The 931,021-nt window shown below is 34.7% G+C and overlaps 33 protein-coding genes and 6 long non-coding RNA genes across 49 annotated transcripts; 20 read left to right on the top strand and 19 right to left on the bottom strand.

Annotated features, from left to right (window-relative positions):
- The first annotated feature begins 1,508 nt into the window (after window positions 1-1,508).
- LOC135841935 (uncharacterized) lies at window positions 1,509-2,629 on the top strand. Its single transcript, XR_010558026.1, has 2 exons — window positions 1,509-1,789; window positions 1,872-2,629. It is a non-coding gene; the product is annotated as an uncharacterized LOC135841935 (long non-coding RNA).
- A 6,629-nt stretch (window positions 2,630-9,258) lies between these two features.
- On the top strand, window positions 9,259-54,109 carry LOC135846311 (uncharacterized). Its single transcript, XR_010558947.1, has 3 exons — window positions 9,259-9,559; window positions 10,448-10,640; window positions 42,539-54,109. It is a non-coding gene; the product is annotated as an uncharacterized LOC135846311 (long non-coding RNA).
- A 461-nt stretch (window positions 54,110-54,570) lies between these two features.
- Window positions 54,571-65,234, bottom strand: LOC135846303 (prolyl endopeptidase-like). Its single transcript, XM_065365311.1, has 16 exons — window positions 65,002-65,234; window positions 64,792-64,860; window positions 64,322-64,542; window positions 64,006-64,199; window positions 63,840-63,922; window positions 63,593-63,735; window positions 60,289-60,451; window positions 59,977-60,177; window positions 59,678-59,872; window positions 59,473-59,586; window positions 59,222-59,370; window positions 55,811-56,023; window positions 55,554-55,704; window positions 55,345-55,455; window positions 55,149-55,217; window positions 54,571-54,800 (listed from the first exon to the last, which is right to left on the bottom strand). Exons 1-16 carry the CDS (start codon window positions 65,107-65,109, stop codon window positions 54,732-54,734), a joined length of 2,253 nt encoding a protein of 750 aa, XP_065221383.1. The 5' UTR covers window positions 65,110-65,234; the 3' UTR covers window positions 54,571-54,731.
- A 6,248-nt stretch (window positions 65,235-71,482) lies between these two features.
- Window positions 71,483-119,033, bottom strand: LOC135846290 (uncharacterized). 3 transcript variants are annotated; one of them, XR_010558941.1, is made up of 8 exons: window positions 118,694-119,032; window positions 117,763-118,087; window positions 117,422-117,503; window positions 117,266-117,327; window positions 99,496-102,355; window positions 93,613-94,932; window positions 93,374-93,465; window positions 71,483-82,017 (listed from the first exon to the last, which is right to left on the bottom strand). XR_010558941.1 is itself a non-coding variant. In XM_065365299.1 (7 exons), the coding sequence occupies exons 5-7, from the start codon at window positions 102,053-102,055 to the stop codon at window positions 81,986-81,988; spliced, it is 3,912 nt and encodes a 1,303-aa protein (XP_065221371.1). In that variant the 5' UTR covers window positions 102,056-102,355; window positions 117,266-117,327; window positions 117,422-117,503; window positions 117,763-118,087; window positions 118,694-119,033; the 3' UTR covers window positions 71,483-81,985. The 3 variants fall into 3 exon arrangements, 1 of the variants encoding a protein (XP_065221371.1); XR_010558943.1 differs by lacking the exon at window positions 118,694-119,032 and adding an exon at window positions 118,163-118,594; XM_065365299.1 differs by lacking the exon at window positions 93,374-93,465 and having other exon boundaries at window positions 118,694-119,033.
- On the bottom strand, window positions 88,145-93,367 carry LOC135842727 (uncharacterized). Its single transcript, XM_065360324.1, has 2 exons — window positions 88,314-93,367; window positions 88,145-88,207 (listed from the first exon to the last, which is right to left on the bottom strand). The coding sequence occupies exons 1-2, from the start codon at window positions 89,778-89,780 to the stop codon at window positions 88,145-88,147; spliced, it is 1,530 nt and encodes a 509-aa protein (XP_065216396.1). The 5' UTR covers window positions 89,781-93,367.
- A 6,793-nt stretch (window positions 119,034-125,826) lies between the features above and the next one.
- Window positions 125,827-137,914, top strand: LOC135846275 (uncharacterized). 2 transcript variants are annotated; one of them, XM_065365281.1, is made up of 2 exons: window positions 125,827-126,064; window positions 135,601-137,914. In XM_065365281.1, the coding sequence occupies exon 2, from the start codon at window positions 136,116-136,118 to the stop codon at window positions 137,724-137,726; it is 1,611 nt and encodes a 536-aa protein (XP_065221353.1). In that variant the 5' UTR covers window positions 125,827-126,064; window positions 135,601-136,115; the 3' UTR covers window positions 137,727-137,914. The 2 variants fall into 2 exon arrangements, with proteins under 2 accessions (XP_065221353.1, XP_065221345.1); XM_065365273.1 differs by lacking the exon at window positions 125,827-126,064 and adding an exon at window positions 127,374-127,789.
- Window positions 137,915-140,981: 3,067 nt separating this feature from the next.
- LOC135846269 (uncharacterized) lies at window positions 140,982-146,019 on the top strand. The gene is made up of 2 exons (XR_010558935.1): window positions 140,982-141,400; window positions 144,628-146,019. It is a non-coding gene; the product is annotated as an uncharacterized LOC135846269 (long non-coding RNA).
- A 35,653-nt stretch (window positions 146,020-181,672) lies between these two features.
- Window positions 181,673-187,679, top strand: LOC135846225 (uncharacterized). 2 transcript variants are annotated; one of them, XM_065365205.1, is made up of 4 exons: window positions 181,673-181,970; window positions 186,654-187,199; window positions 187,282-187,444; window positions 187,518-187,679. In XM_065365205.1, the coding sequence occupies exons 2-4, from the start codon at window positions 186,674-186,676 to the stop codon at window positions 187,600-187,602; spliced, it is 774 nt and encodes a 257-aa protein (XP_065221277.1). In that variant the 5' UTR covers window positions 181,673-181,970; window positions 186,654-186,673; the 3' UTR covers window positions 187,603-187,679. The 2 variants fall into 2 exon arrangements, with proteins under 2 accessions (XP_065221277.1, XP_065221284.1); XM_065365212.1 differs by lacking the exon at window positions 181,673-181,970 and having other exon boundaries at window positions 186,602-187,199.
- On the bottom strand, window positions 187,626-188,656 carry mRpS26 (mitochondrial ribosomal protein S26). Its single transcript, XM_065365224.1, has 3 exons — window positions 188,333-188,656; window positions 187,997-188,258; window positions 187,626-187,915 (listed from the first exon to the last, which is right to left on the bottom strand). Exons 1-3 carry the CDS (start codon window positions 188,545-188,547, stop codon window positions 187,712-187,714), a joined length of 681 nt encoding a protein of 226 aa, XP_065221296.1. The 5' UTR covers window positions 188,548-188,656; the 3' UTR covers window positions 187,626-187,711.
- Window positions 188,657-192,874: 4,218 nt separating this feature from the next.
- On the bottom strand, window positions 192,875-248,515 carry LOC135846217 (forkhead box protein J1-A-like). The gene is made up of 5 exons (XM_065365192.1): window positions 248,009-248,515; window positions 203,170-203,429; window positions 198,926-199,101; window positions 197,852-197,990; window positions 192,875-193,997 (listed from the first exon to the last, which is right to left on the bottom strand). The coding sequence occupies exons 2-5, from the start codon at window positions 203,375-203,377 to the stop codon at window positions 193,645-193,647; spliced, it is 876 nt and encodes a 291-aa protein (XP_065221264.1). The 5' UTR covers window positions 203,378-203,429; window positions 248,009-248,515; the 3' UTR covers window positions 192,875-193,644.
- Window positions 248,516-254,760: 6,245 nt separating this feature from the next.
- On the bottom strand, window positions 254,761-255,547 carry LOC135846210 (uncharacterized). Its single transcript, XM_065365181.1, has 2 exons — window positions 255,368-255,547; window positions 254,761-255,248 (listed from the first exon to the last, which is right to left on the bottom strand). The coding sequence occupies exons 1-2, from the start codon at window positions 255,419-255,421 to the stop codon at window positions 254,880-254,882; spliced, it is 423 nt and encodes a 140-aa protein (XP_065221253.1). The 5' UTR covers window positions 255,422-255,547; the 3' UTR covers window positions 254,761-254,879.
- A 6,328-nt stretch (window positions 255,548-261,875) lies between these two features.
- Window positions 261,876-270,544, bottom strand: LOC135846192 (transducin beta-like protein 3). The gene is made up of 15 exons (XM_065365158.1): window positions 270,121-270,544; window positions 269,997-270,048; window positions 269,693-269,924; window positions 269,440-269,617; window positions 269,186-269,365; window positions 268,934-269,106; window positions 268,676-268,866; window positions 268,405-268,605; window positions 268,140-268,323; window positions 267,930-268,051; window positions 267,689-267,847; window positions 262,793-262,958; window positions 262,490-262,714; window positions 262,277-262,404; window positions 261,876-262,155 (listed from the first exon to the last, which is right to left on the bottom strand). Exons 1-15 carry the CDS (start codon window positions 270,147-270,149, stop codon window positions 261,976-261,978), a joined length of 2,400 nt encoding a protein of 799 aa, XP_065221230.1. The 5' UTR covers window positions 270,150-270,544; the 3' UTR covers window positions 261,876-261,975.
- A 747-nt stretch (window positions 270,545-271,291) lies between these two features.
- On the top strand, window positions 271,292-274,007 carry Ns4 (Nucleostemin 4). Its single transcript, XM_065365170.1, has 12 exons — window positions 271,292-271,490; window positions 271,556-271,649; window positions 271,724-271,934; window positions 272,011-272,151; window positions 272,221-272,422; window positions 272,491-272,586; window positions 272,659-272,747; window positions 272,821-272,946; window positions 273,029-273,154; window positions 273,239-273,386; window positions 273,458-273,598; window positions 273,689-274,007. The coding sequence occupies exons 1-12, from the start codon at window positions 271,400-271,402 to the stop codon at window positions 273,931-273,933; spliced, it is 1,710 nt and encodes a 569-aa protein (XP_065221242.1). The 5' UTR covers window positions 271,292-271,399; the 3' UTR covers window positions 273,934-274,007.
- Window positions 274,008-278,291: 4,284 nt separating this feature from the next.
- rogdi (rogdi atypical leucine zipper) lies at window positions 278,292-287,668 on the bottom strand. 2 transcript variants are annotated; one of them, XM_065365256.1, is made up of 7 exons: window positions 287,361-287,668; window positions 286,879-286,947; window positions 286,627-286,767; window positions 286,383-286,546; window positions 286,167-286,287; window positions 285,552-285,764; window positions 278,292-279,728 (listed from the first exon to the last, which is right to left on the bottom strand). In XM_065365256.1, exons 1-7 carry the CDS (start codon window positions 287,409-287,411, stop codon window positions 279,636-279,638), a joined length of 852 nt encoding a protein of 283 aa, XP_065221328.1. In that variant the 5' UTR covers window positions 287,412-287,668; the 3' UTR covers window positions 278,292-279,635. The 2 variants fall into 2 exon arrangements, with proteins under 2 accessions (XP_065221328.1, XP_065221320.1); XM_065365248.1 differs by having other exon boundaries at window positions 286,879-286,950; window positions 287,361-287,667.
- Window positions 287,669-287,888: 220 nt separating this feature from the next.
- LOC135846248 (protein phosphatase PTC7 homolog) lies at window positions 287,889-289,791 on the top strand. The gene is made up of 5 exons (XM_065365236.1): window positions 287,889-288,499; window positions 288,609-288,788; window positions 288,867-289,065; window positions 289,142-289,398; window positions 289,511-289,791. Exons 1-5 carry the CDS (start codon window positions 288,280-288,282, stop codon window positions 289,561-289,563), a joined length of 909 nt encoding a protein of 302 aa, XP_065221308.1. The 5' UTR covers window positions 287,889-288,279; the 3' UTR covers window positions 289,564-289,791.
- A 3,772-nt stretch (window positions 289,792-293,563) lies between these two features.
- Window positions 293,564-295,395, top strand: Der-2 (Derlin-2). The gene is made up of 6 exons (XM_065365146.1): window positions 293,564-293,906; window positions 293,997-294,062; window positions 294,143-294,310; window positions 294,428-294,550; window positions 294,626-294,789; window positions 294,870-295,395. Exons 1-6 carry the CDS (start codon window positions 293,814-293,816, stop codon window positions 294,970-294,972), a joined length of 717 nt encoding a protein of 238 aa, XP_065221218.1. The 5' UTR covers window positions 293,564-293,813; the 3' UTR covers window positions 294,973-295,395.
- A 144-nt stretch (window positions 295,396-295,539) lies between these two features.
- LOC135846177 (NAD-dependent protein deacylase-like) lies at window positions 295,540-297,403 on the top strand. The gene is made up of 6 exons (XM_065365133.1): window positions 295,540-296,017; window positions 296,097-296,349; window positions 296,434-296,648; window positions 296,727-296,863; window positions 296,968-297,118; window positions 297,190-297,403. Exons 1-6 carry the CDS (start codon window positions 295,929-295,931, stop codon window positions 297,242-297,244), a joined length of 900 nt encoding a protein of 299 aa, XP_065221205.1. The 5' UTR covers window positions 295,540-295,928; the 3' UTR covers window positions 297,245-297,403.
- A 4,471-nt stretch (window positions 297,404-301,874) lies between these two features.
- On the top strand, window positions 301,875-453,532 carry Gdap2 (ganglioside induced differentiation associated protein 2). The gene is made up of 12 exons (XM_065365114.1): window positions 301,875-302,098; window positions 302,323-302,503; window positions 302,601-302,743; window positions 303,076-303,208; window positions 321,188-321,297; window positions 326,935-327,171; window positions 374,392-374,536; window positions 399,019-399,172; window positions 416,858-416,997; window positions 438,786-438,840; window positions 439,842-439,985; window positions 444,714-453,532. The coding sequence occupies exons 2-12, from the start codon at window positions 302,343-302,345 to the stop codon at window positions 444,759-444,761; spliced, it is 1,470 nt and encodes a 489-aa protein (XP_065221186.1). The 5' UTR covers window positions 301,875-302,098; window positions 302,323-302,342; the 3' UTR covers window positions 444,762-453,532.
- Window positions 419,505-424,993, bottom strand: LOC135846145 (uncharacterized). The gene is made up of 5 exons (XM_065365113.1): window positions 422,005-424,993; window positions 421,773-421,898; window positions 421,590-421,655; window positions 421,248-421,494; window positions 419,505-421,145 (listed from the first exon to the last, which is right to left on the bottom strand). Exon 1 carries the CDS (start codon window positions 424,806-424,808, stop codon window positions 422,838-422,840), a length of 1,971 nt encoding a protein of 656 aa, XP_065221185.1. The 5' UTR covers window positions 424,809-424,993; the 3' UTR covers window positions 419,505-421,145; window positions 421,248-421,494; window positions 421,590-421,655; window positions 421,773-421,898; window positions 422,005-422,837.
- Window positions 453,533-453,575: 43 nt separating the features above from the next.
- LOC135846175 (uncharacterized) lies at window positions 453,576-455,433 on the top strand. The gene is made up of 3 exons (XR_010558916.1): window positions 453,576-453,832; window positions 454,397-454,525; window positions 454,637-455,433. It is a non-coding gene; the product is annotated as an uncharacterized LOC135846175 (long non-coding RNA).
- Window positions 455,434-462,896: 7,463 nt separating this feature from the next.
- Window positions 462,897-465,268, top strand: LOC135846129 (uncharacterized). The gene is made up of 2 exons (XM_065365112.1): window positions 462,897-463,167; window positions 463,581-465,268. Exons 1-2 carry the CDS (start codon window positions 463,124-463,126, stop codon window positions 464,905-464,907), a joined length of 1,371 nt encoding a protein of 456 aa, XP_065221184.1. The 5' UTR covers window positions 462,897-463,123; the 3' UTR covers window positions 464,908-465,268.
- A 1,419-nt stretch (window positions 465,269-466,687) lies between these two features.
- On the top strand, window positions 466,688-468,004 carry LOC135843286 (uncharacterized protein in vnfD 5'region-like). Its single transcript, XM_065361118.1, has one exon. It carries the CDS (start codon window positions 466,688-466,690, stop codon window positions 468,002-468,004), a length of 1,317 nt encoding a protein of 438 aa, XP_065217190.1.
- Window positions 468,005-478,860: 10,856 nt separating this feature from the next.
- LOC135841928 (uncharacterized) lies at window positions 478,861-483,842 on the top strand. Its single transcript, XM_065359153.1, has 3 exons — window positions 478,861-479,021; window positions 479,135-479,250; window positions 482,655-483,842. Exons 1-3 carry the CDS (start codon window positions 478,919-478,921, stop codon window positions 483,384-483,386), a joined length of 951 nt encoding a protein of 316 aa, XP_065215225.1. The 5' UTR covers window positions 478,861-478,918; the 3' UTR covers window positions 483,387-483,842.
- Window positions 483,843-487,995: 4,153 nt separating this feature from the next.
- On the top strand, window positions 487,996-796,091 carry krz (kurtz). Of its 4 annotated transcripts, XM_065365000.1 has the most exons (15): window positions 487,996-488,316; window positions 558,495-558,557; window positions 622,905-623,077; window positions 680,177-680,207; window positions 697,583-697,643; window positions 741,647-741,837; window positions 754,861-755,039; window positions 759,488-759,541; window positions 771,757-771,892; window positions 772,259-772,343; window positions 772,466-772,538; window positions 782,632-782,775; window positions 783,903-783,989; window positions 786,160-786,321; window positions 794,745-796,091. In XM_065365000.1, exons 3-15 carry the CDS (start codon window positions 623,043-623,045, stop codon window positions 794,836-794,838), a joined length of 1,332 nt encoding a protein of 443 aa, XP_065221072.1. In that variant the 5' UTR covers window positions 487,996-488,316; window positions 558,495-558,557; window positions 622,905-623,042; the 3' UTR covers window positions 794,839-796,091. The 4 variants fall into 4 exon arrangements, with proteins under 4 accessions (XP_065221072.1, XP_065221062.1, XP_065221088.1 ...); XM_065364990.1 differs by lacking the exon at window positions 558,495-558,557 and having other exon boundaries at window positions 487,997-488,316; XM_065365009.1 differs by lacking the exons at window positions 487,996-488,316; window positions 558,495-558,557 and adding an exon at window positions 604,712-604,771.
- LOC135846026 (uncharacterized) lies at window positions 587,721-589,910 on the bottom strand. The gene is made up of 7 exons (XM_065364979.1): window positions 589,740-589,910; window positions 589,459-589,641; window positions 588,785-588,892; window positions 588,662-588,706; window positions 588,551-588,580; window positions 588,423-588,455; window positions 587,721-588,320 (listed from the first exon to the last, which is right to left on the bottom strand). The coding sequence occupies exons 1-7, from the start codon at window positions 589,822-589,824 to the stop codon at window positions 588,253-588,255; spliced, it is 552 nt and encodes a 183-aa protein (XP_065221051.1). The 5' UTR covers window positions 589,825-589,910; the 3' UTR covers window positions 587,721-588,252.
- On the bottom strand, window positions 680,387-681,824 carry LOC135846073 (uncharacterized). The gene is made up of 8 exons (XM_065365068.1): window positions 681,679-681,824; window positions 681,572-681,598; window positions 681,376-681,477; window positions 681,136-681,237; window positions 680,984-681,028; window positions 680,882-680,914; window positions 680,763-680,795; window positions 680,387-680,660 (listed from the first exon to the last, which is right to left on the bottom strand). The coding sequence occupies exons 1-8, from the start codon at window positions 681,713-681,715 to the stop codon at window positions 680,584-680,586; spliced, it is 456 nt and encodes a 151-aa protein (XP_065221140.1). The 5' UTR covers window positions 681,716-681,824; the 3' UTR covers window positions 680,387-680,583.
- LOC135846019 (uncharacterized) lies at window positions 689,038-690,277 on the bottom strand. Its single transcript, XM_065364967.1, has 8 exons — window positions 690,108-690,277; window positions 689,968-689,994; window positions 689,790-689,894; window positions 689,598-689,705; window positions 689,465-689,509; window positions 689,355-689,387; window positions 689,249-689,281; window positions 689,038-689,156 (listed from the first exon to the last, which is right to left on the bottom strand). The coding sequence occupies exons 1-8, from the start codon at window positions 690,142-690,144 to the stop codon at window positions 689,086-689,088; spliced, it is 459 nt and encodes a 152-aa protein (XP_065221039.1). The 5' UTR covers window positions 690,145-690,277; the 3' UTR covers window positions 689,038-689,085.
- On the bottom strand, window positions 702,927-703,923 carry LOC135846107 (uncharacterized). The gene is made up of 2 exons (XR_010558889.1): window positions 703,459-703,923; window positions 702,927-703,353 (listed from the first exon to the last, which is right to left on the bottom strand). It is a non-coding gene; the product is annotated as an uncharacterized LOC135846107 (long non-coding RNA).
- On the bottom strand, window positions 723,650-724,482 carry LOC135846118 (uncharacterized). Its single transcript, XR_010558900.1, has 3 exons — window positions 724,357-724,482; window positions 723,938-724,021; window positions 723,650-723,840 (listed from the first exon to the last, which is right to left on the bottom strand). It is a non-coding gene; the product is annotated as an uncharacterized LOC135846118 (long non-coding RNA).
- Window positions 734,709-735,693, top strand: LOC135846068 (uncharacterized). Its single transcript, XM_065365055.1, has one exon. It carries the CDS (start codon window positions 734,873-734,875, stop codon window positions 735,593-735,595), a length of 723 nt encoding a protein of 240 aa, XP_065221127.1. The 5' UTR covers window positions 734,709-734,872; the 3' UTR covers window positions 735,596-735,693.
- An 11,614-nt stretch (window positions 796,092-807,705) lies between the features above and the next one.
- LOC135846054 (dual specificity mitogen-activated protein kinase kinase 4-like) lies at window positions 807,706-840,794 on the bottom strand. Of its 3 annotated transcripts, XR_010558877.1 has the most exons (13): window positions 840,687-840,794; window positions 840,405-840,618; window positions 840,242-840,326; window positions 840,076-840,165; window positions 839,933-839,965; window positions 839,669-839,732; window positions 839,471-839,584; window positions 839,227-839,346; window positions 838,964-839,083; window positions 838,708-838,887; window positions 831,247-831,476; window positions 830,467-831,135; window positions 807,706-808,261 (listed from the first exon to the last, which is right to left on the bottom strand). XR_010558877.1 is itself a non-coding variant. In XM_065365029.1 (12 exons), exons 2-12 carry the CDS (start codon window positions 840,409-840,411, stop codon window positions 830,970-830,972), a joined length of 1,209 nt encoding a protein of 402 aa, XP_065221101.1. In that variant the 5' UTR covers window positions 840,412-840,618; window positions 840,687-840,794; the 3' UTR covers window positions 807,706-830,969. The 3 variants fall into 3 exon arrangements, 2 of the variants coding, with proteins under 2 accessions (XP_065221101.1, XP_065221114.1); XM_065365029.1 differs by having other exon boundaries at window positions 807,706-831,135; XM_065365042.1 differs by lacking the exon at window positions 839,933-839,965 and having other exon boundaries at window positions 807,706-831,135.
- A 4,460-nt stretch (window positions 840,795-845,254) lies between these two features.
- LOC135846003 (transmembrane protein 65) lies at window positions 845,255-847,257 on the top strand. Its single transcript, XM_065364927.1, has 6 exons — window positions 845,255-845,675; window positions 845,764-845,889; window positions 846,065-846,106; window positions 846,188-846,255; window positions 846,331-846,534; window positions 846,596-847,257. The coding sequence occupies exons 1-6, from the start codon at window positions 845,450-845,452 to the stop codon at window positions 846,698-846,700; spliced, it is 771 nt and encodes a 256-aa protein (XP_065220999.1). The 5' UTR covers window positions 845,255-845,449; the 3' UTR covers window positions 846,701-847,257.
- LOC135846014 (probable nuclear transport factor 2) lies at window positions 847,013-848,587 on the bottom strand. Its single transcript, XM_065364956.1, has 4 exons — window positions 848,272-848,587; window positions 847,716-847,787; window positions 847,534-847,632; window positions 847,013-847,449 (listed from the first exon to the last, which is right to left on the bottom strand). Exons 1-4 carry the CDS (start codon window positions 848,377-848,379, stop codon window positions 847,336-847,338), a joined length of 393 nt encoding a protein of 130 aa, XP_065221028.1. The 5' UTR covers window positions 848,380-848,587; the 3' UTR covers window positions 847,013-847,335.
- Window positions 848,588-848,761: 174 nt separating this feature from the next.
- Window positions 848,762-849,989, top strand: Gas41 (YEATS domain-containing protein 4 Gas41). The gene is made up of 4 exons (XM_065364941.1): window positions 848,762-848,979; window positions 849,051-849,329; window positions 849,403-849,595; window positions 849,675-849,989. The coding sequence occupies exons 1-4, from the start codon at window positions 848,875-848,877 to the stop codon at window positions 849,854-849,856; spliced, it is 759 nt and encodes a 252-aa protein (XP_065221013.1). The 5' UTR covers window positions 848,762-848,874; the 3' UTR covers window positions 849,857-849,989.
- Window positions 849,990-859,458: 9,469 nt separating this feature from the next.
- LOC135845977 (probable tRNA (uracil-O(2)-)-methyltransferase) lies at window positions 859,459-861,770 on the bottom strand. The gene is made up of 5 exons (XM_065364891.1): window positions 861,534-861,770; window positions 861,084-861,456; window positions 860,688-861,010; window positions 860,391-860,615; window positions 859,459-860,301 (listed from the first exon to the last, which is right to left on the bottom strand). Exons 1-5 carry the CDS (start codon window positions 861,540-861,542, stop codon window positions 859,477-859,479), a joined length of 1,755 nt encoding a protein of 584 aa, XP_065220963.1. The 5' UTR covers window positions 861,543-861,770; the 3' UTR covers window positions 859,459-859,476.
- A 150-nt stretch (window positions 861,771-861,920) lies between these two features.
- Window positions 861,921-863,157, top strand: Sbds (SBDS ribosome maturation factor). The gene is made up of 5 exons (XM_065364903.1): window positions 861,921-862,143; window positions 862,222-862,442; window positions 862,523-862,632; window positions 862,716-862,883; window positions 862,962-863,157. The coding sequence occupies exons 1-5, from the start codon at window positions 862,013-862,015 to the stop codon at window positions 863,088-863,090; spliced, it is 759 nt and encodes a 252-aa protein (XP_065220975.1). The 5' UTR covers window positions 861,921-862,012; the 3' UTR covers window positions 863,091-863,157.
- LOC135845995 (uncharacterized) lies at window positions 863,083-863,962 on the bottom strand. Its single transcript, XM_065364915.1, has 3 exons — window positions 863,778-863,962; window positions 863,583-863,688; window positions 863,083-863,459 (listed from the first exon to the last, which is right to left on the bottom strand). Exons 1-3 carry the CDS (start codon window positions 863,839-863,841, stop codon window positions 863,228-863,230), a joined length of 402 nt encoding a protein of 133 aa, XP_065220987.1. The 5' UTR covers window positions 863,842-863,962; the 3' UTR covers window positions 863,083-863,227.
- A 174-nt stretch (window positions 863,963-864,136) lies between these two features.
- On the top strand, window positions 864,137-869,339 carry LOC135845971 (nucleolin-like). Its single transcript, XM_065364879.1, has 7 exons — window positions 864,137-865,598; window positions 865,680-865,818; window positions 865,895-866,013; window positions 866,089-866,230; window positions 867,914-868,032; window positions 868,107-868,236; window positions 868,320-869,339. Exons 1-7 carry the CDS (start codon window positions 864,262-864,264, stop codon window positions 869,049-869,051), a joined length of 2,718 nt encoding a protein of 905 aa, XP_065220951.1. The 5' UTR covers window positions 864,137-864,261; the 3' UTR covers window positions 869,052-869,339.
- A 2,939-nt stretch (window positions 869,340-872,278) lies between these two features.
- LOC135845961 (oxysterol-binding protein-related protein 1) lies at window positions 872,279-906,618 on the bottom strand. The gene is made up of 11 exons (XM_065364866.1): window positions 906,238-906,618; window positions 898,438-898,547; window positions 891,343-891,501; window positions 891,100-891,212; window positions 890,537-890,621; window positions 883,992-884,096; window positions 883,786-883,909; window positions 883,560-883,703; window positions 883,351-883,433; window positions 878,660-878,794; window positions 872,279-878,456 (listed from the first exon to the last, which is right to left on the bottom strand). Exons 1-11 carry the CDS (start codon window positions 906,352-906,354, stop codon window positions 878,354-878,356), a joined length of 1,278 nt encoding a protein of 425 aa, XP_065220938.1. The 5' UTR covers window positions 906,355-906,618; the 3' UTR covers window positions 872,279-878,353.
- Between the last annotated feature and the right edge of the window lie 24,403 nt (window positions 906,619-931,021).

The raw sequence follows: 931,021 nt of genomic DNA, 5'->3' as shown, positions 1-931,021 counted from the left end.
TTTCAACGATATATTTCAATTTTTCGAGAAATTTTCAACCCATTTTGACGGGTTGTAAAGAAACTTTTGCAAAAATAAATAAAATGATGGCGCCATTTTATAGCTAAAAATTCTACAAAACTGCTCTAAAATTTTTGATAGGAATTTTTTTATTTCCTGCCGAAATTTGGACCCATTTTGATACGTCAAAATACATCTTTTTCAAAAAAAAAAAAAAAAAAAGTCACGATCCTAGATTTTATACTTAGTTCAAAATTCTTCAAACTGGATTTGACAGTCGCAAGAGCTTTAAAAAAAAAACAAAAATCACGATCCAATTTTGGAGTTTGAAAGTCTTCAAAACTGCATAAAAAATGTAATAAGAATTTTTGATTTTTCGCCAAAATTTTAATCCACTTTGATGGGACTTTTTTTCCCTTACCGATCTTTAGATATTTTTGTTAGAAATACTGTTAAATTGTATTTCTGACACTCTGATGATGGGACTTTTTTCCCCTTGCCGATCTTTAGATATTTTTGTTGGAAATACTGTTAAATTGTATTTCTGACACTCTGAATGATGAAAAAAGTGAAAACTGTTTCTTTTCTTGAAATAAATAAATGTGTATAGATCTTTACGTTTTTTCAAACATTTTAATCCTTGGATTTGATCTACTCAAAAAAGCACTAGGTATCCTCCACTTCCATGATGAAAAAATGGAACTTGCACCCTCTTTGATTTATTGAAAAATCATTTTCGTAGGTATTACTTATGTACATAGACATACCTATAGTTACGTTAATCTTTCAAGATTGCTAGGAGGACGATTAGGTATTGATTTCAGTAATTTATCACTTTCGGTGTAATTTTGTCAATTTGCCACAGTGAAAATGAAACATCCAACAAGTAAGTAGGTACTCGAAGAGAACTCATTTTAAAGAACTTCGAAAGGAGATTGAATTTTTAAAAAATACTAATTTGATTAATTTTTTAAACTTTCCAACATCGTTGAGAAGACGACTGGAGAAAAATTTTTATTGAAAAAAGAATTATTCTAAAGTATTCTGCTCAGAGATGACAAATTTTCAAATAATTTGTAGGTACTTATACCTGCAGACATCAATTTTCATCTTTTTCAATATTTTTCAACTGCGGGTGGCTTATACAAGTGGACCAACATGTAAAGGCCAGGGGGGAGGGGTTCCTGAAAATGTAATCATTCAAACGTACCTACCTATTCTGCCTAGAGATGAAAAAGACGATTTATAAGTTATGAATAAATGAAGCCCTTTGGAAAAAAAAACGAAGGGGAAATAATCTATCGTAGAAAAAAATCAATTTCGAATTCTTGTAAGTGATACTTGCATACCTATAAGTACAGATATTGAATCATTTTCAATATTGAAACGATCAATTTTTAATAATTTTTGTGCTGATAATTTTCATCTTCGATAAGAAAACGATATGATGAAATTTTTCAATTGGAATGTTCAAAAATTTGCAATCATTTGCCTACATCCACGTGTTCAGCAACGTTCGAATATCAATTTGTAGTACATTATTACAATGTCACCGCTACCGTGCAAATTTTCTTACATATTGTATACTGTCTTCTCGATATCTGGGTTTTCATCGCAAAATAACGTCCCCTTCCGTGCATTAACTTCATTCGAAGAAGATATAGATATCCGAATCCCGGAATCTGCTAAGGCTGATTGGATCCGCGAACTTTTGGCGAAGAAGTTGATGGATATGAATTCAAAGCTGAGGAACACAAAGAATGAATTGAAAACAGAGAGGGCAAGAAATGTAAGTGTTATTTAACCATCCTTCTGTCTCAAACTTAGATAAAGTATGTAGGTACTCGTATTTATAGTTTGTTTTTTCACAGATCTTTTCCAAATTCATGTGTGGCATGAATGTGTATAGAATGGAGCTCGATGGTGTCATATCTACGGCCACCGATGGTAAAAAGACCCGTATTACAGACGTTCAACAACCTTCTGAACCTTCAAAACAGATACCCGACACTAAAATACGTCAAATGAAGACCGAAATTCAACGCATTTTAGTCACGGATAATACCGAAAAAATTAAAGATGCGTTCAAGTTAGCACAAGCATTTTATTGGGTGATCGATGACTGCACTTCTGAAGCGTGCAAGTACCTCTACCTATCTTAAAGGTAACCTGACTCAGAAAAAGGTTGAGCTTTGGAAAGTTGCAGCAATCACCGCCGGATTCCGTAAGTTATGCGACGATTATATGCATCGAGATGGGTCTTTGGCGGTGAAAATTTACATGTCGTATGAACAAGCCAATATTACCAAGGATTTTTTCCAAATAATTCAGCAATATAGTACTTGCTGGAGCGTCGAGAAAAGAGACCTTGATATCGTAAACATCGTGGTACGATCCCTCCTGAATGAAACTAGTATTGCATACTGCGAAGTGTTATCGTCGAAAAAGAAAACAAAAAGGTAATACTAGCTTTGCCTGTGCGAGATCCAGGTACCTCTGTCGCTTGCTAACCTACGATGTAAATAAAACAATTTAAAGAGCACCTATAGATATGCCTTAAGTATATAATAAGTAAATGTAGGTACCTACATATATGTATTTTGCACAATTAATAAACTTGATAATTATAGATATGTAAGTATATTATTCGTTTTCGTTTGATGCAGGTACCTACGTAGGTACGAGTATCTATATGAGTATCACAAAAGGGCGAAGTCGAAACTGTTTTGGTAGTTTTCACTTTTTGTAAATGTCCTTATTGTAAGTTTTTGATGCAGTTTTAAAGACTTTCCAATTCCAAAATTGGATCATGATTTTTTTTTTTTTAAGCTCTTTTTGCGACTGTTAAATTCAGTTTGAAGAATTTTGAACTATGAAATCTAGGATCGTGACTTTTTTTTTTGAAAAAGATGTATTTTGACCTATCAAATTGGGTCCAAATTCTGGCAGGAGGGGGATTCCATGTCAACTCAACCAAAAAAAGGCGATTTTGAAAGTCATGTCTTTCGATTTCGCTCAAATTTTTTTTACAATATCTACCCACCCAGTAAGTAAGAAAGCCGCAATCAGTTTGGTCCCAGCCCCCTCAGGGGGCGGGTGGGGGGGCTTCCATTATTTTCACATCGTCTCGAGGTATTCAACTTCAGCAGCCTATTCCTCCAAAACTATGATACTTTGATCAAAACTGATTTCACAGTTCGAAAGGCCATTAAATTTTAAACTTTTTAAGTATTTTGAAATTTTCAAAAATTGTAAGTTGAACTTTCAACAAATTTCAAAATGGCGCTGTAAATGGGAGCTACCATTTAAAATTTTGAAAAAATTTCCATAGATGAACCTTTTGATTCTTTTTCGAAATATTCAAGTTTCGAGATGGGATCTCCCAATGGAAGGGGGAGAACCCCCCACCCCCCATTTTGGGTGAAACTTTCGAAAGAAAATCTGGGGCATGTGATATATCGAATTGTATGTTTTCGGCGACGCTGAACACGAATATGACGTTAGATTTTTGATAGGACCCCATTCACGGCCCCAGCACCTCCCCAAAATGGGTAAAAGTTCAAAAAAGTGTTTTGTTTGTGCCACACATGGAATAGTATGTTTTTGGTGACGCTGAACACGAATATGACGTCAGATTTTTGATTGGACCTCATCCACGGCCCCCAACAATTTTTTTGGCTTTTTACCTATTGGGGGAGGTTCTGGGGGCCATGGGTGAGGTCGATTTAAGAAACTATGGCTATATTCGTGTTCAGCGATATCGAAAACATACTAAGTATTTCATGTGTCACACGAATATTACCATTTTTTTTGGGTTACCCGATGAGATTGAAAAAATGAAAAAAGACTTTCTTACAATAATCGGAGTATATGCACCAGAAGAGGGAAGAGAGGAACAAAGCGAAGAGTTCTACGAGCAACTACAGAGGGCAGTACAAGTAGTAAATCCAGAAGATGAATTGATAATAGCAGGAGACTTGAATGCTCAGGTAGGAGATAGGCGTGTAAAGACAGTAACTGGTATGTATGGAACAGAAGGAATGAATTACAAATGGGAAGAGACTGATAGATTTTTGCACTTTCAACGGACTGAGAATCATGAATACATTCTACCAACACAAAAAAGATCACAAGATGACATGCAGCAATACAAGAGGACAAAGCTCAATGATCGACCATTTTATAGCCAACGAAAACGCCGCAAAGAAATTCTTGGATGTAAGAACATACAGGGGTCTAGAAATAGGCACTGACCATCATTTTGTCCAAGGAGTAATGAGAATTGGAAACAACAAGAATACCAGCCAGGAAAAATGAAAAGAAAATCAACACAAGAGCCCTGGATGACCCAACCAACCAATGGCTGTACCAAAAACAGATGAACATCATAAGTGAAGAAATACAAAAAAGCCAGGACATAGAAGAAGAATGGAAAAATATCAAATCCATTGTGTCAAAAGTGGCAAAAGAAAGCTTAGGAATGGTTCCATGTAGAATCGGAGCAAACTGCAAAGCGAATAAAAAATTGGGACAACGAAATCCAAGAACTCATTCAAAAGAAAAGACAGGCATTTAGAAAATTCATGAGCTCAAAAAGTGAGGTTGATGGTGAAGAATATCGAAAACAGTCGGCAAAAGTCAAGAGAAAGTCCAGGAAATTACAGAGAGAGAGCTGGGAAAATTTCATCACATTCCTGGAGCATGACACATACAAGTTACGGCCAAAGGTGTATAAGATCATAAGGAGAATTGATACAAATTTTAATGAAAGAGTGGGTTTGCCAAAAATAAAAATCAATGATGCAAAGGAATATTTTGAAGAACTCTGGAGTGATGAAAACGCACAAGACATAAAGATAGAAGAGGAAATTGGAGAACCAGAAGACCAAATTTCATTTAAAGAGCTACAAGAAGCTTTGATGAAAACGGCAAAAAATGCAAAAGCTCCAGGAGAAGATGGCATACCAACAGAATTATACAAATATGCAAGTGGTGAATTCAAAAGAAGACTGCTGGAATTCCTAAATATGTAGGATGTACCAAGAAGAAAAGGTACCTGAAAAATTCAAAACAGCAATTGTAATACCACTGTTCAAAAAAGGTGATATGTCAAACCTGAAAAACTACCGAGGAATAAGTCTACTCAACACCTGCTACAAGATATATGCAAAAATACTGGCAAAACGACTGGCAGACCATGCAGAAGAAAAGATGTCAGAAAGTCAAAACGGATTCAGAAAAGGAAGATCATGCACTGATGCAAGTTTTACAGTAAAACTACTGATGGAAAAAAGGATCGAATACAACCTAGAAACACACATGTGCTTTATAGACCTGGAAAAAGCATATGATAGGGTCAATAGAAAAAAACTGTTTGAAGTGCTAAAAGATGAAGAGATAACATATAAAATGCGAAGGGTAATAAACAGCATTTATAAGAACACCAGAATAAGAGTACGAATTGGAAATCAACTCTCAGAACAAGCAGAAATAAACAGGGGAGTTCGCCAGGGATGCCCACTGTCTTGTGTTTTATTCAACATGTACATGGATCACATGGTGAAAGAATGGCAGAAAATGAAGCCAAAAGGAATCAAGACGGACAGAAGGCAAGAAATATCAACAGTAGTTTTCGCAGATGATCAAGCAGTACTAGCCGAAACAGAAGATGACCTACAGAGATCAATGTACAATCTAACAAAGACATCAGAAAAGTATGATATGAGAATATCATCAGAGAAAACAAAAACAATGGCCTTCAAAGGAAAGGAGCCAGTAAGAAGCAAGATTGTAATAAATGGAAAAATCATTGAACAGGTCAATAATTTCAAATACCTGGGAAACACGATATCATACCAGGGAGAAGTAGATGTTGGTGGAAAGATTGCAAAGTTCCTGAGAGTCACAGGACTGATAAATAGGACCCTGAGAAGCAGTAAGGTGCGAAAAGAAACAAGATTGAAGGTGTACAATACCCTAGCAATACCAATGATGATGTATGGAAGCGAGGTTTGGGCACTGAAGAGATCTGATAAAAGAAGAATAACGGCAGCTGAGATGAAATTCATGAGGAGAACGGCAGGGGTGACTCTCAGAGACAGAGTCCCATCTGAGAAAATAACAGCAGATCTCGGAGTGATGCCAGTCATGAAAAAGATAAAAAAGTATAGGAAAGATTGGAGAAATCATGTCAAAAGGATGGAGGAAACAAGATCACCAAAACAGGTCCTCCAATATACACCAACGGGGAAAAGAAGCAGAGGGAGACCAAGGAGGAAACTCACTGATACCTCAGGCTCATCCTCAACAGGTTCCACACCACAGCAGACAGGCCAATAGGCCTACCGCTTATAAGGAAACGACGACGACGACCCTTTGGGAAGGTGCAGGGGGCTGTGGACGGGTCCAATAAAAAATCTGACGTCATATTCGTGTTCAGCGTCACCAAAAACATACTATTCTATGTGTCGCACGAACAAAACACTTTTTTAAACTTTTACCCCCTTTGGGGATGTGCTGGGGGCCGTGGATGGGGTCCAATCAAAAATCTAACGTCATATTCGTGTTCAGCGTCGCCGAAAACATACAATTCGATATATCACATGCCCCAGATTTTCTTTCGAAAGTTTCACCCAAAATTGGTGATGGGGGTGCTCCCCCTCCATCAAGAGATCCCATCTCGAAACTTGAATATTTCAAAAAAGCATCAAAAGGTTCATCTATGGAAATTTTTTCAAAATTTTAAATGGTAGCCCCCACCTACAGCGCCATTTTGAAATTTGAACTTTCAATTTGAAAGTTCAACTTTCAACTTTTGAAACTTTCAAAAAGCTTAAAAAGTTTTTAATACAATGCCCTTTCGAACTGTGAAATCAGTTTTGATCAAAGTATCATAGTTTTGGAGGAATGGGCTGCTGAAGTTGAGTACCTCGGGACAATGTGAAAATAATGGAAGCCCCCCCACCCGCCCCCTGAGAAGCCGGACCAAACTGATTGCGGGGTTATTACTTACTGGGTGGGTAAGGGTATATTGTAAAAAAAATTTGAGCGAAATCGAAAGACATGACACAATTACAAAAACGTTGGTTGAGTTGACATGGAATGACCCTCCACTCAAATGGGTTAAAATTCCGAAATAACTTCAAGAAGAATTCTTTTCGAAATTTTTTACAGCGGTTTTGAAAATTTTTTGAGTCCTGAAATGTGTTCGTGATTTTTGCGATTTTTGAGGTGTCATTTGACCTATAAAAAAGGGTTAAAAATACGGAAAATTATCAAAAAATTCCTATCAAAATTTTTTTCATAATTTTTGAAGAAATTTAAGCCGGCTGAAATCTGGTTACGATTTTTGGGATTTTTGAAATAGGTGTCATTCGACCGATCAAAGTGGATTAAAATTTTCGCGAAAATTTCAAAATTCCCACTAAATTTTTTTACGCAGTTGTGAAGACTTTTAAGGTCCAATTTTTTTTCATAAATTTTGGAATTTTTTTAAAAGCCCTTGCGATTGTCACATCAAATTGGAATTTTGAGTTAAATTCAAATAAGTATTTCGAAAAGAATTTTGAGCTATAAAATCTGAAATCGTGGCATTTTTTTTGTTTTTTTTTTGAAAAAGATGTATTTTGAACTATCAAAATTGGTTCAAATTCCGGCAGAAAATCAAAAATTCTCATAAAAATGTTTAGATCAGTTTTGAAGACTTTTTAGCTTCAAAATGACGTCATCATTTTATTTATTTTCGTAAAAGTTTCCTTACAACCCGTCAAAATGGATTGAAAATTTCTCGAAAAATTAAAATATTATATCGTTGAAAATGTACAATTTTGATTATTTTCCAAACAATGTTAAATCCCAAAATCTGGTCATGATTTTTGAGATTTTGGAATAAGGGTAGCGCGACCTATCATAAAATGTGATGCGAAATATTGAAATCTTTTGTCGAAAGTTCGTTGATTTTCTGCTGTTTTAACACAGCTTGATTGGTCACATGATACGTTTTTCAACGGTTTGAAACCGTCATCAATTGACTTCGAGGTCGAAAATAGGATTTAAACCATTCAGCTTTTTACTGATGCCTTTATTCAGAATCAATAGGCAACTCGTGAGCGTAGAAAGTGAGACTGGTATACGGGCTCTGCTGTGGTACTGGCAGAATAGTTGAAAAAGTTATGCAAGCAATGGTCCGTATGATCTGGCAAATGGTTTCCTCAGTAGGAGGTACGAGTAGTACCCTACGTACATAGTGTAGGTAATTTATAGATCGCTCTGTGTGGCCGATTCTGTGTAACTTAGAGAATTGAAAATTTTAAATAAAAAGAAAAAAAAATAGACTTCGAAGTTATAAATGGAGCTAGAATAATTCAGAAATAAAAATAATCTTCCAAGTGGTCGCATTTTTATTTTGGGGGTTTATTACAACCAACGTGAAGATGTACCTAACATGAGTGATTTGCATACCTAAATCAAAGGGGGGAAAATCAATAATAAAATCAACGACGAAAGTAAAAACCATAGAAAAAAAGTGATAATAAAATGATTTTTTTTTTATAAGTGCAGTCCTTCATAAAAAAATATCATCATTTTTATTTTTTCATATTATTCGTACACCTATTCAAATTTCAAGTATGATTTTTTTATTAAAAAATTTATGATCAAATCTAGAATCTAGAAAGAATTAAATTTCACAATTTGGTTCATCTGTTTACGTAAAAAGAAATCCAAACAAAACGTGTAAAAAAAATTAAAATTGAAAAATTAAGAAGTAACTGAATACTTTTTAGATTTCAACCATAAACTTTCAAAACCTCAAGGTTTTCAGGTGAGAGGAAGTGCATATATTGAAGCATTTTTGAAAATGTCATGATTGGCATCTATTAGGTAAAAAGATTTTCAGAAAATGAAAGCAAAATAATTGTGAAAACACAATATTTCGAATAAAAAACGTGTTTTAAAAACTAAGAATTGTTAGTTTGGTAATTTTAATGGAATTTTAGGTGCATCGGGAGATGGCAATCGTCGCTTTGGTCACGCCTTCGCTATGCCACTGAATGCACACGAAAAATTGCCGTAGGTAGTGATAAAAGTGGTTCTTTTTTCAAGATAAAAAATTTCTATTTGAAAATATCATTTGGCAGCCATCCGGTGAATCGACGTAATCATCTTTCCCCTCGGTGTACCGAATTGTCTACTAGAGTTGGATGTGACTGATCTATTTTTGGACCAGAGCATACGACGCATAGACTTTACCCCTCGATATTCGCGATTCTCCGACGCACTAGTTATTTTCAACGACAGCAAATGCATTGTAATGTCCCATCGATGCCGCTATCATTGAATACGTGATGGTGATGAAATTTATGCCATTGAACGATTGACTTTCTGAATGTGTCCAGATATTTTTCCAGACAATTTCTACTGTAGTGTTTTCCTCATTAGACTGGAACGTGGAACCCGTTCACATTGGTGGTTAAAATAGATATGAAGTTTTTGTCAATGATAGATTGTGATTGGATGCATCAAATATGAAGTTGAAGTCATCAATACTCACTCGTTCAAGGTAAGAATATATTAAGTAATATTAAAAATAGTGTAGTTGTTATTTTGTTTCATTCTTCTTTTTGCTAAAACTGTCAAAATCCTGCTGTTTGCCAAAAATTGTAAAAAAAATTCTCGCTTTTTAACAAAGTTTATCTACTTTTTTTTTTTTAATTCTCCAAATGTCTCGCTTGTTTGCCAGACACTGTCAGAAAACCATAGCTTTTGTTATTAATTACCAAGTCTCGTTTTGTTTTTCCAAGAATTGCCTTTCTCGTCAAAAATTTGCCAAAACTCTTACTTCGCTAGATAGGTACCAAAAAATTGTCAAAAAGTCTCGATTTTTCATAAAAAAGTTTCAAAGCATGTAGTTCAACTTTTCAAAATTAAATTCATTTTAATTCGCAGTATGTACTTATTCTGTTTTTTTTTTTTTTTTTTTTTTTTTTTTTGGTGATTTTTCTCTGCATTAAAACGTTTTGCTCGCATTTTTCAATTACTTCTTGGTCAATTTTTCGAGCTTTTTTGTTTACTAAATTACTTTTTCAGGGAATAATTGACTACGAGCCCTGCCCTCGCTTCATTCGGGTCTGTTTATTTTTCATACCTATTCAAAATTATCAAATTCTAAAATTTTTGATAGAAATAAACAAATTTTTTCAAACATTGTTTTTACCTACCTATGGAAACCCGAATTTTTAAAAGCTTTTGCCCATGCTTCGCTGGGGTCAATTCTTATCTCTAAACTAAAAATAATCTCAGCTTGAAACTTCCATAAATCCAAAAATTAAAATACCAATTTTTTTAACGAACCTAACTTAATTCATGATCTGTTTTTATTTTCAACTACATACATACAAAATACAATACACATGGCACTAATATTTTTGTGTTATTCATTTTCTTTCAGATTGATTACCATAATCACATCAACCACCCACCAAGTTTTCACCATCAAACTATATCCTATCTCATTAGTCAGATGGCTCGGTAGTCAACTATCTGTGCTTGTTTTCGGAGGATTCCAACAGTTGCACCTGGACGTTGAATTGACCATGATGTGAACAATTTATACAGAGAATCTTGTGCTTCAGTTGTAGCAGGTACATACTACGCATAATCCTGATTCTGTTGCGAGTCTTTGCATGAATTGATAGGTATTATATTGTATACCTAATAACGACATTATATGTATACTACATTGAGTTTTTCACGCCATTGTGTTCTATAGGTCGTATCTCACCTATTTAATGCCTAACCTATCCAAAATACCTATTTATCTACGCATAATCCAGCTTTTCTGTAAGTTGCGGATTGCAATTGTTTTTCCAAAACGCAATAAGTCATGATTACTTCGTTTTTGTTACTTTTATAGCCAAAATAGAGCTGCGAATATGGTTTTTTCAATAGATAGTACTGTAATATGTACTTAATTTTCGATTTTATTTTATTGCCAAAATGCAGACGAATTTTTTTTTAATGATAGTGCTGTAGATAAATACTTAATTTTTGTCAATTTTATCACCAAAATGGAGGTAAAAAATTTTTTTTTCAATCAAAAATTATTTTTCGTAAATTTTTTGCCGAAATAGTGGTAAGATTTTTTCTAAATCAAAAATCTTTTTTTTCAATTTATATGGTGTTGTAATAGGTACTTAATTTTTGTTTAAAGTACAGGTAAAATTTTTTGTGATCAATTTTTTTGGTCATATACTTTTGTATTGTGAATTAGAGTTGACTTACATCGATTTGCAACACTGGTTCTATCATATAAATGAAAACGTGAAAAATCGTTTTTCCAAAAGGCGATAAGTCAGTTTACTTTTTCTGCCGCAGAAGCGCTGCAAACTTGAGTTACACCACAAAACCAACAGGTAGGTGTTGAGTTATATCCAATACAACAGGCAGGGTAGGTGGCATACTTCAAGTGCATCGCACCTTGGAATGGGCACTAAAAACATCATTTATCTCGAAATCATAATTTTTGACTTATCGCTTTTTGGAAAACCGCCCTTCATTTTAAGGTATGTCGTGTCTTGACTTAAAAAAAACTAGACATGCGCAGCTGTAACAGTGTGCGTAGCCTATTTCCTTGGAAAAGCACAACGCAATTTCAAAAAAAAAACAACAATGCAATTGAAGACGTCATAACAAAAAGGGGTATATATGACACATATGTCCTTTTTGAGACGAATCCATATTGTTATTCTTCAGACCTTCCTCTATCATATGAGACCACCCCCACTTCACAAAGTCGAAAAACCAGTGAGATATCGCCATTTTAAAACTGTGAAGTCGATTAAAAATTTACTTTTTCAGAGATAATGGGTTACTCATGGTCGATTTTGTGTTGTCAACCATTATTTACCTGGTTTAAATCCAAAAATTTGCTCAAAAACATTTTTAAATCAATAAAAAAAATTGGCCAAAAAAACTTGTCTTTTTTGTTGTTTTTTTTTACTCAACATAGCGATCTTTTTTCAGAGATAATGGGTTACTTATGGTCGATTTTGTGTTATCAACCATTATTTACCTGGTTTAAATCCAAAAACTTGCTCAAAAACATTTTTAAATCAAAAAAAAAATTGGCCCATTTTTCGCTTCAAAAAGGACATATATAGGTATAATTCGAAATGTTTGAGCGCTTACCGCTAACACACGGTTTCCTCCAGACTGATTGTGCATAGCATTTCATATAGTTAGATAGTGGGAAAATAAGATGAAATCGTCACCATGTTCAAATATGCACATTTCTAAACTTCACAAGCACTCAAACTTTCAAACAGTTTTTTCTCAAAATACAACTTTCAGACATATGTCCTTTTTGCTATGACGTCTTCAATTTTTGAAAAAAAAAACAATGCAATTTAAAAAAAAAACAACGGGATTTTGAAAGAAAGCACAACACAATTTCGAAAACAACACAATTTGGATTTCAAAAGGAGAACAAGATTTCAAAATAAAAGCACAACTTCGAAAAAAACGCGATTTTGAAAAAATAAGCACAATGCGACCTTGAAAAAAAGCACAACACAATATCAAAAAATAAGCACAACGCGATTTCAAAAAAAAGCACAATGCAAATTCAAAAAAAAGCCCTACGCGATTTTGAAAAAAAAACACTATGCAATTATGAAAAAAGCAAAACAGGATTTTGAAAAAAAAGCACATCACGAATTCGAAAAAAAACACAACGCAAAATTCAAAAAACAGCACAACGCGATTTCAACAGACAAGCACAACGCAATTTCGAAAAAAAACACTACGCAAGTTCGAAAAAAAAGCACAATGCAATTTCCAAAAAAGGCAACTTGATATCGAAAAAAAAGGACTAAGCAATTTCAAAAAAAGCACAACATGAATTCGAAAAAAAGCACAACGAAAATTAAAAAAAAGCACAACGCAAGATTTTGAAAAAAAGGCACAACGCGATATTGACAAAAAAGCACAACGCAATTTCGAAAAAAAGCACAACGCAAATTCGAAAAAAAGCACAACCCAAATTCAACAAAGAGCACAACACGAGATTTTGAAAAAAAAGCACAACGCAATTTCCAAAAAAAAACGCACAACTTGATTTTGAAAAAAAGCACAACGCGATTTCAAAAAAAAAGCACAACACGATTTCGAAAAAAAGCACTACATGATTTCAAAAAAAACACGACACGATTTTGAAAAAAAAACAACGCAATTTTGAAAAAAGAAGCACAAGAGATTTTGAAACAAATAGCACAACGCAAGATTTTGAAACAAAACGCACAACGCGAGATTTTGAAAAAAAAGCACCACGCGATTTCAAAAAAAAAAGTACATCGCGATTTTGAAAAAAGAAGCACTACACGATTTTTAAAAAAAGCACTAAGTAAGCGATTTCAAAAAAAAAGCAAACGCAATTTTGAAAAAAAGCACTACGCGAGATTTTGAAAAAAAAAACAACGCGATTTCAAAAAAAAAGCACCAGGCAATTTCAAAAAAGCACTACGGAAAAAAAAGCACAACGCGATTTCAAATAAAAAAGCACTATGCGATTTCAAAAAAAAAACACTATGGGGTATGCGATTTTGAAAAAAAGCATTTCATGATTTTGAAAAAAAGCATTTCATGATTTTGAAAAAAAAACACTATGCGATTTTGAAAAAAAAGTGAATACACTAGTCGATTCCGAATACACTATGCTATTCTGAAAGCTCCAAAGCACAATGCCAAAAGCACTACAGTACTGCAAGAACCTCTTGGGAGCACTGCAAAATCAGAAATGACTGGTGGGATTTGATTTAGCAAGGGTAACCGCCTGCTTTCATTGTCTAGGTACTGAACTTATGTAAATGAAACACCTGCAGGAATTATAAAAACATTTCTCAAAATTGAACAATAGAGAAAATTTTATAACCCCCGTGGTGTTACATTTAGGTACTGATAAAAGATACCGATCGGCAAACACAATAGGCCATAGAAACCTTTTACATAAAATTTGAAAATTTGTTACGAGACCCCTGTGGAGCGGTAGATCGGCAAACCCAAAGGGCAATGGAAATCTAATTTCTTATCTAGTAAATCAAATAAAATTTGAAAATTTGTTACGTGACCCCTGTGGAGCAGTAGATCGGCAAACACAAAGGGTAATGGAAATCTAATTTCTTATCTAGTAAATCAATCAAACTGACGTCGGCTTCACTTTTGATATGACCCTTTCCCTCTTTAAAATTTTTGAAAATGAACAATGCGAAAGATAACACTGCAGATAAGAAATTAGATTTCTATTGCCCTTTGTGTTTGCCGATCTACCGCTTTTATAAGTGTAACATCACAGAGGTCACGTAACAAATTTTCAAATTTTATGTAAAAGGTTTCTATGGCCTATTGTGTTTGCCGATCGGCATCTTTTATAAATATAACACCACGGGGGTCATATTTTTAAATTTTTGAAATTCACTGCGGTATAACATTTTTATAAAAGGGGCAATGAGAGAACACAATAACACCGTTTCCCTGGCGGCAAATCACTTTGATTGATTTACAACTTTAAGAAAATACCAAAATTTGAAATTTTTGAAACTGAACAATGGGAAAGATAACACTGCAGATAAGAAATTTTCAAATTTTAATTTTCTAAAGGTCATAAATCAATAAACATGATGTCGGCATCTCTTTTGATATGGCCCTTTTCCTCTTTTTTATTGTTTCTTAAGCACAAATTTCCGTAATTAATTGCAATTACTCAAGAAGCTACTTGAGTAATTACATTTTTAATTATGACATTCCCTGCCTCAAGTTAAGCCTCACCTACGTACGAAAGTTTGAAAAAAATCGGCCCATTCCTCTAAGAGAACATTCGAGCCAAAGAATTTTTCAACTTTCGGAACAAAAGTAATAGTGTGCTACACACACTAAAAAAAAAAATTACCATGCCTACTGAAATAGGTATTGATTGAATATATGAATTGAATATTTAGATTGTAGTCCTGAACACTCGCAGATCTCCCAAATTTCTTTTTAGAGGATCGGGTAAGGGTATCGGGTATGGTATTCCAAAATTTTTGGGTATGGGTATTGTAGTTTCTTCGTTTTTTTCTATTTTCGATACAATTTTGGTGGAATACCCGAATGTAGTACATGACCTATCTGGTATTCGGGTTCAAAACAGTTTTATTGAATAAGGATACTGGTACATATACATATAGGTATTCCTTGTTTTATTTTTTCGGGTATGGGTACAGGTTCAGGTACCTACAGAAATTTATGGATTTTTAAACGGGTATTTGGGTATGGGTTTGAAGCCCTGCTTGTAAGATACATAATATTATTACATTACTTATCACACTCAGGCGCGTTTTTTTAAAACTACATACAAATAGTACATACTTACATCAAAAATGTTGTTTGGTTTCTTTCCTTTATTCTTTTGTCATGAAGATATGATTAAACCAAAGAAAAATTTAAAAATAATGAAACAATTAAACCTCAAGGGAAGGGTGTATCCTTCATACACTTCCATCTCAAAATGATGAATTTTTTCAAATTTCACTCTTATTTATAGATTCCAAATATTGTTTTTTTGCAATTCTTCCTCGTAGAATGCGCTAGAAATTGTTTCACCTTTCTAAGAATTTCAAAATTAAATAAAACTGGATAGAAATGCCAATAGTTATATGTATTTATTTTTCAACAATAAAACAATAGGAGTAGTTGGTATATAATTATACAGTATAACACCTCCCCCAGGTGTTGAATCCACCACGTAAGAGACAGACATCCAATAGGGACTCTGTGACTCATCCCGATACAACTGCAAAGCAAAAAAAAGAAGGGATGAGTCACTGGTGGAGTGGGGGGGGGGTAAGTATGGGTTAGTGAAATAATACATTTTAAAATTAACAAATAACATCTCAAAGATTATTGAGTATTTATCATGGGTTAGTTATTTTCTTATTTAATAAAATTTACTTTTTAAGAAAATGAAGAATGATGTTATTTTATTACGTTTAAAAATGATGCAGGTACATTATGCTCTTTCATTAGAGTTGAAAACTTTTCGAAGTTGTTTACAATAATACGATTGTAACACTCACATATCTTCAAAATAAAATAATGAATTAAAATTCAGCACTATAAAAAGTAAGAAAATCATAGTTTTGACCTTTTGACTTTCTAATTGTTGTGGGTTGTGGGGTAATTATAGATAAGTTAGAAGTTAGAACTACTGGCATAGGTACGGTACTAATGCAATTGAATTTACAAAGAGGAATTTTAATGCGATTTGGCATGTAGGAATCGGATAGGTAAAACAAAATAGGAATAAGCACATGGGAATTTCAGGGAAACAGGATCGTTACAGGAATTTAAAAAGGGAAGAACCTGTCTATCCACATAATATTAATTATTAAAAAGAACTCGTTTCTCATGATTGAAAATGAAATGGGGAATATGTACAAAGACAGTATAGACACTGGACCTGCGGAATAACACAACCAACTGGCAGCCATCTTGCCAAAAAAACCTGTGTAGAGCCAATTTCTCCCGCTGAGTGCTCTTGGCTGCGCTGCTGTCGATTTCTTGAACAAACTACATGCAAAATAAAAGGAATTTAGAAAAACATTGATAAAAAATAATGTACTACTTACTCAGGTATCTTGGGAACTTTGAGTTGAATCACAGGTAATTTGAAATGAGCCCTCCCTGTGTTTTTACTTACAGACTGAAACAGGGATGAGTATTCCAAACTGTCTCTTAGTACGCGCACACTTTTCTGAGAAAAAGACAGTTTGGAATACTCATCCCTGTTTCAGTCTGTAAGTAAAAACACAGTGAGGGCTAATTTCAAATTACCTGTGATTCAACTCAAAGTGTGCGCGTACTAAGAGACAGTGTGGAATACTCATCCCTGTTTCAGTCTGTAAAGTTTTCTGCTGTGAAACAGTAGAAATTATATTTAGAATAAAGATTATGCTTATCAAAAGCGCTGTTTTGAACATTTTAATATTTTCATGTATTTCTGGTGCTGCAAACCTTTTTTTATAATCGCCAAGTTTCAAGTTTTACCATGAATAATTGTGATGAGTCTCACAAATGGTACCAGAAACTAAAGTTGTAACTATTCGGTTTAACAAAGATCCAATAGTTGACAGCTTCAAGTTACACTGCCAGCTCTGAAACAAAACAGCAACATGACCATTATGTACATTTCACTGAATATCAAAATGAAAGTGCCCTGGGGGGAAGTCAGAATTCGGGGTAAGTTAGAAAACTTGCTCTAGCTCCTAGAGTTTTACTTTGATGCATTTCAGTAGAACCATAGTGAATGATAGTTTAAATAGAAGGAAAAGGTGTAGGGCTATTTATGATACCATTGATACCTACTAAATGCAAACACTATGAAATGCCAATATATTTATTTATTTTTCACACAATAAATAGGAGTAGTTAGTACATTATATAACTAAAAGGGAACATATTTCCCAGCTTAAGGTCTAATTTTTTCTTAGGTTTTAAATTTTTCTTACAAGGGAACCCTCCCACATGATAATCTCCGATTTGAATGAAACTTGGACAGGTGGAAAGAGGACCTCAAAAAACCCCCATCCCTAAATTTTCAGCTGCTGAAGTTGATTTTTCTATTTTTGGCGAGCGTGTGAAGTTTTGTGTATTTTTTATACTTTTTCTCATGTTATGTGTCAAAAAATTCGATTTCTGATGATAATTCCAGATTTGACCGACGGTAGTACTTATCGATTAGGTATCAAGCAGAGACCCTTTGGCCAAAATTTCAGCTGCTGAAGTTCATGTGGTGGGGAGAAACGGCCATTTTTTGAATTCATTCATAACATGGGAAAAAACAGTAAAAAATCTTGTTTCCTGAACGGATGGCCGGATCCGGCCAATGATGGCATGAGTCGATTTAGTATTCGGCAGAGACTGTTTGACCAAAATTTGAGCCCTTGAAGTTCATTAGAAGAGCTTAATTGACTCATTTTTCAAATTTTTCAATGGCATTTAAAAACCAGCAATTGGGCAAAAAATTCGATTTCTGATGATAATTCCAGATCCGGCCGGCGGTAGTATTAGTCAATTAGGTATCAAGCATAGACCCTTTGACCAAAATTTCAGCTGCTGAAGTTCATGCAGTGGGGAGAAACGGCCATTTTTCGAATTTACAGAACAACTTTACCTGTGTACACAAAACTTCAAACGCTCGTCAAAAATCGAAAAATCAACTTCAGCAGCTGAAAATTGGGGGATGGGGGTTTTTTGAGGTCCTCTTTCCACCTGTCCAAGTTTCATTCAAATCGGAGATTATCATGTGGGAGGGTTCCCTTGTTAGGTGTATAACTATCTAAATTATCCATATAATTCCCCAAACCTGGCTTTTGCCACCCCCCAGGTGATTAAATCCACCACGTAAGAGAATTCAGACATCCAATGGGGACTGTGACTCATCTTGATAAGACTGCAAAGCAAAAAAAAAAAAGGGATGAGTCACTAGTGGAGTGGGGGGGGGGGGTAAGTATGGGTTAGTGAAATGATATAAATTTTTAATACTTAACAAATAACATCCAATTTTTTTATAAATTAGAATGTTAGTGTACCAATAGGTTTATAATTATTAAATTAAAAATTGAGCCATTTTACAATCTTCTTATTCATTTGCTGGTTCTTATCATGGTTCTCATGTCTTCAAAAAAATCATCTTTTTTCTTGGAGAAGATGGTTTTTCAACAAGTTTATGAAGATCTCCTTATTGTTTATAATGTGTTTATCATAGCATTCACACTTTTGTGATCTGAAAGTAAAACAAAATTGAATTAATTATGTCACTTGGTTTAATGAGTACTGAGGTGCTTCTTTTATTAAAACTGATTTTTTATTGTAAAATTAGGTGCGGTTTATTTACCAAATTGTACTTACTCATTATAAGCAAACTCTGCACACTGGCATGTGCAGGTCTCTTCACAAATACAGGCATTCATCTTTATCTTAGGAACTTTGAACACAGCCATGGTTTTCCCATTGCCTAGTTCTTTTGTTCCATTAAAAGTAAATAGTTTAGTAGACTTCTTGAACACTTCATAGTGTTCCAAATTGCCCAGAAGATGGTCTTCCATCGTCCGTTCTGAAAATAAAATAAATGGTATCAGTATACAAAAGTCAGCTGTTTGCATAACAGAGGTTACCCAGGAACTCATCTACACAATAAAATGCCTCCTTAATAAGCCATTTTTGTAGAATTTTTTGAAATAATTTGGTATTATGCACATCTCTGATTTGTGGAGGGAGACTATTGAATATTCTGACTGCCATAGTATCTATTCCTTCCCTGTTGACTTAACCCGCACAACAATGGTCAACGTTGACATTTACATTGACTACGTTTTTTCCAACATAATATGATGGAAAAGTGATCAATTAATTGTTTAGTAGGAATCTTTTGTCCATACAAACGTAATAATCTACTTAATTGAACTTGATGACTGATGACTGTTTTTTCATATTTTCTTTCTCAGTTCACAATGATTACCTATGCAATAATCTTCGCCTCTACAGTGACAACATAAGTACATTTGAGAACAGAATGAACAGATAATTAAAATTCAACTTTTAATTAATGAATTCAAAATAACAGTAAGCTACAGAATGAACAGATCATCGTATGTTACAATAATCTAATTAATAGTATTACACTAAAGAAAAAAAGAAAAAGTGAATAACAAAACTTATACATCCAATAGCTAACATAATACCTAGACCTACTGTTTGCAAAGGTACTTCTTTGGTCTTAGTTGTTACCCTTGCCTTATTGTTTATTTTCCGACTTTGAGTGATACTGGCATTGAAGGCAACGGAGCGAACGCCGCGAACGGTGGGTTCCATCTTAGCCTATAAAAAAAGAACAAATTAAAAACTAAGTACATAATATAATTGAACATGTGATAACAAACACTTGGTTGTATATTGTTACCTTATCGTTAGGTTTTTTTCCTTTTGTTTTATTACTTTCTTTCTTTTGACTAATGTGACTTATGCTGGCATTAACGGCGCCTGACCGGATGGTTGGTCCCATCTATAGACTTTAATCTAATTTACCAACTCAATAATGCAATTTATAAATCCGAAAGTACAAAATATAAGTGTAATATTGAAAAGTCATAGTCAGTCAAAGTTAACCTATAGTCTGTCTCATTTAACTTCTGCCATTAATTTTAGCAACTGACGCTTCGTCAGTTGGTTTAGGTGCAGTGCTATCTCATAAACTCCCTGATGGATCTGAAAGACCCATCGCTTTTGCTTCAAAAAGTTTAAATAGCACACAGCGTAAATATAGTACGATTGATAAGGAGACCCTTGCAATTGTTTGGGCAGTAAAGAAATTTTTCATTTATCTTTATGGTAAACTTTTTACGTTAATTACTGACCATAAACCTCCCACTCGGATTTTTAATCCGATGAAATCTCTTCCCCCTTTATCTACTACTCGAATGCAACATTATGCATTAAGTACATTATGCTCTTTCATTAGAGTTGAAAACTTTTCGAAGTTGTTTACATTTATACAATTGTAACACTCACATATCTTCAATCTGTAAAAGAATTAAACATTATAAATAAACAGTCAAAGAAAGATTTTTTACATTAAATTATCAACTTACTCATTAGAAGCAAACTCTGCACACTGGCATGTGCAGCTCTCTTCACAGATACACCCATTTCTTTTTATTTTTGGAAGTTTGAAAATAGCCATTATCTTGCCATTGGACAGTTCTTTCGTTCCGTTGAATGAAAACAATTTCGTAGTCTTTTTGAAGACTTTGTAATGCTCCAAATTCCCCAAGAGGTGGTCTTCCATCCATTCTGAAAATAAAATAAAGGGTATTAGTATACAAGTGAGAATAATGCAATCTATAAATTGATTTGATATATTCTTACTAGGTAAACTGGTGCGGAATTCATTATCTAGTGCCAGATGGACACTGTTAAAAGGGGAATTTTCGAACCCTTTGAAACGTTTCTGAATCTGAACTGCTGTAACACAGAAAACCACCTCCGCTGGTAATCTGGTTATGGAAACAAAGGGTAGGTATTTACTACCTCCTTTCCAAATTGAATCTAATTGCTTTATAATGGTCTCTATTCTAGTTGAATCAATCTCTAAACCATCTAATTCCAAATCAATAGAGGAGCTTGCAGCAACAGCCATTGTCATCTCCTTTGTCTTCTTCGATGACGCAGCCTGAGCCTCTCCACTCGTAGAAGCTCCTCCAGCTGGCGGAGCCTCCGGTGAAGGTGGCGGAGTAAGCATGCATTCGTGGTCAACAAGTGGCAGATACATCTCCTCTGCCGCATCATCCGAAGACATTGAGGACACCGATGCTGATAATGATATAGAGTCAGCATTATTATCCACAGTCACGGCAAATGAAAAAATTAATAAAAAAAAGAAGTACGTCGTGAATGAAAATAATAAAGTCTTTACGTAACAAGTTTTTAACACAAATGAAAATACTAAGTCTTTATACTGTTTTAGTTTTACTTTAAACAAGAGTAGTTGTTGTTGAGTACTGAAGAATGCACAGTGCATTTCGAGTTTATATACTCGTACAAGAGATGTCATCTTGTACAAATATGGAAATGACTATTTTCTTAGCATCAAGAAAATTATGCATTCTATGCTCAAATTCCTTGGTGTGCAAAAAAAATTATTGTTTTTAAACTTAACTGCACTAGGTAAGTAAAAAATATAAAATATAGTTTTATAAAACTTGACTGCAGATTTGCAGCACAACATTTTCTTTGCATCTCTCTCTCTCTCTCTCTCTCTCTCTCTCACACACACCTCCTTACACCTCACAGAGAAACAACATGCATAATATTTCAAAGACAGATTTGTCAACAAGACACATTGTAATGGCTCATTCATATGCATTGTCCAAAAAATAATATCTTTTCTCCTTGCAGCTGCATACCCTGCCCCCCCCGAGTCATAGATTATTTCCAAAAAAAATATTTCAGTTGTGCTGCAAATCTGCAGTCAAGTTTTATAATAATCATTATTATTATTATAAAACTTGACTGCAGATTTGCAGCACAACATTTTCTTCGCATCTCTCTCTTTATCTCGCACACACCTTCGTACACCTCACAGAGAATAGTGAAACAACAAAAGTATATATATTTGATAAGCTGCCATGCATAATATTTCAAGACAGATTTGTCAACTAGACACATTGTAACTGCACATTCATATGCATTGTTGAAAAATATTTTTTCTCTTCGCAGCTGCATACCCAGAGACATAAATTAACTATGGTGTGGTATACCTAGGTTTTCAAAGTAGGAATTTACAAAGGGGAATTTTAATGAGATTTGGCTTGTAGGAATTGGATAGGTAAAACAAAATAGGAAGCACATGAGAATTTCAGGGAAACAGGATCGTTACAGGAATTTAAAAAGGAAGAACCTGCCTATCCGCATAATATTAATTGTAATCAAAAAGAACTCGTTTCTCATGATCGAAAATGAAATGGGAAATATGTACAAAGACAGGTTGATACCTATCTAATCAAAAAACACAAATGTTTGAGAATATATCACTTTTTGAGAGTTTACGAAATTCTAATTGATTACTTACAAAGAGAAACACCACTTAATTAATAAATTAAGATGGTAGTTATTTCAATATTATTATTCTGAATCATTTCGACTCGTTTCTCGTGATCAAAAATGAAATGGGAAATACATGTACAAAGACAAGTTGATGTCATCTTGTTTATGGCAACGGAGATTTTTTTGCATCAAGGAAATCATTCATACCCATAAGTAAGAACTTACCTATCTCAAATTGTCTAAATTTGAGTAAATTAAAATGCTTTAAAAATGACTAATATGCGAGAAATAAAACCATTAACTGCCTTTTTACCATTTTTTAATGACGTCTAAAAAACATCGCTCTTTCTTAAAACTACTGTAAAATTAGTGTAATTTTACTGGCTTTATTCATGACGTTTGTGACAGAACTCCCTGAAGTAGATCCTCCACCTGCCTCTAGAGTTGGCAAAGGCGGCGGAGTAAACACACGTTGGGAATCAAAAATTGACATAAGTATACATCGTCGGTGACCCCTCAAGCGAGGACACTGACGACAACAAAGTGGGCAATTGAGACCTCGAATTTCCCCAAGAGTTACCCATTTTGTTTACTTTAGAAAAACAGCACAACACTCAATAAAACATCCAATTTCATGATCCAAACTCAGATGCAGTCCAGTAAAGGTTGCATGGTAGATCACTTCAAACCTTCTCTGTATTTCAGTTACAGTAGGTATATATTCTGTCCTTGGTGAGCTTAGTGGTGCTTACAAAATGGTAAAAATTTGACATCACAACATTTATGGAATCAAAATCATTGATGATCTCAATCATTCTTTATTTGTTATCGTCAACGTCAATATCAACAGAGTTGAATTGCTCTCATAATGTCAACAATTGCTTAAATTATGTTGGTTGAAGGAAGGGGGTTTCAAATTCAATAGCTGATAGTGCCCAAAGTCCTTCAATTATTTAAATCATTATTAAAAACATTATCTTCCTTTTTACTAATATTTTACATTTTTACTAGTTCAATTTTTTCTGTAATGACTTAATGAATGATGTTTCAAAGTGAGATTGACTATTAAGTGTTAACTACGTATTTTGGTAACAAACTATTTTATCAACATAGTACGAGTATGATAAGGATTTTGTGATTTATTTCATTATTTTCATTTCATGTGGAATTGAACAGTCTTCTACATCTATTTTTTTGATTGATTGATTGATCATTAGGTATTCATTATACATTCAAAATAGTTCGAATTGAAATGATGATGAAAAACACATACCTATGTACCTACTTACTTTTTTTAAAGGGACACAAAAAAAAAACCAAATCAATTGAAGATAATAAATTATCGTGGGTAGGAATTAATATAAAAGATACCTAAATGAATACAAGTATTCTAAAAGTGTGCATAAGCACCACCTAGGGAGGTAGGGCATGATAGACTAGCAGGGCAGATTCATCTCTCATGACTCTGAATTGAGCTTTGTAATAAGGACTATTGTATATGGATCACCCAAGCCACTCGAATGTGATGTATTTGAATTAATTATCATTACCTATGTAACAGATCACCTTTGTTGACAGTTCATGTTATGTAAAAGACAAGGCTCCAAACCTCAACTTGTCTATACCTATTCACAATAGGAAGCCTAACTTAGACCTATCTGGTTGGAATGATCAAATACCCATGCTGACATATGGTGAGTCTGTGGATGACTGACTAGAGGGCTCAGTATTCTACTAGCTACTCCGCTAGATAGCGTGTTTACATAATGATACTGAACTAAAAAGGCATTCAGTTAAATAAAGAAAGCATTTTCTATCAGCTGCGTAGGACCCGGGTGCCAATAATTGATCCGTGGTCCACCCACCAGTGTCAGTGTAACAGAATGATCCTTAATAGCCAACTAGCAGTGTCGTACCACAGACACCCTAGGCACCGAACCCAGATTTATCCGCGAGGACCACATCATCACCTGTATGGCTCGTCACGCATATTGCTTAGTGGTACCTCTATGAGTCCCACAGGGTCCTGACTCACTGACAAGATGTACAACGCGTGTATCAAATGGCAACCACTGTACTATTCATAATCACATAACCATTATACCAATCACAAGCATTGCCCTAATGCAATAAAACGTATCTACATATGTACATTTCGAGTACAATGTATTAAGATATTGATCAAATATTTAAAGCAAGGCATAATCTAAATAAGCATTCATGTATCATAGTACTCAGTAAGAAAACTTACGTATTTGGAAAAATTGTAAAGGTACATCCAAGTAAAGATGGAAAAGTCAGACTAGTAAGTCTAAAAACTAAAAAAGGAAGTGTTATCTCAGGTTTCATCAATATTTGATCCCTCAGGTATTATTGGACCTATAACTTTGAAAGGTAAACTTTATATGAAAGAACTCTGGAATGTAACAATTGATGATAAAAAACGGAGACATTGTTTTAATTAAAGAATATAATATGCCACCTACTAGATGGGCAATTGGATTCTTTAATTAAAACAATGTCTCCAGTATTTAATAATTTGAAATTTTGTGCAAACAAGTGCTGATTTTAGCTTATTACAAAATGTTATACATCAAATAATTATGTAAAATGATATCATCTTAAATTTTAAAATAAATTAAAAATTACTTAATAAAAAGCGGATTGGAAGTGCCAGAAACTTGTTTTAAACATGACTTTTTTACCGACTAACAATGACTTGATAAAAACAGTACGTACAACCAGCATAATTTCAGAGAAGCTACTACTTACAGTGGTTATATTTCTACTTTTAACAAGATTCCATAAGAGCATAAAAATGGTCTGAGATTGATGAAATAAAGTGATCAAAATTTGTGCCGCGTTTGATTCAACCACACAGTCTAGTTGTTTCTCATCCAGGTTACACAATGCATATGATAGAAAGTTTTTTAAAAAACAGCATCTTTCAATTATTATCTGCATTCGTTCATCATCATTAAAAATTACACCTGAAAAAATTAAAATTAAATAAATATAAATGTATAAGGGCTCCTTTATAATATTAGTTCCCTAATTAAAAAAAACTAAGTACCTAACTCAACATTTTATAATTTTTTATTTCACTTGCACTTATTCGCAATTTATCTTGATATATTTTTTAATCATATTTTAATATTGGTGTTTATGTTTTAATTAAATGAAAAATATACATGTAGACTTATAAGAGTCATAGCTCCTTTATACTGCACATTCAACACTCATTGTCATTGGTTGTACTCTGTGAACCAATCTAAAAACAACTGACAAACAAAAGTAGAATGGTTCACTACCAGTGTAAAGCAGCTTTAAAATCTCATGTTTTTTAAAAAAATTACCATTTGAAATGAGCCTTAAGAGTCATATCTGAGTCAGGGAACATTTTCAAAAAGGAAAAACAAAGGAAAATAATTATAATGTCCCATTTTCCTTTGATGAAAAAACACCCAATATATGAAAACTTTACCTTAAGCAAGCACACACCTTCTTACACCTCACAGAGAATAGTGAAACAACAAAAGTATATTTGATAAGCTGCCATGCATAATATTTTAAGACAGATTTGTCAACTAGACACATTGTAACTGCACATTCATATGCATAAATTTTATAAATTGATTTTACTTATTCATGTTACATCTTACTTGGTAAGCTGGTGCGCACCATGTTGTCTAGCATGAGGTGAATGCTAGTGAAAGGAGCGTTCTCAATGCCCTTATATATCTTTTTTGTATGGATGTCACAGTGAAAACTACTTCGGGGGGTAGTTTAGTGATGGAGATGAATGGCAAATATTTTGTCCCTTTACAAATTGAATCCACCTCTTTGATTATATTTTCCATTCTATGTCCATCAATCATTAAAGATGTTAATGAGGATTCCAGTTCCTCCATCGCGGTTGCTAGTGTAATAGCAGTAGACGTTCCTGATACAACAGATCTTCTAATCAGCGACAAAGCTCCCTCTGGTCTCTGCAGTGTGATGGCCTGCAAAAACATCTCCTCCTCCTCCTCCTCCTTCTCGTCAGGACTCAGGTCGATGAACATTTTGCAACACGTTACTAATAAATTTAAAACTCTCAATACAATTTTCGTCTAAAAGTTCATTGTCTATTTATCAAGGCAGTGATATATTTCTTCGAAATATTTGGCAATAGATCAATAATAACTTTCTTCATCTTATCCCCATCGTTTACTTTGAGTGTCTTGAAACACTCACACATGACTGATCTATTTAAAAAAATATTCAATTAATCAATGAAAAAAGAAACAACATTTAAAAAATGATATTCTTACTCATTATAGTTCCTTGATAAGCAGTTACAGGTTTGACAGTTCTCCTCACAAAGACATCCGTTAGGGTAATGAACATACTGGTACTGGAATTTAATTATTGCCATGTTCTTTTTATTTGCCAGCTCCCTAACTCCTTTATATTCAAATATGTTGGCAGTTCTGGTAAAAATGTTATAATGTTCTAAGTTGTTTAACAATTGTTCTTCTATACGCTCTGTAAAAAATTACATTAGATATTATTATTTTTTAGTCAATCATTTAGAAGTTAAATAATTGATAAACAACTGGCTTCTTACTAAGTAGGCAAGCTGGTCCTTATTTGATTGTCAAGCGAGATGTGGATTCCAGTAAATGGGGCATTATCTTTGCCCTTGTATCATTCCGTAGCATCGCTCACTGTAAATAGAATGTTTTCCGGGAGTCTGGTTAAACTCAAGAAGGGGGAGTATTTCACCCCCTGGCAGGCAAAATATTTCATTTTACTGTTTTAACAATTAAATTTTCACTGTTATGAAACAGTAATTTTTTTTAAACTGATTCAAACAGTAATACACTGGTTGAATTAGTTGAACTCATTTAACTGATTCACCCAGTACCTACTGTTTCATTGATTCAACAGTATAGCGCAAGCATTGCCAAGCAAAAATATTCGGCTCCCTGGTTCCAACAATCCGATACAACGCGTCGTTCAGCTGATAAAACGATCGCAAACATTTCCCTTGCCGAATAATCTCACACAACATTGAAAATCACTGGCTGCCAAGATCATCAGATTTGTGTGCTTGTGATTTCTTTTTATGCGGCTTACTCAAATCCTAAGTGCATAAAATTAATCCAGGGACCCTAAATGACCTTCAGAACAATTATTATTCGTGAATGCTGCAGTATTGGTCAAGAAATTTTGACGAACGTGTTCAATAATTTGAAAAAATGTCTGGTCAAATGTGTGAAAAAGATGGAAAACATCTTGATGTCAAAATTTTTAAACTCAGACCTGTAAAGTTGAATCGAATATAAGGTTTGTAACTGGCATGTTTCTACTTTATTTTAGTTCCTGAATCATTTCAGTAGATGTTTTTCTCTTTGAATAATTAACAAAACAAGTTTGAAAGGTTTTTCTTGGTCACCCATAGCAAAATAGCAAATTATTGTTTTCTCACAGGGGATGGGGTAAAAAATTTCTGGGGGCTGTTTTGGTTCAAAGGTGGAATAATGGTGTGCGATAGATTGAAAACAATCAAAAATTTTAAAAAATTGCATCATTTTCCATTTTTCAATTTTTTGAAAAATTGGGGGGCATTCTGGCACCACTTTTTTTTTACACAGGGGTTTAAACTTCGTAGGATTTATTTATTCATCAAATGGAACAACTTTGGGGGGGTGGGAGCAAAAAAATTCCAACTTCGAAAATAAGGACCACCCTAGACTGCAGGTGCCATAATACCTCATCTCTTGACTTTGCTGCAAAGAGGCGGCGTGTGCTCGCGGGTAGCTCAGTAGATGAGCGTTTTGACAACCTTGTGAACACATTTTCTAGGGTAAAATTTGACGCTAAACATTTTTGTTCCATGTATTTTTCGCATATTCCACATTATTTTGCGAAAAAACGCGAAAAACGCGTATTTTCCAGGGTTTTTCGCAAATATGACCATTTTTCAGACAAAATTTCGATTTTATGGATTGGTAGTTAGTAAGAAAGTACTAGTAAAAAGACACATTTTGGCGAAAACAGTTTTTTCGATTACCCATTTATACTCCGGTGCTGTGGCGGTTCAAAGTTTTCTTTTGTCAATTTCACCCCCACCACTATGGTAAAAATTTTTGAAAAAAATCGTGTTAAAAGACCCATGCTTCCCCTACACATTCCACTCGGTACCAAAATTTTCTCCCCACAACTCATGGATACAGAATTTTTCTCGTAAAAAACGTGTTTTTTGGCTATACAGACCAAGGGGGGTGGGTTGGGGGGGCGGAAATTCCGCTCAAAAATTTTCATTGGAGGTACCCAACAATAATCCATCATAATTTTCCAAATCTGGGAACAGGGCCATTTCGCTTATCTTACCGTGGAATACCCTTTCACATTATCTCGTGCGATGCACATGATAAAAATGATGATTTAGATGCTGAGTTTGATAGTACGTTCATCAAGCAGAAGCAAGGTCCAGTTATGCTACACACAGTGTTGGGCTACACTGTTGTCACCCCATCTTACACTCAAACTATACTTTTTGTGTACAGTGAAAATAACACATTACCCAGTTCTCCCACTCTATTTTCCAAATAATTGGATCCGTTGCTGAAAGGGGCCCAGAACTTCCATAAATCCTGATGCTGTTGGAATTTTTTATCATCCATTTTTCTTCAGCTTTTATATAGGAGATTTTAGTTTCTCCACTCTCTTCCAATGAACTATCCTAAAAGGTGAATACATGAACATCATCTGTGGAATTCTCGGCTTCCCAAACTAATTTCATCGGCACATTATCAGCAATGACATAGTAACTCCTCAATCCTGATGATGTACTCTCATCATACATAGTGATCAGGTTATGAGGTATGTTCCAGGTAATCCCTACATTACCCTTATCCTGATTGTTTCCATCATGAACCAAATACCATGTGGTATCCCCAGGAGACCAAACTGAAACTTGAATCACAGGTAATTTGAAATTAGCTCTCCCTGTGTTTCTACTTACAGACTGAAACACGGATGAGTATTCCAAAATGTCTCTTAGTAGGCGCACACTTTTCTGCTGTGAAACAGTAGAAATTATAATTAGAATAAAGCAGGGTTGCGGAACGATACCGATACCGAAAAACCAATACCGGCAAAACCGCCTAATTTTTGAAAAAAATTGAAAAAACCGAAAACCGATACCAATAAGTTGACAAATGAAAAACCGATTTAGAAAATACCAATATTATTTCAAAATCGGTACAAAATACCAAAAACCAATACCGAAATTATTTTAAAATCTGTATTTTGGTACTCATTTTTGCATATTTCTGCAAATTAAACAATTCCAACATCAAACAAAATGAGTTTATTCATTTCAATGATGACTTTTCTTTGTTGATTTTCCTCTCATTTCATTCTCAATTCAACTTTTATACTACTACTCTCTCAATTTCTGAATTTTAAGCCAAAGTGTTCTGTAATTAGCTTGATTTTTGGGTCATAAAATACCAATACCAAAACCGAAAACCGAAATAAAATTCACAAAAATTGGAAAAACCGATACCGAAAACCGAAATTTTGAGGTAGAAATTGATGAAAACCGAAAAACCAATACCGTTTTAGCCACCACATTTGAAATACCAATACCACGTACCGATACCGTTTTGTTTTATCGTTCCGCAACCCTGGAATAAAGATTATGACTTACCAAAATCGCTGTTTTGAACATTTTAATATTTTCTTGTATTTCTGGTGCTGCAAACCTTCTCACAAATGGTACCAGAAACTAAAGTTGTAACTATTCGGTTTAACAAAGATCCAATAGTTGACTGCTTCAAGTTACACTGCCAGCTCTGAAACAAAACAGCAACATGACCATTATGTACATTTCACTGAATATCAAAATAAAAGTGCACTGGGGGAAGTCAGAATTCGGGGTAAGTTAGAAAACTTGCTCTAGCTCCTAGAGGTTTATATCTGAGGTAATGAGAAAATGCAGCCTCCCAGCTTATAAAGCTTTGGCGCTCTAGCTTCTCTAAGAGAAGTAAAAAGGAGCAGTTTAGCCAGTCATGAGTCATATCCTGACATGGGTGACATGACATGGCAGATTTATACGGGAGTAGTGCCATCTTATAGCTCTCATCACGGGGAACAAGGGGCACTATCTACAAGCCCCTCTATTTATTCATGGGAAGAAACTACGGGCGTCTAAAGTCTAGAAAATGAGCAAAACCAAAAAATGAAAATTTGTCCAAATGAAAAATTTGACCTAGGGAACTTGTAGAACATTTTTTTAGACGAAAATTGCAATTTTTGGGATTAGCCTACCTTCATTTTTTAAGTATCCATGCGATCTTGAAGTTTTGAAACAGATCGATTTGAGTAAATTTGAAATTTTTCAGAAATTGATCTGTTTCAAAACTTCAAAATTGCATGGATCCTTCAAAAATGAAAGTAGGCTAATCCCAAAAATTGCAATTTTCATCTAAAAAAATGTTCTACAAGTTCCCTAGGTCAAATTTTTCATTTTGGAAAATTTTCATTTTTTGGTTTTGCTCATTTTCTAGACTTTAGATGCCCGTAGTTTCTTCCCATGAATAGACAGAGGGGCTTGTAGGTAGTGTGCTGTGTTCGCCTCGACAAGAGCTACAAAATGGTACTACTCCGTTTTCAGGAGAGCCACAACATCGAATTATCGAAAAAATCGACTTTGCATTTTCTGGCTGGTTGAAGTCACTTGTGGTGAAACAATAAAAAAGAAAAGGTACCTTGTGGTGAAAGATGAAGAAACCTGCCAATAACTCAAATTTTAGTACTTCCAACAAATTTTTCTGTTATCACTAAAGAATAATTAGAAATTATTGAGTTTTTATAAACGTAATTTTGATGAAAATAAATAGTGAAGAATGGATGAAGTTGATAATTTAATTGTTTTGAGAATTTTTTGGGGCTGTTTGCTATTCTTTTTAATTGGACTTTTCAAGAAAAATCATCATTTCAAATTTCATTGTTTTATGCCTTTTGGAACACTTATCAAGAGCTTTTGCTTTTCAATGTCAAATTTTTCAGAAAAAAAATTGCGTTTCCTTTCAGATGATAATTATTTTATACGTTTTTAAAAAAAAAATCATCACAAGGTCCCTTATTATTTTTCAAAAATTACCCCAAGATGCTTTACTATTTTTCATCAGTTCGGTATCAAGAACATTAAAAAAAAACAACAACAACAACAACAACAGCATCGGATTCAGCATTAAATTTCATGCCAGAATCCATGCTCCCACAACTAAAAATTTGTTTTTTTAATTTTTTGATTAAAAGTTCAAACTTTGGAGGAGTTTTTCTCAAAAGTTTACTAAAGCTGTTACTCACATTTGCATAACTTTAGAGCGGTGTACAGGCGTTATTTGACTACTTAGGTGAAAACTGATTGCACCAGTGGATTCCTCGTTGCAAAAAAAACATCGAATCACCACAAGGTCCCTAATCACAAAACGCATCACATATAAGGAAACCTGAAATTGCGGGAATGAGCCTATTGTGATCCCAGACCCTCAAAACATAAAGAAAAGTCAGTAAAAAAAAAATGAAAATTAAAAAAATGACTTACTACTTGTACTATAATATGCTGATTCATGATGAAGTACAATGCCACACCATAATGTCTTCTATAAATATTACCACTCACACTTCATATCATTTGGTCCCTCATTACTATGAGGGTACCTACTGGTAATAAACTCTTTGTACCTTAGTGCAGCCTCACACTAGGTTGGAATTGGAATGCAACTCTTAAGTAACTCATGTCGACTTGGACCCTTGCAAAAATTATACAGAAAAGCTTTCTGGTTATGATGCCTACATATTGTAATGTAGGTATCTAGCCTGAAGGTCAAGGTGTGCAGAACAAAGGTAGCTAAATAATGTAAGGTACCTAATGACCTATGGGCATGATAATGACAATGAGTAACATGTGTATTAGACATTAGTATAATAATTGACTAATTGTATTCGTTTCCATTCTACTAATAAACACACAAAACATTACATAAGTACTCTTAATACTGGCAAATGAGGTGAAGTCCAATGTTTTTCAAATTTCAAATCAAAATTTTTTGGCTCTTACTTTACTTTTTAACTTATTATGATAGTATTATGATAGAACTTGTGGTGTGGGCTGTGGGGGATGGCTCATTTTGATGACCTAGACCTAGGACCCAGGACTTGTCTACAAGTAGTGATTTTCAAACAAATTTTCAATGAAGTTTTTGAACTTATGAGCTATTTAATATTAATTTTTTCCTAGTTAAAAAATGAAATTTGTCTGAATCACCCTGAAAATGAGGTGAGGTCGGACAACCATTGTATTTACCCATATCATTATTTATTTTCTATTATTTTGGCCAACTTTAACTGCATCTGAGGTGAACTGGGACAACATCATGTGGTTTTTTTTTTGAAAAGTAAAAGTATTGAGCGTTGAAATACTTTTCTTTTATCAACACATAAAAAAAAAACAGAAATAACCAAAAACCAGCAAGGATTATTTCTGGTTTAGAGTTTTGGTTCACAACTGTTTCTTATTTTATATTTTGGTTTTTTGGTTAATTGTTTTGACCAAATATTTTTTATTTTTGGTTTTGAGTTTTGCACAAAACAGATTTATATTTAGTTTTTTAATAGAACATTTCAACCTCTGCTACTCCCGTATAAATCCCCCATGTCACCCATGGCAGGATATAGGCACACCTGACATCCCCACTTCAAGGGTGGACAGAAATTTTGTGAACCCCAGTGAATGTTTTTCATTAAAAATATGGGTTGGCAATGTGAAGTAGATGAATAAGTATGGTTGGTGGAATGTCATCATCTTCATCTAACAACCAATCATATTCATATGCTATCATTATTATCATTCACTGTGACCAACTAAAATATTTGGCAGAAAACTTTTCTAGGGGTTCACAATAGGAATGTTAGTAAGAACTTCGTATCCGTATTGCATCTTGCTGACAATTTGCTTCTCAGGTACTGTTTTCTGAGACTGAATGTGCTCCTTTGCATTGGCTACCAGTGCGCTGTTGGCGGCATTGATGTTGTCTAGTAAAATTTTATCATTTTCACAAGGTATAAACACCCAGGAATAAATTTGCTTACTTTTCTTTTCTCCGTGTGAAAGCTGATTCGTAGTGATTCGTTTATTTTAAGATTTTACAGCATTTCAAAATCGGTTCACGGTTGTACATAATGGTAAAATTCTACAACTAAGATAACAGGCAATAAGGTCGTAAAAATGGTCTATCCCACAAAAAAATCTTCAAAAAGAATTCCTACCCCCATCCACCCACTTAAGGAATATTCATCCAATAAGAAAATTTAAAAAAATTGAAAAAATAAATAAGTATAAGTAACAAAACATGTACCTATTTGAAAAAATTTAAAAATTTCAATATAAAAAGTTATTAATATAAAGACAATGTAATACCGCCATTTAAGACATCACAAATTATTTATTTCATTATGAAAATACTAATAATACAATTGAGCAAATAACAAGTAGGTAAGTAACGGAATAATAGACTGTAAAAAAAATAATAATAAATTTTATATTTTGATTGATTCATACTTACATAACTGAAGCATGTGTTTCCAAAACGCGCCATTTAAGACATTACAAATTATTTATTTCATTATGAAAATACTAATACTTAATACAATCGAGTAAATAACAAGTAAGTACCTAACTGAATAATAGACTATAAAAAAAATAATGAATTTTATATTTTGATTGATTCATACTTACACAACTGAAGCATGTGTTTCCAAAACGCACTAAGTACAAAAAAATGTTGATACGAAATTCATGGCACTTAGTAGAATTTGGAAATGTAGAAATGACCCAAATTGGCTGATTTTTTATATGTTGTAGCCAAGACTCTTGGTCACAACATATCAAAAAATCAGCTATTTTGGGGCGCAACATTATGCTGATGGCCTTACAACCTCATCCGAGAACGGAAATTCGTCTTACGAGGTTGTTTACAGTAATTATTATTCATTCATCAAGATAAATGAATTAGCACTTGATTAAAAATTCAAATATTTCATAAAAAATGCAGGAGTGTGCCTAGATGCCGGATTAAGAACAAAGATGGATAACTAAATTTCCAACTAAATTCAGGTACATTTTTCAAGAATTACATAAACTATTTACAACATTTTAAAATTGCATGAAAATAAATTATTGGGATAAAAGGATCGGAGAAATTCACATTTGGGCGCCAGGATAAGAACGTTATCCAATTTTGGCGGCAATAATAAATTTTCACAAATTATTTATCTGAATACTAAAAACTAATGCTAAATTGTTTCTTCTTTTTTCGATTACCATCTCGAACTGATAACAGATTGATCATTTCATCTTCGAGTATCATCTTGGAACAATGATAATTAACTTCAGATGACCACATCTCGATGTATTTTCTTCATTGGATGTTGAATTAATTAACTGGATCTCGAATTATTCGAATTAATTACAATTGAAAAATATCTGATAAGCAACAGATGGAAAAGTTGCATATTGTACTTGAGGTAGGCGTTTCTATTCTCATTATTTAAGGTGCACTGGGGGAAGTTGGAATTCGGGGTAAGTTAGAAAACTTGCTCTAGCGCCTGGAGGTTTATATCTGGCGAAGTGCCACTAAAGGTGACTTGAGGGTACTACCCCTACTTCATCACGGCATAAAAATTTTGGCGATTCAGTTTCATTTTAGATATCTTTGGTTCAATTGTATTTTGTTGTTGTTTTGAACTTGTTTTGAATTTGTTCTAAAATACAGACTTTCTATTTCTTAGTTTTTCGCATATAGCGGACGAACCGTGCGTCCTAGTGAAAATCTGATGAGAGTGATCTCAAAGAGAATTAAATTCTCTACAATTTTGTTTCAATGCAATTTTTCTAGGACGCTCCGTTTGTGATCTACACCTCTGCAAAGTTTAGCCTGTTCTGACTTCCCCCAATTGGGGGAAATCAGAACAGTTTATATTTTATTCCACTGAGCGAAAGCTACTGTGTCAATCGCGCTCAAATTTTCACCATAGGTTAAGAACCCTTATGGGAACCTACATAATAAATTTGATCCATATTGGTTCATTAGAAGGGAAGTAACAGCTGGTCAAAGTTGAAATTGCGAAAAATCATTCTGACTTGCCCCAGTGCACCTTACATATTTGGTACGAATCAATGTTACCACATTCTCAATTTCTTAATGGTAACCTTTTTTTTCGTATTTTTTTCATTTTGAGAATTCATTCCCTATTATAATCTTAAGGAATAAAAATAATTAATCGAATAGTTAAGCTACTAGGAAACAAACTAAAACTAGAGGGGAAAGAGATAATTTTGCTGGCCTTTATCTGATAATTATCTATGTAGCATTGGTGGTCTGTTCTACAACTACACAATGTACAGAGCAATGAAAAAATTCCTTGAACTACGACTAAATAGTTAGAGAAAGAGGAGAGCGGATACCAAGACAGTTCAAGTCAAGTAAATTTATGCACAGAAATAAATCAAGTTACTACTAGCTGTAAGAATAAAACTACCTATTTATCACTACTAGCTCTAGGATAAAACTACAATGAAAAATATTACTACCTATTCTCAAATGTAGGTAACAATTATATCGCGATTCACTAGAAAAAAATTCTCTTTACAATAAACCCTTTGAGGAGAGGAAATCACATTGATCTGCAGCCTCCTCAGCTGCTGCAATGCACTCCTTATTAGACCACTGAGAGAATTTCACAATGAATAGGTGATATCCTAAGATAGGAAAGGTAAATTATACTGGCCACAATGAAAGTAATTTTTCTAATCACATTGGCTTACAAATCAAAGCATAATTTTGAACGCAAACAAGTCAAAAATTTGGAATTTTGTAATGTTACAAAAACAAAAATACTTAAATGAAATTTCTTGAGTGGGTTACTCACTTCAAAAAAACCTCCTTTGTGCCCCACGTTGGGCGCCAAATTTCAATAATATGTGGTATAGGTTCATAAATAGGAAGGAAATTATGTGGGGAATTTTACTGTGAAGCACAATTTTATTTGAGGAAGGTAACAGAGCTAAGAGAGACATGGGAAAAGTAGGTAGAACCGGAAATATGGACAGGTATAGGAAAAGAGCACATGGAGGGGATTGTAGGTAGGTATAGGAGTAGTTAGTACAATATTATATAACTAAAAGGGAAAATATTTCCCAGCTTAAGGTCTAATTTTTTCTTAGGTTTTAAATTTTTCTTAGGTGAGGTGTATAACTATCTAAATTATCCATTTAATTCCCCAAACCTGGCTTTTGCCACTCCCCAGGTGATTAAATCCACCACGTAAGAGAATTCAGACATCCAATAGGGACTTTGTGACTCATCCTGATACGACCGCAAAGCAAAAAAAAAGAAGGGATGAGTCACTAGTGGTGTGGGGGGGGGGGTAAGTATGGGTTAGTGAAATGATATTAATTTTTAATAACAAAATATAACATCTGGCCTAGTGACCAATTTTTTTTATAAATTAGAATGTTAGTGTACCAATAGGTTTATCATTATTAAATTAAAAAATGAGCCATTTTACAATCTTCTTATTCATTTGCTGGTTCATATCGTGGTTCTCATGTCTTCAAAAAAATCATTTTTTTTTTTGGAGAAGATGGTTTTTCTACAAGTTTATGAAGATCTCCTTATTGTTTATAATATGTATGTTTATCATAGCATTCACACTTTTGTGATCTGAAAATAAAACAAAATTGAATTAATTATGTCACTTGGTTTAATGAGTACCTACTGAGGTGCTTCTTTTATAAAACTGATTTTTTTTATTGGAAAATTAGGTGCGATTTATTTACCAAATTGTACTTACTCATTATAAGCAGACTCTGCACACTGGCATGCTGTGCAGGTTTCTTCACAGATACAGGCATCTATCTTTATTTTAGGAACTTTGAACACAGCCATTATCTTGCCATTGGATAGTTCTTTTGTTCCATTAAAAATAAGTAGTTTGGTAGACTTTTTAAACACTTCTTAGTGTTCTAAATTCCCCAGAAGATGGTCTTCCATCCGTTCTGAAAATAAAATAAATGGTATCAGAATACAAAAGTCAGCTGTTTGCATAACACAGTGTTCAAGTGAGAATAATTCAATCTATAAATTGATTTTATATATTTATGTTACTTCTTACTTGGTAATCCGTTCTGAAAATAAAATAAATGGTATCAGTATACAAAAGTCAGCTGTTTGCATAACACTGTGTACAAGTGAGAATAATTCAATTATGTTACTTCTTACTTGGTAAACTGGTCCGCACCTGGTTATCCAGCATCAGGTGGATACTTGTAAAAGGGGAAAGAAAAGAAAGAAGCAAAAAAGATAACTTACTCCAATTTTTTGTTGGTCTAGTCACAGTTGCTCATTTGGCTAATGACCATCTGTTTCATTCGTTTTATGCAAATTTGTTTGCGAATCTATAGTCTAGTTGCTTCAATTTTTCTTATCCAGCTTACACAATGCATACGAATACGATAGAAAGTTTTTTAAAAAACAGCATCTTAAAATTATTAACTGCATTCGTTCATCATCATTAAAAGTTACACTAGAAAAAAATAAAATAAAATGAATGTAAATGTATAGAAGGCTCCTTTATAATATTAAATCCCTAATTTAAAAAAATAAGCATAAGAGTCATAGCTCTGCTTCTTTATACTGCACATTCAACACTCATTGTCATTGGTGGTACTCTGCGAACCATTCAAAAACAAATGACCAAATAAAATGGTATTAGTATACAAGTGAGAATAATTCAATCTATAAATTGATTTTATATATTCTTACTTGGTAAACTGGTCCGCACCTGGTTATCCAACGTCAGGTGGATACTTGTAAAAGGGGCGTTTTCAAACCCTTTGAATCTTTTTTGTACAGCTGTTACGCAGAAAACTACCTCGGGTGGTAGCTTGGTTATGGAAATGAAGGGTAGGTATTTGCTACCTTTACAAATCGAATCCAATTGTTTTATAATATTATCCATTCTGTCTGTATCAATCACTAACTTTAATTTTGACGATATAGATATACAATCATTTTTTTTAAATGCACTATAGTTATGTATGTACCTATAAGGGTGCAATAAATAGTTTTCAAATGTATCGAATCATTTTACATTAAGAAAAGAAAAAAAAAGTTCACGTCTCAGTGTGTACCACGCCGCCGAGTACACTGTGAGACATTTTTGAAAATTTTTACTTTGGCCATGGAAAAAAAATTTCCTAGTCGAATTTACAAGAAAATATTCTCTAATGCAGAAAAAAGCTCTTTCGAATGATATACTTACGAAAAAATTGGTCCAGTGACTCATCCTGATACGACCGCAAAGCAAACAAAAAGAAGGGATGAGTCACTAGCGGAGTGGGGGGGGGGTAAGTATGGGTTAGTGAAATGATATAAATTTTTAATAACAAATAACATCTGGCCTGGTGACCAATTTTTTTATAAATTAGAATGTTAGTGTGCCAATAGGTTTATCATTATTACCTAAATTAAAAATTGAGCCATTTTACAATCTTCTTATTCATTTGCTGGTTCTTATCATGGTTCTCATGTCTTCAAAAAAATCATATTTTTTGTTGGAGAAGATGGTTTTTCAACAAGTTTATGAAGATCTCCTTATTGTTTATAATGTGTTTATCATAGCATTCACACTTTTGTGATCTGAAAATAAAACAAAATTGAATTAATTATGTCACTTGGTTTAATGAGTACTGAGGTGCTTCTTTTATTAAAACTGATTTTCTATTGTAAAATTAGGTGCAATTTATTTACCAAATTGGAAAATGACACTAACTTTACCTTTTTTTTCACAGTTTTTAGGGTCAAAAAATAACATTTAAAGTAACAGGAAAAAAACGTTGTGGTATTGGTTTTGGTATTGTTAGGTTTTTCTCAGAGGAAGCGGTATTGGTATTGGTATTTAGCAATGGTATTTCAGTGTTGTGGTATTGGTATTGGTTTTGGTACTGTTTTTTTTGCATATTTTAACGTTTTTTTGCGTTATTGTTAAAAAATGTTATAACGTTACCAGTCCCTGGATGAGTATTTACAACCTACATGGACTCTACCAACATGGACTCTGTGACTCACCCCTACATGACTGCAACGAAAAAAGGGGGATGAGTCACCAGCACAGTGGGGGGGGGGGTTATTTCTAAGTAACATACTTTGATATGTGTTAGTAAAAAATACATATTTTTTAAAAAGTACATCTACATATACCACCCTCCTCTGTTGATAAAATCTGCAACAACATAACCCTACTCAATGAGTCACCAGCGGATCGTGAGTGATTACATACTGAGAATTACTTTTCAAAGCATCGATGTATTTTCTGGGAATATTGGGCGGAAGGTCGATAACTACTTTTTCTATCTTCTGTCCATCATTTATTTTCAGTATGTTGAAGCACTCACACATGACTGATCTATTTAAAAAAATATTCAATTAATCAATGAAAAAAGAAAGAACATTTAAAAAATGATATTCTTACTCATTATAGTTCCTTGATAAGCAGTTACAGGTTTGACAGTTCTCCTCACAAAGACATCCGTTAGGGTAATGAACATACCGGAATTTAATTATCGCCATGTTCTTTTTATTTGCCAGCTCCCTAACTCCTTTATATTCAAATATCTTGGCGGTTCTGCTAAAAATGTTTATAATATTCCAAGTTGTTCAACAATTGTTCTTCTATACACTCTGTAAAAAATTACATTAGATATTATTATTTTTTAGTCGATCAATTAGAAGTTAAATAATTGATAAACAACTGGCTTCTTACCAAGTAGGCAAGCTGGTCCTTATTTGATTGGAGCGAGATGTGAATTCCAGTAAATGGGGCGTTATCTTTGCCATTGTATCATTTTATAACATCGCTCACTGTAAATAGAATGTTTTCCGGAAGTCTGGTTAAACTCAAGAAGGGGAGGTATTTCACCCCCTGGCAGATACTGTCTATGTCCTTCATTATTATTTTCATCGGTTTCTCGTCATCAAGGTTCAAAAATGCCAGCTCACGAAGCAATGGTGCAGGAGGAGCAACTTGTTGTTTTTCATCAATGTCTTCGCATAATAATGCTGAGTCTAGTTGCCTATATGTAGTGTCTGTTGATCAGCCATCTCTCTTGACGTAGAAGGTCAGGTATAGGTTTCTATAATTTTTATTACCATGAGTATTTCATGCATATCATTAAATAATTAAGCCATGAGATTTTACTGATACTTTTTCAAAAAAAATAGTTTTTCTGCTTAATAAATAGGTACTGAAATTTACCATATTTCGAAGACCAAAGGTGATTTCTTTTCTCCAACGTACGGAAAATCCTCATTTCTATGGAAATTTTAATCTGTAAACTTATGAACTGATCGAGTGGACTTATACCTTTACCAGAACTTGAAATTTTGTCCACTGTGATATATTCCATTGTGAAATACATGGAATTATCGGGTTTTTGAAATGACTTTTTTTAAAAACCTGAAAAGTGACATGCAGGTAATGCTAGAAAATCCCGTAACTCCAATACCCAAAATCAGCATTGTGAAAACGTTATTTTATTGAAAACAAAAAAGGAAAAAAAAAGTTTGTAACAAAATATAGGTACTAATTTAATAATAATAATTCTGAAACAAACAATAATATTAGGTATTACATAATATGAAGTTTGGCATTTGTATAGATTAGAAAAAGGAACACTTGTCAATTTTTGTAAAAAAGTGACTTATTTGGAACTTTTTGTAAAAAAGCAACTTTTTTCAAAAAATGTTGGGCAATTTTTGATAAAAAAATTACACACTTAAAATTTTGTGCTGGGGAGTGATAATTCAACTTTATCAAGAATTTTAAAAGAAATTGAAAATTGCTTATTTTTTTATCTTCTGTCCATCATTTACTTTCAGTAAATTGAAGCACTTACGCATGATTGCTCTATAAAAAAAAACATTCTATTAATCAAATTATGAAAAAAAAGAAACAACTTAAAAGAAATCATATTCTTACTCATTATAGTTGAGGAGGTGGATAGCAAAACGCAATAACTCCAAAATTACGAAAATTGAGTTTGATATCTATCCTTATGTAAAATTCAACGGGGAATCCATTCCCAGTGTCAGATTTTGTCCATCAGTTGATTATCATAGCGCAATCGAGGAAAACAAGTCTGATTTTAGAGCTAAATGCATTGAAAAATGAGATTTTGTTTGCAAAACGCAATAACTCCACTACTTTTTATACATTTCAGTTGCGCAGATGTGGTAACACTGTTTTTTTTCATCGGGTGGGTACTGAAAATCGTTGGGTAGGAGTTACTTAAAAAAATGGTGCTTTCGTTGCCACTCTCTGAATGCCATATCACACACAGGAATTGTTTGAATTTGACATTCCAGTTTTTTAATTGTGTTTTATCGAAAATTCTCGATTAAACATCAATTTTTTCAAATAAAAAATACGTTTTTTTGCAGAAAAACACCAAAAAAAAAATTTTGCGTTCAAAACGCAATAACTTTTTTTTCTTTTCCTCACTGTGCTTACCCAGGTGACTGAAATTTTGAAATTGAGTGGAAATTTTATTTGTGGCACCTTCCCCTTTCATTTGACACCAATTTCGGAACTCGACCCCCCACCCTTCCCCTCCTGACAATTTTTCCTAATTTCCCAAAAAAACCAAAAATGGAGTTATTGCGTTTTGCTATCCACCTCCTCAGTTGTGAGATGCGCATTTGCATGTTTCACAGTTCTCACACAGGCATCCATTAGATGTGTGCACATATCGAAATTCAATTATTGCCATGCTCTTATTGTTGGATAGCTCACAAACCCCTTTGAATTCAACTATCTTCAACGTTCTGAGTGAAATGAACAAAAACTTTTCCTATGGATCAACTACCCACTGGTAACCTTTAGTCACCAAGAATCCAATTGCACGCCATCTCCGCGGGATTGATGTGGATGAAATTGTTTTCTCAACGTTGTGGTAGAGGAGCATGAACCATTGCACTTTTTTTCATTTCTATAATTCTTAGGTGTGGGTACAATTATGGTGAGCAACAACGTTTCACACAATATGTATTAATTTCTTATGTAGGTATACATGAAAAAGAACACTTACACATGAAGTTTGTATTACTGGTAACACTAAAATTGTGGAAACTTAACTTTAGGGTTTGTGTGGGCCTGAGTTCCAATAATGAAAGAAGTAACACATAAAGTGCCATATGAGTAATATTAGAATTGTGGTATTGTCACTGTGGGGGTTGAGTGGCCCTGAGTGCTGTTTGATATCCATCATCAGTGGTGGATGAGTAGAATAACCACTGCCTTTTCCTTCATTTCTGTAAACAAACTAGTGAATTTTGGTGAACACATGAAGTGGCTATGTAGGACATTCTGCACAATATTATGTACTTTTCAAGAGAATACATACTTACAAAAATATTTACACTATTGACTGGGAACATGAATGCAGCTGACTGTGTTTTTGACAGTATTGGTAGATTGTTTAGTTGACCACTTCACCATTGAAACGAGAATAATACATACTTATATGGAAATTAAACAATTTTGTTCTTGTTGAACTTTGATTCATATTTACCTACCTACCTAACAAAAAGAAAAAAATTTTCATTTGTCAATGAAATGGTTTGTGAATCAATATCTGAATTAAACACTCTTTCTCTGCAAAAAATAAGTATGCATTCCAGACAAAAAGTATCCACATTGACATGACCAGGAATTGACAATTTTTTTTTTTTTACAAAATAATATAGTTACTTACATCTTGTTATGAAAGTTCTGACGAATACGATGTGTTACTGCAAATTATTTAATAATTGTTCCTCCATACTCTCTAAAAAAAACATTAAATTATTATTTTTCAGTCAATCAATTCAACTTGATTTATAAATAACTGGCTTACTGGGTAAACTGGTCCTGATTTGATCGTTCAAGGAGTTGGTAAACTAGTTCATATCTCAGCATCTAGACTCAAATGCACCCCTGTTGAGTGTAAAGGGTGCATAGTCTATAGGTACCTTATCTTTTTTGTATGTAGGTTACCATGTATATTATTTAATTTTTGTCCAGTTTAGTAATGCTCACAAATGGTAAACATTTCTCCCCTCTGCAAATAACGTCTAAATCTTCAATGATACAGATCATTTGTTGTTTTTCATCGATGTCTACTGATTCCAATAATTGTTCACATAATAATGTTGAGTGGGCACTAGCAAAATTCCAAATAAATCTGCAGTGCCCAAAGTCCATATAAAAATTGTCATTTGTAAATGTTGACAATCAATAACCACATTAAATGAAAAAAAAAAATCAAAATTTATTTCAGTCAATTATATTAGTTCACTGTTCCAAATCAGTAATACAAAAATATTTCATTTTACTGCTTTTACAATTAAATTTTCACTGTTATGAAACAGTAATTTTTTTTAACTGATTCAAACAGAGTATTAATGAATACACTGGTTGAATTAGTTGGAACTCATTCAACTGATTCACCCAGTACTGTTTCACTGATTCAACAGTAGCAAAGTTCTGCCTTTTTGAATCAGTGAAATTTGACTGTGAATCAGTAGAAAATGACTGATTCAAATTTAGAGAGAGGGTCTTCAGTGGTGTACATACGTAGATGAACAAGGGTCGAGATAGACATGTGATTACTATGACTAATAATCATTCATTGACCTTGGTCTCTGAGGTATCTAAGCCTACTTCACCTTCATATTGTGGCCTCTTGAGTTGTTTCCCTAGGATTGGATGGTTTGTGTTTTGACTTAAATGATTAGGAATGTTATTATCGACTTTGTATCCATCTTACATCTTATTGACAATGGTTTCATGACACCTGACAGAAAGAAAAAATTACATGTAAGTGTTACCTACTTTGATGAACATAAAATTGCATATAGTCCAGTCATTAAAGACATTTTTACAGGAAAAATTATCATCAAACAGATCTTTTATATTGACCATATTATTCAAAGAAACACATGTTTTAAAACTTTTAAATTCGTACCTAAATTATATCATACATTATCTATTACTTACTTGTTTAATGAACCATTTGATTGGTTATATATCTTGACACTTCGTTTTGGAGCTGTGGTATTGGCATTTCTTGCTGATCGATTAACTAAGCCGGTATGTTTCCTAGGTGTTGTTAAAAAGTCTGTTGTGTTTTCACTCAAGTAGCGGCAACTGCTGTTTCCCATTCATTGGGCACTTTTACTAACAAATTATTAATTTTTACTTTGAAATTAGGGAAGTCCGATTCGACATCATATACATTTTGGTCTACTGTTTCACAACTTTCACATACACCATACAATTGGTACGGAGCCATCACATGATTTGTCAACTAGACACATTACAACTGCACATTCATATGCATAAAGTTTATAAATTGATTTTACTTATTTATGTTACTTCTTACTTGGTAAGCTAGTGCGCACCATGTTGTCTAGCGTGAGGTGAATGCTAGTGAAAGGAGCGTTCTCAATGCCCTTATAACTTTTTTGTATGGATGTCACAGTGAAAACTACTTTTGGGGGGGGGGAGTAGTTCAGTGATGGAGATGAATGGCAAATATTTTGTCCCCTTACAAATTGAATCCAACTCTTTTATTATATTTTCCATTCTATGTCCGTCAATCATTAAAGATTTTAATGAGGATTTCAGTTCCTCTGTCGCTGTCCCTGGTGTAATAGCAGTAAGTAGACTTTTTGGGTTGAGGTGCATCTGCATTGATAATTTTCATAGCGGCAGAGGTGCACTAGGTGGTAGCAGTGGAGGTTTCTTTCATCATCATGGAATGAGACCACTGCGAATTTGTTTTGCAAAGACTTTTCAGGTTGTTCCTGAGCAGGCTGATAAGGGCATGCCCCAGGGGCTGACACAATGTCATGTAGCCATGTTTGCTTCCGATCATGGTGATATATAGTCTTTCAAGAAAAGTTGCGGGCCCCTTTGTACACCTCACATAGAATAGTGAAACAACAAAAGTATATTTGATAAGCTGTCATGCATAATATTTTTATGACAGGTTTGTCAACTAGACACATTGTAACTGCACATTCATAAGCATTGTTGAAAAATGATAATTATCTTTTCTCTTTGCAGCTGCATACCCTGAGACATGAATTAACTCCAAAAAAATGTTTTAACGTATAATTGTTTAATCTATTAAAAAAATTGAACATTATAAAACAAATGGTTAAAGAAAAGATTTTTACATTAAATTATCAACTTACTCATTATTGATGACTCCAGAACAACCTGCATCCACCGCATTCCTTTTTGCAGATACATCCATTTGGTAATATCTTAGGGAGCTTGTGGTTTTTTTAAACACATTATAGAACTACAAGTTTTGAAGTAATTTTCCTGTCATTCTCTCTAAAAAAACAATACTTATTAAATTTAAAAAAAAAAAAAAAAACAAAACATTTAATAAACAGTATTATAAATCAGTAATACAAAAATATTTCATTTTACTGGTTTTACAATCAAATTTTTACTGTTATGAAACAGTAATTTTTTTAAACTGATTAAAACAGCGTATTAATGGATACACTAGTTGAATTAGTTGAACTCATTCAACTGATTCACCCAGTACTGTTTCACTGATTCAACAGTAGCAAAATTCTACCTTTTTGAATCAGTGAAATTTGACTGTGAATCAGTACAAAATGACCAATTCTTTAGAGAGAGGGTCTTCACTCTTCAGTGATCTACATAGATGAACAAGGGTCGAGAAAGACATGTGATCACTATGACGAATAATTATTCATTGATCTTGGTCTCTGAGGTACCTGAGCCTGGTTCACCTTCATATTGTAGCCTCTTGAGTTGTTTCCCTGGGATTGGACAGTTTGTGTTTTGACTTGAGTGATTAGGAATGTTATTATCGACTTTGTATCCATCTTACATGTCGCACCTCGGGAGTTATAAGGTCACATCTCAAAAAAGTGAAATTTTACAGGAGAGTGATTTTCTTTTTTTTAAAAACTTGATTCATTATTTTCATCAACTTATAATCAATTGTGAGGAATGAATAGCATGTCATTTTGAAGATTGGGTATCCTACCTTCATTTAGCATAAGAATATTTTGAAAAATAAACTCTTAAAGAGGAAATATTTCAATGTTTGGAAAACATTTTGAGTTATAACCTTTCATAAAAAGTGATCTGGAGGCGAAAAAAAGCGTCCAAAAAAAATTTCGTGATAACAAAATTGTAGAGAATTAAATTTCCAATCGACATAATGTCGTTAGTTTTTTTCTGGAGTGCTTAGTTTTTGAGTTTTTCTCAAAAAACTAAAATTTCAATATATATGCAAATTAATTTTTCTGAAAAATGTTCTATTTTAAAAAATTTTTGTTTTGGAACAAACCTACAAAAAATACACTCCTTGTGATTATTTTACATCTTAAAAACGTTCAAAACTATCGAAACTGTTTTCTGACACTTTGTATGTGCGAATTTTACTCAAAGAAAGAGGAGTTTTTTGAGATGTGACCTTATAACTCCAAACAACTTGCAATGTTGTAGAAATTTTGAGTTAGGCCCTTTGCATTTTTTACATGATCTAAGCAGCATACCCGACTCAAAGTGTTTTTTTTGGTTGCTGGGGGTCATGCAAACCCCAAAAATGCAAAAACATCAAAATCGTTTTTTTTTGAGATGTGACCTTATAACTCCCGAGGTGCGATGTTATTGACAATTCCATTGTATCTGCTACCATTGCGCTGTTGGTGACATTGATGTGGTCTATTTGAAATTTTATTGTTTTCACCAGGTATAAGCACCCAAGAATAAATTTGCTTGCTTTTCTCCTCTTGAAAGTTGATTAAGAGATTCATTTTGCCCTCAAATTTTACAGCATTTCGAAATTGGTTGTAATGGTAGATGAAATATCTTAAGAGCTGTTTGTAGCCCTTCATTAATTCATTACTCACTTTAACTTCTACAACTAATTCAACAGGCAAGGTGGTTGTAGAAAGGTCTACATCACTGTTGATCTTACCAGTACCATTGAGTTTATTTCTACTTGTAGCCGGTTTCATTCTCGGATGTGTAGTTCTCAGAATATTTTTCCTGTGTACTATCCCAATTGACAAAAGAGCGCTAAAAAAGTTTGGCGAAAAGGATGGCAACATTTTGACACTGTTTTTGAGCACGTATGAGGGCGCTCCAATTTTACACCAATGGAGCGCGCATCAAAATGTCGCCATCGTTTTCGCCCTGTTGTTTTTGAAGGAGTTTGTCGCCTATTTTTCTGTTACAGATTCACTTTGAATATTTGCCTGGATTTTGATCGATGTTTTGAGCAATACAAACGAACTTTTAACAATGTTACATGTAAACCTGACTAGTTGATCACACAAATAGCACGCAAAAATAAAAAATTAATACACACTTACAATAAATTAATGACTTTTAAAACAATTTCCAATTTATTTGTTCTTTTTTTTTTACTTTTGAATTTTAAACTGAGAAACTACTGCACATTAACTCTGCGATCTCTCACACACTCAACACACTAATCTCACTCGCAATTTTCCCACCCAAACTAAAGATTTTCAAAATTCTAACCCCACCAGAGAACTAAAAAAATAAAAACCAATTTAATAAAATCTGGGAGAGTCTCACACAAGGAAGCATCCACCAGCCCAGGGAGGATGCCGGGGCCAAAACGTTTATTTAATTTTGGTTAAAAATATTCATCTCTAGACAAATCGAAAAACCACTTTAAACTGCACGTTTCACTGTTCCATTCAAAAAATCACATAACACTGCACTTTAAACACTTTCAAACAAAAAATTACGTTACACTGTACCTTTAATAAAAATCACTTCTATACAAACGGATTCAAAAACACACCATTTACATTTTCAATAATCATTTTTACATAGGTAATATAAGACGCATTCAAACTGTTTGTAACGGACAACTGGATGTTTCTCTCAGCCACTGAGTGTTTCTTAGGTAGTTAATCAGTTGAAAAATGCGAAGCGATAGAGTTATTAATAGACTATCAGCAATTTACCAGACCAACCGGATGTCAACGTCACAACTCGTTTCAAATTATTAGCGAAAATTTTTATCATAGCGCCAAGTGTAGGGCGATATTTTCTTCAAGCGCCATGAAGAGGGCGAACTATCTCTACTTATGTCTATGTGTTGGGTGAAATTTCATTTGAGTGCCAAGTGTGGGGCAAATTTTTGCCATTCGCCCTCATATGTTAACTGAAAGTTTATTTTAGCGCCGTCATGAGGGCGAATTTGTAAAATTTTCAGGGCTTCAAACCCGAATGTTTTCGGGTACGGGTATCGGGTACGGGTACAGAAAATTTTTCGGGTATGGGTATCGGGTACGGGTATGGGATTTTCTTCAATTTTCGCCATTTTTGATACAATTTTGATGAAATACCTGAAAAAATACCCGTTCTATCGGGTATTCGGGTTCAAAATAGTTTAATCGGGTACTGGTTCGGGTACAGGTAGGTATTCCTTGTTTTATTTTTTTGGGTACGGGTACGGGTTCGGGTACAGAAATTTATGGATTTTTGTTCGGGTATTCGGGTACGGGTACGGGTACGGGTACGGGTTTGAAGCCCTGAAAATTTTGCGCGGATTTTCATTAAAACGGACTTAGGAGAGCAACCATTTTGTCAATTGGGATGTGTAGGTGTAGGGGTGGTAGCAACAGTGCTTTCTGTTGTCTTAGATTTAGAATCACACAAATAATTGAAGTAATTAATCTGGAGGATTTAAACAAACGCAGGGGCGGATTGATTTAATCAATCAAACAGGTATTTATATTTCAATTAATGTCACACTTCAGTAATTAACAAAGGAGAACACACACAATATACATTATAAGCATCAAATAAATAAGCATCTGCAAAACGAATGATTAAATTATTAATCTGTAAGATTAAAGATTAAACAAACAAAGCAATAACAGATTGATTTAATCAATCAAACAGTTATTTATATTTCAATTAATATCACACTTCCGTAATCAACAAAGAGAACACATGCATGATGCAATACACATTATAATATGCATCAAACAAACATGAGTCAGGTCATGCTGGTGCGACAACCCCAAGGTACACTAGGATCACGAAAATGGATCCACTCATAAGGGTAATGGTATACCGTGAGTGGATGAGTAGCTGTACACTAACACTCCCTCTCTATGAGTTTACCAATCGAGACATGTCAATTTTTCAATGTACCTTCAGAGTTCATTAATACAAATAAATATTTTAGATATTCACAAAATTCAAGTACAAAACAATAACGTTGAATAACAAAACATATTTACATAGGAACTTTATCTTTGTTCAATTCACAATCCCAGTATTGCATTGCCACACTTGATACCAGTTTTGTTGAAAATCATAAAAATGCATTAAGTAACGCCTTACTTGCAGGCTTTTTTGCATGGTTAAAGTTGGGAAAACCCAGCTTATTTAAAATCTCGATTGCCTTTTGAATATTTGGCGGGCCTTTATGCAAACTTGTCCTTATAACAGGGTGGACAGAAGTTATGTGAACCCCAGAGAAAGATTTTCATTGAAAATAATGGTTGGCAACGTGAAATAGATGCATATGGTTGGTGGAAAGTCATCATCTTGGTCTAATAACCAATCATATGCTATCATTATTATCATTCACTGTGACCAACCAAAATATTTAGCAAAAAACTTTTCTAGGGGTTCACAATATTTCTGTACACCCTGTATGGTATAAACAATATTAAACATTGCCTAATTTTAAATCTAATAAATTAGAATTCACCTTAAAAAGTAAGAAAATCATAGTTTGACTTTCAAATCGTTGTGGGGTAATTGAAGATGTCACTTCAGAAAGGACATCAGTGGGAAAGTTGTGTTTTGAGAAAGAGCGTTTTGAAAGTTTGAATACTTGCCAAATCATACCTCAAATTCTCAATGAACAATGATGCCTTGATTGCATTGCAGTGCAAATATTTGGCTGCAAACAGAAACTTATCTGTTCAGCTTGGTACCTTCTTTCACTGGACAGACTATAGAGAAGAGAACAAAGATACTCAGTAATTATATTTGGTTACTTTGAAACAAACATTACATTTTTAAGTAAAATATCAATAAATAAGGTTAAATTACTCGTATTATAATACAGAAGTGAACAAATTATTCCCCCCTAGCCCGTGACTAAGTATCAGGGGGACACAGTAACCCAATCCTAAATGACCACCATAAAAAATTGAATGGGTCACCAGCAGTGGAAATGGGGTTAGATTAGAGGACCATTTTTCACTGTATACTGTACCTAAACAATCAATCATTTTCTGCTTCTTATATCTTCCAAGTAACTTTCTTGTATCTTTGGGAGATGATCCTTCAATAGCTTCACAAACATCTCCTTATTATTCACTCCATGTTTCTTGAAACATTTGCATTGCACATTTGCGATCTGAGAACAAAATTTGAATTAATTATAAAAGAAATTGAGAAAAACAATTGAAAAAAATTATACTGCTTACCTACTCATTATAATCAACCTGTACACACTGGCATGCACATTGCACATATGGGATCACAAATGCAACCATTCTCCTAGAAGCTCCCTCCAGCTGGCGGAGTCTCCGGTGAAAGTGGCGGAGTAAACATGCATTGGTCATAAGTAGGTGACATGTACATCTCCTCTGTCGACCCATCAGCCGATGACATTGAGGACATCGATGATACAGAGTCAGCATTATCCATAGTTGGCACCTCGATTGAAAAAATCATATTCTTACTCATTATAGTTGCGCAATGCGCATTTGCATGTTTCACTGTTCTCACACAGGCATCCATTGAATGAGTGCACTTATCTAAATTTAATTATAGCCGTGCTTTTATTGTTGGATAGCTCATGAACCCCTTTGAATTCAAATATCTTGGACGTTCTGTCCAATACATACGATGTAACACTCCAAATTATTTAATAATTGTTTTTCCATACGCTCTGAAAAAACATTAAATTACCTACACAAGAAAAATTGTATTTTCTTTCAGTGTATTTACATAAATACTGTGACAATGTTAAACAGTTATTAAATCATTTATTCTTTTTCACATCTTTGGTTGTATCGAAACAGGACTGACTAAGTTGCTTGTACTTGCAGGCTTGTTTTGCACATCCCATTGTACATCTCATGTACTCGTATGATTTGTGATTAGTTTTCTGTGTTGTCTTATAAGTGTTGAAACTGACAAAACATTGAATATAGATTCATTCTTACATCTTGTATCTTCTGTACAGGGGACAAGAAACATATAAAATGGCAGGGCTGTATACCGATATATATAGGGGAGAGACGCCAAATATGGAAGGCCATCTTTAAAATTGAGATTGCTCAGCCCCAAATCAACTTAAGGGCGATCTCAAACAACCAATGGGTAGCTGCAACCCTCTAGTTTCACCCCCTAAAAGCTCAGTTCTCAAAACCAAAAACTTTTCCCCCCACTTCCAATTTTGTAGAAAGTGTCATTTTCAGACTTTGAAAAAATGGTCTCCAAATATGGAATGGTTTTTTTTTTCAAAAAATATTGGTAAAAATGATGTGGTTAACCAAATGTATTCGATTTGAAATGCAATAATAAAGTAAAGCTATGTTCACTGTTGATAAAACTAACATTTTAATCGATTTAAAACGTAAAATTATCTGACTTAGAAAGGAAAATTTTTTTTCAAAAATTAATGGATAAAATTACGTATTTAATCGAATTTATTCGACTTGAGACCTAAAATACGTGTAAGATGCATAATTACTAACGTTTTGAACATGTGTGATCGGAAGAATACTTAAAAAATAAGAAACACAACATATTCCATAATAGGCTACCCAAAGAATCTGAATAAAAAACGATCATAACTTCATTATTTGCAGCTTTCGAGAAAAACTGATAAAATATTCTGAAAGTACCCACTTTTCACTTCTAGAAGCTATCTTCATACAAATGTTTTCGCACAATTTTTTGCTAAAATTTTTGAATTCAAAATTTTTCATGGAAATTTTTTTTTTTTATCAAATCACATTTTTGTCAATTAAACACAGATAACTTTACGGACCACCACCAAAATTTGTATAGCCTGGTTATTTCACTAGCTTAATCGATTCTGACCATCGCCAGTAGATTTCGATGGTAAACATTCGAGATATTGTCGCATTCCATATTAGGCAACATTCCATATTTGGCGTCTCTCCCCTACCAAAAAACCAGTAAATTGAAGCACTCACACATGATTGCTCTATAAAATAACATCCAATTAATCAATTATGAAAAAAAAGAAACAACATTTTAAAAAATCATATATTCATATTCTTACTCATTGTAGTTGCGCAATGCGCATTTGCATGTTTCACAGTTCTCATACAGGCATCCATTAAATGATTGAACATATCGAAATTTAATTATAGTCATGCTTTTATTGTTGGATAGCTCACAAACCCCTTTGAATTCAAATATCTTCGGCATTCTGACGAATACGATGTGACACTCCAAATTATTAAATAATTGTTCTTCCATACACTCTGAAAAAACATTAAATTACTTACACAAAAAAAATTGTATTTTCTTTCAGTGTACCTAGATAAATACTGTGACAATGTTATACAATTGAATCATTTCTGCTTTGTATTTGCACATCCTGTTGGGCTTCTAGCATCTTTTTACGATTTTTCTTACGTCTTGTATTTCCTGTACAGGGGACAAAAAACATATATAATGGCGAGCCTGTATACCGCTAGATATATAAAATAATTAATCTTGTGAGGGACACTTGCAGAATTCCAAAGAAGTCTGCAGTGCCCAAACTCACGCTCATATAAGAATTTTCATTATTGGCTGCCAGAAGATGAAGTTTTCAGGTGAGAGTAAAACTAAACAGCATTATAAAAAATTTTATTTGTGAATGTCAACAATCAATAACCACACACAATAAAAAAAATCATAAAATGTATTAGGTAAACTAGGTACTTCATTGATCATTTACCAACACAGGAATCAAAATCTATTATACCTATATATAAACATTACAATATAATTTTAAATATACCTAATAAATTAAAATTCACCACTATAAAAAATTGACTTTCCAAATTATTGTGGGGTAATTATAGATACCTAAGTTAGAACACTACATATAGGTATACTAATGCAATTAAGAAGTATTATATGTAAGTGTGTTTAGGTATGGCAAATATGGTGTAATTTTCAATTCTGCTGGGATGTCATTTTTATAGCTACCTGTGTATTATTCACTTGTTAATTTCATGTTTTTTTTATATGTACATACATACAAATACATAATTATTCTTCTCTGAAATGATTTTTTTTTTTTGTTGAATAATTAGGTTTATCTATTTTGCATAATACATACCCAACTACCAACAAGGGAGGTGCCCCAGGTGACATTTGCTGATTTCAAAGATTCTTGCACCATTGAATAGAGGACATCGAACTTTAGACAATACAGGCAATACAAATTGCCAACTTTTTTTCACAAATTGGTATACCTAGTGGCAATCTACTTAAACTCAATGGGAGATTAAAATTGATATATATGGGTTGATTTTATTCAAGCAGGGATCAAACAGTGATGTGGGAACAGAAAAGCTTTCAATTTCAAAAACGTTGTCCACCAATGTTTCCATTTTTTCACATATTTTATGAACTGAGAAGGGGATCACTAGCATCACTTATTTTCTCCATGGGGGCAGAAAACTATTCATAATGTGATTTTCTTGCAAGAGATAACAACTTTATGGAATGGGAGTAAAAAAAAAGTCATAATAAAATTTTTAATTGAGTATGAATATGCTCCACAAACAACAGAAAATTATAAGTACTCATTAGTCATTAGTTATACAAAGTGAACATGATGATTAATAATATAACTATGCCAACATTGCCAACCAAGTGAATATATTTTTCTGATATCTCATATACTATGTGGTATGAAACTTGATGCCAGTATTCATTATTATGAAACAGTATTCATCCACAAGTCGAGCAATCTATACCAACATAAACATAAAACATTGAATCAAAATTGACATAAAAATTCAATTGTATAAATTTTGTGCTATGTAAATATAGTTGATACCTATCTACAATTAGGTAGGTACAGGTAGGTACAGGGTGCCCAGAAATATTGAGTACCTCTAAAAAAGTTTTCTACTAAAATACTTTGGTTATGTTTATGTTCACAGTGAATGATAATAATGATAGCACATGATTGGTTGTTGGACTGGAGAGATAACATTCCACCAATCATATGCATCTATTTCACGTTGCCAACCTATATTTTCAATGAAAAACTTTCTTTGGGGTACTCGATATTTCTGGGCACCCTGTATACTTACAGTTTTCTCTGTCGGTTCACCTTCGGAATGACCTGCATTAGCTTCAATTCTGATTATGAAAGGATTTTTCTGAAATTGAAACATTTCAGTGACTTACACAAATTTACATTTACCTTTTTTATGAAAAAAAAATGAGATTTGAATTAACCCGTGTGAAAATGTACACATGGATTCGGATTTATTTCATTCTTTTTACCTGGTTGGGATGACTCTTGGCTTCATGCCGCAGTGTGGATATGAATTTCAACGCATGTAAAGGTGGAACACGATCATCATGATCTGAAGTTGTGAGCATCGTAGCAGGATACTACAGAAAACATTGAATAATTTTAGAAAAATTAATTTCAAAACACAATGGGTGGTCTCCCTGCCCCTCCTCCCCCTCCCTCAAATAAAAATACCAACTTGTTTATTAGGATCATCCGGTATTCTGACATTATGCAAGGGAGAGTATTTAAACAAATATTTGAAATCACTCTCATTAGAAGGCGCGCCATATTCAGGTATCCAGTTGTAACCGATTGTGAATTTATCATATCTCAGCATATCAAACACACTGCAACAAAATGTGGTAAGTACATATATTTTATTCAATGTGATGCGTGACAGTGTGAGACCATCTTTCCATTGTTTTTCTAATTTTCTTCTTTTATAATGCTAACCCTGCTTCTGAGATTACTACACCGAATAAATCTGGCCTTTGGTTGAGACAGGCACCCATTAAAAGTCCTCCGTTGGATAATCCATTTATAGTCAGCAGTGGAGTTTTAGTGTAGTTTTCAGCGATTAAATATTCAGCAGCTGATTGAAAGTCGTCAAAAGAGTTTTGTTTCTTGTCCAGTTTTCCTGCATTGTGCCATTTTTCTCCGTATTCCCTGAAAATGCACCAATCAAGTTGTAGGTATGTAGGTGCTATTCATTAAGTCAACCAAACAGTTGAGTAAGGTAAACTAGGAAACTACCAGTTATGGACCGGGGACCAATTACGGATCTTTTTTTTGCGATGGCCTGGCTAGTTTGTAACTTGTCCGATAGAAGTGTGAATTGCGGCATTGTGTTGCCTTGAGTGTAGCCAACCTAGAAATGCATGGTCTTTGGATGTGGGGTGTTATCAGTGTGCTCCATGTGTTTGTAATCAGAAAGAAAACATTTTTACAGCAAAAATGTTGTTAAATTTGTACAAAGGTTTTTAATTAATTCAATTACATCGATCCAAAGAGTATATTCAATGAACATTTGGTTTCTATGTGTGAAGCTAAGTACCAAGAACTACTTTTTTGCATGTTCAAACTTTTTTGTGGATTTCATTTCAAGTTTATGTTGAGTGCTTTTTGGTAGAATGACAACCTGTTGCACAATGACCATGCTAATCTCGATGTGAATGTCGACCCATCCACATCTCTCACTTTCGGATGCTACATGTCGATGTGAATTTCGACCCTGTGTCAAGCTAATTGTTGATGTAATGTAATTGTCGATTGATGTTGATCTGCATTCGTGTCGACAATAGGCTCAACACGGGATCAAAATTCACATTCACATGGGGCATCCAAAAGTGACGGATGTGGATGGATCGACATTCACATCAAAATTTATGTCGACCTCCTGCTTCGTAAAGTTATAAAATTTGAGTTTAAAAATTTTAAATTTTTTCCCCAAAAAATGTATTTCTTCTGATGTGGCTATTGCTTGTGCTGAAAACAGCATCGATTCAAAGTCCACTTCCAAAGAAGTAAGTACAGATGAAAAGTCTGTATAATCAAAAAGTTGAACAGAAATTCCTTATATCAAAGATGGTGCAATACTTTATCTAAGAGTACCAAACTAATACATTTTCATGACAACATGTCAAGTCAATGTTAATGTTGATGTGAAATTCGACATCAACAAATACATCCACAATATCAACATCATATCATCTACAACTGCAAACTGTGGAAAAGTGAATAATTTCATCAATGCCCTAAAAAATTTGTTTTCCTCATTGAACAAAGATCATATTTTTGAATGTTTACTAAACTTTTAAACACTAGAACAGAAATTTTAATTCTGAGAAATTGGTTGACATACTCGTAGTTGTGTAGATGTAAATTTCGAGCATCAAAGTTTACATCTTACATGTCAATCTCAATCTGGCATGTCAAGGTATCAGAAAAAATGAGCAAATTTCTAAAATTTTCATTTACCTGGCTTTTGTATGGACAGAGACAGAAGATTCCTACTAAATAATTAATTGATCACTTTTCCATCATTATGTTGGAAAAAAACGTAGTTGCTGTAAATGTCGACGTCGACAATTGTTGTGTGGGAATGTTGAAACATGAATCGCTGTAATGTTTTCAAAATTGATGATTATAAGCCAAGTCTTATGTATTTATGTTGCATACCTACCACATATAATTCCATGTTCCAGTTAATAAACATGCAAATTGTGCAGGGCTTGAAAACCGGATAGATATCACTCTTGGTTTTGGTTTCGGTTTTATGTTTTTTGAAAAAGTAAAGGTTTTGGTTTCGGTTTTGGTTTAGGTTTTTTAAAATATTACCTCTCTTGTTCCAGTTTTGCTTAAAGGGTTTCATTTCAAAGGAATTGGTTTTGGTTTCGGTTTTTTCCTTTTTTCTCCATTTTTTAGAGGGAAGAAGGCCAGAAAAGTGGTCACTTTTTCAAATACTTTGTGTACGTGACTAGACAAGTAGACAGCAGGGTTGGCCGTAAACTAAATATTTTACATAGTTTACTGTAAAATGTAATGTAAAATTGTAAAGTAAAATATTTTTATTTTACTGTAAAGTAAATTAAAAGGTAAACTTTGTAAATTTTCGTGTTTTTGGTCAGTTTTTGCACTGTTTTGACGTTTTGAGTTACTAAAAACACATTTTGAATATCTCTGTGTTCATATTCAATGAAAAATGAAATGAATTTGCACAAAAGACGAAACAAATGAAAATTTGGTAAAAAATAATGTAAACAAAGTACAAAACCCTAGGGTTTTGAATGCCAGATTTCGCTTTTGACCCACTGACACTCGATTTAGAGTTAAAATAATAGTAATCACACAAAATAGGTAATTATGCCATCATTAGAACCGAAACAAAGCAAAGAAAAAAGCTGAGAACGCGAAAACAAAGAGAAATTGATCCAAATTTTGATTTTCCAACGAAAAAAAACAAAGAATAGTTTACTTTACATATTCAATTTACATTACATTTTACTTTACGTGTAAAGTAAACTATGTAAAAAATAATACTTTACGGTAAAGGCACATCCCTGGTAGACAGTGGCACTTTGGCAGTGCCAAATTTATCAACTTTTTTAGTTTTCAGGCCTTTTCACCTTTAGCATCAGTTTTTACTTTATTTTTACCAAAAATGCAGAATTAATTAGGCTATAATTACCAGAAAAATTGCAAAACCAAAACTGATTTAGTTTTCAATTGGTTTCGCTCTTGGTTTCAGTTTTGAAGTTTTGGTTTTGGTTGTGGGAAAATAATGCTCCTGGTTTCGGTTTTGGTTTCGGTTTTGAGCAATTTTAATCAGTTTTTGGGGGTTTCGGTTTTGGTTTTGGTTTCGGTTTGCAAGCTCTGAAATTGTGAAATTCAGTTTCGGTCCTTGATTGGTTTGACCCACAATTGGTAACTAATTTTTTTTCTATGAATTTTTCAATTTCAAAAGGGTCGTCAGGTACCAATTATGGACTGGTCCACAAATGGTAGTTTTTCAACTTCAATATTTGTGAACTTTGATGATGAAAATTTTCTATTGTGGTTCTCAGGGTACTATAACTGGTCTCAGAGTGAAAAAAAATGAAACGCTTCCTTTCATATTTGCATAATCCGTTATTGGTACCTCCTCAAAAACTGTCTTTTTTAAGGTCTTATTTCAAATAGGAATTAGGAAAATAAAAATTACTTTTTTTCAAAACTGAACACCTTGAAGTGAAAGAGGAAGCTTCAAGGATTATTAAAAAAAAATATATATATATCAACAGTGGGTCATAAATGATGTCTTGGCGATTAATTGTAAAAAAGTGGTCCATAATAACTGTTAGTTTACCTAAGCGAAAAAATAATTACCCTCCGCCTCTGATATTAGCCACAGCAAATATGCCATCAAAATTACTCATAAATGCTATCGAATCGATACGGAAATTAGGCAACGAACTAGATCCATATCCTCCATAAGCGTGAAGAAAAGTAGGATTATTTCCGTTCTTTTGCAAACCCTGGAGAAAAAATTGAAAATGGCGATCAACATAATGCAATTCTCCAGTTTCATTGCAGCAGTAAGTAAGTAAGTAGGTAAGTAATAAAATTGGAAGGTATACTTTTTTGTAAGTAAGATACATGGGCACTGTGGTTCCATCTTTGCTTTTGTAAAATACCTGTTCTGTGATGTATTTTGTACGGTCAAAATTTTTCAATTTGTTTTCTTTGAAAACCTGTATCGAAAAAATTTGGAATTCACAGTCAGACACTACATGAAAACTTTGAAATTATGTACCTAGCATACTCAGGTAATTAGAGAGGTACCTCGAGGGTGAATGATGATGGTGAAGATAGATTGCAACGATAAATGATACCAGGTGTAAGGAAGGATTCAAATCGGAAATATATCGTCTGAGATTGTTCTTCGCTGAAAAAACTATAATAATCGACCTCGCCGATTTCTAAATCGAATTTCTTCACTAGGTTGCCTGTTTTGATGTCATGTAATTGGAGAACAGTCTAAAAAAAAGAGCATCTGTTTAAAAAAATATCGTGTGAGATGTGAAATTTTACTATGGCTTTGTTTTCGGTACCTATAGTACATCTACATACCTAGTACCTACCTTAACATTTTGGGTATAACTTAAGACCATGAATTTATTAAATACTGGCGCTGCCCACTCTAATACATCTGTTTTATTTTCCGGTACCAAATCTGTCCACGTTTTAGGATCCGGGTTGTCGATATCAATTTTAATTAATTTAAAGTTACCAGCGTCTTTATTGGTATTGAAAATGAAGGTTCTATTATGATTATTAACATACTGCAAATGCAAAATGAAAAGACCTTTTTGAATTTGTATACATGAAAATTGAAAAAATAAATTCTAAGCGCAACCCTTTTTTTTTATGTAAGTACTGGTGGCATCACTTACTCTGTAACTTGCTTCCAATTTTGGGACGATTGGTATAAGTTGTAATTTACCCTTTATTTCGTAATTAATTTTTTCCAAATCCGCGATGTGTATCATATTTTCATCACCGAGATGGGCACACACAATTAGATACTTTCCGCATTTGCTGACTTTATTACCAAATCTGAAAATCATTTTTGAAAAGTGGGTTAATTCCTGTTGGTTTTTTAAAATGAAGCCGGTCAGCCGAAATCGTAGATTTTGTTTTCCAACATAGGACTCGCAAGAAATTTTTTGAACTGGACAAAAATAGATCGACAGAGCATGCAAAGGTTTACCACCGGCCAAAATCTCAAGTTCTAAAGTTCATTTTTCGATTTTTGGTGAATTTTTAAAAATCAAATTTGATCCAAAAATGAGGAAAAAAATCAAAATTTTACTTAACTGACCTGGAAAGCTGAATAAACGATATACCCTGTTTCGACCATGCCAAATAGATTGTAAACGGTTTCAAATCGTTCGGAGCAGTTCTGGAGCCTCCAGCAGATTTTTGAAACTTGAAATTTCAACAAAAATTCATCAAATGACGTTTGAAATCCGAAATGCGAGTTGCACTCCGATTTGAACACTCTAAAGTCAACTGCAGGTGGATTTCAAGACATTTTGGAGCCTCCAGCGACATTTTGAAAATTACTGGAGCCTCCAGCAGAATTTCAATACTTGAAATTTCCATAAAATTTCAACAAGGAGAGCTGGCAATCCAAAATTTACTCCGCAAACATATTTCAAATCGCCATTTTGGAGCCTCCAGTAACATTTTAAAAATTACTGGAGCCCCCAGCAGATTGTCAATGCTTGAATTTCTATAAAGTTTTAACAAAAAGAGTTGGCAATCAAAAATTCACTCTGAAAACTAATTTTAAATCGTTGTTCTGGAGCCTCCAGCGACATTTTAAAAATTACTGGAGACTCCAGGAGATTGTCAATGCTTGAATTTCTGTAAAGTTTTAACAAAAAGAGTTGGCAATCAAAAATTCACTCCGAAAACTAATTTTAAATCGTTGTTTTGGAGCCTCCAGCGACATTTTAAAAATTACTGGAGCCTAGCTCCAGCAGATTTTCAATGCTGGAAATTTCAATAAAATTTTAACAAAGAGAGCTGGCAATCCAACATTTACTCTGCAAACTAATTTCAAATCGTTATTTTGGAGCCTCCAGCGACATTTTGAAAATGGCTGGAGCCTCCAGCCGATTTTCGATGGTCACAATTTCTATAGAATTTCAACAAACAGAGTTGGAAATCAAAAATTCACTATAAACTAATTTCGAATTGCTATTTTGGAGCCTTCAGCCACTTTTTGAAAGTTACTGGAGCCTCCAAGAGGTTTTTCAATGCTCGAAACTTCCATAAAATTTTAACAAACAGAGTTGGAAATCAAAAATTCACTGCAAACTAATTTCAAATCGCTATTTTGGATCCAAATTTCAACAATAAAGAGTTGGCATTGCAAAATTCTCTTCGAAAACTAATTTTAAATCGGTTTTTTAGAGCTTCCATCAACATTTTGAAAGTTACTGGAGCCTCCAGCAGATTTTCGATGCTCGAAATTTTCATAAAATTTTAACAGAGTTGGCAATCAAAAATTCACTCTAAAAATGAATTTTAAATCGATGTTTTGGAGCCTCCAGCGACATTTTGAAAATTACTGGAACCTCCAGCAGATTTTCAATGCTCGAAATTTCCATAAAATATCAAAAAAAGAGTTGGCAATCAAAAATTTACACTGCAAACTTATTTCAAATCGCTATCAAGCCAACGCAGGCGTGTTCAAGTCAATTTGGAACCTCCAGCAACTTTTTGAAATTCGAAATTTCAACGGAATCTCAATAGTTGGAAAGCACAAATTCACTCTTTCAGCCTATTTCAATACTCCTTGAAGTCGACTGCAGGTGGATTTCAAGTCATTGTTAGAGCCTCCAGCGATTTTTTGAAAATTACTGGAGCCTCCAGAAGATTTTTCAACGCTCGAAATTTCTATAAAATTTTAACAAAAAGAGTTGGCAATCGAAAATTCACACCGAAAACTAATTACAAATCGGCGTTTTGGATCCTCCAGCAACATTTTGAAAATTACTGGAGCCTCCAGCAGATTTTCAGTTCTCGAAATTTCGTAAAATTGTTACAAAGAGAGCTGGAAATCCAAAATTCATTATCTGTAAACGAATTTTAAATCACTATCAAGCCAACTGCAGGTGGGTTCAAGTCAATCTGGAAGCTCCAGCTCCAGCAATTTTTTGAAATTCGAAATTTCCTCAAATGCAGTTGGAAGCACAAATTCATTCTGACAACTAATTTCAATACTCTTTGAAATCGACTGCAGATAGATTTCAAGTGATTTTTGGAGCCTCCAGGGAACTTTTGAAAATTACTGGAGCCTCCAGCAGATTTTTCAGTGTTCGAAGTTTCCATAAAATTTTACCAAGCAGAGCTGTTAATCCAAAATTCACCCTGCACTCCAATTAAAAATCAGTCACAAGCCACAAATTTCAAGTGCCAAAATGCATTTTTCGATTTTTGGTGAATTTTCGAAAATCAGAAGGCCAAAAATGTGATAAAAATCAAAATCTTGCCAAATCGACCTGGAATGCTGAAATTTGGGATATATCCTATTTTCGAACTGCCAAATCGATTGGAAAACGGTTTCAAACCGTTTTGAGCAGTTCTGGAGACTCCAGCAAAGTTTTAAACTTGAAATTAAATTAACACAGAAGTTCATAGAAAATCTAAGTTTAAAAAATATACTAGAGGCCTCAGTGGTTTCCAAAAAGTTGCTGGAGGCTCCAAAACGACTTGAAAGTTCACCAGCAGTCAACTTTACAGTGTAATGAAATTAGTTGACAGAATAAATTTTCTCATTCCAACATCATTTGATGAAATTTTGTGGAAATTTCAAGTTTCAAAAATCTGCTGGAGGCTCCAGAACTACTCAAAACGGTTTGAAACAGTTTCCAATCTATTTGGCACGATTGAAAATAGGGTATATCGCTCTTATCAGCTTTCCAGGTCAATTTGGTAAAATTTTGATTTTTTTCCACTCATTTTTGGTTCAAATTTGATTTTCGAAAATTCACCAAAAATCAAAAAATGAACTTCAAGCACCTGAAATGTTGTCTGGTGATAAATTTTTGCTCGCTCTTTCGATCTAACTTTGTCCAGTTCAAAAAATTTCGTATGTTCCTTAGGAAGAGGATCGGAGCCTCGAAGGGGGGGGGGTGCAATTATTTCTATTGTCAACTGATGAATATGACGTATAGCTACACTTACAGCCAGTAATCTGGATGTTCTGGAAATTCTGCTACAACCACATCTTGAGACTGTTCAGTTCCAACCACGTGGTAATATAACCTATGATTTCCATCCCTGTTAATGTTTAATCCTTCCGTTTTATTTTTTTGATCAAGATATGCCTGAAACATTACAACAGGTAAAAGCAGGCTACGTGTAAAAAAGCAGACATATTTGAAACCCAGATTTAGTCATGTCCATCCTTAAAATCAATTTGATTCTATACCGAATAGAATACGCCTTTATTATCATGCGTCCACGCTAACGATGAAAGTTTCACGTTTTCCAGTGTTTCTTTATAAATATCACCTAAAGTACACAAATAAAAATTCAAAAAACATCATCCATTTAAAACTTGAAAGTATTTTGATTATCATTTCGATAATTGTAACCTTGTTCCACGTGTTTGAATCGCACTGTTCTCCAGTCTGAACCATTTGCAATTAATATATAGGCGAAAATTTGTCCATCCTCGGAGAAAGCAGAAAAATATTGATCAAATGCGATAGTTCCATCTTTACTGAGAGTATTCGGATCCAATAACACTCTACCTTCGCTGGTTAATGAATCATGCACGAAAACCACGCTGAAATATAGGAAAATGAAAATTGAATTTTAATAAACGGTATGATCTATTTAATTACAAGTTTGAAAAACGTTTTTGTAAAAAAAATGCCCCTTCCCCTCCAATACAATAATACACCTTACTCTTGATTTTGTAATCCAGTATTCTGATATGAGAAAAAACGTTTGCCTTTTTGAAAAAACTTGCTGTATCTTTGGTTATACAATTCCTTCAAACGAGCCTCAAATTCAGCACGAAATGGACTTTTGTCTAAATATGATCTCGTTAAAGCGTTTTCCGCTTCGATTAATTTCTTCGTTTCGTCACTATTCAAGTTTTCCATCCATCTGTACGGGTCTTTAACCTGGAAACAATCCAATCAGTTTTTTTTTTTTTTATTGAAAAATAGGCAAAATTCGAATTTTTAAAAATGGTCACTCTGTAGGTAAATTATGGTTTAAGTTTTCAGTTTCATCAAGTTATTATTAAGTAATAATAGGTAAGTACTTTTATACTTTGTTTTTTTTTTTTAATTTTTTGAAACATTAAAAAAAATTGAATTATAGCTTTGAATACACTCAACAATATTTTCATAAAGTATACTCGTACTTACTATCGTATTATTATGATATATGTCTGATACGTTCTCATCTCTTCTAGGATTTGGATAATTGATGACAATCTATAAAATAGATAGCAAAACTGTAGGTAACTCGATTACGTCTAATTCAAGTGTAAAACCCCTTTTTATTTTTCAACTTCGAATCGTTTTTTTTTTTTTTTCAAAAAATGTCAGTAATGTCGTTATGATAATTTTACTTACCGTGTTAGTTTCACTGCCAAGTCGCCCCTCATGACTGAATGTATAATCGATCACCGTAATCGTAAAAATTGAAATTAATAATGATGAACTTCGAATCATGATGCGCATGAATACAAAACTGATGCCGAATAATGTTACATTCACAATCACTTCTACATAGGTACGGTTAACGTTGTTCTTTAATATTTCGGACGCTGACAAAAATTTGGATTCGAATTCGCTTTCAATCAAGTCCAAGGATGTATCAATTTATAAATACACAACCACTTATAGTGCAATTAGTGGCATTATGTCCAACACACGAGACTATCGACATTATTTTACTTTTTGACTCGATGCATGTGTACATATAATAATAATTATGTGCAGTGCGATTCGTGTATGAAATTTTGTAGAAATTTCAAGGTTCAAAAACCTGCTGGAGGCTTAAAAACGACTCAAAACGGTTTGAAACTTTTTCCAATCGATTTGGCAGGTCAAAAATAAGGTATATTCCAAATTTCAGCGTTCTTGGTTAATCTGGTAAAATTTTGATTTTTTTTCGTATCTTCAACATAAATTTGATTTTTAAAACATTACCAAAAATCGAAAAATTCACTTCAGCGCTTAAAATTTTGGCTGGTGATAAATTTGCCAAAATTTTACAGAAATTTTTATTTTGAAAAAATTATGAAAAAATCACAACTTTTGTCAAAATTGCCAAAAAAAGTCCTGTTTTTTGCCAAAATTGTCAAAAAATGCATTTTTTGAGACGTTATTAAGAAAGTTTTAATATTTTTTGCAAAAATGACCAAAAAATTTCGCAAGTAACCAAAATTTTGAAAATTCCTGCTTTTGCCAAAATTATCCTAGGAAGTCATTGTTATGTTTATTGCCAGAATTATCTGCAAAGTTCTGTTTTTGCCTAAAATTGTCAAAAAAAATCTCGTTCAGGTCAAAATTGTAAAGAAGTTCATTTTTTTGTCACAATAATAAAAAGCTCTCAAGTTTTGCAAACATTTCCAAAAAAAACCTCCCGCTTTTTGCCAAAATTGGCAAAAATTCAATCGTCAAAATTTATTTTTTTCATAGGTAATTATCGAAAAAAAAACTCTTTTTTTGCATAAATAAATAAATTAAGTATTGTAAAAAAAACTTCTGCTTTTAGCCAAAATTTTCAAAACTGTTGCTTGATTGTCAAATTGTCAGCAAGTTCTACTTTTTTTACGAAATATTGTAAGCAAAGACTTTTTTTTGATTAGTTATCCAAAAAATTCTGTTTTATGCCGAAATAGTCAATAAAATCCTGTTGTTAGTCGAAATATTCTGAAAGTACAGCTTTTGCAAAAATTGTCAAAAAGGACTAACGTTTGTCAGAATTTATCTAAAAAAAGTGCTGCCTTTTCCTTTTTTAAAGTCGAACTTCGTAATTTTATATTTTTCCTCTCGATTTCCTTTTTTATTCATTTTTTTGTAGTTCTCTTTAAAAATAGAAAAATTCTAACCCCAAAAAAATGCTATTTATTATACTTGTAAATAAAATGATACTTACCTATGGTTATTAAATCTTTTTTTCAGAATATATTTTAGTATGAGTAAAGGATATTCAAAATCAGTAATGCTAAAAAATTGATTTTTCAAACGATTTGTCCCTCTTGATGGGTCAATTTTGGTCGAAAAAATTTTTCCTCTCACTGTCGAGCCAAATTTGGATCAAGTTGGTCAATTTTTTATGGTTTGTAATTTCTATTGAAAAATATACTTTTTTTCATTCACTTTCACGAGACGTACTGACCTGATTTTTCTATTATCGCGTAAATTACTTGTTGATTTTGGGACATTAATTTGATTTCAAACCAATCCATGATCTAGGACGAATTTCAGATGACATTTTAGTACAATTTTGGGATTTTTTTCAAAGTTTTTGAATTCTGGTAAGATTTGTTGAACATGTGTGTATTGTACTTTTTGGATTTGAAAAAGATTTTGTTAAAATTTTTGAAAATTGAAATTAAAATCAAAATTTGTATTTTCAGCAATTATTACTGATTTTGAGTTGGAGTTCTGAACAATTGTTGGGTAATTTTACTCACTCTTGGTACCTTTTTGTAATTTTCACTGGCAATATTTTCATTTTGAAGAATCTTTTTTCACCGAGCATTGAAGAAACGTGTTTAAATTGAAAAGAATGTGAGAATTGTAACAGAATTGCTTTGACCTCAATTTGAACTTTTTTTTAGTATTTTTTCATTCACAGAGCTCATGATTACAATCTTTGCTAATATCGCTAGGTGAGCTTTTTTACAACTTTTTGAACGTGACTTGTCAAAAAAAGGTCTTATTTGCTTACAAATATTTCGTCAAAAAGTAGAACTTGCTGACAATTTTGACAAAAAGCAGGGGTTTTGAAAATTTTGGCTCAAAGCAGAAGTTTTTTTACAATTATTTAATTTTGGCAACAAAATAGTTTTTTTAAATAGGTAACTACAAAAAAAAGTTTTTGACAATGTTTTGGCAAAAAACAGGATTTTTTAGGATAATTTTGGCAAAATCGAGAATTTTTGCCAATTTTGACATCGGATTTCTTGAACAATTCGGAAAAAGGCAGAAGTTTTTTTTTTGGCAATTTTTACAAAAGTTAGGAGTGTTTTATAATTTTGATAAAAAAGGAACTTCTTCACAGTTTTGACATAAACGAGATTTTTTCAACAATTTAGACAAAAACAGAACTTCCCAGACGATAATTCTGGCAAAAAAAACATAACGAGGATTTCTTAGCATAATTTTGGCAAAAGCAGGAATTTTCAAAATGTTGGCTACAAAAGAAATGTATTTTGGTCATTTCTGCAAAACATATTGAGACTTCTTTAATACTGTCAAAAAAAAGGTGTTTTTCGACAATTTTTGCAAGAAAACCAACACTTTTTTGGCAATTTTGACAAAAGTTAGGATTTTTAAATAATTTTTTCAAAAAAGAAACTTTTGTTCAATTTTGACAAAAATGAGACTTTTATGACAATTAGGTATTCTAATCAGGTCATTTTTGATCTCAAAAAAGGCTGTTTCCGAGAGAATGGAGTGCTGTGGTGAAAATCTGACGCCGGAAATGAATTCGCCGTCCCAAAAAAACCCTACAGCCACATTTTCAGCTCGACTGGCGACAAAAAGTTTTTTTCCAAAAAAAAATGTATGAACGTACCCCTTAGGATTTTTTGGATTTTTTTTATTTTCAAAAAAGGCGAGTAAAGTGTCGTTTTCGACTAATTTGAGCAAGCACAGTCCGAATCTGGTATCCATTTTAGTCGTACGCCTTTTCTTCAGCGAGAAATCGCGAATATTATGCCGAATACGAGTCTGATCGCAAAACAAAGTTAATTTTTGGAATCAGCGTGCTGAAATTAGTCAGAAAACGATATTAAAATAGCGAAATTTGACAACTTTTTTTAAAGTCAATTTTGATGACAAAAAGAGCAATTTTTGAGAGAATGGAAGGCTCTGGTGAAAATCTGACCCCGGAAATGAATTCGCCGTCCCAAAAAACTCCCCGCACCCGATTTTCAACTCGATTGGCGACAGAAAGTTTTTTTTCCAAAAAAATGTGTGAACATACCCTTAGGATTTTTTGGATTTTTTTGATTTTCAAAAAAGTCGAACAAAGGGTCGTTTTCGACTAATTCAAGCAAGCCCAGTTCGAATCTTATGTCCATTTTTGTCGAGGCACGCTGCTTCAGTAAGAAATGGCGACAAGTTCGTCGAATACGAGTCGGATCGCAAAACAAACGTCATTTTTGGATTCAGCGTGTTCAAATTAGTCAGAGAAACGCCATTAAAAATGCAAAATTCGACAACTTTTTTCGGGTCATTTTTGACCTCAAAAAAGGCTGTTTCCGAGAGAATGGAGGGCTCTGGTGAAAATCTGACGCCGGAAATGAATTCGCCGTCCCGATAAACCCCCATAGCCCAATTTTCAGATCGATTGGCGACTAAAAGTTTTTTTTTCCAAAAAAATGTATGAACGTACCCCTTGGCATTTTTTTGATTTTCAAAAAAATCGAGTGAAGGGTCGTTTTCGATTAATTCGAGGTCACTGAGTCCGAATCTGTTGTCCATTTTTGTCGCGAGACGCTGCTTCAGTGAGAAATTGCAGCTATTTCGCCAAATACGAGTCCGATTGCAAAACAAACGTCATTTTTGGATTCAGCGTGTTCAAATTAGTCAGAAAACGTCATTAAAAATGCAAAATTCGACAACTTTTTTCCCGCTCATTTTTAGTCCAAAAAATGGCCAATTTCCAGCAGAAGAAGACGTCGCGCGTCGTGGCGACATTCTGACACCGGAAATGAATTCGCCGCCCCAAAAAACCCCCCGAACGAGATTTTCAGCTCGATTGGCGACAAAAAGTTTTTTTTTCCCAAAAAAATGTATGAACATACCCCTTAGGATTTTTTGGATTTTTTTGATTTTCAAAAAAATCGAGTAAAGGGTCGTTTTCGACTAATTCGAGGACGCCGAGTCCGAATCTGGTGTCCATTTTTGTCGTAAGCATTTTCTTCAGTGAGAAATTGCGACTAGTTCGCCAAATACAAGTCCGATTGCAAAACAAATGTCATTTTTGGATTCAGCGTGCTCGAATTAGTCGGGAAACGCGATTAAAAATGCAAAATTTGACAACTTTTTTCCAGCTCATTTTGAGTCCAAAAAATGGCAAATTTCCAGTAGAAGTGAGCGCTCTGATGTGAATCTGACACCGGAAATGAATTCGCCGTCCCAAAAAACCCATCAAACCAGAGTTTCAGCTCGATTGGCGACAAAAAGTTTTTTTGCCCAAAAAAATGTATGAACGTACCCCTTGGCATTTTTTGGGTTTTTTTGATTTTCAAAAAAATCGAGTAAAGGGACGTTTTTGACTAATTTGAGGACGCTGAGTCCGAATTTGGTGTCCATTTTTGTCGAGGGACGCTGCTTCAGTAAGAAATTGCGACTAGTTCGTCGAATACGAGTCGGATCGCAAAACAAACGTCATTTTTGGATTCAGCGTGTTCAAATTAGTCAGAAAACGCCATTAAAAATGCAACATTTGACAACTTTTTTCCAGCTCATTTTGAGTCCAAATAATGGCAAATTTCCAGTAGAAGTGAGCGTCGTGGCGATGATCTGACACTGGAAATGAGTTCGCCGTCCCAAAAAACCCCCCGAACCAGATTTTTAGCTCGATTGGCTACAAAAAGTTTCTTAGTCCAAAAAAATGCATGAACATACCCCTTAGGATTTTTTGGATTTTTTTGATTTTCAAAAAAATCGAGTAAAGGGTCGTTTTTGACTAATTCGAGGTAACCGAGTCCGAATCTGGTGTCCATTTTTGTCGAGGGACGCTGCTTCATTAGGAAATGGGGACTAGTTCGTCGAATACGAGTCCGATCGCAAAACAAACGTCATTTTTGGATTCAGCGTGCTCAAATTAGTCAAAAAACGTCATTAAAAATGTAAAATTTAACAACTTTTTTTCGAGTCATTTTTGATGTCAAAAAAAGGCTGTTTCAGAGAGAATGGAGGGCTCTGGTGAAAATTTGACGCCGGAAATGAATTTGCCGTCCCAAAAAAAAACCCTAACCAGATTTTCAGCTCAATTGGCGACAAAAAGTTTTTTTTCCCAAAAAAATGTAGGTATGAAGTATGAACGTACCCCTTGGCTTTTTTTGGATTTTTTTGATTTTCAAAAAAATCGAGTTAAGGGTCGTTTTTGACTAATTCGAGCAAGCCGAGTCCGAATCTGGTGTCCATTTTTGTCAAGGGACGTTGCTTCAGTGAGAAATTGCGAATATTTCCCAGAATACGAGTCCGATTGCAAAACAAACGTCATTTTTGGATTCAGCGTGTTCAAATTAGTCAGAAAACGCCATTAAAAGTGCAAAATTCGACAACTTGTTTTCAGGTTATTTTTGGCCTCAAAAAAGACTGTTTCCGAGAAAATGGAGGGCTCGGGTGAAAATCTGACACCGGAAATGAATTCGCCGTCCCAAAAAACCCCCCGAACCAGAGTTTCAGCTCGATTGGCGACAAAAAGGTTTTTTGCCCAATAAAATGTATGAACGTACCCCTTGGCATTTTTTGGATATTCAAAAAATCGAGTGAACGGTCGTTTTCGACTAATTCGAGGTCGCCGAGTCCAAATCTGAAGTCCATTTTTGTCTAGAGACGCTGCTTCAGTGAGCAATTGCGACCATTTCCCCAAATACGAGTCCCACTACTCATGCGGATACAGGATTTTTCTCTATACTGTCCAAGTGTCCAAGGAGAGTGAGTCGAGGACCGAAAATTCCGCTCGACAATTTTTATTGGAAGTACCCAACAATAATCCATCATAATTTTCCAAATCTGGAACTACATGGGCATTTCACCTATTTTACCTGAGAATATCCTTTACTGGAATTCCATCACTTCTTGGCGATATCAGAGAGGAGACATAAATTCAACACACCCTATAAAATAATCCACTACACAATCAGTCGCTATAATTTTATTTTAAATTTAATAGTTACAATTTTTTTCCATTTTTTTTTTCGTTTTGTGTTCAATTAAACATAACTACATTACATAATCTCAATAAGCGATACAACAGTCCTCCGCGCAAAATACAGCAATCATTTAATAAAATTTTTCATTTTTTTCTATTTTAAAATTTTGTTATATTATTACGTACTCCATTAATACACATTATATATGCAAGAACAAGAAAAACCACCGCACCTTTATACGCCAATACAACAATACACGAGTACTTTACTTCATACTCCGTTCGAAATCAGAAATCAGAATTTTTCAACGCATCCGGAATTTACACAAGAAACCGATTGGTAATAGTAGGTAATTAAATTCTAAAATACATTATACCCTAGAAAATAATAAAAATGATAAGATGAACGTTATATAAATTATAATAGTAATTGGGGTGCTGAAACAAGGGCAAAAGGGCGGGCGGGGGAAAGGAGGGGCGATCCATACGGAATAAAAAGGAGTAGTGAACGAATGAATTTATAAAGATAGTAAATCTAGATCACTTTCCAATTTCCGGCAATATTTATAACTACCTATAACCACGATTCTTTCCTTATATAGAGAAAAAAAAGAAACCCTGGTAACTGTTTTTTTCTTCTTTTTCATAAAATTCTGAACCAACAAACCAACCAGTCAACAAACAAACAAAATAGAGAAACAACAATAGAACATCCATATTCGGGGGTAGGAAACACTCTACCTCGATGTAAAATTCTACTAAAACCACAATCATCTATCATCATAATCAATAATCATCTTATAAATTCGTTGAAACAAGTTACCAAAATCCAATATTAAGCGAAAGAACAAATGAAAAACTTGGATTTGGATTTGGCATCGATCATATTAATATTCTTGAAACTGCTGCGGGGTAATAACGACTCGAAATTTCACGCGAATTCATAATTCACGTCTACTCTACACTCATCCTTGATTGTATAAATTCTCTCGATCGAGTCGATACTCTTCAACAGATTTCAATCGTTCATCGATCCGTCGTCGCGAATACGATGAACGCCCATAAAAAAAAGCCATAGAAGTCCGCATTTGCAGACCGATATAAAATGAAAAGAAAACGAAAAAATAATAACAAAACAAAACACAAACCATAAGAGAAGGTAAAATTAAAAACGTACATGTACATTAATCATCTTAATACCCTGAAATTTAAATTACACGAGATACGTAAACGGAAATCATTATTTATAGTACAATCAGTGTTGGCAGTGAACTTGATAATGTGTCGATGGAGAAGCAGAATTCAGCTGCGGAATTTATTCATTTTTCCCGAAACAATTGGCCAATTTTTTCAACACCAGAGGTGCGAATAAACTGATCCGAGTAATATCAGTGGTGCTTTTCTGAGAAAAAATTTCCAAAGATGGGACTTATTCATCGATGGTAGTTCATATCCTAAAATTACAGATTGGGATCAAGGCGATAAAAATAGCTGACACGTCTTCATAAGAACAAAAATGTTCAAAACTTGCCAAAATTCGATTCAAAATCGAAAACAAACGCCAGATTTGAAATCAGCGCCTTCGAAAACCATGAAATCGATATACATGACGATATCTTATCACTAGATGTGATTCTCACCCCCTCCCCTCCCCGCACCCTCCACTCAACTCAACTCGACTCCAACAGATTCGAACTATCGAAGAGTTTAATTTCGAATTTAAAAAAATAGATCATCAAAGCAACGTGCTTCACGACTTGAATTGACCGTTGAAAAAAACCCACTTGTACTTAGGGAAGGGGTTGACGAAAAAAAATATGGAGGGGGTTACTCGGAGCACAAAATAAACGTTGGATTTGAAATCAGCGCCATCGAAAACCATGAAATCGATATACAGGACGATATTTTATCACTAGATGGAATTCTCACCCCCTCCCCCTCTCCTCGCCCCACCCACCACTCTACTCAATTCTGACACATTCGAACTATCGAAGAGGTCAATTTAGACAACAAAATTTGGATCATCAAAGCAACATGTTTCACAGCTTGAATAATATTATTGACTGTTGAAAAACAATTCAAGTTGAGGAAATGGGGAGGGGATAACCCGGAGATTAAAATGGACACCGGATTTGAAATCAGCGCCATCGAAAACCATGAAATCGATATACATGACGATATTTTATCACTAGATGGAATTCTCACCCCCTCCCCTCCCCTCACCCCACTCTAATCAATTCTGACACATTCGAACTATCGAAGAGTTCGATTTAGACAACAAAATTTGGATCATCAAAGCACCATGTTTCACAGCTTGAATAATTGACCGTTAGAAAACAATTCAAGTCAAGGAAATGGGGAGGGGGTTGATTTAAAAAAATGGGGAGGGGGTAACCCGGAGATTGAAATGGACACCGGATTTGAAATCAGCGCCATCGAAAACCATGAAATCGATATACTTACATGACGATATTTTATCACTAGATGGAATTTTCACCCCCCCCCACTTACCCCCTCTCCTTCCACCCAAATAAAGAAAATATGACCCACCCCCAGGTTCAGTTTGGGAAAAAATTTGTACCATAAGAACATCACAGTTTACGACTCAAATTGGCCGATAAAAACCAATTACGATTAAGAGAGAGGTTGAAGAGGATAATGGGGAGGGGGGGTGGAGGGGGTTATGCTCGAGATATTCGAAATTCAGCTTCCTCGCTAAAATTCAATCCAAACTAAAAATGAACGTTGGATTCGAAATCAGCGCCATTGAAAACTATGAAATTGATATACATGACGATATTTTATCACTGGATGGAATTTCCACCCCCTCCCCTTCACCCTTTCCACAACATACACCCCCTCCCTATTCAAATAACGGGATTGACTCAAGTTCAGTTCTGAAACATTTTTCAATCATCAAGCAAAGTTCTTCAAGATTTCAATCAGATGTTTAAGGAACTACCCAAGGGGACAAAACTATAAAAGAGGGTGTTGGTGGGGGAAATGGGGTGGAGGGGGCAAAATGATAAAAAACCTTCATGGGTATCGATTTCAACATTTTCGAGGGTGCTGAGTTCGAAAATGGCGTCCATTTGACGATTAGAAACACGGTTTTCGAGAAAATGGCATTTGTAAGACATTTGCACAAAAAAAATGAGCTTCAGTAAACTAAGGTTAACATTTTGCATCCCCCACAGATTTATCTTTACTTTTATAATAAAAACCAATCTAAATCGACAAAAATCATGCAATCCATTCACGTGACCTCATTTTAATCGCTGTAAGAAACATTCCCCCCCTCCCCCTACATTTCATCCCCCGTTTTAGACAATTTTCATCAATTTAGGAATTACATTTTGAACATTCTTTCAACTTGAAAAAAAAAACATTCTTCACGATTCTAATCAGCTGTTGAAAACACTCTGGAGATTAGAGAAGGGGGTTGGAGTGAGGATCAGGGGGTGGAAGGGGCAAAATGATAAAAAACCTTCATGGGTATCGATTTCAACATTTTCGAGGGCGCTGAGTTCGAAAATGTCGTCCGTTTGACGATTGGGAACATCTTAGGCGAGAAAATGCCAATCAAGATACATTTATACTGAATTTTAGTCAACTGAACGGCTGAGAGAGTTCAAATTCATGGCCGTATCAACAAATTGATAGAATTTGCCACTTTCCAAGATCAAAACCATGCGACAGGGACGATCTAAACTTATCTAAACAAATGCACCACTGATACAGATGGCATAATAATAACAAAACCCAAGAATGCAAATCACTAATACAAACAACAACAACAAAATAAAGAAACTACCTAGCCTATAATAAAGTTCGATCGAATACACAAATCTTCCCAAGGAAAACATCCAGGCGCAATCATCAGGTCACATTATCGATCTCCATAAATTTGCCAACACTGCTTTTTTAAAAAAATAAAAATATCCTCACCCATGCAAGGGAGAAGGAAAAAAACCGCAAGACAAAGAGACGTATATAGAACGGGAGGGGAAAACGTTCGCAGTGCAAAATTCCTCATACTCTTGTACTACATATTCACATTATACATACTAACAAAAAAATTTCCACTAAAATTGCGACTAGTACACATTTTTAACTCTTCAAAAGACTCTTTGTTTACATACAAGATTTTTTTCTCAAAAAACAAAAAAAGAAGAAGAAGAAGAAGAAATGAGGTAAATAAACCTAAAACAAAAATACAGTTTATACACCTAATACTCGATCCCTTCGCGTAAAAACGTTTATTCTACATTTTGTACACTTTTTCATAACATAAAGTCCGTGAATAAATCATTTTTACCAAACCAGAAACAAACAAATAAAAACACCTTTCAACCAATCAACCATCGAAAAAAAAAAGCTAAGAACAATATTCCCTCACACACAAAAAAATCTCTCTAGATATTACCATTTACCTTCATCATCATCGTTATCAAATTTTCATCTAGTATCACACTCGCGCGCTCCATATTATATAAAATAAATCCGTAATTAGAAAAGAAAAAAAAATTAATTCAAATCAAGAGGTGCGAAAAGAAAAAAAACTCAAAACTGGGCGCTTTCATAATAAAAATAAGGGCCTCAGTATTAATACTGAATTCTAAATAAAATCCCAAGTTTGATAAGTTCGGTATTTCATGCGTTTTAATAACAAAAAAAAATATAATTATTCGATGAACCCGACACGTTATTAGAAGAACTTTATTCGCCAGTTTTGTTGTTGGAATGCTTATACTTATTCGAAATGCAACCCTTTCGCGATGATTAAAATCGCTCTTTTTTAGGCGTTATTTCGTACAAAATGAAAATAATTATTCGTAAGCGAGTTGACCTCTTTTATACTTTTTTTAAAAATCGTATCGTAATCTCTTTTTTTTTCTTCATTTTTAGAACGTCTCATTTTTTTTTTTCATAAGGTATTTAGCAAACAATTACGTTATTATACAAAAATTTCTTCATTTACGCGATGCAATTTTCATATTTTTTTTTTCTCAGCAAAATAACGTTCTAAATATTATTCTGATAGGTATAAAAAAATTATCGTAAAATTAAGAAAATAATATAAACAAAAAAATAATAAAAAGTAACGACGGTTTTACATTTTTGATAGAATAATAAAATTATTGTATGTACTTAATCTTTGTTTCAGGATTATAGGTCGTGTTCTGATGGACTTAATTTTTTATTTTGCAAATTTAATTGAAGGGAGAGGAGGTGGGAGGGAGGGAGGGGGCTTTGAACGATTAATTAGAATCAAAATCACAATTATTTGTTCCATTACGTTATTTGAGACCAAGTTGGATTTTTTAGAGATTTTTTTTTGAAACATTTTTTTGTTTTTTAAATGTTCTCAAAATTCAATTTCACCCCCCCCCCCCCTCTGCAAAAACCTCATTTTCAATGGTCCAAAGATTTTATAGGTAGCTGAGGTCACCAAGGGTGGTCCTGATCTTGAAGTTACGCTATTTTAAGCTCCCTACCTCCTAAATTGTTGGATTTCATGTGAAAATAATGCTCCAATTTTTGATGTTTTGCTTTCCAAAAAAAAAAAAAAATGCCACTAGGAATCCTCAAATTTGAAAAAAAAAAAAATTAAAACAGTGACCAAGAATGAGACACAGAGAACTGAGAGAGGGGATGGAGGGGGAGGTTCCTTGAAAAAAAAAACAATAAACATTGAAAAACTGCGACGCATGAATGTAACATTTTTGAAATTTTTCAATTTTATGAAGAGGGGGAGGCTTCGTACACGAGAATCAACTTTGTAGAGAGGGAGAAATGTTCTTGAAAAATTGGACCTTTCAGAGCGATTTTTAGCCCAAAATCAAACGCTTGATAAAAAATTTTCATCATAGCATTTTTTAGTTTTTTCCACAGCTTTGAAAAAACATTTTTGGGGGGGGGGAATTTTTTCTCAAAAAGGAAATCATTTGCAAAAATTGAGATGGGTGAAATGGCAATTTTTGAAAAATGTTCCCAGAGGCCCAGAATAAGTATTTTTACTATTTTTATGAATTAAAATTTTTTTCGATGTGGAGGGGGAGGGGGCTCTTGGGGAGAGGAGGAGAATTTTTTCTCAAAAAGGAAATCATTTGCAAAAATTGAGATGGGTCAAATAACAATTTTTGAAAAAAATGTTCCCAGAGCTCCAGATTTTCATTTTTATGGATTGAAAATTATTTTGATATGAGGGAGGGGGAGGGGGAGGGGGCTCTGGGCTCTGTACAAAAAGACCAACACTCCTTGAGACGGACCAGAAGAAGCCCTCTCTGGAAAAAAGGGCTTTCAGAAGAATTTTGAGACAGGAATTGCATCTGATTTTTTCAATTTTTTTAAAATTGTGGGGGGGGGGCCCAAAGGGGAGGGGGGTTTCTTTCTCAAAGAGGATTTTTTTTTAGAAAAATTACGATTCCTAAAATTAAATTTTGGACAAATTATTTGACAATTTTTGATAAATTTAAGGCCCAGACTTTCACTGTTTTTATGAACTTCAAACATTTTTTGAGGGGGGGGGGGAGTTCTATATAAACAGCCAACATTCCTTGAGATGGACCAGGAGAAGCCTTTTCTAGAAAAAAGGGCTATTCAGAAAAATTTAGAGATAAGAATTTCATCAAAATTTTTCAATTCTTTTTAAATGGTGGGGGGGTGAGGGAGGGGGTCTATTTCTAAAAAGGGACTTAATTATAAAAATTACGATAAAAATAACAACTTTAGAAAAATGCCCCTTGACTTCGACTGTTTTAAAGAATTTCAAACTTTTTTGGGGGAGGGGGGAGGGGGAGGGAAGGACTCTGCACAAAGAGGCCAACATTCCTTGAGATGGACCAAAAGAAGCCTTTTGTAGAAAAAAGGGCTACTCAAAAGAATTTCAAGACAGCAAGTTCATCAGATTTTTTCAATTTTTTGAAATTGCGGTGGGAGGGGGGGGGATTGGGGTCGAATGACAACGAAATTTTCAGGAAATTTTTCCTCATAGAAATTAACAACTTTTAGAGGATTAGAGCAGAAAACAGGTCACCAAAAAAGGTAATTTTAAAAAATTAAATGACCTCATTTTTTAAAAATTTTATTTCAAAAATTCGAATGGCCCCCCCCCTCACAATCAAAATGTTGACAATTTTCTGTTCTCTACTCCACGATCTCCCTCCCTCCTCATATCTTCTGCTACTTCCATTCTCAGCCAAAAAGTACAAATTGAACTGGCTCAATGTGAAAATTTCTCAGACAGTGAATTCCAAAATCATCAAATATGTACCTAAAAATAGGTAATTTTTTGCCAGATTTCTCCAAAGAACTTCATTTTCTCTTCACTTCAGTCTCCTTCCAATCAATAATTTTTTCCTGTCTCAAAAATATCAAAATTTTCCAACAGGATTTTTTTTCAATTTTTTTTATTAAACTTGCTCAAAATTCAATATTCCTAGCTTTGAAAAAATTCAAAAATTTGCATCATTTTCCTGCATTATTTTTCTTGGTCCCAATATTTAGCATTTTCAAAAATATCAAAAAATTACCCATCGACAAAGGGGATAAAAAAATTCACCTGAACTTGAACACGACCAGAAAAAAAAATCCATCGTTACTAAAAAAAATCAAAAATCCATAAGAAAAATCCTACTGCATACACGCGAAAAAAAACTAGGGTGTATGCGACCATATTATTACTAAAATAAAACTCTTAAACTACTAAAAAAAAAAAAAAAAAAAAAAATACATTTTTAAACGTTAACAAAAATATTTGACAAAACGTAAAATATAAATCCCAGAATAAGAAGCCATAATAAATTCGCACAAAAGTTTAAAACTCAACGATACACGTTTTTAAATTTAATTAAATAATCTAAAATCATTAATTTGATGAAAGAGAGGAAGAGAGAAAGGGCAGGTTTAACGAGACAAAAAAAAATCCAATTTCGAAATTCGAATCACTCGCCACTAAATATTCAGTTTGAGATCAACGTATACAGTAATTTTTATGCTGCCCTGAAGTAAAAATCTCAAAAGATATGCCATTCGCTAGGTATAATAATTAGTATAAGTGATACAAAAAAAAAAACACTGTTTTAATAGCTTCAAAAAAAAAAAAAAAAACACCTATCTAAGCGCTTTCATCTCTCACTTCATCATCAGAATCTCAAGTACTCAATTTCACATCCACTTCCACATTATTAATAATGTTGCCGAATAAAAGTTATTTTTTTTTCAACGATACAAAAACAATTACCAAATTTAAAATATCACAGTCGATTTAACCATTAATGCTTACGTTTTACAATATCTCTTACATCTTAATCGCAATTACCAAGACGTCTTCTCACACACGAGGACCATCACAACAAAAAAATTCAACAAAAAATCAGCATTAGACGACTCGAGAAGGGGCACCCAGGTCCCCGATGATGGAAAAACAAAAATCAGACGTACCTATGAGACCATCATTGTAACAAAATCTCGATAAACTCTCGCATTTTAATCCTACCAATCCAACGAATAATGATCACGTTAAACGTAGAAGTAAAAGGAGATTTCCATTGAAATTGAAATCGAATTGCAAACATCGAAATTTTGTTACGCGAGTAAAAAGACTCGGTAATAAATTCGCTTTTTAAACTCGCAGCAAGATCTATAATATTCTCAGCGTCATTGTGGCCAACTCGAGTCAACATATTGGATATAGCGGGTAATAATACAGCTTTTAGAAGGGGAACTGGTAAGAAACAGGTGATTTTGGAACTGTACAACGTATTCGACTATTTACACGAGGTCTCGTATTTTTTTAAAGAAACATTTTTTTTCAAACACTCGACTCTCAAATTACGATGATCCGAAAATCTCAACATGATGAAAACACTACGTTTTTCTCCAGTTCCAAAAATCACCCAAAATTCCTTACTTTGCAAACATCATAATTGAAAAAAAAAAAAAAAAAAAAAAAAATTACAAAAAAAACAATCCAACAATCGTACAATAAAATAACAAAAATTATTTATAGTCGAAGCACCTAGTAACTCGAACAAAAAAAACTCGACGTAAAATTACTAGAAATACTAGAAAAAAATCAACTCGACGAAAAAAGAAGGTGATGTGCGAAGAAACTCGAATCATTCGTTGAAAAAATATCTACCAAGTTTCATCTCTTGAGAGAAAAAAAATTACCAAAAATCAACCTTCTTTCCTCCGGTAAATGTACACCTTTTCTTTTTTTAAAAGTACTTTTTCGCGTAAATTTATACTTTATGTACAATTAGAAAAAAAAAATAAACAAAAAAATATTATCTTCTGTCATTCGTTGGAGAAAAAAAATTCAAAAATAATATTCGAAACGAGGCAATAATTCACCCTTTGTTGCTTTAATATATCAAAGATTTTTGATAAAAAAAAAAAAAAAATCAATATACGTAATATATCGATCAAATAATCCATCCTCTTTACCATTTCGTAATTTACAAAATGAGAAGATATTCTTCGGTATTTACAATTACATATTTGATATAAAAAGTAAATTTACGTTATTTCCTAGCTTTTTTTTTTTTTTGTTTGGTCATTTGTGTACCAGATACTTTGGATTTTACATCCTAAACACATCTTATATGCATAAAATTTCACGCGGCAGAATAAAAAATAAAAATTCACACATCGTACATCGTTAATATACAAAATTTCATTTCGAAATATTTATAAAATATCGATAATTAAAATAATATTATAGCGGAAATAATAAACGACAGAAACGCGAAGCTGTAGGAAAAAACAAACATGGACGTCGTAGTACGATGACCCAAAAGTAATGACATTTCGATTGAAAAGACACAAAAAACAGGAAATTTTTATATTCGTGGATGATTTGAAAATTGAAAAAAAAAAAAATAATAATCGTGTTTATAGTATTACTTAATTAATTAATCAATCATTATATCGTTTATTTTCATAAATTTTGTCTTTTTTTTTTTTGGTTTTTATAGTATTATATTTGTATAGTTTGTTTTTATCAATTTTATCACAATATTTTCTCCATATTAATGAATATATAGGCTCTATAAAGGAAACGAATCGAAAACATGAAACGTAAACTGACGACAGGTTATTTGAAAATAAAAAGAAACCGTCGTGTCGTGAATCTCGATCATCGTTATTTTTTTTTTTTCAAACGTCTCATTTATATAAAAATATTTTACACGTAAAAAAAAAGAGAGAAAAAAGACACGGAAATAATATACATTATTATCAGCTAATAGAAAGAAAAAGTCGCGTAAGAAATATTTTGAAAATAATTTCCTTTGCTACATAGTTCGTACAATAATAAACATAATTATATTCCTGATTATTAAACTCGGTGTGTGTGTAGTTTTTTTTTAAATTTACCATTTTCGACGATTTTTCCAAGTTACCATTGTGTAAGTACATTTATGATGAAGCAGAAGACGTTTTTTCTTCTATTCGAATCCATTAGATTGATTTAAAGAGACCTGATTATACATTGAATTGGAATTTTTCACAAGCTCCTGTAAAATGAAACAGAAACATTGTAAGTATTTATTCGCGTAACATATTTTTCAATATTTTGAAAATTTTAAATAAGTATAGGTTTAGATCACGTCCTCGAGTTTAAAAAAAATGAAACACTTAAATAGAGGGTTTAGACTCTCAAATAATTATTTTCTCTGACTTTTTCCAAGTCAATTTTCCCAAATTTTAAGATCTCGTGGGGCCCAGGAGCTTCAACATTTTTCAAACCTCATTATCGTTGATAAATTTCATCAAATTAAACTTTGAGTTTAGGAAGGTATGATTAGGAGAGCGGGGGGGGGGGAGGGTGCGGGGCCTACTCTAAAATTTTGAATCCCATCAACTACCCTAGCTAAATAATTCAATTCTAATAATTTTTTTTCAAACTCATTCCAAACAACTTGAATTATTACAAAAGCTCACAAAGTTCAACTTTCATCGTGAAAGCTCAATTTTTCATTTAGATTGTAACAACTGAACGTAATCGTTCAAAAAATTTGAATGTTTCATCCCTTCTTTTGAACAAACTGATTTTCAAAACGAGATTTCAATACTTCTGAGGAGCGCCAAAGCCCCAGAAATTAGATAGAAATTCAAGAAAATTTATAAAAGTGATACATTATACAAAAATTGGAGAAAAAGTGAGACTTTCACTTCAGGCAACTTTTCCAAAAAGCGAGAATTTTTGTCAAAAAAGGAGTTTTTTATTGCAACTTTTCGGTTGAAAAAAAAAGAAAATTTTTGGCATAATTTTCCCGATGAAAAAGCAAGACTAAATGCGAAAAAAATTTCAATTTATCTCACAAAAAATAGACTTTGAGAATTGCAGCCCTTGACAAAAATTAACAAAACAATTATTTTCGTAATTTTTGTTCAAAAAAAGATGTTTTCCAATTTTTTGATTGAAAAAATGGTCTTTTTTGTTTTTTTTTCCGAAAATTTTGCGGTGAAAAAGCCATACTTTTCAATTTTACTAAAAGACGAGAATTTTTTCAATTTTGTGACAAAAAACAATATTCTGAAAATTTTATTCAAAAACGCAGTTTTTTTGGCAACTATTGACGATTTTTTTTTTGTAATTTCTGTCAAAAAAAGAGATTTTTTGGAAACTTTTTGGACAAGAAAAATGAGAATTTTGGTACAATTTTGCTACTTGTAATTTTTGTCATTTTCTCTGGCAATTTTTGTCAAAACTGAAGTTTTTTTTTACAATTTTTTGGTCGAAAAAGAACGAGAATTTTTGGTATAATTTTCCTGATTAAAAAACAATACTAAAAAGCGAAACTAAATTTTGACATTTGCAGCAAAAAGCAGGGATTTTTGGCAAAAATTGACACAAAAATTATTTTGATAATTTACTGCCAAAAAAAGATTTTGTCCAATTTTTTGGTTGAAAAAATGATAGTTTTTGGTAATTTTCGAAAATTTTCTGTTGAAAAAACAAGACCTTTCAATTTCTTTAAAAAGAAAGATTTTTCAATTTCGTGGAGAAAAACAATATTCTGAAAATTTTATTTGGCAACTATTGGCGAATTTATTTTTTGAAATTTCTGACAAAAAAGACACTTTTTGACTCGTAATTTTTCTCATTTTCTAATAAACTGTAAAATTTTGGCAATGTTTGCAAAAAGCAGGACTTTTTGGCAATGAAGCTTTTGTGAAGAAAAAAAACACAAAGATTGGAGAAAAAAATAAAAATGAGACTCTCCGGCAATTTTTCCAAAAAGCGAGAATTTTAGTCAAAAATAAGTTTTTTTTTTTACAATTTTTTGGATGAAAAAAACGAGCATTTTTGGTATAATTTTCCTGATAAGAAAACAAGACTAGAAAGCGAAAAAATGTCCAATTTCTTTTCCAAAAAACTGAACTTTGACATTAGCAGCAAAAAATTATTTTCGAAATTTTTTGCCACAAAAAGATTTTTTTCCAATTTTTTGGTTGAAAATAAAAATGATAATTTTTGTTAAATTTCGAAAATTTTCTGGTAAAAAGTCAAGACATTTCAATTTTGCTAAAAAGCGAGCATTTTTTTCAATTTTGTGGCGAAAAATAAGATTCTGAAAAGTTTATCAAAGAACCATCTCGCAAACTCCTACTTCACTTGTATAAATCGCTAATTCGCAGTAAAATTGAGTATGGAAGCCCATGCTTTGCAAATATCTCAAATAAAACTTCAAATATCCTAAAAACAATTCAAAATTCAGCCCTAAGGATCTGTTTAGGAGCCCTCTATTCCTCTCCAATAGATAGCCTATATTGTGAAGCAGCAGAATTACCCCCAGATTTCAGAAGAACTCTCATAACAAACAAATTCATCTCAAATGCATCCACCAACCCTTTCCATCCACTCCAAAACTCAATTAACCCACCCAACCCCCAACATTTTGATCATATAGAAGGACCCATTTCTAATTTCATCACAATGTTGAATGATCTTCAAATCAATCCCAAAACTCTCATCCAAAAACCAATATTATACCCCCTAACGAAAAAGGAATTCAACAATAAGGGCGATTGATTTAATCGCTTCAATACGAACCCTTTTCGTACTCTATTTATTTTCGAATAAAAACAATAACAAAAACTTTTGAATCTTCAAGATAACAAACCTAGCAGCCGAATATTATCGAGATCGCGAACTTTAAATATAACAAAAACATAGCCAAATATAATTAATAACCGCGAATCCGCGACACTCCCGACGAAAAAAAAAAAAAAAAAAACGAATTTTTAAATTTAAAATAATAAGTATAAACGAGAAAAATTACGATGTTTCCAAGGGATACAATTTGTTAATGGGACGGGTAAGTTTAGAATTTTTAGTTTCAACGATTGCTGATCTAACATTACTGTCTGAGCTAACATTAACATTAATTACTTTACCAACTTTCCACTCTCCTCTAGGACAAAATTTTTTATCACCTTCGATTAATACGATATCTCCTACTTTAGGAACTAAATCTACTACATTTTTCTTTTGTTTTATACTAATATTACGTTCGCGAAGACTAGTTAAATATTGGAATTTCCAAACGTTCCAAAATTGATTAATAATATTGTTAGATCTTTTCCATAAATTTACGATTACATCGCGTTTAATATTTTTAACATTATCGATATCCGGAATAAAATCGAATTTGCTATTCATCAAATCATTAGGTGTTAATACATTACTATCATTTTCACCGACATAAACGATAGGACGCGAATTAATTACAGAAGTTACTTCGTACAACACGGTTCTTAATTGATTTTCTGTTATTATACAATTAAAAATTGTTTTCTTTAGCGACATTTTCACTATACCGATTAACCTTTCGTAAAAACCGCCATGCCACGGGGCATATTCAGGTAACAGTTTCCATTCTATCGAATTATTTTTACAAAAATCTATTACATCATTATCAGAAATTATTTGTTTCCAAAGATTTTCAAAAACCGATTTAGTTATTTTAAATTGCGGCGCGTTGTCACTTATTACAAATTTTGGAATTGTGCGTAATGCTATAAAATTACGAAAAGCGAGTAGGAATTCTTGAGTGGTCATATTCTCTAAAAGTTCTAAGTGAATCGCACGCGTAATCATACAAACAAAAATACTAACAAATACTTTTTTCTGGACTGAGTTATCACTGACGTATAAAGGACCAAATGTGTCGATACCACAACAGGAAAACGGACTGCTTTGATTTACACGAAATTCAGGTAACGGAGGAATTGCAGGATATTTATATGGACCACCATCGTAGTATTTGCAGTTAGCACATTTTTTTAGAACGTAGTACACCGTCGATCTGCCTTTTGGAATCCAGAAATTTTTTCTCAATTCAGAGAGAGTATGCGAAACGCCAACATGATAGTTATCGATATGAATTTTTTCAATTAATAAGTGAGTGAAGTATTCTTTCTCAGGTAGAAGTATTGGAAACTTTGCATTATCGTCGAGACATGATTCAACCAGGCGTCCATGACAACGTATAATATTTTGAGAATCACGTTTTAAACCAAGCGGATTAGGTTGCGAAATATCAGGATAATTTTTGTTTTGGATATACATAATCCACTGGTTGAAAGCTTCTTCGGTTTTCTGAACAATATTATTCGGATTGACATTTTTCATGTAGCTTAACGTTGCATCAAGTAGATAGTTGAGGGTTTTAAATTGAGTACAATCGATTTTAAAAGGAGGCTGAATTACAGCTGTATTATTGGAGATAAGTACTGGTTCTGGTTCAGGTTCAGGTTCGGATTCAAATTGTAAATTCATTGCCTTTGGCCAAGCAACTTCCATCTCTTTCAACCATGTGGGGCCTTCCCACCAGAACGAATTCAAATCTTGCACTTCTGCACCGCGACTGGCTATATCAGCAGGATTTTCAGCAGATGGAACGTAGCGATAATTGAACGATTTATCAATTTTCTTCACAATTCTTTCTACAAATTTGGGCAAAACTTTTTTCGAACATAACCATGATAATACACATTTGGAATCAGACCATACATAAATATTTTTGATATTAACATCAGAAAATTCATTCTTAACGAAATTCACGATTTGACTACCGATATATAAAGCTAACAATTCTAACTTCGGAATAGTTAAATTATTGCGAGGAGCAAGACGAGATTTAGCAAAAACGAGACGAGTTAAATTATTTTTCTTAACGTAAACGGTTGCAGCATAAGCTTTTTGAGACGCGTCAACAAAACAATGTAAATCAAAATCATTACAAGCATTACCGCCACGAAATATGTACCGATCTATTTCTACATTCGAAATACAATTCAAGTTATTTAATAATTCTTTCCACGACTTTTGATCTTTCTCATCTAAAACATCATCCCAATCTAAGTTTTTGCCCCATAAATATCGAATAAATAATTTAGCTGGTAAAACAACAGGACACAAAAAACCTAATGGATCAAAAATCGAGGATACCTTTTTTACAACTTCACGTTTTGTAATAATAATAGCCGAATTAGCGAGTTTATGATTAATCACGAAAGTATCATTTTTAACATTCCATTTTAACCCTAAAATACTAATTTCAGATACATCTAAACGATCTTCCGGTTTTAAAACATTTTTAAGTTCATTACAATTCGTAACCCAATTACGTAAATTCATCGAAGCATCATTAAAACAAGATTTTGAAAAATTATAAAGATCAATAGCTTCATCTACCGAATCGACACTCAAGATAAGATTATCCACATAAAAACTTCTTAGTAATAGCGGAACGAACTTCGAATCATATTGATTTAAATGAAAAATTATTGTTAAAGTTAACAAAAACGGACTAGCGATAACACCGAACGGAATTTTAGTAAATCGAAATATAATCAAATTATCGAAGGTCAGCGGTTTTTTAAAATCTTTTATCCAAATAAATCTAACGAAATCGCGATCACGTAATTTCAAACCGATTTGCAAAAATGCTTTTTCAATATCAGAAGTTAATACAAAACATCTCAACATTAAGCGCAAAATCAAACCGCATAACGTTTCCAAAAGAACACGACCACGAAAAATACAATCGTTTAAGCTTTTATCGTTTTTTCGAGATTTTGCAGAACCATCATAAACAACTCGTAAACTGGTACTTTTACCTGGTGTCAGAACTTCGTGATGCGGAAGATAATGAACTAAATCTTCTTTATCGTTGATAGATTCGTCGACTCGTTCGATAATACCTTGAGACTCTTGGTATTTGATCACTTTGTCATATTCGTCGAATAATTCTTTGTTCTTTTCGAATTTTCTCATCTGAGATTTCAAACGACCGTAGGCGAGCCCTTTGTTCGATTTTAAATCAGGAGGGTACTCTTTCCAGGGCCAAGCTACTTCATAACGATTATCTATCAATTCTATATTATCATAAAAACTTTTTACCGCAAGTTCATCGCCGATATCCTCCACTGAGGTTGAATCATCTATCCCAATCGCATCTAATTTCCATAGGTTTTCTACCATTTCAATCTCGGAGAAGAAAACTGGAGTTTCGTGGCTTTTATCGATTCGACCAACAACAAGCCATCCGAATTTCGAATTGATTAACGAAGTTGAATCATCAATAATTACTTTTTCCATGACCATAAAATCGAACATGTAGTCATTTCCAATCAGGAGTTCAGGTACAAGATTTTTATCAACTTCAGCGAGCTTGAATTTCTCGAATCTGGAATCTAACTTAATATCGTGGTGATTTATTCGATTAATAATTTTAGGTATCGTATTTGCAGTGATTTTTATTTTTTCACCATCATTTGTAAAAATATCTAAACTAACGACCTTGGTTGAAATTTCTCTAGGAGCTTCGGAACAAATCGTAGAAATTCTAATTGTTTCATAATGAAGAGGCTTCAATTTTAATTTATCGGCCAACCTTGTAGTAATGTACGATCTTCTTGAACCGCTATCCAAAATTGAGGTAACTTTCTGAACACGACTTTCATTACCAACGTTGATTGTGGCTGCTAACAGGTTACCTTCTTGATCTTTCATTAGTAAAGATTCAGTTGGTTCAGGATTACTAACTTCTTTCGAAAATAATTTAATACATAAACTACGATGATGACTACAACGTTTTTTACAATGTACACATGGTTTGTTTACCGTACAGTCTTTAGCGAGATGACCAGGATTCAAACAAATGATGCAACGACCATTTAATTTCTTTCTTCTGTCTTCCAATGTCGTTATTTTGCTGCATTCATCGGAATAATGTGACGTTTCACCGCAATAGATACATTTTTTACTTGGTTTTCTATCACCAGTTATCAAGCTCTCTGTAGTACCTTTGAAAAAATCTTTTTTATTAGAATTATTATCGGATGACTCACTCCAATTAGTACCACAATACTGCTCTTGTTTCCATATCAATTCGCCAACTTTCTGCCTCAATTCGGATAAATCGTTACTTGCAACATCCAAATCGGCTTTCATAATTATATCAAACGGAAACTTCTTCATAATCATCGAATACAGTATGGTGTTGTTTTGAATATTTTCACCTACACCTTCTAAAGCATGCAAATTCGATTCAATATTATCGTAAGTATTTCGCAAATTTTTAGTCCATTTGTTACTTTTTGGAATTTTCGTTAAATTATCGTATAATAAATCAATTAATTTCTTTTTATTACCAAACTTCTTTTTTACCATTTCGTATGCGATTGGATAGTTTGCAGCAGTGGTACCCATACCTTTCAACAATAATTCAGCTTCGCCTACCAGGTTATTTCTCAAGTACGTAAATTTATCAGTTGCTTCTAAATCAGTATTATGTACAGCTGAGTTGAACGAAGACCAAAACGATTCGAATTCAAGTAGATTACCACCATATTTCTTCAACTCCAACTTTGGTAACTTAATCGTAGCTTTTGAAGAAGAACAACAACTACCGCTACCACCAGATTCAGTTGTACACTGTCTTTTAAAACCTGGAACTGCACTGCTATTAGAGAATTTTTCGATACTGTTTTCTAATTTACCTTTAATGGCGATGTAGTCATCTTCGAATTTTTCTATGAAAGGGTCCAGATCCGGAACTTCGAAGTTGTCAAATTCGTCAAGTAAAGCAAGATAATTTTTATATATATCTTCGACCATTGTCAATTTCACTTTAACTTCGTTAAAATCTGCCGTCGCCAGCTTTTCACTTACGTATGACATACTTCTAGTCAGTGAAGAACGAAGTCTGGACTTTCGGGTGGATAACGCTTTTAGCTTTTCTGCATTTTCGCTGGTTTCCGGCATTTTTGGAATTTACCAACGAATTCGGAGGACGAAACGAACGATTATTTAGGATCAGCCTGCTACCATAACGAAAAAGGAATTCAACAATAAGGGCGATTGATTTAATCGCTTCAATACGAACCCTTTTCGTACTCTATTTATTTTCGAATAAAAACAATAACAAAAACTTTTGAATCTTCAAGATAACAAACCTAGCAGCCGAATATTATCGAGATCGCGAACTTTAAATATAACAAAAACATAGCCAAATATAATTAATAACCGCGAATCCGCGACACCCCCCTTGGCTTCTAAAACCTCCTCAAGTCAACCTACAGCTTATTAACTACCCAAAAAATAGCCACTCTCCATTAGTAATAAAACAGAACTATCTTGAACTTTTATCAGAATACAAAAAATTCAATCTTTGCTTTACAGATGGATCAAAAATACCAACACTTCACACAGGATATGCATACTCTATAAATGATAGAATTTCAAATTTTAAAATCCATAACTGTTCTTCAATCTACACTGCCGAACTCACAGCTATTTTCCACTGTCTCTGTGACATACTCACTTATGAATCAGAAAATAAGTCCTTCTTAATTCAAAGTGATTCCCTCAGCTCACTAACTGCTATCCAAAATCTTTTTTCCGATCACCTTCTAATTCAAAATATTCATAAAACTCTATTTGACTTACAAAATTCAAACTTCTTCATACAGTTTATGTATGTACCCAGCCACGTTGGAATCTTAGGAAATGAAATTGTAGACATTAATGCAAAATCTGCCACCATCCTTTCTCCCCTTATATTTATCACAGCTGACGACCTCAAATCTATCTTCACCCAAAGCACACTTAAGAAATGGCAAAACTTTTGGTCCCTCCAAACCACAAACAAGCTCTTTCAACATAAAAAATTAGTCCATCCTTGGAAAAACCTCTCCCACTTAAACAGACTTGAAGAAATCATTACAACCAGACTGAGAATTGGCCACACAAAAATCACACATAATCACCTCTATGAAAAGGCCCCAAAACCCACATGTCAGTTCTGCCTCTCAGAACTTATATCTGTCCAACACTTACTATTTCAATGTCCCTCCTTACACCAGCACAGACTATCCCCACAAATAGATGAAAGATCCCTATTCATACCAGACGACCCTTCCGAAATTAAAAAATTCTTAGACCTAATTAAAAAACTTGACCTTACCAACTCGATTTAAATCTCATACGACGGGTGTAATAATCAAGTAATTACAAACACCCAAAAAAAAAAAAAAAAAAAAAAAAAAACAGTTTTTTTTGACAACTATTGGCGAATTTTTTACTAATTTTTTCGTAATTTCTGTTAAAAAGGGAGATTTTTTGCAACTTTTCGCACAAAAAAAGATAATTTTCGGAACAATTTTGCTACTCGTACTTTTTGTCATTTTCTAAACAACTGTAAAATTTTGACAATTTTAGCAAAAAGCAGGACTTTTTGGCAATGAAGTTTTCGTACTTAATAAGTACATATCGATGGTGTTGTGGAAGAAGGGCCAAACTGAATTTTTAAAGATTTTTTTCTCTCGGAGAAACACTGCTCTAACAACCGGAGATGGAAAGGTAAAAGGGCCAAACTATCTCACAGCTAAACTGAATGATGCAGCTTGGCTCTGAAACAGTTTGGCCCTTTTTATCTGTCCAACTCTGGCTGTTATAGCACTGTTCCCCTGAGCGAAAAAAATCTTGAAAAATGCAGTTTGGCCCTTCTTCCACAACACCATCGATATATGGGAGACTTTTTCTCAATTTTTGTTAAAAAAAGATTTTTTCCAATTTTTGGTTGAAAAATAAAACGATAATTTTTGATAATTTTCGAAAATTTCTGATGAAAAAGCAAGACTTTTAAATTTTGTTAAAAAGCGAGAATTTTTTCAATTTTGTGACGAAAACGAGATTCTGAAAAGTTTATCAAAAAACAGTTTTTTTTTTGTTTTTTTTTTTTTGGCAACTATTGACGATTTTTTTTGTTGTAATTTCAGTCAAAAAGGGAGATTTTTTGCAACATTTTGCACAAAAAAATTAGAATTTTAGGAACAATTTTGCAACTTGTAATTTTTGTTATTTTCTAGCAACTTGTAAAATTTTGACAATTTTAACAAAAAGCAAGACTTTGGCAATGAAGTTTTCGTAATAAACGGAGACTTTTTTATTCAATTTTTTCCAAAAAAAAGTACTTTTTAACAATTTTCAAACAATAGAGACTTTTTTGTCAATTTTTAAAATACCGAGGATCTATTTGTATGTCAAAAAGTAAGAACCTTTTGGGAACTATGAAAATGAAAAAAAACGAGCTTTTTGGGTAATTTTTGGCAAAAAAGTGAGACTTTGAAATTTTTCGCGAAAAATCCATTATTTTGGGCAATTTTGGCAAGAAGCAAGATTATTTGGCAACGTTTACAAAAAGCAAGATTGTTTACTATTTTTAGCAGAAAGCGAGACTTACACCATTAGCAGGGTGTCTTTCAAAATTTCAAAATGCTACAAAGTAGGACTGTAGCAGATTTTTTTTTTTTTTACGAAGTTCACGAATTTTTTTGGTGAGGGGAGGGGAGAAGAGGGGGTTAACATTCGTTATTTCAATTTTTCGTTTTTCAAATGTTTTTTGATATTTTAATAATTTTGTGAGACGGGGCAAAACAAAAAACTTTTCCAGTCATGAAGGCCAAATATTTCAAATACTGAAGTACATTTTCGATTCCTGGTGAATTTTTGAAAATCAAATTGGCCACGTTCGCTATTTTCAACTCTCCGAAAAATCGATTGGAAACAGTTTTGAACCATTTTAAGCAGTTCTGGATTCTGGAGCCTCCAGCAAATTTATGAAAATTTTATCCAATCAAGGTGAAACGCTAAAATCCACTTCAAGCTTTATTTCTGACAAGCCATGATGACTGGAGATTGTTTCAAGCCGATCGTATAATCACATTTTGAAAATTCCAGATTTTCAAAAAGAGCCACAAAATCATCCAAATTTATTTTCTTTTGGAAAATCTGAAATTTTCAACACGACTGGAGGCTCCAGAACGGCTAAAATCACCTTCAATCGACTCAGGGATGTTAAAATCAACTTCATTGGGTAAAATTTTATGGAAATTTCTATTTTCAAAAATCTGCTGGAAGCTCCAGAATTGCTCAAAACGGTTGGAAATCGTTTCCAATCGATTCCAGTATCAAAAATAGACCTGCTTTCTAAGTCGATTAGAACAAATTTTCGATTAGGAGAATGTTGGGGGATTCCAAAAATTCTGAGACACGTGACCTTCACTTCAAATGAGTTTCTCTCTCCAGTTTTAGATTTCAAGTGACATGAAATGAATTCGCGAAAATTATTTTCCAGCGCTGCATTCATTTGTCAATAATTTTACTTGTTTTTTTTTTTTTAAATCGCCTTTCGTAAAAGAATTTTCGAAAGATCTGCCCAAACACTCCGGAGAGAAAGTACACCCAAAATGGATCAAATTTCACAACAATTTCTCTAAATAACCAAAACAAACCAACGACTACAAAAAGAATTGCAAGCTTAAGCTACAGTAAGCTACAGTAGCATCGTTACTCACATTCTTAAGCGTAATTATTGGGCACGACAAATAGACAGATATAGGTGAACGGGGTTAGAAAAAACAGCTGAAGTCCAGGTGCGCCTTCACATCTGCAATTTCAAAAAAAAGGGGGCAAAAATTTAGAGCAAAAAAAAAAAAACAAAAACAGCAAAACCAATCACATAAGTACAGTATCCTACGAGTAAGTGCCAGTTTTTCCATCAAAAAAATATCGAAATACTAATTATTATACTAACCAATATTTCCGAGGCCGGGTTTATTCAAAAAATTAAAAACTTCGTCCCAAGCGTAAAAAAACATGGCGCCGGACGCGTAAGGCGGATCTTGGCTAGTTTTCTTCTCGTTAGCGGACCCAGCTGCGGCGAAAAAAGACGAAGCTGTGTCCATCGACATCGACGATAGCCTTTCGAACGGGTTCAATTCGATCCATTCGGTCTGACACGCCACGTCGTTCGCATTCACGACGAATTTCGGCTGAAACGAATCCAACTCGTGGACCGATGCGCGGCTTCGGCTTCGAGGCTGAGGTCTTTGTTGTTGTTGTTGCTGCTGCATCGAAACCTCGTCTAACTCGTGTTTGAACACCATCAGCCTCTGATTATTACACCACAGCGTTCCGGAGGCGCTACGTTCGATCAGAGCTGGCGTATCGGTGGGTACTTTGAACGCCGGCTGGATCGGTTTAAAGTGAAACTGAGTCTCGTAATCGGATCTCGGTACGATGTTGCTCACTTCGACGTCGTCGGAAGCATCCGCTGTCGTTGTGGACGCATCCGATACACTCCGGCCACCGTCGCTCTGCCTGCTGCTGTTGCTGCTTCGTAAAGCTAACGTGATCATAGTCGTCGATGTCGCTTTAGTGGCGCCGGGTGCTGCTGTTGCTGGTTTCTTGTAGTACTGGAACGCTCCACGATCGGTGAACGATACGAATCCGTTGATGATCGGTTTCAAATTCAAGAATTTACCGCCGCGTACGCTGAACTGATGCTGATACTGGTGATGGTAGTTGAAAGCGTCGCGACCTTTATGCCCAGCCGTCGTTCTAAGAACTTCGAACGTATCGGACGCGTATTCGTCGCATTCCATCGAAGACGATTCCGCTTCCGAGATGGACGACGACGACATCGTGCCACGAGACGACGAATACGATCCTTCGTTCGGATGAATGCTACTACTGCTGCTGCTGGTGCCGCTGCCGTTCGACGATGGACCGACTCCTGGCAGGAAATCGATTATCTTCGGCGATCCCCATAAAGTATAGGTTGACTGATGATGGTGAGCAGCGGCTGAACTCTCTTTGGCAGCAGCGCCGCCAAACGGTGGTCTTCTGCCGGACGGTGGTGCTTTGGAAGTTTTCGTTGCTGCTGCTGCTGCTCCTCCGGCCGTTGGTCTGCGATGGGTGCGTTGGCTAGCCCCGAAACTCGGTATTAAATCATCTTCCGGTCCGAACGAAGATTCCCATAAACGATACGGCTTGAAGGATGCCGCCACCGCTGGAGCGGGCGCTGTAGCTGCCGGCTTGGCGTACTTGAATATTCGACCAGTTTCACTTCCACCTGTTTTAAAACAAACAAACGAACGAGCGAACATTAATTTTGAGGAAAAATTCGTCGAAGAGTATTCTGATTGGTGCAGGTTCTTCAGATTTAAAAACACAACCCCCCCCCCCCCCACCCCATCGCCAAAAAAACACACGAAAATGGGAATTTTTCATAGACAAAGGTACTAGACCCCCCCCCCTCCCGAAAAAACAGTAACTTGGGTAACCAAAAAAGTTACAAAACATCTGAAAAAACATCACCAAAAAAAAAAAACCGAAGTGATAATGAATCAAAAAGCAAAACTTGTAGGCAAATACTGCCAAAAAAAAGGGACATCCTTCCGCAGTTATTGTCAAAAAATTGGATTGGAATATTTTGCAACGTTTTATTGATGAAAAATTCAAGATCTTTTGCTATAATTTTTGGCAAATCGGCAATAAAAGTGATGGCCAAAAAAATCACGTTTTATTTAGCAAAATTGTCAAAAAAATTACCTTTTTCAAAAACTAACATAAAGTCTCACTTGTTTGTAAAAAGCAACACTTTCATAATTTCAACAAAAAGTAGGGCCAAGACTTTTTGATAATAACTGAAAAAAGTGATATTTTTTTGCAATTTTTGGTTGAAAAACGAGTGCTTTTTGGGTAATTTAGGTTAATTTGATAATTCGGACATAAAAGCAAAACTTTTGAGTATTTTTTGTAAAACAATGTAATCATTTCTAAAATTTTGCGAAAAAGCAAAAAATTTGGTGAATTGCTGGCAACAATTTTTTTTCGTAATTTTTGTTGAAAAAACTAAATTTTTTTTTGCGATTTTGGCAAAACGTAAAACACAAGACTTTGGGGAAATTCTGATGAAGAAAAGTAGAACTTTTGAACCAATTTTGCAAAATAACAGTACCTAGGTACTTTTTTTCATTTTTTTTTTTTTTTGGAAACTTTGACTAAAATTGAGATTATTTTCAAAAATGTTGACAAAAAGTTCAAGGTTTTGGTAACTTGAGCAAAAAAATGGCAATTTTGCTAGAACAAAAATTTTTGTCAAAAAGCCACACTTCGCCACAATTTTAACAGAGCAGGTTTTTTGTGATAATTGGCAAACAAGTGATTATTTTTTTAAACAATTTTAGTAAGAAAAGCGAGACTTGGAGTAATTTTTGGAAACGATCAAGAAGTTTTTTTTTCAGAAATACTTAATGCAAAAAAGCAGAATTTTTTGCCAAATTATTGTCAAAGAGTGATATAAAATTTTTTTAAATGTTGTCAAAATTATGATCATTTCCAGAAATTTTGGCAAAAATGTTGAAATTTTTGGCAAACTCAAGCGGAACAAAACAGGTTTTTTTTTTAGAAATAATGCAAAAATTAAATCGAGAGTTCTTCGCCAATTTTTGTCAACGAGTGATGTTTTTTTTTTGCAATTTTTGTGGGAAAAGTGTGACTTTTTTTCATCGGCAATTTTGGCACAAAACACAGAATTTTTCAAAATGATGACCATTTTCAAGAATTTTGGCAAAATATCTGTGCTTTTTGGCAATTCAAGCGAGACAAGACAAGACTTTTTGGCGACAATTTTGACAAAAATTGCAATCTTTTTCATGAATTTTGGTAAAGGATGAAATTTTTTGCTAATTTTGGTAACAAAAAGAACTTTTTGACAACTCTCAAAAAGAAACCTTTTTATGAAAATTTTGTGACTTTTTCGAGAATTTTTCCAAAAATTATCGACAGCGAAGGCAAAACAATTTTGCAAAAAACAGTACTTTGGGGCAACTCTGACAAAAAAATTAAACTTTTCGACCACTTTGACAAAATAAGACACAGGACTCTTTTCATTTTTGAAAATGTATGACTTCCTTTCAATTCAGAAAAAAAAATCTTGACCACTTTGGCAAAAAAGCAGAAGATTTTTTCCTTTTTGAAAGTTTCGACCAAAATTGTAGAAAAAATTCACAATTTTTAGCAAAAAAAAAGTAAAATTATTTCTAAAATTTGGCGAAAAAGCAAAAAATTTGGTCAATTTTGGGCAACAATGAATTATTTTTTCATCATTTTTGCCGAAGAAACGCTATTTTTTTTTTTTAACTTTTGGACCAATTTGATACAAAAAACAGTGCTACTTTTTCCATTTCTATTCTTTTTTTTTTTTTTTTTTTGGAAATTCTGACTAAAATTAAAATTATGTATTTTCAAAAATTTTGACAAAAAGTTCAATTTTTTGGCAAAAGTTAACTTGAGCAAAAATAAAAAAAATGGCCATTTAGCTAAAAACAAAATTTTTGTCAAAAAGCAACACTTCATTTTAACAGGACAGGATCTTTTGCAATAATTGGCCAACAAGTGATTATTTTTTTAAAAAAATTTTAGTAAAATAAAAAAAAACGAGACTCAGGAGTAATTGTTGGAAAAACTTGACAGAAATTATTCAAATAATATACAAGAATTTTTCGCCAATTTTCATCAACGAGTGATATTCTTGGCAAAACAATTTTGTAAAAATCACAACAGTTTGATTTTTTTGAAAATTTTATGAAAAAAAGTTGAAATTTTTGGTAATTTGTGCGGAATAAATCAAGACTTTTTGGGATAATTTTGACAGAAATTGCGATTTTTTTATGTTTAATTTGGCAAAAAAGTTGTGCTTTTCCGCAATTTTGGTGCAGCTTCTTTTTTTTAGAAATTATGCAAAAAAGTAAGAATTTTTCGCCAATTTTAGAAGCGTGACTCTCTTATTAACAATTTTGGCAAAACAATTTTGTAAAAAATGAAAATTAATGTTCGGAGGCAACTTTGGCACAAAAACACAGAACTTCATAAATTTCCTGGAAATTTTTAATTGAAATAATGACAATTTTTAGGAATTTTGGCAAATTTTGAGAAATTCAAGCGAAATAAAACAGGACTTCTTGGGGCAATTTTGGCCGAAAATTAATATTTTTTTCATGAAGTTTAAAAAAAAAAAAACTACAAAAATCTGCTAATTTTGGCAACACAAAAAAAACAGGACTTTTTGGGAACTTCGGCAAAAAAAAATACATCACTTTTTAAGGATATTTTGCGACTTTTTCAAGAGGGTATTTTGGGGCAATTTTGGCAAACAAGTAGAACGTTTGACCACTTAGACGGAAGAAGACAAGATTTCTTCCATTTTTGGAAATGTTGACTACAATACGAATAATTTTGGCAAAAGTTATTCTTTTTAATAATTTTAGAGGAAACAAAGTTTTGAGCAATGTGGGCCAAAATTGTAACCTTTTTCAGAAATTGTTGGTAAAAAGTTCAACTTTTTGTCAATTTTACACACGCAACAAAAAAATTATAAAACATAACTTTTTTATCACTTTGGCAAAGAATTACGAGATTTCTTCCATTTTTGAAAATTTTCACTAAAAATGACAATTTTATGTTATTTTTGAGAAAAATTTACAGTTTTAGGAAATGTCAGCAAAGAAAACAAGTTTTTTTTTGGGGGGGGGGGGGAGGGGGTTGTAAGAATAGCGACGATTTTCGGAATTTTTTGACAAAAAAATTACTTGTCGATTTTCTTTCAATTTTGAAATCAATCAAAAAGTTTCGATAAAATCCTGTCTCGCGCTCATAGATCAAAAAATCAGGTTCGAGCAAGTGTTTCGTGAAGAACCTTTGATCGTTCGGAGAGATTTTTATTCGGAAGTTTTGCTTCTCTGTATTCTCTACGGCTCAAAGTTCGTTGAATTTTATAAGAGATAACAATTCCACATTAATTTATAATTTTCCTCGAAGTCGAAAAAAATCATGTCAAGAGGTCCCTCTTCCAAGTCAAAAAGAAAAAATTCCAGTTTTTTTTAAAAATTTACCATTTCTGCGTCAAATTTTTCTAAATAATCCATTTCTCAAAAAAAAAAAAAAAAAACTCCCTCGGATTCAAAACCATTTTGGTTCCCTTGAAGAAGCCTCCAAAGTAGGAAATAATCAAGAAAAATGGAGTAAGTAAGTCGATAGGTAGTTTTTTTATAAATAATTTCCTATTTACATCTCAAATTTCTTCAAAGCAACCCCTCCTCTCTTTACATGAAAAAATCATCCTCGGTCCCCAAAATAACGACGGCCTCTCAGAATAGATCCTCCAAAATTGAAAAAAAAATTGTTAATTTGAGGTCTGCATTTTTCAATTTTTTAATTTTTGAAAATTCGTTATTTCTAATTAAAAACTTTTCAAATACATCAAAACTCTTATTCTAGAAAATACCTCTTTGAGCTCTCAAAAAGTACATTTCTCTCAATTTTTCCTCCAACTTTGGAGTACTCCACACAAAATCAGAGGCCTTGAATTTTTTTGGAAAAAGGGATTATTCAGTAGCATTTTGACACAGAAATGGAAAATTTTTCAAAAAATTCTCACCGACTTCGTCGATGTGTTTTATTTTTCTTGATTTTTTTTTCACACGAAGTTAATGGCTGGAAATTCGAAAATGTGTGCCTTTATGTAGACCAAACACGTGAAGTTTTTAGGGGGTCAATCAAAAATGATGAAACATCATCAAGCCAGGGTGGCGTTTTTCGCAACCAAATCAACTTCAAAAGCACGACAAATTACCTGTATTAGCGGTCTGATTCCTGGAAGACAACGAAGCGCGCATTGGAGCAGGTTCCGGCACCGACGACGACGACGACGGTATAACTTTCTCCATCAGTAAAGGCGAACACCACAGATCGTACTTGGGGTACTTCTGGTTAACCGAATGATATCGTCCATCGGGTAAAAAATACGACGACTTGTCCGCCACCCTCACTTCCCTTTCCAGCTCCAACAACAACGACGAATTCGTCGATCCGGTGCCGCTCAATTCATCCTCGGTGCTGCTTTCAAAAATACGAGTACCAGACACTGCGGCGCCGCCACCGCATTTCGACGACGACGGTTCCATGATCTTGATAACCGGCAGTTCGGCATCCTGCATCGAAAGCTGTCTACGTTTACGCTGCTGTCTTAGGGTCACTTCGCGTTTCAGGTTTTCGGCGTAGTTATCGAAATCGATGATATCGTCGTCTTCTACGATAATGGCTCGAGTCTTCGCCATCGGCGGCGTTGGCGATCCTGTCTGCATATCCGATGCACCGATTACCTCTTCGTATCCGTCGTTGATCACGTAATCAGTTCTGAAACCTTGTCCGCCTCCGACGCCGCTACCGTTTGCTGCAGCTGATTCGTAACATTCGATGATGATCTGCTGCACTCGTCGGTGTTGATCTCCGGCTGCTATGGAGGCGGCCAATTTACGCTTAGATTTCTGTTTATTTTTCACCGCTCGTTTCTTCCAAATTATACGATTGACTACGGCCGTATTGGGAGTTTTTCTAGCACCGCGACGAAGTCGAGATTTGCCTTTGGTCGCGGCGTAGATTCTGCCAGCGGCGTATTCTTCTTCTTCTTGTTCGGCATCGTGGTCGTCGTCGTCGTCCTCGTGATCGCGATCTTCGTCGTAATAATAATCCATCACGTCGATAATATATTTACGTCTGACGCCGATTACCTTTTTGGCGTATTTCTTCGCAGGTTTACTCGGCGAAGTCGACGAAGGAGGGGTCGGAGGCAGTAAAGTATGGTCTTCAGTCAGGCAGTTTCGATTCTCCATCTTTACACGAGTTAGCAGGTCTTCGTCTTCGGTCTTGCGGCGGAATCTGTGCTTGTTGGACGACGTTTCGATGATAGGTGGTTTGGCTGCCGTGAAAATACCGCAATTATTGGCCAAATTGCGTAAGACTTTTTCGAACAAATCGTTGAATAATTTCGTTCTCGAGTGATCAGCCCAACTCAACAAATCGCCACCGCCGGAATGATTTTCATCCGTTTCTGATGCTTTCTTCGTGGTCGTCGTCGTCGTCAAATTCCATAAAAAGTTCTCGCTATTCAACTGGTCGACTCCGGTCACCGCCAGCACCACATCGGGACAGCAAATCTGCAACTGGAGGTTACCTTGCGAAGATGACAGACTACAGCTGGTGATTCCGGTGTTGGTGTGTTGTAGTAATAGTTGCTCGTTCAGACCGTCGTTCATCAAAGGCGAGACAGCGTTCGAGGTTAATTTACGCTTGAATACGTGATCGCCTTTGGCCAGCACCGTGTTCAGGCAGAAAAACCAATACAGCGCGACACTGCGAAACAATCCGACCAAACGTTTATCCGTCAACAGAATCGAAGAGTTCAGACACACAGACTGATTCGGCTGCTGCTGCTGGGTAATCACGTTACAGCCTTTGCCACCACCTCCACCACCAACAACGATACTAGCACTGCTGCTATCGACGACACCACCTCGAGTACTCGTAGTGGTAGTAAAACTCGAAGATGTAGACCAACCACCACTATTGTTAGCGTTACGATTGTTTTCAACGACCAGGCCGGCGGAGGTGGCGCTGCGATTATTATTGCTGGTAGTTTTCTTCACGAGACAACCGTTGGACTGCGACTGATGAGACAATGATGCAGCTTCAGAGACAAACCGGTTTACAAAGGTCGTCCTCGTCATATCGTAACGCTGCTGTTGAACGACGCTAGACGGCGACCTTTCCTCTTCGGCAACAACGGCGTTCAACTCCAGCAACTCGTTCAGCATCAACGTCTTCTTCGTAGCGTAAACAGTAGCCGCCGCTGCCGCCGCCGCCGCCACGCAATCTATATTCGCGTCCAAAATACTGTCGATTTCACGATGGTAAATGTTGGTACTATTATTATTCTTGACCAGCAAAGGCGACGAAGATTTCTTTAGGTTTCCAGCGCCGACGACGACGCCGTTGCCGCAATTGCAATAATATTTAGTCGTACGGCCGAAGTAACGATAATCGTCGTTGAAGGCGGCGGCGGCGTTATTGTACCGGTTGTTTTTATTATTACGATGATACACGATATCGATATTGTTGCTGTTGTTGTTGTTGTTCGATAATCGTTTACCGGCGGCGGCGCGTTTCAATTTCGATACGAGTACGTCGTCTTCGTCGTCGTCATCTTCGGCGGCGACGACGCCGTATTTTACCGAAGAAATGACCAAAGTTGCGGTGGTCATTAATTCTTGGTCGTTTTTACTACGTTCGTCGACGACGTCCATATGATCGCTGCTGGAGGATTTATCGGTGATAATTATCTCTTTAGTTTTCATGTCGAAAAGTTTTTTTAGTCTTGATTATTAATTCGAAGGACAAAAGTCAGGTTATAGTTCGATGAGTAGCTAGCTGATTATTTATAGGTAGATGAATTTTTTTAGACGCCTTCAACGGTGCATTTGGTTGAATAAACAATTTCGAAGTGTTTCGATCGCATAATGATATCGATATTAATCGCAGTTGGGTCGGTAGACAATTCGGTTGATGTGGTTGCCGATGCTGCTGCTGCTGCTGATGATGATGATGATGCCACCGCCGCTGCAATCAAAGGGTTAATGTGAACGATCTTAGTTTTCCTGCAACAGAAAAGAAAACGAAAGGAAAAATTAGATTAATTTCATCAGAAGCACGTCATCTCAAAGTGTTATTTTACGATATACATACCCCCCTCCCTCTGTCAATTCGGAGGGGAAGAGGGGTAGCTGGGGAAGGTCAAACTTTTTCAAATCCTAAATTCGAGAAAGGAGGGAGAGGGGGAGATCAAAATTTCTCCGAGTCGTAATTTTTAAAACTGATGAAAAAATTGTAAATTCGGGGAGGGGAGGAGGGGGGAGAGATCACACTTTATTCAAGTCGTGATTTTTTTGGGTCAAAAATGATGGGAAAAAATCTCAAATTTGAGGGGGGAAGATCACACTCAATTCAAATCGTAATTTTTTGGGTCAAAGAAACAACCCAAAATGGGGGGGGGAGAGGGAAAATCAAACATTCAAGTACTAATTTTTTGGGTCAAAAATGATGGGAAAAAATTTTAAATTCGGGTGGAGGGGGAAGGGGGGGAGATCACACTTTATTCAAATCATGAATTTTTGGGTAAAAAATTAAGAAAAAATCTCAAATTTGAGGGGGGAAGATCACACTCAATTCAAATCGTAATTTTTTGGGTCAAAGAAAAAACCCAAAATGGGGGGGAGAGGGAAAATCAAACTTTCAAGTACTAATTTTTGGGTCAAAAATGATGGGAAAAATTTTTTAATTCGGGTGGAGGGGGAAGAGGGGGGGAGAGATCACACTTTATTCAAGTCATGCTTTTTTGGGTAAAAAATTAAGAAAAAAATTTCAAATTTGAGGGGGGAAGATCACACTCAACTCAAATCGTAATTTTTTGGGTCAAAGAAACAACCCAAAATGGGGGGGGGGAGAGGGAAAATCAAACTTTCAAGTACTAATTTTTTGGGTCAAAAATGATGGGAAAAAATTTTAAATTCGGGTAGAGGGGGAAGGGGGGGGAGATCACACTTTATTCAAGTCATGCTTTTTTGGGTAAAAAATTAAGAAAAAAATCTCAAATTTGAGGGGGGAAGATCACACTCAATTCAAATCGTAATTTTTTGGGTCAAAAATTTCAAATTCGAGTGAAGGAAGAGGGGGAGGGGATATCACACTTTATTCAAATCATGATTTTTTGGGTAAAAAATTAAGAAAAAAATCTCAAATTTGAGGGAGGAAGCACTCAATTCAAGTCGTAATTTTTTGGGCCAAAAATTAGGAAAAAATTCAAAATTGGGGGGGGGGACGAGGGAAAATCAAACTTTCAAGTACTAATTTTTTGGGTCAAAAATGATGGGAAAAAATTTCAAATTCGGGTGGAGGGGGAAGGGGGGAGGGAGATCACACTTTATTCAAGTCGTGATTTTTTTGGGTAAAAAATTAAGAAAAAAAAACTAAATTTGGAGGGCGGGGAGGGGGAGCGAGGGAAAATCAAACTTTCAAGTACTAAAAAAGATGAAAAAAATTCCCAAATTCGAAAAAAGAATTTTCAAAATTTGACTGAAAAAGTAAAATTGCAATTTCGGAACAAAAACCAAGACTTTTTTTTGACAATTTTATCCAAAATCGTGATTTTTTTTTTTTGGAAATTTCGGCTAAAAGCAAAAATTTTGTTGGCAGTTTGTGCAAAAAAACACGATTTTTTTTGAAAAATTTGACAACCAGGCGATCTTTTGGTAATTTTTGCAAAACCCAGGTTTTTCTTGGAAAATTCGGCAGACCTTTTTCAAAAATCTTGACAACAATTGGGATCACTTTCGAGCAATTTTGGAAAAATTTGGAACTTTTTGGGAATTCTAACAAAAAATCAAGATCATTTTTTTCGAGAAATTTTTCGCCAAAAACTGCCACAATTTGACAGAAAAAAAAGGGCTTTTATTGACATATCAGCAAAAATTGTGATATTTTCCAAGAATATGGACAATAATCAGGACATTTCTGTCGATATTTGAGAAAAAGGACCTTTTTATGGAAATTTAGCCAAAAAAGTAGGACCTTTGAACCAAATTTGACAAGAAATTGACTTTTCTGGCAACTGTGCAAAAATGTTTTCTTTCAGGCTGTAAAACAGGACTTCTGGAAGACCTTAGCAAAAAACACTACCTACTTTTTTAGGCAATTTTGGAATCCGGATAGTGAAAAGTTTTAGGCAAATTTGACAACAAAAAAATGGCATTTTCAGTGACTGAAATATTTATTGCAAAAAATGAGTCTTTTTTGGCAGAAAATTGTGGCTTTTCGGCAAAAGTTCGATTTTTGTTGGCAAAAATAGGAATTCTTCAACAAAAAATGTAATTTTCTGGAAAAAGTTGAAATTTTTGTGCAAAAAAAATGAAAGAATTTTTGGCAAATTTTGCTAATAACCGACCTTTTTGAAAACTTTGGCCAAAAAAATATCACTGACCTCTGGGTCACTTGAATAATCAGGACTTTTTTTTTCACAATTTTGACAAAAACAGAACTTTTTTGGCAACTTTATTTGCGATAAATTGATAACAATTTCTTCGCCATTTCCAATAAATTTCTAGTCAATTTCACTAATTTCTGATAAATTCTGCAAATTTTCAGCAAAACTAAAGTTTTTTTCTCGCGAAACTCGGATCTTAACAACGACCAAAAATTAGGACTTTTTTGGCACAATTTCGGTTTTTTTTTTTTTTTTTTTTTTTTAAAAAAACAGCACTTTTCAGCAACTTTGATCAACTAAGCAATGTATTCTGAAAATTTTTGACAAAAAAGCAATACTTGATGACAGTTTGCTTTTGGCGAATGTGGTCAAAAAACTGACCTTTGGTTCACTTGAAACAAAACGATTTTTTGGCAAATTTTGATAAAAATCGTGTCTGCTTCTTTTAGAAATTCTTTTGAAAAATCAGGACTTTTTTTGACAATTTGGCAAAAATATGGGTTTTCAAGTTCTCAGGAGCAACTTTGGCACAGAAAGAAATTTTTTTGAAACTTGATTTGCGAGTTTTCTTTTTCGCAAAAATTTGGATCATAATGGCCAAAAATGTGGTTAAAAAACTGATCTTTGGGTCTTTTTTTTTTGTTTTGGCAAATTTTAATGAAAATCGTGTCTGCTTTTTTTTAGAAATTATTTTTAAAAATCATCCGGACTTTTTCTGGCAAAAACAGGGGTTTCAAGTTCTCTGAGCAACTTTGGCACAGAAGGAAATTTTTTTGAAACTTGATTAGCGATAAATTGATGACAATTTTCTTCACAATTTCAGAAAATTTCTTCGTCAGTTTCACTAATTTCTGATGAATTTTGTTTTTGTTTTTTTTATTATTATTATTATTATTATTATTATTATTTATTCATTTTTATTTGAAGTGATCTTAGTCACATTTTGACTACTTTTACATGATTTTAATCGGTTTTCTGAATCAATTTTTGGAAATTCTTAGTGCACCGTCAACAATTTTTACAATGGCTTGGGAAATTTCACCCCCGTTGCTATTCTACTTCAATGACATTTTTCAATTCAAATGTCGAATAATTTTGAAACTATTTTCAATTACACTAGGCAATCGATTTAGGAGTTTTGAAAAAAATTTGAGCAACTGACGACCGTGATTTTTTCCCCGAAAAACTCTGGTAAAGTTAAATGAATCAAACCATTTCTATGTAATCAATTTTTCAAACTCGTGACTCATAAAATCTCGAAGCGTTCATCAAAATACCGAATAACCGAATACATGATTACAAAACCACCTCGCAGCCCTCACAGTGAGAGACACCCCATCCTGCCGCTCATTCTAGTTCTGAATGAGATTTCAACAACTTCATACATTCAATAGCTTGCTCCAATTTGTATTTCTATACATCGCACACAATCACGTGTCAATTCAACACAACCACACAAAAGAAAACGTTTCAACGCCTCAACGGTACCAAAGTTCAAATGATACTTCGTCGTAGGTATTTCCATCCCAACCCGAATACTCGTGAAAGGCCTCAAAAATCCGAATCATTAAAAAGACAAACAGGGAGATCCATTTTCTCGTTACATGATCTATTCTCGAGTCAATTCAATTCATAATATTCATCTCCACCTATCCTATACTAACACACAGGCGAACTGAGCAAATAACTTACGAGATAATTTTCAATATACTCGTATACCCTAACACGAGCGAGCAAAAGAACTTCGTATCCGCTCATTTTTATCTTATCGTTTTTCGTTCTGGCATATCGCAGCATTCTGGTATTTTTCCACGAAGGACTATGTGTATGTAAATGTATATTTCTATTTACTATTTATTTTTAGCATCATATGGCAGAAGTGCACACTCGTATCGTGTATCGTATATTCATTACCAACAATACTACATAGTATTCTGAACTCGATGTGAGGAAGAAAGGACGAAAATAGTAACCAGTTTCAAACAATACGGAACCATTCTCGTAGTAAATTTTACTTTCACGCACGATTGCACTCGCCATCCAGAGAGCTACATTTTTGGTAAAATAAATGAATTCGCAGCCCTCTCGAAAAAACATACATATTTTTACAATTTCCAAAAATCTGCGATTGTTTTCACAAACAATCAACGAGACATAGTGTTATCAGGTTTTTAAAATACATTAGAACGTAGTACTACGCAGAAGGGGAGGTCAACACAATATTTGTACTAGGCAGACGTGTCCTCGACAGCGTCACTACCAGGTAAACCAAATGCGATATACCTATTCGACGAACAATTAGACAGCACCAGAACACAGAGCAGCGTGCGGTGATAAATGATGAAAAAGATGTCATGACAGGTGAAGAGTGATGAAGGAAGCAATCGACTATCCAAAGAGCATTCTGCATGCTGTACGTATTTTGTATTATTTTCGTCTACATACATATGTAGATGTACGAGTATATTAAAATCTCATTTTTGTACACTGTGTACTCTCGAACTTGGAATACACTTCACCGAACCAGACGTTTATCGCTAATTTGTTTCGACGAAAATGAAAGCCGCGCGATTAGGTATGGTGATTCATAAAAATACATTACATACGAGTACATACACACACAGCCAGTTATAATGTTTCAATACTCCCATATTATTATCGCGAATACTCGCCACATGTATCGGTGTAAATAATTAGGTATGTAAATATATGTAGGTATAGTATAATGATACCAAGGGTGTCCCAAAACGAACACACAACAACGAATCGAGACATCATTTTGCCACATTTTTCCTGATTTTTGAAATAAATTGACCTCTAATACACATGAAATAGAGGGTGAGGAGGAGGAGGGTTGCATTTTTTCAAACGATACCAGAAACAAAGAGCCTTTTGTGATGAGATAGTGAAATTGAAATTTTCTCCGATTTTGACGAAAATCGCTCAAAACGTTACCAGTCCAAAAAAATTTGTGTAAAATTTTTTTCAATATATTTTTTTTACATTTGGTTTTTTGAGGGGGAGGGGGAGGGTTGAAAATTGGAAAATTATTGTTTCCGTGTAAATTAAATTTTTTCCAAAATTTGGTTGATCTTGAAAGTCCAATGTTATATACCTTAGGATGTAACTTTTCTGAAAAAATTTCGCAGATGGCCCCCTCTCCGTTTTTTTACGAATTTTTAAATTTTTCAAGCTTTTGAAAAACCTCACAATAATATGAATTTTCGTTGAAAAAAATATTAAGTAGTGACTATTTTCTACGAAAGTTTCAAAACTTTTGAACCACCTCCCCCCCCCCAAGAAATGAGAATTTAGAATTTCTAGCTGATATAGGCATATTTCTCATGTGAGGGAGAGAGGGTCGACTCAAAAATTTTTTGGAATGATTTTACATCAAAAATACCCAACATTTTGGGTGAGTTTTATCAAAATTGGAGAAAGTGACAATTTCACCATCTTATTCTGAAATGTTCTTTTTCTAATTGATCCACAAATTCGGCCCAAGTGTTTCTGAATCTAATTGTGAGGCGAAGGGCTCTTTCGCTGTTGTTACAAAAGTTTGAAATTCAGACCTTTGCTGACTAAAAATTGACATTTCTGCGTTTACCATTGAAAAGGAGACGACAAGAGAACCTCGTAATTTTCACGCATTGGCAATTTTTTGCCAAACTACTGAACTTCGATGACTCATACCTCGAGTCTAAACTTGGAGATAATCCATTAGAGGAAATCGATCTTGAAAACTAGTAAAGCTCAAAACTTCCCCCTAAAAGCTCAACTTCGGAATCTCAACACATCCAGGGGCTCAAAGAGTCCACAATTTTGATCAAAATTCCAAAAAAAATAAAATAAAACTGAAAATTGAAGTCACATTTATTGATTGCTACTAATTTGAAAGTGCTAAGTTCGAATATTTACTAATTTTTTCAATCTTACTCTCTTGAACTTCGCCTCTCCCTCGATATCAAAGTATGTTCAAAATTTCAAAAAAATTGAATAAGAAAAAGGTACGACAAAAAATTGCAAAAATGTGACGTACAAATCATATTGATTATTACTAGCAAGGAGGGGGGGGGAATGTTTGAGACTGAATGAAAGTAGCGTGTCCGAAAAATTCAATCGATTTGGAGACTTCAGGCTTCAGGGCTCGAAACATTACATTTCAGCAATTTTTCACCTCGATTGTAAAAATACAAAATTTCAGTAACGACCCCTCTCCCCCCCCCCTCATCCAGATGGAAAATTAAGCCCGAACATACCCTTAATTTTGCACAGTTTTATACTAAAAAGTTAGAGGATTTTTGAGGCTGTCGATTTCATAAGCTCCATGACGAGGGGGGGGGGGGTAAAAAAATCTGAAAGTTTTCAAAAAAACAAGCTGGCTATCAATGTAGGGGTTTTTAAACGATTTAATACAAGATTTATTTAGAAATATAATGTAAAATTTGTAAAAGTACTAGAATATGCACTGAAACAAAAAATGAATACTTTTATTTGATTGGCTTTTGAACATTATTTGACCCCAAACCCCAAAATAGGCCCCAAAAGAAAACGAAAAATTGAACATTTTGAATTTTGGTACCCCCCCCTTACCTCGTGAATTTATTTTTGGTTGGATGCAGCAAACGGTCAATGAACTTGAAATCAACATCCTCAAAATCCTCTAATTTGATACACATAATAACCTTATATTTTTCCAGATTTTCAAATTTTGAAACCTCATCCACCCCCCTCCTCGCATCCTTGTACAGTTATTTTCGGCCAGAGGGCCAAATGGTCGATGAAATTGAAGTCAGCATCCTCAAAAACGTATAACGTGATACCCATACTGGGTTTTTCTACAATTTTATTTTTTCATCGACTGTCCGTAGTCAACTTTTAGGGTACCCCCTCCCATTTATGCTTGACACTGAACATTTACGGTGTTCTTTTTTTGAAACATGTTGAAGAACTTTTTTGTGGCTACATTTCTCATGTAGAATGTTCTCCCCTTATTCACTCTTCGAATTAAGTCTCAACAACTACTAATTTAATGTATGTAAAAATGTTCAAAAAAAACATGAAAATTTTCAATTTATGGATGCAACTTTTAGGACGAAACCAAGCTAGGTTCACAAGAGTATGTTCAAAAAAATCCTCATTCGAAATTCAAAACTTAGAAGTTTTGGGTTTAAAAAAAGAAAAAATAATTTCGGAATTTTTTCAATATACAACGTCGAAAATTTGAAGCAAAATAGTTGATTTTTGTTAACTTTATTCATTTATTTTTATAATTTTCTATCGAAAAAAATAATAAGACGTTCGCATCTCTGTTTAACCTTCAATACGCCAAAATAAAATCTCAACGAATTTTCAAAATTTTCGAATTTTTTTCAAAAACAACCCCCCCCCCCCTCTTTTGCCAAGTTTATTCCACTTCGGTCGTGATGCAAAAAATTTTCCCAGGGAGCTGTAGGAAAATGTTCACGTAATGAAAATATCAAAGCAAACAGTCAATTTGGCCGTTTATTGTTTCGGTCTGCAACCTGAAATTCAGCTTTGGAAATCAACATCAGGAAATTGAGGGTATCTTCTCGATTGGAAAATTCGAAAGAGCCTTAAAAAATACATCACAATCTAAAATTTCACGCATTCGAGTGTACTTTTCGATTCTGGGTGAATTTTATAGAATCCAATTTGGGCTCGAAAAAATAGGAAAAAAATCAAAATTTCACCAAACTGACTTTGAAGCAGAATTTGAGCCTTTATTTTTGACCATCCCCTTCCCCTTCCCCCCTCAACAACCATTTTAAACGTTTTTCGAACAGTTTTGAATATATTCAATTCATGCTTCGTTTTTGACATTGATACCGAGTCAACTTTTTTGAAAGTCCCAGTTCCCAAAAAAATGCCGTAATATCTGTCGAAATCTGTTTAAAGCACCTATAAACGTGTTTGTGGCGAGTTAGTGCCCCTTTATTTCAAGTTTCAAAAATCTGCTGAAGGCTCCAGAACTGCTCAAAATTGTTTGAAACCGTTTCCAATCGATTTGGTAGGTCGAAAACAGCGTATATCCCTAATTTCACCTTTCTACTTTAGGTCATAAAAACTCACCAAAAATCAAAAAATGCACATGAGCACTTGAAATTTTAGTTGGTTTAAATTTTGGTATTCTCTTTCGATCTAGGATCGCCCAGTTCCAAAAATTTTGGACGAGTCCTGCGTTGCAACCCAAATTATTGAGAAAAAAAGTTGTCCATATGGATCGCGGGGGGGGAGGGGGTGCAATCATTCCTATCATCATATGCCGGACTACTGCCAATTCCAAATACTTCATCACATTCAGATCTTCAATTACCACAACTCTAACGTCTCTAACTAACTAAATATCACTAATCAATTTCACTATCGATACACTCGCAACCCACAATCGAATCAATCAATCAGATGCTACATTCGAGTTTCAATAGTACATATGTTTCAACGTTATAGGCGTCACTTCAAGGCCACCCAACTTCCTGCCATTCAATATTAGGCTAATCGTATACACACAACAGAACTCGAAGCTCGAACGCGAGCCATACACGTGCCTTCCACACAACGGGACGGGACACCCTGTATACACGTAGCACATGAACTACACTCTTCGACTTTGACATTTATACCATCCCATACATACATATTTAACAAACACACGAGCTCGAGAGAGAAATAACCTCTATACAAAAAAGAGTGGGACAATAATAAATACAGTAAGAATAGCGAGAGCTCAACGACGACCAAGTTATTCATCTCATTGCATATACAATATACATACATAGTAACAACAATAATTCGCCGAATAACGATGGCGAAGAAAAAACCCACCATAAACTCGTCTTAATCTTAATTGGTGTGTATGTATTTCTGTACAGTATTTTTGATAGAATGCCAGACGAGATAAAAAAAAATCTCTGGTGGACAATATAAATACCTAATAATAATATTCGGTGGTTTTTATTTAATTCGTCGACTCGTTTAAAAATAATTCGCTACTACAACTGAAAACGAAACCTAACACAATGTACGAGTACGAGTTCGAGTAGTATCGAATGCATCGTAACAACAACATCGACGACCGACACAATAAACATACCAGGTATAGGTAACCTTGTAATTGTGTGATTTTCTTGCAACAAATTCCCGCCCACCGAAATTCATACACAATCATACGTACCCTCGATATGCACTTTTTTTTCCAATAACCATAAATTAAAATTTTTTGAAAGAAAATTCCGCGCAGACTGTGTACACTGAACAGCAGATGTTGCTTTGACGTAAGCCACGTACTAGATCTATCAGGTAGGTAGTACGATACCTGGCTGCAAAAAATTTTCTGTCTCAAATTTTATCAAAATCAACAAAACATTAAGCTATCGATAGGTGCGTTTTTTTCGAGATTACAAAAACACACATTAAAAAAATTATTGGTGATTTCGTAACGCATCGTTAATACTCGTATAACGAATGAATTTCCATTACATACCCGCATACCGATACTTATATCCATACTGTATGATTTCGTTCTCGCGTCGAGATTTTTCTTCAATCGTACGTAATATTTATACGATGCTTGGAAAATGTTGCAAGTTTTCGAGAACGAGAGTAGTACTTTATCGATGTACTATGTTGAAATATGACACATTCGGTCCTACACTTAATATGTAAAAGTACCTACATAAGTATAGTACTGCGTATTCGTACTCGTACTTTGTAATCAGCCAATATTAAAATTCGCTGCAGAAACAGAACAGATAACGAACAGATAAAGTCGGTTTGTTTGAGTGGATTCGATTCGATTCGACGACGACGACGGTGAATTTCAAGAGAGCCAGAGTGTTCTTGTCTTATACTTTGCGAAAATGGGGAAAAAAATCAAGTCATCGAAATATGTAGGATTGTACGACGAATCGAGAGAATCAAGATGCCAAATTGATCTCGTGCTGGAAGTTGAAGGGAAAAAATTGGGGAGAGGGGAGAGGGGGGAGGTACGCGAAAAATTCGATCAGATTCGAGATTTTGAACAAGATCCACAAAAAAGTATGTCTAGTTCTTTCTACAGGCGATTTCAGTAAAATTAGCAGGAAAAATTACGCTAGAAAGCTGAAATTTGGTACATTGGTTCATTTTCATGCCCTAATCAAGGATCTGAGGAAAGTTTACTTCGAAAGAGAAACAACCGAGCGAGGAAAAAAATTCGAGTCTATTAAAACGTACAGAAAGCTGAGGCAGGGGTCCTCCTCAAAATGCGGTCATTTTTTTAAAAGGAATTTTTCACTCTCGTATTTTTCAAAACGTGTTTGAAAAAAAATTGGACGAAAAATGGCAAATTTGAACAACTCGATCGAAATGATCGTTCGAAGGGTTAAATCAGGAGAATTCGACTAGTTGAACACGAATCCAGAATTAGTATTTTCTAAGAGGAAGTTGCAATTGTTGAAAATTACCACGAAGATGATGAAAATCGAAATTTTCCGTCATTCGTCAACATTCAAGTCAAACAGTGATAGATACTAAATAATTGCATTTTTTCAACAGGACGGGCATGGGGGGTGGGGGGGAGTGAATGGGGCTTTGCCAGGGCTCATACTCAATTTCTTCCAAAAAAAAAAATTAGGTAACTTCGGTATTAATCAAAAAATCTAGGGAAAAAAAAGTAATCAAAAAAGTGGCAATGTGAGTAAAACATTTTAGAGCAGAGAAAAATTACAACAAAAAACAGCATATTTTAAAGTTAAGTGTTCTGGTTTTCAATTTCATAAAGTTTGGTATATTTTTCAGCTTTTTGATTCGAAAAAACGAGGCTTTTTGGCAAATTTTGACAGCAAAGTGAGAATTTTTGCAATTTCTGGCAAAAAACGAGACTTTTGAACAGAAAATTGGGATTTTTTGAAATTTTTTCACATATTTAAAAAAACAAATTTTCAGCTATTTTGCTAAAAGTAAAAATTCTTGTTATTTTAGAAAAAGCGAGAATTAAAACAATTTTTGACAAAAACCATGTCTTTCTTGGCAAAAAAATGATAAGTTTATGGAAATTTCTGGCAAAAAACCATAGGAAATTTGGGGGGGGGGGGAAGGAGACATTGTTTGGAATTGTTTGCCAAAAAAAAAGAAGAAAAATAAATTTTCAACTATTTAAACTAAAAACAAAAATGTTTGTCAATTTTGAAAAAACGAGATCAGAATCAGAACAATTTTTGGCAAAAAGCAAGAAGTTGACAATTTTAGCAACCATTGGATCTTTGATGCCAAAAAAGTGACAGTTTTCGTAAATTTCTGGCAAAAAAACTAACATTTAAACAATTTTTCAAAAAAGTGAGATTTTTTGGAAATTTTTGTAAAAAAAAAAACCTTAAATTTTCAGCTATTTTGATGAAAGCAAAAATTTTTGTCATTTTTTAAAAAGTGAAAATTGAAACAAATTTTGAAAAAGAGTAAGAAATTGGCAAGTTTAGCAAAAAGCTGGACTTCGTTGTCAAAAGTGATGGTTTTCAAAAATTTCTGGCAAAAAACTGACTTTTGAACAAATTTTGGAAAACGTGAGATTTCTTGGAATTTTTTATAAAAAAAAAACCTGAAATTTCCAGCTATTTTCATGAAAGCAAAAATTCATGCCATTTTTTAAAAAGTGAAAACTAAAACAAACTATGGAAAAGAGTAAGAAGTTGGCAATTTTAGCAAAAAGCTGGACTTTGTTGGCAAGTGCGATAGTTTTCGAAAATTTCTGGCAAAAAAGCTAGACTTTTTGCATTTTGAAAAATTACGAGACTATTTTTGGAGTTTTATGCAAAAAAAAAAAAGAAACTTTTTAGTCATTTTATTAATGAGCAAAAACTTTTGTTTTTTTTTTGAAAAATCTTGAATTTTTTTTACAATTTTTGGCGAAAAGCAACACTTTGACAATTTTAATAGCAATAGAAAGAGCTTTTTGAGAATTGTTGGACAATTTTTGAAAAACAGTAGTTCTGGAGCCTCCGGAAGATTTTTGAAACTCGAAATTCCCACAAAATTTTTTCAGATTTAGTTGGAATGCCGAAATTTGCTCTGCAACTAATGTTTTTTGGAGCTTCCAGCAACTTTTTGAAAATTACTGGAGCCTCCAGTAGTAGATTTTTGAAACTCGAAATTCCCACAACATTTTTTCAAATTTAGTTGGAATGCCGAAATTTACTCTGCAACTAATGTCTTTCGGAGCCTCCAGCAACTTTTGGAAAATTACTGGAGCCTCCAGTAGATTTTCGAAACTTTAAATTTCCCAAAATTCCATCGAACGGAGATGGACAGCCGAAATTTTAACACCCTCTGAGGACGATTTCAGGTGGGTTCAAGTCATTTTGGAGCCTCCAGCGACTTTTTGAAAATTACTGGAGTCTCCACCAGATTCTTGAAACTTGAAATTCCCACAATATTTTATCAAATGGAGTTAGCAAGCTGAAATTTACTTCGCATACTAATTTCAATACGGTTCGTCGACTGCATGGTGGTTTTAATGGTTTTGAAGCTTCCAGCTACCTTTTGGAAATTTCAATTTTCCAAAAAACGCCATACAACCTTTCAACAGTTGCTGGATGCTCCAAAACGACTTTAAATCCACCAGAAGTCGACTTCGTAGCGTATTGAAATTAGTTTGCAGAATGAGTTTCGGCTTTCCAACTCCATTCGATGAAATTTTCGGTAATTTTCAAGCTTCAAAAATCTACTGGAGGCTCCAGTAATTTTCAAAAAGTCGCTGGAGGCTCCAAAACCACTTGAAATCCAACTGCAGTCGACTTCGTAGCGTATTGAAATTAGTTTGCAGAATGAATTTCGGCTTTCCAACTCCATTTCATGAAATTTTGGGGAATTTCGAGTTTCAAAAATCTGCTGGAGGCTCCAGAACTACCCAAAACGGTTGGAAACAGTTCCCAATCGATTTGGCATGTCGAAAATAGGCTATATCCCAAATTTCAGCTTTCTTGGTCAATTTGGTGAAATTTTGATTTTTCCCTCATTTTTGGCCTAAATTTGATTTTCAAAAATTCGCCAAAAATCGAAAAAAGCATCTTAGCACTTGAAATTTTGACAGGTGATAAATTTTTTGTCGAATAAGAGAATATCATTTTTGGAAGTTATAATATGAGCAAGCACAGAACTTTTTGACAACTTTGACAGAAAGCGAAATTTATGGGAACTTTTGGGCAAGAAACGGGGCATATTCACTTATTGTTGATACTTATTACTTATCAACATTTTTTTTCTTCAAAATATAAAAAAATGAATTTATGAAAAATGTGTAAAAAAAAAGGTACCATAACTTAATTGACAAGGGAAGTTTTTGAACTGACGACACCCTCGAGTCTCAAATTGCCAATATTTAGGTCATTCTGGAGCCAACATAAATATTTCCATTTTATCCAGATAGGTACAGCACTCCTGGAATTTTACACAGCGACCAGTTCAAACGGTCGAAAGAATGTCCAATAAACACCAATCGAAGTTGCAGGTCCAAAAGTTCATTTTTCACCTTTCCAGAGCGATTTGAAATTCATGAAGAAAATTCAAAAATCGCTAGAGGCTCCAGAACGGTCCAAAAATAGTAGATGATGACGTCTGGGAGTTGAAATTGAAGAAATTATTCGCATCGGTTCACTTAGCTTAGCTCTCAAAAAAATTTATAAATTGCAAAAAAAATTCAAATTCGTCCTCGAAACAGCTTTTTCAAATATTTTTTAAATTTCCAAAAAATTCAAAAATGAACTATAGCATTTGAAATCTTGATCCTTGGGGTTTGATAAACGTGCTCTCTAAATCTACCTAGAGTTCGTTCAAATCGTAGAGGGCCAATTCGAAAGGTCCCCTCGTGAGATATTTTTTTTCAATTATGTCTACTGATAAGTAAATCTGAATGAATTGGAGTAAAAAAATAATACAGGGGGTCAGAGATCCTCAAAGGGGGAGGTTCGGTGAAATTGCAAGCCAACTGGAGTTCAGCACACATCATTACGACCCCCCTCTGATCGGACGATAATCGATTTCATAGCACTATGGGAAGAGGGGGAGAGAAGGAGCAATGTGGAGCCTCATTCACTAGCAGTAAAAAAAGTCGATATTCATTGCTGCGAATATATCTAACGGATTCAACATCCAGATTTCAACTCTAGAATCAATATTTCAGCAGATACGAGCCAAACACTGAATGAGCTGGAGGCTAAGATCCACAACAGGGGAGAACGCTCACCCTGGACAGTACTGGACTTGACTGGACACCTCAGATCCTCGATTAGGGCATCAAGATAGACCAGTGTATCAAATTTTAGCTTCCTGGTTCAATTTACCAAATGCATGGTCAAATTTTACAAAATTAATCATCATTCATCAAACATACGAAGGCAAAGATACCCTTTCTGATAATTTTCCATGTCAAAAAATCCAACGAACTGGCTTCCACAACGATTCATTCAACATATACGGTCTCAACATACAGACAAATAATACAATACGAGCATTTAAAGGTTGAGAAGAAACTCACATGAGTGTAAAACGTAGCAACGGTCGAATAATCTGAACGGTGTGCACTTGATTTCAAAGCCACTGAAAAACACCAGCAAGTAAATTAGAATACTACATAATAATTTTACAAGTACATAACTGGATAACAGTGCAGATCGAGGATCGAACCACTCACTTAATTCGTTCGCTTCGAAGTTATTTCGCAAAAGTGTGCAACTGTTGAGTTCATAATAAAAATACGTCACGTTGAGAGGAACCTGTAACAACCAAAACACCAAATTACTGAGAGAAAAATACTCATCGAAGACGACTAAGAAAGCTAAACACTAAACCACAACCAAAGAATTACGTATAATAATAGGAAATTTATCACCATCTGCGAATCTCTTCCTTCGTATTTACACAGTTTATCTATCGTTGTTGAGTCATTTTCCGTATATTGCGGTCTATACAGCGATGTGCTTTGTTTACATACTACAATAGTAGATAAGAAGAATATGGCGAAGAATCACTTACAAAAATATTACGATGACTGAGTGGCCTACGAGCGACTAAATTCGATGAACGTTGCGATCATTACGACGTTACGTGTGTTGATTGAGTGATTCTCGAAGTGTGTATGTGGAGTGAAATTTACAATAAGAAAATAACAAAACGGTTTTTTTTTGGTAACTTGGCGAAAATAATAAAAGAAAAGAAAAAACGGAACAAAGAAGAGTAAACTTAAACAGAAAAATAAACAATAGGAATTTCAACAAGAATAATCAGATTAAGACGTCAGAAATATGAGGATGGATATCGAGTCAAAAGTGTCGTGTGGTAGCAAGAAGTACAGAAAATCCTGAAACAGAAACGAAATTCGAGTAAATTACTACTGCAATATGATCGACATGCAACATATAATGCAAGTTTTTACATATTCATTGTTACGTTCGTGCATCATTTAGTGTAACTGCGCATTAACCGAACAAAAAACAAAATAAATAAACGAAGCTTCGTCTCAAAAACGTTGTCTAGATTTCGATATTCCATCGAGTTGAAAGTTTCAACGATGATAAACGATCAGAAATGGATAAAAGTTCGATTTTCACCAATGTGATAATTTTGGCGGTTAAAAAGGCTTCATCTCGTACAGATGTAGTAAAATTGGAGCATTCGAATTTCGGGAACAGTTTCGATGAAAATACCAACGACGAAAGTGAAGCAATTTCACGTACACGAAGAAGATGACGAAAAGTGCACCCAGAATTGAGATATATTCCCGTTAATTGAAATTATTTATCGGTATCTGCTTCGTTCGATAGTAGAGTAGAATTTTTATAACAGAATTTCAAAACACCTTGACATGCCAACGGAAAAAGGTGCGAATCGGTTTTACATAAACAAAACAGAAGATTGATTGTATTCGACGGCACAATTACCAACAATAACGCACAATAATATTTACCTGTAAAACTCGACTGCAACATTTCGTCTATAATGATGCAATAGAGATATGGGCGACCTTCCGTTTTTGGTAAATTTAGCGGGTAAGCGGATTATTCATTTTGAAAACGTTGAGTGGTTTTTGAGCGTTGATTTGGGACGTATTTAAACGCCAACTACGGACGACGTGATGAAGCGCGATTTCATTTTAATAAAGCGGATTTCGAATAAACGATTAATTTACAACCAAAATAACGAATAATGTAACTACTTGATACCACAAACCACGTTTCACACTCATCCACTAGACCATTAGGCCATTGAAAATATAAGGAAGAAGGTTACTACTAAAAACAAAACATACAGAAATTCACAACACGACGACGCGTACGCGTTGCAAAAAAGATAACGTCACAGATGAAATGTGGCGAAGGGGCAAAGTATTCCAATAAAAAATAGTCGATTGCGGAAATCAGTGTTGACAGTTGGGGAGCGTGAATAACTTTTTCTATGTTTTTCTTTTTTTTTCGGTGTTCGAGACTCGAGTTCATTTGAATTTTAAATTATTTAATTATTTAATTATTCAACATTTTTGAATTTTGATTAAATATTCTGGTTTTTTAACAGAATGAAGGTGAAGCCCGTTTCCTTTTTGACATGGTTTGGTTGATGAGTAATGAGTAATAAAATAATTAATAAAGGTAGAATTACGTAGAAGACAAGACAACTGACAAGAGAAGAAAACCAGTGATGGCAAAACTTTTTCATTTCAGTTCAAGTTTTTAGTTTTTAGTTTCAGTTTTATTTTTTTCAGTTCAAGTTTTCAGTTTTTAGTTTCAGTTTTATTTTTTTCAGTTCAAGTTTTCAGTTTTAAGTTTCAGTTTTACTTTTTTCAGTTCAAGTTTTTAGTTTCAGTTTTCAGTTTTGCTTTTTTCAGTTCAAGTTTTCATTTCAGTTTTCTATTTCAGTTTCAGTTTTCAAAATTTTTCTTGAAGTTCAAAAGGAAATGAAAAAAAAAATTATTTTTTTTCATGAATTTTTTCATGCACTAATCTAATTTGTTACTTGGGAACAAAAACCTCAAATTTCAAATTCAAACATTTCAAACTCAAAAATTATGAATAAATATCAGGGCTGTGCAGAGAAAATCCGGGCCTGGGGGGGGGCGGAAGAAAAGACAAGTTATGCTATACTTGGGAGGAAGATTGCATCGTCTTTTTGCCGACAAAAAATTGTTATTTTGCCACAATAATCAAAATTTTAATTAACATGCTGAGCAGTGAGCACTGTATAGTATCAAAAAACTTTGAAAATCCAGTGGTTTTGTTCTGTTCAGAAAAACTCAAAAACGTGAAAAATTTGCATTTTTTGTACACCTACTTACACGTGTGGGTCATTCCATGTCAACTCAACCAAAAAAAGGCGATTTTGAAAGTCATGTCTTTCGATTTCGCTCAATTTTAGTTTTACAATATCTACCCAGTACCCACCCAGTAAGTAAGAAAGCCGCAATCAGTTTGGCACCAGGCCCCACAGGGGTGGGTGGGGGGGCTTCCATTATTTTAACATTGTCTCAAGGTACTTAACTTCAGCAGTCCATTCCTCCAAAACTATGATACTTTGATCAAAACTGATTTCACAGTTCGAAAGGGCATTGAATTTTGATTTTGAACTTTTCAAGTATTTTGAAATTTTCAAAAGTTGGAAGTTGAACTTTCAATTTGAAAGTTCAAATTTCAAAATGGCGCTGTAAGTGGGAGCAACCATTTAAAATGTTGAAAAAATTTCCATAGATGTACATTTTGATACTTTTTCGAAATATTTAGGTTTCGAGATGGCACTCGTTGACGGGAAGGGAGCACCCTCACCCTCAATTTTGGGTGAAACGTTCAAAAGAAAATCTGGGGCATGTGATATATCGAATTGTATGTTTTCGGCGACGCTGAACACGAATATGACGTTAGATTTTTGATAGGACCCCATCCACGGCCCCCAGCAGGCAGCACCTCCCCAAAGGGGGTAAAAGTTCAAAAAAGTGTTTTGTTCATGCGACACATGGAATAATATGTTTTTGGTGACGCTGAACACGAATATGACGTCAGATTTTTGATTGGGCCTCATCCACGGCCCCCAATAATTATTTTGGACTTTAACCTACTGGGGGAGGTTCTGGGGGCCATAGGTGAGGTCGATTTAAAAAACTATGGCTATATTCGTGTTCAGCAATATTGAAAACATACTATTTCATGTGTCACACGAATGTTACCATTTTTTTTGGGTTACCCGCTTTGGGGAGGTGCAGGGGGCCGTGGACGGGTCAAATCAAAAATCTGACGTCATATTCGTGTTCAGCGTCACCGAAAACATACAATTCGATATATCACATGCCCCAGATTTTCTTTCGAACGTTTCACCCAAAATTGGGGGTGGGGATGCTCCCCCTCTGTCAAAGAGTGCCATCTCGAAACCTAAATATTTCGAAAAAGTATCAAAATGTACATCTATAGAAATTTTTTCAAAATTTTAAATGGTAGCTCCCACTTACAGCGCCATTTTGAAATTTGAACTTTCAATTTGAAAGTTCAACTTTCAACTTTTGAAAATTTTAACATACTTTAAAAAGTTTAAAATTCAATGTCCTTTCGAACTGTGAAATCAGTTTTGATCAAAGTATCATAGTTTTGGAGGAATGGGCTGCTGAAGTTGAGTTCCTCGAGACAATGTGAAAATAATAGAAGCCCCTCCATCCGCCCTCTGAGGAGGCTGGGACCAAACTGATTGCGGCTTTCTTACTTACCGGGTGGGGTGGGTAGATATTGTAAAAAAAAAATTGAGCGAAATCGAAGGACATGACCCAAAAACGTTGGTTGAGTTGACATGGAATGACTCAAGTAGCATCTTGAATGGCCCCAGCGAAGCGAGGGCAAAAGTTTTCAGCTTTGGAAAATTTGTGATTTAAAAAGTAGAACGACATCAATCGATTTTAATGAAAAAAAAATAGGTTGTTCTTTTTGGTTTTTCTGATCTCAACATTTTTCAAATTCAATAGGTTTCTTGAAATTGTAACTCTGAGAAGAGTATCAAATTGACCCATGCAAAGCGAGGGCAAAAGATCGGATAATTTGTACTTGTAGTTCAAAAAGTAGAACAATATCAATTTTAATAAGAGAATTCGGCATTCTGTTTTTCTGATTTCAACTTTTTCTAAATTTCATTTTCATCAATGTTTTTTTTTTTTAAACTCTGACTCTTAGTGGAAACTTGGAAAGAAAAGATTCAAATTAGCGCGAGCGAAGCGAGGGCAAAAATTTTTGAAAAAAATAAGAATTTCGAGAATAGATTGATGATTTTGTCGACAAAATTCAGTGAATGGCAAAACTTTTACATTTCAGTTCAAGTTTTTAGTTTTTAGTTTCAGTTTCATTTTTTTCAGTTCAAGTTTTCAGTTTTTAGTTTCAGTTTTATTTTTTTCAGTTCAAGTTTTCAGTTTTCAGTTTAAGTTTTTCTCATTTCAGTTCTAGTTTCAGTTTTAGTTTCAGTTTCTCCATTTCAGTTCAAGTTTTTAACCAGTTTCAGTTTTAGTTTCAGTTTCAGTTTTCCATCACTGAAGAAAACAGACATAATATTTTCACGAACGTTACAAATTACAATAATAGGGATCTTCTTGCCGCCTCTTGGCAAGTGGTGAATTTTGAAGCAATTTTTTTCAGATGAGATTTGAGATTGGTGATTGAATTTTTGACAATATTTTCATTATTATATTAATTAGGAGATTGGACCAGGGATGAGGCCCGGAGTGATTTCTTTTTCGGGTTCCGGGTTCCGGAGCTCGAGCTTTCAATCAAAAATTTATTAGGTCTTGGGCTTGGATTATGGCCCAGGAAACTTTGAGTTTGGGTTTCAGCCTTCAGGGCTCAGTGTCCCGGGCTTGAATGAAGTGTCCAGGGCTTTCCGGAGCTTTTTGTGGCTTGAAATTGCAATTTTAATGAAGAATAAAGTAAAATCTTATTTGATTTTCAGTTGAAAAAAAAAAATTTCAGGGGCAGATTCCGAATGCTTTTTTCAAAATTATTTGAATTTGAATGGAACTGTTTTTTTTAAAAATCAGAATTGATTTTTTTTGGAATTTTTAATTATTGTCCAAAAGTATCATTTTTCAAAGAACAATGAACTATCCACAGAATATAAATAAAATACTGTACCAAAAAACCCTTGAAATATTAAACTTTTTGCTGAAGTTCTGAATTTTTTTTTTGAAAATCGTCTTTTTTGACCATTGAGATGCACTGAACGATAATTACAATAAAAATTTATAAAATTCACACGAGCCCCGAAAAGCCGTGATCACAGTTTGGGTTTTGAGGCTCACGTTCTGGGCTTGGGAATATAAATAATGTACCAGAAACCCGGTGAAAGTTGAAATACATATTAAAATTTTTGCTGAAATTGTAATTTTTTTTTTTGAAAATCATCTTTTTTGACTTTTGAGATGCACTACCTAAACGGTAATTACAATAGAAATTTACAAAATATACAAGCCCCGAAAAGCCCTGATCACAGTTTGGGTATCAGGGCTCACGTTCTGGGCTTGGTTTTCAGAGGAAAAGGTTTCGGGCTTTGGGCCAGGGATTTGTAGGTTAATTTTTTGAAAATTACTGGAGCCTCCAGTGAATTTTTGAAATTTGAAATTTCCCCAAAATTTCCTCAAAATGGAGATGGAAAGCTGAAATTAACTATGCACTCAATTTTAACAACCTCTGAAGACGACTTCAGGTGGGTTCAAGTAATTTTGGATCCTCCAGTGACTTTTTTAAAGGTTTCATGGCATTTTTAGCAGATTTAACCGAAAGGTAGCTGGAACCTTCAAAACCACTCGAAACCACCATGCAGTCGACTTGATATCATTGTATTGAAATCAGTTTGCAGAGTAAATTTCAGCTTGCTAACCCCATTTGATTAAATTTTGGTGAAATTTCAAGTTTCAAAAATCTACTGGAGGCTACAGTAATTTTCAAAAAATCGGCGGAGGCTTCAGACCGACTTGAAATTTACCTGCAGTCGACTTCATGGCGGATTGAAATTAGTTTGCAGAATTAATTTCGGCTTTCCAACTCCAGTTGACGAAATTTTGTGGGAATTTCAAGTTTCAAAAATCTACTGGAGGATCCAGTAATTTTCAAAAAATTTCTGGAGGCTCCAAAACGACTTGAAATTAACCTGCAGTCAACTTGATAGAGTATTGAAATTAGTTTGCAGAATTAATTTTGGCTTTACAACTCCAGTTGATGAAATTTTGTGGGAGTTTCGAGTTTCAAAAATCTACTGGAGGCTTCCAAAAAATTGCTGGGGGCTCCAAAACGACTTGAAATTCATCTGAAGTCGTCTTCAGAGGGTGTTAAAATTAGTGCATAGGTAATTTCAGCATAACATCTCCATTTTGAGAAAATTTTGGGGAAATTCCCAAGTTTCAAAAATCTACTGGAGGCTCCAGTAATTTTCAAAGAATCGGTGGAGGCTTCTAAACGACTTGAAATTCACCTGCAGTCGACTTCATAGCGTATTGAAATTAGTTTGCAGAATTAATTTCAGCTTTCCAACTCCATTTGATAAAATTTTGTGAGAATTTCAAGTTTCAAAAATCTGCTGAAGGCTCCAGAACTGCTCTAAACGGTTTGAAACAGTTTCCAATCGATCTGGCAGGCCAAAAATAAGATATATCCCAAATTTCAGCCTTCTAGGTCAATTTGGTAAACTGTTGATTTTTTCTCACATTTTGGCCAAAATTTGGTTTTTGAAAATTCACCAAAAATCGAAAAAGGCACTTTAGCACTTGAAATTTTGACAGATGATGAATTTTTGCCTGCTATTTCGATCTACCTTTGTACGGTTTGAAAAATTTTATGCTAGTCCTATGTTGGAACGCAAAATCTGCGATTTCGGCTGACCTTTCAATATACAGTCCCCAAAAAAATCATTCTGTATGTACCTATATAAAATAATTCAATTATGCACATTACTTTATTCTCTCGAGTTCAGTGACCTCTGAGCCCTGTCTCGTCTCCATTTCCTCGTTATATTTTTCTCAAAGTTGAGGATTTTTGAATCGGACATTGAAAAACAAAATACTGCGATGAGCAGATGACAAACTGATCAAGTTCTGATTCCAGTGTTTGAAATATATGTAGATCACGTATGCGTATCTGATTGGAGTGGACTTTAACTAAATGACAATAAAATTGCGATTTCTTCTGCTCCAAAGCCTCAAAATGGTGGCCTATCTCTGATAAGAAAATAATTCCCTATTTTTTTTTATTATTTCCATTTTTACAAAACTCGGGCCGCGGTGGGCCTTTCAATTTTCAAAACTTGAAAAAAATCCAACTTCGAAGAAAAATTTTGAAAATTCAAAAATTCCAAGTTCTAACACCTCTCTGAAAAGTTTCTTATTTAAGTAAAATGAACTCTCAGGACGATATTAGCCCCTTTTCCTAGACAACCAAGTTGGCCCCCTATACAATACCTAGCTGAAATTCGTTATTTATATTAAAACGTCTACCTAATATTGCTCATTTTGTGTATTTGGGTAACTGCTTGAATTGCAATACACATACTTAGCGTTTAGGCACGTTTTAGGTATAGAATCGAACCATGTTGTTAATCAGTTATCATGATCATGATGATGAAATATTATACTCGAATTAAAATAGTTTTATTTTCGTAATAATTCGTGAATTTAATTATTTTCTTTGGGTTTATTTGAACCCAAAGACAGGTTCACTGGTGGATGCTGATGGAGGATCAGCCAAGGAAATTAGAAGAAGAATAGCTCTTGGGAAAGCAAAAGCAGCGATGTCTCGGTTGAGAAAAGTCACCCCAACTGGAAAATCTCCATAAAAACAAGAAAGAAAGAGACTAATTAGGACTCTAGTTTTCCTGGTTTTCTTGTATGGAGCGGAGACCTGGACATTGAAATGCCCGAAGTGTATGCGCGTTTGTGACATCATAGTGCTCAAGTAGGATAACATACCTAGGCACCTAAAAATATTTTTTCCATGGAAATTACCTTTCATTTCAAGTATTTACGATCATTTTCTAATCTGCCGATTCCACAGATTGCATAGTTCACAGATACGATTTTTTTTCTTCACATTATTAGTTGAATTAGTGAGGTTTGATAATTCAATGCGTTTTTCGATAATGTCTAATGAGGACGATGGAACATATTTCAGCCCTAATTTCACCCAGAAATACCTTAAAACATGACGCCAATGCATTTTTTTATATTAGTTATTAGGTGTCATATATACCACTCCGCGCAGTGAAGGGAAGAGGACATAGTTTCGCATATTTTGCTTTATTAAAACAACTGGATCGTGCTCGCCGGAAATTTCAAGTAAGTAATTTTTTATTCCGCATCACTGGTTTTTACAACTGAGACCACTAGTAGTCTACAGTCCAAACACCAAAAAGTGCTCTAGAAACCGAAAACAGTTCAATTTTTTGGGGGCCAAAAAAAAGAGTTGGCATTTCGTTAGTATCTTATTAACATTCACGAAAATGGACATTTCGGATTTTTTGGCTGGCACAATAGGGAGCTGGAGCCTCAAAACCCCCATTTTTCGAAGTTGGCGGGGGGGGCAAAAAAATTTTTTTTAATTTGGTAGAGGACACTCTCCCGAGTATAGATATATACTTTTTTTGAGTTGGATTCCGGCACAGTTGCGTTCCAGAGCTGCATAAAGGCAATTTTTTGCCAATTTTGGCACTTTTTCACATAAAAACGACTCTGTAGAAGCAATACGGCCTGGGGGGCAAAAAATACGCACCTACATGATTGCATCCATTCATCCCACGCTGACAGAGACCAACTTTGTGAAAAACGGCCGGCACAATGACCCGCAGTGAATTTTCAAAGTTACGCATCCGGGCCATTTCATTAAAAAAAATGGATGTATGACATTTTGACAACGTGACCGTGCGACCTATCAAAGTGGGTTAAAATTTCGCGAGAAAACCGAAAATCTCGATGAAAATTTTTTTGAGCGTCTCATGAAAATTTTGAGCTGAAAAATTGTATGAATCATTTCTCAAGTAGGTACTTCTAGTCTGTTGTAACATGTGACCTATACAAAATGGTTAAAATTTCGCGAGGAACCCGAAAATCTCAATGAAATTTTTTTTTTGAGTGTCTCATGAAAATTTTGAGCTAAAACAATTGTATGCATCATTTCTAAAGTACTTTCAATGAAGTGTTAAAAGTTTGTGTGAAGTATAAAGATTTGGACGGTTCTTTCTTATTTATAGAAAGCACGGCTTAACAATTTTGAGCCCCATGAGTCGCATTAATTTTTCACTAATTTTAATGAAGTAGGTACCTACGTAATCCGACTTCTAATGTAGGGTTGGAAATTCCATGTAAAACAACAAGATGTTGATGAAATTTGATTTTACTGCTTTTCATAGGTACCTACCTAATATTTTTACTTTTATATCATATTCCAAAAAATACCTACCAATTGTAGGAAAATGCAGACATGAAGTCAAAAGGTTGGCGATGAGGAATAATCGGAGTAACGGATGATGCAATACGTGCATTTCTTGAGTGATTCATGTTCGTCAACGTTTTCGAGATACGTCATCCGTTTTTTTTATTGTTTTTAAGCTGTAGATCGTCGGCCTAAGTGCAATTCCTTGGAAGTGCCACATGTAAATAGAGACTTGTGTAAGAAGCGCCTCATCGCATGTATCGCTTTCTATGGGACAAAACCTTCAACTCAAAGGTAGGTAGTGTTGTCCACACCAAAACACAGTACCTACCCAAGATTTGAAGGTTTTTACCCAATAGAAAGCGCTACAGGCGATTAAGCGCTTCTTACACAAGTATCTATTTACATGTGGCACTTACAAGGAATTGCACTTAGGCCGACGAGATGCTGTAGATTTTAGTTCAGTGTAAACAAATCTACAGAAGCATGTGTAACTGTGATGATGAAATGACCTATTACTTTCGCGTTTAAACTGTTCATCGAGATAGTACTCAAGCGTGTGTATGAAATAAGTTGGTTTGATATTTTCATGAATTCTGATATTAGATCAACGGAAAGTGACTACAGAATTGGTACGTACTCGTTATAAGCTTACAATATTCAATAAAACTATTTTTGTATGTACCTATCATGATTATATGAATAGTGAGAATTATTGTGTCTGTTTTGTGTTGGGTTTACCAAACTGAAGCGACCTTGAGGGTATATCATTGGAAATACTGAACAATGCATACGATTTTTGAGGCTCAAGATTGTTGAGATAAGCCTTTTATAAAAATCTATCCAAATCTTTACTTAGGTATATTTTATTCAAAACTTCAACCATTTAACATAGGTTGCTTGTTACAACAGACTAAAAATACTTGAGAAATGGTTAATACAATTTTTTTACTGCAAAATTTTCATTAACAGATCAAGAGATTTTTTTACTGAGATTTTTGATCCTCTCGCAAAATTTTAAGCCATTTGCATAGGTCGCATGTTACAACAGACTGATAGTATGTTTTATGTACTTGAAAAATGATTCATACAATTGTTTTAGCTCAAAATTTTCATGAGACGCTCAAAAAAAATTTTCATCGAGATTTTCGGTTTTCTCGCGAAATTTTAACCCACTTTGATAGGTCGCACGGTCACGTTGTCAAAATGTCATACATCCATTTTTTTAAATGAAATGGCCCGGATGCGTAAAACTTTGAAAATTCACTGCGGGTCATTGTGCCGGCCGTTTTTCACAAAGTTGGTCTCTGTCAGCGTGGGATGAATGGATGCAATCATGTAGGTGCGTATTTTTTGCCCCCCAGGCCGTATTGCTTCTACAGAGTCGTTTTTATGTGAAAAAGTGCCAAAATTGGCAAAAAATTGCCTTTATGCAGCTCTGGAACGCAACTGTGCCGGAATCCAACTCAAAAAAAGTATATATCTATACTCGGGAGAGTGTCCTCTACCAAATTAAAAACAATTTTTTTGCCCCCCCCGCCAACTTCGAAAAATGGGGGTTTTGAGGCTCATAACAAAAGAACTTACCACTTACCAGACATAAAATTTTTTTTCAGTACTCACGTAGAAAAAGTACACTGGTGTCAGTGGTGTCTATTGGAAAATCAGCAGTGTTTCTTAGTAAGGAATTGCCACTAGTGATTTACTTCTCCTACTCAAAATTATGAGTGATGATTTACTGCTGATTTCTCAGTAGAGTAGCACTACTGATCCACCTATACACAAATCAATGATATTTCACTACTGTCTAGTTTGTGTGTAGTAAATCACCACTGACAATTCCTTACTAGGAGACACTACTCATTTCCAAGTGTGTGTCAGAAGTGTTTCACTACATGTTATCAGTATCAGTGGGGTGCAATAATTTTCAAAAATCAAAAAAATAGGGTTGGGGGATTTTATTTTGAATTTCCCTATCATCGTTGTGATGCTCACATCATGTATGATTTTTCCTGCCTATAGCATTTTTAGAAAATGCCTACACCTGTACCTTGTGGGGATTCAAACCAGGAATCTACGGATGTCTGACTATACAACCCTAACCACCTGACTACTAGTGCACTACAGTAGATAGGGCATTTACAGAATATATTTGTTTGCAAACACTCAATTTCAACAGTTTGTGAATTTGATTTGAATGTTAAAACTTGAAACTATGAATAATTGGTGAAGTTCTCAAGAGTGTCGATTTCATTTTTGAAAACTATTTGATCCCAAACCCAAAATGAGCTCCAAAGAGGGGGGGAGGCACAAAATTGCAAATTTTTTAAGGAAGTGCACTGTTGATATCAAAATTTGAAATTTCAATGGCGATGGCGCTGAATCAATTTTTGAAGACCATTTAACCCCAAACCCCAAACCCCAAAATGGGCTCCAAAAGGGGAGGTATACAAAAGTACAAAACCAAAAATTATCTAAAAAAATATATATGGGTATCAAAATCTCAAATTTATGGGTTCAGAATTCATTTTTTAAGACAACCAGAAATTTTTTACCTTTTGAGTGCTATCCGTTTTCGGAAATAATGGCTATTGGTAAGTACTTTTAAATTCAAAAAAACGTTTCCCCAAAAATGGCCCCACTTTGGGGTGGGGCACAGTTTCACCGCAGGGGCACGTAGGGGGCTGAACTTTTTTTTGGGGTAATTTTAACGCACAATCTCCAACATACTTCAATTTCAGCGAAATTGAAACCATAAATTTTTCCGCTCCACCGGTAGGTATAGCAAAATAGCAATAAATTATTGTTTTCTCACAGGGGAGGGGGTAAAAAATTTCTGGGGGCTGTTTTGGTTCAAAGGGGGAATATAGGGGTGCGATAGATTGAAAACAATCAAAAATTTAAAAAAATTGCATCATTTTCCATTTTTCAATTTTTTGAAAAATTGGGGGGCATTCTGGCACCACTTTTTTTTTACATAGGGGGTTGAAACTTCGTAGGATTTATTTTTTCATCAAATGGAACAACTTTGGGGGTGGCAGCATAAAAATTCCAACTTCGAAAATAAGGACCACCCTAGGGCAGGTGCCATAGTACCTCATCTCTTGACTTTGCTGCAAAGAGGCGGCGTGTGCGGGCGGGTAGCTCAGTAGATGAGCGTTTTGACAACCTTGTGAACACATTTTCTAGGGTAAAATTTGACGCTAAACATTTTTGTTCCATGTATTTTTCGCATATTCCACATTATTTTGCCAAAAAACGCGAAAAACGCGTATTTTCCAGGGTTTTTTGCAAATATGACCATGTTGCAGGCAGAATTTCGATTTTATGGGTTGGTAGTAAGAAAGTACTAGTAAAAAGACACATTTTGGCGAAAACAGTTTTTTGGATTACCCATATACTCCGGAGCTGTGGCGGTTCAAAGTTTTCTTTTGTCAATTTCACCCCCACCACTATGGTAAAAAATTTTGAAAAAAATTGTGTTGAAAGACCCATGCTTCCCCTACACATTCCACGCGGTACCAAAATTTTCTCCCCACAACTCATGGATACAGAATTTTTCTCGTAAAAAACGCGTTTTTTGGCTATACAGACCAAGGGGGGTGGGTTGGGGGGCGGAAATTTCGCTCAAAAATTTTCATTGGAGGTACCCAACAATAATCCATCATAATTTTCCAAATCTGGGAACAGGGCCATTTCGCCTATCTTACCGTGGAATACCCTTTCTCAACATTTTCAGTGAATAAATGCGTATTTTATTGAACTAAAATTTAAAAATTTCATCTTCTTTCAGATGGTTTTTTACCCAAAACAATAGCGTTTACTGTTCAAAAGTTACTAAGACTCAGAGTGGTGAAAAGTAGCCATGTGTGGTAAAAATCACAACTCAATACTCATTGAAGTAGAATTACTATACTTAGTGAAGTTAGTACCTAGCAAAGCTTTAGTAAGTATTATTTGAATGGTAAACACTAGCGAAATGGATGAAAACCCATTTTGAAGAGGATACAATCCTGAACATTGTGGTTTTATTAAAATACGACGCATTCACTGAAAATTTTGTGCAATTTTAGTTTGAAGTTGAATTTTTACTGCGCATGGCACTTTTTCACAACTTTGGGCTTGGATAACACTCTGAAAATTTTGGTTCATTAAAATACCCATTCATTCACTCAAAATTTTGCGTAATCTTGATTCAAATTCAGCCTACAAAAAATCTAATTTATTCGTTTCATGATTTCATTAAATACAATTAATTTCCTGTAAAATTGTTTGAGTAATATCCAGCGAATTTTTAAACATTCTTGGAGCTTCCAGCATATTTTTTAAACTAAAAAATACAGTTGGAAAGCCGAAATTTCTTCTGCAAGCCAATTTGAAATACTCTATGAAGTTGACTGCAGTTGGATTTCGAGTCGTTTTGGACCCTCCAGCGACTTCTTGAAAATTACTGAAGCCCCCAGCAGATTTTTGAAACTTTAAATTCCCTCTATAGATTTCATCAAGTGGAGTTTGAAAGTCGAAATTAAATCTGCACTCCTCTATCAAGTCGGCTTCAGGTGGATTCAAGTGATTTTGGAGCCTCTAGCGACTTTTTGAAAATACCTGGAGCCTCCAGGAGATTTTTGAAACATAAATTTTTATAACACTCTATTGAATGGAATGAGAAAGGTGGAATTCTGTTGCAATTTCTTGTTTTAAAAATCTGCTGGAGGCTCCAAGAATTTTCAAAAAGTCCCTGGAGGCTTCAAAATAACTTGAACCCACTATCGCCAACTTAATGTCGTGCTGAAGTTGGAATTGAGCCTGAATTTCAAATTTCCTACTCTTAATTGATAAAATTTTATGAAAATTTCGAGCATTGAAAATGCGTGGATGGCTCCAGTAATTTTCAATAAGTCGCTTGAGGCTCCAAAACGGCTTGAAATCCACCAGCAGTCGACTTGATAGTGTGCTCAAATTAGTTTGCAGAATCAATTTCGGCTTTCCAACTAGCTGCATTTGTTGAAAAGTTGAAAGAATTTCAAGTTTCAGTACCTATCTGAGTGTTTGAAAATTGGATGATTTTTTTGATGAAAATTTAAACTAAGTACCTGCACTACAGCAACATTTTCATTCTGAAGTGTGTATTTTAAAGTTTAATGAATTTGAAATTTGAAATTTTTCAATACCTATTGCCAATATTTTGTCCAACTTTTATGAATTAAGAAAAACATGTAGGTAACTAATTTCTAACATGTCAAAATTTTGAAAAAAATGACAACTTCTTGGTATTTCGAGATATTGAACTTGTCTGTCTTTTGGAAACAAACAAAATCATAAATTGTCAAAATTCTCTCGGTAACGACAAAACTACCGAGGCCCTGGTCGACCTATGTGGTCGTAGATTATATGGCAGAGTATTTTCCGCAATGTCCGTGAATTGGACGCGACCTATCGTGTACTTAGCCACCGAAAATAATACCTATGATTTCCCTAAGTTGTAAGGAGACCCGTACCGTACCTTTAGGCCCGGTCTGGATACTTAGGAAGAGGCAATTTGTCCGTACTACTAGGCCCGTTCGAATTGCAAAGAGAGAGCGTAATATCTGTATGTACCACTAGGCCCATTCAGATATTGAATGAGTGCGATAAGTCCGTACCACGGGGCCCGTTCAAATCACAAGAGATTGAGGAAAATATCCGTCCGTACCACGTGGCCCGTTCGGATATGTAACTGAGAAAAAGGAGAACTCAGCAGCAGCTATACCTAGGCCAGCAGGCCCGTGTATAGGTAAGCAAAGTCCGGAGAGAGAAGGAATAAAGGCAACACGCCTGTACAACTATACACGTACCAGGAGGCCCGTGAGTAGTTGAATGGGTGTGAGAGAGAAGAGAGAGAAGTGAGAGAGAGAAAGAATGCGAGTCAAGAAAGCAACACCAAGTTAACAAGAGAGATGTTATTTGGTTGTAAATATTTACAAGACTGACTTCTAAGCTGAATACAGCTTATCTCTATACTATAAAGCTGCAAGAAAAATAAATACCCAAAAAATTCCCAGCCCGATCTATGGCACCTAGAGAGCTAATTTTTTTTTTAATCGACAGCTTAACTTCTCCAGAATATAGGAAAAATACGCGAGGGCAAAATTTTTGGAATTAAAGGGCCCAAATTTTGAGTTGAAATGGGCTGTTTTTGCCATTTTTTCAATTATTCTCAAATTTATCAAGAATGAAAAAAGCTAGAAAGGCGGTTAATATCTCATTTTAAAGAGCATTAAATCCTGAACATTTCCCTCGATTACATTACCCCTCTGGGGTTTTTAGTTTTTGAGCTATTTTGAATCCAAATTTGAATTAAATTTGAATTAAATTATCTCGAAAACTAAATATGCTAGATGGGTACTGTGAACGAGGGAAATGTTCGAAATCTCATGCTCTGTAAAATGGTGAAAACAGATTGGCAAAAAGTTGCTCAGATTGTGCGATTTTGATCGTTTTTTATGGCATCTTAAAACAAAAAACCGTTGAGACGATGTGTGTACTTATACACCCACACAAGCATACACACAACCACCAACGTAAATGTACGGACAACGCGATGCCATGTCGTTGTTATTCCAGACGGGATCACGCGACATGCGCGCGCATAAAAATCTCCCACTCCTCCAACAACGGAATTCATACAATGCGAGAATTATGATTATGATTTTTTCAAATCAAAATCGAATGGATGAAGCGTGAAATTGTCAACAGATATTATTGTTATTGTTAATGTTAATCCGTCTGTCTTCGTGCTTTGTTTTTGCATCTATCATCTATCATTTTTTTATAAGGTAATTCAAATCGTCTGTCTGACTGTCCATTTTAAGTACCTAACATTTTTAAAAATTGTTGCTTGAAAAATTAAAATTCATTAAAAGTATTGGAGGTTGAAAAAAATTGTTCAGAGTGCTGAAAGTCGTTGAAAGTGGTGTAAAAATGAATGAAATGATTCCACAATGGCCTTTTAAACCCCAAGTTCTTAAGGAAAGGTACTTGGGAGCAAATCTCTTCTGAGAGTGAGTGAAGGGGGGTTTGGGGGCGCAGCCCCCAAAAGCGAGTTCCAAGGGCGAAGCCCGAGGAACGAGTATGGGGGTTGGGCCGCGAAGCGGCCAGGGGGCGTAGCCCCCTAGTATTTATATAAAAACCCATAATTCTATTAACCAATAGAAAAGAAGCTAGCCTGTAACCTTTTTTTTGATAACGTTGTTTTGTAATGTAGATTGTTTAACCAATCACATTACAGAAAACAGTATAAGAAAAAAGGTTCATTTTAGGTATACTGGCCAGTATTCTTCACTACGATGCATCGGACTCGCGAGGACCGCTTTTAGATACCTGGAATGCCGTTAGGTAGAGTCGAACATAATACAAAGGCATCTCGCGTTGTCCAATGCAATCACAGATACCCCTACAATTCTGTCAACCTTTTTAAAAGTTGAAAAAAAAGTTTGTACACACTACGTGAGAAAAACAACTGATATCCCCCAAAAAATTCTCCGAAAAAGAATCATACACCCCGCCCTTATCAGGGGAAAGAATGTAAGTAAATATTTTAGCAATAAAATGTTGTGATATCATTTTGAAAACCGCCCCCTAAAGTTCAACCAAATTTTTAAGGCTTCTCCTCCGAAGTCAAGATTATAAGTTAATTCTGAAACACCTTCTTTTTAACATAATTTTTAATCAAAATAAGCTTTCAATTATCAATATAAAACTATTAAGTGTGTAGGTTCAACAACAAAAATTAAAAAAAAAAAAAAAAAAATAGGACAGACACAGAGTTTGAAGAAGCTGGTTAATCTAACCTGAACGTTGAACGGTGTCCGCCCAAATTTTTTGTAGACCAATTATTAGTACAAAATTATCAATTGTGTGGGTTCAACAACAAAAAAATTTCTAAAAAAATTGGGGTAGACACAGTTCAACATTCAGATTAGATTACCAAGCTTCTTCAAACTCTGTGTCTGTCCTATTTTTTTTTTTTTTTTTTTTAATTTTTGTTGTTGAACCTACACACTTAATAGTTTTATATTGATAATTGAAAGCTTATTTTGATTAAAAATTATGTTAAAAAGAAGGTGTTTCAGAATTAACTTATAATCTTGACTTCGGAGGAGAAGCCTTAAAAATTTGGTTGAACTTTAGGGGGCGGTTTTCAAAATGATATCACAACATTTTATTACTAAAATATTTACTTACATTCTTTCCCCTGATAAGGGCGGGGTGTATGATTCTTTTTCGGAGAATTTTTTGGGGGATACTGAGTTTTGAAACAAATTTTAACATAGGTATTTTTGAATGGGATCGGGTTATTATGCTGAAATAATGCAAATTATCCATACTTGAACCTACTTTCTTCTTTCATTGTATGTACCTATGGGAAAAGTTGAAAAAATATAAATAATTGTTTTGATTACAGATTTCTCCACCTCCTCATTCTGACTATCTGGGATGGCTACTGGGTACAGCAGTCGTGCGGTTTTCTATTCGAAACCTGTCCAATTGCAAGATTTGGCTTGTGTTAACGTGGCATCGTATTTGTGGTACTATGAAAAAAAAGACAAATATTATGGAACAAAAACAATCATTCAACTCAGCCAGCTGCCAACCGTAATTCAGAATATGATCTACGAGAATGTTGATGCAGTATCTCAAAGTCTAAATCGATGGTGTTCATTAAATAGTTACCTTTTTGTGGAGTCTGCAGAGAATGCAAACATATGTGATTTTGAATTGGTTGATCTAATTTCATGGAGCGCAGCTGATGTCATCAATTACCGCGAAACAGCTTGAAAATTGATTCGAAGTGATAAATTGAGCGGCAAGCAAAAGTACAAAGTGGCGTGTGTCTACTGTTTCCCGGAGGATATCGAGGCATTTGTGTCTGAAAAGCACGAAGATTCGCATCCTTTGGTGGAGTACTGGAATTGTAGGATGGAAAACAAAGCAAATAGCTCGATTGCAGAGAATAACGAGTACAGTTCCCCTGAAGCCGCAATATTATGGAACTGCGAAGCTAACGATGGGTGGATTACTTTACCAGCATTTCAGTTCCTTTGGCAGTATCTCACTGATGATGAACGAATGCAGATAATAATCAAAAGATGCCGTGTTTTAAAAAACTTTCTATCGTATGCGTTGTGTAACCTGGATGAGAAACAACTAGACTGTGTGGTTGAATCAAACGCGGCGCAAATTTTGATCATTTTGTTTCATGAATCTCAAACCGTTTTCATGCTTTTATGGAATCACGTCAAAAGTAGAAATATAATCACTGTAAGCAGCTTCTTTGAAATTATGCTCCATTTAGTGCAAAATGGTGCGCCTCTTGGGTATACAGCAGCTTTTGACGTTTGGATCAGCGCTTCTGATGAGTTGAGGAAAGAAACGGTGATTAGTCAGAACGCAGATATTTTACTGAAACGTTTATTAAAAACCCATAGTTTATTAGATATTCGAAATGTTCCCGGTGAAACCAGATTGCTGATGGAGTTGTTATCTGCATATCCTTCTGAAAAACGAGAAACAATTTGGAACGAACTATGGGAAAATATCATCTTTGGTACACCAGTCGAGTATATGCAAATGGTAATGAAACGATGTCTGGGTTGTGACGATAAGATCTGTAAGTTTAAGAAGATGTATCTGTGTAAATACTCTGAAATTGGGCGTTACCTGCGATATTTGTTGTATTGCAATGGCTTTCAAACATTAAACATGTTTTTGTCGTTTAAGTCGTTTATCACAGATGACACTGAGATTATTCGTGACTTGAGAATCAATCTCATGAAATCTGTTCATTTTTTCGATGGTTACTTTTCGGCATTCAAATCTGGGTCTGCTAAAGAAATAGCAACATTTGACAAATTTATCGACGAAACGCTTTCTGATGCGAGCCAATTGGAGGATTTCAAAAAATATCTGATTATCCGTGAGGATCCTTCGCACCATGTTTTTAAAAGAACGATGATGGATGGAGAATTCAATTCGAATATCCCAGGCTTCTGTGATCATGTTCTCTCTTCAATGCCACATTTATTAAACCAAGTCAAAAATATGTTATTGGAATATTGTTATGATGCGGTAGACTACGCTTGTTTTGGCCACGAATCAACGTCACATTTTACAGATTGGGAGAAGACTGTAATGTGGTGTTTGAACGAAGATATCCATTTATTGGAAAAATTCAAGCGAAGGTTTGATGTTAATTCTGTGTTCTGGATGTGGATAAATAAATGTATGCGGGAATTGAAAACAATGAACTTGGAACTGTGTGTAGATGAAAACGGAGTGTTTCGTAATTGTTATTTTGAGGCGTTGCAATGTCTTCTTCGTTGGTTACTCGAGGACAGTGGTAAAATTCTAGATTTAAAAAGGGATGAATTTGAGACTGTGAGGCTGAGTAAAAAATACAAGTTCTTGCTAAAATCAAATAAACAACCGCAGATAGACGCATTAAGAAAGTGGTTTTTCCATATTGACGATGTGAATGTGTATTACTCTGATAATTTTGAAGCTTCATTGTTTGAAGAATGTGTTGATTAACTTAAGATATTTAGAGGCTACCATTGTTTATAACTAACCATTTTCATTGTAAGTACTAATGTGCATAACATACTATTCGCATAGTTAGTATTACAACTATTTTGTGTACTTATATGAGAAATTCATTTCTATGTGTCTATCTAAGTATGTACCTACCTATTGATAGAAAATATAATTTTTGTATTCAACATTTGATCAGATTCTTCAAAACGCATTGGCATGTGTAAGTATGAGAGAATTTAAAAAACCAAAAAACGCAAGCTGAAAAACCACTTGACCAATGTGATGACATCGCACATTCAGAGTAGATAATAAGGTTACAAATTTCAAGTTTCAAAAATCTACTGGAGGCTCTAGTAATTTTAAAAAAATCTCTGAAGGCTCCAAAACGACTTGAAATTTACCGGAAGCCGACTTCATAGCGTATTGAAATTAGTTTGCAGAATTAATTTCAGCTTTCCAACTCCATTTGATGAAATTTTGTGAGAATTTCGAGTTTCAAAAATCTGCTGGAGACTCCAGAACTGCTCTAAATGATTTGAAACAGTTTCCAATCGATTTGGCAGGTCGAAAATAGGATATATCCAAAATTTCAGCTTTCTAGATCAATTTGGTAAAATTTTGATTTTTTTTCTCACATTTTGGCCAAAATTTAATTTTTGAAAATTCACCAAAAATCGAAAAAGGCACTTTAGCACTTGAAATTTTGACAGATGATGAATTTTTGCCTGCTCTTTCGATCTACCTTTGTACGGTTTAAAAAATGTTATGCTAGTCCTATGTTGGAACGCAAAATCTGCGATTTCGGCTGACCTGTCAATCAAAATGGCCGCCATTTTGTAAGTAGGGCCACTTTTTTTTGAAGACAAGGGCTACAAATGTTCCTTAGGACTCTCCCTTTAAGAAAAAAGTTGTCCCGGAGGATCGGCAGGGGGTGCAAGTGATCCTTCTGCGGGCCCCCTGACTATGAACTCTGACGTTTCGATTTATCAATTTGAAAAAATTCATATGAAATTTTTATTTCGTTTAATTTGAAAAATTGAATGAATCGAAATTCATTGCTTAACCAATTGTTTCCTTCCCTAATCCTAAGTAACGTCTAGTGTGTGAATCCTGTCTCGTCTCCATTTCCTCGTTGTATTTCGCTGAAAATTGGAGATTTTTGAATTGGACATTAAAAAAGAAAATACTGCGATGAACAGTGATGACAAACAGATCAAGTTTTACAGCATGTTATGCTATGAAGAAATCTGATTCCAGTGTTTGAAATACTGATCATGTAAGTATGTGTACTGGATTGGAGTGGCCTTTAATTACATGAAAAAAAAGGCGTTTTCTTGTTCTCCTAACCCTCAAAATGGTGACTTCTGATCAGAAAATAACTTCCTATTTTTTTTATTTCCATTTTTGAAAAAATTGGACTGCAGTGGACCTCTCAACTTTCAAAAATTGAAAAAACTTCAACTTCAAAGAAAAATTTCAAGTTCTAACACCTTTCTGAAAAGTCTCTTTCGAGTAAAATGAACTCTCATGACGATAATAGCCCCCTTCCTAGACAACCAAGTTGGTCCTCTAGAATACCTAGCTGAAATTCGTACTTTACATTTAAACGTCTAATGTTGCTCATTTTGTGTATTTTTGGGTATAACTGCTTGAATTAAAATACATTTATTCATTTCCGATGAATTATAGTTAAGACACGTGGTTCTCTCCCCCCCCCCCCCATTGTCCTTATTACGAGATATTGATTATTGATTTGGAGTTAAATTTGATATGATAATTATGCTAATTTCCTGCAAATGCATACCTAGGTACCTAATAAAATATAATTTCTTATGAAAAAAATGGTAAAAATTTGATGAACCAGGATTCAAAAATTCATGTTAACTACTTAAGGTGAATCTATTTCTTATTGATAAGGGAGCGAAATCGATGAGGCGAATTAGGTTGAAGGAGATGAAAAGGGTTGCTTACAAATAAATACCTAATTATGTGAATTACTCATGAAAGTGATGATGGTGGGGTAAGAAGGGGGAGGGATGGCTGCAGTATTGGGTACTATGTTTTTTCGAATAATTTTGTTTTTGAACATTTAATTATCGTTAATGTAGAATATTTCAAGTTGTCTACTTCTGAATTTCTGCATATTAAGAACATATCAGCTGTTTCATAACTTGTAAAAATGTCGAAGGTAGAAAAATTGACCAAACAAGGGAACCTCTTGAGGTGTCACACTCCGATTTAAACGGGACCGTGATTTTTGGAAAGAGTATAGTCTAAAACTCCCAAAACCAAATTTTCAGCTGCCCGAGTTCATTTTTCGATTTTTGGCGAATTTTTAAAAATTTAAAATTGACTGTTTTTGGCGATTCATGTTTTTTTTTAAAAGTACGTACTTGATCAATAAAAATGGTCAAAATAAGTCCCAAAACTGATATTAGTTACCCACATCCAAATTTCACCATTTCCAGCCATTCTGGAGCCTCCAGCGCAATTTTCAATTTCTCCAGAATTTTGAATTTGCTCCAGAAGGCGTGAATATGAAGTTGGGCAGCCAAAAATCGAGTTGTATATTACACTCGACCGGTTTAACGAGTTTATCAACATTTGAGCCTATTTTGAGAGTGACACCTCATAAGTGGCTTTTTGACCAGCTTTTTTACAAAATTAAAAAATCCAAAAAATCAAAAGGTTACCGTTTGTGAGGAAATTTTTGAAATTTGCGCGAATCGCTGTATTTTGTCCAAAACTAACTCTCCAAATCCAAATTTCACAATTTCCAGACATTCTGAAGCCTCCAACGCAATTTTCAATTTCTCCAGAATTTTGAATTTGCTCCAGAAGGCGTGAATATGAAGTTGCGCAGCTAAAAATCGAGTTGTATTTATTACACTCGACCTATTTAACGAGTTTATCCACATTTGAGCCGATTTTGAGAGTGACACCTCAAGAGTGGGTTTTTGAGGTTTAAAGCTTTAGAAAATTCGAAATAGAAAATAAGAATTTTTAAAAGTAGAAATAAAGTGAAAATTTTAAAACCTAAAACATGACATTTTTATCGCTTATGTCACTTTAAAAATTCATCGTTTTGTTCCACGAAAACGGTTATTGCTTCCTCCTCCTCATCCTCCTCCCAAAAGTTATGGGACATTGCCACTATATGGTAGTCCATTTTCACTCATTATCTTATCTTTTATGTAATGTCATTTCGCAGGAAATGAAGTTGTGAACCCACCAATCAAAGTTCGTCGTGGTTCGGTTCAGTTGCTATGGTTAAACTGTAGCTATAACCTGGCTGGTAACGTGTTACCTAAATGTAAATTTACGTACTTCAAGGTGGGAATGTTCGTTAATTTTTAAATTTTAAATGAACATTGAACATCAGCGCATGTACTTTATGCTATTATTTGTCTGCTTATTCGAACCGAGTTGTGTTTCGAAGACGAACTTATTGTTGTATTCAGTTTTAAAGTGTAGTTTGGTCAAGCACATAGTGTACCTATTACCTACCTAAGTGTTGATAGAGGCACAAACTGTAAACCGTCAAATTTTGTTTTTGGTTGATGAAATATCGCAACTTGTTGAAAAATACATGCTTACGTGTCGTGTGTAAGATAGAAGTGCAAGATGAAACGAAATACTGATTCATATTTCATCATACCCTCTCGTTCAAGGTAAGAATATACCTACCTACCTACCTATTTAATTAAGAAAGTGTATAAGCTCTCCTATCGTGGCGTCTTCTGCTTGATAGGCTTCTCAATCTGGTAATTAATTATACATTGAAAGATAAAAATAATGAAGCAGTCTCCAACTTTCAAAACGACTCCGGCTTCAAAATTGGTTTTCTTTTTACGAAAATGTTCTTCGAACAGTTTTATAGAAATTTTGAGCTCAAAATTATTGGGTCATGATTTTGTGAGATTTTTTTAAAAAGTAACAATGAGACCGATTAAAATGCTCAGATTAAGATTTTCGCGAGAAATTAAAATACTTCAACGACACGACAATGTTTATTGACTATTTTTGAATAACTTCGAGTACTACGTACCTACGATTGCCAGAATTGGGTTAGAATTTTCGGATTTTCCTAAAAAGTCTCACGCAAATTATCAAAGTAAGTTGAGAATTTCCATCAGAACTATTTTTGAACAGTTTTGAAGAAGTTTGGGCTCAAAACTGAGTCAGTTGTTGAAGTGGTAATTTTTTTCAAAATTGATCTTCATTTTTCTGAACATGTTCCAATACTAACTCATTTTATTGATTACCTCCGTATTATTTACGTTTTTCATAGAAACTTTAATGAGATCATAAAACATTTTAAATATGTAATTCATTTTCTCGTATAATTTCAACCATCTTTGATCGGTCACACATTCCTTTTCTATTGTTTCCAAAAGTCAGCAAAATTCAAAGCTGCACTTTTTCTTAAACGTTCAAATAACTCAAGTACCTAATAGAAATTTTCGAGGTTCTCTTGATATTATTATACTTACACATTTTAATAGGTAGCAAAGGATTCTTCGAATATCACATAAATCATGATCAAACTCTGGGCTCAACATTCGTCAAAATTGCCCAAAATACATTTTGGTGGAAATATTTGAATTTTTCGCGAAATTTTAATCTATTTTGATAGGTCGCATGGCACTTTTTCAAAAATTCAAAAATCGTGATCCAATTTTGGACTTGAAATGAAATTCTTCAAAAATGCTCAAAAAATATTTTGGTGGAAATATTCGAATTTTTTGCGAAATTTTAACCCATTTTCTTAGGTCGCATGGCACTTTTTCAAAAATTTCAAAAATCTTGATCCAATTTTGGACTTGAAATAAAATTCTTCAAAAATGCTCAAAAAATATTTTGGTGGAAATATTCGAATTTCTCGCGAAATTTCAGCCCATTTTGTTAGGTCGCATGACACTTTCAGAAATTTCAAAAATCGTGACCCAATTTTGGACTTGAAATAATTCTTCAAAAATGCTCAAAAAACATTCTGGAGGAAATATTCGAATTTTTCGCGAAATTTCAACCCATTTTGATAGGTCGCATGACACGTTTTCAGAAATTTCAAAAATCGTGACCCAATTTTGGACTTGAAATTCTTCAAAAATGCTCAAACAATATTTTCGTTAAAATATTTGAATTTTTTGCAAAATTTGAATTATTCAATTTTTGGCTCAAAATGCTTCAAAACTGCTCAAAATATGTAGTATTTGAATTTGTTGAAATCAGAGGCCAGGGGTCCTCAAACTTTGAGTCTATGTAAAATAATACCAACAGAGTCTCATACAGCGAGTCTGTGAATCATTTGCAAGCAGGCAGATCACATCTGATGAAAATGAGAAGGTAAAAAAATCGTAGTAATCCAATTTTACCCCTTTTGAAGGGCCTTGTTGAACGAATGAATATTATTCACAATGTGTAGGGTACATATGTAAATTCTTCTGGCCTTATGGAAACTTGTATGTACTTGTAAAAATTCAAATTGTTGCCTAATCTTCTGCTTATCATGTCTGGGACATTCAGACTTCATCATACTCTTCCCTTCCATCTCTGCACCAGGTCTTCAGTGTGGCTGTTCACTTCTCTCCAAAGCTCCTCTCTAGTATACGCAGTGCTAGTGCCACATACTAGAAGGTGGCCATCATTTTATGTCTGTCTGCAGTCCGGACACTTCACATCATCCTGAATGCCCCATCTGGTAAGGTTTACTGCCATCATGCTGCCTGCTGCCATCCTGGCGCATCCAGCTCGGATTCTGTTTAGCGTGAACCACTCTGCATATGGCAATTTGTGTCCCTTTGCCAAGTTCTCGCTACATGTGGCCCCCTCAAGGTGGGGCCATCTGCAGTCTCTTTCTCCTCCACAGGATCTACATCCATTATGTGTGTCTTCCTCATGAAACTCTTCCTAGACTTCAGTCTTGGGGGTCACCTGTCTTTGGCTGAACATGACATGGCAGAGGTCCCATTCATTCTTTGATCTCTCTGTTTCTACCTATATCAGCAACTACACACCACCTTATCCCAGGAGGTGCAATAACACATATTCTTGGTAGGCGTTTAACACTAGTTGGTCGAAGGCATCAGGACACAATTCTCATGGTGGTGTTGAGGGTGATGTCTACCTAATTGGCATGTGCAGATCAGCCCCAGGTAGCACATCCATGCTCTGCTGTAGAGAAATACAGTGCCATGGCTGTTGTCCTCAATGTCTTTTGTTTTGCTCACCATCTAGTTGATACAAAGTTTCCTCAGTAAGTTGTTTCTAGCTTCTACCTTCATTTTTGTGTTCCCACAATAAGAATAGATAATGCCATTTTCTTTAAAAAAAAAAAAAAAAAAAAAAACCTTCATAAAAATTTCAGTCGGGTAGGGACATATTATTATAATGTTCAGTTTCTTTCTGCAAAAATTACATAGTAGTTAATTTAATTCTTTTTAGAGTCTGAACTGGAATGTTGAATTTTTTGGTATAAAAACCTGAGAAAAATATTAATCACAAACTAATTTTCAACTTCAATTTCTGTGCATTTTAAAATAAAAGGCAAACGTGGGAGGAGTATGATTGCAACTGATCGGTCTCCCTTATTGTTTTTTTTTTAAATCAAATTTTAACAGATTCAGGATCTAAGCAGTGAATGCTCAAATCTGTTCTGTCCAGATTTGCCAATCAATCCTACCTATCTGATTTGATCTGTTCAGATCTGCGGTCACATCTTATCAATGCGGTCTGGGCAGATCTACTTACTCTGATCAAAACTCCCATCTCAGATCTGATCAGATCTAATTGGATCCAGGCTTGATTTGATCAGATCCAATCATTTTCCGCTTAAAAGATAAATTCAACCAGGGTAAGTAGGTCTAGATACTGATACTTCTGTGATATCTGATTTCAGGTTGATTCTGCTGCTACCAACAGGAGAAACAGAACTTTCAGTAATCCAACTCATCAAGGTGAAGAATATCAAAACACAGTTTTTGTCAAGAATTGATTTCCTAACAATAATGACAGCAGCAGGTTGACAACCATTGCCAATCACTCATCTACAAGATCCACTATTTATACAGATCATTCAACACAGTAACAGTAACAATTTTTGTTTACTTTCACCATTCAAATGGCTATACTTAGGTAACCATTTTGTAAACATGATTTTTTTGGACAATTGCATCAGTTTGACACTAAACGACCATAATGGCAACAAGTTTTGAAAGAGAATATTGGGCTCTTTACACTCCTTGCCTATGTGTGAGCATGATTTTTGCAGTTGAGTCAATCCTTAGAATTTTTACAAATGAAACACGCAAAACAAACTTACAATACATAAAAACACCATGTTGGTAATGAACGTATCTCAATTTGGTGTTGAATCGGCACCCATTCCCAGAATGGATTTGGACTTGTGGAAACTATTTATATGTAAAAGAAGCATATTCATCGTTTATTTCTTAAAAATCGATGTCCTCTGCAGCCACCTGGACAAGTTCCCCGTTCTTCATTAATGCAAATTCAGTAGGGTCTTGTCTGTATATCGACGAGATGTTGCCTTTGGAGTGAACTAACAAAGTAAAGTTAAGTACTTATTCTGATTGATCGATTTACCAAAGTGCTACAGTAATGCTCGTTTTGCTAGCTGAAAATGAAATAGACGGGCAATTTAGATTATTATGAAAGTAGAAGGGGTGTTCAATAGGTATGTACCTACTTACATTATACTGTATGTGTTTCTGCCAGTATCAATACTTCACACTACAATTCTACAAGTATGAAACATTAAAAATTACCTACTTACTGTGCAACAATTCACAAATTTATTACATTATTACTTCCGATTCCTTGAAGTATTATAGTAAGTATGTAATGTACATAATTATCCTCCTACTGTTGTAATTTGGCATAAGGTGAGAAAATAGGAATAAGGTGTTGAAACATTTTTTGACTCGATGTCATCTCCTGGGTACATACAAGAGGTCGTGAATTCAATATGCCTCAATTTCTGTTAAAATTATCATCAACTGAATCAGATACATGTAAACAGTGATGACACTGATGACCAAACATTTTCTTCGGGAAATTTTTCACCATACCTATATAATCTATCATAGAAACTAGGGCCCTTGTGGTGATTTCAATGTTTTTTTTATTGGCGTTTTGGGTTCTTTTCTCAATGAGGAATCCAGTGGTGCAATCAGTTTTTCACCTTTGTTGGTATAGAGGGGCATTTACTTTATCTATAAAAAATTGTTTATACTTAATTGAAGCTGAAAATATAAATATTCTGTAAATATTCTGTATTCTGTAAGTGGTCAAACATCAGCGGTACACTGCTCCAAACTTATGCGAATGTGAGTAAGGCCTCAGTAAAGTTTTGAGAAAAATGCCTCTGCAGATTGAAGTTTTAATAAAAATATGATTTTTTTTTTTAAAAACTCATGAAAGTATGGATTTTAGCCTAAAATTTAACGCTGAATCCGATGCCGTTGTTGTTTTTTTTAAAAAAAAAAAAAAAACTTCTTGATGCTGAACAGATGAAAAATAATAATTGATTTTGTAGCGATTTTTTTTTAAAACATATAAAATGAGTTATACAGTTTCATTAAAATTGACCTGGAGACGAGAGGAAGTGTCCAAAAAAAATTTCATGTGAACAAGGTTATAGAGAATTAAATTTCCAAATCGATCAAATGCCGTTAGTTTTTTTCTAGAATGCGTAGATTTTGAGTTATTCTCAAAAAAAACTGAAATTCTTGTGACATTACTGAGACATCCCAGGAATACTGTTTCTACCGGACAATTAAGTGATCACAGGGATATTCCAAGCATTATCACAGCAATATCACTGCGATATTGCAGTGACATTTCTTGAAACATTATAAGAACAAAACAAATAAATTGTGGCAAAATAACTTCCAAGACAATAAAAATTTATTAAAAATTCAAAATATTGAAAAAATTAAAATTTTTTATTAAATGTTTTGAAAAAAAAACATCAAAAATTACCCACTAACCAGTACACCAAGTACTCATATGTAATTGAAAGTAGTGGAGGGTCGGAAGCTCTGCTTGCATTGCTGCTAGCTAGCAAAGTGAAAGACATAAGTACTATTTAGATACAGACTTCAACTGTGTAGTATGGAGTGGTATTCATTGTTTATTTTTTAAAAATCGATGTCATCTGCAGCCACCTGGACAAGTTTCCCCTTCTTCATTAACACAAATTCAGTAGGCTCTTTTCTGCATATCGACGAGATGTTGCCCTTGGAGTGAACTAACAAAGTAAAGTTACTTATTCTGATTGATCGATTTCCATAGTGCTGCAATAGTGCTTGTTTTGCTAGCTGAAATACACAGGCAATTTATATTAATATTAAAATAGAAGGGGGTTTCAATAGGTATGTACCTACCTACAGTACCTACATTATATGTATTTTTGCCAGTATCAATACTTCACACTACAATTCTACGAGTATGAAACATTAAAAATTACATACTTACAGTGCAACAATTCACAAATTTATTACTTCTGATTCCTTGAGGTGTTTTAGTGTGTACCTATTTTAAAGTATGTACTTAGTACAAACTTATGTACAAGTACAGTAGTATTGAAGAATACTTACCCAGGCCTGCATTCACACAGTAATTTCTCAAGAACGTCCGGAGTTGTGATTTCCTCAGAAAAAGTCCTCGAAAGAAATTCCACCAAAATCAACATTGGGTACAACATTGCACCTCGGAAGTAATAAGGTGACATCTCAAAACAGTGAAATTTTACAGGAGAGTGATTTTCTTTTTTTTAAAAACTTGATTCATTATTTTTATCAACTTATAATTAATTGTGAGGAATGAATAGCACCTCATTTTAAAGATCTGGTATCCTACCTTCATTTAGCATAAGAACACTTTGAAAAATAAAATCTTGAAGAGGAAATATTTCAATGTTTGGAAAACATTTTGAGTTAGAACCTTTCATTAAAGTTGATGTGGAGGCGAAAGGAAGTGTCCAAAAAAAAATCCACAACAACAAAGTAGTAGAGAATTAAATTTCCAATCGACATAATGTCATTAGTTTTTTTCTAGAGTGCTTAGTTTTTGAGTTTTTCTCAAAAAACTAAAATTTCATTATACGTGCAAATTCATTTTTCTTAAAAGTGATCAATTTAAAAAAAATTTCCATTTGGTACAAACCAATAAAAAATGCACTCCTTGTGACTATTTCTAACAGACAAACATTCAAAACAATCAAAACTGTTTGTTTACACTTTGTATGTATGAAATTTGCTCAAAAAGGTGGAGTTTTTTGAGATGTACCCTTTAAACTCCAAACAACTTGCAATGTTGTTGAGATTTTGAGTTAGGCCATTTGCGTTTTTTACAAGATCTAAATAATGTACCCAACTCAAAGTGTTATTTTTGGTTGAGGGGGTCATATAAACCCCAAAAATGCAAAAACATTAAAATCAATTTTTTTTGAGATGTGACCTTATTTCTCCCAAGGTGCGATATAAGGAAACCTGAAATTGCGGGAATGAGCCTTTCGTGATCCCAGACCCTCAAAACGTAAAGATAAGTCGGTAAAAAAATAAAAATTAAAAAAATTACTTACTATGGACTTGTACTAACTATAATATGCTGATTCATAATATCATTCTATTTGTCATTATAACGAGGGTACCAGTAATAAACTGTTCATACCTTAGTGCAGCCTCACACTAGGTTGGAATTGGAATGCAACTTTTAAGTAACTCATGTCGACTGGGACTGTCGCAAAAATTATACAGAAAAGCTTTCTGGTTATGATGCCTACATATTGTAATGTATCTAGCCTGAAGGTCAAGGTGTGTGAAACAAAGATACCTAAATAATATACCTAACGTAGGTACCTAATGACCTATGGGCATGATAATGACAATGAGTAACATAAATACTCATATATGTACATGTTTTATTGATAAGATTTTGAGGTTAGTGACTGAAATCACTTTTCTGAGAAATTATTTTTCAATGTTTTTGTGGCAGGTTTATTATATCTGGAAATTTAATTTGACTTATTTTTGGATAAATAAATTTTTTTCTGCGCAAATATTTTCCATTAATTACGCCAATACATTGAAACATATTGCTTACCTACTCCCAAAACTGGAAAATATTTTTGAAATGCAGTGGTGCAAATCCTTGTGCCATACTCAGTCAAATATTTTTTCTCAAAATATTCAATATTATATTACAAGAAAAAAGTTTTATGACAAATAATTTGTTAACTGTAAAATAAAGATTCAACTCGAAAAGGCAATAAAAAAATTATGAATTTTTACTATTAAATACGCCTTGGTAAAAATGGTCCCTAGACAACCCTATTTAAAACAATGTAAAATTAATCTCGATATTTGTACCTATAGGATTTTTTTCATTCTGATTTTATATAAAAAACTGTCAACTTTGAACATCAGTGGTATAAGAAAACATTGAGATAAATACCTAAAAACCAAATTTGGAATTTTTTACTTTCCTCATTCTACCAAAAAACCAACGCCAGATTCGAACTCTACAATCCCGAAAATATCAATCTACGTATTACACCATAATATAAGCCAGTTAAAAACTTAAATTATGCCAATGTTTGTCTCTAAAACATAGGTATCTTTATTATATGTACATAGATATAATTGAGAATTTCAGTCAAGACAAAATTTTTGGAACTTGTTCTTGTGAATCATTCAAATTTTGTTGATGTAGTTATAGTTAAGGTACCTACTTAAGTAAGTATCTTAAATAAAAATCAAAGTTTTCAGACTTACCTACTTGTAGGTCTTCAGTTAACTAAAGAAGTGCATCTTTACTTTTAATTCATGGTAGTCGACAGGTGACAACAAATTTCAAAAACACAAAAATCAAGAAAAAGAAAAACATTGTTATGCTTCTCATGAATTTTTTTACATTTCTCATCTTTATCATCATAACAATGAAATTAATTACCTGAAAGAAAAATCAGTAAGAAATACTTGGGAAAAAAAGTTGAAATGAAGAGATTCTTTCTGATGTTATATTATACCTAAGTACAATTTTCATGTTTACTTACTATCGCTAAAAGTTGCTGATGCAGGGCTTGACTCCTCAGAAGTCAGAATGGCTCTATTACCCTTTTCATCTTCCTTCTCATATTTTTTCCTTCTTAAGGATCTGAGCCAGTTTTCTCAATCAACTTTGAAATTTTCCACTCTATCAGTGGGTCTGGGTAGCCTACTGGAATGTTTTGTCAAAATAGGTTTCTACCTTTGAAAAGAAGGAATCAGTGAAATATTGTAAGGCGTTGAAGGGTGTATTGGTTTGTTTTGTATCATTTAAATGCTTTAAAATCAGAAAAAGATGAAACTAATTAAAGAAATTACTTACTATTTGAATATTATGCTGGATATAATCAAAGAAATTACTTAGCATTTCAATATTATGCTGGTTGATCAATACCACCTCTACATAAGGCCTCAGCGCAGAAAAACTTGGCAACATGGTGTGGGCTGAACGTTATCATTTTGTGTATAGGAGTTTATATGGAGTTTGGTGAGAATTGAGAACAAAATGATTTTTAATTTGAATTATTCTCGCGTAATTTGATTGAATTTATTCTTTAAAATCGTTCTAAATGCTTTTCAAGGGCTGTGCTCTCAATTGTAAAGAAAATTATAATAAAGGGTGGCCGAAATTTTCAATTTTCAAGTTCCCATAAGATGAAATATGCCGGTATCTCGTTAGTGTTTCTTGCAATTAATAATTAAATAAATAATTTCGAGTAATTGTTTCGGTATCTTATTCATCAACTAAACTAATTAATACATCGACAACCTTGTTTGGTTCAGTAGGTAACTCTTCGTACAAGGAATCTCTATCATTGGGCTTCTACTTCTACCAGTTCACGCACCGGAAACTAGATTAAGACATACTTAAGTAAGCTCGAAAAAGATTGAAATATTTCATAAATTGGTTCTAATATCATTAGTTGAACAATATGTTTATGGTTTCAATTTCCCATAGACATTAATTCAGCTGTGATCGGTCTTTGCCTGTTATGATCTTATTTTCTATCAAAGTTCAAACTGATCTGAATCTGTTCGTTATGTTTTGTAATTCGGTCATAATATCACTGAATATGCTTATGGTTTCGATTCATCTTATGCATTAATTCAGCTGTGATCTGTGATCGATCTTCGAGTGTAATGATCATTTCTATCAAACTTTCGAACTGATTCGAATCTGTTTGTTGAATTTCTGCATTCTGTGTTCTTCGTAGCTTTGTGAGCTTCAGCAAATATGATCTAAAATGTTGCAGTACGGTCTTCCAATAATCAAATATCAGCATTACTCGATCAATCAGTTTGATTATTGTTTCATTTTCAATATATTATCATTATCAAGCATTGTATTGTGTCATTTGAATCAACACTCGATCGGATCTTGTCAAAGTACAGTCTGTTGTGGTGTTTTTCATTTTTCAAGTCATAGTTAGAAATTCGCCGATTCCGGTTATGTGTTATTCCATTCCATATTCAATAATGAAGTATGTAGATGGATTTCGATTTTCGATCACTGATCCTGTTATTGTGAATAGTTTTGAAATAAATCCATGCAAGATTGGTAAAAAAGCAACGTAAGTAGTAAGTACCCATAGTAAGTTCTGAAATAACAAAATATTTTCCATAGATTTCAATTTATTATAATATTTCTTCGAGAAATTCTTCGAAAAACAAATTCTGCGGGTTACATTTATGTAAATTATGCCGAAAAAGTATGAAAAATATCAAAAATATCTTAGAAAATGATTTTGGTGATAAGATCCTCAGCCTACTGGAGAATTGTCAACGTCGCAATCAAGTTTTGCGCTGAGGCCTGGGTTGATCCAAATCAATTCTGATAACAGTATTTTGTATTCTGAATTAAGTATACCAAGAACTGTTATGATAATGCTGTTCCTCATAAAAAAGAGGGTACTGCTAAATACAGAACCATACCTTAGTGCGAGGCACTAGGTTGGTACTGGAAGTGGAGCGACACTTTTACAGTACCTACTGATTTTCATTGCTGCTCTTGAAATTCTTGAATACATATATCAAAAAATTGCCATAAAAACTAAAAAATTAAAAAAATTGCAAAAAATAAATGAGTTTTGGTAACTTTTTCAAACACATTTTGAATTATCAAAATAGTGAAGTGTGAAAACAAGATCAGAATTATGATGAAAATTGGATAAAATTTTGAAAATTGGTCAAGGATGAACCAAAACTAAGGAGTCCAGCAATATTCTGGAAATTGCTCTAAATCTAAAATTTAGCATTCAAGTTTGTACCTTAGTCCTTAGTACTTAGCTTGAACCAACTTGAATTAAAACAAAAGTTACTTTTTATACATATTTCCAAAAACATTTGTTTGAACAATGAATAAATAATTTAGGTACTTTGATTTTTTTCTTGAAATACAGTTGGGGATGGGAAGGTATGAAAATTAGGGACCAGCAACTTCAATTTAGCGCCCCCCTTAGGAAGGAAATATAAAAAAAGGCCTGCATACAAATACAATATATAGCCTATTTTTGCGTCAGTTAGACACTAAATGACCATAATGGCAAGAATTTTAAAAGAGAATATTGAACTCATTACTCTCGTTGCCTACGTGTGAGCATCATTTCTGCAATTGAGAGACAATCCTTAGAATTTTTAATGAAACACGTAAAACAAACTTACAATATTATTCAAATAAATAAAAACACCATATTGGGAATGTTATTTATCTCAATTTGCTGATAAATTGGTGACCATCCCCACGTTGGATTTGGACTTGTGGAAACTACATATCTTACAAAAGAAAAATATTCATTGTTTATTTCTTAAAAATCGATGTCCTCGGCAGCTACCTGCCGCAGTTTACCATTGAATTCGGACTTGTGGAAACTACATATCTTACAAAAGAAAATATCCATTGTTTATTTCTTAAAAATTGATGCCCTCGGCAGCCACCTGTACAAGTTCCCCATTCTTCATTAACAGGTACAAATTCAGTAGGGTCTTCTCTGCATATCGAAGAGATGTTGCCTTTGGAGTTTGGAGTGATACTAACAAAGTAAAGGTTACTTATTCTGATTAATCGTTAATGGTCGATTTACTTAGTGCTGCAGTAGTGCTTGTTTTGCTAGCTGAAATAGACAGGAAATTTAGATTAATACTAAAGTAGAAGGGGCTATATTACATTTGAGGAGCTGGATATCAAAACGCCGTAAGTCCATTTTTATGAAAATTGAGATAAGAGTGTTTTCCTATGTAAAATTCAACAGGGAATCGATTGCAGCCATCGTCGTAAATCCATCTGCCATGCTTCACCTCGAAAATCCCACTCAAAGTTGAGATTTACTTCAAAACGCAGTAAAAACCAGCAATTTTACTTCAAAACGCAGTAACTACACTATTTTTAGCGTTTTTTGTGTTTTAAGGTTGGTAAACATTGATTTCAGAAGGTGGTTACTGTTAGTAATGAAACTACAGACATTTAAAAAATTTCCAACATATTGTTCAATCATAATCACACTTGGCCTGAACATAAAAAACAAAATCTTGTGTCATGACTCAGTCACTATGGCAAACGGCGCTTTAATTTTGAATATTTTTTTTACTATTTAATAGATAATAATCATTAAAATCGTTCTCTACCCATGTGTTTTTATTTCAGTAAGAGAGTGCCGGTGTATTTACTGCGTTTTGATATAAAATGTGCGTGATTTTTGCAGCAAGTTTCAGATCAAAACGCAGTAACTGTCTTTTTTAGTTTTTTCAGATCAAAACGCAGTAACTTTTTTTCTCCCTCTTCCCACATTCCCCCCGGTTCTCAAAAATTTGGGCACTTTCATGTTTTGAGGTCATGGTGACTTCCCCTTTCCTCTGATACCACATTTGACCCCCTTCGACTCCCCCCGACCCCCCCCCCACAGTTTTTCCTCATTTCTGAATTTTTTGCAAAATGGACTTACGGCGTTTTGATATCCAGCTCCTCATTTGTGGTGTTTTTGCCAGTATCAATACTTCACACTACAATTCTATGAAACATTAAAAATTAGGTACTTACTGTGGGACAATTCACAGATTTATTATTTCCTCATTCCTTTTTTCAAGTGTTTTACCCTTTGATTTTATATATGAATACACGTACCTAGTACCTTGTGGTGCCCGGGTCTTTTATGGTAATTGTGGTGCCCGCGTACATAGAGGATCATATATATATGTATGATGAAGGTGTTTTGGAGCAGTTTATTTTTTTTGTGGTTTTTAGTCATAGTGGTGCCCGTTATATAAACTTGGTATGTGTGGTGCCCACCTCAAAAATTTTTTTTTCACCTTGAAGTGCATTTCATCAAATTCTACATCGTTTTATATAAAAAGACCTTGTGGTGCCCGATTTGGGCGCCACAAGCCCAAAACCGGGCACCACAATGACTACATATACTTAAAACGGGCACCACAATGACTAAGTTTAAATCTATATACAGGGGTCGGCGTAAGTTAGTATTCGCATTCGAAAACTGATGAGTTTTCTTTAACACCCTGTTGTGTGTAATTAGTAGATAGAGGGTCATGTAAGTAGTGCGTTGTGTTCGTAGAAGTCCCACCAACACCTTGGTAATAATAATTTCGTTCCCCACTATGTCACTACAGAAAAAAAATTACTTTTTGTGTTAAAAAATTTTTGTTTGTGCAAATCGGAATACTAACTTACGCCGACCCCTGTATATATTTATAGTACGTACCTTTATAATCAAAGTTTTTACCTAGCATATATTTTAATATAGTGCAAACTTTTGTACAAGTACAAAATATATTGAAAAATACTTTATTAACCAGGCCTAAATTCAGGGTGTGTTTGATTTAAATTGAACAAAAATAGTAATTTCTTAAGAATGTCTTAAGAGTTGTGATTTCCCCAGAAAATGTCCTCGAAAGAAATTCCATCAAAATCGACATTGGGTATAGATACATTATATTGCTTTCTAAATTAAAAAAATTCATTTGAAAAACTGTGATAATTTTTTCAACAACCTGAAAAGAAATTTCTAGCGCTTTTCGAATACTGGAACCAGAATTTTAAACTTTGGGTAATTGACCTGTAACCATTAACTGGAACCTTTGACCAGAATTTTTTCGAGCTTGCGTCCCTGGTGGGGGGTATTGTCAGGGGTACGCTCACACAGACCCATAGGCGTAGGAGAGACATCCCACAATTGGAAATAGTTCATAATATTATGTTTACAATGTGTGAAACAAGTCAAATCATAACTTCCATCTTAATTAGATAATTTTTGAAATTGACCTACTGGTGTGATTTGACATAAGGTGAGAAAATGGTAAGGCACTAAAATATATTATTTGGGATAAAATTCCAGCTGTAAGTTTGATGATGAAGCTAGGCGCATTTTGTGATCAGCCCTCATGTGACGAAAGTTGAAATCCATCTCTGAAACAAAAGTTAATAGATACCAGGTAATCAAACCTAGCAAAAGTAATTCAACTTTTCAGAGAAATATAAACTGTTCCATTGAAAAAACGACAAACATTAACAAAATTACTTACTATATTGTATATATGTACTGTAGTTGGTAACATACAGCCAGTTGTAAAATAGAAGTCCATTGATATTCATTGTTGTGGTGGTTGCACACTTGCACTCCTTTACAGGTGATAGCGCATAGGTACTTCTATCTATATCAGCCAGTTTCTAGTGTATCTGATAGTTTCGTTCAGGGTTTTACAGGGAGAGTTGGCCGGTGAGTTTGTTGTTAACATCTCCAATTTTTTCCTCCCTCTTGTCGCTCTTCCTTGAATTTTTCCCTGTACTACTAGCATGAAAATACTGTTTTCTCATATTTTATGAGCTAAATACTTTAGCTTTCTATTCTTTATATCGTCTACCACAACTTTCCACTCCTCTCCTAAGTCCTGTCCATGAGATGTGTATTAGCAGCCTTCAATAGCACCACATCTCAAACGCTGTTATTTTCTTCTTGCATTCTACACTCATGGTCCATGTTTCGCAGGAATACTTCAGAACAGTCCATACGTAGCATCGCATAATTCTCTTTCACAGAGCTAGACTCATTGTTGGATTTCCCAGCACATTGGCTAGGTTCTTAAAGGCACTTTTTGCCATTCCAATCCGTGATTTAATTTCTTTATGATCTCTACCATCATTATTTATCAGCGCTCCAAGGTATCTGAATTGATTTACATTTTCAATTTCTTGGGTACCAATGTTGATTTTGATTTTGACCTCTCTGGCATCTCCTTTTGTAAATCTCATCACCTTGGTCTTGCCTGCATTTATATTCATTCCATATTTTAATCCAGCACTGTTGATTTGGTTGATCATTTTCTGCATCTGCGCTTCTGTTTCAGCAAGGATCACTTTGTTGTCTGCATAACTTATTTCATTTATTCTCTTGCCATTGATCTTGAATCCCATTTGTTCAATTTGCGCTTCTCTCATTATTTCTTCTGTGTACATGTTGAACAGCCTAGGTGAGAGGGGGCATCCTTGTCTCACACCTCTCTTTATACCACATCCATTCTCCAAATACTCAGTTCCAAACTTGATATTTCCGCTCTGCTCCCAGTACAGGTTCTTGATTATCCGCAGGTCTTTGTCATCAATATTGTATTTCTTCAGGATCTCCAACATCCTCTCATGGTTGACACAATCAAATGCTTTCTCATAATCGACAAAGCAAGCAATGATTTCCCTGTTTGCATTCAGTGCTCTTTGGATGATCACTTTCAGCAGGGCAATTGCATCTCTCATCCCCTTTTTTGCTACAAAGCCATATTGTGTTTCTCTTAGATTTTCATCTATCTTCTTTTCAATTCTGGCATTTATGATGGATAGTAGTAGCTTCAGAGCGTGGCTCATTAATGCGATGGTTCTATATTCAGAGCATTTTTGCGAGTTGTTCTTCTTTGGTATTAGTACAAAATTTACTGCTTTAAAATCCTTAGGTAGCATTCCTTCGTCATATATTTCATTTATAATCTTCAGCAGCTCCATTTTGTACTCGGGTGTTATATGTTTAATCAAGTCTACTCGTATGAGATCTTCTCCCACTGCTTTGTGGTCTCTGGCTCTCTTCACCGCCTTTCTCAGCTCCCACATTTCAATTTGTGGTGCCTCCTCCATGGATGAAACTTCCATTTGAGCCGGATGTGTGTCATCTCCATACAGTTCCTGATATTATGTACCTATATATATGTAGAGAAATAATTATTGCTATCCCAGCAGGAGGTTAAGCCTCCCACTAGGGTGATTTAAATTTATACATAGTTGATTTTTTTTTCATTTGTATTGGCGGAGGGGTTAGCCTGAAGTAGCCTAGCCTGAACCCTGACGGCCAAGTGTGTAGAACAAGGATGAGGAAAGTAATAGAAGGAAGAGAGGGTAACCTTTGATAAGCTGAAGTACATGGGTCAAGGTTAGAAACATAAAAATTAATGATAATAATATTTAATTCAAGTACAGGTTATAATATGAGTGTTCTTTGGTACCTCTGATATTTTATTAATTAGGTCTAGGTACCTGTAAATTTTAGTTAATTTTGATGTCATTGATTGTTAAGTAGGTATATTTTGAGTGAGTAAATTGTTCGAAAAATGGGTCCACATGGCATAAGGTGGAAATATAATATTGCCCTTTTTATACCAGTCATCTAATAGGAGTTCTGTAGCTGTTTTGGTTTTGTAAATTTTCTCATCAATACGAATTGTGAGGATTTACTTTGTAGATGGGGACAGTATCTGAGTACTGAGTATCCTGGGTAAAATGAACTTTTTGAACAAAAATATCTATGGTCAAGGTGATACTTCGTTGTTAGGTAGGCACCAACCTGCCTGTGTAACCACACTGCATCTTATCTTATTTCATACTATAGGTTTGAAAATGCATGCGTATTTGGCTTAAAATTCCAATCAATTCAAAAACACGCACTCCAACCTAAATCATCAACAAACCATTTGGCAATTGAAAACTAGCAAAGCAAAAGTGTACCAGAATCATAATTTTGAAGAATATTCCATTATTTAAAAATCATTCAAGTATGTAGTTACATAGACTTACTTACTTCGCACCTTTTATAAGGTAATTTTTCTTGGATAAGTATCCTTTGTAAAATTGTTTTCGAGATTTTTCATTTTTAGTTTGTTTGATAAGCCTATATATATTTCATTTTTAAATTCAAAATTTTAGAAATTTTCCAATTTAAAAATGTTTAATGAACAAACTCTTCTAACCCAAGCACTACAAATTGCAAGCATCGTTCTCTCTCATGATAATACATTTCTATTTACTTTTCTTCTCTAAGACAAGGTATGTACATATCTATACCTACCTACCATCAATTTGAATATAAGCTCAAGACAGTTTCCAATAATGTGAGCAGAGTAAAATTGACCAACTATTCACTCTACTTATGCTAGCTCAAGATGCTAGTACTTTGCTAGTGTTGTAGTCCAGTGGCCTAATGGGTCTTTACAGAAAAAAAATTAACAAAATTACTTACTATAATTTTGATAAGCCGAAATAAGTACTTGGGTTAAGGTTAAAAACATGAATTATGTCAATAAATGAATGTCCGGGCTAATATTTAGGAGTAAGTACATGTTATATACAAAGGAATACATTATATACAAGCAGTGTACCCGTATCTAAGTAATTGAGAATTTTAGTTAAGACAAGACAAAATTTTTGGTACCTCCTTACGTAAGTACCTTAAACAAAAAATGAAAGTTTTCAGACTTACCTATACTAGCAGGTCTTTAGTTAACTATGGAATTCATGTTTACTTTGAATTCATGACTGGTGACAATGAATTTCAAAAACATAAAAATCGAGAAAAGGAAAAACATTATTGTGGTTCTCATCAATTTTTTTACATTTCTCATCTTTATTATCACAACAATGAAATTAATTACCTGAAAGAAAAATCAGTAAGAAATACTTGGAAAAAGGGTTGAAATGAAGAGATTCTTTCTGATGTTATATTATATGTAGTATCTAAGTACAATTTTCATGTTTACTTACTATCTTAAAGTTGCTGATGCAGGGTTTGACTCCGCAGAAGACAGAATGGCTCTATTATCCTTTTCATCTTCCTCATCATATTTTGTCCTTCTTAAGGATCTGAGCCAGATTTCTTTCCTTGGGAATGGAACAATCATCATTGAAATTTTCAACTCTATCAGTGAGAAGCCTACTGGAATGATTTGTCAAAATAAGTGTCTACCTTTGAAAAGAAGGAATCAGCAAAATATTGTAAGACGTGTCCCCCCAAAGGAAATATCAAATATATCAAAAAATTGCCATAAAAACTAAAAAATTAAAAAAATTGCAATAAAATGAAAAAATAAAAGAGTTTTGGTAACTTTTTCAAAAAAATTTTGAATTATCAAAATACATAAAGTCGGAAAACGAGAGTAGAGTGATGATGAAAATTGCATACAATTTTGGAAATTGCTCTAAATCTAAAATTTAGCATTCAAGTTTGTACCTTAGTTAGTCCTTAGTACTTAGCTTGTACCTACTTAAAAATTAAAACAAAGGTTACAAAATTACTTACTTTATGTATTTGGTTATTGGAATACATTCAGTTCTTTGCTTTCCAGCCATACTAATACAGAATGAGTACCTATAGAGCGGGAAAATAACGTAAAAAAGCGAGGGCGAAAAGGAAAAAATTGGCACATTAATTTTTTCTTCGGAAATGTGTTCAGATGAACCCCCTGAACTACCAAAAAAAAATCGACCCTCCTACACCTGGAGCTAATTTTTTTAGGGGGTTAAAACCGGTTGCGATTCATGTTTTTTGCGTTTTACTCCGCAAATATTAGGTTTACGATAAAAAGTACCATAACAAAAAATGTTCCCCTTCAAATTCTCTACAATTTGATACTACGCTCGATACCCACCCCTCAAGAGGGGTGTCTAAAAAATGGGGTGGAAAGAGTAGGTGTTTCAAAAAAGGTCAGTCTAATAAATTGATTAAAGTTACCACTTAATATCATTCGTTTTCGCTCAAATTTGTTTTACAGAGTCAACTCACCCAACTATTAGTCACACCACCATTGATTGGTCGTCATCCCTCCCTGGGGGTTGGTGGGGGATGCTTGATTTTTCTAGTAACACACAACTGAATCATATACCTATTTGAAAAACGAATCTCGACATGCGATATATCGAAAAGTATGTTTTCGAGGTCGCTGAATGCGAATATGAACTTATTTTTTGGGTCCAACTCCTCAAAGCCCCTCTGTGCCCCAAAAAGGGGGTTGAAATTTTGAAAAATCGTGAAAAATCGAGTGATATATCGAGTTGTATGTTTTCGAGGTCGCTGAGTACGAATATGAACTTATTTTTTGGGCCCCACCCCCCAATTGACCCTCTGTGCCCCAACATTAGCCTAGCCTGAAATTCAAGAGTGTAGAGCAAGGATAAGGAAAACACTAAAAGGGTGGGTAAGCTTTGATAGGGTGTATGCTGGTCCGCCATTTTCTTGCAAAAATGAATTTTCTGTCAGTCGAAAACTATGATAATTATTTACCTACAGAAATTTTACAAAGTCCTTTTTTTTGTAGAGAATAAAAAAATATGACCAACTGTGCAAAAATCTTGAAATTCCATGCAGGTACCTATCTCTTTCCCCATTCCTAAAAAGAAAACATACTTGCCAGTTGCCTGTCTTCATTTTTTGATGGGATTTTTCAAACAGATAAATACCTACCTAAATTGGCCTATAATTTTTCGTTTCTTAATGATTTTTTATTTTCGTTTTCAAATTTTTTCAATGCTTTTTATTCTAATAGATATTTTTTCTTTCCATTTTGGCTACTTTTCAACTTTGAAAAATAACTTTGAAGAATATTCCATTATTTAAAAATCATTCAAGTAGTTACTTAGACTTACTTACTTCGCACCTTTTATAAGGTAATTTTTCTTGGAATAAGGTTTGTAAATTGTTTTCGAGATTTTTTATTTTCAGTTTGTTTGATAAGCCTATATACGAGGTTCATTTTTAAATTCAAAATTTTGGAAATTTTCCAATTTAAAAATGTTTAATGAAGAGACTTCTAACCCAAGCAAATTTCTCTGATTTAAACTTTGAATATTTCATGAATTATTTGAACAATAAGTTTTTTATTTGGAAGCAAATAGCCCTAGCAAAACGCGGGCATAAGATCTCAAAAAATGTGTAATTCCATTTGGGGGGGGGGGGGTACTTGACTGAAATTAGTCTGAAGTCAGATGGAAGTCGAGTGTAGCATCGACATTTTGGTATTTTGGGGGGGGGGGAGGGGAAACTCGTACGATTCTGATGTTAATTTAATTGTTCAGACATCAGGGTCTCCAAAAGGGAAGGGGTGAGTGAAGGTTTATTACCTATTCTGGGAGAGCCAGCTCAAGAGTGGATAGGTCATCAACTCACCGAAATGAAAACTTTTTTCCCTTAAGCGTCTGCGACGGTGAACTTTTCACTAGATTTCGAAAATATTAGTCTGAATCGATCGAAATAGTCACAAAGACAGAGTACCACAGCGGATTTGAAAAAACGTGGGCACAATAGCTGAAAAGTGAGACTCTTCTTAAGGATCTGAGCCAGTTTTCTTAATCAACTTTGAGATTTTCCACTGTATCAGTGAGTAGCCTACTGGAATGTTTTGTCAAAATAGGTTTCTACCTTTGAAAAGAAGGAATCAGCGAAATATTGTAAGGCGTTGAAGGGTGCATTGGTTTGTATCATTTAAATGGTTTAAAATCAGAAAGAGATAAAAATAATTAAAGAAATTATTTACTATTTATTATGCTGGATATAATTAAAGAAATTACTTACTATATTAAAATGATGTTGGTTTTTTGTTCACACAATATCTCAGTGTGTACTCAACCAATTTTCATGAAAGACCCCTCAAAAAGCTCAAAAAATCATTTCGGCCAATCTCAACGCAGCATTCGGCATATTATAGGTATAATTTCCACGAGATCTCAGTGAGTACTCAACCGATTTCCATAAAAGACCCCTCAATAGAAAGCTTGTGAAGTGTAGATTTGCATGCTGTTTTTGAAAGTTTGAATAGTTTGGTTAAAAGCTCAAAAACTTTGAGAAACCATTTCGGCCCATCACAACGCAGCATTCAGTAAAGTTTTTTTGATTCCACGAGACCAGAGATGGGGTGATTAACAAAAAAAATGAATTGGGTTCAATAGAGGGGCGATTCTCCCGAAAAATTGAATCTGATTCAAAATCTGCGATTCAGTTTTCAAATGAATCCGGACTGATTCGAAAATTGTGATTCGCGATTCAATTTTTGTTATTTTTGCTACCTACTGCTGACTAGAAAAAAATGAAGTTTTGATGCAAAATAAAATCAAAAAATATTTCGGACAGATTTTGCGACATTTTAAAAAAAAACAAAAGCAAATCGGATCCAAATGACCTGCAATTCACTTTGGGATAATGTAAAAAATGGAATGTTAACTGAATTTTTGTATTTCCTCGAGCAGAGGCTGAAGGATAATTTTTCAAATTTTCAAAGAAGTATGAAATCGATGGACAAAAATATTTGAGACTGGAATACACCAATTTTGAAACAAATAACTGGAACCTTATCTGCCACGAAGGTCCAAAAAAGTATCTGAAAGTTTCAAAATGACATCACTACTTTTTTCACCGCCTTTTTGCAACCAAATTTTCGAAAAGCTATCCACTCGAACCCCCCCCCCCCTCAACACACAAAAAATCAAAAAAATGGAATTGGAAGAAAATTGGTATACAACATATTTTTTAATTTCAATCAAAATCATTTAAAAAATAATATGTACATACAAATGAACACATGTTATGAGACAAGGTGTCTGACAAAATTTCAAAATAAAAAAGCAGGACATTTTTTAAATACTTACTCACGATTTTATAAGAAAAGGGAGCCGAGGGGGGGAAAAATTTTACATTAAAATTTTTTACTTTTCCAATGTCTTTAAACATCCCAAGATTTTTCGCAAGCGAGCGGATGTCAGAAATATAATTTTATCATTTCAATTTATGATTTTATTTCCTGCTAATGTAATGAAACGAGGCGAAAAAATTTTTTTTTAACGTAAAAATTTTTTAAACCAAAAATTGATGGAAAACTTGAACGACATTTGGGGGAAAAATATACCAATTTTTCGAACTGAAACGGCAAGTTTTAAAGTAAAATAAGTAGGAGATAAAATAACAATTTTGTCATTTGAAAGGTACAATTTTGCCTAACATTCATACAGGGTGCTCAGAAAATAAAAATTTGTGATCAAAAAATTACAAAAAAGCCATTCAAAAAATTTTGTGTTCAAAAAGTTACAAGTAACTGAATTTTGAAATTTTTTGAAAATATTCCCTAAAAACAGGGAAAAGCAGCAAAAATTGATTAAACACCTATATGCTGAAATATGCGCTGAAACAGGTAAAAATATGCTAAAACATGTATTTATGGTCGAAATATGCTAAAATATGCAAAATAACATTGGCTTATTCGACTCTTAATCTGTTGATTCGCAAAGATGTGTTGGATATTTCCTACCTAATAGTAATAGCACAATAGAAAAATATGCTGAAGAATATGTTCTTCTGAGACTTCTGCCCTAGTAATGATGAGTGGAGATAGGTGCACCCTGAAATCCATTTCTGTGAAATTTCAATTATGTACTTACATGGTAGGTATAATTAAGTATTAATGGGAAAAATGATTATTAAAACGGATTTGAATGACAGGACATTTGAACGACAAAATAGGCTATTTCAACGATGATTTTTAATGACAGTTCAGCATGACATGTTAGGTAATACAAACAACCAGGGCTGTTAAATTACCGTAATTTATTCGTTGGTAAAATACGGCGGTAAAATACGGTATTTTACTGTATTTATGGTATTTTACTAATTTGGATGAAGAGTTATTTTTTGTAGTTTGACTTCAAAGTTCTGAACTTCTGACCTGCCTCTGAAGTAAATTTTCATCTGTTTTAGGTGTTATTAAAGATTATAGAAAATTTTCCATGGACATTTTTTGGAAATTTATGGGGAAAATTTTTGGTAACTTTCAAATCATAAATTTCCATGAAAATTTGGAAATTTATGAAGGATAGATGGAAAAAAAGTGTTAATTTGGCTTTTTGGTAAATTATGGTAAAATACGGTAATAAACTTTTGGTAAAATACGGTAAAATACCGCCGTAATTTACCAACATAAATTACCTTACAGCCCTGGTTGGCACACCTCCCGACTATAAATTAGCGCATTTGTTCATGTGCCAAAGTTCTTCCCTGAGGAGTAAAAAAATAATATTCAAACTGGGGTAACTTTGAAAGCTATAAAAAAAATCATGGAATTTCAAAAATTGGTCAAAAATGCACGAAAATGCTTGAAAACTTGTTAAAAACTATGTGAAAACTAGAAAAACAGTTCTAAAATCATTGAAAAATCATGAAATTTGAAAATGCATGAAAAACGCCTGAAAACTAGAAAAATTTCAAATTATCATTTTGGAGAACTCTTCAGTAATTCAATTGTGGATATTGATCATTTTGTGACTGCTTGACGCTTATAAAGTAACCAAGAAGTGAATATTCATGTTTTTGATAATTTTTGACCTTGAGCAAAGCGCATTTCAAGGGGTCTTCAAAGTTACCCCAAATGCTGGGTTACTTTGAAGGGCACTTCTTTTGACTCTTGCGCTTGACAGGAAATAGGTAGGCAACATCTGTAACCGCTAAAACGTAGTGCTGACATAGGACATAGCTTTATCAAAAGCACCACACACATTTCCCCTACCTCCGCCATTCATACCTCTAAACATGAAAAATACTGAAAAATCCTTCAATGTTACCCCAGTTTACGGTATTAATTTAAATGCCTAAATGGTTTAAAATCAGAAAACACTCATGCATTTAACGTGAGAAGACAGACTTTTCTGTAATTAAAAATTTTTTACGAATCAATTGACTCACTTACTTTGAAACATTTGTACAGTAATTGATCTGTTTACAATCAAATTGAAAAAAATTATATATCTTATATAAATCTTATATAAGGAAACCTGAAATTGTGGGAATGAGCCTATTGTGATCCCAGACCCTCAAAACGTAAAGAAAAGTAGGTAAATGCTAAAAAATAAAAATTAAAAAAATCACTTACTACTTGTAATATATGGTTATGTTGATTCATTATGAAGTACATTGTGACGCCATAACATTTTCTATAAATGATAGCACTTCCACTTGATAATACGAGTATATGGTCCCTCATGATCATGAGGGTACCTGTTGAAATTCAAGCAGCACCTGTAAGTAACTCATGTCGAATGGGACTGCCGCAAAAATTATACAGAAAAGCTTTCTGGTTATGATACCTACATACTTGTATTGGGTAATTCTCAAAAAAAGTTTAAATTTCAACACTAAAATTTTTCAAAAATGAAAACCTTTTTTTGATTTTTTTTCAAAAGGGACTTGACTTGATTCTAGGCATACCCAGGACCCCTAAAATGACTTCAGGCCCAAGTCATTATCAATAGGGGCGGGGGCAGGGGCTTCAAAAAAATCGGTGTCACATGTTGGAAAAAAAGGCTGTTCACTACTTTTGGATAGGTATAGGTATAATTGGAGCAGTTATTGGTAGCTTTAGCTCACAAAAAGGTCATCAAGTAGGTACCAGGTACCTTTTGATGGGAGCATTCGAACATGATAGGGTAGGTGTTTTCCTACGCCGTGGACAAAAAATCACGATAGCCACGACGCAATACCAAATTGTACTATCCACTACGCAAGAAAAAAAACTAAAATCAGTTTTATTGGCAATTGAATCATTAATTTTTCAATATTCAAAATTGTAGTCATTAAATACTTACCATTCAAAACATATTTCCTTTTTATTCAGCAAAAAATATCTCATTGGAACCGAGGAATGATAAGGCACGGCGTTGGATCCGAAAAAAGGAAATCAGTACAATTTTCACAGATTATAATTTGCAGACTGGTTCACTGCATTTGCTTGATGGATTTGAAATGGGCGCAGCACTACTATCACTAAAACGATACAGTGTAGCCATTTCACTGCAAAAAAAAATCGAATAGGAGTGCCAGAAAAAAATTAACAAAAAATGGCCACGGCGCTGGACACAAAACTGGTTACATCACTTTATGACCTCGGTTTCAGGGTATAAAGTATCATTCCAAAAATTTATATCAGTTCTGTCATTTACTCTCATATCATATAATAATATGTACCATTTTTTTTTTCAGAAAAAAAGATGGTGTACTTCATTTTTGAAGATGAAGTTGAAAAATTTAAGTGGTTACAGGCCACGACGTTGGAATTTTCAGGGTTTGGGGGGACTTGACCCATAGTGGAGGGGGGGTTGGGGGCTGTTAAACTACATGCACGTGATGCCCGAGTTGGTATCTACACAATACCACCCAAAAAAATTTCAATTGTCAATAGTATTCAAGTTAACCACCGGTTACATGATTTTTAAACTTTTTTTGAGAATTACCCTATTGTAATGTATCTAGCCTGAAGGTCAAGGTGTGCCGAACAATGATAGCTAAATAATGTAAGGTATCTAATGACCTATGGGCATGATAATGACAATGACTAACATGTACTCGTATGTACATGTTTTATTGATACGATTTTGAAGTTAGTGACTGAAATCACTTTTCTAAGAAATTATTTTTCAATGTTTTTGTGGCGGGCTTATTTTATCATGAAATTTAATTTGACTTATTTTTGGATAAATAAACTTTTTTCTTTGCAAATATTTTCCATTAATTATGCCAATACATTGAAAGATATTGCTTACCTATTAATTATTAAATGAAGAAAGTCACTGTTACAAAGAAACACTGCATATATTATTGTTAAAAATGTGACAGCCGTTTCAGTACAACGTACCATCATCAGACATTACCTACTACCAAAACTGGGGGAATATTTCTGAAATGCAGTGGTGCAAATCCTTGTGCCATACTCAGTTGAATATTTTTTATCAAAATATTCAATATCTATTATATTACAAGAAAAATGTTTTATAAAAAATAACTATGCACTTACATATAAAATAAATATATTTAACTTGAAAAGACTTTTTGAAAAATTGATATACACTAGATGGTAGATAGGTATTAGGTAAGTATTTATTGCAATAAATTATTGTGGGTGTACATAATTTTTACTACCTACACATTTACATGTTGTAAATTGTCACTATTAAGGGCTGGTATTACGACACTTTGTCAACGTTCAGTCAAATGTTGACCAACTGATGAACAATAGTTACCTGGAGCTTCAACCTCAGTTAACGCCTTGTCAACATTTGATGGACTGTCGTAATCCCAGCCCTTAATATGCCTTGGTACAAATTACACATTTGTAAGTTGCTGATGCAGGGCTTGACTCCGCAGAAGACAGAACAGCTCTATTATCCTTTTCATCTTCATTGTAATATTTTTTCCTTCTTAAGGATCTGAGCCAGATTTCTTTCCTTGGGAATGGAACAATAAACTTTGAAAATTTTCCACTCCATCAGTGGGTAGGTATACTGGGTAGCCTACTGGAATGTTTTGTTGAAAAGAAGGAATCAACGAAACATTGTAAGATGTTGAAGGGCATATTGGTTTGTATCATTCAAATGATTTAAATTCAGAAAAATATGAAAATTAAAGAAATTACTATTAGAATATGCTGGTTGATGCAAATTAACTGTTACTTTTACTTATGATACTGCGGTTCCTCTTAGAAAACTGGGTATGAGAGTACCAGTAAATACTTCTCTGTACCTTAGTGCAAGGCACTGGGTTGGTACTGGAAGTGGAGTGACATTTTCACACTACCTACTCATTTTCATCACTGCTCTTGTCCAATGCAAAAATAATACAGAAAAGGTTTCTGGTTATGATACCTAGATTCAATTCAATTCAATTATTTATTGCGTACGTTGTCACCTTTCGGCGTTGTACAAGTTAATGTGGGTAGGTACACATATGCATCTTAAACTTATAATCTTAGTGTTAACAAAGTTCAAGAAATTCCTGCACTGTGTAGAAAGCCTTCGTCTCTAGCCATGATTTCAGATATTTTTTAAATGTTTTTGTAGAATTGATGGTTTTTAGGTCAGGCGGTAAAGCATTGAAGATTTTTGCTGCCATGGTGTCAATGTTGGATTGTAAAGTTGTTGTTTTGAAGTAATTTACTGTAAGGTTGTTTCTATTTCGTGTGGGGTACTGATGGGATGTTGTGGATGTTTTTATTGTTTTTTTCTTCACCATGACTCCCATTTCAAGGATGTATAACGAGGGAAGGGTTAAGATTTTCTCTAACAAAAATAGATCTTTGCATGTTTCAGTACAAGTTAGGCCATAAATATTACGTAGAATTCGTTTTTGTATTAGGAATATTCTGTTCAACAGGTTAGGACAACCCCCCCCAAAACACCAAATTGTAAGTTACAACGGATTGGAATAGTCCAAAATAAGCAATTTTTCTTGTTTCAGTTGATGTGATATAGCGCAGTTGGGTCATGGTATATGATATTGTGGAGAGGCGACTTGCTAGCTTGTCAGTTTGTACTGTCCACCTTAGGTTATTAGAAACTACAGTGCCAAGGAATGTGGTATTTTCTGAAGTATGGGTGTGACCAAGATAATTTAAGATGTCTGGGGAGATAAAAGTTGAGGGTTGGGTGTTAGTTGAACAAAATGGCATAATTGTTGTTTTATTTAGATTTAGTTCCATGCTGTTGACTGTAAACCAAGTTTGCATTTCTAGGAGGGTTTTTTCAGCTTCCTCAAATGCTAGGGTCCAAGTTATTCCTTTTATTATTGCTGTGGTGTCATCTGCAAATTGTATAGTTTTATTTTTTGTGCAGTGGGGAAAATCATTTACATATATGAGAAAAAAGTATGGCCCTAGATTTGATCCTTGTGGTACTCCCATTGTAACGTATTCTGGGTCAGATATTACGATCCCTTCTTTTGAAACAAGTTTTACCCTTTGAGTCCTTTGGGATAGGTAAGATTTTATAAGTTTTTTGGCAACACCCCGAATACCATAATGTTCCAATTTAGCCACAAGGACATTATGTATTATTCTGTCAAAAGCTTTGGAGAGATCACAAAATATGCCAATAGGTTTTTCATTATTTTGTAGCATGTCAGAAATTGTGTTGACTAGTTCATAGATGGCATTTGAAGTGCCAAGTTTTGGTCTGAATCCAAATTGATTTGGGTTTAGAATATTTTTGGAGTTGACAAAAGATGAAATTCGTGTATAGATGATTTTTTCAAAAACTTTGGCAAAGACTGGTATTATAGATATTGGCCGAAAATTTGAGATATCATTTTTTGACCTTTGTTCTTGTATACTGGGGTTGTTATGCTATGTTTCAAGCAGTCTGGAAAGACCCCTTGCGCTAAACAATCATTGAATAGTGAAGAAAGAACCTCAGAAATAGCATATCTGGCATCCCTTACCAGCTTTACATCTATGTTGTATATATCTTTTGCTTTTGAGTTGTTCAAATTTTCTATTGTTTTACACACCTCAATAGGTGTGGTGGGGTGGAGGAATATGGAGCCTTGCACCTTTTCAGGTAGGTATGAAAGAGGGGTACATGGAGAGTTTAGTTTTTTAGAGGTGTCTTGGGGAAGGTGGGTAAAGTACCTATTGAAATCATTGGCTAATTTCTCATCAGTTGTCCTATTCATTAGCTCGCCAATCAAGGGTTTATTTTTGGTACCATTAATTATATTCCATATGGTTCTATTTTTATTGGATGAGTTTTGTATCTTATTGGCATTATATGTTTTTTTTGCATTAGTAATGGCAATTGAATATTCCTTCTTTTTTTGTTTGTACTTGTCCTTAAAGTATATGGAAGTTGGAAATGTTTTACAGAAGTCCCATAGGTTTCGAAGTTCCCCTTTGAGTTTTGAGATTTTTGTATTGAGGAGAGCAAACGGTGTTTTCCTTCCAGCATAAGTTTTTGGTTTGGATAGAGGGAATATACTGGTATATAAGTTTAAGAAAATTGTTAGGAAGTACTGAAATTTTAGGTTTGCATCTTTGCTACATAGTAGCATATCCCATTCCTGTGATTGTAAGGAATTAATAAACATTAACATGCTATTTGGGGTAATTTTGCGGTGTAAATGGGATGTAGGGGGAGTAGTTTTGTGTTGGTCAAGTTTTAGATGTAGGATGACACCATCATGGTCTGATATATGCGTTCTACACAGTGCAGGAGTACAGGAGAGATTTGTTGTACAGAAAAAATTATCTAAACAACTATTAAAGCGAGTGGCATCGTAATTTTTCACAGTAAGGTTATAAGAAGAAGTTAAATCTAGTAATAAGTTTAAATTGGTTGAATCCTTTAGAAAATTTACATTAAAATCACCACCAATAATGACTCCATGGCCAATGAGTAAGCTAGAAAGAACCAAATCCAATTTTTCTAAAAAAATTGTGAAAGTACCTTGAGGAGGTCGGTATATGGAAATTACATAGAGATTTAGTTTGTTAGATTTTATCCCACATACCTCAATATGCCCTTCTAGTGAACAAGAGTTGATGCCTTCAATTTCTACAAACTTTGATGTCATTTGTTGGTGAGTGAGAATTAGCGATCCCCCTCCTTTACTCTGTTCCCTACAGTATGACGTTATTATCGAATAATGTTCAATGAAAGTTTTATTCAACTTGGTTTGATCAAGCCAATGTTCTGTAATGCAAGCAATATCTACTTGATTATCTAGTAAGAGATGGAACAATAAAGGTTGTTTTTTATTTATTGACCTAAAGTTCTGAGTCAATAAGGTCAACTTTTCTGCATCTTTTGTATTTAGGGCCACCCCATTTATAGAAAATTTTGACTACTTATCATTGGCCACTGAGTCATTGGGCTAAACATGGGGTAAGTTGGAGTATGAGGTTGGAATAATGGAATACCAATTGTGGTAGGATGTGCTGAAGGCCACATAGTACTATGAAGGGACGAGGTAGTTGACGTTGATGGATGAAGGGGTGGGAGGGTGTGAGATGGAAAAGGCTTTGCATTTTCGGAACGACAAAGACTAGAATGTTGGGTATAGGGGTTGCCAGTGGGAATGGGTTCTAATGGAGTAATATCTGGGATGTCAGATCCTGTAGGGAGGGATAGATTGGTGTTGGGGTTTTGTTGAGGAAAGGTAACATTTGAGTTAGCACTGTTTGTAGGAGGGGAGGAGACAGTGATGCTCATTAGGGATGGTATTTTGGATTTCTTTGATAAGTTTTTGGTTTTCTCAGGTGTAGAGGATTTTAACTGGGATAGGCTTGATAGGTGGTGAGAGGATTGGTCATATGACCTAGACTTTGAGGATTTGGTAGGTGCAGAGTGTACTTCTGAGCTATTAATACGTAAAGGTAAATACTCTAGATTAAATAGTTTACATAACAAAGAATAAATATTATTACAAAGGGCCAATTTACCAGTTGTATTGAAATGGATGTTATTTCGCGTATAATATCCATACTGTGGCTTGAAGCAGCGAAAAATTACGTTCGGATTATTAACCACTGATATTATTGATCTGATATGGGTGTTGATAGCTCGGATATTTAAATCTCTAAACTCGTTCCCAGTTGGAGGTATTTCATACTGCACTACGTGAGTTTTACTGGCAGCAGATATGACGTTTTGAAGGTGCTCGCTAATATTCCTTATTGTAGGCGAATTTGTGCCTCCAAATATAATTACTACGTCATTATAACTGTAATCTCGTACTCGGTCTGCGATACCTGTGCTGCATTGTACTAGAGGCTCCCCTGGGACAAAGTAGGACTCGATAGTGAAGTCTCCGTTGAGATAACGATTGAGTATGGCTGGTAAATTACGTATGTGACTATCACCAATTAGCAAGATTTTACGGCGTTTTTTATTGATAACATCATTGCAACGTTTGTTTGTGGATGTTGTATTAGCCATTGGTGTGTTAGAACTGTCTGTTGTGTCATTATTGCTGATTGTTACAGTTGGTAGTAAGCTACGGAGATATGTATTTGATCTCTCCAATCGTGCAATTTTATCAGTCAACAGTTGTATTTCCCGATCCCGCTCTTCCAGTCCTGACGTGTCTGTAGCCGAAACAACAGCCGAAGTAGTAGGTAACCTCTGTAACACAGTGTCCAACTTTTTCTCTAGTTTGGTGAGCCGACTTGAAAACGATAATTCTTGCGGTAACATATCAGTAGTATTTACACCTGGCGAGCCTGATAAACTAACGAAATCGCTATCATCTATAGACGAGGCGGTGGGAGAGTGAGGAGGGTTATTTGATATCACATTAGTCGTATTATTATGGATATGTTCACGTGAATTCGTCCGTACTACAGATGATCTGCTGTGGTCTAAGTAGATTAAAGATGGACAACTGGAAACAGAACATCGATAGGAAAAGGTACCATCTTTTAGCTGCGCTTTTTCTTGGTATGAGTTTCCATCATGTGCAAATGTGTTCATTCTGAGAACATATACGAACCACAGTTATCACGATAATCCCAACAAAGTATGTATAACGAACGAACGAACGCAGAAACGCACAACCGAACACCACCAAAGCAGGCATGTATAATGTGTATCTAGCCTGACAGTCAAGGTGTGTGGAACAAAGATAGCTGAATAATGTACAGTACCTAATGACCTATGGGGGCAATGGACATTATAACAGGGCTTTTTTGTGGGAAAGTGCAGGGGGTCCAGTCTCCCCTATGGAAATATCAAATATGTCAGAAGATTTTCATAAAAAAAAACTAAGTAACAAGCTTTTACTGTATTCAGTAATATATTACAAGAAAAAAGTTGTATAAAAAATAATTACCTATATATAAAATAAATATTTAACTTGAAAAGGCAATAACAGAATTGATATACACTAGACAGTAGGTATTATCTAATGCAATAAATTATTGTGGATGTAATTTTTACTACACATTCACATGTTGTGAATTTTCACTATATTAGATATGCCTTGGTAAAAATTACACAATTATATCAAGTATCATGCATCAAGTAGAAAATTATGCAATTGTGAAGGTTATTATGCAAATGAAAAAGTGTAAGTATGTATATGAGTAAATGGCAAATATGGTTCAATTTTTTATTCTATCGATATTATATGTAGGTATCTGTGTATTGTATTCAAGGAATATTACTTACCTAGGTACTACAATATGTAATATACCTATCATAATTATATCATTGTATTATTGAAAATGAAAACCTTGAAAGGAAAATGTAAGTTTTTGATGATATTTTTGTAACTGTCAAGTACCTACCTAATATTATGTATTATTCATTCGTCATATTCTTTATACTTACCAATACAAAATTACAAATACATATTGTTCTGTAGAATGACAATTTTTTGTTGAATATTTGTATGTACTTATATCTGTTTTGCAACAATCAGTTTCCATCAGTTTAAATTCAACTGGTTTCTAGCATATACTATACTTATTTGATTTCAGGGTTTTGCAGGGAGAGTTAGCTGGCAAGTCTGTTGTCAGCAGTTCCAATTGTCTTCTCCCTCTTGTCATTTCTCCTTGAATTTTTCCCTGTACTGCTAGCATGAAGATACCATTTTCTCATATGTTGTGTGCAATATACTTTATTTTCCTGTTTTTGATATCCTCTGCTAGTATTTTCCATTCTTCACCTACTCTTGCTAGGACATCTGCAGGTGATAAGGTCCTTCCATGAGATCTTCAGTAGCCTTTGGTAGCACCACATCTCAAAAGCGGATATTTCATTTTCACATTCTGCGCTCATGGTCCATGTTTCACAGGAATACTTCAGAACAGTCCATACGTACCATTACATAATTCTCTTCCTCAGATTTTCCATTTCAGGGCATCCTAGAGTCTTATCAGTGACGCACAAAGAAGATTGATGAGATTATTGTACACGCTTCTTGCCATTCCAATCCTTAAGATTTGATCTTCTTTTGATCTCTACCATTGTTATTTATTAGAGCTCCAAGATATCTAAACTGATTTACACTTTCGTCACCTTAAAGGCAACGGCGAGCATGTCCATTAAAAAAAGTACGATTTATGCACCACTGATAAGGTTTGGATATGCTCAGAAGGGTTCGTTGAGTCCTGATTGAACATCGGTTAGCTTTGTGGATCTTCCATGGTTCACTTTTACTGCACACAGATGCAAATTTTCCATTTCAGGGCATCCCAGAGTCTTATCAGTAACGCACAAAGACAATTTTTTAAAAATGGACATACACGCCATTGCCTTTAAGGAGATGCTTTCAAATTTCAATTTCTAATGTTCCAATGTTGATTTTCACCTCTTCATCTTCTCTCTTGGTGAATTTCATAACCTTGGTCTTGCCTGCGTTTATCTTCATTCCATATTTTTTAATCCAGTGCTGTTTATGCGGTGTTGAACATTACCTGCATTTGCGTGTAACCTCATATTTCATTGATTCTTTTGCCATTGATCTTGAGTCCCATTCTCCCAATAGACCGGTTCATGGTGAGATATTCGGTTTTAATAAGCGTACGGGTACAGTGTGAATTTAACTAATATTTCATAGTCGAAGGGTTTTTTCTTTTGTTGTGTGAGGGTTCACCGGGTTCACCGGGACAACTTTTGCATAAGAAAAACAATGCTTAGACACCCACTATATTCACATAACACTCGTACGCGAACGGGTCTCTGCATACAAGTTGAACAGCCTAGGTGATAGCGGGCATCCCCACCTCAAATTTCTTTTTATGGCACATCCATTTTTCTCCATGTATAAGGGTAAGGTACCCCTATTCCGCCCAGTGCCTAATCCTAACCACATGTATATCTCGTCTGATATCAGTGCTACATATTGAAAAGTGATATAAACGTGTTCCTCTATCACAGACAATTAATTTGAGACATTCCCAGCCACTGTAAAGCCAAAACTCGCAAAATAAATTGAATTTGAAGAAATTCCATGATCAAAAAATGTTCACCATTTTTTATCACAAAAATTTTCAACTTGTTATAACTCATTTTGTGGTGTTAAATATGATTTATGATCGTGATTAAAGTGAGATTTTGATGGTATTGCCATTTTTGTAATCAATCGCAGGTAGATATGTATAGAAATTTTTTACAAAAGTGTAAAACAATGGGTCTCCTAATCCCAACCACCCATAAGATCATGTAAATTCAGGGTGGTCGGGATTAGGGTACCAAATTCAAGCAGTCATTTTTGAGGTGCCTCGGAAGAAAATTCCAAAAAGCCATAACAAATTATTCTATAACCCCAAAATTTTAATATGAGTTGGGGGAAGGTTCAATCTATCTTTTAACCCATTTACTGTATTTTCATGTGAGATAGTATTTTATTGGTTGCTGCACTTTCAAATGTGGTCGAGATTAGGATACCAAATTTTGAAAAATTGTTTTTGAGTTGTTTTGGTAAAAAATTTAAAAAACATATAACGGATTATTCATTTGTGCCAAAATTTTGATATGAGTTAGGGGACGGTTCAATCTACATTTTAAGCCATTTACCACGTTTTGAAGTGAAATAGTCTTTGATTGGTGGCGGTCTTACAAAAAGTGGTCGGTTTTGGGCACCCTGACCCTTACACTTCCAATTTTGATGTTTGCACTCTGTTCCCAGTACAGATTCCTTATTATTCGCAGGTCTTTGTCATCGACGTTGTACTTCTTTAGGATCTTCAACATCCTCTTATGGTTAACAAGATCAAATGCCTTTTCATAATCAATAAAACATGCAATTATTTCCCTGTTAGCATTCAGTGATCTATGAATGATCACTTTCAGTAGGGCTGTTGCATCTCTGGTCCCTTTCTTTACTACAAAGCCATATTGAGTTTCACTGAAGTGCCATTAAAATCCAAGACCACTTTCAGGGTTCCATACTTATTGAGTGGTTAAAAATTTGCAAAATTCAATACAAATATTTCGCATTCATCTACAGCAAATAATATGGAAAATAAATAACTTCTAGTGGTGCAAATTTTTTGATCAGTATTGCGTTTGAACTTCTTCCTGGATTTTTTGAAATAGGAAATAGTTAATGACATAATGACCAAATAAGGGCTAAAGTAAAAAATCCCGTTTACGACTTGTACCTATACTGTCGAATGAGTAAAAACTTCGTCAAGCAAAGACAAGAATAAATACCCACTTCATCAATAATTCCAACGCAAACACAACAACAACTCAGTTTATACATTAAAATTAAAGCTATAGTTATTTGCAAATTGAAATGAAATCAACGTAGATTGTATTTTGATCACGTATAGCATTATCCAGACAACAATAATCTGGTAAAATTCTTTAAATTCTAACTCCGCCTATACCAAACTCCCAAACCCAAATTTGCATTTGGAATACCAGCAAATCTATAGGATCTTTATGGTTGAGGTGAAAAGTGCTACTCCGATGATGATCTATTTGTTATTGTGTTTTAAATCTCGAACATTGAAACAATGAACTTTTATCGTGTCACGTTCTCGATGACAGAATAATTATTCTGAGCACCAAACTACCTATAGGTACCTAACAGTATAAGAAATTGGGAATACATTCTAAAATTTTATTTTGCTATCTTCTTTGGAATTTTTTCATTATTTATGTATCTGAATTCAGATTTTCAGAAAAATACAGTCTTCTATTCTAATAAACATGTAGGTAGGTAGTCGAATTGTAGATCTATAAGAAGTGTGTGAAAGTTTCTTAAGTAGATTTATTTTTTTGAAGCATTTATAGGTGTCAGAATTTGGTACATTTTTATATGTACATATGCCCTTTTTTTTACAGCACATACTTCAAAATGAACTCATACTTCGTATTACAAACGAAAGTGCACGAATACCAAAGTGTTAGGTTCTCAAAAGGTCTCATAAATCATACCCGAATCTAGGTATATTCGACAGCAAAGTTACACAGGTATTCGTAGTGTAGTCTACGAGTATACTTGAAATCGAGACCCTTTGAAATAGCCTACAGAAATTTCTCTTTCGTTGTTACACGAACATATTAACTTATGCTTGTACTAGGTAGGCAGTAGGTAGGTATGTTGTACGAGTACTAAACTGGAATTACAATTTTTCCTATCACGTAAGTAATAAACGTATAGTGTGTCTCATAAGTTCTTACAGTGCCAAAATACGTACCTATAGAATGTAATAACTTTTCACAATATTGTACATAGAGATAGGTATCTAATGGAGCAGTTTCAACTGCCAGTCTGTTGTAAATTTCTCATAATATTATCAGTTTTTGGAATCTCGATTCTATTCAGCCATAGGGTGTCCAAAAAACTACGAAGTAGAAGTATTTTATGTTTCTGATAAATTCAAAATGAGTCGATGAGACTGTTCACCATACTTTAAGCTAACTAAGTAGGTATAGGTAGGTCTACTGAATTTCATAATTTTTGAGGCAAGTATCTCAACTTGCATAAAAATACATCATTGTCCAAAATTTCAGCTGCTGAAACGTATTTTTCGATTTTTGACGAATTTTTGAAAATCAAAGTACCAAAAAATGAGAAAAAAATCAAAATTTTACCAAATTGACCCAGAAAGCTGAAATTTGATTCATACTCTATTTTCGACCTGAAAAATTGATTAGACACTATTTCGAACCGTTTTGAGTAGTTCTGGAGCCTCCAGCATATTTTTGAAACTTGACGTAACAATGTAACATGCTGAGTCGATTGGAAGATATCAACAACAGCAGGTATTTTTTTCTTCAAAATTTGACAAATCAACTCACTAAAATATGAAACATGAAATAGGAAGCCAAAGGTTGATATTTCAACCCACCATAATGTAAAATCGTAAAAAAAATTACAATTTTCTCAGGAATAATACCACAAAATATGGCTCGTTTGTTATCAGAACACATGCAAAAAAGAGGACGAGGTGATAAGAAAGCGCAGGTGTCCAGAGCAGTGCATGATACGAGTTATTTCGACCACATTTACCTACAGTATTTCTTCGAAAACAGGGAAAATGGTCAAGTAGGTATTCTAGGTCACTTTTTTTTTTTAAATACAAAGATGATTTTTTTCCTCGATGAACACTTATATATTTTATTGAAGACCAGAAGTGTTGTGTAAATATTCATTAATTGGTTCGACAAAATACATTATGAATAATCCAAGATCGAGCCTTGAACGTTGAATTATCTCTTTAGAATTTTAGTATGACTACAGGGGGCCTAAAAAGAATCTCTACTTTTGTTTTTTTTTTTTGCTTACAACCTCTCCAAAATTGTTTGGAATCAAAAGCATCATCAGCGCAAATTTTATCTCCTGAAATTTATTTCTTGATTTATTGAAAATTCAAATTTAGCTTATCTTCCTTCCCCCTCCCCAAATCAAAATGTCATCAAATTAGCTGAATTTTGGTTCATCGTGCCTTATTTTCGACCTCTCAAGTCGATCGTTGATGGTTTCAAGCTGTTATGGAGCTTCCAGCATGATTTTGGGTTAGGATCATTCCAAAAGTCAAATCTGCAGCCACAAGCCACAGCGGCTCCCCAACCTTCTCCCTCCTTGGGATAGAAAATTGAGTCAATATTCGTACTCAGTGCTCTCAGAAACATATAACAAACCACATGTCACACAATTTTTTCAATTTTCAGGACATTTTCGGCACCCAAAGTGACGTTGGAGAGGGTCAAAGGAAATTTCGAATTTTAAAACTCTGCTGGAGGCTCCAGGAATTTTCAAACGGTCGCTGGAGGCTCCAAAATCACTTGAACCCACCTACAGTCGACAAGATGAAAAATTTTGGATTTCCAACTTCGTTTTGGTAAAATTTAATGAAATTTCGAGCATTGAAAAATCGGCTGGAGGCTCCAGTGATATCCGATAATTTGCTGGAGGCTCCAAAACAACTTTAAGTTTATCTGTAGTCGACTTCGCAGCGTATTGAAATAGTTCGCCGAGTAAGTGTCAGTTTCCTGAATCAATTTGATGAAATTTTGAGGAAATTTCATGTTTCAAAACTCTGCTGGAGGCTCCAGGAATTTTCAAACGGTTCCTGGAGGCTCCAAAATCACTTGAACCCACCTGCAGTCGACTTGATAGTAAGTTTTGGATTTCCCACTCGGTCTGGTAAAATTTTATGAAATTTCGAGCATTGAAAGATGGGCTGGAGGCTCCAGTTATACCCAATAATTTGCTGGAGGCTCCAAAACAACTTGAAATTTATCTGTAGTCGACTTCTTAGCGTATTGAAATTAGTTCGCCGAGTAAATTTCAGTTTTCTGACTCAATTCGATTAAATTTTGAGGAAATTTCATGTTTCAAAACTCTGCTGGAGGCTCCAAGAATTTTCAAACAGTCGCTGGAGGCTACACAATCACTTGAACCTCCTTGCAGTCAACTTGACAGTAAGTTTTGGATTTCCAACTTGGTCTGGTAAAATTTTTATGGAATTTTGAGCATTGAAATATCTGCTGGAGGCTCCAATGATTTCCAAAAATTTGCTGGAGGCTCCAAAACAACTTGAAATTTATCTGTAGTCGACTTCTTAGCGTATTGAAATTAGTTCGCCGAGTAAATGTCAGTTTCCTGACTCAATTCGATGAAATTTTGAGGAAATTTCATGTTTCAAAACTCCGCTGGAGGCTCCAGGAATTTTCAAACAGTCGCTGGAGGCAACAAAATCACATGAACCGCTTTGCAGTCGACTTGACAGCAAGTTTTGGATTTCCAACTCGGTCTGGTAAAATTTTATGGAATTTTGAGCATTGAAAGATCGGCTGGAGGCTCCAGTTATACCCAATAAATTGCTGGAGGCTCCAAAACAACTTGAAATTTATCTGTAGTCGACTTCATACCGTATTGAAATTAGTTGGCCGAGTAAATTTTAGTTTTCTGACTCAATCCGATGAAATTTTGAGGAAATTTCATGTTTCAAAACTCCGCTGGAGGCTCCAGGAATTTTCAAACAGTCGCTGGAGGCAACAAAATCACATGAACCGCTTTGCAGTCGACTTGATAGCAAGTTTTGGATTTCCAACTCGGTCTGGTAAAATTTTATGGAACTTTGAGCATTGAAAGATCGGCTGGAGGCTCCAGTTATACCCAATAAATTGCTGGAGGCTCCAAAACAACTTGAAATTTATCTGTAGTCGACTTCATACCGTATTGAAATTGGTTCACCGAGTAAATTTCAGTTTTCTGACTCAATCCGATGAAATTTTCATGTTTCAAAATTCTGCTGGAGGCTCTAGGAATTTTCAAACAGTCGCTGAAGGCTACAAAATCACTTGAACCTCCTTGCAGTCAACTTGACAGTAAGTTTTGGATTTCCAACTCGGTCTGGTAAAATTTTATGGAATTTCGAGCATTGAAAAATCTGCTGGAGGCTCCAATGATTTCCAAAAATTTGCTGGAGGGTCCAAAACGACTTGAAATCTATCTGCAGCCGACCAATTCGATGAAATTTTGAGGAAATTTCAAGTTTCAAAACCCCGCTGGAGGCTCCAGGAATTTTCAAACAGTTGCTGGAGGCTCCAAAATGACTTGAACCCGCCTGCAGTTTACTTGATAGTGAATTTTGGATTTCAATCTCTGTTTGGTAAAATTCTATGGAATTTCGAGCATTGAAAAATCTGCTGGAGGCTCCAGGAATTTTCAAACGGTTGCTGGAGGCTCCAAAATCACTTGAACTCACCTGCAGTCGGCATGAAAAAAAATTTCGGATTTCCAACTTCGTTTGGTAAAATTTAATGAAATTTCGACCATTGAAAAATCGGCTGGAGGCTCCAGTTATACCCAATAATTTGCTGGAAGCTCCAAAACAATTTGAAATTTATCTGTAGTCGACTTCATAGCGTATTGAAATTAGTTCACCGAGTAAATTTCAGTTTTCTGACTCAATCCGATCATGTTTCAAAACTCTGCTGGAGCCTCCAAGAATTTTCAAGCAGTCGCTGGAGGCTACAAAATCACTTGAAATATATCTGTAGTCGGCTTCATAGCGTATTTAAATTAGTTCGCCGAGTAAATTTCAGTTTTCTGACTCGATTTGATGAAATTTTGAGGAAATCTCAAGTCTCAAAAATCTACTGGAGGCTTCAAAAATTTTCTAAAAGTCGCCGTAGGCTACAAAATGATTTGAACCCACCAGCAGTCGAATTTCAATTGATGAAATTTTGTGGTAATTTCAAGTTTCAAAAACCTGCTGGAGCCTCCAGAACTGCTCAAAACGGTTTGAAGCAGTTTCCAATCGATTTCGCATGTCAAAAATAGGATGTTTGAACTTTGATCGCCCAAAAAAAAAATTCCAGATGAAATACCTTCGTTCTGAGCAGAAAAAAAAACTGTAGTGATTTTTGGGCTCCCTGTAGTGAAAAAAAACATTACAAGGATCGATCTCAAAATCGCTCATAATAAAACACTGACTTTTGAGCCATAATATTTATACGATATCTCCTGATTCCAAAAAGTGTAAGTTTTCATCGATAAGAAAAATTTAACTTTTTATAAAAGAACAAAAAAGTAACGTAAAAAAAAAAACGCAATAAACCATCGAAAATGAAACCAACTGCACAAAAAGTGATTTGAAAATGAGAAGAAAAAAAATGAATCCAACACACATATTTGAAAGTCGGCCAACGCAATGAGCATTAGAAATACATTACAATAGGCGGGTCACCATCATATTATAAGCAATAAGATTCGTTTTGAATATTAATATCGCATATAGGATGATGACTCGAATGCTCGAATTAAAACAACACTCGATGGTTAGTATTTTGAGCACGAGGTGACATATATATTTCAAAATATGAGGTAGGATATACTCGTAGGTACCTTATAATTTTGATGGGATATTTTCACCGTTGATGGGTTCAAAGCCAAGGCCGTCGCAGTTCAGTTTAAGATACAATGACATCCGTTAATACGTTTCGTAGGTATTCGTGAATTATTATTATCGGCGTGTTTTAATTCGCGTACAGATTTTTAGCATCAGTGGTCCAGTTTAGTCAGAGGTGCTGAAGTGATTGGTTTTTTTAGTGTTGTGATGTAAATGATATTATAGTTTCAAGTGAATATTAAAAAAAAAAAAAAAAAAAAAAAGTACAATATAAAAGGATCAAATTAAAAATGTGAGTTGTTTTTAAAATATACTTAGTTAAATACATTTTTATAGTTGGTATTGTTGTTTTCATATTTTTTAATAAAAATGGAAAATTTTCAAATGATGCGTTGAAAAAATAATAATTTAATTTTTTTGAGAAATATTGATACTCACCTTATTTTTTATATTGAAGTACTTACCTTTTCTGGCGATTAATTCAGATTACAAAATTGAAACTTGAAAAGTAAACACAGAATTCCACATTTTTTTAATACATTTATACTAAGAAATAGATTAAAAATAAGCACAATAATTTTTTTAAAAAGAAAAAATGGCTCTAAAATGTTGGAAAAGACGTATAGTGCCCCCTTAAGTATGATTTTTGGAAAAATTTACCACTGAAATGGTTACATAGGTTCAAGTTGAGACTCAAAAAATAATAATAAAATCATATTCACAGCACATGAAATACAAATATGTGGACAAAAATATTTTTTGAACATTTTCGAAGGATTTTGAGCTTAAAAATGGGTCATGATTTTTGAGATTTTTGAAAAAGAAATCATGCGATTCATCAAAATGGATCGTATAAAGAGAAAGTTCAGGGTTTTAATTCAATTAATGTTATCGTATAATTTCAGCATAATATACATTGAAAAGCCACAATAATATACCTATTCCGTCCCTTCTTCGATGGTTTGTAAGAATTGACCTTTAAAGCTGTAATTTTTCAAAATTGCTCAAATAAAGTTTTCATGGAAAATTTTGATTTTCTTCCAAAATTTTAATCCACTTCGAAAAGTGATTTTTTTTTTTAGATATTCTAAAACCAATGACCATAAATGACTCAATTTTAGTCTTGAAAATTTTCAAAATCACTCAAAAATCATTTTCATTGGAACTATTTGAATTTTTGACCACATTTTAACTCGTTTTGATAGAAAATAATCTTAATTTTTTAGGTACCCCAAAGATCATGATTCTATTTTTGGAACAAAACTTTTCAAAATCATTCAAAAATGATTTTAGTCGGAATACTCGAATTATGGGTCACAATTGGTTACTTTTTCAAAAAAACGTCAAAAAGTGACTTGATTTTGGGCTGAAAAATCTTCAAAATTGTTTCAAAATCATTTCAGTTGGAATATTCAAATTTCTCGCAAAACTTTAACCCATTTCCAAAATTCTTCATGATCTAATTTTGTGCTAAAAATTGTTCAAAATCTATCGAAAATTATTTTTGTTGGAATACCGGAATTTTTCGCAAAAATTTTAACCAATTTTGATGAGTCACAACTCACAAGTTACTTTTCCAAAAAAAATTACTCAATTTTGAGCTCAAAATTCTTTAAACTCTTTCAAAATCATTTCAGTTGAAATATTCTGATTTCTAAAAAAAACTTTACAAATACTTCAAAAAGTATTTCCCAATTTTTGGCAATTGGAATATTCGAATTTCTCTCGTTTCAACTTATTTTGATGGACCACAAGAATACCTACCTTCTCAAATTACCTCAAAATCATGATTCAATATTTCTACACAATCACTTTTTTTCCAAATAAGTATATTATTCTACTTTCTCAATAAATTTTAAAGCATTTTGTTTAGTATTGCAAAGTCATCATTTCAAAAATGCCTAAAATCATAACCCAATTTTTTGAGACTCGATATTTTCAAAACTGCGCAAAAATCTTTTTTTGGACAATTTTTTGAAAAAAATCCAGAAAAATCATGATCCAAATTTTGGCTCAAAATTCTTCAAAATTGCTCAGAAAAGGTTTTCATAGAAATTTTTGATTTTTTGCCAAAATTTAACCCATTTTGTGTAGTTTTAAAAGCACTTTTTTAAATACGCCTAAAATCGTGATCCAATTTCGGGATCCAATTTATTCCAAAAATCACAAAAAATTGAACTAAATTTTTTTAAATATTATTTTATGAGAAAATACTGAAAAATCATGATCCAATTCTGGCTCAAAATTCTTCGAAACTGCTCAGAAAAAGTTGTGATAGAAATTTCTGATATTTTTGTCAAGTTTCAAAATTAGATTTTTAATTAAGGTATAGAATCGTGATCCAATTTTGGGACCCAATACTTTTAAAATCACACAAAAATCAAAATACATTTTTTTTTTCAAATTGGGTATTTTTTGAGAAAAATCCTAAAAATAATGATCCAATTTTGGCTCAAAATTCTTCAAAAGTGCTTAGAAAAAGTTTTGATAGAAATTTTTGATTTTTGGCCAAATTTCAAAATTATTTTTTTAATGTCTAAAATCGTGATCCAAAAAATCACACAAAAATCTTGTCAACGCTTGATCCAATTTTGGCTAAAAATTCTTCAAAACTGCTCAGAAAAAGTTTTGATAGAAATTTTTGATTTTTTGTCAAGTTTCAAAATTATCTAATTTTTTTAATTACAATGTATAAAATCGTGATTCAATTTCGGGACCCAATACAATTTTTAAAATCACACAAATCAAAATATATCTTTTTAAAAAGATTTTGAGTATTTTTTGAGAAAAATCCTAAAAATAATGATCCAATTTTGGCTCAAAATTCTTCCAAACTGCTCAGAAAAAGTTTTGATAGAAATTTTTGATTTTGTGCCAAATTTTTTGTCAAGTTTCAAAATCAGTTTTTTAAAATAATGTCTAAAATTGTAAGTAATCCAATTTTGGGACCCAATATTTTTAAAATCACACAAAAATCAAAATTATGAGATTTTTTAAAAAGATTTTGAGTATTTTTTGAGAAAAATCTTGAAAATAATGATCCAATTTTGACTCAAAATTCTTCAAAACTGCTCAGAAAAAATGTTGATAGAAATTTTTGATTTTTTGTCAAATTTTAAAATTAGTTTTTTTAAAGTCAAAAATCGTGATCCAAAAAATCACACGAAAATCTTGTCAACGCATGATCTAATTTTGGCTCAAAGGTCTACAAAACTGCTCAGAAAAATTATTTATAGAAATATTTGATTTTTTTGCCAGAAATTTTTGCCAAGTCTCAAAATTAGTTTTTTAAATTATGTATAAAATCGTGATTCAATTTTGGCACACAATAATTTTAAAATCACATAACAATCAAAAAAAAATATTTTTTAAAAGATTTCGAGTATTTTTTGAGAAAAATCCTAAAAATAATGATCTAATTTTGGCTCAAAATTCTTCAAAACTGCTCAGAAAAAATGTTCATAAAAATTTTTGATAAATTTCAAAAAATTTTTTATTACGTCTAAAATTGTAATCCAAAAAATCACACAAAAATCTTGTCAACGGATGATCCAATTTTGGCTCTCAAAATTATGCCTAAAATTGTGATCTAATTTCGCGACCAAAAGTTCTCAAAGTCATAGAAAAGTCGATACTTTTTCCAAAACCCTGAAAAATCATCTCAAAATTCTTCAAAAGTGCTGAGAAAAAGTTTTTACAGAAATTTTGGATTTTCTGCCTGAAATTTCAATCGAAGTATTTTTATGTGTCACGTGACACTTTTTCAAAAATTCCAAAAATCATGGCACAATTTTGAGTTTTAACTTCTTCAAAGTATGCTGCAAAAATATTTTCGTTGAAATTTTTCGATTTCACTCGAAATTTTAACCTATTTTAATACTCGTAAGTCGCTTTATATCTCAAAATTTCAAAAACCATGATCCAATTTCGAGCTCAAAATTCTTCAAAAATCACTCAAAAATAATTTTTGTTGAAATGTGGCCAAAATTTCCACCAATTTCGATGCATAACAATTTTATTTTCTCAAAATATTCCAAAGATCGATCGAAATTTGGGTTCACAATTCTTCAAAATAACTCAAAAATCATTTTTGTCGAAATATTTAAATTGCTCTCAAAATTTTAACCAGTTTTGATGGGTCATAAGGTCACTTTTTCAAATATCACGAACATCGTGAGCCAATTTTGAGCTCAAAAATAATTCAAAAGTACTCGAAAATTATTTATTTCGAAATATTCGAATTTCTCACAAAATTTCAACCATACCTTCTTTTAGTCTCAAAATTCTTCAAAAACACCCAAAAATCTCGACATTCAAAAAATCACCACCCAATTTTGGACTCAAAATTTTTTGAAATTATTCAGAATTTTTTCAGTTGGGTATTTTAATATCTCGAGAAATTTAAATCTTTTGGCTAGATCAACAACGTCACTTTTTAAAATACTTCTAAAATCTTTCGCCAATTTTTGGCCCAGAACCCTTGAAAATTACCAAAAAATACACTCTAGTTTCTCTCGAAATTTTCATCAATTTCAACATGTCACAAGAATTCTTTTTTCAAATTTTCCTGAAATCGTAACACAATTTTTAACACAAAAAATCACTCAAAAACTTTTTTTTTTTAAATATTCCTAAAAAAATTATAATCCATTTTTGAGGCCAAAAGTTCTCAAAATTACAGAGATTTAAATCCAGCTTGTCGAAGACACTCATTTTTTGGAAATCTGTAAAATCATGATCCAATTTTGGGTTAAAATTCTTCAGCACGACACTTCAATTGAAAATTCCAAAAACCATGATCTATTTGTACTTTTGAACTCAAAAAATATTTTAATTATCTACGTACAATGGGAATTTCAACTAATTTTAATATGTTATAAGGTCACTGTAGACTACTCCAAATATCACAGACCTCCGAAAAAAAAAATAAAAATACAACCAATCTAATAATTCCACCGAAAAAATCTGATTTCAGAAACCCAACGAAGAAAAAAAATGGCATTCACCTCAACCACACTAATTCTAATATCCTGTCTGAGCCCAATTTTGTGCATAACAAACGACAAAACCATCAGAGATTCGTACCTATCAGCTTACATGGACTCTCAAGGAACCAACGACTCGCCAGTCGGAGTAGTTTACCCGGAGCCTTCACGTCCTTACGGACCACCTCAACCCAAACCCATGTACGGTCCTCCCAGCATACCCTCCGGAGGCCATGTCATGGAAATCGCAGGCCCTACGTTCTCAATAATGGATATTCTATCTCAACTACCAGAGAAATTGGAATTTTTACCCAAGGCAGCTTCTGTACTTCTGACAGTGACGAAAATCTTACTCAAAGTGGTCGTTTTGAAAATAATACTCAAATTCGTATTCATCTTCTGCTTGTATTTCTTCTTACCCAAGTTGGAGATGTTGGATATGATGACGAGTATGACTGGTATGGAGATGAGCGAACCTACTACGGTGAAGACTCCTCTAAATGCTACTACGACTGCGGCTGCTCCAGAAACAGAAGGTAAAGAATTAAGTATTTCAAATTAAGTACGAAAAAAAAAAATACTTACAGAATTAATTAAATTTAAAATTTACGTTGATAGATCAAGAAGAAGAAATGCGTTTAAATAAAATGGCTGATTTCGTGATGGATTCGATAGAAGCTCGGAAATTCCTCGATAAATTCTGTAACTCGGACGAATCACACTACAAATGTAAAATTTTGAAAAATATTTTAAAAGTGGATAACACGATGTCGATACAAAAGTAATTACGAACGTTTTAACCAATCGCAAACAAAATAGAATACATTTGATACAGTTTTCGATTCTAATTTCAGATTATTCTCTTCGATTTGGATCCCTCATCGAGATAAATACTCCACCAGAGAAAAAGAATCGACCAAAGTGAACTATTTAAGGTGATACGTAGATAGATACTCAAATCGTAACAAATAATTATTTATTTATTGAACAAATATATTATACAACTCTGTACTCTATGATTTTACACGTGGAATTACTCGAACCCTTATTACTCGTTCACGCTAGACGATACTTTACTACTATCTTCAGACAACGATTCGATTTCTGCATCGATATCTGGCGTTTTACTGAACCCTGAATACTTACGACCATCACGATCGATAGCAAAACTGAAAGAATGCGGTGGAGAGTTTAAAACTCTTTCGATAGCTTCGTCGATATTCTCTTCGGTGACGAAATGAGCCGAAGCTTCCTGTAAAAAAATGAAAAAATTCGAGTCAAAAACACACCTATAATTATTCCAAAAAGCACATATTGGCGATATAAAGATTACTTTTTCTAGTCGAACAACTTCTTCTAGAGCTTCCAATCGTTTCCTATCAGCTTCGTCTTCCTTTCTCTTGAATTCGTGCGCAGCTTGAATTTCCTGTTCCATGAACTCGGCGTCTCGTTGAGCTCTTTCGATAGCTATTTGCTGATTCCATCGATCGTTCAGTTCCATACATTTTTGCCAATGATCTTCTTTATCTTGTTCGAATTTTTGGATAACTTCTTCGCTGGTTGCATTGGCTCGGTAAGCTTCTCTAAATAAGTGTCTGCGGATTGATGCTTCGATTAGAGAGAGAAGTACGTTAGTAGGGAGTGATGTGTTCGGAGGAGGTATGCTTACTTGATGGATTTCATTCGAGTATGGAATACTTTAGTCAGCCTTTTCATTTCTTCGGCTTCGTCTGGAGGTATTGGTTTAGGTTGAGGGACTCGAAATACTTTTGTTTTTCCTATCGGCACCCATCTAGGTTTCGTTTTCCAGCGAACGCTCAAGTGGTACAAGGAAGGAAGATACTGGATGTTGCATTGTTTCAGGGAGTGTATCAGAACTGACATTTTGTTTTAGTAAGCGAATTAATCATTAATTGTACGAGTTTCGATGCTAAATTTCCGGATAAAATAGCGAAAAATTGATCTACGATAACATGGTGGTGATAATTTGAATTTTTTGATAACAACAGTGTGACCGGTTACGGTAACGGTTCGGGTAGCGTTATCGATTTGTAAACAGTGTGACGTCAGCAACGTCGAACCAATCAGAAAGCGGAATGTAATGAACGAAATTTTTATTTTTTTTTAGCTGCCAGCTGCCAGCTCAAGAGTTGAGTAATTATTTATTTTTAATTAAAATTTTATGAGTTCTGTACTGTCGTAATCGTTTATTTTTTTAATCAGAATCATCGTCTTTGATTAGATTTATCTTCATTTTTTTCACCACTTCAGCAATCAACATCGAAAGTGATTTCAGATTTTGTGACTTGGATTGTTGTTATATGTAGAGAAACCTTTTTTGAGATGTTCGTCTTCGATTTTAATAAGACCATAATTTTTGAAATGAGCATGATCTGAAACGCCCACAGTTGAATTTCTGTGAACTTATGCATAGTTTTTTTTTTTTTTTAATACTTAAAACTTTACCTTACCAAATTTCACCTTTTTCGATCATTCTGGAGCCTCCGGCGTGGTTTCTGAATTCTTCAAAATTTTTCAATTTTTCCAGAAAATGTAGAAATTAATAATTGGACATTGGACTACTAAAAATGGACATGTCGTTTATTCTTGTTCTAAATTACCACGCCTTTTTGGAGAAACTTTTAGAATATTTGACCAGAATTGAAAATTTCTGACAATTTTCATCACAAATTGGAAATTTTTGATAGTTTTGACCAAAATTAGACATTTTTGAGAATTTTGACCAAAATTGGAAATTTTTGATAATTTTGACCAAGATTGGAAATTTTTGACAATTTTGACTAGGTACTGTACTGACAATTTGGAATTTTTGGACCAAAATTAGAAACTTTGGACAATGTTGACCATAATTAGAAATTTTTGACAACTTTGACCAGAATAAGACATTTTTGACATTTTTAACCAGAATTGCATATTTCTGACAATTTTAACCAAAATTAGAAATTTTTGATAGCATTGACCAAAATTGAACAATGTTGACAGATTTGACCAAAAATGAGACATTTTTCTTGACAATTTTGATCAAAATTAGAAATTAATGGCAATTTTATTTTTGACCAAAATTGGACATTTTTGATAATCTTGACCAGAATTGGCAATTTTTGACAATTTGGACCAAAATTAGAATCTTTGGATAATTTTGACCAGAATTATAAATTTTTGACAACTTTGACCAGATGACCAGAATAAGACATTTTTGTCAATTTTAACCAAAATTAGAAATTCTTGATAGCTTTCACCAAAATTGAACAATGTTGACAGATTTAACCAAAAATGAGACATTTTTCTTGACAATTTTGATCGAAATTAGAAATTAATGGCAATTTTGACCAAACTTGAACATTTTTGACAATCTTGACCAGAATTGGCAGTTTTTGACAATTTTGACCAGAATTAGAAATTTTTGACAATATGGACCAAAATTAGAATCTTTGGACAATTTTGACCATAATTATGCGTAAATTTTTGACAACTTTGAACAGAATAAGACATTTTTGTCAATTTTAACCAGAATTGGATATTTTTGACAGTTTTATCCAAAATTAGAAATTTTTGATGGCTTTGACCAAAATTGAACAATGTTGGCAGATTTGACCAAAATGAGACATTTTTTTGGCAATTTGAACCAGAATTAGAAATTTTTGACAATATTGACCACAACTGGATGTTTTTTTACAATTTTGTCCAAAATTAGAAATTTTTGATAGTTTTAACCAAAAACAATGTTGACAAATTTGACCAAAATGAGACATTTTTTGACAACTTTGACCAAAATTGGAAATTTTTGACAATTTTGACCAAAATTGGAAATTTTTGACAATTTTGACCAGAATAAGAAATTTTTGTCAATTTTAACCATAATTGGATGTTTTTGACAATTTTATCCAAAATTAGGCATTTTTGATGACTTTGACCAAAATTAAACAATGCATGACAGATTTGACCAAAATGAGACATTTTTTGGCAATTTGGACCAGAATTATAAATTTTTTACAATTTTGTTGAGAACTGGAAGTTTTTGACAATTTTGTCCAAAATTAGAAATTTTTGACAATTTTGACCAGAACTGGATGTTTTTGACAATTTTAACCAAAATTACAAATTTTTGATAGGTTTGACCAAAATTAAACAATGTTGACAATTTTTACCAAAAATGAGACATTTTTTGACAATTTTGACCTAAATTAGAAAATATTGGCAGTTTTGAACAAAATTGAAAGTTGTTCACAATTTTGACCAGAATTGGAAATTTTTGACAATTTTTACCAAAGTTGAAAATTATTGACAATTTGGACCAAAATTAGAAACGTTTGCCAGTTTTGACCAGAATTAGAAATTTTTGTCAATTTTGACCATAATTGGATATATTTTAAACAATTTTGACCAAAATTATAAATTTTTGATAGTTTTGACCAAAAATGAAACGTTTTTTTACAATTTTGACCAAAATTGGAAATTTTTGGCAGTTTTGACCAAAATTAGCAATTTTTGACAATCATTACCAAAAGTAGATAATTTTGACGTTTTGACCAAAATTACAAATTTTTTGACAGTTTTAACCAAATAAATGGAAAATTACGCTGGAGGCTTTTGAATGGCTCGAAATGATGAAATTAGAATTCAAGGGGTTAGTTTTAGGCAAACTAACAACCATTTGTGCAAATTTCCAAAATTTCTCCAACAAAGTAAAGATTTTATCGATTTTTTTATTTTTAATTTTTATTTGATGAGGGTATTCTGGAAAAAAAATGAGGTCAAACTGTGGAGTCTACTCCGCAAGTAAAGTATAATAAAACATTATCGATATCATCCAATCAAAAGCTGTCCTGTTCAGGTCCGGTCTGGTTTGGTCATCCTGACCAGGTTTTCAACCAATTGACTCGTTTGTTTGACTTCTCAAGATCATCTGTGTACCTCTGGCCTCCGCAAAAATCATTGACCCCCGCCCAACTTTTCAAGGTCGTCTGTCTACGTCCCAAGGTCATGGACCCTTATGTCTGACTTCTCAAAGTCATTTGTATACCTGCCTTACTGCATAGGGTCATTGACCTCATTGATCTGGCTTTTCAAGGTCGTATGTCTTCCGGTCACGTTTCCTAGGGTCATTGACCCCCTGTGTCCAGCTTGTTAAGGTCGTTTGCCTACCTGTCTGACCTCCTAGGGTCATTGATCCATCTGCCTGGCTTCTCAAGGTCGACTGTCTGTCTGTCTACCTACCAGCTCGGCATACAAAAGTCACTGACCCCTCCGTCCCAGGGAAAGACGAAAGTAATCGTAACCGTAAACATAACCATAACCAAAATTATAAACCTCAACTCAATTTTCAACTACTGAAATCAATTCACACCCTTCCTGAAAAAATTTTAAAGTTCTGGAAGAATCGAAAATCATACCGAAAGCTCCAGAATGCCTCGAAATGATGAATTTCGGATTCGAAAAAATCAATTTTGTAAAAAATGAAACCATTATTCGAGGAATTGAAGTTTTTTAATTTTTTTAAATTACCTACTTGGTCAAAAAAACATACTTACTCGAAAAGTTCGCCCGGAATTTGGCCCAAATGTGGATTAAAATGTTAAAATACGGGTTGATAATGAGTTAAAACTTGATTTCTAGCTTCCCAAATCAATTTTCAGCTTCACGTCTGTTGAAAAAATTTTTAAGTTTTGGAGGAATCGAAAATCAAGCTGTAAGCTCCAAAATAGTTTGAAATGGTGAAGTTCGGATTCGAGGGCCTAGATTCAGACTAAACATAGTCATTCTTTCAAATTTCAAAAATTTCCCAACAAACATAAGATTTTTTGATTTTTCTTCCTTACAAAATTTGCATTGTGAAAAAAATACACTCGAGGTACCTATCTGTCTGAAAATCCGATCAAAAATTTGCTAAACTCGTTGAATAGATCGAGACTGAGACAAAATCGGGTTTTTACCTGCCCGAATTAATTTCCAACATTTTTGAAGAAATTTTAAAATTCTCAGCGAATCGAAAATCAAGCTAGAATGTAAAATTCGAATTCGAGGTCCTACATTCGGACTAAGCACAGTCATTTGTGCAAATTATGTACAAAATTTTTCAAATAAAAATTTGAACTAAAGATTTTTGATTTTTTGAATTTTTTCCCCCCAGAATTACTAAAAATGGTAAAATTTGGTTCGAGGGAGTTGATAGTAAATGAAACAATTCAAATCGAACTTTACATCAATATTTTATTGCTTTTCCTAATTGCTTACTTTTGTTTCAATTCTTCTCGCTTCAAATCAGACGAACATCGAATTAAACTTACACATCGAATCCTAGCATTCTCACAAAATATTAAATTAATAGTACATAATAAAAACAATGGACGGAATAGTTTTTCGTTGCATGTACAAATAGCAACATTTATCACTACAATCTATATAGTAAAATTTTTTATACAATAAGTAACAAAATCATATTAAGTATAAGTAAAAGTCCGTCATCGAAATGATACGCCATTCTTCAAAAATATAGAAACAGTGGACAATATGTTTTCGAAGTTCAAATATTAAACGTAGGTATAAAAGCTCGACGATTTATGTATATAGTACATAGAAGTATTATTAATAATAATACATAGAAAGAGAAAAAAAACATATCTTATCTACACATAAATAGGAATACATTACGTAAATATGTAGTTACGTATTAGACTAGAGAAATAAACAAAAATAAAGGCACAATTAACACACGATTTACGAAGCTCATGAATTCCAACCTTTTTTTTCATTTTGTATTCTTTGCTACCTACGAATTTTACGTATTCTGAGAGAAAAAATTTCATCGTTTTATTCTCATAAAAATCTAATGGTAACAATAACGACTAGTTTTATGAGCAGATATTGTAGTAAAACAATCGCAGTTCGATGGAATTACTGGTTTTTTTTACGAGTATATAGTTAGGTACCTATAGGTAGGTTTAAATACAAATAAGATTTTTATAAAGATTCCAATAACGAATCTAAAATATCGAACTGACTATCATCCCAGCCGATATTGGATAATATGTAATTCGATATATCATCCTCGGGCAAAGGTATGCTAATTTGAGACAATGTCGCGTTATTTATTGGAGAAGACAATTCAGAACTAATTGAGTTTAGATCAGGTTCGATGACTGGTAGGTCGGCAATGATGTTGAAATTCTTGTCGTCGATTATTTCGATTTGTGCTGAATCGACAAAAGAAGCCAGATCCGCAGGTTTGTATATTTCTTCGGGAGATGACTTGGCTGGTTCGACGGTTACTTTGCGTCGGTTTCGGTTTCTTTTGTTGTTTGCGTTGTGGTGGCCTGAAACGAAGAATAACGTAGATTAATTGAAGAGCAATTTGAATTTTGCAATACTGTAACTATTTATTTATTGAAAAAATTACGTTGAGAAAATACCTATTCATCAACCTCATAGGAATTCATGATTTTTGGATTTTCAGAAGTGTTTTTAACAAATTGTTAATAGGGGAGTAGACAGTTGAGCCTCTCAAAAAAAAAATGGGTCTTTTTGGTGAAATGAAGCGATTCTAATATAATTATTATTATTTTGAAAGTTTTAAAATAATGACAATTAAATTTAATTAGGAAAATTGAGGAATTATTGAATTAAAAATCGATTTTCATTTTTAGGTAGGTATTCCACTTTCTTTAAAAAAAAACACATTTTCATCAAAAAATGATGAAAAAATTAAAATTTTGGATATTTTATTTTATATATTTTTTTAGAGCACACAAACTTTTCAAGATAAAAACACCATCAAAGCGAATCATCTGAATCATTATGATATGATATATGATTCAGATGATTCGTTTAGGAACGATTCGGCTGATTGGTTTGGAGATGATTGGAAGATTCGTTTACGAACGATTCCAATGATTCGTTCACGAACGATTCGAATGACTGGTTTCGTTCACGAACGGTTTGAATGATTCTTTCACAAACACTTCGAATGATTCCTTCACGAACAATTCGAATGATTCGTTCACGAACGATTCGAATGACTCGTACACGAACGATTCGAATGACTCATTCACGAACGATTCGAATGACTCGTTTTGTTCACAAACGATTCGAATGACTCGTTCACGAACGATTCCAATGATTCGTTTACGAACGATTCCAATGATTCGTTTACGAACGATTCCAATGATTCGTTTACGAACGATTCCAATGATTCGTTTACGAACGATTCCAATGAATGATTCGTTTACGAACGATTCCAATGATTCGTTCACGAACGATTCGAATGACTCGTTCACGAACGATTCAAATGAAATGACTCGTTTCGTTCACAAACGGCTTGGACGATTCTTTCACAAACACTTCGAATGATTCCTTCACGAACGATTCAAATGATTTGTTCACGAACGATTCGAATGATTCGTTCACGAACGATTCGAATGACTCGTTCACGAACAATTCGCATGACTCGTTCAAGAATGATTCGAATGACTCGTTCACGAACAATTCGCATGACTCGTTCAAGAATGATTCGAATGACTTGTTCACGAACGATTTGAATGACTCATTCACGAACGATTTGAATGACTCGTTTCGTTCACGAACAGTTTGGATGATTCTTTCACGAACGATTCCAATGATTCGTTCACGAACGATTCAAATGAAATGACTCGTTTCGTTCACAAACGGCTTGGACAATTCTTTCACAAACACTTCGAATGATTCCTTCACGAACGATTTGAATGATTTGTTCACGAACGATTCGAATGATTCGTTTACGAACGATTCGAATGACTCGTTCATGAACAATTCGAATGACTCGTTCAAGAATGATTCGAATGACTCGTTCACAAACAATTCGAATGACTCGTTCACGAACGATTTGAATGACTCGTTCACGAAAGATTCGAATGACTCGTTTCGTTCACGAACGGTTTGGATGATTCTTTCACAAACACTTCAAATGATTCGTTCACGAACGATTTCAATAATTCGTTCAAAAGCGATTCGAATGATTCGTTTTGTTCACGAACGATTTGATTGATTCGTTTTGTTCACGAATGATTCGAACAATTCTTTCACGAACACTTCGAACGATTCGTTCACAAACGATTCCAATGATTCGTTCACGAACGATTCGAACGACTCGTTTCGTTCACAAACGGTTTGGATGATTCTTTCACAAACACTTCAATTTCAAATGATTCGGTCATGAACGCTTTCAATGATTCGTTCACTAACGATACAGATAATTCGTTTCATTCACGAACGATTCCAATAATTCATTCAAAAGCGATTCGAATGATTCGTTTCGTTCACAAACAATTCGAAAGATTCGTTTTGCTCACGAATGATTCGAACGATTCTTTCACGAACACTTCGAATGATTCGTTCACGAACGATTTTGATGATTCATCATTCACGAACAATTCCAATCATCCAATGAGTCTTTCGTTCACGAACGATTCGGATGATTCGAACGATTCCTTCACAAACGATTCGAATGATTCTTTCACAAATTCACAATCAAAAATTCGTTGACAAACGATTTCAATGATTCGTTTACGAATGATACTAATGATTCGTTTCGTTCACGAATGATTCAAATGATTCGTTTCGTTCACAATCGATTCAAAATTTTCAAATGATTTGTTTTGTTCACGATCGATTCAAATGATTCGTTTCGTTCGCGAACGATTCAAATGATTCGTTTCGTTCACGAACGATCCAAATGAATCGTTTCAGTCACGATTCATTCATGAACGGTTCCAATGATTCGTTTCATTCACGAACGATTTGGACGATTCGAACGATTCCTTCACGAACGATTCGAATGATTCTTTCACAGTGAAAAATATTCCATCTTTCTAGATACCTATGTCTTAAATTATTATGACAAAATTTCTGATTTTTAACCATTAAAAATGTCATTTCATTTTATAAATCAAAAATTTAGGTTTAAAATGTGTAAAAATGATGAAAAAACTGTAATTTATTATAATATGAGAACACCAAAAAAATTCATTAAAATTATTAAAAATTGCGAAACGGTGAAGGATTTTAGTGAAATTTGCCAAAAAAATAGACAAAAAGTGTTTTAAAAAACGTTGAAATAATATTAAGTAAAAATTACGTTTAAAAAAAAACAAAAAAAATCATAAAAAATCTGCCAGAGGTCAAAACGCATGAAAAATGATGAAAAAAAATCTAAAAAAGCATCAAAATTAAAAATCCCCTCCCCCTTAAAATGAAATTTCAGTAAAATTTGCCAACAGTTATAAAAACATCGTTGAAACGATGTAGAAACACTCAAAACGACAATAAAATCACAACAAAATGATCTCAAAAAATCGGAATTTTTGGTTCCTGACAAAAATGCGTTACAAAGTGTCAAAATCATGAAAAAAAATCATCAAAAATGTATCAAAATCGCTGAAAATTGATCAAAATTTCCCGAAAATGCACGAAAAGTGTTGAAAACGCCATGAAAGGAGGAAAAAACTTTAGAATCGCTGAATTAATTACAAAAAAATTTCACTCAAATTTGCCGAAAATACACGAAAAAGTGTTCAGAACGAGTTAAAATGATGTAAAAACTGTCAAAACATCATTTAAATCAATGTAAATCACCGAAAACTGCTAAAACTTTCATGAAACTTGCCGAAAATGCATAAAAAAAAGTGTTGAAAATGCGTCAAAGTGGTCTAAAGACAATATTGAAAAAAAACATTGATGAAATTTTTGCACAAATGTTGTTCAAGTGCTAAAAATTACATTAAAATGATGAGAAAACGATCAGAAATGCTTTAAAATCACTAAAAATTAGGCAAGTACTTGAAACTAATGAAATAATTTTTTCCTCAATTTTCAGTAAATTTTGGCATTACCTAGGTAAGTACTTATTAAAACATTAATTTTGTTGATTTTTACTTTTTTTTTGAATTTCAAAATTCTCACTGAAATTCTATCATTTTTTAAAAACTTTTTCGTATTGTATTTTATACAAATTTAGACCTGTTTTAAATATAGAAAACATCAAATTTTTAAAAATTGAAAGCGAGGAGGAAGAGATTAAGAATTGCAACTTTGAAATGGAGCCTTCTGACTAATGTGAGGTGTTTTACCGAGTAGATGTCTTTTGCCCTAGATCCACCACTGAATGATTTGGTCATTGTCAAGCACTTCTACTCACCTAAACGTCGTCTAGTTCGTTGACCTTCCTCGAGTCGATCTAAATCTAATTTCCAAAATCCGCCTTTTCCCGGCTCATCCTTCGACCGTGGTACTTTGACGAAGCATTTATTTAACGATAAATTGTGCCGAATTGAATTCTGTTCAAACAAATTACGAAAAACAAATACCTATTAATCAAATTTCATACAATTTGGATCACGATAAAATTCATCAAGACAAGTGCAAAGTACGAAAACGAATACAATAAACAAACACGTGCGTTAGTTCGAGTGATTAGAATATTAGATGGTGTGATTATAGTAACTATTATTAGTACATAGATATAGATGATGTCGACGTTAGTTTCATCTCCATCAAATCTGCATGACTAAAAGTTTAACAAATATATTCAATTATTATTAAACCTCTAGTTCACACAGATCTGATCAAAGATAGTAACCGGATTGATCTTCAGCATTGATTCCAAGGAATTTGAACATCTCCATTAATCTTCCTGATTTTTAATTTTTTTTTCTAAGCAGGTAACATTTGCAACAAATACTCTTGAACGTTTTCGAATTGAATAAAATTGAAGAGCTACAAGTAGGTATACGTAATACATATACATTATAAATTCGTATCTAAGCATAGTGCATATTTTTTAACCAATAAATTCTAAACTAATTATAAAAGTTATTTTCAATAATTCACATTGTTTTCAAAACAGTGCACACACACAAAATAATCGCGTGATTTAACGTAATAAAACGGTATAAATTTCATAAAAGTCTATTCAATTTACAAGTATAGGTACTTCGAACAATATTATATACGAGTAGGTAGGTACTAAGTTATTTTTAATTGATGATCTTATAACTTACAAACGTACATACATGTTAATAATATCGTTGATTAAATATTTGAACGTTATTTTATAATAATAGTAAAAATTATCAATTTATTTTGTGAATTATTTTTATGCAGGTGCTCGTGGTAAAAGTGACGATTTTTTTTTTTTTGAATCAGTGCTATAATATTGTGCAGTACGTTCTGTGGTCACTTTACATATGGCCATTTATAAGATGTGGCTAACCTGCCAGCTTGGATCTGCGTTTCGATAAAACATAAAATTGTCTTTGATCCAATTGTAAATAGCATTCAGTGTCATTTTATTATTGTTAGCTCTCATAGCCATACATATTAGAGTGGAATACGAAAAAGGAGGTTTCTTATCTCCGTTTATTTTATATTCTTCGGCTGCGGAGGGAGCTGCAAGTAAAATTGTTATTAAATTACATCCAGCTAGGTAGCTAGGTTATTATAGGTTACAAGTGCGAAAGAGTATGTGACAATAATCATTTTCACTGGCACGTTTTGGAAAATTATACAAACAATGTATGCATTTGGTACATAGAGATTATATGTATTTATGTAATGCATTTTTCCCTACAATATAAGCACATAATTTATGAAATGAGCTAGGTTTTTGTGGTCCTTAAATTGACTAAGTACATACTAATAAAATAATTTCTTAAATTTTCACGCAGGTCAGGGTGTCTCTTTGATACTTCTTGCATTTTTATACTAATTTGTTTCACTCCCATCCCCTTAATCTGCTGGTTCTTATAAGCGAAAAATTATCTAAGAAATATAGCCCCCCTCCCCCCATTAAATAACAACTTGAACATGAGTCGTATTGAAAAGCTTTCCATGTTCTCAAAAAAAAAAAATTAAATAAAATTTTTGACGGTTTTACATCTTAATCTTTGAATTTGATGAATTTTTATCAGAAAAAGCACAATATTCCGGTACTTCTGAACTTCCAATACGATAAAAAAGTGACACATGAACCCACCCCCCTCAAAAAATTGAAAATATTCACCATGTTACATTCTTAGTAACCTACTTGGATTTTATTAATTTTCATTGGAGTTGAAAAAATGTTATCGAGATGAATTTCAAATTTACTGTTATTTTACAAAAAAAAAGTCTATAATTTACGAAAAATATCACCTGTAATCGGTGGCGTTCCAGAGGGGGAGATCTCACCCTCTTCTCCCCTCCCCACAGAAAAATTTAAACCAAAAGTGGGAAATTATTGAGAAAAATTAGGTGAGTTGGAAAAAGTATTTCAAATTTACTGTAATTACACCCCCCCCCCAATCCAAATGCCAGCAAAATTAAAACAAAAAGTTGGGAATTTTTGGGGAAAATTGGATGAGTTAAAAAAATTTGGGAAAGAGAAAGTTAAGAAGAAATTGCGTAAGTAGGAAAAATCAAAGAATTACCAAATCCGTGGGATTGTACTTCTTGAATTTTGAAATTTTCAAAAGTTTTTGTCCGCAATTGTTGGGGTATCAAGGAATAGAAATTTTTGCTAAATTACAGACAATATTGGGTAAATTCAGGTAATTTCTGGTAAATTACAGGTAATTTCTGGTAAATTACAGGTAATTTCTGGTAAATTACAGGTAATTTCTGGTAAATTACCTGTAATTTCTGGTAAATTACAGGTAATTTCTGGTAGATTACAGGTAGTTTCTGGTAAACTACCAATAATTTCTGGTAAATTACAGGTAATTTCTGGTAAATTACAGGCAATTTTTAGTAAATTAAAGGAAGAGTCATTTTTGGAAAATTACAGGAAATTTTAGGTAAATTACAGGTAATTTTTGGTAAATTACAGTTATTTCTGGGTAAATTACTGAGAATTTCTGGTAAATTACTAGGAATTTTTGGTAAATTACTGAAAATTTCTGGTAAATTACTGAGGGTTTCTGGTAATTTACAGGTATTTTTTGGTAATTTACAGGTAATTTTAGGTAAATTGCAGGTGGGGTAATTTTTGGTAAATTATAAGTAGGGTAATTTTTGGGAAATTACAGGTAAATTCTGGTAAAGAACACGTAATTTTTGGTAAATTATAAGTAATTTTTGGTGAATTGAGGTACCTAACTTTTTGGTAAATTACAGGTAGGTTCATTTTTGGCAAATTACAAGTAGGGTAATTTTTGGTATATTACAGAAAAACCTTGGGTAAATTACAGGTAATTTTGGGTAAAAACGGGTAATTTTGGGTAAATTACAAATAATTTTGAGTTAGATAAATTACAGGTAATTTTGGGTAAATTACAGATACAGGGTGCCCAGAAATATCTAGCACCCCTAAGAAAGTTTTTCATAAAAAACATAGGTTGGCAACGTGAAATAGATGCATAAGCATAATTATGATTGGTGGAATGTTATCTCTCCAGTCCAACAACCAATCATATGCTATCATTATTATCATTCTCTGTGACCAACCAAAGTATTTTAGTAGAAAACTTTTTTATGGGTGCTCGATATTTCTGGGCACCCTGTAGGGTAATTTTTGATTAATAACATGTAACTTTGGGTAAATCGCCGGTAAATTCTGGTAAATTACAGGTAAATTCTGGTAAATAACAGATGATTTCTGGTAAATTACAAGTAATTTCTGGTAAATAACAGGTAATTTCTGGTAAATTACAGAAAAACTTTGGGTAAGTTACAGGTAATTTTGGGTAAATTACAAATAATTTTGGGTAAATTACAGATAGGGTAATTTTGGGTGAATTGCCGGTAAATTCTGGTAAATAACAGGTAATTTTTGGTAAATTACAAGTAATTTTTGGTAAATTACAAGTAATTTTTGGTAAATTACAAGTAATTTCTGGTAATTACCAGGTAATTTCTGGTAAATTACAGAAAAACTTTGGGTAGGTTACAGGTAATTTTGGGTAAAAACGGGTAATTTTGGTTAATTTACAGATAATTTTGAGTTGGGTACATTACAAGTAATTTTGAGTTAGGTAAATTACAGGTAATTGTGGGTAAATTACAGATAGGGTAATTTTTGATTGATAACATGTAACTTTGGGTAAATTTTTGGTAAATTCTGGTGAATTACAGGTAAATTCTGGTAAATGACAGGTAATTTCTGGTAAATTACAGAAAAACTTTTGGTAAATTACAGCTAATTTTGAGTTGAGTGAATTACAGGTAATTTTGAGTTAGGTAAATTACAGGTAATTTCGAGTAAATAACAGATAATTCTGAGTTGGGTTGATTACAGGTAAGTTTGAGATGGGTAAATTACAGGAAATTTCAAGTTTGGTAAATTATTTGTAATAGTAATTTTGAGTTGGGTAAATTGCTGGTAAATTACTGATACTTATGAGTAAATTACTGGTAATAATGCGTAAATTACAGGTAATTTTTGGTAAATCGCTGATTAATGTTTCAATAGTGAATTAGTGGTGATTTTAGCTGATTTTCTGGTCATTTTGATAACTTTTCTGGGCTTTTTATTTAATTATGCATACTCACAATTTTTGAAGATCATAATGGTAATTCTCGATAAATTACAAATACATTTTGGTAAATTACTGGAAATTTTTTGGTAAACTGTAGGCAATTTTGCGTAAATTACTGGTAAATTCGTTGTAAATTACAGGTACTTTTTGGTAAATTGAGAAAATTTACAGTCAATTTTTGCCTTGAGTAAATTTACACCATGAACTATTTTTTCAAAACTTCGCCTGCACTTTTAGCCAGTGAATTGTCGATTCAACAGCTTTTTGTGCTGGGGGTAGGGGAGGAAGGGGAAGTGGAGGGATGTCTGTCTGTAATTTTAGTGACGCTTGATATTATATGTTAGACTTTCAGTTTTTTGAAAACATGAGAAAAACTTGAGGGTTATCTAAAATTTCAAAAGGATTCTGACCAGAAATAGGTATGCTACCTAACATTCAATTTTTTTTATAGACTTCAATTTTTAAATTATTTTTTATTTTACTCAACTTTGGGTGGAGGAGGCTCTGGAAGGATCTGCAATATCTACGTTGTTTGGAGATCCCAGAAGAATGTTTTCTGGATGAGGGAGGTTATTCAGAAAAAATCTGATTAACTTACGTACTTGAATAGGAATAAATTTTCAACAAAAAAAATGACCACATTTGATTCGTTTTATTTGATTTTTTTGATTTTCCAGTTTTCATAACTTTTGGTGGATGCATATAAGGGGACCAATGTGTAGCTCAAGGGAAACGATTTTTGAAAAAAAAGGATCAATAATTAGAAAACATTTAATAATTAACTTCTGCTTGAATTGATTTTTTTTAATTTTCACGAGGGAAGAGACTTCCAACAGACAAATAGAAAAAAAAGGAATTTATTTTCTCATACGAGTAAAATCCAATAACTTCAGAGAGAGAGGGAGCTCAAAAGAGCGATATTTTAAAATAAGAGCCACCCTAACACGGTTGCGGTGATTATTTTTGAAATTATAATACGTATATTTGTTCTAATTGAACTTACATAATTGAAATCGAAGCATTGGCAAAGTTTTCTTGATGGATTTATTGGTATGAGGAGGTGGCGCAATATTACGAGGTGAATTTGGCGGCGTTGGTAACGACGGTACGCTCATTATGTTTAAATTCTGCAGCCAATTTAAACTCGTCAGGTCAACGTCCACCGGCGGAGAAGTATCCATTTTCATTTGTTTAGCGTCCAGCATCATCATTAACGCGAAGTCTTCGAGATGGTGCGGTGGAGGGTGTATTTTTCATGTGAATCTGTAACATTATTAAATTCCAAAATATTCGTCGTTATTAATCTAGAATTTTGATAGGTACCTACTTACAATCATCTAAAATACGAATACTTATTCATCATTTCAATTAATCTATATCTTTAAAAAATTTAGGTATTTTTTGAAGGCCCAAAAATATTTTGAGGTCCTAAAACGTACTTTCAGCCTTCAAGGGTCTTGGAGAATTCCCATTTAAGGGTTTAATTGACCAGAATTCCAGAGACTCGATCGACTTTTTAAAGAATGATAAAAAATTAGAATTTTTTGCACCCTTTTTCCATTCATGCTGAGAAGGGGTCTCAAAATATCTATTTTTCAAACTATTCGTGAATTTATAAAAACTCAGATTTGACCAATTTAAGACATGAAAACTGATCTCGTCTACCTCAGAAGAGTTTTCTCTGCTCTTCAGCTCCATCATATAACCAGAGAAGCACCCAAAACCAATTTTAAATTGATAAATGGTAAATCAAAACGCATCGTATACCCTAAAAAAGAATGCAAGTTAGCGTGCCAATGTTGAAAAATATTCCTACAGATGGGTAAAATCAATTCATCCCCTTCTGTCTGCGGATTTACCTACTCAGGTATAATATTACTTTCATATCGTACAGGCAGGGTTTAATTAAAGCATAAAAATTAAAACTCGATGTTGGTTACTCGTATCTGATCGACGAATGTAGAAAGCTAAATGAACAAAACACGAAAAAGCTTTCGATAGACGAATCGACGACGACGTCGATGGGAAAAAAAGAGTATATCGTACGTAGGTACTACGAAAGCATTTAAATCTATAAACGAAGCGCTTTTCCGAACAACATTAAGCGTATTACGCAATGGTGCGAACTTGGACGAACAATCGATACCGCAGGTGAAAAGGGACGTAGGTCGAGTGACGTGGACCAACGAACAGATCTATGTTTTTCTTTTTGAATAATTAATGGCGAAAGGCTCAGGAGCAAACAACCTCTTATGGCTTATTCATCGTCGTATTGCAACCTCTGCGCAGTAAACTGAATATCCAGTCACGCCAAGCTATACACTATACCGTAGTAGGTAATAATCGGATACCCTAAAAACCCCTATATTCTCGTACCGTTTTTATCATTTTCAACAATCAAGGTTCTAATGTACCTATATAACTCTCGAGGAAAAGTTTCTCTTCACGTGCGGATGCAGGTTCGTCTACCAAATTCAAAAAAATAAAGGGGGTGGAAGACTAACATTATAATAATATCAACCTAGCTAAGTATAGCTCTGTGCTTTTGGATTCGATATTGCTCTCTGGTGCCAGAGTCAGAGCCAGAGACCAGCAGAGAACTACCAATATTTGTCTTCAACAGGCAACCACATAGATCGATGACGAATACGAAATTCTTGTTCAATTTTAAACTCATCATTATACTCGTACCTCAATGGAGTCGACTCTTTTAGGTACCTATACAAAGTACGCGTGGAAATTGTGAGAGGAGCCGGCAACGCTGCATTATTTTTCTTTATTCGCCTTTAAGATTAATATTTCATCATAAAAGATTACGTTGGGAACTTAATTATGCGCGCGTTTCGTGCAACTTTTCCCTTATAGCTGTTTTTTTTCTGCTATAAAATGAGTCAACGTGGTGGTAGTTTTTTCAAGAGCTGATTAGCGATTCGATTCCTTTGACCTTTTTCAAGTCTCGAGTCATTCTCTTATTCGTAGATAGGTAGCTATTTTTTTATTTTGGTGCTCTTTCTCTCTAATATAAAAATTCCGTGTTTGTGTGGCCTGCGAATATACTCGTACCTTTACCTACTATGCCTACTGCGAGTACCTATTCGAATGTTGGTTCCTAATAAAACGTTGAATTATTTAAATCACGATTAAATAATGATGAGCGAATCGATGCCAAAAATTTCCATTGTCTGAAAATCCGGCGTTGGGGAAACATTTAGGTTGGTTTCGTCTCCCCCCCCCCACCCCTCTCCCTCGATATTGAATTGATGAAGTTTTTAAAAATCACACAGCTCACATAACTGGCTATTTGTTGTGTAATTTATTTGAAATAACACGAAGTTATCCTGGAATTTTAATTAAAATGCTATCAATTTTGATCACATCGAAAAAGTAGCTATGCAAGAATTTTGAGAATTCTCCACTTTTTGTGACCCTCATCCCATCTTCATAAGAGAAAAAAGTAACTTTTACGACTTGAAAATTTCTACATTTCCTAAAAAGTTGGTTAAACAACTTTAAAATTTTTTTGAATTCTACATACCTATTTTTTTAAAGTCAGTTTCAGGATGGGGATACTTTGACGCATAAAAATTACAATTTTTCTAATTCTCGAATTCAGCTCAATGCTCAAATCTGAATTTTGGTAACATTTTTCCAAAATTGATCTTTTTCAAAACACCAAAATCAGAGTGAAGATAATCAAAAAGCAAATTTAATAATAATGAGCTAATTTTCTATAAATACTACGAGTAATTCGTACAATTTATGAGAATTTCACAAAAATTACTGGTAATTACATGTACTTTTAGGGTAATTACAGGTATTTTACAGTAATTACCGATATTTTACGGTAATTACAGGTAATTTAACAGAAATTAGAAGTAAATGTAATTTTACTAAAATTACAAGTTGGTAGAATTTCACAAAAAATTACCGGTAATTACGTGTAACTTTACGGTATTTACAGATATTTTTACGGTAATTACCGACATTTTACGGTAATTACAGGTAATTTAACAGAAATCAGAAGTAAATGTAATTTTACTAAAATCACAAGTTAGTAAAATTTTACAAAAAATAACCGGTAATTACATGTAACTTTACGGTATTTACTGGTATTTTTACGGTAATTACCAATATTTTACAGTAATTACAGGTAATTTAACAGAAATTAAAAGTAAATGTAATTTTACTAAAATTGCAAGTTGATAGAATTTCACCAAAAATTACCGGTAATTACGTGTAACTACGGTATTTACAGATATTTTTACGGTAATTACCGACATTTTACGGTAATTACAGGTAATTTAACAGAAATTAAAAGTAAATGCAATTTTACTAAAATTACAAGTTGGTAAAATTTTACAAAAAATTACCAGTAATTACATGTATATTTGCAGTATTTACTGGTATTTTTACGGTAATTACCAATATTTTACAGTAATTACAGGTAATTTAACAGAAATTAAAAGTAAATGTAATTTTACTAAAATTGCAAGCTGGTAAAATTTCACAAAAAATTACCGGTAATTACATGTCACTTTACGGTATTTACTGGTATTTTTCAGTAATTACCAATATTTTACAGTAATTACAGGTAATTTAACAGAAATTAAAAGTAAATGTAATTTTTTTAAAATTACAAACAGGTACCTTGAAAGCAATTCAAGGATATTTTTAAGTAAATTTACGGTAATTACGGATAATTTTACCAAATTTACGCGTAATCTGATGGTAATTACAAGTAATCTGGTTGGTAATTTCAAGTGAGTAGTTTGACGACAATTATGGAAAATTTGACCGTTAATTAGTGGTAATTTGACTTGTAATCACAGGTAATTTAGTCGGTAATTAGAGGTAAATACCTAAATTTTTAAAAATTTGGTTTTTCAATCTGTAAGTACAGGTAAGTAATTTTACCAGTAATTTCAATTTTGGTAGAAATTGAAGACATTTTGACGGTAATTACAGCCTACAGGTAAATTACGCTGCAATTTCAAGTAAATATTTTGGCAGTAATTACGCGTGATTTGACCAATAATTGAAGGCAATTTGATTGGTAATTGCAGGTAATTCAACTACATCACTCAAAACTCGGAAGTAGTTCGGCGAGAATTACTATAAGTTTTACACAAATTTCAGATAATTTTACAGTAATTACAGGTAATTTTACGATGATTACAGGTAATTTTACGGTAATTACAGGTAATTTTACGGTAATTACAGGTAATTTTACGGTAATTACAGGTAATTTTACGGTAATTACACGGTAATTACAGGTCACTTTACAGTAATTACAGGTAATTTTACGGTAATTACAGGTAATTTTACAATAATTACAGGTAATTAAGGTAACTTTACAGTAATTACAGGTCATTTTACAGTAATTACAGGTAATTTTACAATAATTACAGGTAATTTTACAATAATTACAGGTAATTACAGGTAATTACAGGTACCTTTACGGTAATTACAGGTAATTTTTACGGTAATTACAGGTAATTTTACGGTAATTACAGGTAATTTTACAATAATTACAGGTAATTACAGGTAACTTTACGGTAATTACAGGTCATTTTACAGTAATTACCGGTAATTTTACGGTAATTACAGGTAATTTTACAATAATTAAAGGTAATTACAGGTAACTTTATGGTAATTACAGGTAATTTTACGACAATTACAAGTATTTATACGGCAATTACAAGCATTTATACAAAAATTACAGCCGACGGGTTTTTTGACAGTAATTACGAATAATTTGACTGGTAATTTTAAGCAATTTTGTGGTAATTACGGGTAATTTGACCAATAATGAGGTAATCTTTTGGTAATTACAGGTAATTTACCAAACAAGTATTCTAAAGTAATTAGACGGCAATTACAATCAACTTGGCAGTAAATATGGGTAATTACTTGTAACTTGTAACAGCTTTAGTACGTAACTAAAAAAGCTTGAAAAAGTAACCAAAATTGTGACAAAAAGTAAGCAAAACATTTTACTGCAGAAAAAAATGACCAAAAAAAAAAATATTGAAAATTGAAAAGATTTTGTTTCCAATTTTGAAAAGTTGTACTATATTTTACAACTTTTTGATAAGTTTTGACAACAAATCGAGATTCTTACAATTTCTCGCAAAAATCAAAATTTTGATCATTTTAGCCGAAAGAAGTGCTTTTTGAAAATTTTGGTAAGATTATTGAAAAAAATGATAGGGTACTAAAAAATCAAGATTTTTGGACAATTTTTGAAAAAAAATCAAATTTTTTGGAATTTTCTGCACAAAAACGAAAAGTTGCGGTTATTTTGATGCTGCAAAAATTTGTCAATTTTTGAGAAAAAGCGAGAATTTAGGACATGTTTTTGACAAAAGCAAGACTTTTTGATAATTATTGGCAAAAATAATGATTTTTTGAGATTTTTGTAAAAGAAAAATCAATTTTTGAAAAAGTTTTGAAAAACATGAGACATTTTGGATTTTTTTTGTTGCAAAAACCAGACAATTTTTAGCAATTTTGATCTATCAAAAATTTGATGTCAATGAATTAATTTTTGAAAAAACAAAAATTATTGATAATTTTGGAAAATTGGTACGTAAGGCGACTTTTTGGTCATTATTGAGAGAGGGGGGGTGGTACCTTTTTTGGTTGCAATTTTTGATAAAAAAAGCGAGATTTGCAATTTTTTGTTTTGGGAAAAAATGAGATTTTCTGATATTTTTACTCGATTTTTCTTCAGAGCTCTTGTTTTCACAACCCCCCCCCCCCCCCCGCCACAACTCCACAAGATTTTGGAAAAAAACTCGAAAAATTTCAAAATATGTGTGACATGTCGTGTCCTGATAATTTAAGGTTGCTGAATTCGAATATCTACTTAATTTTTGGATTCAGACCTCGGTGTCTCTGTGGTCATCACCCCTCCCCTCCCCCCCCCCCCCGAAATTTTGGGATAAAGTTTCAAAAATGTTCAAATTTCGTGTGACCTGTCGATTTCTAATGATTCGAGGTCGCCGAGTTCCATTCTCTATTTACTTTTTGGATCCGAGCCCTCAGTGCACCCAAATCCCCCCTCCTTCATAAAAAAATAGAATTAAAAATGTTTATTTTCGAAAATGAAATTTTGATTTGAAAAAAAAACACGTTAAATTAGGTACTTCCTCTGAGAGGTATGTGATGTGAGAGGGGGGGTGAAGTCCAGGAATCTGGAATTTCACTCATTCTGACTGGGAAAAAAAGCTCCCAACTTTTCGTCTAATTTATTTGTTCGGTGGGGGAGGAGGTGGGCGGGGGTACACCCCTCAAACCTTCTCTCTCATGCCCGCTTCCTGTCTCGATTTCTTCTCAGCTCCATTCCTTTCCTCTCTAAAAACATTTCGTAAATTTTTAGTCGATAGAAAAAAAAAATTAACACCACGATAAAATGAACCCTCTTTATCAGAACACATCCTCGTTTTCAAAGCATTCACACGTGATTCTATCATCGCCTATCGGCTGCACAATATTACCTACCAAAGCGAGAGATATTTACTCGGACACAAGTGACAAGGTGGAAGACTAAAAGTATACCTATCGCGGTGGCGGATAACACGAGACCGAAAAAAGAAAAAAAGAACGCGGGTAGTTATGTAAATATCAATCGATAGAGTCTGTTAACGTATGAAATATCGGCATCAAGGGGATAATGATACGACCAATCGAGCAGATAACTTTACAAACACGTATAACATAAAAATACATATAGCCAGCACGTAGGTGAAGGTACATATATACGATACACACACACTATAGGTATATAGGTACCTTCTACTACGTCGAATATAATGAGCAAAATGACAAACATTACTAATGACACTGACTCAAATTGACGCCCCGATAACATCGCGCAAAAAGGGCTTTTCTCTGTATTCCCATCTCTCTCTTACTCGTTCGCTTTCAGTTTCGTCAATGGTTCACAAATAATGACGTCACCTTGGCTGATGCGATGCTTGTGTACAGAGGACCTACCTTCCTACAGGTACATACTACAGAGGTACAGGTACACGCAAACGCGAAAAAAAAAGCTCACCGGCGATGCGATGGGATGTGATATAGGTAAAGGTATAAATAAAAAGCAAATATGTACCTCGTACTACATACGAAGTGGTCAATGTGAAGTGCTACGTAATTTCTGCTTTCGACGTCGTCGTCGTCTGTGCTTGTGTACAATGTAAAACGATAGAATGAAAAGAAGAATGGGTGAAAGCTCCATTTTGGCTTCTCGAATAGAGCAATAAAGGTGTCGCTTATTTCAATAGCGTTGGGATTGGTTTTTTTCGAGAAAAAAATGGGGTGAATTGTACATTATAGATGGTACGTACGACTACGTGTAACCCTCGTGGCTCGTATAGAAGTTCTTGGGAATAGGTGAGAAGAAAAAATAGAGGAAAATGGTTATTAATAGTTATAAGGATTGAGCAGTGGAAACATTTAACAAGTTTAATAATTTACGTTTTTATTTGCAAAAATATTTTATAAAAGATTGCAACATGAATGCGTTGCAGAAAACGGATAAACAAGGAATCACTTATAATGGTATTGTAATTGAAAAACATAAAATAAAATGATGGAAAAGTTCATCTGTCGTTTTTCAATGAAACCATTTATAATCAGTAATTGAAATTTCTGTGATTTTTCATTGAAAAGTTGGAATTTCCAACTTTTCAATTACTTTTGCTAGTTTTTCAATTGCTGAATATTTCTATCTACACATTCACGTCGAATTGTAAGGAAAGCGCTGAAGGCAGAACCTTGGAAAGCAGGTGCAATATGAGAGGAAGAACAGAGAGGTCAGGAGAAGAGGCAGAGAAGACAGGAACAAATACATCAACGAAATATGCGCCGAAATTGAACAACATGAGAACAAAAATGAAACCAGAGATATGTTCCAGAAAATCAAAATTATCACGAGAACGTTTGAAGCAAGATCATTCCCTTTACAAAATGAAGAGGGAGCTGTGCTGGCAAATAAAGAAGAGGTAAAGCAGAGATGGCGAAAATACTGTGAAAAACTGATGTCAGATGACACACTTGGAGGTGAACCAGATGCCGCAGAACCTCGTGATGATGATGATGAGCCGGATATACTGAGGGCAGAAGTGGAGGCAGCCATAAAGAAGCTCAGGAAAAACAAATCAGCCGGAGCAGATGGCATAGTTACAGAGATGATAATAGTGGTGTTGATTAAAAATCGATTTTATCAAACATCGATAAAATCGGTCCCAAATAATCAATTTTTTTCCAATTTTTTGATCCGCTGATTTTTTTGATTCCGATTTTATTTTTACAACAATCGATTATTTCGATTTTTTCAAAAAATAAGAGAGAATTAGTTGAAAATGATCTGAAAAAAGACGGAAATTCCAAAATATTGTCAATAATTCTGCAAAAATTGAAAAATCGATAAAATTTACACCGGAAATTGCAGTTTTTCAATTGTTGTAAATTTGCTGTTGAAAACTCCAGAAATTTCAAAACACAATCATTCAAAAAATCATTTAAAAAATACGAAAAAAAATGAAAATCGGAAAAAATCAATTATATGGAATCGATTATTTTTGGGCCGATTTTTTTGAAAATGATTTTTTGAAAAAATCGAAAATGGATTTTCAAAATCGATGTTTTTTTCAAACAATTGACACCACTAATGATAACAGCAGCATCAAATGAGAGTACCACAATATTACACCACATATGAAGCAAAATATGGAGAGATCAAAAATGGCCATAGGACTGGACCACATCCATTGTACATACCCCTGCACAAAAAAGGGTCAAAGCTCAAATGTTCAAACTACACTACAGAACTATCTCCCTGATATCTCATGCCAGCAAGGTACTCCTAAACATCATACATGAACGCATCAAGGCATTTATACTTCCTCAAATACCCCCAGAACAGGCAGGTTTTGTGCCAAGAAGAGGAACGAGAGAACAAATCCTCAACATGCATCCTCAGCCCAATACTGTTCAACACATGTGGAGAATGGATAATGAGGGAAGCTCTAGAGGGATGGAAGAAAGCAGTTACTCTATGAGGCAAGATAATATTGAATCTGAGGTATGCAGATGACACGACGACACGTGACACCACAATACTGGCTGAAAACATTGACAACATGAAGAAGATCATGGGCAAAATTCAAGCCAGGGGTCTGAAGGTGAACAAATCAAAGACCAAGACGGTGATAATAGATAGGGCAAATGGCAACCGACCTGAGCTGCTGGAGATAGATGGAATAGAAGTTGTACAGAGCTTTGTATGTATATTTGGGCTCCTTGATAACCAACAATGGAGGTTCAGAAGATGAGATAAGAAGGCACGCATCAATTGCAAAGACAGCTGTAGGAAAACTCTGCTGAATTTGGAAAAGCCACAGAATCACCAAGAGAACAAAATTAAAGGTTGTAAAAACGCTTGTATTCTCAATATTCCTGTATGCTTCGGAGATGTGGACAGTGAAAAAAACAGATCAGAGCTGGATAGATGCATTCGAAATGTACTTTTGGATCCCATGGACCAAGAAAAGAACAAACAGGTCAATACTGGAAGAGCTAGGTGTGAAGGATAGACTCAGCACCATTATAAGAAGGAGGATCCTGAGGTATTTTGGACATATAGTGCGGCAAGACAACCTGGAGAAGCTGACTGTACAGGGACAAGTGGAAGGAAAGAGGTTGCGTGGGAGATCACCTACAAGGTACACAGATCTTATCAAAAAGGCTACAGGGCTCACCCTCATGGAGTGCACCAGACAGGCCTGAGACAGAGAAGGTTGGAGGCAGCTGATTGGGGAGGTTCCATAGTCATCATGATGCTCGGATACGAGTGAACGATAAAGAAGAATATTTAAAATAAGAATTTGCGAAATTCGCAACTACTCAGGTCGCAACAAATAGATATATCTTAACTCAAAATCGACCTATGCAGAGCACGGACTCGGGCACCAACTCTCTTCTGTAGGTTCGATTTTGATTTGGAGGGAAAACTCAAGATTTTTACACACGTATATTTTATTTTTCAACATTTTTGCCTCCTCAAAGAGATATCCAACCATCACCAAAAGTTTTCAACTGGATGAAACGACCCTAAGATAACACCTCCGGAACAATTTTCAGCAGCTTTTGAATCGCGATGAATTTAATTTTGACTATTTCAAGAATTTTTTTTTTGAGAGAGAGAGAGAAATATGTATTTATTTGGCTCAGTGCCTAAATGCTTGATCAATTTTTATACAATAATAACGCGATACTTAAGAGGATAGGCAAAAAATTTTATAAAAACCTACAAATATAACCATTTGACAGAATTATTGTTTTATTGCATCAAAAAAGATCTTGAGGATTTTTATGTGTTTTAAGACGATTCATAAGATTTTTGCCAAGTAGGAATTCGAAGTCATCAAGCAATTCCAGCGTGAATAGGTATTTTTCAGTAAGTCTATCAGAGAAGGCGTCGATTGATTCTATTTGCAATTCATTATGTAACTGATTGTTTCGGAGAAACCATGGTGCGTTTGTAATGATGTGCAGAACTTTGTTTTATATAATTTGTAGCTTATGTTTGTTAGTTTTTGAAGCTGTTATCCATATTGGTGCTGCATATGTGAATGAGCTACGGATGAGACTTTTGTAAAGAAGTAGACTACAAGATGTAGACAATCTGGAAGGACAATTCAATAAGGGGTAAAGTTTACGTAGTTTGAGGTAGGCATCACGTGATTTGAGAACGATATGGTTTTTGAGAGATAGTTTCTGGTCCAAGTGTACGCCGAGATATTCAACTACTGATGTATTATCGATTAAGATTTTGAGTCGGTGAGATTTTGCAAAGTGAGAAGATTTTTGTTTCACTTTTAAGAGGATTTAGCTCAAGTTTCCAGCATTCAAACCATGGTTCCAATTCATCAATACTAGCTTGAAGTTGATTACGAGCAATTAGAAGATCATTATTTTGGCTGAGTAAACACGTATTATCAGCAAACATTGCTATTTCATTATCAGCTGGTTTAGGAATATTATAGCAGTATAAGATGAACAATGTTGGACTCAACACAGTGCCTTGCAGTACACCTTGGCTGATTCTTCAAAGCAAAGAGCTTCCATCGTCGATTTGAACATAAAATTTCCTATTTTGAAGGATGGAAGAAATGATTTTACGTAGAAAGGTGGGTGTTTCGGGCCAAAATTATCACTTTTTGGAAATTGTAAGAAACCCCCTAAATTTTTCAGTAATCTCGACTAGAGTTGGGACTTTATGATGGTTTTGGCCAAAAGTGGGACTTTTGAATTTTGGTATGAAATATGACTGGAAAAAAATCAATATTTTCGAATGTTTGGGCAAAAAAATCATTAGAAATTTATTTAAGTAAAAATTTACAGATAATTTTCCAAAAAATCTGAACTTTTTGGTATTTTTGTCAAAAAACAAGACCTTTTTTGCGTTTTTGAAAATGAAGAGATTTTTTTCAAGCAATATAAGACCAAAATTATCCCTTTTTGGAAATTTCGAGAAAAACCCGAAATTTTTCTACAATCTTGACTTAAGTTAGGACTTTCTGATAATTTTGGCAAAACTGACAATTTTGACCGATAAACAGAATTTTAATGACAATTTTGACCGAAAATTTGTCTACAATTTAAAAAAAATATGTGAGGGGAGGGGGGACATTTTTTTGATATTTTTGTCAGAAAACTAGATCCTTTCGAAAATTTTGAAGAAATAAAATCATTTTTTCGAGTTTTTTTTTTGAAAATGCCTCCTTTTTGAAGAACTTGGTCAAAATCCTCCAACATTTTCACAAACTTGAATCCTGAATGCAAATTTATACGTATACTGCCTACGCGACGATTTTAATATGTTTCTGTCTCAGTTGTCTCCAGACATTGATATGATTATTTTTTTCAAATTTTTTCAAGTGAAAGTAATCAAAAAACAATCTCTGCCAATGACACTCGAGTTGAAAAAATAAAGAATACGAAGATAGGTACCTACGTAGTTTTATTTTTTACCTCGGCTAATATAAGTATATCTATTCGAACATAAATGATTCGATGAAGGAAAAAAATACCTACCTACAGCCTCTACCTGTTCTGTGTAGCATAATAGATGTAAAATTTCAATACCTGTTCGACTATAAGACGTAATAAATTGTTCAGCAAAGTAGAATAGTCGAATTACGGCGTTCATCCAAAATTGTACCTACGCTTAAATAATGAGTGGATTTAATAATTTAAGTTTTATCGAATATAAATTATTTCTAGCGAATTGGTTCTCATATACGAGTAGGTATTGGGCACGTAATAAGTAGAAGAGTGTGCTCACTCGGCTACAAAACGACTGCTTTGAACAGTCTGTCATATAAAATAAAACTAAGAGACAGGATGTACTCGTATATTTTACATCTGTAACTGATACGTGAACTCGTTTTCGAACATCTGTCAAAAAAATCCTACCCTTTTTGGATGTGTGTATGTTAACGTATGTAATGTACTCACTATAAGAGTAACTAAGTGTATAACAATGATAATTTCATATCCCCTTGTTTTTTATCGTGGAAAAAATACACTAAAGGTTTTTTGGCACGTGGAATATAAGACCGAGACTGCATGACTGCGTAAGTTGTATTATGGTCAATAATTTTACGTGCTCGTGTCAGGATTTTAATCAGCTGGATCAATTTGCATATCAGATTCATCGTGTGCTGGGCTTTTGGAAGTCGTCTGTGATCAGCTGATCAGTCTTCGGGTCGATGAATGATATTTTATAAAGTACTAAATTGAATGAGACCAGGGTCAATGTACCTCGCGAGATGGGGTTTCTTTTATACATATAAGAACAGCTGCGAAAGATCTATTTGATTCATTAGTTTTATTGAAATTTCAGCACGAAGAAGACATAAAGAGAGAAGAGGGGTTCTAAACCCCCCCTCCGTTACCAAACAGAAAAATTTAGGGGAGAATTCGGGAAAATTGAGAAGAAATTGTGCAAACAGGGAAAATTAAAGAATTACCAAAACCTATGAATTTATTTATGTACTTCTTGAATTATAAATTTATAATCTGGCGAAAAAGGTTGGGAAAATTTCAGTCTCACCTCTTCTCCCCCTCGCCCCTCAATTACTTCATCACACTTCTGTTCAGCAGCCATGGGAATGAGATGTTTGACTTTGAAAAAGATACCCTATGGTACTAAATGTGTGGGAATTTCATCGCGTCATTTTCACTCTACTATAATGAATCTCAATGGTACAATTGACCTGTTGCTTTTTCACATCATCTGATTCGAAGTGCGCAACTTGTGCTCCTGCTTATCGCCATATGTTGAACGATTCAACACAAATGTGTGACAACATGACAACATTATTTTAAAGTACTATACTGTGGCATGGCTTAAAACGACAACCTTGTTTTATACTGCGCGTATAATATTATGCAGATGATGTCCACGTTTATAGTACATATAATCACCTAGCAGGATATTCGTATAAGTATAACCAACAAAAACCTCACACTTCAGCTGTTTAAATTTTGTTTCTCGCCCTTTTTTGTGCCGAATTTTATTTCAGAAGACTAAGAACGCCAAGTGGGCCTACGAATGTCTCAAAAAATCTCTATTATGAAAATTTTGAAAATAAATACTTTTCTACTGAAATTGATTTTCAGCTGAAGTTTGATTTTCCCTAATTTTGTTCGATTCATTCGTTCTTTTTTTCTTTTTTTTCATTCTATTCTTTTCAATTGAGAAGAAAAGAACCGAAGTGATGGGGGGGGGGGGGGTGCAGCATCCAATGCGAATATCGTTGTTTTTGACACAACCTCTGCTCTACTTTCAGGGCTGAAAATATTGATATTCGAAAAAAAAACAAATTCCAGCTCCTCAAATAAATTTCAGAATGCTTCAGCGATGCCATAAAATAAAACCCCATAAAAATGGTGCGAAAATCCACTTTTTGGAAATTGAAAAACGGGTGGGGAAAGAGTTGGAATGTCTAAACCCTCCCAAACTGGTCATCTAGGTCACCTTATGGTAAATGCCAAATTTCAGCCTCTTAGGTCAATTTGGAGGGGTGAGGGCATGACACGAGATTTTTCAAGGTCAAAAAAACACGAATTTCTCGCCTCCAAATCACTGTAGGACTCGATTTTTGGATATGTTATACAATTATTGATCTTTTGACCTTTTTCACTCCTCTCCATTTTTTCACAAAAATTTGGACATCTGCGAATTTTGACTCAAAGTCATCCACACTGAACAGTGAACACCTTTCAATCTAACGCCCAACCAAGCCTGAAAACCGAATTTGAGTGAATTTTGTCAAAACCCCTCCGACTGAGATATAATAATAAGCCCGCAGACCAGTCTGCATCAAAAACGTAAGTTGAAATTCAAAATCAACGCCAATTATGTGAAGAGGAGGAGGAGGATGAGGAGGAGGAGGAGGAGGGAGGGTTAGGAAGATGCTGAGGCAATCTTGCTCCCACGACCACAGGTTGTTTGTTTTTATGAAAAAAATTCCTGAAAATTTTCACCTCTCCCTCTTCCCCTTCTTCCTTATTGGAATCCTACAAAAATTGCCCCTTTCGAGAAAGAACCTCCACCGGTATTGTTAGTCATTTTGGGCCCCTCATAGCCTTTTTCCTCAATCTCTAAAAATATGGGAGAGTCAAGAGAAAAGTCAATATAAAATTTGTGGAGGATCTCGTGGGCATGCAGTGCCCCCCCCCCCCAAACAAACAAAAATATCGAATAATTGCTTTAAAAACTGAAAAAATTGGGGGGGAGAGAGAAATGAAATTTTCGCTTTTTAAGCAATTTTGTATTTTTTTAAAAAAACAGTACTATTGTTTGACAAACTTTTGAAACAAAAACAGGACTTTTTAGGCAGGCAAGGCAAAAATCAATGTTTTTAGAACAATTTGGCGAAAGGCAAAAATTGTTCATCAATTTTGACAAAAATTAAGGCTTTTTGACTATTTTATCAAAAAATTACTTCCTGCGAATTTTGACAAAAAAAAAAAAAGAAAAAAAAACATTGCAACTTTTCAGAAAACTCATTCAAAACTGACCTGTGACAATTCTGACAAAAAGTGGAATTTTTTGACAATTTTGGCAAAAAGGGTGGTTTTTTGGGCAATGTTGGCAATAACAGGACTGTTTAATAATTGTGGCACAAATTGGCCTCTTTCCCTCTTTGACAATTTCACCAGAAATGGACATTTATTGGCAACTGCCAGAAAAATGGCCAAAAATTAACACATTTTGACTTGGGGAAATCTGGCAAAAAACAGTACTTTTGGAACAAAAAGAGGATTTTAAATAGATAAGGCAAAAATCAATTCTTTTTGGAGGTTTTAGGATGGGGAGGGGGTAAAAAAAAAGTATGGACTTACAACTTTTGAGAATTAGCATGCCTCCAAAAAATAAGATGAAAAAAGACCTGTTCAGAAGGTATTCTGCACAGAGATGAAAAATATTCAAATAATTTGTACCTGCGTCTAGACATCAATTTTACATCTTTTTTGATATTTTTCAGTTTTGGGGGCTTTTGTACGTACAAGGTGACCAACGTCATTTGGAAGACCAAGGGAGCATTTTATTTTGAAAATGTGCTCATTTAGAAAGATTCTTTCCACTAAAAAGTTTAAAAAATTCCTACAGACATTAATTTTTCATACTTTTAAATCTTCCCAGATTTGAGGGGAGGAGGCTCCATACAAGAGAGCAAACATCATTTGGGGAAAGGTTTTTTCTAGAAAAGAGGGTTATTTAGAACAGTTTTAGTGTGGAAATGAGTTATTTTCAAAAAAAAATCCCGTATCGAGCCCAATAATATTACATTTTCTCTACACAGGTGACATCCCTTTGACAAGCGACGGCATGATGGCGACATTTGCTGACAACATTGCAATTACCACACATGATTTTGATCCAGATGTTGGGATGTTGCAATGGACAGAGTACAAAACAACTTAAACGCATCGATAAACAAATGGTGTCAAACTTGGAGAATCAAAATCAATAGTGAAAAATTGAGCTAAGTACGTCCTTTTTACCAGAAGAAAAGTCCAAACAACTCGCTCACTAATGTTTAATAAAATAATGATGAAATACTTGGAACAAACGTCGTCAAATATCTGGGATTACACCTTGATAACTATCTCACATGGAGAGATCATATTCTGAAGAAGAGACCTCAACTCGACAAACAACTTGAATTGCTTTATTGGCTTCTTGGAACTAATACGCTGCACCAACAAAACAAAATCTTAATACAGTGGAGTCTCGATAACTTGAAGCTGAAGGGAGAAAGAGTTGACTTCAAGTTATCAGAGTTTTCGAGTTATCGAAGTTCGAGTTATGGAAGTTCGTTTTTGGTATATTTCAAGTTAGCGAAGTTTGAATTAGATGAATGTTTTTTTTTTACCATGGAATGAAATGGAAACACGTATTATACCTGTTGTATTTGAGTGAAACGCACATGTTTATGGACAAAAAAATGTACTTATAAGTAACTCCGATGAGATTGTAAAATAGGTTTGCATCAATGAGATTTGCATTTAAGGTGCACCGGGGCAAGTCAGAATGATTTTTCGCAATTTCAACTTTGACCAGCTGTTACTCCCCTTCTAATGAACCAATATGGATCAAATTTATTATGTAGGTTCCCATAAGGGTTCTTAACCTATGGTAAAAATTTGAGCGCGATTGACACAGTAGCTTTCGCTCAGTGGAATAAAATATAAACTGTCCTGACTTACCCCAATTGGGGGAAGTCAGAACAGGCTAAACTTTGCAGAGGCGTTGATCACAAACCGAGCGTCCTAGAAAAATTGCACAGTAACAAAATTGTAGAGAATTTAATTCTCTTTGAGATAACTCTCATCAGATTTTCACTAGGACGCACGGTTCTTCCGCTATATGCGAAAAACTAAGAAATAGAAAGTCTGTATTTTAGACCGAATTCAAAATAAGTTCAAAACGACAACAAAATACAATTGAACCAAAGACATCTAAAATGAAACTGAATCGCGAAAATTTTTATGCCGTGATGAAGTAGGGGTAGTACCCTAAAGTCACCTTTAGTGGCACTTCGCCAGATATAAACCTCTAGGTGCTAGAGCAAGTTTTCTAACTTACCCCGAATTCCAACTTCCCCCGGTGCACCTTACAAGATTTTTCAACAAGAAATTCAAGTTATAGAGACAAAATGTTACCAATGTTCGACTTACTTTTTTCAAAAAATTTACTTCAAGTTATTGGAGGTTTTAGATTTTAGTCTTATGGGGAGCATGGAGGTAACAATTTTTTTTCAATTGAAATTTTTTTTTGGTAATTTTATTGCTGAAATAGTGGTAAGATTTTTTTAAAATCAAAAATCTTTTTTTTTCAATTGATACTATTGTAATACTTAATTTTTGTTAAAAATACAGGTATTTTTTGTATTCAATTTTTTTGGTCATATACTTTTGTATTGCGATAAGTCAGTTTACTTTTTCTGCCGCAGTAGCGCTGCAAACTTGAGTTACACCACGAAACCAACATGTATGTGAGTGCATCACACCTTAAAATGGGCACTAAAAACATCATTTATCTCAAAATCATAATTTTTGACTTATTACATTTTGGAAAACCGCCCTTCAATAATGTTTATTCAAACCAATTTGGTCATATGGTATTGAACTACGGGATTTAGCTATTTAATCCAATATCCTGATTATCAAAAGATTCCAGAACAAAATTCTAAGAAAACTTATAAACACACTGTGGTGGGGCACATTGTTTGGGAGAACGAGGGATGGTTTTTCTTGAAAAAGTGCTTGCGTAGAAAAATTATGCCTTGAATGAAAAACCTTCAAAAAATGTCTACCAACATTAATTTTTCATATTTTTCATTTTTATCAGACAGGGGGGGGGCTCCATACAAGAGAGCAAACATCATCTAGGGGTCCAACAAAGATTTTTTCTTGAAAAATGGATTATGCAGAACAATTTTAATGTGGAAATGAGATATTGTCAAAAAATTTTCCTTGATTTTGATTTAGGAATTCTCATTTTTTGTGATTTTTTTTCAACTTTGGGAGGCTCTTTACTAGGATGCCAATACGGTTTAAAGGGGTGGGGAAATTTTTTTCTTGAAAAGGGGATTATTTAGTTAAAATTACATTTCTCCACAATACGAAAAAAAATTCGCGCGATAGATATTGAAAGAATAAAATACTGCAGTTGATACGTTCCATAAACCTCTTTTTAAATTTCAAATTGATAAAACCTCATTCGAGTAAGTTACATACTCGTAGTACGAAAACAATATTAAAGGTCACTTTGTAAGACAAACGACTACGCAACGAAGAAGAAATACCTTTAGAGAGGAAAACTTTTCCGATAAAATTTTCTTCGAATATTTTCACCAAACAAGAATACTATAACGTGGTAGGTTAAAAAGAAAACGAGAGAGAGCGAGAAAGAGAGAGATAGAAAAAAAAGGAAACAACGAACAAAAGGAGAAAAAAAACTACACGAGTTGAAGAGAGGGTTTCGAGCTTCGAGCTTGAAGCATTTGTACAACATTCGTACACACAGAAGATAGCCAGAGCGGGGGTGGCGGTAGCAAAGGCAGAAAACTCGCATAAATATTTAAAAAGACAGCGTCGAATTTTCAATTTACCGATTGATCGCGAATAACCTAGATTTTAGGCGATAATAAGATAAGAGTGAGAATACCTACATACGAAGGTTTTTTTTCCCTGACACATCAAATTAAAGACGAAGAAACTCGCTTAAATAAACAAAACAGAAAAAAAAGGCAAGAAAATCCTAAAATGTTGCGACGAAGTAAAAAAAAGATTAACAGAGAGCTTCGGACGAGGTGATGGAGGTAGGGTGAGGGGTGAATAAGCGAAGGGAGATTTTTCAACATTATAGCGTGCGTAAGTATTTACGGTTAGGACGAGAGTGCGAGTGGGAGGGGGAGGGAGGACAACGAAGGTACAAGTACATACAGCAAAGCGCAACAACCTCTCGTACGCGAAAAAATTATGCTTTTCATTTTCCTAGAATTGGATATACCTACGTAAAAGAAAAGCTCGCGTATAACAGAAGGAACATGATTCGACGTGATGAATTTTCCTTAATACTTATACCTGCGAGTTTTCCTTTTTTTTTCTGCGGCGATTGGTGAAGGGCAGAAGAGCCCGAGTCGGCGCCTATATACTCGTATAGTTAGTCGAGAGAGAGAGTTTTTCATTTCGTCAATTATATTCTCTTTCGGCAAACACAAGTTTCCCTTCGCTTCGTTTTTCACCCTCTTGTCCGACCGAGAACGAGAAGCGCGTAGTTTTCTTTCTTTCTTTGCCATCGCATGGTTTTTTAGTACGTACGTACGTTTTGTACAGTATTCGCTTTCAATCGAGTTTTCTAGCACTTCAATACATATTTTATTAAGAGCCGAACCCCTTTCGCTGTGTAAGAGAAGAGCAAACCATGCCTTCGATCCCCTCTACGAACGCCATCAAACGATGACAGCCGTTTTGAGGCTTAAACTAACAACGTCGGGGATAACGAGAAAGCGATTTTAATAGCGTATTAATGTGTCATTGATTTTTACCGCGTGGTTTCATCGATAGCCATATTCTTCTCGTTGCGAAAATAGTATGTACCACACAGTTGGCTGTTCCTCTAAATCTCAAAAAAAAAAAAATTCCTCCAAATCTCAAAAAAAAAAAAAGTTTCAAAATTAGGTACCTGAAATATTGAACTAGTTCTCGAGCATCCTATTTCTATTTCATCTCATCTCATCGTTCCCTTTATTTATCTTTTTTAGCTCAAATTCGATCGTAAAATAAAATAGTGTCATACCAGCGTTTTTTTTTTTTTTTTTTTTTTTTAGTAAACCTTCAATACTGAACAAAACAAGGAAAAAAATCCTTTGAAATATCAAATCAGCTGTAAAACATTTATTTATGTGTTCTTTATTTTCTGCCTTTTGTTGATTTATAGTCTCGTCATATCTTCGTGTTTTCAAGCACACGTTCTCCTATGAAAGAAAAATTATTCAACTCAATTTCAGCTAATATAATTTTTTTTCTTTCAACTGCTGAAAAATAGGGCGTACCTCCACTTTATTTATGTATGGTGGAAAAAAATTTTTTCGTCTCCCTAATCAGACAAAATCTTTGAAATTGTGAATTTTCTGTTTCCAACACACCTCTGTCAAGTCCATACTTGGGAAAAATAAACATAGGGTAAGGTTGCCCAAATCGTAACACTTTTTAGTTTTTTCAACTTATGCAAGTGGCGAATTTAAAAGAAGACTACTGGAATTCCTAAATAGGATGTACCAAGAAGAAAAGGTACCTGAAGATTTCAAAACAGCAATTGTAATACCACTGTTCAAGAAAGGCGATATTCAAACCTGAAAAACTACCGAGGAATAAGTCTACTCAACACCTGCTACAAGATATATGCGAAAATACTGGCAAAACGACTGGCAGAGCATGCAGAAGAAAAGCTGTCAGAAAGTCAAAACGGATTTAGAAAAGGAAGATCATGCACTGACGCAAGTTATACAGTAAAACTACTGATGGAAAAAAGGATCAAATACAACCTAGAAACACACATGTGCTTTATAGACCTGGAAAAAGCATATGATAGGGTTAATAGAAAAAAACTGTTTGAAGTCCTAAAAGATGAAGAGATAACATATAAAATGCTAAAGGTGATAAACAGCATATATAAGAACACTAGAATAAGAGTACGAATTGGAAATAAACTCTCAGAACAAGCAGAAATAAACAGAGGAGTTCGCCAGGGATGTCCACTGTCTTGTGTTTTATTAACATGTATCGTCACCCTAATATGTAAAATATCTAACTCCATTTTTGTAAATTGTTCAGGAAATGCGAAAAACAGCATTATCAACTATTGATGGGTGTTACATAGTTAAGGTTATTTATTATAGTAAAAAAAAAATTCTGGTAAAAATTTTTTTCACTTGACACCTTTTAAGCCACTTTGAGTGGAGTTAGATAGTTTTCTCGAATTCAAACGTGGGTGGTGCACCAATGAATTCACCTGAAGTAATTTTCAACATCGGAAGTTCCATATGAAGTGTTCACCTTTCAAATGGTGTTCATAACTCATTTTCATGTAACGTAAAAATGAAACAGTTTCACGTAGCTAAATAAACAGTGCGTTATCCTTTAGTGGAGTTAGATAATTTTCCTGACTTCGAACGCGAATTGTACACCAATGAATTCACCTAAAGTAGTTTTTAAGGTCGGAAGTTCCATATGAAGTGTTCACCATTCAGATGGTGCTCATAACTCATTTTTGAGAAAAATGGAGTTAGATACTTTACGTATTAGGGTGACGGTATATGGATCACATGGTAAAAGAATGGCAGAAAACGAAGCCAAAAGGAATCAAGACAGACAGAAGGCAAGAAATATCAACAGTATTATTCGCAGATGATCAAGCAGTACTAGCCGAAACAGAAGATGACCTACAGAGATCAATGTATAATTTAACAAAGACATCAGAAAAGTATGATATGAGAATATCATCAGAGAAAACAAAAACAATGGCCTTCAAAGGAAAGGAGCCAGTAAGAAGCAAGGAAAAATCATTGAACAGGTCAATAATTTCAAATACCTGGGAAACACGATATCATACCAGGGAGAAGTAGATGTTGGTGGAAAGATTGCAAAGTTCCTGAGAGTCACAGGACTGATAAATAGGACCCTGAGAAGCAGTAAGGTGCGAAAAGAAACAAGATTGAAGGTGTACAATACCCTAGCAATACCAATGATGACTTATGGAAGCGAGGTATGGGCACTGAAGAAATCTAATAAAAGAAGAATAACGGCAGCAGAGATGAAGTTCATGAGGAGAACGGCAGGGGTGACTCTCAGAGACAGAGTTCCATCTGAGAAAATAACAGCAGATCTCGGAGTGAAGCCAGTCATGAAGAAGATAAAACAGTATAGGAAAGATTGAAGAAATTATGTCAAAAGGATGGAGGAAACAAGATCACCAAAACAGGTCCTTCAATATACACCAACGGGGAAGAGAAGCAGAGGGAGACCAAGGAGGAAACTCACGGATACCTCAGGCTCATCCTCAACAGGTTCCACACTGCAGCAGACAGGCCAACAGGCCTACCGCTTATAAGGAAACGACAACGACGACAACAACCTGGACCGCGCTCTAATTATTTTTTGGAAACCATTCATGCACCGAATTGTACCTTGGTCTTTTGCCTACCTTTGAGTACAAAAACTAAAATTACATCTCAAATAGCAAAGGCGCTATTTGAATCCGCGCAAATATCTCAAAAAGGTACGATATAGGGACCTAGTTGCTCAAATCGTACCCATGAATGAAATCGATAGAAATAAAGCTCATGACCTCCCACCACCTCAAAATCAAATTTTAATTCTCCCTATAAGGCCAAATAATGTTTTGCCCCGCCTTTTGACCTTCATTCCTTCATCTGATCCACTTTTTACAATGGTTCTAAATTGTCAAAAAAAAGGTGTGCTTGGGTATTTCATAAGTATTTACAGCAGCACTCGTTCAAATCAATTTTATTTTCACCATATTCCTCCAAAGAGCCCTTCCATATCTTCCACAGACCATTTTCCATATTTTTTCTTCTCAACGTTTGATGACATTACATTATCTGTAGGTATTGAAATCATGGTACAATTTGAGCAACCATCAACAAGTACGATTTGAGCAACTCACATTTTTTAACATCAATCTTCTCTCACTTAGGTTGATGTTGATGAAATTTTTTCATAAATATCTCTAAATGTAGGTAATATTACACACTTTTGCGAGGATTAAATGTAACTTAGCTTTTCAAAATTGTTTTGTCGCAATTACCTTACATAACAGGTCAGTTTTTTAACGGAAGATGCAATTTTTCTATAAAAAAAACAGGATAAAAAAACCACTAATGATTCAATGTGCCTAATATTGGTATCAGGGGCCTCAAAATGCAAGCTAGTAACATATTTTATTGTATTGGTAGAAAGTGCTATTTGCGGATAGTTTTTGCGAAAGAGGGGGTGGTACGATTTCGGCAACCTTACCCTATACGAGTATATGTACCAATTTTAGCCCCCTATCCCGACCCATGACTAAGGAGTGGATTAGAAATTAGAATTGTTTAGAATTGCTATCAATGAGATTTCATTTTTAGGTTTAAAGCAAAAAACATAACTATGACTTGAAACTCTCCTCGCAGCGAAGACTTAAACCTTAGTTTTTGTTCATTTTTTCAACTTTGGAGGTCTCTATGAGGGTGGCCAACGTTGTAGGGGGAAGGGGGGCTGATGATAGGTGATTCTTAGAAAAAAAATTATCTAAAAGTATTTTGCCCCAGAGAAGAACAATTTTCAAATAATTTTTACCTATACCTACAGATATTGTCATCTATGACATAGTTGCGCACTCTTCAAGAACATTTGGCATTTCCCAGCTAATAGCTTGTGGTCAGAGTTACAGTCAGCACCAGGATATGTATGACAGTTCTTTACTATGTTCTTAAATATTTCTTTTACAAGTATGTAGTCTATCTGCTTTCTGGCTTGATCTCCAGGACTGACCCACACCCACGTGTATAATCTTCTTTCATGCTGTTTAAACCAGGTATTGCATATTACTAGATCATGTCTTCCTGCAATCTCTATGAGCATTTCACCTGTTTCGTTCTGCTTTCCAAAGTATGCATTACTTCTTCTAGTTTGTTGTAGAAGTTGTTAATTTCTACTGTATTGCTTTCCCCAGTTCCCCTGTTGGTGGATAAACCAGAGCTGTGGGCAGAGCTATGGGACCAAAATGATTTCGGGATTGGATTTTGGATTTGAGTTTGAAATTTTTTCATTTTGGGATTGGATTCGTTTCAGGATACGCTCTTCTGAATTTTCATTCTGGTTTTGGGATTTGTTTTGGTATTGAAAAAATTGTTTCGGTTCTGGGTAGAATCAGTTTCAGATTCGGGATTTTCATTTCAACCAGTGGTGGCAAAACTTTTACATTTTAGTTCAAGTTTTCAGTTTTTAGTTTCAGTTTTATTTTTTTCAGTTAGAGTTTTTAGTTTCAGTTTTCAGGTTTGCTTTTTTCAGTTCAAGTTTTCCGTTTCAGTTTCAGTTTTAAATTTTCATCATTTCTTGAGGTTAAAAAAGAAAGGGAAAATATGAATTTTTCTTTTCTGTCATGAATTTTTAGACACTCCTTGACTCAAGGTTAAACTGGAAACATCATGCGCACCAAAAGAGAAAAGAACTAGACCTTCAAGTTAGAAGTCTCTACTGGCTGATTAGTAAGAAGTCCAAACTCAGCATGGAAAACAAGAAACTTATTTATACAATGGTGATTGGGCCTATTTGGGCATATGGAGCCCAACTATGGGGTTGTACCAAAAAGTCGAATTATGACGTTATTCAGCGTTTCCAAGATAAAACACTTTGTCTAATGGCGAATGCACCCTGGTATGTGAGTAATAAATCACTCAGAGCTGACTGGAAGATTTCTTCTGTTGACGAAACCATCAAAAAAGTAGAAAAAGCTCATGAAGAGCATCTATATAAGGTGCACCGGGGGAAGTCAGAACGTTTTTTCACAATTTCAACTTTGATCAGCTGTTACTCTCGTACTAATGAACCAATATGGCTGAAATTTGGTATGTAGGTTCCCATAAGGGTTCTTAACCTATGGTAAAAATTTCAGCGCGATTGTCACAGTAGCTTTCGCACAATCGAATAAAATGTAACTTGTTCTGACTTACCCCGCTTTGGGGTAAGTCAGAAAATCTACAAAATTAATTGGTGGCTTTAGGATTCGACCCTGATCGATGCGCAATATGTCGAATAATATGTTTTCGAAGTCGTAGAATCCGAATCTGGAGTTATTTATCTTGTAGGAGTGGGGGGTGAGGCGTGGGGAGAGGGGAAATTTCAAAATTTTCCTACATTATCATGTAATATGTCGAATAGTATGTTTTCGAGGTCGTAGAATCGGAATCTGGAGTTATTTTTCTAGTAGGAGTGGAGGGTGAGGCGTGGGGAGAGGGAAAATTTCAAAATTTTCCTACATTATCATGTGATATGTCCAGTAATGTGTTTTCGAGGTCGTAGAATCCGAATCTGGAGTTATTTTTTTGTAGGGGTGGGAGGTGAGTCAAGGGGTGAGAGAGTAAATTACAAATTTTGCCTATATTATTGTGTAATATGTCGATTGATATGTTTTTGAGGTCGTATAATTCGAATCTGGGGTTATTTTTTTGCAGGGGTATGAGGCGAGACAAGAGGAGAGGATAAATTTCAAATTTTGCCTATAATATTGTGTAACATGTTGATTGATATGTGTTCAAGGTCGCAGAATTCAAATCTTGAGCTAGTTTTTAGGGTTGAGTGCTATTCAAGTACGTTTGGGGAGAGGGGGGTTGTGGCCTACTGTGCCCCGTGCAAGTTGGAACAGTAATGAAATGAGCTAACTAATGATTATTTGAAATAACTTCCGCTCAAATACACGGATGTGTATGAAAATGGCGATTTGTAGAAATCTCCCCCTCCTGCCTATTATGGCATTTTGGCTGTCATTGTGGTAACTTCAGAAAAACAATTCATCTGACAATTTATTGTAGAGTACGTACAAAAATGTATTTGTAAAAAATTGAAAAACTCATGTTAGGAGAAAAAATAATCATATTCTGAGAAAACAAAACAAAAAATCCCCAAAACATAGTAACAACACTCCAAAATACACATCTGACATCATCCTGCAGAAAAGAACACATGATATTGCCTGATTGTATAGCATTTTTTTTTCAAAACATGTTCTGAATTCTGATTTTACATAAAAAAAACTGTCAACTTTGAACATCAGTGGTACCTATAAGAAAACATTGAGATAAATAAAAACCAAATTTGGAATTTTTTACAAGCAAAATTTGAAATCCCCCACCCATACGAACCTACGACTCACCTTCCACCTTCACCACAAAAAATGACTCCGGATTCAAATTCTAGGACCTCGAAAACATATTATTTGACATATTACACAATAATGTAGGGAAAATTTGAAATATTCCCTCTCCCCATGCCTCACCCCCCACTCCTACCAAAAAAATAACTCTAAATTCGGATTCTACGACCTCGAAAACATATCAATCGACATATTACACAATAATGTAGGAAAAATTTGGAATTGCCCCCTCCCCACACCTCACCCCCCACTCCTACAAAAAAATTAACTCCAGATTCGGATTCTACGACCTCGAAAACATATCATTCTACGTATTACACATCGATGAAGTCAAATCCTAATTATCAATGTTCACTTTTCTGACTTACCCCATAGCACTAATTTAGGGGGTAAGTCAGAAAAAGCGATATAAATAATGAATAATTGAAAATTTAAAAAAATTGAATACTTGGGGTTTTACATTATTGTTTTAGGAATACTTTCACTTATAATATCACTTCTACTGATCATTTCTTCGGAGGTAAAAAGCAGTTTGAAAAACACTGGTTACAATTTGAAATCAAATTCAAAACAGCAACTAAAAAAAAACCAATCAAAAGCCTGTAAAATGAAACTGGGTCGCGAAATTTTTTATGCTGTGATGAAGTAGGGGTAGTACCCTCAAGTTACCCCTGGGTAGCGCTTCGGCAGATATAAGCCTCCAAGAGCTAGAGCAGTTTTTCTGACTTACCCCGAATTCGGACTTCCCCCGGTGCACCTTACTTAAACATCTGAACACTGAGGCAATTCAGCTTCTGGATAATATTTTAGTAGTCAAGAGAAGATTGGACTGTACCAAGCCAATGGATCTAATTTGAAGTACTTCCTGTTGGGATGATGGTACAGACCTGACTGCCCATCACGTTACACTTGATATCTTTATTTTATTTTATTTTAATATTAAGTTCATTGTTAAATGTTGTGTAGGAGAATGCCTATCGGCACTGCCTAATATGTAAATTTTTTTTTTTTTAATTTCTATCCTACATAGAAGGAATATTTCACTGGTTTATTAATTGAAAAGATTCATGCCGATAACTATCATGTTGGTGTTTCCCATATCAGCATAAGAATTTTTGAACCAGACAAATCTGAATCATTTTTGAAGAATTTTTAAAGGTCGAAGTTGGGGCAAAAATGAGGGGAAAAATCAAAATTCCACCAAATTGGATTCTATGACGTTTTCTCTAACGCAAATTTTCTAATAACAAATTTGTCTAATGTCATTTTTTCAAAAACTGTGTTCACTAATGATGAATTTCCTAACATTAGGTACTTTCTCTAACGCATGTTCTCTCTAAAAGAAAAAATTTGCAATAAGTATAGGTAACTTATGTATTGCCTAGTGGAGAGGAATTTTAATTTTTTAAACATGTTTTTCAACTTTGGGGATCTTTACACTAGGTGACCAATATTACGGGGAAGGGGGTCGAAGGAGGCTGTTTATTGAAAGTGTGAAAGGGGGGAGGGGGGTATTCAGAAATGTTTCGACCAGAAAATGAAAAATTTTCAAAATTTTTTCACAACAAAATCTGAATTTTTTCATATTTTTAGGTACCTTAAGTACATTTATTTTGTTTTTGTGGGGGGGGGGGGTGTTTGGGATTGGGATTATTACACACACGCAGAGATGGTTTCTGATTTGATTTATCAGGTTGATATTTTGTATTTCAAAAGGGTTGTCTGATATTTTTTTCAACTTTGGAGACCTTTGTAAGAGACCAAAGTGGGGGGGTGGGGCTTTCCCTTGAAAAAAGAAATTATATTCAGAAAAATTCAGTCACAAAAATGGTACCTACCATACTTTTGAAATATGTTTTAGAGGAGAAATAATGTTATAGCAAAATTTTTAGAAGAAAATATGTATTTTAGAGAAATTGACGTTGGATAAATTTTCAAAATTGTTTTATTAGAGAAAATGTGTTGGAGAGAAAAAGTCGCAGTATCACCAAAAATTGACATAGAAAGCTAGAATCTGAGATAAAGCCTACTTCTGATCCACCAAATCGATTGGAAACGGGCTAAAATCGTTTGGTGTATTTTGGAGCCTCCAGCAGATATTTGGAACTTGCAATTTTCACAAAATTCTCCAAACTACAAATAAGTTAGAAAGCTGAAATCCATTCTGCACCTTAATTTCAACATGCTGAGTCGACTGGAGATGATTTTAAGTTATGTTGGAGCCTTCAGCGACTATTTGGATTTCAAAATCGTTAGTTCCAGTTCTGAACCATACTTACTTTTGGTATTTCAAATCGATTGCAAGTGGTTTTAGACCTGTACGACGCTCCAAAAGAGCTTGAAAGTTGAACTCACCTGCAGTCGACTTGGCATGTTGAAATTAAGGTAGGTACAGAGTAAATTTTCGCTTTCCAATTTCATTTGGTGAAATTTTGTGATAATTTTGAATGTCAAAAATCTGCTCGAGGCTCCATAACTGTCCAAAAAGGTCTAAAACCGTTCCGATAATCGATTGTGGGAGGGGGGGGGGTCGAAAATGAAGTACATATATCCCGAAATTCAGCTTAATTTCAAACATGTTTAATGCAATTTTCATTTTTACTCTTTTTTGGTCCAAATTTAATTTTCAAAAATTCATTAAAAATTGAAAAAACTAAGCTGGGTCATTTCATGTCAACCCAACCAACGTTTTTGGGTCATGTCCTTCGATTTTGCTCAAATTTTTTTTACAATATCTACTCACCCAGTAAGTGAGAAAGCCGCAATCAGCTTGGTCCCAGCCCCCTCAGGGGGTGGGTGGGGGGACTTTCATTATTTTCACATTGTCTCAAGGTACTCAACTTCAGCAGCCCATTCCTCCAAAACTATGATACTTTGATCAAAACTGATTTCACAGTTCGAAAGGGCATTGAATTTTGTACTTTATAAGTATTTTGAAATTTTCAAAAGTTGAAAGTTGAACTTTCAATTTGAAAGTTCAAATTTCAAAATGGCGCTGTAAGTGAGAGCTACCATTTAAAATTTTGAAAAATTTCCATACATGTACATTTTGATGCTTTTTCGAAATATTTAGGTTTCGAGATGGCACTCGTTGACGGAGGGGGCGCACCCCCACCCCCAATTTTGGGTGAAACTTTCAAAAGAAAATCTGGGGCATGTGATATATCGAATTGTATGTTTTCAGCGACGCTGAACACGAATATGATGCCAGATTTTTGATAGAACCCCATCCACGGCCCCCAGCACCTCCTCAAAGGGGGTAAAAGTTCAAAAACGCGTTTTGTTCGTGTGACACATGGAATAGTATGTTTTTGGTGACGCTGAACACAAATATGACGTCAGATTTGTGATTGGACCCCTCCACGGTCCCCAGCACCTTCCTAAAGGGGGTGACCACCCCCAAAAATGGTTACATTCGTGTGACACATGCAATAGTATGTTTTCGATGTCGCTGAACACGAATATTGCCTTAGTTTTTCGAATCGACTTCACCCATGGCCCCTAGAACCTCCCCCAATAGGTAAAAGTCAGAAAAAATTGTTGGGGGCCGTGGATGGGGTCCAATCACAAGTCTGACGTCATATTCGTGTTCAACGTCACCAAAAACATGCTACTCCATGTGTCACACGAACAAAACGCGTTTTTAAACTTTTACCCCCTTTGAGGAGGTGCTGGGGGCCGTGGATGGGGTTCTATCAAAAATCTGACGTCATATTCGTGTTCAGCGTCGCTGAAAACATACAATTCGATATATCACATGCCCCAGATTTTCTTTTGAAAGTTTCACCCAAAATTGGGGGTGGGGGTGCGCCCCTTCCGTCAACGCGCGCCATCTCGAAACCTAAATATTTCGAAAAAGCATCAAAATGTACATCTATGGAAATTTTTTCAAAATTTTAAATGGTAGCTCCCACTTACAGCGCCATTTTGAAATTTGAACTTTCAAATTGAAAGTTCAACTCTCAACTTTTGAAAATTTCAAAATACTTATAAAGTTCAAAATTCAATGCCCTTTCGAACTGTGAAATCAGTTTTGATCAAAGTATCATAGTTTTGGAGGAATGGGCTGCTGAAGTTGAGTACCTCGAGACAATGTGAAAGTAATGGAAGCCCCCCCCCCCACTTGCCCCCTGAGGGGGTTGGGACCAAACTGATTGCGGCTTTCTTACTTACTGGGTGGGTTAGATATTGTAAAAAAAATTTGAGCGAAATCGAAAGACATGACTTTCAAAATCACCTTTTTTTGGTTGAGTTGACATGGAATGACCCTAACTTTAACACTTGAAATTTTGGCTGGTGGTATATTTTTTCACGCTCTTTCGATCTAGCTTTGCCGGGTTAAAAATTTTTGGGTGAATTGGGATACCTTTGTCGTCAGTCTAACTTCTATCCACTGAATTAAGTATTACTCTGGAACGTTAAAGGATGAATCTAAAACTGAACCAATTTATGCCTTTTCTGAGGCCCTGAGGGAAAAAATGAATAGAAAATGTAATTTTACCAATTCGAGTAATTTTTTTCAAAATATTATTTTATAATTTAAAAATGCATAAATCTGCATGTAAAATGAGCTATGTTTCAAACATATCTCATTAAAATGAAAATAACTGAAATTCTACAACCTGTTCATAAAATTGCAAATTTTGAATTAGAAAAGCAAGCAGGTATTTCTCATAAGAATAAAATCATATTATTATCTATCACTCACATACGACTTCATTAGACTTAATTTACCAATCCTTTCGGGATTGGCTGCAAAATAAGCTACAAAATTTGAAGCAAACAAATTACAATTTTTCTAATTCCGAATCCAACATCGACCCAAACCACACATACAATTATTCTCATTCGATTACCAAGAGAAATATTCTCTGAAATAAAATGATCCTTATACGTCATCATTCTCACACAACTACTCATCTCCATTATTCGAGCTATTAAAAAATATAATACACGAGTTCGAAATCGAAAAGCCAAAAAAAATCAAATCCCCGAATACATTTGCCACCCTCCTCGAGGTATACGTCAAAACTCATTTGATTTCTGCGTTAATTCATGAATAAATCTGAATAACAATTTCGCACATATCGAATTCAAACCACCAACCACCGCATATACCAGGTTGAATGCACTTGGTATTTTGAATTTTTTTTTTTTTTTTCAACACATCTACCAGCCAAAATCCCATTGTACATCGTACAGCATAAACACGTTTTTCTCATTACAGCCTCATTTCGTGAACCTTTTTTCAACCACACAACGCACAGCACTTGAATGGCGAAACGAATAAGCAAAAAGGTAGCACGTACCGTGATAATTTAGCATAACAAAACAAAACGAGCCACACTGGTTGGTAATTTTTGGTGTTCCGAAATGTTGAAAATATGAATTTTTTTACTCTTGTAAGTGTTGTAATGTGCATAAAGAGAGACTAGAGAGACTACGTAAGTAAAGTGAGAAAGAAGAGCATGCGGCTATTACAAGTTTTACCCTGCATTGGCACTTGTGTAGTGCCCAAAGTTGCGCTGCCTTCGCCCTTCACCCCTTTTACGAGCTGCTTCTCCTTCTCTCTGCACTCTGCAGCCAGCTGCTACAATATATCGATTTTCCGCCTGTTCTTATACTACACATACTATAGACACACTCCACTTCTAACCCTCTCGTCCCTGTATAATATTCTTCTGAAACAGATGATTTGCATTAATTCTGTCCCTGCCTGTCTGAGTGTGTGTGTGTGCGCTGTGTGTACCTTTAGTATGTATGTAGCTTTCAATTCAGCTCGCGAGGTATTCGTCGAGCCGAGCAGCGGAGCAGCCGGTGGGGTGATGGTATTTATTTGAAAAAACGAGTACAGATTCATTTAATATTAATGACTTCATCAAGGTAATTCCCATTTCGCGTGTGTTGCGTATTTCTATGTATATATCCATGTGAAAAACCTATCTATGGTGGTTTTTCAATTTTTTTTCCTCCTCCCAAATAGGCAACCAGATTGTACTCAAATTTTTCTCAAAAAAAAGTAACTTTAGTAGCCGAAAAAGCTGGAAAAAGTAATTGGAAAAAAATCATCGAAATTCGAATGAAACCAATCTTTAAAAAATTCATAAACCAAAAATGTGTTGAAGTACTGAAAAAAATTGCAAAATTGAAAAAAGAGGGGGGAGTTCATCGAAATAAGGAGGAACGAAATTTAATCTAATTCAAAATCATTTCAAAAAATTAAATAATATAAGAATACCAATTGTAAAATTGCAGAAATTTTGACATGAGCGAGCATTTGATGCAAAAAATTATTCGAGTATTATGAAAAAATAAGCAATAATTGTAAAAAATTCCATAAACATGAGAAGAATCATTTTTAGAACGAAAAACTTATTTAGATCAAAGGTAAAGGGCGAAGGGGGCTAGCTTTTAATCCAAATTTGGGAAAATAGTGATTTGTGAAAATCATTTTGAAAATTCGAAGTATGAAAAAATGTACCACGTTTCAAAAAGAATAAAAATCCTCAAATTCGCGAGAAACATACATCAAAACCTGGAGAAAATTGACACTCATTTCAAAAAAGAAAAAAAAGGAAAAATTGCGATAAAATTATTGAAATTGAGAGAAAATGACCAAAACGAGAAGCAGAGAAAAGATCAAGATCTGGAGAGTTGAAAAACATCCTGAGAATAAAACTCAAGAACGAAATTCAAAATGAAAAAAATTCTCCAAAAGTTCAGAAGTTCTGCCAAAATTAAAAAAGTTGAAAAATATAACGAGGATTACAGAATAAAAATTCGATTAAAAGTAGAAAATAAAAATTAAAACAAAGAAAACTAACGAAAATTTACGATAAAATTGGGGAAAATTCACAAAAGTTTGGGCTTAAAAGAAAACATGAAAATTCGAGGAAAATTGTCAAAAAATTGAGAAATAGAATCAACGCGAATTCTAAAGAACGAAACGTGAAAAAAAATTAAGAGAGCTCCAAAAAAATTCAAAATAAAATCATCGAGACTCGAAGACCCAAAAAAATCTGTAAAAAGGATCACGATAAAATTGCGGAAACTTCACAAAAAATTAGGCTAAAAAAACACGAAAATTCGGGAAAAATCGTCGAAAAATTGGGAAACAGAATCTAAGAAAAAAAAATCAAGAAAGCTATAGAAAATTCAAAATAAAAATAACCAAGTCTTGTAGACCAAAAAAAATCTTTAAAAATTGTCGGGCATAAATATGACAATAGGAGTAACTGCCCCCCCCCCCCCGTCGATCCTCCGGGACAACTTTTTTCTTAAAAGGGACATCCTAAGGAACATTTTAAAGCAAACTTGTCCAAAAAAAGTTTGCCTTACTCACAAAATGGCGGCCATTTTGATTGACAGGTCAGCCGAAGTCGCAGATTTTGCGTTTTAACATAGGACTTGCACGAACTTTTTCAAACTTGACAAAGGTAGATCGAAAGATCATGCAAAAATTTATCAGCTGTCAAAATTTCAAGTGCTAAAGTGCATTTTTCGATTTTTGGTGAATTTTTGAAAATTGAATTTAGGCCAAGAATGAGGGAAAAAATCAAAATTTTACCAAATTGACCAAGAAAGCTGAAATTTGGGATATACCCTATTTTCGACATGCCAAATCGATTGGAAACGGTTTCAACTCGTTTTGAGCAGTTCTTGAGCCTCCAGCAGATTTTTGAAACTCGAAATTCCCACAAAATTCCATCAAATTGGAGTTGTAAAGCTAAAATTTATTCTAAGAACTAATTTCAATACGCTACGAAGTACTGCAGGTGAATTTCAAGTCGTTTTGGAGCCTCCAGCAGATTTTTGAAACTTTAAATTTTCACAAAATTTCATCGAATGGAGATGGAAAGCTGAAATTTACTCAACACTCTAATTTTAACACCCTCTGAAGACGACTTCAGGTGGGTTCAAGTCATTTTAAGGCCTCCAGCGACTTTTTCGAAAATTACTGGAGCCTCCAGTAGGTTTTCGAAACTTGAAATTTCTCCAACATTCATTTATCAAATGGAGTTGGCAAGCTGAAATTTACTTCGCAGACTACATGGTGGTTTCAAATGGTTTTGAAGCTTCCAGCTACTTTTAGGAAATTTCAATTTTCCAAAAAAAACGTCATACAACCTTTCAAAAAGTTGCTGGAGGCTCCAAAACGTCTTGAAATTCACCAGCAGTCAACTTCGAACCGTATTGAAATTAGTTTGCAGAATGAATTTCGACTCTCCATCTCAGTTTGATAAAATTTTGGGGAAATTTCAAGTTTCGAAAATCTACTGGAGGCTCCAGTTCAAAAAAGTCGTTGGAGGCTCTAAAATGACTTGAAACCCACCAAAAGTCGTTTTCAAATGGTGTTGAAATTGGAGTGTAAATTTCAGCTTTCCATCTCCATTCGATGAAATTTTGTAAAAATTTAAAGATTCAAAAATCTGCTGGAGGCTTCAGGAATTTTCAAAAAGTCGCTGGAGGCTCCAAAACGACTTAAAATTCACCTGCAGTACTTCGTAGCGTATTGAAATTAGTTTTTAGAATAAATTTTAGCTTTACAACTCTGATTTGATGGAATTTTGTGGGAATTTCGAGTTTCAAAAATCTGCTGGAGGCTCCAGAACTGCTCAAAACGGGTTGAAACCGTTTCCAATCGACTTAGCATGTCGAAAATAGGGTATATCCCAAATTTCAGCTTTCTTGGTCAATTTGGTAAGATTTTGATTTTTTCCCTCATTTTTGGCCTAAAAATTCGATTTTCAAAAATTCACCAAAAATCGAAAAACGCACTTTAGCACTTGAAATTTTGACAGGTGGTGAATTTTTGCATGATCTTTCGATCTGCATTTGTAAAGTTTGAAAAAGTTCGTGCAAGTTCTATGTTGAAACGCAAAATCTGCGATTTCGGCTGACCTGCCAATCAAAATGGCCGCCATTTTGTAAGTAAGGCCAACTTTTTTTTGGGAAGGGAAAATAGTCGAAAAATTGGGAACCAGAATCTACGAGAATTCAAAAGAACAAAACGTGGAAAAAAAATCAGGAAAGCTCCAAAAAATTTCGAAATAAAACCATCGAACCTTGAACTCCCCTCCCCCCCCCAAAAAAAAACTCAAAAAGTAAAAAGTCTGTAAAAAAGGGAATTCCACAAAAATCTGAGCAAAAAAAAATACTAAAATTTGACGCAAAATTAGAAGAAAATCTTATCAAAATCACGAAAATTCGAGAAAAAAGGTTTCACTAAAATTAAGAACAAAAATTTTAGCCAGAAAAACCAATGGATAAAATTCAAAATAAAATCATGTTAGAGATGAAAATGGAAAACTCTCGAAAATTCACTTCAGAAAAGAACCCTGAAAATTCAGTATCGAGAACTCACGAGAACTAAAAGTATAAATTGGGGAAAAAATTAAAAAATAGAAAAAAAAACTTGAGAAAAACCATCGAAAAATTTCCAGAAAAATTCGAGACGATTCCAGAGAGAAAAAGTATATTTTAACTTGAAGAAAAAAGGGGAGAGAGGGGAGAGGAGGGGAAATGAATGAGGAATCAACGAATAAAAGATATCAAGATGCAGAAAAAAATCCACCCCAGAAGGTGAAAATGAAAAAAAAATACAAATTCATCAAATCTTGAAGAAGCTCCCTTCCCTTTCTAAAAAAAAAGGTCAAAATTTAAAGGAGATTGTACTTAACTAAATATAGAAAGAAGAAAAATTACGATTTCACAAAGAATGTAAGCGAAAAAATCACTGGCTTTTCTAAAGCACGAGACTCAAAAAAAAATGACTGTTAAAATAAAAAATAATTCAGTCAAAATTAAGGCAAAAAAATGACCATAATTTAGAATAATCAATCAATCAGTATATATTATTTATTTCCAAAAATATTTCGAAATTACAAAATATCCCCCCCCCCCCCCCAATAACTAGGTGAATCGTAAAAATTTAAAGTTTAAAATCTATCAAAACTGGAAAAACTTTGCCATAATTTGAAGATTAAAAAAATGGAAATTTTGGGAAAATCGTCGAAAACTAAAAAAAGTGAACTCGCTAAAATTCAAAAGAATAGACCCCTCAAAATTGGGAAACATCTTTAAAAAATTCAAAAGAAAAATCACCAAATCGAGGGAAAAGAAAACTCACAAAATTTTTAAAAAGTCGTCGAAAAAAATAAGGAGAAATTCCGACTAAAATTTGTTCAATAAAATCGGACAAGCTTAAGGGGAAATTTTTATGAGAAAATCTCCAGAACTCGAGGTGATAAAATTCAGCAAAAATTCAGGCGAAAAAAAATTACTAAAATTCAAGATGTAAAAATCGATCAAAACAGGAACAAATCCACTAAAAACTATCGAGAAATTTGAAAAAAACACTTGTTAAAGTTGGGAAAAATCTAAGAAAATTTTAAAAGAAAAAAATCATCAAATCTGGAAAAATAAAATCAATTGTAAGAACCAAAGCAATCATCTTTGATTCCATCACAGCCTCGTTCTCACAGCTCCCTTCATCTCTCGATAAATCAAAAAATACGAATACGAGAACACGACGAGGATAAGGAAGACGTGACGAATGTTTCTATAAATTAATCACCGTACGTGTTTTCTTTTCTACATTGCAGTCATATGGTGCACTCTCTCAATCTCTCATATTCTCATCATCACATCCCCATCATACGTAATAATGATACAAATAACACAACAAATAGTTATACATCTGTAACACAATCTTAATGATTTCGTTTGTTTCGTCATCATCGTCGACTAATTTACCAAGTTTTTTCCCCCGTTTTATCTTTATCGTCTCTGTTCGCCTGTTCGCCTGTTCGGTATGCCCATGCCCTGAAGATAAACACATCCAACCAAACCATCTTTATACCATAGTGCTTCTTTATAGCCAGCAGGTTGCTAAGTTTAAATAGCGAAATTGCTTTTTGTCATTATGAGAGACGAGATGAGAGAGTTTTTTTTTCAGCTCGTGTATTTTTTTTTTTCAAAAAAGATGTTCTTTTCTTCTCCGCTTATTCGAATGCGTTTACATTACCGAGTGAATAAAAACGGGGTAATTTAGTTTAACTCTAAAAGGATTCCTCCCCTTTTTGCTGCTTTTTCTTCTGCACAGTTTATACTCGCAAAATCAATTAAAAACTTTCGAATTAATCCCAGCTTTGTTGCGACGACGACGATAAAGAATGGCAACCTGAAGGCTGAAGGGCCGCTATAATAAGGAGATGTTCGAGTTGAAAATGTATTTCATCGATGGAAACATTTACTTAGTTGCGAGTTGTCATATTTTGCAAATAGGTACCTATTTTACGTATGAAAAATAAACATTCGAATTCGAATCGATGAAATGAAAGTGATTAATTGGGGATTAAGTATGATTTTAATGACGTGAAGAAGATGAAATAAAATAAGATCAAGACCAAGACCAAGACCAAGGAGGGGGAAAGAGACTTCTAAAAAATTCAGTTTCCTGAAATTATCACTCCAAAAAATTGTTCAGGTAAAGTGGCAGAGAAAAAAAAATTTCTAAACCGCAAAACGATAAATTGAAAGAGCATACAAAATACATCACGAGACAAAATTTCAAACGTTGAAGTGAATTTTTCGATTTTTGGTGAATTTTTAAAAATCAAATTTAGGCCAAAAATGAGAAAAAAATCTAAATTTCACTAAATTGACTTGGAAATCTGAAATTTGATTTTTACCCTATTTTCGACCCCTCGACTCGATTAGAAACGATTTCAACCCCTTTTGAGTAGTTCTGAAGCCTCCAGTAGATTTTTAAAAACAGAAATTCTCTAAAAATTTTACTCAACGAAGTTGGAAGGCTAAATTTGATTTATACCTGATAATTGCAAACTGCTGAGTCGATTGGAGGTGGTTTCAAATCGTTCTGGAGCCTCCAGCCATATTTTGGGGATTCTAGATTTTCAAAAAGTGTCGTAGAAATAGTCTAAATTGAATAAATTGATACGTAGAAGGAGGTTAGAGAGTCTCTTATGGCGAAAATTCAAATTTTATTCCCCCTCTCCCCCCCCCCCCATTAAGCTGAATTGTTCCGTCGGATGAGTTTTTAGGACTAAAAAATTAATGTAGCTGTATATGTATAACGAGAGAACTTTCTGAGCTCACAAACTCGAATCTTCGAATTGAACGAAACCAAGGTACATCAATAGGACATGTCCAATTGTCCACCCCCCCCCCCCCAGACCCAAAATTTCATGTCTTCAAACTCGCTTTTGGATTTTTGGACGAATTTGTCAAAAAATCTGTTTCAGGGACCATTTTCAAACTTTTTCATGAAATTTAAAGTCAAACTTTTCTGATTAAAGGAACTAATGAGAATGATTTTTTTAACATCAAGACTTCCATCCTTCGTTTGGGTCATTCTGAAGTGTCCAAATTTTTTTAAATTTTCTACAGAAATATTGAATATAACTTCGAAGGAGTCAAAAATCAACTTTAGCACCTCCTGTAACTTTGGATGGTGCTCATTGGGCACCCTCTCGACCCCTCCAGGTGGTCATCGTGAAGTTCCTGGAGTGTGAGCTCAAAAGTGAATTTTTGTCCAATTTTTACAATTTCAAAATGAATGAAAAAAAATTTGAAAACTCGCTGGAAGCTTTGAAAAAGTCAAATTGCGATTATTTTCGAGTCGAGTGATCTTGTCGACACATCAGAAAATGTACGAGTATTTTCAAAAAAACTACTCATTATGCTTAAATTTTTTTCGAAAATTTGATTTCTCTTAATTTTTTTGGAGTTTATAAATTGGTGAAAACTTCACTTTTATTTCGCTTGAACCACTTAAAATGGTCGAGAGGTTGTTCAATAAGCATGGAGCAAAGTTATAGATGCTGAAGTTCATTTTTTGACCCTTTCAGAGCGATTCGAAATTTCTGGAAGAAATTAAAAAATCGCTGGAGGCTCCAGAATGGGTTAAAATTAATAGATACTTGTTAATGTATGAGAGTTGTAAAAATATTCACATTAGTTCACTTTGCTCCATGAATAAGTTCAAAAATCCGTACTCAAAACAGTTTTTTTCAAATTTTTTTCAATTTTCAAAAACTCGCCAAAAATCAAAAAATAAACTTTTGGACTTGATATTTCAGTGACGAGAGCTTTGGAACATAAATTGGAGCCTTCAGACAAACTGAGGGGGAGAAGAGGTTCGACGCCCAGAACATTTTGACTTAAAAACTGAGATTTGCTCGAAAAGCTAATCATACAGAATAATTCTGACCTCAAAGAACCCATTTGAAGGGATTTATGCACATAAAATTTGTTTAAGAACAGCGAAAATTCGTCTGGTTTGATGATTTTTTCGACTGAGAAATGGAAAATCTGACGAAAGTGAAGATATTTGAAACCCTCAAAAAAAAGAGGAGCGGAAGTAAAGGTTTAAAATGCTTCAAAATCTCAAAAAGAGACATCGAAACTCTCCTATTCTGTCAAAACTCAAATTAGAGTATTTAGATGAGGGGGGGGCAGGGTCAGAGATGATGAAAATTTCCAAAATTAAGCACATCGATGAGGCTCTTATTCTGAAGTTTTACTTTCTGGAGTTTCCAACCCTCTAAAGTTATTGGATTTTATTGGAAAATAATTTTTTTTTCTTTTTTTCTCTTCCCTCAACATCCCCAAATCCAAAAAAAGTTGCATCAAGAACACCTAAAACTTAAAAAAAAATCTAATTTACCCAAAAAAATGTTATTATAGAGTCAGAATTCTTCTAAAATGATACGTTTCTCAAGAAAAGACCGAACACATCCACAAGCTATTTAAATCCTCGATATATGAATCTCCCCCCCCCCTCCCACCTCCTATGAAAAGAATTGAAAAGGCTTTTTAAAAAACGAGAACACGAATTCATAAATTTTATCATAAAAAAATTAGTTTTTGGTTGAAATGAGCCAATTTAGCAATTAAGAGCAATGAAATTCTAAAAAATTCTCCTATCGAGAGTAATTTTTCACCATCGCTTTCATTTTTGAATTTTGACAAATAAGTGAAAAAATCGATAAAAAAATTTTTCGAGCATTTTAAACGAAAAATTAATTTTTGAAAATTTGTGGGTTTTTGTTCATAGTCACGATAACAGTGACCCTCCATCCCTTCCTCTTCATAAATTAGGGATTAGTGTTTATGATTTTTCAAATATTTCTTCGGTATCATGAAGAAGAAGAAAAAACTAAAAAATGAAAATAATGCTTAAAATTGAGTACCTAAGTATCTCAATAGAAAAAAAAAACATAATTTTTGATTATTTTGTTTTGATGGTCTTGTTTAGTTATAATGGCAGTGACCAGCCTCCCTCCTCACCTCACCTTTGGGATTCGTTAATGACTTTTTCACATTTATTTGAAAATGTGAAGAAGAAAAAAATTAAAAAATTAAAATAAAAATAAAATGCCTAAAAAATTTCGAAATTTGGACTTGTAATAAAAACTTTGCATTTTAGAAGCATGATTTTTATTATCATTTTTTTTAATTCAGGAAATTCCAATCGAATCAAAAAATTAATAAAATTTACATCGAACAATTTTTTTAAAATCAGAAAAAATTGGAAATCAAACTTGGACTACTACTTTTGAGGGTGACGGGGGGGGGGGGGGGTGAAAATCCTGAAATTTGAAACTTCTCAAATCGAAAATAAAAAAATTTAAAAATTTTGGTGAATTTGAGCAAATTTGTTTTTGTTAATCATTATTTTTCTACTTTAAGTAAATTCATTTGCATCATTTTTTTTGGAAACTTCAATTTTACTTTGAATATTGAGAACATTTTTATAAATAAACCAATCAAAAAGCTCCAAAAGTAAAGTTTTCAAGTGATTTTCTACTTGAAATAGTGGAATGCTTCGAGATTTTCATCGCAGCTTTGGCTCAGTGCTAAAATTTATCCAGCCCCTCTCCCAAGTTGACAATACACTCGAAAAATTAAAGAATAATTTTAGAAATTCATCTTCCTCGCTCTCTTCCCCCTCAAAAAGGTATTTTCAAAATTTTAGAATCCCTTCCTCCCTCCTACAAAATTTCTCAAGTAGTTTTTAAGGAAACACGAGAACGATACACAATTTCAAATCGTCACAATTGACTCAGTTTCACTGAAATGAGCCTTTTTACAGTTTTTTGAAACCACGTTCGAATTAATTTTCAATTTTATGAAGTAAAACGATTTTTCAACAAAAAATGCAGCTTTTTTGAACCAAAATGCCTAATTTTTTCGATTCTCAACGTCCTCCTTTGTTAAACTTAGAACTATGTACTTAATCACTCGAACGACTTGCAGAAGTTTCGAAATACTTTGTAGGAAATTCAAGAATTTTACACATGGGTTTGTTTTAATGAGCTTCAAAAGGTGGGTGGAAGGGTGGGAAGCAGGAGGGCCAAGGGGTCCAAAAATGGACTCGAATGATTAAAATTTATGTATTTTACCAGCTGATAATTCAAAAACATTACAGACAAAGTAGCGACAGGTAGAATAGTCTGAAACTTTCGAAAAAGTGCCCTCCGAACATTCTCAGCATTTAAGACTTCCTTTATGAATTTCATGCAGCACCCCCCCCCTCCATTTTTCTAATTTGTTCCCAAAAAACTCATCGTATTGGTTTCAGAGTTTCGAGCAAAATTAAATAAATTTATTCACCATTTTGAATACTTTTTCGAAAACCTGACTCGTACAAAAATTCAAAAACAATTTCAATTCTGCCTCATTATTTTCGAAACATAAAAATCGACGAATCTGATAGTCCGCATATGACAATAGGAGTAATTGCACCCCCCCCCCCATCCTCCTGGACAATATTTCTCTTAAAGGGGACATCCTAAGGAACATTTTAAAGCAAACTTGCCAAAAAAAAAGTTGGCCTTACTTACAAAATGGCGGCCATTTTGATTGACAGGTCAGCCGAAATCGCAGATTTTGCGTTTTAATATAGGACTTGCACGAACTTTTTCAAACTTTACAGAGGTAGATCGAAAGATCATGCAAAAATTTATCACCTGCCAAAATTTCAAGTGCTAAAGTGCGTTTTTCGATTTTTGGTGAATTTTTGAAAATCGAATTTAGACCAAAAATGAGGAAAAAAATCAAAATTTTACCAAATTGACCAAAAAAACTGAAATTTGGGATACACCCTATTTTCGACATGCCAAATCGATTGGAAACGGTTTCAACTAGTTTTGAGCAGTTCTGGAGCCTCCAGCAGATTTTTGAAACTCGAAATTCCCACAAAATTCCATCAAATTGGAGTTGTAAAGCTAACATTTATTCTAAAAACTAATTTCAATACGCTACGAAATACTGCAGGTGGATTTCAAGTCGTTTCGGATCCTCCAGCGACTTTTTGAAAATTCCTGAAGCCTCCAGCAGATTTTTGAAACTTGAAATTTTCACAACAAATGGAGATGGAAAGCTGAAATTTACTCTACACTCCAATTTTAACACCTTCTGAAAACGACTTCTGGTGGATTTCAAGTCATTTTAGAGTATCCAACGACTTTTTTGAAAATTACTGGAGCCTCCAGTAGATTTTTGAAACTTGAAATTTCCCCAAAATGTCATCAAACTAAGATGGAGAGTCGAAATTCATTCATGCAAACTATGATAATTTCAATACGCTACGAAGTTGACTGCTGGTGAATTTCAAGTCGTTTTGGAGCCTCCAGCGACTTTTTGAAAGGTTATATGACGTTTTTTTGGAAAATTGAAATTTCCTAAAAGTAGCTGGAAGCTTCAAAACCATTTGAAACCACCATGTAGTCTGCGAAGTAAATTTCAGCTGGCCAACTCCATTTGATAAATTAATGTTGGGGAAATTTCAAGTTTCAAAAATCTACTGGAGGCTCCAGTAATTTTCAAAAAGACGCTGGAGGATCCAAAACGACTTGAAATTCACCTGCAATACTTCGTAGCGTATTGAAATTGGTTTTTAGAATAAATTTTAGCTTTTCAACTCCAATTTGATGGAATTTTGTGGGAATTTCGAGTTTCAAAAATCTGCTGGAGGCTCCAGAACTGCTCAAAACGAGTTGAAACCGTTTCCAATCGATTTGGCATGTCGAAAATAGGGTGTATCCCAAATTTCAGCTTTTTTGGTCAATTTGGTAAAATTTTGATTTTTTTCCTCATTTTTGGCCTAAATTCGATTTTCAAAAATTCACCAAAAATCGAAAAACGCACTTTAGCACTTGAAATTTTGGCAGGTGATAAATTTTTGCATCATCTTTCGATCTACCTCTGTAAAGTTTGAAAAAATTCGTGCAAGTCCTATATTAAAACGCAAAATCTGCGATTTCGGCTGACCTGTCAATCAAAATGGCCGCCATTTTGTAAGTAAGGCCAACTTTTTTTTTTGGCAAGTTTGCTTTAAAATGTTCCTTAGGATGCCCCCTTTAAGAAAAATATTGTCCCGGAGGATCGTCGGGGGGGGGGTGCAATTACTCCTATTGTCATGTGCCGGACTATGAAGGGGAAAAAATCCAACCACCAAAATAAAAAACACCACGAAATTACACCTTCTATTACTTCGACAATTTTCGAGGAAAACACCGCAGAAAAATGACTCATTATAAAGCCTCATTTCATTTCAAAAAACAATACATCCGCATTGTTTACATTACGCTACACTATAAGTATGTACATCGATTATTGATTTTTTTCTCATCCCATAAAACAACAATAACAACCCATTTCACCATTTTAACCCCCTCGGATGATGTAATAAAATTAAAAAATTATAAAATCCGATGAAAATCCGACCATAGGAAAAAAAAACCAAACGATCGCATCATCCTGAGAAAATTTCACTACACGAATATGACTCATTACGAAAAGAAACCAAAACCACCCTCACCCCTCTGTGTGAATTTCTTAGAACCGAAGCTCTCTTGGTACGATAACACATTCACATTACATTGGTACCTATAGGTGTATTAAAAGAAGCTATATTCGAATCATCCCTATTTCTTTCTCGGGGATAAACGACTAAAAAATATATACCTAAGCAGGAAAAGAGCAAGAAAGTTTCCTCGTTCGTTTTATTATTAGGTTGCCTTTACAGAGTTTGCTTCCTTTATAATACATATAAAATGCGAATAATAAAAGCATAGGTAAAATATAATAAATTGAAAGACATTTTATACAGATAGGTAGGTATTCTGATAAATGCAACGCGTAAAAGCGAGTGATTTTTCCCTTTCTTTTTTTTTCTTTTTCTTTTTTGGTTTATCGACGAATTGAATTGAATTTCTTCTAGTTCCTTGTTCCTTATTTCTTTTATGTAAGTAGGTAGCTTGCGAAAGAGAATATTAAATATTCTCAGCTCGATCCGAATGTAAAATAGTTCAAGGGGAAAATTTGAGAAATTTTGGGCTCATTTTAAGACGTATTTGGTACGAAAGAACTAATTATTCGTGGTGATAAATTTTTTACACAACTTGAAAACGAACGATGAGGCATCGAACACGTCATGCTTCGTGAAACTTTCAACCGCACATGTCATATCGAGTGACTTTGAATTCTTCTTTAATAAGCAAATTATTTATAACTCGAGTTAGTTAGTTTCGAACAAAAATGCCAATTAATAATGAAAATCTAAAGAATACAATGGTGCAAATTGGGTAAGTATTTTTTACATTCATTATCGCCGGAATTTTTTCATTTTCGAACCAAAATTGAAATTTTCATCGATAATGATTTTTTTCTCAAAAAAATGGCCCAATTTTGATTAAAAAAATTGAGACAAAAAATGAACTCAAGAAACACTCGACATATCAAGCAATCAAAATACCCATCATAAGAGTAAAAAAATAATACCCAAACTTACCGAAATATTATACGAAGACGAAAGAGTTGAAAAATGGTTTTAAAAAAAATGAAAAACAACAAAACTATCTTCTAGCACAATATACAACAAATCGAATACAACGAACGCGTGGTGAATTATGTTTCGAGTGCGGGAGAGAAACCGCGTGCTGATTCGAAAAACTTGCGAGAGACTGTGTACTCGTAACGTATACGAGTAAGTAAAAAAAAAAGGGGTAAACCGGCAAAAGGCGGCTCGGATGGGATGCTCTGATTTGCGCTGGCTTCAGTTCGGTTGAGTTGAGTCGAGTCAGAAATACGGGAAAAGTTTCTACTACAGCGAGGACGGCGACCGTAGCCGAGTAGAATCGAGCGCGGGAGACCGAGATGTGCTCGTGGAGTTGTGCAAGTCGATCGATCTCCGGCAAACGACGATGGTATGGTAAAGGAAAGAAGGCAAAGGCGAGCTCTTCGACGAACGAGCCGCAGAACAAGGTGGGTAGGAGTAGTACTACGGAAAAACGGCGGCGGTTGGACCGGACAGGTGAAAATTACCCAGCATCACATTCGCCGTTGGCGCGTTCGAGTCGTAATGTTCTTCCCCTTTGGAGAGAGCTCGAGCGCGCGCAACCGCATCGTCAAAAAACCATAGACCCTTTGGAGTTTAGCTCTCACACTCTATGTATATACGATACAACCTTACGAGTATAGGTACCTAGTCGCTCGTCGTAGTAGTATAATTTCGGACAGATTTTCCCATTGCTTTTCCTTTCTTTTCCTTTCCTTTCCTTTCCTTTCAATTTCTATACGTGGTTTTTTCCCATTCCTGCCTCTCTCTCGCAACTCTATAGCCAGGTAGGTAGGCAGGTAGGCAGTTATAGGCAATGAGCAGGTAGGTAGGTTTTTTTAAAGGTCGACGTCGACTCGATTTTATGATCATTACGCGTAATTTACGTCTTATATACTAGTTCTTATGCCTCTAGAGCTGTACGAGTGTACGAGTGACGATGGTAGCGGAGCAACAATTTTCGTACTCGTATATTCGTGCAATGGGGAGTGAATACGTTTTTGGGTGAGGTTTGGTCGCGTGAATGGGTAGCGAACACGAGAATGAGTTTGATGATTTTGGAACGAGAGTATGGTGGGTCCGAGTCAGCTCAAAGGGTACAGGTAGCAGGTAGCAGGTAGCTGGATAATGAATACCTCTCTTCTGCGGCTTGGTATTGGATTTGTTCCAACATGATAATGATTTTGGTTGCTTGAGTCCTAAAACACGATGACCCAAAAGCATTATCAATAGAGATTGCATTCTCTTTCATGTAGGTATACGAAAGATAAGATTAGAGTATGATTATAATTAAGTACAACATGAAAAAAGTGTCCAATTTTCCAGAAAAATGGTTTTTACCAATTTTTTCCACTTTTGGTCTTTTGCAGACCCTTTTCTTTTTGCTACTTCAGGTAAATGACTAAATAATTTGGTAAATTTGAAAAATTATTAATAAGTACCTAATTTACTTAATAAGTTGTCACAATTCTCCAAAATTACCAAAAATTTACTAAAATTATCGTAATTTACCAACATTACCATAATTTACCAAAATTATCGTAGAATTACTGCAAAAACTAAAACTTCCCGAAATTTGCTTAAAATAACCATAATTTACCATAAATCCTGTTAATTACCAAAAATTACTGTAATTTACTAAAATGATTAACAAAATTACCAGTAATTTACTAAAATTATTACAGTATAATTAATCATAATTAACACATTTTATCAAAAACGCTGTAAATTTCAAAATTCCTGTAATTTACCAAAAATTGCAGTGAATAATCAAAATTACTGTAATTGACCAAAAATTACTGTAGTTTACCAAAATTTACAGTACTTTCCAGAACTGTCATAATTTACCAAAAAATGGGGCAATTTTCCAAAATTACTGTAAATTACTAATATATACTGTAATTTACACAAAATTACTGTAATTATTTACACAAAATTACTGTAATTTACACAAGATTACTGTAATTTACACAAGATTACTGTAATTTACACAAGATTACTGTAATTTACACAAAATTACTGTAATTTACACAAAATTACTGTAATTTACACAAAATTACTGTAATTTACACAAAATTACTGTAATTTACACAAAATTACTGTAATTTACACAAAATTACTGTAATTTACACAAAATTACTCTAATATACTGAAATTAACATAATTTTTCATAATTGCTAAAAAATTCAAAATTTCTATAATTTACCAAAAATTGCGGCAATTTACAAAGATTACTGTAAATTACTAAAAATTACTAAAAATTACCATAATTTACCAAAGTTATCAAAAATTTACTAAAATAACTGTAATTTACCTTGATTGCCGTAATTCACTAAAAATACCATAATTCACCAAAATTACCGTACCTAACCCGAAATTACTGTAATTTACCTAAATTACCATAATTTACCAAAATTTTTGTAATTCACCAACTTAACCATAATTTACCAAAATCACGGTAATTCGCCAAAATTGCTGTATCTAATTCACCAAAATTACCGTAATTTACTAAAATTTTTTATAAAATTACTGCAAAATAAAAAGCCCTAACTTGCCAACATTTGCTTAAAATACCCATAATTTACCAATACACCATAAATACTGTTAATTACCAAAAATTACTGTAATTTACCAAAATGAATACCAAAATTACCAGTAATTTACTAAAATTACCGTGTTTGATAAAATTATCTTTACATGATAACAAAATCACTGTAATTTAACAAGATCACCATAATAATTTAATTACCAAAATTACCATAGTTCATAATTTACTAAAAATGAATATTGCAATTTACAGTATAAACTATAGTAATATACCAAAATGACCAAAATTATTCACCAAAGTTGCCGTAATTCTCCAAAATGACTGTTTTTTTTTTAAAACTAAAATTACAATAAATTACCATAATTAACATAGTCAACCAAAGTCCACTGTAAAATCCCAAGATTACCCTAATTTGTGAAAAATTGCAATAATTTACCAAAATTTCTGTAAATTACCAAAAAATTGTATAATTTACCAAGAATTGTTGTATGTGAGCAAAAACACCATTATTTACTGAAGTTGCCATAAATTTCTCCAAAATTACAAATATTACCGTAAATTACCAAAACTGCAGTATTTATTCAAAATTACTGTAATAAATTGCCAAAAAAAATTACAATTTGCCAAATTGTAATTTACCAAAATTACCATTATTTACCAAGGTTGCCATAAATTTCTCCAAAATTACCAATATTACCATAAATTATCAAATCTGCAGTAATTTACCAATAATTACAGTAATTTACCCAAACTACCCAACATTACAGTTTTTCCCCAGAATCAGAATAATTGACCCAAGACAAGGGAATTCTACTCAAAATTACAGTAATTTACCCAAAATTACATTACCTTATCAAAATTGCTGTAAATTTCAAAATTCCTGTAATTTACCAAAAATTGCAGTAAATAATCAGAATAATAACTAATCGACCAAAAATTACTGCGAATGTACCAAAGTTTACAGTTGTTTCTAAAGCTGTCATAATTTATCAAAAAAACACAGTAAGTAAATTGACAAAAAAATTTACAATTTACCAAATTGTAATTTACCCAAAATACCCAAACATACAGTTTTTTCCCCTAGATTAAAATAAAATTTACCCAAAACAACGGAATTCTACTCAAAATTACAGTAATTTACCCAAAATTACGTTACTCAATCAAAATTGCCATAAATTTCAAAATTCCTGTAATTTACCAAAAATTGCAGTGAATAATCAAAATAACTAATTGACCAAAAATTACTGTAATTTATCAAAGTTTACAGTTATTTCTGAAGCTGTCATAATTTATCAAAAAAACGCAGCAATTTTCCAAAATTACTGTAAATTACTAAAAATATGGTAGTTTACCAAAAATTGCGGTGAAAGATCAAAATAACTGTATTGACCAAAAATTACTGTAATTTTCCAAAAATAGGAGTGATTTTCCAAAATTACAGCAATTTACCCAAAATTACAGTTATTTACCCAAAATTGCGTTACCCCATCAAAATTGCTGTAAATTTTAAAATTCCGTAATTTACCAAAAATTGCGGTGAATAATCAAACTAACTGTAATTGACCAAAAATTACTGTAATTGACCAAGAATTACTGTAATTGACCAATAATTACTGTAATTTTCTAAAAATAGGAGTGATTTTCCAAAATTACTGTAAATTAATCAAACATGCTTTAGTTTACCCGGAATTACAGTAATTTTCCCGAAAAATATTACAGTTCCTTATCATAATTAACACAATTTATCAGAATCTCCATAAATTTCCAAATTCCAGTAATTTACCAAAATTGACAATAATGTCCAGAAATGTCATAATTTACCAAAAGGCAGTAATTTTTCAAAATTACTAAAAAATTCTGTTATTTACTCAAAATTACAGCAATTTATCCGAAATAAAATTCCATAATTTACCCTAAAATTCCATAATTTACCCAAAATTACCGTAATTTACCCTAAAAATTACCGTAATTTAACAAAAAAAAACGTTCTGTAATTTATCCAAAAAAAAACTTACCATAATTTAACCAAATAAAAATTACCGTAAGTTGACCAAAAAAAAAATTACCGTAATTTAACCAAAAAAAATACCGTAATTCAACCAAAATTACCATAATTTACCCAAAATTACCGTAATTTACCCAAAATTACCGTAATTTACCCAAAATTACCGTAATTTACCCAAAATTACCGTAATTTACCCCAAATTACCGTAATTCACCAAAAATTACCATACTTTACCCAGAATTACAGTAATTTACATGATTTTTTAAAATTAATAAAAATTTTGAAATTTATATAATTTATCAAAAATTGCAGTGATTTACCAAACTTACTGTAAATTACCTGAAATTATCGTAATTTACCAAAATTGACAATAATGTCCAGAAATGTCATAATTTACCAAAAAGCAGTAATTTTTCAAAATTACTAAAAAATTCTGTAATTCACTCAAAATTACAGCAATTTATCCAAAATTAAATTACCATAATTTACCCAAAATTACCGTAATTTACCCCAAAATTACCGTAATTTACCCAAAATTACCGTAATTTACCCAAAATTACTGTAACTTATCCTAAATAATGTAATTTACCCAAAATTGCCGTAATTTAACAAAAAAAAAACGTTCTGTAATTTAACCAAAAAAAACTTACTGTAATTTAACCAAAATTACCGTAATTTATCCAAAATTACCGTAATTTACCCAAAATTACTGTAATTTAACCAAAATTACCGTAATTTACCTAAAATTACCGTAATTTACCCAGAATTACCGTAATTTACATGATTTTTTAAAATTGTTGAAAATTTTGAAGTTTCTATAATTTATCATAAATTGCAGTGATCCACCAAAATTACTGTAAATTACCCGAAATTACCGTAATTTACCAAAATTATTATGCATTATACAAAATTATTGTAAACTGTTATCAATTATTACAATTTATCAAATAAGTATTACCCCAAAATAACTAAAAATGTCTGTAATTCAATAAACATTACCGTAATTTACCAAATCTTACTGTAATTTACCATAAAAAAACCAGTAATTTACTGAAAATGACTCGTATTTTACTTAAAGTTAACGGTAATTCGCCAAAAATTGCCAGGAATTTAGGTATTTAATTTAAATCTGGTAAATTTTAAATTTTTTCCCCAAGTTTTGATCTTTTATACCATAAGGTCGAACCATGGAAGCAAAATTTCTTTTTGATGTTCCCAATTTAAATTAATTTTTCAATAATTTTCAATTGGAAAATAAGTATACTTTTTCAAAGTGAAATTCAAAATGAACCTATTTGGTAATAGGGAACAACAAAATTCTAAAACATCTTCCCATCGAGTACAAATATCAGTGTTGAGAAGAGGCGGGATAAATGTTGGTATTTAATGGAGACCTCTTCTTGTTATAATTTTAACAAACCAAATTTCGAAATCTTATTTCAACATCTGTGCAGGTGGGTACAAGAGCTTTCAGTTATGATCAAAATTTGAAAATTGGGTCCCACGATTTTGATCAGTTCGTGGTTTCCTTCTCACATTCGGATAGAAGGAAAATTGCTATAAGTGGACATCCAAGGGCCCTTTGAGACAAATGAGATGGTTTTTTTCAGCAACCACAGTTTTTTATCACAATGCCCAACTTTAGAGTCTGATTGCTCTGTACTGCTGAAACTTGAAGAAAATATGTTTGCCATGTTTTAAATGTAATTGAGAGTAGTTTTGAAAACATTTTTTCCAAGTTGATTTTTGAAATCATGCCAAATTTCGTCGTTGTAAATTAAAACTTTGAAAAAAATCTATGTATGAGTGGAAATTTTAAAGATATTTACAGATTACACTCATTAAGTTTTCGTTATTGGATTTACAAAATCATGAGGGTTGAGAGGGAGGCGAGCAAAGCTGCACATTGCACAAGTATTGTGTGACATATCACTTCATACAATTTTTATTCGTTTTTGGAAAAGGAAGTCGATATTCAAACTCGCTTGAGAACCACTTCAACTTTTCGTTTCGGATTTGAAAAAATTATGTCAAAGTGGCCCAAAAATTGATGAAAAAATACAATTTTTTCTCTTCAAGAATCTCATCATAATATGAATGACCAATTGTCTATTCAATAAAGTCTCAGAATTCAATGAAATAAAATAAAAAGTATAAGGTAAAAAGTGCACTGTATTTATTTTCATATCAAGTACAAGAAGTACATAAAGTAATTTTTGCAGAACAAATATTGTAGGTTGTAGGTATTCATTTACAGTAGCTTACTCGTACATTTACAAGCATCCACATCTTTCACCACCAATGGGGAACGGGAAAGGTTGAGGCAAAGGAAGAACTACCGGAGGTGGACGGATTATTGGTCTGGGAGCAATATGCGATTTTTGATTGGGCGGCAGAAGAGCCAAGATGATATTCGGGATGGTCACCGATTGTCTTTGAGGTTCCCGGACTCGAATGGGCACTGGTTGAGGTACTGGTAAGAATGAAATAGGAGGCGAAATGGGACCGCAGCCGCCACCGAATCCACCAACAAATTCTCGGCCAAATCCACCGCCGACGAATTCTCGGCCAAATCCACCTTCGAAGCCTTCACAGCCGCATCCACCACCAGGGGATGGTTTAGCCGAAGCTAAGTTCAATGTCTGTAAAACCAATATAGAAATGTGTAATATTAAGTACATATTTCTTTAGAACACCGGTATTAATTTTGACTATGAAAATATAATGTATTAAAATATGTATATTTTGTTCTTGTTCTTACCTGTAGGCAGAAAACGGTGGCGAAGACGAAAGCAATATTCATTTTGAAAGCCATTGTTATTAGGTAGGTACGTTAGAAGAGGTTTTCTTAGAATTGAAAACGGTTCAACAAGTAACAATATTCAACTAATAGTAGTGAAACTGGAAGACCGAGAGAACTGAATGATTTTTTCCACTCTGCGGAGCCTATTTATATGAAAAAAACCGACCAATTGTATCTTTAATACGTGATGTTTCGGGTGATTGAACTACCCTATCGGAGACTATACGTCAATATTATTTTTTTTCTTTATCAAGGTATACTGCTTGAAGATATACACGGAATTGATTCGATTAATTTGGATTTCAAGTCGAGTACATGTAACTATAATTATTACCTATGGACTGAAGAACATTTTTCGATTTTTGGCGAATTTTTGAAAATCAAATTTAGGCCAAAAATGAGGAAAAAAACAAAATTTTACCAAATGGACGAAGAAAGCTGTAATGTGAGATGAGCTCTATTTTCAGTCTGCCAAATCAATCGAAAACGATTTCAAACCATTTTGAGCATCTTCTGGAGCCTCCAGCAGGGTTTTGAAACTTTGAATAATTACCACAAAATTTCATCAAATCGACTGCTGGTGGGTTCAAGTCATTTTGTAGCTTCCAGCGGCTTTTTGAAAGTTCTTGGAGCCTCCAGTAGATTTTTGAAAATTGAAATTACCACAAAATTTCACCAAATGTAGCCAAGTATGCACTTTTGGGCAGTTACAACTGAATCAAAAAATCACTCAAAATTAAAAATAAATTTCCAGTCAAAATTTTAAATGCTTTGTGAATTTCAAGAAGAATTGTTGAAAATCAAAATTGAAAAAAAAAGATCAAAAATTTACCAAACTGACCTAGGAGGTTGAAAAATGGTATAAATCCTATTTTCGACACCCCAAATCGATTGGAAACAGTTTAGAACCACTTTGAGCAGTTCTGAAGCCTTCAGTAGATTTTTGAGAGTTGAAATTTTCACAAAATTTTATTCCAATAAGTTGAAGAGTTCAAATTTACTTTATACTGTATTTTCAACATGCTGACGAATCGATTTGAGGTGGTTTCCAGTTGTTCTGCAGTATCCAGTCATATTATGGAAATTCCAAGTTTTAAAAAAGTATGGTAACAAAAATCGTCCAAATTGGTAAGTAACAAGCACTAATCACATTGATACGTGCACAGTTAATTTGAACGACTTTTAAGACACATTTTTTAAAAATCTGGAATTTCCAAAAATTCTCCGGAGACTCCAAAACAACTCAAAATCACCTCCAATGGAATCAAAACGTTGAAATCAGGAGAATAATGTAAATGTTAGCTGTTATTCAACTTCATTGGGTAACATTTTGTAGAAATTCCAACATTCAAATATCTGCTGGAGGCTCCAGAGCTGCTCAAAATCGTTCGAAATCGTTTGTAAACGATTCCACTGGTCAAAAATAAGATACATACCAAATTTAGGCTTTCTAAATCAATTTGGTAACATTTTGATTTTTTCCTATTTTCGACCCAAATTTTTTGATTTCCAAAATTTCATCAAAAATCAAAAACGTTGCTTTAACAACTTAAAATTTTAGCAAGTGATGCAGCTTTTCAAGTAAAATTGGTAGAAATTTTGTTTTTTCGCCATTTTTGGTTCAAATTTGATTTTTAAAAATTTACTAAAAATTTAAAACGTTGTTTGAACATCTTAAAATTTTAACAAGTGATGCAGCTTTCTTATAGTAAAATAGGTAAAATTTTGATTTTTTACCATTTTTGACCCAAATTTGATTTTTAAAAATTCATTAGAAATCAAAAAATTCAATTAAACACCTAAACTTTTAGCAGGTGCTGCTGCTTCCCAAGTCAAATTGGTAAAATTTTAATAAGCAGGTATTTTCCCATTTTTGGCCCAAATTTTTTGATTTTCAAAAATTTATCAAAAATCCAAAAATTTAGTTTAACAACCGAAATTTTAGAGGGTGATGCTCCCTTCTATGTGAAATTGATAAAATTTTGGTTTTTTTCCATTTTGGGCCCAAATTTAAAGTTCAAAAATTTATCAAAAATCAAAAAATTTACTCCAACTTCTGAAATTTTAGAAGGTGAAGCAGCATTTCGAGTCAATTTGGTGAAATTTAGATTTTTTCACTATTTTGACCCAAATTTGATTTTCAAAAATTCATCAAAAATCAAAAAATGTAATCAAAACCAGAAATATTAGCAGGTCACGCAGCTTTCCAAGCCAATTAGGTAAAAATTTCAATTTTTCCCATTTTTGACCAAAACTTGATCAAAAAATTCACTCCAACGTCAGAAATTCTGGCAGATGAAGCGCAGCATTCCAAGTCAATTTGGTGGAATTTAGATTTTTTCTCAATTTTGACCCAAAGATTTTCAAAAATTCATCAAAATTCAAAAAATTCACTCCAACGTCTGGAGTTTTAGCAGGTGATGCTCCCTTCTATGTCAAGTTGATAAAATTTTGATTTTTACTATTTTTGACCAAAACTTGATTTTCAAAAATTTATCAAAAATCAAAAAATTCACTCAAATACCTAAAATTTTAGCAGGTGCTGCTGCTTCCTAAGTCAAATTGGTAAAATTTTGATAGGTAGGTACTTTCCTATTTTTGACTCAAATTTTTTGATCTTCAAAAATTCATCAAAAATCAAAAAAATTTAATTAAACAACCGAAATTTTAGCGGGTGATGCTCCCTTCAATGTCAAATTGAAAAAATGTTGATTTTTTTCCATTTTGGGCCCAAATTTAATTTTCAAAAATCAAAAAATTCACTCCAACGCCAGAAATTTTAGCAGATGAAGGAACGTATAAAGTCAATTTGGTGGAATTTAGATTTTTTTCCTATTTTGACCCAAATTTGATTTTCAAAAATTCATCAAAAATCAAAAAGTTCACTCCAACGTCTGAAATTTTATCAGGTGATGCTCCCTTCTATGTCAAATCGATAAGATTTTGATTTTTTTCCCCATTTTGAGCCAAAATTTGATTTTCAAAAATTTATCAAAAATCAAAAAATTCACTCCAACGTCTGAAATTTTAGCAGTTGGAGGAGCATTCCAAGTCAATTTGATGGAATTTGGAATTTTTTTTACCATTTTGACCAAAATTTGATTTTCAAAAATTCATCAAAAATAAAAAAATTTAATCAAACCCTGAAATATTAGCAAGTCAAGCAGTTTTCCAAGTAAATTTGGTAAAATTTTTGATTTTTTCCCATTTTTGACCAAAACTTGATTTTTAAGAATTTATCAAAAATCAAAAAGTTCACTCCAACGCCAGAAATTCTAGCAGATGAAGTAGCATTCCTAGTCAATTTGGTGGAATTTGGATTTTTTTCCCTATTTTGACCCAAGTTTGATTTTCAAAAATTCATCAAAATCAAAAAATTTAGTTCAACGACCGAAATTTTAGCGAGTGATGTTCCCTTCTATGTCAAATTGATAAAATTTTGATTTTTTTTCTATTTTGAACCCAACTTTAATTTTTAAAAATGTATCAAAAATAAAAAAAATCACTCCAACGTCTGAAATTTCAGCAGGTGAAGGAGCATTCCAAGTCATTTTGATGGAATTTGGAATTTTTTTCCTATTTTGGCCCAAATTTGATTTTCAAAAATTCATCAAAAATCAAAAAATTCACTCCAACGTCTGAAATTTTAGCAGGTGATGCTCCCTTCTATGACAAATTGATAAAATTTTGATTTTTTTTTTTCATTTTGAGCCCAAATTTAATTTTTAAAAATTTATCAAAAATCAAAAAAATCCTTATTCACTTCAATCACACTGAATTTCAGCAGATGATGCAGCTTTTCAAGTCAATTTGGCGAAACTGAGATTCCCCCCCCCCAATTTTTAACCCACAATTTGAAAGTCAAATTGGTGAAATTTTGATTTTTCCCATTTCTGACCCATAATTTGATTTTCAAAAATTCATCAAAAATTCAAAAATTCGGTATTCACTTCAAACACCTAGAATTTCACATGGTGCAGCTTTCCAAGTCAATTTGGTAAAGTTTTGATTTTTCCCATTTTTGACCCAAATTTGATTCTCAAAAATTCACCAAAAATCAAAAATTTCACTTTAAAACCTCAAAATTTTAGCACAAGATGCAGTTTTTTGAGTCAAATTGGTAAAATTTTGATATTTTCCTATTTTTGGCCCAAATTTGATTTTCAAAAATTCATCAAAAATAATAAAATTCAATCAACACCTAAAATTTCAGCAGGTCATGCAGCTTTCAAAGTCGAATTGGTAAAATTTTGATATTTTCCCATTTTTGGCTCAAATTTTGATTTTCAAAAATTCACCAAAAATCAAAAAAATTACTTCAACACCTAAAATATTAGCAGGTCATACAGCTTTCTATGTAAATATGGTAAAAATGTTGATTTTTACTATTTTTGACCAAAACTTGATTTTCAAAAATTCATCAAAAATCAAAAAAAATCCGTATTCATTTCAATCACACTGAATTTTAGCAGAAATTGAGATTTTCCCCCCATTTTGAAAATCAAGTTGGTGAAAATTTCGATTTTTCCCCTTTTCAGCCCACAATTTAATTTTCAAAAATTCATCAAAAATTCAAAAATTTGATAAATTCACTTCAGTTACCTGGAATTTTAGCAGATGATGCTGCTTTCCAAGTCACTTTGGTAAAATTTGGATTTCTTCCCATTTTTGGCACAAATTTGAAAGTCAGAGTGGTAAAATTTCAATTTTTTCCATTCTTGACCCAAATTTCAAATTTGATTTTCAAAAATTCATCAAAAATCAAAAAATTTAATCAACACCTGAATTAGCAGATGATGCAGCTTTCCAAATCAATTTGGTAAAAATTTTTATTTTTCCCATTTTTGACCAAAACTTGATTTTCAAAAATTTATCAAAAATCGAAAAATTCACTCCAACGCCAGAAATTTAGCAGATGAAGCAGCATTCCAAGGCAATTTGGTGGAATTTAGATTTTTTCCCCCCATTTTTGGCCCACAATTTGAAAGTCAAATTGGTGAAATTTTGATTTTTCTCACTTTTGACCCATAATTTAATTTTCAAAAATTCATCAAAAATTCAAAAATTCGGAATTCACTTCAATCACCTGGAATTTCCGCACATGATGCAGCTTTCCAAGTCAATTTGGTGAAATTTAAATTTCTTCCCCATTTTTGACCCAAATTTGAAAGTCAAAGTGGTAAAATTTTAATTTTTTCCATTTTTGACCCAAATTTGATTTTTAAAAATTCACCAAAAATCAAAAATTTAACTTTGAAACCTCAAAATTTTAGCAGAAGATGTCATTTTTTGAGTCAAATTGGTAAAATTTTGATATTTTCCCATTTTTGACTCAAATTTTGATTTTTAAAAATTCACCAACAATCAAAAAAAAAAAAACTTTAACACCTGAAATTTTAGCAGGTGATGCAGCTTTTCCAAGGTAATTTAGTTCATTCAGAAAATTTCCCCTTCCAGCACCCGCCCACCCCCTCCACACTGGCTTTTCTTGTATAATTAAGGTACACGAAGTCAAAAAATAAACATAAAAGAAATTAGAGGCGGTGAACATTTTTTTTTGAATTTGAAATGAATTTTTTGATTTTTGATGAATTTATAAAAACCATATTTGAGTTAAAAAATGCAAAATAATTAAAATTTTACCAATTTGACTTTAAAAATTTGAGCCAAAAATGGGAAAATATCTGAATTTTTTTATTTTTTTTTTATAACCGGGAGGGAAGAATTTTGGCACATTTTTTTCATAGACTAGATCGAGAATTTTTCTCGAAATACATAAATAAACTTTCGGACCAAAAGCTGATCAAACTCAATACAATTATACCCACACCAGCTCAAACCCCTTCAATATAAATTCCGAATTCCGATATAACCTTTAAATACAAATGAAAACAATTCTACTGAAAAAAAACTCAATTTTCAAAACTGCAGCATTCAACAAAATCCCAAACTCCCTCTCTGCTTGACAAAAAAAAATCCACCAGGCAAAGCATACGGTACAGTAGCACTCCCCAAACCTCCGACTACACATATGTATATAATTTCGCGAATAAAAAAACACACACGCGTGATCCATTCCACATCACTCAACCCTTTCGCTAGCGCACGCTGTCAGATCAGCAATTACTCGAGGAAAGATTGCCATGGTCGATCACACCAGCAACGCGAACGTTTCATTTGCATTAAAAAAGGTACGTACTACGTACGAGAAGGAGACCGTTCTGCGAGGTAGAGTCCGAACCACCCCTCAATGCAGGTGTTTTTTTCCAACCAACGCGCGTTTTCATTTTTCTAAATTAGTTTCCTTTCAAATCAACCGACCGGTATAATGCTTTGTTCTTAAATAACAATATTCCAGTGTCCAGCTTTATGGTCCAGTGAATTTAATCATATTGGGAAAAAAAGGGGTGCTCTCGTCTCGAGTTCGAGTCTCTCTCTAAAGATGAAATGAAATTTATTAGAAAAATACGAGACGAAAATTTATTCGTAAAAAAAAGCAGAAGAAAAATAATACAAAAAAATATAGAAGAAAAAGAAACAAATCAACAAGAGAGAAGAATAATAAATTATTGAGATGCTGCCGGTTGCATCATTTTCAATGTGTAATTGACTAAGTGAAGATCTTCCATGAGGGTGTTTAAACGTTGATTGTGTCTGATTGTATAGGCTATTAACCCGTCTAGATTTTTATCAGGTATTTTGAGTTTTTTCTCCGCTATATCTTCGAGCATGAGAGAAATGACGAGCTGAAAATACGAACATAGTTCAAATTACTGTTCAGCAATAATAGGAGATTTAGGATAGCAAATCTGGTCGAAACGTGAGAGGATAAGTTAACGTAAACGAGTAATGTTCACGTTTGCGTACCTGAGCGATAAAACAATGTTTACTGTTAGTATTCCAAGTAACCGCGTAATTCAGCAGCGTTTCTTTATGATCATCTCGAAGCTGATCGATTAAATTCTTCAACGCGTCCGTTTTACCGGAAGATAAACCTGTTTGAAAAATTCCACATATTAGTCCATACATTTCTCTCTCGAAAGCGAAATTGATAAAAAATTAGATGAAGGGATCGCGTACTGTCTAAAATCTTGAAAGCTTGCTTAGGTCGGTCCAATTTAATGGCTAATTGCAACGCCGGAAGAAGTTCGTTGGCTTTGATTAGATTAGCTAACTGTTGTTCTTGTTCGAGTTTTTCTTGACTTTGTTGTAAATTCTCCAAACGACTTTCTTCGGTTTGATCGTGCCAAAATACTATTCTAGAATCGGCTCCTCCGGTCAAGATTTTCGATTCGTCTTTGCTAACTACAGAAAGAAAATGGGTACTTTAGGTAAGTATCGATCTAGGAGAAATAATTTTCACACAATGGTGAGCATATTTACTGGCTATGGCCCAAACTCGGGCAGCGTGGTGGTCTAAGGTGGTCAAACATTCTCCACTTTTTATCAGCCATACTTTCAGAAGTCCGTCACTACCGCTGCTGATGATTTGGATACCGTTATTGAGGAAATCGCAGTTCAAAATGGCGCAATCTTGACCCTCCAAAGTCTATAGGAAGAGAATACCGGGTTAATTTTCAATTTTTAAGATAATTTGTAAAATTATCGAATAATTACGCGGTTAAATTTCAATTGTATGATTTTTATTAGCGTTTATACTTACCTGAGATAGCATATTAACAATAAAGCTAGGATTATTTTGGGGAAATTACCAAAAACCAGGAAAATTCCACTGTTTACGACTTCATTGCTATAGATTTGACGTAAAAAACCTACACTTGACGCAAATGCTATTGTTATTTCGTAAATGTCGAGCACAGACTCGGCTCAGCTGTCATCTACCTACTCGCCGAATTTCAGGCTTCAATAAACAATATTGTGCCACTCGATTCATTAAAAAAATTCCATCGCCCGAAATCCTTATTCCCAAAAACCAACTTCTAATAATCTCTTTACTGGATTTTTTTAAGCAACACTCTTGGCGAAGACTGAAATCCCAGGGATCTACATGTGAGAGCCTTCCCAGGGCCATTCTGTATCAACTCGACCAAAAATAATGAAATTTTCGAAGTCACGTCTTTCGAATTCACTCAAAACTTGAAAACTCTCAGTTTGGAAGTAGTCGAATCGAAAAAATATCATTATATTCGTGTTCAGCGCCGTAAAAGACGTACAATTTGATATGTTGCACGACGTGAGGTCTTTTTTGGAGCGTTAACCCGAATTGAGGGGGCAGGAGGGGCCTTAAAAGGGGTCAGATCAAAAAACTGAGGCCATATTCTTATTCAGCGCCTTCGAAAACATACTACTCGATATGTCGCACGACCATATCAGAATTTTTAGGTTTTGGCCCCTAAAAGGGGGCCTGGGGCCTCAAAATGGGGGAAAATTTTTGAAAATCGTAAAAATCGTGTGATATATTGAATAGTATGTTTTCGAGGACGCTGAATACGAATATGACCTTATTTTCACGATCTGACCCCATCCAAGCTCTACAGCACACATTTATTGGCGCCAAAATGTGAAAATATTCACGGAAGTCGTGTGAAATATAAAAAAGCAATAAGCATATTTTTGAAGGTGCTGAATACAAATATACTCTCGGTTTTTCGATTCGAGTGACCATAATGCCTTTGATGGAGCTCTCTAACAAAAATTCAGGGATTGGGAATAATTGAAACACAAAAATGAGTTCATATTCGTATTCAGCACATTAAAAAACATACAATTTGACATACTGCATGACTTGAGACATTCTTTTGGAGCGTTAGCCCGAATTGAGGGGGGCACGGGGGGTCTTAAAAGGGGCCAAATCGAAAAACCAATGCCATATTCGCATTCAGCGCCTTCGAAAACATACTATTTGATATGTCGCACGACCATATCAAAATTTCCAGGTTTTGGCCCAAAAAAAAGGGGCCTAAGGCCTCAAAATTAGGGGAAAATTTTTGAAAATTGTAAAAATCGTGTGATGTATCGAATAGTATGTTTTCGAGGACGCTAAATACGAATATGACCTTATTTTTTCGATCTGACCTCTTCCAAGTCCTACAGAGCTCCTTTACTGGTGCCAAAATGTGAGAATATTCACATGAAGTCGTGTAAAATATCTAAAAGCATATTTCTGAGGGTTCTGAATACAAATATACTTTTAGTTGTTCAATTCGAGTGACCCTAATACTTTCATTTGGAGCGCTGTAAGTCTAAAACAGAAATTCCAGAATTGGGAATGATCGAATCACAAAAATAAGTTCATATTCGAATTCGGAGCATTAAAAAACATACAATTTGACATTCTGCACGACTTGAGGCATGTTTTTGGAGCGTTAATTCGAATTGAGGGGGGACGAGGGGCATTAAAAGGGGCCAGATCAAAAAACTAAGGCCATATTCGTATTCAGCGCCTTTGAAAACATACTATTCGATATGTCGGACGACTACATCAGAATTTCTAAGTTTTGCCCCCCAAAAAGGGGGTCACGGCCTCAAAAAGGGGGGTAAATTTTGAAAAATGGTAAAAGTCGTGTGATATACCGAATAGTATGTTTTCGAAGACGCTGAATACGAATATGCCCTTATTTTTTCGATCTGACCTCTTGCAAGCTCTACAGAGCTCCTTTATTGGCACAATAATGTGAAAATACAGACAAAAGTCGTGTGAAATATCAAAAAGGATATTCTTGAGGGTGCTGAATATAAATATACCCTTGGGTTTTCGATTTGAGTGACCCTAATATCTTCATTTGGAGCCCTATAAGTCTATAACAGGAATTTTAGGATTGGAAACGATCAAATCACAAAAATGAGTTCATATACAAGATCAGCGCATTAAAAAACATACAATTAGACATGCTGCACGACTTTAGTCTTTTTTTTTGGAGCGTTAACCCGAATTGAGGGAGCACGAGGGGCTCTAAAAAGGGTCGGATCAAAAAACCAAGACCATATTCGTATTCAGCGCCTTTGAAAACATACCATTCCATATGTCGCACGACTACATCAGAATTTTTAGGTTTTGCCCCCAAAAAAGGGGGCCAGAGCCTCAAAATGGGGGTAAAATTCTGAAAAATGGCCAAAATCGTGTCATATATCGAATAATATGTTTTCGAGGACGCTGAATACGAATATGAGCTTATTTTTTCGATCTGACTTCTTGCAAGCCTTACAGAGCTCTTTTATTGGCGCCAAAATGTGAAAATATTCACAAAAGTCGTGTGAAATATCAAAAAGGATATTTTTTATGGTGCTGAATATAAATATACTGTTGATTTTTTCGATTCGAGTGACCATAATGTCTTTATTAGAGCCTTTTAACAAAAATTTAGGGATTGGGAATAATTGAATCACAAAAATGAGTTCATATTCGGATTCAGCACATTAAAAAACATATAATTTGACATGCTGCACGACTTTAGTCATTTTTCTGGAGCGTTAACCCGGATTGAGGGAGCATGAGGGGCCTTGAAAGGGGCCAGGTCACAAATCTAAGGCCATATTCGTATTCAGCGTCTTTGAAAACATACTATTCGATATGTCGCACGATCATATCAGAATTTCTAGGTTTGGGCCCAAAAAAGGGGTCTAGGGCCTCAAAATGGGGGGAAGGGGGATTTTTGAAAATGGTAAAAGTCGTGTGATATATCAAATAATATGTTTTTGAAGTCGCTGAACACGAATATGGCCTTATTTTAATGATTTGACCTTTCCCACGCCCTCCATGGCCCTCTTTTTCATGGAGTAAAAATCTAAAAATATCAACAAAATCAGAAATTGGATGACTCGAAGTATGGTAATCGAGAAAATAGGATTATATTCGTCTCCAGCGCAATCCAAAATATACAATTTGACTTACTGTATAATTTAAGTAATTTTTTTTGGAGCGTTGAACCGATTGGAGGGGGCATTGGGGGCGTTCAAGAGTTCAGATCAAAAAAATGAGATCATAATCGTAATCAGCACCCTTGAAAACATACTATTTGATATATCGCATGACGTTATCAAAATTTTCAAGTTTTGACCCCAAAAAAGGCCTTGAAAACCCTTAAATGGGGGTCAAATATGAAAAAAAAACTTCGTATCATGCGATATATCGAATAGTATGTTTTCGAGGACGCTAAATACGAATATGGCCTTATTTTGATGATTTGAACCTCCCAACACGCTCCTGGCCCTTTTTCTTGTGGTCAAAATGCAGACCAAGCCATGCAAATATGTTGAATAATCAACTTTTGAAGATCCTACACACGAATATGGACCCATTTTCTCACTCTGACCCCTTCACTCCCTCTAGGTCGCTCTTTATAGGTGAAAAAATGTGAAAGTATCGACTTATAGTCATTCAATATGTCGGATTGAATATTTTTGAACGTGCTGAAGACAAATATGATTTAATTTTTTTGATCCGGTCCCTTTCAAGTCGAAAGTTTTTATTCAGGAACATCCACTGGAGGCATTAGAATTACGATGAGAAGTGAATCAAAAAACTAAGAACATGTCAATTGTTTTCAGGAATATCAACATCGGGGGGGGGGGTTCTAATTTATGCTTGTAAAAAAAAAACAGTCTGAAAATTTCAGTTCACCAATTGAAAGTCAAGTGGTGCTGGAAGCCTCCAAAAGTTGTAAAAAAAAACAACAAAAAATCCTAATAAATGATGAAAAATTTTTTGTAAAAATTTGAAATTTATACATCCAAATCTTTTTAAATCCTCTCATTTTTGAAAAAAGAACACTCCAATCTCTCAAATCAAAATTGGCCTCTCAGTGGAAAATCCTCCAAAACTAAAAAAAAAAGTCAAAATAAAGTCAGTGAATTTTTTTTGAATTTTGCTTCCTTGCCTCAGAATTCTTCTTGATAGGCAACAATCATTTCCTTTAAAATCCTTCTCCGATCTCTTGAGAGATTTTGCTCATTGCACAATCCCTCCCTCCCCCCCCCCAGTCGAAAAAATGAAAAAAATCTTGTTCAGAGCAAAAAATTATTTTTAATGAAATGTTGAAAATTTTTCAAAAAATTTCGGGTGTTATTTTTTTAAAAATCTGGCAGAAATTAGTTCTTTTTTTGATTTTTTTCGATTTTGAGGCCTTTGCACAAGGGAGCTTTCTCTAGGAAAGTAGCTCATTTGGAAGAAAACTGACGCAGGAACTGAGAATTTTTTGGAGAAATATCTTTGGCCGGTCTACCATTAATTTTTTTTTCAGAGGGCTGTTCTGTACAAAGGGACTAATAGCAAAATTCGATAGAATCAAAACTTAGAATACATTTCGAGGCAAAATTTACCTTCAAGCAGCTGAAATCGGAGATAGCCCAAAGTCTCAACGTAGCATCGGCCGACGAAGTCAATAATACTTGATCAACGGGAGAAAATTTAGCACACCAGACACCTCTTCGGTGACCTCGTAATATTCCAACGATGGATAAATCTTTGGCGGACCAGATCTGTAAAATGATACAATTTCAGTAACGATTGATTCATTCAACACAATATCAAAAATACATAATCCAATTTCATTCTTCTCACTTTAGCTGTCTTATCTTGAGAAGCAGTAGCAATGAGGGCATCGTTGGGAGAAATACAAACGCTATTGATGGCTTTCTCGTGAGCAATTTCAGTTTTCGATACGTTCAGAGTAAGACACGTTTCTGAAATCAAAATCAAACCGATTCAATCTTCTACATATTCGAGTACCTAACTTTTGATCATTAAATCAGGCACAAAAAAAAATCGTACTGTATTTTAAATTCGGTAACTTCCACAGCTTCAAAGTGTTATCTTCACTGCCACTGACGACGAAAGGACTCAGCGACGAATTAAACGAGATAGCTACAGCACCTACGGAAGCTGTATGACGAGATCCGACAGCGACACAGTTCAATATATCGTCTTTCATCATCCAGACTCGAATAGCGTTATCCTATAAGAGTAATAAATGAAAATAACAATTCAAATGGACCAATTTAGGGAGGAAAAGTTATTGAAAAATATAAAAACGTACTTTAGAACCGGATACTAGTAAGTTAGGGAAGCCACGAGACGTAGCCAAAGAAACGACTAAATCTGTATGGCCTTTCAATAGGGAACAATTCATATTCTGATTATAAACGTGAATATCACAACTGTTGGCTGCTACAGCGAAGTAATTATCGTGATCGCCGAAGAAAGCGATGTCTAGAATTTCATCCAAATATCCAGTCATCTGAAAAAAAAAAATCTGTCATGAAATTTGCAATACGATTATACAATAAGAATAAATTCGAGTAACTTACTTGTTTACATTGGGGGAATTTTTCACTTATTATATACGAGGTAATATTATGATTAGAATTCACTTTATATAAGCATCGTAGTTCGCTATCATAAAGTAAATGATCGATCGAAGGATTATTTTTCTCAGAATCACCCTCGAAACTGGAATATAATTCGGTTCCTTTTTCTACGTCGAAAATTCGTAATTTTCCTAACAAAATAAAACTCGTTATGAACTGAATTCATCGACAGGTTGATCTTGAGAACGTTAAAATTACCAGTATCGCCTCCTACGGCCAAAAATGTGCCAATAATTGGTTTCTCGTATCCGGGTAATTCGATACAGTTTGGTAACAAGACTGCAGCTTCGATGCTTTCGTAGACTGGAATAGTTCGTATCTTTTTTTCTTCTTTTAAATCCCAATATATTACAGCTTTATCTCGACCACAGCTGAAAAAATAATTCGAGAATGAAAACATAATCGTTCGAGAGCAATCTAAAATCCAGATCGGGATCGAAGATCGATTACCTGATCAGATGAGAATTATCATCGTCGAACAAGATGCTCGTAACGGGGCTAAAATGACCTTTTAAATGGTATTTCTGAGTTTGCTTGGAATTACTTTGCAGCAGCCAACCACGTATCGAAGATTCATCACTGGATACGAAAATGTACTGTTTATCTTTGATTTGACGAAATACTATCACGCTGCGGATATCAAAACATAATGAATAAACAGCTAATTCGAAGAGATCGGTTCGGAATGGTTCGATTAGAGGTACCTGATTACTCCTCGTAAGCTTCCTGCCAATCTGTAAGAGCAAGAATGGCCTTCTATGTTCCATACTTTAACACAGGAATCCGTACCACCGCTGGCAATAAGGGTGTTATCTTTATTAAAACACAACTGGGCTAATACTCCTTTGTGACCAGATTTCCAGCAAGTGATCATCTGAGACTCTGTGAAAATACAAAACAACGTGAATATCAACGTCAGATCAGTTCTAGAAGTAAATTTATCGTTGGATGGTTTACCTTTCCAATTCCATATACTAATAATACCGCTTTTATGACCGGTGGCGAGTAACGTGTTATCTTCGGATAATGCAAAAGTCAAAATGTAATCGTCTGTGTAATCGCTTTCTTCGAAAGAGTTATAAGTGGTTAAACCATCCGGTATAGTACGACTTATGGATACTTGATCGATATCGACAACTGTAACGTGATTTCTGCACTGACACAGAAGATTTTTACCATCGTTGGTGAGCTGAAAACATACAAAAATCGTGAGCTCGATTCGAAGAATTGGTCATGTGAAGAGATGCCGATGATAACTTACTGCGATGGAGCCTCCGGTATAGAATTCTTTATGGACCGAGACCGGTTTAAAGCTGGAAATGAGCAAAAAATGATATAAAATCGTATTATTCAAACTACAACGATGATAAATAGACTGTACTTACACATCTTTGATTTTTACTTGACGTTCCATCGTGACTGACTGACGGTTTCACTATTTCTATAGCATATTCTACGTTCTTCGCGAGTTTTATTATACTTTTTTAATTTAAAACAAATTGTAAAAATTCGCGGATTTTATTGTTAAAATACACGCGAAAATCCAATTTCCTTATCTTACCCAGGATCGCTGGTCTTTTATTGCCAAAATTTCGGTAGGGTCGAAACGGTGGGAAAATACCGGGTATGATTTACATTCGGACTTGTTAAAATTCAAATTAGATCGAGTATTTTATCGCGAACGAGGAAATTAGCCCATTTTATACGAAATTAACTTCATATTTCGCTATTTTCTTCGTAAATTCACGTTTTTTAGTTTTTTTTACGAACAGCACGTGTTGATTTCATGATTACAGTCAGTGATGCAGCGATACGAGCGAAAAAACTGGAAAAAAAGTCGGTTGGTAAGATTGCGAGATTCTGACGTCACCGGAAATTAAGGATGGATGAATCGATTCGTTACGATTATTTCGATTCAGGGTTGTGCGTGATTCGAATCATTTGTGATTCGAATCACGATTCGAATCATCATTTTCTGGATTCGACTCATGATTCGAATCATTTTCTGGAAAACGATTCGTGATTCGAGATTCGCTCGAATCTTGGCCCATGATTCGTGATTCATGATTCGATTCATATTTTCTGTGATTCGGCAAAACCCTGCTCAAAATTTAATTGAAAAACTGCTTGTTTTTCTTCTTTTTTGGAGAAAATTTCAAGTTTAAAAACAGAATTTCTTAAATTTCACACGAATATTTGTGAAATTTTATTTTAAACTTGAAATTTCCTTCAGAAAAGAAGAAAACAAGCTGAATTTTTGAGAAAAATGCAATAAAGAATGATGAATTGATGATTCGAAAAATGATTCGAGATTTACGAATCACGAATCATTTTGAAAGGAAAGTATTCGAATCATGATTCGAATCACTTTTTTGAAAGCGATTCGTGATTCGAGATTCGCTCGAATCGTGGCCCATGATTCGTGATTCGGGATTCGATTCATATTTTCCGTGATTCGGCACAACCCTGTTTCGATTCTTTTCTGCGTTTTTTTGCGTCTGTGACCCGATGACGTCACGTTTGACGTCATTTTCGCGGTCATCTGTTTCTTATCAGAGTTTTCCAACGTTTTTTGGTGATTTTGGTGTAGTAAAAATTTTTAAAATTAATATTTCTAAGTCTCTAGAACGATTTTGCGAAGGAGTTTTTTTCAAAGAAGTGAGAATGCCTCAAGGTCGACGTAAAGTCCCTTTCAGTGCGAAGCAGAAGAAGCTACAACTGCAAGCTAAACGACATAAGAAACAAGGGCTGTTGGGTAAGTTGATATAAAATGGTATTATTTTACAAATCCTTTGCTAATTTTTCACTCGACTGTTGCAGAACACCAGAGTGATGATTCGGAGCGATCACGAGACCAACCTCGAGTCCAAAAAATCAACCAACAACCGACTACAGCTGCTGGTAAATCGAACAGGTCAGTAAAAGGAACACTCTGAAACACTTGCAAACGAATTGAAATCATAAATGTATTATTTTGTCGTTTTGTAGATACGCTTTGCAATTCTTCAAAGAAACCAATGAAGAAATCCAACAACGTAAGGAGCAAGCTAGACAGGCCATTGTTCCTGTAACCGAAGAAGAACTTGAAATCGATATCGATAATTATTTCCTTCCCGAGTTAGATTTCCCTAAAAGGCCATTATGGGATTACGAGATGACTAAAGAAGAGATCGATTTGCAGGAGAATCGTTACTTTAGGGTATTGATTGTTATTGATGATTTTTATTCATTTATTCGATGAGAATATCATTTCGAGTTTGTTGTGTGTTTTGTAGGAGTATTTGGCCGGAATTGAGAAACAGTTTCCGTTGAAAGACTTGAGTTACTTTGAATTGAATTTGGAAACGTGGAGACAATTATGGAGAGTCATCGAGATGTCCGATATTATATTAATTATAGTCGATATTAGATTTTCTGTACGTATAAAATAATCAATGCTCCATTGAAATAGTTCCATGGTTTTAATAATTTATGTTATTTTTTAGGCCCTTATGTTTCCTCCATCTTTATACAAGTTCGTAGTGGAGGATTTGAAAAAAGAAATGATCCTGGTTCTGAATAAAATCGATTTAGCTCCAGCTGAATTAGTCGTAGCTTGGAAGTATTACTTTTTATCGAAATTTCCATCCATTCATATTCTTACATTCACTTCGGTTCCCGGTTACAATCTTCATGGAAATGTTGAAAGTAAGGTATCTCAATGGGTATATTTTCACCTCGTTTATAAGTTCCTATTTCATGCTGTCTGATTTCAGGTAAAATGAATGCGAAACGAAAAGCTCGTATGAGGATGTCTTTCGAAGGTGCTCAAAAGCTTCAAGAACTGTGCGATAAAATCGTTGGAAGTGAAGGTATAATAAAATTATTTACTCGATTTAGGGTTTTTATCGAATAAATGTAACTGTTTGATGGTATGATTTCAGTCGATTTGAGTTCTTGGAAGAAGAAAATAATCGAAGAGAAAAGTAAAGAATACGATAACGAAGAACTAGAAGTTGAACAGAGCACTGAAGTGGGTGAAATATCGAATATGCTACGACTCGATGACCTGTTTGATGATAAAATTGAATTTTTACGTTTTATAGATCACCTCTATCGATACCAGTTACCATAAACATCAAAAATTTCGCGATGGTGTTCTAACTATCGGATGTATTGGGCAACCGAACGTTGGAAAGTCTTCATTGATGAATGCGATCATCGGAAAAAAGGTGACGTTTATTTTATGCAGGCTTTAAAAACATTATGATTGAAAAATTCTAACATTTGGATGTAATTTTATCTCGATTTAAGGTTGTCAGTGTATCAAAAACTCCAGGCCATACGAAGCATTTCCAGACTATATTTTTAACACCCACTGTTAAAGTTTGTGATTGCCCCGGATTAGTTTTTCCATCAAAAGTTCCTAAAGTTTTACAAGTACTGTAAATCATTTCATCGATGATAAAATCATAATGTTCAATGATCGACCTCTTTGTTAATTCGATAAATCTGAATTATCAGGTGCTCATGGGAAGTTTCCCAATTGCTCAACTTCGAGAACCGTACACATCTGTGAAGTATATCGCTGAGAGAATAGACTTGGTTAAATTATTACATCTGCAACATCCAAACGATGACGAAGAATGGTCTTCGATGGATATTTGCGATGGTACATCACATTTTCATCTTATTGGTGTATTTTCAATTATCTTATTGCCTTGTTTTTTCTTTTCTTTTTAGGCTGGGCCAAAAAACGAGGCTTTCTAACTGCCAGAGCTGCTCGATTGGACAGTTACAGAGCAGCAAATCATTTACTCAGATTAGCTCTGGATGGTAAAATCTGCCTATGCTTACGACCTGCCGGATACTCGACTAAAATTGGTACTTGAAACGATTTTTTTTTTCACGTGTAGGTAATTTTTTTTTAATTTGTGGACCTGATTATTGAACGTATACTCGTATGTATTTCAGAGCACTGGAAAACCCATCCAGAAATCCAAGAAGTATTATGGATTCAAGCTAAAAATAAATCCGAAGAAAGCCAACTCCGAGGTAATATCGAGTCCGACGAAGACGAAAGTGATAGTTGTCGATCAAGTGGCGATAGTGGAGAAACAGACAGTGGAGAAGATAGTGATGAAAGCGATGTCGAATCTACCGGCGACTTCTCATCAGCGTCTACGAATAAATTCGCAGCTTTGGGCGAAGTAGAATAAATTGCATTTTTAATTCCGTACTCTATACGCTTATTTAATTTATTACTTACGAATAAAAAATTATCGCTTTTGAATGTTTTGTTTTACGAGTATCCGAATCGTAAACCGTGTTTAATATTTTCGTTTACGGTTGGCCATTAATTCTGAGCGATTAAGTACGACGTGGAAATATTTTTAAAATTATTTTCCGTTAGTAATAATGTTGATTTATTTCGATTTTTTGTGTGTGTGAAATGAAGACATGGAGACTCGAATGTCTTTAAAGATGAAAAAATAAGAACACGATGGAAAAGGCTCGAAAGTCAAGAGTTCGACATTTTTGTAGATGAGAAGTGGTGAGAACAGTTTGAAAAGTCTGAACCTCTACAAAAAGTGTATCTAGGGTCTCCTTCGAACGTATATTATAACAAACTTCAGGGCCCTGGGTCAATTTAAGGAGGCTTCAACGTCTTAAAAGATAACAAATTCAGGAGCTGATTTTCAAAAAGCTCAAAAATCAAACATTTTTTGTTTTTATTGGTGAAAAATCAGGGGACAAAGTTGAAAAGTCTGTAAACTACCACAAAAGGCACATTTGCCTACTTAATTGTTTGAATGCATATCACCAAAATTTGTTCTGATCAGGTCTAGTGAGATCTGATCATCCAAACTAGGTATTCAGCCTATTGACTTGTCTGTTTTGTTTTTTGTTTGGCTTCACGAGGTCGAATGTGTGCCTGCCTGGCCTATTAAAGTCATTGACCCTTCTGTCTGGCCTTCCAAAGCTGTCTCTGTCTGGCTTCTGGAGGTCGTTGGACTAGTATGTCTCGACTCTAAAGGTCACTGACCTACCCTTTTGGCCTCCCAAAATCGTCTGTCTGTTCTCTCAAAGTCATTGACTCGTCTGTTTGGCTTCCCAAGGTCGTCTGTCTTTGTGTATATTCTCTCAAGGTGATTTAGCTACCAGTCTAGCCTGCCGAAGTTGCCTGTCTGGCTTCCTAAGGTCGTCTGTATGTACTGTCAAGGTCATTGACCTGGCTGACTGACATTTTAAGGTGATCTCGTTTTGTTTTATATCCTCCAAAGGTCATTGACCTTCCTGTCTATCATACCAAAGTCATCTGTCTGCTTGTCGTCTCATCTCTTCAAGTTATTAATACACCTGGCTGGCTTCCCAAAGTCATATCTCTCTACCTGCCTCGTCTTTTTAGTTCATTGACGTGTCTGTCTCTCAAGGACATTGACCCATAAGTCAAGTCTCTCGTGGTCTTATGTCTGCCACATCAAGGTCATTGACCCATCTGTCCAGGCGTTTAGTTTCTTGAGGTCATTGACCCATGTGTGCGGACTTTCAAGGTCACTCACATACCTGTCAAGCCTTTCAAAGTCGCCTGTTTACATATTTCGGCCTCTGAAGGTCATTGACCTCGAGTATCTGACCTCTCAAGGTCGCTGACCTATCTTTCTGGCCTCCCAAAGTCATATGTCTGCTTGTCTGAACTCTTGAAATTATTAACTCATTTGTCTGGCTTCCCAAGGTCATCTTTTTAGCTGCCTGGTCTCTTTAGTTCATTGACCTGTATGCATGTCTGGCTCTCAAGGTCATTGACCCATCAGTCTAGTCTCACGTGGTCGGATGTCTGTCACTGCAAGGTCATTGACCCATATGTCCAACTTCTCAAAGCTGTTTGTCTTGGCGTTTAGTCTCTTAAGGTCGTTGACCCATGTGTGTGGACTCTCAAGTCTCAAGGTCACTCACATACTGGTCAAGCCTTCCAAAGTTGTCTGTCTACCGTGGTCTCTTAAGGTCATTGACCTCGAGTACTTCAACTCTCACGATTGCTGACTCATCCGTCTATCCTCTCAAAGGTCGTCCGTCTCCTTGTCTGACCGCTTAAGGTTATTAACACATCTGTCTGGCTTCCCAAGGTCATCTTTCTACTGGTCTGGTGTCTTTACTTCATTGACCTGTCTCTGGCTCTCAAGGTCATTGACCCATAAGTCTATTTTCTCTCGTGATTGTCTGTCTGTCACCTCAAGGTGATTGACCCTGCTTTTCATCCTCTGAAAGTCATATGTCTGGTCGTTTAGTCTCTTGAGGTCATTACACATTACATTGACCCACATGTGTGGAGTGTGGACTCTCAAGGTCACTCACATACTGGTCAAGCCTTCCAAAGTCGTCTGTCTACCGTGGTCTCTTAAGGTCATTGACCTCGAGTACTTCAACTTTCACGATTGCTGACTCATCCTTCTATCCTCTCAAAGATCGTCTGGCTTCTTGTCTGACCTCTTAAGGTTATTAACACATCTGTCTGGCTTCCCAAGGTCATCTTTCCACCAGACTGGTCTCTTTAGTTCATTGACCTATCTGCCTGTATGGCTCTCAAGGTGATTGGCACATTAGTCATAGTCTCTCTGCCGCCTCAAGGTCATTCACCCATCTGTCCACTTTCTTAAATCCATAATTATGGCTTGGCGTTTGGTCTCTTAAGGTCATTGACCCATGTGTGTGGACTCTAGAGGTCACTAACATACTTTGTCAACCCTTTCAAAGTTGGATGTCACAGGATTTCGGCATCTAAAGGTCATTGACCTCGAGTATCTAGACACTCAAGGTCACTGATATATCCTTCTGACCTCCCAAAGTAGTCTGTCTGCCTAGTGTGACCTCTTAAGGTCATTGACTTTGATTATTTCAACTCTCACAGTTGCTGACTCATCCTTCTATCCTCTCAAAGGCATATGTCTCCTTGTCTGACCTCTTAAGATTATCAACACACCCGTCTGACTTCCCAAGGTCATCTTTCTACCTGCCTGGTCTCTTTAGTTCATTGACCTGCCTGTCTGTATGGCTCTCAAAGTCATGGACACAATAGTCTAGTCTAGTCTCTTTGCCACCTCAAGGTCATTGACCCATCTGTTTAGCTTCTCAAGGTTTGGCATTTTGTCTCTTAAGGCCATTGACCCACAAATGTGGACTCTCAAGTTTCAAGGTCACTAACATACTTGTCAAGCCGTTCAAAGTAGTCTGTCAACCTATTTTGGCATCTCAAGGTCATTGACCTCGAGTTTATGGACGATCAAGATCACTGACCTATCCTTCCGATCTCTCAAAGTCGTCTGTTTGCTTTGACTGGCCTCTTAAGGTCACTGACCCATTTATCTGGCTTTCCAAGGTCGTCTACCTGCCTTCTTCTGAGTTCCTTAGGTCATTGACCCGTCTGCCCCCTTCCCATGCCCCCTCTCAAACACTAATTCGGACATCTGCAAATTTTTAGTCAAAGCCCGAGAATAATTTCCCCTCCCAACCTTACTCAAGGTCAAATCCAACGCTTAACCAACCCTTTTGGGGATCTGAGTTCGGATATTCACTCATTTTCTGGATAGCACTTCTGAATGACACATGCCCCTCTCCAATTTATAAAAAAAAAACATATTTTAACAATGTAACCTTGTGACCAATCAAAATGGGTTAAAATTTCGCGAGAAATTCAAATATGTCAACGAAAATAATTTTTAAGCACTTTTGAAAATTTTTGAGTCCAATTTGAGCATTTTGAGCCATGATTTTTGGAACTTCTGCTGAAAATTCTTTTTTGAGAAATTCTGAATCATTTCAAACTCAAAATAGGGTCAAAATTTTGCAAAAACTCAAATGCTACAACAAACATGATTTTATTATCAATTTTGAAAAATTTTCAGTTCTAAGTTGAATAATGATTTTTCACCTATTTGATAAAATACGACTTTGTGACTTATAAAAATAGGTTAAAATTTTGCAATCAATTCAAATACTGCAACAAAAACATTTTTTTTTTTTGAGTATGTTTGGAGCCCAAAACACTTATGATTTTTAGGATTTATTGTCATTAACATTTAAAAATGAGATAAAATTTTGCAAGGTAATCAAATATTTTTCGAGCACAATTTTGTTGAATTTTTGGCTCAAAATTAGGTCATGATTTTCAAACTTGAAATAAAATCCTCCCCTGTCGAAATCAGCATAATTATCGTACTACATTTTTGTAGCTTTTTTCGTATTTTTTTTTCCAAATTAAGCGTCTGAGAAACCTGTGAAATTTTTTTTGAAAAAATACTACCAAGATCGTGGGCTCGACTCCATTTTAGGTTCGAATAAACCACAGTAACAAAAGCACGCCAATTCCATCAACAACTATAAATTCATATTCACGTCAAACCTGCCAACAAAATTCACACTCGTTTAACCCATATTTTTCAACACTCATCCTACTCGTAATAACACTCGCATTCGAGTACATACTAACTAAATGATAAATTACATTCAATTTTCATCTTACCGGATTGAACCGGCTCGTCTGGAAATACTCGACACTTGAGAAATAAAACTCGAGTCGTTGACAATAATAATTTTTATACTCAATCAGTACATTCGTGCTGATACATGAACGAAAAAAAAAAAAAAACGTAAAATGGGGAAGGGAGAGCGAAAGATGGTACATAAGTAAAATATATAAATAAAAGAAGAGAAAAAAAAATCAAAAATACAAGGCGTGATCTACAAATAACAAATTTTTTTTTTCAAAAACATTAAAAATTTCTTACTTTATTGCTTTTCTATTTATCACTTAAAAACTATATAATATTATGCGTAGGTAAATCTAACTCGTTAAAAAATTGAGTCAACAGCGTTGAAAATATTGCAAATTGGGATAAATTCACAGCTACTTTCCACACACACACACACACATTCACACAAATACACACTACTTCCTCACACAGATGTAGTAGACGATACGATAGGATACCGACACGCCATCGCCTCCAAAAGCCACTTCAAATGGGCTAAATTTCTCACCTCGGTTGTGGAAAAGTCGCGTTACATAATAATCACAAAATTATACAAACAAATAAATATCCGAGAAAAATAAAAGGTGGTAACAAATTTCAACAACGACTAGCACGTAACTTACATACATGTTCTAAGACTAGCCAAGGTTAAACAAGTTAACGTGCTCTACTCATACGAAAAAAAAAACAACAACACAATCCTCCTCTCTGAATAACTTAGAGCTTATTAACAATATGTAAATTAAAAATATATGCATCACTGGTGAAAGTACAAATTACAACTGGAACGTTGTTGTATATTAATTTATAATGAATTCTGCGTTCTATAGGATGAATTTTTTTTTATTTTTGCAAAGTATACTTTATACTTAAAATTATCGTAGAGCTGTCTCCGTATAAATATAATTTTTTTCTCGACTATTTCAAAGCAATACGGAGAAATATTAAATACGAGGAAATAGCGTAATATTTCCACATGAAAAAAAAAACAAGAAGAAGAAGAAGAAGAAGAAGAATATAAACTGTCTTAAAATATATAAGTTTAAAATGCATAATACTATTCCATATAGTAAGTTGATTCTCGTGATTTATTTATTCATTTTTTCTCATATGTAAGTGGATCACTTGGCGTGAAAAAAAAACTTACAAAGGCGGTTAAAAGACTCACGTACTCGAATAAAATTCCATAATCGTTAAGTAAAATTTATAGTAGATATAAATTGATTCTGGAATCTAGACTGTAGGTATTTTTTTTTCTCATTTTGCATTTTTTTCTTTACTTTTTACTTTTTACGTAGTAGAAATAACAGTGATAGCAACAATAACAATCAACAACAACAACAATAGTAATAATAATAATTATAATAAAACATTACGTGGAAAATAGGTTTTTAGAATTTATCTACCATTCGAACTGATACGGAGGACCGCCTGCGAGGTCGCGATTCGATGGTAAAATCTTTATACTGAGCAAAAACGCAGATCTACGAAAAAAATAAACAAGAATGAGGTTACGTAAATTATAACGAGATAAGAAAAAGAGGAAGGTCGTCTCGTGTCAACTCGACCATCAAAAAATTGAAATTTTCGAAATACTGAACTTTGATCTGGATCATATTTTGTTTTCTACGTTGACCCATAGGACATTCTGTGAGGGGCGAGTGGGGGGGAGAGACTTCATTCATTTTTTTCCAACATTCTGGAAGCAAATATGACCTTATTTTTTTGACTCAATCGTTTCGAAATTTATTATTGGGGTCAATACTTGAAAAAAAAACTCAAGATTTCAATCGAATTTCTAGTACTTTTTGGTGACGAAAGAGGGGGGGGGGGTGATCCATACAATTTTTATCGAGAGCAATTTTTTCGTGAAAATTATTCAAATAAAAAGTAACCTTGCGACTTGTAAAAGTAGGTTGAAATTTCGCGAGAAATTCAAATATTTCAACGAAAATTTTTTTAGAGAAAATTTGAAGAGTTTTGAGCTCCAAATTTGATGACAAAAACTGGCTTTATGTATTTGAAAAAGTGACTTCGTAACTTATCGAAATGGGCTAAAATTTCGCGAAATATTCAAATATTTTGACAAATACGATTTTTGAGCAATTTTTAAGAATTCTGAGCTCGAAAGTGAGTCACGATTTGTATAGGAAATTTTTGTGAGAAATTGAAATATTTCGACAAAATGATTTGTAAATGAATTTTGGTAACTAAATTTCAATTCCAAAATGGGGGGGGGGGGTCATGATTTTAGAAGATTTTGAAAAAGGTATCATATAACTCATTAAAGTGGGCCAAAATACTGCGAGGAAATCAAAAATCTAGATCAAAACTTTTGTTTGGGAATTTTTGAAAAATTTTCGACCAAAATTACTATACAATTATCCGAAAAACTGACTCAATTTCGGGCTCAAAATTCGTCAAGTGTTCGAAAAAAAATTCAGATAGAAATTTTCGATTTTTTTGTCAAAATTACAGTCAATTTTGATAGGCGACATGGCAACTTTTTCTAACTTTTATAAATAATGACCCCCCCCCCCGCAATCAAGCCTTGAAATTTTTAAAAATTTCGGTAGAAAACTTTTTTGTTGAAATTTTTGAATTTCTCACGAAAAGTATTCAGGTTTTGCGACCGTTTTTTATAAATACCAAAAATCATACTCCAATTTTTGGGCACAAAATTTTTCAAAACATTTCCAAGAAACATTATAGTCGCATATTTGAAATTTTCGCCAAATTTTAACTCATTTTGATAGATTATGAGGTTTTTTTTTCAAGTATCTCAAAAGTAATGATTCAGTTTTCAGCTCAAAAATCTTCAAAAAACTTTTTTTGTCGAAATATTAAAATTTTTGACGAAACTTATTTTTGATCGAAATAAGAGAGTTTTAAAGAGCATGGAAGTGAGCTGATCAAAAGAACAAAGTCATATGCAACCTTTTAAAATGGAATACAATTTTCCAAGAAATTCAAATATTTCAAAAAAAATGTTTCTTGATAGTCCGGCATATGACAATAGGAGTAATTGCACCCCCCCCCCCCCGCGCGATCCTCCGGGACAACGTTTTTCTTAAAGGGGACATCCTAAGGAACATTTTAAAGCAAACTTGCCAAAAAAAAGTTGGTCTTACTTACAAAATGGCGGCCATTATGATTGACAGGTCAGCAGAAATCGCAGATTTTGCGTTCCAACATAGGACTAGCACGAACTTTTTCAAACTGTACAAAGGTAGATCGAAAGATCAAGCAAAAATTTATCACCTGTCAAAATTTCAAGTGCTAAAGTTCGTTTTTCGATTTTTGGTGAATTTTTGAAAATCGAATTTTGGTCAAAAATGAGGGAAAAAATCAAAATTTTACCAAAGTGACCAAGAAAGCTGAAATTTGGGATATACCCAATTTTCGACATGCCAAATCGATTGGAAACGGTTTCAACCTGTTTTGAGCAGTTCTGGAGTCTCCAGCAGATTTTTGAAACTCGAAATTCCCACCAAATTCCATCAAATTGGAGTTGTAAAGCTAAAATTTATTCTAAAAACTAATTTCAATACGCTACGAAGTACTGCAGGTAAATTTCAAGTCGTTTCGGAGCCTCCAGCGACTTTTTGAAAATTTGTGAAGCCTCCAGCAGATTTTTGAAACTTTAAATTTTCACAAAATTACATCAGAAGATGGAGATGGAAAGCTGGAATTTACTCTACACTCCAATTTTAACACTCCCTGAAAACGACTTCTGGTGGATTTCAAGTCATTTTAGAGCCTCCAACGACTTTTTTAAAAATTACTGGAGTCTCCAGTAGATTTTTGAAACTTTCCCAAAATTTCATCAAACCAAGATGGAGAATCGAAATTTATTCTGCAAACTAATTTCAATACGTTACGATGTTGACTGCTGGTGAATTTCAAGTCGTTTTGGAGCTTCCAGCAACTTTTTGAAAGGTTGCATGACTTTTTTTGTATAATTGAAATTTCTTAAAAGTAGCTGGAAGCTTCAAAACCATTTGAAACCACCAAGTAGTCTGCGAAGTAAATTTCAGCTTGCCAACTCCATTTGATAAATTAATGTTGGGGAACATTCAAATTAAAAAAATCTACTGGAGGCTCCAGTGATTTTCAAAAAAGTCGCTGGAGGCCCTGAAATGACTTGAACCCACCTGAAGTCGTCTTCAGAGGGTATTAAAATTGGAGTGTAGAGTAAATTTAAGCTTTCAATCTCCATTTGATGAAATTTTGTGAAAATCTAAAGTTTCAAAAATCTACTGGAGGCTCCAGTAATATTCAAAAAAGTCGTTGGAGGCCCTAAAATGACTTGAAATCCACCAGAAGTCGTTTTCAGAGGGTGTTAAAATTGGAGTGTAGAGTAAATTTTCAGCTTTCCATCTCTATTAGATAAAATTTTGTGAAAATTTAAAGTTTCAAAAATCTGCTGGAGGCTTCAGGAATTTTCAAAAAGTGGCTGGAGGATCCAGAACGACTTGAAATTCACCTGCAGTACTTCGTAGCGTATTGAAATTAGTTTTTCGAATAAATTTCAGCTTTACAACTCCAATTTGATGGAATTTTGTGGGAATTTCGAGTTTTAAAAATCTGCTGGAGGCTCCAGAACTGCTCAAAACGGGTTGAAACCGTTTCCAATCGATTTGTCATGTCGAAAATAGGGTATCTCCCAAATTTCAGCTTTCTTGGTCAATTTGGTGAAATTTTGATTTTTCCCCTCATTTTTGGCCGAAATTCGAATTTCAAAAATTCACCAAAAATCGAAAAACGCACTTTAGCACTTGAAATTTTGACAGGTGATAAATTTTTGCATGATCTTTCGATCTACCTTTGTAAAGTTTGAAAAAGTTCGTGCAAGTCCTATGTTAAAACGCAAAATCTGCGATTTCGGCTAACCTGTCAATCAAAATGGCCGCCATTTTGTAAGTAAGGCCAACTTTTTTTGGCAAGTTTGCTTTAAAATGTTCCTTAGGATGTCCCCTTTAAGAAAAAAGTTGTCCCGGAGGATCGAGGGGGGGGGGGTGCAATTACTCCTATTGTCATATGCCAGACTATAAAGAGTTCTAAAGAGCATGAGAGTGAGCTGATCAAAAAAACAAAGTCATATGTGACCGTCCGCGATAAAACCGACCATCCGTCGCAAAAAATCGACAATTTTTTTTTCGCGAATTTTTGTTCCCCAAACCATTTAAGGCCCAAAAATAGGCGAAAAAACATTTTTGATTTTTTGCGACGGATGGTCGGTTTTATCGCGGACGGTCACATATGCAACCTTTCAAAATGGAATAAAATTTTTCAAAATTTTGAAAAAGTTGTCACATCACATAGACAACCAAAATAAGCTAAAATTTGGGCATAAATCAAAATTCTCAATTCAAATTTTTTTTCAAGTATTTTTGAAAATTTTTTCGGATATTCAGAAAATTTTCAAAAATACTTAAACAAAAAAAGTTTGGGTAAAGATTTTCAAATTTTTTGAAAAATTTTAACCTACTCATTTTGATAAATTGTATGACGTATTTTTCTAAAATAGCAAAACCATGACCCAATTTTCAATTTTCAATTTTTTAAAAAGTGCTCCGCTCGAAAACTATTTTTGTTGAAATATTTGAATTTTTTGCCAGGTTTTAACCTAAATAAATAGGTTACATGACACCTTTTTCAACAATTCAGAAAATCATTCATGACCTACTTTTTGGGTTCAAATTTTTTTGAAATAGCTCAAAAATTATTTTCGTGAAAATATTTGAAATTCTTACAAAATGTTATTTTATTTATTTGAAAGGTCGTAAAAGCTTTTTCAGCATTCCCAAAATCATGGCTTGACTTTGACCTTCAAAGTTCAAATTTTTCAATATTACTCAAAAATAATTTTTGTCGGATATTTGAATTTTTTGCAAAATTTTAATCCCATTTTGATTGGCCACAAAAGGTCACTTTTTTCAAACATCTCAAAAATTGTCAACCACTTTGAAGCTCAGAACTATTCAAAATCGCTAAAATAATTTGATGGGTCACAAGACCAATCTTTCTGAAATCGAAAAATCACTTGAAAAACATTTTCGTCGAAATATTCGAATTTTTCGCGAAATTTTAACCTATTCTGCTAGGTTACAAGGTCACTTTTTCAAAATGAAGAAAATTACTCATCATCCAATTTTGGGCTAAAATTTTTCAAAAATGCTCAGAACTAATTTTAATCGAAATATTCGAATTTTTCGCGAAATTTTAACTTATTTTGATACGTCACATGATGCAATTTCAAAAATGTCAAAAATCATAACCCCACTCGGTGTTCAAAATGGTTCAAAATTGCACAAAAATAATTTTCGTCGAGATATTCAAATTTTTCGTGAAATTTTAACCTATTTTGATAGGTCGCAAGGTCACTGTTGAAAAATCACGCAACAGTGGATTTTTACTCGAAATGTAGGGGGGAGGAGGAGGGGGTGCGACTTTGAAATTCGACTACGCCTTATTTCGCGACTCACATTTTTTTTAGGGACTTTTGGTCAATGGTCGAGGAATGAACTGCTTCGTGTTATGGTTATGGACGTGATTCGTTTCGCATCGCTGACTCAAGGACATCTCTGCCTGGTCATTTTTGCGCTAGATGTGCTCAAAAATCATACTCATAAGGGGCAATATATCAGGACTTGGGGGCGGGGGGGGGGGGTAACTCGAAAAAAGAATTATAGCGCTCGGGCATTCTCAGCATTTTGAATTGGAGGTTTAGGCTTCACATGAAGGCATCAGGGGCACGGTAGGAATCAAATTGAAAGGCCAAGGCTGAATTTGATTCCGAACCACAAAAAGCACACGATTCGATCGACTTCGACGAAATTTTCAGGTTTTGACCTCAATAAAGGCAGTCGTGCGGCCAGATCCAAAAAATAAGGTCATATTCGTATTTAGAACCCTCGAAAACATACAATTCGATATATCGCACGACTTCGACATTTTCCCCCCAAATTTGACTCGGGGGGGGGGGGGGTGCCTCTAACTATAAAAATTCTCAATTTTGAAAGTTATAATATTTTCAAATCAGCATTAAATTTACATCGATGATAATTTTTAGATCGCATTTAGAGGGCCATACTACCTATAAAAATCAACGAAGCCCCTTCCCACTGCCCCCCCCCCCCCTTCGTAAAGGATTGAGACCATCCAAGGACAATTTTCTCGGTTACTCGAAGGGCTGTGAAGGGCATCGGCGTAACAACAATTTGACCCACATCACGTGACTTCGCGAGTTTTGTGGTCGAATTGACATACGAAGCCTATATACAGAACAGATACCGATACTTTACCTTATCTTTTAATTGTTGACATAATTGTAAAGCTACGGTAAATAAGACCAAGACTTCGTTAAGCCACGGTATCGTACATTCGGCCTGATATGCGTCGCATTTCGTCGTCGAGCCACGCATCGTACTCGACTGGTAAACGGCTAATATCAATTTATGACTTTGCACGTAGAATGTAATCGCTACATCATCAGGTAACGTAGGAAACAGGCACTTCTACATGAAACAACACACAAGCAGAGAGGAGAGAATAGAGAACTCAGTACGGGCCGAATTAAACGCATCTACTCGTAAATTATAATATTGTTTGGGCAAGAGAAAGGTCACACGGTGACCTTATCACATCAACTACAGTATGTCCCGCAAGTCCATCCGATCAGTGACAGAAGATGTGCGTTAATTTCAAGGCAACGATTTCAGTTTCAATTTAACGTTCTTCGTATTTGGAATGCATATCGTTGCTGAGATCAAAATAAGAGTGATAGACAGTCGTATAAAAACGATTTGATACGCTGAATTGGTCAATTCGTCGATCTGGAAGGACTTACGGGGCATACGGTACGGTTACGAGAGAATTAAAATAATCAGCGACAATATAAATGCACAGATAGGGTTTACCATATTTCCACTTTTAATTATTTCTTCCATGGGTTTCTTTCGGGGAACTATTAAGCACGTTCGACCACGCTGAAGACATCCTAATATTTTAGCTAATATATGCAATACTTCTTCAGACGAGCTGTAAGGTCATAGAAAACAAACACAGCTTCAGTACACACAATCGTACAAATACGAGAGCTAAATAACACATCTGTGTGAGAATATTCGTATTACCAAAACGAGCATCTTTTTTCGATGTTATCAATATGTAGCAACGCCTCTTGAACATGATTGCCAGCATCTTGTAATTGCTGTAATTTCCACGGATGCTCGTTTTGTATATAAGTTCTATAAACGATCGGCTGCTGATGAGGTCTCTGCACTCGAAACTGAATATCCTGTTCAACAGATTAAAAAAAATTCAATTACTGGGAGGCTAGAGATAAAAATTGGATCGAATTGAGCGAACCGAACGTACAGCATGAGCGATACTGTCACCGTTGACAGATATAACAGTTTTCAACTGATCCGGCGGCGAAGTGAGCACGTACTTTTCTTGCTTGAAGCTATTTGCCGAATCATTACCGTATAATGGCAATGGGAATCTTCTAACACATTCCTACAGATAAGTTTTCGATTAATCAAACACGTGAAAACGATACAAGGACGTTTGTGTAATGTGTTTTGCTTCACCGAGTCGTCGTTGGCAGTGTACATGTACAATACTTACTACTAAAATGATGTGTAGTTGATTCAGTACTGCGTGCACTTCTTCAGTTAATATCCATTCGAATTCTTTCTGCTGTAATTAAAAAAACCGTGTAATTAATATTAGGAAACGCCCATACAAAAGTGAGGATAGTTTAAAGAACGAAGAATTATTCATCGGTCGTGGTTAATGCGAAGATGATATTTCACAGGAATGAAATAGGTTACTGGGAATCGACTTGACTCATATTATAGCTTGAATATGTTTCTCAGATACTTCAGAACGTTATTGAGTGCTTCAAAATACGACTTATTCGATCAATTTGGAACCGAATCAGATAACACACGAAGTAATTCGGTAATAGGAGTTCACGAAGAAGAACATTGGGTTACGGTCAAAATATCATCGAGGCGTTAACCATCTCCAACTCGAGTACTCTTCGTACAGAATCTCAGGTATTGAGAGATCATCTCGAGACGAATGAATTTCACTATAAAACTCACCAAACAAACGGCTTCTTCGTTCTCCAAATCGACTATTTTGCTGGTTTGCATTGTAGTTATTAGGAGTAGGCCAAGCTCGAGAGGATGACGATAGCGGCGGAAAGTTGATCTGAAAGCGGATGTTTAGACGATGAACGGTAGCGTGGATTTTTCACCAAGTTGTCTCGATTGATCCATTATACAACATGTAATAATAATTAATTCATCGCACTAAACTTCACCGTTCTAGTGTAATTAATGTATCGTCGTAGCTCGATACGCGCGTACAGAAGAAGCCACAGTCACAGTCGAAATAATTTAGATGAAAAATTTTCAATCATTCAATTTTCGAACCAAACTCGACGACCAGACTGACATCTGTTGGATAAAAGTGTAACTGGCAGCACTGATCGAGTTAACCAATCAGAATTCGTTTCGCAAATTTTTAGCCAATCAGATCGCTCGATTTATTTGCGCGCCTTTGAAAAATCGAGCTTCTCCGATTCGAACGAATCAGTGGCGAACGACTCGAAGATTTCCGATTCACTCGAATGTGGTGATTTTTGCAATGGGTGGTGAAAAGCTCGACGATCGATCTGGTTCGAGATGCATTTTGCGAAAGTTTCCAAGCTTTGGTAAAGCTCTATAAATGAAGATAAAGTTTACATCTCGTAGTGTAAGTTCGTGCGGTAGATTTGAAAAGTTTCTAAGAATGAAATTCGCATCTTCGAGATCGTGGAGTTGAATGTGTTTCTGCGTCCTGTGGTCCAAAGTATAATAGTCATATTCGAATGTCCTTTGTGTTCATTGAAATCTCTTTAATTTGGTGTTTTTCGTCAACTCGTCGTTAATTCGTGTAGTTATCGGGTAATTGGATCGTGTGTAAAATGGGTTTATCAATAAGATGTACAATATTGTGAATAGTTAAGTTGTAAAAATTATGCAGTCATTATTTTGGACGGGCAGGCTAGTAAGTCATGCGTTATGGAACCGTGTTACCAATTTTTCCACATCTCCTGAGCCATTAGCGAGTAAGAAACCTCATTTACTATCTGCTGTCTGCGGATTCCCCAAGGATTTCCACGAGAGTAAGCTACCCAAAGGGAAATTCGGCGATGATGCTTGGTTCGCTGCTAAATGGAAGTCAGCTGATGTTCTAGGTATCGTATAAAAAGTGTTTCGGTTCTGTAACCGAATTCGGAATCACCTTCGAGTCGAAATGAACCCATTAATGACGGTATTTTAATGCAATGATGTGATATTTTATAGGTGTGGCTGATGGAGTCGGTGGCTGGAAGGATTATGGAATCGATCCTGGTGAATTCTCGAAGTTTCTAATGCAGACATGCGAACGATTCGTAACTACTGGTAAATTCAATCGAAAAGATCCTCGTAGACTGTTGGCTTCGAGTTACTACGAAATATTTGAAAATAAACAACATATATTAGGTAATTATTACGAAAATGCTGGTATTCGTGATGGTTTAGATGATAAATTAACTAATCTTTGTCGATTTCGATTCGCAGGCAGTAGCACAGCATGCGTAGTAATACTGAATCGAGACACTTGTTCAATCTATACAGCCAATATCGGCGATAGTGGTTTTGTAATTGTAAGACATGGTAAAGTAGTCCATAAGTCTGACGAACAACAGCACTACTTTAACACACCCTATCAACTTGGAATACCTCCTGAATCATGCAGGTCAACTGTGATCGCTGACAGGTAACCTAAAACACGTCCTTCTGAGAACCATTTTGCCATTTTCTACGATCACTGATCATATTGTTTAATATTATAGCCCAGAGTCAGCTGATACGTCTAATTTCCAAGTCGAAGACGGAGATGTAATTCTGCTAGCTACCGACGGAGTTTTCGATAACGTACCCCAACACATGTTGTTAACCGAACTCGAAGGCTTGCAAGGAGAACGGGATCTAGTCCGGATCCAAAAAGTAGCTAATAGTATAGCTTTAATGGCGCGTTGTTTAGCTTTTGATCGTAATCATAATTCGCCCTTTACAACAGCCGCTTGGAAACACGGTATTCGTACCCAAGGTAAATACTACTAGATTCTCTTTGTATACGGTTTTATCTTATCTCATCGCGTTAAACAAATTCTAAAAGTCATCGATTCGCGCACTGATGTGAAAATTTTGTTTGATTTTAGGAGGCAAACCCGATGATATAACAGTATTGTTGGCTACAGTCGCTTTTTCGTAACAGCTAACAGTCTGCAGTTCGTCGTTTCGTAGAGTGTATGGTTGATTGGACGTACTACATTATTGTTGATTTTTTTTTTTCATTTTTCTATACAACTACTACGGTGCCACCAGTCTTCTGTAATAATTTTGTACATCGTTTTATTATTTTTTTTCTCCTATTTTTAGTCGGATTTATATATGATTATTGTCTTTATTATGTAATAAAAAATTTGTTTTGTATGTATAATATTATGATATGATGTTTTGTTGAATGATCGAGTGTGTTTTGTTTTTTGTACAGTTCAAGGTGATTTGAAGCCGAGGTTCGAGCTTTCTATCTTCGGCTGTCGTATCGATTCGGATTTCAAATTAACCCCTGGGGCTGGTATTTTGGTCTACGTTTTACTTCATTTCTGTGCAATTGGAGTTGAATTGGATCGTGATTACTTTTTTCGAGTAATTTTGAAGTTCCAAGTCGCATCTTTTTACATGAAAATTGAAACTAGGCATTCGTTTCGATCTTCGTTACATTTCGTACGTCTTCGTACATTTTCGTGCGACTTGGTTATTTACGTTTTAATTAAATTCTCGAATTTCATTTCAAAAATTGTTTCAATGGAACTGAAAAGATCAGAAATGGTTCAATCTCTGTCACATATTGAATCCTTCGATTTCAACGTTGAAAAATTCGCTTCCAGGGCTAGGGGTACCCAAAACGTACAATATTTCTCAATTTCTGTAAACTCTTTGAACAGTTTGAATGTTTGATAATCCTATACAGTATGACACAGAAGTAGTAGTCTGGCATATGACAATAGGAGTAATTGCACCCCCCCCCCCGATCCTCCGGGACAACTTTTTTCTCAAAGGGGACATCCTAAGGAACATTTTAAAGTAAACTCGCCAAAAAAAAAGTTGACCTTACTTACAAAATGGCGGCCATTTTGATTGACAGGTCAGCCGAAATCGCAGATTTTGCGTTCCAACATAATACTTGCACAAAATTTTTTAAACCTTACAACGGTAGATCGAAAGATCATGCAAAAATTCATCACCTGTCAAAATTTCAAGTGCTAAAGTGCGTTTTTCGATTTTTGGTGAATTTTTAAAAATCGAATTTAGGCCAAAAATGAGGGGAAAAAATCAAAATTTTACCAAATTGACCAAGAAAGCTGAAATTTGGGATATACCCTATTTTCGACATGCTAAGTCGATTGGAAACGGTTTCAACCCGTTTTGAGCAATTCTGGAGCCTCCAGCAAATTTTTGAAACTCGAAAGTCCCACAAAATCCCATCAAATTGGCGTTGTAAAGCTTAAATTTATTCTAAAAACTAAATTCAATACGCTACGAAGTACTGCAGGTGAATTTCAAGTCGTTTTGGAGCCTCCAGCGACTTTTTAAAAATTCCTGAAGCCTCCAGCAGATTATTGAAACTTTAAATTTCACATAATTTCATCAAATGCATTTAGATGGAAAGCTGAAATTTACTCTACAGTCCAATTTTAACACCCTCTGAAGACGACTTTAGGTGAGTTCAAGTCATTTTAGGGCCTCCAGCGACTTTTTTGAAAATCACTGGAGCCTCCAGCAGATTTTTGAAATTTTAAATTTACACAAAATTTCATCAAATGGAGATGGAAAGCTGAAATTTACTCTACACTCCAATTTTAACACCTTCTGAAGACGACTTCAGGTGGGTTCGAGTCATTTTAATGCCTCCAGTGACTTTTTTGAAAATTACTGGAGCCTCCAGCAGATTTTTGAAACTTCTAATTTTCACAAAATTTCATCAAATGGAGATGGCAAGATGAAATTTACTCTACACTCCAATTTTAACACCCTCTGAAGACGACTTCAGGTGGGTTCATGTCATTTTAGGGCCCCCAGCGACTTTTTTGAAAATTTCTGGAGCCTCCAGCAGATTTTTGAAACTTTAAATATTCACAAAATTTCATTTTTAACACCCTCTGAAGACGACATCAGGTGGGTTCAAGTCATTTTAGAGCCTCCAGTGACTTTTTTGAAAATTACTGGAGTCTCCAGTAGATTTTTGAAATTTGAAATTTCCCAAAACCTCATCATACTGAGGATGAGAATCGCAATTCATTCTGAAAAATAATTTCAATACGCTACGAAGTTGACTGCAGGTGAATTTCAAGTCGTTTTAGAGCCTCCATCGACTTTTTGAAAATTCCTATAGTCTCCAGCAGATTTTTGAAACCTTAAATTTTCACAAAATTTCATCAAATGGAGATGGAAAGCTGAAATTTACTTTACACTCCAATTTTAACACCCTCTGAAGATGACTTCAGGTGGGTTCAAGTCATTTTAGGGCCTCCAGCGACTTTTTTGAAAATCACTGGAGCCTCCAGCAGATTTTTGAAACTTCTAATTTTCACAAAATTTCATCAAATGGAGATGGCAAGATGAAATTTACTCTACACGCCAATTTTAACACCCTCTGAAGACGACTTCAGGTGGGTTCAAGTCATTTTGGAGCCTCCAGAGACTTTTTTGAAAATTACTGGAGCCTTCAGTAGATTTTTGTAACATTAATTTATCAAATGGAGTTGGCAAGATGAAATTTACTTCGCAGACTACATGGTGGTTTCAGATGATTTTAAAGCTTCCAGCTACTTTTAGAAAATTTGAATTTTCCAAAAAACGTCATACAACCTTTCAAAAAGTTGCTGGAGGCTCCAAAACGACTTGAAATTCACCAGCAGTCAACTTCATAGCGTATTGAAATTAGTTTTCAGAATGAATTTCGACTATCCTCCTCAGTTTGATGAAAGTTTGGGAAATTTAAAGTTTCAAAAATCTACTGGAGGCTCCAGTATTTTTCAAAAAAGTCGCTGGAGGCTCTAAAACGACTTGAACCCACCTGATGTTGTCTTTAGAGGGTGTTAAAAATGAAATTGTGTGAAAATTTAAAGTTTCAAAAATCTGCTGGAGGCTCCAGTAATTTTCAAAAAAGGCCCTGGAGGCTCTAAATTAACTTGAACCCACCTGAAGTCGTTTCAGAGGGTGTTAAAATTGGAGTGTACAGTGTAGAGTAAATTTCAGCTTTCCATCTGCATTTGATTAAATTTTGTGAAAATTTAAAGTTCCAAAAATCTGCTGGAGGCTTCAGGAATTTTCAAAAAGTCGCTGGAGGCTCCAAAACGACTCGAAATAAACCTGCAGTACTTCGTAGCGTATTGAAATTAGTTTTTATAATAAATTTCAGCTTTACAACTTCAATTTGATGGGATTTTGTGGGACTTTCGAGTTTCAAAAATTTGCTGGAGGCTCCAGAATTGCTCAAAACGGGTTGAAACCGTTTCTAATGGATTTTGCATGTCGAAAATAGGGTATATCCCAAATTTTAGCTTTCTTGGTCATTTTGGTAAAATTTTGATTTTTTCCCTCATTTTTGGCCTAAATTCGATTTTCAAAAATTCACTAAAAATCGAAAAACGCACTTTCGCACTTGAAATTTTGACAGGTGATGAATTTTTGCATGATCTTTCGATTTACCCTTGTAAAATTTGAAAAATTTCGTGCAAGTCCTATGTTGGAACGCAAAATCTGCGATTTCGGCTGACCTGGACCTGTCAATCAAAATGGCCGCCATTTTGTAAGTAAGGTCAACTTTTTTTCGGGAAAGTTTGCTTTAAAATGTTCCTTAGGATGTCCCCTTTAAGAAAAAAGTTGTCCCGGAGGATCGGGGGGGGGGGGGTGCAATTACTCTTATTGTTAATGTTATATGCCGGACTAATAGGATAATCGAGCTGTTCGAAGATTGGGTACCCCTGGAAGTGAATTTTTCAATATTTCAACGTTGAAATCGAAGGATTAAATTGTGAAGGAGATTGAAACATTTTCCTGGTCTTTTTACTCTTGTTTCATTTCATTGAAACAATTTTTTGAAAATGAAATTCGAGAATTTATTTAAAACGTAAATAACCAAGTCCCACGAACTTGTCCGAAGACGTACGAAATAAACCGAAGATTTACTTTCCCATTACTTGGAACATTAGACGAATGTTTTCGTGCAAAAGTGGTTGAGTTGTGAGTTGTGATTAAACTATTGGTACTCTGATAATAGAGAATTTTCTGAGCAAAATATTATCTATTTCGATGCAATATGAAACTTAAAATGGTGTTTAATTCGTTGCTGTGTTTAAATCAAAGATCGGACATCGGTATGAAATAATTACGTCATTCGGAAGTCACCCTTTTACAAGTACACGTATTGGTATTCGTCGGAATCGGTGGGAAAAAATGGCATATCAAACGCTTCTTCAAGAATATTTGCAGATGCCCGTCGTCACCAGGGCATATACGACTGCCTGTGTTATAACTACGACAGCTGTGGTAAAATAATCCATCATTAATCTTATATATTATACCTTGGGAGATTTAAGTCATTACGTAACTGATCCGAAATTGTGTGCTATTTTACAGCAATTAGATCTAGTATCTCCATTTCAACTGTATTTCAATCCAACTTTGATCATAAAACACTTCCACGTAAGTAGAATAAGTCTACAGTATTTGTACCGGATCCTTCGGTTACGTTGATGGTATTTGATTTGTTTCTCTTTCTGTAGGTATGGAGATTAATAACGACGTTTTTATACTTCGGCACGATCGGTTTCAATTTCTTTTTCAATATGGTATTCACGTATAGGTATTGCAAAATGCTGGAAGAAGGTTCGTTCAGAGGAAGGACCGCAGATTTCGTTGTTATGTTTATATTTGGAGGTGTTTGCATGATTGTATCCTTTTTACTGCTTCGAGGAAAATAACCTCGTCATGATTTACGAGTACTTAGTGTATTACGAATTACCTACGATGACTAAAGAAGATAATTTCCTTAACTGTGAGAATTTCAGTGTTGTGCATTTTTTACTAATTTATTATTCTTAGGACAAGCCTTCACTATAATGTTAGTTTACGTTTGGGCTAGAAGAAATCCTTACTTGAGGATGAACTTTTTTGGATTATTGAATTTTCAAGTAAATTTCAACGAAGACACCTATTTATGTGTACGAATTATCACGACGATGCTAATTGAAGTTGGTTTGTTTCAGGCACCGTATTTACCTTGGGTTTTATTGATATTTTCCGTATTATTAGGCAACACAGTGATCGTTGATTTCTTAGGAATGGGTGTAGGTCATTTGTACTTTTATCTCGAAGACGTGTTCCCAAATCTACAAGGCGGTTTTCGTGTTCTCCGCACTCCGAATTTTTTGTAAATATATTTCATTTCTACATTTTTAGAAATATTCGAGTATAAAATAATTATATTTTATCGAATTTTATCTCACTTAGGAAAGAAATCTTCGATGGTCGTCCGACTGATCCCGACTATCATCCTTTACCAGAAGATGACCGTCCAGGTGGTTTCAATTGGGGCGCCGCTGATCCTCAATGAAAATCGTGGATTACTTCGTCATAACAGTGGCGATTTCATTTCCTATCTAGTGATTTTGATTTGCTAATGCGAGTACAACATTTTTAAGTATAAAGGTTACCACGATCATTTGTTGAGATTAGAAGCTGATGAAATGTCAGCAGCTGCTGATGAACGCATTTATGTATTATTGTACAGCAATAGTCGTCGTCGTTTATTGTTCAACAGTTTTATACCTACTAATTTAATCGATATTTTCAACGTGTTTTCATATTGTGATTTGAAAGCTTACTCGTGTGTGTGGATTGTTTTTCTTTTTCTCTCTTTTTCTTCCTTATTCTTTCTTCCTTTTTTTTTGTTTTCGAGAAATAAGAGACGAGAGATTTATTGTGTCAAAGAGTGCTTTATTTGTATTTTAAAATAGATTCATTTACAACATGTTAATAGTTTGGTTTCATTTTTTCGTTACTCGATTGGAAATACTCGTACCTATACTTTAGTATGTGATGTAATATCGACTAGTATCATCTTCGAGAATTTTATAATATCGATAAAAAAAAAAAGAGTGAAATTTGCAGTCGTAGATTATTAAGTTCTCAGTATCAGAGATGACCTTAAACGAACCGAATAAAGTTAAGGATCTGACAGATGTAAATGATAGCTGGGTCATGTAAGTCTGAACACTGGTCTACGATTTTACGAAATATCGTATTAAATTTGTAATCGAGGAATTGAAAATTATCAGGATAATTTTCAGACGTTAACCTCTTATACGAGCTTGATTGAAATATTTGCGATAATAGATTAACATTGGCTGATTGAATTCACTCATTTAGCCTTTAACTTTCATGGTTCAACGTCAAGTTTAAAGGTTGGTGTCACGTAATACCGAACTCATCAAAGTTACTACCTTTTATATTACTGAAATTACTTATTCGTGAGATTAATTTCTAAAATCAATCGTATTTTCAGTCACAATGATCTTTTTAAACCGTTATAGTATTCCAGTCTCGTTTTTATACTTTTGTATTCTATTTGTTGTAAAATTTAATTTATTTACATGCAGGTAAGCTCATCGTAAATACTTTTCAAAGATATTCGAACTGTTGGAAGGAATTTTCATCGTGCGATTATACCTATTTCAGTATGGATCAATTAAGGATATTGCTATCGAAAGTTGAAAGAGCGGTGATTATTACCGGTGCTGGTATCTCGATAGAATCAGGACTTCCATCGTTTTTAATTAAAACAGGACCTGCACGTCTGCAAGAACCGATATGGAGGAATTACTCGTATATGTATTTAGCTAGCGACGAAACGTTTACAAGAGATCCGGATATAGTGTGGGAATTTTATCACTACTTGAGAGATGTGTATTTAAATGCCATACCGAACAAGGTAAAGTATTTATAATCTGCTATAAAAGTCATCCTATATACTTAGTCCAAATTTACAGTGCTAATTTTATTTACTTATGCATAGGCTCATTATGCCATTACCAAAGCTCAAGAACAGTTTGCTCAGCAAGGTCGTCAGCTTTCTGTGATCACAACGAATTTTGATCGATTGCATACAAGAGCTGGTAGCAAGAATGTTCAAGAAATGTACGGTTCGATTTTCAGAACACAGTGCAGTTTATGTGAAGATGTATTGGTCAATTACAAACAGCCTATTTGCGAAGCTTTAAAGGATCGAGGGTTCGTACCAATATTTCCTTATATTTCGTTGAGTTTTTTTTTTTTTTTTTATTGATTATTAATTATGATTGTACGCAGATCACCGGATGAGGATCAAGCAGGAGATCGAATACCACGCGAACAGCTACCACGTTGTAGAAGATGTGGTGGCTTATTGAGACCTGATGTGATATGGATGGATGAATTCGTCAATAGAACAGTAATAACGGATGTTGGTTAGTATATACCTATACCTATTTTAAAGATGAATTTTACGATTGTGAATTCCATGAAGTAATCTAATACTCATTGTATATATATCTGTATCTGTATCTAATAGAGGATATCATGGATAATACGCAGCTCTGTTTAGTGGTAGGATTCTCTTGTATAGTGCATCCTATAGCGTCTTTAATAGTGAGACTTCTAAATGCCAAGATTCCTGTAGCTGAGTTCAATATCGCTGAAACTGAATTGACTCCAGAAGCTCAGTAAGTTAATAGAAATTAAATCTTAATAATATTCTTCATCGTCGCAGATTTATTAAGCTGTTCTGTTTTAGATTCTATTTCAACGGTTCTTGCACTGAAACTCTCCCTGAAGCTTTAAAACTGTGATTTATATTATGCTGAGTCGTGATTGCAAATTATCAAATTCTGCATCAGTTTACAAAATTCCAAGATGAGTTGATTAATTATTCATCTTATCAATTATCATTCTGCCTAAATGAGGTATTTTTTTTGGAAAAAAGACAAATATATTTATTAGTACCTATAGGAATGTTTATTATATTTTCTTAATGGAGTATTCATATCATATTTTGGATGATCGTTATTCCTGAGCTTTTATGTTAGGCATAGGTTTGTGCTGCAGATTTGCTGAGTAGGTCTTGGTCTATCTATAGCCTATAGGTATCTAGTAAGATAGCTGAAGTTCAACTAGTTGATTTAAATTTCATGAATTAACCACTTACTCAGGATGCATATATATAAATAATTTATTCTGTTGAATACAATATTTAATTTATCTAATGGATAAAAAAACGTAAAAGCTAAAGAATAATCATTCCATTAAACTTTCAAATGGAGTTAGATTGTTAGAATGACTGAATGACATTCAACTGATGAGTTGAATAATGATAAGATGTTTCTCATTTTTGAATTATTCCAAGATTGTTGGGCTTCAACATTGATTAAGTACTTATCATGATTTTAGAGTAATCATCCTAATTTCAACTTTCCAATTGAATTAAAATGACGGTCAAAGAATGATCCAACTTTTCTTTTTCCCATTTTTGATTTAAATGTCCCATTTCAAAGATCTGTAAAGTTCAACTTCAATTGATTGATTGATTAATACATATCTTGATTTTATAGTTTAAATAATTCAATTCATTCGTCGTTCAATTCAATGGATCAAAAAAAGTAAAAACTTGATAATCATCCCACTCTGAACTTTCAAATCGATCAAAAAAAGCTGCCAAAAAATGATCCAATTTTTCCCTTTTCCCTTTCCCCTTCTTAAAATGATTCCAAAAATGAAATCATACTTTAAAAACTCCAGGGTTGGCAAAAAAAAGACATGTTTAAAACAGTGTTTAAAACCAGGGATGAGGCCCCAAACGATTTTTTTTTCAGGTTCCGGGTTTCGGGGCTTGGGCTTTTAATCAAAGATTTATTAGGTCTTGGGCTTGGATTGGGGCACAGGAAACTTTGGGTTTGGGTTTCAGGGCTCAGTGTTCAGGGCTTTCCGGGGCTTAAAATAGAGGGCTTCCATGAAAAAGAGGCCTTGGTGATTTGTACGGTTTTTTTTTTCGTTTACAATTTTGAATTTTTAAATATAATTATATTCAATTTTTTTTAAAAATTAATTTCACCATACCTATTGTCCATATTCAGTGATATTGAACTGTTCTTCCACGGGGGAAAAACGAATTGGAAAATGTTAGCTGGAAGAAAAAATTTTCAAGTCCATTTGAACTTACAAAAATGTCTAATCAGTGAAAAAAAATTAACTAAGGCCCCTTTTCCATGAATCCCCTCAATTGCAATTCTAATGAAGAATAAAGTGAAATCTGATTCGATTTTCTGTTGAAAAAAAAACATCTTGCGCAGTTCGCACTTCGCAAGATCAACCGACTTTGCTCTAAATATACCCCAGTAATTTATCAACATTTACCTCAGTAATTTAGCAGACATTACTTAAAAATTTACCAATTTATCAAAATGCGCGGAAGTACCCAAATTTACCGATTTACCAAAATTTACCAATTTACCAAAATTTACCAATTTACCAAAATTTACCAATTTACCAAAATTTACCAATTTACCAAAATTTACCAATTTACCCAAATTTATCAAAATTTGCCAATTTATCAAAATTTATTAACCAACTTTATTTAAAAACTGAAAATTACCTCAGCAATTTACGAAAATTTACCAATTGGAATACCAATTTACCAAACAAAAATGACGCCATTAATTTACCAAAATTTACCAATTTACCAAAATGTACCAAAATTTACCAATTTACCAAAATTTACCAATTTACCAAAATTTACCAAAATTTACCAATTTATTGAAATTTACCGATTTACCAAAATTTACCAATTTACCGAAATGACGAAATTTACCAATTTACCAAAATTTACGGATTTACCAAAATTTACCAATTTACCGAAATTTAGTAATTTACTAATTTACCAAAATTTAGCTATTTACCGAAATTTACCAATTTACCAAAATTTACCAATTTACTGAAACTTACCGATTTACCAAAATTTACCAATTTACCAAAATTTACCAATTTACCAAAATTTACCAATTTACCAAAATTTACCAATTTACCAAAATTTACCAGTTTACCAAAATTTACCAATTGACCAAAATTTACCCATTGACCAAAATTTACCAATTTACCAACATTTATGAATTTACCAAAAATTACCCCAGCAATTTATCAACATTTACCTCAGTAATTTACCAGACATTACCCACTAATTTACCAATTTTCCAATTTACCAAAAATTACCCCAGCAATTTACCAGACATTTCCCCACTAATTTAGATTTACCAATTTTATACCGAATTTTTACCGACTTTTTAAATTACCTCAGTAATTTACTGCCAAATGTTTTTACCAATTTACCAAAAATAACCCCAGCAATTTACGAAAATTTACCAATTGGAATAGGTACCAATTTACCAATAAAAATTACACCATTAATTTACCAAAACAAAAATTACCTAAGCAATTTACCTTCGATCAACTTTAATTACGAGTAATTCACCAAAAATAACTAATCATTTTATTTACTAAAAATTACTATTAATTCACCAAAAAAAAAAAAAAAAAAAACTCGTATTCTTTATCATCACAGATTTATTAAGCTGTTCTGTTTTAGATTCTATTTCAACGGTTCTTACACTGAATGACTGAAACTCTCCCTGAAGCTTTAAAATGGTGATTTAAACGCTGAGTCGTGATTACATTATCAAATTCTGCATCAGTTTATTACAAAATTCTAAGATGAGTTGATTAATTATTCATCGGCAATATTCTGTCTAAAAAAGGTATTTTTAAGACAAATACATATATTTGTAGGAATGTTTATTATATTTTCTTAAAGGAGCATTCATATTCTGGGTGATCGTTATTGTATATTCCTGAGCTCTCATGCTAGAAAAAGATCCAATAGGTAATATAGGTTATTTGTGCTGCAAATTTGCTGAGTAGGTCTAGTAAGATTGCTGAAGTCTGAAGTTTAACTAGGTAGTTGATTTCATTTTCATGACTTACTTATTCAGTTTCAGACTTCAGTATATAGATATATGAATAATTTAATATTCTGTTGAATACAATATTCAATTCAATGGATAATAAAAACGTTAAAGCTAACGATGAATAATCATTCAACTAGACTTTCAACGTTTCAACTTTTAAATTGAATTGAAATGACATTCGATGACTTCAATGAGTTGAATAATGATAAGATTTTTCTCGTTTTTTTTTTTTTTTTTTAATTATTCCAAGAATGTTGGAGTTCAACTGATTGATTATCATGCTTTTAGAATAAATCATACCAATTTCGACTTTCAAATTCTGCATCAGTTTACAAAATTCTAAGATGAGAGTTGACTAATTATTCATTCTTATCATTTATATTATCATTCTGCCTAAATGAGATATTATTTTTGGAAAAAAGACAAATAGGTACATATATTATTTATTATAGTAAGAAGCTATTAGCTAGGAATGATTATTAATTTATTATATTTTATTTTCTTAATGGAGTATTCATATTTTGGATGATCGTTATATTCCTGAGCTCTCATGCTAGAAAAAGATCAAATAATATAGGTTTGTGCTGCAGATTTGCTGAGTAGGTCTAGTAAAAGATTGCTGAAGTTCAACTAATGTAGTGGATTTCACTTTCATGATTTACTTATTCAGTATGCAGATTGCAGATAAATGAATAGCCTAATTTATTCTGTTAAATACAATATTTAATTCAATGGATAAAAAATCGTAAAAGCTAAAGAATAATCATTCCACTAAACTTTCAACTTTCAAATTGAGTTAAAATGACATTCAATAAGTCGAATAAGGTGATAAGATTTTTCTCATTTTTGAATTATTCCAAGATCATCGGAGTTCAACTGACTGATTAATGATTATCATAATTTTAGAATAATTAGGTTTACCAATTTCAACTTAAAAAATGATCCAACTTTTCCTTTTTCCATTTTTGATTTGAATATTCCATTCCAAAGATCTTTTTAAAGTTCAATTTCAATTGATCGATTGATTACCTATCTTGATTTTAGTTTAAATATAATTCAATTCATTCGCATCGTTCAATTCAACGGATCAAAAAAGTAAAAGCTTAATAACAATCATCCCACTTTGAACTTTCAAATTGATCAAAAAAGCTGCCATGATCCAGTTTTCCATTTCCCCCTTCTGAAAATGATTCCAAAAATCGAAACCGTACTTCATTTCGAAGTAAAGCTCATCCAAAAAAATGAAAAAAACACTTTTCGCCCATGTTCTAAAATTCCACAAGTCCAAAATTCTTCTCCAGAGCTTTCACTGTTGACACGTTGGAAAGTTGAAAACAAAACGCGGTCGTAGCGCTACTTTAGCTTTAAAAGCTCGTCGCTGAACTACGTTTCGAAAAGCTGGTACGTGGTAACACTGGTATTTATTGATAAAAGTTGGAATGTCATAAATGATTTTGGAATTTACGAATTCTTATTTGAGATTGAGACCAGTCGTTGTGTCTCTACTGCGTTATGTACGTGTTTATAGTCGAAGTTTTAGTTTATATGGGTCGTGTTTCGATAAAATAATGTTTTAAATAATATTTTTTTACGAATCGTTTTCGTCTTTCTCGAATCGTAGTGGTGTGTTTTTTTTTTTTAGTTCCGTACAGTTACCCAGATATATACAGTTTAGTTTTAGTATGCGGAGTAAGTGTTCAGCAAGGTCGTCAATAATAAATTTCCAACCTGATTTTTTGGCGAGCTTTTTTCCAACGAAAATGATCCTTCGATATTTTAGTATTTTTATCAACCCTAAGAGTTCGTTTTCGATCGTATAAATTAATCCCAGATAGTTTATAACTCGATAGATTTATCACTGTTATGGTTGAATCGAAGATATTACTCATCGTGTCACTAATCGATATTTACAGGCTAGTGTAAGCTGTTTAAAATGGAAGTACAAATAGATATTGAAAACGAACCGGTTACCATTGATCAGCTGCAACGTTGGAGTGAGACTTCTACCATACTCGACTCGATATACCCGATCAACGAAGCTCACAGAAGCCCTTACCGTCATCATCAGAAGCTCAATCATAGAATAATCTTATGGTAAATCATACATCAACACACAATCTTGAATCTATAAAATGAAATTTATTCATTCACTGTTCCATATTCATCGTTTATTTGTTCGTTCATCCTGCAGGGAAGGAGATATTACGAATATTAGAGTCGATGCCATCGTACATTCGTCGAATCGTGTTTATAGTGATAAAAGCAGTATTACCAGAAGATTGCTTTCAAAAGCTGGATTAGAACATAGACACGAAATATCTCAAGTTATCAAAGGTAATATAATCATATGAAATTATACGCTGCTCTTCCTTCGCTCATCAGCTGATACATGCACAAGCACAAACACACCTGTCCAAGTGTTTCACGCGATTCGTATTCGTCATCGTTAAAAAATTACACCTGTTTTTATGAATTTTATCGCTGGTGTAATTCTCTCACGACTTGTATTCGTGGGTTTTCATCGCACGTTGCCGGTATCATATTTTTTCCAGTCGCGTGTTTGTCTAATCATTTTGAAGTGTAGAATCGTTGACACGCTCATCGTCGTTTGATTTCTATTCTCTTCTGTTTCAATTTGTCTAATTTTACCTATCCTTAATTTGCAGGTTGTCCCACAGGAGAAGTTAGAGTCACTCATGGATATAATTTACCTTGTAAATATATCATTCATACAGCTAGTCCTCACTATAATGCTAAGTACAGAACTGCCGCTGAAACCTCGTTAGCATCGTGTTACAGGTTCGATTTAATTACCTATTAATTATTGCATCTTGCATCGCTTTTCTTTCATATGTGTTTGGATTAACGTTTACTTTAACTCGATCGGTTTACGATTTACGAAGGAATCCTTAAAATGAAATTGGAGGGTTTGCAAAGTCGCTGGTTTTCGTCGTTATCGTTACAAGCTACTTACTTTATCAAACTTTTATATGTACCTACCTATTTTGGCTACCTTGAATAATTATTCTAAATATCTGCAGAGATATGTACTTTTATTGGAAATTTGCTGAGCACCCTCATCAGTTCATTTATCCACTATTCAATAATTCATAATTTGTAATTGAACTTCAATGTGGTGAAAAAATTATTCAACGAAGTCCAAATTTAAACTTAAAGTTGAAAATTTCAAACTTTGAAGCCATTACAGTGTTGCCGAGTCGAAGTAATCTTATTTGCATCGTCGAAAATATCGTTATTGCTCTCTCTTCTCCAGCTTTGAACCTCCCACTTGTGTTCTCTCATTCACATCACATCTCTCATTCACATTCTGTTCTCGAGCAAGCATCTTACGCTTTCTCCAGTCTACAACTTCGAAAAACTAAGAGTTGAAACAGGGACTGCTCATTTTCAAATTTAAAAGCTCGTGTTTCGAAGCCAGTGTTAACCTGTGCACCGAGCCAAAACATGTTTGGGGTTTGGAATCATCAGAAATGCAACAGATGGATCTTTTTGTACCCTTCAGCAAACATTATTGATGAAGATAGTTAATTTTTTGGTTTTGGAATCGGATTTCCTCCATCGAGAAATTCTCTTCATTGATCTGTAAACTGTTTAAATTCATTTCAGAAAAATCAAGTTCGAATTTGAGCCTCGACTCTGGTTCCTGAATTTGGTTTTCTAGATTGAAAATTTCAATTTGCGTTTTGAAATCGAAGATCAAAAACAAACTGTCTCGGAAAGTTGATCGCTTAAAACAAGATCCATCAAATCAATCGTTTCTGTTTTTTTTTTAAATTTTTTTCAAAATTATGATTTTTTGTGACTTTATAGGGTGTCGATACTTTTCAAGTTTTTTCACTTGAGGAAGGAAAATACGAAAAGTTCAAGATTTTAGCCTTCTGAGAGAACAAATTGCTTATAAATATCCGCTTCCTAGATTGATTCGAGCCATTTTAGAGACATGGCAAACTGGTTTTCAAGGTCAAAAAGTATGGAAACCCAGTTTTTTCGTTCACAAATCCTTTGAGGTGCCATTTTTTTGGGGGGGAGGGGGGATGTTACAATTTTATTTTCAATCAATCTGTTTTGGCTTTGACATTACCTATTTTTGCAATTTTCACAGATTTCAAATTCGAAAAATGTATCCCCCTCACCTGACACCTCTTATTCCTTTCCCATTTGAATATTTCATACCTCTGGAGAACGAGCAGTGCACAGATCAAGGTATCTATGTTGCAGAGGTACAATGAATCTTGTTAGTCAACAATGAACTTCTTTCCTCCCACCCACCCCCTCCCCCCTCCATCACCAAAAATAGAATATTTGCATTTTGCAGTGTGATTTCTTATCTGAGATATGTTTTTTTTTGTTTTTGAAATTTTTCGAGTAAAATTCAGAAAGCTCGAGCTGATTTTTTTTAACCTAATTTATGGACCACCCTGTATTTCCATAACCACAATTCTTATCAATACCCTACAGCTACGTACTAATTAAAATTTAAAAAAATTGAAAATAAACCTGGAAACGTACATTTTTATGATACTTACAACTTACGAAATTCTTATCTAGGGATTTGCAAAACCACTGACGAAGGAAGGTACAAACTACAAAGTCCCAATTGAATTTCCAAAAAAGAGAAATTGTAAGATTTTCAACATTTTCATGGTGCCATATCACCCCTCTGGGGGTATTGTATTATGATGCACTGGTCGCTGTTTCCGTGACCCGATACACCAGCTCCCTCCAACTGTCTCTGTTTAGGGCGCTCCTGACGCATGCTGGGAAGCTGCACCCACCACCCAATATGGCCTTACAAATCGCACCTCATGCGTAATAAGGTGACATCTCAAGAAAGTGAAATTTTACAGGAGAGCGATTTTCTTTTTTTTAAAAACTTGATTCATTATTTTTATCAACTTATAATTAATTGTGAGGAATGAATAACACCTCATTTTAAAGATCTGGTATCCTACCTTCATTTAGCATAAGAACACTTTGAAAAATAAAATCTTAAAGAGGAAATATTTCAATGTTTGGAAAACATTTTGAGTTAGAACCTTTCATTAAAGTTGATGTGAAGGCGGAAGGAAGCGTCCAAAAAAATTTCATGTTGACAAAGTTGTAGAGAATTCAATTTCCAATCGACGTAATGTCGTTAGTTTTTTTCTAGAATGCTTAGTTTTTGAGTTTTTCTCAAAAAACTAAAATTTCATTATTTGTGCAAATTCATTTTTCTGAAAAGTGATCGATTTAAAATTTTTTTTCCATTTGGTACAAACTAATAAAAAATGCACTCCTTGTGACTATTTCTAACTGACAAACATTCAAAACAATCAAAACTGTTTGTTAACACTTTGTATGTACAAAATTTGCTCAAAAAGGTGGAGTTTTTTGAGATGTCACCATAACTCCAAACAACTTGCAATGTTGTTGGGATTTTGAGTTAGGCCATTTGGGTTTTTTACATGATTTAGATAATGTACCCAACTCAAAGTGTTATTTTTGGTTGAGGGGGGTCATACAAGCCCCAAAAATGCAAAAACATCAAAATCAATTTTTTTTTGAATGTCACCTTATTACTCCCGAGGTGCGAAATGGAGTCTATCCATCTCATGGGGGAGCATCCACACCCCCTTGTTCCCTCTACCTTGCCTTGGATGAACAGGGACTCCATCGCATCAGCCCTTGTGACATGCCCAAAGTATTTGAGGATTCGGCTGAGAAACACTGCCAACTGCCCTTTTAGGACACCAATTTCCCCCAAGACAGACATATTGGTCCTTTTCTCCATCCATGGGATCCGAAGCATTCTTCTCCAACACCACACCTCAAGTGCCTCAATTTTTCTTCTGTTTCCCTCGCAAGGGTACTGTACACTGTACAGGTTTCTGACACATAGAGAAACACTGAGAAAACCAGAGAGTTTACAAGCCTTATCTTTGGGGTCTTGCTCACCATTGCATCTGACCAAATCTTCTTTAGGAGATAGTAATGTTAATTGTGTATTTGAAAAAAAAAATCAATTTTCAATTCTTTGAAAAAATCGTTTTCAAAAAAATTTGCCCAAAAATAATCGATTCTGTATAATTGATTTTTTCCAATTTCCAATTTTTTTCATATTTTATTAATGATTTCTCAAAAGATCATGTTTTGAAATTTCTAGACTTTTCAACAGTGAATTTACTACATTAATGAAAAACCTGCAATTTTTAGTGTAAATCATCAATTTTTCAATTTTTACAGAATTTTTGACAGCAGCAGTAGTTCAAAGTTTTTGTCTTTTTTCAGATCATTTTCAATTGAAAAAAATCGAAATAATCGATTCTTGTAAAAATAAAATTAGAATCGAAAAAATCAGCTGATCAAAAAATTGGCAAGAAATTGAATATTTGAGGCAGATATTATCAATGTTAGATTAAATCGATTTTTAATTGACACCACTATTAGGTGAGACATGGGACATGGCGCTTCTCATGATTTGCAATTTGGGTCTTATCTCGGCTTCACTGCCTCCTTTATTATCCACAATGGATCCAACCAAGGTATACAAATTGGTTCACCACTTCGATTCCCTTAATATCAGTGTTGCAAGAGTGGAGTAAGAGTAGGAGTTAGGAGTGCAAGGAGTAAGATTTTTTGAGGAGTATATTCTCGGAGTAAGAGCACTCCATGCTGTAGTGTGGAGCCATACTCCTATGCTGGAGTACTCCCACTGTTTCAAAAAGGAGTAGGAGTGGAGTTGGAGTGTTGCCAAATCAAAACTCCTTACTCCTCTTTTTTTCTTAATTTTGTGACTAATTACATCAAAATGTTGCTGTTACTCACGTATTTTTAATTCTTTTATTTATTTTACTATTTTTCTCATTCGCTATCACTAATGATATTATTTTATCAATTTATTATTGATATACTTTTACCATCTTACACCTTTAATTCATGGATATAATCAATCACCATCTTACACCTTTAATTCATGGATATAATCAATCACTCAATATCTGTAGAGTCAAAATTCCTGAAAAATAATGAAAAATGATAGTAGTAAGGAGTGGAGTGGGAGTGGAGTAAGAGTGTTGACAGTTCCTTTGGAGTGAGTAAGGACTGGAGTGAGTATAACGAGTAAATTCCAAAAGTAGGCATGGAGAGTGGAGTTTGGAGTATGATGAAAAATGCTTGGAGTAAAAAGCACTCCTCTGGAGTGCTGAAACCAGCACTCTTGCAACACTACTTAATATCCTGGATCTCAGCCTGTACAACAATGACCATGCTAATTTTGATGTGAATGTTTACAGTTGACCCATCCGCATCCGTCACTTTTGGATGCCACATGTTGATGTGAATTTTGGCCCTGTGTCGAGCTAATTGTTGATGTAATTGTCAACTGATGTTGATCTGCATTCGTGTCGACAATTGGCTCAACACAGGGTCGAAATTCACATCAACATGGGGCATCCAAAAGTGGCAGATGTGTATGGATCGACATTCACATAAATTTGAGTTTAAAAACTTTGAATTTTTTTACCAAAAATGATTTCCTCTGATGTGGTTATTGCTCATGCTGAAAACAGCATCGATGCAAAGTCCACTTCTGAAGAAGTAGGTACAGATAAAAAGTCTGCATAATCAAAAAGTTGAACAGAAATTCCTTATATCAGAGATGGTGCAATACTTTATCTAAAAGTACTAAACTATAATCCATTTTCATGTCAACATGTCGATGTTGATGTGAAATTTGACATCAACAACAAATACATCCACAATCCACAATATCAACATCATATCGCACCTCGGGAGTAATAAGGTCACATCTCAAAAAAAATCGATTTTGATGTTTTTGCATTTTTGGGGTTTGCATGACCCCCTGCAACCAAAAATAACACTTTGAGGCGGGTATGCTGCTTAGATCATGTAAAAAGTGCAAAGGGCCTAACTCAAAATTTCTACAACATTGCAAGTTGTTTGGAGTTATAAGGTCACATCTCAAAAAACTCCTCTTTCTTTGAGTAAAATTCGCACATACAAAGTGTCAGAAAACAGTTTCGATAGTTTTGAACGTTTTTAAGATGTAAAATGATCACAAGGAGTGTATTTTTGGTAGGTTTGTTCCAAAACAAAAAAATTTTAAAATAGAACATTTTTCAGGAAAATTAATTTGCATATATATTGAAATTTTAGTTTTTTGAGAAAAACTCAAAAACTAAGCACTCTAGAAAAAAACTAACGACATTATGTCGATTGGAAATTTAATTCTCTACAATTTCGTTCCCATGAAATTTTTTTTGGACGCTTTTTTCTGCCTCCAGATCACTTTTTATGAAAGGTTATAACTCAAAATATTTTCCAAACATTGAAATATTTCCTCTTTAAGAGTTTATTTTTCAAAATATTCTTATGCTAAATGAAGGTAGGATACCCAATCTTCAAAATGACATGCTATTCATTCCTCACAATTGATTATAAGTTGATGAAAATAATTAATCAAGTTTAAAAAAAAAAGAAAATCGCTCTCCTGTAAAATTTCACTTTTTTGAGATGTGACCTTATTACTCCCGAGGTGCGATATTATCTATAACTCCAAACTGTGGAAAAGTGAATAATTTCATCAATGCCCTAAAAAATTTGTATTCTTCATTGAACAAGATCATATTTCTGAATGTTTACTAAACTTTTAAACACTAAAACAGAAATTTTAATTCTGAAAAATTGGTCGACATAGTGTTGTAGATGTAAATTTTGAGCATCAAATTTTACATCTACATGTCAAGATGGCATGTCGAGGTTTCAGAAATAACGAAAAAATTTCAAACTTTTCATTTACCAGGCTTTTGTACGGACAGAAGATTCCTAGTTTCCTACTAAATAATCAATTGATCACTTTTCCATCATTATGTTGGAAAAAAACGTAGTTGATGTAAATGTTGACGTCGACAATTGTTGTGTGGGAGGCAAGTTGTTCTCAGGCCGATTCACAATCATAATCTTCGTTCTTTGTCTTTACTTTATTCATCAGCAGGTCATATTTTGCACTAAACTCTTCCAGGCATTTCAGAAAACTGGTCATATTTTTGACACTTGAGGCAATGAGGGTTGTGTCATCAGTGTAACAAAGGTTTGACATTCGAATAGTTCGAACACCTCCGATCAACACTCCTCCCTGCCGTTTGCCTGAGCCATCATCATTGGTGCTTTCTGATACAAGTAGCTGCAGAGTCTCACAAATTAACTCTCAGTATAGATTAAACAGGAGTGGGGACAGAATGCAGCCCTGCCATACTCCTCTCTCTAAGTGGAATTTCTCCGACATTGTTTCTCTGTTAATTTGAACATTTGCCATGCTCCCCTCGTACAGTTGTTTCATCAGCCACACCAGATGTATTGGGGCACCCATCTTAAGTAGAATTTTCCACAGTTTTTGCCAATATATGCAGTCAAACGCTTTCTTGTAATCTACAAAACACGTGTGTCAGTGAGTATAACGTGTCATACCCCTTAAGCGATGAATTAATTTTATGCTGACATCGCTGAGGAAACCTCCGGGTGCTGACATGGACCCAGAGGTTTCCTCAGTGATGTCAGCTCTCAAGGGATACACACTATATTCAATAGTACTTTGGTAGCGTGACATATCAGAGAGATTGTTCTGTAGTTCTCACCGTTCTCAGGAGATCCTTTTTTGTACAGTGTGACATATGTTATTGAATAGTAAAAGGGTTAATTTTTAAATGACCTTATATTTTTTTTAAAAAAATGATATTTTTCATTATGGACTTTGGAACAACCTTGAAACTCAATTTCCAAAATGATTTTTTATTTTTTTTCAAATGAAAATTCCTGCTGTCAATTTTTCTATTTTTGACCAAACGTTTTTTTGTTTTTTTTTTTTAAAATTTGAAAATGATGTCATTCCCACATTTGTAATTGACACAACTTATGCAAAAAATTGTTTTTTTCTCAAAATTTTGGATTTTGGCTTCAAAAATTTTTGACCTAAGTAATGTATTATTCAAAATTTTCTAATTTTCATGTTGGTATTACTCGTATCCCTATACATCAAAAATTTATTTTAGAAATGGAGATAGAAACAAAAATGTCCATTTTGGAGCATTTCCCTCAAAGTAGATGAATTTCATTTTTTAAACACCTATCTGTCAGATGCTTCTCCAGTCTCAGTCAAAGGGTTAATGAATGAGTAGACTATTTTTCATTATTCAAAGTTTAATGAATGTACATTTATGTTATCTCTTGCGATAAAAAGAAATAATGGAAGTTCATCCGACTCGAAACATGGCCATATCTACTAAAATCAACCTATAAGAATGAAACGACGTATCAAGGTATAGGTAATTGACTTAGTTCTAAGAAAAAGATCCGATACACGATACGTGGTGTGTATTGCTCGTTGATGGGAAATAACGATGGCACCTTTGCCATCGCTTGTCTAATCAGTCTGACTCGGGTTAAAATTAAAATTACTTTCTTTTTTTCGCGGAAATAATTGGAAATTGTATCGAAAGGCGAAGGGTGGAGGAGGGGAGAGGAGGGAAAGACCGAGAGGCAGGAAAAAGACAGCAGGAAAAGGAAGAGAGTATGAGTAGAAAGAGCAGAGAGCGGAGTATATTGTGTAATGAAAAACGCTGCTCGTAATTCGCGATACGACTTGTACGTATTATCGGAGCATCTGATTAGCTTGTTTACGTGTATAAACATCAGCGACACGATAAAAAGGAAATTTCTTTACGAAAATAAACGCCAAATTGACTATCGACTGACGACTGGCGGCGCTGGCGTGTGCTCGCTTCGCTTTCATATTCCTTGACTTGGTTTTTTCTTCAGCTTTCCTTATTCACTGTGTACTGTGTGGATATGGGACATGGGTAAGAAAGTGTCGATTTAGCCAGCACACAACGCAAGCAACCCAGCGCCAATCTAAATAAAGAAAACGCATCAAAGGATTAAAGCTATTCTGTTAATTTTATCGAACCGTCTTGGCGATGTTACATTTATATAGGCGAAGTTATTTACTTTGTATTTATTATTAAAGTAACATGGCTCAATTTTAACTTTTGACCTTCTCTTTTTTTTATTATTTTCACATATATCGAGTTACTGGCTCGTTGATGGTTTTGCGGATAGAACACAGCACACGCCTTCACACGACGATGGCCGGATCGTATAAAAATTTCTCTATCGGCTCCACAAGACCGAACAGCTCTGCCGCTCTGCGTAATTTACTCGTTTATTTTTTTATTTCAACGTAGTGTTGTAAAAAAAAAAAGGAAAAAAGGCGCTCAAAAAAGGTGTAGATAAATTTTTAATCAAAACGATAACACGACAAAAATTTAATTATGTTTTGAGTCGGGCTAAGCAACGAATCGTTGAAAAAAAATTACTATATAGGGAATAGACTTATTAGCTTTCCACGTTCGGCCCCCTCTCTTTGTCTCGCGCTTCTCTAATCGAGCACCGTGTAGCGGGATGTCTCCCCTTTTTCTACACCGTGTAGGATACATCGTTCAAGCATTTTTGCTAAATGACACAGATGAACCTTTTTTTTTTTTTTTTTTTTTTTAGCCACGTTTACTCGCCTTTCGCCACCACAACCTATACGACGACGATACGATACATAAGGAGGAACAAGTAGCAGGAAATTCTCGCAGCAGCATAATTTGTTTCTACTCGATGATTTATCGTCGCGAAAAATTACCGAAAAAATATCAAATTCGCGATGCTGCTGGTCGTTGGCAAAACGTCTGCCATTTAATTGGCGAAAGGTAAAATATTAACGGCTCTAAAAAGGTTTCGTTTCGTTTCGCGTTCTCGAACTTGCGTAATTAAATTTCAACCTGTGCCAGGCAAAGGGGTGAAAAACATTTCGACCACGTACATATCACACCACGATAGTGTAATTCTAGCTTTAAAACTGCTAAAAAAAAAAAAACTGAATGAAGCAAAACACCACCCCCCCCCCCATCACCTCTCCTTGAAGACTTTTGCAATGTCCAAAATCTCACCATACATTCTCACTTTACAAAAACGTGCAATAAGAACAATTATTTATAAAATATCATTCTCTAACTTATAAGTAGGTAGTGTAGGTACCTATCTAAAATTTGTATGGAATGTAACGTAACGTGACATGTTGCCGCATATGTCATGAAAATAAAATATTTGAATTTGAATTCTCTCACTCTGAACCCACCCTTGGCAGAGGTACTGACAATGACGTCATCACTTGTACACGGTAAATTACTTGGCAGTGTCATGTATCGAAGTTCATTCGATTGACGGAAAATTATTACGTCAAAGCTGCTCCTCATCTCTCCCCCACCCCCGTGTGTGCGTCCGAAACGCTCGTATTTTATTACGCTTTTTAATCAAAGAAGGGTGCGGTGGGAAAATTTACGTACGCGTACTACTCGTACAGTCGATGATTTCGACGAAATCGAGAAAATTCTCCATTTTTCGAGGGTAATAACATGAAGTACACTATGGCGAAGGAGAGGCGAAGGGGTGACCTGCTGAAAATCGAATAATCAATTAATCATGCCGCATTTGATGTCTAATTTCATTCATACGAGTATAAGAGTTTGAAGTTGACAAATTGGTGAGAATGTAGGTATATTTGTGTGTCCCTTCGTCTTACCCCCCTGTGCTATGGGTTTGCCCAATGAATGTGAAAACAAATGTTTGTTTTTTTACGAGCTGGACTCTGTTGAGTTGTTGATGATTTTAACTTTGGCCGGCGCGGCGTCAGGGTTGAGTGATGATTTTGTAAAATTTTGATGTTTTTCGAAATGGGGATCCTTAAGGACTTCAGAGATGTTTTATTGCAAAAATGAGTTACAAGAAAGCGTTTGATTGTGTACAATGGCAAAAGCTGTGGAGAATTCTACTCGAGATGGGTGCGCCAATACATCTGGTGTGGCTGATAAAACAATTGTATGAGGAGAGCATGGCAAATGTCCGAATCAACAGAGAAACAACGTCGGAGAAATTCCACCCAGAGAGAGGAGTATGACAGGGCTGCATTCTATATCCACTCCTGTTTATTCTATTTGGAGAATATATAATATTTTGTGAGACGCTGCAGTTAATCGTATCAGAAAGTGCCAATGGCAATGGCTCAGATGAGTGACAGGGAGGTGTAACGATTGGGAGGTGTACAAATGTCAAACTTTCAACTACGCTGCAGAGCTGTGCGACTGAAACAATTTTTGGATTGGATTTTGAATTCGGGATCGAAATTTATTCATTTTGGGATTGGAATTGTTTCGGGATTTGTTCTTCTAAATTTTTGTTTTGGTTTTGGGATTTTCATTTCAACTAATTTTAAGTCCAAATTGACCAATGGATCCTGCAAGGGGTCTAAGAAATGGGACGTTTCGACATTGGGAATCCGATAGTGTAATTACGTCGAGTAATTTTTATTATAATCTGAGTCTGAGTAAAATTTCAGCTTTTTAACATGCCGTATACTTACGCAATTTGGGTAGAATTTTGTGATAGTTTCACTTTTCGAAAGTCTGTATGGAGGCTTCGGGGTTGCTCGAAACCATTTACAATTGATGGTGGGGGAATATTAATGCTCACAAATTGTTATTTTTACTCAAAAACTGTTATAATATTGTACTTTTGGTCAAAATTGACTTCTGTTCCAAAATTGACCTTTTGCTCAAAACTTGACACGTTTGCTCAAAAGTTGACTTTTTGTTCCAAAATTGACCTTTTGCTCAAAACTTGACACGTTTGCTCAAAAATTGACATTTTGTTCCAAAAATTGACCTTTTGCTCAAAAATTGATATGGTTGCTCAAAAGTTGACATTTATTGTTGTTCAAAAATTGATGTTTTGTTCAAAAAATGAATTTTTTGTCCTAAAATTAAAAAATTGTCTTTTTGTTCAAAAATTGGCCCTTTTTTCAAAAATCGTCTTTTTGTTCAAGAATTGACCTTTTTGTTCAAAAATTGGCATTTTTTTTTCAAAAATTGATCTTTTTGTTCAAAAATTGACTTTTTGCTAAAAAAAATTGACATGTTTGCTGGAAAGTTGACATTTATTTTTGTTCAAAAATTGACATTTTTCTTCAAAAATTGACCGTTTGCACAAAAGTTGTCATTTATTTTTGTTCAAAAATTGACGTTTTGTTCAAAAATGGACTTTTTGCTGAAAAATTGACATGTTTGCACAAAAGTTGACATTTATTGTTGTTCAAAAATTGATGTTTTGTTCAAAAAATGACTTTTTTGTCCTAAAATTGAAAAAAATTGTCTTTTTGTTCAAAAATTGTCCCTTTTTTCAAAAATCGTCTTTTTGTTCAAAAATTGACATTTTGTTCCAAAAATTGACCTTTTGCTCAAAAATTGACATGTTTGCTCAAAAGTTGACATTTATATTGTTGTTCAAAAATTGATGTTTTGTTCAAAAAATGACTTTTTTGTTCTAAAATTAAACTAGACAGCTAAGCACAGCTTAGCTGCAAAGTGTGCGTAGCTGTATACAGTTGTACAGTTTTAACTGATAGTTTACAAAAAATAATCATATTGGTACTTGTAAACACTGAATAAGATGTGAAAACAAAACTGAGAATAATTATTTAATGCTAAATGTAAACAAAAGTAAATACATATATTATTTGTGAAAACTGAATAAAATATGAAAAACAAAAATTATAAACAGAAAAAAACAACCTTTGTATTCTAAACACAAACAAAAATTTAGTAAAATATATTAGCAAAGAAGCTAGTACTAGGAACAATAATTTCATCTTCATTCTTCAGTATAAGAATTAAATTTTAGCAAAAAACAGAAAATAATAAGATTTTTGAACAATAATTTTTAAAGAAAATGAGGTTTTTTGGAATTTATAGCAAAACAAGCCATCAGCTATTCGCTGATTACAAGAGAGTTTTTGCCAATCAATTAAAAAAAAAAAAATTACCATATTTCTTTTATTTATTTTGTATTGTTAATATAATAATGTTCATGAAGAAAACAGTTTACTTGAGTGCCATAAACATGAAAATATTCTCCAGCTCTTTTTTTCCCCCAATTTTAATAACTAATTTTTTTTTCAAGTTTTTAACTTTACTTTTAATACAGGTCAGATGATGGGGAATACTCCCACTATAGACACTGGAACTACAAGATGAACAACTGGTGGGCACAGACGTTAGGGGATCCGGTAAAAAGTTATTTCATTCCCCTTACCGCGCCAACACCCGCGTCGTCCATTAGGGAAACGACGATCAGCGCCTCTAGCGAGTAAACCACTGAAACTATTACTTCCCCTTGCCGCGCCAACACCCGCGTCGTCTAGTAGCCGCCAGTTGGAAAACGACGATCAGCGCTTCTACAGGTACCGTTTGGAAAAACTTTTCACGAAATTTTACGTGATTCCCCTTACCGCTGTGACCTGCAGTTGTTCATCTTGTAGTTCCAGTGTCTATAACTCCCACTCATGGAGGGCGTCATCCATACGCCACGTACCATGTAGGTACAGCAGGATTTCTTCATTTTTCTGAAAATTAATAGTTGTAATTATTTTATCTGTAAATTCTTTTACCTGTTTAACTGTTTCAAAAAAAAAAGTATAATTTCTGCGTAATAAATATCAAATTCGATGTTATAATTTCGAAAAAGTTTGTTTATTTTTCATCAACATAATATACCAATTCAAAGAATATTTCACCGATGCATACAGGGGTGCTAACCATAACCGCAAAAAAACAAAAACTGTAACCGAAATCCAAACAAGATCCATAATTTTAGCCATTTTCAAATCCTAACTGAAAACAAAAACCGAAATTTCATAGGTTTTTTCAAAAACCGTAAAAAACCATAACAAAATTTGTGCCTATGTATTGACTTTAATTTTGCCTCTACATTGCCACTACTTATTGGCTTCAATTAGGTATGCCACTACTTGTTGGCTTCATTTGTCCCTATGTATTGACTTTAATTTTGCCTCAACATTGCCACTACTTATTGGCTTCAATTAGGTATGCCACTACTTGTTGGCTTCATTTATCCCTATGTATTGACTTTAATTTTGCCTCAACATTGCCACTACTTATTGGCTTCAATTAGGTATGCCACTACTTGTTGGCTTCATTTGTCCCTATGTATTGACTTTAATTTTGCCTCAACATTGCCACTACTTATTGGCTTCAATTAGGTATGCCACTACTTGTTGGCTTCATTTATCCCTATGTATTGACTTTAATTTTGCCTCAACATTGCCGCTACTTATTAGCTTCAATTAGGTATGCCACTACTTGTTGGCTTCATTTGTCCCTATGTATTGACTTTAATTTTACCTCAACATTGCCACTACTTATTGGCTTCAATTAGGTATGCCACTACTTGTTGGCTTCATTTGTCCCTATGTATTAAAAAAAAGCACCAGATTAGAAACTCAATTTGAACTAGTCTAAAAAAAAAAACAAAAACAAAAATTAAAAAAAAATAAATAAATAATAACACCAGATTAGATTAGAAACTCAATTTAAACTAGCCTGAAAAAAACTAAAATTAAAATTTCAAAAAAAAAAATTATAGATTTGAATTAAAAAAGCACCAGATTAGAAACTCAATTTGAACTAGTCTGAAAAAAACAAAAATTGAAATTTCAAAAAAAAAATAATAGATTTGAATTAAAAAAGCACCAAATTAGAAAGTCAATTTGAACTAGTCTAAACAAAAACAAAAACAAAAAAATTACAAAAAAAAAATAAATAATAACACCAGATTAGATTAGAAACTTAATTTAAACTAGCCTGAAAAAAACAAAAATTAAAATTTCAAAAAAAAATTATAGATTTAAAATAGAAAAGCACCAGATTAGAAACTCAATTTAAACTAGTCTGAAAAAAACAAAAATTGAAATTAAAAAAAAAATAATAGATTTGAATTAAAAAAGCACCAAATTAGAAAGTCAATTTGAACTAGTCTAAACAAAAACAAAAACAAAAAAATTACAAAAAAATAAATAAATAATAACACCAGATTAGATTAGAAACTTGATTTAAACTAGCCTGAAAAAAACAAAAATTAAAATTTCAAAAAAAAAATTATAGATTCACCAAATTAGAAATTTGAACTAGTCTAAACAAAAACAAAAACAAAAAAATTACAAAAAAAAATAATAGATTTGAATTAAAAAAGCACCAAATTAGAAAGTCAATTTGAACTAGTCTAAACAAAAACAAAAACAAAAAAATTACAAAAAAAAAATAAATAATAACACCAGATTAGATTAGAAACTTAATTTAAACTATAGCCTGAAAAAAACAAAAATTAAAATTTCAAAAAAAAAATTATAGATTTAAAATAGAAAAGCACCAGATTAGAAACTCAATTTAAACTAGTCTGAAAAAAACAAAAATTGAAATTAAAAAAAAAAATAATAGATTTGAATTAAAAAAACACCAAATTAGAAACTCAACTTAAACTAGTCTAAAAAAAACAAAAATCAAAAATTTCAAAAAAAAAAAAAAATAATAACACCAGATTAGGAATTTGAACTAGCCTAAAAAAACAGAAATTAAAAAAATGATAATAATAAAAACAATAATGATGATGTAATAATTACCTGTTTATTTTAACTGCAAAGCTGCAACCATTAAATCAACACAAGAACAATATAGGTAACACTATTCTTAACAGAAGCAAACCATAAACTAGAATGATGTATACTTCACAAGAGTTTCACATAAAATGAACTGCCAATTTGTTTTACTGCCAGAGGTAACCAAATACATTGGAGGGAAACGCCCCACCAAGCCACTCCCACTTGAAATACACAGCTGGCAGACTGGGGGTGTAACAGGGTACAATGCAACGCAGCTGTTTATAAAGTGATGATGGCTGGTGGTATAGCAGGGTACAATGAGCGGCAGGTGGTTTATAAGTCCCCTTTACCATTTTTTAGGAATTTATGCATTAAAATAATGAACTAAAATTGCAATTACTCAGCAATTACCCATCCGAATTGAATGAAAATACATCTATACCCTCCGTCTTAATGATTCTCAAATGGTGTCCAATAGGTACAAAAAATGGTTGGATAGCTTAAGAGAACATTCAGTTACAATGAAATTTCATTTCTCAAAGCGAAACCAATAGTGTGCTACGCACACTAAAAATTGTCTTTTTGTCCAAAAATTGGCCCTTTTTTCAAAAATCGTCTTTTTGTTCAAGAATTGACCTTTTTGTTCAAAAATTGGAATTTTTTTTTCAAAAATTGATTTTTTTGTTCAAAAATTGACTTTTTGCTAAAAAAAATTGACATGTTTGCTGGAAAGTTGACATTTATTTTTGTTCAAAAATTGACATTTTTCCACAAAAGTTGACTGTTTGCACAAAAGTTGTCATTTATTTTTGTACAAAAATTGATGTTTTGTTCAAAAATGGACTTTTTGCTGAAAAATTGACATGTTTGCACAAAAGTTGACATTTATTGTTGTTCAAAAATTGATGTTTTGTTCAAAAAATGACTTTTTTGTCCTAAAATTGAAAAAAATTGTCTTTTTGTTCAAAAATTGTCCCTTTTTTCAAAAATCGTCTTTTTGTTCAAGAATTGACCTTTTTGTTCAAAAATTGACATTTTTTTTTCAAAAATTGATCTTTCTGTTTAAAAATTAATTTTTTTGTTCAAAAATTGACATGTTTGCTGGAAAGTTGACATCTATTTTTGTTCAAAAATTGACATTTTTCTTCAAAAATTGACCATTTGCACAAAAGTTGACATTTATTGTTCTTCAAAAATTGATGTTTTGTTCAAAAATTGACCCTTTTTGTACAAAAATCGTATTTTTGTTCAAGAATTGACCTTTTTGTTCAAAAATTGGCGTTTTGTTTTCAAAAATTGATCTTTCTGTTCAAAAATTGACTTTTTGCTCAAAAATTGACTTTCTGCTCAAAAATTGACATGTTTGCTGGAAAGTTGACATTTATTTATGTTCAAAAATTGACATTTTTCCACAAAAGTTGACTGTTTGCACAAAAGTTGACATTTATTCTTGTTCAAAAATTGAAAAATCATCTTTTTGTTCAAAAATTGACCTTTCTGTTCAAAAATTGACTTTCTGCTCGAAAATTGGCTTTTTGCTGAATAATTGATATGTTTGCTCAAAAGTTGACATTTATTTTTGTTCAAAAATTGAAAAACATATTTTTGCTCCAAAATTGTAAAGTCATATTTTTGACCTTTTTGTTCAAAAACCATCTTTTTGTTCAAGAATGGACCTTTTTCTTCAAAAATTGACATTTTTTTCTAAAATCGATTTTTTTGTTTAAAAATTGATTTTCTGTTCAAAAATTGACTTTTTGCTCAAAAATTGACATTCATTTTTTTGAAAAAATTGACGTTCTGTTCAAAAATGGGCATTTTTTTTTCAAGGGTTGACCTCTTTGTTCAAAAATTGACCTTTTTGTTTTGACTTTTTTGTTCAAAAATTGACCTTTTTGTTTGGACTTTTTTGTTCAAAAATTGACCTTTTTGTTTGGACTAATTGTTATTTGTTGTCAAAAATTGACACTTTGCCCCAAAATTAACACGCTGGGTCAAAAATTTACCTTTTGCTCAAAAAAGAAACTTTCTTTGCTAAGAAATCAAAACTGCTTAAAAATTGACATTTTGGTTCAAAAATTCACTTTTCACCCAGAAATTGACTTTTTTTTTTGTTCTTCAGCTTTCATTAGATCAAATTGGTGAAATATTGACGTTTTCTCATTTTTTAACCCAATTTTGGTTGTCAAAAATTCACCAAGGTTTTGAAAAATGCACTTTATAGAAACTGAAATTTTACTTGATGGTGTAATTTTTGCATCCTCCTTATATTTTGCTTTTTCAGATTCAAAAATTTGTCTGTTAGAAATATAACTCCTTTGTCAGGTGTAGTTAGGAAATGAATTTTTTAAAAAATGGAATTAAAGTTTCTCCTTCGAGGAAAATTTCAAATCATTAATACCTAATGTCTCTTGGTCAAGCTGACTTGACGCTTAGATTTCCATATAGGCTTGCTTTTTTTTCTTCAAAATTGCCTCCATTTGAGTGCGTATATCTCTTCACCAGGGTCACCTCCGGAACTAAAATTTTTTCTGGATGACTTTCAACACAAAATGAAGGTTTTCGCTGAATCTTACCAAAATCCTCTGGCATTTTTTCCTCACAATCCATTCTAATACGATTAAAAAATTAAATAACATTGTTAATCTCCCCCTCCCCCCTCCCAGCCCCATTCCACAACCTGAAACAATGCATTAAACATCTCCAGCTCCAAAATAAAGCCTCTTTTTCACGAAATCCCGTCACATATACTATTTTCCCCCAAACCAGCTCAATTTCACTGTCGAAAAGCATGAACTTTTTCGGAAGCTCGTTGATCGTTACCCTATACTTTTCTCTAACACGTGTGCGCCGCTCTGTTACAAAGGCGGTCGATTCATCGGTATAGGAATTTCAAACATCCATAATTTCCTAAATTACTCGGCGCGACGCGACGTTCTACTTTTCCATATATTATCAATCAGATATGAGCTAAGGCTAAAAAAAAAGAAAATTACTTACCACGCGACGAAAATCAGCGAAAAAAACCTACCCAATAATTTACCTATTTACCTACCTACCAACGAAAAAAAATTGAAATAAAGGCTCGTTTATGTGCGAATTTCCATGCCCTTGTTATTTTACATTTTTTTTCTTTACTTATTCTTTAACCATAATACTAACGTTTGTGTTTTTTTTTTGTTTTTTGCGTGAATTTTTTTTTCACTTAGGAATGTATTGCAAAAAGCTTACGACATGCGATTGGAGACCCTGGCTTTATGTGTGATTAACTGCGTACGTTATAATTACCCTCCGGACGAAGGAGCTCATACCGCTTTACGTAAGTACAAATAATATACCACATATTTCAATAATATGGCCATTGCAAGTACCAAGTACACGATATAACATTCCATTTGACCAATTTTCGCTGATATTCGTATAATAATACTTATCGTACGTATATAGACCTACCAGGTGAACTTTTTGATCAATAATCGAGGTTTTTGAGTATACCTAGACCTACCTCGTTACTTCCGCGTAGCTATTACAGGCCTACAGGGTGTATTTTTAAATATCAAATACGTACCTAGACGTACGTCGCGTCGTCGATATCTATCGTCGTCGTCGTATGTCTTTTCACGTGACGTATAGCGACGTGTAGGTATATAGGTGCGAGAATACGAGTATTTGACGCGAGGGTGTTAAAAAATTGGGTCATGTGCATATTCTCCGCATGGTACTCGAAGGATGTTACGTCGAGAAACGCGCTATAGCTCGTCGAACAATAATAGATAAGTTATTAAAATGCTTAAACGCCCAAAATGAAAAAAAATTACAGTACTCGACTCCTAATACCTACGTGCACGAAAAAACGAAAAAAAAACAAACGTTTTTCATTTCCAACTAGCTGCTGAAAAAAAAGACCATTCGGAGAGTGGGGATTGGATTGTGCATGAATAGTGATAAAGATGTGTACCATTTGTCTATGTACATATAAGAAAAGAGCGAACCAATGCAAAGGTGTAGGTAGATACGAGAGTACCATACTCGTATCTCGTATGTGCACGATGGAAAGAAGGGAATTTTTGAATGGGGTACTTTGAAGCGCAACTCTTTTCTATATGTACCTGAAACTAGGTCAGTATCGGTTTTCATGTTTTCATAATATAGAAAATGACTCGCCTATTGTATATATTTGATGGCGAGATGAAGGTACTGGCAATGGCGCTGGCGACGGCAACCAAGCGAGAGTAAATATTAATGAAAACCACTCGACGACGACGATGAGTCGAAGTGAGGTAAACGCGAAACGGAGACTTTTCAAGAAATAAAAAGAACGAGTCGAGATACAATATCAAGCGTTTTGTCGATGTAAAACTACGTAGATTTTTTTTCATCGTCTTTTTTTTTGTTTTTTTTTGTTCTCGTGATGTCTTTATATCTGCTGCATAGTATGAGTAGCTTATTCCAAGTTTTTAACTCGAAGAACAGCTTACGATTAAGTGTGAACTTGAACGCGTTAAAATAATGTACTCGTCTGGCTGGGTTTGTGTTTGTATCCGAGTACCGATGGTCTTTTCTCACAATGAAGGATTTATCCGGTTAGAAATTTCTACCTTTGTTTTATAGCATCCTCGTGTCTGTATATAATATGGGAAAAAATCACGAAAAACAGCCCTCTGTTGTTGGTTTTGTGTGATATGGTACTTTTGATCGACAAACGGTCCCTATTTTTGAATTCAGCGTACCCAGAAACCTAGAAATCGATATGTGTGAACGATTTTTATCGTGTTTTCACCCCCCCCCCCACTCATCTCATATGGTCCTGTTGAGGTATTGTGGGACGATCAATCTGTATCGTGGAGAGTTTAGTTGTACGATTTTTCAAAATGAACATTGAACACTTTTGAAATCGGTACGAAGTTTTTTTCGTTCAAATATGTACAGGGTGTCCTCAAAATTACGATTTTTTCCCAATAAATTGCAACTCAAAATGCAATGTTTTGATTTTTGTGTCTGAATAGCAGAGTTTAAAACATTTTGAACAAAATCAGAGTTTTAAAAATCCGTCAGAGAAAGTCACCCAAAAGTATCGAACTTTCCTCGTACTCGAAATTTTAGACTTTAACCTCCTACACCCTTCCACCTCCCTCCCTTTTTAATCAAAAAAATAACGTCAACTCATTAGATCCAAATTTTAGGTGTTAACATCACTCCCCCCCCCCCACCTTTCAAAACACACTAAGTAGTGTCAGAGTCGTGATAGTCGTGATCTACCGCCTTGAAACAATTGGATTATCATCCCTCTCCAACCTTCACCCCTCTCCCCTCCATCAAATTGTAAAAATAACATCGGATTCGAAATGTGCGGGGTCGAAAACATATTTTGTCACGACTGTTTTTTGGGAGCACGCTGATTCTCGAAAGTTGTAAGTCCATAATTTTTTGTACCCTCTCTCCACTCCAAACATCCAAAAAGAATTGATTTTTGCCTCATATGTTTGAAAAGTCCTCTTTTTGATCCAAAACTGCCAAACAAAAGTCCGGTTTTTTTTTCAAACTTGCTTATAAAGTTCTGATTTTTTTGTTGCCAAATTTGAAGTCTAAAAGTGTCAATTTTTGACAAAATAGTCGAGAAGTTTCCATTTTTGGTACAATTGTGAAAAAAATGTTCGTTTTTGGTAAAATTAAAAAAAAAAAGTTCAATTTTTGCCAAAATTGTCAAAACAGTTCTGTTTTTGTCAAGATTGCCCAAAAAAATCCCATTTTTTCAACACTGTCAAAAATCTCAATTTTTTGTTAAAATTGTGAGAGAGTTTCAAATTTTGGCGAATTCACAAAAATTTAATTTTCGGCCCCCAAAATCCATTAAATAATTTTTTAATATTTTTGAGGGCACTGCATGGCCAAATTTTAGATTCTCATCCCCCCTCCTACCCTCCTCCCACCCCTCCTAATAAAAAAAATAGAAACTTGTGGAGTAAAAAATTTATGCATATACATATAGGTAAATGTTGGAAATTTTCAATTTTTCTAAAACAGATTTTGCAGAGCTCGTATTTTGTTTTGTATCTACTACTAAAATTACCAACAGTGAGTTTTTGGTTATTTTTTTAAATTTCAAGTTTTCTTTTTCTGCCAAAAACTTTACCTACCTACCTATGAATTTTGTTTTTTTACAAAAAGTTGTGATAAAGTCTCGCTTTTCTGACAAAAATTGCCAAAAAGCGCCACTTTTTTGCCAGTATTTGTCAAAAAATCCTGTTTTTCCCAAAAATTTGAAATTGCTCAAAAGTTTCGCTATTTTGCCAAAAATTTGCTAAAAAATCTTGCCTTTTTTGCTAAAGTTGTCAAAGTCTTGCATTTGGCCAAAAATAGCTGAAAAGCCTCACCATTTGTCAAAATTGCCATAAAGTCTCATTTTTCGTTAGAAGTTTTGGGTTTTTTGCAAAAAAAAAATCGAAAAAGTCAACTTGATCCATAAAAAGGCAAAAATTTCCAAAAAATTGCGAAATAATTTCACTTTTTTGACAAAAGTAATAGAAATGCATTAAGTATCCAAACCAATCTGATCAGATCAAAACAAACCAGTTTCAAAAAACCTGAGTCTGAGCAGATGTATGTAATAATTATGATATTATGTATAATAATATACAATGTGATCTGTTCAAATTAACATGCACAAAATCAAATCTGATCAGGAATGGTTAACTTTCTGACTTCATCAGAATAAATTTGAATTCAGAAAATGTTCTGATCTGATGTAATCTGATTCCATGTGATCAAGCGCAGGTCTGATCAGATATAAGCAAACTGGTTTCAACATCTGCTAAGGTATTGTGAAATTTCTGATTTGATCAGATCAAAAATTGGATGCAGAAAAATGTTCTGATCTGATGTAATCTGATTAGATCTGATCCAAATACAGGTCTAATCAGATACATATAATCAAACTGGCTTCAACATCTGCTAAGGTATTGTAAAATTTCTGATTTGATCAGATCAAAAGTTGGATTCAGAAAAATGTTCTGATCTGATGTAATCTGATTAGATCTGATCAAATACAGGTCTGATCAGATATGTATAATCAAACTGGTTTCAACATCTGTTAAGGTATTGTAAAATTTCTGATTTGATCAGATCAAAAATCGGATTCAGAAAAATGTTCTGATCTGATGTTATCTGATTAGATCTGATCAAATACAGGCCTGATCAGATAAAATCAAACTGGTTTCAACAGGCCTGCTAAGGTAATGTAAACATTCTGATATGATCAGATCTGGTTAGATTTAAAGAATATTCTCATCTGATGTGACCTGATCAGATGTGATCAAATGCTGGCCTGACCTTATCCACTCAGACTGTCTGGTCTGATCAAAATGCAGGCCTGATTAGGTGCACTCGAACTAGTCCAGTGAGGTCTGAGCAGATATAATCAGATCTGATTGTTTTTCTTCAGAGTAGTATCATTCGATTTTCTTTGCTCAGATTGGAAGAAATCTAATCTGATCTGCTGAAGTATTGTAAACTTTCTGACCTGATCAGATCAAGTTAGATTTAGAGAATGTTGGTTTCTGATCTCATTTCATCGATTCTGATCAAAATACATGCTTCATCTGACCCAATCAAACTAATCTAAACATGCCTGAGTAGATCTAATTAGATCTGATCGTTTCCCCCTGAGTTAGTAGATGTGATTCTGTCTAATCAGATCGGCGTACACTAAATTGGATCTGGTCAAATAAATTTATCATTTGATTTCATTTGTTCAGATTGGAGGAGATCTAATCTGATCTGCTGAGGTATTGTAAACTTTCTGACCTGACCTGATCAGATCAGATCAGATCAGATCAGAATCAGATCAAATTAGATTTAGAGAATGTTGGTTTCTGGTCTCATTTCATCAACTCTGATCAAATACATGTTTCATGTGACCCAATCAAACTAATCTAAACATGCCTCAGTAGATATAATAAGATCTGATCGCTTTCCCCTGAGATGTGATTTTGTCTAATCAGATCAGCGTACACTAAATTCGATCTGATCCAATAAATCTATACAGGTCTAATCAGAGCCAATCAAAGTGGTCTGAAGTAGCCTGAACAGATCCAATCAGAACTGATCACTTTCTCCTGAGTAGATATTAGCGCGCATCAAATGATCTGATCAAATACATAAATCTACTGTATAGCCCATCAGATTATCTGAACGGGTTTGATCAGATCAAATTGCATTTGATTGCTTTCTGGTGGGTAGATATGATTCTGACTCTGTCTGTCAGATCAGTGCTGAAATCAGATAGAATCAGATACGTTCAATTTCCTGATCTCTGATCAGATCGACCCCCCCCCCCCGAATTACACTTTTATAGGGCGGTTTTGTGTATGTAAATATTTATTGGGGGGGAGGTAATTTTTTTTTGGACAACTTTAGATGCCAGAAGAATTATTTATAACCCTCAAAGTGATCTCGTTTGAAAGGGGAAGGGATGGAAATTGATTCGTTTTTGGTGATTGATTATTGGGTTTCTTGACAGTCTTCTCTGAAGAATAGAAAATACGTTGATTTGAAGTTTGAACTGGTTGTCGAAATCAGCAAATATCTATTTTGAAAGTAGAGACTGGACGAGGTGTGGGGGGGGGTTGCTGTTGAGGAGGGGTCATCCCCCTCCCCCAATGATAAAATATCTTCATGTATATCGATTCCATGGTTTTTGGTGGTACTGATTTCAAATCCAATGTTCATTTTTGATTTTAATAATAATTTTCAAAAAAAGAAAAGAATAGAGCTGTGATGAGAGCATTTTATATCTAAGTGCTAAATATTGTAATCGATTTTGAAATTTCAACAGTAACGATTTTTTATGATGTTTTTTTTTAGGGAAAATTAGCATGTACTTTGTTTACGTTTCATCATTTTTCTGTCCACCGTTGAAAATTTTCCGAATTCTAACCAATTTTTCAACATTTTTTAGGAACAGTAAGAAAATTCTTGGAGATGCAAGAAGAATTGGGATGCGTTATCGTTAATACCATCGTGTTGGTTGTGGAAAGCTGCGACGCTGGTATTTACGAGGTCTTGTTACCATTGTATTTTCCGCGATCTTTGCAAGAAGAACGTACGGCCGTGTTGCGTTTACCATTGGACAACGACTACGTGCATAATGATCGAAGAATACGCATTATTGATAATCCTCAGCATTACACTTACGGTAAGTTATACTTACTGAAAGATTGTACGTATAGTTTTATTAGTCATCTATAGGCAATAGCATCGACGAGTATTTTCGTGGGGGTTTCTCAGCTCTAATTTAACCCCTTCCATGCCAACTCGACCTGCCACATGAGGATAGATTTGCTTCATATTTTACTCTAAAACTGTCACTCATATGTGAGAAAATCCGTCTTGCTTCGATTATGTATGCCTCGCTATAGTTACTTCCAAGTAAAACTGATACCTCTACCCAATGCCCAAGGCTGGTCGCCACAATCTCTTGATTCACATCTCGTATTTACTTACTCGTCTAATATCTGAAACCATATAGCAATACCAAGGCTTCGAATGAAGCAACAGATACTACAAATTGGTGATCCGAATCGAGAGTGATAATCAAACGCGATATTTCTGTTGTGAAATCCACGAAACATACACACATTGACTGAGAGTTAATTAGATAACCCAAAATAGACTTTACTCTGAAAAAAGATACCGTACAAGTGATTGAGAGTTGCTCGTGATGAAGATTGCAGGCACACGTGTGTTTCATTTGTAGTTGAAAGTGCCATTCGTTTGTTGCTAGTTCATAATTTTTGTCAAATTAGTTTTTGGAATTTTTTCACAAGTGATGCCATTTTTTTTGGTCATTTTTGCCAATTTGAAAAAAATCCGGTCAAAAAGTAGCTAAAAAGGTATAAAAATTCGATTTTTTTGAAATTGACAATAATACCTAAAAAAATTGGCATCAATTTCAAAATATTCCTCCAGTTTTAGAAATTATATTTTTCGAAATTTTAACAAAATTAATGCAAAATATTCGAGTAGAAAAAACTTTTCAAACACAAATTTATCTAAAAATGAGCGATTTAGCCAACTCAAAAAAATCGAAAATATTTCCTAAATTATTGGAAATTTTTCTCGAATTTTCGAAGTTTAAAAAATTGGCACTACTGCATTTTAAAATATTTCCCCAGTTTTAGGAATGATATCTTTCAATATTTTGGCCTTTTTTTTGGCAATATTTTGAACGATTTCCCATGCAATACACTCCTATTATTGACTCCACTGGTATTTTAATACTCGAGTATTTTTCAAAAAAGGACCAAAAAAATGAATTTTCTACACTGATTTATGTATCTCTACTCCGATCGTATATTAAAATACGCGAACATTCGCGAAGAAAAATTCTCTTTTTAAATCATCATACCCTTTCCAAGTAGGTACCTATACATAGCTTCCCCTAATACAGGTATTCGTAGATACGTCGAAAAAATTATACAAAAAACGCGACGTTTTCAACGAAATGCAATTTCTGAATTTACGCAAAGGTATAGTGTACTTTTTTAGGTACATACACACGTCAAGAAATCGGAATTTATGTAATACACGTATTGATTGCAAACGACCTTATTTCGTATCAAGATAAACGTTGTGCGATTTTGACGTCAAAGAGTGAAATGAAAATGATAATTTTATCGTCGAATATTATTTATGGTTAAGAAAAAATTACCATTACATAGAATTTCCAATCGTCAGGTTTTTTTTTTTTGGTAAGTATAGAGTATAGATGTAGGTACGTGTGGGTTGTTTTCTTTTTCCTCCTAGAAATACCAGAACCACCTACATTATTTATTTTCTGAAATAGAAAAATAGAAGACGTAAATAGAATGGTTTATCAATATACCTACGTCAAAATGTCCAGTAATGTGGTTGATTTTAATTAGCACGAGGGGGAGAGGGAGGGTATTTTTGAGGGTGGCGTTTGAAATATTTACGAGTTTGGTGAGAAGAATGTCAGTATAATTTTTGGAGAATCGTGTGGTTGAAAAGAGAATCTGTTAGATTTCGTATTTCTTTTTTCTGTTAAAAAAAACAGTTGCTTAATTTTTTAATGAATTTTGACATTTTGTTGGCAAAGTAAATAATTTTCTGTTGTCATATGATAAATAAATAATCCAAAAACCTTAACAATAATCTTATCAAGTATGATATAATTGTTAAAGAGTTTATTTTAGATTTTATCAAGGCACAGTGTAGCCAACTTTGTGTACAGATGTGTGAAATAAGTTGTCTATTCGTTCTTATGCAGGCAATCCGTTAAAAAAATTTTAAAATACGAATTTCTGAAGCCTATAGGGACCCTTTGCTATTGCTTTGAACTTCTCAGGGTGAGAAGAGAGAAGCAGAATATTATTGTATCTGTGCTTCAAATGAAAACTGCTGGAAATGCTTCTGTTTGTGGGTCGAGACTCCATGTGCAATAAAACAGCACTCAATTAAAAAGTGAATTTATTTTTTCAACTTTTGAATTATCTTTGAGCATTTTTCACTCATTGAAGTCTTCAATGATGAGCTCGTGTCATTATAACTGTATTATTTGAATTTCTGGACGCGAGACGTACGAGAGTTGTTTCTCTTCTGTATGAATCCGCAATGAGAGTGAATTTTACCACAACCAACTGTCCAAATACCATAATACGAGAGTAAACCAGCGTAACCTAGAAAAAATAAACAATTTCCTCTTACAAAATTTGACCACTAATTGCTACACGTAACACTAATGGTTTTGGTGATTTATATATCATTCTAGTCTTATTTAATTTGCAAATAAAAGTGTACTGTTGTGTAACCTTGACCACTTTTTGTTTGGAATTTGTTAAATTCCATGTTTTTTTGTAGCATAAAGTTGGTATAGATCCTACGAGAGACCTTGAACATTTCTTGTGCGAATTTCGGATTTTTTTTAATCCCAAAAATACTGTGTATTTTATTACTGGTGAACAAAATTCAGGGAATTTTCATTCGACCCCCAATCAAATATTTCTTTTAAACCAAAAGCTCTCGAAAAGTGCTTGATAGAAAAATAATAGCAAAGAATTGATTTTGATTCTGAAAATTTCAAGTTTTTAAATTTATGGGGGGGGAAGGGGTTCTAACATCAATATAATTTTTTTCTTTGAAAATCGTTTTTTTCTTAATCGAATTTTAAATGTAAATCTGATTTAAAACCACATTTTGAGCCCCCTCCCCCAAAATTTTGAAAAAAAAAACAAAATTAAATGAACAATATTAAGTATTATAACATATTTTCTGATTTATAAAAAAATAAAATCATCTTATTTTTTGACTGAAAAAATACACCTGCTACAACGCAAACTCATTTTAAAATTTATTTTGAATAAAATTGTGGGGTCGAGATGAGAAGGAGAGGTGAAGGGAAATAGATAAAAATTATTTGAATATTCTATATTTTCATGTGTAAAATTAAACCATTTGAAGCAAATGTCGATCTTGGTGGGAGAAGAGGCGGACTAGAGCTCGATTATCGATAAAATTTCTCCATCAATTCAGGGTTTTTGGAGCTTATTGAGTTTTGAAAGGATAAGGATGAGTAGGAAGAGGGAGGGGAGGGGGAGGGTGTAATATAATATTAAATGAGTGTTAAAAATAATTTCAGGGTTTCCGGGAATGTTCAGTTTGAAAATAGTGTCCATTCGACAATTTGACATGTATCATGACATGAAGACGGAAGGGGAAGAGAAATGGGTGAAAAATGTCTCAGTGAGGAAAAATTGATGACTGATGAAGTGATGAATATCTTGCATATGTTAGAGTACGGTGGATTTTTTTCAGAATTTTATTTACCGCTTGTATCGAGGCTAAAATTTGATTCTGCAGAGACCCATTTGTGATGGTGGGAGGGGAGGAAGGAATTTTGCTCTTTCACATTGTTAAAAAATTCGCTACGTTGTTGGAGAAAGTTTAAGCCTGAAAGACCTGATTTTAATTGGAGAGGGGGGGGTCGATGACGATATTTCATTAATTTTCAAAAATTTTATTGTGTTAAATTTTGAGCTGTAGGAATACTTAGATATCGTAGAGAACGAAATTTTAATCTTACAAAGTGCTATATGAAGAGAGAGGGGTAAGGAGGGCTTATGCCCCAAAATTCTGGAAAATCAAGAAAAAATGCCTGTTTTGATGATATTTGGGGAAATATGAGACACTTGTAGAGTGGAAAGAATGTAAAAGGGGTTCAAATGTTTCCAAAATTGTTATCAGAGTTTACGTTTCCATGTTTTTTTTTCTGAATTTAGGGTCAAAAAATTCTCAAAATGTGTAAAAATAATAATGTATCTGAAGTATTGGTTTTCTTTAGGATCAAATAATTCAACGTATGACAAAATGTGTAGAGATGTCCAAAATGTGATTTTCGAAAAATTTTGAATATTCCAACCCTCCTCTTTCTTTGGATCGTCTTTCAAAACCCTCATACCTCAAACGCAATAAAGTATACGTATTTTCTTAATTTTTTTGTCGATATAAAATTTTAAAAAGTTGAATTAGGTTTTCATGATGAAAAATTTTTTGTTTGAAGCTCGTCGACCCCCTTGTCTCTCTCCTTTCCTAAAATGGACTCCTATGAGGTCAAAATGAGACTGAAAATGACGGGACCAAAAATGTTCATGTTTTAGCCCCAAGGGAGGGATGGGGGGGGGGGTGGTATTCGTTTCGAAAACATCTCCAGCTGCAAAATTTATCATGAGTGATAAGTTTTTGGGGCGTATTGAGTTTGAAAATCACGTGTATTTGACAAGTGCATTCAAATGTATATTTGAGGTGGGTAAAAAAAAACGTGCCTTGAATTTTGGCCTTTAGATTCTCGGATCCAAGGGAGTGAGTCAGACCATTTTCAGAATTTTGATCCCTTAAAACAAAAAAATTCAGTCTAAAGTTTCCATATTCGTATTCAGCGAGTCGGGTTACCCAAATGTAGACTCATTTGTTGATCATTTTATTAAAATTTTCAGGTTTCAAATTTTGTAAAAATTTCCCTCAATTATTAAAAATCTAGGAAAAAATTTGAAGAAAACTTAAATCTGAAAATGTTAACAAAATAATCATCCAATGAGTCTAAATTGGATAATTTAACTCGCTAAATTCAAATCTGGAATCGATAGATTGGATTTTCGAAGTTGAAAACAAATTTTCTCATTTTTCTGAAGGCTGGAAAAATTTGATTTTGGTCAACTGGGATTTTTCAACCCTCGCTTCTCATCCTGAAAATGGTCATGGATTTGGATTAGGTACTTTCGTATCAGGGAAGTGCACAAAAATTGAAATACAAACCTCTTATGTATTTTTTTTTGGGAGGAGGGGGAGGGAGGCATTTTCTACATAAACAAGGTTGCATGGGATAAAATTGCATAAAACTGCATTTTCCCTTCAAAAATAACCCCACTTTGAGAATCCACAGCTTCACCCTTTCTTGACCGACGGGTTTTCAATTTTTTTATGAATGAGTATCTAACAGGTAGGTATAGTGAAAGTAGTGAAAGTAGTGAAAAAGTAGTGATTTTTAAAATGGGTAGTAAAAGTAGTGAATTTAGTCAAAAAGGTAGTGAAAAAATATAAAAATTCAAACGCGCGACAAAAACCTTCAAATCATTGAAAAAAAGTTGTTTTTTTGATGAAATTAAAAAAATACTTTGTATACAAATTCTCTTCCAATTTCAATTTTTTTGAAAACTTTCTCGTAAAGAATCGTTAATTTTTTTGTGTGTTTTCTGAAAATTAGGTTGAAAAAAGTAGTAATTTTTTCAACGAAAAAAATTCGATCAAGAAGTTTAATTTTTTCTATTTTCAAACAGAACTTGAAAAACACGAATAAAAATCAAAACTCAGAAGAAAAACAAATCGTGAAAATGAATTGATTGAGAGAAATATATATGTACAAGACGAAATTTTTTCCAGGTTTCATAAAAAAAATCAAGACTTTTTTTGGAAATTTTGACAAAAAATCAAGACAAAAAGTTCAGCTATACCTACACTTTGCTCCTCATGTTTCAATTTGTTTATTCGGAAATAAATTGTGACGGTGGAGGGGGTGAGGAGGGGGTAGAATTCGAAAAATGATAAAAAATGCTTCATGCATATCGATTTAGAGGTTATCGAGTACTCTGAGTTTAAAAATGGAGCTTATTTGACAATCAGAGGAACTGGTGTTTGACTTTTTTTTTTAGAAAATTTTGACTCAATTTAGCAAATGTAGGGTTGATAAAATATCGACATGCATATCGATTTTCAGGTAAATGCTGCTGGTGATTTCAAATCTGACATTACTTTTCGGCTCAAATCAAATTTTCGACCACGAAACAGGAATACGTAGAATCCTCCCATATAAGCTATAAGCCAAATCAAGTCAATATTTTCTAAAAAGTCAAATACCAGTCACTCTGATAGCCAAATGGTCTCCATTTTCAAACTCAGGGTATATACCTGATGACTTCGAAATCGATATACATGAAGCATTTTTATCATTTTTCGAATTCTACCCCTCTCCTCCCCCCTCCACAACCATAATTTATTCCTAAATGAACAAGTTGAAACAAAATGAACAATTATTCGATCATTACAATACCTACATTAAAATCGTTAATTCCAAACATTTCACAGTTCATAGGAATATGACGGTCAAATTTTTCTGGAAGAGGGGTAAGAGGGAGTCGAATCTGAAAAATGATAAAATATCGACATGCATATCGATTTCAAGGTACACGATGCTGCTGATTTCAAATCTGGCACCAATTTTCGGCTTGAGACAAATTTTCATAAGCTATCGATATCAGATTAATGCCTATTCAAGATGATCCACTCGGAGAATCTCGAAATGTACCTCGACTTCATTATACTTGTGAAATCGAGCAAAAATTTTCCACAAACTCGGATGAAAATTCAAAATAAGAGCTCACTTTCGAACTACAGAGCTTCTGGTCATCATAAAGGCTCCATTTTCGAACTTGGGGTACCCAAAAAAACTTGAAATCGATATGCATGATGCATTTTTATCAATTTTTGAACTTCACCTCCACCTTCACCCTACACAACCCCCTCCAACATTAGAATTTCTTCTTGACCGAGCAATTTTTGTCAGTTAGAATGGATAGGTACATTGAAATCACCCGTTCAAAATTCTAGTCGTGAATCAGTTTCAGTGTAGTGGAAGTATTGAAAAAGTAGTGAATTTAGTCAAAAAGGTAATGAAAAAATGAAAAAATTCAGTAATGCGTTCAGTTGTATTTTTAAAATTTTTTTTTCATAATTTTGATTGAAATTGAAAATACTTTGCATTCGAATTTTCTTCCAATTTTAATTTTTTGTTGAAAATTTTCCTGAGAGAAACGTGACTTTGTTAATTTTTTCGTGTGGGGGGGGGAGGAGGGACTAGGAGGCCGTTTAGTTAGGAGCTTTCTGAAAATTTGGTTGAAAAAAAGCATTGAAAAAAGAAGTGAAAAAGTAGTGATTTTTTAAAAAATCCCCTTAGATACCATGGAAAAAATCGAACTTCAACGAGTTTTGAATAGGTTCATCCAAAATATAAGTATAGATAAGACATGAGTCTTGCCATGTGATTTTTTTCAAAAATTTTTAGCCCTTCGGGGGGGGGAGGGGTATTGACAAAAAAAATTGAAACCACCGTATCTCCAAACCTAATTCAAGCACATGAATTTTGTTTTCTTTCAGAAATTTATCTGCAATTCTGCATGTGTATTGAGTATACTTGATTGGATTTTTTTTCAAATTTTTTCTCCAGGTGGGTCATCTTCAAAAACTCAAAAAACACTTAAAAATGAAGAGTGATATTCCAAAACTCGCTTTGTCCATTTTCACAACTTTTCAGGAAAGAGGAAAAACAGTTTCCCTTTAAACGGGCAAATTGGCTTTTTAGGCGAGTTTAACACTTAATTTGGGTGGATTTATGAGGTAGGAGTGTAAGTATACACTTCATCCACTAGATACTGCTGAAAAAAATTTCAATAAAAATGGACAAAGCGCGTTTTGGAACATTAATTTTTTAAAATTTTTATTGAATTGGCTATTTAGGTGAGTTTAACACCTCATTTTGGTAGGTTGATGATGTAGGAATGTGAGTTAATGCTTCATCTACCAGATACCGCTGAAAAACGCACTTCAATAAAAATGGACAAAGCGAGTTTTGGAATATCACTCTTCAAATGTGTTTTTTGTGTCACGGCATTACCAAAAAAAGTGACATTGCCAGTGATATAATTCTGCAATTTTGCATCCCAGCTTCCAAAAATCATAGAAAACCAAATAACTTCGTGATGACCCAATTTTGGGGCCAATAGGCACCCCCCCCCCATTTTGGGGCTGAAGAAAATTGACAATATGGGTATCGTTATCATATGAATCGAACCCGCTGAACACGAATATGAAGTTAGATTTGGAGTTTGACCCTCCTGAGGGTCACATTGGGGAGAGGGGTGTTTCAAAAATTGGGCTTTTAATGAAAAATGATTCATTGTAGCACATATTTTCGAGTGTTTTTTGATTTCATCCCTTCGAAGGTATAAAATGGAATTTTCAGGAGTGATAGAAATACTTCAACAGTTCACACCCTTAGAAAATTATTCTATAGATGTTATCGCCTTTTTTAAAAGCTATTTCTAGTATCATTACACTCATTACCATCGACACATTCCGAGTCTTTCTCTCCCAAAGGGCAATCCTGCCTGCGTCATTGTCCATTTAATAAATTTTTCAACGAAATTACGCCGGTATTTATAGATATTGTCAATATCCGGTATAACTATACACGATCGTATACCTACGTATAAATAATATTATACATACCTACGTGCATTTGTTTACCCGTAAACACCCCCAAAAAAATAAGGTATATAAATAGTATTCACGAAAGGCAGCTTTTTCACGTCACACAGTCACACACAGTCACACACACCACACTATACACAGACGCACTGAAATAATAATACCAAAAAAAAAAGTCACATCGACGGCATCGTGGTGATGATGATGATGAGGCGAGCGCCGAGCAGGAGCATGGGAGACACGAAATGGAAAGTGAAATCGATAAATGCTTGAATAGATAATGCGTTTATATATACGAAATATACTATACTGGTCGCTCGAACATACATGTACACACGAGCTAAATAATGTAAAAAAATTTCCTTCGATTAGGATTTCACTGGTATTAAATTTATTTGGGTCGTTGACGAGCGACATGCTGCGGCTCGCATCGCAAACCTACCTACCTACGAGTATATGGAATGGAAGGAAAAAGAAAAACTCGTAGGCAGGTAAGGTTTAGTGTCCTCTCTCTGCGCGATGACGTTGACATGGCTATAGGTCAAGCTTCGATTCGATAATACCATTAATATGTAAGAAGACGACAAAAAAAGCTCGATGAAGGTATATTTATGGGGCTTCGAGACGCCACATCGCCATACCGCGATCGCGGTGTAATAATTATACTCCCTACACAGAGCTATATAGGTACAATTTCGTACATATACAACACACTATCATAGGTACTTTTTGGCAGAAATGATGCGCGATCTAGGGCCCTAACCTAACGACGATGACGAGGAAAACACGATGCGCGGTGTAGGGTGTAGGTACTCGTACTTGTACAGTACTTACTCCTTATGACTCGAGTATTAAGTGACGAGCAAAGAAACACGAACAATGTACTATGGTTGCGTTTTTTATCGGGCTAATTACCAACGTGATGTGTTCTAAACGCAATTACGAGTGTAGTTTCGAAATTTATGGATTGTAATATCTCACTATCTGTTGCATATGTGTGTATTTTATTATACGTACGGTTATAGAGTGGGGAACCCACATCACTGTCCCATAGACAAAGAGATTCCGAGCTCGCCGAAATGGGATGTTTATAGCGTTTTGTCGGTGATTACGATGGTGCTTTTTGCCTAGCCTGTCTGCTGTTTACCTGAGCTGAGCGTTCGCGATTGAGTAAATAGCATTGCCGGTTACAGTCGCCGATAAGATAAGCGAAATTCGTTTTAAATTGGCGTGTAATTTTTGTACGTACGATACCTACAATGCCAATACGAATGTCGAAGTTTTACCTTAAAATAATATCAGGTTTTTGTGTCTCGTATTTGTAGTGTGTGCTATACAATTTTGTTATGAAGGCGAATGGCACCGGTAAGTTTCACTTTTTTACAATCCAAAGGGTTACGTAGCTAGGTTTTTTTTACCAACTCCACGTCACTCGTATTTTTTTCCACCTTTTTTTTTAGGTAAACACACGAGTAGGATTTTTTTTACCTCGCGTAATTTTGTTTCGCGTGATGTACAACCTAGACCGACTTGTACGTACATATTACACGAAGTCGAAATTAAAACCTCTGAGAAGAGGGGAAGACACGAGGAACCGATAATTTATATTTTCGATGAAAATGAAAAACCACCGGCGTTAGATATCGATTGATCCGCAAATGATAAATAATTCCTCGTGGTTCGACAATCGCGTCGTGTAGTCCTTAAACCGTGTAATTTTATGCGGAAATTGGTGCGAAATTGGACATAGAAACACGTGACTGGTGTGAGAATCGATTTGGGCACACGTGACAATAGGATTTTCCTATACGAGTTGCAATGTTTGGTAGTTTCGAAGGTGAAGTCGGTGAGGTGATGATCAGTGATACGGTAGCAGAGCTCAAGTTGACTAGAAGTGACATTTAGAGTGATTTGCTATTGTATTTCCATGTTTAGAGTAGTGAAAATGCATTTAATTTGACCCTATTCGCGTTTCCTGGCTCAAAATTTGATCCTAGTCAAAAATTGATGTCAGATTCGAAATCAGCGCTATCGTAAACCTTGAAATCGATATGCATGTCGATATTTTATCATTTTTTGAAGTTACCCCCTCCACTGCACCACACTGCCCCCCACCCTTGAAAAAAATCGATCGTTTCATTTTTATATAAAATTTTGAACAGATGATTTCAATGTATCCATTCTAAATGACGAAAAATTGCTCAGTCAAGAAGTAATGCTAATGTTGGAGGGGGTTGGGTAGGATGGAGGTGGGGGTGAGGTTCAAAAATTGATAAAAATGCATCATGCATATCGATTTCGAGGTTTTCGGGTGTCCTAAGTTCGAAAACGGAGCCTATTTGACAATCAGAGGTACTGGTATTCAAATTTTTAGAAAATATTGACTCGATTTTGGCTAATGAGAGGATTCTACCTACCGGCTACCATACGTATTCCTGTTTCTGGGCTGAACATTTGATTTGAGACGACAAGTAATGCCAGATTTGAAATCAGCAGCATCATGTACCTTGAAATCGATATGCATGTCGATATTTTATCATTTTTCAAAGTCACCCTCCCTCTCCCTCTCTTACCCCCTCCCATTGAGAAAAGTTGACCGTTATGTTCCTATGAACCATAAAATGTTTGGAATGAATGATTTTTTATGTATTCTAATGATTAAAGAATTTTGTTTATCATGTTCCAATTCATTTGTTTGGGAATAAATTGTGGTGGGTGGGGGGGGGCAGGAGAGGGGTAGAATTCAAAAAATGATAAAAATACATCATGCATATCGATTTTGAGGTTTTTAGCCTTTTAGGTATCCTGAGTTTGAAAACGCAGCTTAGTTGACTGTCGGAGAGACTGGTATTCAACTTTTTGGAGAATATTGACTCGATTTTGGCTAGTGTGAGGATTCTACATACTCATATTCACGTTTCTCGGCTGAAAATTTGATTTTAGAAGAAAACTAATGCCAAATTTGAAATCAGCAGCATCTTATACCTTGAAATCGATATGCATGTCGATATTTTATCATTTTTCAAAATCACCCTCCCCCCCTTGCCCCCTCCATGAAAAAATTTGACCATTATGTTCCTAGGAACCACAAAATGTTTAGAATGAATGATTTTTATGCATTATAATGATTGAAAAATTTTGTTTATCATGCTCCTATTTATTTGTTTGGGAATAAATTGTGAAAGTGGAGGGGGTGAGGGGGTAGAATTCGAAAAATGATAAATATGCTTCATGTATATCGATGTCGAGGTCATCAGGTGCCCTGAGTTTGAAAATGGAGCTTATTTGGCAATCGGAGGGACTGGTTTTTGACTGTTTAGAAAATATTGACTCGATTTTGGTGAGTGAGAGAATTCTACATTACTCATATTCTTGTTTCTCGGCTGAAAATTTGATTTGAGACGAAAAGTAATGTCAGATTTGAAATCATCAGCAGCATATACCTTGAAATCGATATCCATGTCGATATTTTATCATTTTTCAAACTTACCCCCCCCCCCCCTCCTACCACCTTCCCCACTCCTTTAAAAATTGGACACCGCACTTCTATGAACAATGTAGTGTTTAAACTGAATGATTATTTTTAGTTATTTTAATGATCGAAGAATTGTTCATCACGTTCCAATTTGTTTATTCGGAAATAAATTGTGAAGGTGGTGGGGGTGAGGAGGGGGTAGAATTCGAAAAACGATAAAAATGCTTCATGCATATCGATTTAGAGGTTATCGAGTACTCTGAGTTTGAAAATGGAGCTTATTTGACAATCAGAGGGACTGGTGTTTGACTTTTTTTAAAAGAAAATTTTGACTCAATCTAGCAAATGGGAGGGTTCTACTTATTCATGTTTCTTGGCCAAAAATTTGATTTGAGTCAAAAAGTATTGCCAGATTTGAAATCAGCAGCATATGGTACCTTGAACTCGATATGCAAGTTGATATGTTATCATTTTTTTAATTGGCCCCCGCCCCTCTCCTCTGCATCTCCTACTACCACCTCCATTCAAAAATTTGATGATCGTTTCGTGGCCGAAAATTTGATTTGAGTCAAAAAGTACTGCCAGATTTGAAATCAGCAGCATATGGTACCTTGAACTCGATATGCATGTCGATATGTTATCTTTTTTTGAATTCACCCCCCCCTCCCCTTCATCTCCGACTACCACCTCCATTCAAAAATTTGATCATCAAATCTTTATGAATTGGGTAGTGTCTTGAATAAATAATTTAGGTAGGTACCTATATTATAATCGTAAAAAAATTAGTTCATCATGTTCCACTTTGTTGATTGAAGAATAAAATGTTGGAGGGGATGATAATGAGAGGGGTTGGGGGGGGTGTGATTCAAAAAATGATAAAAATGCATCTGGCATATCGATTTCTAGGTTTTCGAGTACGCTGAGTTCAAAAACAAAGTCCATTTTAACGATTGGAGGTACCAGTACGAGATAATCATTGACACTCACGTCAACATAGTTTTTTTTTTCAATTCTCCAATTTTGATTTTTTTTTAAAATTAGTCTTTTGTTGAAATCTTTGCTCGATTTGAGTGCGGGAAATAATCAAAGTGGATTTCAAGGTTCTTCCAGAGGACCCATTTACTCCAAAGTAGCTTTCATCTTCGCTAATTAGTAATTACTCGTAAAATTGATGATGAATATTGATGAATGTAAATGGTGAAGCTTTTTGTGCTCCTGTTTACCTGTGGCCTCCTGTAATACGTACCTACTACCTAGATAGGAAATACCTCTTAATACCTAATCTTAAATTAGCTGTTCTGGATCGATTAGAATTGCTGCCAGTTTATCCTCCGTGTACAACTGTACACTCATTTGGAACAAGAACATATCATTACACTGCCCTTTTTACGCAGTATTACAATTATTATAAATGATTTAACGTTTAATCGAGAATTAGTTACGCTTACGATCTAGTACGCGATGAAAAAAAAAAACGACTAGACAATTGATATAAACGATAGGACGGTATAATATACCGGTGTAGAAGTAATGGCAAAACATTGCCAAGTGCAGATGTCGAGGAGGAGTGCGAAGTGGGAGAGGCAAATACCAAATGTGTGACCTTGATCCTTGTTATTGTACCTGTATTATACCTACCTGTATAGAAAATGAACAGCTTAATAGTTTTTTTTTTTTTGAATCGAATGCTCAGGTGTGATAGTATATAGATAGAAATATAGGTATTAGGTATCTGTTTCATACCATACGTTTGTAAACTTCACAATATGTTCATGGTGAATGGATTATGTAACAGGATCTGAACGTGGAAAGATGGAGATTTAACAGTGAACTTGCATCCATCCGTAGTATGTGATCTAAGGTTATGAAGAAATTATTGGGTGCGAGAATTTTCTTACAAGTCGTATTTTTTCATGCGGAACTTGTAGAATGGAAATTCAAAAAAGCTGAAGATTTTGAAAGTTTATGGAATAATAGAGTAAAATTTCAGCCCTGATAGTTTGCTGAAGGAAAATTTTTCAAAAAACGAAAAAACACCCATTTTTATATGTTTTATTGCAAATTTTCATCTACAGTGGAGGCAATCGCCCCAGCTGCCCCAATTGGCTATACCACTAGTCCCTCATTGTTTTTTCTTTGGGTATCTACGATTCCGAATTTTAGTGATTTTTTTCGATAGTTTCAAAAATATTTATTCATACAATTTTAATTACAATTAGACAATTACGAGTCATCTTAACTTAAGCAATTTTAATGCAATTTACTGATCGATTGTTCATTTTTTTTGTTTCAGGTGAGTACACATTTTTGTCAAAAAAATTAGAGAACGTCATAATAAGTAAGTAGATAATTGAGTTGTTTATGATTTATACAAGATGCCTTCTGAGGCAACTCTAAATTTGCTCGAGACTACTGCGTTTATTTTGAAAAATTCTAGACTACTTTGATAGAGGACCGTCTGATCATGAAGAGGGGGGGGGGGTCAAAGAATCTCGCTATTTTTGAAAGGTCAGCGAGATGTCAGGGAATATCCCAATTCTTACTCACAAGGGAACCTCTTGAGGTGTCCGCCTCCGATTTGAACGGGACCGCAATTTTTGTAAAGAGCATGTTCTAAAACCCCCAAATCCAAATTTTCAGCTGCCCAAGTTCATTTTTCGAATTTTGGCGAATTTTTAAAAATTCAAAATTGACTGTTTTTGTCGATTTATGCATTTTTTAAAAAAAGTAGGTACGTACTTGACCAATAAAAATGGTCAAAATAAGTCCCAACACTAATATTAATTCCCCAAATCCAAATTTCCTCATTTCCAGCCATTCTGGAGCCTCCAGCGCTATTTTTAAATTTCTCCAGAATTTTGAATTTGCTCCAGAAGGCGTGAATATGAAATTGGGCAGCTAAAAATCGAGTTGTGTGTTATACTCGATCTGTTTAACGAGTTTATCCACATTTGAGTCGGTTTTGGGGCGAACACCTCAAGAGTGGTTTTTTGACCAGGTTTTTTCAAATAGAAAATCCAAAAAAATCAAAAGTTTTCCATTTGCGAGGAAACTTTTGAAATTTGCACGAATCGCTGTATTTTGTCCACAACTAACCTCCCGAGAACGAATTCCATCATTTCCCACCGATCTGGAGCCTCCAGCGCGATTTTTAAATTTCTCCAGAATTTTGAATTTGCTCCAGAAGGCGTGAATATGCAATTGGGCAGCTACAAATCGAGTTGTGTGTTATAGTCGATCGGTTTAACGAGTATATCCACATTTGAGTTGCCCAATTGCATATTCATGCCTTCTGGAACAAATTCAAAATTCTGGAGAAATTGAAAAATAGCGCTGGAGGCTCCAGAATGGCTGGAAATGGTGGAATTTGGATTCGGGGAATTAATATTAGCTTTGGGACTTATTTTGAACATTTTTATCGGTCAAGTACGTACTTTTTTTAAAAAAAGCATAAATCGCCAAAAACAGTAAATTTTGAATTTTCAAAAATTCGCCAAAATTCGAAAAATGAGCTTGGGCAGCTGAAAATTCGGATTTGGGGATTTTAGAACATGTTCTTTTTAAAAATCGCGGTCCCGTTCAAATCGGAGGCGGACACCTCAAGAAGTTTCCTTGTCAGTCATTATAATCGCCTAATTCAAGAATCTTCAAGATGTATGATGCGACATGATGCGTAAAGTTTTTGAGTCGAAGTGGTCACCTTGAGGTTGAAAATATTTAATTCTTTCTGTCTCAATTTTCTGAACCTTACAAAAGTAGTATTTAATGTGCTAAAACAGAGCATTTTTTCATTCCTTGTTTTTTTTTTCAAAAACTTTTTCGTTGCAAGAGTTTTTGATTTTTAAAAAAATGAATTATTTTGGAATTGAAACTTCAAAAAGTTCAAAAGTCCATTCATTTGTCTCAAGTCCTGAAATTTTAGAAAACTGAGAAATTTTTCCAAATAACTGGGATTTGAGCTCAAATTTCTCAAAAATATTCTTTCGGAAATTCAATATCAGGTATGGAAAACTGCAACTTCAAAATTTTCCCTCAATAGAAAAAAGAATTGCTGAGGCGAGTACAAATTTTTAAGTGAGACTTTAAAATTAAATTTCAATCAATTTTCAAATTTTTTGCATTTTTTCAACAAGGAAATGATATTTAATTCAATTCAAAACGAGTTAAGAATCTAAAGAAAACAAAAATTTTGTCGATTCTCAAAAATATTATTTTTTAATCAAATTTTTCTCAAGCATTGATTCCAGAGTAAATTTTTTTTTCAAAATCGAAAACTTCTGTAATATTTTGCCTCGTTTTTTCTGGAATTTCTTTTTACAGTATTGAATTTTCACTAAAAATATTTACTCTGTGGACGTTTTTTATCCGTTTTCAAATTTGCTTTGGAGTTTTTTTTGGGGTGATTATTAATTCTTATTTTGAGAAAATCTTCAATTTTCAAAGTGAGTTCTAACTCAAGCTTCGAAATTTAAGAGTTTGTGGATTACTTGGTAAAATCCTCCGCCGCTTGACGAAGTCTCGAAAAATCTGCCCCCCCCCCTCTCCACTAACGTTATTTCGGCTATTTCTTGTGTAATTCGAATTTGAAAGACCTGAAAAAATGAAAATTTCACAACGAAAGAGAATCGAAGTAAGACCCTAGAATACGTCACTACCTCAAATTTCAGCTGCTAAAATTCATTTCTCGATTTTCGGCGAATTTTTAAAATTTGAAATTTGGCCCATTTCTCGTGAAAAAATCACAATTTTTGATCAAATTATCGTAAAAGTCGCAGACATTTGGTTCAAGTGTAGGTAGGTACCTTATTTTCGACCTCTCGAGTCGATTGGTGATAGTTTCGAGCAATCTAGGAATCTTTAGCAGTTTTTTTCTTCAGATTTTCTAGTTTTTGAAAAAATACCATCATGATTTATTTTTGAGATATTTTGACGCCAATTTGAAAAGTTCAACCTGAATCAGTTCGTTACAAAAAATATAAATCTCCATCAATTTTTCATCACGAAAATCGATAGTTTTACCTTTACAGTGTGGTTAGTATTTTTTTTTTAAATTTTGAGCGAAAATCACAAAGCTGAACTTTATTGAACAATTTTTCATCAGAACCACCCTATGAAATTATGCTCCCAAGATGAAGACCCCCTCTCTTCTCACCTCCTACGCTGTTGTAAATTTTCCATGCCCACATTCGATGCTATAATTGAAAAAATTGTTAATTACTCCCCATCAAATGTAAGTTTACTCAATTAGGGATTTCTTTCAGTGACCTCGACTCGACTCGTTCAGTTCGATGGGAAAATTCGGCTTATTAAGTGCATCGATTATATAGTATTTTTTCCCCTGCCAATCATCGTGGGTCGTGGGTTTGAAAATTTATATGTATCCATATTGCATACAGGCGAAATATATTAGTTACGTCGAATGTAGTTGTAATTTAACGATACTACTGATAAAAATTACCACGATATCAAGTTTAAATTAGGTATAATTTTGTGGTTGCCGCCGTCTATCTGTCTCCTCCCACGCACAGCTGACTATGGCACACGATATATGTATTGTATACTAAAATGTACGTCTAAAAAGTATACAATACCATACATTGTATGTAGTTCGTGGTATTACGACGAGTGCGGTATGAAATGAGTAATAAGTAGTGTAATATTATGGTAATACGAGCAGCTCGGAATTTTCTAAAAGTATTTAATTTCATCGTATATATACCTACATATTACGTATTCGCGAGATGCTATAGATGCTTGTTTATAAAAGAGCGAATAAACAAATACCTAACTTGAGGTATTTCTCAATTATTATTACACGTTAAGAGTCGACGAATCACACTCGCTCACAATTTACCTACTAATATTAGGTACGACAAAAGATTGAAATTTTTTTTCGCTTTTATTGCGGTGGAAAAAAATTATGTATCGGGAAATAGTACGAGTAGGATAGGAGGTGTGGAGGTGAGCTGGCTGCGTCGCAAATTAAGTATTCAAGAGCTAATTTTAGATAAATTATCAATCCGCTGGTATTGTCTATTTTACAGATAGACTTGAGCGATTACAACGTTAATGGAGTTTTTTACTTAACGTTAAAATTATTTTACTGTTGTGAAGGTCCATTAGTCATTATCGCGTCAATTAATCGCTCGCCATAATGAACGCGCAACTCGAGTTCTTAGGTTTGAAAAATTTTTTTCCAATACTCGAGGGAAAGCAGGTATAGTTAGGTTAGTTATTTTTTGGTTAGGTTTCGTGTCACGAATGAGTAAAATTCTATAGGGCTGGAGGGCCGGAATGTAGTCCGGAATATGACAATAGGAGTAATTGTACCCCTCTCCCATAATTCTTCTGAGACTCTTTTTTCTTGAAAGAGACATTTTAGGGAATATTTTGAAGCAAACTTGCCCCAAAAAAGTTGGCCTTAATAACAAAATGGCGGCCATTTTGATTGCCATGTCAGACGAGCTTTCCAATATAGGAATCACGTAGAATTTTTTGAACTGGACAAATTTAGATCGAAAGAGCATGCAAAAATCTATCACTAGCCAAAATTTCAAGTGCTGAAATGCATTTTTTGATTTTTAGTGAATTTTTGAAAATCTGTTAAACCAAAAATGAGAAAAAAAAATCAAAATTTTACCAAATTGACCTAGAAAGCTGAAATTTGGGAAATACCCTATTTTCGACCTGCCAAATCGATTGGAAACGGTTTCAAACCGTTTTGAGCTGTTCTGGAGCCTCCAGCAAATTTTTGAACATTGAGATTTCCACAAAATTTCATCAGATGATGTTGAAAATCCGAAATTTACACTGCACTCAAACTTAAACACGTTATTACGTCAACTGCTGGCGAGTTCAAGTCATTTTGAAGCCTCCAGCGACTTTTTGAAAATTCCTGGAGCCTCCAGCAGATTTATAAATCCTCGAAATTTCCATAAAATTTTACCAAGCAGCGTTGGAAATCCCAAATTCACTCTGCTCTCCAATTTCAAGACATCATCAAGTCGACTGCAGGCAAGTTCGTGTCATTTTGGAGCCTCCAGCGACTTTTTGAAAATTCTTGGAGTCAGCTCTTTCGATTTAAAAAATTTTATATTTCAAGAAAAAGCTTTAAAATTGTCCCTGAAACAATTTTTTTTGAATTTTTGAATTTTCAAAATTCTGTCAAAAATGCAAAAATGAGTTTCAGCAGCTGAAATTTTGGCTATGGGTTTTTTTTAGGAGATGCTCTTTCGAGGGGCGGGGGAGGAATGAAAATACTTTTTCTGAGCAGGAAAAACGTATCTGGGATAGGCTGAATTGATCTAGCTGGTGTGAGGAGTGATTTCATACCTTCGTTTGACGACAGAAAAGTTGAATGAAATTCGAAAGAAGTCGCTGCGAGATTTTCAAATACTTCGTCTTGGTAACACTGGTTGGTCTCGAGTGTTGACGTAATCATTCAGACGGACGGACGTATCAGTAGACAAAAATTTGCTAATTTTGCATTTCAATCGTTGAAACCGGTTTCTCTTCCTTGTGGTCAGTTTTATGTCGCTAACTTGGAACTTTTTTCTCTTCTATGACTATATCCCTTCCCCTTCATCAAAATGAGTCCAAGTTGGCACCTAAAACGAGTACGAAGGGGTCACCAATGTGTAGGGGTAAGGATGAGTTGGTAATGATAATCTTATTGATTGAATACTAAATTCCTCTCGTAGAAACGAAACAAGCATGACAAGAGTTTTGAAATCCTAATTTTTTAAATTCTCACCTTCTCGGTTCTCTGTCCCTTTCCCTTAGAAAAAGAAACTTAAATTTGACGTATCACGATACAACTTCCTCATTTTACTTAAATGTTTATAAATTAACGTCTTTAGTTATCGAAACTATTGAACTGTGCTCATATCCAAGGTCAACTAGTAGGTACCTTATTTCGTACCACCTATAAATATGTGCCATAGGTATAATAATTCCAACGCAGTTATTCCAAGATGAATAAGTTTTATCGAATCGAAAAATTCTTCGAGTCTGGAAAGTCATTTTTGTTCACTTACCTATACAGACGAACTGCTACGATCTTGAAAACATATTGTAGAGTGGATGTGGATCAAAAATAAACCTACTCGTACGTTGAATGTTCTCGTTTCGTGAATGGAATTTTTTCGATTTTAAAGTTTACGAGAAATCGTTTCTGATAAAAAATAATCTGGGTCATTCAACATTCAGTATTTAAGTGATTAGTGATTGATGACCTAACTATACATATTTGTAACATGTCTCATAGAATTATATTTGTGTATTATTATCTGTTGATTGAGATAATTTAGATTTTCAGTGTTACGGTGTTCTAGTTTTGATAAGATGAATTAATATTTGTGCAATATGAAGAAAAACAAACTCACTGATATGCGTGATATTACCTGAAGTTTACCCATCACCCTCACCCCCCCCCCCCATAAAAATTCATCTTCAATTTACAAAAAAAATATTGAAATATAATCCAATTCAAACAGGGTGGAAAACTGAAGTTTTCATGCTGAATTTTCGACAATTGGAAAGGGTCTCTATTTATTCTGCTCTCAGGTCTCCGATGACAAACGAATTTTTCATTTTCTCAAAAATATAGTTGCCAGAAAAAAATTGAGGATTAGAATATTGGCAGTAACAATTTTTGAAAAATCTAGCTTCATTGTGTTGGTTTTCTTGTAAGTATAGAGCCCCCCCCCCCTCCCACGGTTATAGAAAATAGAACAGACAAATGCTGGAAAAACTGTTGTGTCGAAATTTTTCCAAATTTACTCCCCCTCCCCCCTCTCAAAAAGCAACTTTTTTGGCCTCTTTTCATGAAAGTTCCCAAAGTTGGCGTAAATGCAAAATCCAATTTTGGGGCGGAGCCGGGGGGTTGTACGTAATTGCATGATTATTACACCCGTCGTGTGAGAGTTTACATCGAGTTCATTTTTACAATAATTTATTACTTTAAAAAAAATGATCGGTGATTTATTTTCAGCAATAATATCTCATAATAAGGCACAAATTTGGAGTAAAATTGTTTGGGACTGCTGAAACTTGAAAAAAAAATCTGTTTCCAGTGTTTTGTAGTTCGATTTTTACAACTGATTTATCAATTATTTGATCGGAAAGGTGATTTTGAAAAAAAATGAATTTTTTTGGAATTCGATTAATCGATTCTTGATTGAGAAGTGAATTTTTGAGGACAAAATTAATTTTTCATTTCTAACATAATTGATCATAATGAGATCGAAAATCGAAAATGACTCGATTAATGGAATTCGATTAATCGATTTTCGATTATCGACTTTTGATCGGGAAATTAAGTTTTGAAGAGAACCTCAATTTTTCATTTCCAACCTGATTGATCATACAAGATCAAAGATAAAAAATGATTCGATTATTGGAATTCGATTAATCGATTTTCGATGTTCGATTTTTGATCAAAAAATGAAATTTCGAGGAGAAAATGAAAAAAAATTCTAGATGATTAGTCATTATGAAATCAAAAATCGATTATTGGGATTGGATTAATCGATTATCGATAATCAATTTTGACTGGGAAATGCATGTTTGAGGAGAAAATCAATTTTTCATTTCCAACATGATTGATCATACAAGATCAAAAATAAGAAATGATTCGATTATTGAAATTCGATTAATCGATTTTCACGATCAGTGATTGGGAAATGAATTTTTGAGGTAAAAACTAATTTTTCATGATCCGATTATTGGAATTTGATTAATCGATTTTCGTTCGGAAAATGACGTTTTGAGGAGGAAAAAAATTTCAACATGAGTACTACATGAAATCAGAAATCGATTATTGTAATTCGATTAATCGATTTTTTATATTATGTAATCGATTTTTGGTTGGGAAGTTCATTTTCGAAGATGAAATTTGATTTTTCATGTTTCATTCCGAACATGACTGATCATATCAGTTTGAAAATTGAAAATTAATCGATTTTTTAGGAGTCGATTGATCGATTTCAACACGAATAGTCATTATGAAATCAAAAATCGGTTATTGGAATTCGATTAATAATCGTTTTTCGATAGTCGATTCTTTATCGAAAAATGAAGTTTTGAGGAGTAATCAAATTTCAACATGATAAGTCGTATGAAATCAAAAATCGATTATTGGAATTCGATTAATCGATTATCGATAATCGATCTTTAATTGGGACATGAATTTTTGTGGAGAAAACCAATTTTTATTTCTAACATGCTAACATGATGGATAATACAAGATCATTAATCGATTTTCGATCGGAAAATGAAGTTTTGAGGAAGAAAAAAAATTTCAAGTTGATTAGTCATATGAAATCAAAAATCGATTATTTTCTGGTAATTTTGGTAAATTAGTGGTAGTTACCAATACATTTTTGATAATTTTGGTGATATACTGATAATTTTTAGTAAACTTTTGGTAATTTCTGATGAATTTCTGGTAATTTTTAATAATAATGTTTTAAATATTACTGGTAATTTTGTTTTGGTAAATTGCTGGTGATTTTGGTAAATTTCTGGTAATTTTGGTAAATTACTGGTATTTTTTGGTAAATTACTGGTACTTTTTGGTGAATTACTGGTACTTTTTGGTTAATTACTGGTAATTACCAATCCATTTTTGATATTTTTGGTAATATACCTACTGGTAATTTTTTGGTAATTTTTAATGACAATGTTTTAAATATTGCTGGTAAATTTGGTAAATTTCTGGTAATTTTGGTAAATTACCGGTAATTTTGGTATTTAATGTGATTTTTAGTAATTTTTTGGTAATTTTTTATAACAATGTTTTAAATATGTATTACTGGTAATTTTGGTAAATTTATGGTAATTGTGGGTAAATTCGTGGTAATATTGGTAAAATTGGTAAATTACTAGCAATTTTGGTAAAATACCGGTAATTTCTTTTAGTAAATTTATGGTAATTTTTATGACAATGTTTTGAATATTGCTGGTAATTTTGGTAAATATCTGGTAATCTTGGTAAATTTTTGGTAATTTTTGTAAATAACTGGTAATTTTGGTAAAATTGCCTGTAATATTGGTAAATTACCTTTACTATCGGTAATTTAATGGAAATTTTATTAATGGACTAGTAATTTTGGTAAATTGTTGTTAATTTTTGCCGAATTATCTACTGCTATTTTTTTGATAACTATTGACAATTTATCATTAGGTATTATTTCAGCAAAATTTCCAAAAACTTCTTGTTGATTACTTATAAGTTATATGTAACAAAAACTTTGACAAAATCTTGTCTGGCTTGAATTTTGGAAAAAATTATCAAAAATTCTGAATATTTTGTCAAACTTTTAAAAACTTTGCAAAAAAATTCAATCAATTTCCAATATTTTTTGAGTTTATCTGATTTTTCAACAATATTTTGTAAAATTTTTGACAATTTGGAAAAATTTGCAGCAAATTTTTAAAATTATGAGTGATTTTTGAAAACTGAAAAAATGACCAAGTTTGAGTGAGTAACATTGAAATAACATTTTCAGATCTTTACTCTGGTTTTTAGGCAAATGGAAAAATAACTTTTACATTGGTATAGGTGCCTACCTATACTCGTACCCTATGTCACATTTCCAAAAATGACTTCCCAAGTTCTGGGACACTTTCGAAATTTTTTTTGGAAAAATCATGTAGAGTTATCACAATGACATTTAATCTTCTAGTTTAGTTCAAAATACTTCTCTAGATATGTCTATGATTTAAAACTTTGCTCGCAGAGGGAACTTTACTCCAATTATTTTGGATTTTCACCATTTTTTTAAACTGTGGGGGGGAGGGTATAGCTTCGAATGACTGAATTTTAAATTTTAATGGAGGGAGGTGGAATTTCATGGATTTTTCCCCCTGAAAATCAACAACTGTAAAGGAATACGAGTAGAAAAAACACTCCCAATTTTTTCCCCACATTTACGAATTAGACCCATTGTTGTAAACTCCCCCCCCCCACTCCTAATTTGGGGACAAAATTTGAAAAAATGTCTAAATCATGCGACATATCGAATAATATGTTTTAAAAGGTGCTGAACACGAATATGGACTCATTTTTTTGATTTGGGCGTTTCCACCCCCCCCCCTAGTGCTCCTCTTGGGCTAAAATATTCGATTTTCGGAAGTGCTGAATACAATGTGTGATTTTATTTATTTTTTATTCAATTTGTACATTGTCACCTTATTGGGGGGGGGGGGGGGTGGAAAGGATTGAATGAGATACGCAGATATCCTCAACGTTTCCAACCTTTTTTCCAACGCAAAAGAGAGAATCTCTTAATGTGGCGTCAACTCGATGTCCAAATTTTCAGATCTCTTTCTCGAGCACCATCCCACGTATATATTTCTAACAATAGTCGAATCTCATCAAAAATGTTAGTATAATCCTGGGTGGGCAATATGAGAAAAAAAAATCATACTGAAAAATGACTACGCTTCATTGATCGAAGTCAATTAATTGAAATAAATGGGGCCACAGGGAGTGGAAGAGCGAAGGAAGCGGATAATTATACACGGATTGCAGCCATACATGAAAATTATCGCCTATGGAACGGATTTGTAATTTATGACAACGCTGTCGCTGTGTCGTCTCGCTCATTAAGTAAATCCGCGTCGTTCGACTGTGTGATAACTGGATTTACTTTGCGACTACGACTACTACGACGACTACGACGATGCACGTACGATATGTCGTCTTCGTCGTCGTCGTATGCCTATCGTCGTCGATGATACCATAACAAACAAAGCTCATTAGCGAATATCGGTTTCTACATTAGTATATAGTGAGTTGACGAATCTGTCGAAGAAGTAATGTCTTGATTAAAGAGATTACGATTACCTCAGCCAGGTATTCTCTTCTTATGTACGTACATATATGCTCCAAAATTTCGTCAAAGTCAATATCACACGTACGAGGGAGGTACATACGAGTATATAGCCTACAATTGAAGAACAGATGAATAAATCGAACTGTGGAAAGGGTAGGGGGGGGGTCGATATAGCCGTCAAAACGGGTAGTTTTTATTGACCCATATTATGAATGTACTCGTACAAACCAAGCCATTAACCCCTTTGCTTTGATAAACCAAACGCAGCAGCATACAGGCTGAAAAGTGCGAAAGTTGCGTAAAACTTTACGTCTAATACGAAGGCGACGACGACGATGGCTGGCGTCGTGTGTATACTAAACCGAAACTGAAATTGGAAAAGCCCGATGCAAGTTGCCGTCTAATGGACGCCAAACTAACTCGACTCGGCTGCTGCAAAGGCCACCTACATTTTCGCAGCATCCTCTCGCGTCTGTATCTGTAACAGTTTGGCTGTGCAAGTTTCGGCAACTGGGACGTGAATCGTGTTCGCGGTCTGCGATCTCGATCTGCGATTATGAACGTGGTGATGGTGACCGGTGGCCAGGGCCATGAACTCGGGTCTTCCGCGATGATGACGATGACGATACTGGCGAGTCGCTGTGGTGGGAATGGGAATGGGATTGGGAAGAATGGTCGCATCCTGTTGGCTACACTGACGGGACCGGCTGTGGCTGTAGGCGAGTTATTTTCAATTGCTGCGTGTATAAGTATATGCAGCGTCGCTCTCGTCATTAACGATGATATTTTTTTTTTCTTTACAACTTTATCGCAATGTCTTGAAGTCTTAGTAGTGACATAAATATTTTTTTCTGTGCGATATTTACGCGCGATAAGCGAGCTTTTTTTGCTGCGAATTGTGTCCCTGTTCCTGTTGTGATTGTGGTTTTTTTTCTCTCGTTTCGGGGTGTCTTGTCGTAGTGAAGTGGTGGTGAAGTTTTGCAGTGTATTAGTGATTCGGTGTAGTTATCAATTTTTTGCAGAATGGATGATGAAGGTAATTTACGTACATATTTTGTGTCTATGATGATGATGATGATGATGCGTCATATAAGTATTCATCGTCATGTACGTGTTGTATGATTTCAATGTAGATTCGTGGGTTTCCTCCTAAAACATGTGATAACGTACGTAGTCTAGGTACCTATACTAATGGCAACTTGTTTGATTTAACGAGATGTTTCCATAAAAAGTCGTTCGCCGGGTATTTATAAATTCGAGATATTTTTAGTTTCTTGTCGCATTGACCAAGGATTTATTTTGGTTGAGACCCAATCGCTATAAAATTATTGGGTTAGTTAATAGTTTTTGCCATAAATACTTGGTTTTTCGACTCGAGATTTCATCATGATTGGATACGGAGGAGAGAAGGGTTCGGGAGCAGCAACTTAAATAATTTCAAATTGATGAAATTCTTGCTCGAAATAAAAATTCTGTTCTAATTGAGAAATTTTTAAAAATTATGCGCCCTTTTTAGAGAAAAAAGAACCAAAAACAGAATGTCATTGTCGAATTGGAAAATTTTTGAAAAATTTGCATTTTTGGTTTGAAAAATTGAGTTTTTTTTTTTGTTTTGGATGCAAAGCGTTATAAGAAAATTCAAACCACCTTTCACTCGATGAAATGAAGTCCTCACAAAAAAATCAAAATTCGAAAAAATCACAAATTTTCAATTTCAAACATTAAAAAAAGTTTAAATTTATTCAGTTGTCTTGTTTCGACCTCTTTCTGATGTATTTCATGAAAAAGTTGATAAAAATTACACTCGCGACAAAAAAATGAAAATTCGTTCATTTTTTGAATTTTTTCGAATTTTGATTTTTTTGTTAAGAGTTCATTTCATCGAGTAAAAGAGGGTTTTCAACTTTTTCAGCGAATACGTAAAAATAGGGGTAAAATGGGTCAACTTCACTACATTCGAAACTTTTTTTCACGTTTCAAATGAAAAAATTGCATTTTTTTGCAAAATTTAAATTTTTTAAATTCTACTTTGCAACATGTTACCATTCCAATTTTTTAATATGTTGTTCGGCATGAAAAGTTGTCCATAATATATTTTTTTCAGAATTTTTGAGCGTCGGAACGATATGAAAACTACGTTTTGAAACTTTCTGAGCTAATTTTTTGTACAGGGTGTTTACCGTAAGGGTATCACATTTTATTTCTTAATTGCGTGGCAACTCAGACACCTACAACGCTCAAACCTGAACCATTCAAAAGTCAAAACGTCACACTTTTTGGTGATGAGAATTTTTACATGAAATGATCAAGCCTTAAAGATGTCGAAGTGGAATGAAATTCATAGCATACAGAGTGGCGCAATAGTCAGTATTCCAATTTTCACGTTTAGTTTTTTGTAAATAAATCAAAAACTAAGCATCCTAGAAAAAAACTAATGACATTATGTCGATTGGAAATTCAATTCTCTACAATTTTCTTCGACTTCATTTTTCCGTAGAGTGCTTTTTTCCGCCTCCAGACCGATTTTTATGAAACGCAGTTTGTAAATTTTTGAAATTTTTGAAAAATTTGCAAACTGCGTTTCATAAAAATCGGTCTGGAGGCGGAAAAAAGCACTCTACGGAAAAATGAAGTCGAGGAAAATTGTAGAGAATTAAATTTCCAATCGACATAATGTCATTAGTTTTTTTCTAGGATGCTTAGTTTTTGATTTATTCACGAAAAACTTTGGAATACTGACATTTGCACCACTCTGTATTGTAAAAAGTTTGGTATTGGCACACATGAAGATGTTCCTACGCAAGTTACAGTGAGAAAGTGGATCGGAAATTTTCGAAGTGGTCATAGCCAAACTCCTTCAAAGAAACGAAACAGGAAGAATAGTGTAAGAACAGCAGAAAACATCGAACAGGTGAAAAAAGTCGATGTGTTTTCGAAAACTTTAAAGAACGGTTGGAATCTTGTAGCGATAATAATGGCTCTCAGATGTTTGATATTATTTTTTTTAAGCATAAGAATAAAAATGTGTAGTTTTTAGAATATTTTGCCGAAAACCGCGATTAAATAAACAATAATTTGTAGGAGTAGTTATTAATTGAAATGTGATACCCTTAGGGTAAACACCCTGTACGAAAAAAAGTGGCAACATTGATTTTTATGATATCACCAAACAGCCTTTCAAAACCCCTAACTATGGGAAAATGTTCCATTTTGGTAGGTATCGCGGTTATCGAGTAATCCACTGCTGAAATGGATGATATTTTAGGTTCACTGAAAACTTTGACACCCCCTGGCTGCCTTTGAAAATGGGTTAGAGGGCTGCGATTTGCGCCATTGGTCATCCCTTCGGAAGGTCTTTACACAGGAAAAATTTCAAAAAAAATCGCCGAACCCCCTACCACATCTTGGTCCAATTGACGTGGAATGATCCAGTTGCAAAACGTTCAAAAAAATTCAAATGTTTAAATCTGTTTTTTTTTTAAGAAAAAGTTGACTCTAATTTTTTCAGGAGACAATTTTCTCAACTAGGACCAAAATGGCATTTACTGTAGGTTAATTTTGGCACTTGCGGTGGCTCTGATCTGTGAAGTTCGATCTCACCCTCAAAGTTATAACTTTGAGGGTGAGATCGAACTCCCCAAAATACTTGGTCAAAAAATTTCAATTTTTGCAAAATCAGTCAAAAAGTGTCAATTTTTGCCAAAATATATAGTCGAAAAGTGTCAATTTTTTCTAAATTAGCCAAAAAGTGTCCATTTGAAAATGAATTGTCAAAAAGTGTCAGTTTTTGAAAAAAATATCTGTATAAAATGTGTCAATTTTTTCCAAAATATGTGCAATAATCAATCTTCCCAGAAAAAAAAAGAACAAAAAAAACTTTAAAAACAAAACTTTGAAATTTTAATTTAAAAAATGTGGCATGATGAGAATTCTCAATTTCGTTGTTCGAATCTACCGAAGTCCCCCCCCCCTCCCCTCGGTCTACAGAAATCAAAAAATAAAAAATGAAGCCAAATTCGGTGATTTTTTTTCAATTTTTAATTCAAACTTCCTCACGAAGCTAAGGGTGTAATAGTCTAGTAATTACGCTTTCTACGAGAAAATCTCTTCCTCGGTTTTCTTCAGGTTATGTTGGCCCTCTCTGTAAGCCCTAAAACATTGGAAAAATCAAAAAAAGTGAAATAAATGACGGAAATTTTTTTACAAATTTTATTTCTGCGTCAAAATTGCTTTAAATAATTCACTTTTTAGATGAAAAAAACTTATCTGGCCCCTTGGACACTAGTCAGGTCCTGGATGATCGAGACTGAGAGTTGAAAAAAAAGTGAAAAAAATAATAATGAAATACGTTAAAGAAAATGGTTTGAAAATTAGGGAGCTGGGGCAAATTTATGTTTCTCAAAGAAGGGAAAATTCTGTTCAAGAAATTTGAAATTCTTCAATTTTCGTTTTACATATTTCCATTTTTTTTTTGTTTTTTTTTCAACATGGGGGACTCTGATCTGAGAGATTAACATTGTTTGGGGACCTGATGTGTGGTGTTCTTGAAATGGGATCATTTAGACGATTTTTTTTCTTCAGAGTTCCTTGATTTTCATCATTTTTTTTGGAGGGGGGGGGGCTTCAAGTGATTTTTTTTTTGGGCTCAGGGAGAATAAAATGATGCGAGGAATTATCGATTGAAATTGAAAATTCGCAATTTCAGATTCAGATTTTATTGTTTATTTCTGATGATTTTTGTTGTCCTCATGATCGAGCCTGAGAGTTGAAAAAAAAAAATGAAAAAAAAAACATGAAATATGTGAAAGAAAATTGATTGAAAATTAGGCAGCTGAGGCAAATTTATATTTCTCAAAGAAGAGAAAATTCTGTTCGAGAATTTCAAAATTCTTCAAATTTCGTTTTACATATTTCATTTTTTGTTTTTTTTTCAACATGGGGGACTCTGATCTGAGAGATCAATATTGCTTGGGGACCTGATGTGTGGTGTGCTTGAAATGGGATCATTTAGACGAATTGTTCTTCATCACAGTTCCCTGATTTTTATCATTTTTTGGGGGAAGGGGGGGAGACTTCTGGTGATATTTTTTTGGGCTTAGGGAGAATAAAAAGATGCGAAGAATCGATTTGCAATTTCAGATTCAGATTTTATTGTTTATTATTTCTGATGATTTTTGTTGTCCTCAGGATCGAGCCTGAGAGTTGAAAAAAATGAAAAAAACGTGAAATATGTAAAAGAAAATTGTTTGAAAATTAGCGAGCTGGGGCAATTTTATATTTCTTGAAGAAGAGAAAATTCTGCTCAGGAAATTCGAAATTCTTCAACTTCCGTTTTAGATACCTACATATTTCATTTTTATTTTTCAACATGTGGGACTCTGATCTGAGAGATCAATACTGTTTGGGGACCTGATGTGTGCTTTTCTTGAATGTGGGATCATTTAGATGATTTTTTTTTCATCACAGTTCCTTGATTTGTATCATTTTTTTGGAGGGGGGGGGGGCTTCAAGTGAATTTTTTTGTGCTCAGGGAGAATAAAATGATGCGAGGAATTATCGATTGAAAATTAAAAATTTGCGATTTATTCAGATTCAGACTTTATTGTTTATTTCTGATGAGTTTTGTTGTCCTTATGATCGGCCTGAGAGTTGAAAAAAAAACATGAAATATGTAAAAGAAAATTGTTTGAAAATTAGCGAGCTGGGGCAATTTTGTATTTCTTGAAGAAGAGAAAATTCTGTTCAAGAAATTCTTCAACTTTCGTTTTATATATTTCATTTTTTTGGTTTATTTTTTCAACATGGGGACTCTGATTTGAAAGATCAGCATTGTTTGGGGACCTGATGTGTGGTGTGCTTTTCTTGAAATGGGATCATTTAGACGCGGGGGGGGGGGCTTCTGGTGATATTTTTTTGGGCTTGGGAAAATGAAAAGATGCGAGAAATTACGATTAAAATTTAAAAATTCGCAATTTTAGATTCAGATTTTATTGTTTATTTCTGATCATTTTTGTTGCTGCGGATATATAGGGGTTGGGTTGGGGATTTGGAGGGGTGAGGGGGTGTATTTGAAGAAATTGCACATTTAAAAAAAATGATATAGACAAATGAATAGATTGTTCGATGGCCTCAATTCCTCAATTTATTGGACGTCTGTGAATATTTTGAAAATTTGCAAAAAGACTCCCAAAAGTTTTTTCGCGATTCGTTTCTAAATTTTAATTTCAAAATGTTTGACTTTGCATGATTTCGAGTATTTTTTTTCCAAAACGAAGTCAAAATTTATCACAGAGCAACTATACCTATACTTATACATATTTGAAGCTTCCATGAAAAATTGGAAAATAAGCTTATTAATTTTTCTTTTACTTGAAACAAAAATTTCCTGATATACAATTTTTTCCTTTTGAGGCCCTTCGTGGTCTTCGTTTTTCTGAAGACTCGATTTTTTGGAATTGGAAAATTAAAGAAACTCGAGTCTTTTTGGATTGATGTTTTTTGAAAAATTCTTTGCATCGTGAAAAATAAGTTTGTGAGAAGAACCAAGATTGTTATGAAAATTGTTGAGTATGAAATTTTTCATCAGTAATAAGTGATTACTTAATCTTGTCCTAAAATGTTTTTTTGATGCATTCGTATTTTAAGCGAAAACCAGAATTTAAGCTTCATATTGGACGATTTCTTCTTCAGAAGAAAGATCATTGAAAAAGTATTCAAGTTGGGAGGGAAAGACTCATATTTCAAGATCTTCGGACGTATAATTTTTTTCTAAGGCTGACTGCAATTTCGCTCAATTTTTATGTCTGAAATTTTTTAAATTCATTTTCGAACTTGACGTTCTGAAATTAGAATAAATTAACATGTTAAATACACGTCTCATCATATTTTTCCAACTTTGAAAAAAAATTCGGACACTATACCTACATTTTCGTAATTTTTGAACTATTTTTCAAAATAAGAAAGGTCAAGGGGGTATTGAGCGGTCTTATTCAAAAATAAGCGAATATTCGAACTCAGCATTCTCAAAAACGTCGCAAAACAAACCCCTATTTTTTTTTTGAAATTTTCGTCACATTTGAGGATTTGATAGAGGGCTGCTTAGAGAGATCGAATTGAAAAATTAAGCAAATATTTAAACCTCTGCGTCTTTTAATTAGTTACAATGGACAGTACTACTTTACTTTTGATGTTTTTTTGAGGTTTGATCGAAATTTTGCTCCTTCATCCCCCTTCCCCCTCTCCAGTGGCTTTGAAATCCAATTTTGAAAATTAGTTCGTGGTAAGTAAATGAAATAAAACTTTTTTTTGTAATTTTTACAAATTTTTAAAAAAGCAGTCTTCAGCTAGCTTCTCTACTCGTTCTGAAAAATTGAGCTATCACAGAAAAGGTTCAACTAGGCCTATTATTTTTTTAAAAAATTTTTATGACTAGTTTCGAATCTTAAATTTATTCCTTTTACAATCTGGTAACAAGATTCGTTCTGAATTCGGCCATTCCCTAAATAAATATGAGCTGTCAAAGTTGAGAAATTCCGCTCAAAATCGCTGATTACGTCACGTTTTGATGTTTGAAAAATGCTGTCGTCATGGGGAAATCATTTTATCATTAAATTCGATTAGATTATAGAACGAAGTTAGCATTTAATGAGTAAGAATGAGATAGGAAAAAAATTCAAAAAATGATTACGTATGTAGTTACTGATTGTCATGAATATGAATAGATTTCGAAGTATTTTTTTTTTCAACTTGAGGAAATACTCAAAATGGAAATTTTTTCTATCACGATTTCCGAAGGTAATTTTCGATGTAGGGATACGAAAATTTTCCAAAAAGTTTCTCCAGGAAATACCAACTTAAAAATCAGAAAATTTTCAATAATATATTACGTCAAGAATTATTTTTGAATCCAAAATCCAAAATTTTGAGAAAAAATAAAAAATGATTTTATGCTCAAGTTGTGACAGTTGAAAATGTGGAAGTGTTAGTGACGTAATTTTTAAATCAAAAAAATATTTGGTCAAAATAAAGGAATTGACGATGGGGATTTTTATTTATTTTTTAATTCACCCCCTCCCCCTCCCCCTCTCCTCCCCTCCCCACCAAGAATTGCAAACTGTCTATCGCTTTCTGCATAAAGTGGGTGGCTTTGCAAAAAAAAATCTGAAATAGAAGCTATTCCTATTTCCTTTATTCAGTTTTCCAACAATTTTAGCTCTTACCAAAAAAAAAATCAGCTTAGAGCCATCTTTGATCCATGAAACTCAAAAACATCGTCAAAATATCTTTTCATCACCTGTCGTGATTTAAAAAAAAAACACATCAGGCACGTCTGAAATTTGATATTCAGCCAAATGGCCCACCTCCATTCAGCAGGCATTCATTATTTTGTTATTGAGAATAGTCCGGCATATGACAATAGGAGTAATTGAACCCCCCCCCCCCCGCCGATCCTCCGGGACAGCTTTTTTCTTAAAGGGGACATCCTAAGGAACATTTTAAAGCAAACTTGCCAAAAAAAAAGTTGGCCTTACTTACAAAATGGCGGCCATTTTGATTGACAGGTCAGCCGACATCGCAGATTTTGCGTTTTAACACAGGACTTGCACGAACTTTTTCAAACTTTACAAAGGTAGATCGAAAGATCATGCAAAAATTTATCATCTGTCAAAATTTCAAGTGCTACTGTGCGTTTTTCGATTTTTGGTGAATTTTTGAAAATCGAATTTAGGCCAAAAATGAGGGAAAAAATCAAAATGTTACCAAATTGACCAAGAAAGCTGAAATTTGGGATATACCCTATTTTCGACATGCCAAATCGATTGGAAACGGTTTCAACCCGTTTAGAGCAGTTCTGGAGCCTCCGGCAGATTTTTGAAACTCGAAATTCCCACAAAATTCCATCAAATTGGAGTTGAAAGCTAAAATTTATTCTAAAAACTGATTTCAGTACGCTACGAAGTACTGCAGGTGAATTTCAAGTCGTTTTGAAGCCTCCAGCGACTTTTTGAAAATTCCTGATGCCTCCAGCAGATTTTTGAAACTTTAAATTTTCACAAAATTTCATCAAATGGAGATGGAAAGTTGAAATTTACTCTACACTCCAATTTTAACACCCTCTGAAAACGACTTCTGGTGGATTTCAAGTTATTTTAGAGCCTCCAACGACTTTTTTGAAAATTACTGGAGCCTCCAGTACATTTTTGAAACTTGAAATTTCCCCAAAATTCCATCAAACCAAGATGGAGAGTTGAACTTAATTCTGCAAACTAAATTCAATACGCTACGAAGTTGACTCCTGATGAATTTCAAGTCGTTTTGGAGCCTCCAGCAACTTTTTGAAAGGTTGAATGACGTTTTTTTGGAAAATTGAAATTTCCTAAAAGTAGCTGGAAACTTCAAAACCATTTGAAACCACCATGTAGTCTGCGAAGTAAATTTAAGCTTTCTATCTCCATTTGATGAAATTTTGTGAAAATTTAAAGTTTCAAAAATCTGCTGGGGGCTCCAGTAATTTTCAAAAAAATTCGCTGGTGGCCCTAAAATTACTTGAATCCACCTGAAGTCGTCTTCAGAGGGTGTTGAAATTGGAGTGTAGAGTAAATTTCAACTTTCCATCTCTATTTGATGAAATTTTGTGAAAATTTAAAGTTTCAAAAATCTGCTGGAGGCATCAGGGATTTTCAAAAGGTCGCTGGAGGCTCCAAAGCGACTTGAATTCCACCTGCAGTACTTCGTAGCGTATTGAAATTAGTTTTTAGAATAAATTTTAGCTTTACAACTCCAATTTGATGGAATTTTGTGAGAATTTCGAGTTTCAAAAATCTGCTGGAGGTTCCAGAACTGCTCTAAACGGGTTGAAACCGTTTCCAATCGATTTGGCATGTCGAAAATAGGGTATATCCCAAATTTCAGCTTTCTTGGTCAATTTGGTAAAATTTTGATTTTCCCCCCTTTTTTGGCTTAAATTAGATTTTCAAAAATTCACAAAAAATCAAAAAACGCACTTTAGCACTTGAAATTTTGACAGGTGATAAATTTTTGCATGATCTTTCGATCTACCTTTGTAAAGTTTGAAAACGTTCGTGCCAGTCCTATGTTAAAACTCTAAATCTACGATTTCGGTTGACCTGCCAATCAAAATGGCCACCATTTTGTAAGTAAGGCCAACTTTTTTTTTGGCAAGTTTGCTTTAAAATGTTCCTTAGGACGTCCCCTTTAAGAAAAAAGCTGTCCCGGAGGATCGGCGGGGGGGGGGGTGCAATTACTCCTATTGTCATATGCCGGACTAGAAGGTGTCCAATGAAAATTTCCAAACCAACCTAACCCATTCGAGTTTCGACACACGAGTATTCGGTTTTAATTTCAATTTAAATTTGAAATTAATACCTCGTACGATGTTCTCTATTACCTTATTTGTAAAAAAAAAAAATAAAACATCTCGAGCTCCTCTCGGGTGATTCGGTCTCAAAAGGAGAACCGATTCGCGTGACACAGCAGCTACCTACCTCGTACCTCGTACAGATGATCTGCGATCTGCGCAGAACAAAGAGATCAATCAAATCGATTACCTGTTCTAGACATTTGACACCTGCCGGTAATGCTTTATCATGGCATCGCTACTGCTGCGTTTTAATGCAATTCTCATACCGTTAATTTTTTTTTTTTGAAATTCTCAACACAATTTGTGGAGAAAGCGAGCTTGGGCAAACAGTAAACAAAATTTAACCATTGTGTTGCTCGAAGGAGAAAAAAAAACCTTACACCGTTGTTTTTTCGGTGAAATTTACTCGTACATCGCTCGGTTGTTGTTTTCGAATTATTACTCATTCACAAAGACATTTCAATACTGTGACGTGTCTTCAGTACGTGGTTTTTATCAGCTCATTAATACTAAACAAAACAACATGGTATACGTGTTGAAACATCTTTATTCCATTAATACGTAATTACGTAGGTACTATGTAGTTTTGTGTTTAAAATAAAAATACAAATGGATTATTCATTCGCACAAAGGCCAGCTTACTATAAGTGTACAGTTTATTTGGGTTTTAAAAATGAACTATGGGCATAATATACGATAATGCAAACGTCCATCCAATACGGTGGGTATAATGCTAATTGAGATGCGCAGATCTCATTGTGAGTCATAATAGTCGTGTGAACCGGTTTTATCTCATCGTCAGTTATTCTCTATGGATAGATTTTTTTTTTTCATTTTATATCGTTCGATAGAATAGATCAAACTTACGTAAGATTTTGTAAACTGAACTGAAGCTGATTGTGAGTTTTGTTTCGCGAACACGAGCGTCGAGCACGATTATAATTTTGTTATGGTTTTCGATTTGGAGCTGTTTTTATAATACCTACTCGTATCTACTCGCGTCGTGTTATTTTCTACATGTAGAATCGCAGATTGTTCCAAGTACTGTATACGAATACAAGTCACGAAGCTGTGATTTTTTTTTTTTCATAGAACCTGATAAAGCCATCGTGTAGGATGAAACGAGGTGGGTTGATTTGTCGATTACCGGTTTTAGTTTTTTGTGTTTTTGCGATACTCGTACCCACCTTATACCTAAAAAAACGTGTGGACTGTGGTCATGAGTGTTGAACAGAGATACTGGGTTTTAAAAGTTGAGAGTTGTGCCTTGTTGTGCCAAGTTAGAGATACTCGGATAGGTAAGGTATGTATAGCTGGTGGAGGAAGTGCGTTGGCAGTAAGCTATATCCCTCGAGAACTGACATCACTGAGGAAACCTCCGGGTCCATGTCAGCACCCGGAGGTTTCCTCAGTGATGTCAGTATTTTAATTAAACTTGTTAACTTAACATAACCCGGAGGTTTCCTCAGTGATGTCAGTACATTAATTTTACGTGCTGACATAACTGAGGAAACCTCCGGGTTTGACCCGGAGGTTTCCTCAGCGATGTCAGTATAAAAATAAGTCATCGCTTAAGGGAGTAGAGGCGAAGCTGAATGCAAATTGTGTGGATGTCGTTCTTATGGACAATGAGCACCGTGTAGAATCACTGGATGAGAAAATTACTTTCCAAGTTCGGTTGAGTGTTACCTGTTGCTTTGGAATATGGTTTAGTACCAGGTATGCCAATGATTAGCATCTTGATGGTGCTTTGAATTCATGGTACATCATCGCTGTGGCCTGTGTAGCGTACCCTGGAATTAGAGTGACGAAATATAATGCCAGCGTTGAGAGTACATTTTTATGAATGATGAGAACGTAGGAGTAGGTGTAGGATGTTGTTAGTGTTAATACGTATTATGGTGTTATTTGTAATGTTTTTCCGCATCAGAAAGTGTTTGTATTCTCGAATGTGGTTTGTGATGGTTGGATTTGTCGATTGGCAGGAGTATGAAGCAAAAATCGGTGGCAATTTTGGGATATCGTGGAGATCTTTTTCTCGAAATAATTGAGAAAATATTGTAAAAAATATTGAAATTTGAATTTAATTTTATGGGCTGCTCGAAAAACCGTAGAAATTGTTTAAAAGAGTAGATAAATGGAGAAATTAATGTAAAAATTGATAGAAGTATGACGAAATTTTCAAAAAATGCTGAAAAATTTATCAGAATGATATTAAAATTTTTAAAGTTTGAAAATTTTTTTAAAAACGTGAAAGTTGGGTAAAATACTGCAAACAGTGAAGTATTGGAAAAAAAGATCAAAAATGAATGCTTCCACCTTGAAGTTTCAGTTTTGAGCTTATTCACCTTGAACGTTGAGTTTTCGAGAATTGGTCTCAAAAGTTCAATTTTTGATTTTATGTTTCAATGTATTGCAATTTTGAAAAAGTTCAAACGTGAGCTTTCATCTTGAAAGTTCCATTGTGGCATTTTGTATTGAAGAATAAATTTTGAGATTCCGTTTCGAAAGTTCAAATTTATTTAAGAATTCGTATCAAAAGTTCGATTACGATGTTTCATTTTCAAAAAATCAATTTTTGTTCTTTCTTTATCAAGTTCAAATTTGGGCTTTCGTCTGAAAAATTGAAGTTCGAGATTTTGTTGTTTTGAAAGCCCAATTTAGAGCTAATGCATCGAAAAATGGATAATTTCGAGTTTTTATTTTGAAAGTTGGATGTTAAGCCATCGTCTTGAAAGTTCAATTTTGGCTTTTCGCCTAAAAATCTCAACTTTTATCTTTCTCTAGAGTGTTCAAGTTTCAGCTTCTGTCTCTAGAGTTCAATTCTGAGCTTTCGTTTTATAAGTTCGATTTTGAGTTTTTGTCCCCAAGTTTGAATTCTGAGCTTTTTGTTTCAAAAAATTCAAGTTTGAGCTTTTATTTCAAAAGTTAAAATTTGAGCTTTCGTCTCAATAATTCAATTTTGACCTTTTGTCTTGAAAAATCAATTGTGAGATTATCCACTTCTAAAGATTGTAAGTCTTCTCCTCGAAAGGTCGATTACAGTCTTCCATCTTGGAATTTCAATTTTGATCTTTATTATTCGCAATTGTTCAAGTTTGAGCTTTCGTCTCAAAAATTCAATTTTGAACTTCTGTCTTGGAAGAAAATTTTGAGATTTCTTTTTGAAAGTTCAGTTTCAAGAATTCGCTTCAAAAGATCGATTACAGTCTTTAGTCTTGAAATTTTAATTTTGATCCTACTACTCGAGTGTATAAGTTTGAGCTTTTGTCTCTTCACCTCTGAAGTTCAATTTAAATTTTTTCAAAAATGTTCAAGTTTGAGCTTTTGCCGCAAAATTTTAGTTTGGAGCTTTCATTTCAGAAGTTTGATTTGGAGCTTTTGTCCCCAAGTTCAATTCTGAACTTTCGTCTCAAAAATTCAAGTTTGAGCTTTTGTCCCAAAACTGTACTGTGGATCTTTCATTTAAGAAGTCCGATTTTGAGCTTTCGTCACCAAGTTCAATTTTGAACTAAGCTTTCGTCTCAAAAGTTTAATTTTGAATTAAGCTTTCGTCTCAAAAGTTCAATTCTGAACATTCATCCCAAAAGTTCAATTCTGAACTGTGATCCCAAAAATTCAATTCTGAACTTTCGTCTCAAACGTTCAATTCTGAACTTTTGTTTCAAAAGTTTAATTCTGAACTTTTGTTTCAAAAGTTTAATTCTGAACTTTCATCACAAAAGTTCAAGTCTGATCTTTTGTCTCAAAAGTTCAATTCTGATCATTCGTCCCAAAAGTTCAATTCGGAACTTTCATCCCAAAAATTCGATTCCAAACTTTTGTTTCAAAAGTTCAATTCTGAACTTTCATCTCAAACATTCAATTCTGAACTTTTGTTTCAAAAGTTTAATTCTGAACTTTTGTCTCAAATGTTCAAGTCCGATCTTTTGTCCCAAAAGTTCAATTCCGAACTTTCATCCCAAAAATTCGATTCCAAACTTTCGTCTCAAAAGTTCAATCCTGAACTTTCGTCTCAAACATTCAATTCTGAACTTCTGTTTCAAAAGTTTAATTCCCAATTTTCATCCCAAAAATTCAATTCTGATCTTTTGTCTGAAATGTTCAATTCTGAACTTTCACTTCAAAAGTTCAATCCTGAAATTTCATCTCAAAAGTTCAATTATGAACTTTCGTCTCAAATGTCTCAAGTGTTCAATTCTGAACTTCCCATCTCAAAAGTTCATGTTTGAGCTTTTGTCTCAAAATTTTACTTCAGATATTTCATTTCAGATGTTTGATTTAGAGCTTTTGTCCCCACATTCAATTTTGAATTAAGCTTTTGTCTTAAAAGTTCAATTGCGAACTTTCATCTTAAAAGTTCAATTCTGGGCTTCTGTCTTGAAAATTCAATTTTGACCTTTTGTTTTGAAAAACGAATGTTGAAGTCTTTTTTGAAAGTTTAATTTCAAGCTTTTGTCTCGAAAGTCCAATTTTGGTGTTTTATCTCAAAATTTCAGTTTTGATCTTTCTCTTCATGTGTTCAAGTTTGAGCTTTCATTGTAAACATTAATCGGTTCTAAGTCTCCGCCTCTCAAGTTCAATTTTGATTTTTTACCTCGAAATTTCAATTTTGATTTTCTCATCTCAAAACATTCAATTTTGATTTTCATCTGAAATTATTTTAATTTCGATTTTTCAAATCAAAGTTTCAATTTCAATTATCTTCAAATTCTAATTTTTAATTTTTTTCATTTAAAAATTTTAATTTGGTTATTTTATTTCAAACTTTCAATTTTGATTTTTCATCTCAAAATTTAAATATTGATTTTCAAGTCAAAGTTTCAATTTCAATTTTGATTTTTCTATCTTAAAATTTCAATTTTGATTTTTTATCTCAAAATTTCAATTGTGATTTTTTATCTCAAAATTTCAATTTTGATTTTATTTGCACATTTCTAAATTTTAATTATGATCCGTCTCTCAAATTGTCATGTTTGAGCTTCAGTCTCAAAAGTTCAATTCTGAGCTTTCGTTCTACAAGTCCAATTTTTAGCTCTCATTTTGAAAATAACTTTGAGCTTTCTTTTGCTACCTAGTTCAATTCTGAGCCTTCATCTCAAAAGGGTCAATGATTATGGTCTTTCATATCAAAATTTCAATTTTAAAATTTCATCTCAAAGCTCAACTTCGAGCTTCTGTGCTGAAAGTTCAATTCTAAGCGTCGCTTGATAAGTTCAGTGTTGAGTTCTTGTTTTTTTATCCAAAATGAATCTTCAATTTTCACGTTCAAAGTTCAATTTGTAACCTTTTTTCTCAGAAGTTTATGTTTGAGCTGTGATATCAAAAATTCAGATTTGAGCATTTATCTGAGCAGTTCAATTTTGAGTTCTTGTTGTAGAAAAGTAATCTGAAGCTCTCACTTTGAAGTTTCAATTTTGTGTTCCAACAAAGAAGCATTTCAATTTTGAGCTGTCAAGTTATCTCAATTTCGAGGTTTTTGCATTCGAATTTCAATTTCGAGTACCTGCTAATTTTGTAAGTTCAATTCTGATCGCCCTGAATGGCCAATTTCATAGGGTTCAACTTATAGTTTTGATTTTGATCTTTCATCACTTAGGAAGTTTGGTTTTGAGCTTTCGGTGTGAAAGTTCATTTTTGAGCTTTTATTTTGAAAGTTCATTTTGAGCTTTTATTTTGACAGTTAGATTTCGAGCTTTTACTCGGCCTTCACATTGAAAGATCATTTAAGGTTATATTTTGAGCTTTCATTTTGGAACTTTGGTTGTTAGCTTATAGAGTGAAAGTTTGCTTTTGAGCTTTCACTCTGATTGTAAGTTTTACTATGAACTTTCGCTTTGAAAATCCTATTTTGAGAACCTTACAGCGTCCAGCGTCTTATACTGTTTTTTTTTGTCTTCTTCAACTGTACAGACCTACACGTTTCGCATAGGTGAAGAAATTAGGTTAAGCGTGGAATTACTGGCGTGTGTGTATAAGTTATGGCACACGAATACTAATCTAACCGCGATTACGGTTTTGTGTTTATTGTCACCAATACACGATTTGTATAGCAGTACAAACGGCGCGGCGTGTACATAATTGGATTAGTATATCTTGTACTACACATATCTTGCGAGTACTTATACTTACATATACATGTACCATACACACATGCACAATATGGTGACACAGAGCAAACTAAAATACTGGCAGAATTGCGTATATTTCATGTGTACGAGTGTATACGAGTATGTGCGTCAGTCAGTGTCGTCGCCTCATCGGTTGGTCGTCAGTCTTCGCGAAGAAACCCCACGTTTCCTGCCCTTATACTCGTACAAATACTTGTAAATGTTAATCGCTGTATTCTGGAGTAAAATGGGACGAGCTAATATGCTGATGGATTTATTATTCCTTCAAGTTTTGCATGTATGAGCAGAGAAGAGGATACTCCTCTAATATAGGACCTTCGTCATAACTTACCTATTATACCTATACTGCTTGGTAAAAGAATCACGATTAGGTTGAGGATTGGCGTTTAATTAACGCCCATTCGATATTTAATCGTATAATACCAACAGTGTAACTCTTTTTAAACACGTGGTCTCGGGTACATCTATTTTTAGATGAAGTTTAACGTAACTACGTGTGTCGATTTTTAACGGAAGAATTTTCAAGTTAGGTACTAGTTTGTGTGCGTTTATGAGAGGTGTACTTACAATATGTACGTAGAGTAAGTACACAAATTACTGAGTAATTGTGTACTAAAGTTTTCTAATCAATGGAAATACGTAATACACTATCAGTTTACTTGATGCGATTGGAATGTGAGTAAATAAATGTCAGCTTTTAAAAATAGGCAGTACGATTCTTTTATCGGAATTTCATTCATAGTTAAACTCTATACCTACCTACACATGACCTGAAAATTTATGAAAATTAGATTCCAAAAAATCTCATTTTTTTCGCTTAAATTGTAAAAAATTCTACCTCTTTGTAAAAACTCTAAAAAAACACGCGTTTTTATCAAAATTGTCAAATTTTTGTTTTCTGCCAAAATTGCCTAAAAACGTTTTTTTTGTTTTTTGTTTTTGCCAACGTTGGAAAAAAGCCTACTTTTTTGAAAACTGTGAAAAAGGATAGTTTTTTTCTTTTCTTATCATACTTATGTACCTATACTTTGCCTAAAAGTCATATTTTTTTGTTTATCAAAATTGGAAAAATCCTACTTTGGTTGAAAATTTCAGGACTGGCTCATTTTTTGCCAAGATATAGTCTAAAATTATTGTTTTGCTACTGAAATTGCAAGAAATTCTTCTCATATTTATAAATCAAAGTTTTTGGCAAAATTCAACCCTAAGGAGAATGGTCATTCTGGGAATACAATAATTCTGGAAATTTAATTAGAGTATTCCATAGTCAGGAAAAAAAGTTTGGTGAAAATCTACGCAAATAAGAAATAGTCTTTTGGGGGTGACTGTTGAGGATAATGGATTTGGGGATTATCCCAGAATCCTATTTAAATCTTTAGTATATGCTTAAACTATTAAATTTGAGCCACCCCACTCAACCCTATTTCTCAAAATTGATCTCATTCTCATTTGATGGACTACAACCAGAGCTCTGGGACCAAAACGATCCTGAAACGGAACTGATTAAATCTTGATTCAAATCCAATCCCAAAACAAATCCTGAAACTAAAATTGTTATTTTTCTTGATCCCAAAACTAAAAAAATCTTGGAACTAATATAATTTTTAACCCAAAACAATCCCAGAACTAAAACAAAATTGTTTTGGTTTTGGGATTTCAATTTTTGCCTTTTTCCATCTTTTTCCTGCAATTTTATTTTGATGAATTGTCATTTTACATCATTTATCATCATTCATTCAGATTATACTTTGATAAAAATTACTCGACGAATTAAGCAAAATATGCATTTAAAATGTTACACTAATTTACACCATTGGATTCCCCATGTCTAAACATCCCATTTTTTAAACCGCTTGCAGGGTCCATTGGCCAATTTGGGCTTTAAATTGGTGGAAATGAAAATCCCAAAACCGGAAATGATTCATCCCGGAACCAAAACAATGTTTTCAATCCTAAAACAAATCCCAAAACCCAAATGAAAATTTAGAAGAATGTGCAGAGTGTTACGCTTTATGGACTACAAAAAAGTATTTGAGTGTTCAGTGGCAGAAGTTATGGTATGAGGGATGGTCAAAAAGTAAGGTTCCAACCCCTGGCATTTGTGTAAAAATGAACGAAAATGAAAAGTTGAAAAATTGTTTGATTCTCTGAACTTTCTAGATCATTTTGATGTGATCGTCTGCAAGATTTGAGCCCTTTGTCACTTTGAAAATCAGCTTCGCAATGATAGTCCTCGATAAAATGTCCGTCCAACTTCTTAAATGTTGATTGAACTCGTTTTTTTCAGCATCATTCTAGTCACCTTGGCGTTTTTCAGATGAGAAATAAAATGTACCTGTCCACCTGGTGCAGGATCAAAGCAGTGTGGGGTAATGGAGTACAACTGACAATTTAAATTTGTCGATCAAAGCTCTGGGGACTTCAAATTTGCTGATTAAACCTCTAATGACATCACCAATGCTTTAATCAACAAATTCAAATTGTTAGCTGTACTCCATGCACCAGGTGGCCAGGTACACTTAATTTCTCATAAGAAAAACAAATTTTCCGGCAAAAAATTCCAAGGTGACCAGAATGATGCTGAAAAACGAGTTCAATCCACATTTAAGAAGTGGGACAGGCATTTTATCGAGGACTATCATTGTGAATCTGATTTTCAAAGTGACATAAGGGCTCAAATCTTAAAGATGCTTATATCAAAATGATCTAGAAAGTCCAGAGAGTCAAACCATTCTTCAACTTTTCATTTTCGTTCATTTTTACACAAACGCCAGAGGTGGGGACCTTACTTTTTGACCATCCCTCATAGATCCTGCTGGAGATGGGTGCTCCAAAGCATCTGGTGTGGTTGATCAAACAATTGTATGAGAAGGGATCAGCTAATGTCTGTGCCAACAGGACAACATAAGGAAAGTTCCAGTCAGAAAAAGTAGTCTGTCAAGCATAGACTTTTTATTCTCCTCATCTGGACCTCTATTCCAATGGTACATTTTGATGCAAACATCCCAAATTCAGCGCATTGCGCGAACTCGTCTCTTATCTGACCCCATGTATAATCAGATTTGAAAGTTATCATCTTCCACACACAATTATGCACAGGGTTGGGTCACCACACGTTGAGGGTGCCATTGAATTCATTGAAAACTCGATTTGGAGGTTTGCATCAAATATTTGTGTGGTTTCCGATTGGAATAGCAGTCCAGATAAGGAATAAAAGGTTGATACCATCAAGGCTGCATACCATCTCCTCTTCTATTCAACATCTACAGAGAATACAATATCATCCAGGAAACGCTGCAAAAGATCATAGATGACTTCGATAGAACTGATGAATGGCAAGGAGGTATCCTGATAGGTGGCCAATGGATCACCAAAACTTTGGTGGCCTCAAGTGTGGAGTATACGTCTGTGCTGCTCAAGTGCCTGGTGGAAGTCAGTGCAACATACCTATGGCCTACTAATCAACAGGACAAAAACAATGATGATGATTGATTGGGTAACCAACAACTCACCAGAAATTCAGGAAGTCGACGGAATTGAACTTGTGGAGTGATTCTCCTACCTTGGGTCTATCATTGAGAACACAGGTGGGTGTGAAGCTGAGATACATCACCTCTGCTAGCTTACTAGAACTGTGATGACTTTGAAATGAATGTGGAGTGATTCGGTGATAAGCAGGATGCAGGACCCTAAAAATTCAACTAGTGAACACGCTGGCCTTCTCTGTGTTCCTGTATGCATCAGAGACTTGGCCCATTTGCAAAAAGAATTGGCAATGGATCAAAATGATGGAAATGTGGTACTGGAGGCAGCTGCTGAGAGTCCCCTGGACAGCAAAGAGAACTAATGCCTCAATACAGAGAGAAATTGGTGTGACTAAACAACTATCTGCTCTGCTGTGATCCTTGGTTGGATACTCAAGTACTTTGGATAGATCATAAGAGTGGATGGCATGGAGACAATATTTTTGTGCAAGGCAGAGTAGAAGGAGCCAGAGCAAGAAGACGTTTGTCGACTTGGTGGAGAGTGTTCATTTGCAAAGAAACCAGCTGCAGCTTTGCCAAAAGAGTGAGAAGTGCACGCTGCACAGGACAGGGAGCAATGGCATGGCAAGTGCTTGCCTGCCTGTAATAATCACAATACCCCCCTCCCACCCCTCCCAATGGTAATAATTATGTTAATGACTTCTTCCCTTATATTGTAAAATTTGAAAGATCTACCCCTCTCCTTATTTTGTGTGTAGTTGATATTCTGAAAATCTGCGAAATTTTGAAAAAAATTGGCCCAGAAAATCAAGATACGTAAGATGAGGAAAATTATTTCTCTCAAATCCAAAAATAGACACTCTGCTACCTACAATTCAAGCAAAACAATCCAGATTAAGATCCTCTGTAACGATTTTTTTTAGGTTCTGTACTATATGCCTTTCTCCTCCCCCCCCTTTAATAACATTTTGCAGACACCTTTTTTTGGTGTGTGGGGGGGGTGTTAATTGAAAAATGTCTCAACTTATGTTTTGACTTGTGAGCTTCAATGAAATCTTATTTTGTTGCACGTTTGTAATTGGTTGTTGTTGTTTTTTATTTTGTACAAAATACCGAATGTTTATGTGTGGGGGGGGGGTCAAGTTATGAAACTCATCGCGAAAATGAATTCAATTCTTTTCTGAAATCTCTCAATCTTACAGCAAAATGTACTGAGACCGAGAAGACGAACCGTTTAATTTGATTAGAAAAAAATTAATTCATTAGCTGGTCGAATGGTCGAATTTCGCTTGGATCATTTATTCTACATAATTTCGAAGAAGTAAGGATAAAATGAGGCAGAGCCGAAAGAAGCCAACTCCATCGTGTTGATAATAGAAGTTCATTTAGTCGATATTTCGTAGGTATAGCATAAGGTTTTCGAAAATTAGGAATAATTCACGCTACGTAGTCTTAAGCTCGGCTATACAGCAATACCGCACCTATATCTCTAATACTACCTATGCGGGAAAATATAAATTTCTTTTAATTTTACTTCTTTAGCGTGTACTGTTCTATACTTTACCATAACAAAGCAAGCGAATTAATTAAAATATCGTTCGTTAACGACGCTTCAACGTTCCTACATACATAAACTACGCGTATTCGTAATTTTTTTCGCTAATGTGTGTGGCTCAAAGTGGAGTCGAGTTGAAAATTGAACGAACGTGGAAAAAAAATAAAAAATAAAATAAAACAAGGACATGCGAACACAGTGAACACCCTGTTCAAAGTTGAGTATACTATTGACGTATGCTTGGTGACGATGATTAAACAACTGCCAAAGAGTTACGTCGGTCGGTCGGTCGGTCGCTTGTATCGTCTATACATATTACATATATGCATAGATTGTTCATATAGTATTTCATTATCGCGCTCTTCAAATACCCATAACTATTAGCTATACGTAGCAGAATCGCGTTGACAGGTAGTTTTGGACAGGAAACCGACAAAGAAGGGAGGTAATATTCAGGTATTCGTTATTGTAGGTAAATTGAATTTGATAACGATGATACGTACGTACGACCTAAGGTCACGTAATAGTTGAAAATATTGCGCTGGCGAGAGAGCTCCTCACCTCACTTTACCCCGCCCTCTTGATGTCTGAATTTCTATGTCGAAGAACCTTGATTTTATTACGATAGCGACAATTTAATTAATTATATGACTATAGAATCGCTTGTATTTTTTTTAACGTTTTGTTGGTTTTTGTTTTTGTTGTTGCTGCGCAGGTGGAGATACCATTTTGAACATGAACGATCATGCGTTCACTCAGATGCAAGGAGATTTGGACCAGCAACGATTGCTGGGGGATAGACCGCAGTTCCCCTCCATTGTTGATCAGATATTGGCCAAAGAAGTCCACGATAAAGAAAGGTGAGTGATTTGAGTGGTTTTCATTTCGATATTATGTGTAATTAGGGTATACCTACCTGTAGAGGAATTTTCAAATCGATCTGAAAGGGTCAAAAATAATTTTCGAAATTACCAAATCACAAATTTTTAGCTTTAATTTGCTAAAAAATCAACCTTGCTGCGAAAATTGGTAAAAAAATTCATTTTCAGCATTGCCATAAATTACCAAAAGTCTTGTTTCCCCTCCCCTCCCCCGCCTTCCAAAAAGAAATAGTTGCAAAATGTCTCATTTTCTCGACAAAATTTTTGAAAAAGTTGGCATAATTTTTTCACAAATAATTTCCAAAAAATCTTTCTTTTCTTCTATAAATTGCCAAAAAGAATGTTTTCTTTGCTAGTAGTTCCAAAGTCCTACTTTTTGCTATAGAATTTCTTGCTTTTTTAAAAAATTACAAATCGACAAAAATTGTTAAAAAGAAGAATTTTTTCCAATAATTGTCAAAGAGACCTAATTTTTTGCCAAAAATTTACAAAAATTCTCACTTTTGAGTGATTTTGAGGTCTGATGATTGCCAATTTTGCTAAAATTCTCCAAATTCTGTTTTTGCCAAAAATTTACAAAAATTCTAGATTTTTAGCAAAATTGAAATGTTGCAGCCTTACCAGAAAAATTTCCAAAAATTATCGTTTTTTTTTACCAAACTGTTACATGAGATTTTGAAAATCAAATTTGGGCAAAAAATGGAAAAAAATCAAAATTTTACCAATTTGAGTCGGAAAGCATTCAAAGCAGCATCATATGCTAAAATTTCAGACGTTGAAATGAATTATTTGATTTTTGATGAATTTTTTAAAATCAAATTTGGACAAAAACTGGGAAAAATCAAAATTTTACTAAATTGACTTTCAAATTTTGGGCCAAAAATGGGGAAAAATCAAAATTTTACCGATTTGACTGGGAAAGCATCACTCGCTAAAATTTCTGGTGTTGAAGTAAATTTTTTGATTTTTGATAAATTTTTAAAAATCGAATAAAATTTCAAGAAGTCTCACTTTTTTCAAAAATTGTCCTAGAAGAGTCTCGCTTTTTCGACAAAAGTTTTGAAAAAGTCTCATGTTTGCGAAAAAAATCATTTGTTCCCAAGTAGGTATTGCTAAAAAAAAGACCTAGTTTTTTCTAAGATCGTCAAAGTTCTGCTTTTTGCGAAAAATTCACAAAAATTCTGGCTTTTTAGTAAAATTAAAGTCTCGCTGTGTTATCAAAACTTTTCCAAATATTTTCGTTGTTTTTTTTTGGAAAAAAATTGGTAAAAATCACCTTTTTTTGACAATAATTGCAAGAAAAGTATTTTGTTTGCCAATAATTGCCAGAAAATCCTGCTTTTTGCTCAAATTTTGTAAAATCTTGATTTCAGACCCGAAGTATTGCTTTTTAGAAAAATTAGTGAAGGGTGAAAAGATATCACTTTTTCCAAAAATTACCCAAAAGTCGTGCTTTTTTGCTGGAAATTGCAGCATCTTTTTTTGCCAATTGTTCCTAAAAAACTCCATTTTTTGATAAAATTGTCAGTCTTGCTTCGTGACAAAAATTTTTGCTTTTTCAAAAATCAATGAAAATTGTTGTTTTTTTTTGCAAAAAAATCCAAAAAATCACACTTTTTTCCAACAATTGTCCAAGAGTCTCGCTTACGTGCGAAAAATTGCGAAAAAGTGTGGCTTTTTCGAAGACTTTTACTACAAACATTGCAAAAAAGCAGTACATATTTTTTTCCAACGATTGCCAATTTTACTAAAATTGTCCAAGTTCTGCTTTTTTCCAAAAATTTACTTAGAAAAATTCTAGCTTTTTAACAAAATTAAAATCTTGCTGCTTTACCAGACATTTTCAAAAATTATCGTTTTTTTTTACCAAAAATTTTTTAAAAATTTCCCTTTTTTGACCAAAATTGCAAAAAAATATCAATTGTGAAAAAAAAAACTGAATTATTCTGAAATTGTAAGTCTTGATTTTCGACAGAATCTTATCTTTTTAGTAAAACTGCTGTAGAGTTTTCTTTTTGTTCAGAAATTACTCAAAAGTCTCGCTTTTTTGCCATAAATTGCCATAAAGTCTGCTTTTGCTAAGAAGTTTAAAATCTTGCTCTTTGACAAAAATTGCCAAAAATTGTCAAAAATTGTTGTTTTTCAGCAAAATTGCTGACAATAATTGTCGTTTTTTTCCAATAAATTCCAAGAAGTCTTACTTTAAAAAAATAAGTTGTCCAAAATTCATACTCTTCCAGTAAAAGTCTCCTTCTGTTGTATTAATTGCTCAAGTCTGGCTTTTTCAACAAAACTTTGCAAAATAGTTTAACTTTTTAAAATTGAAAACCAAAATATGTGTTCTGTTTTGGTTTTTTGTCATTGGGGGGGAGGGGAGGGATTTGGTTTGAGCTCTTTCAAGAACGGTGCAGATTTTTGGAAACTGACTGGGCCCTGCTACCATTTGATCTGTCATAAATGTAGATATTATTGAAAATTTGAATTTGAGTTATCTAGCTTGGAATTATTTCTTTCTGAATATTTTGTGAGTGGAATGAGTAACAAATTCATCAATAATGGGTCTGCAAACACATTTTGATTTTTTAGCTCTGCTACCATTTCATAAATTTTCGGAAACTTTGATTTTTCTGCAAAAAAAATTGACAATTGTTGCCAATTTTTGTGAAAATGGACTCATTACAATCTCGTATTTCTTGGAAAATATTGAAGTTTGAGAATTTTTTTAAAATTTTCATCTTTTTTTTTGGGGGGGGGGGATTTTCTTTTGAGCTATAAATTTGGTCTCAAGAAATAACGCAATGTGAGACAAAATCAAATTTAATATCCCAGAGTCCACAATTAGTGAGCTTCTCCTCTTCCATTTTCAGAAAATTACACAAATTTGATCATGAGAACTGCGAGTAGACCTAGTTAGGTACTCATAATACGTATCATGATCATGTGCTGGAATTTAGCAGTCTGCACCATTAATTTACACATCTGCCTACGCGAACGATATTTAGTTTTAAATAAAAAAATAAGAAAAAAAAATGGTGAAAGTAGGTCGTATTTGCATTTAAATGTTTATCTTCTCATGCTGGTTTTATGATGTTTATATTTCGCGATAAATTTTTCTCTAGAACCATCTACATGTACCTACACAAGATATGTACATGAGCATATTATACTCGTACAAACAACTCTCCATGATATTAGTTTAATCACTCGAAGATTCAAAGAACAAAAAAAAAATAAAAAAAAAACATGGAGAAAATATGGGTACGACATTGTTGCGTAATATACGATTTTTTAAAATTTCCATTTCATTATCGTGGTGTTTTTTTTTTTTTTTTTGGTTGAGAGGAAAAAACAAAAAATTAATAATGATAAGAAAAATGATGCGGAATTTTTTGGCTGAAACTATCTCGTACAAATATTTAATTTAGTACTGCACGAAGATCGGGTCATTTTGCAAAGAATGCGAAAGTTTTTCCATTTTTCCTCTTTTGTGTAATTACCAGAGCACGAAATTTTTTGGAGAGTATCAGCGTCTTGGCAAGAAAACAACGTGCTGCTAAATTGGTTCGAGTAAACTATGAACTTTATTTCCCATTTGACGATTGATTTATGTGTAGCGGAACTTGACCTACGATAAACGTACCTCCAGCGATATCTGCTGTTGAGCTTTGAAAGTCTGGCGATATTCAGTTTTATGCTTATGGTGCAGAGTGCGTTGGTATGACGGTTGGTAGGAAAGTGAAACTTGGTCGTTTCCTTGTGTTGTGGTTTGGATGTGTAGGTCATGGTGACGAGTTGTTGGGTGTTGCTGTTGATGGGTTGCATATTCGTATGTATAGAAGAAGTTCGTGTTTTGCGTATTATTTTCTACGATGGAATGAATTGCGTTGAAATCTTCTCACGAGGAAGGAAGTTTTTGGTGGAGATAACAGAAATTTATTGTAGGAGCGTGTAAAATTTCAGATGCTGTAAGCTTTATTTCTCAAATTTTGACGAATTTTTTCCGAATATTGATCTAATCGAGGTAAAAATTGAGTTACATCGAGGTTTCTAGTGACTCCTTAATTGATTGGTCACCGTTTGAAGCTGTTTAGTAGAAGTCATCAGTGGATTTTTGAAAGGGGGGGGGATTTTAAGAATAAGCTGTGGGGTCTGAATAGATCTGAAAGGGCCAAATTTGAATATTCTGTACGATTGACCTCAAAATAGAAAAAATCGATCAGTTAAATTACATTTTTACAAATTATTACTTTGAAAAAAAATTATAGGTGGTTTTTTTTTCAGTAATTGAAATATCTCGTAATAAGGCCCAAATTTGGAGTAAAATTGTTCGGGATTGCTGAAACTTGAAAAAATATGTTTTCAGTGTTTTGAGTAATGAGAGTAGTTTTGAAAATATTTTGCAAAACAAAAAAAAAAACAAAAATGCATCGACTTTTCAAACTGATTTATCGATTTTTGATCGGAAAGTTAATTTTGAAGAAAAAATAATTGATTTTTTATTGAAATTTGATTACTTGATTTTTGATTGAGGGGTGAATTTTTGAGGACAAAATTAATTTTTCATTTCTAACATAATTGATCATATGAAATCAAAAATCGAAAATGACTCGAATTTTCGATTATCGACTTTTGATCGAGAAATTAATTTTTTGAGGAGAACATATATTTTTCATTTCCAACATGATTGATCCTACGACATCAAAAATTAAAAAATGATTCGATTATTGGAATTCGATTAATCGATTTTCGATAGTCGATTTTTGATCAAAAAATGAAGTTCTGAGGAGAAAATGAAAAAAATCGATTATTGGAATTCGATTAATCGAGTATCGATCATCAATCTTGATTGGGAAATGCATTTTTGAGGAGAAAATCAATTTTTCATTTCCAACATGATTGATCATACAAGATTCGATTATTGGAATTCGATTATTCGATTTTCAATAGTCAATTTTTGGTTGAAAAATGAAGTTTTGAGGAGAAAATAAAAAAAATTCTAACATGAGTAGTCATTGTGAAATCAGAAATCGATTTTTGGAATTCGATTAATCGATTTTCGATAATCGATTTTTGATCGAAAAATGAAGTTTCGAGGAGAAAATTTAAAATAAAATTTCAACATAAGTCATTATGAAATCAAAAATCGATTATTGGAATTCGATTAATCGATTATCTATAATCGATCTTTGATCGGGAAATGAATTTTTGAAAGGAACCACAATTTTTAATTTTCAGCCTGATTGATCATACAAGATCAAAAATGAAAAATCATTCGATTAATGGAATTCGATTAATCGACTTTCGATAGTCGATTTTTGATCGAGAAATGAAGTTTTGAGGAGAAAATTTGAAATAAAATTTCAACATGATAGCCATTATGAAATCAAAAATCGATTATTGGAATTCGATTAATCGATTATCTGTATCGATCTTTGACCAGGAAATAGTAGAGGAAATGAATTTTTAAAGAGAACCTCAATTTTTAATTTCCAACCTGATTGATGATCCTGAAATATCAAAAATAAAAAATGATTCGATTATTGGAATTCGATTAATCGTTTTTCGATAATCGATTTTTGATCGAAATATGAAGTTTCGAGGAGAAAATTTGAAATAAAATTTCAACATGATAGTCATTATGAAATCAAAAATCGATTATTGGAATTCGATTAATCGATTTTCGATAATCGATCTTCGATCGGGAAATGCATTTTTGAGGAGATAATCAATTTTTCACTTCTAACAGGATTGATCATATGAGATCAAAAATCGAAAATGACTCGATTATTGGAATTCGATTAATCGATTTTCGATGGTCGATTTTTTTAATCGGAAAATGAAGTTTTGAGGAGGAAACAAATTTCAACATGATAAGTCATTTAAAATCAAAAATCGATTATTGGAATTCGATTAATCGATTATCGATAATCAATCTTTGATTGGCAAATGAATTTTTGAGGAGAAAACCAATTTTTCATTTCTAACATAATTCGATTAATCGATTTTTGGTTGAGAAGTTCATTTTCGAAGACGAAATTTTATTTTTCATGTTTCATTCCGAACATAACTGATCAGTGATCATATGAGTTTGAAAATTGAAAATTAATCGATTTTTAGGATTCGATTGATCGATTTCTGATCGGAAAGGGTATCTTTGAGGTTGAAAGCCATGTTTTATTTCGAACTCAATCAATTATATGAGATCAGAAATCAAAAAAGGCATCGATTCTTGCGATTCGAATGATCGATTTTTGATAATGATCGACAAGTTCACTTTTGAGGCTGAAATTTATTTTTTATTTTAAACACAATCGATCACGTTCGCGGCGTTTCAAAATCAATTTGAGAGTACATTGTTTCAATATATTTGCCAGCAATTTCAAAAGTTCGAAGTTGAGCTTTTTGTAGAGTTGAATTTTCAAAAGCTTGCTAAATTTCAAAAATATAATTCAAAAATTTGGAAAAATCCAGAAAGAATGCCACTATGAATTTTTAATAATGGTGATGATGATGGTGATGATGATGATGATGATGATTTATTCGAAAAAAAGAATGGATGAGACTGATGGGAGGGGGGTTGGAGCCCAGAAGTTTTAGTCGAAAAGTGAACAAATTAAGCCATATCATCGAAAGATAATTATCACTTCTGAAATGGGAAATATTTTGGAGTATAGTGGTATCAATTTTATGGCAATTATTGCCATTTTGAAAAAACCGAGAAAAACAAAAAAATTTGATTTTTTTGGCTGTTGAAATTGGTAGATACTTGAAACGCATTTCTTTTAATCGAGTAGTATAAATAATCGATTCGATTGCACGAAAGGTGTACTGTACGACTTAATGGTAGTAGGTACCTATTTCGTGTTATCGCCTACGACGAGCGAAGTCATAATCAATTTCGATAGGTCGAATCGTAAGCGAAGATATTTTAAGCGAACAAGGTGAGTTGTGGGAACATGACTCGAGTTCGATCGTCAATTATCAATCAATTAGCAAACGTCGTTTTAGTTAATAGCTTCGAACATTAGACCAAAAGCTCGACTAATCTAATTGGACACTTTGTTCGCAGGATGGATGTCGATATTAAACGAGCATTAATTGTAAGATATGGCTTTTCGTTTCAATCACAGAGTTCCATTTGACTTTGCGGTGACGGGATTTTTTCAATAGAAGGGTTAAAATAGGAGCGAGTGAAGTGAGGTCGCATTCGTTAGCCGAATAGCTGTGTGAGATTGTACCTACCATTCATCTTGACTTGTGCGAGCTCATCGCGAGTTTCTCTAATCTCTGTTTTTGTATGCTTGAAAAATCGAACTTGTTTTTCGAATCGTTATAGAAATCGGTATGAATATTTGAGTATTCGAGAAAAATCACGAAACGAACATTACGATAAACATTTCCGATGACGAAACAATTGTTAAAATAAGCATCACGAAAATAGAAATTAGCTATAAAATTTCATCACCGGCAAGTTTTTCCAATTCCTTCTCCTCAGTGTTTTTTTACGACCTCCATGGAGAAATCCAAACATATCATTTCAATCCTTTTTCTTCGACAACTTTCACAGCTCGTGAGTAAATCACATTACGATCGCGAATGGGTTCGAATTCGAAAAAAATTCACTTTGCAATTTTGAAAATCGGAAAAAAGTTGGTAAAAAAATTGGATTTTTTTTGGGCCATTCAGTTTTTTCTCACATTTTTTTCAATTTAAGCACGTTTCCACAATGCTTGGTGAAAAAAAATCCTTCAAAATGAAAATATCGCGAGTCAAACTTACAAAAAGTTATCAAGAATGGGCAAATTACCCAAAAATTGTTCAGCGTGGTCTAACTCAAAATTAATACAAGCGAATTTTTATTTCAATTTCAATTTTCAAAAATTTTAACAAATTCTTTTTCAAATCCAAAAAGTACCACATTCACGTGTTCAACAAATCTTACCAAAATTCAAACACTTTTTTTTTAAAAATCCCAAAATTGTACTAAAATGTCATTTAACATTCGTTCAAGATCATGGATTGGTTCAAAATCAAATAATTGTCCCAAAATCAAGAGGTAATTTACACCTTTACACGACTATAGAAAAATCAGCTCAACGTCTCATGAAAGTGAATGAAAAAAAGTGATTCCAAAAATAGTCGAATTCATGTGTTTTTCAATGAAAATTACAAACCATAAAAAATTGACTAACTTAATCCAAATTTGGCTCGACAGTGAGAGGAAAAAAATTGTCGATCAAAATTGATCCATCAAAAGGGACAAATCGTTTGAAAAATTAATTTTTTAGCATTTAGAGAACTACATAGAAAAAATTAATAGAAAAGAAATCAAGAGGAAAAATGTAAAATTACAAAGATTGATTTTAAAAATGGAAACAGCAGCACTTTTCAGACAATTTCTGACAAACGTTAGGACTTTTTCATTTGACAGTTTTTGCAAAAACTGTACTTTCAGACTGTTTTGGCCAACAAGATTTTATTGACCATTTCGGCATAAAACAGAATTTTTTGGATAACTTGTCAAAAAAAAAAGGGTCTTTGCCTAAAATATCTCGTCAAAAAAGTGCAATTTGCTGACAATTTTGACAAAAAGCAGGAGTTTTAAACATTCTGGCCAAAAGCAGAAGTTTTTTTGATAACTATGAAAAAAAAGACAATGATTTGGCAAAAAACAGGACCTTTTGGGATAATTTTCACAAAAGCAGGAATTCTGTCCAATTTTGGCAACAGAATTTTTTGAAAATTAAAAGCTAGAGTTTTTTTTACAATTTTTACAAAAGTTACGAGTTTTTTATAATTTTGACAAAAAAGGAACTTCTTTACAATTTTGACATGAATGAGATTTATTTTTACAATTTAGCCAAAAACAGAACTTTGCAGACAATTCTGGCGAAAAACATAACCAGACCACGACTTCTTTGGTTAATTATTTCGGCAAAAGTAGCAATTTTTGAAATTTTGGCTACTAAGGTAGGTATTTTTCGACAATTGTGGCAAAAAACAGGACTTTTTGGCAATTTTGAAAAAAGTTGAGATTTCTTCATAATTTTTCATAAAAAAGAAACTTCTGTACAATTTTGGCAAAGATGAGACTTTTTGACAATTATACTGGCAATAAGATTTTTCGAACATTTTGGTGATTTTACAAAAAGTTGAGATTTTTTGATAATTTTGGCAAAAATAAATTTTGCAGAGGGCATCCTCCCCATTTTTTTCTACAAATTTTTGAAATTTTTCAATCCTCCAAAAAACTCTACCTATTATGAATTTTTTTTCATTATTATTTATTTGAAGGAACAAAAAGCAATCTGTTACAACATTTATTAAGATTGAAGCCTCACTGGTAGGTCCAATATGTGACATCTACACAGACGGTATATTTCTTGATCAGGATTCAGAAGATTTTTGACTAATACATTGTCATGGTTAGAAATCCTTTCTTGATAGATGTTACCTACTTCTTATGGATATCGTTGATTTCACACTAGGTATTTCCAAATCTTTAGGAATTGTGCTGTTCTTCACATACCACATCGCGTTTATAAGTTTTCTTAGAATTTTGTTCTAGAATCTTTTGATAATCAGGATATTAGATTCACTAGCTGAACCCCATAGTTCAATACCATAGGACCAAATTGGTTTGAATAAACATTTGCACATTTAGAGCCAGTAGCGTAATGCGGGTTGGTTTAGCTGAACTTGGTTTAAATCTTCAACCAGGTTCAACTTCTGTAGTGTTGCACAACATTGGTTCAGGTTTAGATTAACTAATCGTTTGATAACGCGTTATTTAACCAAATTTTGTCGCAATTATTGTTGGTTATGTCTGTGATATCAATGTTTTGGAGCAATTTTTGATTATATACATATTTTCAATTATTAGAAATATCTTACAATTGGAAACAAATTTCTAATTTTTGAATAAATTTAAAAAAATAAATATTCTTGAACGAATAGTTGACTAGATTTTATTTTTTTGCTGCAGGAAATTAATTTGTTTGAGGTAAAATGTCCATACGTCTTCTTCTTTGTCAAAAGTTGGTATTATTTGAAGTTATCGGTTTCCATTTGCAAAATAATCAGTAATCACACAACCTGAAACAACCAATGAACACGTACAAATTTGTTAATCCTAGGTTAACCTCCAAAAATTGTCGAGTTAAGTAAAACCAGGTTCAAGCTGTAAAAACAGTTTAATTGTCCATTGTGCTACACTGCATTTTAGTTACTGAAACCAGAGTTCACCTACAACTCTGGTTTAAACCTGCATTGTGCTACTGACCCTAGATCTTGTTTTATTGGTTCAGCATTTACTAGTGTTCCAAGAAGCCAATAAAGCTTATTCAAGTTTTTTGTCGAGTTGAGTTTTCTTCTTCAGAATGTGATGTCTTCATGCGAGATGGTTATCAAGGTGTGATCCCAGATATATGACGACGTTCATTTCATTGTTATTAAACATTAGTGAGCTAGTAGTTTCGACTTTTCTTCTGGTAAAAAGAACATAGTTCAATTTTTCACTACTGATTTTGATTCTCCAAGTTTGACACCATTCATTTATTGCGTTCAAGTTGTTTTGTAATTTGTCCATTGCAACATCTGGATCAAAATCTTGTGTGGTAATTGCAGTGTCATCAACAAATATTGCCATTGTGATGTTGCTTGTCAAAAGGATGTAGCCTGTGTAGAGAAGATATAATATTGGGTTCAATACACTTCCTTAAAGTACTCCTGCTCAGATTGCTCTGAAGTCAGGGCTGAATTTTCTATCACTTAGATAGTTAGCCAGAAGATTGTATAGTATGTTTGGAAGATAGTTTTCAAGTTTCATTAAGAGACCAGCATGCCATATGTGATTGCAAGCTAAAGCCTCAGCATACATTTTTTTATCTTTGAGAGAGTTGTTAATTTTTTTGACGAGACGATGTACATACTTGCTGGATAGTACCTATTGGGTTTTAAACAAAATTCGAATTGGTGGTTTGGAATCAGCTTTCTATTTTCCAGAATTGGCCACAGCCTTTGTAAAATTAGTTTTTCAAAGATTTTAGATAGGATTGGCAATAAGCTAAATGTCGTATGATGAGGTTTCATGTTCTGGTTTTCCTGGTTTATGAATGAGAATAACTTCTGCATAATTTCTATTGGTTAGGATAGATAGAATCCAGTTGTAAGTACTCTTTATCATGTTGAAAATTTGTATGATATACTAAATCAGCCGGGGTGGAAATTCTTTGATGATTTTTCCATCGATTTTGTCCTATATCCAGGCGATTTCTTGTTTTTAATTTGTTTAACAATTCGTCCAACTTCGTCGATTGTGATTTTTGGTATTTGAGTGTGAACATTTTTTTCGACAAAAATTTCACACACTCACCTACCTCATAATTATTTTATGTGAAGGTTTCTTAATTTTTGGACCACCTCCCCCTCCCCCCTAGAAAACAAGAATTTCTAATTTTGAGCAAGTATGGGCACATTTTTGGGCCATGGTGGGGGGGGGGTCGGCTCAAAAAATTTCTTGGGGTGGTTTTACATCAAAACTAACATTTTGGGTGAATTTCGTAAAAATTAGAGAAAGTGTCGATTTCCCTATCTTATCCTGAAAGGCTCTTCGTTAGTTATTTCTTATTTTACCCATATCGTGAGCGTACATCGATGACGCAATAAAACCAGAAGTCAACGCATCCGATGCGAGGGTTTAATTTGGCTAAAAATTTTCCATTTCGAAGCTCGCACGAGTGTAACTGTAATTTTATACCTACTCGTATGTCTATATACGAGTTCGTTATATTTGTGGAATATTATTCAATCACTTTATTCCTTACTCGAGGGGTCAACTGACGACGACTACGACGACGACGAGACAAGTATAGATTCGATTTCGTGACGATTCGCTGTTTTTTTGTCCCATTTCCTGTGTAATAATTTGTTGGAAAAATATGGATCAATATATATTATATATACTATATAAAGTAACGGTCGTTACAGTTTACTTTAAAATGTCACGTTGGTTGATTATATTTTTATTTTTTTCTTTCTTGGCCGTTGAACAACGAATACCTTACTCGTGCCTCTGCCTACTCACCACTTGTACGTACATGAGTTGAGTTTTTTCCCCATTATTCCTTTCCTTTTTAATTTATAAAATGTTACGAGGACTATTTCTTGGGATTTTTTCCCCCCTCCCTACCATAAAACAAAGTTTATGCTCGAACGCTTACGAAAGGGCAATTTTCACGCTGATTTCTTTTACAGGGCATCGTTGTACAAGTCGGACGCGTATTTTATCTATTAATCGATAATAAACACGTATAGGAGACTTTGAATTATTGAGCATTCGGTCAGCTGGATTGGATGGTCGTCGCCACGTGAATCACCATCAAACCTGCTCTTCTTGCTCCTTCGAATGTCGCAGTTAGGCAATTTTATTAACGTTAATTTAACTATAGGTCGTCGTGTGTACGAAACACAACACGGTGCAGGTTTGTCTCCCCTCCTAGTACCCTCTGCCCATCCGTGGGTCTCTTTTGACGCGAAGTGTGCATGAATCATGGCTGTATATTCGGAGCGATGACGAGGTTTTTATTCCGAGTAGCTATCAGAGTACTGCACGGTTAAGTTAAAATAGCCGGATAACCGCCGGAGCTATCGGCTAATTTAACTACAGGTTACAAACTGCAGTTACTTTTGTCGGCGCGCGCAACCAGCGGTAAGTTAGGTTAATAACCATACGTTAACCGCATTCGGTTCTTTGGTGTCTCAACAATACATTTTGGTGACTCATCAAACAGATAAGACAGAATCGAACATTACATTTCCGATAAGAGCGCGGTATAATCGCAGGTAGTTTAGTCATTTTAACTACAAAATTATCCGCATAGGCTAACGCTAATATAACTGCTTTTGGATGAGTTATATTTGGTAGCTTACCGCACACGACACGCGACTAACGCAGATAACTTTTAACTATACCGTGCAGGACTCTGGTAGCTATATCGAGTTTATATATTTTAATCCTCGAAAAATTATAGTACGTAGGTACGTGTGTTATTTCGTACTCGCACTCGTATAGTAGTCCCTATGTAAATACAGTCTTCCTGTTTTTCGAATAATTAAAGCGGAAAAATTACGTCCGATGTGAAAATTTTTAATCAAATTCTATTCTCAAGATGCGAATAAAATTGCCACAACAACAGAGCACACGACGAAGATTATTACTCGTGGGTCTTCTCTTTATACGATGAATAATGGAATTCGAGTACTCGTATTCCTATAAGTAACTATATGTAAAAAGGAAATGACGAGTGTTAACTTTTTGCGACGAATTATTGGCTCTGGCTCACGTCAGTAGTCTGCGATGGTCTTCGAGAGGAGAAAGGTGTGCTGCGAGCTGGTGTAATTTTATTGCGCACTGTTGTAAATTGATATCGAGTCCAATTAGAGAGCTTAATGCGCCGCAGATTACATATATTCAACTGAGAGTGTTTTGATGCTATAGAGGGACACGAGCAACGTAGTTCTCGGTTGGAAATATTATCAATGGTTATTTTTTTTTTCTGCTTCCCTGGATGTGGAAATTTTCATCATTTTTATGTTATGTAGAATGCAATGATCGAGTAGCTAGCTTGGCATCGTTGAAAGTATGAGAATATCACATTTTTTTGATATAAAAGTGTTTTTGTAATCCTTTCTGGGCATATTGGCGAAAAAATTGGTAAGATTTTATGGTTTAAATTTGCGTTGTGTGGGATTCGTGCCAGATTCGTCGAAATTTTTTTTAAAAAATGGATCTGGTTCAAAAACTCATTTTGGAAAATGAAAATTTTCAGAATTCTATTACCTATTCAATTGATGGAACTTGAACATTTGTTTTTGAAAAAAAAAATGAAATTACGAGTAAAAATGTTTTCAAGAGGTAAATCAAAAGCTTGAATAAAATTTTGACTTTTGCCAATAAATTTTATTTTCGACCCCCCCTTCCCCCATCTTCCCCTTCAAATATAAAAAACAAGAATCTGATTCTGAATCGACGTAAAATTTTCAAATGTGGTACCTTAAAAAAAATCCTCCATTAAAAATTAAAGGCAATGACTGGATTTTTTTTTTTAACAAGTGTCTTGGTTTTTTCCACTTTTGACATAATTTTGCCCAATTTTCTTTCTTTCACAGTTTTGGGAATTTTTCTGAGGAACGAATTTTTTATAGAATATCCAATCAAAAATGAAAAGGAATGACAAATTTTGGATTTTGATCGAAAACAGATTTCATGTACAATTTTACAAGGTTGCCAAATTGCAGGATTTCTTTACAATTTAGACTAAAAATTGTGAGTTTTTGGCAAATTTCGAGTAAAATAGAATTTTTGCCAAATCAAATATAAAAGTAAAATTTGTTCTGGTTTGAGAACCCCCTCCCCCTCCCTCCCATTTTCTGTGATTTTGTAAAAAATAAGGATTTTGAAATTATTTTTGCTTCAAGCAGAACTTTTCGATCGTTTACAATTTTTAATGCGAGTAAGATTTTTGTAACTTGTGCAAAAAACATGATTTTTTGCTGTTTTAAAAAGAAAAAAAAATTAAAATTATGGAAAAATCATAATTTTCAAGAATCTTGGCAAAAAAGCAACCTGACAAAAAAGCAGAATGTTTCGCTATTTTTGGAACAAAAAAATATTCCGCAATTTTCGACGTAAAACCTGGCAAACAAAATCTGTATTCGAAAAGCTTCACTTTTGACCATTTTGACGAAAAACACCGAATTTCTTCATTTTTGACAATTTCGGCAAAAAGCAAAATTTTATTTAATTTAATTTTTCATAATTCGTGTATGGGGAGGGGGAGAAATAGGATTTTTTACACTTTCGGAAAATAAGCAGGATAATCAGATTTTTTGGAATTTTTGGGAAATAATTTTTTCAAGGTTTTTGGCCAAAAAGACCAGGATTTTAAGCAAATTTTCAATAAAACAGATTTTCTTGCAATTCTTCCCAAAAAATCAGGATTTAAAAAGCTGTAATTCTGATCATTTTTGGACAAAAAACAGAATTTTTTCAAACGACACAAACAAAAAGGTTTCAAAAATTTTTACCAAAAGCAAGATTTATTTATTCAGTTCTTGGCTGTATTTTTTTCAAATTTTCAAGAAAACAAATTTTTTGCAATTTTGGCAAAAAAGGGATTCATTTGTGGCAAAAGATCAGGAATTTTAACATTTTTGAAAAAAAAACAGGATAATTAATATTTGATCAGATTTTTTTTTTAATTTTTGGGAGTAAAACTTTTTCCTTATTTTTGGCCGAAAAGACAACGATTTTATGCAAATTTTCAAGGAATTAGAACTTTTTTCAATTCTTGTCAAAAAATAACGGAATTTAAAAAGCTCCTAATATTTCGTTTGACCATTTTGACAAAACATACAGATTTTTTTTTTGAAACGTTAGGTATAAGGAAGAGGTTTTTGGCAATTTTGGCAAAAAGGCAGATTCTGTTCATTTTTTGGCGACAGGTAGGTAATTTTATGTAAAACTAAGGGAAACAAATTTTTTCGAAATTTTGTAAAAAAAAGGATTGTTTGTAATTTGTAGCAAAAAAGTTAGACTTTTCACACTTTTGACAAAAAAAAGGGTAAAAATGATCTGTCGCAATTTTTGAGAAATTAATTTTTTTTTTTCAATTTCTGACCAAAAAAACTAAGATTACCTATCTGCAACTGGTCAAAAAGCACATTTTGAAAAAAAGTATTACTTTTAACCATTTTGACAAAAACACAGATTTTTTGATATTTTGGCACAAATACAGTTTTTGGCAATTATTTTGGTAGGATTCCTTGCATTTTTGGGAAAAACACGAATTCCTGCAGTTTTGAAGCAAGTCAAGTTTTTTTGTAGTTTGGGCAAAACGTTTTGCATTTTTGGCACCAAGAAACAAATTTTTTTGCTATTTTCAACAAAAATATTACTCCAAAACAGGATTTTTTGCAATTCAAAGAAAAAACAGAATTCTATTAATTTTTAAATAATAAAATCAGAATTTTGTAGCATTTTTGCCAAAGAGCAAGATTGAGAAATTTTGACATAAATCAGAGGTTTTTGACAATTTTGACCAAAAGGGCAAAAAGTTCTGACATTTTTTGCTCAAAAATTGCATTTTTGGTAATTTTGGAAACAATTAGAATGCAAAATTTGAAAAAGCAAATTTTTGGAAATTTTAGTAAAAAACAAAAATTGAATTTTTGTAATTCTTGCCAAAGAAGCAGAATTTTTTACAATTTTGGAAAAGAAGCAAAAAGCAAACCAAATAATACTTAACGTTTTTTGAAATTTTGAAAAATAAATAATTTTCTTCCAATTTTGGAAAAACTAAAATTTTTGAAATTTTGGAAAACCCAAAATTTTTGAAATTTTGAAAAAACCAACATTTTTGAAATTTTGAGAAAACCAAAATTTTTGAAATTTTGGAGTAGAAAGCAAGATTTTGTGGACTTTTGAGTATATAACACATTTTTAAAATTTCAAGAATGAGAATTCTTCAAATTTTGCTCAAACGCAGATCCTATGCCATTTTGACCTTAATGCAAGACAAAATTAGGAACAACAGAATAAGGTTGGTTTCCTAATCTTGGCTCAAATATTTTCAAAAATTCACCAAAAATCGAAAAAAGTGCTTTAAAGCTTGAAATTTTGGCTGGTGATGTTTTGCATACTCTTTCGATTCATTTTTGTGGGATTTAAAAATTGTAATCTGCTAATTAAGACACTGTTGACTTTCAAATCCTTCAAAAAATACGAAATCCGAACGAACCTGTCATATGGGAAATCCCTGAACGAAATAATCCTTCAAACAATTAACATTCAACAATCCATTTTTCACTTCTATAGTTTAGCAGTCAACTTTATAATTATTATATCGAGTAACAAAGAACGTTGAAAGTTATAACCACGCGCATTCTTCATCCTTCTTATTTCCTCAACTTTACATCTGCGAAATCCTCATTATAAACGTATTTGAACTTCAGCCTTGGTTATTCCGAGTCTTTTTCTCAGCCACGCATCTTCTAAATTAGTACGTTTTAATTCTCCATTCATTTATATTCCATTTAATATACTCATAGAGCATACTACGAGTATTATAATGGAAACGAGAAAAAAATAATCCACAACGGCAAAATAGACAGACCAGCCTTTAATGACGTCACACTGAAAACTTTAGACGTATCGCCTACGTGTTCGACGTAAATACGCACTCTGTCGATGTCGATGTCAGTCGGTCGTTTCATCGTTTGTATTCGCAACACCTACCGAAAAAATTTTACGCCGGGTAAATTGAATGGAAAACTGCACGAGTGGGTGGTGGACTGGTGGTCTGGTGGTCTAGCTGAATATACGACGATTTGTCAATGATACCGGGCACAGAGGGGTGGAATTGAAATTTCATACCTAGACTGACGTTTTTCATTCTCATTTCAAGGTCGTCGAAGGCCAGTTTTAATACAAAGTACAACGAGTGGTGAAAGTTGACCAATCGAGCGGGCTGCATGTTCGATAAGCATACATTTTTTCAAATGCAAATTTGGATATATGAGAGCAACAAGTGCTCAGATATTATGCACATATTTTCTCATGCAACCAGGGGTACCAACAATCAACATTGCTAAAATAGGGCTCTGGCCAGATTCCCAAAAATTGCGAAAAATTCAACATATTCTGCCTAAAAATGTCAAAAAAATAACAATTTTGAAAAAAAATCATTATTTTAGTTCAAAATCTTATTTCAAAACAAAGAAACCGAATTCTACAACATATTTGATATGATTTTGCCAGAAAAATTTCAGATTTGGAGAATTACTGTTTATCAAATGAGAAAAAAAGGGGCTTGGTGCACCCTGCAGCCGGACACATGGTTCGAGCAGGATGATCCAGTGTTGCCAAATCCCAAGTTTTATCTTTAGGATTGCAAAATTTTTCATGCTTCCTTAGGAAGTCAAGACTCTCTCGAGAATTCTCAAGAAAAATGAAAAAAAAAATTCCAAGAAATCAAGTGTTTAACTTTGTGAAATGTTCTTAAAATTGAATGTTTTTCAATCGAACGAGTATCGAGCTGGCTCTTTGTCAAATGAGAAGTCTAAAGATTTATGATATTTTACTTGGTGTATCCAGGAAAGGTTTCATTCTTGATAAATTCAAAATTAATTGATTACATGCATCTACATTTCGAAATTTCAGTTCAAAACTTCAAAAGTAGGGAGCTTACACTATTTTCAAGGTTACTAAAAAGAGCTTGAAATTATTCTTTTTCCAACGACATCTACGACGACAAAAAAAGCCCAACAACCCCAAGGGTTTTCAAAAATGACTCCTAAGAATTTTCGAAAAGAAAAGTTAGCAACACTGGGATGATAAAGACAACTCACTACTACAAAGTCCTTAATTATGGATTCGATGAGTTGAAGTTGTGCATGAATGTTCAAAAGGTTGAGAACAAAATCTTACTTTTTTCCAAAATTGCAAAGAAATTGTTCTTTTTGTTGTTTTTTTTTTAATTTGCAAAAAAGCCTAGATTTTTTTCAAAAATTATGAAAGAGAAACATTTTTGAATTTAAAAATGCAAATATTTTGCTATTTTAGCCTGATTTTTTTCCAATGAAAAATCCTGTTTTTTTCCACAAATTAGCAAACAATTCTGCTTCAAATTTGCAAAAATTTGTATTTTTTTGAAAAATTACAAAAATTTGATTTTTTAACCAAAAAATGTTAAAAGTGCAGTTTTTCCAATCAAAATTTTAAAAATTCTGCTTTTTTGGGCTGGTAATTGCAAAAAGTCATGCTTTGTTGCCAAAATTCTCAAAAATCTTGTGTCTGCCAAAAATTTTCTTTTTTGACAGATTTCTTCATGCACAAATCACTAAGAATTTTGTTTCGTCCAAAATTATGAACATTCTGTTTTTTTTTCAAAATTGTCAAAAATTTTGCTTTTTGTGCAAGTTGCAAAAATCTTGCTTTTGCCCAAAATTGAAAATGATTTTTGTTAAAAATGCAAGAAATTCTGATTTTCAATAAAATTGCAAAAATTTAATTTTTCTATCAACAATTTTTCCCATCAAAATTTTAAAAAATTCTGCTTTTTTGGGCAATAGGTATGAAATTGCAAAAAGTCGTACTTTGTTGCCAAAATTCTCAAAAATATCTACTGTCGATCGATAATTTTTCTTTTTTGCCAGATTTATTCCTTGCTCAAATAACTAACAATAAGAATTTATTCTGTTTCGTCCAAAAATACATAAATTCTATTTTTTATTTTTTTTCAAAATTGCCAAAAATTAATTTGCTTTTTTTACAATTTGTAAAAATCTTGCTTTTACTCACAGTTGTGAATGATTGTTGTAAAACATGCAAACAATTCTGCTTTTCAATGAAATTGGAAAAATCTCCATTTTTTCGAACCAAATTGCAAAACTTTTGGATTTTTTGGTCAAATTGCAAAAATTCAATTTTTTCACCAAGAAATGTTAAAAGTGCAGTTTTTCCAATCAAAATTTTAAAAAATTCTGCTTTTTTGGGCAATAGGAATGTAATTGCAAAAAAACATGCTTTGTTACCAAAATTCTCAAAAATACTGTCTGTCAATAATTTTTCTTTTTTGTCAGATTTCTTCCTTGCTCAAATCACTAAGAATTCGGTTTTGTCCAAAAATACATAAATTCTGTTTTTTTTTCAAAATTTCCAAAAATTTTGTTTTTTGTACAAGTTGCAAAAACCTTGCTTTCACTCAATATTGTGAATGATTTTTGTAAAAAATGCAAACAATTCTGCTTTTTAATGAAATATTAAAAAAAATTCCCATTTTTTAACCAAATTGCAAAACTTTGGGATTTTTTGATCAAATTGCAAAAATTTGCTCTTTTGCCAAAAGTGCCAAAACTGATAAATTCTGTTTTTCTTTCTCCAAAAAATGCAAAAAAAAATTGTTTCTATCCAAAATAGCAAAGAACTCCCGCTTTCTAACCAAATTGACAAAAATCCGTTTTTCTCGAAAATTGCAAAAAAAAAAAATTTTTCAGCTGTGGAATTTTGTTTTTTGACTGAGATTTTTTTTCATTATGATACAAAAAATACTTTTTGTAATTTTGTATTTTTTTTTGTCTGCAGAAATCTGTTTTTCCTCGAATATGTAGTGGGAGAAAAATACACGCAGTTCTCCCACTTATGTGGGAGAAAAATATTTTTATCAATCACCTACACTGGGAGAAATTTACATACAAAAAGTTCAGTCACCTTAATGGGAGAAAATTTTCCTGTCTCCTAATTGGGAGGAAAATTCTCATTCGCCATAGCAGCAGAATATTTTCCCACCCCCTAAGCGACAGATTTTTGATCATTTTAGTGACCAATTATGACGTCAGTGACCAAGCCGCGACAATTTAAACTTCCTACTCAGTGGTGGTGGCCCTTATGTCCATATTATAATCAAGAAATTATCGAACATATCCGATTATACTCGATTACATCATCGTTTTTTAGGTGGTGGCGCCAAGCTGTCCACCACTCTCACAATAACAACCAATAGAAAACCAGTTCAACACGAATATCGCCGAGTATAATCGAACATGACGTAATTCTAGCGCCAGCTGCAAAAGATAGCGCCGCTAGAAGCGTTGAGCGCGTGCCCCACTGACTGCATACGTTCCCCCGCCCGATTTCTCGTAAAAAGCGCAGTTATAAAAGCTCTGATCCGAGACAATTTAGGCAGGACTGCAGACATCGACGCCACCAAGTATAGTTCCAACTTTACTTCCATCCAGAAGAGACCAATAAATCCATCTTTAGCTCAATATTTCCAACTGTAGTTCCTACTGTTTCCAGCTTTAGCTTTCTTCAGTTCGTGATTTATTGGACTTTGATGAATTTTGGCATCTGCAGCCTCGGACTTTGTCATCATCTGCGATGACAATCATCGTTTCTCAAGTTAAGTCCCTATGGGTCAATTAGTGAATCTTCAGCTGTCTCAGATCACTCTTTGAAATGCACAGAGATAGGTTTTAATAACAAGTTGCCTTGGTTCCCATTCCAACTTTAGATTTAAGTTTCAAGACCTTGGCTCACATTGTCTTTCTTTATTTTCCTTTTTGTTTGAAAATGACGTATCACTCAGGACGTGCATTTTAGTTTTAAGTTCAACGGATGGTTCACTTTGTTTCTTTCTTTTTTCTTTTTTCAATATTTATTTTCCTTTTTGTTGCTCCTAGTATAAGTATTCCCAAAGTTCCCCAGGGTTGCGATCCTTTTTATTTGTCTTTGTTTTATCCCTTAAGTATAAGAATAAATGTCCTAAATGTGAATTTGTCTTGGACTTTTATTCAACTTTCGTGACTTTGAGAATTCAATGAATATTTCCAACTTTACCATAAATATACCATTCCGTCGAAAGTTCAATCATTTCTTAGCTCAAGCTTCAATTAATCCAACTTTAACCCCACATATTATAAATATGTAAATATTGGGGAGGGAACCCATTTGACATCCGCAATTCGTCCAATCCTGATATCTCGATGAGCTAGTTATAGAATCGCGAGAGATATCAATTTTGACATCACCAATATTTCCATCACTATTTTTCCAACAGAAGGAGAGTGCATGAATCCGATATCCAGATGGCCATAGAGGATTTGAATTAGTCTATATTTTCTTATCTTCAAAGAAATCAAGATTCAAAAATTTCCATTTTTGAATTCTTGGTGAAAAATCAAAAACTTCAAAATCAAAAATTTAATTTTTTATTTTATGGTAGTTTTTGGGTTTTTCCGAAAATTTCTCCCTCCACAAATATTGCAACGAAAATTGCCTTTTTTTTTCAAAGTTGTGGAATTTGTAATTTCCCTTGTTTTTTAAAATAATTTTATCTTTTGGAACTGAACCATTTTCCCAAAAACAGGTTGGGTAAGGGCTAGAGCGAAAAAAACAATCGGAAATGTCTTCTCTCGAGGACCCATATCTTTACTCCAGAGTCACCTCCAGAGCTGAAATTTTTTCTGGGTGACTTTCAACTCAAAATGAAGATCTCCGCTGAATTTGGTCAAAATCCTCCGCCATTTTTTTTCACAATACGAGTACACCCTAAGTAATGATAATTTCTTTCACCAATTAATTATATAAGTACTGCAGTCATCAATATTGCATCATAATTTCTAGTACAATAAATACCAGTAAATAGCTCAGGAAATCAAGTAAACGTGGCGAGAATTCGTCCTAAATTAAAATCATCAAATCTAAAGGGTGTTTCCTACCGAATACACTCTCGATAAAAATTAAAAGCCACGAAATGAAATTTCCCCCAGTTCAGATTAGCTGTATACTCGTATACGATTGTCATGTCGTGTTCATTGGCAATAAAGTCAGCTAGGAACCAATTTCGGTAATATTACGCGTTGCTGGCTGTGCCGAATTACGATGAAAGCACACGAGATTGTGAGGCACACGTGTTTCTGCGAAAAGTGTGTTCACGAGTATCATGCGGTGCACAACTGCACATTGGCATTTTGCCATTCTAGATCACGACACGATGCACGTGGTGTGTTGTACTGTGAGGCCTTTGCAACATAAAGAAATACTCGACGATTTAAAGTACCAATAATCTCGTATGTATGTGGCATCGAGACACGAGAATATTGGCCTTTTCGGGAAGAAAACTGTTTTATTGTTTATTGGTTTATTTACAATGGTACTCGTCGTCGTGTACTCGTATGTAATGGTAATCGAATTACATCGTGTCGTATAATTTCGCACGCCTTTACCTAACCGCGTTAAAGTTCATTCGAACGTAATAACAAATTTTACTCCATGTTCGTCTCTCGTCTGGCTCTCCAGATCCATCTACTACTTACTATTGCTGTTGGCTGCCATATATGGGCGAGACTCTCGAATCGAGGAACCCCCACGTCCCCCTGCTCCACAGTACAGCATATATATGATGAAAGGAGGCGAGGAGTTCGCCTCGAAGTAGCTTGTTTATCTTATTCTGTACTGTTAAATTATCGCCTGGTTGTCTGAATTTTCGGTTATTACGTTCTTTTCCCACCCTGTCGCCTCCGCCACCCCCTCGAGCCGCTTTTCCGACCCCCCTCAGCCCCCCCTCGAACGCGCCGCGGCGTCTTAGTTACCAAGTGGCGTTGACTGTTCCGTTTTCACTTTTCACTATGTGTGTGTGTGGATGGCGATGGCGTTGTTATTGTTGATGTTGTTATGGGTATCGTGCAGTGTATTCGCGTTATCAACAACGACCGCCGTTCACTTTTATCATTGTGGTTTCACGGTGCAATTGAATAGACGTGATTCGCGCTGCTATTCTTGAGCTTTTTTTTTCTCTCTCGCGGATGCGTTTTCGCTTCTGGTGTAATTTTGCTTGCCCTTTGCGCGCGTGAAATTTGCGTTATTGTTGTAATAGTGCGACGGTTTGTAAAAATGACGTTTTCCGAGACCGAAGAGGAAAAGTAAGATTTGAAAATTTGAAACATTTTTTTTATTTTTGATGGAATTGTGGTGTGGATAGGGTTTGAAGAGGGCAATTGGAATTTGTGGATTTTTGGATGGGATGATTTTTTGATGTGTATTGAAAACGATTTTCCCAAATTTTTTGATTTTTTTTTTGAAAAATTTTTTTTTCAAATTTTTTGATTTTTTTTTGAAAAAAATTTTTTCAAATTTTTTGATTTTTTTTTGAAAAAAATTTTTCCAAATTTTTTAATTTTTTCAAATTTTTCCCATTTTTAAATTTATTTTCTTCGTTGATTGACTCGAATTTCTGCCCAAAACCCATGTTCTATGCTGATGGCATTTTTTATAATATTGTTACACAATAATGTGATATTTATAGAGATCCCTTCTACTCCCCCATCAACCAATTGTTGTGTACGTATTTCAGTTCAAGTAAACCTACAAGTCTATTCATGAAGTCTGCAGCGTTCGATTTCATAAATTATTAATATTATCGCTGTAAAAGGGCGTTAGGTATATGATAGGTAGGTAGGTAGGTATATTTGAGGGGGGAAAAAAATTCACGTGTTGTGAAGAAGATATTATAGTTATAGGTAGGCATAGGCGAACTCTATTAAATGCCAATGACCCAGATGATGCCATTTTCACAGCGTAGGAAAAAAAAACTCTACAGTAAAGAATAAACGCGCTTGGTATTCTTTCTTGTTTATATAGTTGCGTTGCTCTGTCATTAATTTCAATCGTTGCCCGATGTTTATTTAGCTGGAAATAGAGGATGAGCACGAGTAATCGTAATTTTTCAACGATTCGTGTATAGAGTTTTTTTTTCTCTATACCTGCTACGTCTTAGAGGCGCGATAATGCGAGCCAAAAGCATTTTCCAGTAGAAATACTCAGCTGTACCTGTTCCTGTACCACTATAATATGTATCGATACGTGTGTGTTAACGGTGAATTTTTTTCTTCTTTTGTTGTAGATATGAAAGACTTTTACGTCGAGCAAAAACCGAAGATTTGAGCGAAATATCAGGTATTGGTTGCCTATACCAAAGCGGTCACGATCGTTATGGCAGACCTGTGATAGTATTCGTTGGCAAATGGTTCCGATTCAAAGACATAAATCTCGACAAAGTGAGTTGAATATACCTACTACCTTATCGATACAGTACGTAGATATTTAGGTTAGCTGTACCTACTAACTCGTATACTGGTAATTGTAATTATACTATTTTAGCGTTAAGAATTACGTATGTGGGTTATTTCAATGGCTATATTATGACGACGACTATATGACGAGAGAGTGAAAGATTCGGTTAAAGTTTTTACTCGTATATCTGTTATTGATGTTTTTACTTTTGGGTTTAGGTTTTTAGGTGAGGGTTTGGGTTGTGTGTGCAGGTTCGTACTCGTAGGTCATGCTCAAATGTCACATTTATTAGGCTACGGGTGCGAGGTGTATTTGATAAATGGCCTTTGCCTGGGTAATAGCGTGTCTGGTGTGCTGGCGAAGTAAGTAATTCACCACCGATGGTAGATAAAAAATTATACGGCGTTCATTTATTTAATGAGGTGTACCAGTTTTCAAAGTCTAGTGCAATAGTATGGCGATGGATTGTGATGGAGGTGGCGCTGGTTAGACTTTTGGGGAGGCTGGTGGAAAATTTTGAAGGATTGGGGAATGGATTTGGGAGAATGGAGATGGGAGTGTGCTGAGTGGATTATTTTTTTGGGGCATGGCGATTTTTTTGGTTTTTATGAACCACTGCTCTGCTACCATGTAGATGAATTGGTTGGGATTTCGGTGTTTGAGGGAGTATTTTTTGGTGTATTAGGTGGGTTTTTGTGGTTCCATTGGCTAAGGAATGGGCTGGGATTTCAGTGCAGTTGGGGTAGTTTTTGAATTATTGTTTTGAGCCACTGCTCTGCTACCATGTGGATGAATTGTGTGGAATTTCGGTGTTTGAGGCGGTATTTTGGGTATCAGGTGGATTTTTTTGGTTACTAGAGGAAATGTGATACAGGACTGGGATTTTAGTGGAGTTGTGGTGGTTCTTGAGCTATTGTTTCGAACCACTGCTCTGCTACCATGTGGATGAATTGTATGGAATTTCAGTGTTTGAAACAGAATTTTATACATCAGGTGCGTTTTTTTGGTTCTTGAGGGAAGGAGGTAAAATTGGGCTAGGATTGTGGTGGAGTTGTATTGGTTCTTGAATTATTGTTCTGAACCACTGCTCTGCTACCATGTGGACGAATTGTATGGAATTTCGGTGTTTGAGGCAGTATTTTATGTATCGGGTGGATTGTTTTGGTTCCTCAAGGAGTTGTGATAGTTCTTGAATTATTGTTCTGAACCACTGCTCTGCTACCATGTGGACAAATTGTATGGAATTTCGGTGTCTGAGGCAGTAATTTATGTATCTGGTGGATTTTTTTGGTTCCTTAAGGAAACGTAATGTAGCGCTAGGATTTCAGTGGAGTTGTGGTGGTTCTTGAATTATTGTTCTGAACCACGGCTCTGCTACCATTTAGGTGAAATTTGCTTAATTTCGATGTTTATGGAGCAGAAATTGTTTACTTATTAATTTATCCGTTTGCCAAGTTTATGGGGAAAAAGTTTGATATGGGCTGAAATTTTAGTGGAGTTTTGGTGACCCGAGACATATATTATGAATAAACCACTGCTCTGCTACCATATGAATGAATTGCGCTCAATTTATGTTTTATTTCGGTGTTTGGGGCCGTATTTGTCCACTTGTTTTGTTTCTTGAGAATGTGAATGAAAGAATGAATTGAAGGATGAATGGGAGAAAGAAAGAAAGAAACGAAAAAATGAAAAGAGGAAAAGACAAAAGGACAAAATGACAAAAAGACGAAAAGACAAAAAGACGAGAAGGCGAAAAGGCAAAAAGGCAAAAAGACGAAAAGATGGACAGATCGAAAGACGGAAAGACAGAAAGTCTGGATTGAAGAATGAATTGAAGAAGAAAGAAAGGCCGAAAATACAAAACTTGACTTTACCAACTCGATTTAAATTTCACACGACGACGGGTGTAATAATCAAGTAATTACGAACACCTCCCCCCCCCCCCAAAAAAAAAGAAAGTAAAAAAAAGTCCTGACTTTTTATCAGAAAATTAAAATCGAAAAGTTCATAGGTGAGGTGCAAATAACATAGAAATGTATGTTTTCTGTATTTTTTCTTCCAATTTTTTCAGGGAAAATTCCAAAAATTGGCCAACTTATGGAATACAATACATATGGAAATTGAGCCTTTTATCGAAAAAATCTCTACGTTGAACTTTTGGCAATTATTTTTAAACTTTTCTCAATCATCTGTTACGCTACAAAAGTAATCGATCGCCTGCTCAAAACGTAAAATCAATTGTAATCTCATAAAATTGACTTTCCAATCGAAAGTCGATCATTATTGAAAATCGATCAATTGAATCACAAAAATCGATCAATTTTCGATTTTCGATATTATATGATCGAAATACTTGAAAATCGATCATAAAATCTAAAATCGATAATCGAATGCCAAGAATCGATTCATTTTCGATTTTCGATCTTAGTTGATTGATCTTGAAAATCAATTTTCGACTCAACATTGCACCTTCCGTAAAAAAATCGATCAATCTAACTCCAAAAATCGATTCATTTTCAATCTTCTATTCCATATGATCGATCAAGTTCGAAATGAAAAATCGATTTTATCCTCAATAATGAACTCCACAATCAGAATCGATTAATCGAATTCCAAAAATCGATCCATTTTCGATTTTCGACCTCACGCGGTCAATCATGTTCGATATGAAAAAATCATTTTCATCCTCGAAAATGAACTTCGCAATCTAAAATGTAATTATTGAAAATCGATTAATCGAATTTCAAAAATCGATTCATCATCGATTTTCGACTTTCGATTTTACACGATCAATCCTGTTCGAGATGAAAAAATCAACTCTATCCTCAGAAAAGGACTTTGCAATATAAATTCAGTAATTATTGAAAATCGATTAATCGAATTCCAAAAATCGATTCATTTTCGATTCTCGACTTCACGCGATCAATCATGTCCAAAATGAAAAAAAAATCAATTCTATCCTTAGAAACGAACTTTGCAATCTAAATTCAGTAATAATTATTGAAAATCGATTAATAAAATTCCAAAAATCGATTCATTTTCGATTTTAGACCTCACACGGTCAATTATGTTCGATATAAAAAAATCATTTTCATCATCGAAAATCAATTCATTTTCGATTTTCGACTTTACACGATCAATCATGTTCGATATGAAAAAATAAGTTCTATCCTCAGAAATGAACTTTGCAATCTAAAATCAGTAATTATCGACATAGAAAGTTGGAATTTGGACTATTTGGAGTGTACCATGTTTTCAAGGCACTGAAACGACTGGAAACGATTTTGAATCGTTTTGAGCAGTTCTGGAGCCTCCAGAGTAGATGTTTTAAAAAGCTGAAATTTCCATAATTTTACCCAATGAAGATGAAAAGCTAAAATTTATTTTATTTTGTAAGTCGAGTCGATCGGAGATGGTTCCAGGCTGTTCTGAACCCTCCAGCCATATTTTAGAAATTCTAGATTTTTTAAAAATTCCATAAAAAGCGTCCAAATTGTCATAAATAAAGTAAATTGTAGATTTTCAACTTCAGTGGGTCAAGTTTAGTGGAAATTTCGGCTTTCAAAAACCTACTTGGGGGCTCCAGAATTGCTCAAAACGGTTAAAATCGTTTCTAAACGATTTGGTGGATCAAAAATGTACCAAAAACCAGCTTTCTTGGTAAATTTGGCAAAATTCCGATTTTTCTCCATTTTGAGGCCAAATTTAAGTCTAAAAAATTAACTAAAAATTGAAATTTCCGCGAGCTTGAAAGGAAATCAAACAATAGGACATTATTTTCTCACAACATCCGACAACTTCAGGAGATAAAGTTCTAAAAAAGGAAACTCTCAAAAATGGTCCATCCTTAGGTGCATCTCTACTGGAAGTTCGAGCTCGGACCAATTTTGACTCATTTGAGTAACGGTCAACACACAATACACCCTTTTGTATAATTTCTTACAATCTCGAATCCATAGAGGTAGAGGGAATCACTTCAACGATGCCAATTTCAACCTCCACACATTTCGAGATCTCATTAAATCTCATTTTCCTGTCTCTTGTCCCCTCCAATCACATCTCATCGACGAAGATTGCGGCTAACCTCAGGACTGAAATCGATGTTGGGAAAAAGTTCGTTGACACGCGCCACGCCAGCTCGATTTCATCAATTTGTTGCCAAAATATCGCCTCGCTGTGGTTCTTTTCTTGAAAATGAGATTGGCAAAAAGTGAGGCAAAAAATGGCAACTCTAAAGGGTGGTAACTGCTAACGTATTTGGTCGGCCAATTAATTTAACGAGAATTGGCTAACGTCGGTGGCGTATTGGGGTTAACCTGCGTTAATTTCGTAAATGCGCGCTCGTGTACTTACTACAGCGAAAAAATATCAAATTACATTGAAACGTCGTAGTCGTCGTCGTCGGATAAAAGCTCTATACGAAAATTGTACAATTTTTTGTCTTTTTCCCTCAAAAACTTGTCCTTACCCTGTACTCGAATCGTACCTACCCCTTTATCTAATTTGAAGGAAAATCCTATACAATGCACTCTCGCAGATCATTGCTACACACGAACTCAGTCAACAGATTGAGTTTTTTTTCTCGCCTCATTTCTCGCCTTATTGTAGCAACAGTGGCAGCGCAGTTTATTATTTCGTTGTAATTACACGAGTCGCGCTGCATTTTATAGATTTTCATTTGTAAAACATTTGTCGTCGCTGAACGCGAGTTGTATTGTTTCAACCAAAAGGTTTTATCATTAAAAATGCATTTTTTTTTTGTTTACAACCATAAAACAGCGACAACGTACGTACAATTGTATAAAATTATACCGCCGGTACAAACAAGACAGACAGATAGAAAACTTGCAAAGACAAATCCGATTCACCATGATGGCGTTGAAACCCTATGTCATTTTCATATTTTTTTTCTACTCGTATCTGCATCTCTCTGGGTAGAAAAACGAAAAAGTAAATTTTTCATTAAAATTTCATTCCCCTTGTAGGCCAGGAAAATTAGCATTGCATTGGGAAAAGTGATGTAGAAAAGCTGAATTTTTGGTTTACTGGTTCATTTTTATGTGCTATAAGCACGAATCTGAGGTGTTACTAAGATCACAGTTATCGTTTGAAAATATTATTGCATACAAGAACGAAGAATTGACCTCGCAGATGTACTCAAAAATTATTGTAGATCCTCATTGCAGGCATGTTGAATTGGGATATCTCCCCCTCCTCCCTCATTAAAAATAGTGAATTCATAATATGACCAATTGACTATATAGGTAAACTAACACACTCGTAAAATATCACTGGATGACAATCAATCTTCTCTATGAGTAAATAATTTGAATTTTTGGCTAAAAATCGTGGCAATTAAGAATTTTTGGCCAATGTTACAATTGAAGACTTAAATTTCTTGCAAAAATCAAGATTTTATTGCACTTTAGCAAAGAAAAATCTGTACCTTTTTTCAATTTCTGATAAAAAAATCAGAACTTTTTTACAAATTATTGAAAAAAACAAGATTATTTTGAATCTCTCACTAAAAAACTAGTAGGTAGAAATTTTACAAATTTCTGATAAAAATAATTGTAATTTTTTTAATTTTAGGAGAAAATTAAAAAAAAAAATCAAAAATGAAACAAAATAATACAACTGATAATTTCGACCATAATCGATCATCTGAAATCGAAAATTGGAAACGAATCGAATTTTGATTAAGAAAGTTTTGCCTGAAACAATTTTTCATTTTGAATATTATGATCGATCAAAATGAGATCGAAAATCGAAAATCAACCCATTCTTGGAATTAGATTATGCGATTTGCGATGATTATCGATCTTAGATTACAAAGTTCATTTTTGAGGATAAAATTGATTTTTTCATTTTCGAACATGATTTATCATGTGAAGTCGAAAATCAAAAATGAATCGATTTTTGGAATTTGATCTATCGATTTTCAATAATTAGGGTAGTGATTTTCATTTTTCAGGATACAATTGATTTTTTCATATCGAGCATGATTGATCGTGTGAGGTCTAAAATCGAAAATGAATCGATTTTTGGAATTCGATAAATCGATTTCTGATAAATTATAGATTTTTGATTAGGAAATTTAATTGAATAGAATTATTTTCATTTCGAACAAGATTGATCATATTATGACATCGCCTTGGAAATCGATTAATCGATTTTCAACAATTGATTTTTTCATTTCAGACAAGATTGATCGTGTGAAGTCGAAAATCGAAAATTAATCGATTTTTGGAATTCGATTAATCGATTTTCAATAATTTCCTAGGTACTCATTTTAGATTGCAAAGTTCATTTTCGAGGATAGAATTGATTTTTTTCATTCCGAACATGATTGATCGTGTAAAGTCGAAAATCGAAAATGAATCGATTTTTGAAATTCGATTAATCGATTTTCAATAATTACTGATTTTAGATCACAACGTTCATTTTCTAGGATGAAAATGATTTTTTCATATCGAACATGATTGACCGTGTGAGGGCGAAAATCGAAAATGAATCGATTTTTGGAATTCGATTAATCAATTTTCAATGATTACTCATTTTAGATTTCAAAGTTCATTTTCGAGGATGAAAATGATTTATTCATATCGAACATGATTGACCGTGTGAGGGCGAAAATCGAAAATGAATAGATTTTTGGAATTCGATTAATCGATTTTCAATAATTACTGATTTTTTAGGTTTCAAAGTTCATTTTCGAGGATGAAAATGATTTTTTCATATCGAACATGATTGACCGTGCGTGAGGGCGAAAGTCGAAAATGGATCGATTTTTGAAATTCGATTGATCGATTTTGATTAGAAAATATAATTTTCATTTAGAACAAAGATTGATCATAAATGAGATCGCCTTGGAAATCGATTAATCGATTTTCGATCATTATCGATTTCTAACTGAGGAGTTCATTTCTGAGAATAAAATCGATTTTTCATTTCGAACTTGATCGATCGTATGGAATTAAAGATTGAAAATAAATCGATTTATGGAGTTGGATTAATCGATTTTTTGACGGTAGGTGCAACGAACTGCAATGTTGAGTCGAAAATTAATTTTTCATTTCGAACAAAATCAATCAATTAAGATCGAAAATCGAAAATGAATCGATTCTTTGCATTCGATTATAGATTTTAGATTTGTTGATCGATTTCCAAGTACTCTGAAGGTGAAAATTTATGTCTTATTTCGAACATGATCGATCATAAGTAATATCGAAAATCGAAAATGAATCGACTCTTTGCATTCGATTATCGATTTTAGATTTTTTGATCGATTTCTAAGCATTCTGAAGGTGAAAATTTATGTTCTATTTCGAACATGATCGATCATATAAGTAATATCGAAAATCGAAAATCGAAAATTAATCGATTTTTGTGATTCAATTAATCGATTTTCGATAATGATCGAGTTTTGATTGGAAAGTCCATTTTTGGGGCTAGAATAATTGGTTTTACGTTTTGAGCAGGCGATCGATTATTTTTGTAGCATTTATGAAGGTTATTGAGAAAAGTTTACAAATAATTTTCAAAAATGCCAAAAGTTCAAAGTTGAGCTTTTTTGATGAAAGTTCAATTTCTATAAGTTTGGCAAATTTTGGACCTTGAATTTTCACTAAAAAATTTGAACGAAAAAATAAAGAAAACATACTTCTATGATATTTGCAGCTATGCAATTTTCGTTTTTGATTTTCTGACGAAAAATCAGGACTTTTTTACTGCCTATTTGAAAAAAAAAAAAAAAGCAGGACTACTTTGAATCTCTTACCAAAGAACTAGAAATTTTTGGAACTTCTGAAAGACTTTTCTAAAATCTTGGCAAAAATTGAGACTGTTTAAAAATACATAATTCCAACAAAGAATCGGAACGGTTGGAAAATTAGTACATTTTCAAATTACTGGAAAAAATTAGGTCTTTTCTAAATGTTGGCTAAAAATCGTGACCTTTTTCAAATTTCTGATAAAAGTTGTGACTTATTCATTAAAATCCTGAATAAAATCACCGCAAGTTTTTGAATCTCTGGCTTGAAAATCAAAATTTTCTAAAACCAACAAACATTGGAATTTTTTTGAATTTTTTTCAAACTTTGATAAAAATTAGCTTAGATTATAAGTACTTAGGTACCCTATTTTTTTACACTTCTGAAAAAAATCAGGATGATTCCAGAATTGAGACATTTTTAGTTTTTTTTGAATTTCTGTAAAAGAATAAGGACTTTCTCCAATTCTGGATAAAAAATCAGAAATTTCTGACAAAAATTGGAATTTTTTGAATTTTGGGAAAAAATCAAAACTTTTCTGAAATCTTGACAAAAATTGAAACTTATTTTTAAAAATTCTGACACAAAATCAGGACCGTTGGAAAATCGAGATATTTTCGAATTATGCACTGGAAAAAATTAGGACTTTTTGAAAATTATTTATTTTTTATTTAACGAGCCATACTTATTGTTGGCTAAATAAAAAATCGTGACCTTTTTCAAATTTCTGATAAAATTGCGACTTATTCGTTAAAATCTTGAACAAAATCACAAGCTTTTGAATCTCTCGTTTCTCAAATTGCTGGCAAAAATTGGGATTTATTTTTTGAAAATTCACACAGCCAAATGCGATAGGTATTTTTTCTCAATCAACAAACTTAATTCGCACAGAAAAAAACACTACAATCAGACACAATTGATGCAGATTTTAATAATTTATCGACGCGGTAACAATAATAAAAAGCCATCCAGAACTTGAGACACACGCATAAAGGTCGACACACCAGTAAACCCTCTCTTTAAATACCGATAACACAACTACCAAGTAGGTTCCCTTAACCACAAGGCTTCTATATAGCTTTGTATGTAGCAATTTCGCTGAAAATTCGAAACATCGAACTTATGAATATTTCACTCGGTTTCATAGCAAACTGAGCAACGTACTCGTACATAGTTTTGTCATCGTACTTGTGTTCAAACTATAGTATAACATAGCTATAGTAGAGGATGCTGGCTCGTAAATTGTCCTTTATAATATTATAGTTTGCAGTGAGCTCGATAAAGCGAACTGTATATCTACTGTACGTCCGTCGACGGAATATTTTCCACGTAATATATCGTGTTAGCCTTTTAATACACTCAAAAATTTATTAATCCGTTTATCTAGCGCGCAATTCTCATTTACTGACTCTTTGGTCGGCGATTTGTAATTTAATAAACGAAAACCTTCTCTATGTACACGTTTACCTTCAGACTTTTGCTCGCTATATAATATACAGATGACGATGAGCAAAGCAGTGTGTGTGTGTGTGTGTGTGAGGGACCAGGCCACACAGTCCAGTGTATAGCCATAGGATCATGTATACAGTATATTAACACAATCACGGATACGTAACAATAAATTAGCTTATAATTAAAACACACATACACGAACGCCAGTCGCCACTTCAAAGCGAATTAATTAAATATTCATGCGCTCGGTTAAATTAATATCTATATATCTATGGCTCTATATCGTTGATGAAAAAATAACAAACAAAATACCTTCGCTGGTACGTACTATTCTCCCTTACATCGTCGTCGTGGGGTAATTCCCCCTACACCTTGGTCAAATTTCATATATCATTTTACATAGGTAGGTACCTAGACTATCCGGTTCATTAATTCGATTATATCGTGGGTTTTTTTTTAAATACCTGCTACGAAACAAAAAAAACGAGTAACAAAAATTACGTCAAAGTATAAACTTATTCCCTCCATAGACTACACGTTGACGAGAGACTGTAAATCATTTTCATAACAAAAATAAACTCATACTTATCGCGTATTTTAAGTTTAAATGCTCGAAAAAAATAAATCAAGTTAGATGCTGATAAAAATTATTTCAGCCTCGAAATAATATCTTCACATAAATACGAGTACGAAACATAACAGTCCAGATTTGAAATTCACCAAAAGCTGCATTGTATGTACATGTCGAATTCGAATTGCGAAGTTTAAAGCTCTGCCTCTCTCGATTCTCGGTGGACTTGACGCTATAGGGGGTGTTATGTCAGTCAGCGAACATGTTGGTCTTGACAGAAGTGTGAGGCTGAGTCTTTTCCGTATGAATAAATTTAAAAGCTATCTTCATTCGAGTTGTTTATACGCTTCGATGCTATCCAATTGTGTAGTAATATATGTGTAGGTCCTCGAGTATACCTACATTACAATGTATTGATAGTACACTGACATTGACAGCAGCCAAGCAGCGAGCAAATATAAATAAATGGATAAATACACGACGTGGGTACTAGGTACGACTCGAGAGATGTTTTAATGCTGTTTTTCGTCAGTAGGGAGAGGTCTAAAATCATTTTTCCTTTAGTTATATTTTTTTCCAAAAATAAGACAAATTTTGGAGTTTGGCAAATCGAGAAGGCTTGGAACCGACAAAACGTAGTTTTAGAAGCTTGATAAATTTTTTCAATCAGTTTTGCAAGAAGAGTATGGAATTGAATATTTAAAAATTTGCCAAAAAACAAAAAATAAATTTATGCAGTTGAAATTTTGATTAAGTTTACGAGAATTCTTGAAACGTGATTTTTCCAAAATAATTTTCAACCAGACTGGACTAAAAAAATCGAAAGAGCATCTAAAAATACACTCTTATTTGATTTTTGGAGAATTTTTGAAAGGTCGAATTTGGCTCTTCTCCGTGAAAAACATAACAATTTGAAAGTCGGAGGGGGGGGGGTCTTTGTTGCTTGGAGTACCCTTGTCGATGATTCAGATTTTCTCACGATGAATTTTTAGAATTATTTGTAGGTATTTAAAAACAATAAGAAAAATTTCACAGAAATGAAAGATTTGTCATGAAAAATCGCCATTCAATCAGAGAGGGAAATCATATTCCAAAGTGATCAATATTGCTCGTGAAATCCAAATCAATTTCAGAAGCCTGCTTCGTCCTCTAAAGATAGCTCTTCTAGATGCATTAAAATGGAGTTGAAATATATTTTTTATTTTTTTTTTGCTCCAAACCAACATCTTCCCCCCTCCTTCTAAACTTGTTGATTTTCATTTTTAAAAAAAAACTGAAAATTTTAGCCTTTCAGTTTCACAAATTGTGCCCTCCAGTTACAAAAAAAATGAAAAAAAGTTACTGTTTTTGCATTAGGATTATTTTAAACAATCCTTTTTTCAGAAAAAAAAAATCTCCCCTTGTTTCTCCAAGTTATTCTCGTGCACCTATAAAGAGTCCCTTGAAGCAGGAAAAAATCAAAAAAAAAAAAAATACCTAAATCAAAAGTGTTTGAAAATGACTCGTTTCTGTGTCAGAGTTTTTCTAAATAACCCACCTTTTTCAAGATTGGTCCCCTGAACAATGACAAGATGCCTAACAGGCCCTACTGGTCTTATTAGTCCTACTAAAGCTCTACTTTTTCTCAAAAGTCCTTTTAGTCCTACTAGAGTCCTACTTTTCAACAATTTTATCCAAAAGTCCTACTTTTTTTTTCATTTAGACTTTTTCAAACTATAGGAGAAGGTACAAATATGGACCCCCTCTAGCTTTTTGGCTTTAAAGGGTAGAAAAAATTATCAAAAATTTTTTTCAAATATACCATTTCAAAGGCCAAAGACTCTAGTATGTTGTGTAAAAAAAATTTTTTTGTTGAAAACTCACCCATGTAGAAATTTGAAATTTAGAAAAGTGACATAAAGTGGTACAAATATGGACCCCCCCCCCCTCAAAAAATGGATAAATATTTCAGAAAATTGTACAAAAATTTATTTAAAGATGTTTTTCGATGCTTTGGACTTGTCTTATTCTTTTCTATGTATTCTAAAAACCATTGAATTAACATTGAATGAAAAAAAAATTTAGGGGTCCATATTTATACCCATGCAAAAAATTGGCCAAGTTTGTGAAAAATGAAAAAATTATGGTATCATTTTTGACACTTCGGACTTGTCTTCTTTGTTAATAACACTTTTCTCGACATTCTAAAAAATATTGAATCAAAATTAGGTAAAAAAATTTAGGGGTTCATATTATTTATTCCCATGCAAAAAATCGGCTCAGTTTATGAAAAATGAAAAAAATTATGAAAATCAGTAAAGTAAAGACAAAATATGAAAGCATATTTTGAAAGTACACATTGTAAGCTACTTACTTCGCTAATAATTTTTTTTCCAAACTTTATTTGAAGTTCAAAAAAAACAATTGATGATGAGAGACACCCAAGTTTGCATGGATCTGAAATAAGTACTTGGATCATCGATACTACACTACTAGTATAATTTTTAGTACCCAGCATGGCCGTAGCGCTAGTAGTTGTACACTAAACCATGATGGGGGGGGGGTCCATATTTGTACGTGGGTCCATAATTGTACCTTCTCCTCTTTCAATTTTTCCCCTTTTTTCCAGAATTTTGAACAAATTTTAGAGAAGAGCTCATTTTTGTCGAGTGTTGCAGCAAAAAACAAAAATCTACGCCAAAAATCAACTAAATATTATAATTTGTTCCATTTTTCTTGATTTTTTTCAACTTGGGGGCTCCATACAATTGTGGACCAAAATGGTTAGGTATATATAGGGGGATCAGGAGAGATTTTTTCTGGAAAACGGAATTACATATAAATATTTTGACGCAGGTAGAGATAAGAATTTTTCAGAAGAGTTAAATGTATTGATTTTTTGTTTGCCTTTCAATATTGGAAGGGGGAGGGGGAGGCCCTGGCACTAGGGTTTCAAATTTGGTGGCCAATCAAAAAGTAGAGCATTACCTACTTTCAGAAGTGAAGTCTGCAATCAAATATAGGAAGGCTGCCGGTGTGGATAACTTTAAACTAAGCTATTTATGTCAAGTAAAAATACGATTACTTAAGATTATTGGAGAGGGAGGATGTTTTGGATAGTTGCTGGTTTGACGAGTTGGTTTGTGTTTTTTTTGACAGGGTTTTCACTATTATGTGGTAATGTCGTACTACAACTGATATTTTGACAACATTTACCAAATACCAACTTGTGTGATAAAAATATTTCAGCATTTGTTTTGAAGTACTGTTTTTGGAAAAAAATGTTGTCTCACATTTTGAGCTCCTGAAAAATAACCGTGAGGAATTTTGTCAAGAGCCCAAGTAAAATGAAATCTCTGATTCCTTCTTGTCAATAATCACTAAATTACCTTTTTGTGAAAAGCTGATACTTTTTTCCCACGGCCAGTTTAAGTAGAAATGGCATAGTGGGGATGTTTTGGACACTGCGATAAATTTGTGTTAATTTGTTATGTTTGGGTGTACGAATGCCTCAGTTTTATCTGACAAAACCAGGAAAGACTTTTAATGAGTCTGGAATGATAAATGCTAATCAAGAACAATTTGAAGTTGCCTCATGAAAATATGTCGATTTGAGGAGGCCAGCACTGGCTGAAAAATATGGCATAAAAAAGCCGACTCTTCAACATTGCCTCACTAATATTAAAAACAATCCGAGTCAACTGAAATTGTGTGACATTGTGTACAGATACTGACAATTGATTTTTAATGGATTGAAATTTGTGATTTCCAAAGATAAACATTAAAAAAACGTCTTTTCTCAGCGTGTCCAAAACATCACCCATTTGTCCAACACATCCACCCAACACGTGTTTTCTTTAAAGTCCAGTGGTTTGTTCAATTTGGAACTTGAAAATTTTTTGTGCAGGTCAAAATGTGCGCATTGAGATCCTCTTTCAAATAAGACCAACCCCACCTTTCTAAGTGTTTCCTATCGCTCGCAATTTCAAATCAAAGAAAAGTGTCCAAAACATCCTCCCTCGCCCTTACATCCAGCTGGTAGAAAAAAATTAAATTATTTATGATGAATCAGGTAAAAATTTTGATATTTACATTAAGAGAACAATTTCACTACTATTTGAGGTTATTCTCGAGAAATATTTGATTCAACTGGAAAGCTTTACCAGTTCTTGGACACCTAGTTGGAAAATTGATCCTTTGGTCTTGACACTTACATTTCATAAGTGGCCTTTGGCATCCACTTTGCCTTCAACAATGTGGCCAGGTGGCCATGAACAAGGCAATGAGTTCTCTTTCCAGATAGCCATGTCTGCTAGCGAGAGATTTGGCTCTTCTTTTTTCCATTTTGAGTGTGTCTGTCGTCTGGCAAGATAACTCAATTTCAAGTTATGCCAGAATGTTTCAATAATCTGATGCTGAACGGTCAATCTTTCGCTCGATGAAATATCAAAACGGCTATGATTGTCTTTCTCAAGCAAGCTTGATGCAATCAGGAAATGGGATGGAGTGAGGACATTGATTTCCTCAACATCAGTCGTATTTCGAGAAGCATACAATGGTGGAGAGTTCAGAATGGCCTCAATAGCTGTGAGAACTATTTTGAACTCTTCTTTGGTTTGATTAGCTTTTTTTATCGCAGTGAGCAGATGTTTGTCACCAGCTTTGGCAGCTGCTTCCCAGACTCCACCTTGGTGCGGTGTTCTAGGGGAAATGAATTTCCATCCGATGGCGAGGGGTTACTCTTTTCAAGATCATTTTTAGCTCCAAAAAAGTTGTCGAGTTATCAGAGTACATGATTGCAGGTGTACCCCTGTGATTTTGGAAGGGTTGAAATGTGGCTAAAAACGCAGTGGTTGAGAGATCAGATACGGGCTCAATGAATATGGTGCGAGTTACCAAGCAAACAAAGAAAGTATTTCAGAGTTCAATGGTTGGTACATCTGATTGTGAAAGGACCACCATAGTCGACACTGGCATTGGTAAATGGACGAGCAATAGTCAAGCATTCAGCTGGTAAATCACCCACGATTTGGCTGACTGTTTGAGCATTCATACAAGTACACCAGATGCAATCATTGATGGTGTTTTTTGACTAATTGATAAACTCCAGTGACGATCCAGTAACAGCTGAGTATGAATGAGCGAGTAAACAATTGAGAAGAGTGATAGTACTTCTCATGAATATGTCGTGTGAGTAGTTCGGCATACTCAGACTGTCCCTGTAAGATGATCACTACTCGGAGTACTCCAAACTGATTGAGAAATGGAGTTATTGGGTTATGAGATTTCAGCTGCACTTGATTCTGGATAGATTTGGTTTCATCTTTGAACCAAGTACGCTGCGAGATACGAGCAATGACATAAATTGGAAGTCTTTTCAGAATTTTTGAGAGTCAGCACGATTTGAAAACTACGTTTTGAAACTTTTCAAGCAAATTTTTCACACAAAAAAAGTGGCAACACTGATTTTTATGATACCATTAAAAAGCCTTTCAAAATCCCTACCTATTGGCAAAAATCCATTTTGGTAGGTATCGCGGTTATCAAGTAATCCACTGCTGAAATGGATGATATTTCTAGTTCACTCAAAACTTTGACACCCCCTGACATCCTTTAAAAAAGGGCTAGAGGGCTGCGATTTGTGCCATTGGCCATCCCTTTGGAAGGTCATTCCACAGAAAAAATTTCAAAAAAATCGTCAACCCTCCTTATCACTTCTTGGTTGAATTGACGTAGAATGGCCCTACTTGCTTCAGACGAGGGAGAGGATGTGAAAAATTTTCAGCAGGCCCTCATTTTTTTTTGCTCCGGGTCCAAATTGGTTCTAGGTGGAACTGCCTACCTGATCGGCGATCGCAGAAGTGAGGAATGAGCGAATTTTTGAAACAAACATGTTTTTTTGTGCTGAATTTCGCAAAAAATCATTTTGATTTCGAATCGACAACGACTAGAAAATGATACGCTTGAAAAGGACCGGCATAATCGATATGAATGCGCTGCCAATTGCTGCTAGGCTTGTCCCAAGGATGTAACGGAGCTTTTGCAGGACTTTTCTGAGCTGCGGCACATTTTTCACAGTCTCTCACCATACGCTCGATATCTTTATCGATGTTTTTCCAGTATAGATATTTTCGAGCTAACTGTTTCATTTTCGTTACTCCGATGTGCGTATGATGGAGTTTGTTGAGAGTGATTTTTCAAAGGGATTCAGGAATAACAATTCGATGACCTCTGTAAGCTATACCGTCGTCGATCGTAAATAAGCTGTCTGCATCACTAGTTGATTGTAAATTTTGAATGATTTGCTGGATTTCGTTATTGCTTGCAGATTCGCTTTTGATTCCATTGTACGTGAGGGTATTAGAAGAGATTTGATGTATGGTGGTGAGAAGAATTTGATGAACTTCTTCCCAGTTTCTTTTTATCGTCTTTTTTTTAGAGAGAGATATTTCAATATTTTGTACAATTTTCTTTTAAAAAAAAATCACAAAAAAATGGCCGAAAATTCAAGTATGTAGGTAGAGGTACACAAGTAAAATTTTACAACACAAAGTTTAGGTACTTGAAATGATACAACTTTTCAGTGCAAATCGTGCCCCATTTCATGATAAATTTTCGATATTGAGCAAGAATTTATTTGCGATTGAAACGACTAAAATCGAGTGTAATTTTCATCATCGAAAACAGGACGAGGGGATCGAACGACAAATTGGTGCCAATTTCCGTCATTGAAACGTAAAAACTACTTCAGGTGCCAAAAAATTGACGCATCAGTTCTTTCGATGAATTCAATGCACTATGGGCATCATTATAAATGTGGGAGACTCGTTGCCTGGAAAGTTGAATTCTCGGAGAAAAATTATATTTTCGGTCATAAAACCTCATCGATTGATGTACCTATTAAAAAGTTGTGGGCGAGTTTATTTTTAATCTAAACGAAACCGTAATGAATCTGCAATAGCTTTCTCGTTGCATTTACGTCAGTCGATGTGTAAATAATCTGAGATTAGCATCGTTACTCGCTCGTTTTTTTTTTATTTGCAAATCTTGGATTACTCCAACTTCCTAGAGAAGCTATTCGAATCGAAATCAACAAAGACGAGTATAAATTGTGTACATGGGATCGAATTGTGAAAATATATCGAATGCAGTTGCCATTTATGGGTGTACATAAGCACGTTAACACGTTTATGATCATGACTCATTATCCATATAAAGTACCTCCATCATCCATAGGTAGGTAAGGTACTCGTTTTACACAATCAAGTACACACATGTCACGAAATTCAATTCGCCAAGTTATTATTGACAAGGTTAACGACTTTGTATGGGTATGAGTTGGTATAGTTGGTGCTCGGCGGTAGGAAAAACTCCCATGAGAGAAAGCTCGAGACGGTAATTAGTTCAGACGACGACGTAACGTTAAATTGGCGTCGAATGAGTGAAAAATGAGACTTGTGACGTGGTCGAGTCAGCGACTCATCGTTGCTAATAGGACTGTTCATTCATGAAGGTGGACGAATGAGGATTGAGGAATGAGGATAATTTTCATTTTTATTGCTTGATTAATGCATTCACTGAGTCTGAATTTATGCAGGATTTTATTTCATCGAAAAAGATGCTGAATAATACAGATTAAATTTTCATATAGTCTTATTCCCATTTTTCCCCTCCATGTTTAGCTTGTGTTTTCTTCGCAGAAAAATAAGAAAATTCAACTGAAAATATATTCTCTAGCATAGCTTACATTACCCACATACGTATGTATTATAGCCCTACTGTATTTAGCTACCTACATCTACATACCTATACTATACATACGAGTAGATACATACCTACCTAGAGATTACTACAATGTTGTCTTTTTAACCGAGAAAATTTAATTCTGTTTACAGGCTCTGTTATACTTAATATATTTATTAGATCCGCTGGTTAAAGGAGATTACGTTGTTATGTACTTCCATACGCTCACATCCAGCCAAAATTACGCATCGTTTACATGGCTCCGAGAAGTCTACAATATTTTACCATATAAGTGAGTAATTCGGCGACGACGGTGGTCGCTCTCCTATCGTAGTTTAGTCTTTGTCCCGGTGAATATACATAATCGATCTATTTGTGTAACCCTGTCTGCTGAATATACTTATAAGGTATCTTGGCTTTTCAACCCTCATCGCCGCATTCGACTTCGTATATTTCGTTCGCCACTTGACAAAAATATATGACAATTTGCGTAGTTGTAGTATCGCTTGGTATCAAAATAACACACAATGTGGCGTTCTTGTTCGACGAAGAACATTTTTTACCCCTGTGTTCGTAATTCGTCGAAACCATTTTTTTTGTGGAGGGGGTGGGGACTAAAAGAGTGGTAGATTTAATTAAATTTTGATCAAAATGAAAAAACTTGTGGTTAGGGTATTTGGCAGAACCATTTTTGTGTTGTGGAAAGATAACAAAATGTATGATTTTTCTTACTAGCTTGGGTGAAGTTGAAAATTTTGATTTTGGTCCCCTCATTGCTCGTCTTATGCCCCTCCCCTGAGTTTTGGAACTGTCAATTTTTTGATTTGAAGGTCTTTGCACTTCGCTGCCAATGCTTTTATGGCAGTGCAGAAGTTGAGAAATGTCTGCTGATTGTATTGCCACTGTTTTGTGACCACACACAGCATGTACCTAGTTCTTGTTTAAGTCTATTTCTACCATTTCTCCTATCTTTGCACCCAGCTTCTCAATGTTTCTACACAGTCCTAATGTGTTGGCAGGAAAGTGGAGGTGGGATTACCCCATTCCTGCATTGTTTGCCCAAACAATTCTCCCAGTTACCCAATGTTGATAGGAGACTGAGAGTAAGAGCATCCCATCCCCCGGCCCCTTCCCCTGAGCAGGGGTCAATATTGCAAATTTCTGAAAAAATGCCAAAAATGAATTTGGGATCCCAAAAAACCTACATTTTGATATGTCACACAAAAATTTCCAAAATTTTGAGTTTCCGCACCTCCTCCCCTTCCCATTGGGTCAATATTGCAAAATTTTGAAAATTAATGCCAAAAATGAATTCGGGATCCCAAAAAACCTACATACATTTTGATACGTCACTTAAAAATTTCAAAAATTTTGAGTTTTCCTCCCTCCCCCTGGGCGTCAATATTGCAAATTTTCGAAAAATAATGCCAAAAATGAATTCGGGATCCCAAAGAACTACATTTTGATACGTCACTCAGAAATTTCAAAAATTCTGAGTTTTTCTCCCTCCCCGTGGGTGTCAATATTGAAAATTTTTGAAAAATAATGCCAAAAATGAATTTAGGAGCCCAAAAAACTTACAATTGGATATGTCACACAAAAATTTCCAAAATTTTAGTTTTGCCCTTCCCCTGATGGGGGGGGAGGGGTGGAGTCTGGAGTTGAAATTTTGTCAAAAATCAATCAATCAATCAATCAATCAATCAGTCAATTTTATTTATATGAAATCAGCTTTCAGATTTTTGGAGGGAATTTTGTGAGAGGTTGGATTTTTCCATTTCTCATACCTAATGAAAAAATTCACCTTCGCTTTGCTCAGGCAATTTTTTCGCTGGTCGGTTTCGTCATAAATTGCCAAATTCCCTGAAAGTCTTATTGTTTGCAAAAATTGTCGAAGTCTTGCATTTTATCAACTGTGATCTGTCACGAGAAAACCAGGTTAGTGTCCAAAAAATCGATTTGGTTTTTTTTATGGATATTGGTAGTACTCAGTGTGCAGAATCCGCCTGTGGTGGTTAAAACGTTCGAGAACGATTCTTTTGACCCTAAATTCAAGGGTAAAAAAATAGAGCAACTACAAAAAAGTTTGAAAAAAATTTTTTTTTGTGATTTTCTTAAAAAGTATGTTCTGAAGAGTCAATATGCAAATTTTTGGGGCAATCAGCCCACATTTGGAGGATTAGTGCCATTTTATTGAAATTTGAATGAGGCTCAAGCTGGAAAAATCAACTCTTTTCACCTTGAACAAAATTTTTGAAAAAATTTAAAAAATCAATAAATAACTTTATTTTATATTATAATTCATTCTTAGTAGTTTTCGCGAAATTTTTGGCGTGAAATTGACAAAAAACGAAAAAATCGATTTGGGGAAATTTTGATTATCGGCCTTTGGCAACCCTGATTTTGAAAAAAAATTTCAGGTTATGTTGGCACCCCTTGTGGTCAAAAGTGGTCCAAGTTTCACGGACCTACGAATCATAGATCCCCGAACACATAGATTCAAACTTCAAATGCCCGTCCTGTAAAATTTACGTTTTGGACACTAACCTGGTTTTCTCGTGACAGATCACAACTTATGAGTTATGAGTATCATTAATAAATCTCGCTCTTTAGCGCTAAAATGTATCGCTGTGTAATGGTAAATCCTACACTTACTCGTTGTTAGTCCTCAGACTACTTATACCATCTGGCTCTGAGGCCTACTAACGACTAAGTCTCACGGTATCAAATACCTAACTCCGTTCTACCATATACCAAATACTCTCATAAATATAACAACGCAATAAATGACCAAAGTGATTTACTCTGAATATTTATTCAAGCACATGAACAAGGTTTATAGTACATGTTGCTACAATGTACAATTGCTACCATTCATATAACAACGAAAGATTCTGCTTAAAGGCATGAACGTTCTCCAAGCTAGCGTAAAAGCTCTATCTTGCTCGTTAGAAGAAGATTGGAAAACTGCGAAGCAACTCTGTAACTTACTCTCGGCCGTCAGCTTCCCTGAACCAGTCCACCAGATGGCGTTGCACCTGGTTCAGTGCAGCCTCCGACCTGGGCATCAAATTACCACTGTAGAGTGGTAACATGGAGTCCCAAGTACCCTCTACATAATGCCCCGGCTGGGTATAGCTCGGGGGCCCGACTGGATACGCAGCCTAAAAGAGGCCTACTCAGCGTCTCGTAGAGTACTTGGGCTCCTCCTGCCCCGCTTCGTATGCCAGAAGTGGCCTGCTCGTTATATGGCCCTACATCCCTATCTGGCTACTCTTGCAGAATCTTTGTACAATTTCGCGATCTTAAGATTAACATATCTAAACATTTGTATTAATAATAACATTACAATCGAATTTTATCACTATGCTAATCTTATGCATCATACCATTGTCTGGACCGGAACTTGGCTGGAACTCTGGAACTCCTTCTTGACTCGAACCCTGTAAACTACTCAGGTGAGCTACTCGAATAATTCAACTCTTTTCTTTCTCTCTGTTCCAGGTTTTTCACTGGAGTTCAACTCGTTACTTCACTGCTTCCAGACTCAGGTAACTACTCTTTCATTTACTCATAGTCTACCTCCGAATATTAACACTCTGTTTTTTCACAGGTGCTGAACCTTCAACACGTCTGGACCAGTTCACGCATGCTAACTCCAGCTACTCGTATTATTCATGCAGTCTACTCGTTGCTACCTGTCACGGGACGTAATATTTTTTACTTCTATTTTACCATTTTTCGAGAAAAAAAAACTTTGTACTTTGTTTTTTCTCTTTTTTCTTTTCACAGGTATCTCGTTGGTAGAGCTGCTCTTTGGTTCCATTCCCGTTCAAACACATTGGTTCGCGAAATGAAAAACTTCAATACTCATTGCGTAAGTTTTATTTTATATCACATTTTTCACCTCGTATTTTGGCTACTCTTATGATGATCAACAAAAAACACAAACAAAAAACAATCCAAATTTACATCTTTCTCTTTGTTACATACTCGTTTGCCTAATTCAAAAATAACAAAATCATCTCAACACAAAAATTCACGCGTGTGGAGAGAAAAAAAACAACAAACAAATTCACTAAACATTCAATTTGGCACCACTTTCTCTTTATTAGTGCACCAAAACATTCAAAAAATGCAAAAAGTAAAATAAAATAACAAGAACAATCCCATCTACTCGTAAAAAACAATATGGGAAGAACCAATTCTTCTTTCTTGGCTTCTCTTTTGGCAAACGAAAACAAAAAAAAACAATTACATTCTCAAAAAATTATAAAAATAACAAAATTTACAGTCTTCTCCTCTTTTTGACTCAACTAGGAACTATTACAGACGAATTCTAAACCATTTCCGGTCGCTACTCTTTACCGACGGTGATTTTCCGGATTCTGGTTATTTTGGCGCTGAGCCATCTCAGCATCTCGTCATCTAATTTCTCTTCTTTAAATTTAAATAACAATTACACCGTACTTTGTTAATTATCGATGCTACTCGGGAATAATCTAATTTTTACTCTATTTTACAGGTATCGAAGATCTTTACCTTTCGGATGTGCTGCTGTTACTATCATCCCAAACAAACGCTCGTCTCGGTACGTCTTCTCTTTCGTTCGCGTCGTTCATCGTATCGTCAATAACTGTGAGAAACTCAACGAAAAAACCGGTAAGTTCAAATGCACTTTCGTGTTGCTACACTTAATCTACTCTATTTATCTTAATTACCTATGTCTAATTAGAAGATCACTTCTAGCTACTTGAATTTGTCAGTCACAATCCAATACGTCTTACTACTGTAAAACAACCGACAGGTAATTAATTCTCGTATTATCTTACTTTGTTTGTAGGTACGTGTAACCTACTCGTAGGTACTTCTAATCCAGCTTACCTAATCTCAGCGTCGATAGAATTCTCGTCAAACGAATATTCAACACACGAACGTCCAACTAATCAGCTGCAACAGGTAACGAACATCTCAATAGGCTACTCGTAGTTCACTTTTTAATTACACGTACTTCCAATTAGCACTATGTTCAAATATACGATAATTTACTCTGTGCATTTCGCTTACCTTTTGTAATGAAACAAAACTTCGTCGAAAAATTTCATGCCACAACTTGACTACTATCGTTCTTCCAACTCGTTGAAATATGAGAAAAAACCACGTCGCTTCTCGTGTAGCCGGTATGTTCTTCGGCTGTGTGCAAAAAATACCACACTAAATTAATAATCTTTCACTAATCAAGCATGACGTATCGTGTAACACAATTAATTGCACACGAGGACAAACAAATTCAACTTACCCAGTCGAAATACACGAGGAGCTACTCTTTTACTGGAATTTTTCTTCTAATCAACACGTTTCGAATTTTTATTCGCTTTTTTAACGGAAAAATACAACACGAGCGAATTAAAAACCATATTCAATAGACTTACGCCATTTTGATTTTAGGTTTCTTTGTTAGACCTTACCGAAACAAACATGCAGCAAACTGTTCACTTCTCAAATAATTTACCCGATTTTTTACTTTTTACACCAAATTAACCGATTTCGCATATATACCCGCGTACGTGAGCTTTTACGGTCACCAATTAGCGCAAAATTCACCACGAAAGCACCAAAATTCCAACTTTTACAATTACGCACTTTATTGCAAACTTTCAACAAACATTCACGTTATTACATCACACGCATCAATAATACATCAAAACTGCAACGTCCTTGGCATTACTTTTCTCGTTCGTTGGTTCGTTTCAACCGATCTAGTTTTATCAGCTGATGCGTGCGACTCTTTACCACCCCCCGCCTACTCGCTAACGTGCAGACTACTCTCTGCTTCGTACTACAGGTTGCGGGGAGCCGCTCGTTTTCGTTCTCGTTGCGTTCGTTCCATTCTACCCCCCGCCTACTCGCTAGTACTACTTCTCTTCATACAGCTCGTATGCTACTTGGATAGAACTTGCTTTTACTTTCAATGGCTTGCTCTTTTTGGTTTTTTAAAACTAGATTAAAATATTGCTACGAGTAATTTGAATAAAATAAGATTTAAAACTAATAATAAAAAAAAATTATTTACAGATTAAAATTTAGGCACCATGGCCAGTACCTCGAATTCCAGCTACTCTTTTTCTCTTTTTATTTCAGCACGTCCTCGTAATTCATGTACAACTCTACGAACATCACACGGTGATGAGATTCTAATTTTTCCAGAGCTATAAAATTTACTGTTTTCTTTTTTCTTCTTTTCGTGCTTGTAGGTGGTACATAATCCGGATCGTCTGATCCAGGTGCTTTTTCACCTGGCTTCAACTTTTTCGTTCTTTTTCTATCTTTATCTTTCTTTTCCGCGTTCGCAAGTATTTCTCCAGCCTTTGTTGTCAAACCAACGGCTTTTTTAATGCACGTAGCAATCTTCTCGTTTTCTTTATCATCTAACTTGCGTCTCGCATGCTTTTTGAGTTTCTGGAATTCTTGCAGTTTCTTTCCTCTCTTTTCCTCAGCTTGTTCTAGCTCTTTCTTTCGCAATTCTCTAGCCAATAGCCTAGCTGCTCTTTCTGCTGCTTGATCATGTATTTTAGAGTCAATGACCTCTTCTTCGACCTCCTCGTCAATTTCTGGCCTTTCTATCTCTTTCGGCGTTACTTTCTCTTTAATTTTTTCAATTAAGGGCCTTGAGTCTGTCTTTGACTTTAATTTCGGATCATTTTTGAGCTTCTCTTGTTGTTCTAAATTCAAATAAATTGTCATTTGCCTAGCATTGACAATTTGCTCATCAGACTCGTTAGCTATGCTTCTTACTCTGTATGCATTATCTCCGACATGCTTCATGACCATGTAAGGCCCAAAACGCTTAGGAAACAATTTTTTCGAGACTCCTTTATCATATGAGCTCTGTCTGTGTTCCGTAAGCATAACTAATTCCCCCTCCTCGTAACAAATTGGGTCTCCCTTAATTTTATAAAATGCTACTTCATCTCTTGATCTTTGTAGCTTTCTCTTTTCTCGAATAAATGAAATTAACGCCTGCTGCTCGGTCATTTCATCAACTCGCAGGTCTACCAACTCTTGTGTATACACCGCCTTACGCGCTAGCTTATCAGCGGCATGGTTGTTACGATCGAAGCTTCTCGCAGGTGTGTGCTTTAACTCAAACTTCTCAAACTTTTCTTTCAATTCTAAAATTTCTTGAAAAATTTCTCGGTGCACAACTGGTTTTTTACTAGCATTCTTCCAGTTATTGATCTTCCATTTCTCTACATTATAATTTATTGCTGTTGTTAAATAGCATGAATCCGAAAATATTTTTCCTCTTTTTGCACCTAGTTTGAGCATCACTTTCATAGCTTTGCACAGAGCTATCGCCTCGGCCAAATTATTGGTATTCCGGTACCTAGGGTGGTCTACTCTTTCGGATATATTAAATTCTCCAGTAGGAGTCCAAGCCACCCCTATACCTGCTATGGCATCACTGGAACCGTTGTTTGAGCAAGCTCCATCAACGGCTGCCCAGTAATAACCATCCTCGTCACGTATCAGGTTTGAGAGCTCCATAGGCTTTTCCATGAGCGTCTCGGTAGTCACAGATTTAGGATTTTTCTCGATTTGGTCCTGCTGCAGCTTCTTGAGCAGGTACTTAGAATTTAACTTAGCCAATTTGGTTGGCATGTTGGCAGAAAACTCATCTTCGATGCCCCATACCTCATTCGGTTTTATGCCAAATTCAGTAGGGGTATTGTTTATTTCAGACTCTATTTTCTTAACATGCACGTGCCAACCGTGGTGAGTATACTCGTCATTCTCGGGCTCATCGTTCAACTTTGCTCTCAGCCTATCTCCAATTATGCGCATTGTGCGCTCAACCAGAGAAGACTGAGGGTTGTAAGTTGTAGTATGGCCTATTTTTATACCATTTGCGGTGAGCATCTCGTTCCACGCCTCACTCCTAAATTGGCTGCCATTGTCTGTAATTACTTTGCGAACTTTGTGGCCCAGCTTCTCTATATCATTTAGCACAGTTTCCATCGCGTGCACTACTGTCTCAGCTGGAATTGACTCCAGTGGAATAATCCACACTTTCGACGTAAATACGCACTTTGCGACAAACATATACTTGGGCTCTCCGTACTCGTTCGCTATTGGTCCACACAGGTCCGCAGAAATGACATCCGCTATGTTAAACGCTTCTATTTGTGAAAATTGCAAGCGCTTCTTCTCGCTATAACCTTTGGTCTTTCTACAAGTGATGCACTCGCTCGTAATAATTCGTGTAGTTTTCACAATATTTGGTGAATAATATAACCGTTTAAAGACCGCTTCTAGTTTATGCGCTCCAATATGGCCATACATCTCGTGCAAGTAAAAAATGGTATCCCTGAACAACTCGTCAGGCATCACTGGAATTCTTGAGCCATCTTTGAATTTTCTGAATAGCAACTCTTTGTCTTTCTCTTTGATCACTGCATATTTAGCTTGCATTCTTCTCTTTGATTCTAACTGTTTTGCAGTCATATCAAGCTCTGAGGCGTTCAGTTTGCGCACTATCTTAGTACACATCCTATCACGACTCTGGAAGATGTCCAAGCGTCTCAGGTGATCCAAGACTTCATCTTTTACTAATTCTACAAATGACACATCTAATGGCACCATGTTTGTCCAATTTGTATCGTAAACTGTCAACTCAGGCGCCTGAATTCCATACCATTGACCTCTTACTTTATGTTTCAAATCATACACGAGATCGTAACAATTCAACTCTGTGATCCAGCCAGCCGCTTTTCTATGCACCTTAGCCAGAGTTGTAAACTTGTGCACGACTGACTGGAGATCACCTCTCACGTGTATTCGCCTACCATGGAGCCATAGCTGAAGCTTATTTATTACTCTTACCAAAGCAAACATTTCGCGCTCAATTAACGTATAATTTTGCTGATGTTGTTTAAACGCGCTACTCACGAACATTACTACTTTGTCTTCACCTTTGATGTTTTGGTATAAGACGCCATTGAGCGAATGCTCAGTAGACACTGTATCTAGGTATAAATCTTCTCCGTCAACTGGTGACATAAGCTCAAACTCTTTCGTAAATTCCACTGTGAGCTTCTCTACTGCTTCCTCTTGAGCGGTGCCCCATACAAATGGCACACCTTTCCGAGTTAAATCATAGAGTGGCTTCACAATATCTTGATAATTAGGGATGAAGCGACTATAGATACCAGTTAACCCTATTAAGGTTAAAACATCTCTTACGTTACCTAATTTAACTTTACCAGTTCTCTTTAACGTCTTCTTTTGTATATACTCTAAATAACCTTCAATTTTCTTACTCTGTTTTTTTATGCTTCTAGTTGAGATATTGAAGCCAAGATGGTCGGTGGAACTGGCAAAGAATTTACACTTGTTCGGGTTAAGTTTGAGCCCATGCTCACGCAACAACTCAAGTACTTTTTTCAACAGCCTCAGCATCTCTGAGAAGGTGAGTGACCTTAGCAACAAATCATCCACGTATTTCGTAACTCCAGGCATATCCGGTATTACTTCATTAATTACTTTTACAAATTCCGCAGATGAAATTTTCAAGCCATACGGGAGTCTTATCATTTGGTAGACTCTACCATCGACCTTGAAACCAGTATACTTGCGCGACTCTGGATCCAGTACCAACTGCCAAAAGGCTGTCGTGAAATCTAACGTTGTGAAGAAACGGGCTTCTCCATCTGAGGTAATTATTCTATCTAAGAGGCCCGCCTCGTTGTAATTAGTTTGTAATATCGGGTTCAACTCTACTGGATTTAAACACAGTCTTACGCTTCCGTCTTTTTTCTCGTTGGGTACTAATGGATTTATGTAAGTGGTATCAGACGGCTCTGCTACCTCTTGCTCAACCATGTCAGCCAAAGCACGTCTAATTTTGTCAAGTTGCTTGTTTGACGGATTGTATTTAGGCCCTACGAAGTTCGGAATTTTGTTAGGATCTACAAACTTCAATTTCACCATAGCTCCTTTGTATTTACCCGGAAATCTACTAAACACATCTCTGAATTTGAGCAGCTCCTCGAGTGCCTCCTCAGACTCCGCTTTCGTAATCCTTCCTTCACGAACTGCTTCACCTAGGTACCTTCTCAGGTTTCTTTCAAAGATTTCAGGCCCATCATCTCTAGGCCTTCCATCCTTTCTAAAAAAACTATGTAAATCAGCTCGTGAAACTATTTCTACTGTCTCTTTTTGGTACTCTTCTTCAAGTTGTATTTGGTTGGTATACATGTCTTCAACTCGATATTCGCTTCTCTTTGCAAATACAACCTCTTCAGCTCTGTGAGTGCCAGGTGGCCTACATGTAGCAGTACCTTTCTTTACGTCTGTTTTTATGTCTAGCTTCTCGATCGATTTCGTGCCAATCAGTAGCAACTTGTTGTCACCAGGCATCACAAAAAATGGCACTTTGATCTTATGCTTGCCAAATTTCAATGGCACTACTATTGCCTTTTTCCACGTTCTTACCACTTGGTTGTTAGCCAATCTACACTGAAGTACTCGTTTTAAATAAATAAATTCAATTTTCTCTTTATAATTATTTATTAGATTATTGGCACAAGTTTCTGATATGATATTAGGTGTAGCACCAGAATCTAACTGAGTAAATAGGGTTAAATCCGCGAACCGCAGGGGTACCACACAGGTCTTAGCCTGATCGAAGTTCTCTATCTGGCTTCTCACTAACGGTTCAACAGTGTTTGGATCGGTCCGCTTCTCATCAATGACGTCACTCTCTGGTGTGCTACTCTGATCTGCAGCTGCCTGATTGACTGCGACTTCATGATGATTGGCTGGTGCCCCATCGCTCGATTTCGTTGTTTCTTCATCGCTTGAGGTTTCTTCCATTGGCTGACCTTGCTTATTCTTCCACGCTTTACAGACCATTTTGACTTTCTTCTGCCAATCCGGAGACAGCTTCACTTCCATCTTGGTTAGGTCTTCAATAATTTGCGCTATCGGCCTGCTACTCTCTGGCATTTTCGCTTTCGTTTTTTCAATTGACTCTTTGGTGGTGACTAAATAGTCGCCATCCGACTCGGTGACAACTTCAGCAGACAAGTTCGTACTCGTTTCAACACATAAGTTTTGCGAATTAAACGCTGAATTTTTTGGTTTAAACTTATAGTTATAGCATTTTTTCATTTCAAAAAGCAACTCTTTTTCGCCTGCTTCGTTTGGCACGTAGCCACTCGCTTTCTTTTGCAGCCTATTGTCTCTTGGAATGACCCTGCCGGATTTGTCAGGTTGAAACCTCAACCTTCCATCTTCCAACCTGATCAACCTGATAAATACTGCTGCTGGCGACCACCACAGAGTAACGGACTCGTTGTCACAGACTTCTTCAAAAATTCTCCTCCAAGCATAATATCTTTTAGCTGTAACTCCTCGGTCGTTTTTTCCAGCTGGAAAAATCATTGGAAACAAAATTTTAATGTCTTCGACACCTTTCTCTTTTAATGTGCCAACTATTTCACGTAGGAGGCGTCTCATATGGCTATCTCGAATATTGCCATAGTTCAACTCGTATGTGCCAAGAGAGAGAATGACTTTCTTTTTTTCAAATTCTCTTTTTCTAACATGTTCCCTAATGGTTGCCATGGAGCACTTCTTTGCGATTTTTTCAACGTCTTTTTTGCCTTCTTTTTTGGCATCATCTCCGCTACCGTTCTCTTTAGCTTTTGACTCGATAATTCTACTTAAAATTTGAGCGAAAGCGTCGCCAACTAAGTCATATTGCTCGTAGGGGAGATCTGGCTCGGGCGTGGGGGCTGTGGCTTGTTTTGTTAAGCCTGCGTCTGGTCGTCGTTTAAAGACGACGTATCAGACCTTACCGACCCTTCTTCCTCTGATTCCAACGACTCCCCAGGATCTATATCTCTATAATCCCCTTCAGCTTCGTTGGCTGTACCGCCATCTCTAGCCCTACGATCACGATCGCGTCTCTGATCATTATCGCCTTTGTTAGCGCCGCTCTTATTCACATCAGTGTCACGTTTGCGCGAATCTCCTCTTTTATCGCGATTGTCTCTCGAATCTCGCGCATCTCTATCGTCGCGATTGCGCGTATCTCTGGTGTCACGATTGCGCGTGTCTCTATCATCACGATTGCGCGTATCTCGGTCGCGGTTGGTATTGCGATTGTCTCGATTGTCGCGTGTGTCGCGATTGTTGCGCGTATCACGAGTGTCTCGGGTGTCAGACCTATTTCTATCATCTCTTCGATCATTAGATCTATAATTATCACGCCTGTTATTCGAATTCGTGCGCCTATCATCGAACGTTACTCTTCCACCATTGTTGTTGTTGGTGTTTCTTTGCCAGTTGTCATTGGCTTGGTTTCTACGTCTTGTTTGGTTCTGACCCTGATTCTGGTTTTGCGCATTATCCAAAAACTCCTCGTTTTTAGTCATTTCCAGCAAGCGTCTCGCAAACAGCACAATATCATTGCGCTCCTCAGTTGACACTCTTACTCTCAATAACCTATCAAGTCTCGGATATATCGCGTTTATCATCTGCCACTCGTTAATTTGCACGTTCGAGACCACTCTTAACCAGCGCAGCGCTGTATTAGCCATGTCCGTTGATGACGTGTTCGGAAGTGTCAACGTTCTAACATGATTTAAGGCATTCTCTTGGCGCTGCTCATTCCACATAGTCTGCAAAAACGACTGTCTCAGGGCTGTGTACGATGTCTGCGTGCTGGTATTTGCATTCCAGGTTTGCGCCGCAGGATGTTCAACCAACTGTTTGAACATGCTTATGTAAATTTCTTCGGTTGCGAACATGCTCTTCATCGCACTTTCAAATTGACGTACAAAAAGGTGCGGCTCGTACTCGTTCTCGGTCGTATACGTTACTTTCAATATTTGCAACGTGTTCAGTTTAGCCACGCTATTTCCTGCACCATAGTTGATATTATCGTTCAGAGGCTCGTACGCGATTCTCAAGCCCAATTCAGCACACTCAGCAGCTCTAAGCAATTCAGCTTCGCTCCTCTGATTTTGCACTTGCACTTGAGGTCTCTCTTGAATGTTATTCATGCGTCCGAGTGACGCGCCTCTGCTTGCAGGTCTATCAAATCGTACATCTTGACTTAAACCCTGAGGTGGTCTAAAAGCAGGTCCTTGCTGCCATCTTTCCGGTACGTCCTGCCACTGAAAATGGTTGTCGAATCCGAATCTACGACCATCCGGTGGCACTGGGTCACTTTGGGGTATGTTTGAGCTTTCTTGAGCTTGTGAGCGTGGCCTCCCGCCTCGCGACGCCTCAGCCTGACGCTCGTTCTCAAGATCAACTACTCTTTGATTTAACATACGGATTAATCCAGCATCTCTTTGGCGAGCTTCTCTTTCGACACGTATCTCATTTGCTAATTCCGTGACCGCATCCATTGTCTGTGTTACACGTAGGCCTTCATTGTTAATTTGGTCGCCAATTCTATTTATCAAACCAGTGTGGCAAGTACCCCACATTTCAGCCATTCGGCGCATTCTAGCGGTACTTGCTTCATCTCTTTCGGTGATATTCGCTTGAACTTCTCGGTAAATGCGTTCCAAATCGCCTCGCGTGCGAGATAGGCCACTTTCGATACATTCGGCTCTATGGTTTAAAATATCGCAATTATCACGCAAATTGGACACCTGCGCGTCGACGTACACGTCCAAAGAGGCTTCCGGCTGCCTATTTTCAATTCGTATGAGTTGGTGCTCAACACCAAGCTCAACCGATCTAAAATCGTACCTTCGCGCGGCCACGTTCACGCTTGGACGTGGCATCGTAGCTGCGCCTGTTGTCATGTTGTTTATTTCTCTAATAAATTCCGAGCTTGGGTTTTGAGGTTGCCTAGCAGTGCCTACCGGTTGTTGAGCATTCGCACGCGGGTCTCTGACTGAATAGGGAGGAGGTGCGTTGGGGTCCCTGGGCCTGCGATCAGATGGCAAAAAACCACCAAACAACACCTCTTGAGGTCTAGCTCGAGTATTGTCCATTCTCAACTCGCTAAACCTCTGCGCCATTTGCTCTTGAGCTTCAGTTTCAATATCAACACTGACATTTTCGATCGTCACGTTGGAACGTGGTTCACTATTAGCTCTACTCGTTCGAGGGGGGAGGGGGCTAACACGTCTCGACATAGGCCTCGATCCTGCCCCCTGGCTACCGCCAGACACACGTCTTAGATCGATTTCCTCAACTGTTGTCTCAACGCGAACAGTTTCTCTAGAACTCAAGCTTCTCGGATCACTTGACACGTTCGGTATTGCGCCACTTTGCACATTTTGACCAGTGGCTAAATTTTCATTACTCGGGATTCGTCTTAAAATATTCGGGTTTGCCGCAATAGCATCTAGTTCGTCCAACAATTGCTGCATAGGGTTAGCATCGATATTCGCATTCGGCACTGGAGGTTCAGACTCGTTTTGCAAACTTTGAGCATGTTCGTTCGTGTTCAAAGCTGCCAGATTCGAGATGGCCTGCTGCATGTTTAGGCTTGCTTGCTCGCCTATTTCTACTCTGTTTTGAGCTACTTCCTCGTCGTCATTTAGCCTAGCCTGTTTCCTAGGGACCTCCGAACTCGTGTTACTGTTCTCGTTCCTGCGCCTCGGAAAGGTATCGTGAATCCTTTGAGTGCAGGCAACCGCAGCATCTCTTGGCTGTCTTTGAGGTATCTGTGACGCCCTAGGACTACTCTGTTGACCACTAGCAGAATTGGACCCTATATTTCGCCTGTAGTCTTCTAACGACTCTAAATTATTCCCAGACCCAGAATTGCTCCTGTTCAAAGAACTCGAAGAGCCGCGACCACCTCGGCTACCGCGATTAGAACTCATTTTAAAACAACTCTTGTATATAAATCTAATTTATACACGAAAAATCCGGCCTAGCTTACGTCTGCTCGTTTGTGTTTCAGGTTCAAACGTGAACAGAAATCAAGCAGGAAAAATCTTGGACAGGTATGTGATTTTTACACACAATTTTTACACTCGCGGATACGATTCAACGCGAATAACGAGATAAAAATAACGAGATTAAAAGCGAGATAAATACACATACACTAACCTGTCTGCACGCTGGTTCTTGTCCGACCGTTGGTTGAGAGTTGCACGTTTACACAGAACTACTCTTTTAACTACTCGGAAGAAGACCACGCATAAGGCGCCAATGTAATGGTAAATCCTACACTTACTCGTTGTTAGTCCTCAGACTACTTATACCATCTGGCTCTGAGGCCTACTAACGACTAAGTCTCACGGTATCAAATACCTAACTCCGTTCTACCATATACCAAATACTCTCATAAATATAACAACGCAATAAATGACCAAAGTGATTTACTCTGAATATTTATTCAAGCACATGAACAAGGTTTATAGTACATGTTGCTACAATGTACAATTGCTACCATTCATATAACAACGAAAGATTCTGCTTAAAGGCATGAACGTTCTCCAAGCTAGCGTAAAAGCTCTATCTTGCTCGTTAGAAGAAGATTGGAAAACTGCGAAGCAACTCTGTAACTTACTCTCGGCCGTCAGCTTCCCTGAACCAGTCCACCAGATGGCGTTGCACCTGGTTCAGTGCAGCCTCCGACCTGGGCATCAAATTACCACTGTAGAGTGGTAACATGGAGTCCCAAGTACCCTCTACAGCTGTTTTGATAAAAATGGTTAAGAAGCCCTGCCTTTTACTGAAGTTATTGTGGAAATCTCATTTTCTGTCAAAAATAGCAAAGTCTTGCTTTTAGCCTAAATTGTCAATTTTTTTTTTTTTTTTTTTTGCGAAAAAGATGCTAAGAATTGTGTTGTTTTATTTTACATTCAAAAACTCCCACTCTTTTCCAATACTTACCTAACAGTTAATGTGTTGTTTTTTTGCTAGAAATAGCTAAAAAAAAAAAAACAAAAAAAAATGTTTCTTTTGCTGAAATTGTCAAAAGTCTCATATACTACATTGCCAGAAATCATAAAAATTCTCAATTTTTGGTTTAAAATTACCAAAAAAAAAAATTTTTTTTTGTTTCAATCAAAAAATTGCCAAATATTTTGTAGTTTAACTTTTTTGGCAAAACTATTAATTAAATTTCAGTAATGTTGACATTAAAAAATATATTTCTTTCTGAACTCATCTTTTTTTGGAATTGTAAATTTTCCAGGGCTTTTGCCTTAGCTTCGCTTGGGCCACTTAATATTGATTATTAAAAAGATGAAAAGAGGAATAGACAAATAGACGAATAGACAAAAAGACAAGTAGACAAGTAAATGATTAGACAAAAAGACAATTAGACAAAAAGATAAAAAGATGGTTAGATGATCAGACAATTAGACAATAAGACAATTAGATGAAAAGACAAGACAAAAAGACGAAAAGATGAAAAGACAAAAAGACGAAAACACCGAAAGGTGAAAAGATGAAAAGTCATAAAGACAAAAAGACAAAGAGGCATAAAGAGGTAAAAAAACGAAATGACAAAAAGACAAGTAGATGATTAGATGAAAAGACGAGTAGACTAGTAGATGAATAGATGAAAAGATGAGTAGACAAAAAGACGATTAGACTAAAAGGGGAAAAGACAAGTAGACAAGTAGACAAAAAGATGAAAAGGCAATTAGATGAAAAGGCAATTAGACGAAAAGACAATTACACAAAAAGACAATTAGAAGACAAAAAAAGACAATTAGAACTATTAGAAGACAAAAAAAGACAAAAGGATGAAAGGACAAAAAGTCGATCAGACAATAAGACTAGAAGACGATTAGACGATAAGACAAGAAGACAATTAGACAAGAAGACAATTAGACGATAAGACAAGAAGACGATTAGATGATAAGACAAGAAGACAATTAGACAAGAAGACAATTAGACGATAAGACAAAGAGACGATTGGATAAAAAGATGAAGAGACAAAAAGACGATTTGACGATTAGGCAAAACGATAAAAGGACAAATATGTAGACGAAATGATGGAAAGACAAAAAGATGAAAAGACAAAAAGACGAAAACACCAAAAGGTGAAAAGATGTAAAGTCATAAAGACAAAAAGACAAAGAGGCAAAGAGGTAAAAAAATGAAATGACAAAAAGACAAGTAGATGATTAGATGAAAAGACGAGTAGACTAGTAGATGAATAGATGAAAAGATGAGTAGACAAAAAGACAATTAGACTAAAAGGGGAAAAGACAAGTAGACAAGTAGACAAAAGGATGAAAAGGCAATTACACAAAAAGACAATTAGAAGACAAAAAAAGACAGAAGGATGAAAGGACAAAAAGTCGAAAAGACAAGAAGACGATCAGACAATAAGACTAGAAGACGATTAGACAAGAAGATGATTAGACGATAAGACAATTAGATGATTAGACAAAAAGACAAAGAGACAATTGGATAAAAAGATGAAGAGACAAAAAGACGATTAGACGATTAGGCAAAACGATAAAAAGACATAGATGAAAAGATGGAAAGACAAAAGGACAAAGAGGCAAAAAGGTGAAAAGACAAAATGACAAAATGACAAAAAGAGGGAATGAGGGAGTAAGAGAAATGAGAATGAATGAATGAATGAATTAATAAAAAAATAAAATAAAATTTCAGTATTGAAATAAAATAAGATAAAATTTCAGTATTCAGTTCAGTATTCTGTCCAGTTCATCATTCCTTTCAAGTTCCAATGAAAGATGTTTGAGGGTTCAAATGAAAATTTTAAAAAGTTTTAGGAAAATGATGTTCTTCCATTGTATCTATGCTGGAATGCGAATTATTAATACAATTTTTGTTCTTTTATCAGAATGCCTCTCTTTTTAAAAATGTTGATACCATTGATTGACCTCAGCACGTTAAAATCTTGATTTTCCCCAATAAAAAACAAAAAAAAAATTCCCACCAAGTTTAAATAAGGGCCTCTCTATTGAGCCACAGTCATGCTTTGAAAAAAAGGGCACAGCTGTAGATCTGTCAACGTTATTTGGAGCTCATGATGTTCGAAAAAATTTGACACCTCCCCCCCTCCCCTCCTCATCGCATGTGTAATTCATTTTTCAAGAATCTGGAAAATTGGAGAAATTGGTCTGGAAAATCCGGAAAAGTCTGGGAAAATCATTTCCAGAAATGAGTGGACACCCGGTTAACGCAACATCCACATCAGAGTGAGAAAGCTGAGATTTCTGCTGTGTAACATCTTCTATCTGATTTGTTGTGTTTGGATACATGTAGATTTATGAATTTTCTGTAAGGAAAATGATTTTTGCAAGCTTCGATGAGCCTTGAGAAGGTTAAGTGCCTTGTGATTACTCCTTGAGGAGTATCAACTCCACGGATCTGGATCCTTATACCCAAGTACATACTTGTATAACCCCTTCTGACCCTTCTGACTCCCTATCAGGAATGTACACAGGGGTACCTGGGGTCAACTCCTTTGCTAGCTGTAACTGGGGTGATTCAATGTCACTGTTCATAGTTATCCGCTTGTCTTTGTCTATATGGGCCATGTCCCATTCTCTAAATTCTTCATGGCCAATTTGCTGGAATTGCACTTGCAGTTGGCAAATTTGGTAATCTCATCCTCAGCTTACCACTCATTAATAACTCTACTGGGCTGATGATGTGTCCAGAAGAATTTTAGGGTAGTCTGCACGGAAAAAAATTTTAACATAAATTACCTGTTAAAAAATAATAAATGTCCGCCAAAAAATATATTTTACCCAAAATTAGGTAGAATTTACAAACCTCATAGTAAAATTTACTAATCTCATAGTAAAAATCACTCAACGTGTGGTTCAATTCGTGATGAAAGTAAAAATTACTTTTCTGTATAGTATTTTTTCCCACAAAATTCAATGTAATTTTTACTATTTACGGATGGTAAATTTTTACTATTCTGTTCTGGTAAAAAATAAAATTGTATGATTGAATAAAAAGTACTGCACCAGGTGGTATAATCTGTTGCGATTGTAACGGTAATTTTTACTATTCACGGATAGTAAAGTTTCACTATTTTGCCCAAGTAAAAATTACTCAGTTATAAAAGTAATTTTTACTATTATTTCTAAGTAAATATCACGCATTGTGAGAGTAATTCTTACTACATGGAAAACACGAATTACTGTGTCAATATTAATAGTCCGGCATATGACAATAGGAGTAATTGCACGCCCCCCCCCGCCGATCCTCCGGGACAACTTTTTTCTTAGAGGGGACATCCTGAGGAACATTTTAAAGCAAACTTGCCAAAAAAAAAAAGTTGGCCTTACTTACAAAATGGCGGCCATTTTGATTGACAGGTCAGCCGAATTCGCAGATTTTGCGTTTTAACATAGGACTTGCACGAACTTTTTCAAACTTTACAAAGGTAGAACGAAAGATCATGCAAAAAATTTATCACCTGTCAAAATTTCAAGGTCTAAAGTGCGGTTTTCGATTTTTGGTGAATTTTTGAAAACCGAATTTAGGCTAAAAATGAGGGAAAAAATCAAAATTTCACCAAATTGACCAAGAAAGCTGAAATTTGGAATATACCATATTTTCGACATGCCAAATCGATTGGAAACGGTTTCAAGCCGTTTTGAGCAGTTCTGGAGCCTCCAGCAGATTTTTGAAACTTTGAATTTTCACAAAATTTCATCAAATAATGGAGATGGAAAGCTGAAATTTACTCTACACTCCAATTTTAACACCCTCTCAAGACGACTTCAGGTGGGTTCAAGTAATTTTAGGGCCTCCAGCGACTTTTTTGAAAATTACTGGAACCTCCAGTAGATTTTTGGAACTTGAAATTTCCCCAACATTAAATTATCAAATGGAGTTGGCAAGCTGAAATTTACTTCGCAGATTACATGATGGTTTCAAATGGTTTTGAAATTTCAATTTTCCAAAAAAACGTCATACAACCTTTCAAAAAGTTGCTGGAGGCTCCAAAACGACTTGAAATTCACCAGCAGTCAACTTCGTAGCGCATTGAAATTAGTTTGCAGAATGAATTTCGACTCTCCATCTTGGTTTGATGAAATTTTGGGGAAATTTCAATCTTCAAAAATCTACTGGAGGCTCCAGTAATGTTCAAAACAGTCGTTGGAGGCTCTAAAATGACTTGAAATTCACCAGCAGTCAACTTCGTAGCGTATTGAAATTAGTTTGCAGAATGAATTTCGACTCTCCATCTTGGTTTGATAAAATTTTGAGGAAATTTGATTTCAAGTTCAAAAAATCTACTGGAGGCTCCAGTAATGTTAAAAAAAGTCGTTGGAGGCTGTAAAATGACTTGAAATCCACCAGAAGTCGTTTTCAGAGGGTGTTAAAATTGGAGTGTAGAGTAAATTTCAGCTTTCCATCTCTATTTGATGAAATTTTGTGAAAATTTAAAGTTTCAAAAATCTGCTGGAGGCTTCAGGAATTTTCAAACAGTTGCTGGAGGATCCAAAACGACTTGAAATTCACCTGCAGTACTTCGTAGCGTATTGAAATTAGTTTTTAGAATAAATTTTAGCTTTACAACTCCAATTTGATGGAATTTTGTGGGAATTTCGAGTTTCAAAAACCTGCTGGAGGCTCCAGAACTGCTCAAAACGGGTTGAAACCGTCTCCAATCGATTTGGCATGTCGAAAATAGGGTATATCCCAAATTTCAGCTTTCTTGGTCAATTTGGTAAAATTTTGATTTTTTTCTCTCACTTTTGGCCTAAATTCGATTTTCAAAAATTCACCAAAAATCGAGAAACGCACTTTAGACCTTGAAATTTTATACGATATACCGGCAACACAGAAAATACACACACAAACATGTGAAAAAGCGCTATCCAATCAAACTGCACGCAATAAACAGTAACATGATTTGAAATAGCACCACGCGTTTGCAAACAAATATATTCTTTTAATCCTCGTTAATCAGAAGCGTGGTCATAGCCGAGTAGTTAAGTTAGGTAGTTAGGAAAACGTAAGGTACCCAGTTCGATTCCCCGTTAGGTCATTAGGTTAGAAAATTTTCGTAAGACATTAAAATTGGAAAAAATCCTCCACATCGAGTACTATCCAATGGTGCAAAAAAAATTCAAAACAGCGTAACCCTACCCCTTTATTTTAATTTTTTAAAATTTCATTTTGAAAATTGATATCATTGCTCCAAAGTAAAAATTACCTCACCACAAGTACTTTTTATTTCTCAAACAGTAAAAATTACCTCAAAACGAGCATTTTTTACTTCAACGCCTATTAATCTTTACACAATTGGTTCGAGTAATTTTTACTATTAAAATATAGTAAAAATTATTACGATAGAATAATTTTTACTTTTCAAATAGTAAAAATTACTTCAAGAGGAGAATTTTTTCTTCACCACATATTAATTTTTACATTATTGGTTCGCGTAATTTTTACTATCATGGTACAGTAAAAGTCATTATGGAGGAATAATTTTTACCATGCCATCACATTAAAAATAATTTGTGTTGCCAGTTAAAAATACCAAGTTCTAAAATAAATTCTACTGTATTTTCGAATGGGATCCGGTTATTGTGCTAAAATAATAAAAATTACCTATACTTTTTTTTTTCCGTGTGGTATGATAAATAAGTAGTGCATTGCTCTGGTGGTAACAAGGACTGCCAGAGTGATATCTTATTAATAATCATGCTGTTTTGAAAATGTTTTCCAATCTGAGCTTATGAATTATGCTCTAGAATCAGCGAAAATTTCCTTTGGTATTCCATCTCTTGTAAAAATTGTCTTGCATTTCTCAATCGATTTACTGGTGGTTAGCCCTCTGCCCTGGGCGACTAAAATACAGAAATTTCAAATTGGCAGATGGATTTTCTCACTTCGTTTTGTACCTGCTTTGCTCGAGCCTCGAGGTATTAATTTCATAATGGAGAGTTTGAGTTTCTCACCTGTCATCATTCTGTATTGAAACACCTACCTATCTACTCGTAAATTGAGCAATCTCGTGTTCGTTTGCATAAAGAAGGGACGAAAAGTTAACGACCATTAAAACATTTTTTAGCTTTCGTATAAAATAATGCGTAAAAGCGATACGTCACGTGCTCGTTTAACCTATTTGTATGGTTTCAGGTACAAGAAGAATTTGAAAGCATTCTATGTCGTGCATCCTACATTCTGGACTAAGGTACGTAGTACAAATGTGGATATTTTTTATAAGGTGGTGGATGGTATTGTTTCATTAATAATACAGGGTGCTATCTCAAAAATCTCCTTATCGGTGAGATTTTTATCTTGGAAATGAGTTTAATTTATTGGCAAAAAATTCAACGTTACATGCCAATTTTTTTTCATTTTTGATACAAAATATTTTATAAACGAAAGTGATTCCTGGTACCTGACTACGAGTCGTATATTGTGTACTAAAATATCGTACTTCAACCTTTAAATGGTGTTGTGATCGATAAACGGTGACATTTCATTCATGTTCACTTATACGAATATTCATTTAAATTTATGTTTTTCGAACTCGTGCAATTTTGAATTGCAAAACAATGAAAGTCATGAAATTTGAAAATACCAGAGTACAAATTTGGTTTTCTGGGAGTTCATTGAACCCTGAGAATATCTCGGAGAGTTCATTGAACCTGAGGAAGACTTCATTGATGAGTTTTAAAGCCATCGAGCTGTTGAAAAACTGAAATATATATATTATGTTGAGGGTTGGATCGAACCCTTCGAGGGAACATGTGTTAAAATTTTCCTCTCAAAATGAGAATTGATTTTTTGTTCTTCAAATTTTTCTCGCGTGGCAAGTGGCAAAGATACACTTGCATCGTATCTCGTATATGCTTAGGTTTAGAGAAGCATTTCCTGCCTAATAGTTTTTTAACACACTGGAATATCCTCGCTCTTAGTCGTAGCATTCGTGTCGCTGAATACGAAGTGACTTATTACGAGTATAATGAAGCTCGCTACCTATTATAAATTTGTTTATCGTCACAGATTTCGATTTTTTTCACACATTAATGAGCAAACTATATACCTACACCTACCTTATATCTACTCACACTACTATAAACGTACAATTATAAGAAAATATACTAACATTACTAACTGCTGAGACTTACAAGAACACGCTTTATGGAATTTGTTTTTCATCACTTATACGAGCCTTTGTGTTTGTAGATGATGGTTTGGTGGTTCACAACGTTCATGGCTCCAGCTATTAAACAAAAGGTTATTAGTATATCCGGAATTGAATATTTATACAGTATAATTAGCCAAAAAGAACTAGAAATTCCAGCTTTCATCACCGAATACGATATGACTGTGAGTAATGTGTTCAATATTGAGTGTATAATCGACGTAGCAATGACGCATACCAAATAGGGGAGGGGAGGGGGTTTTGAAGTTTGAATTTCCTCGCTCATTTTTTTCTATTTCTCCGAAAAATCTGTCAAACCCGAATGAAAAAAATTCTAGGTAGGGTCGAAAATTGATGCTGAAATTGAAGTACTCTCGAAATAATCGAATTAGGTAGACGAATTATCAAAATAATTGACATTGGTTTTGACCGAATACGAAGAAGTTAACACATAACGAAGAAATCGAAACTCAAAATCGTGAAATTGATTCGAAAGAAGGTTGCAAGTCTCATTCTGAAAGACTCAGCACAGCAGAAAGAAAAAATTCAAAGTACTGGGACAGGTGGAAGAAAAGCAATCCAGAAGACGATCATCGACAAGATACTCAGATTTCATCAAGCGATCAACTATAGAGAATTCAGTGGCTGACCGCACAATAAAGGAAGACCGAAGATCGAAGAAGAAGAAGAAGAAGAAGGAGATGGAATTGATAAATCTTCTGAACTCTTGAAGTCATTTTATGAAGAATATTTAGCTTCAAATTTGATAAGAATTCCATCAGATCGGACGAAAGTGGATCAGAACATGAATTTTTGTATTTCGTCATCTGAACTTTTAACCTTCCAAGTTTTTGAATTTTATTTTTCTCACAATCCTTTGTTCAAGACTCAAGTTCGTGAATTTGTCCAAATATGGGACATCTGACGAGGGTTTTGGAATAAGATGAATTTAATTTCTATGCCTGACTGGATAATTATTATAAACTGAGGAACTTGGTGTTTGGCAAGTTTGGCTTCACTGGGTGTTTTTAGAATGCATTTTTGGGGAAAATTATCTCTGAAAGGAAACGAAGACGCTGAAAAAAATATACTTGGGTAGCCGATTCGATCTTCGTGGAAAATTTCAAGTTTAGCAACACCTTCGTAGAAACTCTTTCATCCTTCATTTAAAAATATGTACCATAAAAATCATGGGTTCGCAGTTTTGTCCAAAGCTCAAAAAAATTTGAGATTTTTTCAGTCAGTCCCCTTGAATCCACACCCCTCCACATGTATTTTCTGGTCTCAGCAACGCCTTTGCGAACATATGTGTAAAATACTCGAGAAAAGAAAAAAACTTATTTGATAGCTTCTAAATTGTAAAAAAACTTGATCCCTACTTAATTCAAGAACAGAATTTTTATTATGAAAAACTTTTGAAATATTCACGAAAACACCATTTTTCCAGGAGGAGGGAGGAGGGGGGGGGGTTAAAAGTGAGAAGAAGAGATGGACTCGTCAAACACTTGAGGTTCACGCGAACGATTTTTATTTTGGTGTCATCGAACTCAAAATTTTATTTTAGAAAAATGTCTGGGGCATTATTACATTGAAAAATTGATACGATCATTAGACAGTGAAAAGGGGGAGGGGGGTTCCAAAATTATAGAAAACTACGAAAATTCGTGCAATTGATCAATTTTTCATTTACTTAGTATAATATGAAATGAACAGGTAATCTGATTTGTGATATGGTAGACTTGTAATAAGCTGAGGTGTAGGGGATTCAAAGGCCCCTAAATTTTTTTAAAGCATTTTTAGTTTCTTGCAAAATGTTTATGGAGCTGAAAAAGTTTTTCCAAATTTTAGGCAGTTTGGACCTTTTCATCGTCCCCCCCCCCCCCGTCTAAACTCATTTTGGATTCTAAAAGTTCCACATAGGGAATGCGACCATTTTTAGAAATTAACAGGGACCAAGTTTCATTTTTCCATGATCGGGGAAGGGGAAAATCTGAAGATTGGGATGTCTAAAATGAAAAATGTTAATTTTTTAGATTTTTTGATTTTTTTTGTAAAGGAGGAACACGTTTTCTTCATTTCAGGAGGGGGGAGGGGGGTTCCAATTCTAGTATTTTTCTGTTAAAAATGAACCCAATACAAAAAAAATTGTCAAAATGTTAATTTTTTGATTTTTTTGTATGGGGAGGGGGAACGAAGTTCGAAACTATTGAATATCTATTATTTTTCTGAAGAAACCCTCCCCCCATCCGAGGAAAAAGTCAAAATTTCAATTTTTTGGATTTTTTGTTTGGGAAATTTCACTTTTTTATCATGTGATGAGGAGGGGGAGGGGGCGGAAAGAAAAACTATTGAACACCCTGTATTTTTCTGATTGAAAATGCACCAAATCCGAGGAGAAACGATAAAATATCAAATTTTGAATTTTTTCTCATTTTTCAATTTTGGTGGGAGGGGGAGGGGGTTGCTAAAAGTTTCAGGATTTTTGTTTCACGAATCCGACAATTTTATGGAATAGGAGCAAAACCTTAGGATCGCCCATTTCGATTTTTTATTTGAAAAAATCGTAAAATCTGGCAAATTTGAGACGCATACATCTACCTACCTACTATTCTTAGTCCGGCATATGACAATAGGAGTAATTGCACCCCCCCCCGGCCGATCCTCCGGGACAACTTTTTTCTTAAAGGGGACATCCTAAGGAACATTTTAAAGCAAACTTGCCAAAAAAAAAGTTGGCCTTACTTACAAAATGGCGGCCATTTTGATTGACAGGTCAGCCGAAATCGCAGATTTTGCGTTTTAACATAGGACTTGCACGAACTTTTTCAAACTTTACAAAGGTAGATCGAAAGATCATGCAAACATTCATCACCTGTCAAAATTTCAAGTGCTAAAGTGCGTTTTTCGATTTTTGGTGAATTTTTGAAAATCGAATTTAGGCCAAAAATGAGGGGAAAAATCAAAATTTTAGCAAATTGACCAAGAAAGCTGAAATTTGGGATATACCCTATTTTCGACATACCACATCGATTGGAAACGGTTTCAACCCGTTTTGAGCAGTTCTGGAGCCTCCAGCAGATTTTTGAAACTTGAAATTTTCCCAACATAAATTTATCAAAATGGAGTTGGCAAGCTGAAATTTACTTCGCAGACTACAAGGTGGTTTCAAATGGTTTTGAAGCTTCCAGCTACTTTTAGGAAATTTCAATTTTCCAAAAAAACGTCATACAACCTTTCAAAAAGTTGCTGGAGGCTCCAAAACGACTTGAAATTCACCAGCAGTCGACTTCGTAGCGTATTGAAATTAGTTTGCAAAATGAATTTCGACTCTCCATCTTGGTTTGATAAAATTTTGGGGAAATTTAAAGTTTCAAAAATCTACTGGAGGCTCCAGTAATTTTCAAAAAAGCCGTTGAAGGCTCTAAAATGACTTGAAATCCACCAGAAGTTGTCTTTAAAGGGTGTTAAAATTGGAGTGTAGAGTAAATTTCAGCTTTCCATCTCCATATTTGATGAAAATTTGTGAAAAATTAAAGTTTCAAAAATCTGCTGGAGGCTTCAGGAATTTTCAAAAAGTTGCTGGAGGATCCAAAACGACTTGAAATTCACCTGCAGTACTTCGTAGCGTATTGAAATTAGTTTTTAGAATAAATTTTAGCTTTACAACTCCAATTTGATGGAATTTTGTGGGAATTTCGAGTTTAAAAAATCTGCTGGAGGCTCCAGAACTGCTCAAAACGGGTTGAAACCGTTTCCAATCGATTTGGCATGTCGAAAATAGGGTATATCCCAAATTTCAGCTTTCTTGGTCAATCTGGTAAAATTTTGATTTTTCCCCTCATTTTTGGCCTGAATTCGATTTTCAAAAATTCACCAAAAATCGAAAAACGCACTTTAGCACTTGAAATTTTGACAGGTGATGAATGTTTGCATGATCTTTCGATCTACCTTTGTAAAGTTTGAAAAAGTTCGTGCAAGTCCTATGTTAAAACGCAAAATCTGCGATTTCGGCTGACCTGTCAATCAAAATGGCCGCCATTTTGTAAGTAAGGCCAACTTTTTTTTGGCAAGTTTGCTTTAAAATGTTCCTTAGGATGTCCCCTTTAAGAAAAAAGTTGTCCCGGAGGATCGGCGGGGGGGGGGGGTACAATTACTCCTATTGTCATATGCCCGGACTATCTTTTCTACATATGTTCGCTTTTCACATATTTTGTTGGTTTTTGGATTGAAGAATTTGGTGAGATGTCAAAATCGCCAAAATTCACTGAAATACTGGTTTTCAAAATTTTCAGGGAGGTTAAATCTCCGCCCCCCTACTCTTAATCTTTTAAAAAATGATTGTAGTATTTACCTACTTCAGTTTTTTTTTAGCAAAAAATACTTGAGATCAAACTACATAATATTTTCTGCTACTGGGGCGATATTTTCAAAATAATTTACCCCCTTCTTTACAAAAAATTAGACTCCTTTTTTTGTGTATAGCTTAATTTTTAATGGTCTGAAAAATTGGAAAAATTAGCTTGGAAAACTGGGAAAATTATTTCTTTTAAAGACCAGATACTCTGATTCCATTTTTTAGTGTCTTTCCAGTCTCCTCGATTCTTTTGAATTGATTTGTGTAGTCAAAGATTGATTTTCGAACTCAGCAACCTTGAATTTGAGAAAATTTTGGTTTTAAAAAAATGTGGAATCATTTATGGAATTATTATTTGGGGGCTGGGGGGGGGGTGTTCTGAAAATACTGCTGCTCCATCGAGTTAATCATATAACCTTTTCTCCATCATTGAGTCATTGAGTCGTTGAAAACTTCTGTCACAAAGAAAGGGGTGGTTGCGTCATTGTTGCATCATGTATTGTATACCTACCTTAAAGATTTGAAAAAAAAATATTAACTATTTTTTGCAATTCCTCAGATAAACGGAATAAGATATTTTCAACCATTACCGTCGACGTCGACATGACAGGACGACTCTTGAAGGTAGTATTATTGAACGGAAAGTTGAAGCCGACCATTCAGCGTGTTATTTTTGAATTTATATATTTATAAATAAAAAACCAGAAAAAAAACTCGAAACCACGTTCGGTAGTTTCGAGTAAGTATTTAAATGTATGATCGCGTTATTATACCCTTTTGAATAATAAAAAAAAGAAATGATCGATGTTCGAGTGTGTACTGTACGTGTATTTATCAAACTCGGATCGATTGTTGTCTTGGTTCAGTTTCCCTTTTTGTTTATTAGTTTATTGATTCGGTTGTTATAATTCATTTTTTTTTCTGTTCTTTTATTATTATTTTTTTTTGTTCAAAGTTTATTAGGATTTTTATCCTATAATGATACGTACCATTACCTATAAATATGCATGAAAAAAAAAAAGAAATCGTGGAGTTGTTTTTAATTTCGCACCTTATGCGCCTTTTCATTCACTTTTTTTTATATCTTACATTATATTTTTTTTGTTTTGTTGTTGATTATACTTTTAAAGAAAAAAAGACGTTCTGGATGTGAATTTTTAAGGTTACCCGTAGTGATGATAATCGAAAGGAATATGACTGATGGTTTTACCAATGCCAAGGTATACGTTTTTAATCAGGGTTTTTAATCGTTCGAAAAATTATTTCGCTTTCAATGTTTTGATTTTTCAATTTTTTCCAGCGTGAAATTGTGTTTTTTTTCCTCTTAGGTGTTACTTACTGTTCGTTTTTTTTTTGTTTTTTTTTTCTAATTTGAAAAACGGTCTTCCTCGAATTCATGTTCAAATTAACGCACGCGAATATTTACCTATATAGCAGCTTGATAGCTTGTTTATTTTTTTCTTCTCATTTCATATTATACAGGGTACAAAAAAAAAAATGACGAGAGAAAGCTAACGCTTTTCTGCGCTTACCAACGTTTACTGGATTCATTTTTCTGCCCCCCTTTTCACATTCCACATACATACATACATAATAAAGAGTATAATGTTTATATCCATTAGTTTTTAAATAATAATAATAATATGTATTATTCTCGTACAATAATATCTTATATAAAAAAAAAAAAAATACTTCGAAGCTATAGTGACAATAACGCGAAACGTGCATTTATTTTAGTCGTGTATTTTGCGCTTTTAATATCTTCTATTCATTGTTCTATGTAAACTATTCGAGTCGTAATCTAATTTTCTTTTTTATAAGGCGAATTTTACATCGAGATACACTTCTATTTATTTTACATATTTCTTTTTCGGAGCATTGGAGAATAAATGCACGCTTTGGATCGAGGATGGGATGAAGCTCGATTGGAATGTGGATCGAGTATAATTTATGTGCCTGCAGATTGGATTGACGCACGATGTCTAATTTTTTAGTTGAAAAATCAGAAATTTGTAGTATTTTATTGTGAGATAAATTTGCCTCGAGTTTGGTTAATTTTTGACAAAAATATTAATCCAGCATTTCAAAGTGAATTTTATTATTTCAAGTGTGTGATTAATTTTAAGTTTAAACCATATTCTGGATTTTTTTAACCCTCTGTGACTCCTGAGGGGGGATAATGCTACTCTAAAGTGCTCTATTTTTGAAAAAATATTTTTTTTTGATTTTAAAACACTTTTTTCAAATTGAAAATTTTATGAGGAAGTTGAATTTTTTTTTAAATTTTAGATAATTGAATTCCCTCCCCCCCCCCTCTTACATAGATTTGTTAATTTGTTTTCGAATTCGTTTTAATTTTTTTTAGGAAAAATTCTCGAGGAAAAATGATGGAGAAAATAAATTTTTATTTTCTTGATCAGGATAATTCATAATTAAATCTTGTGAGAAATTTTTTGCGTTATTTTTCCCGCCAAAATCCCCCCTCGGAGCCTTTGGCTTTTTTTAGAGGGGTGAGAGGGAGAGATTCGCTAGAAATTTTAGCTCTTCAATCAGAAATTAATCCCTCCTGAAAAACCCGAAAAATTGAGAAAAAAAGTGAGAAAAAATTAAAAAAACAGATTTTGAAAATCGATAATGATCAAAAATCGATTAATCGATTTCCAAGGTAATCTCGTGTGATCAATCTTGTTCGAAATGAAAATTTTATTCAATTGAATGTCCTGATCAATAATCTATAATTATCAAAAATCGATTAATCGAATTCCAAAAATCGATTTATTTTTGATTTTCGACCTCACACGATCAATCATGTTTGATATGAAAAAAATCATTTTCATCCTCGAATCGGTTATCATTAAAAATTGAATAATCGAATTCCAAAACTTGATTAATCGAATTCCAGAACTCGATTAATCTGATTCCACAAATTGATCAATTGAATTAATTCATAAATCGATTAATCGAATTCCAAAAATCGATATATTTTCGATTTTCGACCTCACACAGTCAATCATGTTCGATATGAAAAAATCATTTTCATGCTCGAAAATAAACTTGGCAATCTGAAATCTATAATTATTGAAAATCGATTAATCGAATTCCATAAATCGATTCATTTTCGATTTTCGATCTTACACGATCATGTTTGATATAGAAAAAATATAGACAGGAAAAAATCATTTCTATTTTCTATCCTCGAATCGGTTAAAATTGAAAATCGAATCATCGAATTCCAAAATTCGATTAATGTAATTCCATAAATCGATCAATCGAATTTCATATATCGATTAATCGAATTTTGTAAATCGATTAATCGAATTTTGTAAATCGATTAATCAGGGATGGAAGAGCCTTGATTTCAGGGCTCCCGCTCTTGGCTCTTGGCTCAGCTCTCCACAAGTTTTAGCTCTGGCTCGCTCTTGGCTCTTGGCTCTTTTTCTCTACATGGGCTCTTTGGTTCCTTGCTCGCTCCTCAATTCTTTCCGACTCCGCTCTTTGACTCTCAGCTCCCTCTTCCAATTTCTTGGCTCCCACTCCAGCTCCCACTCTGGCTCTTGGCTCTTTAAATTAGAACTTAAAATTCGTGAAAAACGATGAAAAAAATGAAAATATACTGCATTTATTTTCATTTTATTTCTCAATGAGAAAACAAACGTAGAAATTCTTCATTTTCTTCTCAAATGTGAGTTGAAAGTTGAATTTTTAATAAAATTGTGCGCATTTTTTTACTTTTTTTTCTACTTTTAGGGAGCCAAAGGGCCAGAAAAATTTTGTGGGCTCCCACTCGGCTCTGGCTCTTTCCAGGTTAAAGACTCCTTATGATGATGGCTCTCTTGAGTAAAATAAGGAGCTCTTTTTCAAGAGAGCTCCTGATGTTTTTCTGCACTTTCATTCATTTGGCTCTTGGCTCTGGCTCTAGCTCCTCAAAAAATCCGGCTCTTTCAGACTCTGGCTCCAGCTCGCTCCCGGCTCTTCCATCCCTGCGATTAATCGAATTTTATAAATCGATTAATCGAATTTCATAAACCGATTAATCGAATTTCATAAATCGATTAATCGAATTCCAAAAATCGATCCATTTTCGATTCTCTCCTTCAAAATTTTTCAAATTTTCTCAACAGTTCTCAATTTCTGCATCAGAATTTTTCTGAGTAATCCTTTTCTCAAAATAAACCTCTTTTGGTTTTCCAAAATCCGAAGAATGTCGAAGCCTTCCTCTTTCCCCTCTTGTTCAGATCTGAAAAATTGAAAAAAAAAAAATAATTAAAGGAACAGCCGATTAGAATTTTTTGAAAAATTCAAATTTCTAGGTAAAAATTACGCTAAGTGACCCGTTTAGATTGAAAAAAAAAAACTCTCCGAGCCTCTCAAGTGGGCCATTCCAACGAACCCCCTATACCCTTTCAGGTAAAGAAATCAGTAAAATGTAAAAAAACAACCCCCTCCCACCACAAAATCATTCTGTCCCCCCTCCCACTTTTTCGGGAAATGAAAAATGAAATCGAATAGGTAAATTTTTCAACATTTTTTTTTCTTTTCATTTCTGTTTTTTTTTTTTTTTTAAATACTTAATTGAGGAGAGGGCCTATTTAAATCTGTATGAAATCATCCCCTCCCTTCCCCTCCCCTCATTAAGATGAATTTTGAAAATTTTTCAATTGTACATAAATATGTATCAGATCAGCTTTCCTGTAAATGACTCCATTTTCAAGGTCAACCTTCTTTCCCCCACCCCTCCATCAATTACAGTTCCAGCAATAACTATTGACGAATTATTCAGAACAAAAGAGCACAGCGAATCATTTTTGAATTTTTTGATTTTTTTTTTTTTTGGATATTGAGGGAATTTTGATTTTTTTTTTTTTTGAATTTGAAGTCTCCCACGAATTTTAGAGTGTCGATGTCCAGTTTCAAAATCAACGAGTCTGTGAAATTAAAAAATGATTGGGGGGGGCTAAGGCAGGTCTTACGCCCCCCAAAAAAGATCTCGTAATCAAAATCCAGGACATATTCTAGTCTCTAAATTTTCAAAAGTATCGGCTCAGTGGTGTGTTTATGAGAAGAAAAAAAATTCTAGTCAGGAAAGTGAGATCTCATTCGCTTCATACCAAATAGTCTACCAACAATTTTAGAATTTTTTTTTTTTTTGGTTCAAGGAGACTCGTCGAGCTTCATCTTACATCATCAAAGGTAAAAAAAAAATTGTAAAAAATATCCAACGAAATGCGCAGTATAAAATAATAAATAATAATTTTACAATATAAATAGATTTTGAATTGCATTAAATAAATAGGGTTTTTTCTTCTTCTATCTTCTTCTTCTAGGTAGTGTATTGTAATACGAATTTCTTGACTATTAGCAATGTTTATACTAAATTTAAAGTTATAGTATATTACTTCACTTTTTTCATAGTTGTTGCACTAATTCGGTTAGGTAGGATGCGCTGTATTACCTATACTTTTATTTATTTTTTTTAGTCGTATCTAATGTACAATAATATTGTACCTACAATTCCAAGAAAAATTTTTAGTGGTCATATTGAGGAAAAAATTGACTACCTTGGTGGGTAGTTAGTTCGTTCGTTGATTTCTTCAGCCATTATCAATATGACGTACTCGTAATATAAGATTCATATCGAATATTTATTATTTTCCCCCCGCCGCCGTAAATCTTTTAATACTCGTGTTGTATTTTTTAAGTGCCAGTATCTACATTTTACGTACTTTGTAGTTAACCTACTATTTGTTGATGTTTTTTTTTGTTTTTTTGTTTTTTTCTATAATTATCATCGATATGATTATTACCTTTTTTTTTTTTCGTTTTAATTTTCGCTTATCCGGTGATGATAAGTTAAGCAAAAAAAAATACCAATATAGTTCTGGAAAATTAGCTTTCCATTGGGAAAAGTGAGGTAGAAAGCAAAATTTTAATGTGTATAGTAGTCCATTTTTATGTGCTAAACACGAATCTGAGGTATCCCTTCGCATCCTTGGTGAACGTTCTCCCCTATAATAGATCTAAGCCACCATCACCTCCCCCCCTCCGTCCCAATTTTTGCCAGAAATTTGAGGAAATCTTGCTTTGTAAGCGAGAGATTCAAAAACTTGTGATTTTATTCAAGATTTTACAACTTTTATCAGAAATTTGAAAAAGGTCACGATTTTTGGCACACATTTTAGAAAAAGTCCTAATTTTTACCAATACTGTGAAAATGTCTCGATTTTTCAACTGTCCTGATTTTTTATCAAAATTATTTTTAAGAAGTCTTAATTTTTGTCAAGATTTTAAAAATGTCTTAATTTTTTTTTAAATTTTGAAAAATTTTAATTTTGGTGTGAAATTACAAAAATTCTTAGTTCATTGGTAAGAGATTCAAAGTAGTCCTTTTTTCAATAGATAGTTGAAAAGTCCTGATTTTTCATCAGAAAATTAAAAACGAAAAGGTCATAGCTGCAAATTGTACTCATTCTGCATTTTTTTTCCTAATTTTTCAGGGAAAATTCCAAAACTTGGCAAATTTACGAAAATTGAGCTTTCATTAAAAAAGCTCAACTTTGAACTTTCGGCATTTTCGGCAATTATTTTTGAACTTTCCTCAATCATATTTGATGGTCGATTGTGCTCAAAACGAAAAATCAATTTTAGTCTCAAAAGTCAATCATTATCAAAAATCGATCAATCGAATCACAAAAATCGATTGTTTTCGATTTTCGATATCGTATGATCGATCATGATCGAAATACTTGAAACACAAATCTTCACCTTCAGAATACTTGAGAATCGATCAAAAAATCGATACTTACTCGATTGCCAAGAATCGATTTATTTTCGATTTTCGATCTTAGTTTATTGATCTTATTCGAAATGAAAAATCAATTTTTGCCACAATTTTACACCTTCTTTGAAAAAATCTATTAATTCAACTCCGAGAATCGATTCATTTTCAATCTTCAATTTCATTCATGATTAATCAAGTTCAAAATTGAAAATCAATTTTATCCTCAGAAATGAACCTACCATTCAAAAATCGATAACGATCGAAAATCGATTAATCGATTTCCAAGGTGATCTTGTGTGATCAATCTTGTTCGAAATGAAAATTCTATTCAATTGAATGTCCTGATCAATAATCTATGATTATCAAAAATCGATTAATCGAATTCCAAAAATCGATTTATTGTTGATTTTCGACCTCACACGATCAATCATGTTTGATATGAAAAAAAAATCATTTTTATCCTCGAATCTGTTATCATTAAAAATCGAATAATCGAATTCCAAAACATGATTAATCGAATTCCAGAATTCGATTGATCTAATTCCACAAATCGATTAGTTGAATTTCATGAATCTATTAATCGAATTTCATAAATCGATTAATCGAATTCCAAAAGTCGATATATTTTTGATTTTCGACCTCACACAGTCAATCATGTTTGATATGAAAAAATCATTTTCATCCTCGAAAATGAACTTAGCAGTCTGAAATCTGTAAATTATTGAAAATCGATAAATCGAATTCCATAAATCGATTCATTTTCGATTTTCGATCTCACGCGATCATATTTGATGATATAAAGAAAATATAGACGGGAAAAAATCATTTCTATCCTCGAATCGGTTATCATTAAAAATCGAATCATCAAATTCCAAAAATTAAATCATCGAATTCCAAAAATCGAATCATCAAATTCCAAAAATTGAATCATCAAATTCCAAAAATTGAATCATCAAATTCCAAAAATCGAATAATCGAATTTCACAAATCGATTAATCGAATTTCACAAATCGATCAATCGAATTTCACTAATCGATCAATCGAATTTTACAAATCAATTAATCGAATTCCGAAAATCGATCCATTTTCGATTTTCGACCTCACTCGGTCAATCATGTTCGATATTAAAAAATCATTTTCATCCTCGATAATGAACTTTGCAATCTAAAATCAGTAATTATTGAAAATCGAATAATCGAATTCCATAAATCGATTCATTTTTGATTTTCGACCTTAGACGATCAATCATGTTTGAAATGAAGAAATCAATTTCACCCTCAGAAATGAACTTTGCCATAAAAAATCGACAACAAAGTTATCAAAAATCGAATAATCTAATATCGATTTGGCCATGGCCCTCTTAATCAAAAATCGATTATTTTCCAATTTTCCATTTCAGATGATCGATCAAGGTCGAAATTATCATTCGTATTATTCTGTTTCAATTTTGATTTTTGTTAGTCAATAATTGACCAAGAAGTCTGGGGGAGTTCGCGTTTAGCTCGTCATAAAAATATACCAGTGTACCAAAATACAGCTTTCTAACTCACTTTTCTCAGTGGAATGCTAATCTTCCATGGACTAATAATGATGAAAAGCGAGCGCATCTTACTGAGCATTTTTGTCTGACACGACGACGTACGATAAATATAAGCCTATACCTACAGCAAGGCGAAAAGAGCAAAAGTGAATTTGAATTTATTATATAAACAAAAGACTAAACATTATAACACGTTGATCTCATTATTCTGATAAAACAACGATTAAAGAAAAAAAAAATCACTAGTACCGCATGCAAGACTCGACTGGTGTGAATCTTTCTACCTATACATAGGCAGATTAATAATAACGATTAGTTGGCGGTAACTGCCTGATCTTATGTTTTCCAACAATCCGCATATAATATTATAGCTGAAGTTTTCTATAATACCTACGTACCTATATATATCTTCGACTATTATTCTGTACTATCGCAATCAATATTTAAAAAAAAAAAAGAAGGCTCGTGTGTTGTTGATCTTTTTTTGTTTTATAATACAAATGTGATATTGAAAGAGATATTGCTTAAAAATCGGCACTTTTACCTCTTCTTTATCTTTTCTCGTTTTTTTTTCTTTTTTGTTTCGTTCCACAGACCGCTTTTGACATGAAAACAAAAAATGGGCTGTTCTTTAATTATGTTGTGTGTTTTTCTTCTTCTTCTTCTTCTTCGGCTATGTACTGTACTTTTATTAAGATTTTAGAAAGGTGTAGATCGCGTATATTGTGAGAGAACCTTTTGCCTTTTATCTACATTATTTTGACCGGTCGAATTAGATTATTTTAATTACCCTAAGGTACATTTTAATATCTTTATTACCCAGATGTAGCTGTATGTGCTGACTGGTTCATATTACAGACTTATCGGGCTGTAATACTACCTCTGTAATCATTGTTATTTCGCTTTTTATAAATTTACTTTTTTTTTTTTAATTGTTATCAATTTAGTTGTTTTTCAAGTTTTAGAAATATTATTGTTATTCATTGTAATATTTTGGATTCATGTTTTAAGTCATAAAAATGAACATATTTAAATTGTAAATAAATTATTTACTTGAGAATGTTGCGGATTTATTATTATTTTGGTTTAATTAACGAATTTCAACTTTAGGGTTATGAGATTTTTCATTTTAAAGATTTAATTCGAATAAAATGTAATCATTGGTTGTATGGCGCTGATAGCAGTAGATTACAAGGGAATGAACATAATTTGAGAAGCCTTTTTTATGATTAAGTATGTGGTATTGAGTATATCTTGGTATAAATTTGATGTTGTGCAAGTTTTCTTTTTGAAATCTGACTTTTTCTAAACTAATCTCTTACTTCTTGCGGGGTTTGTTGTTGATCCTGATCTTTGTTCTGTAAGTTTAGCCCTCATTGGATATTTTATGAACTTGGAATTTTGCAATAACCGTCGATAATGTGGCTCTGGGGAGACTTTAAAGTTTCTTTTACCCAAAACCCAATAGATCTCTCGATTTTTTTTCACATTTTGGGGACTTTTATGGCATCTAATTGGATGGGGGAGGGGTTCCTAAAGTAGATTTATATACCTCCGTTTGGGTTTTATTTCCATTCTTTTTGAAAATTTGTCAAAAATCAACTCGAGCTGTTCAAAGTTTGATTCTGAGGTGATTGACATGCTCTTTCAGGGAGCCAAATTCTATCTCAATTGGAGTTGATGGGTTTAAAAGCAGTCATAGAATTTGTGACCAATTTTGAAATAGGATTACTGAGAGTGGAAAAAATGCTGCCAAAATTCAGTATTGTCATCCCCAAGGGTCTCCTTTAACGGCTTCAACTGAACTAATCATTCTAGATTGCCTAAATGCTATCAAAAATTATACCGGCTGACAGTTTGTCTGCCTACTAATATTTTTATACTTTGTTCTATTTGAGTAATTTATTGGAATTTCTGTATGTAGATGGAATTTTACACTAGGTAATTCAGATGAATCCTTCCTTCACAATAGTGCTTTTCCTCCAAGTAGGATTCATTAATTATTGCTGCGGTGAACTCGCAAAAGATCTTATTAAAATTCAAGAAAAATATGGTGAGTAAACTATAATATGCAAAGATCTTGAAATTAAGTTGAAAAAAAGAATGAGCAACTCAGGAGTGAAAACGTGCAGATAGATCAATAGGAGCCTTATATCTGCTTCAGATCCATCAACATACCTTCCCAAAAGTGACTTAGAATTACTCAATGAAGCATTCAAGGGTATCGCTAATGAAAAACTTGAGGATACATTAGCCAAACGTTTGATTGAACAAAGAATACTTATACTCGAGTCTGTGAGTACGAATACAAACAAATATACATTACATTAGTTACTTATTATCTACCTAACAATCCTTTACTACTAGTCTCGGTAATGGTATGCCTACCAAGGCCCTAGTTGACCGATGTGGTTGTAAGTCGTAACATGGGAGAGCGTCCGTTGTTGGTTTATAAGTTTATTGCAACCTATCGCGTACTTAGCCACTGAAAATAAGGCCTACAATCTGCTTTGATGTTTGGAATGGGCACAACATCCATCCATCTAGAATATCTGTCAATCATTATAAGCAGGTATTTTTGGCCATAGCTTTTTGGAAAATGGACCAACAATATCAATGTGAACTCGTTCAAATTTTTCAGATGGTGGAAATGCCTGGTAGCTAGATAGAGTGTGTTTTGTGATTTTGGCTTTTTGGCAAAGGTCACAACTTTGAGCCCAGTTACGAATTTGTTTTCTTATTTCCAGGCTTGTTAACCGAAAACAAAATATTTCTGGTTAGGTTTACAGTTAAAAATTAAACAAGAAATTCAAAATTTTGGTTAAAGGTTACGGTTAAGGTTATTCATTTTCTAAAGTTACAGTTAAGGTTCAGGTTACGGTTACTGATGACCATTTTTTTCAGTTAATGGTTAAGGTTAAGGTTACGGTTTTTGGTGGTAATTTTTCCAGTTGAGCTCATAATTTCGGTTAATGGTTAAAATACAGTTAAAAATTTGAAAATTTCCAAAAATTCTTTCAGTGTTTGAAATTTTGAAGTTTAAAAAATTGGAAAACTGGTAATTATTTTATCTTTTGATAATTTTTTTGATTAAAATTTCAAAACACTATAAATCACATTGAAAAAAAACTCAGATAAAAAGAAATAAATTTTAAAATTTTGTAACCAGTTTTTTTCTAAACATTTTTTGATTAAGGTTATGGTTACGGTTTATTTTGATCTCAGAAAACGGTTACGGTTATGATTATGGTTAAGTAGTGATATTTCAAAAAAAGAAGGGCTTTTGGTTACGGTTTATTTTTTTTGGTTAATTTACAGATTCATTTGCGGTTATGGTTAATGGTTAAAAACCGGTTAACAAGCCTGCTTATTCCTAGCCAAATGTATCTCTGTTGAACTAGGCGTAATGTTGCATTTGGGCCAGGGTGAGATAGGTTATGAAGTTGTTCAATGATTTTGAATTGAAGATTGGTAGGTAGGTATGGCCTTGGATCATGGTGCTCATTTTTGTCACAATGTAGAACTGATGTTGTCAGGTAGTAGGTATGGAGTTGAGGTGAATGGACAATAGGAATCCCATGTCTTCATCTTTGTTGTCAATAACCAAGTACTCGTCAGTCAACTGATAACTGGTCAACCTCCTCCTGCAAATTGCTTCTTTTATCTACCACCAAACATCGTGTCTTTCCAACACTTCAGTTGTAACCCTCATGTGCCATATCTAACCGTTCTTGTGAGATCTGTGTGGTTTGCTGGACCCTCTGTAGTAAGCCTTGTACTGTGTTGGCAAAGACCATTAAGAATGTATCATTGGCAAAACATTGTATGAAGACATCTTCCTGCTCTTGGTAAAGGTACAATATTCAACAGACATAATTCAAAGGCCTACCAACTAGAACTGTCCAGAGTGCTCGAAAACAACCACACAAATAGAATTACTGAAATTATAAAGCAAGCTACGAAAAGAATCACCTCTAATGAAACCAGACAAAAATCAAACACCCTACCAGCAGAACTAAAAACATTAATAAATCAAAGAGAAAGAATGAAACGAGTTAAAAACAAGACAAAAACTGAAAAAATTGAGCTAAATTTGCTAAACAAACTGGTGAAGAAAAAACTTAAAGAATTCAACTTTGGGAAAAAAGCTAATATTATCAACAAAATTTTGAACAGTACAAAGAGCACAAAAACAATTGAGAAAAAACTGTTTCCAGGAAAGCCATGGATTACATACTTAACAGATAAGAAGGGTAACAAATGTTATAATAGGGAAGCAATAAACCAGTTAGCAACAGAGTTTTACTCGGATCTATATGATGAAAAAGACGATAACATCCTACCAATAAACATAACTATTGAAGATGAAGAAGAGCCAGAATTCTTAATTGAGGAAATTGAGCAAGTAATTCAAAAGTTGAAAAATAATAAAGCAACCGGTCACGATCTCATTTCAAACGAACAGATAAAATTTGGGGGGAGACTTTTAGCTAAAAGACTAACAAGATATTTCAACGATATTCTAGCAACACAAGTCATACCAGAAGATTTTAAAAAATCTGATATTATTCTGATACATAAAAAGGGGGAAAAATGTGATATCAACAACTATAGACCAATAACTTTAAGCATATCTTTATCAAAAATTTTTTCAAAACTTATAGAAACTAGAGTACATACACAATTAAACCTACAACAAACAATAGAACAAGCAGGCTTCAGGAAAAATTACTCAACAACAGACCATCTTCATACAATAAACCTACTTATACAAAAAAGCAACAAATATAATTTCAACATACATCTGGCCTTCATAGACTTTGCCAAAGCTTTTGACTCCCTTAAGCACGATTATCTAGTAAACACACTGCTTCAGATGGGCCTTTCAAAAATTCTAACAAAAATAATAGCGGAAATGTACTCAGGTCTAAGAACAAGAATTATCACAGATAAAACAGGGAGATATTTTGCTGTCAAAAAAGGGGTAAAACAAGGAGACCCACTCTCACCAGTATTCTTCATCAGTGCCCTGGAAAATATTTTCAGGAAACTTGAGGAGAAGTGGAAAAACAAAGGAATATTAATAGGAGGGGAAAGAATTACAAATCTAAGATTCGCAGACGATGTAACCCTGGTATCTGAGGACATAGAAGAGTTGAAACAGATGATCAGTGACCTAAATGAAGTAGGAAAAGAAGCAGGGCTTAATATTAACATGACTAAAACGAAAATTCTGACTAGAGACACTGTAACCAACATAAAAATAGGAAATGAAAAAATAGAAAAGGTAACAGAAGCAGTATACTTGGGTCAAATAATAGCTCTGAAAAACAGTACAGAAAAAGAAATAAACAGAAGAATCACATTAACATGGAAAAAGTACTGGTCTCTTAAACACATATTCAAAGGTCCATTTTCAAATTATCATAAAAGCCAAATTTTCAACTCTTGTGTCGCCCCAACCCTAACATATGGATCCCAGACTTGGGCTCTCACAAAGAAATTGTCAAAAAGAATTGAGGTAACTCAAAATGCAATTGAAAGATCAATGTTGAACGTAAAAATTCGAGATAAAATTAAGATAAGAACTATCAAAATAAAATTAAAACACAATCTCAATATGCTTCATTTGATTAGGAGAAAAAAATGGAACTGGGCAGGTCACGTTGGGAGAATGAGGGATGGGAGGTGGACCCATAAAGTAACCTTTTGGTACTTGGGACACAAAATAAGAAGAGCAGGTAGGCAGAGGGCTAGATGGGAAGATGATTTCAGTAGGTTTTTGGGGCATAAACAGTTTGGCAGACTAACTTTAGTGAGGAACGAGTGGGCACGTTTGCAAGAGTCCTTCGCCCAATTTCGGGTATAGCGGAGCTGAGTAAATTGTAAACATTTATTTTAAGTTAATCTGTATTATTTTATGTAAAGTCCGTTAATAAAGGTTATTTTGATTTTGATGTCATCGAAGTTGATATCACAAAATTCTGGAGTCTGGACCAATGGATGATCTTTGAGGGTGTCCTCAGGTATCTTCTTAGGTATTGCCAAGTAGTCCACCCAATGTTAATTGAAGCATGATTTGAGAATTCTGGTCATATATATTTCGGCTTCATGGCAATTTTTTTTTTTTGTAAATTTTGGCCAAATTTCGTCAAATTTCATCCATTTAGAGTTTTTCTCTTCTGCACTTGTTTAATAAAAATCGAAAACTTCTGGGATTTTATTTGATTTTATTGAGAATAGAGAAGGAAGAGAGAAGGCGTAATCCTCAAATCAATAAATCAATCAAATTGGCTGGAACGAAATGACATGAAACATTACAAAACAAAATGATATAACTTTAATATAACGGAACAAAACAAGAAAAAAAATTCTGGCAATCATTCTAGAACCACTATAAGGGAAGACTGGTACCAATTTTCAGCTTATTTGATAGGGCGTGAATAGTTTTCGCATTTCCCGATGATTTTTGGATCATGTCAGTTGTGCACCTAGACCCCTCAAATGCTAATGCTATTCAACTTCAGGATTTAACAAATAAATGTAAAATTAGTGATGTAGATATCTATTTAGAAAAATTTCATATCGATATATCACAATGCGGTTAGCACCCATGGGAGAGCAGTACATAATTACATATTATGTAGTGTACGTTGTTCAACATACATATTAACATATGTACCTCTGCCTAGTACCTTACCCACATAAGAGTGGATATATTGTATCAATTTACTTCTGTTACCATTCAAAATATTATAACTGACTTAAACTTATATCCGCGACGGTCCGTAAATTCACCTGCGCAGCTCAACGCGCGAAAAATATTTTGCAGAAGTATTACAACGTTGAAAATATTAAAAACATGGTACCAAGCGCAACTTATACAGACTTTCCAGTGTTCCATCTCGATTTGATCAAACACCAAGCAGTTTGTGATGAAAAGTTCACTAAAGAGGAAGAATACCAAAAACTATGTGAATACCAAAAACTATGTGCGCAATGGTATACTTACCTAATGGAAAGTGCGCCAAAATCTAATCGAATAAAAACTAACCTTTTGGAGCATTATAAACTCAATTCCGAAAAATATCATCACAATATCACTTATATGTATGTGATTTTCTGCGCTTCAGTTTCACGATGTCAGAGCGTCTTCAATTATGTTTCGCACACCTTAATGCCCAAAATGGCGGATGTTAAAGATTTTGGTGAGACTACCAATGAATTTTTTGAATTCCTGTTTGAAGAAATGGGATTCTATTATTTAGACGAAGACGACTTGAAATTTATTCATATTTTATTACAAAGTTGGGAAATAACCAACACTTTGGATGGTAAATATCGATTCGCATTCACCAGGACACTTGAACATAAATTTGCAACCAGTAATGATCCTTTGTACATCAAAAAATATTACGATATGTATGTTCCGAAACTTGAAAATCAAGAAGTTCTCATTCCATTAAGTACAGCGTGTCTCATACAAAACATTCAGGTCACCGAAATCATGCACCTAGGTTTTAAGGTAACGTCACCAACACTATAAAACTGAATTAATAATTAATTGAGAATTTCATTTAAAAAACTGAAAAACCAAAACAGAAACCAATTCCTTGGAAATCAAAACTTTCAACCAAAACCTGTAAGTACCAGAGATTGGAATTTTTAAAAACCAAAACTGAAACCAAAACCTTTATTTAAAAAAAAAAACATAGGTAACACCAAAACCGGGAGTGATATTCAACGCCTCAACAGTCCTCACTAGCCCCAAACTTCCTGAAAATTGAAAAAAAAAATCGCGTGAAATAATATGGTTTATCGGGTTTTACTTATAATCTTATTTTTGTATTGATTTGTGTATCTATCTCATTCATGTACTTGTACCTACTGTAATTTTCGAAATACACCATGATAACAGATGGTACTCAACCAGTTCATAATAAATTTTACTCATCATTCGTAATTTGGATAAAGTGAAATTTTTCCAATGATGCCATTTACACGACTAAAAGATTGAACACACATAAAGGAATCATCATTAAGTAGTTACAAAAATTAATAACTATGTAAACAAGAATGCCTGAGCTTTTATAGAACTTTAGGCTGACAGCTACTCACACCTCTAAAGCACATCTGTATATATTTCACACATCATTTGTAATTAATTTGGATAGTGAGCAGGAAAGGGTGGTTTTCCATCATTGATCCACTGTGAGCACTTTTTGAGCCAGTGCCCTTCCCTGGAACAGTATTTACACACTTGGTCGTTTCTCTGGTAATTAATTCCAGGAAGCATTCCCAGACAAATTCCCGGATGTCTTAGTGACAAATTTCAAACCACTCTTCTGGCCAGATTTAGCGAACATAGCTTCGGATGAAGATGACGACAACAAACTATGTGCTGGTGCGATGTTACGCTCGTGCATGATGAGCAAATCGGAGAATCGGACAGATCACTTAGTGACTTACTGACTTATCAGCCTGCAACTTTAGAAGAAGGCAGCTCGATTTAAATCGCACCTTGGGAGTAATAAGGTGACATCTCAAAAAAGTGAAATTTTACAGGAGAGTGATTTTCTTTTTTTTAAAAACTCGATTCATTATTTTTATCAACTTATAATTAATTGTGAGGAATGAATAGCACCTCATTTTAAAGATCTGGTATCCTACCTTCATTCAGCAAAAAGAGAACTTTGAAAAATAAAATCTTAAAGAGGAAATATTTCAATGTTTGGAAAACATTTTGAGTTAGAACCTTTCATTAAAGTTGATGTGGAGGCGAAAGGAAGCGTCCAAAAAAAATTTGTGTGAACAAAGTTGTAGAGAATTAAATTTCCAATCGACACAATGTCGCTAGTTTTTTTCTAGAGTGCTTAGTTTTAGAGTTTTTCTCAAAAAACTAAAATTTCATTACATGTGCAAATTCATTTTTCTGAAAAGTGATCAAATTAAAAAATTTTTTCCATTTGGTACAAACCAATAAAAAATGCACTCCTTGTGACTATTTCTAACTGACAAACATTCAAAACAATCAAAACTGTTTGTTAACACTTTGTATGTACAAAATTTGCTCAAAAAAGGTGGAGTTTTTTGAGATGTCACCTTATAACTCCAAACAACTTGCAATGTTGTTGGGATTTTGAGTTAGGCCATTTGGGTTTTTTACATGATCTAAATAATGTACCCAACTCAAAGTGTTATTTTTGGTTGAGGGGGGTCTAGGGTAAGGTTGCCTAAATCGTACCGCTCCCTAAATCGTACCACCTACTACTTTTCATGGAAGTAGCACTCCTATAATTTTTTTGGGGTATTTATATTAACTGAAATGTGTCAGTGTTTCCACCTACTATACAAAAAAAATCAGGCAGATTCACTAATGTTTGCGTAACTTATCACAATTTAAAGAAAATGTGTGGTTGGGATCTATTTTTTTTTTCGATGTATGTAAGGTGTTGGAGCCCTGATAGGATTAATCTAGTGGAATTTTTTTCAATAGATCACTTCTTGAAACACATATTTATAATTGTTTCATCGCGCACAGATGTCAGTTACAAGTATATTTTATGACAGTGCTGCCAGTTATTCAAAAAATGCCAAAGTTGCCCAAGTTGTACCACTTTGTGGTTTCCTAAATCGTACCATTACATTTGCATTATATGCAATGAGTTCCCTAAATCGTACCAGGTAAAAACTAAAAGAAAATTGAATAAAAAGCTTTAAGACAAACATGTACAATTTTTTTCATTTTACAAATCAAAATATGCGTTATAATGAATACAAATGAAAACCTTATGCTTTTTCTTGAATTTTTTTACCTCATTTCATGTACTTCCTTCAAAATATGACTAAAATGACTGGGTAGTACAACTTGAGGAACTGGTGGTACGATTTAGGAGACTAGTTTCCCAAATCGTACCACTTGAAGACCTTTGCGGAAACTGAAATATCTCTTCTCATTGAAGAATAAATTACTCTATTGATACGTCATTTGATAGACAAGGTTTCAAGCTACAATTTTAAAAAAAAAATCAGTCAAAAAGAGTGAAAATTGGGCTCTCCAGGTCCTAATAACCAAGAAGAGGTACGATTTAGGCAATCTTACCCTACAAGTCCCAAAAATGCAAAAACATCAAAATCAATTTTTTTGAGATGTCACCTTACTACTCCAGAGGTGCGATATGTCCTCATTGGCTTCCTCTAGTGTGAGTAGGCCGTTGGACTCAACCTCTGTTGAAGCCATATTCCCCAAGCTTCTTCTTCTCATTACTTCTGCAGCAGAGCAGAGGAGTTGAGTTTGGTCTCAACATCACAAGGTGTTGGGTTCAAATTTACCATTTCCCATCGATTCGAACAGTTGAAAATAGTAGGATAACAGTCCCAATTTCAGCTCGTAATCTTTTTCATATCAAAGACTTGATTGGTTTAGCTATCTGCTTCTTAATTATTTATTTATTCGATTTCAATCATATCACGTTTTAAGTTTTTTTAAACGCCAGTTTGTAGCAGTAAATTATGAACTCAGAAATGAAAATAAGAGCCGACCTACGTGGAAACTTTTTGATACAGTACCTCAGCATAAGCTTCGTGTTCTCTTTCTGTCATTTTACAAGTTGAAATATTTCATTCAGTTTTACTCTCCAGTCTCCCCGCCATGAGATATTTGTCCGTGAAGATGTTAATCCTGATCTTGGTTCTGTAAGTATCTATTTTTATATGTAGGTACTACTTGAATTTTTATGCAATTACGTACGTTTGTTTCTGAGCTTTCCAATCACATGACCCCCCCCCCTCCGGTCTCCTGCCATCCCCGAGAAATTTCATTCTCTAATTTAAAGTAGGTACGTGGTAAGCACAGAAATTTGGAAAAAATGATCTGGAAAATTGATCTTGAAAACCTGGAAAGGTTAGGTAAAATGATTTGCCAAAAATAAGTGGCACCCTGTACGTGAATTCCCAATTTCTCTACTTGTATACTTATCCAGTTTTCTGAATCCCTCCTCTACATTTAGCTCACATGTAGCGTGCTGTTGATTGATTTTGTACCTCATTATTTCACACTTCCTCCTTGATGCATATCTTGTTACTTACATAGTGTTGATTTCTTGTAGAACCACTGATTGCATAGTGTCAAGTAATACTAACCATTCCCCGTCGCCTGGAATGTCTATGGCACCAAATAACGTAGGAAGAACAGAGCTTCCTTCTGATTACGATACTTGGTGGAATATTCAAGAAGGGAAGAAGATTTATGTTGATAAAACCAAATTCCTGCATCAATTGCAATCTGGTCTTCGTTTCCTACGCAGACCACCTGGGTTTGGTACGAGTACGTTTTTGCAAATGATAGCCAGTTTTTTCAAAGGTGAACAGCACTACTTCAATGGGACAAGTGTTCATCAATACGGTAACACGCGTTCAAAAAATGGTTCGTGGATCCGATATCCAGTTATCCACATAAACTTCGATTCCATTCCCGTCCAGTATAGTAAAAATTTAACCCAATATGAAATGGTGGGTGATATAAAAAACCGAATAGAATTAATGCTGAGGAATATAGCTACGATAACTTATGAAATAGATATCCCCAAGTGGTACACCGAGAGCAGATTTTCATTAAGTCACCTGATTAATCTTCTATATAGAAACTGCAGCCTCCCTGTTGTCATCTTGATCGACGAGTACGATAGTATAATCGAAAAAGTTGGATCAAATTTGGACGGAAATTTCACAGATTGTTTCCAGAAAGGTTTGGAACCGTTCTACACGCAAATCAAAGCCGCTCACAGTATGTACAAGGTCAAATTGGCATTGGTGACTGGTGTGCATCCGTTTGATATCAATACATCGGGATTGGGTGCAAATAATTTCGTGGATATATCGTGGGATTCTGAATTCGCAACGTGTATTGGCTTCACAAAAGATGAAATAGAGACCACGTTTAAATCGGAAATATCCGACTTCGCGGCTCATCTGAAAACTACACCGGATAATATTACGAATCAATTGAAATACTGGTATGGCGGATACAGTTTCTCTGCAAAGGATACACTAAATGAGAAGTATATCGTTCACAATCCTATCTCGGTGTTGAATGCGTTGAAGAATTTCAAGTTCGATTTGTACTGGGTGAATAAGACTGCCAACGCCGATGTCATTGCGAAAGAAATGAATTCACTTTCTTTTTATTCCTTCGATGAATTCAAAAATTACAGATTGCGCCATAGTTCCGATTTGAATCCTGGAAATAGATACAATCCGATAACGCAGGATGGAATTCCCCTCCCAGAAATGATGCTACAAATGGGGTATTTAAAACTCGTTTCTTATACCTACCACCACTCAAGAGACGTGGCTGTGCTAAATTACCCGAATTGGGAAATCGAAACCGGTTTGAACAGGTCGTTACATCTTGCATCAGCTTGTGAAAATCCCTAGTGATGTGATGTGTAAAATGAACTACATATATATTATTTCTGTCTGCTTCTGGCGTGTTTGATTATGGAGAACCCTTGGACACCCAGTCACTTCTAAATGTGCACCGGAAAACATATTCCCATTTTTGGCATAGAGCTTACACAAATACCACCTCAACCTCCTGTATGCTCCCCTAACCATTAAATCTACTTATGTTTAAAATTAAATGTTCTCTTTATGAAATTTATTTTTCTTTTTTTGTCAATTCCGTTGACAAAGCAAAACACCCAATTAGGTGAATTTTAAGAGAATGTGATAAGATTACATCTGACATAACTGATGATTGAAAACAAATCTTCGACTTGGACCATCCTGAGAAAGAGGCAAGAAGGTCAGCATGCTTCCCAATGCTGAAAGTTTGAGTAGGTACCTAATGAGTTGGAAAAATTGTAAATTTCTGATGAATTGTAAAAGAGGCGTATTGATAAGGCCATTTTTTGGCACCAGTGACCAGACAGATATCGACTGGATCACTTGTAAAATGTTATAATAAATGTCCCAAATACGATTCCGTGGTTAGTTAACCCTTTTTTTTTCTTTTTTTTTCTGGGTTCCCCAGTCCCCAACCTGCTGCTGGGGTGGGGCAAGTTTATTACCGGAATAACACATCATAAATTTTTACACATTGGTTTTTAAAATAAGATGCACACAAAATAATAAACTGGACCTTAAGCAAATAAACATTAGAACTAACACTAAATAAAACTTAGATCTAAATGCATATCTTATTATATAGATAAACTACACATCTTATAGAAATATAGTAATTCTATAGTTATAAAAAAATATGTACACGAAATAAAAACGGACAAAAATTGCCATAATGCGAACGGAAAATGTAAAACAGTAGTAATAATCGAATGAATTTGCGGATATTCGAATAGAAAAATAGTCATCAGAGGTTTTGTGCTGACTTTACACATACATGGTATCTCGATAATACGACGAATTACTTGTATGTAATTACGAAGTAAATAAACAATTACAATGTTGATGCAAATTTTACTTTATTTTTAACAATCCTGATTCCTGATCTTGGTTCTGTAAGTACATAAGTACCTATCGATGTAAAGGAGTATTTGACATTTAAAAAAATAAAAAGTTGTGAAGCAGTCGCTTCCGCATAATTACCTCGTAATTACGTCGTTTCTTTCCTCCATGGTTATCAAACCATGCTGAGATGCTAGTTTACGTTATTCATCAGATTTCATATGTTGTACTCATAGTTTAAAAACGTAATCCTGATATTTTCGCGAATTATATTGAATAAATGTGAAAAATGGTGTATGCGTTTATTTAATATTCAGGTATCTATTTTTATATGTAAGTACACCGTGAATTTTTATACAGTTACGTACGTTACCCTTTGTTTCTGAGCTTTCCAATCACACGACCCCCCCCCTCCTCCTTTCGCCTGTCTGAAAATGGAAAAAATGGTGTAGAAAAACTGGAAAAGTCGGGTAAAATGACTTGCCAAAAATAACGGACACCCTGTAAAGCTTAGTACCATACATAATATGAATTTCCAATTTCTGTACTCATACCACCCTAGTTTTCTGAATCCCTGCTCTCCATTTAGTTCTCACTTCTCATGTAGTGTGCTGTTGATTGATTTTGTACCTAGGTACCTCATTAATTTACCTACACTTCCTTTATTATACCTATTCGTTGCATATTATCTATAGTTACTTACTTATTTCACTTATTTGTATTGTTTTCTCCTAGAAACACGGACTGCATTATGTCAAGTAACGCTGACCATTCCTCATCGTCTGGATTGTCTGTGGCACCAAATAACGTAGAAAGAACAGAGCTTCCTTCTGATTATGATACTTGGTGGGATATTCAAGAAGGGAAGAAGATTTATGTTGATAAAACCAAATTCCTGCATCAATTGCAATCTGGTCTTCGTTTCCTGCGCAGACCACCTGGATTTGGTACGAGTACGTTTTTGCAAATGATAGCCAGTTTTTTCAAAGGTGAAAAGCACTATTTCAATGGGACATACGTGCATCAATACGGTAACACACGTGCAAAAGATGGCTCGTGGATCCAATATCCAGTTATCCACATAAACTTCGATTCCATTCCCATCCACTATAGCAAAAATTTATCTAAACATGAAATGGTGGGTGGTATTAGTAACCAAATTGAATTAAAGCTGAGGAATATAGCTACAATAACTTATGAAATAGATGTCCCCAAGTGGTACACTGAGAGCAGCTTTTCATTAAGTCACCTGATTCATCTTCTATATAGAAAATTCAGCCTCCCTGTTGTCATCTTGATTGACGAATACGATAGTATAATCAGAAAAGTTAGATCAAATTCGGACGAAAATTTCACAGATTGTTTCCAGACAGGTTTGGAAGCCTTCTACACGCAAATCAAATCCGCTCATAGTGACCGCATGGTCGAATTGGCATTGGTGACTGGTGTACATCCGTTTTCTATCAATACATCGCCATGGGGTGCAACCGCAAATAATTTCGTGGATATATCGTGGGATTCTGAATTCGCAACGTGTGTTGGCTTCACGAAAGATGAAATAGAGACCACGTTTAAATCGGAAATATCTGACTTCGCGGCTCATCTGAAAACTACACCGGATGATATTACGAATCAATTGAAATACTGGTATGGCGGATACAGTTTCTCTGCAAAGGATACACTAAATGAGAAGTATATCGTTTACAATCCTATCTCGGTGTTGAATGCGTTGAAGAATTTCAAGTTCGATTTGTACTGGGTGAATAAGACTACCAGCAACGCCGATTACATTACGAAAAAAATGAATTCACTTTCTTCTTATTCCTTCGATGAATTCAAAAATTACAGATTGCGTCACAGTTCCGATTTGAATCCTAGAAATAAATACAATCCGAGAATGGAGGAAATTCCACTCCCAGAAATGATGCTACAAACGGGGTACTTGAAACTCGTTTCTTATACCTACCACCACTCAGGAGACGTGGCAGTACTAAATTACCCGAATTGGGAAATCGAAACCGGTTTGAACACATTGTTACATCTTGCAGCAGCTTGTGAAAATCCCTAGTGATTTGCTGTGTAAAAATTAACCATTGTTTCTGTCTGCTTCTGGTGTGCTTGATTATGGAGAACCATTGGACACCCAGTCACTTCTAAGAGTGCACCGGAAAACATATACCTATTTCTGGCATAGAGCTTACACAAATGCCACCTCAACCTCCTGTATGCTCCCCTAACCCTTAAACCTATGTTTAGAATTAAATGTTCTTTTTCTGAAATTTTTTCATTATTTTTTTTGTAAATTTCGTCAAAGCAAAACACCCAATTAGGTGAATTTTAAAAGAATGCGATGAGATTACATTTGACATAACTGAAAATTGAAAACAAATCTTCGACTTGAACCATAACGAGAAAGGGGCAAGGGGCTCAGCATGCTCCATAATGCTGAAAATTTGACCCTAGTGACAAAATATGAGGGCGTTTTTGCTAGCAACTTTTTAGGACCACTTCGCTATAGCGTTTTCGCTGGCGAATAGCGAATCCGCTCTACAAGGTATACTATTCACTGTAGGGGGTAATGTGTAGCTGGAACAAGTAACCAAACAAAAGAAAAAGATTCCTTTTGTGACAAAACTACAACCACAATTACCAGAAATATGAATGTGTAGGGTAGGCGCCTAGGTAGTATGTTGTAGTTGCACAGAAAAGTCATTATCTCCCCCTTACACTTCAACTGAAGAGTGAGTGAGTGATGGAACCAGTTTTCTTCTCTACTTTCTCTGGGATGTTTAGTTTGGTTCTTGCTGATCTCCTCCTACCCCACGTATCTGGTATTGATGTAAGGGATGTTTGTCAACTTCATTTACAGGAGTACACTACTGGTGCAGGTTTAGAAATTGATATTAAATTAAGCATATGGCAATCGATCCTCGTTCAGGGAGGTAATTTTTTTTTATCAGTTTCGAAAAATTTATCCACCCAAACATATGTATCTGTAGCCAATAATTTTTCTAATTTTTTGAGATGTGTTTGAACAGTATGTGATATGTTTATGACAGTGAAATATTTTTTTAAAAAAGAAATTGGTCATTTGTGAAACATTTCCAGCAAAAAGAAAAACATGCTGCTTTTCATGGGTTTCTAAAACTGAAAGTGCTTCACACTAAAAAAAAGATAATATATACTTAATTGCATACCTAAGCACATATATCCACACTAAGAGGAAAAGACAAGCGATTTGGGGTACATAGCAGTCAAATTTTCAGGGGTTTTTGAGTAAAAAACAATCTTCAAATTTTAGTCCCAAAAAAGTGTAATAAATGGGCAACAGTTTCACTTGAAAATTAAAGGCACACACAAACCTCACAAAAAAAAGGATAGAGCTTTGAAATTCGCATTATCAGCTAATTCCTTGGATTTTTTGAATCAGAAAACTGTAATTTTATTTTTATCCCAAACTAAATACTCAATCTTCAGGGAGGGAGATGGGGAAAAAATGAAATTTTTCAACTTTGTTGAAGAAGCATCAAAATAAATGTTTTTCAACCTTCTAAATTGAAATCCGTTTTAGAATTAATTATTTAATTCAAGTTCCTTTTCGCGAAAAATTCAACAGCAAAACGTTAAAAGATGTTTTCGTAGCTAAACTATTCCAAATGGTAACATGCATCACAAAAATGCCAGCGAAAAAGCGAAATGCTGAAGTAAATTAATACCTGAAATAGCGTTTTCGCTTTTCGCTCTCAAAAACGCCAGCGGTTTTGCTTTTCGCCCACAAAAATGCTCTGTGATAAAAACTGTTGGTAGCGGTTTCGCTATCCGCTGTCATTTGCGCCATGTGAAAAGAACTCCAGATAGCGTTTTTAATGGTGAAAAGCGAAAATGCTAGCGACTTGAAGGGAGGCCCAAGAAAGGCTGGAAATGGCGAAATTTGCTCTCGTGTGGTTAATTAATGACGAAATACAGCGATTTGCGCAAATTTCGAAAATTTTCTCACAAAGAGGAATTTTTGGTTTTTGGATATTTTTATTTTGAAAAAAAGTTGGTCAAAAAACCGCTCTTGAGGTGTCCGCTCCAGAATCGGCTCAAATGTGGATAAATTCGTTAAACAGGTCGAGTATAACACACAGCTCAATTTTTAGCTGCCCAACTTCATATTCACGCCTTCTGGAGCAAATTGAAAATTCTGGAGAAATTGAAGAATAGCGCTGGAAGCTCCAGAATGGCTGGAAATGGCGAAATTTGAATTTGGGCGGTTAATATCAGTTTTAGGACTTATTTTAAACATTTTTACTGATCAAGTAGGTACTTTTTTAAAAAAAGCATAAATCACCAAAATAGTCAATTTCGGATTTTTAAAATTTCGCCAAAAATCGAAAAATGAACTTGGGCAGCTGAAAATTTGGATTCGGGGGTTTTAGAACATGCTCTTTCCGAAAATCGCAGTTCCGTTCAATTCGGAGACGGACACTTCAAGAGGTTCCCTTGTTAGCTTTCTTTTAGCTTCCAAAAGTTTTTGTGATATGGCTTTTTACGGCTTTTAGCTTGCTTCCGGTCTCTGGAATTTTGTGGAAATTGCTTTATGAGAAATCTGGCCAGTGGATTGCAAGTCGAGATGAGATGCTTAGAGTGGATACAATTTACCATTTCTCATCGATTCGAATGGTTGAAAATAGTAGGATAACAGTCCCAATTTCAGCTCGTAATCTTTTTCATATCAAAGACTTGATTGGTTTAGCTATCTACATATGTACTTATTAATTATTTATTTATTCGATTTCTATCGCATCACGTTTCAATTTTCTTAAAACGCCAGTTTGTAGCAGTAAATTATGAACTCAAAAATGAAAATAAGTGCCTACGTGGAAACTTTTTGATACAGTACCTCAGCGTAAGCTTCGTGTTCTGTCTGTCATTTTACAAGTTGAAATATTTCATTCAGTTTAACACTCCTGCAGTCTCCCTGCCATGAGATATTTGTCCGAGAAAAGTTAAGCCTGATCTTGGTTCTGTAAGTAAGTACCTATCTATTTTTATATGTACACCTTGAATTTTTGAGCTTTCCAATTCCAATCACACGACCCCCTCCTGTCGCCTGTCTTCCCCGAGCAATTTCATTCTCCAATTAAAGTAGGTACGTGGTAAGCACAGAAAATGGGAAAAAATGGTCTGGAAAAACAGGAAAAGTCGGGTAAAATGACTTGCCAAAAATAAGGGGCACCCTGTAAAGCTACATATGAATTTCCAATTTTTTCTACTCGTACCTACACGGAAAAAAATTTTAACATAAATTACCTGTTAAAAAATAATAAATGTCCGCCAAAAAATATATTTTACCCAAAATTAGGTAGAATTTACAAACCTCATAGTAAAATTTACTAATCTCATAGTAAAAATCACTCAACGTGTGGTTCAATTCGTGATGAAAGTAAAAATTACTTTTCTGTATAGTATTTTTTCCCACAAAATTCAATGTAATTTTTACTATTTACGGATGGTAAATTTTTACTATTCTGTTCTGGTAAAAAATAAAATTGTATGATTGAATAAAAAGTACTGCACCAGGTGGTATTATCTGTTGCGATTGTAACGGTAATTTTTACTATTCACGGATAGTAAAGTTTCACTATTCTGCCCAAGTAAAAATTACTCAGTTATAAAAGTAATTTTTACTATTATTTCTAAGTAAATATCACGCATTGTGAGAGTAATTCTTTCTACATGGAAAACACGAATTACTGTGTCAATATTAATAGTCCGGCATATGACAATAGGAGTAATTGCACCCCCCCCGCCCCGCCGATCCTCCGGGACAACTTTTTTCTTAAAGGGGACATCCTGAGGAACATTTTAAAGCAAACTTGCCAAAAAAAAGTTGGCCTTACTTACAAAATGGCGGCCATTTTGATTGACAGGTCAGCCGAAATCGCAGATTTTGCGTTTTAACATAGGACTTGCACGAACTTTTTCAAACTTTACAAAGGTAGATCGAAAGATCATGCAAAAATTTATCACCTGTAAAAATTTCAAGGTCTAAAGTGCGTTTTTCGATTTTGGTGAATTTTTGAAAATCGAATTTAGGCTAAAAATGAGGGAAAAAATCAAAATTTTACCAAATTGACCAAGAAAGCTGAAATTTGGGATATACCCTATTTTCGACATGCCAAATCGATTGGAAACGGTTTCAAGCCGTTTTGAGCAGTTCTGGAGCCTCCAGCAGATTTTTGAAACTTTGAATTTTCACAAAATCTCATCAAATAATGCATATGGAAAGCTGAAATTTACTCTACACTCCAATTTTAACACCCTCTCAAGACGACTTCAGGTGGGTTCAAGTAATTTTAGGGCCTCCAGCGACTTTTTTTGAAAATTACTGGAGCCTCCAGCAGATTTTTGAAACTTTAAATTTTCACAAAATTTCATCAAATGGAGATGTAAAGCTGAAATTTACTCTACACTCCAATTTTAACACCCTCTGAAGACGACTTCAGGTGGGTTCAAGTAATTTTAGGGCATCCAGCGACTTTTTTGAAAATTACTGGAACCTCCAGTAGATTTTTGGAACTTGAAATTTCCCCAACATTAAATTATCAAATGGAGTTGGCAAGCTGAAATTTACTTCGCAGATTACATGATGGTTTCAAATGGTTTTGAAATTTCAATTTTCCAAAAAAACGTCATACAACCTTTCAAAAAGTTGCTGGAGGCTCCAAAACGACTTGAAATTCACCAGCAGTCAACTTCGTAGCGCATTGAAATTAGTTTGCAGAATGGAATTTCGACTCTCCATCTTGGTTTGATAAAATTTTGGGGAAATTTCAAGTTTAAAAAATCTACAGGAGGCTCCAGTAATTTTCAAAGCAGTCGTTGGAGGCTCTAAAATGACTGGAAATTCACCAGCAGTCAACTTCGTAGCGTATTGAAATTAGTTTGCAGAATGAATTTCGACTCTCCATCTTGGTTTGATAAAATTTTGAGGAAATTTCAAGTTTAAAAAATCTACTGGAGGCTCCAGTAATGTTAAAAAAAGTCGTTGGAGGCTGTAAAATGACTTGAAATCCACCAGAAGTCGTTTTCAGAGGGTGTTAAAATTGGAGTGTAGAGTAAATTTCAGCTTTCCATCTCTATTTGATGAAATTTTGTGAAAATTTAAAGTTTCAAAAATCTGCTGGAGGCTTCAGGAATTTTCAAACAGTTGCTGGAGGATCCAAAACGACTTGAAATTCACCTGCAGTACTTCGTAGAGTATTGAAATTAGTTTTTAGTATAAATTTTAGCTTTACAACTCCAATTTGATGGAATTTTGTGGGAATTTCGAGTTTCAAAAACCTGCTGGAGGCTCCAGAACTGCTCAAAACGGGTTGAAACCGTCTCCAATCGATTTGGCATGTCGAAAATAGGGTATATACCAAACTTCAGCTTTCTTGGTCAATTTGGTAAAATTTTGATTTTTTCTCTCACTTTTGGCCTAAATTTGATTTTCAAAAATTCACCAAAAATCGAAAAACGCACTTTAGACCTTGAAATTTTATACGATATCCCGGAAACACAGAAAATACACACACAAACATGTGAAAAAGCGCTATCCAATCAAACTGCACGCAATAAATAAACAGTAACGTGATAAATAGCACCACGCGTTTGCAAACAAATATATTCTTTTAACCCTCGTTTACTAATAGCGTGGTCATAGCCGAGTAGTTAAGTTAGGTAGTTAGGAAAACGTAAGGTACCAGGTTCGATTCCCTGTTAGGTCATTAGGTTAGGAAATTTTCGTAAGATATTAAAATTGCAAAAAATCCTCCACATCGAGCACTATCCAATGGTGCAAAAAAAATTCAAATTAGCGTAACCCTTCCCCTTTATTTTAATTTTTTAAAATTTCATTTTGAAAATTGATATCATTGCTCCAAAGTAAAAATTACCTCACCACAAGTACTTTTTATTTCTCAAACAGTAAAAATTACCTCAAAACGAGCATTTTTTACTTCAACGCCTATTAATCTTTACACAATTGGTTCGAGTAATTTTTACTATTAAAATATAGTAAAAATTATTACGATAGAATAATTTTTACTTTTCAAATAGTAAAAATTACTTCAAGAGGAGTATTTTTTTCTTCACCACACATTAATTTTTACATTATTGGTTCGTGTTATTTTTACTATAATGGTACAGTAAAAGTCATTATGGAGGAATAATTTTTACCATGCTATCACATTAAAAATAATTTGTGTGACCAGTTGAAAGTACCAAGTTCTAAAATAAATTCTACTGTATTTTCGAATGGGATCCGGTTATTGTGCTAAAATAATAAAAATTACCTATACTTTTTTTTTTCCGTGTACCTAGGTTTCTGAATCCCTCCTCCTCTCCATTTAGCTCTCATGTAGTGTGCTGTTGATTGATTTTGTAAGTAACTTCTTCATTTACTGTAGAAGGTATGTAGATAGGTCGTCATCGTCGTCGTTTCCTTGTAAGTGGTAGGCCTGTTTGACTGTCTGCTGTGGTGTGGAACCTGTTGAGGATGAGGCTGAGGTGTCAGTGAGTTTCTTCCTTGGTCTCCTTCTGCTTTTTTCCCCGTTGGTGTATATTGGAGGACCTGTTTTGGCGATCTCGATTCCTCCATCCTTTTGACATTATTTCTCCAATCTTTCCTATACTTTTTTATCTTCTTCATGACTGGCATCACTCCGAGATCTGCTGTTATTTTCTCAGATAGGACTTTATCTCTGAGAGTCACCCCTGCCATTCTCCTCATGATCTTCATCTCCGCTGCCATTATTCTTCTTTTATCAGATTTCTTCAGCGCCCATACCTCGCTTCCATAAGCCATCATTGGTATTGCTAGGGTAGTGTACACCTTCAATCTTGTTTCTTTTCACACCTTACTGCTTCTCAGGGTCCTATTTATCAGTCCTGTGACTCTCAGGAACTTTGCAATCTTTCCACCAACATCTACTTCTCCCTAGTACTGCCCTGTGTAATTGCTCGTAGAACTCTTCGCTTTGTTCCTCTCTTCCCTCTTCTGGTGCATATTATACTCCGATTATTGTAAGAAAGTCTTTTTTCAATCTCATCCTTGCTGATACAATTCTTTCATGCCATATGTTGTATGATTCGATGTTTTTGCAGTGTTTATTATGTATATGTAACATCACTCCGCCTGCAGCTCTGGTTTTCTTGTTGACTCCACTGTAGATAACGATATAATTTCCAGAATCAATTGTTCCGCTTACTTCCTTTCTTCTTTGTTTCAGACATCACAGTAAAGTCTATATTTCTGCTGCTCAGAATTTCGTTTTTTTCTGCTTCCTTAGCTGCATATCCTCTTACATTCCAGTTTCCAAATTTGTATTTTCTTTCATTTGCGTGTGTTTTTATTTTAACCAGGGGTTCACCTCCGCCTGGGATCCCATAGTTCCATCCATTTCCTATTGTTTGTGTATTTTGAGTAGGACTGATTTTTGTCTGACTTATGGTTACCAGCCATGCCAGATATATCATAGTGATAGGACTGCTATCTAGGCCTCCGCGCTTGTCTGGTCCTCCTTTAGTCACCTTTTACAACAGGCAGAGGGTACCATAAGGATATTCTTAACCCATCCCTACACGGCAAAGCCCGGAACAATGGTTTTAGTTGTTACAACGATATCGCTAAAAACTGTTAATGATACTGTTGGCAACAGATTTTTCTTATCAGTGTATTAGTCATATCGTTTTCTAACAAGTTTATTAGAAACGATGTCATTAATAAAACTGTTGCCATCGCCATCGTTTTGGGATGCTGACTCACACACAGGCACAAGGGTGCTCATTTAAGCGTGCGCAACCATTCATGCATTCATACAACAGATAAGGATTTCTTTGCCGATGCGTAAGCAATACCAAAATAATCGTTTTATGAAAAGTGATTGTAACAACTAACAGGTTTTGGTTTTATTTGGTGATACTGATTGCCAACAGTTAACAGTTTTAAACGATGCTGAAACTGTTACAACGACATTGTCAACACCATCATTCCGGGCTTTACTACACAGGGAACTTAGGTAGGTATGTGAAATATTTCAAATGCATTCAATGTTCTTTAAATAATTTTTGCGATATTCCATCAAAAGTGGCTCTTATCCCGATGTTGAAACCCTCATCATTTTATCGATTCCCGTTTAATTTTTAATAATCGCATGAAAGTTGGAAAGTCCCATGTGATTTTCATTATGAAAAAGCAAGGTTAGCATAGGATGATGAGCTGTGAGGTGAAATTTTGGATTTTATCATAACAGATACCTGACGCATTTATGTCTAGGTACCAGTACCAATTGAAGTGTGGTGGGTATTTTTGAATTTTTTTTTTGGGCGTGTCACTAGAATTTCGTGAATTCCCTGAAGTTTTTTAGCATTGATGGTGGATCTAGAAGTAGATGTAGAAGGTGGTAAAAGAGTTTGCTATTGCGCATGCGCATAGGCTAGTTTCGTTTTTTTTTTTTTTTTTTTGCATATCAGGTCAACATGAGTTAAGGTGCACCGGGGGAAGTTGGAATTCGGGGTAAGTTAGAAAACTTGCTCTAGCGCCTAGAGGTTTATATCTGGCGAAGTGCCACTAAAGGTGACTTGAGGGTACTACCCCTACTTCATCACGGCATAAAAATTTTCGCGATTCAGTTTCATTTTAGATGTCTTTGGTTCAATTGTATTTTGTTGTTGTTTTGAACTTATTTTGAATTTGGTCTAAAATACAGACTTTCTATTTCTTAGTTTTTCGCATATAGCGGACGAACCGTGCATCCTAGTGAAAATCTGATGAGAGTGATCTCAAAGAGAATTCAATTCTCTACAATTTTGTTTATGCGCAATTTTTCCAGGACGCTCGGTTTGTGATCTACGCCTCTGCAAAGTTTAGCCTGTTCTGACTTCCCCCAATTGGGGTAAGTCAGGACAGTTTATATTTTATTCCACTGAGCGAAAGCTACTGTGTCAATCGCGCTCAAATTTTTACCATAGGTTAAGAACCCTTATGGGAACCTACATAATAAATTTGATCCATATTGGTTCATTAGAAGGGGAGTAACAGCTGGTCATAGTTGAAATTGCGAAAAATTATTCTGACTTGCCCTGGTGCACCTTATATTCCTTTCTTCATCCAAAATTCCAGGAATGCAACTGCTCCTTCGTCTATTGTGTCCTCTAGTCTTCTGGGGTCAAATTCCCCAACCAGATCACACTTATACAAGTGCTTGTCATCCTGTACTTTGCCGCATTCACAGAGATTGCTGTCTGTCAATTTCCATTTGTGGAGGTTATATTTTGAGCATGTAACTCCACCCCTCAACCTGTTTAATGTTTTCCACATTCCGTAGCTGAGGTGACTCCCACTTGGAAGTGCCTCACACTTGGGTCCTCCACTTTTTAGGCTCCATATTCGGCTTCTTTCTGCTTCTGGAGGTCTTTCTATTTCTTTCACACTTCTCCAGAAGCTCCATCTGGACTTGAGCCGTGACTGCTTCAGTTCCTCATATCCAAACATTGGGTGTAGATGATTATTTGCCACCGTATTTAGGGCAGTCTGAATGTCGCAGCTCGGATTCGCCCCATCGGACATTTAGCTGCCTTTTTGCCTCATGGTTGCGAAGGTGAAAGGAGCAGGTCTCCGTCTTCGAGGGGTTTGGCTTCAAGTGGTTGGCTTTATAATACGTGTCCAGTTCTCCAATGACTTGATTCAGTGAATCTTCCACCTCGACAAATGTGTCATGTTCAGCTGCAAGTGCCAGGTCATCTGCATATAGGAAGTGTCGTGTGTTTTTGCCAATGGGTTTATCATTGGTATGAATATTGAAGAGCACCGGTGAAAGCACACTGCCCTGTGGTAGGCCATTTTTCTGCCTTCTCCAGGCACTGTTTTTCCCTACGTAAAATTGCCAATCCTTCATTAGCGTAGTCACCACTTCGGTGAATCTGTGGTCCCTTCCCGGTTGGCAAAACAGCATTTTTCAGACAGTGCATCTGAATAGGGATATGACCACATATCAGTCAGAATGTATTTTCTGACTGCCAAAACGGCAATATCTGACTGTGGTTTTGAGTGTGGCTCAGATCTGCACTCAGTCTTCTGACAAGTCAGCACCATCTTGGAATATCAAAAAAATACTTGTTTCTGATTGGTTGATTGTAGTCAGACTGCAAATCTGACTGTCAAAACAGCAATTTCTGAATTCTGACTGTAGAAATGAGTAGTCAGATACCACCAGAAATGTGCCAATCGGGTTGTTACCTCATACACCTTCTGCCGGAGTAAGCGGTGGCATACTGTATCAAAGACTGCTGTGAGGTCTACAAATACTACTCCAGTGACTTTCTTCTTTCAAAGCCATCCTCAATGTGCTGAGTCAGGTTTAAGATTTGACCTGTACACGACTTGCCTGGTCTGAATCCTGCTGTTGACTGATTAGTCCCTTTTCTACACATTTGGCCATTCGATTCAAGATTACTCATTCAAAAATTTTACATAGGTGGCATAGTAACGAAATTGGCCTATAGCTCTTTGGGCCGTTTGCATCCTTTCCAGGTTTCTGAAGCGCAATTACATGAGCCTGTCTCCACAATCTAGGCATTTTGAGCTTTTCAATACAGGAGTTGAACATTTTTTCGGATCCACATTATCGTTTTAGGGCCAAAATGCTTGATCTGTTCGGTTCAGTTGCCATTATTTTCATAGATTGTTGATTGTTCCCAAGACCTTCAAAAAGTAAAGGTGCCTATCTAGGTATCTATTGACAGAGTTAAATCCACCTTGATAGATGTTTGAGTAATATTATTTTCCTCTTTTCTCGTATGAAGTTTTTTTCTTTTAATACTTATGGACAGTAATACTATGTATTAATAATAATAATTACTATGCCGGCTTATAAATGTATTTTTCAGATACCTATATGTATGTACAAGTATTTTTTACCTACACTTCGTTCCATTTGAGTAATTCATTCAGATGAATCCCGCAAGCGTTGTAGTACTTTTCCTCAAATTAGGATTCATTAATTATTGCTGCGGTGAACTCACACCTGAACTTATCGAGATTCGAGAACAATACGGTGAGTAAACTATCCAAAGAGCTTGAAAATCAAGTTTGAAAATTACTTGAATGAGCAATACAGGAGTGAAAATGTGCGGATGGATTAATAAGAACATTACATCACTGTTACAGACCCATTAAGAGTCCTTCCTGAAAGTGATTTGATAGCAATCAGTTATGCCAATGAAAAAGGCAGGAATATGATAGCTGAAATGGTTTTTGAACGAAGAAAATTACTTCTACAGTCTGTGAGTAATCTTTTGCAGGTTTCAAGCTTCCAACCCTACTTGACCTCTTTTCAGGGCCAAAAAAATTGGATTTTCGGGCTATACAAAAAACAATTTCAAAAAAGGTGTACTACAGCTCTGGCTGTGGAAAATTGACTGCAAAGGAGGTTACCAATGGTGAAGGGGGTATAGGAATCTCAACAATGCAGTGGGATGATGGAGAAATCACAACGATTGACTTCCACGTACCTAACATTTTTCTCAATCTGCGCACTACTCGTAAAACATATTAATTATATAGAACATACATATAAAAGTAAAGGATAGGTTGTACAATGTACATATTACCAACCTCTACATACAGGGTGCCCAGAAATATCGAGCACCCCCAAGAAAGTTTTTCATTAAAAATATAGGTTGGCAACATGAAATAGATGCATATGATTGGTGGAATGTTATCTTTCCAGTCCAACAACCAATCATGTGCTATCATTATTATCATTCACTGTGACCAACCAAAGTATTTTAGTAGAAAACTTTGTTAGGGGTGCTCGATATTTCTGGGCACCCTGTAGTACCATACCTATCTATAAATTGATTTCTGTTACCATAGTCCAGGAAAATTAGATGAAAAAAAAGGGTCATTGGGAAAAATGGGGGAGAAAGCTGAATTTTGGTATACTGGTCCATTTTTTTGTGCTGAACACGAATCCGATGAGTCCCCGGTCGTCCCTGGTGTGCGTTCTCCCCTATTGTGGATCTAAGCCCCCCAAAACCAGTTTTTTGCAATTTTCTCCCCCGCATTGCATTTTAGCGAGAAATAGATGGTCGGATAAGAATCTACGTCAAATTTCCGATCTAGTGATATATCAACTTTCTTTCTACCCCCAAGGGGGGTGGAACCACAACCATTCAAAAAAGGGGGTTCCCCAAAAAATACATAAGGGCTGTAGGCGCCTAAGAGGGGTGAAATGGTCCCCAAAAGCGTTTAACATGAAAGGTGGGTACCATAGAGAAACCTCTGCGCAAAAAATTTCAGATCCACACCCCCTACCCTTTTTGCGGAGCCCCCCTTTTTGAAATTTCAGTAGCACTTTTCTCAGCCCCATTTCAACCGATTTTGAAAATTTTTCTGGAAGTTATGTATATCCTTGATAGGTATTCACACAAAAATTTTCAACCCCCTCCCCTCAAATTTACCCCTCAAAATGGCGTTTTTTTCATTTTTTTATGCCTATTAACAATCAAGATTGCGAGGTGCAATTTTGTAAATACGTTTTTTGGATGTATTTTTGGCCCCCAAACATCATATACTATATTAGAAATTTTTGCTGTGGTGCGCCGTGGTGAAAACTTGGAATAATGTATCGTAGGGGGGTGGGGGGTGAAATGGGAATTTTGAAAAAAATAACTATCAATGAGTAGGGTATCGTTTTCATATGATTCGATACCGCTGAGCACGAATATGACCTCAGATTTTCTGCTACACTCACCTACCCCTCTCCAGAGCCCCTCAGCCCCCTCAATTTTCACGATTTTCGAAATATAGTTATTTTGATGATGTTGGTGTCGTTTTCATATAATTCGATACCGCTGAGCACGAATATGACCTCAGATTTTCTGCTACACTCACCTACCCCTCTCCAGAGCTCCTCAGCCCCCTCAATTTTCACGATTTTCGAAATAAAGTTATTTTCGTGATGTTGGTGTCGTTTTCATATGATTCGATACCGCTGAGCACGAATATGACCTCTGATTTTCTGCTACAATCACTTACCCCTCTCCAGAGCCCCTCAGCTCCCTCAATTTTCACAATTTTCGAAATAAAGTTATTTTTGTGATGTTGGTTTCATTGCTATGGGAAAATTACATGAGTTCATTGTTATTGTACATAAAATTTCTCGTAGAATCAGCTACAGCACATGGCTCCCCCTCGAGGGGGGTGGATCCTTCAATTTTTTTTCACGCAGAAAACGCAACAAATCTGTATGTGTACTGGACTGTACAGGTCTGCGGAGCATATGTGGCATAATAATTATTCATGATAACTGTAACTTGAGTATGTATGAGTATGTATGTTATAATTCAATGACTACCTACATAAAAAATCACAAGAAAAAATAAGGTAACGAGACCACAGTGCAGTACACATACAGATTTGTTGCGTTTTCTGCGTGAAAAAAAATTGAAGGATCCACCCCCTCGAGGGGGAGCCATGTGCTGTAGCTGATTCTACGAGAAATTTTATGTACAATAACAATGAACTTATGTACTTTTCTCATAGCAATGAAACCAACATCACGAAAATAACTTTATTTCGAAAATTGTGAAAATTGAGGGAGCTGAGGGGCTCTGGAGAGGGGTAAGTGATTGTAGCAGAAAATCAGAGGTCATATTCGTGCTCAGCGGTATCGAATTATATGAAAACGACACCAACATCATCAAAATAACTATATTTCGAAAATCGTGAAAATTGAGGGGGCTGAGGGGCTCTGGAGAGGGGTAGGTGAGTGTAGCAGAAAATCTGAGGTCATATTCGTGCTCAGCGGTATCGAATCATATGAAAACGATACCCTACTCATTGATAGTTATTTTTTTCAAAATTCCCATTTCACCCCCCACCCCCCTACGATACATTATTCCAAGTTTTCACCACGGCGCACCACAGCAAAAATTTCTAATATAGTATATGATGTTTGGGGGCCAAAAATACATCCAAAAAACGTATTTACAAAATTGCACCTCGCAATCTTGATTGTTAATAGGCATAAAAAAATGAAAAAAACGCCATTTTGAGGGGTAAATTTGAGGGGAGGGGGTTGAAAATTTTTGTGTGAATACCTATCAAGGATATACATAACTTCCAGAAAAATTTTCAAAATCGGTTGAAATGGGGCTGAGAAAAGTGCTACTGAAATTTCAAAAAGGGGGGCTCCGCAAAAAGGGTAGGGGGTGTGGATCTGAAATTTTTTGCGCAGAGGTTTCTCTATGGTACCCACCTTTCATGTTAAACGCTTTTGGGGACCATTTCACCCCTCTTAGGCGCCTACAGCCCTTATGTATTTTTTGGGGAACCCCCTTTTTTGAATGGTTGTGGTTCCACCCCCCTTGGGGGTAGAAAGAAAGTTGATATATCACTAGATCGGAAATTTGACGTAGATTCTTATCCGACCATCTATTTCTCGCTAAAATGCAATGCGGGGGAGAAAATTGCAAAAAACTGGTTTTAGGGGGCTTAGATCCACAATAGGGGAGAACGCACACCAGGGACGACCGGGGACTCATCGGATTCGTGTTCAGCACAAAAAAATGGACCAGTATACCAAAATTCAGCTTTCTCCCCCATTTTTCCCAATGGAATGCTATTTTTCCTGGACTACCATTCAAAATATTAATTACTGACTTCAACTTGTACCTATCCACAGACCGTCCGTCAATTCACCTGCGCAGTTGGACGAGTGAAAAATATTATTCAACATTATTACCATGAAGAAGATATTAAGAATTTGCCGATAAACGAAAGTTATACCGATTTTCCGGAATTCCACTACACACTGATATACCGGCAGGCGAGAAAAGATAGCCGCACTAAAGAAACTTATTTCAAAGAGAATTGTGCGAAGTGGTACACATACATACAAGATCAGTCATACCGAAAGTCTATTAGAATTCGAAGTAATCTGTTGAACTATTATAACCTGAATCCGGCTAAATATGATAATAACATTACTCTTTTGCACGTGACTTTCTGCGCTTCGATGTCCAGATGCGAACGTGTTTTCAACTTCATCTCACTTGAGTTATTGCCTCAAATGGATTTTGTAAAAGATTATTATGGCAAATCTGGAAATGAATTTTCTCAGTTCCTGTTTGAAAATATGAAATTTTACTTTTTGGACGAAGATGACTTAGGCTTTATTCATATTTTAATGAGAAGTGAAAATGATAAAAATGAATTAAATGAAAAACATCAATTAACATTCACTACGCGGCAAAACCCTTATTTAGGATCGCTCCTAGACCCCGAGTATGCAAAACTTCATTATAAAGCTCATATATATGAAAAAATTGAACATGGTGAAGTTTTAATCCCATTAAGTAGTGCATGTCTAGAAGAGAATGTTGAATCCACCAAAAAAGCAATATTTGTACCCTAACCTAGTAGTGTAAATTGAAAGAAATTGTGTGATGCGTTGAATTCGACTTGAATTATGAATTCACTACTTAGCCAAGTAAATAATGTTTATGAACACGGCCACTTAAATCAATCAAACTCAGAGCGGAATTAGTAAACGTTTCCACGCCAGTACTTACCTATTAAATATTTAGTACCTAACTACCTACTCATTAAACATTGAAGTGATCATTTTACCTACGACAAAATAACAAAAAATTATCTACAATTCACCAGGCCAGGACTCACTAAATTTCATTTCATAGTCAATTCAAGTACTGAATATTACTTTACTCAAGTAAAAATAACTAAAATAAGTACAGGATTTCGTGTAGATACATACTATAAACTATAAAGTGTTCCTTTCAAAAATTTTCAAAATTAGTTTAGAGCTATTATATTATCAAAGTTGGTGTCGCTGGTCAGCAAAATAGTCGGGGAGCCCACTTAAGGATAAATTGCAACCCCCCCCTTCGATCCTCCGGGACAACTTTTTTCTAAAAGGGGGAGTCCTAAAGAACATTTCTAGCCCTTGTACCCAAAAAAAGGTGGCCCTACTTACAAAATGGCGGCCATTTTGATTGACAGGTCAGTCGAAATCGCAGATTTTGCGTTCCAACATAGGACTTGCACAAAATTTTTCAAACTGTACAAAGGTAGATCGAAAGATCAAGCACAAATTTATCACCTGTCAAAATTTCAAGAGCTAAAGTGCGTTTTTCGATTTTTGGTGAATTTTTTAAAATCAAATTTAGGCCAAAAATGAGGGAAAAATTCAAAATTTTACCGAATCGACCAAGAAAGCTGAAATTTGGGATACACCCTATTTTCGACATGCCAAATCGATTGGAAACTGTTTCAAACCGTTTTGAGCAGTTCTGGAGCCTCCAGCAGATTTTTGAAACTCGAAATTACCACAACATTTCGACCAAATAGAGTTGAAAAGCTGAAATGTATTCTGCAAACTAATTTCAATACGTTACGAAGTCAACTGCAGGGGAAATTTCAAGTCGTTTTGGAGCATCCAGCAATTTTTTGAAAATTACTGGAGCCTCCAGTAAATTTTTGAAACTTTAAATTTCCTAAAAATATCATCAAACGGAGATAGAAAGTCAAAATTCATTCAGCAAACTAATTTTAATACGCTACGAAGTTGTCTGCTGGTGGATTTCAAGCCGTTTTGGAGCATCCAGCAATTTTTTGAAAATTACTGGAGCCTCCAGTAAATTTTTGAAACTTTAAATTTCCTAAAAATGTCATCAAACGGAGATAGAAAGTCAAAATTCATTCAGCAAACTAATTTTAATACGCTACGAAGTCGTCTGCTGGTGGATTTCAAGTCGTTTTGGAGCCTGCAGCCACTTTTTGAGAAGTCTTATGGTGTTTTTTTTTTTTTTGGAAAATTGAAGTTTCCAAGAAGTAGCTGGAAGCTTCAAAACCATTTAAAACTACCATGTAGTCGACTTCATATCGTATTGAAATTAGTTTGCAAAGTAAATTTCAGCTTGCCAACTCCATTTGGTAAAATGTTGCAGGAATTTCAAATTTCAAAAATTTACTGGAGGCTCCAGTAACTTTCAAAAAGGCGCTGAAGGCTCCAAAATGATTTGAACCCACCTGAAGTCGTCTTCAGAGGGTGTTAAAATTGGAGCGTAGAGTAAATTTCAGCTTTCCATCTCTATTTGATGAAATTTTGTGAAAATTTAAAATTTCAAAAATCTGATGGAGGCTCCAGAAATTTTCAAAAAGTCGCCGGAGGCTCCAAAACGACTTGAAATTTCACCTGCAGTTGACTTCGTAGCGTATTGAAATTAGTTTGTAGAATACATTTCAGCTTTTCAACTCTATTTGGGTGAAATGTTGTGGGAATTTCGAGTTTCAAAAATCTGCTGGAGGCTCCAGAACTGCTCAAAACGGTTTGAAACAGTTTCCAATCGATTTGGCATGTCGAAAATAGGGTGTATCCCAAATTTCAGCTTTCTTGGTCGATTCGGTAAAATTTTGAATTTTTCCCTCATTTTTGGCCTAAATTTGATTTTAAAAAATTCACCAAAAATCGAAAAACGCACTTTAGCTCTTGAAATTTTGACAGGTGATAAATTTGTGCTTGATCTTTCGATCTACCTTTGTACAGTTTGAAAAATTTTGTGCAAGTCCTATGTTGGAACGCAAAATCTGCGATTTCGACTGACCTGTCAATCAAAATGGCCGCCATTTTGTAAGTAGGGCCACTTTTTTTTTGGGTACAAGGGCTAGAAATGTTCCTTAGGACTCCCCCTTTTAGAAAAAAGTTGTCCCGGTGGATCGAAAGGGGGGGGGGTGCAATTTATCCTTAAGTGGGCTCCCCGACTAAAACGTTGAAAATTTGAAGAAAAATTAAATTTTACAGCATTAATATTGGAAATTTTGTAAAACTATGCAGCATCTTTCTCTTGGTAACTGGATAGGGTAGGGTATGGGGTATGGGGTAGGGTATGGGGTTGAAACTGATTAAAAATTGATTTTTGGGTTTTGGTTTCAGTTCAGTTTTTACCTTTTGATAATTGGTTCTTTGGTTTTTGGTTTTGGTCACGTTTTATATTTGGTTTTTGGTTTTCAGTTTTTCCATACTTATATTTGGTTTTTTGAGTTTTTGGTTTCAGTTTTCAGTTTTTTTTTTTTTTTTTACCAATTAAGGCATTATGCTGCTGAATTTTGAGAAGTTTAGTATTAGTATTAGACATTAGTATAATTGACTAATTGTATTCGTTTCTATTCTACTAATAAACTCGCAAAACATTACATAAGTACACTTAATACTGGCAAATGAGGTGAAGTCCAATGTTTTTCAAATTTCAAATCAAAATTTTTTGGCTCTTACTTTACTTTTCATTTCTTTTCAACTTATTATGATAGAATAATTCTGGTGTGGGCCGTGGAGGATGGCTCATTTTGACGACCTAGGACCCAGGATTTGTCTACAAGTGGTGATTTTCAAACAAATTTTCGGTGAAGTTTTTGAGCTTATGAGCTATTTAATATTAATTTTTTCCTAGTTGAAAAATGAAATTTGTCTGAATCACCCTGAAAATGAGGTGAGGTCGGACAACCATTGTATTTACCTATATCATTATTCATTTTCTATTATTTTGGCCAACTTTAACTGCATCTGAGGTGAACTGGGACAACATCATGTTTTTTTTTTTTTTTTTGAAAAGTAAAAGTATTTTGCATTGAAATACTTTTCTTTTATCAACATACAAAGAAAAAACAAAAACAGAAGACAATTCAATTTTTTTCATTCTGATGATCAATCTTAAATAAAGAAAACCATTCCAAATTTAGCTTTTTTTTTCAATTTTCACAATTGATAGGTACCTGCAAATTATAATAGCAATTCGTGAAATTCCGATTTATTTTTATTTATTTTCCAATTGAATGACAAAAAGAACATTTAAACTTTTGTAAATAACACAAAACTTCGATTTTTTTTTCAATTTAATGATCAATTTCAATTTTCAATTCTGCAAATAAAATGAGAATCATTCCAAATTCATTTTTTTTCGAATTTTGATTTTCACAAGGAATAGGTACCTGCAAATAAAAACAAAACAACATCAAATTCACATTTATTTTCAAATTTAATGCTGATGAAAAAAACATTAAAATTTTTTAAAAAACAAAACTGGGATTTTTTCATTTTGATGATCAATCAATAATTCTGCAAAACAAAAAAAAAAAAAAAACAGAAAAAACCAAAAACCAGCAAGGATTATTTCTGGTTTTGAGTTTTGGTTCACAACTGTTTCTTATTTTATATTTGGTTTTTTAGTTAACTGTTTTGACCAAATATTTTTTATTTTTGGTTTTGAGTTTTGCACAAAACAGATTTATATTATTTTGGTTTTTCCTTCATTTTTGGTTTTTGGTTTTTTAACAGTTTCAACCCCTGCAGTGATGTAATACTCGATACTTACGTAGGAATCACGAAATGATGAGATTGATGACTATGAAATGAAAATGAAATCATGTTGCTGTAACGCCTGTAACCGAGTGATAGCCCTAAATCGTGATTTTTTTTTCATTGTAATTTGGGCAATGATCGAGTATTATTTACAACTTAGGGATTTAATACCCTTATATAATTCAGCCCGCAGTCTTCATTCGTTCTCTCAAAAGTCAACGTCAAGATTTCAAGACAACTGACAAAGAGTCAAACTCAAAAATAATAATATTAATATTGTATTGTAATATTTTGTAACTTGAATTTTAATTTATCCAAAAATGAAATAAAATAATACTTCTTGTGTGTCTATTTGAATTTTGAAAATTTGACAATAACAATATAGGTATTATTATTTTTTCATTTTTCCTCCAAAAAATTTATTTAAATTTTAAAAAGATAAAATAACGTAGAAATTTAATTTAAATTTAAAAAAAAAAAAATAAAAAAACGAATAACATTATTATTAATCACCATCTGGTCACACTGATTTCAGCAACTCGAAAAAAACCACCAGGCATCGTAAACGATCACGGTGTCACCACGCGAACCCTGCACCAGGCTCAACCTGCAATCCGGGTGGCTCGTCCACTGCGCATCGCAGAGTCGAATCTCCGGCGCTACGAGTACGAGTGCGACGGAAATTCATTAGAGAAGAAGGTACACAAAACATTATTGTGCTAAACAGACATGTATTAAGTCGAATTTTCACACCGAGTCGAATTTAATATCACTTTATTTACGTCCGTAGTGCAATTGCGAACTTTAATACGCGTTTTTTCAGTTTCGGTATCTGTGCGATTAATTTTTCTACCAATTTGTTTTCGTCCAGAGTTCCTCAAAACACCTCGTCAACTACTCGGAAATATTAACCTGTTGTGCAGTTTGCTACTCGATCGAGATGCATTTATCAAGCAGTAATTGGATCTAGGTGAGTTTTTCAGCATCATTTGCCTCTTGTTTTATTAACTAGTGTATGTAATTACAGTAACGTCGTTTGTAATTTTCAACGGAAGTGTCGGACGATGAGTCGATGATTCGATGATGTGTTTTCGTTATCAAAATCGTGGTTCGGTTCACCAATCAGAATAGATGAAAAACATTCCAACGTATAGTGAATATTTCCTTCCTCTCTTGCTCGAGCTCGTCGTGTTGTTTATACCGGTATAATAATGACAATGAGGGTAGTGAAATTGATAAGATAATGAAAAAATTCTTCCATCTCCAGCTCAGCTCACACAAGAATACCGAAGACCGAAGCAAACGATATTCCAGTCGATTCGAATACCTCTACTAGATGGGAATTCCTTCTACCTGCAACTGCAAGATGTTCGAGTAACCTGTTCATGACTAAACAATAAGATATCTTCGATATCTCGCCAATACTTTGAATTTTTCCACCTTTTTTTCAACGTTGTTGGATCGTTAACGTTCTACGATGGATTTTTACCCATCATCGATGGTGCAAATTACACCTCTACACCTTTAGAGAAGAATTCCGGGTATTTTTAATGGTAAATTATTCGAAGACTCGTAGCAGACAGCTTGAATTGGCCAGAAAGGCACAAATAGTCGTGTTTTATGGATACATTACTAGCCTTCGATCAACTTCTACGGTCCCTTTGGCTGTCGATCAACAACAAACCAACCAACGTAGTAGTAATTTTACTCGAATAATTAAAATCTCACCCCTGCGAATAAATTTCATCGTCGAAGCGTGGATAAATTCAACGCTCCAATCGTACATCGTATCAAATGTCGACCACAGAAACGGTGAAAAAAATTACAATATCGAAAGCTCGACGTTGGAATAAAAAAATTTCTCCCAACACACCTGTCCGAGCAAGTTTGCATATTTTTTTTTCATCGTCACATCGTTGCTGCTGTAAAGTAAGGGCGAAATATATCGCGTGAGTTGTTTTAATTAAATTGAATATTTTTGCGAAATATGTCCACCTCGAAATCCCTCAAGTATTCGTAGTCGTCGACTCGAATATATTCTCGAATACGAATATATTACGAGTATGTATTTTTTTTTTTCATCGCCAAATAAATTAGACGAATTACTGCGTCGGTTTTCGATGCTCTTTTACCTCTCTGGCTCTCTCGTTCTCTCGGAGGAATCGATTCTATCGTGTTATGAGGGTCTTTATTATTAACTCAATTTTACTAATAGGTCGGATATATACGAGTAATGTTTATGTAATGAATTTTTTTCTCCACTTTTGCTACACGATGCAATGGCTCTGTTTAGAGTGAGGTCAATTTGCTATACCTTGTTGAATCGACCACCTATACGAATTTCATGTATAAACATTGTCTGCTCACTGCTCGTTCTCTTCAGGTCGAGTTCGATGTGTTTTATTAATTTTATCAAGTTGTATTACGTATGTAAATACGCGAGAATATCGATGTGTATCGTGAGAGGGAAACCCCATTTTCCATGCAGTTGTTCTATCTAGATACGTTTTTGTTTATGTTATGCCACCGATGAATTTATTAAACATTCCAGTATGTATTACGAGAACTGGTTTTAACCAACAGGTAGCAGGTAGCTACAGTACAGGAGGTGATTGAAAAAGTGTTATGTGGAAAAGTGTGTTTCTGTCGTCGAGTTTTTAATGACGAAATTGATGAATTTTGAATGTATTTGGGTTGAATTTTGGGATATGTGGAGTGATAGGGGTTGCTAAAATGGGTCGAAGGGTGTTAAATTGGAAAAAATTGGTATTTTTTAAAATTATTTAACGAATAGTTATTTTTAGTGACGAGTAATTTTGCTGTTTTGATGTTTTGAGATAATTGTGGTGACCAAAATTGGACAATAAACGACTTCTTGAGTAGCTTTTGAGTGATTTCACGCCAGGAATGACTCGAGTGGAAATTTTTACCAATTTTCTAACTCTGCTGTAAAAAAAGATATCAGATTTTTTTGTTTCTTACGCATTTTTACTGACAAAATTGACGATTTTTGAGTGTTTTTGGCTTAAATTTTGGGATATGTGAAGTAACAGGGGTTGCCAAAATGGGTCGAAGGGTGTTGAATTGAAAAAAATTGGTATTTTTAAAAGTTATTTAACGAATAGTTACTTTTAGTGACGAGTAATTTTGCTGTTTTGAAGTTTTGAGAAAATTGTGGTGACCAAAATTGGGCAATAAACGACTCCTTGAGTAGATTTTGAGTGATTTGACACCACGAATGACCTCAGTGGGAACTCTTACTTACCAATTTCCTAATGCTGCTAAAAAAAATAGATTTTTTGGCTTGTTATGCATTTTTACTGACGACATTGACGATTTTTAGTGTTTTTGGCTTAAATTTTGGGATATATGGAGTGATAGGGGTTCCCAAAATGGGTCAAAGGGTGTCGAATTGGAAGAAATTTGTATTTTTTTTTTCATCATTTAACAATTACATTATTTGTTGTAGCGAGTAATTTTGAAATTTTGAAATTTTGAGTTAGGGTGACCAAAATTGGGCACAAACAACCCCTTGAGCAGCTTTTGAGTGATTTGACTCCAGGAATGACTCGAGTGGAAATTTTTACCAATTTTCTAATTCAGCTACTAAAAAAAAAACAGACTTTTTTGTTTGTCATGCATTTTTACTGACGAAATTGACGATTTTGAGTGTTTTTGGATTAAATTTTGGGATATCGGGAGTGATAGGGGTTGCCAAAATGGGTCAAAGGGTGTGGAATTGGAAGAAATTTGTATTTTTTTTTTTCATTTTTTAACAAATAATAATTTTTAGTTGCGAGTAATTTTGCAATTTTGAAGTTTTGAGTGACCAAAATTGGGCACAAATCAACCCCTTGAGTAGGTTTTGATTGATTTTACGCCAGGAATATGACTTGAGTGGAAATTTTTACCGATAATTCTGCTATTAAAAAAAAATCGGAATTTTTTGGTTTGATATGCATTTTTACTGACGAAATTGACGATTTTTGAGTGCTTTTGGCTCAAATTTTGGTATATTTGGAGTGATAGGGGTTGCCAAAATGAGTCAAAGGGTGCTAAATTGGAAAAAATTTGTATTTTTTTTTTCATTTTTTAACAAATAATTATTTTTAGTAGTGAGTAATTTTGTAATTTTGAAGTTTTGAGTTATGGTGGCCGAAATTGGACACAAACAGTCCCTTGAGTAGCTTTCGAGTAATTTGACACCAGGAATAGCTCGAGTGGAAATTTTTTCCAATTTTCTAACTCTGCTAAAAAACAACATTCAGCTTTTTTTGGGCTGTTACGCAATTTTACTGACAAAATTGACGATTTTTGAGTGTTTTTGGCTCAAATTTTGGGATATCTGGAGTGATAAGTAGGGGTACCCAAAGTGGATCAATGGTTAGTGAATTGGAAGAAATTTGTTTTTTTTTTTCATTTTTTAACGAATAATTATTTTTAGTAGCGAGTAATTTTGCAATTTTGATGTTTTAAGTTAGGTTGGCCAAAATTGGGCACAAATCAACCCCTTGAGTAGGTTTTGAGTGATTTTACGACAGGAATATGACTCGAAAGGAAATTTTTACCAATTTTTTAATTCTGCTAAATAAAAAATCGGATTTTTTTGGTTTGTCATACTTTTTTACTGAAAAATTTACGATTATCAGTGTTTTTTGCTCAGATTTTAGGATATTTAGAGTGATAGGAGTGATAGGAGTTGTCAAAATGGGTCAAAGGGTGTTCAATTGGAAGAAAGGGTATTCCCGGGTAAGATAGGTGAAATGCCCCTGTCCTCGGATTTTTGTAATTTTGATGAAACATTGTTGGGTGCCTTTGAAAAAAATGTTGAAGCCAAAAAAATTTCCCCCACCTCACCCCCTTGCTCACTATGGCCATTAAAACGTGTTTTTCGGGGAAAAAATCATACTTCAACGAGTTTTGAGTAAAAAATTTTGAATTCGACCAAAATAATATGTGGAAGAAACATGAGTCTATCAAGTGAATTTTTTCAAAATTTTTCGACCCCCCCCCCCTCCCGGGGGGAATATATTGACAAAAGAAAATTCGAAACCGCCGTATCTCCGAACCTAATTTTTGTACACAAATATTTTTTCTTTAAAAAATATATCTGCATGAGTACTATAATTTGGTATTTTTTTCAAATTTTGTCTCCAGGTGGGTCATCTTCAAAAACTCAAAAAACACTCAAAAATGCGTTTTTTGTGTCTCGGCGCCACCAAAAAAAGCGATACTGCCAGTGATATAATTCTGAAATTTTGCATGCGGACCTCTAAAAACAATATAAAACTAACCTGCAACTTCTTGAAACCTCAATTTTGAGGCCATAGGCACCCCCCCCCCCAATTTTGGGCCGAAAGAAGATCGACAATATGGGTATTGTTTTCATACGAATTAAACTTGCTGAACACGAATATGAAGTTAGATTTACAGTTGGACCCTCTTGAGTGATTTGACGCCTGGAATGACTCGATGAAAATATTATCAGATTTTTTTTTGTTTGTTAAATATGCATTTTTTGATCATTTTCTGTGGTAAATCCGTGACTTTTGAAAATTTTCAGTTTTATTGGTACTCTACTTTTTTAAATTTGATGATTCATTAGGGCAACGGAGTGTAATTTGGAGGGGTGAGGGGTATTCTTGGAAAGAAAGCTATTTGGAGGAAATTTGACGCTAAAATTGATGATTTTTTGAGAAACTTTACACCACTTTTCTAATATTTCAGTTATTTGATTATTTTTTTCAAGTTTGAACATTTTTTTACGTATCATTTTTTCAATTTAGAAGAATTTAAAAAAATTGAATTTTTCTGTAGTTTGTTGTGAACTTTTTCGAGGATCACAGCTTTTATGAAGTCGACAATGTTTTTTAGAAACCATCTTAGTACTTCTGATAGTTCTTCAATGGGTAGATTTTGCAAAAAGTGGTATTTTTTGATAGATTGGCGTATTTTTTGGTAAATTGAGTGAATTACGGGTAATTTTCGGTAAACTAATGACAATTTATGAAAACTTTTTCAAAAATTTTCAATGTTTGTGTCGCAGACCCTTCAAATACCATTTTTTCAAAGAAAAAAAATTCTCGGTCATCTTAAACAATGCCTTCTCTACAAGAATAAAGTCCTCAAAGTTGAAACATCTTTTGAAGAAATGACGTGAAAAATTTTTCAGGAAGTTTTTGGATGATCAAATTAGGTTTTCTTCTCAAAACGGGGTTATTCTAGAAAAATACTGACTCGAAAGTCAAAGACGACTCTTCAAAAAATATTGACAGATTTTTTTCGATTTTAAGAATTTTGTACCTACTGGAGCATAAACGTTACCGGTTGGGGGGGGGGGAAGGTCACATCTTGGTAACAAAATAATTTTAAAAAAAAATTGTGTTACAAAAGTTGGGAATTTTTATAAAATTTCCACCAAATTTTCATTCATTTTATTTCTATGATTTTTTTTTTTCATTTTTGCACATTGAGATCAACATTGACTGAAATGTTATAAAATTCTTGGAATGGAAGTACAAATTACAACGATCTCTGGTAATTAGTACAGTAAATTTTCATTACATTTCGCCTGAAATTGCGAGTGCGTCTCATTGTGATCCAGTTGAAAAATTTAGCCGGATGCGTTTTTCTGATGAAAAGTTGAAATTTTGGTTTCGGGGACTTTTTAATGATGACACGAATTTCATTTTTATGAAAATCTGACCTCAAAACCCAAAATGAGCTCCAAAATTGAAAGTTTTTTCGTGTTTTTTAAAACGCTTTTTGGGTAGTAATTTTGAAGTTTTTTGAGAATTTGTTCAATGCTCTAATGATCGCCATAAAAGAGGCCCAAAATTGATAATTTTCAAGGGCCCCAATTTCATTTTCAATGACCATTCGATCTCAAAACCTAAAATGAGTTCCGAAGGGGAAGGTGCAAAATTGAATGTGTGGGCCCCACAATAAGACAGGTTCGAAATTGAAAATTTCTCAAAAATTCAGTTTTGGTATCGAAATGTGGATTTTTAAAGGCGAAAAATGTATTTTTTCAGATCATTCGACCTTTAAACCCGAAAATGGGCTCTAAAGGGGAGGGGCAGTATTGAAAATTGTCAATCAATGTTAGGGTTCTTAAGGACGCAGAATTCATTTTTGAGCATTGATTGACCCCCCCCCCCTCCCGACCGCAAAATGGGCAACATTTCGAATTTTGGCACCCCCTCTTCTCTTCACCCTGTGAAATCATTTTTGGCTAGAGGAACAAATGGTCGATGAAATTGTAACCAGCGTCTTCAAAAACTCCTAATTCTATATCTAAATTGCATTTTTCATTTTTCATAAGTTCTGAATTTTGGACCTCCCCCCCCCCACCATCCTCACACTGTGAAATCGTCTCTAGTTAGAGGAACAAATGGTCGATGAAATTGTAACAAGCGTCTTCAAAAACTCCTAATTCAATATTTAAATTGCATTTTTTATAAGTTCTGAATTTTGGACCCCTCCCTCCCCCCCCCCCCATTCAAACTGTGAAATCGTTTTTAGTTAGTGGAACAAATGTTCGAATGAAATTGTAACCAGCGTCTTCAAAAACTCCTAATTCGATATCTAAATTGCATTTTTCATAAGTTCTGAATTTTGGACCCCCCCCCCTTCAAACTGTGAAATCGTTTTTAGTTAGTGGAACAAATGTTCGAATGAAATTGTAACAAGCGTCTTCAAAAACTTCTAATTCAATATCTAAATTGCATTTTTCATAAGTTATGGATTGTTTTTGGTCACATGGGCTAATGGTTGACGAAATTAAATTTTAGCATCCTCAAAAACCTCAAGTATGTATAATGCGATTCTCATACTGTATTTTTCAACATTACCTAATTTACTTTGATAGGTGATGCCTCTTTTTCGAAAACGAAGTACATACATATATGCCCGACGTTTAATGTTTTTTGTGTTCCTTTTTTCGTACGAAGTATGGCGAAGGAGTTGGATAAACTTTCTATCTGGATCGCTGACCAAGTTATTAAAGTTCGAAAAAATAACTTCTAATTGATTTTTTAAACTTTCAGTAACGAAGTCATATTTTATTTCTTGAAATATACCCGAAAAAATGTTGAAACAATCTCGTTTAAAAAATGCAAAAATTGTCGTTTCTCGCAAAAAAATCTCTATAGGTAAATCCTTTTTTTCCCCTTCAAAATCTCTCTTTTTACCAAGAATTGTCAAAAAAAATTACGGATTTTTTGACAATCCGGACCACAAAAAATTAGAGGGGAGGGGGCTACAGTGCCCAATCTGAGGCTCAATTGACTTTGGGGTCCTCTGATCGAAGAATTGACACCATTTTCATGCTCAGGGGGTTCGAATCATATATAAATGACACCCATATTGACTCCTCAAAAAAAAGGCGAGAGGAGATCACAGCAGCTCAATCGAGGGTCCAATTGATTTATTGCATTCATATTGGTAATAATTTTTTTTTTTGTCTCGAAAAAGTAAGGATCTGTTGAATAATTAACTTTCAGCTTCTCAGTTGCGTTGACGATTATTGAGTTTTTTGGCTTTTTTTGCTCTCACCTGGCTGCCGTTAAAAATGGACTAGCTGAGGGCTGCGATTTGCGCCATTGGTCATCCCTTCGGAAGGTCTTTCCACAGGAAAAATTTCAAAAAAATCACCGAACCCACCTACCACTTCTTGGTCCAATTTACGTGGAATGACCCAAAAGTCTTCTCTCGCCTTCACTTCTTTCCAAGAACCTATGAAATTCGTCAAAATATGTACTGAAAATAAGACGGCCATCTCTTCTGCATCAATTTCGTTTGAAAATTGAGACATATTGCTCGTAAAAATATGCAAATTTATACGTCATCGTTGTTCATTATATGTAGGTTACATTACGCTTAGAAGGAGACAATTTGGTACAGAAAACTATACTAGCTCAAAGCTGACAACCCATAAACGACGACGAACGATGGTAAACATTTCGCGAGCTATTTTCTCGATTCGCAGCTGACGATGAGCTTTGCGGGTAGTAAACTATAAATTGGCGTATGAAATTTCGCACTCGGTTTCACGTCCTACAGTTGATCATCTTGTTTGCTTTCTTGTCTCGTTGTGTGGAAAATATCTCACAGTAGAGTCGAACAAGCAAACATACAGAATATGAATCGAACATCAAAGCGAACACCAGATATATATGATTAGGTATTAACATTTGGCCAAATTCAAAAACTGCAAAGGGGGGCGTTCGCGATGACAAAATTTCATCTGAGCCATCCGAGTAAAATAAGAAGACATCGGAATCGCGATGTGATATGAGACGTAGTATCCAATTCATATACGAGTAATTGAATACACGAGAGATGTGGCATAAGCGATGCAAGGATTCACCATAAGAGCATATTATAAGTTGTACATCGCATGACGCAAACGAATATACAAGGGAGAAAAAAAACCACACAGATGGAATTCGAGCTCGAATTTTATTCAAATTATCGTTATCGATGATAAAAAAAACTACACTGCTACCAACACACGTAGAGAGCTACTTGGATTTGAATTCGTCATACTTGGATTTTTTTTTCATTTTGAAGAATTACCATATATGGAACCGGTTTACTCTATCTATGACGTTTGTACTGCTAGTATACTAAAGAAAGATGCTCGCGAGTAATTATTGATAAATCATACTATATAGTGGGAAACCAGTGTTGTGTTACGATTTTTAGACTTTGCTTAGCTTACGAATCTGTGTATGAAATTCGCAGAAAGTATTACTTACCAGTACACAACGATCTCGATATCGTCGAGTATACTTATAATAAACATTGAAAAATTTTCACATTCACGATAACTGTTCGCTCTTGTTCGTCTTTTCGTATACCATACCGGATAAAAGATATCGTTGAACGACCAAACAAACAAAACGTTTACAAGAAATACGATCTTTTCGACGTTTACATAAAGCCCATTTGGATAAAGATAAAACCTACGTAAGATAAATCTTGGGCTTGGAAATTTACGACGAACTATTGGTTCGTGGTGCTTTTGGCTTTATTTTTTCTCATTCTACCTTCAACTTATACTTAGTCCTACCTACACCTCCCACGTATACCAATTTTAAACGTACTTTTGCCAGGGGTTGATATTGTAAAGGTATAGTGGGTAGGTAAATGCCTGTTTGAAGCGTGTAAATGTAGGTATCGATAAGGGAAGAAATGATGTATTAATCGGATGCGGAGGCTTTTGTAAGGCAAATTATAAGTCTGTATTTTTATTTATTACCCTTTTCGACCATCTATTTAACTATCGAACACCTGAGTCCTATATTTTGCGAAATCGATAAAAATGCCAAATGTTTATAGCTTCGTGGAGATGGTTTGTTTTTCTTATAGTTTTGAACGAGATGAAGAAGGGAGGTAGAGGGTGGGAGGGGAAAAGAAGCATATTCTTTGAAAAGTGTTCACTTTTGTGATACTTTTTACATCAGTAGAGAATTTTTTAATTGGAAAAGGTTCTCAGAATGTAGCTAAAATAATCCGGTATATGACTATAGGAAAATAATTGCACCACCCCCCCTCCTGCTCCGATCCTCTGGGACTAATTTTTACTCGAAGGGGACATCCTAAGAAACATTTTGAAGCAAACTTTCCAGAAAAAAGTTTGCCTTGATCACAAAGTGGTGGCCATTTTGATTGACAGGTCAGTCGAAATCGCAGATATTGCTTTCCAACATAGAACTCGCACGAAATTTTTTGAACTAGACAAAGATGGATCGAAAGAGCATGAAAAAATTCATCACCAGCAAAAATTTCAAGTGCTTAAGTGCATTTCTCAATTTTTTGAAAATAAAATTTCAGCCAAAAATGAGAAAAAAAATCAAAATTTTACCAAATTAACCTAGAAAGCTGAAATTTGAGATATATCTTATGTTTGACCTGCCAAATTGAATTAATTCTGGAGCCTCCAGCAGATTTTTGAAACTTGAAATTTCCACAAAATATTATCAAATGACGTTGAAAATCCGAAATTCATCCTGTATTCTAACTTGAACACGCTATCAAGTCGACTGCTGATAGGTTTAAGTATGTAGTTTTGGAGCCTCCAGCGACTTTTTGGAAATTTGAGGTGGGGATCAATTCGTACACTTGAAATTTTGAGGTGGGAATCAATACGACAATTTTTTTACGGTTCTGGAATGGCCACCTGAATGCGGATTCGAGTTATTTTAGAGCCTCCAGCAACTTTTTGGAAATTACTGGAGCCTCCAGCAGATTTTCGATGCTCAAAATTTCCATAAAATTTTGCCAAACAGAACTGGAAAATTCAAAATTCACTCTGCACTTCAATTTAAACACGTTATCAGGTCGACTGCATGCGGATACGAGTCATTTTGGAGCCTCCAGCAATTTTTTGGAAATTACTGGAGCCTCCAGCAGATTTTTCGGTGCTCGAAATTACCATAAAATTTCGCCAAACAGAGCTGGAAATCCAAAATTTACTCTTTGGTGGATTTTTTTGGAAATCAAATTTTAGCCAAAAATGAGATAAAAAATCAAATTGACCTAGAAAGCTGAAATGTGGAATATACTGTATTTTCGACCTGCCAAATCGATTGGACACGGTTTCAAACCGTTCAGCGCAGTTCTGGAGGCTCCAGCAGATTTTTGAAACTTCAAATGAAATTAGAAATCCGAAATTTATTCTGCACTCCAACGTACACACGCTATTAAGTCGAGTGCTGGCGAATTTAAGTCATTTTGAAGCCTCCAGCGAATTTTTGAAAAACCTTGGAGCCTACAGTAGATTTTTGAAACTTGAAATTTCCACAAAATTTTATCAAATGCAGTCAATAGAAAGCTGAAATTTATTCTGTAAACAGGGTATCTAACAGGTAGTGAAAGTAGTGAAAGATTAGTGAATTTAAGTAGTCAAAAAGGTAGTGAAAAAACGAAGGACTATTAATGTGCTCATTTATATTGTTTTAAAAATAATTTTTATTGAAATTAAAAAATACTTGATATGCAAATTTTATTTCAATTTCATTTTTTTAAAAGAAAATTTGACTTTGTTAATTTTTGTGCGGTGTTTGTGAGGGGGGGGGGGTCAAGGGGAGAGCTTACTGAAAATTTGGTTTATAAAAGGTGGAGTAGAAAAATTGGTGATTTTTTCAAAATAATTCCGTTACTAGATGCTATGATCAAATTCTGGTCATTTTCAATTATTGGAAGGAAGGAGGGCGGGGGGGGGGATCAATTTGGCAAATTTTGTGGCACTTTTGCAGTTTTGTCAAATCGTTATTCAAATTTGAGAATTTCCAAATAATTCGTGGTATTTTTCAATAATCTATGGAGCCTGTGTCAAATTTTACCCAAATGAGACATTTTCTCTAATTTTTGTCGTTTTCTGATGGTCCATCAATTTTTAATATTTTTGGGTGATTTTCACAATCAGTTTTACAATTTTTATGATACTTACTTAATTTGTGAATATTTATGTCTGGCTCTTTATTAAACGTCGAAATGGTCAGAATTTTCATTTTGGCCTTCGACCATTATTATTTCATATATCTGTTGATTGATCAATAATTTTACCTATAACTAACTAATCCACCTTAATTTTTCTTTGTTTCAGGTGAGTACAAATTTCCTTACCAAAATGATAGAATATGAACTCGCGTGTGAGAATAAGTAAGTAATTTTATGATCCTTATGAGAAAAGTTACGTTAGTCACTTCTACACCTGTGACCTTTTATTTTCAATGGCAAATCAACAAAAAGAAAAAAAAATTCTAAAATCACGAAATTTGAAAATCAGCTGAAATAATTGTCCATCAGGTTTGAATCGAGGTGATCTGATTTTCCGAGTACGAATTTGAAAACGGTAGATCAAATTTTTGAGTTCATAAACGATTTTGATTTTTAATGAATTTTTGAAAAATAACACGTTGGTCAAAAATAGAAAAAAATTAAGATTTTACCAAATATGTAGATCAAGAAAACTGAAATTTGGCGTGTGCCCTGTTTTTGACCCTCTAAATCGATTAGGAACGGTTTCGAAACATTTCGGGTGGTAGTTTTTAGAGCACCCTTAGCAGATTTTTGGAAATTGAAATTTCCACAACATTTTACTTAATTGAGTTGTCGAGATGAAATTTACTTATATGTAGTACCCCATTTTCAGTGCGCTGAGTCGATTGGAGGTGGTTTCAGGCTGTTCTGGAGCCTTTCGGTATTCATGGAAAATTTCAGTTTATCTAAAAAGTGGTCTAAAAACCGTCCAAATTAACTTGAGCATCATTTTTTTCGAAGTACAGGGTATTTAACAGGTAGTTAAAGTGACGAATTTAGTTCAAAAAGTAGTGAAAAAATGAAAAAATCCAAATACGCAATGAAAACCTTCAAATTATTCAAAAAAATGATTAAAATTGAAAAATATTTTGATTTTTTCCCATTTTAATTTTTTAAAAATTTTCCTTTCAAAAATTTGATTTTGTTGATTTTTTTTATTGTGAGTAAGGGGAGCGGGGGAAGGGAGGTCAAGTTGAGAGCTCTCCAAAAATTTAGTTAAAGGAAGGTGGTGAATAAAGAAGTGATTTTTTTCAAAAAAATGCTGTTAAATATGTAGATACATACATATAATGAAATTGCAAAATTTTTTGCCAGTCAATTCTCTGGAAGTCTCGCTTGTTGCCAAAAATGTTTGTGTCTTATCAAATCGCTAAAAAAAATATTGTTTTTTTTACCTTGAATTGCCAAAAATTGCTATAAAGTTTACCCCGCCCCCCCCCCAAAAAAAATACTAATATCTGTCGCTCTTTTGCAAAAAAAATTCCGAAAACTTCATTTTTTTCCAAAAAGTACTTTTCAAGAGAGGTTTTGATCTTGCAAGTGTTGGTCTCAAAATTTTTTGATTTTTGATTTTCGAGATTCTGGATCTTGAGACTTTTGTGTTTTGATATTTTTTGATCTCAAGATGTTTTGATCTTGACATGATGCAATTTTAATACTTTTTTCAAGTCTCCCTTTTCTATCAAATTGTTTTTGCCTATGATCACCTTGAGGTCCCGTTTTTTGCCAAAATTGTCAAATTCCTACTTTTTGCCAGAATAAAATCATCAAAAAGTGATACTTACCATTTTTGGAGAAAATTGTCTACGAGCCCTGCAAAAATGGCCCAAAAGTCTCGTTTTGTTGCTAAAAATTGACAAAATTTCTTGATTTTTTTGTCATAATAATTCTCAACGTCTCACTTTTTGTCAACATTTCCCAGAAGAAGTCCGTTTAATCAAAAAAGGAATTTTTGACGCAAAATTTGAAAGCTTTTGAAAAAATATACCTATCCGAGTTTTCTTAATTCAATTATTTTTATTTATTTATTTCAATTTTGGAGTACTTTGTACTTACAAAAAGGTGTCAGTATTGATTTTTAAAATTGGAGGTGTTTTTTTCTGAAAAGAGCTTACTTATTTACACGCAATTTGACACCCAAATGGAAAATTTTTTAATAATTGGAAAGGTAGGGGGGGGGGGTTGAGACCACATTACAATTATTTGAAGGAAAAAAAAACATCCAATCAAGTGTACAAGCGATGATCAAAGATGACAAGAATTTGAACAACGCGATTGTAAATACGATAAAATCATCGTAAAAATAGAAATTATGTACATCTAAGTATGTAGCTTTTTAAAAACCTTTGAACTCGGTCTATCTCGCTTCTCGAAAATACACGCGGAAAGCTTTTGTTCATAATGTTACAATCTGTCATCATTTTCGGTATATAATATGAGTCATGTGAAGTTTCAATTCAATTCACATTTTCTAACCTGCGCGTTTTAGTTTCTATTATCAAGAAATCGTATGTATAATGACTCACACAGCTCTCACCCTAATTGGCATATGGATGCTAAATGCCGCATTATGTAGGTACATTTTTCTAAAATATATGGCAGTGCTGGTCGCTCTCGCCTTCATTCATCGCTATTGTCAAAATTTCTCGAGTTATATTCATTCGTGTATTAAGTATCTGCATTCTCAGACCTGCTCTTTTTCCTGTACGTTTTACGACGATATACAAATTGTCAAGAAGGGTTTTTCGGGAATCGAAAGATCGTTACACTTACCCAGGTACGTGGTACGTGACCTGGTGAGTAAAAAGTACCTTTTTCTGCTCGTTTAAACGGGTACCTTCTACCTTCTACCTAAATATAAAAAGTGTGATAAAATACATTCGTACGAGAATTACATTTATATCGATGTGGATATAGTACTCGTATTTCTGCTTTCGTTGCTGTTTGGTACGTTGTTATAGCTCAGTGATATGAAACGTTTGCAAACTTTTTATGCGAAATGTAGGTGTTTTCGTTGATAGAGCGAAGATGCATTTCCTTCGTACTCGTATCTGATATTCGTAAATGAAACATAGAAATACAATTATTTTTACCATTTGACGATGATTGATGATTGATTTTTTTGCATTTTCGATCCTTTGAGGTCTCAACCGCCTCCCCTAATCTCATATGCAATGTTGACCCCCCCCCCCCCCCGCAAGTTTAAGAAGCTTCTAAGGCAGAGTTTTAAAATCAGGGTATCAAACAGGTATAGTGTAAGTAGTGAAAGTAGTGAAAAAGTAGTGAATTTTGTTAAAAAGGCAGTGAAAAAAAATGAAAAATTTAAATTCGTTCCTTTTTCTCGATCTGTATTCCGTAGAAAAGTAGAGCTCATTTGTCGACTTTTTTAGAGCTTGAATTATAGGTACATTTTTGAGAGCTTTTGCCCTCGCTTCGCTCGGGTTATTTTTTGCTCTTTTTCCACATGAACAACGTATTGTTCAAATTCAAGAAATGTTCAAAGTTTGAATCAATAAAATAAACTCCTCCCTGCGTAAAGATTTTTTTTCTCTTCTCGAAACATGAATTTTTGAACGCTTTTGCTCTAGCTTCAATCGGGTTCGTTTGCTTTTTTTCAATTTTTAATTTAAAAAAAAAATCCTTTGAATCTCAAAATTTTGAAGCAAAGTAATAAACTTCCTGTAATTAACTAAATCATTGTTTTTTACTTATCTGTACCTCTCGAATTACTGATTTTCGAGAGCCAGTTTGTTTCTTCGTCCCGCAATTAAAAAATTCCAGACTAGAAGGAAAAATCAGTAAAACTCGCCGTTTCATTCAGGAAATTGGTATACATTTTTGAACATTTATTTTTTTAAAAATTTGTTATGTCAAAAAAGTTTTTCATTTGTCCAATTTCATTACATTAGCAAGAACCTTTGAGGTGAAAATAAAATTAAAAGTCGAAATGATAAAATTTGGGATGTTTGAAGACATCCGAAAAGCGAAAAATTCTAATGTAATATTTTGCCTCCCCCCGACTCCCTTTTCTTGTAAAATCTCTACCTGGTGTTTAAAAAATGTCCTGCCAAAGTCCTGATTTTTTTTTATTCTGAAATTTTTTGGACACCTACATGAGCTCATTTGTATTGTTTTTTTTTAAAATTAATTTTGATTGGAATTAAAAAATATGTACTTCGTATACAAATTTTCTTCCAATCTCAATTTTTTTAAAAATTTTCCTGTAAAAAAATTGACTTTGTAATTTTTTTTGTGGGAGGAGGGGGGTGGTCAAGTGGATAGCATTCTGAAAATTTGGTTGAAAAAAGTATGTGAAAAAGTAATGATTTTTTTCAACAAAAAAAATCCGTTAGATACCATGTAAAAAAAACCTGAGAATGAAATGAGAAGTTTTAAAAAAAATTGGGCGTAGTAAAGAGGGGGATATTTTTACGAAAAAGGGGCCGAATTTTGAAAAATGGCGTATATGAAATTTTTTTCAACATAATTTTCATATTTGGTTTTTTTTTGGGGGGAGGGAGGGTGAAAATTTCAAAAATTCATAGGAAAAAATACCATGTGCGAATTTTTTCAGAAATTTGGTGAATTTTTCAACCCTCCCCTTCCTCCTTCTCTTTCTAAAACCCTCTTTAGTGACTATTTTCTGTGAAAGTTCCACCTTTTTTAGACCACTCTATCCGGAGAGCGAGAATTTTGAATTTTGAGCACATATGGGCACATTTCTTGGGTTGGGGGGGGGTGGGTTTGTGGTTGGGGGGGGGTCCACTGAACATTTTTTTGGGATGTAACTATGAATTTTTTACGTTTTCAAAAGTCTGACATAATTGTTAAGAATTCATCATGATTTTTAAAAAAATCTCACACGACGTCAGAAGGACTTTTTTTGGTAACTGGGATAAAAAACCGGATTTTTTGTACTTCTTTTGGTGGGGCAGGGGTTTTGTCAAAAGGGCGTTCTTATTTAGCAATTTATAGAGAAAAAAGACTTTTCGTACAATAGAGGGAAAAATCAACACTTTTTGAATAATTTTGACAAAAATGGGGACTTTTTAAGACAATGTGACAAAAAATAGAGCTACATTGGATAATTTTGGCAAAAAATAGAAATATGTTGGCAATTTTGGCTCAACAATAACATAGAATTTTTTTATACGATTGAAACAGAAAAGTTGTATTTTTTTGACATTGTTGCAAAAAACCAAGAGGACTTTTCGTGGCAATTTTGGCAAAAAAAAAAAATAGCAAGACTTTCAGGAAGTGCAGTTTTGGCAAAAAAAAACATGACCTTTGCTTGGAAATTGTGGAAAACCTGAAATTTTTAGGATAATTAAGGCAGATCGAAGAAATCAACTGCTATTCCACCTGTTAGCCAATTTTGATAATAATAGGTGTAAATGGCATGTTTTTGAAAGCCCTGAACACGAAGATGAGCTCATTTTTTGAACCCGGGGAAAGGGGGCTGAATAAAAGTAACAGTATTCGCTTTAATTTGGAAACAAAATGATGAAAAATTTAAAAAAAATCGCTATGAAAGGATTATTGTGAATTTTTTTAATTTTCAAAAATTGCTCCTATATGTAAATCCAAAAATGAACTTCGACATTTAAAATTTTGGTTATACGGGGTTTCTTGGCTGTACAACTTCAACGCAAGTCTCGATTTGGTTAATTTAATCGTGATGTAACTTCTGAGGTGAAACGAGCCAGCGTTGAAAAACAACTCTCAAGAAAATTTTCATTTTGGAAAACGCTGTGCTGTGTAGGTATAGCATTTTGAAACACCACACCTGAAAAATTATTCGCTTTCAAACTTCTCGGTGAAAAAGTTTTGATTGATAGAGAGTTCGAGTAAATTTACTCATCGTCGATTCTAGGTATATGGCTGCTCGAAATGTACGTATTCAAATTTCAAGCTATGTGTACATATGATAAGTAGAGATTTTTTGACAAGAAAACTTCCCATAAAGAAGCAGCCAGCAGTTGAAAAACTTATTGCGTGAAGAGAACTTCTTCCAACAGATAAATTTCATCGTGTTCGCGTGTGTATTCAATTCTTTCTTTTTTCCTATTTAATGCTTTTCATTTTCAAATACCTTACCGAATCCTGCTCTAGGGATGGAAAATTTAAAATTTACGCGCGTTCGCGTACTTTCTCTCCGAATTTTCTATGCATTGATCTATTTCCCCCATTGCCTAACACGCCATACCATCCCATAGTTTCCTCGATGCGATGTTGTTTTCACCTCGTACATAAGTAAATTCGCATCACGAAGAGGCAATTTTTCTCATTTAATTATAGAAGAGAACGCGCCAACATAAGATGAAAAAAATAGCCGAAAGAATTCGGATTGATTTTTTTCACCCGTTGTTCATTCTCGTGCACTATTTCCTTTATTTCCGCAGCCATGTCTGGGCGTTTTTCTTTTTCACGTAAGTACTAAAAGCAGGCTCTCTCTGTACGTATTCTCGCACGACGACGATAAAGTTGTGATAGCTGGGACACTCCTTGGTTTACAGAGGGAGAGCCCAGTGCTATTCAGCATATAGTTAAGCCCAGGGAACCCAAACTCTACTGATGACCTTACGAAAGTACATCGAACAGCAAAGGTGACGAAACACCGCATAAATGATCGTAGACCGCAAATGAAAGTGTTCAGCTTTATTGTATAAATCTCTGATATAAAACCGAATCGATATATTACAAAAAGACACACTAATCATTATAAAAAGACACTTGCAATGACGATTGCAAGTGGAAGCTCTGAAATGCATCCGTACCGGAACACCAGTGAAAAAATACCTAACGTTTGTAACGTCTCTAATGGCGGAGTGGCTATACTCGAACTAAACCGACAGAGTGCACTACTTAAGCAGTGCTGCCACTCCGCGGGAACACATCTTCCCTTTAGGTGGAAGCTGTGGGCGCATCCCCTACCGTCACATATGCCCCGCTTCCATTGAACAGCGTGGACATCGGAGATGCTGGAACATTGAAGCCAAAAAACTGGCCAACGGACAACGGATGGGAGGGCCCATCTGCCCCGCTTCATATGAACCCGCAGCTTCCAGATGTTAAACTGGCTGGGTCCAACGGAATCCAATTTCAGCCTCCAACTGCTGATTTTAAAACGTCTCTGCTAATTTTTTACGGCACCAGCGACTTAAAATTACCTTAGATGCGAACATTTTCTCAAAATAAATTATTTACATTCACATCTTAGTCGCTAAGTGTCACAAAAATTCACAAACACATAAATATTTACATAAATAGCAGAGAAAGTACAAAATTTCAAAAACAAGTCGAAATCCGTAATTACGCGAGAAGCTATTAGAGATGATTGAAAACCATTCCAAAACAAGGCTCCAGTACTCTAGAATAATAACAGGTACGTTGAATCACATTGAGTTCACATTGAGTTTGCTTCTTTCTCAATACTCGATCTAATTTTCATTTTTCTCTGTTATCAGCAAGCTGATATTTTCGTCAAGTTGGAGTTAGACGATACTGGAGCTGGAAACTGCTTTATTTCATCTCTACTACAGTAAGTACTCCGTTGACTAAATCGTTTTCGCGAACTCTGCTCTCGTGTAGTTTCTTATTGGAGCCGCGTTACTGTCCCAGACAGCTAGCCATACGTCACTATGTTCACACACAGCTGGGAATGTTTACGTTACTCCCACTGACAGCTGGGACGATGCTACTTTCCCAGACAGCTGGCCGGAACTGACTTTTTGCGCGTTTTTGAGTCGCATTTTCTCTGATTTTTCTGCAGCCAAAAAACTTCTCGTGCCTGTTTTAATCTTTTATCGAACGAAGTTTCAAGCCTCTCTGATTTCTGGAACTCGCTCACACGGCTTTCAACTTCTCTGTTTGATGATAAAAAAGTATTTACAATAAAATAATTCTATAACTAAGTCAAAATTACACTAAAAATAAATTAGTCATAAAAAATTTGCTCCGAGTGCAATTTTTCATAAATAAATCAACAATGTAAAAAATAACCAAATTGTACCACTAATTAGGAGCTAAACGCAATACAGTAATACGAATCGAACTATTCACTATGCTTTCAAGTTGGCGAATGAAAGTTCCAACTGTTGTGCATCAAAAGTTCTGGCAATAGATAAGTTTGCACAAAATGGCTTTTTTAGAGATAAACTTTTACGTAGCTACAGTTATCTAAGTTACAATCTTATCTCTAACGTTGTACTCGGATGTTAGAATATAATTACACTGGTCTACCTAAAAGTAGTTGGCCTTGAAAGTTTTCAAAGCTTCAAAACTCGCTTACTTCGTCGTTGAAACGATAACAATTGAAAGCTTGAACAAAATATGCTCTCTCAAAATCATCAAGCATCTCTAGCTGAATAAAATTCAAGGTCTTTTTTCGTTTTCTATTTCTCTGATTCCCAAGGTCATCCGGTGCATTTCGAGTATGCAAGTTTGAACTTTCGAGGTTGGTAGGTACTTGCTTAGCTTTCGAACGTGTTTCGTACCTCTCCCGCGCCGCCTCTCTTCTCTCCCGGTACATTTTCTTATCGGGAAATGTTCGTTCGAGGCAATCTTCGAGCTTTCGCTCTTCGGAGGGGGGAAGCTTTCTGCGTAATCTCTTCTTTATTTCTCGGAACGCTGCATCGTGTTTGGATATCTCTTTTTTAGGCATCTCTGATTGGCAAGTTTGGCGAATTTTTTCCAGGGTTTTTTCAGGTTGTTTCCGCGAACCTCTGGGCAAATACTCTGGATCCTTGGGGTCGTCGACCTCCTCCTCATCGTCGCTTTCCTCTTCCAACTTCTCTGTTTGCTCGATGGTTTTCTGCTTTGAATAATCTCTGATTTTTTCCACCAAGTCTCTGTTATCGAATTTTGATCTCTGCTTTAAATCATTTTTCAACTCCTCCAGCTGGTTTTTGTTAAGATATGACGTCATTTGGCGAGTGTTGACAATTTGCTCGTCAGTAGGGTCAGCAACATTTTTGACCATATAACAATTGCTACCAACGTGCTGTTCGACTGTATAAGGACCATAACGTTTTTGAAATAGCTTTTTGGACAGGCCTTTTTCATATGATGACAAGCGATGCGATGTTAACATGACCAATTCACCATTCTCAAAAATAGTGGGGGGCCCATGTAATTTGTTGAATGCGACTTCGTTGTTGATTCTCTGTTGCATTCTTTTCTCACGAATAAAATTCACCAACGCTTGCTGGTCAGTCATATTGTCAATATTTTCATCAATGACTTCTTGAGTATAGACTGCCTTTCTGGCCAGCTTGTCTGCTACGAAATTATTATGGTCATATTTTCTCGCTCTGACATGTCTTAACTCGAACTCCTTGAATTTTTTTGCGAGTTCAATGACCTGCTGGAAAGCTGCTTTATGATGAACTGGTTTTTTGTTCGAATTTTTCCAGTTATTTTCAATCCACCTTTTCGAGTTGTGGTTTACTGCAGTAACTAGATAGTTGGAATCGGAAAATACTTTGAGCTTCTCTACTTCATTTTTAAAGGCAATTTCCATCGCTTTGATCAATGCAATAATCTCAGCCAAATTGTTGGAATTTTTATAATCAGGGTGCACGACTCGTTCGGAAATATTGAAATCTCCACTGGGTGTCCAACTGATTCCGATACCCGCGATTGCTTCATCAGTGCCATTTTGAGAACAGGCACCGTCTACTGCTACCCATACAAATCCTTTCTTATCAACAATGAGCTTTTTGGGGTCCATTTTTATTTTTAGAGCTTCTTCTGATGTTATTGATGGAACATTGTTGGCACGTTGCTCTTCTCGTAACTTTCTCAACTCGAATTTGGCATTTATGCCAACACTTGGCACTGGCAAATCCTGAGCTAAATCATCTCTGATTCCCCAAGCTTCATTTGGCTTCACTCCAAACTCCGTTGGCGTATTGTTGATCTCATTTTCAACTTGCTTGGCATATTTGTGCCAGCCATGGTGAGTGTAATCGAAGTTCTCTGCTGACTGATTTATCTTGACTCTCAGTCTATCGCCAATTATTCTCATTGTTCTTTCCACTAAACTTGATTGTGGATTATATTTGGTAGTGTGACCAACTTTCACACCGTAGGATTTGAGTAGGTCATTCCAAGCATCGCTCACGAATTGAGTACCATTATCAGTAATGACTTTACGCACTTTGTGCCCCAGTTTCTTGATTTCTTCGAGGATTTCTTTCATCGCTTTAGAAACCTCTTCTTTAGTAGCCACAATCAGGGTTTTTAGCCAAACTTTGGCAGTGAATACACATTTCACAACTAACATGTATTTTGGATCACTGGCCTTGTTAGCAATTTGTCCAATTAAGTCAGCTGATAGTACATCTGCTATGCCATAAGCTTCAATTTGAGCATACTCTAGCTTCTTTTTCTGCCCAAAGTTCTTGTTATGTTTACAATCGAGGCATTCGCTTGTGGCCAATTTGGCAGATTTTGGTACATTTGGCGAATAGTACATGCGTCGAAAAATAGCATCGATTTTGGCAGCTCCTACATGGCCGTATTCCTCATGTAGGTACATTATGGTATCTTTGTACAGCTCATCTGGCATACATGGCACTTTTGAGCCATCTTCTCTGATTCGGTGAAGTACTCTGACACCTTCTTCTTCTTCCAAAATGACATATTTTTTCTCAAGCTGTCTCTTCGCTTTTTTCTGCTTTGAAGTCATGTCCAGTTCTTCAGCTTGAAGTCTTCGTATGACCTTGGACCAATTTTCATCTCTGTTTTGGTACAAGTCCAGCCTCTTCAGACAGTCTACCAACTGTTCTTTTACTAGGTCTTTGTAAACAACGCCAAGTGGCACCATTCTGGTCCAGTTCGTCTCATATAGGGTCAGCTCCGGTGCCTGCATTTCCCACCATTTACCAACTCTTTTTGGCAAATCATAAACCAAATCATGGCAATTAAAATGAGTGATCCATGCTGCTGCTTTGCGGTGTATTTGAGCTAAAGTATTAAATCTATGCACAATTGACATAATGTCTTTTCTGATGTGCACTTTGTAACCATGTAGCCACATTTCGAGTTTTTTTAATGCATTCGCCAACGAGTACATTTCTTTCTCTATTATGGTGTACTTCTTCTGATGGTCTTTGAATGTATTGCTCACAAACAGGATCACATGATCAGTGCCATCTTCTCCTTTCTGGTATACTACCGCATTCATGGCATCATGTGTAAAACTGGTCTCAAGATGAAAATCTTGCCCCTCGATCGGAGATGCCAGCTCAAACTTCTTCCGGTACTCAGTTTCCAACTTCTCTAATGCATTCTGCTGCTCTTCTCCCCACTTGAAGTTTTCTTTCCGTATGACTTCATAAAGTGGCACTGCTAACTGCTGGTAATCAGCTATGAAGCGCTTATAAAATCCAACAATTCCCAAAAATGCCATAACATCTTTTTCATTTTTGAGTTTGAATTCACCTTTCTTGTTGGTGTGCTTGGCTTTGAATTGATCAAGCTTTTCGAGTTTTTTATTCTGTTTCAATATTCTGCCAGGCTGGAGCTGGAATCCCAGATGGTTTATTTTACTCTTGAAAAACTTTGACTTCCTTGGATTAAGCCTAAGTCCATTATCTCTGATAATCTTGAGTGTGTCAACAAGTAGTTCCATCATCTCTTCGAAAGTTGCAGCTTTAAGTAGCACATCGTCGACGTACTTAGTTCTGCCTTTTTTTGCTGGCATAATTGTGTTCATCATTTTCACAAACAATGCAGATGACACCTTCAACCCATATGGCACTCTGATAAATTGGTGGACTTCCCCGTCAACAATGAAAGCACAATACTTTCTACATGCTTCATGTAACACCATCTGCCAAAATCCTGCCACAAAATCCAGGCAGCAGTAAATTTTGGCACGTCCATCTGTTGTTATGATTCTATCAAGCAATCCAGCCTCATTGTAATCATTTTCGAGTATTGGATTTAATTCCATTGGATTGAGGCATAATCTCACGTCGCCATTTTTCTTAATATTGACAACCAATGCATTGATGTATGGTGAACTGGAAGGTTCGACAATCTTTTTTGCAACCATTACTCTGAGAGCTTCTCTCACAAGTGGCATCTGCTTATTCGAAGGAGTGTACTTAGGACCATGAAATCTCTTGATGTTTTTAGGATCTTTAAATCTCAGCTTCATAGGTGGTCCTACCCATTTTCCTGGGTACTTGCTGAATATACAGGCAAACTCTTTAAGTATGTCGAAAGCTTTTTTTGCCTGTTTCTTCGTAATGGTTTCTTCATTAACAGCTTGCTCCAAATCTGCTCGCAGTGTTTCCAAAAATATTTCTGGACCATCATCGACATCTTCAGGCTCGTCTGCCTGGTACTTATCAGCAGTGTTGGCTTTTTTCGAGATGCGATCAATTTGCTCAACATTCTTTTTCTTTACTCTGATTCGCCTGAGTGTAATTTTTTCTCTATACTCCTGCTTTGACATAAATTTCAACGTCTCTATTTTCTCCTCTCCTGGAGGGCAGCAGGTAGCTTGTTGGTTTTCCACATCAGGTTTTATTCCAAGCACTTTCATGGTTTTTGTGCCAATGATGAATATTTGGTTGCATCCTTTCAAGATGTAAAATGGAATTTTGAGCTCGCAATCTCCAAATTTGAGCTTCAGCACAATGACATAACGATATGACTCTACTTTTGAATCATCTGCCAAGTTACACACTATAGGTCTTTTCAGCATGATGTACTCAACATTGTCATAGTGGTCTCTGAGTAGGATGTTGGCTGTTTCCTCTGATACTACGTTGGGAGTGGCACCTGTGTCGAGTTGAGCCTGATAGGCGGTGCCATTTACAGTCAGTGGCACCACACAAGTATCGAATTTATCTTTTTCTCTGAGAATCTGTTCTCTGACTCGTGCTTCAATTTCTTCTCTGCGCAGCGGTGGTTTCGGCGTAACAGGTGTTCTGAGCGAGTTCAACGAACTTTCGAGAGTCGGTTGCGCACCCTGCGCGTCTTCGGGGATCTGCGTTGCCCCATTCACGTGATTAACATTGATTTTAATCGTCTCTGATGCCCCAGCAGGGCCTACAGGTGTTTCTAGCGTCTCTGATAAGTTTCGTTCCTCACCGGGAGGGGAGGGGATTCCTATCTTGTTGAGTAGCTTGTGGAGTGTCTGAGGTTTGATGAATTTTTTGAGCTTCTCTATTTTTTTAACAGCATCAGCGACTTCTTTTTCAATGTTTTTAGGATTCTCTGCTTTTTTCTTCTCTATCAGGGTCTTTTTTCTGATAATTTCATATTGCAATCCATCTTCTTCTGTTACAACTTCTCTGCTCTCCTGAGTTTCAGCGCCATCTTGATCAGTGATGATTTCAGGAGGTGTCTTCTTATGCCAATCATAATTGTACATTTTATCCATTTCCTGAATCAGCTCTGTTTTGCGTGCAAATCTTGGATAATATCTACCATTTTTCTTGCTTAAATGGAATTTGTGCATCACTGGTATCATGTTGTAATGTTCATCCACTCTGAATTGACGCATAGCTTGATTTTGCTGGTCTCTTTTTAAGTCCAAAAATACAGCAGCAGGTGTCCACCAAAACGACACAATATCATCTTCGAGTGACTCCAGCGCTCTTCTGTACGCAAAGTATCTGTCCAGCGAAACTGGATTACTTGCAGCAACTTTTGGCTTAACCAGTGGAAACAATAGAATAATTTTCGTGAAGCCTTTCTTTTTTAACATCTCTAATATTTGCGACGCATAATTCTTCATAGCTTGTGAACTCATGTCAGAGTAGTTCAGCTCGTATTGAGCCAACGATACAATAGCTTTTTTCTTCGTAAAGTTGGCAGCTTTGGCAGCTTTTAACAGGTCACTGATGTTGAGTTGTTCTTTGAGGTAAGGCTGAGAAATTTCAGGCCTTCGTCGTGGTATTACATTCGCTAAAAATACAGCGAGTGAGTCTCCAATTAACTCAAATTCATCTTGCGGTAGCTCATGGAAATTCTCCACTTGTGCTAAATTGCACGCGTCAGCTACTCGTTTCCCGACGGCATACCTGTTGAATCAATGGACCCCTCTGGTGATGTAGGGGGGGTCTGTTCGTCTGAAACTTCAGTCTCTGATTGGGTTTCTTCTTTTCCAGTGACTGAATTCACTTGATGAGCATTTTCTTTGTTAGGCTTTTTATACCTAGGCTCATCTTTCTTCTCTTTCTGACCAGTTTTCATCGTCTCTGATTTGGACTGGTTTCTATACTTGTCATACGATTTTTTCTGCTGATCAGTTGTGCGCTCATTTTTGCTCTCACTGTTGTTGTTGCGAGAATTGTACGAATTAGAGCGCCTATCATTGCCACCAAAACTCGCTCGACGATTTTCAGATCTCTGTTGAGTGTTTCGAGCCTGAGTAGGTCTTTCAGGTTCAGCTGGTCTCTGAGCAAACTCCTCCACTCGAGTCATCGCGTTCAGCCTTTTCTCAAAAATGTTGATATCTTGAAGTTCAATCTCAGTAAAGCGAGGTCTGAGACTGGATGTTAGCTTGTAATAAATCATCATTATTATGTCTTCGAATGGCGAGTTGGTGGTTTTCAGAACTTTCAACCAAATCATTAACTCAGAGCACTGAGTGGTGGATGACGTTTTGCACACTGACATATTCCTGAAGTGATTTCTTGCCTCATTCTGCCTCTGTGGACTCCAAGCGCAATCAATGAAATCCTTTCTGAGTTGATAATAATCAGTGCTGTTTTCCTGAAGATCTTTCCAGGGTGCCATATGTATCAGCTTATCATCGATAAGCACCATCAGAGCATCGCAATATTGACTTTGAGATACCTGATATGGCTGCATACGTCTCTCGAAGCGGTGAATGAAGTTGTAAACTTGGTACTTATTTTCTTCTGAATAACTAACACCAAATTCGCGCAATCTATCAGGCCTAATGTTGGTATTGGTACCGCCAAACTGGATTCGATAATTCAGCCTACGCTCTGGGGGGTGGTTTTGCTGCTCACGCTCAGCCTGAAGCCATCTTGGATCAATTTCAGGCTCTCGATCATCGTTGCGTCGACTGTTTCGATCATCTCTGTTGCCATTGTTGTTATTGGCATTGTAATTGCGATTACTGTTGTTATTATAATCGCTACTTCTTCGATCATCGCCACTACGATTATTTCGATCATCTCTGTTATCACGATCGCGACTGTTGTAGCTGTCGCGTCGATCACGACGATCACTGTGATTACTGCTACCGTTACCGTCTCGCCTATCGCGGCTGTCTCTGCTTTCGCGTCGATCGCTGCTGCCTCGGCTGTCGCGGCTGTCGCGTCGCGGTGTGTTACTTCGCGAACGCGATCTACGGGATCTAGAATTTCTCGAAGATGATCTGTTTCGGTTACCGTTACTCGGAGTGCGATGTCTATTGTTGTCGAAGTTGCTATTGTTCGAATTCGAGTTGCCCCTGGAGGGGGCGGGGGATCTAGATCGATCATTTGAGTCCCTCCTTCCTCGAAGAGACCCGCTCCTTTACTGGTATTTGCACCGCTGCGACTGGCGGTGTTACCAACGATATTACTATTCACGTTGTGCACAACTGGTGGCACAACAGGGGGCTGGTAGGGTGGTTCATCCGGTTCATGGAGATTTTCGATAAATCCATCCACGTGTTCTTTCCATTCAAAATAAGCAGCACGTTCTTCTTCCATATTTTCAATAAACTCAACATGTTGTAATTGCATCTGATATAGTAGGCCACCTTGGTACATATTTCTTTCCTTCATTTTATTCATAATGAGGACGTGAGATGTGAGTACTCTATCGGTGGTTTCTTTGTAAGCTTTAAAAATTGCTTTCATCTCTGATTTCAAATTTTCGATTTTTTTATCATTTTCTCTTTTCAACTCTGATTTCATAATCGCCATTTGAGCACGCAGCTCAAGATATAGGTTACCTACATCCTCTCTGGTTTTTGAGATGGCTTTTTCAGAATCAATGACTCGTTGAGCAATAACTTTATCGTTGCTATCGTGATTATCAGCAGATGAATAGGCCCATTTATGGAAAATTAGTTCCTCCTCTGTTAAAGTTTTCGGAAACAATTCTTCTGGCCTTTTTTCAATTTTTATTTCAATTTTTTTATCGAAATTTACCGGATCAAAATTACAAATTTGAGCCATTTTGGACTCTGCTATATTTTTCATGTACTTATCCGACCGGGAAAGTTCACCTTCAAGTTCATAGTCGGGTTCATAGTGTAAAATCGACACCTCAGGGATTTCTTCACCTGACGGTTGTGCACCGTTTCCAGCTTTCGCTTCATCAGCACCGCTTGCGTCGATCTCATCTTGATCATTATTCAGGAAAAATAAGTCGCCTTCTTCGAGTGCTTCTTGATACTCGATCGAATCAATTTTTATTTCAGCACTGCGCCATTCTCTTCTCTGATCTAAAATATTCTCGTGCAATCTGCGCAATAATTTTCGATCCTTCATTTTAGGCTTGATTTTCGGCGTGGCTTGAATTCCCAATTGATTCCGGCGTTGAATATCAGCATTCTTCGCAGCATTTCTACTCGAACGTCGTAACTGCTGATTGTGAGTATTTTGATTTTTACAGCTTTCATGGTTTGTATTACTCTGATTTTGGAAACCATCGCTATCGTAATCTCTGTTATTTATTTCAGGTCTCAATTCGGTAACACGTGCATCCTGACTGACCAACGGAAAGCTGGATCTACGTGCATTGTCAATTCCAGGATTCGGAGAATTTCGATCAGCCGTCATCTCAAATAATCGTCGCATTCGATCAGGTAAGTGATCCAAAAATTCCTCTGATAAATATTCCGGTAACCGCATCGGCATGTCGAAGCTTTGTATTGTCTCTGTTAGGTACGTAACGTGGTACGAGCTTACAACGAGCTTTCAACGCTTGACCTTGAACTTTGGTACGAGCTTGTTCAACTGTGCTCGGTTTTTCCAAACCAAAGCTTGTCGAACTTGGAACGAAAGCTCTAATAACGCGATTTTTCGGCACTTTTTCGCGATTCTTTCGAGAAATAAACTCTCACGTACCTTTTTAACGAACGTTGCAGTCGCCTAGTTGACTGATTGACACGATGTGGTCGCCTGGTTGACCAATTTTCGCCGTAGTCGCCTGGTTGACCAAATTTGACTGGAATTCTGGGGTTTGTAAAAACTCTGATAAGTAAAAAACTCTGGTTGGAATACGCGATTCCGCCTGTACTAGGTACAGTTTGCCTCTCTCGAGAGCAGTAATAGCGGTTAGGCTAGAGGTTAGGCTAGAGGTCGCGATACCTCGTGACTTTGCCCTAATTTGTGACACAAAAAGTGCACTTGAAAAGCCCTGGGTACAGTTTACCACGTTTAGGGCGCCAAATATGTGATAGTTGGGACACTCCTTGGTTTACAGAGGGAGAGCCCAGTGCTATTCAGCATATAGTTAAGCCCAGGGAACCCAAACTCTACTGATGACCTTACGAAAGTACATCGAACAGCAAAGGTGACGAAACACCGCATAAATGATCGTAGACCGCAAATGAAAGTGTTCAGCTTTATTGTATAAATCTCTGATATAAAACCAAATCGATATATTACAAAAAGACACACTAATCATTATAAAAAGACACTTGCAATGACGATTGCAAGTGGAAGCTCTGAAATGCATCCGTACCGGAACACCAGTGAAAAAATACCTAACGTTTGTAACGTCTCTAATGGCGGAGTGGCTATACTCGAACTAAACCGACAGAGTGCACTACTTAAGCAGTGCTGCCACTCCGCGGGAACACATCTTCCCTTTAGGTGGAAGCTGTGGGCGCATCCCCTACCGTCACAAAGTTTTTCTCGATCTTAGCCTGCCCGGAATACTTGGCGTTTTCTTTCTTTTGTTTTTTCTACCGGATGTTCGCTTTTACGGCCGAATTTTCCCCGCAAAGTACCGCTATTAAGTGAATATCGACTAGCAACAAAGTGAATGACGGAGGGGAGGAGGGGAGAAATTACGAATAATATCTGTTTCGTGTACACTGGTCGCTCGCGTCTGATACACAGAAATGGTGTTGGTCTGATGCCAAGATTCAAAAACAAATCGTAAGAATTTTATTCGACTCGAAATCCGCGAATTAATCTCGATTTTTTAGCACGAGTGTGATGACGAAGGGAGGGAGAGTCCTAAAATCTCGAAATTTAATCAAAATTTAACTGAAATGGATCGATAGTTTACTTATCAAAAAATCAACTAAAATAATATATTCATCGTATAGAATAAAAAATGCATTTCATCATCCACCATTCCTCCCCCACTCCACCACTGGCGTAAAAATATGCACCTAAAATGTAAAATCAATGCCAAAAATGAAATCAGCGCTATGGAAAACCTTGAAATCGATATGTATGACGATATTTTATCATTCCCCAAAATATTCACCACAACCCCCCCCCCCTCCCGCTAATCTAAAAATTATCATAAACCCCCTGATCAAATTTGGATAATTTTAATCAAATATTCAAACGCCAGATATGTATCACTAACCTATGCCATGAATGTAGCATGTTTTCATTATATCATCTGAGGTGAAACTTTCACATTGTGGGGGGAGGGGGGTGAGAAGGGGTGGTTTTGGAAAAATGATAAAAAACCATCATGCATATCGATTTAGAGGTTTTCAACTACGCCAAGTTCAAAAATTGTGAAAGTTTTGTGATTCGGAGCATTTTATACGAGAAAATTGAGGCAACAAGAAAATTTTCTGCATTAAAATTTCAGAGTTCCAGGGAGGTTGAGTGAGTTTCTTAAATTGGTATGATTTTGGCAGGTGAGTAAGATGTGGGAGATAATGAGTTGGACTTCACATGTATAGCATATTGGAGGAGGTTCTTTTTTGAACAGATGAGAGTGGGTGAGGAGAGTATGGCCTGTACGTACACGGCATAAGGCAATGGTCTGCTACCTGGGTAAATCTTGAATGTTGGTGGTGTGGCTTTTGTTGGGAATTAACTGTGAACATATGGCTTCCATCACATCAGACACTGGGAACAGCTGGTGTTTCTAGTACAGGTGAAATCCTTAGTGACTGCTTTGCTGCCAAGTCTGCTGTTTCATTTCCCAAAATTCCCGAGTGGGCTGGAATCCAGGCTATGGTAACATCCATGTCACATTAAAGAGATGAGATTTCTGAGGCAATTGGATGTTGCTTAGATTTAGATCTTAGATGAGAGATGGAATTTAGTGAATCGGTGAAGATCACAACTTTGTCGAGTCTGCTCTCAATTGCCATGTTTAAAGATGTAAGGATAGCATAATTGTTCACATGAAAGAATACTGAACAAGCACGAAAGTGGAAATCGTGAAACTTCACAATCACAAATGACTGAACAACCACAGCGATCCATGGATTTTGACCCATCGGTGTAAAACGAAATGAAATCATTATACTGAGCAATAAAGTTATTGATGATTTGAGTATTTAGTTGGGTGTGTTCAAGTAAGTATAATGATGTATCAAATGAAAGAATATTATTCTTAGTTTTTGTAGGATTTTCTGGATAGAATGGTAGAAGAGGATATAGCTGAATGGAGTTCAGAAAGGAAGAGGCTTTATGGAGATATGAGTCATAAGCATATGGGAGATTGGGATCAATTTTTGAGTCTATGGTGAGAGAGAGACTATCAATAGTCTTAAGGTGAATGAAAAATTTTGATAGGATGAGTTTTGATCATATAGAAGGGAGGATTTCAGATGCTGCCTGATATAATAAGTGTATAGGAGTAGTTCTGAGTGCTCCAGTTGTCAGTCGAAGAGCTGTGTTGTGAATAGTGTTCAGTGATTTGAGTGTTGACTGTCTAGCTGATGAGTAAGTTAGCAACCCATAATCACATTTTGAGCGAATCAGAGCTCTATAAATTCTGAGAAGAGATTGAGTGTCTGCTCCATATGTTGTACTAGATAGTTTTCTCAATAGGTTTATTCTATTGTTACATGCTTGTTTTAGATGGTTGATGTGGTTTTTCCAGTTTAGTTTGTTGTCAAAGCATAGACCAAGATGTGTGATTTGGCTTTTGCAAGGTAGTGGAGTATCCTTTAATTTTAATTATGCTTTGGTGATTGCACCCTCTAACACGGCAAAAGTGAACTACTGTAGATTTGCTCTCAGATAGCTGAAGCCCTTTGTCTTTTGACCAAGTAACTATTTTTTATTTGTTGATTGTTGAAGAGCAGCTTCAGCCAGTGTTGGATTTTTTTAGGATGCAAATATCGAGAATTCAGTTATCCGCTTGAAATATAGAAATCTGAAATATAATACGGTTTTTTAGAATTTTTAATGTCATTTTTGAGTTTTAACGATATTTTGTGCTCTTTCATTGCATTTTAACCAAATTTTATTTAATTTTATTTTTTTTTTGGTAATTTTTGATGATTTAATGATTTTAAAATAATTTTAATGGCATTTTTTACACGTTTCAATGATGCTTTATGTAGTTGTCCTGAAGTATCATAAGTTTTTAGTAATCTTCAATTATTTTAAATGCTTTTCAGGTAGTTTTATGCTATTTTCACATATTTTAGCCAAATTTTTAGCAAATTTTGGCAAATTTTTGCAAATTTGATAGAGTTTTCATCAGTTTTTGGTGGTCCTAAATAATTTGAATACTTTTTGAAATATTTTTATGCTATTTTAATATAAATCTTATCGACATTCTAAATGCTTTCGAATGAATTTTGAAAAATTTTCATCACTTTTTGGCAATTTTTCATAATTTTGGTGATATTTTTATGCTTTCATATCGTTCAGTAGGTTCTTAATCATGTGCTATGCAATTTTCCCCAACAATATCAATTTTTTTTGTTGAAATTTCATCAGTTTTTGATCATTTTAAATTAGCTACTTCAATATCTGTTAGAGGACACTCTGTTGAACCCTTCCCCCTCCCTCCCCAAGTGGTTGAGAAATGCTCTGCGCTATTTAGAGCGATTCTTGAGCCTTGGGAAATTTTTAAAGAGAACAATTTTCCTCAAAATTCTATCAAAACTAATTAGAAAGCTGATATTTCAGTCCTAAGAATTTTTTCTTCGAACTGTTGAGTGGACTGGAGGCGTTTATAAGTCGATCTTAAGCTTTTTGAGCCATTTCAAAAATTCATCTTTTCCAAAAAAAAAAAAAAATTGCTCGAAAATTTGCCAAAATGAATTTTTTTTACGATCAATCAACTGGCACATTCAACTTTTCAACCTGATTAGAAGAGATTTTGTGAAAAATTTGTTTAAAAAATAATTTTCAAATTGATATTTGCACGAGAGACTATGGAAAAATTTTGCAGAAATTGTGATTATTAAAATTTTTTCGAAACCTACAGAACTGCTAAAACCGGTTCAAATTGATTAAAGCCACACAACTTTATGTAAATTCAATTGGAATTTTCAAAAAGTTTTGCTGTGAGCTCCAGAATAGCTCTAAATGGTTGAAAACTTCTTGCAATACGTTTGGGAGAGGAGATGAGAGGGAGGGGGAGGGCAGGGCAGGGAGAGTCGAGAATAGGATTCGTATCAAATGGATTTTTTGGCTTAATTAGGCATTTTTTTTTTCATTTTTGGTTCAATTTTGATTTTCAAAAATTTACAAAATTCGAAAAATTGCCTTAAATTTCATTTGATAGGATATTTCTGCATTCTCACTCGATCCATAAGCCCCTTTTGTTTGACTTCAAACCTCTCTGTATAATTCAGAAAAATATTGAAAATGTGAGAAAAAAAAATCTTCGATTTTGTACGATAACAGTTGAAAGTCCCCCCTCCCCCCCCCCCCCCCATCAAATGGAAATCTTCGACGTTTCCAGAATACTTTGTGAAAATCACGTAAAATGCATGAAATTCGCCGAGCTTTTGAAAACTTTCGAAAATGATAAAAAATATTTCGAAGGTCTTCATTGACGTCACGAGGTAATTTTTCTCGGATATCAAATCATAAAAATTAGTAAACCTTATCGTAAAACCCTATTCTGTGGTAATAGGGAACGGAGAAATCACACACGAAACCATTTTAAACAATACATTAGGTATCGAAATTTTTCGGAATATTATTTCTATTCTCGTTCGCCAACAATTTTCAAATCAGGAATTCCTTACGAATCTTAGTCAAAAATCCAACAACGTATACGTGCGTACGAATATTTGGAGAATTTCAAACAACGTAATAATGTAAACTCGTATACGTCGCGAATTTCCAGGTACATAGACATTTTTACCTATAGACTACCCACATTACACAACTCAAGTATTTTACCATCTACACACAAGTAGGTATATCATGAAAATAGTAATATTTGAGCTCGAAACAGATCCAGAGAGAACCCACACAAATTCGATGAAATTCCATCCACAATCCGTATACACTGCTACACAACATACAATAAAAACCACACCATCTGAGAAAATACATCGATGCAAATCGAACTCCACATCGACCAAGCACACATACAGCACGAACGATGGGCTCGAGGAGACAGGAAGGCGAGCGAGGCATGAACGCGAGCGAAATGATTTTTCTGCTATAATTGCATTTTCTCATACACGCGTAATTGGAAACGTCGGAGAAGCGAAAAATTTCACGACCCTGCCACCCGAACTCGGTCGTCAACATCAATTTAATAACGTCGAAAAGGTTTCATTTTTCTACTATAATTTGAAGCTCGAAAGCCTTACCAATCTCGTTTGTCGATCGTATATATTCACCGCAGCAGCCGCAGCCGCAGCCAGCGTCGTATCTCGCGTATGTACGTATTTGCTGCGATATATCGAATCGCGAGCAACAACGTACCTACATAATAGAAAAGCTCCTTCACCTTTCCTATACTACACATATATGTACATAAGATGAGCGAAAAACGGACTATTTCTTCATATTTTACCCCTCCCCCTCCCCTCCCTTCGCCCATGACAATGCATCGTACTTAGTACATAAAACGAATATGGTATGATGTGAATTGAAAGCCTCCTCCTTTTTCACCCCTTCGTCTCATGCATACATTTTCTTCGTGTCTCTCAACTTTAGAGCAACTTGGATAATTTTCAGTAAGATTTCAACGTACAGAACATCGAATATAGTATTGTGAAAGCAGTAATGAAAAATACAAAAATAATTGGAGAGAACTCGAATTGTTTAACTTGTGAATTCGTTTTGAAGGAGAGAGAGAGGAAAAGAGAGGGATGATAACGATGTATGCAACCACATTTCCATCGAGGCCGAAAAAAAGTATCAGAAAGCCCCTTCCCTTCATTGAAAAATGTCAAATGAAAAAAAATGGGGAAGTCCCTGTAGCTCTTTTTCAGAAAAATACCCCCCTCCTCCCCATTACCGCCAAAAACTTTTTAAAAATTTCTCATTTCATTTTTATGTTTTTTTTTCAACTCTACTGTAAGAGCTTTTTAACCCTACAAGAAGGTCAACATTGCATAGGAGGTTGTGGGGGGAGAGGAGGGGTTGAGAGTGTTATTTAGAACAGCTCCAGCTGACAAGGAGGTGCCCAATTGAAAGAGAATACAAAAATAGTAGGTACATATCACCAGCCAATATTCTATTCAGATTCGAAAACACATTTTGTTGATCTTTGAAGAATTTTTGAAAATCGAAGCATAGATTTGAAAATATTTTGTATGACGTTTGAGAACTTGGAAAAATTTTGTTTAATTCTGAACATCCAGTAAAACAGACTTTGAAATTGAAAAAAAAAAAATGACCAATTTCCAATATTTAGAGTACATAAACCAATTTTCAAATATTGGGTCAGATCTTTGAAAACTTGGAAAAAATTCCAATCAAGTCTTTAACATTACGTTGAACTTTTAAAAACGTTGAAAAATATCACCTTGGATTTTTAGCTCAAGTACAATCAAATCTGACTTTTCAAAAACTTAGAAAAAACTTGTAAATTTGTCGGATTTTCCCTTTTAGCATTCAAAATTCTAGATTTTCAAAAAAAAGTGCTGTTTTTTTGTCTAAAAAGTCTTGTTTTTTTCTACCTAAAATTAAATGGTAAAAAAACTTAACGTTTTGCAAAAATGACTAAAAAATGAAAAAAATCCTGTTTTTTGTCTAAATTGTCAAAAATCCTTCTGTTTTATCAAAATTACCAAAAAATGTCTTTTTTCTAGTCAAAATTGTCGAATGAGGTCCTGTTTTTTGCCAAATTGTCAAAAGAACCTCAGTTTTGGCAAAAACATGATAAATGTGTTAATTTCTGTGTTAAAATGTCTGAAAAGTCCCTTTTTTCTTTGAAAATAATTGCCCATCAAAGTCCATTTCTGATGTTTTTGCCAAAAAAAAGTCTTTCAGTTGCCATAAAATGTCATGTTTTCTGTCTAAATCCTCAAAAAGGTCCATTTTTTTGTCAAAATTGCTGAGAAAGTCATGCTTATTTGTCAAAACATTAATTGGGTACTGATTTTGTAGCCTTAATTGGTTAAAAGTCCTGGTTTTTTGTAAAAATTGTCAAATGTCAAAACTATTGAAAAAAGTTCCATTTTTGGTCAAACTCAAAATTGCTCAGAAGAAAACTTGCTTTGTGATTTGCCCTAATTTTTGAAAAAAAAAAAAAATACATTTTTTGACCTAAATTTCAAATATTGGCCTGGTTTTTTCCATTTTTTCAGCCAAATTTTGCAGTTTTTTTTTAGATCATTTTCAAGCCATTCTGGAGCTTTCAGAAATCTTGGTTGGTTTTTCTCCTGCTAATTGAAATGTACTGTAGAAACATGTATTATTTAGATGCTCAAAAACATTCTGGCTTAAATAAAATTGAAGTTATTGCACGTCTTGTAATTACAATAAATTACTAGTAATTACGGAAAATTTCTGGTTATTGCAGAAAATTACGGAAAATTACTGGTAGTTACACATAATTACTGGTAATTACACAAAATTACTGGTAATTACACAAAATTACTGGTAATTACACGAAATTACCACCAACTGGCAACTACTGAAAATTGCGGTAAAACAGTAGTAGGTAATTGTGGTAAATTAAATTATCAGTAATTACGTATTGTCATGGTAAATTACCGGTAATTACGTGCTATTGCAGTAAATTACTGGTAATTACGAAAAATTACTGGTAATTACAAAAAATTACCGGTAATTACAAAAAATTACCGGTAATTACAAAAAATTACTGGTAATTACGAAAAATTACTGGTTATTGCAAAGAATTACTGGTAATTACACTAAATTACCACCAACTGGCGAATGCTGAAAATTACGGTAAAATAGTAGTGGGTTGTGGGCAATTGTGGTAAATTATCAGTAATTACGTATTGTCATGGTAAATTACCGGTAATTACGTGCTATTGCAGTAAATTACCGGTAATTACGGTAAATACTGCTGATAACTTTTAAGTACCACAAATTTCCAGCTACTAGTAGTTATTGGTAATGATGATGAAATAATGGTAATTTCGGTAAATCACCAGTAATTACGTATCTATTGGGTAATTCTCAGAAAAAGGGTCGATTTTGATATGCATAATTTTGAAAAACGAAAATCATTTTTTTGGAAAATTTCAAGTGGGAATCATTTGTATATGTGTCTCAGATCCCTTTTCTAGTTTTGGCCTCAATTCAATCCCCCCCACTGTGGACCCCGGCCCCCCTAAAACGGCGATAATTAGAATTCGACCCTCATCGATGTGTAATATGTCGATTGACATGTTTTCAAGGTCGTAGAATTCGAATCTGGAGTTATTTTTTTTGTAGAGGTGGAGGGTGAGGTGTGGGGAGGGGGAAAATGTCAAATTTTGCTTATATTATCCTGTAATATGTCGATTTATGTTTTTCAGGCCGCAGAGTTCGAATCTGGACTTACTTTTTTGGTAGGGGTAGAGGTGAAGTGTGGGGAGGGAGAAAATGTAAAATTTTGCTTGTATTATCCTGTAATATGCCGACTAGCGCGATAAAAGTACAGCTGTCTGAAATTTGGCCAAGTCGAAGGACAAATGGGCGCTGGACAAGCCGAAGGACAATCTCAACGTTTTTTCGTTTCTAGCCTTACCTACTGGACATTATTCGATTTTTAACACGTAATAAATGTGTATTGTGTACTTATCATGTAGAATAACTTCCCGTGCTCAATTATTGGTTTGGCGGGTTCATTGGCGTAAATGAAAACACCTAGCCGAAGGACACAGATTTTGCGAAATATCAAAACTTCACAGATAAGTACGATCAGAACGAGCTGTAATGTAGTTTTTAAAAAGAACGGTGCGGGGTAACATTTCTATGAGGACAGTGAACCAGTGCAGCCACTCACCAGAAAAAAATGTTGGATTGGGAAGCTACCAAAAATAATTGAAAATTGCTCGAAAATTTGGGCAAAAAGTGTGTGACAGTTTTCAAATGTGAATTGTGAGCTTCGTATAGACTTATTGCAATTGCAATTTGCACAATAAGAGACCTTCATGTTCTATGATAATGAGAATGTGTCAATTTTTCCAAAAAAAATGAAGCTCATGAAACTTTATAACATTCGTTTTCAAAAACATGATGTGTGACAGCCAAGTCGAAGGACATTTGGGGTATAAAATCAAATGTACACCAATGAAAGGAGGGTCTAAAAACCTCAATACCATGTGTGAAATGTGTTCGGGGTCATTCTTGAATGGACCAAAAAAAATTCATGCTAAAACCGTTGAGAAATTTGCCATGTACACGAATTTTACCTTTTTCTGAGAATTACCCTATTATAGTAATTTCGTAAATAACCTGTAATTACGGTAATTATGTATATTATGAGGATAGATGATCGGTAATTACTGGTGATATCTGTATAATTACAGTCAATTTCATTACAGGTAGTTGAAAATCGTTTTCATGGTTGAGATTTTTGTGGGGGATTTTTATTTCAAAGGATTCGGGATTCGTTGATATTTTACTTGGCAACCTTGTGAGTGAGAATTGAAGAAAATATATCGTGGAATGAAAAAAATTTCAATTGAATTTTCATAACTTGAGAAAATTAAAAAATTGTTCTGTAGGTAGTGTAATCTGGCCCCTTGAATTCAATGTGTAGGCAAACATTCGTACTTATCTTCAAGATAATTGATAATTCGCCTATTCGCCTGTTTGAAGGAGTACTACTCGTTGCGAAACACCCTGTAGGTATACTCGCAGTTATATAAAATAAAATATACCGCGTATTTCTTCTTACCCGGCTTCGTTTTTATCTCGTCTACGAGTTGGAAAAACTCACCTGCCACGAAGCTTACCTTGTTACCTATAGCTAGCGTACTCGTATTATACTTACGTTGCTATACCGAAACGATATTATAGGCTTACGATTCGTGAAATTTCTTCTCGGTTGGCGAAAAGTCGCTCGAAAGCATAAATCATTGTAAGTTTACAAATCACTCAAACGTTAGCGAGCGCTTTAAATCATTGGAATTTTATTTCGCCGTTGCTCGACTCGACTCGAGTCGTCGTCGTCGTAGTCGTTATTACGAGTATTATTATTATCGTCGTATACACTCTTATATACGTATATATAGTACGAATAGTACGAGTGTATAAATTCTCCCTCCGCTTCAGTCGTCGTTGTATTCGCAGCACACGATTACTATATACAACGAGTACGAGACTTTGGAAATACCAGAGAGAGAAAAAAAAATTCAATTTTTCTCCAAACGTTGATGATAAATTGCCGACGACCACGCAAACAATAGTTTTAAAAGATATACCTCCGAATGAAATAACGTTTCTGCGTGCTTTATTTGTCTCGAGAGGAGGTTTTCTCGGCGAAATACGAGCATACTCGTTCTATATACGTATATACAAGTACTCGTATAAGTATAAGTATAAGTAAGAGGAAAAAATGAAATAAATAAATGAAAAACGCGAGTAAAAAAACAATGAAGATTTTTCTAAGATTGTTTTCTCTTTCGAACGAAAAAGTAAGAGCGGTGGGTGGGGGAGCGGGGAGCTTAATGTGGCTGAGAACATACATGGAAAAGGCTTATAGTTATGTTAGTTGAAGATGTAATGAAGGAAAAGAAAGGAGAAGCCATTTAGTTAGGAGAATTATTGTATTGTTCGACAACACGATGTAATTTCATTCGCGAATGATTCGCTTGAGAATTAACTAGACGCTGTAGGAAAAAAAATAGGTACCTAATTCGAGTAGTACGATGAGAAAAGTAAAAGAGGCTTTTGAAATACGACGAGTCACTGATTCGTGGATTGTACGTTTATATTGATTGAATATGTACGTACGATAGGTACCTTAGTTGAGTTATTTTTTGAACGAATCGTGAAAAAATCTTGTTTACCGACCTGTTGAATGTTACGTTTGTGGATATTGAAATTTTTTAACGAGATATTAAATGACAATTTTTGTTTTTTGTTTTGTTTCAGGTGAGTACCTTATACTGTTGGAATTTTTCGTGTAAGAATATAAGAAGATGAAGATATCTATCTGAGTGAGTTAGTTATTACCTAAGAAACCAGAAAAAGTTCTCTAGAAACTGAAAACAGTGAGCGTTTTTATAGGGGAGGGGAGGGAGCCATGCCATGCCATGCCATGTGAGAAAGTGATGGGGGGGGGGGGATTTTTTTTAATTCGATGGAGGACATTTGTACACATGGGTCTAGATATGTTTTTTTTTTGTTTTGAGTGGGATCCGGAGACAATTGCGTGGTAAGGCCTTTTGAATGCGATTTTTGGCGAATTTCATTCATGTTTCGTTCAAAAACACTCCCAAATACGGTCTCAGGATTTGTTAGGTGGGGCGGGGGGGGGGGTGAATAAGCTTCTTCGCATTTATACACTACTTCATCTTGTATCGACGAAACTAAAATTCATAAAAAATTTCTGGCACAATATGACGCGGTGAATTTTTGAAGTTTTTTGAAATACCGCTTTGTGATGACCTATCAAAATGAGTTGCAATTTCGCGAGGAAAACGAAAATGTCGGTAATTTTCTGTTTTGGCCATTTTCGAAAAATATGGACCCCAAATTTCATAAAAGTTGGAAAAAAATGAAAAATCAGATCTTTCAACGTGGATGGAAATTTTTCGAGAAGAACGAAAATGCCAGTGATTTTATTTTTCAATAACTTTAAAAAAAAAAAATTGGGACCCAAAATCTCATCTTTGAAAAAAAATTGAAAAATTAATTTACGGCCAATCAACATTTCGCGAAAAGAACAAAAATGCCAGTGATTTTATTTTTTGACTACTTCCAAAAAAATTGGCTTGTGACCTATCAACATGGGTTAAAATTTCCCGAAAAGAACGAAAATTCCTGTAATTCAATTTTTTGACCACTCTCATAAAAATTGGGTCCAAGATCTCATATATGAATAAAAATTGAGAAATCCAAAAATGCCAGTGATTTTATTTTTTGATCACTCCCCAAAAAATTGGGGCTCAAAATCTCATATTTGAACAAAAATTGAGAAATCAAGAAACAAAAATAAAAATCACTTCCAAAAAATTGGGGCCCAAAATCTACTTCCAAAAAAATTGTGGCCCCAAATCACATTTTCGAAAAAAATTGAAAAATCAACTTGTGAACTATCAAAATGGGTTGAAATTTCGCGAAAAGAACGAAAATTCCAGTGATTTTATTTGTTGACCACTCTCACAAAAATTGGGGCCCAAAATCTCATCTTTGCAAAAAAAAAAAAATGAGAAATCAACTTATTGCGACCAATGAATGTAGGTTGAAATTTCGCGAAAAGAACGAAAACGCCAACGATTTTATTTTTTGACCACTCTCACAAAAATTGGGGCCCAAAATCTCATATTTGAATAAAAATTGAGAAATCATAAAACAAAAATGCCAGTGATTTTATTTTTTGACTACTTCCAAAAAAAATTGGGTCCCAGCAAAATCTCATTTTTGAAAAAAAAATTGAGAAATCAACTTGTGACCTGTCAACATGGGTTGAAATTTCGCGAAAAGAACGAAAATTCCAGTGATTTCATTTTTTGACCACTCTCACAAAAATTGGGGCTCAAAATCACATATTTGAATAAATATTGAGAAATCCAAAAATGCCAGTGATTTTATTTTTGATCGCTCTCCAAAAAATTGAGGCCCAAAAAATTGGGGGCCAAAATCTCATATTTGAATAAAAATTGAGAAATCAAGAAACAAAAATTAAATCACTCCCAAAAAATTGTGGCCCAAAATCTCTTTTTTGAAAAAAATTAAAAAATCAACTTGTGACCTATCAACATGGGTTAAAATTTCGCGAAAAGAACAAAAATTCCAGTGATTTTATTTTTTGATCGCTTTCCAAAAAATTGGGGCCCAAAATCTCATATTTGAATAAAAATTGAGAAATCAAGAAACAAAAATAAAATCACTCCCAAAAAAAATTGTGGCCCAAAATCTCTTTTTTGAAAAAAAATTGAAAAATCAACTTGTGACCTATCAACATGGGTTAAAATTTCGCGAAAAGAATGAAAATTCCAGTGATTTTATTTTTTGACCACTCTCACAAAAATTGGGGCCCAAAATCTCATATTTGAATAAAAATTGAGAAATCAAAAAACAAAAATGCCAGTGATTTTATTTTTTGACTACTTCCAAAAAAATTGGGTCCCAAAATCTCATTTCTGAAAAAAAAATGAGAAATGAACTTGTGACGTATCAACATACGAGTATGTTGAAATTTCGCGAAAAGAACGAAAATTCCAGTGATTTAAAATCTCATTTCTGAAAAAAAAAAAATGAGAAATGAACTTGTGACCTATCAACATATGTTGAAATTTCGCGAAAAGAACGAAAATTCCAGTGATTTTATTTTTTAACCACTCTGACAAAAATTGGGGTTTAAAATCTCATACATGAATAAAAATTGAGAAATCCAAAAATGCCAGTGATTTTATTTTTTGATCACTCCCCAAAAAATTGGGGCCCAAAATCTCATATTTGAATAAAAATTGAGAAATCAAGAAACAAAAATAAAGTCACTCCCGAATAAATAGGGGCCCAAAATCAACTTCCAAAAAAATGTTGGCCCAAAATCTCATTTTTGAAAAAAAAAATTGAAAAATCAACTTGTGACATATCTACATGAGTTGAAATTTCGCGAAAAGAACAAAGATTCCAGTGATTTCATTTTTGACCACTCCCACAAAAATTGGGGCCCAAAATCTCATATTTGAATAAAAATTGAGAAATCCAAAAATGCCAGTGATTTTATTTTTTGATCACTCCCACAAAAATTGGGGCCCAAAATCTCATCTTTAAAAAAAGAAATGAGAAATCATCTTGCGACCTATCAATGTAGGTTGAAGTTTCGCGAAAATAACGTAAATGCCAGTGATTTTATTTTTTGACCACTTTCACAAAAATTGGGGCCCAAAATCTCATATTTGAATAAAAATTGAAAAATCCAAAAATTCCAGTGATTTTATTTTTTGACCACTCCCAAAAAAATTGGGGTCCAAAATCTCATATTTGAATTAAAATAATTTTGAGAAATCCAAAAATGCTAGTGGTTTTATTTTTTGATCACTCCCCAAACAATTGGGCCCCAAAATCTCATTTTTGAATAAAAATTGGGAAATCATCTTGCGACCTATCAACATAGGTTAAAATTTCGCGAAAAGAACGAAAATTCCAGTGATTTTATTTTTTGACCACTCCCACAAAAATTGGGGCCCAAAATCTCATTTTTGAAAAAAAGTTGAGAGATCAACTTGCGACCTATCAATGTAGGTTGAAATTTCGCGAAAAGAACGAAAATGCCAATGATTTTATTTTTTGACCACTCCCCAAAAAATTGGGGCCCAAACCTCTTCTTTGAAAAAAAAAATATATCAAAACTTGCGACTTATCAATGTAGGTTGAAATTTCTCGAGAAAAACGAAAGTCTCAATGATTTTCCTTTTTGGAGCACTTCCAAAAAACCGTTCCTGAAAAAGAAATCACTGGCATTTTGTGTTTTTTTTTCTTTGCGAAATTTGAACATGTATCAGGATCAGGGTGTCTAACGGTCCTGCAAATCCTTAATTTCTCTCTTTTTTGGAATTTTGAAAAAAAAAAAAATTGCAGAAAAGAGCTCATTCGTCGACTATCTTAGAACTTCTAAAAATGATTATCTCGTCTCATAAAAAATACCATTGGAAATTTTCGTATCGGTAATGCTCAAGAAAGAAATAATCTCGACTCGTTTCAGTATCTCAATCGTCATTATTACTAAACGATTCGTTTGAAAAACAATTCACTTTTTTCGCGAAGATTCTAAACATAAGGAACTCTTTCTTCTTTTTTTTCATCCTTTCTCCTTACTTTTCTTCTACGTTGAAGAAAAGGTTGAAAAAAATTCACATTTTTATATACTTGAGCGTAAGTCTCGTGCGTATAAAAATTTCACCGTTTTGTTGGCCAAAAACAGCCTCCCCCCCCAAAAAAAAATGAACTGTAAACGATACTCGAGCAATATTTCGCTTTAAAAAATCGTAAGCAAAGTAGCGAATACGACGACGAGTTCAAAAACCCTTTAAACAAGTTTGAATATTTTTCCAATAGTTAGTCGTACTTATTTGAAATTCACAAACGCGTCGTCGGTTTAAATGGCGAAAGGTTTTTTCTGCTTCGCCCGCAATCGATTGTGATTCCAGTTATGTCGAATGGTTTGCTTGAAAAGTATATTATTTCGTTACGACCGTTTCAATTATTTTTACGTTTTTTTTTTAGTTTCGGTTTTATTTTATCTTATTTCATTTCATTCTTTTCCAATACACTGGTACTAAAATGGCAACCCGAAAAAAAAGCAGAGAACCCGAACATCGGACGATTATAAAATTACAATATTCAAATGGAAAGAGGAATAGGTAGACAGAGACGACAAGGGATAGGAGAAAATTTCAAAGAGGAGAAAAAAATCGTTTAAAGAAATCGACTTATCGAGTCCGTTTTCGCATTCGCGATTCATTTTACAAAATTAAATCGCTTTTCGCGTCTTATCAAAGGCCAAAACGAATGGAAAAAAGCGCCGTTGTGTAAATTATCGCCGCTTGTTGAAAAATTTCCCACCCTCGACCTTTTTTCGTTGTTTTCACGACGGAAATTCTTCGCTAGCTCTCTCTCTCGAGAACAGTCGAGTATCTGTATACTAAGTTGGAGAAAGAAAAGATGAGGGAAAAAGGGAGACAATGTAGTGCTTCTGCAAAGGAGGCAGCAAAGCACGAGCGAAAGAGCGAAGAACGTCGTCATCGTCGCTGTTTTACATCAAAACGATTACAACGAAAAACAAAAATTTCGCTATGGGGGATGGTAAAGGGGGAAGAGGAGGGGGGAAGGAAGCGACTAGGATCGGGTTGACAAAAGCTCGCGCGCGCGGTAATTAAAAAGGCAGACGTGAAAAAGTGTTCTTCATTTCGGGTGTATTAGCTATGCTAAGTAGACGAGGCACTCCGGAGAACAAAAACCCTCTGGGGGGAAGCTCGACTGTGAAAATGATTGCAGCTTGGGAAAGCTGGCGTGTGGTAGGGCTAGATGCTGCAGTACCATATTTGAAGGGGAGCAATCTCGTAAAACATCTGCTTCGTGTAATTTCAGTCTTCAACGACGAAAACTTTCTTATCTTATTATATCGAATAATATTTTATTCGTTTTGGTATTATTTGCGTTTAAATTCGAGCGATTCTCCTTTTTTTATTTGTACGTCAATTTTATACCTACCCTTCTTCTTTTGGTATCTACTTTTACAGAAATCGCAGTCGACATCTTACTACGTTGAGCTTTACTTTTACGCAGTCTTTCACGTGTTCGTATTCGCGATTTAGATTTTTCTTTTTCAGATGTTCTTTTTTTCATTTTTTATTTGGTACGAGCCTTTGAAGTTAACGGTAGGTATGATTTGCAGCTTCTTCCAAATTGGACGAAACGAAAGACGAAACTCATCCAAAATGTTAGTTTTGATGTAAGACCAATTCACTAATTTGAAAAAAAAAACTTCTTCCCACGTTAGTTTATATTCAAACTATGTAAAAGTATTCATTGAGTGGGCAGTAAGGGGGGGAGGGAGAGAGAGAGTTGGTATTTTGTAAGGGTCCAAAATGGCGGCCAATTTGATTACTAGGTTACGGTTAGCCGAAATCGCAGTTCTTGCTTTCCAATATAGGACTCGCACGAATTTTTTTTGAACTGGACAAAGCTAGATGGAAGAGCATGCAATTTATCACCAGCCAAAATTTCAAGTGCTAAAGTGCATTTTTCGATTTTTGGTGATTTTTTGAAAATCAAAGTTGAGCCAGAAATGAAGAAAAAATCAAAATTTTACCAATTTGGTTTAGAGAGCTGAAATTTTGGATATCGAAGTCTTGCTTTCGGCCAAAAATTTCCAGAATGTCTATTTCTACCAAAAACTGCTCAAAATTTTCATTTTTTTTACAAAATTTTTTTTCTAAAAGTTGCCCTGAAGTTTCACTTTTTACCCATGATAGCTCAAAAGTGCCCAAAAGTTGCATTTTTCCGAAATTATCAAAATCTTGCTTCGAGCCTAAAATTTCCAAAAAGGTCTAATTTTTTGTCAAAAATTGTTCAAAGATGTACAAACCGCCAAAATAGGCTTATTGCGAAAAACTTCTCCAAAGTTTCACTTTTCTGTAAAAAATAACAGAAAATCTCATTTTTTTCCATAAAATTTCCCAAATTACAGTTTTTTTACGAATTTTTCAAGAAGACCTGCTTTCTCTGAAATTATTAAAATTTTGCTTTTGGCCAAAAAAAAATGACAAAATGTCTCAGTTTTTTTTTTAAATTGCCATTTTTTTTTTTTGAGTAAATTGTGAAAAAGACTTGCGTGTTGTTCAAATTGCGAACGTCTTGCTTTTGGTCAAAAATTGCCTAAATTCTTCTCTTTTTTCTGTCAGAAATTTACTTTTTTAACAAAAATAACAGAGAGTCTATTTTTTTTCAAAAGTTGCCCCAAGATATCATTTTTTCCAAAAATTTCCAAAAAATTTCGTTTCTGTTCAATATAGAAGGCCTTACCTTATTTTTTAAGATTTTCACTTTTTTTCTAAATGTCTTAAGAAGTTTTATCTTTTTTGAAAATTACACAAAAATTTTGGTTTTACCCCAGAAATAGACAAAAAGACGTGTCTTTTGCTAAAATTATCTGCAGTCTAATTGCTAAAATGTTGATGCCTACTTCTGCCAAAAACAGCTCATTTTCAATGTTTTGCAAAAAATTCTAAAAAGTTTTGTTTTTTTCAAGGATTGTCCAAAAGTTTTACTTTATGCTTAAAACTAGAAAATCCCCGTTAAAAATAGATCAAAAAAATCTCAACCCTTTCAAGTATTTTTCCTCCTCCTCCTCCCCCCCCCCTTCCCACGAAATTGCCAATAAGCGGTCTCTATGGCCGAAATATTGTCAAAAGTCTTGCTTTCTGCCAAAAATTTCCAATAAGGTCTCTTTTTTTTTTTCAAAAACTGGGGGCTGCGAGAATTTTCAAAAAGTCGCTGGAGGCTCCAAAATGACTTGAACCCACCAACAGTTGACTTGATAGCGTGTTAAAATTGAATTGCAGAGTAAATTTTGGATTTCCAGCTCTGTTTGGCAAAATTTTTTGGAAATTTCGAGCGTCGAAAGATCAGCTGGAGGCTCCAGTAATCTCCAAAAAGTTGCTGGAGACTCCAAAATGACTTGAATCCGCATGCAGTCGACCTGATAACATGTTTGAATTGAAGTGCAGAGTAAATTTTGAATCTCCAGCTCTGTTTAGTGAAATTTTATGGAAATTTTGAGCATCGAAAAATTTGCTGGAGGCTCCAGTAATTTCCAAAAAGTTGCTGGAGGCTTCAAAATGACTTTAACCCATCAGCAGTAGACTTGATAGCGTGGTTAATTCGGAATACAGGGTGAATTTCGGATTTTCAACGTCGTTTGATGATATTTTATGGAAATTTCAAGTTTCATAAATCTGCTGGAGGCTCCAGAACCGCTCTAAACGGTTTGAAACCATTTTCAATCGATTTAGCAGATCGGAAATAGGATCTATCCCAAATTTAAGCTTTGCAGGTCAATTTGGTAAAATTTTGATTTTTTCCCCCTGATTTTTGACTTGAATCTTATTTTCAAAAATTCACCAAAAATCGAAAAACGTGCTTTAGCTCTTGAAATTTTGGCTGATGATGAATTTTTCTCTGATGATCAGAGGGGAGGGGTACAATTATTTCCTATTGTCACATGCCGGACTAAGGTACATATTCGTTTAAATACACGACCATGTAAATGAGTAGGTATAATAATCAGCCTCTGTACAATGTAGGTACAGGTAGCCTAGCTATACATATGTATTACTATGTACTTATCTAGCTCACGATACAAAGTAAAGCTTTGAAATTCTACCCACTATTTCCCAAAACAAACACGATAAGGTCAGGTCACTTCCTATAGAGCGACGCGACGCGACATATGCCGGATAATTTACATAGACCTGAGGTACCTTTACCTTTACCTTTGCCATATGCGTAGTTGTAAACTTGCACATAGATACGAATATACATTGTATTTTTCACATACATGTAACAAGCTCCTGCTCCAGTGCTCCATCGTCCATAACATCATACGAAAGGCAAAAATTTTAACTAGCACAAGCGTACGTACGTACAGCAATATCCACTCAATGTACATAAATGCACGTCGCCAAACACCGCACCACCATCTCCTTCATCATCCCATCAAACCGAACACTTCGCCGTATATACTCGAGCCAGACAAACACTCGTACACATAACTCTACGAATACGAGAATAAACTGCTAGCTGCTCTTCGTCATTTACCTAAGGCAAGGCATAACAGCATGCAGGTAGAGGTACCTCTACCTATATAGGTAGGTACGCCAACGAGCTCAGCAGTAGGTAAAGATAAAAGCAAACAAGCTCCCCGACACATATATTTCATGTAAAATACCCAGCCAAGCGTATACGTACACCGACTCGAGCCCATAAATATATCCCCTATAAGCGCCTTCTTTCCACCCTTACCTCTTCCAGCATCGCATCATTTAGCGAATAAAAAATTACTTTTATGATTGCAGGTGCGTCCCGAAAATCTTATTAAGTCGAATATACGAGTAGCTCGCCCTGTCCATTCGTATAGTGGATTTAGTCGACGCGATGTCCAATTTTTTTCCTCCCTCTGTTACGTAGGTATTTCGCACCCTATAATACGTACCTACCGATTCCCCGACCATCATCGTTTTTAGGTACTTTTTCATTGGTCCGACAACGTACAACTACTTCAACAGCAGCAGCGTGATACAATGCTTAATTAAAAATTACCAACGTGAATTTTTATATGTTCTATACCTTTACCTACGTATCTCTATCTGTGAATGTGTACATCTCTACCCACCGATTTCAGCCATAGCCGCAATAATGTCGGTTTATCAGCGTGGAAAAAGGAGCTGGAATTTATAGCGTGTGAGAACGAAATGGCCAGGTCGATAAAAGCTCGCACAAATGTGAAAAATTTCACGCTTTGCTTGGTTTTTTCCAGCTCTCACGTCGGTGGGTCATTTTTTATAAAAACAGAATTGTCTAGCATTTTAGAAATAAAAGTTGACAGTTTAGACAATGAAACAAAAAATAACCTTTTTACCTGACAAGAATATGTTAGCGTGAAATGACTAACAAGAGGGTACCTTTACATATTTTGCACCCCATCCGCGTTTAGATCGAGCTGAAATATTGAACTTTTCTCCTCTCCTCTCCTCTCCCCCGCCCGCTCCTCTCGCCCTCGAAAAAGAAAGTCTTGAAGTGTTTGAAATTTTTGTTTTCTCCCAAAGGTGCAGCTGAAGTCATTCCAGACCTTCAGTTTGGGTTTAAAGTAACATAGAAAAAACTTTAGCTCGGGAAGTGCCCACTGAAGGGGAGATATGGGTCACAAAATGGGGACGTTTTCGAAAAAGATCACATTTTTTTCGCTCTCGTCCCCACTTAATCTGTTTTGGAGAGATTGGGCACACGGGCAAATATTGAAAAATTGCCATAAAAACTAAAAAAAATTAGACAATTTTGACGAAGAAAGGGAATTTTTTGACAATGTCAACAAAAACAGTATTTTTTTGGTTAATCTTGGCAAAAATGGGGCCCTATTTTGACAATTTTACTAAAAATGAGTACTTTCTGACAGTTGTGCTAAAAATGGCCGCGTTTCGACTAATATCATATGTCAAAAATTTACACATTTTAGCACTTTTCTAAAAATTGGCATTTTTTGACAACTTTTCCATAAGTTGATGCTTTTAGACTATTTTTCCAAAAATTGATGTTTGCCAAAAATTGACACTTGTGGACATTTTTCTAAAAATTTACATTTTTTGACAACTTATGCAAAAATTAACATTTTTTGACTATTTTTCTGAAAATTTACGCTTCTTGGCAACAATTTCAAAAATGGTCACTTTCTGACAACTTTTCCAAAAATTGGCAATTTTTGACTATTTTTCTGAAAGTGGACACGTTTTGATTATTTTTCCAAAAATTGACATTTTTTGACAACTTTTTCAAAAATTGACGCTCTTTCACTATTTTTTGACACGTTTTGACATCTTCTCTAAAAATTTATGCTTTTTGAAAATTCTTCGAAAGTAGGCAATTTTTGACTACTTTTCTAAAAGTTTACGCTTTTTGACATTTTTTACAAAAATGTACGCTTTTGACAATTGTTTAAAAAATTGACGCTTCTTGACTAGTTTTTTAAAAATTGAGGCCTCTCAACTACTTTTCCAAAAATTGCTCTTTTTGACAATTTTTTCAAAAATTGACACTTTTTGACACCAGTTCTAAAAAAGGATAGATACTTTTTGACAACTTTTCCAAAAATTGACATTTTTTGACTATTTTTTGAAAAGTTGTCACTTTTTGACGATTTTTTACAAAGTTGACGCTTATGGCAACGTTGCCAAAATTCACATGTTTTGACAAATTTTTCAAAAATTGACAGTTTTCGATTATTTTGTCAAAATTTTATGGTTTTTGACTATTTTGCCAAAAATTGACGTTTTGTGACTTTTCAAAAATTAGCACTTTTTGACAACTCATGTAAAAATTGGCACCTTTTTGACAACATATGCAAAAATTGGCACTGATTGACTATTTTGCCAAAAATTGGGACTTTTTGACAACTTATGCAAAACTTGGCACCTTTTTGACAACTCATGTAAAAATTGGCAGTTTCTGACAACGTTGCCAAAAATTGACATTTTTAACAAGTTTTCCAAAAAATTGACACTTTTTGACTACTTTGTTAAAATTAATTGTTCTTGACTATTTTGCCAAAAATTGGATTTTTTTTTCAAAAATTGGCACTTTTTGACAACGTTGCCGAAAATTGATAGTTTTTGACTATTTTGCTAAAAATGGGAAATTTTTTTCAAAAATTGGCACTTTTTGACAACTTATGCAAAAGTTGGCACTTTTTCACAATTTATGCAAATATTGGCACCTTTTTGACAGCTCATGCAAAAATGGGCACCTTTTTGACAACTTATTATGCAAAAATTGACACTTTTTGACAACTTTTCCAAAAATTGGCATTTTTTGACTTTTTTTTCTAAAAGTACGTATGACACTTTCTGACTATTTGTCCAAAAATTGACACTTTTTGAGAACGTTTACAAAAATCGACATTTATAACAACTTTTCCAACAGTTGATGCTTTTTGACTGTTTTGCCAAAAATTTGTGCTTTTTCTACAATGTTGTCAAAAATTGACATTTTGCAAAAATTGACGCTTTTTGACTAATTTGCCAAATGTTTTTCTATGCTTTTCGACTAATACGTCTAAAATTGGCATTTTTTGACAACTTTTCCAAAAATTGATGCTTTTAGACTGTATGGCCAATGATTGACACTTTTTTTGTTCTTAAATTGGGAACGTTTGGCGAAAAATAAGACTTCTGTTCTGCAACTTTCAAGGGAAATGAGTTTTTCATGAACAGATAAGGAGAAAATCAACTTCTTCGTGGTAATTTGGAGTGGGAATGAGTGACAAAAGAGTCTACTAGAAAGTATCGGTTTCTAACCAAAAAGTTGGAAATTGGGGAAAATACAATAATATAAAACTTTCACTCATCTCCAAAAATTTCCTAAAAATCACGCGTTTATGGCAGAAAATTGTTTAAAAATATATTTTTCCCCTATAGTTCCCAAGAAGTTGTCTTGTATTAGCGAAAGATTCAAAAAGCACTCAATTTTTTCCAAAATAAATTCCACGGAAGTCTCGTTATTTCAATTTTGAAAAAGAAAAGAAAACAAGTCCGAGCAAAGCGAGAGCAAAAGCTTTACAAATTGCGTGTTTTGAGAAATTAAAAAAACTGGGTTTTCTTTCATCGCAGACCCTTCTTTTGCCGGACCTATCAGGAAGCGTGGGCCTTGGGCTAAATTCCCCCTTTGCTCCGCTCTCTCGACATCTCTGAAGTCAAGAGTGGTCTCGAGTATAGAATTCAATGCATCAGGCGGGCTACAATAAAACTTTATAGAGTGCTACTGCGACAGCATAAACAAATCACTCGAAAAAAACACTAAAATATCTGAAAATGCACACAACTTGAAGTGTTTTCTCGATTTACGTTACATACAAATTGCAAGCAATAATACGACCTCTTGAAATCGCAATACAGAATGAAAAAAGAAACGATAATTTTTACAATATGCACTAGGTATTTGGAAAACACTTCACATATACGTGCACGTAAATACGACGTCGTCATTTAGTAAAAAATTAAAAACACATTTTCCAATTCGTCATCATCTCTTCGTATCTTTCTTTCGATTTTTTCTTTTTCAACTCTTGCACACAATCTACGCTACGAGTACCTACCTTCGCATCTCGCATATACTCGTAGTACGAGGAAATACTCGTACACAACTCGGTCGTCTCGTAAAAAATATGTATAGGGGTAAAGCGAAATAAACAAAACGAAAACATTTCCCCATGCAGAAGAGAGAATTTAAGCGCAATACTTGGAAATAATAGTCTTCTATCAATCCGACGATAAAAAATCTTGGAATGAACGAGATAAATTCGCAAGCTTTTTATTTTCGATTCGTGTGTACGTATATATAAGGTAGACCTTGGCGAAGTACAGTTTGAAAAGCGCCAACGTTCTTTTTTTTTTTACTCTGCCGATGAAAAGAGAGCAAGCGAGAAAAAAAACATACAAACGAAAGCTTAACTCGACGTTTTGAATATCAAACATTACCCTTAAAATATTCGTCGTCGAAATACGTACGTACGTTCTTTCTCTAATGTATACACTTCTTCTATATTATAACAGACGCGCACACAAATCCCATGTACACATAAAAGAGACCCCTGCCGCGTAACTGACAATTTACAACCACCACATACCATTCACGACCCTGGTAGGCAGTAAGCAGCATAGCTTTACTTACGTACACATATAGCTACAAGCGGAAGTCGCAATCTTTGGACGATCTAAAGACTGCGAAAGCTTCCCTGGTCGATATCTCCGACCCTCGTGCAGTAAAAATACGCACATATTTTTAACGCCGCTGTTCAGTCGACTTGACTATCAAAGTGCATACGATGAGAGAAGTGTACGTCGAAGGGGTGCTGACAGTTTGCCAGGAGGAGTGGGAGGGAGCTTTGGGTGTACTCGAGTACGTGCCAGCTCCTTATGGTGAAAAACTTTTTCAAGGAGGGGGTTAGAAATCTCAAAGTTTTTCAACTTCGACGACTCTGAGTGAAATTTTGAGGTATTTAATTTTCAAAAATGTACGCTTGGAGACTACAGAAGTGATCATCCTTTTTTTGATTCAAAATTCAATAAAATTGACTCAATGGAAAGTGAGGGTAGATGTGTAATTGTGTATCAAAAAAATTTTGAAGGAACGTTTTTGGCTATTTTTCTCAATTTTTGAAATCTGTAGTGATGACCAAAAAATTGACACCACCGGTTTCCAAAATATTTCTCCAGTTTTAGGAATGATATTTTTCAATATTTTGACCGAATTAATGCGAAATATTTGCGAAGAAAAAAATTTCAAAAATCGAATTTATTCAAAAATAAGCGATTGGCAATTTTTTAACCGTTCGGTAGAACCCTAAAAGTGGTCTTGGATTTTAACGGCAATTGCAGATTGAACTAGAATCTCAAATACACTTTCAAATACTTTCATTGGGGACTGGGCTATTTTCCCTAAAAACAGGTTGGGTAACGACAGGAGCGAAAAATTCCTTCTTCAAGGGCCTATTTTTCATCTCCAAGGGATCCTTCGGAGCAAAAATTTTTTCCAAGTATCTTTCCACTCAAAATGTAGGTCTATGCCAAATTCGATAAAGATTCGCCGAATTTTTCCCCCTCGATCTGTCCCCCCCCCCCCAATAACGTCTATTTACCCTATTTTCGATCCTCAGAATCGAAAGAAAATAGTTTTGAGCAGTTCTGGGGCCTCGAGTACTTTTTTTGGAAATTAAAAAAGTACAAAATTTTACCCAGTCAAGTGGAAAGCCATTTGTACAAAAACATTTAAAAAATATTCTAGTTTTTCGAAAAAAAACTCTAAAATCTGTCCAATTGATGTTGAGCTTTTGAAAATATCTCCATTCGACTCGTGGCCTCTCGAAAATAGAATAGAAAGCAATTTCAACTTGATTGTATAAAATTTCGTGGAAATGGTAGTTTTTAGAAATATGCTGGAGGCCCCGGAATCGCTTGAAACGAGACTTGAAATTATTTTTAGTCATGAGGGGAGGGGGAGGGAGCGAAGGGAGTCAGATACAGGGTGCCTATTATGTAAATTCTTGATTTTTTTGCCTTTTTTTGGCTTTTTTGATTTTCAAAAATTCTATGAAACTCCAAAATTGAATTCGAGCTAATAGAATTTGAGCTGGTGGGGTATTTTGGTATCATTTTTTGCCCCCCCCCCCCCCCCAGTTATCTATACCAAAAAATCTCACTGTTCAACTGAAAAATTTACCAAAAAAAAAACACTTTTTTTAACCAAAAATTTTGAACAAGTTGGTTCTAAGTATTTTTTGCCAATAATGACCAAATTGCATGCTTTTGTTAAAATTTTCAGTCTTGCTTTTCTCAAAAAAAAAAAAAAAAAATAGTTGATAATTCTCAGTTTCTTGTAAAAAAAATGTGCAAAAGTCTTGCTTATTTGCAAAAAATTCCGATACGTATTCATTTTTTCTAAAAATTAACCAAAAGTCACTTTCTTCCATGAAAATGCCAAAAAGTCTCACTTTTCAACCGAAAAATTTACCAAAAAAAAACTTTTTTCAGCAAAAATTTTGAATACGTAAGTTGGTTTTTTGCCAATAACGACCAAATTGCATGCTTTTGTTAAAATTTTCAGTCTTGCTTTTCTCAAAAAAAAAAAAAAAAAAAAAAAATAGTTGATAATTCTCAGTTTCTTCCAAAAAAATTCCAAAAAGTTACTTTTTAAAAAAATGTGCAAGTCTTGCTTATGTGAAAAAAATTCCGAAATGTATTCATTTTTTCTAAAAATTACCCAAAAGTCACTTTCTTCCATGAAAATGCCAAAAAGTCTCACTTTTCAATGAACCGAAAAATTTACCAAAAAAAAGCTTTTTCTAGCAAAAATTTTGAATAATTTGGTTCTAAGTATTTTTTGCCAATAACCAAATTGCATGCTTTTGTTGAAATTTCCAGTCTTGCTTTTTTCCAACTAAAAAAATTAGTTGATAATTCTCAGTTTTTTGCAAAAGAATTCCAAAAAGGTACTTTTTAAAAAAAATGTGCAAAAGTCTTGCTTATTTGCTAAAAATTCCAGTATTGAAAAAGTCTCGTTTTTTCAGCTAATGTTGCCAAAAATGACCAAGGAAACGAGTCTCACTTTAATTCCCAAAAACTGCTAATTTTTTGCTGAAATTGGCAAACAAATCTAATGTATTTGTCAAAAGTTGCCAAAAGTATCACTTTTTTGACCATAAGTAAGTAATTTCTAGAAAGACCCATTTTTTGATGAAATTTTCAAATTTACGTTTGGTAAAAATTGTAAAAAATTCTCGTTTTTCAACAAAATTTCTAAAATTACAAACACTTTTTGAAAAAAAAAAAAAAATTCCAAAATCCTATTTTCTTCAAAAATTGTCTGAGGTCTCGATTTTTTGCTAGATTTTTGTTGTAAAAAATTTCAATCCCATTTGTATTTTTCCAAAATTGTTTATTTTTGTCAAAAAATGTTTATTTCTGTCAAAGATTGTTTATTTCTGCCAAAAATTGTCTATTTTTGCCAGAAATTGTTTATTTTTGCTAAAAACTTTTTATTTTTGCCAAAAATTGTTTATTTCTGTCAAAGATTGTTTATTTTTGTCAAAAAATGTTTATTTCTGTCAAAAACTGTTTATTTCTGTCAAAAACTGTTTATTTCTGTCAAAAACTGTTTATTTCTGCCAAAAACTGTTTATTTCTGCCAAAAACTGTTTATTTCTGTCAAAAATTGTTTATTTCTGTCGAAGATTGTTTATTTTTGCCAATAATTGTCAGAAATTGCAAAAATCTTCACTGTTGCCAATAAGCTGTAAAAATGTTTCAACTTTTTATCAAAAAGTTCCAGAATAGTTCAAAACTTTAAAACTAAAAACCAGAACATTTCAATTCGTTATGTTCTGTTGTTGTTGTTTTTTTTTTGGGGGGGGGGGCTGATTTTTTTCTGCATTAAAATGTTTTGCTCGTGTTTTGTCGCCTTTTTTGATCATATTATTTTGGTTATTTTTTGAGCTTTTTTGGTTACGAAAAGTACTTTTTTAGTGAAAAATTGAGTACGCGAGCCCAAACGCAGATTTATGATTTTTTCAGTCGTTTCAAATTTTAAGCAAATAATTTGCAAAATGCATTTCAACCTGGTTCAATCTAAAATTTTCTTCTTCGATTATTTTTCAAAAGATGAATTTGGTTGACGTCCACTTCAGTTTGCAAAATTCGGTCTATTGACATACTTCGCATTTTCTTTTTCTGGTCCAAAAATTTTGTTTCCAGTTGGGATATCTATACCTCTCATGTTTGAGTCTTAAGATGATCTCGAAATTTTCAAAAAATCGTACATAACAAATTATGGGTCTTTTTAAACTGGAAAGAAGGTACTCAGGATGATGAGCTTCCTGTTCTCTCGAGCTGTTACTTTGTTTGGGTGCGATAGAAGGGGGAAGGGGAAGGATTTCTCATCCTCGAAGAACTTTTTGGGTTAAAAAAAAACTCTTCATAGATGTGGAATTGTGGAATGAGATATGTCTGTTCTGACAGCTCCTAGGAATTGAAGACCTCTCCTCTTCCTCTACAAGTACCACCTAATATGAAAATTTCAACCCTGCTTCTTTTATGCTGGTTTCCTTTAGCCCCGTTTTGAGAATTTATTCGAGTACGAGTTATACGTACATAATTTTTCCAAGATGGTTTTATAGTTTGATCCTCGTAGATATCCTGCTGTTGTGTGGGCGAAGATTTTACGAACGTGTGGACTGTGGATGGGGGATGTTTTGTGCTTTGTGCGGTTATATAACTTTACGCGTACATGAATGTTGCTCAAAGGCGCCATCAACGCTGTGTGCGATGCCGTATCGTGTCCTAGTTTCTCATTAGGTTATACTGCCCTGGGTAATATATCACATTTGGCGATAAATTCAAAGAGTCGTGTCGAAGGGAACCGACGGTATTTAAGCCAAGGAAATGCGCGCTACGAGCTAGCTGGACGAAAGTTATCGCGAAGTTATTATACACGGAAGTAAAATGACGCGACAAAGTCTGAAATTCTATACCAATAGGTAGAGGTACCTCTTTGAATACTTACCCCAAATGTCATTATTATATAGAAACCGATACGAAAGGCTCTCGTGTATATACTCGAGCATGCGAATTATATTGCTTGACTAGGTGTTTACTCGTGTTTCTAGCTATATGAATGTACAACTACAAGTATACGCTTTTCCGCGCCTCTGGTTTGATTATCGTGTCAGTTAAGCGACCGAGTTTAAATTACTCTCTCGCCTGCTTCGCGCCGCTGTCTTGCCACCTAGATTTTCTTGACCAACTTCCCGAAATCGCAGTACTCAACCTTGAAACACCTTTTCCACAACATCGATCCACTCGAACGGTTTCCCTATTCAGCGAGATGTACCTATAGTATACTTACCTATAAGAGTACGAGTTGGGAGTTGTAGGTGAGATGGTAATTCGCGGTGTAGGCCTGTTATTGATGTGAATAGGTGCGAAATTACGTGAAATCGTGTAAGGGTTGTGAGTATGAGGATGAAAAATTGATTTTTTCTCTTCATTTTTTGATTTTGTGTGGTCTGGTCTATTTGAAATTTAGATGATTTTTTCATGCAAAACAGAAGGCACTTTTGGAGATAAATCACAAGATTAGAGGGATAGATATATGATTTAGTGTGGTTTCTAGAAGACAAAGGTTGGTTTAGTGCCCAAAATTTGATATTGGTAAGATTTGTGTGGATGATATGCCGCAAGGTGGATGGTCAGAGTGTTTTGAGACATTCAGGGTGTGGTTTTGGATACATTTCTCCTGTGTGGAGAAACAATTAATGCCTTTGAAACGTTGAAGAAGCCGAGGGAAAATATTTGGTACAATGAAAATTGTTGTGGATGCCTCCAACCTTGATCAATTTGTCTTTTTCAAGATAATGCGACTTTTCACATGGAGAGAAAAACAACGGTTTGGTTAGACAAAGTGGAATGGATGGTTATGGACCCCTTCCCATCTAGCTTGGGTATGGAAACCCTTGATTTTCATCTCTTTGAACTTCTAAAACAACATTTTGGTGGCAAAAAGTCCAATGACCACAAAACTTTTCAAAGTTTGAGTCAAAATTCTTCATGACTGAGCATGTACAGGTTTTCAAAGAGGGAATTTTGAAATTGAAAATATGGCGGGGAAAATGGGTTGAAGTAGGGAAGTGATTATGTCAAGAAATAGTAAAAAGTCTACATTTCAAGACATATCACTTGTGTAACCCGACTTTCCAGACACCCCTAGTATTAGACAAACAGAATTTCTCTGAGTCAAATTGTCCTTTTTACATAAATTTTGATAAAATAATCTTTCTATGCACCACATGGTCCAAAATGACTATAACACTTACTTATTTTTTCATACATTTCTTCACCGACAAAATTAAACGTTCATAGACACCTTCTATTCAGGAGGCATTTTCAGGAGTGAACTTCCATTCAATATTGTTTTCAAGCAGGAAGAAAACAAATTCGTTGTTCCTTCTTAAATTTTCTCTCAAAATGAGATCAATGAACAATTTAAAATTTTTAAATTGTGCAGCATTATCAGAAATTATGTTTTAAGGTATGTTTCATATCTCTCTGCAATAAAACTAGAAAAAATCATCAAAGAATCTGCAGTTTTCATACTTTTGATAAGTTCAAGATAAATAGCTCGGACAGTGAAATGGGCAAATATAATGACAAAGAATTTCTTTACATTGCCACAACATTTGGCATGCAAAGGACCAAAGTAATCGACACCAACATAAGTACAGTAAAAATCGCTTATTATTATAACGGTTAAAGTTATAAATCGCGTTATGTTATTAAAATCGTCCAGTCCCAATCTTTTATACCTATCTCATTACATTGAAATTGAAATTCGATCGGTTATTGTAATTAGAGCATCAGATAATGTTATAATTTTGAGGTAATTTTCAAGCGTTTTTCACATTTTTATGTAATTTTAAAATGTTTTTAACACTTTTTCATCCAGTTTTTGCCTAATTTTTTTGAAATTTCAGATTTTTTTCTGATTGACATAATTTTTTGATACTTTTTTCATAATTTTTTGAAGTTTCAACCTATTTTCAACACTTTTTCTCACAATTTTTGCAAAATTTTAGTTCTATGACTACATACTTACTAGAGCTGAAAATGGTTATGCTACCCGCTTACCGGTATCTGGTTAAAATACCAGCTAAACCCGCTAGTGGTTGTATTGGGTTGATTCAGATATAGATAGTAGCGTATAGCGAGTACAACCTGAATGTTTTCGCACTTGGTCTGCGCACGCACCCCAAAATTTGATAATGTGTAAGTGGGAGGAGTCATGCTTATACACCTGTCATTCGTATGTGTGATTGACATTTGACATGATTGATGACAATGATGATGTCATGCCGGTACACCAGCTACGCATTCAATGCGCTATTAGTTATATCATGAACCGGTGCGGCATTTTTTCAATTCGCTACCCACTACTACCGAGTAGCGAGAATTTACGATACGGATATGATAGTTACCCGCTGTCAGCGAGTACCATTTTCAGCTCTAATACTTACATATTTAGTAAAAAAATTGACCATATAAAAATTTTTGAAAAAAATCACTTTTTTGTTCAATCGGTTTGTGTTATAAGTCGCTTAATGTTATTAAAATGGGCTGGGACAAACGTTATAACATTAGGCGATTTTTACTGTAAAAGGAATTACTTTTGAGACTCATTCTGAAGGAAATAGAGGAAGATCAGGCATGAATAACTGACCACCATCAACTCTTCTGTAATTAACATATTTGTTCAACACATTCATGACAGCTTGGCTACCATTTTCAATCCAATATTCACGACTAATTACTAGGTATACCATTAAGCCGTGTTCACAAGCAAAAACTTAATGCTTAAGACTTAAGACTTACCCTCCCACCATCTACTTTATGTAGTTGCCCTCACAGTCAGACTTAACCATCAACCATATATAATGGACGAATAATTCAAATCACAAGAAACGACAGCCGATCATGTGTACCTAACTATAGTACTGTCATGTATAAAGAACAATACATTTGGTTTTCATTTTCGATCTTATTGGTGTTTTTAATTGAATTAATTAATTATCAACAAATTTGTGAAATGCCTCAACGAATAATTTATCAGTAATAATAAAGTTTTGTAAAATATAGTTCATACTGCAGTTGAGCGTGTTTTAATTCATCAGTCTTAAGATGGCACATGATTCTTTCTGAATTTTGACAATTATTAATAAACTGGGGAATTAATATTTTCAATTATTCGCAATTCTTGACAGAGGAGAGAGACACAGAGCCCAAAAATTTGGTCAAAATGTAAAAAAATGTCAAATATTGTTTGTATTCGACCCCTACAGCGCCTATTCTTCTTTTTGGTGCCGTTTCACCCCTAAGGGGTATCATGACTATGATGATCCAGCCGCCAATTCAGTGATACCAGCTCCCTCCAACTGTCTTTGTTTAGGGTGCTCCTGACTCATGCTGGGAAAATGTGTCCAATAGTCTTCCAGATGGAGTCTGTCCATCTAATGGGAGAGTGTCCATGCCCTCTTGTTTCCTCTACCAGCCTTGAATGAACAGAGACTTCATCGCATCTGCTCTTGTGCCATGCCCAAAATATTTGAAGATTTGGCTGAGTACCACTGCCAATGGCCTTTTCTGGACACCGATTTCCCCCAGGATGGACACATTAGTTCTTTTCTCCATCCATGGGATCTGAAGCATTCTCCTTCAGCACCACATCTTGAGCACATCAATTTTTCTTCCATCTCCCTCGCGTATTGTCCAGGTTTCTAACGCGTAGAAGAAAACTGAGAAAACCAAAGCATTTACAAGTTTTATCTTCAGAGTCTTGCTCACTGCTGCATCTGACCATATCTTCTGTAGGTGTGATGTGGCGCTTCATGTGATTTGCACTCTGCGTCTTATCTCGGCTTCACTGCCTCCTTTGTTATCAACAATGGACCCCAGGTATGCAAATTGATTCACCACTTCGATTCCCTCAATTTCCTGGATTTCAGGTGAGTTGTTCTCAGGCTGATTCACAATTGTGATCTTAGTCTTTGCCTTATTTATCAACAAGCCATATCATGCACTAACCTCTTCCAGACATTTCAGGAAACTGGTCGTATTTTCAACACTTGAGGCGATGAGGGTTGTGTCATCAGTGTAGTGAAGGTCTGACATGCGTACACCTTCAATTGGTACTCCTCCCTGCCACTCGTCTGAGCCATCGTCATTGGCACTTTCAGATACAATTTGCTGCAACATCTCCCGAATTATATCTTCTTCTTTCTCCATATAGATTAAACAGGAGAGGGGATAGAATGCAGCCCTGTCGTACTCCTCTCTGTGGGTGGAATTCATCCGATATGGTTTCTCTATTAATTCGGACATTGCCATGCTCCCCTCGTATAATTGTTTTATCAGTCACACCAGATGTATTGGTGCCCCCATCTCCAGTAGAATTCTCTACAGCTTTTGCCATTGTACGCAATCAACGCTTTCTTGTAATCTATAAACCATATTATTGCCCTGAAAATTCCGAAAAAGTCGTATGGCACATCGTTTCTTAGGTTTTTGGGAGCGTTGAATACAAATATCGACTTACTTTTTTTTTATTTAACCCCTCGAAATCCCCATTACCGCCACCTCAATTTTTTAAAGCGCATCGACCTTAAAATTCTCACAATTATCGGATAATTTTGAAAAATTGTACTATATGTAGCTTCACACCGCACATGAATCAAAATAAGCTCGACTAAACCTTCATCCCGAACTACTCGAGTAAAATACAATACATTTTATTCTCATGTCGGGGAGACGAGAAAAAACGGAAAATAAAGAAAAAGACACCGCTCCAAATGAATTTACGACTATCTTACGCGCGTTGGCGCGAACCCCTTCAAAAAAAAAAAAAACGTAACCCATCTCGAACTCGATTCGACTCTACTCCACTAACACCAAACTCGAGCTTTGAGCTGTAGGTATACACGAAGAGAAAAAAAACGCCACCAGCACGGCGAAACAATACACGCGGTCATAAATTGAAAAAATATTACCTTTAAGACGCGTTTTCTCGCGGTGAAAAATTTTCTCTCAGGCGACGGCTAAATTACAGCGTATAACTTACGTGTGTTGTGTAGCGAATATTGAGGGGGGAGGGGGAGGGGGGGAGAGAAAAATCGCGTTTTTAGGTCGTACAAAAGCCAACAAACTCCCATTTATAATGCGAAAATGTAGCATCTCTCGCAATTTTTCCTCGGGTTTTTTTCCACCTTTGCAATAATACGTACATTGTATAAGGAGCCAGCAGCTAAATAGAACGAGATACTACGAGATGTTCGTCCGGATAGAAAAGCAAAAAAAACCACCGTATTACGCAGGATGGAAGGATACGTACGTACAAACGCGAAAAATATTAGAAAAAGACACACGGTGACAATTTCAATCTGTCTAATAGAGCAAGAACGTAGAATTCTGGTCTGGTTCGTTATATGGAATTTCGAGATAAATTCGCTCGTCGTCGTCGTAGGAAAATTCCAACAAGGTGACCCTTTTACCTGCTCCGTCTGCGTATCCAAGGTTAAGAAATTTCTTATTTCTTTCTCCTCCAAGTACATACAAGTACGTATAAGAGCGATAAAAGTCATCACCAGGGTGAGAAAATTACCGTCGGTTGAATTTTTTCACTCTTATACAGTTCCAGCTGTTGTGTATCTATAAAACAATATCTCGTCGTGTGTGACTGTGAATTTTACTTGTATGTGGACTAGTATAGTATACATGTGAGCAAATATTTGATACGATAGTCTTGTCGCGTATTTTCGTAGCGATTTTCACAAACCGTATGTACTTGGTTCAGATTTAATGGCGTCCCTCAGGTGTATTGAATGTGTTAACCTCCTCCGGAACACGTATAATAACATTTCGATATTCGTACTTTTCCGTACACAGGGTGTCCCAAGTGTGGAGTCAATTGTGTGTACTGCGACTTTGAAATTGAGCTCTTAAATTTGTTAAGTACTCCTAGAAGTTGTCAGTTCGTGATTTCTTTCGAGTTACCGGGGTGGGGGGGGGGTTGCCCGGAAAAAATTCCATGATGAGAGTGTCTCCAGTTTGTTTTTTTTTGTTTTTTTTTTTTTGCATTAAACTCAGAAATTTTCCATTCCATCGACTGTTTTGTTCCTGTTTTGAGTTTTTTGAATCATTTTTTTTTATTTGCAATGGAAAATAGATAAAAGAATTATCTTTTAAAATTCTTTGAAAAAATTTGACTTCACTCATTGAAAAAATCCCAACCTCTCCTCCTTTCCTCTCCCGAAAAAATCCGAAAAATTGTACTTACTTTACTTACTTACCGTTGAAAAAAAACTTTGTCTTGTGACAAATCCTTTTTTTATTCGACACCTTTTGATTATGCTTGGGGCATATACATATATGTATATGGGTGATGGGAAGGTGGAGGGGGGGGGGTAGCCTTTGATTTTTGAATTGAAAAAATTCTTCGGTTTTGGGGCATGAGAGATTTGAGATGAGCTTGGAAAGAGAGTACAATTCTTCAACATTTTTCCAGCGTTTTTAAATTATGCAGAATCTTTTATTAGAGCTGCTAAAAATGAAGACATTATAAACCCCTTCCCCTCTCTCCTGAATCACCGCAGAGCCCATTTGAACCTGCTGGGTCCAAATTATCCATTTCGATTTTTCAATCATAAAAATGGTCAAATCGAACAAAATTTCGCTATTTTAATAAATACAAAATTTTGATTTTGTCTGAAAAATCATCCAATCCATGTAGAAAAATGTGGAAATAAAATTATTGAAGTTTTTTATTTTTGGAATTTTTAGTCTGGTCCGTTGATTTTCTTGCCATTTATCAAAAAACTGGTGAATCAGCAAATTGGCTGGAGCCTCCAGAACGGTTTAAAATCACTATGAAGTTTGTAAAGTGATGCTTAAATTGATCGAGGAGATCGTAAGTACGATAAAATTAAATTTTAGACTCTATTTCATCAATTTTTCTGGAATTCTTCCGAAAAAAAAAAAACTGGTAAATCTGAAAATTTACTGGAGTCTTCTTCAGAATACAAATTTTTTTATTTTCACGAACCTTTGAAGTGTTGAAAATAACTTAGGATTTTCTTTCATACGTTCTAATTCTCATTCGTTGAAAATTTAAGAGAATTGTTACCTGAATTACAACCCTTGATATGTTGAAAAAATTTCCCGCCAAAAATCTTGTTTTTTTGTGGCAAAAATGCAAGACAAAAATGCATAAAAAAACTTGCTGTTTTCAATTTTTCCAAGTAATGGTTTGAAAATATGTTTAAAATTTTCCATTCATCCCTCTTCGTCTTTTCAAGTTTTTCCATTTTTTAAAAAAATTTCTTAGTTCTCGAAAATGAAAAAAAATTGATTACGATGCTTATCCCCCCCCCCAACTTCCTTCTCCACCTTCATCGAACATCAAAGATCGGAGCATTTATTCAAGAAAATTTTCTGGTAAAAGTTCAGTTTTTTTTTTTGCAAAAATTAAGAAATTATTGTTTTTTATTTTTCAAATCAAATTAAAATTTTTTTACTATTCCATTCAATTCCTTCTTCTTTCAAATTTCAGAATTTTTATGCATTTATTTTTTATAACTGTCTATTTCTGGATTAAATTTTTACTTTACTTTTCCGCCAAAATTGTCAAAACTGCCATAAAAAAAGTTCTACACCTGGTTTTTTTCTATTTTTACGTTTGATCAAACATTGATATTTATTATTTTATCATTATCTTCATTTTCCAAAAATTTCAATTTCTTTTTGTTCTTTATTTTTTGAAAATTAGAAAATTTCCACAGTTTAGAAACAAATTTTGACCTCTTTCGTCTTGCAAAATTGCTTTTGAAATGATTGACTTACTTTAGATTTAAGGCTTGAAATTGAATGGTTTTAAAATTTGAATTTTTTCCAGCTCTCGATGAATCCATTTTGAGTTTTCGAGTTGATTTATTTTAAGAAATGCCCTCGAGAGGTTGAAGAATACAGCTAATTTCAGTCTAACGTGTTTTTTATTGTGAAGCTTCTTTATTTTTTCGAGAATAAAATTACTTGAAAATGAATTTGAAAATCAAGACGTCAAAAACTACGATTTTTCGAAAGCAAACCTGAATTGGTAATTTTGGATTCGCGCCATTTTCTAGGGATAGTATTGAAAAGGGTACCCCCGGATAAGATAGGCAAAATGCCCTTAACCTCAGATTTCGATGAAACTCACAGGATATGTTTAGTACCCCCAAAAAATAATTTTGGGCCCATAGCCGGCTCCCCGCCCCACCCCCCTCAGCCAGGGGGGCCAAAAAACGCGTTTTTCGGGGGGAAAATTCTGCATCAGCGAGTAATTGAGATAAATTTATTCTGTAAACGAATATAGTTAGAGGATACATGGGGGTATCTCCCTGAATTTTTTCAGAATTTTTCATCACATGGGGGGAGAAGGGGGGACAAAAGAAAACTTTAAATCGACATTACTCCGGAACGAAAAAACATACCAAAACGATTTTTTCGTCAAATATGTATCTTTAGGTCTACTTTCTATAGAAGTCATCACCTGGCCATTTGGAGTGGTGGGTCAAGCTCAAAAGCTCAAAAAACTCTCAAAAAACCACGTTTTTTGCGTTTTTCTCCAAAAATATGGACAAATGGCTGAAATCGAAGTGCACCAAGTTGTTCAGCGTGAAATTTTACTTCAGAATTGAGTAATTGAAAATTCTTTTACACCGCGTGATCGTAAAACTACATGCGCAGAAGTATTTGTGCTTACATCAAGATAGCTGAAAGGGTATTCCTGAGTAAAATATGAATAATGCTCCTGTTCTCGGATTTCTGAAATTTTGATGAAACATTGTTGGGTACCATTGAAAAAAAATGTCGGAGGCAAAAAAATCCTCTCACCCCCTCCCTTGCTCATAATAGCGAAAAAGGGCCTTTTTCGGGAAGAAAAAATCCATGCTTCAACCAGTTTTGAAAAAAAAATCTGTATTCACTCAAAATTTATGGAGGAGACAGTATAATGAAAGTACATACGTATTTGAGATTCTGCATTAATCTATGCTATTGCCATCAAAATCCAAGACCACTTTTAGGGTTCTACTGAGCAATTGAAAAGTAAATCTTTTTTTTGGAGAGGGGGTATTAGTACTTACCTAGTTGGTGTTTTAAAAATATTTTCTTCACAAAAGTTTCGCTATAATGACGAGAAAACATTGAAAGATAATATATTTCTGAAACTGAGGAAATATTATGGAACGCAGTGATGCCAATATTTTAGGTTTCAAAGAATCGAGAAAGATTGGCAAAAATTCCTAAACTTTTGTTGATTTTTCGAAATTGACAAAAACAATTAAAAATAATAGCATAGAATGGACGCAGAATCTTAAATATATTCATTTAGGACTGGGTCGATCGTCATTTTTCTCAAAACAAATTGGGTACAGGGGCTACAGTGAAAAAAAAACACTTTTCGAAAATACACCCACGTTGAGGGCACATGTTTTCCCTTTAGGGGCACTTCTGGAGCCAAAATTTTTCTGTTCAACTTTCAACTCAAAATGACGGTTTTTGCTAAAATTGGTAAAAATCCACTGTTTTTTTTTTTTCGTGATCTACCCAATCTACTACATAGTACGTACTACGTAGGTAGGTAAACCTATGTTTTCAATGTACTAGGTAACTCACATAAAAATTTAATTATCAACACCAAAAAGAAACCTTTCTGATAGTTTTGAGTTAGATACCATGTACTTGAAAAGTAGGCTACTTGTAATTCAAGAAAACCTTGATTAAGAAGTTGCATGGCGTAAATAGAACTATAATGCAACATTTTCCACAAAAACTCTAATTTTTGGGCAACCCCTCTCCCAAATGTGACCGTTAGGAGGGTCCAACTGCAAATCAAACTTCATATTCGTGTTCAGTGAGTTCGGTTCATATGATAACGATACCCATATTGTCAGTTTACTTTCGCCCTAAAAGTTGGAGAGGAGGTGCCTATGGCCAAAAAATTGGAGTTTAAGGGTATACTCTACGGAGAGCGTTCTAATTCGACAACCGATCGAAATATGAAACCGATTTGTTCGTTATTTTCATCATTCGTTCGTAAGACTGCGTGTAATCGATTGAACGAATTTAGTCGTGCTTATGTCCCGCGACCCGCTCCCATCTAAACTTCAGATGGGGATTTCTCCGTGAATTTTCAGAATTCTTCCAATTTTTGTTCACCAATACTGATATTTCATCTATGAAATCGAGGGTATATGTAGCCATATTTTCTAATTTTGCTTTTCCAACAAAGATGTGAGCATCTAAAGTACCTCCATCAAATTCCCTATTATAGCCATTAAACGTCCTAAATCAAAAATATCTCGACATACCCTCACTTTTGAATGTTTTTTGAGCAAAATAAATCAAACCCTAGAAAAATCCGTTCAATAGTTTTGGCACAATCCCCGCCCAAATTTGACCATTTTTCATCAAAAAATGAGAATAGCCTTAAAGAAGTTGGTTGGTTTTCTATTGTTTTTGGAGGCCAGCATCCAAAATTATGGATCGTTTTTTTTGGTGGTGCCGTGACACAAAAAACACAATTTTGAGTGTTTTTTGAGTTTTTGAAGATGGCCCACCTGGACGGAGAATTTGAAAAAAATACCAATTATAGTACTCGCATGCAGATACATTTTTGGAAAAAAAAATCATGTGTTTGAATTAGGTTCGGAGATCCGGCGGTTTCAAATTTTCTTTTGTCAATATCCCTCTCCTGGGGGATCAACAATTTTTGAAAAAATTTCAAGTTGCTAGAATCATACCTCCATCAAGTATTTTGAGTGAGTACAGATTTTTTCAAAACTGGTTGAAGCATGGATTTTTTCTTCCCGAAAAAGGCCCTTTTTCGCTATTATGAGCAAGGGAGGGGGTGAGAGGATTTTTTTGCCTCCGACATTTTTTTTCAATGGTACCCAACAATGTTTCATCAAAATTTCAGAAATCCGAGAACAGGAGCATTATTCATATTTTACTCAGGAATACCCTTTCAGCTATCTTGATGTAAGCACAAATACTTCTGCGCATGTAGTTTTACGATCACGCGGTGTAAAAGAATTTTCAATTACTCAATTCTGAAGTAAAATTTCACGCTGAACAACTTGGTGCACTTCGATTTCAGCCATTTGTCCATATTTTTGGAGAAAAACGCAAAAAACGTGGTTTTTTGAGAGTTTTTTGAGCTTTTGAGCTTGACCCACCACTCCAAATGGCCAGGTGATGACTTCTATAGAAAGTAGACCTAAAGATACATATTTGACGAAAAAATCGTTTTGGTATGTTTTTTCGTTCCGGAGTAATGTCGATTTAAAGTTTTCTTTTGTCCCCCCTTCTCCCCCCATGTGATGAAAAATTCTGAAAAAATTCAGGGAGATACCCCCATGTATCCTCTAACTATATTCGTTTACAGAATAAATTTATCTCAATTACTCGCTGATGCAGAATTTTCCCCCCGAAAAACGCGTTTTTTGGCCCCCCTGGCTGAGGGGGGTGGGGCGGGGAGCCGGCTATGGGCCCAAAATTATTTTTTGGGGGTACTAAACATATCCTGTGAGTTTCATCGAAATCCGAGGTTAAGGGCATTTTGCCTATCTTATCCGGGGGTACCCTTTGGATTAAAATACAGAATGAAAATTGATTCGCTAGTGCTAAAATTGCTCTAAAATGAATCAGGATTTGTTTCGACAGTACAAATTATGTTCGAAATGAAAATTTCCCAATCTCAAAAATGTCAAGAAAAATGGCTGTGCTGATTGCAAACCTTCAGAGTCATTTTTTTATTTTTTTGGTCCCCACGAAAATCCAAATAAAACACCCTGTATTTTGTACGTATGTAGTTGTAGATTTCGAAAATCGTCTCCAACACATCACAAAACGATTTCGACTTTTAAAAAACAGGGAAAAAAGTACCCCCGAGAGTACTTTGATAACTTAACTCGGTTTCTTCTCCCCTTTTCGACGATACTCTGCGAGAATTAATCTATTTATTATTTTTTGACATCGAGAATAAAAAATAGCGAAACGCAGAACCCGCGAAGAAGCGTGTTGAATAAAAGAGAAACTTTTTTTTCCTTAAAGAGAGACGATTTCTTCTAAAGACTTTATTCATAATAAATATTTTTAAAGACGTCGACGAGGGATTTGAGTATGGCGATGATTAGTATAGTTCAAGGCCACCGTCGTCAAATCTTTTTTCTCAAAATCGAACCTTACAAGAAGAAAATTCCCAGCTTTAAAATTTTTTCCACGAGTCGTTTATTTAGTAACAACTACACCAGTAACGGCTTAGCTCGTGAAAAAAAATGAACGCTCGTTTTTTGAAAATCGAAATAGACGCAGTTTTTAACTCGACTCGCGTCGTCGAGAAAATTGACTCGATACATTTTCATGAGTTGAATTCAGCTTCTCTCTTCTACAAGTACGTTGCGTCGGACAAAATAATATATACTTAGTCGAGAATGTTGAAAAGCCAATCATTATATTTTTGTAGCCCTCGTCGAAAAAAAAAGAAAAAAAAACTTAGCGAGACGATTTGTTTGCTCTTGTCGAAGCCTCTCGCTCGTCTCGCGACTGATGCGCAAAAAACATGTCGTTATACAAGAAATCGTGAAAAGTTTTTTATTTTCGAATAAAGAATAAAAAGGAAATGAAATGTTCTTTCGAATGAATATAAAAACGGATTTTAAATATATTAAAATGAAGGTAGGTATAAGGTGTATATTTTACGAGAAAAATATAGTTACGCATTGCGTTCGTTTTCGCTTCGTTTTGTAAATCGATTATGTATTATTATTTTTTTTCTTTGTGCGATGAGAAAAAGAGGTTTTGGAAATATGTTATCTCTTCTGAATGCTGGGCGCGTAGGCGAATCTTATTCTATAAGTGCGAATTTTTTTGTTACGTTGTAATAATTTGACATTTAATTAGATTTTAATTGGATATTTTTTTTTTGTTTGTTTTAGGTGAGTTCTGGTTGAATTTGCACGGTGTATTGAGTAGAAATAAGTGAAGATGAAAATGCCCAAGTGAGTGATTCATTCATGATTTTTTTAAAAATTGGTAACAATGGGAAATTTTTATGCAAATGTTCAATTTTTTGATTTTTTTTCTCATATCCGGTCAACATGCCTAAATTGAATGGTTCCATCAGAAAAGGGCCTAACTTCAGTTAGGCCCTTTCATAATAAATCGCAAAAATGGATTCTACAGTGGAAATACCACCTAGCACACTTCGTTACTTAGCGCTTGTAAAGACAGTGTTGATCTTTTACTTGCACCTAGGTGCTACATGTCTTACATGGTCTAACTTCACCCTTATGACCTAGTTAGACCTATACCTAGTGCTAAGCACAGATAGGCACTGGCGACTTACCGCCTCGTATACCTACTCTTCGGAGATAAAATATGAGATGAGAAATTATGCATATAGAATAATATGAATAAATGAATACTCGGTCGACCATAACGTTACATTAGCTTTATTGGTTATTAAGCACTGTATTGTACATAGTCTGATTATATTACGTAAATAGAATTACGATTTGAATAAAAGAAGCGAGTACAAGTAGTCGCAAATGTGTGTTAAAAACACCACCCAGGGACAAGGGCATTCATGCCGGATAGGGCAGGTCCAGTATGAATGACTCTAAAGTGAGAATTTAGAGATGCTGCAGTTCATCTCTTGAGTAACCACGATCCAATCCGATTGTCCATTACGTAAAAGATATTCCATATCCCAGTAATAATAAGGTGGAAAGTACGTGCTCCATACGTCGAACGTACTGATAGGGCTCCGCACCTCGACCTATCTATCGAATGGAAACTAAGCTCTCGCTTAGTGAGTCCGTGATTGACTGAAGTTGTGATCGGATAACGTGAAACACTTCACTGACGCGAACTAAACCGCTAGATAGCGTGGTTACGTAAGAGAACTGAGCGAAAGGTAGAAGGAGAACAATTTTCCCTCACCTAAGCGACGGAAAATGGCGCAATTCCTCCCTTTACATTGCCCCGAGTGATTACTTATAGGAATATGTAACCACTCTAACAACTAAAAAGGGAGAATGACCTATGTGCCCTATCTTTTGCCCCGGGTGTTTACATGTTGCTGTATAAAAGTAAATAAAAAATAAAATAATATAATAATATAAGCATCTTCTTATAAACAGGTGATACAATAAAGATATAAATAAAACAAAATAGAGAGAGAGAGAAAAAAAAAAAAAAAATATATGCAACTTCTGGAAAAATTAAAGAGTATAAACGTAGAATAAAGTGAAATAATATCTAAACAGTATATCTGTGTAAAATAAAAATAACAAAAAATCACGTTACATCTTGTGAATCAAAGTACTGAACGAAAATCGAAAGTGCTTAATGGACATACATTAGTGACGAAAACTATTGACTATTACAGTATGTATAAATTTTGTACATTGTTACGTTATGCTATTCTATGACTAACATGAATTTATTTATTGTTTCAGGTTCCATGTGATGAGTTGTATTTCGAGTTCATGTTGCAATGTCTGTTTCATTCCGGGAAGTATGAATTACGTAAGATTGATAAGGTTCTAGATTTTCGATACTTTGTAACGTGATTTCGTATTTACAGATGTTTACTCAGCAAGAAGAGGTAGTAAACCCAAAACAGCCTCCAGAATGATGCGGTGGTCAAGAAAAGGACATTTATCGACTATCTTTTCCGGTAACGTTCGGTCTAGTATGCTTTCAAGCTGTTTTATATAGTTTGTATTATGTGTGTCTTTCTTCGAAATGCTGATAGCTTCTAGCCAATTTCTAAATTTCTTCGTCTTATCACTATGTACCGTGTGTTTTATAGGTGGTATGACATAGATTTTCTTTACGCCCGAAGTACTCAACGTCTTGATCAGCGCATTAAAATCGTCTCTCAATTTTTCTTCGTTGGCGTTTTCATGAAGATCTTTATGACCTATCGATATCAGCACCTTTTTAGGTAATTTTGTTACGTTTTTTGAAATTGATCTATTTAGATCTGTTGTTGATATAAAACCATTTACGTAATCGTTATATTCTAATTTTTCGGTATAAGCTTGATCACCGGCTATCGCAAAATGGACCATTTGATGTACCAGGCCATCGCCCAGCATCCAGTACTGTTGCAAAAAGAAGATAGTCTCCGTTCCTTTATTTCGTAACGTAAGTGTAGCTCCGGTTGTGTATAGGTTATATCGGAACTTCCTACACGTCGAACCGAATTCATCAGGTATGGATGTTTTTAGTGTCATCCTTCTGATTTCCTCTTGGAAAATCTTTCTGGTTACCGGTAAATGAACTACTTGTTCTTTTTTGTCGTAGGTCGAGATTGTTAGTCGATTTCGGTAATTTTTTACGTCACGAATCGCTCCAAAATGTCCTGGCTTGAGAGGGCTACGAGTTTGGTTGTTATCTATAATGGACTCGAACTTATTCTGTTCGTATTTCGTTCTATATCGATTGATAGCATTGCGTCGGTGAGTATTACGTAAAGGCGTTCTTGGTACATATCGTGAACCTGATGGCTTAAGTATTACTTTTAGATTTTTTGTATTAATCGGTTTTCTTTCAGGAGACTTGCGGCGTATTTGAATCATAGTTTTGCTGGTTTTGGTTGGCGATGATAGTTTTTTCGGTGGTGATTTCTTCGGTGAAGATTTAGCAGGTAATGTTGCTGTTTTCGTAATAGTTGATTTAACCAGCGGAATTTTGAATTCACCTGTTTTTTCTTTTTGTAGGTGTTCGTGTTTCCAATTCGTATCCTCGTCCGATGTGTCTTCGTATTTCGGTTCGAATTGCGATTCATCGATTTCTTTTTCGTTAGATGTTGATTCTGCCGGATTCTGTTCTTCATCGCTTAAAGGTTGTATAAATTCATCGATCGGATTATCATACTTGTGTTCCGGTGTTACGTTATCGATTGGTTCACATTTTTTCAGGTATATGATTTTTTCTACTGATGCTTTTACTCGATCATTTAGATGTTTTACGTCAGAGTTTAATTTAGCGACTTCGTTCATATAATCGTTATTTTCTATTTTCAGCTCTTGGTTCTCTTTGCGTAACTTCCATAGTTGTTCTACTAAAGTCGCCGGTGACGTTGAATCATCTTTTACGGTCGTAATTTGGATATTATTTGCTTGTATCTCGACGTCAGATGCAAGAATCAGTGATGTATTGCAGTTAGAGAATACGCATTTTTCAGTCCCAGGTGCGTAAGCCATATACAGATTGGTTAGACATTTTTCGTGATAGATATGTCTACACGAAGTTAGCTTTAATTTCGTATTTGTCCGGTCTTGGTCTGGGCCTTGCCCAAGTGATTTGTTGCAGCTTGAACAAGTAATGATGTTTACTCGTATTGCTTCCATTTTCTTCCTAGTTGGTTCAGAATACGACTTTTCTTCCATGAATTACGTTACGAAAATGAAATCTGGAGCCCAGGATTGAACGGAACTGGATACACTTGGAAATAGTCGAACTCGGATTACGTAAGATGAAGTTTTCTTTGGCCAAGCACGACGATTAGCCACACGTGTCAGAGAATCTGTTGGACGTTTTATATTGTAATCCAATGTACTTTATACGTATTATGCTCGTGTATTATTTTGTACTTACGTGTAACTGCTATCTTGGTGGATAATTTTCAATGTAATTGTTTTTAACACTTCTTGACAACGTTAAGTTTTTTAATTTTACCACAATGTTATACATTTACGCAATGAGATATGATTTCCTGCTTTGAATGTCTAATGTAAAACCATTACCTGTGATTTTGTTTTTCACGTTATTTCTTGTTTAACGACTGTATTTTTACTCGAATACTTTGTACCCTTTCTCTGTGTGTTACTTGAATTGTACTAACGGATGAGATTGCTCTTTTTGAATAAATGAAATCTGCTCTTACGGTGATAGAATTTATTTTATTCCTTATGAAATAGGTAACGAGTAAAAATAAAAAGAATTATTCGACATATGCTTAGGACATTATTAAGGAACATCGTTAAAACTTCCACGACTGCTGGAGTTATTAGATGCGTTACGTTATTTTGATAATTACTATATTAGTAGTACACATACAGAATATTCAATAGGAAACATCGCATAGTTTTCTCCACAACTGTTAGAAATGCTTAGCTGTTACGTTATTTGATACGTCGATCATGAACACATTATCGTATGGGTATACACGATATATTCTCGATTTGGATATAATTTATTACGTTAATTATACATTACGTAATGTCTCGATACCGATGTGTTCTTCGTATTCTCTGTATCTTTCTTCTGTTATCGTATCAGGTTGTTCGGGTACTTGAGTCAGGAATAGTTCGCTTTCATCGTGTATATCTGTTGCTATCAAAGAAACCATTTCATAGTTCGCCGTGTATGCTGGGAAGATATTTTCTTGACGATCTATAAAATATGGAATCGGGTGCTTCTGGTATAATTCTTCGAACTGCTCCATATAAATAAGATCTGCGCCTTTTATCTTCACCGCCTCTTCCTTTAACCATTTATTAAACTGCTCTGCTTTTAGCGCATATTTTTCCATGGCCGCATAGGAATAGATCATGGGTATCAGTAGAATCCGCTTGGCACCTTTGCTGATCATTAGGTGTAGTAGTTGCTTTGTGTTTTTTATTACGTTACGGAAGATTTCTTTTCTGACGTCATGGTTTCCGATGGAAACTGCTAGCATTGGAGGTAGCTGTCGAATAGCGTGTATGAGATGGTTTTTCAGTTTCTTCGGCGATAGCGTACCAGTCAGCAATAACGAATTCATCATAGTTGTACGTAAGGGTTTATTTTCGTATAGGCCTTCCCAAGCCATTGCGCAGAGTGCCCCGTCACCGACCATCATATAGTTTCCCATAAAATAGCATTTGACGTTATATCCGTGGGGGTGTTTGTACGTATACTGCGTAATGAAGTCAGTTTGAATTTTGTCAGTAAATCGTTCAGAATATCGTGTTGTTACGTTACTGTTGAAATTGAATCCGTTTTTATAGCATTCTCTTCGTAGTTCACTGATATTGTATTCGATCGGTATGTCGTAGGTTTTTCTGTTGTGCATTACCATCGGTCTTATTTCAATCGGATCTTTGAACGTTACGTAATAAAAATTGTTGTTGTCCTTTAAGTTTTTCCAATGCTGGTATGGTTCGATAGAGATGGGTTCGATGTCGTTTTCAATTGTTATTACGTTATTTGGGTGCAGAGTAGACAGATGCAAACGTTCCGAAGTTGATTGCGTCACGTCATTTAATCCTGACGCTGATGGTTGGGGGTTTTCCGTCGTTGTATTCGTTACTTCATATCTCATTGCGTCTCGTAGATGAGGATTTCGTCCAAATTGATCGTCTTCGAATTTCAGCTCATCTCCTAGTTTCACGCCGTCTTCTTTTTTCATTTCTTCATAAACACGTTTCATTTCTCTATTGTATAAAATGTTTCTCAAGCCTTCTAGATCCTCTTCGAGACGTCGAATACGTAAATCTCTTTGCTCTAGATCGGTGCCTTGAGTGTTTACTATCTGTTGGATGTCTTCGATCATCTGTTCTGACTCCTTCAGTTGGGTTTTTAAATTATGATTGTAATTCACGTATCGAGCAATAACGCTTGCCATATCGTCGGTTGCTATCCTAATTGCACGAGTTTTTTCAACCTCGAAGATTTCTTTGCATTTAGGGATTTGACATCTCCCTGGATTTTCTTTCTCCTCACAGCTGATGATTACACTGGTCATTAGGTTAACACATCGTTGATGTGCAATGTGCTTGCATCGATCAAGGACTGCAATGCCTTTTGAATATTCTTCGTCCATTATTAACAATAAACATATTGCACATATCGGCATTTTGACGCTTGCCTCAAATTCGGTTAATCCCAACGAATCGTTTATCATTTTGCTCGCCATTCTGGATAACATATAAATAGATTGTTGTAAATACTTGGTTCGTTTATCGTATGTATAGTCGTATTTGATGGAATTTACCTTGGTATATTGATTAGAAGGTTCCTTCGAATAGATTCTCCGTCTCCACTCTTTGATAAAAACACTTTTACTGCTTTTTCTCCGTATTTTCACTAATTAATCATTGAATAACAACAAATTTTCATATAATAACAACACAAAGAACGTTTCGTCGTAATAGATCTTTCACGGTTGATTACACAATGTGTTTCAACTTTTTGTTTATTATCAAGTTTGTCTGTTGACGTGAAGTTGCGGTGTTTGTCTTATTTGCCTATGTTTGGAGGGTGACGTGCCGATGGAATGATTCGAATTTGTTTATTTTCTTGGACTTTATTTTAGAAAATAGACTAATGAAGTATAATTCACAAATGAAAACAAATTCTATAATAATTATAATAATACATCTTCGGTTTGGTAGCCATTGTATGGCTTCGGTAACAGAATATCTTACGTTATAACTTATGTGACGAGCTTGGTCTGAAACATTTCTTCTTCGAGTAATGCTATGAATTTTATTCCACAGTTTAATTTTTTAATCTTTCTTCGTATTACGTAATCCGTTGATTAAGATGTCATCTTGAGCTGGATTTTTAAGGATAAAATAATTGAATTCCTATTACCGGTTGGCTTCTGTAGAGGAAACATAACGTAAAATTGATTCTTCTATTATAACAAATGATAATTCTGTCATCTATACGTTGTTGAAATGCTGTTTTGGGACGTTCATTTCCAGCTTAAGGTTCTAGTGGATGATATTGCGTTGATTACTCATGTAATTTCGGTGCTAAATACCGGACCGCTTCGAAGTATGCCTGAGGCATTATGAAGACATTCTTTCGAGAATCGACGAACGTGGCTCGAGGGTATTTTACATTAAGCTCTTCAGCAATTTCCACATAGGTTATTTCGACTGTTGTATACTTTTTGACTCTCTCTTTTAGCCAATCTTTGAACCAGCGTGTTTTCTTTATTGACATTTCCTTGTCTTGAGGTTCAATTGGTGGGAATAGTAAAATTTTCTTGGCACCTTTTTCTATTATTAATTCGATAGTTTGTGTAACGTTATTCAAGGCGTTTTGATACTTTTCCACCGTTAAATCGTGTAATCCAAATGAAATTGCCACTTTTGGAGGAAGATAACGTAAATTTTCGTTTATTTGGCGTTTGATTTGTCCAGGTGAAATTGTTCCTCCAGTTAATTCGCTGCCACCGTGTATTGCTTGTAGTATTTTGTTGCCTTTCAGTGCCTCGCGAACTGTGCCAAACAAAAAACTATCTCCGATTGTCAACCAGTTGTTCAAAAAGAATAATCGGAGGGGTCCCTTTTTTCCATCATATACAAATACTGAAACGTATTTCCAGCGTGATTCGAGATGGAATTTTTCTCTTTCTTCTTCTTTTATTTGGAGCGGTTGGTCGAATCTGTACCCTTTCTTTTTACATTCCGACATAAGGTGTTCGACGTCAATTTCAATCGGCATTTGTACCTTTTCTTCTTGATCATGAAACTTAACGCCATCGTAGTATCGAACTGGATCATATGTAACGTAACGTAGTTTAGGTTTTTCCACAGTTTTCATTCGCTTGTTTCTGTAATCGTCGTATCCTGAGTCTTCATCGCTGAGTGTTTTTCGCTTTCTGTAACTCGAATCATGTTGCTGTTTCAACGGTGATATGGTTTCTCGATGATGTCTGTCTGGAATCGTGTTACGTGAATTTATCGTTTTGTTATTAAATCTTCGTCGTAATTTCTCATAGTTGCGCTCAGTTTCTTCTAATTTCGATTCCAAGTAGTTAATTCGGGCTTCCAGTCTAGTTTTTTCTCGATCTTGATGACGTAGTTGTTCTTCCTTTTCGTCTAATTTTCTTTCAAATTGTTTTCGGTAATTGGACTGGTACATTTTTTCCTTTCTGAAATCTTCCGTCAAGATTTTGTAGTTTCTTTCTTTATTACGTAATGCTTCGTCATTTAATTTGAAACGTTTTTCAGATTTGGTTATATCTCTTTCCAACATAGCAATTTTAGCATCCTTTTCCGCCAGTAGTTTTTCGAGCTCAATATTCTTTTTCCCATAATTTGCCATTAGTTGTTGAATTGGCAGCGTAGCGTCCATCAGCTCTCGATACACTTTCGGCTTGACATCTGTTGAATACTTTCATAGGATTAGCTTTGCCTGGTTGAATTTTTATCACAATGTATTAGTGGCTTTTGGTTCTTACCTTCGCTATCGGTCTCGTTCTTCCTGTCCATTTTGGTAAGTTGCCACAATAGACGTTATTGGTGGCTGGATTGCTTTAATTATTATTCAACACGGTGCTTTAATAATTTATTAAATTTTACTTTGATGAAATATTGAAACAGCAATTACTCAAGTTCGGATAAAACACATTCAACTAGTTGTTTACTTTTGGAATGTGTTAGAAGACATTTCTGATTGGCTTACGAAAGAGATCCCCACCACTTCCTTCCATGTGTTTTGAAAAATGGTTTCTCAGCTGATAACTACTTTGAATATTTTTCTACGTTGTGTTTTTGATCTACCAGTTTTTGGTGAAATTTCTATTATTGTTGATAATTTTAATTTGCAATGGTGAATTAAAATTTACCTCTCCTTAATTTGAGTATGATATTCGACTTTATTCATCAGTACGTGTTGTTTTTCTACCCAAGTAATAAGTTGAACATGTATAATATTGGAATGATTTGACACAGGTAAGGAAAATGATAATTTTATTCTTCTTCTTGAAGTAAATTATAACTAATAACTAAAAATTGATACATTTCTTCTTATTTCAGATTTATCTTACGTAATGTGAGTAGGTTGTTTTCTGGTATCTTCTTTTCATCCATTTTACAAAGTAAGTGAGACATAGAATAAATGATAACGGTCGTAAGTTATAACGTAAAGTACAATGTTGTTTTTAATTCTAGATGGATTACCGAACAAATACTATTACGTAAGAGTGATGGGAATTTTCTTCAATCTGTGTGTGCGACGAATCTTTCGATCAAAAATAGAGCTATTTGTAGATATGTCTCTGGTGACAGTACTAAAGATTGGGAACCGATAACGTAATCTGGAACTCGTTCATCAATTATTTCTTCTAAGCCTCGTAGGTAGTGTACGATGACGCCGTCTGTTTTGTTCTGTAGAAAACCTCTGTAGCATTTTCTAGCGTGGTAATTAATCGATCCAACTTTTCTGTTTGGCACAGGTGCTAGGAATATTTGATTGACGCCGCGGTATATAAGATGATTTATTATCGCTTCCATATCTTCGTAGGTTTCACGTTTACGTGCTGCATCATCAACCTGCGATTCGCCGAAAGAGAGTAAAATCGATTGTGGTATTCTGGTCAGATATCGATCAATGTTTTCGATTAGTCTTTCTCTAGTGATGCCATCTCTGGACAGCGAATTATTCTTCCATCTTTTTTGTCTTTCCCGGTTATTGCTGATCGCAAGGTCCACCAAGCCGTGTACTAGGCCATCGCCCATACACATCACGCCATTTAGAAAGTAAGTAGTGGTGGTGCCTCCAGTTGATGAATTTGCTAGATATCTCGTAACGTAAGCGTAGTCGTGGTCTTGTTCGAAGGAGTTAGAATCCACTAGCGTCTTCGGTATCTGAGAACAGATGTGCAAGTCTAATTCACGGATTACTTCCATTACGTTACGTAAAGTTCTTGGTAAGAAATGATGGCAGTCGGCCAGTACATCGCGATTGTCACAGGGTCTGCTTTCATTACTTCGTGCTCTTGATTCTGTTATCGACAATTGCTCAATTTGTAGTCTCAGCTCGTTAATCGTATCCGCTTCTCTACGTTCAGTAAGTAAGTTTCGATGATTAGCTTCGTGCAGCTCGATTAAGTATTGGCTTCTTTCTCTACGGATGTTGGTATGTTCGACGTGTAATTCCGAAAGCTGCCGTTCAAGATCCATCATTCTTTCTAGATAATCCGATTCGTCGATCAATAAAGGGAAGCGCTGGATCGTAAAAGTCACTGGGTAAATGGTTCGATCATCCAACTGCCCCGTGCACATAGGCACCATACATGGCGTGGGAATGCGAAATTCGGGTCCGAAATCATAGATTATCTCTTTACGGCAGCGTTCATGAAGCACATGTGGACAAGATGAAGTCCTCACGAGAACTTGCGTCGGCAGGAGAGCAAATTTGCAGATCGCACACGTAGGCAGAGAAATGGAATAATCGTTTGTCGAGTTTTCCGCCATCTGTGAACGTACACATGCGGTTAGATTTCCATAACGTAATTATAGCGATGACAATTATATGTATATGAGATTATGTTACCTTGATATTGCTGGAACAATTTACGCAAATGGAACGAGAACTGACAAAACTTTACGCAAGTTAAACACAAGACGTTTGACTGTATTACGTAAAAAGAACACCGGAACAGAATCAATCTTGAAAAATTTACTCCGGTTTTTGCACAGACGAATATAACTTGATGAAATTAATACGTTGAGTATCGGAGAGGATTTTCACAACGAGGTAGTTAATTGCTAGAAACCGCTTTCTGTACTGTTTTGTTGAGACATGCGCAACACTCTCATCGTAGTTGAGCTTTTTGTTCCGTTTCCGTAGATTGTACCGTTGATTAGCTGTGGATTTAATCAGGTCTCGTTCTGTGTCGTTTTTTACAACTTCTTTTAGGATTGAATCGAATTCAGTTTGCTTATCAGTTGACAGGTTATTACGTAAACTTCTTTTTATCATTTTGAAATCGTCGTTGTTATCTTTGGCTTGTTTGGTTTGGGATTTAGCAACAAATTCTTCAAGTAGTTCCTTTTGGTTTGTAAATTCCAGCATCTTTTGCTCCAGCGTTCTGTTGTTGAACTTTGAGCGGAGTTTAGGCTCCTTACGCAGCATCTCCTGTTGGTGTAACGTCAGGTAGGATGTGATTTGTCGAACGCTTATCAGTTTCTTATTTTCGCTAAATTTGATGTGTACTAATTCATAACAATTTTTTCCAGCACGTACGACGATTAGATATGGACCAGAACGTTTTGTATACAATTTTTCGGTTGTTCCTTTATCCGATGAAGATTGCTTGTGATTCGTGATCATCACCAGTTCACCAGGTTGGTGTAATCGTAAATCTCCTCGTTTATCATTGAACTTTTGTTCTTCTTGTTGTCGTTTTAATTTACGTTTTTCTGCATTTAGATTGATTAATGCCTGATGATCTGTCATTTCATCAATCCTGGAATCGTCAAAATCATCTGTATAGACGGCTTTACGAGCCAACTGATCAGCTATGCAATTTCCGTAGTCGGTCTGTCTTGCATACGTGTGATGGAGTTGGAAATGTTCAAATTGTATCTTTAATGCTACGATTTCTTCAAATAATTCTTTATGATACACAGGTTTGTTTGACGAATTTTTCCATTGATTAGCTTTCCATTTATTGTATTCTGTGTTGATTGCAGTAGTGAGGTATTGCGAATCCGAAAATATCAGTAGTTTGGTGACTTTATTACGTAACATTATTTCCATAGCTGTTTTCAAAGCTACTAATTCTGCTAAATTATTCGTATTGATGTATTTTTCGTGATTGATTCTTTCAGATACGTTTTTGGTGCCTTCTGGATGCCAGCAAATTCCGATACCAGCTATCGCGTCTTCGCTTCCATTATCAGCGCACGCTCCATCCACAAAGATCCACACATATCCATCGCTGGCGGTGTACACATCGTTTAGCATATCTAAAGGCGTTTCCATGAGCTCATCACTGGTTACCGAAGGTAAAATCTTTTCTTTAATTTTACGTCTGGTTGCTTTTAATTCAAATTTGGCATTAATTGGTATATAATGTACAGGTAAACCGGTTTCAAATCCTGGTAATTGCCACAATTCATCTGGGATTATTTCAACTTCATTTGGACGATGGTTAATTTCATTTTCGATGTTCTTGATATGCTGGTGCCAACCATGGTGAGTATAAGCTCCATCACTATCAAGATTGATTTTTACTCGAAGATGTTCTCCAATTAACCTCATCGTTCTTTCTACAATATTCGATTGAGTATTGTATGGAGTTGATTTTCCATTTTGAATACGATAACGTTTGAGTAACTTCTTCCAGATATTGTTCTTGAACTGTACTGCATTATCAGTGTTTACTTTTCGTATTTTATGTCCTAACGTAATGATTTCTTTAATAACTTCTTCCATCGTATCAGCTACTGCTTTTTGTTTGATACTAATCAGTAAACGTAACCATATTTTTCCAGAGAAAACGTCTTTGGCTACGAATACATATTTTGGTTCGTCAGACTCGTTCGCGATAGGACCCAATAAATCAACTGATAAGACATCTGCTAGTCGATATGCATTCACGTAAGCAAATTCAATTGGTTTCTTCATACCATAATTTTTATTCGCTTTACAGTATAAGCATGCACTAGTGAGGTAACGTACGTAATGTTTTGAATTCGCAGAATAATACATTCGTCTGAAAAGAGTATCCAATTTATTCGCACCAACATGCCCAAATACTTCGTGTAAATGTGTCATCGTATCGGTGAATAGTTCATCAGGAAGGACTGGAACTACTGTTTCATCTTTGTTATTGAACATTAAGATTTCTTTGCCGTTTTGAGTATGTATTGAGAATCGCAGAACTAATCTTTTCTTAGCTTCTAATTCACGTTGGTTTAATCTCTCATCAGGGACTTTTAATCGATACGTTATTCCTTTGCAGGTTTTGTCCTTCTTTTGGAATTGATCAATTTTACGTAAGCTTGATATGAGACGTTCTCTGATTTTATCTCCAACATTTTGTTCGATGGATACTAAATTGGCAAAGTTGCAGTAATTTAACGTAATTTCAGGAGCTTGAATTCCAAACCAGCGTTTATGTTTCTTACGTAAGTCATAAATCAAATTGTAACAGTTCAATTGCGTAATCCAAATGGCCGCTTTTCGGTGTATTTCGGCCATTACTTCAAAATTGGCTACGATTGATTTTAAGTCACTTCTTACATGGATTGTTCTTCCATGTAGCCACAGTTGGAGTTTGCGAATTGTTTTTGTTAAATTATACATCTCACGTTCGATTAACGTATACGATTTTTGGTGTTCCTTAAAGCTGAAGCTTGTAAACATAACGATCTCGTCTTGACCTTCGACAGTTTGGTATAATACTGCATTCATCGCATCAGATGACGTGTAAGTGTCTAGGTATAAATCGTATCCTTTTCGAGGTGAAATTAAAACAAAGTCCTTGATGTATTCTGCTCTCAATTTTTCAAAAGCTTCTTCTTGATCGGGTCCCCAGACGAATACTTCCCCTTTTTCGGTTAGTTTGTAAAGATTACGTAAGATTTGCTGATAGCAAGGAATGAAACGCCTGTAGAGTCCTGTTAATCCAATTAGTTCTAGTACTTCGTTGGCATTTTTCAACTCAAATTTACCGGTCTTTTTGTTTGTATGTTTTTCGACATACTCTAAAAATTTCAATATTTTCTTCGATTGTTTCTTGATAATGCCTGGTTCCAAATCAAATCCTAGATGATCCGTTGTTCTTCTGAAAAATCTGGATTTGGTGGCGTTTAGTTTGAGTCCATTCTTATGTAATATTTCAAAGACTTCAACCAGTAATTCCAACATCTCCTCGAAGGTATTTGCACGAAGCAAGATATCGTCGACGTACTTGGTTATACCCTTTCTGTCTGGAATGATATCATTAACGAGATTTACGAATAATGCTGAAGATATTTTTAGGCCGTACGGGAGTCTTATGAATTGATATACTCTACCATCGATTTGGAATGCGCAGTATTTACGAAAACGTTCCTCAAGTACTATTTGCCAAAATCCAGCAACAAAATCTAATGTGCTGAAAAATTTGGCTTCCGCGTATTCCGTTATAATACGATCCAAAAGACCTGCTTCGTTGTAATTTTCATTTAAAATTGGGTTAAGATCCACCGGGTTCAAACAAATCCTCATTTCACCGTTCTTTTTGATATTGATCACGATAGGGTTGATATATCTCAAGTTGGAAGGTTCTATTACGTCAATTGCTAGCATAATTTGAATCTCCCGTTTAACAGCTTCCATCATCTTTTTCGAGGGATTGTATTTCCCACATTTATAGATGATTTCTTTTTCGGGTATGTTAAATTCCAATTTTTCCTTTTTTCCTTTGAAACGACCTGGAAATTTGCTGAAAATGTCTTTAAATGGAGCTAAAATATTGTACGCATGATCCGCTTGTTGAGGAGTAATTCGATTCTCAGATACAGCTTCATCTAAGTCAGCTCGTAATCGATTGAGATAAATTTCTGGACCTGTATCAGTAACACCCTCAGGCAGTTTGTAATATTTTCGTAACGTATTGGCTCGATTCAATAGCATGTAAGTATCTGGAAGATAAGACTGTTGGATTAATACATGATTTAATTTCAATTTCGTAACGTATTCTTCTGGTTTTAGAAAAGGTATTGAATCAATATCATGTTTTGGTGTAGGCTGGCAGTAAGCTACTCCTTCGTGTATTCTAGGATCAATCCCGAGTTGAATCATCGTTTGCATTCCAATTAAGAATACTTGATTACAATTTTTCATTACGTAAAAGGGAATTTTCAAGGTGTGTTTGCCAAATCGTAAGGTTGGTACCAATGCGTAATGAGCAGTTTCTACGATTTGTTCATTAGCTAATACACAACTCACTGGTTCAGATAATGGAATGTAATCCATATCTTCGGAGTGATTTTCCATCAAATACTTAGCTGTTTCTTCAGATATTACGTTAGGGGTTGCCCCAGTGTCTAGCTGTGCGGGATAACTACCTTTTCCAATGCCTACACTGACTACTGTTGTTTTGATCTCTACTTCAGTTCGGTCCAGTTGAGATAACACGGATTGATCATTTTGAGCACCTTTTTGGGTAATATTTAGAATATAATTGATGTTCGAATTGCGGTAATCTAACGTGTGTTCATTATGATTTTTCCATGGAATTTCTCCATCACCTTTTCTAACGCTGCGATAGTCGTGGATTGTAAAGTTGCTCGTTCGTTGAATGAATGATGATAACAGATCTTTAGAATCAACGGTATAATAATCCAATTTTTTACGATGTCTGCTTAGGGCTACTATTACGTGGGATAAACTTTCATAAACGGGATTGCGTTGTTTATTGAGGCGTACGATAATAACGTGATCATTTTGTTTACCTTGATACTCGTGTATCGTATTAACTTTGAACTTTCTATTTTCCAATATAGATTTTTCGTGTTGCGTAAAAACAAGATATTGTGCCCCAGAGACCCGTGGAATAGTGTCTACTGAGTAATAGTCGAAGATTTCCATTTCAGAATGAACCACGGAGGTTGAGAACATGCCATCTTCGTATAAATCGGTGAGTAACTTAGCCGTAGTAAGTGTACATCGGTAGGATGTTGATAAATGTTCTTTTTCATCAATTAATTGATCGGGTATTAATTGATACTGTGTTTTTCTTAAGGGTGAACGGTTGATATACTTGATTTGACGATCATCTCCAATCAATACAGCGTTCTGAGCTCGTGACTTCATCATAGCAAACAGCACTTGACCGAAATGGATCAACAATGCTTCATCTATGAAGATACATTTGTATTGATAATCATTCCCATGCATTAAATACGAGTCAATAGTTCGATAATTACGTAAAAGTTCGACATCATCTATTGATAGTCCCCATTTCTTAGCTAATCGGGTACGGAAATCAATAGCAGCTTCTTTAGTTGGAAATAGTACTAAGTCGGATCCATCGTGGCGGATTTTGCTCAATATGTACGTCGTTTTGCCACAACCTGCTACTCCTTGAACTAATTTAGTGTAAGGGAACTCAAAATTGTTGATATCAATGTTTTTACATTTGAGATAGAGATCATAATCGCTTAAAACTCTTGATTCCTTTGTTACAATTAATGTTTCAGAGGCTGGTACTCGCTTGTTATCCTCGAGATCTTTCGATTTAATGAAGCGCTTTCCATCGTGCTTGTATTTGTGATCGATTACGTTAGATGATGGTACATGCTTAAAGAACCCGTCGGAATTGTCATAGATACCAATTTCTAGATCATCTATATCAACTAATTTCTCAATGTTATTCTCATCAGTGTTAATTATTTGATTATGAATCCGTTTGGCGTTAAGATGAGCTGTTTTATATGTGTGGTACCAAATTGCCAATTGTTCACGTGTTGCATTGATAATGTAATCGGATTCGTACTCGGGTTCAGGTATAGGTGGCCGGAAATCAATAGTGAAAGCGTTTACTGGTAAATCAAACGTTGGATCGTAATTATCAGGTTTTGAATAATCGTATTCCTTAAGTCTATTGGCTTCAAATAACTCATTGTAGATAGTTCTGTCTTTTTCAGAGGTATTAGTGGATTTGGGACGAATAATCACCGGACTGGAATCAGAAGCTATATCTGTGAAAACTTCTTTCAATTTCTCGTTCAGTTGCTGTATTGGATAGAATATACCGGCATTGTTTTTGAAGAATTTCGTGATATCAGGCTTTACGTTACCATGCATATCTTCATCAACGATATAATTGCCATCAATGGAGGGATCTGGATTAACTGATGTGAAAATTAATGAAGTTTCGAAAATGACCCGTACATTACGTAACTTTGATAAAGCAGAAAATAATTTCTGAAACGCATGCCATCGTGTAGTTTGTACATGATGCAAATTGTTCTTTGGTGGTAATACTAACGGAAATAGAACAATAATGTCTTGGAATTTTTTATCGATGAGAGTGGCCATTAATTGATCTGAGAGTTTAGCAAATTGACTGAAATCCACGAATTTGCTGTTTAATTCGCGTTGACCAAATGAAATAATAGCGTGTTTTTTATTATATTTGTTGTTCTTAATTTGATGTAATAAATCGCGAAGTGCAATGTCATTACGTAAAATTGAAGAAGGTGTAACATCATATTCGGCTATTTCGGACAATTTTTGGGCTAAAGAATCCCCGAAAAACTCGTATTCCGAAAATGGGAATTCTTTTTTCTTACGTAACGTATTATTTATTCTTGATCGTTGTTCCCCGTCCCCTCCTCTGCGTCGGAGGAGTCGGAGTCTTCCCCGTTTTTTGAACTTTCATCATTGTGTTGTTGAAAATCGTCTCCGTCATTTTGTGATTGAGAGGATGACGGCTGGGAGATATCCGTGTGATTAACTTGTGTTCGAAACGGTTGAGCACCAGAATTTCCTGCCGCTGGCTGATTGGATGCCCCAGTGGTGTTCTGATTAGGTTTGGAGTTGGATTGCGAACCTTTGCCGAATTTATTGAATTTCTTGTTTTTCTTAACAGGCAGAATCGGGGTAGATTGATATAGTAACGAATTAGGTTGTCGTAACGATGTAGGTAACTGTCGAATAGTTAGATCTCGGATGCGTTTTTCGAATGCCACTCTATTGCATGTAATTTCAAGACCAAAATGATGTTGCATATTTGGAGGTACAACTGAATGTAAGGTAGAAATAAGGTCATCATCAGTCATGTTAGTATCTCCTAAGATAGTGTACCATTTTAAGAAATCTAAAGCCCAGCTCTTAGTTGAATCGGTAGCTAAATTGATTGTACGGAAGTGTGCTTTTGCACATTCGTGTTGCTGTTGATTCCACATGGTTAATATGAATGATGTACGATGATTATAATAAAAAGTAAACGATCGTTTGAGTGAATCTTTCCAGTTGATGGCTGCCTCACTGATTAAAAGTTCGTTGAAAAATTCAATATATTGAGAGTTGGAGGCACCTTTATTACACATTTGTTGTTCAAATTTGAGGACAAATGAAATTACTTCAAATAAATTAGTGTTAGTTAACCGATGTCTGTTGTCGAAAATATTCTTTGACTTCAATTTGTAATTATTTTTCTCCGCAATGTCTAATTCATAACTTAATTGCCGTTGTCTGGGATTAGCATCGGGTGTTTTCATTAGGTGATTCGTTCCAAGTTGGAATTCCACAATTTGCTCTTCTCCATTTGATTTTTTATAAATTAATCCCAAATTATTGATCATACTCTCCATAACTTCTTTGGTCTGAGCTAACCTTCCACTTTCCTTAAGAATTTCAATACCAGGTGGAGTTTGATCTTGAGTTAAATCAATCAGGTTGTTGGTGGTAGTAACGTTATTAGGAGTTGATACGTTCATAGCATTTGGTATGACATTCGAAGTAACGTTAGATGTTGTATTGTTTTGCGGAATCGTATTGTTATATACTGGCGGTGGTTGTGAATACATAATTGCTGGAATCGTGGGATTGGTAATTTGAGGTTGTGGAGTAGTTGGCGGTGGATTAGGTATACCATTTGATGTAAATAATGGGACTGGACTAATCTCATTGAAACGTCTAATCATGGGTTGTAGGACCTCATAAGTGTCAGCTGCAGCATCCAACAAATCTTCGCACATAGGTCTGATTTCTGCCATCTCGTCCGTAGCAGCAAGGCCCAATCTCATACCACTTAATGCTACATGGTTAATGTGTTGTGTTTGTTTATATGATTCGTGAAATAAATTCTTTATTGTACGGGTATCTTTGATCATGGCTTCGCGGAAGTATAGAAATCCTCTTTCGATTTGGGTAGATAATCTTTTATATACATCTTTAATATCCTCTCTAGTATCTGACAATTCCTTTTCAAGAGAACGTATTCGTAATTGCATATCCTCAGTGGATTTGATACGATCATCATTACACTCCAGTGACCATTTGATATGATCTTGTAGCTCAGTATTCTCGGTTGGAGTCGGAACTGTTATCTCAACGCCATCAAATCCCATTGAATGATCGAGCGCATCAAAATTATATACTCGACGTGCTGCCTGACCCTCTCTCCTAGGAGGATCTAATATAGCGGCTATTGATAGATTTTTATTGGAAACATCCTTGCCTATGTTTTCACATGCAGCTCTATTGTCAAAATCACACCACTGTAAGGTTTGCTCAAGTGTAAAAGCACTTTCCTCTCTTTCCTCATGAACGTAATTGGAAACATTAGGCGGTGTAGCAGTGTGTTGCTGCTGAGGAGGTTGGTATTGAGGAGGTTGGCTCTGAGGGCGTCTATTCATAGATTCATGCAGCTCATCGAGTAAACTATTATGAGCATGACTGGTACGAGATTGTTCTTCGTTATTACGTAAGTTTAAAACTTTAGAAACGTTTTTTCCTATTTTATACCCTCGAGCTGATACAAACCTCGCACAAGCTTTTGTAACTGGAAGATCTTTAGTTTGATTGACCGCTTTCAAATCTTCTCGATACTTTGTAAAGTTACGTGATTTAGGATGAAAACTATGGCCCTGACCATCCACTATACGTTGAGGGGTTGGTTGAGGTTGAGTGGCTTGGACGGTACTTGTATTCTGCCCCTGAGTACTCGAACTCGTTTGTATATTTTGAGTTGAGGTACCAGGTTGAGAAACAACTGGGTTCGGAATCACAGTAGTATTGCCAGTTTGGTTGCTATTTGAGTGAATCGAATTATTGGCTTGACTCGGAGTTTGGCTTGGAGGATTAGATTGAACAGTGCCTTGAGCTGGCTGGACCGACTGAGGATTACCTTGAGGAGGAGCCATGTATTGGATCGGTTGAGGTGGACCATAAACCATAGATTGATTCGGAAAGTAGAAACCAGGGGTTCCATATGGTATCGGAGGTTGACCATTCGGAGGCATAATCTGAGTGGAACTCGCAAAGTATTGAGGATGAGGCCACTGAGTCACGTTTGGATTGTATACCTGAGGTTGAACATAATATCCAGACTGATTTGGATTGGCTGGAACCATACCTTGGCTTTGACCATTGGATTGTCCGTTGACATTTCCCACGTTATTAGATTGGTTGGAATCCATTTCAATAAATTGAACCGTTTGACTGGAACTGGAATTGAACTGGAACGCAATTAATTACGCAAGAGACACAATGTATCTGTAACAAAACTAACGAAAAACGTAAGTTCGGAAGTATAACGAAAGCAAATGCTAAGTTACGCAAAGCGAAACGATATTGAGAACTCCTTCATACGAAAGAAATAAACATAATGATTCGGATATCGTATCGAATGCTCGTAGCTCCGTTGAAAGTGAGAGATAAATAATCTCGATGGTGGGGATTTTAGGCCAAAGTACAATGCCTGTAGAGTTGGTTTTTTCCCATAAAAACTTGAACACAATTTCTATTGTATGAAGTTCAGCAAAAATCACGTTCCTCCGTTATCATGGTAACATGTTTGAACGTAATTTCGTTGTAACAATGCTGAATGCTCGAATGTAATCGCTGACTCGTAGGTAGGTACCTACTTCGCGTTGTTGAACACATTGAAATAGTGTAATGTCAAAATCCCCATCTATTTATAGGTCGAAAATATTCGTGCAATATACTGCAAATACGTACTTGTATTTTACTGCCATATCACTGTTTGATAAATAGGTAATGAACTCGCATTCCTATTTTCTCGAAACATGAAATCTTCTCGAACTGATGAAATAATTGGTTCATTTTCCATTACGTAAAAATACATATGAAATAACTGTGAACCATAAATGGTATCATATTTCCATCCATTGACTGCTGGATCAAATCCTTACGTAAATGACTTCTTTATGGTGATTTATGGTCCAAGAATCTTATTAATAACATCTTATGAACTAAACACACACATGTGAAAAGTAGGTATGGGTGTTGAAGTTGACCTTGGTTGATGGTATTTGGTCCTTGGATCTTCGTGATTTCTATGGAAATTTTATGGCATTTATGGCACTCGAGCCCCACGTTGGGCGCCAAATGTAAAGACAGTGTTGATCTTTTACTTGCACCTAGGTGCTACATGTCTTACATGGTCTAACTTCACCCTTATGACCTAGTTAGACCTATACCTAGTGCTAAGCACAGATAGGCACTGGCGACTTACCGCCTCGTATACCTACTCTTCGGAGATAAAATATGAGATGAGAAATTATGCATATAGAATAATATGAATAAATGAATACTCGGTCGACCATAACGTTACATTAGCTTTATTGGTTATTAAGCACTGTATTGTACATAGTCTGATTATATTACGTAAATAGAATTACGATTTGAATAAAAGAAGCGAGTACAAGTAGTCGCAAATGTGTGTTAAAAACACCACCCAGGGACAAGGGCATTCATGCCGGATAGGGCAGGTCCAGTATGAATGACTCTAAAGTGAGAATTTAGAGATGCTGCAGTTCATCTCTTGAGTAACCACGATCCAATCCGATTGTCCATTACGTAAAAGATATTCCATATCCCAGTAATAATAAGGTGGAAAGTACGTGCTCCATACGTCGAACGTACTGATAGGGCTCCGCACCTCGACCTATCTATCGAATGGAAACTAAGCTCTCGCTTAGTGAGTCCGTGATTGACTGAAGTTGTGATCGGATAACGTGAAACACTTCACTGACGCGAACTAAACCGCTAGATAGCGTGGTTACGTAAGAGAACTGAGCGAAAGGTAGAAGGAGAACAATTTTCCCTCACCTAAGCGACGGAAAATGGCGCAATTCCTCCCTTTACACGCTAACTATAGTCACGCCTTCAAAACTGAACGTCAAAGTCGGACACCTCCGCCGATTTCTCACCAAATTGTCTCTGAGAGTCTGGTGGTTTGCGTTATTACTATGTTTTGCACTTGGTTTTCATAACTTATCAGTGGTACGCCATTTTTTACAGACAAAAGTAACTTTTTTGTAATTTTTCAGTGGTGCGGAATTTCTTAAGGAAAAAATAAATTTCTACAAAATAGTTGTTGAGAACGTTTAAATGACCTATTTTAACCCAACTTCGTTATAATGTTATATAATATTGCCTTTTACATGATAAAATTACGCGATTCAGCACATTTTTTCATCGAAAAAGTAGGTTCACAAGAAAGGGCCTAATTGTCCACTTTGTATTTTCAGTGCTTTCTTTGTATTTTATTGCAGAAAAGTAAAAGTAAAGAATGATTTTGAATCTTCAATGTATGAGGAATGAAAAAAAATAATAAGTTGCATGTTATTCTAATATTTTCTATATGATATTCATATTCAAATGTTTAAAATGCGTTTTTCTCAAATCGCCATCTTTTCAGTTAGGCCCTTTTCTGGTGGAACCATTCAATTAACATGAAAAATTCAATATAAATCTAAATTCCCCTCTCCTGCCAGTACTCCAGGAATCTAACTGCTTCATCATCAAGTGTCCCATTTAATTTTCCAGGATCGATTTTTCCTGATAGTTCACATTCAAATAAGTGTCTGTCAGTCTGAACATCACCGCATTCACACAGATCATCATCAGCCAACTGCATCTATGAAGGTTGTACTTTGACCATGTGACTCCGCTCCTCAATCTGTTAAGTGTTTTCCACAGTCCATATTTCAAGTATTCTCCACTTGGTAGGGCTTCCTGCGTAGTTCTTCCCTGGCCACCTGCATTCCATATGCGACATCTATCTGTGCTAGGAGTATCTTTTAGTTCTTCAACTGTTTTCATGAAACTGTGTCTAGATCTGAGGCAGGTTTCTGCCAGTTCTTCATATCCATACTTAGGATTCAGCGGATTCTTTAGCATGTTTGTCTTCTCTACCATGGATGCAACTTCACGTCTGGCTGCTGGTGGGGCAATTCCACTCAACTCATATAGGTTATTCAATGGTGTTGGGTGTAAGCACCCTGTCACCAATCTACATGCTTTGTTTAAGGGTATATCAACTTTGCTTGCATCTGCTGAACGACTCCAAACAGGGCAGGCATACTCTCCCACTGAATGGCATAGTGCCAGTGCAGATGCTCTCATAACTTGGGGCTTAGCTCCCCAACTGCTGCCTACTAGTTTGTGAATTATATTTGTTCTGGCTGCAACTTTCATTTTAGTTGCCTTACAGTGCCTTTTGTAGGTCAAGGACCTATCTAGGGTTACACCCAGGTATTTGGGGTTATCTGCATGCTTTGGGTCTGTTCCACCCCATTGAATATTCAATTGTCGCTTTGCTTCACGATTTCTGAGATGAAAAGAGCATGTCTCTGTCTTTGTTGGATTTGGTTTGAGGTGGTTATCTTTATAGTATGTGTCCAGTTCTTCTATAGCCTGGTTTAGTGTGTCCTCCACCTCCGTAAACGTATCATGTTGGGCAGTTGGTGCAAGATCATCTGCATAGTGCATACAGAAAGTGGTTAGTATCTGGTCCAACTGGTTGGTCATTGGTGTAAATGTTGAAGAGAATTGGTGACAAAACACTGCCCTGAGGCAATCCATTCTTTTGCCACCTCTAGGTGCTGTTTTTACCATTGAGTGTCAAATAGAATCTTCTGTCTTTCATCAACATAGTGACTATCTGTGTAAATTTAAAATCCTTTGTGAGTTGGTACACCTTATACTGGAGTAGTCGGTGGCATACTGTGTCAAATGCTGCTGTGAGGTCAACAAACACTACTCCAGTGACTTTCTTCTTTTCAAAGCCATCTTCAATGTGCTGTGTTGAGTGTAATATCTGGCCAGTGCATGATTTTCCTGGTCTTAAATCCAGTCTGCTGTCTGATCAGCCCCTCATCTATACAGCCAGCCATAAGCTTTAAAATGACTCTTTCAAAAATCTTGTATAGGTGACACAACAGGGAGAAAGGCCTGTAATTCTTTGGGTCATTTGCATCCTTGCCTGGTTTCTGTAATGCAATAACATGTGCCTGTTGCCATAGTCTTGGCATTTTTGAAGTTTCTATGCAGGTATTAAACACTTTTTGGATCTAATTTATTGCCTTTGGTCCGAAGTGTTTGATCTATTCAATATACATGTTATCCACACCAGCAGCCTTCCTGTTTTTAGACAGTTTGATTGCAGACTTCACATCATTGTTAGTAATTGGTGTGGCAAAGTTTTCCACATCCATGCATCTTTCTACTTTTGTTTGGCTGCTTTTGCTGTCAGTCTTGCCATTCAGGAGTAGTTGATGGGCTACTAGGTTAGCTGTAACCTGAGTGAAATTGCTCTGTTGAGTTTTGCCTCTTTCAGGTCTCTTCAACAGTTGCCAGGCTCTTCGGCTATCTTTGCAGAAATACAGATTTTCTACTAATTCCTGCCATTTTTTCAGTCTAGATTCTGCTATATCACTTGCTAATTGATTTCCTAGTTCAATGGTTTCCTCACTGTAGGGATTTTCATTGAATTTTTTAACATACTCCTTGTATTGTGTCATGAGGTGCAGCTCCATTTCAGAGATATACTCCTTTCTTGCTCCCCTTGGAATATGATAATGATTTCATTGAAGAGTTCATAATTTTCTGGTATTGGCAGTAGGTCATCTATCTTTTCTTCAATTGCCTGTTTAAAAGATTCCCAATGGGCCTTTTTGAAATTGAATCTTGGAGGTGGGTTTTCACATTCAATTGGGCTGATGACCGCCTTAATTTCGCATATAATTGGCCTGTGTTGGGTTCGGGGAATGGGATCTGCTACTCGTTTGTGACAATATAGACTTGAGATTCACTCTGAAACAAAAATGTTATCTGGGTTATATCCGCGTTTCCATCTTCCACTATTGAAGGATGCAGGCAGTTTTGCATAGAAGACCAAGCTCAGCTGCTGCTCTTCAGCCCATTTCTCCACTAGGTCACCATCTGTATCATTTTCAGCATATCCCCAGTTTACGCTATGGCTGTTGAAGTCTCCAACTATTATTCTCGTTTTTGTGGGTGGGACATTGCTGTTTTCTGTCCATGTAAATTCTATGTGTGGTGGTTTGTAAACTGATGAGATTGAGCAGTCTCCCATGTCAATTGTTAGAATCTCGATGACAGTGAAGTACTTATCATCTCCATGTTTAACTTAACTAGTGTGGCACTTCCATATTTCTCATGGGGTCTATCAATAATAAGTTTCATTCCTTCAATTTTTGGCTTCCGGCTTTCTCTGCACCTGTGTGTTTCTTGAATGGTGATCACATCTATGTTCAGGTTCTTGACCATTTCAGCTAGTATAACTTCCTTTGGCCCTGACAGGCTCTCTATGTTTATGGGCATGATCCTTAAGGGAGGTGTCCTCGTCGAAGGCCCTGAGAAGGGCCGTTTTAACCTGGGTGTAGGGTGCATGGTTGACAGGTAATGGGATGATTGGCCAGTAGTTGAACTACTGTTTCCAGGGGGCGCCAGCTTATCCAGAAAATTTATTCACAGTTCTTAAAAAAGCATTCGCGGAGGCTCATCCCTTCCCCCTCCCATTTTTCAATGAAAAAGATATACAGGTACTCGTGAGTTTTTGAACACTCTGTGTGGGGTCTGAAATGTCCAAATGTTTTTTTTTTAAATTCCTCATTTTAGTCATTTTGCTTAAAACATTCCAAATCATCTCACTAATTTAGACTCTCTAAAAAAAACCACCATTTCGGCCTCAGCCAAGACTTACGAAACACCCTGTACAACCCCTAGTCGAAATTCGTTCTCATTCGCGTTATTTACGACGATCGTTAAAGGAATTAAATGCTCGCCTCGTCGGCTCGCAAAATGATGGGAAAAAGGTGAGAAAAAAATTGGAAGAGAAAAGTAACGCAGAAAGGTGAGAATTAGCGAAAAAGAAGAAGGTAAATGGGAGATAGACGCTGCGTAGTATATAAAGTAGTAAAATTAATCTTGTTCGTTGAAGCGTATACTTAGTAATGGTTTCGGTATGGTACATTTCGCCACACAGAGTAAGGTGGATGGCGCGAATACGCACAAGACGTATCGCGAAATATATATAAGTATAAGTAAACCGCAGAAATAATAGGCTGTGAGGGCAACAGCACGACGAGCAACCGAATAAGGATGAAAGTTAATGAACGAAAAGCCGACTTAGGTATACTATACAAAGGTGTAAAAATGGCTCGCGTACGTGTTGAGGAAATATGAACGATAGGGGGAGAGTGCGAAAAAAAGTTAGTCGGAATATTTCGCCGAAATGAAGACGTATTAACACTTCCGCGTCGTCTCGTCGTCGGCGCGACGGTGTATTGCTCGTAAAATGAATAAAAAATGAAAAAAAAGGCCCACAGGGCGGCCGATGATCGATAAATATATTTGAAAATCCGTCACTCACTCGCACTTTACCTATAGAGTTGATAGGGCAACGACGACGATAAATACCATAAGGCAATGGAGTTCGAGGAGGAAGAATGATGCTATAGGAGACAGGGGTGGTTTTGCCATCAAACTGGGTAACTTTACCGGCCGTCGTTGTATCATTTTCACGTTGACGTTTACGAAAAGGTGTATAACTGTATAGTATACTTTTAAAAGGCCTTTTCCGTATCGTGCCAATGAGTTTAGATGGCTCAGATAAGCAATATAAAGGCTACCAGCGAGTGCGAGCTGAATGACGGATATGTCTTTTTGACGATTCGGTTCGATAAGTTTTAAAAGCTGGTGCGGAAACTTGGAGTGATTTTCATTGACGAAAGAGAACGAAATTGTTTTTCGGGTGATTTGATTAAAGTTCTTTACTTTTGAGCTTTTTTTACATGAACAAGTTTGTAGGATTTTTTCAGCGCCGAGAGAACTTGTTTTTATTTGTTTTGAAAAAATTAAGAAGAAGAATGTTTTCTTTGATGAAATTTTCATAAGAAGTGATGAAGAAGAAGGTTTTATGTTGTAGATGTCGTGGGAAAAAATGGGGAATTTTGTGCTCTTTGGAACGAAAACTCTCTTGTCTGTGTTTTATCGCTGAGTAGAGTGAACGAGGATACAGGTAGGGCGAGGTGAAAAGGGTCTACTTCGATCAAAAAAATATAAGTTTGTTTTTTTTTCACACGGATTCTCGAAAATCTGGGTTTTGGACGTTTTTTGAATCTCTTTTTTAAACACTTTTTAGATCCCCAACACAAACGTTCAAAACATCAGAAGTCTTCTCTCTTCAAGTAAAATCCAAAATCATTTTCAAAAGCTACTATCGTAGCAGATTATCGTAGATTTTAAATCTGCCAAAATCCATGTAAAAAAAAAACAAACCTCATAATTTTTTAAGCTGGTTTTTTTAGTTTTGCTCAATTTTTGTTTCTGGTCACTCCATTTGTTTGTCCACTGTAATCATGGTAAATTGCTAATAGTTGCGGTAAATGGCTGATAATTATGGTAAATTACTGGTAATTATGGTAATTATGGTAAATTACTGATAATTGCGGTAAATTGCTGGTAATTACAGTAAATTACTGGTAATTTTGGTAATTATGGTAAATTACTGGTGATTACGGTAAATTACAGGTAATTACAGTGTATCATGGTAAATTACTGGTAATTAACTAATTACAGTAAATTACTGGTGATTTTGGTAATTACGGTAAATGGTTAGTGATTACGGTAAATGACGGATAATTACAGTGGATTATGGTAAATTACTGAAGATTGCGGTAAAATACTGATAATTAACTAATTACAGTAAATTACTGGTGATTTTGGTAATTATGGTAAATTACTGGTGATTATGGTAAATTGTTAGTAATTCCGGTAAATTACAGTTAATTGAGATGTATCATGGTTAATTACTGATAATATTAGGTATGGTATATAACTGATGATTGAGGTAAATTACTGGTAATTAACTAATTACAGTGAATTACTGGTGAATTTAGTAATTATGGTAAATTACTGGTACTTGCAGTAAATTACTTGTAATTACCCGCCATTAATCACAGTCTTTAGAGTAAACCTTGTTCTGTCAATCATGTCAAACTATTTCTCTTTTTTACTGAAACTGTTGTACGTAGAAAACTGTCCCATTTCTTGCCAAGTTGTCAAATAATTCCAATTACTGTCGAAAAAATTGATGAGAAAGTTTTTATATTTTGTCTAAACATCTCAAAAGTCCTTTTCCCTCTGAAATTGCCAAACCTTTTTTTAACAGCGAGATTGTCAAAAAAGTGTTACCTTTGTCACTTGTCAGAGTTGCCAACCCAAAGTCGCGATTTTTTGGCTAAATTGTCAGTAAATTGTTAGAAACCACCTGTTCTTATGATAATTATAGGTAATTACTCGTAATTACGGTAAATAACAGGTAATCACTCGTAATTACGGTAAATAACAGGTAATTACTCGTAATTACGGTAAATAACAGGTAATTACTCTGTGATTACAAAAAAGTACAGGTAATTACCTGTAATTACTGTTAGTTATTGGAACCATGTTATGATAATAAATTATAGGTTATTACTTGTCATTATGGTAAATTACAGATTTTTACCCGTAATTACGTTGACTTGCCAACATTTTCTGCCATTATGGTAAATTACTGATGCTTGCCCCTCATTCCGGCAAATTACTAGTAATTAACCGTATTTACAGTAAATTTCTGATGAATATCTGTTGTTTAACTGTTGTATTGGGATGGGAAGGTACTGCTAATTACTTGTAATTGTGTTCAGTTTTTGGTATTTTATGTCATTTCGGTGGATTTTTGACAATTTTTCTGTAATTTTGTTCTTTTCTGTTCACTAAATTTTTGGTATTTACCCGTCATTACGGTAAATTACTGGTAAATACCCGTCATAGCGGTAAATTACCAATAGTTACCTGTAATTACGGTAAATTACCAGCAATTACCTGTAATTACGGTAAATTACCAGTAATTACCTGTAATCACGGTAAATTACCAGTAATTACGATAAATTACCTGCAATTGCAGTAAGTTACTGGTAATTAAAGTAAATTTATCAATGTTCAATTGCTATTAAATTATTGAAGCTTCACTTGGCCACACCGAGTCCATTTGGCACACCTCATCTTGAATGTTTCCAACATGAGGAGCTGCTAGAAAGGATCAGTGAGGGTAATATTCAGAAAATACGAGTCTGTATGTATGTTCAAACACATAACACCGCCCAAAATTTGAGAAATCACGTCATTTTCAAATGTCCATGGTATTTTAACATTGTTTGTGGCCCTTAATTTTAATTAGAGACCGGGAGGGAGGAGCTGGAATCGTAACAAAGGCCTTTGTGTCCCTCTCTCTCTCTCTCTTCTTTTGGGTTTACTATTGTTAATGGCTGAGTACTGAGTACTGAATAGCTAAAATTAGCACGAAAATATAGAGTAGACTTTCTCTGTAATTTTTTCAAATTATCGATATGGTAGAATTTAAAATGTTTGAGTATTTTCTTTTGAAGAAATTTTAAACAGTCTTATTTTTTATTGAAAATTACAATTTTTGTGAGCACCAAATAAGTACAATACGTGTGTGCATTCTTCTTTGTATAGAATGTTGTTTTTTTTTTTTGAGAAAATTGACGAAGCCCCTCTCCCTCCATTGTTATCGACCTCACAGTGCCGAATTTCGTCATTTCTAGGTTATCTGAATTTTTTTGCTAGATTTCAATTTCCTCATAATCTTTCAAAAGAATAGATGTGGTGATGGAAATTAAATTTGAAGTTCCTGAAGCCGATTTCAAAAGCTTATGAAGAAAATTGACTCTTCATTGAAGGTCTCCAGATCACCTGGAAATGATACGTGGTCAATTAACCCAAAATTGACCCTATTCAAAGTAGTAATTTTTCAATATGGATCGTTCGTCGATGACTGCGATGTTAGTTCGAGATTGTTGATTGTAAAAATAAAGGTGTCCCAGAGTCCTCCCATAGCCAGGAACGAATGAGCGAGAACGATAACGGGCGAGATGGAATTATTGTGCTGTATCTGTTCATTTACGGATACGTTATCTGATTCAATGGCTTATTCATGCTTTTTTCGCCGATCGCTTCGACGACGTCACCTAAAATGAAATATAACTGTTATTTTTTTCGTTCGTCGTCGCTGAAAAAATAATAAAAAATATAAAATGCCAGAGGAAAATGAAATGAATAGTTTTACGTACCTCCTGCGGCTTTGAATATAGCCGAGATAATACCTGCAACAGTTCAAGTTACGCAAATTACGGGTAATTTTTCGAATCGATGTTTTTTTTTGTTCTTTATTGTAGGTATTCGTTTCACTTTAACTTACTGCCGCCTTGTAAATCTATCCAATGGTGCCCTGAAAATAAAAAAAATTGAAATCAGAAATATTTCATCAAGTGCTAGAAAGGGAGAGAGATATCTCGCATTAATTACTCACACGAATCGATCATAATCATAGATGCGCATAAAAATCGGTATTCGGCTGCGAAAATATGAATTCGAATGATTATCTAAGAGTGTTTTGAATTTTATGGCGAGAAAATTGAACTCGAAGACTTACTGCGAATTAAGGTTTTTTCATCTTCTGTAAATATGCTGGCGTTTTTCGAAGACAATTCCTGATATCTGGAGAGTAAATATTCGCCGCATTTGTACACTAAACTTGAATCTGAACGAATGAGAAAATTAACGAGAATTTAATTCAGGAGAAAGAATAAGGCTACGTGTGATTTTTTTGCCAATGTAGGTTGAATTTTAAAATTGTACAGGGTAATTTGAGTTCGGAACAATTCATTGATGGGTAATCAGATTGATCATTCGTGTTTAGAAAAAAATATGGTTTTTTGAATTTTAAAGTGTTCTTCGTATCATGTAGTACTCGTAGTTCATGAAAATTGATCAAATGAATCGTGTTGGGGATTAATTTGGAAAAATATTATCATCGTGAATTTTTTTTCGAATAATTAGTTTTGAAAAGTAGTTCTGACGTCAGTACCAGTACGTAGTACTTCATGCTTGGCGTTTTTTTCAATGATTCACTTCACAGATTCGCTAAAAATCGATGACAACGACTAACGTAGGTATTGATTGTTGGGAAAATACTGTAGAACATTTTTTATTTGTAGATCGTTCCCAAGAATAATATTTTTTCAAATTTTTGATTTCTGGTAATTTTAAAAATACCACCTCCGATATTTGTGTTCTATTGTGAAATAATACTATCTGTAAACATACCATTTTTGTAAGCATTCACACGAATCCAAACACTTTCATTGCCCTTTTCCACTACTTGAGCGACACTATCGTAGAAATCAGCTATGCTATCCTTCTCGGATTTGAATTTATCCAACGTGTATTCCCAATGAAGAGTATGACTGACGTCTTTCCATTGAATTATACAGTGTATAATTTGCAAAGCTGTTGAACGTTGAAAAATGATCGATCGTACGTATGTATAATGAGCCATATCTTATAAATAGAAACTGTATACTAAAAAGATAGGGATGAAAATTTACCTGTTGCTGATATTATAAAAAGGAAAAATATTTTCTTCATTGGTATGTCGTTATAATACGTTGATTTAAAATTGACTGTGCACATGGATGATGTGATCAATCGAGTCACTCTGTACTCGTGACGTGAATGACGTGATGATGAATTTCAGCGGAAAATGATTTCATATTTTTTTTGCTGCAATCTTATCGAAACGTATGCGAGATATGTGTATTGAAATTTATCTTCAGTCTTACTAATTATTATCTTATCGGAGAATTTTTCAGATATGCAAATAAGTAGGTACTAATTTTCAGTGGCATCAGCTGTTTTTTTTTTTTTTTTTAAATACCTACGTGGGTACAAATTTAAAGAGAAAAATCGTCAAAATTCGAATAAATTTTTTTGTTTTAAATGTCAGAAAATCGCAAATAAATGTTAAGGATGGCGAATCTCTTAAAATCTTGAATGTTTCTCTCGGGCCCTCAAAAAAATCTTTTGATTTATTTTTAGATACCTTTTTCAACTTTGGGAGATCCGAGTATAAGTGAGTAATATTGCGGTCAGGGTGGAGAGGTGAGCGAGGGTGGTTATTTTGAAAGATTGTGATTAGAAATTGAAAAGTTTCAAAAAAATCTTTTAATTTTATATTTTTATTTTTCGATTTTTCATCTGTTTTTTTTGGGGGGGGGGGGGTGGGGCAACTTTTTTTGGAAGGTCTGAGAAAAGTTTTGTTCTTGAGAAAGAGACTAGGTACCTATTTTAAGCAGAATTTGACACAACAATGGGATTTAAAAAAAAGAATTGGCCTGCTGGCTTTGATTTATTCCATTTTTCTTTTTTTTTCAATTTGAGGGAGGATGAGGGGGAGGGGGTGCTTCATACAAAGAGATCTGAATAGCTTAAGGGACCTGGAGGAAGATTTTCTAGATTATTAAGTACATAATTGTTTAAAGGGATTCTGATGCAGAAATGGAAATTTTTTTATTATTTTTTTTAAAATTGGTTTTTTGATTTTTTTTTCTTTTGAGGGCTTTATAGTTCCAAGCTGGAGGTCTTAAATTCTTGGGAAGTTTTTTTTCCCCACATAAAAATTGCCAACTTTGAGGCTAGGAATGAAAAAAAATTGCAAAAAAATTGGTGCAGAGAAAAGGGTCGAATCGATTTTTGACATTTTTTTTTACACTTTGATCACAATAATGGGTTTTCCAATTCCATTGCGAACATTTTATAGAACTTTGTAAATATATTGTGAAAATACATACATGATTTTTGGATTTTTTAATTTTTAGTTCCAAAATATTAGTGATGGGATATTATTGATATCGTCAAAATATCAGAGGTCTGATATCGATAATATCGATATACTAGGGGGCTACGCCCCCTGGCCGCTTCGCGGCCCAACCCCCATACTCGTTCCTCGGGCTTCGCCCTCGGAACTCGCTCTTGACCCCCCTTCACTCACTCTCAGAAGAGTTTTGCTCCCAAGTAGGTATATGCTTTGATTAAAACTTTGGTTAAAATGAAAGATGATAGACGCGAAAGCAAAGCACCGAAGACAGACGGATTAACATTATAACATTAGCAATAATATGTATCTGTTTCTGTTGAGAATTTCACGCTTCATCGATATGCATAAATCATAATCCTCGCATTGCACTGAAGAATTCCATTGTTGAAGGAGGAGTGGGAGGTTTGTATGCGCGCGCATGTCGCGTGATCATGTCTGGAATTACGTTGGTGGTTGTGCGTATGCTTGTGTGGGTGTGAATGTACACGCATCGTCCTAACGGTTTTTTGTTATAAAATGCCATAAAAATCGATCAAAATCGCACGATATAATAAACTTTTTGCTAATCTGTCTTCGCCATTATAATGAGCATGAATTTTCGGACATTTCCCTCGTTGACAGTACCCATCTAGCATTTTTAGTTTTCGAGATAATTTAATTCAATTTAATTCAAATTTGGATTCAAAATAGCTCAAAAACTAAAAACTCTAGACGGGTAATGTAATCGAGGGAAATGTTCAGGATTTAATGCTCTTTAAAATGAGATATTATCCACCCTTCTAGCCTTTTTCGTTCTTGATATATTTGAGAATAATCGAAAAAACGGCAAAAACAACCCATTTAAACTCAAAATTTGGGCCCTTTAATTACAAAATTTTTACCCCCGCGTATTTTTCCTATATTCTAGAGACGTTAAGCTGTCGATTAAAAAAAAAATTAGCTCTCTAGGTGCCATAGATCGGGCTGGGAATTTTTTTCCGATTTTTCGTGTATTTTTCGGGTATTTTTTGGGTATTTATTTTTCTTGCAGCTGTATAGTATAGATATCGGATGTTTTTGATGTTCATAAAAAGACCATAAAACAGCTGATTTTTGATGAAAAGAGAAACTGAATCATCTCTAAGCTGTTTCTATTCCTTATTTTTTTGCTTTTTCAGTATCTAGCTACCTATTTGGCGCTTTTTAAAATAATGATGACATCGATGACGTAATTGTCAACATTTCATCATTCTACAGATGAGGCCCATGGCTACCATTAATAGCCGTGATAATCAGTATTTTACTCTAAAAGAGTCTGAAAATGCTCAAAAAGATCAAAAAAATACCTCGCACAATTTATTTGCTGGATTTTTGCATAATTTTTAAACATTTTCTGATAATCGATTATCGGCTTCAAAATATCAATATATATCGACTGCGGCAAATATCGATAAATATCGATAATATCCCACCACTACAAAATATGCGGGCTCAGGGCAAGTATCATGTTGGGTCTTTTTTTTCGGCTCACCATAGTAACACAACTTAATTTTAACAACATAATATAACAATCTTCTTTATAACTCAAAACTTGAAGGGTAACTTCTCTGTCCGGTGGTTGGCAGCTCAGTTTCCTCTTCATCCACTCTGCTGCTGGCATCCTCTTTGCTGGTATTTGGTATTTGACTTGTCCGGTGGTGTTGTCGTGTTCGGTGTTTCTGCAAGCTCAGCTTCCTCTTTGTCCGCTTTGCTGCTTGATGACTTCTTCGGATTCAGTGTTGACTGCTAGCTTGGCTTCCTCTTCGTCCGCTTCGCTGCTGGGTTCTTCTTCGCTGGTGTGATGACTTGCAAGTCAGGGGTAGCATGCCTGGCCCACGCACCTATAGACACAATGTGTCCTTGATCGGCCAGATCTCACTACTAGCTAGCTCCTGCTGTGTTCGGGTGCTTGATCATGTAGCATCGCTTTCACTTAGCTGGCGTGTCTTCACAGTCAATGCTTCGCTGGCGAAGCTCCCTGTCCAAGCAGTTTGGGCAGTTCACAGGGCCATTTGTCCAACATCAGGGCCTGCTTGAGCCGATCTATAGCGTCGTTGTGTCTAGGACACCTCCACATGATGTGAGGAGTATCTTTGGCTTCTCCAGTGTCGCATCTCAAGCAGGTAGGGGAGTCCCTCTTCTTAGGCTTTTCGAATAGGTATTGACCTATGTCCCCATGCTCCGTCAGCTCATGTTGGGCCGCTTTTCTAAATCAGAAACTGTATTGAGGTTTTTGAAAGGTGTTGGAAGGGAAGGGGAGGGGGGCCAACTGGTGTGAAAGACAATAATATCAAGTTTTCCAATTGATACGACGTGAAAATTTTCATTTAGGGGGGGAAGGAGGGATTTTTGGAGGCCTCAAATGTGAAATTTTTTTCATTTTACATTAAACGAGAAACAAATTGGTCCAAGCAAATCGAGGGTGAGCGGTTTTAAAAAATGTTGCTTGAAAATGCCTAAATACGAGTTTTTTTTCAAAATACGAGGAGATTATTTTTTGATTTTTAAAATTTTAGAATTTAATGATGCTTTTTTTGAAGGAAGTTGATTTTGAAAAAAAAAACAGTACCTAGTGACCTACACTTATATACAGGCGCAAGTGAAGGCGGAAGTTCTTGAAAATTTGTATTTCGAGAGGTATAGAAACCGATGTTTTTTTTTTGTGAAGAGTTTAATTTTTTGGCTTTAAAACTTGATTTTTTTGTTAGCAATTTCCATCTTGATTTAAAAAAAGAAAAGATAAGAAGGTCGAGCCAAACGAGGGCAAGAGCTTTCGAAAACTTGCGTTTCAAGAAGTGAAAAATATTTTTTTTGTGTCCTTCAGAAAAAGTTTGGACCCGAGGCAAACTGTCCCCTTTGCACCTCCTCCAGGCGTCAATGCATTGAGACCCCCTGAACAGGTAAGGGGCTCGGTTTTTGTTAATTAGTAGTCTTCCACTCAAAGTATAAACATCCTCATTAATTTTCGTCGAAATCCAACGTATGCTTTATTTTTCACTCCATTTTGATGACCAGGATAAAAATGTCAGCGAAGGTTGAATTTTTTGGAAGACGAGGGACGGGTAGACGGTCTCACCCCCCCCCCAAACACATCCATTCATAACTCAGCATATTATAGCACTTCAGAAACAATCGTCTCAAGCTCAAAATGACGTGTAAAAACCGAAAAAAGTGTGCACTCCCTCATGACGAAACCCTACAACCTTTCAAGAGATGACAATGATTGTAGTGGAATAAAAAAATAGAGGGGAGGGGAGGGGGGAGAAACTCCAAAAAATGATAAAAATCCTTCATGCATATCAATTTCAAGGTTTTCGGGTGCGCTGGGTTCGAAAATAACGCCCTTTCAGTGATTAAACGCGCCATATACGAGGAAACAACCGTTATAAGAGGGGAAAAATAGAAAAAATAATAAAAATCCTTCGTGCAAATCGATTTTAAGGTTTTTTGAGTGCGCTGAGTTCGAAAATGGCATTTTTCTAGCCATTGGAAACGTCACATACGAGGCAATAACGGTTTCGTAAAAAATGATAGAAATCTTCCATGCGCGTCGAACCTTAAGTTTTTGGATGTGTCGATTTGAAGAATGGCGTCTGTTGGGCGATTAAAAATTTCCAAATGAAGGGAGACATCGGCGCGGCGAAAACTTTTCCCAATATGATCCGAAAAGTTCAGCGAAAAATAGGTCTAAGATGAAATAAAATTCTGACTGCTAAAACAAATTTTCTGTATGGTTTTGGGTCATGACCTTCTCTGACAAAGTATAGGTGCATACTTGTACCTCGGAACTGAAAATATTTTAAATTTTTCTCTCAGTTCGTATCCTACGTTTCAAAAAGGAAAAAAAAACTTTCACAGTAGAAGTATAGTTACGTCGTCGTCGCGCCGCAACAATCATCGGCTGTAAATTCCTGGCAACAAAGTTGCTCTCAGTCTCGATGTTCAAGTATAAACTTGCCTCGTCTTACACATCAAGTCGCCCATATCAAAGTTGCTTTTTTCATCTATCTCTTCGCATAGTTTAACCAACGAGAAGAAAAAAAAAATGAAAAAAAGGGCAAGAAGAAACTATACGTACTCCGACGCTTATACAAAATTCACGAATAGTTTAGGAAATTCGTCGACGTATATAGTCGAATTTCTCCCACAAAACGCTCTAGGCTCTCAAAGGAAGAAAAAAAACTATACGTTGGAACATTATTTCATTCGTATACTATGAAACAAAACTACTGTACAAAACTACTGTACTACAACTACAAGTTCTGCAGCGACGTTTTCTTTTTTTCTTTTCTTTTTTCGCAACAACACGTTCGTTGGTGAAGAAACTTTTGCTTTGAACGTTCTCTAGGTTCGCAAGTAACAAAAAAAAGAAAAAAGTCGACAATTTCATTAGAGCGAAATGTAAGTATAGTGAGCGTATTACTATTACCTGAGCTTATTCGGTATATCTTTTTCGCACTAAAAGTCGATCTAGTTCTGTGGAATCTATACAATACACGTACGAGTGGTACCAAGTTGAGAGACAGAGAGAGAGAGGAAAGAAAATTTACATTCGTAGCATTCAATCGATGATGTTTCCACGCCAGTCATATAAATGAGAAATTAACCTCTTCCGTCCTGCTCTTCTCACTCTCTCGATCTGCTTTCCTGTCTGTCTCTCGTTGCTCTATAGAGAGCTTCTCTCTTATCTGCGTACGAGTATAATGTGCCGACTGCCGACAATGAATACAGGGTGATACGTAAAGTATTCGTAGACGTATTACGTATTAGAGTGAGATAAACGCTAAACGTAATACTGTCATCAATTATTCTGTGTATTATCAAATTCATTATCACCCAAACACCTAAAATATTGAAAAATTCTCACATTTACACCATCCAATGTTTTCAAAAATTGGTATTTTTTAGATTTATGTACATATTATTAGATTCGACGAAAATGTATCCTATCTCACCTACACGCGCTGAACCACAATAAGGGTTATCAATACTACTATAAATTGTTGTTTTCTCCCAGATAAAAATGAATTATTGTGCGTCGAAGCAATTGCATTTTATAACAGGTACAATGTTTGTAGAACGTGAAAATATCGTGTTGTATAGTAAAATAGGCCCCCTATACTTTCAAATTCGAAGGGCTGAAATGTGCAAAAAATTGAAAAATCATTCGAAATGCTTCGTTTAATTCCAAACATCTTGGGCTTCTTCGGCTTTAACCCTTTGAGAGCCGAGAAAAATCTGACATCACTTCATTTTTGAACAGAAATTTTTTTGATTTGAAAATTACCTACGTCACTCCTACAATTGTGTAATTGTCACAATTTGTACAAAAGATGATCATTTTTTATTGTTTCTCAGAATTTTGGATTTTGGCTTCGTTTCAAAAATTGTTCACGTAATATAAAATTTATTTTGGAAATATTGAGCATTTCCTCAAATTCCAAAACGACATTTTTCAATTTTCATTTGTCAGATTCTTCTCGGATCTCAAAGGGTTAAGAAGGTTACACAGTTCATCTCAAGTCTGAAAATCTTCCACAATGGAGTAAATGTTGGTATTTTGAAGTCTTAGGGTATTCAACTCCCCCTCCCCCTCCTCTTTCGACAGTTGTAGGTACTTTTATCTCGAAAACGATTGCAACTTTTTTTATGTAGTTCACAAAATTCGTCGATTTTTGAGCGAAAATTTCCAAAATCCTTCGACATTTTCCTGACTTTTCCAGAAGGGAAGAATGTCCTGATTTTCTTATAGTTATCCAGAAATTAGACATCCTGAACATTTCACCGTTTTTTGTAAAAAAAAAAATCCAAAAAAGTCTAAATGTTTTTCTAAATCATTTAAGAGTTTTGCTTTCTTGCCAAAAATTTTCAGAAAATTTCGTATTTTCTCGGTATCATTTGAAGAAAGCGTCGCCTTTGTGACAAAAAGTTAGGGAAATTTTAATTTTTTTTTGCAATATTAACTATCAAAAAGTCCAGCTTTTTGCTAAAATTGGTAAAAGTCTCTCCTTTCACAAAAAACTGACTTGGAATTTCGTTTTTTAAAAACATTTGCCTGCAAATTTTCTTTTTTTTCCAAAAAAGTTATTCAAAACTCTCGCATTTCCCCCATAAATTACCATAAAAAAAAATTTTGAAGCGAATTTCGATTTTTTATTTTTTGATAAAATTTTAACTCGTTTCTATGAGTTTGTGGGGCACTTTTCCAAAAATTATGTCCGAATTTTGGACTGAAAATTTTTCAAAAATGCTCAAAAACCATAAATTTTTGTGCCATTATTTTTTTGGCAATAATTTTCAAAAAATCTTATTTTTGCTAACAATGTAAAAGTCTTGCTTTTTGACAGAAATTATCGCTTTTGATTAAAATTTCTACCAAAGAGTCTCGCTGTGTTGCTGGCAGGTGAGTGATCTATCCAGTGTCACTCCTAGATATTTGGGGTGGTCATTGTGATTCAGTGCAGTGTTTCCCCATTGGCTGTTGAGCTGTCTCTTGGCCTCACGGTTTCACAGGTGGAATGAACAGGTTTCTGTCTTTGATGGATTTGGCCTAAGGTGGTCGGCTTTGAAGTATACATCGAGTTCTTCTATTGTCTGATTCAGTGTGTCTTCCACCTCTACAAATGTGTCACACTGTGCTGTGAGCGCCAAGTCATCTGCAGGAAGCAGTGCAGGTCCTCCAATTGGTTGGTCATTGGTGTAGATATTAAAAATGATGGGTGACAGGACACTTCCCTGCAGCAAGCCATTCTTTTGCCTTCTCCAAGTGCTATTCTTTCCATCTAAAGTCACATAGAACCTCTGGTCTTTCAGCAGTGTCCTGATGATTTCTGTAAATTTGTAGTCCATGGTCAGTTCATAAATCTTGCACCAAAGTATCCGATGACACACTGTGTTAAACACCGCAGTGAGGTCCACAAACACAGCACCAGTGACCTTGCACTGTTCAAAACCATCCTCTATGTCTATGTGCTGTGTTAGACTCAGGACCTGACCAGTGTAAGATTTCCTAGGTCTGAAACCTGCCTGCTGACTGATTAGGTTCTTATCAATATGCTCAGCTACTAGATTTTGGACCACCTGCTCAAATATCTTATACAGGTGGCATAGTAACGATATAGGGTGGTAACTTTTGGGCTCATCTGGGTCTTTGCCTGGCATCTAGATAGCAATGACGTGGGCCTGCCTCCATAATCAAGTTATTTTTGATGTTTCTACGCAGGTGTTGTACAATTCCTGGATCCAGGCAACAGTTTTAGGCTCGATAATGCTTTATCTGCTCCACATACATTTTATCAACACCTGCTGCTTTTTTATTTCTGGCTGAATGTATAGCTGCTGTGATCGCGGAGTATGTGAATGGTGATGAAAAGTTATTCACTTCCTCTGCATGGTTATGAGTAATTTTCTTGCTTTTAACACTACCAGTTGTCTTTCCATTTATGAGCAGCTGGTGAGCAATCTGGTTTGCGGTTTTCTGAGTGAAACTGCTTGCATGACTTTCTTCTCCATTCAGTCTTTTGAGCAGATGCCATGCTCTTCAACTGTCCTTGCCAAAATTGAGATCTTCTACCAGTCCTTGCCAGTTCCCCTGCCTTGACTGAGCTATCTCCTCTGAAAGTTTATTTCCAAGCTCTATGCTGTCACCATCAAAAGGATTTTCATTAAATTTAACAATATATTCGTTGTACTGTGTGATGAGGCTTGGTTTCATACCAGAGATGTAATCTTTCCTTGCTCCTCTTGGGATGTGCTTGACTGAGATTCATTTAAGGACTGCATTAAAAAGATTGTAATTTTCTGGTGCTGGTATGATGTTATCCACCTCTGCATCCAGCTCCTGACTGAAGGACTCCCAATCAGCCTTATTAAAGTTAAATCTTGGTGGTGGGATTGCACTTCTGATTGCACAGACCGCTGCTCTGACCTCACAGATTATAGGCCTGTGATGGGTATGAGGTATGGGATTGGCAACCTGCAGTTTCTAGCAAAGATGTGACATTTGCTCTGACACAAAGATGTTATCTGGGTTATAACCACGTTTCCAACGTCCGCTGTTGAATGAGGCCGGTAGTTTAGGATCAAAGATAAGGTGCAGTTGGTTTTCATCAGCCCATTTTTCCCGCCAAGTCTCCATTTCAGTCATTCTCAGTGGTACCCCCAGCTCACTCCGTGGCTGTTGAAATCTCCAATCACAACTTGTTTTCACTGGGTGCCTGTGTTAGGATTGTTTGGCCATTTGAAATCAGCGTTATGGGTAGTTTGTAGATTGATGTTATCAGGCAGTCTCCAATGTCCACTGTCGGGATCTCTATATTATCATCATCATCTGTGCAAGAGGCAGCAAGTATCTCCATATTTTGTTTCACTAGGATGGCACTTCCATATTTCTTGTGTGGTCTGTTAATTACCATCTTCATTCCAGTGATTTTTGGCTGGTGTGTTGTATGAGGTCTGTGCGTTTCTTGAATGGCAACTATGTCCACGTTTAGGTCCTTGACCATTTCTGACAGGATTTGCTCCTTCGCCGCAGCTGTCCCTTCGATATTGATTGATAAAATTCGGAACGGAGTTGTCGTCCTCGACTGTGTTGGTCCTGAAAAGGACCGTTTCAGCCCGGACGTAGGGGTGCATGGTTGACTGGTGTTGGGATGATTGGCCAGCAAAGTTGCTGTTTCCAGGGGGCGCCAGCTGTTTGTAAATGCTTTAAACTATGAAAATTTATAAATGTTCTTAAAATATACAGCATGTGTGGAGGCTCATCAAAAACAATTGGAAAAAAATCAATACAAGTGAGCGCATTGATGAATTTTTTCATTTTTTCACTACTTTTTGACAAAATTCACTACTTTTTCACTGCTTTCACTGCATCTTAGATGCCCTGAAAATTGATGAAATTTTGACAAGTTCGGAAAAAAATAGCATGTAAAACAACCGGCACAACAAATTTAAAACTTTTTAAGGGTACTTTTGATTTGTCGTGATTCAACCCGAACAAAATTGGAAGATTTTTGAGTAGCACTGAAGTACGAGTATTTTCAAGGTCTGCCTTATACTTTAGTCTCGTAGACTGTTTCATTTTACACAAAGCTATCAATTTGAAAACGCTTTCTTAAGCAGCACGGTTTAAAATTAAGTCGAAATAGACGAGAGAAGATATCGCGAAGCACGATAACGAGATGTAGGTACGAGAATCGGTGGCAATAGCGTGCAACAAAACGCTGTGTACGAGTATCGCTGGTATCGGAAAGGTATATCGAGATCGGGATCAGCACAGGATGGGCAAATGATGAGCGTTATTTTTGACCCTGTCACCATACCCGGCTTGTCGCGCAGGCACATCCCGCCATCCCCACCCTCGACTCGTTTCCATAATTAAAGCGTGTAAGTTTAATGGAAAAGCTGGTTTAATTAAATCGCGCCGCTGTCGCACCGCGTACCTCGTTTAGCCGCCGCCGGGATCCCTTAATGGAAATTAATTCGTAGCCTAGTGAATTTGATAGTGTTTATTATGCGTCGTCGTTTGAAAAAGCCGCCGCCGCCGCGCCGCGCCGTATAGCCTTGCCTTTGAGAATACATATTTTTTTCGCTGCCATTTTTCACGCTTCGCTTATCGACAACTTAATTTGCTCGCGGTTCTAAGCTCTGTTCGCAATTCTCGAAAAGCCCGCGGAAAATTATTAATTGCACGAGAAGCTTTTAAGTCGCGCGGTAATATAATTAGGATTTTTTTCCCTCTCTCGCTATACTTATTCGAGCCGAGCTAAGCCCTCTGTTTCGTTCCATCTTTTTCTCTCTCTCTACTATGTCTGTGTGCTGTGTTGACTCGTGATTCGCGCGGACGTCGTAGTCGTCGCCGCGAGTTCTTTTTGATTATTATTAAAATTTTACCATGTGTAAACAAAGTGTAGGTCTAGGTACTGAAACAGTTACCGGAAAAGGGGTGTGTTTGCTGGTGAGGTTTCAAAGTGAAGAAGATGCTGCCTTCGTTGTACGGGGTAGTGCAAAAGCGTACGAGTGTATATTGAAATTGTGTGTTTTACGCCGAATTTGCCAGACTTTTATTTTTTTTCCGCTGCTGGGATTATTACAGTATTAGACTTCCTGGTGTGACACGGGCTTAGCTAAGGGCGGCATTTGTTTTTTTTTTTCAGCGAAACCCTCACTTTTACTCGAGGGTTTAGGTTTTTAATTTTTTGATTCGGTTCACGTGTTAAGAACAAGATCGGTACGCGAAACATGACGGCAGAATAGGTGGTTATGGATGTCTCCCCCCTCCCCCCACCCTTGAAATTTCGAGAAAAAATGAATGAATAGTTGTAGAATTATTCGACATTTTGACTTCTATTTTTTCCCAAGAAAAAAGTAACTTCAGTAACTAAAAAACTATCAAAAAGGTGATGAAATGCGAGCAAAACATTTTAGTACACGTAAAAAAGCTCACCAAAAAAAACACACTACGATAGATGCCCCTTTTGGAATTGAAGTATGTAAAACGCATATCTCACTCAGATCATGAGGGAGTAATGTTCATGCGCAATATCACTGAACTGGTACAAGAAGTAAATTATGTAAAACCTCAGCAACGAATAATAAATGACACCACCAAGGGAACTTTTCTCAGATTACTTGAGGGTGAGAATTGGAGTAACTGCTGGACTGAAACAGATACCATTAATACAGCTTTTCAGAGTTTCCTAAATGTGTTCTTATCGCACTATGATGTGTCATTCCCATTTGGTATAGTGAAAGGGAAACAAAAAAGTATTACAAAATTTCTCCTACCCACCCAAATTTAAATCAAAACTGTTAAGCAAAATTAAATGGACCTTCATAGCATGAAGAAGACTTTTGACTCCCCATACCTAAAAGAAAAATATAAAATAACTAAACAAAAGTATAAAACTTTAATTGAAAATGCAAAAAAAAACTGCAAATGATAGAAAACTCCAAAATGCCAAAAACTTGAACAAAACCTCCTGGGAACTTATCAAAAAAAAAAAAAAAAAAAAAAAAGATAACTGTATTGATTATATGGACCAAAACCACATGGTAGCCAATCCACTGGAAATTGCCTCTGCTTTAAATAAATTCTTTTGTAATGTACCAAAGGTAGAAAACTTGAAGGATTATGAAAATCCCTTGGATAATTTAAACCCATCCAATATGTCTACATTCTTCATTGCACTAACAAACATAGTTGAGGTCATGAATGTAATTCACTCACTCAAAAATTCCTATTCAAAAGACTACCATGGACTTGATATCTATAAATACATAGTACTGAAAATAGCAGCGCCATACATTGCTGAACCATAGCCAGCCTCTTCAACATGTCTGTTCAGGAAGGAGCCTTCTCCAATATCCTTAAGGTCAATATCATGACACCTGTGTTCAAAAAGAGTGATAGAAGTGCCATGAATAACCACTGACTCATCTCTATAACATCAGTGTTTTCCAAACTTCTAGAAAGCTTATTCTATAAACATATATGAGAGGCATTTCACAATATGGGCCTTTGTGGTGATTAGGTGTTTTTTTTATTGGCGATTCCGACTTCCTTTTTCACGAGAAATCAAATGGTGCAATCAGATTTCACCTATCTCATCAACTTCTCGTTTTGAAAATCATTTGAACATGAATACTCAAAAACTCACATTTTTGGGAAATCAAAAACCAAGTTTTTGTTTGTTTTTGACTTGAAAAAAAATGTCGATGGAAAAATTATTTTATTGTTGTTACCTGTGTAAAATTTCATGGTGAATCCAAATTTCTCGGTATTTTTTTGTGGGGTAGTCTGTAACATTGTGTAAATTTGGCTGTTCACCACAATGTCCCTTTTCTAAATCACAGATATCAGGCGATGATGAAGAAATTTCATCAAAATTTCCCATCCAACCTATGCGCAAGACAACACTGCATCCAAAAATTGAAAAAATTGAAGCGATTCGATGTTTTTTCTCTCCTGAAAAAATCGAAATATCACCATAAGGGACCTTATTGCAAAACCCCTCTCATATCAAAAATTTTCAGTGATAATAATTTGTTACACAGCTCCCAATATGGATTTTACAAAAACAAAAATACAACAAGTGCCATTTATCAACTTATTCTCAATATCTTGAAAAATCTCCACAACAAAAATGACATTATAGGGTTATTTTGCGATCTTTCAAAAGCATTTGATATAATTAATCATGAAATATTGCGAGGTAAACTAGAAAAGTATGGTATTAGAGGGGTGGCTTTGGACTGGACCACATCCTTTCTCAAAAATAGAACTCAAATTGTTAAGACAGAAGATATAAATGGAGACCATTTCTCTGAACAATACCCAGTTGAGCAAGGAGTTTCACAGTGGTCAATATTAGGACCTCTGTTCTTCATTTATTATGTCAATGACCTTCCAAAAAATGTAAGGGGTAACTTGATCCTATTAATTGCAGATGACACTACAGCACTGATTCCTATGAATATGTTTGTTTGGGTTGAAGGGCGACGATTTAAATGGGGTCTCGAGGTACTCAACTTCAGCAGCGCATACCTCCAAAGCTATGATAAGATCAAAACCGATTTCATAGTTCCAAAGGGCATTACATTTTGAACTTTCTAAGTACCTACTTATTTTGAAATTTTTGAAAGTTGAAAGTTGAACTTCTAAATTTCAAAATGGCGCTGTAAGTGGGAGCTACCCTTTGAAATACTAAAAAAATTTCCATAGATGTACGTTTTGATGCTTTTTCGAAATATTCTATTTTCGAGATGGGATCTTTCAATAGTGGGGAAGCACCCCCTCCTCCGCCAAATTTGGGCAAAACTTTCAAAAAAAATCTGGGGCATGTGATATATCGAATTGTATGTTTTTGGTACCGCTGAACTCGAATATGACGTCAGATTTTTGATTGAACCCCATCCACTGCCCCTAGCACCTCCCCAAATGGGGTAAAAGTTCAAAAAAGTGTTTTGTTAGTGCGACACATGAAATAGTATGTTTTTGGTGATGCTGAACTCGAATATGACGTCAGATTTTTGATAGTACCCAATCCACGGTCCCCAGCACCACCATCTAGGGGGTAAAAGTGGAAAAAATGGGTTCATTCGTGTGACACATGAAAGAAGTATGTTTTCGATATCGCATGAACACGAATATAGCTTTAGTTCCAAACTGATTGGAGGTTCCCCACTTATTTGGTGGGCAGACATAGTAAAAAAAATTTGAGCGAAATCGAAGGTCAAATTGAGGTGGAATGACCGAATGACTCTGATCAAGTTCTGGTAATTTTCAATTATTTGGGGGAGGGGGGACGAAAACTCAAATTCACATGACACAATTTCCGCAGTTTTGACAAATCATCATTCAATTTTGAGAATTTTCAATTAATTCTTGGTATTTTTCAATAATCTATGCAGTCTGTGCAAAATTTAACCCAATTGAGAAATTTTCTCACATTTTTGTCGTGTTTTCTGATGGTCCATGAATTTTTGGTATTTTTGAGAGATTTTCACGATCAATTTTACAATTTTCAAATAATACTTCATTTGTGTATATCAATTTCTACATCTTTATTGAATGTCGTGATCGTCAGAATTTTTACTTTTGTCTTCGGACATTATTATTTCATTAATCTGTCGATTGATCAATAATTTTATGCGTAACTAATCCATCTTAATTTTTCTTTGTTTCAGGTGAGTACAAATTCCCTTCACAAAATGTTAGAATATGAACTCGCGTACGAGAATAAGTAGGTAAGTAATATTATAATCCTTATGAGAAAAATTACGTAAGTAACTTCTACAACTGTGACCTTTTCTTGTCAATAGCAAATATTAAAAAATTCTAAAATCATGGAATTTGAAAATCAGCTATAATGAATTGTCCATCAGGTATGAATAGAGGTGATCTGATTTTCCGAATACGAATTTGGAAACAGTAGATCAAATTTTTGAGTTCACAAACGATTTTGATTTTTAATGAATTTTTTAAAATTCAAATTTGGTGAGAAAATCGTAAGTTTTCGAAACTTTTTTCAAGCAGTTTTGACGAAATTTGAGCTGAAAACTGGATCATGTCATAACTTTTGCGAGTTTGAAGGAAATGTTAGTACCTAGTTGACATTTTGAAGTTCAAAATGACGTATAAGTAATTTCGTTAGAAATTCAAATTTTGAAATGTAAATGTTTTTTGAGTAATGATTTCGTTTTCAAATTTCAGTTTTATTCTGTGTGTTTTTGATTCAATGTTCCAAATACTCGTATAAGTTTCGTTTTTCTATCAATTTTTTGTAGCCAGGGGGGGGGGGCTAGCCGAGAGGTCATATCAGAAAAAAGATTTTCCTCAGCCGTCTCAATTGCCTTATTAACTCACGTACAACTTTCAACAATTTCCCTGCAAACAATGGGAAAACATAAGCTCTATCGAATTTATCAAATGAACCAGGCTAATTTCAATTTCCCGTTAAGGCGCGATCCCTTTAAACTCGCCAGTTACGCAATGCTCTATATAGTAAATTTTTCCATTTCATTAATCCTTTCGCCCATTTGTCCGATGTGTTGTTTCCGAGCGTCTTATACGCCGATCATTTTTTCCCCCCTTCGTTCTACTTCTTATCGTGTACCTACCTACCTTGGAACCTCGGTGTATAAGAGTTATTAATACAGTATCCATCCCTTTTCGTTACAGTGCAGCGGGCTGCTTGTGATTCAATTATTTTTCGCGCGCGTTTCGCGTTTTATTATGAAATAATTTACTTCGGTGATTTAATACCGTTCGCTCGGGGCTTCGGTTGCTTTATTCTGTTCAACTTATTTATCGTCAGGTGCGGTTCTATGTACGTAGTAAAACTCGATAGAAGATGAACCGTTGCGTCAGGCAGACGGTTTTCTCGAAACTCTGGGCCAAATTTTGCGACCGCATCGATGTACATTTACCGCAGCACAAGACTGTTCGCGGAAAACACCGAGTTGGAGCAAGTTTTCAATTAAGTCGAACTTCTCGTTCACTTCGCCTCTCTTTCTCTACGTCTGTTTTCTAAAATTTTCACTCGACGACGATAAAGTACTACGCGGTGGTTTACACGAGACGACAGTGGCACACCTTTGCTTGAGCTTTGCTATACATTTATACGAAAAGCGCGAATAGCGTAAAAATCATTAACGTCGTGCGCGGTTTGCCCGGCCCGGCCTTTCCTCGTTAGAGAGGTATTTTTCATTTTCACATCGTCATCGCGTTCGTTTTCCTGCTTCTGCTCGACTCGTCGTATACAATTCAATAATTAATTGAGTTATTGTCGGCTGCCGCGAGTAAAAAATAATACCGCCAGCCGAACAATACCGTCGACGAATCGCAATTCCCATTATTTTGCCGCCAAAACGAACGTTGTTTGGAGAATGGACTCCCCCCTCCCCTCCCTCCTCCTGCATGCTGCTGTTTTGGCTCGCGAAACACTTCTATATTGTAGTATAATGTTGCCTTCGTGAAACAATGGTACCTATTCACATTTTGTGTTTACTGTAAGGAAAGGATGGTTGCCACGAATTCGTCGAGAAAGGCTCGAAGGCGTCACTTATACATACGAAAACGATTGTTTTCTTACACAGATGTTTACACTTTGAACAACTCAACGGCCCTTTGACTAATTGCGATTCGGCTGAAATTTACCTTCTAGGTGTCTTACTTTCGTGGCTTCGTTAGATTCTGGTATAGTAATTGACTGATTCGTTCGCGAACGAAATGAACCATTGTTTTATACGGATGTGTTTTGTTGAAAATTCTGAAATTCCTTGGTGAACTGATTTGACTGTTTACAATTCCCTTCAGTGAACAAAAATGTCGAAGAAAGAACGATTTTGTACATATCCTAATTTGAGTAGATCGTTCGCGAACGAATTGAATTGATTCTAGTTTTTGATAACATGATTGAAACAGTCAAGTTTCGTATTGCCATTTTTTCACAATTTGATTTTTTGGTGAATCGTTCGTTCGCGAACGGTTCTTCTCCTCTGAGCGAATCGTTCGCGAACGAATTGAATTGATTCTAGTTTTTGATAACACGATTGAAACAGTCAAGTTTCGTTTTTCCATCTTTACACAATTTGATTTTTTGGTGAATCGTTCGTTCGCGAACGGTTCCTCTCCTGTGAGCGAATCGTTCGCGAACGAAGAATTCAAAGTTTTTGTTGACGCTTTGAAAATTAATGTTTCTTTTCATTTTGTCCTATGATTCATCCTCGGATCTGATTTACAAATGATGGAGTCGTTCGCGAATGATTCGTCGTTTCCAAGCAAATCATTCGCGAACGAATCAACTGGAATTTCTCATCATTGATTTGTTAAACCAGGTTTTATGATGATAATCTGCCATCTGGATTGGTTTATTTACGATTGATTCATTCATTCGCGAACGATTTTTTTCGCCTCTCAGTGAGTCATTCATGAACGAATCATCTTCAATTCTTAATTTCGTGCTGATGAATGCCCGAATTCGATTTTTTTGGTGAAGAATGAAGATTAGTCGTTCTCGAATGATTTGCTTATTCCGAGTAAATCATTCGCGAAGGAATCGAGTTCTTATTTTTGTCAAAAGAATTGAATCTCAATTTGATCTGATTTTTCAGTGAATCATTCGTTCGCGAACGATTCTTGTTTCCTGAACAAATCGTTCGCAAACGAATCTTTTCTTTCACAAGCCTGGTTCATGAATTGAGGAAAATTTGCTTTGTTTCGTCGTGTATCATTATGCATGATTTTAAAGTGATTCAGTCGTTCTCGAATGACGCGTTGATTTTGAGCAACTCGTTCGCGAACGAGCTGAATTCAGGTTTTGACGACAGAATTGAAACTGTCTGGCTTCGTGATGTCGTATTTACTCGATTTGATTTTTCAGTGAATCATTCGTTCGCAAACGATTCATCTCCTCTAAGAGCAAATCGTTCGCGAACGAACATTTGCAAACATGTTGATGAATTGAGAAAACTTTTGCTTTGTTTTGTAGTGTACTATTGTATTGATTTTCTCAAGTGATTCAGCCGTTCTCGAATGATGCGTTGATTTTGAGCAACTCGTTCGCGAACGATTCATCTCCTTTGAGAGCGAATGATTCGCGAACGAATCATTTAACAACATTGATTTTTAGGTGATTCAGTCGTTCTCGAATGAAGCGTTGATTTTGAGCAACTCGTTCGCGAACGAGTTGACATTTCAGTGAATCATTCGTTCGCGAACGATTTGCTCCTAAAGGAGATAAATCGTTCGCGAACGAATCATTCACAAACTTTGTTAATGAATTGAAGAATGTTTCGCTTTGTCATATGTACCTATTATCTGATCCATTTCCATGTGATTTAGTCGTTCTTGAATTATATTTTGATTATGAGCAAATCGTTCGCGAACGAACTGAGTCAAATTTCTGGAAATAAGATTTAAATCAGTCGTTTTTCGACATGTTGTGCTTTCCTGATTCAAGTTTTTAGTGTATCATTCGTTCGCGAACGATTTTTCGTTCCTGAGCAAATCGTTCGCGAACGAACCTTACGCAAACCTTGTTGATGAATTGAGGAAACTTTTGCCTTGTTTTGTCGTGTATTAGTTATATTGATTTTCAAGTGATTCAGTCGTTCTCGAATTATATTTTGATTGTGAGCAAATCGTTCGCGAACGAACTGAGTAGAATTTCTGGCAATACGATTAAAATGAGTCGTTGTTCGACATGTTGCGCTTACCTGATTTGATTTTTCAGTGAATCATTTGTTCGCGAAGGATTTTTCTTTCCTGAGCAAATCGTTCGCGAACGAATCTTTCGCAAACCTTGTCGATGAATTGAGGAAACTTTTGCGTTGTTTTGTCGTGTATTAGTTGTATTGATTTTCAAGTGATTCAGTCGTTCTCGAATTATATTTCGATTGTGAGCAAATCGTTCGCGAACGAACTGAATCGAATTTCTGGCAATACGATTAAAATCAGTCGATTTTCGCTATGTTGCGCTTACCTAATTTGATTTTTCAGTGAATCATTTGTTCACGAAGGATTTTCCTCCTGTGAATTGTGAGCAAATCGTTCACGAACGAATCATTCACAATTTTTGTTGATTTATCGCAGAAACTCAAAGAAAGTTTCGCTTTGTCGTGTCGTGCAATGTCTGATCGATTTCCAAGTGATCAAGTAATTCTCTAACGATTCATCGTTTCTGAGCGAATCGTTCGCGAATGAATGAGCTCTAATTTTTTTTACAATAAATTTGTAATGTTTAGTTTTGTTGTATAATTTTTCACTTGGTTTGATTTATCAATGATTCATTCACTCGTGAATGGGGGTTTCCACTAGTGAATCAGTCACGAACGAATCATCTTCAGTTCGTTTTAATGAATGTGCGAAGGTCAAGTTCGCCGAGTCGTTTTTCTACTGGATTTGATTTAAAAGTGATTCTGTCGTTCTTCGAATGATTTTCCCGTTTTGAGCGAATCGTTCGCGAACGAATCGACTCCAGTTTACAAGAACAGGATTAAAACAGTGCAGTTTGGTCGTCTTGTCATCCTTACGTATGTACTTTGATTGTTCATTTTGATCATTCGTTCGCGAACGATTTTTTTCCTTTGCGTTGATCGTACATCCGTTCGCGAACGAATCGTTCACTATTTTCATACATAAATTGAAAAATGTTTTCATTTTGTCTTGAGCCACGTATTATCAGATTTAATTTCCAAGTGATTCAGTCGTTCTCGAATGATCTCTTGATTTTGAGCAAGTCGTTCGCGAACGAATTCAGTGCAGTTTTTGTGACATGATTAAAACGATCAAGTTTCGTCGAGTGATCCTCGAATCCTCAGCTAATTTGATTTTTCAGTGAATCATTCGTTCGCGAACGATTTTTCTCTTCTGAGCAAATCTTCGTGAACGAATCATTCCAAGTTTTTGTTGACGCATTGAAAAGTGTTTCGTTTCATCTTGTCGTGTAGTCTGATTTGATTTCCGTGTTATTAAGTCGTTCTCGAATGATTCGTACTTCCTGAGGGAATCGTTCGCGAAAAAATCAACTCCGATTTTTGTTGATTGTATGGCTTGTAATGTCAAGTTCTATGGTATAAGCTTTTAGCTGGTTCAATTTATTAATGATTTTCCATCTGATCAAGTCGTTCGCGAACAGAGGATTCATCACGAAAATATTTTCACTACCGTTATTAGAAACCGTCGAGCCAAAATGGATTGGAAAAATTCCTTTTTAAAAATTTATTCTATGAAATAATGTGCTTTAGTGTTCGATTCAAACAAAATTACGTCGTCGTCGTTAGATTGGCATTTTGACGTGCGAAAATTTGATCGGTTTAAACGAAAGTGTGTGCGAAATAAAAGCGTCGCTTTTTCGTTCAAATTCACGCCGGCTTTTTTCTTTTTCTGCTAAATTAAAAATTGATGAATAATTTTATCCGAAATAAAGAACAGAGGGCACGCCGTATAAATACGTATATGCGAGACTGGAAGGTGAGAAAACCCACACACGTGTACGAAACGAAATTCTCGCAAACTCGGTTTATTTTTTTACAAATTTTACCAGACGTGCTGTCAAAAGTTGGCAAAATTAAGGCTTAATGCGTCGTATTCGCTCGGGTGAGGGAAGGGTGACCATTGACGATGGAAAAGTTGACGTGAAACCCCTATTGCTATACGTATAAGGGAGAGTATTTGGAGAAAGAGGATATCGGTACCGAACGATCCGAAAAGCGTATAAAATAATCTCGCGAAAGGGCTAGAGGTAAAGGTATAGGTATAGATATAGGTTTGTGTACATACCAAATTACACGTATAATTTTTCGATGGCGTTAGAGCGAGAGAGACCGAGACTGAGAGGCGAATTTCGGCGTGACTTTGTTTGCAGAGCAGGCTGTCGGATTTTTTATCTGATGCGAAAAGAAGAGACAAGTAGAGGGGTCCCGTTTATAAGACATTTTGGAAGAAATCTCCGCCGCGTGTATAAAATATTCTTCACGATCGGATAGGATGGCGGCGACGACGACATAGAGGCGTTAAAGATACATTTTATTTGTTTTACGATATACGAGGGAAAAGAAGAGCACGAATCGGCCATTTTTAGGGTATTTACGAACGTAAACAAGGTAACGTTGTCGTCGTCGTCGTCGTCGTCCTGACGTTTCGAGGCGTTTACGTAACTTTTTGGCCTGAGATGTCTACGCTATGCTGCTGTGCTGGTGGCTGGTATACTATATCGATGACGATACGATTTTATGTAAATTTTACGCTGCTGGTATTCGTATTCGTGTGTGTGGTAGTTGATGTCGCTTTTAAAAGACCCGAGGAGATTTTACGCGTCGAATACGAGTCTGGAATACGAAAATAATGTGTAAATTAACGCCCGAAATATGGTGGAGAAGAAGGCTACGTGTCGAGAAATGCTTATAGAGTATCGTGAAGCCGGAGGTGGTGCATTTTGCTCGAAAGTTTTTCTGATTTTGAGAAGAAAAGGGATGCGGAGTGTAACGAAGTTTGGTATATTTTACGGAATATAACAACTATATACGTGGATTTATACGTAATGGTGGGTATTGTTACAGGACACTCGAAGTTTCTTATCGAGAAAGCATCGAGTTTGTGGTTCCTCGAAAATGGCGAGGAAAATTACACATGATGATAGAGATGTGGTTTGCAATGCGATGGCGCAATGTGCTTTAGAAATGGGGTTTGGATAGAATTTTTCAGGTGCTGAAAATTTAGTTGGGGTTTTTTAGATGTTGGTCTAACGTCCTTCCTCGCCCCCCTCCCACCCCCAAAAAAATCGTGTAAAAATAAACTGTTAGATGATTTGACATTTTTTGAGAAATTCAAATATTTAGACCAAAATGTGTTTTGAGCATTTTTGAAGAATTTTGAACACTAAAGGGGTTACGGTTTTTGGAATATTTGAAAAAGTGTCACGCTGTCTATCAAAATGCGTTGAAAATCATAAATTTCCACAATTTTTTTTTTTTTCTATGAAAGACCAAAATTATGAAGTCAATTCTCCAAAGTTTTTGATTCTCTCTTAAAATTGTATCAAGTTTTGAAAAAATCAGAAAGCATCAATTCTTGAGAAAGTTGTCAAAAAGTGAATATTTTTTTTTTGCAAAATAGTCAAAAAATGTCAATTTTTGAAGAAGTTGTCAAAAGTGTCACTTTTTGACAAAATAGTCGAAAATGTCATTTTTGGAAAAAAACTCTTAAAAATGTCAATTTTTGGAAAAAGTTGTTGAAAAGCTCAAGTTTTGGAGTTTTCAAAAAGTGACAATTTTTTGCAAAATAGTCAAAAAATGTCAATTTTTGAAAAAGTTGTCAAAAAATGTAATTTTTTGTGAAAAAATAGTCAAAACTGTCAATTTTCGGAAAAATACTCAAAACATGTCAATTTTTGGAAAAAGTTGTCAAAAAGCTCAAGTTTTGGAAGTTGTCAAAAGTGTCACTTTTTGACAAAATAGTCGAAAATGTCATTTTTGAGAAAAAAAAAAACTCTTAAAAATGTCAATTTTTGGAAAAAGTCGTTGAAAAGCTCAAGTTTTGGAGTTGTCAAAAAGTGACATTTTTTTGCAAAATAGTCAAATAATGTCAATCTTTGAAAAAGTTGTCAAAAAGTGTAATTTTTTGTGAAAAAATAGTCAAAAATGTCATTTTTGAAAAAAAAACACTTAAAAAGGTCAATTTTTGGAAAAAGTTGTCTAAAAGCTCAAGTTGTGGAAGTTGTCAAAAGTGTCACTTTTCGACAAAATAGTCAAAAATGTCATTTTTGGAAAAAAACGCTTAAAAATGTCAATTTTTGAAAAAGGTTGTCAAAAAGCGACAATTTTTTTCAAAATAGTCAAAAAATGTTAATTTTTGAAAAAGTTTTCAAAAAGTGTCAATGTTTGGAAAAAGTTGTCAAAAAGCTCAAATTTTGGAAGTTGTCAAAAAGTGACAATTTTTTGCAAAATACTTAGTCAAAAAATGTCAATTTTTCAAAAAGTTGTCAAAAAGTGTCAGTTTTTGAAAAAATAGTCAAAAAACGTCATTTTTGGAAAAAAAAAACGTTTTAAAATGTCAATTTTTGGAAAAAATTGTCAAATAGCTCAAGTTTTAGAAGTTGTCAAAAAGTTGCAATTTTTTGCAAAATAGTCAAAAAATGTCAATTTTTGCAAAAGTTGTCAAAAAGTGTCACTTTTTGAAAAAATAGTCAAAAATGTCATTTTTGGAAAAAAAACGCTTAAAAATGTCAATTTTTGGAAAAAGTTGTCAAAAAGCGACAATTTTTTTCAAAATAGTCAAATAATGTTAATTTTTGAAAAAGTTTTCAAAAAGTGTCATCAATGTTTGGAAAAAGTTGTCAAAAAGCTCATACTTTGGAAGATTGTCAAAAAGTGACAATTTTTTTGCAAAATAGTCAAAAAATGTCCATTTTTGGAAAAATAGTTAATATTTGTAATCTATGTCATAACAGCAGACGCAAAAAGCCCAAGTTGCTGGCCGTCTTTAAATAAAAATTTATTCATTCATTCAAGTGTGAATTTTTTTAAAAATACTAAAAAATGTCAATTTTTGAAAAAGTAGTTCAAATTTGTCAATTTTTGGAGTCAATTTTTCACAAAATAGTAAGAGTGTACAACACTATTGACAAACAATGAATAGATTTTTTTGTGAATTTTGACAAAATTTACAATTTGTCACAATTTTGGCAAAAAGGGTAACTTTTTTACACTTGAATTTTTTTTGACATTTTTGAAAAAAAAGATTTTTCAAGTTTTGATAAAAAACAGGAGACTTGTTTATGATGATTTTGGAAAAAATCAGAACTTTGTGATGATTTTGGCTAAAAAAACAGGACTCATTTCAAAGAAATGAAAAAAATTTGACAATTTTACAAAAATGTGTTGCCAATTTCTACCAAAAAAATTGGGGACTCTTCAGCAATTTGAAAACAACTAATGTTGAAAATATATTACCTATATTTTTTTTTAAAAGATTTTTTTACTTATTGTTTCGAAGGCAAAATTGATTCAAAGTTTTTGGGATTTTTGAAAAAGTCCCATGCAATTTATTAAAATGGGTAAAAGCTCTGGTATAGTAAATTGAGAATTTCCATTAAAACTTTTTTCGAGCGTTTTCGAAGAATTTTGGGCACAAAATGGGTAACGAATTTTGAAATGGTTGATAAAGGTGTCATGCAATGTATCCATATTGTGTGTTGAAATTTCAACAGAAAAACAAAAATTTTCACAACCTAAACTGACTATTTCATAATCCCAGGATTGAAATTGATGATCTTGAAGATTTTAGAAAGACATGTCATACCTACAACCTTTCAAAATGGGTTATAATTATGGTCAAAATTCAAAATTCTCAGCCATCAAATTTTTATGTGAAATTCTGAAAAATTTTAAGCTGAAACATGAGGCACGATTTTTGGGGGTTTCGTGAAAGTACCATCTGCCTTTGCGACCCATCGAACTGCATTACAATTTCAGGAGACAATTCAGAATTTAATTTCTATAAAAATCTATACGACAACACTGGATTTTTTCTTCATAGTTCATATGGCTCGTTTTAACGAATCACAAGATCCGTTTTCATTGCTATCCGGAAAATCGACCCATCTCGGGCTTAAAATTTTTCCAAAAACAGAGTTTTAAATATGACACTATTGATACTTCTTCAAAAATTTCAAGAATCATGACCCAATTTTGAGCTCGAAATTCTTTCAAAAATACTCAAAAAATATTTCTATCCTCATATTCGAATTTTTCGCGAAATTTTAACTCATTTTGATAGGTCACAAGGTCACGTTTGAAAAGGGAAATATATAATGGCACGACAGAGAAATATATTGAACGACAGCAAAGTTCAACGACGAAATAGGGTGTTTGCACGACAGCCTTAAATGCACGACGGCATAAGTGATTTGAACGACGAATTTAATAGGTTTTTGAACGACGACCAGTGTAACGACAGAGATATTCATTTTGCATGCCGAAAAAAAGGAATTCCCCACAACATAAAATAACCTGTGAATTTCACGAGACTAGGTTGTTCAAGTATCGTATTGAATTGATTTAAAGTTTCAAAAATCTGCTGATCGAAGGCTTCAGGAATTTTCAAAAAGTCGCTGGAGGCTCCGAAACGACTTGAAATTCGCCTGCAGTACTTCGTAGCGTATTGAAATTAATTTTTAGAATAAATTTCAGCTTTACAACTCCAATTTGATGGAATTTTGTGGGAATTTCGAGTTTCAAAAATCTGCTGGAGGCTCCAGAACTGCTCAAAACGGGTTGAAACCGTTTCCAATCGATTTGGCATGTCGAAAATAGGGTATATCCCAAATTTCAGCTTTCTTGGTCAATTTGGTGTAATTTTGATTTTTTCCCTCATTTTTGGCCTAAATTGGATTTTCAAAAATTCACCAAAAATCGAAAAACCCACTTTAGCCCTTGAAATTTTGACAGTTGATGAATTTTTGCATAATCTTTCGATCTACCTTTGTAAAGTTTGAAAAATTTCGTGCAAGTCCTATGTTGAAACGCAAAATCTGCAATTTCGGTTGACCTGTCAATCAAAATGGCCGCCATTTTGTAAGTAAGGCCAACTTTTTTTGGGCAAGTTTGCTTTAAAATGTTCCTTAGGAAGTTCCCTTTAAGAAAAAAGTTGTCCCGGAGGATCGGCGGGGGGGGGGGTGCAATTACTCCTATTGTCATATGCCGGACTATTAGGGATGCACATTCGACTCAAACTTGTCGCTGTTCCAGAAAAGGCCAAAGCGATTCCTTTAGGCCAAAAAAGAGGCCGGCCAAGTAAGGCTAAGAAAGCGTTGCTGAAGCAGTGAAGAAGTAGTAGATGAATGTATTTCGTCCCATAACATATCGACATGATCGATTAATTTTTATATTTAAGAAAGAAACACATGTTCGAGATTTCGTCGTTATTTTATACAAGAATGTCGTGCATTTTTTAAAAATCTGTCGTTGACTGCTGTCGGGCGACTTTTTAATTTCTGTCGCTGATTTTTTTATGTTGTCGTGCAATTTTTATATGGTCGCTGAATAAACTTATTTCGTCGTTCAACTTTTTTTTGGTCGTTCAATTCTTATGTGGCCGGGCATTATATTACTTCGTCATGAAAACTACCTTTTTTCGTCGTTGAAACACCCTAAACTATCGTGCCGATAAATCCCACCCGTTTGAAAACCTCCCGCAAAAGTTCCTTACGTCTTACTCGAAATTTGAGAAGAGCGCGATCTTGAGCTTAATTCAACATCGTTATCCCTCATTTTTGAAGTTTTCAGTCTTTTTTTTTGCAAAGAAGGGGTAGATGGAGGGATGCTCAGGAGTCATATATCCACATCTCCCTTCAAAATGACTGTTTATTGATTCCATATACAATTACGATTCATTCCGTATAATAAATGGATTCTTTTCTACCAATCAACAAATTAATTTAGCCGTTCGCCAATAACCAACAATATTATTCATCCTTAACAAAACATTAAACGCGTAAATTGAACCGAAATAACGAATGAAAAATTCATAAAAATAATGTTTCCTTTCGTAATTTGTTTTTACAATACAGAAACAGACAGTTGGTAATATAATTGTACTCGGCGAATAAACATCACCGCCGTGCCGGAATAAATCGCCTATACAAATCGAAATTGTATAATAACGTGTATAAACCCTTGCGACCATTTCGAGCCAACATCGCTAATTCCAATTCAGGTCAAACTTGACCACGCCATCGCCACCGCTATATACGAAGTTCGAGATAATAAATTCAAATTACAAGCTCGCAATACCCATCGACCATCGTGTTTGCAAAATGCAAAACGACACAGGACGAAATGGGTAATGAGAAACATCCACAAATCTCGCATTAAACGTTTAGTATGATGCGTACCTAACTCGCCATCGTTTGTCGTGTAGTCGTAGGTAAGGTTCGTACTTCGTAGTATAGTGCAATCTAAGCGAATACATACCAATTCTGGCATGAAATCAAAACTCGACCGAAGAAAAATCTTCCATTTAAGCGCACATGCACACGATTATCCCTAAACGTAAGCACCTATTTATTGGATGCGCTTCGATGCCAATATTACTGCACCTGTTGCATAAGGAATCATCTACATAATCGTAATCACCAACACCACCACCCACTTCCTTTATCTTTCTTTCGTCGAAGTACATTCTCGTAAGTGAAGCTCAAGGCATCAAAATTGATTTTACGATTGAATCGTATAATCTAGAACGTATTTGAAAGAAAAAAAATCAAGGTCCTTCACAAAAGCAGAAATTTCTTTCTATTTGAGAATTTTGGCAACAAAAAATTTCACGAACAATTGACAATTTTGGACAAAAAAAAATGATTTTTTGACGATTTTTATTCGGCAATTTAGAAAACAAACGGAAACTTTCCTACAATTATGGTCAAAAAAAGGACTTTTTCAAGCAATTTTGGCAAAAAATGACTTTCTGAAAATTTTGACCAAAATAAGGAATTTTTTTTGAATACGTATTTTGAAAACATTTAGAACTTGTTATACATAGAAAGTAACAACTTTGACAAAGAAGTGTCACGTCTCACTGTTTTACGATTTAATTAAAATTTTGACTTACCTATTTGACAATTTCTGCAAAAACTGATTTTTAACAATTTCGATTTAAAAAAAAAAAAAAAAAGGTTTTTTTAGAGAGGTACCTACACAAAAATTAGAACTTCGCGACATTTTTGCAAAAAAGTGTGACTTTTTTACAATTTAATTGAGGTGTTGAACATTTTGACAATATTGGAAAAAACTCGACTTTCCAACACTTTTGACAAAAAACAGGACTTTTTTGGGAATTGTGACAAAAACTAGAACTTTGTGAGAATTTTATTTTGGCAAAAAGTGTGAGTTTCTCACAATTTAATTCAAAGTCTTGGACTTTTTTGGCGATTCTAACCAAAAATAAAACTGTCAGCAATTTTTACAAAAAAACACATTTTTTGACAATTTTGACAAAAATTTCAACTTTTTGACGACTAACTGTTTTGGTAAAAAAGTGTGACTTTTTAACACTTTCGACAAAAAATAAAAAACTTGGAACTTTGTGACGATTTTGACAATGTGTGACTTTTTTGGCAATTTAATAAAAAAACAGACTTTGACAATTTTGGCAAAAAATAAAACTTTCAACATTTTAAAAAAAAAAACAAAGATTTTGATAAAAATTGTTGGTAGGTAAGTGTAATTTTGTGACGAATATTTTGGTAAAAAAGTGTGGTTTTACTTTCAACACTTTTGACAAAAAATAGGACTTTTTGGAGAATTTTGACAGAAATGAAACTTTGTGATAACTGATAATTTAAACAAAATGTGACATTTCTTTACAATTTGATGAATTTGCACTTTTTGACAATTTTAGTAAAAAATAAGACTTTTAACACTTGTGACAAAAACGCAGGAGATTTTTGGAAATTTTGACAAAAGTGAGAACTTTGTGACGATTATTTTGCTGATAAAAAAAAAGCGTGACTTTTCAACACTTTTGACAAAAAATAGGACTTTTTGGAGAATTTTGAGAAAAAGTGTGACATCAATCACCTAAAAAAATTTTTTTAGATTTTACAGAATCTTGTCAAAATGTGTGACCTTTTTCACAATTCACTTGTAGTTTTCGACAAATAAATTAGAACTGTGACAATTTTGATTTAAAAAAAAAAAATTGAGACTTATTGTTAGACTGTATACATGCACGAATAGGATAGAGGATGAGAAATACTCCTTAGCAGGTGAAAGATTACCAGTAGCCTTATAGGGCTCTTTGTAATATCAAGAAGGAACTATTTACACTTACCCCTTGCTAGCTCTGCGGCTACCACTATAGTGTCAGATACGTCAACATAAAAACCAACCAATGTATTAATTAGGCTCACTTTCGTGAAGTAATAACACATTCCTTAGTTACTCCAATGTAATCGTTGTATTAAATTACATTCTCTTGAAATATAAGGTTTTCTCAAATATACACATTTTGTCAATATACAAATTCACCAAATAGCGTAATTAGAACAGAGACACTATGCTCGACCACCTAATCACGTTCAAATTCACCAATGAAGATACAAATTCACCAATCCCTAAAAAGGGCAAGAAGAGTAGAAAATACGTTTTCAAACAATTAAGTCGAAGGAAAACGGACTAAATGCTCAAATCCTCCGATTCATAAATCACCTAAGTACGGGTCTGTACTAAACTCACGTATCTATCACGATGGACGAATAAGAAGTGATTTTGAGATCGAACCTAGCTAAAGTTATACCTAAAGCACCTAAAAGTTCTGGAATCGATCTCTAAAGCTGATAGGCTCGCACTACTTTTACCAAAAGATGGGGGAAATATAATAACCAATAATGTTACGATGATGTAAATGCGAAACTCTCCGCCCATATAATAATATGGGTGGGGTTTATCCGCACGACAGTTTAGGGTGTTTCAACGACGAAAAAAGGTAGTTTTCATGACGAAGTAATATAATGCCCGGCCACATAAGAATTGAACGACCAAAAAAAAGTTGAACGACGAAATAAGTTTATTCAGCGACCATATAAAAATTGCACGACAACATAAAAAAATCAGCGACAGAAATTAAAAAGTCGCCCGACAGCAGTCAACGACAGATTTTTAAAAAATGCACGACATTCTTGTATAAAATAACAACGAAATCTCGAACATGTGTTTCTTTCTTAAATATAAAAATTAATCGATCATGTCGATATGTTATGGGACGAAATACATTCATCTACTACTTCTTCACTGCTTCAGCAACGCTTTCTTAGCCTTACTTGGCCGGCCTCTTTTTTGGCCTAAAGGAATCGCTTTGGCCTTTTCTGGAACAGCGACAAGTTTGAGTCGAATGTGCATCCCTAATAGTCCGGCATATGACAATAGGAGTAATTGCACCCCCCCCCCCCGCCGATCCTCCGGGACAACTTTTTTCTTAAAGGGAACTTCCTAAGGAACATTTTAAAGCAAACTTGCCCAAAAAAAGTTGGCCTTACTTACAAAATGGCGGCCATTTTGATTGACAGGTCAACCGAAATTGCAGATTTTGCGTTTCAACATAGGACTTGCACGAAATTTTTCAAACTTTACAAAGGTAGATCGAAAGATTATGCAAAAATTCATCAACTGTCAAAATTTCAAGGGCTAAAGTGGGTTTTTCGATTTTTGGTGAATTTTTGAAAATCCAATTTAGGCCAAAAATGAGGGAAAAAATCAAAATTACACCAAATTGACCAAGAAAGCTGAAATTTGGGATATACCCTATTTTCGACATGCCAAATCGATTGGAAACGGTTTCAACCCGTTTTGAGCAGTTCTGGAGCCTCCAGCAGATTTTTGAAACTCGAAATTCCCACAAAATTCCATCAAATTGGAGTTGTAAAGCTGAAATTTATTCTAAAAACTAATTTCAATACGCTACGAAGTACTGCAGGCGAATTTCAAGTCGTTTCGGAGCCTCCAGCGACTTTTTGAAAATTCCTGAAGCCTTCGATCAGCAGATTTTTGAAACTTTAAATCAATTCAATACGATACTTGAACAACCTAGTCTCGTGAAATTCACAGGTTATTTTATGTTGTCGGGAATTCCTTTTTTTCGGCATGCAAAATGAATATCTCTGTCGTTACACTGGTCGTCGTTCAAAAACCTATTAAATTCGTCGTTCAAATCACTTATGCCGTCGTGCATTTAAGGCTGTCGTGCAAACACCCTATTTCGTCGTTGAACTTTGCTGTCGTTCAATATATTTCTCTGTTGTGCCATTATATATTTCCCTAATAATATTAGCGCGGACCCCCTGCTGGGATTTGATAATACATCGAATTTGCAAGTACCTACAACTTACCTTAATAAATCAAATGATCTCTAAGTTGTCAAGACCTAAAGGATGGGATTAACTAAGTTCTATAGGATCTTCACCAACTTAAGAATCATTACGAGATGTACTGAGAGGACAGTGAGGTCATAATGCCACCTTACATTATTCAGGCAATTATGGGGAAAATGAAAACTTTTCATGTGACAACTTTTTCAAGAATTGACGCTTTTTGACTTTTCCAAAAAATTGATGTTTTTCGATTATTTTTCCAAAAATTGATGTTGTTTTACTGTTTTTCCAATAATTGACACTTTTTGACAGCTTTTCCAAAAAGTGATCATCTCTTGACTATTTTTTCGAAAAGTGTCGCTTTTTGACTATTTTACCAAAAATTGACACTTTTTTGACAAATTTTCCAAAATTTGGCATTTTTTACAACTTTATCAAAAATCTAAACTTTCTGACAGCTTTTTCAAAAATTGTCAGATTTAACTTATTCAAAATTTTTTCGAAAAGTTTGGCAAATGAAAACCGGAACCTTTTTTTTGACATATTGATTAATATTACAATCTTAAGATACCTACTTCTTAAATAAATAGGTAATACATTTAACTTTAATTTTATTTAGGAACATGTGCCGATTTGTATGTTATATTACATCACTAGGTCATGAGGCTTTTGACGTTTAAGACGCCTAACCATCATACTAGTATCTATTAGTTGAAAAGCTTCTGGGTTGATATGCCCATAAAGTCGCTTCTCATGCTTGTTGCATATTCTCGAACGACTTCATCCGCCCACTTTATTTCAAGATCTTTATGTAGTGCTTCGTTGGTCTGAAACCATCTTGCACCCGTGATTGTTCGCAGAGTTTTGCTTTGAACTGTTTGGATGATTTTTCGATTTGATGGTTTGGCATATCCCCATAACTGTATCCCATATGTCCATACTGGTTTAATTATCATTTGATAAATAATTAGTCTTTTACTCTCAATCTTCATTTTTGAATGATGTCCAATCAACCAGTACATTTGGCGGATTTTTAGGTTGATTTGAGTCTTCTTCTGGTCAATATGGTGCCTCCAGGTAAGACTAGAGTCAAGATGAATACCCAGATACGTAGCATGGCTGGCAGCTGGAATTTCACTTTGTTTAATGTCTTAGCAAATGTGACATGAGTTGACTTTTGCTCATTTAGCTTGATTTTCCATTGATCTGCCCATCTTGAGATCCCATCAAGGGCTTTTTGGAGATTCTCTGTTGCTTGGGCTTGGGATGGATGAACTGATAAAATTGCAGTGTCATCAGCAAACGTTGCAGTTTCGGTTTCTTCTGTTGTTGGTATATCAGCTGTGTAGATTTAATACAGGATTGGTCCCAGAACACTACCCTGAGGCACTCCAGCTTTAATAATTGGATGTTGAGTAGAAATAGCATCTCCATGGAACACCCTAAATGCTCTTCCTGTGATATAGGATTTCAGGAGACAAACGTAATTTCCTGGTAGGATTTTTGCAAGTATGTAGAAGAATAATTCTAACGTGGAAATGAGTTATTTTCAAAAAAGTTGCTCTGAATTTGATTTGTTCTCATTTTTTGTGTTTTTTTTTCAATTTTGAGGGGCCCAATATATGGGCCGGATGAATTTTTTTCTTGAAAGGGGGGATTATTTAGACAAATTCTGACGCAGAAACAAAGAACTTCGATCAATTGAAGTTTTTGTCATTTTTATCATTTTTTTTACTTGGGTGGGGGGGTGGCATCAGCACTTTTTTTTGCAGATAGAAAGGAAATGAAAAAGTAAAGAATTATTTTCTCTCCCGAGGTAACAAACTTTGGTGGGTGAGAGGTGGAAAAATTCCAACTTTGTGAAATATAAGGTTCACCCTGCGGGGTTCCTAGCATCACCAACAATACCTATTTATTAAATATATGTCGACGGTAGGATTATTCTAAATGCATAATGTACTCGTACTACGAAAATCATTCAAATTCTAATTATTTTCGTTGTTTTCACACAGGTGTTGAAATAGAACCGAGGAACAGATCCGACCAGGCTTAGTACAGCACACGCTCTCAGGAATTAATTCCATCTAGAGCGGCGACGGCGGTGACAACAGCGCCGGATTCGTAGAAAGGCGAAAAACTCGTACTAAAACATGGACGACGCTGCTGGAAAAAAGCAAGCTACTAGGTAAGTGAATCGAATCTCGTACCTTCAGCGGTCCTTTGTAGTATATACGTACCTAGTTAGTACGAATAGTTTCAGCATTTTGTGCGTACGAGTATACTACATTATAATACAAATAGATAGACCAATGGTTTAACGCTTAAGGTATACGATATATACGTGTAATTACGTAAAATGGCCTCCGCAACGTATGGGACAATTCGTGCATGTCATATAAATGAAAATTTATCCGAGCACCGAAGGCGGTTTAATGGCTCATGGTCGTGTATGTGAAATTTCGTCCGTTTTAAATTGAATTTTCCAATTTACGCGAGCCTGGTTGGACCATATACGATAGCTGGGTCGTTGTCGTTTAGTGGAAATGCTATAGTAGTACTTTGTATTACTTTACCTGCCGACTACGACTACGTATACTGCCGTTTTCGTAGTAGAGATTTGAGAAATATACGTATACATAATACGAAAAGGAAAGGAGTGAAAAAAGCAAGCAGGCAAACTGGCAAACACATCGTCTAGCGTAATGATATTGCTTGTGAGATGAAACGTATCGCTATGCTTTTCATTTTGATTCGGTATACGAGCTTCAGCTTGGTTGTAGTAGTTCGTACTCCTACCCCTAGTTGTCCTGTCCTCATACGACTTACGCGTATTTATTTCCGTACGTGACGATAAGGTCGTCTAGAGAGCCAGCAATCGCGACCAGTCCCCCAGAGGGAAATAAATCCGAACGGATTATAAGCGTTTTTTTTTTTTTTTTTGCTGGGGTAGGGAACATGGATGGGAAAAATCACCCTTCCTGTACGTATACGTAAATTGGCATCGTGGTAAAGAAAAAAAAAGTAATCGTGGCGAGCAGGTGGTTATACGAGTATGTACGTGAAAAGTCGAATTTCTGTAGATGAAGAGATGTGAACGAAGGTGTTTGAATTTTGATGGAAGTATTTTGTTATGGGGTGTCTCAATTGAAAGGTTATCAAAAATAACGGATTTATGGAATTGAGTAGCGGATAACTTTTGCCCAAAGTATGTAAAAAATGGCCCCCTTTCAACGAGGGAACCGGGTCAACTCGTCACCTCCGATTTGGCTGCTGAAAAATTTGGCCCACTGAAAGTTCATATTCACGAACAACTCAGAACTAAATTTTCAGCTGCTGAGGTTAATTACAGCGCTTTCTAGAGCGATTTCAGCATGCTGGAGAAAAACTTTATTTCTGCTGGAGGCTCCAGATCGTCTCGAAAATGGTCGCAATCGATTCGGCAGCTCGACTTTATTGCATCCAAACTAAATTACAGATTTTTATCTCGTGGTTTACTTGCTTTTTTGTGAAAACCTTGTCTAAAAATGGGCCATCTTTTCAGTGGTTTTCAAAAATTCGCCGAAATTTGAAAAATTGGCTTCGTCAGCTGAAAATTTGGTTGTGAGGTGTAGGTGAGGTGAACTTTCAGTGAGTCAAATTTCAACCAGATCGGAGGTGACGAGTTGACAAGATTCCCCAGTAAGAAACAGGCTAGACAAAGGCTTAACGAAGTTATATGTCATGAGGGGGGGACTACAATTTTCCCAACTGTTTACTCCCCCCCTCCCTCATTCTCGAGTATCTTCCATGCAAATTAGCCAGATATGGTTTGAACAAATTTTGGAAGGGGTAGTTGAAAACAAAAAATGTTCAAAAATGATGCTTCTATAGTATTTGAATTGTTCTATTGCAAGGTTGGTATTGAAATCCAAAATTGAAAAATTCACAATTTTTTCATGTTTTTTCTTTAGCCTTTGAAAATAAAATTCAAACGGAGTGTTTTCGATTTTATCCAAACGAAGCGAGCGCAATAGCTTCAGAAAATTCTGAATTTTTGAGGCTAAAAAATTATTTTTTTGGTATTTTTCAATGAAAAGACCTTCTAATGATAAAGTAGTGAAATCAACACATTCTCCAATTTTGACAAAACTCAGCCAAAATGTTAGTTTTAATGTAAAACAATTCCCTACAATTTTTAGGTCGAATCTCCCCCCCCCCTCAACTACAACCCGAGAATTGTGCCCCATACGTGCTCAAAATTCAAAACTCTCGGTCTCCGGAGGTGGTGGTCCAAAGATTTTGAAACTTTCCTAGAAATAAGGGGGAGAGAGGGTAGAAAATTTCGAAAATTCGTAGAAAAACGACGAGGTGCCCTCTGCAAAATTTCTCCTCTCCTCCCTCCTCTCCTCCCTCCTCCCCTCCCTTCCCCCTTTTCCAGCACACCTCTGCTGCGACGAATCAAAAATATCCTAAAAAGGTTTTCATTTTGTTGTGCGGGTTGTTTCAGGCCATTTTTTCTGAACTTGTCAAAATTTAATTATTTTTTTGTTGGTAATTCTTCTGTGATATTTTTGCCAAATGTTGAAAGTTGAAATTTTCATACGAAAATATTTTTTGACCACATTTGAAGAATTTTGAGTCCAAAATTGGGTCACGATTTTTTTATATTCTCGAACAGGTGTCATGTGACCTATCAAAATGGATGAAACTTTTGTGAGAAATTCAAATATGGAGATGAAAATATTTTTGGAGCATTTTTAAAGAATCTTAACCTCAAAATTTGTTCATGATTTTTTTGATGCTTGAAAAAATATCGTGCTACTTTCTTAGCAAAACGAGTTGAAATTTCGGCAGAAAATCAAAAATTTCGATCAAAACGTTTTATGTGCCCCTTTGAAGAATTTTGAACACTGCAATATTGAGTCAATTTTTTGTGTAATCATGAAAAAGTTTTATAGTGACGTCAAGAAACAGGTGAAAATTTCGTGAGAAATTCAAATTTTTTTGACGAAGTTTATTTTTAAAATGCCTTAAGAATTTAAATTCTCCAAAGGGGGACACCCCTTTGATTTTCTGCGTTTAAAGACTGAGAAATTTCGAATTTTCTATCAGGAACAGCGATTCGAGTTGAAAAATTTCTTCGAAATAACGTCCAAGAAAAAAATAAAAACACTCCACAGTTGGGAAATTTCACGCTCCACAATTTTGTTTTTCCTCGGTTACAATTTTTTCATGGTGAATGAAATTTCAAAAAATTATTTTTATTTTCCTGATAAACAATCGATTTTTCTTTGAAGGGGATTGGGGGAGGGGGGAGAAAAGAAAATAATTTCCTATTCATTTAATGATTCTGACTTCCTCTCCTCCTCCCCTTTAAATGATGAAAAATTGGAATATGGGGCAATGGATTTAAAAAATGAAAAATCCTACCGACTGCCCTTATAATTGATTATTATTATTTATTTTTTCCGACATCGAGGGCCTCTCTATATCCAAATGGGTCAGCATTGCTATGGGGGGGGGGGGAGAAGAGACATTTTTGAAGAGAAATTCACTTGAAAGAATTCCCATCCAGAGATCAAAATTTTAAAGTAATGTAACATTTTTAGTTGTTGTTTGACTACTTAAGTTTTTTTCAACTTCGGGAGGCTAGAATAGTTTGGAGGTCTGAGGGGCGTTTTCTATTGAAAATGGCGGAGGGGAAAGGAGGTGGTTCAGAATATTTTTGACGAATGAATCGTGATGAACTTTTCGCGTTATTTATTCAAAACCTCTCCATTTCGTAAAAATATTAAAACAATCGCAACGAATAAATTTTTCCACAAACATAGCCTAATAGTACGAACACATACGAGAGACAAATCGGTTGGGAAAATATTTGTGCCAGATGAGAGAAAGGTACCGTATTTTCAGCAAATACGAGTAAACACATCGCCCTAATAAAGAACCGAACCGATCAACTTGAATTTATATTAGGAAGTAATTTTCTTCACAGTTGACACGATCTTCGTCGAGAGTTCATCGGACACGTCACTAGAAAACTCACCCCAATACCCCACGACTCGACTCTGCCTTGTAAGTTATATGCCATGCCAGTCTCGCAATTTCTAATCGATTCCAACATCGGAATCGAAACTGAAAGATGAAATTTCAGCCGCAACTTTTCACCATCATATTATAATATTACGATGAAGCAGCAAAGCTGCACACTTCACAATTCACATTGCCATGGTATATGACATCTGTTGCATGAGTTTTCTCTCACTCTAACGAGCGATATATTTTTCGTGGCGAATACGTCAGTCTCTCGTTGGTGTATATTTTCGTCTCTGTCCCTTTTTTTTTCTTCTTATTTTTTGATACTCGTACCTCGTAAAAGCAAAAATCGAGCTGTATTTTTAATAATGTTTATCGAGCTACCTGTTGAAAGCAATGGTACGCGCGTATCTGCATAAAAAACATCGAACGCTGCAGATCATTCGCAATTTTACGAAATGCGACCAATCTATAGCCGCAGGTATTTCGTATTTCACTATTTAGAGCGAGGAAGTTTTTTTACCGAATTTTTTCGTGGATAAAATGTTTGCTATTGTTAAAAATCTAAACTTGAAATAGAAGTATATTATCTTTTTTTGTCCCACTCGTGATATTTCTTCAAAGAAAATTGTAGAAAATTTTCATCGTTCTCCTTGTTGAAATATTTGAATTTGAAATATCACAATCTCAACAAATTACTATTCCAACGAGCGAGGTATATCAACTGGCATACGAATCATCAAACTAGACAAAGCCAAATCGAAAAAGCACGCAGAAATATATCGCCAGCTACAATTTCGAGAGCTGAATTGCATTTTTTGATTTTTTGTGAATTTTTAGAAAATAAAATTCTGGTCAAAAAAGACGAAAAAAATCAAAATTTTATAAAATTCATTTTCACAGCTAGAAGTATGCAATCTATATAATTATTTCGACCTCTCGAATTGATTGGAAGCAGTTTCGAACCGTCTCAAGGAGTTTTGGAGCCTCCAGCAGATTTTTTCAAAATCCGATATTCTCGCAAAATCTCACAAAATGAAGTTGGAAGGCTTCAGTTCACTCTGCACTCTAATTTCAACATCCTGTCAAGTCGACTAAAGGTGATTTCGAGTCATTTTGAAGTCTCCGATGACTTTTTGAAAATTCCAGTTTTCCAAAAAAAAAAAAAAAAAAAACGCCATAAAATCTGTTGAAATTTCAAAAATTTTCTGAAGGCTTCAGATCTGCTTAAAAAAGTTTGAATCTATTTCCAATCGATTCAAAAAGGTCGATAAGGGCACGTACCAAATTCAAGTTTTATAGGTCAATTTTGTAAAATGTTGATTTTTTTTCAATTTTTAGCTAGAATTTGAGTTTTAAAAATTTGCCAAATATGGAAAAATGCATTTCAGCTTCTGAAATTTTTTCTGGTGATGTATGTTTGTATGATTTCTCAATTTGACTTTTTGATGTTGTAAAAAATAGTTGTGCAAGTAGGAATACGTAGGTATCTCCTTCATAAGATACACTGAAAATAGGCATACATTTAAGGGGAGAGGAAAAGGGGTGTTTTCTGGTGCAATGAAGGGATTAATTAAAAATCTGCAAAAAATTTTTTCAATGGGAAATTTGGTGTAGATTAAATTCGAATAATATAACTATTTTCCTCGTGAAATTATTTTTTTCGCGAGATACGTAATTGGTTTATTTATTTTTTTCAAAATTTTGGTTGGGTAAAGATACTGTATTTTTTTATTTATTTATTTATTTATTTTTTCAATTTCAAAAATTTATTTTTTTCAAATTTTGGCTCTACTTCTTGAAGAAAAAAAGAGGAATAAAATTATTTTGACATCAGCAAGTGAATGGTTCGCCATTTTTCATCCCTGCATGCCTTTGGATAAAATTGTCATAGAAAAATAATCAAAAAGCATCAAATTTTTATAAAATATTTTTTTTTAAAAGTGGACATTTTTGGAAGAGTTGACCAAAAAGTGTCTCAATTCTTGGAAAATTTTACCATAATGTGTCAATTCTTGGCAAAATGGTCAATTTTTGGAAAAGTTGATCAAAAAGTGTCAATTTTCAGAAAAGTTTACCAAAAAGTGTGAATTTTTGGAGTAGTTGACCAAGAAGTGTCAATTTTTAGAAAAGTTCACCAAAAAGTGTCAATTTTGGGCAAAATGGTCAAAAAGGGTCATTTTTTGAAAAAGTTGACCAAAAAGCGTCAATTTTTGGAAAAGTTGACCAATAAAAAGTGTCAATTTTTAGAAAAGTTGTCAAAAGCGTCAAATGTTGAAAAAATAGTCAAAGTGGGTCCATTTTTGAAAATAAAGTATAACGCATCATATTTTGGAAAAGTTGTCAAAAGGTGTTAATTTTTGAAATGTGTAGTTGACCAAAAAGTGTCAACTTTTGGCAAAATAGTTGGAAAAGTGTCAATGTTTAAAAAAATATCCAAGAAGCATCAACTTTGGGAAAATATTCAATAAGGCGCAAAATTTTGAGAAAATAGTCAAAAAGCGTAAATTTTTGGAAAAGTTGACCAAAAAGTGTCAATTTTTAGAAAAGTTGTCAAAATGTGTCAATTCTTGGAAAAGTTGTCAAACTGTCAATTTTTGGAAAAGTTGACCAAAAAGTGTCAATTTTTAGAAAAGTTGTCAAAATGTGTCAATTCTTGGAAAAGTTGTCAAACAGTGTCAATTTTTGGAAAAGTTGACCAAAAAGTGTCAACTTTTGGCAAAATAGTTGGAAAAGTGTCAATGTTTAAAAAAATATCCAAGAAGCATCAACTTTGGGAAAATATTCAATAAGGCGCAAAATTTTGAGAAAATAGTCAAAAAGTGTAAATTTTTGGAAAAGTTGACCAAAAAGTGTCAATTTTTAGAAAAGTTGTCAAAATGTGTCAATTCTTGGAAAAGTTGTCAAACTGTCAATTTTTGGAAAAGTTGACCAAAAAGTGTCAATTTTTAGAAAAGTTGTCAAGATGTGTCAATTCTTGGAAAAGTTGTCAGAAAGTGTCAATTTTTGGAAAAGTTGACCAAAAAGTGTCAACTTTTGGCAAAATAGTTGAAAAAGTGTCAATGTCTGAAAAAATATCCAAAAAACATTCATTTTTGAAAAAATATTCAAAAAGCTGATACATTTTGAAAAAAAAGTCAAATAGTGTCAATTTTTGGAAAAGTTTTTAAAAACCGTCAAATTTTGGCAAAATAATAAAAAACCGTCAATTTTTGGAAAAATAGTCAAAAAGCGTCAATTTTTAGAATAATAATCAAAATGCGTCAAGTTTTGGAAAAATAGTCAAAAAGCGTCAATTTTTGGAAAAGTTGACAAAAATTGACATTTTTTTGCAAAATATTCAAAAGTTATACATTTGGGCAAAATTGTCAAAAAGTGTCCATTTTTAGTGGAATTGTCAAACAAAGTCAATTTGTTGCTAAAGTTGTCAAACAGTCCTGTTCCTGCCAAAGATTGTCTGAGAGTTAATTTTTGGCGAGTTGACGAAGTTGTAATGTCTCTTTATTTCTCAACCTGTGGCCCTCTAACTATCAAAAGGAAAAGCTCCCAATTTCAAGAAAATGACTCGCGATAAGATTATAGAAAATGAAAAAGAATACGAGATTGTTCGTAGCTTGATCGCTCACAGCGATGCTTGTATTTTCCCCTCATCCGCAGTAGATATTGGAAACGTGATGAAATTTTAATTACGCGTCTCTCAGCGCTATTCGACATTTTAGGTGGCATTGTTGTCATTGGCAGTTGACAATTTCACATATCGTTTCGTCGACTACCGTCTACCTACATTAGAAGCTATCACGTTGAAACTTTATTTCCATTTCGACAAAAACCAATAAACATCAAGAAAAGTAACGTACACCTTTGTACATATATTATATACATACAACGTACATACGTGCAAAAGCAAACAGACAAAATTCCAATCGGAAAATATCATACGTAACAGCATCTCGAGCTTGCTGCGTCATCAACGCAAATACTTTAAAATCTGTCATTTGCCAACACAGTTGACAAATACGGATAAGTATTACGCATACACAGACTTTACAAAATGACGTAAAATCGCTCTCTTACACTGTATCCGCGAGAGTGAGATGAGAGCTGAGAAAACGGAAGTGTTACTCGACTCAACAACGACCAACTATCGTACCCAGTCAACACTATGAACCCGAGCTCGTCAACTAATGAGAAAAGTTAAATTAACTTATGAACGATGCGATGGAAAAGGCGAGCTTGGCTTCCAATTCCCAGCGCCCAAGTCGAAAGCTCATTTAATTATCCGGCAATAAGGTTTTATATTACGAGACGATGCGATGCTGGGGATGGAGAAGCCAAGTATAGGAGCGGTAATCAGGGCTTACGTACGTATAAGTTTAGGTTGATGTTGTTGAAATGAAGACGTGTACACGGTATAGTATATAAGTTATAGTAGAGTATAAGAAGGAGAAAGAGTCGGTCAAAGTCTCCAAGGGATGGATTATACCGAACTGCGAGTAGATTTAATGTCGGCGTTGATTTCAATTATGTACGACTACGCGAGTGCTTCAGCACTTCCTCCTCTTCCTCCTCCTTCCCATCGTACGTCATCTTGCCCCAGATACGATCTTCTTCTTCCTGCTGCTTCTTGTTGCCTCTCCACCAGGGTAAAAGTCGTCGAAAATATTTACTCGATTTGGATCAAGAAAGGGGAAGAAGGAGAAAATAATTAGTTCAAGTGTTCGAGTATCAAAGTACATACAATTTTTGAACAATTTTCGACGTGGATGAAATTAATTTTTTTTTACCATTCCTATTACGAAAAGGATAGACAGACACGTCCTTGAGATCCTCCTGAAAAAACCAGCCAAAATATCGAGTCATTCGCGAACGATTCCTTCTACTGTCACAACTGAAAATCTATAACATGTACCATTCACTCGTACGTTTGCCACACTTGGAAAAATGTCACGTTTTATCTCATATTTTGTATCGTTCGACTGATTAAACTCGTATCTAGTCGACCCTCTGTATACGCCTCTCTCAAACACCAGACTCTCAACTCTCGAGACTATTAAAAAGCGATAAAATCGTAAGACAGACATCGCCTCTGGGAACTTTCATCATTTTCTGATTCGATGTACTAGCACGTGTTTTCGCCAGCACCACAGCACAGATAAAAATTCAAAGTAATGACAGCTTGATTTTCGAACATGGACAAATTTTATCAATACGGTCCGACAAGATACCCGTAGATATATCGAAGCCAACCAGGCATCATTCATGTGCCGGAAATAAACGCGTATTTAATAGTTTCAAGGCCACTATGCAAAATCGAATCCGCGACCACTTTTAATGGCTCCAGCGCACGTGAAACTGGTTCGCTGCTATCTCCTGTAAATTTTATGCCAATAATTATAGTCGGATGCTACGTTCGCGTTGAATTTCGTACGAATTACATACGAACTTTCCTCGGATCTGACGATTAAATACGACTCGAAAGGCGGACACCTCGAATTGGCCCAGTAAAGACGGGGAGCCCACTTAAGGATAAATTGCACCCCCCCCCCCCCTGGTCGATCTTCCGGGGCAACTTTTTTCTTAAAGGTGGAGTCCTAAAGAACATTTCTAGCCCTTGTACTCAAAAAAAAGTGGCCCTACTTACAAAATGGCGGCCATTTTGATTGACAGGTCAGCCGAAATCGCAGATTTTGCGTTCCAACATAACTAGCACAATATTTTTCAAACTGCACAAAGGTAGATCGAAAGATCAAGAAAAAAATTATCACCTGTCAAAATTTCGAGCGCTAAAGTGCGTTTTTCGATTTTTGGTGAATTTTTAAAAATCAAATTTAGGCCAAAAATGAGGGGAAAAAATCAAAATTTTACCAAATTGACCAAGAAAGCTGAAATTTAGGATACACCCTACTTTCGACATGCCAAATCGATTGGAAACTGTTTCAAACTGTTTTGAGCAGTTCTGGAGCCTCCAGCAGATGCTAAAATTGGAGTGTAGAGTAAATATCAGCTTTCCATCGCCATTTGATGAAATTTTGTGAAAATTTTAAGCTTCAAAAATCTGCTGGAGGCTCCAGTAATTTTCAAAGTTGCTGGAGGCTCCAAAATGACTTGAATCTACCTGAAGTCGTCTTCAGAGGGTGCTAAAATTGGAGTGTAGAGTAAATATCAGCTTTCCATCTCCATTTGATGAAATTTTTGTGAAAATTTGAAGTTTCAAAAACCTGCTGGAGGCTCCAGTAATTTTCAAAAAGTCGCTGGTGGCTCCGAAATGACATGAAATTTACCTACAGTACTTCGTAGCGCCTTGAAAAAAGTTTGCAGAATAAATTTCAGCTTTCCAACTCCATTTCGGTGAAATTTTGTGAGAATTTCGAGTTTCAAAAATCTGCTGGAGGCTCCAGAACTGCTCAAAACGGTTTGAAACAGTTTCCAATCGATTTGGCATGTCGAAAGTAGGGTGTATCCTAAATTTCAGCTTTCTTGGTCAATTTGGTAAAATTTTGATTTTTTCCCCTCATTTTTGGCCTAAATTTGATTTTTAAAAATTCACCAAAAATCGAAAACCGCACTTTAGCGCTCGAAATTTTGAGAGGTGATAAATTTTTTCTTGATCTTTCGATCTACCTTTGTACAGTTTGAAAAATGTTGTGCTAGTCCTATGTTGGAACGCAAAATCTGCGCTTTCGGCTGACCTGTCAATCAAAATGGCCGCCATTTTGTAAGTAGGGCCACTTTTTTTTTGAGTACAAGGGCATTTTTACAACACTTTGGCAATAAAGCAAAACCTTTTTGGCAATTTTAGACATAAAAGAGAGCCTTTTTGGCAGTTCTTGGCAAAAACGCGAGACTTTAGAGGAATTTTAGGAAAAAAATCGTGCCTTTGTGGAACTTTTTGCAAAAAAAAACCATAATTTTCAGCAATAAGGTAAGAGTTTTGGGCATTTTAGGTAAAAAAGCAAAATTTTTTCATCGATTTGGTAAAAGTCGAAAATTTTTTGTCAACTTTTAGCAAAAAGCAAAATTCTTGGGCAGTTACTGACGAAAAAATGATGATTTTTTACAATTTTTGCCGGAACCATTCGCCTGAAAAATTACTTTTTTGGGGGGGGAGGGATTTTTAATAATTGTAACAAAAAAGGAAGATTTTCATTGACAATTTTCGGCAACAACGCGAAAACTTTGGATAATTTTGGGGGGGGGGGGGGTGAAACATTCGAAATTTTTTGCGATCACTTTTAGCAATTTTTGGCAAGAAACAACATTTTTGAGCAATTTTTTACAAAAGCCACGATTTTTTGCTATTTTGAGCAGAAAGTGTTTGTCACTTTTTGAAAATTTTATCAAAAATTGACGCTTTTGACTGTTATGCCAAAAATTGACACTTTTTGGTGAACTTATCCAAAAATGGACTCTTTTTGACAAGTTTTCTAAAAATTGTCACTTTTTGAACAACTTTTCCAAAAATCGACGCTTTTGAAAAATTTTTCCAGAAACTGATGTGAAAAAATTTAAAATTAAAAACTGACACCTGAATTTTTTAAATTTTATAGTCATGATTTTTCAAAAAAAAAAATACTTATTATGTATCAAAATCAAAACTGAAGCTGGAAGTTGAAAAGTGAAAAATTTTTCTGAATTTGTCGGTTTGTTTTTCAGCCAAAAATTGTGATAAATTCTCGCTCTCTTTCAAAAAAGGTCTCAATTTCCCTCCAAAAATTACACTATAAGTAGTGTCGAATTTTTTCCCAAAAAATTTCATTTTTTCGACAACAAATTAAAAAAACACGTTTTGTTTTGAATTTTTTTTTTTGAAAAATTGCGAAGAAGTAGGTATGCTATTTTATTCGCTGTAGCCTAATTGTCGATAAAGTGGATACTAGTTCGGCTAAAATTGTCGAAGTCTTGCTTTTTTCCATAAAATTGACAAAAATGTTCGTTTTTCAGTAAAATGACAAAAAATACCAGAAATTACCAAAAAGTCTCGTTTTTATCACTTTACGAACGTTGTTTTTGACAAAAATTTCATGTTTTCAATCGTTCTAAAAAATTGCTATACTTTTATATTAAAATTGTCGAATTCTGACATGTACATACATATTTTGAAAAAATTCTCGCTTCTTAGCAAAATTGCTAAAGATTTACAATTTTTCCAAAAATTACGCATTCCAGAATAATTCTTGTCAACCTTGCTGAAAGTACCGCTTTCTGCTAAAACAGCTTTTTTGATTAAATTACATATTTGAAATCGTTTTAATTTTTAAGAACTGCTGAGAAGGGTGCTTTTTAGAACGAGTTAATTTCAAGTTTATTAATGGAAAATTTTCGTCGAACTCTCGTTCATTAGGTAAATGTACCCGCAAAATGGCGAGTAAAATTCGTCCTCAAGTCCAAATACCAACAGCGATGCGATTTTCCTAAATCCTATTGTAATATTAAAAACGTGATTAAAATTCAGATTAAGTCAAAAAACAAATATACAAGCTGGATTTACAAGGCGGGGCGGCGTCGACGTCGACGGGGGTTCCGTCGAGATACCATACCCTTACCCCCTACTCACCGTTCGTTTCTCAAAACAGACACTTTGCTTCCTGTACCCGGAGGAGTTGAAAGAGGAGAGCGAAGTTGCGAAAAGAGAAAAAAAAGGCGTCGAAATTAATTACATGACACGGATTTTAATGAATTTTTCATTCATTTCGAAGCTCTTGTTCTTCTTCTCTGGTTCGTGTCGCGACGACGACGACGACGACGTATAATAAAATCTTCATTAATCGCGTATAAGAATATCATTTTTAATGTTGGAAAAAAAATATACGAGACGAGGTCTTTTGAACGTGGTTTATTATCTCATCGTATCTGTACCACGCGAAGCGTTGAACTGTTTCATTTCGTGTAATAATTTTGAGCGTGAAAATTGAATTAGCTTTTTGAGATCAGAAGAGAGGGAGGAGGGGGAGCGAAAAGGCCTTCGCCCTTTGCACGAAAAAGACGACGACGCGACGTGCTCGGTAAATAATCTGTTTTGCGTTTAAAAACGTTTACTGGTTGGGGTACTTTGAGATGAAGACGAGGCTTGGTGGTTTTTTTTTTGTGGGTAGGTGGTTTGTAAAGCTAATATAAAATTCGATTTGCTTCGTTTCGAATCCAAACGACGAGCTTTTTATGTAGTTCTCTGATACTTTCACCTCCCCTCTTTCGTTCAAAGTGGCTTTCGACCTTCGAATTTAATGGGCTAAAATGCCAAAACGTCGTTCGCCGCTGTGCTCTTATAGTATTAATGCAATTTCGCGCCCAATCTTATTTTCTTGCCGCGAATACACGTGTAAAAAAGTATGTATGTACAGAACGGAAAGTCGTAATACAGAAGGTAAAATTTAGACGAAAATTTCACCGGTGTATTCGCCTTCCATCCACTCGAAGTAAATTCAATTTTCAAAATGCATGTAGGTAAAGAAGAAGCAGAGACGTATAGGAGGGATATGAGGATGAATAAGGAATGAAAATTTAACCGAATGTATTCCACGTCAAGAGGAAAAGCTGCGAAAGTTTTTGAATAATGCATACGACCCAGTATCCACTTAGGTTTTCTGAAAGTCATGACGTCTTCTTATATCGTGTGGGAAATGGGAAAGACTGGAAAAATCGAGAGAAATGAGAATGAGATGGCAATTTGAGACCTCACAGCTAAGAGAATACATTTCATTCGTGACACTTGATAACATTTCGTACAAATTGGGCTTATTACAAGGTCACTCGGAGAAATGAACGGTGGTGAAGGACTCTCGCTGCGAATGCGATTAAATTCGAGTCGTACGTTTTAAATTTAGCTTGAAAGCACGTCCTTGTTTTTTTTTTTCACCACTTTCTACCGTAAATGGAATCGTCTTGGCTGCGTACTCAAAAATTGGAATCATGAAAGCAGTTAGTTGGAATTTTTTCAAGTGATTCTCAAAATTTAAGGTGCTAAAGTGCATTTTTCGAATTTTTAATGAAGTTTTGAAAATCAAATTTGGGTCGAAAATGAGAAGAAAAAAATCAAGACGTGGCCAAATTGACCTAGAGAGCTGAAACTTCAGATATATCCTGTTTTAGACCTGCTGAATCGATTTTGTAAATGATTTTGAACCGTTTCAATCAGTTCTGGAGCCTCCGGCAGATTTTTGATGCTTGAAATTTCCATTAAAGTTTACTAAATGAAGTTGGAAAGCCAAAATTCCTTCTGCGAATTGATTTTAATACGCTATAAAGTCGAGTGCAGGTGGATTTAAAGTCGTTTTGAAGTTTCCAGCGACTTTTTTTTGGAAATTTCTGGAGCCTCCAGCAGATTTTTGGTGATTGAAATTTCCATAAAGCTGAAATTCACTCTGAAATTCAAATTCTAACACGCTATTAAGTCGACTGCAGGTGATTTCAAGTCGTTTTGGAGCCTCCAGCAACTTTTTCGAAATTTCTGGAGCCTCCAGCGGATTTTTGCTACTTGAAATTTCCATAAAATTTTTCTAAATGAGGCTGTAAATCCAAAATTGACTCTGCACTCTAATTTCTGTACCCTATCAAGCCGACTTTAGATGGTTCGAGTCGTTTTGATGCCTCCAGCGACTTTTTTGGAAATTTCTGGAGCCTCCAGCAGATTTTTGGTGATTGAAATTTCCAAAATGCTGAAATTCCGTATGAAATCTAAATTTCAACACGCTATTAAGTCGACTGCAGATCACTTCAAGTCGTTTTGGAGTTTCCAGCAACTTTTTCAAAATGTCTGGAGCTTCCGGCAGGTTTTCGTTCCTTTGAAATTTCCATAAAATTTTACTAAATGAGGTTGGAAAACCAAAATTCACTCTGAGCTATGATTTCGACATCATATCAAGCCAACTTTAGATGGTTCGAGTCGTTTTGAAGCCTCCAGCGACTTTTTTGGAAATTCCTGGAGCCTCCAGCAGATTTTTGATAGTTGAAATTTCCATAAAGCTGAAATTCACTTTGAAATTTAAATTCCAACACGTTATTAAGTCGACTGCAGATAATTTCAAGTCGTTTTGGAACCTGCAGCAACTTTTTCGAAATTTCTGGAGCCTCCAGCGGATTTTTGATACTTGAAATCTCTATAAAAATTTGCTAAATGAGGCTGAAAATCCAAAATTTACTTTGCACTCCAATTTCTGTACCCTATCAAGCCGACTTCACATGGTTCGAGTCGTTTTGAAGCCTACAGCGACTTTTTTGGAAATTTCTGGAGCCTCCAGTAGATTTTTGGTGATTGAAATTTCCATAATGCTGAAATTCCATATGAAATCTAAATTTCAACACGCTATTAATTCGACTGCAGGTGATTTTAAGTCGTTTTGAAGCCTCCAGCAACCTTTTTCGAAATTTCTGGAGCCTCCAGTGGATTTTTGATATTAGGAAATCTCCATGAAATTTTACTAAATGAAGTTGGACAGCCGAAATTCACCCTGAGCTGTGATTTCGACATCATATCAAGCCAACTTTAGATGGTTCGAGTCGTTTTGATGCCTCCAGGGACTTTTTTGGAAATTTCTGGCGCCTCCAGATTTTTGATGATTAAAATTTCTATAAAGTCGAAAATCACTCCGAGATTTAAATTCCAAGACGCGATCAAGTCGACTGCAGATGATTTTAGGTCGTTTTGGAGCCTCCAGCAACTTTTTCAAAATTTCTGGAGCCTCCAGCGAATTTTTGATGCTTGAAATCTCCCTAAAATTTCATTAAATGAAGTTGGAAAGCCGAAATTCACTCTGAAGTCTGAACTATGATTTCGACATCATGTCAAGCCGACTTTATATGAATGGTTCGAGTCGTTTTGAAACCACTAGCTAGTTTTTGAAATTTTCTGGAGCCTCCAGCAGGTTTTTGGTCCTTTGAAATTTCCATAAAATTTTACCAAATGAGGCTGGAAATCCAAAATTTACTCTGCACTCCCAATTTCTACACCCTATCAAGCCGACTTCACATGGTTCGAGTCGTTTTGATGCCTCCAGCGACTTTTTTGGAAATTTCTGGAGCCTCCAGCAGATTTTTGGTGATTGAAATTTCCATAAAGCTTAAATTCACTATAAAATCTAAATTTCAACACGCTATTGAGTCGACTGCAGATGATTTCAAGTCGTTTTGGAGCCTCCAGCAACTTTTTCAAAATTTCTGGAGCTTCCAGCATATTTTCGTTTCTTTGAAATTTCCATAAAATTTTACTAAAGGAGGTTGGAAATCCATAATTTACTCTGCACTCCAATTTCGACCCCCTATCAAGCCGACTTGAGATGGTTGTAGTCGTCGTGCAGCCTCCAGTGACATTTAGAAAACTGCTGGAGCCTCCAGTAAATTTTTGATACTTGAAATTTCCATAAACTTTTACAAAATGAAGTTGTAAAGCCGAATTTCATTATGAATATTAACTCTAATTTTAAACACGCTATTACAGCGGTGATTTCGAATAATTTTGGAGCCTCCAGCGACTTTTTGGATATTCTAGTTCTTTTCCTAATACATAACAGGGTGTCCAACATTTCTGCAAGGCCTGCAAAAATCCTGCTTTTTGTCAATGAGTCCTGCAAGTCCAATTTAAAATAAAGATCTCTCCACTGAATTTGACCGCAATCCTGCGATTTTTTTCTTCCCCTCCCCCTCCTCTTGAAATTTGAATACCTACAAAAAATTGCCGCTTCATTCGCCCGAGAAGAGTAAAAAATACTCGGAATTTTAATAATAATTCGCATCTTTAAACCAGCCTTACAATATTCGGTTGAACAAAACTACACGTCGTCATTAAAATAAATTGCAACGTTAGCTGTTTTCAAAGTATTTCAATTCAACGTACTTTTGTATGATAGTAGAAGCGACAATAAGAACGACACGACACGTTCATCATCACCAATCGTATCAAAGAAAATATGATATATAAGTTAAAGTTGAAACTTACTCGAATGTACGAGTACAATTCTACGCTGAGCTGTTTTCGTAAAATTTGGCTAATCGAGTTGGAGTTGCAGAATAGACTATAAAAAAAATAAATTCATCCAGCTCAAGTTGGAGTTGGCGAATTTTTGATATTACGCGTGTATCTTGGTCCTATCTCGTATAGCACGCGACAAATTACCATTTGTAATTTTTTTTTATTTTTTTGCTCTCAAGGCAGCCAAGTTTTTCGGGTTCTAGAGAAACTGAAACTAGATTTTAGGTATTCATACGAATTTATTAAATTCATTTCGGGATTAGGTTTGTTAAAGTTTTCGCGTTATATTTCTCAGCATGGCTGTCGCTATTTTGAATTTTATTATACTCGTAGCTTTATTCGTTGCGCGATAAAATTTCGCAGAGTTTTGATAATTTTTTGAGAGATAGAGAGAGAAAAAAAATTGTATCCGAAAGTTGTTTTAATGTACTCGGAATTTCGAATTTTGAAGACCTATGGAAAATATTGAAATTTTTCCTCTCTTAATTGACTCGAGAGGTCAAAAATAGGAAATAAACCAAATTTCAGCCTACGATGTCAATATAATCAAATTTTGATTTTTTTCAAAAGAAATGCTGCGTTAAAATTTTTTTAAATTCGCCAAAAATCGAAAAATTAATTTCAGCGTTTGAAATTTTTACTGGCGATGTATTTTCGAGTCCTCTTTAAATTCATACTTATCTGGTTCAAATTCATATTTCTCATGACCAGTTCAAAATTTTTTTGTTTTGTTCGAGTTGGGATACATCCCTTGTACGGCTTTATCGTAATTCAGCCCTTCTTCAGAAAAAAATAATGCTTAAAGACAAAAAAATAATAATAATATCCCTTTGACAAAATTTTTCATAAATGCCTTTTCTCCTCGAAGTAATGAAAATCTTGTCATGACATTCGATTATAGCTTTGGAAAAAACCAACTGGCCTATTTTCTATGAAGGTTTCGAATGGATAGGTAGTCTTCTCGAGTTGGAATTACGCAACATCGAAGTATTGAAAAGGGCTCTATAATTATGTATTGCCCCTTGACGAGTCTTTCCTGTCTGCTTTTTCATCGTTGTGATTTTTTTCACATTCTAACGGAACGGAAATGAATTTTAGTCGCCGAAATTTTACGTCAATGATGCTGCCAGGTCTACGTTTATTTTTCCGGTTTTTGAAATGAAGCGACGTTCGTTCGTAGCAGTGTCATTTCACAAAATAGAAAAAAACTGAAAAAAAATACATTTGATTACGCTTATTTAGCAAAAATTGCCACAAAAAGCACCGAAAAGTCTTGTTTTTAATCCAAAAAATGCAAAAAAGTTCGCTTCTCGTAAAAAATTTCGAAAAAACATAATTTTTCTACCAAAAGTTTCTGCTTTTTGCTAAAAATTGTCGAATTTCTGCTTTTTGAAAAACATTTAGATTCTTGCTTTCCGACAAAATTGTTGAAGATTTTCAGTTTTTTTTTTTTTTTTCAAATACTATCCAAAAGTTGCCATGCCAGCAATTGCCTAAAATTAGCTATCACTTTTTGACCAATGATTACCGAAACGTGGACGCTTTTAGATGAAATTATCAAATTCTTACTTTTTGCCAGAAATTATCAAAAACTGATACTTTTTTTTGAAAAGAATTGATTACGAGCCCTGCAAAAATTGTCAAAAAAAAACATTAATTTTTTTAATAATAATTGTCAACGTCTCACTTCGTATTTCTCAGAAGAAGATCAAAAGGATGGAAAGAAGTGTCAGTTTTTTGATAAAAATAATCAACTTCTGGTGTTTTGGAGTGGGGGAGGGGGGGGTCAATTTGACTACTTTTATGACACATTCTGCAGTTTTGGCAAATCATCATTCAATTTTGAGTAATTTTTGGTATTTTTCAATAATCTAACCCAAATGAGACATTTTCTCAAATTTTTGTCGTTTTCTTGTGATGCATCAATTTTTGATATTTTTCAGTGATTTTCGCAATCAATTTCTCAATTCTTGTAATACTTTATTTGTGAATATTCATTTCAGGCTTTTTATTAAAAGTGAGATCGTCAGCATTTTCACTTTGGTCTTCGACCATTATTATTTCATTTATGTATATCTGTCGATTGATCAATAGTTTTATAACCAACTAATCCACCTTAATTTTTCTTTGTTTCAGGTGAGTACAAATTTCCTTCCAAAAATGATAGAATATGAACTCGCGTATGAGAATAAGTAAGTAATAATTTTATAATCCCAAAATTACTTAAGTCACTTCTACACCTGTGACCTTTTATTTTCAATGAAAAAAAAAACAAAAATTGAAAATCTCGGAATTTGAAAATCAGCTGAAATAATTGTCCATCAAGTTTGAATTGAGGTGATCTGATTTTCCGAATAAGAAATTTGGAAACAGTAGATCAAATTTTTGAGTTCACAAACGATTTTGATTTTTAATGAATTTTTAAAAAATCAAACTTGGGTCAAAAATGGAAAAAAATTAAAATTTTACTAGATAGACCATGAAATTTAATATATTATGTATGCCTTGTTTTCAACCCTGCAAATCAATTGAAGACAGTTTCGAACCATTTCAACCCTCCCCCCTCTCCCTCTCAATTTTAAGAGCTAAAATTAATTTTTTAATTTTTGATGAATTTTTAAAAATTCAAATTCGGGTTAAAAGTAGAAAAAAACACACTCGCGCATTTAGCGTGGGAAACCCGACTCTTCTTCAAATAAAAATCTTTTATGAACGAATTGATTCACTTTTTTTGAAACATTTGTACAGCAATTGATCTTTTTACAATCGAATCGAATCATTCACGAAGGATTGACGATTAAATAAATTGATTGATTTCTTGGTGAAGCATTAGCAATCGGCTCAATTAATTTACGATTGATTCGGTTTTTGTGATATTATTGTATTGGGATTGATCTGTTTTCAAACGAAGTGAATCGAATCGATTCATTTGCAACCAATTGGCGATTGAACAAATTGATTGATTTGTTGGTGAATCATTCGCGAACGAGTTAATCAATAGTTACCTACTAAATCATACCACCGCTTCGTATTTGCTGAATCGAGTAGGCAAATCATCGATCAATGGTTCGACTCCTTACAAGATGTGGTTTGATATACCACCGCGAAAAAAAAAACATCTTCGAATTGTTAGTTCGAAGTGTTATGTTAACGTTCCAATCCAGTCACGTCGAAACCTGGATAAAAAGGTACTCAAAGGTTACCTCGTTGGATATGATGGTGACCAGCAATATCAAGTTTACATACCAGCAAAACGTGACATTGTTATTTCGAAAGATGTCACCTTCAACGAGAAACTTCGAGATTGCGACCAACAAGTTACCTTACCAATCAATAACGATAATGATACTGATACCGAAATAAACGATGCAAAGGATACTAAAAGCACTATGTCAACGTCGAAGAAAAGTGCACCTTCTATGTAGAAGTCATCGCCTGTTACTCCGAAATCTTCGACCAAATCAACTTCGAAAAGTTCCCTGAAAACAACTGCAAAAAGTTTGCTGAAATCTGCTAATAGTTCCTTGCTCAGGAATGACGAATTGGATGACGCTAACGATATTATCAACGACGATCTAGAAGAAACCGAGCTTCTGTCTAGATGGAGAAATTTATGCGATAAAAATTGTTCAAAATCTCAAGATGTCAACAATCACACTAATTGTGTTGAGATTGAGATTTTTATGGCTGAAATAGAAGCTTCACCGATGTTGCATGTGGAAGCTGTTTGAAGCCAACCTTGTTTCAATTCTAAAGACCCTATGGACACCGCGATCCGTTCCATAGCCGCTAACGACGCACCGGATTTACGTTCTAGATCTCTGGGAAAGTTGTCAGACATTGATAAGTCTGATATTTCCATTTGATCATTGATCAGCAGCAAACGAGCTGCTGTTATGTCGCCAGAGAGTCCAGAGTCCTGCACGGTATAGTTAAAAGTTATCTGCGTTAGTTGTGCGTCGAGGGCGGATAGCTATAGTTAGTAGTCATCCTAACGGCAGGTTATAACCGCACCGGCCGGTGCGATTAATATTTGTAACTCAGATAACTTGACCATTGACTAACTTGTAGTTAAAATAACTACACTACCTGCGATTATACCGCGTTCTTATCGGAAAAATAACGTTTGCTTCTTTCTTATCTGTTTGATGAGTCACCAAAATGTATTGATGAGACATCAACAGAACCGAAGCTAACTTACCGCTGCATCGGCAGGTAGTTATAGTTAGTTATTTGTCGGTTGCGCGCGCCGACAAAACTAACTACAGTTCGTAACGTGTAGTTGAATTAGCCTATAGCTCCGGCGGTTATTCGGCTATTTTAACTATACCGTGCAGGACTCTGCCAGAGACACGTCAAAATCTCTCTGGAAAATCCTACCACCGAAAATGTCAGCTGTCTACATTACGTAATTCGCAGACAGCTTCAACGTTCCAGCTTTGCTGAATTTGCCGGAAGCCTGCGTCTGTTTCACTCAACAACTGGCGTATTTATTCGAATATGCTGACGCGGCGATTTGTGGATCCAGGTAGCTGATCGAGTTACTTATCCGACTTCATCGCCCCGATCAAAGCATCTTTAACATCAACCAAATTCGAGGAAACATGATTATCGTTCATCATGTTAGATATTTGAGTAGTTGTAGAATTTAGATTATTACTCGATAATTCTCAAATTAGGGAAAGTGTTGAAAATAATGTAAAATTTGCGTATACATTGTAATCGTTTATTTACTTCATAATTACTCGTAATTCGTTGTATTACCGAGATACATTGTATAGTTTACATTATTTTCAACAAATCCACCACATTACCATACTTTCAGTAGAAGGAGACAGAGCGATGAACTTTAAAGAGAGCAAGTACCAAAGCTTCTCTCTAAGAATAGATCGAATAATATTACATATAAGGGGAGCTACAATAATAACCGCTAGGCGGTTAAGGCCATCTTGCTACTTACACCTTTGCAAATATGGGAGCGAAAAAAGCTGAAATTTAGTTTGTACCCAATTTTTAACATCTCAAGTCCACTTGTATGGAAAAAATCAAAATTTTGCCAAATAGACCGAGAAAGCTGAAATTTAGCGTGTGTCCTGTTTTTGGCCCTCCAAATCAATATTTTTTTCAAGAATCAGGGTATATAGGTATCTAAGGGGGGAGGGGGGTCGAGTGGAGAGCTTTCTTAAAATTTGGTTGAAAACTGGTTGTGAAAAAAGTAGTAATATTTTCAAAAAAATTGATTAAAAAGAAGAAATGGAGTAGCCTTCGCACCAAAAACTCAATCGATAGGTCTATTTTCTTGTCATCAAGAGATATGCGGGCTTTTCATTAGTACGTTTACATTTATTCAGCCGCAATTTTCATTCCATCTTGTCAAATCGATCAAATAATATCTAATACGCTAACACACCACCTACATATAAAAGCACGAGAATATTTCGAATATGGGAATTTACCCCTTGTACTCGTCGTCATCGTCGTCGTCGTCTTCACAATATACTTAGCTGTTTATCTAATTCCAAGATCAGTAATCGTTTCACGAATACCCCGGAAACTATATAGAAGAACGTAATTTCGAACATTCAAACCTCAGAATATTCGCCTTCTACACATTCGTTCGACTTTGGTAAGTACGTAACTATATAAAACCGCTGCATTGCTGGCGTCGTCGTTTCGTTGGCTCGTTTACGAAGCAGAAGCGACATTCGAGATCCATTTAGAATGAAAATTAATACTCGGGATCGCGATACCGTAGGTACAGCCCCAGTTAGCAATCTCATTTACGTCTTGTCTCACAAAGTCATCGAGAAAACCGACAAGACAGAAGACATCTTTGTACTATAGTACGAGTAGGTATATAGGCATCGAAGAAGCTGAAGCTATTTACTCGTATGTTGGTTAAGGAAGGATAGTGTGGCACTAAATCGTTAACTACATATAAAACACATTCATCTTCCGTTTCATCATTATTATAGGAGGAACGTATAGTAGACATACGTGTTCGTGCAGCAGAAGGGGGCAGGCAGCGAGGCAGGGGACACGGCGCGGCGCGTGTCTCTCTCACTCAAATACCAGGTAATTCTTCAACCCTTAATCAATCACTTCCGCGTACCTCGTGTCGTCATCTCGCAGACATCTCCGCAGCGCCAAAACATGAACCCTACAAACTCGTTTCCATCTGTTTTTCATGGCACACACAAGTTAATACGGATTGCTAGAGCCCTATAGGGAAAACATGGGTGGAAAAAAAATAGCATTCCGATACGTTTTTTCCACTTTCCAGCGTCCATATGCTCCTCAGCATCCCCTATAGCTCCTGTAGAAATACTCGTACGTAGTCGTAAATCTGCTGAAATTCGACGTCGTCGTGGTTCGCTCTTCTCATATTGCCCCGGACTCGACTCGAGTCTGCCCGAAATCCAATCAGAGCGTATAAATTGACAACCATGACCTAGTTTTTGGACTCGTGTAATAAGGGCACTATGGTATGTAAACGTTGAAAGTTACATTACACCTCGAACAACCCCTGTTGTCAACCATGCTGTACCGTACCGACCCATCAGAGTATTAATACCTACCTTTTTTCGAATATTTGTTGTGTCGAGATGTCGTTGTAATATTATAAATGTGAGAGAAATCGTGTTCCTGTTGTTTACCAATCTAAACGCGCGTCATCTTTTAATTCGATGAAAAATTTCGTCATCGTTCTTATCGTACATGTACCTACATATACACGACGTACGTATTTGACAATCGAATAAACATTCTGAACATCGTATATCCGGATTTTTACATTATATATTTTGTATAACTCTCGTACATTTATCTTCGGTATAGAATGACGAGAAAGAAGGAAAGAGAAGACTTGTCGCAGGTGAAATTGGGATAGAATCAGCGTCGAATTTTCCAACTGGCGTGTTTATTTTTCCGTTAAATTTGGCTTTTAGTGAACGAACAGTTTGATTTCGAGTATTCGTTTTCAGAGGCGAATTCCACCTAGTGTTGAGGAGAACATCCATGGACGATTTTCAAAAATTTCCTAGCGAAAAATTGAATTGAAAAGTAAATTGTGATACCTACATATTTGAAAAAAAATGAATTATAGGTTTCCTCAAAGTTGGAAAACATGAAAAAAAATGATTTTAAGTCGTAAGATTTTTTTTTTTAAATTGTCCATTTCTGAGTCAGAACAATCTTCTAAATACTTACTATAGTACATGGTGCCCAGAAATATTGTGAACCCCTAAAAAAGTTTTCTGCTAAATATTTTGGTTGGTCACAGTGAATGATAATAATGGTAGCACATGATTGGTTGTTGGACTGGAGAGATAACATTCCACCAATCATATGTATCTTGACATCAATCCAGATCGTTCTTATAAAATTGACAATCTCAGACATGGCAAAGGCTTTGTTAGAATATCAGCCAATTGCTGCTCAGTTCGAACATGATCCACTCTGATCATGTTTCCTCAAATTTGGTCACAAATAAAGAAGTACTTCCTCTGGATATGCTTCGTTCTGCTATGGAATTTGATGTTCTCTGTGATTTTAATGGCGTTTTCGTTATCCACTAATAAATCGGACAGATTGATCAATTCTCAAAATAATCTCAATATCCAGATGACTTCCTTCAATGATTCATCAGTGGTGATAAGTTTAGCCTCACAACTCGAGTCAGCTACCAACTGCGGTTGCTTATTGATCTAGGATATCAATGCGTCAGCAATTCAGCATACTTGATCAGAATGTGGGTTGTCGATCAAGATGTAGTAGGACACCCAGCAAAATCTGAGTTGCTATAACATTTGAGCTGTTCAACAGTTGGATTGCGTTTATATACCAACTTAAAAGTGATTATACTGTTAAAGTAACAAATCACGTGTTTCAAACAGCCGATGTCTTGTGGTGTTGGATTTTCCAGGGATCTTGATAATACGCCAAATGCGTGTGAATTATTGAATCAAATATACCTCTAGTGACGTACAGCAGCGCACCAACTGCCAATCAGTAGGGAAAACCAAATATTTTCTCAAAGTCTGGTGATGTAGATCGATTGACTACAGTTTTCACTAGCTTACAACCCACCATACTGTATCATTTTGTTATTTTCTCGATGTAAAACGATCGAAATAATGAAACTTTTTGGTAGGCTTATTATTTAGGTAACTTAAAAAAAAAGAAAACTTCAAACAAAAGAAATGGTGTAAATAAATGTGGATGAATTTTTTTTGTTGAAAATTTCCCATTCATTTCTGTGTCAGAATCTTTTTGAATGAATTTTCTTGGTCCACCAATTTATGTTGGTTCTCTTGTATAGAACATCCCCCTCCCCCCAACACCGACCACACATGAAACAAAACAATACTGGCCCTTTTTTAGAGCACCTGCAGTTGAAAAAAGTCAAGGAAAATGGAATAAATTTAAAGTCGATGATAAATCTTTCAAAAAATTTTCAATTCTAAGGGCTCCTACTCAATCCCCCCACCACCACCAAAAAAAACTCTAAAAAGTAACCAAAAAAGTGTCAAAACATGATCAAAACATTTCAATGTAAATTGTGAGTAGAAAAAAAAATTACCAAAAAAATCTATTTTTGATAAGTACAACGCAAAACTTCTGAACAATTTTTTGGCAGAAAATGAAACTTTTTTGAATTTTCTGCAGAAAAACAAACAATTTTTAGCTAGGTAAGTACAAATGTAAAAGGGTGTTTTGAAAAATAGTTTGAAAATGTGTCAGGAAATAGCCACTACAAACCACACGACTATTAATTATTAAACATAAGCACTTGTCAGGTAAAATAAAACGTCATCAAAATAATATGCAAATTATCTAAATTGATATTGTAAATAAATCAATCAATCAATCAATTGAGGTTGTCAGGTCCGGAGTTCTGGCTTGGCTGGAACATGGATGGATGAATAGCAATCTGTAATGAAAATAATCGCTTTTTGAGTACACACCCATACTTCTCATAGATCATGCAAGGCTCGTAAATAACTCGTAGATAACTCGTAAATATCTCAATAATTTCTAAAAGACTGCCATCTCAGGCTGTACATACAGTCTCAGCCATGTCCAACTGTGGGGATGCTTCAGACCTGAGTACCAATTTAACCCGTGGTTCACCCATCAGTGTCAGTCAGGGCTGTTAAATTACTGTAATTTATTTGCTGGTAAAATATGGTAAAGGGTAAGGTGCCCTAATATCGACCACTTCCTAATATCAACCACCAGCCGATTTTGGTCCCAAATGGCTAGACTTCCGCGGAAAAAATATTTCCTAGTGTATTTTTCATAGACAAATTGATTGAGACCAAAATCAAAGCTCTAAAACCAAAATTTGCAAAGGTATTCACAAAAAACGTTTTTGAGAAGTTGAAAAAAAGTTGAGTGTTTTTTCAATTTGTCATTAAATTTTAGCAGTTATATGTAATTAAATGCTGTAAATTGCAATTAAGAAAGAAGATTCCATATTTTGAAGACACTTCATCGATTTGGAAAACAATTTCGTGCAAGTACATATTCGTGAATTTTTTTCAAACTTTTTTTTAAAGAGTCTCCTAAATCCGACCACCACCGATTATCATTATTCAAAATTTTTTTTTTATTTGCCTTTATCCATCAGTTATGCCAAAAGAACCTAAAACTCGGCAAAAATGGTCCCTTTCTGTGGGTGGTGTTATTCAAACGACCAAAATGACCAAATCTGGATCAAGTGTACGAAGTGCTTTTCCTGGACTCACGAGGTCTGCGATACCGCTGTTGAGGAGGCCTCAAATAAAAAAAATACGTGTGCTCATATTGTTTAAATTAATTTTAATCTTTGTGGTAAATTGCTTTAATTAATTTGAACTCATTTAATCAATTAAAATCGTTTTTTTTTTCATAATCACATAGTCCTTTTTATCCATTTGATAGGTGGTCGATATTAGGAGCACTTTTTTTCAGTATCTAAATTTCACACTTTCTAGAAAATCGATCGGCAAACATCAAACGAAAAAAATTGTGGGTTCAAATTTTGGGGGGTAAAACTAGAATAATTGACGGTCATTTTGAGCCATCAATGGGGGTTCTACATAAATTTGGGGCTGAGTAAATTGAAAAATCAAAATGGTGGTCGATATTCGGGTACCTTACCCTTACAGTATTTTACGGTATTTATGGTATTTTACTAATTTGGATATGAAAGTTATTTTTTGTAGTTTGACTTCGAAGTTCTGAACTTCTAACCTGCCTCTGAAGTAAATTTTCATTTGTTTTTGGTGTTATTAAAGATTATAGAAAATTTTTCATGGACATTTTTTGGAAATTTATGGGGAAAATTTTTGGTAATTTTCAAATCATAAACTTCCATGGAAATTTGGAAATTTATGAAGGAAAGATGGAAAAAAGTGTTAATTTGGCTTTTTGGTAAATTATGGTAAAATACAGTAATAAACTTGAGATGGTATACTGTAAAATACAGTAAAATACTGCAGTAGTTTACCAACATAAATTACCTTAACCCCTTGTGTCGGTATAATGGAATGATCTTCAATGGCCAACTAGCAGCGCCGTTCAGCAACGCTTAATGATGCCCTAGGCACTAATATAGATTTATCAGAGAGGCCACATTGTCACCTGTGTGGCTCATCACACATACTGCATGGTGGTACCTCTATGAGTCCCCCGCAGAGTCCTGACTCACTGACAAGATGTACAATGTGTGTATCAAGAGGCGACCACTATACTAATCACCAGGGCTCGGATATTCTTTCCCTAAAAAACCCAAAATATGCGCTTAAATATTCCCTAAAAAATGTTAAAATATGCTCTAAAAAGTAAAAATATTCCCTAATGATATGGGTATTGTTTTACAGGGAAAATCAATTCCTGTACGACATTTACTAATATTGTTGTGTAATACCAAGAATTCACCAACGGACTGCAAAGTAGAGCGATTTAAAATTATGAATTATTAAAGGAATGAAAAACAACTAAAATAAACAAAAAAAATTAGGTAGGTATGAGCGAGCTATTGCCAGTTTTACAAATTTTGTGGGAAAAAATGAAAAATAACCAAATACTTATATGATGCAAAAATTTGAAATTGATCAAAATATTCCCTAAAAACCACCAAAAACATAAAATATGCTCTAAAAACGCGAAATATTCCCTAAAAAATGTCGAAATATGCTTTTATATGCTTTTATGGTGAAGTATGCCAAAATATGCTCTAACGAATTAGGATCATTTTATTTGAAATTTCATGAATCATTGAGATAATTGAAAAATTCCCTATCTTCTATGCATACAAAAAATATGCTCCAGCATTAAAATCCGAGCCCTGCTAATCACAATCACTGTCTCAATTAAAATCATATCTAGTTACATTGCATGCACAATGCACCATGATATCATTCAATTAACTAAAGCAAAACAATCATATTCTAACAAGTATTCATGTATCAGTGTACTCAGTAAGATAACTTACATATTTGTGTGATACTTGGTATTGTATTTGTAATTGTCTATACAGCATCAATGGAGCCGGTATCTCTTAAGCGACCAGGGAAAATTGCAGCAACAAGAACAGGCACTTTACTTCAACAAAGTCTTATAACTTATAACGACTGAAATCTCTGTGCTCAGCCCAACTCTTTGCTGGTATATTTGTACTCAATAAGTGGGAGAACCCTTGTCCCCATCATCCATGGTCACTAAGATAACCCCTCATAATAAATGCAACTCAATACAGCTGCCAATGATGCGTATTTGTGCATCATAAAAATCTATATGCGTATCTGTGTATTGTAAAAATATTATATAGAAAACACTCAGCCACTAATAATTGCTCTACGAGCTGACACCCCAGGAAGTATCGGAAATGCCAAACGCACCAAGACAACGAAAATAGCGTGAGAAACGCACAAAATATACTCATAATAAAAATGACTTCTTACACAAATTTGCAAAAAAACGAAACCTTTTGTCAAATTTTTAAAAAGCGAGAATTTTTGAGAAATATTCGGCTAAAGACAACACTGATACAATTTTAGCAAAAAGTAAAGCTAAAGTAAAGCTCTTTAAAAGCGAGAATTTTTGTCAATTTTTGGAAAAAATCTACACGAAAAAAAAAAAGTATAGGTAATTTTCATTATTTTAGCACAATAACCGGATCCCATTCGAAAATACAGTAGAATTTATTTTAGAACTTGGTATTTTCAACTGGTCACACAAAATTATTTTTAATGTGATGGCATGGTAAAAATTATTCCTCCATAATGACTTTTACTGTACCATGATAGTAAAAATTACACGAACCAATAATGTAAGAATTGATGTGTGGTGAAGAAAGAAAATACTCCACTTGAAGTAATTTTTACTATTTGAAAAGTAAAAATTATTCTATCGTAATAATTTTTTACTCGAACCAATTGTGCAAAGATTATTAGGCGTTGAAGTAAAAAATGCTCGTTTTGAGATAATTATTACTGTTTGATAAATAAAAAGTACTTGTGGTGAGGTAATTTTTACTTTTGAGCAATGATATAAATTTTCAAAATGAAATTAAAAAAAATTAAAATAAAGGGGAAGGGATGTGCAATTTTGAATTTTTTTTGCACCGTTAGATTCTACTCGATGTGGAGGATTTTTGACAATTTTAATCTCTTACGAAAATTTCCTAACCTAATGAGAATGACCTAACGGGGAATCGAACCTGGTACCTTATGTTTTCCTAACTACCTAACTTAACTACTCGGCTATGACCACGCTACTAATAATCGAGGATTAAAAGAATATATTTGTTTGCAAACGCCTGGTGCTATTTCAAATCACGTTACTGTTTATTACGTGCAGTTTGATTGGATAGCACTTTTTCACATGTTTGTGTGTGTATTTTCTGTGTTGCCGGTATATCGTATAAAATTTCAAAGTATAAAGTGCGTTTTTCGATTTTTGGTGAATTTTTGAAAATCGAATTTATGCCAAAAGTGAGAGAAAAAAATCAAAATTTTACCAAATTGACCAAGAAAGCTGAAATTTGGGATTATACCCTATTTTCGACATGCCAAATCGATTGGAGACGGTTTCAACCCATTTTGAGCAGTTCTGGAGCCTCCAGCAGGTTTTTGAAACTCGAAATTCCCACAAAGTTCCATCAAATTGGTTTGTAAAGCTAAAATTTATTCTAAAAACTAATTTCAATACGCTACGAAGTACTGCAGGTGAATTTCAAGTCGTTTTGGATCCTCCAGCAACTGTTTGAAAATTCCTGAAGCCTCCAGCAGATTTTTGAAACTTTAAATTTTCACAAAATTTCATCAAATAGAGATGAAAAGCTGACATTCTGGTGGATTTCAAGTCATTTTAGAGCCTTCAACGACTTTTTTGAAAATTACTGGAGCCTCCAGTAGATTTTTTAAACTTGAAATTTCCTCAAAATTTTATCAAACCAAGATGGAGAGTCGAAATTCATTCTGCAAACTAATTTCAATACGCTACGAAGTTGACTGCTGGTGAATTTCAAGTCATTTTAGAGCCTCCAACGACTGTTTTGAACATTACTGGAGCCTCCAGTAGATTTTTGAAGATTGAAATTTCCCCAAAATTTCATCAAACCAAGATGGAGAGTCGAAATTCATTCTGCAAACTAATTTCAATGCGCTACGAAGTTGACTGCTGGTGAATTTCAAGTCGTTTTGGAGCCTCCAGCAACTTTTTGAAAGGTTGTATGACGTTTTTTTGGAAAATTGAAATTTCAAAACCATTTGAAACCATCATGTAATCTGCGAAGTAAATTTCAGCTTGCCAACTCTATTTGATAATTTAATGTTGGGGAAATTTCAAGTTCCAAAAATCTACTGGAGGTTGCAATAATTTTCAAAAAAGTCGCTGGATGCCCTAAAATTACTTGAACCCACCTGAAGTCGTCTTCAGAGGGTGTTAAAATTGGAGTGTAGAGTAAATTTCAGCTTTACATCTCCATTTGATGAAATTTTGTGAAAATTTAAAGTTTCAAAAATCTGCTGGAGGCTCCAGAACTGCTCAAAACGGCTTGAAACCGTTTCCAATCGATTTGGCATGTCGAAAATAGGGTATATTCCAAATTTCAGCTTTGTTGGTCAATTTGGTGAAATTTTGATTTTTTGCCTCAGTTTTAGCCTGAATTCGGTTTTCAAAAATTCACCAAAAATCGAAAAACGCACTTTAGACCTTGAAATTTTGACAGGTGATAAATTTTTGCATGATCTTTCGATCTACCTTTGTAAAGTTTGAAAAAGTTCGTGCAAGTCCGATTTCGGCTGACCTGTCAATCAAAATTGCCGCCATTTTGTAAGTAAGGCCAACTTTTTTTTTTGGCAAGTTTGCTTTAAAATGTTCTTCAGGATGTCCCCTTTAAGAAAAAAGCTGTCCCGGAGGATCGGCGGAGGGGGGGGGATGCAATTACTCCTATTGTCATATGCCGGACTGACACAGTAATTCGTGTTTTCCATGTAGGAGTAGTAAGAATTACTCTCACAATGCGTGATATTTACTTAGAAATAATAGTAAAAATTACTTTTATAACTGAGTAATTTTTACTTGGGCAGAATAGTGATGTACTTACTCGAGTATTGGCTGAAAAATGATACTTTTTCGCGCAATTTTTGTTGAAAAAACAAGACATTTTCCAACTTCTTGTTGATAAAACGAAGCTTTTAGACAATTTTTGGCAAAAAAGCGATACTTTTGGGACGATTTTGGAGGGAAAAAAACATCGAGCAAGAAAAACTTGGAAAAAATCAAATTTGGTTAATTTGTCTCTGAAAATTCCTCATTTTTGTGTCAGAATTTTTCTAAATAACATCCTTTTCTAGGGATAAATCTTCTCAGTCCACTCACTTGTGTCGGTTCTCTTGTGTAAAGCCCCCTCCCCCCTCCCCCCTGGAAAATTGGAAGATAGATAGATACCTATATCATAAATTGTGAAGTCTACAAAAATTTATTAAAAATTGAAAAATTAAAACTGAAGCCGAAGAAAATAGAAAAAAAATTTCAGTTCTTCTCGGTTTTATTTTTACTATTTATTTTGGAATTTTTTTTTTTTTTTTGCTGATACATACGATTCTAATTCGTCTATTTTTCACTCACTGAATTAGCTCCGGATGATTAGACCCACCCCGAGAATCCCAGATTCTCAATGAAGCATAATCATAATCCTGAAGGATTCTTTTGTTCGAAGGAAAATCAAAGAAGTGAAAAAAAATCAGACATTTCTACGTAAACATCTGTGAGACCTTTAAACGAATCCCCATAGCACGGTCTTATCTCAAATCGCGAAATATTTTCCTCCATCTTATAAGGAAAATCAGACTGAAAAAAAAACACGTGTCATTGTCACCCGCAGACAGATACTCGTACCTACGTAAGTATATTTCAACATCCGCGTACATAAGACGTTGAACAACATTCGTCGTACAGCCGATTAAACTTTTCAATGGAATAAATGTGACGAAAAGCTCGTAAAGAAACGTCATCGACAGAAACCTGTAAAAAAAAAAAAAAAACTCGGCCAAGCGTTAGAAGAGTATTTTCTAATTTACTCTACGAACGTAATATTTTTTTCCACGTGTTTGAAATTATCGCAACGGACACATTTCACAAAACCTGCAGCTGACGAAAAAATTCGGGTGTGAAAATCGCAAAAATGGAGAAAACCAGAGAGGAAAAAAAATGGTAAAAATACAACAGGCTAGGACGATGATAAAATTGCGAGATTCGAGGAGACGACGAATCTATGGAGTACAATCTACGCTAAACAATTTCTCTCTTTCTTTTTCTTTTTTCTCGAGAATGTGTAGTCGCACTCGCAGCATCGATGCAATGAAATGACATTCCCTGTTGAAAAATATTTACCTTCGACTTTTGGGATTTGGTCGAAATGCTTTTTCATAACGCTCGGACGCCTTATTTTATCCCTTTTAGGAGAATCTTTCACTTCCTTCTCCTTCTGCTCTTACTGGTTCGGTCTCTTTCTGGCAGTACAACACTTTAAACTAAACGTTTCTATATTGTAAAGTCTAATCCGAAGAATCAAAATCACGTTACTTTTGCCAGCTCGAACTGAAATCGACCATGTTGCATTAAAATTTTGTACTGTTCGATGTATGTAAATTTGAAAAGAATCATTTTTTTTGAGTTCATACAAATCTGAGTAGTTCAATTATGTGTACCAGTACCTACAATGATTTTCTGGTATTGATTTTTTTTTTTTGTGAAGTGGCACTGAAATTAAACGTAGACCTGGCACCATCCACGTGTTTCATTGACAATTGTATCGCTTTATTTGCCTTTGAAGGAGAATCACGTTTACTTGTAACGTCTAGGTATACTAAAACACTCTGGATAATATGTGTATGCTTAAGTATAAGTACTCTAAAACGTGTATTTACGTATATCTATGTAAGTTTAAAAATTTCACACAACTACTTCTGTGTAACTTGACTACAATCGTCGTCGTCTCGTGGAAAAAAAAATAACACAAAAATGAAGGTTTTGTGCCGGCTTAATAATAGTCTAAGTTAAAGCACCGAGGCAGGCACTTGTTTGCTATATAGTAAAAAGCTCTGGTACAATCTTTAAAATAAACGAGCAGTTTGTCGAGCTTTTACTCGTATTATAACGGTACGGGGTAAATGGCTAAATTAGTCCGGAGTTTGTTTTAACCTTGTGAAACACATTCGCCCCTTTAAAGTTACTGTCGTCGCTGCATCAGCATCGGCAGCTCTGTGCTAACACGCGTAATTATACGAGCTTTTTAACGCCTTTGTAAAGCTCACACGCGCCCATCATTCGTATACGGTTCGTAGTACCTACCTACACAGATACACATAGCAAAGTAAAAGATACAGACTGAGAGAAAGTAAGAGAAGTTGAAATTGAATAAATATTTCACCACGATGAGTGGAATTCTGGGGGTGTTAAAAGGGACGACGAATGCTAATCGTGCTTTGAAATTATGCGAAACACAGTCGACTAAACGTCGAATCGAGTTTACTTTTTTTTTGTTGCTGGGAACTTGGGAGGAAAAGGGTGACTTTTGGCGATTCTTTCGCGTACCTTTTTATCGCATCGACGTGTAATTATTATGATGACGCATTATTTATTAAATGTGGGGCAAGGCAGGTAGTTGAAGCAATTGTATGGTACAAATTTGTTGAAATATTGTCGTAAGCTTATAATTTGTGATTTTGAATTGCGCAGGTGAAGTGAAGGAAGAGGGAATGAATTTTCATCGTTATACTGGGTGTTCAGCGAATGCTTACTTTAGACGTTTCGAAAATGTGGAACGTCGAGCTTTTTATTTTTTACACTACGAATGGATCGTTAAATTATGTTTTAAAACTGGTTTGCCAAAATTGCCATGTTTTTTGGCGAACATTACTTCAAAAAATATCAGTTTTTGAGCAAAATTTTCAAGTTGCATTTTTGTCTAAATTTTCGAACCTCTAATAGGTATTTATTAAAAAAGTCTTGTTTTTCATCAACATTCCCAAAATATTGTAGCACATTTTTTGATAAAATTGCAGAAAAGACCCAATAAGTAGGTATCTATAAACAAATTTTCACCAAAACTGTCAAAACAATCCACTTTTTGTCAAAAGTGTCAAAAAAACACATTTTTATCAGAAAAATCCTTAATGTTACCAGTAAGTAATTGTAACAAAATATTCTTAATTTCTCACAAAATTGACCAAAAGTCCTTATTTTCGGCAGAAGTTTTAATATTTGCAAAAATTATTGTCAAGTTCCTATTTTTTCCAAAGTTGTCAAAATATTTCAAAAATTCTTATTTTTGATAAAATGCCTGAAAATTTCATTTTCTGTAAACTTTGTATAATAAAAAGACCCAATTTTTGCCAGTTGGCAAAACGTCATCATTTTCGTCAAAAAATCCTGATTATTGTTAAAATTGTCAAAAAATGTTTCCAAAGTTGCAAAAAAAGTCAAAATTTTTGTGCAAAATTAGCCATTTAATCTGAAATTTGCTCAAAAAAGTCCCATTTTTGTTGCCAAAATTGTAAAAAAGTATCATTTTTTCTAAAATTTGAATAAAGTTGTGAAAATGTTATAAATTTTGTACAAATAGTCACAATATGTTTTATGTTCTGCTGAAATGTAAAATAAGATCCAATTTTCATGAATTTGGCGAAGAATTTCGAACTTCTGTTTAAAAAATTTTAATCCTTGACAAAATTGACAAAAAGCTCCAATTTTTTTCCCAAAGTGTCCCCACTTTTGCCAAAGTTGTTTGCCAAAATTCTAGAAAAGATTTTTTTGCCGAAATTATGATAAAGTTCAAATTTTACTTGGCTAAAATTGGCCAATATTCTAAATTTTGACAGAAAATTCCAGTCTTGCCTTTATCAAAAGTCTCACTTTTTTCGAAATTTTCAAAAAAAAATTAAATTTTTGCCATTTTGAGCCAAAATTGTCAAAAAGTTTCACTTTGTGCAGAAGCGTAAAAAAACCCTAATTTTTTTCAATTGTCCAAAAGTCTTAATTTCAGTTTTAAAAATCCTAATTCCTGCCAGAATTGTCAGATTTTGTCAAATTTGTCAAAAAATCACAATTTTTCCTCAAGTTGTAAAAAATTGTCAATGTTTGCAAAAATATTTATCTTGTCAAAAAAAGTTTTAGTTTTTCCTTAAATTGAAAATAGTCAGGAAAGTTTCATTTTTTCCAAAATAATTGCCAATAAGTCCCAAATTTTAGCCAAAATTATCAAAAAGTCCTAATGTGAAAAAGTTCTAATTTTGACCAAAAAAAAATTGTCAAGATGACACATTTCTGTCAAATTTGTAAAATAGCTCCAAATCTCAGCCAAAATTTACAAAGCATTTCATTTTATCCAAAATAATAAATACAAAAAATGTTATTTTTTGACAAAATTGTAAACAAAATTTGTAATTTTGCCAAAATTGTTAGAATTTTTCAGAAAACCTTGTTTTTACCAAAATTGTATTGAAGTATCAATTTGTCGGCAAAGTCAACAAAAAGTCGCCACTTCTGTTTTTAAAAATCCTAATTCTTGCCAAAATCGTCAAAAAATCCCAATTTTAGCCAAATTTGTCCAAAAGTTTTATCAGTTTTTACTATAAGAAAAAATTGTCAAAAAGTTCCATTTTTTGCCAATTTTTTACAAAAAAGTCCTCATTTTTGGCAGCATTGTCAAGAAGTTCCCATTTTCTGCCAAAATTGTGAATAAGGTCTTAATTTTGCCAAAATTGTCATTGTGTTCCAAAAATTCTGATTTTTGCCAAAATTGTATTCAAGTTCTAAGTTTTTGCCAAGCTTGACAAAAAGTCCTAGTTTTTGTTAGAAACTTCCCACAGTTTGTTAAAATTTGCAAAAAGTTCAAGTTTTTGCCAAAATTGTCAAAAAACCCGATTTTTGCCAGAGTCAAAAAGTTTCACTTTTTACTAAAATTTTCCATAGTTTTAATTTTTAGCAAAGAAAGGAGTCCTGTTTTTACCAAAAATGCCGAAAAGGTCCTGTTTTTTTTCCCCAGATCAATCAAGAAGTTTTTTTTTTGTATTTTCTGTCTAGCATTATTTTAATGAAAAGTCTTGTATTCTCTTTCTTGTGAAAAGGTGAAAAGATAAAAAGACAAAAACTCGAAACGACAAAAAGATGAAACGATGAAAAGACGAAATGATGAAAAGACAAAATGGTGAAAAGACAGAACATGAAACAACGAAAAGACAAAACAACGAAAAGATGAAACAACAAAACGATGAAAAGACGAAACAATGAAAAGGCAAAACAACTAAAAGACGAAACGATGAAAAGACAAATCAACGACACAACGAAACGACGAAATGATAAAAAGATGTAAAGACAAAAAGAGAAAAAGACTGAACAGAGGGGGATCTGAGGTATATTGAAAGCTGAAAACACTCACTGTTTGAAATAGTGTCTGTCTCAACCATTGATGTTTTCAATTCTGATTGTTCAATTTTGGCCACAAAGATCCGTTTTTTTGGGTAAAGTTGCCGGAGAAAAGTCTCATTTCTTTCATACTTTTCAACAAATCTCAACTTTTGTCGACAAAACGATGAAAAGATGAAACGACGAAAAGGTGAAAAGACAGAACATGAAACAACGAAAAGACAAAACAATGAAAAGACAAAATGACGAAATGACAAAACGATGAAAAGACGAAACAATGAAAAGATGAAACGATGAAAAGACGAAACGACGAAAAGGCAGAACGATGAAAAGACGAAACGACGAAATGACGAAATGACGAAAAGACAAAAAGAGAAAAAGACTGAACAGAGGGGGATCTGAGGTATATTGAACAGGGATGAAAAGCTAGCTGAAAGCTTAAAGCCGAAAGCTGAAAGCCGAGCAGATTTTCGCACTTAGCCAAAAGCTGAAAGTTTGCAAGTTTCATTTTTTCCAAGCCAAAAGCTAGCCAAAAGTTTCATTCTTTTGGCTTTTTTCAAATGCTTTTTTGCAGAATTAAATTCTCTAAATTCAGAAGAAACAAAGAAATGAAAAAATTTCATTCAATTTTATTTTAATGCGATTTAGTGAAATAAAAAAAAAGGAAAATAATTCTAGCAATGAATATTCTCCACTATCATTAATTATAAAATCAATGTACCTGATCTAATTTTTAATTCCCTTTTTTTGTAAATTGATAGCGTATCAGCTAAAAGTTTAAAGTCGAAAGCTTAAAGCCAAAAGTTTAAAGTTAAAAGCTTAATGAAATATAGCTGAAAGCTGTTAAATTGTAAATATAAGGGAAAGCCATTGGAAGCCAAAAGTTTGGCTAAAGCAAGCCTTAAAAATCGAGATAGCGGAAAGCTAAAGCCAAAAGTTTCAATTTTGAAATTTCAAGCTAAAAGCCAAAAGCTGAAGTTTCATTTTAAGGCTTTTCATCCCTGATATTGAAAGCTGAAAACACTCACTGTTTGAAATAGTGTTTGTCTCAACCATTGATGTTTTCAATTCTGATTGTTCAATTTTGGCCACAAAGATCCGTTTTTTTGGGTAAAGTTGCCGGAGAAAAGTCTTATTTTTTTCATACTTTTCAACAAATCTCAACTTTTGTCGACAAAACGATGAAAAGACGAAACGACGAAAAAGTGAAAAGACAGAACATGAAACGACGAAACGACGAAACGATGAAAAGACGAAACGATGAAAAGACAAAACGACGAAAAAGCGAAACAATGAAAAGACGAAAAGACGAAACGACGAAATGACGAAAAGACAAAAAGAGAAAAAGACTGAACAGAGGGGGATCTGAGGTATATTGAAAGCTGAAATCACTCACTGTTTGAAATAGTGTCTGTCTCAACCATTGACGTTTTCAATTCTGATTGTTCAATTTTGACCACAAAGATCCGTTTTTTTTGGGTAAAGTTGCCGGAGAAAAGTCTTATTTTTTTCACACTTTTCAACAAATCTCAACCTTTGTCAAAATTGTTAAAAAGTCTATATTTTTTGCCAAAATTTTGAAAAAAATGCCAAAAATGTTGGAAAGTTTCAAATTTTACCAAAACTCAAAAAAACCTCAATTTTGCCAAAATTGTGAAAAAGTTTCATGTTTTGGCAACATATTGTCAAGTGATCTGAATTTTGGCCAAAATTGTCAGAAAGTTCCTTGCATTTTTTGTCATACCCTTTCAATAAATCCAATCACATTCTACATTCAGTCAAACCCTATTACTTTGGGGACAGTTCTTAATGAGCATATTGTAGTACATATACGTATGCGATTGTTCCTTACATTGTCGTTGTATTTTTTTTCTTCTATCGACGTGTTTGGAAAATTGAAAAACTCGCAAGCACCGATAGCGGTGGTAATTTTAATAATTGACATCACCAATCGATACATTTACCACGAGCGAGTTGAGAATATAATAGACTCAATTTGAATACAACTAAGACTCGTACTCGTACGTGAAATTTTTCATCATCGTTTTCACATGGTACCTCATTTAGTAAAACACGACTCGAGAAATATGGGAATTTTCTATACAAAGTAGAATGATAATTTTCAACTCGTATATGTGACGAGTTGGATTTGGAGTTCGCACGAGCCTTATTATCTTCTTCGCGACGACGTACCTACTTCGTATTTAATTAAAATAATGTAACCAAATATCGTCGTCGTCGTCGTTTTGATAACGACGACTCCTCGAGACTCGATTCAGTCCCGAAAGTCGAGCGAGCAGAACAGAAGTGTGTAAATTTCGAGCCTAATAGGCATGGAGAGACAGGCGTAGGTACGTTATTATATACGATAATTTTGGTAATTATAGCCGATGCTTTGGGTTCTCGCTCGAATCCCTGCTGACTGATGTCCCTGTTGCTATTTTTACATATATAAGATACCATTACTTACCTTACCTAGTACACGTAGGGAAAATCCTTCCTTCTCGTTGTAAACGTAAATAATGTAATTAATAAACACGAAGTACGTATACGATGAGGAGAGCACCAGCTATACGGTTTAATGTGCTTCTGCTTATTTATCGTACGTTTGTTTGACTATGTACTTATTTGTGTATGTATCTGTGGTGTTGTAGCGATAGGAATTGCAGTATTTTCTGTCACTCATGTGAGAGAAAATTGTTCTACATTCAGCTGCAACTCATTTTAGTTCCGTAAATACGCGATCTGGCGGATTAATTACGTAAAAGCGCCATCTGGTGAGTTAGTTCTCTCATGACCAACGAGTTGTGAGAGCAACGAGCCAAACGCTAGTCATTTGGCGACTCCCGATGATAAAACATCGGATATCAATGTTCCGGAGATGGTATAGGACCACCTATACCATGCTATTTGCGTAAATCTAATGGACTAAATTAGTAGCACAAGTCCAGTCATATACGAAATATGAACTGGTGAAGCAAGTGATCTATTTCGAATATGTTCTGTGTTCCAGTTACGTTGATAGAGTCGTTCAGATGTACTCGGGTCCAGGAGTTATTACGTAAAACATCCGAGGATCCTTATTGTAAATCTCATCTAAATGAGTAACATATATGGACCTTCCCACATCCGTGTACTGTTCCCTATTCCCTGTGGTGATGTGCATTGCACTTTCTTAGGCATGAATATGCCATCTCTCCTTTTCGTAATACTGTACAGGCCAGTATAAATAATATAGCTTGAGTAAGTTGTTATTATGTACTTGAATAAACAATACATGGAATGACAACTGAAGATGTGTTATTATTACGTAAGATAAATAATCTTAAGGTAAATGTCTGTGTGGTATTCGTAATTACACTCAGTGTCCGAAAAATAGGTAACGAGGCGGTAAGTCGCCAGGTACCTATGAAGCTCTCAGAAGCTAGGTACTGCTAGACCTCAAGTAGGTAGCTAGCATACAGGGTGGACAGAAATATCGGGTACCCCTAAAAAAGTTTTCTGCTAAATACATCGGTTGGTCACAGTGAATGATAATAATGGTAGCACATGATTGGTTGTTAGACTGGAGAGATAACATTTCACCAATCATATGCATCTATTTCACGTTGCCAACCTATATTTTTAATGAAAAACTTTCTTAGGGGTACCCGATATTTCTGTCCACCCTGTATGTGAGACCTATACATGGAGATGTGCTTGTAACAGCATCATCGTAATGTGCAGAATATATCTCCACATTTGGCGCCCCCGGGTGGGCTCGAAGTGTTGAAACACTGTTCCAGAATAATTCCAGTGAATTTTTCGTAATTTCAACACTCCTGAAACAACACCTTCAGGCAGAAGCGCCTACCTACTCATCTTATACCTACTTTTGCATGGGACACATCTTTATTCAATGTTCGTGTTCGTGTCTATTTATAAGAAGAATTAGTTATAAGAAAATTAAATTTAAGGAATCATCCGGAGATATTCCAGAAGAAAAGATTTCGTAATTCACCTACTGCAGAGGTGACTTCGTTTCAATTTGGATGGATTATTGAAGGCCATTTGCATAATATGATATACGTTGCATGTTCAAAACGTGTTGAAATGTTACCTATTTATATCATGTGTAATCAGCAACGTGAGGTAGGTAATACCTACTCGTCAACGATATATTACGTAAAACAGCCATTTCACTACGAAACGCGTTCAGATAACACTCTCAAACAATAAGAGTATTGGAACAAGTTTTTGGCTGAAAATAAAATACATTGTGTAATGCAAAATTTATCGTACGAATTGCTACATTGTATTGTTACGAGACTAGACCATCCGAGCACATTAACTCGAAGTGCAGAGAAGAAGGGAAAAATAATCTACTCCCACTATTTTTATTTTCATCCGATGGTACCAGCAAGCGAGCTGAGCAACGAAATAAAGCTCATATGTTTATTTTCTCCACTACGAGAAGGTGTTCTATTTCTGCTGTCATCAAGCGTTGCTATTGAGCGAATATTTTGTGATATTTTCTCTTACCTGTGCGAATAATTTAATTATTCAAACAGTTCAAATTATTACATAATACAGACGTTAGCCAAACGTGTTATTTTGTAATAATTCCAGCATCCAGTTTATCGTAAAACAAGACGTTAGCCAAACGTAGTATTTACGCAATAAACTTGGTATCCTGTCTAGTCAAAGACATCAACGATAGTCAAAGGCAGTGTTTCGTCAGATTCTATTTTCGAAAATATGAATCTTCAACCAACTTATCAAGGCGCACCCAATAACGGACAATCAGGTACTTTTCAAAGTACTCCTCTCGTAAATCAAGCAAATACTCCAGCTTCAACTGGACAAATGCTCATTCCTAACCCAAAAATATGGCCACCTCAGCAGAATGCTTCGCCGAACAATCACCATTTATTCCATCCGAATCCGTTCAACTTAGGAGGAACTCCGAATTTCGTAAGTGGACAAAATGCTGGTTCAAACCAAACAGCTCCAGTTCAAAGTGCTCCTGTAAATAATAATCCACCTCTACAAGGTGCAAACATAACTCTGCGTGGTCAGCCAAACCCTCCGATGTTCAAATTTCCAGCTTTTCCACCTCCAAAAGTGACCTATCACTCTTGTACTCAACAAGGTGCGAATCAAAACGCAAATAATCCACCTGTAAACTCGGCAAATAATTTCGTTAATGGGAATCAAAATCATCCTTCGAATGTGAATCCCTTGTTGAATAATCAACAATCTTTCGTAAATCCCAATGTTGCTCAAGCAACTGCTAATCAGCAGCAAAATTCGATGCAACAAGCAGCTCAACCTAGTTCTAGTGCAAATAATGGCATGATGGGACCTAGGTTTCATCCTAGTTCAAGAGGTTATGCTAAAGAAATTGCAAAATTACAGGGAATTAAAGTACATGAAGATTCAAATCAAAACCCATGAAAAAATCGTTCCTGCTCAAATTGCTCAAAATATTTGCATTGTATCTGGTCAGTGATACTTTGCTTCAATACCTATTCCATCAAAGCTGGTACAGATAACAGTATTTTAGGTAAATCTTTATCTCTTACCATCACTGTTATCTCGCCAACATTTATGCACCAGCACCAAGCTAACGAGAAGTTGAGAAGCGGATCAGTTTTACTTTTCATACGAAGTAGTTTATTCTATTTTTGACAACCATCTAACTTTTCGCGAAATTGTGTGCTAATATACCTATTCAGAGTTTAGAAATATTTCGAAATATTTTCTGAGTAATTAAAGAAGTGCAGTGTTGTGATCACATTTTATCGAAATAATGCTTCAGTTTGCTGATAGTAATTAGAATCCTGACCTGTAATCACATATCAGTTCGTGATTAATCTGAATATTCTAATAAATATACGGTTCCGGTCATAAACCACCTGCAGATCAATAAATATTTCCACAGATTGTCACCAATTTGTATTAAAATACTCAAGGTAATTTTGAAAACCTACGTCATCATACTAGCACCTATAGCATTCTTATAGTTCAAAATGCATCAAAAAATCAGACTTATCAGATCAAGAAAATCAGTCAAATTGTGCTCCAAAACCAATTCAAAACAAAGTATCTGATGCAAAATTAATCGAATAATTCTCATCAATCTGTTGGTATTTTCGCCAGTTCCATATAATTTGAGAATTTTCAACCTATTCAAGGAGTTGTTAAACCAGTGATTTATCATTTAATGATGATTTTTCGTAATTCAACCTGGATTCTAATTCGTAATTTTGGCTAATTAATGAGCACAACAGTTCGATAACATATTCAAAATAACTAGTCTCATTATTGCAAAATACAGTTCGATTAATTTATCCAATACAATCACGGTAAATTTTGGTTGTGATTTTTTTCGCATTTGTGAAATCACTCATTTCAAATTCAACTTCAGGTAATTTTCGCAACAGACATACCAACTTTGAACCAGATGGATTATAATTTCACTCGTAATGTGCCAAATACCATCAATAGGTACCGAAATAATTTTCGAATCAACATGGACCTGTACACAGACAACTTGTTACATCTAAAAAATTTGTGCATTCACTAAATTACCAGAAAACTAAACGATATCCAAAAATGGAAAATAATTCATCTACTAGAGCTATCAAAGGTATTTTAAATTCGTTGGAATAAATACTGGATCTAATTATTCACCTTCCAAAGGTAATTTGTGTAATTCATCGGATATTAATTTTACAATATTGCTGATACTATTTGAATAGTTGTTGCTCGAAATTGCTTTGTACAATATGAGTCAAATTAATCTGTGTGATTTATTTATGAAGATCCAATTACAAGAGAAGTAATACCTCGGACGTGTTGCTGGATATTTAACCTGGTTTATTTTCGAAAATGAAGCTTGCTTTTGCAAATGTACAAATAGTTCGTGAAATTTGTAAAATATTTGGTCGAAAATTAACACTTCGAAAACTGTACAAGAAGTTGCAAAAACCAATTCGTTGTTTTTATCTCAGATGGTAATTAAATACTTAGCAGTACTCGTTCAATTCGAGACCTTTGGCTCCTTCGATTAATTAAAAATTACCTGCTTCAAATCAGAAGAATATCAATTCATCCAAAACGTACCTCACACTACTGTGCAAGTTCAAATCCTCGAATTTTCAACTACAAAGTATTGCACAGGGGCAACTTCGAATGTCCAAGTTAGAAATACTTCTCAATAGCAGACGAATTTACAAGGTTCGAGATTTAATATTCAGGAACACTGATTTTTCAAATGATCAGAAATAAAAAATATATGGTGATGATTTTACATGGTTCCCGCCTGAATTCGTTTTTTTTCGTAAATCTATTTGGATTCCTACAAATTGAAATGATCAATCAGTTTTTAGGATCGGAGTAATTTATGGGAAGCCAGAATTGCGTAAAGTAGGTATTACCTATTTATCACCGTATGTATGTGAAAATCGAAGACTTCAGTCAAAAATACTCCATTCTTATCAGAATACTGTGACGAAACTCCAGTTCGAAAACGAAACATCAAAAAGCCAGCTTTAACAAATTACGAATCACGCAGTATACCTTGAAAAACTTGGGAATTTGTTTCAAAAACGTGTATTTATGCTGTTCATAATCTTTTACCTATTGAGCTCGTTTGATCTCATGTATAATTATTCAGTTTGAAATGAAAAAATCAATGCATAGTGATACGAACACAAAAGTTCATTTGTATTTTTACACTTGAAAATCTGATGATTTTTCAACTTGTCGAATGGTCACACACCTATTGTTGCGTAATTTTCAGCACCTATGTAGGTATTTTGTAAATTAAATGATTTGAGTGTTTACTTAGTTGGAATTACGTAAATGAGCCTCATCGTAAATATTGAAATAAATCAATGCTGAAATTTGAAGAAATGTAAATTTTGTCCAGAACACACCTCAACAAACTTACTCAACATCTCATTCAACTGTTCTCACCTAAAACCAACCAAATGGTGACGATTATTGATCAAATTAATAGTTGAGAAGTAATTGATACATTTTTCCACATGTATAAGTATCAATAATGCAAAGTAGGTATCAACCTACTCATCAGCGATTTTACACAAAATGTCAAAATCTTCAACATGCATCCAGCCTAAAAAATTCATCCGAGTCGTGGGGCAAAGTTTCGTTGAAAAATCTAATACTATGGAAATACTACGTTCAAAAATCTCGGAATTGGTTCGTTCTTTCTTTTCCGCTGGTTCCATGTCCATAACCATCACCATATGAGCATTACAGATGATAACTCATACTTAAAAACATCTTCAACAAATTCAAAACACCTGGATCGCTCATGGTGATTTATTTCGTAATACCTACCAAGTTACATGAATTCGTACATTTTGGATTAATTTCCTCGTAAATTTTGGAAAACATTCCGTATTTCAATTCCGAAAATGGAATTTCAGAAAACCTCTTTAATTGATTTTGAGACTATCAAGCAGACTGTCTTATCAGATCAAAGTAATTTAATTTATTACCCATACTTACATGGAGGTATGTTTGAAAAATCACGATGCATATAATACCTATCTTTCAGCTCGAGAAAATCAACTACCAATAACAAATACGAGTTTTGTTCAAACAAACATTATTCACATCAGAGTAATAGGAGAAAAAGTTATGCAATACACGATAGGACGAAAATTTACTTGTTCTCTGATGCAGTGAAAATTTCCAGATGGACAACATTATTTCGTAATTCAATAAATTCAATTACAATTTTACTCAGGTGAAGCTTATGTAAACCATGCCATCACGTACTAAGTGTCACTTTATGCAAATTGTCAACTAGAGGATCGAATACTTGGAAACCTACTAAGATAATTCACTTGGAGGCCTACAAGTGATTTTTGAAGTGGGAAATGAAGTAACTTGGTTCCTGGTACCTAGCTGCATGTATGTAAGGACACGAAGTAGGTACCTACCTATCAATACACGATTATACGCAAGAACACGAAGTAGGTACCTACCTACTAACCAGTTGGCGATTTTTTACACCAATTTTCGACAGCAAGAGTGTGATTTTTGCTCAGATTCGTTCGTACAGCTTTGAAAATGATTACCGTAATACCAACGTCTATACAAGTATCGAAGACAACACCGTAATTCTTATCATCGGTGCATCGCTGTTATCTAGATCAAAATCTAATTTTCACACACAAACATAATGGAGATTTGGCCTGATAATTCAAAGCGTACATTGTCCTCACATGAAGCAGTTTTATCAGTTGCTCTCGCATTTTTGTCTGATACGCTCAAAATTCTCTCTAACCTGGAGCACCGTTGTATTGTTTGTGGATCATATAATTGCCATTGATAGTGACTAAACAAGTGCATTGAACCTCTTTTTATCGAATATATATTTGTGCAGATTACCAACAGAAGTAATTCAATAAATACACACCAAATAGTGATATTATTTACATCCAGACTGGTTACGTAATACAAAAATTACAATCACCACAAGTTCGAGTCAAATTCATCATAGATATCACCCAAAGTTTTCAAAACACCCAAAATGGTCAAAATCTTGGAGCTTGTGTCGTAGGAGGTGCATTATGCTGAGTGAAGATACTTATCTAGATTTCATCGTTTCAATACAGTGAATATTTAAAACACTGTTATTGTGATTTTTTCGTAATTGAAGTATAAATTTACGCAAATGTTCGTTAACCAAACAACATCTTACAGCTGTATTCTTGTTTAAGAACACTTTTCCTGGTACCAACATGAATAACTATTTCACGGACAATCAAAACGTGGTACCTACGTAAAACCATACTCAAAGGTAAAAAACCTCTGACTTCACGACCAGCTTCTCTCAACCACGGATACAGTTAAACTGTTATTTAACTCGCAGTCAATCACGCCGATTGCTCAATCTCACCATCGAGCAGTGAAATTTTGATTTCAGTAAATTCTATTTGGAATTCTTCCTACTGCAGCGAGCTGGAATGAAATTAAAACGTCCAATAGTCACTTCATTTGTGAAATATTATACCCAACTTCCAACCAGATAACCATTAAATGAAGAAACTTCGAATCAATCAAAATCCTGGTTCTAGAGTGGCTCATATAAATTTAGTGAATAAATTAAATCCATATTTTGCGTAATTCGTTGTATCTCATCAAAATATTCAACCTGAGAGTGTAATGGATTTCGTATTGTGAATATGAATTCTCATGGTCCAATCATGATTGCCAAATAGATCGCTTGTTTCATCGTAACATCATTGAACCTCTCCAAGGTTTCAAATCTCCGAAGCACTTAACCAGATGATTTTTAAAGAACTCGTAATTACAAATGATTCTAATGAGATTACCTGGAATTCCAAATCATGTTCATCAACACGAAATTAAAAATACCAACCAATCCACCTCACCTCAATCATAAGAGTATTCAATGTTGGTATGTTTGATGAAGTAGAAGAAATTTCCTAAACTGGTTTGAAAAATTCAAGATGTTGCATCCTCAGAATAACTCGTGACTCATATCCAAAGGGCAATTGGAAAATATGCAGAATGGGCTTGAGAAGATGGAAGCTAATTTATTTAAAACTTGCAGAATATCAACATTCCCCACGTAACTAGTACAGTAGTACCTACTCAATAAGTGGTTTGAAAATATAAAGAAACCTATACAAAGTTAAACCAAAGTGAGTTGTATACTTTTTAAGCTACAAAATGAAAGAAATATGTGCAAATCAACAATTTTGGATCCTCAATTGTCACACAATTTTTCTGTTTGAGAAAGTATTTCAAGGGAATCGGCTTTTTAAGAAAAAATAATCAGATCATGGATGAATGCCCGCACTGTGGTGTCTACTTCAAAATCTCGTAAAACATCACTGTTATTCATCAAGGGAAAATTATGATTAGTGGATCAAGACCACAGGGGCATGCCTGTGTCTCTACTGATACTACGTTCGCGCTCAACAATTAATATCGATCATATTTTCGCTGATGTTATTTCCAGTTATCAAATTTAAGATCAAAAAACCTCGTAAAAGTGAAGTAACCATCCTGTATATGAATATTATCATACTACATGCCACCAGTCTAGTTTACAGACGACCTTCTTGAGGTCCCAATATTATTGCGTAAAAAGCTGTCAAGATTTTCCTCTAAAAAAATATCAAATAAAATCAAGAGAACATAGAGGAGGTGTTTGTTGCTTTCAGAGAATACATGTTTGTAAATTTTGTCCAAAGATCCTGAGTTTAAAGTACTACCTACTGATCACATATTGCAGATAACCGTTCATCTCTTGATCAATTTTGCATTAGTGCAATAATTTTCGTAATTCTACCACTTGTGATTCAGACGAAACATTTATACTTTGAGCTATGAAGCTGGGCAAGTTTGAAACATTAAGTCACTAAGTTATTCTGATGAAACTTTTGGTCTATAAGATCAGATCGTAATTCTGTAATTCCATTTTCTCCGCGAAGAATTCAGCATAAGCCTAACAAAACTGGCAGACAACAAAAATGATGAAAGGGTACATTCTCGATATACCCAACTGCTGGCATACTCTTTCAAATCAAACATCATAGTCAACTTACAATATCGACATGCAATGCACAAAGTATATTCAAATTGGTTCAGGGATGTCGTGTATGAATGAAAGGAACTCCAAATATGTGACAGGGAAAGTGAATTATTTGCCAACAAATTGGAAATTGATCACCTAAAAAAGGAAAATGACAAGCAACATCAAGAAGACCTGACTTACGTAAGACAAGTAATTAATGGTGCCAAAGCTTCCCACAAAAAATACCATGAATTGGGGTTAAAGAAGAAGTTGAAAAGACCCATGCTGAGGTTGAAGAGATCTTCACAAAACAACAAAACGCTTCCAATATGTCTGATTTACCAACTTAGCAATTTTTAATATTTAATTTCAATGGACAAAGGATTAATCTAGTAACAACTGATCCAAACCCAATTAACTCAACATACTTCAGGATCGTCTTTGTGTAACAATAATCTAGACAAACTGTCAACATAAAGACCGATGAAATCTCCTCAAATTTGTGTACAATTAATCAACAAAATCAGCTTCAAACTTTTACAACTGATAATGGTTCTGCCAATTTGCGTAATGACAAATCAAAAAACACCACCATCCATTAAACAACTGTTAGGATTGGAGGAAGATCTATCAAAAGAAGACGAACAAGACTTGAATGATGTACTAATTACGATTCCAACAAAGGAAATTGAGGAAAGAACCAGACCCAGAATTATAATATATGGTAAAGAACGGCCAAAATTTTTTTTTCATCACTTTACAATAGATCCAAACTATGCCTACCAGTAGAAATTGATCCCATGAAGATCACAAATATGTGCAAAGATGAAGGATATATTTTCGATAAAACTATGAAAGGACCTGCTATGCAAGGTACAATAATGGGGCAACCATTTGTACAAATTAGCGATTTACGTGAATCCGTCAATCTGTTTGATCCATTGCCATATTCAGAATTAATTTACTTCTCCAGAGATTTTCATAACACATGTCTTTGTCGGAAAGCCACAGCTCACCAGTATAAGTAGAACCAAAGTAATGTGAATTGTGAACTGATTGCAAGCTGGATATACTGGTTGAAATTCTACACTCGTGAAGAAATGACATAATTTTCAAAGAACTTTTCGTAAGGACTGACTGCCTATCAAACTGATGTTGTACCGTATCTCAACAAATAAACTCTCTTATTTCCAACTAAGGACGCAAAGGCAAACCTGGAAGATAAAAAAACAATGCATATACGAGCCCTACATTTCAGCCAAATTCAGAAGAGACCATCAGTGATTACAACTCACATTCTCAAGTATACAATCGTCATTTGTTTAATTTCAATCTTGGCTTATTACCCACCAAGAATACGTTGATTTAATAATTGAAAGTCTTAAAGAAGCGAAACCTTTTCTTATGATGCCAGATTTTGACTACATTTTGAAATTTTACTCGAATTCATGTAAGGTACCTAATGGAGTGTTGATTGTTCAAATACAATTATTCAAATGTTTGAGTCAGGCTGGTATAGATACCACCAAATCAGTTTCGGAAGACTCCGTTGCCCTGGGTAAACACAGTGTATCATAGATGTACAGCCACTGCTGGATTGAAAATGTTTTGAGATCAAGTTCAACTGATTTCAGACTTCAGTCTCTTACTTTGAATGCAATAGCGATGCATCTTCACCACGTATCAAACATCATGAAACAAGTTCCAGCTGAAAGTTCTAAAAAGCAGTGCAAAGAAGCAGCTGCATGTAATACCAAGCATTTGAGCAATATAAATCATCATTCAACAAATTAGGTGAAATGTTAACTAGCAGACATATCGAATTCGAAGAATATGGCAATTATGTAATACATTTGTTATTTACCCATTTCCAATTAATTTTATTGCTCAGCCACACCTATACACATTATCAACTAATGCGTCAGAATTCATGTGATGATAACCAGATCAATCAATGGGACATCGCTAAACATCACACTAGAAGAGATCACTATTATCCGGAAAAAAGATTCATTTAGAGTGTTGGAATCACTGAAGGGACCAATGGAAAGACTTGCGTAAATTCATATACTTATTGGATGTTCTTGGGCCATATGTCATAATTGCTTAACAGCTGGAAATGCTTCAAATTTAGTAAGACACAACACAATAAGAACTGTCAGTCTTACAAAACTGTGGACAATATACTAAATTCATTCATCACCTCATTTGGAAATATAGACCATAACGGAATTTGCTGGGACTGATGAATAACATCTGTTATATGAAAATATGAACCAGAGTATTTTTTTTTGCAACAGCAGTTAGAAGAGTTAAATAACTAGGAAGAACCTGGAACATTCACGGCGTTTGGCGATGTTTTGGAAAATCACCAACCAGTATTCCCTGAAATTCAATAAATACGAGTGGGGCAGAGTTTTCAATCGCAAATTGAAATGATCATTGATATTCCATACTTGTATTTATACAACGCAACAAACTGTGATAGAACAATAAATTCTCTGCCTGTAATCTATTGCAAAGTTTATGTAACTGAATAGTAGATAAAAACAACCAAATAATATCATTCGGTCAACCTGAATTGAATAACAAAAATGTGGATTTTCAACTACATTGAATACCTACAATTTATTTTGGAGTGGATTGAGAAATATTTCCAGGACATTATCTTATGATTTTCGTTAGTATTGGCCACAAGTAATGATCAATTCCATGTACCAGCAAGCTGATGATATACCTTTTGAAAAGAATTTTTATGGTTTGGCTAAAAAAACGCAATATTAAACTTCTTAAACCAGCGTTAGTCTTTATCCCAATTATAAGACATCCTAAAATTGAATCTAACTATATGTATTGTGGCTGAAGATCGATGTAACACTGTACCAGACACTAAACAGTTTTACTTAAACGATGCCAGAAACTATTATCTAGTCAAACATATGGAAGACAAGTTCTACAACTTTCATAAACGTCACATTAGATAATCATCCTTGATCAGCTAATAAGCCAGCTTTAGAAAATAGGAGAATCAAAGTATCCAGTAGTACAGAGAAAGTGGTAATTACAGAGAATAAGCAGAGTAAATTCATACAAGTATCTAGATGAAATCACACCTAGGAAACCAACAGTTCTAGTTGTACTGGAAAACCAAACACCAGCAGAGTCTGTAACTATATTAGAATCAGATCAAGTGAAAAACACCAAATGTTGTCATTCCTTTCATAATGATTACAGATATTTCAGCTCCTACTCCAGAAAAGGAAATAATCCAATACAAAAGGTAGAAAAATCTGTAACAATTGTTATTGTCTCATCTGTAAATGCTGTTAGGTATTGTCAACTTCCGAATGCCAAAACAACATCTAGAGAAGATATTGAGAAGCTACTCTAATTTACTTCTCACGTAAATAATGATGGTTCCAATTTTGTATCATTCCCTACAACAGAAGGAACAATACATTCTCATAAGTGATTAAATGAACAATACACCAAGAGGACTTTTATTTCGTAATTACCAAACTATTGAATCCTAACTGATGCATGGTAAGGATCCCCAACACCATCCTTTAATGTTCATGAAGAGTTGATTGGTCATTTTGGTCAAATCATATTACGTAAGACAATTTTATCATTCAACTTACAATCAATTGATTACCAACAAATGTTCAAAGGATCTACACAAGTTATTTACATACAATGTTATCAGCTTTAGTTCACCGTATTCAAGAAACATCAAGATGTGAATTGTTGTCGCTGCCAAATTTAGTTTACCAGAATATCACCAGTTCCAGAAATTATTTAAAAAAAAAAAAAAAAAAAAAAAAATACATCCGTGCCCAAATTTATATACTTTGTACAATTTTGATTTTCGTAATTACACAACTTCTTGTATTATTAGTTTTGAGCACATTTTGTAATATTTATTAGTTTTAATTTGTTTTTATATACTTTGTAATCATCTCCTCATTTCCTTTCCTCTCCTTGCATGATGCACATCACCCATGCAAACATATTTATAACAACACGTTGCACTACTCAAGAAATATTCCAGAAATCGGGGCAATTCCCGGGACATCCAGAATGGCGCTTCATCTCCCGTTGTTCAGTTGGGATTTTCGTAATATTCCCCCGCCTATGTCACCGTGAAAATATCAAGAGAATCCGGGGCATATGTAGCGATAGGAATTGCAGTATTTTCTGTCACTCATGTGAGAGAAAATTGTTCTACATTCAGCTGCAACTCATTTTAGTTCCGTAAATACGCGATCTGGCGGATTAATTACGTAAAAGCGCCATCTGGTGAGTTAGTTCTCTCATGACCAACGAGTTGTGAGAGCAACGAGCCAAACGCTAGTCATTTGGCGACTCCCGATGATAAAACATCGGATATCAATGTTCCGGAGATGGTATAGGACCACCTATACCATGCTATTTGCGTAAATCTAATGGACTAAATTAGTAGCACAAGTCCAGTCATATACGAAATATGAACTGGTGAAGCAAGTGATCTATTTCGAATATGTTCTGTGTTCCAGTTACGTTGATAGAGTCGTTCAGATGCACTCGGGTCCAGGAGTTATTACGTAAAACATCCGAGGATCCTTATTGTAAATCTCATCTAAATGAGTAACATATATGGACCTTCCCACATCCGTGTACTGTTCCCTATTCCCTGTGGTGATGTGCATTGCACTTTCTTAGGCATGAATATGCCATCTCTCCTTTTCGTAATACTGTACAGGCCAGTATAAATAATATAGCTTGAGTAAGTTGTTATTATGTACTTGAATAAACAATACATGGAATGACAACTGAAGATGTGTTATTATTACGTAAGATAAATAATCTTAAGGTAAATGTCTGTGTGGTATTCGTAATTACACTCAGTGTCCGAAAAATAGGTAACGAGGCGGTAAGTCGCCAGGTACCTATGAAGCTCTCAGAAGCTAGGTACTGCTAGACCTCAAGTAGGTAGCTAGCATATGTGAGACCTATACATGGAGATGTGCTTGTAACAGCATCATCGTAATGTGCAGAATATATCTCCACAGTGTTGTTTTGGAAAGAAAAATAGTACGATGATCGTAGATCGATGGATTTCATAATGCTCTGTTGTGGGCAACCTTCAAAGTTACGAGTACCAGACGGTATATAGATGGTTGTAATCATAATGTTCGAGAAAATTATTACATATGTAAATGTGTTTTAGTGTGGTACTGGCTCGAGTAAAGAAAGTACAATTTGTGTGAGCGAATACGATTGCAAATTCAAAGTTTTATAGGTGAAAGCTTTTTTAAAATTGTTCTGAGAAGCGAAAAATTCGATGAAAAAATAAACGAAAGTGTGTGCGTATTGCCCCGAAGATGTTGTTTGTTTATCTATTTTTTTCTCCTACATATTACGAAGTATAATAGACATTATTGTTTCAAAATTAGTGCGGTGATTTATGCTAGAGAATATCTGCGTTGAAAAAAAATACTGTGCTAGATATAGGCTCATTTATTCTGTATTTTTGTATGTTAAGTGCTTATACGTACGTAATGAGCATAGTGAGGTATGAGCAGGTGTTCTCTTTCCCCATTAATTTTACTGAAAATATGAATGAAGGTGAAAATAGCACCGGTATGCTAATGTAAGAGAAGGTAGCTAGGTTAGGGATCGTTACGAATGTGCTAAGAACTACACGTATTTCGAGATGCTTGTGTTAGTAGTTTATAGTTTGGCGTATGCCAATAGGAATAATTGCACCCCCTCCCCCCACTCTTCGATTTTCAGGGATAAGTTTTTTTAAAAAGAGGACATCCTGGGGACCATTTTAAAACAAGCTTGCCAGAAAAAAATGCATTCGCACAAAATTTTTTGAACTGGACAAAGCTACATAGAAATAGCGTGCAAAAATTTATCACCAGCCGAAATTTTAAATGCAAAAGTGCATTTTTCGATTTTTGGCGAATTTTTGAAAATTAAAAAATGAGATGAAAAATCAAAATTTTACCAAATTGATGTACAAAGCAGAAATTTGAAATACATATACCCTATTTTCGACCTGCCAAATCGATTGGAAACAGTTTGAAACCATTTTGAGTAATTCTGGAGCCTCCAGTTGATTTTTAAATCTTAGAATTTCTACAAAATTTCATTAAAAAATGTTGGAAATCCGAAATTCGCGCTGAACTCGAACGTAAAGACGCTATTGAGTCAAATGTGATGTGTTTAAATCATTTTTGAACTTCAAACGATTTTTTCTGAAATCTACTGCAGCCTCCAGTAATTTTTAAAACTTGAAATTTCCACAAAATTTCATCAAAGGAAGTTGAGAAGACGAAATTCATTCTGTAAACTATTTGCAATACCCTTTGAAGTCGACTGCAAATGGATTTCAAATCGTTTGGGAGCCTCCAGCAAATTTTTGAAAAATCCTTGGAGCCTCCAGTAGATATTACAAAACTGAAATTTCCATAATATTTCATCAAATGCAGTTGAAAGCCGACATTTATTCTGTAAACTAATTTCAATACCCTTTGAAGTCGACTACAGGCGGATTTCACGTCGTTTTGGAGCCTCCAGCAAATTTTTGAAAATCCTGGAGCTTCCGGTATATTTTTAAAAATTGAAATTTCTATACGATTTCAAAAAATTCAGTTGGAATTCCAATACCCTTTGAAGTCGACTGTAGGTGATTTCAAGTCGTTTTGGAGCCTCCAGCAACTTTTTGGATACTACTGGAGCCTCCAGTAGATTTTTGAAACTTGAAATTTCCATAACATTTCATCAAAATCCAGTTGGAAAGGCGACTTTTTTTTTCTGTAAACCAATTTCAATACCTTTTGAAGTCGACTGCAGATGAATTTCAAATAGTTCTGGAGCCTCCAGTAAATTTTTAAAAATCCTTGAAACCTCCGGTAAATTTAAAAAAATTGAAATTTCCACAAAATTTTATTAAATGCAGTTGTAAATTCCAATACCTTTCGAAGTCTACCGTAGGTGATTTCAAGTCGTTTTGGAGCCTCCAGCAACTTTTTGAAAACTACTGGAGCCTGCAGTAGATTTTTGATTTTTGAAATTTCCAAAAAAATTCATCAAATGCAGTTAGAAAGACGAAATTTATTCTGTGAACTAATTTCAATACCCTTCTAAGTCGTCTGCAAATAGATTTCAAATCGTTTTGGAGCCTCCAGAAAATTTTTGAAAATTTTTGGAGCCTCCGGTAAATTTTTAAAAATTGAAATTTCCGTAAAATTTATTCAAATGCAGTTGAAAATTAGAAATTCATTCTGTAAACTAATTTCAATACCCTTTGAAGTCGACTGCAGGTTGATTTCAAATCGTTTTGGAGCCTCCAGCTACTTTTTGGGGAGGCTCCAGAATATTTTTGAAACTTGAAATTTCCACAACATTTCATCAAATGCAGTTGGATAGACGAAATTCATTCTGTAAACTAATTTCATTGCCATTTGAAGTCGACTGCAGATGGATTCAAATCGTTTTGGAGCCTCCAGAAAATTATTTATGGAAAATCCTTGGAGCATTCTGTAAAAAAAATTGAAAATTCCACAAAATTTCGTCAAATGCAATTGGAAATCCGAAATTTATTTTGTTAACTAATTTCAAAACATTCTAGTATACCTACTGGGGGCTCCAAGAATTTCCAAAAAGTTGCTGGAGATTCCAAAATGACTTGAAATCCACCTGCAGTCGTCTTCCAACAGGGTATCTAACAGGTAGTGAAAGTAATGAAAAAGTAGTGAATTTAATTTAAAATCTATTGAAAAAATGATGCCAGTTTCCCAGTTTCATTTAAAAAAAAAAAAGGGTATTTGATGAAATTGGCAACCCTTTTTTTTTTATTTAATTTGAAAAATGCTTTGTATTTTAAGGTACTTATAATTTTTTTGAAAATTTTCCTATGAAAAATTTGTTTTTGTTATTTGTGTGTGTGTGTGTGTGTGTGGGGGGGGGGGGGGGTCGATCTAACATCTTTCTGAAAATTTGGTTTAAAAAGGTAGTGAAAAAAGGGAGTTATTTTTTTCAAAAAAAAAAAAAAAAAATGTCAACATACCATGAAAAAGGTATTGAAATCGGTTCACAGAATAAATTATAAATTTCGGCCTTTCACCTGCATTTGGTAAAATGTTGTGGACATTTCAAGTTTCAAAAAAATCACCTGGGGGCTCCAAAAATTTCCAAAAAATCGCTGGAGGCTCCAAAACGACTTGAAATCATTTACAGTGGACTTCAAACGGTATTGAAATTAGTTTACAGAAATTTCCGCATTCCAATTGCATTTGATGAAATTTGTAGAAATTCTAGCTTTCAAAAATCTACTGGAGGCTCCAAGAACTTTCAAAAAATCGCAGGAGGCTCCAAAATGACTTAAACCCACGAGCAGTCGACTTGATAGCATATTCAAGTTGGAGCTTTCAGCGCAAATTTTGGATTTCCAACTTTCTTTGATGAAATTTTGTGGAAATTTCAAGTTTCAAAAATCTACTGGAAGTTCCTGAACTGCCAAAATAGTTTGAAACCGTTTCCAATCAACTTGGCAGGTCAAAAATAGGCTATATCTCAGATTTCGTTGATCTTTTTCCCCAATTTTTGGCCTCAATTTGATTTTCAAAAATTCACCAAAAATTGAAAAATGCACTTTGCACTTAAAATTTCGGGTGGTGATAAATTTTTGCATGCTCTTTTCAATCTGTATTTCTGAAAATGTTTTCCATTATACTATGTATTTGTGTATTTTGTTAATCATCTCGTATTTTTAGACAAAGTTTAATGCATATTAATAATTAATTATTCGATTTTCTGTTTTTCTGTTACAGAGTTTTCAAGAAAAGTTCACCAAATGGAAAGGTAAGCACTGACGAATTGAAGTACTTGAGACTTATTTGTTCGAAGATTAGGCCACGATAATAAAACAATAATTTTAGTGACACTCGAGTTCAACCACACAGCACATGTGTATCAAGTGTTACGACTTCATTCATTTCATTATACATATAGGAAGATACGTACAAAAAAAATTGATAACGTTTTCGAAATTCAAAGCCATTAGCCATTTAAGTACTCTATTGTTTGTTTAAATGAGATAATACAGTAGGTAGTGTAGAATACGTAGGTGTTGCGGGATAATCAGAGCAGTGAAAATTCTCGAAATCTTGTTCAAATACCCACTCGTGCATTTATCATATACCGCGAGTCACTGAAGTGTTCTCTCGTTCGAGTTTTTCTAATTCACAACCATCCATCTTGGAGTATGAATGACATGGTCGATCCATTCTGGATTTATCATGTCTGTCATATTACCTGTGGAATGGAAATGTAGAAATTATCAAGTGTGAAGGGAAGTGTCACTGAAGTGCAATTTGGTGCGAGTGTTGGGTTAGATAGGTAGGTACTCATACTCACCTCCCACAGCTAGGAAGATCTTTGTACATATGCCTGCGATAATTTCAATTTTTTTCGTCATTAGTATACCTTTTATTAAAATTTAAAGCTGTAATGAAGAGTTTTTAGGATTTGCTTACCACCTCCTCCATATTTGCCTTTCCATAGCTCACCTAGTAAAATAAGATTAGGTATTAGAATTTATGAGTTTTAGAATTATGTGGTACTACTTTGCAACTTACATGAATCACAGTTCAATATACTGGTGACTAGATATTCGTATAAATCTGTCGAAAGAGAAAGAAATATTCCATTTATTCATAAAAATACCTTCTCCTCCCCTCTCCCCCCCCCTATTTGATAAAATGGATCACGAAACAAAAACTATAGTCACCTTGTATCCATAATTCATCTTTTTCCTGTATGGTGGTCAGGTTTTGTAATCGACGTATTTCAGAAAGTGTTCTCCGTCCGCAATTGTATATAGTGATTTCATCTGAAACGTTCGTAAATCAATGAATATTGGAAATGATAACGTAAATATGCCTTACTCTTGGTATAGTTATCTGAAATTGACTCTCGAAGAAAGCTTTGAAATAAAACTTTAGGTATTCAATGAACACAATATATGCACCCCTGGCTAGAGCATGAACAGTATCGAGTAAAATAGCTCCTCGCATACGAAGTGTTTTGCAGATTCCTTCGAAGAAATGCACAAAAGCCCATTTTTCACATTCTGGAAATTCAAAGTATTCATTTCTATAACTGAGAAATCATTAAAACATCCAAGTAATTTGAAAAAATGTTCATGAAATTAAAAATAACTATACCCAAATGAATTCCTAATGCACCAAATACTGAAACAAACAATTAATATTTCGGTTAAAATACAAAATATGCATCTAGGTAAAAAAAATTTCCATGTTAAGCATCTTACCCATTGAGAACAGCAAAAAATATTTGTGAAGAATCATTTTCACCACACGTTGATTCTACTCGTATTTCACAATGAATTTCTGAATCTGAAGGATTAAAATTTTTATTTCTCGTTACAACCTATCGATTAATACTGCCTCGAGTCTTATCAACTGTATCATCTACTCGTATATGGTACGTAATATCTGATTTCATAGAAATTAGTTTCAATTTACCTACGTGTGCAGTAAAGGGCCGAAATGAGTTCGGCTGTAATAGGTACATAGGAAGAAGACTCGCTGCGAGAAAACTATACCGAGTTTTGGGGAAGATTAGGTAAATGTGTTGGAAAATGAGCTGAATGTGACGTAGGTAACCGCATATGCGTTAAATGAGGAAACTCATTCGAAATAGCCGCACGAACCAAATTATGGTATACGAGTAATTCTCACTGCCTCCGGCATTTGCGGTCAATTCTACGTGCAAGTTTTTCTTTAATCGGCCTTGTAACCGAAACTTGTGTTTGGGTGGGTTTGTTCGAGTGGAAGTAATTTTACAGTGCGAAGTGGGATAAATCGAGAGTAGAGAAAGGGAAAGGAGTTCTGTTCGTTTTGTGTAGTGCAATGAAGATGTAAACTGGGTTTTGGATAAAATAACGTTTGTTAACCCTGTGAGAGTGGAGAAGAATTTGACGGATAAAAATTGAAAAATTTGGTTACATGGGTAGCAGTAAAACTTTGTTGAGCAGATTTTTTGAAAAAAATGCAGGTTTACTCAACATTTTATTTTGGGATTTGAGGAAATGCTCAAAGAGATCATTTTAGCTGTCCTGATTTCCAAAATAAATTTTAGATGTAGGGATGTGAAGATTTTCCGAAAAGCTTCTCTAGGTAATGCCAACATGAAATTCAAAAAATTTTGAATATTAGATTAAGTCAAAAAATTTTGAAGCCAAAATCCAAAATTTTGAGAAAAAATGAAAAATGATTTGTGTCTTTGCTTTGAGCTTGTTTTGTGAATTTTCAACTTGAGACATTCTTTATCCATTTTTTGAAGCAGTTCTCAAATGTGACTAAAGCTTAGCTGCTTTTCTAGTTCCACTAATTCGTCTGATTCCTTGATGTTTTTCTTTGGAAGATTTCTTTCAACAGTTTTGGCTTGTTTGGGGTTTTCAAATGTTTTCTGCACTTGACTTTGAAAGGTCATTTGCTTGACATGATCAGTTGCTGTGATCTTTGGTTTAGATATAGCCACAACTTTTGCTTGATATGGGTACTGGATGCCCTTTCTAATTAGCTGCACAATCACTATCACAGTTGGCACACCTGGCTGGATTGGCTTTCTTTTTCCTATATTGCTTTGTTTCATGGTCTGATCCACGCTGGACAAAGTCCAGTCCAGTCGTTGTGTTCAATCTTTTTTGTTTTCATGGGTCTGTCCAGTATGTGCAGTTCTGACCAGAAATTTCTATCCTGGTCTTTGGTCAGCCTACAGTTACACTGAAAGAAATGATTTTCAAAACGCGTTATTCAGTCCGAAATTGATGCAATGGTTACTGCACAGTACAGTAATTTTCAAATTACCTCATTTTGATGTAATGGTTACATAGTTTAAATCAGAGAATGCATCAAATAATGGAATGAGTACATCGCCAGGATGGATTTATTGCATCACTTTTTAAAATTCATTTCTATGTTCTCATTACATTTCTTTGGGGACTCAGTCCTGCAGACATGGTATTCAAAACATCATTTGGTGGGTGATAATTACATCATGTAGTAAGCAATGATTACATTCCTTAAACATGACTGAGAACCTTGTAGTGATTTACTGAATAGGGTAAATGTGCCTAAGTTTGCGCACCTAATTTTCAAACAGTCACTACTTGAAATTTGTACAGAAGGTTCTTCAAACATTTGGCTATGATTTGCCCCAGAAATGAAATTTTTAATCGATTTAGTTTTTGATATTTTGACCAAAAACCAAAAAAAGTCAAATGCGCAAACTTAGGCATATGCCTTCCTAAGATTGCGCATTCGCCTTCCCAAGATTGTGCACCAGTGAAAAACATAGAAATTCGTTAATATTGTTTAATTAATAATGAAAGCAAACAAAATGTCTCACGTGAACGTGCATTTGAAACTTCTGAGTGATTCACACTGGAAATGCGCTCATATCTGGTATTTACAGCATTACACCCATTTCTCCCTAGCTTTTGACAAGGAGTAAACTCGATACACATATAGAAGGTGTCATTTCATTCAAATAAATTGAATTCTTAATGAAAATTTCGAAAAGTATCATTATAAGTCTAGAAAAGTAACAAAAACTGAAAATCGCAATCTTAGGCACAGGGGTGCTTTTTTAAAAAATTGAAAAATTGAAACTTAATTAAAGCAGAAAATACTTGAAATATGTGCTTGTTATAATCCCCAGACAATGACGAATCTAAAAATAGCTTATTTAGATTTCTACAGCCATTTCCATAAAAATTGTCGCGTGTCGCTTTTATTGGAAAAATTATAAAAAATTTTGAGAAAAAAGTTTTTCGCTTGTCAATTTGCAACACTTGGTGCTACCATCACCAAAAATCGTGAAGTATGGTCATTTTGATTCTTCTTTCAAGTAAAGGCGGTATCAAATGTTGTAACTCTCACTGGTTCTGAGAAATCGTTACTGCGCAATCTTAAGAAGCGCGCAAACTTAGGCACATTTACCCTACAGTAAACAATGTACTGAGTACATCACCATACTACAATGAAATCCTTTATTCCCAAACAGTGAAAAACATATAAATACTTCTAGGGCCTGAATCAAATATGTGTCATTTTAAGGTAAAAGGTCCCACTTTGACATTTTCAGATTTCTCGCAAAATCGATTTAAAGGTGAAAAATGTCAAAGTGGGACCTTTTTATTTTTTGACATATTCGGATACTAGACGATCTCCCCTAACAGCTGGTATGATTTTTAGTTCGCGCTCCTAACGGGAACCCCGCGAACTAGCGCGTTGAAGTTAACTACTCAGGCCTATCCTTTCATTTATCGGAGTTTGAAATTATTTTTTGATTTGATCTTCTGAGAGGGGGGAGGGAAAAGTTGAAAAATGATTACATGTTTACAATTTTTTGAAAAAAATCAGAAAAAAATTCAAAATAAAAATTTTTTAAACAAGAAAATGATGAAAAATTGCAATTTGAAATAATTTTTTGCTGTGATTTTTGGAGGGGGGGGGAGAGTTGAAAAATGATTACATTTTTACACTTTTTAAAAAAAATCAGAAAAAAATAAAAAATTTTTTTTTTCAAAAAATCATGAAATTTTTTACAGTTTTTTTAAGAAAGCAAAGAGATATTCTGCAGATGACTTCACGTGCATATTACCATTAGATTCGGCATAAAATTTCCTTCAAAATGAGCTATCGGAGACCTTTTTTAGCGTTCGTTTGACCATTTTAAATGAAAAAAACACTTAAAAATCTTTAAACTCGTTTTTCTCAAAACTATGTTTTTTGTAGTGTTGAGTGTTTAGGTGGTGTAAGTTGGGTAAAAATCAACGAAATGTCGTCGGGTTTGCTCCATTTGATCAGGAATAGTCCAAAATACAACTTGGCAGTCTTAACTCAATTTTGTCAAAGTGGGACCTTTCACCTTAAAATGACACATATTCTACTTGCGGCCATGTTGTTAAGTGCAGGTAGTTAGGAACGAGAGGTTGCAGGTTCGAATCCCAGTTAGGTCGGAAAATTTTCGTAGATACTCGTAAATAAGGTCTTGAAAAATTTGTTGCAGTGAGGATTATTTAGATGTGCCGAGAAACTTGAAATTGATATACCCCTAACTCCACTTTTTAAATATTGTTGAATAAAAGTGATGTAATGGTTACCGCACTAGTCTGTGTAATAGTTACTTCTCTAAATATGTACTGATTAATGCGTTTCATTCCTATACCAAAATTACTGCGTTTTAATGTAACGATTACTGTTTATTTCTTTCAGTGTAGGTCCAAAAAACAGTATTTGTTTTTCAGAAAAAAAAACTTCCAACACATTAGATGAGAGTAGTGGAAATATACCAATTCTATGATAGGACTAGTACTCCATTTACTCCATTGCATTATGTAGTCCATGCTTAAAATTGGTGTGAAAAGCTGTATTTTTCAGTAGAATGTCCCGAAAAAATTCAATTTTTCCATGAAAATTACAATTTCAGCAGATGCTAGTCTCATACACCTCACCCTGTTAGGGTACCACAAAAATGCGATTTCCAATGTCCTGTAAAGGATAAGGAACCACGACGACGACAAAGTCTGTACTATAGCTTCAGACTTGAGTCACATAGTCCATAAAAGCTGCACCAGTCTAGTCTGGACTGTAGTCTAGAGTAGAGTGGACTAGCATTCGCCAAACTTATAATTTTCATACAAAAATACACATTTTCATGTCAATTCTACCCATGTTCATACCCCCCCCCCCTTCTCTTGATTGCATGAATGAAAATTATGAAAAAAATAACCACCAAAAAAGATTTAAAAAATATTTATGTAAGAATGACATTGTATACAGTATATAAATTTTAAAAAAAAAACATGAAAATATACCACTTTTCATCACAAATCATTGAAAAGAATCACAGGCATGCTGACCTGGACTGCTCTCTGCACTGAGCATAGGTCAGACTCACATCAAGCAAATAAATCAGGCAATTTCTGCATACTAAGTGGCCGCACCATTTTGCTTGCGAAACTTCCAGGTCTGCCCCCAGACAGGTTTTACACCATCTTCCTGCCCTCCCCCTCCCCCCCCCCCATCTTAGATCTAGGATTAGGGATAAATTAAGATAGTACATTTTGTTTATATTTAGTCTTAGATTTAAGATGTAAATAAATAAATGTTTATTTGAAAAAAACCCCGGCACCTTGTGTGTGCGGGGAACCAAAAAAAAAAAAGACACTGGTGTACCCTTATTTCAGGGAACTTGTCCCCTCTTTGAGCCACACTCTCCTACTATAAAGGCGGCAGTCACATCCCACTCACCTAAGGGCATCACCATTCAGATTCAGCTAAAAGTGGCTACCCTGTCCTCGCCTGCCTATAGATATAGGGTGTCTGCTACTGCTTCATCATCTGATTTGCTCCATTCATTGCTTGATTCATCTGATTTGTAGCTTGATTCATTCATGTTAGCACCATTCATGTTAGCACCTTCATTAAAATGGATATCCGCATCATCATTGCTGATATTGATGATGGGTTCATTTGACTGGTAGCACATTGTCATCAGAATCAATCTCAATTACTTCTGGCCAATCATATTGCTAAGAGTACATCTAGGTACAAAAAAATTGTGTTTTCACATCATCTTGCACATTATCTTCATTGACATTCTTCTCATGAGTCATGATTAAGATATAACTATCATTAGACTGTTGAGCCACCATCTTGTATGAGTGCAGAAAATATACTGATGAGTGGAGGTTTGTGTGGTCCTACTTATACTCTAATAAGGTGCACCAGGGTAAGTCAGTTTGCAATTTCAACTTCGACCAGCTGTCTAATGAAATGAACCAATATAGATAAAATTTATTATGTAGGTTCCCATAAGGGTTCTTAACCTATGGTAAAAATTTTAGCGCAATTGATGCTGTAGCTTTTGCTCAGTGGAATAAAATATAAATTGTTCTGACTTACCCCAACAGGCTAAACTTTGCAGAGGTGTAGCTCACAAACAGAGCGCCCTTGAAAAATTGCACTTATTCAAAATTGTAGAGATTTTAATTCTCTTTCAGATCACTTCCATCAGATTTGCAATAGGATGCACAGTTTGTCCACTATATGCAAAAAACTAAGTGATAGAAAGTTTGTATTTTGAAAACAAAATTCAAAACAAAATACAATTGAACTAAAGATGTTTAAAATGAAACTGGATCGCGAAAATTTTTACACCGTGATCAAGAAGGGGTAGTACCCTCAAGTCACCTTTGGTAGCTCTTCAGCAGATATAAACCTCTAGGCTGAACTAGGACTGTTGAATTACTGTAATTTATTCACTGGTAAAATAAGGTAAAATACGGTATTTTACCAATTTGGATATGAAGAATTATTTGTAGTTTGACTTTGAAGTTCAGAACTTCTGACCTGCCCCTGAAGTAAATTCTCATCTGTTAGGTGTTATTTGAGATTATAGAAAATTTTCCATGGAAAGTTTTTGGAAATTTATAAGGAAATTTTTGGTAACTTTCATACTTATCATACATTTCCATGGAAATTTGGAAATTTATGAAGGAAGGTTGAAGAAAAAGAGTTCAATTTTGCTTTTTGGTAAATTATGGTAAAATACCGTTGTAATTTACCAACATAAATTACCTTACAGCCCTGGGCTTAACTTGAACTTGAAATATTTATTTAAAGACGCCCAACATCTAGGCTTTTAGCACGCTAGCCATGGTGCACCTTACTTGCAAGGAACTAGTACAGGGTGCACAGAAATATTGTGAATTCCTAAATAAGTTTTCTGCTAAATATTTCGGTTGGTCAAAGTGAATGATAATAATGATAGCACATGATTTGGTTATTGGACTGGAGAGATAACATTCCACCAATCATATCCGTCTATTTCACGTTGCCAACCTATATTTTTAATGAAAAACTTCCTTCCTTTGGGGTTCACGATATTTCTGGGCACCCTGTAGGGTGAAATTGATTTACCTACTTTGGAACGATGCGTTGAAGTGAGTACTTCCTTCGGGATGGGTCCAAAGTGATATTTGATGGGACGTTGAAAATGTATACAATCTGAAATTTTGGTCAAGTATACAAATTTACATTGTAAAATTGGACTCATGTCCTGTGTCACATAAATTTGAAAACAAAATTTCATTCAACTTGATGAATTGTCACCTTGTGATTGAATCATACTTTTGTAGGTGAGATCTTTATAAAAGCTTTTCTTGTGCACAAAATCATTTTTTATAATTTTTTTTTCGAAGTTATGGATTTTAGCTTCAAAATTTCTGATGTAATTCATATAATATTATTCAACATTTTCTGATTTTTGTTGGTACCTAAGTATTAGCTGGAGAAACTCTTCGGAAAATTTTCGTATCTCTACATGGAAAATTCATTCTGGAAATTAGGATATAAAATATGCCCCATTTCGATCATTTCCTCAAGTTTCAAAATGAAATTTTGAGTACACCTCAACTTTTTTTAAAAAATCGGTCAAACGAAATTTATATGTACTCCTTCCCATAAATACTTGATGAAGTTTTTCAATTTTCATTTGTCAAATTCATCTCGGGTCTTAAAGGGTTAATCTTTTTCATCTTTCAAATTTGGAAAATGAAAAAGGTTTTCTTAGAAATGTAAAAGAGCTGACCGAAGCATATAATACAAATTGTTTACTGATTGATTGATTTACTTATTTATGCTTATTATTTAGGGTAAGTTATATGAGTCAGTTTGTCTTCTTCGTCTCTTGGACCAATCACATCGGCTGGATTACCTGCAAGAGAAAGCATTCAAACAGATATTAGAGTCGAAATTCCCTCCAAATGGGATAAAAGCATAAATGCCTAACAATATCTCGATTTTTACCTCCCAAGAAATGATAAATGGCTGAAGCGATAGCTGCAAAAATTCAAAATCAACGTACATTTTTTGTTTAATAATTTTAATTAGACTTGTGAATGAGAATACTTACTGCCACCTTTCTTTTCTCCAGCCCAAAGTTCAACTAAGGAGAAATCATTGATAAAAAATTAATTTCTTATGAAAGAATTCAAAAAAGTGATGATTAATTCAATCCCTTACCTGTATCACAAGCAACTATCCAACTCACTAGTAAACTGTACTCGTCTGTGGTAAACAAAAAAAAAGTGCTCAGTAATTGAGATGCAGTTAGGATCCACGATGAATAATATTGACCATTAATCGTAAAACTTGCCTCGTATTGATGTTTTCTCCTCTTTGGTCAAAGCTGTTTCGTTTTTGGCATCGTATTCCTTCAGCTTGGAGAGTAGAAATTCTCCACATTCGTATACATTTTTTCGATCTACACAAGTCAACGATGAATAATGAAATAACTCTTGACTGACTTCGAGTCTACGATCTGATTTATTTTATTGGCTCATACGACCTTCTTTGAATTCCCGTAAAGTTGACTGTGCTCCTACTCTTTCTCGTTTGACTAAAATTTCTACTAGTTTTTCGTAGAACGATTCGAATTCTTCTTTTTCGCAAACTAAACGTGGAAGAAATCAAATAATTTCAAGCATGGGTCTAGTTTTACTATTCAAAAATGGTGAGGAATATACCTTTATCTCCTCGAGTGACTGCGAATGCTGTAAAATAGAAACAAACGATAATTCGCACATTGGTGAATGAAATCTTGTTGGAAGAACAAATAGTTACTTGTATAGTTTGATGCTAGGAATATTGTGAAATTTATTCTTACCCAAAACTATGACTATAAAATTGATGTATATCGTCATTGTGTCAAGTTTAAATTTGATTTCAGATGGTTCTCTGGTATCGAAATGAGTTTTCAAGATAAGCGAACCGAACTAGACTTTTAATAAAGCACAGGAAAGGGACCAGCGATGATAAAAATGAAAAAAAGCATCTGCTAAAAAATTTCAAATCTCGTGTTATCTTATCTTCGATGATAAAAATGGTGTTTACATATTTGGTACGATTTTTCACTTCCCGAGTTGAAGTTATCAAGCTTTTTCAACCATTTGAGAGCTCTTTTTGTATAGATTTTACAGAATGATGAAAAAATAATAAAAAACTTACAAAAATATATTTTTTTTTGAGCTGGAAAAAAGTCCTGATTTTTTCTAAAATTGTCGAAATTGCTATAAAGTCGTACTAGAAAATTTTGAGAGCCCAAAAGTGGGCTGATTCGAGATAGAATGACTCTTCTAATGTTTAAGGTAAGTTGAGAAAATTGTGGCTGCAGGCAAGATTCATGTGGAAGTAGGGGGGCACTTTGTATAATGTACCGAGTAAATATTCTGCATATTAACGTAAGTAGCGTACGTAATACGTATGTGAATTTAAAAGGCAAACACCTCGACGAAGAATCGTTATCGTAAATCTATTCCAAGTGAGCGTAGAAGTTCTCTATGTACCTAAGTTTCCGAGAAAAAGGAAGCGAATAAGTAAGCCTGTTGTATTATGTTCGAGGAAAATTTTACCTTCATTTTTCAGTAGCGCGAAAGGGGTATAAAAGGATTTTGAACTTGTAAGTTCCTATACAAAATACTCGAGCTAGGTATGGTTTCTTTGTGGGCTATAATTTCGTAAAATGTTAGCTTGTGTTTCGAGACGATAGTATATCGCAGGCCGTTGAATGCTGTCAAGTGGGTTTACCTGCTATGTGGCTTGAAAATTTTCGTTTACTGTACCTTATGCTCTTGATTTAATATTCCCTGAACGTGATTTCGTAAAGTGGAGATTTCTTGTGCGGAGAAAGTTGTGCCTGTATTTTTTGATGTAGGTACATATTTTGCGCGAACGCGAAGGAGGTGTAGTTTTTAAAAATCATAATTTTGCCAAGTTTGAAAGTTTTTCGAGTTGAGGTGTTTTTAACGAGGCGTGACTCGGATTAATTTGGAAATAGTCGAAAGTTATTCGATGAGCGTTCGTTTCTGATCTTGAGGATTTTCTTGTAGTTTCAGTTGGTAATTTGAATGATTTCATTGTTGGTGAATGATTTGATTGCAGAATGAAACATATCATTTTTTCGATCGTTCGTTAATATTTTTTCAAAAATTCATGAATTGTTCGTGAATGATCATATTTGAAAACGACTGAATCGTTCGAGAATTATCATTCAAAAATGACTGAATCGTTTGCGAAAAATTGTTCGATGATACGTAAGTGAATCATTTGTGAACGACCATTCAACCATTCAAAAGTGACTGAATCGTTTGCGAACTAATATTCAAAAGTTGCTGAGTCGTTCTGAGTGACCATTCAGAAATTATGAATAAATTCGTTCCCAAACGATTGTTCAAAATTAACATCGAGTCATTCACGAACGAATGTTCGAGAATAGATGAATCGTTCGTGAACGACTATTCTAAAATGGCTGAATCGTTCGTAAACGATTATTCAAACATGATGGAGTCGTTCGCGAACGATTGTTCAAAGATTCATAGCTGAATCGTTCGTGAATGACTATTCTAAAATGACTGAATCGTTCGTAAACGATTATTCAGACATGATGGAGTCGTTCGCGAACGATTATTCAAAGATTGATGAATTACTTATGAACGACAAGTTGACCACTCGAAAATAACTGAATCTTTTGCCAACAAAATAGTTCAAATGCAGTTGAGTCGTTCGCGAACGATTGTTCAAAAATTGATGAATCACTCGAGAACGACCACTCAAAAATAACTGAATCATTCGCGAACGATTGTTCAAAAATAATCGAGTCGTTCGCGAACGATTGTTCGAAAATTGATGAATCATTTATGAACAACCTCTCAAAAATTACTGAATCTTTCGCGAACGATTGTCTAAAAATAATTGAGTCGTTCACGAACGATTATTCAAAAATTAATGAATCATTCGCGAACGCTTGTTCAAAAATAATCGAGTCGTTCGCGAACGAATGTTCAAAAATTGATGAATCATTCGCGAACCATTGTTCAAAAATAATCGAGTCGTTCGTGAACGAATGTTCAAAAATTGATGAACCGTTCATGAACGACGATTCAAAAATTTCCGAGTCGTTCGCGAACGATTGTTCAAAAATTGATGAATCACTCGCGAACGACCACTCAAAAACAACTGAATCATTTGCGAACGATAATTGAAAAATAATTGAGTCGTTCGCGAACGATTGTTCAAAAATTATTGAATCATTTACAAACGATCACTCAGAAGTAACTGAATCATTCGCGAACGATTGTCTAAAAATAATTGAGCCGTTCGCGAACGATTGTTCAAAAATTGATGAATCATTCATGAACGACGACTCAAAAATTACTGAATCTTTCGCGAACGATTGTTCAAAAATAGTTGAGTCGTTCGCGAACCATTGTTCAAAAATTAATGAATCATTTACAAACAATCACTCAGAAGTAACTGAAACATTCGCGAACGATTGCCTAAAAATAATCGAGTCGTTCGCGAATGATTGTTCAAAAATTGATGAATCATTCATGAACGACGACTCAAAAATTACTGAATCTTTCGCGAACGATTGTCTAAAAATAATTGATTCGTTCACGAACAGTTATTCCAAAATTGATGAATCATTCGCGAACGATTGTTCAAAAATTGATGAATCATTTACGAACGATCACTCAGAAATAACTGAATCATTCGCGAACGATTGTTCGAAAATTGATGGATCATTGATGAATCATTCATAAACGACGACTCATAAATCTTTCGCGAACGATTGTCTAAAGCTAATTGAGTCGTTCACGAACGATTATTCAAAAATCAGGGTGTCTACCAGGTCGCTATAGCGTTAAAAGTCGCGAAAAGTCGCGATTTTGAAAATAGGGGGCTAAAGTCGCTAAAAGGTCGCGATTTTCGCTAAAAATACCAAAAAGTCGCTATAAATTGTCCAAACTTCAAATTTTAAAAACTTTTCGTATTATTATTCAATGTTAATGCTACTGCCAAATTAGCATTTTAAATAATCATAAAAATTCAAAATTTCAAAAGCTTTCGCCCTCGCTTCGCTCGGGCATATTATTTCGTTTTCTTTAGCCAAACGTTGAGTCTTGATGATAAAAAAATTGACTTCTCACATTAAAAATGATATTTTTTCACTTCTGGAGAATTGTGAATTTTCGTGTTACCAGTGCTTTTGCCCTCAGTTGGCTCGGTTCGTACGGGCCATGTAGGTGTATTTTTAGAAATATGTACCTATTGTAATATTTTGGAAATTATTGTTAGATTGCTGGAGGAGCAGGACCGACGAGAGTTACCTAGGACTCGCTCATTCTGGAGGGTCCGACAATAAAGAAAGGGCCCGTGATGGAAGAAAAACGTGTTTTTTTACTTTTCAAAAGTCAAATTTTCAAAAGCTTTTGCCCTCGCTTCGCTCGGGCTTGTTTTCTTTTCTTTTTACACATCGAAATTTCTGAAAAAATATCATTCAACTTTCAAAGTTTTGAAGTGAAAGAATGAACTTCTCGCTTAAACAAAAAGAAAAATTAGTGGTTGAAATGACTAGAAAAAGAACAATCGAAGAAATTGAAATTTTAGAACTGAAGAAAGTTAAGTAGATGGAAAAGGAAAAAGAAAAGCTCGAAAATTTGGATGACTATTTATGTCACATGGAAACTATTGAAAGTTGTCCAAACCTCCCCCCTCCCCACCACCCAATAAGTGCAAATTTTATTGGAACCCAATTTTTTTCGTTAGAAAATGGGGGGGGGGTACTGAAAAAAAGTCGCGAAAAAAGGTTCTTCATAAATTTCTTTTCATGGTACATGGGAACTATTGAAAAATCCCATTTTTTTTTGTTGAAAAATTGGGTGTGGGAACTGTTGAAAAAAACATTTTTACGTTGGAAATTTTTTTTTTTTTGGGGGGGGGGGGGTACTTTTAACTGAAAAAAATCGCTAAAAGTCGCGAAAAGTCGCTATTTTTGAGAATTAAATTTTGGTAGACACCCTGAAAATTGATGAATCATTCGCGAATGATTGTTCAAAAATAATCGAGTCGTTCGTGAACGATTGTTCATAAATTGATGAATCATCCATGAACGACGACTCAAAAATTACTGAATCCTTCGCGAACGATTGTTCAAAAATTGAGATGACGAATCATTTACGAACGATCACTCAGAAATAACTGTATCATTCGCGAACGATTGTTCAATAATTGATGAATCATTCATGAATCATTCATGAACGACGACTCTAAAATTACTGAATCTTTCGGGAACGATTGTGTAAAAATAATTGAGTCATTCGCTACCGATTGTTCAAAATTTGATGAATCATTCATGAGCGACAACTTGAAACTTACTGAATAATTCGCGAACGATTCTTTAAAAATAATTTGAGTCTTTCGCGAACGAATGTTCAAAAATTGATGAATCATTCGCGAACGATTGTTCAAATATAATCGAGTCGTTCGCGAATGATTGTTCAAAAATTGATGAATCGTTCATGAACGACGACTCAAAAACCACTGAATCGTTCGCGAACGATTGTTCAAAAATTGGTGAATCATTCATGAACGACCACTCAAAAATAACTGAAGAATTCGCGAACGATTGTTCAAAATAATTGAGTTCACTTCAAAATTTCTGAATCATTCGTGATCGATCGTTCAGAAATATTCGAGTCCGTCGGGAATGATTTTTCAAAATTGATGAATCGTTCGTGAACGACCACTCGAAAATACCTGAATCATTCGCGAACGATATTTCAAAAATGATGGAGTTCATTTTCAAATGACTTTTGCTCAGAAATGGCTAAATCGTTCATGAACGATTGTTCGAAAATGATCGAGTCGTTCGCGAACGATTGTTCGAAAAGTAGTGGAATTTATTCTGAATTTAAAAATGACTGTTTGTTCAGAAATTGAATCGTTATTGCGGATGAGCATTCAAAAGTGGCTGAATTGTTTGTGAACGATTGTTTGAAAAGTGATTGAGTCGTTCGCGGACGATTGTTCAATAATAATGGAGTTTATTTGCAAATTACTGTTGTTTGGAAATTGCTGCATCGTTCGTGAATGAGCATTCATAAACGGCTGAATCGTTCGTGAACGACTGTTGACAAATTATTGAGTCGTTCGCGAACGACTGTTGTGTTCAAAAATTGATGAATTTTTCACGAACAACCGTTCAAAAGTAACTGAATCTTTCGTAAATGGTTGTTTAGAAATAATCGAGTCGTTCGCGAACGACTGTTCGAAAATTTCGAAGTTCATTTCAAAAGGACTGTTCTTAAAAAATTTCTGAATCGTTCGTGAGTAACCATTCAGAAATGGCGGATTCGTCGACGAACGATTGTTCAAAAATAATTGAGTCGTTCGCGAACAATTGTTAAAAAATTAATGAATCATTCATGAACGACCATTCAAAAATAATAACTGAATCTTTCGCGAACGATTGTTCAGAAATAATCAAGTCATTCGCGAACGATTGTTCAAAAATGATGGAATTGTTCCCGAATCATCGTTCAAAAGTAATTGAATCGTTCGTGAACGAGTATTCAAAAATGACCGTATGGTTCGCGAACGATTGTTCAATAATTTGTGCATGATTTGCGAACAGTGGGTCAAAAATGATTGAATCGTTCGCGAACAATTGTGCCAATGATTCCACGATGATACTAAGTGAGTCATTCGCGCATTACTGAATCATTTTGCCCAATCTGTTTCAAAATTTAGTAGAATTAGTATAGATTTTGGTATCCGAAGAACCTGCGAAATAGAAAATAACTACCAATAAAATGGCGACGACCGAAGTCATTGTTGGTATAGTTTTTCCCTTCGTTCTATTTTTGTATACGAAAACCAAGTCGAGTAATTGAGAATCGACGTCATAACCGCATCAAAAAGCTATTCTAAACGCGTAGTAAACAGTAATCTCCCTCTCCTGTACAATTTTCTATCTTTTTTTCTTGCAACTTCATCTAATCCGCAAAAAAAACAGGTCATTCGATATAGCTAACATCCTTGCTTCAATTTTAATTGATTTGTCGTTCGGTCGTGTCGAGTACGTTGTATATTTTCACTGCAGCGGTAGGTACCAAATTGACATTTGAGTAACTTTGCAATCTCAGATGGCATAGATCAACGACAGGGGTACGGTACCTGCGGCTATACGTAGAACGAAATTTAATCGAGACTAGGATTTTGATAAATCCTGGGAATGGTTGCAGGAAAAATTGGCGAAAAAAATTAATTTCCGTATTCCGCCAAAGTTGCTTTTGCTGGAATGTTATTTATGGCAAATTTAATCGCGTTCGCGAACACGAATCGGAATCGTGCAAAAAATACCCCAGCTCAGGTAGCGTCGAATGTGGGGGATTATAAATTGGCTTTTGAACGCATTTTGTAAATGGCACGTGTGTTCGTCATTTTCGCCTACTCTTATACTGCCATTTGGCAAATATCGGTGGTGATTTTTTTCGTTCCATATTCGATAAAGGTGTAATCGAAATGAATTTGTTGCTTCGTCGTTCTGCATTGTGCTGAAATTTCACTACATTATACCTAAACTAATCAATTATTCGTACCTGTTGGAGCAACAAGTGCCTCGCGTATCAAAGACAGGATAAAGAGGACTGAGAAGCTTTTTATGTAAGTTTCCACGGAAAGTTTTCATTCGCTGATCCCTTTTTCCACACCTATATATCGGTCGAGCATATCGCCAACGTAATTATTTCTCCTTGTACTATTACAACCACCCAGACTCTCTCACCCCTCACCCTCTTTCTCTGTCTCTTTTTAAGTCTGTCTGCGCGTTTAGAATCTCGTCTGCGTGTAAAATTGAATATATATATTTTTTTCTTTTCGATTGAATATTTAATTAAAGTTGCAAACGAAGAGAATTTCTCCTTAGAGAAAGATTTTTATTCAATTTACATAGTTAATTTTTAATTAGTATAAAGATTCGAGCTACGCTTCGCGTTATAAAAACGCGCAAAAGCGAACGAGTAAGGTGCAGGGTACGCTGGCTGGATTTTACTCGTATTCCCGCATAACGAAGTATTCAGAATTCGCGATACGCTTTTCATAATTGGTTTTTTTTTCCTCCCTCTTTTGGCTGTGGTAAAGGTTACCCAAATATATACGATTGTTGAAGGGTGGTGGTTTTTTTCTTTTTTGAAAATATTTACTTTATGGTTGAATTACGAATTTACGATCTGATGGAGGGTGTTTGGCGAGATAAACAAATGGGTTGTTGATGTTTCGACTTTGTTTTGCGTGTTTCAGATCACCGTGTACCTGGGTAAACGAGATTTCGTCGACCATGGCGACCATATTGATCCAATCGGTGAGTGTTTTGTTTTGATTTTAATTTTTTGTAGAAGTATTTTTCGGTGTTGAGTGAATAAGACGTAATGTACTAAGTAGATAAAATGAGAAATGAGAAAAAGTCTTTCCATGGTGCAGTACAGCCAACAGCATCCAATATGAACCAAAATTGGCATTATGAAAAATTCTAGGAATTCCTTTTCGCTTCTATCTGAAGTTGGTTCTTTTGGGAAATTTTTTTTATTTTTCTAAATGATTCACTTTTGACGAAAAAATTATATTTTTACCCCCCTCCCCATTTTAGTCTTTTTGTATAAAGCCGCTCAAATTTGGAAAAAAACTGATAAAAAATGTAAGTTTTAAGTTTCTAATAAAAATTAAAATTTTAGAAATGTTTTTTGTTTCCGGTCTAGTATTATCTTTTTTGATTTTTCTCATTTTTTTGAGGGGACCAAGTTCCATTTCTAAGTCAAGGGAGAACAAAATGAAGATAAAAACTATTAATGAACGAAATCCGATGATCAAAATTCAAAATTAAAAAAAATGAAAATGTCTATTTTTTGAGAACTTACTGGGAGCTTCTGGGTAAGATTCAAGTGGGGTGTAAAATTTTCAGGAATTTTTTTTACAAACACCAACCACTTCATTGAAAAAAAATTATAGAGCTTATCACAACTGGAAATATTATGTATTTGAGAATTTTTAAATGTTGATACAATTTTCCCTAGCTTAGAAAATTATTTCAGTCCGACAAAAAAAAGTCAAGTTCTATTGTGAAACTTCCAAACCTGGGTAATTATCGGATTTTTTTTGGATTTTGAGCCGAGTGTTTTTCGGATTCCCCTACTATTTTCAATGTTCTACTCCAATTTTTCAAACCCTTCGAATGGTACTGGACTCGTACTAGGTTACTTTTCATGGAACGAATTTGCTCACCAAAATTACTGAAAATAATTTTTGATTATTTTTTCAGAAATTTGGCTACCAAAGTTACCCACTTTTTTTGAAGTTTTCAAAAATTTTGATTTTCCTAGTTTTAAGCTAGTTTGAATGGAGATGGAATGATTTAGCATCTCCTGTCATTTTAAGCATTTCTCTCTAAAACGCACTTGAACAGAACGAACCACATCTGAGATGATTATTTAAGCAAGCATTGTACAAGACTGATACAATATTTTTTAAACTATGATATGCCATATGGCATGAGTAATCTAATACGTAGCTATAAGCTATACTAAGTAAAGATAAGAATATGCTGACGACATAACAACTCTTCCCCTCTAAGAAGGCTGAAACCACTGGGGCTGTCAACAAATACGTGATGATCGATGAACTGCAGGCTGAGGCTGAAAGGGCAATTCGGGCTCAGCTTGATCGGGTATGATTGGTGCAGAATCAGGCACAGGATCATCAATTAAAATTGCAGAATTGAATTCATCCAAATTGGTTAGTCAAAGATGATTAATATGACGGCAATGAGTTTTACCGCCAGATTTAACAAGGTAAACTACATTCCCCAGTTTACCAGAAATGGATCCAACTTCCCATTTTTTAGGACCACGGAATAGGCAAAATTGAACCTTTTCACCTTCATGAAATTCTCTTTTTGGCAGTTGAGAATTTTTCTCAATTTTGGAAATCGGTTTGACAGCAAAAATTATAATTCACATTTTTCGCCCAAACATTAATTCGAAAGGCGATTTTCCATTGGACAAAGGTGCATGGTGATATGAACGTAGGACCGCTTTTAGACGTTTGAAAAAGGGACCATTTTGGGTGCATTTTAATCCTTTTTTAACGATTTTCACGAATCATTCAGCTTGCCCATGTGACTGAGGATGATAACTCAGAGAAGTCAGATGATGTATGCAATTTTGGTGAAAATATTCCCTCAATTCTTCTGAAACAAACTGAGGTCCATTATCACTGACAGCAACCTTGGGCAAACCAAAACGTGAGAAACATTTCTCAAAACATTCGATGACTTGAGCAGAATTTGTAGACTTGACAACAAAAACTTCAGGCTATTTTGCATAGGCATCAACAATTATAAGAAGATTGGTGTTTTCAATTTCTCCAAAATCGAAATGAATACGTTGCCATGGCTGGGAGGGGGGCAACCACAGATGAAAAACACATTTTGACAGATTTTTAGCATTTTGGTCACAACTGGCACAAGATCTGACCATATCTTCGATGTCATGATCTATACCAGGCCAGTACACATAACTTTGAGCAAGACTTTTACATTTTACCATACCAAGATGACCTTGGTGCAATTCGGTGAGAATACGCTGACACAGTTTTTCAGGAATATATACTCGATCATTGCGAAGTATACAGTTGTCTTGAATTGAGTATTGAGCCAATTCAGCAGCTTTCATGTGGCAGGACTCTTCCCCTTGTAACTGGCAAAGCAGGGTGGCAGATAATGTCTCAGTTAACATTTCAGCTCCAATTTCAGCTGCTTTGACTGGAAGCGAATGTAATAAATTGGTGTAGCACCAAGCTGGAACATCAATTTGATTCAAATTCGCAATTTGGCAAGGAAACCGAGATGCGAAGTCAGCGTTTTTGTTGTCTTCACTTCGGCAATATCAAATTTTGTAATCAAACCCTTGCAAAAATAATGCATAATGCAACAGACAAGTAGCACTCAATGATGGCTTCGCAGCATGAGCAGCAAGAATTGAAGTTAATGGTTTGCAATTGGTGAATAAAATGAATTTTCGGCCAAAAAGATAATTGAAAAAACGTTTAACAACCCAGTAAATTGCAGGACTCACACGATCAAGTTGTGAATATCGGCGCTCTGTTTCTGTTACAGTGGGAGAAAAGAAAGCAATTGGGCTCTCACCTTCGCGAAATTGATGACTCAGCACAGCTCCAATACTGTAAGGTGAAGTATCAGTAGACAAAATTAATGGTTTAGCAGGATCGAAGTGGCATAAAACACGTTCGGAGGCAATTTCTTTTTTAATGAGCTGGAAAGCTTGCTCACATTCTTCTGACCAATCAAATTTTGCATTTTTCCAAGTCAGAGCATTAAGAGGTGCGAATTTATCACTGGAATTTGGCATAAAACGAGAATAATAACCTACTAATCCTTCAAAGGACTTCAATTCAGTGATGTTTGTAGTTTGTACGTCGTTTGGCATTAAAAATTGGATCAGTTTTTTCAGTGGTCTTATGGATTCCATTTTTATCTACAACAAAACCCAAAAATTTCAAGTGATCTGTCAAAAATTCGCATTTTGATTTATTCAAACGTAAATAAAAAACCATTTACACCATTTTAAACCTTTGAAAATACTTTCAATAAAACGCTGCCATTTGGCAGGGGCGCATTGCAAACCATAATTCAAGCTTATAACATAAAAAAGACCTTTTGGAGTATTGATAGTCAATAATTTGGAACATGCCTCGGAAACACCAAGAAGCGTGTAAGCTTCTTTAATATCGAACTTCAAAAAATGCACACAGTTCGCAAAATCTTTAAGTATTTCCTCTTCTGTATTTGGTATAGGATACTCTTCAGGTATTATGGCTTTATTTATCATAATCTCGTTGCCTCAGTGGTGTAGTGGATGCATGTGGGTCGGCAATCCGGAGGGCCTGGGTTCAATTCCCAGGCTGGGCACGAATTTTTCGTACGTTAGTTGCATTAAAAAGCAGGTAAATATAGGTCTATTAAGATATAGAGACTTCTTCTTAATTTGATCGAGTTTGCGGCAGCTGGAAGTTTAAACTCCAGTCTAACACCATGCAAAGTTTCAAGTCGCTAGCGCAATTCCTTCCCCGTAAAAAAAATTGTGTACCTGACTTTCCTGAAACCCCTTGAAAGGTGCCTCTCTGAATAGCATGCAATAGCTTGTTTAGATGATACTTTTGCTTGAGATTCAGAAATTTAACAGAATTTCCCAAAACTGAAAACCATCACGGATGTTTACTCTTTGTCCAAATTTGAATTTTGTAATACGATATGTTGCCAGAGAAGGTATCACTAGTCGAACTGATCAAAGATGAAATAATAGACCACCTGAGACAGATAGACATCTTCCAAAGGAAAGACCAAATGTGTTCAAAAATTATTTGTAAGCTCTTGGTTAACAAAGTTGATATGACAGCCAAGCATTTAGAGTCGAAAAGGAAAATTCAGCTGAAGTATGCATTATCAATCCATGAAAAAGATGTAGATGTACTATCTCGTAAATTCTTCGTCCCAATCTTCCCTCGTTCTCCTCATTGAAAAGCTTATTAGCCACATAATAATACATAAGTCATCATCATCGTCATCCCTCGCATGCTCGAGTATTATAACGTTTTCCAAAATTCCTACGCAAGCACCGAAGCACTCGACAAAATAACATGCAATTCTTTGCTATACGACTGGCAATCTCTCCATCTCGACAGTTATTACTTCACTGGCAAGGGTATACCAATACCAACCTACATAATATAAAGGAAGCGCAGGATATGAAGCTACAAATACGACAATGCTGTCGACAGGTCGAGCAAAACACCCCCACTTCCCACCTGTTTGGAAATTAATTCGACAACTATAGGGAATTGTGTTTTCAAAACACAGTAAGCGTTTCGCCTTCGAGAGGATACACCCTCGGCACCCTTGTCTGGCTGTTGGCAGATTTCTTCGCCTTGTTCATCTCGTCGTCTTATTATAATGGAAATTGCGACGACAAATTTGATATATTTCTCCGGTTTCGTTTCGTCTTCGTCGAAGTCTCTGTGTCGCGACAATTTACCAAAACGTCGAGTCGACCGAGAAAGTAATTTGAAATGATTATCTGTTATATCTCGAGAGTATACCTACATACCTACCTACATACAAGATAATGCAGTGTGTGTTGGGGTGGACCTAATTTTGCAAAGTTGAAATTATCCACCTCCCAACATCCGAAATTGTTACCTGGGGTGAGACAATAATTCCATGAATTTTATACCCGTATTTTCCCTATTTGCAAAAAATGTGTCGCCGGCAGCCCCCTTCCCGAGGTAAAAAAATTCAAAAAATGGGGGGGGAGCTCAATTTATGGAAATGCTTCGTTTCTGTATCAGAATTTTTCTAAATGATACCTTTTTACAAAAAAAATTTCCCCAACCCTTCAATTAATTATATTGGCTCTCTAGAAAGGAGCCCCTTCGCCCCAGATTAACTTTTCTGAATGTGTATCTTTTCGAGAAAACACCCAAATGACGTTGCTTTCCTTATCTTATAGCGTTATAGCCTCTCAAAATCGAAAAAAAATTGAAAAATTTATATCTGAACGAAAAAGTAAATGAGAACAAGTGCGCAGCTTCAATTTTATTTTATCATCTTTTAGTCAACCGTAATTCTGAAGCGATAAATTAATATACGTTTTAGTCTTTTTACATACAGACACATTTGGGATACACAAAACAACACAAATTCCAAACATTTATGGGTTCATAATATTCTACGTTGATAATATCTGTCCAAATGATAGAGTTACTTTACTTGAAAAGTTAAAAGGTTTGACGTCATCGTCACTATCTACTTGCTCTGTCAAAAGCATCTCTGCAGCGATTACTTTCAATACATTGGGATATTTTTGATCTACGAGTACTCCTGACTGGTTCAAAACACGTTCTCTTTCCCCCACATCTTCCTCAATTTGTCAGAAAAATGCTTTGGTTCAGGGGGTCAGTAAACTTACTTCAATATTGGCTTTGCTTTCCGAAATATCGACCTGTGGGGCACATGTAAAATAAAAGACAGGGAAAAAAGATATGACATTTCATCGATTGATCATATTATAGTTGTTGAAAATTTTTATGAAATGTTGATAACTTACTACAATAAAATACGAGGGTGTATAAAAAAAGCATCAATGCACCCATATTGGAGAAAGATGAAGTACAAATGAAAGCGTTCAATTCAAATTTGTACCGAAATTTGTATAATTTAATTTATCGAAAAAAGGCGTTATAAAAACAAAAAAATGATGCCAAAAAAATACCTAGCTACTTGAGCGATTTTAAAACTTGACTGGCTTCAGAATGTACTTCGATGTTAGTCTAAAAACATCAATATTATCTTGCTCCGAAATGCGGAAAAGATAGATTAAATCGATATGGTCTGATAAATTTCATCATACGTATCGAGACAGAGAGAAACTTATTATAAACCCTCGCCATCCAAAACTTCTTTAATTAAAGTATGGCCTGAGAATGGAAAATTTGAAATGTGAGCCAAAAAAATGGTCTGAAAAACCTAAAATGACTTGCCAAAAATAGATAATGGACACCCTGTAAGAGCTCTTTCCTCTAATCCACAGGTATGTCTTGGTGTGGTCATACGGGACTAAAATTGGTATTGGTATATAAATTGATTATACCTAGGTAGAAAGTTGACTAAGATTTAAAAAATTTCATCTGATGCTTAGATTTTTTCATGTTTTGTCAAATAATTGTGGAGGGGGCTCACCAGCAGCACTTACTTCATTGAGGGGCCTGAAAATTTCACGGTGTGATTTTCTCAGCCAAGGTAATAACTTTAGGTGGTGGGAGCGGAAAAAAATGAAAACAAATTTAGTCTTTTGAAAAGAAAAAACTCTTTGAATTGATTTAGAAATTTTATACAATTAATACTATGCTTTAAATGTTTTCTTTAGTACCTAATTGCATTAAATATATGAAGGGAAAAAATGAAAAAAAAAAAGTAATGAATGAGGTACACCTTAATGCAAAACTACCTACCTTTCCAGCCAAAATTCCAGTGTTGATTCTATTGAAACCGATATTGAGATCAGCAATGCAAAGGAAACTGAAAGCACTCCAACGTGAATGAAAAGTACACCTTCTACGTTGAAGTCATTACATGTTATACCAAAATCAACACCAGAAAATTCGCTGAAATCATCAAATACCTGGGTAGCACAAGCAATGCCAAAGTCGATGGAAAAGACAAGGCGATGGCTTGGTATAAAAACCTCGTAAGTCCAGATTTTTTCGAAAATGCTTTTTTTGTGGTTTCTTTAGTAAAAAACAACGAGGAATCCGAATTTAAAAACCTCGTAAGTCTAAAACGCATCCTAGCGCTCTAATTGGCGAAAATCCAACATTAAAAAACACGTAAGTCCGACTTACGAGGTAAGTACATGAATTTCATCAATTGTAAATTTGAAAACCTCGTAAGTCCTTGTTAAAAACCACGTAAGTCGTACGTAAGTACAATGAAAATCTCGTATGTCGTCTCTAGAAACCTCGTATGTCCTTCCACAGCGCTTTAATTAATAAATTTTATATTATCAACCTGTAAAATATCATCAGGCCATACCATTAAGACCTCTAAAACATAATAATGCAATCTAAAACTGCAAATAACAAAATATGAATGTTTTAAACGTTTTTTTGTTCTCCTGAAAAATGTAGGATTTTGGACTTACGTGGTATTTATACCAAGCCATCGAAGATCTCTAATCCATCACTTGTCGACACGACATTTGTTGACACCAATCTCGATACATGACGAGTGAGAAGTTGATATCAAAATCGACTGTTGTATCCCTTCATTTTTTGTCTTGACAAGGTCTCAACATTGGTATCATTTTTTTGAGTGTAAAAGAGGCAAATTTTGATTAAAAACGTGCGAAATGTGCCCAAAACTCTTTTTTTGATTCAAGTAAAGTTATTCTCAAAAATATTTCACCCTAAAAAAATTTTTTGAAAGAAAAAAACTTGCCTTGGGTAGGGATTGAACCCAGATTGCCGCTGTCCTGCTTACTTTTGTTACGTTCTCTAACCACTGGACCACTGCCGCTGTTAAGTGAAGACACCTTGAAAGAATATTCAGTCCATCTTATTTTGGACTTTGATATTTTTTCTGATTGTGTTGTGGACTCAGACAGCGACAAATGTGTCGGCAACACTTCAAAATTTCTAAAAATATTTTATAGATCTTGTAATCGACATCAACTTCTTTATCAATATTAACCAGATGGTTGATGTCGATTACAAGATCTACATGAAGTATCTACTCAATGACAACCTTTTGTAGGTACTTTGTGCCAGGCACTCACGTAGATAGCGCTAGTGAGCTGGCAAATGTTTATATTCTTCAGGCGGGGCTTTTCTTATCAGAGTTTACAAAAGCATTAATTTCAAGGGTTAAAACTGAAAAAATAATTTGATGTACATTATTTTTACGATTATTATTGCATATTAATCATGACCGAATCATATTTTCATTTTTAACTTGTAAATCCAACGTTTTGGTAAAATACGACTGATAAGAAAGGGTTAAGAAAAAAGCCCCGTCTGAACTCTGGAACAATGGGCACACTAGCGCCATCTATGTGAGAGACTGGCCCGACTGTTGTAGACCCTCTAATCGATATTGAAATTAAGGTTGTCTTGGCTGATGCCAAAGTTGATGACAATTATTAGATCTACAAAAGTAACTACCTGGGAGGAAAAGTTCAGATTTAGCCATACATGATCATGTATGATCATGTATATGATCAAGTATGATTCTGTGTAACCATGATCATGTACAGGGTGCCCAGAAATATCAAGCACCCCAAAGAAAGTTTTTCATTAAAAATATAGGTTGGCAACGTGAAATAGATGAAGAGTGATATTCCAAAACTCGCTTTGTCCATTTTTATCAAAGTTGGGTTTTCAGTGGTACCTGGTAGATGAAGTATTAACTCACATTCCTACATCATCAACCTACCAAAATGAGGTGTTAAACTCACCTAAATAGCCAATTTACTAAAAATTAAAAAAAAAAAAAGGTTCCAAAACGCGCTTTGTCCATTTTTATTGAAATTTTTTTCAGCAGTATTTAGTGGATGAAATGTATACCTACACTCCTACATCATAAATCCACCCAAATAAAGTGCTAAACTCGCCTAAAAAGCCAATTTACCCGTTTAAAGGGAAACTGTTTTTCCTCTCTCCTGAAAAGTTGTGAAAATGGACAAAGCGAGTTTTGGAATATCACTCTTCAGATGCATATGATTGGTGGAATGTTATCTCTCCAGTCCAACAACCAATCATGTGTTATCATTATTATCATTCACTGTGACAAACCAAAGTATTTTAGTAGAAAACTTTTTTAGGGGTGCTTGATATTTCTGGGCACCCTGTAAGATTAAGTTTGATTATGTCTAATCAAGTATGATTCAGTAAATGAGGGAGGGACATTTTTTTAACATGAACATTTATGATCATGTATGCTCGAGTTCATCCACCAATGCATGATCATGTATGACTCCATCTGAACTTTTTCCCCTGGGTATACAAGATCAAAATTTTGTAAATTCTTTTGTAGTTCGACATCAACTTCGGATCAACAAGACAACCTCAATTTTGATATTGATTAGAGGGTCTACAAAAGTATCTACAATATATCGAAACCATGTACATGACTGTAAATACAAATGTAGACAGTAGTGGTCTGCGTGGGTTGGGCAAGCCTGCGGGCTTACCCAACCCAAAAGCCCGAAACAAACCCGACAGGCCCGAGCCGAGCCCAACCCAACAATAATTTTTCAACACTTCCGATAAATTTTGTTGCAACGTTGGCGTGATGTGACGAGATGGTTTTCCCAACAATAGGCATTGTTGTGATGTGAACATGGTGCTACACTTCTTTATTTACGAGTACTCTCAGCGCATGCGTTGAGTACCAGTTACGTACTGAAACCCGAACCTGAGAAAGCCCGACAAGCCCGGCTCAACCCGACCCAACTTTTATCAGACAGGCCCGTGCAGACCACTAATAGACAGCAATGATGACCATCAGCATTTCCATCATAATTTTTGAAAATAGTGTCAATTTTTAATCAATTATCATAAACGTAGTTAGATTAACCCCTTTGTGGATAATATTCCAACTTTTTTCAATCAACAATCATGTAAAATCATGTCGATACTTTTGTCGAGCTACCCAGATAGTTCCTTGTTCAGGAATGATGAGTTTGATGATGCTAACAAAAATTACAAGGACAACAGTCAAGGCAATTCTGCGCATAATACAGATTTGACTAAATGGAAATTATTATGCGACTGAAATCAATTGAAATCTCTGATTCCCAACAATCTTGCTAATTGAGTTCAAGATTTACTTGGCTGAATTTGAAGTTTCACCCAATTTGTATGCTGAAACTGTTCAAAGCCAAGATCGTTCCAAATGGAAACACGCGATGGACATCTTGATGATTCAATCCATAGCTGCCAACTACATCAGACATTGTGATATGTCTGATGTTTCCTATTGATCAGCAGCAGACAAGCTGCTGTATGTTGCCAGAGACACGAGCTTTGATACATTGTAAGCAGTTGAAGTGTTATCGCGATCTCTGAAAATCCAAGCATTGAAGACATTGGCTGTCTGAAACACATAATTGGTTACTTGTATGGTATGATCGATAGACAGCTGAAATGTTCCAGCTATGCTGATTTCACAGGATGTGTGAGTACGTTTCACTCAACAACTAGCATACCCATCAAATATGCTAATGTGGCGATATTGTGAATCAATAAATGACAGCAGTTGGTAGCTGACTTGAGTTGCGAATCCGAGCTGCTCACCGCTAATAAAGCATCTGTAACAGCGACCAAATTTGAGAAAACCTGATCAGCATGAATCATGGACTGATGCCATTGATCTAAGTTCTAGATTATTGCTTGATAATTCTCGAATTAGGGAAAGTGTTGAAAATAATGTAAAAATTGCGTCATTATTTGTAATCGTTTATTTCGCCGTTATTACGGGTAATTCTTCAAATTATCGAGATACATTGTATTCATCTAGTCAACCAACATCAATTGTGACTTTGTATTAAGGTGCGTTCATGATTGTCTGTAACTAACCGTAATAAAAGTTACGGTCTGTTACGGAAAAGTAAAATACAAGAATTCTTATGGCGTAGTTCACGTTGTCCGTAACCGTAACTTTTTGTTTTACAGAAAAGAACAAAGAAAATTACAGAAAAGTATAAATTTTTTTACTTTTCTGTAACAGGCCGTAAGAGTTACGGACAATCATAAACGCACCCTTAGTTTTAATTGCAATACTTTCCATTTCAGTACTTCATTCTACATATTTGATCTAACGCAATATGTGGTTTTCTAATTTATTGTACATATTTTTCAAGTTTACCCAGAAAGCTGAAAACATAGCTTCCCAAAATTGCACCACGTTTAGAGAGGAAAGCCTATCTGCGTGCGAAACTGTGTAAAAAGGGGTGCACATTGCACAAAAAAGGAAAAAAACACGAAGAATCAAACTGAAACGAACTCGTTGTCGGTTTCAGGCTCTCTGAAGTACTTACGTACGTCACAAAATACAAATACAATAATAATACTGAGTACAGACGTACTACAACAAGATATAGAGAGCAGAACGTTTGTACAAGTTGAATCCAAAATCAATTTACTCTCATATGGGGAAAGGGGGGGGGACGATGAAATCTCCCTGTGTAAAAGAGTTATTGTTAAAAATAACGTTAAACGTTACCCTGTACTATGTGTATAGATTGTGTGCTTCGATGTGTGTACGATACACACAAAGGGAAACTTTTTAACCTTCGAGTGTAAGTATATGTACGATACGTTTGAAAATGAGCCTCCTCTCCATCTCACCTTACCCTCGTACAAACGAATAAGAGTTTTTTTTTGCTTTTCGCTGATGCAGCTTCTGCTTTTCGATGTGTTTCTTTTTCTGCAGCAGCAGCAGCGGTTACCTATACGTAGACATCGACAAACGCCATCCCAGATTCATCGAGCGTGAATTTAAATAGCGTAATAGAAAAGTCTCTCTAACGTTAGATACACGTGTGGTGGTGTGTACGCACCTTATGCCTTGTTAAAATTGCTAATTTCCGCCCTCCTTCGCTGTAGCTGTGTAGTTGTAACCACGTCGCATTCCAGCGCAAAACAGGGGGGGGGGGTACTTTTATCGATAGGTGTACCGCTGTGTAGCCTTTGAGTTGATTACAGCCGCGTGTTGCGAGTAAGGGTAAAATACCTACTTCCGGTGTTGAATGGTGGAGGAGGAAGCAGAGGGTGCCACGAGGAAGCTAATCAAATACACTTTGGTCGTAAGTACGTACATAATGAGTCGAAAAATACATCAAAGGGGGTTTTTACTTACGATATCAAAGCTACGTGTACATACTTTGTCATTTTGTCTCGTCTCTTTTTACGAATACCGCCTCGCCTCACCGCGTCTCTTCTTATACGAGTTGATGCTGTAGAGGAACTCGCGATGACGACGCATCGTTGACTTGGAAAGTTTTCATACCAGTACGAGTAGGTAGGTATTTGCTCAATTCGGAAATTATACTGTGCGAGTCGATTAGGTGATTGAAAAGTTGGCAAAGTCGTTTTCATTGTGGCGTATATAGTATGCTAATGGTGGATCCATTTTACAGCTAGGTGAACAGCTGGGACATCTACATTTATGTGCCAATGAACTTGTATATTTTGAAGCTTTGAGGTGTGTTTTTGTCGTTCTTTTCAATTTTTATCGAGCTTGGGTATTAAAAAAAAAAAAAAAAAAAAATGAGAACGTTGTACGTATGTACTTACCTAGATGAAGTGATTTAAACGAAATTTGCTCAAATTGGGCGGCAAGCTCGGTTTGGCGACAGTTTCGAGGGATTTGAGAGGGGATAAAGTGTTCGAGTTTTCAGGAGAGGTGGAGAGGGAGAGAAAATGATGGAAAATGGTAATTTTTGGGAATCAATCGAAGAATGCGAAAGGAATTACTCGTATTTGATCATTTGAACGCCAACTCCCCCACAAAATTATTTATGAAATTCTGCAATAGTATGAATTTCAATATGAGATGGCCCCGAAATATGATATTCACGTATTATATTATATACCATATGAATAATTGTATGTTGTGATTTTATTAGCAATTACTTTAATGAGTGAATTTTTTTGTTTGTTTTAGGTGAGTAATGAATTTCAAGCAATGTATTTAGGTAATTAAAGATAAAGAAAAGCCAAAAAAGTACGTATCCGTCTTGTGTTATTATTCGTGAAAATAGAACTACGTATACGCGTCCCAATCCAAATTTTCAACCTTCTTTTAAAAATACTCGTTTTTATGAATTTAAAAAACAAAAAAAACACCACCATTGATCCCAAAAAAAGATATGATAATCAGTTCTTGAATCCTCTGCGCCAATGTAGGTTTTTTTTAGGCTTTGAGAATCAATCGAAAATTGAATTTTATTCCTGTAAAAATGTCTTTTTCAATTTTTTTTGACTCGCTCCCTCCCCCCCCCCCCAGTTGTTGGTCTGGATGAAGTAAAACCCCTGAAAATCCTTGAAATTTGAACTCTTGCAAAAATCTTGTTTTCAATTATTTTAATTTTTGATCCCCTCTCCCCCTCTCAAACAGTTGTTGGTCTTGATGAAATAATAATCCTTGAAAATTTCAGCTCTTCATCTTGAAATTGAAGAAAAACCTTCAATTGAAAAAAAATCGAAAATTGAATTTTACTCCTGTGAAAATCTCGTTTGCAATTTTTTGATACCCCCCCCCCCCGAAAAAAATCCTGAGAATTTCATCTCTCCATCTTGAAATAGTAGATTATGCAACTAGGGAGATAATGTGATTTTCAACAAATTTTGAGGTTTATTTCCCGAGCGAAGCGAGGGAAGTAACTCAAAATGGTTGAAGATCACATTATCTCCCTTGTTCCATAATATATTTTACGTTTTTAAGGGAGAAAATCGCTAGTTTGTCCACCGAGCGATTAGCGAGCGGGAGATAATGTAGCGGATTATCTCCTTAGAAACGTAAATTAAATTTTACCCCTGTGAAAATCTCGTTTGTAATTTTTTGACCACCCCCCCTCCCTGAAAAAAATCCTGAGAATTTCATCTCTCCATCTTGAAATTAAGGAAACCCTCCAGTTGAAAAAAAATTGAACATTGATTTTTACCCTGGTAAAAATCTCGTTTGCAACTTTTTGACACCCCCCCCCCACCCCATGGAAAAATCCTGAAAATTTTATCTCCCCATCTTGAAATTGAGGGAACCCTCTAGTTGAAGGTAAAATCGAAAATTGAATTTAACTATTTGCAATTTTTTGACACTCTCCCTCCTCCCCCAACCCCCTGAAAAAATTCTTCAAATTTTATCTCTTCATCTTGAAATTGAGGGAACCCTCCAGTTGAAGGTAAAATCGAAAATTAAATTTAACTCCTGTATAAATCTCATTTTGCAATTTTTTTTACACTCTCCCCTTCTCCCCCAACCCCCCGAAAAAAATTCTTCAAATTTTATCTCTTCATCTTAAAATTGAGAAAACCCTGCAAGTTGGAGAAAAAATCGAAAATTGATTTCTGCTCTTGTAAAAATCTCGTTAGAAACTTTTTCAAAATGTATTTTTTTTGGTGTCAGAATTCTTTTGAATATTTAGTCCGATTTTCAACATGAAACCTTCCTAAGTCCTCCAAACAATCCGGGTTCAATTGTATCGATCCCATGAAAATGGGAACAAATCAAAAATCAAAAGCAAAATATTAAAGTGTGTGAAAATTTTGAAAAAATGTTGCACTTCTGTTCAGACTATTTTCAATTTTACATTTTTCTTTTAATTTTTTCCAATTTTGAAATTTTGGCTTTTTCATTTCGAAAAAAATGTGTTTCCAAGCAGGTCTTTTTCTTGTTTATGAGATTTTTGGACAAATTGAATTCGAATCTCCCTCCCCCCCCCCACCAAGAGAAAAATAATTTTAAAAATGAAACAAAATTTAATTCATCCAAAAATTTTGTTTCTGTGTGAGAAGTCTGTCAAATGACACCTACGTTGAAAAAAATCACGTCGCCCTTCCTCCCCCTCCCCTCATTGCAAAAAATCAAAAAGCGCAATGCATAAATCATAGTTGGTTGAAATTTTTTGAAAATTCCTTACTTCTGGGTTGAAAATTCTTCTGACTAACCCCATCAAAAATAAACCTTTGCAAAAAATCAAAAAAATGATTGAGAAACCAAAGTCTGTATACTTTGAAAGTTTTTCATTTCTGGTCAGAATTTTTTAAAATAACTTTCTTTTCAACAAAAATATCTCTTTCCGCCCCCCTTCCTCGGCCAAAAAAAATATTTGGTCCTTCTTGTAGACTTATTAGCCCCCAAAATTGAAAAAAAAATATGAAAAATTAATAAAAACATCATAGTGTGAATGTTTTGTAAATTTTTCATTTCTGGCTGAACTCTTTTTTATAGAAAAAAAAAAATCTAAAAAAAAATTAAGGTACGAATTTTTCATTTCTGGTCTGAGGGTTTTAATCCTCCCCCCCCCCCTTCTCCAGAAAAAACCTCCGTGATTTTATAAACAATGTTGACGTCCTTGCGTGAAGCTCCTCAAGTTGGAAAATATTTTTTTTAATCAAAAATTGAAATCTCTGAAAAATTTTTAAAAATTTCTCAATTCAAATCAAATAAAAACCTTTCTGCATCCATCTTTTCCACTTTTCGAGAAATTCCTTCTGATTATTTCAAACTATTTTACACTTCTTATCTGTACCTACATAGATATTTGTATGGAAGCCTCAATGTTGATGGAAATTTTCACCCAAAAGGTTGAAATTTGACGTGTGCATTCGAAGAGTACCCTATGTAATATTCTTTTTGAGAGCTTTTTGTACTCAACTTCTCCTTCCCCCTGCTAGCTAGTACGTACTTCAATGTTATTTCATCGCTAGAGCTTGTCTTGAATGGCCCTAGGGGCTGAAATTCGACATGTACACCTTCAGCGGTTGGGGGGTCCCAAATAAGAAGAAGACGAGATTGATCGAGAACGAAATTTAATTCAATTTTTACACGATTTTCACATCGGAAGATTTTTTTTTTTTCGTAAGTTACCAATCGCAATTATTTTTTCGGCTGCCGCCGAAGCCACCGCTGCCTCCGCCGCCGTTATTTCTCCTTTGGTACTCGCGACATTTCTGCTTCAAGCATTGGTTAAGACAGCTTCCCAGTTTCCTGTACACTTCGGTACAATCCTAAAATGCAATTTTGAATTAGCACTCAGAAGAATAGTGAGATCTCGACGAAGTATGCATTTTAATTGTGTACACCTATTCAATATAAAGAAACACTTACTCCGCCATCAGGTCCGGGTCCGGGTCCGGGTCCTATTTCTCTTTCTTTAACGATACAATTGCATTTGCTGCACTGTTCTTTGGTGGTCCAGCCCTGTGGAAATTTTTGGTGAAATGTGTTGAGTGAATCATATACGTACAAGTACGAGAAAATGTGGCGTTTAAATACGCGAATACGAAGCGAGTGGAGGGGCAAGGGGGTTTGGGGTTGTTATTTTTTTGCATGGTATTGCGAGGAATTTTTTTTTTTCTAAATGAGTCCTTCTACATCAAGTGTTCAAAAAAAGTTTTGATTAAAAGTTCCCATTAAATGTGGTGATGTGAAAATACGGGGATATTTGTACTCGACGATTGAGTGGCTATTTTGATTGGACTCTCGATTAATGATCAGCAATTAATTTTGAGGTATTCTAAAGAAATTTCTACCTATGAAGTGCGTTGAAATAAGATGAAAAATTTTGAATGAGAATGAGCAAGTCGAAAAGTACATTGTTTGTGGCTTTTTCGATTACTGTGCTGATCAATCCGAATTCAATAAAGAAGATGAAGACTCGAGTGCTTGAATTAAGTATTAGGTACGAGTGCATAAAAATATTCTTCGTGCAAATAATTAGGATACTACATTTGGTACTCACCGACATGATGATTTATTAGACTTTGAAAAATTACTTTGAAAGAACGAATACTTGAAGCTGATGAGAGCGAACGAACTTTGATACTTGTTCGAACATCGAATCTGGTATTTATACGATTTTAGGTGGGTTATTGATGCGTATTTAATTACGTGCGACATTTACGTGTATGTAAACAAACCGTTATTTTGCCAAAGTTGTATAAGCTTTTTTCCGTTTCCTGCTCGTAGGAGTAACGTGTAAATCAAAACAACAATTTCTGATGAAATTCTGTTCTAGTATTCATTGGACCAACGAAAAAATAACAAATAGTGGAGATTGTGTAAGAAAAGGCTAATCTCGTAAGAGATGCTTGATAAATTTGTGTATCGAGAAATCAGTTACTCTCCGATGGTATAGCAATGGTGTGTTCATTTTATTTAGTTGAGGTGGTGATGCTCGAGTACAGGATAAGTAAGGTGGATGGCTCGATGTTGATTGAAGTGGTTTCAATTTTTGTGATTTATTGAAGAAGAAAAAAAATCGTCATTTTTTCCTATAATTTTTTCAAAAAACAGAATTTAAGCAGTAAATTGATTTTAGATTACGATCGATTTTTGATCTAGATGTTTCTTATTTTTGAGGTACAAATTGATTTTCTATATTTTGAGCATATTCGATTAATTATGTATGAGATCGAAAATCGCAAATGAATCGATTTTTAGCGTTCGATTAATCGAATTTCGATCGCGATCAATTTCTTAATTCGTTTTTGGGACTGAAATCGGTTATTCATTGTGAGCATGTTTTATCGTATGAGATCGAAAATCGCAGATGAATCGATTTTTAGCGTTCGATTAATCGATTTTTGATCATGATTGACTTTCCCGTTCATTTTTTGACGTCAAAATTGATCGTTCGTTTTAGTTTTTTTTTTTAACCGTGTGAGATCTACGATCACGAATGAATCGATTTTCTGAAGTTTGAGTAATCGATTTTTGATACAGGTCCCATTTTTTAGACAAAGAGATCGAAGATCGCAAATGAATCGATTTCTCAATGCAAAAGTCGTATTTTTGAGAGAAACATATTTTATTTTTCTCATGTGATCAAAAATCGCAGTAAATCGATTTTTGGTTTTCGATTAATCGATTTTCGATCATGATCGAGTTTTGAGTGAATTTTTGACACCAAAATTGATTATTCATTTCGAGCGTTTTTGGCCTAGTAAGATCGATAATAGCAAATAAATCGATTTCGGCTCAAGATCGATTTTTGTTCCAAAAGTCCCATTTTTGAGGCATACGTTCATTTTTTATTTTGTGCATGTTCGATCATATGAGATCGAAAATCGTAAATTAATCGATCTTTAGCATTGGATTGATCGAGTTTCGATCATGATCGACCTTTCAGTCCATTTTTGACGCCATAATTGATAATCGTATTTGAACTATGTAGTAAGATCGAAAGTTGCAAATGAATCGATTTTTGATCTTTATATCAAAAATCTTGAGTAAATCGATTTTTGACGTTCGATTTATCGATTTTCAATTATGATCGATTTTTGATACAAGAGTTCATTTTCGGAGCAAAATGATTAAATCCCAAGGAAATCGATTTTTTAAATTTGATTTATCGATTTTCGATTATGATCGATTTTTGATACCAGAGTTCATTTTTGGGGCAAAATGATTAGAAATCCTAAATAAATCGATTTTTGAAGTTCGATTTATCGATTTTCGATTAAGATCGATTTTTTATGCATAGTCCATTTTTGGGGCAAAAGGATCAAGAATCCTACGTAAATCGATTTTTTAAGTTCGATGTATCGATTTTTGATTATGATCGATTTTTGATACCAGAGTTTTGGGGCAAAATCATTAAAAATCCCAAGTAAATCGATTTTTCAAGTTCGATTTATCGATTTTCGATTATGATCGATTTTTGATACCGGAGTTCATTTCTGGGGCAAAATGATTAGAAATCCCAAGTAAATCGATTTTTCAAGTTCGATTTATCGATTTTCGATTAAGATCGATTTTTTATGCATGGTCCATTTTTGGGGCAAAAAGATCAAAAATCTTGAATAAATCGATTTTGAAAGTTCGATTTATCGATTTTATGAGCATATTGGAACTAGTGAGATCGAAAGTCGCAAATAAATCGATTTTCGAAGTTCAATTTATCGATTTTTGATACAGAAGTCCATTTTTTTTTTAGGCTAAAAGATCGAAAATCAGAATTGATTTTTGAAGTTCGATATCTCGCTCTTACTTTCTATGAAGCTTTTCCCAAAATTTTCGAGTTTTTAATATTTTTCACCATTTATTGAACTTAATTGGATTTTTTCATGATTTTTCTCTTAAATTGATTTTCTTGTTTTTTGACATCAAAATAAAAGCGACATAAAAAATTATTGTGTTTTTGTCTCTTCCAATTTTTGTTCTTGTAATTTGGGGCCAGTTTTTGTTTTTCGATTTCTTTCCCTTTCTCATTTTCGTCCGTTTTTAAATTTTTATTTTACTAAATTCCAATTAAGAAAATTTTTGCGCAGTTTGCATCGTCATTTAAAATTTACTTTGACAAGGCTGCTTCGATATTTACATTTTTCATTGAGGTATTTTTGTGAAGGTACTTCTTGGAAATTTCACGTTTGTTTTTGTAATATCTACGTTTTCAACGACAACGACACGCTTATCAAATTAATAAATAAAATACGAAAGTATAGAATCAAATAATGAAATTTTATTCAAATTTATGCTTAAGTATAATTTTCATAAATTATAACAAGAATAGGTAATTTTTTTCCTCCTCGAGTTACCAAGTACAATCATCTCCACCTCCACCGCCTCGTTTTTTTCTTTGATATTCGCGACATTTTTCTTTCAAGCATTGGTTAAGGCAGCTTCCCAATTTCCTGTATAATTCGGTACAGTCCTATAAGACAAAAGATAAAATTCAAATTAGTATATCGACAATCGAAAAATGAGTTCTCAAAATACGAGTATTAGGTACAATTTTAAACAAGTTTTATCAATGAATACTTACATCGTCATCATCAGGATTTGGTGGAGGTACTGGAGGTGGTAAAGTTCTCTCTTTGACGATACATTTGCACTTGCTGCATTGTTCTTTGGTAACTGTCTTCTGTTCCTGTGAACACTGTTCAAAAAAAAAATATGTGAAATAAAGTATAGTGTTGAAAATGATGTGCTGAAGAGTAGGAGGGGGGGGGGTCTGATAAATATTTTCTATCCCAAATTTTTAAGCATAATATGGTGCCAAATATTTTTTGAAAAATCCAAGTTTGAAACTAGAATTTTTTTTGAAAGAAATTCAGACTTTGATTTCGATTTTTTGCTTTGAAAAAAATTATCAGCTTTAGATATCAAAATACCTACTTACAATTTTTACCCTCAACCAAAACAATGCTTGTGCGTTTTCAATGTTCAGTCAACGATTCATCATCATTTCGACTAAATTCTACGTTACTACGAGTATTAGGAGTGACCAACTGGGCATTTGACCACTTCTAAATGATAATGAGATTTGAATCAAATTATTAGATAAATCGAAAGATCAACTTGAAGGTGGGCTTATTCAATTTTATTTTCTATTTGTAACGTATTACAGGACTTTAGACTATAGATTTCATGTGAACATTTTCTTGGACGAAATAAAAAAATTCCTCGTGTAATGAAGATAAACTTATATATGTATGTACGTATACTCACCGACATGATGATTTATTAGGTAGTTTGAAATTGGACGAAAGAACACTCGAAGCTAATGAGAGCGAACAAACTGTGATGCTTACTCGAACATTGAGTCCGTATTTATACGATTCTGGGTACCTTAAATGACCAGTGTATGTTATTTCAATTACAACACCTATGCTTTTTTCTCGACGTGTAAACAAACCGTTTGTTTTGGGTGATTTGGTAAATATACCTGTCAAAATATTTAACGAAAGTTGCAGGCTTTTCCGTTACCTACCTACTTCTCTTGGGTAGGAACGTTTTTCAAAACTGTCTACAATTGGTAGTAGGGAAATTTCATTCTATCCATACCTTAGAGAATACCTGAATATGTGAAATTTGGTCATTGTATTGGTGGATCGAATTTCGAAAAAAATCATCATCTTACTTATCAATTTTTTTTAGGAATAGGATCACTGAAGTGGTCGTTTTTGAATGTGTTTTTACTGATTCAGTAAAAATGTAGAAAATTAGTCCTAAAACTAGTATTACCTCCTGTGAACCGAATTCCACTATTTCTGGACCATTCTAGAGCCTCCAGCGTGATTTTCGATTCCGCCAGAATAGAATTTTGATTCAAAATTCTTCTGTTTGTGTAGGAACATTTTTAAAATCTGGTGGGGTTGGTGGCATCTTGTCCAAAGCTCCCTCCCTCCCTCCCTCCCTCCCCCCGAGAAAGTGTCGCCTGAAGATTCAAAGATGGAGTCCGGCATATGATAATAGGAATAATTGAAGTCCCCCTCCCCCCTCCCAATCCTTTGCGACAATTTTTTTTTAAAGAGGACGTTCGTTCTGCGAAATATTTTGAAACCAATTTTTCAACAAAAAAAAGTTGCCCTCACCAATAAAATGGGGGCCATTTTTTGCTTTTCAACATAAGACTCGCAAGAAATTTTTGGAACTGGATAGAGCCAGATCGAAAGAGCATGCAAAAATTTATCATCAGCCAAAATTTCAAGTTCTAAAGTGTATTTTTTTATTTTTGGCGAATTTTTGAGAATAAAATTTAGGCCAAAAATGAGGGGGAAAAATTAAAATCATACCAAATTGACTTAGAAAAGTGAAATTTGGGATATGGTCTGTTTGCGACCTGTCTAATGGATTGGAATCGGTTTCAAACCGTTGTGACCAGTTCTGGAGCCTCCAGTAGATTTTTGAAACTTGAAATTGCCGCAAAATTTCATCAAAATGAAGTTGGAAATCCGAAATTCAAGCAGAACTCTAGTCTGAAACTATTTTTGTCCATCGATTATTCCGAAGTGGATTGCGACCAATTTCAATCCGTTTTGGAGCTTCCAGTGAATCTTTAGAAAATTTTGCTTTTCAAAAAATGCCACAAAATCTGTTCTAATCAAGTTTAGCACGTACTTTGCAGAGTGAATTTCGATTTTCCAACGCCATTTCGACGAAATTCTGTGAAAGTTTCAAATTTCAAAAATCTACTGGAGGCTCCAGTAGTTTCCAAAAAGTCGCTGGAGGCTCCAAAATGACTTGAAATCCACCTGCAATCGACTTCATAGGGTATTGAAATTGGTTTGCAGAATTAATTTCGGTTTTATAAGTCTATTTGATGAAATTTCAAGTTTCAAAAATCTACTGGAGGCTCCAAAATGATTTGAATTCGCCAGCAGTCGACTTAAGTACGTGTTTTAAGTGTAGTGCAGCATTTCAAACTTCATTTGATGAAATTTTGTGGAAATTCCAAGTTTCGAATATCTGCTGGAGGCTCCAGAACTGCTCAAAACGGTTTGAAACCGTTTCCAATCGATTTTCAAGGTCGAAAATAGGGTATTTCTCAAATTTCAGCTTTCTAGATCAATTTGGTGAAATTTTGATTTTTTGCTCATTTTTGACCTGAACTTGATTTTCAAAAATTCACCAAAAATCGAAAAATGCACTTCGGCTGGTGACCAATTTCTGCATACTCTTTCTTATATCTAGCTTCGTCCAGTTGAAAAAATTTTGCTTGTAATGCCAACATTTTTCTTGCCAAGTTGGCTTTGAAATGTTCCAAATGAAAAAAAAAAAAACTTGCACACTTCACGAAACGAAGTACATACATTGCTGAAAAATAGCCATCGCGCATACAAGTTCTCCACACCATGAAAAAACTTCCTTTTTTTGGTGAAAATTCAACTCCTTCCATTTTGAAATTTTCAACGAATCAATTAAAAAAAATAGAAGTAGTCGAGAATGAAATTTTTATTCAATTTTAATCGATTTTAACATCGTAAGAATTTTTTTCACTCAGTTACCAATCACAGTTATTATTTGCTCGACCGCTGCCGCCGCCACCGCCACCACGACGGTTCCTTTGGTACTCACGACATTTTTCTTTCAAGCATTGATTAAGACAGCTTCCCAGTCTCCTGTATACTTCGGTGCAATCCTGGGCAAGGTAGAAATTAAATTCGAATTAGCACACTGAAATGATGAGCTAAGCAACCACTAAACCATGCACATGAGATTTTGTACTTACTCCATCTGGGTTGGGTTCAGGTCCGGGTCCGGGTCCTGGACCTATGTTTCTTTCTTTAACGATGCAGTTGCATTTGCTGCATTGTTCTTTGGTAATATATCCCTGTGGAAATTATTGGCAAATGGGTGATAAAAATATAGATAAATGTACTTACTATGAAATAATTACCTAATAGAGTTGAAAATTGAAATTAGGCACTACCTAGCATAAAAATAGAGTGGTTTGAGAGGGGAAGAGTGGAGGGAGGGAGGTAGGTCAATTTGACATTATTTTTCATCTCCAATTTTCTAATAGTCTTGTTAAGCTTGCTGTGAGGAATCTCCTCGCTTAAACTAGGTAGTACATATAATTTTTAGTGCATTTAAGAAAATAGTGGTTACTCACCGACATAATGACGTAAGTTGGAAAAAAATCACTTTGAGAGAACGAATTATTGAAGCTGATAAGAGCAAGCAAACTCTGATGCTTATTCGAACATCGATTTCGGTATTTATACAATTTTGATACCAAATTAATGCGTGTGTGATTATATTATTACACCTAATCATACGTAATTACGATGCCGATCTGTACGATGTGTAAACAAACCGTTTGTTTTGAATAACTCTCTGAAAATTTCTGTCAAGTTATTTTGATAAAATTTAAGCATTTCCGTTTCCGGATCGTATATTCGTATACTAATAACGTCGTTCAAAGATATTCTCGTACTACGGTTTCTATAATGAAATTCCATTCAGTCGCGCAAAACAGGAAAAATGAAATACTTGAGGCGTAATAGTGGTTGGAATTTTTAGAAAATGACGAACTTGAAAAAAAAAATACGCGAAAGAAGTTGCGATTCATAAGGTATGAAAATTCTTTTTTTTTTTTGGCAGCTAGAAAGTGGTGCAAATAGGTTCGAGTTGGGAAATCGATTCCCCTTCTCTTTGAATTCACATTTTAAATTCCAGCTTCGTAGGTAATTTTTGAAAAATTTTTCGAAATCAGAAAAGCAGAAAAATTCGAAGTTTTATGTGTATTCTATTTAGATGAAAAATTATACGAATTTATGTTTCCAAATTTCAATTTTCCAGAATGTTGGCTAAGTCGTTTTGAAACATCCAAAAATCCGTGCATTACTTTTGACCCAAATATCAGATTTTTGGGTTTAGAGAGAGAGCAAAGTTTCGGTCATTTTTGCTCTCGTGGCTCGGAATTGTCCAGTTAGTGGGCAAATTCCTTTCTTATACTCTGGAACACCTTATTTAGTTATTGAAAAGTGAGCAAATTGAATTTTTTTTTTGCTATAATGTGAAATTTATGTTTTTTTTGATGAGGTAGATTTTTTGAACGATCTATTACAATTTTCATTCGCATTTTTCAATCATTGCTGAGATGACTGAATTGTGTCCTGCTCCTGCTATTACGCTTTTGTGCTGAATTTTTGCCATAATTGTCAAATTATAAAGTATCTACTATTTTTTGCAAAAATTGATAGAAAAAGTCTCACTTTTTTCAAAACTCTAAAAAATCATATTTTTGTCAAAATTGCATAAAAATTATTATTTTTGGCCAAAGTTATTCAAAATTTCCCCTTCATCACAAAGATTTTTTCAAAATCCAATTTTTTGCAAAATTTGTTTAAAATTCTGTTGTTTTGATAAGATTTCAAAAAAATCCAACTCTTTTGCAAACATTAAAAAAGAAACAGATTTTTGTAAAAATTCTAAAAAAATCCAACTCTTTTGCAAACATTAAAAAAGAAACAGATTTTTGTACAAATTCTAAAAAAATCTTTGCTTTTTTTCAAAAAGTGAAGAGAATTCTAACAAGGGAACCTCTTGAGGTGTCCGTCTCCGATTTGAACGGGACTGCGATTTTTGGAAAGAGCATGTTCTAAAACCTCCAAATGCAAATTTTCAGCTGCCCTAGTTCATTTTTCGATTTTTGGCGAATTTTTGAAAATCCAAAATTGACTATTTTGGTGATTTATGCTTTTTTTTAAAAAGTACGTACTTGATCAGTAAAAATGTTCAAAATAAGTCCTAAAACTGATATTAACCCCCCCCCCCCCCCAATCCAAATTTCGCCATTTCCAGCCATTCTGGAGCCTCCAGCGCTTTTTTCAATTTCTCCAGAATTTTGAATTTGCTCCAAAAGGCGTGAATATGAAGCTGGGCAGCTAAAAATCGAGTTGTGTGTTATACTCGACCTGTTTAACGAATTTATCCACATTTGAGCCGATTCTGAAGCGGACACCTCAAGAGTGGTTTTTTGACCAGCTTTTTTTCAAAATAAGAAAAATTTCAAAAACCAAAAATTCCTCGTTTGTGAGAAAATTTTTGAAATTTGCGCGAATCCCTGTATTTTGTCTTTAATTAACCACTCGAGAGCAAATTTCGTCATTTCCAGCCTTTCTCGGGCCTCCCTTTAATTTTTGGATATTTTTATTATGAAAAAAGCTGTTCAAAAACCCACTCTTGAGGTGTCCCCTCCAGAATCGGCTGAAATGTGAGTAAATTCGTTAAACAGTTCGAGTATAACTCACAACTGGATTTTTAGCTGCCCAACTTCATATTCACGCGTTCTGGAGCAAATTGAAAATTCTGGAGAAATTGATAAATCGCACTGGAGGCTCCAGAATGGCTGGAAATGGCGAAATTTGGATTTGGGGGGTTAATATCAGTTTTAGGACTTATTTTGAACATTTTTACTGATCAAGTACGTACTTTTAAAAAAAAACATAAATCACCAAAATAGTCAATTTTGGATTTTCAAAAATTCGCCAAAAATCGAAAAATGAACTAGGGCAGCTGAAAATTTGGATTTGGGGGTTTTAGAATATGCTCTTTCCAAAAATCGCGGTCTCGTTCAAATCGGAGGCGGACACCTCAAGAGGTTCCCTTGTAAGTTTTTGCAAAAATCATGAAAAATCTTGCTACAATTTTGCCATCATTATTTTGAACAGAGTACTTGTTTCAGTTCAGGAGATTAGGTTTGTTTAGATGTATGTATGTACTTTTACAGGTATCATCATCTTCTAGTTTAGTATCCAATATAGAAAATTGACAAAAGAAATACGAGAGAAGTCAAATAACGAATTTTTATTCAAATTTACTTAATATTTTTCATAACAAAAACATAATTTCTCGCCAATCACCAATCACAATTATCTCCTCCGCGACGGCCTTGTTTTTTCCTTTGGTACTCTCTGCATTTTTCTTTCAAACATTGGTTAAGACAGCTTCCGAGTTTTCTGTATACTTCGGTGCAATCCTAAGGGAAGAAAATGAAATTCGAATTAGCATCGAGAAATGTGAAATCTCTAAGTACGCATTTTAATTACACTAATTGAATGTAAACCAACACTTACTCCGCCATCGTCGGGTCCATTGCCTATTTCTCTTTCTTTAACAATACAGTTGCATTTGCTGCATTGTTCTTTGGTGGTCCATTCCTGTGGAAATTTTTTGTTGTAAAATAAGTGATTTAAAGTATGGGAAGGTAGGGTACGAAATTGATTGGTGTGAGAGAGTGAAGGGGTAGGGAGGCCAAAAAGTTTGGAGGACTTGTTATGAAGAAAGCATTCTGTGTAAAATATTTTCGAAAATGGTCATCAACAAAAATAAAATGCAGAATTGATTTCGAAATTTTTTCTTTTCAAAAAAATGCCACACAGGACACTTAATCGATCGAGGATCTATAATATTGCGATGGATATACTATTTCCATTGCTGAACTACGTGCTTGAAAAAATTCCTAGTGCAATGAGAATAGAAACTGTATACTCACCGACGACATGATGATTTATTAGGTGTAATAGAGAAGGGTTTTCTTTGAAAAATTGATTCGAAACAACGAACACTTGAAGCTGATGAGAGCGAACAAACTTTGATGCTTATTCGAACACTGCAGCTGGTATTTATACCGTGTTCCGGATACCTTTCCTTAGCTGATGTTTTTGTAATTACACCACCTATGCTTGCTTTTTTTCCCTCTCGAGTAAACAGATCGATTGTTTTGGATAACTATACGCAAATACCTGTCAAAATATTTAGCGAAAATTAGCTATTACATTCTTTTCCGTTTACTTTTCACGTCTTTGGTAACGTGTAACAATATAACGAAACGACGATGTGTGGTGAAATTTCATTTGATGTTACGTTAAACAAGGAAAATAACAATATTGTTACATGAGTGATTGGAGTTGTACATAATTATGTGGGAAGTAGACTTTGAAAAGTCGTGTGTTACGAAATGAATGTGAGATGGAAAAGAACTAGAATTTTGAATTTGTTAAAGGTTTAAATTTTCAAAATATTGGGCCAATTTGCAAAATTTTTCCAAATTCGGAAAATAAAATCCAGCACTTGATTTACGATGTTGGTTCTCTCGTATGGATCCACTTCTCCTCAGAGTTGGAAAAAAAAACTCATGAAGTAAAAATTTGAATTCTCCAAATTTTTGTTTGAAAATTCTCCATTTCTGGTCAAAATGCTTCTGAAAACGTCACCTTTTCAAAAAATAACTTCCCTCGGTCCCTCAAACAACGTCTGTCTTCTTATAAAGACGTCCCTAAAAATTGAGAAAAAACGAAACTGTCGTTGAATGAAATAAAAGGATCAACTTTTTAAAAAATTTTAATCTCTGTGTAAAATATTTTTCTGAATAAGATTCATTTCAAGAACCCACCTACAAGCCCTTCAAAAATGTTGGTCCAAAGTTGGAAAAAATTATAAAAACGAAATAAATTGTACTTGAATCATTCAGTAAAATTCTTTCCTAAACTTCCAATTTCTGTCAGAATAAAAAATAAATGGAGAAAAAATGAAAAATTCACTAAGGTGGGTCCAAAACAGCAAAAAATGTCATCTTTTGTCAAAATTTCCAAATATTCGTTGGTCACACTTTTTGTTGAAAATTGTAGGTAGTTTTTTCACAAAAAATTCCAAAGTCTCAATTTTCTCCTAAAAATTATTCGAAAACTTGGTTTTGTAAACGAAAAATAGGAAAAAATGTCAGTCATTTTGTGCTAAACTTTTTGCTAAAATTGTCATAAGTTGGTACCTACTCGCTTTTCCAAAAATTGACAGTTCTCGCTTCTGTATTAGCAAAATTGCTAAAAAATTGTCGTTTTCAAAATTGTTTAAAAGTTGCGATTTTTTGCCAAAAATTGCCAAAAATGTCAGTTTTTCAACAAAAATGAAAAGTCTTGCTTTTTTAATTGAAAAATACGTACAAATAGGCCTCCCTTTTTGAAAAAATGTGTAAAAATATTTTTTTTTTTGCCAATAATTCTTAAAAGTTGTGCTTATTGTCTAAGTTGTCAAATTTTTGCTTTCTTACAAAAATTTAAAATTTGGCTTTGTGTAGCCATATTGCTGAAGATTTTCACTTTTTTACCAACAATTATCTGCATTTTGCCAGAAATTGCCAATAATTGTCAAAAATTTTAGCTCTTCAACAAATGTGAAAGTCTTATTTTTGTAGCTAAAATTTTCAACAAAAAAAAGCAGGCTAGAAAGTCTGTTTTTTTTTTTTTAATTGAAAAATACAAAGAAGGTCTAGCTTTTTGAAAAAAGTTCAAAAAAATCGATTTTTTTTTCTTGTCAACAGTTTTCAAAGTCCTAAGTACTTTTTACTAAAATGACATTGTCAAATTTTTGATTTTCTGACAAAAATTCAAATTTTCCAATTTTTTGACAAAAATTCAAATTTTTGATTTTCTGACAGAAATTCAAATTTTTGATTTTTTGACAAAAATTCAAATTTTTGATTTTTTGACAAAAATTCAAATTTTTGATTTTTTGACAAAAATTCAAATTTTTAATTTTTTGACAAAAATTCAGATTTTTGATTTTTTGAAAAAAATTCAAATTTTTAATTTTCTGACCAGAAATTCAAACTTTTGATTTTCTGACCAGAATTAAAATTTTTGATTTTCTAACAAACAGCCAAATTTTCAATTTTCCAACAAACAGCCAAATTTTTGATTTTCTGACAAAAATTAAAGCTTTTGATTTTCTAACAACAAGCCAAATTTTTGATTTTCTGACAAAAATTCAAATTTTTGATTTTCTGACCAAAATTAAAGTTTTTTATTTTCTAACAGAAATTCAAATTTTTGATTTTTCAACAAAAATTCAAATTTTTGATTTTTCAACAAAAATTCAAATTTTTGATTTTTGAACAAAAATTCAAATTTTTGATTTTTCAACAAAAATTCAAATTTTTGATTTTTTGACAAAAATACAAATTTTTCTTTGTGCAGCCACATTGCTGAAGATTTTCACTCTTTTACCAACAATTATCTGCATTTTGCCAAAAATTGCCTAAAATTGTCAAAAATTTTAGCTCTTCAACAATGTGAAAGTCTTGTTTTTGTAGCTAAAATTTTCAACAAAAAAAAGCAGGCTAGAAAGTCTGTTTTTTTTTACTTGAAAAATACAAAGGAGGTCTAGCTTTTTAAAAAAAGTCCAAAAAAATCGATTTTTTTCCTTGTCAACAGTTTTCAAAGTCCTAAGTACTTTTTACTAAAATGACATTGTCAAATTTTTGATTTTCTGACCAAAATTAAAATTTTTAATTTTTTGACAAAAATTCAAATTTATGATTTTCTGATCAAAATTCAAATTTTTGATTTTCTGAACAAAATTCAAATTTTTGATTTTCCAACAAAAGCCAAATTTTTAATTTTCTAACAAACAGCCAAATTTTTGATTTTCTGACAAAAATTAAAGTTTTTGATTTTCTAACAAAAATTCAAATTTTTGATTTTCCAACAAAAATTTATTTTTGTTTTTCTGACAAAAATTTAAATTTTTGATTTTTTGACAAAAATTCAGATTTTTGTTTTTCTGACAGAAATTCAAATTTTTGTTTTTTAACCATAAATTGTCAAAAAGTAACATGATTTCCAAGAAGTCCTGATTTCTGCTGAGATTATAAGTCTTTTTTTATTTCAAAAATTGTCAAAAATTCCTACTTTTCAATAAAATTACTGCAAATTGTCATTTTAAATTGCCCGAAAGTGTCGCTTTTTTGCCAGAAATTTTCAAAAAGGTCCTCCTTTTGATGAAATTATCGTCGAAGTTTTCGCCAGAAATCGCAAAAATTTTCGCTTTGGTGCCAAAAATTGCCCAAAGTCTCATTTTTTTCATAAAAAAGTTCAAAATACGAGTAGTTCAACTTTTAAAAATGAGAAAACGGATCATTTCAATTCGTAATGTTCTGTTTTTATGTAGGAGATTTTTTTTTCTGCGTTAAACATTTTGTTCACGTTTTGTGACCTTTTTTTACTGATGGTTTTTTTGAGGGGGCGAGGGGGATGATTGAATACGAGCCCTGCAATTAGCAGAAGAATTTCGTAACCCGAAAAAGCTAAATCAAAAGAATGTGCAAAGATTCATCACCAGCCAAAATTCCAGTTTTGATAATCGAATTTTGTCCAAAAATGAGGGAAAAAATCAAAACGTTATCAAATTGACCAGTATATAAAACTGAAATTCGGCATGTGCATTATTTTCAGCCCCCCCCCCCCTTCCCAAATTTATTAGAAACTGTTTGGAACTTTTTCGAGCAATTCTGGAACCTGCAGCAGATTTTTGAATATTGAAAGTACCACAAAATTTTACACATTTTATTGACAGGCAGAAGAAGCTTTGACCAATTTTCGAGCGTTTTTTCGAAAACTGTACATTTAAGAAAGTTACTGGAGGCTCCAAAACGGTTTTAAATCAACTTCAATCGACTTGGCGTATCGAAATTTTGAGGTGTGAAGTAACTTTTACCTTTCAAACTTTATTGGGAGAAATTTTGTGGAAATTTCAACCTTGAAAATTGTTCTGCAGACTTTAAGTACTATTCAATGAGCTTGGAACAGTTTCCAATCGTCGATTTTGATTTTCCCCCCATTTTTGGCTTTTTGATTTTTTTTTTTTTAATTCACCTAAAATCGAAAAATGCGCTTGGGCGTCTGAAATTTTGGCAGGTGATGTACTTTTTCATGCAATTTCGATTTAGCTTAGCCAGATTAAAAAAAATTTCTCCACCTCTTGAGATACTTTTTCTTGTAAGAAATTTTTTTTCGGGAGGGGGGATGAATTTCAAACAATTTCCCCCAAAAAAATCTCTTCAACTCGTCGTAACTCGTTTACTTGACCGCTGAGAGGTTGACTTGGCTGAATTTCTCACTTGCACTATTGCTACCCTTTCTACCACTCGAATCCATCTCAAAACCAAATTTACTTTCTCGCGAGCTCGCGATAGTCGAAAAAAAACCTCCCAAATAGAATGAAAAAAGATATTTATACGCCTAGCTAAATGACAAAGCTGAAATAGCCCTTAATAGGTCTCTCGGGCCATGAAACAAATTACTCAACTTGCTCTCCCCCTTCTCCTCCCATCAGAGGTCAATACGCCTCGAATAGCCTCATTCTGACAGTGAAAAAGAAAAAAAAACTACACGTATACTTTACGTTTGCAAAAGCATCCCAGTAAAAAGAAGGCGAAGGGAGGAGAGAAGAAGTCATTAAAAATATTCCAAAACTTTGCCGAGGAATTTTCCAGCAACTTTATCTCGGCGAAGAAAATATTCGGCCGTAAAACTTGGCCAACTTTTTAGTACTTATTACAATTTGCGTTCGCGTAGTAAGTGTATATAAATTAGAGACCGTCAAAATTTTTCCTAAAATGCCAAACGTTTATGAAAGGCACGCGACACCGTCGTCGTCTTCGTCGACTCGTATTTAAATACCTACCTATATAATTTTAATTCGCTCAAAACGCCCACATTTTGAGATTACTATAGCTCATTCAGATACAGAGGGTAAAGTAGTGAAGTTATTTTAGACTGGGTACGCACGTGCCCCCTGATTCCCCCCTCCTATCTGTCTTCAAACGAATCGAAATGCTCTCGGTATACATGATTATGTACAATACATTCATCTGTGTGAATTTCATAGTCAAAGCGATCAAATGATTCTAGGAAAACGACGAATTTTCCCATCTCGTGCCACATCATCGTTTCGCTCGTGCTAATTGACGCGAATTGTGAATTGCGAATTGCGAGCTTCATCATTCGTCATCTCGCCAATAAAATACCGAAGTACGAATGTTGAGAGTTGACACGATGTTAGCAATAATTATCCAAAGTACACATGTACTCAAAACGGGGCATTTATACGAGCTTCTGGGTTGTCTTATGTGTATTATCGTAATAATATACGACCCGTTAATTTGCATAATTCGTCGCCATTGCTGCCGACGACGGCGGTATCTTTCAATTATTATATTACACGTATCGTAACCAACTCGCGAATTCGAGTTGGCGTCGGTCGTTCTTTCTCGCTGCACTAAATGCGAACATAATTTCTGCATATCCACGCACAACAAAAGATTACATATGCCATGAGAGAGAGATCTGTGGGATGAGGAGGAAGAGGAGGATGAGGAAGGGAGCTAAATTTAAGAACGCGACTTTTAAAAGCTCTCTCGCAGATTCGTTAAATTATTCGGAAGACGGATAAAGCCAAAGGAGGAAAAAAAACCACGCGGACAGATTCTCATTAAAGAGCAAAAGAGCAACACGTCGAGTATTACTATGCATGCCATTCAACAACCCTGTACGCCTTTCCTTTGCCATCTGTGTGCCATTTTACTCGTAGATCGTTTAAATGAAATGTACGGTATTCTTGTATGAGTCGAATCTTGGTATTAGTACATACAAGTATATCTGTGTGAGAGAATAATACGAGTATAGCATACCCTCATCATATATATCGTATTATATGCGGTATGGTTTACTGTATCTCGAGCGTAACGTTTTTATTGGACTAATTTTCTTAAACGAGTAGGAAAAACGATAATGGGATGCATTTTGCTGTGGTGCTTGATTTGTTGAGCTGTTTTGGGCATGTACTGAGAGTGCATTTCTTATCGACGATCGAAAGTGTGGTTTAATGTTTGGGCTACGTTGCATCGTCTCTTGTACATTATTTTTGGTGAGTAGGTATCGTTTTTTTTTTTAAAGTGTATTATGTACAAGATACAAGTGCAATGTGCATCGCACGAGTGATGACGTTTTGAAGTGAATCAGTCGCGAACGAATTGATTTGGTTTTGCTAAATCTTTTGCGGGCGAATTGATTCACTTTATGGCAAACTTTCGTGTAGGAATTGATCTATTTTCAAACGAAGCGAATGGAATCGAATTGAATCATTCACGAACGATTGGTGATTGAAAAAAATTGAACAAATTGGTTGATTTCCAGGTGAATCATTCGCGAACGAATTGAATAATGTTTAGTGAACCATTCGCCAACGAATTGAATAACTTTTGGCGAATCATTCGCGAACGAATTGATTTATTTGAATAATTTTTGGTGAATCGTTCGCGAACGAATTGAATAATTTTTAGTGAACCATTCGCCAACGAATTGAATAGCTTTTGGCGAATCCTTCCCGAACGAATCGATTTATTTGAATAATTTTTAGTGAATCATTCGCGAACGAATTGATTTATTTAAATAATTTTTAGTGAATCATTCGCCAACGAATCGATTTATTTAAGCAATTTTTGGTGAATCATTCATGAACAAACTGAACAGTTTTTAGTGAATCATTCACGAACAAATTGGATAATTTTCAGTGAATCATTCGCAAACGAATTGAATAATTTTTGGTGAATCGTTCGCGAACAAATTGAATAATTTTTAGTGAACCATTCGTCAACGAATTGAAAAAGCTTTTGGCGAATCATTCGCGAACGAATCGATTTATTTGAATAATTTTTAGGGAATCATTCATGAACAAGCTGAAAAGTTTTTAGTGAATCATTCGTGAACGAACTGAATCATTTTTGGTGGGTCTGAATCATTCACGAACAAATTGAATAATTATCAGTGAATCATTCGTGAACGAACTGAATCATTTTTGGTGGGTCTGAATCATTCACGAACAAATTGAATAATTTTTGGTGAATCGTTCCCGAACGAATTGAATAACTTTTAGTGAATCATTCGCCAACGAATTGATTCGTATGTGAACGAATCGATTCATTTTCATTTTAATTAATTTTTGATGAATCATTCGCGAACAAATTGAAAACTGAATACTTTTTAGTGAATCATTCGCGAACGAATTGAATAATTTTTGTCGAATCATTCGCGAACGAATCGATTTATTTAAATAATTTTAGTGACTCATTCGTGAACGAATCAATTTATTTAAACAACTTTTGGTGAATCATTCATGGACAGACTGAACAGTTTTTAGTGAATCATTCACGAACAAATTGAATTATTTTCAGTGAATCATTCGTGAACGAACTGAATCAATTTTGGTGGGTCTGAATCATTCGCGAACGAATTGAATAATTTTTGGCAAATTTTTTGCGAACGAATCGATTCCTTCAAATGGGATTAGTGAATCATTTGCGAACGAACTAAGAAATTTTTGGTGAATCCTCCAAGAACGAATTAAATAAACTTTAGTGTATCATTCGCGAACGAATCGATTTATCTGAATTTTCGATGAATCTTTTGTGAACAAACTGAATAGTTTTTGAAGAATCATTCGTAAATGAATTGAATAATATTTAGAGAATCATTCGCGAACGAATCGATTCAATTTGAATGGGTTTAGTGAATCATTCGCGAACGAACTGAATCATTTTTGGCGGGTCTGAATCATTCGCGAACGAATTGAATAGTTTTTAGAGAATCATTCGCGAACGAACTGAATCATTTTTGGCGGGTCTGAATCATTCGCGAACGAATCGATTCAATTTGAATGGGTTTAGTGAATCATTCGCGAACAAATCGATCTACATATTTAAATTTTTGGCGAATCATTCATAAACGAATTGAATAATTTTTGGTGAATCATTCGCGAACGAATCGATTCATTCAAATAATGTTCACCGAATCATTCGTGAGCGAACTGAATAGTTTTTGGTGAGTCTGAATCATTCACGAATGAATTGAATAATTTTTGGCGAATTTTTCGCGAACAAATCGATTTCTTTAAATGGGCTTAGTGAATCATTTGAGAACGAATTGAATAATTTTTAGTGAATCATTCGCGAATGAATCGATTTGTTTACATAATTCTCAGTGAATCATTCGTGAACGAACTGAATCATTTTTGGTGGGTCTGAATCATTCGCGAACGAATTGAATAATTTTTAGTGAATCATTCGCGAACGAATCGATTCATTTGAATGGGTATAGTGAATCATTCGCGAACGAATCGATCTACATATTTTCAATTTTTGGTGAATCATTCATGAACGAATCGATTCATTTGAATGGGTACGAGTATAGTGAATCATTCGCGAACGAATCGATCTACATATTTAAATTTTTGGTGAATCATCCGTGAGCAAACTGAATAGTTTTTGGTGAATCATTCATGAACGAATTGAATAATTTTTTGCGAATCATTCGTAAACGAATCGATTCATTCAAATAATGTTCACCGAATCATTCGTGAGTGTACTGAATAGTTATTGGCGAGTCTGAATCATTCACGAATGAATTGAATAATTTTTCGCGAACGAATCGATTTCTTTAAATGGGCTTTGTGAATCATTTGCGAACGAACTGAATAATTTTCTGTGAATCCTCCAAGAACGAATTGAATAATTTTTTGCGAATCATTCGCAAACGAATCGATTCTTTGAAATGGGTTTATTGAATCATTTGCGAACGAACTGAATAATTTTCGGCGAAGCATCCAAGAACGAATTGAATAATTCATTCGCGAACTAATTGAATAATTTTTAGTGAATCATTCGCAAACCAATCAATGTATGTATTTAGATCATTATCGGTGAGTCATTCACTAACGAATTGAATAATTTTTTGTGAACCATTCGTGGACGAATTGATTCCTTCAAGTGGCTCCTTCGCGAACGAAAATTAAGGAATTTTAATTTTCTTGCTATGAGCGTAATTTTTTTCAACTTTTTCATGATATACGTCCGGTAGAGGTCAAAATAAGACAACTGAATAGAATTTCGATTTTTTGTCGGAAATTGTCCGAAATTCTCACTTTTTACCTCTAACTAAAATTGTCTAAAATCTCAATTTTTTTTACCTTTTTTACATGTCCTGTCTCTTTTTGAAATTTTTTTCTACATTAAAATATTTTTTTTTTCATGCCTTGTAAGATTCTTTATCGACTCCAATTGTTACATGTTTTTTTTTTGGGGGGGGTTCCTTTTTCCTACCTTGAGGACCTCTACATAAAGGGACCAACATTGCTGAAGTGCCAAGTGATGTTCTTGAAGAGAGGAGTATGACGAGAAATTGAAAATTCTCAAGAATTATTTGAACATTTCGACTTATTGGGTATAAATTGATTTTTTCCTTTTTTTTCAACTTGGCGGGTAAGGGAGGGGTCCTGAAATAACTTTTTTTTGGACTCGTCTCAAAAAGTGGCTCATTTCTGACCCAGAAACAGAAAATTACCAGAAAAAAATCTACCCAGTACCCACATTGCATTTTTTCTTGATTTTTTGCAACTTTGAAATTCTGACTCGAATACAATATAACCCCACTCTCTCCCTCTCATCTTCTTGTCACATTGGAAAACTTTTCATTATTTTTTCAGATTTGTAAATTTTTTTGAAAATTATTCCTTCCATTTTATGCAACTTTTTCAAATATTATGCCACCTCACATTTGAAAAAATTAATTGGAATTTATTTGTGATCTTCAGATGTGTTGGAAAAAAATCTGGTTCAAGTATCATATTATTATTTGTAAAAGGACGCCAATTTCACATAATCGAGGTATCGACTGCTTCGCTCCAATACCTGCCTTTTAGCCCCTGAAAGTGGAATTTCCCACGAGAGAATGTGGAAACTTTCACTGGGGCAAAAGCAGAGGTAATTACGTTATGTAAATTTCAAATGCTTTTTTCATCCGAGACAATTTCGAGTTCAGATGTAGGTAAGTACTAAATTCGGTGACCTTTTTCAACCTTGCGTAAAGTTTTTTGCCAGGTGAGTAGTTTATAATCGTTTCATCCTCTGGGTTATGGCTGATGAAATCTAACTACATACTTACAATCATTTGATAACTCGATTTTAATTTTGAGTGAACTAAATAGAATCGAGTGGTAACTCTGGGAACTCTCTGTTGACTTCCAATGACGTTTTTCTCGTTATTTTTCACCTTTCGAAGAGTACAGAATAATTTTACTGGATGAATTGTTTCTATGCGGTTGTTTGTTAACGCGTTTATTCGATTTGTAGTGCTAGTTATAATAGTTGTGCTTTATTATATCGTTTCATCTTGCGAAGAATGGCTGACGATATTAAGACGGTTCTAGCCAAACTGAACTCGATCGAGATTACGGTCGAAGAGATCACCAAAAATGTAGCGAGCATAAAAAAGTCGATAGAGAAACTAGAAGAACAGGTATCAAATTTGAGTAAAAATCAAGATATGGCGAATTTGAAAATAGAAAATTTGAAGAAGAGTAATAAAGGTCTTCGTCGTTCGGTCAACCAATTAGAACAACACGCTTGTAAGAACAATGTGATTATCTTCGGAGTTCCCGAGACGAAAGGCGAAAATATCAGAAAAATTATATTCAACATTGCGGAAAAGTTGGACATCCAGTTGCATGATTATGATATAATAGCTGCCAATAGATTACTTACCAACTCACGGGGTACACCAGCTATTTTAGTGCAGTTGAACGATAGGGATAAAAGGAGCCAGTTTATCAAACAGTCTAAAGCTAGAAAATTGAACGCGAAGAATCTGGGTTTCAACTCCAATGAGAATATTTATGTAAATGAACATTTAACGAAGCATACGATGAGCTTGTTCAAGAAAGCCAAGGCGCTATGTGATGAAGGCAAAATCCTATCGACGTGGTCGTTCGAAGGCAACATTTACATAAGGAAATCAGAGGGATCAGAATCTACGAAGATTTATGATGCTGATCAGCTGGATAATTTCATCAGAATCGTGTGTCCGAGTAAACTGAAGAAAATGGGTCTATATTGTAAGCTCTAATAATTCTATTCAACTTGATCCTTCTTACCTACTGAAAAAATTCCCTCCTTTTGGAAACAGTCTGATACGTTTAATATTCAAAAGGTGACCTCCACAATATAAACGTAGACAATTATCATTCAGATTACAAATACAAATAAAATAGAATAAAATAAAATCATTTTACATTTTAAAAATTTTTAGTTCAAATAAGCCCGAAGTTATTTTGAATATTTTTGAATGTTTTGCACTAAAATGCATATTTTCACATATTTGATTGTTATTTGAAATATGTACTTAACTATCTTTAAGGTTATGGTGTTTTTGACAACCCCTGTAATTGGCAGTGTGTGATCCTCCGCAGTTGACACATTTATGGTTTTCTTGGGTTTGACATTCAGAGGTTAGATGTTCGCCAGCACATTTAATACAACAAGCATAGCATTCAGTGGACAGAAATTTTTAGAATGAGACTATTGCGATGGCATTGCTGGCACTGGATGATTTTCTTTGATCTGCCACCTTCCTCAATCTGAACTTTTGCATGAAAGACACGACGGATATCAAAGACTTTCTTACCAATTTCATTATTTTTGACGAGCACTGAACAGGCTGGAATTGGGAGATTCCTTTTATACAGTCTAGAGATTTTGATAGCATGCAGGTCTTTCCTAAGTTCAGTTAATAGTTCATCTTCAGTAATAGATATAGGAATGTCCTTGATAACAACAGAGATTCTTTCTTCGCGATCTTTAGGTAAAAGATATGTGTGGTATTACTGGTATTTTATTTTGTTGTTGTTGTGTCGACCATATATGTATAATGGACAAATATTTCAAATTGGCATATATGAAGCCGACTTTTTGAATGCAGAATCCAGGAAACCTTTTGCTCATGCGTCAAACATGATGCTTATAGCGCTGGTGGAGAGAGATGGTTCACTGGTTGAACAATTGAACCATCTGTCTCTCCACCAGCACCGTAAGAATCATGTTTGGCACATGAGCAGAAGGTTTCCTGGATTCTGCATCCAAAAAGTCAACTTCAACTTCTGCAGGTTTTTTTTTTGCATTGAAATATTCGTCCATTATATGCAGTCAACGTGTTGTTGTAAATCTTTGTGAGATTTCTAAAGTCATCAATATCAGTTTGAAGAACTTTTAGCGATTTCCCAAGAATTTTGGTGCTGTATGGCTTTTTAACCACTTTGTTGATTTCTTTAACTATAGAGAGGTAGTTGCTGTATTCATATAAAATGATTGACGGAATTTTAGGTGGTTTGTTGGTTTCTGGTGGTTCCTCTTCTTCACCATTGGTATTTGCATTCACAAGAGGTCGAAACAATTTTTCTTAAAAAGCTTTGCTAGGCATTAGCTCCTATCTTATAGGTTGTATAATAGAGATGTTGTCACGACCGCAGTCAAACACAAACTGAAACATTTTAAAATTACATTAAAACACGAAAAAACCCATTGAAATCAGTTTAAAATGATATCATTAACCGATGCTCTAATCACAATGGCCAAAGGAATTTCTACATAATTAAGTACTTGTACAAACAATTGTCGATATCGACATTTACATCAACTACCTTTTTTTCAACATAATGATGGAAAATTGATCAATTATAAGCCAGGGTAATGAAAATGTTCAAAATTTTCTCTTTATTTCTGATACCTTGACATGCTGTCTTGACACATACTTAGATGTAAAATTTCATGCTTGAAATTTACATCCACAACTACATATGTAAACCAATTTTTCAAAATTGAAATTTCTGTTTTAGAGTTTAAAATTTTAGTAAACATTTAAAAATATCATTTTGTTTAAAGAGGCAAACAAATTTTTTACGGCATTGATAAAATAAAATAATTCACTTTTCCATAGTTTGGAGTTGTCAATGATATGTCAATGTGAAAGTTGATTGTCCACAAATACTTACATCAAGACCATCAACCAAATTTTCAAAGATTTCTCTTTTACTCATGGAAAATGACTTGATATTGTGGATGCATAATTGTTGATATTGAATTTCACATCAACATGTTGTCAACATGAAAATGTATTACTTTAGTACTCTTAGATAAAGTATTGCACCATTTTCAATATAGGTAAAGAGTATATTTTTAACTTCCAAGTTGTACAAACTTTCCATCTGTACTTCTCCACAGGTAGTCACCACATCGATTCTGCTTTCAGCGCAGGCAATAGTCACCTTGAAAAAAGTCATTTTTGGGAAAAAATTGTCAATTTTGAAACTAAAATTTTACAACTTTACATAGCTGGAGGTGGATGTACATATCAATGTGAATGTTGATCCATCCACATCCGTCAAATTTTGATTCCACATGTTGATGTAAATTTCAACCTTGTGTCGAGCCAATTTTTGACATGAATGCCAATCAACATTGGTCTACAATTACATCGACAATTAGCTCGACACAGAGTCATAATTCATATCGACTTGTGGAATCTAAAAGTGGCAGGTGTGGATGGGTTGACATTCACATCAAAATTAGCATGGTCATTGCTGTCCAGGTAAAAGATCAGGACTGAACAATTTTAATAACATTAAACAACTGATAACATTAACTGCGATAATAATAAGCAGCTTTCACTGTATTTTGTGAATGTGACATACTAGAATTGAGTTGGGACCTGGTATGTCTGATTCTATAAACCAGAGTTGGTGTTATAAAAAGTGGAAGGCCAAAAAATGCAACATGTTCCAAATTTTGTTGAAATTTCATATGTCTTGCTTGATCTCTTGATGATTTTTGAAGTTGATTTTTGTTGCGACCTTCACAGTTGCAAACTTTGGGAATTTTTTTAAAAAGGAAAAATAAAATTACATTTTGACGCAAATGTTCAGATAGAAATATTTGGCTGTTAAAGTTATGATTATTCTAGCAAATACAAGTGTATTTTCATATTTCACCGATTCTTGAGATAATAATTACTGGCTGTGTCCAGTGCTAAATGTGGTTGTATGTCAAGTCATGAACGTCCATCTGAATGTTCATTCCCTGTTTATCCATTTTATGCAATGCATCCATGTTGCATTTTGTGTAAATATTTTTTGTGTTAATATGTACCTACTTATAATTAGTACTGAAACTGTTGAATGTTTCCACTCCTCTATCCATAAAAATTTCAATACTTTTTTCAGTTTTTTTGTTATGTTCAGTGTTACATGTGTGAAATTTTGAAAAGATTTTTAAAATGAAAAAAAAAAATCAAATGAAGTCCGAATAAACTTCGAAGAAAAAACAACACTTTTTTTGGATTTGGTGGACACGCTGTGGGACTCCACATATAACAGTAAAAGAAAACTAGACAGCTGCGCGTATTTCAAAAAAACAGCACAACGCAATTTCAAAAAAAAAACCAACACAACACGATTTCAAAAAAAAGCACAACGCAATTCCAAATACACTATGCTATTCTGAAAGCTCCAGAGCGCAACGCGATATATCTTGAAAGCATAATGTGACTCCAAAAGCACTACAGTACTGAGAGAACCTCTTGTGAGGACAGCAAAATCACAAATGACTGGTGGGTTTTGATTCAGAAAGGGTAACCAACTGCTTTCGGTGTCTAGGTACTGAATGTGTGTAAATGACAGAGTTCAACAGGTACCCGGATTTCCGATTTTCTGGGTTCAACCCAGAAAGGAATCGGATACCTGGGTATAGAACCAGGTAGTGGAAACAATGAAAAATGCGACGTTGCCACATAAAACTGACGAAAATAGTTCATCTTTATATAGCGATCCTATGGATATAAAGATGAACTGCTCAAAATGACGTCATTTTCTAAAAATTTACTACCAAGGTTGGAACCAGATAATTTTCAGATCCCGGTAAGAATCGCGGATCCAGGTACTCGTTGATCTCTGGTAAAAAATGAAACACCGGCAGGTGTTCTAAAATTGAACAATGAGAAAGATAACACTGTAGATAAGAATATTTTACCACCCCTGTGGTGTTACATTTTAAAACTGATGTCTGCTTGGCTTTTGATAAATAAGTATAACACCACAGGGGTCGGCTTCGCTTTTGATAAAATCTTTTCCATTGTTCAATTTTGAAAAATAATTTTGAAAATTGAACAATATAAAATAATATTTTACACCCCCTGGGGTGTTACATACTGTCGGCTTTGCTTTTGATATAGCCTTTTTCCCCTTTTTATTCTTTTTTTGGTACAAATTTTTGTAATACCTACTACCTAGCACACTAAAAAGGTGTGGTGAACTGAATGGATCCAATAGCAAATTTTGTTAAAAACAAACTACATACATATATGAGAAGGTGGCACAATACCATTCTGAATGGCACAGGTTGAGTAAGGCTTCTCCCCCCCCCCCAATAAGGGCCTCTGAGGACAGGTGCATCATTACTATTTCATTATCTATATTTTGTTCTGTATTAATTATAATTACAATGTTGTATACTTGGTACGTTAGTTCAGAATTAAAGCTTATTTATTTATTTATTCGCATTTATTGACTCGAAGTGACGTTCTTCTCGTTATTTTTCCATCTTCGGGAGAGTTCACTGAATTGTGCTCAATTTGGACCTGCTCATTACCAATTGATGTGAAATGGAAAAATTTCGTTCAGTTTTGAAAACCCCTGAAACATTTGAGAGAATTGTTCGATCAAATTATGAATTTATCGCGCCTTCGTGGCAAACCTTCTACACTCAAAATTCAGTTTTAAACCAATTTTTGATTTACTTTCATCGAAAAAAAAAAAACAGCAACTTTTGCCAAAGCGGCAATATTCTTGTTTGGCGATTCGTGAAACAGCTCGCAATTCAACAAACTACACAGAAGTAAATTTTACAATCTCGACGTAAGAATAAAATGCTGGAAAAAATTTCTCGTTTGAAAAATCAGAGATCCGCTTGTTCTCTTAATGTCGAAACTTTCGCCAATTTACGACTATTTTTTGTAGTATGTTGAACTCGCTCGAATTTTCTTTGTGTAATTTTCCAAACGTTATGCTTTTCGTTTATAGCCCATGGCCATAATTTTGCTCTTTTTCATCTCTGGCAATTTACATCGAATGTAGTCGTTTTATACGTACGTTTTCAAGATGAATAGTATTACGATTATGTGCGATAATATATTTTACGTGTTTGACAAAATTGTTAAATTTATATGCGTTGATTGTTTCCTTATTGGGAATAAAAGCGAAATTTTTAAAAGGGAATTTTTTTTCGCGTCTGGAAAACTATGTCAAGGTTTTCAAATTGAATACTTTCAGATTTTAATTTCTTTCTGTCTTTTTTTTTTCTGGCCTTATTTTCTTTTATGAACGCACGGTTAGTTCGAGAAAATTGTCGAAAACATATTTCGGTGTGTTTATCTGCCTTTTATCGTATATGATACGATACGAGAAGGAAAATATTTGGTATTTGGTATTCGGGTATTGTCTGCGAGGTACTTGGCGATGAGAAAAGACGTTAATAACGAAGTTCAGCCCTGCTCGTTGGCAGTGTCATTTTGAGGTTCGGTTTGGGCACCTGTAAGTACTCGTATATCGTGCTTTGCCAGTGTGTGTGTGGTCGGAGAAAGAGGAAATTTGAAAATTGGAAATTCTCGTCGTGCTCGTATACGAGTATGAATCTGGGCTGTGATATGGCGATGAAAGAAAAAATAATTCTCGTAGCGTTCCAAGATAGGTATTAGGTACTATAGGCAGAGGCACCAAGTGTTATTTGAGATTGTTGTGTGTATAAGATGCTGGCACGTGTGTGAAATATTCAAATGAATGGGGCAGCATGCGAATGCGATGCTAAAGGGAGGCTGGAAAAGCAAGATGGATGAGTGAGGCGTGTGTTTTGTACGTACGTACGTAATATGTTCGTATTATATCGCCAGTTTCTCGATATTGAGGTGTGACAGAATTTTATATAAATGAACTCTCTGGAGATGGCTACGATGACGATAATAGGAGTAAATGTGCTTATATTTATGTCGAGGGAATTTGGGACATAAGATAATAATTATATTCTTGGACAATTTTTTCTATAATGAGTACGAATTTTTGTTTGGCTGTTACAGACGGAGTGGTGCTTATTGACGAAGATTACATGAAAGATAGAAAAGTTTTCGGCCATATTTTGGCCGCTTTTCGATATGGCCGAGAAGATTTGGATGTACTCGGGTTGACATTCCGAAAGGAATTATTTCTAGCCGCCGAACAAATCTACCCACAGAAACAAACGCCAGAACGACCACTAACCAGATTACAAGTAAGTTTGAATCGTGTTTTTTTATGCTGCCTGTTTTACATCGATTGGTATTTTTTTCTGAATGTAATGTGTGTCTTTATACGGTCCCCTGGAATGCGGAGTGGAGTTTGAGCTAAAGGGTGTCGAATTTGGGTACTAACACGAGAATTAGCTCGCGGAAGAGAATATTTTTGTATGTTTTTTTTCCTGACGTGTTAGCATTTGTGGAAATTGATGGAGGAATTTTAGAAAGGAAAGTTTGTGTTAAGGATTACTCGGGTCCGCATGAAATTCAGATTTATGTTACACGGTCCTGTTTTAGATGCTTACTTGAGATAGGTTGTATGTAATTTTTTTTTTGTTTGGTTGTAAATCTGTGTCGAAATTTTCCTTATATTGGTACTTACATATGAGGAAATCTTGAGTGGAATTCTATTTGAATCCGGGTTCGAGTCGCGTTTTGTTATTCGATTTATAAGTCTTGCAGATTTCAGAGCAGTTAAAAGCTGTTTTTAAGGGATTTTGGGCTGTTTTACGCTGTTTGCTGTCAATCAAGTGGAAATTTGAAATGAGGGAAGATGTTGATGATGATGATCTTGGGTTATCCTAATTTGCTCAATTTTGGGTTCAGGTTTTTCGATTTTGCCTACATGATTTTTAAAAACGTTTGAAACGAAATTACTAAATTGCTGAGAGACCCTAGAGGTAGACAGACAACCTACAGAGATCAGACAGACGGGTCAAAGACTTTAAGAGGCCAGATAGGCAACTTTGGGAAGCCAGACAGACGATCATGCGAAGCTATAGAGACGGGTCAGTCACCTCAAGAGGCCAGACATGAAGGCCGACATGTGAACAGATGGGTCAATGACCTTGAGAAGCCAGGCAGGCAGACAAAAGACCTTTTCAAGCCAGACGAATGGGTCATTGATTTTGAGAGGCCAGACAGGCAGCTATATGCTATTAAGAACCCAGACAGACGGGTCAATGACCTCAAGATGCCAGACAAAAGGATAGACGATCTTCAGAAGTAAGACAGATAATTCAATGACCCGAAGAGGCCACACAGGTTGACAGACGATCTTGCAGGGTATCTTAACACGTGATGAGAGTAGTAAAAAAGTAGTGTTTTAGTCAAAAAGATAGTAAAAAAAATTCGAAATCTAAACGCGTAAAAAAAATTTAAATCGCTGAAAAAAAATTTTAATTGCTGAAAAAATTTTTATTTGGTAAAATTAAAAAATACATTCTGTACAAATTTTATTATGATTTCAAATTTTTTGAAACTTTTTTCTTGAAAAATTTGTCTTTGTTAAATGGGGGTCGAGTGGAGAGCTTTCTGATGTAATTTGATTGAGAAAAAGTACTTAGTGGAAAAGCAGTGATTTTTTTTTCAAAAGAAAATCCGTTAGGTAATATGTCTTGATGATGCTAGGACCAATGGGTCAATAACCTCAAGAGTCCAGATAGGAAGACAGGTGATTTTACAGGTGGGTCAGTGGCCTTAATAGGCCAGACAGGAAGACAGATGACCTTGAAAATGCCAGACAGACGATCCAATTGGCCTTAAGAGGGCAGACACACAGCCATGATAGGCTAGATGGATAGATAAGTGACCTTAAGCGACTATAAGTACGGGTCAATAAACTTGAAAGGCCAGAAAGATGAACTTGGGAAATCAGACAGATGGTTCAATGACCTTAAGCGGCCAGATAGGCAGACATACAACCCTCACACAGCCATGATAGGCTAGCGACAGATGACTTTGGGAAGCACGTCAGAGACCAGACAGCTAGGTCAATGACCTTGAGAGATCACTTAGTAAGCCTGACAGATGAGTCAATGACCTTCAGAAAGCAGACTGATGACGTTGGGAAGCCAGATAGACGGTTCAATGACCTTGAGAAACCAAGCAGACAAGGGTCAGTGATCTTGAGAGACCAGTTAAGAAGCCCCAAAAGGCGGGACAATGCCCGTCAGTAGCTAGACAGACCAATAGATGACATTGGGGAACCAGAAGATGGGTCAGTAACGTTGAGAGACCAGACAGTCAGGTCAATGACCTTGGGAGACCCGCCAGACATGGGTCAATGACCTTGAGAGACCAGTGAAGTCAAAAAAGGCGGGTCAATGCCCTTCAGTAGCTAGACAGACCAACAGATGACGTTGGGGAACCAGAGAATGGGTCAGTGACGTTGAGAAACCAGACAGCCAGGTCAATGACCTTGAGAGACCAGCCAGACAGGAGTCAATGACCTTGAGAGACCAGTTAAGAAGCCAAAAAGGCAGGACAATGCCTGTCAGTAGCTAGAAAGACCGACAGATGACATTGGGGAACCAGAAGATGGTTCAGTAATGTTGAGGGACCAGACAGCCAGGTCAATGACCTTGGGAGACCAGCCAGACAGGGGTCAATAACCTTGATAGACCAGTAAAGAAGTCAAAAAGGCGGGTCAGTGCCCTTCAGTAGCTAGACAGACAAACAGATGACGTTGGGGAACCAGAGAATGGGTCAGATAGGTTGATAAACCAGACAGTCAGGTCAATGACCTTGAGAGACCAGCCAGACAGGAGTCAATGACCTTGAGAGATCAGTTAAGAAGCCAAAAAGGCGGGACAATGCCCGTCAGTAGCTAGACAGACCGACAGATGACGATGGGGAACCAGAAGACGGGTCAGTGACGTTGAGAGACCAGATAGTCAGGTCAATGACCTTGAGAGACCTCTTAGGAAGCCTGACGGATGAGTCAATAACCTTCAGAAAGCAGACTGATGACGTTGGGAAGCCAGATAGACGGTTCAATGACCTTGAGAGGCCACTGACAGACAGGGGTCAATGACCTTGAGAAGACCCGTTATGAAGCCAACCAGGCGGGACAATGCCCGTCAGTAGCTAGACAGACCGACAGATGACGTTGGGAAGCCCGTCAGAGACCAGACAGCTAGGTCAGTCACCTTGAGAGACCAGACAGCCAGGGCAATGACCTTGAGAGATGATTCAATAACCTTCAGAAGGCAGACTGATGACGTTGAGAAGCCAGATATACGGTTCAATGACCTTGAGAGACCAGGCAGACAGGTCAATGACGTTGTGAGGCCAGGCAGACAGTTCAGTAACCTTGAGAGACCACTTAAGAATCCAGACAGACGGGTCAATGACCCTCAATTACCAGACATGCAGCCAGATAACCTTGAAAAGACAGATTGACCAATGTCCTTCAGGGGCCAAATGGGCCCTCAGATTACCACCATTAGCCCTCCACGTTCCTTAGGGCAGACAGAGGGTGTTTTTCTAGCAATTTGCAATTTCTCGTTATAAAATGTCCCACTTTGTAGTTCAAATTGTTTGGGACTGCCACTGCTTGGAGAAAATCTATCTGTATGAGTTTGAAAAATAGTCGAGAGTAGTTTTGAAAATATTTGCCATAAATTTCAAAAGTTCAAAGTTGAGCTTTTTTATTGATAGCACGATTTTCAAAAACTTCCGAATTTTATAGAAACATGAGATCTGAAAATTTAGAAAAGAAAGTCCAGGAAGATAATATTTTTTTAATAATGTTTGCAACTACGAACTGTTCGTGATGGGTTTTGGAAACCATCGGGGGAAGGGAGGGCGGTACGGAGGCTCAAGATTTTGGTCCAAATCTAAAACTATCGTTTCATACGTCTCTGCGGAGGCGCTGAATACAAGTATCAACTTATTTTTTCGATTCGGCCATATTTTGGTCATTTCAAATTTTCAAAAGAGAGCCTCTAGCAACTTATTGAAAGTTTAGAATTTCAACTTTTCGAAAATCTGTCCAAAAACCGTTCGAAACCGTTCCCAGTATAGAAGGAGACTGTGTAACATAATATCGTTTCCTCTTAACCTTTATGTGCCTCGTCAACTTATTCCGTTGAAGAAATACGTACGTACTTGGCTATATTTTGCTGATCGAATCGTTATGTTTGAATATAATATGAAAAGGATACGAGCAAATTTAAATTATACAACTCGTATCAAACGCGGAAATTGCCGCACAAAAGCGCCGCCAAACATGGCATACATATACATAGGTACCTTCACCTACTCGAAGAAAAGGGTAAATCGAGTACTCAGACCTATACGTATATCGTATACATAAGAAATGAAAAGTCTATACACGACGACGATGATGATGAGATGACAACAAGTGTGTTATTATAGGCCTTATATTCGCATTACAAACGTATACCTACGTATACGAGTACATGCGACAAGAAGCTCTTTTCCAAAATTCAATGAGAGAATTTCTACGGTCATAAGATGGAAAGGAGAAGGGAAGGGGGTGGGTTCGTATACTCTTTGACATTTTTTTCCCTATCGTTCAAAACGAAAACAAAAGAGGTATACGAGAGGTACGACGAGTACCTCACTTTGTTATAATAAGCACACTGCTGATGAAAGAAAAGCACGTAAATGCCGGAGTGATGAAGAGAGGAAGGCGAGGGGGAAAAGGTTGTAACTACCTTTTGAATTTGTATATACGAGTAAAGGATTTTCAAGGTGTGTTCACCTTTTGCATTTTAACAACTACATGGCGACGACGTGAAGATGACGTGACGAGGTGGAAAATTGAAATGGCCAGTGGCGGTGTATAAAATATGTACCTTTTTTTGGAGGAAGGGAGGGAGGGGGAAATCGTAACAGGTAGGTCATTTCACGGGGCAAGATTAGATGATAGGACATGATGTTTTGTTTGTGATTGCTGTGGGGCTTAGTGGGTCTCAAAATACTGGGTTCATCCCCCCCCCTCACATTGACAGACTTCAAACATATGCCATTCGTTTGTGCTGCCCTCTATCGGACCGAGAAATTTGGGAAAACTGAGCCATTTCTTCACGTTTTAGTGATTTTTATGGTCAATATCATCGACCATCGTACAATTTTTTTTTTCACTCGACTCATTTATGTACCTAGTAGGTGTATCGAATCAAAATAACAAAACAGTGAAAAAATCTTAGCCATGTCATGCCATCTCGAAGGGGAAATTCTCTCTCAAGTATAGCGCGATCATTCAAAGCTGCTGCGAGTATAATAACTTCAGTATAATTATGTGTACTCGAACGCCGATGCCGGAACAATTCACCAATCAAGCGTTGTTAATTCAAATTCACTCTACAATTACCCTATCGTAACTCGATAATAATTATTTACTCTTCGAGTTGAGTTGACCACACTATCGAACAACATTAATACCATATATAATGGAATCGCCTCTACCATCCTCTCTTCACCTTTCCCATGCAGTGCACTGCATGTATTCGATGAAAACCCAAATGGGGGAAAATTTCAAAAATAACCATCACAATATAAATAAGTAGGTACATACGAGTACCTACTTACATGGCGTATACTCGTAATTCGTAATTTATACGTGAGTAAGTATATAGCCGCGACCTTGGCATTAATTTCGCTACTGCTCGTATCATCCATACTACATTTATATACGAGTATTAAGGCAGCGAAATTGAATAGATATCGTAGTATATTTTTATCATTTTAGTAAAACGCGACGACGCGACGACGCGACGCCGCGGCGCGGCGCGGCGCGCCGGCGTAATTAAACCTCAAAAATATACCAAAAATACCGGTTTCAATAACGCAACTCTTTCCTCACTTCTTTGCCCTATCACCACTCCTTCTACATATCAGTTTGGATACGAGTATATACTATGTATTTGTATATACCTACCTAATAGCTACCTATTACCTATTCTTACCGGTTTACCGACGAATAAACGGTGGCATTATTTAGATTTTACGTAAATATACGTAAACATCTTTCCCTAATAATAATTCATCAAAAACGTATACAATTTAACCACATTAAAGCAACGTGTACGTCTGCAGCAGTGACTTCGGCAGCAGCTTACAACGTATGGTAAAATTTCAACAATTTTGTTTTCTTAAACACGCGTCCCGTCGCTTGGTTGTAAATTTCAAGCTCGTATATGAGACAACTAGAAAGACATTTTACCATTTTCTCGATCGTGTTGCGTGTACACACAATGTCAATTTAATCCTACAACACTGGAAATTACTCGGATATTAACCGTTATACCTAATCGCCATTTAGCATTGTCGAGTGCAGAAGTGGAGATGGATTCAACAGTGTGAAAATTTACGACAAAATCTAACGCCTTATTGCCGAACATATGTACTGACCTAATACCTACCTATAGGGTCATTCCACGTCAATTGGACCAAAAAGTGGTAGGTGGGTTCGGCGATTTTTTTGAAATTTTTCCTATGGAAAGACCTTCCAAAGGGATGACCAATGGCGCAAATCGCAGCCCTCTAGCCCATTTTTAACGGCAGCCAGGGGGTGTCAAAAGTTTTCAGTGAACCTAATTTTGATTTTTTTGTGATGAGTTAATTTCACCGAGTGAAGGGGTTTTTTCAACTTTTTCAACAGATATGTGAAAATAGGGGTCAAATTAAAGCTCTTTAATACAAGTATGAAAATAGAGTATGCTCTTAAGAAAGTCATAGCATTTTACGTATGTGTTACGTACTGCGCATGGCAGGTTGGTGTCGTCACGCGGTGGAGGTGGGTGGAGCAACCAATGGGGTGCAACGTTGTACGTGAACAGCTGATTTGATGCTTGCTCGCGCACTGCGCAGTACGTAAAACTTACGTGAAATCCTTCGACTTTCTTAAGAGTATAATCTATTTCCATACTTGTATTAAAGAGCTTTAGGTCAAATAGGTCAACTTTACCAATCAAAACTTTTTTTCATGTTTTAAATCAAAAAATCGCATTTTTTCGCAAAGTTTAAATTTTTTAAAATCGACTTTGTTACAAGTTACCACCCCAATTTTTTAATATGTTGTTTAGCATAAACAGTTGTCCATAATATATTTTTTTCAGAATTTTTGAGAGTCGGAACGATATGAAACCTACGTTTTGAAACTTTTTGAGCTAATTTTTTGTACGAAAAAAAGTGGCAACACTGATTTTTATGATATTACCAAAAAGCCTTTCAAAACCTCTAACTATGGGAAAAAGTTCCATTTTGGTAGGTATCGCGGTTATCGAGCAATCCACTGCTGAAATGGATGATATTTTAGGTTCACTGAAAACTTTGACACCCCCTGGCTGCCGTTAAAAATGGGCTAGAGGGGTGCGATTTGCGCCATTGGTCATCCCTTTGGAAGGTCTTTCCATAGGAAAAATTTCAAAAAAATCGCCGAACCCACCTACCACTTCTTGGTCCACTTGACGTGGAATGACCCTATAGTATTAGGGTGGATTGAAAAAAATAATCTTCGATTTCGCTGAAATTGAAGTATGTTAAAGATTTTGAGTTGAAATGCCCCCCCCCACGTGCCCCTTCGGTGGAATGGCGGTCCCCTAAAACGGGGTCATTTTGGGGGGAAAACGCTGTTTTTGAATCTTGCAACTACAAGGTGTCCCACAAAACTCTCAGACAAAAAATCATGACTTTTTCAAAAAACGAGGAAATTTTGTAAAAATTTGGCAGTACTTGCATGAAAAATGAACTTGAAAGAAACTGCGTGAAAAGTGCTGAAAACACTTGAAAATCATGTAAAAACAATAAAAAAACATTATTAAAAATGAAAAAATAAAACGATGATGTTCTCAATCTAAATATCTGATTCCCCACGAGTTAATATTTTTTGTACCAATGGGAGAATTTTCTCAGGGTTGGAAATTTTTTTTAAATTGCTCACATTTTTTGTCTTTTGCTTTTTTGGGAGGATATTTTACTAATATTTGAAGAAATTACCTCGTGGGGACTTATAAATTTGTGTCTTGAGAAAGTATGTGAAGAATTTGGCTGGATTAGTACATTAGGTCAGTAGGAAAATTTGCAAATGTGGTGCTGAGAAATTTTGATTTAAATTTTTTTCAAATTTCTCAGAAGTATCATTTTCCTACTGATATCTGACTCAACTTGAGGCATTATGACTTTGATAAAAGTGATCTATCAATATGTGGGATAAACAGGTCCAACATGAAGTATTTTTCTTATACAGCCAATTCATACTATAAAAGTAGCATTTTGGGAAGCTTGATTTTTCTACTACAATTTTATGTTTTTACTGCCCCTGATGGCTTATTTATCAAGTTTAGAACCCATATCACTTCATAAAATGAGGTAATCAAAAAAATCATAAAAACCTTACCTACCCCCTTAAAAAGCGAAATTTCTAACAAAAAATACCATTCAATTAACTTTTAAAGTTGCAAAAGTATGTAATATGTATTTCATACATTTTTTTTATGCCACATGGGAACTATTGAAAGTTCGTCAACCCCCCCCCCCTCCCCCTCCCACAAAAAAGTGTGAACTTTATTGGAAACTCAGTTTTTTTCGTTGAAAAAAAGGGAGATACTGAGAAAAAAAGGTCGTGAAAAGTCGCGATTTTTAATTATAAAATTTTGGTAGACACCCTGAAAAATTAAAGATTTGAAAAAAAAACAACACTAGTTGGATAAAAGCAATTCTGAAGAAAACTGCATTAAAAAGTGGTAAAAACCCGTAAAAATCATATAAAAACCAAACAAAAAACATCAAAAATCTTTTTATTTATTTAATTTATTTATTGAGAGCCATTTACAGCAACTTAGGCTAGGGGCTCTATATTAAGATAAACTTATAATTAGGGTACATACATATTTAGAAATAAAGTTACAATTAATACAAAGAGATGGGCTATCTGGGGTTTTAAATTTTTTTATCTAATTCATTAATGAGTAAAAAAACAGGAATTTTGAAAAAATTTGTCAGTTTTTTGCATGAAAATTAAACTTGAAAAAAATTGGATAAAAAAGCTAATAAGACAGAGAAATTATTCAGTACCTACATACATGTATAAAAAATGAATGAAAAAAAAACTAACGATTGAAATTTTCCAAAAAAATAAGTATGAAATTTTGGGGAAAAAACTGATACGTAGTAAGTAAGTACCTAGTTGCATGAAAAAGTGTTAAAAACATGTTGAAATGTTATGAAAACTTGAAGAAAAACATACTTATAAAACTGATAAAAATTACTGAAAATTAATTACAAATGTGTGAAAAACATTTGAAAATTATGTAAACATATCAATAGTAAGTAATGATTATTGCTAGAAAAAATATTGATGAGTTGAGCATTGAAAATATTTTAAAATGTTATAAAAATAGAATAAAAACTAGACAGCTGCGCTCCGCAAATTTGAAAAAAAAACAACGCAATTTTGACAAAAAAAAGGGCAACGCAATTCTGAAAAAAACAGCACAACATGATTTTGAAAAAGAAGCACAAAGTGGTTTCAAAAAAAAATCACAACGCGATTTAGATTTTGAAAGCACAAGACGATTTTGAAAAAATAATCACAACGTGATTTTGAAAAAAAAGCTTAACACAATTTCAAAAAAATAAGCACAATATGATTTTTAAAAAAAGCACAACACAATTTTGAAAAAACAAAGTGATTTTGAAAAAAGCACAACGCAATATTAAATAAAAAGCAAAACGAGATATTGAAAAAAAAGTACAACGCGATACTGAAAAAAAATCACAGTACAGTTTTAAAAAAAAATCACAGTACAGTTTTAAAAAAAAATCACAGCACAATTTTGAAAAAAAACACAACATGATTTCAAAAAAAATCACAACTGGATTTTGAAATAACGCAATTTGGATTTCAAAAGCACAACTCGATTCTAAAAAAATAAGCACAATGTGATTTTGAAAAAAAAACAACGCCATTTTGAAAAAAAAGCACAACGCAATTTTGAAAAAAAAAACATCACAATTTCCAAAAAAAGCGCAGCACAATCTTGAAAAAAAGCACAACATGATTTCAAAAAAATCACAGCACAATTTTGAAAAAAACATGATTTGGTTTTTGAAAGCACAATGTGATTTTGAAAAAAATTAGCACAACGCGATTTAAAAAAAAAACACTCAACGCAATCTTGAAAAAAAAACCACGATGCAATTTCGAAAAAAAAAGCACATTGTGTTATCAAAAATAGCACACTGCGATTTTGAAGAAAAATCACAGCACAATTTCAAAAAAAAATCACAACGCGATTTTGAAAAAAAGCACAACTCAATTTTTATAAAAAAACACAACAGGATTTTGAAAAAAAGCACAACGCAATTTCAAAAAAAAGCACAATGTGATTTTGAAAAAAAAGCACAGTACAATTTTAAAAAAAAAACCACGATGCAATTTTGAAAAAATAAGCACAACAAGATTTCAAAAAAAAAAAGCACAACTCGATATCAAAAAAAGCACACTGCGATTTTGATGAAAAATCACAGCACAATTTCAAAAAAAAATCACAACACGATTTTGAAAAAAAGCACAACACAATTTTTATAAAAAAAAACACAACACGATTTTGAAAAAAAAAGCACAACGCAATTTGGAAAAAAAGCACAACGTGATTTTGAAAAAAAAGCGCAGCACAATTTTGAAAAAAAAGCACAACGCAATTCCGAATACACCATGAGATTCTGAATTTACTATGCTATTCTGAAAGCTCCAAAGCATAACACGATATTACTCGAAAGCATAATGCGACTCCAAAAGCACTACAGTACTGAATTAACCTCTTGGTAGCACTGCAAAATCACAAATGACCGGTGGGATTTGATTCAGAAAGGGTAACCACCTGCTTTCATTGTCTAGGTACTGCATTTGTGTAAATGAAACACCTGCAGAAGTTCTAAAAACCTTTCTCAAAATTGAACAATAAAGAAAATTTTATAACCCTTGTGGTGTTACATTCATGTTTTATTAATTAATAAACTAAGTGGCAACATTTGAAGCGAGAAATGAAAAAATTCACTGACAAAAATACAAAGAATTTTTTTTCATTTTTGAAGCTTGAAAAAGGTCGATATTTTTTTTTCAAATAGTAACAAAATTATGGAAATTTACCAAAAATTTGTTAGTGAAAGTGATTTTTGACCAATTCTTGTAAAAATATGCGCTATAATGACCTCAAATATGCAATTTTTAGTCATTTTTTTGGTGAAAATATGTATTTTTATGCATTTATGGTCAAGATAAGCAAAAATATGCGCTATAAACTTTTGCATATAGATAACTTGGATATGGTGCTACATAATCTAGTACAAGGAGAAAAAAATATGCATTTACATAAAAAACCTAGCCCTACACTGAGAAAAATTTGAATAGTATAAATAATCATATTACATTTACTATAGTTATAGTAATTTTGACTATAATTCCAAAACTGGAGCACGTTTACTATAAATTTATTGTAATTTATACTACATGAAAAATGGATAATTTTTACTATTTCCCACAGTAACCGGATCCCATTCAAAAATATTGTGATTTTTACTATGAGATTAGTAAATTTTACTATGAGAGTAATAAATTTTACCTAATTTTTAGGTAAAATGTATTTTTTGGCTGAGTTAAAATCACTATCATTTTTGAATGGGATCAAGGGTTTTATGTGAATTTCTTGAATACTCGTGGTTTAAATCATTCGTTCACTGATGAAAATGGTCTGAGTGACTGACATGATCTGCGTGGTAATGATCTGTGTGGTAAACAAGATCTGAGTGATCAACGTGATGGAGGCCTGTGTGAACTGTTATAATTGTAGATGTCCTGGACATGTCGCCAAGTACTGTAAAGATCCAAAAATTGTCGGTAAAAATTGTTTTCATTGTGGTCACATCGAGTCAAACTGCCATAATCCTTCGAAAAAGCCCAGTTTTACAAAATTGAAAGTTAAATGTTATTTCTTGTTCTCGAGTGGAATCTCGATTCGGAGTCAACGAACATGTGTTGCACTCTGGCGGTGAAATGCATGAAACACATGTTATCATGCTGAAAGGGGGACATTTCCATACTCACGCAAGCTTACACACGCGCACACACGACTTGTCGAGATGCGAATGAATGCGATTCTCTGCAAAAAGTCCCCCTTTCAGCAAGTCGATGGTGGCGCCGCCACGAGATGTTAACGCCGAATATCAGCGTGGTTGATTGTTACTCGAGTATTTTTCACAAATTGTTACCTGAAAAATCCGAATCACGTGTTCAAATTGTCCAAAAATTTACGAAAAATATGTAAAAATCTCCCTTTCTCTCTTTACTTTGTCTCGGTATTACAAAAAGTACCTACATATTTTTTATTTTCCCTAAAATTCCACGAACCACGATCCCTATGGGTTTAAAACTTTCAAAGTGTAGAACAGACTTCGAAACTGTTTATCATCACGCATACCTAATGTTTTTCTACAATATTAATCCAGCTTAATAAAACGATCCGCCAATCTCCTTCAACTTCGTATTCTCTCACCTTTGGCTCTTTCTTTTGTTCACCCATCTAAGACCCAAAAAAATAAAAGCAACGAAACGAAAGAAAGCGGACTTTGAAAAGAAGAAGAAATGCTCGTACTAAAAAAGCACACAAAAAAAGAAGCAACCAATTGTAGCATATTGATTTCGCGAATCGGAACTCGAAAGCCAAAAAGCCAATAAAAAAGTTGAAAAAAATACGTGACTAGCATTGGACGGCGTTCTAATTAGGTAAACCCAAACGTACTATATTCTTGTTTTTCGTCGCGAACTTTCGCCAAAAAGCTACTATACCCCCTCGTTTGGTCCCCTCATCCTCACTCAATTCCACTAAAACCGATCGCGAAACGTGTATGGAGTTTTGAAGATGTAAATTTCTTAATTTTAAAAAAACTCCGCCTAGATGAAATTCGCCAAACTCCGGCGTCCGGCTCTTCTCCTCTCATCATAGCTTGCTTTCATTCGATCGTGCTACAACGTTTTTGGTACGACGAGTACTTTACAGTGGAAAAGAAACGACGACGACGTTAGCGAAGCGAGATTTTATTAATTAAAGAAAAGCAAAAGAGTCGAGCTTGTAGCTCGAAGCTATTTGAGGCGGCGTTGAAAAGAAATTTTTTAATTAAGATTTTTGTGTACGTGTTTTGTTTTATGTTTTCATTTTCTTATGGTTTTTTTTCTCTCATTCTGTTTCTTTTTTTTCGTCTGTTTGTAGGAAAGACTAATGAAGAAACTAGGCACTCACGCGTTCCCATTCTACTTCGAATTACCGGCGCATAGTCCGACTTCGGTGACTTTGCAACCGGCTCCGGGCGATACGGGTAAACCATGCGGAGTCGATTATGAACTTAAAGCATTCGTAGGCGAATCAGTGGACGATAAACCGCACAAAAGGTAATTATATCGTGCATTTTTTTCGAATTAAATAGCGAACGTTTTCAAAAAAATGTATTTTTGCGAGGAAATTTTACGAGGGAATCTTCTGAACTTGGATTTAAAAAAAAGAAATGCTGGATCGAAAGAGCATGTTCTAGAACTCTCCTAACTGAAATGTAAGGACCTGAAAACTCGTTTTTGAATTTTTTGATTTTGAAAATTCGTCAAATTCAAAAAATAAACTTTAGTTCCTGAAATGGTATTCCCGAGTAAAATTATGGAAATGCCCCTGTCCTAGGATTTTTTAAATTTTGATGAAACATTGTTGAGTACTTACCTTTGAAAAAATGTTGAAGTCAAACAACCCCCCCCCTTACCACCTTGCTCACAATGGCAAATAAACAATTGTTTCGGGAAAAAATCATACTTCAGAGAAAACAGCAATGAACAAAAGTTTTAGAGCGTGAAAAATTAAATTATTTTCGCTGATCGGATTTAGCAACCGGTTTTTGACAATCACCTGAAAATTGAAGATATTAGCCAGTTTCATAATCCGATTATCGAGAATAGTTTGATTTTTCACGTCCTACAACTTTTGATTCAAGCTTTTTTTTCTCATCTCCAATAATTAGGTAATTTTAGATAACTGGTTGCAAATTAGTGAACCGGTTTCAAAATCCGATCAGATGAAATGGTTCGATTTTTCATTCTCTACAACTTTTGTTTCAAGCTTTTTCCTTTATCTTCAATTTTTAGGTAATTGTCAAAAACTGGTTGCTAAATGCGGACCAATGAACCGGTTTCAAAATGTGATTGAACAGAATTGTGTAATTTTTTACGCCTTGCAACTTTTGTTCCAAGCTTTTTTCTCTATCTACAATTTTTGAGTATTTTTTTTATAACCGGTTGCAAATTAATGAACCCGGTTTCAAAAATTTCATATTACGTTTTTGTCGACTTGGTGTGTACAATTCATTGCGCTATTGAAAACTGGTTTGAATTTTTTGACCAAACTGGATTCTCAATTTGTGAACACTCTGAGCATGGATCTGAAATTTTCCAAATTTTGTATAACTTTCACTAAAAGTGGAACTTTTGACCAAAAACGCAAGACTTGAATCAGGGAATTTCGGAAAAAAGAAGCATTTTTATAGCATAACGGGGAGCTTTTGACTGTTAACACATAGAGTATAACTTTTTGACAATTTTTACATAGGATAAAATTAGAATTTTTTATAATTTTGGTCAAAAATGAAACTTTTTGACAAATTTTGGCAAAAAATGTCACTTTTTGACAATTTTGGCAAAATGTTCTACTGTTTACAATTTTAGCAAAAATGTCACTTTTCTACAATTTTGCTAAAATGCCACTTTTAGACAATTTTGCCGAAAAGCCACTTTTGGACAATTTTGACAAAAATGGCAATTTTGTGCCACTTTTTACAATTTTGGCAAAAATGTCATTTTTTGGCAATTTATTTTTGCCACATGTTATAATTTTGGCAAAAAATTCCACTTCTAGACAATTTTGCCAAAATGCCACTTTTAGACAATTTTGCCAAAAAGGCCACTTTTGGACAATTTTGACAAAAATGGCAATTTTGTGCCACTTTTTACAATTTTAGCAAAAATTCCACTTTTGGTCTATTTTGCCAAAAAATGCCACTTTTGGACAATTTTGACAAAAATGTCACTTTTTGGCAATTTATTTGTGCCACACGTTACAATTTTGGCAAAAATGTCACTTTTGACAATTTGGGCCAAAAATGCCACTTTTGGACAATTTTGGCAAAAACATCACTTTTTGGCAATTTTCTGCCACATTTTACAATTTTGGCAAAAAATGCCAGATTTGACAATCTCAGCCAAAAATGCCACTTTTTGACAATTTTGGCAAAAATTCCACTCTTTGACAATTTTGGCAAAAAGTAGATATTTTTTTACAATTTTGCTCAAAAAATGGTTATTTTGACTGCTGTGACCAAAAAATGAGACTTTTTGACAATTTTGGCCAAACGTTCTACTTTTTACAATTTTAGCAAAAATGCCACTTTTAGACAATTTTGCCAAAAAATTGCCACTTTTGGACAATTTTTGGCAAAAATGCCACTTTTTGGCAATTTTGTGCCACTTTTACAATTTTGGTAAAAAAAGCCACTTTTGACAATTTTGTCAAAAAGTGTCACCTTTTGACAATTTGGGCAAAAAATTCCACTTTTTGACAATTTTGGCAAAAAGCATTTTTTTTACAATTTTGACCAAAAAAAATGGTCATTTTGACTGCTGTGACAGAAAATCAGACTTTGACAATTTCGGCAAAAAATACCGCTTTGTACTTAATAGTTTTAGCATAAAATGAGACTTCTGACAATTTTGGCAAAAATTGTGATTTTGCGCCCATTTTGGCTGAAAATAAGTCAATTTTGACAATAAACAAGGCTCTTATGAGAAAAACTAATAACGGGACGTTTATAGGACATTTTAGGTAGATATAAAACAGAATTTTTCGATAAATTTTGCACAGAACAGATCAGTTGCACAAATTTGGCAAAAATTAGGATTTTTTTTCTACATACAATTTTCACAAAAAGTGGAACTTTTACATTTTTGACAAAAAACAAGACCAAATTCAGACAATTTTGGAAAAAATATGATTTTTATAGCAAAAAGGAGAGCTTTTGACTATTCTGGCCATAAATGAATCTTGTTGACAATTTTAACAAAAAATTAGGTTTTTTAATATTTTTGGCCAAAAATGGGACTTCTTAATAATTTTGGCTAAAGTTGGAATTTTTTTTACAATTTTGACAAAAAATGGGACTTTTGACCATTTTATATTTTGACAGTAGACAGCTAAAACAAAAATCAATATTTTTTGGATAAAGCATGTACAAATTTTTTTAGCAATTCTGGTAAAAATGAAGACTTTTTGGACAACTTTAATTTTTCCCAAAAATCTCCCCATGAGGTGTCAAAATTTTATGAAAAAATTCACGTGGCTAGACTCATGTTTTCTTCGATTATTTTGGGTAAATTCAAATTCATTTTATTCAAAACTCGTTGAGGTATGATTTTTCCCCCGAAATAGGCGTTTTCCCCATTATAAGCAAGGGGGTGAGGCGGGGGAAATTTTTTGCCTTCGACTTTTTTTTCAAAGGTACCCACCAATGTTTCATAAAAATTTCAAAAATCCTAGGGCAGTGGAATTTCGCCTATTTTACCCGGGAATATCCTTAGGGGTTAGGGGGGGGGCTTAGGATAAATGCTTTTTCGATCCAGCATGGTTCCTTTCAAATCAAGCACTGTGAGTTCAAAAGGTTCCCTTGTCTGACTTTTATCAAGGTGTTTTGGAACACAATCACTGAATTCGAACCCCCCTCCCCCTCTCAATTCGCAGGGATTGTTATATTATTGTTGGATTTTCGTGCGAAAGAAGTAGAGAAAATGTCTACCTAGAAAACGAAGGAGTTTTATTTTTTGATAAACGACGAGTAGTAGAATATTTTCCATATGCGAGACGTTGTCTGCTCGACTCGACGTACGTAAAAAAAATACGTAAATAACAAAAAAAGGGCTTTTAAAATAACGCGTTTTCGATATTATCGCACGATAGTGTTTCTCTGCTCTCTTCCTGCCTGTGTTCGGGTCTCTGGTTCTTTCATTTTTAATGGATTTGTTCGTATATAATATATATTTTAAGTTGTATAAGAAGGGTAAGATATCCTACGTATACGTATGTGCAGAGACAGGGAGTGAAAAACTGAGAAACTTTTTGTACACTGTACTCGAATCAGTTCGAGACTAAAGTTGAAAAAAAAGACCGAAGTGTGTCGAGCGTAATGTGTTATTTTTTAAAATTCCTACGGAAGGCTATGGGTTCCCCTCAGCATTGCGCCTTCCCGATGTTGAAACCTTCGCTTGGAACTCGGTTGACTTTGACGTATCACTGCCTTATTAATTATACACACGAAATTAAGTTTATTAGCGCTATTTCGTCTACATTAAGGATTCATCAACGATTTATCAATTTCAAACGTGTCGGTCTTGCGGTTATTTTTCACCGGCTAACTTTCGTTTTTGTTTTTCGAAAGTGTCTTCGCGCGGTTTTGAATGCAAAATGTTCGTTTTTATGATAGATTTTCTCGGAAATTTTTAATATTTTACTTGATTTTTCGGATTTTTAGAGATTTTTTTGTATGTAAATTGATTCTCTGTGAGAAAAGGTAGGTAAATTTTGAGATAGAAATTTAAAAAGTATGCCCCTCCCCCCCCTCGTCGATGGTAAGACCATATTCATGGACCGATCGTTAGTCTCCGAAAATTTTGTCACGATTTCTCTATCCTGTGATGTTGACCCCACTCCCCTTCCTTCCCCCTCCATCCCTTCCTCCCTCCAATCAATTGCAACCACCTTTGAACCGATTTATAGCCTCTAGTGAAAGTTCACTTTTCTTTGGCTATTTCAGATCGCAGCAGAAGGCGTTGCAATCGACTTCGGAAGATGAACATTCATCCTCATTGTAAGTTCGATTTTCTGAATAGATAAATGCAATAGTGAATTTTGAATTGAGATAATATAGCTAACGGTTGCGAAAAGCGTGTGTATTTTTTCGCAAGTTCCAAATCATCCCCTCCTCTCCAAAAAAATATTTCAAAATCGCCTTTTTTTGCAGTCGATTTGACTTTTTAGATTTTATGCTTGAAAATTATTTCAAAAGTGGTTATGATTAATTCAGAGGGCTGACTTTTGGAGATGGAGAGAATTCTGAAAGATTTTTCGTCAAAATGAACGATTTTGGAATTTTTAAAAATGAATACATTTTTTTGAACAGCCGTGATGAAGATTCCGGAAGGAAATGAGAGGAGAAGGGTGGTTAAAAAATTTTAAAAAACGGCATCAATTTTAAAAGTGAACACTTTTAGCTCAAAATATCGTTGAAAATTCCAGAAAAATACTTCCATTGTACATATTATGTTTTTAAGAAAATGAAAAAAATCCCCTCAAAACCTAACGAAGCGAAAATGTATGGAAAATTCATTGTCCTTTCCTCCCCCCTTCCCCGATGATTGCAAAAATTCGAGAAATAAAATTTTCAAATCCGTTATCACATTTGAGGGATTATTGAAGTGCTCACAAGGAGGATCATTTTGGGGCTCCAGGGATAGGAGTTCGAATCAGAAAAGTGAGCTGAAATTTGTTGTAATCAGCGCTTTTAAAAACCAACAAATCATATGTCACTCAATTTTCTGATTTTTTCGGGGCTCATTATGGGGTTTAGGGGGCTTTTAATTCAAAAAGTGAGCTGAAATTGAAAATCAGCTCCTCTAAAACTCCCAAAAACCACGATCTCGCTCGATTTTAGATAATTTTTTTTTCAAATATTTGGCTCATTTTGAGATTTAGTCAAATAAAGAGACGAAGACGACGAAGTTCGAAATTAGCACCTCTGAAACCCCAATAAACCATAGGTCACTCGATTATTGAATTTTTTTTCAAATTTAGGGACTCATTTTGGGGCTTAAGAGTGTTGAAATCAAAAAAGTAAGCTGAAATTCGGAATCATTACGTCCGAAATCCAATAAACCGTAGATTTCTGGATTTTTGATCTTTTTTTCCAAATTTGAGGCTCATTACGGGGTTTACAAGGTTTTGAATTCAAGAAGTGAACTGAAATTTGAAATCAGTGCCTCTGAAATGCCAACAAACCACAGGTGATTCGATTTTTCAAATTTTTTCAAATTTAAGCACTCATTGTGGTCAATTGACGACTCATTGGAAGGCCCAAGGAACTTGTAATCGAAAAAATGAGCCAAAATTCGAATTCGGGTCTCTGAAAAATTAACAAACCTAGGTGACTCGATTTTTCAAAAAAATTTTCAAAGGGCTCTCATTGTGATCTATTGACGACTCATTGGAAGGCCCAGGAAGCTTTTAATCGAAAAAATAAGCTGAAATTCGGATTCGGCGTCTCTAAAAAATCAACAAACCATAGATCACTCGATTTTTCAAATTTTTTTCTAATTTGACCACTCATTGTGGTCCATTGATGGACTCATTGGAAGACCCAGGAGGCTTGTAATCCAAAAATAAGCCGAAATTCGAATTCGGTGCCTCTGGAAAATCAACAAATGATAGGTCACTCGATTTTTCAATTTTTTTTCAATTTGGGCCCTCATTGTGGTTCATTAACGACTCCTTGAAAAGCCCAAGGGGCCTCAAATCGAAAAAATAAGCCGAAATTCGAATTCGGCGCCTCTGAAAAATCAACAAACCATAGGCCACTCGATTTTTCGAATTTTTTCAATTTTGGGCCCTCATGGTGGTTTATTGACGACTCATTGAAAGGCCCAGGGGACTTGGAATCGAAAAAATAAGCCGAAATTCGAATTCGGCGCCTCTGAAAAATCAATAAACCGTAGGTCACTCGATTTTTGAATTTTTTTCAAATTTGGGCCCTCATTGTGGTCCATTGACGACTCCTTAAAAGGCCCAGGGGACTTCGAATCGAAAAAATGAGCCGAAATTCGAATTCGGCGTCTCTAAAAAATCAACAAATCATAGGTCACTCGATTTTTCAAATTTTTTCCAATTTTGGGCCCTCATTGTGGTTCATTGACGACTCATTGAAAGGCCCAGGGGACTTAAATTCGAAAAAATAAGCCGAAATCCGAATTCAACGTTTCTGAAAAATCAACAAATCATAGGTCACTCGATTTTTGAAATTTTTTTCAAAGTTGGGCCCTCATTGTGGTTTATTGACGGCTCATTGGAAGGCCCAGGGGACTTGAATTCGAAAAAATAAGCCGAAATTCAAATTTGGTTTCTCTGGAAAATCAACAAATGATAGGTCACTCGATTTTGGAAATTTTTTCAAATTAGGGCCCTCATTGTGGTTCATTGACAACTCGGTTTAGGGCCCAGGGGGCCTGTAATTGAAAAATTAGTCGAAATTAGAATTCGGCACCTCTGAAAAATCAACAAACCATAGGTCACTCGATTTTTGAAATTTTTTCAAATTTGGGCCCTCATTGTGGTCCATTGACGATTCATTGAAAGGCCTAGGGAACCTGTGAGCCCTCCAAGCCCCATAGTGAGCTTTCGAATTTGAAAAAAAAATTCAAATTCGAGTGACTTATCGTTTGTTGATTTTCAGCGGTGCTGATTTCGTATTTCAGCTCTTTTTCCATTTCGAGCTCCCTAAGGCCCCAAAATGAGCCCTCAACTTGAAAAAATTTTCGAAATCGTGTGACCTATGGTTTGTTGGTTTCTCACACGTGCTGATTTCGAATTTGGGGTTATTTTTCAGTTTACGTGCCCCCAAGCCCCTCAGTGGGCTTCTGAATTTGAAAAAAAATGATCAAAAATCGAGTGACCGATCTCGTAAGACTCATAATGAGCTTTCTATTCAAAAAAAATTTTCGAAATCCGGTGACCTGTTGTTCACTGGTTTTTCAGATATGACGATTTTTCGAATTTCAAATCATGTACTTTTTAGATCACGAGTCCTCAAGCCCCTCAGTGAGCTTACATGTTTGAAAAAAAAATATCTTGTGACGTAATAGGAAGGAAATGTCTTCATTGATGAAAAAAAAATTCAAAGATTCCAACCCCTCGATTTAAAAATATCGCGAAAACTAACGAAATATTTCATTTAAACGACTTTCGCGATATTTTAACAACTTTCGAAGCAAATTTTCAACAATTCATCAAATATTCATACAGCGAGACGTTTCGTCTTCCGTATTATTAATTTCTGCTTTTCAAAATTTTCTCACGATATTTTAACAACCTCTCTGCTCTCTGGTCTCTGCTGCGCGAACAAAATCTAAGCATGGAAATTATTCATATTTAGACGAAATGCAGGCTGGTACAAATTTTGTTAATTTTTCAACGACGACGACGAGTCAAGTACTCGTATCTGCGAATACTCGTACACGTTTGTTTCGAGTCGTTAGTTTCACTCAGCCTACTAAAGATAACAAAGAAGTCGAGACTAATTACTTTGCATGCTGCGGATTCAGCTCGCTCGGCGTATACGAGTATTTACCTTTGAATTGATTGCGTACCACCGTGTATTCAGCCTATTTACACAACATACCGTATAAATATGTATTTTTCATCGCAAGCTGCTGTTGCAAAGGCTGATTTTTCATCGTGGTGGAAAAAAAACGATGTCAAAGAGGACAGGAGGGGAATAAATTTCTCGCAAAACGATGTTTGTACTATAAATAAACCGAGGAACAGAAAAAAATTGCTGGGGTAAAATTTTAATACTTACAAGGTTCTCATTCGATAAAATTTAATGGTAATTTTTACGTATACTTGGAAAAAAATTACCTTCTTCGTTCATTCGCCGCATAAATAAATATCATTATTTTTCCGAACCGGGGACACTACCCCCCCCCCTCCTCTGTGAAAATATTTTAATACGTGTCATTCTTCCGCGTGGTATACTTACGTATAATTGACGTGCTCGAATTTCACACCAAAACTACAAAAAAAAAGGTGGTTCGGGTTCACACGACCCTCAGCAAGGCTGCAGCGACCCCATATAAACGGCTGTAAATTTGCCACTATACTCCTCTCGCCCAGTTGACCAAATGCTAGCAAATTTTGTGCTAGCGTAAATGGTGCCGGAATTTGAGACACTTTTTTAAAAAAATGCTAGCAAATCAGTTGCGATTAGGTCGCATTAGAGTAGCAGAATTGCGCACAAATAGCTAGCACGTAGCTGGCACAAAGCTAGCAAAAAGCTAGCATTTTGTTGGCACTTTGCTCTGCATTCTGCTACGTACATGCGACTAAATCGCGACTGATTTGCTAGCAATTTTTGCAAAAAGTGTCTCATATTCCAGCACCATTTACGCTAGCGCAAATTATGCTAGCAAGAAGCTAGCTTTTTGCTAGCGTAGAAAAACTTTGATCAGTAAAGTAATTACTATTAGTTAACTTTTTAAAAATTCTGGGTGTTTACCTTTAACAGGTGGTAGTTTTCCAGGAAATTCCAAAAATTAGGCAACTGTCCCAGCTCAGAGCTAGCATAACGCTGAGATCTTGGGATAGTATAAGAAGAGTGATGTCACTCTTCTTACTTTTCAACAAGATACCACCTTGAGCTTATATTCAACTTGATGACACACTTTATCTAAGAGTAGCAAACTATACCATGAGAGAGATCGACGCTAGCAATTCGCTAGCATTATGCTAGCGCATAGGTTGAAAAATCTCTTTATTAAATAAAAAATGAAGTTTTTTTTTAAATAGAAAAATTGTCAAAATTTAAAATTTGAAAATGAAGTATCAAACAAACCATGAAAATGAAAAATTTCAAAAACATTTGAACAACATTTTAGTCCACGGCAATGGGAGTAATTGCACCCCCTGCCGATCCTCCGGGACAACTTTTTCCTTAAAGGGGACATCCTAAGGAACATTTTAAAGCAAACTTGCTGAAAAAAAAATTGGCCTTACTTACAAAATCGCGGCCATTTTGATTGAAAGGTCAGCCGAAATCGCAGATTTTGCGTTTCAACATAATACGTGCACGAAATTTTTCAAACCTTACAAACATAGATCGAAAGATCATACAAAAATTCATCACCTGTCAAAATTTCAAGTGGTAAAGTACCTTTTTCGATTTTTGGTGAATTTTCAAAAATCAAATTTTGGCCAAAATGAGAGAAAAAATCAAAATTTTACCAAATTGACCAAGAAACCTGAAATTTGGGATATACCCTATTTTCGACATGCCAAATCGATGGGAAACGGTTTCAACTTGTTTTGATCAGTTCTGGAGCCTCCAGCAGATTTTTGAAACTCAAATTGAAGTTGTAAAGCTCAAATTTATTCTGAAAACTAATTTCAATACGCTACGAAGTACTGCAGGTGAATTTCAAGTCGTTTTGGAGCCTCCAGCGACTTTTCGAAGGTTGTATGGCGTTTTTTGAAAAATTGGAATTTCCTAAAAGTAGCTGGAAGCTTCAAAACCATTTGAAACCTGCGAAGTAAATTTCAGCTTGCCAGCTCCAATTGATAAATTAATGTTGTGGGAATTTCAAGTTTCAAAAGCCTACTGGAGGCTCTGAAATGACTTGAACCCACCTGAAGTCGTCTTCAGAAGGTGTTAAAATTGGAGTGTAGAGTCAATTACAGCTTTCCATGTCCATTTGATGAAATTTTGTTGTCCCCTTTAAGAAAAAAGTTGCCCCGGAAGATCGGCGGGGGGAGGGGGGGTGCAATTACTCCTATTGTCATATGCAGGAATATTTTTAATGATTTTTGTATGCGCGCTGAGGGATGGAAAAGATACTTGCTCGCATTTTGCTACAATAAATAACGCAGAAAAAGGTTTATTGGTGAGAAATGCGTAAGATCTGGTAGCACATTCCTATCATTTGACTACAAAGAAAACGCCAAGTCACCAGATGCAGAAACTAGAGATATGCTTACATTTTTCTAGAGCCAGATGGCTAAGTAAATGCTAGGTCAGAGATGCAAGAATATTACCTGAAGTTTCCTATCATAAAACTGTGAGCAGGTACATATTAGTCAGTGATACGCTGGCATTAAGCGAGCAGGTATAGAGTGAGGCAAAAGCTAGCTGAGATATGCGAGAATATTGCTTGAACTTTCTTGGCATAGAATTGCAAGCAAGTATCCATCAGTGATACGTTAGCATCAGGCGAGCATGTATGAAGTGAAGTAAAAGCTAGCTGAGATATGCGAGAATATTGCTTGAACTGTCCTAGCATAGAATTGCGAGCAAGTATCCGCCAGTAATACGCTAGCATAAGGCGAGCAAGTTAAAGTGAAGTAAAAGCTAGCTGAGAGTCGCTGGAAAACAGCTCGAAAATTGCTAGAATTGAATTTGCTAGCGAAAAACTGCAAGAAAATCGCTTACTTTTAGCGAGACAATTATTGCTGGCCACAAAAAGCGAGTAAATTGCTAGCAACTTATCAAAACGCGAATAAAACGCTAGCTTTTTGCTAGCATGTGGTCAACTGGGCGTCGTCGTTCATCGATCGTCATAGGTACCTACCTATATACGTTGTATATGGTATATGCCATGCTATTTCCTAGGTGCTGATGCGTACCACTAAACTATATAATTCATCGAAGGTGCACGTTCACTGTGCTCAGTTCACCCATTCTATACGTAGGTAGGTAGGTAGGTAGGTAGGTACATCTACATCGCATCCCGAAGTTACCTATTCGCTTTTAGTACGCCCGCCAAGTACTATAAATTTGCAATTGGAAATTAAATTACGCGACAGTCGGAAATTCGCTCGCGATATTCGTCTTCCTCGTCTCTTGTCTCTGTTCGCGTTGATGCTGTGGTTGATGTACGAGTGTGTGTGTGTATGTGTGTGTTGACGATGATGAAACACAAATGGTATCACCTTCCTACTTCGTGCTGACGTTTTACAAATTGCATACTCGGTTGAAATTGTATTATATGTGGTGGGGTTTTGGGGACACGATCAGAATGGCGCTGAATAGATGCTGGAAAAAAATACATTTTTTGGCTTTAATTGTCAAAAAGTCTCATTTATTTCCAAAAACTTGTTTTAATTTTTAATATTTTACAAAAAATTCAATAAAGTCTGTTTTTTTTTCAATAATAATTGCCTGAAAGTTGTTTAGCTTTTTTTCAAGAAATTGTGGAAAAAGCTGCCTTTTGCCAAAATTCATCGAAGTCTTGCTACTGGTGAAAAATTTCCAAAAATGTCGTGTTTCTGCTAGCCACTTCTCAAAGTTTTCATTTTTTGCGAAAAAATCCAAAAATTGTCATTTTTTCAAAAAATTGATCAAAAGTTTAGTTTTTTGTTTAAAAATGCCTAAAAGTTCATCTTTTTCCCAAAAAACTGTCAAAAAAGCTGCCTTTTGCCAACATTCATTGAAGTCTTGCTCTTGGTGAAAAATTTCCAAAAATGTCTGTTTTTGCTAGCAACTTCTCAAAATTTTCATTTTTTGCAAAAAAATCCAAAAGTGTCACTTTTTTCAAAAAATTGATCAAAAGTTTGGTTTTTTATTTAAAACTGCCCGAAAGTCTTGTTTTTTTCCTCAAAAAATTGTAAAAAGGCCTTGTCTTCCTTTCGTAAGACACTTTCCCCAAATTTTTTTAAAATTATCAAAGTCTCGATTTCGGCCAAAGATCGCAAAAAATGTATTATTTTTGGCAAAAACAGCTGAAAATTTTCATTTTTCTCTAAAAGTTGCCCTAAATTTTCACGTTTTGTCCAAAATTGCTCAAAAGTGCCCAAAAATTCCGTTTGTCCTCAAAAAAGTTGTACGTAGAAAAGTTCTGATTCACGTTTTCAAAAGTCTCGTTTTCGCCCAAAATTTGCTATAAGGAGCTGCCTTCTGTTGAGTTTCGGCTCTACAATTTCCGAAAAGTTTCGTAGTCCGGAATATGACAATAGGTGTAATTGCACCCCCCCTGCCAATCCTCCGGGACAACTTTTTTCTTAAAGGGGACATCCTAAGGAACATTTTAAAGCAAACTTGCCCGAAAAAAGTTGGTCTTACTTACAAAATGGCGGCCATTTTGATTGACAGGTCAGCCGAAATCGCAGATTTTACGTTTCAACATAGGACTTGCACGAAATTTTTCAAACTTTACAAAGGTAGATCGAAAGTTCATGCAAAAATTTATCACCTGTCAAAATTTCAAGTGCTAAAGTGCGTTTTTCGATTTTTGGTGAATTTTTGAAAATTGAATTTAGGCCAAAAATGAGGGGAAAAATCAAAATTTTACCAAATTGACCAAAAAAGCTAAAATTTGGGATATACCCTATTTTCGACATGCCAAATCGATTGGAAACGGTTTCAACCCGGTTTTGAGCAGTTCTGGAGCCTCCAGCAGATTTTTGAAACTCGAAATTCCCACAAAATGTCATCAAATTGGAGTTGTAAAGCTGAAATTTATTCTAAAAACTAATTTCAATACGCTACGAAGTACTGCAGGTGAATTTCAAGTCGTTTTGGAGCCTCCAGCGACTTTTTGAAAATTCCTGAAGCTTCCAGCAGATGTTTGAAACTTTAAATTTTTACAAAATTCAATCAAATGGAGATGGAAAGCTGAAATTTAACACCGTTTGAAGACGATTTCAGGTGGGTTCAAGTCATTTTACGGCCTTCAGCGATTTTTTTGAAAATTACTGGAGCCTCCAGTAGATTTTTGAAACTTGAAATTTCCCCAAAATTTCATTAAACTGAGATGGAGAGTCGAAATTCATTCTGCAAACTAATTTCAATACGCTACGAAGTTGACTGCTGGTGGATTTCAAGTCGTTTTGGAGCCTCCAGCGACCTTTTGAAAGCTTGTATGGCGTTTTTTTGGGAAATTGAAATTTCCTAAAAGTAGCTGGAAGCTTCAAAACCATTTTAAACCACCATGTAGTCTGCGAAGTAAATTTCAGCTTGTCAACTGCATTTGATAAATTAATATTTCGGGGATTTCAAGTTTCAAAAATTTACTGGAGAGGCTCCAGTAATTTTCAAAAAAATCGCTGGAGGCTCTAAAATGACTTAAACCCACCCGAAGTCGTCTTCATAGCGTATTGAAATTAGTTTGCAGAATGAATTTCGACTCTCCATCTCCATTTGATGAAATTTTGTGAAAATTTGAAGTTTCAAAAATCTGCTGGAGGCTCCAGTAATTTTCAAAAAAGTCGCTGGAAGCTCTAGAATGACTTGAACCCACCTGAAGTCGTCTTCAGGGGGTGATAAAATTGGAGTTTAGAGTAAATTTCTTCTTTCCATCACCATTCGATGAAATTTTGTGAAAATTCAAAGTTTCAAAAATCTGCTGGAGGCTCCAGTCATTTTCAAAAAAAGTCGCTGGAGGCCCTAAAATTACTTGAGCCCACCTGAAGTTGTCTTCAGAGGGTGTTAAAATTGGAGTGTAGAGTAAATTTAAGCTTTTCATCTCCATTTTGATGAAATTTTGTGAAAATTTAAAGTTTCAAAAATCTGCTGGAGGCTTCAGGAATTTTCAAAAAGTCGCCGGAGGCTCCAAAACGACTTGAAATTCACCTGCAGTACTTCGTAGCGTATTGAAATTAGTTTTCAGAATAAATTTCAGCTTTACGACTACAATTTGATGGAATTTTGCGGGAATTTCGAGTTTCAAAAATCTGCTGGAGGCTCCAGAACTGCTCAAAACGGGTTGAAACCGTTTCCAATCGATTTGGCATGTCGAAAATAGGGTATATCCCAAATTTCAGCTTTCTTGGTCAATTTGGTAAAATTTTGATTTTTTCACTCATTTTTGGCCTAAATTGAATTTTTCCAAAAACTAATTTCAATACGCTACGAAGTACTGCAGGTAAATTTCATGTCGCTTTAGGATGTCCCCTTTAAGAAAAAAGTTGTCCCGGAGGATCGGCGGGGGCGGGGGGAGGGTGCAATTACTCTTATTGTCATATGCCGGACTAAGAATATTTTGGCAAAAATACGCGTCAAAATTAAATTTTAGAAAAAATCTAAAATTCCTATCAGAACATTCTTTGAGGATTTTCGAAAAATTATAAGCCCACAATTGAGGAGCTACATGAAAAAGGGGCCTTGGTCAATTTTTTTTCCACTGATTTTTACAAGTCCATAAAATGTACGTACTTAGAAATTTTTTCTGCAAGGAGAAATTTTCCATTTTTTTTTCATTTCTTGGAAGAACACTTCAATATCACTGAATATGGTAAAATTAATAAAAAAAAATTTTAATACATTCAAAATTGTAAAAGAAAAAAAAAACAAAAAAATGACTAAGGCCCATTTTCCATGGAACCCCTCAATTGGGTCGTGATTTTCGGGATTTTTAAAATAGATGTCGTGTCATTGTGATCCTTCAAAATTGGTTAAAATTTGATGATGAATTCAAATTTTTAACGAAGATATTTTTATTGAGCATTTTTGAAAATTCAAAGCTCAAAATTGAGTGGTAATTTTTGAAATTTTTGAAAATACATACGAAAATTTATTAAAATTTTGCGAGAATTTCAAATATTTCTTCAAAAATTTGTTGAGCATTTTTGAAAAGTTATAATCCCAAAATTGGGTCGTGTTTTTCGAGATTTTTGACTAATGTGTCAGGCGACTAATATAGATGAGTCGAAATTTCGACGAAAAATTGAAAATTTTCATCGGTACTTTATTTTAGATTTTTTGAAAAATTTTGAGCCCAAAATTGGGCCATGATTTTTGGGATTTTCAAGAAAGTCATGCGACCCATCGAGTTGGGAGGGGATGGGAGGGGGGGTAGGGCAGAGAAGTGCACCTAACCTCCTTCGATATTTTTTTTTCGAGATAATTTTGGAGTTGTCAGTGTTTCTGATTTGAAATCCATAGTTCATTTTTTTGAATTGCATTTTTATTTTTTCAATGAAAGGCTGGTCTAACTTTGTGGGTTAAAAAACATGCATTTTCATACAATAGACCGGTTCATGGTGAGATATTCGGTTTTAATAAGCGTACGGGTACAGCGTGAATTTAACTAATATTTCGTAGTCGAAGCGTTTTTTCTTTCGTTGTGTGAGGGTTCACCGGGTTCACCGGGACAACTTTTGCATAGAAAAACAATGCTTAGACACCCACTATAATTCACACAACACTCGTACGCGAACGGGTCTATTAAATACCAAGTCAAGTAGCATATCAGGAAGCCTTCGTCTGTAGGACTATATTATATGAAATGAAGCATCTTGTAGTCGTGTCTCGGCTTAAATTAAACCATTCTCGGAGCTCTCTCGCTGAAATTAGGTACCTGGCTGGAAATTAGTCGGCTACGAGTAATTTCCTCGCGACGAGCAGGTACATACATTCGCACGAATTTAATTTGTAAAAGTGCTCTTCCGTGCGAAAGGCGCCGCGAGCGAAGGTGTCTGTGGCGTCCACGTTTGTCAAAATTCCGTACTAATACTTACCTGTGTATGTAGAAGTGTACGTGACGATGAGTCGATGAAGGTGCTGTGGTATTACGACGATGGCAGCGATGACGCGGAAAGATTTCAGCTCGAATTGCTTCCTGGTCGAGTAAAAAAAAAAAAAAAAACGAACGTGAAAACAAGCTTTTTTGACAATCGCGTTAATGTTCTCGCCATTAACGAGGTGAAAAAGGATAAAGCTGGAGCAACCGTGTGCTATAAGTTGATTCGTTGAAGTTGGGTTATATTTCACTTCCATTTACTGTGCACGACGCTTTCAAAAATAATTCTAAAAACCACGATTCGATTTTGAGCTCAAAATTCATCAAAAATGTTGAAAAATTTGCACTTGTAGCGAAATTCTCATCCATTTTTGAGAGGTCGCGCGATGCGTCCAAAAATTTCAAAAATCATGACCCAATTTTTGGCTCAAAATTTTTTTAAAATGCTGTAAAGAATATTTTCTTTGATGTAGTTGAATTTCTGGCTAAATTTTACCCCATTTTGATAGGTCGGAAGGCCACTGTTGAATAATTCTACGACGGTTCATTTTTACCCCCCCCCCCAGGGGTGCGACTTTGTAATTCAACTGTGCTTTATTGTGTGGGTAATTTTTCGGGAATTTTGGTTCAAATTTTTCTCAAAATGGAGAGTACGAAATACACAGCTGTTGATTGTGTTCAAGAGGACTAATGAAGAGTACCCCACATTCGTCAATTTTCTCTGTTTTTTTGTTTCTCGTTTATTTATTTTGTCTCGTACTTCGATGATAATACAAAACTGAAAAAATGTCTTATTTCTCTGTTTCAGAAATTCAGTAAGATTAGCGATTAGAAAAATAATGTACGCGCCCAGCAAACAAGGCGAACAACCGTCCATCGAAGTTAGCAAAGAATTCGTCATGAGTCCGAATAAATTACATTTGGAAGCATCTTTAGATAAAGAGGTTGGTACTCGTATTATACTCTTCGTACTTTTACGTAAACGTAAGTTTTACTATATTTTGCTAGAGTGTTAAGCGAATTAAAGACCAAGAAGTAACAGAAATTTAGGTAGGTACTCGAAAACATCGCTACAGTAACGATGATAAATACACTATAACTTATTGTCTGTATACTTTCTTGTACAAAGTGTATCTACGAAGCTTTTTACGACTCGACTAACACTCAATTTACAGTAATTACACGGTACTGTAGAGTCCTACTAGTACGAGTACACTGGCTGGCTGGCTGGCTAGGGCTGTATATGTTTATGTAATACTTACTCGTACTTACTACGTTTGTATTTTGTTTGCATGTGCGGCGCGGAGCAGTTATATTACCACGGAGAAAGCATTAACGTTAACGTGCACATAGCAAATAATTCCAACAGAACGGTTAAAAGAGTTAAAGTTTCCGGTAAGTCTATGAGAGAATGGGTATGATAGGAAGTATCCATTTTTCTACCCTGTAGTACGTATACGGTCAAGATGCCAAGGTTGACTGATTTGTTAATTATCGTGTGTTATTTTTACTTACAGTTAGACAATTCGCCGATATTTGTATTTTTTCGATGGCCCAATACAAATGTACAGTAGCTGAAGTTGAGAGCGAGTAAGTTGATTGAATTTTTATGATTTTTTGTGTTACGAGTAGATAATAATTGCATATACCACGTAAATTAGTGTTGATTGTTGAACTTAGGGTTCGGTTTTGGTCCCATTTCATATCTTGTCTATGAGATTGGTTTATTTTGTCTCTGGTTCGTGGAGTTTCAAATATGGGCTGCTTTACAAAAGCACATTTTTCAATGGAAGGGGGGGTGGCGGAGCAACTGACCCAATATTACTATCAGAGCTAACATTTACATTAGTCACTTTTCCAACTATCCACTCTCCTCTAGGACAAAATTTTTATCAATTTATCACTTTCGATTAGTACAATATCTCCTACATTAGGAACTACATCTACGACATTTTTCATTTGTTTCATACTAATATTATGTTCACAAAGACTATTAGGTAAATACTGAAATTTCCAAACATTCCAAAATTGATCAATTAGGCATTGATACATTATTACCATCATTTTCATCCACATATTATATGTACTATCCAGTGTAGCACTGGCGATGCCAAAGCAGATGGAAAAGACAATATCACTAATCTGTCACTTGCTAACAATGCCAACACGACATTTGTCAACACCAATATCAATGCATGACGAGTGAGAAGTTGATATCAAAATCGACTGTTGTCTCCCTTCATTGTTTTCTCGACAAGGTCTTGACACTGCTGTCATTTTTTTGAGCGTAAAAGTGGTAAATTTTAAATGTGCAAAATGTGCCCAATACTCTTTTTTGATTCAAGTAAAATTAATCTCAAACATATTCCTCACTAAAAAAAATTTCCCATTGCTGCTGTTGACAAGAGAGGTCTTGAATGAATATTCAGTCCATTTTATTCTGGACTTGGAAATTTTTTCTCATTGTGTTGTCAACTCGGAAATCAACAAAATTATGTTGGCAACACCTAAAAATTTCTAAAGATATTCTATAGATCTAGTAATTGACATCAACTTCCTCATCAATATTAACCAGACGGTTGATGTCAATTATAAGATCTACAGAAGTATCTGCTCAATGACAACATCGTGTAGATACTTTTGTAGACCTTAAAATCAATACTGAAATTGAAGACATCTTGCAGATAGTTGATGTCAATTATAAGATCAATGAAAGTAACTACATACATATAAGATCAAAATTTTGTAGTTACTTTTGTCAATCTTATAGTCAAAATTAACTTGGGATCAACAAGATGACCTGAATTTTGATATTGATCCAAGGTCCAGGTATAAAGTTATTAAAGCCCAGAACAATGTTGTTAGTTGTTACAGCGACATTGCTTAGAAGTTGTTAACGATACTGTTGGTAACAGGTTTTTCTTATCAGCGAATTATTCACATCACTTTCTAACAAGTTTATTTGAAGCGATGTCATTAGTATTGCTTTTGGAATCGCTATTGCTATCGCTTTTGGATACTGACTCACACACACAGTGCTCATATATAGGTACTCTGCGTACTGTTAGAATGTCAGTGTACCTGTCATAGGTCAGTAGGGAAGGGAGGGACGCCAATCCTTTTTGGAAAGCGTGCACAACCAATCAAGCATTTGTACAACAGATAAGGATTTCATTGGCAATGCTAAGTGATGCAAAAGCAATACTGAGATAATCGTTTTATAAAAAGTGATTGTAACAACTAACAGGTTTGGGTTTCATTTGGCAATACCGATTACTAACAGGTATCGCTTTTAAGCGATTCAATAGTTGTTATAACTACATCACCAATGACATCATTCCAAGCTTTAAAAGGTATCTACAACACATTAAAGTCTTGCAGATGATTGTAGATAGAATTGTAGACAGTGATGATGACCATCAACATTTCCATCATAACTTTTGAAAATAGTGTTACTTACAGTAAAAGCTTGTTATAACACTTTTAGTTATAACACTGATTTTTTTATAACGCTAATTTCCTCCAGTCCCTAGACAATCCCATTTGAACCAATGTAAAATTGATTGCGATATAACACTCATGAGCGATAATAAATTGCGTTTTAATGCTCTAAAGTTCAGGAAAAATATTTTTTTCATGATGATATATCAAAAAACCTATTTTTTGAGAGAAAAAAGCTTACTTTCATGCAAAAATTCTCACTTTATGAAAATTTTGGCTGCATCAACAGTTTTTTTTGCAATTTTTGCAGTTTTGATTTTTAAAAAAGTAAAAGAAAAAACATTTATGGCACCATTCAGCCAAAAAATCTGTTTTTCAATTTTCAACAGTTTCAGTTTGAACAAACAAGTAAAATTATTTTTGATTTTGGCTTTTAAAAAAAAAGTAAGATTTTTGATAACTTTATGAACTTTAATAGATGCTAGATTACAGTTCTTACAAACAAAAAGCAGGTAGGTAAGTATTAGAGCTGAAAACAGTTACGCTACCCGCTTACCAGTATCTGGTTAAAATACTGGCTAAACCCGCTAGTGGTTGTATCGGGTTGATTCGGTTAGAGATAGTAGCGTATAGCGAGTACAACCCGAATGTTTTCGCACTTGGTCTGCGCACCCCCCCCCCCAAATTTGATAATGCGTAAGTGGGAGGAGTTACGCTTCGACACCTGTTGTTCGTATGTGTGATTGACGTTTGACATGATTGATGACAATGATGATGTCATGCCGGTACACCAGCTACGCATTCAATGCGCTACTAGTTATATCCTGAACCGGTGAGACATTTTTTCAATTCGCTACCTGCTACTACTGAGTAGCGAGAATTTACGATACTGATACGTCCTGAACCGGTGGGACATTTTTTCAATTCGCTACCTGCTACTACTGAGTAGCGAGAATTTACGATACGGATACGATAGTTACCCGCTGTCTGTGAGTACCGTTTTCAGCTCTAGTAAGTATCTAAAGTTTTTACAAAAGAGTAGAATTCTAGATTTTTCATCATAATCTTGAGAAGATGAAAAGTAAAATTTTTCAACATTTTGGTAAGCAACTGATTATGTACTTTTTGGAAAATTTAGAACAAAAAAGCAAGGCTTTTTGAAAATTTTGACCATAGAAAACAGTTTTGTGAAACTGACGTATTTATATTAGATATTAATAGTAGACCTCAAAATCAAGTAAAATTTCAGATTTTTTCATTTCCTACTGGAATAGTTGTTCAAATTTGAACTAAAGTTCACGTTACCACTTCTATCATTATGCTCTTTTTGCTTTAAAACTAGAATTTGTGGTATAACGCTCATCAGCGTTAAAACAAGACTTTAGCTTATAACATGTTTTGGCTTATAATGCTCTTCTTTTTCAGTGTCCCTTGAAGAGAGTTATAACGAGCTTTTACTGTCAATATTTTTGTCAACATCATTGATAATCTTGTCAGTGCTACGCAGAATAGCATGCAAATTGATCACAGAAGTAACTTTGTACAACAGGGTTCATAAATTGATTTTAGGTATTACTTATACATACAATTGAAAATTGTTTTCTTCAGTGACATGTGACATCTTAATAATAGTTATCAACTGTTCATAAAAACCACCATGCCATGGCCCATATTCTGGTAACAATTTCAATTCAATAGAATTATCTTTACAAAAATTTATCACATCATTATCAGAAATTATTTTTCTTCAAAGAATTTTGAAAATTGATTTAGTTATTTTAAATTGAGAAGCGTTATCAGTTATCACTGATTACAAATTTAGGCATTGTACATAATGCAATTATGAAAAGCGAGTTAAAATTCATAAGTTGACATATCATCTAACAGCTCTAAATGAGTCACACGAGTAATCATACAAACTAAAATACTAACAAATACTTTTTTTGAACTGAGTTATTGTTAACGTATAAAGTACTGTAGTGGGGACTAGGGACTCCTGGTTACCTACCTAGTGGGGTAATTATGCCCAGGCTGGCGGTAAGCTAACTAGATTAGCGCCCTCTGGTGAATTCGTTCCATCTAGAGGTAGACCCTGCCGAAAGCTCCTGCCTCTGTTCAGTTCTTTTATATATCTTGACATAGCAGCTTTTACACTGGCCGCTTTCCGTCTATAAGAGAACGCTCAGCAGAATAATACATTGTATTGTATCGTGTCACCCGTATGACCGTGTGACCATTTACCTGTATATAGAGGTCTGTGCCGACAGAAAAACAGCGGCGGCGGCGTGAATCGGCGCGCCGGCGCGGCACTCTACGCCGATGAAACAGGGCTCAAAGTAGGATGAAAAATGAAAACACTGAATTTCCTCGGTTAATTGTTATGTGAGCTCTAAAAAGTGAATTTTTTTCAGGATAAGAAATGTTCCTCAAAAAACATCAATTTCTAATTTTTCTATAAAATACAAAAAAGTGACTAAAATCAATGAAAAAGATTAAAATCAGCGAAAAAATAGCCCAACGCCGACTCACGCCGCCGGGAAATCATCGGCGGCGGCGGCGGCGGCCGGCGGCGCGCCACCATGAATTATTTTCGGCGGCGGCGAGTCAGCCCCTCAGAAATTCATCGGCGGCGGCGGCGTGGGTCGGCGGTGCAGACCTCTACCTGTATACTGAATAAACGTTACATGAACAGTGCTATGCCTCTTCATTAGTCTATTGGTATATGGGTCCCTAATTACTTGTTGGGTCTGACGTAGTATCACCAAGTTAGTGGTGCCCCCAGGAGTGGATAACGCAGGGAATGGCGCCACTCAGTGGTGTAAGTAAGATTTCCCCCCAACAGTACCACACTTAGCGGTATCACAACAGGGAAATGGACAAGGAAAATATGCCAATTTTGTCAATTGATCATATGCATATGGCATATAAACATTTTAATTTTCTGTTTTGCATTTTTGGGGGCTCAAATGTAATTTTTTTATTTTAAATAAATTCCAAAAATTGAAAAAAAAATCCTAAAATTACCTAGGTATCCAAAAGTAGGTATTGCTTTTGCCAAAAATTGCCAAAAAGTCTCCCTTTTTTATAAATTGACATAAAATTTGTCGATTTTTAAAATAGTGGGTAAGGATTGTCGTATTTTGCAAAAAAAATTCCAAAAAGGGCATTTTTTTCTCATAATTGTCCAGAATTTTGAATTTTTTGATCAAAATAGCAAAAATAGTGTGCCTACCTATTTTTCCATTTTTTTTTATTTTTTATTTTTTTTTATCAAGTCCTACTCTGAAATTCTCAAAGTCTCGCTTCTCTCCAAAAATTGACAAAAATTCTCGTTTTTTGAAAAATGTATAAAAATTTCCAGGTTCTTGGAAAAATTTCCGGTAATTGTTACTTTTTGCAGAAAATTCCAAAATATCCCACTTTTCATTCAAAATTGTCTAAAATTCTCGCTTTTTGGACCAAAATTTCAAAAAATATTTTTTTTCCAGGGGGTTTTCATGAATTGCATCCAACTTTCGCGATACATACACTCAAGCTCCCCGAATCTTACATTATCTCCCCGATGGCGAGTCGAATTGTCCATTTTTAATCGAAGAATGCTGCTATATTCATCAATTTCATCATAAATTACAGCCGAGTAAATTAAAATGATTGGACAGATGTTCCATTTAACTCAAGGAAATTGCCGCAGTAACGGAAGCAGTTTCGGTATATAGCAAAATCCGCAACCCTTTCTTTCATTTAACCATTGATTACAGCAGCGTATAGCCTTTGGGCACACTTTTAGACTCTCGGTATGCGGTTTTAGAAAGACACCGCAGCCGCATCCGCAGCAGTTGCTGCCACCGCAGCTTGAAAACATTGCACGAATAGGTAAGGGTTGAAAAGGAAACGAGCAGTGGGGTCTCTGTTGGAATATTCTGAATTTCAGACTTTCAATCTCTTTATTGTATGTGCAATACTCACGAAGCTGGCTGTATTTATTTTTAATTTATCATCAAATAAAGCGCGCAGTAATAAAGACTTCAAAATTGTAAAAATGTAAAAATGACAGGGAAAAGTTGCTCTTTAGGTTTCTATCGTTGAAAAAAAAATCAGAAATTAATTCCAGATGTAATTAGACTTCTCTCTATATATATATATGTTATCGTTTCACGATGCAAGCAAAAGTAAAGAGGCTGGTAAGTTAAAAGCTTCGATGATTTTATCGACACGAGAAGCTTTTACTTTAACGTACAGTTGGGCGGATGCTGAGAAATGAAAAGCTAAAAATGAAGGGTTTACGTTACGTTTATAGAGAAGATGAAGTGTTTTCACAACAACAGAGACAGAAAGTAAACTCAAGAGAGAAAGAGAAACAGAGATAGATAGATAGAGAAAGAGAACCTCGTGAAAATTATTTTTCAATCGAAACAACGCTAACGTTGAAGCCCGCAACTCGACGTCGACGTTTTAATCGACCTCCGACAAGTGTTTGAATTCCATTTAAATGGACCGTAAATTTAAAAGCGTGTATTTCTCGATCCACTGTTGTTTGGTCGTCGTTATAGGTGGTATTATTATTATCGAAAAATATGTACCTACTACCACCTACCGACTCCACCAAGTCCTAGTGTAGTACCTACTTCGTTTCCGAAGGCAATTTATTTTTCTACAAACAAAACCAAATGAAATGAAACATCCATTGCCAGCGTCAGAGCGCCATATTATTGTGGCGTTTTATTTTTATTATTTTTTTCCCTTTTTGTTTTTTCAAATGAAACGGATATCGAAAAATTGGACGAGATAATGAACCGCCGTAAATGGAACGAAATTGCGAATAAAATATTTTTTATATCGAGTGTTTCGTTTTATACTCGTGTTTTGTTGAGGCTAACGAAGAATTCGACCTTAGACGAAATGCGTATTTGTGGATTGATTTGCCGATCTCGAGATGTTTGGGGGTGGATTTCTCGCTGTAATGTTCCATTTTACTATAGAAAGCGGTCTAAAAACCACCCAAAAGGGCCCGTAATTTTGAAAAGTGAAGGTTACAGTTTTTATCAAAGTTTCAGAGGGGCTTTAAAAAAAACTGAATTTTTTAAAAAAAACGTTGAAGAAAATAAAACATTTTAATGTAGAAAAAAAATGACCAAAAAAACCAAATTTTTTGACAATTTATGGCAACGAATTGAGAATTTTTGCAATTTCGGGCGAAAAAAAAAAACAATTTTTGGCAAAAACCAGGAATTTTTGGGAATAATCATTATTGACCAAAAAATGATACTTTTTAACAATTTCTGGCAAAAAATAAATATACGGGAGGATTGGGAGATTCTTGAAAAAATTGCTGAAAAGTGAAAATTTTTGTAAAAAAGCAACAGCAAGAGTGCAAGACTATGGCAATTTCAAAGGCAGGACACTTTATTAGGTAATTAAGGGCTATAAAATGATACCAATTTTTTAAAATTTCTGTCAAAAAAGCGAGACTGGGATAATTTTTGAAAAAACGTGAGACATTTTGGAATTTTGTCCAAAAAATTAACTTTTTTTCCATGAGGCATAAAATTTTAGAAATTTTTAAAAATGCGAGAATTTTTGAAAATTTTTGGAAAAATGCAATATTTTGAACAATGACCTTGAGAGGTCAGATAGGACAGGACAGGTCAATGACCTTCAGAAGGCAGACAGACGACCATGAGAGGCTAGACTATAGGTATAGGTCAGTGTCCTTGGAAGGCCAGCTAGATGGGTCAATGACCCCCGGTCAGAACAGCAGATAGGTGACCTTGGGAAATAATCCAACGGATGAATCAATGACAAGGCCAAACAGGTGGCGAGACTACATTGAGAAGTGAGACAGATAGTTGAATGACCTTGAGAGACCGGACCGATAACACTGAAAAGTCAGACAGACGGGCAATCACCCTAAGAAATCAGAATTGATAGGTCAATAACCTTCAGAAAACTTACAGACGACCATGACAGGCTAGACATATGTATAGATCAGTGACCTTTGACGGCTAGTCAATGACCTCAAGACACTGTTGAGCAGTCATGCGACCTTGAGAATCTGGACAGACGGGTCAATGACCTTGAGAGGCCAGACAGACAACTCCGAGTAAGTGAGGCAGATGGGCAATGACCCAAAGAAATCAAACACGATAGGTCAATAACCTTCAGAAGACCTACAGACGACCATGTCAACCTAGACCTGTAGGTCAGTGACCTTTGAAGACAAGTCAGATGGATCAACGACCTTAAGACACTGTGGAGCAGTAGTGTGACCTTGAGAATCTGAACCCGACTGACGGGTCAATGTCCTGGTGAGACCAGTAGATAGATAACATTTGGAAATAATCCGACAGATGGGTCAATGACCTTGATAGGGCCAGATAGGCAACTCTGAGAAGTCGGACAGATGGGCAATGACCCTAAGGGATCGGACATGATAGGTCAATAACTTTCGGAAGACATATAGACGACCATGACAGGCTAGACTGATAGGTCAATGACCTTGGAAAGCTAACCAGACGGGTCAATGACCTTTAAGACACTATTTAGCGGTCATGTGACCTTGAGAATCTGGACAGACAGGTCAATGACCCTCGGGCAGACCAGAAGATAGATAACATTGGGAAATTATCCGACAGGTGGGTCAATGACCTTACGAGTCTAGACAGGCAGAGAGAGACAACAGTTAGAAGTAAGATAGATAGGCCAATGACCTTGAAAGACCAGAAAGACAGACTGCATTGAGAATCCAGACAGATAGGTCAATGACCTTGTGAGACCATACATGTGGACCATAGACCTCGAGAAATCAGACAGATGGTCAATGTGTCAATGACCTTACGAGGCCAGACAGGCAGAGAGAGACAACAGTGAGAAGTAAGATAGATAGGTCAATGACCTTGAAAGACCAGAAAGACAGACAGTATTGAGAATCCAGACAGATAGGTCAATGACCTTGTGAGATCATATGTACATGTGGACAGAAGACCTCGAAAAATCAGACAAATGGATCAGTGATCTTGAAGGGTCAGTCGTATGGACGACCTTGGGAGGGGGCAGGCAGACGGGCTAATGACCTTGATAATTCAGACAGACAGTCAGTGACCTTGAAGTGGTAGACGGGTCAGTGACCTTTGATGACAGTCACACGGATGACCTTGGGGAGTCAGAGAGACGTGTCAATGACCTTGGGAAGCCATATGTAGACGACCTTGATGGTCTAGACTAGTATGTCAACAACCTTAGGAGGTCATACAGACGGGTCAATGACCCTACTGGGCTAGACAAGCAGACAGACGGCCTTGGGAAATTGGGCAGATGGGTCAACGACCTTGTGAAGCCAGCCAGATGAGTCAATAAGCTGAAACCCTACACCAATTTTTTTTTTTTTTCATTTTTTCCAACTGTAGGAGGTCTTGTGTAAAGGGATCAACACTGTAGTGAGGAGGGAGTGGTTTAGGGAAGTTTTTTCGTGGAAAAGAGTGCATCTTCGAAAGGATTCTGATCAGAAATGAAAAATTCTCAAATATTTTTTACCGAGTTAAATTTTTTATCTTAGTTTATTTGATTTTTGATTTACCCCAACTTTGAAAGGGAGCTTCATAGAAGGGAGCTGTCATTATTTGAGTGGATGCGGGACGTTTATTCCTAAAAAGGAGATTACTTAGAAAAATTCTAACACGTAAATTGAAAATTATTATATGTATGTAATTCCATTAACAGCTCTAAATGTATTATTTTGTACAATTTTGGGGACTCCATCGAAAAAGCCAACATACACGTAGCTTATTGGAGGATCAAAGCTCGGAGGTAATTAATTTTTTTTCAACTCGAGGGGTTCAAAAATTTGTCTAAGATCGAAAATTCAACTTTAGCAGCTGAAAATTTAGGGGTGTTATTTTTTAGGTCCTCTTTCGACCTACTCTAATTTTCGTTTCCATTGAAGAGCTCAAAATGATTGGATTCCTTTGTTCACCCCAATAAAGTTGAGTAAGACGAGATATTGCGAATATGTACTTTGAAATCTGGTCAAATTTACATCAAATTACTACAATTTTGCACAATAATTTTACTGCGCAATTTCGAACAGTTTTATTGTGTGTTTTTTTGTAATGAATTATGAGATACTTACTCATTCGGTGAAAAAATCAACTTGATAAATTATGTAGTTTATTTTCTTATGTACTATTTTTTTCTCATGTTCACGAATTTGAGAGCGAAGTATTGATAGAAAAATGTGTTTTTACAGCGCCGGTTGTCCGGTCGGTCCAGGGTTTACCTTGTCCAAAGTGTACACGGTGAAGCCAACTTTAATGAATAATAAAGATAAACGAGGCCTCGCATTGGACGGCCAATTAAAACACGAAGATACAAATTTAGCTTCGTCTACCATGTGAGTACTTACCTATTTTTCTACTCGAGATTATATTTATCAATATTTTTAAACGAGGCGAAACTCAGCTGCTGCGAAGAAGGGAAAGGAGGATTTTTAATTTATGTTGGCAAATAGTATATGGTACACATTGGTATTCGAAATACACATTCGCCAGATTCACCTTCATCTGCAGAACTTTACTCCTTCGTATATATATAAAAAAAAAATTCCGTATAAAATATAGGGCAACAAGTCAAATGACGATTTTGGTAGCGTGCACAACCTGCATAAATGTGGAAAAAATTGATGAAAAATTCAAGAACCCGCTCTCTAGTTGTATTTTGGGTTACGTTGTAGGTGAAATTGAGAAAATACGAGACGAGTAAGGGTATGGCAGAGTGAAGGGAATGAGGAAAAGAAGACGATTTTGAGTACCCCTCGACCGATAACGCCTTTTTATCGATTTCCAGCTACGATGCGTTTCATTCTTCGAGCATACCTCGCTGCACGGTTGCTTGCCACAGGGGGAAAGGGTTGCAGAATGGGTTAGGTCAGTTTTCAAGACAGTTTTTGCATTATTTTTCCTTTTTCGGGCGTAATGAGAATTGAGAATGTTCTGTTCTGTTCTGTATGCGTTGGTTGGAGGAAACACGGTTTTCGTACTGTAGCTGCGAGAATGAGGATGAATTTGGAAAACGAAGGCAGGAAATTTCGACGATGAATGTGAAAAATACGTAGGTGGTGCTTCGGTAGGTCTTTTCGAAGTACCGAAAAGGTTGTTAAACTTGAGCCTTGAGTATACTTTACTACTTGGGATGTGTTTTTTTGGTGTACTCGTAGCTTGCTCGGTTATATGTTGGTAATTTTGATGGAATATGTTTTTAAGCTATTTTGGGTGAGTGGGAAGGTGCAGATGTGTCGAATTTCGGGTTCATTGGTTCGTCAAAAGTGAACTTTATTCGAGGTTTATTGAATTTAGTTACTTAGGAGAAATTTTAATTTAAAAATTCGTCGAAGTTGCTGGAATTTTTTTTTTGTATTTTAATTTTTTTCCCTACGTATGTATGTAGATACTTGAATATCACTCATTACGAATTTGATGGAGCTTTGTTCTAATTTTTTGTATATTTTGTATTTGTTCGCAGAATTACCGATGGAATACCTAAAGAAAATCTCGGCATTGTTGTTCAGTATAAAGTCAAAGTTAAACTATGTTTGGGTCCTTTAGGAGGGTAAGTTCACGTCTGTCAGTTGTAGGGGAATAGGTTGATGTTTCGAACGCTAAATGGAGATTTTTTTTTTGAAATCAGACCCTAACAGTCTTAGGTCCACATTTAATGTGAGAGTAAAAAATTCTCGAGGGGAAAAATTTAGTAAGTTTTAATCTGATTTCAAGCAACGTTTTTTCTGATGTTTGAAAACTTGGAAAAAATTTCTGTAAATTTTCAACATCGTGTCAGAAAAAAAAGTCCAAATTTCTGTTTCCATTGACGTAAATTTTTTTGTCAAAATTGCAAACAAGACCTAATTTTTTTCTCAAAGTCATGATTTTTGTCAAAATTTTAAAAAAGTTTTAGTTTTTGCAAGATTTAAGAGAATCCAGATTTTATTAGGATTTCAAAGAAGCCTCAATTTTTGCCAGAAATGCGAAAAAGTCTCGATTTTCTAACCAAAGATTTTAAGAAGTCGTGATTTTTTGCCAAAAATTGAAAAAATTCTGATTCTAGTCTGAAAACTTTTTTAAAAAATCCCAATTTTTGCAAAATTTGAGAAAATTTTCCCCCTGATTTTTTCGGCAGTATTGGAGAAAAGTTCTCATTTTTTTTTACAGAATTTTAAAAAAGTCTCAATTCTGAAATCGATCTTATTTTTTCAAGTTTAAAAAAATAGGGTAATCTAGAGAAATTTAAATTTTGATTTTTTCCAAAAATTCAACAAAGTTCCAATGTTTGCCAGTATTTTGATTTTTAATTGATAATTGAGAGATTCAAAAAGTTCTGTTTCTTTTTCAGGATCTTAATAAATACTCGAGTCGCAATTTTTATCAGAAATTTGAAAAAAGGCAGGATTTTTTTGTCAACATTTGGGAAAAAATTGGCACTTACTTTTTTCCAGTAATTTAAAAATTGTTTCGATTTTCCAACATTCCTGATTTTATTGTCAAAATTGTTTTTGAAAAGCCTCAATTTGTTCAAAATTTCAGAAAAGTTTTCATTTCTTCGTAAACTTCCAAAAATTCCAATTCTTGTCCATTTTTTTTGGTAAGAGATTCAAAATAATCCTGTTGTTGTTTTTTTTTTCATTTTTTCGTAGTAAAAAAGTCCTGATTTTTCATCAGAAATTCAAAAAAAGTGCAGAATTTTTGTCATTAAAAAATTCTGATTTTTTTCAGGATTTTAAAAAAATATGATTTTTGTCAGGAATTTGAAAAATTCCCGTTTTTTTAGCTAAAATTGTAGAAAAGTCCTGATTTTTTTTTTTTACAGAAATTCAAAAAAAGTCTGGATTCTGAAATCGACCTGATTTTTTTCTGAACTTTTCTGAAAAAGATCTAATTTTTTCAAGTGATTTGAAAACGTCTCAATTTTCCAACCATCCTGATTTTTTAAGATTTTCAAAAAGTCTTGATTTGTTCCCTAAAATTTGAAAAATTTCAATTTTTGTCAGGTTTTTGGTGAGAAATTTAATATAATTCTTTTTTTTTGTAATTGTAAAAAAATCTGATTTTACATCAGAAACTCAAAAAAAATGCATTTTTTTTTTTGCAGAACACTGCAATAAATTCTTGATTCTTACCAAAAGTACGAGTATATCAAAATCGTTATTTTTACCTCAAAATACCTTGATTTCAATACCACACTCGACTTTCATCCCATTTCCGTCGAGTTTCAGTCCGGTACCCTCCTCCCCCTGGGGGTCTGAACACCACAATTGACCCAAAATTTGAATTCGGTCGTAGAAATCAATTAGGATAGCATTGGAGGAGGCAATGTTGATTTTTGAGACGGGGGGGGGGGGTCAATCAAAATGACCGCCATTACTTTTTTTTGAGTACAAGAACTAGGAATGTTCCTTAGGACTCCTTCTTCAAGAAAAAAGTTATCGTGGCGAGGGTCGAAAAAAATTGTCTCCGGTCTTGAAGTGTGCTTAAAAGTGCTTATTTTGTGGAAAATTCATCAACGAGACCACAAACTTACAGCGGAGGGTAAAAATTGAATTTTTCAAAAAATTGTCCGAAACATCAACCTATATTCCTTTATAATATTTTTTTAAATTTTTATTTAGATAAAAATCTGGTCGTAAAGTGGTCGATGGATTGATTTACGATGCTATTTTTTTATGATCACGTGTTTGTTTATAGTATGTATTTTATGTGTGTGTGTTTTTTTCTGTAACCAACAGAGATTTAGTAGCAGAACTTCCATTCACGTTGATGCATCCGAAACCGGAAGAAGAAGCGCCGTTAATTTCACTATCTCCGGCACCGAATGGCAACGCAGAAAGTGATAACATTAGCGATTCGTGTACAATTCCTATTGAAGATAATTTAATACAACTCGATACGTGAGTACTTTTTTGGAACTCGTTCAACCATAATTCGGATGCATCCGATTTTATTTTTTTTTATAATGGTGCTTTTAAGGTCAGTGAATTGAGACTTGGGTTGTGGTGGAAGGATTGTTGTGAAATTTGAGAAGTAGATTTATTCAAAAGTGATTATTTATAAACAGATATAAATTTGAATTTCTATTTTAAATTGAATCAACTTCTGCAAATAGGAATATCGCTATAGATAGCTTCATTTTTTATTTTTTTTTTTTGAGGGATTATTTCATCTTCAGATGTATTTAATTTAAGGTTTTCTAAGTCATCTGCTTTTTTCAAATTGGTCAACTCGAGAGACACTGATGAGTGATGGGTCCATTTAATTGCTGCCAGGGCTTTTTTTGTGGGGGTACTTTGGGGCACTTGCCTTGCCATAAAAACTGAATAAAATGAAATTTGTTTTTAAAAAAGCTTCGAGCAATTTTGTATAAAAAAACAGGACTTTTGTTTGGGTGACTTTGAAACAAAAAGAGGAGTTTTTAGGCAGGCGAGACAAAAATCAATGCTTTTAGGTTGTTGATAATTTTTGGCAAAAATTACAACCATTTTTTTTTTGTCAAAAAACTACTTCCTGAGAATTTTGAAGAAAAACATTACATCTTTTCATCAACTCGCCATAAATTGACACTTTCTGACAATTTTGATGAAGAAACAGAAATTTTTTGACAATTTAAAAAAAAATGGTTTTTTGAGGGGGGGGGGAATCTTGGCAAGAATAAGACTACTTGACAATTTTGACGAAAATTACGCCATTTTTTTGACAATTTTACCAAAAATGGACACTTTTTGACTACAGTGCCAAAATGGACATTCCTCGACTATATTTTACCAAAAAGTGACGCTTTTTGTCAGTTTTACCAAAAATTATCTCTTTTTAACTTGAGCAAATTTGATGAAAAAAAAATACAAACTGAATAAGCAAAGTTTGTCTAAAAATTAGATCTTTTTTTTAGCAATTTTGGAACAAAAAGAACAAATAAGTAAGGCAAAAATGAATCCTTTTTAAATTTTTGAAATTGAGAAAAGTGATAAGTATAAAAAATTATTTGCTTACATTTTTTGAGAAGAAATTAGGGTGCCCTCTAATAATAAGTGACCAAAAAAAGGCTTGATTACCTTTTCAATTCTGGTATTTATGATGGTGAGTAATAGCTTCAGTGTGTGGCTCATTAATTCGATGGTTGTATATTCAGAGCATTTTTTGTGAATTATTCTTTTTTGGTATTTGTGCGAAATTTACCGCTTTGAAGTCCTTAGGCAGCATACCTTCATCATATATTTCATTTATCATCTTCAACAGCTCTCCTTTTTGTACTCCATTGTTACATCTACTGGTATGAGATCTTCCCCTACTGCTTTGTGGTTTCTGGCTCTCTTCACCATGTTCCTCAGTTCCCACATTTTAATTTGTGGTGCCTCCTCTGTGGATGAAACTTCCATTTGAGCCATGGGTGTGTCATCTCCTTACAAAATTCTTGTATGTAATTGATCCAGACCTCTTCTCTTCTATTTCTTGATTGTTAACGCAATACTCTCAGTCTTTTCCTCACATATAATATGCTATTCCACTTCTCTTTTTCTTGTGGGTGGCCAATTGGCCATCATCTGCTTCACTTTGGTATGCATTTCTCTAGAGCAGTGCCTCTTCTCCAGATCTTCTATTTCTTGGCACTTCTCCCCATACTACAGTAAAAGCTCGTTATAATGCTCTTCAAGGGAATGAAAAAAATAGCGTTATAAGCTGATACTCACTATAAGCAGAAGTCTCGTTTTAACACTGATGAGCGTAATACCATGAACTCTCATTTTAAAACAAAAAAAGTGCGATAAAATATAGTTAAAACTTGAACTTCATTTTAAAAATCTGAAATTTTACTTTGATTTTGAGGTATAGTTTTACACAACTGTTTCCTTTGGTTAAAAATTTCAGAAAGCCTTGCTTTGTTGTTCCAAATTTTCCAAAAAGTAATCAGCTGCTTGCCAATATTATGAAAAATTTTATTGCAGTTCTCTCTTCTATGTAGATTATGGCGAAAAATCAAGAACTCTACTCTTTTATAAAAACTGTAGATATCTGCCTTTTTTTTTTGTAAGAATTGTAATCAAGCTTCTATTTAAAAAACTTACTTTTCTTGGCCAAAATTGAAAATAATTTTACTTGTTTGTATGAACTGAAACTGTTAAAAGCTAAAAAACAGTTTTTTCGACAATTTTCTTTTTTACTTTTACATAATTATGAAAAAAATACAATTTTTTCAGAATTTTAGAGAGTAAATGAGCGTTATATAATGATTAATTTTACATTGGTTTAGGTGGGGTTGTCCAGGGACCAGAGGAAATCAGCTTTATAACGAAATCAGTGTTATAACCCAAAAATGTTGTAACGAGCTTTTACTGTACTTGTTTTTGGCCATTCTACACATTCCCATGATCTCATTATTTAGCACTGTGTATTCACTACTTGGTCTATTTGCTTTTCTTTGTTCTTCCATCAGATCTGGTATCTCTGGATTCATCCATGGTTTGTGTTTTTTCCTTTGAGTGGAATAGACTTTTCTGCTGCTGTTTTAACCTTTTGCTTTCATACTTACCACTTTTCTTCAATACCTCGTTCTTCTTCCAACTCGTCAGTTGTCTTCCTTTTATTTTTCCCATTCTTCTCTGAATTTCTTTTGCACTTGTTTTGATTTGGTTTTTGCAATGTCAAGTTGTTGGTATCGTTCATTGCTCTTGTTCTGGATCTTCAAGACTACCTGGCATTTCGCAGGCAATAGCTTGTGGTCAGAGTTATAGTCAGTACCAGGATATGTAGTATGACACTTAAATCTTTCTTGTATAAGTGTGTAGTCTCTGGTTTCTGGCGCAATCTCCAGGACTGATCCACAGGTATAGTCTTCTTTCATGATGTTTGAACCAGGTATTGCATATTACCAGGGGTGCTAACCTTAATTATTTTAATTACGATTACAGTTTCACTCCAATTTTTCCTTGAAATTTTTCAGTTTTCAGTTCAGTTTTGGTTTTGAAATTCAAAATTTTGGTTTTTGGTTTTGGTTTTGATCTTATTTACAAAAATTTTGGTTTCAGTTTCGGTTTTCGGTTTTTTTTTGGGTTTCACATAATTTTTTTTTTAAATATCTTCAATTCAAAATTTCTCAATCCCAGGAATCAACCCGCTCAACAATTGTCGACGTCGACATTTACATCGACTACGTTTTTTTCCAACATATGATGGAAAAGTGATCAATTTATTATTTAGTAGGAATCTTCTGTCCATACAAAAGCCAGGTAAATGAAAATTTTCGAAATTTTCTCATTATTTCTGATACCTCGACATGCCATCTCGACATGTAGATGTAAAATTCGATGCTCGAAATTTACATCTACAACTATGTCGACCAATTTTTCAGAATTAAAATTTCTGTTTTAGTGTTTAAAATTTTAGTAAACATTCAAAAATACGATCTTGTTCAATGTGGAAAACGAATTTTTTAGGGAATTGATGAAATTATTCACTTTTCCGCAGTTTGGAGTTGTAAATGATATGATGTTGATATTGTGGATGTATTTGTTGATGTCGAATTTCACATCAACATTAACATTGACATGTTGACATGAAAATGGATTAGTTTAGTACTCGCAGATAAAGTATTGCACCATCTTTGATATAAGGGATTTCTGTTGAACTTCTTGATTATACAGACTTTTCGTCTGTACTTCTTCGGAAGTGGACTTTGCATCGATGCTGTTTTCAGCACTAGCAATAGCCACATCAGAGGAAATAATTTTTGGGAAAAAAAATGAAAAATTTTAAAACTGAAATTCTATAATTTAACGAAGCAGGAGGTCGACATAAATTTCGATGTGAATGTCGATCCATCCACATCCGTCACTTTTGGATGCCCCATGTCGATGTGAATTTCGACCCTGTGTGGAGCCAATTGTCGACACGAATGTAGATCAACATCAGTCGACATTGTCGACAATTACATCGACAATTAGCTCGACACAGGGTCGAAATTCACATCGACATGTGGCATCCAAAAGTGACGGATGTGGATGGGTCGACATTCACATCGAAATTAGCATGGTCATTGTTGTACAGGAAAGTATAGTAATTTCATAATAATTCTAAAAAAGTATATATTTTTCAAGAACAATAATTATATAATTTTTTTAATACATGAATTTGTAATCAAAAGTCAAAAAAGTGAAAAAATTGCAAAAAATGAATGGCAAAAAAAATGTACTTCATAAAAAAAAACTGAAAAAAACCCAAACCAAAAACCGAAATAAATTATATCGGTTTAGGTTTTGGTTTTACTCACGCTGCTTCATTATGCTCGTTATGGTTTTTTACAGTTTCTAAAAAACCTATGAAATTTCAGTTTTTGTTTTCAGTTAGGGTTTGAAAATGGCTAAAATTATGGATCTTGTTCGGGTTTCAGTTACAGTTTTTGTTTTTTTGCTGTTATGGTTAGCACCTCTGCATATTACTAGATCGTGTCTTTCTGCAAACTCTCAGACCCTGGGTAGCTTCAGTTGGTAGAGCACTAGGAACAAATTGAAAATTTACAATAAGTTTTGGTAAATTATTTTGTCAGTTTGGTAAATGATGGTAATCTGGTCATTTTCTGATAAATTACTGCTGAATTAAGGAGATTATTTTGTAATTTTGGTGATCCGGTTATTTTTGAGGAATTACTGGTAGTTTTTAATTTGGTAAATCTGTAATAAATGCAATTTGATAAATTACAGATGTTTTGGCCATCTTTGGTGAATTAGTGTTTATTTTTGATAAATTTCCGTTTTTTGTTTTTTTTTTTTTTTGATAAAATACTGAAAATTTTTAGCAAGTTACTGGTGAATTTTAGTCAAATTACTGGTACTTTTTTTGGTAAATTACATCACAATTGGTAATTTTTTGTAAATCACTGGGTATTTGGTAATTTTGGGTAAATTACTGAGTACATAATTATTTGGTAATCTCTGGTAAATTATCAAGCACTTATTTGATAAATTTTGGTAAATTACTAACAATTTGGTAATTATTGGCAAATTACAAACAATTGGGTAATTTGATACATTTTGGTAAATTACCAAGTATTTGGTAGAGTTTTTTAAATTTTAGTAATTTTTGGTAAATTACCCCAAATTTGGTCATTTTTGGTAAATTATTGGGTATTTGGTAATTTTTGGTAAATTACCAACAATCTGGTAATTTTTGGTAAATTACCAACAATCTGGTAATTTTTTGTAAATTATTGAGTATTTGATAATTTTTGGTAAATTACAAAGTAAGTATTTAGTAAATTAGATATCTACTAAAAATTTGGTGATTTTTAGTAATTTTTAGTAATTTAGTAAATTACCAAGTATTTGGTAAATTTTAGTAAATTTTGGTAATTTTTGGTTCATTACCAACAATTTGGTAATTTTTGGTAAATTACCAACAATCTGGTAATTTTTTGTAAATTATTGAGTATTTGATAATTTTTGGTAAATTACAAAGTAAGTATTTAGTAAATTAGATATCTACTAAAAATTTGGTGATTTTTAGTAATTTTTAGTAATTTAGTAAATTACCAAGTATTTGGTAAATTTTAGTAAATTTTGGTAATTTTTGGTTCATTACCAACAATTTGGTAATTTTTGGTAAATTACCAACAATCTGGTAATTTTTTGTAAATTATTGAGTATTTGATAATTTTTGGTAAATTACAAAGTAAGTATTTAGTAAATTAGATATCTACTAAAAATTTGGTGATTTTTAGTAATTTTTAGTAATTTTTAGTAATTTAGTAAATTACCAAGTATTTGGTAAATTTTAGTAAATTTTGGTAATTTTTGGTTCATTACCAACAATTTGGTAATTTTTGGTAAATAACTGAAAATTTGGTGATTTTTGGTAAATTACTAAATGTGGTCATTTTTAGTAAATTTCTAGGTAGATACATATCGTCACCTTGATGCCGAATCTGTGTATGTCCAATACAAAAAAAGTACGATTTTACGTATCACTGACAAGGTTCAGGTATGCTTGGAAGGGTTCATTGAGTTCTGATTAAGCATTGGTCACCTTCGTGCATCTTTGGTGTTGCACTTTTACTGTGCTCAGATCACAGATGCCCATTTTTCAATTCAGGGCATCCCAAAGTCTTATCAGTGACACAAAAAAATAGTGGTGGGATATTATCGATATTTATCGATATATATCGATATTTATCGATATATATCGATATTTACCGCCGTCGATATATATCGATATTTTGAAGGTGATAATCGATTATCGGAAAATTTTTAAAAAATATGCAAAAATCCCGCAAATAAATTGTGCGAGGTATTTTTTTGCTCTTTTTGAGCATTTTCAGACTCTTTTAGAGTAAAATAGTGATTATCACAGCTATTAATGGTAGCCATGGGCCATATCTGTAGAATGATGAAATGTTGACAATTACGTCATCAATGTCATCATTATTTTAAAAAGCGCCTAATAGGTAGCTAGATACTGAAAAAGCAAAAAAATGAGGAATAGAAACAGCTTAGAGATGATTCAGTTTCTCTTTTCATCAAAAATCAGCTGTTTTATGGTCTTTTTATGAACATCAAAAGCATCCGATATATATCGATATTATCGATATCAGACCTCCGATATTTTGACGATATCGATATCCCGAAATATCGATAATATCCCATCACTACAAAAAAACAATTTTTTTGACGGGCAAACACAAATTTGGCATTAAAGTAATGTTATTTTGGTAAATTTCAGTAAATTTTGGTAATGTTTGGTCAATGACCCAATTATTGAATATTCAGTAATTTTTGTTAAATTACTAGTGATGGGATATTATCGATATTTCGGGATATCGATATCGTCAAAATATCGGAGGTCTGATATCGATAATATCGATATATATCGGATGCTTTTGATGTTCATAAAAAGACCATAAAACAGCTGATATTTGATGAAAAGAGAAACTGAATCATCTCTAAGCTGTTTCTATTCCTCATTTTTTTGCTTTTTCAGTATCTAGCTACCTATTTGGCGCTTTTTAAAATAATGATGACATTGATGACGTAATTGTCAACATTTCATCATTCTACAGATATGGCCCATGGCTACCATTAATAGCTGTGATAATCACTATTTTACTCTAAAAGAGTCTGAAAATGCTCAAAAAGAGCAAAAAAATACCTCGCACAATTTATTTGCGGGATTTTTGCATATTTTTTAAAAATTTTCCGATAATCGATTATCGCCTTCAAAATATCGATATATATCGACGGCGGCAAATATCGATATATATCGATAAATATCGATAATATCCCACCACTATAAATTACCCAAAATTTGGTACATAATTTTTAATTTTTTGGTAAATTAGTAAAAATTTGGTTATTTTTGGTAAATTACTAAAAATTTGGTAATTTTTGCCTTTTGGTAAATTACCTTCACATTATTAATTTTTGGTTAGTTACCAAATATTTGGTATTTATTGGTAAATTCCTGGGTTGGTAAATTTTGGTAATTTTTGGTCAATGACCCAATTATTGAAAATTTGGTGATTTTTGGTAAATTAATAGGTATTTGGTAATTTTTGATAAATTACCCAAAATGTGGTAATTTTTGATTTTTTGGTAAATTGGTAATTACTAATAATTTGGTAATTTTTGGTAAATTACTAAATATGTGGTATTTTTTGGTAAATTACCAAGAATTTGGTAATTTTTGGTATTTTTTGGTATATTGCTGAAAATTTGAAATTTTGGTAAATTACTTTCACTTTGGTAATTTTTGGTAAATTACTGAAAATTTGGTAATTTTTTCCTTTTGGTAAATTACTTTTACTTTGGTAATTTTTGGTAAATTACCTTCACTTTGGTAATTTTTGGTAAATTACCTTTACTTTGGTAATTTTTGGTAAATTACCTTTACTTTGGTAATTTTTGGTAAATTACCTTTACTTTGGTAATTTTTGGTAAATTACCTTTACTTTGGTAATTTTTGGTAAATTACCAAATATGTGGTATTTTTTGGTAAATTACCAAATATTTGGTATTTTTTGGTAAATTCTTGGTAAATTACCGAATGTTTGGTAATTTGTTGAGCTTATTCACTTGCTGATCATCATTTTTTTGGTCATGTTATATTATTTTCTGTCGGTGTTAAGAAAAATGGTTTGTGAAAAGGTGGGGGGGTGGACTACCAAAAAAAGTGATTATTGGCTCGGTTTCAATTCGCTGATTTCTTCGCATATCGTACCATGTAACCTTGATTTCATGATAAAAGTACATATCTACCAATTTACGTACTAATTACTTACCTACTTACCTGAGTAATTTCTAATACTTATAATTTGTTTTTACGATTTTTGCAGCGACTGCGACGATAAACCAGGAGACGCGGACGACGACATAATCTTCGAAGATTTCGCACGTCTACGATTAAAAGGCTCCGATGGAGATGCTTAGTCGATCGTTACAACGTATAATATTATTAATTATTATTATATTATTTCATTGTTGCTGTGGTATTAGCGTCGTTGTCATCGCCGCCATCGCCATCGCCACCGCCGCCGTTCCGAAAAAATCTCTTATCAACGTGAAAATACCTATCTTATAATTAATTAATTACCCATTTAACGCGGCCCATCTTCTGAAACAATTGGCCATCGACTGATAATCGAATCACAAGTGAAGGCCGGTGCAGAGATATATACTTAGATAATTTTCGCAATTGCAATTGGGATTCATATTCGTATACCTTTGTGTGGAATCGGGTTGCACTTTTACAAGATATTTATTACCACTTTTTATATTTTTCTTGATGAAAATCTTTCCATGTTCTGAATGATAAAATATGTATAAGTAAAAATTACCATTGAATTTTCTGCAAAAAAAAAAAAAAATGACCAGTGTTGTGAAGTTCACAACTACATTTATGCTGCAAGGATGTGGGTTTTAAATGAATCGATGTTTCGAATTCGTTATTTATTTTCTCGAATTGATTTTATTTATTTTTACGAACAAAAACAACGATTTTCGTTACGAAAATGTTTAATTTTTCCATATTATAATAAGTACGTGGAATTCGGTTATACTTACTTTATTTAATGTCCGTCGACTGGACTTACACGATCGTTGTTTTTTTCCTTAATTTATTCGCGTGCTGCTGGAAGAACAGCGAACATTTTCGTAACGCTATAAATAATAAAAAATAAACTGCCTCGAGTGAAAATAAACTGAGAAAAAAATTGAAATAATCGCACAAAGAAAAACTGTTTTATAATTGGCTTTTTAATAATTGTTTTTATCGTTTGTTTTTGATTTTATTTTTCTTCGTTTATATATTCTCGATGTGTTAATTTCTACCAGAATAATGTGTATAAAAAAAATGCATTTTTATTACATAAAAAAAAAACTAATTTCCATTTCATGTATTTTATCGAAACTCAAATTCACTAGTCTTAATATCATGAATTTTTTTGTATTTTTATTTATTATATCACTTATTTACATTACTATTCTGTATTCTGTTATACGTCGATTGTTTTATCAAATTTATTTTTAGTTTTTATGTGTATTTTTCCTTCATTTTATTTTCCTCTTTTTTTTTACCTACCTACCTACCTACCTACCTACTGTTTTATTTATTTTACAACAATTCTTGTAAAACGGACACGATTTTAATGGAATAAATTACGTGGCTCTCTTTGATGTTTAAATTGTGGTCAGGTTTGGTTGGAGTTTTTATTTTCAGGTTGACTGATTTATTGTGATGATCGATAATTGATAATAATAAGCATAATCGCCTAGGATGCTCAATTGCTCTCACAGGCGCAGAAATTATTAAAAACGTTGAGTTTGTTTTGACAAATTTTAATTGAAGAATGAATGCGGATGTCGAGGTTGTTTAAGTCGGGCAAGTTGGCAGCCCTGGTTGGTGAAAATTGTTAATTTGAGCTCGGCGCCCTCGATTGCCCCAGAATCGCTTTTCTGATGTTCGTAGAAGGCTTTTTAAATTAGAAAAATGTGAAAATATTTCGAAATGTCGAATAAGTTGCCTACTCTCAAGGCAGAGAAATCATCAAAAACGGGGAGTTTTTCAACGATTGAGAAGTGAAATGCAAATTAGTGGCTTGAATTATTTTTAATCCGGTAAGTTGGCATTCCTGACTGATGAAAATTGTAAATTTGAGCTCGGCGCCCTCGCTTTGCCCCGGAATTGCTCTTCTGATGTTCGTGGAAGGCTTTTTAAATGAGAAAATTGTGAAAATATTTCGAAATGTCGAATAAGTTGCCTACTCTCAAGTCTCAAGGCACAGAAATTAGGAAAAAAGTGGAGTTTTTCAACGATTATGATTTTCGATTGAGAAGTGAAATGCAAATTGATCCGTTACATTATTTTTAATCCGGTAAGTTGGCATCCCTGATTGATGGAAATAGTAAATTTGAGCAGCTCAGCGCCATGTTGATTGATGCATATTTTTATGCGGTAGAAATGCAGCCATACATAATTGCATAGGTATAAGTATCAATAGACGTGTGATAATACAACGATTTTAATCACGTTTTCTGACTAATTCGAGCACGCTGAATCCAAAAATGACGTTTGTTTTTCGATCGGTCTCGTATTCGGCGAAATAGTCGCAATTTCTCACTGAGGCGGCCTCTTTCGACAAAAATGGACAACAGATTCGGACTCGGTGACCTCAAATTAGTCGAAAACGACCCTTTACTCGATTTTTTTGGAAATCAAGAAAATCCAAAAAATGCAAAGGGGTACGTTCATACATTTTTTTGGAAAAAAAAACTTTTTGTCGTGAATCGAGCTGAAAATCTGGTTCGGGGGGTTTGTTGGGACGGCGAATGCATATCCGGTGTCAGATTTTCACCAGAGCTCTCCACTCGCTCAGAAACAGCCTTTTTTGACATCAGAAATGACTCGAAAAAAAGTTGTCGAATTTTGCATTTTCAACGACGTTTTCCGACTAATTTGAGCACGCTGAATCCAAAAATGAGGTTTGTTTTTCGATCGGTCTCGTATTCCGCGAAATAGTCGCAATTTCTCACTGAGGCAGCCTCTTTCGACAAAAGTGGACACCAGATTCGAACTCGGCTTGCTCGAATTAGTCGAAAACGACCCTTTACTCGACTTTTTTGAAAATCAAAAAAATTCAAAAAATGCAAAGGGGTAAGTTCATACATTTTTTTGGGGGAAAAAACTTTTTGTCGCCAATCCAGCTGAAAATTGGCCTATAGGGGTTTTTTGGGACGGCGAATTCATATCCGGTGTCAGATTTTCACCAGAGCGCTCCATTCGCTCAGAAACAGCCTTTTTTGACATCAAAAATGAGCTGAAAAAAAGTTGTCAAATTTTGCATTTTCAATGACGTTTTCTAACTAATTTGAGCACGCTGAAACCAAAAATGACGTTTGTTTTGCAATCGGACTCGTATTCGGCAAAATGGCCGCAATTTCTCACTGAAGCAGCGCCTATCGACAAAAATGGACAACAGATTCGGACTCGGCTTGCTCGGATTAGTCGAAAACGACTCTTTACTCGACTTTTTTGAAAATCAAAAAAATCCAAAAAATGTAAAGGGGTACGTTCATACATTTTTTTGAGCAAAATAACTTTTTGTCGCCAAACGAGCCGAAAATTGGGCAACGGGGGTTTTTTGGGACGGCGAATTCATATCCGGTGTCAGATTTGCACCAGAGCGCTCCATTCGCTCAGAAACAGCCTTTTTTGACATCAAAAATGAGCTGAAAAAAAGTTGTCAAATTTTGCATTTTCAATGACGTTTTCCGACTAATTTGAGCACGCTGAATCCAAAAATGACGTTTGTTTTGCGATCGGACTCGTATTTGGCGAAATATTTGCAATTTCTCACTGAAGCATCGTCCCTAGACAAAAATGGACAACAGATTCAGACTCGGCTTGCTCGGATTAGTCGAAAACGACTCTTTACTCGATTTTTTTGAAAATCAAAAAAATCCAAAAAATGCAAAGGGGTACGTTCATACATTTTTTTGGGAAAAAAAAACTTTTTGTCGCCAATCGAGCTGAAAATCTCGTTCGGGGGGTTTTTTGGGACGGCGAATTCATTTCCGGTGTCAGAATGTCGCCACGACGTCTTCTTCTGCTGGAAATTTGCCGTTTTTTGGACTCAAAATGAGCTGGAAAAAAGTTGCCGAATTTTGCATTTTTAATGACCTTTTCTGACTAATTCGAGCACCCTGAATCCAAAAATGACGTTTGTTTTGCGATCGGTCTCGTATTCGGCGAACTAGCCGGAATTTCTCGCTGAAGCGGCGTCCCTCGACAAAAATGGACAACAGATTCGGACTCAGCGACCTCGAATTAGTCGAAAACGACCCTTTACTCGATCCAAAAAATGCAAAGGGGTATGTTCATACATTTTTTTGAGCAAAAAAACTTTTCATCGCCAATCGAGCTGAAAATTTGGCTAGGGGGGTTTTTTGGGACGGGGAATTCATTTCCGGTGTCAAATTGCCCCGTCGAAACCGCCTTCGATGGTTTTTTTAGACTTTTTTTTTTGAATTCAAAAAAGTGCAATTTTCGAGTAGACGGCGGCTTCTTCGAGGCAATTGGACACCGGAAATGAATTCCCCGTCCCAAAAAACCCTTATGACCAAAAATTCAGCTCGATTGGAGCGATATTTCGATGAGTCATTTTTTGGCCCAAAATGCATCTTTTTTACTCAAAAATTGACTCATCGAAATAACGCTCTAATCGAGCTGAATTTTTGACCAGGAGAGTGTTTTGGGACGGAGAGTTCGTTTCCGGTGTCCAATTGCCTCGTCGAAACCGCCATTTACTCGAAAATTGCACTTTTTAATTTCAAAAACAATGTCAAAAAAATTACCGAAATTTGCACTTTTAATACAACGTTTTCTCGCACATTCAGGATTGGATTGAAAAATGAACGTCACTTTTGGGTTCAGTGACCTAAAATTAGCCGCAATATGTCATTAGAAATGCAAAATTTGACAATTTTTTTCCAGCTCGTTTTGAGACCAAAAAATGGTCAATTTTAAGCATAAGGCAGCGCCGTGGCGACAATCTGACACTGGAAATGAATTCGCCGTCCCAAAAAACCCCCCTAGCCAAATTTTCAGATCGATCGGCAACTAAAAGTTTTTTTGTCCAAAAAAATGTATGAACGTACCCCTTTGCATTTTTTGGATTTTTTTGATTTTCAAAAAAATCAAGTAAAGGGTCGTTTTCGACTAATTCGAGGTCACCGAGTCCGAATCTGGTGTCCATTTCTGTCTTAAGCGTTTTCTTCAGTAAGAAATGGCGACTATTTCGCTGAATACGAGTCCGATTGCAAAATAAACGTCAGTTTTGAATCCAGCGTGCTCAAATTAGTCAGAAAACGTCTTTAAAAATTCAAAATCTGACAACTTTTTTCCATGTCATTTTTGATCTCAAAAAGGGCTGTTTCTTGGAGAGTGGAGCGCTCTGGTGAAAATCTGACGCCAGAACTGAATTCGCCGTCCCAAAAAACCCCCCGAAACCAGACTTTTAGCTCGATTGGCGACAAAAAGTTTTTTTGCCCAAAAAAATGTATGAACGTACCCCTTTGCATTTTTTGGATTTTCAAAAAAATCGAGTAAAGGGTCGTTTTTGACTAATTCGAGGTCGCCGAGTCCGAATCTGGTGTCCATTTTTGTCGAAGAACGTTGCTTCAGCGAGAAATGGCGACTATTTCGCCGAATACGAGTCAGATCGCAAAACAAACCTCATTTTTGGATTCAGCGTGCTCAAATTAGTCAGAAAACGTTATTAAAAATTCAAAATTCGATGTTTTTTCGGACTTTTTTTCTGAACTCAATAAAGTGCAATTTTCGAGTAGAAGCCGGCCTCGTCGGGGCAATTGGACACCGGAAATGAATTCCCCGTCCCAAAAACCCCCCTGAGCCAAAAATTCAGCTCGATTAGACCGTAATTTCGATGAGTTAAATTTTGAGTAAAAAAGCTGCATTTTAGGCGAAAATTTAACTCATCGAAATTACGGTCTAATCGAGCTGCATTTTCGGTCAGAGGGGTTTTTTTGGGGCGGGGAATTCATTTCCGGTGTCGAACTGCCCCGAAGAGGCCGCCATCCACTCGAAAATTGCACTTTTTTGAGATCAAACTAAAGTCAAAAAAACCGCCGAACTTTGCCTCTTTAATGACATTTTCTGACGTATTCGTGGTTGGATTGTAAAATGAACGTCATTTTCGAGTTCATCGACCTCAAATTAGTCAGAAACAATCATTAAAAATGTAAGATTTGACAACTCTTTTCTTGGTATCATTTTGTATCAAATAACCTACTCGAAAATGACCAAAATTAGCAAATATGAACTTTTTCAAAATTGAGCTTTTTTGCTCGAATTAAAAGCAAATAGGCTGTACGAGTAGTCGATTATTACGAATGAAGCATCGCTGATCACGTCAAGTTCGTTTACATTGGTCGATCGAGCTTTTTTCTACCTAAAAGTACAACTTTTTTGCAAAAAAGCTTCATTTTCGTGGAAACTTTGAGCTTATCGGCAGAACCAATACCAGAAACGGATTCTCCGCCTGCGAAAACCCCCCACTTCGAAAGGTTCGTACAGTCTAAAAAGCTCTCTAAAGCTCGCAAAACTAATTCAAAAGTTTTAAATTTATGATGCAGCGCTGCAGGCGGTGAAAATGAGAAGTTCTTTTATGATCCAGATTTTGGGATATAGAAAGGTGTATTTACAACGTATTTTTGACGATTACAAAAAAGTTCCATTTTTCGCCACCTGAAGCGCTGTAAAATCCTTTTCAAAATTTGTTGTCTTCAAAATTGAGCTTTTTAGCCGAATTAAAGCAAAATAAAGTGTACGAATAGTCAATTACCACTAATTGAGCATCGCTGATCACGTCAAGCTCGTTTCTTTTTGTCGATCACGCTTTTTTCTACCTGAAAGTACAACTTTTTTGAAAAAAAGCTTCATTTTCGAGAGAACTTTGAGCTTTTTGGCAGAACCAACGCCGGAAACGAATTCGCCGTACCCAAAAACCCCCCTATTCGTCAACTTCGTACAGTCTAAAAAGCTCTCTAAAGCTCGCAAAATCGATTCAAAAGTTTAAAATTTACGATGCAGCGCTGCAGGCGGTGAAAATGAGAAGTTCTTTTATAATCCTGATTTTGGGATACAGAAAGGTGTATTTACAACGTATTTTTGACAATTACAAAAAAGTTCCATTTTTCGCCACCTGAAGCGCTGTAAAATCTTCTTAAAAATTTTTTGTCTTCAAAGTTGAGCTTTTTAGCCGAATTAAAGCTAAATAGAGTGTACGAATAGTCGATTACCACTAATTGAGCATCGCTGATCACGTCAAGTTCGTTTATTTTTGTCGATCAAGCTTTCTTCTACCTAAAAGTACAACTTTTTTGAAAAAAAGCTTCATTTTCGAGAGAACTTTGAGCTTTTTGGCAGAACCAACGCCGGAAACGAATTCGCCGTACCCAAAAACCCCCCTATTCGTCAAGTTCGTACAGTCTAAAAAGCTCTCCAAAGCTCGCAAAATCGATTCAAAAGTTTAAAATTTACGATGCAGCGCTGCAGGCGGTGAAAATGAGAAGTTCTATTGTAATCCTGATTTTAGGATAAAGAAAGGTGTATTTACAGCGTATTTTTGACTACTACAAAAGAAGTTCCATTTTCTGCCGCCTGAAGCGCTGCATCATCTTTTTCAAAATTTGTTGTCTTCGAAATTGAGCTTTTTAGCCGAATTAAAGCTAAATAGAGTGTACGAATAGTCGATTACCACTAATTGAGCATCGCTGATCACGTCAAGTTCGTTTATTTTTGTCGATCAAGCTTTCTTCTACCTAAAAGTACAACTTTTTTGAAAAAAAGCTTCATTTTCGAGAGAACTTTGAGCTTTTTGGCAGAACCAACGCCGGAAACGAATTCGCCGTACCCAAAAACCCCCCTATTCGTCAACTTCGTACAGTCTAAAAAGCTCTCTAAAGCTCGCAAAATCGATTCAAAAGTTTAAAATTTACGATGCAGCGCTGCAGGCGGTGAAAATGAGAAGTTCTTTTATAATCCTGATTTTGGGATACAGAAAGGTGTATTTACAACGTATTTTTGACAATTACAAAAAAGTTCCATTTTTCGCCACCTGAAGCGCTGTAAAATCTTCTTAAAAATTTTTTGTCTTCAAAGTTGAGCTTTTTAGCCGAATTAAAGCTAAATAGAGTGTACGAATAGTCGATTACCACTAATTGAGCATCGCTGATCACGTCAAGTTCGTTTATTTTTGTCGATCAAGCTTTCTTCTACCTAAAAGTACAACTTTTTTGAAAAAAAGCTTCATTTCCGGTGGAACTTTGAGCTTTTTGGCAGATCCAACACTGGAAACGAATTCGCCGTACCCAAAAACCCCCCCATTCGTCCAGTTCGTACAGTCTAAAAAGCTCTCCAAAGCTCGCAAAATCGATTCAAAAGTTTAAAATTTACGATGCAGCGCTGCAGGCGGTGAAAATGAGAAGTTCTATTGTAATCCTGATTTTAGGATAAAGAAAGGTGTATTTACAGCGTATTTTTGACTACTACAAAAGAAGTTCCATTTTCTGCCGCCTGAAGCGCTGCATCATCTTTTTCAAAATTTGTTGTCTTCGAAATTGAGCTTTTTAGCCGAATTAAAGCTAAATAGAGTGTACGAATAGTCGATTACCACTAATTGAGCATCGCTGATCACGTCAAGTTCGTTTATTTTTGTCGATCAAGCTTTCTTCTACCTAAAAGTACAACTTTTTTGAAAAAAAGCTTCATTTTCGAGAGAACTTTGAGCTTTTTGGCAGAACCAACGCCGGAAACGAATTCGCCGTACCCAAAAACCCCCCTATTCGTCAACTTCGTACAGTCTAAAAAGCTCTCTAAAGCTCGCAAAATCGATTCAAAAGTTTAAAATTTACGATGCAGCGCTGCAGGCGGTGAAAATGAGAAGTTCTTTTATAATCCTGATTTTGGGATACAGAAAGGTGTATTTACAACGTATTTTTGACAATTACAAAAAAGTTCCATTTTTCGCCACCTGAAGCGCTGTAAAATCTTCTTAAAAATTTTTTGTCTTCAAAGTTGAGCTTTTTAGCCGAATTAAAGCTAAATAGAGTGTACGAATAGTCGATTACCACTAATTGAGCATCGCTGATCACGTCAAGTTCGTTTATTTTTGTCGATCAAGCTTTCTTCTACCTAAAAGTACAACTTTTTTGAAAAAAAGCTTCATTTCCGGTGGAACTTTGAGCTTTTTGGCAGATCCAACACTGGAAACGAATTCGCCGTACCCAAAAACCCCCCCATTCGTCCAGTTCGTACAGTCTAAAAAGCTCTCCAAAGCTCGCAAAATCGATTCAAAAGTTTAAAATTTACGATGCAGCGCTGCAGGCGGTGAAAATGAGAAGTTCTATTGTAATCCTGATTTTAGGATAAAGAAAGGTGTATTTACAGCGTATTTTTGACTACTACAAAAGAAGTTCCATTTTCTGCCGCCTGAAGCGCTGCATCATCTTTTTCAAAATTTGTTGTCTTCGAAATTGAGCTTTTTAGCCGAATTAAAGCTAAATAGAGTGTACGAATAGTCGATTACCACTAATTGAGCATCGCTGATCACGTCAAGTTCGTTTATTTTTGTCGATCAAGCTTTCTTCTACCTAAAAGTACAACTTTTTTGAAAAAAAGCTTCATTTTCGAGAGAACTTTGAGCTTTTTGGCAGAACCAACGCCGGAAACGAATTCGCCGTACCCAAAAACCCCCCTATTCGTCAACTTCGTACAGTCTAAAAAGCTCTCTAAAGCTCGCAAAATCGATTCAAAAGTTTAAAATTTACGATGCAGCGCTGCAGGCGGTGAAAATGAGAAGTTCTTTTATAATCCTGATTTTGGGATACAGAAAGGTGTATTTACAACGTATTTTTGACAATTACAAAAAAGTTCCATTTTTCGCCACCTGAAGCGCTGTAAAATCTTCTTAAAAATTTTTTGTCTTCAAAGTTGAGCTTTTTAGCCGAATTAAAGCTAAATAGAGTGTACGAATAGTCGATTACCACTAATTGAGCATCGCTGATCACGTCAAGTTCGTTTATTTTTGTCGATCAAGCTTTCTTCTACCTAAAAGTACAACTTTTTTGAAAAAAAGCTTCATTTCCGGTGGAACTTTGAGCTTTTTGGCAGATCCAACACTGGAAACGAATTCGCCGTACCCAAAAACCCCCCCATTCGTCCAGTTCGTACAGTCTAAAAAGCTCTCCAAAGCTCGCAAAATCGATTCAAAAGTTTAAAATTTACGATGCAGCGCTGCAGGCGGTGAAAATGAGAAGTTCTATTGTAATCCTGATTTTAGGATAAAGAAAGGTGTATTTACAGCGTATTTTTGACTACTACAAAAGAAGTTCCATTTTCTGCCGCCTGAAGCGCTGCATCATCTTTTTCAAAATTTGTTGTCTTCGAAATTGAGCTTTTTAGCCGAATTAAAGCTAAATAGAGTGTACGAATAGTCGATTACCACTAATTGAGCATCGCTGATCACGTCAAGTTCGTTTATTTTTGTCGATCAAGCTTTCTTCTACCTAAAAGTACAACTTTTTTGAAAAAAAGCTTCATTTTCGAGAGAACTTTGAGCTTTTTGGCAGAACCAACGCCGGAAACGAATTCGCCGTACCCAAAAACCCCCCTATTCGTCAAGTTCGTACAGCCTAAAAAGCTCTCTAAAGCTCGCAAAATCGATTCAAAAGTTTAAAATTTACGATGCAGCGCTGCAGGCGGTGAAAATGAGAAGTTCTTTTATAATCCTGATTTTGGGATATAGAAAGGTGTATTTACAACGTATTTTTGACAATTACAAAAAAGTTCCATTTTTCGCCACCTGAAGCGCTGTAAAATCTTCTTAAAAATTTGTTGTCTTCAAAGTTGAGCTTTTCAGCCGAATTAAAGCTAAATAGAGTGTACGAATAGTCGATTACCACTAATTGAGCATCGCTGATCACGTCAAGCTCGTTTATTTTTGTTGATCGAGCTTTTTTCTACCTAAAAGTACAACTTTTTTAAAAAAAAGCTTCATTTTCGAGAGAACTTCGAGCTTTTTGGCAGAACCAACGCCGGAAACGAATTCGTCGTACCCAAAAACCACCATATTCGTCAACTTCGTACAGCCTAAAAAGCTATCTAAAGCTCGCAAAATCGATTCAAAAGTTTAAAATTTACGATGCAGCGCTGCAGGCGGTGAAAATGAGAAGTTCATTTGTAATCCTGATTTTGGGATATAGAAAGGTGCGTTTACAACGTATTTTTGACGATTTCAAAAGAAGTTCCATTTTTCGCCACCTGAAGCGCTGCAAAATCTTTTTCAAAATTTGTTGTCTTCGAAATTGAGCTTTTTAGCCGAATTAAAGCTAATTAGAGTGTACGAATAGTCGATTACCAGTAATTGAGCATCGCTGATCACGTCAAGCTCATTTATTTTTGTTGATCGAGCTTTTTTCCGCCTGAAAGTTCAACTTTTTTGCAAAAAAGCTTCATTTTCGAGAGAACTTTGAGCTTTTTGGCAGAACCAGACCTGGAAACGAATTCGCCGTACCCAAAAACCCCCCTATTCGTCAACTTCGTACAGCCTAAAAAGCTCCCTAAAGCTCGCAAAATTGATTCAAAAGTTCAAGTATTAGGAGTATCAAACCTCCTAATATCTCATATTCTCCTAATAAAATTGGTCTAATTTAGCATCTTTTATACTCAAAAATTATAAAAATTGGAAAAATAGTGTTTTTCCAAAATTGAGCTTTTTTGGTCGAATGAAAGCCAAAAAGGCTGTACAAATAGTCGATTATTACTAATTAAGCCTCGCTGATCACGTCAAGCTCGTTTATTTTGGTCGATCGAGCTTTTATCTACCTGAAAGTTCAACTATTTAGAAAAAAAGCTTCATTTTCGATAGAACTTTGAGCTTTTTGGCAAAACCAACACCAGAACCGGATTCTCCACCTGCGAAAACCCCCGTATTCGTCATGTTCGTACAGTTCAAAAAGCTTTCTAAAGCTCGCTATATCAATTCAAAAGTTCAAGTATTAGGAGTATCGAACCTGCTAATACTCTATATTCTCCTAATATAATTGGTCTCATTTAGCATCTTTTGTACTCGAAAACGACTAAAATTAGCGAAACGAACTTTTTCAAAATTGAGCTTTTTTGTTCGAATGAAAGTCAAATAGCCTGTACGAATAGCCGATTATCACTAATTAAGCATCGCTGATCACGTCGAGCTCGTTTATTTTTGTCGATCGAGCTTTTTTCTATCTGAAAGTTCAAGTTTTTTGAAAAAAAGCTTCATTTTTGATGAAATTTTGAGCTTTTTGGCAGATTCAACACTGGAAACGGATTCGTCGTCCCCAAGAACCCTCCTATTTCTCACGTTCGTACGGCTTAAAAAGCTCTCTAAAGCTCGCAAAATTGATTCAAAAGTTCAAGTATTAGGAGTATCGAACCTCCTCATATCTCATATTCTACCCAATGAAATTGGTCTCATTTAGCATCAAATATACCCAAAAATGAGCTAAATTGACAAATCTGAAATTATTGAAAACTGAGCTTTTTGCTCGAATGGAAGCCAAATAGAGTGTACGAATAGTCGATTATCACTAATTGAGCATCGCTGATCACGTCAAGCTCGTTAATTTTCGTCGATCAAGCTTTTTTCTACCTGAAAGTTCAACTTTTTAGAAAAAAGCTTCAATTTAGATGAAATTTTGAGCTTTTTGGCAGATTCAACTCTGGAAATGAATTCGCCGTACCCAAAAAACCCCCCTATTCGACAAATTCGTACAGCCTAAAAAGCTCTCTAAAGCTCGCAAAATTGATTCAAAAGTTCAAGTATTAAAAGAATAGAACCTCCTAATATCTCATAATATACTCCTAATGCTATTGGTCTGATTTTGCATCCAATATACCCAAAAATGATCAAATTTGGCAAATATGCACTTTTTCAAAATTGAACTTTTTAGCCGAATGAAAGCAGAATAGGGTGTACGAATAGTTGATTATCACTAATTTAGCATCGCCGATCACGTCAAGCTCCTTTATGTTAATGTACTTACCGCATTTATTTTTTCCATTTTTCTTTTCAAAAATGATAGTTTGATCATCATTTCTTCCCACAGCAATTTCAAGTGCAATAAAATCAAATACCTAGTATTATACTCACCATCTTACCTGAGTTACTATCAATCCTGTAATAATTCATTCACAATGTACAAAATACTCGTCAAGATCTCATTGAAATAAAACCCATAAACAGTGTAATAATTCATTTTATTACAAGATAAAAATACTGCAGGATTATAAAACAATTAAAAATCTACCAATATATTACTTGCGTTTCATTTGATGGTATTTTTTTTTTTTTTTTACAAAGATCCATTTCCTACATCATGGGTGTAATTTTTAGCAATACAATATTACATTTTTCCAAAAAAAAATATATATTTAGGTAAAAAATGGTAAATCTGTTACAAAACAAGGACATTACAAATAAATTAGAAAATCAGAAAAAGAAACGCAGTTTGCGAGTGTGTAATAAAATTCAAAGCTTTAGGTGTTTCAAAAAAAAAACACCAGGTATATAAATTGCTAAGCTCGATTCTAATGAAAATAGGTACTTTGAATCATTTACATATGTATATTATACTTATACACAAAGGGTATACAGGTAGGTATGTATTAAGATATAAAAATGCATCAATTTGGAACATGTGACATATTTTGATTATTCAACTTTTGATTTCACACAAATAAAAAAATATTGTAGAAAAAATTGTGTTTATCAACAATGCATGAATAGCACAGCAACTGAAAAAGAATCACTATAATTAAGGTGGTTCTTCGCAATATACAAGATACATATTACATGTTTTTCAAAAAAACACTTACAGAAACATCAACATAGGTACTACTAAAAGTTATAAATTATATTAATTTTATTAGTTTCAGGCAGGTCATAATTGTGGCTAATTGAGGAATTATTATATTCTCCTGTATGTACTTAGAATTGAGATTATTTTTCATTACAGTTTGTTTAGAACAATTTTTTGTAATAGTAATTACGAAATAAAAAAGTTTTTCATGGCTCCATTATTTTTTTCAACTTTGTACTTTTATTTTGTTTAGCATTACCTGTGCAAAACCGAATACAGATTTTTTCCAGCAAAAATGACAAAAAATTCATCTCAAGCACAAAAATTTCTTCGTCATACCAATTTTTGCGGTTCAGAAACCATTTTGCAAAACAATATTTGATGTGATTGAATCGAAAATGAAAAAATTCCAAAATCTCACTGAAATGAACTGGAGAAAATTTCTTGGTTTTCAAGTTTTCCACATGTACTCAACGAGCTTTGCGTAAAACTTTCGTAGAGCGCTTATTTTCAGATTTTTACGTTTTAAAATTTTGTAAATTTTATCACTTAAAAAAATATTATAAATTTCCGTACGTTTCTTTACTTTCTTTGCGATTTCAAAAACAGACATGATTTTAAAGCAAAAAGGACCTCAGTTTCCTCTTCTATTAATTTTTATATCTGAGTAAGTACTCATTGAACATTTCTACCTTTTTCAATACTTAAAACAATACATTTTTGTTTCTTTATAGAACAATGTTTTCGAATCCAAAGAAGCTGGAGGAGAATAGAGGGAATGTACGTATAGTTTATATAAATCGGTGGCAAGCCCATGGCATGGGAGCGCAGCTGGTGCACCAGCCACTTAACCCCAATCACTAGCTGTGTCATTCAATTTTATGATATATCATTTTCAACCTACCAACAATTAAACTGTAATTATGTAAGGTATTACGTATAAACCCAGTTTCAGTTGATTTGGGAATAGTAGATTACAGCAGAATACATAACTTCAACCTAAATGAGAATTCACAGATGCGGGTGAATTCAAAAAAGTAACTTCTCTTTGAAGTCACTCGACTTGAGCCAGAGCTTCCTTACAGACATGAATGCCGCCATCGCGCGTTTTATAAACACTACTTCTTCGGAGTATGGGAAGGGATTAATGATTTCTTCGGGCGTGTTTTGAAATAGACAATGGTGAAGATGATTTGGAAATCGAGAACCCTAACAACGATGACAACGAAATAAATCTGGAAGACCACGCGGCAGCGCAGCTATTGATGAACCTAGCCAATAACGGAAACAATATACAAGTAAACGTACCTGCACAGGAAGTTCTCCAAGATCGCATCGCCACCCTACTTACTCATACATTGAAGCTGGGCACCTCTTTCAAATCAAGACATTCACACATTCGCTCATCACAAGGAAAAAGTATGATTTTGGAGCATGGGCTAAATTATTCATTACTAAAATGAACTTGTAAAAAATCTGTGTTTGAAAAGCCAAATAATTATGCACTGATATGATATTCATTTCCCTTGATTTTGCTATGCATTTTCATCATTTTTGCATATATTTTATAGCAATATTGTTTCGAAACAAAAGCATAGAATTCTCAGAAATTGTCATGCCAGCATTACTTTATTTGTCACCTACAGATAATCTTCCAGAAAATACACATGGAGCTGCTGTACATTGGGGTTTGTAAGAAAACCAGAATTATCTCAAATTGTTCAAATGGTAACTACCCAAATGTATACTAGAACATACACGTACTAGTAAGAAATTGAAAAATTTTATTATTTTCCATCTGATTTTTTTCTAAGAAGACAGTTGAAAATAAACAATGACCTTTTAAAAATGAACGAGCAAATGTGTGAGAAATAATGGGGAGAAAAAACATGTACGCATTACTGCTCAGCCCATATGAAAACTGATTAAATACACAATAATTTAAATAAATAATGATAAACTCTACCACAAAAACACTGATATCGAAATTCTGGACATCACAACTGATATTGTTAGTGTAAGCATATTGATAGAAGATTGTATGAGGAAACCACACTTTATCTCAGAAAATGAACTTTTGATAGGTACTTATGTACACAGCGCTATGCGTATGCTATGTCACATCACTCATACTTGTTATTCATTCATCTGAATCTCGAGTGTGATCTGCAGTCAAAAAAGTTTTAAAAATAAAAGTGTTTCATAAACATAAAATGAAGTCTCTATGCTTGTTTTTTTGCTTAATTTGCTACTGGTTTGTAAGTAAGTGGTTACTTTAGTTCAAGGGACACCGTTTTTTTTTTTAAAGAAAAATATTACTGGCTGTTGGGGACAGCCTCAAAATTTGTTCCGCTAAAACTAGTGACTGCTTTGATAAAAGTTTAGTTCCCAGGATGTTCAAAGGGAGTCACTTTAGTATCGAGATTAAATGTTATTCTAACAATAGCCTATCTCATAAAGAGCAGAATAGTTCCTAGACAGTTGGAACAACTTTTTTTGAAAGATTATACTTAGAGCAAAAATAAGAAAACTAAGCAGGTAAATTGTCAAGTTATTCTGGAGAACCTAAGGAAATATTCACCTGCCACATTATTCAGTGTTATTACTAGAATTTTTGTGAATAATTTTCAATTTTGTGTTCTATAACAATATCATTTTAGCTGTAAATTATGATTTTTTTAGATAGGCCTAAATAAACTAAGATAAATGTTGAAAATATACTGATACTAATTTTTATATAGAAGTGAAAGTTGCAGTGTGGTCCTATGTGATGGAGATGTAACTTTGTACGTCAATAATCTGTGAGTACTGAGTATAGATCATTTGAACTGTAAATCATGATTTTTTTGATAGGCCTAATTATGTACTTTGTGAAAAGTTCAAATTTGGAACTTTTTTTGGTGCAAGAGTGCGTATTTCTGTTATTGTAACTTATACAGAATTTAATTCTAAATATTGTGTGGGTGTTGGTGTTTTGCTCAAAAAAGCATAGTTTTTGAGTAATATCGAATTTGCGATTTTTCTAAAGAGTGTCCTCATTAACTAAAAGTGTGTCTCAAATACCCAAAGATATTTAAACAAACTTAAATCTTTATTTCACAGTATTTTAAGCCACCTTTAAGAAACCATGTTGTGTTTAGCTTTCCTAATTGTGACCTTAGGGATGACTGCCACCAATGAGTGTGTAGATCAACCCTTGTCATGTTATTTCGGACTACTTACAACTGGTAAAATTACTGAAGACAAAATGTTACCAATTGTGATGAAACACGTATATGACCAACAAACCAACTCCCAAAGAGCTGAATGTGCGAATGAATATAGACGTGTGTTTCTGTGTTCAAGTGCTCTTATTGCGTACAGATAGTGGTGTATATTTCTAATGAATACTTCGAAAACGTTATCATTTATATAAACTGTTTGCTGTGTGTCTTTTATGCCATAATGGTGGTACATTACGTCTACCAGGGCCATAAATTTCGTGAAGTGCGTGCATGTGCTGATGGAACATTCACACACCAGCGCTCAACGTCAAAGTGTCCGGCACTTATACACCTATCACCCAATAAGGGAAACGTCACATCCACAAATGGAAGGGCTCACCAACACAGAGATGGGACACCCCAAAGGACAGCCCAGGCTCGTAATAATAGAGAATCGTCATCTTCAATACAAAGTTTGGCATCATCCCAGACATCTATCCCACTTTCTCAACCCATTCAAGCAAAGGATGAAATGGATGGTAGTGGTAGTATATCTTTTATCAATGGATCCCTTGACACGCTCGTTCCCTCTACAGTGAATATTGAACAATCAATCAAATACTTGTGTGACAATGCAAAACCACTGGATGTGTCATATATATGTTACCGTTAATGTGTTTACTCCAGGTAATGTATGAAATAACTAGTTATTTCATACATTACCTGAGAAAGTGTGAAATCGAATTTTTTATGCACTTTACCTAGTTATTTCATATATACACGAGGTGTGTATTGTTAAAGTGTGAAATCAATGAATAAAATCCGTAAAATTTCGAATATGGGGGATTTTTAGGTCGCTGAAGTCGATTTCGGCATTTATTTTACCCCCAACCTCAAAATGAGCCCTCAAAGGGGGAGGGGGTGGTGCAAAACATGAAATTTTGATAAATTCGTGATGGGTACGAAAATATTCTTTTTGGGGGTCGCTAAAGGGCAAGTTGGGGCAGCCAAAATTTTTTGAAAAAATGGAATCAACGATTTTTATACTCAAAAATGTCCATGTTTTGATATAAACCCATAAAGTTTTGTTTTGGAAAAAAATAAAATTGACATGTCTTATAGCATTTTGAAATCAGCAGTTTTTTTTGACTATTTTGAAGTACCTACCTCAATTCAATCATTTCTGTGGGCAAGCAAAATAATGAAAAAGTGTCAGTTTGAAATCACAGAAAGGGAAGTGGAATAATGTAGAAAACATCTACATATTCGTATTCAACTTTTGAGACTTTTCTAATCAGAGGATTTTTTAAAATTGGCCGATATTTCTTCATTTCCGATAATTTTTTTTTTCAATTTTCAAAACTTTTCGTCACCAATCAAATTTTAATCATGCTCAAAACTGTATTTTTGTAATTATGTAAAATAATTTTGAACAGTTCATTTTCATGATTCAACTGATCACACCTAGCTATTTCATAGAATAACTAGATTCTTCATACATTACCTAGATAAACTGTGAACAATTTACTTACATTAAGTACTTTTTTGTTAATGTATGAAATAACTAGTTATTTCATACATTACCTGGAGTAAACACATTAACAGTAACATATACGTATGGTGATCTAGTGGAATGGCTTACCAGAAAACAATCCAGAATGATGATGTTGACATCAGCTTCTGAATATATGGCACTAAATGATACTACTCAAGTTATTACATTCATTCAAAGTCTAAAATGAAAAGATCCTCGGAATTTGCGAACCTGCTTTGATTTAAATTTACATAATGTTTTAAATATTATTATATGGCACAATCCTATACAGGGTGTCTAACAAAATTTCTCCGAAGAAATGCAGTACTTTTACAGTATTTTTTGCATTACCATATATTTTTTTAAATCCAGCTTACACCGACCCCCCCCCCCCCCCCAAGAAAAAATTATATTTTTGAACCAGTTGGAATTTGTTGCTAAAATTATAAGTATTTCAATCGAAACAAATTAAAATTACAGAAGTCCATCTTCAGGGTGTCCACTCATTTCAGGAAATGATTTTCCCTGACTTTTCCAGGTTTTCCACTTCCAGACCAATTTTTCCATTTTTCCAGACTATTTTTTTTTCAATTTTCTGTGCTTATCCCATACTTTTGGTTAAAGAAAACAATTTTTTTTGGGGGGGGGGGGTGTATTTTTTTATAAGCTTCTCTTCGAACCGGATACTTCTTCGGATGTAAAAAACAGCTCAACTTTGATTATTAACTTTTTAAATTGAAAATAAATAAATAAATGAATAAAACATGCATCAAGTTTGGCTAATTGATTACAATATTCATATGTAATAACTTTTGAAAATGTTTCTTTTCTTTTATGGATTTTTGGAGGCATCAAAATGTGAAATTTGTTCATCTTAAAATTGAGAAACAAATTGGCCCTGAGAACTTTTGAAAATTTTCATTTCTAGATGCCTAAAAACGTGTTTTTTTTAAATGAGAAGAGTTTATTTTTTGATTTTTCAAATTTTAATATTGGAATGATGTTTTTTTGAAAGAAGTTAACTACTTTTGAAAAAAAAGAGAACAAGGTCGAGCGAAGCGAGGGCAAAAGCTTCTGAAAATTTGCATTTCGAAAGGCATAAAAACGAGGTTTTTTATGTGAGAACGAGTAGGTTTTTTTTGGCTTTTAAAATTTTAGAATTTGAATGATGCTTTTTTAAAGGACGTTGATTTTGAAAAAAAAAACAGAACAGGCCCAAGTGAGGGCGAAAGCTCTTGTAAATTTGTACTTTGAGATGCATAAAAACGATGTTTTTTTCGTGAGTTTATTTTTTGGCTTTAAAACTTTGATTTTTATTATCTAGAAATGTCCATCTGGCCGTCTAAAAAGAAAAGAAAACAAGCCCGAACGAAGCGAGGGCAAACGTTTTTGAAAATTTGTGGTTCGAGAAGTAAAATAATGTTTTCCTTTCATAACAGGTCCTTATCTGAAATTTGCAATTGATCGTTTTTTCAAAATTCCAGGGATTTCGCGTGAAAATTACGAAATTCCCTGACTTTTCCAGGTTTGTGGACACCATGCATCTTTTGAGGTACAAAATGAACATTTTTTTTTTTTAATTTTCACCAATTAATTCATTTTGAGGTTTTTTAAAAAATTTTAAATCAATGATTTTGAGAAAAAATACAGTACTTTTCAGGCAAAATGCAGTACTTTACAGTACTTGCAGTACCGAGGATTTCAATGCAGTACTTTTACAGTACTTGCAGTACCTGCAGTACCTGTTAGACACCCTGCTATAGGAAATGTACCACCACCTTTGGAAATTTAAAATTATTTTTGTAAAAAAAAAAAATCATTTACAATCAATACCAGCTCAAAAAATTATTGGGCACATGTGCCTAAGATTTTTAATTAAACCTGATGAAAATTCACAAGAACTACATATATCAGATCATTGATATATAGATTCAGCTAGGTAATTTTTTTCCTCTTATTAATAATTGATATCACTGCGGTGGTGGTGAGAAGTTTGTCAACTTTCTGAGAAACATTTTTATGATGAATTTTTTTTTCAGAATTGATAATAATAATAATCATAACTAATAAGCACAACTACTTGATTGAATTTTTTTCTGTTTCTATGTACGTAGATACATACAATCAAGTACCTTCAGTTGTGAATCAAACTAGTTTGAGTACTCCTCTAACTAGAAACATAATATAAACATGTTCCGGAGTGATTTCCTCAAGTTTGTTAAAATCCTATTCGGTCGATTTAGCCTAATTATTGTCCTTCTCATTACAAAATTCACATTAGAAACTCCACCCCAGGAATAACAAGAAAAAGTTATTTTGCCTAAAAATAATATTTCATCAACTGTACAGTACCCAAATTACTTGAGCAAATCCACACAGATGAACCAAAAAATTTTACAAGAAAAATGACCTCTGAAAGTAGTATTCCATCAAACCTATGATGATAGATTGTAATAAATGCGGGAAAAGTTATTTCTTAGTAGAAAGTAGATCATGCATTTCCAAAAGAAGCATTAGTGATCCTACAATGAAGCATTGTTAGAAGCTACCCAAGCATTTGCAAAGTTAGAGGTAGACACTAGACAACAGTGAGGTGTAAAAAAATGGGCTCAATGATACTTCTCCTTTGAAATTTATCAAAAATAAAAAATTTCAATTTTAAATCAAAAAGCTCAATTTTTTTCAATTATAGGCCTACGGGACAGTGACTTGGATAGTAATTTTGATAGCGACTTTCAATCACCAGACGTTATCTATCAGGTTGGACAGGATCCGGAAATGGAGGCCTTTCAGGGTGCTGAAGCTGAAGCCCTGCAGGCAGTTGAGGGTTTTCAGCCAGTGCCATTGCAGCTTCCACCTGCTCCAAGCATCGTCAACTGCCAGATCTGCCTGGACGCACTCAAGTGTATTGTGGTGAATCCATGCCAGCACACTCACAGCTCAGATAGGATGATTGTTTTGAATGATGCATACCAGCACTTACGTAAGTATCTATATGTACAATTTATACAATACATTTCTGTTTCTCTATAGAACAATGTTTTTCCAAGCAGAGGAAGCCAGAGGAGAACAGAGGGAATGCCCAGTTTATAAATCAGTGGCAAGCCCATTGGGGTTAGAATGAAACCCAGAACTATCTGGCAAATCTAACTCAGCTTGGCTCACTAACTGGTCACGGCTTTCTGCCCACCAATCACAGGAATATTCAATATTCCTTGTATTTTGTATACTTACTTCTGCATATTTCTCAAATTTCATGCATAATTAAAATTCTGTATTCAATTTTATGACGCCTTGTCATAATTGAGACGCCTACCAAGACAAAATGGACCTTAACAAGCACTGATTGGGGTGGAGTGACCCCATTGCCTAAACAACTCCTAGTAAAATGCACAATATTTCTGTTGTTGTTGTTATTGGCTTTTTTTTATTTTAATTTTTTTTGTACATATCATTAATCAAAAATTTCTGTTCACAGGTTATCCGGTATTTTGGGCCATGACCTGAAGACACATACTAGGATATATGAGGAGCACATGGTGACAGGTGATGAGTGTTTTTTTCACATACTTACCAGCTATTCTCAACTTCTTCAATACAAATAATCAAACGTTTCTGTTTGCAGGTTATCTCTTATTTTGAGCCATGACCTGAAGACACATAATAGGATATATCAGGAGCATACGGGGACAGGTGATGCGCGTTTTTTTCACATACCAGCTTTTCCCAACTTCTTTGATACAATTAATCAAAAATTTCTGTTCGCAGGTTATCCCTTATTTTGAGCCACGACCTAAAGACACATAATAGGATATATGAGGAGCACATGGCGACAGGTGATGCGCGTTTTTTTCACATACCAGCTTTTCCCAACTTCTTTGATACAATTAATCAAAAATTTCTGTTCGCAGGTTATCCCTTATTTTGAGCCACGACCTAAAGACACATAATAGGATATATGAGGAGCACATGGCGACAGGTGATGCGAGTTTTTTTCACATACCAGCTTTCCTCAACTTCTTTGATACAATTAATCAAAAATTTCTGTTCACAGGTTATCCCTGATTTTAGGCCATGACCTAAAGACACATAATAGGATATATCGCACCTCGGGAGTAATAAGGTCACATCTCAAAAAAGTGAAATTTTACAGGAGTGATTTTCTTTTTTTTAAAAACTTGATTCATTATTTTTATCAACTTATACTTAATTGTGAGGAATGAATAGCACCTCATTTTAAAGATCTGGTATCCTACTTTCATTTAGCATAAGAACACTTTGAAAAATACAATCTTGAGGAGGAAATATGTCAATGTTTGGAAAAAGTTTTGAGTTATAACCTTTCATTAAAGTTGATGTGGAGGCGAAAGGAAGCGTCCAAAAAAAATTTCATGATACCAAAGTTGTAGAGAATTAAATTTCCAATCGACATAATGTCGTTTGTTTTTTTCTAGAGTGCTTAGTTTTTGAGTTTTTCTCAAAAAACTAAAATTTCATGATACGTGCAAATTCATTTTTCTGAAAAGTGATCAATTTAAAAAAAATTTTCCATTTGGTACAAACCAATAAAAAATGCACTCCTTGTGACTATTTCTAACTGACAAACATTCAAAACAATCAAAACTGTTTGTTAACACTTTGTATGTACGAAATTTGCTCAAAAAAGGTGGAGTTTTTCAAGATGTGACCTTATAACTCCAAACAACTTGCAATGTTGTTGAGATTTTGAGTTAGGCCATTTGCGTTTTTTACAAGATCTAGATAATGTACCCAACTCAAAGTGTAATTTTTGGTTGAGGGGGGGTCATACAAACCCCAAAAATGCAAAAACATCAAAATCAATTTTTTTTTAGATGTGACCTTATTACTCCCGAGGTGCGATATGAGGAGCACATGGCGACAGGTGATGCGCGTTTTTTTCACATACCAGCTATTCTCAACTTCTTTGATACAATTATTCAAAAATTTCTGCTTGCAGGTTATCAGCTATTTTGGGCCATGACCTGAAGACACATAATAGGATATATGAGGAGCACATGGTGACAGGTGATGTGCGTTTTTTTCACATACTGGCTATTCTCAACTTCTTCTATACAAGCGGCGGAGAGTTAAATCATCTTGAGACATTTTTCCCTGCACCAGAACGGAGGTAACGGAGAATCATGAGCAGGGAACCTCTCACATACCCAATGTGTAGTTTTTATATGTCATTCCTTAAACAAAATGTTCCATCAAGGAAACAGTGAACACCATTGCTAGCATCTTTGTTGATACTACAAAGTTTACGGCTATCTCACAAAGTAATGTCATATGTACTAGACTTGTATAGCAAGCAATTTTTCCTCCCTACCACTAATTGCGGGTTAGGTCTGAATTGTAAGAGTATGTTGTCCGCTGTCAATAGTCATAGCCCTATTTTTCTTTTGCTAAAATACCCATTTGAAAAAATGCCTCGCAGGCCATTTTGGTGCAGGCAGCACCTAATGGTATAGGCTGCTGTCAGGGTGCTTAACAGAGAAACAGGCAATAATGTGAGTGTAATTATATGCAAATGCAACTAATTGAATTTGTAGATAAGGAATGTATACAATTTATACTGAGTAGTAAAAATTTTGTTGCTTATATGTTCGGCCACTACCTCCTGCTTTTTTCTGAAGAGGACTACAGTGATAGTATGTTTCTAATAATTTTTACAAAAATTGTAATAGATTACATTTTTAGTTGCTGATTCATAATTATCTAGTGCTATAAGCTGGTTTTGATATTGTACAACTACACTCAAGGACTACCAAATATAGACTATGACTTGAATGAAAGACATAAAAATGAAGACTACCTCATTGTAGGGTACCTACATACTTGCCAATGAATTTTTATAACATAGGTAGGTAGGTGGGTAGGTAGGTAGGTAGGTACAATAGAAATGTTTGGAAAAAATAACTGTACTCAAATTTATTTTTCTTCCTAATTGTTAATTCATTCCTGTAAAAATGCGTGTTTTGCTGCGCCATACGATTTTAAAATGCTGAATTGACGATTCAGCAAATTAAATTTTGCAAGTATATTATTGACTGTTATATTAACTGTTAGTTTTATGTTTTACAATTATAAAACGAATTATTTACTGGAAATTCTTTGCAGTACATAGTTCTTTTTATTGTGGTCTATTTTATCTGTTTTCATTGACAATTTTCAGATTGAAATATTTCAATTTTCCGTTTTGTTAATTTCTTGATTAAGTAACTCTGTTTTTGAAAATTTGCGGTTGATTTTCTCCGTTTTTTTTTTTTTGATAATAATTTTTTGATCACAATATTTTAATTTTCCATTTCATTGATAATTTTTCTTACAACTTGTTTCTGTTGATTTGTGAATTTTGTTAATTTAATCAACTTTTTGGGTAGTTTTGCCAAATCTGGAAGTTTGAATAGAAATTCAGGGCATTGAAAAATGGCCTTTAAATAAGTGCTTATATTAATTTATATCCAAGTAAGTACTCATTAAACATTTCTTCCTTTTTCAATACTTAAACAATCCAATTTCAATCTTTTTTAAACTTAAAAATATATTATAATTTTATAAGAGCTGCTGCTTTTGAGATGGCTGGGCACCCTGGTCCACTCACAGCTCAGATAGGATGACTGTTTTGAATAATGCATACCAGCACCTACATAAGTATCTATAATATGTATGATTTATACAATACATTTTTGTTTCTTTATAGAACAATGTTTTCCAAGCCTCAGTAAGTGTGTTCGGAGGAGATGACAGGCCACATTTCCATGCGGCCACATGGGATGTGAGCAGTGTTTACAACAAACTCTCCATCTTGTAAGTTTGTAGTTACATGTAACTAATAATATAAAGTTGAAGTGAAATGCATGAAAACTCATAGTGATAGTGTCTCATTTGAAAATGTTAAATGGCATCAATTTCCTAAGAAATTCAAAAGAAAAATCAAATAGCAAATAGCATTTGCCACACAAGGGTGTATTCAAATGGATTGACTCAAAAAGAGCGGTGCTATCGAAACAGAATGCGTGGTTCAACAAGTTTAATGAAATGCTAAAACACCTCAGGGAGATCAAAGTCAGAGAATGAGATGCTGAAAGTACACAGAGTGAAAAAGAAATCGACATATTAGCAGAAAGACTGATGAACGTGCACATATCCAACTATTTCGAAAGCCCAAAACTTCACTGATTTGATCAAGGCAATTAAGGGAATCCATGGCATCTGCCATTGAGATGTCCAATTGAAATTATATGTAGCACAATTAAGTCAAGCATGGCCTCAAGTTATAAGCAATTTGCATACCATCCCCGCTACACATAAACTGCCACGTCAATGTGCTATACATATCATTCAATTACTTCCAGAAACCAGTATAGAAGCGTTATTCCCTAAAAATGTCAAAGACCCACAAAAAACTTTCATCTAAATAAACATGGAACAGATTCTACTTTGAATGTTATTATACTGTGTTGTTTTTTCCTATCATTCAGAGATAATGAAATGTAACATGGATGAGAAAGACAAATGTTTACTTGCAGGTAGTAGGAAAGTGAGAAGGTAACTAACAGTAAACAAATTTCTAATTGACTGACCAGTTGATTTATGGTCACAGGAGCTTTGGAAGGCAATGTAGCTTCTCATTCATGTCAAAAAACTTTAGCACTCACTGTTTTCTTATATTCTTTTTCCTCCTTGGGATAAAATAATTCTCATAATTATGTTACTTTTTATGTTTTTTAAAAATATTTTTATAACCATTTTGTATGCACATATAACGCCCTTCCTTCAGACCATTGCAGGGCAAGGTACCCACCATAAATGAATAAGTAAATGGAAAAAAACTAGAATTAATGAAGGAATGGCTTATGTGAATTTGTGGCTCATTAACTTTATTGCATTTTTTCAAGTTGGAAGATTTTTAGAAAATATGATGCAGTATATCTACATAAATATGTATTGAGAGCCATAAAACAGGAAGAACTTTGGTACATGCTGCATGAATGTCATTTCCCAACGAGTTTCTAATATGTACCTTATGTTATTTATAAATAAATCCAGAAGAGGCAATTGCCCAAAAAGTCGATAATTCTTCCCCCTACAAGGGAAACTTGGCAACCAAGGTCAAAGATAAACTGCTGAAATGTATAGAAACGTGTAGGAATCTGTTGAAAAATAGTGGCAATATCAAGAGAGAGATGAAAGATGGGATCTCCACATCTCTTATGGAGATGGAGGAGCTTGCCATCAATCTCACAAACTCAGTTAAAGATGAGGTAGCCGAATCGGCAAAAAACTTGCTGATTTGTTAATAGCCAAACAGACAAATAAACCGCAGTCCCAGGGTCAATTGTCCAAACAATACAACAAAAAAAAACTAACATTCTCGTCGATTTTGAGAGCCACAGCTTTTTCAATATTTAAACAATCAAATTTCAATTTTTTTTTACTTAAAAATACATATATTATAATATTATAGGAGCTGCTGCTTTTGAGATGGCTGTGCACCCTGGTCCGCTCACAGCTCAGATAGGATGATTGTTTTGAATAATGCATACCAGCACTTACTTTGCTCTGAGGTCCATAGAGAAACTAAAGCGGAAAATTGTTGAAGAAATTAACAAAATTTTGCAAAAACACTGAAAAATGTGTTTATCAACCCACAGAAATGTGTTTGTGAACCCACAGAAATATGTGATTTGCAAAGCCAAGTCTGGCAGTCTGTAACTGTTGTTACCCCAAGATGATAGGTCAACATTAATATTGATTATAGATGAAAATGGCTAATGTCACCCTCATGTGAAAAGATTTACAATGTGTGAAAATTTGCATTTGACGATCACTAATGTGAGTGTGGACCCTGATCTCTGGTTAATCAGTGTGATATATGTTCCAAATACCACAGACACTACGCAAAGATGGACATCTAAGAATCTGTTTTGTATTTAAAGAGAGAAAATTATTAAGTGGTAACTTTAGTTCAAAGAACACAGTTTTTTTTTTGATGATTTTATTCACAATCTACCCCTTAAGTATGTACCTATATATTTATCTTTCAGTTTTAAAATATTGTGGAACCAATCAATGTGGACTATTCTTCTTTTTTGAAAAAAGAAAAATTGGCAGTCAAACATTTGAAACAAGTAACTTAGGGAGTTGTTTTTGTGTAATTGTAGAATGTGCACCAAAGGAGACAGCGGCAACTACATTCAAGGATAAAACAAATTGCTGACAAAGTTTTAGTGCAGAAGATTATCCATGAAATTATGTATCAGCATAATCAGGAGTGCTGCGACCTTATTAGTATACTGGGAGATACTGCCATCAAATATGCAGTCATAAAAAATGATTCAGGAAGCAATAATTTCTATTTAAATCTATCAACATCAAATCAAACTTTTGCTTTAGAAAATTATTTAAACAGTTGATTCAATTATTGCAAATTACCTAACCTAACCTTTAATGATTCAGTCAAAGATCCTTACTCAAGATTTTGGATAAAAGAAATGTTAATGATAATGAAACCAATTGTTCAAAGTGTAACATTTGCAGTTCTTGAATGAAGGTTATCAAAAACTTTTGGACCATTCTTCAGCAGTTTTAAATAAAGAGATTATCAACATAACCTAGACCCAGGAGGTATTACTTGAGAAAATGGAGCAACATCAACCTCTCAATGAAAATTAAATCAAATAATATAGTAGACGTTATCTTATCTTACACTATATAAACGAACGTAATATTCAAACCCAAACTGAATGGAACTTATACATATATTGAACCATACATTAAACAACAATTGATAAGAGAGTTCAGACTTAATGTAGAATCTTATGTAAACAAATTAATCAAATATAAAGAATTATGCAAAATAATAATCATAACTAATAAATACAACTACTTGATTGAATTTTTTTCTATCCGTTTCAATGTAGATACATACAATGAGGTACCCACAGTTATAAATCAAACTAGTTTGAGTACTCCTCTAACTAAACATAATAAAAACATGTTCTCGAGTGATTTCCTTAATTTTGTTAAAATCCTATTTGGTGGATTTAGCCTAATTATTGTCCTTCTCATTATAACATTCACATTAGAAACTCCACCCCCGGAACAAGAAGAAAAAGTTGATTATAGAATATTAATTCTAAACAGAAATAATGTAGGTTGAAAATTCCCCAAACTACCACTTATTTTGGCTTGTGCATAGAGAAGATTATGTGATAGCGAATTGGAGCACTGCATCCTCAATAGGACCTAGTAATAAGCTTGCTTCAAATAAATATCTGGGAAGTAGCAATTTTAGATGTTGATTTTAAGGGAATTGCTATGAGGTATGTTAACTTGAATTAACTTTAATTAAAATGGCATAAAATAAAATATCAATTTTAGGGCAGTGTTTGCGCGTGAAGAATTTGATGAGAAAGCTTCAAATTCTAAAGAAAATGTGGGGAATCGTGATAACGTTGAGCTTAGGTCTTGTCATAAGTAAGAGTATAAATAAATATTTTAATTAGAACTTAATCACAAATAGATAAGGTTAAATAATAAATAATTTTATTCAAGAACTGTCCCGCTTATGGATTGGGATGCTTTAGAGGAAGAGGGCTTAGATCACACAGAATTGAAGGAGAAGATCAACAGGTAGAAAATCAAAATTCTTATTATTTCTTAATCTCTAGCTCCTATTTTTTTAAAATTATTCATGGATGGGATAGAAGATCCCATCCCATCAGTATTTTTGTGGAACAGATTCTACTTTCCCACCCAAACATTACTAGATAGTTGTCAAATTCCACACTCATTTTGGTCCAAAAACCTGGTGATTTGTTTTTTATCAGAAGTGGGACTTACATATTTTTTTTAGAAATGAATGTATGTATAGTAATAAAATTATTCAAGTTGTAATAAAATTCTCAATAATTAGGGGTTTAATATCATTTTTTGTAAAAATTATTGAAAATCAGTAAATTTTTGTACTATCATTTTTATATTTTTCATGTTTTTCAAATTGAATTTTTTTATATTGATTATTTGAGATGAATTTTCATTTTAATAATTTTAGTTATTTTTTTATTGAATACCAGCCTTAATTCAGCCGAGGCAATTAATTGAAGACCCCGCGGCAAAAAGGGTTCAGCTGCAGTTTTTAACATTTACTAGGTAATGACGGATTCTGATGTAAAATTACCTTCCGCGTCGAATGGTATACTCACAAAGTTCGATTGAAGCGATCCTACCGGAGTTTCGAGGCATTTTGTTTCCGTCGGGGGTAAAAAGGGTTCAGCTGAAATTGCAGCTGAACCCTTTTTACCCCCGACTGTAAACAATTGTGTGAACATGATAAGAAAAAATGATCGTTGGTCAAATTTTGTGTAGTTGGAATATGATCATTAAAAATATTGTGTATATTGAGTGTTAAAATGAGTTCAAATGAACAAAGCTTTCTATCCCTGATTTTTGTAATGTAGTGATTCATAATGTACTGATTTTCGATATTTTTCATTATTTTGATATCGTAATACCTTTTTGATCAAACGTTATGCATTCAATGGCTCATAAATAATTTTTTATTCGCGTATAAAAACTTTCTACTCGATTTTCAGAAAAGGTGCAAAAGGGTTCAGCTGCACATTGAGCGTGCAGTTGCTAGGAGGTGTGTTGAATTTTTTTTTTTTTTTCTTAAATGTTATTGTCATTACAAAAACTATCTTTTAGTACAGTTTTCATCTCCTAATGTGATATACTTTGGGCGTACACGTTTTTTGCGATTTTCTCAGAATCATAAAAATTTCAGCTGAACCCTTTTTGCCGCGGGGTCTTCAATTATGGATGCAATAGATGGAAGGCACCTATGATCCTCCCATTTGCAAATGTACTGAAAATGATAAGATCAACATTATGCAACAAAAACACATCATAATCATTCATAAGAAAGGGAAATTGTCGCATCCATGCAAATAAAATGGTTGTTAACAATTATTCAATACCAAAGCAAAATTAAGAATATATGCAAAAAAATACCTCAAAAAGTACCATTTTGATGTGCAAAATGTTTGAAGGCATTTGCCAACAAGACAAATTTGAATAGATACCAAAAAGCCCACTCTGAGGATCTGACCCAAGGTCAGTGTAAGCAATAATCAGTAAGCAATGTGGCAACTGATTCCATCTCATTCAGAACCACATGGCAAACATTCATGGGGCATACATCAAATGTTTGAAATGTGGAAAAACTTGAAGATGCATGAAAAGACTTGTTCTCTGAAATGTGAAATATGTTCAAGAGTATTCATGAATAAGAGGTATTTGAGTCATGATTTAATCAAAAGAATAACCTATTAATTGTCCTCAAAATAACAATGAATCATTTAAAGATTATTCAGAACGTTTATCTCTTCTCATATTTCAAGCTATTAATTTTTGGAAGTGTTCAGAGAATATCGGATTATCTGAATTCCCAAATTTTAGTAGATTTCTCTACTGCAGTTGATAAAGGTCTCAAATTTAAATTGAAAGATCCATTTAATAAAAAGAAAGAACATGAAAAATTTTGTTCTCATTGTCAAACTAATATGCATGACACAAAATATTGCCGTTATCAAAATCATAATGTAACTACTATTGTTTGTACATTTTTCAAAAAACTAGGTCATTAATAAGAACAGTGTTATCAAAAAAATAATACTAATTCCTCTTCCAAATCATTCTCTTCAAAGTTCAAATAGAACATGCAAATATTGTAAAGACGAAGGACACGAAATTGAAAATTGCCATAAATTAAAATGGAAGAAGGAACAAGAGGCCAAAGAAGTCCAAACTTCAGAAAACCCCACTAATCCAAAATCATTTGGAAAAATGAATAATAATTGTATTTATGGCATGCAGGTTACTAATACTATGTTTATGTACTTTTGTACATGTGATACGAATAAACCCATTATCTAAGATGGTGGAACCGAATGTTTCATTCTCAGAAAATCATGTTCAATTGTTCATCTCCTAAACTAATTAGAGAAATTGAATACGTATGTAAGTATTCGTGTGTTTCAGAGCTAATTGAATTAAATTACATATTTCAATGATCAATTTACAAACGTGACATCATTACTTTAGGAATATCCCTTATACCTATATTTAATTGAAATAATTTGAAATTACATATGTAATTGCTCTGTTTTAAAAAATTCAGATGCTGGACCCACGTTTTTTTGAAATGAAAAGAGAATATTTAGAAATGGCAAGACGGGCTTCTGCATCAATTGCAGAATTATTCATAAAATTCCTGAAATACTTTAGAGAAGTTATTTCTTTCGCATACGCAAATGATGCTGTTACCCCGGAACTCCTTGGTAGACAGCAAGAATTACTCAAAATCATAGCCAAATTCGATACCAAATCATCTGATAATGTAAGTTCCAATAACGATAAAAGGTAAAACAATGATAAATGTAGGTAGGTATCAACAATTTTATTCATGTACAATTGTATTTTTGTAGGAGGTAACATTCTGGAAAGCAGTTAAAAAACGGATTTATCCAGACACCTATATTGATAATGAAAACTTAGTACTCGCCACAATCACATCAAATATTGAAGCTGAAGCAGAAACACACAATGAAGAAATATATGAAAAAACAATTATGTCAAGAGGAGCAAAATCTATCAATGCATATAGACAACTTTTAATGAAAACTGGAGTATCTAAAAAAGTAATTGGATTGCAGTCAAAAAGTTATTTAATGCGCATATTAAAGCACACAATTATAAACACTCTGACTGTAATATGTTTTTAGCACACAATTATAAACACTCTGACTGTAATATGTTTTTATCATACACGTCGGATAGAGCGATATTACTTAAAATCTGAAAATATTTGCAAATGTACAATTTCTTGGGCATATTTAACGGCTCAAAAATCCTTAAACTAACCATATTCAATGGTCACTTTCTATTATGCAATCGAGAAATAATTAATGTATGATTTTTCATGTTTATTGAATTCATCAGTGTTGGGAAATTCTACACAGTTTCCATGAAGAAATCCTGCTGTACCTACATGGTACGTGGCGTATGGATGACGCCCTCCGTGAGTGGGAGTATTCCCCATCATCCGACCTGTATTAAAAGTAAAGTTAAAAACTTGAAAAAAAAATTAGTTATTAAAATCGGAAAAAAAAGAGCTGGAGAATATTTTCATGTTTATGGCACTCAAGTAAACTGTTTTCTTCATGAACATTATTCATCCCATCAGTATTTTTGTGGAACAGATTCTACTTTCCCACCCAAACATTACTAGATAGTTGTCAAATTCCACACTCATTTTGGTCCAAAAACCTGGTGATTTGTTTTTTATCAGAAGTGGGACTTACATATTTTTTTTTTAGAATGAATGTATGATAATAAAATTATTCAAGTTGTAATAAAATTCTCAATAATTAGGGGTTTAATATCATTTTTTGTAAAAATTATTGAAAATCAGTAAATTTTTGTATTATTATTTTTATATTTTTCATGTTTTTGAAATTGAATTTTTTTATATTGATTATTTAAGATGAATTTTTATTTCAATAATTTTAGTTATTTTTTATTGAATACCAGCCTTAATTCAGCCGAGGCAATTAATTATGGATGCAATAGATGGAAGGCACCTATGATCCTCCCATTTGCAAATGTACTGAAAATGATAAGATCAACATTGTGCAACAAAAACACATCATAATCATTCATAAGAAAGGGAAATTGTTGCATCCATGCAAATAAAATGGTTGTTAACAATTATTCCATACCAAAGCAAAATTAAGAATATATGAAAAAAATACATCAAAAAGTACCATTTTGATGTGCAAAATGTTTGATGGCATTTGCCAACAAGTCAAATTTGAATAGATACCAAAAAGCCCACTCTGAGGATCTGACCCAAGGTCAGTGTAAGCAATAATTAGTAAGCAATGTGGCAACTGGTTCCATCACATTCAGAACCACATGGCAAACATTCATGGGGCATACATCAAATGTTAGAAATGTGACTTAAAGATGCATGAAAAGACTTGTTCTCTGAAATGTGAAATATGTTCAAGAGTATTCATGAATAAGAGGTATTTGAGTCATGATTTAATCAAAAGAATTACCTATTAATTGTCCTCAAAATAACAATGAATCATTTAAAGATTATTCAGAACGTTTATCTCTTCTCATATTTCAAGCTATTAATTTTTGGAAGTGTTCAGAGAATATCGGATTATCTGAATTCCCAAATTTTAGTAGATTTCTCTACCGCAGTTGATAAAGGTCTCAAATTCTAATTAAAAGATCCATTTAATAAAATGAAAGAACATGAAAAATGTTGTTCTCATTGTCAAACTAATATGCATGACACAAAATATTGCCGTTATCAAAATCATAAGGTAACTACTATCGTTTGTACATTTTTCAAAAAACTAGGTCATTAACAAGAGTCTAAAGTTTTGTCCCTGTAATTACTGTCTCAAACACAACTCCCAAACCTGTGATTGTGAATGTGAACCCCCTGAAGAAACATCATTCCACCTACTGGTCAAATGTCCTCGATTAGAATACAGTAGAAAAGAATTTAACGAATTTTTGGACTATGAAGTACCCCAAGCTCACATACAATTTTATACCCCCCAATTTCAAAGACTCTGCGAGGAAGTTATGAAATTCAGGGTTGTTAGAACTAAATGATTTTGTTACGGTTAGGTTCTTGGTTCTCAGTATATTTTGATCCCAGTTTTTGTTCTTAGTTTCCGTTCTTTACTGGTTGGTTCTGGGTTCTTATTCCGTTCTTGTTGTTCCCTGATTTTTAGTTCTCTGTTCTCTGTTTCCGTTCTGTTCATACAAATATTTTGTTTCCGTTTTCAGTTCTGAACTGTTCCTGAGAACCATTCTTTTATGTTCTCATCAATTTTTGTTCTTTTTCAGATTTTTTATTTTTTTTATATTTCTGTTTAAGTAATTAGTACTTGCAGGTAATACTTTTTGCTTTTTTCTTACTTTTTCTCATTTTTATCAACGCTAGTAACAAAATTTGAATTTGAAACCCTGATAAAATTGTGAAACTTTATTTGAACTATTTTTTGGAGATCAAAACATTGGAGAAAAACAGAAACAGAATGGAAACTGGCAACTAAATGCTGGTTTTTCTGTTCTTTTTTGTTCTTTTTAGTTCTTTTTTATTCTTTTCTGTTCTTTTCCGTTCTTTGGATGAAAACCAGAGACAAACAAAGAACGGAAAAGAACAAAAAAGAACAGAAAAACTGGAATTTTGTTCCCAGTTTCCGTTCTGTTTCTGTTCTTCTCCAGTTTTTGATCTTTACTTTTCGTTTCTGTTTCAGATCTTGTAATTTTATGTTCCTTGTTTCGGTTTTTGATTTTGTTCTTTCATTTTTTTGTTTTTGTTCTGTTCAATTTCGTTCGTTCCTGAAAAATTTCGCTTTTTTGGTTGAAACATTTTGAAAATATACTCAAGTATGATACTACTTCTTTGAAAAATTTACAAAGAATGAATTTGGTATAAAAGTACTGTAGACATAAAGTCTCAAAAAGCCAGACAAAATATTTGTAAATTGTCCTACTACAGGTTGATATTGAGTCAAATTATGCCAAAGCTCGTAATTCTCAAAATGATTCACTATTAATTTGTTGATTTGATTTTATTGTCAGAGTCATCGTCATCAAAATACCTAATGTCGCAGGAGTTTACATATTTACTTAACATTCAAACATTAAAAATGAAAATTATTAAGATTGAACCAAAAATGAGCACTGAAACACATTTTTCAGCTTTTGATTTTTTTATTTTTACAATTTAAAAAATTGATTCTCCAACACATTTTAAAATTTTTTTTTTTAATTAAATATTTGGTGATTCGTAGGCAAGTCTCTTGCGGCATTGCGTCAGCAACAAGACCATATTATTAGCTTCTATTGAAAAAATTTAGTATCCGGCGTCAGCTTGGAGAAAATTATGAGAAATCAGCTTGGGGCATTGCGTCAGCAACAATTGAGAAAATTCAGTAAGTGTTCAGTTTTTTAGCATTTACCACCGAATAAACCTAAATAATGAATCAATAAGCATTAAATTATTGCTATTATGTTTAAATCCTCTATAAAGAATTCAACTTCTAAAACATTCATCTTAGATTTAAATTCCATGTTTGTCTCATCTACAGTAAAAACCTGGTCACCAGCTAAATTCAAATAGCACAAGTTCATTCGAGGCATGAGATTGTGGAGTGTTCGGATAAGTTTAGGTAAGTGGGTAAAAGTCTACTATTATCAGGATAAACCATAGCCACATTATGACACTGCCTGTTACAATTACATACTTTTAAATACATAACACTAATGTAAGCCAACTTTTACCTGGAATTACAGCTTCTTGAGTATACTAGTGATGAAAATCTCGTCACGAAGAACCACCTTAAATCTTAATACGCAGGATGACGATAACAACCCATGTGTCACAACGAACGCGAGACGAATATCACAACATTTCACAGAGAGAAAAACGAAACAAGCCAATAACAAAACGAACACGAGCGCGATATAAAATAACAATTAAAAAAAAAGAACAAGAAAAAGAGCGCAAAAAAAAGAAGAAATATTACAATAATCAACAACTTAATTTCAACACACGCACTCGACTGGGTAGAAGAGAAGCGCACTCCAATGAGATTACAACTATCGGATCGGCCACCTGACGCAGCAAATTCGCGAACCAGTTCATATGAGACCATAAAAATTAACCTTATTGGCGCTCAAAGGTAGGTATTAATCATTATGTTTCAATGCGGGGAAAAAAGCGACATCGTCCAATCACGAAAGTAAGTCGAAAGTCGAAATCTGGAGCCAAGATGTGGTCCGGGTTATGGTAGATTCATGGTGAACTCGATGGCGCCTGTTTCTTCCATTTCGCCGATCATTTGGCCGATGTAAATAGAAGCGTCGGATTCGGCTTCGTCGCTTTTACGTATGAAAGGATGTTCCAACAGTTTATTGTACTTCGGTCTTCGTGTTTCTTCTTTAATCAAACTGTAATGTGGATAAAAAAAAAAGCACAGACAGGATTAAATTGAGTCAGTTTTTCGAAAGAAACTTGTGAGTGAGAAATCATTAGAAAACGAAAAACAGAACAGAACGTACCAAGTATTTACAAAATTAATGAATTCCTGAGAAAATCGATTTCCATTCTCGCACTCTGGCGATAATCGAGGTGGATCGCCTTCGACTACTTGATGCAGCTGTTCGAACACCGAGTTCCATTTCGGGTATGGGAAGCATCCGGTGGCTATTTCGATCAACGTGATACCCAAAGACCAAACGTCCGATCTGACGTCGTATCCTTTGCCTCGATTCGGGTCTATTCTTTCCGGCTGCAAATAACAAATGAATATCGAAGTCAATTAGTATGGGGATGCTATTCACGGGCGACGGAAGTCGCATAGATAAGCTTTTTCTAAAAATATCTTCTCTTTTTATCGCACTTTACAAAAAACTGGAATTGAAAGACGAATCGTTTTTTCATTAAACGCAGAAAATGAACAGATAAGAACAGAACCTTCTACCCCATCATTGAAAAATCTTGAAAATGGGAAGTGTAAGTAGGTATGCAATTTTTTGAAAAAAAAATTTCAAGAAAAGGTCCTAAGAATTTCAGCCCAACAGGTACATATTTGACACAATCCAACAAGCGAAAAAAGTTCAATTACAGGAATTCTTAAGGCATAAAAAATCAGAAGCTTTTGAAAAATTTGTGTTTTTTTTTTTAAAGTAAAAATGAAGAATTGTAGATCAAAATGTGTTACAATTTTACAAGAAATTCACCTTGAGTATTTTTGAAGAATTTTGAGCTTAAAAATGGGTCGTTATTTGTAGGATTTAGGAAGTCGAGGTACCAATTGAAATAGATTAACATTTTGCTGCAGATTCAAATATTTCCATGAAAATTCATTTTTTGAAAAATTTTGAGCTTAAAGAGAAAGTGTTATGCAACGAATCAAAATAGGTCAAGACTTAGTCGGGGAGCCCGCATAAGGATCTGTTGCACCCCCCCCCCACGGTCGATCCTCCGGGACAACTTTTTTCTCAAAGGGGGAGCACAAAGGAACATTTCTAGCCCTTGAACTCAAAACAAAGTGGCCCTACTTACAAAATGGCGGCCATTTTGATTGACAGGTCAGCCGAAATCGCAGATTTTGCGTTCCAACATGCGACTTGCACGAAATTTTTTCAACGTTACAAAGGTAGATCGCAAGATCAAGCAAAAATTTATCACCTGTCAAAATTTCAAGTGCTAAAGTGATTTTTCGATTTTTAGTGAATTTTTGAAAATCAAATTTGAGCTAAAAATGAGGGGGAAAATCAAAATTTTACCAAATTGTTCAAGGAAGCTGAACTTTGGGATATACGTTATTTTCGACACGCCAAATCAATTGGAAACCGTTTCAAACCGTTTTAAGCAGTTCTAGAGCCTCCAGCAGATTTTTGAAACTCGAAATTCCCACAACATTTCGTCAAATGGAATTGGAAAGCCGAAATTTACACTGCGAACTAACTTCAAACAGGGTGTCCACTCATTTCTGGGAATGATTTTCCAGACCAATTTTTACATTTTTCCAGAACATTTTTTCCCACTTTCTATGCATACCCCACACATTAATAGAAGAGATATTGGGGGGGGGGGTGATTTTATTTCATAAGCTTCTCTTCGAACTGGATACTTCTTTAAATATAAAAAACAGCTCAACTTCGATAATTAACTTTTTAAATTAAAAATAAATAAATAAAACATGCACCAATTTTGGCCGATTGATACAATATTCATATGACTTATGAAAATCAAATGTTTCCTTTGTTTTTTTGATTTTTGGAAGCTTGAAAATGTGAAATTTGTCTATTTCAAAATGAGAAACAAATTGGCCCGAGCGAAGCGAGGGCTAGAACATTTGAAAATTTTAATTTCGAGATGCCTAAAAACGAGTTTTTTTTTTAACGGAAAGAGTTTAATTTTTTGGTTTCTCAAATTTTAATATTGGAATGATGTTTTTTTGAAAGAAGTTACTTATGAAAAAGAAAAGAGAACAGGCTCGAGCGAAAACTTCTGAAAATTTGCATTTCAAGAGGCATACAAACGAGGTTTTTTCATGTGAGAACAAGTAGTTTCTTTGGCTTTTAAAATTTTAGAATTTGAATGATTTTTTTTTTCAAAGGAAGTTGATTTTGACCAAAAAAAAAAAAACAGAACAGGCCCAAGCGAGGGCGAAAGCTCTTGTAAATTTGTATTTCGAAATGATTAAAACCGATGTTTTTTTCGAGTTCATTTTTTGGTTTTAAAACTTGATTTTTATTATCTAGAAATGTCATCTTGACCCGGAAAAAGAAAAGAAAACAAGCCCGAGCGAAGCGAGGGCAAAAGCTTTTGAAAATTTGCAGGGTTGTGCCGTAGAATACACCATGTAGAATACATGGGCATTCTACGCGTAAAATAGCGCGTGTAGAATAGCCTGAAACAAATGTAGAATGCGTGGAATGCGTAGAATGCGTAGAATACGACGTAGAATAAACATGCAGATTATTTTTATTTTTTCAAAATACTTATATTTTTTTCATTTTTTACATCATTTATTTTAATGCTGGTACCTATGTAAAAAAATGAAATGGCAATAGTAAAGTTAAAAAAACAAAATAAGAGGAACAATAAGCTAAAAAAAAAAACGAAATAGTAACAGGAAGGTAAAGAACAAGAACAAAATAGTAACCAGCAACGTATTTCAAATCACCTGCTTTTCCTGTAGTTTTTATGATTTTGAAATTAAGCTCACCTAACACAGCTTCATTCGGCTTTGGCATTATGATTACTAGTCTTATCACTTTTTCTGTTCAGTTCGTACCTAAGTCTATTGATTTCTTTTCTCAAATCAAATTCTTAATTGTTATAATCAATTTATATAATTCAAAAGAAGAAAACCCAAATTCATATTTCAAATTTCATTTCCTGAACAAAAAAGTTGAACTTTCATTTTTCAAAAGTGCATTTTTGGTTAATAAACAATTTTTTTGGCTTTCAGATGGGTGATTTTGTTACATTCTACGCATTCTACACCGTATTTTACGCATTCTACACATTCTACACGCATTCTACACATTCTACGCGCATTCTACGCATTCTACGCATTTTACGCATTCTACATCAAATTTTACGTATTCTACACCAAAATGTAGAATAGGCTATTCTACGCGTAGATGCCCAACCCTGAAAATTTGTCTTTCGAGCAGTAAAAAATAATGTTTTTCTTTCATCACAGATCCTTATCCAAAATTTGCAATTGATCGTTTTTTCAAAATTCCAGGATTTTGCGTGAAAATTACGAAATTCCCTGACTTTTCCAGACCGACCAAATTCCCTGACTTTTCCAGGTTTTCCAGTCTTGTGGACACCCTGTTCAAAACACCACGAGGTCAACTGCAGGTGGATTTCAAGTCGTTTTGGAGCCTCCAGTAGATTTTTGAAACTTGAAATTTCCTCAAAATTTCATCACATGGAGATGAAAAGCCGAAATTCATTCTGCAAACTAATTTCAATTCGATACGAAGTCGACTGCTGGGAGATTTCAAGTCGTTTTGGAGCCTCCAGCGACTTTTTGAAAATTACTGGAGCCTTCGGTAATTTTTGAAACTTGAAAGGAGATGAAAAGCCGAAATTCATTCAGCAAACTAATTTCAATTCGTTACGAAGTCAACTGGTGGGAGATTTCAAGTCGTTTTGGAGCCTCTAGCGACTTTTTGAAAATTACTGGAGCCTGCAGCAGATTTTTGAAACTCGAAATTCCCATAAAATTTCATCAAACAGAGTTGGAAAGCCGAAATTTACCCTGCGAACTAACTTCAATACACCACGAAGTCAACTGCAGGTGGATTTCAAGTCGTTATGGAGCCTCCAGAGACTTTTTGAAAATCACTGGAGCCTCCAGCAGATTTTTGAAACTTGGGAGATGGAAAGCCGAAATTCATTCTGCAAACTAATTTCAATTCGCTACGAAGTCGACTGCTGATAAGATTTCAAGTCGTTTTGGAGCCTCCAGCGACTATTTGAAAGGTTGTATGGCGTTTTTTTGGAAAATTTAAATTTCCAAAAAGTAGCCGGAAGCTTCAAAACCATTTGAAATCACCATGTAGTCGACTTCATATTGTATTGAAATTACTTTGCGAAGTAAATTTCAGCTTGCTAACTCTGTTTGATGAAATATTGTGGGAATTTCAAGTTTCAAAAATCCGATGGAGACTCCAGTAATTTTCAAAAAGTCGCTGGAGGCTCCAAAATAACTTGAACCCACCTGAAGTCGTGTTCAGAGGGTGTTAAAATTGAAGTGCAGAGTAAATTTCGCCTTTCCATCTCCGTTTAATGAAATTTTGAGGAAATTTCAAGTTTCAAAAATCTACTGGAGGCTCCAAAATAACTTGAACCCATCTGCAGTCGTGTTCATAAGGTGTTAAAATTGAAGTGCAGAGTAAATTTCAGCTTTCCATCTCCGTTTGATGAAATTTAAAGTTTCATTGGCATCCAAAAAAAGTGTCGCATAACCAATCAAAATTGATTGAAATTTAGCAAGAAATTTAAATATTTCAACGAACATGTTTTTCGAGCTGTTTTCAAAAGTTCTAAGCTGAAAATTGGGTAATGATTTTGGGAGGCTTTGGAAAAGAGTCACGCAACCCATTGAAATGAGTTGAAATTTCATCACGAGAAATTGAAGTACATTTTACAACGAAAATGATTTATAAGCAATTTGGAAAAAAATCATGCAACGAATCAAAATGAGTTGAAATTTTTCAAGAATTACAAATCGCAATGAAATGTTTTTTGAAAAATTATTGAGCTCGAAATTGGGCGATGACTTTCAGCATTCCTGAAGAATTATTTCGTGATCAATCAAAAATCAAATTGTTATAACGAAAATGTGTTAGGGGAAATTTTGAAGAGTCATTGAGCCCGAAATTATAGGGTTAGATTTCAAGCAGTTTGGAAAAAATATTACGTCTACCCGGACAGGGCTCGTAAGTAACCCCCCCTCTCCCCCAAATAAATAAAATCAACTTTTAACCAAAAAAGCTCGAAATCATAAAGTAACCAAAAAATAAGCAAAAAAAAATGAGGACTTTTCGTATTTAATTGAAATCTGAAAATACAAAGCGATAGAAGTGAGTACAATTTTAGCAGAAACCAGAACTTTTGGGCAATTAGTGCCAAACAAGTGATAGCTTTTTTTGCAATTTTCGCCAAACAATAAATTTTGCAGCTTTTTGATTTAAAAAATTGTACGTTTTTTTTGGATATTGGGATTTCTGGAAAAAAGCAAAACTTTCAACAATTTTAACAAAAGAAAAGACCTTTTGGAATTTAAAAAACACAAATTTATCATCTTTTAGCAATTTTTGACAAGAAATGAAACTTCCTCGACAATTTAAGCAAAAGCGAAACTTTTTGCTAATTTTAACTGGAAAAAAAAAGACTGAAAAATTAACCTTTATTTGCAAAATGCAAGATTTTGACAATTTTTGCAAAAAGCAAGACTTTTTTGGAAATTTTTGGGCAAAAAAAGAGACTTTTGAGTAATTTATGGGAAAAAATCGAGACCTAATACCCAGCAATTTAGCTTTAGCTAAAAAAAAAAAAAAAAAAAAAAAACGAGAAATTTTGATAAAAAGAAAGACTTTGAGACAATTTCAGCAAAAAACAAGAATTTTTCACATTATTACCTACTTATTGGCAAATAAGTAATTTTTTTTTACAATTTTTTACAAAAAAAAGTAGAGCTATGTATTTTGCAAGGCAAAAAAGCTCATCGTTAAGGTTGCACAACGTGAAAAGGGAGGGTGGGGTATTTTTGGCAATTTTTCTAAGAAGCAAGATGTGACTGTCAATTTTTAGCAAAAAGCAAGATATTTGGCAATGGCAAAAAAAGCAATACCTTTTCGCAATTTTTGCGAAAAATGCGATACTTTTTTCCTTTTCTGGGCAATTATTAACAATTCCTGCCAAAAAAGCAAGGCTTAAAATTTTTTGGAAAAATTGAGCTTTTCAATTTTTTTTTTTTGCAAGAAATTACACAATTTAGAAATTCTTGGCAGGCGGAATTCGTTACTATTTGAGTATTTTTAGCAGAAAGCGAGTCACTTTTTCCTACTTTCTTCAAAAATTAAGACCGAGATTAGGAAAAATTAAAAAAAAAGAAACTTTCGTAACCAAAATTTTTTCAAAACTGACCAGAAGTTACTTGTAGCAAATTTGGCAACTTGATTACTCAAAAAGTAACCGAATACAAGCCCTAGATAGCAGGAGCTCGAATTCAAACAGCATCATAATTTTTTTTCCAAAATCCTCGAAGTCTGAGCCTACTTTCGGGCTAAATATTCTTCAAAATTTCTCACTTGACATATTCGAGGCAACAACTGAATTTTTTGCAACATTTTGTAACTCATTTTGATACATCGCGTGGCTTTTATTTTCGAAACACTAAAAATCATGACTCTAATTTGGGCTGAAAAATCTTCGAAAAAGCTCGAAAAACATTTTCATCGAAATATTTGAATTTTTCGCGAAATTTTAACCCATTTTGTTATGATGCAAAGTCCCCTGATAAATTACCTCATTGTCTTTCATCCTTTACTTCAAGATCAAAAAATTATGTTCGAGCGAAAGTTTCGATACTTTTTCAATTTTTTTTATAGACCATGAAAAGAGAATTCAGGCCGAGCAAAGGTTGTAGTGTGCCAGCTTGCGTCCTCTGTCCTACGCACTGATAAGTGATAAGATAAGGCAAGTGGTCAATTTTATATTATTCAACGAAGAAAAACAATTTCAAGGCAAAATTTGTAAAAAATTTACATGTTTCGAAATTAATTGGAAAAAATTGATATGCGACCTTGCTCGGCCCGAATCGTGAAAAAAAAACTGAAATTTTCAGTCCATTAAATTCCAAAGAAAGTAATAAGGGGTTCGAATAATCAAATAATCAGAAAACGTGTGTCACGTGGCAATCATTTTTTTTTTTTTACATCATCTTTAGATCAAATTAAGGTGCCATTATTAAGATTTGGAAGAATTAGATCGAAAACTTAAGTCGATATTTGTACTCAGCGTACCAAAAACCCTAGCAAACGATATGCCGCATCAAATATCTGACATTTTTCAGCTCAGGCCAAAATCCCCCCACCACTTATTTTCGAAATGAAGAGCCAGTGATCCAGTGTTCGTTATTCTACACCATATTCCGATTCTATACACTTCAGGCTTGGTAAAATAGTCGAATAGAGTTGACTCGGGTTGAAATATTTTTTTCGTATCTGCGTTATTTTGAAAAAATTATGGTCGAAAAATCAAAATATAGATCCTCTTGAGCCCCCCCCCCCCACTAATCCCTTTCCAAGGAGATGCACGAAATTTCAGGAATATAATTATAAAACTTCGGGTCTGAGCTACAAACCCCAGTAAGTATTACTCGAGGTTCATTATTACGTTAGACTTATGACCTACATGTATGTATATTCGCTAATTTGCATACAGAATGAGTGAAGAAAAAAAAAACAATAAAATAAAACACTTACAGCCATGTACGGTTGACATCCGGCATCTCGTGTTTTCGCTATCGAATCAACTAACTGGCCGGAAATACCGAAATCACACAATTTAATGTTCCCTTTCTTATCTAGTAGAATATTGCTAGGCTTCACATCACGATGAATTATCTTCAACTTCTCTTTCAAGTAATTCAAAGCTTTCACCGTCTGTAAACAGTGAAACAGCTCATATATAGCAAAAAAAATCTTTCACGAAACGAAACAAACTCGAAAAAACACTCACCGCTACGGTTATTTTACCCAAAATGATCTCCGGTATCCTTTCTTGTAGTCTTTCGTAAATGAATTTATAAAATTTATCGAGCGACGTGTCCATTAACTCCATACAAATCCAACAATCTCCCTAAAAAAAAAAAAAACAACAACAGAAGCGAATTAGTTCCAAAACTTGAAACAAAACACGACGAATAACGAAGGCATTTAGAACCTTAAACAATTACAATAAGTTAACTAAGATTTTAAAATATTCATCGACAGATTACACACCTCTTTGAATAAGGCGCCGTAAAATTGAACAATATAAGGGCAGTCGTTGGATTTCATCACTACTTCTAAATCCATGAGCAGTTGTTTCTGCTCTTTTTCGTCAACTGTTGAACGTATTCGCTGCGTAAACGAAAATAAAATATATGAATAAACATGAGAATAAATTTATCAAGGTCGAAGGTCAGTTGATATGGCCGAGTCGAGTACAAAACGAGTATAAGGCATAATATGAAGTTTTCTGTACCTTGACAGCCATCACAGTGTTGCTTTTCTTATGTATCATTTTATTCACGGTGCCAAATCCACCTCGTCCAATTTCGCCGAGATCTTGTAAATCTTCGCAGGTGAAATCGTAAACCTGTTTAAATAGAATAAATTAATCTACGCCTTATCTAGGAATATTTAATAGTGGTACAATAAAAGCTATTCGTAGAATACGAACCGAATCCGGCGAAACTTGCAGTTTTCCAGTCGTTTGAATACACGGATATAGTTTGAACTTTTCCCTGAAAAAACACACATCATTAAAATTACAAACACCTAAATCACAACATTCTGTTACAAAAACACCGAGATATGATGTAAGTACGAAAACATGGATTCCCAATTGTAATTAATCCAACGGTTATAGAAAATGATGCGATGATGATTAGTACGAAAATGAAACCAGCAGATTAAACCCAACCATTCTAGAAATTCAACTCACCTAAACCTAGTTCTTTCAGCCAATCTACGATTTCTAATGGGAAAATAATATGCAAGTGTTTGAAACACGTCATTGTTTGAATTAACTACTACAGTAGATAAGATAATCGAACTACCAGTAAGTAAGATAACAGTTACACTTACTTAGCAGTATCCGTTAAATCTTCGGGACTAAAAGGGCGAACTTTAGGTAAAGATGATCGACTAGGGCGTCTCTCTTCTTCCACCCAAATACTGCGCGAAACAAAAGAATAATGAGCCTCGTGGCAGGTGTTTATAAATGGTACCAATAGATACGAATTATACTTACGGTTGGTTTTGAAATGCGTATCCATTGGCAATATTCAAATTCGTCTGTTGCGGGTTGAAAGCTAGTTTCAAATTCTTACGTTTATCTGTAAAACGATACACGAGGTTAGGTCTACCGAATGAGTAGTTGTTATAGGTCAACAAAGGTAACACCGAACACTTACCGGTCATTTTGCTGCACTCACAGGGGTATTAATTTCTTCGAGATCTTCAAAGTATGACTAAACACTGATGGGCGAATATGAATTGCTCATAGTAAGTTAAATCTGCGATAAAAATTCCTTTACGTGCGCGTTGGTGTGTTGAAGATGGTGGTCACCGATGATGGAGCTTCACAATCGACCAAGTACTACTGATTTTACTGAACGAACTGTCGAACTAAATTATTCATATCGGTGTTGGTTACTCATAATACGATAACAAGCGATAATAATTTCAACACGTACTTGAAAAATTGGTGTTTGCTTGAAGGAAATATTTGGAGATGACGATGGAATTCGGACTGCCTAACGGTACTTCGCTGAAGTCACCAAAATAAATCACAAAGCCTGGTGAATTGAGAAAAATATTGAACAGTGAGCTTTCTAGTTCTCAGTTTGACCGCCAGGATCGCTGTATTCGAAAGAAGTTTTTAGAAGTTTTAACTGCAGTGATGGCAAAACTTTTTCATTTCAGTTCAAGTTTTTAGTTTTTAGTTTCAGTTTTATTTTTTTCAGTTCAAGTTTTCAGTTTTTAGTTTCAGTTTTATTTTTTTCAGTTCAAGTTTTCAGTTTTCAGTTTCAGTTTTACTTTTTTCAGTTCAAGTTTTTAGTTTCAGTTTTCAGTTTTGATTTTTTCAGTTCAAGTTTTTAGTTTCAGTTTTTCATTTCAGTTTCAGTTTTCATCATTTAGGTATTAAGGTTCAAAACGAAATGAAAAAAAAATTTTCTTTTCTTTCATGAATTTTTTTATCCTCATACATTAATTTAATAGTCAGGGAGCCCACTTAAGGATAAATTGTACCCCCTCGTCGATCCTCCGGGACAACTTTTTTCTTAAAGGGGAAGTCCTAAGGAACATTTCTAGCCCTTGTACTCAAAAAAAAACTTGGCCCTACTTACAAAATGGCGGCCATTTCGATTAACAGGTGAGCCAAAATCGCTGATTTCGTGTTCCAACATAGGACTTGCACAAATTTTTTTAAACCGTACAAAGGTAGATCGAAAGATCAAGCAAAAATTTATCACCTGTCAAAATTTCAAGTGCTAAAGTACGTTTTTCGATTTTTAGTGAATTTTTGAAAATCAAATTTACTCCAAAAATGAGAGAAAAAAATCAAAATTTTACCAAATAGACCAAGAAAGCTGAAATTTGGGATACACCTTATTTTCGACATGACAAATCGATTGGAAACTGTTTCAAACCGGTTCGAGCAGTTCTGGAGCCTCCAGCAGATTTTTGAAACTCGAAATTCCCACAAAATTTCACCAACATGGAGTTGGAAAGCTGAAATTTATTCTGTAAACTAATGTCAATGCGCTACGAAGTACTGCAGGTGAATTTCAAGTCGTTTTGTAGCCTCCGGCGACTTTTTGATTATTCCTGGAGCCTCCATCAGATTTTTGAAACTTTAAATTTTTACAAAATTTCATCAAATGGCGATGGAAAGCTTAAATTTACTCTACACTCCAATTTTAACATCCTCTGAAAACGACTTCAAGTGGATCCAAATCATTTTGAAGCTTCCCAACGACTTTTTGAAAATTACTGGAGCGTCCAGTAGATTTTTGAAACTTGAAATTCCCGAAACATTTTACCAAATAGAGTTGGCAAGCTGAAATTTACTTCGCAAACTAATTTCAATACGATATGAAGTCGACTACGTGGTGGTTTCAAATGGTTTTAAATGATTTTGAAGCTTCCAGCTACTTTTTTGAAATTTCAATTTTCCTAAAAACACCACATGATCTCTCAAAAAGTCGCTGGAGGCTCCAAAACGTCTTGAAATCCACTAGCAGACGACTTCGTAGCGTATTGAAATTAGTTTGCAGAATGAATTTTGACTTTCCATCTCCGTTTGATGAAATTTTTAGGAAATTTATAAAGTTTCAAAAATCTGATGGAGGCTCCAGTAATTTTCAAAAAGTCGCCGGAGGCTCCAAAACGACTTAAAATCCCCCTGCAGTTGACTTCGTAGCGTATTGAAATTAGTTTGCAGAGTAAATTTTGGCTATCCAACTCCATTTACTTAATGAAATTTTGATGGGAATTTCGAGTTTCAAAAATCTGCTGGAGGCTCCAGAACTGCTCGAAACGGTTTGAAACAGTTTCCAATAGATTTAGCATGCCGAAAATAGGGTGTATCCCAAATTTCAGCTTTCTTGGTCTATTTGGCGAAATTTTGATTTTTCCTCTCATTTTTGACCTAAATTTGATTTTCAAAAATTCGCCAAAAATCGAAAAACGTACTTTAACACTTGAAATGTTGACAGGTAATAAATTTTTGCTTGATCTTTCGATATACCTTTGTACAGTTTGAAAAATTTTGTGCAAGCCCTATGTTGGAACGCAAAATCTGCGATTTCGACTGACCTGTCAATCAAAATGGCCACCATTTTGTAAGTAGGGCCACTTTTTTTTGAGTACAAGGGCTAGAAATGTTCCTTAGGACTCCCCCTTTAAGAAAAAAGTTGCCCCGGATGATCGATCGGGGGAAGGGGTGCAATTTTTCCTTAGTGGGCTCCCCGACTATAATCTAATTTGCTACTTGGCAACAGAAACTTCATATTTCAAATTCAAACATTTCAAACTCAAAAATTAAGCATGAATAAATAAAATCATGGCCTGGGGGCTGAAAAAAAGACAAGTTAATAGTATGCTACTTGGAAGGAGGATTGCATCGTCCTTGTCCCGACAATAAATTGTTATTTTGCCACAATAATCAAAATTTTATAATTAACGTGCTGAGCAGTGAGCACTGTAGTATCAAAAAAAAAAACTTTGAAAATCCAGTAGTTCAGTTCATCAGTTCTGTTCAGAAAAAGTGAAAAATTTGCATTTTTTGTATACTTACAAGTAGCATTTTGAATGGCCCCTGCAATGCAAGGCCAAAAGTTTTCAGTTTGGGAAAATTTATGATTTAAAAAGTAGAATAATATCAATTTTAATTAGGTTTTTCTGATCTCAACATTTTTCAAATTCAATAGGTTTTTTGAAATTGTAACCCTGAAAAGAGAATCAAATTGACAATGACAATTGACATTTGACCCAGGCTGGCTACTCGATGAGGGCAAAAGATTGGATAATATTTTGTTGATCAAAAATTAGAACAATATCAATTTTATTGAGAGAATTCGCCATTTGGTTTTTCTGAATTCAACTTTTTCTAAATTTCAACAATTGTTTTTTCAAACTCTGACTTCTGACTCTTAGCGGAAAGCAGGGGTTTAATTCAAATTGGCCCGAGCGAAGCGAGGGCAAAAGCTTTTGAAAAAATGAAAATTTTGAAAATAGATTGATGATTTTGTCGACAAAATTCAGTGGATGGCAAAACTTTTACATTTCAGTTCAAGTTTTTAGTTTTTAGCAGTGTTGTCATAACGTTATTCATAACGTAACGAAAAAACGAAAAAACGGAAAAAACCGGAATTTTTTCCGTTATAATAACGTAACGATAAACGAAAACGAAATTTTCTACAGAAGAAACGATAACGAAATTATAACGTTATGAAAAAATCTTTGTGGCATAACGAAACGAAAAACGGAAAAACGGAAAAAATTCCGTTATTTTTTTCGTTTTTTTCCGTTTTTTTTTACTAAGCATTGATTAAAAAAAAATGAGAAATGTACAAAATTTTTAAAAAAGTTTGCAAAATGATTAAAAAATTATTAATTAATAAAAGTAGTCCAGTCGAATTAGAAATTATTTTTGCGCCAAAATGCTCAGGATGGTCGGATGGTGTCCTAAATGACATACTAAAACCCACCCTAAATCCGCCTGGAGCTTCTCCCCCCAGACCCACATTTGTACCCCCTAGCACAGTTTTTCGCCATTTTCTCCCCCGCATTGCATTTTAGCGAAAAATATGTGGTTAGATAAAACATAAAAGAATCTATGTCAAATTTCCGATCTAATGATGTATCAACTTTCCTTGTATGTTCAAGGGGGTACAACTATTCAAAAAAGGGGGGTTTCCTGAAAAATACATAAAGGATATAGGCGCCTAAGGGGGGTGAAATGGTCCCCGAAAGCATTCGAGTTCATATCAGCATGGAAGGTGGGTACGATGGAGAAACTTGCGCGTGAAAAATTTCAGATCCACACCCCCACCCCTTTTTGGACCCCCCTTTTCTGAAATTTCAATAACGCTTTTCTCAGCCCCATGTTGACCGATTTTGAAAATTTTTCTGGAAGTTATGTATTATGTATATCCTTAGTACGTATCCCCACAAAAATTTTCAACCCCAATACTGAGAAATTTTTGAAACATTTTGTACTTTTTTCAGTTTTTTCAGAGTAACCCCCAATTTGGGCATTTTTGTACTATAACGAAAAACGAAACGAAATAACAAAATAACGGAAAAATGAAATGATATAATAACGATAAACGGAAAACATAACGTAACGGAATTATCTGTGTAACGAAATAACGGAAAAATAACATAACGAAAAATTTCACAATTCTGAAACGAAACGATATAACATAACGGAAAAAAATTTCGTTATGACAACACTGGTTAGTTTCAGTTTTATTTTTTTCAGTTCAAGTTTTTAGTTTTCAGTTTCAGTTTTATTTTTTTCAGTTCAAGTTTTCAGTTTTCAGTTTCAGTTTTTCTCATTTCAGTTCTAGTTTCAGTTTTAGTTTCAGTTTCTCCATTTCAGTTCAAGTTTTTAACCAGTTTCAGTTTCAGTTTCAGTTTCAGTTTTCCATCACTGTTTAACTGTGATTTTTTTAGTTCCCAGTTTACTCGCCAGGTTCGCTGCACATGAAAATTTAAAATTATGAAAATGGCAGCACTGATTTTCATAAACAAAGATAGAAAATGAAAATATTCTTTCAAAAAATTACGAAAAATGTAAAAATAATCGATTTTTTAAACCTAATTATCGTGTTTTTCTATTAAACTTTTCTAGAATAGAATCCGTAATGCATTTTTCAACGATAACTATACACTCACCTCGTTGAATACCTCGTCAATATTTTATAATCCTTGAAAAATCGAGCTTGAAATGAGTATTCATAAATTCGGTCACTTGTTACGTCTTCGAAGCTGTTCGAATGGAATTCCATCAATACGTACAAATGAGGTAATCTTTCGTAAACCTAGGCATTTATCTACGTTACCGAACAATTGGGTCCAAGAATTGGTATCGAAATTAGATACCGAACAACGTCAACAGTTGATGATCGCTTTAAAAACCATAGAATCAGAAGAGACCAAGGCCGACTTCAGAGGTACCTGAATCAAAACACTATAATCAATAACTAATACAACTATAACGTAAATTCACACTACAGCAAACTGGTATCTTACTTTTCACAGGTCAATTGGCAGCTTATCGATGGAGAACGAAACTGGGAAGGCCGAGCAAAGTAGCCGAGTCCAACGATGTAGATGCAACTGGTTCTTATTGTCCATTACCAGATGACTGGTTTATACGTAAAGTTGGTAAGTATTTGGACTGGTAAATGGTATACGAATTTCTTCTATATGAGTTCTTCGGTTCACAATTCATCTTGATTTGTGCATGTCTGAAAATAAAGAGGAATGTCGTAAGTATTATAAGTAATTTAATTAATTATCTCGATGTGTGTTTGTGAAATAGTTTGATGTGTGATTTCAGAGGAATCTACACCGAAGCCAACACATCGTCAGCTCTTACAAGGTAAATTATTATACATTTCGTACAGTTTTTAGAAACCATCGTACCAATTTCTCACATTCTAACCTAACTAAACATTTCTAGTTGGAATTTACAACGCAGTACCTTTCATTGGATTTGGATTCTTGGATAATTCCATCATGATTATCGGCGTAAGCATCTCATCAGTTCGAATAACAACATTGACAGAAATCTGAAACACAAATCATAATACTGTGTACTTACAGGGAGACTCGATCGAGATGACTTTAGGATCGTTGATTACCTTATCGACAATGGCAGCTGCAGCACTCGGTAACACATTCTCAGACATAATGGGTATCGGTTCAGCGTATTACGTGGAGAAAGCAGCTTCAAAACTGGGAGTAAAACAGCCTGCTCTGTCTCCCATTCAAATGAACATGAGCAAATCTCGTTTATTTGCTAATTTGGTACGTTTCCATTTCGATTTATTCGTGTTCACGATCAAATTGAACAAGTTGATGTTCACAGGGACGAACGATTGGTGTTACAATTGGCTGTCTGCTTGGAATGTTCCCCTTGCTGTTCAAATCCGACGATAAAGATAAATCCAACGAGAAGAAATCTGAAAAATGATAAGCTTACGATTAGACTGTAAAATGCATTTTTAATTACGTTTCTGTTACCCTTGTTTTTTTCTCTCATGACTATTTGATATCGTATTCTGTGTACCTAATCTATAATATTTTTTTGTTACCTTTCTCTCGTTTCGTTTTTTTTTTTTTTCAGTTACCTTCGTACTTACTCGTTTTCGTTTCTTTTTGTTTTAACGCTTTTTAATATAATATTTTGTTAAGTATTATCTTCCAATTTAATAGTATTATTATTCGCAGAGCGAACACACGATCAAATACTTTAAATCAACGATACACAAGTACAACGACAAGACGTTTTCGTATGTAGTATTTATTTTATACATTCGTTTCTGTGATTAGTGGTGTAAAAATATACTAGAATGTAGTAGTGTTATAGGGTATTTATATAAAACATGCCTCGGATGTATTTCAAGAATAATAGTATTTTCAAAATTATAAAATATATACACTAAAATATAGTAAAACGTTGTAACTTTCAAAACATATGCGATCGTAGGAAAAAAAAATACATATTACTGTACAATGTACATTCCATTATTCGTTTCTTTTTCTTCAACAATGTTCCAACAAACTGAATTAAAACAATAAATAAGACGAAAGTAGTTTGCTCTGCGATTAAGCACTGTCGTGTATGATCAGTCTGAACACATCGTGTTGTAAATAAAAACTGTTTCCGATCGGTTTCAAAACGAATACTTGACTATAAGCGTGAGGTGGATCTTCATCAGTCTATAAAATACAATATTTCGTACTGTGTATTCTGTTCCTTAACAAAATAACCAAATCGAATGGATAATTAAGCTAATTAGTTACCTTCAAGCGTCCAAATACGTTAATGAGTATGCCACCGTCGAACATGGGTTGAGAATCGATAGCTGATATTTGCCTGGCTATTTTTTGAAATCCTAAGCTCTGAAAACAATCAAATCACACATGAAAAGTTTAGAAGTGAAATCAAGAATGATGCAAGGTGAAAGCTGCCAGGATCAACTTACGTTTAATTTTTCCATTATTTTTTGAGCTCCTTGTAATTGAATCCCTTCAAATGACATGAACGAGGTTTCAGCCTGCAAAACAAACATATATTAGTAACGAAACAATTTCTCGTATCAAAGTTATCATTACGTAACACCGATTCGAAACACATGGTTGATAAAATTAGCAACAGAATACGACGAATGCATTTTTTTTACGTCATCTTGGTGTTCGAAGAGATGTTAATATATTCTCAGAGTACCGAGTCAATCAACGCTGTGTACTTTGAACTGTTCAATAGTTCATTGGTCGTGCAACGACTACAACTCTCGAAAACACATCTGTCTCGATACCTACATGACTCAGCTTCTTTCATCATCATTCTATCGCAATTTATCAACCTATTAGATAAGTTCGAGAGGCTGAATGAATATATATGAATTAGAAAACGATGCAGTAGGCACGATTTTGTTCACTCTGTTGGCCTAGGTTTGAGACAAACAGCGGTGAACTGCAACGAATCGTACGACATGAAATATGACTAGGTTCTATTCGAATATAGAAATTTATACTTACATTGTACAGATTGGCTAAATTTGGTCTCTGGTTAACATCATCGAACAATAAGTAATATTGTTCAACGAATGATTTGCCGATAGTTTCGTAGGCTGGATTTAGTGCCATGGAGAGTTATAAACACACTCGTCGTACGCAAGTAATATACAATAAATGGCGAATATCGAGTTGGGAACTTCAACGAGAGTAACGAGACGATTATTAAACGCACACCGATACGATAATTACTTAATTAGTTTAAAATAAACGCCGTTAAATTAAAATTTCGCGAGTTGAAGAAAAATGAAAAACATTTCGGAAGAAGTAAAATTGCATTTTTTGGCTTGCGAACCTTGGCATTTTAAGCAGCATCGTGAAACACACCGAGACGACAATCGATCGAAAAAACACTCGAACGAACATAATCGATTCTGATTGGTTGTTTTTTTCAATCAATGCTGCTCGCATTTTCAACTTTTTCACTGCTTCAAGCCAATAAAAAAAATCAAAACAAATTTTTCCACTTTTTTTTTTGAAAAAAGCTCGAAATTTGAAAAAAGTTGAGCTATTTGATCGAATAAATCATGTTTTAAAGCGAACTCCGAGCATCGACTGGTTATAAAGATGTCTTACATATCTCAAGGATCGTCGGGTATTGCTGCGAACAAAGATTCCGCGATGGATGATTCGTTCAGAGACGACAAATCGGAATTCAGCGGTCGCTTAAAAGTACGTACATCTCACGCAGTTATTTCCATCACACTATGGGTATTTATTACATGAAAATTCACTCTTCACAGGGCACTACGATGTTCAAACCGATCGTTTACGGTAGCGTGGCTCATTACCTGCCTGAAAAACGAAACGACGGACGTACCCACCGGTGGACGGTGTTCGTAAAACCGTATCATAACGAAGACCTATCGGTGTTTATTAAAAAAATCCACTTCAAATTACACGACAGTTACGGTAACTGTAATCGAGTAGTGATGAAAATGCCTTACGAGGTTTCCGAAACAGGCTGGGGAGAATTCGAGATCGTTATCAAGATATATTTCCACGATCAGAACGAAAGACCGGTACGTAAAACAGTTCGATGAAGAGCAGACTGTTGTGGAATTGGTTTGTATATGATGTTGAGTTTTCTGTTAGGTGACCGTGTACCATATGCTGAAGTTATTTCATAGCGGACCGGATGCAAACGAGGCGGTTGCGGCTAATTTACCAGTGTATTGTGAAAATTACGAAGAGATTATATTCCAAGATCCTACCGCTCAAATGAGTAGTCTGCTCAGGAAGAAACCCATCCCTTATGTGTCTGGTGAATGGAAACATCACACAGATTGTGAGTAAAACGATCGGATGATCCTAATGTGTCACTGTGTAAAAAAATCAATGTCAATAATTCCTACGTTGAATTTCAGTCGAAAAATTGAAAGTTGACACCGTGAAGAAATTACGAGAGGCGAAAAAAACAGTCCAGAAAGAAATAGAAGAACAGAAAATGAAACTCAAGGTGGCTCAAGAAACCATAACCAAATTTAAAGAAGAAGTAATGAAGAGTAGAAAAGCTACTCCGGCTACTTCGTATTTAGCTGCATCGTGACGTAAACTTATTATACCTCGATCGAGAGTATTGTGATGTCAATTATTGTATATGTATTTTGTATTATATATATATGTGTATTTTTCTAGACTTTTTTGTAGATACTTAATAAAGAAGATTTCGTTATGCAGAAGTCATCAGTGTTTGTTTGGGGAAAATCTGTCCACTGTGTCGATCAGTAAAGACTTGGGTTTATTGTCTTTGTGACCTGTTCGATCGATTTAAAAATTTGTTTGTGTCGGTTTCAATTCAAAATGTTCCCCAGCAATTTTTTAAAGAAATGAAAAATTCACAGTTCGTGATTGAGTGATTGTAATGTTAACAAAAAAACTGAAATTAGATGTATCACTTATTTTCGACCTCTCAAGTCGAATAATGATAGTTTCCAGCTATTCATGGAGCCTCCAACAGATTTTTGGTTACTCCAGTTATCGAAAAAGAAGAGCTGTAAATAAAGGTAAAAATGAAGGTTATTTCAAAATCATCACTAACTGACTCGGAAAGGTTGCAAAAAAGGTTTGTAGGTGCTTAATTTTATTTTGACCCTGTTTATGGAATTTTTTCGAAAACTGGAAGATTTGTAGATCTGCTGGAGGCTCCAGGACGACTCAAAACCATCGCCAATTGACTCGGAAAAGTTTCAAAAAAGGTTTATGGGTACTGAGTTTCATTTTTGACCTGATTTACATATTTTTTTGCGAGCACTAGAGAATCCACAAGTCTGCTGGAGGCTCCAGGACGACTCAAAACCATCGCCAATGGACTCAGAAAAGTTGCAAAAAAGGTTTACGGGTACTGAATTTCATTTTGATCTGATTTACGAAATTTTTTTCGAGCACTGGAGAATTCGAAAATCTACTGGAGGCTCCAGAACTACTCACAACCATCATCCTTCGACTCGAGAGGTTAAACATGAGATACAAAACAAATTTTAGCACTTTTTGTTTTCTCGTTCGCGAAGGATGAATTTTCTATCATTTTCAAAAATAATTGCTGGAGAAAATTTTGGATTTAGACCAGTATCAAAAAAAATTTTAAAGTAAGTACATACCAACATTTTTCGAAAGAGTTACAAAGATAGTGAATCCAAGTTGGTAAGTTTTGAATTTTATTTTGACCTTATTTAATATGGAATTTTCGCGACAGCTGCGCTGGAGAATCCAAAAATCCGCCGGAGGCTCCAGGATGACTAAAAACCATCACCGATTCCTTCGGAAAGTCAAAAATAGGGTTCAAACTGAATTTCAGCTTTTTTCGTTTACTCGTTCATGTACTGGTGAATTTTTCACTTTTTTCAAAAATAATCGCTGGAGAAAATTTCGGATTTGAATCGGTATCAACCAATTTTAAAAATAAGTTCCAAAATTGGTCGGAAAGGGTCACAAAGAAGATTAAACTGAGATTTTAGGCGCTGAATTTCATTTTGAGTCTAAATTTATGGATATTCTTTAAAAACTGGAGAATCTAAAAATTCGCTGGAGGCTCCAGGTCGACTCAAAACTAACACCAATTGACTCAGAAAAATTTCAAAAAAAGTTTCTGGGTACTGAATTTTATTTCAACTTGACTTATGAAAATTTTTTGGAACACTGGAGGATCCGCAGGTCTGCTGGAGGCTCCAGAACTACTCTGAACCGTCGCCAATTGACTCAGAAAAGTTTCAAAAAAGGTTCATGGGTACTGAATTTCTTTTTGAGCTAATTTACAAAAAAAATTTCGAGCACTAGAGAATCCGCAAGTCTGCTGGAGGCTCCAGGACGACTCAAAACCATCGTCAATTGACTCAGAAAAGTTGCAAAAAAGTTTATGGGTACTGAATTTCATTTTGACCTGATTTACAAATTTTTTGCGAGCACTGGAGAATCCGCAAGTCTGCTGGAGGCTCCAGGAAGACTCAACACCATCAATTGACTCGGAAAAGTTGCAAAAAAGGTCTGTGGGTACTGAATTTCATTTTGACCTGATTTACAAAAAAATTTTCGCGCACTGGAGAATCCGCAAGGCTGCTGGAAGCTCCAGAACTACTCAGAACCATCGCCAATTGACTCAAAAAAGTTTCATAAAAGGTTTATGGGTACTGAATTTCATTTTTGACCTGATTTACATATTTTTTTGCGAGCACTAGAGAATCCACAAGTCTGCTGGAGGCTCCAGGACGACTCAGAAAAGTTGCAAAAAAGGTTTATGGATACCGAATTTCATTTAGATTTGATTTAGGGATTTTTTTCGGGCATTGGAAAATCCGCAAATTTGCTGGAGGCTCCAGGACGACTCAAAATCATCGCCAATTGACTCAAAAAAGTTGCAAAAAGGTTTATGGGTACTGAATTTCATTTTGACCTGATTTACAAATTTTTTCGCGAGCACTAGAGAATCCACAAGTCTGCTGGAGGCTCCAGGACGACTCAGAACCATTGCCAATCAACTCAGAAAAGTTGCAAAAAAGGTTTATGGGTACTGAATTTCATTTTTGACCTGGTTTACAAATTTTTTTGCGAGCACTGGAGAATCCACAAGTCTGCTGGAGGCTCCAGGACGACTCAGAACCATTGCCAATCAACTCAGAAAAGTTGCAAAAAAGGTTTATGGGTACTGAATTTCATTTTTGACCTGGTTTACAAATTTTTTTGCGAGCACTGGAGAATCCACAAGTCTGCTGGAAGGCTTCAGGACGACTCAAAATCATCGCCAATGGACTCAGAAAAGTTGCAAAAAAGGTTTACGGGTACTGAATTTCATTTTGATCTGATTTACGAAATTTTTTTCGAGCACTGGAGAATTCGAAAATCTACTGGAGGCTCCAGAACTACTCACAACCATCATCCTTCGACTCGAGAGGTTAAACATGAGATACAAAACAAATTTTAGCACTTTTTGTTTTCTCGTTCGCGAAGGATGAATTTTCTATCATTTTCAAAAATAATTGCTGGAGAAAATTTTGGATTTAGACCAGTATCAAAAAAAATTTTAAAGTAAGTACATACCAACATTTTTCGAAAGAGTTACAAAGATAGTGAATCCAAGTTGGTAAGTTTTGAATTTTATTTTGACCTTATTTAATATGGAATTTTCGCGACAGCTGCGCTGGAGAATCCAAAAATCCGCCGGAGGCTCCAGGATGACTAAAAACCATCACCGATTCCTTCGGAAAGTCAAAAATAGGGTTCAAACTGAATTTCAGCTTTTTTCGTTTACTCGTTCATGTACTGGTGAATTTTTCACTTTTTTCAAAAATAATCGCTGGAGAAAATTTCGGATTTGAATCGGTATCAACCAATTTTAAAAATAAGTTCCAAAATTGGTCGGAAAGGGTCACAAAGAAGATTAAACTGAGATTTTAGGCGCTGAATTTCATTTTGAGTCTAAATTTATGGATATTCTTTAAAAACTGGAGAATCTAAAAATTCGCTGGAGGCTCCAGGTCGACTCAAAACTAACACCAATTGACTCAGAAAAATTTCAAAAAAAGTTTCTGGGTACTGAATTTTATTTCAACTTGACTTATGAAAATTTTTTGGAACACTGGAGGATCCGCAGGTCTGCTGGAGGCTCCAGAACTACTCTGAACCGTCGCCAATTGACTCAGAAAAGTTTCAAAAAAGGTTCATGGGTACTGAATTTCTTTTTGAGCTAATTTACAAAAAAAATTTCGAGCACTAGAGAATCCGCAAGTCTGCTGGAGGCTCCAGGACGACTCAAAACCATCGTCAATTGACTCAGAAAAGTTGCAAAAAAGTTTATGGGTACTGAATTTCATTTTGACCTGATTTACAAATTTTTTGCGAGCACTGGAGAATCCGCAAGTCTGCTGGAGGCTCCAGGAAGACTCAACACCATCAATTGACTCGGAAAAGTTGCAAAAAAGGTCTGTGGGTACTGAATTTCATTTTGACCTGATTTACAAAAAAATTTTCGCGCACTGGAGAATCCGCAAGGCTGCTGGAAGCTCCAGAACTACTCAGAACCATCGCCAATTGACTCAAAAAAGTTTCATAAAAGGTTTATGGGTACTGAATTTCATTTTTGACCTGATTTACATATTTTTTTGCGAGCACTAGAGAATCCACAAGTCTGCTGGAGGCTCCAGGACGACTCAGAAAAGTTGCAAAAAAGGTTTATGGATACCGAATTTCATTTAGATTTGATTTAGGGATTTTTTTCGGGCATTGGAAAATCCGCAAATTTGCTGGAGGCTCCAGGACGACTCAAAATCATCGCCAATTGACTCAAAAAAGTTGCAAAAAGGTTTATGGGTACTGAATTTCATTTTGACCTGATTTACAAATTTTTTCGCGAGCACTAGAGAATCCACAAGTCTGCTGGAGGCTCCAGGACGACTCAGAACCATTGCCAATCAACTCAGAAAAGTTGCAAAAAAGGTTTATGGGTACTGAATTTCATTTTTGACCTGGTTTACAAATTTTTTTGCGAGCACTGGAGAATCCACAAGTCTGCTGGAGGCTCCAGGACGACTCAGAACCATTACCAATCAACTCAGAAAAGTTGCAAAAAAAGGTTTATGGGTAAGTACTGAATTTCATTTTGATTTGATTTACGGATTTTTTTTTTCGAGCATTGGAGGATCCGCAAATCTGCTGGAAGGCTTCAGGACGACTCAAAATCATCGCCAATGGACTCAGAAAAGTTGCAAAAAAGGTTTACGGGTACTGAATTTCATTTTGATCTGATTTACGAAATTTTTTTCGAGCACTGGAGAATCCGAAAATCTACTGGAGGCTCCAGAACTACTCCAACCATCATCCTTTGACTCGAGAGGTTAAACATAAGATACCTACAAAACAAATTTTAGCACTTTTTGTTTATTCGTTCGCAAAGGATGAATTTTCTATCTTTTTCAAAAATAATTGCTGGAGAAAATTTTGGATTTGAACCCGCGGTATCAACCAATTTTAAAAATAAGTTCCAAAAATTGGTCGGAAAGGGTCACAAAGAAGATTAAACTGAGGTTTTAGGCGCTGAATTTCATTTTGAGTCTAAATTTATGGATATTCTTTAAAAACTGGAGAATCCAAAAATCCGCTGGAGGCTCCAGGTCGACTCAAAACTGTCACCAATTGACTCAGAAAAATTTCAAAAAAAGTTTCTGGGTACTGAATTTTATTTCAACTTGACTTATGAAAATTTTTTGGAACACTGGAGGATCCGCAGGTCTGCTGGAGGCTCCAGAACTACTCAGAACCATCGCCAATTGACTCAGAAAAGTTTCAAAAAAGGTTCTTGGGTAATGAATTTCATTTTGACCTAATTTACAAAAAAATTTTCGAGCACTAGAGAATCCGCAAGTCTGCTGGAGGCTCCAGGACGACTCAAAATCATCGCCAATCAACTCAGAAAAGTTGCGAAAAAGTTTATGGGTACTGAATTTCATTTTGACCTGATTTACAAATTTTTTGCGAGCACTGGAGAATCCGCAAGTCTGCTGGAGGCTCCAGGACGACTCAAAATCATCGCCAATCAACTCAGAAAAGTTGCAAAAAAGTTTATGGGTACTGAATTTCATTTTGACCTGATTTACAAATTTTTTGCGAGCACTGGAGAATCCGCAAGTCTGCTGGAGGCTCCAGGACGACTCAAAATCATCGCCAATCAACTCAGAAAAGTTTCAAAGAAAGTTTATGGGTACTGAATTTCATTTTGACCTGATTTACAAATTTTTTGCGAGCACTGGAGAATCCACAAGTCTGCTGGAGGCTCCAGGAAGACTCAACACCATCAATTGACTCGGAAAAGTTGCAAAAAAGGTCTGTGGGTACTGAATTTCATTTTGACCTGATTTACAAAAAAATTTTCGCGCACTGGAGAATCCGCAAGGCTGCTGGAAGCTCCAGAACTACTCAGAACCATCGCCAATTGACTCAAAAAAGTTTCATAAAAGGTTTATGGGTACTGAATTTCATTTTTGACCTGATTTACATATTTTTTTGCGAGCACTAGAGAATCCACAAGTCTGCTGGAGGCTCCAGGACGACTCAGAAAAGTTGCAAAAAAGGTTTATGGATACCGAATTTCATTTAGATTTGATTTAGGGATTTTTTTCGGGCATTGGAAAATCCGCAAATTTGCTGGAGGCTCCAGGACGACTCAAAATCATCGCCAATTGACTCAAAAAAGTTGCAAAAAGGTTTATGGGTACTGAATTTCATTTTGACCTGATTTACAAATTTTTTCGCGAGCACTAGAGAATCCACAAGTCTGCTGGAGGCTCCAGGACGACTCAGAACCATTGCCAATCAACTCAGAAAAGTTGCAAAAAAGGTTTATGGGTACTGAATTTCATTTTTGACCTGGTTTACAAATTTTTTTGCGAGCACTGGAGAATCCACAAGTCTGCTGGAGGCTCCAGGACGACTCAGAACCATTACCAATCAACTCAGAAAAGTTGCAAAAAAAGGTTTATGGGTAAGTACTGAATTTCATTTTGATTTGATTTACGGATTTTTTTTTTCGAGCATTGGAGGATCCGCAAATCTGCTGGAAGGCTTCAGGACGACTCAAAATCATCGCCAATGGACTCAGAAAAGTTGCAAAAAAGGTTTACGGGTACTGAATTTCATTTTGATCTGATTTACGAAATTTTTTTCGAGCACTGGAGAATCCGAAAATCTACTGGAGGCTCCAGAACTACTCCAACCATCATCCTTTGACTCGAGAGGTTAAACATAAGATACCTACAAAACAAATTTTAGCACTTTTTGTTTATTCGTTCGCAAAGGATGAATTTTCTATCTTTTTCAAAAATAATTGCTGGAGAAAATTTTGGATTTGAACCCGCGGTATCAACCAATTTTAAAAATAAGTTCCAAAAATTGGTCGGAAAGGGTCACAAAGAAGATTAAACTGAGGTTTTAGGCGCTGAATTTCATTTTGAGTCTAAATTTATGGATATTCTTTAAAAACTGGAGAATCCAAAAATCCGCTGGAGGCTCCAGGTCGACTCAAAACTGTCACCAATTGACTCAGAAAAATTTCAAAAAAAGTTTCTGGGTACTGAATTTTATTTCAACTTGACTTATGAAAATTTTTTGGAACACTGGAGGATCCGCAGGTCTGCTGGAGGCTCCAGAACTACTCAGAACCATCGCCAATTGACTCAGAAAAGTTTCAAAAAAGGTTCTTGGGTAATGAATTTCATTTTGACCTAATTTACAAAAAAATTTTCGAGCACTAGAGAATCCGCAAGTCTGCTGGAGGCTCCAGGACGACTCAAAATCATCGCCAATCAACTCAGAAAAGTTGCGAAAAAGTTTATGGGTACTGAATTTCATTTTGACCTGATTTACAAATTTTTTGCGAGCACTGGAGAATCCGCAAGTCTGCTGGAGGCTCCAGGACGACTCAAAATCATCGCCAATCAACTCAGAAAAGTTGCAAAAAAGTTTATGGGTACTGAATTTCATTTTGACCTGATTTACAAATTTTTTGCGAGCACTGGAGAATCCGCAAGTCTGCTGGAGGCTCCAGGACGACTCAAAATCATCGCCAATCAACTCAGAAAAGTTTCAAAGAAAGTTTATGGGTACTGAATTTCATTTTGACCTGATTTACAAATTTTTTGCGAGCACTGGAGAATCCACAAGTCTGCTGGAGGCTCCAGGAAGACTCAACACCATCAATTGACTCGGAAAAGTTGCAAAAAAGGTCTGTGGGTACTGAATTTCATTTTGACCTGATTTACAAAAAAATTTTCGCGCACTGGAGAATCCGCAAGGCTGCTGGAAGCTCCAGAACTACTCAGAACCATCGCCAATTGACTCAAAAAAGTTTCATAAAAGGTTTATGGGTACTGAATTTCATTTTTGACCTGATTTACATATTTTTTTGCGAGCACTAGAGAATCCACAAGTCTGCTGGAGGCTCCAGGACGACTCAGAAAAGTTGCAAAAAAGGTTTATGGATACCGAATTTCATTTAGATTTGATTTAGGGATTTTTTTCGGGCATTGGAAAATCCGCAAATTTGCTGGAGGCTCCAGGACGACTCAAAATCATCGCCAATTGACTCAAAAAAGTTGCAAAAAGGTTTATGGGTACTGAATTTCATTTTGACCTGATTTACAAATTTTTTCGCGAGCACTAGAGAATCCACAAGTCTGCTGGAGGCTCCAGGACGACTCAGAACCATTGCCAATCAACTCAGAAAAGTTGCAAAAAAGGTTTATGGGTACTGAATTTCATTTTTGACCTGGTTTACAAATTTTTTTGCGAGCACTGGAGAATCCACAAGTCTGCTGGAGGCTCCAGGACGACTCAGAACCATTACCAATCAACTCAGAAAAGTTGCAAAAAAAGGTTTATGGGTAAGTACTGAATTTCATTTTGATTTGATTTACGGATTTTTTTTTTCGAGCATTGGAGGATCCGCAAATCTGCTGGAAGGCTTCAGGACGACTCAAAATCATCGCCAATGGACTCAGAAAAGTTGCAAAAAAGGTTTACGGGTACTGAATTTCATTTTGATCTGATTTACGAAATTTTTTTCGAGCACTGGAGAATCCGAAAATCTACTGGAGGCTCCAGAACTACTCCAACCATCATCCTTTGACTCGAGAGGTTAAACATAAGATACCTACAAAACAAATTTTAGCACTTTTTGTTTATTCGTTCGCAAAGGATGAATTTTCTATCTTTTTCAAAAATAATTGCTGGAGAAAATTTTGGATTTGAACCCGCGGTATCAACCAATTTTAAAAATAAGTTCCAAAAATTGGTCGGAAAGGGTCACAAAGAAGATTAAACTGAGGTTTTAGGCGCTGAATTTCATTTTGAGTCTAAATTTATGGATATTCTTTAAAAACTGGAGAATCCAAAAATCCGCTGGAGGCTCCAGGTCGACTCAAAACTGTCACCAATTGACTCAGAAAAATTTCAAAAAAAGTTTCTGGGTACTGAATTTTATTTCAACTTGACTTATGAAAATTTTTTGGAACACTGGAGGATCCGCAGGTCTGCTGGAGGCTCCAGAACTACTCAGAACCATCGCCAATTGACTCAGAAAAGTTTCAAAAAAGGTTCTTGGGTAATGAATTTCATTTTGACCTAATTTACAAAAAAATTTTCGAGCACTAGAGAATCCGCAAGTCTGCTGGAGGCTCCAGGACGACTCAAAATCATCGCCAATCAACTCAGAAAAGTTGCGAAAAAGTTTATGGGTACTGAATTTCATTTTGACCTGATTTACAAATTTTTTTGCAAGCACTGGAGAATCCGCAAGTCTGCTGGAGGCTCCAGGACGACTCTACACCATCAATTGACTCAGAAAAATTGCATAAAAGGTTTATGGGTACTGAATTTCATTTTGATTTGATTTACGAATTTTTTTCGAGCATTGGAGAACCCGAAAATCTGCTGGAGGCTCCAGGACGACTCAAAATCATCGCCAATGGACTCAGAAAAGTTGCAAAAAAGGTTAATGGGTACTGAATTTAAGTATTCAAAATTTTGACAAAAATAGTTCTTTTGCAACAAAAGAAGCTAGCAACACTTTCTGATAATTTTGACCCAAAAAAAGTTTTGTTTTTCATGCTCAATACCTCGCAGAAATGGACAATTTTATTACTCCTTGATAAATAATTCAACTTGTAAAACATTAAAAAACAAAATTTAATGCATAAAAGAACATTTATCCTCTTCGACAGGACAACTATACGGATGATTATGAAAAAACCAACAAGGTCTTTTTTTCCACTTATCACACCGTTCGTTCGACGCCTCAGTCGGTTTCCTAAACATAATTCTACCACCTTTAACCAAAAATATCGAATGATGATTTCTCAACAGCGTTTGTAATCCGCCACATTCACTTTTCAACTTCTTCAAATCATCTCCTTCGATTCTCGAAATCGCATCTTTAAAACTAACCGAATAATTCGTTAACCAAATATCACAGTCTGAATCTCCTTCGCGAAATTTCATTTGATTATCAATCAATATCTTGGAAACAATTCCAATAATTTTAGAAGTAACCGAACGATCAATTTGAGTACAGTTTCGTACTTTTTGAACACTTTCTCGTGGCTTGAATACGGTTTCGATTGATGAACTGTATTGGCTCATGATTGGTTCGATTTTATCTTGTTTTATTCGATCGTAATCGTCGACAGGGTACTTTCTTCGATACCCAATGATGCATATTCTTTTGGTAGAAGGTATTCTTAATTTATCGGTTTTTATATCGAAGCCTAAATCGATGCTGAGTAGCTTAACGTACTCGACGTAATCGTTGTAGACGCTGACTGATGAATTCTTTCTTTGGTACTTTTGACCGGAGAATTCGTAAGCGCAGCAAGGTAGTAGGAAGAATTTGCATTGGTACGAGTTTCGAAGAGCGAATAAAGGTATCCAAGGGGTAAGTTCGTCCGAATGGTTTCCGATGATCCAGTCAACTTGAGGGAAATACGAATTTTCTGTAGGTGTGACCGTACCAACCTACGTGATGATAATAATAATATTCACACGTTATTACTCATTACAGTGGGAAAATATTTCATCAGGATGCATCAAAAAAGTACAGGTACCTTTAAATCAGTCGGAGGTTGATACATGGACCATATTTTACGTGACCGGATATCGATACCGAAACCATTGTGTCCTTCGCCATTCAAAATATAAACTAATAATCCATTTCCACAGCCTAAATCGACAAAGGTAACTCTATCTTTATTCCATAACAAGCACAGGTAAGTAGCGATGGCAATATCTTCGTAAACAAACTTAGAAGGATCTGTATTCTCGGGCCAATTCTAAATCAAACGAACTGAAATTACAAATCACGTCTACCATGAAACTTCTCAACACACGTAATTGGTGTTTACCTCGACTATACTTTTGCCATATTTATCCTTCAGGTAAATATAAAGTTCATTATACTCGTCGGTATCGATACAGCTCAAAGACGAACACCCTTTACTATTAACTTCATCCAAAGGCTCAGCTTCTTTAGCCCATTTTATCAGTTTAGGAAGTAAATGGAACTGAAGCCATTCGTAATTTTTGCTTTCCATATTCGTACTTGGAACGAGCCTCATTTCAATTCGATCATCGACGAATTGCAAAATAAACGAAACAGTGGGCGAATGAGATCGACCATCGTTCTCTGACACAATCTCCAAGTGTAGTATTTCATCGGACGAATAATCTGTAATAAAATATATTCTCGTATAGAATTCAAATCATCTTGGTGAAATTACACGTTTTAAGATCAAACGTACTAATGACAACTATTTCAATAGCTTCGCTGTAATTCCGATTCTTGTTCAGTAATTTTCGTACGACGAAGAACGATTTACTGGATATTTTCAAGATTTCCTTCTCATCGGAGAGTTCTTCCAATCTCAGGGGACTCATTCGTTGAACGAAACTGCTACCGAAGTCGTCTTTTATAACGTCATCGTATCTTATTCCTTTTAATTTACTAATGGTATCCGGAGTATTAATATTATCGCAGGTAACGAAGCTGCATAACGTTTTGACAGCGAATAAACGTCGATTTACGATATGAGGTCTCTGGTTCCAGATCCAAGCAGATTGCCAGAATTGATTCCGGTGTATGAATAATTCATCCGAACGACAGATTGTGGTAATCTATGATACAGGAGGAGAGCATTAAGGTGTTGATTAAATATTTTGGAGATGAAATTGACTCGAGTTATGATACATACTTCGGTCATTTTTGAAGATTTTCAACAGGTATCATCAGTCATGAGCACCGGAGGTGACTTTCGTTCGCTGGTTACTGACGAGAATAGCTTCATAAGACTTGGTATAATACTCGTGAACCTTTTAAAGTGTTGATGGAATACCAAATAATCTTTATTCTTCGTAAAATAATCAAAATTCCTTCAAAAACTTCAAAAAATCCAGAATTTCTTTGAAAATTTCTGAGTTTTTTTGAATATTTCCAACGTTGCCAAATATATCAAAACAAACTTCGCGACGTTGCAACGTTGCCAAGTCGTCGAAAACTCAAACTTCGCCTCAATTTGTACCACATTGTGAACTTCAGCGTCGAAAAATGTAATATAATTTGTAAAAAAATTCAATGTTATCAAACACATTGCACAAGAAGTGACATGTGTAGTGATACCGTTTTTCACTTTTGATCGAATAATGCTAAAAATTTACTTATTTTCCGATCAAAATGTCGAAAATATTCACTCCAACGAATCAAATACGATTAACAAACGTGGCCGTTGTAAGGCTGAAAAAAGGAGGCTCGAGATTCGAAATCGCCTGCTACAAGAATAAAGTATTATCTTGGAGAAATAAGTTGTAAGTTCAGTATCCTTCTTATTTTAATTTCGTTGCTCTTGCTCGAACCATGTTTCATAATATTATTTTTCAATGCAGGGAGAAAGATATAGATGAAGTACTTCAAACTCACACCGTTTTCGTCAACGTTTCCAAAGGACAAGTGGCCAAGAAAGAAGAATTAGTAAAAATATTCGGTACAGATGATCAGACTAAAGTATGTTTAGAAATCCTAGAAAAAGGAGAACTTCAAATATCCGATAAAGAAAGAGCTGCACAAATGGAAGCAGTTTTCAAAGAAGTATCTACGATTATAGCAGGTTTGTGTGGTTGAAAAATCATTCTTCTAAGACGAAAGGTAGCATTTTTGTGTAATGATGTTTGTAAAACGTTGTTGCAGAGAAATGTGTTAATCCGGAGAATAAACGTCCTTATCCTACGTCGATTATATCCAAAGCTTTGAAAGACGTTCATTTTTCTGCTAAACAGAATAAATCGGCTAAACAACAGGTAAGCTGAATGATGCTGAATTCTGATATTTGATTACACAAAATCGTATATTCGTTTTACTAAATTTGTATTTTTTACTCCAGGCTCTCGAAATGATCCCAAAGCTACAAACTGTAATACCAATAGAACGAGCACAAATGAGAGTTAAAGTAACTATGTCCGGTAAAGAAGCTAACAAATTAAAGGAGAAATTAGTAAAAATTGTTACCAAAGTCGAAGAAGAGAATTGGGATTCTTTCGAACTAACTATGGTATTCAATACACGTTCATATGTATAGTTTCTCAACTCGAAATATGATTTTTAAGTAATGCATGATTTTCATTTACAGATAATTTTAATTAATCCCGGAGTATATCGAGAAATAGAAGAAATATGTAATTCGGTCAAAGGAACAACGTGTACGATGGAATTACTGAATTTAAAAGAAGTCACACAAGGAGAAGAGTTCATCGAGTGATAATTAAAAATTTCCTGTTTTTTCAAAATTTTCAATATTTATTCAATAAATAATTTTTATAAAAACAGTCACTTATTCGTAATATTTACATTCGATACGAAAATGTACCAATATCAATCCTTATCCGGAATGGACTTCTAGCTTTTAACAGTGTTTTGGATTTGATCGAGTAACAATTCGATTCTATTTTTCATGATTGGTTGACCCTTGGCGGTTTTAGCCGAGAGCTTTTTATTCTTCAGTTTCTTCTTTTCTTTGTAAACGTTCATAGCAGCTTCGATTTCTGCTTGTCTTTGCTGTCTTCTTTCTTTCGCAGCTTTCTTCTCGCTTCTTAAACGATCGTATTCAGCTTTAGCGAACTTGTACGTACTGCAAGAATTGATCAGGTTAGATTTTAGCAACTATATATCTATCGACGAGCTGGTCAATTATTACGACGAGCTTTTCAGCATACGAAGATGAAAATAGTTCATAACATAGATGGGGACTTACTTAGCTGGGTTCTTCGTGTTCTTGATTTTCTTGAATCTGTTACGTTTCGTGCTGTAGTCTTGTTTGACGAAGCCTTTCTTTTGTTTTTCGTTACCGGAGGGATTATCTACAAAAAATGATGAATTAATAATCCATTTTTCGAAAGATTTGATTAAAATAAAGCTGCTATCAGCAGTCAAAAGGAGCAGAACTTACTCGAGTTATTGTTTTTCTGGCCAGCTCCACCACCGGAGTTCGAACCTTTCGATGTTTTGGACATCGTAGAATATTTATTTTCAATAAAACTTCATCAAAATCAATTATTTTTCGATCAAATCGTCGAAAAAAATTCAAAAATATCACTCGTCACTGATTAAAAACTCAAAAACTTGAATTCCACAGAAAAACAACAAACCACATGTCAACAACTTTTTGGCTTCGTACAAAATTCAACGTGGCAGCACTAAAATATCTTAAAATTCCCCAAAACTCGAGGCACTTTTACTGCGGAGGCACTCAAAATCACAGATCGAAACACAAAAAAACACGCGACGGCGCAACGCACATGTCGAATGTAAACACGAGATCGCGAATTTCATTTCTCACTCGTGCTCCATCGAAATTCGTTCATTTTTAGTGAATTTTCCGCCTGTTTTAATTCGTTTTTAGTAATTTTAACCGTTTTAATTCGCTTATTATAATGGCTAAAGTAAAAGAACGTAAATCAGAATCGTGGAAACCGGGCGTACATCACGACGACGGTTTCATTTCGAAGAATAAGAAACGTAAAGATAAACGTATGTCTTTGAATCTATCCGCGAAGAAAATCGATACCGACGAATTTATTCCTATTAAGAAATCGTTTCCGGCGTTCAATAAGTCCAAAGATGGTCTGGGAACCACTCCTAGTAAATTCTTATCACCCGCGTTGGAGCGGAAGCAAACACCGAAGAAGAAAGATACGCCGTTACCGACATCAGGTAAAAAACAAGATGCAGCTTCGAACATGCGTAAATTTAGTCTCAGTCATATATCGAAAGAGTTGAACGGTGGTTCTCCTAATATAAAGAAAGAGCCTTTCGGTACACCTAAAGGTAAAGCTGGACTTGCCGGTACTCCTAAGTCGAAGACTGAACCGTTCGGTACTCCTAAGATAAAATTAGAGAATACTACTCCTAAGTCGAAACCTACTCCGGCCGCCGGTACTCCTAAAGCTAGCATAGAACCAGTTATCAAATCAGCGTTGAAAAAGAAGGCTCAAAAGTTCATCGATCACGAAGCCGAACAAGGCGAAGAACCCATCACTGATAAAGAAGTAAAACCGTACGTGAAAGGTGCTGCAAAGAAGAGGAAATCCATCACGTTTCAAAGTCCCATCGACGACGTAAGTGATAGTAGCGATTCGGACGAATCTGATGACGACGAAATGACCAGTGCTCGAGATTTCCTCGATAGTGAAGCCAGCGAAGGAGAGGAAACCGATGATGGCGAAATCGACGAACAAGATTCAGACGATGACGACGACGACGACGATAGCGATGCTTTTGATTTTATGACTGGCGATGACGACGACGACGAGTTAGACGAAGAAGACAGCGACGAAGATGGCGAAGAAGAAGAAGATGATGAAGACGACAGTGACGAGCCAGATAGCGATGAAAGTGACGACCAAGCACAGTTACCAAAAATCCAAGCCAATAAGAAACCAGATCCTAAAGCTCAAGCCAAGAAAACCGTCGTCGAACGTGATAGCGACGAAGATGACAGTGACGATGAAATCGAAGAACATTCGTCGAAACAGATTCAATCCATTATCAATCAGATCAAGAAACAAATACCCGAAAAACCTGCTCCGAAAGCTGCTCCTCAGCCCACCGCTAACCAGATTAAGAAAGAGAAAATCGAGAAGACACCGAAAGTAAACGAACCAGCAGCCAAGAAACCCAAAGTGGAAAACCTCAAAGAACAGAAAGCCACCGAAGATGAAACTCCTGCTGCTTCAGAATACGCCGGATATATCAAATTTTTACCCAACACGTAAGTTTACTCGTTTCTATCCCTCGTGTGGTCATTTTTTTTTGCTGCCTTGTTCTAATAAATATCTCGTTCTGTTCACAGGATCACTGCGGCTCAAATCAAATCTCAACTCGCTACCCAGATCAGTCCTGATAAGATAGTATCGATCGTTTTGAAGAAAAACAATACCAAGAAGTCGAATAAATGCCTGGTTTATGTTACCGATGAAGATACTTTGGACGTGAGTTGAAATCTAGACGACGACGAATTCGTAATAAGTTTCGTATCATTTTTTAATACTCGTTAAATGTTCTTAGAAATTGGAAAACAAGACCTATACCATCGGAGAAACCAAATTCAAAGTGTTCAAAGCCAGAGAAAGCAAGAAACCTGAAAAAAATACGCCTTTAGCTTTCCTCCCCAGAGTACCATTAACGTGAGTTCGATTTCTCTATTTTTTTCATTCTTCATCGTCGATTTTTTTCCTACATTTGTTCGTTTTGTTTTGCAGTATCGATAACGATAAGATTAAATCGATCATCGAAGCCGATATCGGAGCTGGTAACGTCAAGACTTTGAAATCGAAAAAAACTAACGAGAAATTGCAAACTCGTAACGTGATCATCGAAGTAGCCAACGAAGATATTTTGAAAGTGAGTGATTGTAAATTTTAAATCTTATTAGGGTCATTCCATATCAACTCGACCAATGTTTTTGAGTCATGTCTTTCGATTTCGATCAATTTTTTTTTACAAGAACCCTCCCAGTAAGTAAGAACACCGCAATTAGTTTGGTCCCAACCCCTTCAGGGGCGGGGGGGCCTTCCATTATTTTCACATTGTCTCGAGGTACTCAACTTCAGCAGCCCATTCTTCCAAAACTATGATATTTTGATCAAAACTGATTTAACAGTTCGAAAGAGCATTGCATTTAGAACTTTTTAAGCATTTTGAAATTTTCAAAAGTTGAAAGTTTAACATTCAAATTCAAAGTTCAAATTTCAAAATGACGCTGTAAGTGGGAGCTACCATTTAAAATTTTGAAAAAATTTCCATAGATGTACCTTTTGATGCTTTTTCGAAATATTCAAGTTTCGAGATGGGATCTCTCAATGGAGGGGGAGCACCTCCCCCCCCCCCAATTTTAGACGAAATTTTCGAAAGAAAATCTGGGGCATGTGATATATCGAATTCTATGTTTTTGGTGACGCTGAACACGAATATGACGTCAAATTTTTGTTAGGACCCCATCCACGGCCCCCAGCACCTCCCCAAAAGGGGGTAAAAGTTCAAAAAAGTGTTTTGTTCGTGTGACACATGGAATAGTATGTTTTTGGGGACGCTGAACACGAATATGACGTTAGATTTTTGATTGGACCCGGCCACGGCCCCCAGCACCTCTCCAAAGGGGATGACACCCCCCCCCCAAATGGCTACATTCGTGTGACACATGCAATAATATGTTTTCGATATCGCTGAACACGTATATTGCCTTAGTTTTTCGAATCGACTTCACCCATGGCCCCCAGAACCTTCCCCCAATAGTTAAAAGTCCAAAAAAATTGCTGGGGGCCGTGGATGGGGTCCAAGCACAAATCTGACGTCATATTCGTGTCCAGCGTCACCAAAAACATACTATTCCATGTGTCACACGAACAAAACGCTTTTTTGAACTTTTACCCCCTTTGAGGAGGTGCTGGGGGGTGTGGATGGGGTTCTATCAAAAATCTGACGTCATATTCGTGTTCAGCGTCACCAAAAACATAGAATTCGATATATCACATGCCCCAGATTTTCTTTCGAAAGTTTCGTCCAAAATTGGGGGTGGGGGTGCTCCCTCTCCATCAAGAGATCCCATCTCGAAACTTGAATATTTCGAAAAAGCATCAAAATGTACATCTATGGAAACTTTTTCAAAATTTTAAATGGTAGCTCCCACTTACAGCGCCATTTTTAAATTTGAACTTTCAATTTGAAAGTTCAACTTTCAACTTTTGAAAATTTCAAAATGTTTAAAAAGTCCTAAATGCAATGCCCTTTCGAACTGTGAAATCAGTTTTGATCAAAGTATCATAGTTTTGGAGGAATGGGCTGCTGAAGTTGAGTACCTCGAGACAATGTGATAATAATGGAAGTCCCCCCACCAGCCCCCTGAGGGTGCTGGGACCAAACTAATTGAGGGGTTCTTACTTACTGGATGGGTATATATTGTAAAAAAAATTCGAGCGAAATCGAAAGACATGACTTTCAAAATCGCTTTTTTTTGGTCGAGTTGACATGGAATGACCCATTATCCAGTGTTGCCATTACTTACGATTTTTTTTCTCATTCCCTTAGAAAATCATTTACAAAGGAAGTTACACGTGCAATGGCACCGATCTAGTTGTTCGACAAGCTTTCGAGTCCGGATTCCAAATACCAATTTATAAAATTGTATTCTCCGGTGTTCCTGAAAAGTAAGCATTTTTATCTCTTTTTGAACCGAACAAATCGAGACGTTCTCTTCAATTAACTGTGTTATTAATTTTAGCACTACCGAAGCTCTTATTAAGAAAGCTGTCGAGATGAAAATTGGCAAAGGAAGCGTAATGGCGGTCAAGTTCTCGTTCCGTAAAAAATCATTCGCATTCGTCACGTTGAATAACGAGCAAGCTCAGAAAGTACGTTTTCAATTCATCGTTCGTTCGATTTTAATCCAATTTCTCGACTATTTACCTTTTTTTTTTTCATCTTTGTTGTGTAGAAACTTCTCGATTCGAGCGCTCAAGTCACAATCAACGGAACTAAACTACAAACACTGGAATTCAAACCTCGCGTACCTAAAACTAAACGTGGCCCAGCTAAGAAAAAACCTCAAGGAGCTCCGCCAGCGAAGAAACAAAAAATCGACCCGAAATCTTCAGCCGAAAATAAACCTAAAAAAGCTCCTAAACCAGACGTAGGCGCAGGTTCTCCGGCTAAAAAGCAACAACAACAACAAAACTCGCAACAGCAAAATAAACCCAAACAACAGGCTCAAAACAACGCCCAAGCTTCTCCTCAGCAGCAGCAGAATAACCAGTCATCGAAGAAACAAAATAAACAAAAACAACAGCAACAGAAAAAACAAAACCAACAACAGCAGCCTGGTTCGCCTCAACAGCAGCAACAAAAGAAACAAAACCAACAACAGAATCAGAAGTCTGGTTCGCCTCAACAGCAGCAACAGAAAAAACAAAAGCAACAACAACAGCAACAGAAATCTGGTTCGCCTCAGCAGCAACAGAAACCGAAACAACAACAGCAACAACAACCTGGTTCGAATCAATCGTCGCCTAAGAAAAATAAGAATAAGAAAGCTAAAAATAAATCTCCCAATCAAAATCAACCTCAAACTCCCGATAAGAAAGCTAATTTAAGTAATAAATTAGAAGCGAAGAAAGAAAAACTGAAAAATAAGAAGAATAAAAAGAAGCAAGCGGATACCAGTATTTAGAGACGATCAGATAGAGATTTTACTTACATATTCGTATGTAGGTTGTAGATTTCATTTGTGATATGATTTGATTTTTTTTTTACTGATTTGATGTTCGATCTAAGATTTGTCATCAATTTTTCCCATTTTTTTTTTGTACCGCTAGAAATCTAGAATCATTCTTGACTGAATGATGATTCATGTTCGAAGTTACTTAGTAAGTTGTTCTCTGTATTCACTCGAGCAGTGAATCGTTTCGTTATTTAGCTTCGGCTGTTAATATGTCTTATTAAAAATATCGATTATGTATGTTGGTGTTTTTTTTTTGATTGGTAATTTGGAAGAAATTCTATTTTTTTTTTTTTTTTTTTTTTTTTTTGATTAGGATCACGTGTTTGTGTTTTTGATAGATTTTGAAATATTCTGAAATTTTTAGCCAAGTCCTGACGACAGTGATTAAAATTGAAAAAACATTTTCCACCTTATTTTTGATATTTTATTGAAAGGAACGACATTGCGGTGGAGGGGGGAAGGGTGTTTTTTCTTGAAATGTGATTCAGAATGGTTTCGATCAGAAATGAAAAAATTTCCAAACTTTTTCAGAAACTTTAACTTTGTACAAGTTGAAAAAAATTTCAACTTCGCAAGACTCAATGAAGGAACTAATTTTGGGAAGAGGGAAGGGGGGTTCCTTGGGAGATTTTTTTGAAAATATGCTTATTTTTTAGAATCCTGACCAAAAATCAGAACTTTACAAAAACAATTCATAGATTCAAATTTTTTATAATTTTTTTATACAAAGTGACCAACATCATTTGGAAAATCGAAAAAAAAGTTTTTTTTTTTTGGAAAAAAGGTGAATTCTTGAAATAAAAAATTCAGGCCAGAAACGTAAAATGTTTTTAAAAATTCAATTGCTCCAATTTTTTATTTTTAAATTTTTTTTCGACTTTGGATTTACTTGTTTTTTTTCTCAACTTTGAGAAGACCCACATAAGAAAACCAACGTAGTCTGTAAGACTTGAGGAGCTTTTTTTTCGAAAAAAAAAATGAGGACCTAGGGAGGTTTTGTACTAAACAATACTGATTCTATAGAGAATTCACTGGAAATGAGAAAATTGTTTTAAAAAATTTACAGATTCGAATTTTTTATTTTAAGTAATAATTTTTTTTAAAACTTCGATGTTGAAAAAAAAGGACCGAGAAAAGTTTTTTCTTGGAAAGAATTTTTTTCGAAATAATTCTGACCCAAAATGAAGAATTTTCAAAAAATGTTCACAAATTTCAATTTTTTCAAGCATTAATTTATTCCAATTTTTAGATTTTTTTCCAACTTTGGGAGGCACTACAAGAAACCAACACAAGTTTATTTGAAAGTATTTTGACTAAAAATGAAGAGTTTTCAGAAAAAAGTTTTCAGATTTCAGTTTTTTTTTTCAACTTCGAGTTCGATTTTTTCCAAATTTGAGAGGCTCGCAGAAGAGGATCAACACTGTTTTGGAGACTGGAAGAGGGTTTTTCTTGAAAAGGAGATTTGGTCTAAAGAATTCTGATTCTGACCAGGAATATTATAAAATTTTCAAAAAAAATGTTTACAAACATCAGTCATTGATTTTTTTATACTCAACTTTGGGATGGAGTTTCACGTCACAAAAAAGACCTTGCTTTATTTTGGGGTCCAAGGAAAGTTTTTTCTTGAAATAATCGAGAAAATGTTGATCAAAAATGTAAAATTATTTCAAAAGAATGTCAATTTTTCATTTTTTTCATGTATTTTTAAAATTTGATTTATTCTAAAATTTTGTTTTTTTCCAATTTTGAGAGATCAATAGAGACTTAGAGAGGGATCAATACTTATAGTTTGATGGCCCGGGGAGAGTTTTTTCTCGAAAAGGAGCTTCAATCTGAACAATTCTGATCAGGAATGCAAAATTATCAGGAAAATTTCAAAGATTTCTATTTTTTAATTTTTTTTTAGCTTTGAGAGAGTTTACAGAAAGAGACCAACGCAGTTTAAAGGACTTGAGGAGCCTTTTTCTTGAAAAAAAAGTTAATTCGGGTGGATTTAGTTTTCCAAAAATTTTCGAAGACTTTGAATTTGAATTTTTTTTTTTTTTTTGATTCCCTCAACTTTGATTTATTTTGATTTTTTTCTACTTCGGGAGTTGATTTGGGAGGGTTCACAGAAGATTAAAATTTTAATTTTTTTCTAATTTCTTCAATTTTTATTTTTAACATTTTTTTTTTTTGTATTTTGGGAGGCTCCACAGAAGGGGAAGGGGGACCATCATAGTTTGGGAGCATAAGGAGCTTCCTTCTTAAAAAGAAGGTTTACATTATTTATTATTCAGGAGGATTTTTGCCAAGAAATGAATAATTTTCTAAAAATATTCAGACTTGAAATAGATGGTAATTTCAATTTCTTTTGATTCCTTCAACATTCATTTAGGTATATTTTCATTTATTTTCGATTTTTTCCAACTTTGGGAGGCTTCAAGGAAGGGCACTAACACATTTTGGAGAACCGAGGGAGGCTTTTTCTTGAAAAGAAGACGTATTCAAAAGTTCTTCTACCAGAAATTAGAAATTTTTCAAAATTAAGTGAACACCTCTATACTTTTTTTCAATTTTCTCCAATTTTGAGAGCCTCTACAGACGACCCTTCATGGTTTGAGTGGCTGAGGGAGGTTTTTTCCTGAAAAGGGCGTCATCTTTAATGTCCAACGATGAAAAATTTTCACATTCTTCATTTTCTTATTTTTATCAAAATGGGAGGCTCTATCCAAATACACCTAGATTTGTGGGCTGGAAGGATTTTTTCATGAAAAAAGCATTATTCAAAACAATTCTGACACAGAAATTGAAAATTTTCAAAAGGAATTTACCAACTTGGATTTTTGAAATTTTTTACAATTTTTTGGGGGCTTCATCAACATAGCTTGGGGGACGAAGCGAGTTTTCTTGAAAAAGGGATCATTTTAAAAATTTTTGACTTGAAAAAAAATGTTTTATTTGGGGGGGGGGAGTCATTTTTTTTGAAACTTGAAGGAAAATTTAAAAAAGGGAATTACTTTATCATAAAAAATACAATACTTTATAATTATAATACCTTCTTTTTTTCTAAAAATAATCGATGAAAGTGAAACATATCTATAGAAATACGACAATAATTGCAGTAGACGAGATCCAATCCAGCTGAAAATAACACCAGATGAAACATTTACGATGAAAAATGAATTTAAAAAACGTTGAATTTTTCAAAGCCTTATTTATTAAAAAGATTCTCATATAGGAACTGGCCATTTCAAAAGCATATTTTTAAAGGACGGATTATTAAAAAAATCCCCAAAAAAATTACGTAACTACGTACAATCTACATAGTACATATAACATCGTCGTTTAAAAATATTCCATAAAACAAGATCTGACGAAGAAGAAACGACGATCGAAGAATTGAAACAAATACCTAAGTATAAGACATACAAGTTCCATAATTAGGTACGTAAGTTTCAGAACAGCAAAATATCGAAGTCATTCTTACATTGTACTTAATGTAGTAAGTATGGTATAATGTAATAACAAGGAGTCTATTTTAATTGGTAGACTGGGTTGAGGAAACAAATATACAAACAGGTACCTAATAGGTAAATAATACACTCTTATTATGGTACACATTTATGTACGAGTAGATTATATAAAGCTTAAACCATAGATACAGAAAAATCAATTGACAGCCGAAAGGGGAATATCAACAAGTAAAATAATCGTCCCTAAACGTTGTGGAACAATGTCAAGAAGTCATAAAGAGATCGAAATTCAAATTGAAACATCACTTTTTCTAATTTAAAAGTGGTAAGTACAGTACCTAGTACCTATTCTGCTGTTTACGAGTAAGCTTATAGCAATGGCATATTTTATTAAAGACTTTTTCCTTCGTATTTTTTTTTTTTTTTTTTTTTTTTTTTTTTCAATTCAAAAATGAAAATGGTAGGTATATTTACATACAAGGAGATGAAATAAAAAAGGCGTTCAGCACACGACTCACAACTCTACGAGTGTATTTTTAGGTATATAAACGAAAAAAGCATCTTATTGGTGTTTTGGTCCGAATACGTTACTTATATATTGTCAAGACTCCGGTGAATTTAAGAGGGAAGACTACTCTCGCGTTAGTTTCATCTTACATATATTTTACCTACGTTGATAAATTCTCATTCACATTTGTACAAAAAAAAAAAAAGTGCATACCTATAAAAAAACAGATTCAGTTGTACGGTTGAAAGGAGAGGAATAGGAATGGGATCGAATTTCATAATTGTACAAAGAAAAATACTTAATTTTGGAATTAATTTTCAATGACCTAGATCAAGAAGGCAGAAATGGATGATGTCAGCACAGCAATGTATAATTTTCCAAATTACAAATGTGAACACCTTCAGTGTGTTTTTTTTTCATTTGGGAGAAATTTCCAAAATTCACAAAAATTGCAAGAATTTCAACATTTTTACCATTTTGAAGCCTCCAGCACGACTTTCAATTTCTCCATTTTCTAGAAGGTGTCAAAATTAATTTGAACAGCTAAAAATCGAGTTTTGCTCGATGCTTTTAACGTGTTTAACAAGTTAATCCACATTTTGGGCAATTCCAAAGAGCAAAAGTAACCCAAAAAAATGATAAAACGTGACCAAAAAAAAAAAAAAAAAAACAGAACATCATTTCAAAAAGTTGAACTAGGTGTTTTGAAACCTTTTGATACAAAGTTGAGACTTTTTTTGGGAACAAAGTATAAAATTTTGCAATTTATGACCAAAAAAAAAAAAAAAAAAAAAAATAACGAAACGTGAGACTTTGACAATATTTACAAAAGCAATGGACTTTTTGGCAATTTCTGACAAAAAAGTGAGACTTTTTGGACAATACAAATTTATTAAAAGTGTACTGGTTTTTAAAATTTTAAAAAGTTCAACTATTTTTGGCCATTTTTTGGTAACAAATTAGAAAATTTTTCAATTTCTGATCAAAAAAAATTACGAAACGTGAGAATTTGACAATTTTTACAAAAGGAAGGTTTTTTTGGCAATTTGTGGCAAAAAAGTGAGACTTCTGGGCTACTTTTGGAAAAATGTAAGATGTTATGGAATTTTTCGCAGAAAAAAAATACAATTTTTGGCAATTTTGTTGAAAAACGAGAATTTTTGACGATTTTTGACAAAAAAGCAAGCCATTGGTAATTTTAGCAAAAATCAGGACTTTTTGGGAACAATTGGGAAAAAATGATACTTTTTAGCAATTTCTGGCAAAAAAGTGAGACTTCTAGACAATTTTCGAAAAAACGTAATGTTTTGGAAATTTTTGCAAAAAAACTACAATTTTTGGAAATTTTGTTAGAAATTGAGAATTTTTTTTACAATAAAAACAAGCCGTTGGCTATTTTAGCAAAATTCGGAACTTCTTGGGAATTATTGACTCAAAAATTATTCTTTTTGTAGGTAATTTCTGTAAAAATTGATACTTTTAGCAATTTTGCAAAAAAAAAAAAGAAAGAATTTATGTCAAAAAGCAATAATTTGACAAGTTATTCAACCAGAAGCAACAACTTTTGGGAATTTTTGAGAAAGAAATTATATTTCCTAGCCATTTTTTTCTGAAAGTGTGACTTTTTTGCAGTTCTTAGGTTAAAAAAGACAAGACTTTTTGGTATTTTTTTTGGCAATTTCAGGTAAAAACGGAAAACTTTTCAGTTACCTACAAAAAAAAAATACAAATTTTTAGAAGGCAAGTTTTTACTAAAAAGCAAGACTTTTGGACTATTTTTAAAAAACAGCAAACTTTGAAATCTTTTTCAAAAAAACGATCATTTTTTGCAATTTTGGTGAAAAATAAAGTTTTTGGTATTTTTTTTTTTGCAAAAAGTAAGACTTTTAGGCAATTTCTGAAAAATTGCAAGAACTTTTGGATTTTTTTCGAAAAAATAACAAATTGTTAGCAATTTTACTACCGAACGATAATTTTTGACGATTTTTGACAATTATTGACCAGAAAATGGCACTTTCTTGCAATTTTGTCGGAAAAACGAAACTTGATTCGCAATTTTTAGAAATTGAGGGCATTTTTTGTCAAAAAGCGAGACTTTTGGGAAATTTCTCGAAGAAAATTGATACATTTTGGAACTTTTTGCTAAAAAGCAACAATTTTTAGCAAAAAATTAAATTATTTGGCAATTTTGACAAAATGTGCGATGTTTTGAAATTTTTGGTAGAAAACTGGACATTGACAATTTTAGAAAAAGGCACAGCTTCGTATAAAAAAATCGAATTTTTAAAAATTTGAAAAAAAAAGTAACTTTAGTAACCGAAACTTTGAAAAAGTAACCATAGTAACTTCGCTAGGAACCCTAAAATCATCTGAATTGCAGATGAACTCGTTACACAGGTCGAGAATAAGCCATAACTAGTAGTTTTTTAGCTGCCAAATTAGTCAATTCCACGCCTTCTGGAGAAAATCAAAAATTCTGGAAAAACCAAAAATCGAGCTGGAGACTCCAGAAGGGCTAGAAATCAAGTGATTCGGTTTTGAAGCAGTCGATATCAGCTTCAGGACTAATTATCATCAAATTTACTTTTAAAAAAAGTAGGTAGGTACATTAAAAAAAAAAAAAGAAAAAAAACATAAAATTTTGGACAATTGTCAACTGAATTTTTAAAAATTCACCAAAAATCAAAAAATCCCTCGAGGTGACTGAAATTTTGGTTATGGAGATTTCAGACCATGCTCTTTCCAAAAATCACAGTCTGATTCGAATCAGAAGCGAACCCCTCGCCCCTCGAAATTGAATTCTGAACCTTTCATAATAACTTTTCAGGAAAAAAAAAGAAAATTTTACCAAGTTGACATAGAAAAATGAAATTTGCTACGTACCCTGTTTTCGACCCCCTGAGTCGATTGGAATCGGTTTCGAACCCTGTAGAGTTGTTCTGGAGCCTCCAGCACATTTTCAAAAATGTTGAAATTTCCACAAAATTTTACCCAATAAAGTAGAAAAACTAAAATTCACTTTAAGCCATAATTTCAACAAGCTGAGTCGATTGGAAGTCTCCAGGCGGTTTTATGGCATTTTTTTTTTTAAGATCTGGAATTTCCAAAATACAACAGGAGGCTCCAGAACAATTTGAAACCGACTCCAATCTTTTCAGAATGCTTGAATGAGGAGATGTCATGAATTTCAGCTTTCCAATTGGGTGAAATTTTGAGGAAACTTCAACTTTCAAAAATCTACTGGAGGCTCCAGAATTGTTCAAAAAACGGTTCGAAGTCGTAACCAATCGATTTTGGAGGGTCAAATTTCAGCTTTCTAAATTACTGTATGTAAAATTCTGATTTTTTTCCACTTTTGATCTAAAAATAATTTGATTGCTCTTTTGAGTATGTAGTTCTGGAGCTTCCAGCAGATTTTCGAAAGTTGAAATTTCCACAAAATTTTACCCAATAGAGTAGAAAAGCTAATATTCACTTTAAGCCATAATTTAAACAAGCTGAGTCGATTTAGAAGTCTCCAGGCGGTTTTATGGCATTTTTTTTCAAGATCTGGAATTTCCAAAATATGGCAAGAGGCTCCAGAACGATTTCAAACCGATTCCAATCTTTTCAGAATGCTTGAATGAGAAGCTAGATGTCATGAATTTCAGCTTTCCAACTTCATTGGGTGAAATTTTGAGGAAACTTCAACTTTCAAAAATCTGCTGGAGGCTCCAGAATTTCTCAAAACGGTTCGAAATCGTTACCAATCAATTCTAGAGGGTAAAAATAGGATACATGCCAAGTTTCAGCTTCCTAGACCAATTTGGTAAAATTTTGATTTTTTTCTCATTTTTGGCTTAAATTTTGATTCTTAAAAATTCACCAAAAATCGAAAATTCCAATTTAGCACCTAAAATTTTAGCTGTTGATGTATTCCAAATACAACTCTAATTAGACAAAATGTTCAATGTAGGTCAAAGGTACCTCCTTACAAGGATAGCATATCAATTTCATTTGAAAATAGGTGGGGAGAAGTAAAACGAGTCCAGATAATTGGTAATTACGAATTCATCACTCACTGGCAGACTGCTGACCACAAAAAGAAACAATATGGTTTGGAAAATACGTCCAAAGTGGCTGAGTAAGGTAATTATTAATATAACGGAATCGTTTCAGTTTGGTACGTAACACAAAGCAAATAAAAACACCATAATTAATGTACAAAAATACAAAAGGCACTCGTACCTAAAACAGGTACAATATAAACTAAATTTCTGGGGGCAAAAAAATACTATCCAGTGTCTACACTCGACTAGAAATTTAAAAAAATCTCACAAAATCTAAACTTCGTACTTACAAAACAAACCTGCAGCGAAAAATAAATCAGTATTCATAAGGCTTAGGCTATTTATCATTATCAAGGCGGGAGGTAAAAACATTGAAGGGATGAGATGAAAATGACCAATATTTACAAAATGTATAATATTAGGAGACCTTAGATACTCTTTGATTGTTCATCGATTCGATTATTTGCCCGCAGAATACAAAACAGAAGGGGGAAAACGATAAAAAAAAACACTCGTCGTTTAAGTACATACATACGAGTATACGAACATAACACGAGCTAAAAACTATAAAAAGATTAGCTAATAAAAAAATATGTATTGAAAATTCATCGTAGTAATTATTGATTCGGTAACATTTCCACTCGACGATTGTTGCGATCGCACACGCACACACACACAATTTCAACACCATCAATATAGGTAGGTAGGTAGGGTAGGTAGGTAAAAACAAAACAAAAAAAAATACCCGACTCGATTTCACTAATAAAACGAGAAGAAAAAGAATCACACACGAACGAACGAGAAACGTATGTACGAAAAAAATTGTACTAATAAGCGAGCTTCTTTTTTCAACAAAAAAAAAAAAAAAAAAAAAAAAAGTAATAAAGTAATGTCCTCTAAATACAGGAACATAATACTTAACGATAACTCGATTCGTTGCGACCTAATCCTTTATTCCTACACGTCTAAATAAAAAAAGCCATCTTGCTGAAGAATCTACGAGTTTTTTAAAAAAAATAACTCCTCACGATTTCTAATACATACAAAAAAAATCATATGTAAATTACGTATTGGTATTATTTCGTCTCTCTCACTCACTCTCTCGTCCATATCAGACGTTTAAGGGTCGCAGAGGGAGGGGTCACTCGTTTTTTTTTCTACGTAATTAACAATTAGATAGGTAACTTCCAATTTGCTAATGTAATAGTACGTAAAAGGTACGCTATGAAATAAATTCGATTAAAATATATCCGGATCCGAGTGGAAATTACGATCCCAGTATTTGCCATTGTAATACCAATCTTCTTGGTTCGTATACGGGTTGGTTTTTAGATAGAACCATCTATATGTAAGTATACAATGCAAAAGCTCCATTAGCATTATTCGAGAATACGAGAATTATGCGATATGAGATGAGAATGAGAGCTTTGGGCAATCGATGGTTCGATGGATAGATATTGAATTGGTATTGTATTCGAGTGTTTATTTTCACGTCGTAGGCACAATAATACCACCACCATTTATTGCCCTAAGTTTTATACTCACCGAGGATTCCAGTCTGGGATTTTCTTACGTTTACGTAGGCTTCGTACGTCGCGTTGTTTCTCTTCTAGACGATTTTTTTCCGAAGCTGCTCCTTCGATATCGTTCGTTTCTAGTTTGCGAAGATCTGGTCGAAATCTGCGAAGAATTGGAAGAAATGAAAACATGATTTTATTTTCAACGTATGAAAAGAACAGGAAAACATTAGAATACTAAAATCCCAAATTTCTAAAAAAAAAAATAAAAAAAATAATGGAGTAAGAAGTTGAAATGAAAAAAAGAGCTAGGTAAAGTGAAACAGATTAAAGAGGGAAAAGGCACGTCTAAAATGAACTTGACACCTCCAAAAATGTACGTTAATAAATATCAACAGAATGAAATTGAATTCACTATTTTCCATTTTTCCTTCTCCCATATCAAAATTTTCACCAGAATAAAGTTACCTACAAAATATGAATTCAGCCTTCGGAAGCCCAAATCGAATTTGATACTCAAGACGATGAATTTCAAGTTTGAGTTATGCTCTTTCTCGCCTTCATCTCTTTCAAGACGATGAAATTGAAAACTTTGAACAATGCGTTCTTCCCCTCCCAACTCAGCTCCCTTCTCCTTTTCCAACTTTTGGCTCAAAATTACATCAAAATGTATTCACTATTCAGTGCTCACAAAAACCAACACTTCAATAGGTACCTAAAACGATAAAATTGAAAATCCTCCCCTCGCCCCAATTCATTTTAACAAAATTTCCCAAAAAAAAAAACTCAAAAAATTCATAGTTTTAAGAGAAACAAAAAAATAATCAGGAAAATACATCAAAGAATGGAAATTTTAATGAATTGGTTCTCATCAACAAAATGTTTAATTATTTTTACGTTTAAAAAAATGATAATTCCTTCCCCCCCCCCAACTCTTTTTCACAAAATTTCCAGAAAAAAACTTCAAAAATTCATATAATTCTAAAAACAAAAACTAAAAAATAATCAAGAAAATATGTACATAAAAAATGGAAATTTCAATAAATTGGTTTTCATAAACAGAATATTTAATTGTTTTGACGTTTAAAAAAATTAAAAATCCCCCCCCCCCATTCTTTTTCACAAGATTTCCAAAAAAAATTTCAAAAATTCATAATTTAAAAAAAAAAACAAAAAAATAATCAAGAAAATACATCAAAAAATGGCAATCAATTGGTTTTCATTAACAAAATATTTAATCATTTTGACGTTCAAAAAAATAAAAAATCCCCCCGATTCATTTTCACAAGATTCTTTTCAAAGTCTTATTTCATCTGAATTCCCTCAATATGAAATTGTTTACACTGATGGTTCTAAAAAAGATAATGGTTCAGGATGCTGCTTTGTCTATCAAGACAATGTGTATCCATTCAAACTTTCAAAATATATTTCCGTTTTTTCCTCTGAACTAATTGCAATTAAAGCTGCATTGGAATTCATTCTTTCCCAAAGACATCTTTATAATGCTGTGATAGCAACTGACTCTCTCAGCTCAATAAATGCTCTCCTTAACCTTCAATCCACAAACAAAATTATTAATTGTATTCAAGAATTAGCTCATACAGCCTATCTATTTGAAATAAATATTATTATTCTTTGGGTTCCTTCACATTGTGATATAACTGGTAATGAAAAATCAGACAAAGGAGCTAAATTTGCAATAAATTGCAGTGAAACCTCTCTTCATTCTATTCTCCCACTCACCGATATTAAACCGATAATTACTCAACATATTTTTAAAACTTTGAACCTTAAAAAAAGAAATGATGATGAAAAAATCTATACTTTTGGACTCTCTCGTAGAGACTCAAAAATATTAATTAGACTTAAAATTAATCATTGTAAATTCTCTCATGAATACTTATTATCTAAATTACCACAACCTATTTGTAATATATGTAACATACCTATGTCAGCCCATCATGTCATATTTGATTGTCCAAAATTTAATAACTCTAGATTATTACATAAAATTTCTCGTAATCAAAATCCTTTTTTCGAAAATAATTATTGTGAACTACTTAAATTTATTCGAGATATTAAGTACAATGATTTAATTTAAGATGTATTATTTACTGATATCAAGTCACTTATGTATCTAATACCTTGTGACTGTTTAAACAATATATTAAAAAAAAAAAAAAAAAATTTCAAAAAAAACTTCAAAAATTCATAATTTTAAAAGAAACAAAGGAATAATCGAGAAAATACATCAAAAAATGGACATTTTTTCATTAACAAAATAATATTTAATTATTTTGACGTTTGAAAAAAAGAAAAATTTTGAGAAATCGTGTTTTCATTTTTTGCTGAATTTTGATTAAATGACAGAATTATTTGAAAATTCGGAAAAAAGAAGGACCTTCGAGCAGAAAGAAGGACCTTTTCCTGACTTTTTTGAAAAGAAGAACCTATATAGGCGAAAAGACGAACTTTTTTTGACCTTCTGGATCGAAAGGACTGTTAGACACCCTGAATTTAGAGTTTACTTCCTCCTCTCCCTCTCCCCCCTCAATCCCATCCAATCTCATCCCATCCCATCCCCTCCCCTCCCCTCCTCTCTTTTCCACTCCCCCTACTTCCACTCTTTCCAACTTCGAGCTTCAAATTATCTCAGTAATAAATTCAGCGCCCTCTAAACGCCGCATTTTGATGCCCAACACAATGAATTGAAAAATTTTGAGTTCTGCCCCCCCCCCAGACCTACATTCTTCTTTTTCAACTCGTGGCTCAAAATTATTTTTAAAATGGATTCAGCGTCCACAAACCCCAACATTTCAACACCCAACACGATGAAATTAAAAATTTCGAGTCGGTACTTTGTGCCCCTCCTCCCCTCCCCTTGTCTCACTTTTTTCGACTTTGAACTCCAAATTATTTCAAAAATAAATTTAGCACCCTTAAAAGCCCACATTTTGATGCTCATCGTAATAAATTCTAACATTTCGAGTTGTCTTCCTTCCCTCGTTCGCCCCTTCTCTACACATCACCCCACCACTTTTCCCCTAATCATTCCTCTCTTTCAACTTCTGGCTCGAAACTTATTCGAAAATGAATCTAGTGCCTGCAACACCCCGCATTCTGATACCCAACACAATAAATTGGAAAATTTCGAATTGTGCCTTCCCCTCCCCCCAACTCCTGCATTCTCCTGTTTCAACTTGTGGCTCAAAATTACTTCGAGAATGGATTCAGCATCCACAAAACCTTACATTTTAATACCCAACTCGATGAGTTTTGAAAATTTCGAGTTTGTGCTTTCTCCCCTCCCCTTCCCTCCTTTCCCAAAATGGGCTTCAACGCTCTCAAAATCTCGCATTTCTATTCCCAACACGATGAAAATTGAAAATTTTGAGTTTGTACTTCTCCCTTCTCGACTCCTTTTTTCTCTCCTCTCAACTTTTGGCTCAAAATTACGTACATACTCTAAAAATGTATTCATACTCTATGAAAATTTTAAATTTTTTCTCTTCTCTCTCTCTCTCCTCCTTTTCATCTTTTGGCTGAAAATTATTTTAAAAATAGATTCTGCCCCATCCAAAAAAAAGAAAAAAGAAATTAGCAATTTCTAAAAACCCAGCATTATTTTGAAACCCAACACAATAAATAGGAATGTTTTGAGTTGTGCTCCATTCCCTTTCTTCTTTCCATTCAAATATTGGGCCAAAATTATTTCAGAATTCCTCCCTCCTTCATCTCTCCTTCAAGTTTTGACTTGAAGTAATTCCGAAAAATGGAATAAGAACTTTCAAAACCACAAATTTTGATTCCCACTATAATGATGAAAATTTTCAATTGGGCCCCTCCCCTTCCTTCATTTTCTTTCAATATTTGTCTCAAAATATTTCAGAACTGGATTCAGCGCTTCTGAAAACACACATTTGATACCGCAAACAGGATAAATTTCAAATTTAAAAAAAAATACCTAATTTTAAAAAAAGTAAATTTTTTTTTATATTTAAAAAAATTTAAACTTCAAAAATTTTGAGTTGAACTCCTCTTCTCTTCCCTCAGTCCAAAATTATGTCACTTGTCAAAAATGGATTCGGCTCCTTCAAAAATCCTTAGGTTACCCAACACGACGAGTTTCAAAATTCTGAATTGAAGCCCTTCCGCTCCCCTCCCCTCCCCCTCCCCTCTCCATCTTCTTTCCAAAATTTTGCTCAAAATTACCTCAAAAATAGATTTGGCGTCTTCAAAAAACCGTCTTTACTGACCCAACACAACGAAATGCAAAATCTCAAGTTTAAACCCCTCTCTCCTCTCTCCTCTCATATGTCCAAATATTTTCTAAAAATTATTTCAAAAATGAATTCAGCTCCCAACATGACGAATTCCACATTTTTGAGTTGAACCCCTCCCCCCGCCCCTCGCCATCATCTTTCCAAAAATGTGCTCGAAATTATTTCAAAAATATGGATTCGGCACCTTCAAAAAACCTCATTTGGTGACCCAACTCAACGAATTCTAAAATCTTGAGTTCATTGACCCTATTCGATCTGTTTTATGCAAAATTAAAATAATTTTGAGCCATAATATATCCCTCAAAAAAACACACACAAGAACAAAAAAGACCAAATTCAATGACAGAAAACTGGAAAAATATTCAATGAAATGATAATAACACGAAGAGAAATGGAAAAAAATACCAAAATACCGCCACAATTACGTTAAAATTACCTGCTATCGGTCGGGCATATCCGTCCAATCATATCGGAATCCAATCTATTCAACGATTTGGTAAATTCGGAAAAATGGTACGACTGTAACAAATCGAAACGAAAATAAAAGTAATAAGAACCGATAAAACATGATGCATTTTTCATGAACCGTAGACCGTAGTCCTAAGTTATTCGCCATTCGGCTTATTTTTATTTTCATCCAATTACCCCGTTGTTTTCGCCGTCATTGAGTGGCTTTTCTTTACGCGGATTTACCTCCCATAAAGTAATAGAATTAGGTATATCTATCACGAACGGTGAATCGGATTTAGATTCGTCAATATCGCCATTTTCGTCGTCGATATCGTCTCTCTGTAAAAATAATCAAGTTACACGAATATGTTATTACGACATACACGGAGTGGTTTATAGCGAGCTGTTTTCGGACACTTACTTCAGCTTGTGACATCGATTTGAACATTGAAGATCCCATTTTGAAACTGTTGAATTTGGATAATACTCGTTTCGGTGTGTTGGGTGTGGGACTGGTGTCGTTGGAGTTTTTACCGTCGCCGATTCTGAGAAAAAGAAGGCACATTTTGAGAAAATCAAGTTCTGTCTATCGACTCGTGGTTTAAGAGAAATGTCAGATTTGCTTACTTGTATCTGTGGCAATTTTCTTTGACGAATTCTTCGAACGAGTACATATCCGTAGCTTTCATATGATCCGACCAACGTCCGTATAAAAATTTCATCTTCTTTTTACTGGAAAAAATTGTGAGAAAAAATTAAAATTGAGCACAAATCGTAAGAATAAGAGTAAGGTGAACAAGGAATTTTTAAAATTGTATTTTAAACATTGTCCTATAAAATCAGACCAATTACAGGCATTCGCAGGATAAATTCTTCATTAATTGAACCACCTTATCTGAAAATTTTTTACTCATATTTTGAGTTGAAAGTAACTCACAAAAAATTTTAGCTCTGGAGATGCCTCTGGGCAGGAGATTTGGGCCCTCAAAAAGGAGGGATTTTCGAAAAAAATCAGCTAAAATATTGAAAGATATAATTTCTGAAACAGAAGAAATATTTCCCAACGCAGTGGTACCAATTTTTTGATCATTTTTGTCAATGTCGAAAAAGCAAAGAAAATAGCCAAAAACTTGAGAAAAGTTTTTCGATTTTTTGAAATTTGCAAAAATGATCAAAAAATTGGCACCACTGCGTTCCAAAATATTTCTTATGTTTCAAAAATTATATCTTTCAACATTTTGGCAAAGAAAAATATCCCCAAAAAAAATGTCCAAAAATATCAAAAATGACAAAAATATTACTAAAAGGAGTCAATAGTCTCAAACGTGGCTAAAATATTCCAAAAATTAACCAGAAGTGATTAAAGTCCAGAAAACTTGTCAAAATATTAAGTACCAAAGCAATTAAAAAAGATCATTAAGATCAAAATATTTCAAAGGACACTCAAACCTTCAAAAATGGTTAAAATAGGTTCCATACTTTTGGTTCGGACACCACTCATCCGAAGACTGAACTGAAAGTATGGAAGCACTGGTTCATGGAGGAAACAATTGAGAGTGTAGAAAGCTCACAAGGATTGCAGAACACGACAGGCAAAGGAAAATTTTATCTCGCCGCAGAATCAGACTGTCTCAGCGGGATAAAAATGCCCACATTTCATCAATATGTGAGGAAATTGAGATGCACGCTGATGAGAACAAAACCCCGGTTGCTCTTTCAGAGAATCAGGTCAATTATGAGGGAATTTATGTAAATCCAGCAAGCAGATCATTCAAGATGGAGAGGGCAAAGTTAAGACTGATGCAGAAGAGGTTGTGGAGACATGGAGAAAGTACTGCAAGAAGCTATATGCCAAGGAAGAGGGGTTACCTCAGCTACCTGATGATCCTACGTTCAACATCATAGAGGAGAAGGAGCCATCAATTCTACCTGATGAGGTCATTAAGGCCATTGAGTACTTGAAAAAGAACAAAGCTCCAGCACCAGATAAGGTGACAGTGGAGGTCTTCAAAGCTGGAAGTGAAGAAGTCACCCACAAAATCAGGGCTTCAAACCCGAACGTTTTCGGGTACGGGTACAAATTTTTTTTTCAGAGGATCGGGTACGGGTATCGGGTACGGTATTCCAAAATTTTTCTGGTACGGGTATTGGGTACGGGTATGAGATTTTCTTCAATTTTCGCCATTTTTGATACAATTTTGATAAGATACCCAAAAAAATACCCGATCTATCGGGTATTCGGGTTCAAAGCAGTTTTATCGGGTATGGGTATGGGTACAGGTATTCCTTGTTTTATTTTTTCGGGTATGGGTATGGGTTCTGGTACAGAAATTTATGGATTTTTGTTCGGGTATTCAGGTATTTGGGTACGGGTAGGGATACGGGTTTGAAGCCCTGCACAAAATCCACAACATATGCAACTCAATATGGCTGAGCAGCAAATGGCCGGAGGACTGAGTACAGTCGACTTTATGTCACTCTGAACAAACAAGGATCTGAGAACCGCAAGAACTACAGAACAATCTCACTGATAAGTCACACCAGCAAAGCACCATCGAAGATTGTGTACAACAGGTTACTCGTATACTCACTCTTGTACAGTCAAATCCCTTCAGAACAAGCAGGATTTGTGAGAGGGAGAGGAACTAGGGAGCAGATCCTCAACCTCAGATTGCTGATTGAGAAAGTACGAGAATACAATGTGCGTACTGTGCTGTGTTTTGTAGATAACAAGAAAGCGTTTGACTGCGTACAATGGCAAACTGTGAAGAATTCTACTTTGGGTGCCCCATTATGTATATCTGGTGTGGCTGATGAAACAACTGTACTAGGGGAGCCTGGCAAATGTTCTAATTAACCCTTTCGCGCCAAATATTGGTTTTGCATCCCACCTCGAAATTTTTTACATAAAATCGTTCCTTGGGCATCTCTAAGCAACATAAGTTTGTTACGGATTTTTTTCTCAACTCACACTCAATATATTGAGGTGGGAACACGTATGCCCCAGCCGTGGACTTTGAAAATTTGTCCTGGGACAGCATATGTCCCATCAGTGCTTAAAATTTGCAAAAATTGCTGGGACAAGTGGGACAATACCAATAATATCATTCCAGTATGCAAAAAGTCATGTAAAAAATTTTTTTATTTTGGATGCAAATAAGAAAAAATTTCAAAAAAAACACATTTTTGCTAATAAAATATTAAAATTTCAAAAAAAATTGACGTTTTTATGAAATTTTACCAAAATTGAGACATCAATTTCCTTTGACAGAGGATTTCTCTGTGAGTAATGCATCAAATTCAATGAGATTTGGACATAATAATTAGGCAGAAAAACATTCCTGACAGACTGAAATCATCCTTTTTTCGATTTATTGAAAAAGTAACACCCAAAACAGCTCAAAAATATCAAAAATTTTTTGAATAAAACTTATTAACGTTTTTGTTTTTGAATTTGCTCCCTCAAAAATTAATCAAAATTAATTTTTTTACACCAAAATGTAGCTTATTCTATCTATTTTCAAATATAAATTTGTTGCCAGGCACAATCACTCCGGGTGTTTGCAATAAATTTTTAATTACTACCAACTAGTTGCTCAGATTTCACATTTTTACTGAAAACCCCATTTTTGCTGAAAAAATAATTCACACTGTTGCTATAACACGAGCGAAAAAATTGCGAGTGGTCTCAATTGATTCCTGACACTTTACTCTACTGATGGAACCCAGTCCACAGGAAAAATATGTCCCAGCTGGTGGGAAAGGGTTAACAGAGAAACAACGTTGGAGAAATTCCACCCGGAGAGAGGAGTACGACAGGGCTGCATTCTGTCCCCACTCCTGTCTAATCTAATAAGGAGAATATATAATTTGTGAGACTCTACAGCAGTGTTGCGGAGCAGAATGAATTTCGTTCTGGGTTCAGGGTTCCGCTCCAGCTAAAAAAAGAATTCTTTTCCAGTTTCTTATATCGTTCAGCTCTACTTAAAAATATCGTCCCATTCTGGTTTAGCATTCCATTCCACTCTGACTTTTCTTTTTTGTTTTAGAGAAGGATGCATTCAAAGTATGTCAGAATTTTTGTGTCCGGAGCAAAAATTGAAGTTGAAATACCCAAAATTTTGAAAAGTGGTTGAATTCAGAGTGTTTTAAGTTTTAATGAAATTTAAAGTCCATCTCACATAAAAGAAGCACTAAAAACACCCAATGAAATTTGGAAAGTTTCTACTTGATGTTTTGACTGTTCAGGATTTGAATTTTTATGAGCTGAAAATGTCATTTCATGTCATTTACCATGTCTTGTTATAATTTTCTGGTTTATTGAGGTAAAATTTCAGCAAAAACACGTGTTGTTCACACTACAGTCTTGCAAAATGTTCATTAAAAGGTCAAAAAATGTTGCGAGGTCGGAGCGTTAAAAATCCATATTTTTATTCCCATTCAGTTCTGGTTTCACTCCAGGTAATTTTTTGTAAGTTGCTCCAGGTTCCGTTCCACTCCGCAATAATTCTCCCAAAAGTTAGGGGTTTAGTGTTCCAGTTTGGTTCCGCTCCACAACACTGCTCTACAGCTACTCGTATCAGAAAGCACCAATGAGGCAATGATGATGGCTGGGGCAAATGGCAGGGAGGAGTGTTGATTGGAGGTGTACAAATGTCAAACCTCTGTTACGCTGATGACACAATCCTCATTACCTCAGTCCTCAATAGTGTCAAAAAAAATGACTGGTTTTCTGAAATGCCTGGAAGAGGTTAGTGCAAAATATGGCCTGCTGATGAATAAAGCAAAGACAAAGATTATGATTGTGAATTGGCCGGAGAACAGCTCGCCTGAGTGTAAGATCAAGGAAATTGAGGGAATTGAAAAAGAGGAACCAAATTTGTATACCTGGGATCCATCATGGATAACAAAGGAGGCAGTGAGGCTGAGATAAGACGCAGCGTGCAAATCACGAGAAGTGCCATGTCTCGTCTAAAGAAGATTTGGCCAGATGCAGCGGTGAGCAAGACACTAAAGATAAGGCTTGTAAATGCTCTGGTTTTCTCAGTGTTTCTCTATGCGTCAGAAACCTGGACAGTACATGAGGGAGACAGAATAAAAATTGATGTGCTCGAGATGTGGTGTTGGAGAAGAATGCTTCGGATCCCATGGACGGAGAAAAGGACCAATGATTCCATCCTGGAGGAAATTGGTGATCAGAAAAGGCTGTTGGCAGTGCCCATACAACAATGACCATGCTAATTTCGATGTGAATGTCGACCCATCCACATCCGTCACTTTTGGATGCCACATGTCGATGTGAATTTCGACCCTGTGTCGAGCTAATTGTCGATGTAATTGTCAACTGATGTTGATCTACATTCGTGTCGACAATTGGCTTCACATAGGGTCAAAATTCACATCGACATGGGGCATCCAAAAGTGACGGATGTGGATGGATCGACATTCACATCAAAATTTATGTCGACCTCCTGCTTCGTTAAGTTATAGAATTTGAGTTTAAAAATTTTTAATTTTTTTTCCAAAAATTATTTCCTCTGATGTGGCTATTGCTAATGCTGAAAACAGCATCGATGCAAAGTCCACTTCCGAAGAAGTACAGACGAAAAGTCTGTATAATCAAGACGTTCAACAGAAATCCCTTATATCAAAGATGGTGCAATACTTTATCTGCAAGTATCAAACTAATCTATTTTCATGTTGACATGTCGATGTTAATGTTGATGTGAAATTCAACATCAACAAATACATCCACAATATAAACATCATATCATCTACAACTCCAAACTGCGGAAAAGTGAATAATTTCATCAATTCCCTAAAAAATTTGTTTTCCACATTAAACAAGATCATATTTTTGAATGTTTACTAAAATTTTAAACACTAAAACAGAAATTTTAATTTTGAAAAATTGGTCGACATAGTTGTAGATGTAAATTTCGAGCATCGAATTTTACATCTACATGTCGAGATGGCATGTCGAGGTATCAGAAATAATGAGAAAATTTCAAAAATTTTCATTTACCTGGCTTTTGTATGGACAGAAGATTCCTACTAAATAATTAATTGATCACTTTTCCATCATATGTTGGAAAAAAACATAGTCGATGTAAATGTCGACGCCGACAATTGTTGTGCGGGTGGTTCTCAGCAGAATCCTCAAATCAATCAAATACTTTGGGCATGTCACAAGGGCTGATGCGATGGAGTCCCTGTTCATCCAAGACAAGGTAGAGGGAACAAGAGGGTGTGGATGCTCCCCCACGAGATGGACAGACTCCATTCGTAAGGCCATTGGGCGTAGCTAACCAGTATGTGTCAGGAGTACTCTAAACAGGGACAGCTAGAGGAAGCTGGGGTATTGGGTCATGGAAACGGTGACTGGTGCATCATAATCACGATACGCCCAGAGGGGTGATACAGCACCAAGAAGAACATTTCTAACATGAGATCAACCAAAGTCTCAGGAAAATTATCAACATTTTTACAATACTTACCTATATAAAGTAACCAAAAAATTTCAAAGTAACCAAATATTTTGGAAGAGTATTAAATCATTCCAAAAAGAAGCCAAAAGTCTCAAAAATGACCAAAAAATTTCAAAATTTAATCAAAAGTGACCAAGGCCCAAAAAAATTACCAAAATTCAGACAAGTGATGAAAACATTTCAGAGAGATGAGAAGTTTCAAAAGTGAGTGAAAAATTTCAAAATGAGTAAAATTGTGTTTCCAATCTCCTAAAATTGTTGAGACAAACAAGTTCCACAGAAATCACAATCATAGGTAGGTAAGTGTAAATTTCCCAACAGAATAAAATTTTCATCAATTTTTCTAATTCATCGTCCAATCAAAATTTTATCAACTTTCACTTTTAAAAACATTTTAATTTTTATATGCACTTAGTACCTAGGTGGGTATGTAGTAATTCAAAAGTTGATGCTTATGGCTCATAAACTGAAAGCAGCCTCCCTACAAAGCCTGCTCCCCATAAGTCCAGTCCTCGGTCCAGGAGGAAATCAAGAATTCAAAGCTAAATATAGCCTAAATAGGTACCTATTTTCTGTATAAATCATCCATAACGTGCCCAGATTCACCAGCCCAGGTAACTAATCTACGATAAAATGAATGGTACCCTCGAGAATACCCGTTTAAAAATTAAAACAGCTATTTACCTTCGATCGAAAACGAATCCTTCGACTCTATTCATATCTTTACTGAACCATCCCGAAGATTTGAAATTTAAAACCGCTCTGTGACCTAAATGAAAAAAAAAATGCATATCGTTTACACGTAATAATATTATACGTAAGTAAAACTATATACAACGATGATAATAAATTTATAACGAAGACGATAATAAGGTATTGTAATAAGAATTTACATTCGCATTCGAAACAATGTATCCAAAGGCGAAATTGTTTTCCCATTTCGTATCCTCGGGGTATTTTTAGCAGAAAGAAGAAAATTCTGCTTATTTTACATCATCATCGTCGGTAGACTGGTTGTTAAGCATATTGTGTTTCATATAAAAGATGTAGAAAAAATATAGCGAGGGCGATGGAATCCGCTCGACTGTATGATGTTAAAAGGTTAACGGATTAATGATGTTTTTGTTTTATGACGCGATGAAATTTTAATCCGGAGGCGCTTTAAAATTGCTGTTTACGTTTTGACAATTATAAGTACGAGTATATCAGCATCAGCGTGTGTGTAGTGAAAAAGAAGCTGTAGGTACCTGTTTTATGATTGGTTATCTCCATGGTACCGCTTTGCTCGATCCATATTTTACCCACGACTACGTTATGTACGCTACAGGTGACGTTACTCCATGTGTAAGCTTCGTCCCATCTGCAAAGTTGAGTACACAATGAAATGAACATACTATGTAGATAATATTATGCATAAAAATTATCTCGACAGTTAAAAAATTGTATTCTGTAATTGGACGATTAAATAATTGATATTTTTCAGAACATACTTTTTCAATTCAGCTGTAACAATTCCTTCCGGTTGGATTTCGATATTCTTGCCCCAGAGTTTGGGTTTAGGGTAAATAGATCCGTGAAAAGAGAACACTTCGTTTTCAGCATGGAATGCGGATATTGGAGGATGATGACTGACTTGTTCGCAAATCACTCTGTGGACATAGATTTAAACACATTTCTAATTAATCTCCAATAAGAATACTAAATTTAAACTACCTATCACAAGTTCGTAAAAAATCCATTCATATTAGGTCATTTAATCCGGTACAGTACATTCTCTCGTCCTATAAACCTATTACAATTTACCTACTACATTACGACTTCACGATGAGACGTTAAACTTAATATGCATAAATTTCCTTATATATTTATATACCAAAGTGACGTTCAAGTGCAAATTTAATTAGACGAGCACGAATTACGCTTGAGATTGATACGAGCCGGCTTAAGTATACTTTTAATCATTTAAATGTACTAGAGAGTTGTTTTCGTATTCGCGTTTAAAATAAATGGAACCTTTTAACGAATTAAGTACCAACGATGAAGTAGGTACGAGGCGGAAAATGCAAAATGGATAACGCTAGCCTATAATATACGTAGGTAAGAGTTTTCTCGAGCTGTTCGTTTTTTTTTTCTTTTTTGCATTTTATTAATTTGTTTGTCAACCAACCATGGTCGGTGTGACGATTACGTGATAATTGCTGGCAATAAGAGTTTCGAGGTGTTTTAGAATTAGTGTATACTGGTCTGATTCGGGTTTTGGAGCTGGGCTAAAATTGTACAAAGGCTTACTTTCACACTTCGGGGAACCTTTATCGATACCCCTGAATCAATTGGGATCATTTTTCGGCCAATTTGGAGCCTCCAGCGAGAGTTGGATTTTCTCCAGCCAATTTAAATCACTTCAGAAGGCGTTATAATCATTTTTGGCAGCTGAAAATTCAATCTTATCATAATTTAATTGATTAGGTTCGGTGAATCCCAAATCCGAATAGAGGAGTTGAAAAATGATTTTTTTTTACAAGTTGGAAAATCTCAAATTTTAAAAAAATTCCAAAATCGTCAATTTTAGCGACCATTATTCGAAGCTTGGTCTACCCTCTAAATTTGACTTTCCAAATCGATTGGCACCATTTTCCAGCCGATCAGGAGCCTCCAGCAAAAGTTGGATTTTCTCCAGTCAATTCAAATCACTCCAGAATGCGTCATAATCAAATTCGCCACCTAAAAATTCAATCCCGCCTGAAGCCAATCAGTTCGAAGGTCGATTTGGAGAATGGGGGGGCTAGACTAAGATTCGAGTAATTTGTTGCGAAAATTGATAATTTTGGAATTTTTCACCTTGTCAAAAAACACACTTTATTTGCGATTCACACGCACTAATTGGCTCAGAAGGTTGCATTTATGATGGGATTAAATTTACAGCTGTCAAAGTTGATTACAACGCTTTCTGGAGCGAATTAAAGTTTCTGGAGAAAAGCCAACTTTTGCTGGAGGCTCCAGATCGGTTGGAAAATATAGTGCCAATCGATTTGAACTTTTAAAGGTTAATTTTAGGGGGTAGACGAAGTTTTAAGTGATTTTTTTAGCAAAAATTGATAATTTTGGAAATTTTTAAAAATTGGCCAAAAATTGGAAAATTGACTTCGGCAGCTGAAAATTTGGTTCTGAGGTCTGGGTGATATGCTCTTTCAGTGAGCCAAATTTTAGCTCGACTGGAGTTGGCGATTTGTAGAATTTTCCTTGTAAGGAAACCTATTTTCGAGAAAAAAATGATTTTATTTTCAAAACAGAAGAATGTTGTACCTAATTGTTTTTGTTTTTTAAAAGTTTTGCATGAATTGGAGCACAGTACTTTTTAGACACCCCTCCCCCTCCAGAAAAACACTCTCAAGGTGTGAGAATATTTTTCAGACTTTAACACCCAATCAATGATTTGCTTTCAACATAATATAAATAAGAATATTTTGAAATTATGATCTAAGCTCAAAAAATATGCCCAAAAATGAATGAATATTCTCAAAAACTCAACAAACATCATATAGGTAATTTCATTCTGAAATTTAAAGGTATATAAATTAGATCACGTTTAAGAGCTGTAATTTTTTCAATTTTCAAATGATGGTTTGGCTCTACTCAAATTTTTATAAATCAGACTTCATGAGAAAAATAGTTCTCTACGTTTCGATTTTTCCTCATGTTTGAACAAGTGGTGTCAAGCCCACCCCCTCCCCAGGTTTGAAAAAAAAAAAACGAAAAAATGTCTATTAAAATTCCCCAATTTCTATGGCAGAATTTTTCCAATACTTAAGGGAGGTATCTTGATTGGCAGAAAAGTCGTGTTAATTGAACTGGATGAAGCTAAATCGAAAGAACGTGATAAAATTATATATTTTTTCACAATTTCAATTGCTGAAGAGCATTTTTCGATTTTTGGTGAATTTTTGAAAATTAAATTTAGGCCAAAATTGGAAAAAAATCAAAATTTTACCAAATTGACCAAGAAAGCATAAATTTGGTATGTACAACATTTTTGGATTCCGAAATTGATTGGAAACGGTTTCAAACCGGTTTGAGCATTCTGGAGCCTCCAACAAGTTTTTGAAAGTCTGCAAGTCGAAATTTCCTAAAAATTTTACCCATAATGAAGTTGGAAAGCTAAAATTTATATTTATTCCGCAATTTCAACATGCTGGTCCGACTGGAGGTACTTTTTAGCCGTTCTAGAGTCTCCTGCAGTTATCTTCCAGTTTCTCAAAAATTTCCATAAAATCTGTCGAAATCAACTTTAGCATCGACGAACACTATCACAATATTTTATAACTTTGTGAGACTCGATAGGGAGGACTAACATCACTTGGGGGAACAGGGGAAGTTTCATTTTTGAAAAGTGAGTCATTTAAAAAAATTTTCAAAAATAAAATTTGAGACAAAAATGAAAAAAAAATCAAAATTTTATCAAATTAACTCGAAAAGTTGGAATTTGGTATACTTATACCTTATGGCCAACTTTCGACCCCCTGAATCAAGTATTACAACTTTATTAGGTGAACTTTCGGGGAAATTCCATCTCTTAAATATTTTTTGGAGGCTCCGGAATCACCCAAAGTGGTTCAAAACCGTTTCCAATCGATTCGAGAGGTCAAAAACGGAGTACAAACCTAATTCCAGCTTTTCAATTCAACTTTGGTAAAACTTGATTTTTTCCCATTTTTGGCTCTTTTGATTTCCAAAACTTCTTCCGAAAATCCCACTATTCAATAAAATAACTTCTCCTGCTCCTCAAAGTAAGTATTTGAAAAAAAAATTATTTCTGGGTATAAATTGCTCTAAATGGCCCATTTTAACCCTTCGGCCCTTCGAATAATCTTGTATTGAGCCCTCAAAGTTGACGAAAAAATATTCAAACATTTAAAGATAATTTTCTGGTTTTTTTTCACATAATTTTGACAAAAGGCCCAACTCAACGGAGGATCAAAAAATCACCGAAAGCACCGCAAGAGACATTTACTCGAAAAGAGGGGTTATCAAAGGAACTCTCATAAAATGTTTGAAAACTTTCCGATTTCGTATCTAAAATTTCTTCTTGGAAAATGGCTTCTCTTTCGGCTTATTTTTATCAATGTTTTAGGAATTTTTAGTGAAAATTTTGGAAATTGTTCAAATTTTTCTCTACTAGGATCTGAAAGGCACTCAGGCCTCTTTAATTTAACAATCAAAGGGCTGAAATTCTCACAAAATTATTATTTTGGTGTCCATTGCTGCTTTCCATTTGGAACGTTCTTGGCCGAATTAGATTCGTTAACCTACCTCGTACAACGAAGCTATTTGAAGTCAAGAACGTTCCGAATGGAAAGCAGCAATGGACACCGAAATGCAGTCCATGGCTACTAACGACGCGTGGGATTTAGTTCCTAAACCTCCGGGAAAGCCTGTATAACGAAATCAATGGGTTTTCCGCGTAAAGACTAATTCGAACGGTACAATCGAGAAATATTGCGCTTAATTAGTTGTAAAAGGTTGCAGTCAACGACCCGGAGTTGATTACAATAAAACGTTCGCACCTGTAACTCGCCTTGATACGATACGATTGTTGTTAGCGATCTCAGCGGCCAAAAATATGATTGTGCGTCAATTTGACTTCTCTGCAGCATTCCTGTATGGAAAGGTCGAGGAAGAAGTCTACATGTGGCAACCTGACGGTCATAATGACAGGATGAATCGAGTTCGTCGATTGAAAAGCAGCTTGTATGGTTTGAAACAAGCACCATGGTGTTGGAATGCTCGATTCCATGCTTTCCTCATAAAACTTGGTTTTGTTCAAAGTAAAGAAGATCCCCGCATATACATCTTCTACGTAAAGCGAAATGGGAAAATTTGTAAACTCATTCTCGCTTTATACATCAATGACGGACTGGCATCATCAGATGACGAAGAACTGATGGATGCATTTATCAACGCGTTACAGTCTGAATTCAAGATCGTTTCAAGAACAGCTGACCAGTTCCTGGGTATGTATTCGAATATCTCTATCTTCGAATGGAGATATTTCCCTGGATCAATAGCTGTATATCGAGAAACTTACGAAGCGGTTCGGAATGGCTGGTTGTAAGTCAGTAGATACTCTGATTGTAAAACAATCTACGAAATCAGACATCGAGAAAACGTCTGATTTTCCCTACCGAAGTACCGATCAGCAGTTGGCGCTCTGCTGTATGTCGCCAGAGGTACTTGATTCGATATTTCATACGCAGTTGGCATATTATCGAGATCCCTGGAAAATCCATCACCCAAAGACGTTAGCTGTTTGAAATGTGTTATTTGATACTTGAACAGTACGATAAACTTCAAGTTGGTGTATAAGTTCGATCCAACTATCAAACAGCTAGAATGTTACAGTGACACAGATTTTGCCGGCTGTCCTACTACATCTCAATCGACAACCGGCGTTATTCTGATTAAGTATGCTGACGCGGCGATTTCCTGGATCAGCAAACGACAACAGTTGGTAGCTGACTCAAGTTGCAAAGCCGAATTAATCGCCGCTAACGAAGCATCGAAGGAGACTATCTGGATTTCGAGATTATTTCGAGAATTAATCGATCTGTCCTATGTTCTTGTGTTATTGGTGGATAACGAAAATGCCATTCGAATAGCCGAGAATGTCGAATTTCATAGCAGAATGAAACATATCCAGAGGAAGTACTTCTTCATCCATGACCGAATTCGAGCAAATATGATCGATGTTCAGCATATTCGAACTGAACAGCAATTGGCTGATATACTGACGAAGCCATTGCCATGTCCAAGATTGTCAATCTTGCGAGAACAATCTGGATTGACATCATCGATTGTTTAGATCATTGTTTCGATAATTCTCGAATTAGGGAAAGTGTTAAAAATAAGCAAAATTTGCGTCAACGTTGTTATCGTTTATTTACGTTGTAATTACGAGTAATTCGAGTGTTATCAAGATACATTGTATCGTTTAAGTTTTTGTAAAGTCATCAAAATTCGTCCGATGACTTTTATATTTTTTCTATTCGAATTCTCCAATTTCTGTTCGAATTTATTACGTTTTCCGTTCGCATTATGGTGATTATATTTTCGTCCGATTAATGTACATATTTTGTATTTATTTAATATGTTTGAATACATCTTTATTTCGAATGTGCGCATCATATTTCATTACTTAAAACTTCTGAAAACCGAATAAGAGCCGAAAAAGTCGAAAAAAACCTCAGCATTTGAGGGCAATACGCAAAAAATCTCATTGATGAACAAATCAACGTGTCAAACCAAAATAATTATTCTTTTTCATTTTTCGCTCCTATTTTTCAAGGTTTTCGAAATTGAAAGGATATCGAAGGATTTTTATCCAAAATATATATGAATATTTCAATTCAGCATCCTCAAAACCCCGACAAACGATGAGTCACATGTCATAATAATACTATTGGGGATTTCAATCATCTTTGAGGCACTGGTGGAGGAGTTCAGGGGAGTCAGATCGAAAAAATTAACTCATATTTGAACTCAGCACCCTTCGATTAGTAACAATCGATACGTCACTTCACGTATAAAATTTTTTTGAATTTCGATAAAAATTGTGGACCTTTAGATCCCAGGGATGTTAACTTCAAATTTTGAATATTGTTTAAAAAGAGCATTAAAAAAGTATTTGCACTCTGATTTCAGCTTTCGCATGTATCAGGAAAAGTTGAGCTTTCACAACGAAAATTCAAATTCGACTTTTTCAAATTTCAATTACTGATTTCAAATTCCCCATCTGTTCTCTATAAAACTCTGCAAGCAGACTGGCTTCAAGTTCAACAACTCTTGAAATATTAGCCTGTAAAGTTTGGCAATTCGCAAACGCGTCCAAATTACGAGGCTCCTTCCTTCCCCCCCTCTCCATCCCCTTCACAGTATTAGAACAAAAATTCTGACAGATCATCGAAAAGATCTCGCAAGACCAACAGACGAAAGCAAAACCGAAGGACTCGAAGTAACTCATGTGGAATGGGTTTGAGAATCACTTGAAGACAACCTACTTAATGGTGTTAATAAAATTGCATACTCAGTTTGCCGTAAATACAGAACGCTGCATCGACGTGGAATTTCTTCCTGCGATTTTATGCTGAACTGTCTAGCAATGAAGGTTCATCCTGAAGCAAATCTATTCGAGGGGGGGGGTCTCAAAGAGAGTAATCATAAGACCCTAAAAAGCTCAAAATTCAAACTTTCAAGACGTAGCTAAGCTTAATTTTTCATACATACAAAAATTGAAAGCCAACGTTTGAAAATTTGAAAAAATTATAGAGAAGACTATATTTTGGCCTCGTCTCTACGAACTTATTTTCAAAATGGAATTTTATTACTCCAACCCACTCCCCTCCTCATTCAAACTTGGTGTCCACGAATTGAAATTTTCGAAAAAATGATCTATCAAGTTAATTTTTAAATTTTAGAGTATAACTTCTCGAATCATATGTACTATTTACCTAATTATTAATCTATAACAATAAATAATAATCATAAATAGCCTAATAGATATAAAATGAATGCAAATCCAGCCCAATATTTACCTGAAATTATCCCTCTCCAATTCGTACGTCTCTCCCAATAACGGATTGAATGGTTTACCTATTCTTTGCCAGTTACACGATACAGCACTTACAGCAAACGCAGCCACATACTGAAAAAAAAATATAAATAATACCTTTTACTACGTCGTTCAGTTTTCAACTTCGATTCACCCTGTAAAAGCTTTTCTTTTTTTTTTTACGTTTCTTTTCACATTTCTCTCTTTAGTACGGTGCGTGAGTATACGAGTATATAATAATGAATATCTCCATTAACGTACATCATCTTTGACCTAAATGTTTACTTACATCATTTTGACAGCCATAATAAGCCTTATGGCTATACGATGCTTGTCTTTATAGTAGCCATTTTTCTCATTCTGCTATATAGAACGGAGGCGCCTTTAATCAAATACTGCACCCTGGACGAATAAAGCTCGAGTTTACGCAGACATGTCATTAAGAAAAACACTAACGAGAGAAAGCTTCAAAAACACGACTCTTGTCTTATTATTATTTTTTTTTCAGTTAGAAATTAATAATACTTGTACTCGTATCCTTCTTTATACAAGCTTCTAATGGTATTTTGCCAACAACACGTAGTTTTTATATAAGATTATTTCCCTATTTGTATACTCGAAATGGCTTTAAAATATGAATATCGAGAAATATTTTTTCAAACGACAAAGATATTGAGGTGATTAAACTCGATTCCGCGCAATAAAGCCCGAAAAATTAAAATTACGCGTTATTTTCTTATCATTTCACTGTTTCAGTTATTTCGTCATTGTTTGTATCGAATTCTGCACCCCCCCCCCTCCCACCGTATCCACCCTGCGGACTATTATGCTCGTGAAATGCTGGCAAAAATATGCCATTAAACAGATCTCGAGTCATTTAACACGGGTACAATCTGGGTCAAAAAAAATATGTAGGTATAGTTTTTTGAGACGAGTATTACAACTGTATTAATGGTACCTAGTATAAGATTAGAAAATGGTGGGCGATTTTAAATATCCATTAAAAGGAAAGTTGAACTTGGGGAAAAGTTTTCCATCACGCGATAATGTTGGAATTAAAATTTCATACTTGGTCGAATATTTCAATCGTCGTTATCGGAAAAAATGAACGATGAATTATTTAACAATTTTTATGATTAATGACGAACCTCGCATTGGGCATAATAGGTTCGAAAAAGAGGGCGTAGAGAGCACGAGAATGAAATGTTTTTCCTGCTTTTCGTACAATTTAAGAGAAAAATTAAACTTTAGTAAGAATTTGTTTTCTGGAAAGGTTCAAAAATGGACAAAAATTTGGGAGAAAAGTGGTATCTATTTTATTATTTTTAAACATTTTGATGTCTCGTTAACGTTTTCACTCCAGAAATGTCGAAAAAATTAGGAAGCATTTAACCCCCCCCCCCTTCCTTCAATCTCACCTTATTCAGAGTCTCTCATGCCCCAAATCCAAGTATTTATTCTCACAAATGAAAGATTCTTGAATTAGACGAATTTTTAAAAAACTTTAGGGAAATAGCTTATCCAGTTTCTGATCCAAAAAAAAATCAAAGTGGTATTTTTGACCAAAAAAATTCTTCAGAATTAAATTTACCAAATTTCCTGATTTTGGAGTACAAAAATTATAAAATTCCCTTCCATTTTCATAACTTTTCCCAGAAGTCCAGGAATTGGGAACACTACAAAATCAAAATAGTTGAAAATCCACAGAGAATTCAACATATTTTCCAAAATAGTCTAAAATTGATAATTCAGATCAGATGAAAATGAAAACATTCGAAAACGTCCTTTCTAGGATCGCATTTCAGAAACAAAACTGATTTCGAGATTAAGAAAAAATTAAAAGTCGAGGCCCTAAACATAAGGTTTTACCTCAAACTCGTGACGGTAGGTTCAATATGAGAAAAGAAACATGATTCCCGAAGTTGCATCCAATCACTTCCCAGATTGGACCTGTTCATTGCTCAGACCAAGTTTGATCCAATCAGAGAATTTGTTCAATTTGAGCTGATCAGAATCTGATCAGAGCAGAGTTTTGATCATACACATAAGATCTGTTAAAAGTTCAAACCGGGTGGATCAGATCGGATCAGGTCTGAACATTCCTAGGAAGTCTAATTTGATCTGATGGAACTCGTTTGATCAGATCAGATTGGATTAAATTCAAACATTCATCTGACCCAATTCGATCTTATTACATCAGAGTTTTCATCAGATAAAATTTTTTCAAGCCTGGTCAGATTCAATTTAAAAAATATAACTGATTAGATCTGATCAAATCTGATCCGGTCTGAACATTTTGTGGACCCAATTTGATCAGATCAGAGATGTGACCTGATTAGAATAGTGGATCCCATCAGATTTGATCACAGTTATTTGATCTGATCTGATCTGATCTGATTAGGTCAATGCATTATTCAAATTCAATTCAACGTGATCAGATCTGATTTTTGATCAAAACTCTGTTCAAGTCCGATAAGATTTAACAGAGTAACCTCAATTGGATCTGATCAGACAGGTTTGATCAAATCAGATCAGATCAAATCGGATCACATCGGATCACATCAGATCAAATCAGATCAAACCAGATCAAATGAAATCAAATCACATCAGATCAGATCAGATAAAATCAGATCTGATGTCTGCGAAGCCGATTTGATCAGATTAGATCAGATCAAAGTTTTGATTAGATGAAGTGATGAAAAGATTCTGAGTCTATTTTAGTCGAATTGAATATCATCAGATCAGATCGGATTAAATTCAAACATTCACCTGACCCAATTCGATCTGATTACATCAGAGTTTTCATCGGATAAAATCTTTTCGAGCTGGATCGAATTTAATTTTTTAAAAACCCGATCACATCTGATCAAATATGATCAGATTTGCACATTCCTGCGGACTCAATTTTATCAGATCAGAGATGTGACTGGATTAAATCTGTTCAAGTCAGATCAGATTTAATGGGACAGACTTGATTAAATCTGATAAGATTTAATTGGATCCGATCATTCTTTAGATCAAATTTGATCAGGTCAGAATTTTGATCTGATCAATCAGTTTATAGGGAATAAGATTCAATAGGGGCAACCATATTGGATCCCATCAGAATGGGTCAGAGTGGTTTGATCTGATCTGATGTGATTAGGTTAGTGAATTATTCAAATTCAATTCAACGCGATCAGACCTGATTTTTGATAATATTTCAATCTGTTCAAGTCCGATAAGATTTAATAGAGCAACCTCAATTGGATCTGATCAGACTGGTTTGATCAGATCAGATGAGATCAGATACAAATCGATGGGATCAGACAAAATCAGATGTGATCAGATGAAATCAGATGGGACCAGATGAATCAGATAAAATCAGACCAGATGAAATCAGAGAAAATCAGATCAGATGAAATCAGAGAAAATCATATCAGATCAAATGAAACAAGATAAAATTAGATCTGATAAAATCAGATAAAATCAGATTTAGGTGTAATTAAATCAGATCTTATGAAATCAGATGGGATCAGACAAAATCAGATGAGATCAGATGAAATCAAATGAGACCAGATGAATCAGATAAAATCAGACCAGATGAAATCAGATAAAATTAGATCAGATGAAACAAGATAGAATCAGATCTGATGAAAAATAAAATAATATCAGATTAGATAAAATCAGATCAGATTAGATAAAATTTGATCAGATCAGATTAGATAAAATTTGATCAGATCAGATAAAATCAGATCAGATCAGATAAAATCAGATCAAATCATATGAAATCAGATCAGATCATATGAAATCAGATGGGATCAGACAAAATCAGATGGGATCAGACAAAATCAGATGAGATCAGCTGAAATCAGATGAGACCAGATAAATCAGATAAAATCAGACCAGATGGAATCAGAGAACATCAGATCAGATGAAATCAGATAAAATTATATCAGATCAGATGAAATAAGATAAATCAGATCAGATCTGATGAAATCAGATTAGATTAGATGAAATTAGATCGATTAGATGAAACTAGATCAGATCAGATGAAATCAGATCAGATCAGATGAAATCAGATCAGATCAGATGAAATCAGATCGGATCAGATGAAATCAGATCGGATCAGATGAAATCAGATCGGATCAGATGAAATCAGATCGGATCAGATGAAATCAGATCGGATCAGATGAAATCAGATCGGATCAGATGAAATCAGATCAGATCAGATGAAATCAGATCAGATCAGATGAAATCAGATCGGATTAGATGAAATCAGATCGGATTAGATGAAATCAGATGAAATGAAATCAGATCAGATGAAAGGTTTGATTGGATGAAGTGATGTAAAGATCCAACGTCAAACGTGGCAACCTGATTTAATCATATCATATTTGATCAGATCAGATCAGATCAGATGAGGAGTTGTTCAAATCCAAATTGACCCAGATCAGAATTTTGGTCAGATTAAATCTATCAACGTGTTTAATTTAGTAGTGTAAAAGTGTAAATAAAATGAAAAATGTAGTCCTACCCAGTTGTTAGTAGGTTTCTTAGTTTTAGTTTTGTGCTATAGATGGCGCAGTTATATCTTGTTAATTTATCTGTGAATGTTGTTTATGTGCTTGGTCACTTAGCTTTGTATTCTGTACCTCTTTTCAGTATGTGTTTGTTCTTTCTACTAATATGATGTAATTTTGGTGTGTATATATTTTGTGAGCATTTTTGCTCTTTATTAAAATTTATTTAGTAAAAGTTTCTTTAGTTTATTTAACACAACGCCAGATCAGATTCAAGAGAACAAACTAAAAGATCCCATCAGATCTGATCAAATCTGTCTCATCAGATCACATCAGATCAGATCTGGTTACCTAGGTTTAGCATCACTCAAATCTAATTTAACCATGACCAGATCAGAATCTGTTTTATAAGTTGGATTAAATCTCATCAGATCAGATCAGAAATCACATTTTTTGAGATCGTACAGCGTTTTTCAAAGTTTAGACATCGTACACAATTTTTTCCAAAAGAAGTAACGTCAGTAACCAAAAAAAATCACCAAAAATAAATTTAAAAAATTACAAAACGTTCCAATGCAGAAAAAAATTACAAAAAAGGTGGAATATTTCATTTAAAAAATATGTATAAAATTTATAAAGTACCTACATACTTTTTGGCAACTACTTTCAAGAAGTGATACTTTTTCTAAATTTTTTTCAGAAAAGTGAGACTATTTCGCAATTTTTTGGCAAAAAAGTGAAATTTTGACCACTCTAGTAAAAGAGAGAGCTTTTTTTGGTAATTTTTAGGAAAAAATCCATTTTTGTCATGCATATTTATTTTAAAATAGAAAAGTGAGTTTTTTAGTAGGTAATTTTATCTAGCAGCAAAAAATGTTGATAATTTTAGTATGAAGCAGAGCTTGTAACTTTGGCAAAAATAAAGATTTTTTCGAAATTTTTTCAAAAAGTGAAACAATTTTGCAATTTTTGTTATTTTAAAAATAAAAAAGTAAGATCTTTAGCAATTTTATTTAAAAATGAAAATTTTTCCAATTTTTAGCAAAAAAGTAAGATTTTGACAATAATTTTAGTAAATGGCAGAGCTTTTCTTGGAAATTTTTGAAAAAAATTGAGATTTTTTGAAATTTATTGCAAAGGTACGTAGGAAAATTTTGCAATTTTTGTCATTTTAAAATAGAAAAGCGAGACTTTGAGCCATTTGATTCAAAAGTGCAAAATTTTGTCAATTTTTAGCAACTTTTTAGCAAAAAAGTGACATTTTTTTTGGAAAATTCTGACAAAAAAAGCGAAACGTTGACAAATCTTGACAAAAAAATTATGACATTTTGGCAATTTTTAACAACAGAGCCAGAGACTTTTGAGCAATTTTTTGAAAGAAAGTGACATTTGAAATTTTTTGCAAAGGAGCGACCATTTTCATAGTACATTTTTTTCACCAAAAAGTGGGGGGGGAAGCCAGGAATTTTTTACAATTCGAACCAAAATTTTGAAAAAGTAACCAAAAGTTACTTTTGATGACTTATTGTATCAAAATTCGGCCTCGAAAGTTAATTCTTGTTTAAAATGTAATTAGAATTGACATTTTCGGACCCTTTGAGAGATTGATGAGTGATCAGAGGGAAACTGACTCTCAAAATATAGTGAAAAAGTCAACATTTTTTTTTTTTTTCAGAAAAAAAAAACAGTTGAATAAAATTTTTTTTAGTAATCTGCGAACCAAGGTTATATATCTAATTTGATTTTCATCTTTATCCCTCTCCACCCTTCTTCTCCACTACATCGAAATAAAAAGTCAAATAAAACATCCAATCCTCCCACTCCCATAAAAAGTCACAGTATAAAGTAAAAAACAAGTTAATTCAAATAATCCCTCCGAGGACGACCAGCTTTAAAAAAGTACCTACCTAATATAACTTCATCATTGAAAAACTCCAGCACAATTTTTTTCATCATCGTCGCATAAATAAGTACCTAGCTATTCTCAGTTTATTATTCTTTCATCTTTCATCGTATATAAATTTCAATTCGTCGTCGTATCGAAAGAGCTGTTTTCTTTCCATTTAAATTTTTTTCTTCAAGTCAATAAAGAAAGTTTACCTCTTCAATTCCGTAACCCTTCCAGAAATACGTTTTTTTTTTTTTTCACAAAACTTTCGTCAGTCATGAATTGATAATGTATTAAATTAGGTATTTCGAAATTCAAACCCCTCTGTACGCTTTTCCTTTGCGCGCAACCGGTCAGCATAAAATTTATCCAAAAGAAAAAAAAATACCTACCTACGCTTGAGGAAAAAAATTACTACCTACTTATGAAAATTTTTCATTGAAAAACATATACTCGTAAAATTCTACATTTATCTAAAGAAAAACACCCGCTCAACAGTGAACACAAAGTAAAATGCAGAACAATAAAGAGATAGGTACCCCTACACTTTTGAACCGAAAACGTTAAAACACTATACCTAAGTTTAAAAGATAATAAAACACTTGAGGGAATTTTCAAAGAGCTAGGATATGAAAAAATAAATATACGAATGAAAGGTCGACAGTAACATTGAAAAATGAGCTCTATTATCTCTCTTGCCTATACTCGTACTTCCATTGTCGGAAAAATATTGCGTAATTTTTTATCTTCTAACGCGAAATTTATTTTCACCTTTAGTCGCGAAAGTATCGTCGCATCAACAATGTCGATGGTTTATCGCATCGATTCCTTCGAGGATGGGGAAAAAATTGCATAAAAATGCTAAATCGATGTACACGTGAGATTTTTCAAAAAAAAATCGTAACTCGACCAATTTTTTTTTGGCCCAAAATTTGAGTATTTTATTCGTTCGAGCGAATGAAATTTAACGAAGTGTCGATAAAATCGTAGCTTTTTTTACGATTAGCACTTAAAGCTATCCAGCTGCGTAAAAATTTATCTACGTTTCGTCTTCTCACTTCGTATAGTATATAAAGTTTAAATTGAACCACGTGAAATTGCGAAAAACTTGGCCAGTACGTGATTTAAAATTCAACCCTCGACGAAGACTAATTTAACAAGGGTGGTAATTTTATAGAGTGAAAAAATCCTTCGTCAATGTTGAACCCTGCGATAACAAAATTAATTACTCGACTCGTTGGCTCGTCACATCAAAGAAATGATAAGGTGTAAATAATCGATACCCACGTATTAAAAACACGTAGACTAGATACGATTACTCGTAAGTAAATTATCGTCATTTTTTTTCCACCGAGCAGCATTCCAATTAATGGAGGTAATTTAGGGTACGAACCTGCATTCTGCCAACAGGATCACTTTCTTCGGATGCTTTTTCGAGTAAATCAACGTACTCCATGTACTCGACCAATCGTTGCAGGAAGCTCAAAGGTTCGTTCAAAATAATCGGCATATCGAAGATCTGGACGAGTCTGCGAAACAGAAAAAAAATCCACAATACACCGAGTTCACTTCTTCGAAGACACGACGATGTGATTTAGTACATTCGAGGAAAAAAAAACCACACACACACGATTCGATAATTTATATGACGAATTAGTCTAAAATATAGCTAGTTTTCGTCCACGATTAACCCATACGTAGGTAATAATTTACGACGATGGAATTCCATAAACGATAATGTACCCTTTGACGAAAAAGCACGTCGTGAGAAACGACGACGAACCCCCAGCTCTCGCTGGGTGGAATGGCGGCGGCGCATTGCATCAGTCTTGACCATCGTCGAATCGATACTCAACGTTGCCAGCTTTTTATGACGGTGCAGTTTATACCTACTCATCGTATACCAAAGTCCAACGAGCGATGACAACTCATTTGTACATACGTATAGCTTACGAGATTTTTAATTTTTATTCAACCCCCTCTGCCCCCTCGGACCCCCGACCCCTCTGTCGACCAGTCTAAAAAATACCATCAATTAATATACCGCGTTCAAGGTTCGTAAATATTGACGCTCGATTATTCTCTGTGCTGTGCTGTACGTAGATACGAGTACTATGTACTTTTAAACTGGAGCATTTCGTTCCAGATTTAGTACGAAATTCGCGAGTCGCTACTGCGAATGCCCACTAGCGAGCGGTTTCAATGTTTGTGAATGAAACTTATAGCGTAGAATAGAGTGGAGGAGCGCAGCAGGGAACTGTTTTGCTACAGTTCTCATGCAGGATACAGATACCATACGCAACACAGAGCAACGTGAGTTGAGTCGAGAATCGACGACGAATTTTCAAAATATTTTACCTGCGTTTCTTTTTTACTAAATAACTTAACACGTCGTGTTGTGGTACCTACACCCAGTACCCAAGCTCGGTGTAGGATGGGGTGTATCGATTTCGTAACCGTCAAAAGTTCAAAACTTACCATTAATATCGAATACGAAATCGCAGCATACGTAAGTAGAAGTACGAGTATGCGAGTATGTTGAAACGAATGCATCGTTGGTTGATTTCTCGCGAGTTGTTGAAAATTGGGCCATCGTCTTCGTACTCGTATTCGTTTCATTTTTTCGAGTGGGTTTCGGAGCATACGTTGCGTCGTCTTGGCATTTGGATCATCTGTGAAAAGATTAGAACAAAGTGATTAGGTATATTTTACGTGCTTTAGAAATTCATTTTCGAGCAAAGAATAATTTAATAATATTCGTACTCGTACACGAAATGTTCTATATTTTAAGCCAATACTGCTGTAAAATGAAGCAAGAAGAGAACTAGCAACTCTGAGAGCTTTTTGGGCTCTGGAGTAGGATTTTTTCAATTTTTTGAACTTGAAAAATTTCAACTTCCAGAACGAAAAAAATGTGAATCTCGAAAAAAGACCTTTTTTTTTATTTTGGAGAATTTTCGAAAATCAAAAGAGCTAAAAACACAAAAAAGTCTAAATTTTACCAAATTGATTTTGAAAATTGGAAATTGCTATGAACCATATTCTTGGACCCTGAAATCGATTGGAAACGGTTTCGAACCGTTTTGAGCAGTTCTGGAGCCTCCAGCAAATTTTCGAAGTACATAAAATATAAGGTTTCCTCAAAATTTTGCCCAAAGCAGTTTTTTTTTAATTTTTATGAACTTGATACAATTTTTTTTGCGGAAATTCAACATGCTGAGTCAATTGAGAACGAGATAGTCTGAGAAATCCTTCGTTTCACAGTGGACTGTGAGCACCCTTAAAACGGGCGTATTTCAAAAACTTACAATGAACCCTAAAACAATGGTACAATGATATCCTCCCTTATGTTTTTGGGGTCGCAGAATACGAATTTGACAATATTTTTTTGTAGGAGTGAGGGGTGAGGGGTGAGGGGTGAGGGGAGCGAAAAATTCAAAATTTGACTATAATGATGAGTGATATGTCAAAATGTATGTTTTTGACGAGTTTGACAGTATTTTTTTCACAGGGGTCAATGGTGGAGACTGAAGGGGATGAAAACGGTGAAAAATTCAAAATTTGACTATAATGATGTGTGATATGTTGAAATGTACCAAGAATGAATAATTCAACTAAAAGTGAGTAATTTTCATCATTTTGTTTAAATGTTACAAATTTTCTCTTCCGGGGACTTTGACGGTTCCCCAATAGAAAATTCTTCACCCACCCCGCACCCTTCACGCCTTCTACATCCTCGAAAACTTACACTTTGACATATCACACACCATTATGGTCAAATTTTGAATTTTTTACCGTTTGCACCCCCTTCATCCCCCACAATTCGCCCCTACGAAAAAAATATTGTCAAATTCGTGATCTACACCCTCAAAAACATACAATTCGACATACTTATCACACATCATTATGGTAAAATTCGGAATTTTTCACCCCCTTCATCCCCCATCATTCACCCCTACGAAGAAAATATTGTCAAATTCGTGATCTACAACCTCGAAAACATATCTACATTTCGACATATCACACATCATTATAGTCAAATTTTGAATTTTTAACCATTTTCACTCCCTCAGCCCCCAGTCCCCCACCATTGACCCCCTACGAAAAAAATTTACAAATTCGTGATCTACACCCTCAAAAACATACATTTCGACATATCACACATCATTATAGTCAAATTTTGAACTTTTCGCCCCCTCACCCCCCACCCCTACAAAAATAATAATAAAATATTGTTAAATTCGTATTCTGCGACCCCAAAAATATATGGGAGGATATCATTGTACCATTTTTTTAGGGTTCATTGTGAGTTTTTGAAATACGCCCGTTTTGAGGGTGCTCACAGCCCACTGTGCGTTTTCGATTTGAAAAAATTAAAAACCGATTTTAGAAAAAAAATAGACGGTTTTTATGGCACTTCCTAAAATTATGGAATTTCCAAAATACGACTGGAGGCTCCAGGAAGGCTTGAAACTTCCTCCAATCAACGACTCGGAATATTGAAATCAGCTTGTAAAATAAATTTTACATTTTCAACACTTTACTGCGTTAATTCAAAAATCTATTGAAAGTTCCACAGCTCCTCAAAATGGTTCAAAACTGTTTCCAATTGATTAGGGAGGGGGACCGGAGGGGTGTTGGAACAGAGTGCACGCCAAATTTCAGCTCTTTAGATCATTTTTATAAAGTTTGATTTTTTTAAAAATTGTCAGATTGAGCAAACTTACTGCACGTTGGGGAGAAACCTTCCTTCTTGAAAAAATTGGAAAGTTCTTGGGAACACACCATCGACTTTTATCCTCTTTTCCTCAAAAATTTAAAGAAGAGCCTTCAGTAGGGGAAGAGGCGAAGTAGAGTCAAAATTTTGAAAATGTATCGAACTAATCTTAGGTAGGTATGTACCTACATACAAGTGAACCATTGGAGACGTTATGAAGCTGAACTCTCTTTCTCTTTTGAGGGCGGTGGTTCTTAATATGTACATAGGTATGTACCTACATATGTACAATTAGTTTATGGTTTCGTTTTTTGTACTCCCACGCTCTTAATTGGTTGGATTTTAAGAGAAAATAATTCTCTTTTTTTTCAATTTTACTCCAAATCGAAAACAAAATTGTCAAAATCCGGCTCTGTCTGGCTTCTCAAGTCCATCTGGCTGTCTGTCTAGGTTCTCGAGGTCATTGACCTGGCTGGTTGGCTTCATCTGAATGTCATCTGGCTGCATATATGGCCTCTTCAGGTCATTGACCTGACAGTCTTATATTTTCAAGGACGTCTGCATGCCTGCCTAGCTTCTTAAGGTCACCTATCTGCATATCTGGCCACTTAAGGTCATTGACCCGTCTGTCTGGATTATCAAGGTCAATGATCCGTCTGTCTGACTACGTATTTTGCCTATTCAGGTCATTGCCTGTCTGTCTGGCTTTTCAAGGTCATCCAGGTTACTGGCTGGATACTTAAGGTCATTAACCCGCATGTCTGGCTTATCAAGGTCATCTGTCTGCCAATCTGGCCTCTTAAGGTCATTTACCCGTCTATTTGGCTTCTCGAGATCGTCAGCCCGTCTGGCTTCTGAAGGTCGTTGACCTATCTGTCTGGCTTTTCAATGTCGTCTTGGTTACTATATGGATCCTCAAGGTCATTGACCCACATGTCTGGCTTATCAAGGTCATAAGTCTGCCCATCTGGCCTCTTATAAGGTCATTAACCTGCCTGTCCGACTTCTCAAGAAGTCAAGATCGTCTGCCAGTCTGGCTTCTAAAGGTTATTTACCCACCTGTCTGGAATCTCAAGGTCGTCTAGGTCACTGGCTGCCTTCTTAAGGTCATTGACCCGCATGTCCAGTTTCTCAAGGTCGTCTGCCACACTGTCTGGCTTTTTGAGGTCATTGACCTAGATGTTTGGCTTCTCAAGGTCATTGATCCGTCTGTCTGTCTTTTCAAGATCGTCTAAGTCACCGGCTGGCTTCTTAAGGTCATTTACCCGCATGTCTAGCTTCTCAAGGTCGTCTGCCACACTGTCTGGCTTTTTGAGATCATTGACCTGACTGTCTGGCTTATCAAGGTCATTGACATGAATGTCCGACTCCTTAGGATGATTGACCCATCTGTCTGGCTTCTCAATGTCGTCTGGCTGCCTATTCTGCCTCTTCAAGTCATTATGACCGGTCCGTCTGGCTTCTCAAAGTCGTATGTCTTCCTAGCATGGGTTTCTTAAGGTCATTGACCTGTCTGTCTGGTGTCTCAAAGTTGTCTGCTAGCGTGTCTGGCCTCTAAAGGTCATTGACCAATCTCGTCCGCATTCTCAAGGCCGTAACAGAATTTTTTTGAAAAAGTCGCCACTTTTTCACTACTTTTTTCACTATCTTTTTTTAAACCAAATTTCCCAAAAGCGTCCATTTTACCCCCCCCCCCTCCATTTCCCTCTCTCCTCCCAAACACACACAAAATTAACAAAAGTCAAATTTTTCACAGGAAAATTGTTTAAAAAAATTGAAATTGGGAGAAAATTTGTAATTTACTACTTTTTCACTACTTTCACTACCTGTTAGATACCCTGGAAATTGGTCATTTTTGTTTATCAAAGTCTAACCTAATAACGAGAATTTATCGCGTATTTTTCCAATTTCAAGTACATATCAAAAGTCACTTTGACGCAGATCAACCTCGAACGAGCCTCTAAAACGTTGCTAGAAGCTCCAAAACGACTGAAAACCACTAGGAATCTATTTGGGGGGGGGGTTAATGGTATCAAATTTCAGCTTTCCAACTCGATTAAACGACATTTTGTGGAATTGTAATTTTCAAAAAAATTGCAGGAGACGGTTCGAAGCCACCTTCAACCAATTTCGAGGAGGGTCCGAGGCGTCATAAAAAAAGTCACATACCACTTTTCAGCTTTCCAACTCATTTTGATAAAAATTTCATGGCTTGAAAATCCCAATTTCGAGCTTGATCCAGGACCATCATTATTCAATTCATAGAGTAAAAAATCAACTCTTAATAACTCAAGAGGATCAACACGTGGATTTTTTCGTTCATTGGTACTGAAAAATTTAAAGTTCGACTTCTTCTCTTCTACGTATAATACCAGAAAATCAAACAAATTACATTTTTGGATACAAAACCTGAGAATTTTCGAAAATTAAAAAAAAAAATCTAATCTGCATTATTCCACTTTCTACAGGCATTTTCAAGGTTCCCCCCTCTCCCCACTCAAAAAAAACACCTAGTTATTTCTCACACCAATAATTTTTTAGTCGAGTAGGTACCAACATAACAACGTAATATTCCCTCCTTTCATCTTGAAGTTTGAAAAAAGAACGAAACTTCCAAATCCTGCAAAATTTCAACACAATAGTGCCACAAACTAAAAAATTCTGGAGCTATTTGTATTTTCGCACTCTACTGGCAAAACTTCAAAGCAGCAAAGACAATAAAAGTTGAATACAACACCTCACCACGGTTAATAATAATAATCAATTCGAACAACGAATCAACGATAACTCTGATAAATAATATAAACAATGAAACATCCAGCATAGTGGGTCGTTTCACGAATATCTCTACATTCCTGTCACTCTATCTGTCTGTACTAACCTATTGTACGAGTAAACTCGGTAGCCGGGTAGCCTTGTAGGTGTATTTCACTCTGGATGCAACAGTCACAACTTCGATCGTGTAGGCAGATACTTCTTCAAACAGTTTTCCGCAGGAAGTGTCGGATTTTTTATTCTCTGAAAACACGAAACAAACGAAAATTATCAACACTTTGAAATACGATGAGTACCTTTAGATAAAATTAAATTTTGAGGCGTTGTCTTTCAAATATTTTTCTTTCAGGGTTAATAAATGTTTATTCGAGGAAAACACCGAAAATAATAATAGGTAAGGATAACTTTTAAAAATAGATTTCGATTTTGACTTTTTTTTTCGAGTTTGTGAAAATACAGGGGGCTCAAAAAGTCGTGAAATGCATTCGAAATAATTAAACGATCTCTAAAATTAAATTTGAAAAATTTTTCTCACCCAACTAAAATTTTAAGTGGGTAAACATCCGGTCTGCTGGTTAAATACATCTCATACTACCTACGTATAAATCATAATAAAGCAAACATACGTATAACGTACCTCCTACATTTCACCCAATCAACGCCCGTCAAAATTCTCACTGCATTTCTCGCTAACGAGGCAACGCTTTCATTTCACTAGGCAGCTTTCAGCGTTCTAAAAACACACGGGAAATAGAAAAATTAATACTCTTTTCGCCAACATCGATAAAATTCAATTATAGGTGCGTTCTCATCGTCGTCGTATGATGTACCGTATAATTTCACCGCACAAAAGCTTCTCCTAGGTACTCGTACAACAACAGCTATCTACCAATTTCCTCAATTTCCACCGGAAATTTTAATTACGAGGTGTCAATAACGTAATGAAAATTTGCTTTTCAATTACCTACTCGATCGCGAAGGAATAAAATTTCCGCGTGGTTGTTTTTTCTCCCCCGTCTTTTTTTCTTTTTTCTTTTTGTTTCGTTGTTTGAGCAAGAGGATACCTATTATTATCACTAAATTTCATCCAGACTATACCTACAATAGAACGTGGGCCTATTTATTTTTCCACCGTATTGAAAATAACGTGGGCGGTTAATTGCCTATGTAATCAAATACAATATAGATATGGATTAGAGGGAAGGGGAAGGTTCAGGCTCAGGCTGTTCAAATATTTAAAATGACCACAGGGCGAAAAAAATATATCAATGAATGAACTGCATGATCATTCGTGGTATAAAATGAAACCGAAGAGCAGACCACCGTGACATAAATTCAATAAAAGCCAATCAAGTGTTTAATTTGTCACACACCGGACCTCTACGTCTAGGTAGTAGGTACGTCTACACTGTGCATAAATATATCAAATGAAATTCGCATCCTAATCATAATGTTTCAATAGCGTGGTAATTAATATTTCATGGTGGTTATTTCATTTTGCACGCGATTACTTTTGCCTCATGCCTCATCGCTCGGACATAAACAAGCCTTCGTTATTACCGTCTTCATTAACTTAAATGGCACCCGGTGCTCGTGGTATCGCTATCACTTTATAAACAAATTATAGGTGGATGTTGTTTGATAAAGGTACCCCGGACTGGTAATTCAATTTTACTCGTCGTATTTCTATTTACCTATAGCTCCAAAGATCGTAGGTACATAGTACGTCAGGTTTGTACACTTTTACCCTTTTTGTTTGTTTAGTATCTGCAAATTGAATGATTTAAGACTGAGTTTTTCTTCAATACGAATATGGGTTTCAGCTGAGGACGGGAAGGGGGAGAGGTTGAAATATCTCAAAATTTTAAAAATTAGTATTATTCAATAATTTTAAGTATTTTGTTGCCATGTCGTTGACTTTTTCAGCTCTGAAACTACACAGATATCAAAAAAAGTGAACCTCTACACTTGAAATTTTTATTTTATTTTATTTTATTTTATTTTACAATTTAGGTCTCTCCAACAGCTAAAGCCAATTACAGGAGAGACCATTTATAATTAAAGAGATATGACTAAGATTTACTCCAGAGAAACAAGCTTGAGAAGTACAAAAATACAAAAGCGAGCAAAAAGGAGAGAAAAAAAAACAAAAACAAAAAAGAAAAAAGTAATATCTATAAAAGTAGTTTTTTCTAGTTTCTATCTAAAGAGAATGTAAGAAGTAAGCAAAGAAGTATAACACCAGAAATACTTATAAAAAAGAAAAGAAAAAGAAAACATAGAGAACTAAAGAAAAATAAGATACAGAATATGAAATGGCTCACAAACGGCCCGCACTGCACCCCCACTCCCACTCCCATGCCATCCCCACCACACGCCTGAAAGCAGACCTACCCATACTAAAAATATCAGCATCTGCACACCTACAGAGGAAGTCGTCAGAGATACCCATGATGTTGTTCATAGGAGATACCTTCATCCTAAATGTGTTGTAGTTGTTTAAGGAGAATATTTTTTTCTGCCTGGAGTGGATTTTTGGGGCCCAGAAATTGATTTTTCCCAAAAGGTTACTGTCATTTATGTTGCAGTGGATAAGATCATACAGAAACATTAATGCAATTGTTTCTCTTCTTTTTTCTAATGGATCCACTTCAAACCCTTCCAAAAGTTCTTTTTGTGATAAGTCATAAGGATAATATTCAAAAGTCTTCAAATATAGGTACTTCAAAAATCTAGTTTGAATTTTTTCAAGCTCTTTTATAAATTTTTTAGTATGAGGGAACCAAACTAGTTCACCAAACTCCAGAATTGACCTTATGAAGGAGAAGTATAGGACTTTAAGTGTACTTATTCTCTTGAAGTGCACAGAATTTCTGACAACAAAATAGGCCATCCTCCTTGCCCTTGCTATCACAATGTTAGTGTGATACTTGAAAGTAAGTCCCACATCAAGGTATATACCCAGGTCCCGAACAGTAGTTAAATGGCAGAGTTCTTCCCCACTAACTGTGTACTTATACTCCAAGAGAGTTTTTTTCCGAGTAAACGTCATTGTTGCACATTTAGAAACATTAAGGGGCAGTTTGTTCTCATTACTCCATTTTACGAACATATCCAAATCTGCTTGAAGACCCTCACAATCCTTTATATCTTGGATTTTCTTGTATATCTTAGCATCATCAGCGAACAGCTCTATTTCAGAATTAGTTATCACAGATGGAAGGTCATTTACGAATAAAAGAAAGAGAAGGGGACCCAAGTTGGAACCCTGGGGAACACCTGATGGACAGGAGTAAATACTAGATGTTTTATTTTTGTAAGAGACATATTGGGTTCTACCATTGAGATAAGACCAGAACAAATTACACAATTCCTTGGAGAAACCAAGTCTGGCCAGTTTTTGGATCAGTACCCTATGACTGACACTATCAAATGCCTTTTTAAAATCTGTATATACTGCATCTACTTGAGCACCACCATCTAGGGAGCTTAGACTATATTCTACAAAGTTCATTAGATTTGTGCTAATGGATCTACCCTCAACAAAGCCATGCTGGTTCGCTGAAATAATATTCTTAATTTTAGGATATAGTCTGCCGTATATCACCATTTCAAACAGCTTTGCCGGTATAGGAATTAATGAAATAGGCCTATAATTGATAACATTTCCTAATGCCTCTTTTTTAGGAACAGGAATGACTTTTGAGCATTTCCATCCAGTTGGGAACTTGCTCCTCTGGATTATCAAATTGAATATATAGGTAAGGGGCTCAATCAGAAATTCTCCCACTCCTTTGTAGACATACGAGGGTAAGTACATTGTCTGGTCCTAGTGAGTGTTTAATTTTGAGCTTTGAGACAGCAAGATCAACTTCTTTCACATTTATGTTTTTGATAAATACTGAGGCATCTACTCCTGGGAGGGTTGAATCACACACTATGTTGTCAATATTATCATCATCATCTTTTATATAGACTGACTGAAAGAATTCGGCAAATGAGTTAGCAACATCATCTCCTTGTCTCTCTATTCCATGGATATCAACCATAATATCAACATAGTCATTTTTAGAGATTCTTTTTGCATTTACTTCTCTCCAAAAATTTTGAGGATTAGCATTATAATTCTGTTCAAGTCTAGAATTATAGTCCTCAAGAGCAACTCTAGTCATATTTTTTGTTTCCTTTCTTAGGCTTTTAAACTTCTCCTGGTGCTCTAGCAGGCCAGTTTTGATAAACAACTGTCTGGACCTCTCTTTATCTTTCAATTTTTTAATAATCTCCCGACTGAACCAGGGGGGATATTTTGGCCCATTTCCTTTTTTCTTTTCCCTAAAACACGGTACATGAAATTGAGCTTACAAGGGAACCTCTTGAGGTGTCCGCCTCCGATTTGAACGAGACCGCGATTTTTGGAAAGAGCATGTTCTAAAACCCCAAAATCCAAATTTTCAGCTGCCCAAGTTCATTTTTCGATTTTTGGCGAATTTTTGAAAATCCAAAATTGACTATTTTGGTGATTTATGTTTTTTTTTCTAAAGGACGTACTTGATCAGTGAAAATGTTCAAAATAAGTCCTAAAACTGACATAACCCCCCCCCCAATCCAAATTTCGCCATTTCCAGCCATTCTGAAGCCTCCAGCGCAATTTTTCAATTTCTCCAGAATTTTCAATTTGCTCCAGAAGGCGTGAATATGAACTTGGGCAGCTAAAAATCGAGTTGTATGTTATACTCGACCTGTTTAACGAATTTATCCACATTTGAGCCGATTCTGGAGCGGACACCTCAAGAGTGGTTTTTTGACCAGCTTTTTTCATACATATCTAAGTAAGTAAGTATAGAAATCCAAAAAGGAGTTCTGATAGTGCGTTGATAGGAGAAAGACGTGTATTGCATGTGTTTCGTGTGTTATAATTGTGTAATACTGCAAACCAGTTTGTTCGTTGATCAAAATACGTACGTGCACGACGCGTATGCGTTCTGTGTAGGGACTTTTGCATATTTTTGCCGTTTCACTCGCGTAATTCCCCGCCATGTCCATGACAGGAGGGTTGAGTTACTCAGCCTGTGCTCAATCTACTGAAGTGTTCCCTAAACGAGACCAAGCCATTGTTTTTCCACTTATTGAAGACCTCACTAATGAAGATTATGCTGCTGCTGTAGAACTGGTTGTCCCCTCATCGAAGATAATATTTCAGTCAAGAATGTCCAAGTCTCGCATGTGTTTTTACTTTGACAGTGTGGCAACTTTGAATAAATTTATGGATGAACATAACAACATAATAATTAAAGGCCATAGTTTAGAGGCACGTCATCTAGTAAATCCGTTAAAACAGCTGACCATTTCAAACGTGTGCCCAATAATACCTCACTCTGTCATAGTTAAAGAGCTAAGCGATAAAACAGGTATAGCTTTACATTTACCGATGAAGTTTATCAATGCTGGGCATACAAAGCCTACACTAAAACATATACTGAGTTTTCGCCGATCTGTACAGTTCGATCCTGATAACACTGATATGAGCCGCATCCCAGATTCGATAACAATAAACTATGATAACGAAGAGTTCCGTATATTTTTATCAACTGAATCGAATATGAAGTGTTTCCTATGTAAAAACACTGGCCATCCTGCTAAAAAATGCCCTAATAAAGAAGAAATTGAGAATCAACAAAAACAAATCCAAGAAGCTACCTTGCAAGCCAAAGAAAGTGAAAACAAAAATACAAAAAGAGGTGCTCCAACCATCACCTCCACTGAAGAATCCACTAAACCGAAAAGAAAAAGATCACGTAAACACAAGAAACAACCCAACTCAGTGGGTGACTCACCAAAACTGCTGTCAAATTCAGAAATCGAAGAGATCAGCAATCATCTCAATCATCATCCTGACTTCAAAAAAGAAGACTCATTTTTGGAAAAAGACAAATTTATTGAATTAATCGAAAATCTAAGAACAGTTCCTGACAAATTAACACATGCCAAATCATATACCCAAGATTTGTCCAGCTTATCCAATATGGTTGAGGAAATAAAACCAATGGTCAGTGCAAGTGTAAAAAGAACCCTTACTTGTTTCCAAAAAGTTTTAGATGAAGAAGCACATTATGAAGAAGAAAGCACGAGTGATGATGTAGATGATGACCTAGATGAATATGAATCCAGTTCAGAAAATCATAAAATGTAAACTGTAAAAAATCTCACTTTTCTTATCTCATGAGCAGTATTATATCTTGGAATCTGAATAGTGTCAAATCAAAGTATCCAGAATTGCAAATACTCATCCAAGATTTCATTCCTTCTGTGATATGCCTGCAAGAAACCAAGCTAGGCAACCAAAATAACTTCTTTCTCAAAGGCTATAATATATTCCGTAAAGATGAGAACAGTGCAGTAAATTGTAAAGGTGGAGTAATGATTGCTGTTCAACAGATATTTCACACACAACATATCCCATTGAACACAACAATCCAGGCAGTGGCTGTCCAAATTAAACTGCAAAACGATATTGCTGTCACCTTATGCTCAGTTTATTTACACCATGAAGATAATATCACAATTCATACTTTAGAAGATCTTGTAAATCAACTACCTCAGCCATATATAGTAACTGGAGATTTCAATGCACATAATCCATTATGGGGATCTAATCAACTATGTCCAAGAGGATATGTCATTGAGCAATTCATCTTAAGAGGCACAGATTGTTTAGTCAACACAGGAAAATACACAAGAATGAATATCTTTAATGGCACATTTACAGCAATTGATCTTACATTCTGCAGTGCATCCATAGCTCACCTAATTCAGTGGAATGTTGCCGAAAATGCTTACCAAAGTGACCATTTTCCACAAATCATAAACTTTGATCAATTTAATATGCCTCCGGAAAAACTGCGATCCTCTTGGAAGATTCACTGTGCAGATTGGGAGGCATATGAACATGACTTGGACCTCTCTTCCATACAGATTACTGATAATATTGATAATGTTTGTGAGCAAATTACGAATCATATCATTCAAACTTCAAGCAAACATATTCCAAAAACCTCAAGCAAACCAAAAAAGAAATGTGTTCCATGGTGGAATCCTGCTTGCCAAGCCATAATTCAACAAAAGAAGAGAGCTTTAAAATTATTCAAAGAATATCGAACATTTGACCATCTTATGATTTATAAAAAAATTCGTGCACATGCTCGCCGGATAATTAGACACAGTAAACAAGAATCATGGCACTCATTCATCTCAACAATCAACTCTAAAACTCCAATCAAAGATTTTTGGATAAAAATCAAAAGAATCTCTGGAAGAAGTTCATTTTCTCCTATCAGTGCTGTCAAATCACCATCAGGCAACCTAGCTTGCTCACCATCAGAGATTGCTGAAATTTTGGCCAAAAATTTTGCGGAAAGCACTTCAAATAATAAACTTCCTGCTGAGTACCTGACATCTCGAAAAACTCAGGATTTTAATAACCAAATTTTTGAAGAAGAAAATTGCAACCTTGAGTATAATGCTAACTTCACCATTCTAGAATTGAAAAATGCAATAAAAAAAACAAGGCATTCATCACCTGGTCCAGACAATGTTCATATTGAGATGTTAAAACACATGAACACAGATAACCTACAAATTCTGCTAAAATTCTACAATGAAATATGGAATATACACAAGGTACCTGCTTCATGGCTCGAATCACATGTGATACCTATACCAAAACCTGGAAAACCTACATTAGAGCCAAACAGCTATCGCCCTATTGCCCTAACCTCAGTTTTATGCAAGATACTGGAAAAAATGGTAGTTGTTCGATTGATGGATCATCTTGAAATAAAAAACCTGATTGATGAAAACCAGTGTGGATTTAGAAAAGGCAGGTCAACTTTGGATCAGCTAGTAAAACTACAACAAGAAATCTTGGATGGTTTCACAACTGGACAGTATACAGCTTGTGTTTTCTTTGATGTAGAGAAAGCGTTTGATCGGATACCAAAACAAGTTATTATGAATTCGTTGAAAAATCTCAAGCTCAAAGGAAATTTACCTCTTTTTATATCATCATTCCTGAGGAATCGAACTTTCAAAATTCGGTTGAACACAACTTACTCTGGAGCTTATACTCAAGAAATTGGCACACCCCAAGGTGCAGTAATCAGTCCCATATTATTCATACTAGCAATGAATGATATAAAAAATGTGATACTCAAACCAGTAAATTACTCACTATTTGCTGATGATTTGGCGATCTTTGCTAGAGCAAAATCAATCAACAAACTTCAAAAAAGTCTCCAAGATACAATAAATCGTCTACAGAGGTGGATCACTGAAAAAGGACTGAGATTTTCACCTGAAAAAACGGTCATTATTAACTTTCATCGCAAACGTGGACCCATACAGAGTATCAACCTTCAAATCTACAATACTGAAATCACAAGTACTCCTGTTCACAAATTTCTTGGACTTTACCTAGATGAACGTATGAACTGGAAGACTCACCTCAACTATGTTAAACAGAGAGGAAACAATGCTATCAACATTCTAAAAAAACTCAGTCACACCAGATGGGGTGCAGACAGATGGGCATTATTACGAATATATACAAGCCACCTCCAGTCCATTATTGACTACGGATCAATTATCTATAATTCAGCTGCCAAATCAGACCTAGATAAACTAAATTCCATCAGAAATCATGCTCTTCGTCTCTGTGTAGGTGCTTTCCGCACAAGCCCCATCTCAAAACTTATCACAGAAATAGGCACCACCAGTCTGCAAGAAAGGAGAAACTACCTTGCTCTGAAATACTATCTCAAGATTGCCATGAACCCACACCATCTGAATTACTTCAAGATTTTCCATTCAAGCCTTGAAAGCCAGTACTCTACTTACAAACCATTTGGAAATCACACTAGAGAACTGCTTGCCTCCTGCAATATTGATTCTGCCAACTTGAATGCTATCAAAGAAAAAACTCAATTGTATAAAAACATCATACCACCAAATCCAGTTACCTCATATCGCTTAAGCAGGAGAGAAGAAGTAATTTTAGCTAGAATCCGCATAGGCCACGCCACATTCACACACAGCTCACTCTTCTCAGAAAAATCTCTGAAAAAATGCCCAACCTGTGATACAGATGTAACCATTCAACATATACTGGACTCATGCATACTATACAAATCAAAAGTAGAAAATATACTAGGCAGTGACTTTAAATATGCTCATCTAAAAGCTGATAATGAAAATCTGTGCCAGAAATTGTTCATTTTTCTAAAAGAGTCTAACTTATTCAATGATATTTAAACACATTATTTTTTCCTTAGTGCTTTTTCTCAAATTTTTTCAATGTTATTTTTCTTTTGCATGTTATATATTTCCTATTTATTTTTTCAATGTAGGTATTTGTAATCATCTGTGTAAAATGAATTAATATTTGTAATCTGTGTCAAAAACAGCAGACGCAAAAAAGCCTAAGTTGCTGGGCGTCTCTAAATAAAAATTTATTCATCATCATCAAATCCAAAAAATCAAAATTTTACCGTTTGCGAGGAAATTTTTGAAATTTGCGCGAATCGCTGTGTTTCGAACACAACAAACCCCCTGAGGCCGAGTTCCGCCATTTCCAGCCATTCTGGAGCCTCCAGTGCTATTTTTCAATTTCTCCAGAATTTTCAATTTGCTCTAGAAGGCGTGAATATGAAGTTGGGGAGCTAAAAATCGAGTTGTGTGTTATACTCGACCTGTTTAACGAGTTTATCCACATTTCAGCCGATTCTGGAGCGGACACCTCAAGAGTGGTTTTTTGACCAGCCTTTTTTTTCAAAATGAAAATATTCAAAAATCAAAAATTTACCGTTTGCGAGAAAATTTTCGAAATTTGCGCGAATCGCAGTATTTTGCCATGAACTAACCCCACGAGGGGGAATTTCGCCATTTCCAGCTATTCTGGAGGCTCCAGCGCAATTTTTCAATTTCTCCAGAATTTTCAATTTGCTCCAGAAGGCGTGAATATGAAGTTGGGCAGCTAAAAATCGAGTTGTGCATTATACTCGACCTGTTTAACGAGTTTATTCACATTTGAGTCGATTTTGAGAGTGACACCTCAAAAGTGGCTTTTTGACCAGGTTTTTTTTTTCAAAATTAAAAAATCCAAAAAATCAAAAGATAACCGTTTGTGAGAAAATTTTTGAAATTTGCGTGAATCGCTGTATTTCGTCATTAATTAACCACACGAGAGCGAATTTCGCCATTTCCAGCCTTTTTTGGGCCTCCCATTAATTTTTGGATATTTTTATTATGAAAAAAGCAGGTCAAAACCCCACTCTGTAGGTGTCCCCTCCAGAATCGGCTCAAATGTGAATAAATTCATTAAACAGTTCGAGCATAACAAACAACTCGATTTTTAGCTGCCCAACTTCATATTCACGTCTTCTGGAGCAAATTGAAAATTCTGGAGAAATTGAAAAATTAGCGCTGGAGGCTCCAGAATGGCTGGAAATGGCGAAATTTGGATTTGGAGGGGTTAAAATCAGTTTTAGGACTTATTTTGAACATTTTTACTGATCAAGTACGTACTTTTAAAAAAAAAACAAATCACCAAAATAGTCAATTTTGGATTTTCAAAAATTCGCCAAAAATCGAAAAATGAACTTGGGCAGCTAAAAATTTGGGGTTTTAGAACATGCTCTTTCCAAAAATGGCGGTCCCGTTCAAATCGGAGGCAGACACCTCAAGAGGTTCCCTTTTTAGCCGGATCGACAGGAAGAGGGAGGGGGTCATTACATGGACAGAGCTTTTAAAGGTGTAAAGATGGTGAAATTCGCACTCTCGGCAAATTTGGCAAAACTCAGCTAAAATTACTATTGATGGAAAATGATCTCATTTTTTTTTTTTTTTTTTTGAAAATCAATATTTTCCAGCTTTGGTAGGAATGGTCGAAAAATGTTGAAATTTTCACAGAAAATAGTCACTAGGTAAATAGGCACGTGCGTGAAACTTCTTTACATTTTTTTTTCATACTTCTAAATTTTTTTACGTAGGCTTTGGCCAAAAAAAAAAACAATCAAAAAAAATCATCCAAACAAAAAAAGTGATAGGTAAAAAATATCAAAAAAGGCAAAAATATTCCCAAAAGGAGCCAAAAGTTTCAAAAATCACTAAAATATTGTAAAAATTTACCAGAAGTAATCAATATTCACAAAGTAGGTAATCAACAAAAGATCACAAAGATCAAAATATTTCAAAGGAGACCCGAAATTTCAAAAATGACTAACTAAAATATTCCTAACATGAGGGCAAACAAAATTTCTACATACAGCATGACACAAAAGTGGTGCTCGGTGTCTCTTCTTTGCAAGTGGAAAGAGCTGCGAGATAAATGAAGCGGCGTTGAGTAGGGAAAAATAAGGGCTTTCAAAAGTGACCTCGAAAATGTGAGGTCCATAAACAGCGTGTCCACAAATTGAAAAACCAGTTTTGTCAAAAAATTCAAACCGGTTTTTATTGGCGCAATGTATTCTACACACTCAGGTGACAAAAACGTGATACGAATTTTTTGAAACCGGTTCATTAATTTGCAACCAGTTGACAGAAAATGTCCAAAAATTGTAGATGGAGAAAAAAGCTTGAAACAAAAGTTGTAGAGCATGAAAAGTTACACGATTCCGTCTAATCACATTTTGAAACCGGTTCATTGGTTCGCATTCAGCAACCAGTTTTTGACAACCGCCTAAAAATTGGAGATGGAGAAAAAAGTTTGAAAAATAATTTGTAGAGTGTGAAAAACTGAACTATTTTCGCCAATCAGATTTTGAAACCGGTTGATTAATTCGCAGCAAGTCGTCAAAAGTTACCTGGTTGCAAATTAATTAGCCATTTTCAAAATCCTATCAGCGAAAATGGTTCAATTTTTCACGCCCTACAACTTTTGTTCCAAGCTTTTTTCTCTATCTACAATTTTTAGATAATTTTTGATAACTGGTTGCAAATTAATGAACCGGTTTCAAAATCTGATCAGCAAAAATGGTTCAATTTTTCACGCTCTGCAACTTTTGTTTCAAGCTTTTTTCTCTATCTCCAATTTTTAGGCGATTGTCAAAAACTGGTTGCTAAATGCGAACCAATAAACCGGTTTCAAAAGGCGATTTTTTTCACGCTCTACAACTTTTGTTTCAAGCTTTTTTCTGTATCTCCAATTTTCATGCAATTGTCAAAAACTGGTTGCTAAATGCAAACCAATGAACCGGTTTCAAAATGTGATTGAACAGACTTGTGTAATTTTTCACGCCCTACAACTTTTGTTCCAAGCTTTTTTCTCTATCTCCAATTTTCAGGTAATTTTTGATAACTGGTTGCAAATTACTGAACCAGTTTCAAAATCTGATCAGCAAAAATGGTTCAATTTTTCACGCTCTACAACTTAGTTTTCAAACTTTTTTCTCCATCTCCAATTTTCAGGTGATTGTCAAAAACTGGTTGCTAGATGCGAACCAATGAACCGGTTTCAAAATGTGATAAGACAGAATTGTGTAATTTTGCACACTCTACAACTTTTGTTTCAAGCTTTTTTCTCTATCTACAATTTTTGGGTATGTTTTGTCAACTGGTTGCAAATTTATGAACCGGTTTCAAAAAATTCATATCACGTTTTTGTCACCTTAATGTGTAGAATACATTGCGCCAAATAAAAAACCAGTTTGAATTTTTTGACCAAACCGGTTTTTCAATTTGTGGACACCCTGTGCTGGGGCCTGAAATTTTCAAGGTCGCTTTTGAAAGCCTTTATTTTTCCCTACTCAACGCCGCGCCGCTTCATTCATCTCGCTAGTTCTTTTCACTTGCAAATAAAAGCCACCGAGCACTACTTTTGTGTCATACTGTATTTCCCCAGTTTCAGGAATAGTTCCAATATACATTTATTTGTATTTGTGAGGAAAAAAAATTTCAAAACACCAATTTATCCAAAAATGAGTGATTTGCAAATAGGGATGGAAATTTAAATCAGCATTTTTTTAAACAAAAATTTTCATGTCAAATTTTTAAAAAAATTTTCATGTCTTTTAAAAAAAATTTTCATGTCAAATTTTTTAAAAAATGTTCATTTTAATATTTTTCATTTTAGAATGTTTACTCCTTTGAAAATATGATTTTCCCTGACTATATTCCCGGTTTTCAGACCAATTTTTCCATTTTTCTATATCCTTAAAATATCAACTGGACTCAAGTAGAATGAAAGGGTGTCGACGGGGGGGGGGGGGGGGAGGTCAAATTTTTAAACGTCGCGAGGGGCCACTGGCGAGTGTTACAAGATACAAGGTGTCTAACAAATAGAATTTATTCATGACAACATTTTTCGAAGTCAAAATGTTTCCATTTTCAAAGAAAATTTGAAAAAATGAGGGGTAGGTAAAATTAAAACAGTTTTAAAATAATCAGTTAAGCAAGTGAGTGGAAAATTACAAACTTTTATTGAAAAAATGAAAAAAAAAATAAACTGGTATTTCTGAAGAAATAGGACTTTAGATGACAGTCCAGAAAGAAAACATGACATTTCGGGTAAGAAATGAGCCATTTATTGGGCAATAATTTGAAAAAACAAGACATTTTACACAACTTCAATCAATACTTTTTGAATTATTTTCAATTTCAATAAAAAATCAGACTTTTCGACAAAATTTTGACCAACCAGCTAGAAAACATAACTCCTTTTGGAAAATTTTCGCAGAAAAGAGTCTACTTCTTTGACAATTATTTTGACACAAAGAGGATTTTTTTGACAATTCTGAGCCTGACATACTGCAACTACATACATAGTAGGTACATTTTCAAAAAACTGAGACCACAAAAAAACACTTTTAGGATGTTTTGTCGAAAAAAATCAGAATTTCTTCGTATATTTCACAAAAATATACCTACCTAGCTTTTTTATATAATTATTTTTATAAAAAATTAGAATTTTTTGACAGCTATAACAAAAAATTAAACTTTCTAATAATTTTGACAAAAAAAAGGTCGAAAAAAATTGGACTTCTTTACAATTTTGAAAAAAAAAATCGACTTTCTCACGAAAATATAACGAGACCTTCTCGACAACTGTGAGCGAAAATACACATTTTTTTGCCAATTTTACCAGAACATTGGAACCTTTTTTTTTGGCAAAATTCCTGAACTATCATGATTGATATGACTTTGTTCGAACCACCAACGAGAGTAAAATTGTTCTATGGAAACACTTTTTTACCGCCTGTTTGTCATTTTTCGTTCAAACTGTGTGAGTCAACATGTGGTACAAATAAACAGGCTCGCCAATTTTTCAGTTCTCTTCTTCACGCACTCGTAACAATTCATTTTGACTTTTCTCCTCGCCTCAAACATACCAAAAAAATATAGAAATTTTCAACGATCGATTCGTGTATTCGGAACAAAAGAACAATTTAATTAAACGCTGACGAATACATCTTATACTTAAATAAATTATAGGTAAATTTAATATCGAGGAACTGGAACGGACGGTAAATTAAACAACAATATTAAGTAGGTACCTGTACATATAATACATTACAAGATCGTGAACAGTAAAATAAATATTTTCCAGGGTAAGAAGGGTAATCGCTTTTTGAAACAACGAACATCAACATTAACATCGAAATAATCAAAATTCGGAAAAAAAGATTCTTTAGTCAATTTCGATGAGAAATTCCTATTCTCGTTTGAGCTCTGGATAGAATTTTTTGCTGATCTTACGGTGATGAAACTTGAATTTTATGGGAATCGTGTTCCTATCTTCATCTTGATCAAACGACATTTTTCTTCATCTGCAAGTATTATCAATTTTTCATAGATACATTTTTGTTTGATTTTCTACAACTGGTTTGACCACTGGAAACAGGATGATGATTTTTTCAAAACATTTCTCAATCAGCAAGTCGACCACTTTCTGAACCTTTTTCTGTATACGATCTTGTTGTCTAAACTGGCAAAATTCAGCTAAAATTCAGCCAAGGAAACAATTTCTCTGCTTTTGGTGAATGTGACTGGTTTGATGACTGGAAACAGGATGATGATTTTTTCAAAACATTTCTCAATCAGCAAGTCGACTACTTTCTGAACCTTTTTTTGTATATACGATCTTGTTGTCGAAACTGGCAAAATTCAGCTAAGGAAACAATTTCTCTGCTTTTGGTGAATGTGACTGGTTTGATGACTGGAAACAGGATGATGATTTTTTCAAAACATTTCTCAATCAGCAAGTCGACCATTTCCTTAACCTTTTTCTGTAAACGATCTTGTTGTCTAAACTGGCAAAATTCAGCTAAAATTCAGCCAAGGAAACAATTTCTCTGCTTTTGGTGAATGTGACTGGTTTGATGACTGGAAACAGGATGATGATTTTTTCAAAACATTTCTCAATCAGCAAGTCGACCATTTCCTTAACCTTTTTCTGTAAACGATCTTGTTGTCTAAACTGGCAAAATTCAGCTAAAATTCAGCCAAGGAAAAAATTTCTCTGCTTTTTGTGAATGTGACTGGTTTGATCGATTTACATAGCTCAAATTCCTCGTGTGCAAATTTCTGAAGATCAGCGTCTTTGTTCGGAGCTGGTATTTAGTCCGGCATATGACAATAGGAGTAATTGCACCCCTCCCCCCACCGATCCTCTAGGACAACTTTTTTCTTCAAGGGGACATCCTAAGGAACATTTTAAAGCAAACTTGCCCAAAAAAAAGCGGGCCTTACTTACAAAATGGCGGCCATTTTGATTGGCAGGTCGGCCGAAATCGCAGATTTTGCGTTTTAACATAGGACTTGCACGAAATTTTTCAAACTTTACAAAGGTAGATCGAAAGATCATGCAAAAATTTATCACCTGTCAAAATTTCAAGTGCTGAAGTGCGTTTTTCAATTTTTGGTGAATTTTTGAAAATCCAATTTAGGTCAAAAATGAGGGAGAAAATCAAAATTTTACCAAATTGACCAAGAAAGATGAAATTTGGGATATACCCTATTTTCGACATGCCAAATCGATTGGAAACGGTTTCAACCCGTTTTGAGCAGTTCTGGAGCCTCCAGCAGATTTTTGAAACTCGAAATGCCCACAAAATTTCATCACGTTGGAGTTGTAAAGCTGAAATTTATTCTAAAAACTAAATTCAATACGCTACGAAGTACTGCAGGTGAATTTCAAGTCGTTTTGGAGCCTCCAGCGACTTTTTGAAAATTCTTGAAGCCTCCCGCAGATTTTTGATACTTTAAATTTTCACAAAATTTCATCAAATGGAGATGGAAAGCTGAAATTTACTCTACACTCCAATTTTAACACCCTTTGAAGACGACTTCAGCTGGGTTCAAGTAATTTTAGAGCCTCCAGCGACTTTTTTGAAAATAACTGGAGCCTCCAGTAGATTTTTGAAACTTTAAATTTTCACAAAATTTCCTCAAATGTAGATGGAAAACTGAAATTTACTCTACACTCCAATTTTAACACACTCCGAAGACGACTTCAGTAGGGTTCAAGTCATTTAAGAGCCTCCAGCGATTTTTTGAAAATTACTGTAGCCTCCAGTAGATTTTTGAAACTTGAAATTTCCCCAACATTAATTTATCAAATGGAGTTGGCAAACTGAAATTTACTTCGCAGAGTACATGGTGGTTTCAAATGGTTTTGAAGCTTCCAGCTACTTTTAGGAAATTTAAATTTTCCAAAAAAACGCCATATAACCTTTCAAAAAGTCGCTGGAGGCTCCAAAACGACTTGAAATTCACCTGCAGTACTTCGTAGCGTATTGAAATTAGTTTTTAGAATAAATTTTAGCTTTACAACTCCACTTTGATGGAATTTTGTGGGAATTTCGAGTTTCAAAAATCTGCTGGAGGCTCCAGAACTGCTCAAAACGGTTTGAAACCGTTTCCAATCGATTTGGCATGTCGAAAATAGGGTATATCCCAAATTTCAGCTTTCTAGGTCAATTTGGTAAAATTTTGATTTTTTCCCTCATTTTTGGCCTAAATTGGATTTTCAAAAATTCAGCAAAAATCGAAAAACGCACTTTAGCACTTGAAATTTTGACAGGTGATAAATTTTTGCATGATCTTTTGATCTACCTTTGTAAGGTTTAAAAAATTTTGTGCATGTCCTATGTTGAATCGCAAAATCTGCGATTTCGGCTGACCTGTCAATCAAAATGGCCGCCATTTTGTAAGTAAGGCCAACTTTTTTTTGGACAAGTTTGCTTTACAATCTTCCTTAGGATGTCCCCTTGAAGAAAAAAGTTGTCCCAGAGGATCGGGGGGGGGGGGTGGTGCAATTACTCCTATTCTCAAATGCCGGACTAATTGGGATTCTATTGAATTTCGCAGTCTTTCGTGTCGGTGCCAAGCTCGTTCGTGTCACTTTTAACCCGCAAAGGACTGACTGGAGCTATTCATCTTGACGGTTTCTGAACCAGCCGCAGAAGTGGAAGAATCTGCTACCAAGCTTGCTGCGTTCCTGACACTTTTCGCATCTCCAAGTACGTTCGTTTCAGTTTTCTGGTACCATTTTGGACTCAGTTGTATGTCCGGAACGTCACTGGCACTTTGCTCGACAGGTAGAGCTGTGCACATCTCAGGTAGCTCCGTTGTTGTGATTCTACACGTGATCTCTTTGCAAACGAGGTATCTTTTTCCATCCGAACCGGTTACGATTTCATGGGAGTTTTTTTTGGTTATCTCTACATTTTTCTTTGTTTTAGGTGCTGCCAGTAGTGTTTGCATTGGTTGGCGATTGTACAGTTTATCTATTTCGACGAGAACTTCATTGTTTTTTTGATGCAACTCTGGATAAAATTTCAATTTGCCGCTGATTTTACGACGGTTAAACTTGCATTTTATGGGGATCATGTTGCCATCTTCATCTTGGTCAAACTTCAGCTCTCCGGGGTGGTTTTCATCATCATTGTGTTGCAAGAAAACTGCCGATGGAGTCCACCAAAAGGGAATCTGCCTTTGATAGCACACAGACTCGAAAATTTGTCTATACGCGAAATATTGGCTCATAGATACCGGTTTTTGGTTCCCTGTAACCGGTTTGATCAACGGGAACAAGACTATGATTATTTCGAAACCTTTCTCAATCAGCAAGTCGATCACTTCTTCGACCATTTCTCGCACGTATCTGTTTTCCAATCGGGAAAAATTCAGCTCGTGTTGAGCCATAGATACGATCGCTTTGCTTTTGGCGAATGTGACTGGTTTGATCGACTGGTATAAACCTGTGAGATTAATTTGTTCTTTGAGGTAGGGCTTGCTCACGTCTTCGGTTACTTTCGATACAATATTGGCTAAATAGAAGCTCAGCGAATCGCCAATGAACTCGTATTCCTCGTAGGGGAATTCGAATTTCTCAAGATCAGCACATTCTGGAGGCTTGTTCTGGTTTGGCTTTTTGGAAGGGATGACCGTTGGCTCAGCAATGAGTTCTCCTGGATCAAGTCTGGCTTTGGATTCGTAACGATTCTGCTTTTTGGCAACGATTCCAAGTGTTTCCTGGTGCCTGGACTTGGTATTCGTTGCAGCCTTATCTGATCGAATTCTGCGTCTATTCCAATCGGTAGGAGGAGGGGGAGCTTGCCTGCCAGGTGTGCGAGAACGCCAACGGTTTCGAGTGGGTTGATGCTGGTGACCGAGGTCACGTTTGCGAGAATTT

This window comes from Planococcus citri, chromosome 1, assembly GCF_950023065.1.
Source record: "Planococcus citri chromosome 1, ihPlaCitr1.1, whole genome shotgun sequence".
In the NCBI taxonomy this organism is placed as follows: Eukaryota; Metazoa; Arthropoda; class Insecta; order Hemiptera; family Pseudococcidae; genus Planococcus; species Planococcus citri.
Note: the sequence above shows the minus strand (reverse complement) of the source record. Positions and strands in the feature narration are given on the sequence as shown.

Excerpts from the sequence above, each read along its gene's own strand:
- LOC135846003 (XM_065364927.1), top strand. The coding sequence starts at position 845,450 with ATGAGTATTCATAAATTCGGTCACTTGTTACGTCTTCGAAGCTGTTCG. Across the intron at positions 845,676-845,763 it reads GACCAAGGCCGACTTCAGAG|GTCAATTGGCAGCTTATCGA; the intron begins GTACCTGAATCA and ends TACTTTTCACAG. Across the intron at positions 846,256-846,330 it reads ATTCCATCATGATTATCGGC|GGAGACTCGATCGAGATGAC; the intron begins GTAAGCATCTCA and ends GTGTACTTACAG.
- LOC135846217 (XM_065365192.1), bottom strand. The coding sequence starts at position 203,377 with ATGATGATGCTGGACGCTAAACAAATGAAAATGGATACTTCTCCGCCG. Across the intron at positions 197,991-198,925 it reads ACGCAGATCCAAGCTGGCAG|AATTCAATTCGGCACAATTT; the intron begins GTTAGCCACATC and ends TTGTTTGAACAG. Across the intron at positions 193,998-197,851 it reads ACGAACTAGACGACGTTTAG|GCCACCACAACGCAAACAAC; the intron begins GTGAGTAGAAGT and ends TCTTCGTTTCAG.
- LOC135846019 (XM_065364967.1), bottom strand. The coding sequence starts at position 690,144 with ATGACGATATACATCAATTTTATAGTCATAGTTTTGG. Across the intron at positions 689,895-689,967 it reads AGTCACTCGAGGAGATAAAG|TTTGCGAAAAAGAAGAATTC; the intron begins GTATATTCCTCA and ends TTCCACGTTTAG. Across the intron at positions 689,282-689,354 it reads TGGAGAAAAGAAAGGTGGCA|CTATCGCTTCAGCCATTTAT; the intron begins GTAAGTATTCTC and ends GAATTTTTGCAG.
- LOC135846248 (XM_065365236.1), top strand. The coding sequence starts at position 288,280 with ATGCAGTCATTATTTTGGACGGGCAGGCTAGTAAGTCATGCGTTATGG. Across the intron at positions 288,500-288,608 it reads GAAGTCAGCTGATGTTCTAG|GTGTGGCTGATGGAGTCGGT; the intron begins GTATCGTATAAA and ends GATATTTTATAG. Across the intron at positions 289,399-289,510 it reads ACACGGTATTCGTACCCAAG|GAGGCAAACCCGATGATATA; the intron begins GTAAATACTACT and ends GTTTGATTTTAG.
- LOC135845971 (XM_065364879.1), top strand. The coding sequence starts at position 864,262 with ATGGCTAAAGTAAAAGAACGTAAATCAGAATCGTGGAAACCGGGCGTA. Across the intron at positions 866,014-866,088 it reads CTCCCCAGAGTACCATTAAC|TATCGATAACGATAAGATTA; the intron begins GTGAGTTCGATT and ends TTTGTTTTGCAG. Across the intron at positions 868,237-868,319 it reads ATAACGAGCAAGCTCAGAAA|AAACTTCTCGATTCGAGCGC; the intron begins GTACGTTTTCAA and ends TTTGTTGTGTAG.
- LOC135845995 (XM_065364915.1), bottom strand. The coding sequence starts at position 863,841 with ATGTCCAAAACATCGAAAGGTTCGAACTCCGGTGGTGGAGCTGGCCAG. Across the intron at positions 863,689-863,777 it reads CCAGAAAAACAATAACTCGA|ATAATCCCTCCGGTAACGAA; the intron begins GTAAGTTCTGCT and ends CATTTTTTGTAG. Across the intron at positions 863,460-863,582 it reads AACACGAAGAACCCAGCTAA|TACGTACAAGTTCGCTAAAG; the intron begins GTAAGTCCCCAT and ends CAATTCTTGCAG.
- LOC135846054 (XM_065365029.1), bottom strand. Across the intron at positions 839,733-839,932 it reads GCTGAAAGAACTAGGTTTAG|GGAAAAGTTCAAACTATATC; the intron begins GTGAGTTGAATT and ends GTGTTTTTTCAG. Across the intron at positions 838,888-838,963 it reads TGGGTAAAATAACCGTAGCG|ACGGTGAAAGCTTTGAATTA; the intron begins GTGAGTGTTTTT and ends CACTGTTTACAG.
- LOC135846303 (XM_065365311.1), bottom strand. The coding sequence starts at position 65,109 with ATGCGCATCATGATTCGAAGTTCATCATTATTAATTTCAATTTTTACG. Across the intron at positions 60,178-60,288 it reads AATTGGAAGCAAGTTACAGA|TATGTTAATAATCATAATAG; the intron begins GTAAGTGATGCC and ends TTGCATTTGCAG. Across the intron at positions 55,218-55,344 it reads CCAAGAGTCATCCCAACCAG|AAAAATCCTTTCATAATCAG; the intron begins GTAAAAAGAATG and ends TTTCAATTTCAG.
- Ns4 (XM_065365170.1), top strand. The coding sequence starts at position 271,400 with ATGCCTCAAGGTCGACGTAAAGTCCCTTTCAGTGCGAAGCAGAAGAAG. Across the intron at positions 271,491-271,555 it reads TAAGAAACAAGGGCTGTTGG|AACACCAGAGTGATGATTCG; the intron begins GTAAGTTGATAT and ends CGACTGTTGCAG. Across the intron at positions 271,650-271,723 it reads GCTGCTGGTAAATCGAACAG|ATACGCTTTGCAATTCTTCA; the intron begins GTCAGTAAAAGG and ends GTCGTTTTGTAG.
- mRpS26 (XM_065365224.1), bottom strand. The coding sequence starts at position 188,547 with ATGTCAGTTCTGATACACTCCCTGAAACAATGCAACATCCAGTATCTT. Across the intron at positions 188,259-188,332 it reads ACTCGAATGAAATCCATCAA|ACACTTATTTAGAGAAGCTT; the intron begins GTAAGCATACCT and ends ATCAATCCGCAG. Across the intron at positions 187,916-187,996 it reads AAGTTGTTCGACTAGAAAAA|GAAGCTTCGGCTCATTTCGT; the intron begins GTAATCTTTATA and ends ATTTTTTTACAG.
- LOC135845977 (XM_065364891.1), bottom strand. Across the intron at positions 861,011-861,083 it reads TATTGAAATAGTTGTCATTA|ATTATTCGTCCGATGAAATA; the intron begins GTACGTTTGATC and ends ATTTTATTACAG. Across the intron at positions 860,616-860,687 it reads ATGGCAAAAGTATAGTCGAG|AATTGGCCCGAGAATACAGA; the intron begins GTAAACACCAAT and ends CGTTTGATTTAG.
- LOC135846210 (XM_065365181.1), bottom strand. The coding sequence starts at position 255,421 with ATGGCTTTCAAAATGAATATTGCTTTCGTCTTCGCCACCGTTTTCTGC. Across the intron at positions 255,249-255,367 it reads CCACCGTTTTCTGCCTACAG|ACATTGAACTTAGCTTCGGC; the intron begins GTAAGAACAAGA and ends TTGGTTTTACAG.
- LOC135841928 (XM_065359153.1), top strand. The coding sequence starts at position 478,919 with ATGAATCCCGCAAGCGTTGTAGTACTTTTCCTCAAATTAGGATTCATT. Across the intron at positions 479,022-479,134 it reads CGAGATTCGAGAACAATACG|ACCCATTAAGAGTCCTTCCT; the intron begins GTGAGTAAACTA and ends TCACTGTTACAG. Across the intron at positions 479,251-482,654 it reads GAAAATTACTTCTACAGTCT|ACCGTCCGTCAATTCACCTG; the intron begins GTGAGTAATCTT and ends ACCTATCCACAG.
- LOC135846275 (XM_065365281.1), top strand. The coding sequence starts at position 136,116 with ATGGAAAACAAAGCAAATAGCTCGATTGCAGAGAATAACGAGTACAGT.
- LOC135846014 (XM_065364956.1), bottom strand. The coding sequence starts at position 848,379 with ATGGCACTAAATCCAGCCTACGAAACTATCGGCAAATCATTCGTTGAA. Across the intron at positions 847,788-848,271 it reads ATTTAGCCAATCTGTACAAT|GCTGAAACCTCGTTCATGTC; the intron begins GTAAGTATAAAT and ends TTTGTTTTGCAG. Across the intron at positions 847,450-847,533 it reads ACGTATTTGGACGCTTGAAG|ACTGATGAAGATCCACCTCA; the intron begins GTAACTAATTAG and ends TGTATTTTATAG.
- LOC135842727 (XM_065360324.1), bottom strand. The coding sequence starts at position 89,780 with ATGCCGGAAACCAGCGAAAATGCAGAAAAGCTAAAAGCGTTATCCACC. Across the intron at positions 88,208-88,313 it reads CTAGAGAAATTTCAACCAAG|ATTCCAGATTCGAGAAATTC; the intron begins GTCGTTAGTTTA and ends ATATTAAGTTAG.
- LOC135845961 (XM_065364866.1), bottom strand. The coding sequence starts at position 906,354 with ATGCCGATTATTTTGAACGAACCTTTGAGCTTCCTGCAACGATTGGTC. Across the intron at positions 898,548-906,237 it reads ATCCTGTTGGCAGAATGCAG|TATGTGGCTGCGTTTGCTGT; the intron begins GTTCGTACCCTA and ends TTTTTTTTTCAG. Across the intron at positions 891,213-891,342 it reads GTTACAGCTGAATTGAAAAA|ATGGGACGAAGCTTACACAT; the intron begins GTATGTTCTGAA and ends TCAACTTTGCAG.
- Gdap2 (XM_065365114.1), top strand. The coding sequence starts at position 302,343 with ATGGAAGTACAAATAGATATTGAAAACGAACCGGTTACCATTGATCAG. Across the intron at positions 321,298-326,934 it reads AGGAGCTCATACCGCTTTAC|GAACAGTAAGAAAATTCTTG; the intron begins GTAAGTACAAAT and ends AACATTTTTTAG. Across the intron at positions 416,998-438,785 it reads TACAATATTTTACCATATAA|GTACAAGAAGAATTTGAAAG; the intron begins GTGAGTAATTCG and ends GTATGGTTTCAG.
- LOC135843286 (XM_065361118.1), top strand. The coding sequence starts at position 466,688 with ATGTCAAGTAACGCTGACCATTCCTCATCGTCTGGATTGTCTGTGGCA.
- LOC135846177 (XM_065365133.1), top strand. The coding sequence starts at position 295,929 with ATGATCTTTTTAAACCGTTATAGTATTCCAGTCTCGTTTTTATACTTT. Across the intron at positions 296,350-296,433 it reads TAAATGCCATACCGAACAAG|GCTCATTATGCCATTACCAA; the intron begins GTAAAGTATTTA and ends ACTTATGCATAG. Across the intron at positions 297,119-297,189 it reads GAATTGACTCCAGAAGCTCA|ATTCTATTTCAACGGTTCTT; the intron begins GTAAGTTAATAG and ends GTTCTGTTTTAG.
- LOC135846225 (XM_065365205.1), top strand. The coding sequence starts at position 186,674 with ATGGCATTCACCTCAACCACACTAATTCTAATATCCTGTCTGAGCCCA. Across the intron at positions 187,200-187,281 it reads GGCTGCTCCAGAAACAGAAG|ATCAAGAAGAAGAAATGCGT; the intron begins GTAAAGAATTAA and ends TTACGTTGATAG. Across the intron at positions 187,445-187,517 it reads AACACGATGTCGATACAAAA|ATTATTCTCTTCGATTTGGA; the intron begins GTAATTACGAAC and ends TTCTAATTTCAG.
- LOC135846073 (XM_065365068.1), bottom strand. The coding sequence starts at position 681,715 with ATGATTCTTCACAAATATTTTTTGCTGTTCTCAATGG. Across the intron at positions 681,478-681,571 it reads TGCATTAGGAATTCATTTGG|AATGTGAAAAATGGGCTTTT; the intron begins GTATAGTTATTT and ends TTGAATTTCCAG. Across the intron at positions 680,796-680,881 it reads AGGCAAATATGGAGGAGGTG|GCATATGTACAAAGATCTTC; the intron begins GTAAGCAAATCC and ends AAATTATCGCAG.
- LOC135846026 (XM_065364979.1), bottom strand. The coding sequence starts at position 589,824 with ATGTGCACAGTCAATTTTAAATCAACGTATTATAACGACATACCAATG. Across the intron at positions 588,893-589,458 it reads TGTGAATGCTTACAAAAATG|ATTCAAGTTTAGTGTACAAA; the intron begins GTATGTTTACAG and ends TCATTCGTTCAG. Across the intron at positions 588,321-588,422 it reads TATATTCAAAGCCGCAGGAG|GTGACGTCGTCGAAGCGATC; the intron begins GTACGTAAAACT and ends ATTTCATTTTAG.
- rogdi (XM_065365248.1), bottom strand. The coding sequence starts at position 287,411 with ATGCAAACCAGCAAAATAGTCGATTTGGAGAACGAAGAAGCCGTTTGT. Across the intron at positions 286,547-286,626 it reads GTGACAGTATCGCTCATGCT|GATATTCAGTTTCGAGTGCA; the intron begins GTACGTTCGGTT and ends TCTGTTGAACAG. Across the intron at positions 279,729-285,551 it reads GTCAACAATTAAAAGATAAG|ATCTGCGTTTTTGCTCAGTA; the intron begins GTAAAGTATCGG and ends TTTTTTTCGTAG.
- LOC135846129 (XM_065365112.1), top strand. The coding sequence starts at position 463,124 with ATGAGATATTTGTCCGTGAAGATGTTAATCCTGATCTTGGTTCT. Across the intron at positions 463,168-463,580 it reads TTAATCCTGATCTTGGTTCT|AACCACTGATTGCATAGTGT; the intron begins GTAAGTATCTAT and ends GATTTCTTGTAG.
- krz (XM_065365000.1), top strand. The coding sequence starts at position 623,043 with ATGGACGACGCTGCTGGAAAAAAGCAAGCTACTAG. Across the intron at positions 755,040-759,487 it reads GACGATAAACCGCACAAAAG|ATCGCAGCAGAAGGCGTTGC; the intron begins GTAATTATATCG and ends TGGCTATTTCAG. Across the intron at positions 782,776-783,902 it reads AATTTAGCTTCGTCTACCAT|AATTACCGATGGAATACCTA; the intron begins GTGAGTACTTAC and ends ATTTGTTCGCAG.
- LOC135846145 (XM_065365113.1), bottom strand. The coding sequence starts at position 424,808 with ATGTTTGTCGCAAAGTGCGTATTTACGTCGAAAGTGTGGATTATTCCA.
- Der-2 (XM_065365146.1), top strand. The coding sequence starts at position 293,814 with ATGGCATATCAAACGCTTCTTCAAGAATATTTGCAGATGCCCGTCGTC. Across the intron at positions 294,063-294,142 it reads TGATCATAAAACACTTCCAC|GTATGGAGATTAATAACGAC; the intron begins GTAAGTAGAATA and ends CTCTTTCTGTAG. Across the intron at positions 294,551-294,625 it reads TTGGATTATTGAATTTTCAA|GCACCGTATTTACCTTGGGT; the intron begins GTAAATTTCAAC and ends GGTTTGTTTCAG.
- LOC135846290 (XM_065365299.1), bottom strand. The coding sequence starts at position 102,055 with ATGAAAACTAAAGAGATAATTATCACCGATAAATCCTCCAGCAGCGAT. Across the intron at positions 94,933-99,495 it reads GAATCAGACCGCTAATACAG|GTGGAAGTGAAACTGGTCGA; the intron begins GTAATTTGTCGT and ends GTTTTAAAACAG. Across the intron at positions 82,018-93,612 it reads ACCCGGCCTCGGAAATATTG|GAGCTTGTGAAAAATTCCAA; the intron begins GTTAGTATAATA and ends TTCATTTTACAG.
- LOC135846192 (XM_065365158.1), bottom strand. The coding sequence starts at position 270,149 with ATGGAACGTCAAGTAAAAATCAAAGATGT. Across the intron at positions 268,324-268,404 it reads TACTAGTATCCGGTTCTAAA|GATAACGCTATTCGAGTCTG; the intron begins GTACGTTTTTAT and ends TTACTCTTATAG. Across the intron at positions 262,405-262,489 it reads AGCTTTCAAGATTTTAGACA|GTTTATCTTCCGGTAAAACG; the intron begins GTACGCGATCCC and ends TTTTTCAAACAG.
- LOC135846068 (XM_065365055.1), top strand. The coding sequence starts at position 734,873 with ATGGCTGACGATATTAAGACGGTTCTAGCCAAACTGAACTCGATCGAG.
- Sbds (XM_065364903.1), top strand. The coding sequence starts at position 862,013 with ATGTCGAAAATATTCACTCCAACGAATCAAATACGATTAACAAACGTG. Across the intron at positions 862,144-862,221 it reads TTATCTTGGAGAAATAAGTT|GGAGAAAGATATAGATGAAG; the intron begins GTAAGTTCAGTA and ends TTTTCAATGCAG. Across the intron at positions 862,443-862,522 it reads AGTATCTACGATTATAGCAG|AGAAATGTGTTAATCCGGAG; the intron begins GTTTGTGTGGTT and ends ACGTTGTTGCAG.
- Gas41 (XM_065364941.1), top strand. The coding sequence starts at position 848,875 with ATGTCTTACATATCTCAAGGATCGTCGGGTATTGCTGCGAACAAAGAT. Across the intron at positions 848,980-849,050 it reads AATTCAGCGGTCGCTTAAAA|GGCACTACGATGTTCAAACC; the intron begins GTACGTACATCT and ends CACTCTTCACAG. Across the intron at positions 849,330-849,402 it reads ACGATCAGAACGAAAGACCG|GTGACCGTGTACCATATGCT; the intron begins GTACGTAAAACA and ends GTTTTCTGTTAG.